At 41.8% G+C, this 941,853-nt stretch overlaps 9 protein-coding genes and 2 pseudogenes across 9 annotated transcripts; 5 read left to right on the forward strand and 6 right to left on the reverse strand.

Moving 5' to 3' along the window:
• Window positions 1-471: 471 nt before the first annotated feature.
• LOC135705471 (uncharacterized protein K02A2.6-like) lies at window positions 472-77,246 on the reverse strand. The gene is made up of 3 exons (XM_065227220.1): window positions 75,894-77,246; window positions 72,792-75,794; window positions 472-657 (listed from the first exon to the last, which is right to left on the reverse strand). The coding sequence occupies exons 1-3, from the start codon at window positions 77,244-77,246 to the stop codon at window positions 472-474; spliced, it is 4,542 nt and encodes a 1,513-aa protein (XP_065083292.1).
• Window positions 77,247-137,724: 60,478 nt separating this feature from the next.
• On the forward strand, window positions 137,725-140,211 carry LOC135705472 (uncharacterized). Its single transcript, XM_065227221.1, has one exon. The coding sequence runs from the start codon at window positions 137,725-137,727 to the stop codon at window positions 140,209-140,211; it is 2,487 nt and encodes an 828-aa protein (XP_065083293.1).
• An 80,446-nt stretch (window positions 140,212-220,657) lies between these two features.
• On the reverse strand, window positions 220,658-224,507 carry LOC135705452 (uncharacterized). The gene is made up of 3 exons (XM_065227204.1): window positions 222,954-224,507; window positions 221,065-221,414; window positions 220,658-220,805 (listed from the first exon to the last, which is right to left on the reverse strand). The coding sequence occupies exons 1-3, from the start codon at window positions 224,085-224,087 to the stop codon at window positions 220,658-220,660; spliced, it is 1,632 nt and encodes a 543-aa protein (XP_065083276.1). The 5' UTR covers window positions 224,088-224,507.
• Window positions 224,508-231,516: 7,009 nt separating this feature from the next.
• Window positions 231,517-830,577, reverse strand: LOC135705449 (hemicentin-1). The gene is made up of 12 exons (XM_065227201.1): window positions 829,141-830,577; window positions 605,534-606,162; window positions 592,440-593,517; window positions 468,319-468,435; window positions 399,879-400,079; window positions 300,762-300,902; window positions 300,538-300,669; window positions 260,126-260,223; window positions 259,006-259,383; window positions 258,173-258,393; window positions 248,971-249,029; window positions 231,517-233,109 (listed from the first exon to the last, which is right to left on the reverse strand). Exons 3-12 carry the CDS (start codon window positions 592,924-592,926, stop codon window positions 232,943-232,945), a joined length of 2,001 nt encoding a protein of 666 aa, XP_065083273.1. The 5' UTR covers window positions 592,927-593,517; window positions 605,534-606,162; window positions 829,141-830,577; the 3' UTR covers window positions 231,517-232,942.
• On the forward strand, window positions 344,253-348,718 carry LOC135705453 (uncharacterized; annotated as a pseudogene).
• Window positions 400,467-401,593, forward strand: LOC135705455 (uncharacterized; annotated as a pseudogene).
• Window positions 637,942-638,518, reverse strand: LOC135705495 (small ribosomal subunit protein eS19A-like). The gene has a single exon (XM_065227244.1). The coding sequence runs from the start codon at window positions 638,480-638,482 to the stop codon at window positions 638,012-638,014; it is 471 nt and encodes a 156-aa protein (XP_065083316.1). The 5' UTR covers window positions 638,483-638,518; the 3' UTR covers window positions 637,942-638,011.
• LOC135705447 (proteoglycan 4-like) lies at window positions 686,542-689,400 on the forward strand. Its single transcript, XM_065227199.1, has 3 exons — window positions 686,542-686,774; window positions 686,867-687,128; window positions 687,186-689,400. Exons 1-3 carry the CDS (start codon window positions 686,730-686,732, stop codon window positions 689,339-689,341), a joined length of 2,463 nt encoding a protein of 820 aa, XP_065083271.1. The 5' UTR covers window positions 686,542-686,729; the 3' UTR covers window positions 689,342-689,400.
• Window positions 689,352-690,256, reverse strand: LOC135705448 (uncharacterized). Its single transcript, XM_065227200.1, has 2 exons — window positions 690,155-690,256; window positions 689,352-690,098 (listed from the first exon to the last, which is right to left on the reverse strand). Exons 1-2 carry the CDS (start codon window positions 690,194-690,196, stop codon window positions 689,463-689,465), a joined length of 678 nt encoding a protein of 225 aa, XP_065083272.1. The 5' UTR covers window positions 690,197-690,256; the 3' UTR covers window positions 689,352-689,462.
• LOC135705473 (probable endochitinase) lies at window positions 695,549-696,325 on the reverse strand. The gene is made up of 2 exons (XM_065227222.1): window positions 696,281-696,325; window positions 695,549-696,223 (listed from the first exon to the last, which is right to left on the reverse strand). Exons 1-2 carry the CDS (start codon window positions 696,323-696,325, stop codon window positions 695,549-695,551), a joined length of 720 nt encoding a protein of 239 aa, XP_065083294.1.
• Window positions 830,578-877,936: 47,359 nt separating the features above from the next.
• Window positions 877,937-880,045, forward strand: LOC135705456 (uncharacterized). The gene is made up of 5 exons (XM_065227205.1): window positions 877,937-878,328; window positions 878,638-878,748; window positions 878,802-878,928; window positions 879,037-879,519; window positions 879,596-880,045. The coding sequence occupies exons 1-5, from the start codon at window positions 877,937-877,939 to the stop codon at window positions 880,043-880,045; spliced, it is 1,563 nt and encodes a 520-aa protein (XP_065083277.1).
• Window positions 880,046-941,853: the final 61,808 nt, after the last annotated feature.

A 941,853-nucleotide genomic window follows, 5' to 3' on the forward strand; every position in this document is an offset into this window, starting at 1 on the left:
ATGATGCACAATAGCGTACGGGAGAGAAAATTGAGAGTGAGTGATCGCGTATTAGGGTGGCTCTCACAACATAAATGCAAGTTATAATTATACGTTTGGCGCGATCAGTCGGAGAGCTTGAGATTAAACCCATGATATTCTGCTCACTTAGTAAAAACGATCCCTTCAGGGTAAAAAACCACAACACTCCACGAAAAATTATGATTAAGTATTCGCTTGGTATATAATGAACAACAGATACACAGAGATTCCTGTCGATTAGAACGTAATAGATTTGGTTTTCTGTGTGTTTGTCAGGTGATCTCCAGGTGGCTTTGTGAATATCCTTGCGGGGGAAAAAAGAACTTCGGACTACCATACCACGGGAGGCTGAAAAGTTCACACATCGTTGGCCGTTGTCGTTCGATATGGCATGCAGGCTGTTTGGCCAGATTGCCGGTCAATACATTGCCTCCCGTCCTACCTGAGCGTTCATGTGTCGCCGATGACGATTTTGACGTCCCGTTGCGAACAGCCGGCGTACACCCGCTCCAGCTGCGCATAGAACGCTTCTTTCTCGTCGTGGGGTCTCACTTCGTGTGGGCAGTGCACGTTGATGATGCTGTAGTTGAAGAAACGGCCCTTAATCCTCAACTTGCACATCCTCATGTTGATCGGCTGTCAACCAATCACACGTTGGCGCATCTTACCCAGCACTACAAACCCGGTTCCCATCTGGAGCCACAGCTCTGGTAGAAAGCAGCTGCTCGATTCCCGCTTTTCCATACCTTTTGTCCGGTCCAGCAAAGTTCCTGCAGTGCTACGACTTCGAAGTTGCGTGGTTGAAGTTCGTCATAAATTAATATATCACAGCCCGGGAAGCCGAGCGATTTTCAGTTCCATGTCCCGAGTTTCCAATCGTTGTCCTAATTTCGTCGCGTAGGTCTGTGCCGATTGCTCCTATCCGTATTCCTTTCTTCAGTATTTGCAATTTTATGTTTTTTTTTTCCAGTGCGGTTTGTTGGGCCTGCCCCAACCCCCTGTCTCGCTGGGGGGCCATCGTGCACAGCTCGATGCTGGCACTAGGATGGTGATCAGCCGCTCCTAACAACGATAATAGACGCCGTTTTGAGCCGCACCTCCTGGTGAACAGACGCTCGGGTTTGGAAAAGCATTTCCTCTATCACCGTACTATAGTTACAGCGCCAGTGTTCGCGTCGCACCTCTTCACTTTGCTATCTTATGACTCGGGGAGGCGTGAAGTGGGAAGTTGTGAGGACCAGAGTTAGGTATTCCGCTCCTTCCAGGTTGTCAACTCACCATTTTGTAGCCCCAACGTGGAGGATACCACACGATAAAAATGAAGAAGAAAAACAACATCGTTGAATCCATGAGTGATTCAAGGCGGGGAGTATGTTCACGCCGAACGTGAACTGCTTAAGGTGATTCTTATTTTGACCACCATGGGCCCCCACCATAGCCCATAGTGCACTTGAGATTCCACTGTTATAGTAACATCTATACCTAAAAAGCTGATAGCAGTCGATGCTGCAAATCAATAGTTTTTTGATTATTTTGAGCTTCTCCACTATTCTTCACTAAACACCAGATCTCATATGATCATACGGGGCAGACTGGAGACTGTTGTCCTATCTATACCTACAGGATCGATGGAAATATGTACAGCTGGTCAATCGTATACAAGGACAGTATAGGAGATAGTGTACACCTCCAACCGCTCTCTCTCTCTCACCCCCCTCTTGTAACGGGGTTACAAAAATGTATTTACAATGATATAAATATAATTTAAATTTAAATTTAAATGTACAGAATTACAATGGGACAAGTCCCCTCGAGCACGTTGGTAGCGAGTAGCGACACGCTAAAAAAAATTCATGACGTTCATATGGGGTTACATTCAACCAATAAAAAACGAACACGTCCTCGCGGTAGAATGTACAATAGAACCCAAAAGGGGTTTGGGAAAAAAGTTCGTAGCATCGTTCTCAGTCCGGTTTGATCATTTCGATAGAAAGGGTGTAAGTGGATACAGAAAAAATACGTGGTGAGAAAAAAACAATCAATTGTATTGAACAAAATTGAAACGATTAAGTGAGTTGAAATAACCTGATATCAATTTTACAAAACCTAAAAATTGTAATAATTTTTCTAGTCAGAAATTAAAGGCAAGAAATTATTGTGAACAATTAAATGCCAAAGATACCTCTGCGAGTAGTGCAAAACGTTTATCAGGTAATTCTTTTGGTACAATTTCCACCAAGTGTTAGATTTTAAAGTACATTCGTCGTTTGAAGAAACGAAGGTCGCCGGTTAGGGCATAACCTGGTTTGCCGCCGGAAGTCACCACGTGCGAGATCCCACCCTAGAAAGCCGGAGAGTACCGTCAGGGAACGGTCACGTCGTATACCCGTCATTTCCATACGACCGCCGTGAGAGAAGATCGTTACATCCCCGGAAGCACGCCATCGGTACGGAAAATTGCGGTTCCCCTGTACTCCACCATTCGGTCCGTCATACTACCGTAGGATACTGAAGGTATCCAGTGACGTCACGCTTTCAATCCGTGCTTCCCTTCTCGAAAACGGCATACGAGGACCTAGTAAACGTCCTTATACACCGCCGAGAATATTAGCGGTCGAGAAAACGGTCACCTGCTGTACTTCGACCGTCAAGCACCGCCCGCTGCCAGCATAAAGCACACGGGGAGGCGAGTTCATCGCATCTATCGCATCGATACTTCTCAACATAGTGTTCATCGTCTCGTCGCATCGTACCGGTACGCAACGCTACACCTCCGGAGTCATCGAGTGTCACCAGCCACATACGGTTCATCAGCCGCCGGAAAAACCCGTTCATTCAGGTGATGTACTAGATTATAAGACAATAAACGAAGAGGAAATTAATCCAATTGGACTAGACGTGTTAGGCTGAGAAGTATAAACGCAGGCGAACGTATTATGCGTCTTGACTAGACTGATCGAGAATATATGCTATAAAATTTTAAACTTTATGGGGCTGTCGTATTACTCGTATTTAATGATTTCAGTTAGAATTTTGGACTAGTTTGTTGGATATTTGGTTGCACGTGTTCTAGGTGTTCGGAAGTGATCCTACCAGCAGTCTCATCGGGCATTCGTCACATCGCGGCTTTGCGACAGCTTTGCTGTCTGGCGCGGAAGCAAGGTTCGTTTTTGTTGAGCTTCCACGCTTGTTACATTGGCGCCCAACCAACGGGTTTACGACCTTCTTTCTATAGCCTTTTTCTCTATGGAACGCACACATATGCAGTATTGGTTTGTTTACAATCTTTTGCTGCCAGCTGCTCTAACAATTTCAGTCGAAAGAATTGTCAAAAACTGTTTTGAAACGCTTTTACTAAGCTCCAATCTTCTCTAGTGAGAGCGAGTATTGTCGGTAACCAGTTTTTCTTCGGCAACCGTTCCATTTGAACTGCATGTAAATCTGCTGTTCTATTATCGGCAACTCGAAATCAGCTACAATTTGTAGTGCGTGTGTTTCATTTCAAGAAAACCCTGCTAGATTGCTTTTTCTCAGTGGTAAAAATATAGTCAAATTGAAGCTGAAAGCATAAAGAATCGTTTGCATGCATTCAGCGAAGTGTTTTCGTAAGAAAATCCAGTGAAAATAGTGTTTCAATTTGGGTTGCCGAAAATAGTCTGTCATGCCGAAGCCGTCATTTCCCCTATTAGATGAAATCGAAACAGTAGTTGAGGTATTTGGGTCAGAACGGGACCAAATTCCACGAGAAGTATCTAGAACAGAAAGTAGGAATAGCGCGGGTCAAAGTAGATTTGAAAATGTAGCGGGAAGAAAGAAAAGCTTGGTACAAAGAATAACGCAGTATGAATTTCCCCCGGACAAAAGAGTTCCGAGGTCCACAGAAGTTTACAATCAAAGTTCGAGACACTCATTGAATCCAGATGCCAGAGTATTCAACCCAGAGCTAGCAGGAAACTCAAGGGAGCGATTACACTAGTTTACAGCATTTTTGAACTCGGTAAGGTGATGATCATTTCCAATGCAAAATCCTACGCTGAATTCAATGCCAGAAAAAATTAAAGTAGAGCTATTTTTGAGATATACAAAAATTTTGATTTTTTGTATTTTGGGCAAAAGTACGATTACTAAAATTTCAATATCTTTAGTACTAGTGCACCAATTTTAAATCTTTTTTTTTATGAAAATGAAGCTAAATAAATTTGCTATCGTTCACTAAAATATTATGTCTTAATTAAAAATTTAAGTTTGAGGTCATTTAAAAATTTACAGCATTTTTTTTTTTATTTTTCCTGCGAATTTTCCATAAAAAATCTTGTTTTAATCAACATTTTTAATGGGATAAAAAGATTAAAAAATCATTCCATAATTTATTCTTAAAGTCCATTCAAAACCGGAGAAAATAAGCCTTTAATGGATGAAATCGGTTGGAAATTGTCGAAGTTATGAGCATTTTTGTAAAACACTTAAAAATGTTGCTGAAATACAACAGCTTTAGAGTTCCTTTTCTAGGTGTCGTTGTAAGCATCCAAATCGCATGTAAAGTTTTCATGGGACATTCTTTTCTCTACATATCAATTTGATTAAGGCATATCAGGATTTAAAACCGAGTTGATACAAAAGAAATTTATTTAGGTTTTATTAAAAATGATTGAGAATCGAATGACTTTGTCTTCGATGTTTTGAACTTGTTTCTCGAATCAGAAACCAACAATAGTCACCCATCATTGCTTCATCCCAAAACCCTTGGTAACGACGTTCCATCATCTTCATTTGTTGGTGAAAACGTTCGCCGTGCTCATCACTCTCGTAATTATATGTAACATACACAATATTTTTGATTTATACCTATTTTCTCATAATTTTTGAGCAATTCATCGACGGCTTCCTCATAATCTGGGCTTCTGAAATTTCCTAAAAAGGTTGTGACAACACGCTGGAACGATTTCCACGCTTCTTCCTCATCTGGTGTCAAAACTGTATTGAATGCGGAATCATTGAGCAGTTTTTTGATCTGTGGGCCAACAAATACACCTTCCTTTATCTTTGCGTCAGATAAATTTGGAAATACTGATTTCAAGTACTGGAATGCTGGCCCTTCTTTTTGCAACGCATTGACGAAATTTATGAATAGCCCAAGTTTTATATGTAGTGGTGGAAGTATTATGCGTTCTTTTACCACAAGAGGATCATTTTTAACGTTGTCTTTACCAATTGTGAAATTATCACGTTTTGGCCAATCTTTTCGGACGTAGTGTTTTTTACGAGCTCGACTGTCCCATTTACACAAAAAACACATATATTTTGTGTATCCCTGTTGCAATCCAGTCAACATGGCAATCACTTTAAGATCGGAACAAATTTTCCAATTGTGTTGATTGTAATTTATCAAATTGAGCAATAGAGCCATTGATTCATACGTTTCCTTCATATTAACGGCATGAGCTAATGGAATAGAAGGTTTCTCATTCCCCTGATGCAGTAAAACGGCTTTCAAGCTCAACTTGCTGCTATCGATGAATAAACGCCATTCAGCTGGATCATATGGCTCACCAAACTCTTCAAACAAGCCGTTTACGTCATGGCAAAAACATGCCTTGTCCTTTGTAGAATAATATTTGTCAAATTTCTTGTGACGATTCCTGTGACAAGAAATTTTGACCTCCTTGCTCAGCATGTTGTGTTCTTTCAAGCGTGATGCCAGCAATTCGGATTTCTCCTTCGATAAGTCGAGATCTCGCACCAAATCATTAAATTCGGATTGTGTAAACAGTTTTGGGTTTCTTTCCAATTCCACCTCGAAGTCTTCCTCGCATTCCTCCTTGAATTCCTCCTCACTTTTTGTAACGGTCGATTCAACAGAGGGCGCTCGTTTCCGCTTTGGATAAACAGGATACGGGACCGAACTTGTATGTGGAACAGGTTTTGTCATAGAAGTCACTTGTGGATACTCAACTTGTTGCTTAACTTTTGTCAAGCAGAAATAACAATCCGTTGCATGACAAAACGGTCGACGCCATATGGTGGGCATGTCAAAGGACAAAACGCAACTGACAGATAACAAATAAGTGAGTTAGTAAGTAAGACATTAACACTTATCAAAAATAGATGAAGTAAGATAATGTCGATCAGGAAAGAACAAAGCACTACCATGCTGTACATAAATTGTTTATATGAAATGAAGTTATTCAAAAAATCAATTTACCTTGCGCCTGACATCCACCTAGCCACGCACGTTTTGCACGAACTACATAATACTTTTGGAATCCACGGTTCGTCAAAGTCTCCAGGATCAATTTTAAAATAAAGCCTGTATGCAGTTTGCAACGAAGCAGTGAAATTGACCGATTTTGTAAATATATAGTTGCCACACGCGTAACAAAACTTTTGAGGATCATTTTTACACTTGAATTCACGTTTTGTCGTATACATCGTTAAGCAATGTAAAAGAAAGAAAGCTGTCAAATTGAGTTGGTTGCGTTAGGTTCTCGCCGAGCGGTCTCACAAACACTAGCGTAAATTATATTGTTGAAAATATCCCATTTAATTTTGCGTGACAGCTGGTAGTGTTAGTGAAATGCACCGTATGCGTACACGTCCGCAGAAAGGCTTACTGGAAGTGGTGCATGAACCTAGGAGCGGGACAACGGCCAATCTTGGAACATTCAATTTCCATGATTTTACAAAAAATTTCATAACTTCGACAATTTCCAACCGATTTCATCCATTAAAGGCTCATTTTTTCCAGTTTTTAATGGATTTTAAGAATAAATTATGGAATGATTTTTTGAATCTTTTTATCCCATCAAAAATGTTGATTAAAACAAGATTTTCATGGAAAATTCGCAGGAAAAATTAAAAAAATGCTGTAAATTTTTAAATGACATCAAAATTAAATTTTTAATTAAAACATTATATTTAAGTGAACGATAGCAAATTTATTTAGCTTCACTTTCATAAAAAAAAATTTAAAATTGGTGCACTAGTTCCAAAGATATTGACATTTTAGTAATCGTACCTTTGTCCAAAATTCAAAATTTTTGTATATCTCAAAAATGGCTCTACTTTAATTTTTTCTGACCACGGCATTGAATTCAGCGTAGGATTTTGCATTAGAAACATTGGTCAACCACTAAAGTTCACACTTTTTATGTTGTTTTGTAAACTAGTGTTATCGATCCCGCTACGACCTAGTGTTGCAGAAACGGAAAGGCAACAAGATCACCGAGAATCACTTCGCAGGGAGGAAGTTTCAGTATCAGACTCTCCAGAATCATTGCTGATTGATTTTGACAACGAGGTAGAAGAGGATCACTCATCTACTAGACGAAGGCAATCGAATCAAGGCTCAACATCAGATGACATCAAACGAATCGTAGAAGATGTCCTAACTGACAAGCTGGGCTCCATGATGGATCAGTTCTTCAACAGATTTCAGGAGAATCAGATTGGAAATCTGGATGCCGATGACCGAGTTGACAACAGAGATCGAAATTCAATCGCATCACATCCCTCGTATGACAATAGTCGTAGACGAGAATTACATCAGATGTCGGGATTGAGGAGAGCTCCTGAAATTCCTCAACAGAGAACTGGAAATGAGATTCCTGTAAATGAGAATATTCCGAATCGTAGGGAAAACGTAGATGGAAGGAATCCTAATCAAGCTCCAAGATTTTTTGAACAATTCAAACAAATTCAACAATGGCTCTGTGGCTTCTTCACTACTTCTATGGCTGGAGCACTCTTGCAGGCAGCCTTGGTAGCATGCTGCTTGCGGGGAGCCCCGCATATATCATAGGTGCTTCGTGATGAACGATATGAACAAATCCGAAGTTCGAAAGGAAATGCGACTTCGGGTTGTTTCGTTTGGTACCAACTATGTGATGTCTCTGTTAGGAACGACACCTTGTGGTCTAAGCAAATGTTTTGGTAGTTTTGAAGCTCCAATTTGAGTTAAATTTCATAGTTGTTTAACTGTTTCTATTTGCACCATAAGTCACACATTTGTTGAATTAATTCTCTGTCGAATGGCATATTTCATGAAATATTTCACATTAACGCTTTTGAAAAATATGCGTTTGAAAATACCGCAAATTTTCGTTACATGTCTCATTTTCGATTTCTTCCAGTATAGTAAAGAAAGCCGTAGTCCTTCCTCAAAATTGAGCACTACGGTATATGTTTCTACAATTTTGTGGGTGGGGTGACAACCCTAGGCTTAGGAGTAGCCATTTATTATCCCTTCCTCCGTATTTAAGTGAAAGAAAATTTCACTTATAGTTTTCTCACAATTCTCCCGAAAACTCTCCTCAGAACCCCTTTAAAACTACTCCACTAACTATCGTTAGAAATTGTCTTTGAACTTATTTGTTGAAATCCATGAGACAATTTTTGTTTCCTATCTGTGATCTTGGAAAATGTTTAATGTTTGACAGCTTCAATATTTATCTTCGTTCCGTATTCCTTAAAATTTCTACAGGCATGCTTTTTTTTAATTTCTTAATTCATAATCAGAAAAAGATATTCGTGTTTCATTAACTGAATCAAGGCTTTAGATTTTTTTAAATTTGTTTTGTTACTAAAGAAACATCCGGATGGTACAATATTCGGAAATGCCTGGAAAAATTATTGACGTTTGGAAAACTTGTCTGTTGATTTTCGGTTCTCCAGTTAGGTAGTTTAAAAAAAGATGATGAATATATATATATTTTCTTTAAATTATAAACTCACCCCCTCTTCCCTCCATCCCCAATCGATGAAAACATTTGAAGACAGTTTTTGGATCTCGTTGAAGACTTTTGGCAAAAACACCTGGCATCCCTGTCAAAAGTTGCCACAGGGAACATGGTACCCATCATGTTACAAATTAAGCAATGTTTATTTTAACTCAGGTCTTAATTCATCATAGACAGGTTACCCGCACCGACCCATCCAACTCCCTTTGAATGATTTTAGTTTCGTTCGGAACTATTCCCAACTGCCACCATAATATTGCTTCCTAGTCACTGTGGATATATCCAATGCCTCTTTTCGGACAGTGCATCCGGTAAACGTCGGTCTCGCATCCGATGAATTAGTGAAAAGCTTGTTCAACAACAATGTCACACTGCTCGAGCTCACACGCGCAACTCGCTTCCACAACAATCCCAGCAAGTTGAAATACACACATCAAAAGCATTTATCCTGCTTCCCATTCCGTGTCAACTCGGTAGCGCTGATGTTGTCCATTTGGAAATTGTGTGCAACTGGGAAATGTCCACTCTACCCGGCCAGGAGTCGATTCACCAACAGCTGCATTAACAGCCGTGACAGCAACAGCCAGCAGTTGTGTTCTACGACTGATAAGGATGATTAAATAACTAAAATGATAATGCTGATATTGCATGCCGCGTGGTCATTTGTAGCGGGAGTTGGTCATCATTTAGTACCCACCCCATGGCACCAACCAGAGGGAGAGGAGGCTAGTGCTTGATGTGGTCCGTTTGTGTTGTGACCAAAATGAGCTGGAACTTTCATCTTCACTGCTTGTTTGCGGTTGATGAGCGGAGCGTGAACGAAATGATGTGAGGACATTATTACAACGCATCAGTTTGTCCAGTTGGAGTTCTGGTTAATAGTGTGGCATGTCATTTAGCGAAAGACCGATAAAAAGGCTTCCAAATGATGATGGCACTGTCGGTATGTTGGGGAATAATCACTGCACATCAAAGTGACTGATGTGAACGCGCCAAATTGAGGTAGATTTTCGGTTCTTCTCGCATTTATCATCATTTGGGTTGGCGCTTTTAGTACCGCAATTATGTGCCCGGTCAAAGGGCTGAGCTCTTGCAGTGGAATGTTTAGAAACCGATTTCTACCTTCGAGGCATCCAAAATCGATTCATCAGTGGCACAACCGGGAATTGTTTGTGCATTTTCCAATCTTAATTTATCGTTCAAATCCCTTTCGTAATAAATCCCTGCCAAAAAGCAGCAGCATTTTCCAAAAACCAATGTCTCTTTTCTCAAACCGTCCACCCTCCCCCAGAATAAGATACTCGACGCTTGTGGTGGGGAGAATGTTTGAAAATTTCATCCCAAACCCAGACCTTCAGACCGCCGCGCCGCCGCCGTCGTCGTCGTCGTCAAACAAACCTGAGGCAAACGAAGGAAAAAAGCTAATTCCAAGCACTTTGAACCAATCCTTCTCGGAAACGCGGGAAGAACAGCACCAACAGCGGAGAAGATTGGAGAAAAGCACTTTGTGATGTTCAACAGATTGAGAAGCAGCAACGTAGCCGCCCACCGTAGATCTTGTACATGCGAGAAATTGCAAACAACCAGCCGGTAGCACGGACGGTAGCGAGGGCCTCCTTTCGGTGGAGGAGATATCTCCTGATTTTCTCCTGGGATAAATTGAAATTGCACAGACCGTGCCGCATCACGATGATACCGATGCATCGGCATGGTTGGTGGATTCTCCGGGCACTGGGCATCAGCAGTGTGCTTAGATACTAAGGGTGAATCCATTGACCCCCACCGAATGAAAATCGGGGAATATTAGGTACAGTAATCCCTCTCTGAAACCGGAGAATGCTTATTCAATACCATATCAGCAGAGCCGAGGTAAGTAGACCTTGAGATCAACTAGTACAGTTTAAAAAGATTTGTTATCAGATGAAACAGGCCTTTAGTCAAATTGCGTGTTGCCGGGAAATCCCAGCTTGCTGAGATTAACGAATACTCAATGGATCCTGATTATTAAATAATTCACGAAACGGAGAGGACCATTCTGATTCAGAAAGAGGATTCCTAGAATAAGATGCGAATTGAGGATTATCACAACGTGATCTAGCTTCAAGAGACGAATTCGATCCACGAGAAGAAGTCCCGGACGATTATGCTGTCCAAGCATGGAGAATACTATTTGAAGCACACAATTCGATGACGGAGGAGATTCCGGTTGCCATCATTTCTAATCGGTGGGAATTGATTCAGATCAGGAATTGAAAGAAGGCAGTGCTGTCTGGAGCCAAAACTATGAGACCTATGTCAATAATTTACTTCTTTTCAGCTTAAAATCCAACAAATGTCGCCCTTACAATATCAGTGTTGATAAACATACCGGTTTTACAGTAAAGATAATTTAGAAAGTTTTGAAAAAATTTCAAGTTTTAAAATGCCCGAATTTTAGCAAACGTGTGAATTATTGCCAAATCCGGAAGAGAATTCTGATGAATCTGGAGGAGGATTCTGAAGAATCTGGGAGAGGATTATAACGAATCCGGACGAGGATTCTGTCGAATCCGGAAAAGGATTCTTACGAATCTGGAAGAGGATTCTGATGAATCCAGAAGAGGATTCTGACAAATCCAGAAAGGATTTTGAAAAATCCTAAAGAAGATTTTTCAGAATCTGGAGAGGATTCTGACGAATTCGGAAAAGGATTCTGACGAATCTGGAAGAGGATTCAGACAAATCTGTAAGAGGATTCTGACGAATTCGGAAGTGGATTCTGACGAATTCGGAAGAGGATTCTAACGAATCCTGACAAGAATTTCGACGAATCCGGACGAGAATTCTGATGAATCTGGAAGAGGATTCTGGTGAATCCGGACGAGGATTCTGTCGAATCCGGAAGAGGATTCTGATGAATCCGGAAGAGGATTTGGATGAATCCAGAAGAGGATTCTAACAAATCCGGAAGAGGATTCTGCTGAATCCGGACGAGGATTTTGACGAAACTGGAAGAGGATTCTGACGAATCTGGAAGCGGATTCTGACGAATCCAGAAGAGGAAACTGAAGAATCCAGAAAAGGATTATTACGAATCCCGAAGAGAATTCTGTCGAACCCAGAAGAGACTTTTGACGAAACCAGAAGAGGATTCTGACGAATCTGGAAGAGGATTCTGATGAATCCGGAAGAGGATTCTGACGAACCCGGAAGAGGATTCTGACGAATCTGGAAGAGGATTCTGATGAATCAGGAAGAGGATTCTGATGAATCTGGAAGAGGATTCTGATGAATACGGAAGAGGATTCTGATGAATCCGGAAGAGGATGTTTACGAATCCGGTAGAGGATTCTTACGAATTCGGAAGAGGATTCTGACGAATCTATAAGAGAATTCCGACGAATCTGTAATAGGATTCCGACGAATCTGCAAGAGGATTCTGACGAATCCAACATAGGATTCTGAAGAATCTAAAATAGGATTATGACGAATCTGGAAGAGGATTCTGACGAATCCGGACGAGAATTCTGACGAATTCAGAAGAGGATTAGGATGAATCCGGAAGAGAATTCTGCCGAACCTGGAAAAGGGTTCTGACCGCAAGAGGATACTGACGAATTAGGAAGAGGATTCTGACGAATCAGGAAGAGGATTCTGATGAATCCAGACGAGAATTCTGATGAATCCTGACGAGGATTCTGACGAATCCGGAAGAGGATTCTGACGAATCCAGAAGAAGATTCTGTCGAATCCAGATGATTATTTCGACCTATCTGGACGAACATTCTGATGAATCCGGATGAGGATTCTGACGAATCTCGATGAGGATTCTGAATAATCCGGAAGATGATTCTAACGAATCTGGACGAAGATTCTGACGAATTTGGACAAGGATTCTGCCGAATCTGGACAAGGATTCTGATGAATCTGGACGAGGATTTTGATGAATCCAGACGGGAACTCTGACGAGTCTGGACGAGAATTCTGACGAATCCAGACGAGGATTGTGGTGAGTCCCGAAGAGGATTCTAGTGAATCCGAAGCGGATTCTGGTGAATCCCAAAGGGGATTATGGTGAATCCAGAAGAGGAGTTTGGTGAATCCCATAGAGAATTCTGGTAAATCCTGGAGACGTTTAAAGACTATTATACCAAACAACCATTACACTAAGTTATTTTATATCAAACTATGTAATGTCAAACAGTGATCCTCCCATTTTTGGTTTCCTGAGAATGAAGAAACAGTTGATGGTGTTTCCCGAAAGTACCTTCCGTCTTCCCCCAGAAGTCCTACTGGCTAAGAATTTGTTTTCCTATTTCACGTGGATTTTACTTCTGATATTCCTCGGAATACTTTTCATACTTGCCCTGGAACTTGTCCGACTTCCCTTCTTTTGGTGTGTCTCACAACATTCATACGAAGTTCTTTATTTTCTTTTTGTGTCTTCTTTGTTCTCATCGCCAGAGTGTTAAGTGACTGCATTAAACTTAAAACTATGGCGATGAGATTTGAACTCGTGACTTTGGCATGAGGATGTAAACAGTTATACCGGGCCTGTCCTAGCATCATGGGATGGTTTTTTGAGTTCCCCCTGAAATTAGACTTTAACTGTAAGTCTCTTCTAACATGATCCATGTTTTTTTTTCTAAAAGTTCCTTCCTGCATCTTCAGCATGCTTCATCTGACTTCTCCTAGAAGTTTTTTTTTCCGGCTACAACCGGATACTTCTCCTGACTACGCACGAAAGTTTCTTGCAACTTTGGGAAATTCCTTCGATCTTTTCTTGAAAGTTCTTCTAGTAGTCCCTCTGAAAGTGTCTTCCGAATTTCCTGGATTTATATTACCTTTTTCTCAGAAGTTTTAACTTATTTCTTCCAGAAGATTGTTTCGACTTCCTCAGAAGTTTCACTAGCTTTTTTTGGATGTGTCTTTAAATATCCACGGAATGTATTTACAAAGTTTTCCCCATAATTTCAATCAACTTTTTCCGAAAGATGATATTCATAGAGCTTCTGGCACCCCGCAATATTCCTAAAAATTCCTGAAAACATTCTGAACTATCCATAATTCCTCTGAACTTCTTGAAAGTACCAGAAATTAATTAAAGGAACTGCTCTGAAGTTCTCTAATCATACTTCAATAACTCGGAACATCCATGTAAGAAATGAAAAATCTCTAAAGATCTCTGAAATTCCCATGAAGATCTGAGGACTTTGCTGAAGTTTTCAAAAATTCCCTGAGATTTTAGTTAGGTTAATTGAAGTGCACTGAGGTTCCCTAAAAATCTATTGTGTTCTTTAAGGTTTCCGAAAAAAAAGTTTGCTCAATTCTCATAAAGTTCTTCACCTAAAGATTCTCCGTGAAAATTTTTGGATGTCCCAAAATTTTCGTGAACTTTTAAAGTCTCGTGAACTTTTAAAGTTTTCGATTTTTTTTTCAAGAATTCATGGAGCTCTCTTGAGTTAATCGAAACTAAGCTTTACAGATCATTAAACTCCCCCTAATGTCTGATTTTTCCTGCCTGTCCTGTCCTGTTATTGAGACTGCCCTTAAGATCTTTGAGCTTGTTTGAAGATTTCAAGGCCTAGCTTGCCTGCGGTGCTTAGATTTTTTAATAAAATAAACATAGTTTTCCTCAAGTCATTTGAACTTCTCTGCAAGGTTGCAAAGACTCATTTCAGCTAAAACAATGTTTTTCTAAATTATGAAATAATTAGATGCCATGATCAAATTTTGAATTGGTAGGATACAAGAAGAGGTTGCTAAGAATGTGTTTGACATATTAAACCTCAGAGTTGGTTGGAAATGCTAACATGAAGCTTTAGTGTGATGATTTATTAGCTAGAGAATGATCTTTAGAAGAGGGTAGGTGGATAGTTCCGTTAGAGTACGGCAGTATGAAAATTGAATAGAAGTTGAAAATGAGCGAAGGGCCATTAAAGCGACAGTTTACAAGATAGACGCACATTTTTGCCTAGCCCGTACGATGTACGCGGGGACTTGAAGTATGTCTCCAAGTCCACAGGCAAAAATGTGCGTCCCTCTTGTTGCTCATAAACTGACTGCGGCTGTGGAATAGTTCTAGCGACGTTTTCATCACTACCTAAAGCCCCACGCTGCGAGAGCATTTCCAGTCGATGGTGTGTTATAATGCAGTTCTTCTTTACCCAACTATTGTGTTGCTCCTCTCGTCATGACCAACGTGATCATCTCAGAGAGAAAGCAGTAGGGTGGTTGTTGCGTGCTGTACCATCATCAGCATTGTTGACGGCTACTCCCGCCTTGAGTTGTTACATTCAAAGTGTTTTTTATGTTACTTCATACGCGAAGTTAACGATTTTCAGAGTTGGTTGGAAATGCTAACATGAAGCTTTAGTGTGATGATTTATTAGCTAGAGAATGATCTTTAGAAGAGGGTAGGCTTCCCTGAAGTGCCCGAAATTTTATCCCACAATCTGTTAATGAATAATGAAATTCTTTTAGTTGGAATCAAATGTCAGACTTAACGTGTTCATTTGATACGATAGATGAGGAGATGAAAGTATAGACACAGACAAACAGACATAACGCTCACAATCACATTCATCGCAAATAATGTTTTAGTTTGGAATGTGCTTGTATTTGTCATGGTGGCGCCACTGAAGCATTGAGCAAGCCACCACATTTCGAACTTATCAGTGATGCCAGTTCTTTTTCACGTCTAGTTAGTAGATGTCAGCTCTTAAAATAAGTGGTAAGTGGTCAAGGCATCCCACTGGAGACACATACCACATCTGACGAATACAGAAAAAAAAGTTGTTGGATATTACATCAAAACTGCTGCACATTAGTCATTCTGTTCCTAAAATTACGTTGTACGATGTACACAGAATTCGAGAACAAATCATGTTGATGACTGTAATATTCTATCAACTTTTACTAGTTCAATACTTCACCATGAATATCATTGATTGATAATTATATTTTTTTTTCTTCTGTGTACACTTTGAAGTGATGAGCGGTGGTAGAAAGGGCACTCATACCTTGTTTAAAAACTTGTTTCCAGCAAAACAAAAAGCGCACTAAGCAAACAAAACAAATCACTAAAAAGAAGTACGCATTTCTGCAGAATTCAATCAATTCGATAGATCTTCGAAAAATTTCGTAGTACCGACATCACTGACTTCCATCTGTTTTGTTTTTATTCAACACAGCTGACGCGTTGACAGAACGAGGGAAAAGCAACTAGTGAAAAAAATGCATGCACGAGGGATGCTCCGGTTGCAAAACATGCAAAATACGCTTGACGATATTTTTTGAAGAATTTTCTTTTAAAAGTTATGTCTGTTTGTCTGTGGTATAGAGTTGATAGTTCCGTTAGAGCACGGCAGTGTGAAAATTGTATATAGAGAGTTGAAAGCGAGCAAAGGTCTATTTTGAGGAAGGTACGAATTGGGTTAATCATCTCCTTTACCAAACTCCCCTGTTGAGGAGGGATGGTGTGGGGTATCTCCCCCTGCCACCACTGCCAAAAAAGATAATCGCCGTTTTACTAAAATACCTTCGATGTGCGGAAACAGTTCTATCGATTGTTTCACACTCAAGTTATCATGTGACGTAAGTATCTAGTCGATATGTTAGGAAATTGCAGCTGTTGCTATCTCTACCGCTGTTTGTTTTTCGGAAATTATCGGAATTTTCTTGCAATCCTGTGAATTTCTTTAAAATTATAATCTTATAATCATAACCTTAATCGTAATAAAGGAGCACCCTGATGATCTCTATTCTTTCCTGAATTTGTTGGAATTTCCTTCTGAAATTGTTTCTCGAATTTCTCTGAAGTTAATGACACTGCCTGAGGTCCTCTTAACTTTCCCGACGTTATTTTCACTTCCTTGAATTTAGTGAAGCTTCTTTGGAGTTTACCAAATCTTTATTTAGTTCTCCAAATTTCTCTGATGTTCTCTGAATTATCTCTAATTTTGTTGAACTTCTTGAAGTTTTTCGCTATTTTTCTGAATTGATTGGAATTGCTGCTCGAAATTTTCAGAAGCTCTCTGATCCTCCCTGAAGTTCTCGCATTTGATCTGATATTCATGGAAATACTTTGAAATGTTCAGAGCAATACAAAATTTGACGTAACTTCCCTTAACATCTTTAAACTCACAAGTTCGTGCAATTTTCCTGAAATCAATGGAAGTGCCTTGATATAATCGGAACCTTATATTAAGGATCGTTAAACTTCCCGTGGTTCTGGACATTCCTTAAGTTCTCCCTTGATTTTTTTTTTGTTTGAATTTTCATGGAATTCTCGGAACATCTTGAAGTTTCTCCAATTTTTGACTAAAGGGTGTTACGATCGAAATTTGGTCGACTTATAATTAAAGCATTTCTTTTAATCGAACATTTAAAAAACCTTAACACCGCTCAATTTGTAGGTGTGTGCGTGCAGAATAATGCCTCTATTATGATTTTGACATTTGCTCTTCAGTTATCTAAATGGCGTGGGAGCAAGAGGAGCAACGTATCAAAATTTTGCACGCGCATCGCACAAATTCAAACTATTTGCACGTCGTTAAAAGTGGCCAAATCAACTGTCATCAAAATAATAAAAATGTTCGGGAAACGTTTGTCGACAGTCAGGAAGCCTGAATCGGGGGAAAATTGAGAGGCGGAAGCCACAGCGACGACAAAAAGATGTCGTTCAAGATGCCGCAAACAAGCAGGGAGTGTCGTCTACAACCGTGCATCGAGCTAAAAACGAGTTGGACTGTTGATTTATAAGAAGGTAGTGACTCCAAATCTCGACGATAAACAAAACACGATCCCGGAAGCTGTACAAGACGATACCGACGAAACCTACATCAAGGCAGACTTCAAACAGCTTCCTGGGCAGGCGTTTTGTACGGCAACCGAAAGGGAAAGGTGGCAGACAATGTACCTGTGGCTTGAAAAGCGACATTTTCATTGCAACCGGGACAGTCAACCAGGAAATTTTCGAGAACGAAAAACGTCTGCTGCCTTTTTTCAAGACAATGGTATGGCGCTAATAACGTGCAGGTGGTGCCGAAGGACAAGCACCATCCCAACACGCTGTAACTCCACCCAATCGAAAAATAATGGGCCATTGTCTAGCGGAACCTGAAGAAGACCCAAAAAAAAAAACTGTTGGAAGTGAGAAGCAGTAAAAAGCAAACTGGCGTTTTGTGGAGAACAAAGTGGACGAGGTGGCTGTACAGAATCTGTTGAATCGAGTTAAGCGAAAGGCCTGCAATTCGCATTCGGTCAACCGGTAGTTTAGCTGAATATTTGTTTTCTTCTGATAAAAAGAAAAAAATATTTGATTTATTTCATTAAAAAATATAATCAATCTACACGCATTCTTGTTTGACTAAATTTTGATCGTAACACCCTTTACTAAATAAGGAAAGGTTTCCTAAATTATCTGTAATTCTTGGAACTTCATTAAAGATCCCGCAATTTTCGTGATGTTCGTGGCACTCCCAACTTTTTTGAAATGTTCTGAACATCTGCACAGTTCCTGCAAATTGCTCAGTTAGTCAAACGACCCTTAGCCTGTCAAAATGTTTCTGAAGTTTTAGGGATTTTCTTAAAGTTTCCACAATTTTTCAGAACTTTTCTGAAGATCTGTAACCTGCTTTAAAGATCATTTAACATACCAGAAGTTTTCTCGAAGCTAATATAAAGATCCTGAAAAGTTTGCGAAGTTAATGAAACTCTGATCTTCATTATTTTCACGAAATTTGAAGTTATCAGAATTTACCCTTGAAGATCTTTGAAGAAGTTTTCATAGTTCTGAACTTTCCTGTAGTACTCGGACTCTACCTGGAGTTTTTGAATCTTTTCTGTGTGTTTGGAATATTCCTTTACGTTCTTGTACATCCTAGATCGATATTTCTGTGCCTTGTTAGTGTTTTTTTTAATTATTTATTTGCACAGGCTCAATCGAATAAACTTTACAGAGCCAAATTATCATTTCCGTTATACATTATTAATGTCTTAAATCTAAAGTTAAAGGAATTCAATCGAATACTTGCAGTCTTCTTGAGGTTAGTAGATGACAATTTTATGGATGTGGAGAGGGAGAAGGAGATTTGAAGTATCATACAAAAATTTCACTATTTATTAAACATGTACTTAATCCTATTCAACGTTATATCAGCTCTCTAATTATACAATTATTACAGAGACAAATAGGCTAAAAAACCACACGTACAAAATACAAACTAAACACAAGGTTAATCAAACTTACAATCTAAGGTTAATATTCTTAAAGAAATCATATATGAGTTTCATAAACTCCAGACCGCGTCCAGCCAAAACATCCCAAATTGGAACATTAGGTTGTCTACCTTAAGCCCGAAGGCAATCGTACAAATCGGATCGGACTCCACAGTGCTCAGCACATGACCAAATAATGTGATCTGCGTCCTAATAACCTTGTCCACATTCACAGAGATTGCTGTCCCCCAGCCCAACACGGAACAAGTCAGCGTTTAACGAATAGTGATCGGACATGAGGTGACACATTGCCCAGTTAGTGTTGATAAAACAAACTCGGGTTTCGGAGTAACCAAGAGTAACCATCAAGACATACCCGTACAAGAAAATTCCTCCGTTTTTGCGTCCCTGTGAACCAGAGCCTTGCACGCCTCTGATTTGAAAAGTTTCTTATGCTCTCTGGGAAAGATCCAACCAGCTTGTAGATCCGAGCACCGACGATGGAATGCAACTTGGAAATCGCTTCCACTGCGGTTGTCTAATTTGATATTCGCACATGGAAGAATACATAATAGTAAGAAAAAGAGATGAGATTCTTGACGATGCAAAAACGTTGTTGTTTAGATCGCTTCTGCTCTCGTTGCACTCTGTTTGATAGAAGAAATGCGGGTGGCCGGGATGGGATAACATGGTGAATCACTACATATTTCACGAGAAGCATAATGCTCCGTAGTACAGAAGAAGTGTCTCAAGCAAAAGTGAGCTCAATTGAATAACGTTGTTTTGTTTAAACAATTTCTTACCGGAAAAAGTTACCCCATTTCGTCCAATTTTGCCAAACACAGCCGGGGTATTAATTTTGAATCTTTTCTTCAGTCCTCGGCATCAACTCGAGCCCTGTTTTCACAAAGTCCCAAACAAATATGATAAAATCGAACCCAAAGCGACACGGTCACTGTCACAAATTTTCCTTATTTCTTCATCGAACCGCCGACTTTGCCATCAAAAGGCAAAAATCATCCAGCAGAGCAACTTTATTATTGCCACCGCTCGATCGACCATTCCACTTCGCCGTTTGACATTTTCATTCAAATGGAGCATGAAGCCCCCCTCCCTTCTCTCAACTGCTCTTTTATGATATTTTCTAACGAAAGAAAAAAAAAAACTTTTTCCACGGAACACATTCTCGGAAAAGCGATTGATAAGGGCTGTCATAGCGTATCGAGAGCGAAAGGCATTTCTTGTTTTTTTGTGTTGTTCCTTTCTGGAGGCTCGCTTCTCGGATGTTCCGCTGTCGCTCTGATTTGATCCGGAACGGCACCATTGGAGGGCGCTTCAATTCTGTCATAATCGTAATAATTTAATGAATGTTTTCATTAACTTAATGGAATTTGTGCACTGGGAATTTGTGCGATTCTGACGATGGTGGGGGCAGCGGCGGACACACTTGCTGATTGCGAACGTGATGATGATGATAATGATGGAGTGGGATTTTGGACTTTGTCTATGATTGTGAAGTGAAGTTAATTAGATTGTTTCGAATAAAAAATCGCCAGGGGAGAACTGCTCCCATGCTAGTGAGGAATGGAAGATGATCGGTGAGCCGTGCAGAAGAAGAAGGTACACTTTGTTTGACATAGGTTCCGGAATAACTTGACAGTACGGATAACTGATGCTGCAACATAATTACCATTTCAACGTAGAATACTGAACAGAGCTGAAGGGCCTTCATAATGCTAATCATTGAAGAGCACCGTGGCCATTTTTATCCCAGCTTTGTCTTTTGCCATCGGGTAAAGATTGAGGTTATCCTGCGTAAACTTCTAGATATCAGACTTCTTCAGCAGAACTATTTCCGAAATCTTCCCGTAATTTCCCATACTTCCCGGACTGTTTGACAGCGCTCCTTTCTCCAGAAATAAATCAATTTTTGCGCCAACTAGAGGTTCCGAATTAAATAAGGGAGCCTTAATTGCACGCGTCCACAGACAGACACACAGACATTTCCAGATTTCGCCTTGCTAAGCCGATTTCTTACATTCAATTTGGTTTCACGAGAACCATCGTTTGAGAATGTTTAACAGAGGTGCAAATGTTTGTGCGGGTTGCTATTCGAAGTTTTCACTTAAATTGCCTATAAATGCTTAAATTTCGTGAAGCGTCTGATATCCTCAGTCCTGTAAAAGTTACAATCAAACTGTTTAAATAGTCCAAAAATGCTTGGAAACAAGAGAATCCTACTTCAAATTTTCACGGGAACTATCCATTCCCTTTCAAAAACACTTGACGAGAGATTCGCTCAAGAGATATGTGTTCCATGTTTGACTAGCGTGCATTACTCGATGTTGATAAGCATGATTGCAATTTGAATATTTGAAATTGAATAACCAAACTCGTTCAAGCGTAACTTTGTTGCAGCAAACAAATTTCCACCTGAGCGTTTCAAAGTACATACTGTTTGGGAAAGTTTCCCACACCGTCCACAGCAGTATGGTGCAGTGATCATTACGAAAACATTCGAAAAGCTATCCTTCGTCGGTTTTGGAGAACCTGATCCTGATCCGTGGCTGAACCGACAGCGGAAGGATGCTACCTACCTATGTACCTTGCAAGCAAGTTTCTCCGGGTAAATATGTATGCACAATGGCTAATGCCCCCTAAACAACGGACGGACTCAGCTCTGTGAATGAAATTTAATTTTCTGCCTTTATTGCCCTTGCTTAAGCAGATTATCCGGCTCCGATTGAAAGCTGGTGCATGCTTGAAACTTTCTCTTTGCTCCTTGCGGAAACACCGCGTTGGTCGGAAGCAATAAGTGGACAAAGAATGTCGAAACTTTGGAGAAATAAAAAAAAATATGAAAAATCATTTCATTTGGAAAGAAGTGAACGTCCCTTTTGGACGTCAATTCCAATACAGGAGCACACAGCAGCGGGAAGGCAACTTGATCCTGGGCCAAAGTTCCCCCGCTGCAGGTTCAACTTAAACTAATATTAACTCTCTGGGATATAATAAATAAAACTTAATAATAATGAAGTGTATAAGGTTCCTCTGCTAGCTAGTGAGAAAGAGTGAGGGGTCCGCTTCATCCTTCATCATACTAAAACCGACGACTGCTTCAGTAGGTAGTTGCCAGGCACATGCTCAGATCCTGCTGCTGTAAGAATAACTGAATGCTAAACTCCGAGAGCAGCGTAGCACGTGTCGGGTGAAGTTTACCAAAATAAATGCATTCATGATGCCCGGGAAGAAGTAGGGCACTAGCAGCGATAAACTTCGATGTACAAGCTCCACCGGGTGTAGGGTTGATCCGAGAAGGTATGGTTTTTGTAATTTAATTCGATTTTGTTACAAGGGTGTTTGTCGACGCTGTACAATCCAAAATCAAGTTGATTGAGTGATAGTCTACCGAGAATTAATGTGTTGAGTAAACCCTTCACAATTTGTTCACCATGCCGTCACGGACAGTGACCAGCTGCTTAGTTTATCCAATAGTTCTGCAGCGGAATGATCATACACTTAGAAGTAACTATTTTTACACGACAGTTAAAGTAAAAGTTATGTTAAAGATAAGTTATATTTATTTTAAAGTTAGATAGATGTCGCTTTTGTAATTTGGAGAGCGAAAGCTCTGAACATTTATTGTGTGACTGCGTTGCACTATTTAAAAAAACGATGCAGATTTCTTGATAAAGGACTCACCGTACCTGGAGAAATTTGGACCAGTATACCCAATAAAGTTGTAAACTTCATTCGAAGTGCAACTCCATAGTGGGATAATGCCGATGATCAATGATGAAGATCACTCTACATAGTGGTTGATCATCAAAACACACGGCAAATAGTAAAAAGAGGATACACCACAATAGATCAAAACACTGCAGTGCACTGGTTGCAGTGGTAAATGTCCACGACACGGGAAAAAAAGGAGAGTTAAAAATATGCAAACTTCAGTTAAAGCTATGTTAAAGTTATCGTAAAGCCATAGTTTAGTGAGGCTTAGTGAAGATTTAGTTAAAGTTAAGTTAAATTTAAGATAAAGTTAGTTTAAAGAGAAGTTAAAGTTAAGCTACAGTTAAGTTAAAGTTAATATAAGTTAACCACAGACAAACAGACATAACACATTGAATATTTCTCACTGTAAAACATCGTCACTAAAACATTACCGCCATCTGTTGAGTACACTGTGGTAGGTAGTACGCTGAACAGATGGCGGTAGTGTGTAAACGTCAAACGCAAGGGAATTGACTATGCGCGCCACAGGTGGTGGTACCACCAACTACGATACTTTCAAATTGACCGTTAAATGCTTGTTCGATGAACAACTTGCGAGTGTTATGTCTGTTTGTCTGTGAGTTAACGTTATTAAGTTAAATTTAAGTTAAAGTTAAGTAAGAGTTAAGTTAAAATTAAGTTAAAGTTAAGATTAAGTTAAATGAAAATTAAGTTAAAGTTAATTTAAAGTTAAGCTAAAATTATGTTAATGTTAAGATAAAGTTAGATTAAAGTTATGTTAAAGATAAAGTTAAGCTCAGTCTAGTTAAGTTAAGATAAATTTAAAATAAAGTTAAGATAAGGTTAAGATAAAGTTAAGATAAAGTTAAGATAAAGTTAAGATAAAGTTTAGATAAAGTTAAGATAAAGTTAAGATAAAGTTAAGATAAAGTTAAGATAAAGTAAAGGTAAAGTTAAGCTAAAGTTAAGCTAAAGTTATATTTAAGTTTTAGTTAAGTCAAGTTAAAAGTTACTTAAATGTATGTTAAAGTAAAGTTAAAGTAATGTTAAAGCTAAAAATAAATAAAAGTTTACTTAAATTTAGGTTAAAATTAAGTTGAAGTTATGATAAAGATAAGTTTAAAAAAATCAAAGTTAAAGTTAAGTTAAAGGTAACTTAAATTTATGTTAAATTTAAGTTGAAGTTATGCTAAAGCTAAGTTAAGTAAAAGTTATGCTAAGGCAAAGTTAAGTAAGTGATATGTTAAAGTTTTGTTGAATTTATGTTAAAGTTCAATTAAAGGTAAGTTAAAGTTATGCTAAATTTCAGTTAAAGTTATATTTAAGCCGAAGTTCAGTGAGACTAAGTGAAGGTTAAGTTAAAGTGAAGTTAAAGTTATGCTAAAGTTACGGTAAAAATAAGTGAAAGTGAAGCTAATGTTATGTTGAAGTTAAGTTTAAGTTAGATTAAAGTTAAAATTAAATTTAAGTTAAAGTTATGTTTATTATAAGTTAAAGTTATGTTAAAATTGAGTAAACGATAAAGTTAAGCTAAATTTAGTTAAGTTAAGTTAAGGTAAGTTAAAGCTAAGTTAAGTTATTTAATGTTAATGTTTAGTTAAGTCAAAGGTAGCTTATATTTATGTTAAAGTTAAGTTAAAGTTACGTTAAAGATAAGTTAAAATTAGATTACAGTAAAATTAAGTTACAAATATGATAAATTTACATTAAAGTTAAAGTTGAGTTGAAGTAAAGTTTAAGTTTGCTTAAAGTTAAGCTAAAACTATGTTAAAGTTAAGTTTAAGTCAAGATAAAGTTATGTTATAGTTATAGTTAAGTAAAGTTAAAGGTTTCTTGAATTTATGTTAAAGTTAAGTCAAAGTTATGTTAAAGTAAAGTTAATGTTATGTTAAAGTTAAGTTAAAGTTAAATTAAAGATAATGTTGTGTTAATGATAAATTAAAGTTATGTAAAAGTTAAGTTAAAGATAAAGTTAAGCTTCATTGAGTTGAGTAGAGTTAAAATAATGGTAAGTTAAGGTAAAGTTTAAGTTATTTTAGAGTTAATGCTAAGTTCAGTTATAAGTAACTTACATTTATGATAAAGTTTAGTTAATGTTATGGTAAAGTTAAGTTAAAGTTAGATTGAAGTGAAGTTAAAGTTAAGATAAAGTTATGTTATAATTATTTTAAAGTTAAAGTTGAGTTAAAATTGAGTAAAAGTTGAGTTAAAGTTAAGTTTAAGTAATGTTAAAGTAAAGTTAAAGTTAAGATAAAATTATGTTATAGTTATAGTTAATTCAAGTTAAAGACTGTAATCGCGCATGGGCGGGATCCCAACGTTGTGTTTATGATCGTTTTGATAGGCACGGAGATGGAAATAAATAAAACACACAGTTTGCTTGACCGCCCTGCCATGGCGGAGGTATTCGAGATACTATATTGTTTTCTATATTTCTTTGTATAGTAGCTACCCGCTGCTGTGGTACATGTAGATGACGTTGCACAATCAGACTGCTTAAATTTATGTTAAAGTTAAGCAAAAGTTATGTTAAATCTAAGTTAAAACTGTATTAAAGTAAAGTTAAAGTTATTTTAAAGTTAAGTTAAAGTTATGTTAAAGTTTAAATTTAGTAAAAGTTAAGTTAAATTTATGTTAAAGTAAATTCAAGGTAAGTCAAAGTTTTGTTACAGTTAAGTTAATCTATGTTAAAGCTACGTTAAAGTTTAGTAAAATTTATTTTAGAGTTAAAGTTAAGTTAAGTTTAAGGTAACTTAAATGTATGTTAAAATTAAGTTAAAATTATGTTAAAATTAAGTTAAGGAAAAGTTATGTGAAAGTTTCGTAAAATTTATGTTAAAGTTAAATTACAGGCAAGTTAAAGTTATGCTAATGTTCCGTTAAAAATATGTTAAAGTCAAAGTTTGATGAGGCTTAGTGAAGGTTTAGTTTAAGTGAAGATAAATTTATGCTAAAGTTACGTTAAAATTAAGTTAAAGTTTAGCTATAGTTATGTTAAAGTTTAGTTTAAGATTAATTACAGCTAAAATTAACTTAAAATTATGTTAAAGTTATGTAAAAGTTAAAGATAAAGTTAAATTAAAGTTAATGTTATGTTAATAATAAATTAAAGTTATGTAAAAAATGAGTGAACGATAAAGTTCAGCTTAATTGAGTTAAGTTATGTTAAAGGTAAGAAAAGTAAAGTTTAAGTTATTTTACAATTTATGTTAAATTGAGTTAGAAGTAACTTAATTGCTTAATAGCTTAATAGCTTAATTGAGACGAGTTTTGTTAAGTTAAAGATAAGTTGAAGTAAAGTTTAAGTTATTTTAAATTTTATGTTAAATTGAGTTCGAAGTAACTTACATTAATGAAAAAGTAAAGTTAATGTTATGTTAAAGTTAAGTTAAAGTTAGATTGAAGTAAAGTTAAAGTTAAGATAAAGTTATGTTTTCGTTATTTTAAAGTTAAAGTTGAGTTAAAATTAAGTAAATGTTTAGTTAAATTTAAGTCTAAGTTATGTTAAAGTGAAGTTAAAGTTAAAATAAAATCATGTTATAGTTAAAGTTAATTCAAGTTAGAGACTGTAATCGCGCACGGGTGGGATCCCAACGTTGCGTTTAGGATCGTTTTGATACGTACGGAGATGGAATAAATAAAACACACAGTTTGCTTGACCGTCCGGCCATGGCGAAGGTATTCGAGATACTATATTGTTTTCTATATTTATTTGTATAGTAGCTACCCGTTGCTGTTGTACATGTAGATGACTTTGCACAAACAGACTGCTAAAATTTATGTTAAAATTAAGCTGAAGTAACGTTAAATCTAAGTTAATATTATATTAAAGTAAAGTAAAAGTTATTTTAAAGTTAAGTCAAAGTTATGTTAAAGTTTAAGTTTGGTAAAAGTTAAGTTGAATTTATGTTAAAGTTAATGCAAGGTAAGTCAAAGCTCTGTTACAGTTTAGTTAATTTATGTTTAAGTTACGTTAAAGTTTAGTAAAATTTATTTAAGAAATAAATTTAAGTTAAGTTTAAGGTAACTTAAATGTATGTTAAAATTAAGTTAAAGTTATGTTAATATTAAGTTAAGGAAAAGTTATGTGACAGTTTCATTAAATTTATGTTAAAGTTAAATTAAAGGTAAGTTGAAGTTATGCTAATGTTCTGTTAAAGTTATGTTAAAGTCAAAGTTTAATGAGGCTTAGTAAAGGTTTAGTTAAAGTGAAGATAAAATTATGTTAAAGTTACGTTAAAATTAAGTTAAAGTTAAGCTACAGTTATGTTAAAGTTAAGATTAAGTTTATTTTAAGTTAAAATTAATTTAAAGTTATGATAAAGTTATATAAAAGTTAAAGTTAAAATTAAATTAAAGTAAATGTTATGTTAATAATAAATTAAAATTATGTAAAAATTAAGTTAAAGATAAAGTAAAGCTTAATTGAGTTGAGTTAAGTTATGTAAAGGTAAGAAAAGTAAAGTTTAAGTTATTCGTTGTGTTAAGTTAAGTTAAAGGTAACTTAAATGTATGTTAAAGTTAAGTTAAAGTTATGTTAAAATTAAATTAAGGAAAAGTTACGTTAAAGTTTCGTTAAATTCTTGTTAAAGTTATATTAAAGGTAAGTTAAAGTTATGCTGATGTTCCGTTAAAGTTATGTTAAAGTCAAAGTTTAATGAGACTTAGTGAAGGTTTAGTTAAAGTGAAGTTAAAGTTACGTTAAATTTATGTTAAAATTAGGTTAAAGTTATGTTAAAGTTAGATTAAAGTTAAAATAAATTTAAGGTTATGTTAAAACTATGTTAAAGTTAAAGTTTAAGTAAAAGTCAAGTTTAAATGAAAGTTTAAGTCTAGTTAAAGTTATATTAATGATAATATAAAGTTATTTGAAGATAAAGTTAAGCAGAATGTAGTCAAGTCAAGTTAAAGGTAAGTTAAAATTAAGTTAAAATTATTTGAAAGCTAATGTTAAGTTAAGTTAAAGTTAAAGTTTTGTTAAAGTTAAGTTAAAGTTATTGTAAATTTTAAGTTTAGTAAAAGTTATTTTAAAGTTAAGTTAAATTTATGTGAACGTTAAATAAAAGGTAAGTTGAAGTTATGCTCAAGTTCAGTGAAAGTTATGGTAAAGCCAAAGTTGAGTGAGGCTTTTCGAAGGTTTAGTTAAAGTGAAGTTATTGATAAGTTAAAGTTATGTTAAAGCTAAGTTAAACTTCAATTAAATTTAAGTTAAATAGAAGTTAAAGTTAAGCTAGAGTTATGTTACAGTTAAGCTAAAGTTAAATTGAAGTAAATTTAAGTTAAAGTTAATTTAAGTTTAAGTTAATTTAAGTTCTAATTAAGTTAAAGAAAAGTTTAATTTGAACTAAAACTAAGCTAAAGTTTAGTTAAAGTTAATCTTAAGCTATGTAATGAAAAGTTAAAGTTATATTAAAGTCATGTTAGAGTTATGTTAAAGTTAAAGTTTAGCAAAATTTTGTTGAGTAATGTTAAAAGTAGGTTAAAGTTAATATAAAGTTATTTTAAAGATTATGTTAAGTTAAGTGTTATGTTATAGTTTAGTTAAATTAATGTAATAGTTAAATCAAATGTAATTTAAGGCTAAAAATACGTTAAATTTATTTTAAAGTTAATGTTAAGTTAAGTTTTTTGTAATTATTTAGTTAAATTAATGTGAAAGTTAAATTAAATGTAATTTAAGGCTTAAGTTCAGTGACAGTTATGTTAAAGCCAAATAAGAGTGAGGTTTTGTGAAGGTTTGTTAAAAGTGAAGTTAAAGTTAAGTTAAAGTCAAGATAAATGTATGTTTAAGTTATGTTTAAGTTAAGTTAAAGTTAAGTAAAAGTTACGTTGAAGTAAAGTTAAATATAAATTGAAGTTAAACTAGAGTTATGTTTAAGTTAAGCTAAAGTTAATTAAAGGTAATTTAAGTTAAAGCTAATTAAGATTAAATTTAAATTCAGTTATGTTAAATTTAAGATCAAGTTAAGCTAAATCTAAGTTAATGTTAAGCTAAAGTTAAGTTAACTTTAAGATGAAGTTAAGTTGAATTTAAGTTAAAGTTAAGTGAAAGTTAAGTTAGAGCTAAGTTAAAGTTAATTTAAAGTTAAGTTAAATTTTATTAATAGCTTAAGCTTAATAGCTAAAGCTACATCAAAGTTAAGTTAAAGTGAGGTTAAAGTTAAAGTGAGGTTTAAGTTAAATTAAAGTTAAAGTTTGGTTTAAGTTAAGTAAACTTATGTTAAAGTTATGTTAGAGATAAAGTTAAGCTGAATTTAGTTCAGTTAAGTTAAAGGTTAGTTATTGTTTTGTTTAATTTAAGGTAAAGTTAAGATAAAGTTGTGTTATATTTATAGTTAATTTGAGTCAAAAGTTGCTTTAATTTATGGTAAAATTAAGCTAAAGTCAAATTTAAGTAAAATTTATGTTAAAGTTAAGTAAAAGTTAAGTTAAAGTTTAGTTAAAGTTAAGTTAAAATTTTGCTAACGTTATGTAAAAATTAAGTTAAAGTTAAGATAAAGTTGTGTTATCGTTAAAGTTATAGTTAAGTCTTGTTAAAGGTTACTTAAATTCACGTTAAAGTTATGTTAAAGTAAAAGTTAAGGAGAAGTTAATTTAAAGTTTAATTAAAGTTATGTCATAGTTAAGTTAAAGTTAAGCTCAGTTAATTGCTGCAAAAAACTTGTAGAATTGGTTACCAAAGCTACACTGGCGACCGGGCTCAATGCACCCTCCAGCATGGCACAATAACAAAAAACTAATGGTTGTTGTATGCTAAGATAACGTTCCTTTGAGTTAATAATAAAAAAAAATAAATGGAAGATTACTTAAATTTGCCCCAATTAGTGACGGAGGTGGTCTAAGTTCGAGGTGATGAGTATTAATTAGAGATGAAAAATAAAAACGCTTGAGAGATTTGGAGAGCGTGATTCCCGGGAAGGTGATGGTTCATACCCTTAAAGAAGAAGAAGAAGAAGAAGAAGAAGAAGAAGAAGAAGAAGAAGAACATGCCTGCACATGTCTTTTCCGTAGGTCAGCAAATGGTAAAATGAAGAAGGTTATATAAATGATTGTATTATATTCTTGTATTCTAAATATTTTCATATAAAAAAAATCACTGGGTAGGAATGGGAAGATTGAAGCGGTTTGGATGGGAAGAGTGGAATTGCCAAAACTCTGTTGTTAAAATTTCGTGAATTGAAGGTGGGCTCTTCTCCCCACTAATTGGCACATCCCCTTGTATGATGGCTTGTTCTGTTTCGGGTTGGAACATTAAATTGGATATGATTGGATGGAGATTCTTCTAGCTTCTGTCGATCACGCGTAACGATTTCTGCTTACGGGTCCACCCTACGTTCTTGGCCCTTTATACAATGGTAGTTTGAAAACAATCAGGTATCGTACTTGATCAACACATATTCATAGTCATAAAGTGTGGAATCGCTTTAAAGGTGCGCTGTTACGTTGTATCGGCTTAGGGTCTTCTGTGCACTTATTCTTTTTGAACCAAGCAAAAAGTGCGCCCAAGGAAACCCAAACGATTTACGGCTATATAAATTTAAATATTTACGACTAAATTTGATTTGAACTTAGAAATGTAGAAACAGAGAAACACAGTACCGGACAAGTGGAGACAAGAGTTAATACCTCGTGATTTTGTAACTCTTGAAAAAAGTTCAGTAAGTTGTATTTTCTCACGATGGGCATTAAAATTTCTGAAATGTTGGCTGCTGGTACATCAACTATTCATGATTTTTCGGAATGGTTTGATGATCGTAGTTTGATTGGCTGACTTTGTATAAAGTTATGGCAGTTTTAGTAAAACGCTTCGCAATGGTACGCAACGGCCAATCGTTTACCAGCCAAAAACCATATTTATGATGTATTATTTTAAATTATATGTATTTCTTAGGTAAAGCACAAACGTGCTCGAAGCAATTTGATGTATGCACACTTACAATCTTCCATCAAATCCCATCAATGATTGCTATGTACAACTATCTCCATTCGAGAATTTCTACTCCCAACAACCACCCCATAAATCCTTAACCCCGAGGCTACTGGAGCGAATCCAACGAAAGGTCCATTCATAATTCATACTTTCATTACGCCATAAGTAATGCATACTCGTTTTACCGACGAGCATCTTCCATTCTGTCTGACTAACTCGCGAAGCGTTGAAACTATCTCTAACAGCATTTTCTCCATATTTTAACACGTAATAAGTTCAGTAGTACATTCTGTTCGGGTAGGCACATTTCCACACCTTTTTCGCCGGCAGCCAGCAGCACTTACGTACCTACAGTTGAATTGTAGCTAGCTATCATTGCTGGTTTTATCGAGCCCACGTGGGAATCCCGTTCTCCCATGCAGAAATGGCTTCGATTTTCCGTGTGAACGTGTGAAATCATGGTGGATGGCGGTGAACAGGAAAAACTTTGTCCTACGCCGCTGCTGTTGCACATATTGGAAAGGGCAATATTTTTCACACTTTTATCCCACCGACGAGCAAGTATACCGTCGAAGTGTTGAGCCCAATGAAAACATTGAACTTCTCACTTACCCATTTACTTGAAACGCCGGATGCGCGACAGTCGTACATTAAAGCATGTGCAGCCAGCGGTGTGACTTTTGAACAAGCGGCAAGAGGCTTTCAGAACTTGCTCCTTGGTTAAAGTTCCCTCGATGCGTGGGAAAGTTTGCCAAGTCGTACATACTACTTCCCTGCAGCACAGATATGGTATCACATGTCGAACCGTGCACGGAAACATTGGAAGTGCATGTAGGTACCAAATGGAAGGAGCGCAACGACGTCGATGAGCTCACTGCAAGCTGAACGTGACTCAAAGTTCTGCCCTCGTCTTGGGGGAGTGAATCGGTTGCAGTTGATTGCTGCAGGGTGTGGGAAAACTTGGACTCAGTTGAGACTGGTTATCAATCACAAGAAGGTGTAGTTTGAAGGTAACAAATCGAGTGCACTGTTTGGCGGATAACTTGAGCTGATCACTTTCCAACAGATGTTAGTAACTTGCAGCAGTTGAACTTTGTTGGCTTGTTCCAGCTTTTAGCAGTCTCGCAGCGACTCACATTGACCAATTTACTTCAAAGCTTAATTAGACGCGGTCAAATTAATTTAGCCAATTATGTTTAGAAATACACGAGTGGAACAGATGGCCGTCGCCTTCTTGTGCAGTGCCTAGACCTACTATTGACTCAAATTGACAGTAAACAGCTACCACGCAAAATAATCAGCCAAGCATGGAAAATCACCACAACGAACGCCTACGGACTCGCTTTCTTGACAAGAGGTTGTTGAATATAATTTTGGCTTCATTTTCCGGAAATTTATATCGATTAAATATTTGACGATGCCGGCTTCATCATCATCTCGATTCTTGTAATAGCCAGAAGGGTTGCTTCCACTCATTTGCTATAAAAATAGTTTTTCATAATTATGAAATTATTAAAAGTTCAAAAGATAATTCGTACTTGCTAGTTAGATGAAGAGGTTGTAAAGTATGTGTTTGACTCATAAAACCTGTCAATTTTGCATTCAGAGCGTCACAATCAGCGATTCTACGATTCGTGAGCGCTCACCCTGAGTGAACGCTCACAAATCATAAATCACTGATTGTGACGCTCTGAAAGCAAAATTGACAGGTTTTATGAGTCAAACACATACTTTACAACCTCTTCATCTAACTAGCAAGTACTAATTATCTTTTGAACTTTTAATGATTTCATAATTATGAAAAACAAATTTTTATAGCAAGTGAGTGGAAGTAACCCTGATTGCAAGTGGTATTTATAGATTTTAACTTAGTAGTAACTCCGATCAGCTTCCTTGGTTTGTTCTAATCAGTTGAGTTGCAAAGTTTAAAACACGACTTTGAAAGATTCGTTCGCATTTTTCCAGTGGCAAAAGTAAACAATTGATTTTTTGGGGAACGAGGAAAGCTGAACATAAGGACAGGGATGTTTTTTGAAAGTTCAAAGATTTCTTAAAATCATAAATTTCCCAAATTCGCAGCATATAACCAAACCATAGGTAAGCATCACTTGAACCGTTGCGAGCGAAATGGTACATATTCGCTAGAGTGAATCTAACAGTAGACGCTCTTATTCAAAATACTCTAATAAATAATTAAATCAGTTCATCAAATTGTCTCAACTAAACTAAACTTAATTGATAGATAGCTTCTACATGGCCAGGATCACGAGATATTTCACATTGGAACCATGAAGTCAAATTATATATGGACATGTACCACTTTTCCTCGCAACGCAATGGCCATTTTGATAGGCATGTGTTTAATTATCAAAATTCTTTATTTTTTGGGTTTTTTTTTCTAGAAGCACCTCACATTCTGATGCCGTTTATGCAAAACAATCAAAATAGATAAAAATGGCATATGTAATGCTTTTGCCCGCAACGGTTCACTTCCAGAGCAACGATCAATGTTGTTTATTTATTTATTTTTTTTGTTCGGAACATAATCACAACGATCAACACATTGACCTTTTCTGATAATATGTCCTTACCCTTTGTTCGCATGTAGCCTGCTCCTAGAACCAGTTTGTTTAAAATTTCAGCTGAGCAACTTTGTCTCAGACGTCATTACAGTCATACATGCCGCTATCGTGCTACAATTTTTTGAAAAAAAAAAATCAAGATCGCCTTTTTACAAGACCGAATTTTAGCAAAAATGTGGAATTTCACATAACAAGCAATTACAAAAAGTTTCATGTACATCGAAGTACTTGTTTTCACTATTTGGCCTGGAACTTCTCAAAATCGTAAAACACGGTGCATGTCATTAATAAACATAATAAATAAAAGGGGCCCGAATACAGTTCCCTGGGGCACTCCAAGGTTATTTCCCACGGGACTGGAAACAGTATCATCAACACTGGAGCAATTGCACTGTTTCAATTTGTACAACACGTTTATATTTTCCGTTACCATTTTGTGACAGAGTCAGTCAACAAACATTCAACGCTGAAATGAGCTTACAATGACAATAATATGATTCAGCTAAATAAAAGCTTATTCAGTTTCCAATAACCTCAAACTGTTTGCTGGTTGTGCTGTAATCTCTCCCCACTGTATTTTTATACAATTTAAAGTTTAAACAATTCCTACTTAAAAATGAACTATACTTTAAAACATAATACAAGGTGTTTCAAAAACTAAACAGGACTTAAAAAAAAAGTGCAAAGACTTATTCTTGAAGCGGACATACAAAGTCACGCATGTGGATCAAAACGTCACGCATTTAAAAAAACCGCATTGGTAAGATCGCGCATTAATGAAATATTGACACGTTTCTATCAGCGGATCTTACGATCGCGCATTAATAGAGCGGATGGGAAAAAATCGCGCAGCGGATCTTATGATCGCGTGGACCCGAGAGCTATCTATCTAGAGCAACAAATCAAGGATCTATCAACTCTATACTTTCATCTCCTCATCTATCGTATAAAAATTAGCATCCACTGTGGCCACATGAAACCGTTCCAAGGTGGCATTGCCACCAATAAATGTGGGATGAATGGAATCGTTACATTGAAAACTTAGAGATAGGGGCGCCAAGGTGATTACATATAGGTGTTCATGATTCAGCCATGTTGGATTTTTGTATGGGACAGCGACCGAGTATGTTTACTATTTACTCTAAAACCTTACTGTTCTGCCCATGATCTCCTCACCCATATAGTGACAATCTTAATAAACATACACCATAAACGAACTGTATCCCGGATGGGTAAACTATCCTAAAAATGGTTTGGATGATATCCCGAACACGTCGCTAAGCTATCTTTTATGGATATTTTTCTTAGGTAAATCTGTATCACCATGTATATAAGACTGATGCAAAATTTGAAATTTTCGCTCCACAGTGTTCAAACGGTTTCAAGTCGGGTCCTGATTAGCCTCCGAAAGCTTAAACTCATTTGATAAGAAACTGACTTGGCCATTTGATAAGAAACCATTTGAAGTTTATATGGAAACTACTAGGGGAAAACAAATTTTTTTGTGCATGGTCTTCTAGCCTTTTTACATATTGTACTGTTAACAAATTCTTTTACTATTCTCATGGAATTTTATTACTATTCTCATGGGAATTTTTATCAGCTACCATTTTGCAGACCATCGTTTTTCAGCCAAACGTCAAATTAAATAGTTATTTATTGTTTAAGAGATTGATAATCTTATGACAAGATTAAGCAACTGTATTGTGGGCAACACTGTATTCTGCAGTGTGACATAGTAGCCATGATTTTTGTCCTCTATTCTACGCATGAGCATGAGCATGTGCATGATTGACCGCCCACGGTTGCTACGCTGTTATTGCCAGACCAGCTGTTATTACACAGAGAACCAATAGACGATGCTTGGGACTAGCAATCATCCTCAATGTGTAAAAACTGGTGATCTCGAATTAGGCAATACCAGCGCCAGCCGCGCCTGAACGCAGGTCAAGAAAGGAATGGGTAGGAATGTGTTGACGTGACACTCGCTTTGATGGAAGCCGAGGAGTTCTCTGCACTTCCACGAGGAATCACAGGGATGTTGGGTAGGAGGGTTGGGTTAGCAGCAGGGTTCGTTTTGGTAAACGATAAGCTGAATTGATGTCCTAACGATCGTATAACGCGAGGGAGCTTGGGATTGAACCCACGGTCCTCTGCTCAGTAAGCAAAAACGTTTGCCACTAGGCAGACTTGCTCCTTTTTAGTCATTGACGAATCTTGAATTTGGATGGGCCTGAGACTAGACCCATGAGGTTCTGCTCAGTAAGCAAAAACGGTTGCTCTAAGGCCACCGAGCCTCTCATATCACATTATAGCGTTACTCAAGTTTTTATAACTATTCAAACTCGGCACCGACGACAACGAAAAGGTTTACAAAATACACGATAAACAAGCGATATTTTAATATTTTTAATATGAAAGGATCTGGGACTACGTCTTTCTCCTCAGTAAGCAAGCCACTGCAACCGACGATCTTTGAAATCCTAAAACTAAAAGCTACGAAAGAGTACTTAGGCCTTCATTAAGATCCACTTTCACGCGACGTTCAATGTTTCGATTTTCTCTTTACGCATGGTTCAGACAATCATAACAAGCTATGACCGACGTGACGATTGTTTAAGACCTGGTTAAACAAGCTATTCAAATGAAATTACGTTCTCGAATTTCAGTTGGAATGTAATGAACAACAGAAATACGCGATAATTCATATTTTCAGCGGCTACGACTACGACGGCGATTACGACAGCGACTACGACGGCGCCTACGACAATGGCAACTGAGAATGTGTAACTTACCATTTGTCTAGGATAAACACAATTGCCCGGCACCTCCACTGGTTCTTCATGTCCGCTATCTGTCACTGTTTGCAAAATATCTAATAGCAATTACCTTTGTTGTGATACTTCCTGTATTGCCATGGTGATCTGGGAGGAGGTTCGCATCTAGTGCTTTCCCCAGGAACCGTTCACGGCCACCAGTATCCAGCGAGACATCCTTCAGCTTACTCACAATGTCCGCCACTCGATGCAAATCGCAGGCACACTTACGCTAGTTACAAAAAAAAAAAACACTCGCGTGCAAAGAAACGGATCCAATAAACGTTACTCTTGCGAAAGCACACCCGTCGTCGTCGAACGGCAAAAAAGGAATCCAGTAGCCATGATTTTTGTCCTCTATTCTACGTGCCATAAACACCAATGTTGCCTGCTGAACAGTTGATTGAGCATAATTATAAGACATCAGTGACTTGAATCATTAATAATCATTTTCTAAAGTAGAGTGAACTGGTGAATTTTGAGATAGATATGAACCGAAATTATGGTTTCTCCATAGTAATTCCCATATAGACTTCAAATGGTTTGTGCCAAGTCAGTTTCTCAATTTGGAACCGTTCGAGCACCGTGGAGCAAAAATTTCAAATTTTGCAACAGTCTAATGTATAAAGGGTGATACGGTCAAAATTTGGTCAAGGGAAAACGCGTGTAAATCGGTGAAATCGTTTATTTAAAAAATCAAATTAAATTTCTTTTTCAAGTTCAATTAGTATAAAATTCAGGAAAAATATTCAGTTAGGCTTCCGCTTTTCCAAATCCGAATTTCCGGGCCTTACGCTTGACCCCTGCCATCAGATTTTGTACAGCCACCTTGTCCACCTTCTTCGCCGCAGAAAGCCAGTTTGCCTTGAACTGCTGCTCGCCCTTAGCAGTTTTTTTGGTCTTCTTTAGGTTCCGCTTGACAATAGCCCAGTATTTCTCAATTGGGCGGAGCTCTGGCGTGTTGGGAGGGTTCTTGTCCTTGGGAACCACCTGCACGTTGTTGGCGGCGTACCACTCCATGGCCTTTTTACCGTAATGGCAAGATGCCAAATCCGGCCAAAACAGTACGGAACAACCGTGTTTCTTCAGGAAAGGCAGCAGACGTTTATTCAAACACTCTTTCACGTAAATTTCTTGGTTGACAGTCCCGGAAGCTATGAAAATGCTGCTTTTCAAGCCACAGGTACAGATGGCTTGCCAAACCAGAAAACATCTGCTACCTTTCCCCTTCCTTTTGCCGTATAAAACTCCTGTCCCGGAAGCTGCTTGTAGTCGGCTTTGACGTAGGTTTCGTCGTCCATTACCACGCAGTCAAACTTCGTCAGCATCGTCGTGTACAGCCTCCGGGATCACGCTTTGGCCGTCGTATTTTGTTTATCATCGCGATTTGGAGTCACTACCTTCATGTAAGTCGATAGTCCGGCTTGTTTTTTGGCTCGATGCACGGTTGTAGACGATACACCCAGCTTATTTGCGGCATCTCGGAGAGAGAGGTTAGGGTTTCGCTTGAAACTACCGGCAACTCTCTTTGTCGTCTCAGCGGCTTCCGGTTTTCGATTTCCCCCCGATCCAGACTTCCAGGCTGTCGACAAACGTTCCCCAAACACTTTAATTACATTTGTAACGGTTGATTTGACAACTTTTAGCGATTTTGCCAACTTTGCGTGCGAGTAGCTCGGATTTTCGCGATGCGCGAGCAAAATTTTGATACGCTGCTCTTCTTGCTTGGACGGCATTTTGACAACTGAAGAGTGAATTCCAAAATCAAAATAGGAGCAACATTCTACAAACACACACCTTCAAAATGAGGGGTGTTCAGGTTTTTTAAATGCAAAATTGAAAGAAATACGTCAAGTTGATATTGACCAAATTTTGACCGTATCACCCTTTATACCCACCATAGATGCGCCGGGAGGTAAGTGCCATGCAATGAGATACACAGAGTGGTGAAGCAGATTGTAAAATATTGTTGTATTAGTAAACAAAAAAAAAAAACGAAAACGCTATTAGTGACGTTGCTAATTGCTTGTATCGTACAGTGGTTTTACTCACACAACTTAACAAATTGCTTCACCTTGGTAAACCAGCTACCTGAACGCCATGAGCGCAGCCCAATCGAATACAAGCCTTTTGCATGCCGTGAATATACCCAGGCATCGAAAACAAGCCTTTATAACACGCTAATCTTTGATCCACTAAAATTAGGTATTTTCTTTTACATAAACCAATCGGTATTTTTACCGACTATTAGGTATTTTTCTGAACATCTGCATCTGATCATCTGAACGTAACCTTGAGCAAGGTTAATTAGCCATATACATATGAGACAATTGTGATTCCAAAATAGAATCTGGAAGGCAGTCCTACACTCTAAACTAATTTTAAGTGACGACGTTCCCCATGATTCTCAAGTGACTGTGACAAAATTCGGAAACGCTCCTGAAATAGTGTTGTACTAATATAGTTCCATGTACATGTGATTAACTTAATTAATGTATAGTTCATAATAAGGAAAGTTAACCCTTGGTTAATGGAACAAATATTAGCTGATTCTTTTTTTTTTATAAGTGAAGGAGAGATATGTGTGGGTGCAAAGAGCGCCCAATGCTTCTCAGTGCAGTGTGCTGACCATTCAGCACTATCACAGGGACTCATAGTCAGTCATGATGAGCGTTGTGTAGACAGAGAACTGGACACTGCATTCTCGTCACTCTCAATCACTAACCACCGTGCAGGTTAGGCGTGCGGCGATATCGGGCAGATTCCATTCCGGCTGATGGTCAGTTATTCTCAGCTACTTCTGATCATAATAAAAGAAGACAGAATTGAGCATCAAATAATAAACTACAGATATAATTCCCAATATTATCCCACAGACAGTACAGTTGTAAAATTTGAACTGAGTAGTCGCAATCATCAGTCGATTATTTATTTTCGTAAATTTGTAACTCTACTATCTGTTCCCGGTAAGTTCTCAATAGCAGGAGACCTCTTGAGTTGGGTCTCAAGGTCGGCTTACTACGCGACCAAACGTACAGAATACTATCCAGGTGATCAGAGTTATGGAAACAATGTAAGTGTGGTTCAAGATGGAAAGATTTTATTGAGAAAAACTATTTTTGAAGCTCTACTATTATGGGTGTTAGTGTAAAGTGGGTGGTTTATTCTTGATGATGATGGCTGATGATGAAGATGGACGGCTTCGACAATGTTGGGCGAGCGCTCGCTGCTGTACGGTGGACTCTCTGCGCTACGAGTTCTGCCAGATTCAGTGTGGCGATCGTGGTCAAAGTTGGCTGAGTGATTGTGTGAGGAAGCTGATTCGTTGGCGCGTGAAACCACTATAATTTGTTCCAGCCGTCTTCCCTCATAGACTTACATCGGCAGAGCCCAGGCAAGGCCGAAGTGCTTCTACCGAGAGGTGAACGTCTCCTTGTGGTAAGGGAGGGTTCCCGAGATAAAATCCTTCCACCTGATTATTTTTTGGTCTGGCTTGAGGAAGGCTACCTAAGTAACAATTCAGCAACCATTTGGCATCAACTCTAATTTATGATGGTTTTATAATGGCAATGAACAATCCCACCGCGGGGTGTTGACTACTGGGGACCAATTCTTCTTCGACCAGCCAACCGACGGTCAGCAGCAAGGAAGGCGTACGTTGCGGTGTTTGTATGTTTTTGCACCAAAGCCATACATATCGAATTAGTTGTGGACCTAACAACGATTTACTTCACGCAGAGGATTCTGCTCGGAAATATACAGCGACAATGGACGCAACTTTGTTGGTGCTTCCAACGAACTTCGAAGATTGTTGGCATTTCAATCCACCGAAGGTCTCCCATTTCGGAGGGTTATGGGAATCTGCCATTGCTTCAGCTCAAAAACATCTGTTCCGGGTATTGGGGCCGCACAAACTAGACTACGACGACATGGAAACACTTCTCATTCAGATAGAATGCTGTCTCAACTCCAGACCCATTATTCCGATCAGCGATGACCCGTCTGATTTCCAGCCGCTTACACCAGGGCACTTCTTGATTGGATCATCTTTGAAGGCAGTTCCGGACGTAGATTTATCAGTAATTCCGTTCAACATACTCCACCATTGGCAGCAGACGCAAAAAATCTTCCAAGACATATGGAAACGATGGAGCACCGAGAATTTATCATCACTACAGCTGCGCACTAAATGGTGCAAGCCTCCTGTTGTCATCGAAAAGGATAGGCTTGTAATTCTTCGTGACGAAAATTCTCCACCAACGCACTGGCCTACAGCACGTACCACAGAACTTCACCCTGGAGCGGATGGAATCACACGGGTAGTGACAGTACGAACCACACCAATCCCATTTTTGATAAAATTCACCTTTTATAAATCTTGTAAAATTTCCCAAAATGATGTCTCTACCTTTTTTCAAAAAATATGTTGCGCAGAAACGGCTCATCTGATCGTAGTGACGTCAGAGATGAATATAAAAAAATGTTATTTCATAAAAAAAAAATGAAAACAAAAATAAAAGAACCTAAATTTCTCAAAATGCTCTTGAACCTTTTTTCTATGTTCATTCACGATTAAAAAAAAAAGCATACTTTATTGCCGCATTAGCCCATTGAAGTTACGTAGGTGACGACTATATACAAGAATTGATCAAGAATCGCTCAAGTTGTTTATTCCACTCATATTTTATATTCTACATTCTAGTACTTCCCCATCATATACTTGTAGATTGCAGAGGATTTGTCGAATTTAGGCAAGACTGTGGAATCTACGGGGCAATAACAAATGTTCTTGCAAACACCTCCAGCAAAGAAAAATCAGTCATTAAATTTTTGAAAGATGCTAATCTATTCAAAGAAGTTTAGTTCATAAGATAACAATTCAGTCACAGAAGTGATAAAGTGTCACTAATAAATAATATTAATAATAATTCTAGTACTTCAGCAACACTTCAAGCGCATGCTTACGCCTAGCTTCTCGTACTATTTTCTTTTTCTCTCTACACATGACCGTTGTAGCTAACGTTCTTATGACCTAGTTATGGACTTCTGGTGTGGTGGCATGAGGAAATAAGTAACTTTACTTGTACGCACATTGTGTGCTTGGAAGTAGGTTTTGGAAACGATGACCAAATTACTATCTTTAAAGTTAATCAGAATGGAATGTAGGAAATGGAAGTTTAAAGCTACACCACAGTACGTAGCCCCCCCCCCCTCTTATCTATCCCATATGACCATCTTCTTATACCTCCACATGCCAAATTTGATTCCATTTGCTTGATTATGTTAGGGAAACTAGGATACATATTTGTGTGCATCACTGTAGATTAGGGAATCTAGGAGAAATGGGTGTCCAGGATCGTCTGCTTGTATGCAGATCACAGTCTACCTACCTACCCACATGAGAGATAGGTACGATAGGCTATCAGTTATGTGCTCTCGCAGCATCACTTGTACATATAGATAGGAGAATATCTATATGTATAAATAATGCTCGTGGTTAACCGAGTGTTATAAAAAAAATTATTTATTCACCAATTTACCGATTACAAAGAACGCGCACTTAAGACTACCCGAATTTTCCTATCGCTAAACCTTTTATTAACTAAAACTACCTGATCAGCACAATCCAATATCGTTCGATCGGTCGTAACGCGTTGTTCGTGTCCACGTTGCTCCTCTGGGTTGTTGCTACGCTGATTCTTCCTAACTCATCAATTCTACGGTACATCGGTCGTTGTGGTCGATCGATGTGGCGTTGGTCGTCTCGGCGTGGCTACTCTGGCTGTTGCTACGCTGTCCGGGTTGTTGTTGCTGATGATGTTGGTTGATGCAGTACAGTTGGTCAGCCGGGGTGTAACGCCTCCCCTCTCAGATTGTCGTCCGTCCTCGGGCGATCTACCAAAAAGGATGAGACTTGGTAGAGATCCGATTGCTCCTTTTTGCGACTCCTTGTTTGTAGTCTCTGTTGGGTGTTGGATCTCCAGGGTGGTTCGTTGCTTCGCTCTAGTTTTCCTGTTAATGATATAGGTAACGAAAGAGCATACTATGGTTATTATGAGGAAAGTTCCTCCCCAGATGGCTGTTGTCCTCTTCGTGTGATGAAGGTCCAGTTTTATCTCTTGAAGTTTGTCCAAGTTATCAAGTTTGATGTGAGTGAAATCGTTGTTTTCAGCTGTGAGATTTAGTTGTGTTAACCTCTTGCCATAAATTGGTATGAGGTATTCCTCTTGGGTGGTCGGATGATTTTGGTTATTGAACGTATAGTTCATCACCTTGATCGTGCAGTTGTTGGTTTCTATAATTGTTGGTGTATTAATCAATCTTGAACCGTTGCATGAGTCCGAGATTAATACGTTTTTGTTCGTGTCTATTAATACGATTCCTCTCTTGATTTCTACTATTCTGATAGGTTGCCTGGCGGGTTTTAAAACACATCTTGGTGTTAGATGATTCAAGAGACCATGGATGCATTCATCATCAATGAGGGTTGTTTCGTCGCATATGTCACAAAGTTGTGTTTGTTTGTAAATGATGTCTCCATGTTTGGCTACCAGTTTGATGCCTGTACTGATTCGTGTGTTATTGATGTTCAGCGTCTGGATGTTGATTAGGTCGAACTCGTTGTCTTCTAGGATGGGTATCTTTGCTAGGATTAGGATATCAGTGCCTTTAATAATTACACTCCCTGTACTATACTGAAATATTTGGTCTGGATAGTCTACCTTCAATTTTTGTGCTTTGAGTCTATTGAAAATATAAATTTTATCTTCGTATGAAAGCAAGTTTCTGTTTAAAATATTAAGTTTGGCAAATTCAATCTGTTCTTCTATATTGTTGAGAATTTGTACTAGTAAGTCGATATTCATTATTAAATTTATATATTCTAAGTCTGTCTTTACAATCAATGAGTTATTGCTTTGTGAAATGATTTGTTTATTAATTTTCTTGAGGGTATCTGTAATGTTATTGATTTTTATCTGAATTTGTTCATTTATAATGGTCTGTTTTGCTAGGGATTTTGAGATTTAATTTTCCTGCCTTTCTAACATGCCTAAGTTTTGATTTATAATTTCCAAGTCATCACTATCTGGGTTACCTGCAATGTATTTTATTGCGGATCCTAACGCATTGATTAACGCTCTTTTGCTTCTATGGGGGTACAAACTCAACAATTTATCTCTGGCATATTGATTTTTAAACTCTAGTGTTTTTCTAAGATGATCAACTATTTTGAGACTTTCTGTACATTTTTGTATATAATCAATGTTGTTTTCAATAGAATTTAAATTAATTTTGTGAACTATCCTCTCAAATCCTATTCTCATTCTAATAGATTTTAGTTTGATAGCAATTATGCCGTTATTGTGTGAAATATCTTTAAAATTGGTAGCATTTATTATAACGATGCAAGTCAATCTGCAATGAAAAGGTTGGAAACATTTTTTTTTTAAATGGTTATCTTTTTATTCGGTTTTTGTGTATTTTGATGTCATTGCCATCTTTAAAAGTCAGTTCATTATTTTGTTTGACGGTTGTTATTTTATACGGGTTAATATCTTTAGTAATTCTTTGTGAAATTTTAATATATTTAGTGTCGCCGGGTTGGAGATCTTTGGGCTTTTCATTGTCTTTGTTTTTATCTTCGTATTTTTGTTTTTGTTTATCCAGTTCAATTTTAGCTGCTGATTGTAAATTCTTAGATTTTTCTGAAATCTCCTCCATGTTTGTGGAATTTGAGCAATTAAATATTAAATTCCGTGGAAGATTTTTAATTACAGAGTGGCAGCTATTGTTGTAAATATCTACTGCGATATTCATTTGCTCTTTTGTTGTTAAATTACTGAATTTTGGTTTATTTGTGCGGAAAATTTCTATGAGCGTCGAGTGGAAACGTTCTACAATCCCGTTTGACTTAGAATTGCTTGCGAAATGGATTTCGATGCCGAGATCGTTTAAGAAACCGATAAAATCTATGGACCTGAACGATGGTTCTTGGTCTCCTACAATGGTTTTCGGTCTTCCAAATTGCCGAATATGTTCTGTAATAGCGTTTTTTATATCAATAATTGTTCTAGATTGTATAGGGATCGCGTTGGCAAATTTAGAGAAAGAGTCCACTACAGTGAGCCACATTTGACTTTTTAGGAAGAAAATGTCGATGTGAACGCGATCGAAAGGGTTCTCACCAAATGTACTTTTTCTTATCAATTTTGGTGGCTTCCTGTCATATTTGGCCTTTTTGCAAATATCACAGGAGCTAATAAAGATTTTAATCTTACGATCAAGCTGTGGGAAGAAATATGTTTGTAATATTTGGTTTCGGTTTTCCTTCGTTCCTCGGTGACCAAAGTTGTGGGTGTCTTTCACGATGTCGTCCTGTTGAGTTTCCAATCTTACATCTTCCAGTAGGGTTTCTGAAATATATACTTTGTAGATTTTGTTGGATGAAAAGTGTTTCCTAAATGTTTCTTGTATCTGTTGTGCCAATGATATAGGGACCTTAAGACAGCTGGTTCCTCTAGGGTTCAGGGTTCGTTTAAGAGTGTTAACTATTTCTTCTTCTGTGTATTGGCTTTTCACGATTGTGTGTCTGTGGTATTTTGGGAATATTTGTTCATATGCGGTTATGTTAATGTTGCCTGTTTTGAAAATAATTTGTGTTTTAAATGTATTTATTGGTTTTTCTGTGTATGGAATGTAGTAGTCATCGCTTGTGTCCGCAGAGTGTATGGTCATTCCATCGCTTTCCGAATCAGATTCATTTTCTCCTTCTGAAGGTTCCCCTTCTACTGACGATTGTGAATTAGCATTAATCTCTTCGACTTTGAGTCGAGACAAAGCGTCAGCGACGACATTTTGTTTCCCTGGTTTGTATATTAATTCGTAATCAAATTCTTCTAATGCGAGTTTACCTCTAATAATGCGATGATTCGCGTTTGTCATGGAGAAGGTCAAGGGTTGGTGGTCTGTGAACATTTTAAATTTTCTGCCGTACAGGTACGGTCTGAAATGTTTCACCGCCCAGACGATTGCCAAGAATTCTTTTTCTGTTGTCGAATACCTTTCCTCCGTTTGACTCAAGGTTCGTGAAGCGTATGCGATAGGTCTGTCTTTGCCTACTGGCCCTTGTGACAGCACTGCACCTATGGCATAGTCGCTTGCGTCAGTGGTTAAGATAAATTCTTTGCTGAAATCTGGGTAAGTCAGCACTGGGTCGAGTGTTAGAAGTTGTTTGCATTTATTAAAACTCTCTTCGATTTCTGCAGTTATTTTGAATTCCGTGTCTTTCCTTAGGAGTCCTGTGAGGGGCTTCACTATTTTTGCGAAATCTTTAATGAATCGCCTGTAGTAACCCAGTGTTCCTAAGAACTGTCGGACTTCTTTTTCAGAATTGGGGATCGGCCAGTTTTTTATGACCTCAATTTTGTCGCTGTTTGGTCGTACTCCGTCTTCAGAGACGGTGTGACCTAAAAACTGAGTTTCCTTCCGGTAAAACTCACATTTATCCAGTTGAATTTTCAATCTGGCATCTTTCAATTTTTGAAGGACTAGCGCTAGGTGTTTCGCATGCTCTTGGAGGGAACTGGAGAATATGATGATATCGTCCATATAGACGAAACAGCATACTCCTATCAAGTCTCTAAGAATACAGTCCATCACCCTTTGGAATGTAGCCGGTGCATTTTTCAATCCGAATGGCATACGCGTGAATTCGTATTTGCCGCCATTGACTGAAAAAGCCGTTTTTTCCGTGTCTGCTTCCGCCAGCTGAATTTGATGGAAGCCAGAGACTAGGTCGATGGTTGTGAAGTACTTGGCCCTACCCAGTTTATCCAGAATGTCTGTAATTTCTGGGATTGGGTACTTGTCGTTGATGGTCTTTTCGTTTAGTTTTCGGTAATCGATTACCAAACGAAATTTTTTTCGGCCAGACGCGTCAGATTTTTTTGGAACCACCCATACTGGTGAAGTGTATGGGGAAATTGATTCCTTAATGATTCCATCATTTAGCATTTTCCTTACTTGCTCCTGTACCTCTTTCTCGTACACGTAGGGATACTTGTATGATTTTGAGTGTACTGGGATGTTGTCAACTGTACGAATGTTATGTTTAATTCTGTGGGTGAACGAAAGTTTATCCGTTTCCACGTATAACACGTCTTTAAAATTTGTGATCACGTTTTTCAGAGAACGTTTCTCCTCTTCATTCATGTGATCATCCCTAAGCTTGAGGTTGGTGAGGTCGACTGATTCCGGTAATTCTTTCAAGTCGAACGGGTCATTTTCCGTGGCATTTACAGGCTTGTTATATGTTTCTATATTGTTGAACGCGTCTTTGTTAATTTCAATTTCGTTGGCGTTGATTTCTAAAGGTGCTTTTACATGATTTTGGATGGCAACCACTGCTTTGTTATTTGAGCTCTGGTATAGACCAGGTAATATAGAAAAGTTTCCGAAATGCTTTTCTTCCGATATTAAAAAATCGCCATCTTTGGATGTTTCACTGGGAATATACTGAAACTCCTGTTCTGTCGTGTTTATTTTGTGAGTTTCCGAAAATTTCTTTTTCATTTTGAATTCTCTTCTACCAATTTTAAGAGAATTCTTACCAATATTTAATTGAGCGTTTAGGTCTCTCAAGGATTCATATCCAATCAGACCGTCAAAAAATTCGTGAAATTTGAACACGTAGAATTTCAATTTCTTTTTGACTTGAAAGATGTCAAAAGAAACCGAGTGTTTTATTTCGTGTGTTCCGTTAATATTGCTCACCTTTACGCCGTTTTCCGTCTCGCAATTTTCTAGCATGACTCTGTCAGTTGAAATATAATTCTTGTTGGCTCCTGTGTCAATCAAGAATTTCATTTCGCCCTTACTAGTCAAAAAGCTAATGTACGGTATAAAATTGTTGTTAACTACGTTTTGGGCTCTTTTGTGAGACCCTGGAGAAAATTTAGTTCTTCCCCAATAAAGTAGTCGTCCTCGTCTGACTCCAGAACAGAGTTATCCATTTGCGGTGGGGTGTCAAATTCTGGTTCGTCATGTTCAGGTTCATTCGCTTTGGTGTTGCCACCGACATGTGTGTTTATTTGAGTTCTGGATCGGGCAGTTCTCATCGAAACATCGTCGTTCAATTCGGGTTTGTTGGTCTTAAACTTTCCTGACCCGTTAAATTTATTCGCGAATGCCTGTGGGTTAGGTTTGTTTTGGGTGTTTGGGAAGGGTAGCGAGGTAGGCTGTGTTTGTGGCGTTCGCCTGTTATCGCTCCGTTCGTATTTTGGTTTTGAATCTAATTTTTGCCTGAATTGCGCATTCGAGTACTCCCGTGTAATTGAATACGCTTCCTCTAATGTTTCAGGTCGGTAGCTTCTAACGTGCATCGAAAGTTGCTCCCCGAGGCCGTCCATATAACGTGTGAGAGTCATCAGACTGATCAGCGTGTTTATGGCTTTCGTCGACCCTTTATATTCTTCATGCATTGCCGCCGTTGCTTTTATCGCGGTGTCTATGGATTTAATTTTATTATAATATTCAACAAGGGATTTATTACCTTGTTTTATGTAAAATAGGGATTGGATATGAGACGTAAGGTCTCGTCTGTCCCCATAAGTATTGAGTAATACTTCTTTGATTTCTTCCCATTTGTTTGGGTTCCCTGCGGCTATTACAATTTCTTTAGCCTCGCCCACAATTTTATTTTTCACCGCGCGAACTATCTGCGCGTATGTGGGTGTACCTTTGTACACTTTAAACAAGTCAAGCGTGTTTTGAGTATCCTCAATCCATGCTTGGGTCTCCTTTTTGTTCCCACTGAACGTTGGAAGGTTTTTGATGGGGTCCGGAGTTTTGAATTGCAGGAATGGATCATCTGCCTTGTTTTTCATTTGAGTAATTGTACTAATCAAAGACTGCTGCGTCTCAGTTAGGTTTCTTATGTGATCAAGTAGCTGTTCTACTGATATTTGCTGTTGTTGCACTTGTGGTGCATTTTGCTGTTCTTCCGCTTCCTCAAATTCTGGAAGCGGAATCAGATCGGGAGAGATCATATCTCTTTCCATTTCAAATTTATTATTCCCCTCGAACACTAATTTAAGCAAGGAAGAGTCAAGTTTAGTACACTCACTTCACTAGCTTTTCGCTTAATTCTTACACTACACTTTTTGTTGTGATATTTGGTATGAACGAGAAGTAAATGGTTTATACTTACAGAAGAGCTGCTCGCATCTTCCGGAGTCCTGTGGTACGCTGGTGGGTTGTAGGTTGAGTGTGTGGGTCCTTCCTTCGCTCCGAATCACACAAACTGCGTGATATTCGCTCAGCAGTGGCTTACGCCGATGATCCGGTTATTCGCGATGAATGTTGCTCAGGTTGGTCTTTCGTGGGCCACTCCGTCTCCAAGCGCTTTCGGTTGTTGAATCTGCGCTTATGTTCACTAAGGATCAGCTTCGGTTTGTGATACGTCACTTTGGTTTGTGATAGTCACTTTTGGTTTTTTTTTCACTAAGTCCGTTTTTAAGTAAGCACTTGTAAAAATTCGCGGTTCACTACTTCCACACTTTTCTGAAGACTGCGCCAATAATGCTCGTGGTTAACCGAGTGTTATAAAAAAAATTATTTATTCACCAATTTACCGATTACAAAGAACGCGCACTTAAGACTACTCGAATTTTCCTATCGCTAAACCTTTTATTAACTAAAACTACCTGATCAGCACAATCCAATATCGTTCGATCGGTCGTAACGCGTTGTTCGTGTCCACGTTGCTCCTCTGGGTTGTTGCTACGCTGATTCTTCCTAACTCATCAATTCTACGGTACATCGGTCGTTGTGGTCGATCGATGTGGCGTTGGTCGTCTCGGCGTGGCTACTCTGGCTGTTGCTACGCTGTCCGGGTTGTTGTTGCTGATGATGTTGGTTGATGCAGTACAGTTGGTCAGCCGGGGTGTAACGTATACAAATTTTCACGCCGATCGGTTTAGTAGTTTCCGAGTCTATAAGGATCAGACAGACAGACAGAAATTTATTTTTATATATATAGATAGATACAAGCTTATGAAAAATACAAACTGTTGCAATGTTTAAAAGTATCGACACTAGAGTGATGCAAATTTGAAATTTTCGCTCTACAATACTTAAACGATTCCAAATCGGATCCTGACTAACCTCTTAAAATTTGAACCCATTTGGTGAGAAACTGAGATGGCACAATCGATTTGAAGTTTGTATGGGAATTACTATGGTAAAACCAAGATTTTTGTTCATGTCTATCTAATAATTCACCATATCGGTCTGCTTCAAAAGCTTTCAACTGCACTTGTAGAAAATTTTCCCAGCTACAACTTTGCTGAAGACCACTTTTTGATTAAATGCAAGGATAGAAAGTTATCAATGGTTCAATGCGCTGATGTCTTATGATCATGCTCAATCAACTGTTTCTGGGGCGTTGAATAGAACACAAAAATCATGGCTACTATGTCACACTGCAAAATACAGTGTTGCCTACAGAGTAGCTGCTTGATCATGTCATAAGTTTATCAATCTCTTAAATAATTAATATCTTTTTCCTGTCTCGTTTTACATAGAAACGATCTCCAGCAAAGTTGTAGCTGAAAAATGTTTCTATAAGAATGACTATCAAACTGTTTCGCAGCTCAATATGGAAAAAGACTAGAAGGCAATGAACAAAAAGTTGAGATTTCCCATAGTAATTTACATGTAAACTTCAAATGGCTTGTGCGAAGTCTGTTTCTAACCAAATAAGTTGTAACTTTGGGAGGCTAATCAGAACCCGATGTGAAACCATTTAAGCACTGTGGAGCGAAAAAGTCAAATTTTGCATCAGTCTAATCGACACTGATTTTTTTTTTCGAATGTCGAAGAACAAGAGCTTTTGGTAAAAATTTTAAACTTTTTGTTAAAACATTTTTTGATGGAATTTGTACACGGAACTTAATTTTAAGACACTTCAAAGCAACTCTGTCAACTGTGAGCACAAAACAGCATACGAACAAAAAGTTCTAAATGTTTACCGAAAGTTCTTGTACTATGCTTTTTGTCAATTTTCAATTATCAATGAATTTGAGCATTCCAAAAGTTAGCAATTCATAGGTGTTTTTTAGCAATCGGAAAGGACATTTTGAAATATTCGGGTTAAGTTTTGTTTTTTTTAAATTATTTCTTAAATGACAAATGAAACATTTTTTTGATTAAGGTTCCTCAAAAAGGCATTATTCCGCTCTACAACTTTGACTCTGATGTAATTTCGATCAGAAGTGCCGTTTACGTGCAGCAATTTTTAAAGACCAAGCCATTTGAATTGTTGATAGTTTAGTTTATAATTCTCATATTAGGTGGCACTAGTTATCTTATAAATTTCGAACAAATACTGGGTTGCCATCTTCAGATATCTGCTAGGTACAAAGTTGCTGTTTTCTGCAATGTTGTTGAGGAGGCTAAGGCATTTTCAATTGCGGACAGTTAAATTCGGAATGCTCTTGCCAGGTGGCACTAGTGCTCATGTTATTTTCGTGTAAATGTTGGCTTGACATCTCGAGATCTTTGCTAGATACAAAGATACTGTTTTCTCTATTGTTGTTCAGGAGGCTAAAATCTTTTTAATGTTTGACAATTAAGTTCGGAATTCTCTCACTAGTGTTCTTATGAATTTCGTGTAAATGCTGGGTCGATATCTCGAAATATTTACAAGATAAAAATTTGTTGTCTTCTTCAACGATGTTCTGGAGGCCAAGACTTTTTTAATTGTTGACACTGATTTTATAAATTGTTGTGACTAGCGTTTTTATAAATTTTAAGATGTTTAACAATATTGTTTTAAAAATATCTCAACAATTTGTGACTCTTTGTCAAATCCAACGTTACGCATAGAAAACAAATATAATTTAAAGACACCATTAGCAGGACTATTCCATTTATGAATTCAAATAATTGTTACACTCAGTGATACGTTTATGGATCAGCTTGGTCTTGGTTATTGCCAAAAAAACTAGACCTCAAATGAATTGAATATTCGACTAAATTTTCCAGTGAGCTAACAACTTGCATAGAATATTGCTCAGTAAAATTATAAAATATATGATAGTACCGTAACCAAATTTTGGAGAAAAAAATGTGAATCATTGCCCATAACAAACAATTATGCAGTTTCATGCAAATCGGAGAACGACGACTCGAAATTATTTTTTTCGCTATTGACCTATCATCAGAATGTTTATTTTTTAACTTCTGTATAGCGATTTACAATATAAAAAATAGTTTAACCATATATTAACTTCCATCGGAGATTTTCCCCGAGTATCGAACGATTTTAATGCATGATACCTTTTGACATTCTCGAATGCCTATTTTTCCACAAGATAACTCAAGTAGGGATCCCCCTTTTGTCCCATAACGTTCAAATTGACCAGCTAGATATTTCTGCCATTCCCAGCAAACTTCTTCAAACTCCATTATCAAGCGGTCACATTTCCCGATAACACACCACAGACAGGCAGCACTGTCGCCTCAGTCGAAACCCAATTCCAGAACTGCACTTAGCCCAACGGTCCGTGAAAAACTATTTTCCCACGGTGGCAGCGGTGTGCTGCAGCGGTTTCCAGCTGAACAGGACCACCACCAGCAGATTCGGGACATCAGCAAGAAATTAATTTAAATTCCATGAATATATTACCGGAGCTTAACCGATCTGCCGCAGTTCAAGCCCTCTCCCTCCTCCCACAGACCGAAAATGCAGGCACTGGCACTGCCAGCGCAAAAGCGATATCCGATATCCATCCTGGTCGGTAGGTAGGTACAATGTTCCACCTGGGAGAGGACGGGGCACGCCACACGTGCACTGCATGTATTAACTATATGGTCGTGTCTTTGGCCAAAGTACTTAGCGTTTCATTCATTCTGTGTGGGTTGGGGTGCTTCTTTTTTTTATGATGCTGGGATGCTATTTCGAGCCAGAAAGGAAAGGATCGCTTCCCGAGTTTCCGTCGATTTAACCTGGATCAGATTCAACCAGAAGCTTGACGACGACGACGACGACGACGACGACGACAACGACGATGATGTCGCGAACGGTAAACACACAAGAGGGAAATTAATTTCAAATTGCATTATTTATAACCGCATACACACTGTCAATTTTCCAGTGCGGGAGGAGAAATTTAAGCACTGTGGTGGGCAAAAAAAAAAAAGTTTCCCATAATGATACTTGAAACGCGGTTTTAGTTGCTGAGCACACGCCCTATCTGCTGCAAGTACTTAATTTGCAAAATTTCCAACTTTCACTCAAAATTGAATCCCTTATCTAAAGCGATGCGGTGGTGGGTGCTGTGCGTCAAAACGTGGGAAGCTTGAGTGTGTATCAAGCCATGCAGCACCATGTTGGGTGGTTCGGTCGTTCGGAGCCGGAGCGATGGCTTCAAAGACGTTTGTTTTTAAGCAAGTTTGAAGTGAATTTACGGGATTTAATTTAGCATCCCATGCCAAAGGATGGGGAAGTGTGGAAGGACGCAGGACTACAGGAATATACGCCTTCAACTGGCTGGTTGCTCTCTGTAATCAACTTTCCAGCAAATGGTAATTAACTTCCCTTCTGTTGGGGAAACTTTTGTAGCTCAGCAATGATGGTGTATGTACCTCTACATACGACAAAAGAGAAGGATTTGGTTTGAGTTCATGGTCTAGTTTTGTTCCTCGTGGACGCATTGGGTTGCAGCTTTTCATTAAATCTACCGAAATGTATTGTTAGATATCAATCATGTTATCAATTAAATAAGGGATATTCGATTTCGTTTGTCCAGGTGAGCTTAAAATATGTTAATTTGGAGCTATTGTATCGAACAGATTCTATGTGTGCACACTACAAAAAAAAAAAAAAAAAAAAAAAAAAAAAAAAAAAAAAAAACATGTAAATTTCAGTGCCCTGAGACCGACACATGCAAGCGCCCTTTTGACATAAGAATCAGTTGAAAAGGACGAGAAAATCAATTCAATCATACGCACTTTTCGTCGAGTTGCATATGTTTCAGTTTCAGGACACTTAATTTTACATGCCATGATTTACGTCAAAGCTGAATTAAGCCTCGTGTAAAAATAATAATTTCTAAGTGTGTGGTCATCGGATGTATTTTTGGATAATTTTTTAATTCATATGATATCAGTTACATTTTTGATTACTGTCGAGAAACATGAGCTCAAAACTTATTCATGTCTTCGCCAATATTGTTCTATGAACCAATATCTTGAAAATGGTGAACAACTTAGTTCGGAATAAACACACTAGGTGGTTTTATAGAATAAAGTTCTCGTGATATGTGTTAATAGAAGGAGACGATGTTGTTTAGATTACGAAGGCCAACACTACAGTGTTGGAAACTTCACAGCTTCTCGATTTAGTTACATGGGTCTCCCCCAGGGCTCATGTTTAAGCTCCCTTTTGTACAATTTCTATGTCAAAGAAACTGACAATTGTCTAAGTGACAACTGCACGTTGAGACAACCTGCAGATGATGGCGTAGTGTCTATGACAGGGCCCAAAGGGGTCAACCTGCAAGGACCCTTACAGGATACCTTAGACAATTTGTCTACTTGGGCTATCCAGCTAGGTATCGAATTCTACACGGAGAAAACTGAGTTGGTCGTTTTTTCTAGGAAGCATAGCCCAGCACAACCGAAGCTTCAACTTTTGGGTAAGCCGATCACTCATTCCATGTCTTTCAAATATCTTGGGGTCTGGTTCGATTCCAAATGCACCTGGAGATCCCACATTGAGTATCTGAAGCGGAAATGCCAACAAATGATCAATTTTCTTCGAACAATTACCGGAACGTGGTGGGAAGCTCATCCGCAAGATCTTCTAACGTTGTACCGGACAACGATTTTATCGGTTTTAGAGTACGGTAGTTTTTACTTCCAATCGGCGGCTAAAACTCACATCATCAAACTGGAACGTATCCAGTATCGTTGTCTTCGTATCGCGTTAGGATGCATGCACTCGACTCATACGATGATTCTCGAAGTGTTGGCGGGCATGTTGCCACTATCGGATCGGTTTTCGGAATTGTCCCTCAGGCTCCTCACCCGTTGTGAAGTTATGAACCCACTGGTAATCGAAAACTTTGAGAAGCTTCTTGAGCTAAACCCTCAAACTCGTTTTATGACATTGTACTAAGTGTACATAACACAGGATGTCATCCCTTCACAGCATAATCCCCATCGTGTATGCTTCTCCGACTTCGGCTATTCAGTTAGTTTTGATTTATCTATGACGCGGGAGATTCGTGGGATCCCAGAACATCATCGTTCCATGATTGTGCCGTCAATTTACGCTGCAAAGTTTGGCCAAGTTGATTCCGCAAGATCGTTCTTCACAGATGGATCACTAATAGAGGCGTCCGCTGGTTTTGGTATTTATAACGAATTTCAAAGCGTCTCCCGAATGCTTCATGCTCCTTGTTCCGTATATGTTGCTGAACTGGTGGCAATACACTATACGCTAGAAACGATCGCCTCACTTGCACCAGATCACTATTTTATTTTTACGGATAGTCTCAGTTCTGTCGAGGCTATTCGCTCTATGAGGCCGGTAAAGCACTCCTCGTATTTTCTCATGAAAATGCGAGAGCTTCTGAGTGCTTTATCTTTAAGATCTTTTGTCATCACCTTTGCATGGGTCCCATCTCATTGCTCGATTCCGGGCAATGAGAAGGCGGACTCACTTGCTAAGGTGGGCGCTATTCAAGGCGATATTTACGATCGACAAATCGCCTACAATGAATTTTTCTTCATTTATCGTCAACAGTCGCTCGCCAGCTGGCAAAATAAATGGAGTGAAAGGAGTTTGGGACGATGGCTATTCTCGATCATCCCTAAGGTGTCGAAGAGTCCTTGGTTCAAGGGGTTGGATGTGGGTCGAGACTTCATTCGTCTGATGTCTCGCCTCATGTCCAATCACTATTCGTTAAACGCTCACTTGTTTCGTGTTGGGCTGGGAGACAGCAATCTCTGTGAATGTGGACAAGGTTACCAAGACGCAGATCACATCCTTTGGTCTTGTGCTGAGCATCGTGGAGTCAGATCTGAGCTGTGCGATTCCCTTCGGGCTCGAGGTAGACAACCTAATGTTCCAGTTCGGGATATTTTGGCTAGACGTGATCTGGAGTTTATGAAACTCATATATGTTTACTTTAAGAATACTAACCTTAGATTGTAAGTTTGATTAACCTTGTGTTTAGTTTGTATATTGTGCGTGTAGTTTTTTTTTTATGTTTGTTTTCAAGATGAATAGAAATAAGTTCATGTTTTACGATTAATTAAATATTTGTATAATAAATCATATTTCAAACCTCCTTCTCCCTTTCCCTATCCAAAAAATTGTTAATCTCCACTAACCTCGAGACGACCTTTAACTCTAGATTTAAGACATTAATCATGTATAATGCAAATGATAACTCGGCTCTGTAAAGTTTATTCGATTGAGCCCGTACAAATGAATAAAAAAAAACGCTGCGGTGTATTGTTTAGTTCATGATTAACTCGCAAAGGGGCTCTAGTGGTCATGTGAAATTTTTTTCTGTTGCTAAAGTTGCTGTTTACGGTAATGTTGTTCAGGAAGCAAGAACCTTTTAAATTGAGGACAGTTAAGTTTGGAATATGGTTCAGGAGGCCAAGACCTTTTGAATTGTGGACAGCTTAGGTTGGAATTCTCACGCTATGTGGCACTAGAATTCTTCAGCAGTTCCATTTCAAATGATGATTTTTGTTTTTAAATTTTGTGATCGATCTTCAACATATAAAACTCGGAAACTGTTGTTGGAAAGGTTTTGCTTGAAGTACGCAGCCCGTCAACGATACCATCAACAATATTATTTAAACCGATCGTTTTAAAACTGGATGTTGAGAACAATTTTGTCGAAGAGGAGTCTGAATGCTTTGATTTTCATCGCTTTGACTTCACTGTGTTGAATGGGAAAATTCAGCAAGTTGACTGGGAACAATTATTAAGAACAGATTCAGTGGACGAAGCAGCTGTTCGTTTTTACGGTGAGCTTTTTGGATTCATCCGAACTAGTGTACCGATGAGAAAACGCAGACGGAAACTTCACAAAAACCAGCCATGGTGGAACGCGGACCTTCGGCACCTTCGGAATCGTCTTCGTAAATCTAGGAAACGATACTTTAAACGCAGAAGTGAGTCACGAAAAACTGAAATGCGTGATACAGAGGCTCAATACAACTCTTTAAACGCAAGATGTTTTCGCGACTACATTCATCGCATCGAGGACAACGTGAAAGCGGACCCGAAATCATTCTGGAATTACGTTAACGACCGAAAATCGACGAAAGGGATTCCTCAGAACATGCGCTACCAAGGAATGACTACCACTACGCAGCAGGAATCAGCGAATATGTTCTCGTCTTACTTTCAAAGTGTGTCAAGTAATAACTCACCACCTTTGTCTGTAACGTACCTGGACAGTATTCCGCAGTATGATGTAAACGTGCCACGGATGAATTTTTCACCAAACGATGTACTGCTCAAGTTGCAATCAATCGACGGTTCAAAAGGCGCTGGGCCTGACCAATTGCCTCCATTTGTCGTTAAACATTGTGCGAATTCTCTAGCGTTACCTGCAAGCATTTTGTTCAACCGTTCACTTAACGAGAAGTGCTTTCCTACGATTTGGAAATCTGCTTCAATCACACCAATTCATAAATCTGGTTCGCTCAACGATGTAGAGAATTATCGTGGGATCTCCATTCTCAGCTGTCTGCCGAAGATCTTCGAGAGCTTGGTGCATGATGTGCTGTACCAGTCTACCAAATGTATAATCTCTACTGAACAACACGGTTTCATGAAAAAGCGCTCGACCACAACGAACCTGCTAAGCTATGTATCGACTCTTGTGAATAGGATGGAAAAACGACAGCAAGTCGACGCTGTATACGTGGACTTTGCCAAAGCTTTTGATAAGGTGCCACACATCCTTGCAGTTGAAAAGTTCAAAAGGATAGGACTTCCTGAGTGGCTGACACAATGGATTCTGTCTTATCTCACAGGGCGCAGTTCTTCGGTGAAAGTCGGTGAGTCCTACTCTGTTCCATTCCAGGTTCATTCCGGAGTGCCTCAAGGCAGTATCTTGGGACCTTTGCTGTTTGTTTTGTTCATGCCAATATCAAGAAATGTTGCGTGATTACATTCAGTCGTTCACGTACACCGATTGCTTTCGAGTACAGAATGGAAACTTGTTGCTTGAAACGTACGAGCACCGTTAAGGATTTGGGGATTCTCGTTGACAGCAAACTAAGGTTTGTCGAACACATCGCTTCAGTAACAGCCAAAGCGTATTCTCTGCTGGGATTTTTGAAGCGTAACACGAAATTCTTTGAAGATGTGTACAGTCTAAAGACGCTGTATTGCTCACTTGTACGCAGTGTTTTAGAATATGGGGTGCAAGTCTGGGCCCCGTACCATGCAGTTCACATCAATCGGATTGAACGAATTCAAAAGAACTTTGTTCGATATGCTCTTCGAGGCCTTCACTGGAGAGATAGAACGAACCTGCCATCATATGAAAGCCGTTGCATGTTGATTGATCTACCAACACTATCAAGCAGACGAGTATTCCTTCAACGCATGCTCATCTTTGATGTCCTGACAGACCATATCGACTGTGCAGACATACTTGAGAAACTCCGCTTTAACACACCGTTTCGGGTGACGCGGCAACCGGAGTTCTTCCGCCGATCGAATCACCGTACTGACTATGGAATGAACAACCCTCTGGATGTCCGCTGTAATCGTTTCAACGAGGTTTCCAATATGTTTGATTTTGGTATGACTAAAACTGTGTTTAAGCTTAGAATTAGTAGATAAGTTATTTTTGTCTGTACGATGTTTTTATATATCGAAGATTAAATACATAAATAAATATTAGTGGCCACAACTGCATCAACTGATGATGAATTTTCGCGACCTATTAACATCGAAATATTCAACTGAGGAATTGCTGGGATTCAAGTTTCACCGATTGATGCACAAAAGTCAAACAACGTTTACTATTCTGAACATAAAATTAAGGCAATCAACCAAGGAGTGAGGAAGCATCTTTTCCAACTAGGACCACAGGACGACCAAACAAGTGCATTTCAGGAATTTGAAGAAATAATTCTTCAATTGAATGAAAATTTTGGCAGACAAGAGACCACAAGGAGTGAAAAACTACAGATTTTAACTGTGTTGCCCAAGTCATGGACAATACAAAAAAATAATGGATGAATTTAACACCACAAAGTACTTCGCAACAGCAGCTAAAGAATTATTTGAAACTGATAGAGCAATTTTTTTTCTTTTTCTCTATTACCTACAATCAGTGTTTTACAATTTCTTTTTTCTTCTTGTTTATTCTTTTCTTTTCTTTGTTTTCTAGCTTCCCTTAACCTAACTTAAAAAACTAGCGTTAAATTTGGGAAACCGGTTACCCGCGGCGTACTCGGGGTTATTATCGCACTCATTTTTATACACGCAAACCCACACACTCCTTTTATCATTCATTCAGTTGTACACGAACACACTTTTAGACAGGGTAGGGAAACTTAACCTATTTAAATCTAATATTAGTAACTTTTATTTTTTAACAAATTTTCAGGAAAGTCCCAAAGTTTTTCCTAACCAATTCTTTATGATTCCATCTAAATTCCCGAATTCCTCTTTGAAAAACAAATAAACTAGCGTTCAGATGTTTCTGTATACAGAAAGAAATACAGTGGATAACCAACCAAGATGCTGCTTTCTGGAGGGGGTTATCAAAGTCTACTTCCCAAGTGATGAAATTTTCTAATTTTTCAAATGGTATACTGTAGTTATTTTTTACTATTTTGGTAACCCATTCTCTGACTTCATTTGAAGATTCACACCGGTGTATCCTATGATCATTGCTATCAAGTGTTTGGTTGCCACATCGTTCACAAATATTGCTCTGTGCACCTTTTATATTATACAGCTCCATTTTTTGCCTATTTGCAACCAGGTCATTGAATAAAAGAAACAGTACAGATCTATCTTCCGCCAACAAATAAGAATAATTCAAAATTTTCCAATGAGAAATCCAACTTATTTCAGAAAAATTGGTTTGCATTTGTGGGACAAATCCTTGCTGATGGATAAATAAGCGGTAAAGTTGCCTAGCAGAATCTATTCCACTATCCAATTGAACCGCTTTTTGAATCCACTCCTTTCCATTCCGTGTTAGTTTAGGCAAGTTCAGCAAATACTTTTCTCCAATACATTCGTCATCTATGTCGTTTTTATGCACAATATTCCATATAAAAAGCGCTTTGCACTTTTCCGTAGGGTCAATTAAACCAACTCCACCACTGTCGGGATCGAGATCTTCTGTCCACTCGAAAAATGTAATTTTTCCATAAAAAATTCCCAATGATCGTTTTCATTTTTGCAAAATGCTGAGTTTTTGCAGGATAAAGCTGAGCCAGATACCATAGCTTGGACAGGATAAATGTATTCACATACCACACATTCTCAAAAACACATATTACGGAAGGAAACTAACCATATTATGTGCTTCATTTCATTAATTAATTTTTCGTAGTTGATATCAACTGTATCTTTCCAAATACTTTTGAAGGTAACTCCAAGCAATCTCAAACTTTCAGTTTCTGCTACTTGGAAAGGTTCACCATTGCAGTTATTTAGCCGCATGAATCGTGATTTTTGTAAATTTATACTAATTCCCGAAAACATTGAGAAGGATGCAATGATATGTAGAACTTTATCAAGCTCTTCTGAGTTTTGAAGAAATACATTCAAATCGTCCGCAAACGCAATTACTCTCAGGAATTTGTGATACACAAGGACCCCGAGCACGCTTTGATCAATAATCCTAATAAGTGGTTCCATATACAAAATAAATAGTAACATGATCAGCGGGCATCCTTGTCTGACAGATGAGTTTATTTGTATTTCCCTCGTTAAAAATCCATTGTACAAAACTTTAGAAGCTGCTTTCCTGTATAAATACTGGATGCATTGAATCAGCTGACCTGGAAACCCGAATTTTTCCAGCACTTTCCAAAGGAATTTGTGATCTACTTTATCAAAAGCCTTCTCCAAATCAAGGCTCAACAGAAGCCCTTTAAGTTTAGAGATAAACCAGCCTAAGGCTGAAAGTCTCGTTAATAAAGGGGGAAAAAGCCTTTTAAAACGTTTACTTTCTGTAGCTTTTGTCATAATCCTACGTACATCTTTCAAATTGTCTATGCATGATCGACCAGAAACACATGCACTTTGTCCAGATCCTATTAATTTGGGAATATGTTTTTGAGTTCTGTTACAAACAATCTTGGTGAAAAGTTTATAATCAGTTTTCAATAAACTGATTGGCCGTTGATTGTCCAAATTTGTCAGGTCACCTTTTTTCGGAACCAAAGTAATTATTCCATCTCTGAATTCTTTGGGTGGAATACACTGTCCACTCAGATATAAGTTGAACAACTTTACTAAGTCAGATGTTAACAAATCAAAATGACCAATGTAAAATTCATAGGTCAAACCATCTGGGCCTGGTGATTTCTTCTTGTTACACATCTTCAAAGTTTCCCAGAGTTCTTCTTCGGAAATGTCCTGGAAAGATCTATGCTGTCTTCTGCTGATAATGTTTTGGTAATTGAGTTCAATGGGTTGTCATATCTGTCTAGGTTAGGATTTTCTGATGTGCCTCTGTAAAGGTTCGAAAAATGTTCATGCACCAATAATCCCAAACGTGTACTATCTGTTGCCAAAACTCCTTCATGTTTTAATTTCAGACCAAAAGCATGTCCACGATGAACTGCATTTGAAAGTTGATAAATTGTCATTTTTTCACCTTCTGCAATCGAATTCGATGAAATTTTATCTCCCAAATTCTTAAGACGGTTCTGTTCAAGATCCAATAATTTTGACTTAGTTACAGCAATTTCATTATCAACATCCTCCCCGCTAGATTTTTTTTTTTAAATACTCGAAAAGTTTATTCGACAGAGATGCTTTCGAAGCTCTGTTAGACTGGTTCAAGGGCCAACTCTCTGATTTGTAGAAGCTCTTCACCTTTGATTTGAAGCAGTAGTTCCACCACGCACTAAGATCAGTCTGGTACATTGTTCTGTTTAGTAGCTTGTTGTATTCAATTTTGAATCTATCCTTGATTTCAGGGAACCCAAGTAAGCTCGGGTTAATCTTCCAGTAGCCCCTACAACGTGACATGATTTGCTCTTTCTTTATCCTAAAAGTTAGTAACACACAATGGTGATCCGAAAAAGTGAGTGGCAAAATTTTGCAGTTGGACACATCACATAAAATATCCTTCGATACATAAAACCGGTACAATCGTGAAGCTGATTGATTTCTGTGAAAAGTGAATCTGTTCGTTTTCGTTGACTTTTCAACGACTTTCAACGAAAAAAGTTCAACCAAGTGGCTCTAGTGTTCATATTAATTTCATGTAAATGCTGGGTTGACATCTCGAGATCTTTGCTACATACAAAGATGCTGGATTCTGCATTTTTGTTCAGGAGGCTAAAACATTTTTAATTGTTGATAGATTAGTTACAAATTCTCTCAATAGGTGGCACAAGTGATCATATAAATTTCGTGTAAATGCTGGGTTGATATCTCGAGATCCTTGCTAGATACAAAGATGCTGTATTCTACAATATTGTTCAGTAGGTCAACACCTTTTGAATTGTTGACAGTTTAGTTTAACATTTTCTCACTAGGTGGCACTAGTTATCTTATAAATTTTGAGTAAATACTGGGTCGACATCTTCAGACAGTGCTGAGTTGCATCACGGTACTGACAGCCTTTAGATTGACAAAAAAGATTCCTACGGTTAATAATCAGAACAACTGAGATCCCTCTCCCCGTAAAACTTCTCACCGGTATGATACAACAACCGTGAGATTGTAACTGTAACTCACCATCCCCAATGTAAGACTTTGTAAAACCATACCAATTGCTCATCCACTCTTATTACATAATATCCTACAGCATCCTGCATTTGATTTCTTCATCCTTAAATAAGATAGGGGAAATGCAGGTAATGTCGGCCTAAGTGTCCCTAATTTGGGCCCATACATAAATTCAGCAATCGACAAAATTTTCAATAGCAACAAAAAACATCCATAAGTTACGTCCCAATAACGTGTTCATCTAGATTAAATTGATAAATAGCAGATTTTTAGCGATGGGCCCAATGTTAGAGCCATAGGCCAACATTAGAGACATTTCCCCTACGTCCCTCTCTAGTAAAGATATCGTTAGAAAATTGCAGCACCCCATCCCTCTTTAATGCTAACACAATTCAAGACCAACAATTGAAAAAGCGTAAACTCCATTTTGTAAACAAACCTTGTAAGGCCATTTACTCGCGAAACGAAACCTACATTCACAAACCTAAATCACAATCGGGAAGAGGAGAATTTTCCCTACCTGTTAATTTTGTTCGTTTGCGTTGGCGGACTTCGGTTCACGACAAAATGGCTTTGCAAGGTTTGTTTACAAAATGGAGTTGAGAGGCTTATTAGAGGCATGTCAGTTTGTTCGTTTGCTTTTAAAACCCAGCTTAGGTTGAGGTTCGCACTGACAAAAAGTTCGGTTTTGCACTGATTTTGTCGAAGGTCCAGCTGTTGGTTCCATGATGGTCCTTTCAATTTTTCGGAGCAATTAAAAAATCTAAGATTTTTCGCTTCACTTTTCGCACGAAACGTAACCATGTTGAAAAGTTATTTGTTTTGACAATATTTAATTCTCGTGAGCTTGTCAATTGTGAGTTGTGCAATGACGCGTACGTAAGAGATAATTGATATTGCCGGTGGAACATAAAAAAGTGATAGTGGCAAGTTAAGAAATGGCATTTTTGAAGATAAACGGATATTTATCTACATTGTAACGTAACAGCACCCACATATTTATTTGTTACAGGGAAAATGAAAATCCAACGTTTTCTTCAAAATGTTTCGTATGTTCTGAACTTAACAACTTTTAGCAAGAACAGCAAAATGATGGAGCATTATTCTCACTTCCCACTTATAAATGTTCAACAGAGATGATCAGTGAGTGAATGATTTTGCTACTCTCTCCTTGTCATTTGATCTAACTGTCATCGATGGCTTTGATGAAGACGGTCTAGTGAGGTAAATGTGTTTCCAAGTGATATGCTAGTTGACCGTCATTTTTGATATGTGACGGTTATATGAGGATGACCGTCAAGGTACAATAACCGTTATGATAATGCACAGCACTGTCTTCAGATATTTGCTAGATACAAAATTGCTGTTTCCTTTAATATTTTTCAAGATGCCAAGACATTTGGAATTGCAGACAGTTAAATTCGGAATTCTCTCGCCAGGTGGCACTAGTGTTTATGTTATTTCCGTGTAAATATTGGGTTGAAATCTCGAGATCTTTTCTAGATACAAAGATGCTGTTTTCTGAATTGTTGTTCAGGAGGCTAAAATCTTTTTAATTTTTGACAATTAAGATCGGAATTCTCACACTTGTGTTCTTATGAATTTTGTGTAAATTCTGGGTCGATATCTCGAGATATTTACAAGCTACTTTGATTTACGGTTTAGCGACTTTGCAGTCAATTTAATTTTTTATCAGAAAATTTGAACATACTGAGAGGTCATCGTTAAGAGACGTGTGTGTGAGAAAATTTGCGACAAAATCTAAGGGCACCGGTGGGATTCGAAACCACAATTCCCATTCAGTACACGGGTGCATTGCCATTGCCATTGCCGTTGTATGCGAGAGGAAATGAGTCGCCTTCATAGTCATGCCTCAAACATCTGGTCACCAAGAATGGTGCTGCAGCTGTCCCGTAAGTGGACACGGAGGTGTTCTTCTGGGCTTGACCGCCAGAAAATTTGTTGGAAACGTGTTGGTATACAGGGTGTCGAAAATATCCAAAGCATCATCTTCCAGTTCAATCTCATTGGAGGGTGTGAAAGCAACTATTGCTTGATGAATTGAAATGAACTCGTTGTAATGTAGTTCGAGCTTCCTCGAAAACACTTTCAAGAGCGATGCACAAATTTTGCTTGGAGTATCTTCGGCTTCTTTAAGTGTGTGACTTATCGTTGTCACCTTTGCCTGAATTTGGCGACGCTGGTGAACTGTAGGCATCATCTTCTGCCTCCTGCTTGTTGGACTTCCTCGTTTTCGGGATTCAACGTCGACACGACACTGGTTGGTTATCCGGTTCGGTAGGATCATATGTTGGCGCGCTCCTTGGCACCAAGGCGGTGAATTTTCCTCGTTAAGGCGGAAACAACAAGAAAACCATTATATTTTATTAATCTTTTATTCTCCGATATTTACCGTAGACGATACAAAAATTAACTGCTTTTTTATACTGATTCACCGATCGGACAACGTATAATGGGTGGAGCGTCGCGCGCTATTCTACGTTTTCTTCTTCTAGGTAGCTTTTGTTGGTGTGCGTCGTTCGGTTTCATTTGGCAGTCTCTCCGGAGCGGACGGTTCGGTCGCGAACACCATCGGTGCTGCTATAGAAAGCTTCTAGATTCACTTTTCTGCTTTAGTTCTTTCTTCTTCAGCATACCATCCATAGTTTATTTATATCGCCCTCTGCACCAACTAATCTATTACTTCCATGTATTTTGGACGATCCATTCCTATTCAACTCAATCTCTCTCATTCTCTCGCCACTGGATTGCTAGAGGTCACCATAGTTATTTCTCTTCCTTCTTTTCCTCTATCTTTCCGCTATTCAACTGTTAGTGCTCTGCCACCTGGAAAAAGCCACGAAACTCACACGAGAAAGCCAATTATTCTCGCTAAACCCCAATATCACGTAAAATATAACTGTTAAAATGTTCAGTTGATCCATTCCAAATCACCACCAACAACTCTAAACCTTCACTCAAATCACACACTCCTCTAAAATCTCGTATCGCTAGCCACGTATACAGACGCACTAATCGGTTTTTGAATTTTCCGTCGTGCCTAATTAATATCCAAATAATAAGCATATAACTGAACTATGTTTTGTAGCTCAATTGTTAAATAAGATATGACATTCATTGTAAAAGGCTTCATATCACATCGAGGTTAGGGACATGTACCCTTTCAAGGTTTCGGACATTTTTAGTTGTTTAAAAACAGTAGTTCCATACCAAATGACGAAACTCGAAAACTTCTCTTCCAATCAAAATGGCGTCTGACACGAAGTTGTAGGTAATAGTAGTTTGTATTCAGGAACAATATACACGGTAAAAAATCAAGTAAAAAATCCTAAAATTTTACTAAAACATTGAAAACAAATAATGACCCTCTTCAATATTTTTTAATGATTTTCATTGCTTATGCAAAATGCAATCTTCTGTGAAATTTTTTATTTGGAATCTTAAAAATCATCAATCAACTTTTTGGCAAATTTTTGAAATTTTTGTTTAAACAATTTTTTGTGAAGTTTTGCACAGAAGTTCAATATCTAGACTTTCGAAATTGTGTGCTAAATTTTTCTGACAAATATGAACGAATATTTGATAAATTTGGCTAAAATTTGTTGTTCTATGATTTTTGTTAATTTTTAAGTGTTCTGCATAAAATTTTCAAGAAAATGCAGTTTTTTAAATGCCTTTCCATGGAAAATATTCAATTGAAGGGGGCATTTTTTGATATTTAAGTTTGAATAAAAATTTTGATGTGATGAAGAAATTTATTACCGTGTATATTTTTTCAAAAAAAGAAATTCATTTTTTCCACAACTTTTTCTCAATCGACATGTCTTTTTTTAGGTTCAAAATTACCGAAGTTTACCGCAAATGTGAATTACTGACCATAACAAACAATTATTCAATGCACAGTCGGTTGACTCTGATATATTTTATTTTACTATTAGGCCTGTAAATCACAACTTATAAGTGATTTAGCCGGGAAATGTCAAAAAGTATTTAAGGTGACCAAGGACTTCCGGATGATGGACAAATCGATGCATTAAACAATGTGACATTAGTTCGATACCCTGGTAACTAATATATGAAACCTTGAAAATCGTGTTCTGATACGGTCGTTTAAAAAATAATTTGAATTTTGGTTGTTGCTATTGATACGTACCAAAATAAGCAATTACCCTTCCCCATTCGCTGCGCAATTGCCGTTTGATTTTTTAGAACATTTGAGCGATTTCCTCGGAACACAAAAACTCAAATTAAAATCCACCAACCGGCTTTCTGTTATGAATATTTATCCATTTCCGGACCAATAGCTTGCCGGTAATGAAAACAAACAACCGATCCCGGCTGCAATCAATGAAGCAATAAAATCCCCCAAACAAACACCAGATGATCCCCACCTTCCCCCAACCCAGCGCACCACCCTCAAGCAGTGAAATCCTTATAAAGGGTCGATCCGTTCGTTGGGCTGCTGGGAGGACTTGAGCGTGAAAAAGTGCGTTCAATTTCGATGCGTGCGTAATTTGATTATCCACCTTCAGGGCCATAAGGCAACGGTCACCGCTGCCTACCTAATGGATAAATTATTGGCACAAGCCTACCGTTTGATCACCGCAAGAAACCCGGAACCGGCCCACCAAAGGAAGCAGCCGAAGATCGAAGGCAGCGAAAAGGTTCACCACATCGGGCCCTATTTGGGTCATAAAGTAAATTCCCAACCGACCGTTGAGTTCTGGTTTTTGCCTTACCGGAAAAGGGAATACAAATCCTAAAGGTGGTGGGTATTAATTTTTCATTGATTTTAGATTACCGAAAATTGCAGATGTTTGATTTCTACCTGATGCCGTGAGAGTGGCGGATTCGAGTGAAAGGTTGCGGTTGTAGGAAGATGGTGCGTTAAATTGCTCCAGCACCACCGAAAGGTTGGATTCAGTCCGTGCAAGGATTTGGCTCAGTTTTTATTTTTGGCTTTGATAGATGCTGCTAGGTTTTTGTTGTTAAGTAAATCTTTGAACATGGAACGAGTTTTTTTTTATGAGATTGGTTATTGAATTATTTTAATAGATTCCGAGAAAGGCGGCTTCCGTGTGGAATAATTGATTTGAATAATTGGATTTATTTGAATGAATAATTGCTAAGCCTCCGGACATTAACGAAAGCGAATAAAAATAACACCAGAATCTCAAAAGACAAATCATGGTTCTTGCATCATATAAATGTAAATGGACCCTCGATTTTGAAGATTGTTTAATTTCATAATAGCTGGTCACTAGCTGTTGGAGGGGTGCATAGGGCAACGTACTTGCACGTTAGACACTAAATACAGGATTTCCACGGGAATAAAGGGTGATACGGTCAAAATTTGGTCAAGGGAAAACGCGTGTAAATCGGTGAAATCGTTTATTTAAAAAATCAAATTAAATTTCTTTTTCAAGTTCAATTAGTATAAAATTCAGGAAAAATATTCAGTTAGGCTTCCGCTTTTCCAAATCCGAATTGCCGGGCCTTACGCTTGACCCCTGCCATCAGATTTTGTACAGCCACCTTGTCCACCTTCTTCGCCGCAGAAAGCCAGTTTGCCTTGAACTGCTGCTCGCCCTTAGCAGTTTTGTTTTGGTCTTCTTTAGGTTCCGCTTGACAATAGCCCAGTATTTCTCAATTGGGCGGAGCTCTGGCGTGTTGGGAGGGTTCTTGTCCTTGGGAACCACCTGCACGTTGTTGGCGGCGTACCACTCCATGGCTTTTTTACCGTAATGGCAAGATGCCAAATCCGGCCAAAACAGTACGGAACAACCGTGTTTCTTCAGGAAAGGCAGCAGACGTTTATTCAAACACTCTTTCACGTAAATTTCTTGGTTGACAGTCCCGGAAGCTATGAAAATGCTGCTTTTCAAGCCACAAGTACAGGTGGCTTGCCAAACCAGATATTTCTTTGCGAACTTTGACAGTTTCATGTGCTTGAAAACATCTGCTACCTTTCCCCTTCCTTTTGCCGTATAAAACTCCTGTCCCGGAAGCTGCTTGTAGTCGGCTTTGACGTAGGTTTCGTCGTCCATTACCACGCAGTCAAACTTCGTCAGCATCGTCGTGTACAGCCTCCGGGATCGCGCTGTGGCCGTCGTATTTTGTTTATCATCGCGATTTGGAGTCACTACCTTCTTGTAAGTCGATAGTCCGGCTCGTTTTTTGGCTCGATGCACGACACACCCAGCTTATTTGCGGCATCTCGGAGAGAGAGGTTAGGGTTTCGCTTGAAACTACCGGCAACTCTCTTTGTCGTCTCAGCGGCTTCCGGTTTTCGATTTCCCCCCGATCCAGACTTCCTGGCTGTCGACAAACGTTCCCCAAACACTTTAATTACATTTGTAACGGTTGATTTGGCAACTTTTAGCGATTTTGCCAACTTTGCGTGCGAGTAGCTCGGATTTTCGCGATGCGCGAGCAAAATTTTGATACGCTGCTCTTCTTGCTTGGACGGCATTTTGACAACTGAAGAGTGAATTCCAAAATCAAAATAGGAGCAACATTCTACACACACACACCTTAAAAATGAGGGGTGTTCAGGTTTTTAAAATGCAAAATTGAAAGAAATACGTCAAGTTGATATTGACCAAATTTTGACCGTATCACCCTTTACAAAGTGCATCCAGGTGTACAATAGAACAATTAGTTAGTAGCCTGGAGGCAAATTAGTGACACCTTTCTTTTAAAAATTAGTGTATGTGTAAGTAAATAGTACTCAGAACTAAGTAAATGTTACTCAGCATCTAGAGCTTGAAAAGATCTGCCAAAACTGAACGATCTCATTTCATGGTTACAATAAATTGATTCGATACATTGGGCTTATTCAATTTAAACTCACGAGAATGAATAGAAAGATATTATCTTTGGAAAATTGTTCACTTGAAAACCCTAGCACTTTCCAGTACAGTAGCTCACCTCAAATGCCCCCTCAATACCCACACTTCAAATTGGCCAGAACCCAATAAAGCGGTCGCCTGTGTATGAACAAGTCAAATTAGTGGAATTGATATCATTTTCACAGTTCCACAGAACTCATCCATTTCCGGTTCTAACGAACCCCTGGGTGAGAGCTCCGAAATCCACAAACCAACATCAAACAACCACTGCCCAGGACCCGAATGAATAGACTGGCAGAAAACAACCAAACCGTCGACCGGGCTGCAGCAGGTTGCGAGCTTGAAAGAGCGTCTAATTAAATTACACATATCGGTGGCCAACCGGGCAGCAGTGGCGAACTCGATTGATACCCACCCACAGACTACATGAGCATTGCTTACAAGTCAGTTGCCCGAGAACCAGCTCGGTTCGGCATCGAAATTCAATTAATTTAAGTGTTGCGCTGCCAAACGTGGACACAGATCCAGCTTCATGGGGCCGTAATTGATGGGTCCATTTATTGCACTTTCTCTTTCAGAGCTTCGGAATGGCTGGGGTTCTTGGAAAACTTTGGAGGAGTAAAACCACCGCCGATGGCAATATTTATTGACTCGGTCTCTCACCTGAGGACCGCAAAGTTCTCAAGCCAGTGGGCATTGCCTGGTAAAATCATTAAAACTTTTATTGCCATCATAATGTTCGGTAAATGAGGGGCTACGACCCTTTGTGGGGATCCGCTTATTGACTTGGAGGGTTTTCTGTGCAAGGTGAAAGTTTTTCGCTGAATAGTAAAGAATTAAGGTGAACTTGATGGATAGTTCGAAGGCAGCTGGCGAGCTCCGGTAAATATCCGCCTTCCCAAGCAGCACACTTCCATCGAAATAAGTTGCTGCTACTTGATTGTGACTGGAATAAGTTGCGCACAAGTAACCACAATTGTATATGGACAAGTGTGCTGGTAGTGGAAAAAGGAGGACAACTGTTTTGAAGCTATTTGTGGTTTACATGTACTTTTAGCGGATGCAGTTCCAAATTACCGATCTGTCCGTATGCGCGTGGTCAAAACGGTGATGTATTCAAGAATCTTGGACCATGCCAGGAAAAAAATTGACGATGTAGCTGCAATCAAACCCATACAAACACTATCAGTTTGGTCGCAAATTAATCCCGGTGAGCACAAAGGTAAATTACTCCGAAATGAATCCCACCGTCATTGTTTCCCATCAGCTGCCAAAATTAGACAGCCGGGACAATGGCGCAGCCAAATATAATGGGAAAAATCGCGAACCATCGTTGAGCGTCCTCCCATTCAATCTCTATTAACTGACGTGATGACAGAGAGCCCTCCTGTATTATTCGTCTAGTGCCACAACGACGGTGACGGTCTTTCATTGTTAGTCCTTCATTTGTTAAAGCTTATTTTGGCTTCCTTCATCTCGCTGTCGGTCGCCGTCGGTGACGGTGGTGACGCCGAGGCCACCGCCGCCGTCAGTGGCCGATGTGGTAATATTTTGTCGAAAGTGATCCCTGTTTTCGCACGCATATAATTGGGTAGGTGACGGCCGCATTGTGCTTCGCGGTGGTGGCTTTCATTATTATGGTGAATAGGAAGACGGGTGTTACAGCGGGTGAAATTATGATGAGAGTGATATTACTTTGTAGGTGTAATAATGGAAACAAAGCTAATAAAGAGCCTGATTTGGTTTAGCTAGACAGGGCGTCGACTGAATGAAATTCTGTGGAATGTCAAGCCATTTTGTGGTGTGCAATTCCCAGCTCAGCTATTCAATTTGATAATCGTTAAGTTCACTTAGCTCTGTAAAAGCAGTGTTGGTTATATTTAGGATCTTCTATGAATGATACAAATCTGAATCATTAAATTATTCCCAACCTATAGGTCCTGATTAAAAATAAATTCGAAAATTTGCAGGATTTCATCTCGCTCCTAGGCTAGTTTTCATCTACTTACTTTCATTGTCGCCATCGTTTGCTTATCTATGGCCTCTGGGGGAGCCTCCTTTCTTGCACCACATTCCGCAAATCAGCGAAGCTTCAGCGCGCCGTGTAGTGCACTCCAGTGGAAAAGCATACTCTAGATGGATGAAGTGAAACACTAATTACGGAATAAATGAATTTTTAATGAGCTTCGGAGCTTTCTCCACAGTCTCAAATACGGCTAAGAAAAAAGGGAAATCGGTAGCAAGAAACGTCTCGAGCAGAAGCTCAAGTTCAAAACATCTGGGCCTCGCCGGGTGAGGGTGGCGGCAGTAGCACTCTGACGCAAACAACCCAAGAAGTAGCTCGAAAAAAAAATCTGCAGAATAAACAATCGTGAGCTGACAGCCTTTATTCGCTACGGCGGCAGAGCACAAAAAAAATAAAGTGGCCAACAGTGGTTTGTGTGTCAGAAGCAATAGTGTATCCTGTTTTGCCAAATTGGCCTCTTCACACAGCCGCTGAGCGCGAGGACTGAGCCAAGCGTATTAAAATTCATGTAAATGCAAATCAAATCCGGCCGGGACTGGAAATGAGATCTCGGAGTCAGCGTAAATGAGCTGTAAAATCGAAACCGAACCGCACTCGCCCGGGAAAATCAGCGTGGCTTGTTTTCGATTTCACATTTGCATGATTTTCGCTGCGCTGGACAGGCCATTCATTGGGGCTAATATGGGTTGTTTGTTCTGTTTATAAGATCGAATGTTTCTAGGAAATGGAGACTTCACTTGGAAGAATGGAACCTTGCAAGGCAGCCATATTTGTGTTATTTTAGGATGAAATGTTCTAAGAAGTATAAGGTTGAGCAAATGCAACACTAATTATTTAGATTGAAAGGCTTCTGATGGGAATGGAGAATAAATCATGGACGGGCTTTTTTTATTTAGGGTCCTCAGATATACCAGTCCAAATTGCAGTAAAAATATTCTCTAATTCAAACGATACACCCAAATTATTCAATGTATTCAAATAATATGAGTTGTAAAATAAAATAATAAATATATACTGTTTCTTATCTCAACAAATCTTTCATTTGACCACATCAACGTGCTTCTCTTCCGCTGCCTCTAGATAGAAACTGTGAGCACCATACTCTGAACGGGAATCACCCAGCACTTCGGAGCTCCATACTTACGCATTGCGCACGTCCACACGTCTTACCTCGAGGTCAGTCAGCAATCGAAAGAGGACCATTCAACGATGTGCCTGACGACCTCGCCACGATAACGTGTTGCCAGTATTGATAATAGCTCACCTTCGAACTGGGCTACTCTTCGAACGAGGGGTACATTGAGCCCACTCACATCTTCCTTCTCCTCCATAGAAAAACGCATGATAAATTATAGAGAAGAAACAATACTTTGAGAAAGCTAAAATTACGACCCAGGAAATTAAGAAAAAAAAAAAAATAGGTCAAGGATTTGTTTTGAAATAAAGACAACATTTCCGTTGTGTCCGGTTTGTTAATATCTACAGGGTATATCGGTTGGGTTACTGATCTAAGTGTCAAGATGAGTTTAAATGACTCAATTCTGAGTTGTTTTGATTTTCCGTGCATTACAAAAATCACGCTAAGAACATATTCCCCAAATATAGACTCACTTTACTCAAAATTGACTAAACCGGTTGATTTGGGTAATCTCTTTGAACCGTCTGGGTAAACTGATCTCTCCGTGACTTTTATTCAGCAACTCAGCATATCTGTCAATATTTTGAAAAGAGAAAAAACAACTGCTGCGGTGAGGTGAATCTTTTATTCTCGGAAAACAGTACAGAACAAAACCAAGTGATTAAAACTGTTTACAATTTCAGCTCTCTGGTTTCAACTTGGTTCACGTAATCCTTCAGATATGCAGGCGTCTTTCTTTCCCGAGTTGTGCGTTGTGATCCTACTTGGTCCGGCTGATCACATTTTAGGTTTTCTGCTGCTTTCTCGTCGTCGTCGCGCCACGGGTGAACCTTTCTGGTTTGCGATACGTGGCGTTTAAGAATTTGACCTTCGTCGTTGGTTAGTGTTAGGCTGCCGTTCTGTTCTTTGACCACCGTAAAACGCGTTGGAGAAAATCGAGTCTCCCCTTTTGCCCGAGACGAACGTTCAACGATGACATCATCGCCAGGCTTAACTCGACATGGCCGGGCATCCCGCCGAGCATCTTCACGCTGTTTGGCCAGTAGTTTAGCTGATCGATCCCGTTGCTCCAACAGTTCATCATCAACATTGCTGCTCTCGTGACGCAAAAGTGGAAGGCCACGTTTGATTTTACGGCCTGTCATGACCTCTTCAGGTGCTATTCTCGTTACTCGGTGAGTGGCCGCGTTATGAGCATCCACAGCTGCGCGAAGGTCTTCGACGAAGTTAGTTTTATTAGAAGACGCAGTGGACATCGCCTTGTTGATGACCTTCATATAGCCCTCTACGAGACCATTCTGCTGAGGGAATAGCGGAGTGGAGAAAATGGTGTTAATTCCTCGTTCAATACAATAATTTTTGTATTCGTGTCCGTTGAAGGGCGGTCCGTTATCGGTTTTAACGTTCGCCGGAAAACCTTCCCTTTCGAAGATCATTTCCAGTATCGGCTTCGTGTGAATGAAGCTCGTCGACTTCACTGGCTTGGCGATCAAATACCGCGATCGGTAGTCAACGACAGCGAGGATAGATATCCCACCGAACTGAACATATGGGCCATTAAAATCTAATGCGATGGTTTCCCAAACGGCCTTGTGAGCGAAGGTACGTCTCATTGGAGTGGTTTTCTCCGGTCGACCGTTTACAGCACAGGTAACGCAAGCATTTACCCACTTTTCAGCGTCTGTGGCCATACCAGGCCACCACACGCGTTGACGTAAAATGGATTTCATTTTTGCCGCCGATGGGTGACCTGCGTGTGCGATTTCCAGAGCTCTCTTGTGGAGATGTTCGGGAACTACCACGCAACCGGTTTTCACAACGATACCATCTCGAGTAGTCAGATCGCTTTCAAGTGTTTTAAACTTACGAAGATGTTCAGGCCATTCTCCGGTCTGTAAAGATTGCATTACCGATTGTAGTGTCTCGTCTCTGGCAGTAGCTTCTGTTATCTCTTCATTTGTCAGAAAATCAACCGCGTTTGCCTCGAGCGAAGCTATTTCCCAGGGGCTGGTTTCTTCTTCAAATGGGTGATCATTTCCGCTGTAGAGCCTTGACGATGAGTCCGCGATGTTGTCCCTACCGCGGACATATTCTACGTCGTAATCATACGGACTGAGCCGAAGAGCCCAGCCATCTGCCCGCGTGAGGGCTCTCTTTGATTCTTCCCGAGCACGGTTTAAGATAAATGTTACTCCCTGAGCATCCGTGCGGAGCGTGAAACGTCTGCCCAGTAGAAAATAGGAAAAATGTTCCACAGCCCAGACGGCCGCCAACGCTTCCCGTTGGTTCTGTGGATATTTCCTTTCGGTCACCGTAAGGGCTTTGGAGGCGAATGAGATTATTCTGAGAGTCTGATCCTTGTCCTCTTGTACTAGAACAGCACCTAGTGCTATCGGTGAGGCGTCCGTGAATAAAATTGTCCTGTCATCTTCGGAAAAGAAACCTTGTGCTATGGTGCATTGTATAATCCGTTCCTTGACTAACTTGAAGGCTTCTTTTTGCTGAGGTCCCCAGCTCCACTGGGTTGTTGCGGACCATAGTGGGCTAGTTATGTCGGCAAAATTTTGGACATGGGGACTGACAAACGAAGCGAGACCCAAGAAACTCCGGAGTTCTGAGATGGTTGCCGGTTCTCTGAAACACTGAATGCTCTTCACCTTAGCTTCTTCGATGTGAAAGCCGCTTTTGTCTAGTTCGTGGCCAAGGAATTTGATGCGAATCTTATCGAATTCACATTTCTTCGTGTTGATTGTTAGATTGTTTGCTCTCAATATCCGCAACACTTGTGCTACTGTTGCACGGAGTTCTTCCAAGGTTGCTGCGTGTACCAATATATCATCGATATATACTATCACGTTTTCCACGCCTTCCAAGATACGGGCCATCTCGCGTTGGAATATCTCTGGCGCACAGTTAACGCCAAACATCAACCTTGTGAAACGGAACATCCCCGTTTCGGTTAGAAAGGTTGTGAGATCGCGAGACTCACTACACAGTTCCAGATGGTAGTATGCATTGCTCAGGTCGAGCTTGGAGAAGTATCGAGCCCCATGAAGTTTTACTTTCATTTCGTCGATCAGTGGTAGGCGGTAGTACTCCCGGTTGATCGCCTTGTTAGGTCCCCTCATGTTGACGACCAACCGGAAGTCGTCTTTGCCTTTGGCGACCGCAGACATGCCGCTTATCCACTCCGGAGCCTTCGTGACTCGCTCTATTATACCTTGGGTTTCCATCTCCTGCAGTCTGTTTCGCGCACCCTCTCTGAAGGCTGCGGGAACGTTGTAATATGCGTTTTTTACTGGAACAACGCTCCTGTCTACGCTAAACTTGATTTTGATTCCCGGCATTTTGGGGAACTCTTGAGTGTTATCCGAGTTCTCGCAACTATTGATCGCCACTTCTATATGCAGCAAGCTCATGTCGCTAGCCGTTGACCGGCCGAGTAACGATCGTCGCCCTTGGCTCGCAACGTAAAATAATGCTTCAACTGGGGGTTTCGAAGTTCCAGGTACAATAATGTTAGCTCTGAACGCAGCATTGATGGTCATTGGTTGTTTTGACCCGTAAGCGTGTAACCCATTGTCTATTGACGGCTGAACCGGCTGGAGTTCAGCCCGTCCTTGATGAAATTCTCTTTTTAGGAGCTTCCAGTCGTTACCTCCGATGACGTTCACATCGGCCCCGGAGTCAATCAAGAACGTTATTGAACTTGATGACCCCACGCTACAATCAACCAACACGTCGCTAAGGGACAGTGCATTTACTTGCTGGAATGGTAAAATGCAAATGAAACAATTTACTCTTCATATAAAAAAACAAACTTGTCATTTATTCGTTAAAATTTACAAGCTTCACTTGATTAGTACCTTTTTTTCTTCCTCATCATCATCAGTCCAACCAGGAGGGTTGATTCGATCCGTATCACGTTGCACGTTGTTCACGCGTCGCTTGCGGCACGTCGCAATGAAGTGTCCCCGCTCGCCGCATCCGTTGCAGTTCTTGTCAAGCGCTGGGCAAGTAGTGCCACTCCTGTGTGAGGGACGGTTGCAACGGGAACAACGATAGCGACGTCCATCAGACCGCTTGTCGGAGCTGCGGTATCGCTTTGGCTGACGTATATCATCTCGACCATCCTCTCTCCCGCGCTTTCGATGCATTTCGGTGGGCTGTTTCCAATTTCCCCGACGAACTGCGGAAATGTCGGAACCACTAGGCTGCGCCGTTTCCGCTTCATAAGCCTCTTCTCTCGTCGCTGATTGGACGATGAAATTCACGTCGTAGTTGTAAATCCTCGCTGCTTTGGTGAGATCCCTGTTTCGAAGTCCTTTCAGCAATTGGGCTCTGACGAAACGCTCTTGGTCAGTGGGACTGTAGCCGCATAATCTAACCTTCTCTTGAAGTCTGGCGTGGAATGCTATCGCGGATTCTCCAGGACCTTGCATCATTCCGGCGAACGCCTCGTGCTCCGCTGCTGTATCCGTCATGGACTGTAGGTACCGTTGGATATTGTTCACGAACGCTGAATAGCAGTCGGGCTCTGCCAGGCTCGGTCGCAGCTTGGCAGCTCTTGCAATGCCCTGAAGCTCTGGACCCAAGCAAAGGAAGAGAAGTTTCGATCGTTGTGCGGCATTGACAGCGTTTCCCAGGGAGGCTGCTATTTCAAAATTCTCTATAAAGCGGTTCCATTCCTCCCACATTTTGTTCGCGGGAATACCGCTCGGGAAAGGTCTGATATGGTCCCATCTCACAGTGGCTTGAATGCCGTCTGGGCGGTCACTCGAATCGTGGGGGACGCTCCAATTTTCGTCAACAACGGGACGCGTCCTGTTACCCGGTCGTTCGTACGTGCTCAACGTTTTCGTCAACTCCGCTATGACCTTCTCCAAGCGTTCGATCTTCTCAACAGTCTCGGATTCCTTCCTTGTTCCTTTCGGTTCCTCCGGTGGTGTCCCGTTGTTTACCGAGCTTACCTGATCAACGCATTCATCATTTTCGCTCGGCGTACTTGGAGAATCTGGAGTGTCCGACGTGATCGAACCAGCGCTTTCGTCATGCTCCTGATCGCTTTCGCAGCCTGCTTCACTTCCGCAGCCTGCTTCACTTCCGCTCGGTTCCTGACTCCGGTCATCCGAATACACTGAACTATCGATGTTGTGCGGCTCATCATGCTCACTATCCGAACTATCTCCGGCTCGGACGAACTTTCCTTCGTTTTCCATCTCGAGAATAGGGTTATCTCCGTTTCTTTCCGATTTTTTCGCAATCGTAACCTGTAATTTACAAACAACGCAATGTTAAAACTTTCAAGGGATGTAAAATCGGTCAGGACCCCGAATGACTTTTCCATCCAGGAACAAATGGCCAGACACAAGCCTCGGCACAAGCATGGCTGCTACGGTTAGCATATGAGAGAAAGGCGTTTATTTTCATCCTGTCGACTCCAAGCGCAAAATGATAATCACTCTGGTCCTCTTGACCATTGCAGAAATTTCATTAGCTACGTCGGCGTAGCTGTAAAAAAAACGAAACTTCCACTGTCTATAGTACGATTGTCCCAAATCGTAGTACTCAGAGGTCCTTCTGACCTATTCAGGAGTTTTCATAGCATCCTCCGCGGTCTATGACGAGTGTAAAATGAAGCCTATGAAATCGTCCCGATTCATAAGTTTGTCTTCCTAACAAATTTTGATATTTTATTAGCAACCTCCGCAGTCTAAATACAAGGGTGAAAACAAACCTCTTCATTTACCGTACGATCGTCCCAAATCGTAATACTCTGGAGTCCTCCCGACCAATCCAGCAACTTTCTAAGCGACCTCCGCGGTCCACAGAAAGAACCATCTCCTATGGCAAACGATTAAACTTAATCGTAAAATAGACGCTACTCTCATGCGTTAGCCGCCTCATACATGGAATCTGTGGTCTCATGATTCTTTTTTTTTTTTTTTTTTTTTGTCTACGATCGTCCCGACTCGTATACCACGTGCTTTTCAGTAAGCCATATTTTCTCTTATTTTCTTATTTTATCGTGCCGAGTGATTCCCGTCAGTTGCTCGTGTGCCAAAAGTTCCTGACAGTCCAATTATCCAGAATTGGACTCCTGGCAGGATCGCCAAAATGTGAGCACCATACTCTGAACGGGAATCACCCAGCACTTCGGAGCTCCATACTTACGCATTGCGCACGTCCACACGTCTTACCTCGAGGTCAGTCAGCAATCGAAAGAGGACCATTCAACGATGTGCCTGACGACCTCGCCACGATAACGTGTTGCCAGTATTGATAATAGCTCACCTTCGAACTGGGCTACTCTTCGAACGAGGGGTACATTGAGCCCACTCACAGAAACGGGTAAGTCTGACAGCTACCATATCTGAGAATGAATTGTTTGTTTTTTAATATACAATCATGAAAAAAAATCTCGTTGCTGGACATCTCGACGAACATTTGAAAATGGCCTAAAATGTTGAAAATTGTTATAATTATATTTTTTTAATTCGCATTAACTTGAGAACGGCTGGACTAAGGAAAAAAGTTTCTATATGCAAAGTTATCGAAAATTATGCGTAGAATCCAAATAAATTATTATTTTACTAAAAATATGCATTTTCATCAACTTGTAAAAATCAACAAAAATTTAAAAAATTATAGATTTTTTTTAAGAAAGTTACCAGTCACTTTTCACGAAATTTAAGGGTATTCCATCAATTTTCTTGAAAAAAAAATATAAAGACTGAAGGGGGGGTGTTTTGAGATAATCATCGTTTTACGTTTTTTAAATACGCTACGCTCAAAAGACTTTGTGTGTGCGCAGTGTTCCCCTAAGGTACCCCCACCACCTGCTAGTTCTACTGCTGGACGGTCCAGCGTCTCTAGTGCACGGAGAGCTCAGATAGCCCGTGATCTAGATCGATTGGAGGAAGAAAGGCAAGTACAGGAGAAAGTGGAGGAGGAACGACTACGGATGAAAAAACTGCTGATCGATAAGGCGATGAAGGACAAACTAGAACGCGAAAAGGAGTACATTGCTCGTAAGCATGAGCTGCTCCGTCAGCAGGACGATGAAGTATCCAGCACACGTAGTCGGCATAGTAGCAGGAGTAGCATAAAAAAGGTGGAAGCATGGGTTGAGAAGCATGTGAAGCCTACTGATATCAACCGAGTCAACGTGGCAGGAAACGTGACTGATGCAAAGAACATCGACCAACACCCGTCGGTACGTCAACTCCGTTGATGAATAGCAGAATATCTGATATTGAAGGGGATGTAATTTCTATTCCGCGTACCACCGATAGTGTAACCATCGGCGAAAGTCCGGAGAACGAGTCAGATTCGGCAAACGATCAACATCGGAATCCAAAAAACCATTTGATTTCTCCAAAGCTGCAGTTAGTGAACATTCAACCATATGCTCGCCTACTGGAAGAGGCTAGGGTTGCACAGTGGAAGATTGGAATTAATCCGATGCAATCCAGAACTGGCACGATTCCGAAGATCGTTCCGAAGATCGACTCCTCTTCATACGATGTTTGGCACCGTGAAACCAGTAAGCTGAGAAAGCAGCAATGTCTTGAGCTGCAACTTCAGCACGATGTTGAACTGGAGCGTCATGAGCAACGTGAGCGTGAGCTGGTAGATCGCCTTAAACGCGCGGAGGAGCAGCGCGATCTGGAACGACAACGGTTGCTTCAAATCGAAGATGGCTTGCAAAGGCAGCGTGATATAGCAACGAAACATCAGGAGGAGAACGATTTGAGCCGCAAACGAGAGATGGACCTGGTAAACAAGTTGAAGCAGTTGGAACAACAACGGAAGAACGGAACCAATTACTCAAGGCTGAAAACGCTTTGCATATGCAGCTTGAAATGAGTAATCAACAGTACCAGACCCTGGCGGCGGCAAGGCAGCAGGAGCAAGCGGAAAGAGACGAAGACCGACGAAGATTTCGTTCGTTAGAGCAGCAACTTGCAGACCATCAAGAACTACTTCGCCTACGAGAGCAGAGCCGTCCATTCCGAGCAACGGAGCCACAACAAGTGGCACCAGTGGCATCCACTCAGCCAATGCTGCACGTGAGTACAAATCGTACTCCCCAATTGGAGCGTAGGGAAATAAATAACTTCTCCCATACTTCGACACCCGATCCCAGTATCGTTAGTTCGTTAGACAGAATAGGAACGCCTCATACGTTTACTGTACCCCCTGAATTAGGGCCTTCTTATGTAGGACCACAGGCTCAACCACAGCTCAATCCGTTAGGGCCTTCTTACGTAGGACCACAGGGTCAGTCACAGTTCAATCCGTACCGCCCTCCGGAGTTTCACCCTTTCCATCATAATCAGTTCCCACCAGTGCAATACGGTCCAACACAACATCAGCTAGCTGCCAGGCATGTTATTCCAAAAAAGCTTCCGGTTTTCTCTGGGGATCCAATTGACTGGCCACTCTTCATAAATAGCTACAAGCACTCCAACGAAGTTTGTGGCTACTCAGACTCGGAAAATCTACTACGCTTGCAACGTTCCCTCAAAGGGGCGGCAAAGGAGTCAGTTAGTAGTTTCCTTCTTCATCCATCGACCGTGCCACAAATTCTTTCCACGCTACATACCTTGTATGGGAGGCCTGAACATATCGTACATAACATGGTTGCCAAAGTGCGAGCGACTCCAGCGCCAAAGGCGGAAAGACTGGAAACACTAGTCCAGTTTGGGTTAGTTGTCCAAAATTTATGCGGACATCTAAAGGCTGTCGGCATGGATAACCACCTTTCCAACCCTATCCTTCTTCAGGAGCTCGTTGATAAGCTGCCAGCTACAATAAAATTTAGCTGGGCACTCTATCAAGAGAATTTACCCGTTGTCGATTTGAACGCTTTTGGTGAGTACATGGGAAAAGTTACATCTGCTACTAGTGGTGTTACAATCCAAAGGAGGAGAAACCGAGACCGAAGGATAAGGCATAAATATGTGAATACACACGCTACCTATGACCGTAGAAATTCGGCGTCGTCCAGTAATCAACCCAAGAGTGAACGGCGGGAGCTACCAACGAACAGCAAAGGCAAAGAAAACGAAGGAGGTAAATGCTGCCCGACTTGTAAATCAAAGGACCACATTGTAGCGAACTGTACATCTTTCAAAAAGCTTTCGTTGGACGAACGTTGGAAGGTGGTGAAAGAGAACAAGCTGTGCCGCAGATGCCTCGTTTCGCACACTCGCTGGCCTTGTGAAGGTGAAGTCTGCGGCGTCAACGGTTGCGAAAAGCGCCATCATCAACTTCTACATTATGAGCCTACCTCAGGACAATCTGCGATTACCACCAACGCTACTGTCACCATCCATCGTCAGCCTGTTTCGTCGACGTTGTTCAAGATACTTCCGGTGACGTTATACGGGAAGAATGGTTCCGTTGATACCTATGCATTTCTGGACGATGGATCATCGGTCACCCTAGTAGAAAAGGCAATAGCAGATGAACTTGGAGCCGACGGTAAAATGCAATCCTTGTGTATCCAGTGGACTAGCGGAATCAACAAAAAGATTGCCACTACACAACTGGTAAAGCTGGGAATATCAGAACCCGGTGGTAAAAATAAATTTGATGTGTCGGAAGTCTACACCGTCGAGAACTTGGGGCTACACGATGTTGTTCAATGGTCCTGATTTGCTGACTCCGCAGCTGTATGTTATGTTTAAGTTCCGTGAACGGGAAGTGGCATTCTCTGGCGATATCCAAGAAATGTTCCTGCAGGTCAGAATCAGAAGAAAGGACCGAAGTGCACTATTGTTCGTGTTCCGCAACTCGCCATCTCAACCTATAACTACTATGGTATCTGACGTGGCGATCTTCGGAGCGACTTGTTCTCCAGCTCAATCGTCAAAAATCTGAAAGCAGCGGAAAACGAGCAAGACCATCCAAGAGCGGCGGCAGCAATCAAGAATAGACACTACGTCGACGATTACTTGGACAGCGTCAACACGGAGGAAGAAGCGATTGAGTTGGCTCTGGATGTGGCGGAGGTCCATCGGAAGGCAGGTTTCCACATTCGTAACTGGGTGTCAAATAGACCCAAAGTACTAGAGGCTATAGGAGAAGTTAACCCAGCTACTGTCAAGAACCTCGCGATGAACAACCAGAGTGGATTTGAGCGACTACTTGGGATATCTTGGCTGCCGAGGGAAGATGTGTTCTGCTTTTCGCTTAGCCTGCAAGGAGATCTTGAAGAATTAGTGGAAGGCGTGATTGCACCAACCAAACGAATGATGCTGAGCTTTGTCATGAAAATCTACGATCCGTTGGGGCTGGTAGGTTCGCTGATTATTCAAGGGAAGATCCTCATACAAGAAGTCTGGAGAGCTAACGTGGATTGGGATGAGCAAATACCGGAGAACATTTTCAAGGCATGGAAACTATGGCTTCAGGTCCTGCAAGAATTGAACAATGTGAGAATTCCTCGTTGCTATTTCTCGGGGTACGATGTTAACTGTTATGATTCCCTGAAATTGCACATATTCGTCGATGGCAGTGCACAAGCATACTCGGCCGTGGCTTACTTCCGTGTTCAGGATCGTGGACAGATACGATGTGCTCTAGTTGCTTCAAAAACTAAAGTTGCTCCACTACAGTTACCATCAATCCTGCGCTTGGAATTGCAGGCGGCGGTTCTCGGGGCGCGTCTTCGAAAAACGATTGAAGAAGGTCATTCAATCCAAGTCAAGCGCACACATTTTTGGAGTGACTCTAGTACGATTATCTCGTGGATCAGATCGGACACTCGTCGGTATCGGCCATATGTTGCCTTCCGAGTCAACGAAATTTTGAACCATTCAAGGATTGAGGAATGGCGATGGCTGGGAACGAAAATCAATGTTGCAGATGAAGCTACAAAATGGGGAAAAGGCCCGAACTGTACGCCAGATAGTAGGTGGATGCGAGGTCCTGCGTTTCTCTACGAAAAGAAGAGTGAGTGGCCGAGCAGCGGATTCGAGGTACCGGAAGAAACAACGGAAGAAGTTCCGATCATTGAGATGGAAAGATTTTCCAAATACGAGCGTCTGTTGCGAGGCGTAGCATACGTTTACCGCTTCCAAGAGAAAAGTTTGAGACGAGCTGGAAATACACAGTGCGAAGGTGCAGAAGAGTTAAGCAGTGAAGAATTGCAGAAAGCAGAACGGAGTCTGTGGCGACTTGCACAATCGGAGTGCTATCTGGACGAGGTAGCTACTCTAAAACATAACAGTCAATTGAAGCGAGAACAGCAGAAGGCGTTGGATAGAAGCAGTTCTATAGCGAAGCTACCTCCTCTACTCGACGAGCACGGTGTTCTACGCGTGGATAGCCGTATCGCAGCAGCAGACTACGTCCCGTACGATACCAGATACCCTATCATTCTACCGCAGGGTCATCGGATTACCAACCTATTACTGGATTGGTATCACCGTAAATTTCGTCATGCTAACAATGAAACGATTGTCAATGAAGTGCGTCAGAGACATTATATTGCAAAACTCAGAACTCAAGTACGCTCTGCAGCAATTCGGTGCCAGTGGTGCCGCGTGTATAAAGCGAAACCCGTAGCACCAATAGTGGGTCAATTACCTCGGATCCGAATAACGCCGTTCCTACGACCGTTCACGTTTGTAGGAATCGATTATTTCGGCCCCTACTTCGTTAAGGTCGGACGAAGTTCCGTCAAGCGCTGGGTAGCGGTCTTTACGTGCCTTACCGTGCGTGCATTACATCTGGAGATAGTCTTCAGTTTGACAGCTGATTCATGCAAGAAAGCCATTCGACAGTTTATTGCCAGAAGAGGAGCACCACAAGAAGTGTATACGGACAACGGCACCAATTTCGTTGGTGCTAGCAGGGAGCTGGAAATTGAGTTGCGAGAAATCAACATCGCGACGAGCAGCACTTTTACGGACACCAACACCAAATGGCGTTTCAACCCTCCCTCTACCCCTCACATGGGTGGTTGTTGGGAACGGATGGTACGATCTGTAAAGACTTCGCTGGGATCATTGCCAACGTTACGCAAGCTAGACGATGAATCCTTCATGACGCTGTTAGACGAAGCAGAACACATGATCAATTCACGACCGTTAACGTTCGTGCCGCTAAGCAATGAAGAACAGGAGTCGTTGACTCCGAATCACTTTTTAATGCTAAGTTCGAGCGGAGTTCGACAGCCGGTCAAAGCTCCCGTGGATGAAAGAAAAGCTGTATTGGACAGTTGGAAGTTACTGCAACATATGCTGGATGCGTTTTGGCGGCGTTGGATTATTGAGTACTTACCAATCATCTCCCGCAGAACCAAGTGGTTTCAAGACGTGGCACCAGTCAGGGAAGGAGCGATAGTAGTAATAGCAGACGAAGCAGTTCGTAACCAGTGGACAAGAGACCGTGTGATCCGTACATATCCGGGCAAAGATGGAGTAGCACGTCGAGCCGACGTAAAGACATCTAGCGGCGTATTGAGGAGACCGGTTTGCAAACTTGCGGTTTTGGATGTAGTTCCTGATGGTGACGCCGAAACGGATTCCGGGCGTCACGAGGGGGAGAATGTTGCCACTGGACAGTCCCTCGAATTGACATGAGAGTTTGTGTGTGGAAGAGTTAACTGTCAACTCAACGGTGGTAGGACATGGATTGTCAATTAGAAGTAAGTATGTATGTATGTATGTATGTAAGGTAGCCACCATCCCTTCAAAGATCTTGTCTTGTATGCAGCTCCACTTAATAGCAAGATCAATTTGAGGTACCGATCTGAATTCACAATATCGCTGTATAAAGGGCCAAAAACGGAGGTGCGGACCCGTAAGCAGAAACACTTACACGAAATCCACGGGAATTTAAGAATCTCCTTCCAACGATACGATCCAACAAATCGAATAACACAATTCGCAATACTTATTAAGCTTCCTACAGGATGGTTTGTAAAGAAGGGCGTGTCAATCTCACTGAAACTGTTGAAGTAGAATTCACACCACCACAATCGAATCGGTAGGATAAAGAAAATGATAGTGTTTATTCCCTCCAAGACTCCGGTTGTCATACCACTCCATCGTCCAGTCCCAGGTCAAATGATACCCTGATGCTCCCTCCCAACCCAGTATTTATTTATATAATGAAAGTATATGTAGTGGAGAAATGAAATATATCAGAACATTAAAATATGACAGTGAAAATACATTTATATGGATAATATAGCTGCTACTGCAATGAAGAAGTATATTACATGTAAGGAAAAGAGAAACGGACGACGAGTGATCGCAACGAAGTGGTATGAGATAGAAGCTACCATCAGTGTACGGCGAGATCTCACAGCAACAGATTGAACTTTAGTGTTGCTCCGTGTGAAGTGTATTAAATAAAGGAAATCCCATTTAATATTTAATTTTGTAATTTAAAATTGCCGAAATACAACATTACTTTCTTACATGGGGGCTCAACCGGGATTTCCCTCATGTTTTGAGTCAATTTGAGCGAGAATTTGGTGCTGAACGCAGGATTTGCAATTTTTTTGCAAATGGCGTCATTTGAAACCCGTGCAAAGATCGAGAGCGGTCTTTAGTGCCAGAGTCTGTGTGAGCGTGAGGTGCTGGCGATAGAGAAAAGTCTCCGCACCAAAGAGAACTTTCTAAGTGGGATTGGAGAAAAGTCTCCACAGTGTTGCGTATTGCCGCCGGGGATACGTCAAACGAGAGAGTGTTTTCCTGTGTTGGTGAACCAGGGAACTATTTCGATACATCAACAGAGTGAGAGAGCATGTTCGTGCGAGAGGTACTTACTAGGCTGACAAACCCGCAGCTCCGCGAGTTTTGTTCCGCAAAGAATTTGCCTACGAACGGCAAAAAAGAGAAATTGATCCGACGATTATTGAGTGTCTGTGAGAATAGCCAGGAGGAAACGGTGCTCCATTCGGCTAGGGAGAATATTGTCACGTCCACTCCGAAGAAAAACGGAGAGGAAACGGAATCGGAGCCGGAGATATCGTCGAGTGAAGATGAAAATGTGGGATCGCGAGATGGTGTGCGTGTGTCACAGTTCACGTTCAATGATATTGGTGACTCCCTTGAAAAATTTTCTGGAGAGCGCACTGACAGAGAAATCCGTGATTGGCTAGAAGAGTTTGAGAAAACAAGCAAAAATTTTGGTTGGAGTGAGGTACATAAGTTTGTTTACGGTCGTCGACTGTTGAAGGGTACGGCAAAGTTGTTCGTGAACAGTTCGAGTGGTTTGAACAGTTGGGCGACGTTGAGTGCCGCCCTAGATGCAGAATTCAGTGATAAAGTTTCGAGTGCTGAGATACACGAGTTGCTGCGAAACAGAAAGAAGAAGAACGATGAATCGTTTTTGCAATACATTTATCACATGCAAAATATTGCAAAACGAGGTCGTATTGAAGAAGAAGCCGTCTGTGAATATGTGGTGAACGGAGTGAATGATATTCCGGTGAACAAGGTTTGCCTATATGGGGCGAAAACCATTGCCGAATTGAAAGAACGCGTAAAACATTACGAAAAGTGTAAGAGTCAAATGCGTGAACCGAGTAGCCGAGCAACGAAGAACACAACCTCAATTGATCGTGATCGTGATAAAGAGAAGAAGGAATCGAAGTCGGGTGCTAAAGATTCCACTAACACAGCCAGTGCCAGCGACAGTGTGCGTTGTTATAATTGTGGTAATCGGGGCCACTATGCGAATGACTGTGACACAAAGTCGTGTGGTCCAAAATGTTTTGGTTGTGGTGAGCACGGGCATCGTGCCAAAGACTGTGAGCGAGATAAAAAGAAAGCCGAAGTGAATGCGCTCTCGGAAGGCATGCCGGTGTGTGAGATTCAAGTTGATGGTTCCGTTCTGCGCACACTGTTTGATACGGGGAGCCGATATAATTTGCTGTGTGAGAGTGTGTACATGAAAGTTGGAAAGCCATTGTTGCATTGTACGACGATGAGCTTTAGTAGATTCGGTGCAGCAAAAACACTAGCGCGTGGTACGGTGGAGATTGATGTGTGTGTTGGAGCGGATGTATTTCCGACGATGACATTTTATGTCGTCCCACCGGGGTGTATGAAATACGACGCCATACTCGGCATGAGCGCGCTAAGCTACATGGATGTGGAAGTGAATCAGAAGGGAGTAAACATTAAAAAGAAAGTGAATGAAGATGACGCTACGGAAGAGAGTGAGATTATGCAGATTTTGAATGCGTGCGAGCCGGAAACGGTCGATGTGGATACCCCGTACGCTGAAGTGATCAAGAATATAATCGCAAATTACAACCCAAAAAGTGAGGTGGACAGCCGTATTGAAACGAAGATCATCTTAACCGATGATGAGCCTATTCACTTGGCTCCACGGCGATTTGCGCCTAAGGAGAAAAAAGTTTTGGAGGAAACTATCGACGAGTGGCTGAGAACGGGAATCGTCCGAGAAAGTGTTAGTGAATACGCAAGCCCTGTAACATTGGCTCCGAAGAAAAATGGTTCGCTGCGTGTGTGTGTCGATTACCGACAGCTTAACCGAAAAATAGTGAAAGACTGTTTCCCAATGCGCAACATTGAGGACCAAATCGATAAGTTGAAAAATTCTAAAGTGTTTACTACTCTTGACTTGAAGAATTCTTTCTTCCACGTACCAGTGGAGGCTTCCAGTCAAAAATATACCAGTTTTGTGACGCATATGGGACAATACGAGTTCCTCAAAACCCCGTTCGGGTTATGTAACAGCCCCGCGAGTTTTAGTCGGTTCGTGGCGGATGTTTTTCGAGAGTTGATTAGAAGTGGAGTGTTGATTATTTACGTCGACGATGCAATTATTGCATCCGACACACCGGAAGAAAACATCGCAATATTGCGACAAGTGTTGAAGGTGGCCAGTGAAAACGGACTTCAGTTTAACTGGGGAAAGTCACAGTTCTTGAAGAGTGAGGTCGAGTATCTAGGATACTTAATTAGTGAAGGAAACTATCGACTGTCTCCCAAGAAGATTCGTGCTGTGAAGAATTTTCGCGTCCCGTGTAACGAGAAAGAACTGCAACGGTATTTGGGATTAACCAGTTACTTTCGCAAGTTTGTGCCGGGTTATGCGCTTATTGCAAGACCGCTAACCGATCTGCTGAAAAAAGACGTACCGTTTGTGTTCGGTGAGAAGCAAAGCAGAAGTTTCGAGCAGCTGAAGGATTGCTTGGTGTCAGATCCGGTGCTGAAAATTTATGATGCTGCTGCTGAAACTGAAGTGCACACCGATGCGAGTAAGGAGGGGTATGGTGCAGTGTTACTCCAACGGGATCATGACAAAAAATTTCATCCCGTTTACTACATGAGTCAAAAAACGAAGAGTGCGGAGAAAAACTATAGTGCTTATCATCTGGAAGTGCTCGCGGTCGTGAATGCGGTTGAACGTTTTCGAGTGTACTTGCTCGGCATACCGTTTAAAATTGTGACAGACTGTACAGCTTTCCAGCATACGTTGAAAGGGAAACATCTTAGTCCAAGAGTGGCCAGATGGGCATTGGTACTTGAAGAGTACACATACACAGTAGAACATCGACCAGGCTCCCGTATGCAACACGTCGATGCTTTGAGCCGGGCACCGGTTATGGTTACGACTGGTGACCCACTAGTGGAGCTGATTAAAACTGCCCAAGGACGTGATGAGAGACTCCGAGTGATTTGTGAGCTGCTCAAAACTCGACCGTTCGAGGATTACATAGTGACAAGTGACCTGCTGATGAAAATTGTGGATGGACGAGAAGTTGTTGTCGTGCCAGCAGAGCTACAGAGTGTAATCATACGACGTGCGCATGAAAGTGGACATTTTGGTGTGAAAAAACTGGAAGACATTATCAAGCGTGACTACTTCATTCCGCAGCTCGGTGCTAAAATCAAAAGGCAAATCGAGTGCTGTGTTAAATGCATCCTTGCAGAGCGGAAACGAGGAAAAACGGAAGGACTTCTGTCACCTATCCCAAAAGGCGATGTTCCTTTCGATACTTATCATATTGATCATGTGGGACCCATGGATGCAACGGAGAAACTCTACAAGTATTTGTTTGTGGTAGTGGATGGTTTCACGAAGTACGTGTGGATTTATCCTACTAAGACAACGAATGCGGCCGAGGTGATCCAACGGCTACGGCAACAGAGTGAATTGTTTGGAAACCCTAGGCGTATCGTTAGCGATAAAGGATCGGCCTTTACGTCCCATGATTTCAAGGAGTATTGCGCCGAGCAGAATGTGGAGCACATCGATATTACCACAGGTGTTCCGAGAGGAAATGGTCAAGTCGAACGCGTAAATCAGGTGATCCTGGCCATGTTGACGAAACTGAGCGTAGACGATAAAACCAAATGGTATAAACATGTCGGCAACATCCAACGTTGGATTAACGCAAGTGTTCATCAAAGTACGAGTGTAACACCGTTCGAAGCTCTTTTCGGTGTTCAAATCCGGCATGAAGGTGATATTCGACTGGGTGAAATACTAGAGGAGATAAAGATGGCCCAATTCGATGACCAGAGATGTGAAATCCGGGAGAAGGCAAGGGCTGCTATTGAAAAGGCGCAGGAAGAACAGCGGAATACGTACAATCTTCGTGCGAAGCCAGCGACGAACTACAGAACAGGAGATGTTGTGGCCATTAAGCGTACACAATTCGGATCTGGGAAGAAGTACGCCTCGGAATATCTGGGACCATACAAGGTCGTGACTGTGAAGGCAAATGACCGTTATGACGTTGAGAAGGTAAGCGGCGAGGGACCAATGCGAACGACAACTGCGGCGTGCCATATGAAGAGGTATCGGGTCTGGAGTCCAGATCCCTCTCAGGATGACCGAAATGTAAGGAAAAGAGAAACGGACGACGAGTGATCGCAACGAAGTGGTATGAGATAGAAGCTACCATCAGTGTACGGCGAGATCTCACAGCAACAGGTTGAACTTTAGTGTTGCTCCGTGTGAAGTGTATTAAGTAAAGGAAATCCCATTTAATATTTAATTTTGTAATTTAAAATTGCCGAAATACAACATTACTTTCTTACATACATATAATAAGATGCAGCTCTAAACCTCGTCAGCTCACAATGGCAGGTGGATGTATAGGATATATTAAGCAATCAATTATATTTTGCTCGAATGATACTAACAATAATGCTAAAAATTGTGATGAATAACTAACATGACGAGAGATAACCTGCTTAATAATTATATACATATAATATTATTTAATGTTTTTACTTCCTCTGCTTCATCAGCTTCATAGGGTTGTCAATTAGAAGTAAGTCATCAGAAAACGATTTGTTCTACATTCTGTCGTTTTACCAACAATCAATACGAAACTAACGATTTTAAATTGGCGCACTACTTGACTAGCCTATTGGTCCCAAGCAAATCGATTAACGGATCCCATTCTAGTATAAATCCCAGCACTACACTATGCTTGTTTTGATTCGCTATGAAAGTTTGACAGATAAAATGAGGGGTTCGTGGATTTTCCTATGTTTCGAGGGGTGCACCGATTAGCTTGGGACCGAAGATAGTACCAGAGCTGAGGCAAAAAGTTGAGTTCGTTTCTTCGGGACCTACAAGTCTTAGAGGTACCTCTATGGTTGTACCGCTTGAACCAATAAACGGATCAGAAGTACAACTGCTAGAAATAAGATCGAAATTACCAAAAATAGCCGGTTAGAAGACCACTTGTCTGACCCCACACACACAGGGCCAGTTATTCTGCTGATCGATGACGGGAAAACTCGACTCCGGCGGTAGGATTAGGGGCTTCCATGTAGGAACCAAGGAACTAATCTGGAGTTGATCTGAAAAGGATCGTACACTTGCCTGCAGAATCAGTTTGGAAGACCACGTTTCCAAACTCACACAAAGGTCAGAATAACTGATTAAATTGCCTGAGGCTTCGTTCCTCAAGAAAAATCACTAAATTTAAGAGTAACACTAGAGCAATTTCCCTTATAAATATTCAAAGATCTTCCCGGAAGACCCTGCAATTTGTATTGATTTTTTTTAAACATTCTACAATTTCTCGAAATTTACCATCAATGCTCAAAGCTTCTTAAAAGTCCCTGCAAATGAACTGCTCTGATATTCTTGAAGTATTCGGAAGATTATAATCTAAAAACATCTCTGTAGTTCTCTGAACTTTCTTAAAGTAATTTAAGCTTTGCTGGAAAAACAATTCTGTTAAATTCCTGCAATTTCCTACAAGCTAAATGAACTTCCCTGAGGTTGAAGTAATGAACCTGTCATTTCTTGAAATTTACCATCACTGTTTATTTAAATACTTGGTAGTGGGCGGCTCTGAGTTCTGAGAACTTCCGAGAATTTTCGAGATGTTCTTAAAACTTTAGAGAATTTCCAAGAACTTTTTTTCGGATATGTTCCGAAAAAAATCCAAAAACTTCCGTGATGCTCCAAGAATTTACAAGAACTTCCGAGAGCTCAAGAGGATTTCCTGAGATGTGAAAAGTGGCAATCCACACAGGAACAGTTCATTCCATAGCGGCATACCTTTCCACTGCGTCGTTCACTCACCCTCCCGGATAACTCTCTACTTGGGTGACTCATCTGCTTCTTCAAATACTTCTGCTCCATCTCCAGGCCACAGCTGATGGAATGAATATCCAGCAAATCACTGGCTCTGATTAGTGGGTTAAAATTATTGTACTTCTCGCATCAAGCCGCGCCACGGTCAACAAGTTCTTCCACCAGTTCCTAGCCAATTGAATCGTCCTTCTCCGATTGGTATGAAACTTTGCATAATTGTTTGTTTTGGGTAATCATTCACATTTTTGCAAAAAATTTGCCATTTCGTATCTTGGATTTTTTTCAAAATGGCATCCTTGACTTTTATCAAAATCAGTATTAACTCGGCTGTCGACAGAAACAGATCACTCTCAATGTGTGTCACGCGATCGTCTGTTTACTCGGCAGCAACCATAGTGTGGTCCTCCTCATTGTTCTTCATCAGCAGTTCTTTCAGTCGATGCGTCGTCGACTTTGGAAAGCAACCGTTTCGTGATGAGTGTGTGAGTGATGATCACGTTTTGCGTCCATGGCTGCAATGTAAGCACTCTGCCCCCCGTTGGCGATGCTGCCATACAATGAAACCACTGGAAGCGGCTCCCGTTCTGGTGGAGAAGGCTTATTGGATAGCGGAAGATAAAATGTTTATTGTGTTGTACCTTTTGACTATAGTTTTAAGATGTATTGTATAGTGAACAAGAATCCTCGGCTCTGTAAAGTTAATTCGGTTGAGCCTTATTAAATAAATTATTATACAAACTTTTATCAAAAAATTGGAGCACGAGAATGTCTTTTTCGATCGAAATGGCGTCTAAGACAAATATAAACACATAAATTTTAGGGATCAGGGCACCTTATTGAAGCGATATGGATGGGGAGAGTGAAATTGCTAACTCCCTGTTGTTAACATTTCGTGAATTGAAGGTGGGCTGTTCTCCTCACTCATTGGAACATCCCTTGCTCTGTATCTGGTTTGAACATTTTTATCAGTTACATTTGTTTTGGCAGGAGATTCTTCTTACTCCCGTGGATCACGCGTAAGTGTCTCTGCAATGGTAGATTGTATACAACCAGGTATCTTGACCATGTCATACGAGATGGACAGTCCACTGTCTAATGTGCAGTAATGATACCTAAGTCAAAATCATCAAAATTTCCGTTAAAATAATCTTGACCAGAATTTCGATTTCGAATTTTACCAGTTGCAATAGCAGCATAGTTAGCTTCAGACATTCTTCTTCTTCTTCGCATTTCAAGCCTAATGCATCGCTCTCAACTTAGTGTTCTAGATGCACTTCCACAGTTATTAATTGAGAGCTTTCGATGCCTGTACCATTTTTGCATTAGTATAATTGTGTGGCAAGTCCAATCATACTTCTATGCCCAGGGAAGTCGAGAAATTTTCCAACCCGAAAAATTCCTAGACCGGACCGGGAATCGAACCCAGCCACCTCCAGCATGGTCTTGCGTTGTAGCTGCACCTTTACCGACTGAGCTAAGGGAGGCCCCAGACATAGATGAAGGTTTTAAAGCTTGTGAGCTGTAGAAATTGATCCTCGCTGACCGACAGCAGAGGCATTATTATCTGGCCGGGAACGTGGTGCGTTTCCTACCTGTCGCTTAGAACGGGATTGTAAGACTGCTTTGCGAGTCTTACATTCCCTGACATTGGATGAGATAATAAATTTATAATCCCAACAGCTCTATTAACCATTACCACAGAACAGATAGGTAAATCAGAGTAAACGGTTTCATCTGAAACTGAGTTCATGCTTTTCTTGTGATTTTTGCTATTCCTATTCCTATTTCGCAGTGCACATGATGATTTTAAATCTTGTATAAATTGGTATAATAACCGTTAAAACATTTTGCTTACAGTACGCTCCTAATTGTTTGAACATGCAAAAATGAAATTTTCTTTTTTTCAATGCTTGGCCAATCATTATTGATGTAATTCCAGCGGTTTTGTTTGAATACGTGAATGGGGTATTACATTGCTTTGCATAAAATCACTATTAGTATTACAATTTGTTTGAACCAATTATAAACATATTTGATGGGATGTTGGTGAAATGTCTCGTTTTTAAATATGGTGATTGCAAATGTGTTCGGGTAACAACTATGTATGTATGCATGTACAAATATGCTACTTGCTGTTCTGAGTCTGTATGATAATAAAAAGGTTCGATGCCTCCGCCATTTAACCATTCATGGTCAAGCAATTGGTGTATTTTTTTTGTTCATTTCAACTACACAACAACGAAAACGCAACGTTAAAGTTTAAAGTCCGTGCGCGGAAAAATGATATGGTTCAAAAGATCTGTCTGCAGGTTTGTGCCAAAGAGGAGTCTCAGAATTTTTTAGAAACTTTGCCCACAATTTTACTGATTTTTACATTCATCACTTGCTTTGCAATTTTGCCACCCTCAAGCATTATAAACATAATGATTTATATTCAAATTTTCAATTTGTTAGATTTTTGATCTTAACACAAAAAAGGTAAGGGAATCCATTCTGAAGTTTTCACCAGTGAACGATAAGAAATCTTCAAGTAGGGTAAGTGTGCCAGTTTTAAAACTAATGCTCCAGTTTTGTGCTCTAATATTGTAACGAAATAAATAATATAATGAATGAAAAAATCTGAAATTCAGGATAGCGCCTATTAGATGCCAACTAGGGTTAAAACCTGGCACACTTATCCTTTGAAAAAATATTGAAAAAATGTGATGGTTCTTTCGGTTTTTCTTTGCAATTTTTCTCCATCGTGAAAATTTTCATGGATAACATTTTTCAAATTATATTTTTATGAGTTTATGAGATAATTTCACTTAATTATAAGACACTTTTTTTCCTTTAATTTGTTTTCCGTTGATTCCGACCCATCAACTCATGGACCGGGGACCAACGGCTTTACTTCCTTTCTGAAGGAAGGCGTGATCAGGGATTTTATGCCTCAGAAAATCCGGCGGCGTCGACCTTGATTGAACCCAGGCTTTTTGAGGTGAGAGGCAATCACGGTGCCACTATAAAACAATCCAAAAACTTCATTTGGTTCCAGTGATATAAAAGAAACTTGATATGTGACAAAACCGGATGCATTACTAACTTTAATCAAACCAAAAGTAACCGAGAACATTGGGATTGAACCAACAATCAATACGAAACTAACGATTTTAAATTGGCTCACCACTTTAGTAGCCTATTGGTCCCAAGCAAACGATTAACGTACCCTATTCTAGTTGAAATTCTATTACTACACTATGTTTGTTTTGATTCGCTATGAAAGTTTGACAGATAACATCAGGGGTGTGTGGATTCATGCAGAACATGCAGGGGTGAGTGAAATAGCTTGGGACTGCTTGGGACCGTTGTTCTGGTACTGAGTGAGCCAAAAATAATAATGATTTTCTTCGGGACCCAGTGGTCTTAGAGTTACCTCTATGATTGAACCCCGAACAACCGAGATGAGAGGCTTAGTAACCCAAAACCACAGATGCTTTGGGAAAATGGATGACTTAATCATGTTGCTTGCACTCCTGGGATAAAGTTTTGTTTCAATAGTGTTCAAAAGTTAAGTGCCATAACTACCTTAAAAAAGCGTTGTTTATAATTGTCCATTGGTAATCACATATTTTAACACACTTTTATGTGGATAGACATGGATTAAAAGTGATCCTTATTCATGTATACGATTGACATTATGATCATTTCAAAATGAGCTCCTAATAGTTACATTGCATTTACTTATTTTGAGATTTATGGTCAAATGTATTTTTTGGCCCAAAGTCAATGGTCCAGTTTTTATAGATTTTTAGTAAAATGAGATTTAGATTTAAATCAACCATCTCTTCAACAGTTGTATATATATTATTGATGAATACATGCTTTAAACTAATTTCCGCGCTAAAATGTGAATTTGATATGGAACGGAACTTAAAATTGTGTGTTTTTGGCCCAATTTACCCTCCAACTTACGGTACTATCTTCTTTTTTGCGCGTTCATCAAGTGCACCAGCACGTCTGTTGGAAGTTTAATAATTTGCGGGTCACGACTGCGTGTATTATTTGTAATTTACATCATGTTAAATAGCCCAAAATATTAACTATTAAAACAAAACTAAAATCTGACTGCATTGACACCCTCTTGTGTGAAAAAAAAAAGTTTCAAATATTTTTTTGATGAATTTCTACTGATGTTTATTCATTAAATTCAAAAATTCACTAATAAGCTAAAACTAAACAAATATGCTAGTAAAGATCATGTGTCAAATAAGTTGTGCATGCATAACATCATTATAATCTGTTGCGTTTGGCTTTTCAATACTAGCAATCTTTAGTAAAATAAATTTAACGTACTTTAATAAAACGGTAAAGTTTTCACTTGATTCACATGATCAAAATATTAGGATAGTACTGTACGATTCTTGTTGTCAATTATACCAGTACCAGCAATGCCAGATTGAAATAAAAATATTAAATCCTAGTACACAACTAACCTTGGATTAAAAACTGCTAAAGCCACTATGTACTGATGAGCATACAAATGTTACATGTCAAAGTAACATGACAACATTTATTTAATTGTTTCATTGAATTATTCGATCAAAACATCAAAGGCATTAAGCAAAGGAATGCAAAAATTATTATCACACACGCAACATATCGCAAAGTCTGGGAAAACTGGCAACAAGGCGCCACTAATTTGCTTTTCATGATAGGAGTAAAGAGTTACAGAGCTCTCGTCCATGGTGGGTATATAAATGGTGATACAGCATTGTCACTATATAGGCGAGGAGGTCGCGGGGGGGAAAAGTGCGGTTTTAGAGCAAATTGTAACAAACTCGGTCGCTGTCCCATACAAAAATCCAACATGGCTGAATCATGAATTTAACACATTAGAACACCTATTTGTAGACACCTTGCTCTCGTCAACGCCAATTCCTATGTCGAGTGTGGTCTCCCACTAACTGCTACCAGGAGGACTGAAAGAACAAAAGAGACGGCAAGTATATGCTACATGACAGATAAGCTCGTATTCGCTTTCCCTCTCATAAATCGTAAACAATGGGGTCATCCGTCGTGAATGGAACGATTTTTTTCTACGACGAAATGCATTATCATTTCGCTTTTTCTGGAGGACGGTTTTTACGCATGAAAAGTGAAAGAAGGAAGATGTTTTGCTTTTTAACACAAACGCACTCGGCCATGAGAAATGCCATTGGAGTAAAGAGAGTTTCCCTGCCATTCCTTCGACATATCCTCTGATAACCCAAGATATGTTCAAATCCTACAGGTGAAGCGATCTGCATGTGGATTGAATATAGTTTTGAGAATTCAGGATGAATGAAACATTGGATTCAATTAGGGGGTATGTCGGCCTCGGCACTCCTTTTTATCGCCAGGGGAGTAAATGAAGTCTTAGAGCACAGACTTAGAGTGTTAAATTATTTTTCAGAACAATGCATTGGAACTTGATGCAAATAAATACCCGCTAATGATAATAGGTAAAGAAGTGCTGAATCCGACATTTCCCCTATTTTCTATCGTTAATCTTTGAATATGTTTTATTCCAAATGTGTTTTTGAATATCCAAAAGTATGGAACTATGATAATCGTACTAGAATTAGCAGAAAAATCATAAATACATTTTTTGTTTGATGTCATCGTCTCACTCCACAATTAGCATTTTAGTCACCTTTGCTTTTGCAGGAAGCATTGATGAAATCTGTGAATAAGATGTTGCCTACAGACACTCTATACATAAGCACTAACAGAAGTGCACACACCTTTCAATACATAAATCTTGGGTATGTTTGAATTGTACATACCAGTAAAGTTGGTATAAATGGTAAAAGGTGGTATAAGTGTAAATAAATTTTGAGTGTAAAAAGCGTTCTCTCCACCGCTAGGTGTCACTACCAATTGAAATTTAAATGGCTCCATTTCTGATTCCCACACACTACTAAAAAGTCATGTAAATTTCGGTTCCCTGAGACCGACACATGTAAGCGGCCCTTTTGACATAAGAATCAGTTGAAAGAAACGTAAAAATCAATTCAATCAAACGTTCTCTTTGTCGACTAGCTGATGTTTCGGTTTGAGAACACTTAATTTTACATGAAATATTTGTTTACGTTCTATGATTTACGTCCAATATGGATTACGTCTCGTGTAAAAGTAGTTATTTCTAAGTGTGCATGTTACCTATCTGTTCTGTGCCATTACCGTAGAGCTGATTGGGAGCAACTCGGGAGTCATGAACCTGACTCCCTCTCCGGGGAGGAAGAGAGGACAAGACTCCGAACTTAATAAATAATTCTGCTGAGTTCTTGTTATTTTCCCATCTGCTTCCCGGGAGGTCTTCATTTTATTGCTTTTGTCATCCTTTGCAGTTTATAAAAATCGGACGCTCAAGCAAACAGCAACAACCTTCCGTTCGAATAATAAAATGTCGCTCCAAAAACGATCATTGTATAGATATCACATTATCAGATATGCGTTTCGCGGGTGTTATTTTTTTCCGCTTGGTAGACCCAGGCCTATACATACGTTTCCCGGGGAAAACAGCCTAAAATGCACCCCGGGGCAAAACGCCCCATGCGAGTTTTCATAAAATTCCCGTTTTATACGCATACGCATTGACAATCCAATGTACTAGTTTAGTACTGAAACTAGCAGTTAGGCACAAACAATCCCAGAATTAAGATATGAAAAACCAAATCGGGCGTTTTTCCCGGCGTGCATTTGTCCCCTGTTCTACCCTGCTGCCGAACCCGATTGGCGAAAATTTGACGCTCGTAATGATGGGTGCAACCATAACAATAAAAATCACTCCTGGCTCATAAAACTGGTCCGTATAAGAGGCTCGCTCACGTTGCTTCGCTTCGGTGGATGGTTTCCACTTGGGGGACAATCGGTGGTGTTGGATACTGGATGTCATTATCATAACAGTATCAAGTATGGTTACGAGGCCCGGAAGGATACAGCGTAGTTGTTGGATGATGATGCAAGGTTTGTCTACACTCAAAAAATATTCAATCATATGGCAATCATAGGAAATTCAAATGCATGTAGTTAAAGGGCTCGAGCAATTTAATAATCATTCAAAGTATTGACGCTGTTTTCATTCAGTTGAGAGACTTCCGACGCCGATGATTCCATTAGCCACATACAAAGACCAGTGATGTCAGCGAGAAGGTACTAATTTTAAGTCACGTCCACAAATCTGCTCTCTGGGCTGAAAGGAGATGCACGGTATTGTGGTTTTCGTCTTATATATCTGTAGAAGGTACATGCGCCCCCTTTCACAAAAGCTAGGCCGTCCCTTATTTTCAGAGATTCAACGAATTTGTAAATTGAAAACAAACATATCCACATTTGAAGTTCGTACGTTAGCGTTTAGAGGTCACTCATCGGCCCTAAAGCAATGATAGTGTAAGCAACCCCCCCCCCCCCCCCACTGCCATAGTGAATACGCTACCTTTCTGTCCGCTCCTTAGGTAAAGGGTGTCCACGATGAAATTGCCACACTATGAAATTGCTCTAACTTTTAAACCGTTGGGTAGAATTTGATGAAAATTTGGGTGGATTTAGTTCATAGTGCATTATTTACATCCTGCAAGTTTTTAAGTCCTGTGATCAAAACTCGCGGAAATGGAGTCGAAAGAACAGCTCGTGCGTGATAAAATCTTGCGCATTCATCACGAGAACAAGGATCTCTCGCATCGTTCCATCGCTAAAACGTTGGGAATCGCAAATTCCACGGTGTCGCGAGTGATTAAGCGGTTCGAGGAACGGTTGACCACCGATCGGAAGCCCAGAAGTGAAGGAAAAAGTATTCCGTACAACACCAAAAATCACAACCGCGTAGTTGGGGCCTTCAACCGAAATCCGAACGCCTCCGTTAGGGATGTGGCTAAGAAGCTGCACCTAAGCCGAAGTTTTGTCCAGAAGGCCAAAACTAAGGCTGGGCTTCGAACGTTCAAGGTACAAAAGGCCCCTAATCGCGACGAGAAGCAGAACAAGTCCGCCAAAACCCGTGCCAGGAAGTTGTACCTCAACATGCTGACGAAAGTTGAATGCTGCATCATGGACGACGAAACATATGTGAAGGCCGACTTCAAACAGATCCCCGGCAACCTGTTTTTCATGGCCAAGGATAAGTTCAGCGTTCCGGAGCATGTCCGCACTCAGAAGATGTCCAAATTTGCGAAGAAATTCCTGGTTTGGCAAGCCACCTGCACGTGCGGGAAGCGGAGTGCACCTTTCGTGACCCAGGACACGATGAACGGACAGGTGTACATAAAAGAGTGCCTCCAGAAGCGGCTGCTTCCTCTCCTGAAGGCCCACAACGTCCCAACAATTTTCTGGCCGGATTTGGCCTCATGCCACTACTCCAAGGACGTGCTGAAGTGGTATGCGGACAATAAGGTCAATTTCGTGCCGAAAATGTTCAACCCTCCCAACACTCCGGAGCTCCGCCCCATCGAGAAGTACTGGGCGATTATGAAGCAGCACCTTCTTAAACGACCTAAGGTAGTGAAGACAGTCAAGGAACTGGAGAAAGTATGGGTTTACATGCAAAAAACGGTTGATTCACAGGTTGTGCAGAATCTTATGGCCGGGGTTAAGGCCAAGGTGCGGGCATTTGCGTATGGACTGTAAATAAAATACGAGTAAAATGGTAAAATGGAGTTTAATAGTTATTTCTCAATCCCTGAAAATTTGATGGCAATCGGATGAAAACTCGAATTTTGCGAATCAATTTTGTGTGTGGCAATTTCATCGTGGACACCCTTATAACCAGTGCTGTAAATTCTCAAAATCATTTGAACATTTTTGATGAAAATGAGAAAAGTAGCTATTCGCTATCAAAGGGGACCTCCTCCGAATGGGTGATATCAGTTGCTTAGTCATTTGACGAAGGCATGGATCATTCTCATTTGAGAAACGCTATATATCATTCGATTGAGTGTAACCTACACACAAACGGAGCTCTGGTCGACATTCCGGCGAAAAAGCTAAGCCAACCCGACACCAACCTGACTTCTATCAAACCCCAACCCGATGTTGACCCGACATTGACCCGACATAAACCCAAAATTGACCCGACATTAACACGACATTGGGTCGACATCGACTTTAAATTAGCCTTACATTGATCCGACATCGGGTCGACTTGTCTGTTCGGGACCATTTTCCTGGATTTCTTCCATACTCCACTGTCGTATATCAAATGATACTGAGTGACTCAATTGACAGTGACAATGAGCTTCGAATGAGAAAGGGGCTCTTCAAATTATGGTCATGTGAGAATTCGTTTACACAGAATTGATTGAATGGCTGTAGTGGTTCATCTTCAATCGAATGATATGAAAATTTACAGCACTGGGTATAACCATGAATCATGCGTTGAATTTAGCGAAGAACGTGAAAAAAATTGAAAGTAAACGTTGTACAAGTTGGCATCTGATCCGAAATCTTCTTGGTTTGATAGGGTAAATTCCATGGCAACTAACAGTGCTTTGGAAACAAGGCGAAATTTAGCTGCATATAAATATAGCTTACCAATGCCTAATGTAGTCGGAGAAATATTGGCTGTCGATTGCTACCGAGCTTCCAGCCGAAGATGATCGGAGCGGTGGGTGTGCAAGTCTCCACTCCTGTTACCATCATTGCGGCCTACTGTCCCAAACAAGTTACCATCAGGGACGGGTCGGCAGCAGACCTGCGGAGAGACATCATCAGACTAACTCGACGGCGTGAGAAGTATCGCTGGTGACCTGAACGCCAAACACCAGGCTTGAGGTAACAGCCGACGCAACCAAAACGACACAATCCTGAACGTCGACCTGCAAGAAGCTCACTACTCCATAATAGCGCCCGACTCTCCCACCCGCTTGAGCCGGTCTGGTGTACACTCCACCATCGACATCTTCAACCTGTGACCCACCAGGAGCTGAGTTTAGACCACTCTCCGGTGGTGGCCGATGTGGGCTCATCAAACTACCATCGCGTCAGCTGGGATCAGTTCCAACACTGTTTCGACTTCACTACTACGGTGTCTTTCCGGAGACACCCAAAGACGTTGACTGGTGTCTGCGTTCCCTCGAGGAGACGATATCCCGGGCCAGAGAACAACACGTGCCAGTATCCAGACAGGTGAACAATACTCTGAATCTTTTATTACCAAAAAATCTCATTAGACTCCGTAACTCCATTCAAACTTACTTACTTAAGGGTCCTGTGCACCACCAGTGGTGCAAAGGGCAAACGTCAAAGACTTCCATCCTGGGTGGCTGCTCGCTTTTGCCTTGACCTGGGCCCAGGTCAGATTCCTATCGACTTGCTTAATTTCCTTATTGAGGCTCCGCCGCCATGAGCCTCTGGGTCTGTCTCTGCTGTGATGTCCTGCCGGAATCCAATCCAGTGCTTGCTTGCAGATTTCGTTTCCGCCCCGTCGAAGTGTGTGGCCGACCCACCTTCACTTTCGCTCTCGAATTTCTGTTGCTATCGGTTTCTGATGACATCGACGATGGAGCTCGGCATTCGAGATCCAGTTGTGAGGCCACCAGGCACGAATTATATATCGTAGGCATCGGTTGATGAAGACCTGCAGCTTTTGAGTGTTCTCCGCTGATACACACCACGTCTCGCTGGCGTATAACAACACAGATTTCACGTTAGAGTTGAAAATTCGGATTTTGGTGCGTTGACTTATCTGGTTGGATGTCCATACGTTTCGTAAACTCGCAAAGGCAGCCCTAGCCTTCTTGATTCGTGCACCTATGTCGCTCTTGGCCCCGCCGTCCGACGCTATATGGCTGCCAAGATATTGGAAACTTTCGACCTTCTCCACTGCTTGCCCCGCTACCGTAAAGTTGGAAGGGTTGCCCGTGTTGATATCCAACGATTTGGTCTTGTTAACGTTGATGGTGAGATCCGTCGCAGAGGAGCGTTCGGCTAGGTCATTGAGCTTACTCTGCATATCAGAGCGCCGTTGTGCTAGTAGAGCAACATCATCAGCCAAATCGAAGTCGTTGAGATGCTCCATGGTGATAGGGTGCCAAAGCAGCCCACGGTTCGGTACACGGTCAATTGCACCTACCATGATCTCGTCGATTACGATGAGAAACAGTAGCGGTGATAGTATACATCCTTGTCTTACACCAGCGACTACCCGGATAGGGTCGGACAAGGCTCCGTTATGCAGAACTCTGCACGTGAAAGCCTCATACTGCGCTTCGATGAGGTTTACGATTTTATCCGGAACTCCCTTGCGTCTCAGGGCGCCCCACAGATTCTCGTGATTGAGACGGTCGAAAGCTTTTTCAAATTCAATGAATACCAAATAAAGGGACTCTTGGAATTCATTGACTTGCTCCAGGATGATGCGGAGCGTGACAATATGGTCCACACAAGATCTTCCGGCGCGGAATCCTGCCTGCTGCCGTCGGAGGGTCGCGTCGATCTTCTCCTGTATCCTATTCAGGATAACTTTGCACAGAACTTTGAGAACAATACACAGTAACATGATGCCTCGCCAATTGTCGCACACAGTCAGATCCCCCTTCTTTGGGACCTTCACTAAGATGCCCTGCATCCAGTCGGCCGGAAAAGTCGCGGTGTCCCAGATATTACAGAATAGTTGATGCAACATTTGTGCGGATAGCATGGGGTCAGCTTTGAGCATCTCTGCTGATATGCGATCGACCCCTGGAGCCTTGTTGGTTTTCATGCTTCGGATAGCTGCTTCAATCTCCTGCAGTGATGGGGCCTCGGAATCGACGCGAGTGATGCGCCGCACCCTAGGCGGATCAAGACGAGATGTTGATGGCTGGTTGGCCGTCGAAACTTGAAGAAGTTGTTCGAAGTGCTCAAACCAGCGTTTCAGCTGGTCAGTGGGGTCGGTAAGCAATTGTCTAGTCGTGTCCTTCACTGGCATCCTCGGGTTCATCCTTGCTCCACTCAGGCGTCGTGAGATATCGTAGAGGAGGCGTATATCGCCAGTGTTTGCGGCTTTCTCCCCTTCGTCGGCCAGGGAGTTCACCCACGCTCGCTTGTCCCGTGTGCAAGAGCGCTTGACTTCCTTCTCTAGAGCCGAGTACCGTTGACGGGCTTCGTTCTTGGCTCCTCTGGTTCTCGCCCGCTCTATCGCGGCTTTTGCTTCTCTACGCTCCTCAACGCTCCTCATACGCGATGCTGCCATACAATGAAATCACTGGGAAGCGGCTCCCGTTCTGATGGAGGAGGCTTATTGGATAGCGGAAGATTATGTTGTACCTTTTGAATATAGTTTTAAGATGAGCTTTATAGTGAACAAGAATCCTCGGCTCTGTACTGTTAACTCGATGGAGCCAGAATTTTTTTCAAAAGTTTTTTTTTTTTTTTGAGTATGCAATGAAGGTATGATGACTTTAAAAGGTACAAAATGAATCTGGATTAATTCAGAACATTTCTCTGATGCATGTTTGCACCGAAATTTTCTTCATATGAGCGCCTATTAATCTGGATATGCGGCCAATAATTTCCCTATACATTTTGGTGCGTAGCTTTTATAAGAGGAGTGCATGTAGATCCCTCTCTTAGCTCAGTCGGCAAAGGCACAGCTACAAAGCAAGCCCATGCTGGAGGTTGCTGGGTTCGATTCCTGGTCCAGTCTAGGAATTCTTTGGGTTGGAAAATTTTTCGACTTCCCCTACTTGCCAGACAATTATACTAATGCAAAAATGGCACAGGTATCGAATGCTCTCAATTAATAACTGTAGAAGTGCATCTAGAAAACTAAGTTGAGAGCACGCAATAAGCTAATATGCGATACGTAATGAGCTTGAAATACGAGGAAGAAGAAGAAGCTTGTAGATCGAAATGTTTTCACCGAGTCATTCATCGTTTGCATCTGCTTAACGCATGTGTCACTGAAACTTCATTTCTTGACAAATACAAACAGTTCTATCTCAATACCCCTAACATATATTTGCTAAAAAAATACACTCGAGAAGGCAGTCAGTGTCATGATTGATGGTCATTCTGGAAACATCCCGTATCCACAATCCCTCAACAATGATCTCTGACTGACATCGAAGATTAACTGCAACACCCGGAAATATTATCCTAGAATTGGAATCTCCAACTTCTTCCGAATCAACATCATCAATCAAGTCCATCGCAAGGCTCTCCCACCATATATAATATTTACGATTTACCCTTTTCACTAAAAACTCCATCCCAGCCCGGAACCTTCCCGCAGAGCAAGCATCACTTCTGTCACTTCAAATTGTGACCATCTACCTCCGGGGCACTTTCTCTTTTAATCCAACTGTTATAGCCACTTCGCTACTACCATCGGCAAGCCGCAGCTAAACCTCGGATTATAACCAAATCTCAGCTCGGAATCGTTTTCCCGGTCTACTCTCACCATCGCCGCCATTCACCTTTCTGAATAAAAAAAAAACATATTTCCCCATCTTCCCAGCCCTGCTTTTAAAGAAATCGAATGATTAATGCCTTCTTTCTACACTTTGAGCCGTCTGGATTATGTCCTACTCGGGATCCAATATGTTCCGGTGAGCCTCGAGAAGAGGTTCCTCCTCCGTTCTCTCTTTATGCCATATGATCCACTCATTCGGTGCGCTATCATCGAAAGGGCCAGCACGAGGATACAGTCGGAAGGAAAATATTTTCAACTATGAGAGGCACAAGATGTGGTGCGGCTACGTGGGTTGGTTGTACGGATCTTTACATGGTCTTCTTGTCTTTGGGATTGGAAGGATTTGGTTCGAGTGGTCGAATGGCAGGTGATAGATTTTCTTTCCTAAATTGTTGAAGGACCAAAGAAATTGAACTTCACTTAGCTACAAATTCTGACTAGACACATTTCGACTTGCCAGCTCTAGACCAGCGTTCTTCAACATGACGGTCTTAATCGCTACCGGGCCAAGACAGCGATGACGACAACGACGAAGACGACGATGATGATGATAATCACGAACATGATGATATTCCCCCTTACCACTTTAGTGGTGCTTGCTCGGAAACAACTCGAATCCCCTGCAGTAATTTAAAGGTATTTACTCTGAGGATTCCGTTCTCCGGTGGCTCCGCCACTGCCACTGCCGCCGGGTATTTGAACAATTTCCTAAGTCTGCTCTTTGTCTCTCTCCTTACTAGGTATTATCGAACGAGCTATTATTACTGAATTGTACTTGGTGGAAGGATGTTGGTTCGAGGAAAGTGCTCACAAAAATAACTAAATACCATCCCGGCGCGGCAAACCATTGTCTTGAACTTCACCCGGCGAAACGTGTCGTTGCTGTGGATAGCATCGTTGATTGGGAAAAGGATTTTCCAGCATTACCTGTGGCTCAATTCTTGCTTATGCGAAAGAAAATACCCCCCTTAATAATGCATGACGGAGGCCATTCTTTTCAGGCTACCATTCTACCATGTTGCCAACGGGCCAAGCTGTCATCCGATCGGAACAGCAAAAACAATCCGCTTGGATCCGGCTCAACGATGGAATTGACACTCACTGACCGAGCGATGAGGAATAAACCGGAAAGCCATTTCGTCCAGATGAATCATTTATTTCGAAGGACGCTGATGTCAATGAAGTAAATCATGGCAGACCAATTGTGTCAATCGTGACGGATTGTTCCATATCAGAGGTCAAAATAAGGCTGTCATGCTTATAATTGGCGACTCAAACATTTTAAACATGTCAACTGATTTAATTTATTTTGATCACGAAACCATCAGATTCACTTAATACATACTGACAAAATGGACGATGAACAGTACTATTCTCAATGTTTCCTAAAGCTTGCTATACCTTGTGAACAGGATAGGCCTGTAATCACATTCATTTTCTATCTTAAACAATGTTATCTGTCAGCATCTCTTCTCACTCAACGGAACCCAGCATAAACAACCTATCCCGGTGAAGACCCCAAAAATCGTTAGTAGTCAAACTGAAAACCAACGCCTGCAGGGCTCGTTCGGATGCTCCCCGGTCCGGAATCTAATTGTTTGCTCACAATGGAACCTTTTACGCGCTCGAAACATTTGGCCGGCCTGTGAACGACGCAACCGTCAACCCCTGAGGCCAACAAATACCGATCCGTTCGATGCATCGTGTTCGATCGAAACCGTGTGGTCAACCTGTCGAAACGTTGCACTGACCAAACTATCAGCAACGAGTTCTCTCCTGACCGGGGCTCCCCGATTTCCCCCGAGGTCTAATCGCAGTGCAAACGACAACCAATTAGTCCGTTAAAAGCCTCAACTTCTCTCTGTCCAGCGAATTTTCCCAAGCACCCGAGATGGGTGTTGAACCGCATAAATCGCGCTCCAGTCGTCGTCATCGTCGTCGTGGTCGACGTCGCCAGCTCTCCACCGCAACCGGTTCGAAACGAGATTGAAAATTATCGTTCACCTGGTGAAAGTTTTCAACCCACCGCTGAACGCCAAAGCCAGGACGCAGATGGTTCATGATTTGTGCGTTCAAAGCCATTTTTATCCATTTAATTTCATGCTTCATTAGGGACGATTTAGATTCAATTACTTCTCGGAGCGTGATGCAAGCACAAAGAACAGAGAGTGGATCCCCGCACAGTTATGAGCTTTATGGAGTGCTGAAGGAGTTCGGAAGCCGGCGTAATAAGATCTGCTTAGAGGGGATCGTAGCATTTTCGGGATGACATCGCAGAGTTTGCGTTTTGGAGAATATGGGGAACGTTTTCACTTTTCTTTCACATTTCCCGCGGGGCGTAGGTCAATAAATTTGACCTACGAATTTAATCAACTAAATACACCGCCTTTTATGCAAATAATTCTGGTTTATTGCTGTTGGAAGCGGGAAGTTTCCCCATTCATCGTGGCTGCCGAGGTGAGTTGAGCAAGAAAGTTGGTTTTATGGCAGAAACAGATTTTCAATTCGTGAACATTTAGGTACTTTTCCTCGACAAAGTATATGCGTGCTGAATTTTGCATTAAATTTTGGAGTCGGCGATTTTAACGTGTGTAAATTGTTAGTATAACCGTTTATTTTCAACTAGATGAACGCGTTGCTGTAGTAGTAGTAGTAGTAGTAGTAGTAGTAGTAGTAGTAGTAGTAGTAGTAGTATTAGTAGTAGTAGTAGTAGTAGTAGTAGTAACACAGTTGTGATTTTTCAATTTAAAATATGAAAAAACCATATTGATCCACCGCCTGGAGATCCCACATTGAGTATCTGAGACGAAAATGCCAACTAAGGATCAATTTCCTTCGATCAATTACCGGAACGTGGTGGGGAGCCCATCCACAAGATCTTCTGACGTTGTACCGGACAACGATTTTATCGGTTTTAGAGTACGGTAGTTTTTGCTTCCAGTCGGCGGCTAAAACGCACATCATCAAACTGGAACGGATCCAGTATCGCTGTCTTCGTATCGCGTTAGGATGCATGCACTCGACTCATACGATGAGTCTCGAAGTGTTAGCGGGCATGTTGCCACTATCTGATCGGTTTTCGGAATTATCCCTCAGGCTCCTCACCCGTTGTGAAATTATGAACCCACTGGTGATTGCAAACTTTGAGAAGCTTCTTGAGCTAAACCCCCAAACTCGTTTTATGACATTGTACTAAGTGTACATAACACAGGATGTCATCCCTTCACAGCATAATCCCCATCGTGTATGCTTCTCCGACTTCGGCTATTCAGTTAGTTTTGATTTATCTATGACGCGGGAGATTCGTGGGATCCCAGAACATCATCGTTCCATGATTGTTCCGTCAATTTACGCTGCAAAGTTTGGCCAAGTTGATTCCGCAAGATCGTTCTTCACAGATGGATCACTAATAGAGTCGTCCGCTGGTTTTGGTATTTTTAACGAATTTCATAGCGCCTCTCGAATGCTTCAAGCTCCTTGTTCCGTATATGTTGCTGAACTGGCGGCAATACACTATACGCTAGAAACGATTGCCTCACTTGCACCAGATCACTATTTTATTTTTACGGATAGTCTCAGTTCTGTCGAGGCTATTCGATCCATGAGGCCGGTAAAGCACTCCTCGTATTTTCTCATGAAAATACGAGAGCTTTTAAGTGCTTTATATGTAAGATCTTTTGTCATCACCTTTGCATGGGTCCCATCTCATTGCTCGATTCCGGGCAATGAGATGGCGGACTCACTTGCTAAGGTGGGCGCTATAGAAGGCGATATTTACGATCGACAAATCGCCTACAACGAATTTTTCTTCATTTATCGTCAACAGTCACTCGTCAGCTGGCAGAATAAGTGGAGTGAAGGGAGTTTGGGACGATGGCTATATTCGATCATCCCTAAGGTGTCGAAGAGTCCTTGGTTCAAGGGGTTGGATGTGGGTCGAGACTTCATTCGTATGATGTCTCGCCTCATGTCCAATCACTACTCGTCAAACGCTCACTTGTTCCGTGTTGGGCTGGGAGACAGCAATCTCTGTGAATGTGGACAAGGTTACCAAGACGCCGATCACATCCTTTGGTCTTGTGCTGAGCATCGTGGAGTCAGATCTGAGCTGTGCGATTCCCTTCGGGCTCGAGGTAGACAACCTAATGTTCCAGTTCGGGATATTTTGGCTAGACGTGATCTGGAGTTTATGAAACTCATATATGTTTACTTTAAGAATACTAACCTTAGATTGTAAGTTTTATTAACCTTGTGTTTAGTTTGTGTATTGTGCGTGTAGTTTTTTTTAATGTTTGTTTTCAAGATGAATAGAAATTAGTTCATGTTTTAGGATTAATTAAATATTTGTATCGAAAACCACATTTCAAACCTCCCTCTCCCTTTTCCCATCCAAAAAAATTGTAAATCTCCACTAACCTCGAGACAACCGCGAGTATCCGGTCCAGCTCCTTTAACTTATATATAATATAAGACATCAATAATGTATAACGAAAATGATAATTCGGCTCTGTAAAGTTTATTCGATTGAGCCTGTACAAATAAAGTAATTAATAAAAAAAAAAAAAAATATTGATCCACCGGGCAGCTGTTATCCAGGATAATGATGATTAGATGATTAAATTGGGCCCTTTATGTTGTTTTTCTTTGCCTCACGATTTTGATATTAAATTGAGAAAAATTAAGCCGTAGGTTTTTTTTATTTGTCGCGGTTTGAGATCCTTCCGGGGTTGCTAAAACATGACCAGTGTGGTAATTGACACTTTGAATTACGCCCCTCGTGCGTGGCTTGCACGCCTCTAGTGATGGGAATAAACATTCTTGACAGTGGTTTGTTTACACTTCTATATAGAACAACTCGTTGCAAGTTTGATCAAAGTAGTCGATCGCGTTCAGAAACAACGTCAAATGGAACTCGAAAGAAGAAAAATATTATGCACAAACACCTGGAAAATCCAGAGTTGTCCAGTTCCAAGCTGGCTAAAGTGCTGAAGATGCCGAAAACAACAGTTTGTCGAGTGCTCAAAATCTACAAGGAAACCCTGAGTGTGGAAAGGAATCAGCGGACCTACGAAAAAAAAACTGGAACCAGGGATCATCAGCTGCGCAGCAAGGTGTTGAAGTGCGTTAAAGTCAACCCCGGTCTTTCGATCCGAGATGTGACCAGAAGGTAAAACACCAACTTTCAAACGGTGTGGAACATCCTTGTCAGGGAACGATACAAGTCGTACAGAGCCAGTAAACATCCGAACTGGCACATGAAGCAGAATTCCGTGGCCAAAAAGTGTGCAAGGCTCTTGTACGAGCGTGTTTTGTCAAAACACAAGGGCTACACTCGATTTGAAGCAGCTTCCTGGTCAAAAGATTTACATCGCGACTGGACGTGGTTCGAAGTTCACGACTGGACGAAGATTCAACTTCGTGTTTGCTGACAAGTTCACAAAGAAAGCCATGATTTGGCAAGCGATTTGCTGTTGTGGCCTGAAAATGGAACCATTCGTCACATCCTCGACGATGACATCCCAAGTCTACATAGAAGAATGCCTGAAAAAGCGTGTTCATCCGTAAGCATAGGGGCAAAGTCATCTTTAGGTCCAATTTGGTCAGCAGCCACTACTCCAAGGTGGTTCTGAAGTGGTATGCTGCCAAAAAGATCGATTTTGTCCTCAAGCTAATGAATCCTCCAAATCTCCCGGAATTTCGACCCATCGAAAAATACTGGACAAATTCAAAGCGGCAACTTCGACGAAGCGATGGGCCAGTCAAGGACATCCAGCAAATGCGGGCAAAATGGAAGAAACGCGCTGATTCCGTGTCCGTTTCCACTGTGCGGGCGGATGGGCTCCACCAAGAGGAAGGTTCGAGATTTCGTTCGAACTGGAGAAATGTATCCATTCAATGCTGTAACTTTGAAGTTTTAATAAGTACTGTAAAGCAACCAATAATGGACTTTTTAAACTTATTGAATCACGAATTACAGCTCTTTTTGTGCGTACCAATTTACTTTTAGTCAGCATTTAATATCAATATCCACTGCTTTGACGGCGTTATGTACAATCTTGGGCTCATTCGGACTCGTGGATCTCTTCCTGTTGAAAAATCCGGGAGGCCGTAAGCACAGTCACCACAAGCTATGGCTTATCGGAGAGAAATATTGTTGCAGCTACAACCGAGGGAGCTACCGTAATGTTGAAGTTTGGGAGAGAGTCAGAATGCTTTCATCAACTCTGCTATAATCACGGACTTCACTTGGCGGTGATGGATGCCTTTTACATAAACAACTCGGCTGCGTTGAATTCCATAGACGATACCGATGATGACAGTGAAGATGATGAATATCCAGAGAAAGAAACCGAAACACCTTCAGGTATGGCTTTTGACTAAATATTGTTACTTGAATATTAGTAGTATTTTATTTATCAGCGCTGTATCCTACACGTTTTAGCGGAGTTCTTAGGCAAGCCAGTCAATCACCGGTGAACAACGGAGTCTTGCAAGATAAGATTATTGCAATTCACCAAAAACCACTGCAATTGCTTATCGACGTCTCAACAAGGTGGAAAAGCACTGAAAGGATGCTCGGGAAGGATGGGTCTATGAATGTTTTTTTTTTTTCTTTGTTAAAGAGATTTTTAGCCATAGGCTAGTTCATCTCTTAGGGTCTATGAATGTGTCAAGGCAAGACTAATCGGCAGCTTTATCCACTCTCTAACGATGACTTGCGTAGTTTAAGACGGTGGCACATGACACGATAGACGAAGCATCTAATTCAAGCAATTCATAGATCCACCAGGATAACCTTACTCTCCAGCTGGAACTAGAATGTGCTATTGAAGAACAGTCTGGACTAAACAACCCATCAACTACTTCTGCAGAACGTGTAAAAATTATCCAAAACGAGGTGACGTTGTATGAGCTAAGCGGAAAATTGACAAACAACTTGCTAAAACTTCTCGACAAATTGACAGCTACCTCTATGTCGTTAACCGACGAAATTCAGACAGCGTTACCTACAACATCTTTTACAAGACTAACCCAACGGTGCCAGATATGTATTTATACAGATTTTTGAAGTTTCGTACAGACCTAATACAGACTACAGACATTATTCAGATATTTGAAACTTAATACAGATTTTTACCAATTTGTTCCGGTGAGATCGCACCCGAAGTTCCGGAAATTTAACATAAAATAAACAAAAGTATTTTTGAGTGTGTGCATCTTGTTATGATTATGGTACGTGTTATGGTTATGAACAGCTTTTCGGCTTTTTTTTAGGAACATGTATGATAAGACTAAATAATAACATCTATTCGATAAGTTCTGATCGTTTCTCATTTATTTTTATTTGATCCCTTTTTCTAGCCTTACCCACATGCCTACACAACAAATTTAAATCGCTGAAAATCAGTAAATTTTTTACTGATTTGACTGATTTAGAGCTATTTTCTTGAATTGAGTTAGGGTGTCTCTAAAAAAACAGTTGTTTTGCTCTAGTTTTCTTAATTCAAATTGCTCAGCAAAGGTGTCTTCAACTAACTTTAAGATCTTTAGAAGGCGCACAGTTTTGCTGCACAAGACTTGTCAATATATTTCGCCGATCAAGAGCTATTGACGTTTTTCTACTAAAAATTTGCTCTTTTCAAATGCTGATATCTCTGGTTGGGGCGAACAAAAACATAGTTATTTACGGCATTTGAAAGGGTGCATATTCTCAATAATATGAAAGAATTTGAGGTATGTTATTTATTAAACTCGTATAAAATCAATTTGAATGTATTCCTATTTTTAACTATAATTGGGTATATATTTTTTATTAGAAGAGATACAGACCAGAACTTTTGTTATCCTATTATCGTGCATCTTAAAGAGCTTTAAAAGTCTCTAGAAGATGACTTTCATAAGAAATATCAAATAAAAAAGTATTGGCAAAAGATGGTTTTCATAGCACCACTCTAATGACAAATTTAATTTAAATGCGCTAGTACATTTGCTTTAATATTTGGGCATTTAGTGTCTTCGAAGAAGTTTTTGTGCTTAAAAATTCCATTCTTTTGGTGTTTGCAAACTTCAAAGTGGTCCTCATATTAGGGGATTTTTAAAACTATTTTTTTTTTTGTGTTACAACATAAAAATATGTGTTGTTTAAAAAAGTTGTAGCTCAGTTGATTTTTATCAACTTTGCCGAAGATAATTTTTTTCCATATCTTAACGTTCTCATTTTAGAGTAATTTTTCGGAGTTGACCTAGGGTATTTCTGAAAAAAATAGTTTTTTTTAGCACTTACGTTTTTATTTCAAATTTTTCTTAAAAGCCATCTTCTAGAGGCTTTAAAAACTTTTTAAGACAAATGTTTTATAGCTATCTCTTCTTAAAAAAAAGATATACCTAAATATAGTAAAAAATATGAATAACTTCAAATTGATTTTACACGAGTTTAAAAAATAACATACCTCCATTTTTTTCATATTGTTGAGAATAACACACGCCCTTTAAAATGCCGTAAAAAAACTTTTTTTTGTTTGCCTCAACCAGAGATAATAACATTTGAAGAGGGCATATTTTTGGTAGAAAAACGTCAATAACTATTGATTGGCGAAAGATATTGAAAAGCTTTGTACAGCAAAACTGTGTGCCTTCCAAAGATCTGAAATTTAGTTCCAGACACCTTTGCTGCGAAATTTGAAATAAGAAAACAACTTTTTTTAGAGACACCCTAACTCAATTCAAGAAAATATGTCTAAATCAAGCAATTTAAGAGATATAAAAAACGTTTTTCAAACAAAGTTCAGTGATCACTCGGCTGTCGACAAAAGCAGGCCACTCTCGATGTGTGCTACGCGATCGTCTGTTTTCTCGACAGCAACCATTGTGTGGTCCTCCTCATTGTTCTTCATCAGCAGTTCTTTCGGTCGATGCGTCGTCGACTTTGGAAACCAACCGTTTCGTGATGAGTGTGTGAGTGCTGACCACGTTTTGTGTCCATTGCTGCAATGGACGCGCTCTGACCCTCGTTGGCATACAACAATTTGCCATACAATGAAACTACTGGAAGCGGCTCCAGTTCTGATGGAGGAGGCTTTTTGGGTAGCGGAAGATAAAGTGTTTATTGTGTTGTACCTTTTGACTATAGTTTTAAGTTGTATTGTATAGTGACCAAGAATCCTCGGCTCTGTAAAGTTAATTCGGTTGAGCCTTATCAAATATATTAATAAACAAAAAAAAAAAAAACAAACAAAGTTGCTTGAAATTTGCTCAGCTATAACTTTGTCAAAGAATGTATACCTTAATTTATTCAAACAAAAAAGTTAGATTTCGGATTTGAATGACAATAAGAACCATCCTAGAATTCATTGTCATAAAAATGAGGGCCCAACTATAAAGAATAACTTTGTTTGTTTCAATTACAGGCTCAAAACATATCATTCAACCTAAATCTGCATTCTGGACCACTGTGCAATGTAAATAAACACGAGTGCTTCACGAAGAAAAGCATGGGAAGTATTCAGATTGGGGTTAAATTTAATTTTTTGAGGTTTGTTGTCTTTATTAAGCAGATTTTAAGCCAAACGCTTGTCAACTGTTGAGATTTAAATAATTATAACTAAGTTTGCGTATGAAAAGAGAAATTGGACAGGGAATATTATTGTTATTCACCAGCTGTATTCTCGTTATGTTCTCACGAAATATTTGCTCCAGCAAAATGAATTATATCTACACAGGCGCTTTCACAAAGGTCAAGGCGTTTCCGGTGTAATTTTTCTAGATAGTTTTTCTAGATATTTGAAACACTTCAAAAGTGAGATTTCACTCATACATGATAGGAAGCTACAAATGCTGGCTGAATAATTTTGTGCAACGCTCTGTAGAATATACCCTCTAATGTGGATTTGGTTTCACCCAGAGTTGTCAAAAAATGAGTCTTCAAATACTTCCATTGAATAGCGATACCACCGATACGGTTAAAAAAGCATTCATTTTACCGTGATGATGAAGCAGACGACAGTCGCTCAAATGAAAAGTCATTTGAAGTAAACACACAATTGCGGGTTGCCAAATCCTTGCAGAAAAAGAAATTAGTTGGCCGTGCAACCAGATTTACTTTTATTCTCTCCGTGCGTCTCTTATATAACAAAGTCTCTGATTTTTACCTTTTCTGATTAATTTTCCATCGCAGGTGCTTGAAACCATCAGCCACATTATATTATTATTTTTTTTGTATCGATTTTGCAGTGATTCGGCTGTTACTTACACCTATTTTAGCTCGTATTTTAGTTAAGAAAAGTGAAGATTTATAAACTGCCCCTGCGGTTATGATCTTCCGTATTTTTAAAGTGGTGTTATTTGAGCTGTAAAACTGTTCAAATATGTGAAAAATAATAAAATAAGACCCCTCCCGCTGGAAATATGCAAGGTGTGCATAAAAATATGCGTTAATTTGAGATGAAAACAATGTAAATTTGATGTAAACAAAGGGTTTGGTCGACTTTTCCACTCATAAACACTTAGCGCACTCTACATTGATGGTGCATAGAAACAGCCTATTGAAATTTTTAATTTATTTTTTCATCCCAGGACTCCGGGAATGCCCGAGAAAGATTTTTTTTTTTCATTTTCCGAATCCCGGGATCGTCGAGAAATTGAAGCTCTAGTGGGAATCACCTGTCTTTAACCTCTTCTGGTGCAATCCGTTTGTTTACATCATAATGACGATTTTCAAAGCTTTAAATAATGAATATTTTATTGCATATTTGGAAAGTTTCCATCGGGAGTGGCCTTATTTTTCGATTATCTACAGATTGTAACTATTTTACAGCTCAAATAAGGACGCATTAAAATTCCGGAAGATCATAACCACTTGGAAAATTTTATAAGTCAAGAGCAAATTTTCATTACGTCGAATGTAACAAAGGTAAACAAAGTCGAGCTATCAATTTCAATCGATTCTCCTGCTATTACACTATATACTGTCCGAATATAGGATCAAATCCCATTTTTAAATTTATTTACCAGTCAAATTGCTTTTTGACGTAATCACCTTCCGATCAAAATAGTTTTCGATGTTACTTAAGTCACCCAATTTCTATGGAGATGCCGTTTGACTTAAGTAACAGCGCTGAGAAAACCGTGAAAAGTGTACGTTCGTCGTTTTGCTTTCTCATTATTAAAGTGAATTAATCGATCTGTTTGTTGCTAAGATGATTTCGGTGGTCCTAAAATGATGAATGGGCTGCACGTAAGGAGACGTAATTGATAATTCTCTCGAATATCCTGGTAAATACACTTTGACTTAAGTAACAATAGGGTCTACCAAACGACGTATAATAACTTTTGACTCAAAAACCAGTATATTTTAGCATGAAAGCTAGCGATTTGCATTTGTATGATTAAAACCCTGCTAAATATGTTAAACATTGCTATCACTATGAGATTATATGTGTTAACTTGAAAATAGGAATAACTTTTCGGTCATCAAAACAAAACTTTATTTTTCTCGGATTGGTGCGGATGTTACTTACGACATAATGAAAATTTGCTCTTGAAGTGTTCATTTTTCTCTTCAAAAATATATGCAAAATCGATACAGAAAACAAAATGTTCCACTTGGATGCCGATTTCAAGCACCTGCGATGGATAAATTATTTTCCTCTTCCTATGCTTCACGATGAAAATATCCACCCTCATCATTATTTTGAAGGTTCTTCTATTCACCGCCAGAGGCTGAAACGATCGGTTAGTCTGGGTTTTCACGCTTAATTCATGATTGTACCAGTTCCAGTTTCACCTTTCATGGATAAAATAGGGAAAATATTGTCAGTAATATTGATCTCATAAAGTTATATTGTCATTATTATTATCAATCTCCACATATTGAAGAAATTGAAGGTAACATTGACACTACGATTATTGTGAATATATTGACATATGTGTAACGTTCGCTTGAGATGTATAGACCAAGGTTATGCCAAGGTGGGCGACACACCTGAATCTAAATTCTATTCAATCTTCGAAAATCTTCTTCCATTTCTCGCATCTACTTGCGTCGCACATCATCTTTTTGCTGGAAAACTTCAGGAATATCCAGATAACTTCAGCGAAGTTAAGAGATCTTAAGAGCAGTTTTAATAAATTCATCAAGCTTGAGGGAACCTCAGAGAAGCTCCATGAGCAACATAAACATTTTATGAACATAAAAATGTTAATTTCTGAAAAATTCTGAGACATTCTGCAAAGTCCAGGGTATGTCAGGAAAGTTCAGAGATTTAAAATGATGTTTGGACATTTTCAACTACTTTTTTTTCCGAAAATTTCAGGATAACATCAGATTTTCAGACCTTCGGTAAAGTCCACATAATTAGACCATCTACCCGGAGGTACCCGGAACATGTCTGGAACTGACTACCCTCGAGGCCCAAGGAAGACAACCCTATATTATTATCAGAGACGTGTTGGGAACTCGTGATCTCTGCTATATGCAGTCTCTTTTTAAGGCTTTATTAGCTAGATGTTTAGCTCTTTGGCTAGTTCATCTCTTAACAAATATGCAACCGATTAATGTGTTTCTGCAAATATCTAGTATAAGAATTTTATTCTATTGTCTTTGTCTAAAGGGTACCCACAGTTAAATTGCACCACTTTCAAAAATATTTAACATTTTACCCCTTGGGTTAATTTTGGGTGAGATGGCCTTACCCAAGTAACAATTTAGGTTTTATGAGGGTTCTCTAGACCATGATTTTGACTTGTAGAGTGCTATAAAACCGCGATAAAACCTGCAATGTTGCTTGGGTAGCGTGTATTGCTTACACTGTGTAAGTTTCATTGTGAAATTGTTTTGTCGAAGGAACAGCGCGTGCGTCAGAAAAGAATTTTAGTTTATTTACGCGGTGATGATGTTGGTTCACTCGCAACTGTTTTTGAAAAAATTAAGTGTTTTCGAATGAAAGTGTATCATAAGTGCTTCTGAACGTGTTTCGCAGTTGGGTGTGGTGAAATTCGTGCATTCCCGTTTGATTTTGGAAATCCGTATCACAAAATTGCCCCCGATTCCTTTTTTTGCCGCTCGACGACGACGGGTGTGCTTTCGCAAGAGTAACGTTTATTGAATGCGTTTCTTTGCACGGGAGTGTGCCTGCGATTTGCATCGAGTGACGAACATTGTGAGTAAGCTGAAGGATGTCTCGCTGGATACGCCCAAGACTGGACGGGCGGTAGCTGGTGGCCGTGAACGGTTCCTGGGGAAAGCACTAGATGCGAACCTCCTCCCAGATCACCATGGCGATACAGGAAGTATCACAACAAAGGTAATTGCTATTAGATATTTTGAAATCATTGACAGATAGCGGACATGAAGAACCAGTGGAGGTGCCGGGCAAAGGTGTTTATCCTAGACAAATGGTAAGTTACAAATTCTCTGTTGTCGTTGTCGTAGGCGCCGTCGTAGTCGCTGTCGTAATCGCCGTCGTAGTCGTAGGCAATACCGTTGGTATATTTTAAATTAAACATCAACCGCTGAAAATATGAATTATTGCGTATTTCTGTTGTCAAGATTCATCAATGATTAAAAAGGAGCTCGTCTGCCTAGTGGCAGACGTTTTTGCTTACTGAGCAGAGGACCGTGGGTTCAATCCCAAGCTCCTTCGCGTTATACGATCGTTAGGACATCAATTCAGCTTATCGTTTACCAAAACAAACCCTCTTACCCAACATCCCTGTGATTCCTCGTGGAAGTGCAGAGGACTCCTCGGCTTCCATCAAAGCGAGTGTCACGTCAACACATTCCTACCCATTCCTTTCTTGACCTGCGTTCAGGCGCGGCTGGCGCTGGTATTGCCTAATTCGAGATCACCAGTTTTTACACATTGAGGATGATTGCTAGTCCCAAGCATCGTCTATTGGTTCTCTGTGTAATTACAGCTGGTCTGGCAATAACATAGTAGCAACCGTGGGCGGTCAATAATGCTCATGCTCATGCTCATGCTCAACAGCGCGTGCGTGAGAAAAATTATGCACCCTCACCTCAACAACCCACATTTTTTGTACCGAGCCATCGGAAAGATGTTGAGAATCCAGTAATAAACTTTTCCTCGTGTCATAAAGCGTTTCGGAGAACGTTTAACTGTCGATCGGAAGCAAGTGAGTCCAAGAAAAAGTGTTCCGTACAGCGTTGACGATCACAAGTAAGTGACTGCGCCTTCAAACGCAAACCCAACTATTCCTTTCGGGATGTCGCGAAAAAATTGCACCTGACAAAAGTTTCGCGCAGAATGTCAAGAAACAAGCAAGACTATGTTTATTCAAGGTTCAAAAGGCACCAAACCGCAATGGACGACAGAATAGGACAGATAGAACGCGGGCACGTAAGCTGTGCACACAAATGTTGACAAAACCACACTGCTGTATCGTGGACGATTAAACATACGTAAAAGCGGGCTTCGAAGAAATTCCAGGAAACCAGTATGAGACTGCGGAAGGCAAGTTCGATGCTTCAGCGTCCGTCGGGAAAAAAAAACAAGAGTCAAAAATCCCCAAGAAATTCATGATTTGGCAGGCAATTTGTTCGTGCGGAAAACGAAGCAAGCCTTTCATAACAACTACAACCGTAAATGACCAAATCTACATGAGCAATTGCCTGAAGAAAAAACTGCTTCCGTGTTTTTAAAGCACACAACATTCTTACAATCTTTTGGCCGGATCTAGGCTCTTGTCACTGCTCCAAGGATGTTCTAGAGTGGTACAAGACAAATAAGGTCATGCCGAAGGATCTCAATCCCTCAAACACACACTGGGCTTTAATGAAACACGAACTCCGTAAGCATCCTAAAGTTGTCATTACGGAGCAGGATATGTTGAAATCATGATTGAAAGCAGAAAAAAAAATGTCGGTTCAACCGTTGTAACAAAACCACCTGTGGTCGAGGTCACATATTTGAGCCAAACTTGGCCAAAACGCTTATTTTGGCATTCTGAACAAACGCCTTTTTTATTTTGCTCTGAAGTGCCCGGTTACATCCCTGGATTTGCGAGATAATTAAAATTTTAACTTTCAGAAGAGATTACTCCACAACCAAATAAGCTATTCGTGATCTTAGAACGTCAATTTGAAGATTTTTTTATGTAGATTCTTATAGGTCTACTCATATTTTTTTTAATAACTACAATAAACAGGCTGATTAACAGCAGGTATCCAAATGGCCTATTTTCACCATGGGTGGGATTTTTAATTTTTTAATATTTTGAGCTCAAATTTTCACCACACTTTGGAAAACTTTTCTATTTGATGTGTTTTCAAGGGCAAATGATTTGGACAAATAGTTTTTGAGGTATGACCAGATAAGTGAGTGATAATTTCTAGCTTTTCTGGTAGAAAATCAATGCTATTTAATATGTGTTAATTTTTTCTTGAATTCCTTCGCGCCGATGTAACAATAATATTTTTATGTTATTTATCACATGATCTGGGCAGGAATCTCATTACAAAAAATCATAACTAGCTCATTGATTTATTTCTGTCCATAATTTAATTGTGGTTTCCACCTGAAAAGCTCAAAACTACCACTCATACTACTTTGAAGCTCTTTATTTGTTGGACCCCGGGAGATTATGCGCCGTCCCAGAAGGGGACGTACCTAGACCCCTAGCTGCTGGTCTAAGCCTGTCGACAGCCACTGGGGTGGGCACCAAAGGCCTCTTTTGTTCCCGGGTCCCAGGATTTGTCGGCGAGGGGGAATTTTCGGTGTAAGCTATCCTAACTATCGCAATGAATTAATTTACCTTGGTGATGTTTATTGAGTGGATCTATCGGTTCTAGTGTGCGAGTCGGCGTGGGCTGTCCCGATGGAGGAGTGGAACAGCCAGAGAGCAGTGGCTGGATGGTGGTGGCTGGATGGTGGTGGCCGGATGGCGGTGGCCAGATGGCGGTGGCCAGATGGCGGTGGCCGGATGGCGGTGGCCGGATAGTGTTGGCCGGATTGCGGTTTCCAGATTGTGGTGACTGGATTCCAGCGGCCAGATTGCAGCGGCCGGATTGCGACGGCCGGATTGCGGTTGCCGGATGGCGATGGCTGGATTGTAGTTACAGGATTTCGGTGGCCGGATTTCGGCGGCCGGATTGCGACGGCCGGATTGCAGTTGCCAGATTGCGGTTGTGACAGGAGTTCGGGAGCCGGATTTCGGCTACCAGATTGCAGCGGCGAGATGGCGACGGCGAGATTTCAACACGAGGCCAACAATGGAGCACCGCTATGGCCGAAGGGTGATAGTCGAAGGGTGATAGCCGAAGGGTGATAGCCGAAGGGTGATAGCCGAAGGGTGATAGCCGAAGGGTGATAGCCGAAGGGTGATAGCCGAAGGGTGATAGCCGAAGGGTGATAGCCGAAGGGTGATAGCCGAAGCGCGATGGCCAAACCCCGATGGCCGGATAGGGTTGGCTAGGTGGCGTCGGCCAGATGATAATGGCCGGATCCTGATCGGTTAAGTCCTCTAACACCGTGATCGACGCACTTTCTTCTCTTTTCCAGGTACGTTTTTTTTTTGTCTCTCAACACTCCTCGTGTAATTCCAACTCTCTCGTACCACAGTCAGCAACACACACCCTATCCTCCCTCTCTCTCGGCCGAACCATCCCTCACCTCCTCATCGAATCTCAGCTTCACCGTAGCTAGTTTCCGTCTCTCACTACGCTATGACAGGTCGGTGGTGGTTCAGTCAGCTGGCTGGCATCCCTATCTTGTTTGCCTTGCCTTGAAAAGAGCTAACATCGCTGCGGACCCGTGAATTGCGGGCCCCACTGACAGCTCATAATTTGTAAACAAATAGAAGATTCAAGCCAGAATTTCAAAAAAGGCGTGACTGATATTATGGATATTCTTAATATTTTTGCTTACATTTTGTGAAAAATAAACTTAGGACTCATAAAATATTATTTTCTGATTTTCTTCCACGAAGTCAACCATTTATATGGCATAAAAGGGAAAATAATTTCATTTGATAAAAATAAGACAATTCAGTCACGCCATTTTTGCAGTTCACACTGGAATTGTGACGTTTCAGATGTTGGTTTCAATAACATGGCGGCATGCCAGCCAGCTGGGTTCAGTGGACAGTGGTCGCTTCGCCCATGCAGCAAAACACCTCCATCATCGCCCTACCTTATCGGTCACTTTAGAAGTGACGTTATGGAGCTATCTCTCTTCACAACACTGAACCTACTCTTACACCAATTGAATCCAATGGTACCAACCGGTAACATATCCCCTTCTGGTCGGGTCAAAAAAAAGGAACTTTTTTTTTTCACTCACTATTATTTAAACTAATGCAATAAACAAACAAAAAACACTAAGCACTATATGTGGGATAATAACGATAAGGAAAATCATGCAAAACAAAATATACTAAATTATCTCGAAGCAAGGCATACACTTCGCTCCAGAACCTCTCACGAGTGCGAAGGACTTGAAGGGTCAAAACTTCAGCTAACGGAACCGCTCTTTACCTCTCACAAACCCCCTGGACGTTCTGGAGTGGTGCTTCAAAACGACTCTAAGTTTTCTCTCTTCTTCAACATATATTTCGTCCCGGTGACCAGCCATGGTCGAAATAAACCGACGGGTTACCGACTGTCTCGCGGGACAGGACTTCTTCCGATAACGGACGAATATATACTAATTGGTCTGGCAAGTGTGTACCCACGATGAAAGCGATTAGACAAAGTGTATCCACCAATACTAACAGGACACGAATACAGGACACATACAGTGTAGGACTATTCACGCTCATTACACTGGACAAGGTTCACGAAGGGGCTATTCGCGTTCGTAGGTGTACCTCACACCATTACTAAAATTAACGATCGTATAACAGTTACCGATGTGGTGAACTGTTCCCAATCGACCTGCTTTGAGATCGATCGGTGTCTGTCCGGACAGCAGTTATCGATTGGCTTTCGTCATGTGTAGGACGGAGCCCGCGCGCCTATTGTTTTAATTTCCCGTGACTCGAGGACGTCTCCCCCGCTTGACGGGCCTTAGCTCTTCGCGTATTGCAACTTACAGGACACCTATAGAACCGAAACGGTCGTCATGATGGGCGATTATCTGAGACCCAGAGGTAAAGGACAGAGGGTAAGTATTACAATTAACGAGGAACTAAGAAGGTAGTGAATGTATTTTACTTATTTATGGCTATTTTTCCAGCGCTCCCAGTACTGAGAACGGTGACACTCTGAGAACCTTGCAAACCCTAGGTTCGACGGCTATAGTTAAGCCGGTTTTAAAAGGTTGGCTGGCCATACACCGACGTTTCGGCCATTGCTATCGAGCAGTTCATAAGACGATGACCCGTGCTTTGCGATCACCGTACATGGTAGGTACTGAGCACCAAGTTTGGCATTGAAAAACTCGTTTGCGTTCGACAGCTTAGTGTTTTTCTTATACACTGTCTCGCCCATTTTGAACGGCTTAGCGGGACTTCGGGTTCGTAGGTTGTAGGTTTTTTTTGACAACCTGGTGTGCTTTCAGCAAATGTTTTTGAACAAGAGCGTATAAAACGGGGTTTTGAGTCTTGATTCGGGCGGTTCGTTCTTCTAGAGACGACTCTTCTTCGTTTCCAAAACGCAAATGATCTGTTCCTCTAAGAATAATTTCCTCCCCCTTGGCAATCCTGAAAGGACTATATCCAGTAGACGAGTGTATGGTCGAATTTATGACTACTTCTATTTCGGATAACCGAGAATCCCAAGTCCTCTGATTCTCCCGCGCGTATGAGCGAATTGCCGTATTGATTCCACGGTTCACCCGCTCCACAGGGTTTGCCTGAGAATGGTAACGTGATGTTAACCACTGTTGAATCCCGAACCGATCCAACAGGGCGCGAAATTCACGTGAAGTAAATGTTGTTGCATTATCGGTCAGTAATATCGCTGGCACCGAGTTGCGGAAAAACCAATGATCTAGCAGTTCAGTACACAGGGTCTTAGCCGAAATTTTGGGGAAGGCATGTAACTGAACCCATTTACTGAACAGATCCATTGTTACTAAGATGTACTGTTTTCCAGTGGTGGAGCGGGGAAGGGGGCCTATATAATCTAGCGCAATTATTTGCCAGGGTCGAGAGGCGGTGCGCATGTCTCCCATGGGTGGAGTAGTAGCATAGTTTGGTGGTTTTATTTGTTAACACTCGGTGCATTTTCGCTCGTACTCTCGTACATCCCGAAACATATTCGGCCAAAAGAATTGTTGTCGGATTTTTCCGACAGTCTTATCCACCCCCACATGCATTAAATCATCATGATTGGCTTTAATTATCGCTTCCCTGGACTCTGGACTGGGAATTATCTTCCAATCAAAGCGATGGTCTGCGAGATCATCAGTGAAAACGTATTTTACGAGTTGGCCATCATATAGGCGGAAATCTGGGTACTCATCTGGCAATTGTTCGACTTGCTGTCTCAGAGTATTATACCAAGAGCAATCAGATTTCACCTGAACGGCCATTACACTTCTCGATAGGGCATCAGGCACTACATTGTCCCTGCCGCGACGATGCACAATGGTCATGTCGTACATCTGAAACGTCAAGCTCCACCGACTGAGGCAGGACGACGTTCTCCACTTTGACTGCATAATAAACGTCAAAGCTGACGAGTCGGTCACGAGAACAAAGTGACTGCCTTCGAGATAGCCTCTGAAATGTTCTATGGAAAGAAGGGCGGCAAGGCCTTCTTTCTCGGTTGCATGGTAGGAGCGTTCGGGAGTGGTTAATTTTTTTGAATAGTATTCCACAACCCTTTCCTGACCATCTACTTTTTGCGTCAGGACACCCGCTATGGCATAATCGCTGGCATCCGTGTGAACCAAAAACTCATGATCAAAATCGGGACTGGTCAAAATGAGAGCTGTAATCAGCTTCTCTTTTATTGCTTGGAATGCCTCCTCGGCGTCAGGGGTCCATTTCAAAATTTTAGACATCGTTTTAAGAAGTTCTGAAAAGGCTGAGGTCATCTGACTATAATCGGCCATAAACCGCCGATAATAATTAGACATTCCCAAAAACCGTCGAAGTTTAGTGATAGTGGTAGGCCGTTCGTATTCGACTATAGGTTGAATTTTCTCGGGATTCGCTCGTAATCCTTGAGAAGAAAGAATATAGCCGAGGAACTCCATTGTTGGCCTCTCGTCGTCGCCATCTCGCCGCTGCAATCTGGTAGCCGAAATCCGGCCCCCGAACTCCTGTCACAACCGCAATCCGGCAACTGCAATCCGGCCGTCGCAATCCGGTCGCCGAAATCCGGCCACCGAAATCCTGTAACTACAATCCAGCCATCGCCATCCGGCAACCGCAATCCGGTCGTCGCAATCCGGCCGCTGCAATCTGGCCGCTGGAATCCAGTCACCACAATCTGGCAACCGCAATCCGGCCAACACTATCTGGCCACCGCCATCCGGCCACCGCCTTCCGGCCACCGCCATCCGGCCACCGCCATCCGGCCACCACCATCCGGCCACCACCATCCAGCCACTGCTCTCTGGCTGTTCCACTCCTCCATCGGGACAGCCCACGCCGACTCGCACACTAGAACCGATAGATCCACCCAATAAACATCACCAAGGTAAATTAATTCATTGCGATAGTTAGGACAGCTTACACCGAAAATTCCCCCTCGCCGACAAATCCTGGGACCCGGGAACAAAAGAGGCCTTTGGTGCCCACACCAGTGGCTGCCGACAGGCTTAGACCAGCAGCTAGGGGTCTAGGCACGTCCCCTTCTGGGACGGCGCATAATCTCCCGGGGTCCAACAAATAAAGAGTTTCATTGGCCAATGGTACCAACCGGTAACAACTCATCTGGTCATATCTCAAAAAACCATTTGTTCAAATCATTTGCCCTTAGAAACGCATCTAGTAGAAGAGTTTTCCAAAGTAAGGTGAAAATCTGAGCCCAAAATATGAAGAAATTAAAAATCCTACCCAAGGTGAAAAAAGGCCATTTTTTGACAATTTTTATACCTACCGGTAATCTGTCCCAAAAGGATTGATGGAGAAAGCCCAAAAGGATCTAGGCACTTTAGAGTAAAATCAAAAAAGGCGTTTGTTCAGAATGCCAAAATAAGCGTTTTGACCAGGTTTGGCTCAAATCGAAGACATCAACCACAACTTTTTTAAATTCTGTACCCACTTGAGCTGGAATGACCCATATAGTATTACATTGCCTGAAAATTTCATTAAAATCGTTTGAGAGACTTATTTTTTGCGAGTACTTCTAAGTGATGTAATTTAACTGTGGACACCCTTTATCTTTAATAGTTTCATTTGCCTTGTCTTTTTGTCTCGATGAATCTCATCGTTGCCCACTGGTCACCATAGTCTGTCGAACTCCAGACGAATCTAGAACCACTCTACTGGTAATACTGGCGACAACAAAACCTCACCCCCAAGTTCCTACCCTAAAACCTATCCTACGACAATGTACCCCTCTTACCTCGACTAAGCCGCGAATATTCGGCCCAACTCATACTAGAAGTTTAATTATTTAATTTTATTTACGAACAATGAACAACTAAGTATCAACTCCGAAAAGCTAACGCGATTGAGCCTTGCAGGGTGTAACTTCGAGAAGAATCAGTTCACTTTCCCGGGAGTACCCAGAACATGTTCAGATCTGCCCAACGTGGTCCTGGGTAATTAATTTGTCCACCAATGATCATATTTTTGAATTCTGAGGGTGCAGGTACTCCTATACGAGCTTTTTTCAGCTCTTAACTCAGTGTTCTTTGAAGCACTTTCACAGCACTTTCCAATTGAGAGCTTTCCATGTCAACCAATGTATGAATTTATATATTGTGTGGCAAGCACAATGATATGCTGTGCCCAGGGAAGTCGAGTACATTTCCAACGCAAATCGAACCCGCCACCTCTGGCTTGATAATAACCATGCCTTTACTGACTAGGCTATCTGAAGCCGCCGGGTGCTACAACAAGCTTATTCAATTTCATAATGCTATCCAACCAATTAACCCGTCTGACTGAACTAATTAATTCCCAGATCATCATCCGGCTCATCCTTTTGCACAATGACTAATCAGCTCTTTTCTGATTTATTCCACGCGGGAAACAATTTCAAAAATCCTTCAATAATTGATCAAGAAGCATAATCAACCGGGTTTCGCTTCGCTGAGAGATCAAAATCAGCTTAAGCTTAATATCGCCAGTCGCCAGCCGCTAGCATCTCAGCCTGTCGCAACTAAAAACAAAGTCAGAAAATCCATCATCTCCATGAGATTCAATTCGCCTGAACACTACTCTGCCGAACTCTGTCACTGCATTAGCCGGGCATTGGCAGGGAAAACAAATCTCTCCCTCGTTGTTCCATTTGTATGTTAATGTTACGGAAAAGGAAAAAAACAAGTTGGATTGTACCTGAAGTTTTTCCCCGTCTTCAACTTTCCTGTTTGTTTGTCTGATCAATTCGGCATGGATTCGTTTCCAAGGTAAATCCCAATAAATTGAGAGCTTCGCTGGTGGAGGCCACCACGAGAGGGACAATTCCTCGAAGAAGCGGACGACGAAAATTAACTTAATCCGTACCGATATTGTACACAGGTTTTTTTTCTTACTTTTGCTGTTTGTCGAGATTAATTCAATTTGAATAATTTGTTGCGCCAGCAAAAGTTTTATTTTAAATTGGAATTATGCTAATTTGAGCGATTTTCTATACAGTGGCTGTTTTGGTTTGCGGAAAAGTTTTCCCGAGCAAGGAAGCCATTGCTCATCTCAACCGGATTGTCTGTGCTAGTGCTGAATCTCAATGCGGGGTGGGGCTTTTGCTGCTGCTGGTGGTGGTGTCGAAGTGGAAAATCCGTAAATGGATGTACAAATGAAAGGCGAATGAATTGACTGGATCAACAGAAACTAATTCCGATTGCGAAAAGGAGGAGGAGGAGCCAAAGTCGATGCAAACTAATGCATGATTCATAGCAGCAGGCAGTGCATCTCACGAACGAGGTTAACCGACAACAATGACAGGGCGAGTGTATTTGTTCGGAGCAAACATGCCTTCTGGGTGGATGGATTCCAAATCAGCTGGGAAATCGACAGAAAAAAAAAATCGTAAATAGAATAAACGGTTATCGGACCCGGGTTGGGAACAAAGTTAAATACAATTCCAATCCAGGAGCACCATTCGATGACATGTTCACAGCATGAACTCGGTTGCTCCTTTTTTTTCCTGCTCTGATGGAAATGAAAGACCGGAGAAGGTGGGAAAGACCGGAACCGCCATCAGCAAATGTATTTATACGAAGAAAATAAGAGTTACAGGGCGGTGAGAGGGTAGGACGTGAGGGATCTGGTTTGTCTCCGATGGGAATCCACTCGAGTGGAAAATAAAACTCGCTTCAGGGGGAAAACAAATTATCCGCACTTTCCTTGTTCTGGGTCCCCTTGGTTGGGCTGACGGGATTCACGCTCCACATCAGCGGCGTTCCCTTCTGCGGAGACAGCTCAGCGGATCAGGACACACGGGGAAGATTCACGGTTGGAGTTTTCGGTCGTTGCCAGTGACAGCAATTTGATTAGCAGCGATTGTTATGCAAGAGGATCTCTTCCTAACGAAAATGGGAAAGACAACTTGCCACGCACGCACATTGGGGCCGCGCTGGGGTGCTGAGGTTGGTAGCTTGAGGATACGAGCAACGGAGGGCGTTCAATCGACAGTGGGTCAAGGTGCCGTTTTGGTTGTTGGTGTGCAGGTCAATATTTTAAATCATATTTAATATATTTACCTTCATTTATTTGATACTCAATCTATTGACTGATGGGCATGTCGCGGTATTACCATAGAGGTAATTCTAAGACGAAAAGGTCCCGAAGAAACGTGCTCAACTTTTTAGCTCAGCTCGGGTACTCTCTTCGGTCCCAAGCTAATCGAAGCACCCCTCGAAACATAGGAAAATCCACGACCTTCCACGACCACTCATTTTATCTGTCAAACTTTCATAACGAATAAAAACAAACATAGTTTAGTACTAGAATTTTGATTATAATGGGGTACGCTTATAGATATACTTGGGACCAATAGGCTAGTCAAGTAGTGAGCCAAATTAAAATCGTTAGTTTCAACCGGTTGGTATTACGATTGTTGTTGAAATAATAATGACGTTTTCTATACACTTAGAAATACCTTTTCTTACACGTGACGGAATCTATCTTTGACATAAAGGATGATACCTAAACAAACATGTAATGTAACATTAAGTGTTCCTAGACTGAAAAGCTTGAAAGTACGTTTGATTGAGCTGAATTTCACGTCTATTTGAACTCAATTTTATGTCAAAATTGACGCTCGTATATGTCAGTCTCAGAGTACCTATATTTACATAATTTTTTCAAAGTGTGTAGAGAAACAGTTCGTCAGCGGGTTCATAAGTTTGTTTTATTGATCCCATCAACAGGTTTTGATAAGCCCCAAACAATCATAATTATGTCATTGCTTAAAAGATAAACATTGATTTATTCACGGTTAACTGTGTCAGAAAAGATCGACGCACGTAACATGTTAAATATACGAAGCGTACTAGGCCACATCGATAGATTGAGCATAGAAATTCATATAGAAATTAACGAGATCCACAATTTAATTGGGTTGAAACATATACCGGTTTTCAAACGTCATCTGATAAAGCTTCGATTTCTGAGCACAACGATATTTTTATCGATCCCGTAGACATTCATCTCGATTTTCAAATCAATATTTAAATTTTTGATCGCTGACACTCAATCTATTCGTTGACATCTCGCTCCCATACAAAGTCGCACCAAGGGGCGCTAAAATGGTTATTTTTGCTAATGTAATCGTACTTATTTAAAATAGTTCCTGTGTACCAAAATTTATGAAATTTTGGATTTCGGTTCCATTTTTAATGCATGCAACGAATATGTCCGGAGTGATTTGAGATTTGGGCGTAGTTGTATTTGTAAACAAACAGGGCAATCGCCGATTTCTCGTGAATAAAAGCTCAATCTTATAATCAAACTATACCTAATGATAGAAGAATCATACCTCTACCTCATAGTGTTATTAGTTTTCAAAATTGAGCTTTTATTCGCGAGAAATCGGCGATTGACGTGTTTGTTTACAAATACAATTACGCCCAAATGTCAAATCACTCCGGATGTATTTACCGCAATATCCCTAAACAACCCAATTTTCGGATAAGGTTTTTTTTTAAGATTATATGAGATCGTCTAGGATTAACTACTCCATTCCCGGCCTATTAAGTACAACCTGCTCTTAGTCTTTCTTAATTTAGCGGAACTTAGCACCAATCGAAATGTTATTATAACAGATGACTTCCAAATTGATTTACCTTTCCATATGTTCTGATAAGGGGTCGCGAACTATTTGAATATTGTTGAAAATGCAAAACTACTTCAGGCGGCTCAACTTGGCCTACGGATTTTCTTGGGCCTATTAGCCATTGAAACGCCACTGGGATTCTCTTTGGCCTATCGAACGGAAAGAAAAGTGAATTCGCGTGCGCCTTTTTTACACTTCAAGTGCGCCTTTTGTTTTCGAGATCTTATTTTGCGTTCTTCAACACTTCGTCTTGAAGCTATTGAATAGAAGCATCGTACAAAACGTGTGTTTGACACGTTCACGCCGCAATCATGGATATTTTTGATATTTTCTGCTCGATAGTCCCAAAATGGGCGATTTGGCTGAAGTAGTGCTCTATCCTACTCGTATTTATTTCTATTAAGGTGGGGACGTAATTTGTGATCAGCACCGGAACCTGTCAAAGTGTCTCATTATTTATGATCAGACCCTTATTTGACTGTGATTGTCAAAATGATGCTTCATATTCACCTCATGTTTACGTTTCAGATCATTCAGAACGGTTCTTTTTGAAGATCAGATCTTGAACTGTTGAAACTATCAGATGTGGCAGTAGATACAGGAATTTGGCCGCATCGTAGTTCCAGTGAACGGGAAAGGCATGGAGCAGTGCCAGTATTTCTTGGCTGATTAGAGTGCGTGAGAAATAATCCTCCAGCCAGTGTTGCCACATGTACAGATTTATCTGGAAAAGTACAGATTTTTTGCTAATCTTTAGTACAGATTCTGTACCGTACAGATTACAGATTATTGTGACAAAGTACAGATTGACAGAGATTTTTTTAGATGGCTGAAGTTATAATATTGAACCTCGGATTTTTTCAAGCTATGCTTAATATTATTAATAATATTCCTTGAGATGCACCCTGTGTATGAATGAACAACATGGCCAATCACACCAACTCGACGAATGAATTTAATTGACTCTGCGAATCTGTTGCTTTTTTTGGAGTATATTTCACCCCAGATTAATAAACTGAATCGCTTGTTCCAGTCTGAAAAGCCCGAATTTACGATGCTGCATGCTGAAAGACTTTTATCTGACGATTCTTACTAATGTTTGCGATGAAACTTACGTACAATTAAAATTCAGGGCACATGCTGCCAATTTTGAAAAAAAAAAAACATTCGAAAAGTGTAAAGGATGTCTATATTAGGTTAGCAGCTGAAGAAGCAATAAGATCAATGAACGGTAAAAATCAAAACATTTTCAGGGACATCTGTCGCAGTTTCTTCGTGGAGTTGGTTAAGCAGATGCGAAAGCGGTTCGATTTCTATGATCCGATCCTGCTGCAATGTTGAATCCTAGAATCTTTTCCAATTGGACAGGAATCAGTATGGTACTGGACGCGTTTTCAGATTTCTGCGATGGAGATTTGCAAGAGTTGGAAAACGAATTCCGTGCCCTAAAATTAAAAAAAAAAACTATAAAACAAAACTTCGAAATCGGCTTAGCAACGACACAATCAACGGAATCCTGAAATCTAAAAATTTTATTAATCGGCTTGATGGCAGTTCAAAACTGGTACTTACTGAGAGTATGCAGTCGAAGTTTTCAAAGACAGTGTATAAACAACACCGAAATGAGAACTAACGCGTCATTTGTTATTTACCCTCCGTTACTCGCACTGTTGTACTTTGTACAACACACATGAGTTTTCCATTGCCATTTTGTTGCTGAGTTACCAATCGATCTGAATCCAACGAGTATTCCTCAAAAAACTTGTTTTCATCTAAACAAGCTAAACTTTTATTACAGTAAATACCTAAAAAATGCGGATAATAGGGAAAATGTAAATGGAAACCGCGTAAACTGTGACCATACACACTTAGAAAAATTTCTGTAAGTTTAGGTGCTCTGAGACTGACATATACGAGCGTCAATTTTGACATAAAATTGAGTCATAATAGACGCGAAATTCAGCTCAATCAAACGTACTTTCAATCTTTTCAGTCTCGGAGCATTTAATTTTACATGACATGTTTGTTTACGTCTCATCATTTAAGTAACATATGGATTCGGTCATGTGTAAGATTAGGTATTTCAAAGTGTGTAATTACGTGGGAATTGACTTAATTTATTACGACATGAAATATATCGAGATCCTGACCAGATAGAAAGTTACTGTCGCCAACAAAGTTGTTCAGGAGACCATAGCCTTGTCGCTGGTGGACAGTAGTTCAGAATTTTCTCACTACGTAGCGCTAGTATACATGTGAGATTCTCGCATGTGATTTATCTCTGAGCAGATAGAAAGTTACTGTCTTCGGCAAACTTGTTCAGGGGGTCAAGTATTTTTGGCTGGTGGACAGTAGTTCAGACTTTGCTCACTACGCGACACTAGTACCTTACCTTACCAATCAGGCTAAGGCCTTGTTGTCCTCTGCTGTCCGAAGAAGTCGCCTCCACTCTTCTCGATCCATGGCCACAGTTCGCCAGCCTCGTAGTCTGCGAAGGGTCCGCAGGTCACCTTCTACTTGGTAGATCCACCTTGCCCGCTGCGCGCCTCTTCTTCTTGTTCCTGTTGGGTCGCTTTCTAGAACCATTTTCACTGGGTCGTCGTGCGGCATTCTTACGACGTGCCCAGCCCACCGTAGTCGCCCAATTTTTGCAATGTGGACGATAGATGGTTCTCCCAGCAGCTGGTGCAATTCGTGGTTCATTCGCCTCCTCCACGTTCCGTCATCCATCTGCACTCCACCGTAGATGGTACGTATCACCTTCCGTTTGAAAACACCACGTACTCCACGAGCATAGTCCTGGTCTCGTGGCCGTAGAGGACCACCGGTCTAATCAGCGTCTTGTAGACAGTCAACTTCGTGCGGCGGCGAATTTTATTCGATCGGAGCGTACTCCGGAGTTCAGAGTAGGCACGATTCCCTGCCATAATGCGTCTTTGAATTTCTCTGCTGGTATCGTTTTCAGCGGTCACCAGTGAGCCCAAATACACGAACTCATCGACCACCGTCAATCTGAACTCGGGGTGGGAAGCTAACATTGTCTTCCCTAGAACCTCTTCCTTTCATGTATTTTGTCTTTGATGCGTTGATGGCAAGTCCAATCCGCTTAGATTCAGCCTTCAGTCTGATGTACGTTTCCGCCATCGTCTCAAAGTTCCGTGCCATAATGTTAATGGCATCGGCGAAGCCAAGGAGCTGGATGGACTTCCTGAAGAACGTGCCACTCGTGTCTATCCCAGCTCTTCTGATCACACCTTCTAACGCGATGTTGAACAGCAGACACGAAAGTCCATCACCCTGCCGTAACCCCCTTCGAGATTCAAAGGGACTCGAGAGTGTCCCCGATACTCGAACAACGCACATCACTCGATCCATCGTCGCCTTGACCACTAGTATAGTATACGCGACACTAGTATACACGTGAAATTATCATATGAATTATCTCGAGTTCTCAACCAGATAGAAAGGTACTGTCTTCGGCATAGTTGTTCAGGAGGTCAAGGTTTTTTTGCTGGTGGACAGTAGTTCAGAGTTTTTGAGGCGCTACTATACATGTGAAACTCTTGCATATAAAATATCTCTAGATCCTGACCAGATAGAAAGTAAATGTATACGGAAAAGTTTTTCAGAAAGTCAAGATTTTTTTTTTTGGGTGACAATAGTTCAGAACACTATGCGGCGCTTGTATATACGTGAAAAATAGAAGATTTTTGTGATATGAATTTTGACTGAAAGAAACGATGAACAGATGAAAAAGATGTTTGCAACTCCCAGTACAGATGAAAATGTGGCAACACTGCCTCCAGCTGTCTGCTCTGGGGAAAGTGGATCGCATTGCGGGAAAGTTTCATCACCATAGCCGCCCGGCAGACAACGATCTGTTGAATGCAGTACTGCAGCTGGCATGGATTGGTGGCCAACACGATTCTCGCTAAACGTTTCTTGAAATCTCCGATCAGGCATTCCGGAAGCGGTGCACGCGAGAGGATGTTCGCTGCCATAGGATCCTCACTCGCAATGGCAATGTTTCGATCTTTCTCAGGGTCAACCGTTTAGCATCGTAAATGGGTGAAATTTTGTTGAAATTGAACTGATAGATAATTGAACTTCTCGTGAGTGTTTCTGCAACAACATCTGGTACCAGTCGCGGGTGTACTGGGTGTACTCCTACTTGACAGTTGGGCCTTGGCGGTAGGTTTGGGTTCCCAGTGTCTGGCAGGAACTTTTTGTTCACTTCGTTGTAACGGAACTGGAGTATACGGCGAAGGCATATATTACACTGAAGATGGTGTCAATGTCATCAAAACCGGTGCTGTATGCCTTCTTGGTGGTCAGATCGATGTGTATCTTTTTCAATACCAGTACTTCCAGGTTATGGCCCTGCAGGCAGGTGGTGATATTGTGGAACCATCGTTTGCGGTTGGCTTCCTCTAGGGTGTTCTAATGGGAACCGGAACAGCTCCAAAGATCGTGGCTCATTGCTTTGTTTGGATGTGAGTTTGTTTTGAAAACAAAAGAAATGTGTAAACGACAAAGATTCTACCGAGGGGGCAGTGTAACCTCAGAGGAAGAGGAGACAACTGGGTTCTTACTCTATTATCTCTATCTCTATCTTGTAACAAGTACGCTTTTCCATTTATTTATTTAGTTATTTATTTGGATATTTATTTGCACTGAATTCCTAATTATACAATTTTCCACATTTAAGTATATTGCATGAACTGTTGTTTTTTTTTACAATTAAATTCATAAAGGTATTCACCGCCAAGGAACGTACGTCCACTTACACTTGACATACAAAAAACAACGAGTTCCCCATACGTTCAACTAATTCATTCCATTTGAACCGAATACGCTACCTGTTCGTTAAAGTCCGGGGTTCGAATCCGAACCGTTCTCTCGTATAAAAGAGTAACCGAAAATAGATTTGAGCAAGATAGTATATTCAGTGTTCACTTGGCTGTCGACAAAAGCAGACCACTCTCCATTGTGTGGTCCTCCTCCATTGTGCAACCATTGTGTGGTCCTCCTCATTGTTCTTCATCAGCAGTTCTTTCGGTCGATGCGTCGTCGACTTTGGAAAGCAACCGTTTCGTGATGAGTGTGTGAGTGCTGACCACGTTTTGCGTCCATTGCTGCAATGGACGCGCTCTTACCCTCGTTGGCGTACAACAATTTGCCATACAATGAAACTACTGGAAGCGGCTCCAGTTCTGATGGAGGAAGCTTTTTGGATAGCGGAAGATAAAGTGTTTATTGTATTGTACCTTTTGACTAGAGTTTTAAAATGTATTGTATAGTGACCAAGAATCCTCGGCTCTGTCAAGTTAATTCGGTTGAGCCTTATCAAATAAATTAATAAACCAAAAAAAAAGATAGTATACTGAAGAGATATAGCATTGAATGGTTACAGAGAAAGATGATGAAAATTGTCGTTTGATGACCGTTGAATTCACACCTATCTGAGGGTTCTGGAACTTCTACTCGTTCACTTTGACTTGAACCGTGGAAGAGGCGGGAGTGCGAGTAGTTAGTACTTAAGTGTACTTAGTGTCGCGGTGTGTTTTTCGTGATATGTGAAGTTAAAAATGTGAGGAGTCTATAAGACTGAATTCAATGTATAATTTCTCGTTCCTTTCCGTTAGCCTGTGGAGTGCAAACTGTAGGTAAAAAGTTACGTGCGGTCCACTTATTGTATGTGCAAATTTCTTATAAAGGTAAGGTGAATAATGTTTTTTGTGTGGACATGTATCTGAAATGTGTCGAACAGCCGTTCGACGGCTTTTTGTGCAGGATCGGTTTGTGCAGATTAGAGTTTGCACCGCATCGCTTCTAGCGATAGATGGCTTTGCTTGGCACACCGCAACCAAAGATTTAAGTCGCGCTCTCTAGACCCCACGCTTCAACGTCAAGGTTCACGGTTCGGGGTTCAGGTTAGGAACATGAATAAATCATAAAATGATTTCCGTTATTAAGCCCTGAAATAAATGTTGTTTTCGTAAAGTAAAAGCTTTCCCAGTAATGTTAATTTTTGTTTGTTAGATTCTTTACATTTTGGTGTCGTTCCATTTTGCATTTTTTTTTTGTAATATTTTGTGTAGTATTTTTTGTTGTAGTTGAATTTACTCCAGGTTGGACTGCCTGGTAAAACAGTCTCCGCAATCACGTGTCAGGATCGGTGGAGGAAATCTGAAAGAGAAAGTACATCCAGTGATGATAAATGTGAGTGGGGTTGTTGTGTTTCGGTAGAACGACTGTTAGCATTAACTTTCGCTTAGGACCATTTGAAGCGGTCTCTGTTTGTAAGGATCTCAATTCCTCATGGGATTTCAATCTGCTGAATCGCTCTCAAACTAAATTTCGGTCACTTCAATTAATAAACCCGCCTGAGGTTGGGTTTCTTGCCGGGCAAATCAAACCTTGACGAGTGGTCCTCTCCGGGTGCTTAAGCCACTCGTTTTAAGAGACAGGAAGCGTATTCGGTGGTCGAGATCTCACAGGATCTATCTATACAGCAATTCCACAGAAAAAAGTTATAATGAGTCTCAGAATTTCAACCCCGATAATAAACGAATTCGCTATTAGACTCGTAGGTATATCACGCACTCGTAGGTACGATATAATGCTTCACATAAAACAAGGAATGTTATGAAAGAAATGATCAGTTAGAAAACAAAGTTTCCTACTAGAACAGTTGAATCGAAGAATATCTAAAAATGAAAAGTAAGTGTTCAATGTGTGGTGTTTGGATGTTTAGTTCATGTGCAGAAAAATCACCAATAAATTGTACGATTATGCAGTGGAAAAAAAGATTAAAATAGATGAGTGTAGCTCCTTCATTTGTCAATGTTGCTACCACAAACTGTATGAACCCAATGATGCCGTGACCGAAGAAGCCGTGGCAGGACCATCCAGAATCGCTTTATTTGAAAATTCATGTGATTCTTCTTTAAATTTCAATTCTTTTCTTCCAACTATTAACTTAAACTCTTCTTTTTTTGCAATCATTTTTCAAAGTGGAAACAACCAGTTCTGAATCGATCGTTACCACCTATAACGCACCTTTGTCGGACGAAAATGAATTCCTTATACAACTTAAGGATAAATATAAAGAAAGAAGAGACAATAATGAGCGATACAGGATTTTAACCACACTTCCCAAAAGTTGGTCCACATTTAGAATTATGAAGGAGTTCAATGTTTCCCAACATATGGCCAACCAAGCAAAAGCAGCGGAGATACCGTGGAGGAGGTCATTCGTTTGGCCGAGGAAGTCAGATACGTCCATAGCCAAGGGGGATTTGAAATTCGAAACTTCATGTCAAATTACCGAGAAGTACTGGAAGGACTTGGAGAAAGAAATGCTGCGAAGAAGATGTGGAATTCAGAGGAGTCTAACGTTGCAGAATCTGTCCTGGGTATCCGCTGGTTACCACAATCAGATGAACTGACCTTCTCCGCTTACATGCCTGGTACAGAGAAGGGTTTGTTAGACGGTTCAGTTAGTCCTACGAAGCGCCAGATCTTGAAGACGGTTATGAGCCTGTACGACCCACTTGGATTTCTCGCCACGTACGTGATTCAAGGGAAAATCATCATTCAAGACTTGTGGCGAGCCAACTGTGACTGGGATGACTTGATAGATGACGGGATTTTCGGAGATTGGAAGCGTTGGATAAACTTGTTGCCAAAGCTGAACGATGTCCGTATTCCAAGGTCGTATTTTGGAGACGCTGTTCCAGAAGACTGCCAGCCACTGCAACTTCACACGTTCGTCGACGGAAGCAGCACTGCATACGCCTGCGTAGTGTATATTTGCTTTATCTATGCTGGTCAGCCGCATTGTGCGCTGATAGGAGCGAAAGCCAAGGTCGCTCCAATCAAAACACTATCAATCCCAAGGCTCGAATTGCAAGCTGCCATCCTGGGAACCCGGCTAGCACAGTCGATTTTGGAGAATCATCAGCTTCCTATTCATCAACAGTTCTACTGGACCGATTCATCGACGGTCCTTCATTGGATCAACTCCGATTTCCGCAGGTATCGACCGTACGTTGCTTGCAGAATTGGAGAGATTTTGACATCGACCAACCCAAGCGAATGGAAGAAAGTACCAACGATGCAGAATGTAGCGGATAAGGCAACGAAGTGGGGCAACGGGCCGTGCTTTGATCCTGAAGATCCATGGTATCGAGGACCACAGTTCCTATGGGGTCCAGAGGAGTTTTGGCCAGAACAAAATTGGAAAGGAACAGATGCAGCAGAAGAACTTCGCCCGGTACTCGTTAACCGACGGGTGAAAATAGAGCCTGTGATCGATGTGAAACGTTTTTCGAGATGGAAAAAACTGCAGCGAACCGTTGCGTACGTTCTCAAATTCGGAGGAGTGATGAGCGAAGATACGTCGTTGGAAACACCGATAAATTCAGAACTTCTGTGCAAAGCGGAAGTGAACCTGTGGAAGATGGTTCAGCTGGAGACGTTTCCTGAGGAGTTAGCTGTGTTGCAAAGTCGACATTCTACGAAGCCTTCAAGGGCGGTGCCGGTATCGAGCCCGTTGTATAAATTGTCAGCTTTCATCGATGAAGAGGGATTGGTGCGAATGGATGGTCGTATCGGCGCCGACCCCAACCTGCCGATCGAAGCTAAGTATCCCGTTATACTAGCTCCGAACCATCCAGTAACCTTTCTCTTCGTAGATTTCTACCACCGTCGATGTCACCACCGTAGCCTGGAGACGGTAGTCAATGAGCTTCGTCAACTGGTCTACATTCCAGGTCTACGAAACCTGGTCCGCAAAGTCACCGCTAGATGTCAGATGTGCAAGGTTTACAACGCATCGCTGGGTTTGCCACTACCGCGGGCCAGGCTGGAAGCATTTCTTCGTCCGTTCACTTACACCGGGCTGGACTACTTCGGGCCAGTGACAGTCAAAGTTGGTCGCAAACACGCTAAGAGATGGGTTACCTTGTTCACGTGCCTGACAACTCGAGCGATACATTTGGAGGTGGCACATTGCTTGTCTTCGATGTCCTGCAAGATGTGCATCAGTAGATTCATTGCTAGAAGAGGTGCCCTATCCGAGATATGCTCTGATAACGGCACCAACTTCCGCGGTGCCACGAATGAGCTACAAGACCAAACCCAGCAGTGCGCCGAAACCTTCGCCAATACCACGACCAAATGGTATTTTAATCCTCCAGCCGCACCCCACATGGGTGGGGTGTGGGAACGACTTGTGCGATCGGTCAAGGTCGCTATAGAAACAATGACCTCCGCACCAAGAGTACCCGACGATGAAACCTTCGAGACAATCATCCTAGAGGCCGAGAGTATGATCAACTCAAGACCTTTGACATACATCTCGCTGGACAACGCCGGCCAAGAAGCGCTGACACCCAATCATTTTCTTTTGGGTAGCTCAAATGCAGTTAAGCAACTGCCTAAGGAACCTACGAAGGCCACCGATTGTCTACGCAGCAGCTGGAACCTGGCACAACACATTCTGGATGGATTTTGGAAAAGATGGTTGCGCAAATACCTTCCAACGATGCCCAGGCGAACCAAATGGTTCCGAGACACTAAACCAATTGAAGTGGGTGACTTGGTTTTCGTTGCCAATGAGAACAAGAGAAATACCTGGATTCGAGGTCAGATCGTCAAGGTTATTCGTGGAAAAGATGGTGTTACCAGACAGGCTCTGGTTCGTACGGAAGCGGGAGTCATCCGACGTCCGGCAGTGAAGCTCGCCGTCATCGAGGTAGCTGAAGATGGTAAGGTCGAGGCTAGTGGACAGGACCAAACTCAACCTTACGGACCGGGGAATGTTGGTACTGCTACGAGCTATCCGCAGTCCCCTTGAACTCGTAACGGACGGACGAGCGAGGAATCTGGTTGCCCTACCGCTGCTTGTCATCGCTACAGCCGCCAGCGCAACTGTCATTCGTCGAAGATTACATGAAATCAAAAGGTGAAGATATTTTGTGAAACGTGGATCTCAATTGCATTGTATTCGATAAAACTATTATATTTTCTTGCTTAAAACAATTAAAATTTGCTTAAACACTAAACGTAAGTTAAATATAGATATTCCTACTTAAAATCTACTTAAAATAATAAATATTTGCAGCTTAAAGCGAGAGAAATCTACGCTAAAAAGAAGTGTTTTTTATTCTAACCTTAGTTGCATCGGCAATAAAGGGAGAAAGAAAACTGTGTGAAATTGTAATTAAAGAAAATAAATGCTTCATATTTTACTTATTTTTCTTCGACCTCGTCATTATTTGTAGCATTTAAGTACTTCTCCCAGAATTTTGATACCAAAATTAATAATGTCAAACTGGGGCCTGTTTTGAAGCCACGAAGACTTCAATGAGAGAGGGGAGTCCAGCCAAAGTATACGCTCGGTAAAAATATTTTAAAATTTTAGTAAAGTATACGAGGGGAAGGTAGGATCTGCAGTGTTCAAAACTTGGTCTACGTGGTTTATGGACAGCCCGCAGGTTGAACTGAATGTTGCAGGTTGAACAGTTTGTAAGTTACTCATAGATTTCGTCGATGGAGACGCATTGTGAACTACCCTGCGTCTTCATCGTTTCCATGCACGTGTGGTGTATATATTGCGGAACAATGATTTTTTATTTAAAAAAAAAAAATTATTTTCAAAACTACTTCTTCGACATCGCAATTGATGTGTTATGTAAATTAAATGATCTTTCAATTAAAAATACTAAAATCGGAAGGTGTTGAAGACCCTCGCAGTGAAAATCAAGAAAAGCATTTGTAACGTATTTTTTTCCTTCAAAATCAAATATCTCTGAGTGTTTCATAATTTTTTTAATTTTTCTAAAACAACATTAAAACATATTCCATTTGAAGGGTCAACCGTAAAAATCGATTAAGAGGTTCAGTAGTTATAATTTTTTGAAGAAATGGCATTTTTGAAAAAAAAAAATAGATTTTTCGGACTACCCTTACATGATAAGGAAGAACTATACTAATTTTCATGAAATTCTGAGACTCACTATAACTTTTTTCTATGGAATTGCTGTATATTTATCTCTATCTCTATCTTACGCACTACAAATCAGCCGATCACGAGCTGGTTCGTGTTTGACAGAAAAGTGTTTCGTTTTCGCCTCCGTATTGTCTCCTCTTCTCTTAGGTTTAACGCAAAAAGCAGATGTATGAAGGGTGGTCCGTACATGAAAGGTACCGTGTTTATTTGTTGTCGTCGTCGAATGTTCTCTATAAGAACACCTGCACAGTGGCTTATGCGCCACTCTCGATAACGAGAGATCACTGGTCGTGTTGAATACCCAAGTAGCATTGAAAGTTTTATAGTGGTTTTAAAGCATGCTACAAGTCTAAATAATGGTGTACAGAACCTTATTAAAACCAAAATTGTTACTTGGGTAAGGTTGCCCAACTGAACTGCTAGAAGCATGAGCAAAATTCTCCGAGGATTCTCAATGGTTTTTCTATGAAGCTAACACATCTAGATGGTAACAAACTGCCTAATAAAGGTAACCGAGGTGGATGTAAAATAAAGAAAAGTAACCGCAAAGTGAATGTGCTCGAAGTGAAAATGTTGCAAACCGAACGGTAAGCAAGAATTACAATATGGACTGATTCACGCAAGGGTTCTTGGTTCAGGAATGAATTACAAAAGGTTAGTTATGTTAAATTCATTTTCATGAATATTAATTCTTTTTTTTTCTTTTCAGCATAGCGGTGTATGTGTAAGTGTGAGTGTTGATTTGTGTGCCATGGCCATCAGATAACACTTTTGACTTTGACTATAAATGATCTTTATTTCTTGTATTGTGTGGTTTACATGTATAACTTATCAAGTGACACCGATGCGTCTTTTCCACTTTAGTTGATTTGAAATTTCAACTATTATTAATTACAGTTCCTAGTCCTATCAGGCCTGTTTTAAAAATGACCACCTTGGTGGGATTGGTTTGTTTTAAATTTGAAAAAAGAGACTACTTATAACTACTATTTACAACTACAACTAACCTACAACTACTATATACACCTGCGGGCATCATAGCCTAGTCAGTAAAGGCACGGTATTACCAAGCCGGTCCGGTCGAGGGAATCTTTCGAGTTGGAAATTTTCTCGACTTCCCTGGGCATAGAGTATCATTGTGCTTGCCACACAATATACAAATTCATGCATTGGTATTGGCATCGAAAGCTCTCAATTAATAACTGTGGAAGTGCATTTAGAACACTAAGTTGAGAGCACGCAATAAGCTAATATGCGCTAAACAATAAGCTTGAAAATGCGAATAAGAAGAAGAAGACTATATACACCTAATCTACTATATACAAATTGCTTATCAAAGCATGTTCTGATAAATTACATTTTTGTGCAAATTAAGTCTTAATTTCGTTTATTCTGGAATCTATTTTGGCAATACCTGCCTCTTCATGTAAATTTGTTATTCTAGTGTCGAAAGGACGATCAAGAACCATCCTCAGCACTCTATTCTGAGCGACTTGGATTTTGTTCCTGTGAGTCTGTGCACATGATTCCCACACCGGAGCTGCGTAGAGGATCGCAGGTGCTATGATTTGTTTGTAGACAGCCAGTTTGTTCACCTTGAGAGGCGGGATCTGCGGCAAATCAGCGGATACAGACACCTAACCAAGACAGAACACTTGACTACTGTTTTCTCTACATGCGAATGGAAGAGGAGCTTTTCATCGAACAACATCCCGAGATAGGAAACTTCGGTAGACCACTCAACCCTTGTGCCATCCATGATTACAGTACAAGATGGAGTCGGTTTCAGTTTGGGCGATTGCCGATGGAGGAACATGATCGCTTGTGTTTTGGAGGCATTGATTTTAATTTTCCACGTGGTGGCATAATCAGCAAAGGCGTTAAGGCATCGTTCAAGTTTGTTCGTTATTTCGCGAGGCATCCTTCCTTTGACGGCTATTGCGAACAGGAAAAACACGCAACCGTCACCGAGGGGAGGAATGTCGGAAGTGTAGATGCTGTAAAACAAGGGGCCCAGCAGACTGCCTTGCGGGACACCTGCTGGGATGGAAAACGTGTCTGAAAGACAACCATTCAACGATACCTTAAACGAGGTGTTACGGGTGATTTTAACAAGATGTAAAGGAAAGTTGAAGTTACAAAGCTTGCATACAGGCCCATCATGTCAGACATTGTGAAACGCTTTCTCAACGTCTAACAATGCCATGGCTGTGGACTTGGATACAGCTTTGTTACTTCGAATGTTATTCATCACCCGTACTAGCTAGTGATTGGTGGAGTGCCCCTTCCTGAACCCGAACTGTTTCGGTAGAAGACAGGTAGGTTTCCTCGACAAACATGAGCAAACGATTGAGAATGAGTTTCTCGAACAATTTGCTCAGCGCTCAAAGGAGGCTGATTGGTCTGTAGTTTGAAGGCAATGTTTGATCCTTACCGGGTTTGCAGATTGGTTTGATTTTTGCTACTTTCCAGATGTTTGGAAAGTAGTGCAGTTCCAAGCATCTGTTTAAGATAGCGATTAGAAGAGACTGCACTTTCATGCTGAGTCTCTTCAAGATCAAGTTGAATATACCGTCAAACCCGGGAGCCTTCATGTTCTTGGTGCATTTCAGCGCTGAGCAAATGTGTTGTACTGTAATCATATCCACCGGAGGCACAAGACAAGGGGAGACATAGTCGAGCCAAGCAAATGCGATGAAGCCACATGCTTGCAGATCGCATTTGCTTTCTGCTGTGGGGTGATTACAAGTCGATCGTCATCATTTTCGACTTTAAGAGGTGGAACGGGTTTGGGTTGATTTTTCAGGACCTTGGCTACCTTCCAGAATGGTCTGGAGTGGTCATCCAGATTCTGGACAACACGCCCGAAACTTTCATTTCGGAGTGAGTCCATGCTGGAAGCAATCTGCCTATTCAGATCGGCCATTTCACGTTTTTTGCCCAGATCTCCAGTCCTCTGAAACTGGCGTCTACGAACATTTATCAACCGAATCAGTAATTGGGTGTGGGAATCAATAGCAACAAACTTACCCCTCACAGGAACTTGTCGAACGTATGCCTCGTCAGCCATGGATATGGCCTGTTGGAGTCCTTCCAATGCCCGGTCGATGTCATCTACGGTGTCGAGCAGTGGATTTTCATCGATGTTGCTGTCCACCATTCGTCCGTACTGCACCCAGTTGACATCGTGGTAGTCTTTACACAAGCAGCTTTTAGCAGGAACCACGTTGACACCGACTTCAGTCACCACCGGTTGGTGGTCGGAGCTGAGATCGTTGTGCGCCTCCTGTTTGGATAGTACGATGTTTGACAGGAAAAAGTCCAGCGTGGAGGGATTTCCCGCCGGAGAGATGAATGTTGGTTCGTCCAGAAATTGCACAGTGTACAGTCCATGTTGTGCGTGGTCGAACAATAGACATCCGTTCTGGTTCCTCTGGTAGTTCCGCCAAGCTTCATGGCGGGCGTTCAGGTCGTCCCCAACGATGTATGGGGAGCTAGTACGGGTGATGGCGGTCAGGTTCTTCTTGAATTGGATTCCTAGTTCATTGTTTGCGGTACACTGGCGTGGGCAGTAAACAGCGATAAACCGGACGTCTCCAGTTGGCGATTCCACCTCCACACTAACGGCCTCGATGATAGAAGTGCGGATGTGGGGCAGAGTGCAAAACTTGATTCCCTTTCTGACGATAACCGCTACACCACCACCCCTGGAGCTGGTGCGATCAAGCCGGATAATGTTGTGGTCAGGCAACCAGAAGCTGTCGCCGTACTTTAGATGGGTCTCGGTTAGTAGGCCCACATCGATGCTGTGCTTGCGGAGGAAGTCGGCAAGCTCAATCTCTTTTGCTCTTACAGAGCAAGCATTTCAGGTAGCGATTGTTAGCAGTATAGACACCATACTGTTGAACTTACCGAGCACTTGGATCTGTTCGGGCTTATTGAGGCACTTACGCAGAGCACCGGTCTTGTTAAAGAAAATTTCCATAAATTGATCTGCTGAGAACAGATCGGGATTATCTGTTTGAGCTGTTAATTGTCTCCAAAATCCAGGGGGAATGGAGAACTTTGTCCAACAGAAGATCCAGACATTTCTTGAGGGGCGGATCGCACCCTTGGATTTGCTTGTCCATGAAGAGGCGGAAAGACCTCCGACAAATTCTCGCGTTTAGGGCACTGCTTGTCAGATCCTAGGTGAGTACCACCACAGTTGGCGCATTTTAACACCACGGCTCCATCCGCAGGGCAGTCAGAAGTGGCGTGGTCTTGAGCGCAATTGCCACAGCGTGGCTTAATGTTGCCATGTCTGAAGTTCAGAAACCGTTGGCAGTAAGTCACATCGCGATTGCCGCCACGGTATGGCTCCAGTGGACGATGATGGAATTGATGGAGCGGATGGCTTTCGGCGCGTTGAGCGTCACCGTTCCCTTCTGGAAGTGTACCAGGAAAAGGCTATCCGAATACGCCTTCATATTCTCGTCTCTTCTTGTCATCCGATAGACGGCACTTGGGGCCAGCTTGTACCGGTCCTTGATTTCAGCTTCGATAAACTTCGGGTCGAAGTTAGGTAGGCCCTTGATTACGATCTTGAACGGTTTCTCACCGGGAATGTCGTGGGTGAAAAATTCCACCTTGGAATTCCTCAGGTGGGCGACGATCACGTCATACTTCGCTTTGGTACGGAGCACCATCTTGGTGCTGACTCTGCCCAACTTGTATTTTGCTTTAAAGCCCAGTTTCGCTAGATCCGCGATGAGCTCATTGAGATGCGCATTTTTCACTACCAATGGAGGTAGATTCACTTTTGCCGCACTCGGGCCGGCAGAATTTTCGTTGTCGATGGCAGATGTCGCTGGCGTTCGTCGCTGTGACTTCGTCACGTCCACTCACACCATCGGACTGGCCTTGGCTTTTCTTCCTCTTCTTGGATCGCTTCACCGTGACGAAGGTGGTATTACCAACATCGGTGGGAAGAGTAGCGTACCTATTTGAAATAGGTACACTCGTGCTACTCTCACCACTGTTCTTCTCCGCTTTCTCACGGAGCCTGCTCCAGGAGCGCTGTCTTACCATCAGTCGATGCGACCGACACTCCTTACGACGCGAATAAACGTTTTTATTAAAATATTGAACAACTCAACAGAGTGAGCAAAAATTAGACTGAACTGCTTGACGGACAAGCATAAAATGACGTAGGACTACGTCTGTAATTTCTATATGGGGGTACACTTTGTGAAAAGCGAAAATGGAACATGTAAAAAATTTACGAAAGATTTTGAACGTTAATGACTCAGCTGCCCCTGGACCAATCGATCGATTACGCATCTGTTTAATTCAAAACTTTATCATTTTTTTTTAAATGTTATTATTGAAAATTGCACGAATGTGCAACTGTTGCTATGATAGTTAAATCACCGATTGCCTGCTAAAAGCGATTTCCCTAACACAGATTTCAAAGTTGAATTCCATCCGGTCTCATGAAACGGTGTTCATTTAATCACCGTGTGGTGAGTGCTGGTGTTCTCCAGTACCTAACGAAAATCTCTTCACAAGCAGATAGCTATCAAAGCTGTCCGCTACCGCTAATCGGATTCAGTCAAGTCACCATGTGTGGTGGTGTGCTTTCGGCGCTCTGCAGTACGCAACAAAAGGCTGCCTGCAAGCAGCGAGCTGCAACCCACATGAGCATCCATAGAACGAGGAGAAGCCGCACCGCTATTGATCGAAATCAGTAGCTCTTTATGAGTCACTGTGGACCATCTATGCCGGGCGCGTCACCCTCATTCCAAACAACATACAGCTCGCCAGCCTCATATGTGTTTTACTCCCTAATAGTTCTTGAAGGCAACATTGGGGGTGCAATTTCAGAATCCAAAGTCGGTTGCGGTATGAAAGTGGTCTGATTTTGATCCAGAGATGATAGATATTAATTCCTTAATACGCCAATTGATAGAAATATTTTCTACGAATCTGTTAAAATTAAGTATTTTTTTTTTCAAAATGTGCAACTGTTGCTGTGATAATTAAAATCATCACCGATTGCGAGCTTTTTTTCTCCATGATTGGATTTCCGTCGCTCTTGCTTAGGGGAGGTTCTTTGAAGCGATAATGCAGTGGCCTTCTTCAACAGAATACTAAATTAATAGGGCCAGACAAAAACAAAATAATAACCATCCTCAACCCACAGTGCCAATTTAACAACCTGTTCAAAAACAGCATTAATGAAGATGATAACCAGACAACAGGCAACTACCCCAGTCGGATAATTGTTTGGCACCCTTGAGTGTTCCGAAAATTGAGGTTTCCTACCGAGCCAACCGGTGAGCATTAAGTATTTTCCAGCGTAAAGTTTCTGTGAACAGGCGGCAAAATATATGCCCAGGGGCAATAGAGAAGCGCTGATACCAATGCCAATCTAGAATAAGGTGGAAAATTTCCACTGGGTATAAAGGAAAAAAAAAAACATGGCACAGCAAATAGCGACAAATTTTCAAGCGCGTTGGATGCCCTAATTGTAGAACGTGCCTGCTGCCTGCCTGGTAGGAACTGTCTGAGAATCGTATTTCATCAACCCAACCGGTCGCTCGGTGGAGAGCTCGGCTCCATAAATGGTAATCGCATTAACGTCAGCTCTAATGACCGTCCAAATCAGACCAGGCCTAAAATCAGGAGCTTGCGATGAGCTGAAGAATGGAACGAAAGAGCGTTTTGTGGGGCGATCGGGGTTTATTAATAAATCTGTGCCTTTTCCTAGGCCAGCCGCTTCGCTGATAACTACGAAAAGCCGCTTCGGAGCTCGTGGGCTTGCGGATGTTTGAGTGAACCAGGGACAGCCGGGAAGAATGGATTCCCACAATTTATAATCATCTATCTCGTGGCTTGCTGGTAGGGCTTGCGCAATACAAGGCCGTTGTTTGGATTGTGATGTATTGTTTCAGGTTTCCAATTTGTGGTAGATTAAATATTTGCTACACTAGCTATGGTACACGCCGTGTCCGAAGTGGCGGATTAACCAACTTTCATGTAGATGCGATTTGATTTTAAAATGTTCTGCCGGAGGAAATTTTTAGAGCATTTTTGTATGGGGAAATTGTGGCTCTTCAGAGCCGAATCCTATTATTTATAAACTAACAATTTACTTGAAAGTAGATTAATCCTCCATTCCGGACACAGCGTGTGGTAACGAGATTTCCTATCTATTTTTAGAATCGCCTCTCGGAATGGCTGCAGCAATCATCCCACTCAGGTGGTACTCCACCGAATTAATCATATCCTTCATTTCATAACAGCCACAACCCATCTCGATTATCTTCATCTCCACGACAATGACGGCAGCGCGAATCTCAACCCACTCGACGGAGACCCATTCCTTCTTGTCCCACTTTGGGAAAAGCCACCGTCACTCAGTGACAGGAAAATGCGGTTAGTAGAAATATTATCATAAAATATATTAAATTTCGTTTCACTCGGACGTGTCGAGCTGCTTGTCTCGTTAATAATTCTTTTCATTCCGCTCAACAAACAACTCCCGGTAACCTACTACGGGAAAAATAAAAAGTCTTCGAAAGGAATCCGTCGTCGCTCGTCGCGCACGGTGGGAGATGAAAAGAGAACGAGGACGAGGATGGTCGACATAATGAAAAAGGATAATAACGACCAAGATATGACAGGATGGCAAAACAAAGACCCCCATTAGAAGGCAGAATGCTCCGGGAGTCACCTGCCAGGTCCGTCGTCGTCGATCCTCCTTCTCTTTGTTGTTCTTGTTGTCGTTGTTGTTTTGTATTGTTATTGTTGAGGGAGGCTTGATTAAGGTGTACGGCACAGGAGATTCGGCCAGGGAGTTTGGATCGTTGAAGCAATAATGTCGCTTTGGTGACTCGCAAGTGACGACCATTCTACTGTGTACAATTCCTGGGAAGAAAGCCAGATGACGATGATGATGCTGATTATTGCGGATGGTGAAAGAGTGGGGGAGGGGCAGGGATGATTGTTGATGTCGGATAGCTTAAATTTGAATTTGATGAAAGTCATTCGGGTGTAAAAAACACACCAATGTGAATCGATCTTTTGAGAGGTATAACTTGATTCAAAATGGGTCATTTATTTGGAAGTTAGCTCAAATATTGCTGCACTGTGCAAATTGTTTGTTGCTGAGTAAATACTGTACTCGAAAAAAATGCAACACTTTCTATAACTTTTCATTGTATGGGGAAATTGATGAAATTTTGAGTAAAACTTGTTTAGAGTGTAATGTTTACATGTGCAAAATCTCGTCACAATGTGTCAAGTGTTTATCGAGATGGCTTCCAAGCAAGAAGTGCTTCGACAAAAAAAATTATGGGAACGGTCGTGGAAAATCCAGGCCAGTCCCACAGGTGGATCGCGAAACAGTTTGGAATCGACAATTCGACCGTGTCCCGTGTGGTAAAATCGTTCAAGGAGACCTAGACGAGCCAGTGGCGAGCTGGCAGCGGAAAAAAGCGAAAACGACCGACCCCTTGAACGCAATGAAGGTGAGGGATTACTTCAAGCGCAATCTGAACCTTTCGATTCGGGACGTGGGCAAGATGGTCAATTCTTCCGTCAGGTTCGTCCAGCAGACAATTAAGCGGGTCGGACTTCATGTCTTCAAGGTAAGGAAGGCACCTAACCGGACCGATAAACAGAATACGGTGACTAAAACCCGTGCCAGGAAGCTGTATCGCGAGTGGTTGGTGCCTCGGTTGGTGCAGCCAAAATACATCGTAATGGACGACGAGACGTACATTAAAGTGGACACCAAGCAAATCCCCGGCCTGGAGTTTTTCGTCGGTAAGTCCCGTGAAGTCCCACCTGGATGTTCCGAAAGAAGAAGGTCGACTAATTTCCCAGGAAGTACTTAGTGTGGCAGGCGATCTGAGGGTGCGGTAAATTCAGCAAGCCAACGACCGGCACCATACCATACATACACGGGAAAAAATAAGTTCCCATATTCGTGAACCACAGCCGTGAACCATAGTTCACGGTGTATATTTGAGAAAATTTTGTTCTGGATAGCTGGCCGTGATTTTTAGTTCACGGTCCGTTCCCGTTTTCGGGAACGGATTTTTTTCCGAGTAACGACCGGCACCAACAACGGCCAAATATGTAAAGAAGAATGCCTCCAGAAGCGCCTGCTGTCCTTCCTCCGACCCCACGTAGGTGACACTCTGTTTTGGCCGGATCTGACATCGTGTCATTACGCGAAACCGGTGATGGAGTGGTACGAAGCAAACGATGTTGTTTTTGTGCCGAAGGAGGCAAATTCGCTAAACTCGCCAGAACTTCGCTCAATAGAAAAATTCTGGGCGATTATGAAGGGCAAGCTCCGGAAAACAGGAAAGGTATTCAATAACGACAAGGATTTGAAGAAAGTGTGGATGAAAGTAAGTAAGGAAGATGGCGCAAGTTTTGCACAGGATTTGATGGGTGGCGTTAAGTCCAAGGTGCAGGCATTTAGCCTAGGAGAGGAGGTTGCATAAATCGACTTTGCAAAAACATAGATTATATTTGTTTATTTATTTTTGGTGAACAGTGTTTATGTGTACAGTCTTTATGTGTCCTTTAAGGTGCAAATCAGATTGGATTCACCCTTGATATGTATTGGTATGGTGCAAGGATTCCAATACATATACTAAATTCGTATTTATCTTTTAAAAGGTGAGAAGTATTGTAATCTCGCTGATTTGCATTTAACTATAAGATTATTTGAGAACGTAATAACAAGTGTTACGTTCAGATTCAAAACAAACTTACGCATGTAAGAGATCATTCACTTATTACGTAAGGGTCAAGTAGTAAAATTACGATTATTTTCCATTGATTATGATTTTACATTGTTCGGACATCCCAATTGATAAGCCTGAAGGGCTCTTCATCTTTGTTTAATTTGATATTCTAATTTACGTGGTTACGTTTTTAAACTTGTTTACAGGATACCTCTTTGGGGTGTGTTTTGCTTGAAGTCAAAAAAGAACTTGATATCCTACCTAAATACTAATAACTTAACATAATTAGCAAGATCGCATATGACCTGGTGATTTGATCTCAGACAGGCGTCTCTGAACCTTTCGATGCTGAGTGTACTCCGCTCCTCTAGTGTATGTAGACCAGCCAGGGGGTGGATCTCAGAATTTTGAGTCCGTGGAGGACTGTTAAGGATCATCCTAAGGATCTTATTCTGGATCTTTTGGAGTTTGAGGCTATGGCACTTTGCACAGTTCTTCCATATTGACGTTCCGTACTCAATGGCGGATGATTTTCTTGTGGACGGCAAGCTTGTTTTTAATGGGAAGGGTGGACTTTCTGTTGCTAAGTGGATTGAGCGACCTAATCAAGATACTTGGTGGATGTTTTGTCCATATGGGAACGGAGCAGCAACTTGCTATCAAGGGTGAGACCAAGGTAGGCTACTTCACTCGACCATTCAATGGGAGTATTAGCAAGGTGAACTTTCAAGTTACCAGGCGGGACAAACCGAGGTAAATTGGAGTGCGGAAAAAGTATGGTCTGTGTTTTAGCTGAATTGATACAAATCTTCCAGCTTTTGAAATAGTCGGATAGAACATCCAGGCCTGATTGGAGTTTTCTCGTCAGAGCACGGATCACTTATAGATGATGGCAGTGTCATCCGCATACATTGACAGAATAACACCACCTGGAAGGGGAGGAACATCTGATGTTGAAGAGGATAGGACTAAAGAGGCTACCCTGGGGAACCTCAGCATCAACGTTGAACGTATCAGAAGGTGAATTATTTAAGGAGTCCTGGAATGATCTGCCCGACAATTAGTTTTTGATGATCTTGTCAAGGAAGATCGGGAAGTTGTATCGATGCAGCTTGTATACGAAGCCATCATGCTACACATTTTCCAACGCCATCTCAACGCCCAACAATGCCATGGCAGATGTCTTGGAAACGGATTTTTTCCGCTTGCCGATGTTAGTAACCCGTGCGAGTTGGTGGATGGTAGAGTGGCCTTTCCTGAACCCGAATTGCTCTTTGAGAAAGATGTTATTATCATTTGAAAACACAAGCAAACGGCTGAGTATCAACTTTTCAAATAGCTTCGAGATGAAGGACAAGGGGTTTGGAATGACTTTGGCTAACTTCCAGCATGCAGGGAACTAGCCAAGCACTAAACCACCGAGGTTGACCGAGCGGCCTTCATGTTCTTGGTTGATTTAATGGCTGCTATCACCTCATCAGCCGATATTTTACTTTCTTCAGGGACAATTACTGGGGTGGCAGCGACTCTAGACATTGCCTCCGATACTGTAGGCTCATGGAGACTCACCATGGCTTGGCCAAGGTTATGTGAATTCACAAAGTGTTGACCAAGAGCATTGGCTTTTCAACTGGGGTTATGAGTAAGGATGGATTCGAACTCTAATTAGTATAGGAAAGGGGAGGGATGGGCCTCGGCTTATATTTTAAAATCTTTTCCGTTTTCCAGAATGGCTTAGCGCAATCTGGGAGAGAGCTAATCTTGCTTGCAAACTCGTTATTTCTTAGAGCCACTTGGATGATTTTGTTTAAACGGTTGAAATGGTCTTCAGGTTAGGTAGCTCAGTACGCTGGTACTGGCTACGAATGGTTGTAACGATGGTACATGTAAATAAACAGTAAAAAAATCAACAAGAGAAAAAAATAATTTAATGCCTGCAAGAATTTCTCCGTGTATCAAAATTACGTTCCACGTCTCTGTTTCTTCCTTGTTGCGATTCCACAGTAGAGACTTAATTAAACCCATCAACCGATGCTATCTCGGGTACTGTCGGATAATTTGAGGTACAGGCCCATGAGTTTTGCCATAGGTGATCTCTCAAGCCCAGACCGCGGAAAATTCTAGATCGAAAAGTTCGGCAGGTGAAGAAACTTTAGTACATGCAATACAAATTTAAATAGCAGTGAGATTGTGCTACAGAGTGAGTTAAAAAAAATACAAACGATTACCAATTATGCTATTGTAAAATTAGAATTGGTAAAGAAATGACGTTCGATAGAATTATTTACATCTTCGTTTTGAATGATAGCTGTTAAGAGGCTAAACCAATACCAAATGCATTTCAATTTAAGATGACTATCACTCTGCAGACAAACGGCACCGGTGGTGTAGTGGTAAGCGTGATTACCTCTCACCCCAGCAGGCCTGGGTTCAATCCCAGTCGGCGCCGCCGGGATGTTCTGAGGCATAACATCTCTGATAACGCCTTCCTTCGGATGGGAAGTAAAGCCGTTGGTCCCCGGTTCATGAGTTGATGGGTCGATAGGTAGGGTCCAGGTGTGGGAGCTGCCTTCCTGGCACGTCGGTAGCATTGGTGCTCAGCACGGAAAACAAGATCGACGGAAAAAACAAACCAAAGGAAAAAAAAAATCATTCTGCAGACCCAACAAACTGTGAATGTTTAATAATAGCTTACTCAGGCTAAAATAAACTTCTTCAGCTGATAAATGGCTTATTCAGCTGTGAACTAACTCAAATTGTTTGTTGGGGAGCATTAAGCGTTCCCTGTGTAGTATACACTATCGCTAGCGTTGGAAAGACTTAACATTATGCCTAATCTCGGTTGAAACCCTTCAACTGGGGGCACTGCTGTTGAACCCACACGAGCGGTGATGCCACATATACAGATTTATCTGTAATCATACAGGTTTTTTTTTTCAATATTTTGATAGAGATATCTGTATATACAGATCACAGATTTTTTAAATTATCCAGATTTTTTTAAAAAAAAAGGAAGGTATATTACATTATTTTTCAGCCGGAAATAGATTTGTCTCTCATAACTGGTACTTAATGTTTTGTATTTTTAGACTGTAGAAGAGATACAAAACACATGAAGATTGTAGGATTTCAAGATTTTTTAAATAAACAAATTCTTTAGTATTCAAACTTTAGTCATTTTTCATGGTTCTGAACATACAACAAACTCCTTCTGAACTATGAATTTACTCAATGGAGATTTACGTAAATCTGCACTGAGACCATAATACGGAAAAGATTCAGATTTTTTTTACAGATTTTTGTCAGTCAGGAACAGATTAAAAAGATTTTTTGTGATGAAAATACAGATCTAGATTCGTAACAATGTGGCATCACTGCACACGAGTGTTGACGACGGGGAGCCGAAGGCCTCGTTAACGGCTTTCACCTCATCTCATCCTCTTTTCGCTCCCAATCGCCTCATAGGTAAGAGGTGCCAAAGCTTGCTGCATCAAGCGCGATACCGTGCTGGGGGATTCTTGACTTTTGCATATTCACAGGTCCTATCCCTTTTCATAGCAATTTTCATCCTGTATTCGAGAGGAAAATCATCTGAAAACAATGAATGAAAACAACCGTCATCCGGGTACAGCTATCATTAGAAAAGGCGATTTGGATGTTTCGATTTGAATGGTCTGAGGTTTCATTCGAACAGAGGACGGTGGTTTGGTACAGTGTAGCTCTGATCTCGCTTTGGCGGGAATCATCTATACGCAATCTTGTTATCCCCACCGCCATTGGCCTCGCTTATTCCTTGCGTAACATTTGCAAAGGGCCTCGATTCTCTTAATCGACTTTCTCTTTGGTTTACCACGTACCATTCGAAAAATTCTTGTAAATTTCTGCGAAATATAGCGCACATAAAATGAGCGCTAGATTTGGAACGATGTTTCGTGTAAATTTAAGCGCAATACCGCATAAATTATCAATATTGTATGCAAGCTTGCAAACGATTTCGATGTTTATGCCAAGTATAGCTCAAAATTCAACGAAGGGAGATTTTACGCGATAGCTAAAATTCAGATTTTTTTTCTGTGCGGCAACATAAACGAATTTCTCGCTAAGCTCGCAGCACAGTTCGATAGAAAATGATGTTAGCTTGCGTCTGAAATAGCAAACTCAATGGTAAATTCATTTGCAGTCGGGTTATTCACGAATGAGAAAATCGCTGAAGAGAATCGATCAACAATAATAGGCCCTTTTCTCGTGTTGCACGAGATTTCACCAAAAGCGGTGTCGCCCTCGAGTAAAGGCCGGCGCACAATAGATCCGTTTTCAGGTTTTTTGACAGTTAGCCCATGCATTATCTGTCAAAAAACCCGAAAACGTATCTATTGTGCGCCGACCTTAACGCTCTGTTGCGACTAGTTGCCGGCAGGTAGCCAAAAAGGAAATCACACGTGTGAATTCGGTGGCCAGAACCTTTACAGGAGGACACGTGTACAACGTAGGACGACGAGGGAGAGGAAACGGAACAAGAAGCTCATGAACAGGAATAAAGGGATCAGGAAAGAGGAAGAAGAGAGACCGAACCAAATGTATAATTATACTACCCCTACTATAAGAACACTGGACGTGTTATACGATTCGAGTCGGTAGATTATACATATACCCGAATGTTTCTGTCTTGAAAATGTTGTTCTTAATAAAAACAGGATCTGTAAGTAGTATGTTCGCACGAGCCTTGCGTTAAGGGGAGAGATATCGTTCGTTACAAGTTTCGGTTTCGGGACGCGTAGGATAGGCTATGGGTAGACAAATCTTAAAAGGAAAACTACCTACTCTGTAAGTTGAACTATTCTATAGGTTCATTATTCGTTAGAGTTCGGGTGTGGACATTTCGGCCGTGGGTTTAAGGCATTGGTTAAGGACTCGCCCTGAGGTCTCACAGCTGTGTACGGGATTCTTTGTCTTAAAACGTGCTCTTTCGCGGCAAGATAAAGCTTACCTGGCGCTTATGCGGAGGTAGTATTCTATCCAAGATTGATTCCCCCATGTCCCGTTACATGGGTGTTTTGGAGTCTAATGAGGTCTTTAGTGGGCTTGTCAAAGTTCAGAGTATTACTCACCTTTCTGGATACTGGCACATGTTGCTCTCTGGCCTGGGAAATCGCTTCATCGATGGATTGCAGACACCGGTCGATGTCGTCGGTCGTTTCTGGCTGGACTTCATAGTCGATACTGCTGTCAACACAGCCGGCGCGGTGATAGTTGCGTCGGGAAACTTCGAATTAGTTCACGGAGGAACCCACTTCGGCCACCACCGGATAGTGGTCCGAGCTGAATTTTTTGTAGGCCACCGGTTGTGAGATGTTGCTGATGAATATGCCGATGGTCGCATTAACTCCGAGGCCAAGATGGTGTAATGCCCCTCTTGCAGGTCCTCGTTCAGGATGGTGTCATTTCGATTGCGCCGACCGTTGCCCCAAGTTGCATTTCGGTCGCCAACGATGATGAAGTTCCCGCACCTTAAGGTGAGTTTGATGATGTCTTGCCGGAGAGCCGCTGGCGACCCGTCCTTGATGTTGACTTGTTTGGGGCAGTAAGCCGCAACGATGGTGATGTAACCGACAGGAGTAGAAATTTCCCCCCTATGGCTTCGATGGTCTTCAGCTTAGGGCGATGGCCACTCCTCCTCCCCCAGAATTGGTTCTATCTAGCTTTACGAGCCGGAAATCGGGAAGGTAAACATTAATTTCGGGCTTCAGGTGGGTTTCGGTTATGACGCCAATGTCGATGTTTCGTTCATTGAGAAACTCAACGAACTCGATGTTTTTGCTCTTGAGCGAGAAAGCGTTCCTATTTGCAATGTTGATGGAGTCACGGTCCATACTTGTTGATGAGGGACACCGCAGCATGAAGCTGTTCTGCAGGTGCACAGGATGTTGATGACCTCTGACACGAGCGCTACAAGTTCCGTTGATGTAAGCAGGGTTTCTATGTTCTCGTTAGTTTGAGGAGGTGGTGCATCATCACGACGCCAGAAAATCCCCGAGGAGGGAGGAGCTTCGTTATGCAGCGGTTGCCGCATATGTCTAACGACTTGTCGGAGGGATAGCCAACCCAGCAGTAAACGAGACCGATGTAGCAACAGCAGCCATTCGGTTGTTCAGAGGGAGCGGTGGAAGCACCGAAATTTGGGGCCGTTGCACAGTGGTGCCAAGGGTATTAAAACACGCGCTTTTTTATTTACGCTGAAATGGTGTCGTCCGAGAAGTTTCTCGGGTAACAACACTCCTTCTTATGGTAAAAGAAAATTAAAGATTAATCCACCTAAAAGTGAGATGCAATTTTTTTTTAATATGATAAGATACAAAATAATTGTGTTGAGCAAAGCTGTAGAAAACATTCCTGTGAACAACTTTGCTGAAGACTATAACTTTCTTGTTCTTATAACTGCTGAGATATAAAGATTTTTTTGTGGAGACATCGTTAAAATCAATATTGTAACTGTAACTTTTTCTAAAATATTTCTACATGTTTGGCATGTTCAACAAAGATGTTAAAAATATCAAATTACATATCTTTTAAGCAGACTACAAATTGCTATCATTAATATTTGAAAAGTTATTTACATTTTGTGGTAGAAACTTCTAAACGGGCAAAAACGAGCAGGCCATTATTTGAGCAATTGAAAGTGCAAGAAAATGCAATGAAATGGTGAAGAAACCTGTTGGGATAGATTCGATGGAGTTTCTTCCAGCAAAAAACAACTCTTTTTTGTGAGTGTTTGTCAGCTTCAAGCTATAAATATATTTAATTTTAGGATAGGTTCCAGTACCAAACTTAGGATTTAACTTACAAATTTAGTCTTCAATTTCAATGTTATTTTTATCCACAACAGAGTTCACAATTCTAATATATGTATATATATAAGCCTGTAAGTTAGTTTTAAGTGTAATTTTTCATTATTATTATTAGTTCAATAAATTTACCGATTCAATGATAATAGATTACATCCAATTCACTATATAATCCGACTTGTTTTCCTTTCTGTTATCAGTTTATCATTCTCTTACTCTCTCACAATTTCTCCCGTCATTCCGTTTGACGGATCATGCTTCCCGGAACCACCGCTGGGTGTAGTGGGTCGCGCGTTAGGTACCGTTTGTGTTACTCAGTACGAGGGGGCTGTTGCGGCGAACATCCTCCCCCCCGTGTCGCCATAACTTCCGGTTGGGCGTCACCTGAACTTGCCACGTCCAGCACAGCCAACTTCGTAACAGGTCTCTTCAACATCCCTCCTGATGTCTGCACTTCCGCTCGACGAGTCACTCCATCCTTCCCCGGAATCGTTCGAATTACTCGTCCTCGTAACCACCGATTCCTAACGTTCTCGTCAACCACGAGCACAAGATCTCCTTCCTTGATCGGTTGTACGTCTCGAAACCACTTTGTCCGTCGAATGATGGTTGGTAGGTATTCAACCACCCATCGACGCCAGAAGTTGTCAAGAGTGTGTTTCACCAAGTTCCAACTATTCCTCAACGCCATTCCTGCATCCGTCGGGAACTTCTCCGGTTCTCGCACACTGTTTGAGCTCAGGAGCAAAAAATGATTGGGGGCCAAGGTTTCCTGATCAGCTGTTTCTAGAGGAACGAATGTAAGTGGTCTGGAATTGACCATACTTTCGGCTTCTGTTAGTACCGTAGCGAAAGACTCGTCATCTAACTTCCGCACTACTGGAACCGATCCTAGTGCTGATTTCACGGCGCGAACCATTCTTTCCCAACAGCCCCCCATGTGAGGAGCGGCCGGAGGGTTGAATCTCCACTGTGTGTGAGCGTTAGTGAAAGTACTGCCCAATTCGTTGTTTATCTTGTCGATTTCATCCATCAGCTCTCGGCTTGCTCCCACAAAATTCGTACCGTTGTCGGAGTAAATTACCAGAGGCGCACCCCGTCGTGCTATGAACCTCCTTACAGCCTTCTTGCACGCATCGGTTGATAGACTGGCAACCACCTCGAGGTGAATTGCCCTAATAGTTAGACAGGTGAAAAGGCAGACCCATCGTTTCGCCACGGTTCTTCCAACTTTCACCAAATATGGGCCGAAGAGGTCTACGCCCACATAGGTGAAGGGTCGTACAAAGGGTTCCAATCGCACCGCTGGTAATGGCCCCATTTTTGGAGTAACCGGTATCGCTTTGTGTATGCGGCACCACATACAGCGTTTCCTGGATAACCGTATCTCTACTCGCAGCCGAGGCACATAAAACTTCTGTCGCATCTCGTTGACTATGGTTTCGTCATTTGCGTGATCATATTTCCGGTGATAGTAATCCAACAGCAACTCCGTAATGCGATGGTTTCTTGGTAGGATGATGGGAAACTTCGTATCGTAGGATAGAACCTGCGCTTCTGCAGCCCGACTGCCTACTCGTAACACCCCGTACTCGACAGCTTCACAAGATGGCTTGATGTTCCTAACTGCTTCCCACGTGTATAATTTTCTTCTTGATTCTTCTTCAAGATCGCTACTTCATCCGGAAATGCCTCAGATTGCGCACTCGACCATAACGTTCTTTCTGCCTTCTGCAAATCTACACTGGTGATCCCTACAGTATCCGTAGATCTACTTCTCGAGGGATGCAGACTAGAGACGAAATGGTGAACATATGCTGTAGAACGCAACAGTCGTTCGAATTTTGAAAATCTGTCAGCGTCTATCACCAGTTGTTTGACCAGATGGCTGCATACGAACGCCTCCCGTAATTCCTTGTCACTTTCATCTGTGTCTTCTTCTGGAGCCACCGTCCATTCTGTTTCGACGTTGTACAGGATGTCAGGCCCCTGAAACCAGCGACTGTCAACATTGCAAGCGGGACCTTTACCCCACTTGGTGGCCTCGTCAGCCACATTGACCTTAGTCGAAATCCACTGCCATTCGTCAACGCTCGACAGGTTCAGTATTTCGTTAACCCTGAAGGCAACGAACTGGCGATATCGTCGAACATCCGATTTGATCCACGAACAGACGGTCGATGAGTCACTCCAAAAGCAGGTTTTCCGTATCTTCAACGAATGATTTTGCTCAATAGTTCTCCGCAAACGAGCTCCCAGCAACGCTGCCATCAATTCTAGCCGTGGTATCGACAGTCCTTGAAGTGGTGCCACTTTCGTCTTCGACGAGACTAAAGCGACTCTGATACGACCGTTGTCTATTATGCGGAAGTATCCAACCGCTGCAAAGGCTTGTTCACTAGCGTCCACAAACACGTGAAGCTCCAGAGATTTGAAACTATCCGGATCGTAGTTCGGAAAGTAGCAACGAGGAATATGCAGTCCTTCAAGCTTCTTGAGTACCGCTATCCAATCCATCCAGCGCGTAGCGATCTCCATTGGAATCCTGTCGTCCCAATCCGTGTCCGTCCGCCATTCTTCTTGAATTAGGATTTTCCCGTGGATTACAAATGATGCCACCAATCCCAAAGGGTCAAATATACTCATGACGAGTCGTAGCATCTCCCGTTTTGTGGGAATCGTAGTACCGTCTACCAGCTTTCGCACTTTCTCACAAAATTGCAGCGAAAATACGAAGACGTCCTCTTCTTGCAACCACGCCATTCCCAGCACTCGCTCGAATCTAACCTCCTTATCCGGTAACATGACTTTCGATTTCTTCAGGTTCTCCTCTCCTAACTTGCTCAGTACGGTCCTGTTGCTTGACATCCAATTTCGGATATGGAATCCACTTCCTTGGCAACCTCGAACGCTTCTTCCGCTGTATCGAAACTGTCCACGTAGTCATCCACATAGTGTCTCTTCTTCACTGCCGCTGCTCCTCTTGGTAGCTCCAGTTCGTGCTCTGATGCGTTCATATTATTAATGTACTGCGAGTGCGTTGGGGAGCAGGCCGCTCCAAATATTGCTACATCGGAGACCATGATGCTCATCGGTACCTCGGGGGAGTCCCTGTAGGGGAACAGCAAAGCGCTGCGGTCCTATTTTCTAATCAACATTTGCAGGAACATCTCCTTGACGTCTGCTGATACTGCGACTTGGCGTTCCCGGTACGGAAACATTACGGACAATAACGGCGTCAAAAGATCCGGACCTTTGAGCAGCATTGAGTTCAACGATACGCCTTCCACCTTCGCTGCTGCATCCCAGATTACTCTTATTTTACCAGGTTTCTTCTTGTTGACCACCACTCCAATCGGCAAGAACCATGTGCGCCGTAGGTCGAATTCTTCGAGTTCTTCCTTCGTTGCTTCGCGTATGTAGCCCTTGGCTTTGAAGTCGGATATTTGTCGACGGACGCTGTCGTACAGGTCTGGATTCCGTGCCAAATGTTTTTCAAGACACTTGAAGCGTCGTTCAGCCATAGACCTGCTGTCTGGAAACTCTACATAGTCATGCTTCCAGAGCAGGCCTGTTTCGTACTTCCCACAGTCTAACCGTCTCGTAGTTTCTTCTAGAATCTTGTAAGCGCGTTGTTCTTCTACTCCTTTCACGGCTGGCACAACCGCTACACCAAGACTCTCGATGTCGAAGAAATGCCGAACGTACTCGTGAAGATCAGCGTTTATCGATTCAGCATTCATATGAAGTTGTCTATGCAACGTATTAGCTTGTGGCTTCCGCAGACTGCCGAATACTGCCCAGCCAATCCTGGTCTTCGTTGCAATCGGCTCGTTCGACTTGCCCTGCCGCAGTTTCAGTGTAGCTAGCAGATGAGCATTACTCAGTCCAATGAGTATTCCTGGCGCAGCGGATTCGAAACTCTTCACCGGAAGGTTGCTAAGATGAACGAACCGTGTTGCGAGTTCTTCAAAATCCACGGTTTGTCGTGGTAGTCCGAGATTCTCGACAGTGTATGCCTCGGATAGTTTGAACCGTTTGCTTTCACCCGTTTCTGAAATCTCCATTGTGACGACTTCTGTTCCAGTTATCTTCTTGTTGACGCCTCCAGTCCATTGAAGGTGCAAAGTCTCCACATCTCCGTAGGCTCCAAGAGCGTCTGCGATTGACCGCTCTACAAGTGTCACTGACGATCCGTCGTCGAGGAATGCGTAGGTGTCAAGTTGGCCTTTTTGTCCGAACAATGTAACTGGTAGGATTCGAAAGAGTGTTGATGAAGACAGCTGACGATGCACAGTTACTACCGCACTGGTGGATTTCGACTCCACTAGCGGTTCGAAATGTAGCAAACGGTGATGTCGCTTCGGGCAATCGTTGATCCCACAAACCTCTCCTTTGCAAGGCCAACGTGCATGTGAAGTGAGGCATCGTGCACACAGCTTGTTTGCTTTTACTGCCTTCCATCTGCCATCTAAGTCTAGACTTTTGAATGCCGTGCAAATTTCAATCTCGTGACTGTCTATGTTGCAAACTGAACATGATTTGCCGTAACGCGTACCAGCATCTCTTGATTTCTGCATTTTTTCACTGGATCCACTATTCTTTGCATCCTCACGACGCTTCCCCTTCCGTTGATCCGTCGACATGTGCGTGTTCACGAACGATCTCTCTTTCGGCTTACTCCGTTCTTCTTTCGCAACCTTCTGAGAACAGCTCACAAGCTGTGTTACACCGCTCGCTGCTAAAGATATCTTTGCCATGTAGTCGCTGAAGACACTCAAATCTACCACTGGAGCCTGCTCTTGGTAAAGTGCCCAACTAAACTTCGCCGTTGCTGGCAACTTGTCAACCAGTTCTTGCAGAAGAATTGGATTCGACAGATGTCTTTCCAACCCGATAGCTTTTAAATGCCCGCAGAGATTTTGCACCACAAGTCCAAAACTCACAAGCGTTTCCAACCGATCCGCCTTTGGTGATGGAGTTCCTCGAACCTTCGCAATCATGTAATTGACGATTTGTTCCGGTCGTCCGTACAACCCTGCTGTAAGGTCGACATAATCTGGTGTACTGTTGACGGATGGAGTAAGAAACTGCTGACTGCTTCCTTGGCAGAACCCCTGAGGCTACGTTGCAACCGCAGAAGGTTTTCCGCGTTGGAGTAACCGCAAATCTCCGTCGGTAGCTCCTTAGTAACTACTTGTCTAGCTGCTAACTGCTGATTAGATGGTCCGAAATTCCCGAATGCGTTATTTGATGCAAAACCCCGATTTGGAACCAACTGCGGGTGAATTTGTGGAACCCCTGATTCCCCGAAGTTCTCCCGTTGTCTACTAGGTGGAACTTCATTGTCCAAAAGTGAGGGAGGAGGTGGATAAGGATGACTAGGATGCTGATTGTTTCCTGACAAGCTATTTACATGAGAGTTTTCGGTTCTATTGTTTGAGAGACCTACTGGCGAAGGATTACAATCACTTACCAACGGTTGCCATTCGTTGCCTACCAAGTTAACGTCTTGTTTTACTTCCTGAACTTCGTCGCGCAGCGCCCAATAGTCCTTCTCCGCTTGCTTCCGCAATCGTACTGCTTCAAATTCTCGTTGTTTTGCGGCATCTAGTTCAGACTGCCACCTTTGTTCCATTCCTCGTAGACAGCTAATCTCGTTCTCCAGTTCTGCGACCTGGTGGTGCAGTGCTTCACAATCGTTATTACGCTGCTCGAGCTGCTTGCGCAAATCTACCTCCGAAGTACGCAGCCGCTCTATGTCTCCACCATTCCTTTTGTCCAGGAATTTGATCATATCCTGGAGTGCTGCTTGTTGAAGATTGTGACGACTTTCTTGCTGGATACGTAAACCTGCCTCCGATTTCCGTATCCGCTCTATTTCCTCGCCGTGTTGCGTTTCCAAGAGCTTGATCTGGGACTGCAAACCTTCTTCCGATTCACGAATCCGTTTCAATTCGCTGAAGTACTGCAACTCCAATGCCTTGATCTTGTTCACCAGCTCTACCTCTCGTTTACGCCTCGTGTCGATGTCCAATTCGTGTTTCGACATCAGATCCTTGAATATTCGGTTTTCAGCTTCTGGTCGTTCCAGCTCTAGTGCGTTCTGCTTGCGTAGCTCACCAGTTTCAACGCTCCATCGTTTGTAACAGTGGACATTTGACTTCCGAACCGCTCCAGTGCTCGAAGCTACTTCTTCAACCTTCAGAAACTTTGCATACGGCTGGAGATCCACGAGGGGCAAATCGGGCGGGTTCTTGATCTGATCCGGCTTGATTACGGAAGAGCCAACTACATCCTCAAGAGAATCCTCAGGTTCATCGATTGAAATGCTTCCCAAGGTCCGCGGGATTGATTCGACCTCTAATCCCGTACCTATCCTGTCATCACCGAAGGCTTGAGAAACAACGGGTGCAGTTGTCTTCAACGGCGTTGAAGAGGGATGTACTGCCTGCGTTTTGCCCGGACATGCATCTGCCAGTTGATCAGCATTCGCAGACGTTGACTCAGGTGTCTGTACAACGACAACCTTGCCGGAACTCTCGACTACGTCGGTCTGCTTTACCCAATCTTCTGTTCGCTTCGCACTCCTCTGACTGCTCCGCATACTGCGTACACTTCTTGCCTCGTCGTCATCTTGCCGGTTCAGCAACTCATGCTTCCGAGCGATATACTGTTTCCCTTGCTCCAGCTTTGCCCGAAGTTCTCGTTCGACCAAAGCTCGTTCCTTTTCGATCCGCTCTCGGTTCAAATCCTCCAGCAATTTCTGCTCTTCGTCCAGGCGCTGCATTTCACGATCCAGTCTAGCCTTACGAACACTGGAGGTGTCCGAAATCCCACTAATTAGACTCAGTGTTGGTCCGCGAACATTCGACACACAAGTCTCACATGAGAAACTGGCTGTACGTACCACTTCCGTGTTGACGTTGGCGCATGTAAAGTGGTACCAGCTATTACAAGTCTGACACTGTACCATGTACCGCTCTGCGTTGTTCGGCCGATCACATCCGATACATTCATGCAAATCTCCACCGTCGTTATCGACCATCGATGCAACGAACGAATCCTCCGATGAACAATTCGACACTTGATCGCCATCACCTTTGGTGAGGTTATTTTTTGTCTATTGGATGGCCCTCGTCCGCGAGCGGGTTTGCCGAACGATCGACTGTAGACTCATCACTTTGCTGATAAAATTCTTGAAGAATCTGTTGGGATAGATTCGATGGAGTTTCTTCCAGCAAAAAACAACTATTTTTTGTGAGTGTTTGTCAGCTTCAAGCTATAAATATATTTAATTTTAGGATAGGTTCCAGTACCAAACTTAGGATTTAACTTACAAATTTAGTCTTCAATTTCAATGTTATTTTTATCCACAACAGAGTTCACAATTCTAATATATGTATATATATATAAGCCTGTAAGTTAGTTTTAAGTGTAATTTTTCATTATTATTATTAGTTCAATAAATTTACCGATTCAATGATAATAGATTACATCCAATTCACTATATAATCCGACTTGTTTTCCTTTCTGTTATCAGTTTATCATTCTCTTACTCTCTCACAATTTCTCCCGTCATTCCGTTTGACGGATCATGCTTCCCGGAACCACCGCTGAATGTAGTGGGTCGCGCGTTAGGTACCGTTTGTGTTACTCAGTACGAGGGGGCTGTTGCGGCGAACAAAACCAGACCACTCCTACGTGACCCTTAACCGAAATACTTGCATTGAAACTTGTCACTTTTCAAAATTTGAAATGGCGATTTTGTGAAACCACGTGACTTTTATCGAGTAGGTGTGAAAAGAGGCTAACCAATGGGTAATCAAGCAAACTGGGTTATTTCTAGTGTCTAACTAAATGACTCGGGATCAAAATCAGACCACCCCTAAACGACCCTTGACTGAATCGCTTATGTATTTTAAATATCCCCAATCATTAAATCGATCCAATCCTATCTTTTATAGCTGTACCTTAAAGCAGCACTGGTGGGTCGCGGGCTGCCCTCAGGTGGGTTGCAAACTCAGCAAGTTGTCATAGGTTTTTTAAATTGCAATTTTATCTGATTTTAAAATTATGCTGGGATAATCAATTTCAACGCCATTTTGAAATTGTACAGCCAGTTGGAAAAATGTAAGCCATTTTGATTTATTTGGACCATTTTTGGCGTTTTAAAGGCCATTTCATGACTATCATGAGAGTTGTCATTTGCAGGCTGTCAATAAGATTTTTGGACAATTTGGATGTTTTACAGCAGTTTCCGAGATTATTTTGAGGGATTGAGGATTTTAGAGTCTTTTTAGCAATTTAAGGCCATTTGTTTTTATGGTCATTCTGGCGTTGAAGGTAGGTCTCAAGTCGATTTATTTACAATGTTATGAGTTGATTTTCGAATAAGTTTTTATATTACATTATTTTTTTTGATACTTTTTATGCTTTTAGATAACTTCAGTTTTTTTCAGATAATTATGCATTTTGGGGTTGTTTCGGCGTTTCAAGCCGTTAAAATGCCATGCCTTTTTTGGCGTTTTAATGTCATTTTGGAGTTTATAAGATCATTTAAGCCTTAGAATATCTGCATTTAATATTGGAGGGTCGAAAGCTTATAAAATTCTTAAAAGTAGGTCGCAGTCGTAAAAAGTTTGAGAGCCGCTAGCTTAAAGTCAACTAAATTTTTCTTGGTAAGATAGTTGAAATTTAAAAAAACATCCATTGTATCATCGCTGAGATAGCTTTTCCATATTCGAAATCCAGACGAAATGCAAGAAATATCAATTATCAATTTATCAAAATCATGAGTTCGGAATTAATTGATAGGCTGACTATATTTTATTTTTAATACAGGGCAGCACGTAATTTACACGCTGCTGTGCAGTAAAGCGGGTATTTGTTTCTATGAAGGGCCTAGCAATCAAACCAAAGATTGATAAAACTTGTTTCTACCTTTCATTGCCAACGAGACAATCTTATGCTTTCTCATCTTCGTGGAAACACTCTAACCTATAGCTTCTACCTTGCTCCTTCAGCTCTTTGCATCCTAAACGAATGCTACTCGTAAATTATTTAGAACCCCTAAACGATAATCATCTCGTATCATCGTCTTCAGCCCAGTCTCAGTCTCTTCTTCGGTGCCATGGACTGTAGGACTGTAGAACGCAAAAGCCGGTAAACAGAAAGCCGCCGGCGAATCTACGACACACCGGAGACTTGGTTCTGGTAGGCAGTTTTTGACTACGGTTCTGTTTGCCTCGTTCCACGTGTTGTACACGTATAATGCGCAAAGGTGTCTCCGTAGAACCATTTCTTACCGTTTAGCTAATGTAGTTACCCGAGCTACGCTCCGTACCACGGGAGAACGCTGACAGGCAGCCACCACAATTAACCCCAGTTGGTATAATTTCTGCCACACCGAGCGCCGCACTCCGATTTTGCTCGTAGCATGCGTCGTCCATCACCATTTCGAAAAATTGGGGATGGTCTATTGTTATTTCAAAATGGAGAATCATGTTAGATTAAATCCAGTAGGGAAAATTAGAGCATCTCCACCTTTGGTATCCGTCTGGGAAGTCATGTACAATGGTCGTCAACACAGGCCTTGTCAGGTGTGCATGGGTAACATTGTGAAAAAGCAACTATGATCCAGGACTATGTAGTGCTCGGGCTGCAGGACCGAGGTCAGAGCAAAGGGTGCCCATATCATAATGAACATCAGTCATCCGTACTGCGGCTGCTATTGGTTGGCGTACCTTTCCAGTAATGATGTGAGGCAGACCGAACTAATAAGCTTATTTTCTCCTACACGTGCATTGCATGTGCGTAGGTTGCAACAGTAAAATGGCAACCTTTTCTCCGAACGGTAAATGGGATTATATTTGCTCGGTGATACCTCAATAAAAAAAAATCCTTAGCATTCTCATTTCTAAAACGCATATAACATATCAGAACAAAAGAGGATGCTATTCAACACCGTTCCCACCCCAGGACCCATCGAATGACAGACAAAGGATTTCCCGCAAATTGTCGGTTCATCACATAATTTAGCGCTATTTTACTCCGCTTTTGTATTGTAGATTCACACCTACAACGATTGTTGCCATTTGACTTCCACTGCACCTCCGAAGAACCACGCCCCCCATCCCAAGCAAATTGTTGGTTACCATTCACACATTCGCAACCGAAGCGCGGCCGAGCGAATCCTTCTGAATCGTTGCGAAAAAAAAACAAATTCTGTACATGAAGCTGCAAGAAAGAAAACAAAAAATAATAACAAGAAACATGATACTTGCCAAGCGTTTTTCCGCCACCCAGACCATATACAGGAATCCCCCGAATAGCGCGATGGGTGGTGCCATCCACCCACCGCAAATTATTGGCTGTCCTCCAACCGATTGAGCTGTTTGAGTATATGATTGACACGAATCACATACAGAAGCACCGCGCTATCCGGAACATACCTGTACCTACTTTGAATCTTCTTACATTTGCTACATTTAATCCTGCAGTGTAGTTCCTGCTCGGTACACGGTAGGTTGGGCGGGTTGTTTTTTTTTTGGCTTTCTTGCATCTTGAAATTCAACAACCCAATGAAAGCGGAGTATGTGAGAATAATGGCCGTAAATGGGGTGCTACAGAAATAGGTACCTACTTGTGCACCTGAAAATGTCAAACGGCTACGGCTCCCGCTGAAAGTCTGTGACCGAAACAATGAAGGTGGCAGATCGTGAAGAAAAACTTGAGCTTTAATGTGAGAATGGTTACGAGGTTACATCCATATTTATGAAACGATGCTAGAAGCACAGACAAACAGACATAACACATTGAATATTTTTTAATATAAAACATCGTCACTAAAACACTACCACCATCTGTTGAATGCGTGTTTGATGAACAACTTGTCTGTTTTTTTTTGCGCAAAATTTGAGACAACTTTTTTTTTCAAATCGGTTAAAAATGGATGGAATGATTCAATTTATACTATCAGAGTTGTTGGATTTTTAGAAGATTTTTAGAGTTAATTACTGTGCCTTTGTAAATAATCTATGAATTTTGAACAATTATATGTTTATTATAAATAATTTATTTAAAATTTTCTTAACCCGTAAAGTAACAGGACGAAATTTATTTCTTCAGGATGCTCGTTTTCAGCAATGCCACAACCGACTTTCAAAAACTTGGATTTAGTGGATCTAACTTTTGACGTTGATAACGCTCCACTTGACCTCTTCCCTGCGTTTGAGAGACGCAAATATGTCTGTGTTTTTTTCGTTTTTTATGTACGACCAAATCCATGGCTTCCAAGCTTTCAGAACCTAATTGGTACATATCACTAAAGAAATCCATCGTAGGTTTAAGGAAAGACATAGCGTTTCTTAAGAAATGTCGAAAATTAAATCTAACACCTATCAGTCATAAGATTAGGGTTAAGACACCAACTCCCTTAAAAGTAGTTCGTAAGATGGAGTCAGAATTTATAAAAGCGAGTTGAAAAAGTTGAAAACAAAGTCGTTTGAATGTTATTCCCTGCATTTGAAATTGGCCTAAGAATTCACAATTAATCATTTTGTTCGACCATTTTCCACAGAGATGGAGCTGTTCAGCTGGTAGGAAGTGATAAAAATCCCCATATAGAAATTGAGAGAAGTGGGAATAATTCGCTTTCAGTGCATATTCAGGTCAAAAAAAGTGAACGACAACCTAAAGGTATTAGTCAGGGGCTTTGTCGTTCAGTTTTTTCCCGGAAATTAATGCTAAACCATCTATAATTAAATAAAAATTATTTTTCCCCATACAATTTTACCTGCTTTACTACCAGTCCCCAGAGAGCCAAAAATTTTCAAATTTGAGAGAGAAATTCTCTCTCACGAGCTCAATCTCTCAACATGCCATGTATTTTGTTGACATTCGATTTGTGATTTTAAGAGATGAACTAGCCTATGGCTAAAAATCTCTACAATAAAGGAAAAAAAAAAAAAAAAAAGATTACAAAATAGAGTACCTGACACTACAAAACATGTCTGGTACCTCTATATATGCATTTGCTTTAACATTTGAAGTCCCTTCTTTTTAACATATTCTGCGCAAAAATACATACATACATGCGATCTCCTCAAAACCTGACGTGGAAGAGACCATCGTTGACATGGAGATTGCAATCACTCACACACTTCCTATTCAATTACACGAAGCTGCCAGGAATATTATTTCAGAGACAATACAAAACGGAAAGCGACATTCAATAAGTAAAACCGAAAAAGAGGAAATTCGAATTCTCAAAGAACTAAAAACAAAGCCGGTATTCTATACAAAAGGGGACAAAGGTAATGCAGTAGTGATTTTGGACAAAGAGGACTATGACAATCGGATGACGGAAAAAATACTAATGACCCATACAGACAGTTGAGGATTGACCCCTTCCCATCTACGGTTAACCATGTGGATAAAACCGAAGACAATAAATCAAGAAGACTGGCAACTCTTCCATTTTCTCATACGAATGCTATGAGACAGGTACAATCGCGTCATCTGCCGCTCAAAGGTAAATGCTTCGAACGAATTTGATAGCAAAGATTACACCTCAAAAAAAAAAGGTTGGTGTATTTGCTCATTTTTCTATGTGTTGCTTTCCCCTTCACTCAAGTGCAGAGCTATTGTATGTGTCGCTTAGATTCGTGCAAAGTTGTCAGTCTTCTTGATATGATGTCTTCGATAAATCGGTGAAAGAGTGCAAGGCGTTTATTGGTAACACTACGAATCAATTGAAAGTTTCAAGCCCTATTCTACCTAGGATCAAAGATTTACCAAAAATTCACAAACCAGGAAACGAAATGAGGGAGATTATCTCGGCTGAAGGATCTCATACTCATAAGCTTGCAAAATGGCTAGTGAAGGAATTTCAAAATATGCCTAAACCCTTTACCACTCGCTCAGTTAACAGCTCACAGGATTCGCAAATCAAATCGAAGATGAAGTCATGGTTTCATTTGATGTCACAGCACTTTTTCCGAGTGTACCAGTAAAGGAAGCCATCAGCCTTTTAGAGGAATGGCTTCTGAAGCAACGTGAGGATTCTACTTGGAAAAGCAAAATTCGGTCATATCTCAAGCTTACTCGTCTTTGTATGGAGGAAAATTATTTCAATTTCAGAGGAAATTTTTATAAACAAACTAAAGGGTGTCCACGATGAAATTGCCACACTATGAAATTGCTCTAACTTTTTAACCGTTGGGTAGAATTTAATGAAAATTTGGGTGGATTTAGTTCATAGTGCATTATTTACATCCTGCAAGTTTTAAAGTCCTGTGATGCCCAAGGCTGAAAGCCTCCTTAATAAAGCTAAATAATAATAATAGTCCTGTGATCAAAACTCGCGGAAATGGAGTCGAAAGAACAGCTCGTGCGTCATAAAATCTTGCGCATTCATCACGAGAACAAGGATCTCTCGCATCGTTCTATCGCTAAAACGTTGGGAATCGCGAATTCCACGGTGTCGCGAGTGATTAAGCGGTTCGAGGAACGGTTGACCACCGATCGGAAACCCAGAAGTGAAGGAAAAAGTATTCCGTACAACACCAAAAATCACAACCGCGTAGTTGGGGCCTTCAACCGAAATCCGAACGCCTCCGTTAGGGATGTGGCTAAGAAGCTGCACCTAAGCCGAAATTTTGTCCAGAAGGTCGAAACTAAGGCTGGGCTTCGAACGTTCAAGGTACAAAAGGCCCCTAATCGCGACGAGAAGCAGAACAAGTCCGCCAAAACCCGTGCCAGGAAGTTGTACCTCAACATGCTGACGAAAGTTGAATGCTGCATCATGGACGACGAAACATATGTGAAGGCCGACTTCAAACAGATCCCCGGCAACCTGTTTTTCACGGCCAAGGATAAGTTCAGCGTTCCGGAGCATGTCCGCACTCAGAAGATGTCCAAATTTGCGAAGAAATTCCTGGTTTGGCAAGCCATCTGCACGTGCGGGAAGCGGAGTGCACCTTTCGTGACCCAGGACACGATGAACGGACAGGTGTACATAAAAGAGTGCCTCCAGAAGCGGCTGCTTCCTCTCCTGAAGGCCCACAACGTCCCAACAATCTTCTGGCCGGATTTGGCCTCATGCCACTACTCCAAGAACGTGCTGAAGTGGTATGCGGACAATAAGGTCAATTTCGTGCCGAAAATGTTCAACTCTCCCAACACTCCGGAGCTCCGCCCCATCGAGAAGTACTGGGCGATTAAGAAGCAGCACCTTCTTAAACGACCTAAGGTAGTGAAGACAGTCGAGGAACTGAAGAAAGTATGGGTTTACATGCAAAAAACGGTTGATTCACAGGTTGTGCAGAATCTTATGGCCGGGGTTAAGGCCAAGGTGCGGGCAGTTGCGTATGGACTGTAAATAAAATACGAGTAAAATGGTAAAATGAAGTTTAATAGTTATTTCTCAATCCCTGAAAATTTGATGGCAATCGGATGAAAACTCGAATTTTGCGAATCAATTTTGTGTGTGGCAATTTCATCGTGGACACCCGTGGACAGATTTTTATAAAGGCGCTCCTATGGGCAATCCGCTTTCTCCATTTGTATGTTAATTATTCATGGCTAACCTAGGAAATACTCTGGAGGATAGGAACTCGTTGCCCAAGTGTTGGTATAGGTACGTGGATGACATTTTTAGCATTGTCAAAAGGGAAGATTTGTCAAAAACTTTGGAGGCCATAAGCAACGTTCACAAGGACAACGAATTTACTCACGAAAAAGAGAGAGACGGCAAACTCGCCTTCTTAGATCCTCTAATCATCAGGGAAACGTCTTCGTTCAATTTCGAAATCTATAGGAAACCAACAAACACAAAGAGAGTAATACCAAGCACTCAAAACCATTTCCATCAATACAAAATGACCGCTTTTCACCACATGGTTCACAGGATGCAATCTCTTCCACTTAGAACACCCGTACCAATGCGTTGCTAAAACTATTTTAGCAACCTCCACCATAACGCAGTAACCGCACTGGGGGTTGCTATTCAAGTGCGGGAAATAACAATCTGCCTCTCGGTGAACAGCGGGTTGACAAATATAGCAGCACGATAGCAACCGGCCCAAACGGTGCTATCCATGAAATGTTTGTTTTGTTTTTCAGTTGAACATTGAACATGAATTTGTATCTGGGACAAAAATGTGGACCCAAGGGACAGCAAAGCATTCCTCTGGAAGACCCGGAACATCCATAAATGTGGAAAATTAGTGAAAAAGGATCTAGATTTTTTATTCAACTTGTTGTTATGCTGCATGAATGAATTTGGATTTGAAACCAGTATGCGCACTCTGGTGGCCATGGAACGGTCATTCGAAAGATCTGGAACATCCTTAAAGGGGATTAATTCATAGAAAAAAGATTCAAGAGCTTCACGATTCACTTATTTTGAAGCTACATGTATGAATTATAGTCTACACACATAAAAATAACTAATTTTACACGAGATGTAATCCATCTTTGACGTAAATTATGGAACGTAAACAAACATGTTATGTAAAATTAAGTGTTCCGCAATTCGACGAAAAGTACGATTGATTGAATTTATTTTTCCGTTTCTTTCAACTGATTCCTATGTCATTTGGGCCGCTTGCATGTGACAGTCTCAGGGCACGGAAATTTACATGACTTTTTGGTAGTGTGTAGGGCTAGCATATGCAATAAGGTAGCGGTGTGGTTCTCTGGAAGATTTTAAACATCCACAAAAGTAGGCAATTCGCGTAAAAATCCTACTTTTATTTGGACTTCCGTGAGGTTTTGAATCTTTCCTGAAGTTCATTAATTTTCAATTGTAAAAAAATTATATACTTCTCTGAACGTCTCTAAACATTTAAAAAGATCTTGCGATTTTCTTGAACATAATCTGATCGATGCTGAAGTTCCTGTTCTTTAAACTGCATTGAAAACCGTGGAACTCCCTTAAAATGATTTCACATTTTTCTGATGCTCATGTAACATCTCTTATGTTTCTGAAATTTAATTAAAGGTCTTGGTACTTTGATTAAGTTTCGGAATTTCTGAACATTCTGCAATTTCCATGAAATTAGTTGAACTGTAATAAGTTTCTCTGATCAGTCCTTCTGCTCTCGAAGCATTCCTGAAGTACTCTCAATTCTATTGAAGTTCATTACCCTGAACTAAATAGAACTGTCAAAAAAAAAAAATCTCAAAGTTTTCGGAAGTTTATGGAATTGACCGGAATTTATCGGACCTTACCCATACAAATCTTCGAACTTACCTGAAAGTATGAAATAACTTGAATTTCACGAAGTTATGAAGTAATTGGAAGTGCCGTTAATATCTCTGAAATTCTCTAAAGCTCTTTAGTCTAACTTCTTTGAGGTATCTGGAAGTTCTCTAAAATGTAAATTTCCCTCAAGTTATCTCCACATCTCTGAAATTATTTTGACATCTCTTAAGTTCTCTGGATATCCCTGACTTTCTCAAATTGTCTTAAAAGTTCCTGCAGTTTCCTGAAGTTTTGGAGCCACTTTGAAAATTTGCCTGAAGTTCACCAAAATTTACAGAAGTTTTCGGAACTTACCTTTTGTTTCCGCAGTTTACCTATACAACTTCCTGAAATTCTCAGTACTTCATTCCTCAGACTCTTCTGACGATCTCTTTTGTTTCCTGAAGTTTACGGAACTTTCCTTATGTTCTCCTGATGATATTCCTGGAATTGTTCTGGAATTAATCGATCTGCCCAGAAGATTTTTAAACGTTCCTTTAAACATGGTTCTTCTGTGTAGCTTTCTTAATGTTTTTAAGTTCATTCCCTAAAGTTTTTTTACTATCCATAAATTTTCGGAACTTCTTGATGGCGGTCACTGAAATAAATGCAACTGTCTTAAAGTTCTCGAAACGAACCTAAAGTTTTAGGAACGTCTCTCAAGCTCTCACAGTTTTCCTGATATCCATGGAACTGCCCTAACATTTTTGGAATTTACCCGAAGCTCACGTAGCTTACTCAGAGGTTTTTAAGCTTAAATTTTCCTGAATTCATTGGAACTGCCCTGAAGCTCTTGATCTTCGCTGAAGTAAATTTTCCTTTCCAATCTATCAGATTGCCTTCCTTAAAGATCTTTCAACTCACCCACATTTCTATCAACCCGAATTTCTTAAAGGTTTCAATATTTTTTGATAAATTCACAAGCTAAAATATGTAATTTAGTATTTATTTAGTATTTATTTATCTGGATGAGCATACGAAGATCGATATTTTGATAATTTTTACGAATTGACCACTTTTATGGATGTTCCGGATCTCCCAGAGGGCAGTTTCGTGACCACCAGTGTGCGCATGTTGGTCCCAGATTCAATTTCATTCATGTAGCAGTGTTTAAAAAAAATCTCTGGACTATTCGGATCTTCCAGAGGACCGTTTCTTGAGTACCTGGGTCTGTAGTTAGATCTTAACCTTCAATCTTTAGTCTTCGTAGTTAGGTATATCAATATTGCCGAAAAAAAAATCACGAAACTCTGTGATCAATTTCAGTTTGATGTTCGACGATAAGTTTAGCAGCTATCGGTGCGAAAGCCGAAAACGTAAATTCACAATCGTGATAGCAACGACCGGTGCGTAAACAAGTTGCTAACTAAAATAGCAATGGCTAAAGTTGTCAAACTAGCAGCCCGAATAGCAACGCATTGGTGCGGTTGCTCTTAGGTATAAATAAAAAAACAATTCAATCAGTAATCGGTTAAAGAACAAGGGATCATTTTAGGCGTACTTCGATAACTCTTACACCAGTAACTGAGGGTTTAAAACGGGTAGCGGTGAATTTCTACCAAAACATTACCAAACCATTGATTTCGAAGTTTAGTAGTTTTGGCCTAGATTTAGTATTCAGCAGCATGATAAATCAGCTGAAGTCACTGTTAGGATCAACAAAAGATTCAATAATTGTCTTAAGGAAAACCGGAGTCTACAAAATCTCTTGTCCAGATTGCAATAAAATCTACATTAATCAGACGAAAAGGACTTTGGAAACAAGGCTTAAGGAACGCATCGCAGAGGTAAAAAAGGCTAACAAAGAGATGGATAAAGGACTTCATTAGGAATTTAAATCCAAGAAGTAACGCAACGTCATTTAGTGCAGAACTTTTTCGACACGATAAATGAAAATGTATGCATTTTAGCTAAAAAATCTCATCATTTGTCAGATCTCTCTAGCTTAGTAAAAGAAGATATCAAGCTGAACATTGCATTAGGTCCTAAGTAACATTGACGGATTATCTTCGTCGATTTTCTCTTTGTATCCCCACGGCCATCTTAAGACATTTCCAGGTATTTTTAGCACACATATCGATAAAAGAAGCTACCATCCAGCATCTAATGCGACAAACACAACAAAAAACGGTTATGTTCTCATGTTATTAACGAAAGAGAAAGTCGACGAAGAGAATTGATCCATATTACTTAGGACCTAATGAAATGTTGAACTGCGTTGAAAATTATGCTCAAATAAAAATTGGTTATTTGTCGATGAACATTTCAAATGGTCCTATCTGCCTTGATCGATTCTCTTCATCGACTTTCTCTTTTCATAACCACTGCTATGCAATCAAATTTCGCGCTAATTCTATCACATAGTTTGATAAAGGAGGTTCTTATCTAGCGTCCAAACGTCAAACACAACAGGAAAAAGTTTTGCAGCTGAGTAATTGACGAAAGAGAAAGTCGATGAAGAGAATCGATCGATGAAGATAGGACCTTTTGAAATGTTTATCTGGATTTCTTTTCCAGTTTTTATTCAACGACATGATATTGGCATAGATGAAGAATATTATGCACACGTTAAAAGTTAAAATTATCCCGTAAAAGTTACTGTGCCATCATTAAAGTAGCATTTCCAAGCTGTCTTGTGTAAGGCACATTAGCCACTTTCTCATTTATGGGCAGATCAGGTATGAACACACGAAGGTTCAATTTTTTTTTTAAATCTCAGCTTAATTTTCAAAGGATGGGAATCTCACAAGAACGAGGAAGGGGTCTAGGGGAACAGAATCTACGTTAAAAGTTAATTAAATCACTTCAGAGAAAGAACTCAGAACCTTACATATAATGCAATCACTCAACAGAAAAGTTTGGACTCCCTAAGGAAGGTACTGAAAAGGTTGAACTCCGTTTGGAAAATTTAAGCTGAAAAAAGTGGGTCACTTCGGAAAACTTTCTACACTTTTAGGAAAGCTAGATGACCTAAACAAGGTTGTGTCCTTTTTAAATGCCAAAGCAGTTAACAAAAATCTGGGGCTTACTTAGAAAGATGTCAAACCCGTTCTGACAAGTTTGGATTCAGTTCGGAAAAAGTTGAATCAATGCAGGAAACCTTGGATTAATTTAGGAAAGGAATTAAATCAGTTAATGTGGCCTCACTCCAGCAAATGCGAAACCAATGTTTTAAAGCATGGTTTTGGGATATGTTGGATCACTTCAGAAAAGCTTTGACAATTTAAAAGGATTGAATAGAATAACAGAAAAGTATAGACTCAGTTAGAAAAATGTTTATTACTTCTTCTTCTTCTTCACATTTCAAGCTTATTGCATATCGCATATTAGCATATTGCGTGCTCTCAACTTAGTGTTCTAGATGCACTTCCACAGTTATTAATTGAGAGCTTTCGATGCCTGTACCATTTTAGCGTTGGTATAATTGTGTGGCAAGTCCAATCATACTTCTATGCCCAGGGAAGTCGAGAAATTTTCCAATCCGAAAAATACCTAGACCAGACATGGTCTTGCTTTGTAGCTGTGCCTTTACCGACTGCTCTAAGGGAGGCCCCTGAAAAATGTTGCTTAGGTATTCCCGAATCGTTTGTGATTTGGTCTCACTTCTAAATTTTAAACCAATTTTTAAATTGAATTTAGCTCGGAAATTACTTAAGTAGCATTGCAGCAGGTTTGTAAGTTAAGAAATTTAGATCAATTCAAGACCAACAATTGAAAAGGCCTCAACTCAATTTTGTAAACAAACCTTGTAAGGCTATTTTGTTGTCAACCGAAGTCCGGCATCGCAAACCAACAAAATGAACAGGTAGGGGAAGTTCTCCTCTACCCGTTTGTGTTCCAGGTTTACGAAAATAGGTTTCGGTTCGCGAAAAAATGGCTTTACAAGGTTTGTGTACAAAATGGAGTTGAGGCCTTTTCAATTATTGGTCTTGAAATGCGAAAATCGGGTGACTACGGTGAGCTTGGCATATCGTAACAATGTCGGATAACGACCCAATGAAAATGGTTCTTGGTAGCGACCCGACTGGAACAAGACGAAGATGTGCGCAGCGAACAAGGGGGATCGATCAGATTTAAGGCGGTTTACCTAGTGAGTTGCCAAACCAGATTAGGAATGATGTTCGATGAAATCCTGCTGATCATATTTCAAGGACCTGGCATGCCGTACCGTTCTAAAATCAATTTATTTAAAAAAAAATATGTGAAAGAGCAAGGTAATAAACATAATAAAATCTAACAAAGCGAGTATCCATACCCAAATTAATTAGCGATACTCGAGAACAAAAGAACGATCCTGTTATTTTTATCGTCTGATCCGTTTCCTAGACGAGCATGTCGATGAGAAGCCAAAGCGGAGCAGCTCCAAGAGTCCGTGATATTGCGTGATATTGTCATACGACGCTTTCCGAGCGTGAATATTGTTCTACCCGACTTGGTTGCATGAGCATGAGCATGATTGACCGCCCACGGTTGCTACTCTGTTATTGCCAGACCAGCTGTAATTACACAGAGAACCAATAGACGATGCTTGGGACTAGCAATCATCCTCAATGTGTAAAAACTGGTGATCTCAAACTAGGCAATACCAGCGCCAGCCGCGCCCGAACACAGGTCAAGAAAGGAAGGGGTAGGAATGTGTTGACGTGACACTCGCTTTGATGGAAACCGAGAACACCTCTGCACTTCCACGAGGAATCACTGGGATATTGGGTAATAGGGTTGGGTTTGCAGCAGGGTTCGTTTTGGTAAACGATAAGCTGAATTGATGTCCTAACAACCATATAACGCGAAGAAGCTTGGGATTGAACCCACGATCTTCTGCTCAGTAAGCAAAAACGTTTGCCACTAGGCAGATGAGCTCCTTTTTATCATCGAGTTGCTGTTATTACCATGTAGTCGTGTTAACAAATAAAACGATTGACGAATCTTGAATGTGGATGGGCTTGACAGTAGACTCATGATATTCTGCTCAGTAAGCAAAACCGGTTGTGCTAAGGCCACCGAGCCCCTCATATCACATTATAGCGTTACTCAAGTTTTTATAACTATTCAAACCCGGCACCGACGACAACGAAAAGTTTTACAAAATACACGATAAACAAGCGATCTAACCATACATTTTTAATATGAAAGGATCTGGGACCGCGTTTTTCTGCTCAGTAAGCAAGCCACTGCAACCGACGATCTTTGAAATCCTTAAACTAAAAGCTACGAAAGAGGCTTTTATTAAGATCCATTTTCACGCGATGTTAAATGTTTCGATTTTCTCTTTACGCATGGTTCAGGTAATCATAAAAAGCTATGACCGACGTGACGATTATTTAAGACCTAGAGGCTGTTCATTAACTACGTAGACAGTTTTTTTTGGGATTCTTGACCCCCCCCCTCGCCCTGCGTAGACAATTTTCCATACAAAACTTTTAAAATTTGTATGGATCGTGCACAATTTCCAAACCCTCCCCCCCCCCCCTAAACTGTCTACGTAGTTTATGAACAGACCCCTAGTTGAACAAGCTATTCAAATTAAATAACGTTCTCGAAACAGAAATACGCGATAATTCATATTTTCAGCGGTTGGTGGTTAATTTTAAATATACTAACGGTACTGCCTACGACTACGACGGCAATTACGACTGCGACTATGACGGCGCCTACGACAACGACAACAGCGAATTTGTAACTTACTATTTGTCTAGGATAAACACCTTTGCCCGGCACCTCCACTGGTTCTTCATGTCTGCTATCTGTCACTGTTTGCAAAATATCTAATAGCAATTACCTTCCAATACCAATACTTCATGTATTGCCATGGTCATCTGGGAAAAGGGTCGCATCTAGTGTTTTCCCCAGGAACCGTTCACGGCCACCAGCTACTGCCCGTCTAGTCTTGGGCGTATCCAGCGAGGCATCCTTCAGATTACTTACAATCTCCGACACTCCATGCAAATCGCAGGCACACTTACGCTAGTTACAAAAAAAAACACCCGTGCAAAGAAACGGATCAAATAAACGTCACTCTCGCGAAAGCACACCCGTCGTCGTCGAACGGCAAAAAAAAGGAATCGGTGGGCAATTTTGTGATACGGCTTTCCAAAATCAACCGGGAATGCACGAATTTCACCACACCCAACTACGAAACACGTTCAAAAGCACTTTTGGTACACTTTCGTTCGAAAATACTTAATTTTTTTCAAAATAGTTGCGAGTGAACCAACATCATCACCGCGTAAATAAACTAAAATTAAAATTCACTGTTCTACCCGACTTGGTTACAAAACAAAAAATTGTAAACAACGTAACAACAATTAATCACTAATCCTTTAAATTTGTCGAACCTCTTAACGGAATCCTTTTATGAAGAGCTTTGAGTGGGTTGGTTTATTTCCTTTAAATTCCGTTATAATTGCTTATCTTTTGACAGATACGCGTATTTCGTCTACTACTTGCAGACTTCATCAGTGCCATCAATCGTTTAGTGGTGTTGAGTACTTGGCACTGATGAAGTCTGCAAGCAGTAGACGAAATACGCGTATCTGTCAAAAGATAAGCAATTATAACGGAATTTAAAGGAAATAAACCAACCCACTCAAAGCTCTTCATAATTAATTAATTTTTATTCAACACTTCGACACAAGTTGCAAGAGTTACAGCACGAGATCACACCGCTATGAAATCTTTTGACACTTTCAGGGTGTCGACTCAACGAAGAAAACAAAATTCCCTGATATTCCCTGATTTTCTAGTAATTTTCCAAAAAATTCCAGGTGCAGTGCCTACCCGTTTTCGGCAATACAACCCCATCAGCTATATCATTCCTCAGGGCTTTATGGGTATTTTTTTATGAAATACCTCACGGACCTCTAACCCATGAGGAGTGGTCCAGTACAAATTCAAATTAAATAAAGCGTTCGATACATTTTAACGAATGCAAAAAAGACAGAAATCTCGTGTTGCCAAAACCAGAAAGGATCTGCATCATACCCTAGGGGCATACATTCATCGAGATCCCCTTCATGTTCATGGTGACCAGCAATTCTGGATTAGAATTTTAATCATTTTTCTATTTTAAACTCATAAAACTGAATGCGATCAGTCCGGAAATTAAATGGGTAATTTTCAAGACAGCAGCACCTTTGATTGATCTTGTATTTGGTTCTGCAACAGGTTTGAAGTCTTCAAAATTTGGGTATGAAAATTTCTCTCAAAACTTTACAGGGTTATATTTATTTTTCTCAAGCTTTTCCTTTAGATTAATTTCTTGTCACAGAGATCTTTCCAGAATTCTTCTAAAATTAACTTGAAATTCTCTCTGGAAATCCCTTGATATTTTTTTTTTTTTCAAATAGTTCAGAAATTCTCTGTAGAACACTAAGAATTCACTGGTGCTTCATTTTTTTTTAATTTGCATGATTCTCTGAGCAATTTAAATGGCCTTGTAATCCTCCTTCTCTGCTAACACCAGGGGAAATTCTCCCTCCGAAAATTGTCTTCAAATGTTGCTCAGAATTATTTTAAAGTTCTCCTATAAATTCTTCTAGAAATTGCATGAAATTATCATTAAATTCCATTCGAAATGCGCTTGGAATTATACTCAGACTTTTCTTATAGATCTTCGCTAAATTCTTTTGAATTGTATCCTCAAAATTCTTGTCCCTAAGTATTTTTAAGAATCCTGGAATCCTCTTCACTCTTGAGAGTTTAAGTAAAAACTCTCTTAGAGGTTTTCCTAAAGCTTCCTACAAAAAATTCTCTAAAATACCTTGGTGTTATTTCTAGAATAAATTCTAAAATCTGCTTACATTTGTTTTCAGAAAAAAAAAAATCTAAAATTCTCTTGATAGCTCTTCAAAGTGACTGTAGTTATCTTGAAAATTTAGTTCAGTCCAAGGGTCTTGAAATCTTATTGTTTTCGAAGAGGGGACGCAGTATTTTTTTTTTCAGATTTGTCATGTAAATTCACGGGATTTTCCCAGTGACTTCAAATTCCCTGATTTTCCCCGGTTTTCCCGATTCACTGGTCACTCTGCATTTCACATATGAAACACTTGTTTTTAATCCCATTATATTTGTTTTGTCTTGAGCACATTTTGAGACCCAGCTCCGCAAGAAAAAAATTCTGGATAATACGCTTAACCAAAAAGCTAATTCGTGGGTGGATTCCTCTGGTGGCAAATCTGTAGATTTATTCCATTTAAATTGCAATAGCAGCAACATTACAATACAACAACTTTACTCATTAAGCTAATAAGGTTCACAATGAAGACCAAAAATACTTAATACAGCCACATTAAGCTGTCAAAGCAATGCTTGTCTACGTATATTTGAATCATTATTCAATGATAAATGTGTTGCACCAAGCAATAAAAAAAAAAGTCCTCCCAAGCAAGACCATTATCCGGAATTCTCACTTAGTTAGTTCTCTGAGCTAATGAAGCAGAACATATCGTTACAAAGGGACACAATTTGACAAAGGAAAACATTAATATCCTGCGGACTGTATCTTCGCCTTAGAAACAAGACGTTGCTGAAAGTTTAGAAATATTTAAAAATAATCCATCAACATTGCTTAGTAGAGATCAAGGAAACGGATACTCGAGACTCTTAAGCATGCAACCTAAAACAACACATCGTAGCATGCATCTACCTGTTGGATACTGAATTTAGGTTTAGGTAAATTTTGACATGGCTGTGCATACCTGCTGATTTTTAGTACCTATTGATTAGTATAAGACTCTTAGATAAAAGATGGATTCTTCAGTGATGTTGAGTACTTGGCACTGATGAAGTGTGCAAGTAGTAGACGAAATACGCGTATCTGTCAAAAGATAAGCAATTATAACGAAATTTAAAGGAAATAAACCAACACACTCAAAGCTCTTCATATCACCAAATGCTATTTGTTGTCTGACGACAACAACGGATTAATGTAACTTATAATTATGAATAATGATAATATCAATAACAACGATTAATTAGTAAAATTTAAGTGCTGAACGAAATATTCGAAGCAAATTGTTTCGAATCTTGTGGAGAAGAGCGTGGATTTCCCATTCTGGGCCGGTAAATTAGATGAATCATGCAGCTGTTCTTAATAACGCTTTAAAAACGTGTACAAATCAACTAGTTGAGCAAAAGTTTGCTTCTTCGAAAAACTCGAGCAGCTGGTACAATTTGGATCTTTTTCGTCTTAAACAGTGCGAAAAGTTTTGTAGATCAAATAATCACAATCATTGGAATAGGTACACAATCGCGCTTAATAAGTATTCACAATCGATAAAGAAAACTCGTTGTGAATATGTACAAAGCAGGATTGATCAGCATCAAAACAACAGCAAAGAGTTGTGGAAAATTTTGAAATCTAAAGATTATACTAAATTAAAACCTTGTAATTGTAAACCGCGGTCCATAACAGTCAGAACAAGTAATTGAAGCTAAGTTTAATGATTATTTTTTGGACAGTGTTTCATTGATTAATCAATCCATTGAATTGGTCAATGAACCTGACGAAATAAAACAGCCACCAGTAGATTTGAAGTTTTTTACCCAATTACATTAGATGAACTAAGAGTTATTTGTTTTTCATTAGGGAAATCGGCTGGAGTAGATAATGTTAATGCTAGAGTTATTCAAGATTGCTTTCATGTCATTGGCCACATCTTGCTGGACCTTATTAATGAATCATTGCAAAATGGACATGTGCCACAAATGTGGAAGGAATCCTTAGTGGTCCCTATTCAAAAAGTTGCTGGAACGATTAAAGCTGAAGAGTTTCGTCCCATCCACATGTTGCACATATTAGAGAAAATTTTAGAACTTGTTGTTAAAGGTCAGCTGTTGGAGTATTTAAATATTAATAGTTTGTTGATACCACAACAATCGTGATATAGAAAAGGCCATTCTTGTGAAACCGCGTTGAATTTGGTATTAGCGAAGTGGAGTGTAAAAATACGATTGCTGCTGTTTTTTTGGATCTTAAACGCGCTTTTGAAAAAAATTCTAGGCCCTTATTGTTAAGATCAATCGAGTGCTTTGGAATTACGAGCACTGCATATAAATGGTTCGGAAGATATTTGTCTGACAGAACTTAACGAACTGTTTTTAATGATTCTGTTTCCAGTCCCGTGGGGAATAACCTTGGAGTAACGCAGGGAAGTGTATTAAGGCCCCTGTTATTTATTATGTATATTAATGACTTGCGACGTGTTTTACGGTATTGCGATATTCATCTTCATTGCAGCTAAGGATTTAGATGATGCCGTTTTACACTTGAATGAAGATTTTCATTCTCTAAGTAGATGGTTGAAGTATAAGCAATTGAGATTGAATATAAGTATAACTAAATTTATGGTAACTTCGCGGAATCGATTAAATGAGAACGTCTCTGTTGTAATAGATGATGAGACTATTGATCGCGTTCGGGAGATTAAATTTCGTGTCGTGATTATTGATGACAACCTTAAATTCAACTTTCACATTGACAATGTCAAATTGTCAAGAACTATGGAATTCTATGTCAACTGAAAAACGATTTAACTATTGCCAGTAAAATACAGCTATACAAATCAATCATCTCTCCTCATCTAGACTTTTGCCCTTCCATTTTATTTTTGGACAATGCACAGTGGTCCAGAAAGCAAATTTAGCTGGAAAGATGGATTTTGAGCTTGAAATTGAAACTTTTGCAAAAAGTTGTCTTCAGCAAAGTTGATGCTATTAGTAAGGCGCTTATTAAAGTGTCCAGAGGTACTAGGGTGGTGCTTATTATCAATGAAATCAAAAAGCTAACTTTCTTATTTCAAGAGATAGAGGCATGTGTTTTTAGAAAAAGTTGTAGCTTATCAAATTTCAACTAACTTTGAAGAAAAAACAAGTTTTTAAAAGGTTGGAAAACTAAATCAGTTGTTTTTTATGTTGACCTAGCGTGTCCCTTAAAAAATCCGTTATTGTTGATTCACGGTATAAACATACTTTAGCCAGCGTAGTAGGGTAGACGTAGCATGAAAGCTGTAGTGTAACTTGCGCTGAACAACTGCAGTATTGTACGAAACCCAACTAACATTTTCAGCTTCATGAGCCAACTTTTCCAGCGTTGTGCTGTAAAGTAGCTGAAACAAAGCTGCAGATACAGTTACAAGCAGAAGCTAGCCAAATAGTTTTGGAGAGCGTTTACTCAACTTTTTCACAACCATTATTCAATTTGTCAGTCGCACTAAATAACATCAGCCAATAAACATTAGCCACTTCTATGCAAATATTAATCAACTTTAAACTTTTAGCTGCAAAGCTAATTAAACGAATATATTAGCCATCAATCTACACAACCAACCACTCTTGTTGAATAACATAATCATCAGAAGTGCTTTTTAAACAACTAAACAACCTGTACTCAACTAATAAACTCTTTTAGCGCTACTATGGAAGCTATTGTACAGTCAACTAGGTTTATTTTTAGACGTGTGCAGTTTTACAGCTTTTACACTGCTTCTTTACAAAGCTGAATTAACTATTCGAGAAAAATGATTCGTGTGCACTATTATAAAGCCTCTACTCAGCAATCTTGTTGTATAAGGGAATGTAAATTTGTTTACCTCAGTTCAAAGTGTTGGCGTAGCGAAGTTGTTAGTATCAAGGTTCACCAATGCGGTCGTCTTGAGTTCGATTCCAGGTTCCATTTGGTGGTGTGATAATAACTAATTTTGATTAATTTAATTCGCATTAAAAACAGTAAAGCAGTGATAACTTCTTCCACAAAAAAAAAAAAAAAAAAACGTAAACAATATTTAACCTGGCATCAAGAGAAAACTGTGTAGCGATTATTGGATAATCGAATAAAGGTTGAGTAAGCGCCTTTCAAGTTCACACACGACTAAACAGCAGAAAAACAGCTGTACAGAAGTGTAAATTGATATACAATAAGAGCTTGTCACAACCGTCCAAACAACCATAAGTAGCTGACTAAGTTCGCCAGATTTGCTTGTATGTAGGTTGAGTAAAGGTTTCCTCATATCGTATAACATTTGAACACAGCTTGCGGCTGTATAAATGAAATGAGTAAAGCGTTTACATTGTGAAAATTGTTAGTTGGGAAGTTCGCGAAAGCTACCGATTGTACCGAACTTTTACTAAGTGACGGCCACTTAGTAAAAGTTCGGTACAATCGGAAGCTTTCGTGAACTTCCCAACTAACAATTTTCGCAATGTAAACGAAAGAAACGTCTTCTTCTCGATATTGTCGATTGTAATAATATAAGACATTCCACCCATGATTAAGGATTAGTTATCAAATAGTACTTTGGCACGGCTGGTCACCGAGTAAATAATTAGAAGTAGTTAGTGTAATAAATGTAGGATTTACAATAAAGTATTTGCTTACATGTAATTAAACGAATAAAGTGACTGCAAAGTTGTACGACAGACTATGTGTGATTGTGGGCGATAAAAAGAAATTTCCTTTCAAAGAGCTTTTATATCGAAGAACACAACCTGCTCATCTGCTAAAGGGAGAGGTCAATTCTATGACCTGAAAGGAGTACTGTGCGTCGGATTTTGTGTAAGAACGTAAATTCCGGAGGCCACAACATTGGTGCCGTGACCAGGATAGCGTTTCTTTGAAGCTTACCGACGCCAAGAATCCATTGGAACATCGGACAATTGGATTGGCGCCATTCTTGATCGCTACAAAGGTACTAGGCGCCACCACGATCATTGAGCACGTGATTTCACTGGGCGCTGCCATCACGAATTTCGTACACATGGATTCCTGGGCACAACCATAACGTTTTTTTTTTAATTGCAATCAAGGAGAGATTGAATAATTATACAAGGCTTATTAGATAGACCTACAAGGTGAGGACCTGTCCAACTACTTACCTTCGGCTTTCATCTCTACCTGGTCGATTCTTGGTTCTCGCATTTTAACTACTTTGACGGAGGATTCGGTGACCGGATAGTTTTTCTAAATTTCCTTCGTCCAATCGGACCACGGGTGGACTCGGTAGAATGCCTTGAGGACCAACTTGGTGGACGCTAAGCGCTATCGACCATACGTGGAAGGTACTGGACTAACTTGGGGGCGCAAAACTCAAATCTAAGCACCAGACAAGGGAGGAAAGCAGATACCATGATAATTAAATACAAGGCTTTATTGACAGGTTCACCAGGCGTGTCACTTTACAAAAAATTTATTATCTGTTGGAAGGTGATTCTCTTGTGGTCGTTTCACAGATTAGTGTATTCACTACCGGGTCCGTTCTGCATGACGTCATCACAAGCTGGATCATATCGTACCTATACGACACGGTGGACGATTCTAGGGTTGAGTAAAGCCTCTACATACTATTCCCAACTAACGGTAACTATCGCTGCTCTAGAGATATAATTTTGCATACAAGGCCTATTTGACAGGCTCACCAGAGTGGCATTTCATTACGATAGTGTAGCCTGCTCTTCGTGAATTTCGTCTTGTTTGAGGACCATGTCGACGTCGAAGAAATACAAGAATCTGGTACGCAGCAGGGACTGCATCTTCGAGTTCGTGGAACGGATTGATTGATTCCTGAAAAATACCAAGGAGTTCGATGAGCAACCAGTCAAAATTCGATTGGAGCAACTCGAGCAAAAATGGAACGAATTCTAGGATCTACAGAGTGACATCGAAGGCATGGAGGAGAACGAAGAGAGCATGCCAGAACATCAACAATTAAGGGCTGATTTCGACGATAAATATTTCGAGGTAAGGGCAGAGTTGGCGAAAAGATTATCCCAAACGCATGCGACACCAAACACTTCTACTTCACAAACAAATCACGCTCCAAATATACAAGGTTCCGTAGGACTTCCTCAAATTAACCTGCCAGAGTTTGACGCTAACTTCCAAAACTGGTTGCCGTTTCACGACCCTTACGTGGCCTTAATCGATTCTTCAATAGAAATAACCGACATACAGAAGTTCTACTATTTGCGTGCTTCCCTGAAAGGCGATGCTCTAAAGTTGATCGATTCATTCCTCGCCGATAGCTTGAAGTAGCCGGACGTAGTTTTTTCGTGTCTCTGTTGCGGGTATTGGTTTCGTAGCCGGTGGATTTTTTTTTCCCACCATAGTGGTTTTTTATATCGCGCGTTATTCCTACCGTGGACGAAGTTCAGTGCCCAAGGCAACCGCAGTCAGCAGAGGAAGTAGCCACCTTTAGCGACGCTATAGGTGGACTATCATCTCACCGTCATCGTCTCATCACCACTCCAAAGCAGCAAGCAACAACAACAAAGCAGCAAACGGAGTGGCTGCACCAGCTCACACAGCCGGCACCGGCTGGTGTTAAGTATACTATACAATAGTCTTCTCTAGCCCATTGCCGCGATTTTGTTATAAAATTTTGCGCGTGGCTTTGCCCTCTCCCCTGATAGGGTTGTGAGGGCTATAGTGGTGCAACTTCTTGCAACTAGTGAAAAGTTTTTTTTTTTTTTTTGATAATTTTGTTTTTGTTTTGCTTGGTTGTTTATACACTGGGCAACAAAATATTAACATCTAGTAGTTAAGTAGTTTAATTGGTGAAGGGTTTTTTTTTTTTTAGTTTTTTTTCCTTTCCTTTTTAAGCGGTTGTGCACCGCTTTTGCGCAACACTCATGGCGTCTTCGGATACCTACGTTGCGCGAACTAGATACTACCAACCGCCTTCGAAAGGACCATGGGTTGTCTTTTTTCGGCCTAAAAATAAACCTTTGAAAACTCTCGACATTTCGAGAGACTTGCTGCGGAAGTATCCGGGAATCTTGGTACATAAGGAGAGATTCAATAAACTGCGTGTAGAAGCACCGACTTATGATGTGGCAAATAAAATTGCTGAACATGAGCTGTTTAGTGTTGAGTACAACATCTACATCCCTTCTCGAGATGTGGAGATAGAAGGTGTGGTCTCCGACGCGAGTCTGAGTGTCGAGGATTTAAAACGAGCATCGGGTTGCTTCAAAAACTCGAAAATCGGTCAGCAGGTACAGATACTGGATGTTAGGCAACTGCATTCAGTATCTTTGCAAGATGGCAAGAAAGTTTATCAGCATTCAGACTCGTTTCGGGTGACTTTCGCTGGTTCAGTTCTCCCAAACTTTGTCAAAGTTGACGGTGCTTTTTTCCGGTGCGGTTGTTTGTACAGAGGGTATATAATTGTACCAACTGCAAAAGGCTGGGACACTCAGCCAGCCATTGCGGCAACAAAACGCGTTGTGGCAAATGTGGTGAAAACCACAAAGAGGATTCTTGCCACAAAGAATCAGTAAAATGCACTTATTGTGCCGAGAATCCTCACCCCTTGCAGGAGTGCCCGATGTACAAGCAGCACTCCGATAAAGTGCAGCGTTCAATCTCTGGACGCTCCAAGCAGTCATATGCACAAATGGTGAAGGCTGCATCAGCCGTCCAAGATGAAAATCAATTTTCGATTTTGTCAGCTGAGGAATCGGACTCTGACTCATCCGATGAGGGTGACTCTACGGTGGTACACGCACCTTTGAAAACAAACGGATCCTCAAAACGAAAATGCTCCTCCCCGAAAGTGCGCCGTAAGAAAACTAAAGTCACTCCCAGAGGATTGCAAAATTCCCAGGGTAATGGGGATGAAAAAATTAAATCGAAGGCTCCCACTGCTCCACTTCCTGGCTGCAGTAAGGATTTTCTGCCATTACCCAACAAAGATAAGAAAAACAAAAAAGCTGCTCCTCAAACTTCTCAAAAGAAATCCAAGTCCGAACGAGGTTTGCTAGCTTTTTCGGACATTGTGGAATTCATATTAAATATGTTCAACATACAAGACCCTCTTAGAAGCTTAGTTTCTGCCTTGCTTCCAACACTAGAATCATATCTTAAGCAATTGACTGTTTCATGGCCCCTCCTTGCATCAATCATATCTTTCGATGGATAATTCGTCGAACGAGGTTGAAGATATGATCACTGTGCTACAGTGGAACTGCCGTAGTCTAGTGCCTAAACTAGACTCGTTCAAATTTTTACTTCACAATTCTGATTGTGATATATTTGCTCTCTGTGAAACATGGCTTTCTTCCGATAAAGAACTCAACTTCCACGATTTTAACATTATACGCCTGGATAGAGACGATTCTTATGGAGGAGTACTTTTAGGGATCAAAAAGTGCTACCCTTTCTACAAAATTTCCCTTCCTGCTCTATCAGGCGTCGAAATCGTCGCTTGCCAAATAAATGTGAAGAACAAAGATCTTTGCATAGCTTCAGTATACGTTCCACCAAGAACCTCCATTAGCCGTAGTCAACTCTGGAATCTAGTTTCGATTCTTCCATCCCCAGTATTAATTCTGGGTGATATGAACTCCCATGGTACTGGGTGGGGCGATCTATATGACGACAATAGAGCGGCTATTTTTTACGATTTATGTGACGATTTCAATTTGACTATTTTGAACACTGGTGAAGCGACACGTATAGCAAAACCTCCGGCTCGAGAAAGCCGACTCGACCTATCTTTGTGTTCAAGATCGCTATCATTGGATTGTCTGTGGAAGATTATCAATGATCCCCATGGTAGCGATCATTTGCCAATCATCATTTCAATTAAGTGTGCCCCTCACTCTGTAGAACCATCTCGAGTTCCATTTGATCTTACAAGGAACATAGATTGGCATAAATATGCAACGGCGGTGACAATCGGTGCCGAATCAATAGATACGCTTCCACCATTGGAAGAATATCGATTCCTCGCCGATTTGATATACAAAAGCTCACTGGAAGCACAAAAAAGAAAAGTTCCAAGTGCGCCCTTCAAAAGGAGACCAGCCACACCTGGATGGGACGAAGAATGCACAAAATTGTATGTAGAAAAATCTTATGCTTTCAAAGCTTTTCGTAGACACAAAACCTCCACATACTTCGAGGAATATTCAAAGCTTGAGACAAAGCTGAAACAATTAGTCAAAGAAAAGAAACGCGGTTATTGGCGCAATTTCGTCGAGGGACTCTCACGAGAAACCTCAATGAACACCTTGTGGAGGGTGGCTCGGAACATGCGTAACCGCACATCTTCTAATGAGAGTGAAGAATACTCCAACCGATGGATATTCGATTTCGCTAAAAAGGTCTGTCCGGACTCAGTTCCAGCACAACACATTCTTCGAGAAGCGTCTCCGAGCGGCAGCTCTCTGGATAGACCATTCACAATGCTGGAATTCTCTATGGCTCTTCTTTCATCGAACAACTCCTCACCGGGAAGCGATATGATTAAATTCAATCTTCTGAAAAATCTCCCAGATATCGCTAAAAGACGCTTGCTAGACTTATTCAATTCCTTACTAGAAAACAACATTATACCGCCTGAATGGAGACAGGTCAAAGTAATAGCCATTAAAAAACCTGGCAAATCAGCGTCTGACCATAACTCATACCGTCCGATTGCTATGCTTTCGTGCATTAGGAAATTGTTGGAGAAAATGATCCTTCGGAGACTCGATCAGTGGGTCGAATCAAATAACTTGCTATCAAATACACAGTTTGGGTTCCGCAAGAGCAAAGAAACAAACGATTGTCTAGCGCTGCTTTCCACAGATATTCAACTGGCCTTTGCGCACAAGGAGCAATTGGCTTCAGTATTCTTGGACATTAAGGGGCTTTTGATTCAGTTTCCATTGAAATTCTGTCAGACAATCTGCACAGATGTGGACTTTCCGGAATTTTAAATAATTTCTTGTACAATTTGTTGTCAGAAAAGCAAATGAACTTTTCCCTTGGACAACTGACAACTTCCAGAATTAGCTACATGGGCCTGCCCCAAGGCTCATGTCTCAGCCCTCTTCTTTATAACTTTTATGTCAAAGATATCGACAACTGTTTGGCAGAACAATGCACGCTAAGACAACTTGCAGATGACGGTGTGGTTTCCGTAAGAGGTCCACATGCCGTGGACTTGCAAGGACCATTGCAATGTTCCTTAGATAACTTGTCTTCTTGGGCTAGGAATCTAGGGATCGAATTCTCGCCGCAGAAAACTGAACTGGTAGTGTTTACTCGAAAGCGGTACCCAGCCCAAATGCATCTTAATCTTTTGGGCAGAAACATTACTCAATCATTGTCTTTCAAGTACCTTGGGGTCTGGTTTGATTCAAAGTGCACTTGGAATACCCATATTACGTATTTGAAGCAAAAATGTCAACAGAGGATCAACTTTCTCCGTTCAATTTGTGGCACATGGTGGGGTGCTCATCCGGGAGACCTCATAACGCTTTATAAAACAACTATTCTCTCTGTTCCAGAGTACAGCTCTTTCTGCTTTCTCTCGGCAAGAAAATGTCACCTAATAAAATTGGAACGAATTCAATATCGTTGTCTGCGTATTGCTCTAGGCTGTATGCACTCAACGCATAACATGAGTCTCGAGGTTCTGGCAGGAGTAACACCCCTCCAGAACCGTTTCTGGGAGCTCTCTCTCAGAATACTAATCAAATGCGGAGTGACGAACACACTTATAATTGCTAATTTTGAAGAAATTCTTGGGCTGAACACACAATCTACCACCACTACATATCGTCAGATATGTGTCTTCCTTGTTACACTCCAGACCGTACTCACTTCACCAATCGCAGTTCCTCAATTGAATATGATCTGACCATGAAACAAGCAACTCATGGGATTCCAGATCAACTCCGAACTATTATTATCCCACGTATTTTTACTGAAAAGTACCAACACGTCAATTGCGTGAAAAGATATTTTACAGACGGGTCACGTCTCAATGGGTCCACTGGCTTCGGTGTCTTCAATGAAAACTCTAGCGCCTTCCGGAAACTTCAGGAACCTTGTTCTGTTTATGTTGCTGAGCTGGCAGCAATCAACTTCGCATTGGGGATGATTTCCAACATGCCCGCAGACCATTACTTCATCTTCTCGGATAGTCTCAGTTCCATTGAAGCTATTCGGTCGATGAAACCAAGTAGGCACTCATCTTATTTCCTTTCAAAGGTAAGGGAGCAGATGTGTGTGCTGGTCGAAAGATCATATATGATTACCTTTGTATGGGTCCCCTCACATTGCTCAATCCCAGGCAATGAGAAGGCGGACTCTCTCGCAAAGGTGGGCGCGCAGGAAGGCGAATTTTATGACAGGCAAATTTCACACGATGAATTTTACCATTTCGAGTTGGCAAACCGATTGGGACAAGGGAAAACTTGGACGGTGGTTACATTCAATTATTCCTAATGTTTCTTCGAGAGCGTGGTTTAAAGGCTTGGGCTTAAGTCGTGACTTTATTCGCGTGATGAGTAGACTTATGTCCAACCACTACTCGCTAGATGCGCATCTCAATAGAATAAACCTCGTGGACAGCAACATATGTCGGTGTGGAAACGGTTACGACGACATCGATCACGCAGTTTGGCAATGTACGGATAATTACGCCGCAAGAGAGTGACTTTTGAATACCCTTGAGGCCCAATGAAGACAACCCTATGTTCCTATCAGAGACGTGTTGGGATATAGCAGATATCTGCTATATGCAGTCGGTTTATGTGTTTCTTCAAATGTCTAGTATAAGAATTTAATTCCTTTGTCTTTTGTCTCTCTTTAATAATTTTTGTTTGTCTTGTCCCCCCGTCTCGATGAGTTTCATCGTCGCCCACTGGTCACCATAGCCGGTCGAACTCCAGACGAATCTAGAACCACACTACCGTTCACACTGGCGACAACACTCTGATGAGGCAACGATACCCTACTCCCAAGCTCCTCCCCTTTTCCTATCCTTCGACAATGTACCCCTCTAACCTCGAGTAAGCCGCGAGTATCCGGCCCAACTCCTACTAGACATAGAATTAAGTGAATTTTGTTACAAACAAAGAACAATGAATTATCGGCTCCGTAAAGCTAACGCGATTGAGCCTTACAAATAAACGAACTAGATAAAAAAAAAATAAAAAAAAAAAAGTTGATCGATTCTTATTCAATGAGTGAGGCTAATTATAGGGTTTCTTGCGATGCTTTGGCAGATCGATTCTCCAACAGCTATCTTCTCAAGAAATGTCATTCGAATGTCTTGTTCGAGTACCCCAGGGTAAAGAGGGAGTCAGCGACTGCAATTCACAAGAACTTAGTAAAAAGGAAGTGTCCGATGCGGAGGAATTGAATTTAGAAGTGGTACGGCCCGTATATGAAACCGGAATTCAAGGTCAATTTCGTCGGTACAGCTATTTTAGGTAGCACTCGCAATTAGATCGTAATACAACACCTTTAATATGAGAAAAAACAACAATGTTCCTCCTAGCCACAGCGAACCATTAGTATTCAGCAATGAATCATTGTCCGGGGACCCGTTTTTTTTTGTGTACCGCACAACATCCTCCCTCTCATTTCTAGCCCTCCTATCTCGCAAACAAATCGACACCAGTTGGCTCGCTACCGGTAATTTGGGATAGATTCACAGCTTCCCGACCACCTTCCGAGTGGTTCGCATGCAGTACACTGGGTAGCGAGTCCCTTTTTTTTGGGCTCGTTAATCTTGTTAATTGCTCAGATTGGACGGTCCTCGTTGCGTGGGATGCTGCAGCAAATGAAATTTTTACTGCCACCCGAGAAAATAACCAACAGAAGAGAAAAAATGACAGAGGTTGTAAATTTGGCAATTATTCTCATTTTACTTGGAAGCCCGACTAGGGGCATTGCCGGAAAAGAGTTGAGCCATGGAGCCAGTAGTAATTCATTACGGTCAAATTACGCCTCCCACCGAGAAAACGCAAATGAGGCTGCCAACGACTTAATGTGGCCCCGAAATGGATTTCGGACTATTAACTACCGCAGCGCAGCACGTTTGATACTTACTCTGGTTTACCGTGCACAATGGGATTTCTTTCCTGTAGCAATAAAATCCGATACGGTTTCACTTTTATACTCCTTTATTTCAGCAAATTTTCTCTTAGTTTGATACCTTTTTTTTTTGTTCATTCCTTGTAACAGATGAACCGCACTGGCTGCGGTTCGCTCACAATTTGCTTGTTTTTTGATTTCCTCTATTAGCGACTCGAAAGAATTCAGGCTAACACTCATCGTCCTGGTAGTAAATCATTGGTTTTTTTTTGCGGATGTGTGTGTGTGTTTTTCTTTTGCGTCACTTATCATGTTTGTAAAAAATATACATACATCGACTTGATTCTGCTGATGCCTGTAGCAGATCAGATCCCATGCTAGATTTTACCACAGATTGACAATTTACGAAATATATCATTATAGTTAAGATCGGGTTGTTCTCGTGCGCAATCCATGAGTTCAGTTATTTGCTAGTTCAACGGAAGTGTCGGAGATGATGAGTCAAAAAAGAACTGATTTTCAGCTTGGAGTAGCAAAGAACTTGGCTAGATTTGAATGATGGCATTCGGAATGCTGCTGTGGTTTAAATTACTATGACGGTGGAAGGTGGCAGTTTCAGATGCGACGGGCTAACTCAAATTTAAGCTCGGAATCAGATTTTGTTATTGCTACATGCGTGACGTTGATGATTACAAAGTTGAAGCAGACACTGTATTAACAACAATACATATTAGACTTGGGGTGCGGATTTATTAACTAGAGAAAGTGACTAATGAACAGAACTGCTAGTTCAATTAAAGTACGGCAGTGTGAAAACTTGTATAGCGCAGTTGTTAAATGGTCGAGAGCACTACAGTGATGACCCGATTTCGTCAGCCCCCTTTTTGAAAATCTTATCCTTAAACATCCATCTTGAATGAAGGTGAACGAGAATGATTTGGAATTAGTGTCATGTGAAATAATTGAAAGATAAAAGATAGCTTTCCCGGAAGGGCTGCTAAAATCGGATCATCACTGCATTGCAGACAATACGAATCAAACGAGAATTTATTTTGACAACCTCCGTAGTTTATAGGCCCGAAATTAAGCGTGGTTACAATGGTGACATAAATACCGGGACTGGCAACGGAATTCTCGCTTGACTTGCTCATGCACTGGGTGAGACAGTTCTAGCGATATTTACGCTACATAAACCTTTCATCGATAAATATCGCTAGAACTGTCTCAGCACACAGTTGTTAATACAGTGTCTTCTTCAACTTTCCAACAAGAGAAGTGTTTTTATGAAATTTGGAACAAGCAGAAATGAGTGATTTTTTTTTTCTCAAAAATGCTTTGCAATTATCAGGATAGGAACAGTCTTTAACAATTCACCACTCTAAAAAATTGAACTTATTTTGGGAAAGTACTGAACATGTTCCGAAGGTGTTTATTTAAAAAATTCAACTGTCAATTATTGTCTAAATGAATAAAACTTAAACTTTATAGTTACGGTCAACGGTACGGAAAAGGTCAAGTAACCGATGACGAAACACGGCAGCTGAAACATTGAAGTCGAACATAACATTTTAAAAGAAGTTGTTGAATTGCCGGCTGATTGCTCGAATTTGCTCGTGTTGTGTATAATTTCGGCGTCGTGGTTCCAAAAACAGAAAGTCGCGTTGACGAAGAGGCCTCTCAGGGGCATACATATTTAGCTGAGGTTGAGAGAGACTCGGAACGTCCTGTCCGATAGATAGTAGTTTGTTATCTTCACTAGAAAGATTGGAAGACCGTACTGCTGCAATTTGAACAGTAGACCATCATGCCAGACATTGTCGAACGCTCTTTCAACGTCCAACAACGCCATGGCAGATGTTTTTGAAACAGACTTGTGGACGGTCGAACGACCTTTCCGAAAACCATACTGTTCCTCGAGTAACAAGTTGTTTTCTTCGGCAGATGTTAGGAGTCGGTGGTAGACTGCTCTTTCGAACAGTTTTCATAACCCTGAGAGAAGGCTGATTGGTCGATAACTTGAAGGAGAGGACGGATCCTTCCTAGGTTTCCGGATGGGTATGACTTTAGCTGACTTCTAACTGATGTTTTGTCCGAGATTGTGGGAGCTGACGAAGTGTTGACCTATCGCGGCAGCCTTCTCTTCAGGAGTTATCAGATGAACCACTGGGTCGCCGGGACGATCCAGTGGGGTCAGTGGTGGAATGGATCTTGGCTTATTTTTAAGGCTTTACGTTAGTTTCCAGAAGGGCTTTGCACAATCTGTGAGAGAGCGGATCTTGTTAGCAAAATCTTGATTTCCGAGGTCCACCATCCTGGCTTGGATGGTTTTTGTAAGACGATTGCAATGGGTCTTCAAGACACGTAAACCAGAACGCTGGTATTGTCTTCGGATGGAGTTACGGAGTCTGATGAGATCTTTGGTAATTCTATCAGGGTTCAGAGTATTGCTCACCTGTCTGGATACTGGCGCGTGTTGTTCCCTGACCCGGGATACCACCACCTCAATGGATCTCAAACACCGCTCAACGTCTTCGGGCGTCTCTGGAAGGACACCGTAGTCGACACAGTGTTGGAACTGCTCCCAGCTGACACGATGGTAGTTGCGTCGGAAAGCTTGGATTCGGTTGACGGATAAGTCTACTTGGGCCACCACCGTATAGTGGTCCGAACTCAGCTCCTGATGGGTCACAGGTACCGAGATGTTGTCTCCCATGTTGCTGATTTAGATGTCTACCGTGGAGTGAACGCCATACCGGCTCAACCGGGTGGGACAGTCCGGCGCTAATATGGTGTAGCGAGCCTCTTGCAGGTTGGTGCCGTTTTGGTTGCGTCGACTGTTGCCCCAAGGCTGGTGTTTGGCGTTCAGGTCGCCAGCGATGATAGACTTTTCGCACCGTCTAGTTAGTTTGATGATGTCCCTCCACAGGTTTGCGATGATGGTGATAGGACCGACAGGAGTGGAGACTACTACCCCTAAAGCTTCGATGGTTTTCAGTTGGAAGCGTGGCAGAAACCGACAGCAGATGTGTCTCCTTACAGCAATGACCACTCCTCCTCCCCCGGATCTGGTTCGATCAAGTCTTAGAAGCCGGAAGTCAGGAAGGTAGCCGTTTACCTCCGGTTTCAGGTGGGTTTCGGTGATAACGGCAATGTCGATGTTTTGTTTGTTGAGGAAGTCAATGAACTCTATGATCTTGCTCTTAAGCGAGCAAGCGTTCCAGTTGGCGATCTTGATGGTTTCACGGTCCATAGTTGTCGATGAAACGTGATGCAGCAAGAATCTGTTCGGTTCTGGGTCTGCAGGAGCGCTTGATGATGATTGCTTCTGCCATGATGGTAATGAGTTCCTCTGTTGTGAGTAGCTCTTCGTTTTTATGCGATGGTGGGGCATCATCTCGACGCCACGATAGTCTCTGGGGAGGGGACGAAACCGTTTCCTCATAGGACTGACGCCTCGGATTAGTCGAATGGTTTGGCACCTCAGCAGTTGGCGGGATCGATGCAGCAGCAGCAGCAGCCAAACGGTTATTGAGCGGTAGTGGCGGAAGAATCGGAATCGGACGCTGTTGGCTAATGGCGGGGAAATTTTGCTCACTGCGTGCCGGTAGCTTACTAACCCGGCTGGTTCTGCGTGGAGGCCCTTTTGCGGATTTCCATGAATTCTGCACGCTTCGGACAAGACTTACTGGTAGCTCGATGTGCTGCAACACAGTTGGCGCATTGCGGATTGGCGTTCTCCATCCTCTCGCATTCTTCAGGTGCGTATTGCTTGCCACATTCGTTGCAGCGATGAGCCATGTGGCAATTTTTGGTCCCATGCCCAAACATGAGGCAGTTTGAACATTGGGTGACGTTACGGGGGCGAGGTTGGTAGCGTTCCCACTTAACCGCGATGTGGAAAAGCGCCCGAATACACTGCAGGTCCTTCACATACGTTGTGTTTCGCTGGAGGTGGACCAAATACAGCTGGTCACGATACTTACGGGAGACGTCATGCCGATTCATCTTGAAGACTTGCAACGGCTTTCCATGTCGGGTAGACCACGCAGAACCACTTTGAACGGCTTGTCTTCCTCGACATCGTGAGAGAAATATTCCCAATTTTACCGCTTCAGCAGCTCTTCGATGGCGTTGTAGTACTTCCTTGCTGGTACCATCAGCATGATGTCTTCAGTGCCCATGCACATGGTGCACTTTAAACCTTGCTCGATCTAGAATGTGATGTTCTCCTGAAGCCCGGGCGGAAATCCTTTGACAAAGAAGGGTGGTAGTTTCTCCTTTTTCTTTATTTCCGGTTCATCACCATTTTCGAGAATGGCGTACCGGTTGTTTGACAGCAGCTTTTTCGATGCCGACTGAGCATTGGCGGTTTCCTGTCGGGGACGCTTCCCGGACGAGCTTGCAACCGTATGACCACGCGGCGGTTTTCTCATGCTGGGATCAATCGATGTTTCGCTTAACACTGCGAAAGAGAGACACGCGAACACTATCGAACAAAAACGAATACTCTACAGAGAGTGAAAGTGCGGCCGAGACCGGACTGGGCTGCTTGACGATCAAGCAGAGAATCCAAACCAGCTTGTTTGTAGTCGCCAAATACGAAAGCGGGAGAGCAGGGACTTAATTGAGAAGAAATCGAGCCTAACGATTCCACATGCTCACAGATGATCGTGCAGTCGTTTTTGCGGTTGGGAGGCAGGTACCGATTGCGCCTACACTAAGCTTGCTTTGTGGAAGTTCTACGACAATCTGTCCTGAAAATAGACCATTTGGACTGGTAGGCCAGGGACCCACAGTGGTTTAGCCGCAACAAGTTCATGGAAAAGGCAAGCAGCCGGTCAGGATGTAAATCTTTCACAGTGGCCCTCTGAACACCCGAAATGCCTCAGTGCCTGCATATTAGCCTTTGAAATAGACTCACCAGGTGGTGCAAATGCATGAAGATAAATTTAGATAAGGTTAGATGGAAATTTCCTGTCATCAAAAACGTTTGGTCATTTTGTCATACTCCATCAGAGTTTAAAATTGTCTCACATAGTGGTGCTAGTGAGCAAGCGAATACTGTTTTTCAGCCTGAGCAATGTTGCCTGTCCGGCAATAGCAAAGTGATGAGGTGCGACGCAAACACTGGTGCGGTAGCCATAGTAAGGTAATAGAGGAAATGCTTCACCAAACCCGAGCGTCTGTTCACCATGGCGGCTCAAAACTGCGTATGTTCTCCATGTTAGGAGCGGCTGATCACCGTCCTAGTGCCAGCGTGGGACTTTAAACAGAGCTGTGCACAATGGTCCACCGGCGAGACTGGGGGTTGGGCAGGCACAACAAGCCGCCTTGGGAAAAATATAAAGTTGCAAATACCGAAGAAAGAAATACGGATCGGAACAATCGGAACATAGACCGAACCAACGGAAACGGACTAACGATTGCAAACTCGGAACATGGAACTGCAAGTCTCTCAATTTCTTGGGAAGTACCCGCATTCTTTCCGATTTATTGAGGGTCCGCAAGTTCGATATCGTAGCACTGCAGGAGGTTTGCTGGAAGGGATCGTCGGTACATACGTATAGGGATGGGTATACCATCTACAAGAGCTGCAGCAATACACATGAGCTGGGTACAGCTTTCATCGTGATGGGCGAAATGCAGAAGCGCGTGATTGGGTGGTGGCCAATCGATACCAGAATGTGCAAGTTGAGGATCAAAGGCCGTTTCTTCAATGTCAGCATAATCAACATGCACAGCCCTCACTTAGCAAGCGACGATGACGATAAAGACGCTTTTTAAGCGCAGCTGGAACGGGAATACGACAGCTGCCCAAGCCATGGCGTCAACATCGTCATCGGAGATCTTAACGCTCAGGTCGGCCAGGAGGAGGAATTCAGACCGGTTATAGGAAAGCTCAGCTCTCACCAGCTAACGAACGCCAACGGCCTTAGACTCAGCGATTTAGTCGCCTCTAAGAACATGGCCATACGTAGTACCTACTTCGAGCATAGCCTCCCATATCGGTACATCTGGAGATCACCGCAGCAGACAGAATCGCAAATAGACCACGTTTTGATCGACGGAAGGCACTTCTCGGACATTATCCTTCTGCAGGCAAGTATGCGCCCCTGTGTAACACTTCACCGCCTCATAATTCTTCGTGTTCTAGCACTGCATTTTATGCTCCTGACTTCCGTTATGAATGCCAACACCTTCACCAACTGCTGTCGTCAGAGGATGGTGCACATCGTTCTCCTGGATCTCCAACATCGCATATGGGCACCATCGCCAGATTCATCAAACCAGAACGCATTGCCTGTCGTATCATGGGAGCCCTTAAGCCACTCAACACAGTCGCGTTTGCTGATTCCTGCCATCGTAGTCGTTCTGGCCCTGTTGTTGAGATCGGTGACGGGGTCTCCCAACCTTCTTGTGCAGGCACGTGTTCATGAAAATTCCCTTCCTGATCAGTTTCCGTGTTCCAGCGCTTCGATTCATAGCCAAGACCCTTCATGCAGCAATGAGGAAAATGTCTATTCGAGTACTACGACGACCATTCATCCGGAACGCACGCAACAAGGTATCTTGGGAGCCCTCGTTCACTCTGACCCAGTCGAGCCAATTGCCGTTTCCTGCCAGTCATCTGTGGTATCCTACCGTCAAAGTCGTTCCGGCCCTGTGGTCGGAGATAGGGCGAGGGTCTCCCATCCTGGCTTTTCAGGCAAGTATGCGTGCTTTCTCGGTGATTCCCCATTCAAATTCATTGCATTATGCCGAGGAACGGACGAGAAGTTTGTGACAATCCTTCCTTAACAACTTAGATAGATTCTTTCTTCTTAGCTACAACTGACTCGGAATATGATGTTATCGTGCTAACTGAGACTTGGCTGAACGATTGCATCTTCTCTACTCAATTATTCAACGACTCTTACACTGTGTTCAGGACAAATCTTAGCTCTTTGAACAGTCGAAAAACTCGTGGTGGAGGTGTATTGATAGCCGTCTCTTCTAAATTGTGTTGCTGTATTGATCCAGCTCCGATAAGTAATGCTCTCGAGCAGCTTTGGCTCAAAATCAAACTGCAGAACTATGATGTCAGCATTGGATTGCTTTATCTACCACCTGATTGTAGAGACGACCTGTCGCTCATACAGCAGCATACTGACTCCATTGATTCAATCCTTTCCGGCTTGAGGCCTCATGACCTTGCTTTCCAGTTTGGAGACTATAATCATCCTGAAATGCACTGGGTACCATCAGAGGATAGTGGCCTCACAATAGATTCCCATACATCGAGATTAACGAATGCTAGTTGTGAATTGTACGATGCCTTCTGCTTTCAGGGTCTGACTCAAATCAATACTGTGAAGAACTCCAGTTCACGGATTCTCGATTTAGTATACGTGAATGACTCAGCGTTATAAAGCTGTTGCGTATCTGAAGCGGCTGAATCGCTCGTAGAAATCGATACTCCACATCCTGCTATTGACGTCACCGTTTCTATTTCGGTACCAGTGTAATTTGAACCATCTTTAGACGACTGCCGGTTCGATTTTCGTCGGGCTGATTATAGTTCGATGAATGATGCGCTATTATCAATCGATTGGCAATTTTCGGATTCTGATCAGAATTTGGACGATATTGTATGTATTTTCAACAGGGAGATACGTCAAGTCATCGAAGCTCACGTGCCTCTTCAGCGCCCTCCACTGAAGCCTCCTTGGACGAACAGGAGCCTTCGCCAGTTGAAGCGCCGTAGGCGATCTGCATTTCGAACGTATAGTCGGAGTCGTTTGCAGCACTCCAAACATCGCTTTGTAATGGCCAGTAACAAGTACACACGGTATAACCGTCTATTGTATGCTCGATACGTTGATCGTACGCAGACAAATTTACGTCTACATCCCAAACAGTTCTGGTCTTTTGTTCGTACTAAACGCAAGGAAGGTGGATTGCCTACGTCCATGTATTTCGGCGACCGATTTGCTAGCACAGACTCTAGTAAATGTGAGATCTTTGCCAAACACTTCAAGAATGTCTTCTCAAATACGCCTGCTACGCCACCGAAGATAGAGGTTGCTGTTCGTGATACGCCGCTAGACAGCATCGACTTTGGAATTTTCCAGATCAGCGAGGAGCATGTCGAAAATGCATTACGTAAGCTCAAACATTCCGTGTCACCCGGTCCTGATGGGATTCCTTCATCTGTGTTGAAAAACTGCTCGAGTTCTCTGATGACACCGTTAGTAAAACTGTTCAATCTCTCGTTCCAACAGCAAAAATTTCCTGCTGGATGGAAAACTTCGTTTCTGTCACCGATTCACAAAAAGGGTGACAAATGTAACGTCGTCAACTACCGTGGAATAACGTCCTTGAGCGCTTGCTCTAAGGTTTTTGAAATAATTGTAAACAACGCTCTCTTTGAAGCCAACAAAAACTACAGTTCATGTGCCCAGCATGGATTTTACCCGAAACGATCTGTTGCTACTAACCTCACTCAGTTCACCTCACTCTGCATATGCTCTATGGACGCTGGTTCACAAGTGGACGGCGTATACACGGACTTCAAGGCTGCATTCGATCGTGTGAATCATGATATCCTGTTGCAAAAACTCGAGAAGCTGGGGGTATCTTCCGCGCTTGTTAGCTGTTTTAGATCATATCTGTCTGAAAGATCCGTGAGAGTAAGGATTGGTTCATCACATTCGGAGCCGTTTATGATTCCTTCTGGCGTACCGCAAGGGAGTAATCTTGGACCGCTGCTTTTCTCATTATTCAGTGAATATTCTATGCCGACGATGTTAAGAACTTTATGATCATCACGTGCACTGAGGATTGCCTGGAGTTTTAGAGGCTATTAGATTTGTTCGAGGACTGGAGCAAGCGAAACCTACTCGATTTATGCATAGCCAAATGCAACACAATATCATTCAGCAGAAAGCGACATGTGTGGACAAACTCTCGAGCGCTTGTATCAGGTTAGGGATCTCGGTGTGATATTGGACCGTAAACTCACTTTCCGACCGCATTACGAAGACGTGCTTGCAAAAGCCAATAAACAGCTCGGCTTCATGTTTAAGCTTGCTGATGGATTTCGTGATCCTCTCTGCCTGAAGTCACTTTTCTGTGCACTGGTTCGATCTATTTTGGAATCTTCCGTGCTGGTATGGTGCCCGTGCAACAGAAACTAGATTGACCGTATCGAGGCGGTGCAGAAAAAGTTTGTGCGCCTCGCTCTTCGGCACTTACCCTGGCGTGATTCGTCAAATCTTCGTTAGGCATCGATACTCTGAACAAGCGAAGATCCAATTTGCAAGCCATCTTCGTCGCTAAGGTAATGACCAATGAAATCGATGCCCCAGATATTCTTGCTGAATTGAACGTATATGCGCCGCAAAGACCTTAGAGGCAACGTAATTTCCTGCATCTTGCTACCCGGAACAGCCGTTATGGTCAACACGATCCTATCAGGATAATGTCTTCTCGATTTAACGATGTTAGTGGACAATTTGACCCGCTACGGTACAATCTGGAGTGACTGAAGCTGCCCGAAGTCGCAACTGAGAACGTGCACCGAAGCCCCTCTTGAGGACTGCTGAAGCAACGTGAAAGCAGCCATTAACAGCACTGTTGAAGTAGCGGCACCGGTGGTGTAGTGGTAAGCATGATTGCCTCTCACCCTAGCAGGCCTGGGTTCAATCCCAGTCGGCGCCACCGGGATGTTCTGAGGCATAACATCTCTGATCACGTCTTCCTTCGGAAGGGAAGTAAAGCCGTTGGTCCCCGGTTCATGAGTTGATGGGTCGATAGGTAGGGTCCAGGTATGGGAGCTGCCTTCCTGGCGTCGGTAGCATTGGTGCTCAGCACGGAAAACAAGATCGACGGAAAACAAATCCAAGGAAAAAAAAAGCACTGCTTAAGGCGCCGTTGGGTTGGTGGAGCGGAATCGACGGAACGATTGGTTCGACGAAGAGTGTCAGACGGTTTGGGACGAGAAGAACGCAGGGCGGGCGGCGATGCTGCAGCAAGGAACCCGTCATAATGTGGAGCGGTATAAACAGAAGCGAAGACAGCAAACCCATCTTTTCCGGGATAAGAAGCGCCGCCTGGAAGAGCTGGAGTGCTGAGAATTGGTGCAGCTGTATCTTTTTCAAGAAAAAACGCAAGTTCTACAAGAAATTCAACGCATCCCGCCAAGGCTTTGTGCCGCGAACCGAAATGTGTCGGGATAAGGAGCGGAACTTATCAAAATGGGCCCGAATAAGTTGGCCATTTGTATGCACCGACTGATTGGGGGAGGTAGCTCATCGATTCTTCCGGTTCGCCTCCTAGCATCGTGCTATAAGGTACCAGGCGATAACCAGAGTAGTTGATTTATAGCTCGATGACGTCATTTCGTAATGGGAAATTCTCATAGCAGGCGTTGACGATGGGACGTTGTCGAGTTGTTGAATAGCAACTATCGTGGTAACTCACCGATTACCTGTCGATCTGCCAAATTTGGAAAGACGTCTGCATTGAATTGTCTCATATAATAATATTCTGCCCACTATATCACAAGATAACTGCGAGTAGCTGAGTGGAATGGAGATAAGTTAAGCATTGGGTACAGGGCCAAGGCTCCCCTGGGTGGTGCCAGAAGATGAGTGCAATAGAATCATCAAGTTGCCATATGGCACGGAATGGCTGGGTAGTCAAAGTCTTCCATTCGTTAGTCATTTCAAGTGGATTAGAACAGGTTTAGGTTTAGGGTGGGCGTTGGCCAGATTTGGATTTTTCAGATATAATCCTAAATAGGACTAAGATTATTTAATACACTAGTAACCTCAACCTCTGTCACAATGTTTCATTGTGATTAATCAACACTCAATGGGTAAAATATCAAATTTGCGGTTAATTTGAAAAAAGGGAACTTGGAGTGTAGAGCGCACTGCCCACTGGACGATTCTGAAGCCTGGCCAAGTGAGTGGATTACGGGTTTATTTGATTGCATGTCATCACCAAGTTATATATAGATACATTCATACCATTGGTATTTTGTATTTAAGATAAGACAGAGATAGGATGTGGAGGGCCCGCTTAGGGGGAGCGTAACCCATGTTATGGCTTCCATTTATTAAATAGTTCAGATAGGCTGGAAATGATAGGTTCATGGTGAGAAAATGTACCATATGGTGTCCGTTCACTGAACGGATTTAAAAGATCGTCGGTTACAGTGGCTTGCTTACTGAGCAGAAAAACGCGGTCCCAGGTCCTTTCATATTAAAAATGTATGGTAAGATTGCTTGTTTATCGTGTATTTTGCTAAACCTTTCGTTGTCGTCGGTGCCGGGTTTGAATAGTTATAACAACTTGAGCAACGGTATGATGTGATATGAGGGGCTCGGTGGCCTTAGAGCAACCGTTTTTGCTTACTTAGCAGAACATCCTGAGTCTAAACTCAAGCCCATCCACATCAAGATTCGTCAATCGTTTTATTTGTTAATATGACTACATGGTAATAATAGCAAATCGATGATTAAAAAGGAGCTCGTTTGTCTAGTAGCAAACGTTTTTGCTTACTGAGCAGAAGACCGTGGGTTCGATCCCAAGCTCCTTCGCATTATACGATTGTTAGGACATCAATTCAGCTTATCGTTTACCAAAACGAACCCTGCTGCAAACCCAACCCTATTACCCAATATCCCAGTGATTCCTCGTGGAAGTGCAGAGGTGTTCTCGGCTTCTATCAAAGCGAGTGTCACGTCAACACATTCCTACCCCTTCCCTTCTTGACCTGTGTTCGGGCGCGGCCGGCGCTGGTATTGCCTAGTTTGAGATCACCAGTTTTTACACATTGAGGATGATTGCTAGTCCCAAGCATCGTCTATTGGTTCTCTGTGTAATTACAGCTGGTCTGGCAATAACAGAGTAGCAACCGTGGGCGGTCAATCATGCTCATGCTCATGCTCATGTATGCACCGACTGATAGTCAGGATCTGAGATATAGAACAGCTACCGGAGGAGTTGAAAGAGGGAGTAATATGCCAAACTAGAATGTGAGAACTATCGAGCGATCATTATTCTTAACGCGGCCTACAAAGTGCTTTCCCAAATCAAGCATCTTTCGCCGTTTATCGCCGCTAGCAAGCAGATTTGTGGGAAGTTATCAAGCCGGTTTTGTGGACGGGCGATCGACAACGGATCAAATCTTTACGTTGCGGCAGATCCTCCAAAATTGTCGTGAATATCAAGTCCCTACGCACCACCTATTCATCGATTTCAAGGCCGCTTATGATACTATTTATTGACCGTGAAGAACTATGGAAGATTATGGACGAGAACGGTTTTCCCGGGAAGCTGACCTAACTGATCAGGGTTACGATGGATGGTGTACAGTGCTGCGTGAAGATATCGGGTGCGTTATCGGACTCGTTTGAAACTCGCAAAGGACTTCGACAAGGCGATGGTCTTTCCTGCCTCCTGTTCAACATTGCGCTAGAAGGTGTTATGAATCGTGCGGGCTTTAACATGCGGGGCACGATCTTCAATAAGTCCAGCCAGTTCAACTGCTTCGCTGACGACGTGGACATTGTCGGAAGAACGTTTCGGGCCGTGGCGGAGCAGTACACCAGGCTGAAACGTGAAGCAGAGAAGGTTGGATTAAAGGTGAATACGTCGAAGACAAGGTATCTGCTAGCTGGAGGAACCGAGCGGGAGAGGGCTCGCATAGGCAGAAGCGTGACAATCGACGGAGATGAGTTCGAGGTGGTGGATGAGTTTGTGTACCTCGGATCATTGGTGCTTACTACGGACTCCACAAGACCCTGAGGTCGGGTAAACTTCACCTCCGTACTAAATGTACTATGTACAAGACGCTGATAAGACCGATAGTTCTCTACGGGCAAGAGACGTGGACGATGCTCGAGCACTGGGTGTTTTCCAACGACAAGTGCTTAGGACCATCTTTGGTGGGGTATGTGAGAACGGTGTATGGGGGCGAAGGATGAACCACGAGCTGGCGCAACTCTATGACGAACCCTGTATCCAGAAATTTGCGAAAGCTGGACGGGTACGATGGGCGGGACACGTTTTAAGAATGTCGGACAACAATCCCGCAAAAATGGTGTTTGCCTCGAATCCGGCCGGTACAAGACGAAGAGGAGCACAGCGAGCAAGGTGGTTAGACCAAGTGGAGCAGGATCTTTGAAGTGCGGGACAGTCAAAAAATTGGAGACAAGCAGCCACGGACTGAGTGAATTGGCGTAAAATTGTGATGCAGGTGCAATCCTGAGGGATGTCGGACCAGGATATGTAAAAAGTAAGAATCTCGAATTCGTTTCAAAATCAAGCATCTTAAATGATTAGCTTTAGTTCCAGATTCTTGAAATTCATGGGATGTAAGTTTTGTTTACAATCATATGGGATTCATCATTGCAGGATGTTAGTGGACACCGCATGAACGGAAGATGAGATATAACGAGCTACGGTCCAATGCAAGAAAATTGGAGACCGAGAAATGTGGAGTGTATAAGTGAGAGAAATTAATTATGACGGCTGGACTTGAACCACGAACGATGCGATTATCAGACCGCTGTGTTTCTTCCACTGCTCTCTCCCTGCTTCGAAATTTTATATGTTATACATTTTTGATTTGCGTGTAGAGAAATTAACGATGTTTATTCCAGTGATTCTTAAAAAAAAATCATTGTTTTCGTACAGCAGGTTATGAGCATTGAAACAAACGATTCCACTAAATTGAATTCAACCAATTGGAATTCGATCAACCAGCATTGAACCCTGAGATCCCGTTTCAAGTTGTTCCAAATTTCAGTGTGTTACATATATGAGAGCAATGCCGCTCATTTCCGGTTATTCCCTATAAAGCGTGATAAAAATGTTATAGATCAAAGTAACTGTCACACACACGATTGACCGTAAACATTTGGTTAGCATTCGCATTGAAAAGCCCTGCCCCCCTCCAACCACGGTGGATGCTTTAAATTACAACAAAATCCGATCTGAACTGTTGAAGGTGCACCAAAGTCGATTGATTTCCTGTTTGTGAGTGCGCAGAAGAAGTTGTTAGTCTTTAAGAATTTCACTTTACTTTAAGGTTTGCGATTGTAATATTTTGTTTTATGAAGTAGATTTTTGCTTTCTTTTTTTTTTTTCATTGTGTGGGTGTGGTTGCTTGTATGTACAAAAGTGCGTCTAAGATTTTTGTTTTCTCATTAGTTTAGTCTTTGCTTTCATCATTTCTCAATATTCATAATATCATAAAAAGTATATCATTTTTTGTTATATAAAGGATTCTGTTTTTGTCTCGGTTTTCTTCTTTCATGTAAATTTACCTCTCCGCATCTTTCGCTTCATTTTCTACTTGTTTTGCTGATTTCGCATTAATCTTACACATTTTGTCTTACTTTAGGGTTTAGCTTCGGTATCTTACACTGACTTAATAATACACTTAGGACTCTTAAAAGTACGGCTTGTGTTTACCCATTTTACAGTTTCGCCATCTAAGGTGTGTGTGTGTGTTGGTTCAAATGATTACGGTGTGAGAAGTGATTTGAACTTACCGTTCTGGTTTATGAAACTTATCGTCTGAAATTGAGTTGTGATGGTAGAAAATGTTTAATTCGATCCGAGTGAGACTTGCTCGATGATTGCGGCATTCGGAAATAATTGGTAACATTGTTTTATTTCGCTAAATTTTATCTAATAGAGTTTTCTGTATTCATCCTTTAGCTAGCTTTGTGTGTTTTTCTGTTTTAATATATATATCTATATGATCTGCTTACACTGACTAAGGTTACACAATCAGTTGCATTCCAGTATCCACTTCGCTCCCTCTAGCTGCTCGATTCGAAATCAATAATTACCTACCCCACGCAGCATCTAATATTCAATAATGCAATTGAACCCGGTGAGCTAACAACTTTACACACAGTTGTGAAAACACAGCGATTATCCTAATTTGTTTTTATGAGCGGCGAATTTCATAAAATTATAAGAAAACCAATTACCGAAACAATGCTTTCGAGAACACACAAACTTACCGGCCACCAACCACCAAGGCACACTTGAGGAGAGAAGATGCTGGTTGAAATTTTCTAACCTGCAAAACTTGTGCTGCCTTCTTCGAAACACCGGCCGACGGGTCAGTTGGGGCAGCATAAGGATTCGGGCTTACAATCGAGATATGCAACCAGCTCGTCCAACGACGTCGGTGCATCGGTTGGCCTCTCACACATACACTTACACTTACAAGCTGTTGTTGTTGTTGTTGTCGGAACAACTTGCGGAAAACTCATCTCGAAACTTCTTCACAGCACGCGTCCGGTTTCGTTATGGGTATCTTTGGTTTGCTAGGGAACAGTGGGGCAACTAGTGTGGGGTGAACATTGTACGGGTCGATTTATACGTTATCAAGAATTCATGGCGTGTTGTTCGAACTAAACCACGTTTCGTTAAATGATTTGAGACTGCAAACAGCATCGAACATTTTATGCGCACCATCCATCGAGTGACATTACAAATTACAAGCGATCTCGAGAACCAGTCCAGTTATCCAGTCACTACCTTGGTGGTGTCCCTATATAAAATCCGCAGTCAAAGCCTGGCGAAATGCCTTACACATTTCTCCAAATCACTCCAAAAAAAAGGAAGTCCTATCAAAAAAAAAAAAAAAAAAAAAAAAAAAATCGCAGCAAATGCCGTAAAACTGCGAAGCTGATGAACCACAAGAAACACAGCCTTGTTATGTCGGTCCAATATCTGGATGTCTCATGCCTTCATGACTTTCTATGTATGCAAGCAAATTTAAAGGGCTGCTGCTATTTTGACGTAGGACAACGTTTGTGATCTCTATATGGGGGGTACACTTTATGAAAAACCGAAAATGGAACATGTTACAAAATTATGAAAGATTTTGAACGTCAATAACTTAGCTGCCGCTCGACCAATTTCAATAGTTTTATCATCAAACGATCTGAAATGTTTCTAGGCATTCGGTAAATTTAAGAATTTATCATTTTTTAAAATGTCACTATTGAAAATTGCCCGTATGTGCAACTGTTGCTTTGATAGTTAAAATTATCACCCATTGCCTGCGAAAAGCAACTTCCCTAACACAGATTTCAAAGCTGAATTCCATCTGGTCTCACCAAACGGTGTTTATCCACTCACCGCGTGGTGTTCTTCAGTACACAACGAAAGGCTGCCTGCAAGCAGCGAGCTGCAGCCCACATGAGCATCCATAGAAGGAGGAAGAAGCTGCACCGCTATTGATCGGAATCAGTAGGTCTTCGTGAGTCGCTGTGGGCCATCTATGTCAAGCGCGTCATACTAAAGAGTATAAACAGCTGCTGCAGTTAACAAATGAGATTTATTATATAAGACCACGTACTCCTACGTCACAATTGCGTACAACCCCATAGGGCTGTCCCTTGTAGTTTTTTAAGAAGAGCTGATACTTTGACTATCTGCAATCGCTTACTTTGCTACCCTGAACCAAGTACTCGAAGCTGCAAAGCCCGTAACATTTTTTACTAGTAGGCTGATGTTTTAAATTTATACACAGGAAACAATATTTGAGACATTCGACATATATATTTCAAAAGTTTACATTTTTCAGGTTAAGGAAAAAACTCTAAAAATCGAAGATATACTTTTTAAAATAAATGAATTTTATCACATTTTTTGATTTTTACTCAGTATAACAAAAAAGATCTTTATCGTGCATGTTTTTCCAATAAGTTCATTAAATTTACTCAACAACTTTGTCTCAGACGTCATTCCGATCAAAAGTTACGTTTTAGTGCTGCAATTTATCGGAAAATTACTAGACGCCATTTTGAAAAAAAAAATACAGGTTTCAAAATGGCCGAATTTTTACAAAAAATTTTCCATAACACATAATTACGTAAAGCTTCATGTAAATCGGAGATGGTCGAGTCATTTTGTTTTTGTTATTTGGCGTGGAACTGGTCTCGGCAAAGTTGTAGTTCTGCTACTTTGTTGAAGAAAACTTTATTGCATTTTTTGAACTGACTAATTTAGCGCAGCTTTCGTCAATTGAATTAGAATTGGGAATTTTACAGAAGTTCTGAGAACTTCTGAGAAGATTATAGATATTTCATAGGAGTTCGGAGAATTTCATGAAAATACGAAGAGCTTCACAAAAAATCGGAGAATTTCATATACAACAGTAAACTTTACGCAACTTACATTTTAAAAATGTTTCAGGGTATATCAGAACTTCAGGTAATTTCAAAGAAGTGAAAGCTATTTCATAAAAGATTGAGGAACATCACGGAAGTTCTGAAAATTTCATAGTATAGTATAGAACTTCATGGAAATACTTGGATCTTCACAGATTTTCTTGAAAGTGCTTGCGTCTTTTACATCATACAGATATTCTCTCATATGATCCCAGGCTGCTCAGAACTTAATCCAATGGCTTTCAGAGTTTTTAAGATCTCCATGAAGTCCTCTTGATATTGTTTGAAAACTTCAGGTAGATCAGATATTATTCTAAAGATCTTCAACTACCCAACAAGTCAAATCACGTTTATTAAATGTTATCTCATAAAACCAGGTTGCTCAAAAATTATTCCGAAAACCATCAGGTGATCAGAGTTCCCCATGATAACCTTAGGTTACATTTTCAAGACTTCAGGTTTATATGGTATCTTTCTGAAAATATCCAACTATCCAACAATTCAAATCACGTCTCTAGGATATTCTCTCATGATTCCAGGAGACTCAGAAAAAATTCCAAAAACCATGTGTTTCATATGTTTTAAGATTCTCATGAAGTCCTCTGGATACTTTTTCAAGACTTCAGGTTGACCAGGTACTATTCTGCAACCAACCAAAAATTTAAATGACATCCCCCAGATATGTTCTCATGATAGCATGTGACTCAGAAAATATTTCAAAGACCTTCAGGTGATCAGAGATCCCCAAAAACTTCTCATCTCTCATTGCTAGTCTTCATGTTGATCAAGTATTATTCTGAAGATCTTCAACTGTCCATGCTAAATCACGTCACTCAGATATTCACCCACGATACCAGGTTGTTCGGAGATCCTTTCAAAGCTCATCAGGTGATCAGCGATCTCCATCAAATAATCTCCATAAAAAATCAACAATCCAAATCACATCCATAAGATATTTTCTCATACGATAGCAAGCGACTCAGAAATTATTTCATAACACTTCAATCAGAGATTTCCATAAAGTACTCAAGATATTTCTTCAAGTCTTCAGTTTGTTAAGGTACTATTCTGAAGACATCTGGTTGATAAGATACTATTCTGGAGATCCCAAACTGTCCAACAATTCAAAAAATATCTCTCAAATATTCTCTCAGGAAACCATATTTACGTTACCAGTCAGGCTAAGGCCTTGTTGCTCTCTGCTGTCCGAAGAAGTCGTCTCCACTCAACTCGATCCATGGCCACACTTCGCCAGCCTCGCAGTCTGCGAAGGGTCCACAGGTCGATCCACCTGGCCCGCTTCGCTCCTCTTCTTCTTGTTCCTGTTGGGTCGCTTTCGAGCACCATTTTCACTGGATCATCGTGCGGCATTCTTACTACGTGCCCAGCCCACCGTAGTCGCCCAGTTTTTGCAATGTGGACGATGGATGGTTCTCCCAGCAGTTGGTGCAGTTCGTTGTTCATTCGCCTCCTCCACGTTCCGTCATCCATCTGCACTCCACCGTAGATGGTACGCAACACCTTCCGTTCGAAAACACCTCCACAAGGATAGTCCAGGTCTCGTGGCCGTAGAGGACCACCGGTCTAATCAGCGCCTTGTAGACAGTCAACTTCGTGCGGCGGCGAATTTTATTTGACCGGAGCGTCCTCTGGAGTCCAAAGAAGGCATCATTCCCTGTCATAATGTGTCTTTGAATTTCTCTGCTGGTATCATTTTCGGCGGTCACCAGTGAGCCCAAATACACGAACTCATCGACCACCTCGATTTCGTCACCGTCATTCTGAACTCGGGGTGGAGGGCTAATATTGTCTTCCCTAGAACCTCTTCTTTTCATGTATTTTGTCTTTGATGCGTTCATGACTAGTCCAATTCGCCTAGTTTCAGCCTTCAGTCTGATGTACGTTTCCGCCATCGTCTCGAAGTTCCGTGCCATAATGTCAAAGTCATCGTCGAAGCCAAGAAGCTGGATGGGCTTCCTGAAGATCGTACTACTCGTGTCTATCCCAGCTCTTCTGATCACATCTTCTAACGCGATGTTGAATAGCAGACACGAAGGTCCATCACCTTGCCGTAACCCCCTTCGAGTGTCAAAGGAACTCCCCACAAACTCTTTTGCAAATGGTGACAAGTGGAGGCATCGAATTTGGGAGAGTACCTTGTAGGCGGAGCTCAGCAGTGTGATCGCGCGGTTGTTGCAGCAATCCAACTTGTCACCCTTTTTGTAGATTGGGCATACGACATCTTCCATGCACTCATCCGGTAATATCGCCTCCTCCCAAATCTCGGCAATTACCCAGTGCAGCGCTCTAGCCAGTGCTTCACCGCCGTATTTTAATATCTCACTTGATAGTTGATCTACACCAGCTGCTTGTTGTTCTTCAGCCGACCGATCTCCTCCTCAACTTCTTGCAGATCAGGGGCCGGTAGCCTGTTGTCTTCTGCGCGTGCTCCAAGGTCTATTGCCGTACCACCTTCGTTTTCTGCTGTAACACCGTTGAGGTGCTCAGCATATTACTGCTTCCACCACTCAACCACCAACCAACTCGTTCGTGAGAAGGTTACCGTCCAAGTTCTTGCACATATCGGCTTGCGGCACGTAGCCTTTGCGCAAACTATTTCGCTTCTCGTAGAACTTCTCTGGAAACCAGAAAATATCCATGAATACCGTCCCAATGACGCGTTCATCTAGATAAAATTAATAAATAGCAGATTTTTAGCGATGGGCCTAATCTTAGATCCATAGGCCACCATTAGAGCCATTCCACCTTTTTGACCACGCTTTCATTGCTAAAAATTTGTTTCGCCAGCTAAGCGAATTATATTGTTTTTCTAATACATTTGATTATTCAAAACATCTTCAACGGTCCAAAATTTTAAATCACGTCCCTCAAATACTCAACCTTGTCACCAGGATGATTAAAAATTATTTAAAAAGCATCAGGGGATGAATGGTCTCCATGAAATTCTTAGGATGTTTTTTCAACACCATTTAAAACTGTGCGTTGCGCTGATCGTGTTGCAGTTTCAGTTTTGACAGTTTCAAATTTTAGATCTGCCGCTGAAACTGAGCGTTGCGAACGGCCAAACAGTTTTTTTTGCTCCATGTTTTTATTTAAAATTTATCAGCAAACGTAAAAAATACGACTGCAAAAGTTCTAAAAGTTATCTTCAGACAACTTTGCTGCGAAATTTAAAATAATGTATACCTTTATTTCCGCAATTTTTTATTGATTCAGTGATAACAAGAACCACTCTAGTATTAATTGGCACCAAAATGAAGACGTTACTGTAAGGAACAACTTCGAGAATTGTTTTCTAATGTTTCCACATCAGGCAATAAATGCATTCTGCCTAAATTCCAATTATGGACCACAGTGCAGTGCTGCCAGCTTAACAGTTTTCATTATCAGAGTTACTCTTTTTAGCCTGCATAAGTAGATACTTTGTGCAGACGGTAAACATAGACTGGCAAAGATAAATGTATCAGAGCCAAATGCACTTTAAAAATGTGGAGCCAAGCAGACAATAGTTTTAGTAGTGGAGAGAATTGAAATAATTTAAAAACCAGGTGAGCAAAAAGGATTAATTTCAAATGGTAATCAACTTTGCACACTGTGCCAAAAAACACATCGTGGCACACTGATCGGCACATCATGGCACACGATGACAAATATGTCACAAAATATAATACAAAACGACATCACTGTCTTGTGATCACGTTTTGCCAATCGTTGCTAAGGTTTACTACTTTGTAAGGGAGAAAAGGGTTTTTTTTTTCGTCAATGCCTTTTTAATTTTTTGGTCGATTTTTCAGCGAAATTGTGCCCAATCATAATAAAAGATTGTATAATTGACGAGACTCTCCGTGTCTTTATGCCTTTTGGGGGATGAACCTCTACAGAAAGTCCTTGCGGTTTTTGGGAGATGTACATAGTTTCAGGGAAGTCCAAACGAAATAGTCACCACGCCACGCAAAAAAGCCCATAATTCGTTTTAACCCTAGACAGCCATATGACCCGAACCGAGACCCAATTGTTAGGGTAAGGAAAATTTTAGTTCTTATTGCAGCGCTAATGTACGGTGTCATCAACGACCGGATGCTGAACGATCCATCCAGAACCACTCGGAACGATTGATGGTTCATCAATCAGTCAGCCGTACAGCTCATTCTATGGGCAGAACAGGACTGAACTATTTCGAAAATTCCATTGATTGTTGAGCGAGTTTTGGAGGCTGATGAAGTCAGTGGACTCCGGATTACCGGTTCACAGTTTCTCTAAGCTCTTTCGCAACTGGGTGTTCATTTTACCAACGGCAACAGCAACATTAAGAAAGATGCTGCTAACATAATTGTGAAGGTAAACACACCGGAGGTAATGAAGTCAATTAGAATCACGGTATTATTAAATGCAATCGGAATCGGATGCAGTTTCAGGGAGATTAACACGTGATTCCAGCATGACCAAGCAAGGATAAATATGAAGGAAGAACCAGTATCGACGAATTTAGTACCCAACCACGGCTGCTGATACTATGAACCTACTGCAGGTCTATTGCTGCTTCTACTAACGCTGGTGGGCATTTTAGGTTGAATCCTTCCTGTTTTTTTCTATAGTTTGATAATGCAGAGAAGGTGCATCTTCTTGGTTTCGGCTAACCAATTGCTACCAATCTATCAGAATGACGCACGGAACAGAACTTTCTTCTCCTGGATGGACAGCTTCTGCCATTAGTCACTTGTCCTTCTCGCGGAGGGGCTAAACTTCGAGTGCCACTTCCTTCCTTTGAATATGGAAATTTATCTGGGAATTTATGTTCAAAACTTTTTTTCCGATTTTGACTTGAAAATGTTAACAAATAATCTCAAAAGTCATCACTGCAGGGTTGCCAAACTCATGGAATACTGAGAGATTGTTACACTTCGGCACGTTCGGCACAACGCTTGACCCAGCTTTCGGCACAGATTAAGAACTCGGCACAGATTGTGGATCAATTCTATGTTTCAACACTTGCAAGTTTCATTTCTATTCGCCAGTCTGTGTTTACCACGCACTAGGGTTTCTACCAAGCTTGGGAGATCAAAGATAACCTAATTTTTTTTTCGAAATAATCTGAACTTTGAATTGCTGGGTAGTCAAAAAGTAATAAAAATAATCGTTAATAATTTATAAGTAACTTCAGTAACTTATGCTGTTTCGCATACAATGCGATAATGATGAAAATAATTGAACAGCAACAGGTTTGTTTAGGGGTATTGAGCCTAAGTAAATATGGATTCTTAATCTGCATTATAAATGGAACGGGGATCCAAAATTTCATCAAGTTTGGCACACTGAAACTATTTTAAATAAGTGCGATTACATTAATAAAAAGCAGCATCTTAGCGCCCCTCGGTAGAACTATGTATGGGAGTTTTAGTGCCAAAATTTCAAAATATAAATCATGATTTAAAAATCGAGATGAAAGTCTATGAGATCCATTCGTTGTGCTCAGAAAATGAAGCATTGATGTATAAAACCGGCATGTTGTTCGAAACTAAACAACCCAATTCCGTGAATATTTTAGCTCAAAAATCAAACATTCTGTTTGCAATGATGGTTATTTTGAACATTTGGACTGCCTTACATGAATGGTGCTCATTTTCAAAAGGCAGGGTATGGAAATCCAATGTAAGGTTATAACTTATAAGTAAGTGTACAAATCATTTAGCCGGTGTTAGATACTCTAATCTGATGTCTGTGAAAGGGAATCTAGTATCATGTAGAACAAAACGTCCAATTCAACACTAATTGATTATGTCATTGAGAAAAATCTTCCAATGTATAATTTCAAATGTACAACTTAACTGGTCAAAACGCCCTATTAAATTTATTCAATATTGTATCATGACAGTTAAAGTAAAATTGTGATTTTGCCGTTGCAATAATAAAAAAAACCATTCCCGAACGATAACTCAAATTATTGTACTAATCCACAAATGGTTTGGATGATACCCTGAACACCTCGTTAAACAAAATAACCATACTCATTTTATTAGGGTGACTACGGTAAACATAGTATTGAAAAATGTATTGTTTCTAAACAGTTAAAAAAATAATCTAACTTCAACTTTGATTTTATCAAAATGGCGGATATGTTACATTGGTCCCTTTGCAAAGTTACGCGGGATATCGTCCTCTTCCCTCGGCTGATAATCAAAGTCCACGCTGGCATCTTTCATGCTGACGCCTGTCAGTTTCGAGCTCTGGTGGTGAATTTGGTGAGGAACTCCCAACAGTTTCAATGCGCACTCACCAGACGGCACTGCAATCACATAAGGGTGGTGCATGCATTGCTTTGTTCCAGGAATTGATCAGTGGGATATCTTGTTAATTAGATATCTTTGCTTTAGGCCTAGTGCTTCGCATATACCTACCTACCTTATATATACGTCTGTAGGAAGGCGCGGAGCACTTGGTCTTAATAAAAAGTGTAGTAACTTTTTGCGAAGAAGTTGAATCAATTTGCGATCTTTGACAACAGTTTTGTTCCATTTCCTATTAATTTTCCCATACAAACTTTAGAGCTCTCCTGCAAATTCAGATCTTAGCCGAATGCTTTCAAATTTGGCACAGTTTTTCGGGACTTCAATGCTCATAAAAAGAGCCTTTGGGGAGCAGGGGCTGTACATTTGACCCACCCTACTGCCAAATAAATATGATCAACATCAAAGAACAACAGCGCTTATGAATGCTGTACAAAGTTCTGCATTTGGGGCAAATCGACTCATCTGACCGTTTGCTCCTTTTTTTTCCCTCCGCACACCACTGAACCCAAACATCGAGATTCCCTCGAATGATCCGGAGAAAACTTTTACCGGTATCTAAAGTTCTTTAACCACTTCAAGCTGCCCCCGTCCACTCGGAAACACCGCACCTAAATCGATGAACCGAACAGAACAGCTTCCACGACCCGTGGGCGAGGGTTGGAGGCTGTATGTGGTTTCACCCTGCCTTCCACATTGCATTGCTGGACAAGATAGCTGCCGAAACTTTTCCTCTTGTTTATACCGAGCCAGATATGTTCGGTTAAAAAGTTGGATCTGTTGCTGAAGCCCCGACGACCGTAAGAATTTCCACTTGAATCCACGCGGTTTGCCTCGGAGAAATAATTAAGATGTGATGTTTCGGGAACTTCACGGCACATTGGCTGAGCCGTTGGTTTTTTGTTTATCATTTCGGAAGAGCTCACCTGGGAAGTGGCAAACGTAGACACACACACACACACATATGCATACACACATGCACTGATGATCACGTGAGGTGAGAGAATGATTGACCCGGTCAGACTGGGTGCGGTTGGTTGGACAAAGTTTTCAACCGGTACCGGAATCATGGGGTTTTAGGAAAGTTCTGCCAAAGACATCCGGATAATGAGTTGGATTCCGAAGTTTTGTGGAAAAGTGTAATTAGGTGTCTTTTTGTGTTTATGGCACGGTGGAGAACCGGATGGAAACTACTGTGGTTCTTTCAACTAGGTGGCGGTAATGGTTATGGTGTAAGTTGTGTGATTGGAATTGTTGTTGGAAATAAATGGAAGTAACGGGGTGTACCTGTTTATTGAAATGATGCTTTTGGGTTCAAAGTGATTCAAGCTATGGTAATTTGAGAAGAGAGTAGGCTGAGATTGAAAGCTGACATGTTTAATTTTCGCTACGTAATCGACTCTGCACACTGTTCCGAAACACGGCATGGCACACTATTCGGCTCTTTAGGACAAACGTTGACAAGTAGGATACAATCGACATTATATAAAACGGCATCACTGTCGAGAGTTGACGTTTTGCCAATCGTTGCTAAGGTAGATTTCTTTGTTTACTGCATTGGGCTTCACATTGGGTTCGGATTCCAAGGAAAAATGCTGTGAATATTGCCTGCACCTGTCTGCACCATGAAACTAAGTTTAGCTCATCAGAGTCGTAGCGAAAATTCCAGCGGATCGTTGTTTCGTCCAGAATAGCTTCACACCAACAGAGTTCTTCCACACCATGGTTGGTTGAGAGGGTCAATACGACAGTCAAGATGACCAAAATGAGTTCCCTCCAGCAACGGTTCGTCAATTGCCTGTAAAATCATCCAATACGACGGTACGTTGCGGAATGCGATCGGCGAACTCAATGGACAAAAATCCTCTGAACGACGACAATATTGTTCCAGCTGCTGAGGATTTTTGTTTTGTTTTACAAGATTTTTATGCAAAACGAACGATAAAGAAAAAAAAATCATATCATAGGGGGAGTGTGTGATAGTTTTTGTATTTCGGCCAAGGGGTAAGTCACTCAGCACAGTGTGCCGAAAGTAGATTCGGCACAGCTTGGACACATCCTTCGGCACAATCACGTAGGCATTGAATTGTTTATTAAACTCCAACCCGATGGCAAAACCAAACGTCTTAGCTTGGGATCCTCTTTCTTGGCCTAATCCATTCCGACATCGAAAACCTTCGAGAGCTTCTTGCCCGGAATCATCACTTTCAGCAGTTCCTCTTCCAGATTGAGCAGAAAGGTGTAGTGCTTCTGAATCGTTTCCGTCGGATTGACCAGCAACGTTCGGATGACATTGGAGCTGAGGACTTGTAACGCGCACCCAGAGTACAGATGATCGATCCGAAGTGCAGATAGTTCTTGTCGCTGAATGCACTGAACTTAAAGCTGTAATTGCCACCCAACTGGATAATAGTTGTCCAACTAGTTGGTATCCACACTGGAGACGTACCTTTTGCCGTCAGAGCCGGCTCGACACCCTCCGACAGTTTGACATGTTTTACTTTCTTATAAGCATCGATAATCTCCATGATGTGATCCTTGAGGTACTTGTTGAATACGACATGCTGGTGATAGCCTCGGAGTCCTCTTTGGAGCACATGATGCACCCGATTGGGACGCTGATGTCCACCGTGTCGAAGCTCTTGTCCTTGATGAAGGCTCGCCACGATTCACAGAATTCACCCGGAAAGCTGCCCTTGGAGAAGACGCCCAACGTTTTGCCTTTGTCGTTATTATCCCAAACCAACAGTTTCACCGACGGAATGCCCTCCTCACCGTCCTGAGGAGGGCATTTTCCGATATGCTTCAAGAAGTCGATCTTCTTCTTGCTAGTCAGGGAAAAGATGAACTTTTCGTACAGCACCGTAATCGTATCGTATCGTATTGATTGCAAACCAAAACATTCAAGCTGTCAAAAATGCCGGGTTGCCAAATATACCATAAAATTCGCATCTTACAAAAAAAAAATCTCAGCTTGCTCTATGACCGGCAATGCCGGCACAATCGGCACACCTGCAGCACACTGAGAAAAATGTTGACCCAAGATTGGTGTGCGGAATGACCTACCCCTTGATTTCGGCCTGGTTTGAATCCCGGTCTTGCCAAGGGTCTTCCGGGATGAAAAATTTATCGTTTTCTCCAACGGTTTTCCTTAGGTATCCTTGCCAGTCATTGGTTTCAATTGGTATGAACTTCGATGGGAAATCTACAGGACATTATATGAATGTACATACAAGTCCCAGTACTTATTGGGGGATATCGATACACAATTAACCCCAAATATTCCATCAGATCTGGAAGATTGCCTTAGCGAAACAGTATAGGATTCATAGGAACAGATCAGTGCAATCAAAAATGCAATTACATTCTATTTCGTGAGTGCACCCCATCACCAACGTTTGTATCACCTTGGTCTAATGTTGTGTTGTAATTAGGTTTCAAGTGTACAAAAAGCAATCTTTCAGTGATTTGATGTATTTTGACGCTGCTATTGGAACAATTGGAGCTATCTGGCTCAATATTTGATGTGATCCATCAATTTAGTAATAATTAAATTTATTCCAGGACATAAGGGGCAGGGTCATAATGAACACCTTAAGGGAAAATACATTTTATGAGTGTAAAATACCCGTAATTGTCGGAGATAAATAGTCAAACCTCAAATAATATCCATATACTATACACTCCAATCGTTTTCAGCAATAAAATAGTGAATTTAAGTCTGTAAAAACCATTTGAAAACTTCTTTGTAAACCGGGTTGGTGGATGGGGTACGGGGCGAAATGAACACCCTTATGGGGCATAATGGACACCTTGCTAAAAACTGGATTAGACTCAGAAATTGACTCTATAACATAAGTACATACCTACGCGAACATGTCCCCATCCCTCCCACATACATACAACCCTCACACACACACATACACACACATACATACATACAAAAACGAGAACATAGGGGAGACATTTCTTAAGCTTTACTTCGTATAGGTCAATAAGCAACTTCAAAAGAGTATGTAGAATAAGTTCAATTGGTATAGGGGGTCTAATAGAAAATGCTCATGATTAACTACCTTAACAAGAGGTGCTTACATACCGAAAAGTGCCCTGGAAAGTAAGTAGTAATTGAATCACGGCAATTGATTGACATGATGAGAGCCCGATTCTAAAACTATTATTGAAACTATGATTGACAGTGGGGTCAGTTTAGTAAGTTTTTAAATAAAACTAATCATATTTCAACCAAAACAGTAACAGATTTTTATTTAATTCAATTCAATTTCATTGGCGAACACATCTCTGGTGATTTTACCGAAATAAAGAAAATAAAACCAATTCATGAACAATCACATAATAAAGATTAGCTACAAATTGATGACTTATTGAAAGGCACACGAAGGGCAGCGAGAGTCCTGGCATTCATGGAACCACAAGCAGCACTTGGAACATTTGATCCAATCCTGTCCTTTGTCAGAAGAACTGAAACAACAGCCACATACTTCGTTTTAGTTTGATTGCTCTTTCCTTTCGGACGTCCTCGTTTGCGTTTGGGTGTTTGGGCATCACTGTTAGAAATGTGTCTTGTTTCAGCTTTGATCGCCTTCTTTAGCTGATCAATATCCTTCAATGCCTGCGATGACTTCAACTCATTTCGACTGGGGCTTGAGGTTATGTTTCGAGCTTTCTCCCTCTTTCGTCCACCGCCAACTTTCCTGGTAACTGTTTTCGGTTGCGGTAGGATTTCCGCAGGAGACACTTTGAAGATACTTCGGACAGACAAACCGGCTGGAACATTCGAATCCAACGGCGCCAAAGTAGCTTTCGGAGTCAGCATGTTGTTAGCATCCACTTTTACAATCCCTTTTGGAGCGATATTTTCCTTTTCGTTTGACAGTGAATCGTTGATATCTCCTACCTCATTGTGCATTCGCGAAGGTCCTGCTTCAGTATCGGCTGCGTTGGATTCAAGAGCTTCGTCACCAAGTTCATTGTTTGAACGATCGGTTTCTGGGTCTGCTGGAAGAACGTCCGTTACGTCAGCCGGCGCAAAATCATTATCGTTGAAGATAAACCGGTTCAGCGGAAAAATTCCTGCCTTACGGAATCCGTTTACACCAATAGCCGCGTTAGAAGTCTTTATGAAAGCCGAACCGAAAAGCCGGCTGATTTCGTTCAGGGTGACAACCATACCAGGATTGCATTTGAGGAAACTCTCCACTTCCTTCGAGAAAGCCGTCTTGAGAGGCCCCATGTAGCTTATGTCGAGAGGCTGTAGTTTGTGGTTGCAATGGGGGGGCAAGCACACGACTGTCACACGGCACTCACGCGCTCTTTCAATAAAGCCAAGGTTCTTCGTATGCGAAGAATGACCGTCCAAAATCAAAAGAACCGGGTTATCAGCTGTTGGACGCGTGTGCTTTAGAAAATGCTCGAACCAGGTGTTGAATTCTTTCACAGTCATCCAACCGGAAGAGTTGCAGACAAATACCGTGTCTGGTGGAGCACCATCCATAAGACTGTTAGTCAAACGGGCCCTAGAGAATTTCATCATAGGTGGCAGTATTTGTTCCGTTGCTGACATGCAAATGCTTGCAGTGGAAAGTAGCCCTCATTCCGCCGATGTCACAGCTCCTGCCTGTCGTCGGCCTTTCAAGGCAAACACTTTCGAACGTTTCGTTTGCACCTAAGAATACAAAATGAGTACATCGTCCATTTCACGATGCAGTACATCGAAGAAGTTGTCGACCGCTATCTTGTTGAATGCTTGCAACATTGCAGCTGAGGTAGCCTCAGGAGTACGGAGTGAGAGTTTGGGATGACGCTTCCGAAAACCGTGAAGCCAATCCCAACCAGCCAGCTGTGTCTTCGTATTGAAAACATGTGCTTTCCCGTTGCGTTCGGCCAGCTGGAAGGCAAGGCTCCGGATGTCGCGGGTGGTAATTCCGTAGCATCGAACCTCAAAGTCCAAAATGTGGGCCATTGAAACAGCTTCCTCGGCAGGTATGAAAACTGTTTTGAATGAGCCGATTTGCTTCACCTCCTAGCCCAGTACTTCTGCAGTTTTCAGATAGCGGATCAGCGTAGGTCTTGGAATTCCATGGTCCTTGGCTGCTCGTTTGATGGACGTTCCACTCCGGCGGACAGAATCTATGGCCGCTTCCATGGCCGTTTTGGACCACTGCTGCCTTCCCGATTGTCTTTTGTAGTCTTCTGATTTCCAATTTTTCATATATTTTGGTGGTTAAAAGGGGATATCAACTGTTCTATTGAAAAATTATGTTTGATAGTGGTAAAAATGATTAACAACTTACATTTCCGTTTAAATTTAAAAGATTTTGTTATTTTGAGGGTGTCCATTTCGCCCCGTGTGTTCATTATGCCCCTAATCCCCCTAAATGCAACAATATTCAACAACTAAATACGAAAGGGCATCATTTACTGGCTGCTGCCCATGGGTATTGTGGATTGCCCTGGTACCCGGTTCAAGCTTCAGTTGGCTGCGGTGGTTCTACTTTTTCTTCTACTCCTGAATACATAGTGCGAATAAAGGCGTCTATGTGATGTTTTGCTGTACCTGTTGTGGACATTAGTACATCCTTTTCCTTAAACTTGTTGAGGATGGCTCAAAAGTTATCCTTTTTAAATTACTGATCTTCACAAAATTAAGGGCTCCATGACGCAGCATTGAATTTGATCAAATTGTTCGAAGTACTATTTGTCCAACGCCCTCCGCTGGGTTAGGGGTAGAAGATGACACACACACACACATGCATACACAAAGTGATTCAAGCTATGGTAATTTCTACATCATACGGCCTTATAAACGAAAAATACTTCTGTAGCTTTGTCCTCGACTGCATTTGAGAACAATTAATGCCATTGCCTCATCACATAGGTCATCTTTCTCTGTATTTCCATTAGAGAAAACACATAACATCACTTAAATTATGAACAATGCAACCCCGTCCCCTTTTTGCTCGTCGAATTGCTGGTGACTCCAAAAACTCTCAATAATTTGGCAGGGTGTTCGTCGGGAGGGGGTGGTTGTTGCGCGGTAGTGCAAAAACATTTCGGCAATAAAGAACAACAATCGGAATAATGATGATTGCACACAGTGGCGAAAAAAATCCATTGTATGTGACCTTACTCGTTCCTGTGTCTGTACTCTCGGATGCACGGTTCCCGATTGCGAATAATGGTTAAAATCGCATCGAGAGTTCAATTTCTTTCGAAGCATTCATTCTCGGAACTCATTATACTTCATTGCACAGTTACACAATTTCCTCCGAATTGTGTGGAAATGGTGTTCTTTTCGGATTAATTTTCCAAATTTAAAATTGATGAAAAGAGCATCAGTCTATCGATCATCCGCGGAGGCGTACATAATCCCATCCAACCATGATATCGTTCCTCATCGGAAAAGCCACACAATCCTCGTTTGAAATGCGTAATCTCTTATCGGACCATGCCTTGGCGGTGCGGTGCGATCGATTCGAGTGAGGAACGGTACGATTATCATTTTTGCTATCCTTTATCAGAAAAATTGCTTCACACCTCAGGCCGCTGCGGCCAGCTGAATGGTGCGGCGAATGCGACAGTAAAGTCGAATTGAATTAAAATAAATTATCGAGCATTTCGAGTGTCATCTTTTCCCTCGGGATGTGGCGACGGCGGTGGCGGTTACCGAAGGGGTGTTTTTTTGTATTATTCAAATTGCATTTAATTTCATCAAGGATTCACCATCACTCCATGGCCGGTGTTTTCCAGCATCCGGATCCTTTGAAGCGTGGGATGTCTGTGGTTGGGAACATTTCGCGCGCTTTTCATGTGGTATTTTCCATTAACTCCCAACGGGATTTCAAGTGTTTATCGGCGTGAAGCGACACCGTCTCGCCACGTCCCTGGGAGCACAGTGGATCAGAATGCAAAAAAAGGGCAAACATATTTTAACAATGTGTCCAACGAACTCAAAATAATGGATGATAGTTTTCTGTAAACTTGTTTTTGCATGAAACGGGAGGCACAAAACCAAGATCAAAATGGCACTAACGTGATTAAAACCGTTACGTCTAATGCTGGCAAGTACTTCTTGGGAATTTTGACATTAATTTCAATAGATTTGAGATAAGAATTCGAAAGGAACGTGTCCAAAGGAATCTTAAGGACAATTTAATATTTTCGACAGCGTTAAGGAGAGGTTATTAAGCAGGTGTTTTGAATTAAATTCCATGGAAGTTCAAACTCACAATATCTGAGGATAGTGTATACAAGTTTTGAGGAGAATTGAACAGAATAAAAAAAAACATTGGTAACGGAATTTCTGGGAAAATTTTAAAGAAATTGGGATACAAATTATAACGGGAATTAATGGTGACGTAGGACTACGTGGTCAAATATTATAAATTTTATTTGTTAACTGCAGCAGGAGCTTGTATTTTGTGCAGGAATAGACATTTGAGCGGGGTTTTCTCTGTTTATACTCTTTAGTATGACGCGCTTGCCATAGATGGTCCACAGCGACTCACGAAGAGCTTCTGATTCCGATCAATAGCGGTGCGGCTTTTTTCTTCTTCAATGGATGCTCATGTGGGCTGCAGCTCGCTACTTGCAGACAGCCTTTTGGTTGTGTACTGGAGAACATCACCACTCACCACGCGGTGATTGGATAAACACCGTTTGGTGAGACCGTATGTAATTCTGTGTTAGAGAAAATCGCTTTTCACAGGCAATCGGTGATAATTTTAATTTTCATAGCAACAGTTACACATTCGTGCAATTTTCAATTTTGAAATTTTGAGTCTTAGTTCTAACAGAATCGCAAAAAAAATCCTATCGATTGGTGTATTAAGAATTAAAATCCATTATCTCTGGATCAAAATAAGACCACTATCATGCCTCGACCAACTTAGGTTTTTGAAATTGCACCCTCAGTGTTGCCTTCAAGAACATGGTATGTTAGATTCAAACATATCTAGATATAGCTGAAATTAGGCGTAACAGCTTTTGTAAACAATCACTTCTCTCGATGATTTTTAGGAATTCAAGGCACGCCCACACAAACCAACATTACCGTCGGGTAGGGAAAGTCTTACCCTACCTGATGGTGATGTTGATTTGCAGGGGCGAGCTTTGACTTTAAAGACATCATCGAAAGAAGGCATTGTTTATAAAAGCTGCAACGCAGCTCTTTCTTGATATGGAAACTGACATCCAATTGATAACCTTGATCAGCGGTTGAGGGCAGCCTTGATAGCTAACTGCTTGCGGGAGCCTTTCGTTGTGTACTGGAGAACACCACCACTCACCACGCGGTGATTGAATAAACACCGTTTGGTGAGACCGGATGGAGTTCAACTTTGAAATCTGTGTTAGGGGCAACATATTGCACATTCGTGAATTTTTCAATTGTGAAATTTTTAAAATGATAAAGCCTTTAATTTAACATATGCACCGAAATTTTGAAATATTTTTGATCAATTGGTGATAAAATTATTGAAATTGGTCCAGGGGCAACTGAGTTATTATCATTCAAAATCTTTCATAATTTTGTTACATGTTCCACAATCGGTTTTCACAAAGTGTACGCCCATATAAAAATCACAGACGTAGTCCTACGTCAAAAATAGAAGGAATTCTGAAAATAATGCTCAAGATTAAAAAGAAGAAGTTCCCAAAAGAGTTCCAAGATAAAAAAAAGTATCATACATTCCACAGACGCATGTGGCCCGCAGGCCGTTGGATGAGCACCACTGCTATTGAGATACGGACTGGACATGTTCTAGTTAGTATGTATCCAAAGACTATAATATATCACAAGGGAATTCAAACACTAGATTAATTGCAAATAACAGGCTAAAGTGGTCATTTTATACGATAGATGAGAAGATGAGACTGTAGAGTTGATAGTTCCGTTCGAGTACGGCAGTGTGAAAATTGTATATAGAGAGTAGAGAGCGAGCAAGGACAACTTTGAGGAAGGTACGATCGATGATTTCTGAAAAGACTATTGGATATGTAGAACTTTTTGAAGCTCGTAGAAATGTTTCAAAAATCTTAGAACTTCCCTGAAGTACTCCAAAGTACGAAGGATTAGAAAGAAAGATATAGCACTTTTCTGAAGTTAACAAAACTGTTCTGAAGTTCGTTGAACTTCCCCGAAGTACGCAGAAGTTCTCATCTTCCAATTATAATTTTTGTCATAACAAATCCCTGTTCGGCAATGCAAATCATCACAACAACAGAACGGACGCCGCACTTCTTCGGCGGCAAAAACAATACAGACAGCGAATCCAAAGCGAACGCAAGAAAAACGCTGCAAAAACTAACGAACAACATCGTTTCTTCACGTTGGTTTGAGCACTCCCATAAACCACCATGATCGTAATTGTTTTGTAATATACGGAGCTCGGTGGCCTAGTGGTGACCGATTTTGCTAACTGAGCAGAAGACCGTGGGTTCAAGCCTAAGCTCCTTCGCGCTATGGAATCGACATCAATTTAGCATATTGCTTACCAAAACGAATCCTGCTGCAATCTCAACCCTTTAATCCAACATAACAGTGATTTCTCGTGGAAGTGCAGAGGTGTTCATGGCTTTCATTAAAGCGAGTACTATGTCAACATATTCCTGCCCATTCCTTTCTTGACCTGCATTCAGACGCGGCTGGCACTGGTATTGCCTAATTTTATATCACCAGTCACATTGAGGATCTCAAGCAACGTCTTTTGGTTCTCTGTGTAGTTACAGCTGATCTGGCAATAACGGAGTTGCATCCTCGGGCGGTCAATCATGCTCATGCAAAAACGCTACAGACAAAGAATCCAAAGCGAACGCAACAAAAAAAAAACGTTGCAAAAACTAACGAACAAAGTCGTTTCACCACGTTGCGTTAGTTTAAGCACTTCCATAAGCCACCATGCAGCTAAAATGCGGTGAATTTCCCACCACGAATAAATCGCGCCAGAGGCTTAATACGTCGCCTCTGCCTCTGGTTTCCACTCCACCGCCACCAATGAATGGACTGGCGCACAGGTCTACTCGGGACTCCGCTGAACTTCATGAAACTTTCTTAAGGAGATTCCTTGTAGAGTCCACAAATGGCCGCCATGTAGGCTGTAAATGCACTTTCACCTCGAATTTTCAATTACAAAAATCTCAGAAATTAGAGTAGCAATTTCACCTGAAATTGCTACTGGATGTATGTTGCACCGTAGCAAACGTATATGTTCATTGTAGTATGTGTCATGGAAGCTGATATTTGTGCACTTAAAGTTTCGCAGTGGTAGCAAGAATACGGATCTCACAGCGAATCAACTTAAAGCTTCTATATTTCTTTAAAGATCTCTTCAAATTTTCGGAAGATATCGCTTTTTTTAAACTAATGGAACTGCCTTGAAATTCTTGAATCAACTTAGTAAAATTTTCGCCAATTTTTTAGGCTCTTGAAATTCCCATGATACTCATATACAATTTTTTAAATACTCTCACATTTTCCCAATGGTAATATAACTTCCCTTACGTTTTAGAAATTTTCATGGAGCTTTAATAAAAATTGCGGAATTGCCCTGAACTTTTCAAAACTTCTGTATGACTTATGCGATTTCCTTGAAATTATTTGAGCTGCCATTGGGTAATCTGATCTGTACAGATCAGAGAATCATCTCACAATTCCACCATATTTTGATCTGCTCTGAAATAAATGGAACTCTTTTAAGTACTTTTAAACATTCCTGAATTTTCGGGACCGCTGTGAAATTGCCGAAATATTTTTGAAGTTTTCATAAGTACTTTGAAGGTTTTTTAGAAATACATCCCTGAAATTATCGGCACGTTCCTAAAGAACGTGGAGCTGTCCTCAATTTATCTTATCTCACACTTATAGATTTTTAAACTCCTCCAAAAGTCTGGACGTTCCGGGAACTGCCGATAAGATCTCTGAAATTCACCAAATATCTCTAGAAATAGTTTTTTTTTGTATCTTGGAACTTTTTAAAATCTTCCACGGTTTTTTTTTCTCAAATACGCTCCAGATCTCTGAATTTCATTTGACTTACATTGAGTTCTCTTAATATTTCTGGAATTCCAAGAACTTCTTAAAAGATCGTGTAGCTTTTTTGAAGCAGTAGCTTTTTTAAGTCTTCCATGATGTTGTCCATATTTTCAAGATTTTTTATGAGCTTCCCTTATGTTCCCGCAGCTTGTTCATTAATCTGCAACGTAATACTTAGCATTTCCTTTTATTCTTCAGACCTTCCGCACATTTCCTACAATTGATGTGAAAATTATGGAACTTCACTTAACATCTCGTATCTTTCATAAAGTTAAATGCAAACTTGAAATCTATCATTTTTTTCCATAATTATGGCAGCAGTGTTAGGAAAATATCAAAAAATTAAATCTCACCAATGCTCAAGATCACGCTTGATTTTCATAGACAAAAATCAACAAGCAAACAAGTGCGGTTGATTTTGCAAGCTGTGATATCGCAGCTCGGATTATCAAGCTAACAAAACTCACCAACTGCAAATCTCACCAAACTGTGGTGAGATTGAGTTTCCTGATTTTTGCTGTACACCCGAACCCAACCGAAACTTCTATAACGGCTGCCATCGGTGAAGAGTAAAAAGAGATAGCAAACTAGACTTTCTCTTTCTAAGAAAACGATGTGCAATGGAATCGTTTTAGTGTCGAGCAAACTCTTAGCTTGATTTTTACACGTTATGAATAGTCTCGCAATAGTCCTTGTAACATCAATATCAAGCATGATATTTTGTTCCAATATCTCGCGTGATATTTAGAGCGTATGAGAGCGGAAAAATATCATTTGAGTGATGATTTTGCCAGCACTGATGGCAGTTTTAAAATTTTCAATATCACCAACTTGTGCTTGTTATTTGAAACTTCAAGGCATTGAATATTTTGAGATCTGTGGCTTACTAAAGTGCAGTAAATGTTAAACTTCAATATTTTTGGGATATGATTGTAAAGCTGTTGCTTTAAAACTGATTGTCGTGTTTTAAAAACGTAAACTTTAATGGCCGTTGTTGTTGTTGTTGTTTTATCAAATAAATTTTATTTTTAACACGTTTTAAAAAGAGATTTCGTGATGTTTATCTCCGTTAAAGTTATGGAAAACTAAGGAAATTTTATTAAGCCAAATGAGACGACAACCTGTATGAAATTATAGGCATAGAATGTGTTTCAAAAACAAGTTTTAAAAAATGTATCCCCAAAACTTTATTGCATTCTTTCACCGCACATTAGTTGTGCAGTAAAACATCCCGATGTAAGCCATCATGCATCAGTGCATTAGATAATTTATTGGATTGTTATTGGTTTGAGTGCTCAGAAGTCACGACCACCCGTGACCACCCACAACCCACTGATGTAATTGAATTATTGCCGTTCATTTCAAAATGTGCTCCCCAAAATGATTCACAAATGTGACCAATTTTTACTCTTTTTAACCCACTGTGCCCCATTATTGAATACCAGAACAATGCCGAGTTCCACTACCAGACAATAGACACTGCGTCGTTGAAGTGTACTCGCGGGTATGCGCGCGCGTGTGTGTGTGTGTGTGTGTGCACAAGTGTTTGTGTGTACATCATTCTCGAAAGCATGCAACAAACCAAGTACCCCTCGTTTGCGCCCATTTTGGCAATTTAAATTTAATTAAAAATAAATTAACTTTATCGCCCTCTCTTATCGCTCACTTTTCCATTATTTATTCAACCTCGCTCATTTTGTTTGTCGTTTTTAAATTAATTTCTTTTTATCTCATATCAAAAATAGTCTTCTTGGTTGCATCATTTTTGTGAGTTGCTCGGTTGCTGGACCGGTTCGTGGGAAAATGTGTAATTATTAAATCCCCAGGAAATTTCCCGCCGATTCTTCGAACCAGTCCAACTTTCATACTAATTTACATGAATAAAAAAAAAACCCAACTCTTTAACAAAACTCGACCAAATTAATCGCGCACTCTTTTGTGACGGTGTAAATATGTTTGTGTACTTAACTACCATTATTTGGTTTGCTCTTTGTTCCACGGAAAATCCAACTCCCGCAGGTAAATCAAATTAAAACTTAATCATCCAACCGGCACGCAATGATTGAACCGAAAACAGATGCTCCGGTGCACCCTTTGCTGTGGTAATTGATTTAACCGTGTATAATCGAACCTGGTAACGCAATTATTACAAACAAAACCGTTGCGATTGCACCTATTCCTGCTCACTTCCTCCCTCTTCCGAACAACACCGATTGATATCCTTTTCCGTTCGTGTTTTTTTTTTGTTCTTTAGCTTGTGACGTTCTGTGTTGTACATGTTGCTTGTGTAAATTTTTGTGGGAATGTTGGATGTGATCTGATCGTTGCTAATCTAAAAGTACTTTTTTTTTGCTTCTTAGTTCTGCTTACATGACTAACAATCACCTTCAAAAGCTGTTACTGCTGCTGATGTTACTACGGATGCTGGCCAAAACTAGCAGAAGGGCTGAGACTGCGACCGAGATGGACCATCTGCTGATTGAGGGTTGATGAAGCTGTGGACTGCCGTTTGATCCTCCTCGATGCGTTACGCTTAGATCGCGGATTTCAGTGTCTGTTTGGGGTTGAGAAAAAATATGAGAAGAATGCCGGTTAGATTTCGATATCAGGACTGTGTTTTATAAACAACGGCGGAGGTCTGCGTACTTGAACTTGACTGTTGGATTATTTAAATAGTAAATGTTTTTTTTTTTAATAATAACTTTATTTGAATAGGCTCAGTCGAATAAACTTTACAGAGCCGAGTTATCATTTCCGTTATACATTATTACTGTCTTATATTTAAGTTAAAGGAACTGGACCGAGTACTCGCGGTTGTCTCGAGGTTAGTGGAGATTTACAATTTTTTGGATGGGAAAAGGGAAGAAGGAGGTTTGAAATGTGGTTTACGATACAAATATTTAATTAATCCTAAAACATGATTTTTTTCTATTCATCTTGAAAACAAACATTAAAAAACCCCCACGATGGAAAAGTTCGCAAAAATTCACTATGACTCGCGAACTTTTCCCTTGGTGAACTTCGTGAAATATCCCGAACTTTTCCAACACTGCCCACACGTACAAAATACAAACTAAACACAAGGTTAATAAAACTTACAATCTTAGGTTAATATTTTTAAAGTAAACATATATGAGTTTCATAAACTCCAGATCACGTCTAGCCAAAATATCCCGAACTGCAACATTAGGTTGTCTACCTCGAGCCCGAAGAGAATCATAAAAATGTGATCTGACTCCACGATACTCCGCACAAGACCAAATGATGTGATTAGCGTCCTGGTAACCTTGTCCACATTCACAGATATTGCTGTCTCCCAACCCCACACGGAACAAGTGAGCGTTTAAACAATAGTGATTGGACATGAGACGAGACATCACGCGTATGAAGTCTCGATCCAAGTCCAACCCTTTGAACCATGCAAACTTCGACACCTTAGCGATTGAATGTAGCCATCGTCCCAAGCTCCCTTCCCTCCATTGATGTTGCCAGCTAACGAGCGACTGCTGACGACAAATAGAGAAAAATTCACTATAGGCGATTTGTAGATCATAAATGTCGTTTTCCATAGCGCCCACCTTCGCAAGTAAATCCGCCTTCTTATTGCCCAAAATTGAGTCAATGCAAAGGGACCCACGTGAAGGCGATGATTAAAGAACGCACGGATAAAGCACTAAGCAGCTCTCGTATTTTCAAGAGAAAATACGAGAAATGCTTTACCGGCCTAATGGAACGGATAGCCTCGACAGATCTGAGACTATCCGTAAACATAAAGTAGTGGTTTGGAAGAAGTGAAGCAATCGTTTCCAAAGTGTAGTAAATTGCTGCCAGTTCAGCCACATACACAGAACAAGGAGCTTCAAGTTTTCGAGAGGCGCTATGAAATTCATTAAATACACCAAAACCAGCGGACTCCTCTATTAGAGATCCATCTGTGAAAAACGTTCTTGCAGAATCAACATGGCCAAACTTTGCAGAGTATAATGACGGAGCAATCATAGGACGATGATGCTCTGGAATTCCGCGGATTTCCTGCGTCATAGATAAATCAAAATTCACTGAATTGCCGAAATCGGAGAAGACTGCACGATATTTCTTGAAGGGCTGACATCCTGTGTTAAATATAGGTAGAACAAAGTCATAAAACATGTTTCAGGATTTTGCTCCAGAAGCTTCTCAAAGTTTTGGAGCACCAGTGGGTTCATTACTTAATGGTAAATGTTTATTGATACCGAAACAACCGAAAATCGAAATGGAGGCAACCTATATAAATAAAACATGGAGAATAAAGATATTATATGAAATGCATTTTTGAAATAATGTATTATTTATTAATATTAATATTTAGCCAAATTCCCATGGCTAAGGCACAATTCTAATGAACAACTTTACCGAAAGCATGAACCATTTAGGTTGTATCAATGAACCGAAGGAAATGGTTTCTGCGCTTATTGGCCATTAGATGTCATTACTGTTATTTGTTGACTGTCATGTACCTTGGCGATATTACCTCGTCGACCGTTGCTATCCTTCCCCCCGTAAGATATTTGACAGTAACGGCGACAAAGCGAGCAGAAAGAAGAGTAGGTAGAAGAGTACAAATTTTTTCATTCCACATGTAACCTTACACTAATAAAGACGCTATTAGTCAAGCCGCGTGCTGTTCACCTTTTTTAATCAGTGCGCGTATTCCGAAGTTTCCCTAGCCGGTCGTCCACAGTTCGCCCGTCGGAATTCCCTGCATAACCTGTCCACTCGAACCGGGTTCTGCCCCAACAGGTTATGGGCCCAGAGGATGGTTGGAAGGAAGTGAACTTTTATTGTTGGAAATTGCGTTACAGTTCGGATTGGTGGCGTCCATTTTGCTTCTTGGCTGTTGGCTGCTCATGGACAAGGCATCTTGTGTGTGCTAGTGCGAATTGTTATTCGGCGCGAGTGTTGGTAGCAGCGACATTGTCGTGTGGGTTGTTTGGCTGTGTTCGTTTCATCTCGGCGCGTGTGACTGACTGGTTCGTTTTCGTTGCGAGAGCTTTTGTTTGCTGCTCGATCGATTGGTGCGAACACCTTAGTCGGTGGAAAATACTTTCAGTGTGGGTGTAAGTTGTCGTGCGCGAGTGAATAGGAGCAAAAATGTCTGAGAACAAGTTTCTGTTCGCACGTCTGTGTAATCAAAATTACCAGACATGGAAACAACGAATGGAGATGCTCCTGATACGGGAAGATCTCTGGTCTGTAGTGGACCACGATGGAAAATGAACAGGTGGGCAGGAACTCACAGTCTCCCAGTGTTGGTGAGTTCTTTGCCGTTAATGTTCACGAAAAGTTCACTATTTTGCTATACAGAAATTCAAAACAAAAATTTTATCTGCGCATTTGAACAGTTTTTGACCTGTTTCATACTACCGGAAGGTGTATGCTGGTCACAAATGCCGTGCCAAACTGATTTCCTACTCAATTAATCAATCTTTGATGTGAAATTCGCTAATAAACACGAGGCGCATTTCGTATAGCAAACATGCCATAACAAAATGGGCATGGTTCATTTAAGTAAACAAACTAACACTTCTTCCGACTGTTACACCTATGTATTAGCCGTCTCGGTAGTGGACGACCCAAAGCCAGAGCCAGTGACCCCAGCATGGAAAAGATCAGACCAAAAGTGCCACGCGACGATTGTGCTCTATCTAGAGGACAGCCAGTTAAGGTTAGGGTTACCATATGGTATCCTAAAGGAGGACATGTCCTCCTTTTTCAATATTTTTTCTACATCCTCCTTTAGCCTAAAAATGTCCTCCTTTTTAATCCTTGCATTTTTTTCCAGTAACACATTCATAAAATTGTTTTCAAAGAACGTTGTTTGTAGAGCTGTTTAATAATGTCGCAACTTCATCTTATCTAGCAAATGCCATTCGATGGTGGGACTAGGAGAATACTACAGCTATCAATCCCTATTGTTTTATTGTTGTTTTACATCAACAGGCTGGATGAAGCCCCAATGATGTTAACCTTATCAACTTTAGTAAAAAAGGTTAGATTTAGGCTGTGATCCATTTGGTGAATTTTAACTTTTATTTGACAGATGGATAATTTTAAAATAACCTGCTATTCTACCAGACTTATTTTAGACAAACCAGGAATCAATTTTGATAAACAATTTCTCGAAAATCGGACGATCAAAAACAGATGGATTTTCGATGGTTTTCAAAACGTCAGTGAAATTTCATCAAATGGAACACAGTCTAAATTATAATGTTGGAAACCCCCTTTGTTGTCGATCGTCCGATTTTCGAAGCGTTTGTCAAAATTAATCATTTTGTTCGACCATTTTCCACAGAGATAGCGCTGTTCCGTTGGTATGAAGTGATAAAAATCCCCATATAGAAATTAAGAGAAGTGGGAATAATTCGCTTTCGGTGCATATTCAGGTGAAAAAGTGAATGACAACCTAAAGAAAATAATCAGGAACTTTTTCGTTCAGTTTTATCCCGAAAATTATTGTTAAATAAGCTACAATTAAATAAAAATGATTTTTCCCCATACAATTTTAGCTGCTTTACTACCGGTTCCCAGAGAGCCAAAAATTCAAATTTGAGAGAGAAAATTTGCTCTCACGACCTGAATCTCTCAACATGCCATTTTTTTTGTTGACACTCGATTAATTTCCCTTTCACTGTATACAAAATAGAGTACCTACAAAACATGTCTGGTACCTCTATATATACATTTGCTTTAACATTTGAAGTCCCTCTTTTTTTACATATTCTTCGCAAAAGATACTTTATGCCCCGCCTCATGCATAAAATTCGGCGGGAAATTATGAAAGGGGTAAGCTATTTTTTGTGCAGAATGTGTAAAAAAAGAGGGACTTCGAATAATAATCTAAATGCATATATAGAGGTACCAGACATGGTTTGCACTGCAGTGCCCTCTGTGAACAATTATAGGAACACAGATTGTGTGTAGTTTCCGATAGATGTCACCGTAAACAACAGTTGTGACATCTGATGGAACATAAATGCAGAAGCTTAATAAAATGATCAATTGATTCCTGGTCTTCCAGAAATAAGTCTGGTACAATAGCAAGTTAATTTGAAAGTTTTCTATCTGTCAAATTCACCGTTTGAAAAATTCATGTAAATTTCTGCTAGATATAGCGCACATAAAATTAACACTAGATTTGGCGTAAATTTACACGATATTTCGTGCACATTTAAGCGCAATATCGCTTAAATTAGTAATATTATATGCAAGCTTGTACACGATTTCGTTGTTTATGCCAACTGTAGCTCAAAATTAAACGAGAGGAGATTTTACGCGATAGTTAAAATTCAGATTTTTTCCTGTGTTGGAGGTGTTTGTCAAAATTGATTCCAAAAATAAGTCTTGTACAATAGCAGGTTTTCCATGCTGAGCACCAATGCTATCGACGCCAGGGAGACAGCTCACACACCTGGACCCTACCTATCGACCTATCAACTCATAGACCGGGGACCAACGGCTTTACTTCCTTTCCGAAGGAAGGCGTGATCAGTGATGTTTAATTCGCTCAGGAACATCCCGGCGGTGCCGAATGGGATAGAATCCAGGCCTGCTGGGGTGAGAGGTAATCACGCTTACCAGTACACCACCGGCGCCGCTTATTTGAATATTTTCTATATTATATTTACAGCCACACAGATTGAATCCAACATGTGTTCGATTTTGACGTTCTGGTTCTATGGGATTTTAGGTATTTATTTTGTTTAGGCTGCTACCATACTGAGAGCGAAGAGGCACGCGAATCGTGAAATCGAATGTAAGGAATAATATCAATGATAGAAATTCTTTTGTATAGAACGCTAAACGCGCCTCTTCGCTCCCACTATTGCAGCGGCCTTAGAGTCCTTTGCTGAATCAATGGTAAACTAATAGGTTGCTTAGATGTTCCATGTTGGTTTCACTCAGCGATGACAAGTCCGGAGTGATTTGAGATTTGTGCGTTATTACTTTTGTAAACAAACACGTCAATCGCCGATTTCTCGTGAATAAAACCACAGAGACGTAAACAAGCTATGCCAAATGAAAGAAGAATAATTCCTTCACCTCATAGTGCTATTAGTTTTTGAAATTGAGCTTTCATTCGCGAGAAATCGGTGATTGACGTGTTTGTTTACAAATGTAATTACGCCCAAATCTCAAATCACTCCGGAAGTATCCTGATTTATGAACATGATAAAAGTTGGGATGGTTTTGAGGCTGTAAAGCTGTAGTTTTCATGCAAATCAGCTAGACTAGATCATTTCCATGTATCAAACATTGATTAAGAAGGCTTATTTGATGTATTTTTCAGAAGTATTCCGAGCAGATGAATTGAGTTGGTAACGACTACAAGTTATGAACAATATCAATTGAATCTTTGCAAATCATGAATTTTGTGATAGCGCACATATTATTAAAACGTTTGATAAAAACTCATTGTCCTCCTTTAATGTTCAGAAAAGGAATCATTGTCCTCCTTAACCTCCAAACCTCTAATGAAATGTCCTCCTCTTCAAGTTTTAGATATGGTAACCCTAGTTAAGGTTGGTTAAGGATGCGAAATCGGCGAAAGACGTGTGGGGGAAATTAAAAACCTACCACGAAAAGGCTACGATGACGTCACGAGTTTCATTTCTGAAGAAAATCTGTAGCCTGAACTTGTGCGAAAGTGGCGATGTTGAAAAGCATCTAAGTGAATTGGTAGAACTGTTCGACCGACTCGCGTGTGCCGGACAAGCTCTAGAAGACCCGTTGAAAATCGCGATGATGCTCAGAAGTCTCCCGGACTCGTACAGTAGCCTGGTGACGGCTTTCGAAAGCCGACCGGAGGCTGACTTAACAATGCCGTTTGTTAAGCAAAAGTTATTGGATGAGTACCAACGAAGATCGGAAAGAAGTGCAGATTCGGGAGAAAAAGTGATGAAAACGCAATTCAAGGGACAAAAGAAGAAAGTGTGTTACCACTGCCAGAAACCTGGACATTTCCGGAAGGATTGCCGATTGTTGCAATAGCAGCAGTCGAAGAAGAGCGAAGAAGTTCTGAAAAGTGGCAAGCAGCAAAAGAAGAAAAGTGATGCAAAGCAGGTCGCAGAGAGTGATACTCAGTTGTGTTTCACGGCAGCAAGCGTCCGGCATCGGAGTTGCTGGTATATCGACAGGGGCTGCTCAAGCCACATGTCGAATGACCGTTCGTTCTTTGTGAAACTGGATACAGACGTGAGAGTGGATGTGGTTCTGGCCGACAGTTCCACGACAAAATCCGATGGAATCGGTGAAGGATTTGTTAACTGTGTAAGTGGTGATGGACAAGTGAAGAAGATCCTCTTCAAGGACGTAATGTACATTCCAAAGCTAGACAGTGCTTTATTGTCGGTACGGAAGCTGACTCAAAAGGGTTTCCAAGTGAACTTTTCTGGACCCTGCTGTGACATAGTGAGTGCGAGTGGTGAAAAAGTGGCTCTAGGTGAGTTGTACGGGGATCTGTTCGTTTTGAAGACGGTGGAATACGTGAAGCTTAGTAAGGAGATTCGACACCTGCCGAACTGCCAACATACATGGCATCGGCGGTTTGGTCACCGTGATCCGGCGGCCGTTGAGCGGATTAAAAAGGAGGAACTCGGCATTGGATTGCAGTTGCAGGACTGCGGTTTGAGAAAAGTATGTGAACACTGTCTCGCAGGTAAATCCTCTCGTATTCAATTTCCCCAAGCCTCGCAGAACAGAGCCACCAGCATTCTCGAGCTGATCCATACGGACGTTTGTGGACCCATGTCCACAGTGACGCCCGGCGGTGTCCGATATTTAATGACTTTGATCGACGACTACAGTCGATACACGGTCGTATGCTTGCTTCGACACAAGTCTGACGCTGCTGGATACATCAAGCGGTTTGTAGCCCAAGCGAAGATAAAATTTGGTAAGACACCTTGCGTTATCCGTTCTGATGGGGAGGGGAGTATGTCAACTCGGAGCTCAAGACATTCTACGATCAAGAAGGTATCAAATCTCAATTAACAGCGGCATACTCCCCACAACAGAATGGCGTCGCCGAACGGAAGAACCGTTCGCTCCAGGAGATGGCGACGTGCATGCTCGCTGATGCAGGATTTGCTAAACGATTTTGGGGTGAGGCAGTAGTAACTGCTGCTTACCTTCAGAATAGGCTTCCCTCTCGTTCGATCGACAAAACGCCTTTTGAAAAGTGGTTTTGGAGCACTGCCTATGTGCATATCCCAGATTTAAAGAGGGTAAAAATGGATACCAAGGCTGAGAAACTCGTATTCGTGGGCTACTGTGAAGATCGCAAAGCATACCGTTTCCTCAATCCAGCGAAGAATACAGTAGTAATCAGTCGTGACGCTCGGTTCATTGAGTTAGGCAATGGCTCGCTCATGGAGGCATCTGACGATGATCCAGTCGTTGAAAGTATTGGTGATGATTCCTGGTTCAAATCACAATACGAAGAAGCTGCAGCTCAGGAGGAGAACAGCAGAGAAGTACCATTGGATGACGTGATTGATTCCGGTGATGAGTACTACTGATTTGAGGAAGCAGAAGCGGTAGCTGAGGAAGCGGATGTCGAGCAAGACGAGGCATCGGAGCAAGGCAGTTCACGGGAGCAAAGGAGTACCAGAGGTATCCTACCTGCAAGATTGCGAGATTACGTTGTGAACATTGCGAAAGTGATCGAAGAGGAGCCGATTAGCTACGAGGAAGCCGTTCGTGGACCAGAGCAAGATTTGTGGAAAGCAGCTATGAGAGAGGAGTATGATTCGCTTATGGACAACAGTACCTGGAATCTCGTGGAGTTACCCAACGGCCGTAAGCCCATCGGTTGTAAATGGGTGTATAGGCGAAAGGAGGACGTTTCGGGAAAGGTTTCGAAGTTCAAAGCGCGGCTGGTTGCACAGGGCTTCTCCCAGCAGCCAGGGGTAGATTATGACGCTGTGTTCGCACCAGTTGCTACCCAGACAACTCTCAGGGTTTTGCTAACAGTTGCTGGCTATAAACGTATGACTGTACGGCACCTGGACGTAAAGAGCGCCTACCTGCACGGACAACTACGAGATGAGCTGTACATGCAGCAGCCGAAGGGGTTCACAGTTCGTGGAAAGGAGCACCTCGTCTGCAGGCTTCAACGTAGTCTGTACGGCTTGAAGCAGGGGGCAAAAGTATGGAACGACACCATTTGTGCAATACTCGGTGAATTGGGTTTCAAGCAAGGCAGAGCGGACCCGTGTTTGATTAGCAAGAAGTTGGAGAATGGTGAGCTGGTCTACATCCTGATCTATATGGACGACATGATCGTCGCGAGTGTCTCCGAAGCGGAAGTCGACAACGTTGAGGAACAGCTGAAGAACAGGATTAGCTTGTCGTCTCTCGGGGAAGTTTCTCATTTCCTTGGGATTCGCGTTACGAAAGGCGAAGATGGTTTCTACGCTTTGGATCAGCATAATTATGTTGCGAAGTTGGCAAGCCGGTACAAGTTGGATAAGGCGAAGGGATCGAAAGTGCCGTTAGACGTAGGATACTACCGAAGTCGTGAAGGTAGCAAGTTGCTTCCAGATAACAGTGAATACCGGAGTCTAGTGGGAGCCTTACTCTACGTGGCGGTCAATACGCGACCGGACGTGGGAGCGTCCGTATCGATCTTAAGCAGAAAGATAAGCCAGCCAACGGAGACTGATTGGACGGAGCTAAAACGAGTCGTCCGTTACCTACTGTGGACCAGTGAATACAAGTTAAAGCTTTCAGCGAATAGACAACAGCAGATGGATTTGATTGGTTATAGCGACGCGGATTGGAGCGGTGATCCAACTGATCGAAAGTCGAACACCGGATACGTATTTCTGTTGAACCGTGCAACAGTCTGCTGGGCGAGTCGTAAGCAGGCAGCAGTATCCCTATCAAGCATGGAAGCCGAATATATAGCTCTGTCCGAGGCATGTAAGGAACTTGTCTGGTTGCGGAGCTTGTTGTTTATAAAATAAATAATATTTTTTTATACTGGGTTTGGAATTGAAAAACATAGATTGAATTTGTTTTTTATGGTTTAAATGGTTTTTAGGAAAAGTCGCAATATGTTTTTATATTTTTCCTTGAAAATTTAGGGCTTGTAACACAAAATTAAAAAAAAAATCACGCCAATAAAGCTTTTAAAAAAAGCGGTATTACAACAAATCAACGATGTGTTTTTGCTCGTTTTAGAGTTATATATGTTGAAGTTATCAAGTTTTGGATTTTTGCGCAACAATCCTATGCGAATAAACTACCATGCGTCTCTTTTGATTCATAGCGACATATGTAGCTACATAGGAGTATTAAGCGAAAACCCAAAACTTGATTACTTTAAAAAAAATAAAACTCATAAACGAAAAAAACATTGCAGGTTTTTTTTATATGTTGTGTAAAAAAGCCTATTTTTTAAGGAAAAATAAGAAAACATATTTCACCCTCTTGTCTACAAACCATGAAATCCATAAAAAAAAAACAAATACATACAATCAATGTTTTGCAAAAACCAAATTCTAATTTTTTAAAAGGTTTATATTTTTTTCAAAAAAGCAATTTTTAATTACCTTACATTTGACGGTTTGATCTATAAAATCGGCCTATGGTTCAAAAGTTATAAATTTTTTGAAAAGTCTATTTTGAAAAAAAAAATCGTTTTTTTACCACCCTATCATAGATATGGTCACCCTAATGACAACATAAACGCATCAACTCATGAACCGGGTACCAACGGCTTTACTTCCCATCCGAAGGAATGCGTGATCATAACATCTCTCTGATCACGCCATCCGAAGGAAGGCGTGATCAGAGAGATGTTATGCCTCAGAACATCCCGTCGGCGCCGACTGGAATTGAACCCATGCCTGCAGGGGTGAGAGGTAATCACGCTTACCACTACACCACCGGCGCCGTTGATTTACCAAGTCTATAGCATTAAAAAAAATTATCCTCCTATGGCATAGAGTTGTCCGTGAATTAGGTAGAAGTCCTCGTCCTTTTCAGGAGTCTGCGTTGTATACGGTGACGAAAGGTTTCCGCTGCACAGTTAAAGTCGAAAAACTCGTAAAACTCGTTGAAACGCCCAGACATGAACCGTATTGGGTCATGCAAGCTGTAGCTCGCAGCACGAGGTCCAAGATGCAGGAAACTCCTCGACCGAAGAACTCGTTCGGGTGCGTAGATTTCGAATTCAGCCAAGATTCCTGGCGAGTCAATATCACCAATAAGTACTTTCGCTGCGAACACGGCCTGACTAATCGTCCGCCTATGTTCTAGTGTTTCAAGACCCAGGAGTTGACAACAATCTTCGTACGGCGGATGGTTCACAGGGTCATTCCAAGGAAGGTGACGAAAAGCACACCGAACAAATTTCCTTTGAACAGATTCAATCCTCGCTATCAAAACTGCTTGATACGGGCACCATACTGCCGAGCTGAATTCCAATATCGATCGCACTAGAGAGCAGTATAGAGCTTTTAGACAGGCAGGATCGCGAAACTCGTCAGCGATCTTGAAAATGAACCCGAGTTGCCTGTTAGCTTTCGCAACGATGCCCGAGTAATTAAGCTTGAATGTTAAGGTGCAGTCCAGCGTGATTCCTAGGTCACGAACATTGTCCACACGTTGCAGAAGTTGGTGATTTATCGTATAGTTGAATGCCAGCTTGCGATGAAATGAGATAATATTACATTTTTGTACATTGAACGTGAGATAGTTTCTTGAGCACCACTCTTCGAAAGTATCGATTAAGTGCTGAAGCCGCAAGTAATCGGCGAAGCTACGAACAATCACATAGATCTTCACATCATCCGCGTAGAACGATCGGCAACCAGTTGGAAGGATCAGTCCGGCCTCATTAACAAAAATCGAGAATAGCAATGGTCCCAAGTTGCTACCTACTACCTACCTGGAACACCGGAGCTGTTTGTAAAATAGTCCGATTGCTCTGATCCGGTTTCTAACACAAAGTTCCCGATTGGTCAGATAGGACTTGAACCAACGAGTTAAACCCGAGGATACACCGAGTTTTCAAGTTTAGCTAGCAGTATGGAGTGGTCAACCCGGTCGAATGCAGCCTTAAGATCTGTATATACAACGTCCACCTGCGGACCAGCTTCCAAACTCCGAAGACATAAAGAAATGAACGGAGCTAGATTTGTTGGAACTGATCTCTTGGGATAAAAACCGTGTTGGTCAGTAGAAATGTAATTTCTGCAGCTAGAGAATAATGCGTCGTTGATGATGATTTCGAAAACTTTAGAGCAGGCACTGAATGATGTGATCCCTCGGTAATTTTCGACGTTTCTCTTGTCTCCTTTCTTGTAGATCGGGAACATGAATGACGATTTCCAACGCGTAGGGAACTCCCCCTGCTGTAATGAAATATTGAACAGCTTCGAAAGCGGTGTTGTAAGCTCTGAACAGCATCGCTTCAGGATGCTTGAGGGGATCCCGTCAGGGTCAGCAGCATTAGAAAATTTCAGCTTCTTGATGGCGGATTCGACGAGGTCTACTGTAACCGAGGTAATCGAAAAATTGAAAGCATCACTGGGAAAGTCCCTCACCGCTTCAACAACTTGGGACAACGAAGCCGTAGTGTCATTGAAAATGATTTTGAAATGTTCTGCCAGAAGATTACATTTCTCAAGGGAATTGCTGGCGATTCTATCACCCAGGTGAATTTCGACTGGTAGCCCCTCCTCGTTTCGTTTGGTATTCACAAATGACCAGAACTGCTTTATATTAAGCCGTAAATAAGCCGGCACACGCCTTGTGTAGCTCTTGTAAAGAATGCGGTTATGTGTGCGATATTCGTTGCTCGCTGTTGAAAATAATCGTATGGTGAATGGGTTACGAGTACGACAGTATTTACGGAGGGCCTTCAATCTCAGACGCTTCAAATTCCGTAGTCGAGCATTGGACCATGCGGGTTTGGGAGAGGGTCTCCTCAATGGGACCGAATCAGTTATTGCCCGGCCAACGACCTCAGCGAAGTAGTTGACGGCTTCATCAATAGATGAACACGTGTCAAGGAACTGCCAATCTGTCTGGACAAGCGAGTGACTCAGCGCGACGAAATCTGCTCTACGAAAGTCGAGCTCATGTACATCAACAGGGGGGTTATCGTAGCGAACAGGAACAGATAGGTTGATGGAAACTTCCAACGCAGGATGATTGGTGTCGATGCCAATCAAAGGCTCTGGGGTTTCTAGGATAAAACATTCCAGTCCAGCAGCTTCGTTCGCCAGAACGAGATCAAGCAGCCGAGAGTTGCTATTCAGTATGTATCGAGTTGATTTGCGTTAAGCCATGCAGGTTGAAACCATCAAGGAGAGCACAGCAGGATGCGGGCATGTTCGAGCGAAGAACATCCCCGAGTAGCACACTTCCACTACAATAAGTTGCAGCAACTTGTTTATGACTGAAATAAGTCGTATAGAAGTTTCCACAACCGATTAGAGACAAGCGTGCTACTAGAGTCAATGCTAGGAAGATCGTTTGCAGGAACGTTCCATGAGAGCCCAGACTGATTGTAGTCACCAAACACCAGAGCTAGGTCGTATTGTTCTAGTTGACAGAACACGGTACCAATCGAACTGATGTGGTTTGCAATGCTGCTCGAATCAGATTTCCAGTCTGGAGGTAGATACATAGCGCCAATACTTAGTGATATACCATTCTCAACCACAGGGCCAGAACGACTACAATGACAGGAATCAGCAAGCGCGACTGGGTTGAGTGGCTCAGGGGCTTCCTTGAGGCAGCAGGCAGAGCGTTCTGGTCTGGGATATTCCAAAACGTGGTGAGCAAGATCCGGTGCAGTGCTGTATGTCCCATCGGTGATGTGGGATTTGAAGCCATTGGAGTATGACGTTTCAGTCGAACCAGCCGGTTGTTGCTCTTGAGGCGGTGAAGCGCTGGAAGCAACGGACGAATCAGGAGCAGAACTGGTGATGACACGAACATACTTGCCTTGAGTTGCGGGCTAGAAGACCCCTTCTCCAAGCCCACACACAGGTCCAGGACGACTGCAGGACGATGACTGGATTAACTCGACTGTGGCGGGAGAAGAAGGGGCTTCCGCAGTGATAACTTCAATGCGTCCCAGAGTGTTCAGGTGACAGGCGGGCGATGCATAGTTGAGGGTTGGTAAAGCGCTAGAACCAATGGACGAATCAGGAGCGGGACTGATCATGACACGATCATACTTGCCTTGAATTGTAAGTATAAAGGTAATATGAACTGCTTTTATAAAACCCAATAATAAATCCTTATTTTGCTTTATAAGTAAGCGCAATAAAACAAGTTGGCCATGAAACAGTTATTTTAAAACAATTATAAGCATTCAGTTGCAACTTGTCGGAAGTGTAAATGGGCAGTTTATTTTTACAACATAGTAAAGAATCAAAACTTTTCGGTACTTCCAACGCAAACCATGGACACATTACTACACCAAAAATGACTCCTGAAGAGGAAATATATAATTATCTGGAGTCGGAGGATGATAACCGTAAAGTGATCGAAATAAAATCATGCATTATGCTTTTCTGTTCTGCTTTCATCCAATGTAAGCATTAGACATTTTAAGAAATTGCGCTTGTTGTTTTTCTTGCCTGCTGTCAAATCCTCTGTCGCCATATTGTCATTAAGAAAATGCCATTAGCCTTGGAATAAAATCCAAGAAATTTCTTGAAAAATGGCTAAATTATAGATCCAAAATGCGAAATGCGAAAAACCGTTTCCAATGCAAATGAAATGTCAAGAACTAAAATCAGCCTATGATCAACCGAGATATGGCCATTTCCCTCGAACCCGTTCTGATAGAGGGTTCTGAATGCGGTCAGATCTATTAATAGCTCATAACATGCCGTGCGACAGCTCTGTCTTCATGGGTTTTCATCAATAGGCTTTCTATAGATTTTAAAGATCATTGACCACATTGGCCGCTCTAGGTATAGTCCAGACATAAATCCACTGCGACCAGTTATTTGATTTAGCGTGGTTTACCCCGTTCCTTCGTTTAGTGCATGTCGTATTATTCCATCACTATTGAGAAATTATGAAGTATGCGATTTTGATACAGTTGTCATTCTTGCCTTGGATCCGACTCTAATTGGAAGGTCCTGCTCTTTATACCCTTCAATGTGTTGAAACCAGTGCTGAGATTTGTCATTGTCATTGATAGACTTTCGCGTGATATTGATCAAATTTTTCACAAAGTCACTGATTTTCATTTTTTTTCTTTGGTTTGTTTTCCGTCGATCTTGTTTTCCGCTACCGACTCCAGGGAGGCAGCTCCCATACCCGGACCCTACCTATCGCCCCATCAACTCATGAACCGGGGACCAACGGCTTTACTTCCCTTCCCTTCGCAAGGCGTGATCAGAGATGTTATGCCTCAGAACATCCCGACGGCGTCGACTGGGATTGAACCCAGACCTGCTGGGGTGAGAGGTAATCACGCTTATCACTACACCACCGGCACCGCTACTTAGTACTATCAATTTCCAGTAATATACGTTAAGTAAAGTGTAAAATTATGTCGATAGATAGCAGCATTTCCTACTTTACCGGGAACTCGGGTTGATCCCGGCCCTCTATCTCGGTACGCAAAAGTCTCTGGCCAATGAAACCACTACCGACCGAGACCGACACCGAGACCGTTTCAGCAGAATTTTTCCTCTTAGAATATGTGTAACACGTTGATTGAAACCGTTTGGCAGCCGAAATATTCAATTTAGTCGCGGTTTTGTCAATTTTTGCCCAGTGTGCAGTGCTACAAAATCTCGAAAATACCCGGCGATATTCAACATTCTGCTTTGGTCACTCATTTGAGCTAACAGTCATCGTCAAGGCAAACCATGTCAATTGTCAGTGACGAACATGTGCAGATTTTTTTTTTATTTGCTAAATTTGTAGCGAAATTAAATTACTTGAGCAAAGCAACTACATGCAGCCGCCAAAGTGAACAAACGTCTACGTCCTGAACTGCTTGGATAACTATAATGTGACTGAAAATGCACGAAATTACACTTTTAGCTAAAAGGTTAATCTTTGTCATTGACGAAAAAAATGAATGAGATTTTTACAAAGGTTTTTTTTTTTGGGGAAAGTGAAAAACAATTTAGTCAATATCACGCGAAAGTCTGTCAATGGCAATGATAAATTGCAGCACTGCTCCTGCACGATTATTTGCCCGAAACCAAATTCTACAGCAATTGTTCACTTTGCTCCGCAAACATTGCTTCCAATTGTTCAACCTCATTTCAATGAATGTAAACCCCTAAGCACTGAAGCGAGTGCTGCTTCTACATTACATCTCGTTTTGAACAACCGAAAAAAGAAATAAAATACATCCTCCCCAACGGGCATCCCTCTCACTTACCTGTATTTGACGTTGTGAACAGAAAACTCTCGGAGAAATCACTCCATCCGTAGCGGTTCCTGGTGATGACAATTTTTTTTTGTGCAGGGATGTTTGCATTTAATTCATGCATTTAAATGACAAAGAACAAGATGCCATTTGCAGGATTCCAGTGTCGTTCCCCAAGGTGAAGTCCGGGCGTTTAATTACGTTCAAGTGGGGTTGGCATCCGATTACGGCGACGGTGAAGCATGATTCCGTTGGTTGGTGATCCATCCAGCGGAGCACGGACGATGCATTTGGAAGAAGCAAAAAAGGAGAAAAGGTAAATTGATTGCATTTTAAAGAGTCCTAGTAGGGGTGGCTCCTTGAAGAGGATATCTGGTATGGAGTCAACTTTCCCACTCCATCGATTAGTTCTAGCTTAGGAAAATCGTATTAATGGATGACCCACATAGTGACCGTTTCCCAGCCATGGAATTTCTCACAGGGCCCAGCAGAGGAAGACGAGTCGAGTCGAGTCGAGCAATGATTTACGGTTATTAATATTCCATTTTCCCATTTTCTCGTGTATGGCCAGCCCCAAACGCCATATGTTGAATATAGATCAGCTCACATCGACACAAAGAAAATGGACTATTAAACCATCAAGCTCCATATTCGATCGATTTCCAACCGGGGAGTGTGCTCTTAGTTGGAAGGATGGCACGAAAAAAGCGAATCCCAGAGACGACCATAATAATTTGTCATTCGTAATAGCTGTCACCCGGCATTCTATAACCGTAGTAGTGTGTAGTACACACACACAAAAAAAGTCTCCCATCGACTGAAAATCTCACTTTTATTCAATCAAGCACGTTCCCAGCACTTCTTTCGATAGAAAAGCCGAATGCATCGATAATAATGTTCCGTGTCCGACCGTGACGTTTGAATTCACATTCCATTGTCTCTCAAAGGTACGATACGGCGGGATTTCTGGACCGACGTTGGGGCCTAAGCCACAGAAGAGCCTAAGCTCTGGATGCAAAACCTCACATTCGACCGTTATTGTCACATATGTAGAGAGCACGGCAAATAGGTTCGATAGGGTGGTTCCAATCATCCATCTTACTTCACCCAGTGCAATCGATTCCATTTCAGATTTTGATCGTTCACGCAGAATTTAAACTCATATTGGCTTCTATATAAATCGATCAATTGCAAATTTCCACTACCATTAATTTGAAGAGTGAAGTTCAGAAAAGCAGTAGCTAATAAAGTTGGCTATAAGTACATGAGGTATATATTGATATTGCTAAGCTTTCCCATACCAAATTTGATATAACATTCAAAGGATCAGTTTCTGGCTGCAAGTAAAACAATGAAAAAGTTTCCATTTCATCGACTTTTTCGGTGCTAGTAATTCATTAGACATTGCGTCGAAAATATCCGGAATTTTAATTACAAACTCGTGGTGATTCAAAGAGAACAATGACGAAAAGAATCGACCGGTTTACCTTGAACCTTTCGCATTCTTTGAGTAAAAGTGGGCTCAATTACCGCGATGACGATCAGACATGTAATATTTAAACTGAAAAGGGTCATTTTAACCACCCTAATGTTCAAAACAGAACTGGACGTATGTGTACATGAATCATCTGGCGGCGAACATGAACAGGAGCAGGATAACAGCCAACCACCATCATCGTGCAATCCCGATGGATGATTACGGATTGTGGTCATCATCTCTTGTGTGTGTGTTTTTTTTTTGTTTTCCTGAATGAGAATCGGATCCGGAAATCTTGCAGCACAGCCTTTTTGTGAGCCATGGAAGATTAAAGAGAATGAGTAGACACAAAATGAAACCAAGCTGGACAGGGTTGCCAGATGAAAAATTATAAGGTCTTTCAAAATAAATACCAGTATAGGCCCGCTTTGTTTTGACTATGGTTATCAGTACCGAACCTTTTTTGCGAGTACCGGTATTTCGGTACCTAGAGATTCAGTACCGGTTATATCGGTAAAATACCGGAACCGAGGTATTTTTAGAAAATAAATGAGATTCGAAAGGAAAAATAAGAAAAACTATTTATATAGAGGTGTTGGGCCTGGTGAACTTTTTTCCTTGACGCCAGGGAGGTAGCTCCCACACCTGGACCCTACCTATCGAGTGAGATCAGAGATGTTATGTCTCAGAACATCCCGGTGCCACCGACTAGGATTGAACCCAGGCCTGCTGGGGTGAGAGGTAATCACGCTTACTACTACACCACCGGCGGCGTGAAGTGTTTCAAATACCGTATGCGTGATAATGTTTGCACCATCGTACAAATAAGGTTCATGTTTCATCTGTGCATACAATGTCTTGGTTTTCTTTGCATGCACGTAACCTATAGAGCTTTTTGACGTTTAATCGATGCACACTACTGTACGAGCGAACGAGTGCGAGCAAGTGGGAAACAGATTAGTGGGAAAACAAACCGTGCATTCATCCATGTGTGCTATATAGAGAAAGTTGATTAAACGTCAAAAAGGTATGTAGCTCATACTGTAGTAGGCTATGTATAAAAGAAAACGATTTAGTTAGTTTGACAGTGGCACCATGACGAAGTGGCAGCGTATTCGTGATTTGTCCCACGCGCAAATGTCTCAAAAAGACCCCTGTGGACCGTCAAAAGGGTTTCTGATCGAGAAAAGAAAGGACAACTATCCGCGAAGGTGGCCATAGGTCGTCCGAGGTCAGCTCGGGTTCCGAGGGTTATCGCTGCTATCAAAAGGAAGATTCGGGTGAATCCAGTGCGTTCAATAAGGAAAATGGCAAAGGAACGCGGGATCAGTGACTTTACGGCATGGAAGATCGTAAAGGAAGATTATGGGGCGAAGTCGAGGGCAAGGAAAAAAAACTCACATGATTACCAACCGCATCCGGGAGCTACGAGTCGAACGATGCAAGGAAATCTTGAACTTCCTTAAGCGAAAAAATCCGGTAATCCTGTTCACCGACGAGAGCATGTTTACCGTCGATCCCGTATCAAATTCCAGAACCGACCGGTATATTAGTTCTCTTCCGGTAAAAGACGTGGCCGACGAGCACGAGAACGTGTATCTGACCAAGCATCTTGCTAGCGTTATGGTGTTTGGATTGGTGGCTTCCGATGGCAAAAAAATTGACCCGGTGTTCATTCCAGAAGGCGACAAGGTCAACACGGAGGTCTACATCGGGATTTTAAGTAAGTATGTTGTTCCGTGGATCAATGAACAGTGCGGTCCGAAGCCAAATGTTGTATTTCAACAAGATGGGGCTCCGTGCCACACCTCGAACCGCCACTCAGAAGTGGTTGCAGGAACATCTTCCGTTCTGGGCGAAGGATATGTGGCGGCCATTCAGGCCCAATTCGCTGGATTACTCAATATGGCGAGTCATGAAGGCCAAGGCCTGTTCTAAGCGCCACGCGAGTACAGCAAGCCGCAGACAAACATTGACCCGTACCTGGAGAGAAATGAATCCAGACTACATTATTAGAACCTACCGTGCATGCCAGAAGCGTGTGGAGGCCGTAATTACAGGAAGTGGAAACTTGATCAATGACTAACATAGTTTAAGACTCTGTGAAACATCCCCCCGGTGAATAAATAAAAAAACTCGAAAACGAAATCTTTGAATTTTTTTAAATTTTGATTCTGTCACTATTTCAAATATTTGTTTGTCCCTAATAAACTTAAAGGGTTATCCTGATAGGCTAGGCTTCTCCTCGCACGTGTACCTAGAAAGTGTATGTGTTGACCCACATGCTGAGAAGAAAACACGATGCACGCGGAGAAAACTTTCGTTGTTCGCTGTGCACGAACACTCAAACGGAGAGCAGGAGCATTCCCTATCGTGTGCACGTAAAGCGAAGAGAGAGAGAGAGAGAGAGAGAGAGAGAGAGAGAGACGGAGAAGAACCGAGATGGGAGATGACAGGTGGGCAGGAACTCACGGTCTCCCAGTGTTGGTGAGTTCTTTGCCGTTAATGTTCACGAAAAGTTCACTATTTTGCTATGCAGAAATTCAAAACCAAAAATTTTTATCTACGGATTTGGACAGTTTTTGACCTGTTTCATACGACCGGAAGGTGTATGCTGGTCACAAATACCGTGCCAAACTGATTTCCTACACAATTAATCAATCTTTGATGTGAATTTCGCTAATAAACACGAGGAGCATTTCTTATACACGTACACGATTCGTCATATTACAATCAATATTTTCATGTCAATATTATCAATCATATGTTCGGGGGGTCATCAATACAGAGCCGCTCCTCACTAACATTTTTGTGGCTGCTGGCATATTCAGAGTCAAATCACAACACCTTGACAAAAGATGCCAATGAACAGGCCACACGATTGCTCTGTATTGATGACCACCCGAACATATTGTTGATAATATTGACATGAATTATAATGGAAATATAGACGAAGCTTCTGTCGTGTTGGGTGCACTTACGATTCGAGGTCTTGGATTTTCGAAATCATTTCCAGCTGAACATTGCATTAGGTTCTAAGTAACATTGACAGATTATTTCCGTCGACTTTCTCTTTGTATGCCCACGGCCGAATAAAGACTTTCCCAGGTATTTTCAGCACACAGATCGATAAAAGAAGTGTTTATGACAAACGAAGTGACAGACGACTAACTGGCTAAGAAATCTATTGAAATAATGTGGTTCGCTGTAAAAGAATTTTCTTAGAAGCTTGTGCCACCAGATGGGCTAGTATTTTTTTTGATTTGAACAAAGTTGATTTTGTGTGCAATGATCTTTGATAGTGTGCAAAGAGTGTATCATTTTGTCTTTTTTTTTATGATATTCAGTTATGAGTAGAGTGAAAGAGATAGAACCAAACCATAATAGTACATTTAGTTGTTGTTGTTGTTGTTCTTTATTATTGACATTTTACATCCTGCGGATGCATTCATGTCAGTTGAATTGGTTTTTGTGTAAACAGTGTGTGGGTGTGTTCAGAGTGAGTGGGGTTCTACGGCATCGAATGCGCTTGGCCGCTACATCGCTGAAAAGACATTGACGGAGCAGCTGATAATCCTGAATGACGGATCACACACGCGAGTGGATCCAGCAAATGGTGCATCTTCTGCCATAGATCTCTCGATCTCACCGTATCTTCACCTGAATGCTCACAGATCGCCACGAAACGGAGAAGATGGCTCTACGACCAAGTAGATTGAACATCGTTCGAACAACTGACCTCCAGCAGCATCAAACCGGATGACGAGATTTGGGGTTGATGAGTTCGTCAATCGGATTTTATCAGCAGCAACCGCTAGCATTCCTCGAACATCAGGACGAATTGGTACCAAATCGGTACCGTGATGGTGCCCGGAAGTAAAAACAGCGATTAAGCGACGTCGAAAACTTCTGAGAGCACTGAAGCGCAGCAGAACAGCAGGATCGGACACAGCGGATGTTTTGAAGCAGTTCCAGGAAGCGAAGGCAGCGGCTAAGAAGGTAGTGAAGGAAGCTAAGGAACATTCGTGGGAGGGCTTTGTCCGAAAAATATCACCTGGCAGCACAACGGCAGACATGTGGCGGACGATAAACACCCTTAGAGGCAAACGACAAATCAGCAAGGTGGTTATCAAGCGACCCGATGGCTACACGGAGAAGGCAGAAGAAGTAGCAGAAGAACTGGCCGAGCACTACTGTGAGAGATCGGCGACCTCAAGCTATCCTCAACTGTTTCAAACAGCGAAGGAAAGAGCGGAACGGGATCGCGTGGATTTTCTTCCGGACAACGACGACATATATAACGCGGACTTCACCCTGGATGAGCTTCTGTGGGCACTCGACAAAGGACGTAGTGTCTCTACAGGTCCTGACTCGGTAGGGTATCCGATGATCCGACGTCTGCCTGTATCCGTCAAAATCGTGCTGTTGAAGCTTCTAAACAGAATCTGGCGTAGTGGCGTTTACCCTATCAGCTGGCGAACCGGAATAATAGTGCCGATTCCGAAGCCAAACTGGTCTGAATCTGGACCTGCTGCTTTGCGACCTATCACTTTGACCAACTGCATCGCAAAGGTGTTCGAACGTATCGTGGAGCGCAGATTGACGACTGAGTTGGAGTCGAATGGACGACTGGATAAGAGGCAGCACGCCTTTAGAGCTGGGAGAGGCGTCGATACATACTTGGCAGAGTTGGATAGGTCATTGCCAAATCGGGACGAACACTGCTTGATTGCATCGCTTGATCTGTCGAAAGCGTACGATACCACTTGGCGGTACGGTATCTTGCGCACTTTGGGTGGGCGCATGTTCAACGTACTGCACAGTTTCCTCACCGACAGATCTTTCCGGGTGAACGTGGAAGAACATATATCTGGTGAAATGCCATTGGAGAACGGAGTCCCCCAAGGGTCAGTGTTGTATGTCACGTTATTCTTTATAGCGATGCAGCCGATTTTCAGAGTGGTGCCGCATACTGTTGCCGTGCTTCTCTATGCGGACGATATTTTGCTGGTGGTACGAAGGAGTAAGGAGCGTCGTCTGAATAGAGATCTACAGGCTGCAGTGAAAGCTGTCGACAAATGGGCGAAAAGCGTCGGCTTCACAATTTCCGCGACAAAATCAAAAAATTTCTACGGCAGTCCCAACGCCCGTCGAGAACCCAGCAACGATATATTAATGGACCGTACAGCTGTACCGAGGACGAATCAACTGAAAGTTGTTGGCGTCAACCTTGACCGGTCGCTGTCCTTCAAACACCATTGCAAGGTAGTCAAAAATACGTGCCACTTTAGACTGCGGATCTTGAAGATGATCTGGGCTAAACTTCCGCGAGGGCAACGCGATTCTCTGTTGTGTATCGGATCAGCAATCGTCACGTCGCGACTTATCTACGGTATCGGGCTCGTCAGTAGAGCGAAGGATTCGGTGGTGCAGACTCTTGCACCCATCTACAACCGGATGGTTCGGTTCGTCTCAGGGGCGAACGTCACCAGTCCGATTCCAGCAATTATGGCTGAAGCAGGCACTTTGCCGTTCGATTTAATGGTTATGCAAGCCATAATTCGTGCTGCAATTCGTTTGATGGAGAAGGATTCCAGAAATATCGATCTTCTAGTTGTGGAATGACCGTTCGATCGCCTGGCGACGATTGATGTAGAGCTTCCAAACATCGTTGTACGGACACGTCTCTCCAACCGAGAATGGTATGAACCCAAGCCACATATTGTTTGGGATGTGAAACGGCAGGTGAAAGCTGGGGATTCCCCGAATACAGTGCGTCCCATCGTGCAGGAGTTGCTGGCTAACCGGTCTAATCGTGCTTTGGCTATTTATATGGATGGTTCTAAATGCAAGAACATAGTTGGAGCAGGTGTATTTAGTAGCAGTATTCAGCAAGTAATAGGTCTTCCGTCACAATGTAGCGTGTTTTCGGCGGAGGCCTTTGCAATCAAGTCGGCCGTAATCACTGCAAGAGCATCAACCGAATGTGTTATAATTCTGTCTGATTCGGCCAGCTGTCTTTCGGCCATAGAGAGTGGTAGATCGCAGCACCCGTCCATCCAGGAAATCGAGCGCTTACTACATGGACGGCCGATCCACCTTTGTTGGATCCCTGGTCATGCCGGAATTCGTGGTAACGAAGAAGCAGACCGTCTAGCCAGTGAAGCACGAAACAGTCCACCAATCAACGTCGCCGTACCAAGGATTGATTCCATCAAGAACATGAACCAAGTCTTTCGTCAGCTATGGGAAGCACGTTGGGCACAATTGACAGATGTGAAGCTGACGGAGGAATGGAAGAAGATGTCAGACAAGAAATGGAAGAAGATGCAGCGGAAGAATGTTATCGATGAATGTTGGAAGCAAATGAGTTCATGAAGAAGATGCTGAATGGAAATCGAAGAAGATGGAGTGAAAAAGGATGAAGATGAAGCAGAAAACGAAAGTACTACAGAAGACATGAATAAGTATCAAGATGAAGATGAATGAAGATAAAAATGAAGCGCAAGGAAGGAACGGAGAAATCGAAAAATAATGTGGAAAAGATATATGGAAGATCATGAAGAATGAAGATGGTGAATATATATATAGAAGAAGTAAAGAAGAAATTTATCGAGAAGAAGTGTAAACCATGAGATGAGCATGTAGACGATGAACCAGGAAACGAGCAAACGATAAGAAAGCTAAGTGAATTTTGAATTGTATCGTAAACACTAACACTCACCCTCACATCACTCAGTACATTTGGTGAAAATGCTAGTACAATCCAGAAGTAGTGTTGTCATGTGGTACACTGAAAAATTGCAATAGCAGTTTCGTCACTAAAGTTTTCGAGCCGCTCCGTCTGTCACTTCGTTTGTGCTTTTATCTAGTATCTACTACGAGAAACACAACAAGAAACGGTTATGTGCTCAAGTTATTAACTAAAGAGAGAGTCGACGAATAGAATCGATCAATGTTACTTAGGGCCTAATGCAATGTTCAGCTTGATTTGTCGTAGTCAGTAAGCGTTTGTCTAGCGCGTGTTGCATAGGTATTATTCCGTTTATTAACTTTGCATGATGACAGAAAAACGGAAGCTTAGTGGTGATGATTTAGGATTTTTTTTAAATGTCTTCAGCAAAGTTGCTTCAAATTGAATGTTCAATAACTTTTTAGAAAATTACATTGGTCGATCTCAAATAACAACAAAGTTTGTATTTTCAATTCCCCACTTCTATGAACCACCCTTATTTCACAAACATAAAAAGAGCAGCCTTAAATATAAAGAAACTTTCCCGAAGATACCATATTCCTAAAAGTGTTGGTTTGGGAGTAAATATTTGTGTCTTCCTAAATACGGCTTTGGGACCATTGTGCAATGTTTCTTAGCCCTAGAGTTAGTACAAGAGGGGTCAGAATACTCGTAGCTTACTCGAGGTTACGGGCTGCAATTCATTAACAGGTAGGAAAGGGATCAAGGGAAAGGAGCACAAAGATGCTATTGATATATTTATCTCCTAAACCCTAATTAATCTCACCGTCCATATCCAAATAATTTGCTGCAGATCTTTCTGTACACCAAAAACTCATCCATCTGGTCACCCTTTCAAACCGGTAGACCCATCCAACAGTTGAAAATACAATAAAAAATCAATCCCATATCTTCTTCCAACTTAACTCCCCACGTATAACAAGTTGATCCATCCTACCCCATTTCCCATTCGCTTCCCTCCCGCCTGCCCCATCGATAATTACCTCGATTGCACTCGGGCCTCGTACTGCTGATCCGGATCAAGACCACGCAGCAGGTAGCTCATACCTTGGGTGTAGTGGTGCGAGTAGGGAAAGGCCGGTAGCACCACGTCCCGCCAGTCCGTCTTGGACCATCTCGTGCCCCGGTGCATGCCGTGGCCGTTGTACGCGTTGTTGTACGAGTAAGGCTCGAACGCGGCTATCTTCCGGTCGTAGTCCAGCATCTGCTCCCCGTCCCCGGGTCCGGGTCCAACGTCATCATCGTCATCGTTGGCACGATGAGCGACACAGGGATCGACCATGGGAACGTGTAATGTTCGTTGTGCGGTCATAACGAGCCCGAGTATTGCGTGGGTGGTTGAGGCAGGTGGTCGTAGAATAGTGCCGGTTTCGTTCGGCATGCACATTGTGAGAGAGTTAGCATGGGAGCAAAAAACAGAGGTAGTAGAGAAGAGATTGAATTAATTTTGCGTTATTATGACAGGCCAGGTTTTTCTGGATTAAGGAAATTACGTTTCACATGTCGGTGCATTGGACGGTGGGTGACACAGACAAGAACTAGAAGCTTTGCCGTGCACCGTTTGGTCGGACAAGAGACCTCGGAGCTTGGCACGAGAACGACTTGCTCGGTACGATGTCATCCTTCATTCCAACGGTTTTTAATGTCGAATCCAGAAGGGTAATTTGTGGAATCGAGTGATGCTCGGAATAGCTGCTCACCAACGTATGACAATAGGGGCTTTTTCTCCGGCAAATCCTTGTTCGTTAATTAGGATTTGACAAATTGGTTGGATTTATTCGACATGTGAAACGATAAAAAACGAAACGATACTCACATTTCCGCCCAAGTACGGATGATGAGACTTCCGTTCGTCCATGAAGATGCCGTCGTGCGCCTGGAGAACGTCTCCGTCCACCAACCGGTAGTACAGTTTGTACTCCTCTATCGGCGAATGGGAATCCACGATCCAGGAGATGTTGTACCGATCCTTCCACTGGCTGTTGGGCATCGAGCGGAAGACGGCCGCCTTGGGTTTACCGGTCAGGGTGACCGTTTTCCGCGTCTTGCCCAGCTGATTGTCCGCTATGCAGCTGTAGTTGCCAAAGTCCTGCGAGTGCACCTTCCGGATGATGAGCGTGTGCCGGGCACCGCGGCTTTCTATCACGTGCCGTTCGGTTTGGTCGATCTGCATGGTGTCCTTGTGCCACACCACCTGATGAGGGAAAGATGGAAGGAGAATGATGTATAAATTTGAATTTTATCGCATGAGAGGTGATAATTTGTAAACAGTCGACTTAATCGTAGCCCGGTTGGAATGGGCTCAGTCGCTTCAACGACGTGAATTTATGATATTAGATGAGAGAGATATCGCGTAAAAATCTCTAGTAAACATCCCGAACAACCATTATTGTAAAACAACATTACTTTAAACGTTGATTTGTAACGATCCACAACAAAGCCACGTAATCATATCAGATACTACTGTTTTTTTTCTACCAGAATGGTTCATATTCCACAAGAAATCGACGTTTGTAGTCATCGTTTACATTTGGCACAGGTTGCTCTTGAATTAAAGCATGGAGCTCATCTTTTGCAGCATTATACTATTGTTAAATTTGTATAATCTTCTGTTAGTAGTGTTCTAAACACACTTCCACAGTTATTAATTGAGAGCTTTCGATGCCTGTATCATTTTTGCATCAATATAATTGTATCAATATAATTGTCGAGAAATTTTTCAACCCGAAAATTCCTAGACCTGACTGACAATTGAACCCAGCCACCTCCAGCATAGTCTTGCTTTGTAGCTGCGCCTTTACCGAAGGCCCTGCGTGTGTTAAGTGGTTCAAAATATGCCCTAGGTTTTGGTGTTTAAATTATTCGCATAAATGTACCACTGCCCATAAGGATTGCATGGGACATGGTTCGATGCTAGTCTGTGACAGAATACTTACTTCCGGTTGCGATTCCCCGTGTACGATGCATACTAGCATGGCTTCCTGACTTTCGCCAGAGTACACAATCGGATTTTCGACGGATATCTCGGGAGGATCTGAAATTGAAATAAAAGAAAACACACAAAGGTATTTAGTGAAAACGAAATCTCAAAACTTCCATCGGTTAACAACAGATTTCACGCTTCCAGAAGATAATTTAGATTTGACCTAGACCTCATCTAGATTTTTGTCCTTCCATTTTATTTCTGGCAATGAAACAATTAATTAATTAATTTATCGCCTCAAATGCCAATGAAACACAAATATCGAGGTTACAGCGCTTGTAGAATAAAATAATGCGTTTGATATTGAGATTGTAATAGATTCACTTCCTCAACTTTGATGCTGTGTGTGTGTGTGTGTGTTCAATCTAACCCCCACTGGCCGGCAGTGTTATTATGGAAGAACTCTCTTTACAATGTCGCATTTATGGTCATTGTAGACAGCTTTAGTCCGGGAGTTAGAAGGTGATAGCTCTATTGCAGATCCAGCAACCCATTTCAGAATGTCTCGAGAGTCACGCCCATTCCGAGGTTACTTTCACTTACAATAAGCCTCGCATGTATGCATCACCGATATCAAATGGATATTGGTCTTACACAGCAAAAAAATAATTTTGATATCACGTCAAAGTGGATGCACTACAATCATGTCGAAAATATGATGTAATATTACTTGCTAAAAAGGACAAAATTATCATTAATACAATGCATGAACTGACTTTACGCTGCTTTTACTGCATTTGTTTATTTATGTGGTCATAAAAATTACATGAAATTTTCGACATGACTGTAGTGCATCCACTTTGATGTGATATCAAAATTATTTTTTTGCTGTGTACATACATGCTTACAGGTTCGAAAATATATTTTTTTTCAAACCTGGCATGTATTTAGTTTAATTTTGATATATATTTTTTTTTAATAATTGGAAAGCTCTCACCATATTCTGCTTTTCCGCCGTCGTTGATTACTTCTTTTGGAATCCCTTGGACTTTTTCTCTAACGGTTCGTATTTCATTCCGTGCTTCACCGGCAATTTCCTTCCGTAGATCGTCCTTGATTGGTTCTAATATGATTCCGCCTTTTTTGGTCAGTTTCATTGAATTGAAATAAATTGCCATGGTAATCTGGGACGAGGCTCACGTCCAAAGTCGCTGTTCCACCGAGCGCTCTCGAAAAAAGTTCATACACAAACTGGAGATGGGGCCAGCTAGCTTCTAGCGTAGGTTCATCCTCTTCCGGGTCGAATTCAGCACCGTTCGGATTGGACGAAAGCGGCAAGGTCCGGAAAAGGTTTACCGCAACCATTTGAACAACTTCCGGATAGATTGGTTCCGTAATCACCTGCTGTTGGGTGCTCAGGTACTCGACCATTTCCTGCAGAGCGCAACGTTTAATTTCCTTGTTCTTCAGGTCGTTCAGTGATTCGGAAAAATCAAACAATACACTACACTGGCGGAGATTTTGAACGAACAGCTCTTCTCTTTCATTCGGCGGGGCGTCCTTCAGTTGGGGGAGCGTTTCGATCTCGTTCGATTTCGGAATGTTCCATTGCTACCGTTGTTGTTCGCCGGCCTTCTATCCAGATTGTTCAGTATACTGCCATTGTTGTTAACGCCAGCTCCAATGACTGCTGCTGCTGCTGTTCATCCTTCTCCTCCTCCGTTAGTTCAATTTGTTGTTGCATTTGTCGAAAGTGAATTGTTGTTGGCCGAGACATTCCCGTCGTCATTCATCGTCATTTTGTTGTTGCCTTCACTGTCCCGGTCCAGCTGTGGCATTTGTCCCCGTTGATGAAATCGTCGTAAAAACGGATCCTCTTGCGGATTTTTTGTAGGGTTCCTCTAGCTCCCCCACTTCGCACACTCACCCTCTTTCGATAAAATCGCTAGCTAAACACACATCCGTAAAAACTGCACACGGAGCGGTCGATCGTTGCGAGAATTGGTCAAAACACAATCAAGGGAACATCCGGGTTAACACAAATCTAGAAAACGGCAGGAAATGAGCGGTTTTCCTCCCAAAAAAACTGAACTTCACGGGAACGCAAGTAAAAACACTCCCAAATTTGACAGATGTGGACTCGATTTTCCATTAATTTTTGTATGAGTAAATGTATGGAAAATGACACGAAACTATTCATTTCTGAAGGAACTACGTGGTAAGGACGGGGCAATAATGAACAGGCCGAGACTTAACGAACAAAAGAATGTTTTATTAAAGCAAACTTGAATTGCTCACATCGAGCTCTTGAATTGGAATGACAGCGAAAAATAACAGGAGTGACCAGGTCAGGTATTCCAACGACTCACTTCCTCAACTTTGATGCTGGACGCTTTACAATGGTTGTCAGTGAAGCAAAGGATTGTATATTTGACTATGGTGTTCATTTTTAAAGTAGTTAACGGACTGCTGCCTCGATATTTGTGTGACCGAATATGAAAGAGGAAGTGACTTTCATAGATATAATTCTAGAAACACGATTGACATAAAAACACCACATTTCTTGACCACCCACATAAATGGAGCGTCACATATCACATAAGCTTACATTATATATCATGTAAAGTTCTGAGACATTTCATGCAATGTAGCAAATATTGTACACAAAATCCCATTGTTGTAAACAACATTGTTTACAAGTTGCTCGGTTGCGTGAAATAAACTACAAGTTTACGTGAATGAATGTTTACATCACTATTAAAATTCGGAACTTTTATCTTTGAATTCCTGACGTAGCTAGATATATATCGGACCGGTTGTCACCAATTGCAACCATCAGTTGTCGATCAGTGAGATATGAACGAAACCATCGCAAGAGGATGCCGCTTACTCCAAGTCTATTAGGCCTATTCTGCGTGGCGTGTGAGGTGAGGTAATAGAGAAGTGATAGTGAAGTGACAACTGTCACCTCGGATGAGGTGACTCTCCATGCAAATCAAATGGAGAGTCACCTCACCCGAGGTGACAATTTTAACTTCACCTCACCTCACACGCCGCACAGAATAGGCCTATATGCAACTTGGCAATCGAGATGGCATGGTTTAGCTCTGGAAGGGAGACCCAGACTCGAAAAATATTAACGTCGAAAGGAGCCAGACACAAGCTGTCAGGAACTGTCATGGGGCTGGGACGGGACTTGACAATCGGGTAGCGATTTCGAGCCAATTTGCTGTCAAATCCGAGCCAGTTTCTGATTGATCGATTTGACAATAGCAATCGTGGAATAAAAAGGACAGAGGGATCGCATCAATCTGGCTGGCAGTGATGCCGAAAACAATGTTGACGTCAATGGCGTTGTTAATTGTTTATATTTGCGAAAGGAAACTTGAAAAATTGAGTGCACTGCGTGTTTTAAGCGATAGATATTGTTGTTTGTTTATGGTTGTTTTTATTGTGTTAAGCAAAAATGATGTACAAGTTGTTAAGCGGCGGTAGAAACTCCGAATAAAATCCAAATTAAAATAGAAAAAAAAATTAACATTCCTGGCATCATTGGTTTACTCCGTCAAACACCACGCACAATTTCCCGAAGAGAATTCATTCTTTTTCTTCTTCTTCGCATTTCAAGCTTATTGCATATCGCATATCAGCTTATTGCGTGATCTCAACTTAGTGTTCTAGATGCACTTCCACAGTTATTAATTGAGAGCTTTTCGATGCCTGTACCATTTTTGCATTGGTATAATTGTGTGGCAAGTCCAATCATACTTCTATGCCCAGGGAAGTCGAGAAATTTTCCAACCCGAAAAATTCCTAGACTGGACCGGGAATCGAACCCAGCCACTTCCAGCATGGTCTTGCTTTGTAGCTGCGCCTTTACCGACTGAGCTAAGGGAGGCCCCAAGAAGGGAATTCATCCAAAAAATTAAGAATAGTGAGAAGCTCGATTGTCAAGTCCCGTCCCGGTCATTGAGAGCCAAGCAGTTTGACGATTCTTTTCTTACAATTGTACAATAATACAGAAGGCGGTATTGAAATCTTGCGTAAAGTAAGTTCTGGCAAACTGTCGTTTCTAGCTATGTTATTCAATGGGAATTCCGATTCAATAGCAAGCTATGCTTTCTCTTTCTAAGAAAACGATGTGCAATTGAATCATTTTTGTGTCGAGTCATCTCAGCTTGATTTTTGAACGTTGTGAATAGTCTCGCAATATCAAAGGAGCTTGTAAAATCAATATCAGGCATGATATTTTGTTCCAATATCACGCGTGATATTGCGAGCGCATGAGAGCGGAAAAATATCAATTGATTTCTGATTTTGTCAACACTGGTCTGGAGAGTCACGCCCATTCCGAGGTTACTTTCACTTACAATAAGCCCCACATGTATGCATCACCGTTATCAAATGGATATTGGTATTACATACACGCTTCCAGGTTCGAAAATATTATTTTCAAACCAGGCACATATTTAGTTTATTTTTTTAAATTGTAAAATGTATTTGGGCTGGTCTCACCATGTTCACTTGATCCTCCAATCCATGCGTTCCGTAGTTTTGATTTTCTCTAAGCTTTGCAACTGATTTCGTGATGCACCTTTGTCATAATACTTCCTTCAACGAACGCCAATTTTCTTGCATTGCCATGGTCATCTGGGAGGTGGTCTGCGTTTAGTGCTTTCCCCAGGAACCGTTCGCGGCCACCAGCTACCACCCGTCCAGTCTTGGGCGTATCCAGCGAGGCATCTTTCATATTGCTCGCAATCTCCGGAACCGGTGATAGACCAGCAGCCGAGCACTATTGCATGTGGAATACTTGCTGATTCACGGAATCACCACCAAAACTCGCGACGGACACATTAACAACACGTTCCCGGGCTAATTCACCAACCGGACCGGGTTCAAAATCGCCCACGGTGACGAATCTCTCAATAGAACTACACGCCGAAAGTGTGCCATCCGAACTCGAAGAATCGGGCTCCAGGGAGGCAATGAGAACCTACACCGAATGATATATCACTAAATCTCGATAACTTTTTCAAAGGGACGTATCAGTTTTTGTAAACAATGCATTTGATCGTTGATTTGGCGTATCTGGTAGCTCACACACACTTACTAACACCACTGCAGGTAGGGGAAAATTTCCCCTATCTGATGGTAGTGCTAGCATGCGTGGGCGAGCTACCAGTTACAGCAAATCGACGATCAAAGGCATTGTTTACAAAAGCTGATAAGTCCCTTCGAAAAATCTATCGAGAAATGATAACATTATGAACACTTGAAACTAAATTTCAGCACACAAATTTTCAAATTTAAAACAAAAAATGTTTAATTCGCTGTCGAAAAATACGCAGCAAAAGACAAACACGTCAGCTTTCAAGCGCAGTCTACTGTGATTCCTCCAGTCATTGAATATGCCATATGTATCCATATTGGAAGATCCCATTAACCAAGGCTTTTGCCAAAATCTTTGGTGGCATGATAAAATACAAAGCAGAAATGGACATTTTCTCACTGCACACTGAACAACGTCAAACAAGCACTACACGCTCAAAGTAAAACAGGAAATATTGTCACGCTTATTTTGATTTGATTTCAATAGCTCAAATTTCCAAAGAAAAGCTATAAAATGAATGCCGTGTGTACTATCTATGTCTCCCTCCCATGTTTAGCTTATCGAAGGCTAAGAGAAGATGTGACAATACTGGGGCGAAAATGAACCACTTTTCTGTCAAACGTGAACCAGCTCCTGATTTGCCGATTTCATGTGCGTAAGATAGAGATAGAGATAGATAAAGATAGGGATAGATAACGATAGAGATCGATAAAGATAGAGATAGTGATAGAAATAAAAGAGGAAGAAGCCAATTGTCACCTCTTCCTCTTAGATCGAAGGCAGCTCACAAGTCTGTATATATGACGTCTGATTGAGTCCTCTCTGCCATGCTTTTCGTTGAGCGAACCCCACACGCATCAATATATTGACGCGAAGGGGAATTTTTGACAGTAAATAATTACTTTAATTATATGTTTTGTATTAATTCTGCGTGAAGTCAACGATTTTCATAGTTGAAGATGCTAATTTCAAATAACAGACTTGTAATTTTTATACGATAGATGAGGATATGAAAGTACAGAGTTGATAGTTCCGTTAGAGCACGGCAGCGTGAAAATTGTATATAGAGAGTAGAAAGCGATCAAGGACAACATTCTTAGGAAGGTACAAATCGGTTTGATCATCTCTCTTTACCAAACTCCCCCGTTGGAGAGGGATGGTGAGGGGTATTCCCCCCTCCTCCCCCCCACCACTGGCAAAAATAGATGATCGCCGACTCGCTCATGTACCGACGATGTGTTTGATACAGTTCTATCGATTTACAGCAGAGGCTCCATAATAACTAACTCGAATAACTTCGAGATTGCACTCAACGACGTAATTCCACGATAATTTTCCACATCCCGTTTGCTACCCTTTTTGTGTACAAGAAACATATGCGCGAATTTCCAACAAGATGGGAATGTACCACTCGAGATGGACAATCTGTTTCATCATTTACCGTCACACGCAAGGAGTAGCGCTGCAACACAGTGTAGATTAATTGCGTTTGTTTTGAATATCTTCGCTGTGAAGTACGAGCGAAACGAACTTATGAGTTCATTATACATCAAAGAATACGCGTTTGTTGGTATTCACCATTGCTTGATTATCCAACCCAAAATTTTTAAACTCAGTAGCGATCCTCAAAAGCAAAATAAGCGAATGAATTTTGGGCAAAATGATTATTTTGAATATTGTCGACTCCAGAGCCTAAAACCTCAATATTATCATCAATTCAGCATGAGGAAATAATTTTCCATGAATCTGCTTATAAATCCAACACAACACGTTCTACAGCGCTATATTTGTGTAATATGAAAATACTCATTTTGCATTTTATCCTCATCAAGATTAAAATGAATATTGATACTAACAACAACACAGGCGATAATAAACAACCAGCCACGAATGAACAAAACGAAATGTTGACTTCGATACTCACACGGCAAATGAGAACGACTCAAATTTGAGTTTAGTTCATTCATAATCGCCAAAAGTGCAGGAACTCAGCTATGAGTAAAATTTGTCTCATGGTTTCCTGTGGAAAACCTAAAAAATCTGCCGGAAAATGAGGAAATTGACGAAAACTTTATTCAGTCTCGGAGTAGTACCAATAGGCTTAGTGAATCCAATCTTTACTTTTCTCAAATTCAGGAATTTTTCCCTGGAAAATCCTGGAAAAGCCTGGGAAAACATGAGGCAAATTAACTCATCGCTGAGTTCCTGCACTTTTGGCGATTATGAGTGAACTAAACTCAAATTTGAGTCGTTCTCATTCGTCGTGCAGAGGTTGCCTTGATCAAAATTAAAGAACCCAATTGAGGGAAAACTACTTAATTTTGGGTAGTTTTTCATCTCCGTGCAGGTAGTTGGTCTATCTGTTAAGGTTGTCTTCATTTTCAGCTAAGTTGAGTGTAGAAGGAATTAGGTTTTGCACCGTCGGGGTTAACCTCAATCCGATGACAGTTCAGTGGTACTGTTTACGTGGACTTAGTCGATTTTTTCTTGGGTGGATTTTCTCGATAATTTTTCAGACTGCAGTGAGATGCAAACCACACTTCTACAATGTCCATGAGCAACATCCTTTCATCGCGCTGTTCCTCGACAATTTTCAAGTTAAAATTCTGAAATTTTAGAATTTGTTTTTTCGAAAAAACGACTAAGTGCTTGTAAACAGTACCACTGAACTGTCAAAAAGGTTCAGCCTATTAGGTTTTGCACCGTCGGGGTTAACCTCAATCTGATGACAGTTCAGTGGTACTGTTTACGTGGACTTAGTCGTTTTTTTCTTGGGTAGATTTTCTCGATAATTTTTCAGACTGCAGTGAGATGTAAACCACACTTCTGCATTGTCCACGAGCAACATCCTTTCACCGCGCTGTTCCTCGACAATTTTCAAGTTAAAATTCGGAAATTTTAGAATTTTTTTTCGAAAAAACGACTAAGTGCTTGTAAACAGTACCACTGAACTGTCAAAAAGGTTCAGCCGATTAACACTGAGTTCATTCGTGACGTCACGCTGCAGAACCTAATTAACACTGAGTTCATTTGTGACGTCACGCTGCAGAACCTAATGTTTTTTATCAGCACTGGTTGTGATGCGGCAGTGGAAATCATCTCAACGTTGACATCCATTGCACTCAGTGTTTGACCGTATACTATAGAGTGGAACATCACTAACTGCTAGGGTAACGTGTTCGTCGGTTAATCTCTTATTCCAGGATGACTTCGGGTGCGACTCGAGTTTCCTCTGAATCCCTCGTTGATATCACGAATAGCATCGACGGCTAACTTGTTTGAACTCATAATTAAGCCTAACCTAGTGACGTTTCAGCGAAAGCGTACGATACTTAGTGAATGTTCTTGAGGTGGATCGGTTTAGAATGACTCACTTAATCGATTTTTTACAAAATAACGCAGCGCTCAATCGAAAAAACTCTTCCGTGCAAAATTAAAGAACTAGCATTGCTATCGCTAGCAGTTTTTACAAGATTGATTTATTGTATAAATTTTCTGTAAACCATTGTCTAAGTTCAATTTTAGGACCACAATCATAGTGGTCGCTAACTTTGCTCGTCAATTACGCAAGTATTTCGTATGAAAGGTCATACTTCACTCCCGTAGATCATTTCAAAATATTGTTAGGAACATTTCCTCCGGAGACAACATACCTGTAAAATGCATTATTTCAATGCAAACCTTTTTTTTTTGTAACGCAATTCCAAGCATTAGATTTCGTTTTCCTAAGCATTCAACTGGCTTTTGCATGGATCTGTGCGTAAGCATGCTCCAGGTTGAAGAACAATGTGATTCGCAACGCTCGCACAAAGCCGGCGCCGGTGGAGTAGAGGTAAGCGTGAATGCTTTCTAACACCCCAATGGGTCTGGGTTCAATCCCAGTCGAGGTTGGTGGGATTTTGCTGAGGCATAAAAATCTCCGGTCACGTCTTCCTTCGGAAGGGAAGTAAAGCCGTTGGTCCCGGCCCATGTGTGTTGAATTGAATGGGTGCGATATCCTACGCAGGTGTGGAAGCTGCCTTCCTGCATTGCATATTCGATTGCCGTCAATGGATGGCAATCGATGTCCATCGGTGATTGGCACTAGATTGCGGAACAGAGACCGACGTTAAATAAAGGAAAAAAAAAAAAAAACGCTCGCCCAAAACAGAGAAGCGAAAAAAAAGCCACACGACGGGGCGACCCATGAATGAATTAGCAAGAAAACCAGCAGGATCAAGCTCGCGCGTGACGTTTTCCATTCGCAAAAGTTGATGCATATTGTAGGATATCTATTGATATTTTTCAATTCGAAATATTTTGCGAAAATTATCGATAATTGAAAATGGATCCTATTCGGCAATGTCATCTATGCGTTATCACAAGAACTCCATTATGAAAGTGCTTGAAAATAATTAGTAAAAATATTTCTAAATTGAGAGTATTTCTAAGTCGTGTTGGAAACGCGTGTATTTGTGAAATAATAAAAACAATTCAAGTCAGTGTTCACTCGGCTGTCGACAAAAGCAGACCACTCTCGATGTGTGCTACGCGATCGTCTGTTTTCTCGGCAGCAACCATTGTGTGTGGTCCTCCTCATTGTTCTTCACCAGCAGTTCTTTCGGTCAATGCGTCGTCGACTTTGGAAAGCAACCGTTTCTTGATGAGTGTGTGAGTGCTGACCACGTTTTGCGTCCATTGCTGCAATGGACGCGCTTTGACCCTCGTTGGCGTACAACAATTTGCCATACAATGAAACTACTGGAAGCGGCTCCAGTTCTGATGGAGGAGGCTTTTTGGATAGCGGAAGATAAAGTGTTTATTGTGTTGTATCTTTTGACTATATTTTTAAGATGTATTGTATAGTGACCAAGAATCCTCGGCTCCGTTAAGTTAATTCGGTTGAGCCTTACCAAATAAATTAATAAACAAAAAAAAAAAAACAATTCAAGTGTGTGTATGTGTAAGCTAATTGAAGGATACTCTGTGAATGTTTCAGCCTATTTGATGGAGGTTTCCTGATATATCTGGATATTTTTAAAGATAAATGGAACTATTTTAGAAATCACCCACCTTTGCCATTGCTAAATGAAATATTTTTTAAATCAAAAGGTTCCTCAATTTTCACATGTTGTTTCACAAGTATTTGAAGATATTCTGCGAAAATTTCAGCCTTTTGATGCAGATATTCTGTTATATCTATGTATTTTTAAAGATAATTAGATAAATTGAACTATATCTTCAAATATTGTAGAAATCATCCACCTTTGCCATTGATCAATAACATTTTTTTAAGCCAATTTGATCTTCAAATTTATCAAGGCGTTTCACAAGTATTTGAGTATATTTTGTAAAAATTTCAGCCTTTTCGATGAAGGTATTCTGATATATCTTGGTATTTTTAAAGATAATAAGATAATTCCACGAACTTCGGCATAACTTGTCTGAACTGCCGCAGGACTTCGCTGAACTTCGACAGAACTTCGCTGAACTTTGGCAGGACTTCGCTGAACTTCAGCAGGAGTTTCCTGAACTTTGACAGGCCTTCCCTGAGCTACGGCAGGACTTCCCTGAGGTTCGACAGGCCTTCCCTGAACTTCATCAGGACTTCCCTGATTTCCGAGAATTGAAATGAAAGGACTTCCCTGAACTTCGGCAGAACTACTCTGAACTTCAGCAGGACTTCGCTGAACTTCAGCAGGAGTTCCCTGAACTTCGGTAGAACTTCTTTGAACTTCAGCAGGAGTTCTCTGAACATTGGTAGGACTTCCCTATAGTTCGGAAAAACTTCCCTGAACATCGACAGAACTTCCCTGAACTTCAACAGAACTTCTCTGAATTTCCGTAGAACTTCCCTGAGCTTCGGCAAGACTTCCCTGAACTTCGGAAGGGCTTCCTTGAACTTCATCAGGACTTTTGGCAGGGCTTCCTTGAACTTCATCAGGACTTCGCTGAAGTTTGGCAGGCCTTCCTTCTACGGTAAGACTTCCCTGAGCATTAGTAGGACTACTCTGAACTTGGAATCTTGGAATTGAAGATGTCATTATTATAATCATTCAATAATATTGTGTTTACGAATATGTTCAAAATTTCAATACTTCCTATTTTTCTAATTTGCAATGCTTGTTGGTATTGGTGCATTTCGAATTTGGGTGTGGTTTGAACAGGTGTGGATTCATTATCAACGGAAAAGCATCAACTTTCACCTTAATGCGGCTCTCTTGGTCGACTTCAACCTACGCAGTTCACTCGTCTGCCGGGGAGAATGAGAAATTTTACGGGAACTCTTTTCGGAACGTGTCTGGCAATGACATAAGCCAAGACATGTGAAAATGTTTGCGCAGCGGATCGGATAGCACGTTGACGATACTACGGTGATCGGCTTTCCGGAAATCGTATGATACGGTCATGGAAATATCGTAAAAGACCCGATCGTGATTGTCATCAACAGTGACACCCAAGGGAAGTAATGATTCACTTGCTTTACTAATGGATAAGGTGCCGTGGAAATGAATGAAGCGGTGTCCTGAACGCTCACAAAACAGAGGTCCAAGCTACGGTTGTTCTCGTTAACTACGTGGTTTATTTGTTAGCGTTGCAGTAGTCGAGAAGGCTATCTGATCCTGTATGAAATACAGAGCTTACAGGGTCTGGGTAGAGAAAGCCGTTGTGAGATGGTTTCCAGGAAACGCCAGCTAGATTTAAGTCACCCAGAACGATAATCTCATCAATTGGAGTCGCACTTTCCATTATGGTGAAAACGGACCGGCAATGGGTATCATGCAATATATACCGTACATAGGTACAGTGTGCGATCGCTCAGTTCTACGGTCACCCAACTTGTTCCACGCAGTTCCACAAGAAGTTTGTATAGCTCTCGGCTTTCATCCGGAAGGAACTGCCACGAGAACCTCTACCACATTAAAGCTTCGGAATAAGATAAATAGCAACATGAAGTCTATCCTAGCATAGTGATAGAGCGCCCGTCTAGTGAAGTTGGGAAATTTCGTTTTTCAGTTGGTCAGATATATATCAAAATTTCGGCTCATTCTGTCAAAACACTGAACCGTAAACACTAGATCCGCTATCTGTCAAACACTTAGAAATGTTATGCATAGCAACGCTTGATGAATCGATCCATAAGCACGAGTCATTGACAGCTCAAATAAATGCAGACCTGAACCTGATGTTCACATCCTGACTAATTCCAGAACAACATGTGAAAAGGGCATACAAGCTTTTTGTAAACAAACCTTTGTAGGCCCTTTTTTCACCAACCGAGGGTCGCCCACGCAAACCAGCAATATCATCGGGAAGGGGAAAGTGTCCCCTACCCGGTGATGTTAAAGGTTTGCGTTGGTGTCATATGGGTGGCGAGAAAAGGGCATAAGAAGGTTTGTTTACAAAAAGCTTGTATGCCCTTTTCACATGTTGTTCTGGAATTGTGTTGTTAGTTGAAAGAATATAAGAAACTCATACTTGTACTTGCTGTATTTTCCATTGAATTTTTTTCCGTTTCCTAGCTTTCAATCATGTACCTTTAGCTGAATCCAACCCTGTCATGAAACCCCACCAACTGAACGCAATCAAAAGTAAAACCATCGTTTCCTGAACAGCACCGGCAACAACCACGATGCTGGCAACGACTTCAACGGAAGTTCATGCAATTAAAGGTTACGACCAACAGTGGAGAAATGCAAATTGTCACGTTTGCAGCTGGCAACTCGCACTAAACCAGAGTCGTTTATTTTACCAGTCCTACCTAAAGATACACCTTCCTGCGAACCTAGTTTCAATAAATGCTCATGCTGGGGCAGTTGCAATAGAAAGCAGCCGGCTGTGTGATTAAATTAATTTTAAACTTTGCCCACTGTAGTCCGAATGGCACTTCGGTTTGTTTCCAGAACGAGGAGAACGACCCGCAGTGCCGTTCCTCGCTCGGTTCAATTCAATTGGAACTTTCCCGGAGCATAATAATATAGTGCTGCAGAGGCAGTGGCGAACGAATTGCGGTGTATGCATTTCACATTGTGACCGCAACTGCTTATTAACTGAAGTCGGGAAGTTTCTGGAACTAAAACTAGGTGGGTACCAAGCACGCCCAGACTAGCTATGAATTTTGAACAGCATCGTAAAACTAATTCGTTTCAGTTTCAAAAGTCAAACGTCATTTCACCGTCGACCGCGCATCGACCGTCACGATTCCGACCGGTGACAATATTTCATTTTTCTGACCGCTTTCCAGCGGTGATGTCCAGACAGATGGGTCTTCACCCTCAGAGTAGCGATGGCGACGGTGACGATGAATTTCATAAATCAACCCCCCGCCGATCCGACGCGCTCCAGGTGCAACACCCCTCGTGCACACCACGTTTGAATACATTTCACACAACTTTAATTCAATTTCACCTCAGAAGCGAAAAAGCCAAAAGCCAACTAAACATGCCCCCCCTTGGTGTGAATCGTGCTTGCTCGTTTCTTTTGCAGGTTTGTTTCCTTTTTTATGGTGCCATATAAATCATGATAACTGGGGAGGTGTCAGTGAGATTTCCACACTTATTTTCGCTACTGCTCAAATCCTTCAATTCTCACCCAACAACTCAACGAGTTTGGCTTGGTTTGACTCCTTTGAAAGGGGGCGGGGGAGTGGGAGGTGAACCAACTACTGGGGGTTGTCGAAGGATGCGGGGAAAACAGTTGGAGAATAAACGGCGACTTATCACGAACAGGTCATAAAAATTACAATTATTTGTTGTTTCATTCACGACGTAGCGTGGCAGGGGGAGGAAAACTTGGGAATGAAGAATTACTTCTGTGCTGGATTATTGCTAAGGTGAGCACAGCGGAGTTGATTTTTCGGAAGAAGTAGTAGTAGTTGTTGTTGTTATTGATGATGCAGTTCATTAAATCTGTTAGTCTATTTACTAAATAGAGGTTTTGAGTGATTTTTTTTTATGAATTGATTTATTTGTACAGGCTCAATTGAATTACAGAGCCAAGTTATCATTTTCGTTATATATATTTAATCCTAATCGTAAATCTAGAGTTCTAGGGATTGAACCGAATACTCGCGGTCGTCTCGAGGTTAGTTGAAAATTTACAATTTTATGGATGGGGAGAGGGAGGAGAAGATTTCACTTTTTCTAAATCATGAACTAATTTCTATTCAATTTGTTATCAGCAGTATAATTTTATAATTATTACAAAAAAAAAACCTAGCACACAAAATACAAACTAAACACAAAGTTAATCAAACTTACAATCCAAGGTTAATATTCTTCAGGAAAACATATATAAGTTTCATAAACTCCAGATCGCGTCTAGCCAAAACATCCCGAACTGGAACATTCGGTCATCTACCTCGAGCCCGAAGGGAATTGTACAGTTCAGATCGGACTCCACGATGCTCATAACAAGACCAAATGATGTGATCTGCGTCTTGGTTACCTTGTCCACATTCACAGAGAATGCTGCCCCCCAGCCCAAAACGAATAGTGATTGGACATGAAGCGAGACATCAGACCTATGAAGTCTCTACCCACCTCCAACCCTTTGAACCAAGGACTCTTCGACACCTTAGGGATGATCGAATATAACCATCGTCCCAAACTCCCTTCACCCCATTTATTTTGCCAGCTGGCGAGTGACTGTTGACGATAAATGAAGAAAAATTCATCGTAGGCGATTTGTCGATCGTAAATATCGCCTTCCATAGCGCCCACTTTAGCAAGTGAGTCCGCCTTCTCATTGCCCGGAATCGAGCAATGAGGTGGGACCCATGCCAAGGTGATGACAAAAGATCTTAAAGATAAAGCACTTAGAAGCTCTCGAAAATACGAGGAGTACTTTACCGATCTCATGAGGCGAATATCCGCGACGGAATCGAGAATATCCGTAAAAAAAAGTAGTGATCTGGTGAAAGTAAGGCGATGGTTTCTAGCGTATAATCCCAAGTAACAATTTAACAGCCTTATGGCTTTCACACTGATTAATTGTGGTTTTATGACGGCAAATGCAATCTTTTTAGTTTAATTACAGCATTCAATAGAGCAACATATTCTTGTTTAGCAGTTCAGAACTTTGCTGTTTTGAAAACCTTTTAAAGTCTGACGACAAAGGTCTGGTTTTAAAAATAAATTTAATGCAGCACTCTATCCCTTTTTTAAATTATGAAGTTAGTCAATCATAAACCTGCTCGGTATTTTTGACGTAGGACTACGTCTTTGATTTCTATATGGGGGTACACTTTGTGAAAACCGAAAATGGAACATGTAACAAATTAAGAAAGATTTTGAACGTTAATAACTCAGCTTTTCCTGGTCCAATTTCAATAATTGTATCACCAATCGATCAGAAATATGGCTACAATGCTTCCGAATGTTGAGTTTCAACAAGAAACTGTTGAAAAACTGGTAAATGTCCAGCATCGCCCAAAAGCATCGAATTAACTAACAAATCCACCAATTACCTACATGCATATGCTGCTTCCCCAGCACAGTCGTCAGAGAGTAGTAAGTAGACGAAACAAGTCGAAGTGGCATTCGCCTCCGATCCTCGGGCGCGTGCGAATAGGGAGGATGGAATTGCGTAATATTTTGCACACTCATCGGCATATTCAGAACCAAACGCAAATTCATCCGTCGTCTGGCTCGCCGTGGCGGTGTCTGACGTATCTCCGGTCTGATTTACGAAGTGTGCTGAAGGTGTTCCTGAAAAATGAGATCCGTGATGCTGTCACCTACACTAAACACGCCAAGCGTAAGTGGCCATGGATGTCATCTACGTTTTGAAGTGATAGAGACGCACTCTGTTTGGTTTCGGAGGTTAAATCATCAACAACTTTGGCAACAAAACTGCTCTTTTCAGGGCCACCAAGCTTATAATAGTAAAGAGTAGGAACAGAATTCATCTGCCTGTTTGCCCTTATTCAGAACGAACGATCACACAAAATGCTCATGTAATCAAACTGGAAGCAGGGGTACACATTATTTTGATCAACTTTGATCAGCTTTGAATCGTCACGGCCGGATATTTTCGATGGAAGAAGCAACAATATAGCATCTAATTCGACGAAGACGACTGGAAACATTTGTGAAGCCGAGTTATTTACGAAAGAGAGTGTCCATGAAGAGAATCGATCAATGTAGATATGACCTATTCAAAAGTGACGCGAGCTTTGTTTCCGTACTGAGCTATAATGCTACCGCCGCCAGGGAGGCAGCTCAGGAATAAGAAATAAAGTGCAGGAACTCAGCGATGAGTAAATTTGCCTCATGTTTTCCCAGGTTTTTCCAGAAAAAAATTCCCGAATTTGAGAAAAGTAAAGATTGGTACTACTCCGAGACTGAATAAAATTTTCCATCAATTTCCTCATTTTCTGGCAGATTTTTTAGGTTTTCCACAGGAAACCATGAGGCAGATTTACTCCTCGCTGAATTCCTGCCTTTTTGGTGATTGTGAGTGAACTAAACTCAAATTTGGGTCGTTCTCATTCGCCGTGTACGCAAAAGGAAAAGAGCCAGTGTCGCTTCTTTATAGCAAACTACTCATAATGGGAGGAGTCTTTGTAGCTTTTATACGACTTGGTTGCACATCATTCTGCTTTAACCTGAAAAGATATAAAAGAGCGCTGCTGTATGGCATTAGCTCAGTCAGGATTCTCTGCTTGATCGTCAAGCAGTATAGTTCGGCTCTTGCTCGCTCTGACGAGTTGTTCGGAAAGTTCGTGGTGAAGTGTTCGCGCTCTCTCTCTTTCGCGGTGTTTTTTGTGTGTGTGCGTGCCCCGATATGGGGAAGCATCGCTCGCGAAACCCAGTGAAGGACAAGAACCCCGGTGAAGGAAGTTCGGGTGGTACCTACATCCAACAGGTTTGCTGTTCTCCCCATGGATGGGAATATCCAACCAGCTGTGACGGAAAAACGCAGCAAGAAGAGGAAGAACAATCGGGGCCAGTCCGATGGCACAATTGGTCGCGAGGATGCCTCTGCGACAACCGAAGATTTCGGCCACGCTGCCGAAATAGAAAATGCTGCTGAAAGGTGCGCGGCAAGAGTGAAGCTAACTCCGCTGGTAGTGAAAAATGCCCATCTTAACGAGCTCATCGCGGATCTGGCGTCGCTGGGCGTCACAGCCGAATTCAAGTTGGGCGAAGTTGGCACCAAGGTGGTGCTCCGTACGAAAGCGGAGTATGACTTGGTCATCGCCCACCTGAGGACTTCCAAGGTGGAATTCTTCACCCATGACTTTCCCGGTGAGAAACCATTCAAGGTCGTCATCAGGGGTCTACCGAACTTTGACCCGAAGTTGATCGAAGTGGAAATCAAGAACCACTACAAGCTGGCCCCAACTGCCGTCTTCCGGATGACAAGAAGGGACGAGAACGTCAATAAATATCCGGATTGCCTTTTCCTGGTGCATTTCCAGAAGGGAACGGTGACGCTCAATGCGTTGAAGGCTATCCGCTCCATCAATTCCATCATTGTCCGATGGGAGCCATACCGTGGCGGCCGTCACGACGTCACCCAGTGTCAGTGTTGCCTTAATTTCGGGCACGGCACCCGAAACTGCTACATCAAGCTACGCTGTGGCAAATGCGCCCAAAATCATGTCTCCTCCGAGTGCGTTGTCGACGAGTCGGAAGCGTGCAAATGCGCCAACTGTGGTGGAGCTCATCAAGGGTCCGACAAACAGTGCCCCAAACGCGAGGATTTCAAGCGGATCCGAAAGCAGGCGTCCACAAGAAGTCAACCAGGACGGAAGAAGGAAAACATTCCGGCATTCAGGGTGGAGGACTTCCCGCCTCTTCTTGATACGCAACACGGTCACGCAAATCCACGGGTGCAATCCGGCCCCCGTCAAGAAACGTCTGGTGCCTCAGCTGGACAAAGCTCTCCATCCCCCCTGGATTCTGGAGACAACCACCAGCACAAAACGCCAATCCCTATCTCTTCTCTGCGGATGAGCTGATGAAGATTTTCGTCGACATGACCGGAACAGATCCAAGTGCTCGGTAAGTTTATTATTAAGTATGGTGTCTAAACCGATAACTGTCGTCACATGGAACGCATGCTCTGTAAGAGCAAAAAGACTCGAGCTTGCTGACTCCCTCCGCAAGCAAAGTATCGACGTGGGCCTCCTAACAGAGACCCACCTTAAATCCGGTGACAGTTTTTTGGGTACCTGATCACCACATTATCCGGCTTGATCGTATCGACTCCAGGGGGGGTGGTGTTGCGATCGTCATCAAGAAAGGAATAAAGTTCTACACGCTGCCGCATATCCGCACTTCTATCATCGAGGCCCTTAGTGTGGAGGTGCAATCACCAACCGGAAACGTCCGGTTCATCGCCGTATACTGCCCTCGTCAGTGTGCTGCCAGCAACGGACTAAGGATGAAATTCAAGAACGACCTCACCACTATCACTCGCACGAGCTCACGATTCGTCATTGGGGGCGATCTAAATGCCCGCCACGAAGCATGGCGGAACTATCAGCGCATTCAGAATGGACGTCTGCTCTTCGACCACTCGCAGCATGGGCTGTATACATTGCAATTTCCGGATGAACCGACATTCATCTCTCCGACGGGAAACCCTTCCACGCTGGACTTCTTCCTGACGAACTTCGGACTATCCAAGCCGGTGGCAATCAACGACTTAAGCTCCGATCACCAACCGGTGGTGGCTGAGGTCGGCATCAACATAGCTCCTGCTCCAATCCTACGAAAAGACTACCACCACGTAAACTGGCTACAAAATGGTGAGTTGACAACCTGGAAGGAGCGGAATACCTAGCCCTGGTCCTCACAAGTTCCTACTTCACGCCTCCTCGAGTCATATGATAACAAAAGACTACCAGCTGAAACATGGACACAGCTGGTTGGCGTAGCCTGGGCAATGTTGCCAGTCTGGCAATAGCAAAGTGAAGAGGTGCGACGCGAACACTGGCGCGGTAACCATAGTACGGTGATAGAGGAAATGCTTTACCAAACCTGAGCGTCTGCTCACCATGGAGGTGCGGCTCAAAACGGCGTCTGTTCTCCATGTTAGGAGCGGCTGATCACCGTCCTAGTGCCAGCGTGGGACTCTAAACAGAGCTGTGCACGATGGTCCCCCGGCGAGACAGGGGGTTGGGGCAGGCCCAACAAGCCGCCCTGGAAAAAAAAACAAAGTTGCAAATACCGAAGAAAGAAATACGGATCGGAACAATCGGCACAGACCTACGCGACGAAATAAGGACTACGATTGGAAACTCGGAACATGGAACTGCAAATCGCTCGGCTTCCCGGGTTGCGATAGGTTAATCTATGACGAACTTCAACCACGCAACTTCGAAGTCGTAGCACTGCAGGAACTTTGCTGGACGGGACAAAAGGTATGGAAAAGCGGGCATCGAGCGGCTACTTTCTACCAGAGCTGTGGCACCACCAACGAGCTGGGAACCGGCTTTGTAGTGCTGGGTAAGATGCGCCAACGCGTGATTGGTTGGCAGCCGATCAACGCGAGGATGTGCAAGTTGAGGATTAAGGGCCGTTTCCTCAACTACAGCATCATCAACGTGCACTGCCCACACGAAGGGAGACCCGACGACGAGAAAGAAGCGTTCTATGCGCAGCTGGAGCAGGTGTACGACGGCTGTTCGCAACGGGACGTCAAAATCGTCATCGGCGACATGAACGCTCAGGTAGGAAGGGAGGCAATGTATAGACCGGCAATCGGGCCAAACAGCCTGCATGCCGTATCGAACGACAACGGCCAACGATGCGTGAACTTTGCAGCCTCCCGGGGTATGGTAGTTCGAAGTACCTTTTTCCCCCGCAAGGATATCCACAAAGCCACCTGGAGATCACCTGACCAACACACAGAAAACCAAATCGATCACGTTCTAATCGACGGGAAATTCTTCTCCGACATTATCAACGTCCGCACGTACCGCAGTGCGAACATAGATTCGGACCACTACCTAGTTGCAGTATGCATGCGCTCAAAACTCTCGACGGTGCATAACACACGTCGAAGTCGAACGCCATGACCCAACATTGAGCAATTACGGGACACCGGAGTTGCCCAGGACTACGCGCAGCAGCTGGAAGTTGCACTACCCACGGAAGAGCAGCTTGGCGCAGCTTCTCTTGAAGATGGCTGGAGGGACATCCGTTCAGCCATAGGTAGTACTGCTGTAGCGGCACTAGGTACTGCAATCCCGGACCGAAGAAATGACTGGTTTGACGGCGAATGCAAACTGTTAGTAGAGGAGAAGAATGCAGCACGGGCGAGAATGCTGCAACACCGCACGAGATTGAATGTGGAGCGATACAGACAAGCGCGGAACAGACAAAACTCGGTTTTCCGAAGGAAGAAGCGTCAGCAGGAAGATCGAGATCGCGAGGCGATGGAAAATCTGTACCGCGTAAACGATACATGGAAGTTCTACGAGAAGCTAAATAGTTCGCGCAAAGGCTACGTGCCGCAAGCCGATATGTGCAAGGACTTGGACGGTAACCTTCTCACGAACGAGTGTGAGGTGATTGAGAGGTGGAAGCAGTACTATGACGAGCACCTCAACGGTGAAGCAGCAGAAAACGAAGGTGGCACGGCAACAGACCTTGGAGCACGCGCAGAAGACGACAGGCTACCGGCCCCTGATCTTCAAGAAGTTGAGGAGGAGATCGGTCGGCTGAAGAACAACAAAGCAACTGGTGTAGATCAACTACCAAGTGAGCTATTGAAATACGGTGGTGAAGCACTGGCTAGAGCGCTGCACTGGGTAATTGCCAAGATTTGGGAGGAGGAGATATTACCGGAGGAGTGGATGGAAGGTGTCGTATGCCCAATCTACAAAAAGGGCGACAAGTTGGATTGCTGCAACTACCGCGCGATCACACTGCTGAGCGCCGCCTACAAGGTACTCTCCCAAATTCTATGCCGCCGTCTGTCACCATATGCAAGAGAGTTCGTGGGGCAATACCAGGCGGGATTCATGGGTGCCCGCGCTACCACGGACCAAATTTTCGCGATTCGGCAGGTTCTGCAGAAATGCCGCGAATACAACGTGCCCACACATCATTTGTTCATCGATTTCAAATCCGCATACGACACAATCGATCGAGATCAGCTATGGCAGATTATGCACGAGTACGGATTTCCGGATAAACTGACGCGATTGGTCAAGGCGACGATGGATCGAGTGACGTGCGTTGTTCGAGTATCGGGGACACTCTCGAGTCCCTTTGAATGTCGAAGGGGGTTACGGCAGGGTGATGGACTTTCGTGTCTGCTGTTCAACATCGCGTTAGAAGGTGTGATCAGAAGAGCTGGGATAGACACGAGTGGCACGATATTCAGGAAGTCCATCCAGCTCCTTGGTTTCGCCGATGGCATTGACATTATGGCACGGAACTTTGAGATGATGGCGGAAACGTACATCAGACTGAAGGCTGAAGCTAGACGGATTGGACTTGCCATCAACGCATCAAAGACAAAATATATGAAAGCAAGAGGTTCTAGGGAAGGCAATGTTAGCCTCCCACCCCGAGTTCAGATTGACGGTGACGAAATCGAGGTGGTCGATGAGTTCGTGTATTTGGGCTCACTGGTGACCGCCGAAAATGATACCAGCAGAGAAATTCAAAGACGCATTATGGCAGGGAATCGTGCCTACTTTGGACTCCGGAGGACGCTCCGGTCGAATAAAATTCGCCGCCGCACGAAGTTGACTGTCTACAAGACGCTGATTAGACCGGTGGTCCTTTACGGCCACGAGACCTGGACTATGCTCGTGGAGGACCAACGCGCCCTTGGTGTTTTCGAACGGAAGGTGTTGCGTACCATCTACGGTGGAGTGCAGATGGATGACGGAACGTGGAGGAGGCGAATGAACCACGAATTGCACCAGCTGCTGGGAGAACCATCCATCGTCCACATTGCAAAAATTGGGCGACTACGGTGGGCTGGGCACGTCGTAAGAATGCCGCACGACGACCCAGTGAAAATGGTTCTAGAAAGCGACCCAACAGGAACAAGAAGAAGAGGCGCGCAGCGGGCAAGGTGGATCGACCAAGTAGAAGGTGACCTGCGGACCCTTCGCAGACTACGAGGCTGGTGAACTGTGGCCATGGATCGAGTAGAGTGGAGACGACTTCTTCGGACAGCAGAGGACAACAAGGCCTTAGCCTGATTGGTAAGGTAAGTACGTAAACTGGGTCCAGTTTGGACGTGTGGTAGACCGGAAAATCAACGAAAATCCACCGCTTGACACCGTAGAGGACATCGACCGGGCTCTGGAAGGACTCCACCAGGCCATATCCGTGGCTGACGAGACATGCGTTCGACAAGTTCCTGTGAGTAGTAAGTTTGTTGCTATTGATTCCCACACCCAGTTACTGATTCGCTTGAGAAGTGTGCGTAGACACCAGTTTCAGAGGACTGGAGATCTGAGCAAAAAACATGAAATGGCCGATCTGAACAGGCAGATTGCTTCCAGAATGGACTCTCTCCGAAATGAAAGTTTCGGGCGTGTTGTCCAGAATCTGGATGACCGCTCCCGTCCATTCTGGAAGGTAGCCAAGGTGCTGAAAACTCATCCCAAACCCATTCCTCCTCTCAGAATCGGAAATGATGACAATCGGCTCATAACCCCACAAGAGAAAGCAAATGCGATTGGTAAAACCTAATTATTCATTTCAGCTAATAAAAAAATTCAGGTTCAATATGGGTATTTTTGGAATCAGGATGACGTAAATATACCGGAAATCAATATCTGACGCCATTTTGAAATCCAATATGGCGGCTTCCTGTTAAAGAAAAAACTTGGAAATACTATCAAGTACCCTTCAATATGGGTATTTCCGGAATCGGGGTGATATCTAGAGAGCAGAAATCAATGTCTGACGCCATTGCGAAATCCATGATGGTGGCTTCCGTTTATGGAAAATCTGAGAAATAATTCCAACTATCCTTCAATATAGGTATTTTTGGAATCAGGATGTCGTATATATACCGGAAATCATATCAGACGCGAAGGAAGGCGTGATCAGAGATGTTATGCCTCAGAAAATCCTGGCGGTGCCGACTGGTATTGAACCCAGGCCTGTTGGGGTGAGAGGTAATCACGCTTACCACTACACCACCGGTACCGCTTATTTGGTTGGTGATGAAAGGCGTAGTTTTTAGTTCGCAGCTGAAAATTCCTTGCCAGATCATCAGTTTCTGGACAAATTTATCAGTGAAAAAAACTGAATTTTCTGAGGACATCACTCCGTGCTGTGGTCAGATAAAACTTTTGTCCATGAACCTGCCTGAAATCCATCTTGACATAGAAGGCCATGAGAAGGCATCCTCTGTACTTCGTAAGAACCCGGTCGTACAACATCCGGGCGCGTGGTCTGGCCACAATATTCTGCTTCATCGTCCTCTTGGGTTTCTTGGAGGCACGGAATGAACAGTGACCTGCTCGCAGACGGATCCTCTGGACGTTACTATGGCTGGCACCGTATGTTTTGGCGACATGCCGATCTGAGAGTCCTGAGTTCCTCTTGATCGACCTCAACACCTTCCAGTTCAGCTGGCCATCCAAAGTTTCAGCACGACGTTTACTTTGAACCTTCCGGGCGATCGCGGAACCTCTTGAGAACATCTTTCACGCTATAAACGGGCATTTTAAACAATTTCACGATGTTTCGAATTTGCCACGTTGGGTTTTCGACGTCGGTGTGCAGGATCAATTTTCTTTACTCGGCTTCCATCTAGTACAACTTTTTTAATACTGCACATATCGAGACGAAACTTTCATCACTAAATCACTTGTACTTTCAAAACAAACCGCTGTCAAAACATTTCAAATCCGACCAGTAGAAACGCTGCTATAGAATAAATAAGTTGCCCGGTTTCTAAGTGGACCAGATTTTACATACGATTTCATCGAAGCTACCAAGTATAAAAATAGTTTTTTGGGCACATGTGGCTTACAATTTCGTAAAAATTACAAGCTGCTAAAAAAAATGTTTTTTTTTTATGTTGCATATCAGTATAGCTCAAGACTTTCCGAGAAAAGCATAAAACTAAGTAGTCCAATAAAAGAGTTGGGACCGAAAGTGTGTATCTTATTTATAACTTGAACGGTCCCTAGGAGTATACTTGGTTATGATCACAATGTACTTCGCATGTATGGGTAGATATTGCGGGTCACCCTAGCCTATGCACATAAGAGTGTGTTCAATTTTTTGTTTGCCTGTGGACATTTTTAAAAACGTACTACAGGTATACCTCGATATAACGTCACTGTCACTTTAGACTTTCATCATCGTTTTCTCACAAACGGCCATTCAATCTCGCAAAGTAAAAACACCATCAGATAGATGAGACAATCTCCCATCTATTGGTAATCTTAGTTTGAATGATTGAGTTGTTAATTGAGAGAAATCGACGATGATAGTCAAAATGAATAGTTACGTTATATAGATCTTTATCTTTCTTTATTAACCTGTAAACCTTTCTTAAGGTATACTTGTATTATTTATGACACTAAACTTTACAGTACTATTTAAATAAAACAACCGGTTAATGTTATCTACACTTTACTCCAGGTTTAGAGATGAACTAGCCTAAGGTTAAAAATCTCTTAAATAAAGAATTAAAAAAAAACTTTACTCCAGGAGCTCAAGCCAATACAAATCATCATTTTCTCTTTAGCAACTTTCTTCGGAAGGGAAGCAAAGCCGTTGGTCACCAGTCCCTGATTAAACCCATGATGCTCTGCTCAGTAAGAAAAAACAGTCACTCTAAGACCACCGAGCCCTTCATATCACATCACAACTTAAAAACGTTGTTGTTGTGACCATTGAACCGACAACGATACCCCTTTCCAACCCGAAAAACTATTTGGCCGTACCGGAAATCGATCCCACCTCCTCTGACATGTTATGGCACACCACAACAGACTAGGCTACCGGGAGGCCTCAATGTGCTTTAAATACTACAAAGTAATCTTATGATTGCGCTTTCCTCTATTAGCAACCCTAGCCGATAGTACAAAAAGGGCAATCACGAAACTCAAACGTCAGAAAGCTCCGAATGAGCAACCACTTCGCCGTGCTTCCACCGTGTAGTTACCAGCCAGTCACTGATTAAGTGATAAGTGCAGGTTTTATCAAGAATGCACGTGGCCGTCGTCGTTGACCGCACAAGGACTTTTGCCCTCGATGGTCAACCCAGCAAACAAAGAGTGGTGGTAGACCGGGAGCAGAATTTATTAACGAGCTGGAAGCTTTAGTTGGTTCTAAACTAATGCATATGCTTATGTAATTTATGCGGTCCACCGAGCGGCGCCTTGCATGAGTACATCGCTTTTCGCTTTCTAACTTTCCAAAGGCGCCCTTTAGCGCGTGCTCGCATACTGCCATCAGCAGGCGAAGATTGATGTACGATAAACAGCGTAGACCCGGCATGAAGTGAGGTTTGGGTTTGAGCAGGGCGGACAAAGGCTTTGCGTGCTTCGGATTCCAAAAGCAAGCGGTTTGGCGAAAAACGAGCAGTCGAAAAAAGCAGGCCACTACAAACCAGGCAACAATTCATCGTATACTTAGCGGATGACTTTAATGGGGTCCTTTTTTCCCTCTTTAATATAGCATTCTCGCCATCGGTTTTGCTTCCTCTGTAAACAGAGCACTACACGCAATTTAATTGAAATAAAGCACCGCTCACTCGACAGCAATTTATAAATGCTTCGCAAACAGTTGTTTATTTTGAGTAATTATGGGATTTCCGAACCGGCCGTGTGCAAGGGGTTGCTGGTTTAGTAGCTTGTTATTATTCATAGAACGGTAAATTTGTTTATATTCTCATCGTACCTAATTTTGAACTGTGTCGTTTCTTTTTATCATGAAATCCAATTTATTTTAATTTTTTTTTAATCCTTTACAACAATTGAACTAAACTAGTAATTAATAATCATTGGTTATCTGATTTTTCTTCTAGAGAAGCAATCTTTTTTATGTTATAACTGATGGAAGATGCCAGAAATCATAGATTTTGTCATGAACAGCTTCCATGTCGTTAATAAATTCTGCTCCCGGTCTACCACCGCTCGTTGTTTTCTGGGTTGACCATCGAGGGCAAAAGTCCTTGTGCTATCGGCTAGGGTTGCTAATAGAGGAAAGCGCAAGCATAAGATTACTTTGTAGTATTTAAAGCACATTGAGGCCTCCCGGTAGCCTAGTGTGTGGTGGTGTGCCATAACATGTCAGAGGAGGTGGGATCGATTTCCGGTACGGCCATGCAGTTTTTTGGGTTGAAAAGGGGCACCGTTGTCGGTGCAATGGTCAGAACAACACCGTTTTTGAGTTGTGATGTGATATGAAGGGCTCGGTGGCCTTAGAGTGACTGCTTTTTTTTTTCTTACTGGGCAGAGCATCATGGGTTTAATCGGGCACTGGGGACCAACGGCTTTGCTTCCCTTCCGAAGGAAGTTGCTAAAGAGGAAATGATGATTTGTATTGGCTTGAACTCCTGGAGTAAAGTGTAGATAACATTAACCGGTTGTTTTATTTAAATAGTACTGTAAAGTTTACTGTCATAAATAATAGTAAGTTTTTAAAAATTTCCACAGGCAAACAAAAGTTTGAACACACAGCCATACATACGAAGTACACTGAAGTCTTTTTTTACACGGTTTTTTTTTACGCGGTTTTTTTTACACGGTTTTCCACGATTTACACGGTACGTTTTTAACGATTTCTCGACAACGATACAATCTATCGACTTGATTCCAATCACATTATCCGTTTCAAGCTATTTGTAATCGAATGGCATACTTAAAAAAAATCGCAATTTTTGGTGTAAATACAGAAATTTTTAAAATATGTCTATATGGACCATATCATGCTTTAATTACAAATGGCATCAAAATCCGATTTTTTAAAAACATTTAAGCATGCGAAAAATCAAAATCTCGTAGGTTTTTTTTTACAAGGTTTTTTTTTACACGGACCGTATCCCCCGTGTAAAAAAAGACCTGAGTGTACCTTGTGATCATAATCAAGTGTACACCTAACAACTGTTCAAGTTTTAAAAAAGACACACACTTTCAGTGCCAACTCTTTTATTGGACTACTACTATTTTTATACTTGGTAGCTTCGATGAAATCGTTGGTAAAATCTGGGTCACTTAGAATCCGGCAACTTATTTATTCTATAGCAGTGTTTCTACTTGTCGGATTTTAAATGTTTTGACAGCGGATTGTTTTGAAAGTACAAGTGATTTAGTGGTGAAATTTTTTTCGGATGCACACGCAAGTTCCTTTGCGTTCGATCAATGTACTTGTTACTAGCAAGCACTAAGCGATGCTTCAACTGTTGAGACCTATTGCGACTATACTTCCGAAGCGCAGATCGTCTACGGCGCTGCAATTGGCGAAGGCTGGAGTTTGACCAAGGCGACTTCAATGAAGGGCGTTGAAGAGGCACGTTAGCTTCGATGACGTAACGTATTTCCGTGTTGAAAACACCAACGATTTCATCCAGATCCTGCTCAGAATCCAGGAATTCCCAATCGATCGAGGACAGTACATCGTTTAGCAGGTCGTAGTCTACCCGACGAAAATCAAACTGGTTAGAATGATGAAGTGGGTCGTGAATCACCGGTAACGATATAGATACGGTGACATCAATAGCAGGGTGTGTGGTGTCAGTATCAACGAGTGATTCGGCTGCGTCGGAAACACAACAGTTTTGTAACCCAGTATCATTAACGAGCACCAAATCGAGAATCAATGAATTGGAATTCACAACGCCATTTACCTGTGTCAGGCTATGGAGGCAGAATGCATCGTACAACATACTACTAGCTGTCGTCAGTCGAGCTGCTCAAGAGCATTACTAATCGGAGCCGGATCAATACAACAGCACAAACTAGATGATACGGCTATCAGCACTCTGCCGCCCCGAGTTTTTTGACTATTCAAAAGGCTTCGAACTGTTCTGAATACCGTGTTTGAACCGTTAAATAATTGAGTAGATATGATGCAATCGTCGAGCCAAGTTTCAGTTAATACGTTAACATCATACTTTGAATCATCCGCAGTTAGAAAGAAGGAGTCGATCTTCGTCCGCAGTCCTCGTACATTTAGGTAATAAATGCGCAAGTTCGAAGCGGTTCCAGTAGCATTTAGTCCGTCGCATGGTAAAGATGCATTTTGAATGATTGTGGGTGTTGAGCTGAAAGCCAGACAATCGTCAGGAGAAGAATTACCGAAACAGCACGCATACTCGCCTGAAGAGTCAATTCGAGAGACCCTCGCCCTATCTCTGACCACAGGGCCGGAACGACTTTGATGCCAGGATGCGATAGATGCTTGGTGAGAGTAGGAAGTTGACTCGACTGGATCAGAGAGAGCGAGGGCTCCTATGATGCCTTGTTGCGAGCGTTCCGGGGTGATGCCATCTGTCAGTTGTTGTCTTATCGAAGAGCTGTACGCTGAACTTGGCTCACTAATGAGTGGCGACAACTCATTTGTAGCCGCGATCTCCCGTAACGGGAAACTATGGAGGTTGAACAAATCAGGAAGAAAATTGCCCATAATGGATGAATACTTACCTGAAGTAGAAGGTTGGAAGACCCTGTCACCATTCTCCACCGCAGGGCCAGAACGACTTCGATGGTAGGAACCAGCAAGCACGACTGGGTTGAGAGGTTCAGGGGCTTACTTGAGACGGCAGGCAGTGCGTTCTGGTTTCGAAGGTTCATAATCGTTATACGACACCACAGATGAAGAAGATGGAAATGAAACATCTATTGGGTATCTGCTGATGGATCCACAGGTTTCTGCATGTCTTGATCCTGCTGCTGATGGGGCTCCACTGGAGGATCCGTAGAAGGTTTGTCGTCTTTTATCGGAATTACTCTCGTGACATTGGGCATTGTTTTTTAATCGTAATTCACAAATTCTCGGAATAAAACATTTTCAGGCCATGAATCAGAGGACAGAATGGCAGTTCTATATCGTAAGACAACTCCTACTTTGAATGAGATTGGGCTTGAGCTTGATTGACCGCCCACGGTTGCTACTCTGTTATTGCCAGATCAGCTGTAATTACACAGAGAACCAATAGACGATGCTTGGGAGTAGCAATCATCCTCAATGTGTAAAAACTGGTGATCTCAAATTAGGCAATACCAGCGCCGGCCGCGCCCGAACACAGGTCAAGAAAGGAATGGGTAGGAATGTGTTGACGTGACACTCGCTTTGATGGAAGCCGAGAACACCTCTGCACATCCACGAGGGTTGGGTTTGCAGCAGGGTTCGTTTTGGTAAACGATAAGCTGAATTGATGTCCTAACGATCATATAACGCGAAGGAGCTTAGGATTAAACCCACGGTATTCGTTTGCCACTAGGCAGACGAGCACCTTTTTAATCATCGAGTTGCTGTTATTATCATGTAGTCATATTATCAAATAAAACGATTGACGAATCTTGAATGTGGATGGGCCTGAGATTAGACTCATGATGTTCTGTTCAGTAAACAAAAACGGTTGCGCTAAGGCCACCGAGTCTCTCATATCACATCACTTCGTTGCTCAAGATTTTGTAACCATTCAAACCCGGCGCCGACGACAACAACAAGTTTCGCAAAATACACGATACACAATCGATTTTTACCATAAATCTCTTTAATACGAAAGGACCTGGAACCGCGTAAGGACACACCTAACACAACAAAAACTGATCGGTCAAGTGCCAAGATTGCATGTTCGATCGTAACATTTATTATCTGAACGAATCTTGCTTTAACATGAGAAAATAAACCATAATGGATTATTTGTAGACACCTAACCGTAAAAACCCAAGGAACATGCTTCATTAGACCGAAGCAAAATTTGACCCTTCCGCTTTACAGTGATTGAACGGTTCCAAACCGGGTCCCGACCATCCTCCCAAAGTTACAACTCATTTGGCCAGAAACAGACTTCGCACAAGTCATTTGAAGTCTACATGTAAATCACCATGGGAAATCTCAACTTCTTGCTAATTGCCTTCTATTCCTTTTCCACATTGAGCTGCTAAACAGTTCGATAGCCATTCCTATAGGAAATCCTCCCAGCTAAAACTCTGCTGAAGATCGTTTCTATGCAAAACGAGACAGGAAAAAGTTATCAATTATTCAAGAGATTGGTAAACTTATGACATGATCAAGCAGATTGGAGGCGAACCAGCCCAAGGCTGAAAGCCTCCCTAATAAAGATAAATAATAATAATAATAATGATCAAGCAGCTGCTCCGCAGTCAATACTGTATTTTGGAGTGTGACATAGTAGATAAACTAACGAACGACGTTCTTTTCAAGACCGAACTTTACTTGCGACCGCACTCCGAACCCGCCTTGTCCGAGTCCCGTAAGTCAACTCCTACTTTGAATGTCACGAAACTTAATTGGCTCAAGTCAGCATTTTTTTCCGTCCAAGCTTAACCACTTTTATGACATCACTATCCTGAAGGCCGACATATTCACGTGTAAACCTAGAAATATCGTCATCAGTGGTGCTAGGGTAAAATGCAAAAAAAAAAAATGTTACCGCGTCTGCGATTCGCTAATCGACCAAAGGTAATTTATTTCGATTCATCGGGTTTAGATGAGCGAGAAGTGGGGTAATCGGTTGAGCATCAACTTTGGTAGTGAGTGAGCTAATCGCGGTGTTCAGCTTGGCAATGTCCTCTTGCATAGTAGTAATCGCGGCAGGCAGAACAGTGCAGATAATATCTTAAAAGTTCCCTGCGGAACTTCTTAGTAGCTTGAAAGTTTCTGAAAAGGTCCGTCAAAGCCCACATGAAGCAATCTGCACAAGTCTTTATTAGTAACAAAATTTAATGTACGTAAATATGAAATGATCAGTGGCTCAAATTAATCATAATTCTTAAATTTATGCAGAGGATCAATATTCTATACAAACATAAAAAATAAAGAGCCATTTCCTGTATTTGGCATGCGATCTACGAACGCTAACCACTGCGCCACAAGTGAGCTGGCCTACCAGGCGGGTTAACCCCACATAAAAATTCATCAAGGTGTTGTGTTTCGTATTTAAGTCAGTCAGCTGGAACTGAGAACTCCAACAGTAGGCCGGACAACATCGCACTTCAATATATCTCAGATGACGTAGCGGTTCGTGCTGGAGCTCTTACGCAGAAGGACTGGCTTTAATTCTACTAACAGCTCAAATATTTACAGCTGCACTAATGCTGATAAATCAATACACGTTCATACCTGCCTTAGTAAATAACTTTCATAAAAGTGCGAACTATATAAAAATGGTGTAGAGGACTTTTTTTAACTTATTTTCTAAAAGTTCCGTTCAAGTTCCGCCAGAAGCTGCTTAAAATGCTCTTCAATTATGGTACCGGTACTTTCAAGTTATTATAACGAGTTAAAAAAGGCTGCTTAGAATTCTATAGACCACCTTCAACCAAAGTGCTTAGGCCATAATGATGATGATTGAGACTACCACTCATGTAGCAAGGCGCCTGCACATAACAATGGGCAATCCAATCTGGACGACTTGATCAAGTCCCCCTGACAAATCATATTCAGCTTGGTGCTGTATGAAGGGCCAATAACGGAGGGGTGGACACGTAAGCAGAAACACCTACACGAAACCCACCGGGAACAGAATAAGAATCTCCTTCCAGCAACCAAGATCATATAATTCTTGTAAGTAATTACAAGACTAGATAGTAATTATCTACTATTAATGCTTTTGCACAATAAGTGGCAAATTTATGTGTATTTAGTTTTAAAAACTGAAATATAATATTATTAAATTTATTTTTACCTTCAACTCCCACACTCTTACCTCCCAACTTCCAATTAATCTGCTCAATAATTATTTGTACTAGATCAACCTCGTATTTATATGTTTGTACTTTCAGAACCGTATTTGAAGAACCCCCCAAAATATACCTAACAAACCAGTCCCGGTTCTGTATTTTTTCCATGTTGTTTACTTGAATAGAAGCCAAGATATGCTGCTTAAGCCACAAATAGCCTTTTATCAGAACTTTCGGTAACTTGGGGAATAACAAGAAATTGTGTAAAATTGTTCAAAGGCTCTCCACATGTTCCTTCAATGACCCCGTAATAAATGATAGCCGTTCGAAATGTTTTCGAATTCCAAGTCTTTGACCGCCCGTCGTTGTTGTCACGTATTGCAACGATCAACTTGGACTCCTTTCATAAGAAATTTCATAAAAACATTACCCAGAATGCACTCTGCGAGCATCTCTCTTTCTGTGGTTTCACATTCATACGTGAACCAAAAAGGGGCAAAACTTTTCCAACCGCTCCTGAATGGGGAACATCTCACCATAGTGTTGCTACCAATAGAATTTTCACAAAAACCACAGGCTATGAACCTGAATCGAAAAAAAAACCCTGAAACAAACTGCATCCAGCTTCTCTTCTTAACAAGTTTTTAAATTCCATTCAAAACTGAGCAAAATACTATGATAGACAAAAAAAGACTATAGACTCTACGACCACACCTTTTCCCGGCAGTTCTACACATGAAAACGACCAAAAATTTTCCCCCTATCTGTGGAAAACTTTTTGCCATTATGATACACAATTTGTTGTGACCTTGTTGGGAGACTCCTCTCGTCCTCTCTGATAACCGCGAGTCCAAAGTTGCATCCCTTTATTTATTTATTTTTTTTTGTCTGTGTGCCGTTCGGAGGAAACGAACTCTTTGGGGCTGGAAAAGGGAGCTTTGCCAACCAAATGATGTGGTAAGGTGATGATGATGACGATGATATTAAAACTTTCACCTCGAAGAAGTTGGGACAGCTATGGGTCTTGTCTTGTGCCGGGACATTATTGGAGCAACAACACGCGAGGGTTGATTTTTCTTTTGTTCATGGGGAATTTGTAATAAATTTTTCCCCAAAGCAGTGCGAAAAAAAAATGGCAAAAGTAATATTCCACTGTTGGGCGGGCAATGCTAGCTAACAAGGTGGGAACGTGGGGGGGGAGGGGTAAGAAAAAACAGTTATGAAAAATGACGAAAATTATAATGACGTGGTTCGCTCGGCGGCGGTGCGAAATGAAGCCATTTATTTAGGTGCCGCTATGAATGCGGATGGCAATAACAATTTTCACCCCTGTTGTTGTTGTTGTTGTTGTGGGGTGGATTTTTAGAGCCAAGGTAGTAATTGCATGGTGTAACTGAAGCTGTTTTGTAATTTAAATTGATTTTTTTTTATCGTTATTGCATCGTGACCCAAATTAAAGCCAGATGATTGTTTTGAGATAGGGAGTTAGAGTCGTCGGCAAAGATTTGGTAGATTGAAGGTGGGCTCGTTTCCCGATTAATTTGATTTTCAATTAGCGATTTCTTGCCAAAAAAAGGCTTATGTAATTGTCTGAAAGGAAGTTCCCTTCCTTGAACCGGAGATAGCCCGAGCAAAGTCCTACAGCATAAAGACAACTGAAAATGTTGTAGCAATTTTGCTTTTCATTGCCTTGACAGGAACATCAAATTGAATACTGAATATTGAATTTCACAGGAAGAATTTCAGGTGTATCATTTGAAAATGGCTTAAAAACCAAAACAACATAAATGAGTTTATGCTTACATTGTATTGATAATTTATTGAACTATTTACCGTATTAATCTGCTTCCTTAAAAAAAATGATAATAAATCAGATTAAAAAAAATTAAATGGCATTAAAGCGATTGCCCCCAATTGCACAATACGCCCTTTGCTTCAGCAAAAGTCGCAAAAGCATTCTGTGTCATGTTTGACACATGATGGTTTTTACGCCCTCAGCTGTTTGAGATGATTGTTATTTGTAAAAAGAGTGCGAAGTAGTCTACACAGTCGTCGTAGTGACACAGTAACAAAAAAAAATCATTTGAAGAATTTCTTAATCCCGTACCACGCCAAAAATGGATCTTTCTGGCGTTGAATTGTTGTTAAGTGAGTTAACATTTATGTGCGCTGTCTAGATATTGGTGGTCATTCTGACGTTCTTTTATAGTGTCTCCTTCTTGTCCGTTTCCTCGTGAATCCCTAATAAATTATCATGGATTCATTCAACACAATTTGGCTTAGTATTTTTTTTCATTTTTGATAGTCGTGAAAGTGCCATCCCGAGCGACGAGCAGCATGTTCTATAGGAATACAAAGAATCATTACAAAGAGTTCGATTATAGTTTTTATAAAATTATTGCATTGCTATGGAACATGCTCCTCGGTGGAGGCTTGGCATTTGAACAACAAAATGCACAGAAAATCACATCGTAGTTTTGGCATAGACGGCAATGATGTTCAGTTTTGAAATAATATTTATCTACTTACAGGAGCGTCAAAACTGACGGCATCCAGCTCTGTATCCAGAGTACCATCTGTAGCTGTATATGTTATTGTAAAAAACAGACAAAACGCAGATGCTAGATTATAATAAAGTATCATTCCGCTGCCTTACTTCAACCCCCGACACAAGCCAGAAAAGAAGTTTCGAAAATGAACCCGTGGATTCAACCAACTCTGGTCCGTTGGATCTCCCATCCACGGTAAGCATACATTACCGGAACCGTCCCCCATGATTGAGCTGATCATCGACCAACCTGTCGATGTAACAGTGCCTCGACGGGTGGAGAAGAACGTGCCGATTGATTTGACAATGAAGCGACAAAATTCAACCTTCAATTCTGTCGGTTCATGGAGCTGCACGCAGGTAGCTCAGAAACCTGGTTTCATTGACACCGCTCCGGATGCCAAAGAATCACTCGTCGAATGTTCGTCAGCGGACGAAACCAACGTTGGATGCGGAATCCAATACCGGAAGAATCCAAGACGAGATGCTCCTATAAGAAAATTTACCGCTTCGTTAAACGAGAATCTAGCACAGGGTATTCTAAATCCTGTAGACCCAATGATTGCCTTTATTAATGAGGAGACCGAGGACGCTTCGGAAGTTCAAGAATCGCCCACCGGATGTTTGACAGCTGACGAATCCAACGTTGGATGCATAATAAAATGTCGGAAGAATCCATCACCAGGTGCTCCTATGATCATGAGAAAATTGACCGTTTCGCTAAACAAGAATCTCGCGCAGGATATCCAAATCTTGTAGACCCAATGTTTGAATTATTTGATAAAGAGGCTGAGGACGAAGAATTTGAGGAGAATGCTGACGTGGAAGGCCTCACGGAGCATTCCCTTATGGAATATTTTCAGCCTTTCCACTTGCAATCTATTATAAGCGATAGTGAATCGAACAAAGAGATCTTAGACGAGAACAATAATACTAACGAAAACAACATCAAACATGACCAAGAATCTGATGACGAGAATGAGACGCTTGGTAAGTTTTATATTGACTTATAAATGTAGTTTGGTTTGTGGTAATAATATATTTTGGAGAGTCATTTATACTTTTTTCTTCCATAATATATCATTAAACCTACCTTGGTAAGATTTGTCCTATGCCCTATCCTTGAGAAAATCACTTATGATAAATAACTTTAAGGTTTGCCACAAAGGGAAACTTCTGGAAATACCACGCCGTCCACTTTCAGCCATTGCAACATTTTCTGAAAATCATGTTGAAGCGTCCGATGAAGCCGGCGAACTAAAGCCCGATTCAAAGTAAATTTGGACGCATTCAATTGATCATAACTCAAGAATAAAACAACATACACGGTTGATCAAACGGTTGATTTCAAACGATACATAACACGTGATTACATTTCACCGTTCCGAACGAACTGTCGCACTTTACTTGTGATCGATGCCATCATGATCTGCACAGTCGCTGGTGACACTGTACCGGTGAACTTATTCCACTTTAAACGCATTTGTTGTGCATTTGTCACTTCTTTACTGCATCCTCGAAGTTTTCGCTTGACAATTGCCCAATATTTTTCGATCGGTCTGAACTCAGGGCAATTCGAATGATTAATCTCTTTGGCGACGAAATTAACATTGTTTGCAGCATACCATTCGAGTACCTCCTTAGAGTAGTGGCAGCTGGCTAGATCCGGCCAAAACATATCGTTGGTCTTGTGTTGCCGAATGAAGGGTAAAATCCGCTTTTACAGACACTCTTAAATGTAAAGCTTCGACGTCATTGTGTGAGATGTGATGAAAACCTTGGATTTAAGGCCACAACTGCAGATTCCTTGCCAAATCATTAGTTTCCGAGCAAACTTTTCAACAAAAACAAATTTATACCTGGAAAGGACATCCCCACGACTAGTTGCCAGGTAAAATTTTCGTCCGCGGATTTGTTTATAATCCATTTTGACATATGTTTCGTCATACATTAAACTACAGCCACCAAATTTCGTCAAAACTCGTTCGTACAGTAATCGTGCTCGCTTTTTGGCCACTAAATTTTGTTTCAGGGAGCGATTTGGATGTTTACTGGCACAAAAAGACTTATATCCTTCTCTTGAAAGGATGTTACGCACGGTGGAACAGTTGAAATCGTATTTCTTTGCCAAATCACGTATGGAGACACCTTTCTCCTCAGCTCTTTGTCCCTAGTGCCACTTTTATGATAGATGCGATGTGCTCTTTCCACACTCAGAGTATCCTTGTAAAGTTTAATTACAAGACTCACCGTTGACTTTGGGAATTTTAACACTTTTGCTATTTTTGAGGCTGACCACGAAGGGTTCTCTAGATGTTTGTGCACAATTAATTTTCTTTTCTCAAGTTCCATGATTCGTCAATCAATCGAGAAAAACTATTCACCAATTTCTTCATGAAGGAAACATCAACAAATGCCTGTCAAACGTTTTTTGTTCCAACCACCAGGGGCGCTGTGGTGTATTAAACCGTGCGTCCAGATTAACTTTGAATCGAGCTTTAATCAAGTTTAATGCTAAACGCAAACAAACAAGAATCGCTGCATGGCAAATTCACCGGCACATAAAGGTAAGAGGCTTGAAATACACTCGGATGGATGGTACAATAGCTCCAGCACGAAGAGTAAAACCAGCGTGTGGATGCGTTCGATTGAAATGCTTGTTAACATACAACGACAAACTACGTAAACAGATTTTGTCTAATTTTCTAAAACTGAAATCAAGAGATGAACTAGCCTCAGGCTAAAAATCTCTAAAATAAAGACAAAAAAAAAAAAAAAAAAAATAAAACTGAAATCCTCGGGACAACATCAGTTTCTCATCAGTCACGTTGCGATTAGACCGGTGTGCAAGAGCACAGTAAGTTATTATTTTAACTGGTTATATCAATAAATTTTGTCGTTCGTGTTAAATCTTATATCTACCAAACGTTAGATACAATTATGAAAATGTACGATCTGTACAAGCAAGTGTGCATTGAGTCCAACATCCCACAAGTGCAAAACATTCAATTCTTCTTTCAGAAAACCGAAGATAGACACGTGTGGCGAATGTGACAAGCTTAGAATGAAGTTGCAGATAGCCTGTGACGATTTTGATTGAGATATCATGAAAAAATTACAAGAAGCTCACCATGAAGTAGCCATGTCAAGACTTCTGTCCAACCACTACTCGCTAGACGCACATCTCTATAGAATAAACCTCGTTGACAGCAATATATGTAGGTGCAAAACCGGTTATGATGACATCGATCACGCAGTTTGGTATTGCCCGGGTGCTTCCAGAGCACGACTATTGGATACCCTAGTGGCCCGAGGTAGACAACCCTTCCGTGAAGTAAGAGATGTATTGGGAAAACGTGATCTTCCCTACATGCAAGCGATCTACGAACTCCTTTGTTTGTCTTATGTTAGAGTTTGATGTGACTATCCCCTCCTTTCCAAACAATTTCCCGCCATTGTGTCCCAGTCTTAATATCATCCTGTTCCTGTGCTACTTGCCCCTGTCCAGCCAGGATTTGGTCAACCGTCCGAGAGTAGTATCTGAAGGAGGCTTCAGAAACCAGTTTCCTACCTAGATCCTTCCAATCGAAATTGTTACCCATTAACCCAGGGTTACTTCCACTCACTTCGCTATAAAAAATGTTTTTCGGAATTATGGAATCATTGGATACTATTTTGAAAGTTTGTACTTGTCAGAAACAAGAAAAGGTTGGAAGGTTTGTATTTGACACATAAAACCTGTCAATTTAACTTTCAGTGCGTCACAATCAGCGAATTTATGACTCGTGAGCGTTCACTCAGAGTGAGCGCTCACGAATCGTAAAATCGCTGATTGTGACGCACTGAAAGCAATAATGACAGGCTTTATGTGTCAAACACCTAGTTTAAAACCTTATCTTGTGACATACAACTATTAAGGATCATTATAATATCTAATGATTTCATAATTCCAAAAACAATTTTTTATAGCAAGTGAGTGGAAGCAAGCCTGCATTAATCTCGAGCCCGCCACGAGTAATTGGTACCCAATACTAACCTAGAAATACTGCTATTTAAAATGTAAATTCAAACATTACTGATTTTGGCTCCGCAAAGTGTCACACACGACTTAACTTAACCACATTCGAAACAAGTGATGGTTTGAATCAGGCAACTTGTTACATCTGGGATGAAAGCAAGGCCCGTATGGGGCTCTCAGGAGATAGCATCATGCCTTCTTAAAGATCTGCTAAGTACTAAGAAAGAGGTAACACGGTTGCAATATTACTCAGACAGATGTGGCGGTCAAAACCTTAACATAACGGTGTGCATGATGTTCACATTCTTCATTGACGAATGTGTCAATGCAAATCGAGAGCTCACAATAACGCATAATTTCATGTGCACTGGACATAGCCACATGGAAGTCGGCTGTGTCCATGCAAGTATCGAAAAGGCGAAAAAAGTAGGTGCTATTGATATAAAAACGCCTCACGATTGGGCGCTATTTATCGCTGGCATACGCCAACAAGTGCCGTTCAGTGTTATCGAAATGGAGCTGTCGGATTTCTTGGAGCTCAAGGATATCGAAATGCATTACACTAAACCTACTGCAAACAGAAACGGTGAAGCATTCAAATTCAAACAGATAATGAGCTTCCAATACCGCACATCGCCGAGAACTGTTTTCTATAAATATGACGTCAATGAATCTTCGTATTCATCCTTCGTGTTCCAATCAAAAACGGCAGGGGTACCACCACTTCCGGGACCGATTACACTGTCTCCGTTGCCTTTACCGCAAGCCAAACTAGAAGATCTCCGGAAGCTGCTGAAGTATGTGAAAAATAAAGCTTACTACGAGCTTTTCTTGAAGCAGCTGGTCCCGTTTCTTATCTCAAAACTTGAACGTATTCTTGATTAACTTCCCAGTGATTTTCTCTGCTGAGTCAAATTTATCGTTAGCTTGTTGGTGGTTTGAAACGGTATGCTGGAATCCTCGAACCAATGCAATCTGCTCACTAGTAAACTGCACTTCGTTGTGCAAAGATAAAATTTGAGGCTGGACTAACCTGATCACGACTGTTGTTGTCGGAGACATGAGTTCGTTCGCTTTGAACGGTAAACGGACTACCCAGATCGATCTCACGCAGATCCAGCTTGAGGTTGTAAAAAGATTACCTGGATATTTGATGGTTGTGACTGTTAATTTGGCACAACGTTGCTCTGCTATATCTCATGTCAGATCCATTGACAAATTTGATCGATAGGTAATCCTAGGTCAAAATAATGCATCACCCGACAGTTTCATGGTGGCCTCGAGTCCGGATCCGTATTGAAATCAATTCAAACTACAGTCTACAGCTAATCAAGCAAAAATATCAAAGGACTTCTAAACTATTTACACTTAGCAAAGGGCATCAAATCCCGGGCCAATAAACAAACTACCAACACAAAACAAAAAGTAATTGACGTAAATTCAAGGGCGTATGTCAAAACATTTATAGGTAGGGGCAAAGAAACCAAAACTCAACATTCGAACTAGAAAAAGAAAGCATTGATGATATCTCATATACAATTGTTAAAAATCTGTTTGTTTTGAAGTTTATAAAGTAATTTTTATTTTTGTTGAGGTGTTTAAATTTAAATAGATATTTAAATAAAAATTTCCAAATTTCAATCGCAATTTTCTGGAGTACACGGTATTGATTTTTGTGCCGTTTTCAAATGTTATGCCTGATTTATTGCTCTATATTTTGATATTTTAACCGTTACAACGACCATAACGACAGCAACCTGAGTAATCAGTGACATCAAAACATAAAATTTAGTTATCAATTTCATCTCAGACATTGCTTGGGAAACCAGCCTATGGTTGAAATCTCCTAAATAAAGGAAACCAATCAATCTATTCCTTGAAGACGAAATGAGGCCTGATTTTCTCTGGAAGTAGCCTAAGTAACCTTAAGTAATAGATTCAATACTTACACAGCACATGCAGTATGATCTGACTGGTGGCCACCGGACCGACGCCGTTGTTGGCTGTGCAGATGTACGTGCCACCCTTGTGTCGATCCATGTTCTCGATGACGTACACCGACGAGGTGAATTCGGCTTCCCCTGTGGATGTAGAAAAAATAATTCGAAACCGCCAATCAAATCACCGCACAAATGGTCTTCCCCAGCAGCGACAGCTGGCGTTTCAAACTTACCATTCTCCAGCACGTTGTTCTTCCTGGTCCACGTAATGTTCGGCATTGGATTGCCGGTAGCCGAGCACTCCAACCGCACCGGAGATCCCTTCCGCACCTGCAGGTGACCACCGGACGTCACGTGGGTAATCTTCGGTGGCACTGGAAGTGGAGAAAATCGAAAGCAAAAAATCAATCCCGACGCTCAAGATAAATCTCTTCTCATTACGAGGAAAACTTTCCCTGTTCCCGAACGTTGGAACAGGATCGACCCGGGCCCGAGGGAAAACTTTTCCTCGAAAACCATCAATTAAAGGAAATAATTAAATTAAGTATTGTGCAATTTATATTCCCGCTCTCCGGCTGTGGGATTTCATCTTCCCTGAGACGCTGACTCGACACAAAGCTCGGGAGCTTCCTTCCCACTCCATGTTTTGCCACACACAGAAAAGTCCCGTTGACTTTCGAGAAGTAATTAATTTCGAATTAAAGCCGAAAATTTTTCAGTCAACTCATTTGCGTTTCTCCCGAATGGATGACTGCGGAATACAGAAAGGATCCGGGCATGGCAGCTGCGGGCAAAAGTTCAAAGTTCGTGTCGGTTTCTTGGGGAGATGCTGGTAGGACCAAAAGATCTTACTTCGTGTTGCCCTAGGCAGGGGAGGGAAAGGGCAAGGGCAGATGTTTCGTTTGACGATTGTCGAAATCCTAAGGCAAAGACTTCGGACATAGAAGCGTGCGATGGAGCAGGGGAAATGCGAGGAAATATTTAAGGATTTGAAGGGACACCACAGGGAGGTTTTCCGCAGGGTAATTTCGGAGAATTCATTAGAAATGCTAGGCAAATGGGTTTGCTGGTTTGAGATGAAGTTGGGATGTACTGTATTAATGGTCTGACGAATTTTGATGTTATTGAAGCGCGATTTTTTTTCGGTGCCGGACATAAGTATGAACATCGCGATTTTTTAGTTCTCGCCAAAACAGTTCAAAGAGCTGTATCTGTATCCATTTGTGCACGATCTGTTTGCGCTTTTCCGGAGACATTCTTCGCAATGTCACGGAAATGTAAAGAACCGACACTTGCAATAAACGAAACTGTTGGTAGAAATGTAAACAATGATTCAGCATGATAATCAGCTGTTTAAACGTCATCTGAAACAAGCAGGGGTGTTCCAAAGTCGTGCTTAGACATTCTGAGACACCCTATACAAATAATTTTAGAATCGACCTACTCCGAATTGCATGAAGCTTTGCATAATTGTTTACTATGGGCAATGATTCACAATTTTTGCTGAATTTCGGCCATGTTTTGAAAATCTTGGTAAATCTTAAAACCATTGTAACGAAAATACGTCGGAGAAACCTTAGAAATGCTTCTTTTTAAGACACTGCGACATTTTGCAGCAGTTTTCCTCAAAGCTCATCCTCGTTTTTTTTAATGAAGATCCGTCTCCAACACCGAATCAGCTTCAAAAACCATTCTTCTGGGCTGGACGAGCACCTTTTGTCCCGCCAACTCATTTCTCTTCTATTTATATTCGCTATTTTAGTTTACGCTCCGCTGAAATCACAGCTGCTATGCACCGAGTATGAACTGTGAAGCATAGCAAATAAAGTGCCCGACTGAATGTAGGGTACCTACCTAGGTAAAGTGAAAGCAGATGAAAGAAATGGAGAAAAATCCGCTGCAAAATGTCACCGGAAGTCCAACGTTCAAGCCGAGAGATGCAAACAGGCCCGGGGACCGGGAGGGTGAAATTGTTTCAGCATGAGCGCGGAAAAAATGTCATTCTATAGAATCTCTGGTGGTCAGCTCACCGTGGTTTACACCCCCTCGCCACAAGAACAATACCGAGTGAGTGGGGGTGGATGAATCTGCGTTAAAAGAATAAAATCACAAAACGTTAACATCCTAGTTCAATTGTCACTTCAAAACACAAAACAACAACAAAACTAGGAAACGGAACGAACCGTCCATAAAGCTTTCTGCTGTTGGCCATGACAACAAGGAAAACCCCCCACCAAACGACGACGAAATACAAATAAAAAGCGACATTGTCCAGCGGAAAAAAAATGAAACGAAAAATGATACGACAACAGCTGCTGGACTCTGGACTGGAGTTCAAAGCAGCAAAAGCAAAATAAATGTGTACAATAGCTGTCCAATAAAAAACGACAACAACAAACGTTGCTCCCTGGCTGTGCGCGCGCCCACCCCGGAATTGTATGGCTGGACAGCAGTTTGTTCAAAGAGAACGAAATTTACATTTTTATAAACTAATTGGGGAGATAACTGTCGTTTGGAGAAATGGGCCAGGGTATGTTGCTATTGTTCCGCGTTTCGTTTCCTTCTTCTTTTTTTTGTTGCTGTTTTGGAAAAGTTCAACATTGGACAGCGGAAGCTACAGTTTAGCTCAAGAGTCAACAGATTATGCTCGAATTATCTAGAGAGGGGAGGAAGTGTGTTTTGGTAATGATTTCATTTTCTTTTTGTGTGTATTAGTTTGAAGTCAAGAAACCAATTGATATTTAAGGGTGGAAATATGTTAATCGACCTAGAGTTTTAATAAAGAAAAAAGTGTTCCCAGATGACTGGTGTTACGTATAGATAAGTATAAACGAGTATAGAACTCACTGTACGATCAGACCATATCAAACTGAAGAGTAAAAGATTGATCTCTCTTCTGCTTGTCGCATGTTGTGGCACATGTGTACCTATTAGACTGATGCAAAATTTGAGATTTTCGCTCCACAGTGTTCAAACGGTTTCAAATCGGGTCCGGATTAGCCTCCGAAAGTTTAAACTCATTTGATAAGAATCTGACTTGGCGCAAACCATTTGAAGTGTATATGAAAATTACTATGGGAAAACAAAACTTTTTGTTCATTGTCTTCTAGCCTTTTTACATATTGTACAGTTAACAAATTCCATTACTATTCTTATGGGAATTTTTATCAGCTACAACTTTGCAGAAAATTGTTTTTCAGCCAAACGTCAAATTAAATAGTTATTAATTGTTTAAAAGATTGATAATCTTATGGCAAGATTAAGCAACTGTATGGTGGGCAACACTGTATTCTGCAGTGTGACATAGCAGCCATGATTTTTGTCCTCTATTCTACACGCCATAAACACCAATGTTGCCTGCTGAACAGTTGATTGAGCATAATCATAAGACATCAGTGACTTGAATCATTAATTTTGTTCCTTATATTTGATCGAAAAGTGGTTTTGAACAAAGTTGTAGCTGAGAAAATTTTCAAAAGTAGGGTGAACTGGCTTATTTTGAGATAGATATGAACCGAAATTATGGTTTCTCCATAGTAATTCCCATGTAAACTTCAAATGGTTTGTGCCAAGTCATTTTCTCACCAAATGAGTTCGAATTTTGGGAGGCTAATCAGGGCCTAATTTGGAACCGTTTGAGCACAATTTTGCATCGGTCTAGTACCTATATACTGCTCTCGAATATGTATACAGTATTGATAGCAGTAGTTGATAGGGATAATAGATAGGCAGCTCTTCGTCCGGCACGTCTATAATTCCCAAAATCGTTCAAGCTGCACATGGACCTCTTCAGTGGTTCCCGACGTTGCAACTGTAACACTGAAGATGGAAACGGGGTTCTCGGGTATTTCTCCAGCCACTATCCAACCAAGTATAGCATTGCATAAGATCGGACCAGTTTCCCAAAGCCCCATCTGCTCTCCCAGCAGTAGTTCGTAGAAGATTGTATCAACGGAGCTAGATTCGGAGAAGCTTGGATCGGTGAGTCGGATATCAGCAATGAAAATTCCAGGAGCTGAAGTTAATTTTGAGCTGCGGCAGGTTCAAGGTGATTCGAGGCAGGACATAAAGCTTTACCTCTGTGGACTCGAATGATGAATAGCGGGACAGGATCTTCGCCAACACCGATTGTTTGTGCACCGTCGACGAATCACTAACACCGTTCACTGGCAAATTTTCACGGAACCGGTCGAATTTAACCTTTGAGAGATATTTTCCGTAAACATGCAGATTTGTAAACCATTGTCCAACAATGCACAACCGAGGATCGTATTTCCGGAGCGGTCAGCGAGTTTCACTATCGCGATTGACAACAGTGCTGTGTTTCGCTGACTTAGAATTTTCTGTGAAGTAGCAGTGTGATGACTAGTGGATGGCGCTTGAAACTGGGTGCTAAAGCAATTATGGCTTCTTACGAAACTTTGCTAACAACTGCTTACATAGATGGACTGCATGAACTAATATCCTCACTCACTATAACCAGCTGACCAAACAGCTTACTATCTGCTTATTAGCACGCATTAGACCAATCTAATGCAGCTGACAGGAAAAAAACAGAGGTAAACCGAGACAGAACCCTGACTCTTTTAAATCTTTGCTAAAACCTCAGCCTGGCCCGCCTAACAACGATACCTTAACCAAAACCGACGACCAGATTATTTTCCTACCGTAAACCCCAGACTACCAGTCCGATTCAATAATCCCAGCCGAAGTTCAAATACACGACCACCATTCCAATACCAAAACTTCAATCAAAATGCAAATCAACTAAACCAACCGCAGTTCTCACAACAACAAACTGACGTGACCACCATATGCCATCAAACAAGAAGCTACATCGAGCTCTTATATTAGAAAATTCAAAAACAATGTAAATACCAATGAAGGAGTTCAAGAAATCGAGGAAAGTTATCCCGAAGCAGATGATGTGAATTTTCAGAAGAAGTTCGACGAATCGGACCAATTTTGTTTTTTTTTATTAATTTATTTGATAAGGTTCAATCTAATGAACTTAACAGAGCCGAGGATTATTGTTCAATATATTGTTTATATCTTAAAACTATAGTCATAAGGTAAAACACAATAAACACTTTATCTTCCGCTATCCAAAAAGCCTGTTCCATCAGAATGGAAGCCACTTCCAGTGGTTTCATTGTATGGCAGATCGCCAACGGGGGGCAGAGCGCTTCCATTGCAGCAACGGACGCAAAACGTGGTCATCACTCACACACTCATCACGAAACGGTTGCTTTCCAAAGTCGACGACGCATCGACCGAAAGAACAATGAGGAGGACCACACAATGGTTGCTGCTGAGAAAACAGACCATCACGTGGCTAACATCGAGAGTGGCCTGATTTTGTCAACAGCCGAGTGAACACTGACCGGACCAAATATAAGAAGCAATAATTTTCTACCTTTTATCAAAATCACCACAGTGTGTTCAAAACCAAACTCCACTGAAATTCATTTTTTTTTTTAATGTCCTCCCTACTTTGACGGCCTAACCGGTTGCAAGTCTCTAAGAGACCTAAAAGCTGAAATTATTACAGCAATAAATACGCTGAAATTTCTTGATGATTCTATCCTAATGCATAGCAAATACCCAGAATCAATCTCCATTAGTCTCAATTTTTACGAAGAAACACCAATAGTTTTAAAAACCAATATAGCTGAAGGAGATTTTCTAATTGAATACCCTACCTCCTTCACAGAAGATGTCATGATTTTATGTTTATGTGGAATAATAACAATAAAATAAATAAAACTTTGAGTGGTGAGTCAAGTAATGAAACACTCAATTTGAGCTGAACTTCTTGAGATGAGGTTCCAGTGAAATGCAAGGCCAAGAGTTTTATGTAAAACAGTAAATTAATTTTATTCTCTTTAACGATGCGCTTACAACGAGTAAACTTTCTTAATTGAATAAAATGGCGCATCTCGCTCAGTGGCTGGTAGACAGCTATAGACTGGTACACATATTACACTGGTACGTTATTAGGACGATCGTTGCACCTTTAACACTCCTCCTCAACGAACATGTTCTGCTCACGATGATAGACCTAGCATTCCAGCCAGCTTGTGATGCTTGATGGTTCCCAATGGCTTAGTTAAAATATCAGCCACCATATATTGTCTTCGAACAGCTGCTTTACCTAGTATTGCCTTGTTTCGATATGCTTGGATCGACGAGTAGACCTTTCTGCACTGACAAACTTGATACAACTTTGGTTGTCCTCACGAATAGTTACTGGACCACCTTGTTGCACACCAAGATCTTACCATACTAGTAACCATACTAGCTCCTGGCTTGCTTCACTTAGTGACACATATTCCGACTCCATTGATGAAAGCGTGACACAATTCTGTCTTCGGCTAACCCAAGAAACTGCTCCGCCGGCATAATGGAACGCGAAACCAGTTGTAGACTTGCGTGTTTCAATATCACCAGCCCAATCGGCATCGGAATGGCCAATTAGAACCTCATAGGTATTAAAATTCAACCTCCAGTCCTTCGAAGTTTTCAGGTAACGGACCACTCTATTGGCCGCCACCCAGTCCGCTTCTGTAGGCGCACTCACCTTTCGGCCAAAGGCATTTCGAAGGCCAAAACTCTCCACAACTCGCTCGATATAACCCTTGAGCGAAAGACTATACTTGCCATTCTCATGTCCAATCTCCAGACCCAGGAAATAATTCACTTCACCAAGGTTGGTAATCTCGAACTGTCTCTTCAGTGCTTTGTACACTAACTCAATCTGGAATTCATCTTCGCAGCCAACAATTATGTCATCTACATACACTAGCAGATGCACCCATTTGCCGTTCACTACTTTTGTGTATAAACAGGGATCAGCTGCACTTGGACGAAAGCCCATTTCCTGTAGAACATCATCCAGTCGTTGATTCCAGCATCTGGCCGACTGCTTGAGGCTATAAATGCTTTTCTTCAACAGGCACACCTTGTGCTTCTTCATGAACAACTCCTGATCTGGTTTGCCATATAAGTAAGCGGTTTTAACGTCAAAATGTTTCAATGTCATTTTCCTGCTACTCGCCAAAGCTAGAAGAGCACGCAGAGTCGTGTACCTGGTTACTGGAGCAAATACTTCATCAAAATCTTCGCCGTATTTCTGGGAGTATCCCTGAGCCACAAGACGAGCCTTGTATTTTGTCACCTCACCAGCTGCATTTTTCTTCGCTTTGAAGACCCTACGGGATCCTACCGCTTTCCGACCGGGTGGCAAATCAACAAGTTCCCACGTATCGTTGTCCGAACGTGACTTCAATTCGTCCAACATAGCTGCTCTCCATTTCTTCTTCTTTCCACAGGTAAGGGCTACGTGCAAGTTCCTGGGTTCGGACTCCTCCTCAAGAATGCTTTCAGCAACGAAAATTTCCTCTATCAATCTACATGGTAGTTTTCCCTTCGTAGACCGCATCGAACGCCGCGCTACTTCATCCAATGGAAAACCGTGGAATGAACGATCACCTTCAGAAGCACTATCGTACCGAGAATCATTGACGTCATCAGGCTCCGCATCAGACTCAAATTCCTGACCCGGTGCTTCAACCAGCTGCTCGCCAACGGAACTTCAACCATTCCTGTCACTGTAACTACAGGTTCCCGATGGACAGCCTCCTTCACGGTACACAGCTCAAGAAACTTTGCGCCTCTGTTGATTGTGACATAGTCCGTCTCGAGATTTAAGAATCGGTACGCCTTCCATCCTTCTTCATACCCAACAAACACCAGCTTTTCGGCCTTCATGTCAAGCTTACGCCGCTTTTCCTTCGGAACGTGGACATACGCTTCTGAACCAAAAATCCTGAGATGCGCATACGATGGTTTCTTCCCGCACCACAATTCAAACGGGGTTCGATCGATCGAAGACGACGGTAAACGATTCTGCAAATAATTTGCAGTGCAAATCGCTTCACCCCAGAACCGCTTATCAAGTTCCGCTTCCGATAACATACATCGCATCATCTCTACAAGGTATCTGTTCTTGCGCTCAACCACACCGTTCTGTTGTGGTGAATACGGTGCCGTTCGCTGTACCGCGATCCCTTTCTCGGCGAGAAACTTCATCAACGAAGCCCCAGAAAATTTGCCATGTGCCATCTTTCGAGTGCCCCTCCTTCTTGCAATAATGGCATACTTTCTCTTTCTTCACTAATTGCTTCTCCGCAGGTTTCTTCTTCCAGGAAACGGTCGCTAGCGCTTTCTCACTAAGTGAAGCGTTCTCCACACGACGTCTACCTTCGTCCAGCAACTTTCCCTTCACAAAATCGACCGTTAGATTCGCATCTGGTCGACTTTCCAAAGCCACGAACCAGTGGTCCTTTACTTCCTCTCCCAGCACAGACAAACGAATGCGCAACGCGGTCATCTGCTTGAGGTGTTCCGCCATTTCACCGTTATCTGGCATCCGCATCGCACAACATGAATTATGCTCGAAAGAGAGGAATGCTCGTGGTATTCCTTAAGCACATCCCACATCCCTTTCGCGGTCGTCTTCTGCATCACGTGAATCAGCTGACTGTCTTCCAGTGCTAAACCGATCAACGCCTGCGCCTTACCATCTTTAATGACCCAGGCCGCAACAGCGTTTTCTGGCTTCGGTTTTGTCACAACATCCAACACACTTTCACGCGTCAACAGAAGCCGCATCTTGAACTTCCATATTGCGTAGTTCTGGTCGTTCAACTTGTCCATCGGTACTTTCGTGTCCGCCATCTTGTCTTTCCAATACGATTTCACACGATTATCGAACCAAAAAAAAATCCACTTAATTCACTCGCGACGACAAGACTCACGCAATTTCTGCGACAACTGGGCCCATTAACCTCTTGGGATGAGGTTCCAGTGAAATGAAAGGCCAAGAGTTTTATGTAAAACAGTAAATTAACGATGCGCTTACAAAGAGTACACTTTCTTGATTGAATAAAATGGCGCATCTCGCTCAGTGGCTGGTACACATATTACAGTGGTACGTTATTAGGACGATCGTTGCACCTTTAACAAACTTAATTAGCGTGAAGCGTGACAGAAGTGATAATAGAGAGATGCGAACTTGTCCCTTGTCGTCACGGTGAAGTGATCCCCATTTGATTTGTACGGTAATCACGGCTATTATTCTGAGTATCACTTGCTTATCACCGTGTAGTGACACCCGTAATAAGGCCCAAGTTGTCACTTCACCGTGAAGTGACATCGGTAATAAGGGCCTTCATTTTCACCGTGAAGTGGCACCCGTAATAAGGGCCAACAAGTCTCTCTTCTCAACTGCCTGATTAGGGATGGAATGATGTTGATCAGGAACCAGCAGTTCTCCAACAGCATCGAACAACTGAGCAACTACGCGAGGCCGTTCTGGAAGGTGGCCAAAATCATGAAGAAAAGACCAACAGTAGTTCCTCCACTGAAAGACGACGCATATCGGTGTCCCCATCGGAGAAGGCCAACGCTATCGCCAACAAACTCATCGAAGCACACAACATCGGTGCAGGCATGGTGAGTCCCCACGAAGATACAGTGCAAAAAATAATCAACCACCTTGACCAGCAAGTCGGCGATGCTCCATTCGTCGGTCAAGTGACCGAAAATGAGGTACTTGCAGCAGTGATGCCCCCGGCAACGAAGCTATCTTCAATCTGGTTCTGAAGAAGCTCTCCAGCAAAGCATTCCGATTCCTGGCTGCAATCTTTTAGAGATGCTTCCAGCTACGCTACTTCCCGACCAGATGGAAGACAGGGAATCCCTATTCCTAACACGTCATCATACCGGAGCAATTCTGCTTTCGTAAGGGGAATTCTACCGTCCATCAACTAGTCCTAGTGGAGAACACCATTCAATGGAACAAATCACTCTCTTACAACACAGCCATGGTACTTCTGGATGTGGAAAAGGCCTTCGACAACGTGTGGCACGATGGACTTGTCCATAAGATGGTGCAGGCGAACTTCCCAAAATACCTCACGGTGCCACCTCAGAACTCCCCGAGGTTCCAGCGGGTGTGCTTCAAGGCAGCCTCATCGGCCCCATTCTGAATAACATTTACACCTCCGACGTTCCACAACTCCCTGCTGGCTGCAGCCTGGCGCTGTACGCAGATGACAGTACCATCATGGCCAACGGTCGGACTCCCATGCACTACCGGTCTCGGCTTCAACAAGGTGTAACGACGTAAGTCTCGTACCTGACCAGCTGGAAAATCAAAGTCAAGCCATCCTCTTCTGACAACGACCATCACTTTTTACTTTTGCCATAGCCTAAACAGTTATTGATTAATGCAAATTGTCACATATTTCCTCATTTCATAAATAATGACCTAAAAAATAATCAGATACACAACAAAAGGGTTCAAATTTATTTAGCAGAATGGCAAGAGCGATACTTAGTGAAAAAGCTTTTTATTGCAACATCAATCGTTTTAGTTTGAATTTTTCCTAAAACTCAATATGATTCGCTCATCAAAATCCATACACGCGTGGCATTAAATCTTACTATTCATACTCTCGGTCGTAAATTTCAAGCAATGAATCCATTTATCTCAATTACTGGCTGGAAAACGGAAAAAGTTTTCCGTTCCGCTCTAACGAAGCATAATGGCATCAATAATGAATAAAAATTATTGCCGATAAAAAGCAAAACTCTTAATTTCCAGCGTACAAACTGCCCGTTCGATTTTGCACGTGTCCGGCAACGTGAGCGGCCTACGAATCGGTTCGATATTTCGAAAGTCCCACCTACTTGCGATCAAACTGCCCTGTCCGTTGCCCCGAAAGAGCGACCGGGAAAAACTTTTCCCCCCGGAATAGATCTGCACCCTCTCTCCGTCTCCCTGCCTAACCTAAACGACGTCCCCATTCGCCATCTGACAAGTGCTTCCGGAATGCTCTTGCGGCAGGAAACCGCCCACATTTGTACCTTTTTCTCGCCGGCTATGAACGGCAAAAGCATCGAAAGATTTATGCCACCCGACAACTAATCCCAAACTGCTCGCCAATAAATCACAGTATAGAGAGCTAATAAATAAAACATTTTGCACCGTTTTCCCCTGCCCGAATCGTTGCAGAGATGCGCGCCCTTCGAAGCCAGCAATTTACCACTATTTTTCGGCAGACGCTCACCTTAGCTATGGTTCCGAAAATTACCCACCAAACAACACCGGCGAAAATAAGATTGTGTGTTTCACTTTCGTCCGTCGTTTTTATTGCAGCCCTTTTTATTTTCCCCGGGAAGGGCGATTGCACAATGCCCGGCTCTCATCCCGACCGGACCGGCAATCCGTTCCGGAAAACTTCACAGTAAAGAATAGCTGCTGCTTCCCACTGACTGCTGCCCAATTCAAACATGTGAGTGTTTGTGTTTGTCGGTTAGTCTGACGACGGGCATGTTTTCATCCATTTTTATGGTTTAGTTCCGGCTGTCCGCCCACCCAACTTTTATCGAATGTCGATTTGGGACCGATATTGAACCTTGATTATCTTGTTATTTCCGCACACCCCCCCCCCCCCTGGGTGGGTGCCTCGGGATGAGGTGGTAAGGAAGTGGCATAGTTCTCTACGCTAGAGTAAGTTTTCACCATTCGCGTGCTGTTGCTGTAGGGCCGTAAAAATACTCCATGCAATGAGCAGTCGGCGAAGGTTTGGCTTACGTGGGTTTTTGTCGAACGAATTGGGTTTGGATTTTTATGATGTTCTTTCGAGTTGGGAGTCACCCGGTAAGTCGTGACTACCATTTCGATTAAATCCAAATTGCATTAAACAAGGAATTATTCCTGTGTTTCATAGACTAGTTCTACACTATATAAGGCCGGAATAAATGAATATTTGTACTTATGTCACACCACATAGGAATGGGGCAAGGGAGAAAAAAGGTTGTCTTTGTATTGCCATAATAGTTTACGTTCTTAATTTATAACTAGCTGAGCTTTCCCGGCCTTGCTCGGGATTCAATATTAGCTTGAGTTTATGCATCAATTAAAAAAGTGTACTATATTGTAAGTAGCCCCCCCCCCTCTTCTTATCTAAGGGGCTACCCCTATGACCTCCACATACCAAATTTGGTTCCATTTGCTTCATTAGTTCTCGAGTTATGCAGAAATTTCTGTTTCATTTGCATTGTAGCCCCCCTTACAGAGGTGGGAGGGGTCTCTAACCATCATAAGAACCTTTCCCTGCCCCAAAAAATCCTGTAGTTTTCGAGTCTATAAGGGTCGGACAGACAGACAAACAGACAGACAGACAGACAGAAATTCATTTATATATATATGTATAGATATAGCTAGCTTTAACAAATTCATCACCTTTTACAAATTTTGCTGGTTAAGAGGAAATTCCGAGGATAATTTCAAGCTCATTCTGGGAAGAATTTCTTGAAAATGCAGAGGAAATCATTTTGAAGCATTAGGGGAGTTTCAGTTCCAAAGCGTTCTGAGAAAAAAAAAAAGTTCTAAAATATTCCGAAAAGAGCCTCAGGATATAGAATTCTTGTGAATGTAACAAAATATTTCTGGAGAGAATTCAAAGAAAGTTCTGCGAATTATTTCTAGTGCATCTTGCAAATAGTTCCAAGATAATTTCGAAAAGAATACAGAGAAAATAAAATTTCAAGCGAATTCCGAGGACAAATTCTAGCTTATTCAGTTCCAAGTTATTCTGAGAAAAAATGACGAAGAGTTCTAAACATAATTTCAGTGGACTTCTGAGAAGAATTTTAAAAGAGCTCTTAGGAGAGTGCTAAAAAAATCCGTGAAGAACCTCAAGGATTTTGAATTCTGAGGACAGTTCCAAACAGTAGTGAAACACGCTAGGGTAAAAAATCCTATAAGATCCTGTTTTTCTTTGAATGAAGATACGGAAGCAACGCTGGAGTGAAGAGATAAGACAAAATCCGACAGACGTTGTTCAATTGTTAACCTGTCACTCCCAACATAGTTTTCTTATTTTTGATGGGTTCAGTTTTGACAGATCAGGGTAAATTTCACTTAAATTTGGGTAGTTTTCAAATAGCGTCTACTGTACAACAATTATGTTTCACGGGGGTCATTTGGAAACAAGCGTGATTTTTCACAAGGGTGTATTTGCTTTGGCGCACAATTTTTTCAAACCTTATCAACTCCTTATGTGCTGCTGCTCAGACTTCAATATTTCATCGGCTTCATTTTTCGGTGGTACTCCACAACTTGCAGTAGGTATTCATGTTGTTTGGGATTCTTGGTTACCGAGTTGTTGAGGTCGGAAACAAGCTTTACGGCCCTTTCCGCGACATCATTCACCACCCCAAGAGCCTGAACTCTCTGCGCTGTTAAGTAGAAAAGAACCGCCGTCACTTTCAATAATTTTGAAGCACTTTTTTTGTTCAAAATCGAAACAATGTTTATGAAAATATGTCACTCTTTTTCGGTTGGTAACAGTGAATACATATTCATGAACAAGATAAATTAACAAAAAATAACTTTGATCTTGATGATTTGTTATATTTACTTACCTCGCAGATAATCTTGTCCAGGGTTTTCACCGAGAAAATCGGTGGAGATGTTCATTACAGTAAAAAACTCACTTCAAGCCTCAGTAATAAAGTCCGAAATGGTCGAATGGTCCCTGATGTTAGTTGCTCTGATGAGAACTTTATCCTCGTTAAGTTTGCGTCGTTTTCCGGATTTTTCGATCGATTTTTTTGGCTCATTTGAAGCTCGTAGTTTCTTTACTTTTTCGTCTTTAATAAGAAATCAATCAATCAGAGTCTACTTCTACTTTTGAATCGAAAAAAGAAAGGGCCACGTTCCATTCTGATAAGTACCATAGATGATTTTGAAAGGCTTTCATGGCAATAAAAGCGTAATGTTGATCGTGAAAGTTGTGGAGATCTGCCCAAAATTCCAGATCCACTCGAGGGGCCGAAACAGAACTACTTAGATAATACCAATATCGAATAAAGCATTGTGATAGAAATAGAGCCAAAGTTGTGTAATGCTTCCAAAGAGACTGATCATCGAAGTTTTCGCTGCACATCTACGATTTCAAAATAATGATTTTTCGCCACCGATCCACCTCGCACGGCTGAGGCTACCTGCCTTATGGAATCTTAATCCTTTTGGAGGAACTCCACCCAAAAACATTACGACCAATTCGAGGAGCTCTTCGTAATCTGATCGTTGTTGTTTAATCAACAGCTGGTCGTTACAAAACGCGATGGTTCCGTCTCTCCATGGTTCAGTTAAGGTCCTCAGCTCCGGAATTTTCGGTTGCTCCGATTTTGGTTGAACTCTTTTTTGAATTCATTTACAGAATCGAGATTGTTCGACTTCGACTTATCGCCATATATTTCGTGTTATAAAACGTGTTTGAATACAATTTCGGCGATGTGATGGCGGCATGCCAATGGTATCAAGTTTCTTTTCAGTAGAACTGGAAGACGGGTTGTAATACCATGTTTTACGCCAGAGTTAACACTAGTTGTATCAAAGCTCATTCCAACTATTCTTTCCTGCAGGCCCCACTCTTTGATTGTCTCCATTATCGCAGCTGATTCAGCATCCGCCGTTCCACTTGATAGGGAAGGTACCGAAAGAAGTTTAGACACCCCTGCTCCAGTAACAAGATTGGGAAGCCGAGCAACGCGCTTTCCGTTGATGTCAGGCAGAATCTTTCCATCCCAGTGTACTACCAAAGGTACATCAGGATCAAAGCTTTGATTCAGCTGGAAAATTTTCAATCAGAGAGTGACATATTTTCATTAACATTGTTTCGATTTTGAACAAAAAAAGTGCTTTAAAATTATTGAAAGTGACGGCGGTTCTTTTCTACTTAACAGAACAGCAGCGAGTTAAAGCTTTTGGGGTTGTGAATGATGTCGCGAAAAGGGCCGTAAAGCTTGTTTCCGACCTCAACAACTCGGTAACCAAAAATTCCGAACAACATGAATACCTACTGCAAGTTGTGGAGTACCACCGAAAACTGAAGCCGATGAAATATTGAAGTCTGAGCAGCAGCACATCGACTGATAAGGTTTGAATAAATTGTGCGCCAAAGCAAATACACCCTTGTGAAAAATCACGCTTGTTTCCAAATGACCCCCGTGAAACATAATTGTTGTAAAGTTTCATCAAAATCGAAGAATCTTTGCGCATGATATCGGCTTTCCTCCATGCTGAGTGAACCGCCACACAACGTGGCTGCCTCGCGCATACAGCAGCATGCGGCAGCTGGCAGTGCTGCTAGAAAAAAAAAGAATAATGAGCAGTTCGTTTGGTTAACAATCAGAAATGGCTAAATAAATATTTTCACAAGCGTCGGATCGTTTTGCGGTCTTGTAAGAAAAGTTTCCTTGTAAAATTTCCTAGGGAAAAGTTAGGTTGGTTTATTTTTCGAGGATAATGGATGACCTCACCAGATTTTTATTTGAAAAAGTTAGTTTTCCCATAGAAAATCCTATGTAAAATTAAAACCGCTGGCGCTAAAATATACTTCGACCGACCGACCAGAAATTTTACACAGTTATTCTAGGACCCAGAAGGACCCCGGAAATCACACTGGAAGGAGAATTTCTTTTCATATATCCGTGTCCCAGCCTACTGTACATGCACCCAAATATCTGCTTTTGTCACAAACGTAAACACTGACTTATCCACGAATTTCGTTAAAATGAAAACTTGCTCAAGTAAGCCACCCAGATGTTTGTGTACAGGGAAAGTTCCCATAGCTGATAGAATTGCTGGGATACATGGATTGACTTTGAATTACAAGATATTTACAAAAGAAGCCATTGCTTACGTTTCCGATATTGGCCCATATGAACGCTCAGTGTCGAATCACGAAAATTTAATTTTGACAGATCGATGTCCAACTATACCAGTTATACCACTGAGGCAACACAAAAAAGGGGTCAACTGTAAGTCAACAGTTTTGCATGAAGTTCCACATACACTCTCCCCCCGAAGAACGTGAACTCGTTCTACACGAATACCATTTTCGTTGGTCTCGAATGATTCCGTTTACGCGAGGGAATCGCGTAAATGGAGTACTCGTACCAGTGCTGAGATTTGTCATTGTCATTGACAGACATTTGCGCGATATTGACAAAATTGTTTTTCACATAGTCAATGATAGACTTGATCCTCAAAAAAATCTTTGTCAAAATCTCATTCATTTTTTCGTCAATGACAAAGATTCACCTGGTAGCAGAAAGGGTTTGCATTCTGAGTCACCTTATTGTTATCCAAGCTGTTCAGGCCGTAGATGCTTGTTCACTTTAATGGCTCCATGTAATTGTTTTCCTCAAGCCATTTAATTTCATTTTAAATTTAGCTAACAAACAAATCATCACATGTTCGTCACTGACAAAAATGCCACTGACAATTGACATGGTTTGCCTTGACGATGAATGTTAGCTCAAACGAGTGACCAAAGCAGAATTTTGAGTATCACCGTGTATTGTCGAAATTGTGCAGCACTGACTCGTACCATATGGGATTTGACCTAATAGGGACCAACATGGAATATCTCGTGATCCTGGACATATAGAAGCATACTGTCTTGGACAAAGTTGTTCAATAGATCAAGACCTAATGGTTGGTGGACAGAAGTTCGGAATTTTCTCACTACGCAGTGCTAGTGTGCATGTTTTAGTGATTTCCTTGTTAATGTGATAGCTTGAAATCCTTGCCATCTAGAAAGTTACTGTCTTGGGTGAAGTTGTTCGGTGGACCAAGACCTTCATTTTTAAATATCACACAAACAATGATATAACAAATTCATGCACAATAGTGCCGCGTTGTGAGAAAATTCCGTACTTCTGTCTACCAACGATAAGGTCTTGATCCGCTGAACAACTTCACCCAAGAAAGCAACTTCATAGATGACAAGGATTTCAAGATATCACAAAAACAAGGGCATCATTAATTCATGCACACTAGTGCCGCGTAGTGAGAAAATACCAAACTTCTGTCCACCAACTTTTAAGTCTTGATCTATTGAACAACTTTACCGAAGACAGTAACCTTATATATGTCCAAGATCGCGAGATATGCCATGTTGGTCCCTATTAGGTCAAATCCCATATGCTACGTGTACTCCATTTACGCAAATTTGATTAAAGCAGTACATATTACTCGCGCTCTTCGGGGGGAGAGTGTATGTTATGTAATGCAACCGCAGTATTTGAATGTATGAATTAAGTAGTAAATCAAATTTCCCGAATTCTTCTATTTCGGATAATGGGTACAACTTCAAGCATTCAAATGTTCTTCAAATCTCAGAGTTTTGAAAATATTCTGAGGTGCTGACCGAAAATCCTTCCTGTGATCTCTTTGAACCTTGAAAACCAGCATCTCCCCCTCTTTAATCTTCAAACATATTTATGGACACTTTCAGAGTAACAGAATCTTAATTTTTGGAATACCACCACCCGAAAGCTATCGAACTAACTAAAACCTTAACCCTTACCCCTTTTCGTGGTACGTTACGGGATGTAAGATCTACTCCAGAATCCTAGTCCGGACTACTCCAAAAAACTAGGGGAACAGGATTTTTCAGTTATCAAAGAAATACATCTTAGCCCTTGTTACTTTTTATGCCTTGTTGTTAGTGACAAAACTTAGCTTTGTCCATCGAAGATGGTCTTGAATCAAGGAAAATATGAGACAGTTAGTCTTCATCTATATGATTCATAATCTTCTATTTGTTGTTCTCTAGTTTGAAGTGGTTATGGCTAGGGTTCTGATGCATGGTCATTTTCGGTGTCATTGCTTAATTTTGTTAGTAAGGAATCCAAAGTTTGACTGACGAAGGGGTGCACCTCTGGAGGGTGCTTTCACTCTTCGAAGGGTATAAATAGAAGGACCTTTCAATTATAATCTATTCCTTGCACTGCAGGCAAGGATGACAACTGTATCAAAACCGAATACTTCATCATTTCTCAATAGTGATGGAGTAATACGACATGCACTAAACTAAGGAAACGGGATATAAGGGAAACGGATGTAATGTCAGCCTAAATGCCCGTAATTTGGGCCCATACATAAATTCAGCAATCGACTAAATTTTCAATAGCGACCAAAAATATCCATTAGCACTACCCCAATGACGATTTCATCTAGATAAAATAGATAAATAGCAGATTGTTAGCGATGGGCCCAATCTTAGATCCATATAGCTATTTCCCCTACTACAATAGTTCAAATTACTGGTCTCAGTGATGTTATGTACCGAACAGAGGAAAACAAAAAAAAAAACCCTGAGATTGCATTATGGAAGGTGAGAGATTGGACTTTAAAATTTAAATACGGAATACTAAGTTCTTATAGATTTTAGGATAGTAGATCTTATTTCAAGACACCGTTATCTGGGAACAAATTGATCATTTTGAGTTGCGTTTTGAATTGTTATTTACAATGTTTTTAGTGAAATATTGCTTTTCCAGAGATTTATTTCCGTTTTACCAGGGGGCTTTTACTGAACCACATTTTGAAACCTTTGCATTTCTCGCGGTAGTTTATAATGATATACAAGATACCTATAAATATTTTCAAATACTTAAGAAATATCTAGCGTTAGTTTGTTTGCTTGGTTGCTACACAAACTTCATTTGTTTTTTTAGCTGATGTCAGAAATTTTGTGTGGATATTGGCAGTAATTTCAGATGTTAAAAGCAAAAACAATCTTCAACATTCGGCTGCCTGCCAGTGGTTATCGCTATCTGAGCCAAAATCCGAGCAACCGGTGAAACGTAAAATACGTACCATCAGGAAAATTTCGAGATCTTTAATGAACTTCTGAGAATTTCAATAATTTTTTGAAAACTTTATGTTAATTCCATTAACATGACAATTTTTTTAAATTGCGGAAGTTCTGAGAATATCATTTAAATTCTAAGAATTTCAAGGAAGTTTGGTGGTTCTGATAATTAAAAAGACGTCCTGAACTACGGGAAAGTTTTAAAATCTAATTTCAAGAAGCAATCCAATAAATTTAGAAAAATTGCTGGAACTTGACAGAGGCTCGTTTTTGCGTTAAACAATCAATATTTATTTTAGGGGGCAACCCCGGCGTAGTGGTTAACATCCATGCCTCTCACGCCAAAGTCACGAGTTCAAATCTCACCCCCGGACAAGTCACGAATAACCCAAGAGTGTTAAAGTGACTATAATAAAAAAAAAAAAAAAAAAAAAAGAAAAAAAAAAAAAAAAAAAAAAAATATTTATTTTTCTTGTAATTACCTTTGAAAGTTTTTTTCAAGTTTTTTTTTTCTTTTTTTTTTGTGATCTGAAAATTTTCCCAGTTTGGTTAGAAGTTTCGAAGCTAACGCATGTCCACAGGCCTAATAGAAAGATAGGCAGAAAAAGTGTATCATGAAGAATGGTTGCATCCAGGGTTGCTTCCACTCACTTGCTATAAATGAGTGATTTTCCGAGTTTTGAATTCGTGAGATGTTGTAATGGAGGTTTGTGTTGTTGGATGCGGGAGGAGATTGGGTGGCGGGTGTTTGACGCATAGATCCTGTCAATTTTGCTTTCAGAGTGTCGCAGTCAGCAGTTTTATGATTCGTGAGCGCTCACGATTCGTAGAATCATTGATTGTGACTGCAAGTGGATCTGGTGGGTTTTGTGTGTCGGACGCTTGCTTTTTGGCCTCTTCAGTATTATTATAGCGTCTAATGGTTTTGAGATTCCTGGTTGTGCGAAATATACTTGTGAGAATATCTTTTTGAGATTCTAGTAGTCACGTTTTGTTTGTAGTTTACATTTTATTTCTTTCATGTACATATCGTAAATAATCTTTATTCAATAATAGATAGTTCATCCATATATTCGTAGTTTGACGCGAAGCGCTGTGCATTATGAGATGCTCGATGACCCTGGAGGGATCGATTTTGCTTACTGAGCAGAAAATCATGGATTTACTCCAAGCTCTTCCACAGCACAATAAATCGACACCATCATTTGTATATTTGATATTGAACATTAACCTCGGAAAATATTTGCATATCAAGCGAAAACGTAGTCCTGTATTGTCGCGAAGCGTTATGGTTCTGAGATGCTCGATGACCCTGGAGGGATCGTTTTTGCTTACTAAGCAGAAAATCATGGGTTTAATCCCAACCTCTCCGTCATGACTATTAAAATTCATGATCACCAAACAAAATGAATATGTTATTTTGATAGCCAACTATCGAGAGGTTAAATAAACAACAAATAAACAATACATACTCTTGGTTGCATCGCCAACTTGAGGTGAATCTTAACCGAATACCCTACCCAACCCTCCAACTCCGTAGCACTTATGAGGGTGTCGCTAAGTCGGTGGCCTCTCGTCAAGTAAGTACTACATCAACATTTCCTAGTTATGGTAAAGATGGGCATGGCCAGGGGTAGCGACAGTCATGCTTCTGATACTTTTGTTTAGATTGGAACCAATGTTTACTCCCCAGCATTATTCCTGAAAGTAGTCTAACTGAGACTTTCAGAAGAGACGTGAGTGTCGCTAGTATACAATCTACAAAGTATATCACAACAACGCTAATGCTAACGCTAGTAACGTGTAGTTTGGAGCAGTTCTGGAATCCTCAAAGTAGTTCCAAGAATATTAGGAAAATTGCGGGAATTTCAGGAAAGTTCTGAAAACTGCAGATATTTTTCAAGAGTTATCAAGCAAGAAAATAGCGAAAAAAATCAAGAAAAAAAAATCAAAAATCAAAGATTTTCAAGAAAAAAAAAGAGAAGTTAAAAAAAAAACTTCACAGAAGCTCCGATAAATCCAGGTAAATTAAGAGATCCTCAGGTCATTCTAATTTTTTCAGAGCTATTCCAAAAACATCCCCAGAAGAATAACGAGAACTCCAGGGAAGTTCCAAGAACTTCAGGAAAGATTAGAACATCAAAGTGATTCACACATTTTTTTAAAAACTTCAAAGCATATCCGATGACTGAAAGCAAATACTGAGGATTTTGAGGAAGATTGTTCATGAATCTTCCCCAAAATCCTCGGTATTTGCTTTCATTCATCGGACTGCAGAATAATAAGGTAAGATAAGGTAAATCAATCAGCTTCATGGGAACTGTTGGAACTTTTGAGAATTTCTAATAAATTCAGGGAAGTCATGAAAACTTCAGCGAAGTCCACAGAGCTTGAGAAAAACAAACGAATACTATATAGACTAGACTGATGAAAAATTTGAAAATTTCGCTCCACAGTGCTCAAACGGTTCCGAATTGGGCCCTGGTTAGCCTCCCAAAATTTAAACTCATTTAGTGAGAAACTGACTTGGAAACAGATATTAGTTTTCGCGTGTGGATAAGTGTAAATTAAGATCTATCACGTCTTAAGAAGTTTTTTAAGTGATATTGTAGTTAACGTGAAAAATCTGGGACAAGAATGTGTTTCGAGTAGCTGTGTTGCTGTGGTGTTGCGTTGGTCGGTTTTTCATTTCGCTTTTTTTGGTGCTTTGCCTCCCTCCCAAGAAGAGTTTTACCGGGTATTTTTTTTTCCTTTTCTTGGTGCTGGCGTTCTGCCTTCCGGAGGATGCACGCGAATGAGGTGTCAAGCAAAAATTCGGTGCAAATGAAAAACTTCGAATTTAATTCAAAATGTCGTGTTGGGTTGTAACAACAACGCGGAAGATTTTTTCGATTACCACGAGTGAACAAACCGGTCCTTTTTCGGAGGCAGAATTTGGTGAGATCCATCTGATTTATAATCAATCATAAATGCATATTTCCATATATTACTAAATACGCGCCAGACTTCGAAACATCACATTTCGAAATCTGGAAGTGTGTTTGCAGTACCATTATTCATATGATAACGGTAGTGTTTACATGCGGGGCTTATTGTATGTGAAAGTAACCTCGGAATGGACGTGAATTACCAGGCATTCTGAAATGGGTTGCTGAATCTGCAGTAGAGCTATCGCTTTCTAACTCCCGGACTAAACTTGCTTTAAATTATTACATCATGTTGAAGCAAATTTCTTCCATAATACCACTGCCGGCCAGTGGGGGTTAGATTGAATACACACATACACACACACATGTAAGGGTTAGTTTCGATGAATTCTGGACAGCTCCATGAATTCCAGCAACATTTTTAGAAACTTTGAGAGTTCTGGGAATTTCAGTAAAGTCCAGACAACTCCTAGGAAATTTAAACAACTTTAATCATATTTAGCGAAGTTTACAGAAGTCCAGAAATTTGAAGGATTAACATCGTAAGAATTTCTTGAACTTACAGGTAAATTCGAGATCATTAGAGATGGTCAATGAATATCAGTTCAATTGAATTAATTGAATTGGAAACTCATGGAAATTCCGAAAACTGCATTTCTGAAAGTCCACAGAATTTCAGATAAGTTTCCATTTATTCAAAGTGTTTTTTGTGTTACTTCATACGCGAAGTTAACGATTTTCAGAGTTGGTTGGAAATGCTAACATGAAGCTTTAGTGTGATGATTTATTAGCTAGAGAATGATCTAGTAGCCGGGAGTAGCCGTCAACAATGCTGATGATGGTACAGCACGCAACAACCACCCTACTGCTTTCTCTCTGAGATGATCACGTTGGTCATGACGAGAGGAGCAACACAATAGTTGGGTAAAGAAGAACTGCATTATAACACAACATCGACTGGAAATGCTCTCGCAACGTGGGGCTTTAGGTAGTGATGAAAACGTCGCTAGAACTATTCCACAGCCGCAGTCAGTTTATGAGCAACAAGAGGGACGCACATTTTTGCCTGTGGACTTGGAGACATACTTCAAGTCCCCGCGTACATCGTACGGGCTAGGCAAAAATGTGCGTCTATCTTGAAAAACTGTCACAATAAAGGCCCTTCGCTCATTTTCAACTTCTATTCAATTTTCATACTGCCGTACTCTAACGGAACTATCCACCTACCCTCTTCTAAAGATCATTCTCTAGCTAATAAATCATCACACTAAAGCTTCATGTTAGCATTTCCAACCAACTCTTTCCATTTATGTTTTGCAGGATCTTTCAAGAATTTCTGATGAATTTTGAATTGTTGTTTCCATGGTACACACTAAGATTATTTCACCGAAATCTGTGAAATTTTACCGAAATCTGTGAAATTTTACCGAAATCTGTGAAATTTTACCGAAATCTCAACAGTTGAACGTTCGGTGCACAGTTCGGTGATTTTTCACAGATTTCCTGTAATTTTTCACCGAATAACTTTGTTGAAAAAAATACTAGATGCAAAACGACCGAATTTTAGCAACAATGTGAATCATTGCCCATAACAAACAATTATGTAAAGTTTCATGTAAATCTTCTCCGACCAGTTAAAAAAAATAATGATTTTTGGCTATTTTACCTGAAACTGCTCTGTAACCAGATACTTTACGCAAGTTTCTGACTGAAATGTTACGTCTGTACTCTGTGATTTAAGTGCCACGAACATGGCAATTTTTTTCATCAGTGCCAAAAATCGATCGAAAATTATCGATCCAGTCGATTTTTGGAATGTTTGAGGCATCGAGTACAGAAGATATACGAAATTTATACCTGCAATAGCTGCAATTTCCAAACCTACGACTGGATGCCTTCCTTCAGATAACAACTGGAGTGCAGTAGAAATCGGTAGAACTGTTTCAAACACATCGTCGGTACTTGAGCGTGTCGGTGATCATCTCTTTTTGCCAGTGGGGAAATACCTCTCACCATCCCTCTCCAACGGGGGAGTTTGGTAAAGAGAGATGATCAAACCGATTTGTACCTTCCTAAAGTTGTCCTTGCTCGCTTTCTACTCTCTATATGCAATTTTCACACTGCCGTACTCTAACGGAACTATCAATCTTATACTTTCATCTCCTCATGTATCGTATAAAAATTACCACTTTAGTCTGGTATTTGAAATTAGTATCTTCAAATACGAAATTCATACTTAAATTTGCAGTACTTTCCATTTGGGTGTATGGATGGATGAATATAAAATATACCGCTCCATAAATTCCGAACGAAGAATAAGAATCCAGAGTTGTCACGTCCTGCCTAGACTTTAATCGCACTCGAACAAAGAAAACAAAAACGTCTCATCAAATCCGCTTTACACTCCCGTAAACATTGCTCAACTTTTTCTATATGTCTCCCTCTCTCATATGCATCCTACGGATTCCCTGCCAACTGCCAACACGAGGGAACAACTTTTTGGCCAAAAAGGCAAGTGGATTACGTCAACCACTTCCACAGCCGTCGTGCAGCAGTCCTGTTCTTGTTGACACCTACCACCGCCCCTTCCCGTCGTCGTCGTCGTCGTTGCTCGGGACCTGGTGACATGTCACGTTTTTGCATTACTTTTGTGAGCAAATAAATTTCACACCCCCCGAGCCGGAGCCCTTTCATTGAGCTTGAACTTTTTCTTCCTTTGTAAAAGGACGTGAGCTTTTGTCACCGACCGACAACCGCCCCGAGTCTGGATTCGGTAAGCTCTGTTGAGCATAAGTACTAAAACGGATCCGATTCCGGCTTTTGACGTCACTTGGAGGATATTTAACCACGACCGTCCATCTATCTTTTTTGGTCTAGAATTGAAATTTTCCGATGATGAACAATTCATAATCCTCATCAATTGTAAAGCTAAGAATTCTAACGTAATCCAACTACCACCTATTTCCCCATGTCGCTTTCCACCGACTGAAACTGACCGTCTACGCGAAAAACCACCAACATATATCATCTGCACCTGCGGCTCTGTTACGGGTCCCCTTTTGTTTGATCTGAATCGTTCAACCTGATTCTGACTGGTTGGCTGACAGCCATACATTCCCACAAGCATCAATCGTCATCAATGCATGCAAAAGCACTGCCGCTGCTGGTTTTGAATTTACTCCGCCGCGAGGAGCCGTTTACCTATCAATACGTAGTAGGTACATACATATCTACAAAGCATTTTTGCACAAACTGATTCACGGAAACCGTCCGAACGTTCGTCAATCGGATTCGGCTTTGTTGGCGCTACCTTGACGGAACCGAAGCCCGGATATCCAATACCCACTGCTGCTATGGTACAACTTAATAGAGTAGCCATAATCGGCTTACCCAGGTGCGGTTGGTCGTGGGCGGGGGGATTTGTGATGAATTTCCACACGAATGCAAAAGGCTCGGTTTTGCAGGGAGCAAGCGGAAAATCACTTGATTGTTTCCGCCCTGCGGGACAGGTGTTCGGTAGAGCACACTCTAGTCTACTGCTAGTGTCCGGAATAATGACGCTTACGGATTTATTGCTCCGTCGGACCACCGTCGTTCGTCATGGGGAAAATGTTGTTCCGTTTCAGTAACGATTCCTAGTTTTAGGGTTACCATAAGCTGCTATGGAGTGGGTAAGCCGCTTGGGCTTCAATGACCCGACGGCATCAGTATCGATGTAGGGCATCCGGCGCAATCGTTTGAACAAACTATCGATGATGTGGATTTAGTACAAAACCCATGGTTGTTATTTATCTCATCTTGGTGTACATCGAATCCAACGCCATTTTGCTTAATTTTTTAAAGGTTTATAATTTGAGACCATAAGCACTGAGTCGTCGATTTGATGATCCCGAGGAGACACGGGTAGGGTAGGTGCTGGTACAGTACCGTTCGACCAATGGTAAGCTCCCATCTAGAGTTACGTACTTTTTCAAGTATACAATACTGTAGACAATTATTAATACAATCAAAACACACCTTTTTGCTGAAGACCACGAATCGATACAATTATTCCTTGTAAAGTTATAGCAAATTTTGTCTTTATTTTTCCATTACTTCATAAACTTTAAGGGGAGAATGGGGCAAGTGAGAACACTAAACCAACTTTTTTTTTCTTGAAGCTTAGGTCAAGTACTATAAAGTTGAGAAGGTATCATTTGTACCTCTCTTCCCAAGTTTTATTTTCATACATTTTAAACTTTTTTTAAGGTTTTTGTTTTTTTTTTACTCTTTATTTGTTCCAAATTCAAAATTAATTACATTTCATTTTTAACCTAGGTGCTCCAGTTACTACAGTAACTTACCAGCCTTAATTGTTATGATATATATCTAAGTGTTTTCACATTGTTCCTGTCTTGGCAATTCAGTATTTTAAACAGTTTTTTTTTAAACCTGCTTGTCAGTATAACAATTGAAATCTTAAAACTAAAAACTAAAACTAAATCTTATCTAAGTATAAAGGGAATTAATCGTTACAATTGAGGATTGCAACGATTTTTGCCAGAAATTATTAATCATTTTGTTGGACATTTGTGCTAAAGTCTCAACATTCGAAATTCTATGTACTTCGGTAGTGCTGTGCCAGGGAGGCAACTTCAAAATCATCTTCAGAACTTTGATCTGAATCCTTTGAAGTGATTTTTTCCTGGTAGTGCAACAACTAGACTTGTTTAAATATTAGAAGTTTATTCGTCAGGCAAAGTTTGGATTTTCTGTTTATGAGAGGATACAAACATTTTATATATTTGTTACATTTGGCTTGAATGCCCTCAATGTGGTCTTTAAAAATTAATTTTTGGTCAAGTATTAATCCAAGATATTTCACTTGGTTTGACCAGAAAATTGGAACTCCGTTCATAATGCCTATGTGACTACTACTAGGTTTCAAAAAGGAAGCTCTAGGCTTATGTGGAAATATTATAAGTTGAGTTTTGAAAGCGTTGAGAGAAATCTTCCATTTTTGGAAATAAGAGAATATATCTAAACTTTTCTGCAGTCTGCTGCAAATAACACGAAGACTTCTTCCTTTAGCGGAAATGCCTGTGTCATCAGCGAACAAAGATTTGTGGCAACCCTGAGGCAAATCAGGGAGGTCCGAAGTGAAAATGTTATACAATATAGACCCAAGAATGCTACCCTGAGGAACTCCTGCTCTAACAGGTAGTAGATTAGATTTGGAATTTTGATAATTTACCTGCAGAGTTCTGTCAGTTAAATAATTATGAACTAATTTCATAATAAATTAAATTTAGCAATCAAAACTTCATGCCAAACACTGTCGAATGCTTTTACTATGTCTAGAAGAGCAACTCCAGTTGAGTGGCCTTCAGATTTGTTTGAACGAATTAAATTGGTAACTCTTAAGAGTTGATGAGTAGTTGAATGCCCATGGCGAAATCCAAACTGCTCATCTGCAAAAATTGAGTTCGTATTGATGTGAAGCATCATTCTATTCAAAATTATCTTTTCAAAAAGTTTACTTATTGCAGAAAACAAACTTATTGGACGGTAGCTAGAACCTTCTGCTGGATTTTTATCCGGCTTCAAAATTGGAACAACTTTTGCATTTTTCCATTTATCAGGAAAGTATGCCAAATGGAAACATCTGTTAAATAATTCCGAGCAACTTGATTCTCAATAGGACTAGTAAGACCCAAACTGAAATTATGGGAACTCTCGAATTGCTTAGCAAGTTTCTGAGCTTTTTCCAAATTTGTGATCAAAATTTTACCACCTTCTTTAAGCGCTGGAATTGGCTTTTCAGGCTTTTTCAAAATTTTTGTGAGTTTCCAAAAGGGTTTGGAACTGGGGTCTAATTTAGAAACATTATTTTCAAAAGTTTTATTCCTCAGGGCAGAGAATCGCTTTTTAATTTGTTTTTGCAAATCCCGCCAGATAACTTTCATGGCAGGATCGCGTGTTCTTTGATATTGTCTCCTACGGACATTTTTAGGACGGATCAAGAGCTGAAGGTCATCGTCTATTATAATTGAATCGAATTTAACCTCGCATTTTGGTACTGAGGCAGCTCTTGCTTCAACTATAGAAGTAGTCAGAGATTCAAGAGCATAATTAATTTCATCTTTGGTTTGCAAAGGAATGTTTCGATCGAAGGTATATTCCATAAATGTTCGATATTGCTCCCAATCAGCCCTATGGTAATTGAAAGAAGAGCTGTTGGGATTTGTAACCTTCGACGAATGTTTCAACCTTATATACTATATTTTGGTGTCAGATTTGCCTTATGAAATACCAAACCATTGTATTTAAATATAAATTTCATGCAAGAATTTATTAAATTATTTAAGTTAAAACCTAATAAATTTATTTCTATTTGATGAACTCCAATGCCTTAAAGTATAATTTTTTTTTTAATAAGATAGACCGAGGAAGTTGTGAACCGTTGTCATGCTTAATATTGGAAAAAAAATCATTCCAAAAGACGAGCAGCACGATAAAAATACTGAATGTATCGTCAAATGAGACGACTCACAACCCTACGAGTCAGATAGGAGTTGTGCAGACAGGGTTTTTGAAATTCTAGCTAGTGCAGGGAATCAGGTGGCTCCACTGCTCGAACATTGCTACAGCAAAGATTACCACCTACTGCTCGACTCGCACGAAGTGAGAAAAACCCGAAGGCGCGTAAATCACGTGATACGATCGTCATCGATGGGCAGATGATCGTATGATGATAATTGGCTACCTACATAAATTCAAACCCGGCACTTCTATATAAGGGTCCCCGATCCTTAATAGAGTTCTCTTGTATCCTGGGAAGCGAAGAAGATTGGTACATTTTTGAAAGTTAGTTCAGCAAGTGAGATTCAAACCCGTTATTCTACCGGTGTTAGAGAAGTTAAAGGACAGTCAGTAATAAGTACTCTTGCCGGTTGAGTCTCAATAAAAAAAAACGTTAAAGGAGCTTAGCTCCAAGTGAAACCTAACTCGCGAAGAACAATACACGGTAGTGCGCGCTTTAGTGGCCACGTGGTGGTAAACTGGACCTCCTTATCACTGACGTTGCGGCCAGTTAATATTCTGAGAGGTCATCTTCCGGTTTGTGTAATTTAAGTCGACACCCTGAAGAACTGTCCGTGAAGTTTAAAACCGGTTAGACAAGGGGTCGCGGTGTGAGTTAGGTTGAATTCCTCTCGAAGTGTGTGAAGATTGTGCACAGTGAACCGCTTCCCAGATGCGCTGAACCGGTCGTACGTCAACACACGACCTAGCACCACGTTTTGTATCGGAACGGTATCAGCATCGGCCCTGGTAAGGGTGAAGCGATCCAGCGACGAGGAAACACGTGGCATCCAACGGCAGTGGCGGCGGCGGTATCAGCGAGGCAAGCATCAGCAGACATCAGACAATGAGTCAAACCCTTAGAACATTTTCCTTTTCCTAAAATTAAAAAAAAGTGCTCCAAAGTTTGATTGAATGTCCTATGAATATATTTTTTGGCTTGGTGTTCTTAACGTAACGCTTGTGTTCTAAATTCTGCATGCACCGAAAGAAAAGTTTCAGGTTGGGATTTTGTCGTTGGTTGGATTCAGGTGAGTTTCTTCTAGTGCGGTTTGCCGACCCTGAAAATTAGAGTTAAGCTAGCTCGGCTGGCTAGTGAAGACGTCCGCGCCAAATACGGTGGGAAGTCTTCATTAGTTACAGATTACAAATTATTTCTTGGGATATTTCAAAAGTTACTGGAAGGTGATCAGAACTGAAGTCAGCATGAGTTACCAATTGTTTACAAAGTTGACATGAATCAGTTAAGACCAAATAAATACTTGAGGGATTTCTTGCAGAAGAAAAGCATGTTGGGCTGTTTGGATATTGAATAGTGTAATAACCTGCAGAACAATCATCAAACAGAATATTACCATTGAAATTGCTTTGAGCATTATTCCATGAGCAGTGGTTTGCATTAAAATCACCAATAATGAAGAATTTAGACCTATGACGGGTAAGTTTCTGAAGGTCACCCTTGAGAAAATTCTTTTGCTGACCTACGCATTGGAATGGCAAATAGGCAGCTATAAGCGTAAGTTGTCCAAATTTTGTTTCAACAGAAACTCCCAAAGTTTCAAAAACTTTGGTTTCAAATGAAGAAAGAATTTTATGTTTGATTCGTCTATGAACAATGATGGCAACGCCACCACAGGGTCCATCAAGACGATCATTTCTATAAATTAAATAATTTTAATCCTTCTTAACCTTATGGTCAGGTTTAAGAAACGTTTCAGTTTTAAAGGCAATATGCACGTTATGAACTCTCAAAAAGTAAGGTTTTTGTTTATTTTCTGCATAGTAAGACTTGACTAATTTTTGACAGTTTTATATTATGGAAGATACTCAGACAAAATGAAAAGGCGAGGCTCTAGGGAAAAAAAATCCACTTTTTGCCATTTTGAACCACAGTGCGTCGGTACATGAGCAAGTCGGTGATCTTTTTTTTTCCAGTAGTGGCGGGGGGATACCCCTCACCATCCCTCTCCAACGGGGGAGTTTGGTAAAGAGAGATGATCAAACCGGTTTGTACCTTCCTAAAAGTCGTCCTTGCTCGATTTATATACAATTTTCACAATGCCGTACTCTAACGGAACTATCGACCCTATACTTTCATCTCCTCATCTATCGTCCAAAAATTACCTCTTTAGTTTAGACTTCAGGACGTTTGTGGAAATTTTTGCTTTTTTAGACATTTTTTTGTTCTTGTTATTTTGCCATTTTTAAGCTATTTCCAGGTTTTTTTTTTTGTGTGTTTCGCTTTCAGAGATTCATGTAGTTCGAAGACCAATCTTAGAGATTTAGGGTCATAATGGCTATTCGGGAGCAGCGTGAATATACCACCCAGCAAGGATACAACCCTGGGTAGACAAAGTCTCTACCAGGGCGTCACAATATCAGCTTCAATCGACCAAATCGATGCGACGAAGAGACTGCTGGCTTTCTTTTTCTGTTTAAGTCGAACAGCTTCGCAGCATTCTAGAATGTCAGAACAAACAAATGTTCAATCGCTTGTCTCTCTTTCTCCCGTCGCTCCATTGGTCTTCCTTTCAAGCTTCGCCGAAACGGATGAGCGAAAGAGCGCTCGACTTTGATAGTTTTCTCTTTCATGAAACATATCAACAGAGGTTTCATGACGTATATGACGGAAAATGAAATAACACATTTAAAGCATTTCTCACGTCAAAACACTTGAAGATTACACGTAATATTTTTAATTTATCTTCCATCCATACATTTATCTAAAAAAATGATCAAAAACGGGACATAACGCGTTTTAAACAAATTGAAAGAGCGATGATAGAGTCACAGACAAACAGACATAACACTCACAAGTTGTTCATCGAACAAGCATGTAACGGTCAATTTAAAAGTATCTCAGTTGGTAGTACTGCCACCTGTGGCGCGCATAGTCAATTCCCTTGCGTTTGACGTATACACACTACCACCATCTGTTCTGCGTACTACCCACCACAGTGTACTCAACATATGGCGGTAATGTTTTAGCGACGATGTTTTACAATGAGAAATATTCAATGTGTTATGTCTGTTTGTCTGTGATAGAGTGTTCGTGAAAGGGGATTGAAAGCCATAATGAGGTTTCGTTTAACTAGAAAATCGATGTTAGTTACATTGAAAGCGATGAGCAAAGCAACGACGAGAAGTTCCACAGCCAGCCTTTCCTTCTAAGCGTCCTGCTTTTTTATTTTCGTTTCTTGCTGATAGTCTAGCTAGGCGTTATTGGCGTTGACGGCACCGTCGAAAAATTTGCTCTTCCAGCAAATTTAGATAGTTTCTTATGGGAATTTTCGGTGGACTGAAAGGATAGTACAAAGTCCGCCATGTTTCACGCACAGTCTGACGTTTGCTTATGGATTTTCTCATAGGAGTAAAGAGCTACAGAGTCGCCGTCAACGCCAATAGAAATGAAGCGTCGAACACGGATGTATGTGAGAAACAAAACACGAGTTCATTTTAGAGCTTCGAAATTGTAGAGCCCTCTCTACTCTCTGCGACCGACACCAAGAGAAGATACACATCATCGATCGGTTTGTAGAGATCGGTGGCGTCATGGATTCATGATTACGGGTGATCGGGTAGATGTAGGAAATTAGATAAATAGTTGCAATCGGCCTGGTATGGTAAACGGATCCTAAGGCCCTACTTGGGTGCCAATATCAAATGTTTTATGTATAAATGTAAATACGTTGTGCGTTAAATAGTTTAATTGTGAAGTGTCAGTGTAATGTAAAACCCGTGTTTTGTGAAACCAACGATGGCCGAAACATTTCCGTAAGACACCATGATGGACAGGATATTGGATGGACCCCATTTTCCCCGGGCAAAATATATGTTCAACCAGAGGCTTTTACCCCCTTTCGATGTTGTGGGTTGGATGGAAATGGCCCCAACATTATGGATCTTTTCAGAGGCGATCCGGCTCGAAGGACCATAATGTTGGATAGCCGGCTTACCTCCTTCGATTTTATAGTCAGTGGATCATCCGAACCGACTCCAACACTGCTCGGGGGCCGATTGTTTGATTACCGGCTACTGATGTTGTGTTTGGGGGTAGTGAGGTTAGGGGGAAATCAGACGATCCTCCTTCCGATAGTTCTTCTCCCAAATGGGACACTTAATAACACCCTCGGATGGGGTTAAAGCCCAGTTTACAAAACTACATTTATTACACCATTACTACACAATTTACTTTCTCAAAATCAACTTATACTAACAATTAAGATTCTTCATCCCCGATGGGAGTACCTCCGTGGCAATGTAGATCAAATCTCCCTCTCGCACTGTCCGTCCGTTCGGTCCAGCTTCGCACTCGTCGATCATCGAACGAGTTTATGAAATTTTTTAAAGTGGGTCTCAATTGACAAAACTTTGAGAACCACATCCAATTTCAGACCAATATGCTTAAACTAGAATAAATTCCCCGTCGAATGCTTACAAGTACATCAAAATCGGTTATTCATTAAGGCCAACAAATATTTGTCCGTAATAAGAGTGCCACAGTTCTGTGAAAAATTTTACTAAGCTACAAAAATAAGTAAAAAAATGAACTTCAATGTTTGATTTTTATGCAAAATTGGGCGCTGAATCCAAAAATGTAGTCTGAAAAAATTCCCAGTAGGAAAGTTTTCCAGATACAGTTAAAAAATTTAAACGCAAATATCGCTGGCTGTAATGAAGCTGTATCAATTATTTGAACGACAAATTAAAGGTGAGAAAATTTATTTTGATCAGCCGAACATCATTTGTCAGTGAGATTATTGGTATTGTTGTTCATTAACAGTTTTTACAAATACTTGTAGTGGTTGTGCCAACAGTACCACTAATCTCTCTAAAAAAAAGCATGCAGTTTATCGAAAGAAAATTTTCTCGCTTTTAATTTGGCATTAAAATAATTGATATAGCTTCTTTAAAGCCGGAGATGTTTGTATTTTAGGAAACGAGATTTCATTTTTTAGCTGTATCTAGAAAACTTTCCAACTGAAATTTTTCCTGCCGCACAATTTTACAAGGGAAATGGCCATCAGTATACAGAGTTCAAATATGCTTTAAACTAGTGTTATCATTCACGAAACTGTGGAACTTTTCACTAAGACAATATTTTGCCTATCTTATCCATTACGATTACCCCCTTGATAGCATATACAGGAATTTCACATACACACTAGCGCCGCATTTTGGGGGCAAGAAGTAGTTCGCCTCCTCGTGGTGTGCCCTGGAAACGTTAATTATCGAACCCAAGGGAGAGATATTGCGGCCAAACGAACTACAGCAGAGTAAGGACGCTGGAGCCCCATCCAGCTCGTCCCAGGAGGTCGATAAGCCCTGCACAAACCCTCGTTGTGCAAAGGCAGGAGTGACACCGGGTTCTTAGAGTGCTTAGCACACGCAGCTGGTAAGCGGTCACATCTGTCCTGTTTGGGGTAAGGTTTAGTGGGTCAGGAGCGCTACTTCTCCCATCCCCACACCCTGAGTTATCTTCTCAGGTGTCTGGGAGCAGATTCTCCCTGTATACAAAAAAAACGACGCTTGTGAAATTCTTAACTAACCGCTATCTGGAAGGCATTATTCACCTGAACAACTTTGCCAAAGACAGCGGCTTTACAAACGGCCATGATCGCGAGCTAATTTATGTTGAAACAAATTAACCTGCCCAACTAACATTTTTTGCTAAGTAAACGCTTTACTGATTTCATGTATACAGCCTCAAGCTGTATTCAAATGTTATACGGAACAAGCTCTTATTGCATATCTATTTACGCTTCTATTCAGCTGTTTTCCTGCTGTTTAGTTGTGTGTGAACTTGAAAGGCGCTTACTCAACCTTTACCCGATTGTCCAATAATCACTACACAGTTTTCTCTTAACACCAGGTTAAATATTGATGTCGCTTTTTTTTTTTCTTGGAATAATTTATCAAGTTTATTTTACTGCGAATCAAATTCATCGCAATTAGTTATAAGCACACCACCAAATGAATTGCATTGTACCGGTACCTGGAATCGAATTCGAGACGACCGCATTAGCGAACCTTGATACTACCAACTTCGCTGTGCCAACACTTTGAACTGACGTAAACAAATTTACATGCCCTTCTACAACAAGATTGAACGGCGCCGGTGGTGTAGTGGTAAGCGTGATTACCTCTCACCCCAACAGGCCTGGGTTCAATCCCAGTCGGCGCCGCCGGGATGTTCTGAGGCATAACATCTCTGATCACGCCTTCCTTCGGATGGGAAGTAAAGCCGTTGGTCCCCGGTTCATGAATTGATGGGTCGATAGGTAGGGTCCAGGTGTGGGAGCTGCCTTCCTGGCACGTCGGTAGCATTGGTGCTCAGCACGGAAAACAGGATCGACGGAAAAAACAAACCAAAGGAAAAAAAAAAAAAAATACAACAAGATTGCTGAATAGAGGCTTTATTATAAGTGTACATGAATCACTTTTCTCGACTAGTTAATTCAGCTTTGTAAAGAAGCAGAGTAAAAGCTGTAAAACTGCATACGTCTAAAAATAAACCTAGTTGACTGTAAAATCGCTTCCAAAGTAGCGCTAACACAGTTAATTAGTTGAGTACAGGTTGTTTAGTTGTTGAAAAAGCACTTTTGATGTTTATTTTTATGTTTTTCAGCAAGAGTGGTTGGTTGTGTAGAAGCCAACAGATGAGTAATGTATTCACTTTCTTAGCTTTGTTTTGCAGCTAAAAGTTAAGAGTTGAATAATATTTGCAAAACAGTGACATTAGTGTTTATTGGCTGATGCTATTCAGTGCGACTGACAAATTGAATAATGGTTGTGAAAAAGTTGAGTAAACGCTCTCCAAAACTATTTAGCTTGTAGCTGTATCTGCAGCTTTGTTTCAGCTACTTTACAGCACAGCGATGGAAAAGTTGGCTTATAAAGCTGAAAATGTTACTTGGGTGTCCTTTATAAGTAATATGAAAAAGTGCCTCTAGCAGTGTAGTCTTCAAACCTGATCTAATCGAGTAAGGTATGGTTTTGAATTTATACAGCTAATTTTAGCCCGAATAAGTCAGCATCTAAAATTGTTTGTTGGGTATAGCTTTATATACATGAAGGAATTTTCCACAGCCCCAAATAGTGAACATCTCATAAGCTGTGAATATCTTTACTGTCCATACCCCAGCATTTAGGATTCTTGACTGTAGTCAGTGTTGGGAAAATATTAAAAAAAAAAAAATCTCACCAATGCCCCATATCACGCTTGACTTTCGTAGACAAAAATCAACAAGCAAACAACTGCGGTTGATTTTGATGAAAATCAAGCTGACAAAACTCACCAGCTGCAAATCTCAACAAACTGTGGTGAGATTGAGTTTCATGATTTCTGCTTTGCAGCCGAACGCAACCGAAACTTCCATAACGGCTGGCAGCAGTCCCTTCGTGTCTGCCATCGGTGAAGAGTAAACAGAGATAGCAAACTATCCCTTCTCTTTCTAAGAAAACGATGTGCAATGGAATCATTTTTGTGTCGAGTCAACTATCAGCATGATATTTGCATGTTGTGAATAGTCACGCCATATCAAAGGAGCTTGTAAAATCCATATTAAGCATGATATTTTATTCCAATATCACGCGTAATATTGAGAGCGTATGAGAGCGGAAAAATATGATTTGATTGATGATTTAACCAACATTTCTTCTTCTTATTATTATTATTATTCTTCTTCTTCTTATTTTCTTTATTTAACGTCGGTCTCTATTCCGCAATCTAGTGCCAATGACCGACGGACATCGATTGCCATCCATTGACGCCAATCGAATGTGCAGGATGGCAGCTTCCTCTCCTGCGTAGGATATCGCACCTATTCAAACACACATGGGCCTGGGACCAACGGCTTTACTTCCCTTCCGAAGGAAGACGTGACCAGAGATTTTTATGCCTCAGAAAAATCCCACCGACCTTAGGTTCCCAAATTTGAGTTCAGTTTACTTATAACTCAAAAAGTGCAGGATCTCAGCGATGAGTAAATTTGCCTTCTGTGGAAAAACTGACAAATCTGCCGGAAAATGAGAAAAATTGATGAAAATTTTACTCAGTCATGGAGTGGTACCAATAGGCTTAGTGAATCCAGTCTTTACTTTTCTCAAATAAGTGATTTTTTTCCTTGGATAGCCCTGGAAAAAACCTGGAAAAATATGAGGCAAATTTGCTCATCTCTCAGTTCCTGCATTTCTTACGATTTATGAGTAAATTAAACTCAAATTTGTGTTGTTCTCTTTGGCCGTGAAGATATAAACGCGATGGTTAGACGATATCCTGACGACTGCATAAGTCAAGCTGAACATTGCATTAGGTCCTAAGTAACATTGATCGATTCTCTTCGTCAACTTTCTTTTTCGTTAATAGCTTGCGCACCTAACCGTTTCTTGTTGTAGTTGTCGTATAAGATGCTGTATAAAAGCCTATTTTATCGATCTCTGTGCTGAAAATACCTGGGTATGTCTTTACATGGCCATATGGCTACAAAGAGAAAGTCGACGAAGAGAATCTGTCAATCAGCGTTGCCAGATATACCGATTTATCGGTATTTATACCGATTTCCGAACTAGATACCGTTATGTAGATAAGGTTCCTCAGAATATCGATTTTTAAGATTTTATACCGATTTATACCGATTTTGTTTACATAATCAAAATTATTATTGCCTGCCCGCACTCGAATTTTGGAGAAAATTGTGGTGAGCGTAAAAAATCATCTCTAAAGATGCCTTATGCTTGATACTCTTTCGACTAATGTTTGCATTTCCTCCTTTTGATTGGCTACCCATCAATCGAGAATAAGTCGATGGCTCTTTCCGGTAATTTCTAGGGAATCGAGAAATATTTTTTAAACAATATTTAACTTCCGGACGTTTTTTTTATCATGTTTTAACTTCCTGAAACTTCATCCAACTTTCCCTGGAATTTTCTTCCAACACCAATGATTCTTTCATCTTCTCCCGCCAGTTTTTTCAACTTTCCTGGAACTTCATGGATGCTATCAGATTTTTATTGCGGATCCACACTAGCTGCAGGAACATTTGAGAAGTTTTGAAGCTTCAGGAAAGTCCAGACTTTTGTGTAAGTTTCGATTAATTAAAGATAGTTTCATAAACTTCTGTTAAAATTCGAAAACCCGGAAATTTCAGAAAAGTCCAGCAAACTCCAGTGAACTTAAGGAAACATCAAAAATATTTTGGAAACTTCACAAGTTCAAAGAACTTTAGGGAAATTTAATTGTTTTCAGGAACTTAATTGAAGCTCAGAGAACATCAGGATAGATCAATGAATTTCATTGAAATTGCTGAAATTACAATGGAGTTCCTTGAAACTCAGGCAATTTCCGAAAACTTTAGCAATGTCCTGAGGTGCTAATGTCGATAACTTTTAAAAATTAAAAAAATAATCGGGAAGATCAGAGCACTTCAATGCTGATGTTACAATAAATTTAAAAAAAAATGTGAGAGCACTTAAGAGATTTTGTAATCTTCAATAAAGTCCAGAGACCTTCAAGGATGATTAGAGATATTCCGGTAGTCTTATTATAATCAGGGAAGTTCCGAGCGCTTCGAGGATGACCAGAGAACTCCAAAACAGCCCTTAATTTCAGGAAAATGACAAGAACTTTTAAGGAATTTCGAGGAATTATGGAATATTCTTAAGTGCATTTCAGGAATGTTCCGAAAAATTCAGGGAAATTGCAAAGTCTTCAGGGATGTTTTATGAATATCAGGAAAATTTTCTGGATCCTTAGAACATGCCCCAGGAATCTCTTTCTTCCGGAATTATGTCATTGTTTCTTTCGACTGTTCCGTAAGCGCTGTGGCTTCCGACTTTCTTCAGATGTTTCTTCCAATCTACCTTAGGAAGTTTCTGCCAGCGTCTCCAGGAAGTTTATTCCGATTCTCCAGGAAGTTCAATTAATTCTCCCAGAAATTTCTTTCGCCTTCTTCTGGAAGTTTGACCATATGCCAGTGATTTTTTTGTTCGACTTCTATTGGAAAGTTTTTCCGACCTTCTTCTGGCTTTTCCTGGAAATGGCTACTTCTGGAAATCTACTTCGGGTTTCCGAAACATTTCTGGTTTCCTTTGGATGTGACGTCCGATTTTTTCCGATAGTTTATTTAAAATTTTCACCACAAGTTTCTCAATTCAGAAGCTAATTAAAACATTATCCGCAGTTTTCTTCCCGAATTTTCCGATCATAGTATAAAAGCAAAAATTTTGCTTTGATTAACGGCATTCTCAGTCTTAAACACTGCAACGACTACGATGTAATCTGCCCGACATTTCGGCAATGGATTGTAGCTTTTTTCAAGGCAAAATATTGTTTGTCGTTATGGTCAATAGTTTAATCGTTGTTGTGGCTGATTTTCCATATTTTGGATTCATTTAATGATATCTAATTGAAAAAAAAACTACTTGGCCACAATTTAGATCACCATTTGAGGACAACGATAAATTAAAAAAAAATAAAGAGTGTATTAAGACTGAGAAATCACTTGAACAAAGCAATTCCCCTCAAGTCCCAGTCGTCATTATTGTTAAAAATTTTGCTTTCAAAAACGGCAAACATATAAGATTAATTAAATAGTAAATACCGATAAATACCGATTTTTTAATACCTTAGATACCCATAAGCTTTAAAACAATCTGCTGCTGTCAATGTTACTTAGGACCTAATGCAATGTTCAGCTTGATTTGTTTTTCGTCGATCTTGTCATAACGGCTTACCTTCCCTTCCGAAGAAAGGCGTGATCAGAGATGTTATGCCTCAAAACATCCCGGCGGCGCCGACTGGGATTGAACCCAGGCCTGCTGCTGGGGTGAGAGGTAATCACACTTACCACTACACCACCGGCACCGCTTGTGTAATAAAGTTGGACTGATGTTGTAAAACCTACTTTAAAGACGATCAACGATGTGGTCTACATCAGGTCCCCTTCGTTTGCAAATAAATAAACAAAAATATTCCTCTAGTCACCCTATCCCACCCAAACGCGATTTGGCACAAATGTCTCTACTAACCTCATTTGGGGGAGAAAAGTTTTGCAACAGTGTGTCAGCCAAGGCAACAACACGAACGGCCAAACGTCGTCCTCGGCAGGAAATGAGCAAGAATTGGTTGCGTGTTTCATTCGGAACGGCGGTGCCGCCGACGACAACGACGGTTTCGGGTTGTACATTTCCTACAAATTTTTGTTTACATTGCTTCCGATGCTATTTTGCCAGTTCGCTCTCCACCCTTCCGGCGGCGCATCCCCGCCACTGCAAAATTTCCTTCTCGCAGGAAGGTGGTTCTCGTACCCGTTTGGTTAATTTAGTGAACATTTCCCGGAGATCCACCCCGATTCGGTTGGTTGGCTGGCTGGTGCAAGAAACACGAAACGGATTTTAACCGGTTGACTGTGATGGCCGTAAACGCAAATTGTTGCCGAAGTGCATTCGCTGAAAACGGTCGGTGGCGAGCGAAGGCGGAGCGGAAGCGAAGGAAGGAAAATATATCATTTGACATGACGTACGTGTGCAACATTGAAGCCGGAACGGTACCTCCGGGCTACAAGAGTTGATTTCCTCTTCGTTGTTCGCCGGTTGGTCGATCGGTGTGGGTGGAATGGAGCGATGCCTTTGTATGCACAGGATTTGCTGGTGGTTTTTCGTCGCTGCTGGTGCTGGTGGCCTGGCCACGCCGACTGAGGAGCCGCTCACGTTCTGCCAGCTCGAGGCACGTTTCTTTCCATTCGAATGCCGGAATGTCGGTGGCAGAGACAGCCGTCTGGACTTCAGCAAGGACGCTGGTAGCGTCGGTAGTAGGTACTGACATATGTGCCAACCTTCAAGAGGTGGCTTTTCTTGTCAGGGAATGGCCGGATGGTTTCGGATGGTCAAAGAAACAGAACGAAATGTGCTTCGGAATTGGAAGTAAGCAATGTGGTTCGAATTTGAATGTTACGAGGAAAGAGAAGCAATATTGGATCACGTGAGGGGAATGCACAATTGCTACTTGTTCAGTCGTAAATGCATTGCTTGAGAATAGTGCTGAAGAAACATGGTAGATTTAAAAAAAAAGTTAATGAAACCAGAAGTTTTTTTTTTTGTAATCGTTTATCAAATTAGGCTGACAGAGCGAATAAATCTACAGGAATTCAAATGATTGTGTTAAATGACATGAGCTAGGGAGAAGAAGGGTTTAGGTATCCCCTTCCCCCTCCCCTTTCCCCATACCACACAATGTGGGTCGATTTTTGATATGGACCACTTTTCGTCTACCTATTGTATACAAAATATCGATGACATGTTTTTGTGTTCAAGATCCCCGATGAACATTTTATATAGAGGTATCAAAATTCAAGGAGCAGTGTTTTCTTTTAAATTTGGATTTTAGAATTCAAATTTTTAGCATTCTATTCATTATAACAACCACTCCATGGGATGATTTTAGTCAAAGGAACATCAATTTTTAACTTCTGTACATTTTATTTTTACTTTCTTATCGTGATTGTCAACCGTAGGCTAGTTCATCACGTTCTGTACAGCTTGCTTTCCTTAAGTATTAAATAATATTAATAAATTAATTTTAATATTTAGATTTAAACTTTTCTTCTTCGCATTTCAAGCTTATTGCTTATCGCATATAAGCTTAATGCGTGCTCTAAATTTGCTATTTCAGGCGCACTTCCATAGTTATCAATTGATCAATTTAGATGGTCAAGTTTTAAACCCACCACAGCATACTTTTGACGCTACTGTATATGGACGATGTATATGGGAAATAAGTGAACGACAAAGCTCATGAATGATTTCTTTAGGCTGTCGTTAACTTTTTTGACCTGAATTATTCCCACTTCCTCAATTTCTATATGGAGATTTTTATTACTTCCTACCAACGGAACAGCGCCATCTATGTGTAAGACCGGCAGCTCAACTGTTGCATTTCATACTGTACTGAAAATACTTCAGCCTGTAAAGGGCCACCCACATTAGATCCGTTTACGTTGCGTTGACGTAAATTTGACAGTTAGACAATAGATTTAGCTGTCACTTTGCCGCAACGCGTCCGATCCGGATATAATGTGCGTGAGCCTTAAGGATGCAGTACAAAAATGAGCTGTGTTTGTTCACATCGACTGATACTGAGTGGTTGCGGTACAAAAGCACGATATTATCGTCGATAATAGACGATTGTTGTGTACTAGAGAACGCTTGAGCAAAAAGACTAGGGTGAAAAACGGATTCGAAACTCAAATTTCATTAGCCAAATACATCAATAGACCATATAGGTCCAACGATTCATAATTGGCACTCCACCCGTGTACTGAATGGGAATTGTGGGTTCGAATCCCACCGGTGCCCTTAGATTTTTGTGCAAATTTTCTCACACACCCGTCTCTTACCGATGATATGTGATAACCAGTATGTTCAAACTTTCTTACAAACAATTAAATTGACTGCAAGTCGCAAAATGTCCGGACGAAATAATTGATTGATAGTTTTTCACAGAGCAAGGGTAAAGCCCTACAATAAAAGTATGTACGTCTGTCAAAAGTTGTTCGAATCGAACTGTCAAAATTCACCGCTTTGCTCGACTGGAACAGCTTTTTTCAGTTTTGTGGTGACAGACGTCCATACTTAAACTAGGTGGCTTTAAGCAAGGGTGGTCACTCTACACACTTATTTTGCGCCAACATTATTACAGTGTGCCTCAAGTGTGCCCCGTAGTTCCGAGAGTGCCAGTCATCGAACTGACTTTGTTTGTGAATAATTGTATGTTTGGCAACCCGGTATTTTGACAGTTCAAATGTTTTGGTTTTGCCAACCCGGGGGCATTTCAACAACTCCAGTATATTTCCTGTGTATCGTCAAAATTAAGATAAGTGACATAGCAAGGCCAGTGATGCCAGCGAGAAATGTCGTTTTGATTTTTAGTCGTATGCACATAATCATAATTCATAATCGTTTATGAAACTTTTTGTTTGTGTAGCCTTGTATGCCTTTGAGCAGTACAGAATCAAATTCTTAAACATATGGTTTGTAAAACGAAAATATGTGGTTGTCATCGAATTAATCGAAACAAATGAGAATTGAGCAAGGATACTTTCAGTGTTTTCTACGCTATTGCTATTATCATCGATGATGAATAAAGTAAGAATGGCGAAAACGAGTAAGAATGTACTAATTATACGCAGCTATAGAGATTAGCTACGTTTAACGCACGAACACTAGCGGGTGCATCGCCGAGTAAAGTTGTTTATTATTTTCCTCGGTATGAAAATTAGATCTGTCAAAATAAGTTTGACAGCGATTTGTTATGTATTTTCCTCGGATTTTCACTAACACGCTCTCACATACAGCACCAATACAACCGGACGTGAAAATCTTAATACTGCAAAATGTACAATTTAAGGTACTAGCATAAATGAGTACAATGTTAGTACAACGTTGTTCTTTGTACGTCCGTCGTGTGAAAATTCTTAGATGCAAACCACAAACGAAGTGACAGCTCCGTTCCGGCTCGTAAACTTTGTTGACGAACTTGCTATTGCATTTTTTTCAGTGCCGGCGCTGGTGGTGTAGTGGTAAGCGTGACTGCTTTCTAACACCCCAATGGGTCTGGGTTCAATCCCAGTCGAGGTCGGTGGGATTTTTCTGAGGCATAAAAATCTCTGGTCTCCGGTCTTTGGAAGGGAAGTAAAGCCGTTGGTCCCGGCCCATGTGTGTTGTTGAATGGGTGCGATAACCTACGCAGGTGTGGAAGCTGCCTTCTTGCACATTCGATTGCCGTCAATGGATGGCAATCGATGTCCGTCGGTGATTGGCACTAGATTGCGGAACAGAGACCGACGTTAAATAAAGGAAAAAAAAAATTCAGTGTACCACATGGCAACACTACTACTGGATTGTACTAGCATTTTCACCAAATGTACTAGAATGTTTTGGTTCTATCTCTTTCGCTCTACTCAAAAATGAAATGCATAAAAAAATGACAAAATGATACACTCTTTGCACACTGTCAAAGATCATTGCACACTAAATCAACTTTGTTCAAATCAAAACAAAAATAATAGCCCATCTGGTGGCTGATGGCACAAGCTTCTTAGAAATTCTTTTAAAGTGAACCACATAAATTTAGTAGATTTCTTCGCCAGTTAGTCGTCTGTCACTTCGTTTGTAATGCAAATGCAAAGCATTCGTATTGCCATTTTATTATATATGAAAATGAACCACCATCAATCGGTTTAAATTCGTTTGGTTTTATTTCATTTCACCACAAAAATCGTACCTTCGCTCTTTTCATATAGCATTCTTGCATGTTGTTTGACATCCACACATGGTGAAACAAAAATTTGCTTTCCCATAGAGAAATACCGTTGCGGCGAAGAAGGATGATCCCTTTGTTTACGTTGTGTGGCGACATCAACTATTTGCAAGTGGGTACGTGAAACAGTACAGTACAGTACAGTACAGTTCCGTGCCAGAAAATCTGCTCTAGCTGATGGGAACAACCGAAATTACGCCCGCATTTGAATATTGCCAGAACATTGTCGATTGTGACCTTCTTACACCCGTTAACGAATACTTGAATCTGCTCAGTGGTAAAAGCAATATAAGTGGTTTCAACAAAATCACGGATATCTAGGATCGGTTTCATGAATTGAACACTTTTACGTATGTTCCGGTTCTTTTAATGAACCATCACTTAGTGCCCAGCATCCATTTTCTGGTCACAACTCCGAATTCATATTGATAAGAGGTCCATGAGTGGTTTCGAAAAAATCGCAGAGATCTAGGATCAGTTTCATGAACTGACCACTTTTATGGATGTTCCGGATTTTTTAGTGAACCATCCCGTAGTTTCCAGCGTCCATTTTTTGGTCACAACTCTGAATTAAATGTGATAAGACGTCTATGAGTGGTTTCGAAAACAAAAAACGCAGGGCTATAGAAACTGTTTCGTGAATTGACCACTTTTACGGATGTTCCGGACCTTCCGGAGGTCCATCGCATAGCCCCCAGGTCCATTTTCTGGTGACAAATATTAATTCATTGTGATAAGACGCCTATGAGTGGCTTTGAAAAAACCACGAAGTTCTAGGATCGGTTTCATGAATTGAACACTTTTACGGATGTTCCGGATCTTTTAATGAAACATCCCTTAGTACCCAGCATCAATTTTCTGGTCACAACTCCGAATTCATATTTATAAGACGTCCATGAGTGGTTTCGAAAAAACCACAGAGCTCTAGGATCAGTTTTATAAATTGACCACTGTTACGGATGTTCCGGATCTTTTAGTGAACCATCCAGTAGTCTCCAGCGTCCATTTTTTGGTCACATCTCTGAATTAAATTTAATAAGACGTCTATGAGTGTTTTCGAAAAAAAAAAACCTCGGAGCTCTAGAATCTGTTTCGTGAATTGACCACTTTTACGGATGTTCCGGATCTTCCGGAAGACCATCGCATAGCCCCCAGAGTCCATATTCCATAAAAAAAAACTGAATTCATTCTGATAAGACGGCTATGAGTGGTTTCAAAAAAACCACGAGATTCTAGGATTGGTTTCATGAATTGACCACTTTTACGGATGTTCCAGATATTTTAATGAAACATCCCTTAGTACCCATTTTCTGGTCACAACTCCGAATTCATATTTATAAGACGTCCATGAGTGGTTTCGAAAAAACCGCAGAGCTCTAGGATCAGTTTCATGAATTGACCACTTTTACGGATGTTCCGGATCTTTTAGTGAGCCATTCCGTAGTCTCCAGCGTCCATTTTCTGGTCACATCTCTGAATTAATGTGATAAGACGTCTATGAATGGTTTCGAAAAAAAAACCTTGGAGCTGTTGAATCTGTTTCGTGAATTGACCACTTTTACGGATGTTCCGGATCTTCCGGAAGACCATCGCATAGTCCCCAGAGTCCATATTCCATTAAAAAAACTGAATTCATTCTGATAAGACGGCTATGAGTGGTTTCAAAAAAACCACGAGATTCTAGGATTGGTTTCATGAATTGACCACTTTTACGGATGTTCCAGATATTTTAATGAAACATCCCTTAGTACCCATTTTCTGGTCACAACTCCGAATTCATATTTATAAGACGTCCATGAGTGGTTTCGAAAAAACCACAAATCTCTAGGATCAGTTTCATGAATTGACCACTTTTACGGATGCTCCGGATCTTTTAGTGAGCCATTCCGTAGTCTCCAGCGTCCATTTTCTGGTCACATCTCTGAATTAATGTGATAAGACGTCTATGAGTGGTTTCGAAAAAAAAAACCTCGGAGCTGTAGAATCTGTTTCGTGAATTGACCACTTTTACGGATGTTCCGGATCTTCCGGAAGACCATCGCATAGCCCCCAGGATCCATTTTCTGGTCACAAACCTTAATTCATTGTGATAAGACGTCTATGAGTGGTTTCGAAAAAAAACCGCGGAGCTCTAGAATCTGTTTTGTGAATTGACCACTTTTACGGATGTTCCGGATCTCCGGAAGACCATCGCATAGTCTCCAGAGTCCATATTCCATTAAAAGCTCTGAATTAATGTGATAAGACGTCTATGAGTGGTTTCGACAAAACCATGGAGTTCTAGGATCGGTTTCATGAATTGACCGCTTTTACGGATGTTCCGGATCTTTTAATGAACCATGCTGTAGTCTCCAGCATCAATTTTCTGGTCACAACTCTGAATTCATATTGATAAGACGTCCATGAGTGGTTTCGAAAAAAAACCGTGGAGCTATAGGATCAGTTTCATGAATTGACCGCTTTTACGGATGTTCCGGATCTTTTAATGAACCATGCTGTAGTCTCCAGCATCAATTTTCTGGTCACAACTCTGAATTCATATTGATAAGACGTCCATGAGTGGTTTCGAAAAAAAAACCGCGGAGCTTTTGGATCAGTTTTATAAAATGACCACTTTCACGGATGTTCCGGATCTTCCACAGGACCAGTCTTGTGACTTACCGGGAACTGACAGTTCCCAAAAGCTGACCAACTATCTGCTTAACAACTTCTCCACAGACATCAGGAAGTTATCTTTTCAAATTTCCGTACAATCAATGTTTGGTCCCAATTAGCTCAAATCCCATATGCTACGTGTATTCGTTAATGCCGGATCGACCGTACTATAGGAATCCAGTGGCAACCGTACAGTAGGAATCCGACAAGAACGAATCCGTTCTATAGGAATCTTGACTGTAGCTGAAAGTCCTTCGAAGGAAAAACTCTACTAATCGAAGGACATCATTTCAGCCTTGATGAAGAACTCCTCCAGTGAAGACTATTCGGATCCACTGTGTGCTCCTCCGACGGTCCCAACTCTCCGCTATGTCAAACCATACGAGCTGTCGAAGACAATGGTCAAGTCAACGCTAGATCAACACAAACGACATTTAGCCGTTGGAATGATTCCGATTTCGGGTAGAACACGCAGTATGATCTATTCGGATGGGAAGTACCGCGGGGAAGCGATTCACTACGATGGTAACGTGATCGATACACTGTACACCATTTCGAATCAGACGCTTCCCCGAGTAAGCCGGGATCCGGATTTATCGTACAATAACCTGGAGGATGAGGATAAGCATCAGAATCAGGTAGCTGCTAAAATCGCATCAGCTGTTTTTTGCGACAAGGGTAACTGTGGTTTCTGCCTGAATACCTGCAACAACATCTCTAAAGGGGTCAAATGGATCGAACAGGATCCTTCACCATTCCGAGGCACAAAACTATCGAAAGGAAGAGTGTGCTCATCGATGGAGACATCACCTGGAATAAACTGCCACTAGAAACAACAAACGACTATCTCCACCTTCACGGCTGTCCTCAGAGGGTGTAATGAACCGAATTAAAGTGTCAAAGCACTAGCACTAGTTTCCAAATGTATTTTTCCTTGACCTGATAAAAGGTTCTATCAGCGGTACCCTGCTGATATGTCACAGAGCGATCAAGATTTGATCCCCAGACACTACAGCAAATATTACACGCTGGTGAGGAACATCGGGAAGGGCACGTACGGGTATGTGAAGCTGACCTACCGGAACTCGGATAGGTTGCTGGTGATATCAAAGTTCTTACTGAAGTAGAATTGTTACCGCAGGTAATTATTAAAACCGAGGAGAAGCTGGAGATTCCGATGGAAGTGTACCTGTTGACGCACGAGAAGTATTCGAACATTACCAACATGTTTGATTGGTACGAGAACGACAAGTTCTTCCAGGTTGTGATGGAAATCCACTGCTCCGGGATGGATCTGTTCGAGTTTATCGATCGAAGATCGTGATGACTGAGAAGCTGCGTTGTTTCGACAGATCATCGATCACAATTTGCATATCAAGATGATTGACTTCGAATCGGCGACGTTTGTACAGGAAGGGCAACATTTTCTACCTTCTATGGCACGACTGAGTACTGCAGTCCGGAGGTGTTGGCAGGCAACCCCTACTCCGGCCCGGAACTGGAAATGTGGGCTCTCGGTGTGATACTGTACGTGTTGATGTTCTTCGAGAACTCATTCGTTGACGTTGAGGAAATCCTGCAATCCTACGAATAATTCGAGTACGTGTTGCTTTCGCTGTTGGACAGGTATTCTAAAACTCAGATCAGCATCCAGGAGCTACTGCAGACGGAATGGATGACGCAGGAAATCAATTCGTCACAGTCCAATTTTGCCGAAATCGTCCCCTGCGAACCGTAGGAAACCAACCCGGAGATGAACTACGTAGATGCGAATATCTGCTCCAGCCAAACGTCATCGCACAGCCTTTCGATGGTGGATGATGCCGATGGTGGATGATGTCGGTGAAGATGACAGTGAGCATGCCCACTTGGATGATTCGTTCATGGATCCCGACAAGATCCTGGTGATGCCAATCACGCGTTGGCACATCTTACCTAGCACTACAAAGCCGGTTCCCAGCTCGTTGGTGGTGCCACAGCTCTGGTAGAAAGTAGCCGCTCGATGCCCGCTATTCCATACCTTCCATCCCGTCCAGCAAAGTTCCTGCAGTGCTACGACTTTGAAGTTGCGTGGTTGAAGTTCATCATAGATTAACCTATCGAGATATAGCACTTACTAAATGTAAATACGCACACTAGCGCCGCATAGTGACATTGTTCAGAACTAAATTATCTAGCTTTTGGAAGGCCTTGGTACAACTTTTCTGAAGACAGTAACTTCTTTAACGGTCAGGATTTAGAGATATTGCATATGCACGATGTTTATATTGACACAAGCGCTGCGTAGCGAGAGAATTCTGAACTTATCTGCCCAACATCCGGAAGGCCTTGGTCACCTGAACAACTTTGCCCAAGGCGGTAAACATCTATGTATATGGCCAGGGTCACTAGATATTCTGTGCCGGAAGTAACATGTACCACTTTAGCACTTAGTAATACTTTTATCACGCAGTACAAGTGGTACATGTTCATCAGGTATACTAAATATTGAGTTTCTCAATTAAATTTCATTCCATCACCTCCATTGCCTCACATGAGTACAATGTCGTCGAGGAAATTAGATGAACATAATTAATTATATGAGTATTTCGAATAATAGCGTCTCCCGTCAAATTATCTCCAGTGGATATGTACCACGTTATCGCGCAATGGTCCTTCCTCGCGCCCTAATGATAACCTCAAAATTCCAAAGCAATTCGCTCTGTTCGGTGCTACATTTCTGTGACCTTTTTGCATGCAAACTAGATCAAATGCCCTACGGCCATCCGGGGAGACCCGTGATTCCCCCCAAAAGTCATTGTCAGTCGAAAGCATTGACGGGATAGCAGACTGTCGAGCTTCTTCCTGTGTCGAAAACTAGCGACGATTCTGATGCCCGCTCTGCAGTGCATCGGAACAACCGTGTGCGAATAAATTTGGAATTGGGAAAGACAGGCCCGAGATAACGAATCGTTTTTCACTCTGGTTCTCTTTTTTTTTGTAGTCGTGATGCGCTACCTTCTCCCCCGGGGGAAGACAACAACAGACCAGAGCTGGCAGCAGCACACCAGTTTCACCGTTTGCCATTTTGAGTGCTACACGTTTTCGTCGGAGTTGCATCGGTTGTTCAATTCGAGAGGGGCGTGGAAGGCGAGGTGGTAACAAAGGCAGAAGCAGTTTGACGTTTAGAGACCGAATCACTTTGGTGAATTATAACGACGCTGCTGGACAACAAAACAGCAGCGCAACGATGGCTACAGCTTCTGGCAAAAAAAAATAGGATTCGTCGGGACCGGAAACGTGTTCAGAAATGAGAATGAGGTGCGAATTTTTATTCTGCCGGTTGCTGTTCTAGTCGTCTCAATTTCGTGCCTCTTGCTGTGTGACATTTGAGCCGCAATTTGGTTTGGTAACTTTTTGGTGATTGCATCATTGAAGTGCCGTGTTTTTGGAGTTGAACATTTTTTTACGGAAATGACTGGGAAATTGTAAATCTTTAAGGGTATATTCTAGGGAAAGTAACAACTTCAGGTACATCCAACCACTTTATACGTCGTTTGGAAGTCGTTTGGTCTACAAACCAGGACGATTTGGGGACCCTTAAACATCTTATATGCATACAAATGGATTGTAAAATTTTCGCATAAATTCTATGAATCTGCTGGGACATGTTCCGTTACTGAGAGCATTGAACCAAAAATAAATCTTCACTTGCTAAAACGTGTTCAAAGTAACCTAACGTGTTTTTACTTCGGTCTGTGAGCCCTCGGTTTTCCTTTGTCCGCTTTGCGTTGTTCTCGGTCGTTGCGTAGTTCTGTAGGTTATGGGCCCAGACATGGACGACAAGGCCAGAATCGTCGCGTTTGATGGAACCGGATTCCATAACTGGAAGTTCCGGATGGAGACCGTCCTCGACATGTTCGACCTTTTGGATTGCCTCCTGCGGGAGGTGGAAGAGGTTGCGGAATTTCATGAGGTGGAAGCTGATTCGGCGGCAGTGCGTGCGGAAAAGAAGAAGCAAGTGATCGAAAGAAGAAAACAGGACAAAAAGTGCAAGTCTCTAATTGTGCAAGCCATTGCAGACAATCAGCTCGAACTGATTAAGGATTGTGCGACTCCTAAGGCGATTTGGACGACGCTGAAAAACATATTCGAGCGTCGGGGAATAGCTGGACAGCTCTATATCAGGAAGCAACTACTCACGCTTAAGTTTTCCGATAGAGGCGGCGCTACGTTGTCTGAACATTTGTTGCGATTCGACAGGCTGATTCGGGAGCTGAAGGGGAGCGGTGCGAACGTAGAGGAAGCCGATGCAGTTTGTCATTTATTGTTGACACTGCCGACGTCGTTCGATTCTGTGGTTACGGCGATAGAAACGCTCCCGGGGGGTGTTACCATGGATTTCGTCAAGAAGCGACTTTTGGACGTCGATTTGAAGAAGCGGAATTCGGAGACGGCAGGTCATGGAAGCGGAAGCGAAGGTGTAGCGATGGCAAGTAAGCACGGAAGAAGCCAAATAAAGTGTTTTCAGTGCGGGAAATTGGCCACAAAAAGGCCGATTGTCGTGTGAAAGTGGACTCGTACGAAAGGAACAAGAAGCCGAAGAAGAAAAGTGACACGAAGCAAAATGCAAAACTTGGTGTAAACAAGGACGACAGTGTTGAAGACAGTTCGGAAATTGCATTCGTGGCGTCAAACGAGGAAGACACAGTGAAGATTGGTTGGTACCTCGATTCTGAATGATTCCAGTTACTTCGTGTCGATGAAGCAAGAGATCGAAGTACGAAGAACGAAGAGATCGTTGTGGCCAATGGTCAGAAGTTGCTGGCGGAATACAGCGGTGACATAGTGATGTATGCGGTCGTCGATGGGAAATGGAAGAAATGCGAGGCGAAGGACGTCCTGTATCTGCCGGGACTCAGCTGCAATCTGTTCTCGGTAAAACGGGTGACTAGTTCAGTATTCCAGGTATGCTTCACGAAGGATAAGGCGCAGATTACCAAGAATGGTGCGATTCCAGCAGTCGGCTGGTTCAAGGGTAAGCTCTATGAATTAGATGTTTATTGTAAGAAAAGTGAAATGGGGTCTGCCATGGTGACCGGGAATGTATCGTGGAACGCGTTTCTATGGCATCAACGATATGGTCACGTTGGATGCGACAGTCTTCGGAAGCTGGTGCGGTACGAAATGCTAGACGGATTGAAGCTGACGGAGTTCGATGACAGTACGGTTGTTTGCGAGCCGTGTCTTTCGGGCAAGATTGCTAAGCTGCCATTCACTTCGAGCGAGGATAGGCGTTCCTCGCGGCCACTAGAGCTTATCCACAGTGATGTGTGTGGCCCCATGACGCCGCATACCTGGGATGGAAAAAGATTCTTCGTGTCGTTTATAGATGATTTTTTTCACTTTACGATGATCTTCTTGATGTCGTCGAAGGATCAAATCTTGGACTGTTTTCGCGATTACTAGGCCCTCGTGACAGTGCGTTTTGGAACAAGGATTTCTAGATTCCGAACTAACAACGGCGGCGAGTATGTCGGTGATGAGATGCGGGCTTTCTGCCGCAAGAAAGGTATTGCGATGGAGACAACAGTGCTGTATACGCCTCAGCAAAACGGCGTAACAGAGCGCATGAATCGCACATTGATGGAGCGTGCTCGGGCCGTTTTGTCGGAAAGTGGGTACGGCAAGGAGATGTGGGGTGAGGCCGTAAAAACTGCAACATATTTGACGAATCGATGTCCGACTTCGGCGGTAGGAGAGAACAAAATTCCGTTCGAATTGTGGACGGGACGCAAACCTGACGTGAACAAGCTCAAGGTATTCGGAAGCGTCGCGTATACCCACATTCATTAGGAGTTGCGAACGAAGCTCGATCCCAAGAGCAAGAAGCTGTATATGGTGGGGTACACCGCGAACGGATACCGGCTGTGGGATGAAGCGAAGCAGAAAGTGGTTGTTGCTAGGGATGTTGTGTTCGACGAGAGTTCTTTCTTCGGTTGCAGTTTGGCAAAGCAAGCTATGAATGATATTCCTCAGTAGCAGGTTGAAATTGAGCTCAGGCGGCATGATACAATTTCGGATGATTCGGGAGCGGAAGGTGCCGCAGGACCTGTAGTACCTGTTGTACGAAGGAGCAATCGGATGAGAAGAGAGCCTCAGTGGTTCGATATTTTTGAGATGTCATGTGGACTTGCGCTGTGTTCCGAAAATTTCGTGGACAATGTACCAAATACTGTGAAGGAGCTCAAGGAACGAAACGACTGGCCGCAGTTAGAAGTGGCAATAGCGAGCGAGATTGATTCGTTAGTCAGAAACAAAACATGGATCTTTACAGCGTTACAAGAGGGACAGAAAACGATCGATAGCCGGTGGATCTTCAAACTCAAGCATGGTGCAGAGGGGGAAAACCGCTACAAAGCTAGATTGGTAGCCAGAGGGTTCTTCCAAAGAAAAGGCTTCGACTACGAGGACACCTACGCACCGGTAGCCAGAATGACGACTCTGCGTGTGGTACTGGCCGTTGCAAACTTCGAAGGAATGCGTATTCATCAACTCGATGTGAAAACGGCGTTCCTCAATGGAAACCTGGACCAGGAAATCTTTATGCGTTTGCCATAGGAGTTCACAACCAACGAACTTGTTGCAAAGCTGCAGCGTTCCTTGTATGGGTTGAAACAGGCTTCACGGACCTGGAATTCAAGATTTCACGAGTTCATGTTGGGACTTGGATTTGAACGAAGCGAGGCCGACAGCTGCCTTTACACTGCGGTTCGGAACGGAGAGTTGGTTTTGCTGATCATATACGTCGATGATATACTGATCGCATGCCGTTCGCTGCAGGTGATAGCTACTCTGAAGGATAGTTTGAAGCGGGAGTTTGAGATGAAAGATCTCAACGAGGTGAAGACTTTTCTCGGGTTTTCGATTGAGTATGACCAGGCAGCAGGTTTTCTGTGCATCAATCAAAAGCAGTACTTGGAGGGTCTGCTGAGCCGCTTCAACATGGGAGACTGCAAACCAGTACAAACGCCAATCGCAACAGGACTCAAGCTGGAGAAGTGTACGGACATAACCAGAGAAACAGATAAGCCGTACCGTCAACTGATTGGTTGCCTGATGTATGTTACTACGACGTCACGGCCAGACATATGCGCTGCTGTAAATTATTTCAGTGGCTTCCAAAGCTGTGCTACGGAGGAACACTGGAGCCACCTCAAACGTATCCTGTGCTACATCAGGGGTACAATGGATTTGAGATTGGAGTTTCGTCGAAGCAAAGAATGTAGTCTGCTGGAAGGATACGTCGACGCTGACTGGGCAGGTGATGTGTGTGATCGAAGGTCTACGTCTGGATTCGTATTTCGTGTACTTGGAGGCTTGGTATCCTGGGCAACACGCAAACAGACATCGGTAGCGCTTTCTTCGGCAGAAGCCGAATATGCCGCGCTCAGTGTTGGAGCAACGGAGGCGATTTGGCTGAGGATGTTGTTACGGGATCTTCACAGAAGCGTAACCGAACCGACAGTCATTGGAGAGGATAATCAAGCCTGTATTCGAGTAGCTGAGGAGGATAAACCAACAAAACGATTGAAGCATGTGGATGTGCGCTGGCATTTTGTCAGGAATGAGATCCAGAGAGTAGCCATCAAGTCGGCATACGTGCCGACTGATCTACAGGTTGCAGATATTATGACAAAGGCTCTTCCAGGACCTCAGTTCGGAAAACTTCGGGAAATGCTCGGGTTGTCGGCTTGACGGGGGGTGTTAAGATTGTAATTTATCCAACCGCCACCCCTCGGTCTGGGCCTACCTATCTTTATCTGATGAACTATGATTAAAACGTCAAACGACTCGCGCCAAGAGAAAAATGTAAAATAAAGAAGAATAAATCTTCACTTGCTAAAACATGTTCAAAGTAACCTAACGTGTTTTTACTTCGGTCTGTGAGCCCTCGGTTTTCCTTTGTCCGCTTTGCGTTGTTCTCGGTCGTTGCGTAGTTCTGTAATAGCTTCGTTTAGTTGAGCGATAGAAAATTGACGCCTTCGAAAAAATTTCTTAAAATGACTTCATCTACAAGACATATAAAAGTTACTTTTTTTTCTTAGTGTATACCCCCCTTTATCAAAAATGTTCACTTCTCAATTAAAGCATTCCATAAATGAAGAAACATTCTTAACGACATCAAAATTCTACACTCAATAGTTTCATCGCAAATTGCCATGCCCCCCTATTTTTGATTTCGTTCCACTGTTCAACGTCGATACCAAATCAACCTGATATTTGTGATCGGGATTTAATCCGAGTACAATATTGTCGTTCCACTTGAAAGCTGGAAAATCAGGCTAAGGAAAAACAATTTTAATTTTTAGACTTAGATTAACAATGTATTTATTTATTTTATTTAACTACCATCTTTGACATTTTAGCCATACAGACTGTTTGAAGCGACTTAATCCTATTCTTAAAAACTGGTCGTGCATGTGCATGTTACCGGACTTGAAGATTGGAGTAATTGAGGCGAGCTTCCAGGCATCCGGAAAACGCCATCCTTAAGCGATCGATTGAAAATAGACATAACGGGAGGAGCCAACGATGCTGCACAGTTCTTGGCGGAGGACGGTGGAATACGGTCCGGGCCTGGATCTTTCGATGGATCAACTGAGCAAAGGGCTTTGAGAATAGCGTCTTGACTGAAAATGAGCTGCTGCAGGTGAATGCCGTATCTTGGTAGCTGATCAATGTATTGCTGCGGTGGAGGTGTTTGATCGGGTTCGAAAACACTTCGGAAAAAGTCAGCGAAAAGGTCAGCAGAAGCGGTGTCAGTGGTGGAGCTTCTACTACCGTAGATGACGTCCACGGGAATACCTACTGATCTTGTCAGAGAGTTGATAAAAGACCAGAACGACGATGGATTTTCCTTGAAACCCCTCTGGAGGTTGTCGACGTACTCACGAAAGCGAGCTTCCTGCAAACTATTATACTCTGCTTCTACTAGCTGCACCGTATACTTGTTTGCTGCGGTCCGCGAACGAAAGTAACGTTTTCGAGCTTTACGCAGATAACGCAATTGCGGATTCCACCGAGGTTGTTATCTTGGATTACTTTATAGATGTTGTCGTAGAATACGGAGACGTCGGCATCCATGGTGGGTTGGTCAAGTATTTGTACCCAATCCAAGGCGGCAATCCTCGCGTTTCCAACATTGTGCAAAATTATATTCACTGCGGGCTGCTGGGTACGGGAGAGAATGATCTCTCGAACGGGAGTCAACTTTAAGAAACAACGGCTGGTGGTGACAATCAACTTTCATAATTGCAGAGGGTGGTTCAAACAGCTCGATAAAATCGGAGTCACTGACGAGAACCAGGTCAAGAAGCTTACCATTCGTGTTCACCAGACCGTTGATTTGCTTCAATCCAGCAGACAGTATGGACTCCACTACAGCGAGTTCCTGTTCTGATGAAGCATTGAGAGGCAGAAATCCTCTGACGTCCTCATCGAAGTTCCAAGTTAGATTTGGCAGATTGTAATCGCCCACAAGTATGGGTGTGGGCAAGGTGGCTACATATAGGTGTTCTAATGTGTCAAATTCGTGATTCAGCCATATTGGATTTTTGTATGGGACAGCGACCGAGTTTGTTTACAATTTGCTCTAAAACTGCATTTTTCCCCCCCGCGACCTCCTCGCCTATATAGTGACAAAGCTGTATCACCATTTATATACCCACCATGGGTGTGGGTTCGCCATACCAAGGAGCTGTTGTACGGACTCAGCGTGTTTGGTGTAACTGTCGGGCTGACTGTTTGGTCGAATATAGATGCAGCACAGGAAGATCGATTGATGTTGTAAATCAACTTGAACAGCAATTTGTTCGAGGCTTTCAACGCCCACAAGATGCACAGCCTTACACTTGAGCTCGGATTTCACGGCAATTAAGACGCCACCGCCACGTCGCAATGCGCTGGTGTGAGAATTCTGGTCACAGCGGTTTCAGTGAATACCACCATGTCGAAATCACAATAAAGCCTCGGACGTTTTGATAATGTACGGTCCAATCTGTGCGAATGTTGGCTGTGACCCTGACGCTAGGTTAGGCGAGGTGCTTGGTTCAGCTGACTCTAGGCGTTGCTCATTGTACCAGAATATATGTGCAGTACCGGTTTCCAAAAATTCTGCGTTCTCCTTTCATCTGCAACGAACTCCTGAAATTCGATACCTTGTGGCCAAGACGAAGGATCCATCGCTTTTGTCTTCATTTCGAGATTGACTCCTACCTTGAATTAAACGAAGGACAGTGCTGACAAAGGCCGTCCTCTGGGTTTCAGGGATTTGGCAACAACTTCATCCGTACTCAAACAATCTTTGGCAAGTTTCTCGATGTCTGCCTCCGATACATCCGGTGATATTTTTGTTAGATACAGCCAGAACTTGTCGCCGGATCTACTCATTGGGGAGGATGTCACGTTGAGAGTTGATTGGCCTGTACCACGTTAAACTTTGTTTGGCTGATCGATGACGAGAGAGCGAGAAAGTGACAATGACGGATTGTAATCAAGTCACTAACACAAAGCGAAGGTCTCACACTACTGTTCAGTCCACGAAATCAGCTGGTAGTGGTACTGGTAGATCCGAAGTGGATTGTTCCCTATTATCGTTCTACTCACACGAATTCACGGCATGATGGCAATGCGGCTTGGCTTGTTTACCTTCGCGATCGTGAATGGCGACGGTGATGATGATCGAATAGCGATGCGGAAAATTGGTCTTGGCGAGGCTTTGATGATTTTTTCGGATTTCAGAATGAGAAGACGGGCAGGAATAGATGTTGTTTATTGGCTCGCTTGATACAGGTATGCTCACAGAGTACACTTTAATTGCGGCAGAAAGTTATGCTGGGCGGAGGCTCTGTTTTGATGATCAGCTGCTGGTTTTCGTATATTTCAGCGATCGACACACACCACTGAGTTGCAAAAGCAATACAGGTTGAGATTGGCGAGGTGGGAGATTATTGCGAAATGGCGGTGGGATGCTTACTCAGACCACACGCAAACCGGCTGGGAAAAGTTGGTTTCACTAATCCTACCTGTCTGGATTTTGCCAATAACTTTGGAGCGGATTGGATCTGTGGTTGTGAGCGGTATTATGCAGCGGGAAACAATTATATTCGGCGATTTCAAGAACACAACTTCAAAACACAGCAGGGTTGCCAGAATATAAATATGTAAATCCGATTACTCAGCAACAAGATAAGAGCAGTTCCACATAAATGCATAAGATATGAAGTGGTCGTCCATAATTATGTTTGAAATAGAACTACAAGGCTGAACAAGGGTTGGAAAAGACTGTTATGTAATGCCTTAAAAAGCTTTTAATTTTTATTACTGTTATGCTTTTGGCTGATTGAAATCACCAGATTTAGATGTTTAATAGCTGAACAAAGGTTAAAGTGGTCTATGTACAGCAATTATTGAATCTAAAGCTGGATTAAAATCTATTGAACAACACTTTTTATGCATCAAATTGTTACCTGGGCACCCAATGATGTGCTATGCAGTGCACAATACCCAAGTAACCACCAAGCCCGCTAACTACCCGATAATCGCCCTTTTTGCGATATAAGGTAAATATAGGATTTCCGAACTTTATATCAGTCGTACAGCAGCCTTATATACCAAAAAGGGCGATTAACGGGCTTGTTGGTAACTTGGGTACGTTAGGTTTAACCTATAAAACAAGAAAATCAAAACAGTTTTCGCTAGTCTCATTTTTCAGCTTCCAAGTGGAACGACAATACCGGTTGAGGGTTACAGCCATAAGCACTAGACTGATGAAAAATTTGAAATTTTCGCTCCACAGTATTCAAACGGTTTCAAATCAGGTCCTGATTAGCCTCCGAAAGTTTTAACTCATTTGATAAGAAATTGATTTAGCACAAACCATTTGAAGTTTATATGGAAATTACTATGAGAAAACAAAATTTTTTGTTCATTGTCTTCTAGACTTTTTACATATTGTACTGTAAACAAATTCAATTGCTATTCTTATGAGAATTTTTATCAGCTACAACTTTGCAGAAAATCGTGTTTCAGCCAAACGTCAAATTAAATAGTTATTAATTGATTAAAAGATTGATAATCTTATGGCAAGATTAAGCAACTGTATTGTGGGCAACACTGTATTTTGCAGTATGACATAGTAGCCATGATTTTCGTCCTCTATTCTACGCACCATAAACACCAATGTTGCCTGCTGAACAGTTGATTGAGCATAATCATAAGACATCAGTGACTTGAATCATTAATAATTTTTGTTTCTTATATTTGATCGAAAAGTGGTAATCAACAAAGTTGTAGCTGAGAAAATTTTCATCAAGCGCAGTTATCATTTTCTAATGTAGAGTAAATTGGTGAGTTTTGAGATAGATATGAACCGAAATTATGGTTTCCCCATAGTAATTCCCATATAAACTTCAAATGGTTTATGCCAAGTCAGTTTCTCACTAAATGAATTCAAATTTTGGGAGGCTAATCAGGGCCCAATTTGAAACTTTTTGATCACTGTTTGAGCGAAAATTTCAAATTTTTGCATCAGTCTAATGAGCACGTTTCAAAAAAATTTATTCAAAAACAATGTTGTGCGAATACAGCGGATTTTGTCCGACGTTATGATTTACATACATATCGAGAGTAAAATCAATTGGTTCGTGAATCGAGCTTCCAGTGTTTTTTTTTTAATTCAAAACGCGTGTTCTCAGTGTAGTTACCCAACGTAGTCAAATAACTCACTTCTTAATTACTACTGTGCACTAGTGCGACTGCTGGAAGATTACGGTATCGCCCTTATGACCAAGTTCTATGAATTCCTACAATCCATTTAAGGTCAGCCTGCAGCCCATAGATTGAAAAACACTGCTCCACCTCAAGCCTAAATTCAAGCCGAAAAGATAAACTGTAAATAAGAAATATATCATTTTCATAATCCTTTGCCATTATCTTCTTTTTACAAGACGAACAGCTCTGCCTTCAATCCTTCTTAGAAATCCCATACCGTGCTCTCCGGTGAGTACCATAAGATGATCATACACACACCAAAAGAACGAGAAAAAATCCTCATCGTTCGCGACTTCTAACAAATAGTACTTTCAGAGCCACACACCAAAGAAAAAACGCACTGAAAAGAAAACTTTTCCTCCTCGATTTCCCGCTTGCCGTAGACGTATGAGGAAACTTTCGTTTGTTCTTGCCACCCCCAGTCGTCGTCTGCTGCCACTTTGGCCCTGATGCAGAAGGGTGCGAACGAAGCCAATTTTTCATGCTCAACAACTGGTAAAATATATCTGCGCGTCTTTTTTCCCAGCGAATGTACATTTGGCACACATACAAACGTTGAAACCAGTTCCACGAATAGCTATAAGCAGGGATGACACATTTAAAGATCGCTGGTGAAAAGTTTTGCAAAGATATGTCTCTGTTAGGGATAATCTTTCCCAAACTGTGATTAGTGCAAATCATGTTTGCCCATGCTGGCGGATGCAAAAAAAAAATGAGCTACGAATGTGATGGCTGAAATGGGTGATGATTTTTGGGTGGAAAAACTCCTTCTTTGAAATGAAATAGGGAGTACGTAGCTTGAATTGAATATTTTTGCTTTTTTGCGATGAAATTTATGTGCAGAGACTGAAATATCTCCAGGACTTTTTCCAGTTTAAGATTTACATCAACTACGTTTCTCTCTAATTAGATCAAAAGGTTCAGATTTAGAGCGGCTGTGCAGCCACTCATTCCAAACTCATACAACTGTCAAACGATGGTAGCTGCCCGGGCAACACCGGATCCAGTATCTAAACCAAATCGTGAACCTCACTGTCGGCCTGAGGTCATCCCTTGTGTATTCGCAGCAGCGGAAAAATAGCATCAACTGCAGCTCAACATGCAATTTATCCCAAGTGCACTCACCTTCTGCTCGATGAAAACTACGGATCCAGTTCTGAAAAACAAAGCGAAGCGGCATACCTCATTCTACACGCAAAACAACCCTAGCAGCACACTTGTCACTGAACAATTGTGGTTACTTGTGTGCAACTTATTCCAGTCATAATCAAGTACCAGCAGCTTATTTTGATGGAAGTGTGCTGCTTGGGAAATGGCTCATACGTCCAATTTAAGGTTGCATATGTTCCATTCAACAAATGTAATGACAGTTCTAGCAATGGACTGCAGCGTACAAGCAAGTTTTTTCAGAGTGCACAAGTGAGAAACACACTTTGTTCGAAAAATTAGCTTTCAATAAAATTGAAACACATATATTTTAAAAACCTTCCAGTGACCTAATTGCAGAATCTGTGCATGTCGCGAAACAGAGCAAATCTGTAAGAGATTCTAACATTGCCCTGTTGGGTGTACTGCTGATCCCATCCAACATTGGATGGCGGGTCTGGTTCAACGGAAAAGGCCATTGAAGCCATCCATCCGGACTGGAATAGATCCATTTCATCCGGTGCAGTGAACAGACTATCAGTGATAGCTAAAAAAAAATCAACAGCGAATCACGAAGCTTTTCAGTTCAAAAGCACTGAAACCACCTGCCCATGCGAGGAAGAGTGCATTCACTTGTTCACATCAGTTAAACGATTTCCGCCCGAGGGAAAATCCAAGCATCATCGCTTTGTAGTCGTGCAGCGACCGTTCCTGGCATCAGCACGCGAGCATTTGGCGGATGGAATTCAGCGTAACTCCATCGAAGCAGCTCAAAACTGGCACGGAGGAAGGGTGCATCTCTGTATGGGATTAATTATGTTGCGAACGGCTTTCGGGTGGGAAAATCGCATGTCAAAAATTTCTTGCAGCAGCTTATCAACAAGTTCTCACGATCCAGCCAACCAGCCGGCTTCTTTGGTGGAAGCTGATAAACAACTCAATTCAATTTATTTTATCCCCCAACACACTGCTAAACCGAAGCGGAAAAATGCTTTCTCATCCTTCGGAATGGAATCCCGAGAGGAATCTATCAGCAAACTATGACCGTGTCGTTGTTGTGTCGTGTCAACGGGGACGCATGTTTATTCCCAAGTGTCGCTCTCCATCAGAAGGACTAGCGTTTCGCAAATATTTTCCACGTCTAATATATATGGTAATACGGGATCCTAACATACTTGTCCACCGTAGCGTTGGCGTGCCTTTCTGGTTGTCATCATCTAGTTCATCTCTGAAGCGCTCTAGCAACAAATCCAACAACAACAACAACAGCGACGGTGTGTTAGATCAAGGCTCTGGCTGTGGCGCCATGTCAGTTTCGTTAGCTGGTTCGGAAAGTGGATCATAATCCTTCGCAATCATCTTCACGTCGACGCCGGTGTCCGTGTGGTGTTCTCTGGGGGGGGGAAGCAGCTTAGAATTCCATTAGAAGAAGTGGTTATCAGTGCGAGCGATAGGGCATGCATGTTTGTCTTGCAGCGGTGTCGGTGTGGCATTCGTCGGCACGTGTGTGAGCATGACAAAATGGGCTTTAGAACGTGGGCTCAGGTTGCAACCGATTCATCACTGCAATTCCTTCCATCAACGTAGGGGGACATGGTGTAATTTGCGCCCTTGGGGTAACATGACCATCTTTTATATCTTCGTTAACTGTTAACTTTTTGCAACATTGAAGTATATGTTTGCTTGTATCTATAAATAACTTTAATGCAATGTTGCATAGAAGTTCTAAAATAATAGCTATGACTATAAATGTCGCACTTATTCTAGATTGCTAAAAAGCATCCATCAACAATAAAAAATAAAATTAAAAACTACTCATAAAAAAATAAGCCCTCCTGAGTTGTTACGCTTCAGACTATCTGTCATTTTGGTGCGAAGGAAAAAAAAACCAAAAAAAATATTTCGCAGTGCATTTTGTGAATTCTCACTATAGTGTTGGCAATATGGGACGGATTTACCACCGGAAAAGTGACCGGAGAGCGTGGTCAGATCAGCAAGTGTCCCAAGCAGTTCGTGCTGTTCAGAAAGGTATGGCAAAAGGCGAGGCGTCACGGAAATTTAAAGTGCCCCGAAGAACGTTAGTTCGCTACGTTCAGAAAGCGGCAGACACCGGATCAGTAACAGTGAAGCCGATGGGTGGATTCACTTCCATCTTCAGTCGTTCCCAGGAAGAGCAGCTGGTGAATCATCTAATTCACCTTAGTCATAGTGTATTCGGATTATCCTCACGGGATGTACGCAGTTTAGCTTACCAGCTGGCTGTTAAACACAATATGAAAAATACGTTTAATAACACCACGAAGCTTGCCGGAACCGACTGGTTGCGTCACTTTTTGCACCGAAATCCTGATCTGGCATTGCGAAAAGCCGAAGCTACCTCGTTGGCACGTATCAAAGGGTTCAGTAGAGAAACCGTCAGCAAGTTCCAAGATTTACTTGAGAAAACATTCTCAGAGCATCAGTATCCACCCAGCCGCGTATGGAACATGGACGAGACTGGTTTCAGTACGGTAAATATTATCAAAATCCCGTATATACTAACAGGAATAATCTTGACTGATTATTGATATTTATGTTTTAGGTTCCAACACGGCCCACGAAAGTTGTATCATAAAAAGGTGAGCGGCACGTCGCAGGTGTATCGTCGGCGGAAAGGGGTACTAACACAACGGTTATCTTTGCGATGTCAGCAGCTGGTAATTTTGTACCTCCAGTGTTTATATTTCCACGTCAGCGAATGCAATATTCCTGGAAAAATGGAGCTCCCCCCGAATCGAAGTTTTTTTGTAACTCAAGTGGATGGAGCACTATGGAAACATGTAACAAGTGGCTTGACCATTTTATTGAGCATACGAAACCGACAGCAGAATCACCTGTTCTCCTAATATTGAACGGTCATACCAGCCATACCAAAAACTTCGAAATGCTAGAAAGAGCTACTATCAACCATATTCGTATTCTTTCAATGGCGCCCCATACTTCACTTAATCTTCAACCCCTTGACGTTGCCTTTATGGGACCTTTGAAGATGCGGTATGCAAAAGCGGTGGAATCTTTTCTTCGTAGAAACCCAGGTCAAGGCATAACGCTGAACCACATTTCCGCTTTGGTACATGAAGCTTTCGCATCTTCAGCCATGTTATCGACTGTAATCAACGGATTTAAAGCTACTGGAATCATTCCCCTTAACCCATATATTTTTACGGACAAGGATTTTGCAGCATCGGACTTTTTAAAACAGCCCAAAATGCCATCCATTGATTTTAATATTTTAAACGACGATTCCACTGGTGATACTATCAACATTTCTTCGAACAATCATGCTAAGGAAGGTAGCATATACGTCTTGCAACTCATTAGTGTTTTTTAGTTCAGTGGAAATTAAAAATTATGAAATATATCACCACCTCTATCTACTCTTTCAGTTAACACATCTGATACCTTGGCCATCTCAAACGAACCACCTGAGGAGGATTCGGCAGTGTCTTTCAACACGGCCGATACTTGTTCATCGTACGTTTTCGACGAATCTTACATAATACCGGGAGACGCTGTCCTGTTTGTGTACAACACTAATCCAATGGAAACCACGGAAGTATTGTACTCAGAAAGAGAAAATGAAGATTTTGACTTTGAGAATGGTAAGATTTATCCATGTATATTTTTTTAATTCCTGCGACATTCAATTTCTTATGGACGAGTGCCGGAGTGGATTTGAAACCTCTGTATCCCTGATATTTTGCACTCAACAATCTATCATAGTTTCATTTGATGTTCTATTTGGTAATTTCAAGTAAACGGTTCCGGATTCATATGGATATCCCGTGGGGTCTAACGGCGCCGGTGGTGTAGTGGTAAGCGTGATTACCTCTCACCCCAGCAGGCCTGGGTTCAATCCCAGTCGGCGTCGCCGGGATGTTCTGAGTCATAACATCTCTGATCACGCCTTCCTTCGGATGGGAAGTAAAGCCGTTGGTCCCCGGTTCATGAGTTGATGGGTCGATAGGTAGGGTCCAGGTGTGGGAGCTGCCTTCCTGGCACGTCGGTAGCATTGGTGCTCAGCACGGAAAACAAGATCGACGGAAAAAACAAAACCAAAGGAAAAAAAAAATCCCGTTGGGTCTGTCTGATGACCATATTGTACTTACTTACTTATCCTGGTCCGACGTCCCTGACCTGCTTTACAATGTTACGCCAATTAAATCGGTCCATGGCTGTCTGCTTCCAGTTCCTGGAGCGTCCATGACCATATTGTATATTTCCTTTCCTTAATGTTATTTTATTTTTATTAAAAAAATTCAGCTTTTTCATTAAGTTTATGAACGAACTATAAATATGATTCCACTGAACTCATTTGCCGTTGTGTTTGAACCCCACCGAGCGCTGCCCAGTTCTCTAGCAGATCCGGTACATTCGTAGAAGGAGCCATTTTATGATTTCGATCGTAGATCTCCGGGATTTTTTCTATAACATTTGTTACCATGACCGAACCATGAAAAACAGTCGATACTTGAATATATATTCAAGTGGCCACTAAATGGACCTCCAATAGATCCATAGATCCCGAAAATCCGTGGAAATGGTGAATGGGATCACAGAATTCTGGAATTTGTCTAAAACCTTAGTTACAATCACCGAAGCATGAATGAATAGTCATGATTTGAATATATACTCAAGTGGCCACTAGATGATCCATCGGAAGATACGGACATCCGTAAAGAGGTCAATTCGTAAATTAGATTCTAGAAGTTTGGGATTTTTCTTTAACACATGTTACCATGACAAAAGCGTGTTGAAACAATTGTGGCCTGAATAAAGACTCAAGTGCCATCTTGACGCGCCTTGGAAAAATCCGGTACATCCGAAAGAAAACGTCAACTTGTGTAATCGATCCTAGAAATCAGGGATCTCCAAAAAAAAGTGGCACAAGCTGCGTGCAATGTTTATCAATGCCGTTTTAAAATGAAGCGAGCCCTTACCTGGGTTGCAACCTATGATCTGTCAAACCTATACGTTTCACAGCTCGTAACATGCAATCTCGCTTCAAACTAAAACGGCTTAAGGATGAACATTGCTCAATCGAACCAGGTTTGTCCTGAGGATACATTGTCCACAGCTTGTGACACTTATTTCCCGAGCGAATAAACTTGAATCCACCCGTGTACTTGTCCATTGTTTCTGGGGTAAATCATATATGTTTTCGAGTATTAAGAGAAGCGATTTTACATTTTAAATTACATTTTTTTTTAGAAACAGCGCCAATTGAAGACGATGTTCAAGCATGTCTGGACGACTTTATAGTCGATCCGGACCTATACTACGTTATGGACAACGATGGAAGGGTCATAACAAAATATTCCTATGAACTACAACTGGAATCTACTGCTCCCGTGGATGAAAAAGTGCATACAAAGAACTATGAAGCTGTGACCTCAACTAGGCGAATAAAACCGAATAGAAAACGCCAGAATGATGATCAGCATAAGTCAAGTGAGATTTCTACATTGCCTGCGATCCTCAATAACACGGCCACAGCTCCCAAGAACAGGAAAGGAAAGATGGAAGACCCAATGGATTTGACGTCCTCAGCATACCGGAAGAAATTATTAAAAGCTTCCGCTCGAAAAGATTTTAAGCTGATAAAGCAAACAGCACGCAAGAAAGTTCGCAACGCAAAATCGTCGAAAAAGATTACTAGATTTGTTTTACACGCTATTTCAAAACTACCCAAATTTGGGTAGAATCCACCCAGATCCGTCAAAACTGAACCTACCCAAAAAATGGGAAACTGTGTTGGGAGTGACAAGTTGACAAATGAACAACGTCGATCGGATTGATGTTAATGTTGTTCATTTGTCAACTTGTCACTCCCAACACAGTTTACCCATTTTTGGGTAGGTTCAGTTTTGACGGATCTGGGTGGACTCTACCCAAATTTGGGTAGTTCTGAAATAGCGTGTAGCTCATCCGAAGGACATGGTTGGCAAAAGTGCATTTTGTGAGAATCATGGTTTCATGTAGACTGCAGTGCTTTAGTGGGCGTCGTCTTGAAATGTGAAAATTGCCATTAGCTATATTCACAACTTTTGTTTTTAGTGGTCTGTGTAATGATGAATTTAAAGCACACAAAGTTAATAAACAGCGCTTGTATTGGATCAAAGAGCAAACATAAAATTAGTCAGATAATTACCAAAGACTTTTCATTTTATAAATTTAGCCCGCTATTGGTCTAATCACTCAACTTCATATCCATTAAATATATCATCCAGTTCCATTATAGAGCAAAACCGAAATAATTCTCTATTAAATGGCTAGACCATATCCTTTTTAGTTATCAATATTTTATATACGCTTCCGACGTTCATGGCAACGCTGTGTTTATGTCTGTTACTTGATTTTGGTTACAAAACCGTTCAATGCAGTTTATTTGATTGAAGTGCCATGCAATGCAATTGTTGTGGCAAGCAGCGTTTGCTGAAACAAAATTACACAGCACAAAATTATACAAGAACCGAACCTAAGATCATAAGTCAGATTATTAAGTGAGCTTTGTATTCTTCATTTTAAGGAGATAAAAATTGAGGTTATATCGGCTTTGCCTATCACCTCTTTGTTGAGGTGCATATTGCACCATTGATGGCGCATAATACCCTGCACATTTCCATTTAGTCAAAATGTTAGTCCTTCACAAAAAAATCTATAAAACAAATGCATGTTGTGTTCTTATCCGTTTTATGCAAACATCTTATAATTAGATCTGTAAGATGCCTCCTTGTTTAGGCCTTATTCAAATTCATACATTAGGAAATTCGTAAACGTACGTTTTTGTTAGACGGCGCGTATTACCCCACGTTCCTATAATGCGGGAAGCGTTTATTTAAGTTCTTAGAAAATCATATGGATGACGATGGAACACAAGTTGTGTCATTGTGAATACTTAGAAATGACATCAAAACTGTAAAAGAAGGAGTTTCACGAAAAGCATTTCGATATCGCGAACAAAGGAAAAATTTCACAATCGCAGACAGTGCCGGCTTTAGGATCCAGGGGGCCCGGGGCTGGTATCCTTAAGATAGGGACTCATCCATAGTAACATTTTAAATTTTATGAAATACTACAAAGCTACTATAAAAAAACATTCATAAAACCCTGGTCAAGACTGCTTTGCCATTGATACAACCACCACAACCTCATTGATGCTAGAATCTGTCTAGTTGGCCCACCCTGGAGAAGTTTCTGAAGGGTATATTTTCGAAGCTCTTCAAGATTAATTTAATGTAAAATGGTTGTATGATAAATGCATTGTGATCCATTTCAAAACCGTATTTAAGTTACAATAAAAGCTATTTGGCAACAATTAAAACCATTATCCGAGCCATTTACCATAGTTCACTAGAAAAACAACAATCAAGATAAAAAAGGATTCATAATTACCATCCGATCTTATCAAAATAATTTAAATAAAAACTGAACGTATAAAAATCCTGCCGGATTTCCAAAATTATAAAATAATTCTCATGAAGTGGCTTAGTTTTGGTGCTATATGAAATTTGATGTGAAAGGTACGTGAAAACATCGGAAAATTTGAGTCCGCCCACATCGATTTTATTTTCCATTAAGAAAAAAAAATATATTCTTTAGATCGATCATTAAGCTAAGCCAAGATTTTTTTTTTCTCAGGATTTTTGCATTCTAAATACTTTCTCATTGCTAAATTAACTGAAATAAAGAAATATCCAAAGAAATAAAGATTGAAATTTGAAGATTGTAGAAAAAACCAAAATAATTGTAATATGGCGGAGGCATAAACATTGATTTTCATGGGCCATTTGTGAAAAAGTTATTTTGCTTTCAAGAAATCCTTAACAAATTCAATGGTTTTGAAATTACTTTTAAGAAAACTTTTAGACTGAATTGTGTTTATCTAAAGTCATTTTGCTTGATCCTAACCCGTTCAGATTTATGGCAGCGTTTATGGCGGCAATGTTGCCTACAAAATGTTAAACGTCAAAGTTTGTTTATCTTTCGATACTTGCGCTGTGCGATTCAGAGTTCTTCCAGGCGATTCTCTCCCGATGGCTTGGAAGCAGTTATTCAGAAAGTGTTCACAACATTTCGCATTTTGCACAGCTGTAACCTCGATCATTCCCGAAAAGATCCCCATCTTCCGGATGGTTCTGGAACGATGCAGGAATGTACGGTTGAATGAATTTTTTTTCCAAGTGATGACTTCACTCTTCTCCACCAGATGCTCAGTCGTTGATGGTACCCGTTCCGTCGGACTAAAGAACTAAATTTTACTGAAATCGACTTCCGTTCGGTAGTTAGCATCGCTTGAATTTTTCCACCAACTTCGTTTATCCTTCGAGATATCCTTGTCATAAATTTGGTTTTTATTCACTATGAGGATCCAGCCTTAAAGTTCAATTTGTAAGCAGAGGAGATTTTATGATACACTTTTAAAAGCCTAAAAAGCAACAATATATGCCTTTAACTATCATTAAGGTGGGATTGAGAACCACTTTAAATTTAATTTTAAAACAAGACAGTTTTTGACTTCTCACCAGACTGTAAAAGGTTTTTAAAACAGCGAAAAGGTGAACTACTAAGCAGGAACGTTTTACACTGTAAAATGCTGTATTTAAACTAAATGGATTATTCATTGCCATTATAAAACCAACATAAATCAGAGTGGATGCCAAATGATTGCAGAATTGTTACTTGGGATATTATCTGCTTTCGCAGCTTGAATTTGAAATGCGCGATCGTATTATTCCTCCTATTGGGTGTCCCCGAAAGTATAAGCACACTTTCAACTCACCGCCATTTCTACCCCGATGAAGTTTGTCAACTGTTCATCGATGTGTGTTATTGTTTACTTATTGCTAAACAAGTTTGTGTGCGCAAACAGATCGTGCACAAATGGTGTAGTATTCTCAACCTATCAGTGAAAAGGTTGGCGAAAATGGAGGAGTGCTATCCGGAAGTTTGATGAAGAAGTTACCTTCGGGGACACATCGTAATCTGGCCGTAAACCGGGACCGGTGGACCGAATAGTAGGTCAGAATATCACCAAGCTTTCGTAAATAAGAAAAGTGCCTCTGTTCGAGATTTGGCCAAAAAACTAAGAACATCGAAGAGTAACGTCCAACGTGCCAAGGCAAGAAACGCGCTGCAAACGTTGAAGACGCAGAAGAAGCCGCATCCGTCAAACCGAGGGCTCGGAAGCTATATGGCGTGCGATATCATGGGCGATGTCAGTGCTCACTCGGCTGCCGACAGAAGCAGGCCACTCTCGATGAGTGCCACGCGATCGTCTGTTTACTCAGCAGCAGCCATTGTGTGGTCCTCCTCATTGTTCTTCATCAGTAGTTCATTCGGTCCATGCGTCGTTGACTTTGTAAAGCAACCGTTTCGCGATGGGTGTGTGAGTGCTGACCACATTTTGCGTCCATTGCTGCAATGGAAGCACTCTGCCCCCCGTTGGCAATACTGCCATACAATGAAACCGCTGGAAGCGGCTCCTGTTCTCGTGGAGGAGGCTTATTGGATAGCGGAAGAGTAAATGTTTATTGTGTTGAACTTTTTGACTATAGTTTTAAGATGTATTGTATAGTGAACAAGAATCCTCGGCTCTGTTAAGTTAATTCGGTTGAGCCTTATCAAATAAATTAATAAACAAAAGAATAGTCATGGACGATGAAACGTGCGTCAAATTTGACTACAAGACGTTTCCGTTAGACCAATACCACACAGTCCGGGATGGTCAGCAAGTTGACGATGCCGATAAGTCAATTTTCACCAAAAAAAAAATGGTAAGAGGACCATGGTTTGCCAAGCGATAAGTGAGTGTGGCAAGCTGTCAAAGGCATTTGTGACGATGAACACTGAAATTTTCGTTCGGAAGTGTTTGAATCGGCGTCTGCGGCTCATGATCCTGCAAAAAAAGTGCAATAGGTGCCAAAAGAGAAGAATCCTCCGAGTTGTCCGGAGGCCCGGTCAATCGAAACTTTTTGGGCCCTTTCCAAGGCAACGAATTCAATCGAATCATTTGAAAAGGACTGCAAAAAAGTGGCCAAAATGATCGCCAAGGAATTTTTGCTGAAGCTCATGGGCAGCGTCAGAACAAAAGTTCGCTCCTTAGCATACGGCTTAAGAAACTGCGGATTATTTTCATCCAATTGAAAGAGAATACTTTAGAGAACATATAAAGACTGGATCGCGCAAAAATTGGTCGAAAAAAATCGTTTCTTTCAGTCAAAATTCATATCACAAAAATCTTCTTATTTTTCTTTTGGTAGTTCAATAAATATATTTAAAGGAAAAAATGTTCGTCTATTGATTTGGTTTGCCAAATCCGAACTGCCGTGCCTTCGCTTAACCCCTTCCATTAAATTTTGCACAGTAGTCTCATCGACCATATTCGCCGCCGAACGCCAGTTAGTTTTAAACTGCTGCTCGTTTTCCATGGATTTATTAGTTTTTTTGAGATTCCGTTTGACCAAGGCCCAATATCGTTCGATAGGGCGGAGCTCTGGGCTGTTGGGAGGGTTGTGGTCTTTGGGTATCACAACCACGTTTTCGGCATCGTACCACTCGATTGCCCTTTTCCCATAGTGGCAGCTCGCCAAGTCCGGCTAGAACAGCACAGGTCTATTATGTTGCTTTAGGAATGGTAGCAGCCGCTTTTCCAGACACTCCTGGACGTAGATCTCTTGATTGATGGTTCCCGTAGTAATGAAAATGCCGCTTTTTAGACCACACGTGCATATGGCCTGCCAGACGAGTTATTTTTTAGGGAACTTCGAATGCGGTATAAAACTCATGTCCCGGAAGCTGCTTCAAATCCGCCTTCACATATGTTTTGTCGTCCATGACGACGCAGGTTCGGGACCGCTGCTTTGCCGACGTGTTTTGTTTGTAATCTCGGTTCGCCACCTTCACCTTCTTAAACGTCGACAACCCGGCTCGTTTCTTGGCCCGCTGCACAGTAGTATGGGAGACATTGAGCTTGGGAGACATTGAGTATGGAGAGGTTAGGATTCCGCTTATATTTCACCGCCACCTTCTTCGTCGTCACTGCCACGTCTGGATTACGATTTCCGACGCTTCCAGGCTTCCTGGTGGTCGACAGACGCTCCCGGAACACTTTTAAAACGTTTGTCACGGTCGATTTGGCCACATCCAGCAATTTTGCCAACTTGGCGTGTGAGAACGTCGGATTCTCTTGCTGCGCGAGCAAAATTTTGACACGCTGCTCCTCTTGCTTGTACTTTATTTTGAAAACTGGAGAGCAAACGGTGAAAACTCATCATAGCAACCATTGTTTATACACTCAACTTCCAAATGCAGCATTTCAGGTTTTTTTTTATGCATTTTTAACAGAAACACACTAATTTGAAGTTGACCAATTTTTGCGCGTTCCAGACTTTATATGAAATAAAAATTTGAGTTCATTAACATTACGTTGTTTTATTCCGATAATAAACTGTGCTTATTCTTTCGGGGACACCCTATACCAGCTTGATTTAAAAATAAATAAATTTGTTTTTACAATCAGACGAAAATCAAATAAAAATATAGAATCTATATAAACTTCGCAAAAAAAAAATCTACTGATCCTTGGACAAATTGATCACCGGGGTAAAATAGTCGCATATTGATTACACCTCTGCAAGCTATATTCAACCTCTCTCTTCGAAGCCAGCAGTTTCCAATCGCTTGGAAGATGTCATACATGCTGCCTATCTTCGAGAAAGGCAAGTGTCGAACTATCGTGGAATAACTTCGTTGCCTGCCGGATCCAAATGCTTTGAGATACTTCTCAATGATGTTATGTTCCAGGCCTGTAAAACGTACATTTCAACATCTCAGCATGGATTTTTTCCGCAACATTCAGTCATTACTAATCTGTATGAATACACGTCGTTTTACATCAGCGAAATGGAGCAAGGAGGTCAAATCGACAGCATATACACTAAAAAATAAAGGCTGCGTTCGACTCAGTTAATCACGATATTCTGTTGGCTAAGCTGGAGCGACTAGGAACATCTTCGAGAATTTGTAGTTGGCTGAGTTCATATTTGACTGGCCGTCAATTGTTCGAGAAAATTGGATCAGTCGTGTCTGCACCTTTGATTCCTCGATGTGGGGTGCCGCAAGGGAGCAACTTGGGGCCGCTGTTATTCGCGTTGTTCTTCAATGATGTGTCCCACGTTCTTCTGAATTGCTGCCTAATGTTCTACGCAAACGATTTGAAAATCTACCTGGTTGTTAGGAGCACCAATGATTGCCGTCAATTGCAACAACAGCTAGATTTGTTTGTCAGCTGGTGTGCACTGAATCATCTGGCAGCCAGTGTGTCCAAATGCTGTATCATATCCTTTCGAAGAACGAAAAATCCTATCCTACATGACTATACTATCAATGGCACTGTACTGAATCGGGTTGATCATGTTAAAGACTTGGGTGTGGTACTGGATTATCAACTCACATTCAAAATGCACTATTCGGAAATAGTTGATAAAGCAAATCGTCAATTTGGATTTATTCTCAAGATAGCGAACGAATTTGATGACCCTCTGTGATTGCGATCTCCGTATTGCTCGCTAGTTAGATCAATTCTTGAATTTGCTTCTGCCGTCTGGTCTCCGTACGATGATGTGTGGATTTCACGAATCGAATCAGTGCAGCGGAAATTTGTGAGATGTGCTCTACGAGGCTTGCCATGGACCGACTAATTACGACTACCACCCTACGAGCACCGCTGTGCGCTGCTTGGTATTGAACCGCTAGTGGATAGACGCAAGTTCAGCCAAGCTATCTTAGGAGCCAAAATTTTACGCTCCGAAATAGACTGCCCTGCATTGCTGAGTCAGCTTAATATCTACGCCTCTCAACGAGTGCTGCCATCTAGACAGCTATTGCGCCAGCCAACGAGACGAACACAGTACGGATCCAACAATCTCATCGATTCGATAAGTCGAAGACTCCAAGACAATTACAGCTTGTTTGACTTCAATATCTCTACCAACGTCTTTCGAAACCGCCTACGGAATCGACCAGAATGATTTTGTTTTTTTTCTGTACAACGTGTTAAAGTTTTTTTAAGTTAGGTTTTATTCATTAAGACCACGATGTCAGATGGATTTATACAATAAATACAAATACAAATAGGTTAGTTGGTTATTGATATCATGAGAAATCTTGGCTTTGGCGAGTTTCTCTTTACACAATAGTAGATTGTTCTGCATAATTTTCAATTTTCCCTAGGGTACATTATGACTTCGGCACTCATTGACTGTTCCACAATTTAAACGTTAATTTCACTTTATTTTCTCACCAAAACACATCGCTGAATGTATTTATACGATTCCTTAATATATCAGCTTAAATCTGGTTACATTTTTTTACGACCAAGAAAACCTGTTATGACAGATTTATCATTAAATGAAATATACGCACTACAGAATACGACCGATTTCGATTTTCCGAGCTGGTTAACACGCAGTTCAAATGGAAAGGTTGCCAATGAAAAAGAAGCTTCTGATAATAGTCACACTCATCTGAGAAGATTGGAGCATCGTAAAAACGTTTTCAAATCGTTTTGGACAATTCTGTCGATTGGATAAGCAAGCAGCATACGTCATATGTGTGCATGACACTGAAAAATTCCTAATAGAAGTGCGGTCACTGCTTAGATTGACGAGAATACGAAAATTCCCCTAATTGATGTTCAATAGCATTCAATGTCACTTTTCAAACGTACGAATCATAGGGTTGGAACGATTGCTATCGATAACTTGAAAGTATTTTTTTGTATTGAACGAAGTGTCAATAAATCTATTTGACGAAGACTACGTCCTACGGGAAGATGCAGGGAGAAAATCTAAAATGGTGAGCGTCACGAAAAGGTGTTCGGTTTTGAACGCTTACAAATGTGTCATGTACGTATGAATTTAAAATCCAAAAGAACCAATCGATAGGAAATAACTCTACGCATTTGCTGAAAAAAAATCTTTTATAATGTTATCAATGTTTTCTTGAAATAAACGTTTTTCCTAAGCAAGTTATCATAATCGAGTACCATTTGGTTGCACATCGTATGGCTGAAACCTGTAAAGCTATTAAACAGTGCTGCTGTCGCGCCACCGCTCATCATTCTTTGCTCGACTGTTGAGCTGTTCAGTCCATATTTTCGCTCGAATTCTCGATTCGATTTTGTTTCGTTTTGTGCGGTCGCGTTGCGCCGTGGAAGTGTCGCCACCTTCTCGCGTTCTGGCAAGTTTACTTCAACCTTAAAACACGAAACAAATGGTGCGTAAACGTGCCAATGAGACAGCAGCGGGCCTTTCAAAGAAGGTGATAATCAAGCCAAGCGCGTCGCAGGATGACGCCGGAAAACGAGTACTGCAAGCCAACCAGTATGCAGTACTCCCGGAAGAAAATGGCGATGGTGACGCCGTTCCCATTGCAAGACGAGAGCGGATTCCCCCGCTTTTCACGCCGGTGAAGGATGTTGCCAAGCTGGGTGCCGAACTGGCAAAACACAAGCTGCTGCCTCGCTTCAAGCTTTGCAGCATCGGTACCAAAATCATGTGCTCCAGCCTGGAGGAGTACAAACAAAAAGGAAGTTTCCTGAAGAGCAACGTGGACTTCTTCACGCATGATCTGCCATCGAGCAAGCCACTGAAGGTGGTTTTGCGTGGATTACCGTCGTTCGAGGCGACTGCGGTAAAATCCGAGCTGGAGCGGCTTGGGCTCAAGCCTGAGGCAGTGTACCCGATAAACCGGTGTTCCAACCACAACACCAGCTTCCGCGATTAGTTGTTCGTGGTGCACTTCACGAAGGGATTCACCAGTCTTGCGGCACTGAGATCCAAATTCCGGGACCTGTTTCAGGTCATCATCAGTTGGGAGCATTACAAACCCCAACATCGTGATGTAACGCAGTGTATGAACTGCCTCTCCTATGGCCATGGCACCAAAAACTGCCACATGAAGACAAACTGCGGCAAATGTGCTGGAATTCACTCAACTGCGTCCTGTGAGCAAGATGATGACATCGAGCCAATGTGTGTATCGAGCCAATGTGTGTATCGAGCCAATGTGTGTCAACTGCGGTGGAAACCACCAAGTCTCCAATGGCGGATGTCCCAAGCGAGTGGAGTTTATGAATATCCGTCGGAAGGCTTCAATCAACAATCAGCCCGGTCGTCTCCGTAATCATCGTTCGCCTCCTGTACTCACGGAAGTCCAGTACCCAGCTCTCCAGTCCCGTCGACATGTTCCGAACCTAGCCCCGCTTCCGCTAAACAACCAACAAGCCAATCCTGCGAACATACAAATGGTTCCCAACAGTCGGACAGTTCGGCATCGTCTCGCTGCTGCTGCGGCCCAGCCAATTCCTGGTTCATCCACCGCCCCTGGTTTATCATACGCTGGTACTGTCTCAGGTGAGCCTGTCGACGATTCTCCGTTCACCTCGAAGAAACTTGTGACGCTCTTGGCCGAGGTCATCATCATCATGCGCACCTGCAAGACTCGATCTGAACAGCTACATGCTGCCCTGTCCCTTGTCACTAAGTATGGACCGTGAAGCCATCCTGATCGTAAATTAAAATGTTGCTCCTTGAAAAGCAAAAACATCGAGTTTGTTGACTTTCTCAACGAATGGCACATCGACATAGCCGTCATCACCGAGACTCACTTGAAGCCCGAGCTGAACGTCTTCCTTCCCGACTTTCGACTCGTAAGGCTTGACCGCACCAGCTCCGGGGGAGGGGAGTGGCCATCACTGCAAGATGGAACATCAGCTGCCGGCTACTATCAAGCTTCCAGCTGAAAATTATCGAAGCCATCGGAGTTGAGGTGAGCATATCGCTTGGTCCAATCACTTGGCTCGGCCGCAGACCTCCGAAGAGACATCATCAAGCTAACACGACGGCGATAAAATTTCATCATCGCTGGCGACCTGAACGCCAAGCATCAAGCCTGGGGCAATAATCGGCGAAACCAGAACGGCACAATCTTGTACAACAATCTGCAGGAAGCCCACTACAACATCCTGTGTTCGGACACTCCCACCCGGCTGAGTCGATCCGGAGCTCATGCCACCATCGATATCTTTTTCAGCATTGGCGATAACATCTCTCAACCTATCGCCTATCAGGAACTGAGCTCGGAGCACTACCCGGTGGTGGCCGAAGTAGGTTCCTCGGCCAATAGGTTTCAAGTTTCCCGGCGAAATTACCATCGTGGCTGCAAATTACTGGCAGCAGTATCAGCGCTGTGTGGACACAGCAATCGATTACGACGTTCTACCGGAGTCGTTCGATGAAGTCGATCGGTGTCTGCAAACCATCGAAGAAGTGATATCCCGTGCCAGAGAGCAACACGTACCAGCATCCAGACAGGTGAGTCATACTCTGAACCTTGACAGCCCAACCAAAGATCTCCGTAATACCATTTGTAGGCAGTTCCAGCGTTTTGGGCTGCCCCATTTGAAGACCAATGTCAATAGGGTAACCAAAATTATCCAGAACAGGATGGTGGAACTCAGAAATAAGGATTTTGCCAACAAGATTCGCTCTCTCCCAGATTGTGCCAAACCATTTTGGAAGATGACCAAAATTTTGAAAAATAAGTCGAGACCGATCCCTTCGCTTTCCTCTGTTGACCAGAACTCGGACGCATCCCCACTCATAACCCTAGTTGAAAAGGCCAATGCTCTTGGCAGTTTTGTTAGATTTTACTGGCCTTGATTCACGAAGATAGTCGTCTTTGCGTTGCTCGGAATGTTCGGAATGGTGGGTCCTGTCTGGGGCATGGTTAGAACGGCTGGCGTCCAAAAAACCTTTCTGAGAATGCTCCTTTCTTCAAACTCTCTAAACGATATCTCACTGGGCCAAGTGGAATCCAACATTGCTTTCTGCTTCAACTGTATGGCAAATTATGATAACATTAGAAATAGATTGAAAATTGTCGATTTGCAAGCAATATTAAGAATTGCAGGAAATGTTGTGCGTGCAGTTGACGTAAATACCTTCATAGAAATCACGGGAAATGATTTATTTTCATGAAACTCTATTCGCCAATATAAAGTAAAGATTTTGAAAACGAAAATATAATTAAATAAATGCAAAAAAGGCATGCCATTACTCTCCAGCACGCGATTTCTTTTTACACCGGAGCATCGAAGCCTCTTTTCCACTCAAATCTAGCAATATTTTTCAGCGTAATTTCTACAGCATGTTACCTACTGCGAAGCACTTAATTACAATTACCTTTCAGCGGAACACCTAGCAATTCTTCAACCGAAAAAAACCCCCGAAGAGATAAGAACACTGCTTCTCTAACCTCAGACTGCTTTTTTAAATTGCATGTTTACAAAACATTAGATTCTTCTGTTTATCAGAAGGTGTGTTAGATCTTAATCAGCAGTAAATCTGGGTTTAGGTGGTTCATGTTAGTTTTCATGATAGCCATTCAAATTTAATAAAATTGATCATGATTCGAAAAACGTGCTCATGGACAAACTTTTGTGACGCTCTTGTTTATTTCGGAATCAGTACCGTTTTTTCGACTCCGACTCCGACTCAACAGCCCTGGACTTTACACAAGCAATCTTCAACCTAGTGAATTTTCCGCACGCATAATTAGGCATTTCTAACGTTGACAAAAGATCCACAACGTCCACACCACAATCGAGTTTAACCCATCTTTGAGACATCAAAATTACAAGTTCAACAAAGCTGTAAACTTCCACAGTGCGTGTGTGGGAATTTCTGTATCTACCTCTCTGTTCAATTCAAACAAAATTATTCCAACTGTCAGAGGGAAATTTGAACTTCCCTCTGGCAAGCTACCGACTATTTGATCGGTGTATCGAAGGAAACACCCGAAGCAAACATCAAAATTACCAAAGATTTGTTCATCTGTTTGATTTCTGATTATAGAACAAAGTTTCCACTCAAGGTTGGATCTGTCTTTGCCAATGCTTTTGATTTATGATGGGAAGGTAAGAATCGCATGCAATCGACTTCAGTTTCCTTCATCCCAAAATTTGAATGCCAACTCTTCAACGCTACTTACCATCAACAGGAGTAGCATGAAGCTTTAACGCAAGCATCGAAAAGTGAAACTAATTACCGAAATCACTTTTTATGACGCTGCAAAGATTAATGACAGTCGTTTTCATTTTCCGTTCTTTTTGCCTCACTACTGAAGGAAAAGTTTAATGACCAACCCGATCCCTCCCGTCAAAAGCAGTAGCTGGTCTGTAAATAATATAAAAAAAAACTATTTCTCCTCCAAGCCAAACTGCGTGCTTTCTTCCGCAGCCACGAACCAGTCACTGGAGCGAGTCTGATTTTAAGACATGGCAATAAATCTTATTTGGAATTTAATCCCTCCAATCCGGAGCAAATAAGAAGGCTTCGTCTGCCGCCAGCTTCTCCCAAGGACATTGTCAAAAATGCTACTGACTGACCGCGCCGTGCCTCAAAGCGCCCGTTTACCAACCAGGGTTGCCAGATTATGCTGTGATTTCAGTGATTTGAATGCGGGAGCTCCAGAAAGTTTCAATGAATTTTTCTAGCTAGGTTCTGCATGATTTTGGAGCCGATTCTAGATGTTGCCAATGTAGGTTCTAGGAAATTTCGATTAGCGTTTTCTTCCGTTCTTGGCAAACGAGGTTCAACACGGTTTCAGTGGCGATTTCTGATACTGCCAGCGGAGGTTTCAACAGAGTTTTCTTGAGTTCTCAGGGGAGGAAGCTCTACACGATTCCGGTGGAGATTCCCGATGCTGCCATTGGTTCCAATAGGTTTCACCAGGTTTTGTTGAAGATTTCTGATACTGCCAAACGAGTCGAACAACAAAACAGGATAAATCCTTTCATGCATGCATGCATGTATTGGTAGAAGCTGTCGCTTAGATCTACACGCAACAAAAATGCACTGAGAAAATGCATTAAATTTAATTTTGATGGCTAAAAATCCATTTAATTTTTTTAATTATAATAAATGAATAACAATTGATCTGCCCCTAGGGTTTAAGTGATTTTGATTCATTCTCTTCATCGACTTTGTCTTTCGTTAATAACTCAGCGGCAAACATATTCCTTGATGCGGTTCCTATCCTGCATGACAGATGATAACCTCCTTTATCAAACAATGTAGCAGAAATAGTGTGAAATCGGTTGGTAAGGCCGTGATTATCAAATGAGAAAGTCGTTGAAGAGAATCGATCAAAATCACTTTTACCCCTTTGCCTCTAACCCCCTCAACTTAGTGTTCTTTGAAAACTTCCACTGATGTTAATGGAGCGCTTTCTAAGCCTGCACCATTTTTACATTCGTATGTGTGTTGCAAGCACAATCATACCATAGAGAAGACCAGAAGGTCCCGATAAAACGTGCTCAACTTTTTGGCTCAGCTCTGGTACTATTTCCAAGCTAATCGATGCACCCCTCGAAACATAGGAAAATCCACGAACCTCTCATTTTATCTGTCAAACTTGCATAGTGTAGCAAGCATCAAAACAAGCATAGCGTAGTACTAGAATTTCGACTGGAATGGGGTACGCTTATAGATGTTCTTGGGACCAATAGGCTGGTCACGTAGTGAGCCAATTTTAAATCGTTAGTTTCCAACCGGTGATAATACCCTATTCCCAAGGAAGTCGAGAAGTTTTCCAACCTGAAGAATTCTTTGTCTGGACCGGAATGAAAACGCAGCCACCTCCAGCATGGTCTTAATTTTAGCTGTGCTCTTTTATCCACAAATCTAAGATACCATCAGATTTTTGGAACAAATGTGTTTTCTTCAGACCTAACCAACAGATTCCAAATTGGTATCTATGCTACCAAACTTGGTGAGAGCGGAAGCGAGAGAAGATTCCAAGCGGCAAGATTAACTTTTAATACAGTCCCTGTTTGTAAAATCTGCTAATTGTTTGCTTATGATTGTATTGATTATCACCAACGTCGATACCAAATCAGTCGGACATTTGTTATCGGGATTTAATCCGAGCATAATATTGTTGTTCCACTTGAAAGCTGGAAAATCAGACTACCCTATGCGTGATGATGTTTGCACCATTGAGCAATGTCAAAATTAAAGAAATTCTCAAAAATTTCGTTTTCGAGTTTTTCTATTTATTCAAAGGGGGATGTTTCTCAGAGTCTTAAACTATGGTCACGGTGTCTCTGATAGAAAAAAAATAAAAAAAAATCAGTATCGCTAAAATACTCACCAAACGAAAGCTTATGCTCTCCCCTTTCAAATGAGACTAACCTCGAAATGTTCTATCGGGGGGTCTAGAACATTTTTTTCAAAACATTACATTTAAAAATGTATCCTTTGTGATTTGAATCTTATGGATATCGCATTAGCCATATCTACGGTTATCTAGGTAGCCATGACAAATATTTAGATTTTTTTTTTTAATTTGTGATCTTAAAAAAGGAATGTTTTAGTTAATATTAATTTTTATTCATTGAATTCAATTGTGAACAAGGATTGTTTAAAATATAACTAAAAATAATTAACAGTTTACAAATGTCCACTATTGTACATCATTACAGCACGAAGAAGCTGCCGATCATATACTTCAGAGGTTTCTGGGGCCTTGACACGATTCCAAACAATTTGAAAATCGAAATGTACAGTTTCACTGGCTTGCTCCCCATATTTGCTTAAACCACTTCCAGTGATTTTACAAAATTCTGGGACATGGTATCGCAAAATATGGAAATTGGAGCTATTGGGTAAGCTGGCTGCAATCCACGTCCTAGAAAAGTTCTCAACCTTTTCTACGTAATCTTCACATAGATTTTCTTGAAAACAACCCTTGTAGACAAGATCAAATTGATCGAGTACCTACAATATAATTAGCATTATAAAACGATAATTGAAATAACGATAAGATTACTTGCAGTTCTTAGCAACTTCAAGGTTCCATCAGATTGCAAAACATGTCGATTTTGCAGCAGTTTGTGGCAATTCCGTCCGGTGAATCCGTATTTGCTGTGACGTTGGCAGCTACTGATACTTGCCCAATCCATAGCAGTGTCTGAATCAATGGATTCCACCTTCTTGTAGATTGCATTTATAATTCCAAGCGTAATGTGTAAGGAAGGCGGTGGACAGAGGGTTATGATTTGGTCGTCAGATGATCCGCACAGCAATGGCTCATCAATACAATTGAAAAAGTTTCTCGCCAGTTTATTTGCGGACCCCTGGCTGTGCAGCTGTATTGCAAAGATTATTCTTCGGTGCGGTGCAATAAGGACTAGGAAATGTCGAGCTGTGTCCCATTATTCCACTAAGGAGGTTGACAATCTTCAAATCCCCGGCAACAAAGCACTTGAAATTGTTCAGGTGCAAGAGTGTACTCCATATATTTGCGATATTAGCATATTTCTCGGGGACTCCAGGAGCAACTGCTAACAGTAATAGCATTTTTACACCAGTATCCTTGCAATGGCCTCGTGTTTCATTCAACTTGGAGTTCGTGGTTTGAGATCTTTCGATAATGGACAGAGTCACTTTAAAAGAACCGCCCCCTCCGTCAACACCGATTTTACAGAACGAGCTTGTCAAATCAACGCCTCTTTTGGATATAACATGCTCTACCAATCCTTGCACGTCGTTACAATAGACCACTGGCTTCAAAACCATTTCTTCACTATCGTTCAAATAGAATGGTAATTCAGCTACCTCGAAAAAACGCTGGAGTGATTGGTTTAGGATTGTTATTTTGGAAGAGACGTTGGGGGCGATTTCGATGTCTAAGCCCCTTAGACAGGTGCTCAGTTGTAATGTCCGTCTGGTACTCAAATCGCAAGTCTTTTTTTATCAAAAACAAATTGTCAGCGGACAGATGTGGTTTCCTTTTCACCTGAATACCAGTAGTAGTGGATTTCCAGCAGGATGGTAGTCCGTGTAGATTAGAGAGCTTTACCAGACCATCTCCATCCGTGGGTTTGTCCCTCATATACTTCGCAACGACAGGGTCTCCAGCATCTTGAGCGTTCTGGACAATCCCGAGCAAATTGCGCTTCGCTACAGTCTTCGTACATGTATGTCGTTTACCTTTTGCCATTTCCGAATAGCAATATGGACACAAACTCAATTGGCACTTTTTTTCGCATTACCCGAGGAGCTGGGTCTGCCACGTTTCCAGTTGGATTTAGGTGAAATTGTCACCCTTGCAGCAATGCATATCTCGCATGCGCAAATATCAGCGCTTCCAGTGGCAAGTTTTAAATTGTACTTATACTTGTACAGCGTGGTATTATCAGAATTATTCTGATTACTATTCGAATAAACTGTAAACGAACATGCTCGACAAATTTTTGTAGGATAATACCAACCTATCGGTCTAACATCGTGAAGAAAGTGTTGTTCGATAATATCAACCACCTTTGTTGATAGGGGTTGAAGATGCAGCTTCTTCAAGCACAGTATGCACACCACCAAACGATTTTCTTCGTGACTTTTCGGTTTCATGTTTAAGTTTTGCTGTTAAAATTATATCTGTATATAGATAAACGTTTGAATATTTTTTAATTAGATAGAGCCATACCTTTTTTCAGCAAATCAAAACGATGACACAAAACAACAAAAGTTCACTTTTTCACAAGAAACAAATACCAGTTGGTTCACAATAACACGTGCGCAGAATGCATATGACAGATAGGCTTTTAGAGTCATGACCTGCTACGATCAAATTGTTTCCAAATCGTAAGTTCCACTGATTTTTTTCAAACCATCCTTTGAAAAGGCTGATTTTTGATAATTTTCAACCGTAATCCATAAAAAAAAAAAAAAAAATTCGAGACCTCCCGATAGAACATTTCGAGGTAAGTCTCATTTGAAAGGGGAGAGCATAAGCTTTCGTTTGGTGAGTGTTTTAGCGATACTGATTTTTTTTTTTTATTAATGTTGTTCTACCAGAGACACCGTGTGGTAATCATTGTTCGAGTTTCCACTTGCTACAATTACGGCCTCCACACGCTTCCGGAATGCACGGCAGGTTCTAATAATGTGGTCTGGATCCATTTCTTTCCAGGAACGGGTCAATGTTTGTCTGAGGCTTGCTGAACTCGGGTGGCGTTTAGAACAGGCTGTTCGATACCGAAGTGACCACATCGCCATCTGGATGTCGATCATCAACGGACTCCCCACTGGTCACTCACCGTTGATCACTGTTCAACAGCCGAACCGCAGCATCTCCACCACTACCTACCGGAATATGTGACGATGAAATGGACCTAAACGATCGATCGTGTATCGAATACATTTCAGTGCAACTCGAGCCATATACTAGGCAATAGCATGCCGGAGACGTCCGTCGCGTGTTTAATTTAATTTGTTTATGTTTGTCAATGTAGTAATTAAGATGAATAAAGTTATTAAGTTAAAATGTTAGCAATAATAAACGATTTTGTGTTTATGTTGGTGTGAAAATTAGTGTATGATCCGGAGAACACCCTATGCTGCATCCATCAAGAACATTGGTCCTTCGAGCCGGATTTGGGCGTCGATAGGGATCCGCCCGGCCAATACGAGATACGTGCCATCCTGAGAAGCTTACATGGCGGTCGCGCCATTGGACCTCTTGCATGCTGATATTGTTCAATTGTCCAGATATGGTATGGCGTGTGCGCCATGCATGCAGTAATAAACAACAATACAAGGCATTTTCAATGCCTCACTAAGGTGAGTGCGGTTTCAATGACTTACATTCTGTAAATTGGTCTACGAGATCGTTTTTTTTTTGTACATATTCTGGACGTTTTGCTGTGGTCACCGTGTTGCTTTGAAACGGACCACTGAGAGCCAACTACGGCCGCGAGGGCGCACTCAAGTTTGCCATTGGGTTGGTCGATAGTCCCGGGATCAGTTCACCTCTTCGAGACCGGTCGATGATCAACAGAAGCAGCCATTGCAGATATACATTCATCCCATCGAACGACTGGAATTCCGTCAACTCGATTTGCAACATTCAACCCGAGAGAGGAGGCGATTTGGATTAAAAATACAAGGCAAATTCTGCCTGTAAACAGGTGATTAAGATTCCAATCCTTTTATGCAATTTAGCGCGGTCTACGCGGTGTTTTGTTCGTAGATCCTGTCATCGCTCATCGTTATGTCGGCGGCCGAGCGGAAGCTGCGTGGTCTAAAGAACCGCAAACGCAGTATCTTCACGTCATTTGCTTCGATTAAATCCTTCGTATCCAGCTACCAAGCGGACAAGGACAAGTGCGAGGTGCCTGTTCGTTTGGAAAACGTAATCGCGCTTTGGACGGAATTCAATGCTGTTCAGGCGGAATTGGAGACGCTGGAAGAAGCCGAGGAAGTCTTGGACGCATACTTGAAGGAGCGCACGGAATTCGAACGAGCCTATTATCGAATAAAAGGTACGCTACTTTTGTTAAACCAGAATGAGGCCCAACCTACTACTGCCCGGCCCATTGATAACACGAGCAATGTGTCCCACCTAAAATTGCCAGACATTAAATTGCCAGTTTTTGGAGGCAATTACGAACACTGGATGAACTTTCACGATTTGTTCGTTTCGCTTGTACACTCTTCGGCGAATTTGTCCACTATCCAAAAATTTTACTATTTACGCTCCTCTTTGGCTGGTGAAGCACTTAAACTAATTCAAACAATTCCGATTAGCAACGAACAGTACTCCGTTGCATGGAATTTGCTGCTAAGTCACTACCAAAACCCTCGGCGTTTGAAACGGACGTACGTGCAGTCCTTGTTTGAATTTCCCTGCATGAAACGTGAAACGGCAGTCGAATTACATTCGTTGATTGACAAATTCTAAACTAATGTTAAGATCCTCAAACAACTGGGGGAAAATACCGAGCATTGGGACGTCCTACTGATACATCTGCTCAGTACGCGATTGGATTCAGTAACGAGGCGTGATTGGGAAGAATACGCAGAGACAAACGATGCTGCGAAATTCCAGCAATTAGTCGAGTTTCTTCAACGTCGAGTCAACGTGCTGGAGACGGTTGCCAACAAGCCTTCGGAAACTCCAGCTAACATCAAGAAACCCAACCCTCCACGTTCAGGAAATCACGGTGCTATACAGCAGGGGTCGCGCAAATGTCCAGCGTGTTCAAGTCAACACTCCCTGTACCAGTGCAGCGAATTTGCAAATATGGCTGTTGATGAGAAGGAGCAAGTAGTTCGACGCAATCAACTCTGCCGAAACTGTCTGCGTCGTGGTCACATGGCGAAAGAATGTTCATCGGAGAGCAGCTGCCGCAAGTGCCGAGGACGGCATCATACACAGCTGTGTTTCGCGTCAAGATCTACAGGCAGTAGTCAACCAGCTACGATCAACCAATCGGACCAATTTAGTACTTCCGGCCAGGCGGGCAGTAGTAGCGGACCGATGTCAGCCACGCCAGCAGCGCATACTGGCATTTCGAGCTGTACAACGCAAGACGGAACCAGGAGCAGGGTACTATTAGCCACAGCGATCATCATCATGGTGGACGATAGTGGCAACGAGCATCCAGTGCGAGCTTTGTTGGATTCAGGCAGCGAATGCTGCTTTGCATCAGAACGAGTGGTGCAACACATGAAGGTTCGGCGACATAAGGTGAATCTTCCGATCGCAGGGATTGGTCAAGCGTCTACCGAAGTCCGCTGCATGTTCCGCTCGATAGTGAAGTCTCGGATATCCAAGTTTTCCACCACCATCGACGCCTTCGTTCTTCCCAAGGTCACCGTAGATCTGCCTTCAATCTCCGTCGATGCGTCGAGCTGGTCGCTTCCAACAGGAATCCAGTTAGCTGATCCGTCATTCTATCAGTCCGGAGTCATTGATGTTGTGCTAGGGGCCGAGGTCTTCTTCGATCTCTTCAATGTTAATGGTCGAATCACTTTGGGCGAATCTCTTCCGTGTCTGGTTAATTCGGTTTTCGGTTGGATTATCAGCGGCAAAACTTCTGAACAACATTCAAGATCTTCCGTAGTCTGCAACGTCGCTACCACTGCCGACATCCATCGTGACATGGAGCGATTTTGGGCCATCGAGGACGATTCAACGGTCGTCCACTCTGCATCCGAAGCCTACTGCGAGAAATTCTTCAGCGAAACTACTCGTCGCTGTGAGGATGGACGGTACATGGTACGAGTACCGTTCAAGGAAGATGTTTTGGACAAACTAGGAGACAATAAACGTACTGCACTTCACCGTTTTCGCCTGATCGAGGGTCGTTTCGGTCGCGATCCAGAATTAGCTGCCGAATATCGTAAATTCATGGACGAGTACGAAGAGTTGGGACACATGGAGCGAATCGATGAATCAGATGTAGCGTCAGGGCCTGCATACTTCCTTCCACATCATCCAATCATTCGCGAGGAGAGCAGTACAACCAAGGTGCGTGTCGTCTTCGATGCTTCTTGCAAGAGCTCCACCGGAATTTCCCTGAACGACGCTATGCTAGTGGGTCCAATTGTTCAAGAAGATTTGCGGTCCATAACGATGCGATCTCGCCTGCATCCTATCATGATGATTGCTGACGTCGCCAAAATGTACCGGCAAATGGTTTTGTTTCCCATAGACTGCCGATTTCATTTGATATTCTGGCGTCCTTCACTATCAGAACCGATCCGCATCTACAAATTGAAGACCGTAACCTACGGCACCGCTTCAGCTCCGTATCTAGCCACTCGAGTACTGAAGAAGCTAGCGGAGGATGAGAAGGAGAGGTATCCCCTCGCAGCGAAAGCAACCTGTGAGGATTTTTATGTCGACGATTTCTTTTCGGGCGCACAGACTGTCACCGAAGCAATCGAACTACGGGAGCAAATGGATGCCATGTTCAACTCAGCTGGAATGCAGCTACGAAAGTGGGCGAGCAATTATCCTGCAGTACTAGAAGGAGTTCCGGAATACAACCGTGCCTTGCAGCCTTCGATGGATTTAGACAAGGATCAGGCCATAAAGACACTGGTTCTACACTGGGAACCCTGTTCTGACCAGTTGAAATACGTCGTTCCTGAAGCGACAACCAAGTCCTCAACAGTCGTCACGAAACGAAGCGCACTTTCCTGCATCGCCAAACTGTTTGACCCACTTGGTTTGGTGGGTCCGGTCGTAGTCATCGCGAAGACCTTCATGCAAGCATTGTGGGGATTGAAAGATGACAGCGGAAAGCAGTACGAGTGGGACAAGGAACTACCGGAGCAGATGAAGAAACGTTGGGTCGAATACTACACCGAACTTCCCCGGCTGAACGCTCTGCGAATTGATCGATTCGTCATACTCCCAAATGCTACTTCTGTGGAGCTGCACTTCTTCTCAGACGCCTCTTTAGCTGCATATGGATCGTGTGCCTACATCAGATCGTCGAATGAGTCAGGTGAAGTCAGGGTCGCTCTATTAACGTCTCGCTCGAAGGTGTCTCCACTCAAACAGCAAAGCATTCCGCGCCTAGAGCTTTGTGGCGCACTTCTGTCTGCTGAGCTCTACCAGAAGGTCTCCGAAGCACTGCGAATCACGTCCAAAGCGTACTTCTGGGTAGATTCAACCACCGTTTTGAGCTGGCTCAAGGCTACACCATCCACCTGGTCCACTTTTGTCGGAAACCGGGTATCCAAAATCCAGCAGAAGACGGAGAACTGCGAGTGGATCCACGTAGTAGGACGAGAAAATCCCGCGGACATCATCTCGAGAGGTCTTCCAGCTGCAGACTTCATACAGTGTAGACTGTGGTGGGAAGGTCCTCCATGGCTTCGAGGAGAAAAAGAATCGTGGAAAGTTCCAGTTGACGCATGTGTTGACAACGAGGCAGCCAAAGAAGCAAGGAAATCTTCGTTTGCAGTCGCTTCTTCTTCGCCATCATTCGTCGAGGAATACGTAAGCAGGTTCTCCAACTACCAGCATATGTTACGCATCACTGCCTACTGGCGGCGGTATTTCAAAAACCTTCGACTACCCAAGGCCGAGCGAACCGTTTCATCACCGTTAACAGCAGCTGAAGTCCGTAGCGCTGAATTAGCACTCGTTCGACTTGTTCAAAGGGACAGCTTTCCTATGGAATGGAAGGCACTGCAGGCAAATCAAATGGTCTCCTCGAATTCACGACTTCGCTGGTTCAATCCGATGATTGCTCCTGATAACGTTTTACGCATCGGAGGACGATTGAGTCGTTCTGCACAACCGTATGATTCTCGCCATCAGATACTTCTGCCAGGGTCGCATCCATTCACGACACTTTTCGTCCGTTGTCAGCATGAACGCCTTCTGCACGCAGCTGTACAGCTGCTTACCAACACTATTCGGCAGCGGTTTTGGATCTTGGGCGGCAGAAACATCACTCGTCGCATTGTTCACGGCTGCGTCACCTGTTTTCGAGCCAAACCGAAGGCAATCGAGCAATTCATGGCTGAACTTCCCACTCAGCGTGTTACCGCTTCGAGACCTTTTTCCTTCGTCGGTGTTGACTTCTGGGGACCGATCTACCTCAAGCCTCGTCACCGCAGAGATGCACCTCCGAAAGCTTACGTCGCAGTATTTGTGTGCTTCAGCACAAAGGCTGTACACCTGGAGCTCGTCGTGGACCTAACTACAGTCAAGTTTCTCCAGGCTTTCCGTCGCTTCATATCTCGTCGTGGTTTGTGTTCAGACGTCTACAGCGACAACGGTAAAAACTTCGTTGGGGCAGCAAATGAAATCCGGAAACTACTACGTGACAAAGATTTTCAGCACACTTTCTCCAATGAATGTGCTACCAACGGGATTCGTTGGCACTTCAATCCGCCTCGTGGTTCGCATTTCGGAGGATTATGGGAAGCTGCAATCAACTCTGCACAGAAGCACTACGTCCGTGTGCTCGGAGATCGTAAGCTAGCCTTCGACGACATGGAGACACTCCTCGTGCAGATTGAAGCTTGTCTCAATTCACGGCCGCTCACCAAACTATCCGAGGATCCGTCAGACTTTCAAGCCCTCACACCGGGACACTTTCTGATCGGTTCGTCATTGCAGCCCGTCCCAGACGTCGACTATGAATCGATTCCAGCAAACCGTCTCCACCAATGGCAGCTAATCCAGAAACTGCTCCAGGATATCTGGAAACGCTGGCACGTGGAATACCTCGCTTCGCTACAACCACGTAGTAAGTGGTGCAAACCGCCTGTACCACTGCACAAAAACCAGCTTGTAGTCATCGTAGACGAGAACCAGCCACCGATGCGCTGGGCCACTGCACGAATCCACGATCTACACCCAGGAAAGGACGGCGTAGTACGAGTAGTCACTTTGCAAACTGCAACCGGATTCCTCACTCGTCCTACGGCAAAAATCTGCGTACTTCCAATACCACCATCAGTCGACGATCAGCCATCAACGTTAGCAGCACCGCAACCGCGGTCGGGCTAGAGGTTTCCTTTGTGGATCAACCTGGCCAACAGCATGGTTTCTGCAGAAGCTCTTCAAGTTGCTGGAAACGCAATGAATTCAAGGCCCTTAATGGGAAGGGTCCAACCTTTCCAATAACACATGCCTTCTCGAAATTGGCTACCGAGTCTTATTCACATTCCATGTACCTGCGAGCGTTTCCCACTATACTCCACGAGGATCGGATCAACTGCTAGTGCTGCTGTAAATGGAATCGTACCATCAACTCCACAACGAAAGCGATAAATAGCGAGGACGTCACGTCAGCCGGGGGCAGAACTCATCGTAGATTATCAGCATACAAGGCCCTCGAACAGTAGGGTTCAGGTAATGACCTGTCCAATCTCTTAAGTTCTATTGGGAAGTTCTACCGGGTCTTAATTATTTACATGTTATCGAGATAACCTGGAAGCCGGAGACTTCAGAAATGGTCATTTCTGCCGGGGGCAGGATGTTCGATACCGAAGTGACCACATCGCCATCTGGATGTCGATCATCAACGGACTCCCCACTGGTCACTCACCGTTGATCACTGTTCAACAGCCGAACCGCAGCATCTCCACCACTACCTACCGGAATATGTGACGATGAAATGGACCTAAACGATCGATCGTGTATCGAATACATTTCAGTGCAACTCGAGCCATATACTAGGCAATAGCATGCCGGAGACGTCCGTCGCGTGTTTAATTTAATTTGTTTATGTTTGTCAATGTAGTAATTAAGATGAATAAAGTTATTAAGTTAAAATGTTAGCAATAATAAACGATTTTGTGTTTATGTTGGTGTGAAAATTAGTGTATGATCCGGAGAACACCCTATGCTGCATCCATCAAGAACACAGGCCTTGGCCTTCATGACGCGCCATATTGAGTAATCTAGCGGATTAAGATCGGGGCTGGATGGCGGCCACATATCCTTCGCCCAGAACGGAAGATGTTCTTGCAACCACTTTTGAGTGCGGTTCGAGGTGTGAAACGGAGCCCCATCTTGTTGAAATACAACATTTGGCTTCGGACCGTACTGTTCTTTGATCCACAGAAGAATATACTTACTTAAAATCCCGATATAGACCTCCGTGTTGACCTTGTCGCCTTCTGGAATGAACACCGGGTCCATTTTTTGCCATGGGAAGCCACCAATCCAAACACCATAACGTTAGCAGGATGCTTGGTCAGCCACGCCTTTTACCAGAAGAGAACTAATATACCGGTAGATTCTGGAATTTGATATGGGATCGACGGTAAACATGCTCTCGTCGGTGAACAAGATTACCGGATTTTTTCGCTTAAGGAAGCTCAAGATTTTCTTGTGATTTCTTGTGAGTTTTTTTTTCGTGCCCTCGACTTCGCCCGCAATCTTCCTTTACGATCTTCCGTGCCGTAAAGTCACTGATCCCGTGTTCCTTTGTCATTTTCCTTATTTAACGCACTGGATTCACTCGAATCTTCCTTTTGATAGCAGCGATAACCCTCGGAACCCGAGCTGACCTCGGACGACCTGTGGCCACCTTCGCGGATAGTTTTCCTTTCTTTTCTCGGTCTAAAACCCTTTTGACGGTCCACCGGGACACTCCCACGGCGATTGAAATGACTTTTTGCGACATTTGCGCGTGGGACAAATCACGAATACGCTACCACTTCGTCATGGTGCAACTGTCAAACTAAGTAAATCATTTTCTTTTGTACACAGCCTACTACGGTATGAGCTATAGGTTACGTGCATGCAAAGAAAACCAAGGCATTGTATGCACAGGTGAAACGGAAAACTTATTTGTACGATGATGCAAACATTATCACGCATACGGTAGCAATCACCCAATGATGCTATTTAAGGCCTGTCTCAAAAAAAATGCACCAGACAAAAGTGTTCCCCAAAAATTTATTTTAAGTCGGATTTTCTTAAAACTTTCAGGGAATGAACTAATACATATGGATTATGTTTCTGCATAATTCAATTTCCTTTCCATCGCTGAAAGCCCGCACCTTTCCCTTAAGATCCCTCATTACATTTTGTGCAATGGTGGAGCCGACCTTTTTGGTCACTTTCATTCATTCTTTCTTTAACTCCAGCTCGTTCTTAAACACCTTGGACGATTTTCGAACTTTGGCCTTCATTATGGCCCAAAATCTTTCCACCGGACGAATCTCTGGGGAATTTGGGGGGTTGGGGGTTTTTGGTACAAAAACAACGTTACTGTCTCTGTACCAATCCAACGTAGATCGCGCTTAATGGCATCATGCCAGGTCCGGCCAAAATAATGTCTCGCGTCCGTGGGACCACAGGAAGGGCAACAGACGCTTCTGGAGGCACCCGGTGCGGTAAATTTCGCTGTTGATGGTACCCATTGTGATGTACGGTTTACTCAGTTTACCGCATTGGCATATGGCCTGCCAGAGCAAGTATTTTTTGGCGAATTTGTCCACTTTCTTCTTCCTTATGTCTTCCGGAATATCAAACCGTGATTTGGCAACGTAGAACTCCAGTCCCGGTATCTGCTTTGCGTCTGCCTTGATGTAGGTTTCGTCATCCATAACACATCGGTTTCGTTAACCACTCTCGATACAGCTTCTTTGCGCGGGATTTGGCCGACGTGTTTTGTTGATCATGCCGGTTTTCTGCCTTCCGGACCTTGAATACACGAGGCCCAGCTCGTTTCATGGTTTACTGAACGAACCAGACTTAATACTTTGCCTTTAGAGCCGCGTCGCGAATCGAAAGGTTCAGATTACGTTTGAAATAATCCAACACCTTCCGGGCCTTCACAGGGTCAGCTGTCTTCGATTTTCTTCCACTTCCAGCCCGCCGCTCGGTCGTCTGGGACTCCTTAAACGATTTTACCACCCGAGACACAGTTGTATGGGTGATTTCCAGTTGTCTTCCGATCCATCTCATGGTCGCAGTCGAATTTTCCATGACGGCGCGCAAAATTCTCCGGCGATTTTCTTCTTGTTTCGATGACATCTCAATAACCACTGAACCGATTGTTATGAAATTTTGCACATGTAAACACTTCACTCCAAACTAGTTAAACCCAGATTTTCATCAATTTCTACCCAAGGATAAAAAAGTTACACACGAAAAAAAATGGTGCATTTTTTTCGAGTACAAGCCTTAGAGCACTATACCTTAGGTTTAACGTATAAAACAAGTCATATTTTTTTATTCACTTCACGAGTAATATTTTCCAGCTTCCAAGTGGATCGACAATACCGTTTGTTTTGTCCGAAGTTATGTTTTACATACAGATCAGGCCAGTGACAAGGCCTATACCAACAGCAGCGTTTGACAGTAGGCAGCATGGCTCAAATCATGTATTTTGCTGTGCTGGGCCCGCTGTCACTGTATAACATGTTGCCTACGCGCCTGCCATTGGGGTGATACAGATCGAGAGTAAAATCAATTGGCCCGTGTCGGAATTTTCGGTTTTCCACTCTACCGTATACGTTATTATACGAATGAATTGTATTGGTAGAAAAATATTTAATTTTTATTTTTTTATAAAATCGCTTTAAAATAGCCAAGCTGTACTTGTACCTGTCATTGAAACTGGTATAATGCTACCAATATTTTCCGTGTAAAAAGCGTACTTTCCACCGCTAGGTGGCACTATAAGGTACATCGATTTTTTTTTCACTTTTCGAAGCAGAGATGAGCTTCCTTTCTTTGCAGTTACTCACCAATTCCCCAAATCGAACGATCATTGGATAATGAGATTGTTGAGTGTACTTATTATTCTACCGTCTATCCGAGAGTCGGCGCTTAAATCCAGCGGCAGAAGCGTTGAAGTCGAACAGTAAATACATCTGGTTGAAGCTAGCTGACATGAAACGGATAAGCATTGCGGGACTCGAGCCTCAAAAAATCACGTTGACGGAGGATTCGTTCTGGAGCGTAAATATTCAACTGGGCCAGGATATCAGGTCAATCCGTGTCTTCTAAAATACCGCTTGCGCAGTGGATCGTCTTTTTTCTAGAGCTTCAATACCCAGCAGTCTACAGCGGTCCTCGAACTGTGGCAGATTGAGCGGATCTCGCCATGGAAGATCATGAAGGGCGTACCTTACAAATTTCCTTTGGATCGCTTCGATCCACGTTCCACGTTGATTGATACGGGTACCAAACTACAGCATTTGATTCCAGTATCGACCGTTCCAGAGCACAATATAACGAACGAAGGCAGAGAGGGTCACGAAATTCGTTGGCTATCTTGAAGATGAATCCAAGCTGTTGGTTAGCTCTGGAGATAATATCGTTGTAATGTAAACGGAAGGTTAGCGCAGAATCAAGGAAAGCTCCTAAATCCCGTACTTGATAAACACGCTCAAGAGGCTGCTGGGCGATGTTGTATTCATGTATGATTGGCTTCTGTTTTCTGTGGAACGAGATAACGGTGCAATTTGTGAATACTTAGCGTAAGCCTATTTCTGGAGCACCACTCAGCGAAACTGTCTTTTAATTGCTGTAATGCGACACAGTTCTGAAGACATTTCACCACCATGTAAATTTTGAAGTCATCAGCATAGAATAAGCGGCAGCCAGGGGGCAGTGCTTTACATAACTCATTGATGAAAATTGAGAACAGCAGGTTGCTCCCCTGTGGCACACCTGATATGTTGGTGAACGGCACAGAACATTCACGTAAGATATGATCTAAACCAGCAGGTCAAGTTTAAAGATACACCAAGTCTTTCAAGTCGTTCAAGCAAAATCTCATGATCAACTCGGTCAAAAGCAGATTTTAGGTCGGTGTACACTGCATCAACTTGTGTGCCAAGATCCATTTTACGCAAGCAAAATGAAGTGAACTGGACGAGGTTCGTAGATGCCGATCTCTTGGAATGGAGTCCGTGTTGATCTGAAGAAATATAATTCCTGCAGGAGGTGAACAGTGTAACAAGTACGCTTTCCATGTATATAGTTATTTATTTAGTTAGTTAATATTTGTACAGAATTCATATTTATACAATATACTCTGGTAATCAAATTGCAATTTGAACAATATTTTCATTTGCCACAAGTTCCAAATAAACCTTATACATAATTATTGAACGGCCCCTCAACAGGCGCCTGAATTCCATCACCATGCAATGAATTCGAGAGTGAATTAGTAGCCTACCACTTGGCATAATAAACAATAAATGAGTCTAGTTCAGTAGTGAGTGCCTGGGTGGTATCCATCCCCGTTTTGCTGCAAATAGGCGGTAGGTTGCTCGATCGTCGCGTTAGCGTGTACGTACATCGACCCGGTACAAATCCTTTGAAGATTTGTTGACCTTTTTCCGATTTTCTTTCCTATCCTTAAATGCTTGGGCCGAACAGTCAGTTGCATGATTAAAGCTGTTCGTTAGAATGAGATGCCGATAGCGAGAGATGCAGTTGACGAGAGAGTGAGGATAATTTTCGGAATATCACGAGAATCTAACTTCGTTAGATTTGCTTGATTTCCGGTGCCGAAGATTACGATAATGCGGCTATTCTGAGGATTTGCAAGACTGTCTCGTTCACTTTGGTCAGATCAGTGGAAGAGGCAGGAGTGGTCCACCCGTAGTCTCGCGCCGTGGTGTGTTTTTCCTAGGTACAAGTGACATGAGATTTTCTAATTAGTGCAGCATTTTAAAAATCCTTTCCCGTTAGTTTCGTTAGGCAATAGTGAATCTTTCCCGAGCGGTGTGTAAGCGTGTGAAGGGATTTGGAGAAGCAGGTAAAGACGGTGTTAAATTCTAGTGTGTGCGATAGTAGGGTAACGCGTGCCTGTGCAACGGTTTCTTTCGGTACAGATTCTTGGCAAAGGCTGTACATGCCCGACACACCATCCAAACCAGTAGTGACCATTTCTGACCCCACGGTCAGTTTCCAAGGAGACCCGGGGTACGCCGGACGAGGGCCGCGAGCGTTACAAACGCGCCCTAAGCAGAGCGATACGGCCACGATAGCGATAATCAACAATCAACATTTTGGTGACGACCAAAACGCGATCGACGATCGTACCGCGTCACGCAAGCCACGTGTTGACACTACAATCATCAGCTCGTTCAGCAAGTTCATCGGTAGCATTTTCCGCCTGTTTCCGCCGAGGACAGGCAACCGGATGGATCACCGCCACCCCGTTCTGTTCATCCACCACATCATCGTCATCCGAACAGCAGCATAAAAGGTCGTGAGTAAAAATGAATCACTGTTAGTAATTTGTCCATGCGCATGTTGACTTGAGAGCCCGCTGCCGTAGCACTTTCCCGGTTTTGCGAGGCGTACAGAATCGTTCGAACCGTTTGCACGGAAACCCATTGCAGCACGCACAATGAAGACGAACTACACCAGAACATAACCACACACGCTCGATAGACAGGTAGATAGGAGGGGAAAGGTAAAAGGCAATGAAGAAGTAGGTAGATGAAGCTAGCACGAACATGAACTGTTGCGCCTGTAGGTAGACTAGACAATAAACCAATATGGAATAAAGGCTTTTCTTTTGAATTCCAAAGGCCATGTTTGAATAAAACCGTATAATAGTTTACACAAATGATTGTTTAGATTTGCCTTGATGAGTAGAAAGTGAATCTGGTTGGGGAATTTCATGTCACCCGGTTTTCCGTTTTAGCTTTCTTTTGTGGATGTTTTACTGGGGAGGTTGGCCCCGAAACCAACTGGAAAACTTCCGAATCAGTCACGGGTCGGTTCGAGGTGAATGGAACGTCTTGGCCAGTGATGATAACCGTTCGCGTTGGTTAATCTTGGTACTGGCCGTCAATTAGGTTCATTCTCTCAGCATTTACATCTCTTTCGCTATTTTGTTGCATGCTTTTTGTAATTGGATAGCTCTAGTCAGCCAACTTGATTCCCGCCCAAACATTTGGGAAAAAAATAGGAACCTCAAACCTGGAAGGTCTCATACGGTCGGGCAACCTCAACCCTGGTAAATGGTCTCCCTCGGGAGTGGCGCTTAAGCCATTTTACTTGCAACGGGAAACTCGTGAGGCTGGCGGGTTACAACAGCATGTCGTTGATTATGATCTCAAAAATCTTCGAGCAGGTGCACAGTGAAGTTATTCCACGATAGTTCTCAATGTTACGCTTATCGCCCTTTTTGTGAACTGGAAACGTAATGGAAGTGTTCAAGCTGGAGGGAAATTTACGCTCACGCAAGTAAATGTTGAACAGTTGAGTCAGAGGGTTAATCATAGCATCACAACATCTCTTCAAGATACATGCCGGAATACCATCATGGCTAGGTGATGTGGAGTATTTCAATTTAGCGATGGCAGATTTAACCTGTTGGAGAGAAATCAGAAAATTTCCCAATGAACAGACGCTGCGTGATGTGTCTCTGCAAGCACTTTCGACTTGAGCTGGAGATGACGTAAAACCATTGAAGTGATTAGCGAATTGCTGGCACTTATCAGATGAGGTACTGGTGAAATGATTTCCCAAAAATATTTCAACAGGTAATCCATTATCCTTTCACTTGGAGTTGACGAATTTCCAAAATTTCCTTGGGTTTCTCCTAAGATTGTCTTGCATACGTAGAGTGTAGCGTTTGTACAAGAAGCAATTGTATGCCCGATATCTGTTACTAGCTCGATTGAATACCTGCTTAGCGAATGGACAACGAGATCTGCAGTATTTACGAAGTGCTCTCCATCTCAGCGGCTTCAAATGTCGCAGATGCGCAGTTTCCCAAGCTGGCTTCGGGCTAGGCCTACGCAAAGAAACATGATCAGCAATGAGGTTATGCACAATCCGAGTGAAGCGATCAACAGCATCGTCCACATCTCCGGAAGTGTCCAAATGTGCCCAGTCTGTATGGTAAAGAGCATCCACCATTGCTTCGGAAATCTGCCCTGCAAAAATCATAACCAGGATCTTCGGGAAAGTCCTCAAAATCAAAACCTCTAGAAACGTTGAATTCGACTGTTAACGGAGGGTGATCAGCATCGAGAATAGATAAAGGTTCCGTAGCCGCTGATATCGAGCATCTTTCAAGTGTCGTATCATTCACCAGAGAGAAATGATTTTCGGAGGTCATTAGAAGTTTATTACGTTTTCATTTGCCATGAATTTTATTGGTGTGTAAATAACTTATTTATTTACTGTGTTCACTCAGCTGTCGGCAGGCCACTCTCGATGTGGGTTACGCGATCGTCTGTTTACTCGGCAGCAACCATTGTGTGGTCCTCCTCATTGTTCTTCATCAGCAGCTCTTTCGATCGATGCGTCGTCGACTTTAGAAAGCAACCACATTTTGCGTCCATTGCTGCAATGGAAGCGCTCTGCCTCCCGTTGGCGATACTGCCATACAATAAAAGCGCTGGAAGTGGCTTTCGTTGAAGGAGGCTTTTTGGATAGCGGACGAAAAATTGTGTTGTACGATGGTTTGTATGTTAAACAAGAATCCTCGGCTCTGTATAGTTAATTCGGTTGAGCCTTATCAAAAAAAAAAATAAATAAACAAAAAAAAAAAAATAATTTATGTATTTTTCTCCTGATTGTTCTCGTGGTTTTCAGCTGTATTCAACAATCACTAGTTTAACGTTTTTTAAGTTCATATCGAGCTATTTATCCAAATTTAACAAACTATCAAAATTATTGCACTGAATGTCAGAAAGTACCACAGGCATTATCAATGTGATGTGCATGTAAAATATTTAGAGATTGTCACTCGCTAGATGTAGAGTAACCCACGGTTCATACATTTTTTCAGGATATTTTTTGTAATGAAACATTTAGCCTAATTAAAATTTAAAGTTTAACCGTAATTATCATCCTGCAGTTAGACAAGCGCGGCATAAATCCCATTATGTAATTTGAAATTCCAATGCTGTCATAAGTAAACTATGAAACAGTTTAATTGACGTAAATTAAAATTTATTGAAAAAATAAAAAAAATATTTTAGATTCGGCAGCCCTGTTCACAACGAAGAAGTTAAGCTTCATCAGCTCATTTGCCCCCTTCCTCTCTGACAAGCCAAGTGTACTTTCAGCCTCGCAGCCAGTCGTACAGCAGTGGAAAATTTTCCAATTCCATTTAATCTTCCAATTTAATCTGGACCGAACCCCGAATGCTTTTCCTGCCCAGAAGGAAAACAGTTCAAGTTCCTCGTTGTCCCGCCTTAACCCTTCCGTCAGCTTGTTCCGTTCGAATTTGAACACCAAGCAAACTTTACTTCCCCAGCTGCTGCTGCTGGAACACAAACACCGAAGGCGAAGGGAAACAACACAAAACATTTCTTATTTAGAGAGGGGGAAACTGTTGCTTCCAACTAAGGCTTGTTGGCAGAGGAAGGTGAAGAGGGTGGGAGGGAACTCTAGTGTCTGTTGATGTTGTTTTATCATCCGTCTTAGCGCCTGGCAAGTGGTAAAGAATTAGAAAGGAAAACATTTCGCGTCTGGAATAAGTAAACAACCACCACAACAGAAGCTGTGGGCAGTTTGGAAGGTGCATGGCGCCGGAAGGATATGCAGCTTCTGGTGAACTGAGTTGTAAAATGAGATTGGTGATAGGCTTTGTCTTCCAGTAATAAAATCTAGTTTACAAATGTATCTTGCTATGCAATGGAAGCATGATCAATTAATATAAGCTATAGGTTTATGAATTGAGATTCGGCATATGCGCTCACATTCCTAGAGTACTGGCTCCTGTAAAAAAATGTTCAGCTCCATCAGAAATTCCGATGAAGTTTTCAATCCTAATCTTCCGCCCCCCTTCGTCAAAATAAAGCAGTAGTATTCAAATCAACCTGTACTCACCCAGTATCTCCACGTGGTGGGTAATCTCCCGTGGGATGATGGTTGCCAGCTGGCAGATGTAATCGCCGGCATCCTGCTGCTGGGCGTCCAGTATATGCAGCGTGTACCCATTGACCAGCCGCACCCGGGTATCCGGAGTCACCTTGGTCGAACCGGCCGTCAAAATCGCGATACCTCGTTTCCATGCCAACATGTACGATCCTGGGGAAGTGGAAAATATCCATTTGAGTTTTTAATTTATCATCAAACGAGATCTATCGCCAAATCACACTCATTTCTCGCACATACATACATACAGCAAACGGCGACTGGTCTTGTTGGAGAAATCTAGGTCGTAGAAAGCACACCGCTCGCTATCCGCACTATGGGAATTCAGGGGGCCAATAATAAAGGGAATGACTTTTTGGGAGTCGTGAGTCGTGTTCGTCAATGGGTAGTAGACTATTCGTTGGAGAAAAGGCCAGAAAATCAGTTCTCTAAACCATATACTTACCGAGGTACAGGCGTGCACTTCAACAGCAGTTACTTCAGTAACAATTACAAAAACCGAAAGATCAACCGATCCCTAATGGACAATCTGAACAAGAAATGCAAATACATCAGCAGCAAATTCAACAACAGCAGCATCAATTACAGCAACAACAAGAGATGCTACGCCAGCAGCAGCAACAACTACAACAATAGCAGCAAGTGAGACTTCAACAACAACGGCAAGAACAGCAGCTTCAACAACTAGTGGATCAGATGCAACATCAACAACAGCAATTGGAGCAACAATTACAGATGGAATCACAACTACGAGAGCAACAAAATCATGGTGATTCAGTACCAGAATCTCGAAACAACATATTTCCGGGGCAGTGGGACCCACAGCTCCAGAACCAATCAGGTATACCCCAGCAGGCAACAGGATTCTATCATATTCCTCCTCACTTGCGAGACGACTTCGTGAGGTTCTTGAGATCTCAAGGCAGGCCAAGCACACCTAGGACATCCACTCAACAACCAACTGCAAACAGGTTCACACAACCAGTACACAAATGGCCATTCGAATACGCTGGACAGCCCAACATCATACAGTTAGGAGAATTCTTGAATCAGGTGAATACCTATGCAGACACGCAATGAATAGACGATCAAACCCTGTTACGGTCTATTAAGCACCTGCTCAAAGGTCGGGCACTCCAATGGTACACACGTTCGTACCTCAGCCTAACAACATGGGAAATGTTCAAAACGGAGATTAAGCAAGAGTTTTTGCCTCCGCACTATTCTGAGATACCGATCTTTATTTGTGCTTCCAAGGTCTAAACGAACCTTTCACTAGTTTCTACAGAGACTAATTGGCGGCCTTTGAAATAATGGAACCAGCGATTTCAGAATCCGAGAGACTCTTCATAATTAAATCCCACCTTAATTCAGACTTCGCACCCATTGCTGCAGCTTCACGAGCATGTAAAATTCATTACCTAGTCGAGGTTTGCAAAGACTTTGAGGTATCCAGATCATATTCATCACGAGGCCGTACTACTTCCACAGTTCGGGCTTCTTGGACAAACCCCGAGGTCTCTGTCTTGCAACGTCCGACGAACAACGCCATTAACCGTCCTGCTTTCAACAGGCCATCGTTCAACGCAGCTCAAGTCAATACAATGGAGCTTTACCAAGGCATGGAAGAAGATTTGGACCCGGCGATTCGTTTTCAGTTAATGTAGACTTCTTAAGCAAGCTTTTTGAATCAAATGTTACTAGCGCTGCATGGTGAATGAATTCTGAACTAAGAGGCCAATCATGCGATAGGTATTGTCCATCCGAATATCTTCACTCATTACACACGCTATTTCAAAACTACCCAAATTTGGGTAGATTCCACCTAGATCTGTTAAACTGAACCTACCCAAAAATGGGTAAACTGTGTTGGCAGTTACAAGTTGACAAATGAACAACATCGACATGAATCCGATCGACGTTGGTAATTTGTCAACTTGTCACTCCCAACATAGTTTACCAATTTTTGGGTAGATTCAGTTTTGACAGATCTGGGTGGATTCTACCCAAATTTGTTTAGTTTTGAAATAGCGTGCAGGATCCTGCTTTCTGGCCGTGTTGTCAGTGGAATGGAATTTGATGCAAATTGCGCACTGAGCTTGGCTATCCAATATCAAATTTCTAGCCGAGATGGCAAGCTAAATACATTGAAAACGAATATTATTCAGAGAATGAGTCTCTTTTACTGATTCGTATTTTCATACGATTGATTAAAAGTGACTCACAACTGAGTAAAAGTTATTCACTCTCTGAGTTAGTTTCGTTTATCACTCGACAGCCAAACGATGACTGCAGTCCAACTTTCTACGTTTCGTTTCCTTAAGCATTTGGATTATCATTCTATGCCCCTCCTTTCTTCTGTATTTAGCTGATGTAGGTGAATGAATAGAAAAAAAAATGCTACGATGTCCACGCTGCAGCCAAAAAGTTCGATGTCGACCCGTCCAACGTGCAACGCTGAATGATTGTGCGGCTTCGACTTGTATTGTTAGGAACCAACTTTCTGATGGCTGTGTTAGAGGTGAGCACCAGGTGGTCGAAGAAAATGTATAAGATTTGCGAATATTTCCATATTTCTTAATGTTAAGCTTTTAAATTTTTTAATATTTATAATGTGACAAACACAAATCTTATCAAACTGCCGAACCGATCGACATAAAAATCATCAAAATCCATTGATTATTGGCCAAATTATTAGCATATTAAGTCTGACCAATTTTCGTTGCATTTCCCTGGAATGGCACCCTTTCCGAAAGACGTAGTCCTACGTCAAAAAGTTGTTTAACCTATGTTTAACGATTTAAATTTGGGATAACCGTATAACGATTATATTCAGGATGCCTAGATAGGGTTGAAATCAAATTTTTCTGCAACCGATCTTTTGGTTTCTCGAAAGACATGTATAGAGGTAATTTTTGTTCGTAATACATTAACTAGGCGAGCCCTCCCAAGTAACATTGCAAGTTTTATCACGGTTTTAAAGCATGCAACAAGTCTAAATCATAGTCTGTAGAACCCTCATAAAACTCCAATTTCTACTTGGGCTATGTACACGGCCGAATATTTTTGTCTGAAATCTACCTTCACCGTTATTTAAATATTTGAGCAGCATGTTGGTCATTTGTTAAGTACAAAACGACTCAATACTTACAATATTAGGTGGTCCATAACAGTGCGGTCATGGTAACCATAGAGCTAGCTACTCACTATTTTTTTCTTATGGTAACCCCCCTCCTACTTGAACTACACACTATCAGGAGCGCCCATATTTTAAATAAAAGAATGTATACCTGTATGCACACATCATCCAGTTTAGGGATGAGGAACCGGTACTGGTTTTACTGGTAATACTGGGTGACCGAAATACCGGTACTGGTATGAGAAAATGCCGGGTTTTTCGGTACTGGTAATTTTAAAATTAATAAAGCGAATTTCAATTTTAACCCAATGCAATATTTGACGCTAATTTTTTTTTAAGTATTTCAGTTACAACATTTGATAACGGCACAAAAGCATTTGAAAACAAACTTTCTAAAGCCCTTTACACGCGAACCAAAGTATGCTCACGCAAACCAACAACATCATCGGATAGGGACAACTATCACCTCTCCGAAAGTGGTATTGGTTCGCGTGTAAAGGGCCTTAGAAAGTTTGTTTACAAATGCTTTTGTGCCGTTATCAAAAGTTATGCCTGATTTTTAGTAGCACTGTCAACTAGTAATAATTTTTAAATAATTTATTAAACATAATGAAAAGCCAAGTTCGAAGCATTTTATAAACATCGTGAACCAAGTAGCTTTGAATACGTTGAAACTAAATTAAAAGAAAGTATTTCACAACGCTTTTCAACCCATTAATTACGGTTCACCCAAGGGGCAAGACAACCTAGATACATTCCAAAATATCTTTATATATAATATAATCGGAAAATTAAGAGTAATTTCAAAAATTAAAACATGTTAAAATTAAAAGATAGAACTTTTTGAGTTGCATGTTCTTAATTTAGTGTTCTAAATGCACTTCCACAGTTATTAATTGAGACCTTCCAATGCCTGAAACATTTTTGCATTAGTATAATTGTGTCGCAAGTACAATCATACTCTATGCCCAGTAGACTGATGCAAAATTTGAAATTTTCGCTCCACAGTGCTCAAACTGCTTCAAATCAGGTCCATTTTCAAACTGCTTCAAATCAGGAACATTTGGTAAGAAACTGACTTGGCACAAACTATTCAAAGTTTATATGGAAATTACTATGGGAAAGCCAAACTTTATGTTCATTGTCTTATACCCATTTTCCATATTGCTTTTTCGAAAATTTTCATAGCTATTCTTACGGTAAATTTTCTAAGCTACAACTTTGCGCAATATCGTTTTTCAGCAAAATGTCAAATTAAATTGTTATTAATTGTTTAAGAGATTGATAATCTTATGGCATGATCAAGCAGCTGTTTTGTGGGCAACACTTGTAACAAGTACGCTGTTGCATTTATTTATTTAATTATTTATTTGCACAGAATTCCTATTTATACAATTTTCCACATTTAATTATATTGCATTAACTTTCGTTTTTCAAATAAACCCATAAATTTGTTCACCGCCAAGGAACGAACATCCACTTACGTAGAGTTACACTTGTCATACAAAAAAAAAAGTAATGAGTTCCCTACGTTCAGATTGAAGCGCAAATTCAAATATTATAAAGCCTGTCAAGCTTGCCGACGCTACGAAGTTACAGCGTCGTAAGGTGGACATCGACCCGCCAGATTTCCATTGAAAATGCAATGACCTTTTTCCGTTCGGCTTTGCGCACTCCTACCGAATTTCGGGGAGAGAGATGACTGGACTCTGAATAGTCCGTTGGAAGAGATGCTGCAAGGCACTAATAATCGGGTGCACAATTGCGAGAGTTTGGTGGTCGTGAAATTGGGTGTCGTCCAAGTTCGCGACTTCCCGGGCAAAGGTCACAATCTAGCGGCTATCTGAGGAATTCCTCAGCTTTGATCGTCCACTTCGAATCGATCTGTGGAAGAGGCAAGAGTGGTCGGTGTTTTGTCTCGTGTCGTGGTGTGATTAAAAAGGTAGTTTGCGTCATGAACTTTCTTTATTAGATTGTTAATTTCAATTCTTTCCCAGTAGTGTTAGCTTAGTGTAAAACCCTAGCAAGCTAGTTAGTAGGCGGCAAAGTGTGTGTCTCGAAGAAAGTACAAGGTAAAGTGAGCGTTTATCGACCGTTAGACCAGGTCAACTTATTAGCGTGTGCGTGCGGGTATAATCCAACAGGTTCGTGGCAGTGGAGGCCATTTGCCGTCACACCACCCTATTGTCAGAGACCGCTTTTGACCCCACCTATCGGTTTCGGAGGATTCCCGGGGCACACGTGGCCGGAAGAGGGTCGCTATCGCCAATTTGCGCGCCCTGGACAGGCAGGCCAATACTCGTCCCATCTGTAGTCATCGAACAACAGAACAACATACGTTGCACGTGTTCCAGTGTTCGGACGATCGAACGCATGTGCCGCGTTCAAGCGTAAGCCCGCGTTTCCGGCGAGTGAGACATTTCCCGCATCAGTCGATCGCATCCGCGATAGTTTCTGGGCCGAAGTAGTGCAATACGCAGCTTCGGTACTGCCGCCGCCTCCTCACTCATAGCACCGATGTAATTCCTACTAGGAATTTCCTAGGTTTTTGAGTAAGTACATGCATGTATATTTTTCGTTGTGAACGTCCATGCGCATGAGACAAACGAAAGCTTCGCGAAACATAACCGTCTCATAGAATGGGTGACCCGAAGCCATCCGTCAGCCCATAAATTGTTTCATTGAATGGGTTAAACGTGAAGCCGAGAAACACCAGGAGAGCAGGAATCGTACGGAGGAAACTCGCACCGAACACACGTATGGGAGTAGAATGAATAGTGCACACGCTAGGGAGTAGGATAGATGGTATGATAGAGGGAAAGGAAAGAACAAAGACCTAGGCAAACAGACATGTAGGGAGCAGGTGAAATACAATCCGTACCGAATAAATAGGATGGGAGCTTTTCTCTTAACTTTGTAGTTGAGCTTTGCTAGTACGGTGACAATTGTCATGTTCCGTAATAAATACAGTTAACCCCCTAAAGCCATGGTTTTTTGGGTAGCGTACCATTGATGAACTGCCGAGTTAACTTCTTATGAAGGATTTTCATGACGTTTCGTGTTCGTTTCCTGTAGTTTCGTAGAGTCAATTTACTGGGGAAGTCAGCCCTGAATCTGATATTTATTGTGCCGGCAACTCTCCAATCTTTTCGGATTGGTTCGTTTGGACTTTCAGGCTGGGCCTGTGATGAGAACATCCCCTAACGAGATTTTTGGTACGGACGAATTGTCGGTCTTGTGCACACGTAATTGTTAGTGTTTTGTAGAGTTTCTGGACAACGGTAATTTTAGTCAGCCAGTCAGCTTTCTTCCCGTATTCGGGACATATTGACCCAATCCCTTGGATGGTCTCAGGCCGGGCAAACCTACAATCTGCTGGGTGGTCTCCTTCTAGGAGTGGCGCTTAAGCCACCCATCTAACGAACGGAAAGCTTGACGGGCTGGCGGGTTACACACTGGATTCTGCAGAGTGACATAGTAGCCATGATATTTGTGCTCTATTCTTCGCACCAGAAACACCAATGTTGCCTGCTGAACAGTTGAATGAGCATAATCATAAGACATCAATGACTTGAATCATTTATAACTTTTGTTCCTTACATTTAATTGAAAAGTAGTTTTCAACAAAGTTGTAGCTGAGAAAATTTTCTACAATCCCTGATGTCATATTTAAAAGCTTAGTGATGTGGTGAATTATTAGATAAATATGAACAAAAAAATAGGTTTTCCCATAGTAATTCCCATATAAACTTGAAATGGTTTGTGCCAATTCAGTTTCTTACTAAAGTAGTTCAAATTTTGGGAGGCTAAGCAGGACCCAATTTGGAACCGTTTAAGCACTGTGGAGCGAAAATTTCAAATTTTGCATCAGTCTAATGCCCAGGGAAGTCGAGAAATTTTCCTACCCGAAAAATTCCTAGACCGGACCGGGAATCGAACCCAGCAACCTTCAGCATAGTCTTGGTTCGTAGCTGCTCCTTTACCAACTGAGCTTAGAGAGCTACTTTTCGATAGATTGTAAACCGGTTAAATTTTCATCTCTCTTTTTTCATCGACAATTCATTATCCTCTCTCATATATAATGCAAAAATATCTCTCTCGAAAAACGATGAAATTGTTTTTTCATATCCTATTTGGTACTGAAAATTTGCAATTGGCGTTGTCGGCGTTACTTTTGTTCGCCAATGGAAAATCTCATAAACAACTGTCATTTTGTGCGTGACTGTGCCTTATGGGGTGTTCACACTTATGCTATTTCACTAGCGCTAATGAGCTAGCTGCTAGCAAAAAAGCTCACTAGCATAATGTAAACAGGGCATCAGCGTCTATCAGCATGAGATTTCAGGAGCAACTGAAATTCGTGCTAGTTGGCTAGTACACTAGCGCTAGCAAATCCGCACAGGTGTAAACACCCCATTACTCTTTCGCTCCACTGAAAAATCTCATATCACACTGTGTGTGAACAGCAAATGCCGTCAACGCAAATACGGTTTAATATCAAAAGGGAAAACTAAATACCAAGCCAACTTGAGCGGTTTTAACCGGTGCGTATCCTTTTCACTACCAATGCTTTTCGAAGAAGTGAGAAGAAGACAATTAAGACTGCACACTAAGATTTTGGTTCCGTGTTCGGTAAATTTTACCGAAATCAGAACAGCTGAATGTTCGGTAAATCTTTGACCTTCATTTTGAAGGCTATTGAACTTGAAAATAATTTTAAAACATGTTCAACTTTGTTTAAATGATCAAATCTTGTCATTTTAGTGGAGATTTAGTTTCAAAGTAGCTGAAATGCAATTGAATTGAATTGCATAAATTTTACCGAACAGTTCAGCTGTTCAGATTTCGGTAGAAATTACCGAAGTCGGCGATAATTTCTAAGTGTGTGTGTTCCATTTCTCGATTACTTTTTCAAAGGGACGTGTCAGCTTTTGTAAACAATGCATTTGATCGTCGATTCGGCGTAACTGGTAGCTCGCCCACGCCTTCTAACACTACCCTCAGATAGGACAAATACCACCCCCTCTCCCTGATAGGGATGCTAGTATTAGTATGCTCTCTCACATGTCGTCAGAATAGGGCTAGCATGTAGACCGGCAAATTTTCAGGTGTATGGAAGAAGTGAAAATCGACTACTCAATCACTTCGAAAAATAAAAATCCCTGTTGCTTTTCTCAGGAAAACTGCTGTGAGCGTATAATATTCTGACGTCTTTCCCAGTCTCATCCAGATTTTCTAGAGAGTGAAAAATTACGTTTCTTTCCTCAAATAGGAGAAAATTACGATCTCTGTTGTAGATTTTCAAAATCCTAACTCCAGAATACATTAGAGAGCAATAAATATCTTAATGATACCAATCATTGATGCACATATTGCCCAGAGGCTCTCTTGAGATTCAAAGACTCATAAAGATTTTCAGTACATTGTTCTAGACTTCATTGAGACTGTAGAACTTCAAGATCTTAGCTTCAGAATGGTTTGAAGAGCATCGAATATCTAATCGTTAACATTATATGATACGCATGTTATCATAATGCTTCACAAAGCTCGGATGATGTGTTGAATAAGTCAGGATCGTGCGTATCAAACCACATTGACTCTTTAAAACATCAAGATATTAACTCCAGGATATTTTGGAGTCCTTAGAAGACTTCAGGATCTCAAAATGATGCTTCATTATTGTTAAATGCAAAGATAGTAACTTTTTTGAACCACCCTAACATTCCAATAGTTTTTCGAACCACCCTACCCTGTTTGTATTTGCTTTTGATCCTCATATACCATATACCTTCAGTAAACACTAACACACACACACAAACGGAAGACAATCTATGTAGAACAAACAGAATACGAAATAAAATCAGTACTTTGTAAACGGTCAAAGAGTCCGGGCGTCTTTAGTTTTTATTTTCCCCGTCCGAGTTCACCGCGAGTTGTATCCAGAAATAATTAGAAGAAGTTAATAAAAAGAACACGAAGGCCGGTTCGCGAATCCGTAGTGAAGTGATTCGGGATCGGAACAAAAATTCCTAGATTTTACATGGTCCTTCGAACCGGATCCATGGTTTGTTCGTGCCGGGATTTCGGATTCGTCCGACTCGCGTGTGAAAAGTGTAAGTTGACAAAAATTAGCTTGCACCACTGAAGTGGTGCAGTGATTTTCGCAGCTTTGCTGCCGAATAGTGTGCACAAGTGGTACAGAGCGTGAAAATTGCTGTACAGCAACGAAAGTCGCTCGTTTGAGAAATTGCGCAGTGCAAAAATCTAGACGCGCAACCGAAAGTAGCAGAACGTGCTAGTGACGCCATTTTGTAAACTGGGAAGAAATTTCCATGCGAAGCAGCACACAACTGAAAGCTTTCGATGTGTGAGTGACTGTTGGTGATTTTTGCGCGATGCACTTGAAGTGTTTTTGTTGTGTTGAATGTTTCCACACTATTCGAGACTCGTGAGAAGAACTGAAACACTGACTACGGTGTTGGTGTTATGTGAGAACGAGAAGATATCGAGAAGAAAATCGGCATCTGTGAGTGTGTTGCTGATTTGCTGCCGCCGGTTACTGGTACCGGCTACCCAAGAGAGGAGAGCGAGTTTTCTGTTCGCTTGTCGGCGTTCCATTTCCACGCTGGTCCCGAGGATTGTTTGTTAACCCAGCCACCAGGGATCGCCGTAAGCCCCCCAGCATTGAGTGAGTACCTTGCTTCTTTTTCTCTTGCACACGACTCGCGTCGTGGTCACCAATTCGCATATTGGCTCGTGTTCGTCTCGGCTCGTCGACGTCGGTGAGAAAGCACTTTTGTCGTCTCGTTTCCCCGGTTCGGTCGTTTCAACCGTGTGTTGACACGGGAAGGAGACTCGTTCCGTATTCGCGTACCGTGTAGAGCCACGTTAAAATCAAAATGTTTAAGGTTGAGGGTGATAAGGAGGCAGATTTTCTGCGGAGAAATAAAGAGCACTTGTTGGAGTCAATTGAATTGCTGATAACTCTTGCAAGGGAGGCAAAAACAGGACAGCATGCAGAATTGTTAGGAGCATGGTCAGATAGGCTTGAAGAGATAGCTAAGGAGTATCGTCGTACGGTGTGCATTCTTGAAGCCACGTACGGTGATGACAACAAAGAGGATCGTATGAAGTTCGACACGAAATACTACGCGTTGCGTGCATTTTTATCGAAACATCTCAACCAAAATGCACAACCTGTCAATCCGCCAACGCAATCTGTCAGACCCGCCAGTCACATTCGGTTTCCTGAATTAAATCTACCTCGGTTCAGTGGAAAACTTGCTGATTGGTGTGTGTTTCGTGATGCTTTTGATTCTGCCATTGGAAATCGTGTCGAAATTAGCAGTGTCGACAAATTCCAGTACCTTAAGGGGTTAGTCCAGGGTGAAGCTGCGAGGATTATTGATTCAATTTCGATAAGCAAGGACGGATACCGCGATGCTTGGAGAGCACTGAAGCTGCGCTATGAAAACAAACGACAGCTTATTCGGTGTCATATTAAGTTGTTGTACGAGGTACCCAGTATGAAGAAGGAATCGGCTGATGAGCTACTCAACTTGGTGGATAGATTCGAGCAGCACATTTCTGTACTGAAGCGACTGGGAGAAGACACTGATTCCTGGGATTCGTTGTTAATTTACCAGTTGTCAACCCGTTTGGATCCACATACGCAGAAAGAGTGGGAAAGCTATTGTGCCCGGCTGGATAGTGATAATATTGCCAATGTTCTTGGTGGTGTGGCATGTGATGAAGCAGAAGAAAATGATATGCCGACATATGTATCGATGGTGAACTACCTTCAGAATTATGCCAGAGTTCTGCAATGTGTTAATCCGTCCCCTGGTTCCAGTCGAGATCGTGATCCAAAGGTGAAGCCAACGAAGTCCTCAGTGCATTTCAGCTCCTCGTCCTCCACCCAAGTCACGGAATCTTTCAGGAGGTGTGAAAAATGCAACCAGAGTCACTTCCTGTACCATTGCCCTGATTTCCAGAAGCTATCTGAACAGCACCGGTTCGAGTTCGTGAAGTCGAAGAAGTTATGTTCCAATTGCCTCCGTAGCACAGATCACTTTGCGAAGTCCTGTCAAAGCAAACCGTGCAACCGCTGTCCGAAGAAACACCATACTCTTCTCCATGGGGCACAGTTCATACAACAGCCCTCTCCAGGTCCTCAAGCCAGTGGATCTGTTACACTTGTTGCACAACCATCTGCTCCAAATCCTGTTCAACCGACTCCGTCTCCTGTAGTGAATACTCCTGCACTGCCGTTGCAGAACCTGTCCCAACCTCTAAGGTTGTCCCCGGTTGTCGGTTCCCATCCTCCACAATGTTCTACAGCGCCAACAGTTCCTGCAAACCTGCATTATGCCATGATGGCATGTGACAAGGATAATGTACACACTGCTGTTATTCTCCCTACCGCACTGGTGGAAATTGAGGATGCTCAAGGTCGCAAAGTTCTTGCCCGTTGTCTACTCGACTCGGGGTCCCAGAGCCATTTCATCACGAAGGCTCTTTGCGAGAAACTACAACTCCCACGTACACGTGCTTCTGTTCCTGTTCTAGTGTGTGGCATAGGTCAATCAACCACCAAGGCCACGCACTCCGTTACCGCCAAGGTATCGTCAAGAGTTTCTCCGTACGTTGTGGAACCGCAACTTCTAGTTCTACCCTCTCTCGCCATCAAGCTGCCAGGATCAACAATCAGTACACAGAAATGGCACATTCCTGAAACAGTGCGTCTTGCTGATCCAACTTTCCACGTGTCGAATGAAATTGACCTAATCTTAGGAGCTCAATTCTTCTTCGATACCCTCCGCTACGGTCGTATCCAGCTTGGTGAGCAGTTGCCAGTTTTGCAGAATTCTGTCCTCGGATGGGTCGTGTCAGGTCCCTGCACCATTCGAGACCACGATCATGCTGATCCTCGTTCCTGCCTAATGAGTAGTGCAGTTCGTGTAGAAGAAATGCTTCGAAAGTTTTGGGAGCTGGAAACCGTCCATGATACCAAGGGTTGGTCAGCCACGGATAAGTTTTGTGAGGAGCACTTCCTGGCCAACACCACACGGACGCCGGAAGGTCGATACGTAGTCAGGCTACCAAAACGTGAAGAACTCATCACCCAGTTGGATGATAACATGTACCAGGCCACTAGACGCTTCTATTCGTTGGAACGTTCTCTCATGTCGGATGCACAGAAAAGGAAGCAGTATCATGATTTCGTCACCCAATACATTGAAATGGGGCACATGCGTGAAGTTGCAGAAGAGGAACTGAACGTCAGACCACAGTTTATCCTACCACATCACGGGGTCTTGAAACCTGAGAGTACAACCACCAAACTCCGAACCGTGTTTGATGCATCCTGTAAATCACGTTCGGGATTGGCTCTTAACGACGTTATGATTCCTGGTCCCACAATCCAGGAAATGCTAGTGGAAATAGTGCTACGATTCCGATTGTATCGTTTCGTCGTGACCGCTGACATTGAGAAGATGTTCAGACAGATTCTGGTCCATCTCTTGGATCAATCGTTGCAGCGCATATTGTGGCGTGATGACCCTGAACTCCGTTTGAAAGTGTACCAGTTACTCACCATTACGTACGGTTTGAACAACTCACCTTTCCTGGCAACTCGCGTTTTGCAACAGCTATCCACAGACGAAGAACAGCGATTCCCACACGCAGCAAGAATTACTCGAAAGGATTTTTATGTGGATAACCTCCTTACCGGTTCCAACGACGTGGAACAGCTGAAGCTGATTGTGAACGAGATGATTGGGCTTCTAGCAGCCGGAGGATTTCCTCTTCGACAATGGTCTTCGAATTGTCAAGACGTGCTGGATGTCGTTCCAGAACACCTCCGAGAAACGCGTACGCTGCTAGAATTAGATCGAGATACCTCTGTTACCGCTCTTGGTCTACGCTGGGAACCCACCACCGATCAACTGTCATTCAAACCTCCAAAGTGGAAGGATAGCCAGCCAATCACTAAGAGAACCGTTCTGTCACAGATGAGTAGCCTGTTTGACCCACTCGGGCTGCTAGGCCCAAAAGTTGTTCATGCGAAGATCATAATACAAGCCCTCTGGAAGTGTCAACTAGAATGGGATACACCGCTTCCAGTGAAGTTCGTGGAAGAATGGACGTCATATCAGCGAGATATACGTCACCTAGATGGTCTTCGCATTCCGCGGTTGGTCATGCTCTCACCGCACCAAAGGTTAGAAATCCATGGATTCAGCGACGCCTCCCTGCAGGCATATGGAGCCTGCGTGTATATCAGGTCGGTCGACGCAAAAGGCCAATGCTATGTCCAATTGCTAACGGCCAAGTCCCGTGTAGCTCCACTCAGTAGTAAGTCAATTCCGAGATTGGAGCTCTCCGCCGCGCTACTCCTAGCGCATCTCCTGGCTCAAGTTCTAAAGAGCACCTCACTCGTGGCTCCAGTTTATCTTTGGACAGATTCGACCGTAACACTGGATTGGATCTCTGCTTCACCGTCGACCTGGAAGACTTTCGTCAGCAACAGAGTAGCAGAAATTCAGGAGTTGACCGCTTCAGCCTCCTGGAATCACATACCCTCCGACGAAAACCCCGCTGACCTGTTGTCGAGAGGAACCAGCCTAGAGAATCTAGTAGAAAATACTCTATGGTGGAATGGACCTATCTGGATCAGATCGTTAAGTGAACCGTGGCCGCCGAATTACGTGTCGCGTAAACAGAATCGTGAAGATCCAGAATTACGGAAAGTTGTGGCGCTGCCTGTCTTTACAGAGCCAGAAGACATCATCGATCGCTATTCAAGCCTAACCCCTCTCGTTCGCGTGTGCGCGTGGTGGCACCGTTTTCGTGAGAACACTCGTCGGGTGAAGAATGAACGCGTAACCGGTCCGTTGTCGGCGTCGGAAATCGATCGTTCGTTACTCGGTCTCATAAGTCGTGTGCAAGAAGACGCGTTCGGTTCTGAAATGAAGCAACTCGCTCGAAACGAAGCCGTAAGCAAGAAATCCAAATTACGTTTCCTGAATCCGAAACTCATCGATGGATTGATCCGAGTTGGCGGCCGGCTTCATCATTCTGCTCTCGCCGTTGACATACGGCACCCTGTGGTACTGCCTGCAAACCATCGTCTCACCAGAATGATCGTCTCGCTCGAGCACCTTAAAACGCTTCACGGTGGCCCGAATCTTCTTCTTTCATCTCTGCGTCGTCGCTTCTGGCCACTGAATGGCCGGAATCTCGCCAGTACCACCGTGCATCACTGTGTTATCTGCACTCGTGCCTCCCCGAAGTCGTTGGAGCAACTAATGGGTAATCTTCCGCCGGTTCGAGTAACCAGAGCATTCCCGTTCGAGAATGTTGGGGTTGACTTTGCCGGCCCAATTATGCTTCGAGCACCCAACAAAAGAGCAGGTCCTGTCAAGGCGTACGTAGCGGTCTACGTGTGCTTGGCTGTCAAGGCGATACACCTTGACCTCGTTCCCGATTTGACATCGGAGGCATTCATCGCTAGCTTGCACCGTTTCACCGGAAGACGTGGCAAGCCCAGCAACATATACTGTGACAATGGTCGGAATTTTGTGGGAGCTCAACGTGAATTAGCAGATCTCCGCACACTATTCGTTTCTCAACAGCATAAAGACGTCGTAGCTCGTGAGTGCGCTACGAGTAACATCGAATTTCACTTCATTCCTCCCAGATCGCCATCGCTAGGTGGAATCTGGGAAGCAGCGGTGAAGTCAATGAAGTTCCATCTCCGCCGTATCATGGGAAACGCTATGCTGACAGAAACTGAATTCAGAACCGCCCTCATCCAAGTTGAGGCTGCGTTGAATTCAAGACCAATAACTGCTATGTCAGAGGACCCGCAAGACTTGCAACCCTTAACTCCAGGACACTTCCTGGTGGGAAGGCCGCTCAATGCTATTCCAGAGCCCAGCCTGCAAGATGTTCCAGAGAACCGCCTGTCCCGCTGGCAACGTGTCCAGTGCCTGTCTCAGCAGTTTTGGCAACGCTGGCAGAAGGATTACCTCTGTACCCTCCACAACCGCTACCGCTGGTCAAATACTACGGCCAACCTCGTCCGTGGTGCCATCGTTCTGCTACGAGATGAAAATCTGCCGCCGCAGAAGTGGGCCGTTGGAAGAATTGTCGACGTTCATCCAGGAACCGATGGGCTTGTCCGTGTAGCTTCGGTTAGGACCAGTACCGGAGTTACGAAGAGAGCTGTAAGCAAACTCTGCCTGCTACCGGTGGAGATAGATCCAGAGACAATCCAGGAGCAATCCCCGTCATCATATGACTCCAGCGCCGATGAAGAATAATCCATTCTTGGCGGCCGGAATGTTAAATGCAAAGATAGTAACTTTTTTGAACCACCCTAACATTCCAATAGTTTTTCGAACCACCCTACCCTGTTTGTATTTGCTTTTGATCCTCATATACCATATACCTTCAGTAAACACTAACACACACACACAAACGGAAGACAATCTATGTAGAACAAACAGAATACGAAATAAAATCAGTACTTTGTAAACGGTCAAAGAGTCCGGGCGTCTTTAGTTTTTATTTTCCCCGTCCGAGTTCACCGCGAGTTGTATCCAGAAATAATTAGAAGAAGTTAATAAAAAGAACACGAAGGCCGGTTCGCGAATCCGTAGTGAAGTGATTCGGGATCGGAACAAAAATTCCTAGATTTTACAATTATTAATGTAGGCACATACCAATACGAAACTTGTCAAATAATACAGAACAAGCAAGCAAACATTTATGACCACCTCCTTGCATGCAGATTCCCCATAGTGCTTTAGCGCGGCTGCACTGGGTGGGAGTAAATGCCAAAGTACTTTCCTAGTTTGCATGTTCTCGTCGGAAAAGAAGAGGGAGATACGGCACAGTACACCCAGCAAAAACTTATAACGCTAATGGAAACAAGCAATTCATTTGTAAAATTTATGTCCCCTGCCATCTTCCGTTGTCCCTTTGTCGTCGTTAGCTCGACTGTCGTCCGTCGTGCCGTCCATTGAGCCATTGAGTGGACCATCATCGTTAACATCATCGGAAATATATACAGAAAGTGCATGCATACAGGAGGCGACATTCGTCCAAGTTGAAATGCGTCGGTAATTGACGGTGGAAATTGTCGTCCATCCGCCATTTGATGAGCACTCGCTCAGTTCGCTTTTTTTTATTATTACTCTCTGTCTCCCGTTCACTTTTATTTGTGATGTACAGTGATGCCACATTTTTCGATTTTCAATCTGTATTTTCATCGCAAAAAATCTTTTAATCTGTATCTGACTGACAAAAATCTATAAACAAATCTGTAAAATTTCTTTATTATGGTCTTAGTGCAGCTTTACGTAAATCTCCATTGAGTTAATTCATAGTTCAGAAGGACTTTGTTCAAAGTTTAGAATCTTGAAAAAATACTAAAGGTTGCTTTCTAAAGAATTTGTCTATTTGAAAAATCCCCAAATCATACAAAATTTTTGGCAAGTGATGTGTATCTTTTCTATAGATTGAAAATATAAAACATTATGTTCCAGTTGTGAGAGGTGAATCTGTTTCCGGCTGAAGATTTTATCAATGAAGTAACTATCACAATCTCTAGAATTTTATTTTTTGTATGTCTACAATTGTGACAACCTTTATCTGGACATTTGTTTTTTTTTTCAACTCCGTAATTTTTCAATATGTTTTAACACAAAACTTTTACTGAAAGTTTAGTTGAATTGTATGCAATATTTCAAGGGGTGTTCAACTCTGCACACCTTAATTCGTGCCGAGTTATTAGTATTAGTTATTAGTTATTAGTTATTAGTATTATACATTCACCTCAATTCTCATTAGATCGTTAGCGGGTCGGGAGGTGGAAGAGGAACTGCAAACCATCAAACCAAGCATAATTCAATCCCACGCTTGGAGCAACATCGTCGAACCAGTTTTAAATCATCTGATCGAGTCAGTTTCCTCAAAGATATAACCCAAGTCTATCGTATCGCTGATTATGATGCCTTCCCCTGAATAACTGTCATACGTTGAAAATAGGATTGTCAGCCACCGCAAACTTCAGCGGAAGCGCTTTATCAGGCGCCTTAGATCTGTATAGAACTAGAGAAGATTCCGCCCAATCCAGTCAGCTCCACACTCATGACAAACGTGGGCGATTCGTAGCTTATCGCATGACAGATACACCTTTCAATATTCTATGGACACCGCTTTAAAGTCCTGTGGTTGTCCTATCAAAGACCACACCAATTAAGACTAATGACTGACAAGAATATCCGAGGAAAAACGCAGGAGAAAATGTGAACATTTCCGTCCCGAAGATACTCGGCAAGACCGGGAGCCAAATCTGGCCGCCCCTAGGATAAGCTTGTTTTCTTCTTTATTGTTCATTATGCATAACAACATTGTTGATGTACCACAACTCTCGTAGAAAATATTAATCTGATACTTCGTTGTACGCTTCGAGATTGGATACACACGACAGTATCAAATGTTATGTTCAAAAATAAGAAGTGTATTCTGGAATAAAGCCTCCAGTGGGACAGCATGTAGGCTAGAATATGAGCAGTATGGCCATTCACGATAATTCACGAAGTTCATCATGGAAAAATTTCGTGAGTCCTTGTGAGTTTTGGTGAACTTTTCCAATAGTGAATATCAGTGTTGGAAAAGTTCGCGATATTTCACGAAGTTCACCAAGGGAAAAGTTCACGAGTCATAGTGAGTTTTCGCGAACTTTTCCATCACTGGTGAACATGAAGATTCATCAAACTATAGATGCCCGATGCTCATCGTTCCACAATTAAATCCGATCTTCGCAGGATGCATGGTACTCTTATGTTCATACGAATAACAGCATAGTGTAGGTGTTCTGCCATCCCTGTTGTATAGTTGGGATCCATTTGCTTGATATTGATAAAATGGTTGGTGTGGCCGTTCGAATTTATCATCAAAGGCAACCATCGGGCATTTTTCACAATGATTTCATCCCTAGGGGCAGGTCACTTGAGGTGCATTTATTATAACAAAACAAATTAAATGCATTTTCTCAGTGCATTTTTTGCTGTGTGTAGCTTTAAGTGACACCTCCCACCAATACATGCATGTATACATGAAGGTTTTGTCCTGTTTTGTTGTTCGCTTCGGTTTCGCTCAAATCCACACTCCACGCTTGAGAAAATTAGTCCAGAAGCTCCTCGACCGAGAAGGTGGAAAATAATCCGTCGAATTTTCCGGTGGCAGCATTAGAAATCTCCACCGAAATCGTGGAGATTCTCCTCCACATAAAATGCGAGAAAACTCCGTCGAAGCTCACTGCAACCTCCTTTGGCAGCACCGAAATCTCTCAGAACCCTTTTCGCCGTGAACACATGAAAACTCCTTCGAAACTCCCCTCGAAAATTTAGATGCTGCCAACGGAGGTTCCCAGAGACTTTCGACGAAGTTTCCACGCATTATCGGTGAAAGAGGTTTTGCACGATACCAGTGAAGAGATTGGATGCTGCAGACGAAAGTTCCAGGGAATATCGACAACGTTTTCTTACGTTATCGATGGACGAGGTTCTGCGTGATTTCAGTGATTTTGGAAGCTGCCAGCGGGAATTTCTGGAAGTTCAAACGGATTTTTCTTGCCTTCTAGGTGGAGGAGGTTCTGCATGATTTCGAAGACTGCCAACGAAGGTTCTAGGAACTATGTCTTGTTGATAAAGGGTTCCACCAGGATTACGTTTGACTACATACATTACATTGGGGCTACATTGAGTCTGTTGATGTTGACAAATAAACAAATTACAATTACATAAAGTATGGCCATTAAAAGATGTGAAATTTCGATGGCCTTTTCTTACGATCTTGGTGGATGAGGTCCCATTCGATTTCGGTGGAGTTCTCACGCGTTCTCAGTGGAGGAGGTTCTGCACAATTTTGTGGAGGTTTCTGATTCTGCCAGATTCGTTGGAGTTTTCTAGCATTCACGGTGGTGATTTTCGGTGCTGCCAATGGCAGTTTCAGGAAATCTGTCCGGTATTTTCTCGGGTTTTTTAGATGGAGGAGCTTCCGCATGATTCCGGTGGAGATTTCCGATGCTGTCAATGGAGGGTCTACCATGTTCTACGGAATTTCGACGGAGTTGTCTCGCGTTCTCGGCGGAGCAGGTTTCACGTAATTTTGATGTTAGCAGTGGAAATTCCGAAGGGAGCTTCTGCACGATTTCGTTGGAGATTTTATTTGCTGCCGGAGAAGGTTGCAGGGAGATTTTCGTGAATTCTCTACTCCGAGTTATCTTTTCCTGTTGTGTTTATTTATCTTCGCCTTGATGCATGTATGTATGTATAGGTGTCACCGGAAAAGCGCATACTTTGTTTTGATGTTCACATCCCACTGAATGGTTGATGCAAACGATGGAAATTAAATGCATTTGATTTAAATTAAATGCATATTCAATGGGCATTCTAAAAGTGAGACACCCCTAGTTTCATCCTCAATCGAAAACGAAGTCTTTAGAGGAAACCCGTTTCAACCGTCTTGACTGCCGTATCGGAAAGACGTTCTCGATCGGCCATGGTATACATAGATGAACTCGTCTGAAGTGAGGCCCCGATAGAAGCTGTTCTAGATGAAAACACGATCTGCTGTGATTTTTGCTGTGATTCGGAAGAGACGGACTTAGTTTTGCTAGGTTTGAAGAGATTCACGATTCAGAAAACTCTTACAGATTTTTTCGAAAGATCCCCAACACCAGTGGGTATCCGTTTGTCGTTTACTACTTCTTGATCGAATCCTTGTATCACCAGTTTTATGCATGACATTCTCTCACTAGTTTCGTTTGCGAGTAAACAAAGTATTGACCCGAGTAGTAAACCTTAGTAACGATTGGCAAAATGTCAAGTGCCGTTTTATATTATATTGTTTGTGTCTTCCTTGTAAAAGTGTGCCTTAATGTGCCGAACAATGGATCATGCAGTGTTTCGGCACAGTGTGCAGATTTAATTGCCCCTTGCGATATTCTTTATTTCTGAAATTTTGTTAATCAAATATCAATATATCCAGTTGACTCTTCGACAAATAGAGGGGGAAACTTCTATTTCTTCCAACGAGAAATCAAAGCATCTGAACATCAGAAGTCCATTTAAAATATTCCAAGTCCATTCGAAGCTAAAATAATGATAATTTATTTAGTGAAAAAGACGATTTGTGTTTGATGCTCAGATTGAATTCAAGCTGTTGAAGAAAAGATTATTATTTGGAATTAAAAAATATAAAAAATTGTATAACATATTTTTCCCTTATTTGAAAAATCTGAAAAATCTGAAAAATCTGTATATTTTTGAAAAATTGTTAATCTGTATATACAGATATCTGTATCAAAATATTGAAAAAAATCTGTATGATTACAGATAAATCTGTATATGTGGCATCACTGGTAATGTATCGAGCGCTGATAGCCGCCACAATCGGGCTGAGTTTCTGGTAGGGAACATTCGATTTGATGTTTGGGTTATGTCGTTTGACGTATAAAAGATCAAATTTGACCGTTTACAGGTCAAATGACACAAGCCAAACTTCAAATCATAAGTTCCCTGCCAGAAACTCAACCAGATTGTGATGGCCATCAGCGCTCGTAAAATGCTGGATTGAATTGATGTGATAAAATTCAAACACGGCCGACGAGAGTAGCTCAGTAACTGAGTCGAATGCAACTCAATACCACCAAAAATTGGGTATCTTGGTGAGTGAGTAAAATTGTTTTGACTTTTCCGAAAAAAAAACTGCCTAAATATGAAGTAAATCGACCAAAATTTTACTCAGTCTAGGAGTATACTAATAAACTGATTGAAACATCATTCGGTTTTCCTCATTTTAAAGAAGATTTTCCTGGAAAATCAAGAAAAAAAAAACTAATCATTCACTGAGTAATCCCACTTCTTGCAATTCTGAGTGAAATTCACCTCAACATTGAGCTACTCTCAGTGGCCGTGCATGCGATGTGATGAGGTCATCCACAGTGACGGGAAATACAATAGAGGCCATCAGTCGAACTGCATAACTAATTCATTGATCGTTGGATTGGATTGTGGCTCCTGAGTTAGTAGTGCATGAATTAAGCTGCATATTTTAACCTTTGTCCAGTCTTGGCAAATAGGAGACATTTTAGACGAATCGTTTCGTTGATACTCATAAAAGGGGGTGTCCTTTGCTATTCTGGAAAATATGCTTCAATTGGTGCAAACCATGATAATGCAGCTTTCTCACTAAATGGGCGAAGAGATTGTGGAGGAGGGGTGAAAGTGAAAAAGCAAATTGTAAGCAAACTCGGTCGCCCCTCCATACAAAAATCCAACATGACTGAATCATGAATTTACACATTAGAACACCTATATGTTCCCACCTTGGTACAAACAACAATATGCAAAGAAAAAAACAACTTAATTTATGTATCTATGGTGAGTTCTAACCTTTCTTTCCAAATGACGTACGACTTTTTTTTATGAATATGTGGTGTGGTTTTAGGTAGCATGCTAAAGAGTCTCGAGTATCCGTTTCCTTGGTCTCTATTAAGCAATGTTGATGGATTATGTTTAAATATTTCTAAACTTTCAGCTACGTCTAGTTTCCAAGGCGAAGATACACTCCGAAATAATTTTCCTCCATACAAAGACGAGTAAGCTTGAGATATGACCGAATTTTGCTTTTCCAAGTAGAATCCTCACGTTGCTTCAGAAGCCATTCCTCTAAAAGGCTGATGGCTTCCTTTACTGGTACACTCGGAAAAAGTGCTGTGACGTCAACTGAAACCATGACTTCATCTTCCAGAATCTCTCCTGATGCTTGAAGTTGATTTGCGAATTCCTGTGTGCTGTTAACTGAGCGAGTGGAAAAGGGTTTAGGCATATTTTGAAATTACTTTACTATCATTTTGGCAAGCTTATGAGTGGGGGATTCTTCAGCCGAGATAATCTCCCTCATTTCGTTTCCTGCTTTGTGAATCTTTGATAAGCCTTTGATCCTAGGTAGAATAGGGTTTGAAGCTTTCAATTGATTCGTAGTGTTGCCAATAAACGCCTTGCACTCTTTCAACGTTTTATCCACACGTTTAACCATAGATGGGAGGGGGTCAATCCTCAACTGTCCAAAATTAATACTGCATTACCTTTGTCCGCTTTTGGATAGAATACCGGCTTTGTTTTTAGTTCTTTGAGAATTCGTATTTCCTCTTTTTCGGTTTTACTAAGTGAATGTCCCTTTCCGTTTTGAATTGTCTCTGAAATTATATTTCTGGCAGTCTCGTGTAATTGAATAGGAATTGAATTTAGGTACCTAGTTAGGTAAATTGTGACACGGCAGTGGATACCTGCTGATTTTTGGTACCTATTGATTAGTATATTATTCGTAGAAAAAAGATGGATTCTTCAGTGGTGTTGAGTACTTGGCACTGATGAGGTCTGCAATTAGGAGACGAAATACGCGTATCTGTCAAAAGATAAGCAATTATAACGGAATTTAAAGGAAATAAACCAACCCACTCAAAGCTCTTCATAAAGGGATTCCGTTAAGAGGTTCTATAAATTTAAAGTCTTATAATGGATTTGGCTCTTTCCATAATCCGTATTTGCTAGAAAATGATCCCACCATATCTCCTGAACTAATTGACACTAGTTGCATTCGATTTGATGTAGTGGTTTTCAAAAATCTGATCTAACTTTTTTTTGTCCAATTGGCCTCTTTTCGGGTGTACCCGGAACAATTCTGGATGTGGTCAATAAAGTTTGGGACTCAGTTTGACTTCGGTTGATTTTATTTTTGATTATTCGGATACGTCTCATGATGGGTTTGGCACGTTCCAGGTCGGGTTTAGTCTCATAACCTGTATTCAACATGTTCCCTCCATATCTCCGGAACCAGCTGACCGATTCTTAAAATAACAATTAGCATTCCCCCAGAAAATTTGCGTTTTGAAATCTTCAGTTCAGAAAATCTCAAAAATTTCCCGGTTTGCAATATTTAGCAAGAAACGAAAACCTTCAATGATCATTTTTTTAACGTGAATAAAAATTGTGCAATTCGACGCCAAATATTGAATAGAAAAAACTCAACCGTTTTGATTTGAGTGGAACTTTGCGTAATTGTTTGTCATTTGGCAATGATTCACATTTTTCGCAAAACTCATAACTATTTTAGATTTATTATGTTTTCAAAAATAGGTCACTTTTAAATTGTTTACTTATCAACATGGCTCACTTTAGAGCGTCTACAAGAGGAATCAACGGCGCCGGTGGTGTAGTGGTAAGCGTGATTACCTCTCGCCCCAGCAGGCCTGGGTTCAATCCCAGTCGGCGCCACCGGGATGATCTGAGGCATAACATCTCTGATCACGGGAAGTAAAGCCGTTGGTCCCCGGTTCATGAGTTGATGGGTCGATAGGTAGGGTCTAGGTGTGGGAGCTGCCTTCCTGGCACGTCGGTAGCATTGGTGCTCAGCACGGAAAACAAGATCGGTGGAAAAAACAAACCAAAGAAAAAAAAAATACAAGAGGAATGTTTACTTACATTTTCAACGTTTTTGTGCAGTACAATATAACTTAAAGGTGTAAACTTCATGCTATCAGACTTCTATTGCATTAATTTTATTGAAAAGTTTGAATATTTGGCAAAATTCCTAATTTATATTTGTATCATGGTTGGACCTAGTTGTTTCCTACATTGGCTTTCAGGTGTGCTTTGATTTGTTTACAATTACAATCCTTTGGGCGCAGCAACATAATTTTCTGTTTACTTTCCTAGTCACAATTGTCTGAAACAGAGCATAGAGGAAGTAGATGAATTCTCATGTGATTTGAACCGTCGCATAATCGATTTTGATCCAAGTCTAAAACTGACTACTTTCCTAGGGGTTTCCGCAAATTGACTGGATCCTGGCTATTCCTTATAACTGCCATTGAACTGGTTGTTGAATTTTAATGTGATTCAATGGTGTTTTTGACCATATTCAGAAGCTGGCCACTTTTCCGAGGGGATCGAAACATGGCCAGGTGTGGCCAATGTGACACTGGGCCCGCCAAATGACTACCATTGAACTATTTTTTTATTCTAATGTGATTTGAGGTGTCACCTTTATTCGTTTGAGGTCGCAATCAGCCTCATGCCTCAGCTTTTGCTCTGACTTTGAAATTCAATAAGTGAATAATGAATAAAGTGTAGTAGAGAGTAAGTGTGGAATATACATGAGTAGAATCGAGTGAGCGTGAAGCGTGATAGACCGTATGTGAACGGAATCTGATTGGTTCGGGAATTTTGATACAGTTAACTGTTGTTGACGGTAAGATTCTCTGCTCGACTGTTGAGTTGTTCAGTCCGTATTTTCGCTCGAGTTCTCGTTTCGATTTTGTTTCGTTTTGTGCTGTCGCGTTGCGCCATGGAAGTTTACTTGAACTTGCAAACACGAAACAAATGGTGCGTAAACGTGCCAATGAGACAGCAGCGGGTCCTTCAAAGAAGGTGCTAATCAAGCCCAGTCCGTCGTAGGACGACGCCGAAAAACGGGTTCTGCAAGCCAACCAGTATGCAGTACTCCCGGAAGAAAATGACGATGGTGGCGCCTTTCCCATTGCAAGAAGAGAGCGCATTCCTCCGCTTTTCACGCCGGTGAAGGATGTTGCCAAGCTGAGTGCCGAACTGGCAAAACATAAGCTGCTGCCTCGTTTCAAGCTTTGCAGCATCGGTACCAACATCATGTGCTCCAGCCTGGAGGAGTACAAACAAATAGTATGTTTTCGGAAGGATAAAAACGTGAATCTCTTCAAGCATGGCCTGCCATCGAGCCAGCCACTGAAGGCGGTTTTGCGTGGATTACCGTCGTTGCGGTGAAATCAAGCTTAAGCCTGAGGCAGTGTACCCGATAAACTGGCGTTCCAACCACAACACCAGCTTCCGTGATCAGTTGTTCCTGGGGCACTTCACAAAGGGATCCACCAGTCTTGCGGTTCTGAGATCCAAAATCCGGGACCTGTTTCAGGTCATCATCAGTTGGGAGTATGAACTGCCTCTCATATGGCCATGGCAACAGAAACTGCCACATGAAGACAAACTGCGGTAAGTGTGCTGGAACTCACTCAACTGCGTCCTGTGAGCAAGTCGATGACATTGAGTCAATGTGTGTCAACTGCGGTGGAAACCACCAAGCCTCCAATCGCGGATGTCCCAAACGAGTGGAGTTTATAAATATCCGTCGGAAGGCTACAATCAACCCGGTCGCCTCCGTAATCATCGTTCGCCTCCTGTACTCACGGAAGTCCAGTACCCAGCTCTCCAGCCCCATCGACATGTTCCGAACCTAGCCCCACTTCCGCTCAACAATCAACAAGCCAATTCTGCGAGTATCCAAATGGTTCCCAACAGTCGGACAGTTCAGCATCGTCTCGCTGCTGTTGCGGCCCAGCCAATTCCAGATTCATCCACCGCCCCTGGTTTAACATACGCTGGTGCTGTCTCAGGTGAGCCTGTCGACGATCCTCCGTTCACCTCGGAGGAACTTGTGACGCTGTGGCCGAGGTCATCATCATCATCCACACCTGCAAGACTCGATCTGAACAGCTACATGCTGCCCTGTCCCTTGTCACTAAGTATGAACCGTGAAGCCATCAAGATCGTAAATCGAAATGCTTGCTCCTTGAAGAGCAAAAACATAGAGTTTGTTGACTTTCTCAAACCCGAGCTGAACGTCTTCCTTCCCGACTTTCGGCTCGTAAGGCTTAACCGCACCAGCTCCGGGGGAGGGGGAGTGGCCATCGCTGCGAGACGGAACATCAGCTGCCGGCTACTATCAAGCTTCCAGCTGAAAATTATCGAATCCATCGGAGTTGAGGTGAGCACATCGCTTGGTCCAATCACCTTCATCGCGGTCTACTGCCCCAAGCAAATCAACATTAGGGACGGCTCGGCCGCAGACCTCCGAAGAAACATCATCAAGCTAACACGACGGCGACAAAATTTCAACATCGCGGGCAACCTGAACGCCAAGCATCAAGTCTGGGGCAATAGTCGGCGAAACCAGAATGGCACAATCTTGTACAACGATCTGCAGGAAGCCCACTACAACATCCTGTGTCCGGCACTCCCACCCGGCTGGGTCGATCCGGAGCTCATGCCACCATCGACATCTTCATCAGCAACATTGGCGATAACATCTTTCAACCTATCGCCTATCAGGAACTGAGCTTGGACCACTATCCGGTGGTGGCCGAAGAAGGTTCCTCGGCCAATAGGTTTCAAGTTTCCGGGCGAAATTACCATCGTGTCAACTGGCAGCAGTACCAGCGCTGTGTGGGCACAGCAATCGACTACGACGTCCTACCGGAGGCTATCCATCGAAGAGGCGATATCCCGTGCCAGGGAGCAACACGTACCAGCATCCAGACAGGTGAGTCATACTCTGAACCTTGTCAGCCCAACCAAAGATCTTATCAGGCTCCGTAATACCTTTCGTAGGCAGTTCCAGCGTTCTGGGCTGCCACACTTTAAGACCAATGTCAATAGGATAACCAAAATTATCCAGGCCGCGATGGTGGAACTCAGAAATAACGATTTTGCCAACAAGATTCGCTCTCTCCCAGATTGTGCAAAACCATTTTGGAAGATGACCAAAATTTTGAAAAATAAGTCGAGACCGTTCCCTCCTCTTTCCTCTGTTGACCAGAACTCGGACCCATCCCTACTCATGACCCCAGTTGAAAAGGGCAATGCTCTTGACCAGAATTTTGTGATTTCACATAATCTTGGCCAAACCTTGGTGAGCTCCCATGGGCCTCCCGTACTGGAGGCAATGTCTAGAGTCGCTGACACCCCCGTAGTAGTGCATGATGTTAGTAGAATATCAGCTGATGAGGTGATAGCAGCTGTTAGAAGCACTAAAACATGAAGGCTGCGGTATGGATAGTGTAGTCAACCTCGAGTTGAAAAACTTGAGTATTGACTTCTTCAACCACACACTTAGAAATACCTAATATTACACGTGACGGAATCCATCTTTGACATAAAGGATGAGACGTAAACAAACATGTCATGTAAAATTAAGTGCTCCGAGACTGAAAAGTTCGGTACTCGACGAAAAGTACGTTTGATTGAGCTGAGTTTTGCGTCTATTACGACTCAATTTTATGTCAAAAATGACGCTCGTATATGTCAGTCTCAGAGCACCTAAATTTACATGATTTTTTTTAAGTGTGCATCTTACCGTTATCTTCAACAAATGTTTGGAGCTTGGCTACTTCCCTGCATGTTGGAAGTTAGCCAAAGTGATTCCAATAAGTAAGCTTGGCAAAGATCCGACCAGTGCCAAAAGCTATCGTCCCATTAGCCTCTTGTCCTCCATCTCGAAGCTATTCGAAAAGTTGATACTCAGCTGTCTGCGGGTGTTTTCAAATGATAATAACATCTTTCTCAAAGAGCAATTCGGGTTTAGGAAAGGCCACTCTACCGTCCACCAACTCGCACGGGTTACTAAAATCATCAAGCGGAACAAGTCCGTTTCCAATACATCTGCCATGGCATTGTTGGACGTTGAGAAGGCGTTCGACAATGGCATGATGGCCTAGTGTACAAGCTGCATCGATTCAACTTTCCGATCTACCTACTTGTCGGGCAGATCATTCCAGGTCTACTTGAACAATGTCCCCTCTGATACGTTCAACGTTGATGCAGGGGTCCCTCAGGGTAGCCTGCTTGGGCCTATCCTATTCAACATTTTCACGTCAGACGTTCCTCCCCTGCCGGGTGGTGGTATCCTGTCTATGTTCGTCGAGTGATCCGTACTCTGGCGAGTAAACTACAATCAGGCCGACTGTTTCAAGAGCTGGAAGATTTGTATCAATGCAGCTAAAACACAAACCATTCTGTTTCCACACTCGAATTCACCTCGGCTTGTTCCGCCTGCTAACGTCAAGATCCATCTTGATAGCACTCCCATTGAATGGTCGAGTGAAGTAGTCTACCTTGGTCTCACCCTCGATAGCAAATTGCTATTCCGATCCCATGTGGACAAGACATCCACCACGTGTAACATCTTGATCAGGTCGTTCTACCCTCTGATAAACAGGAAGTCCACCCTGTCCCTAAAAAACAAGCTTGCTGTCGACAAGCAGATCATTCTGCCGACTATTGAGTACGGTATGCCAATATGGGAGAGTTGTGCTAAGTGTAGTAGATAGAGTTAGTGTTGAATAAATAATGAGTAGAATCAAGTGAGCGTGAAGCGTGATAGTTCGTATGTAAACAGAATCTCATTGGTTAGAGAATTTTGATAGGTTAGCAGGTATAAATATGAAGTACCTAAGCTCGTTGAAGTCTTTCTTGTAACGAATTTTAGAGGTGACGGACCACCAGCAGCAGCAGAAACAGCAGCAGCAGCAGCAATAGAAGCAGCCGCACCCGTGGGTGCTGCATCGCTTATTCGTGTTGCCGTGGCCGAGGCTGGAAACCTCGGTCCGGTCACGACAATGGCGCAGTTGGTACGATAGTGTAAGTATAGTGGAATGACTAAAGAACTGAAGAATTATTTTGAAAAAATTGCCATGACCTGATGGATGGAAGATAGAATGATCATGACCTGATGGATGGTAGATAGAATTACCATGACCTGATGGATGGTAGATAGAATTACCATGTCCTGATGGATGGTAGATAGAATTACACCTGATGGATGGTAGAAAGAATTACCATGACCTGATGGATGGTAGAAAGAATTACCATGACCTGATGGATGGTAGATAGAATTAACATGACCTGATGGATGGTAGATAGAATTACCATGACCTGATGGATGGTAGATAGAATTACCATGACCTCATGGATGGTAGAAAGAATTACCATGAACTGATGGATGGTAGATAAAATTACCATGACCTGATGGATGGTAGATAGAATTACCATGACCTGGTAATTCTGGGACGGATGGTAGATAAGAATTTCCATTACCTGATGGATGGACTGAAGAAATTTAGAAATAGTTATAATTGCCATGACTTGATGGATGGACTGAGGAGAATTTTAAATAGTTAGGAGATTTTTAAATAGAAGATTTTTTTGAAAAAATTGACATGCCCTGATGGATGGTAGATAGAATGACCATGACCTGATGGATGGTAGATAGAATTACCATGACCTGATGGATGGTAGATAGAATTACCATGTCTTGATGGATGGTAGATAGAATTACCATGACCTGATGGATGGTAGAAAGAATTACCATGACCTGATAGATGGTAGATAGAATTACCATGACCTGATGGATGGTAGAAAGAATTACCATGACCTGATGGATGGTAGATAGAATTACCATGACCTGATGGATGATAGATAGAATAACCATGACCTGATGGATGGTAGAAAGAATTACCATGACCTGATGGATGGTAGATAGAATTACCATGACCTCATGGATGGTAGAAAGAATTACCATGAACTGATGGATGGTAGATAAAATTACCTTGACCTGATGGATGGTAGATAGAATTACCATGACCTGATGGATGGTAGATAGAATTACCATGACCTGGTAATTCTGGGACGGATGGTAGATAAGAATTTCCATTACCTGATGGATGGACTGAAGAAATTTAGAAATAGTTATAATCGCCATGACTTGATGGATGGACTGAGGAGAATTTTAAATAGTTAGGAGATTTTTAAATAGAAGATTTTTTTGAAAAAATTGACATGCCCTGATGGATGGTAGATAGAATGACCATGACCTGATGGATGGTAGATAGAATTACCATGACCTGATGGATGGTAGATAGAATTACCATGACCTGATGGATGGTAGAAAGAATTACCATGACCTGATAGATGGTAGATAGAATTACCATGACCTGATGGATGGTAGAAAGAATTACCATGACCTGATGGATGGTAGATAGAATTACCATGACCTGATGGATGATAGATAGAATAACCATGACCTGATGGATGGTAGAAAGAATTACCATGACCTGATGGATGGTAGATAGAATTACCATGACCTCATGGATGGTAGAAAGAATTACCATGAACTGATGGATGGTAGATAAAATTACCTTGACCTGATGGATGGTAGATAGAATTACCATGACCTGATGGATGGTAGATAGAATTACCATGACCTGATGGATGGTAGATAGAATTACCATGTCTTGATGGATGGTAGATAGAATTACCATGACCTGATGGATGGTAGAAAGAATTACCATGACCTGATAGATGGTAGATAGAATTACCATGACCTGATGGATGGTAGAAAGAATTACCATGACCTGATGGATGGTAGATAGAATTACCATGACCTGATGGATGATAGATAGAATAACCATGACCTGATGGATGGTAGAAAGAATTACCATGACCTGATGGATGGTAGATAGAATTACCATGACCTCATGGATGGTAGAAAGAATTACCATGAACTGATGGATGGTAGATAAAATTACCTTGACCTGATGGATGGTAGATAGAATTACCATGACCTGATGGATGGTAGATAGAATTACCATGACCTGGTAATTCTGGGACGGATGGTAGATAAGAATTTCCATTACCTGATGGATGGACTGAAGAAATTTAGAAATAGTTATAATTGCCATGACTTGATGGATGGACTGAGGAGATTTTTAAATAGTTAGAATTGACATGACCTGATGGATGAAATATCTCTGAGATGGTAAATGAAAGTCCCCCGAGAGGGTAGATAAAATTCCCCCAAATGGGTGGATATAATGCCCCCCTTCCTCAATTAAGGAGAGTAGAAGAGGGGAAGAATGTAGTAGATAGAGTTAGTGTTGAATAAATAATGAGTAGAATCAAGTGAGCGTGAAGCGTGATAGTTCGTATGTAAACAGAATCTCATTGGTTAGAGAATTTTGATAGGTTAGCAGGTATAAATATGAAGTACCTAAGCTCGTTGAAGTCTTTCTTGTAACGAATTTTAGAGGTGACGGACCACCAGCAGCAGCAGAAACAGCAGCAACAGAAACAGCAGCAGCAGCAGCAGCAATAGAAGCAGCCGCACCCGTGGGAGCTGCATCGCTTATTCGTGTTGCCGTGGCCGAGGCTGGAAACCTCGGTCCGGTCACGACACTAAGTTCCACCACCTAAAGCTTCAGAGGATTCAAAACAAGATTCTTAGAATGATCGGTAACAGTCCACGGCGAACTCGTAATTCTGAGATTCACCACCTGGCCGGTCTTCAAACACTCGAGTTTCAGAGTCGCCTGTCTGCGATCAAACCACCAGATCATTCGTGATTTGGCAACCTAGTTAAAGTAGGTAGGTTATCAAATTCAAACGAAAATAATCCCATAAAAAGGTATCCTGTAAATAAGCGCTAAACGCAATCATCACATTAGAATAACGAATTAACTAGAACAAAGATGAAGAGCCAAAGGCCAACCAATTGAAATATTTAAACCCAAATGTTGACACATAAAAAAACTAGCAAATAGTGTAAATTTTACTACTAGGCTCAGATTCTGTAATTGATGTGTTTTCCCTAATACATATTTCATTTCCACACCGCAAGTACATCGAGGACAAATTTCCACAGCATTGTTCTAAACTGGCTTCCAAGCTTCCAACCCATCGGTCCTTTTCAGGACCACAAATGACTGATAAAAGAGTTAACTGAAGAGTAAGAGTTTGTATCCAAGACATATAGTCCAGGATTGGCTTGTACCTCGTACTACATGTAGATCGACAGGGCACCTTACAAACAGAAGACTTGTTTAAGGTTCCGTTCAATATTCTGGTGATCTAAAACAAAGATAAAATATATTTGATCTCATCAGGGTTAAAACGTACGGATAGGGAAAATTGTATTTACTCAAATTGCCATTTGCACCATACCATTGAACCATACTCATCATATGTAACAGAAATCAGACCATGTTCTCAGTAGCTGTTTCCATTGTTTCCAGTAAACTCCGTATCCGAACGAGACGAACTAAATGCACACAAGGTTACACAAAGTTGCACTAAACTGTTATCAAACGACCACAAGGAATGGTACCTACGTACCGGCAGTGGTGCCACATATACAGATTTATTAGCAACCATACAGATTGTTGGTAAAAACATACAGATTTCTACAGATTTTTGAGCATTTACAGATGTAAAAGATTTTAGAAACTCAAAATACAAGTTGAAGACGTAGAAAAAGGTGGCACCACTGCCAACCGGTTCTCGACATCAATTGATCGTTTCCGACCGTCAACCTGACAATGCCATTGCATTGATGAGCTCAGCTCAAAATCAATGCTCTGCTTGTCCCTCCCCCCGCGATGGCACCAATCGATTTCGACACGCAACCAAGTAAAGCTGTGCCCGATGGGAGGAGGACGACAACACGTTCGACGGATATGTGCGATTGCTTCCGTCCATTTACCATATGCGTTCCATTCGACGACGACGACGACGGCGACTGTCGAGATTGAACTTTAGTAATCCACCTAATGGAACGAACAACTTTTATCCACATTTCGGAGATCCATTGAGGACATCCATTGAAGGGAAAATAATTGCCATGTCGCGCCGTCGTTTGTTCGATGCAATAAGGAAGAACGAACCTAGCAGCGCAAAAACAAGATCATCAACTAAGGACAATGCGATGCGATGATGATGATGATGATGATGATGATGATGATGATGAGGACGACAGCGACGACGACTATGGTAGAGAGGAATGCTCTACTGGAGTTTTCGAAGCGCTGGGAAAGGTTGAAGGTCTATTTTTTGCTTTGTTATTCATGCAGGCTCTGTTGATGACACACGCAATTCGGAATTGACGAGATTCGACCTGGGCCGTTACGGACAATCGAGACGCTTTTTTATCGTAGAACAATATACCTAGGAAAAGATTTCCCTTTGAAATCAGCTAATTTTCGATTTTTAACGTTCGCTGTTTGATTGATTGCGGTCATTGTTTTTGTCAGGGTTATTTTGGACGTTTCGATGGGAGATGGGAATTTCGGCAACGATACTGCGTTTGAAAATGTTTGGTTTGTATTTTGTACGGGAACATTTTGAAGTCAAGAACTTTTGAAAGTTATAGTAGCACCCTAGCAGCGGATTCAATTTCTTATACTTACCCCTTCTTTTTCTTCTTATTCGCATTTCAAGCTTATTGCATATAGCATATAAGCTTATTGCGTGCTCTAAACTTAGTGTTCTAGATGCACTTCCACAATTATTAATTGAGAGCTTTCGATGCCTGTACCATTTTTGCATTGGTAGTCCAATCATATTATATCATATATATGCCCAGGAAAGGCAAGAAATTTTCTAACCCGAAACATTCCTAGAGTGGACCGGGAATCGAACCCAGCCACCTCCAGCATGGTCTTGTTTTGTAGCTGCGCCTTTACCGACTGAGCTCAGGGAGGCCCCATGGTTGCCACAATTTTTCGCCAACTCATTCGAAATACTTTTTGCGAGAGATTGAATAGAGTTAGATAGAAAAAAACTCAAAAAAGTAGCTGAAACAATTTATAAAGATAGTTCAAGCGAAATATCAGACGGGGAATCTACGGATGAAAACGAGAGTGAAAGAGATAAATACAAACATTAAATAAAACCAAGAGTAAATGAAGCCAAGATATGCAAGAGGATCAATAAACACGAAATTCAAGTAAAAATATGTAGAGATCGAGGTAAAATTAACAAATAGATTTGAAATTCATACCAGTTAAAATAAAAAAAATAAACAAAGACTTGAGTTGCACACTACTTATGAGATATGTTGTTCGTCATCAATGGTTTCAATAAAAAAAATATACATGGTAAGATTGTTCTAAAGTGTTGCTATCAAGGTAAGTGACTGTTATTGATGAATCATTATATACATATAAATTTAAATACATATACAAAAAGCAAGGGAAGATCCAACAAGGCAACCGATTGAAGCGATTTGGATAGGGAGAGTGGGATTGCCAACTTCCTGTTGCTAAAATTTCGTGGATAGAGGGCGGGCTCTTCTCCACACTCATGGGGCATCCTTCAGGACGAGGGCTTGTTCCTTTGCAAATTATATGATCTTAGTTGCTGGAAGGAGATTCTTATTCTGTTCCCGGTGGGTTTCGTGTGGGTGTTTCTGCTAACGTATCCACCCCTCCGTTATTGGCCCTTCATACAGCACCAAGCTGAATATGATTTGTCAGGGGGACTTGATCAAGCCGTCCAGATTGGATTGCCCATTGCTATGTACAGGTGCCTTGCTACATGAGTGGCAGTCTCAATCATCATCATCATCATCAACTCATTCGAAATCCGGTTCCCGCGAATACTTTGAGCGGTATACGGAGCTAGAGGATAAGTTTAAGAGCTTGGTCAGGGCCAAAAAACGTCGAAGGGCTATCGCGAGAGACTTCCATGCAAACGCTCTGGAATGTCGGCAGGAGAATGCGTAACGCGGCATCGTCGGTCAACGAGGACAAGGAGTACTCTAACAAGTGGATTTTCGACTTCGCGCGTAAAGTTTGTCCCGATTCGCGATCCGCCGCTGGAAAAGGGTGACATGGACTCCCCGTTTTCGATGGTAGAATTCTCAATTGCTCTTCTTTCATGCAATAACTCGGCTCCGGGAATGGATCGAATCAAGTTCAATTTTCTCAAGAACCTTCCAGACGTCACAAAGAGGCGATTGTTGAACTTGTTCAATCGATTCCTGGAGCTCAACGTTGTTCCGGATGATTGAAGACAAGTGAGAGTTATCGCCATCCAGAAGCCCGGTAAACCCGCGTCGGATCATAATTCGTACCGTCCCATCGCGATGCTGTCGTGTATTCGGAAGCTGTTAGAAAACATGATTTTTATTTGTCTGGGCAAGTGGGTCGAGGCGAATGGCTTACTCTCAGATACGCAATTTGGATTCCGTAGGGGCAAAGGGATGAACGACTGCCTTTCGTTGCTTTTTTTTTTCCTCTGTTCGGGACATAAAACCACTGCGACCAGTAATTTGATCTATTGTAGTATATCCCGTGTCCTTAGTTTAGTGCATGTCGTATTACTCCATCACTATTGAGAAATGATGAAGTATTCGGTTTTGATACAGTTGTCATTCTTGCCTTTATCGCAAGGAATCGATTCTAATTGAAAGGTCCCGCTATTTATACCCTTCGGAGTGTTGAAACACCCTCCAAAGGCGCGCCCCTTTGTCAGTCAAAATTGGATTCCTTAGCAAAAAAAAACAAGACATGACACCGATAATGACCATGCATCAGAACCCTAGTCTTAACCACTTCAAACTAGGAAATAACGAATAGAAGATTAGGAATCACATAGGTGAAGACTAACTAACTCATTTTTTCCTTGTTTCAAGATCATCCTCGGTCCACGCAACCCGAGGACTTATCACTATCAACAAGGCATAAAAAGTAACAAGGACTAAGATGTGTTCCTTTGATTACTGTAAAATCCTGTTCCCCTAGTTTGAAGTAGTCAAGACTAGGAATCGGTGGTAGATCTTACATCCCGTAACGTACCACGAAAAGGTGATCTACCCACGTTACGTTGCTTTCAACTGAAATCCAATTAGCCTATGCTGAATAACAGCAGATGGGTTCAGTTTTCTTGGACATTAAAGGGGCGTTTGATTCTGTTTGCATCGACATCCTTTCGGACAAACTCCATGCGAGTGGGCTTCCTCCGATTATCAACAATTACCTGTTTAATTTGTTGTCTGAGAAACAAATGAGCTTCTCTCATGGCAACACGGAAATTGCACGAATCAGCTACATGGGTCTTCCACAAGACTCATGTTTAAGTCCCCTCCTGTACAATATCTATGTCAAAGACATTGATGGTTGTCTGACCGAAAATTGCACGCTAAGGCAGCTTGCAGATGACGGCGTGGTTTCCGTGGTTGGACCAACAGCACCGGACCTGCAAGGACCATTGCAAGATACCTTGGATAATTTGTCTACTTGGGCAATGTATCTGGGTATCGAATTCTCTCCGGAGAAAACAGAGATGGTTGTTTTTTTTTCTAGAAAGCTTTATCCAGCACAGTTTCAGCTTCAACTTATGGGTAGAACAATCACTCACAGCATGTCGTTTAAGTATTTAGGTGTCTGGTTCGATTCCAAGTGCACTTGGGGAAAACACATAGCGTATCTGAGGCAGAGATGCCAACAGCGAATCAATTTCCTTCGTTCCGTTACCGGCACTTCATGGGGAGCCCATCCGGAAGATCTGATAAGACTCTACAAGACCACCATTCTCTCGATTTTGGAGTACGGTTGCTTTTGCTTTCAATCGGCGGCGGAGACGCACATATTGAAGCTCCAAAGGATTCAATATCGTTGCATTCGAATCGCGCTAGGTTGTATGCAATCGACGCATACCATGAGTCTTGAAGTTCTTGCGGGCGTCCTCCCCTTAACAAATCGTTTTGCGGATTTATCGTTCCGGTTCCTCATCCGCTGTGAAGTCATGCAACTTTGAGAAGCTGCTAGAGCGGAATCCTCAAACACGATTCATGAGCTTGTACTACGAGTACATGACATTGAACATCGGCCCCTCCTCGTTCAACCCCAATCGCGAGATTCGATCACACAATGAGGCAGGAGATTCAAGGAATGCCAGAGCCTCACCGTTCTCTGATTGTCCCAACTATATTTGCGAACAAATACCGCCACGTCCCCACCGAGAAGAGATTTTTCACAGATGGGGTGATAAATGCGTCCACCGGTTTTGGTGTATTCCACGATCTTCATAGCGCCTCATACAAGCTTCAAAAGCCGTGTTCGGTATACGTTGCTAAACTAGCAGCTATATCGTACATGTTAGAGCGTATTGCCTCACTTCCACCTGACCATTTTTTACGGATAGCCTAAGTTCCCTGGAGGCTATGCGTTCAATGAGGCCGATGAAGCACTCGGCGTTTTTTCTCCAGGAAATACGATCGTCATTGAGTGCTTTATCAAACAGCTCACATATCATCACCTTGGTATGGGTCCCTTCTCATTGCTCTATCCCGGGCAATGAGAAAGCGGACTTGCTGGCCAAGGTGGGCGCTATGGAAGGCGATATTTACGAGCGACAAATCGCCTACCACGAATGTTTCACGATTTCGGATTCCTCCGATGGGAAATAGTAAAAACAACGCTTTCATCCCCAAAATTATGTGAGTTAATTCTATCTAAATTGCAATAGCAGCAACATTCCCATACCAAAACTTTACTGTGAAGCTAATTTTAAGAGCTTACCAGGTTTACAATGAAGACCTAGAATACTTAATACAGCCACTCTGTAGAGCAATATCAAAGCAATGGTTGTCTACGTATCTTTGAAACATTATTCAATCATAAAAGTGCTACTCCAAGCAATAAAAAAAAACCCTCCCAAGCCAAACCATTATTCTAAATTATCATTTAGTAAGTTCTCTGAGCTAATAAAGCTGTCAAAAACACAATAAGGAACAAGAATTAGAAGAATTCAGAAAAAAATCGTAATTTTCTGTTTAAGCTGGGTTTAGACAAAGCAAGTTAATTGATCAACTCAGTTGAATTCAACTGACTTGAATGTGTAAACTATTCCATTTAACTGACTTGAATTGAAAAAAAGTAGAACCAGGCTCAACTTTTCAAGCCAATTGAATTCAACTGAGTTGATCTATGACTAGCCTTATCTAAGCCCAGCTTAACTTTTAATCATTCTTGCATTTACTCAAAAGCGCTCCAATGCGCTCAAGGAATTGATTTTTATTGAACACAGCTGGATCGAGCAGACGTAGAATCTAGTTGAAGGTTAAATTTTGTCAGACACAATTAGGTGTAACATCTATTAGGAGACGCACATTCCCATAAGCAGCTTAATTTTGTAACAACTAACAACGCCTAGCGTTTCTACGGAGCTGATCTCGGTTCAACTCAGGAATGCGACAAGTTGTCGCCGACAACACCCAGTGGGAGCTGAATTTATAATAGGCTCAAAATCATCGAAATACCCTTTTGAGTAACTTTTACTCCACTTGCAAAAATGCAACATGAAACATTGACCAACCACAACTTCGCAAATCTATTTAAAAAATGAAATTGAAAGCCATCCTCAAACTACAACGAGTAATCAAGTTGTTTGAACCTCAGTCATGTTTATTAATATGTTTCTGCTATAAAGAAATATTTCCCTGACTTTGAATGAAATTCCCTGACAATCTCTGGTTTTCCAGGTCCACAAAGGAGTTCCCCGATATTTCCTGATTTTTCAGGTTTTTCCAGTAAGACGACACCCTGTCAATAGAGATTTACGTAAATCCGCAGTGAGACCATAATACGGAAATTTTACAAATTTTGTCAGCCGGATACAGCTTAAAAAGATTTTTGGCGATAAAAATACTCACGCAACACGATCAAAGGGCCTATCATTTTCTCTTTCGCGAATAACCCGACTGCAAATGAATTTCCCATTCAGTGTTTTGATTCAGGCGCAAGCTAGCTATAGGCGCTATATTTATAGTCTGGCGGATAGAATTTCGATCTATCGGAACCAGTTCAATATTTTGTAGACCAACAATTGAAAAGGTAATATCAAATTTTATAAACAAAACGTTGATTATTCTTTCCTCGCCAATCGAACGCAAATTACCGGCATCATCGGATATGGGAAACTTTCCCCAGCCCAAAGATGATGTTAGTTTGCGTAGGCATGTCTTAAGTCACGAGAAAACGAGTTCCGGAAGTTTTGTTCACAATAGCTGATGTGCTCTTTTCTGTTGTTGGTCGTGATTTGCTCGATTGGTTCCGCTATTTGAAAGCTCAATTGGTTCCCGAGATTCTTTCCGCCAGACTATGAATATAACGACTATAAAGCTAACAATACCTTCTGTCAAACTGTCCCGCGAGCTTAGCGAGAAATTCGTTTATGTTGCCATGGTAAGTCAAAGAGAAAGTCGATGGAGAGAATCGATCAACGAGGATAGGCCCTTTTCAAATGTTACGCGAAAATACAGATTAAAATTCGGACCAAGATTTAAAGCGCCAGTTACACTATCCTCCTTGTGAATATATTGACATGTGTAACGTCCGCTTTAGAGGTGGGCAAAACAGCGCAGGGTGCTAGCTATTTCTAAGCAACCAAAATTTGAGTAGGATTTACTCACATCCACCAATATTGAGTATACAAAGTTGGGACTGACAAGATGACGAATGAACAACATCCACCTGAATCCGAATGTTTCTTGTTTTTTTCCTTTGGTTTGTTTTTTCCGTCGATCTTGTTTTTCGTGCTGAGCATCAATGCTACCGACGTGCCAGGAAGGCAGCTCCCACACCTGGAAGGCAGCTCCCACACCGGGGCATGGAGTAGTTCGCCTCCTCGTGGTGTGCCCTGGAAACGTTAATTATCGAACCCAAGGGAGAGATATTGCGGCTAAACGAACTACCGCAGAGAAGCCCTGCACAAACCCTCGTTGTGCAAAGGCAGGAGTGACGCCGGGTTCTTAGTGCTTAGCACAAGCAGCTGGTAAGCGGTCACATCTGTCCTAAGCTACCCTGTTGGACAGTTGGCTGGCTATCACGTCTGCTTGGAACCGAGGCGAACAACGAACAGCGAACAACAAGAGGAGGTTGAGAAGCCCTGCACAAACCCTCGTTGTGCAAAGGCAGGAGTGACACCGGGTTCTTAGAGTGCTTAGCACACGCAGCTGGTAAGCGGTCACATCTGTCCTGTACGGGCCCTGGACAGTTGGCTGGCTATCACGTCTGCTCTAGAACTCAGGCGAACAACGAACAGCGAGCAACAAGAGGAAGGCCCTGCACAGCTGCTCACTGTGCAGTAGCGAGTGTCATATCTGACACAACACGTAGTGATGCGCCATAGCGCAATCGGCCCCCTCCCATGACGTAATGCCTTCGGGCGGTTCCGGGGAGGACAAGGGTCTAGAGCACAGGGTAAGGTTTAGTGGGTCGGGAGAGCTACTTCTCCCATCCCCACACCCTGAGTTATCTTCTCAGGTGTCTGGGAGCAGATTCCCCCCTGTATAAAAAAAAAAAAAAAAAAAAAAAAAAAAAAAAAAAAACACCTGGACCCTACCTATCGACCCATCAACTCATGAAACGGGGACCAACGGCTTTACTTCTCATCCGAAGGAAGGCGTGATCAGAGATGTTATGCCTCAGAACACCCCGGCGGCGCCGAGTGGGATTGAACCCAGGCCTGCTGGGGTGAGAGGCAATCACGCTTACCACTACACCACCGGCGCCGTTTAGTTGTAAATAGTAGTTATAAGTAGTTTCCTTTTTCAATTTAGAACAAACCAATCCCACCAAGGTGGTCATTCTCTAAAACAGGTCTGATAGGACTAGGAACTATAACTTATAATAATTGGAATTTCAAAATAACTAAAGTTGAAAAGACACATCTGTGTCACTTGATAAGTTATACATGTAAACCACACAAATTCAAGAAATATAGATCATTTCAAGTAAAAAAAATAGTGATGTTAACATTGTACTTGTATTTCATTTCACGCAACCGAGCAACTTAAAAATAATGTTGCCTATAACAATGGGCTTTTGTATACAATATTTGCTACATTGCATGAAATGTCTCAGAACTTTACATGATATGTAAAGTTCCATTTATGTGCATCATACTGAACAGAAATGTACGCTACTTTTTCGAACTGTGCAGGCACACAACATGCTGGGTCTCTAAAACAGCTAGTCCTTCCCTTATAGGTCACACGGAGTCGCAACATAATCCACTATATCCAGCAGACGTGGGCGTCAATTTCGGGATGGGAATCTGTAGTCATACAAAACAAAACCTAAATAATATCGGTGCATCAAAAACACATTTTCATTAACGTTCAATCACAGTGCAATGAAAATTCATATAACATTGCATTATTCAACAAATTTCCTACATGTTTCTTTTTTTTTTTTTTTTTTTTTTTTTTTTTTTTTTTTTTTTTGTAAAAGTGAAGTTTTATTTGTCAGTTTAGCATACAAAGTTTTTGTGTTTTACCATCAATTTGCTACATCAAGATTAAAGTTCAAATCAGCTAAATCAATTCTTCCGTTACAATCGTTAACGAAGCAGATATATGTAATAAACATATTCAGAATTGCCACTCTATGTCTGTCGTTTATTCCTAATAGGGCAGGTCTTAGCAAGTCTTCGAACTCGAGTCGCCTCCATCCACCCAAGATGACTGCTATTCTCTGCTGAAGAACCGTCCAAGCCGGGCCGACGCGAGCACAAGCACAAAATTTGTGCGAGAGAGTTTCTGCTGTACGGTTGCCACAATGCGTACAGTTTTCGTCATCTACTCGCCGCATCACGAATAGCAGTTTGCGGTGCTCTATCTTCTCGTTCACCAACAAGTAAAGCTTTGTCCTCTGCGCTGAAGTAAGTTGCCTCGCTGCAATGTTTCGCCATATGCGTGACCAGCCACTTGCTGGACTGTTACGTTCCACCCTTGGTAGCTCAGTTTGCTGGACGAAGTACTGGTGAATTTGATCGGTGGAGGGGTTCTGTTGGATTTGGTGGGGAATTTGGGATAAGTTTGATAGGATTTGTCTAAGGTCGGGAAGATCTATTGAGATGGCTGGGCGGGGATTATCGTGGAAAAGAAGGGATCTATAAAAAGGAAGGGATTCGATCTCTTGTAGGTGTCGGTTGATTGCGAGTGACTTACATTTCAGAGCTGGTAATTGCAGCTTCAGGCCTCCATTCTCTCTGCTGCGTGCCAGCTGCATCATTGGGACACGGGCGACAGTCCCTCTCCAGAGGAACGTACCCATTGCTGATGTGATTTTTGCCGTATGCACTCCCAACGGCGGTAGTATGGACGCGAGGTACCATATCCAGGACGTTCCGAACGTGTTGAGCATGATGACCCTTTGGTGCAGCGTCAGCGTGCGCAGAGAATGCAGCCACATTTGTTGTGCGAACTTCCCCACTAGCGCATTCCAGTTCATCGTTGTCATCAGTCGTATTGAATTTGCGAAAACAACACCCAGAATTTTAACTACATTGACTGTTTGTAGCCACTGAGTGTTGATTCTGTTGCCTTCGCAAAGGCCAACATCGACGGCAACAGTTTTCCGCAAATTTAATTTTGCGCCAGCAGCTCTCTCGAAACGAATGAACAGCCTATTTATCTCATCGATTTGCCTGGTCGATGTGACGATCACACTGATGTCGTCCGCATACGCCACTAGCAGATCATTCCCGCACACTCTTTCGAGTCTGCACACTAGTGGATGCAGGTAAAGAACGAAGAGATGCATTGATAGCGGATCCCCTTGCCGTACAGAGCGTTGAATTTCGAACGGACGAGAAAGGTGCCCATTGATCAACAGCCGAGAGGTGGACCGGCTGGCGATTCGCGAGAGTAGAGCGATGAGATCCTGGTTGAAGCCGAGCGAGCGCATGGTTTCGAAGAGAAAAGAGTGCCGGACCCGATCGAAAGCGTGATCGAGATCAAAGCTGATTAACTTCCCGGCACGGCGGTGGTGGCGGAGATGTGCTATCCGGTCCTTGAGAGCAAGAGTGGCTTGAAATATGTTGTGCTCTGAGTTGGAGCATTTCTGCCCGTCGCTCAAGACGTGGTGCTCTCTCATCACTTGCTCGAGTCTGGTTTTGAGAATGCGGGAGAAGAGCTTGTAGTCGCTGTTGAGCAGCGAGATCGGACGATATGAACGGGCTGTGTCGTCGCCGCCTCTCTTCTTAACCAGCACGATGATGCCATCGACAAACGCTGGAGGAAGATTACCGCTGAGTGCTTCATTCAGCAACAGATTCAACTCTCGGTGGATGACGTCGAACATGCGGTGGTAGAACTCTCTCGGAATACCATCGCAGCCGGGAGATTTTCGTGGGGCGCTCGCTTTTATTGCAGACCAGATTTCTGCCGTCGTAATGTCGTCCGTGCAGGCTTCATTCGATGGGTCGTTGGGTGGGATAACACTCTCGCAGACGAAACTGTTCTCATTCTCTTCTGTTTCCTCCTCCGAGTACAGCGTCGAGAAGTAGTCCATCATATGCGTCTCGATCGCTCGTGGCTCTGCTACCGTTCCGTCTTGCTCTGTCTGCAGCTGCGTGATGACGGTTCTCTTCCTTCGCCTCTCCCCCAATTGGAATATTGACATGGGTTCTCCCGCCACATGTGTTTCATTCATTCGCATGAACGTGTAGGAAAATCTCCGTTGAAGTGCTAGCATTTCACCTTTCAACCGGTTTATGGTGGTTATCATTTCAGGGTGCTGGTAGTACCCGTCGTAGGCTAACCGAAGCTCGCTGTAGAGATACTGATGTTCTCTGTGGAATTCATCGAAGACGGCTCGAGATTTCCACTTGAAAAAGCATTTGATCTTGGGCTTAGCGAACAAAATCCACCATTCGATCCAGGAGCCATAATTTCTGCGCTGCCGGGTCCAATATTGCCACTGGTATTGGAACTCGGCAACGTTCTCGTCACTCAGAAGATAGGGCCGAAGGGACCAAAATCCACGGCCATGCTCTTGACCAAGATGGGGGAGACAAAGTCGGAGTACCAGCGCTTTGTGGTCGGTAAATGAGCAGACGTGTGCATGTGCTGCTCGCAGGTGATCGCACAAATCACTGCTGACGTAAATACGATCGAGTCGCGACTGTGCGTTACGGCAGACGTACGTGAAACCTGGATCACGCGGACACAGTTTCTCCCATACGTCGTGGAGCTGCAGTTGCTGGACGGCTGTTTTGAGGGCGGGACTAGTGTTTGGGCTGCTAGAATCACTTGTTCGAAGCACGCAATTGAAATCGCCGGCCAGAATGACATGCGTGGTACGATGGCGGAGATAGTAGGCAAGCGTCCCATTGAAAAAGTTCTCCCGAGCTGCACGTAGCGAAGAGCCGGAGGGAGCGTAAACATTACAGATCGTTGTGTCTTGCACTCTCAGCGCAAGCAGTCGGCCGTCCAAGCTTCTCTCGATGTGAGTGGCCTGGATGTGTTCCTTCAGGGCAATAGCTGTTCCCCTTCTCGTATGGTCCACATTGAAGAAAACGACGTAGCCAGGCAAGGAGAGCTGCTCGTTTTCTACTTCTTGTAGACACACGATATCGAGGCTATGGCTGTTTATGAAGCTTCGGAGCGCGTTCAGTTTCGTGGGGTTCGTGATGGTGCCGATGTTGATGGACGAGATGTTGTACGACGTGAGAGCCATTTATAAGCGATTGTCCTCGTCCCTCTCGTCGTCGTCGTCATCCCGGCGGGGTTTTTTGCCGGCTGGTTTTCCTCGGCTTCGTCTACTGCTCGTGGAAGCGGAGGATTCATCGGTTTCGTTCCCGTTGCCGCTTCTGCTCTGCGATCGCAGCGCATTTTCTGGCTTTTTGAACACGTCATCCAAAGCCACGACAGCTTGTGGTGGTGTTAGGAACGAACTTGACACATTGTGCGTTCGTTGTACTTGCGCAGACCCTGCTGCAGGCTGGCTGCGTGTGTGTGTTTTCGGGCCTGAGAATTCACTCTGGCTCTTCGGTAGTTCGGGGAAAACGTCTGACTCTAACGATGGCGGAGTAGTGGATTTTTGACCGACTAGTTTCGTGTTTGGTGGTTTCGCACCAGCTTTTTTGGGTTGCTGACCGGCTGTTGACCTATTGGCCTGTCCAGTTTGCTTCGTGACATTCGCGTAGCTTTTCTGGTACAGTAGCTTTTTGTTCTGGACACATGATATGCCAGTGTGCGCTTGCTCTTTGCAGTGGCGGCAGGATTGCAGCTGTCCCTTGTAAACAACGAACGCTTGCTCTCCATCGACGGTGACCCACGAGTCAATGTTCCGCTTCACTAGCATACGAGCAGACCATATGCCGAGCGGTATGCCTTCACATTCGTTACTCTCACCCCACGATACCTCGTGAACTGAGATCACTTCCCCGAACGCACTTAGGAAACTAAAGACTTTCTCTTCAGACACATATTCGGGAAGGTCGTAAACCCGCACTTCAACACTACCATCTTCCAACGTGATCCGAAGCTTGTGTTTCTTCCCCTCACACTCCACTTCATGCTTCCCGTCATGTTCGTCAACGACTTTTTGTGCCAGCGTCAAGTCACTGACTTTGACGAAGGCACATGCTCCACCTCTGTGGCACTGAAGTCTTTTAATGTCTTCCCTATTTAGACCGAGAACCGAACGACAAAAACCATAGAGTTTTTCGACCGACGGCTTGACGGAGAACTGCGAATAGTCAATCTTAAAAGTGTTTTCTCGCCTCATCGCGAAACACTTTTGCACGCGACGCGGCGCAGCGGATAGAAGGGTATCCAAAACGTAAATGCTTCACTAGTGATAAGCGCAATCGAGAAAAACGTCTGCACGTCTCAGAAGCTGAGCGATAACTGGTAAAAATGATCGGAGGAGAGGAGAATTGCGATTTAGCGTAACTTTTAATCTATTAAGATTTGAATATCTTTTGAGTAAAGGGCGAACACGAAATTATTGCGACACCGAAAATGTCATGCCAATTTTCTTATAATGTTTAGAATCAAACCAAAATTGTAGGGTATACATATATTTACTTCAAAAATCAAAAGAAAAGTTAATCGATGGAGCCTTGAGTGTAAAATTGAACGCATTTTCGCTTGATGCCCTCCATCAAAGTCTTTACAGTGTCATCCGGTACCAGTTTCTCAGTTTTTTTTTTCCATTTTCACATGTCCTTCTCGTCTTTGACTGTCTTTTTGCTCTTCCGAAGTTCCCGCTTCATTATTACCCAGTACTGCTCCACCGGGCGCAGCTCCGGACAGTTTGGTGGATTCATGTCCTTTGGAACAAAATGGACAGAATTGGCCTCATACCACTCCATGACACTTTTAGAATAGTGGCATGATGCCAAATCTGGCCAAAATAGCGGAGCTTCGTCGTGCTGCTGCAAGAACGGCAAAAGGCGCTTCTCGAGGCACTCAGATTTGTAGATCTCGCCATTTACTGTGCCCTTTGTCACGAAAGGCTCAGTCCTCAGTCCGCAAGAGCAGATGGCCTGCCAAATGAGATATTTGGAGGCGAACTTCGACATTTTCTTCTTCTTAAATTTGTCGTTCACATCGAACTTGCTCTTGCCGGTGAAAAACTCCAACCCCGGAATTTGCTTAAAATCGGCTTTTATGTACGTTTCGTCGTCCATCACACAGCAGCCATATTTTGTCAGCATCTTCTCGTAGAGCTTCCGTGCCAGAGTTTTAGCCGTCGATTGTTGCCGCTCATCGCGGTTTGGGAAGTTCTGTACCTTGTATGTATGTATTCCAGCTCTCTTCTTTGCATTCTGGACGTAGCTCTGCGACATGCCGATCTTTTTAGCCAAATCACGGCTTGAAACGTTGGGATTTGCTTTAATCATCTGCTTCACCTTTCCCTCTGTCTTTTCGTTCTCCGGTCCCGGTTTTCTTCCAGCTCCTTTGCCGTGGTCCAATGTCAACCGCTCCTGGAACCGCTTCAACACTCTGGTGACGGTTGAATGGTGAATGTTCAACATTTTTCCCAACTGCCGGTGCGACAGGTCAGGAAATTCCAGGTGTTTGGAAAGAATTTGTTCTCTCAACTCGCGTTGGTTCACCTCCATTTTCGTTGAATCGAAAAACACGACTTCGAGTTTGACAGCATGTACACAATACACATCAATGAGAAAGTGTGCAAAATTTGGTTGATTTTTACCCAATGGTAAAAAAGTTATGCCCTGTTGAATGTGTCGCAATAATTTCGTGTTCGCCCTTTACTGTCTGTTTCGTAATGGAAGATACATATTTCCACGCTTCACTGTAGAATTCGTCACCCCAACCTCCATTCTTCCAAGCAATTAGACCTGAGTGATCGATTTTTAATTGAATGAATTATTTCGCATTGGGAATGGAAGCTTTTAGTAGCAGCTGCGTATGATGATCAGCAGAACCATCATCACCATTATCGTCGCTATGAAAGGGTTAAATTGAAAAGGTTCTAATGGGAGCTGTGTTGATGCTTGTCATTTGCAGCGCCACAACGTCTACAGAGGGAACCGGTCGCGAAGGTGGTTATTTGAATAATAGAGCAATATTTACCCATTATCGATTGTGACCGACGGAATCGATGGCCGCCCAATTCCGAGCTTGGTCTATTTTAAGAACTTGTACTGAGCACACTTAACGAACACAAGGAGGTAATCGCTCCCAACGGAGACAGACATCGGCGAAGACAAGCAAATGCTAACAACTTCCCAACTAACTACCATCAAAACAGTAAAACAACAATCAAATCCAATTGCCGCATCGCTGCCAAGGAGATGATACTTTCTCCCTCCGCCCTCCCATCGACAGCGAAACTGCGCTCTCAAACGGAGCACTTGGGCAACTCAATCCGGTACCAATTAAACTAAACATCGCTTTTATTAAATCAAACTTATTAGCTTTCGCGTTGTTGATGTTGATGTTGCTGTTGCTATTGCAGTGCATTACCAGTGCCTCCATCCTGCCCCGCGCGCTGAATCATAAAACTTTTATCAATCCAATTTTACAACTTTTCTGCTCCGAGCTCGGCAGCAGACATTGCAGATTGTGTTTGTTTTTGGTGTACACATCGAGGACTTCAAAGTTGGTCGTCGGTTCGGATCGAGGCTGGGTGGGTAGGTGCGTGTCAAGTAGACATGAAATTAGCCTTCGGAACGCTTGATACCCACACTGAATGGGCGAGGACGCGAAAGACGATTCGGTTCGGTTTAGGGGGGCATTTAAATTTGTCCCTCAACGGAATAAAGAATTCGATAATATTAGGGGGCATAAGCTAAGAAAAGCACTTTTCGTTTGTTCATATAACTTTTTGGGAATTTGGAGCGTACAAACTTGCCAACATTCCCCGCTCTCTAGTGTCTACGTAGTTCACGAACAGCCCCCTATTGGCATGCAGTCCGTGCATGGCCATAGCAAGCCTATCTTCGGTTATGGTCGGTGGGGGTGAGAAGTCTAAGTGAGTGTAATAGAGTGGAAAAATATATCGATAGCGCTTTCCGGAACCAACTCTGTTTTATTAACTATTGCCATGTGAACCCGGTGTTTAGCTTATGATTATACAGTATTGGTTTTAAAATGGGGAAATGTTCTTATGCCCATTTTTTAATCATTAATTCCAAAAGGTTCTTTTTAGGCACCACCAACGTAGAGTGCGCTCCGCGAGTTCGAGAGGAAACGTCAACCAAGCCGGTTGTTTACATCAGAATAACGAGACAACTTACCATCGCAGGCAAGTATACACACATTTGGAATACTTCTCCTCCAGTAATGTCCATCGCTTCTAGCTGCCACACTCCAACCGAAGCTATTGAAATTGTTGAAACATCTCTGACCGAAGCTGTTGCAACAAGCGTCGTTTCACCCAGCATGCCAACATACCATCTAACGAAATTGCTCAGCTGCGTTTGCTGTTGTCCAGTTGTGATTATGACGTACTTGTCTTTACGGAAACATGGCTCCGTGCAGATATTGATAGCTGTGAAATCTCGTCTGATTACGTTTTTTTCCGTTGTGATCGCAATGAATTGACCAGTTGCCATTTGCGGGGTGGTGGAGTGCTGATTGCGGTTAAGAACACACTGGAGTGTGAATCAGTTTCGATGGCTAACTGTAATGAACTAGAACAAATCGCAGTTTGCATAAAATCACAACTTCGTTCGCTTTACGTAGTTGCTATCTATCTCCCACCTAATTCGAGTACCGAGTTATATACTGCTCATGCTAATGCAGTGCAACTTGTTGCAGATCGTCTATCGGAGTCTGACATAATCTTGTCGGTTGGCGATTTCAACCTTCCTAATTTGCGATGGCATCTTGACGAGGACATTAATGGATTCATTCCTTCGAATGTATCTACTGATACTGAGTTGAACTTTACAGAAGCAATGTTTGCCAACGGGTTGCGACAGATTAATAGTTTCGTCAACACAAATGGCAGACTGCTGGACCTTGTTTTTACCAATCTACCGGAATATCTTGACCTGATTGCACCATCTTCTCCGGTGTTGCCTATAGATAACCACCACACACCAGTTATTTTACTACTTGACGAGAGTGACGCACCAACACTACTTGCCCAAGTAACACATATAAAACATCTTTTGAAAAATAATTAGAACGGATTGTTGTATAAATGTATTATAAGAGATGCAGAAAACATCCTACGTTATAAATGAGGTTTAAAGATGTTTTCTTCATACTTCTTCGATTCAACATTTTCCAAAATAGTTTTCTTTTGCTTTTATCTTAAAATGTTATTTGAACGTGCATCTTACTGTTTTAATACCACTATAAAACTTGTCGTATACAAAATCAATCCAGATTGACGTAAACATTGACGGTGCCATTGAGCCGGACTGTCTCTTCATGCAGTGATTGACAGTTTCTTATGAGGTATTCGGAGGTTTGTTATAAAGAAAGTTGAAAATACTTTTTTATGACATCTCATAAATTAATACAACTGAAAATGTGCAGGTTGTCTTATAAGGAGTTGAAAATACGTTTAAATAACATTCTGGCAATTAGATGTACGCTTTGCTACTAACAAAACGTCTTCATGACGGATCGAAGGCGTGTTGAACGAGAAAATAATTTTCATGCCATTGGCAAGAACATGATAGATACTTATAACAAACCTTTCATCAAGCGGTGTTGGTCTAGTTAGGTAGAAACAAGTCTACCACGCCAAGGACCAGTGATCGAATCCCATGCTCAAGATTTATTTATTGTTTTTTTTTGTCGCTGTTTTTTATGATGTTTCCAAAATATATGTTATAAGACCAGTATTTAGTTGTATAAGCTCCGCGTCTTGCGCTTTTTAGGTTGTATAAATGTATTAAATGATGTATATTAAAGTATTAGTGATTCTTTGCGTTAGTCATTACAAAGTATTTTCAACTTCTTTATGACATGCCGTGTTGCTTGGGTGATGATCATGATCATTGTTTCAAATTTGACTATTCGGTATGCGACTTTGACTTGTTGAACTCTACTTTTATGGATATTGAGTGGGAACGATTATCGAATAATGGTACGGTAGATCAGATGCTATCAGCTTTTTACGAATCTCTCTCAGAAGTTATCAACCGTCATGTACCTCGAAAAAGACAAAAATCGAAATCTGTTTTCAACCAACCGTGGTGGACTCCTGAGCTACGTAACCTTCGTAACAATGTACGTAAGATGCGCAACCGATATTTCCTTACAAAAACTGGGTCTGACAAAGCTAGACTCCGTGAGCTTGAGTTGGAGTACAAAGTCATTCTTTCTGCAACACATGAAAACTATTTGCTCAGTATTCAGTCAACCGTCAAGCAAAATCCTTCACGCTTCTGGGACTTCATCAAGAAACGGAAAGCTGGAAATGGAATCCCTGGCTCAGTCAACTTCGATGGAACTACTTCTCGGTCAAGCTCAGAAGCAGCCAATCTTTTTGCTACTTTCTTCGAGAGCGTGTTTAGTAAAGCATCACCCGTGCAACGTCAAAACTGTTTTGAACAGATACCGTCCCATAAAATTAATCTACCGTGTATACAGTTTTCTCCAGACGAAGTACAGAAAGTTCTCGATGAGCTTGATTCAAAGAAAGGACCCGGAACAGACAGCTTGCCTCCTGTGTTTTTGAAGAACTGCGCCGCTACGCTGGCGACGCCCATCGCTGCTGTTTTCAACCGTTCGCTCCAAGACAGAACGTTCCCAAATGCATGGAAAATGGCGTCCATAGTACCGATCCATAAATCCGGAAGCTACAAGTGTGTCACCAACTATCGAGGTGTATCCATACTTTGTAGTCTCAGTAAGGTATTTGAGAAACTGATCCACACCGTTTTGTACAGAGCTGCTGCACCGATCATCTCCAACAGTCAGCACGGCTTTATGAAGCATCGTTCAACAACAACGAACTTAATGTGTTATGTATCAGCGATATCCCGTAGCTTAGAATCGAAGCAACAAGTGGATTCGGTTTATGTTGATTTTGCGAAAGCGTTTGATACAGTACCGCACAATCTCATCGCTGCCAAAATGAACCACATTGGATTTCCGACATGGATCACTGAATGGCTCTATTCATACCTGTCTAATCGCAATGCTTTCATGATGGTGAATTCCGCACGCTCCAGGACTTTCAACATACCATCTGGCGTGCCACAAGGCAGTGTTCTCGGCCCTCTTATTTTTATCATTTATGTTAATGACCTGTGCGACATGCTCTCATCATCCATTCTTTTGCCGATGATCTAAAATTTTTCCGTGTGATTGTTTCTCCCACTGACTGTGTCGCGTTGCAAGAAGATATACATCGTGTGATAGTCTGGTGCGGTGACAACGGCATGCGCGTAAACAGCAAAAAGTGCAAAATAATATCCTTCACTCGCTGCAACAACGTTATTCACCATCAATATTACATGGGGCCGGATTCTCTAGAACGTGCAATTTCAATCTGTGATCTAGGTATTACGATCGATTCGAAGCTAAGGTTTAACGAACACATAAACATCGTAACCGCTAAAGCATATACTGTGCTTGGTTTTATTCGTCGTCATGCTTCTGGTTTCACCGATGTTTATTGTCTCAAGACGCTATTCTGCTCGCTGGTTCGCAGCATTTTAGAATATGCTTCCCCGGTTTGGTCTCCATTTTACGTTACGCATATCCTTGCGGTTGAAAGGATTCAGGAAAGTTTTATAAGGTTTGCATTGCGTCAGCTCCCCTGGAATGATCCAGTCAATCTTCCAAGTTATCCCGACCGATGCAAGCTGATTGATTTGGAATCCCTCTCTGCCAGGCGTCTCAAATTGCAACGACTGTTTATCTTTGACCTCATAACAGGAAACGTGGACTGTCTTGAACTTCTGGAACTGATTCCATGGAATACTCCTCCTCGACGATTCCGTAATTCCCCGTTACTTGCAATTCCATTTCACAGAACGAACTTTGGATTCAATAATTGTTTTAATTCTTGTTTGCGTTCCTTTAATGATGTTTGTAACGAGTTTGATTTTATTTTGACCAAACATGTGTTTAGTGCTAGAATAAGGCATTTAGATTAAATTAGGTTTTAAGTAATGAGTCTGTACGACGTAGTCGAAGATGGTGATCAAATAAATAAATAAAACGAGACTGCTCTGAGGAAGTTGCTTTCATTAATCCGAACATGGCTATATTTTTAAGTGCGCAAACTTGATTTCCTATGGATTCCTTAGTTTAAAGTTCATTGCTGAATGTTTTATGGATCAATTGCAATATGTTTATGGGTAATTTCAATGCTCATTGTTTAGAAATTTAGCGGCACATTTTTACAATTGTGTTGCTAAATTTCACATAAAATATTGATAATATTGATCTTTTTTATGGATCATCCACACTTTTTTAGGGATTTTCTCCGATGTTTTATTGATCTTTTGGATGTTTTGTATGGAACGTTTTCCAATATTGTATGGATCATTGATAGGTTTGTATATTCAAAAGTATGTTTGCCGATGTGGAACGGGTTTGGGATGAGTTTTCAGTAGCTTTGCTACCTTCCAGAATGGTCTGGAATGGTCGTCCTGATTCTGGACAACACGCCCGAAACTTCATTTCGGAGTGAGTCCATTCTGGAAGCAATCTGCCTGTTCAGATCGGCCATATCACGTTTTTTGCCCAGATCTCCAGTCCTCTGAAACTGGCCTCTACGAACATTTTTTCAACCGAATCAGTAATTGGGTGTGGGAATCAATAGCAACAAACTTACCCCTCACAGGAACTTGTCGAACGTATGCCTCGTCAGCCATGGATATGGCCTGTTCGAGTCCTTCCAACGCCCAGTCGATGTCATCTACGGTGTCAAGTGGTGGATTTTCATTGATGTTACTGTCCACCATTCGTCCGTACTGCACCCAGTTGACATGGTGGTAGTCTTTACGCAGGTAGCTTCTAGCAGGAACCACGTTGACACCAAATTCAGTCACCACCGGTTGGTGTTCGAAGCTGAGATCGTTGTGCGCCTCTGGCTTGGATAGTCCGATGTTTGACAGGAAAAAGTCCAGGGTGGAGGGATTTCCCGCCGGAGAGATGAAAGTTGGTTCGTCCGGAAATTGCACAGTGTACAGTCCATGTTGTGCGGGGTCGAACAATAGACATCCGTTCCGGTTCCTTTGGTAGTTCCGCCAAGCTTCGTGGCGGGCGTTCAGGTCGCCCCCAACGATGAATCGGGAGCTAGTACGGGTGATGGCGGTCAGGTCCTTCTTGAATTGGATTCCTAGTCCATTGCTTGCGGTACACTGGCGTGGGCAGTAATAAGCGATAAACCGGAGGTTTCCAGTTGGTGATTCCACATCCACACTAACGGCCTCGATGATAGAAGTACGGATGTGGGGCAGAGTGCAAAACTTAATTCCCTTTCTGACGATGACCGCTACACCACCCCCTGGAGCTGGTGCGATCAAGCCGGATAATGTTGTTGTTGGCGAACCTGGATGAAGCGGCGGTGGACACGGCGAACAGGGCAGCAGCAAAGCAGGAACTACACCAGTGGTCAGCGAAGCAGGAACAAACGGGGCAACTAGTGGCACAATTCGTGGAGTACTTCTCTTCCATGCAGTGAGGAACACGAGAAAGGTGGTTTTGTGTGTTTTTGATAAAGACCAATTTTATACTCATTTAACGAGAGCCAACCGATCATTATTTTCCCTAGCTGGTTGAGTTCGGGGTTTATAAGGTACGATCGTGAAGCGATCGGATCTAAAGGAGATAATGATATGGAGTGATAAGCTAGTCTACATACTCTCGTATCTTATCGTTTGGCTCATTATGGATTGGAGGTATAACATTTCAATTTTTAATGGGGTTCTAATTTCGGGATACAAATTTCAACAGTGTTCCCCTACTTATTAAGTTCTTCAACATGCCGGGCCACGTTGAAAGGCCACTTTCAACTAATCACAAAGGATGTCCAGGCTCAGTGGGTGGTGGGTGGTGACGGTGAGGCTGATGAATGTGCATCACGGTCATCTTGCTCGATGGGAAGTGGGCAAACCTCGGTTATTGCCCGTCGATAGGTACCATGTGCGGTTCGAACCTGAACCACACGGACGTGTCCATCCTTACCGGGGAATACCTGCGCGATCCGGCCAAGATTCCAGCGCATCGGTGGAGCGTTGTCTTCTTTGAGAACCACCAGCGTCCCAACCTCGATGTCCGGATGTACAACCGGCCATTTCTTGCGATCCTGTAGTTGGGCGACATAATCACGTGACCAGGCTCTCCAGAAATGCTGAAGACGTTGTTGCATCTTCTGGAAGGAATCAAGACGGTTAATGGGAATGTCGCAAATATTCGGCTCGGGAAGAGAGTGAACGGGTTCTCCCATGATCAAATGGCCAGGAGTTAAGGCGATAACATCCGCTGGGTCCGATGAAAGAGGAGTGAGCGGACGGGAGTTCATTACCCCCTCGATCTGAATGATCAGCGTGTTGAAGTCGTCTATGTTGAGCAGTGTATCTTTCATCACACGGTATAGATGGTACTTGAAGGTCTTCACGGAGGCCTCCCAAAGGCCACCGAAGTGAGGCGAGCGAGCAGGGTTGAAATGGAATGTGATTCCATTGTCTGCACAGAACACGAGCAGTCCACTTGAATTGTGCATGTCGTTGAATTTTTGGCGATTCTCCTCCAGAAGACGATTTGCTCCGACAAACGTCCGTGCGTTATCGCAGTAGATGTCGGTTACGCGTCCGCGACGCCCGACGAGGCGCTTGAGTACGTTCACGAACGCGTCAGACGTGAGACTGTACACCATGTCGATGTGTACTGCTTTAGACGCCATGCACACGAAAATTGCGACGAATACCTTTACCGACGGACCGCGACGATTCGGAATTTTCACGAAGAACGGGCCACAATAATCAACACCGCAGTTGATAAACGCGCGCGACGCCGTTACTCGGGACAGTGGCAATGGTCCCATGATCTGGCAAATGCTCCGTGGTTTGCAGCGGAAGCAGATGATGCACTCCCTGACTATCTTTTTTGCAAAGTCTCGTCCCCGGATTGGCCAATAACGCTGACGCAAAGTCGCAAGAAGTAGTTGTGGCCCTGCATGAAGCATTCGTAGATGAGTCTGCCTGAAGATGAGGTAGGTCTGGTGAGCCTTTTGAGGTAGAACCAGAGGATGCTTGGTGTCATACGGGATGTCGAGATTCTGCAGTCGTCCGGTGATTCGAAGCAAGCCTTCAGCGTCAACGAATGGATTGAGGGTTTTCAGCTGAGACTTGAAGGTGAACTCTTTACGAGTCGGTCCATTGTGTTTTTTGAGGAACTCAATTTCCGCCGAAAAGTATATGAGCTGAGTTTGCTTGATTAAATGCTTTAATGCGTTCCCTAGCTCTGATTGCAAGAGTGGACCGAATTGACAATTTCCAGGGTCCTTTTGACGACAATTTCGAGCAAATCTTAGCAGCCAGGCAACTTTGCGTTCAAGGGGACAGAGAGTGGAGTATGGTTCGATGAATTCGGTAAAAGCGTGAGTGGTAGTGACGACAACTGAAACAACTTGCCGGCCTTCATCTCTGCGAGCCTGTTTGTGAAGTAGCGACAGTTGGATGCAATTTTCTGGCCAAGTATCCGAGTCTTGCCGAAGATAATTTGGTCCATGCCACCAGAGGTTGTCAGTTTTCAATTCGGAAGGCAGGATTCCACGTGAGATTTTGTCAGCGGGATTTAACTCAGAGGGAACGTGACGCCACATGCTACCTCCAGTCAATCGATGAATTTCGGCAATCCGATTTGACACGAACACTTTCCAGGTTGACGAAGACGAAGCAATCCAATGCAGCACTATCGATGAATCAGTCCAATACGTAACAGGACAGGTCCATTTGGTTGACTCAAGTACGAAGCCTGCCAGTTGTGCTCCGAGCACTGCAGCGCACAGCTCGAGTCGAGGCGTTGATAGTTTGCGAAGTGGACTCACACGAGACTTCGAGATCACCAACTTGCATGCTTGTTCACCAGTAGAAGAAATAGTCTTCACGTAGATGCAGCATCCGTAGGCACTGTCTGATGCGTCCGAGAAGACGTGAAGTTCGAGCGTGCGATAGTTGTCCACGAGAATTCGCCTTGGGATTCGAAGCATCGAAAGAGTTTCGATTTCGAACCGATACAATTTCCACCATTTCTGATACTCCTCCGGTAACGTATCGTTCCAATTAAACTTTTCCGACCATAAAGCTTGCAGAAATATTTTTGCGCTGACGATTGCTGCTCCGACTAGACCCATTGGATCAAATAGGCGTGACATCTCCGAAAGGACCAGACGTTTTGTGATCGGTTCCGACGATACAAACTCGGGAACATTGAAACTGAATTCATCCGACAGTGGATGCCAAAGAAGGCCGAGAGCTTTCACCGAACCCGATTGGCTGATTTGGAGTTCAGTTCGAGAGTCCCGAAGAGTTTCGGGAATGTGAGAAAGAACGGTGGGACTGTTGCTACACCATTTTCGCATATTGAATCCACCTGAGCGAAGAAGATCAATTAACTGGCGGTTTGTTTCCACCAAAAGCTGTTCGTCGTCGTTTCCAGAGAGATAGTCGTCGACGTAGAAACAGTTTTCGACCATTGGAGCGGCTAGCGGGTAGTTTGCTGCTTCATCTACAGCAAGCTGGTTCAGGACGCGTGTGGCAAGGTATGGAGCGGGTGCCGTCCCGTACGTCACCGTTTTCAACCGATAGGTTTGCAGCTTCTCGTTGGGAGTTTTTCGAAACTGGATCAGTTGAAGCAAGCAATCTACTGGGTGAACCCATACTTGCCGATACATTTTCTCGGCATCGGCATTCACAGCAAATTTCGGTAAACGAAAGTTCACGAGTGTGCTCACGAGTGGTGGTTGTACCGTAGGTCCGACGTAGCAAAGGTCGTTCAGCGAAATGTTATTGCTGCCTCTACACGAGGCATCGAAAACCACGCGTGTCTTTGTGGTTGTGCTGTCGGGTCGCTGGATCGCATGATGAGGAAGATAGAAGTGAGGTTTCAATAGATCGGGTTCAAATTCATCCATATGTCCCAAGGTTAGGTACTCGTCCATGAACTTTGAGTACTCAGCGTGTAGCACGGGATCGGATGACAACTTCCTCTCAATTGCCAGGAATCTGCGCTCAGCGATTTTGAACGACTCTCCCAATGAGTCAAGCATCTCCTCACGAATCGGCAATCGCACCACGTACCGACCGTCAGGGGCTCGTTGGTGTGTCTCTCGAAAGTGATTTTCGCAATATAGCTCCTCTAGCGAAAGCGCCTTGCCTTTTTCGAAGCTCTCCACCTCCCAGAACTTGCGGACAATCGACTCCAGGTTATCGATCGAGGAAACACTGCAGACTACGGTTGAGGCAGATTTTTCCATGGCTTCACCGGCGACGACGTAACCGAAAACTGTCTTGCGCAGCACTGGTAGGCCACTGCCAAGAGTCAATTGTTCATTCTCCAGAATCGAAAAGAAGTTTTTGATGCCGATGATCAAATCAATGTCGTGGGCTATGTTGAACTTGGGATCTGCAAGGGGGAGGTGGCGAGGTATGACCCACATCGAAATATCCACGTTGGCAGTGGGTAGAATTCTTGTCAACATGGGTAGAATCAAGAAATCCATGCTTGTTGTGTACGATCCTAATCGTGAGGACACAGTGATGTTGGTTTTGTGCTTCACTTTCTTGACCGATTGACTGATACCGTACACATCGATATTTGCTGGTGTTCGAATGGAACACAGCCGTTGTGCGAGAGATTCCGTAACAAAATTGGCTTCGGATGCACAGTCTAACAAAGCTCGGGCGAGAATGTAGCTGCCGTTAGAGTGCATGACTTTCACGTAGGCAGTAAGCATGAATACAGACGACATGCATGCTTTCGATACAAGAGACTGGCCAGGAGGGACGGTTTGACAGTTCGTCACTTGTGAGGAGCTATGAGTGGAGCTTGACGGTATAGACTGCGGAACCGGCGACGGACTGAACGAAATTGAACGATTTACAAGCCCATCCGACGACGACGGGGCTGGTCCCGTAACCCGAGGGACCACGTGACATTGATCGGCAATGCACGAATCCGACGACGGCGATTCGACGACCGTAGCCGATTGTGAGGAGTGCTGACATTGGCCGACCTGAGCTGCTACAGTCTTGTTGTAACTGTCTGTACTGGGGGCAGCTTGGGCATTCAAGTGCAACAGTGTGTGGTGGCGTTTGTTGCAAGTACGACACGAACCAGCTGTGCAATTTTTCATCAAGTGTGATGATTTCAAACAATTTAGGCAAAGGCCTTGCCTTTTAGCCAATTCAAAGCGTTTTTGTGGCGTAAGCTTCTTAAATTCGTCGCACTGGGACAATGTGTGTGGCTGTTTGCACACACTGCAATTAGGCCAGTTATCACTGTTGGCAGAGTGATACGAGGAGGTTTTTGATCGAGGAGACTTGGACTCGTACCTTGGTTCGGTCTTCAAAACAGGTGGTGAAGATTGGGAGAGCGTAATAGATTGGAGTATGCGAGAGCGCTTTTGAATGAAAACAACCAATTCATCATATGTTGGCCGCATATCATCGTCGAGTTGGTTTTCCCACTCCTTCTGCATAACTGGATCGAGCTTGCTGCTTAATAACTCGACAAGAAAGGAATTCCAGTGATCTCCTCCAGTGATTCCTCCAATTTATTCAGCACGCAAATGTGCTTATCGAATTCGTCTGCCAGGTTTGACAGCGCCAACGACGATTCTTTACGCACCGAAGAAGTGGACAGCAAAGCCGAAAAGTGTTGCTTTATTAGCAGATTCCTGTTGTCAAAACGTTTCTTCAGCAAATCCCACGCGATTACGTAGTTGGCCGCTGAGACTGCTAAAGACTGAACAAGTCGCAAGGCATCTCCTTTTAGTACAGTTTTCAAATACTGGAATTTCTGTACTGTCGAAAGTTGCGAATTAGTGTGGATGGTAGTGGTGAAAAGATCATGAAAATTCATCCACTCATCATAGTTTCCACTGAACTCAGGAATCTTAAGTTCTGGGAGGCGAACAGAAGGAACGTGTGCAGGTGGAGCACCAGGACTAGGTGGTGGTCTTTCAACCCTTTCATTGGCGATCGCGAGTTTCCCAGCTAGAGAGCCTTTTAATTCAAAATACTGGTTTTCAAAACCAACTCTTTCGTCCGCGAGATCCTCGGACAATTCCTCTTCAAATTCAATCTCAGCCTGTACTTCATTAAATTGCTCCCACAGACTGTCTAGCTTATCAAGGCGAAATCTAAGTTGAGGGAAATCGCGATCGAACACAAAATTCTCATCGAATTGTTTGATTAGCTTAGCGGAACCAATAATGTTATTTCGACGCACGAAAAGCTTTTTGGTTTTCTTTGTGTTCCTCATGGCTTGCACAACGTATCAAAATGGGCGGTGAGGTCAATGAAACGCTAAAAAGCCGATGTATTTGTGTGGCTAAATGGTCTGGTTGACTCACCTGATTGTTACTAGTCTGCTTTACCTGGGTTCGCTTGGCAGGACCTGCCTTCCTTGTGCAATTGCAACTACGACCACAGCTGATTCCGTGATTCCGTCCAGATGTCCAGGTCAAGAAGGTTGCCGATGCAGCAGAAAGTCCGGTTGAAGATTTCGTGGGGTACACAATAGCAGTGAAAGCGTCCAAAATGGTGACGAATGTTGCTCAAGGAGGTGACCCACGCTAACCTTGCAAGCCGGTCGATGATGGTTTTGACCTAGCAGTCCCGGGTTTCGGCACCAAAAATGTTGGCGAACCTGGATGAAGCGGCGGTGGACACGGTGAACAAGGCAGCAGCAAAGCAGGAACTACACCAGTGGTCAGCGAAGCAGGAACAAACGGGGCAACTAGTGGCACAATTCGTGGAGTACTTTTCTTCCATGCAGTGAGGAACACGAGAAAGGTGGTTTTGTGTGTTTTTGATAAAGACCAATTTTATACTCATTTAACGAGAGCCAACCGATCATTATTTTCCCTAGCTGGTTGAGTTCGGGGTTTATAAGGCACGATCGTGAAGCGATCGGATCTAAAGGAGATAATGATATGGAGTGATAAGCTAGTCTACATACTCTCGTATCTTATCGTTTGGCTCATTATGGATTGGAGGTATAACATTTCAATTTTTAATGGGGTTCTAATTTCGGGATACAAATTTCAACAGTGTTCCCCTACTTATTAAGTTCTTCAACAGTTGTGGTCAGGCAACCAGAAGCTGTCACCGGACTTTAGGTGGGTCTCGGTTAGAAGACCCACGTCGATGCTATGCATGCGGAGGAAGTCGGCAAGCTCAATCAGTTTTACTCTTAAAGAGCAAGCGTTCCAGGTAGCGATGGTTAGCGGCTTAGACACCATACTGGATGATGAACTTACCGAGCACTTGGACCTGTTCGGGCTTATTGCGGCACTTACGTAGAGCACCGGTCATGTTGATGAAAATCTCCATCAGTTCATCTGCTGAGAACTGATCGGGATTATTTGTTTGAGCTGTTGGTTGTCTCCAGAATCCAGGGGGATGGAGAGCTTTGTCCAGCAGAAGATCCAGACGTTTCTTGAGGGGGCGCGGATCGCACCCTTGGATTCACTTGTCCATGAAGAGGCGGAAAGTCCTCCGCCCTTAAAGTCGGGGCCTTATCCTTCCTTCGTGCTGGTTGATTGTTGGTGGACGCTTGATTTCGGATGCGCTTGAAATCCTCGCGTTTAGGGCACTGCTTGTTGGATCCTTGGTGAGCACCAAGCAGGACTTGGACGATTTTCGAACTTTGGCCTTCATTATGGCCCAAAATCTTTCCACCGGACGAATCTCTGGTGAATTTGGGGGGTTGGCGGTTCTTGGTACAAAAACAACGTTATTGTCTCTGTACCAATCCAACGTCGATCGCGCGTAATGGCATGATGCCAGGTACGGCCAAAATAATGTCTTACCTCTGTGGGACCGCAGGAAGGGCAACAGACGCTTCTGGAGGCACCCGGTGCGGTAAATTTCGCTGTTGATGGTACCCATTGTGATGTACGGTTTACTCAGTTTACCGCATTGGCATATGGCCTGCCAGAGCAAGTATTTTTTGGCGAATTTGTCCACTTTCTTCTTCCTTATGTCTTCCGGAACATCAAACCGTGATGTGGCAAACGTAGAACTCCAGCCCCGGTATCTGCTTTGCGTCTGCCTTGATGTAGGTTTCGTCATCCATAACTACACACATCGGTTTCGTTAACCACTGTCGATACAGCTTCCTTACGCGGGATTTGGCCGCCGTGTTTTGTTGATCACGCCGGTTTGGAGCCTTCTGGACCTTGAATACACGAAGCCCAGCTCGTTTCATGGTTTGCTGAACGAACCAGGCGGAACACTTTGCCTTCACAGTCGCGTCGCGAACCGAAAGGTTCGGATTACGCTTGAAATAATCCAACACCTTCCGGGCCTTCACAGGGTCAGCTGTCTTCGATTTTCTTCCACTTCCAGCCCGCCGCTCGGTCGTCTGGGACTCCTTAAACAATTTTACCACCCGAGACACAGTTTTATGGGTGATTCTCAGTTGTCTTCCGATCCATCTCATGGTCGCAGCCGGATTTTTGTTTCGATGACATCTCAATAACCACTGAACCTCATTCCGTCTCGCACGCTGAGCCGATCAAGTCGCATCGGTCTCGTTGTACGACACTAGTTTTTGAGTTTTTGAGTTTTTCCCCACGCGAGGGTTTTTTCTCGCCAAAGTTAGTTGGCATAGTGCTTATACAACTAGTGCGCGAGTGAGGAAGCCGTTAACCGTACGCCGAGCGCTTTGCTTACGGTCCAGCTTTAATCACCATCATCGCATCATCGCATCATCCCATTGATAGCAACAACGAAAGCACGTTAAATTGCCTACCGAAGCGACCGAGGCATACCAGCTATCAGGTTATCGACCCAACAGCCGTTGGGGCAAACAATAGCCTCGCACCAGTCATCTGCCGCCTCAGTGTAATAGGTATACCGTGTCGCTTTGTTTTCACCAGTATCGCATCTCCCCGCATGGTCCAATATTAGATTAGGTTGGGTCATAATTAGGGTGATTCAAAATTTTGTAAATAGTATATATCTATAATTTTTTTTCTTGTTTTTTTTTTCTCGTACTATTTATAAGTAGAGCATAGTTAGGGTGATCCAAAAACATTTTTTTTTTAGTATATATATTTTTTTTTTCTTTTTTTGTTTTTTTTCCTTCTTTCGTATTACTCTTTATTAGAGTAAAACTATATAATTTTTTTTGTTTTTTTTTTATTTTTTTATTTTATTTTTTTTTTGCATTTTTTTGATACTATTTGAAATTACTGTAATTATTTGTAAAATATTTATTAAAAACACCATTGAGGCGATATTTAACCGCAATGGATGAAAATGATAAAGGCGGGGGATGGTCGCTTTCCATCTCAGACGACGAAACTCTTAATTCCTCACACGAAAGTCTCGAGGAAGTTGTGGAAATGGAAACCCTTGACGTCCCAGTTGACTCGCTCTCCAGCAAAAATACTGGAGCATATCCCAAGAAAAGGTATCCCCCACAACCCTCTCCCCCACCATCACCTCCTCGTCCTGCACCCCCCACACCATTGCCCCCAAAAATCTCTGCGCTCCCCCGCCTAAAGGCTTACCCAGAAGCCTCGAAAGGCCCATGGGTTGTTTTTTTCCCGCCCAAACAAAAACCTTTGAACATTCCGAGGATCTCTAAGGATCTAACAACACATTTTTCGGCCGTTACCGATATTTTCAAGGTAACACCAATAAAACTGCGTGTTACCATTGATGACCGGAAGCAGGCTAACCAAATTGTTGCGTGCGAGCTTTTTTCATTGGAATACCGAGTCTACATACCCAGTAGTGAGGTAGAAATTGAAGGAGTGGTCACCGAAGCGAGTTTGACTAGTGATGATTTCTTGGGTCCCGATTCCTTCGGAATCTTTAAAAACCGTGCTCTGCCGAAGGTGAAGATATTGGACTGCCTTCAAATGCAGTCAGTATCCGTAGTAGGCTCCAAAAAAACTTATTCCTTGTCAAACTCGTTTCGTGTGACCTTTTCGGGTTCAGCGTTACCTCACTACGTCGCTATTGGCAAGGTTCGGCTGCCTGTACGCCTGTTTGTACCTCGGGTAATGAACTGCTCGAAATGTAAACAACTTGGTCATACATCGGACTACTGCTCGAACAAACCACGCTGCGATCAGTGTGGCGAGCAACATCAAGAGGGCCCTTGCGGTGCTCCACCAAAATGTGTGTACTGCAAGGAGAGCCTGCATACCCTGACTAACTGCCCGAGGTATAAACAGCAGGGAGAAAAACTTAAGCGGTCTCTGCAAGCTCGCTCCAAGAGAACACTAGCAGAACTCTTGAAGAATACCGCTTCATCTTCTCAGACCACACCAAAAAGCAGTAACACGTTCTCCATTTTGCCAGTTGATGATCTAGACTCTGACTCAGAGGTCGGTGAGGGTAGTCCGTTTGTCTTTAAAGGCAATACGAGAAAACGAGCAAAACAACACAACACCGAAAAGCCTCGTAAGGCCACTCGTCCGGACCACCCTTCCACCTTGGAAAAATCAAGAGGTAACGGAAATGCACCGAAGCCCATTCCACCGGGTTTTCAACCTTGTAATTATGACAAGAACTTTCCGTCACTTCCAGGATCATCTAAAACCCCAGATGTCCCAGTTTTTCGGCCAGAAAAGCAGCTGAATAATCAGCAAGAACATGCCCCCATGTTCACGTTTTCTGGTATTGTGGATAGCTTCTTCAGTATATTCAATGTCTCTGACTCAACGAGGAGCATTATTAATTTAGTGCTCCCAATGGTGAAAACTCTTTTGAAGCAACTAGCTTCTAGGTGGTCCTTCCTTGCATCGATCATATCCTTTGATGGATAATTCTCCGAATGAGGTCGGGGATATGATCTCTGTTCTTCAGTGGAACTGTAGAAGTCTTATGCCAAAACTTGACACATTTAAATTTTTAGTTAACAATTTACTTTCTGATGCATTTGCCCTTTGTGAAACATGGCTCTCTTCAGACAACGATCTTGCTTTCCACGATTTCAACATTATTCGCCTTGATCGGGCAGATTCGTATGGAGGGGTGCTTCTGGGGATCAACAAGCTCCATTCCTTCTACAGAATCGATCTGCCTTCGGTGACAGGCATTGAAGTTGTTGCATGTCAGGTTAATATTCGAGGTAAATGCCTCAGTATTGCCTCAGTATATCTTCCACCGCGAACTGCGATTTCTCGTCAAAGTTTCTCGGATATCTGCACGGCTATGCCAGAGCCTCGGTTGATCTTGGGAGATTTTAACTCTCACGGTACAGGCTGGGGGGAACTGTACGACGACAACCGCTCAACCTTGATATACGACATGTGCGACTTCTTCAAAATGACAATTCTAAACACCGGGGAAGCAACACGAGTAGCCAAACCTCCAGCAAAAATAAGCAGATTAGACCTCTCACTTTGCTCGAGTTCACTATCGTTGGATTGCTCGTGGAAAGTAATTCAAGATCCCTACGGTAGTGACCATTTGCCAATCAAAATTTCTATTACCAATGGTTCATCTTCTACTCGCTCGGTCGACATCGCGTACGATCTTACGAAAAACATTGACTGGCGAAAATTCGCGACCGCGGTTCTTGATGCCAGTCAATCGGTTGATGTACTTCCTCCGCTGGACGAGTACTCCTTTCTCGCGCGTGTCATCATCGATTCTGCGCTGCAAGCACAGACGAAACGTGTTCCGGGTGTTTCCGTCCGCAAGCGACCTCCCACCCCGTGGTGGGATAAGGATTGCACCGACGCGAACAGCGAGAAGTCCGCCGCGTTTAAACGCTTCCGCAAACACGGCAAGGTCGGGGATTTCGAGCGGTACACCGACCTCGAGAAAACTTTTAAGGACTTAATTAAAGCAAAAAAACGCGGATACTGGCGTCGGTTCGTCGATGGTTTGTCGCGAGAGACTTCCATGAGAACACTCTGGAATGTCGGCAGGAGAATGCGAAACGCGTCTACACCGATTAACGAAGACAAGGAGTACTCGGACAGATGGATTTTCAGCTTCGCGCGGAAAGTTTGCCCGGATTCGGTGTCGGTTCAAACCAACGTTCGTGATCGTCCGTCGGGTAATAACGAAATAGATTCCCCGTTTTCGATGGTGGAATTCTCACTTGCTCTCCTTTCATGTAACAATTCAACTCCAGGAATGGATAGAATCAAGTTCAACTTGCTTAAAAATCTCCCAGATGTCGCGAAGAGACGCTTGTTGAACTTATTCAATCAATTTCTGGAGCACAACATTGTTCCGGATGACTGGAGACAAGTAAGAGTTATCGCCATTCGAAAACCCGGTAAACCCGCGTCGGATTATAACTCGTACCGTCCCATCGCGATGCTGTCCTGTATACGGAAATTGTTGGAGAAAATGATTCTTTTTCGTCTAGACAAATGGGTCGAGTCGAATGGTTTACTTTCAGATACGCAATTTGGATTTCGGAGAGGCAAAGGAACGAGCGACTGTCTTGCGTTGCTTTCAACTGAAATTCAACTGGCCTATGCGCAAAAACAGCAAATGGGTTCAGTTTTCTTGGACATTAAGGGGGCTTTTGATTCTGTTTGTATCGATGTCCTTTCGGATAAACTCCACGATAGTGGGCTTTCACCAATTATGAACAACTATTTGAGCAACTTGTTGTCTGAGAAATATATGAGCTTTTCTCATGGAAACTCGACAACTTCACGAATTAGTTACATGGGTCTCCCCCAGGGTTCATGTTTAAGCCCCCTTCTTTATAATTTTTATGTAAAAGACATTGATGGTTGTCTTGATGAAAATTGCTCGCTAAGGCAGCTTGCAGATGACGGCGTTGTATCCGTTATAGGGCCAAGTGCACCGGACCTGCAAGGACCATTGCAAGATACCTTAGACAATTTGTCTACTTGGGCTATGAAGCTGGGTATCGAATTCTCTCCGGAGAAAACTGAGTTGGTTGTTTTTTCTAGGAAGCATCATCCTGCACAGTTACAGCTTCAACTAAAGGGTAGAACAATCACTCAAAGTATATCTTTCAAGTATTTAGGTGTCTGGTTCGATTCCAAAAGCACGTGGGGAAAACATATTGCGTATGTGAAACAAAAATGCCAACAAAGAATCAATTTTCTTCGTACAATTACTGGAACTTGGTGGGGAGCACACCCGGAAGATCTGATCAGGTTGTATCGAACAACCATCTTGTCGGTTCTAGAGTACGGTAGCTTCTGTTTTCAATCCGCGGCGAAAACACATATCCTGAAGCTGCAACGGGTTCAATACCGTTGCCTCCGAATCGCACTTGGCTGTATGCACTCGACGCATACGATGAGCCTCGAAGTACTTGCGGGTGTTCTCCCACTGACAGATCGTTTCGCGGAACTGTCCTTCCGGTTTCTTATCCGTTGTGAAGTAATGAACCCATTGGTAATAGAAAATTTTGAGAAGCTGCTCGACAGAAATCCTCAAACAAGATTCATGAGTCTCTATTACGAGTACATGACGCTGGAGATTGGCCCTTCTTCAATCAATTCCTCTCGTGATTGCCTCCAAGACTTTTATAGTTCCTCTGTAAATTTTGATCTGACCATGTTGCAAGAAATCCGTGGAATAGCAGATCACCATCGGTCCATGGTTGTTCCCTTAATTTTTGCAAACAAGTACCACCATGTTAGTAACAATAAGAGTTTTTTCACAGATGGGTCAACTATAAACGCTTCCACTGGATTTGGAGTATTCAACGAATTTCATAGCGCCTCATATCAACTGCAAAAACCCTGTTCCGTATACGTTGCGGAACTAGCAGCCATATTTTACGCAGTAGAGCAAATTGCCTCACTACCATCTGATCACTATTTTATTTTTACTGATAGCCTTAGCTCGTTGGAGGCTATTCGATCAATGAGGCCGATGAAGCACTCCTCGTATTTCCTGACCGAAATCCGAGCTAAATTGAGTACTTTATCTAACTGCTCCTATACTATCACCTTAGTTTGGGTCCCATCTCATTGCTCAATTCCGGGCAATGAGAAAGCGGACTCGCTAGCTAAGGTGGGCGCTATGGAAGGCGATATTTTTGATCGACAAATCGCCTTTGCGGAATTTTTCCCAATTACCCGTCAGCACGTCCTCACCAACTGGCAACAAAAATGGAATGAGAGTGATCTGGGAAGATGGTTACATTCTATTCTCCCACAGGTATCGAACAAGCCATGGTTCAAAGGATTGGACATGAGCCGTGACTTTATGCGTGTCATATCAAGGCTCATGTCCAATCACTACTCGTTAGACTCGCATTTCTTCCGAATCGGGCTCGCAGGCAGCAATTTGTGCGCTTGTGGTAGTGGCTATCACGATATCGACCACGTACTTTGGTCATGCACCCTCCATTGTGTTGCTAGATCCGAGTTATCCGCATCCCTCAGGGCCCGAGGAAAACAACCCATGCGGCCCGTTAGAGACATCTTGGCGAGCCGAGATCTCGACTATTGCAATTTAATATATGTGTTTTTAAAACGGATAGATCTGAGGATTTAGTAGTTAGTGTCATCTTGTGTTCCCCCAAGTTGTTAGCTGCCCATCGGTGTACCCCCATGTTTGTCTTTTTCATCAGTTGGTCACTTAGTTCGAGATCAAGAGCACATTGCTCTCCAAACCTTGTGTTCTCAATCCCTACCCTGCCATCCATTTGTTACAATTTGTTACCCCTAACCTCGAGATAGCCGCGAGTAATCGGCCCCGCTTTACTAACGTTAGTCTTAAGAAATTTTGTAACCTAAACAATGAATATCGGCTCCGCAAAGCTACGGCAAATGAGCCTGGAAAAATAAACACATTAAAAAAAAAAAAAAAAACCACTGAACCGATTATTATGAAATTTTTCACATGTAAACAACTCACTCCAAACTAGTTATACCCAGATTTTCATCAATTTTTACCCACGGATAAAAAAGTTACACACGGATAAAAATGGTGCATTTTTTTTTTCGAGTACAAGCTTTATTAAGATTCTTTTAAAATGTCATCCCGTCAGCTAATGCAGAGTTTGGAACCCGTCATGAGAAGGTCACAAATCCGAAAATATCCGTGACATTTCGATCCTGACTCAGTCCACCACACACAAACATCAAAACACTTCGCCGGCAATCATTCTCAACCTTTGGCCCGGAACGGCATCGTTCGTCATACTCACCAGGCGAGGAAACTTCACAGGGCAGGGCAATGGTGTCGCCAACGGCAAACTTGAACGCTTCCGATCGGGTGATGAAGAGGGGCTCCGCTTTGTTCAGTATCTGGCTGGCTGCTTCACCTGTGGAACAACGACAAAAAAAAAACGGAAAAACAATCAATACCTTCCAAATTGAACACGAGAGCGGTGGGGTGATTCGAAAAGGTGGACGAGAGGGGCTGATTGTGTTCAAAGATTTTCAATTCGACGAGCAAGCTAGGTAGGTATTCAGCGGGTTGAAAGTAGGTTAATCGGAAGCAGAAAACAAATCAAAGCGAACGCAAATGAAGTGGATACTCTCTCTGGGAGCATCCACTTGAGCTCGCTTATTTCCCCTTTTTCCTGAAGCACCGAGGAGGAGCCCGGAATTGTGTGACCAACATCCATAATGAACGGAATGGCTATGAGGAGTTTCGCCGGACGAAAACGGATGTAATCTGTGGCGATGGTGGCGGAAAGCAATTCACAAGGGAAATTGTGCGAGACAAGTTGCATACAGGATGAATGGAGCAGGTTTTCCGCGCAATTTCGTTTTTCACAACTATTCATGCTGATTTTTAATTGGCGTTCTGCTCGCTTTCACCATCATTCCGTTGGGGGGGGGGGGGGGGGGGGGTGAACTTAAATGAGCGTTACACGGCCGTTGAAACTCGTTCAAATTTGTGTTCCGTTTACTCAAATTCGCAAAAACCTCAGTCACATAGATTCACAGATTTCAATCGTTCATATTTGAGATAAATTTTACTCAGTCGAGCTATGAGTGACTGTAGTTTTTTGTTGTTGATAATATGGGCTTAGAGAAAAACATTGCGGCAGAGATTTCTGTTTGATGTACATGATGCCGTTATGGGAAAACAAACAGCCAAAACTTGAGCGGTTTTTTCGGAACTCATTGTCAATGCAAGTCTAGAATCCTTTTCAGTGCAATTTTCCTTCCAATTGACCAGAAAGTCTCAGCCAGCTTACCAACACTTGGGTTCCGCAAGGCCATGGCGGCTACGAGTGATACCGAAAACAACATCTAAGAGATTAATTATGCGATATGGAGTAAGTTTCGTTTCGTGTTAATTATAAATCAGTGATGGTCGTCGCATCATGGTTCATGCAGAAGAACGTGGATGCGCGAAGCAAGCAAGAATGATGATGGGAAAAGTTCAATCATTGGGTGCTGTCTTTTCCTCGCGAGCCGCAAGCTCGACCGAGGCAAAATGAAAAATAATCTTTTTAGTAATGAACGGGAGCAGTTCTCTCCTAGCGGCAGTAGCAGAAGCTCAGTGCCAAGTCCTGAAGGAATAATTTATCAATGTCTAGCTCACTAATGGGGTAGCCCCGCTCGTTCGCGCTCCGTTTGTCGGTGCAGAAAGCAAAACAACAACAGCGTCGTGGAGAAAAAATCGTAGAAAAATGATGATTGTTGTGAGAATTTGCATAAAAAGAAACAACCCATTCGGCCGAGGGGAAGATAGCTTCAGCGCCAAGCTGCCAAACTAGATTATCTATCACCGGGAGTACTTAGCCTAATGGGACAAAGTTTGGGTAATTAGTGCCCAGATCCAAGTTTGGTTGAAGAAGGCTATCGTAGCCGATTTCTCAACCATTGTAGATGGATTGCAGTTGATTTTCATGGAGATCTTCCCACAAACGAACACAGTGAACTCAAACTAAACGGCTGAAGGGGGTTAAGCTCCCGAAACGCAAAACAATCCGGAATCCGATTGCTATTACCCATTAATATTCATGGATCATAATTAATTTATGAAAAATGTGCGTCTCGCACGAATGTGATAATTATTATAATTAATGGGTGTTTTATTTACGCACAAGCTTCACGTACATATGAACACTTCAATTACCGACCGCGGCAGGCTTCAAGTTTTTCACCAACCGGGAAAGCCAATGTCAAAGTTTTCATCTTTTGTTTCCCTCACACGCAGTTGCTAACGCTTATTGACTTACGGGAAACTTTTTGCTGTTGTTCTCTTGCAGTTGGCTGGGGGGGGACGAAACAACTGACCTTTATGCACTTCCCGTTTATGATTTCGTGTAAACTCCGAGAACATTGAAGTGCGAAACATTGCCGACGGAAAATTATACCTTCGGAAGCATCATTAACGAAAATATTGTTCGTTTCAATTCGACAATCAGTCAAATTATGTTTGACAGCGTCATAATTCAGTCAGCTCACTCTTTCGATGTTCGTTATCTATATATTTCTCCCCATCATAACGATCTATCTTTATGAAAAGTTGCATATTTATACTCGTTTTAGCTAAAACAATTATTTCCGGTAGAAACTTCTGCTACATTCGGGATAAGTTGGAAGATTTTCACGAAATGACAATTCTGAGGAATATTCCTAGGGAATTCTATGAATAATTTCTTGGCAAATTTAAAGGCGACTTTCAAGGCCATTCTGAGAGGCGTTTCAAGATAACTTGGAAGAGTTTTGATGTAGGACTACGTCTGTGATTTATAAATAAGGGCTCACTTTTTGAAAACCAAAAATGGATTGTGTAACGAAATTATGCAAGATTTTGAACGTTAATAGCTCAGCTGCCCCTGGACCAATGGCAATAAATTTATCATCAATCGAACAGAAATATTTCTACGCATCGCAATGTTTACAACTGTTGATTTTCAACAAGAAACTATTTAAAAAGTGGTAAATGTTAAGCATTGTCCAAAAGCGTCGAAATATAAAACAAATCCATCAATTACGTACATGAATATGCTGCTTCCCCAACACAGTCATCAGAGAATCGTTAGTAGACGAAACAAGTCAAAGGGGCATTTGCCTCCGATCTTCGGGCGTGTGCAAATATGGAGGATGCAATTGCGTAGCATTTTGCACGCTCATCGCCATGTTCAGAACAAATGCACAAAATGCTCTCCAGAGTTGTAATCTTGTAACCAAACTTGGAAGCAGGGGTGCAAGTGATTTTGATCGATTCTCTTCATAGACTTTCAGTTTCGTTAATAACTCGACGGAAAACACATTCATTGATACGTTTGTGGTTCTGGATGATTGAAGAGCATATCAGATATAGTGCGAAATAGGTAAGTGAAGCCATGTTCATCAAAAGAGGAAATCGATGAAGAGAATTGACTTTCACCACTCTGCTTCTAAGCCCCTTAATGCAATCGTTGTCATAGCAATGAAAACAAGCATCGCACCGCTTTTGGTTCTTGGGTTACACTTGCTGGTAGCAATTCTGCTGTTCAACATTATCGAAAGACCACCAAAAAAATGATATTATACTATTTTCTAGAGATGCCTGAAAGTTCAATTATTATCTATTTTCTAGGGATGCCTAAAATTCCAAGATTTTTCCAAGATATTGATCGAATTTTCAATTATTCTAGCACGTAACCGATATCCCTTTTTGTTTCTTCTCGTTTGATTTAGCGCAGTAAAATAAATAAAAGTACTAATTCATCTGAACAGGCATAGAGAAGAACCATGACGTAGAACAGGATCATACATTCGCAGAAAAAGTGTTAAGCGTCTTTCTGCTAAAGGCTAAGATTTACCAACTTGTTGAGAGAAGGAGTTTGACGAGAAAAACTAAAAAGGGGAGGAGCATTAGCTGGGTGGACACTAGGGTGATGCAAAATTTGAAATTTTCACTCCACAATACTTAAACGATTCCAAAATTTAAACCCATTTTGTGAGAAACTGAGATGGCACAAACCATTTGAAGTTTGTATGGGAATTACTATGGTAAAACTAAGATTTTAGTTCATGTCTATCTGATAATTCACCATATCGGTCTGCTTCAAAAACTTTCAACTTTACTTGTAGGAAATTTTCCCAGCTACAATTTTGCTAAAGACCATTTTTTGATTGAATGCAAGGATCGAAAGTTATCAATGGTTCAATGCACTGATGTCTTATGATCATGCTCAATCAACTGCTCAGCAGGCAACATTGGTGTTTCTGGGGTGTTGAATAGGGCACAAAAATCATGGCTACTATGTCACACTGCAAAATACAGTGTTGCCTATAGAGCAGCTGCTTGATCATGTCATAAGTTTACCAATCTCTTAAATAATTAATAACTTTTTCCTGTCTCGTTTTACATAGAAAGGATCTTCAGCACTGTTGTAGCTGAGAAAATTTTCTATAAGAATGGCTATCGAACTGTTTCGCAGCTCAATATGGAAAAAGACTAGAAGGAAATTAACCAGAAGTTGAGATTTCCTATAGTAATTTAGATGTAAACTTCAAATGGCTTGTGCGAAGTCTGCTTCTAACCAAATGAGTTGTAACTTTAGGAGGCTAATCAGGACCCGATTTGAAACCATTTAAGCACTGTGGAGCGAAAAAGTCAAATTTTGCATCAGTCTAGTGGACACTGATATTCTGCAGCCTTCCATCCTGTCGCAGACACCAGTTCAACCCCCGTCCAGCAGCAGACGGGCCGATACTCTTGGGAGTGCCCAATCATTGAACCGAAGAATATGGGAGTGTCCGGTCAGATTTGCTGATCCAGCTGCCTACACGTCATCATCATCTTGCCAAAGCTTTAAGCCTGTACTACCATCGGCCTTTTTCAGAGCCGCAAAGGCTGAAAATCTCTCTAATAAAGAAAACAAAACTTGGAAGGGTTGTATACTAGATACGACCGCAGGGTTGGCGTTGGATAACGTTTGTTATGTGTTGTACTTAATTGTGTATATTATATTTTAGGAATATTCCTTAATAACTCTTTTGCGAAAGTTTGGTGGCCCTGAAAATTAATCGGGTCGGGTCTAACCCTTTAATTTTTATTTTATTTAAGAGGGGCTATTGACAAGCGCCGTATTGAAAATGGAATCTATGGCTCTGCGAAGATTCAACTTTCGATATTCAAGTGCCGGAAAGGCATTAGAAAATTAATCGTTAAACTCTTTCTTGATAATGTTGTTACCCTGAAAAGGGCTTTTTTTCCAACGCGCTCGGCGTAGTTGCCCTTGCGGAGCAGACGGTGAATACGACCGACTGAGAACTGCAGCAGCTGGGCATTCCATGACGGCGGCCCAGTATACCGGAGCACTGGCACCAACGCACTCGGCGTAGTTGCCCTTTTGCCCCCAGGCTCTGCTGCCGCTGCTCTGGTACTGCTGCTCTGCTGCTGGGTCGACGATCGGATAGACAATGATGGAACGGGCGACCTTGTTGGACGCTTATAAAGTAGAACAGAAAATATCAGAGGTGTCAGATACTTGCATCTGATGTCTCGGTTGGAGAAAGTATAAGAATATAAAAAAATCAATCGATTTTCACCATCTTTAGACAATGGTTTACTTTTAACCATTTTTCAATAGTTTACAGAATGAAATCAATAGTTTTGAAACATTCAGCAAATCTCTAGAAACATTTCCAATCGATTGATGCCATTATCTCGTAAATCTATCGAGAGACGGTTGAGTTATTATCGTTCAAAATCTTTCAATTTTTCGTAACGCATCCAAAATGACTGTTTTCAATTTTGTACCCCGTATGTTGCCGAAAGACGTTTTAAATTTCTTTTCAGGGCAATCATAGTCATACTAAAGAGTGTAAACAGAGAGAACACCGCTCAAATTCCTATTCCTACACAAAACACAAGCTCCTGCTGCAGTTAACAAATAACATTTATTATATAAGACCACGTTGTCCTACGTAACCATTGCGTACAACCTCATGCTGTCCCTTGTAGTTTTTTTTTTTACCATGCGTTTATTTTTCCAGGCTCATTTTCCATAGCTTTGCGGACCCGATATTCATTGTTTAGAATACAAAATCAAAAAAAATAACGTTAGTAAAGCAGGGGCCGATTACTCGCGGCTATCTCGAGGTTAGGGGTACCAGATTGTAACAAATGGATGGCAGGGTAGGGATTGAGAACAAAAGGTTTCGTGAGCAATGTGCTATGGATCTCGAACTAAGCGACATACTGATGAAAACTTGGTGGGGTTGTATACAAGATACGACCGCATTGACGTAGACTACGTTGAGATGTTCAGTGAACTTTTCGTGCATTTTCATTAACTGATTTAAAATACAGTGTAATGTATACACATTACAGATGCGTAACTGTAAGAACTGTCAAAATCCTATGAATTTAAAAGCTAGTGTTTGCGACATTCTGCTTAGCGAACTGAATTTTGATGATTTTGGGCCGTCCGTGTGTTGAAGTGGGATTCACAGGGACGGAAAAAATTCATTTACATCTTTAAGTAGAGCATTACATTGTTGTTTGTTACAAACTTCATGCACCAAGTGGATTAAAGCGTTTCTGGGTGGTGCTGTGCATAGTTCGGTATAGTGATGGAAAAAATCAAGAAAATCCAAAATCAGGAACGGTTGAAAATCACTGCTGATCTTGAGATCAGCAAAATCACAAACAGAAAAACACGGCGGATTTTAACCTTAGCTGATTTTGCGGTAGCAAAAAACAAACGGTAAATCAATAGATTGGTATTACAGTCAAAGTAAAAATCCGACATCTACCGCCATTTTGGAATTCAAGATGGCGGACCAAAATCCAATATGGCGGCCCCCGGACTAGGAATATGCATTGAAACCCATGCAATATGGGTATCTACGGAATGGGCTCAATGAGGGAAGCAAAACATTGACATCCGCCGTCATTTTGGAATCCAATATGGTGGACCAAAATCCAATATGGCGGCCCCCGGACTAGGAATATGCATTGAAACCCATGCAATATGGGTATCTACGGAATGAGCTCGATGAGGGGAAGTGGAAAATTGACATCCGCCGCCATTTTGTAATCCAATATGGCGGACCAAAATCCAATATGGCGGTCCCCGGACAAGGAATATGCATTTAAACCCATGCAATGGCTCGATGAGTGGAAGTGAAAAATTGACTTCCGCCGCCATTTTTGAATCCAATATGGCGAACCAAAATCCAATATGGCAGCCCCTGGACTAGGAACATGCATTTAAGCCCATGCAATATGGGTAACTACAAAATAAGCTCGATGAGGGGAAGTGGAAAATTGACATCCACCGCCATTTTAGAATAAAATATGGCGGACCAATATCCAATACGGCGGCCCCGGACAGTTAATATGCATTAAAACATATGCAATGTGGGTATCAGCGGAATGGGCTCTTGATTTCCAAAATGGTAGCGGATTTCAATTTTCCACTTCCACTCATCTAGCCCATTCCGGAGATGTCCATATTGCATGGGGTTAGATGCATATTTCTTATCCGGGGGCCACCATATTGAATTTTGGTCCGCCATCTTGGATTCCAAAATGGCGGCGGATGTCAATATTCTACTTCCACTTATCGGGCCCATTCCGTTGATACCCATATTGCATGTGTTTAGATGCATATTCCTTGTCCGGGGTCGCCATATTGGATTTTGGTACACCATCTTGAATTCCAAAATGGCTTCGGATGTCAATGTTCTACTTCCACTTAACGATCCCATTCCGCAGATACCCATATTACATGGGTTTAGATGAATATTCTCTGTCCGGTGGTCGCCATATTGGATTTTGATCCACCATCTTGGATTTCAAAATGGCAGTGGATATCAATTTTTCACTTCCCATCATCGAGCCCATTCCGCAGATACCCATATTGCATGTGTTTAGAAGCATATTCCCTGTCCAGAGGCCGCCATATTGGATTTTGGCCCACCATCTATGATTTGGGAGCCATCTTGGGTTGAAATCCACCATTTTAATTTCATCCGGAATGTTGACTTGAATTTCGGAATGCCCCAAACTCTAGAATTTCACATATTTTCTAATCCTATGATTTTCGATGATTTTGATCTTGGTTGATATTGATGCTGGTTGATTTTGAGAATCGAAAATAACGGCTGATATTGGTCGAAAATCACGTGTGATTTTCGTGGTGATGATAGCTTGTGATATTGGTGCCTGTGATTTTAGGTGATCTTGATCTTGAAAGATTGCTGATGTTGATTTTCTGATCTTGATTTTAGCCAACACTGGTTTGGTCCAACAAAAATTTAACCTTAATGTACTCTATGTGAACCACTGATATCATGAAAAAATTAACAATAAATAATTTTCAGGTCTGCCTAATGTGGAAAAAACTGTGAAAAAACAACTTTTTTTTTATATTTTTTTCTAAATTTTTAAAATGTTTTTTTTTGGGTTTTGGGTTCACATAGAACAAAAATCTTTTCTGAATAAGGTCCAATTGATAAAAGTAAGTTTTGTCTATTTCTCAGGTCTCTAGAACGCCCGCCAATTACCAATCCCCACCGGAGGCGTCACACATCAATGAAAAAAAATCTCAAATGTAGAGGAAGATTTAAGCTATTTAATGCAAAAAAACCCCAAACGTTTGCGTTGTTCAAAAAAAATCCGAACATCGTCGAGTTTTTGACGTGTTACTTGTATTTCCCCCCTTAATACGAAAACTGGCAAATGAGTGGAGTGTGTGTGTCCTTGTTTTAACGGGACTTTAACCGTAAACGGTCATTCGTCCCTCAAATGAGCGGAGTAATGATACAGGTTATTTAATTGCAAACCAACGAGTCGCTTTCTTGATGGTTGTCAACGATGTGGCTGAATGAGAGGAGAAGCTAATTTCCGACTTCAACAGGTCAACAGCAATATTTGTGTAAGGTGATCGAACAGCGTTGAAAGGTTTTTGAACATCATCATTCACTGCTTGATCGTCAAGCAGTCCAGTCCGGTTTCGTCCGATCTCTCTCTTGAGTATTAGCTTTGTGACAGTCCGTTCGCGTCTCCCTTTCGCGGTGAAGAGTGAAAAATCGCTCGATCCCAGTATGGGAAAACCGCCGCGTGATGATGCGGTTGCAAGCGCGTCCGGGAAGCGTTCCCGTCAGGAAATCTCCAACGCTCAGTCGGCCTCGAAAAAGCTGCTGTCCAACAACCGGTACGCCATTCTGGAAAATGGTGATGAACCGGAAATAAAGAAGAAGGAGAAACTACCACCCTTTTTGTCAAGGGATTCCCGCCTGGACTTCGGGAAAACATCGAGAAAGGCTTCTTGAAGTGCACCATACGCCTGTGCTCTGAAGGCATCATGCTGATGGTACCAGCAAGGAAGGACTACAAGGCCGTTGAAGTGCTGCTGAAGCAGAAAAAATGGGAGTATTTCTCTCACGACATCGAGGAGGACAAGCCGCTCAAGGTGGTCGTGCGTGGTCTGCCCGATATGGAAATCGCCGCGCTGTCGGATGATCTGAAGAAGAACGGCCTAAGGCCATCACAAGTCTTTGGGATGAATCGGCACGATGCCTCCCGCAAGTACAGTGACCAGCTGTATTTGGTCCACCTCGAGCGAAACACAACGTGTTTGAAGGACCTGCAGTGTATTCGGGCGCTTTTCCACATCGTGGTTAAGTGGGAACGCTACAAACCTCGCCCCCGTAACGTCACCCAATGCTCAAACTGCCTCATGTTTGGGCATGGGACCAAAAATTGCCACATGGCTCATCGCTGCAACGAATGTGGCAAACAACACGAACCCGAAGAATGCGAGAGCATGGAGAACGCCGATCCACAATGCGCCAACTGTGGTGCAGCACATCGAGCTACCAGCAAGTCTTGTCCGAAGCGTGCGGAATTCATGGAAATCCGCAAAAGGTCCTCCACTCAGAACCAGCCGGGTCGGAAAAAGGTACCGGCACGCAATGAGCAGAATTTCCCCGTCATTAGCCAACGGCGTTCGATTCTGATTCTTCCGCCACTACCGCTCAACAACCGTTTGGCTGCTGCTGCTGCATCGGTCCCGCCAACTGCTGAGGTGCCAAACCATACGGCTAATCCGAGCCGTCAGTCCTTTGCGGCAACGGTTTCGTCCCCTCCCCCGGGTCTATCGTGGCGTCGAGATGATGCCCTACCATCGCATGAAAACGAAGAGCTACTCACAACAGCAATCATCATCAAGCGCTCCTGCAGAACCAGAACCGAGCAGATTCTTGCTGCATCACGTTTCATCGACAATTATGGACCGTGAAACCATCAAGATCGCCAACTGGAACGCTTGCTCGCTCAAGAGCAAGATCATCGAGTTCATTGACTTCCTCAACAAACAAAACATCGACATTGCCGTTATCACCGAAACCCACCTGAAACCGGAGGTAAACGTCTACCTTCCTGACTTCCGGCTTCTAAGACTAGATCGAACCAGCTCCGGGGGAGGAGGAGTTGCTGTCGGCTTCTGCCGAGCTTCCAACTGAAAACCTTCGAAGCTTTAGGGGTAGAAGTCTCCAGTCATGTCGGCCCTATCACCATCATTGCGACGTACTGCCCCAAGCAAATCACCATCAGGGACGGGTCGGCAGCAGACCTGCGGAAGGACATCATCAAACTAACTCGACGACGCGAAAAGTACATCATTGCTGGCGACCTGAACGCCAAACACCAGGCTTGGGGCAATAGTCGACGCAACCAAAACGGCACCATCCTCAACGACGACCTGCAAGAGGCTCGCTACACCATATTAGCACCGGACTCTCCCACCCGGTTGAGCCGGTCTGGCGTTCACTCCACGATAGACATCTTCATCAGCAACATGGGAGACAACATTTCGCTACTTGTGACCGATCAGAAGCTGAGTTCGGACCACTATCCGGTGGTGGCCGAAGTAGGCTCATTCGTCAACCGATTCCAAGCTTCCCGACGCAACTACCATCGTGTCATCTGGAAGCAGTTCCAACACTGTGTCGACTCCACTGTCGACTACGGTGTCCTTCCGGAGACGCCCGAAGACGTTGACCGGTGTCTGCGTTCCATCGAGGAGAGGGACCAACACGTGCCAGTATCCAGACAGGTGAGCAATACTCTGAACCTTGATAGAATTACCAAAGAGCTCATCAGACTCCGTAACTCCATCCGAAGGCAATACCAGCGTTCTGGTTTGCGTGTCTTGAAGACCCATTGCAATCGTCTTACAAAAACCATCCAAGCCAGGATGGTGGACCTCAGAAATCAAGATTTTGCTAACAAAATCCGCTCTCACCCAGATTGTGCAAAGCCCTTCTGGAAACTAACGAAAATTCTTAAAAACAAGCCCAGGCCCATTCCACCACTGACCCCTCTGGATCGTCCCGGCGACCCAGTGGTTCATCTGATAACTCCTGAAGAGAAGGCTGCTGCGATAGGTCAACACTTCGTCAGCTCCCATAATCTCGGACAAAACATCGTCAGCCCTCATGAATCTGAGGTTGCTGAAAATGCAACCAATCTTCATCAGATTCCTAACATTTTTCCAAAGGAATCCGAGATTACGGCTGACGAACTGTTGGCATATATCAAATCATCTAAAAACATGAAGGCCCCAAGTTTCGACTACATCCTGAATCTGGAACTCAAACACTTGAGTTCCAGACTCTACAACCATCTGGCACTGATTTTTAATCAGTGCCTCAGACTTGGCTACTTCCCCTCGTGTTGGAAGTCAGCTAAAGTCATACCCATCCGGAAACCTGGGAAGGATCCGTCCTCACCTTCAAGTTATCCACCAATCAGCCTTCTCTCAGGGTTATCAAAACTGTTCGAAAGAGCAGTCTACCACCGGCTCCTAACATCTGCCGAAGAAAACAACTTGTTACTCGAGGAACAGTTTGGTTTTCGGAAAGGTCGTTCGACCGTCCACCAGCTGACTCGAGTGACAAACATTCTCAGACGGAACAAGTCTATTTTGAAAACGTCTGCCATGGCGTTGTTGAACGTTGAAAAAGCGTTCGACAATGTCTGGCATGATGGCCTGGTGTTCAAATTGCAGCAGTACGGTCTTCCAATCTTCCTAGTGAAGATAATAAACAACTATCTATCGAACAGGACGTTCCGAGTCTCTCTGAATAGTATCACATCGGATGCTTTCAACATCGGTGCCGGTGTTCCACAAGGAAGCATTCTTGGCCCTATTCTATTCAACCTGTTCACCTCCGATATGCCGGCTCTCCCTGATGGTGGATCGTTGTCTCTGTTCGCAGATGACACATCCATCGTCTACAAGGGTAAAGTCATCGGAGCTCTGACTGCCAAACTTCAGAGAGGCCTGGACGTCTTGTCTGAATATTTCAACAGCTGGAAGATCCGTATCAACGCGGCAAAGACCCAGGTCATTATCTTTCCACACTCAAAATCTCCCAGACTTGTTCCGTCTGAAAATAATAAGATCTGCTTAAACGGCTCAGTGGTGGAATGGTCCAAAGAGGTCGTGTACCTCGGGCTAACATTAGACAGCAAGCTTCTTTTCAGGGAGCACGTTGACAAAACCAAAACCAAGTGAAACATCTTGATAAGATCGTTGTATCCACTCATCAACAGGAGGTCTACCCTGTCCCTGAAAAATAAGCTTGCTGTCTACAAACAAATCATCCTTCCCGTAATAGAATACGGGATGCCAATCTGGGAGAGTTGCGCAAAAAGCCACCATCTTAAACTTCAAAGGATCCAGAACAAGATCCTGAGAATGATCCTCAACAGTCCACCGCGGACTAGAAACTCGAAGGTTCACCGCCTGGCTGGTCTTCAGACACTGGAGTTACGGAGAGCTGCCTCCATCGCAAGGTTCAGAGATTGCTGTAGGCGATCCGACCAACAGATCGTCAGAGATCTGGCACGGTAGGTTAAATTAGGTTAAGTAGGTAGAATAACATGGGGCCTCCCTTAGCTCAGTCGGTAAAGGCGCAGCTACAAAGCAAGACCATGCTGGAGGTGGCTGGGTTCAATTCCTGGTCCGGTCTAGGAATTTTTCGAGTTGGAAAATTTCTCGACTTCCCTGGGCATAGAAGTATGATTGGACTTGCCAAACAATTATACCAATGCAAAAATGGTACAGGCATTGAAAGCTCTCAATTAATAACTGTGGAAGTGCATCTAGAACACTAAGTTGAGAGCACGCAATAAGCTAATATGCGATATGCAATAAGCTTGAAATGCAAAGAAGAAGAAGAAGAAGGTACAATAACAAATTAAAAAATTCAAACAATACAGGGGAATTTACGTATTCTCGTCAATCTAAGCAGCGTCCGAACTTCTATTAGCGATTTCTCAGCGTCACACACATACATGACAGGTTTGTTTGTTGACATTTATCTGCTGCTTGCTGTTCTACCAATTCCAATCGACAGAATTGATCAAAACGGGTTGAACATGTTTTTACAACGCTCCAAACTTCTCAGGTGAGAGTGACTATTGTCGGCAGTCTCTTTTTCTTCGGCACCCTTTCCATTTGAACTGCGTGTTAACCAGCTGTTCTATTATCGGCAACTCGAAATCAGCTGTATTTTGTAGTATGTATATTTCATTTAAAGAAAAATATGGTATAACAGGAATTAACAGTCGTAAAAATGTAATCAGATTGAAGCTGAAAAGATAAGGAATCGGCTTAATACATTCAGCGAAGAGTTTTGATGGGAAAATACAGTGAAATAAGCGTTTCAATTTCGGTTGCCGAAAACAGTCAATGGGTGCCGAAGCCATAATTTACCCTACTTCACAAGAAGAAAATTGAAAAACATTACACAGTAAAAGAATTTTACTACTAACAGCGTTGAAAACAGTACCTTAAAAAACCGTAGACGAAATTTAACTGAAGTAGGATGATTGGTTGGATGATTTTTAAATAGCAGGTGGGGGCGACCCCAGCGTAGTGGTGAAAATTTTTACCTCTCAAGCCAAAGTTACGAGTTTTTGAACTCACTCCCGGACAAGTCAAGAATGAACTAAGAAAATGAAAGTGACTATAGTCATTTTTTGAAAATTTGGACAGATTTAATTGCAATAGCAGGAAGTCTGGGATGTCTACATAATTGTTTGGATAGCTAAAAAGTATCAACAGAGCGCATGGGGTGCGATCCGAAAATAATTTGGGGAGGGGCACCCCGTCCTTTAACACGCCACTGAGAATGAGACACTTACTGAGCTGAGGTGTGGATCTTATCAGTGACTTCAAAGAATCTCGAAACGTGGGCCATTTCGTAATGCAGTTGTTCTCAACCTAGGGTATGAGCACTCCAAGGAGTGCTCTTGACAGATCGGGGGTTCTCCAAAACATATTCCATAATGACGGCAAAGTTCTGTTTTAGTGACCATGTTTTATTTCTCTATTTCCATTATTTTTTTTATTTTTCATTTTCCATCTACACATACCACCACTGAAGGACTGTAGTTTTTTGTTTTTAAAAGTCAACACTACCTCACTGGCTCATACACAAGCATGGCGCAACAGCGAAAGTTGCCTTTCACAAGGATTTGTCCTCTTGTTCGTTAGTGTTTCCGACACATTTTTATATCCAGCTTCGGAACACTTATATCTTTAAGCCCGTTGGAAAAAAAGCTATAATTATTTTCGATAATGACTAAACTTTTCCCTGCAGCAGAATCAACAACTTCTCCGCGGGAAGCATCCGGGGACAACGAACGAATCTGTACAAGGATCCTTCAGCAACCCCTACGAACAAACCACCTATTCTACTACATAGTTGTATCCTCACCGACGCGACACCAGGCTCTCCCACAGACAGTAACAAAGCTTATAAGCGTCCTCTTTCAGTTGTTGCTGCTGCTGCTGCCGTTGAAGCCAAGTGCAATTGCGATTGCAACCCGGCGGGTGTGCTTCTGCCAACTCCTCGCCGAACGACACTTGAGAAAATTCACTTTGTCGTAACGACTCTTCTTGTCTGTGTGTGAGAGTTTTCCGCTGACTGACCCAGGCTAGGGAGGGGAAAAAAGTAGATAGCTGCACTGATTCAAGTGGTAGGTGCCATTTTTCGTTCGCTGAACAAAGTGTAACTCTGTCCGATGGATGAATAGATTCAATATTGAATCACCCGCATCTGTGAGCGATTGTGAGTGAGCCCGATTACCAACAGAGTCGATTGCCGGATGTCCCGGACCATCAGCGAACCATATTTTGCCGCCTGCGTTCTGATGAAATCGAAATGAAGTTAAATTTATTACTTGCATGTTTGCAGACGTTCGATTGGAGTGGTTCCAGTGGATTCGTCGGTCCGATCTCTCTTGTTTACTGAACATGCAGTCGGAATAAATCTGTTTGTAGTTTTACCTGCCATTTTATTTACCGTTAAAAGGAACGTAATTCAGCAGGGGCAAATAGTGCACCATCGCGAACTGCGATGATGGTTGGAAACGAGACCGGAGTTTATACAACGTTGGCGGTGGTTGTTTGGAGAAGCCGGCGGCACTCATCATCTGCGCAAATTGCAGTTGATGAGAAATGTATAAGCACCTCGGCCTGAAATTGAACTGGGATACTTTAAACAATGTGTAGAAGATAACGAAGATATTCATGCCTTTGTGGGATGTCAAAATGAAGCGTTAACGGTTGACGCTTGGAGGAAAAATGGTTAGGAAATCACAATCGATGAACTATGACGGCCACGAAGAACGAATCTCGACAGTACCTAGCAACGGCAGTGTAACGAAATTAGTTTTTGATAAAACGTTATATACGAAAATAATTGAACTTCTGCTCTCAAAATGAACCCTCCAGGGCCAAAAATATATCGATCCTTGCTCCTACGAAGTGAGAACAAGTCTGCTTCTAGCGATGGTGTGCGGTTCACCACTCGAGAGTGTTCGTGATACTAGTAATCAGTTTTGATGTATTCATAATTTGGAACACCTCCTCTTGCTGTACCACATTCTAGCAGCAGGATCGTTTCGAAGCGCTATTGCCGCCGCCCGTTCAAAGCAATAATGCCTTGCGCTTTCTAAAGGTATTTGCTTGTCTTCTATTTCGATCCAAAATTTCCTCTGATGTGGCAGGCAGGAGTTGTTGCAAATTTACCTAACGTGTTCACAGACAGAACACAAAGGAAACCCAGCCGTGAAAACACTTGTCATGTTCCATTAGTGTGAGCAACAACGTGTTTGGTTTGGGTGATTCGATGTAGATGATGATTCCCGGAAATACCAACTTACCAAACCGCAAACCGGTTCGATTCCAGTGTCAATTCAATACATTCGGTCGTAATTCAATGTTTCCAATTGGCAACCACCTTGATTAAGCCACGAAAACTTTTCCTCCTCATGGGCATTGTGTTGGCTGTTGAACAAAAGCACACTTTCACGTAACAAGAAACGAACGGAAATGAGTGAATTTCGGGAGGTGGAGGGGTTTTCCATTCACGAACAGTCGACAACAACAGCCTTTGCCGGTAGGTGGGAGAAAAGAAAACTGCGCAACAAATGAGAACGTTCCCGCCCCAGTCGTCGTCGTCATCGCTGTCGTCGTGTGAAACCGAGTTGGAGTGGGTAATTAACAAACGCTCTAGCGAGAGAGTCCAGCCAACATCCGGGTTGCGGGTTGAACACGGTAGCTTATCATCATCCGGGCATAGTTCCCGTGCAGGTCGGTAAAGGAAGGGATTTATGTTTATACTGTTAAATATAACAACAAAGGGAACAACAACAAAAAGAAGAAGACGTTGCATGAATTGTGGGGCTTTAAGGAATACACGCAAAATAAATGACATGGACATCATATGTAAGGGTCGATTTCCTACACTATCTGCGTCAGTGCTGATAAAAATCATTCCTTCTATCCTCAACTTAGATGAAAATGAAGACAACCTTAACAGAATGAATTTGAATTTTGACATAAACACATTCTCTTGATCAAGGCAACCTCTGAGTATCGAAGGCAACATTTCAGTGCCAACATTTCAAAGGGGCGTAATTGCATTTGTAAACAATGGCTTTAGCCGTCAATTTCTCGCAACTAAAAGATCGCTCATAAAAATTAATTACATCAACAGGTAGAGGAATGCTTCCTTTACCAGCTAGCATTGTTAATTTGGAGACGTGAGCCTTTATTTGCGAGAAATCGACGGCTAAAGCCATTGTTTACAAAAGTAATTACGCCCCTTTGAAATGTTGGCACTGATTTGTTTTTGTTCATGCGTGACTGGATATTTATTATCGCCTGTGTTGTTGTCAATATCAATATTCATCTTCATCTTGGTGGGAATCTAAGAAGAAGAGGAGACAATAGAGGGACTTTTATGAACCAACTTTCTGTCAAACACGAACTGATTGGTCAGGCGAACGTATAGAAACGCGAGAAATATTTCAACAGGGAATCTATTTTCTAGTGTTTTGACAGTGCACGGTCGTTTCCGCGAGAGAAGAAGAACACGTCACAGACAAAAAGAAGCAAGTTGTCTCCTCTTCCTCTTAGGTGGAGATCACGGCTTACATACACCAGGCTAAAGGTCCGTTTAGACTATCTGATTTCTTGGTCTGATTTTGACCGCCGCCATAATGGAAAATCTGCTCGAATTTACTTTCGACACACTTTGTCGAACACCCCCCCCCCTGTTTGCTGGTGTTCACACTGCTTGCACATGTCGAAAGAATTGTCAATTAAGATTTAAAAACAAAATTGTATCCGGAAGCAAAAGTAAATGCTTCCACAAAGATTTACCGGAAAATTGCTCTAGCTTTGGCAGGCGTATTTGCTTTTATTAATTTAAATAAAATGAAGGTGAACTTTGTGTTGTAGGAAATGGTTGCTCAGGAGGAACACCGGCAGGGATCTTGCTCATCTTGTTGAAGGACAAAATGATTTCAAAACTTTGCCAGGATGTCGATACCAACTTTCGACAAGCTAGTGGGAAAAGTTCTCTATAGATCTACATGATTCCTTGAAATTTGAAATCGTGCATAGTTCTCTGAAGAAGTTCGGACGTCCCTGAAGTTTTATTTCTGTTCTGTGGTAAAATATCTTTGAAGATCAACAAGCTTTCCTGAAGATCTGCAAATTTCTCGGTAGTTCTGCAGATTTCTTAGAATCCTGTGTGTTCTTTAGAAGATCTGCAAATTTCTCTAAAAATTTACAAAGTTCCTGAATCCATGCAGATTAAAGATCCTTAAATATCGACTATTATCTATGATTTTCACTAAATGTCTAATAATCTACGAACTTCTCCAAAGTTTTATAATCTTATCTGTAGATTATCATGATTCAATTAATATCTGCTAACATCTCTGAGCATCTACGCAACTCCCATAAGTATAAAAAAAAAAATATCTAGAAATTTTTGAGCTTACCGGGAATTTAAGGAACTTCTCTGTAGATCTACTAATTTTTCTGATGTTGTGAAAATATCTATAAAGATCAGCAAACTTCCCAGAAGTTCTGTCAACATCACTTGAAACCCAAAAACCTCAATAAAATTCTGCAGATTTTTTAGTAGATCTTCTCTTAAGTTCTGTACATTTCTTTGTGGATTCTTGGACTTCCATAAAGTTCTGCAGATTTATCTGAATTTTTTTTTTAATTCCTTAAAGCTCTACAAATTATCCGAAAACGTTTGAATTTCTCTGAAGTTATGTAAATACTTCTAAAGAATGGCGAACTTTCCAGAAGTTCTGTGAGTTTTGCTGAAGTTTCGCATTTTTTTTTTCTTAAAATGTACGAACTTCTGAAGTTCAGCGGACTTCTCTTAAGGTCTACGGACTTTTCTGAAGTTCTTCAGATCTATCTATTTCCAACTTCCATGGAATTCTGCAAAATCTTGGACTTTCGTACTTCGCTGAGGTTTGTTTTTGGAATTGAAGTAGTTTTCTGAAATACTGAATCACTGAATGTCTCTAAAGATTTGTAAAATTCTTTGCAGTTCTACAGATTTCTCGAAATATCTACTCTCCTGAAGATCTTTTTTTTTTTAATTAATTTATTTGTACAGGCTCAATCGAATAAACTTTACAGAGCCGAGTTATCATTTGCATTATACATGAATAATGTCTTATATCTAGAGTTAAAGGAATTGAATCGATTACTCGCGGTCGTCTCGAGGTTAGTGGAGATTTACAATTTTTTGGATGGGGAAGGGGAGAAGGAGGTTTGAAATATGATTCATTATACAAATATTTAATTAATCCTAAAACATGAAATTATTTCTATATTTCTACCCCGTAACGTGGGTAGATCACCTTTTCGTGGTACGTTACGGGATGTAAGATCTACCACCGATTCCTAGTCCTGACTACTTCAAACTAGGGGAACATGATTTTTCAGTAATCCAAGGAACACATCATAGTCCTTGTTACTTTTTATGCCTTGTTGATAGTGACAAGACTCGGCTTTGTCTACCGAGGATGATCTTGAAACAAGGCAAAAAATGAGTAAGTTGTCTTCATCTATGTGATTCCTAATCTTCTCTTCGTTGTTCCCTAGTTTGAAGTGGTTAAGACTAGGGTTCTGATGCATGATCATTATCGGTGCCATACCTTAATTTTGTTGCTAAGGAATTCAATTTTGACTGACAAAGGGGCGCGCCTTTCGAGGGTGTTTCAACACTCCGAAGGGTATAAATAGCGGGACCTTTCAATTAGAGTCGGATCCTTGCGATAAATGCAAGAGTGGCAACTTTAAAAAAATCGAATACTTCATCATTTCTCAATAGTGATGGAGTAATACGACATGCACTAAACTAAGGACACGGGATATACTACAATAGATCAATTTACTGGTCGCAGTAGTGTTAGGTCCCGAACAGAGGAAAAAAAAAATCATCTTGAAAACAAACATAAAAAAAAACTACACGCACAATACACAAACTAAACACAAGGTTAATCAAACTTACAATCTAAGGTTAGTATTCTTAAAGCAAACATATATGAGTTTCATAAACTCCAGATCACGTCTAGCCAGAATATCCCGAACTGGAACATTAGGTTGTCTACCTCGAGCCCGAAGGGAATCGCACAGCTCAGATCTGACTCCACGGTGCTCAGCACAAGACCAAAGGATATGATCGGCGTCTTGGTAACCTTGTCCACATTCACAGAGATTGCTGTCTCCCAGCCCCACACGAAACAAGTGAGCGTTTAACGAATAGTGATTGGACATGAGGCGAGACATCATACGAATGAAGTCTCGACCCACATCCAACCCCTTGAACCAAGGACTCTTCGACACCTTTGCGATGATCTACTCCTGAAGATCCGCAAATACCTTTAACGTTCTGGAAAGTTGTCTGATGCTAGTTTTATTCTCAAGATCTACGAATTACCTTGAGGCTCAATACATTTTTCAGTAAATCTGCAAACTTGTCTTAAGTTTTGTAAATTCCTCTGTAGGCTCTCAGGCTACCCTTAACATCTGAAAATTTCCCTGAAGATCTTCCATTACCTAAAATTCTCAAAATTTATCTGAAAATAGTTGAGCTTCCTTGAAGTCTTAAATGATTCCTTGGAATCGTATAAATATTGTTTTAAGCCGCCGAACTTGCTTGAAGTTCTGCAAATTTCACTGAAGATACATAAAAATTGCTGACATTCTAAAAATGCATCAGAAAAGCTGCACTCTCTCTTGAAGGTCTAAAAATTTATCTGAGGATCTATGGCATTGTTGTGATTTTTCCAAAGTTTTGTAGCTTTGATCTGAAAATCTAGGAACTTTTCGGATGTGCAATAATTCTCCATTAGATCTCAAAACTTCTGTGAAATTCTTTACATTTCACTGTAGATTCTTGAACATTACTTTAGATCTGCGAAGTTCCCTGAATATTCACCAAAATTTCCCATATAGTTTTACAAAGTGATCTGAAAATATTTAAGCTTGCTTGAAGTTTTAAAAATTTATTTGAACATTTTTTCTGAAGATCTACGATCTCTCTTCTGAATTTCTGCAAATTTCTTTTAATTTCTGTAAAACTTTATGAAGTTTTGTAGTTCTTTTCTCAAGATCTATGAACAACCCTGAAGCTCAACAAATTTCTCAGTAGATCTCCAAATCTCTCTTATGCTCTAAACAATTCTTAGTAGGCTCTCAGACCTGCTGTCTGGCATGTTTATTCTTATATAACATATACTTTGTATTATTTAAACACTGTTTTGTTGACGGCCAAACACACTGGAAAATAAAAATCAGTCAAATTATACACATTGAATAGTGAAATCGGTTTATCTTGCTGCTGGATGTCATCGAAACACAAATCAAAGCCATACAATTTCAGAAGAAAAAACTACAAGGGACAGCCCTATGGGGTTGTACTCAATGGCGTCGTAGGACTACGTGGTCTTATATAATAAATCTTATTTGTTAACTGCAGCAGGAGCTTGTGTTTTGTGTAGGAATAGGAATTTGATCGGGGTTCTCTCTGTTTATAGTCTTTAGTATGACGCGCTTGACATAGATGGCCCACAAAAACTCACGAAGAGCTACTGATTCCGATCAATAGCGGTGCGGCTTCTGTCGACGACCGGACATCACCACACACGATAATTGGAACTGAATCCGATCAGCAGTTGAGGTCAGCCTTGATCGCTAGCTACTTGCGGGGAGCCTTTCATTGTGTACCGGAGAACACCACCACTCACCACACGGTAATTGAATAAACACCGTTTGGTGAGACCGGATGCAATTCAACTTTGAAATCTGTGTTAGGGAAATCGCTTTTCGCAGGCATCGGTGATAATTTTAATTATCAAATCAACAGTTGCATATTCGTCCATTTTTCAGTAGTTTAATTTTTTTTAATGATAAAGTTTTTTTTAACAGATGCGTAGGAATATTTCAGATCGATTGGTGATAAAATTATTGAAATTGGTCAAGGGGCAGTTGAGTTATTAAAGTTCAAAATCTTTCATAATTTTGTTACATGTTCTATTTTCGGTTTTCACAAAGTGTACCCCCATATAGAAATCAAAGACGTAGTCCTACGTCAAAAATCTATTATATTTTTTTTAATTTCACTTGCGGCTATTTTGCTGAATGAGTCGAATGAAAATTAATCACAAACCTATTACGTTCGACAAATCAAACGTCAAATCTAATCATCATGTCGAAAAAGTGTGAACGCATTCGAACATTGCATCCGACAAAATTATCGAGCAGTCCGCTCAAATCAGACCAACAAATCAGATAGTCTAAACGTACCTTAACTAATTAGAGAGAAAACATCAACCGAAGTAGGCCGAAATAACGTCATCAGAATCGTTGAAGTAAATAGTGCAGAAGGGAATATTATTTTCACAGCTCTCGGGTTTTCGACGTGCTTGACGGGATTTTAATTCCTGAACTCAAGCAGCGTTAAAAAAATTACATTTGATATTGTAGAGGATCCTGAAAACTCCGGATTGATTTGAGATTTGGGTGTGATTGCTTTGTAAACAAACACATCAATCGCCGATTTCTCGCGAACAAAAACTGAGTTTGCAAAAATAACATCATGTAGAGGAATGATTCCTTTATCATTTGGTTTAGTTTTTTTGCGAGATTGAGCATTTATTCGCGAGAAATTAGCGATTGACGTGAAGCAATTATGCCAAAATCTCGAAACATCAGAGTCGGTCGCTTCGGGATGTTTTCTTATGATACCTAATGAGAACCGGGGTGGAAAGCCGTTTCTTCGACAGGAATTTGCTGAGGCTCAGAAAATCAACCACGGATGCCATATTTGTGGGCAAGAGGCATCAATCTTTTAGCTTTTCAAATTGCATATATTGTGGTTATCACTAGGGGTGGTCACTCTACATACTTATTTTGTGTCTCCTTTTTTCTCAGTGTGCCGCAGCTGTGTCGAGAGTGCCAGTCATCAGGCCAAATTTGTTTGCTTGTGAATAACGGCATGCTTGGCTACCCGGTTCATTTGACAGTTCAAATCTTTTGTTTTGAAGTTGAAGGAACAACACAACAAAGCAGTAAAATCCGAACCAAGGTGGTTGTCTAAAACCACCCCAGCTGGACAAACTTCGGAAGGTGGTCGAGTTCCTTCGACCACGTCAGCAGATGGTTGGCAAAGACAACATCTAAACGCATCTAATGGCATTTGTAATCTGCAATCGCCGGGACAAGCTGCTGCTGTAGAAATCGCTAGAACTCTTCCGGGATCACATCGGCTGCCGTGATATCTGGCTCTAAACCAGGACAACGCGGATACACGGTCTGAGGTGCTCAGTGTTATGAACGATCTTGACGAGAAGCGGTTAAGTTGCTTATATTGATGGATTTGAAAATTGTGGCACTGGAGATTGCGACACAAATGTTCCGCTGCTAAAAGCTAGCGTTCAGCGATGTCATTCTGCTTCGGACAGGCCTTAGAATGTGCGCTGATGGGGCATCCATGGTGGGAATTGGGTACAAATACACGGTTGTGGTTGTCCGAATATGAAGATTGAATTATGTCAACAATGCTTTCATGTTCAGAAGCAAACAGACGGTGTATACAACACACGAAAGGCAAAAAAACTTGAAATCATATTGAATTATCTGTTTAATGATAAACTTACTGCTGTTGTTCTTGACTGCTATTGAAACAAAGAGAAAACGGTACACTTTGCTGTCGGCCCCACTGTACTGATGTGCGTTCAAGCATTTGTTGTAATTGTTCACCTTCCCTTCGTCCACTTTTGCTCCCTCAGCTCCTTCTTATTGATTAAATCATCTTCCGATTTCCAAAGCGCCCCATACTTCACCTGCAATATCGGTTCCCGTCCAGGTCACAATCCTTCAGTTTCTCTACCAAATTTCTACAGGCATCGCAAACCCTAACGTGGTCAACAGATACGAATCCGGAAAGTAATCTTCTCAATCCAGACATTCATCGAACTCTATCGGCACCGGGAAGGAGTCCTTTTCCACTTCCTTCTCGTCAGCCAGCTTCTCTTCCTCATTCAGGTCAACGTAGATTGGCTAACACATCACTGTCGATATACTTGGTTCCGGATAGGTCAAAAGATTTGCGGTTAGGTGCGTTTGGTGAAGTTTCAGGGCTTACAATCGATTGGCTCGCAACGACGGTGATTCGCCTCGGACAGCTCTCTGCTATCTATGTCCGATAGATCACTCATGTTTTATTAGCAAACTGATAACGATGAACTTATACGAAAAATTGATGGGAAAATCCACAAACATTTATTGTTTTTATTTTTATTAAATTTAACACACGCACTGCGCAGGCGCATAGATAGACCAGTGATGCCAGTAACTTCAAAGATTATGAATTTTTCTAACCATGGGTGCAAAACTGTGATAAATGAGTGTGCCCAGGTGTGCCCAACTGTGTTTTGGTACACTGTGTGGAGTAACCAACCCCTTGGGTTATTATGAACTTATCACGGATGTATAATTTTCGTTAGAAAATGTTGATAAGTGATGTACACGCTCCTTCACTTTAACTCTTAAGTGAGTAAAAATCTACTCACTTTCGTTAAAATTAGAACCACCCTAAAGTGAGTAATCTCATAGTTACTCACTTTTGAGTAATGAATGCATTTGTCTCATTTAGAGTATCTTCTACTCAGTTCTGGTTCTTGGGAAATAAAAAATCTATGTAAATGTTACTCAGTTCTTGTAAAACAATGGTTTTTCGAAATGAGTAGGGTAGAGAACTACTTCGGCCTAATATCCCATTTTGGGCCTATCGAGCAGAAAACTTCAAATAAATCCTTGATTTCAGAGTTAACAAGTCAATTGTGCGTTTGGAACGATACTTTAATTTATAAACAACGGAACGAAGTCAATGAGAACGCGTAATATGAAGGTTTGCACCCATTATTTCCAAAAATAAAAGAAGCGCTCCGACAGAATCACTTTTTATCTTCATCCGATTGGCCGAAGTGTATTCATTGGCGTTTCAATGCGTTAGGCCGAGTTTAGAATCCGTAGGCCGAGTTTGGCGTCAAGAAGCAGTTAGACTTTTGACAATATCTCAACGATTGGTTTCTTTTTATCAAATCTTACTGTACATACGGAAAGGTAAATACATTTGGAAGCCATCAATAATAATAACATTCTTTTTTTTTGTGTATTAATTTATTTGATAAGGCTCAACCGAATTAACTTTACAGAGCCGAGGATTCTTGGTCACTGTACAATACATTTTAAAACTATAGTCAAAAGGTACAACACAATAAACACTTTATCTTCCGCTATCCAAAAAGCCTCCTCCATCAGAACTGGAGCCACTTCCAGTGGTTTCATTGTATGGCAAATTGTTGTACACCAACGAGGGTCAGAGCGCGTCCATTGCAGCAATGGACGCAAAACGTGGTCAGCACTCACACACTCATCACGAAACGGTTGCTTTCCAAAGTCGACGACGCATCGACCGAAAGAACTGCTGATGAAGAACAATGAGGAGGACCACACAATGGTTGCTGCCGAGAAAACAGACGATCGCGTAGCACACATCGAGAGTGGCCTGCTTTTGTCGACAGCCGAGTGAACACTCTAATAATAACATTCTGTTTGGTGCTAAACTGCGCTAAATTAAGAAAGACAAAGTGCGTGTTGTGCTTAATAGGCCGGAAATGGGGTAATTATCCCTAATTGGATTTTACATAAAGAACATATCAAACGTTTTTTATTCAAATATACTAACATCAGTATAATGACAATGCGAAGTTGTTTCATTAGTTTGTTCACTTCCTTTATTGAAGAACGTCTTGGTACAGCCAACGGGTGGAAACTAACGATTTTAAATTGGCTCACACTTGACTAGCCTATGTTCCCAAGCAAATCGATTAACGTACCCTATTCCAATCGAAACTCTAGTACAACACTATGTTTGTTTTGATTCGCTATGAAAAATTGACAGATAAATTGAGGGGTTCGTGGATTTTCCCAGGGGTGCATCGATTAACTTGGGACCGAAGAGAGTACCAGAGCTGAGCCCAAAAGTTGAGCACTTTCCTTCGGGACCTTCTGGTCTTAGAATTACCTCTATGGTACAGCCCTCTCGCTAGCCTGGAATTGGTATTCTTGAAATGGAAGGGAATTTTACCAACCGGTCCACGGAAATCAGTTGAGAGACATATCATTATGCTTGTTGATTAACGACAGGATAGAATTGCTCGGAGCACTTATAGAGCACACGGTTTAGGGGAAAACCATTTACCAAATTGGACCCTGATTTTCAACTCCAATAATTTCTCCGAAAGAGGCAAATCCCGAACCACCTTGGGCTTGGGATCGGGTTTGGCACCATTGAACTGCAGCTGTTGTAGCGGTTTCTGGAGATGTTGTAGGCGAGCAGTAGCTTATTTATCGAGTAAATGTAAGTGCACTTAACTTAAAATTTCCGAGATATTTTTTTAATCCAGTGAGTGTAAACAGGATGCAAGGGACGAAAGAGAAAAGTTTGCAAGTCTTTGCGGTGAGTAAAATTTGTGTGGGATTACTCAAAAGTGAGTAAGCATTAATTTAAGAGAAAAAGAAGTTACTCACTTTTCTTATTGTTAAGCAGTTTTTTGACATTTAGCATGAAAATACGAAACTAAGTAGAAGTTAGTCTATTTTGAGTAAAGCAAAACGTGCCTGTATGCGAGAGGCAAATCTCTATGTGGTGTGATGAATCAAAAATACTTAAAAATCTGTTAATGTTTGAAAAGTTCCCTATACATCGTGGAATACACATACATTACATTACTACACATTTTTATTTAGTTCGTTAGTTTTTAAGGCTCAATCGTTGTAGCTTTACGGAGCCGATAATTCACTGTTCTTTGTTTGTAACAAAATTCACTAAAGTCTATGTCTTGTAGGAGTTGGGCCGAATACTCGCGGCTTACCCGAGGTTAGATGGGTACATTGTCGAAGGATAGGAAAAGGGGAGGAGCCTCGGGGTAGGGTTTCATTGTCTCATCAGAGCGATGTCGCCAGTATGAACGGTAGTGTGGTTCTAGATTCGTTTGGAGTTCGACCGGCTATGGTGACCAGTGGGCGACGATGAGACTCATCGATACGGGAGAATTTATTCTTATACTAGACATTTACAGAAACACATAAATCTACTGCATATGGCAAAGATCGCGAGTACCCAATACTGTACATTGCCAAACTGCGTGATCGATGTCGTCGTAGCCGTTTCCACACCGACAGATGTTGCTGTCCTCAAGGTTTATTCTATTGAGATGCACATCTAGCGAGTAGTGGTTGGACATAAGTCTACTCATCACGCGAATGAAGTACATTAATACACATAAAATGCGTTAAAATGCAGCATACAATTTCAATTCTATTTAAATGCACAAATAAGTATGGGAAAATTCATTCACTCGCGCGAGTGCCAAAGAATCTAAATAGTCATCCTCACCTACAACCACATTGCCGAACGAGTGTAAATTCTTCCAACCAAGTGACTCTGCAGGTCGACTCAGAACTGACAGCAGTAGAAGAGAAGAAGGATAAACTGAAAGGCAGCCGAAAAATTTTCTCTACCGGGGGAGAACCAGATTGAATGAGTAAGATCCGAATGCTAACGATTTCAATAGCCGAGTCAGATAGTTTTTGGCTCACTGATTTAAATCAGTTGGCCACAGCAGTTTTACGGTATTTGCTTGACGCTTATGTTTATGTGTTATAGTATAACCGTTTTCTCCATATTAACAACAATTTAAATGTGTCAATGTCTGTTTAAAGCTAGAAAATAAAAAGTGATTCTTTCTGCAAAATTCTCATTCAGCTCACTCAGCAGAATGCAATCGTAAAAGGCTCAGCATGGCAAAAATAAGAAAAGAGAAATCATCCACACTACTACACTCAGAATCATTCATGTTACGCTCAGCTGTCTGTTTTGCTCAATCCTGCGTTCATCGAAGAAAATAGAAAAAATGCGAATACGAACGAAATCAGTGCGGTTCGCACAACCCAAGTAACCAAAAGTTCTGATAAAAGGCCATTTGTGGCTTAAGCAGCTTAGTTGGTGATGGTCTTTAGAATTCTAAGCAGCCTCATTTTTAAGTAGTTATAAGAACTTGAAAGTTCCGGTATAATAATTGAAGAGCATTCTGAGCAGCTTCAGGCGGAACTTGAACGGAACTTTTAGAAAATAAAATAAAAAAGGTTTTTGTCCTCTACACCAATTCTATGTTTAAGTTCGCACTTTTATGAAAGTTATTTCTAAAGACAGGTATTAATGTGTATTGATTTATCAGCGTTAGTAATAGAATTTGAGCTGTTTGAAGAATTAAAGCCAGTCCTTCTGCGCGAGAGCCCCAGCACGAACCGCTGCGTCATCTGAAATATATTAAAGTGAGCTGTTGTCCCGCCTACTGTTGGAGTTTTCAGTGCCAGCTGACTGACTTGCATACGAAACACAACACCTTGATGAATTTTAAATTGCTATTTGCCCGCATGGTATTTCAACACATTTGTGGCGCAGTGGTTAGCGTTAGTAGATCGCATGCCAAATACACGGGTTCGAATCCAGGAAATTACTTTTTAAATTTTTTTTAATGTTTGGATACAATGTTGATGCACTGCATAAATATAAGAATTATGATTTATTCGGGCCACTGATCATTTAATATTTACGTACATTAAATTTTGTTACTAATAAAGACTTGTGAGGATTGCTTCATGTGGCTTGAAAGTTCTATCGGAACTTTATTTGAACTTTATGAAACTTGATAGTTCTGTCGGAACTTTATTTGAACTTTTTGAAACTTGAAAGTTCTGTCGGAACTTTATTTGAACTTTATGGAACTTGAAAGCTCTGTCGGAACTTTATTTGAACTTTATGGAACTTGAAGGTTCGGTTGGAACTTTATTTGAACTTTATGGAACTTGAAAGTTCTGTCGGAACTTTATTTGAACTTTATGAAACTTGAAAGTTCTATCGGAACTTTATTTGAACTTTATGAAACTTGATAGTTCTGTCGGAACTTTATTTGAACTTTTTGAAACTTGAAAGTTCTGTCGGAACTTTATTTGAACTTTATGGAACTTGAAAGTTCTGTCGGAACTTTATTTGAACTTTATGGAACTTGAAGGTTCATTCGGAACTTTATTTGAACTTTACGGAACTTGAAAGTGATTTTAATCGTTGAATGCGGAACTTTTGGTTACTTGGGAAGCTGCTATTCGTTTCTGATGTTGTATACGTGTGAGTGAGTAGTGAATGCAAAATGAATCGATTTTTCCCATGCTTGTGCACAAAAATACCTTATATCAGGCAAATAAGTCACTAATGTGTCAATGCTTCAATAAATCAGTAATGCCTTCGTAATACGTAAATCGAGACTTCAATGCACGCCAATACGCTTTGAATTGTCATAGGATTTTCCTGCGAATTTTTGAAGAGAATGGATCACCCGCATAGTTGATATTTTAGTTGGGAAGACTAAACAGCCAGATAGGAGGACTGAGAAGCTATTCATAAACTACGTATACTCTAAACTTTAAGGCTCCGAAGTCGACAATATTCAAAATAATCATTTTACCCAAAATTAATTTGATTATTTTGCTTTTGAGGATCGCTTCTGATTTTTACAATTTTCGGTTTGGATAATCAAGCAGTGGTGAATATCATCCCCTGACGGTTTTCATGGTTTCGGCAGCAACACTATTTTCTGTATCTTCCACCGGTCAGGGAAGTGACCCTGGTCCGGACATTTCTGCAGCACCATCCTGAAAATATCCGGGGACGCCTGTATTGCCGCTTTCAACGCCATCAACGCCACGTTGGGGATTCAATCCGGACCGGGGGCTTCTTGACCTTCAATCCTTTCGTCACTGCTACGAGTTCCTCGTTCGTGACTTCGATGTTATCTCCTTCTCCCTCAACGTACGGTCTAGCTGGCCAGGTCATTGGGTTGTGCTACGGGAAAAGTCCTTCCCCGATGACTTTCGGCATCTCTGGGCCCATTTTAGTGGGCATCGTTGGACCTCTGATCTTCGCCATCACGACTCGGTTTGCGTCGCCCCAGGAGGGGTTTGCATCAGCGTCTCGACCCAGCTTCTTAAAGCAGTTTGACTTGCTCTGCTTTATCTCTCGTTTAAGTGCGGCCCTGGCCGCTCGAAACACTCCTCTTCGTTCCTGTCTATCTGTTTCTGTTCTTGCTCTCTGAACTCGTCTTCTGGCTCTGAGTGGAATCGATGAAATGCAAAATGGTCCAACGTGCTCGTGATGTGTAGGCTGTTGTCAACGCGTGTACTATTAGGTCAGGGCAATTTTTGATAGGCTCCAGGGAGCTGTTAAATGTAAACAATTTATTACAACAGACAAAAGTTGGCTGCTCTATTTGTGGTTAAAGTTGTTGACTACTCCTGAAACCACCAGTGGCTGTTGGGAATAAAACACCAACATTAAGTAGATTCATTCCCTTTAACCTCAAAAGAAACCAGGGTGAACATAGATGCTTATGTTCAGACTGAGTAGATATTTGGGCGTAACTGTTTTTGTAAACAATGATTTCAATCACCGATCGTGAAAAAATCGCTCAATATCTAAAACTAACAACACAATCAGGTAGGGGGGTGATTCCTCTAGCAGTTGGTATAGTTTGTTTGTGTTAGTATTAGTTGTATTGCAAAAGACACATAGATACAATTATCAACCAACAATTGAAAAGGGCCTATCAGCTTTTGTAAGCAAAATTGTTACAGTCCTTTGATCGCAAACCGAAGGCAGCCCACATAAACAAACAGTACTGTCCAGTTTTCCAGCAAACAGAAATTCAAAACGAATAACTCATAGTAGCGAGTAAAATAAAAATTTGACCTGTTAAACGGAATCATTTAAATAATAGCATTGTAAATTATGTTATTTATTTATTACAAAAAGCACTTATCATAATTTTTTATTTATTTTAATTTAAAAAGCACTGTATATGTTTTATATTTAGTGTAACCTGAGATATCAACATATAACAAGGGCGTATTTTTTATAGGAAAAACGACAATAACCGGACAAACTTTCTGAGAATTTTTAAATTAAAAAATAGAGGAAAGAACTGTTCATTTTTTAGGGACACCCTATGTCAATTGAGGAAAATTGCTCTAAGCCGATCAATTCAAGAGCTACGAAATAGTGGCTTACACAAATTTGCTTGAAATTAACTAAGTAACAGCGTTGCGCAGATATAGACACCTTCATTTTTGCATATAAAAAGGAAACCATTTTATTTTAATGATAATGAGCACCACCCTAATATTAATTGACACCAAAATGAGAGCTCTACTGTTAGAAACAATTTTGTACAAGGCACTTTTCAGGCTCTAAACTCCCAGTCTTGATCACTATGCATTGGGCACCGTTGTCAGTCTACCTAATCTGTAAGTGGAATTTTGACATCTTCGGAAGAGTTGCCAATATAGTCAAAACAAACCACTTTGCCTGAGATATTATTTTAATTAGGATGCTTCTGTCAAAGGGTACCTCTTATCCGCCAGTTCAACTTTGCTGAAGACACCAAGTGATCGCCAGACAGTTTAGTGGCAGGCAACGGTTTCAATCAAATGAGATAATCATATCCAATTTCATCTTCAAGCAAAACCCATTTATCTACCGGTCAGGGCCCGAATCCATAACTATTTCGCCAGTTGAACCGTAACGTAAATTAATTACAGATTTCCGCCGACTATCTCTGTCAACACAGCACACGGTGGCGTGTGCGGACAATCACATTATCTCTAAATCAGCTCGGATTTCCCGCTCTGGGTCTTGATTACGTGCCATGCGATACCTTATTTGTCAACATGTTCCGGACGCATGATCAGCTAGCTTGCAAAAAGCATTCCGGATGTGGGCCTTCCGGGCTTAATATGCCATGCCATCAAGGATGTGCACCATCCACGTGTAATGTAATGAACAAAACGTGCTTCCCATGCACAAGTGCTTCATTAGGAGCCCATTAAAGGGTTATTAACTTGTTGGAGCTTAATGGGACTCGGTACCGGCGACTAGTCTTTTCCAAGCTGTTGCAGAAAGTTTAATTAGCGCTCATTTCATGGTAGCCGATGGCAACCAGCTTGGTACGGAAGCTACAAATGGCTAGCTACTGCTTTCGATTGGTGGAATCAATCCTGGCTAAAAAAAAGTATCGAATGAAACCCAGAGCATGTTTACGATTGCAAAATTGAAAACGATTTCTAGGAACTGCTGCAAAAACAGCATAATGAATGAGTCGAAGTAGTCTTCAGTCACTCCATCACTGCAAAAAAAAAATACGAGTTAATAAAAACAAGAACTGTTATTGATTTTCAAACTTCCATTTTCGATAAAAGTGGAATGTGAAAGTAAAAATATGAACTGGCGGTAAGAGTTGCTGCAGCACAGACAGTCACTCTGATGGTGTGCTCCGAAATGGGAAATAGAAATTGCACATTTCCAAACGGCAAATAGAAGAAGCATTTCTAGTTTCCGGTGCGGGAATCCCCCCACAGGAAAGGATTATGGAAATGGGGTTTTCCCGATGGTTTATCCTCGAATTTTGTTGGGAAAAGTTCGATTTGCAATGCAATGGATCTGCGGGACGAGTTGAAATGCGGTGAGTGTCGGAAGGTATTTGATGCAAATTGAAGAACCAGTGTACCGAAAAATTCATGGAACTGCAGTGTGGTAAAACTGTTCAACATTTACCCATTTGACAACTATGAGACACATGGGGAATATGTGATTTTGTTGGACTGAATGTGTGAGAGTGTCAGCACTGGGCGGTGATTTTTAAAACGAGTCAACTTTTACTTATTCAACTATCCCAGACCAGCACTGATTTTCTTAATAAATCGCTACCGACGACTTCCAAAACTTTGCTGTCGCAAATTCTGCATTTTCCCATCGATTCAAGTTCAAACGAAAACATTGAACTAGACGACAGCTTGATTTTTAAAGTCAACTTCTCGCTCAGTAGCAAACTTAAATATTTACCCAAGTGGAAGGAACGCCATAATCTTACCTAGACCCCAATCCAATCAGAAGCAGACGACGCCCTTACCTCTACCATCCAATAGTTGGAAATCGACATCGATTTTCCCACAAAAGCACACAATCTGTGAACGAGCACGCTTGTGACATTGAGCTTAGAGAAAATAGGATTTTCCACCTGCTTCAAACTGTCCCGGCTGGTGCTGCTGCCGCTGTTCGCAGAATCGGTAAAGCCACACATCCAGTCAAACTCGATCACAAAGTTTCAATTTTCGTTTGCTTTTTCCCCAACGACGACTACGACGTCGTAAAGAAATCTTTTCCCAATCACTCCATCTCTTTTGCCACAGATTCTATTACCTTAGTTTTTTCTTCACTCAGGACTTGGAGCAGCTTCAGCAGACGTCATCGTCAATGGCTACAATTCAATTTTCCTCCCGAAAAAATAAAAAAAAACGACGTCCCTCACACACGCTCGTTGCACTCTAGTTGGGGACCTCTCTCAAGTCAGTTCAATCTGTTCAGCCGTGTCCGCATTGGGAGTCGTCGTCGCCGTCGACGTCGAATGGCAAGAGGTTAAGACACCGCAAAGTTCAGTTCAACATTTCTTCCTCAGTTCTCTAGCGAAATGGGATTGTCTCGAAGGTAAGAAAAAGCCGAAATCCATGTTGGAGGTTTCACTGATTGAAAAGTTTTTTGCCTACGCTTACACACAAGCACACAAGCATACACACACACACGCTTCCCTTGGGTAGAGCAAGGAAGAAGTCAAATCCAATCGATGAGTTTCAGAATCAAGTTTTGAATTCGACTTGGCGGCAAATGGAGGTCAGAACGGAAATTGAATGTATTAGGCTTGATTTTTGGACATTTTTAAGTCCAAGTCTTCAATTATAGAAATCAATTATTTTCAATATCAACAAGATGTTCTCCCCAAACAGGAAATGTAAGATAAATGAGAAAAATCTAATGCAATTGAGCCTTGACAAATGGATTGAAAGAAATTGATTTTTCTTAAAAAAAAAATCCAATATGTCAGCCAATTTAAAAACGTTCGCCAAAAATTTTAAACATGCCCAAATGAAAGGCCCTGACGTTTGCTGTTCGAATGATATGCAATCAATAGTATTTCTAGATATTTTGGAGATAAATTAATTTAAATCATCCAATATTTAAGAACCTCAAAAAACTAGTAGGCCGGTTTCAGTGAGAATTGCTCAGTTCCAATGTTACTCTTCCGATGATCATCCTGACGGGGTGTCACGTACACAGCTATTCCTCCAAGAGTGCACTTAATACGGACCGCATATGTAGAAACCGCATATATGGAGTTTATATGGACAAAAAGTGTGCGCCCGACTTTGCTAAAATACTGTCTGCGGCTGTGGAAAGTCGGACGCACACTTTTTGCCTGCATATTTGAAGACATACTTCAAATCTCCGCGTACATACCCAAGTAGCAATTTTGGTTTTATGAGGGTTCTGTAGACCACGAATTTGACTTGTAGAATGTTTTAAAACCTCAATAAAACTTGAAATGTTACTTGCGTAGTACGGGTTAGGCAAAGAGTGTGCGTTTGACTTGCACTGTCGAATTAATGGCCCTTCGCTCATTTTCAACTTTTATTCAATTTTCATACTTACCGTTAGAGTACGGATCTATAAACCTACCCTCTTCTAAGACCATTCTCTAGCTGATAAATTATCACACTAAAGCTTCATATTAGATAGCATTTCAAACCAACTCTGGAAAATCGCAAACTTCGCGTATGAAGTAACATTAAAACACGTTGAATATAACTCTCTGTTATTGTTAACGTGCTGACGTCTTGAGTTAAGTTTCTTGGATTTATTAGAACTACAATTTGGTGGATAAAAATAGTTCGAGGTCACTGAAATACGATAGGGTTAGTTGGGTAGTCAGATGCAACTATTACTTTAAAAAAAAAATAATCCTGGTTGTATCTCTTTTTCGTTTGCATGTAACAGTATTTTATATTACTAACCATATCAAATCTACACACTTATAAATAACTTAGAAATATTTGACGTAAGTCATGGAACGTAAACAAACATTTCTCAAACCGAATCATAAGCAAATCGACGAGGAGAACGTTTCATTGAATTCATTTTCTCGTTTCTTTCAACTGATTTTTATGTCAAAAGAGCCGCTTACATGTGTCGGTCTCAGGGAACCGAAATTTACAAGACTTTTTCGTAGTGTGTATGATGCACCGAGCGTTCATTCTGGGTGGTGAGCGAACCTGAAGAAGAAGAAAATGACTATACAGAATGAGTGGTACCATAGAGCCCATTCTCGGAACGAGTGCAATGGAGTGTGATGATTGATATCACATAAAAGATAACATAACATAATGTCATCTTCATCGAAATGTAAGTATTGTTGACAATAATCTCAACTTCCACACCTGGACACTACCTATCAATCCATCAACTCATGAACCGATGACCAACGGCTTTACTTCCCTTCCGAAGGAAGACGTGACCAGAGGTTTTTATGCCTCAAAAAATCCCACCGACCTCGGCTGAGATTGAACCCAGACCCATTGGGGTGAGCAGGCAGTCACGCTTACCACTACACCACTTGCGCCGCTACTAGATGATATGTACATTTTTATGATAGGTAACTGGATCAACGATAAACATGCGCATTCAATCTCGAAGACTTCTAATTCTGCATGTCAACAGCTTTGACTCTTCTTTCTCTTATCCTTCACCTATGCATTTTCGCTTCTATGTTAAAATCAACTTAGCCCTCATTTATTTTCGGTAGATTTCAATAGACTCTCATTTGTTTGTAGACGCTATGCTTATGATCATCTGATTAATATATTACATATTACTATATATCGAAAATTCAGGATGAGGAATGTTTTCGAACATTTCGTCGATAAAGGGTGGGCTCTTCTCCCCATTCATTAGGGCATCTTTCTGTAAGATGGCTCGTTTTCTTGCCAATTGGCTGTTCGAGTTGTTGCAAGGAGATTCTAAACTGTCCCAGTGAAATGCGTAGGCGAATTGCCTATCAATCAATCCATTCGTTTTTGGCTCTTCATACAGCGATTTTCTGATGCCAATCAGAGGTTATTACCTCTCCGTTACTCGCGCTGTTGTACTTTGTACAACACACATGCGTTTTCCATTGCCATTTTGTTGCTGAGTTATCAATCGATCTGAAACCAACGAGTATTCTTCAAAAAACTTGTTTCGATCTAAACAAGCTAAACTTTGATTACAGTAAACACCTAAAAAATGCGGATAATACGAAAAATGTAAATGGAAACCGCGAAAACTGTGACCATACTACGTGGGATTTGACTTAATTGATTACAACATGGAATATATCGAGATCCTGAGCAGATAGAAAGTTACTGTCTCCGACAAAGTTGTTCAGGAGATCATAGCCTTGTCGCTGGCGAACAGTAGTTCAGAATTTTCTCACTTTGCGGCGCTACTATACATGTGAAACTCTTTCATATAAAATATCTCTAGATCCTGACGAGATAGAAAGTAAATGTCTGTGGCAAAGTTTTTCAAGAAGTCAAGATCTTTTTGTTTGGTTACAATAGTTCAGAATTTTCTCACTATGCGGTGCTAGAATATACGTGCCTTTCTCGTATATTCAATAGTTCAAGATCTTGATCAGCTAGAAAGTATCTGTCTTCGGTAAAGATGTTTAGGGGGTCAAAGCCTTTTTGGCTTGTTAACAGTAGTTAAGAATTTTCTCACCACGTGTAGTTAGTATACATGTACACTTCTCGCATATGCTATATCTCGAGATCCTGACCAGATAGAAAGTTACTGTATTGAACAAAGTTGTTCAGTAGGTTAAAGCCTAAAGTTTGTGGGAAAATTCTGAACAACTGTTCACCAGCCAAAAGACCTTGACCTCCTGAACAATTTTGTTGCAGACAGTAACTTTCTGTCTGATCAGGATATCGAGATATAGCATATGCGAGAAGTGTACATGTATACTAACTCCACGTGGTGAGAAAATTCTTAACTACTGTTTACAAGCCAAAAAGGCTTTGACCTCCTGAACAACTTTGTCGAAGACAGTAACTTTCTATCTGGTCAGGATCTCGAAACAAGCCACATGGAAGAATTTCACGTGTATTCTAGCGCTACGTAGTGAGAAAATTTTGAATTACTGTCCACTAGCGAATTCTATCTGATCAGATACTCGAGATATTTTACATGCGATAATTTCGCGTGTATACTAATGCCACGTAATGTGAAAATTCTGAACTATTGTGCACCAAGCAATAAGCATTGACCTCATGAACAACTTTTTGAAGACAGTAATTTTCTACCTTTTCAGAATCTCAAGCTTAGCATACGCGGGAATTGTACACGTTTACTAGCGCCTTGTTGTGAGAAAATTCTGGGCTACTGTCCACCAGCCCAAAAATCTTGACCCCCCGAACAAGTTTGCCGAAGACAGTAACTTTCTATCTTCTCAGGATCTCGAGCTATTGTATATGCGAAATTGCACGTGTACACTACCACCGAGTAGTGAGAAGATTCTGAACTACTCCACAACGAAAAGATCTTGACTTCCTGAAAAACTTTGCCAAAGACATTTACTCTCTATCTTGTCAGGATCTAGTGATGTATCACATGCGAGAACTTAACATGTATACGACCACTATCTAGTGAGAATATTCTGAACTACTGTTAACCAGCAAAAAGGCTTTGATCTCCTGAACAGCTTTGCCTAAGACAGTAACTTTCTATCTGGTCAGGATCTCGAGATATTTTATATGAGAGTTTCACGTGTATACTAGCACCGCATAGTGAGAAAATTCTGAACTACTGTTCACCAGTCAAAAAGTCTTGACCCCCTGAACAAGTTTGCCGAAGACAGTAACTTTCTATCTTCTCAGGATCTCGAGCTATTGTATATGCGAAATTGCAAGTATATACGCCACGTAGTGAGAATTTTCTGAACTACTCCACCAACGAAAAGATCTTGACTTCCTGAAAAACTTTGCCAAAGACAGTAACTTTTTATATGATAAGGATCTAGTGATATTTTATATAGGCGAGAATTTTACATGTATACTAGCGCCGCGAAGTGAGAAAGCTCTGAACTACTGTCCACCAACGAAAAGGCCTTGTCCATTTGAACAACTTGGCCGCAGACAGTAACTTTCTATCTGGTCATACTAGCGCCGCGTATTTGAAAATTTTGAACTATTGTACTTTGATCTCATCTACAACTTTGCGACAACAGTAACTTTCTATCTGGTCATGATCTCGAGATATATCACATGCGATAATTTCACATGTATATTAGCGCTTCGTAGTCAGAAAATTCAGAACTACTCTCCTCCAGCGAAAAGGTTATGATCTCTAAAACAACTTTGCCGAAGACAGTAACTTTTTATCTGGTCAGGATCTCGAGATTTTCTATGTTGTAACCAATTAAGTCAAATCCCACGTAGTACGGACACCGTTTACTCGGTTTCCATTCACATTTTCTCTATTATCCACATTGTTTGGGAGTCAACTGTGATAAATGTTTAGATTTTTAGTTAAAAACAAGTTTTTTAAAGGAATACCCGTTGGTTTCATATCGATTGGTAGCTCGGCTGCAAAATGGCAATGGAAAACTCACACTGATGTACAAAGTACAACGCGCGAGTACTCGTGTTACAAAAGTTGGCGCGAGTAACGGAGGGTTAAGCTTGATCAAGTTCAACGGTGAGAAGAGCCCACAGTGACCGATGTTATCATCATCATCATCATCATCATCATCATCATCATCATCATCATCATCATCATCATCATCATCATCATCATCATCATCATCATCATCATCATCATCATCATCATCATCATCATCATCATCATCATCATCATCATCATCATCATCATCATCATCATCATCATCATCATCATCATCATCATCATCATCATCATCATCATCATCATCATCATCATCATCATCATCATCATCATCATCATCATCATCATCATCATCATCATCATCATCATCATCATCATCATCATCATCATCATCATCATCATCATCATCATCATCATCATCATCATCATCATCATCATCATCATCATCATCATCATCATCATCATCATCATCATCATCATCATCATCATCATCATCATCATCATCATCATCATCATCATCATCATCATCATCATCATCATCATCATCATCATCATCATCATCATCATCATCATCATCATCATCATCATCATCATCATCATCATCATCATCATCATCATCATCATCATCATCATCATCATCATCATCATCATCATCATCATCATCATCATCATCATCATCATCATCATCATCATCATCATCATCATCATCATCATCATCATCATCATCATCATCATCATCATCATCATCATCATCATCATCATCATCATCATCATCATCATCATCATCATCATCATCATCATCATCATCATCATCATCATCATCATCATCAAGCTTACCACTACACCACCGGCGCCGCTATGTACCAACTTTGCCCAAGACAACAAACCTCTGTCTTGTGAATTGAAAAAGTTTGTATCGCTGCGCCATCTTTGAGGAAAAGCATTGAACTGTTATTATCCACCAACTTGTAGTCTTAATTAATCCAAGAAACTTCAATGCAGTCGTCTACTCAATTGGATGCAATTTCAAAGCGTTAGATTTCATTTCTGGTCCATTTTGCAATATTTGTATTTTCGAAACGAAAACGGCAGGCATAGATCGGAAATCGATAATTGACGCCATTTTGGAATCCACTATCGGGTTTTGAAGAAAGAAAGAAAACTGTAAAATAGCGGCAATAACAATTAGAGATGGGAAATTTGATGATTGACTCTATTTTAAAATCCAAAATGGGGGCTTCCGGTTTTTGAAAAAAACTGTGAAATACCCTATGTTATGGATGTTTTTGGAATGAAAATGACGTGTAGAGGCCGGTGACCGACGATTGACGCCATTTTATCATGGCGGCTTTTGATTTCTAATAAACTTGCAACACTCTTCATTTTGGGTAATCCCGAAACGGAAACGACGAGTAGAAGGCAGAAATCGATGATTGACATCATTTTGGAATCCAATACTGGATTGTACCGGTGTTTTAAATACTGTCAAATACCGAACAATATGAGTATTTTCGCAACGGTTACATATTTAAGTTTGTTGAACCTTTATAAGACTGAGGAAACTAAGGGGAATCGACGCGAACTACAACAAAAGTTAAACATTAAGTGGTGTAATGAACAAGTTCAATTTAATTATTGAAAACAATAACTCAATGATTTTCTATGATAAATTTTGGTCCGGATTTTATTTTCTCTTAAAGAGTTCTTAGAAATGTAATTTTTCTGTTTTTTTTTTTAATGGCTGGAAATCTTGGCTGCTAATTAATCAAATATTTTAAATTAATCTGGATAGATTCTGGTTGAAATGATTGAGTCGAAGGGAGTTAAATCTACGCTTTTTGAGTTCTTTTTAAAACTGCTTTATCTCAAAACCAATTAATCAAATGAGCTCAGCTTTTGCGAACTTGTTATAACAGCCTAGGTATTTTTTTCGGATTTAATTTTACTAAAATACGTTGAGTACGACATAAGTTACACTTAGCTTAGCGCTGTTGCTAAATAGTTCGAACTCGTTGTTATGGAACCGTTACTCGCTCTCTGTAAGCAATAAATTAGTATCGACCAGCATGGTTTCCTGACTGGTCGCACCACTGCCACTAACTTGCTGTGCCTTTCTTCCTACATCTCTAACAGTATGTCAGATCGTGCTTTGGCGGATGTAATTTATACTGATTTATCTGCTGCCTTCGATAAATTGAATCATCGCATATCAATCGCAAAACTGGACAGGCTTGGTATCCACGGCTGCCTTTTGCAATGGTTTCAGTCGTACTTCACCGATCGCTATCTTACTGTTGTCATTGGTGATCACCAGTCCCGTACGTTCGCTGCCACATCCGGCATACCTCAGGGTAGTCACCTGGGACCGCTGATTTTCTTGATTTATTTCAACGACGTGAATCTGGTAATTGAGGGACCATGATAAACTCTTTCTTCCAATTTACTCAATTGAAGACTGTTGCTTCCTTCAACGTCAGCTGAATGCTTTTGGTGATTGGTGTATTCTAAATCGTATGGAGGCTAACCCGTCCAAATGCTCGGTTATCTCTTTTTCGCGCTAGAACGAGACCATTATGTCCAAGTATATTTTGTTAGGCACTGAAATTGAGCGCGTTAACCAAATTAAGGACCTAGGTGTGATTCTGGATACACAATTCTCTTTCAAGCAGCACATCTAGTATTCCGTCAACAAAGCTTCCAGAATTCTAGGGTTTATCTTCAGGATTGCCAAAGACTTCACGGACATCTACTACCTTAAATCGTTTTACTGCTCCTTGTCTCGCTCCATATTAGAATACTGCTCGGTTGTGTGGACTCCTCACTACAACAACGTTGTCGAAAAGATACAGCAAGGGTATTGCTAATTGTGGAAATTTTGCAAGGACGCACCGATTGCCCTGTTCTCATTGAGCAAGTTGACATCTATGTTCAACCCCGAGCCCTACGGAATAATTCAATGCTGCGCCTGCCCATACAGCGAACTAATTAAAGCATGCTCAGCGCAATCGGTGGTTTACAGAGACTCTCAATAAGGTCTCCGCACTATTTGACTTTGACCTGACTCGCCAGCTGCTTCGCCGGAGGTTTTGTTCGTTTTCTCTAGATCAGTTTAGTTTGTCTAGTATTTCTTTTTTTAAACAGATAGTCGTTGAAGAGAATCGATCAAAATAACATCAAAAATCGTCCATGTTTGGTACAAGATTACAACTCTGGAGAGCATTTTGTGTGGTTGTTGAGGGCGTATGGTTCTGAATATGGCGATGAGTGTGCAAAATGTTACGCAATTGCAGCCTCCCTATTCGCAAACGCCCGAAGATCGGAGGCGAATGCCACTTCGACTTGTTTTTCGAACGTCTATTAACGACTCTCTGATGACATTGTTGGGAAAGCAACAATGCTACATCGACATGTTTCGTCTAGAAATGATTCTCTGATGACTGTGTTGGGGAAGCAGCAGATGCATGTACATAATTGGTGGATTTGTTAGTTATTTCGACGCTCTAAACAATTATTTACATTAACTTCTTTTTCAATAGTTTCTTGTTGAAAACCATCAGTCAGAAGCATTGCTTTCGATGCATAGACATATTTCTGATCGATTGGTGATAACATTATTGAAATTAGTCCAGGGGCAGCTGAGTTATTAACGTTCAAAATCTTTCATAATTTCGTTACATGTTCCACTTATGGTTTTCACAAAGTGTACCCCCATATAGAAATTACAGACGTAGACCTACGTCTAAATAACTTATTTGGCAAGCAATTTGCACGTGTGGCTGAAAGAGTAAATCTTTCGTCACTACAGGCACAATCATCAAGGAGATTTACCAGAAAGAATGCCTGCAGAAGCGATTGCTACCCTTCATCAAAAGCCGCAAAGAAAACGCTTTGTTCTGGCTTGCTTTGGCATCATGCCTGTGATAGAGTGGTACGAAGCAAATAAAGTGAATATTGTCAAAAGTTACGTCCAATCGAGAGACATTGGGCTCTGACAAAGCGGAGGCTTTCTGGAATGAAACAAGGAATCAAAGATATCAAATAATTTCAACAAATTTGGACAAAGACGAAGTCTGTACAAACCCTTATGGATGGAGTAGAGGTCAAAGTTCGAACATTTTATGCAAACACCGTATAACTATGTTTTGACTTCGTAAATTTGACTTCGTTTGAGTCTGAAATAAACAACTACAATTGAAATATAATGCCACATTTGTGTTTTATTTAAGTTTTGATTTGTCCGGATTATTGAGGATACAACTCTTGGTCAAAAAAACACTTAAATTCCACACGACTATTTAATAAATACAATTTAATGTCCGGATTAATAATCCACTCGGTATTCGGTGCCTTACGGTACGTAGGTCCCCCACATCTGTTAACGCGAGACACTGTGGAAATTTGCAAATGAATTCGAAAATATCCGCTGCATGTTCCCAGCTCGCTCCCGAAGGACTCAACAATGCTACCAATTTGCTGAAATCCGAACAAGCGTTTTCACAGACTGACTTCCTTCGAAGCCATCAATGCTGGCTGGCTCGCCCAGACTGTGGGGCTTTATGCAAATGATTTCGGAAGTTCAAAATTGGTTTCGCCTCTTAGGCGCACGCAATCAGCACGGCACTTTGGGAGGACCGGAAGTTGAAACAAAAACGAAAATCAAGTTAATTAAATCCGCAAATCTTCGCACATTGCAGGCGCTATACCGGCAGTCGGGTTCTGTCTTTCGGAAGTGAGAGTGAAAGCTTTACACATTCCTTCGGTAAAACCACGTGCTCAGCGGGAAAATCGCACACACCGCAGTCCCGCATTGGGGTTCAATTTTCAAAATTAAATCCATTTTTATTGTTCGCTTCTGCTCTCGGGGTGTGTGTGCTAAATCATCGATTTTTACGACAGTCGCGAGGAAGAAAGTTAGAGGGCGGTGGGTTCGGCTGGGGCCGGGGGCGTGCCTAATGGAAGCATGGGAAAAACTGATAAAAAATTCAGTGTAATGCGCCCCAGGGTGATCGTTTACCACTGAATAACGATAACGAGCTTTCCTGTGTTGTGGCGGTCGCTCGTTGGCGGTAACTTTCGGGGGGAGTTTTCAAAAGTGTATTTGTACTTCGGTGTGGTTATGGGAGTGTGGGTCTATTTTGTTTACGGCTGCTGCTAGAAGAGGAGCGTTAACAATGAAAAACAGACACAGAGTACCAGCAGCAGGTTCAAATTAGCCTTCTGGGAGAGAATGTAGCGAACCGTCATCGGTGTGGCCCCGGTTGGGAATTAAAGTTGGCATGTTCATGGACGGCCATTCGCAACACAAGGATGTTCGGTATTTTTCACACGGATTAAAGCTTAAAAGCACCTCTCGATTCGCATTACGTAATGCCATTCGATGAATTATGGCGCCGGCGAGTCGTTATTACCATTATTATCATCATGAAAAGCTCCAAGCTCCAGCACCCGGAAACCTATCGACCTCAATTCCAAGCGTGCTTCGATAATGGGGCTTTAAAAGTCGGTCTTTTCAGTTTAGCCTCGCGGTAATGGCCGGATGGCCCAGAAACAGCAGCGGCAACAACAAAAACACATCTTCCAGGTCTGGCACAAGATATACCTATACACATAGAAATTAATGGACGATAAGCTTTCGTTCGGTCGGTTGGCTGTCTGTGCCTGTGTTGGCTATTTTGGACGAAGCGCATCGAAGAAAGCCCAAATTGAATCCCAAGTTGAAATTATGAAAATTGTGTAAACCGATTAGCAGGCAATAAGCGCAATTACGATAAAAGCGGATAATGTCCCAATTTAGGATGTTCGACAGAGCAAGCTAATTAAGGGTCCCTCGAGGGGTTGAAGGAGAGCAGCAAGTGCAACTTGTTTTCACTTTATTTCATGGAGCCTGGATTGGGAATTGAAAGTTTATTTTTTCTGCATTCCAACTTCCAACATCGTTGATCAAACCCACCCATTCAATCAAATAGAAATGAAAAATTACTCGAGCATCCTTCAGATTTGCTTCCATTTCATGATTTCCCCTGGGTGCCCGCCCATTCAATCCTACTATAACGATAGAGCTTCATTTTTAATTTGTCTACCAATTTTCTTGAAATTTGCTGAGCCATCGATTCTGCCAGCTACGACTATCTTACGGTAGCTAGGTTCTGGCTGATCCAGATTCCGATTCCAAATACCAACCCACAGCTCGCAGAATCAACTGACAGTACCAGATAATGCGGCTTATCTCCAGCTGCATTGTTCCCGTGCATGGCATGCAACATTGCACTCTGCGCATCCACAAAGTCTACGACCGTCATCGCAACCCGTTCCAATATCGGCGGCGGAGAGGTATCATCTTCTGCCTGAAGCAACAGCTGCAATCGTCGTGGATATTATCATTGAACCACAGTCTCATACAAACACACACAAACACGCATGCAGCGAAGCGAGTTGATGCATCTTCTGTTGTGGTAGTTCCCGCGGGATGTGCGATGGTAGAGAGCAATACAAAAGCATCATTGTGATCAATTTCTCAGTCCGCAGCTTCCCCACCGCTCGCCAGCAGAATTATGGTGGGAGACGATTTGTTCGCTAAGACTCTCGCATCCTAGGTTACACATCGGGATCTGCAATCCGGGAATGGCAAATTGAAATCAGACCAAGTGGAAAAGCATCCCGGTCGTATTCTTGGTTGATACTCTTTGCAACCGAGTGCGGCAGTGATCTTGGGGAATTATATGCCACAGAGCGGAGTTGGAAAATGGGATCCCAAGCTCGGCCGGGGTAAAAGGATGAGTGAATTGATATTTAATCAAGCAGCATTTAGAGTGCAATTGTATTGCTCTATATTTTCAAAGCTTTAGTGTTCGACAGAAATACAAAACTAACAAAAGATAAATTTCTTGGATTATATTATTGAGAAGCAAATGATTAGCGGCACCGGTGGTGTAGTGGTAAGCGTGATTACCTCTCACCCCAGCAGGCCTAGGTTCAATCCCAGTCGACGCCGCCGGGATGTTCTGAGGCATAACATCTCTGATCACGTCTTCCTTCGGAAGGGAAGTAAAGCCGTTGGTCCCCGGTTCATGAGTTGATGGGTCGATAGGTAGGGTCCAGGTGTGAGAGCTGCCTCCCTGGCGTCGGTAGCATTGGTGCTCAGCATGGAAAACAAGATCGACGGATAACAAATCAAGGAAAAAAAAAAGCAAATGATTGATATCTCTGAGCCGGGAGGCCCTTCTAAATTGGGGGCCCTGGCTTTAACCTATCATCGCTCTTCCGTTAATACGGCACTGCTGGGAGAGTCACCTATCAACTTTCACCGGAAATATGTGACTATCCTAGAAGGTCACATATGAGGTATGATGAGAAATCAAAATCTAATATAAAACTTTTATTTATGTAAAACATGAGCGGTTCTTTCGCGTTGTGATGACCTCTGCAGCACTTATACTGCCACTAACAATTAATATTTTTCACTTTTTGATGGAAACGCATTGTCTTTGTTAACCCGTAAAGTACCAGGAAGAACGAATTTTTTGACGTAGGACTACGTTTGTGATTTTTATATGGGGGTATACTTTGTGAAAACCAAAAATGGAACATGTAACAAAATTATGAAATACTTTGAACGTTGATAACTCAGCTGCCCCTGAACCAATTTAAATAATTTAATCACCAATCGATTAGAAATATTTCAACGCATTGGTTACATTGGACTGATTTCCAACAAGAAATCGTTGAAAAAGTGGTTAATGTCAAGCATTGTCCAATGTGCGAATAAAAAGTGATAATTTTAACACTGTTTTCATGAAATAAACGTTTTTCCCTAACCCAGTCGTCATAATCGACCAGAATGGTTGCACATCATTCTTCATCATCACATTCAAAAAATATTAAAGAGCGCTGCTGTCTAGCTTTAACTAATTTTCGCTTCGGATGTGTGGTGAGCAGGCAGCAGAAGCAGCAATAGCAGCAGTAGGAAGGTGGTGGCAGGCTAAGTAGTCCACTCTTTTACCTAACAAACAACAATGCACTTGGTAAAGAAGGCGCCAAGCGTCATCGCAAGATTCTTCGTGATAACATCCAGAGTATTACCAGGGTAACTCAAAGTCCAGAAGGTCCCGAAGAAACGTGCTCAACTTCTTGGCTCAGCTCCGGTACTCTCTTCGGTCCCAAGCTAGTCGATACACCCCTTGAAACATAGGAAAATCCACGAACCCCTAATTTTGTCTGTCAAACTTTCATAGCGAATCAAAACAAACATAGTGTAGTACTAGAATTTCAACTAGAATGGGATACGTTAATCGATTTGCTTGGGACCAATAGGCTAGTCAAGTAGTGAGCCAATTTTAAATCGTTAGTTTCCACCGGTTGATATTTCCAAGCCCGCCATCCGACGTCTGGCTCGCCGTGGGGGGGTCAAACGTATCTCCGGTCTGATCATCTGATAATCTCATCTAGTCACCTAACCAACAAAGCAACTACACCTATGTGGAAGTAGAACCAACCGGTGGAAACTAACGATTTAAAATTGGCTCACTACTTAACTAGCCTATTGGTCCCAAGCAAATCGATTAACGTATCCCATTCTAGTTGAAATTCTAGTACTACACTATGTTTGTTTTGATTCGCTATGAAAGTTTGACTGATAAAAATGGGGGTTAGTGAATTTTCCTATGTTTTGAGGGGTGAATCGATTAGCTTGGGACTGAAGATAAGGCTCGATTTAAAGTAAATCTGGACGCACGGTTTAATACATCACCGTGCCCCTGGTGGTTGGAATAAAAACATTTGACAGGCATTTGTTGATGTTTCATTGAAGCAAACAACTGTGTAAAATTTGGGGACTATTGATTGTAACTCGGCTTTCCTTATTACGTTTGAAATTTGTATGGGAATTAGTATGGGAAAACCAACTTTTTTGCATTTTTATTCCTAGAGACCACAATTTTGCATAAACAGTGCAACTAAGTACAACTTTGCCAAAGGAAGTCCAGTGCTGGAATGTATTTAAAAAAAGTTATTGCTATTTAAATAGTTATGGTCTGAATTAAACACCAAAAATACTTTTTTCTGCCAACACTGCCAGTGTACCAATAGAAGTCAGATTCCAAACTGAAATAATATCGGAGTTTCTATTCTTACCGATTTGGTATGTTCAGATGAATTATTCAAAAACAATACTATATCTCATATGTGTAGTTGGAAAGGGGGGGGGGGTTGAGCACGTTTCTATGGGACCTACTAGTCTTAGAGTTTCCTCTATGGGCTTACTGTATGCAGTTTTTAAAACGAAAATTGTTGTAGTATAAATATTTAATATCCACTTGTCGGTTCATTTGTTAGTGAGGAGATGTTGTTTGAATTATTAGCATCTGGGAAATTTTAAATTTCTATACAAAGCTTTTATTTGAAATATTACACTGCCATTCGGGCCACCCGCATATAGAAAACAAAGAAGTAGTCGTACGTCAAGAACCAAAAACAAGAGAAAACGAAAACTGTCTTCACCAGTTTCGCCTCAGACACAGATACAGTCGGATTTCGCTTGTTGGGCTAACTTTAAGTGGGCTACGTTTCAGTTGGGCTCCCAAGTCAAACGTCCCAAGTCCAAGCCCGCTTACTACCCGTTAATCGCCCTTTTTGCTAAATTTGTATAGAGTTTCCGAACTATATATTAGTCGTATATAGCAAAAAGGGCGATTAACGGGCTTGCTGGTTACTTGGAGTCATCTCTAACAGTGCTGATTCCTTTTCGAAATTTCGACCAGCTTCATGCTAAAGCCGGCAAACGAGTGGAGTAATGATTTAGATTATTTCAATGCGATACAACGAGTTGCTTCCTTGATGGTTGTCAACGATATGACTGAATGAGGGGTGAAGCTAATTTCTGACTTATCAAAAAATCCACCGGAGACCTAGTTCAACAGCAATATTTGCTTCTAGGGATAGAACAGCATCGAAAAGAGTACCCTGAAAAATCGTAGAATATATCAAAATGTAATATAATCATTACAATCCAATGACATTTGTGTGAATATATCTGACATTGTATATTGCACCCGAGGCTCTACATTTTTGAAGCTCTAAAATTAACTCGTGTTTTGTTTCTCTCATACATACGTGTTCGACGCTTCATTTCTATAACGCCTAGCTAGACTATCAGCAAGAAACGAAAATAAAAACTACCAGGGACAGCCCTATGGGGTTGTACGCAATGGCGACGTAGGACTACGTGGTCTTATATAATAAATCTTATTTGTTAACTGCAGCAGGAGCTTGTGTTTTGTGTAGGAATAGGAATTTGAGCGGGGTTTTCTTTATTTATACTCTTTAGTATGACGCGTTTAACATAGATGGCCCACAGAAACTCACGAAGAGCTACTGATTCCGATCAATAGCGATGCGGCTTCTTCCTCCTTCTATGGATGCTCATGTGGGCTGCAGCCCGCTACTTGTAGGCAGAATTTCGTTGTGTACTGGAGAACAATGTTCAACGCCACGTGCCGAAAGCACTGCTGCTGATGCCGACGACCGAACATCACCACACACGATAATTGGAACTGAATCCGATCAGCGATTGAGGTCAACCTTGATTGCTAGCTGTTTGCGGGGAGCTTTTCGTTGTGTAATGGAGAACACCACCACTCACCACGCGCTGATTGGATAAACACCGTTTGGTGAGATGCGTAGGAATATTTCTGATCGATTGGTGAAAAAATTATTGGAATTGGTCCAGGGGCCGTTGAGTTATTAACGTTCAAAATCTTTCATAATTTTGTTACATGTTCCATTTTTGGTTTTCACAAAGTGTACCCCCATATAGAAATCAAAGACGTAGTTTTACGTCAAAAAGCAGGACGCTTAGAAGGAAAGGCTGGCTGTGGAACTTCTCGTCGTTGCTTTGCTCATCGCTTTCAATGTAACTAACGTCGATTTTCTAGTTAAACGAAACCTCATTATGGCTTTCAATCCCCTTTCACGAACACTCTATCACCGCTCTTTCAATTTGTTTAAAATGCGTTATGTCCCGTTTTCGATCATTTTTTTTTTAGATAAATATATGGATGGAAGATAAATTTAAAACATTACGTGTAATCTTCAAGTGTTTTGACGTGAGAAATGCTTTAAATGTGTTATTTCATTTTCCGTCATATGCGTCATGAAACCTCTGTTGATGTGTTTCATGAAAGGGAAAACTATCAAAGTCAAGCGCTCTTTCGCTCATCCGTTTCACCGAAGCTTGAAAGGAAGGCCAATGGAGCGACGGGAGAAAGAAAGACAAGCGATTGAACATTTGTTTGTTCTGACGTTCTAGAATGCTGCGAAGCTGTTCGACTTTAACAGAAAAAAGAAAGCCAGCAGTCTCTTCGTCGCATCGATTTGGTCGATTGAAGCTGATATTGTGACGCCCTGATTGCACCAAAAGAGTACGGAAGAGAATGGTAGTGCTCGCTTTACAACTGCTCTTATGAAATTAAGCAATTTTTTTTTGAATAACCCAACCCAGCAACTCGAGAGATGGGAAACTTCGAAGTTATTGCAGTCTTTATCTTTACTTTCATTGATATAAGTGAGGGCCGGAAAGCATACAGTAAACCCTCCCATATCTAACGACGCCTATTAAATGGAGCACATGTTTCGAATACATCTGAACATACCAACTTGACAAGATCAGAAACACCGAAGTTATTGCAGTTTGAAGTCTTACCTCCATTTATATGGCTCAGAAGGCGGGGATATAGTTAGCCCCTCATCATCTCTTAATATGCATATGAAATTGAAAAATTGTTTCTGAATAATTCATCTGAACATACCAAATCGATAAGATAAGAAACTCCGAAGTTATTTCAGTTTAAAACTTTACACTTCTATTGATATGAGTGACCCACCCATCCCCCCTCCGACTACGCATATGAGATACAGGGGTTACTCAAAATAACTAGGATAGGCAAATTTTTGGTCAACTTTGGAGTGTTGTAATTTCGTCAAATATGATCCGATTTTTAATCTTCCAAGAGCATTTGACAATTCTAGTCACCGGATACCGGAGATATTCCGGGTTTCCGGAGGGCTTGTCTAACTTGCTAAATTTGTGGTGAAATGTTGTATATGATGCTGGTTAAATATACATATTTTTAGTAAATACAACAAAAGAAGAACCATTTCTTAAGCGAATCATACGCCAAGAACTAAAATCTGCCTATAATCAACCGAGATATGGCCATTTCCCTGGAATCGGTTCTGGTGAAGGGTTATGCATGCGGGCAGATCATTTAATCACTCAAAACATGCCGTGCGACAGCTCTTTCTTCATGATTTCTCGTCAATAGACTTTCGATAAACTTTAAATGCATCATTGACCACATTGGCCACTCTCAGAACATCCAGTATTCCCCCGGGGGCACCTGGAGCAGGGGACAATTGCATTTTTACACCAAAACATGCCGTGCGACAGTTCATTCTTCATGGTTTTCATGAATAGGCTTTCCATAAACTTCAAATGAATCATTGACCACATTGGCCGCTCTTGGAATCACGGGATACCCTCGAGGGATCCTGTAGGAGGGGTCAATTGCGTTTTTACACCAATACATGCCGTGCGACAGCTTTTTCTGCAAGCTTTTTCATGACACACATAACACGCGACGCGAGACAAGACACAACACTTATCGTTCTTACAACATTTAAAACGGATTAAAAATCACCTTTCTGTCGACCGGTTTCGGGCGCGATTCTGCCCATCTACGGGACAATTTCCGACAGTCGGACATTGTCCGTAGATGGGCAGAATCGCGCCCGAAACCGGTCGACAGAAAGGTGATTTTTAATCCGTTTTAAATGTTGTAAGAACGATAAGTGTTGTGTCTTGTCTCGCGTCGCGTGTTATGTGTGTCGTGGAGTTCTTACGTTAGCACAAAAACAACATAAAAAGCTTTTTCATGAATAGGCATTTGATAGACTTTAAATGGATTAGTGACCAAATTGGCCGCTCTTGGGACCTCCGGTATGCCCCCGGGGGAACCTGAAACAGAGGACAATTGCATTTTTACACCAAAACATGCCATGCGACAGCTCATTCTTCATGGTTTTTCATGAATAGGCATTTATTAAACTTCAAATGGATCAGTGACCACATTGGCAGTTCTCGGAACCACTGGGATGCCCCGAGAGAACCTGTAGCAGGGGAAAATTTCGTTTGTCGCACGGCATGTTTTGGTGCAAAAATGCAATTGTCCTCTGCTCCACCCTCCCCATGGACATGGAGGTTGACGGTACTGAAGCAAAGGGTTATGTTTAATTTCTTTATATTTGCAACGATGATGATTTCCTATAGTGACACATATCACCTTCTTAATGCTTCAGTATACCTCAAACGATTAATTCTTGGTTGTTAATAGAACTTCCTTGATGAAATCGGCTGCTTCATGCAGACTGAGCAATTCTGATTCTAGTATCAGATTTGTTCTGTATACAGAGGAACTTGGAGGGCTTATTAAAAACTTCTCACCAATAAAGTAATGATCTTCTTGTAAATTTTGCATATAATTTTATTAATATTTTATTTTATTTAAGCATATTATTTTTGTTACAGTCAATTTGCATTAGCATATGAGCACATTAGCACAAGAGATTTAATATTACTTGCTCGTTTTTGCGTAAAATAATCAATATTTATTTAACTTGTAATTACCTTTGAAAGTTTTTTTTCAAGTTTTTTTTTGTGATCTGAAAATTTACCCAGTTTGGTTAGAAGTTTCGAAGCTAACGCATGTCCACAGGCCTAATAGAAAGATAGGCAGAAAAAGTGTATCATGAAGAATGGTTGCATGCAGGGTTGCTTCCACTCACTTGCTATAGATGAGTGATTTTCGGAGTTTTGAATTCGTTAGATGTTGTAATGGAGATTTGTGCTGTTGGATGCGGGAGGAGATTGGAGGGCGGGTGTTTGACGCATAGAGCCTGTCAATTTCGCTTTCAGAGTGTCTCAGTCAGCGGTTTTATGATTCGTGAGCGCTCGCGATTCGTAGAATCGTTGATTGTGACTGCAAGTAGATTTGACGGGTTTTGTGTGTCGGCCGCTTGCTTCTTCCCAACAAACAATTGAGAGCTCTTATAAAACACCTGAGTTGATCAAACGTTGAATAATAGCTTCCAGAGTTGAACAAGAATGTAGTTGTATTGCTATTTGATTAAAAGTTTTAAAAGCTATTGGAGCACTCTTAAATGATTGTTTACGTTTGGTTTAACTATATGCTTTATAAGACCTACGATAACTTTTATAGCACCTTAGTTAAACTGCTTCACAAAAGCTATACAGAACGTGGAATAAACGCATCACAACAAACCATTGGGAGCTCTTATACAACACCTGAGTTGATCAAACGTTGAATAATAGCTTCCAGAAATGAACAAGAATGTAGTTGTATTGCCTTTTTGTTTAAACGCTTCAAAAGCTGCTTGGAGCACTCTTAAATGATTGTTTACGTTCGGTTTACCTATTTGCTTTATAAGACCTACGATAACTTTTATAGCACCTTAGTTAAACTGATTCACAAGAGCTATACAGAACGTGGAATAAACGTATCAAAACAAACCATTGGGAGCTCTTATACAACAACTGAGTTGATCAAAAGTTGAATAATAGCTTCCAGAGTTGTACAAGAATGTAGTTGTATTGCCATTTGGTTAAAAGCTTCAAAAACTGCTTGGAGCACTCTTAAATGATTGTTTACGTTCGGTTAAACTGTTTGACAGGAGCTTCTATAGGATGTGGAATAAACGCATCAAAACAAACCATTGGGAGCTCTTATACAACACCTGAGTTGATCAAACGTTGAATAATAGCTTCCAGGGTTGTACAAGAATGTAGTTGTATTGCCATTTGGTTAAAAGCTTCAAAAACTGCTTGGAGAACTCTTAAATGATTGTTTACGTTCGGTTAAACTGTTTGACAGGAGCTTCTATAGGATGTGGAATAAACGCATCAAAACAAACCATTGGGAGCTCTTATACAACACCTGAGTTGATCAAACGTTGAATAATAGCTTCCAGGGTTGTACAAGAATGTAGTTGTATTGCCATTTGGTTAAAAGCTTCAAAAACTGCTTGGAGCACTCTTAAATGATTGTTTACGTTCGGTTAAACTGTTTGACAGGAGCTTCTATAGGATGTGGAATAAACGCATCAAAACAAACCATTGGGAGCTCTTATACAACACCTGAGTTGATCAAACGTTGAATAATAGCTTCCAGAATTGTACAAGAATGTAGTTGTATTGCCATTTGGTTAAAAGCTTCAAAAACTGCTTGGAGAACTCTTAAATGATTGTTTACGTTCGGTTAAACTGTTTGACAGGAGCTTCTATAGGATGTGGAATAAACGCATCAAAACAAACCATTGGGAGCTCTTATACAACACCTGAGTTGATCAAACGTTGAATAATAGCTTCCAGGGTTGTACAAGAATGTAGTTGTATTGCCATTTGGTTAAAAGCTTCAAAAACTGCTTGGAGCACTCTTAAATGATTGTTTACGTTCGGTTAAACTGTTTGACAGGAGCTTCTATAGGATGTGGAATAAACGCATCAAAACAAACCATTGGGAGCTCTTATACAACACCTGAGTTGATCAAACGTTGAATAATAGCTTCCAGAGTTGTACAAGAATGTAGTTGTATTGCCATTTGGTTAAAAGCTTCAAAAGCTGCTTGAAGCACTCTTAAATGATTGTTAACGTTCGACCAACCACCAACCACAATTTTGTTGCTAAAAATAGCACAAGTGATAGGCACGTTTATATGACCATAAGGCAATGATTATTCGACTGCAAGAGAAGTCACTCAAGATGAGCTTCATATACTTCTCTCATATGATCAAAATATGTATTCAAGAATAGAGCAGATGGAAACAGAAGCGGCTGGCAATCCGGGATCATGAGTTCGAATCTTGCTTCGAGAAACCCTCGGTGGAGTAGAGGTAAATTATATATATAGGTGTTTATTAATAAATGCAAACATTAATTTAAGACATATATCATATAATCAACGATAACATTTCTAGATAAATTCTCTCAATTAATTATTAGGGAGATTAATCGAAAGAATATCAATCAAAGATTAAACCGATGCTAGTTACTACTTCCTCCATGATCACAGAATGTGTATTATGGCATAATTACATATTTTTTCAATGTGCACAAATAAATTAAATTAATAAAAACTGTACAAGCAATTATTTTGGCGTACCACAACAATTGTTAAATTAATTTTAATCTGTGAATATTGTGAGTACTTACACAACGGTTATTAAGGAGTCATTAAAAAGTGCTATAAACGCTTTTCACTGCTTGCTGTACAATGATTATTTAGGAGTCATAAAAGAGTGCAACAAATGCCTCTCAGGTTCACTCTCTACTAAATTTCAAAGCAGCTGTCAAGAAGTGTCTACAAACGTTGTATAAGAGCTTTCACCAAAATAATAAAGCTTGAGTTTAAATATGTATCTATAAACGTTGTATAAAAGTTGCTTCTATCCGGTTGTTAAGGAGTCATTGAAAAGTGCTGTAAACGCTTTTCACCGCTTGCTGTACAATGATTATTTAGGAGTCATAAAAGAGTGCAACAAACGCCTCTCAGGTTTACTCTCTACTAAATTTCAAAGCAGCTGTCAAGAAGTGTCTACAAACGTTGTATAAGAGCTTTCACCAAAATAATAAAGCTTGAGTTTAAATATGTATCTATAAACGTTGTATAAAAGTTGCTTCTACTCCTATACCGGGTAGACATATAATGCTGTAGTTGAACAGGTTCTCCAAACCAGTGTAAACAAGAGTTTTGCAGAAGTTGTAATAAACAAATTGTACAGTTATTATTCAGCATGCAGTTGAATAAAATCACAATGGAAGCGTTTCTTCAACAAGAAATTGATTTTGGGCAAACGTTTTACTGAATACGTTAGACAACACCTTTGTGTTGCAGTTGTATAGGTTCTCCAAACGAGTGTAAACAAGGGTTTTATAAAAGTTGTGGTGAACACATTGTGCAATTATTATTCAACATGCAGCTGAACAAAATCAAAACGAAAGCGTTTCTTCAACTGGAAATTGTTACTTGGGTTGTGTCTAACATGTGCAGAGTATCATTATAACGTCTAATGGTTTTGAGATTCCTGGTGGCGTGAAATATATTTGTGAGAATATCTTTTTGAGATTTTAGCAGTCACGTTTTGTTTGTAGTTTTTTTTTTATTTATTTCATGTAATTATACACAACCTCATTAAATTACTATTTTCACATGAGCGAATCGCGTTCCACGTCTCTGGATTCAAACCGACAAAGAACGTCAAACGAGGAAGTCATATGACGATTGGTAGGTAGAGTTTATGCCACCGGATAGACTCGTCCGAACGTGTGCGATAATGGGAACCAAACTTCAACAAGGTAGACTTCGGGTTCGTTCACGAGTCGAGATAAGAGAGACTCCCCAATTGGATAGTTATTGATTCAAAACTGCGGGAAGGGCGAGATCGGGTTGTAGCAGAGATTAGTAGGAAACGGTGGTAGAAAAAGTTAACGAGTTTTGTAATTCGTCTGGAAATTTTACGGTGCTTAGTAAGTCTAAAAAAATAATAATGTAAAAGTGCGATTTAAAATTTAAAACTTAAACTTAAAACTATTATTTAGACAAAAACTAAAAAAAAAAGTGCATTCGAAGTTTACGTGGAATACGCGTGGGTGATAAGGTTTTCGCACAGGTAATTGAACATACATCCCTGCAATCAGCCATACCAAACTGTGAGACATTAAAATAAAACACAATTTGTTTGAAGATTTAAACCCTTCAAACAAGGGTGCACCCCTCGGGACGGAAAAATAGAACCGGCCGATTCCGTTCACCAGACCGACTCGACCGACCGTCGGAGTTCACGTGTCGGCCGTATTATCGGACAGAACCCCAACGATTCGACGCCGCCCAACGATACCGGCGCTACCCGACCGCCACCTATCCGTCGATAGCCACCTGTTGAGGTGAAAATCGTGGGGGAAGCTTCGTTCCCACCGATCGGAAACTCACCTTAGTAGCGTGGGGTAATCTGCTCCCTCGTGCCCTCGTTCTCGAAGCTCGACGACGCGATACCCAAGACGCACGCCGCGTGGTATATCGCATCGAAACCACGATTTGTCGTACCACCACGACGCCCGCCGTTGTTGGAAAACTACCCCCACCGGCACCCTTCAGCGTATCACCGAAACCACACGTCCAAAAACAGGTCAGATAACTTTAAGTACACTCCATTGTACACCCTCTACTAACCCCATCACCGATAAGAAAAGAAAAACCAGCCTTACAACACACCTGAAAAAAACCTTTTCTTCTTGGCACGCCATAGACCCTAGTATCTAGTAGAGGAGAATAAAAGAAGCAGTTTTGTTCTTTTAAGGATCTAATTGGATACACCATTTTTCCGCGTATCGATAAGTTTCCCCTGTAGGCAAGTAGAGGAAAACCACCATAGGAAACCTCTTTTGCCGATGTATTAAGGCTTTTCCCTGTTGGTAAGTCCCCCTTTTCGGAGTTCGCAACCGCTTTGCCGCCATTAAGAGTTTGATCGAACTCGCCCTGATGTCTCCAAGCCGGGACGGGTCCATTTGAGCCCATCGCTCCTTCACGGTAGATTCGTCTACCTGGGGCTTAAGTGAAGGTAGTAATTAGTTCCTCCTCCCAAAACACCCGACCCTTTACATAGGAAAGCCCTTGTTTTCACCACAGAAACATTTCGTTTTCTTACGCAAAACAATGGATATGCGTACATAAAACACACGAAATCTTAAAAAAACATATCTAGTATTTTTTTTTCAATCAATAGATAAACGATGTACCGTGAATTAAATGGAGGGATTTCAAGCTAAAATTTTCTGATCGCGATATATTAACGATCAAAAACGATATTTCGCCTAAATTTCCAACTCGTTTTGTGTGGTGTGTGCTGCTGATTTTCACTGTTGCCTAATGATTAGGGAACCTTCATAAATAACGTAGTAGTTGAGGGAGGAGAGGGGTTTCAGAAGTTGGGACCGGCCATGTATTAGGTGTATTGCAAAGCAAGCTCTGCGGGGGAAAGGGGGTGAATTGATCAAAAAAATATACGTAATTTATGGATGGTCCTAATTTAACTTCCAAGGCTGTGTCTCAATGGGCGAGTTAAATTTAACTCGTGATTAAAAGTGACAGATGAGTTGTCGAATAACCCTGCTATACGCGCGTGGTTATTTCGGACCGACTAGAAGTTAAATTTTGGTAACCGTGGCTGAGTTCTGTTTGAAAACTGATCAATTTCCGGCATTTTCGAACATTGAAAATAACTGTCGAAATGTCACGTTTAATCACGAGTTAAATTTAACTCGGCAATTGGTACACAGCCCAAGAAGTATTTCTCGATAACTTTTTCGAAGGGACGTATCAGCTTTTGTAAACAACGCATTTGATCGTCGATTTGGCATAACTGGTAAGCACAATATGGCAGCACATTGACAGGTCTATAACTACACACTTAGAAAAATGCATGCGTATATAGGTGTTCTGAGATTGACATATACGAGCGTCAATTTTGACATAAAATTGAGTCATAACAGAAGCGAAACTCAGCTCAATAAAACGTACTTTTCGTCAAGTAACGAATTTTTCAGGCTCGAAGCACTTAATTTTACATGACACGTTTGTTTACGTCTCATCCTTTATGTCAGAGATGGATTCCGTCCCATGTAAAATTAGTTATTTTTAAGTGTGTATGACCGTATGTAACAGTGACAGCTCGTTCGCGTGGTTGGTTTTGAAAACGCGTGAATTTCTAATGCGTGTTGCAAAATGCATCGCACGTGTATTTTGATTAAAGATGTAAAACAGTGTAACCAAATAAATTTTAAAATTTTCCCTTTCTTACAAAAGTCTGTGAATATCTGTGAAAAAACTAAAAAGTCTGTGAATGTCTTTAACGAAAAAAATTTCTATGAAAAAAAAAAATGAAGTCTGTAAATTAACAGACATGTCTGTAAATCTGGCTGGTGACTGTAGTAAATAAGACACTTGCAGCTGTACTTCGACGAACAATTTCGAGCGAGGTGTGTCGTATTCCGCCATTTCGGATGAAATCAAATTACGAGCAAACTCGCGACTGCTCTAGGCAAATATCGATCACTGAATGACGCCGTTTTTTTTATTCTCAAAGCTTTCAGTCTTGCCGGTGAACCTGAGCTAAGGGCGAAGCTTTGCGTTTTTTGTCCGATGGGCCGGAGAGATTGCTGCGGTAGAAAATAATCAGATTTTTCCCAAATTCAACATTCCGCCCGTAAAAATCTTCTACGACAAGTCAAAACCTCCGTGTATAAATGTGTTTTCAAACATACCACTAGCAGTCAGGCCGTTGGTCGAGAAGACGTTGGAAGGTTTGGTATCAGCGAATATCATCGAACCTATTGTAAATGGCATGGGCACATCATTTTGTTCGTCAATGTTGGTGGTCCCGAAAGGGACGAATGACATACGCCGGTCGTCGATCTCCGGGGTCCTAACCGATGCATCTACCGTACTCCATTTGCAATGCCCACTTTAGAAAAGATTCTGGCAGAGTTGAATGGCGCGAAATGGTTTTCGACAATTGATCTGTCAAATGCCTTCTTTCACATGGAGCTTGATGAAGAATCCAGGCATCTCACCAATTTCTATACGGAATTTGGTATGTTCCGTTGTGTGAGATTGCCCTTCGGCCTGTGTAATGCTCCCGACCTGTTCCAAGAGGCTCTACAACGCAAGATCCTGGCTGGCTGTACAGGCTGTAAAAACTATCTGGATGATGTGCTGGTCTACGGAAACACTAAAGCTGAACATGATAAAAACTTGAAAGAAGTGCTTGCACGCCTAGAAAATCATAATGTTAAGCTAAACGACAGCAAATGTAGGTTTGGCACTCAAACGGCAGAGTTTTTGGGATTCACTTTGACTCCTGAAGGATGGCTGATCAATGAAGAAAAGGTGGCAGCAATTAAAAATTTTCGAAAGCCTACTACGTGCTCCGAAGTAAAGAGCTTCTTAGGGTTGATTACCTTCATCGATAAGTTCGTTCCTCATCGTGCCACGAAAACGGAATACCTTCGGAGTTTGGCCTCTTCTGATTCTTTTTATTGGACTGATGACGAAGAAATGGAATTTAACTACTTCAAAGAAGAAGCACTTACTTCAATCAAACGGCTAGGGTACTTCAACGCTGATGATCGGACTGAACTATTTGTAGACGCATCTCCAATAGGATTAGGTGCGATCTTGACCCAATTCAACGCTGAAGGAATACCAAGAATAATCGCATGCGCATCTAAGGTACTAACCACATCCGAGCAACAGTACCCGCAGACGCAAAAAGAAGCGTTGGCGGTTGTGTGGGCAGTAGAAAAATTTTCATTCTACCTGTTGGCCAAAAGTTTTGTTATTCGTACGGATGCGGAGGCAAATCAGTTCAGTTTTAATTCCAACCACATATTGGGAAAAAGAGCTATATCTAGAGCGGAGAGCTGGGCATTACGGCTTCAACCTATGACTTCACAATTGAACATGTGCCAGGTTGCCAGAACATTGCAGATGCTCTATCTAGGTTAATCCCGGCTTCACAGCAAGACAAACCATTTGACGAAGACGAAGACAGCCACTATCTGTATGCTTTGGATGTTAGCTGCATGCAAATGACCTAGAACGAAATTGAAACTGCATCGGAGAAAGACAAGGAGTTGGAAATGGTTCGAGATGCAGTAGCAACGAAGAAATGGCCAGCGGAGCTCCGTGGGTACGAAGCACAGAGAAAAAATTTGCGCACTTTAGGTTCGCTGGTATTTAAAGATGATAGGACGGTTCTTCCGATGTCACTTCGAAGCAAAGCGTTACAATTGCCTCATGAAGGTCACGTCGGAGAAGTTGCCACAAAACGAATCATGCGTCTGTTCTTTTGGTGGCCACGGATGTCAGCGGAAGTGTCACGATTCATGAAAGGTTGTGAAACATGTGCACGGTTATCAAAGCGGAACCCACCATTGCCTCTAGTCAGCAGAGATCTACCTAATGGGCCCTGGGAAATCCTACAAGTTGATTTTCTTTCGGTTTCAAATGATGGATCTGGAGAGCTTCTTGTTGTTATCGACACTTATTCCCGATACCTCTGTGTTGCAAACTGGGGGCACTGTTGGCGGATTGTGATCGCACTCTTCGACAGGGTCAACGACAGCTGTCAGCAGCAACCACTGCAGCCATCCTTACCGGGAGAACGGAATATTGTTTCATGCCAACGTAAACGTCATAACGTAGTGAGCTGAGATTGGAAAGGTGTGAAATTTATTATTCTATTGAAACTTTTAAATTTTGTTATGTAAAATTATCTATATTCACAGTAAAAAGATTTCTACACAGTACAAATTGAATTAAAACCTAAATATCACAGTGAAGTTATCACAGATAGTAAGTTGTAGCTAAAATTGAATTCTTATACTATTTCTAACCTACAAACTATAAAACATACATTGTGAGACAAACACGAGGTACACAATACAATACGATATTGTTCAACGAACAATAGAACACGTAAAACACGCTCAAAACCGAAAAATTATAAGTAACGCCCTATTCAATGAACTAACTTAAAAATAAATTTCCAGCTTAAAGCTGTTTTCGCACCAATCATCGAGTTGCGATCTGCTAAAGAAATCGACAAAGAGCCCTCTTGTTCTCCGGAACACTCTGTGTTGTTGAAATAAAGGGCTTAGATGCTAGTAGCACCAATAAAGCACTTTGCGAAGTTTTCCAAATATGGGGATGCCCAACTATACTGCAGAGTGACAACGGCCCACCGTTTCAAAGTACCGAGTTCATACAGTTCTGGATAGGTAAGGGTGTTGAAGTACGTAAATCAATACCGTTAAGCCCACAATCGAATGGTTCTGTTGAAAGACAGAACCAAGGTTTAATTAAGGCATTGGCGGCTTCTAGGCTTGACGGTATAAATTGGAGACTTGCGTTGCAAAATTATGTCCACCGGCGCAACACTCTAGTTCCCCACTCAAGACTTGGTGTAACTCCATTCGAGATGATGGTTGGATGGAGGTATCGGGACGTTCCCTTGCTTGTGGTCTCCTACTAGATCCGGTGACCTTGACCGTGCGGGGAGCTATACCTTCGAACATCCAGGTCGGCGACATCGTTTTACTGGCACAATCTAAGAAGAGCAAAGTTGATCCTACATTTTCTGCAGAGCGATATAAGGTGATTGCCAGAGAAGGTGCAAAGGTAGTCGTCATGAGCAAAGCTGGAATACAATATGTGTGGGGAATGAGAAACCTTGATATTGAATAACCCCTCGGTTTATCCCTATTGCTAAACACCATCAGCCACAGGGCTACCAACAGATAACGCCAACTATCTGGCATCACGTCTGCTCGGGCCTCGATCGGTTTCCCGATAGATTCGGGCCTCGATTGTGCAGCGAAGTCAAGCACTCGCTCTTTCACTAGTCGACCGTTGAACGGGTAAGTCCTGCTTGCGAGATCTTGGACGATTCTCTTGTTGCGCCAATAAATAGTTCCAACAATGGCGTCTGTGACAGGCTTGTTTCTGCTGTAGGAAGAAGCAAATAAGTATCGAATACCTGCTTACTTTTGCTGCAAAAGAGAATCGTCCATGTAATCCCACATTCAGGGCCCCCGAGTGAGTAAAGTGTTTGTGTAAAAGTAAAAAAAAAAAAGTTTTCTATTTTCAGCATTTTTTTTTCTCTTATTCGAAACCTACGTTGTGAAAGTGTAATTAATTTTGAGGTATTGTGAAATAACTAATCGGAGTCTCAAGGTAAGCTTAATCTCTCCTGCGTCATTTAAAAAAAAAACAACACGAGTGTGCTATTTAGCAAAATAAAAAATTAAAGCATGGCTTGCGCTGATTACTAATTAATTCTGTGGTAGATTATTTTTTTTCCACCACGCAGAATTGTTTTTTTTTCGGTTCTTTATTATGTGGTACTGGTAAAGAAGAAATTTGTATCACTGTCGCTCACACATACAGTGCCGGTGGAAGCATCCTGCATAGCGACGAGTGAAACAACGTGAAAAAAATATTTTTGTAGATATACCACATTTGATCAGGACTTAAATACTGCAGCTAACGCTAATTTTAGATTTCAACAAAAGTTTTCGTTTGTTTTTTTGAATAATTGTTAGGGTTAATGTCAAACGGTTGCGAATAAAATGGTTCGGTACGACCATGCACGAAATAGCTTGGTACGCCATTGGAATTCGGGAATCGAGCTGTATGCGTTACTATTGCAGTTCGCCTGTTTCTCTACGATTATTAAACGAAATGAAGTGAATATCCAGTGAACGAAATGAAGTGAATAGCCAATGGTTCGGTACGACCATTGGAAGAAGAAGAATGGCTCGGTACGACCATTGCAAGAAGAATGGCTCGGTACGACCATTCAATCAAGAAAAATGGTTCGGTACGACCATTGAAAGAAGAATGGTTCGGTACGACCATTGAAAGAAGAATGGCTCGGTACGACCATTCGATGAAGAAGAATGGTTCGGTACGAACATTGAAGGAAGAATGGTTCGGTACGACCATTAGAATAAGAAGAATGGTTCGGTACGACCATTGAAAGAAGAATGGTTCGGTACGACCATTGGAAGCAGAAGATTGGTTCGGTACGACCATTAAAAAGAAACAAACTAGTAGTTCAGCTTAATAATGGAAAACAGTCCAAGTTTGTGGACAAGTTTACTGGCAAGAAGGGCAAACATTTTAAAAGCTTTACTTTTCTAGATAAATGTATTATCAATATTAACGAAATAGTTGAAAAATGTTGCTCGATTTTTTGCATTTAATGTGATGCACTCTAATCGTTGGTTATAAAATAACATATGAGCACAAAATATTCACAATGATTTTGAACGAATTTAAGCCACATTTGTTGGAAAGTGGTCTCAACGAAAATTTACTACAATCTGTGGGAAGCTGGCGTCAAATTATAAAAACAAAGTTTGAATCAGTAGCAAGTACTTTGCTAACACATTTTTGTTTCTCTTTGGCATTTTGCAGCGTTCAGTATGCCCGGTGGTAAATATGTACGGGCGGTCGTTGATCCCGACGATAATTGTAGTGTTGAAGAAGGAACATCGGAAGAAGAATCTCTCGAGTTAGATGGAGAAGAGCTAAAAGAATCACAACCTGGCAGTTCGAAAACGACGTCGAGGCAAAATGGAGGTTTTGCTGGTCGGAGTAATAAGCAGTCTGAGGCGGAGTATTCCGATCAAAACTTGCTTGACAGGCTGGAGCGCATGGAAAAGACAGTGTACGGAATGCCTGACCAACGACCGGAGCAACAGTCGGTGGCATCAGCAGTTCAGCCATGGCTAGGACCAAGAGACATTCAAGCTCAGTGCTCAAACGATACGGAAGTGCGTGACTTGTCTGGGAGGAAGACAGATAACCTCGGAGGAATACGCTGGGACATCCGTCCTTTTCCCCAAGGAATAGCTACAAGTAAAATGTGGGCCGAATGGTGTCGGTTCAAGTCAAATTTTGAAATCGCTGTGGATTTGAACAACATCAGTGGCAGTAGCCGGGCTAAGCTGCTGTACCTATTAATGGGTGATCAGCTGCAGGGCCTTATCACTGCTGCCAAACTCTGTCCCAGTTTCAATGATCCTCGATGCTACTCAGCGCTCATTCATAACGTTGGTTCCTATCTGAGATCGTTGGTAGATACTACAGCTGAACACGAGGAGTTCACCCGTGTCAAGCAAGAACCTAACGAATCGGTAGTGGCGTTCTACGCGAGAATTGTTGAGAAGGCCAGTATTTGTGGCTATGGCAATGACGAGGGTAGGTTCATTCGCTCTCAAATACTTCAAGGAATGAACAATCGAGATGTTGCAAATGCAGCAAGAACCTACAATCACGACACCCAACTCGTAATTCAGGCAGCAACTCGTGCTGAGGCTTTCGGTATCAACACGTGCCCCTCCAAGCCGGAGGAAGGAATAATGGAAGTCACTGGTGAATCAAGTAACAGGCGGTCAATCCACAAAAGGTCTTCATCGAGCGGATGAAACACACAGGACCGGGGTCGTGGTCCTCAAACTAAGCGTTCAAATCGTTGGAGTTCGCAAGATGGACGACGTAGTCGCTGTTTCAGGTGCAACCGTGCAAAGCATAACGGAAGGCAGTGCCCAGCTCTCTACAAGAATTGCAACACGTGTAACCAGCGCGGTTATTTTCCCGTCACTTGTCGCAAGAAGCAGGTGAACAATGTTGGTTGTTCTGAGGATGCTGACGAGCACGTCAACAGCGAACAGTTGATCAACTCGCTATCACTAACTGATGTTTTAGTTTACTGTTGCGTGGGTTTGTCGGAGCCAATATCATTCCTCATAGACTCAGGTGCGGACGCAAATGTAATCGGGGGTAAAGATTGGGAGAGTTTAGAATCTCAGTTACACGGAGGCTCTGTAAACCTAGAGTTTGTCGATTGTTCTGATTTCCCCGATCTGAGAGCATATGCTGCCGATCAACCAATGATCGTTACAAAGATTTTCTGGGCGAATATTGAAGTAAAAGGACTCCACAAATCCACCGTGAATGCAAAATTTTTGGTGATTCCAAAAGGGCGTAGATCATTGCTAGGTCGCGAAACTGCTAGTGATTTAAAGGTGTTGCAAGTTGGACAAACAATCAACAGTTCGGAGCATGATGACAGAAATCATATTTTCCCGAAAATTCCCGGAATAAAAGTTAAATTCAGTATCGACAGGTCTGTCCCACCAGTACGCAATGCTTACTTCAATGTACCCGCTGCGTATAGGGAAGCAGCTAGGCTAAGACTTGAACATATGGAGGCTCAGGGGATAATAGAAAAAGTCAATACAGCCCCTGAATGGATTAGCGGTATGTCGGCCGTCCCGAAAGGACGGGATGACTTCCGATTAGTTGTTAACATGCGGGCACCAAATAAGGCCATTAAAAGGGAATATTTTCGACTGCCGCTGCTGAATGAAATAAAAAGCAAACTGCATGGAGCCAAGTACTTTTTCAAACTGGACCTCACAAGTGCCTACTATCACTTGGAGCTGAGTCAAGAGTCAAGAGAACTAACCACTTTTCTTGCGGAGAATGGGATGTATCGTTTCACGAGGCTGATGTTTGGAGTCAACTGCGCTCCAGAAATTTTCCAAAGAGAGATGACTCGGATACTGGAGGGAATCGACAACGTCATTGTGTATATCGATGACATCTTGATATTCGCTAACAGTTTGGAAATCCTTAGAAAAACAGTGGTTCGCGTACTTAAGGCGCTTAGAGCGAACAATCTCACATTGAATACAGCCAAGTGTCAGTTCGATCGAGAACGGATAAAGTTCTTGGGCCACGAGTTGGACAAGAATGGCTTCCATGTGGACGAAGCAAAAGTGGTCAACATCCGCAACTTCCGGGAACCATCCACCACATCAGAACTACGTAGTTTCCTGGGATTGGCGTCTTTTGTCAGTCCATTTATAAAGAATTTTTCTGATCTTACGAGTCCATTGTGGAAAGTGGCAACAGCTCACACGTGGCAATGGGGCCCAGATCAAACCGAGGCATTTGAGCTGACTAAAAACAAGATAGCGAGCTGCACTGTTGCATTGGGTTATTTTTCGGAGGATGATACAACCGTTCTTTACACTGACGCTTCTCCAATTGCGTTGGGAGCTGTGTTAACCCAAGAAGGAAGAGACGGATCACGCAGAATAATTAGTTTCGCCTCAAAAGCCCTAACTCCCACAGAGAAAAAGTATGCTCAGAACCAAAGAGAAGCGCTCGGTTCCGTGTGGGCGGTGGAGCACTTTTCTTTCTTTCTTCTTGGGAGACACTTTATACTGCGGACGGACGCTAGAGGCGTGAGCTTTATCCTCAACAGACTCAGAGAAGATTCCAAACGAGCGTTGACCAGGGCAGACGGGTGGGCGCTAAGGCTAAGCCCGTACAACTACAAAGTAGAGTTTATCCGTGGGAGGGAAAATATCGCTGATCCATCATCCCGCCTCTACGGTGGAATTGATGAGCCGTTCAATGAGGATTCAAGCCCATGGGAAATTGCTGGTCTTGAAGCAAACAGCGTGGATTTCGTGACAGAAGAAGAAATTCGTGAGGCTACAAAGCAAGATCCAGCACTAACCGAAGTATCCCATGCCATAGAGTCTGGAGAATGGCCAGCTCAGCTTAACAGATTTTGCTCTGTGAAAGATGAACTGTGCCTTATAAATGGAATCATTTTGAAAGGAGGTCGGGCAGTAATCCCCAAGTCGCTGCGAGAGAAAACACTGAGAGTAGCTCACGAAGGTCATCCATTGTCTGCAAAGCTGAAGACCATCTTACGGGAGCGCGTCTGGTGGCCTGGCATGCCAAGGGACGCTGAAAACTGGGTCAAGGCCTGCCAACATTGCGCAGTCAATGGTAGACCAGGAAAACCCACTCCAATGGAGCGTACGGTAGTTCCGAAGACTGCCTGGGAGACCATCGCTGTGGATTTCAACGGGCCTTATGCTAAGTTCGGAGGAATTCACATCCTCGTTATCGTCGATTATCGTTCTCGATACATCATTGCCCGTCCTATAAAATCAACCAGCTTCGAGCTAACGAAGCGAGTGCTAGACGAAATCTTCGATAGGGAAGGTTTTCCGGAAAGCGTAAAAAGCGATAACGGACCCCCGTTTAATGGGGAAGATTATAAACAATACTGTCACGAAAGAGGAATTAAAACTATTTTCTCAACGCCGTTTTTTCCACAACAAAACGGTTTGGTGGAAAATTACATGAAGATAATTAACAAATCAATGGCCATAGCGGCCTCTACCGGATCGAATTACAATAAAGAACTGCAAGCTGCTATTCGGGCGCACAATGCAGCTTCCCACACTGTAACGAAGGTTCCACCTGAGGAAATTATGCAAGGTAGAAGGATCAAGCGGGGATTGCCACTCTTCGATCGTGGTCTCCCGAATCACGACAACGACGTTCTTAACCAGAGGGATCGAGATATGAAACTTAAGTCCAAAGAACGTGAGGACATCCGACGCGGTGCTAGGAAATGCCAGTTGAAACTCGGAGATACGGTGATAGTTGAACAACAATCACGACCGAAAGGTGTTTCAAGATTCGGCACACAGCGGTATACGGTAATGGAAGAGAGAAACGGTAACCTGGTACTCAGCGACGATGATGGACATACTCTGAAGCGCCACGTTTCCCAGACGAAAAAGGTGTTTGAATGGCGTGCCCAACCAAGATCTGAAGCTACATCACCGCAAGAAGATCAATCGCTTCAACGAACTTCCAGGGATAGGAGAGCCCCAAGGTATTTGCAAGATTTTGTTCACACGGTAGATAACATGCAATACCGAAGTGATTAAAAGCGAAAGTTACATGATCACACCTGAATTATGTCTTGTTTTGTGTTTTATGCTTCAATATAATTTTACCCTTTCAATTTTATTTTATTTTTTAATCCTGTGAGAAGAGGAGAGATGTGGGGAATGAGAAACCTTGATATTGAATAACCCCTCGGTTTATCCCTATTGCTAAACACCATCAGCCACAGGGCTACCAACAGATAACGCCAACTATCTGGCATCACGTCTGCTCGGGCCTCGATCGGTTTCCCGATAGATTCGGGCCTCGATTGTGCAGCGAAGTCAAGCACTCGCTCTTTCACTAGTCGACCGTTGAACGGGTAAGTCCTGCTTGCGAGATCTTGGACGATTCTCTTGTTGCGCCAATAAATAGTTCCAACAATATGCTCGAAATATGCGAGAAGTGAAAAAGGCTCCTGAAACTTATAAATCCAACGGTTGTTCTTATCAGGCATCGGCTGGAGAAGTAGCTGAACGAACAACTGACGAATCTAACGATGAATTAACACATGCTAATGAGGGACATGCAGCTCTTCCAAGGCAGATGGAATCTCAACCCAAGGAACAAGTTTCAGACTCCTCTTTGTCCCAGAACCTACGACAAAGGAACGTTATCAAGCGTCCTAAACGATTTGACGATCAGTTCGTGTACCGGGTTTTCTGGTAAGGATGATTAACTGAAAACAGAAGAAGATTAGTGATAGAAATTTATGAAAAACCAATGCTGTAAGCAACTCAGAAACATCCACTCATAAATGCAAATGAATTAAAATACTTAATGTGAAATAAATGCGATTAATTTTCTTTTCACTGATGTTATTCAACATGATACAATGACAGCTTGCTGTGATTTGACGACTCGAATATGTCAAGCATAACTTTTCAAAAGGACGTAAGTCGCAAAAATAAACAAATCGATATTTTGCATCTAACCGAATATAAAATACATGCTTTTCCAACGAGTTAATGACAAACAAGGTTTGAAATTGTAATGAATTATGGAAAATATATTTAATGAACGCCCTATGTGACCTTCTTTCATTGTTTTTAAAATGGTGTTGATACACCCTTTTATTGTCCACATGACTTAACTGCTAAAATTTGATGATAACACAAAAACTGCAGATACGCTCACAGTGAAGCGTCGTATGTGAAAAAACAAAGCAACCACTATCAATCAGCAAATGCGTCAAGTTTGTATGTTTGTTTTTGTATATCCGGGAGCAACATGTATTATTTAAAAAGTATTCTAATAAAATTACACTTTAATCTTGACTTTAATATTAAACTTCACATAACCAATCTGACCAGCGCTTTCTTAATACGAAAAACACAAAACGTATAACATCTAACAGCAGATAATGCGGTGACCCTCTCATCTCGAATATTTCACAACTCTGGGTAGTTATGTAAATAAATCAACCAACTGACAATTCCTCAATGCTTTTCGAGTTGCCGACGTATCTTCACTGCAAAACAAAAACCGGTGTATCTGATTTGACGTATGTGAAAACCCTTCTGTCAAATAGACGAATCATGCAGGGTGTATGTAACAATCAAGGTGTGATACCGACGAATCAATCAGGGTGTATGTGAGTAGTACACAAGTAAAAGGTGTATGATTTTGTTTTATCAAAAGTCTTGTCCGTGTTTGCAAAACTCGACATTTTTCACAATTCTCTTAAACGCTATCCCTTTATCAAACTAATAGCACAAACAGATTAAAAAAAATAGCATTAACTTTTAAATAGCATTTAATAATCACATATAGACATTGCTATCCAATGTTTCTAATTTCCTATCCAATGTTACATACGTCCTTTTGAAAAGTTATGCTTGATGTAAAGATTTTCTTCGTTTTTTGTTTGTGAGACAAGTGTAGAGGAGAAGGGAGATGTAGTAAATAAGACACTTGCACAGCCGAATGAAAATTTAGGGCAGGTACGCGTAGAATAAAAGTGAAAGTAGGTCACTGTGAAGTAAATAACAGTTGCTATGACGCGACTAAAGTAAATAAGTAATAAAACTTCCACTGAACCATATTCTGCTTTGACAGCTATTCCTGGTGAAATATTTCAAGCGAAAGCTTTCAATAAATTCAAGCAAGATGCACTGGGGTAATTTAGCAGTTGAGAATTTATGAAAAGCTCTGAGATGGAACGGAAGAATCCAAACGCTAAATAAAAAAAAAACGCAAAGCTTCGCCCTTAGCTCAGGTTCACCGGCAAGACTGGAAGCTTTGAGAATAAAAAAACGGCGTCATTCAGTGATCGATATTTGCCTAGAGCAGTCGCGATTTTGCTTGTAATTTGATTTCATCCGAAATGGCGGAATACGACAGTGACCATCTTACAAAAAGTGACAGAGTCACTAAAAAGTGACCCGCCATCACCCCTGCTTCATATATTGGCCATAACTAATAAAATGCAGATACCCTGCTGATTCTTAACTGTCGTTAAAATGGTCCATGAATATTTCCATCTCGAAACAAAAGAGGCTGAAAGCTTGACTATGTAACCGAGATCCCAAACCTTAAGTGTCCAAAAGTGGGATTTACGGACGATCCCGGATCATCCTTTAAAATAGTCCATTTCCACCGCCGCCCCAACAAACGACGACGGACGCAGACGCTCAATGTACAGAACAGCAATTACTTTAACCTTAATTCCATTCCATAATCTTATTCCAGCTGCGTGATGTTCATCGTCCAAGCTGCCCAACAGCCACTGCTAAGCTCACCTGAACAATAAACAGGTTTAAAACTCCGAACCATCCCGAACGCTTATTGCTCATTTCCATATAGCCAAAGGTGTGCTCAGCTTGGGCCCATTCAAGTGCGAAAACCGAAAGCTCTGCTAATCCGATAGTAGCTTCCAGGGGGGGGGGGGGGAGGAGAGCGACACAGAGAGGGCAGTTGAGAAAATCGAAACAAAGACCAATGCTCAGCCCTGCTTCCAAGTATTAAAACTCGTCAGAGCGAGACTGGTCTTTCACTTTTCAATAATATGCAAATAGAATTGTTTTCACTCGAAATCTCAAGCTTCAGGTCCTCTTCGGGTTGATCGACTATGCAGGGAGTTGCTAGCTATCTCGGGTTCACCCCAGTAGCCACAGCAAAATGACGACGTTGGCCAGGGTGTGTGTGTGTGTATGTGTGCATTGTATATCAGAATGCAGCACCACCAGGTCAGAGCGTTTCATTGTTGTGCAGCTTAAAGTTTCCTTTCTAGGACACATAGCTGGCTGGGAAAGTTTTTCTCCTCTGGTAGTCCCTATCTCGATGGTACGTGCATTCTTGCATCGGCAGTTACTTGCAGGGTATGGGGGTAGGCGAAGGTGCAGGACGATCCGAGAATAGTTCAAGCATTTGCATAAAATATCAAATTTAGTATGTAAATATGTTTTTGTTTGCGTTCCAGTCACATGTAATCCAATTTCTTTCAGCTTGAAAAGAGCACTGCTCGAGCATTCGGGATTGCCCTCGTTTTGGAGCCGGTTTTATCCTCAAGAGTTGAGCATTCCGAGGATGGAAGACGATGCCTTCCTTCGGCTTGGTATGTTTATCCGATGGGAGATTTTGGTGGCTTGCATCGGTGAACTGATAAACAAGCCAAGGCATTTGTGGTTCAGTGGCTTTGAATCTGATTAGGAATACATGAGCCTGGTGAGGGGGGGGGGGGGGGAAGGGTACAGTAGATCGTATCGTATCGAAATTTCCGAACCAGCGATTCTCCACTGAAATCGATTAGCCCTCTGCTGAATGCACCAAGAGCCGCATCAAACGTCATGATCATTAATTTTGAATCGCAGAAATGTATCTATCGGTGATAACAATTCCATTCTATTGACGACCTTTTCCTCTAGTCATCGTCGTCCAACTGCTTCCAACGAGTCTCATAACAATAAAGAAATTCCTTTCATTCTGCACATTATCGGCAGGATCTACTGCTGTGGCGATGGCACCCGCTACAAGTCTTTGGACTGGTTTCCGCCACGCGCACCAACCAGATAGACCCCCATCCTACCAAGCATCATAAAGCCATAGCATTTTATTCCCTTGAACCGACGAACACTGCTGAAGCTCAACGCCAGCAACGGCAGTGGACGGAACCATTTCCTTGCTTTAAGCTCTTTATGACCACCACCCGGGCAAGCTCGTTTGCTGGAAACTATCCTCCATTCGTTGGTGGGGTGCTGAAACAGCCATGAGACCGCTTGTTTGGCTTCCGTTCCGCAGTGTGCCGTCATCATCGTATCATCAGTATCATCTCATATCTACAACGGGAGCTACATTATCGTTGTCCTCTCGACATCCACGGAATTGAGGTATTTCTGAGTCCACAGTTGCTCTGACTGACCGGAATACACGTGATGCCACACCATCCTCCCCCCACTCCATCATAGTCACAATTCTTGTCAAATGTCCATTACCAAAGATAACCAACTAGCATGGGCGACTGAGCCGGGAGCGACGATGACGACGACGACGACGATGATGACCCATTGGAACCGTCTCAATGTGAAGTTAATCAAACGATTCCACTTCCATATCAGTCTGTGAGTGTGTGTGGTGGCGGGGTGGAGGGGGGTGGGGGTGTTTTTCTTTCAATTTTCTTAGTACTCCGGACGGAAGGTTGATATTATTTTCTTTCCATTTCAGTGAATTAAAGCCCTGTAAACAGAGACTGACTTGGCTTGATGGGCAATGACCTATGGGAGCAGTATGGAAGGCAGGAAGAAAGGGCGAATGGACGGAAAGGAAAGAAATGCTTTATCGTTTAATGAAGATCATAATTTCATTTTCCTGCGTTTCCCGGTGCCACCCACCGTTGAATCCCAGCGATGCTAGTGCATAAGAGATTGGTCGTAACGGTGGTTTAAATTGGATTTCTTTCGCTAGCCTTCTCAATAGAGTTCGCAATCGTTCCATTCACTGGACGGTTGAATTGAATTGCATTATCTGCTCGGTTTTCATGGTGACAGTATTGATGGGTAATATGGATATGGAATCTGGTTCGATTGTCCTATCGATTGGGTTTAAAGTGGAAATATTCAAGCCAGATGATGACAGCTTTTACGTCAATCGGATGCATTTTATATTACCACGCCGCAGAACGATCGATTTTCCTACATTCGGATGAATTCTCTGATTAGTATACGCCATAAAAAACGAGAAGATGTTCATTCAAATGGAATGAAAATTTACGCAATTTTTATGGAGCTTCCTTTATATTTGTTTTACGAACAATTTAATGGCAATACCATAGGCAGCTCAAGGCATCAACCAAATGGGGGGTCACTAAAGAAAGTAATACTCCAATAGACCAATTCTAAGCAAAATTGGCAAATGAGCATCTCTGATTTGAATGAATCTTTCAACATGTCTTTGGTATAGCAGATTAAGGTCAAGAGATCATTTCGACTCAAGACTAATTTTTCAAAAGGGCGCATTACCAGAAATCGACCGAGCTGCTGACTGCAAGTTGCCTTTCCAGCGTCTGGTCCGTGAAATCGCCCAGGACTTCAAGACCGATCTGCGCTTCCAGAGCTCGGCCGTTAATGGCCCTACAGAAATCCAGTGAGGTCTATCTGGTCGGTCTGTTCGCCATCCACGCCAAACGTGTCACAATTATGCCAAAGGACATTCAGCTGACTCTTCGTATTGGTGGTGAACGCTCTTAATTTCTCCGTCGAAATCTAACAAAAGTGGCTCTGAACACTAAAAGATTCCACAAGAGAGTTGGGAAGGAAATTTCTGCTGCTTACAACTGATCGCATCACAGTGAATCTAGATCTAAACATTGCAACCAGCAAGTGCCCTAGAACAAAAAGCGGTGCGATGCTATGACGATGACTGTAAGGGGCTTAGAAGCAGAAGGGTGAAAGCCAATTCTCTTTATCGATTTCCTGTTTTGTGATGACCATGGCCTCCTATTTCGCACTATTTCTGCTATGCTATTCTATCATCCAAAACAACACACGTGTCAATGAATGTGTTTGCTGCTCCTCCGTGAATGATCAGAACTAATCCACTTACACAGAGAACTACATAGATGGGTGCATGAGATAAGCTTTCCATCTTCAATGTACAAGCACATTAATTCAATCTATAGATCAACTTACGGTCTTTTGGGGAGGGAAAGATTATTAGTTCGAAGTCCGGTTGTTACTAGAGACCGAGAATACCTCTACATCTCCACGGCTGTCTCGGGAAGGATAGTTGTGTTAGAGAGGTAGGTTATTTTTAGATCAGGATTCACTGTGGTAAGTGATGCGATCGGTTAAGGCAGAATTTGCTTTTATTTAAATCTAGTTGGGATAGAATAAGGCAAAGTGAAAAATTGCAAGGAAGGGGACGGACCTAGGATTGAACTCCCTACCTTCTGCTCAGTAAGCAGAAACGGTAACCACTGAACTACCGAACCTCGTAGTAATGCTACATCGACATGTTTCGTCTAGGAATGATTCTTTGATGACTGTGCTGGGGAAGCAGCATATGCATGTACGTAATTGGTGGATTTATTAGTTAATTGGACGCTTTTGGACAATGCTGGACATTTACCACTTTTTCAATAGTTTTTTTTTGTTGAAAATCAACATTCAGAAGCGTAGCCATATTTCTGATCGATTGGTGCTAAAATTATTGAAATTGGACCAGGGGCAGCTGAGTTATTAGCGTTCAAAATCATTCAAAATTTTGTTTCATGTTCCACTTTTGGTTTTCACATCACAAGTGTACCCTCATATATAAATCACAGACGTAGTCCTTATTCAATATCCAGACGACTTTATGGAACTCTTAGGCCTTTGTGATAATTTCTAAGCTGCCGTGATTCATATGAGAGCAAATCTTGGAGATACTTTCGAGTACCATTTTCACCGGGTCGTCGTACGGCATTTTTATGACGTGCCCAGCCCACCGTAGTCACCCAATTTTTCCAATGTGGACGATGGATGGTTCTCCCAGCAGATGGTGCAATTCGTGGTTCATTCGCCTCCTCCACGTTCCGTCATCCATCTGCACTCCACTGTAGATGGTGCGCAACACCTTCCGTTCGAAAACACCAAGGGCGCGTTGGTCCTCCACGAGCATAGTTCAGGTCTCGTGGCCGTAAAGGACCACCGGTCTAATCAGCGTCGTGCAGACAGTCAACTTCGTGCGGCATCGAATTTTTTTCGACCGGAGCGTCTTCCGGACTCCAAAATAGGCACGATTCTCCGCCATAATGCGTCTTTGAATTTCTCTGCTGGTATCATTTTCAGTGGTCACCAGTGAGCCCAAATACACGAACTCATCGACCACCTCGATTTCGTCACCGTCAATCTGAACTCGGGGTCGGAGGCTAACATTGGCTTCCCTAGAACCTCTCATATATTTTGTCTTCGATGCGTTGATGGCAAGTCCGATCCGCCTAGTTTCAATCTTCAGTCTGATCTACGTTTCTGCCATTGTCTCGAAGCTCCGTGCAATGATATCGATGTCATCGGCGAAGCCAAGAAGCTGAATGCACTTCCTGAAGAACGTGCCACTCGTTTCTATCCCAGCTCTTCTGATCACACCTTCTAACGCGATGTTGAATAGCAGACACGAAAGTCCATCAGCTTGCCGTAACCCCCTTCGAGATTCAAAGGAACTCGAGAGTGTCTCCGATACTGGAACAACACACATCACTCGATCCATCGTCGCCTTGACCAATCGCGTCAGTATATCCGCAAATCCGTACTCGTGCATAATCTGTCATAGCTGATCTCGATCGATTGTGTCATATGTGGATTTGAAATCGATGAACAAATGATGTGTGGGCACGTTATATTCGCGGCATTTCTGCAGGACCTGCCGAATCGTGAAAATTTGGTACGTGGTAGCGCGGGTACCGATGAATTCCACCTGGTATTGCCCCACGAATTCTCATGCAAATAGTGACAGGTGGTGGCATAGAATTTGAGAGAGTACCTTGTAGGCGACGCTCAGCAGTGTGATCGTGCGGTAGTTGCAGCAATCCAGCTTGTCGCCCTTTTTGTAAATTGGGCATACGACACCTTCCATCCACTCCTCCGGTAATATCTCCTCCTCCCAAATCTTGGCAATTACCCAGTGCAGCGCTCTAGCCAGTGCTTCACCACCGTATTTCAATAGCTCACTTGGTAGTTGATCTACACCAGTTGCTTTGTTGTTCTTCAGCCGACCGATCTCCTTCTCAAATTCTTGAAGATCAGGGGCCGGTAGCCTGTCGTCTTCTACGCGTGCGCCAAGGTCTGTTGCCGTGCCACCTTCGTTTTCCGCTGCATCACCGTTGAGGTGCTCGACATAGTACTGCTTCCACCTCTCAATCACCTCACACTCGTTCGTGAGAATGTTACCGTCCAAGTCCTTGCACATATCGGCTTGCGGCACGTAGCCTTTGCGCGGACTATTTAGCTTCTCCTAGAACTAACGTATGTCGTTTACGCGGTACAGATTTTCCATCGGCTCGCGATCTCGGTTTTCTTGCTAACGCTTCTTCCTTTGAAAAACCGAGTTTTGTCTGTTCCGCGCTTGTCTGTATCACTCCACATTCAATCTCGTGCGGTGTTGCAGCATTCTCGTCCGTTTGAATTCGCCGTCAAACCAGTATTTTTTTCAGTCCGGGATCACAGTACGTAGTGCTTCTTTTGATATGAATTTTAGTTGAGACACGTTCAGAAACTTAACTCTTTTGAAAAATGTTGCTGTTCCTGAAAAGGACCGATGGTAGTACAGGCTTAAATCCTTTGGAAGATGATGATGACGTGTAGGCAGCTGGATCAGCACATCGGACCGGACAATCGCATTTTCTTCGGTTCAATGATTGGACACTCGCAAGAGTCTCGGCCCGGCTGCTGCTGGACAGGGGTTGTATTGGTGTCTGCGACAGGTTGGAAAACCGCAGCGAGGGAAGCCTCAACCTTGCTACGATTAATGAGCAATCGGAAGAGTCTCGGCACGGCTGCTGCTGGACACGGGTTGACTAGGTGGCTGCAACTGGTTGAAAGTTCACAGTGAAGGATACCTCAACGACGAATGGGCACTTGGAAGAGTCTTGGCTACTGCTGGACACGGGTTGTCCCGGTGGTTGGAAAGGCAGCGAACTTCGCTACGAGAAATGGGCACTCAGATAGTCGGCCCAGTTGCTTCAGGATTAGAAGCTTGATTGCTACCATTTTGTTGGCTCCAGGAATTTCATTCATGCCAAGTTCAGTAGAAACCCTAAGCTATCTCTTTTGAAATTAGTTATTGGCCTTGAAAAGGGCCGTTTCAGATAGGGAAAATGAACGAAGCTTAACCTCCGAAACCATGCAGGGTGCGTCCCTGCGGAAACGGTCTTCCGCTTGGTGTCTTCAGAGCAGGTAACAGCGTCACGAATGACGTTTTCCAGCAACACCTTCAGCACACCTTGGGTTTCCTCGTAGATCAGACCGGAGATACGCATTATCACGACGAGCATGAACACGGTCTTAGAAATACCCTGTAAGTTATCTTGCAACACCTTACAGTGACGCTTGGATCCTCCTTCGCCGAGTCCTTTGTCTTCCTTGCCACGTCTAGGCAATGTTTATGCTGTTTAAGCTGCCTTCGGGTACGGATGACAGGAAATGGATGCGAAAAACTTTCCATTTAACTCTAGAGATCGAGCTCAATACATACTGACCTGCTTGACGGTCTAGCAAAGAATGATGCTTATTTTGACCATGAATACCTCTTTTATCCCTACTCGAAGGCTAAATTATTCTTGTTGTTATTGCATTTTTGTTCTTTCATCGTTTATGATTGGTTGAACATTACAAAAGTATGTTATAAAATAGAGGAGAAAGCGGTTAAAATTTTTATTCAACGTGTTCGATTGATCGTATCTCGTAAGTCCACCGGAGGAAAGGCTTCTCCTGAAATCGCCCAGGACTTCAAGACCGATTTGCGTTTCCAGAGCTCGGTCGTTGCAGGAATCCAGCGAGGCCTATCTGGTCGGTCTGTTCGAAGATACCAACCTGCGCGCCGTACACGTCAAGCGTGTCACAATTACGCCAAAGGACATTCAGCTGGCTCGTCGTATTCGTGGTGAACGCTCTTAATTTCTCCGTCGAGATCCAACAAGACTGGCCCTTTTCAGAGACATTAAAGATTCCACCAGAGAGTTGGGAATTAAATTTCTGCTGCTTTCACTGATCGCATCATAGTGAATCCTGATCTTAAAATTGCAACCAGCAAGTGCCCTAGAACAAAAAGCGGTGCGATGCTATGATGATGACTGGAAGGGGCTTAGAAGCAGAAGGGTGAAAGCCAATTTCTCTATTGATTTCCTCTTTTGTGATCCCCATGGCTTCACTAACATATTTCGCACTATTTCTGCTACGCTCTTCTATCATACACAACAACAATGCCCGTCTCGAATGAACTAAATTCTCCTCTTGTAGGGGAACAGTTTAAAGAGACGTTAATAGACGTATCCACAACAACAATGGTATCAATGAATGTTTGCCGTCGAGTTAACGTTATCCGACCTTCTTAGTTGCTCCTCCAGTAAATGATCAGAACTAATCAACTTGCACAGTGTGGTTGTTACTAGAGACCGAGAATTCCTCAACATCTCCACGGCTGTCTCGGGAAGGATAGTTGTGTTAGTGAGGTAGGTTATTTTTATATCAGAATTCACTGTGGTAAGTGATACGATCGGTTAAAGCAGAATTTGCTTTTATTTAAATCTAGTGGGGATAGAATAAGACAAAGTGAAAAATTGCAAGGATGGTGACGGGCCTGGGATTGAACCTCAACGTTCTGCTCAGTAAGCAGAAACGGTAACCACTGAGCTACCGAACCTCGTCGTAATGCTACATCGACATGTTTCGCCTAGGAATGATTCTTTGATGACTGTGTTGGGGAAGCAGCATATGCATGTACGTAATTGATCGATTTATTAGTTAATTCGACGCTTTTGGACAATGCTGGACATTTACCACTTTTTCAATAGTTTTTTTTTTGTTGGAAATCAACAGTCGGAAGCATTGTTATCGATGCGTAGAAATAGTGCTGATCGAGTGGTGATAACATTTTTGAAATTGAACCAGGGGCAGCTGAGTTATTAACGTTCAAAATCTTTCATATTTTGTTCCATTTTCGGTTTTTGCAAAGTATACCCCCATATATAAATCACAGACGTAGTACTACGTCAAAAACATCAATAGCGAGTATTGCGGTGCGTTATTGGAGCGATTGAAGGCCAAAATCGCTGTAAAACGGCCTCACATAAAGCGAAAAAAAAAAATGTTTTTGCACGGCAATGCACCGGCGCACAAGAGCATCGCGTCCATGGCTAAAATCAATGACTTACGGCTCCAATTGCTTTCGCATCCTCCGTATTCGCCCAATTTGGCTCCCTCAGACTATTATCTCTTCCCAAACCTCAAAATATGGCTAATCAATAAAAAATTAAAAGCGTATTTTGCAGACCTTCCGGAAAATTACTTTTCGGACGGGGTCATGAAGTTGGAAAATCGCTGGAATAAGTGTATCGAGCTAAAAAGGGACTGTATCGAATAAAAAAAAGACATAACAAAAAATTCATTCCCAAGGAGATTACTTTTCACCCCACCTAGTAAATAAAATATTAACGTTTTTCTGAAAAACGTGACCAATTTGCCCCCGGTCTACGGTACTTAATATCATATTTTGAGTGCTTTCATTTGCTTTGCATCGCATTCAAAAGTTGTCTCGTCAAAATCGAATGCAAAACGATTTTTTTCTGAATAGGTGTCCACAGACAATTTTCCACCGTGTTCTGATTGTGTACCGATGGTCATTAGAATATTGCTGCGAAAATCAACATGGCCTATTGCTATGTTCTTTATTCTTCCTTTGGGCCTTTTGTCCAGTTTACTCTGCTAGTACTTTTCTGACCTTTTATCCACTCGATCTTTTGTTTTCCTAAAATTGCATTCGAAAACACGTAACCTTTCCTTTTTCGACTTTGTGCGTATTGACCTTTTGTCATGGTTTACATTTACTTGGGATAAATTTATGTTTATTCTTTAAACAGAAACCATGTTGCAAGCTATTCGCGATGTCCATTTTCATGCAGTTTAAAACATTGACCTTTGTAATACATTGTTCGTACTTCTTCAAAAGACAGACGCTTCGATATCGAGATTTCTAGTGACACAGTGTTTACCAATAATAATGTAATTATATGATATCAAAGAACTGGCTACAATTCCAACGAAATAGAATCAGCAAATGTCATCAGCAATTACTTTATAAGTTAGCTACACCGGATCTTCTTACCGAACTTTGTGGAAAATCCAGCTCATAATGATGTCGTTGCAGCTTACCTGTACGAGAGAACAGAGAAACAGAGAAGAAAACACATCGTTAGTACGCAATCAAAAGAGAATTCTTCGAATCGTCTGTCCCCCAACATCGAACCTGTCATCGGACTTGATCCAGTGCCTCAGGTATCGACTTCCCAGAAAAGTGAGAAAAGCAACTTCCCATCAACCGTTTCGGAAGGTGAATTTCGATTCATTTTACCCGACGTCACAACTGACAACGGCTAAACAGAAGTAAACCCCCCGCACCTAACCAGCCTTAGGATAATCAAATGAAGAAAGACCTTTCAGCAACCTTTCCCTAAGAGCACATCTCGGAGACATGATGGCAGCCATCTTCTCTGGGAGATCGATTACTGTACGCTCGCTCTTCCGCCTGTTGTTGCTATTGTTACATGCAGCCCAGATACTGGAAGGAGTCTGACCCAGAAAATTACCCAAAGTGGCACGGTGCGGTAATTGTGAACCAATTTGTAAACTTACTCCTCGCCGGTAGGTGAGATTTTGTGCAAAATGACAACGATTATCAGACCGTTTGAACAGTATTTTGCACAGCTGATGCTTCAGCCTGAGGCTCTAACTGACGGGTGGATGAAGATTTATGGCATGGTAATTATTCAAGCCTGGCGTTGGACAGCTGTGCCGATGGAAGATACCGTCCAGGTCGCTAGCCCTCTGCTGTTACTAGATAACTATCAACCGGAAGTTCACCAGCAGAACATCGCAAATCCTTAATCATTTCAAAATTCATCCCTTTTTCTAATTACCTGAAAAATCTACCCTGATGAATAATGGAACACGCCATCAGTTTCTCAACATCGTAGTATCGCGGCATGCGATACTACTCCATCCATCCACCGCACCCGGCAAACTTCACTTTAATGAGATTCAACTTCAATCAGATTTTACATGCCTCCTGGGGGTGGGGGCATAGGAAAAGCTAATAATTTACATACTAAGTGAAATAGATACTTGTTCACCTTGTGCACCTCCGACAACGTAGGTATCTAAAGCGATTCCGAAGATTGCTCTCGGTAGCAACCAACGAAGCAAATTAATATTTATAATAATCAGATTACTATTGCCATCAACATGCAATAATGATTATTTCCGCTCATGACGATTGTCAGCGCTTGTAATAGCGAAAGACCCCGTCTGTAGCAATCGGTTGGAACGTGGAACAGAGGGGGTTGTTCATTTTAATCCTACCTACCTTCCACTCCTGGCATCCATCCGGTACACGAGACAGGTTGTTCAATGACGATATCATCGAGCGGACATGTTCCCGGGGGTATCGTTCGGGATGAAATTATTATGACCTTGGGAAGAGAGCGATGGTTCCCGCAATGATGACGATGATGACGGCACTGGCAGCAGATTTGGGTTGATTGCTAGCTATAATCGTAATTAGTTGGATGCTGCGGAGAGCTTTGGAATGAAATTTCGAACGCTGACTATAGAATTTCGGATGAAATTCTTGATTAGAGCTGCAACGGATATGTTGATGGATATTGAATCACGAATATGGACCGAAAATTAGATCTATGGGAAATGCGTGTTTGGTCTACAAGAGCGCCAAATTTCTGATTACAACTATTTCAGGGCTTCAACCAGTAGGTCAAATCAAAACCAGAAAATCTGAATATAAAATGGCACATTCGTTGTCAACCAGATAGAAGAAATCCAGCAATGCACTTCTTTTAGTACATAGGATTAAGATCAAACTGCTGCACAACCAACAGTTAAGATCGCTGTTGTGACTGGCCGAGTAAATTACACCACAACATGAACATTCCGCGTCGAGTAACGTTTGTCGCTTCCAGCCGCCTGTGGTCGTCAACTCACTTCCACTCAGCCACACGTCGATGCATCACAGATGTTCCAGTTTCGGCCGTCACAGCAAACCCAGTCAACCTTAAAACGTTCCATCAATGCCAGGGGGATAACCCCCCGCTGCTCCTGAATTTGAAACGAAAAAAAACATCTTATCAACGCCTCATTTCTGTGTACTATCAGAATGTTAGAGGCATGCGAACCAAAATTATGCAGTAACGTTTGCTTCTTTCCAGCTGTGACTACGATGTGCTCGTCTTCACAGAAACTTGCCTTCGAGCCGATATTGATAGTGCTGAAATTTTATCCGACTATACATTTTACCGATGTGATCGTAGTGCGAACATTCTCACGGAGGAGGAGTATTAATTGCGGTCAAAGCTCATCTCAACTGTGAGGCTATTCCACTGTTGAATTGTGACCACCTTGAGCAAGTCGCCGTCCGTGTACGATTGGATTCTCGGTGCCTTTATTTGTCGCTATAACCACATCCCATCCATTTGTCGCTATAACTAACATCCCATCAAATATGTTTATAATTGGTTCAAAGAAATTGTTATACTAATGGTGATTTTATGCAAAGCAATGTAATACCGTATTCACGTATTCAAAAAAAACCGCTAGAATTACGTCAGTAATAATTGTATTGGCCAATCATTGGAAAAAAAAGTTGAAAGGGTTGTATACTAGATACGACCGCAGGGTTGGCGTTGGATAACGTCTATTATGTGTTGTACTTAATTGTGTATATTATATTTTAGGAATATTCCTTAATAACTCTTTTGCGAAAGTTTGGTGGCCCTGAAAAGGGCCGTTTTGTTGGGCTGATGTTATTGACAATGATGGACGCTTATATAGTAGAACAGAAAATATCAGAGGTGTCAGATACTCGCATACGTACGTTAAACTCTTTCTTGATAATGTTGTGGCCCTGAAAAGGGCCATTTTTCCAACGCACTTGGCGTAGTTACCCTTGCGGAGCAGACGGTGAATACGACCGACTGAGAACTGCAGCAGCTGTGCATTCCATGACGGCGGCCCAGTATACCGGAGCACTGGCACCAACGCACTCGGCGTAGTTGCCCTTTCGCCCCCAGGCTCGGCTGCCGCTGCTCTGCTCTGCTGCCGCTGCTCTGCTGCCGCTGCTCTGCTGCCGCTGCTCTGCTGCCGCTGCTCTGCTGCCGCTGCTCTGCTGCCGCTGCTCTGCTGCCGCTGCTCTGCTGCCGCTGCTCTGCTGCCGCTGCTCTGCTGCCGCTGCTCTGCTGCCGCTGCTCTGCTGCCGCTGCTCTGCTGCCGCTGCTCTGCTGCCGCTGCTCTGCTGCCGCTGCTCTGCTGCCGCTGCTCTGCTGCCGCTGCTCTGCTGCCGTTGCTCTGGTACTGCTGCTCTGCTGCTCTGCTGCTCTGCTGTTGGGTCGACGATCGGATAGACAATGATGGAACGGGCGACCTTGTTGGACGCTTATATAGTAGAACAGAAAATATCAGAGGTGTCAGATACTCGCATCTGATGTCTCGGTTGGAGAAAGTATAAGAATATAAAAAAATCAATCGATTTCCACCATCTTTAGACAATGGTTTACTTTTAACCATTTTTCAATAGTTTACAGAATGAAATCAATAGTTTTGAAACATTCAGCAAATCAGCTAGAAATATTTCCAATCGATTGATGCCATTCCCAAGTAACCACCAAGCTCGCTAACTACCCCATAATCGCCCTTTTGCGATATAAAGTAAATATAAGGTTTCCGAACATTATATCAGTCGTATAGCAGTCTTATATACTAAAAAGGGCGATTAACGGGCTTGTTGGTTACTTGGGTTATCTCGTAAATCTATCGAGAGACGGTTGAGCTATTATCGTTCAAAATCTTTTAATTTTTAGTAACGCATCCAAAATGACTGTTTTCAATTTTGTACCCCCGTATGTTGCCGAAAGACGTTATCCAACGTCAAAAAAAGAAAATTCAATTGTTGCATGTTCAAACAATTAGGAGCGTACTGTAAGCAAAATGTTTTAACGTTAATTATACCAATTTATACAAGATTTCAAATCATCATGTGCACTGCGAAATGAAAATAGAAAGGAATAGCAAAAATTACTTGAAAACCATGAACTCAGTTTCAGATGAAACCGTTTGCTCTGAGTTACCTATCTGTTCTGTGCTATTACCTTCCACCAAACTCATGTGCCGAGCTGTACTCTGCACACGGTAACGCAGTGCAACATATTGCAAACTGTGCTTCTGCCGCTGACATAATTGTATCTCTGGGTAACTTCAACCTCCCCAATTTGCGTTGGAAATTGAACGAGGATGTAAATGGTTTCATTCTCTTGAACGCTTCTTCCGAGCATGAACAGGCACTCACTGAAACTATGTTTGCTACTGGTTTGCAGCAAGTTAACCGATATGTGAATGCGAACGGAAGGCTTCTCGATCTTGTATTCGTCAGTCTTCCAGAGCGACTAGACCTCATTGAACTCACCACGCCTCTGTTGCTTGTAGACAATCACCACGTGCCTTTTGTTTTGCTGTTCGATGAGAGTATCGACGATTTAGTAGTACAGAACGAGTCGGACGATAATCTTTACTACGATTTACGCTCGTGTGATTTTGGCCAATTTAAAACGGCTCTAGCTGCCATTCACTGGGATTCCTTAAAGCTAACCGGGCCATTGGATACCACATTATCAGCATTCTTTGACAAGCTTTATGCAGTGCTTAACGACTATGTTCCTCGGAAAAGACGATCGTTTAATTCAGTTTTCAGCAAGCCATGGTGGACCTCTGAACTACGGCATCTTCGTAACATCCTAAGGATAGCACGTCACCGTTTCTTCCTTTCGAAGTCTGAGAGCGACCGTAATTACCTTCGCAAAGTAGAGCTGCAGTACAAAACAATTCTATTATCCACGTACGATAACTACTTACTCAGTATCCAGAACAGCGTAAAACAAAACCCATCGTGCTTCTGGGATTTCGTGAAAAAGCGGCAAGCATCTTCTCGCATCCCTTGCAACGTTACCTTCAATGATTGTTCTTCGAGAGCGTTTTTAGTAAAGTGTCACCTACCCGTTATTCAGTTTTCCGCAAATGAAGTAGTAGAAGTCATCGATGAGCTTGACATCAAAAAAGGACCTGGGACGGACGGAATACCACCCCTGTTGCTGAAAAACTGTTCAAGAGAACTAGCGAACCCAACTGCTCGCTTATTCAACCGATCACTTCACGAAAGAACCTTTCCGACAGCTTGGAAAGCTGCTTGCATCGTTCCTATTCACAAATCTGGCAACTGTAATCAGGTGACAAATTATCGCGGTGTATCTTTACTTTGCTGTCTCAGCAAAGTGTTTGAAAGACTGGTGCACAACGTTCTATACAACGTAGCGTCTCCCATCATCTTTAATGGTCAGCATGGCTTTATGAAACATCGTTCTACAACAACGAACCTCATGTTTTACGTCACCGCACTGTCCCGCGAAGTAGAAGAGAGGCGGCAAGCTGACGCGGTGTATGTTGACTTTGCGACTGCCTTCGACACTGTACCGCACATTCTAGCCGTGGAAAAACTGAAGCACATAGGTTTTCCAGATTGGATTACAGAGTGGATACATTCGTACTTGTGCGATCGTACTGCATATGTTGCAATCAACTCGACTCGATCCCGCACTTTCAAAATCACGTCTGGTGTACCCCAAGGAAGCGTTCTGGGACCATTAATATTCAACATTTTTATAGATGACCTGTGTCTGCTGCTTTCCTCGTTTAAGGTTTCATTCGCTGATGACCTAAAAATGTATGGTGTCATAGCTTCTCTTCCGGATTGTATTGCCCTACAAGAAGATATTGATTCTATATTGGTATGGTGTGGCGATAACGGCATCCGGGTCAATAACATGAAGTGCAAAGTTTTTACCTTCGGTCGCTGCAATAACCCCATTCTTCATCAATACAGAATGGAAGCTGCATCATTGGAACGTGTGTCGTCCATCTGTGACCTTGGCGTTACCATCGATTCGAGGCTCAGATTCAACGAACACGTGAGCATTACCACTGTCAAAACTTTTTCTGTGCTGGGATTCATCCTTCGCCAGGCTACCGAGTTCACCGACATCCACGCTTTAAAAACTCTCTATTGCTCGTTGGTTCGTATAATTCTGTTATTCTATTCTATTATGTAGCTCATGTTCTCACGATTTAACGAGTGCAGAAAAGGTTCTTACGGTTTGCACTGAGACAACTTCCTTAGAACGATCTGACCAATCTTCCTCCTTACTCTGACCGATGCAAGCTCATAGGATTGGAACCACTATCTGTCAGACGAGTAACGATGCAGCGGCTATTTATTTTCGATGTCATTGGAGGATCTATAGATTGCCCTGAACTTCTCGCACAGATCCCGCTCAACATTCCTCCTCGACGGTTTCGGAGCTCAGCTTTAATAGCAGTCCCATACCACAGAACAAACTACGGCTACAACAACCCTTTTGATTCGTGTCTTCGCTTGTTCAATGTTGTCTGTGACGAATTCGATTTTAACTTGACTAAAACCGTTTTTTAGAAATAGGATTAGTAGTAATTTCTTGTTTATAAGTAAAATAGTTCAGTATGTACGACTAGTCGAAGACGGTGATAAATAGATTATACATTATAACAACAACAGTGAATTGCACATGCTCGCGCACGGGTGAACCGAGAATCAAGTAACTGACAGAAACGCTATCAAGGTATTGGTAGTTTAAGGTACGATGGAAAAGTAATCAAGGTGTCTCTCCCCTTTGAAAAGAACGAGTTACACATTTAGCCTTTGGGGAGGTTTGATCACTCTAAGGTGTTTTTTAGGGACTGACTTAGTTCTCCAGTAGCAGGAATATCTGTCCTCGCAGTTGAAAGACCGGCGATCGGTTCAGGAGCTGTCTCCGTAGACAAGCAGGTTCAGCGGCACAAGCCACCGAAGAAGCAACAGGAAAAGTTGATACTGTTCGTTCAGCATCGATGGTATTCCGAAAGTCGCAAATATCTTGCTCTCCACAGTGATTGATTTGCAAATCTTTATTTGCGGCCACTTGCTAATATTATAATTTGGCATTATTTCCCAGTTTTTCTACAACCGGAAGCCGCCATCTTGGATTTTAAAATAGCATCATACATTGATTTCCGGTATATATGCGTCATCCTGATTTCAAAAATACCCATATTGAAGGATATTTGGCATTATTGCACAGATTTCCTACAACCGGAAGCCGGCATCTTGGATTTCAAAATGGCGTCAGACTTTGATATCCGGTATATATACGTCATCCTGATTTACAAAATACCCATAGTGAAGGATATTTGGCGTTATATCCCAGTTTTTCTACAACCGGAAGCCGCCATCTTGGATTTCAAAATGGCGTCAGACATTGATTTCTGGTATATATAAGTCATTCTGGTTCCAGAAATACCCATATTGAATGATATTTGGCATTATTTCCCTGTTTAAATATAACCGGAAGCCGCCATCTTGGATTTCAAAATGGCGGCAGACATTGATTTCCGGTCTCAAGACGTCACCCTGATTCCGGAAATACCCATTTTGAAAGGTATTTGACAGGTTTTTAAAGGTGTTTAAATTTTTTTCTATAACCGGAAGCCGCTATCTTGGATTTCAAAGTGGATTTGGTTGACGATTTCCGATCTCCACGTCACACCGATTCTGGAAATACCCACATTGCGTAATACATCATTTGAATTCACAGTTTTTCTGTATTCAAAAACCGATATTTCGTCATTTCGCATTCATCAAATACAATGTCTGTTTAGTTATCTGCCATCACTGGCAATTCTGAATAATGCGCACCACGCAGATAAACACACAACAGTACCGGATCGGTTCTTGAATTCAAAACATCATCCTTGTGAACACAGAACACCGGTACTGGAAAATCAGAACCGCACCGTGTGCAGCGAACTGGTGAACACGGTGCGGTGTTACTTGCAACTACCAAACCGAACCGACAGCAGCACCATACACTCGGTACAACAGATCAGCACATTGGTTATGCTTTAGAAAACCGTACCGGTGCTGTACCGGTGTTTTGCCCATCACTGCTTGCTATACGCATCGACTAAAATGAAGAAGAACGTGTCTTGGAAGGGACACGCAAAATCCTCGTGGACCCTCTGGAATGGCTGCGTCGGTGTCTCCCAGCAGTGCAGTCTTGTCTTCGCAGGTTCCGGTCTACCTGATTGGCATTCCACACAGTTCGAAATGGGTACAGTGTAACTCTTCCAGCACTCTGTTCCTAAGCAACAGCGGTACGTAAACTCCTATTCCTCACAGAAAGCAACCCTTCTGGAGTGAAAACTGGGTTTGTTTAGTTCCAAATTGATCCTTGGGATCCACTGGCTGACCATATTTGATCCCCTGAACGAGTATTTGAACCGACTGATCCTCAGCCGTGACCTGAGCCAGCTTCGCTGCAGTCAACAGCAACGTTTCGATTTGGTTTAACTCGATGACGTCAGCATCTTCAATCACGTTTTCCGGGTCTGCCTGAGCCAGGGGAATCCGGAACATTGCATCTCGTAGTCGAACGACTGCAGTTAGGTTGCATAATCCTGCATTCTAATGGCCAACATAACAGGTAATCCCTTGTGTTCCCCAAAGATCTTGGATATTGCTTGGTTATCTGTGATCCCGTACAAGAATTGAAAGAATTTCTTTACGCCGAAAATGATCGCATACGCTTCCTTGTCCACTTGCATGTAGTTTTGTTGAACTCGATTGAGCCTTTGTGAAGCAAACTGTATCGGCCGCTCTGTTCCGTCCGGCATCAGGTGACTCAGCACTTTGCCCACTCCGTAGGGCGACGCTTCTGTTGCTAACAGCAACGGTAGCTTGGAAGTGTAATGAGCAAGACATTTCTCCGACTGCATCTGCCGCTTCACGTTTTTGAAGGACTCTTCACATTGCCTAGTCCACTTGAACGGTGCGTTGTTATTCAGTAGGTTGTTCAAGGAGTACAGCACTGTACTGAGGTCCGCAAAGAACCTTCCATAGTGGTTTCCAGGCCAACGAACGACCGGACTTCATCCTTGTTCTTGGGCTGAGGCATATTCTGGATCGCAGCAACCTTCTTCTGTATCTCGTGGATACCATCCTTATCGATGAGGTACCCACAGTACTCTATCTGATCCGCAAAAAAATTGGTGGGGTTGTGTTCAAGACACGACCGCATGGTTGACGTAGACTACGTTGAGATGTTCAGTGAACTTCTCGTGCATTTTTCTTGATATTGATTTTAAATACAGTAGAAGTAACTTATTTCCTCAATTTACTCCATTTTCTCTCCTTGACATGTCAATTTCCTCACCGTTATTAGTAATTTTTCTGACTGTTTCTGGACTTTCCGTTAGGGGTATTTCCGCATATGAAACACTTTTCTTCAATTCTCCGTTATACAATATATTCCCCGTACACACTTCGATGCCCATCCTATCTCCGTTGAAAATTTGTTATGGATAACACGTTTAACCAAACGCTTGATCGCAGTGGGAAATTGTTCACAAGCATGTATTGGACATCCCAGCTCAAGTAACATTGTCAGTTTTATTGAAGTTTTAAAGCACTCTACAAGTCTAAATCATGGTCTACAGTACCCTCATTAAACCCAAATTGCCACTTGGGGGTAACCAATAAGCCCACTAACTTGGACTGATTTTGTTATATAAAGCTAGCATATGACTAATACTGGGCTTGGGCGCATTATTAATCGGATTATTACTAAGCAGGCCTGTTGGTTACTTGGGATTTCCCCCGCACTTTCTTTCCATCAGCATAATCGAAAATTTGCATTCAAAAATTAGAAAGTTTGGTCCATGTTCAATATTTAATCATAATTTTATATTTCAAGCAATGATAAATTCGTCCATCCAAGCAGGATCGTAATTCTAAATGTTCATTGGATAGCTTAACGTAGGAATTTATCCGCCTCTTAAGCACATACTGAGGAACTAGAACTACAAGTATTCAGAAATATATCTTTTAACTTTTTACGATTCTTGCATTTACACTAAGGCGCTCCAACCCATTTTCAGAGGTTTAATTTTTGTTGGACCGAACTAAACACAGCACCACCCAGAGACTCGCTAATCCACTTGGTGCATGAATGTTGTAACAAACAACAATGTAAAACGCTACTTAAAGATGTATATGAATTTTTATCGTCCCTCTGGATCCCCCTTCAATACAGGGACGAACCAAAATCATCAAAATTCAGTTCGCCAAGCAGAATCTCACGAACACTAGCGTGTAAATTCATAGGATGTTGACAGTTCTTACAGAAATGCATCTGCAATTTGTATACAACATCCGAAGTCTCTCCTTTTTTAAAATATTCTGCACAAAAACTACTTTCTAAGGGGGTGAATGGGGCGGGACAGAAAGTATCTTTTGTGCAGAATATGTATATATAATGGACTTCAGATGTCAATCTAATTGCATATAAAGAGGTACCAGACATGTTTTACACTATGTGACACATTCTCTGCTTGAACGTCAAGCAGTACAGTTCGGTCTTTGCTCGCTCTGTCGAGTTGTTGTAAAGTTTGTAGTTTGTTCCAAACATTCGCAGTTTAATCGCGTCGTCAGTAGTGTCGGTCGCTTCGTGTGATGGGAAGACAGCGCTCCCGGAGCAGGCTCCGAGAGAAAACGGAGAAGAAGAACAGTGGTGAGGGTAGCTTGAGTGTACCTATTTCGAATAGGTACGCTACTCTTCCCACCGATGTAGAGAATACCACCTCAGCCACGGTGAAGCGGTCAAAGAAGAGGAAGAAAAATCAAGGCCAGTCCGATGGTGCGAGTGGACGGGACGATGTCACCGCGACGAAAGTCAGCGTCATTGGTGATTTCGGCGACGCCGTCGACAACGAAACTGCTGCCAGCCCGAGTGCAGCAAAAATGAAGCTTCCTCCACTGGTGGTGAAGCAAGTCCCACTCAACACGCTGATTGGCGATCTTTCATCACTGGGCGTTGCAGCTGAGTTTAAGCTCGGCAGGATCGGCACCAAGGTGATGCTCCGAACGAAAGCGGATTACGAAGTGGCCGTGAAATATCTTAAGGATACCAAGGCAGAATTCTTCACGCATGACATCCCCGGTGAGAAGCCCTTCAAGGTAGTCATCAGGGGTCTACCAAACTTCGACCCCAAGATGGTCGAAGCTGAAATCAACCGGTACAAGCTAGCCCCAATCGCTGTCTTCCGAATGACAAGGAGAGACGAAAACGTGAAGACGTACCCGGATTGCCTCTTCCTGGTGCACTTCCAGAAAGGGACGGTGACGCTCAATGCGCTGCAAGCCATCCGATCGATCTACTCAATCATCGCACGGTGGGAGCCATACCATGGCGGCCATCGCGACGTAACGCAGTGCCAGCGGTGCCTCAATTTTGGACACGGTACTCGCAACTGCAACATCAAGCCACGCTGCGGCAATTGCGCTCACGAACACGCCACTTCTGACTGTCCTGCGGATGGAGCCGTGGCGATAAAATGCGCGAACTGTGGATGTGCACATCAAGGTTCCGACAGACAGTGCTCCAAATACGAGGACTTCAAACGTATCCGAAAGCAGGCGTCAAGCAACAATCAACCAGGACGCAAGAAGGACAAAACTCCAGCATTCAGGACGGAGGATTTTCCGCCTCTTCGTGCTCCCCAGCAAAGGCAAGCGAATTCGCGGGTGCAACCCGCCTCCCCTCAAGAAGCTTCCGGTGATTCTGCTGGCCAAAGGTCTCCATCCCCCCCCCCCCCTGGATTCTGGAGACAACCAACAGTGCAAAACAACAACCCCGATCTGTTCTCAGCGGATGAACTGATGGAAATTTTCGTCAACATGTCCGGTGCTCTTCGTAAGTGCCGCAATAAGCCCGAACAGATCCAAGTGCTCGGTAAGTTCATCATCGTATGGCGTCTAAACCGCTAACTATCGTCACCTGGAATGCTTGCTCTGTAAGAGCAAAAGAGATTGAGCTTGCCGACTTCCTTCGCAAGCACACCATCGACGTGGGCCTTCTAACCGAGACACATCTAAAGTCCGGCGACAGCTTCTGGTTGCCTGACCACAACATTATTCGGCTTGATCGCACCAGCTCCAGGGGAGGGGGGGGGGGTGTTGCGGTCGTCGTCAAGAAAGGAATAAAATACCACACTCTGTCCCATATCCGCACCTCTATCATCGAGGCCCTTGGTGTGGAGGTGGAGTCGTTGACTGGATACGTCCAGTTCATCGCCGTCTTCTGCCCTCGACAGTGTGCCGCCAGCAGTGGACTAGCGGCTAAATTCAAGAAGGACCTGTCCACCATCACCCGTTACGGTTCCCGCTACGTAATAGGAGGAGATATAAACGCTCGCCATGAGGCCTGGCGGAACTACACGCAGAACCAGAACGGTCGTCTGCTGTTCGACCACTGGGCTGTACTCCGTTTGGTTTTCGGATGAGCCAACATTTATCTCACCGGCGGGCAACCCATCGACGCTAGACCTGTTCCTGACAAATATCGGCTTGTCCAAGCCGGTAGCCTTGAATGAACTCAGCTCCGACCACCAACCGGTGGTGGCCGAACTGGGCTGCAACGTGGCTCCTGCTTCAAGCCTGCGCAAGGACTATCATCGCGTAAACTGGGCCCAGTTTGGACGCGTGGTAGCCAGGCGCATCATCGAAAACCCGCCGCTTGACAACGTGGAGGACATCGACGGAGCGTTGGAAGGACTCCACCAAGCCATAACCGTGGCTGACGAGGCGTGCATCCGACGAGTAAGTTTATTGCCATTGATTCCCACACCCAACTTTTGATTCGCCTGAGCAATGTTCGTAGACGCCAGTTTCAGAGGCCTGGAGATCTAGCGAGGAAACGTGAAATGGCCGATCTGAACAAGGAGATTGCTTCCAGAATGGTCTCACTCTGGAACGAAAGTTTCGGACGGCTTATCCAGAATCTGGACGACCGCTCCAGACCATTCTGGAAAGTTGCCAAGGTCTTAAAGACGCACCCTAAACCCATTCCACCACTCAAAGATGAAAATGATGGCGATCGGCTCATAATCACCCCTCAGGAGAAAGCAAATGCGATTGGTGAGCATATTGCCAAATCGCACTTGCTTGGCTCCAACATCCAACAATTTTCAAAATATGTAAAGGTTCAGGATAATCAGAAAAGCTAAATTACAGTGTTAGTGTTTTATTTATAACTCAACAATGGTAGATGGCACCACTCTGAAAATTTCACCAGTAAAAGAAAAAAAGGATGCTGAACAAGACAAAAATAATTTGAAAATTTTTTATGACTCAGAAAATGTTTTTTTTTTCTCAATTTTATTGCTTTTTATAATTTATTGTTTTGAGAAAAACTTTTCCAGGACATATTTTTAATCGATTGCTGAGAAAATTTACTTGATTTTTTACTGAACAATGCTATTCATACGATGTACGGTTTGAAAGTTATGAATTTTCAAAGTATGTCACATCCGGAAAAATCAGAAAACTTATATTAAAATTTTCCGAAAAAATTTACCCCTAGAATTTTTTAGATATTTTTTTCGTTTTAAAAACCATGAATTCTACCAGTAAAATATTTTTTTAATAAAAATCTGAGACCCTTGGCCCATTTCGTCCGATAGTAAAAAAAATCCCCTAATGTTTTGCACCCTCTTACATTCCAACTAGCAAATTTTATTCCTATGCTCATTTCTACTGGTTTGCTTCCAACTGAATATTCGTAACTATTTCGATTTCTTTCATTCTTTTGTTTGAAAATTGCTGGTTTCCTTACTTTATTCATTTCCCTTGCACACCTACTTGAAGGCTTACTTCTATCATTTTGATTTCTCTTATCGATAACTTCTGTATCACAAACCTGAGTGGGAATTATAGTTGGAACATTTTCGATTATTCTATCATTTATACTGTCATAGTGGTTTTGGACTACTCCTCCTGTATAAAATAGTCTAAGCTGTTTCCTTCCACTCTGAGCTTCTCTGAACTCATACATATTTCCACTCTGATCTATCACTTTAATTTCTACCTCAAAAATTTCTGCTAGTACCACTATTACTTCTTGTCATAAACAATACCCATTTTGGTTCGACTTCTCCAACGCCACTTCAAAACTTTCTACCAATTCAATGTATTTTGTTAGGTATACTTCAAAACGTTCCTTGGTTATCCTAATGTAATTAGTTTTAATATAACGAAGCTTTGCTACATTGTAATCTGACATATAGTATTCGTTTTTCACTCTTCCAAGCTGGTCCAACAAAGCTCCTAACAGACAATTCCCATCTCCATCTATCTTTTTAATCTTATGAACTTTTTTAGATGATTGTAAGCTAAAATTGTAATACTCTTATTTTGGTTTAGTCAAGTATCTATCTTCCGCTAATTTCAATGCCTGATTATTAGGTCTTGAAATTACCGTACAAAATTCCATCTGACTATCTTTTTCCACTACTTCCAAAATATAGGGCTCTGACTTCCTCATTCTCTCTGTGACTCCAAACACGATTTCCTAACGGCGCCGGCGGTATAGTGGTAAGCGTGATTACCTCTCACCCCAGCAGGCCTGGGTTCAATCCCAGTCGGCGCCGCCGGGATGTTCTGAGGCATAACATCTCTGATCACGCCTTCCATAATTGCCACTGTCGGTTCCTTTTCACTTTAAAGTGGAATACTTTTCTCTTCTTTACGCTGCAATACTTCCAACACACTTGCCACTTCACCATTTACAGATACCCAAAACTGCAATTTCCCAAACGTTGAGTTTCTGCTATCCCTACCATATAATTTGTTTCCTCCCTCCTAAAAAAACATTTCAACTTCACATTCGAGAATCAAAGCTAAAGCCCATGAAATTGCAGGACCAAATTCTGCCGTGCCTTTCTCTACCCCCTTGAAATATCCGTTTAGATGATCCTTATATTCAGATTCCGGGAAACTATTCAGACCACTGAAAAACAAAAACTCCGATTTATGGCTTTGAAAGAAATCCGCCAAAATTAAATTAAACTCCATTATCTCTTTCTCCGAGTAGCAATCTCTTCCCGCTATATAGCAAATTAGATCTAATACAATCCGTCCTATATTATTTTTACTCTGATCGCGACTGAATATTTTATCCCCTCCCCAGTCAATTATTACCTTTTTGTTTTCCATACCGAAGATTCCAAACATTCCGGTTCCCACTGACTTCCTTGCACTTTTCCACTGTAATATTCTTATTCCACCACAGTTTTTTTTATCACAGCACTTTTGCTTCAGCTTGTGTGTATCAAGTGCTGTGCTAATCGTTTACACTTTTACTCCACAATATAATTTTCACTGCACTTCTCCACCTTTCTCACTGTAATAAGGTACACCGGGGCAAGTGAGAATCCGGGGTAAGTGAGAACGGACGGCAAAACTCGCTTCAAAAACAATTTTTAAGGCCGCATCTTTCAGTCAATGAAAGGTACAATCTCAACGGTCAAATTGAATACCAAAAACAATTATGGTTTTTAAACCCAACACCAGGGTGCAGCTTCGAGTTCAAACGTCATTTTCAACTTGCGTAATAAGTTGAACGCACTGTTTTTTACGCGACGTTTTGTTTACAATCGTTAATGGAAGTGTTTGTTTTATTGAATCCAGGTAATCATCGTTAATATATTAATAAGTTAAACACACAAAATACCTGTATTATACTTGCATTCTCATAAAATACAGAAGTCAAAGTAAATACGGTATTCCACAGCACCCGGGGCAAGTGAGACCTATTGAAACAAAGTGTTTGAGATCAAACTTTTCGCTTCTTGTGTTGTTATTGTGTGTACTTCTCGACGTTTTTTTTGTTCAAAAACATAATTTTCCTGTTTCTTGTTCCAGTTCAACAGTGAAAATGGTGCGGCACTACGTAAAAAAAAGATTGCCGGCAGCTTACACCAAGGAAACCTTGCTGGAAGCTGTGCAAGCCGTCCGGAGTAAGCGTTTCACGCTGTATAGCGCGGCCAAATACTACAAAATTCCGAAGACAACATTATGCAACCGAGTCCACGGGAAGAGAGGAGTAAAAAGCTCGACCGGCGGAAGACCTACTGCTTTACCGCTGGAGGTGGAGGCCAGGTTGGCAACTAATATCAAGACCATGGAGAAGTGGGGTTTCGGTCTTTCGAAACCGGAAATAGTTTCAGCCATAGAACAGCACGTTAAGAAGACTGGCTTGAAAACCCCCTTCAAAGATTCAGTTCCTGGAGATGACTTCTTCGTAAACTTTAAACGTCGAAACCAATTGTCGCAGAAAAAACCTCAGGCAGTTGAGGTAGCTCGTAAACAATGTGTGGATCCCTTCGCAATAGCTGATTACTTCGAGCTGTTGAAAGAAGTTACCCAGCATCTTCCACCGGACAGAATCTATAATATGGACGAGACCAGTTTTTGCCTGGATCCAAGCAGGGTACTAGTCGTCGGAGAAAAAGGAAAAGCTGCACACAGGGTGACAGCTGGTCCAGGACGTGAGAACTACTCTGTGCTGATGGGTGCCAATGCTGCAGGAGATAAATTACCACCGCTTATCATTTTCAAAGCCAAAAACGTGTGGGATTCTTGGCTAGCAGACAAGAAGATAGAATATCCTGGGATGTCGTACGCTGCAACGCCCAATGGTTGGATGGACACAGAAACCTTCACCAACTATTTCCGATCCACTTTCCTGAAAAGTATCCCAAAGACAAGACCGGTCGTGTTGATCTACGACGGACATTCCTCGCATACTTCTCTTGAACTTGTTGAACAAGCACTGCAAGAAAACGTCGTGATTTTAAAGTTACCTCCTCACACCAGTCACCTTCTGCAGCCGATGGATTTGTTGGTCTTCAAACCGCTGAAGCAGAAATATGACGATGCAATCGTGAAATGGCAGAGAAAAAACTATGGCATTAAATTGAACAAATCAACATTTGCTGGCATAATTTCAGATGTTTGGACCCAATGCAACCAAGAAATTATAAAACACGGATTCCGCAAAGCTGGGATTTACCCGTTTTGCGCAGATGTTATTCCACAGGATAAGTATGATCCGTGGGCGTTAAAGCGATTTCAGCTTAGCCGCCTTTCTAACGCCGCGGTTCCGTCCGCTGAAGAAAGCTGGGATTTATTTGAAGCAGGTCCTTCAAATCTGGATTACCAGGCTCCAAAGGAATCAGTCATGAGTGACCAGAAAAATGCACCTTTCGACGAGAATTCATTCGAGCTTATCCTTCTGGAACATGTTAAGCAAAATCGATCAACGCAAAATGTTAAAAAAAGAAAAGTTTGTCCTGGGGCTGAGGTCATCACGTCTGAAGAAGCAATCCAGAGAATGAGAAATAGCGTGAAGCAGGAGAAGATCAGACCGTTGCCAAAAGTTTTGGATACAGGACAGCACGATATCGTCGATAATACAAAACCGACCCGGGCAAAGAAGCCTAAGAAAGCAACGCCAAAATTAATCAAACGGAAACTAGATAATCTGCCACATCCTAGTGATGAAGAAACGAAGCCGACTAAGCCTAAGAAGAAGAGATTGATTTAAATAAGTTGTTCAGCATTGGTATTTTAAACCATACCGGTTAAACGCGACTACGATTTGATAAAGTAGTTAATTTACATTTAAGCAGTGTACATGGAAGAATAAATAAATCTTAAATTTACTTTGTAGTTTAAAAAAAGAACGAACCATAAAGGGAGGGTCCATAGATTACATCACGTAAAAATTGCTAAGTTTCAACCCTCATCCCTCCTATGTCACGTTTTTTGTATAAACATTCATTTTTTATGTATGAAACGTCACGGTTTCCAAAACCCCCCTCCCCTTAGAAGCGTGACGTAATTAATGAACGTTTCCAAATAACGTTCCAAGAGGGTTGAATACACTTACCCTTACCCTCATTCAACGATATCCTGTACTTTGGTTACATGGTATTTTTGTGCTCTATGTAAGTCACATGATACAAAAATAATCAAATTTTGTTACGGTGTTTTTGGATGTTCCATTAGCAAAAAAATCATTATTCCACTATTTATTGACAGCCACATATATTGCTGTAGAACAAACATGAGAAAATTCACATTTCATATATTTATAATCAAATACCAACATAGGACCCACTTGCCCCGGTTCTCGGGGCAAGTGAGACCTATCGTGATGTTTTTGAATTTTCTCTCTATTTTTTTTTCAACTTGATCATTAGACTTCCATTTTAAATAAACTTAAGCAGGGATGCTAAGAGAACGTTTCTATGCTGCAGGAATTTAAAAATAATAATAATTGTAGATTTTACAATCGAATATAGCTGAACTATGAAAATTTTAGGTCTCACTTGCCCCGGTGTACCTTATTCCACCTCAGTTATTTTTTTTTACAGCACTTTTTTCTTCTATCACTGCACTTGACAGCCGATCGCGTAGTTATCGGTCCCGAACTAATAGCTTGTGCAAACCTAACTGCCTTTTGTCAGAAAACAAGCAGACCCAATCCTGATACCCGATCCAGGTTGGAACTGAATAATAAACAAATTCGCTATAAGCAAAGCGTTTGGCATCACTGACTTCAGCGACTCGAACCCAAGAACATGCAGGTTTTAGTCCCCTTTCATCAACGAGGGATTGAATTGAATAATGCAATGTTAACAAATTTAACCACCCAAAAACTCACAACACCACATGCCAATATAGCACCAACCAATCAAACCAAATGAGTCGGTGGTTTCCCTTCCATAAACCCAACCGACCCACGTCTGCCAATTATTTTCCGCTCCAATTGGCCCTGAGCTCGAGTGATAACAAATTCCTCACCACTTGCTGCTGACCCGAAAATGAAAGCTCGATCCAAAACATTATTTGGTCAGCCGACAAAGTTTGGGCATTTATTTTCATAATAAGTCAACACTGTGGACCGGACATCAGCTTCGGTCGTGTTTATCTGGATAATTTATTTATGAATGGAATAAACATAAGCAAACACAAAGGTTTTTCTATTTTCTATTTAATCCAGTCAGTGCTCTTGCGATGACGGCCGGGCGGCTAACGTACGTTCCTCCCCCCAAGGGACATCCACCACAGCGATAAGGCTCCGTAAGTCGAAGGAGAAAACAACACAAGCGGAAAGCAAACACATTCCTGCCCCCTTGAGGCGAAAATTGAACGTGAAACGTGTTTCGGACCATACGTTTGGGGATTTTATGCCTCTTTCTCGGGAGGAACAACGAGTCGAGTGAGAATTGTATGTTCGTTTTCTTAGAATTAGAAGAAGTCAAAAAAGGCAGGGAAACCCGTCAGCATTTTTTCCACATGATGAAACGGTGGCCGATGGTCAACGACGCCTGTGGGCACGCGCACGGGTACGGGCAAACGGGAAGGTGAGCAAAATTAATGAGGTGTGTCTCACTTTCACACGTGAATGACCGAAAACGAAGCGGAACGATAACTCATTTTGGGCTTATTTGTCACATCGAGATGATGCTTGCGGTGTGATTGTGTGATGATGGTTTTCATGCCCTGGTAGGTTTGATGCTTTGATTGATGGCCTAATAAGTGGTTTGTTTCTTGAACGGGAGTTTTTGATGATTTGGCAGAATCTTCAACACAAAAGGTTAGCTCAAGGGTTGTTTAGATTGTACTGCTCGGAGCCACAACAGCCGAAATTTTCGGGGTTTACGTGATAATGTTTGCACCATCGTACAAATAAGGTTCCCGTTTCACCTGTGCATACAATGCCTTGGTTTTCTTTGCAGGCACGTAAGCTATAGCTCATACCGTAGTAGGCTGTGTTTAAAAGAAAATGATTTACTTAGTTTGACAGTTGTACCATGACGAAGTGGCAGCGTATTCGTGATTTGTCCCACGCGCAAATGTCGCAAAAAGACGTTTCAATCGCCGTGGGAGTATCCCGGTGGACCGTCAAAAGAGTTTTAGACCGAGAAAGAAAGGACAACTATCCGCGAAGGTGGCCACAGGTCGTCCGAGGTCAGCTCGGGTTCCGAGGGTTATCGCTGCTATCAAAAGGAAGATTCGGGTGAATCCAGTGCGTTCAATAAGGAAAATGGCAAAGGAACACGGGATCAGTGACTTTACGGCACGGATGATCGTAAAAGAAGATTGCGGGGCGAAGTCGAGGACACGGAAAGAACTCACATGATTACCAACCGCATCAGGGAGCTACGAGTCGAACGATGCAAGACAATCTTGAACGTCCTCAAGCGAAAAAATCCGGTAATTCTGTTCACCGACGAGAGCATGTTTACCGTCGATCCCGTATCAAATTCCAGAACCGATCGGTATATTAGTTCTTTTCCGGTAAAAGACGTGGTCGACGAGCACAAGAACGTGTATCTGACCAAGCATCCTGCTAGCGTTATGGTGTTTGGATTGGTGGCTTCCGATGGCAAAAAATGGACCCGATGTTCATTCCAGAAGGCGACAAGGTCAACACGGAGGTCTACATCGGGATTTTAAGTAAGTATGTTCTTCCGTGGACCAAAGAACAGTACGGTCCGAAGCCAAATGTTGTATTTCAACAAGATGGGGCTCCGTGCCACACCTCTAACCACACTCAGAAGTGGTTGCAGGAACATCTTCCGTTCTAGGCGAAGGATATGTGGCCGCCATCCAGCCCCGATCTTAATCCGCTAGATTACTCAATATGGCGCGTCATGAAGGCCAAGGCCTGTTCTAAACGCCACCGAGTACAGAAGCCTCAGTCAAACATTGACCCGTACCTGGAGAGAAATGGATCCAGACTACATTTTTAGAACATGCCGTGCATTTCGGATGGTGTGGAGGCCGTAATTGCAGCAAATGGAAACTCGATCGATGATTAACATAGTTTAAGACTCCGAGATACATTCCCCCTATGAATAAATAAAAAAAAAAATCGAAAACGAAATTTTTGAGATTTTTTTTTTAATTTGACATTTCTTAACGCACAGTGGTCCAGAATGCAGATTTAGGTGGAATTATATGTTGTGAGCCTGAAATTCAATCTTTAGACTAAAAGTCTCTGCTTCAAAGTTGTTCCTTATAGTTAGGCCCTCATTTTTATGACAATGAATTTTAGGGTGGTTCTCATTATTATTAAAATCATAAATCTAACTTTTTTTTGAAGAAGAAATTAAGATATACATTCTTCGGCAAAGTAATAGCTGAGCTAATTTCAAGCAACTAAGCTAAAAAACTTTTTTGTATCTCATAAATTAACCGATTTGGAGCTATGTTCTTGAATTGAGTTAGGGTGTCCCTAAAAAAACAGTTGTTTTACTCTAGTTTTCTTATTTCAAATTTCTTAGCAAAGGTGTCTTCAAATAACTATTAGATCTTTAGAAGACCCAAATTTTTGCTCCGCAAAGATTATCGATATCTTTTGCAAAATTAAGAGTAATTGACGTTTTTCTACTTACAATATACCCTTTTGTGTGTGTGTGTGTGTGTGTGTGTCATCCTCTATCCCTCACCCAGCCGGGGGCGTTGGACAAGTAGAACTGCGAATAATTTGATCAAATCTCATGCTCCGTAATGGTGCCCTTTATGTTGTGAAGACTAGTACTTCAAAAAGGGTAACTTTTGAGGCAAGACAGGGTGTCCTCAACAAGTTAAGGGAACAGGATGCACTAAATGTCCACAACAGGTACAGCAAAACATCACATAGACGCCCTTATTCACACTAACTACTCAGGGGGTAGAAGGTCAAGAAGAGCCACCGCCGCCAACTAAAGCTTGAACCGGGTACCTGGGACTCCCACGATATACCCGCGGCAATGGTCATCAGACGATGCCCTGTGCGTATTTAGTATGTAATATGTTTTATTTGGATACACAAAATGTTTGAAGCCATGCGTCATCTAAACCATAATTTGCATCACCACAAATACACTTGTCAACAATCTTCAACTGGAACGTTCTCACCAAATCACTTCACCCGGGAGCGCATTCCCGATGCTTCCACGCATATTTTTTTTTCCCTCCACTCCAACCACACAACAACCAAATATCACTTTTCTTCACTTTTCTTTTTCAAATCACTCCGTGCTCAAAAGCAATGCACATCTCAAAACCCTGACAATAGTTCAGCGCACTTCTCATCACCGCGTAAATAAACAGAAATTAAAATTTTCACTCGCGATGCCACAAATTTCTGGTCCGGGAGAAACAATCAAACCACGCCAATTTTGCAAACATGATGAATCATGTTTTCTTTCTCGATTCTAAAACTTCTCGGAAAGCGAGAAACCAACACTCACACACGTATAACCGTCCGGGAGGCAGAGTGCCAGCGCTAATCCGGCAAATGTAGCCGAAAACTATGAAAGCGAATGCACGCACAAAACAGAGAACGAACTTAACACACAACCGTATCCAAAGGCGTTCTACTTACAATATACCCTTTTCAAATGTTAATGTTTCTGGTTGGGGCACACAAAAAAAAACTTTTTTTTTACGGCATTTGAAAGTACATTTGTTATTCTCAATATTATGAAAAAATATGAGGAATTTTATTTTTTAAACTCGTATAAAATCAAATTGAATGTATTCATATTTTTTACTATATTTGGGTATATCTTTTTTAGTAGAAGAGATACATACAACAAATTTTGCTATAAAACATCCGTCTTAAAGAGATTTAAAAGTCTCTAGAAGATGACTTTCATGAGAAATTCAGAACATCGCGGCGGCAGCATTCATCAACATGTTTTTTTTCGTAACTATCAGGACATATTTTGGAGCAAAATGCAGTAAACAATCATCGTAATATATTGATAAAATTATGCATCATTCATTTTAGGCCGGTTGTTTTTGAAACTCTCGGCCTCGGGGAATAAATAAACACACATTAGCAACGTTTTTACAAAGTCGGATTATTCCACCTTCTCTCTTGTGCAACACTGGCGCCATCTTTCTTACACACTTGCGTCCTTTCTTTCTTAAAATCCTTGTAGTTTTTGAAGACCTGCCCTGTTTTCCGGAGCATGCCCTTCATAATCGCCCAGAATTTTTCTATTGAGCGAACTTCTGGCGAGTTAGGCGAATTTGCCTCCTTTGGCACAAAAACAACATTGTTGGCTCGTACCAATCCATCACCGGTTTCACGTAATAGTACGATGCCAGATCCGGCCAAAACAGAGTTTCACCGTTGCGAGACCAGAGGAAGGACAGCAGGCGCATCTGGAGGCATTCTTCTTTATATATTTGGCCGTTATGTACGACTTGCTGAATTTGCCGCATCCACAGATCACTTGGCACACTAAGTACTTCTTGGCAAATTTGTTGAGCTTCTTCTTCCGGAACTTCTCCGGAACATCCAGGCGGGACTTGCCGATGAAAAACTGCTTGGCGTCCGCTTTAATGTACGTCTCGTCGTCCATTACGATGCATTTCGGCTGCACCAACCACTCGTGGTACAGCTTCCTGGCGCGGGATTTGGCCACCGTATTCTGTTTATCGGTTCGGATAGGTGCCTTTCTTACCTTGAAGACATGAAGTCCGGCCCGCTTCATTGTTTGATGAACGAACCAGACGGAAGAATTGACCTTCTTGGCCACGTCCCGAATCGAAAGTTTCGGATTGCGCTTTAAGTAATCCCTCACCTTCCTTGCGTTCCGGGAGTCGGTCGTCTTCGCTTTTCGTCCACTGCCAGCTCGCCGCTGGGTAGTATGGGTCTCCTTGAACGATTTTACCACGCGGGACACGGTCGAATTGTCGATTCCAAACTGTTTCGCAATCCACCTGTGGGAGTAGCCTGGATTTTCCACAAGGGCGCCCACATTTTTTTATTCGAAGCACTTCTTGCTTGGAAGCGATCTCGATAACCTCTTGTCAGTTTGTAACAAGATTTTACACATGTATACATTAGCTTGAGCTTGAGCTTGAGCTTGATTGACCGCCCACGGCTGCTACTCTGTTACTGCCAGATCAGCTGTAATTACACAGAGAACCAATAGACGATGCTTGGGACTAGCAATCATCCTCAATGTGTAAAAACTGGTGATCTTAAATTATGCAATACCAGCGCCGGCCGCGCCCGAACACAGGTCAAGAAAGGAATGGGAAGGATTGTGTTGACATGACACTCGCTTTGATGGAAGCCAAGAACACCTCTGCACTTCCACGAGGAATCACTGGGATGTTGGATAAGAGGGTTGGGTTTGCAGTAGGGTTCGTTTTGGTAAACGATAAGCTGAATTGATGTCCTAACGATCATATAATGCGAAGGAGCTTGGGACTAAACCCACGGTCTTCTGCTCAGTAAGCAAAAACGTTTGCCACTAGGCAGACGAGCACCTTTTTAATCACCGAGTTGCTGTTATTACCATGTAGTCATATTAACAAATAAAACGATTGACGAATCTTGAATGTGGATGGGCCTGAGATTAGACTCACGATGTTCTGCTCAGTAAGCAAAAACAGTTGCTCTAAGGCCACCGAGCCCCTCATATCACATAATACCGTTGCTTAAATTTGTGTATCCATTCAAACCCGGAACCAACGACGAGTTTCGCAAAATACACGATACACAAGCGATTTTATCATAAATCTCTTTGATATGTAAGGACCTGGGACCGCGTTTTTCTGCTCAGTAAGCAGGCCACTGTAACCGACGATCTTTCAAATCCGAAAACTAAAAACTACGAACAAGTACTTAGGCCTTCGTTAAGTTCCACTTTCACGTAACGTTCAATGACAGGGTCCTATTCAGGATTACATCTGAAAAATAAAAATCTGGCCAACGCCCACCTAAACCTGTTCTAATCCACCTGAAATGACTAACGAATGGAAGACTTTGACTACCCAGCCATGCAATAGTCTCATTCCGTGCCTTATGGCAACTTGATGATTCTATTGCGCTCATCTTTTGGCACCACCCAGGGGAGACTTGGTCCTGTACCCAATGCTTAACTTATCTCCATTCCACTCAGCTACTCGCAATTTCTTGTGATATAGTGGGCGGAATATTATTATATGAGACAATGCAATGCAGACGTCTTTCCAAATTTGGCAGATCGACAGGTAATCGGTGAGTTACCACGATAGTTGCTATTCAACAACTCGACAACGTCCCATCGTCAACGCCTGCTATGAGAATTTCCCATTGCAGACGCCAACGAAATGAAGTCATCGAGCTATCGATCAACTACCCTGGTTATCGCCTGGTACCTTATAGCACGATGCTAGGAGGCGAACCGGAAGAATCGATGTGCTATCTCTCCCGCAAGATTTTACACATGTATACATTACACTCTTAACTAGTTTTACTCATAATATCATCATTTTTTACCCATGTAATTAAAAGTTATACGCAAAAGAAAGTGTTGGATTTTTTTCGAGTACAATCTTTATCACCTGTTTAGCTTAAATGCATTTTAGGCCTTCAACAGACGAACAAAGTACACCGTTGTACTCTTTAAGGCTTGTACCTCAAATTATACGTTTTGTAGTAGCTGCGTATAATTAATACGCTCTTACTAGCTGCAAAACCATTCTTCTTTGTTCATCATCGACGATAATAGCAATAGCATCGAAAAAACCGAAAGTATCCTCGATCAATTATTATTTGTTCCAATAAATTTGATGACAATCATATAGTTTCGATTCACAAATCATGTGTTTATGCTTTTAATTCTGTACTGCTCAAATGCATATGCTACACCAAATAAAAAAAAAAAAGTTTCATAAACCGATTTTGTATTTTGCATACTACTGAGAATCAATACAACATTTCTTGCTGGAATCACTCGAGTTCCAGTGTCGCTAATGATAAGTTTTACGTCAGACGTCGCGTGTCCGTTTTGGTTAGCTCGCGACAATAATGTTAATTTTACACATTAATTTTATTAACTGTACATCATTTCCAAATTAACTCTATTCAGATAACACTTCCGAAATTTGTAAGTTTGGCAGAACCACGAGCAAATTGTTGGGGTACACTGGCAATAAACTGGAGCTGTCATGTTGCCCCCAAGTTGCTCTAAAAATATCCTTTTTAATGTACTCATCTTCAAAAAAAATTTTTTTGTATAGGCTCAATCGAATAAACTTTACAGAGTCGAGTTATCATTTTCGTTGTAAATTAAAGGATTTGACCGAATACTCGCGGTTGTCTCGAAGTTGGTGGAGATTTAATTTTTTTTTATGGGAAAAGGAAAAAGGAGGTTCATCTTGAAAACAAACATTTAAAAAACCCACACGTACAAAATAAAAACTAAACACAAGGTTAATCAAACTAACAATATAAGGTTAATATTCTTAAAGTAAACATATATGAGTTTGATAAACTCCAGATCGCGTCTAGCCAAAATATCCCGAACTGGAACATTAGGCTGTCTACCTCGAGCCCGAAGGGAATCGTAGCGCTCAGATCTGACTCCACGATATCTTCACAACATGATGGGCACCATTAGGGAGCATTTGATTTAATCAAATTGTTCGTAGCTCTAATTTGCATACGAATAAATAGAATCTAAATAAGATTATTAGGTTCTACCAAAGACATCATATCAAGAAGACTGGCAACTTTGCCAGAATCCAAGCGACAGGTAGAGGAGCGTTGCGCTTGAGTGAAGGTGGAAGCAACGCATATAAAAATTAGCAAATACATAAACCCTTCGTCTGAGGATGTAATCTTTGCTATCAAATTCGTTCGAAGCATTTACCTTTGAGCGGCAGATGATGTGATTGTACCTGTCGAATAGCGTTCGTATGAGAAAATGGAAGAGTTGCCAGTCTTCTTGATTTGTTGTCTTCGGTTCTACTTACTAAAATATAATGCTGCTCCATTGCCCATGCAGGTTTTCTTGTTGTTAGTTCAGAGTTACTCACTGCAAAACCATATGTTTTAAACAATTTTCACATTATTTTCAATCCTATTTTGAAACTGAATCAGAACAAAGATCATTAATTCTTTGATTAATAATTTCTGTTAAATTTTCCTATCCAAATTCCTATTTCCGGAATTTACCAACTCAAGCAACGTGTAAAGCGATTGGTTGGGAACTTATAATTCTCGCATTTCTATGTTGGGTGTATGCACACGGAAACCTAAAAAAATCCCACTTCGGAATCCACTAAACCAGATCGGGAATCAAATCCAACTCTCATCCAAATTCCTTGCGCACTAGTAATGAAAAACCCTCTTCCAGTTAGGTGGTTACATGAGTTTTAAATTTTGAATGAACTGCCCATAACAATATTAAAAAGAAAAATTCCATACAATTCTCCTTGCATTCCATGCGATAAAAATTTCACAAGGACAAAAATCCCCTTTCTCTTGTTTTGTGTATGTAGGCGATCTGTGCGTGGCTTTGAGTGACGAAAAAAAAAAAGTTTCTTAAAACGAATTTTGGTTTCTTAAAAATTTAATTTCAATTTCCCGGCCGGTGCACAATGAATGCCGCCTTCAACGGCGTCGGCGGTGTCGGATGGATTCGCACTGAATGGGATGGAAGAAAATTCGCATCCACCACGGAGGAGATGGCTTTCGGCTTATTGTTGGATTGCTTCCACCAGGCTCGGAAAAGAGTGATTCTTCTTTCTATTTCTTCAGCAGCTTTCTGAAAGGAAGAATGACGGGAAGCTGAAATTATTTCATTTAACGTTCTACGAACGCAATTTTGCCTGCGGTGGGTTGAGATTTTTTTGTAGCGTTATAAATCCAAGCATGATTCACCTTTGGTGCGATCCAACCGTTCTTAGGCATTCGGGTACTGAGTGCTAATCTACGAGCTTTCCAACAACTTTTCCGTTACGTGAGCTTCATGCTTGATGTGTTAAATATGGCACGAATTCGCTTTAATGGCTTCCTCGCACTTCTATTAAGAGATTATTAGGAATGTTTGACCTTTCTTAGCTGCACATAGGAAAGAATGAATACTAGGAAATGACTAAAGAGGAATAATTTCCTCATCTCACTTTTTGCATGGCTGTGGATGAGTGGTACTCAAATTTTGGAGTAAACTTGAGACATTATACCATTCCTCATCAACGACCAGCTCTGTTCTGAGTTTCTACTATGAACGTTGCAATGACAAAAAGAGCAAAAATCTGGAAACCGCGTTGTAAAAGTTCGACAAAAAATGGATCATCTAAAAAAACGGTAAACGGCCTGGAGCACCACCGTCTAAATGGAATGAAACAAAATTTTCTCACAGGATGTTTCCCGTCACGTCGTCGGCTCCGGGAGCGCGTCTTCGGGAAGAAGTCTTTTCGAAAGGATCGAGCAAATAGCATCATCCTTCCAATAAGCATATTTGACCATTCTAAGGACACGGAAAAAAAATGGGTAAACAATTCCACTTTTTGCTTCCACTAGAACGGAATGCCATTTGCGGCAACCTTAAGGCCCAAGAAATCCAAGAAAGAAAGGAAAAACCGGAGACCAGTTCCTGAAGAAAATATTTCATTTTAATTTCTCCCTTCAATGCACGCTTTTTTTTTCCTTGTGCCTTCCGTTCGGGTGAACGAGAATATGAGAATGCTCTGATCCTTTTTCATCATCCCGAAGATTTCGCGCGGTAGACAAGGCTGACAGACAGGCTACACTGACACAGGCTCGAAAGCTCTGGCTGTGTCTGATGGCGGCTGCTATCTGAAGCCTTTTTTATGCACGCAGCAGCAGCAGCGCCAGAGTGTTGCTAGCAATGTGGGTGTTAAATTCTGAGGATTCTTTATCTCTGAATTCCTTCGAGAAAAAGTGTTTCACTTGGTTTTGTTGCTTGTTTCTCGTAGAGCTGGTTTTTGCAATTTCAAGGATTTTGCTGTCTGAGATTGAATTTGTCTGTGGATTTTGTGATTTCGTGGTATAGAAATGAATAAGATTTTGTTTTTATTGGTTTGTTGTTGAAATCACACTGATTTATTTAATTCGATCAGGCACAAAATTCTGAATATTAATTGTGATGTAAAATGATAGTCTGAGTTCAATTTGATTCATCTGAGAATTTCATCAAACTTCAATTCTGGATTCCTCAAAACTAATCTTGATAATATCCAAACTTTTTCAGTAACATTCTAAGAGTGCTTAGCAATATCTCTTTTAATCGCTCCGTGATTCCACAATTCTCTCAAACTGGTAATAATTTCCAAGAATTGGCATAATTTTGTCTCAATTTTCCTCTATGAAATTCTCTTAGAATATTCTTAATAATTCTATTAAGAATGCCCGTCACATTGTTCTCAGACTTATCCTTTTCAGTATACTCTAAGTGCTCAAGTACTTTGCCAAAATAGCCTTGAAAGTCTCCCAGAAATTTCCAGATTTCTTAAAACTTGATGAAACCTAATCTGCCAAGAACCAAGCTCAGTGTAGGCGCAGTCTACCTACCCCCCGACCGAAAAAACGACTGCACGATCATCCATGAGCACGTTAATTCGTTGGGCTCGATTTCGTCTCAATTGTGCCCCAATTCTCCCGCTCTCCTATTTGGCGACTACAACCAAGCTGGTTTACAGTGGTGTTTCTCTGACAGTGGCACACCATTCATTGATCCTCTGCTATCGCATATGCCGGTTGCTTGCTGTGAACTTCTGGACGGATTTAACATTCATGGGTTCACTCAGGCGAACATTTTTCCCAACCGTAATGGACGTTTGTTAGATCTTGTTCTGGCAAATGACTCAGCATTACCAGACACTTCTGTTTCTCTACCGGTCGAGCCACTGATCGATCTAGATGCCGACCATCCCGTTCTCGTCGTGTCACTAAGTTTATACACTCCAATTGAATATATACCGTTTTCCGAGTGCTGCTTTCTGGACTTTCGCCGGGCCGATTACACTGCATTGAACAATGCACTTGCGGAAATAGATTGGCACTGTATCGAAACGGCCGCTAGTGTCAATGATGCTGTGGATTGGTTCAGCTCTGCGCTGGAAGAAGTTATTTTCCGCACTGTCCCAGCAAGACGTCCCCCGCAGAAGCCTCCATGGTCGAACCCACGCCTACGTAAACTAAAACGTCAGCGCTCCGCCGCACTCCGAAGGTACTGCAGCTCTCGCTTACCGTTCTACAAGCAACAGTTTAATTTCGCAAGTCGTCGCTATCGAAACTACAACCACTTCCTCTATAATCGGCACGTGAGACGCACGGAAGCGAACCTTCGGTCGAACCCGAAAGGTTTTTGGTCGTTTGTAAATTCAAAACGGAAAGAATCCGGGCTGCCTTGTTCCATGTTCCTCGGAGATGATACGGCCTGCAGCGAAAGTGAAAAATGCAGCTTGTTTGCTCGTCAATTCAAACAAGTCAAGCATAACTTTTCAAAAGGACGTATGTAACATTGGATAGGAAATTAGAAACCTTGGATAGCAATGTCTATATGAGATTATTAAATGCTATTTAAAAGTTAATGCTATTTTTTTAAATCTGTTTGTGCTATTAGTTGGATAAAGGGATTGCGTTTAAGAGAATTGTGAAAAAATTCGAGTTTTGCAAACACGGACAATACTTTTGATAAAACAAAATCATACACCTTTTACTTGTGTACTACTCACATACACCCTGATTGATTCGTCGGTATCACACCTTGATTGTTACATACACCCTGCATGATTCGTCTATTTGACAGAAGGGTTTTCACATACGTCAAATCAGATACAACGGTTTTTGTTTTGCAGTGAAGATACGTCGGCAGCTCGAAAAGCATTGAGGAATTGTCGGTTGGTTGATTAATTTACATAACTACTCAGAGTTGCGTAATAATCGATGTTAAAAGCGGAGATGAGAAGGTCACTGCATTATCTGCTGTCAGATGTTAAACGTTTTGTGTTACGACGCTTCACTGTGAGCGTATCTGCAGTTTTTGTGTTATCATCAAATTTTAACTGTTGAGTCATGTTGACAATAAAAGGGTGTATCAACACCATTTTAAAAACAATGAAAGAACGTCACATAGAGCGTTTATTAAATATATTTTCCATAATGTATTACAGTTTCAAACCTTGTTTTTCATTAACTCGCAGGAAAAGCATGTATTTTTTATTCGGTTAGATGCACAATATCGATTTGTTTATTTTTGCGACTTACGTCCTTTTGAAAAGTTATGCTTGAAGTCTTCCACGATTTTTCCGCTTCACCGACACAGGTGTTGGTCGCAACCTCCGGGATGTCACGTGATGTTTTTAGTTTTGACATACCTCACATCACTGAAGACATGGTGATAGCCGCAACACGCAAAATGAAGAACTCATTCGCCGCTGGTCCTGACGGAATTCCTTCGTCAGTTTTAAAACGATGTGCAGTCAACCTCTGCCTTCCACTTGCGCGACTTTTTAATTTCTCGGCACAGCAAAGTGAATTCCCCTCCCGCTGGAAGCTTTCCTATCTGTTTCCAATTCACAAAAAAGGAGACAAACGGAATGTCGCTAATTATCGTGGGATTTCTTCCATGTGCGCCTGCTCTAAACTTTTCGAGATTATTGTAAATGATGCTCTGTTTATGTGCTGTAAAAATTATATCGATACGGACCAACATGGTTTTTACCCCAAGCGATCGGTTTCCACGAACCTGGTGCAGTTTACCTCTGACTGTCTGCGAAGCTTGGATGCTGGATGGCAAGTTGATGCTGCATACATGGACTTAAAAGCCGCTTTTGACAGGGTGGATCATGAAATCCTGCTTGTTAAGTTGGAGATACTAGGTGTCTCGTCTACGGCTGTGAAATGGTTCAGATCGTACTTAGTGAATCGCTCTGTACGAGTCAAGATTGGCGCGACAGATTCAAATGTTTTCTCCAACAACTCGGGAGTCCCGCAAGGCAGCAACCTGGGACCTCTGCTGTTTTCGATCTTTTTAAACGACATCGCTCTGTTGTTACCATCTGGATGTCGTCTTTTCTACGCAGATGACGCCAAAATCTACAAAATTATCAAAAGCCTCTCGGACTGTTGGGATCTCCAGCATATGCTATGTATTTTCGCTGACTGGTGTACGAGAAATTTGATGGGCCTGAGCATCGAAAAATGCAACGTCATCTCCTATCACCGTAAAAACGAACCAATTATGTTTGACTATGTGCTCTTTGGACGTTGCATTGCCCGTGTAGAACAAATAAAGGATCTCGGTGTTACTCTGGACTGCGGACTCACCTTCAAAATCCATTATAACGACATCATTTCCCGAGCCAATCGCCAACTGGGTTTTATTTTCAAAATTGCCGATGAGTTCCGGGACCCGTTATGCCTCAGATCACTTTACTGCTCACTTGTGCGGTCTATATTAGAATCAAGTGCAGTTGTATGGTGCCCTTTCCAAGCCACTTGGATCGTTAGAATCGAATCTGTTCAACGAAAGTTTGTGAGATATGCTCTTCGTTTCTTGAACTGGCGTGACTCATCGAACCTGCCACCGTACGAGGAGCGTTGCCGTCTTCTGGGCATCGAACCGCTAGTGGTGCGACGGACGGTCGCTCAAGCTATGTTTGCTGGAAAGCTTCTCATGGGTGACATCGACTGTCCAACGTTGCTGGTCCAGCTAAATATGTATGCTCCTGAGAGACCTCTTCGTCAACGCGAATTTCTGTTTTTGGAGCCACGAGGCAGAAATTATACGCAGAATGAGCCAATTCGTGCAATCAGCCGACAATTTAACTACTTTTATTGCGAATTTGACTTTAACGTATCAGCAAATGTGTTTCGTCACCGGTTACTTGACCATAACTATTTAGATTAAGTTTTATTCATTAAGACATTAATTGTCAGTTGAATTATTAAATAAACAAATAAACAAATAGAAACATTGGTCAGAATTCCATTAAAATTATTCTCACGATTCATATCAGCATTCTCCTTAAGTTTCATCTTTAGAATTTTCTATGATTTCTCTTCAGAATTCTAACTAGGGGAATTTACGTATTCTCGGCAACCTAAGCAGCGACCTTATTTCTATAGCCTTTTTCTATATGGAACGCACACATATGCTGTATTGGTTTGTTTACAATCTTTTGCTGCCAGCTGCTCTAACAATTTCAGTCGAAAGAATTGTCAAAAACTGTTTTGAAACGCTTTTACAAAGCTCCAATCTTCTCTAGTGAGAGCGCGTATTGTCGGCAACCAGTTTTTCTTCGGCAACCGTTCCATTTGAACTGCATGTAAATCTGCTGTTCTATTATCGGCAACTCGAAATCAGCTACAATTTGTAGTGCGTGTGTTTCATTTCAAGAAAACCCTGCTAGATTGCTTTTTCTCATTGGTAAAAATATAGTCAAATTGAAGCTGAAAGCATAGAGAATCGTTTGCATGCATTCAGCGAAGTGTTTTCGTAAAAAAATCCAGTGAAAATAGTGTTTCGATTTGGATTGCCGAAAATAGTCTGTCATGCCGAAGCCGTCATTTCCCCTATTTCCTTTTTTCACAAAATCTCCATGCAATTGTCATCAGAGTTAGCAAAAGACAATTTTTACCGCCTTCACTTCAATCAAAGGTTGTACAGACTGCATACTTACACTTCACTGTATACTATTTTCAAAATTATCTTAAACTTCTGAAGTCTAGGGCAATTCAGAATTCAAAAGTATTTCAGACTGCTAAGGTATCTCAATATTCACAGGTACTTTAAAATTCTATTTACAAATCTAATTGATTATCCTCACAAATATCACGAACAAAGGGAAAATGACGGCTTCGGCATGACACACTATTTTCGGCAACCCAAATTGAATCGCTAATTTCATTGGATTTTCTCACGTAAACACTTCCCTGAATGCATTCAAACAATTCTTTAGGCTTTCAGCTTAAATTTGATTATATTTTTACAACTGAGAAAAAGCAATCTATCAGGGTTTTCATGAAATGAAACACACGCACTACAAAATGCTGCTGATTTCAAGTTGCCGATGAAAGCACAGCTGCTCAAATAGAAAGGTTGCCGAATAAAAAGGTGTTGCCCACAATAGTCGTTCTCACTAGAGAAGTTTGGAGCTTTGTAAAAGTGTTTCAAAACAGTTTTTCACAATTATTTCGACTGAAATTGATAGAGCAGCTGACAGCAAAAGATTGTAAACAAACCAATACTGCATATGTGTGCGTTCTTGAGAGAAAAAGGCTATAGAAAGATGGTCGCTGCTTAGTTTGCCGAGAATACGTAAATTCCCCTACTTCAAAGTCCTGGTGGTTGTCTAGATTCAAAAGCCTTACTAACTTTCCATAGCTCCATGTATTGTTTTCAATCCTGAACAGTTTTCGATTTCTCTGAATTCATAAATTAAGAAAATTCCTCCATATTGAAATATTGATTTTTTATAAATCCAGGATTAAAAAAAAATTAATTATAGCCAAAATCTAAACAAAACACACAAAAAAAGATCCTGGCTCGATATTTTTAAAAAAATTAAGATTTTTGACAGCCAACAATGTTCAGAAAATGTCTCAATTTTCATGATTCTGCAACCCATTGCAAACATGTTGTAATAATTCCATGTATGATATTGCAACAATGTCCAACGTTGATGGCCTTTACCCTAATAAACAAATATCATAAACGAACGGTAACCCAAATAGTCGAACTTTTCCACAAATGGTTTGGATGATACCCCGAACACGTCGTTAAGCAAAATAACCATAACATTTTTTATTAGGGTAGTTATTAAAGTTGTAAGTTTTGCTTTTCATTTTTTGAGTAGAGGGTCCATTATTTGCAGTGATATTTATAAAATAACACAATTTAAAAAACTGGGAAAATCTAGAACATATTTAAAAAATCTGGATATAAACGAGATCTGTCATTTTTGGCCGGCTATACAACTGAAAATCTGGAAAATCCAAATAGATCTGAAATACTGGTAACACTGCGTGCTTCTCTCTATAAATGCGACTGTGGACACGAACGATTTTCTTCGGTTGATGGAACCACATTCTTGACCACATTTGAAGTAAAATTGAAAGCACTGTACCGACTGTTTTTTGCTGACAATATTTTGTAGTTATAAATAGGGTAGATGTACCAGTTATGGCTAGCCAACAAATATTGGAAGCAGAACAAGAGCTTATTCAGCCATACATTTGGTTCTTCAGCTAAAAAATAGCTTATTCAGCCTTTAAGCAGCTCAAATTGTTTGTTGGGTATACGTTCCTATTATAGTGTGTTCCAATTATGGCCTATGGAAATTCCATAGGCCATAACTGGAGCACACCATAATAGGAACGTATAGCCATAGCTGGTACATCTACCCTGCCATGTTCGTGGCAATCTTCTTTTCATCTGAAAATTTTGATGGAAGCCAACAAAAACAAATCATCGTTTTCACTTGATTCTTTTTTCACAAGTCGTTTTCACGATTTTCCGCGAAATTGGTGGTGAAATAACAACATAAATGTGAAGAGTGGAAAAGTGAGAAATCGTTTGGTCTGTTTGACATTTATGCTGAAGGTCACCCGTAGCAATGGGCGCTCCCGTTACGATCGGTTGGCAGTGCACGCTATGTCTGAAAGCACTTTTTTTGCAACTATTATGTACCTCAGTTTTTTCTTCACAGGAATTTAGTATTGATCATAACAATCAAATCTGTGAAGGTTTTAAAATATTTCATCTTGGGTTTTTTTGAGAAAAAGTGTTTTGAAGTACACTTAGCCGTTTATTAAGGCGTATATGGAATATTGACTATACAAAACTGTTACGGATCGAAACAAATTCAGCTGAAAATGATTCAAAAGCGATTAAAGTAGTCAAAATACTATTTTTCAACGGTATAGTAAGATTCCTTTTTCGGTACCATAAGATATCGTAGATTTTTTATGATCTCATAATGTTTAAATTAATAAAATAATTAAACTCTTGCAAAAATCTATGTTTTCATATTTTATAATATGGCCTACCGGAGGTTTCGATAAACTAAAAACAAAACCCATGCATTCAACCATGAGTTTATCATCGAAACAATGTCTCATAATAGCATCCATATTGTCCAAAACCTTTAGTTGATGATCAAAATTGCATCCTTCCAAAACTACACATTTATCAAGCAATGGCGTTTATCAAGTACCTACAATGGCATCCAGCGAATCCAAATTGCGTGCATGCCGAGTTGCATTTGCAGCAGCCACCCAATTTGAAGCGTTATTGGGATCATTTTTGGTCGCGTTGTCTATCCTCATAACTGATTTGAGGCCTGGCTGGATAGTTATTAAATGATGACCTTATTAACACTCAGATTAAGATCTTTCTTATAGCTGAGTAAACCTTCGTGAGAAATGTAAAACAAAAATCTGACTGTTTCAAATTTAAACCCACTGGTCTTCCTGCGACGTTTGAAAAACTAGCCTCGGCTTGTTTTTTTAGTCATAACTGCAGCGGTTCTCAATTTTTTTTTTCGATTGCGACCCACTTTTTAGAAATTGTATAAGCTCGTGACCCACTCATATTATATGGAGATGTTTAAAATCCATGATACCCCAAAAGATAAAATGACTAGAATCGACAAATTTGTGGTAAATCGGTAAAACCATCCAAACATTATCTGAAGAGTTGGTTGGAAATGCTAACATGAAGCTTTAGTGTGATGATTTATTAGCTAGAGAATGATCTTTAGAAGAGGGTAGGTGGATAGTTCCGGCAGTTAAAATGGTTTGAACTTCTTGTTAACATCTTTCTTCTGGATATTTGTGAACCTCAATTTTCATAAACTTATTGTTTATACAGGTAAACGGCAATGTAACATGCGTGAGCCGTAATCACGATATTTTTTAGGTGGCGAACTCTCATTTTTTACGCCCTCCACCCTGCTCATGCCGTTGATCACATTTCATAAGGGAAGCGTAAAAGAGAAAGATATATATCGCAACAAATTCTCTCTATTATACCTGTTTTCAAAGACATGGAGTGGAAGTTGTACCCGATGAGACAGTTTATAGAAGCTACATTCAAATTCAAATCCCTATTCAGAAGTTTTTCCTTGATTTCGATGAACTTCGATGAAATTCTTCAAACTTTCCTGATGATCTTAGAACGTGTGTGTTGTGTGAGTTTGTCATTTTTTTCCCAGGATTTCTCAGATATTTCTTAAAGTTCACAGTACTTTCCTAATGTTAGTAAATTTTTCCTGTGGTTCAGAGACCATCCTAAAATTTGCAAAAAAAAATCCTGGCGTTTAAAGAACTTTTTGCAGAGCATCATTAAAATTCGTATAATGTTGCTGCAGTTCACAAAACTCTCTTATCTTCGTAGAATTTACCAGGAAGACAATAAACTCGTCTGAAGCTCACAAAACGTCCCTGAATTTGGCAGAATTTTTCTGAAAATCGAAGCACATCTTGAAAGTTTGAATAATTTTCCTGAAGTTTGTAGAACTTCCCTGAAGCTCAATGAGCTTCTCTTAAAGTTGCTCTGATTCTTTGGAGGAGCGTCTTTAAACTTTGCAGAACTTTCCTTAAATTAACTACAGTCCCCTATAGTTCGCGGAGTTTCCTAGAAAGTTGCTGAACCTTCCTGAAAATTTCCTTAGATAAAATAAGAGAACTGCAAGAAGCTCTAAAAATGCTGTAGTAATTCAAGATAAGAGCTACTTAAACATACTGGGCAAGAGTAGCTAACCTCGGGTGGGTTTCATTCCTTTATTATGGGCATTATCGGTAAAAAGATTTTCAAACAAATTTGTCATGGTAACAAGAATTTATCTTCGATCTCACCGTTGAGTCAAACACTTCTATTTATTTTTAAAAATCTAAGCAAATTTTCCACCCGTCAGGATTACAAACGGCGCCTTCGCCACCTACTGAATACGGGTCACAAAAATTTCGGATACTTACTATCTCCTTTATTGAGCTCCGATAAAAATCTTTCGACGATCGTCACTAAGCGGCGTGATTTTTTTTTTACGGGGTCGCTTTTCCGAAGTACAAAAAGCGAATTCTCTATTTTCTTTGTGAGATCATTTTAATTTTTCCATATAAATGATTGATAAATTTTAGATAAATCTACCAAAAAAAAAAAACACTCGACACAGGACGAAAATCAATGCCTAATATGATAACGTGGCTGTCTTGGATTGCCCTGCTCGTTTTCTCTCTCTTTTACTCCTATGAGGGAAGAAAAATTATATAAGAAGTTGTTCTAGCAACAAATATTAATTGATTTTGTGCAAACTCGTCATAACCAATACGGACCTTACTTGCGAGTCAAAGAGAGCTCTTTAACGCCATTTGGATTGATTAAATCAACTTTTGAACCTTGCTTGACTGCATTTGTTCAATTCGTAATAGTTTGGTATCGGCAATAGTCGATATACGCTTTCATAATCGGCGTTGTAAATTTCAAAACACTCTTTCTCAAAAAACCCAAGATGAAATATTTTAAAACCAGCACAGATTTGTTTGTTAGGATCAATACAAACATTCTGTGAAGAAAAAACTGAGGTACATGAATATTGCAAAAAAAGTGCCTTTAGACATAGCGTGCAGTGCAGCCAACGCACAGTGGGGATTTTGGTAGCAAAAAGGCTTGAAATTGTCTGCCGCTCAAACCACACATTGTAAAATATGACTTTCTTCGGGAAAAATGTCAAGAATTTTATTTTGCATATTTTCAATTGGCGCACGCGGTGATAAGTGCATGTGTGGAGTGTATTTTTCCCCAAAATCCCGTATTTTCTGTAGTTCTGTCCCATTATGATACTTCACTGATTCAAATAGTCAGTACCTTTTATCAGAAAAAGCCTATTTGTCTTCTAGTAGTCAGCTTCTGCATTTTAAAAACTATTGATAACATTTATAGGAGAGCATGGGGTCAAATAAGCCAGATTTTGTAATAAAATATAAAAGTTTTCCGAATTTAAACTCAATATTTAAAAATAAAGCAGAGATGCTCAGAAAGTGGATTACAACAGTCTTAACTGATTCAAATGCATGTTTTGAGCGTATTTTGCCCCGGTATCTCATAACAAAAAAAAATTACTTTTTTTGAAAGATTCCTGATGACTGAACAGTTTCCGCCGCTGAAATTCTATAACGAGATTTAGGGTTTCTTGCGGTAAAAAGGAATCGAAGCATCAAATGTGCTTGTTTGCATACTGTGTACGGACAAATAAATACATTTTTAGCACCTGAATTACCCCAAAATCCTCTATAAATTTAAAGCATTTAAACTGGTTTATGGGCTTATATAGACAATAACTTTCTTTGGAAATTTCCAAATATACCATTTAGAAGCCAGTAAGTGAGCTTTGATTAACTATTGGAAACATTTATAGGAGAATGTGGGGTTAAATAAACCATTTGTCAAATATACAAGTTTCCTCATGTTGAATGGCATATTAAAAAAATAAATGTGATCACGGTACAAAATGCTCGGTAAATTGTTTGCAATAATCTATCAAATTGGAAATATGTTTAGACTATGTTGTCACTGAGCAGTGATAACCATCTTTGATTGGCAGACCATATAAATCACTTCATGACTATTCGAGATGAACCAGCCAAAGGCTAGAAATCTCGCTAATAAATCATTAACATGGAGAAGAAGTTTGTAAATTTTCAGCGGCATCGTGAAATTCGCCAAAAAATGGCTGAGCTATGATTTTTAAAACATTTCAAGTTTGCCGTTCCACCTTTTTTAGAGGCTTGGTTGGAGGAGTGTTAAAAAAGCCTTCATGCTTTGCTGTGCAACGCCACAGCTGCTGCGCAAGCATGGGAAAATTCATTCACTCGCGCGAGCACCACAGAATCAAAATAGCAATCCTCACCTACAAACAGATTGCTGAACGATTGTAAATTCTTCCAACCAAGTGGCTCTGCAGCTCGACTCAGAACTGATAGCAGTAGAAGGAAAGAAGGATAAGCTGAAAGGCAGCCGAACAATTTTCTCTAGCGAGGGAGAACCAGATTGAATGCGTAAAATCCGAATGCTAACGATTAAATAGCCGAGTCAGATAGTTTTTGGTGAGTTGATATAATGTCGATAGGATTAAGTATATGTTTTAGAAATAGTGAATTTTTTGAATCATAAATCATAATCCAAATCTCCTTTTCCCTCTCCAGATCCAAACAATTGTCGTCCACTAACCTCGAGAAGACCGCGAGTAATCGGTCAAATCCTTTAATTTTAGATTTAAGACTAAAGAAAATGATAACTTGGCTCTGTAAAGTTTATTCGATTGAGCTTGTACAAATAAAGTAATTAACAAAAAAAAAGATAGTTTTTGGATCACTGATTTAAATCAGTTGAATTGGTCACAGCAGGTTTATGTTATTTGCGTGACGCGTATGTTCATGTGTTACAGTATAACAGTTTTCTCGATATTAATAGCGATTTAAATGTGTCAATGTATGGTTAAAGCTAGAAAATAAAAAGTGATTCTTTCTGCAACATTCTCATTCAGCTCACTCAGCAGAATGCTATCGTAAAAGGCTCAGCATGGAAAAAATAATAAGTGAGGAATCATCCACACTACTACACTCAGAATCATTCATGTTACGCTCAGCTGTCTGTTTTGCTCAATTCTGCGTTCATAGAAGAAAATAGAAGCAATGCGAATACGAACGAAATCAGTGAGGCTCACACAAGCTGCTGTTCTAACGGCGCCAGTGGTGTAGTGGTAAGCGTGATTACCTCTCACCCCAGCAGGCCTGGGTTCAATCCCAGTCGGCGCCGCCGGGATGTTCTGAGGCATAATATCTCTGATCACGCCTTCCTTCGGATGGGAAGTAAAGCCGTTGGTCCCCGGTTCATGAGTTGATGGGTCGATAGGTAGGGTCCAGGTGTGGGAGCTGCCTTCCTGGCACGTCGGTAGCATTGGTGCTCAGCACCAGCGTTGCCAGGTTGCCAGATTTATCTGGCACAGCCAGAGAAATTTTTGCTCTGCCAGACAGATTTTTTGAGAAATCTGGCAGGTTCCTATGTTAATTTGCTGTGCCAGATTTTCGCCAGACATTTTTTTCGGGTTTTGCCAGATTTTTTCTAAATAAGCCTGGCATCTCTGCTCAGCACGGAAAACAAGATCGACGGAAAAAACAAAAACCAAAACAAGCTGCTGTTCGTTTCTGATGTTGTATGCGTGTGAGTGAGTAGCAAATGCAAATGGAACGATTTTTCCCATGCTTGCTGCTGCGTCGACAACCTCCCCCGCACAGCAAAAAAATAATTTTGATATCACGTCAAAGTGTATGCACTACAATCATGTCGAAAATATGGTGTAATATTACTTGCTAAAAAGGACAAAATTATCATTGATACAATGCATGAACTGACATTACGCTGCTTTTACTGCATTTGTTTATTTATGTGGTCATAAAAATTACATGAAATTTTCGACATGATTGTAGTGCATCCACTTTGATGTGATATCAACATTATTTTTTTGCTGTGCGGGTGCATCTTGGGATTTGCCAAGACTGCACTTCTAGAGCCTACATCCAGCAGTGCAAGCTTTGCCGTTGGTCTACGCATAATGTCTCCGGATATTTGCCCCTTAGCTTGTCGAACTCTACCGTCAGTGCCTACGAACGTCTACTACCCGTCCTGTCATCGAGTTGATGTGATTTGATATGTCGCTTGATATGGTAATGAGAGATATCAAATTTGACCAACCATGAACCATGCGAAACCATGATCCGGAATACCTAGAACTGGTTCTACGGTGACCATATGGCTCCGTGGTTTTGAGTGTCATTGGTCATATTTCGTCGAGTAGATGTGATTTGATATGTCGCACAATGGTAGATCATAAATTTGACCATATGGAACCATAATCCGGAACATCAGATTCCACCACGAAAAAAAAATCAATATGTTGTCGCATTGATAAGTAAGATAGGGGAAATGTATGTAATGTCGGCCTAAGTGTCCCTAATTTGGGCGCATACATAAATTCAGCAATCGGCTAAATTTTCAAAAGCAACCCAATATTTTAATTAGTACCGTCCCAATGACGTGTTCATCTAGATAAAATTGATAAATAGCAACTGTTTAGCGAAGGGCCCATTCTTAGATCCATAGGCCAACATTAGAGCCATTTCCCCTATATGATAAAGATTGAAAAAAACGCCCTCATGCCAACACACTGAATATATATATCAAAGAGGGAGGGGCCTGAGAGGGATTACCATCCAACAGATGTAAGAACCACATCGCAAAAAATTACTTTTAATATTACATCAAAGTGGATGCACTTCAATCGTGTCGAAAATATGGTGTAATTTTATTTACCAAAAAGGACAAAATTATAATTAATACTCGGAACTAAAAATCACGGCCAACTATCCAGAACAAAATTTTCTCATATATACACCGTGAACTCTGGTTCACGGCTGTGGTTCACGAATATGGGAACTCTTTTTTTCCCGTGTACAGTGCATGAACTGACATTAAGCTGCTTTTACTGTATTTGTTTATTTGTGTGGCAATAAAATTTACATGACATTTTCGACATGATTGAAGTGCATCCTCTTGGATGTAAAATTAAAATTTATTTTTGGATGTGCACCCACAAGAATGATGTTAAAAAACAATTTTATCGGCAATGGCATTGCTGAGATACAAATTTATGAAAATTAAAAGTTTGTCCCGGGCTTTTACGGGTTGAGATTGATAAGTTACTGTAGCACATAGGTTAAAATGAAATGTAATTTATTTTCAATTTGGAACAAATAAAGAATTAAAAACGCGTCCAAAACCTGATTGACGATAAGTCAAAGACAAAAAAAGTCTTATGTGCGTTTCCGCCAATGATGTCCATTTCATTAGCGAAGCCCCGAGGCTGTACAGACTTCAACGATTTTACCACTTGTGAATATTCCCGCTTTTCGGATTACACCTTCCAATACGGTTTTAAACAGGAGACACGAAAGTCCACCACCTTTCCGTAACTTTCCAAGAAACAATTTTGGTTTTATCATACTTATGAAGAGGTTCATAAAGCTTAGAATCGACTTGAAGACCATACACAAACCGGAAATATTACCCGACTGCCCTGCAATGGCTTTGCCCAAGCCTGAACATCCTGCCGGACGGTCCATCCACACTCATTAATCACCGGACAATGGACACTTATGCGAGGCGGGCAGTTTTGCTGAGTCAACCCTTGTGGTAGCCATTTGATACATACTTATCCATCGAGGATGACACGCCAACACTCTTCATCGAACGCAAAAACGGGTTCCGTGTTTAGCCAGAACTACCGGAGGCGCAGCATGACACAGTGAAATATGATCCCACAAACCACCGTAATCTCACCCATCGTCGACGACGCGCTGACCTTTTCCTCCACCCGGCCCGGCACGAGGAAGGAGTCCATTTCACCGCCTAATTAGGGGTGATAATTATTACGCTCGAGAAAGTCGATCCCTCCAATGTGGTTCGACCGCTGCGCTATTGCCGGACTCGAAGAAGCGTGAAAAGAACCTCTCACAACTCAATTACTGACCAATTAGAGTGTGATACATTCACAGAGTCTTTCCTACACGAGTCGAGTGCTTTATTTGCACGGACAAAGGTCGTTGGTTTTTGTTTTTGCTGTTTTTTTTTTCAGGATGGCTTTCAAGGTACCATTAGAGTAGGGAGGACTATTGTGTGTTGTTCGCCTCCTGCTGAGGTGACCCGAGCATGCTGATAGGCAGACCAGCAAGGAAATACCGATGGGGGTGGAAAACATGGGTAAGCAACCAACCGTACCAGAATGAGTTAATAAATGAAACATTATGACACTTTGTGTCGTGGTGGGCCATTTTCCACGCTATTATTGCCACTTTTGGATGTTTGTCGCGCTCGTTTGACGTGAGTCAGCAACTTCGGTAATGGATTCTTTGGATGGGAATTTTATCGTTTTGTACAAAGAGCGAAGAGGGAAATATCGAATTTGTTCACACTTAAGACAATGATGATATTTATCGTTGGTTATTGGGGAGAACTTTTACGGTTGTTTTGGATTTGTTAGGATAAGGAGTAATTCAACACCAAATATAGGATGGAACTTTCCATGTACTTTTGACTGATGATTCTTCCGTTGACAAATAGACTCACTCATTAATCTGGAGGGAAAAGACTGGGACAGATTAATCACAAAATATTCCATCCCGCTCCATTCCAAGTCTCCCCAATACATCAAATTAGCTAATTGACTATCGAAAAACACACCTGCTCTCCATCATCCCACGGACAATACGACGCCTATCATATATCGTCTAATGCCTCTGCAAATAAGCTTCTTTGAATTCTATTGTTCCGCCCACGTCCACCCCCGTAGAACACATAAATTCCAATCTGTCACTTACCTATACTAATATTTACAGTCAATTGTGTCAGCAGCACCAGGGTGATAAATGTCAGCAAATGCAGATGAGATCGTACTTTTCTGCTGTTGCTGTTGGTACTACTGCTGCTGCTACTGCTTGTAGCATTTCTACTGTTGTGGCTGCTGGCGGCAGTGAAGGTGGTGGCATTGGGTGGTAAAAGCAACGAACAAGGGTCTGTAGGCGATGGGCTTCGGCTGCTTCCATCATCATCATCATCATCATACACGTGCTCATCACCACCCAGCACATTACGCTCGTAGCCACGGTAGTTACTAGTGTGGTTGACCTCATCGGAGATTTGTCGGTTTTCCGATGCGAAACCAACTCGGCAGCTGAGTACACACTGACCTTCGGCTCCGGAAGGAACGCAGGTTTCGGTCGGTGGCTTCTCCTCGTGGTCCAGCGCTGTGCCTTTCGCACTACCGCAGCCGTAAATTTCCATATTTCCTAGTCGCTTTAGCCTCATTCTAACGGTTATGATTTGTTTATCGAAATCGATAATTTATGGTTGACTTCTTTGCGCTGCGCTCGTTCCGGATGTGCGCTTTTTGCCACCCGGTTGCGAGTTTTTGCGGCTAAATTTATGACCTCGTATTTATTTTGATATTTCACGTTCGGTGTTCGGTTTCCCGCTCGAAGCACACACACTTCCTACGACACAACCTATACCGACCTGAGTGTGCCCGTACGAACACGCGGGGATGCTTTTTGCAATTTGCCGCTACGCTAGCTTTTTACAACCTCTCCTGCCCCCGCACCAGTGCACAGACAAATGGTCGTGATTTGTTTTATCTTGGGTTTTTGTTCCAGGGAAAGCTTTCAACACTCGCCACACAGCGCGACGAGAGTACCAAGTCTTTTGCAGCGCTCGTGTTCTCTCTCGATTGGAAATCGATTTGTTCACTTTTTACCCCGATGTTTTTTGCTATTGCTGGTGTTGTTGTTTTTGTTTGTTGCTGTAGAAAATGGAAACAAACAGCAATCTGTTCAAATCTTCATTATTCTGCAGTCCAATATGCGGCATACGGGTGTCGCTCGATTTTCCGGAGGTTCAATTCTGTGGAATAAATGAGAATGAGTGATGTTAATTATAATTATTCATAAATGTCGAGTTGATAGTAAGTTGTGAACTGGTTAATAAAAAAGAGATTTTTTAAAATTCTTTATAGGGGTAATTTAAGCCACTTCTGGGCTAGTTACTGTAAGAACTGTCAAAAACCTATAAATTTACACGCTAGTGTTCGTGAGATTCTGCTTAGCGAACTGAGTTTTGATGATTTTGGGCCGTCCCTGTGTTGAAGTGGGATTCAGAGGGACGGTGAAAATTCATTTGCATCGTTAAGTAGAGCTTTACATTGTTGTTTGTTACAAAATTCATGCACCAAGTTGATTAACGCGTTTCTGGGTGGTGCTGTGCATAGTTCGGTCTAACAAAAATGTAACCTCTAATTGCATATAAAGAGGTACCAGACACTATTTTGTAACTCTGAGAGGTACAGCATACATGACATGGCTCTTTTGGCGGGTGCAAAAATTAACGTCAATTCTTTTTAGGTTGTCGTTATAGGAGGATGTGGGGGTTTGTTATATAAAAAGTAGAAGGGTCTGTGCCTAGGGGCACGAACGGAAGCTTGACGTAGGACCGCTAGTGGACGGAATAAATGTGAAGATCATTTAGTTCTTTTAATTGATCAATTATCTATTACCTCAACTCTTTCCGTTTTTGAATTGTAGGCGTACCAAATTTGTAGTATTTTTTTTTTTCAAAGAAATTAAGAGAATCAATCAAAATCACTTGCACCCCTGCTTCCAAGTTTGGTTACAAGATTACAACTCTGGAGAGCATTTTGTGGGGTCGTTGGGGGCATGTGGTTCTGAATATGGGCCAACAAGCACAGATAAATTATATTCCAACTCTTTACTGATGTAAGCTTGATGGCCCTGAAAAGGGCCGTTTTATTGAAGCGGACATCCATGGCCCCTTATGCTGGGCGTGTTTAGTGTAGGTGACAGCACCACGGACCTCATTTTCCAGGAACACCATCAGCACACCTCGTAGATCAGACCGGAGATACGTTTGACACCACCACGGCGAGCCAGACGACCGATGGCGGTTATCTCAAAGAACTTTGCGATGACGCTTGGTGCCTCCTTTACCAGACCTTTTCCTCCTTTGCCACGACCAGTCAATTGTTGCTTGTTAGGTGTGAAGGAGTGGACTAGCCACCACCTTCCTACTGCTGCTATTGCTGTTCACCACGCCATCCGAAGCGAAAATGAGCTTATGCCATAGTAATAGTAAAATTTACGTTTATTTTCTGGGTTTTTATGTTTCAACATTTGATTTAACATTTCAATTGGTTAGCCTTTGGCTCTCCATCTTTGTTCTAGTTAATTGTTTATTCTAATGTGATGATTGCGCTTAGCGCTAATTTACAGGATACCCTTTGTGGGATTGTTTTGATTTGAATTTAAAAATTTGATAACCTACCTACTTGAACACCTAACTACTTAAGCTAGGTTGCCATATCACGAATGATCTGGTGGTTTGATCGCAAACAGGCGACTCTGAACCTTTCCAGCGTGGAAGTCTTTCACTCCTCGAGTGTTTGAAGACCGGCCAGGTGGTGAATCTAAGAATTACGAGTTCGCGGTGGATTGTTAAGGATCATTATGAGGATCTTGTTTTGGATCCTCTGAAGCTTTAAGTGGTGGCACTTAGCACAACTCTCCCAGATTTGCATACCATACTCAATAGCCGGCAGAATGATTTGCTTGTGGACAGCAAGCTTGTTTTTGAGGGATAGGGTGGACTTCCTGTTTAGCAGAGGGTAGAGCGACCTGATCAAGATGTTACACTTGGTGGATGTCTTGTCCACATGGGATCGGAATAGCAATTTGCTATCGAGGGTGAGACCAAGGTAGACTACTACACTCGACCATTCAATGGGAATGCTATCAAGGTGGACCTTGACGTTAGCAGATGGAACAAGCCGAGGTGAATTCGAGTGTGGAAACAGAATGGTTTGTGTTTTAGCTCTTGAAATTGTGTAAATTACTACGCCGCTTACGCTTGGCGTGTTTAGTGTAGGTGACAGCATCACGGAACTAATTTTTCAAGAACACCTTCAGTACACCTCGTAAATCAGACAAGAGATACGTCAGACACCGCCACGGTGAGCCAGACGACGGATGGTGGTTATCTTGAAGAATTTGCGTTTGGTTCTGAATGTGCAAAATGATGAGTGTGCAAAATATAACGCAATTCCATCCTCCCTATTTGCACGCGCCCGAGGATCGAAGGCGAATGCCACTACGACTTGTTTCGTCTACTTCCTACTCTCTGACGACTGTGCTGGGGAATCAGCATATGGATGTAGGTAATTGGTGGATTTGTTAGTTAATTCGACGCTTTTGGACAATGCTGGACAGTTTTTCAAAATTTTCTGGTTGAAAATTAACATTCAGAAGCATTGGTATCGATGCGTAACCATATTTCCGATCAATTGGTGAAAAAAGTATTGAAATTGGACCAGGGACAGCTGAGTTATTAACGTTCAAAATCTTTCTTAATTTGTTACATGTTCCATTTTCGGTTTTCACAAAGTGTACCCCCATATAGAAATCAAAGACGTAGTCCTAGGTCAAAATAACACTCGTCGCATTTCATTTTATTTGAACTGGACCGAAAACAGTCTCAATAACTCTTTCTGTTGAATATGTGTGGTCCTGAAAAGGACCAATTGTTCGATCTCCACAAATTCCACATCCTCTCCACCCCATCGTTGGTTATCATCAATCAGGTGATCACGCTGAATGTTGCTATTATAGCACACCGTCCGTCCGATGCAAAAATGAGCGGATTCACAACAGCAAAACTCTAGCCCGACTGCGGTAATGTTCGCCGTCCGAAGCTTTAATGAGCGGAAGAACGACAGCAAAGCTCTTATATAGTTTTAAATGTTCAAGCAAAACGATGCGCAACCAATTGGTACTCGATTTTGACGGCTTGGTTTGGGAGAACGTTTATTTCATTGAAACAGTGATAAAATTATCACTTTTTAACTATACATTTTTCAACTATTTCAGTTGAAAACATTTGAAAAGCAGTTTTTTCCTATCGATTCGTGAATTCGGATTTTAATTTCATCTATAAATGACACAGTTATAAGCGTTCAAAGCCTTGCACCTTTTCGTGACAGTCGCAATTCTAGATTTTCGATTTACCCCCAGTACCTTCCCGTAAGACGTAGTCTACGTCAAAAACAAGAGAATTCACGTTCAAACTACTTTTTTCCAATTCTTACGATGCCTGTATGCTACTGTCAACTCTACATGATTCGATTAAAAAACAGTCTACTTCAACTAATGTACGCTAATGAAAAGTATCAATTTGCTACGAGTCGACCGTTATTCATAATACGCAGTGCGTGTTCGTTTATCATTAAGTTTTTATGCAATTTTAAGGGCTTTTGGACAAACTAGTGTCTACTAGAGTTCTACAAATATAAAAGACAAATTTCTGAGATTTTGGTTACTATGCAAAATTGGACATCTTTCACTTAATTATTAACTCCATAAACCGAATGAATGGCCCTTGTTTTTCGCAACATACGAGAACACAACGAACCTTTGCGGATTTTCGGCTGAGGAGAATATGGCTCGTCTACAGAAGTGTCTACGTGGGAAAGCATTGGAAGCGGTCAAATGCCAGCTGTTGCACCCAGCCAACCTGGATCAAGTTCTTTCAACGTTGCGAATGCTGTTTGAGCGTCCAGAAATCATCGTACATTCGCTGCTGCAGAAGATAAACACTCTCCCCGATCCAAAAGCAGAACGCCTAGGTACGCTCGTCGATTTCGCGCTGGCCGTTCGCAACATGGTAGCAACAGTGAAGGCCTGTGAGTTAGAGGAGCATCTGTGTAATTTGACCCTGCTGCACAATCTGGTTGATCGTCTTCCACCGATGATTCGGCTGAATTGGGCGACCCATCGTCAGCCTCTTCGATCGGTAACTTTGTTGGAGTTCAGCGAGTGGCTGTACAAACTGGCAGAAGCAGCGAGCACGGTGACGATGCCTCAGTTCTCGGGCTCCTTCGACAACAAGACACGCCGGGAACGGAAGAACGATGGATTTCTGAACGCACACACCGAGACGGTTCCGAAGGTCAACCAAAGCGACGTTGATAGCGGATGTGTCATCTGCAACGGCAGCTGCGTAGCAGTGGAGAAGTGTAAGCAATTTGTTTCGATGGAGCTTTCCGCGCGATGGGCTGCACTCCGGGAGCATAAATTATGCCGTAGCTGCCTGGGGAATCATCGAGGTCCTTGCAAGTCCGGGAAGTCGTGTGGCAAGAACGGTTGCCAATACAAGCACCATCGGATGATGCATAACGACGCGAAAGACAATTCAATCCCGTCGTCTGCTTCAGGTTCGCTGCGCATCAAGCCAACGGTGGCAGTCCCCGAGAAACCAGGTCCTGCAACACGCATCGAGGAGGAAGCAAACCTGTACTATTCCAGTACGTTCCGGTCACGCTGTACAATGAGGGGCTCAAGGTACGAACCTATGCGTTCCTGGACAGTGGATCTTCCTTGACGTTGATGGAGGAAAGTCTGGCGAAGGAGCTGAATTTGCACGGCGAAAGGCATCCACTCTGTCTCCGCTGGACTGCCGATACTTGCCGTTACGAGGACGATGCCATGCGTGTTTCCCTCAACATTTCCGGCACGTACTACGGATGTCCTCAGAACAACCTGACAGATGTCTACACGGTTAAAGAGTTGAAACTTCCGTCACAATCGCTCTCCATTCGCAAGCTTTCGGAGGAATATCCTCATCTCGACGGGTTGCCAATCGAATCGTACAGCAACGTTCAACCCAAGATATTGATCGGGATGAACAACGTGCGAGTGGTCCACGCCCTGGATAGCCGTGAGGGGAAGCCAAATCAACCAGTAGCTATCAAGACACGCGTTGGATGGACAATCTACGGAACTTGTTCGCCAGAGGATGGTCTGAGATCGAACATCGCCCCATATAGCTACCATATTTGCTTCCACTCTTACGAATCAGATGAACTTCTACACGACGCCGTTAAGAGCTATTTCGCGCTTGACAGTGTGGGGATCGGAGCTTCGCAAAGCCAAATTCTTTCCAAGGAAGATGAACGAGCGCTGACAAAGCTGCGCGATGTTACGGTGTTCCAGAATGGGCGCTACCAAGTAGGTCTTTTGTGGAAATACGAACGCTCTACCACCAGTCCTATATAAATTCCGAGAACGGTTGATTGGCCTAGGGGGTGATGTAGCTGAAATGTTTCATCAGATGTTGATGAACCCGCAAGATGAGAACAGTCAGCGAATCGTGTGGTGTGCCAGCGATGGAACGACGGAGCCGTGTGACTATGTAATGCAGGTTGTCACGTTCGGCGCTACCTGTTCACCTAGTACTGCCTTATTCGTCCTGAACGAAAACGCTGCCCGTTTCGAAAACCAATACCCTGTTGCTGTTGACGCTATCCGCCGGAGGCACTACGTGGACGACATGCTCACGAGCGTAGACACGGAGGAGGAAGCCATCAAGCTGGCCAATGATGTACGCTACATTCACCAACAAGGCGGATTCTTCATGAGAAACTGGGTGTCGAACTCAACCAAAGTGCTGGAAGCTCTCGGAGAAAACCCTCAGCCGGAAAAGTCAATGGAGATGAGCGCTGACCTTGCCATGGAAAAGGTCCTTGGAATGTGGTGGAGCACAACAAAAGACGTCTTTCGCTACAAGCTCTGCACGAAACGCAACAGGGACCTTCTTACCGGAATCAAGCACCCAACCAAGCGGGACATACTACGGACGCTGATGGCCATCTACGACCCTTTAGGTCTCATTGCGCACTACTTGATGTTTCTGAAGATACTGCTGCAGGAGGTCTGGAGAGCGAAAACCGGATGGGATGAAGAAATCGGGAAAAAGGAGTTGGAGAAGTGGCATACATGGCTACGTATCTTGCCGGAGCTTGAGTCGGTAGAAATTCCACGTTGTTACTACCAGGCTAACTCCAGCATCAACGAAGCCAGGATCGAGCTTCACACGTTCGTAGATGCTAGTGAGCTTGGCTACGCAGCAGTTTCCTATTTCCGCTTTGAAAGGAATGGACACGTTCATTGTGCGCTCATCGGTAGCAAGACTCGAGTAGCGCCCCTCAAATTCGTCTCCATACCCCGCCTGGAGCTGCAAGCAGCAGTCATCGGTTCACGCTTGGCCAAGAGTATCGAGACAGGCCACTCTGTCAAGGTCGACCGTCGTTATTTCTGGACTGATGCTCGGGACGTCATGTGCTGGCTACAATCGGACCACCGCCGGTACTCCCAGTTCGTGGCTTTCCGCGTGGGTGAAATATTGGAAGAGACGGACGTTACGGAATGGAGGTGGATAGATACTAAGGAGAACGTGGCTGACGACGGAACAAAGTGGAAGTACAAACCGGATCTCAAGCCAGCAAGTCGTTGGTACAATGGGCCATCGTTCCTGTGGAGACCCAAAATAGAATGGCCGGAGTCGTCACTAAACTTCCAGGAAACCGCCGAAGAAATCCGTTCAAGCGTGATGCACCATTCAGTGGGGAGAGTTCGTACCGTTTTGTTGCCAGAGAACTTCTCATCGTGGTACCGCTTACGGCGTGCAACGGCCCTCGTCCAACGGTTCGTGAACAACATCCGGCTGAAGAAGAAAGGTCTACAACGGAATGTCGGGCCGCTTACGCAGCAGGAGCTTCTCAAGGCGGAGGTGTTCCAAATCAAACGAGCGCAGAAAGAGGTCTACGCAGACGAACTTGCCATCCTTGCAGTGGGTGATCGTCGACTCCAGAAGAAGAACAGCCTGTTCAAGGTCAGTCCGTTCTTGGACCAGCGAGGCGTGATGCGCATCCATAGTCGGTTGGGCGAATGCGACTTCGTAGACGAGAGCAACAGATACCCCATCGTGCTCCCTCGAGAGCATCCCGTTACAGTGCTTCTCATACGCGACGTTCATCTGCGATATCATCATCCATGTCACGAAACCTGTGTGAACGAAGTGCGCAAATGTTTCCACATCCCACGAGTTCGCAGGGTCTACGCCCGAGTGCGTCGAGAATGTCAGCTATGCAAGGTGATACGCGCTGCGCCAGCGCCACCGATGATGGCCCCGCTACCGAAGGCAAGGATGGCAGCCTTCGTTCGCCCGTTCTCTTACATCGGCGTGGACTTTTTCGGGCCGTTCTTCGTCGTTGTAGGGCGCCATCACGAAAAGCGCTGGGGTGTCATCATAACATGTCTTACGGTTCGAGCGATACACCTCGAATTGGCTGCCTCGTTAAACACCAGCTCATGCATCCTAGCTCTGCGGAACTGTTTTGCTCGACGGGGAACTCCAGTAGAAATCAGAAGCGATCGTGGGACGAACTTCGTGGGTGCGGACAAGGAACTTAAAGAGGCGGTAGCGGCATTGGAACAGGACAGGTTCACGGCGGAATTTACCACACCGAGAACAACGTGGCGTTTCAATCCTCCTGCGGCGCCGCATATGGGTGGCTGTTGGGAGCGGCTCATCCAATCTGTGAAAAAGGTACTGTCCCAGGTCAAGTCTCAGCGAGTACCTACGGAGGAGGTACTGAGGAGCTATCTGATTGAGGTAGAGAACATTATCAACAGCCGACCGTTGACCCAGGTACCGGTGGATGATTGTTCATCACCGGCACTTACACCGAACCACTTTCTACTAGGTTCGTCGGACGGATCGAAGCCACTGGTTCCGTATGACGAATGTCCGTTGATGCTGCAACGATCGTGGAAGGCGTCACAGGCGTTGGCAAACTTTTTTTGGAAACGCTGGGTGGCCGAGTACTTGCCAACAATCACACGTCGTACGAAGTGGCATTACCCGGTAAGGCCGATTGCGGTTGGAGAAATTGTCGTCGTGGCCGATCCCAGCTTGCCGAGAAACTGTTGGCCCAAGGGTCGAGTGGTTTCGGTGAAGACATCAGCAGATGGACAGGTTCGGTCAGCGGCAGTTCAGACCACCACTGGACTGTACGAGAGACCTGCGACGAAGCTAGCAGTATTGGACGTAGGTGTAAACAGGAGTGGCTCGGACCAGGGCCCAACCACTGGGGGGGACTGTTGCGTGCACCCTTCGTGCGACGCCACACCTACTAATATATCTCATGGATGCAGCGGCGCCGCGTTGGAGCTGACAGAGGCATAATGGCCATACGGAGCTGTCAATTCGGTGGTGAAAGAAGAAAGTGCAGATCATTGTGGAAGAAAGCTAACAATAGTGTAACACGCGTCTTTAAAAACTACAATTTACTGTTTAATTTACCTAAAATAGCGCATACAATTACCTTAAAACTACTTAAACTAGTGGCTTAGCGTACGGTAGGCAGTTTACTCACACAATAATGAAATAATGAAAATAACTAACATTGAAACGAAACATTGCTATACGTAGGAGGATTTAATTGTTATACGTACAACTGCACATTGAGTCCGCTCTATAATTCGATAATCATCGAGGAAGTTGAGAAAGATTACGTCTCTGAATACCGTTACGAAGATCCGGCTTACAAATCGGAAACCCTCACAAACGGAAATTTTAACCGTTTCACCCAAATATACGAGTTAAAATTACGGAAAAGTGTTTCCCTTTCGTTGCATACGCAACAACCACAATATTTTTAAGGTTGTCTAGGACAATTACCTGCACAAATTGTGTCTTTCACGCACGTTTCAGAAAACCGCACTTTTTGCATCAAATAAAGTTTTCTGTAAAAGTTACTATTAATTAATAAATATTTACTAAACCACCATTTAACTAACCACGATTCTGGCAATAGCCGAACTCTGACTCACTTTTTATTTCTTCCTGGGTATCCAACCGTCTAACGAGTAGATCTGACTTCGACCGTGTTCACTTCAGCGCAGTTGATCTATTAATCCTCCAATTTTACTCTATCCAAACCGAAGTCTAATATAGAGTGGAAAACTAATAATTCTCAATTAAGCATTCAAAACTGCATGCCAAACGCTGTCTATATCTAGAAGAGCAACTCCAGTTGAGCAGCCTTCAGTTTTTTTTTTTTGAACGAATTAAATTGGTAACCCTTAAGAGTTGATGAGCAGTTGAATGCCTATGGCGAAATCAAAACTGCTCATATCCAAAAATGGAGTTCGCATTGATGTGAACGGACCTATTGGACGGTAGCTTAAAGCTTTAGCTGGATTTTTATCCGGCTTCAAAATTGGAACAACTCGTCATTTTGAAAAATTCGGTGAGGGTCAAAACTTGGTTCATTACCATCAACTAGTCAAATTATGCAAATGTCCATGGAATTCCTTAAGGTTAAATCTGAAATTTTGTTTATTTTTTCGCTATATGGCAATTTTGTTCAATAAAAATATTATGTTTAGCACTCCCGGAATTAAGACGTGAATTTCACTGGCAGTTGTTGGATCGTGTTTTCATTATAATTGAAGCTTACGTGATTAAAGTTTATGATTATACCTAAAAACAATACATATTCTTAAGTGGTGCAGATTTACGCCTATAGATCAGTGGATGCCCGTTCGAATCCCGATCATGTGAAAAGATTATTTTTGTCTTACAAATACATTTCAGATTTAAAGTAAACCACAATTATTAGATGTGCATCCTACAAATCTTACTCCGCATCGTTTTGGAAATTCGTCAGAGACAACAAGTGCGATCGTACGACGAGAACCTGCCTGCCGTACGTCTTTCTCAGGAGTACTGACATTATTGAACAACCTGGATGTTTCGAAGGGAGCTGATATAGATGGCTTGCCTCCTTTCATCATCAACATTTGTGCACTACAACTAATGACTTCCGTTACCTTGATATCCAATCAATCTCTATTAAAAGGTAATTTCCCAACCATGTGGAAAACTGATTAAATGGTGCCAATTCACAAAACTGGTAACCTAAATCGCGTAGAAAACTATCGAGGCATTTCGAAACATTGCTGTCTCGGTAAGTTTTTCGAGAAGCTAGTTCACCAATTCTCGATTAATTTTTCGAAGGGACGTATCAGCTTTCGTAAACCATGCATTTGATCGTCGGTTTGGCGTAACTAGTGGCTCACCGACGGATACTAACACCACTATAAGGTAGGGGGAAATTTCCCCTATCTGATGGTAGTGTTAGCATGCGTGGGCGAGGTACCAATTACGTCAAATCGACGATCAAATGCATGGTTTACGATCCCACCGAAAAAGTAATCGAGAATTGTTATACAATGCAGCTAAACCAATAATATGTGAGCTACATCATGGTTTCGTCGAACGGAGATCAACAACGACTAATTTGTTACACCAACACACTGTTCCACGAAGTAGAGGCTCGTCGTCAGGTTGACTCAGTTTATGTAGATTTTTCTAAGGCCTTTGACACAGTTCCACACACTCATAGCAAACTGAGATTCAACGAACACATTTCTACGATAGGCATTCGCTATCCTATCGCTATCCAATTGAATTTATAGTCAACCCATCTTAAAATATATAGTTTAGTGCTATTAATCTCCCTATCAAAATTCAAAATATGCTTTGAAGTCATTGGTACGATGCATACTTAACTACACCACACCTGTGTGGACACCGTATCAATCTAAACAAATCAGCAAGTTACAGTGAGTTCCGAAATATTTCATTCGATTTACTCTCCGTCACCTACCATGGAACGATGGAACACACCTGCCGCCTTATACCTCACGTTGCTTATTACTTGACCTGGAGACGCTGTCTGCCAGACGATTCTTCGACATTCTTAGGGATCGTATCGATTGGCCTGCTCTGCGTCAGCTTATCAACTACAACGCTCCATCTCGTTCACTTCGTACTCATGATGCGCTTTACGTACCTCATCATACAACAAGCTATGCACACACACTACGAAAAAGTCATGTAAATTTCGGTTCCCTGGGACCGACAAAATCATTTTAAATAAAAGATTCTCTTCATCCAAAAGCTTATATTTCGGTTTTAGAACACTTAATTTTACATGAAATGTTTGATTACAATCCATGATTCACATCCAATATTTCTAAGTGTGCACAACAACCCTCTGAGTACATGTATACGTGCTTTTAACACTGTTTATGATCAGTTTGACTTTAACATTAGTAAAAATGTGTTCATATGTGTATATAGAAATTTAGATTAAGTTGTAGTCCGAACGATTACATCGAAGATGAAGAAATAAATAAAGGCTGAACTACAGCTGAAATAGATTGTTATTCAGGCATTAAGCTCATAACTGATATTATTTTGAAGCTTTTGGCTGATTGAATTAACCAAATTCAGATTAAGAGCTTCATACAGAATAACTGAGGTTAAGTAAAACAATTATTAAAACTCAAGCTAAACTGAAATCGTCGAAGGAGCACTTTTGAAGCATAAAATGTTTGCCTGGAAAGACACCTGGAATTCCAACCACGATATTCTGCTTAGCTATACACTTAGAAAAATTAATGTCAATTTAGGTGCTCTGAGAGTGACATATACGAGCGTCTTTTTTGACATAAGTTTGAGTCATAATAGACGCGAAATATAGCACAATCAAACCTTGTTTTCGTCGAGCAACGAACTTTTCAGTCTCGGAACACTTAAAATTACATGACATGATTATTTACATCTCATCGTTTATGTCAAAGATGGATTCCGTCTCGTTATTAGTTATTTCTAAGTGTGTAGCAAAACCGGTTGCTACTAGGCCATTGAGCTCCTTACATCACATCCAATTTCAACGAACGACGATCATCATATTCCGCATGCAACTTTTCGAATGGAATTGATTTAATATATAATGTAATTATGGATACAATATTGATGGGTCCCGAGCTTATACAAATTTTCAAAGTTGGTCACAGTTTTAGAATCGCAGTATTCGAGAATAAATGGTTTGAGGATTTCAATATAAAGAACTGTTCGAATAGCAAATTCACTCTTTCCAGATTGTTTGTAAAGTTATATCAGTTTAAAATAAATATACTACCCACTAAAAATCAACATTTACCTGTACATTCACGGTTACGGTTTTTCCAATCCAAAAAGCAATCACAGAAAAAAAAACAGTACCGATGAAATTATAACTCGTTTTTTCTTCCAACCTCACTCGTGGTATGAACCATTCCCTAGCGCACATACACTCGCACAAAAACGCGCACGCGTTTCAACTTTTCCTTTTTGCTGTTTCTTCTTCCCCCCTTCTCAAACTAATTCCAATCCCCGACTTTGGAGCCGCCACGTCAAAAGTCGAAAAACCACGCGTCGACTACGAACGAACGAATCTCTCCGGCAGGCGAACAACCGAAATTATTCATAAGCACCGCTCGACACTTTCCGTTTGCAACACTTTTTCCATAAATTTTTCATCATTATTTTCACCACTGCTGCTGCTGGTGCTGCTCCTGCTGATGCCACTAGTGCAAGCGATGGTGATGAGCATAGTAGAGGCTTCTAGCCCGGACGGTGTGTGGTTGCGTGGCTCGGTGATGCAACTTTCACATAATGGTACCCGCGCGCCGACACATCGCAGGGCGCATCACTTGACTGACGACGGTGGGGGTGGATATGATGGACCACGAATTTGAATCCTAACACACGGCTCAACGAACGAACGGACGGACTCTTCCGGATGATGACCTAGAAAGGGTGGAAATGAGAGAGAGAGAAAAATTAATGAGTGCACTTTTTTGCGTTCACTCTTGTTCGAACGGGGATTGAACTCACGGTATGAATAATTTATGTGAGCATACGGAATTGCGGTATAATTTTGGGTTCCGGTGAAAGACCAGGCTTCCCGCATAGGAATGGGGCTTTGCTGGCAAATGCATATAGTGAAATATTTTCGACAGAATAGTACGATATTCGATATTGAATAGGTTCCATGATCACCCTTTCTGAAATTACGCTCAAAGCGTTTTGACATGTTATGTCACCAGGACAGGTGTTTCCGATTGATGGTGTAACATTCCACGACATGATTTTGCCTTTCACTTTCGTAATCAGCTTACCTCGTCTTATAACACACGTCATGTGATACTACCATGGACATGGCCTAAGCCTAATCGATTGAACCTGGAAAACGGCTCACATTTCATAGTCCCTCGGTACACATTCCGAGCGCAAACGATACAAGATAAAACAAAAGCATAGCTACTTCCACGAGCACAAAGTTCCTCCCCAGTTAAAGTGCCATAAACATAAATTGACGCAAATTTAAAGCCACACCAAACCAACGCATCTTATCCTTGCTGTCAGCCCGGACAGAATTCGACGAAGAAAACTCTGGAAATAACTCCGCGTTAAAACAGAATATCCATAAATAAAAATAAAACTGCAATATACGCACTTGGTGTTCTCCAGCCACAGAACTCTCTCTCACGCCCAAATAGCCACGGGCAAACTTAGAGTTCCCTTTCCTCACGTTCAACCACGCACTCTTCCTATAACCCCTTGCTCTACCGTCGTCGCATACTGGGGCAGACCAGGCAAACTATTGGACAAAACCTCGTTTTGTTTTTTGACGTCGGACTACGTCTATATGGGGGTACACTTTGTGAAAACCGAAAATGGAACATGTAACAAAATTATGAAAGATTTTGAACGTTAATTACTCAGCTGCTTCTGGACCAATTTCAATAATTTTATACCCAAATGATCAGAAATATTTCTACACATCCGTCAAATCAAAGACTTTATCATTTTTCAAAATGTCACTATTGAAAATTCCACGAATGCGCAACTGTTGCTATGATAATTAAAATGATCACCGATTGACTGCGAAAAGCGATTTCCCTATAAAAGATTTCAAAGTTGAATTCCATCGTGTCTCACCAAACGGTGTTTATTTAATCACCGCGTGGTGAGTGGTGGTGTTCTTCAGTACACAACGAAAGGCTGCTTGCAAGCAGTGACCTGCAGTCCAAATGAGCATCCATAGAAGGAGGAAGAAGCCGCACCTCTATTGATCGAAATCAGTTGCTCTTGGTGAGTCGCTGTGCGCCATCTATGCCAAGCGCGTCACACTCATTCCAAAAACATACAGCTCACCAGCCTCATCTGTGTTTAACATCTTAATAGCTCAGCATTGCTCAAACATCACGACAAAACGGTCCTTTTCAGGACCACCATACATTAGTAAAAGAGTAGTTTTTGGACATTTGTCAAGGTCATCAAGCGGATGTCAGTTCTCATATCAAGATAGAGTAAGGGCGGAAAAGTTTTTGTAAACAATGACTTCTTTCGACGATTTCTTTCAACATCACCATCAGGTAGAGTAAGACTTCCCCTACCCGACGGTAATGTTGGTTTGCGTGGGCATGCCTTGAATTCCTAAAAATCATCAAGAGAAGTCATTGTTTACAAAAGCTGTTTCACCAAATTCCAGCTCTATCTAGATATGTTTAAATCTAACACACCATGTACTTTATGGCAACATTGGGGGTGCTATTTCAAAAACCAAAGTCGGTCGCGGCATGAAAGTGGTCTGATTTGGATGCAGAGATGATGGATTTTAATTCTAAAGGTGAAAGTTAACGCTTTTCCGTTGATACTGAATCTACATCCGTTCAAACCACACCCAAATTCGAAATGCACCAATACCAACAAGCATTGCAAATAAGAAAAATGGGAAGTATTGAAATTTTGAACATATTCGTAAACACAATATTTTTGTATAATTATAATATTATAAACTACTGGTATGACAACTTCAATTCCAAGATTCCAAGTTCAGTGTAGTCCTACAAATGCTCAGAGAAATCTTCCGTAGTTTAGGGAAAGCCTGCCAAACTTCAGCGAAGTCCTGATGAAGTTCAGGAAAGTCCTTCTGAAGTTCAGGGAGGTTCTGCCGATGTTCAGGGAAGTTTTTCCGAACTATAGGAAAGTCCTACCAATGTTCAAAGAACTCCTGCCGAAGTTCAGAGAAATTCTACCGAAGTTCAGGGAAATCCTACTGAAGTTCAGGGAAGGGCTGCCGAAGTTCGGAGAAGTTCTGCCGAAGTGCAGGGAAGGGCTGCTGAAGTTCAGGGAATTCCTTTCATGTCGATTCTCGGAAATCAGGGAAGTCCTGATGAAGTACAGGGAACTCATGCCGAAGATCAGGGAAGGCCTGCCGAACCTCAGGGAAGTCCTGTCGTAGTTCAGGGAAGGCTTGTCAAAGTTCAGAGCTAAAGTTTTTTTTTTACAAACGCAACGCAATGCACGCAAAGAGAAAAAATAAAAGTTTTCGGATTATGACTTTTCAGTGCTTTTTCAGTTTAACGGTGGATCAAAACGCAAGAATGTTTTATGTCCAATGTTTTAGTTTTAAAACTTGGACTTCTTCAGAGTATATAATGTGTTACTGGAGATCCCAAGCCCTGGATCGGAACGTTGACGATTAAAAACTGAAAACTTTTTTTTTTCTGAAAGCCGAAATAAAATGACAAGTCTAGACTTTTCTGAAGTTTACGAAGCGCTTCCCGGAAGATAACTGCCGTGAAGATCTCGGAACTTCAATCATGTTCTCTACGCCTGAATTTCTCAAACTTTTTAAAAAATATGACACAATTTTCCTGAACATAATTGATCTAAGATAAAGTTATTCGATCTATCCTGAGCTCCCACATTTTTTCTGTTGTTTTCAATACTGTAATGCTAATGTAAAGTCGGTAAATGCTGGGTAATGGGCAAAACAGATCCCATTGAGTTTACTAGCCTCTTCCCAGCAACTCCTATCCTTACCTCCCAGTGGTACCGGCCCGGAACTGTGAGCAACCTTAGCGAAGATCGGGTAACCAACCCCGGTGGGAACTTTGGTCATAGGCTGACAGGGAAGGGGGGGGGGGGTGTTTGTTTCGGCAAGTCTGAGCGTCTGTTCTCCAGGAGGAGCGGCTCAAATAGCGTCTGTTCCCCATGTTAGGGGCGGCTGATCTACGTCCAAATGCCAGTGAAGGACTCTAAGCACAACTGTGCACCCTGGTACTCCGAAAAGTTAGGGGGTTGGTGTCAGGCCCTGCGAACCTGCCGTAAAAAAACATTTCAACGGAAAATCAGCAACAGAGGAATACGAACCAAGACCAACGGCAACGACCCCAGCGACGAAATAGGCGACGACCTCAGCGATTGGAAACTCGGCACGTGGAACTGTCGGTCTCTCAATTTCATCGGGAGCACCCGAATACTCGCCAATCTACTGAAGGACCGCGGATTTGGCATCGTAGCGCTGCAGGAGGTGTGTTGGACAGGATCCATGGTGCGAACGTTTAGAGGTAATCATACCATCTACCAGAGTTGCGGCAACACACGCGAGCTGGGCACAGCTTTCATCGTGATGGGCGAAATGCAGAAGCGCGTGATCGGTTGGTGGCCGATCGACGAAAGAATGTGCAGGTTGAGGATCAAGGGCCGATTCTTCAACTTTAGCATATTCAACGTGCACAGCCCTCACTCCGGAAGCACTGATGATAACAAGGAAGCATTTTACGCGCAGCTCGACCGCGAGTACGATCGCTGCCCAAGCCACGACGTTAAGATCATCATAGGAGACCTAAACGCTCAGGTAGGCCAGGAGGAGAAATTCAGACTGACGATTGGAAAGTTCAGCGCCCACCAGCTGACGAACGGGAACGGCCTACGACTCATCGATTTTGCCACCTCCAAGAACATGGCCATACGAAGCACCTTTTTCCAACACAGCCTCCCTTATCGTTACACCTGGAGATCACCAAAGCAGACGGAATAGCAAATCAACCACGTTCTGATTGATGGACGGCACTTCTCCGACATTATCGACGTCAGGACCTATCGTGGCGCTAACATCGACACTGACCACTAGCTGGTGATGGTCAAACTGCGTCATCAACAATGTACGCGTACCGACGCCCGCCACGGTACAACCTAGAACGACTGAAGCAACCGGATGTCACCTTAGCATACGCGCAGAATCTCGAGGCAGCGTTGCCGGATGAGGGCGAACTTGATGTGCCCCCTCTAGAGGACTGCTGGAGTACAGTAAAAGCAGCCATCACCGACGCAGCCGAGAGCACCATCGGCGGAATGAATGGTTCGACGAGGAGTGCAGAGCGATTTTGGAGGAGAAGAAAGCAACGCGGGCGGTAATGCTGCAGCATGGAACCCGACAGAACGTGGAACGGTATAAACAGAAGCGGAAACAGCAGACCCGCATCTTTCGGGAGAAAAAAAAAACGCCACCTGGAAGAAGCGGAGCGCGAGGAAATGGAACTGCTGTGCCGTTCCCAAGAATCACGGAAGTTCTATCAGACGCTCAAAACATCCCGCAACGGCTTCGTGCCGCGAGCCGAAATGTGCAAGGATAAGGACGGGAGCCTCTTGACGGACGGACGTGAGGTGATTGAAAGGTGGAAGCAGCACTTCGATGCCCACCTGAATGGGAAGGAGAACGTAGGCACGGAAGACCAGTGCAATGGAGGAAACGACTACGTCAGTGCAGCACAGGACGGAACTGACCCAACTCCAACGCTGAAGGAAGTTAAGGATGCCATTCAGCAGCTCAAAAACAACAAAGCAGCTGATAAGGATGGTATCGCAGCCGACCTCATCAAGATGGGCCCAGAAAAGTTGGCCACCTGCCTGCACCGGATGATAGTCAGGATCTGGGAAACAGAACAGCTACCGGAGGAGTGGAAGGAGGGGGTAATCTGCCGCATTCACAAGAAAGGTGACCATTTGGAATGTGAGAACTTCAGAGCGATCACCATTTTGAATGCCGCCAACAAAGTGCTATCCCAGATCATCTTCCGTCGTCTATCACCTAAAATGACCGAGTTCGTGGGAAGTTATCAAGCCGGCTTCATCGACGGCCGATCGCCAACGGACCAGATCTTCACCGTACGGCAAATCCTCCAGAAATGCCCTGAATACCAGGTCCCAACGAGAACGGCTTTCCTGGAAAGCTGATCAGACTGATCAAAGCAACGATGGACGGTGTACAAAACTGCGTAAGGGTTTCGGGTGAACTATCCAGTTCATTCGAATCTCGCCGGGGACTGGGACAAGGTGACGGATTCTCATGCCTACTCTTCAACATCGCTCTAGAAGGTGTAATACGACGAGCCGGGCTCAACAGCCGGGGTACGATTTTCACGAAATCCGGCCAATTTGTGTGATTCGCGGACGACATGGACATTATCACAAGAACATTTGGAACGGTGGCAGAACTATACACCCGCCTGAAACACGAAGCAGCAAAAGTCGGACTGGTGGTGAGTGCGTCAAAAACAAAGTACATGCTAGTAGGCGGAACCGAACATGACAGGATTCGTCTAGGAAGTAATGTCACGATAGACGGGGATACCTTCGAGGTAGTGGAGGAATTCGTTTACCTTGGATCCTTAATGACGGCTGACAACAATGTGAGTCGTGAAATACGAAGGCGCATCATCAGTGGAAGTCGTGCCTACTACGGGCTCCAGAAGAAACTACGGTCAAAAAAGATTCACCCCCGCACCAAATGTACCATGTACAGAACGCTAATAAGACCGGTGGTCCTCTATGGACACGAAACCTGCAAGCACTCGGAGTTTTTGAGCGACGATCTTCGGCGGTATGTAGGAGAACGGTGAGTGGCGACGAAGAATGAACCACGAGCTCGCTGCACTCTACGGCGAATCCAGCATCCAGAAGGTGGCCAAAGCCGGAAGGATGCGGTGGGCAGGGCATGTTGCAAGAATGCCGGACAACAACCCTGCAAAGTTGGTGTTCGCTACTGATCCGGTTGGCAGAAGAAGGCGTGGAGCGCAGAGAGCACGATGGGCGGACCAGGTAGAGCGTGATCTAGCGAGCATTAGGCATGACCGAGGATGGAGAGCGGCAGCTGCAAACCGAGTATTGTGGCGTACTATTGTTGATTATGGCTTATCTTAAATGTGATGCTGTACAAATAAATGTATGTATGTATGCTAATGTAAATTCCTTTAAAATCTCTATATTCCCCTGAAGATTCCTTAATTTTCTTTTACGTTTCGTAATTTTTCAGGTAGGTCTTGGAACTTCTCAAGCGTTCCAAGAGTTTTCCGAGGCAAGTTGGAAGAAACTTTCAGAAAAGTTTAGAGAAACCTGCAGAAGTCGGCAGACATTTCCGGGCATGTCAGCAGGACCTCTGGGGAACTGGCTCAAAATAAGGATTTGGCAGAAATTTAATTTGTGAACTGTATAAAGTGATTTTAGTGCATAAATCATAAATTATTGAAATTCCTATAAAGGGATTAAAAATGTTAATCGCTGTGTGATTTCTAGCTGTACCTGAAGGTAAATTTGTGTAATTAATTGACGAATAGATAGCTTAAAAGTTAAATTTGAATAGCACAGTAAACACCAAATGAAATAACAAGCGATTACCTCAATTGTGAATTTTTTTGGTCCGCTTAGAACCCTCTACGGGACCTGATCACTGTTTGGACGGTCCACGAAACGAATTGGATAATTCCGTACCACTGTGTGTTTGTGTGGCATCCTGTTGACATCCGCTGTGGGAAATATCGTAAGTCAATGCCCCTTTTTGGACCCACCGAGTCAAGGTCAGAACCACTTTTTCTGTAAATATGAGTTCGAAAAACTCCCTGTAAATAGTTGTGACGTCACCATAGCTTTAAGAGAAGATTGAAATCCCAACTTAAATATAATGAATTTCAAGTAGTTGAACTTTTCTTCAAAGCTTTGTAGTTCATTTTATCGATTTGGAGAGTCATTCACATTGGGTGACAGGGTTTAAGACACTAGTTTTCTCATTCATTTGCTGAGTAGATTTCAGTTAGTTTTAGTATTATTAAAGTGAATTGAATCGGCTCTCGTAAACGCTAATTGGGATCGTTGTTTAAGCATTATTAACCCACCCTGAAGAGAGCCTCTAGCCAGGACTCCAGAACAGCATCAGCAGTCTCTCGATTATGAGAGTAGCGCTTAAGCTCCTGTTGCAAAGAGCATAAAACATTCATTACACTCAGAAGAAACTCCGGAAGAAAGTCAGAAGAAATCAAAGAAATTTAAAAGAAAAAAATATGGAGAATTCGGATGACACTTCCTGGAGTAGTTGGATTTGACATCTCGAACAAGTTAACTCCCAGAGAATTCGGACGAAACTAGATCAAAACGTTGCCGAAGATATTGAAACCTCTATGACCTGAATTTGAACAGCTATGAGGTTTTGTCCGCAATTTTTTATAATCTTCCCCACCGTGCGTCGGTCGGTTCACTCCCCGCTGTTGCCGAAAAGTGCCACCCACCAAGCGATTTAAAATCATTCTTGCCACAAGTTTAACTGCCTCCCACCCTGCAGTGTTTCCTAAAAGTCTCAATCCAAGAGCTTCGACTACGCTGCGGTGACAGGCTAAGCGTGCAACCACCAACCAACCAGCCACCGTCGTCGTCGGTCGCGCAATGGGAGCTTTATTTTTGCAAGCTTTTAGTCCACCGAAAAAAAAAAAAAAAACTTTTGGAAAGCAGCATGCGGTCTTCGCTTGGGCGAGTGAGTGTGTCTCTAGTATCGCTGTTTGGTGAGGGGGAGGTTAGCAATGGCTTCCTCCTTTCCTGATGCTCCCCGGGGCGACGACGCATAAATTTACCGGCTAACATAAATAAAATAAAAATCGAATGGCATTATCACTGGCGGCGGAGTTTCTGTATGGATGTGTAGTTGCACCCCGAGGGTGAGGAAAGAGCAATGGATAAGGGTGATGTATTTTTTCGCTGTTGTTAAGGTGTGAACATTGGGCCGCAGATAGCTTTGTTAATATAGGCACGGTATTACCTAGCCGGAGGTGGCGGGTTTTATTCCCGGTCTTCTTCAGGCAATATTTCGGGTTGGACATTGTCTCGACTTCCTTGGGCATAGAGTAGCATTGTGCTTGCCAGCTGGCTCGCAATTAATAACTGTGGAAATGCATCTAGAACACTAAGTTGGGAGCCGACAAAGCGCTCGCTACAGAAACGTAACAGCCTAGCAGAAGTATAAGGAAGGCGAAGGTCCCCTGAGGTCGTCGGCATAGACTATCAATTTAAGTTTTTTGAGAATGAAAGAACTATCGACTACTTTTTCGAAGGGACGTATCTGTTTTTGTAAACAATGCAATGCACTTGAAGCATTTCGTGGCTTACAGGAACGTTTAGCTGCCGTTTGTGCAGGAACCAAACGTATAACGCATCGTCAACCGCTGGATATCGAGGCTTCTTGAAAAGCTTTCGATTAGCTGTGAACCGATTGACACATGAAAAATTGTTTAGAGTTTGACAAGAATGCACTTACCAACATTTCCTTGAACTCCTTCGCGCGAATGATGCCCCTAACTGTCCCTCGCGTTTTTTTTTTTTGTATTTAAGCATTATTGATTTTATGGACATCCCTTGGTGTGCATCCTGAATTATTTTTGTTTTGTCGGTTAAAACAACATTGGAACGGTTCCTTGTTTTTTACAAGTTAATTCTTTAAGCCATTTTTGTGAATTTGTTTCGATCTGATTTAAGCCTGGAATGAATGTGTCTAAGCCATTGGTCTTATGTCAATAACAGTGTTTGGCAGAAGCTTAAAATCATTGTCAACTTCAACTGCTAATTTCTCGTGAGTAAAATTTACTTACACCTGTACACCACCGGTGGTGCAATGGTTGAACGTGAAAGACTTCCATCTTAAGCGGCTGCTCGCTTTTGCCTTGACCTGGGCCCAGCTCAGATTCCTATCGACTTGCTTTATTTCCTAGTTGAGGCTCTGCCGCCATGAGCCCCTGGGTCTGCCTCTACTACGATGCCCTGCCGGATTCCAATCCAGCGCTTGCTTGCAGATTTCGTGTGTGGCGACCCACCTCAACTATCACTCTCTAATTTCTGATGCTATCGGCTTCTAATGACATCGACGATGGAGCTGCTCGGCATTCGAGATCCAGTTGTGAGGCCACCAGGCACGAATTATATACCGCAGGCATCGGTTGATGAAGACCTGCAGCTTCTGAGGGTTCTCCGCTGATGCACACCACGCCTCGCTGGGGTATAACAACACAGATTGCACGTTCGAGTTGCAAGTTCAGATTTTGGTGCGTTGTCTCATGTGGGTTGATCTCCATACGTTTCGTAAACTCGCAAAGGCAGTCCTAGCCTTCTTGATTCGTGCACCTATGTCGCTCTTGATCCCACCGTCCGACGCTATTTGGCAGCAAGATATTAGAAACTTTCGACCTTCTCCACTGCTTGCCCCGCTACCGTAAAGTTGGAAGGGTTGCCCGTGTTGACATCCAACGATTTGGTCTTGTTGACGTTGATGGTGAGACCCACCGCAGAGGAGCGTTCGGCTAGGTCATTGAGCTTACTCTGCATATCAGAGCGCCGTTGTGCTAGTAGTGCAACATCATCAGCAACATCATCAGTAGTGGTGATAGTATACATCTTTGTCTCACACCAGCGACTACCCGGATAGGGTCAAAAAAGGCTCTGTTATGCACAACTCTGCTCGTAAAACCCTGATACTGCGATTCGATGAGATTGACGATTTTATCTGAAACTCCCTTGCGTTTCAGGGCGCCCCACAGATCAATCACGAGAAGCTGTTCAAAGTCGGTCGAAAGCTTTTTCGTAGTCAATGAATACCAAATACAGGGACTCTTGGAATGCATAGACCTGCTCCAGGATGATGCGAAGCGTGAAAATATAGTCCACACAAGATCTTCGATTCAGGATAACTTTGCACAGAACTTTGAGAACAATACACAGTAACATGATGCCTCGCCAATTGTCGTACACAGTCAGATCCCCCTTTTTTGGGACCTTCACTAAGATGCCCTGCATCCAGTTGGCCGGAAAAGTCGCGGTGTCCCAGATATTACAGAATAGTTGATGCAACATTTGAGCGGATAGCATGGGGTCAGCTTTGAGCATCTCTGCTGATATGCGATCGACCCCTGGAGCCTTGTTGGATTTCATGCTTCGGATAACTGCTTCAATCTCCTGCAGCGATGGGGCCTCGGAATTGACGCGAGTGATGCGCCGCACCCTAGGCGGATCATGCTGAGATGTTGATGGCTGGTTGGCCGTCGAAACTTGAAGAAGTTGTTCGAACTGCTCAAACCAGCGTTTCAACTGGTCAGTGGGGTCGGCAAGCAACTGTCCAGTCTAGTCCTTCTCTGGCATCCTCGGGTTCATCCTTGCTCCACTCAGGCGTCGTGAGATATCGTAGAGGAGGCGTATATTTCCAGTGTTTGCGGCTTTCTCATCTTCGTCGCTTGTCTCGTCTGCAAAAGCGCTTGACTTTTTTTTTCTAGAGCCGAGTACCGTTGACGGCCTTCGTTCTTGGCTCCTCTGGTTCTCGCGCGCCCTGTTGCGGCTTTTGCTTCTCTACGTTCCTACATTTTCCGCCTGGTTTCATCAGTGATCCACTCTTTCCTCTGATTGCGCAGCTCACCCGATCACCATGTCGTTATTGCCACAAAATTCTGAAAACAGCTCAACGTTTTCACTCATTTTGCCGCGACCATGGCGTTCCATGACACGTTCATAGTCCGTATTGTCGGAGCCGATCTTTGCATTGAAGTCGCCAGTGTAGATCTTGATGTCACCCTTTGAGATCTGATCCAGGGTGGCATTCAGTTGACTGTAAAAAATTTCCTTGTCCTGTAGCTTGGCAGCATCGGTTGGCGCATAACATTAGATTACAGCACTTGATGAGCACAGCACTTGCCTGGACGATAAGTAAGAGACCAACCCCACGATGGCGGGGAGCGTTTTCACCTCGAATACCAGAGTATAGTAGTACCTGTCCAATTCGTGGCCGTTGTTTTGCGCTAGTCGTTGCCGTTCAATCAGTTTGATGTCATTCTCGGTTGGTTTCTTGAAAAATTATAAAGATTTCAGAGACAGTAGGTGATTAGCCTAAGGTCTCCTATCCACCGTGATGGGGCTGCCATCTTAGGTGTAGCTTTCGGGGAAGAGCATTTCTTATTCAGCCGCTGGATGCCAGTCAGACGCTGTTTGAGCCGCACCTCCATGGTGAACAGACGCTCGGGTTGGCGAAGCATTTCCTCTATCACCGTGCTATGGTTACCGCGCCAGTGTTCGCGTCGCACCTCCTCACTCTGCTATCGTCGGATTGACAACATTGCCCAGGCTACGCCAACCAGCTGTGTCCATGTTTCAGCTGGCAGTCTTTTGTGATCATGACTCGTGGAGGCGTGAGGTACGAACTTGTGAGGACCGGAGCTAGGTACATCGCTCTTTCCAGATTGTCACTCACCATTTTGTAGCCCTCGTGAGTAAAAGCTCACACACATTTTATTTAAATGAACAGATAATGTGTTTGATTTAAAAACTCAATTGAGAGACATCAAAACACGAAAACTCCTGCTTTCCTATATGATACCACCTTTCCCATATCACCATGAGAAATGTAGGCAACATGAGAATGACATTATTTCATAGGATGGATGTACCGTAAGCTCGGTAATGGCGGTATTCGTGTATATGAAAGACGTTCTTTACAATGTTTGACAGCTGCCGGTTAAAAAGATTTTTTCCTCTCTTCGCCTCTAACTGGAACAGATTGAAAGGGACCACATTCCACTAGTGTATTATATCCAGCAGCTGTCGAAAACCAATAATGAAGGGCACTTTTCATGTACACGAAGGCCGCCATTACCGAGTGTGGAAAACTAAATACCTCATTCCGTCCCCTATAAACCAGTGTTTGAAAATGTTAAATTTAAAAAAGTACTTAATCTATTGTTCTTGAATCTTGAAACACTCTCCTTCCTGACTCTGGGCTGCGGGGGGTCGGGAGTTGAAACCAGAAGACATCCTCGACACTTTTTCACAAATGTCTCCACCGCAATATCCTTTTTTGGCCACCACACCGTGGCTCGAAGGTAGGACTTCATGATACGCATTCCCAAATGTCCTTCATGAGCAATCCTGACTACCCTGTCACGCACCGAATTAGGTATGACAATTCTATCCGTGCGTAGAAGTATACCCAAGTAATACAAATTCATTGAATTATGTTGAACAAACTGCTATAGGTACAACCAAAAACAGTCATACAAAGGTTTTATAAACTGTTATAGAACATGTGTGTTGCTTGGGTATCCTCAAATCGGCACAACTCATTGGCACTTACACGGAAAGATAGTGGCAATTGGTGAACACTTCCGTTATCGATACTTTCTCATACTTCTTGCAGTTCCAGATCTTTCTTAGCCGCTTCAACAATATCCTACCAACGAAGGGCAGCGGATGTTGCCACCGACAAAACAACTTGTTTAATAAAAAGTTCTTCTCTCGGATCGAATGGCACTGGTGCTAACGTACTCAACCTTGAAAGTACATCTGCCAAATTTTTCTCTCCGGAAATATGAGTCACTAAATAATCAAAAGCTTGGAGTCGAAGAACCCATCGCTCTATTCTGGAACATGGGCGTGATTTTACAGTAAATAGATAGGTTAATGCCTTACAATCTGTCAGAATATCAAATTGCCTGCCGTATAAGTATACTTGAAATTGCTCTACTCTCCAAACGATCGCTAAGGGTTCTTTCTCTGTTTGACAATAGCGTTTTTCAGTGTCAGTAAGAAACTGTGTCCTGCTGAATCAGTTTGTATCAATAATGCCATTATCGTCGTTCTGTGATGTTTATTAAAAAACCCAACCTTAGAATATCAGTCATCGCCGCCTTAATACTGTCAAAGGCATTTTGATGTCGTGCAGACCATTCAAATTTTGAATCTTTCTTGGTTAACGTACGGAGTGGCTCATCCAGAGTAAAGGGCGAACACGAAATTATTGCGACACCGAAAATGTCATGCCAATTTTCTTATAATGTTTAGAATCAAACCAAAATTTTAGGGTAGTTTTATACATATATTTACTTCAAAAATCAAAAGAAAAGTTAATCGATGGAGCCTTGAGTGTCAAATTGAACGCATTTTCGCTTGATGCCCTCCATCAAAGTCTTTACAGTGTCATCCGGTACCAGTTTCTCAGTTTTTTTTTTTCCATTTTCTTAACATGTCCTTCTCGTCTTTGACTGTCTTCTTGCTCTTCCGAAGTTCCCGCTTCATTATTGCCCAGTACTGCTCCACCGGGCGCAGCTCCGGACAGTTTGGTGGATTCATGTCCTTTGGAACAAAATGGACAGAATTGGCCTCATACCACTCCAGGACACTTTTCGAATAGTGGCATGATGCCAAATCTGGCCAAAATAGCGGAGCTTCGTCGTGCTGCTGCAAGAACGGCAAAAGGCGCTTCTCGAGGCACTCAGATTTGTTGATCTCGCTATTTACTGTGCCCTTTGTCACGAAAGGCTCACTCCTCAGTCCGCAAGAGCAGATGGCCTGCCAAATGAGATATTTGGAGGCGAACTTCGACATTTTCTTCTTCTTAAATTTGTCGTCCACATCGAACTTGCTCTTGCCGGTGAAAAACTCCAACCCCGGAATTTGCTTAAAATCGGCTTTTATATACGTTTCGTCGTCCATCACACAGCAGCCATATTTTGTCAGCATCTTCTCGTAGAGCTTCCGTGCCCGAGTTTTAGCCGTCGATTGTTGCCGCTCATCGCGGTTTGGGAAGTTCTGTACCTTGAATGTATGTAGTCCAGCTCTCTTCTTTGCATTCTGGACGTAGCTCTGCGACATGCCGATCTTTTTAGCCAAATCACGGCTTGAGACGTTGGGATTTGCTTTAATCATCCGCTTCACCTTTCCCTCCGTCTTTTTGTTCTCCCGTCCCGGTTTTCTTCCAGCTTCTTTGCCGTGGTCCAACGTCAACCGCTCTTGGAACCGCTTCAACACTCTGGAGACGGTTGAATGGTGAATGTTCAACATTTTTCCCAACTGCCGGTGCGACAGGTCAGGAAATTCCAGGTGTTTGGAAAGAATTTGTTCTCTCAACTCGCGTTGGTTCACCTCAATTTTCGTTGAATCGAAAAACACGACTTCGAGTTTGACAGCATGTACACAATACACATCAATGAGAAAGTGTGCAAAATTTGGTTGATTTTTACCCAATGGTAAAAAAGTTATGCCCTGTTGAATGTGTCGCAATAATTTCGTGTTCGCCCTTTAGCCAAGTATGTTATAAATTTGTTAAGATAATTGGCTAAACCTAAAAAGCTTCGGACTTCTGCTTCGTTTTCCGGCCGTCGAAATGATCGGATGACATTCACTTTGTTATCTGCCGGAGCAATTCCATCGGAGCTAATTTTGTGACCCAAGAACATTATTTCTGTAACCCGAAATACGCATTTATCCCAATTCAGTTCGACTTTGCGCTCATCGAAACGTTTAAGAACCTCTTTCAATCGCTCATGATGTTCCTCGCCTTTTGAAATAACTCGGGTGCGGTGACAAGGCCAAACGGAAGCCAGTTGAAACGGAGTAACCCTTTGTTAGTAATGAACACAGTTACATCCCGTGTCTCCTGTGCTAGCTCGACCTGTAAAAACGCTTCCTTGATGTCCAGCTTACTCCAGTATTTTCCCTTGCCTAGCCTTGCTAAATATTCGTCTACGACCGGCATCGGGTGCTCTTACGAAGAACCGCTTCGTTAACACGGAGCAGATCCAGGCAGATTCTAGGTTCACCATTGGTTTTTCCGACGACTACAAGTGGTGATACCCAAGATGCTGGTCCTTGTTTCACCTCGATAATATCCTTGATCAGAAACTGCTAAAAGTTCCGGTTAACTGCCTCTTCAAGCGGTATGGGAATTCGCCGAATGGGTTGAAATACCGGCTTCATATTCGGGTCCATATGGATCTGTACTTGGATTTTTTTAATCTTAGAGAATGGTTTTGTTTCGTTTGTAACCCGATACACATCCAATCCAACCTTGAGAAGACCCAACTCTTTAGTAGTGCTATCACCGAGTAAGGATCGCTGCCCTCCTTTTACAACATAAAACTCTGCTTCAACTGAACTATTTCCAACAGTAGCGTCTGCTACAAATGTTCCTATGATGGGCAATGGTGAATCACTTGCGTAGCATTTAAGGATTCGAGAGCCCAGATACAGTTGTCTCGTCTTCTTCTTCTTATTCTTCTTCTTCTTCTTCTTCTTCTTCTTCTTCGCATTCCAAGCTTAGTGTTCTAGATGCACTTAGTGTTCTAGATGCACTTCCACTGTTATTAATTGAGAGCTTTCGATGCCTGTACCATTTTTGCATTGGTATAATTGTGTAGCAAGTCCAATCATACTTCTATGCCCAGGGAAGTCGAAAAGTTTTTCAACTCGAAAAATTCCTAGACCGGACCGGGAATCGAACCCAGCCACCTCCAGCATGGTCGTGCTTTGTAGCTGCGTCTTTACCGACTGAGCTAAGGGAGGCCCGCCTGTCTCGTCTTCTACCACATGAATTCGATTCTTCTGCAAGGGAGGTGGTTTCTTTGAACTTCGTAGACGGCAGCACGTCTCAAAATGGCCAGTAATGTTACATCCACGGCACACTATATTCCGTGCTGGACATCTCCTATCAGTAGAGATGTGGACGCGATGTCCACAATTTTGTGGCATATAGTACAAATAGTGCAAATAGTTAAACAACTAAGAAATTAAATTAAATTTTGTATCATCAAAATGTCCCATACATTTGCACACTATAAGGTGTATTTCCTAAGGTCCAAACGAATCAAGCCGTTGCCACATTTCCTTTCGAACTTCAGACGTGTTCGAAAGGCTCCACAAGCAGCTTGCTGCCAAGGCTGCCTGCAAGAGCGCTCTAGACAGAGTAGCAGTGATGAAGCCACACTGTTACTGTTTGGGTACAGTTGCTCATCGTGAGAAAGCATTGTGGGCCACCGTCATCAAGCACGTTATCGTCATGTCGAAGCTCACCCAAGCTCAAACTAGCTCACCGTATCCGTGGAGGTCTCAGAATTTTATTACTTATTACCAATAGAACAGCGCCATCTATGTGAAAAATAGCCTTGACTTAATGGTTCATTTTGTCAACATCCTAGCGAATAGGATTGGGCGATATTCAGAGAAAGATCAATCTTGGCTCTAGAATCGATTCACTGATTAAATCGGTACCAAAGAATCGATCTTTGGTAGATCGATCTTATGATTCTTATTTTAATACGCTTGTTTAGGTTCGCACGCTAAGAAATTCTTTCCTTTATAATATTCAGTTAAATGTTGTCGTGACGGTAAGGTGCTGCATCCGTAAATATCGGAAACGGAAATAGTGACGTCAATAATTGCACAGTAATATTTTCACACAGGCCAGAAAAATTAAAAATCGACTGATTTGAAAGCAGTAACAGCTTTAGAACATTACTAGCAAGCTATACTGTTGAATTAAAGCTCTAGAAAGCATTAAAAAGCTCAATATTTAACTTTTATGACCAGTGCGAAAATATTACTGTGTACTTATTTTTAGCGCAAGAGTCTAATCAGGTGTAAAATTCATAATAAATACGCTTTAAGGATCGAAAATATCGAAAGAAGAGATCAATTTTTTCGATCGCTTTGTGGAAAAATAATCGATCCGAAAAATCGTAAATCGGGATGAAAAAGATCGATCTTCCAAAGATCGATCCAAGATCGCCCAATCCTACTAGCGAAGCACAACTCAAATGAAAAATTCTTGAAGTTACCACCACGAGTTGCAACCTGATTGGATAATGCAACTAACCAATCACGTGTCAGTAGACACTATATAAGATTGGCGTCGTCAAGCCGATCCTCATTCTTGTGCTTTTGTGATTACATAAGCGATGAATAGTCCTTACTTCTTTTGAGGGCCATGCAACATCAAAACGGATCTTTTCAAAGAAAGAGTTAGTTTGGAATATTTTATAACACAAGAATAATTACTCATGAACTGAACAATAATCTTATTAGTATTAAACGGAAAATGGACACTGACCAATTATTACACTTCGGAAGAAATTCACGGATGTCATAATAATATCGGGAATTTTAGGTAACGTTCGTTCAAAATAGTTAACATATGTGAGCGTAGTCCTACGTCAACTGTTCGTACAATCCCATTGGGCTGTACCTTGCAGTTTTTTCGGAGGTGCTCAGCACAACAGCTGCCGATTCGCAAATGTAAAAAAAAACTTTCCCTTTATTTTTCGTTTTATGTTGCCTTAAACACAACGTCGCTGCATATCTTCCTGAACGGCGAATGGAGCATTTCATGCGTCAGGCTCTCACATTTTCACATGTTATCCGTTATATTCACAGCTATTATAAACAATGCCTGCATTGCAGGAATCCCGTCAAGCTCTTCGCCATTTTTATTCGAAACCCTCCTTTGCGTCGCAGTTTCAAATTTTCACAATAAATCAAATTCAACTCCTACTCACCATTGCTGATCCCATCATCGTCGCCAAAATTGTGAGGGACAGTTTGGAAGGAAACACGAGTATTAATTCCAATTTTGATAAAACCACTTTATTACACCAAGTCTTTTCTCAGCCAAAGTTCTACGTTCCGTCCGACTAACTAACTAGGTCTTACTCCCCGTCTCTTTCTTCTACGTCCATCCTTCTCCTTCTCTCTCTTCCCTTTCTTAGTCGAGGAATAGGACACCCATTGTGCAAGGGATAGGACATTAGCTCTATCTACGGGTGTGACACCTATCTAGACCCTACAGGTATTTATGTTATATCGAAGTTAACCTGTAAATATTTAACAATCTGTGGTGATAGTAGGCAGTCTTGGTTTATTCTTTTACTTATTTTTAATTCCTTAGAGTGCTGATTTTGTCATAATACTCTAGTAAATTCAACTTTTACACATAACTCTATGTGTGACTCTAACAATAAATCTAGATAGAACATTTAAATTAATTAACACTTCTCTTAAACTGCTAACTTTTACTGTATCAGGTCGAATGATTCTTAAGAGGGATAAAATGAACAGAAAAGAAGGACAAAATGACGAGAATGACAAATGATAGAGTGGTGCAAGATTTGAAGGCTTGTAGAGGCTAAGTAGAAACCACACTGCCACTGAAAATCCACAAACCATTAGCGATGCCTTTTTCAACGCGTCCCCTCAAGGCAATGAACTCGTGCAAGCGGAAACATTGTTAGACAATACATTTTTACTTTCCACCTGCCGCTGGGTGGAGTTGTTGCAACCACCGACAGCGATTCGTAAATTTTTATTGTTTACCGATAAACTGCCATCAATAAGTTAGCCATTATTTTCACGAGCTTTTTGTTTCCAATTTTTTTAAGTGCAACCTAGACGTGCCAAACGTGTATATATTTTTTTTAGATGAGAAACTTTTCCACACCGCCATCCAGAACCATTACTTGGATGGAAGTTTTTTTTTTCTTCATTTTTGTTGCCCTTGAACGTGCAAATGGTGAGTTGTAAGCCCCGGACTCAGCAGCTGTCGGTTGGTTTTATGGGTTCCCCTGCCGGTGCAAAGGCAAAGTTCACATAAAAACCTGACAGATGGTGCTGCTCATTGTGTAAGTGTGGCGGAAGGTCATAAAGGGATTCATTGAGAAAAATTGCTTTTTTGGCAGTTGCGTTAATGTGTTTGATCAGACGTGACCACAGAGACTAGGGGAATGAGTTTTCCATTGGTATTTGATTGATAATAGGACAAGAAGAAAATTTACTATTCAATTTCGGTTTGCAGACTTCCAGTCTGATAGGGGCCTCAGATAGACCAAGCCGGAGGCGGAAAATCTTTCAGGTTGAAATTTTTCTCGACTTCCCTGGGCATAGCGTACCATTGCCACACAACATACAATAAGAACAAGACAAAATATCCAACCTATCTATCGCCTTGATTGTGTTAGTGCTGTTTTTTTTTTATCTTCGTTTCCACATTGTGAAGCGGCCCTATAATCAGACTACTTAATCTTGACGCATAAATTCATTCAACTATTTCAGTTTTATTTAGACTTAAATCTCCGACTCAGTACCATCTGAACTGTGTAGTGATTTGTCTCCATACGGGCTCCAATCAAATCTAATTTCCTCGAATCACCACACCGCAATCAATACAGAAATCACACCCTCAGCGATTTCAACTACCTTTGATCACGGAAACTCAACTCGTCCAACAACTACCGGATTGTTCACTCCACGCTATCACCACCATCAACCAATCCGCTCCATTGAAACGTCGCACATAATGATTCCCCAGCATCGTATTACACTACTGATCGTCCCGCCACCGGTAATACAACCCCTCTTTTTGAAGCTCCACACTACACCCTACTTGGGGAACATACAGCCACACACAGCATCGGAAGAAGTACCTATGTACCTACATATGTTTGCTCATTTTCCGCACCTTACGCGAGTGTTTGTTTTGCCCCGACTCCCCCCACCTGCTACGGTGATTGCAAAAGGTTCATGTGCTGATCCGCGTTGTGCTTCCGAGCGGGGTCGCTTCAGTTTCAGCTCTTCAGTTACTGCTGCTGAGTTGGCTATTTTTATTTTACGCTTCACCTCGCGCTGTAATGTAATTAGATCTCGGGGGAAATCAGGCTAATATTGGGTACACTTTACTCCCACCGACGTAGTCACCTCCGCCGCCGGAAGGTCGTATGTGCTTTGCGTTTTGTGCATCTAGCGTGTTTTGAAGCTGAGAGACCACCGCAGGATTCAATGCTAGGAATGGATAAAGGAAGGCGACAATCTGAACACGTACGGACTGGAAGGGTGGCCCGTAAAGGATGCGAGCGGATTGGCTGCTTCGTCCTGGAGAACAATAATCAACCGAGGCTAAAAGAGTAAACACTGAAAATGAGCCAAGTATGGTTCAGTGCCAGTTGTTGCCTTTTATTATGATGAGATAAACGGGAAAGCTTCCCGAGCGCTGATGGTGCTTCAGGAAAGTGATTTTCGTTTGGTACCTCGAACAAAGGCAGATCGGAAGGCGGATGAGTGATTGCGATAGGCTCCGGCTCATGCGCTAGGACTTATTCGTCATCGGCCGAGATGGAAGGCACATTGCTACACGAGCATCAACAGCACTAGACGGAAAATTGGTCTGACTCATATTTGAGGATCGTTCACACAAATCTCCGAAAACTTAGGCCACTCAATGAATTGATCATTCGAATAAGAATACAAAAATTTATTCAGTCGAGTAACTGAAACGAGAAATTTATTAAAATTATCGAAGTTTTACCTAAAAATGCTCGGAAATGTTACTCATTCTATGAAAGACCTACGTTTCTGCGAATTTGAGTGAACAGTACTCAAAAATGAACCACAGTAATTTGCGTGTACCATAAAGCTACTGTTTGGAAAACCCTCTAATGAAACCTGCCGAAAATCGCGGCAATTATTAACACATCCTTCTCGTCCTGGGTGATTCGTAATAGCAACAGCAAACAAAACGGATCCAGCTATGCCGTTTATGCTTCGGCTCGTAACCCACCTTTGGACCGGGTCGATGTGTTGTTCACTTACCGCCTATACGTACACAACTTGCCCCACTACAGCTCTGTAGGGATTGCACAGTGGTCCAGAATGGGAATATAGTAGGAAAGATGCATTTAGAGCCTGAAATTGAAACTTTAGAGCAGTTTCAGGCAAAATGACGAAGAAAATTGAATCTTGTAAAATATTCAAAATTAGGTCCTTGAAAAAAAAATTATGTAGCGCGAAAACGGCAATTTCTGATCGAAAGGACGTCTGAGACAAAGTTGTAGAGAAAAATAATGTAAAGAATAATAATCAAAAAAATTTTTTTTTTATTTATTTTAAGTATAAATTTATAATATTATTTTCAAAAATCTTATGAAAAATGCAAACTTTTAAAATGTTCAAAACCACGAACACTTGAAAATTGACAAAAATTGAAGAATAAGACAATGTTATGGGAATTTTGTCTCACAAAAAAGATGATATAAAATGTCTCAAACTTTGTTCTTTGAATATAAATTACATGAGGAAAAGTTTTATCAAAAAATTTAAAATTTTACAAAAAGTTCTAGTTCTAATTTAGGTGTTCATAATTTTAAACAATCTAAGAGCATACATTTTTCATGAGGAGTTTCAATATTTGGTTTTACATTTCAATTGGTTAGCCTTAGGCTCTTCATCTTTGTTCTAGTTAATTGGTTATTCTAATGTGATGATTGCGTTGAGCGCTAATTTATAGAATACCCTTCTAAGGGATTGTTTTCGTTTGAATTTAGAAATATGATAACCTACCTACTTGTGCACAGGAACCTATCTAACTACTTAAACTAGGTTGCCAAATCACGAATGATCTGGTGGTTTGATCGCAGACTAAACCTTTCCAGCGTGGACGTCTTTCACTCCTCGAGTGTTTGAAGACCGGCCAGGTGGTGAATCTCAGAATTACGAGTTCGCGGTGGGCTGTTAAAGATCATTCTGAGGATCTTGTTTTGGATCCTCTGAAGCTTTAGGTAATGGCACTTAGCACAACTCTCCCAGATTGGCATACCATACTCAATAGCCGGCAGAATGATCTGCTTGTGGACAGCAAGCTTGTTTTTGAGGGACAGGGTGGACTTCCTGTTTATCAGAGGGTAGATCGACCTGATCTTGAACCTGAACCTGAACCTGAAGATGTTACATTTGTTGGATGTCTTGTCCACATGGGATCGGAATAGCAATTTGCTATCGAGGGTGAGACTAAGGTCGACTTCTTCACCTGACCATTCAATGGGAGTGCTATCAAGATGGATTTTGACGTTAACAGTGTGGAAACAGAATGGTTTGTGTTTTAGCTGCATTGATACAAATCTTCCAGCTCTTGAAATAGTCGGACAGAACATCCAGGCCTCATTGTAGTTTAATCGCTAGAGCACGGATCACTCGACTCTTATAGATGATGGAGATGTCATCTGCGAACATTGACAGGATACCACCACCAGGCAGGAGAGGAACGTCTGACGTGAAAATGTTGAATAGGATAGGCCCAAGCAGACTACCCTGAGGGACCTCTGCATCAACGTTGTACGTATCAGAGGGGACATTGTACCAGTAGGCCTGGAATGATTTGCCCAACAAGTAGTTTTTGATGATCTTCACGAGGTAGATCGGAAAGTTGTATCGATGCAGTTTGTACACTAGGCCAACGCCTTCTCGACGTCCAACAATGCCATGGCAAATGTAATGGAAACGGACTTGATCCGCTTGATGATGTTAGTAACCCGTGCGAGTTGGTGGACGGTAGAGTGGCCTTTCCTAAACCCGAATCGCTCTTTGAGAAAGATGTTATTATCATTTGAAAACACCTGCAAGGCTGAGTATCAAATTTTCGAATAGCTTCGAGATGGAGGACAAGAGGCTGATGGGGTGATATCGTTTGGCACTGGTAGGATCTTTGTCAGGCTTCAGTATTGGAATCACTGTGGCTAACTTCCAGCATGCAGGGAAGTAGCCAAGATAACGGTAAGATGGTTGAAGAAGTCAATACTCAAGTTTTTTAACTCGAGGTTGACTGCACCATACATATCCGCGGCCTTCATGTTTTTAAAGGGTGATACGGCCAAATTTGGTCAATATCAACATGACGTATTTCTTTCAATTTTGCATTTAAAAAACCTGAACACCCCTCATTTTGAAGGTGTGTGTGTGTAGAATGTTGCTCCTATTTTGATTTTGGAATTCACTCTTCAGTTGTCAAAATGCCGTCCAAGTAAGAAGAGCAGCGTATCAAAATTTTGCTCGCGCATCGCGAAAATCCGAGCTACTCGCACGCAAAGTTGGCAAAATCGCTAAAAGTTGCCAAATCAACCGTTACAAATGTAATTAAAGTGTATGGGGAACGTTTGTCGACAGCCAGGAAGTCTGGATCGGGGGGAAATCGAAAACCGGAAGCCGCTGAGACGACAAAGAGAGTTGCCGGTAGTTTCAAGCGAAACCCTAACCTCTCTCTCCGAGATGCCGCAAATAAGCTGGGTGTATCGTCTACAACCGTGCATCGAGCCAAAAAACGAGCCGGACTATCGACTTACAAGAAGGTAGTGACTCCAAATCGCGATGATAAACAAAATACGACGGCCAAAGCGCGATCCCGGAGGCTGTACACGACGATGCTGACGAAGTTTGACTGCGTGGTAATGGACGACGAAACCTACGTCAAAGCCGACTACAAGCAGCTTCCGGGACAGGAGTTTTATACGGCAAAAGGAAGGGGAAAGGTAGCAGATGTTTTCAAGCACATGAAACTGTCAAAGTTCGCAAAGAAATATCTGGTTTGGCAAGCCATCTGTACCTTTGGCTTGAAAAGCAGCATTTTCATAGCTTCCGGGACTGTCAACCAAGAAATTTACGTGAAAGAGTGTTTGAATAAACGTCTGCTGCCTTTCCTGAAGAAACACGGTTGTTCCGTACTGTTTTGGCCGGATTTGGCATCTTGCCATTACGGTAAAAAGGCCATGGAGTGGTACGCCGCCAACAACGTGCAGGTGGTTCCCAAGGACAAGAACCCTCCCAACACGCCAGAGCTCCGCCCAATTGAGAAATACTGGGCTATTGTCAAGCGGAACCTAAAGAAGACCAAAAAAACTGCTAAGGGCGAGCAGCAGTTCAAGGCAAACTGGCTTTCTGCGGCGAAGAAGGTGGACAAGGTGGCTGTACAAAATCTGATGGCAGGGGTCAAGCGTAAAGCCCGGCAATTCGGATTTGGAAAAGCGGAAGCCTAACTGAATATTTTTCCTGAATTTTATACTAATTGAACTTGAAAAAGAAATTTAATTTGATTTTTTAAATAAACGATTTCACCGATTTACACGCGTTTTCCCTTGACCAAATTTTGAACATATCACCCTTTAGTGCTTCTAACAGCTGCTATCACCTCATCAGCCGATATTCTACTATCATCATGCACTACTACGGAGGTATCAGCGACTCTAGACATTGCCTCCAGTACGGCAGGCTCATGGGGGCTCACCATGGTTTGGCCAAGATTATGTGAAATCACAAAATGTTGGCCAAGAGCATCTTCCAAAATGGTTTTGCACAATCTGGGAGAGAGCAAATCTTGTTGGCCTGGATAATTTTGGTTAGCCTATTGACATTGGTCTTGAAATGGGTTAGCCCATAACGCTGGAACTGCCTACGAATGGTGTTACCGAGCCTTATAAGATCTTTGGTTGGGCTGTCAAGGTTCAGAGTATGACTCACCTGTCTGGATGGTGGTTGTTGCTCCCTGGCCCGGGATATCGCCTCTTCGATGGTTTGCAGACACCGATCGACTTCTTCGAACGACTCAGGTAGGTCGATTGTTGTGTCCACACAGCGCTGGTACTGCTGCCAGTTGACACGATGGTAATTTCGCCGGGAAACTTGAAACCTATTGGCCGAGGAACCTACTTCGGGCACCACCGGATAGTGGTCCGAGCTAAGTTCCTGATAGGCGATAGGTTGAGAGATGTTATCGCCAATGTTGACTCAACCGCGTGAGAGTGTCCGGACACAGGGGGCTTTTTGCATATCGTTGAACAAGATTGTGCCGTTCTTGTTTCGCCGACTATTGCCCCAGGCTTGATGCTTGACGTTGAGGTCGCCAGCGATGATGCAATTTTATCGCCGTCGTGTTAGCTTGATGATGTCTCTTCGGAGGTCTGCGGCCGAGCCATCCCTAATGTTGGTTTGCTTGGGGCAGTAGACCGCAATGATGGTCATTGGACCTAGCGATGTGCTCACCTCAACTCCAATGGCTTCGATAGTTTTCAGCTGGAAGCTTGGCAGTAGCCGGCAGTTTATGTTCCGTCTCGCAGCGGTGGCCGCTCCCCCTCCCCCGGAGCTGGTGCGGTCAAGCCTTACGAGCCGATAGTCGGGAAGGAAGACGTTCAGCTCAGGCTTCAAGTGAGTCTCGGTGATGACGGCTATGTCGATGTGCCGTTCGTTGAGAAAGTCAACAAACTCGATGTTTTTGCTCTTCAAGGAGCAAGCATTTCAATTTACGATCTTGATGGCTTCACGGTTCATACTTAGTGACAAGGGACAGGCCAGCATGTAGCTGTTCAGATCGAGTCTTGCAGGTGCGCATGATGATGATGACCTCGGCCACGAGCGTCACAAGTTCCTCCGAGCTGAACGGAGAATCGTTGACAGGCTCACCTGAGACAGCACCAGCATATGATAAACCAGGGGCGGTGGATGAACCTGAAATTGGCTGGAGCGCAGCAGCAGCGAGACGATGCTGAACTGTCCAATTGTTGGGAACCATTTGGATTCCTCGCAGGATTGGCTTATTGGTTGTTGAGCGGAAGTGGGGCTAGGTTCGGAACATGTCGACGGGGCTGGAGAGCTGGGTACTGGACTTCCGTGAGTACAGGAGGCGAACAATGCTTACGGAGGTGACCGAGCTGGTTGTTGATAGTAGCCTTCCGACGGATATTCATAAACTCCACTCGCTTGGGACATCCGCGATTGGAGGCTTGGTGGTTTCCACCGCAGTTGACACACGTTGGCTCGATGTCATCATCTTGCTCACGCAGTTAAGTGAATTCCAGCACACTTGCCACAGTTTGTCTTCATATAGCAGTTTTTGGTGCCATGGCTTTAGGAGAAGGCAGTTCACACATTGCGTTACATCACGATGTTGAGGTTTGTAATGCTCCAACTGACGATGACCTGAAACAGGTCCCGGATTTTGGATCTCAGAGCTGCAAGACTGGTGGATCCCTTCGTGAAGTGCACCAGGAACAACTGGTCATGGAAGCTGGTGTTGTGGTTGGAACGCCGGTTCGTCGGATACACTGCCTCAGGCTTGAGCCCAAGCCGCTCCAGCTCGGATTTCACCGCAGTCGCCCCGAACGACGGTAATTCACGCAAAACCACCTTCAGTGGCTTGCTCGATGGCGTGAAGAAGTCCACGTTGTTGTGCTTCAGGAAACATCCTATTTGTTTGTACTCCTCCAGGCTGGAGCACATGATTTTGGTACCGATACTGCAAAGCTTGAAGCGAGGCAGAAGTTTGTAGTTTGCCAGTTCGGCACCCAACTTGGCAACATCTTTCACCGGCGTGAAAGGTGGGGTAATCCGCTCTCTTCTTGCAATGGGAACGGCGTCACAATCGCCATTTTCTTCCGCGAGTACTTCATACTGGTTGGCTTGCAGTACTCGTTTTTTGGCGTCATTCAGCGACGCCCGCTGTTGACTCATTGGCCACGCCACGCCACGGCACAATGCGACAGCACAAAACGAAACAAAACAAAATCGAAACGAGATCTCGAGCGAAAAATACGGACTGAACAGCTCAACAGTCGAGCAAAGATTGCGCCTCTGAGCAGAGACACGACAGCAGTGCTGTTAGATATCTTTTCAGGTTCAAGCAGAACGATCCCAAGTAACATTGCAAGCTTTATAGAGGTTTTATAGCATTCCACAAGTCCAAATCATGGTCTACAGAACCCTCATAAAACCAAAATTGTTACTTGGGATGTGCAACCAAGTGGTACTCGATTATGACGACTGGGTTTGGGAAAAACGTTTATTTAATGAAAACAGAGTCAAAATGAATATTTGTATATTTATCAAATGATTTTTTAATGGAAATTTCAGCAGATTCATATTGTTATATACTATCGATTGGCGTATTTGTAATTTATTTTCATCTATAAATGGCAAAGTTACAAGCGTTCAAAACCTAACACTATTTCACCAAACATATTTTTTGATTTTCACCTCAATATAGTTGACAAAGACTTAGTTCTACGTCAATTTTTTTTTTCGGAAACAATGAATAAAAAATGGTAAATTTGACCTGTGCCCCGATCGGGGAAAAATTGAACTACAAGAAAAATCACCCGATTGCGGTTAACCACTAACGGTGCTAATCCGTATTGCTGGACAAAAATTCGCCCGCGTAAGATAGAAACTATGACATGATAATGCTTTCAAAATTCATACACGGTAAGGGAATGGCCCAAGTAACTAAAAGTTCTGATAAAAAGCTATTTGTGGCTTAAGCATCTTAGTTGCAGGTGGTCTATACAATTCTAAGCAGCCTCATTTTTAAGTCGTTATAAGAACTTGAAAGTTCCGGTATCATAATTGAAGAGCATTCTAAGCAGCTTCTGGCGGAACTAAAATAAATTAAAAAAAGTTTTTGTCCTCTACACCAATTCTATATTTCGTTCGCACTTTTATGAAAGTTATTTCTAAAGGCAGGTATTAATGTGTATTGATTTATCAGCGTTAGTAATAGAATTGGAGCTGATTGAAGATTTAAGCCCAGTCCTCCTGCGTGAGAGCCCCACCACGAACCGCTGCGTCATCTGAAATATAATAAAGTGAGCTGTTGTCCCGCCTACTGTTCAAGTTTTCAGCGCCAGCTGACTGACTTGAATACGAAACACAACACCTTGATGAATTTTAAATTGGTGTTTGCCCGCATGGTATTCCAACACATTTGTGGCGCATTGGTTAGCGTTCGTAGATCGCATGTCGAATACACGGATGTTGAATCCAGGAAATTACTTTTTAATTATTTTTTTTATGGTTGGATAGAATGTTGATGCACTGCATAAATATAAGAATTATGATTTATTTGGGCTACTGATCATTTAATATTTACGTACATTAAATTTTGTTACTAATAAAGATTTGTGCGGATTTCTTCATGTGGCTTGGAAGTTCTGTCGGAACCTCGGTCGGAACTTTATTTGAACTTTATCTAACTTGAAAGTTCTGTAGGAACTTTATTTGAACTTTTTGGAACTTTAAAGTTCTGTCGGTTCAATACAGGTGGTAATCACCTAAGAAAATAATTAGATCACTTCAAAAAGTAGTTAATCATTTTAGAAAAGGTCGAAATCACTACAGAAAGTTCTGAATTACTTCAAAAAAGTTTTCAATCACTTCGTAAAATACTGAATCACTTCGGAAAGTATTGTATCATTTTGGAAATGTTCGGAATCACTTCCGAACGTACTGAATCGATTCAGAACAGTTTGGAATCACTTTTGATATGTTAAGAGTCACATCACAAAGTACTGAATAACTTCAGAAAAAAATCGGAAACTCTTCAGAAAAAATCGAAATCACTTCGGCAAGTACTGAATCATTGCGGACAGTTCACTTCGGAAATAATTGAATCACTAAGGAATGCACTGAATCATTTCAGAAATGTTCGGAATCACTTAGGAAAACACTAAATATCTTCAGGAATGTTCGGAATCACTTTGGAAAAGATCATGATCAGTTCGGAAAGTACTGAATCATTTCAAAAAGTACTGAATTACTACAATGTGTACTACATCACTTTAGAAAAGTCTGGAATTACTCCGGAGGCACTGAATCATTCCAGAATGTTTGCATTCACTTTCGCATGCATTAAATCACTGTGGAAAGACTGAATCAATTTAGGAAACTTTGAAATCACTTCAGAAAGTACTGAATAACTTCACAAATTTTTGATAATTTTGAATCACTTCAGAAAATGTCTGATCACATTAAAAAATACTAAATCATCCCGGAAAGTTTGTAATCATTTCTGCAAGAATGGAATCACTTCGAAAATAATTGAATCAGTTAGGCAATTCCTGAATCACTTTAGATATGTACAGAATCTCTTTGGAAGTACTGAATCGCTTCAGAAAGTTCATAATCACTTAAAAAAAAAAAAAAAATCGGAATCCCTCCAGAAAGTACTGAATCATTTCAGGAATGTTTGAAATCACTCCAAAAAGCACTGAGTCATTCCAGATAGTTTGTAATCATTTCCAAAAGTACTGAATCACTTCGGAAATACAATATAGATATACAAAAATAGAACGTCGACCGGACACCGTGGTTAACATGTTGCAACAACCATGATCTGTCTAGTTCGTCCACGGATGATAATCGCTCGCAATTCCTCCTGAATCACCGGTCCTGCGTAGAGGACATCATTCAATGATATTCCGGTCGATGTTTTACAGGACGCATCGAATACGACTCGCACCTTTGTTGTCGTAGACGATTCCTTCACCACAGGATGGTGTGGTAGGTAACACCTTTTGATATCGATGCCTGTAATTTCCTGAACCTCCTTCATGTGTTCTAATTGTTGATACTCCTCCAGGAAAGCCACGTACTGTTGACGTAAGTTGTTATCCTTCGCCAACCTGCGTTCCGTGCTGTAGAAGCACCGCAGAGCTATATCCCTCGATTCACCCATACGCTTTAGCATAACTTCATTCCTAGGGAGAGTGACTATATATCGATCATCATCTGCTCTCTGAACTGTGCGTTAATATTGTTCCTCACAAAATGCTTCATCAGGTGACGAATTGCCTTGTTCTCCAACTTCTTCGCATTCCCAGAAACGAGTAAGAAGATCCTCAAGTCGATTCGAGACTGACAGATTACAGTTAACCTGAGTTATCGCCTTAGGTAATGCCAAGGTACCACATACCACCCAGCCAAACACCGAATCGATCAACGTGGACATGTTATCTCCGAGCGATATTTTGTGTTCGATGACGAACAAACTGAAGAATAGCTCAATACCTAGAACCATATCCACTCCAGTTGATTTAAAAAATCCTGGATCCGTAAGGTTAATACCTTGGGGAATTGACCATCTTGATGCGTCCACCGTTGTAGTAGGAAGGTTTATCGTTACCCTTGGTAAAACCAAGAAATTCACTGACCGAGCAAATTGCGAAATCCTTGATCGAACCTTGATCTGAATTTGATGCTTCACCAATGTTGATGTTTGACCGATTCCTTGTACCTTGATGTCAACCTTAGTCCGAACCACCTTTAAAAGTTGACTGAACCTTTCCGAAATGAAGTTACATTCGGAACCCGAATCTAGGAGGGTACGTACTGGATATTTGTTGCCCTCGCTATCCTCAACTAGAATAACCGCAGTGGCCAGAAACACTTTCGACGTTGTTCTGCTCACTGTGTTGCAAGTAGACACTTCCTTTAGTGTTTTCGAAGTTGCTATGTTCGCAACTGCATCCATTGAAGAAGTAGAAGCATCAGCGTCTTCCGGAGAAGTAGAAGATGTATTGTTCCTTAAAGTCGAAGTATCGTCCAGATTAGATTTGAAACAAACCAGTGTGTGGTGTCGCCCCCTACAATTTCGACAAGAGTACTTCGACCGACAGTCCTTTCCTTGATGTCCTGCTCTAAAACAGTTTCGGCAAAGTAAGTGTTTCCGTAGAACAGCCTCACGATCTCTTACAGGCAACCTTTGGAAAACAGGACAGGTGTATAGATAATGATTTTCTGAACAACAGACTCAACTAGAGGCCAATGATTCTGTAGAATTGTAGCTCGCCTTGACCGTTTGACTCCTTTGTCTTGGTGCGGATAACTGTACAATCCTGGATTCAACCGGCTTGATTGGTAAAGATTCCAACACTTGTATATGTCGTTGTAAGAATTCCAACATTTCCTCTAACGAATCCTTTTCCTTGGTTGACGACTGTTCTTCCCATGATCGACGAGTTGCTGGATCTAGTCAACAAGACAGCATATTTACCAAAAGCAGATCCTTATAGTCCTTGGCCTCAACTATCTGATCTAATATCTGTACAGTCCTCTCAAAGCCCTCGACTAAAGCTTGCAATTCCAAAACTGATTCCTTATACACGGATGGTAGACTAAAGAGATATTGGATTTGCCTCTTCCTGAGTTGTTTGCTATCGTCATAGCGCTTCATGATTATGTTCCAAGCAACGTGATAATTGGCTCCGGTTATTGGAAGTGGATCGATAAGACCCTTTGGTTCACCTTGCAAGCATCCCTTCAAATAATGCATCTTTTCTACATCCGGTAAATCCGCCCGAGAGTGGATGAGCGATTTGAATAAATCGCGAAAACCAAGGTAATGAGGTAATCTAACGTGATCTGACGCAGTTTGCATGGAAACATTATGGATTGAAGTTTCCCTTGCAGATTGTTGCTGTAGAAGTTCTAACTTTTCTAACAAAAAGGCCTTCACATCGTAGTATTGATTACTGAACTGCTGTCTATCCTTAGCGTATTTGTCCTCATCTGCAACATACTCTTCATGGGATTTGATTTCTACCAAAGCTTCACAAAATTTTTCCCAAAGCTCATCTAACTTGATCACCCTAACCTGAATCTGAATTGCTCTAGTATTATCTTTGAAGTTGTTGACAAAATGACGAATATCTCCGAACATCGATTGCGTTTCCTTGAGTTTCAGTTGCACAGCTCGTAGGGTTGGTGTCTTTTTATTTCCAGGACCAAGCATGATGATTGATTCTCGTAGTCCAAGTATTCACCAATAAAGAAAGGTTCAGATGTAGTACCAAAAATAATGTCTAGCTACGGCTAGACATATACTAAGTAAGACTGACTTGACAGAACAGTCGCTCCGACCCAAATCGGAATGATAGATCCAAATTAATCGATATCAACAGAGGTAAGCTGATCAGCTGTTCCAACAGTTTCATTCATTTAAGGTCAGGGTTGCAGTTCCAATCACTCGCATATAGTATTGGTCAAAGAGAATAAAAGCGCAATGTAGTATCCAAATAGACCTAGCTTAACTGGGAATTTGTTGTTATATTAACTTAGTATGATTACATCCTCGAAAAAAAACTGTTTCGCCCCGGAATCCTTACGCCAGCACGAGAGCAGCGGCCTCCTTCTTCAGGGCAGCTCGCTGTTTGCTCACGATCTGGGCCGCAATACGATCCAAATCCCGCTGGCCTTGGCTGGTCAGCTTGCGGCCTCCCTCGGGGTGCTTCTCGATCAGCTTAATCTGTTCCAGAGCCTGCACGGCCTTGCGGGTGGCACTGCCATCAGCGCGGCAGAAATGCGATGGGCGGACACCGTTGCGCTGGCGACCACCGTAGACACGGCAGATGGAACCAACACCCGACGGGCTCTGGTGGTACAGACGACGCAGGATCGAGGCACAGCGTACGTAGAACCAGTCCTGGTCGGAGGGAGCCAGCTCCTTGAACTTGGCGGTCTTGATCAGGTCGATGTAATCGGGGACCTTCAGCTTACCGGACTTCTTCAAGAAGAGGGCAACGCCCTGGACAACTTTGTCCTGATCGACGTCCTTCACGGTAATTCCTGGCATCTTCACTAGTATGTGCAACCGGAAAAAGAGATAGAAAAAAAGACTACAAACTACTTAACAGAGCTACGTAGTAGTGTTGGGCTATTCGCAACGTTATGTGAACCAATGTACGATGTGTATGTAGATTCGTGCCAATACAACCTCAGTATATGCAGAGTATGTGTAGAATAGGAAATATTTATGTAGTATCACAAGTTGTCAGGCCTCGGCTGGCCATATACCGTAGTAACTAACCTGGCAGGAAAGTTGACTACGATGAAATAATAAAATATCTAGCCGTAAGCGATAAACAACTAATGTAGGGGCTCAAACAGCGCTCGGGTTTAGGTAGTGTAACAGTTCAGGCCGAAGAGGATTATACGATTATTTATGTGTAATTTCTGTGTTGTCCAAGCTTGCCTGAACACATACTATTGTTCACTAACCTGGTACACCGTATTTGCTGACTCCCTCTTCGGGCGATTAATTGTGATGACCTCTGTGTGTTTACAACTCTATTGCAAGATTCGGTCTAGACGAAGTGTAGACTGACAAAGGTGATCGTGTGGGGATTCCCTTGTTGATGACTGATGACGTACGACGATTACGTAAGGAGGTTCCAGATAATGTAATTCTGGCATATTGGTGTGTCACTTGCCGATCCGAGGGTGGTACTCACAGAAATGTGTTCAAGTAGAATTGAAGGTGTGGTGTTTTTTTTTTTCCATTGGTTTGTTTTTTCCGTCGATCTTGTTTTCCGTGCTGAGCACCAATGCTACCGACGTGCCAGGAAGGCAGCTCCCACACCTGGACCCTACCTATCGACCCATCAAACTCATGAACCGGGGACCAACGGCTTTACTTCCCATCCGAAGGAAGGCGTGATCAGAGATGTTATGCCTCAGAACATCCCGGCGGCGCCGACTGGGATTGAACCCAGGCCTGCTGGGGTGAGAGGTAATCACGCTTACCAGTACACCACCGGCGCCGTTAAGGTGTGGTGTTAGAAATCGATCAAATTGCTTCGGCTGGACATATACATTTGAGCAGTTACCTTTGAAAATAAATACTGCTTGCCAATCCAGCACTATACAAATTGTCCAAAAGTGTCTTCAGTTCGGTCGAAATGAACATTCACCGAAGAATCCGTCGATCGATAGATGCTTGCACGTTTGCCGTCGGGTGTCGTTATAAAGATTGATTAGTAACAATTCACGGTTTCCAACTTCGGCTGGACATATAATGTAGCTATACTGATCTACACAATAGCTGACGGTACCGGTGCCCAAACCAGAAGAGGTGATCAATATGGTGGTGCCTTTCAAAGTCCTTCCAGTAGCGATGGCGTGTCCTTTGTCCTTGCGCGGACTGTTAAAGTGGTGATATGGCGGTTCCATTGGCGATTTAGTGGATACAATAGTGCCTTGGTGGATCCAATGGCGCTTTCCGAGCGTGAATTGTTGTGGTGAAAAGTCCTACCGGGGTTCCCTGATCCGGTTCGAAGGACCAAATTGTTGGGTTACCGGACCCTTCCCAACACCGTTTAGGGGGTAATCAAAGGCACTGCCATTTCTGGGGTAGGACCTTCTGGGGCGCATTTATAAGAGCGGATGTAGGCGCTTCAATTGGTTTCCTTTTGAGGTTCCTTCTATCCACATTCTTTATAACACAGCACATCACATATATTTCCATGTCAAGTTTATTCTATTAATTTACAACACTTTACATATTTACAAGGTTTATTACACAACACACATAACATATTAAATCCTTGTGGCTCTACTCTATCCATCCTTCCTTGAGAGTCAGAGCCGACTAACTATTTCTAAATATATTATAATTGTTGGTCCCTACACTGCTAGACGATCACCGCAGTGACGTCATTAGTCCCGATCGTTATCGCTACCGTTATCGTTCCGTGGTAATGTCCGTACGAGAGGAGAGATGGTTCGATTCTACATGGTGAGAGTTTGGTAGAGTTTCTGTACAAACGACAGTGGCGTAGCTAGGGTAGGGTGAGGCTACCCCCGAACAGAACTGAATCACTTTTGAAAAAATAAAAATCATTTCTGAAAGTACCTAATCACTTCAGAAAAGCTCTGAAACTCTTCGAATGGAATTGAATTACTTCAGAAAATTTCTGAATCTCTTTGGAAAATATTCAATCTTTGTAGAAAGTTTGAAATCGCTTCTTTAAGAACTGAATAATTTCGGAAAGGACTGAGTCACTTCACAAAGCTTCGTAAAGTATTGTATCAATTCTCTAAAGTTTGCAATCACTTGCTCAAGAGCTAAAGCAATTTGCAATAACTGAATCGCTTCAGAAAAGATTGGAATCCCTTCAGGAAATGTTTAATCTCTTCAGAAAAATCGGAATCACTTTTGAAAGCTCTGAATCATTTCAAAGAAGTACGAAATCTCTTCTAAAAGTACTGAAACACTTAAGAAAATCTCGGAATCAGTTTGAAAAGTACTGAATTACTGCAGAAAGTTTCAGAAAGTACTGAATCACTTCAGAGTACAGACATAATTGAGCATGAGAATGATTAACCACTCGCGGTTGCTACTCCGTTACGATCACCTGTATTACACAGAGAAGCAACAAACGATGAGTGAGACTAGCATCTGCAATGTGTAAAAATTGGTGACTTCATACTTTACTAATAACAGCGCCGGCCGCGTCCAAATGTAGGTCAATCAAGGAATCGATAGGAATGTATTGACGAGATTCTTGCTTCGTTGGGAATCGAGATATCCTCACTTCCACGAATTTTCCAATAATTTTTCAACGGGATTCACTTAAGAGAGTATTGATTCTTATCGCTAAGCCATATTAGTACTCAATTGTTACACATCGAAAAAGGTCTCGATTCTGACAACATAGATGAAGTACAGTCAACTCACCACAGCTCGATGTTCACTAGCTCGATATCGAGTTATAGAACCATAGTAAACATGAATGTCATGGCTACTGCGATAGGGAATTTGTATGGAATTGTTATTGTATAACCCGATGGTCTCTCCGATATCGAGTTTGTAGAGAGTGCACTGTAGTTATGTTTCTAAAAGTGAGATCTATATGTACTGTTATTACATTGTATTAGGAATGTTCGAAATCACGATGGAAAACTTCAGAACCAGTTCAGAAACTACTGAATAACTTGAGAAAAGCTTAGGACCACTTTGGAAAGTACTGGACCATTTCAGAAAAGCTCCCCATCTTCTTTTCGATCTTTAGTGAGGTTCTCAACCGCTGTGCCAAATTTGAACAAATTTGGTAATAATCTCGATGTGCGGGAAAACATTAAAATGTGTGTGGGAAAATGTATGGAAAACGGAACGAAACTCTTCATTTGCATGTCAAAAATTGTTTAGCTGGGACCAAACCTGATACTTAGATTTAGAAAATTGCACAGATAATCTTTGTCGAAGATCACACGTGCTGTATTCTCATGTTTGATAAACATCTGCAAGGGTCATTTCCTGATACAAAATGTGGGATATTGTTTTTTTTTTTTTCATTTGGAACGGGTGCACTCAAACAATCCATGATTCATAGCCAAAAATAACTTTTTGTCTGGAAACCGAGGGGCTCCCCTCCAAATGGGTGTTACATGTTGAAAGTTACGTACTCTGAAAAAATGTATCAAGAAGTGGCAACGATGAGATTTTTGGAAAATGTTACAGCTGAAAAAAAAATATTTCTAATGCATCAAAATTTAATACAACCCAACATTTTTCTATTTTTTATGCATTCCTAGAGTTCATACTATATGGGAAAAAAATTGTCGCAACATTCTACATACTCCAATTTTTTTCATGGATTACGATACAATACAATACAATGGGAAGTGTGCTGTTTAGAAATCACGATTGAACGCTTTCAGCGAGGTCAATCATTTGGAATGGTTTGCTGATGATTAATTTCGCGTGAAATTTTAATTTTCGTCGTCCTCGTTGATTATAACATCGACTCGATTGGAAACTCTCCTTTGAATGTTTTATTTGTATACATAACAAGGGGTTTGGTGGCCTAGAGGTGACCGTTTGTCCCGCTCCTTCGTTCTCTAGAGTCGTTAGGGTTGCCATGCAAACAAACTATCACAGCACATTCAATGTTGAATTCTAATCTGCTACTGTGGATATGCAGAGGTGGTCACGATCTCTAGTAGGAACTTCTATCATGTATAGATAATTCTATTTCAGCTAACTTCCCAACAAACATTGAATGTTGAATAAGAGCTTATTCAGGCAAAAACATGCTTCTTAAGTTAAAAAATAGCTTATTCAACTGTTGATCAACTCAAATTGTTTGTTGGGTTTGCTTACTTAGAACGGATATCAATATCAAATTATTACAACACTTTCATCGTCACGAGCAATCAAACAGTAACCATCACTACGCCAAACATCGCCACCAGAATTGTAGTAGCCAGCCAATTTTTAGTTAATTAAAAACCGTTCACTTGTTTGCTTCGTACGCAAAATTGATGCTGTTGTTGGTTTTTCTCTCCCAAACTCTTGGTCCTACCCAGTAGATATTACTGAACATTCGTTTATCGTTGGTAGCAACTCACAATCGGGCATCGAGATAACACAAAATCAGGATCTAAAGTTAATTTTGACTGGAAAATGGAAAACGCGTCGAGCAGAATGTTAATTTTTTGCCTTCTACAGACATTTCTCTGTCTGCTTTGTGGCTTTCCAATCTGAGAAAATAAAACCTAAAACGATGATGTTTGGACGTGTTCGTTTATGATTTGTTTTTGGCATCGATTTGGAATAGAATAGATATAGCGAATTTGTTTATTCTCAGGTTGGAACTAGTTTTGCACCAGTTTCAACCTAGCTGCTGTCAAAACGTTTTTTTATTCGCTTGGGTTGAAACTAGTTCCACACGAGTTTCAATTCCAAAACCGAGAGGTTCGCACTGAAATATTTTACAGTTTGGCAGTTGGGTTCACCAATACATTGAAACAGATCTGTCAAACCAATCTTGTTTTTCATGTATTGCGACTGGGATAAAAAAAATCAATCAGTGACAACTTTTTGTTTCTCCTGCAATGAAAGGTAAGAAAATTAATATTTTATGTTCAACCTGCGACAAATATGATAATTTCACCAACACATTTGTTGCCAGTTTTTTCGTTTGCGAAAGCACTGTACGAAAAAGGATTAATTTGATTGTTCATTTTTCTCTTGCTGCTGCTAGAAATCATGCTGTCTCGACGAAGTTGGGATACGAGCACAAGTTTTGGTTGGCGATTAGTTCAGGAGATGTAGGAAAAAAACCGATAGTGTGTTTGAATTGTTTCCAAAATAACCATGCTGGAATCTGTTCCAGATGTCTCAAAGTGACCATATCAGTTTTACGGAAACCAATCTACACTGAAGTCTTTTTAACACGGTTTTACGCGGTTTTTTACTGAGTCGCGATTTACACGGTACGTTTTTAATGATTTCTCAACAACGATACAACGTATCGCCTTGATTCCAATCACATTATCCGTGTCAAGCTATAGATAATCGAATGGCATACTTTAAATAAAAAAAAATCACAATTTTTGGTGTATACAGAATTTTTTTAATATGTCTATATGGGCCATGTTTCGAAGTGGCTGCTTCAGGTGTTCTGGAGTGGCCATATCAGTTTGTACCGAAAGCTACCTAAATGCTGTATATTAATAATTCAAAACAAATACATGGGAAATCAACATCGCGCAACCAACAACAGTTGTCTGACGTTAACTTTTTTTTTTTTGCTATCCGAATACAGGAATCAAGCAAAGTAACAAAACTATCGGACAGAGAAGACAATCCTTCACCTTTTTGTAATGCTAATTTGTACAAGTAAATGGTTGTTTGCGAGCGATCAACGATCGAAGTGAGCAGAGAGAGATACTGATCACAAACGAAGTGACAGACGACTAACTGGCGAAGAAATCCATTAAAATAAAGTGGTTCACTGTAATAGAATTTTCTTGGAAGCTTGTGCCATCATCCACCAGATGGGTAAGTTTGATGGTAAGTTTTGATTTGAACAAAGTTAATTTTGTGTACAATAATTCTTTGACAGTGTGCAAAGAGTGTATCATTTTGTCATTTTTTTTATGCATTTCAGTTTTAAGTAGAGTGAAAGAGATTGAACCAAAACATTCTAATACATTTGGTGAAAATGCTAGTACAATCCAGTAATAGTGTTGCCATGTGGTACAATCCAGTACTAGTGTGTTGCCATGTGGTACACTGAAAAATTGAAATAGCAGGTTAGTCACCAAAGTTTTCAATCCGCTCCGTCTGTCACTTCGTTTGTGATACAGATACTCGAGTCCAACCTGTATTCCAACGAGTGCACTTGTGAATTTTAGTTCACGTCCTGAAGAAAATTTGAGAGCTTTGAGGGTTCTTCTATTCACCGCCAGAGGCTGAAACAATCGCTTAGGTTCTATTGGATTCACCTATAGCAGAAACCCTTAAATATTTGATCAACCTGTAGCCTGGGGGTGGGACAACTTGGCTACATAAAACAAAATATTTTTAAATATTTATCTTTTCTTGAGATAGACTTGAAAACAAACATATTCTTAGAAGAAACATTGTTCAGTACAAAAAGCTCTTTCTCTTATATTAATTTTTGAACATACTTCAATTTTTTCGTTTATATTTTGAAACACTTGACGATATTTACGAATATATCTGAGTTGTCTTACCCCTTGCCTGCAGCCAAAAACTCCGAAGTTTTATGCACGTCCTGAAAAGTTATAGCTCCTACAACTTTTTTGGAGAGATATAAAAAATCACGTTAAAAAATACTTTATTATTTCTATTACTGTAGTTTAGAAATAGGCGAAATTTAAAAAAAAAAATAATAATTCAGAAGTGATTGCTTACTTTCATATTTATTTAAATGTTATTTTAAAGAGATAAACTACTTTCCTTAGTGATTCAGTAGTTTCTAAAGTTGCTTCAGAAGTAGCCAAAGTGATCCAAAATCCAAATTCCTTTGTCAAGTGAATTCAAATGTTTCCGAGTGATTAAGTGCATACCAATGTAATTCTAAAGTTTTCCGAACGAAATCAAAACTTTATCATTCCAAAGTTTTCTGAAGTACTACTTTCAGTACTTTGAAAAATGCATCCAAATTTTTCTCAAGTGATTCGCTATTTTCAAAGCGATTCCGAACATTTTATAAGAAATTCAATACTTTGCGAAGTGATTCCACACTTTTCCAAGTGATTCAGTATATGACGAATATATTCTTAACTTTTCCGAGCTAAATCAAAAATTTTGTACCTAAGTACAAACATTTTCTTAAGCAATTCAGTAACAGTGTTTCCAAAAATGTTCGATGTGAATTAGTACTTTTTTTTTTCATTCCGCATCGAACGTTCGACTGTTTCGGTCTAGTGTTGCTTGCACTCCGTTATCAGTAATAGTTTTTTTTTCCCTATTGAGGTTTTTTTTCAATCCGCTTTCACACTGAGTGGTGTTATAGTATACAAAAGTGTAGTGAACTTCGCGGAATCGCATTTGCCGCACAACCGTTCGAGAAAGGAAGCAGTCATTTCCGGCCGAGTCCGGCAGATGAGCTGTTCATCTTTAGCCAACAAATTTCATCGCATCACGCCACTGCAACATCAAGGTCATCGAGTTCACCAGCCGGCGAGCCAGCCGGTGCTTTGTTGAAAACACTCGAGGGCAACAATAGAACGATCATCACCATCCTCACATCAGTAGATCATCGTCATCAGCCACACTCCGTGCGCTTGTGTGGAGAGTTAAGTAACAAACGGTTATCTTCCGTTCTCCGCAACCTGATTAATCTCCATACAGCGTTGATTAACTTTTCTGACACCTTTTTGTTTTTTCCTGAAAAATTTTTCCTTTTTTTTTCTTTTTCACTTTGGTTTTTTTTTGCTATTAATTTTTGCTGATTAATCTCCTTATAGTGTTGATTAACTTTTCTGACACCTTTTTGTTTTTCCTGAAAAAGTTTTCATTTTTTTTCTTTTTTTCACTTACTGTTTTTTTTTTTTTGCAGTCTGATTAATCTCCCTATAGTGTTGATTAACTTTCCTGGCACATTTTTTTTTGCTTTGTTGGATTTAGTATTATTTTTACCGTATATTTCTGGATAAGTTTTTTTTTTCTTATATATATATTTTTTTTATTATTATTATTTTATTTTATTTTATTTTTTTTTGTTTTCGTTACGCATATTTTTTTCTTCTTGTTTATGTCGAAATCTGTTGCGGAGGTGCTTTAGACCCCGCAATGGATGAAACAAATGATGGCGGGGGTATTTCGCTAGCAGATATCTCCGATGATGAGTCTGTTGAATCTCCATCATTCGAAAATCTGCTTCTCACTGAAGAGAAAATGGATACCTCAGGGGACTCTACTTCGGACCCCAAAACGAGCACTGGAGCTTACCCAAAAGTGATGTCTAAACAACAGCCTCCTGCACCCCCTGCCCCCCCTTCTTCACCATCGCCCCCTCGTCCACCTGTTCCCCCTACTCCAACCGTTCCCTTAAAAATTTCTGCGACCCCCCGCCATAAAACTTACCCAAGTGGCTCAAAAGGTCCGTGGGTTGTTTTTTTCCGGCCCAAACAAAAACCTTTGAATATTTCTCGGATTTCGAAGGATCTGACAAAACATTTTTCGGCCGTAACCGATATATTTAAGGTGACGCCAAACAAACTGCGCGTTACCGTTGATGACCTGAAACAGGCAAACCGGATTGTTGCCTATGAGCTTTTTACGATGGAATATCGAGTCTACATCCCCAGTTGCGACGTAGAAATCGAAGGAGTGGTCACCGAAGCGAGTCTAACTTGCGAAGATTTCCTTCATGCCGAATCCTTCGGTATTTTTAAAAACCGTGCCCTTCCGAAAGTGAAGATTCTGGATTGCATCCAAATGCAATCAGTGTCTCTCATTGGCACGAAAAAAACGTACTCTCTGTCAGACTCGTTCCGTGTGACCTTTTCAGGATCGGCGCTACCTGACTACGTCGTAATTGGGAAGGTTCGACTGCCTGTACGCTTGTTTGTACCGCGGGTAATGAACTGCTCAAAATGCAAGCAACTTGGTCACACCGCTGACTTCTGCTCCAACAAACCGAGCTGCGATCAATGCGGCGAGCTGCATGCAGATGGTCCTTGCCGGGCTACCCCAAAATGTGTTTACTGCAAGGATACTCTGCATGCTTTGGTTGATTGCCCGAAGTACAAACAGCAGGGAGAAAAACTTAAGCGGTCTTTGCAAGCTCGCTCCAAGAGGTCACTTGCAGAACTCTTAAAAAACACCGCTTCATCTTCCCAAACCACCCCAAAAACCAAAAACACATACTCCATTTTGCCAGATGATGATCAGGGCTCTGACTCAGAGGTTGGTGAAGGTAGTCCCTTTGTCTTTAAAGGCAACACGAGAAAGCGATTAAAAAAAAACGTCACTCAAAATCCGCGTAAGACCTCTCGTATGGACTACCAACCTACCTTGACAAATTTAAGAGGTAGCGGAAATGTACCGAAACCCCCACCACCGGGATTTAAATCTTGTAATTTTAACAAGGACTTTCCGCCACTTCCGGGATCATCCAAAACCCCAGATATCCCAGTTTTTCAGCCAGAAAAACAGCTGAATAATCAGCAAGAACATAATGCCATGCTCACGTTTTCTGGAATTGTGGAGAGCATCTTCAATATATTCAACGTCTCTGACTCAACTCGGAACATTATTAATTTAGTGCTTCCATTCGTGAAAACTCTTTTGAAGCAACTAGCTTCTAGGTGGTCCTTCCTTGCATCGATCATATCCTTTGATGGATAATTTTCCGAATGAGGTCGGGGATATGATCTCTGTTCTTCAGTGGAACTCTAGAAGTCTTATACCGAAACTTGACACATTCAAATTTTTAGTTCACAACTCACTTTGTGATGCATTTGCTCTTTGTGAAACATGGCTTTCTTCAGACACCGATCTCCCTTTCCACGATTTTAACATTATTCGCCTTGATCGAGCAGATTCGTATGGAGGGGTGCTTCTCGGGATTAATAAGCTCCATTCCTTTCATAGAATCGATCTGCCTTCCGTGACAGGCATTGAAGTTGTCGCATGTCAAGTAAATATTCGAGGTAAAAGCCTCAGTATTGCCTCAGTATATCTTCCTCCAAGAACTGCGATTTCTCGCCAAGGTCTCTCAGATATCTGCTCAGCTTTATCTGAGCCTCGGTTGATATTAGGAGATTTTAACTCCCACGGTACAGGCTGGGGGGAACTGTACGATGACAACCGCTCAACCCTGATATACGACCTTTGCGATAACTTCAATATGACAATTCTAAACACTGGGGAAGTAACACGAGTGGCCAAACCTCCAGCAAAAGAAAGTAGATTAGACCTCTCCCTCAGTTCGAGTTCACTATCGTTGGATTGCTCGTGGAAAGTAATTCAAGATCCCTACGGTAGTGACCACTTGCCAATCAAAATTTCTATTACCAATGGTTCATCTTCGACTCGCTCGGTTGACATCGCGTACGACCTCACGAAAAACATCGACTGGCAAAAATTTGCGTCCACGGTTCTCGGTGATACTGATTCGGTTGAGATACTCCCTCCGCTGGATGAGTACTCCTTTTTATCGCGACTTATCGTTGACTGCGCTCTTCAAGCACAGACGAAACGCGTTCCGGGTGTTTTCGTTCGCAAACGACCTCTCACTCCGTGGTGGGATAAGGATTGCACCGACGCGAACAGCGAGAAGTCCGCCGCGTTTAAACGCTTCCGCAAACACGGTAAGGTCGAGGATTTCGAGCGGTACACCGACCTCGAGAAAACGTTTAAGAGCTTGATTAAAGCCAAAAAACGCGGTTACTGGCGTCGGTTCGTCGATGGTTTGTCGAGAGAGACTTCCATGAGAACACTCTGGAATGTCGGCAGGAGAATGCGCAACGCGTCATCACCGGTCAACGAAGACAAGGAGTACTCAGACAGTTGGATATTCAGCTTCGCGCGGAAAGTTTGCCCGGATTCGGTGTCGGTTCAAACCAACGTTCGTGATCGTCCGTCGGGTAGTAACAAAATAGATTCCCCGTTTTCGATGGTGGAATTCTCACTTGCTCTCCTCTCATGTAACAACTCAGCTCCAGGAATGGATAGAATCAAGTTCAACTTGCTCAAAAATCTCCCAGACGTCGCGAAGAGACGCTTGTTGAACTTATTCAATCAATTTCTGGAGCACAACATTGTTCCGGATGATTGGAGGCAAGTAAGAGTTATCGCCATTCGAAAACCCGGTAAACCCGCGTCGGATTATAACTCGTACCGTCCCATCGCGATGCTGTCCTGTATACGGAAATTGTTGGAGAAAATGATTCTTTTTCGTCTAGACAAATGGGTCGAGTCGAATGGTTTACTTTCAGATACGCAATTTGGATTTCGGAGGGGCAAACGAGCGACTGTCTTGCGTTGCTTTCAACTGAAATTCAACTGGCCTATGCGCAAAAACAGCAAATGGGTTCAGTTTTCTTGGACATTAAGGGGGCTTTTGATTCTGTTTGTATCGATGTCCTTTCGGATAAACTCCACGATAGTGGGCTTTCACCAATTATGAACAACTATTTGAGCAACTTGTTGTCTGAGAAATATATGAGCTTTTCTCATGGAAACTCGACAACTTCACGAATTAGTTACATGGGTCTCCCCCAGGGCTCATGTTTAAGCCCCCTTCTTTATAATTTTTACGTTAAAGACATTGATGGTTGTCTTGATGAAAATTGCTCGCTAAGGCAGCTTGCAGATGACGGCGTTGTGTCCGTTATAGGGCCAAGTGCACCGGACCTGCAAGGACCATTGCAAGATACCTTAGACAATTTGTCTACTTGGGCTGGGTATCGAATTCTCTCCGGAGAAAACTGAGTTGGTTGTTTTTTCTAGGAAGCATCATCCTGCACAGTTACAGCTTCAACTAAAGGGTAGAACAATCACTCAAAGTATATCTTTCAAGTATTAAGGTGTCTGGTTCGATTCCAAATGCACATGGGGAAAACATATTGCGTATCTAAAACAAAAATGCCAACAAAGAATCAATTTTCTTCGTACAATTACCGGAACTTGGTGGGGAGCACACCCGGAAGATCTTATCAGGTTGTATCGAACAACCATCTTGTCGGTTCTAGAGTACGGTAGCTTCTGCTTTCAATCCGCTGGATGACGCTGGAGGTTGGTCCTTCTTCATTAATCTCCAATCGTGATTGCTTCCAAGCCTTCTATAGTTCCTCTGTAAATTTTGATCTGACCATGATGCAAGAAATCCATGGAATACCAGATCACCATCGGTCGATGGTTGTTCCCTCAATTTTTGCAATCAAGTACCACCATGTAAGTAACGATAAAAGATTTTTCACAGATGGGTCAACCATAAATGCTTCCACTGGATTTGGTGTATTTAATCAATTTCATAGCGCCTCCTATAAACTGCAGAAACCATGCTCCGTATACGTTGCGGAACTCGCAGCTATATTTTACGCAGTAGAGCGAATTGCCTCACTACCTTCTGACCATTATTTCATTTTTACGGATAGTCTTAGCTCATTGGAGGCTATTCGTTCAATGAGGCCGATGAAGCACTCCTCGTATTTCCTGCCTGAAATACGATCTAAACTGAGTGCTTTATCTAACTGCTCCTATACTATCACCTTAGCTTGGGTCCCATCTCATTGCTCAATTCCGGGTAATGAGAAAAGGGACTCATTGGCTAAGGTGGGCGCTATGGAAGGCGATATTTTTGAGCGACAAATCGCCTTCAACGAATTTTTCTCCATTGCTCGCCAGCAAGTCCTCATCAGTTGGCAACAAAAATGGAATGATGGTGAATTGGGAAGATGGTTACATTCTATTCTCCCACAGGTGTCGAACAAACCATGGTTCAAAGGGTTGGACATGAGCCGCGACTTTATACGCGTTATATCAAGGCTTATGTCCAATCACTGCTCGTTAGACTCGCACTTCTATCGAATTGGGCTCTCAGGCAGCAATTTATGTGCGTGTGGCAGTGGTTATCACGATATCGAGCATGTTGTTTGGTCGTGTACCTTACACCGTGTTGCCAGATCTGAGTTATCCACATCCCTCAGGGCCCGAGGAAAACAACCCGCGATACCCGTTAGAGATGTCTTGGCGAGCCGAGACCTTGACTATTTGAATTTAATTTATGTGTTTTTAAAACGGATAGATTTGAGGATTTAGAAGTTAGTGTCATCTTGTGTTCTCCCAAGTTGTTAGCTACCCATCGGTGTACCCCCATGTTTGTCTTTTTCATCAGAGTGTCGCCTAGTTCGAGATCAAGAGCACATTGCTCTCCAAACCTTGTGATCACAATCCCTACCCTGCCATCCATTTGTTACAATTTGTTACCCCTAACCTCGAGATAGCCGCGAGTAATCGGCCCCCGCTCTACTAACGTTAGTTTTAAGTAATTCTGTTATCTAAACAATGAATATCGGCTCCGCAAAGCTACAGCAAATGAGCCTGGAAAAATAAACGAATTATTAAAAAAAAAAAAAAAAAAAAAGTACTTTCTGATGCGATTCAGTTACTCTGGTTCAGACTGGTTGAAAGTTCGCCAAGAAAAACGGTGGGTATTGTATCTGTTTACTATTACATCAATATTTCGTACATCTTCTTGAATTACGTTGATCGATATCTCGCTTAACATTTGAAAAGGGCCTTTTTTGTGAACAAACTTTTGTAAGCCAAAGTACGCCTACGCAAACCAACAATACCATCAGGTAGGGGAAACTCTACCCTTCCCGGAATGTTGGTTTGCGTGGGTGTACTTCGGTTGGCGAGTAAAAGGCGTAAAAAGTATGTTAACAAAAGTTGAAAGGCCCTTTTCAATTATTACGCGAGATTTTTTAGTGCTATGTACTTGATGCTTTCTAATGTGTAACCATTCTGAAATAATTAATGAAAATTCAAATTTAAACCCTTGATGATAAGCGAATGGATAATCTTTATTGATCTTTTTCATTGACGTTGACTTATACTCTTTTCAGTTGTATTAAAACCCAGATTTAGTTTAAAAAAAACAGAAACAGTAACAAAAACCATTTAAATTTTCTTTACAAGTTCTTCGAGAATATTATACTTATACTTTTTCCTTGCTTCTTAGGTCTTTTCTCTCGCATTCGCTTCTATATGCTTCAAGCAACTGACTAGCAGCATCGCTATGAATCCTTTTTCCGACTGGAGTTAGTGAAGTGGATTCGTCTGATGTTGAAGCATCGCTGTCTGCTGTGCGTTTAATTCCCATGGCTTGATTGATATGATCGATATTCTTGTTTTTTCTCCTTATAAAATAAGGAGTCATGATAATTTCCGGTTCAACCGAATCATCCACCGCTGCAATTTGGGACATCTCTTTGTCGTATGGGGTTGTGATGATTGTATTGCTGGAAGTCCGGTTATTTTTAACGGCATCTTTGTTCTTTTTAGACACGTGAGGGTTTTCCAGCTGAAGGCCGGAATATTTCAGCCACTTCACAAAATCGTGCTTGAACCACTGCATAGCTTAAGAAGAAAATAATGATTGTTAACATATGATTAAAAACATGACTAAAATAAATGAACCTAGATTTTTGTATAGATTAGGAAATAAGGAACATTTTCAAGATATGAGCTGTTCACAATTTATGCCGTAGCGTACTGACTCGTAACCTCCCTCCCCCATTGAGGGGGAGGGATGGTTGCAAAATAATTCCACGCGTAATATTATTGCGCACCCCTCTCTCTCCCCTCATTCATGTGTAACATAAAAGTGTTAGGGAGGAGGGACTTACGGGTCGTTACGTTACGGAAACTGACTATCGAAGAGAAAGCCGCATATAGGGGTTGCAGTCGGTATTTTCGCTACTGTTTGTGTTTTTGTTTTAAAATCAAATTTAAAATACCCTAAACATCCAAATGTAATTTAAAGTAAGTGAAATTGATAGATACACTATGCCTTGTCCATTATACCTGTATACCCGAATGCTACCCCTAGCCACATACGAAGAAACCAACAATAAAATTAACCTACTTGTTTTATGCCGAAACAGCACACATTCCTTTCCCTGAAGTACGGCGTTTCCCGATTCATCCAGCACGAATTCATACTCGGTGAGGTCTACGGATGTTTCCTCCATTTACGGTTACCGGAACACAGGAACCACAAACAAAAAAAAAACACAGAAAAACACTCGTAAAACGCGAAAAACTGCTTAAAAATGCGCAAGTTGGTCTTTCTACGCGCGAACATGAAGAAAATACGATGAAACACAAATTTTTTGACATCTCGATGCTTGCTCGGCGTGATCTCACGCACACCATCATATCGTCTGTCTCGAAACCCGAAATCGTTTGTTTTTTTTTTAAGTGCGCAGGTTGGAACTGAACCAGGTTAAAAAACAAATTCGCTAATAGTCTCACCGAAAATGAAGCTTTAATGTTACATTAGTTAATTTGAAACAAATGCCTTGTTTTGCGTGTTACGTTTTAGATGGACAATCTTCTTCTAATGTATTTATTATTTGAACCTATTTCATCATCATTAAGTTAAAATAATTGATTTAAACGAAATTTCAGGCAGTTGGATACTACTCAACAACGTTGTACTAACTTTATTTATGAAGGTTTTATTTTTCGGACATACTGTGTTTTGAAGTTTTACTGACAATCTAGTTACAATAAATTCTCTCAAATTACTATTTTATGATGGAAGGTTAAATACTAATTAACATTACGACTACCAGTTATGTCTGGCATATCAAACATATATGCTATGACTTATAAACACGTTTGCAAGAAATACCAAAAGTTACCTCTATGGATGGTTCCAAAAATTTTAGAATGCTATGAATGATTCATCATCCATCCCTTTTTGTGGATAAAGGGTTTAACTGGAGAATTTTTACATTTCAAGTGATTTATCGGCAAATATCCAAATAAGCAACAACCCCCTAATAAGATACCGGTTGTTTCGATAGGGGAAAACATTTCAACAATAGGATCTACCCTGAATCGGATGTACCGAAAGGCAATTTATGCTCATTTGATTAACATATGTAAACACCCAGCAAAAGATTTGTTGTGCAGCAAATCAAATGCGATGGCAAATAATTTGGTGCGTAAACTGATTCTTGCCTTCTCTTCTGGTGAATAGCACTACGTAGGTATGAGACCGTTTCGAGGCAAAGAGTCGTCGTCACAGCTACATGGCTCTTTCGTGAGATGTTCTTCTCGACAGAAATGCACTTATGAAATGTATAGGTACCTACAACACCGCATCGTGATGATGAAAGCTAGAAAGATCCAGACTGCATGCGGAAGCTCATTCGAGAAAAAATAAAAATAATCATTCGGTTCAGATTGGTTGTAGAGGTAGCCAATGCCATGGATAGGAGGAAAGAAACGTGATATCATGCGGAAAATACATCCTCTGCTATAGACTGTGTTAATATTGGCGGTTACTGTATTGCCCTCGTGCTTCGCGGTATTCGGAGCCAATCTCACCATTCGAGTGAAATTGTATCCAGGAATCAGTATAAACAGCACTCGGTAGTCATTCCGATCGCTCTGCTAACCTGGTGTAGAAGTTACTCGATCCATCAATTAGAGTCAATGTTCCGTGGTACGCTCAGTGGAGTTTGTTGGGTAAAGATGGAAGCATCCCATTGTGCAGCTTGGTGTATTTGATGTATAATGGTCAAATCACCGACAAACCGACATGAATGACCATAGAAATTACCACGAAATTTCTGCTCAAAGCACACTACCGACATCTGTCTCCGTGTTTGCATGTACAGAATCACTTCGAACAGTACTGAACGTAAAAACCTGGCGTAACAGCCCAAGTAACATATTAAGTTTTATGAAATACTACAAAGCAACTATAAAACAACATTCATAAAACCTTGGTCAAGGCTATTTTGTGATTAATGCATCCTCCAAAACCTCATTAAGATTAGTTGGCCCACCATGGAATAGGTTCTGAAGGGTGTATTCTAGAAGTTCTTCAAGATTGATTTACTGTAAAAGGTTGTATGACGAACGCATTGAGAACCATTTGAAAACTACAATAAAAGCTATTTAGCAACAATAAAAAACCCTTTCCGAGCCGTTTCCCCTAGCCGCATGCTGAATCCACTAGGAAAGCATCAATCAAGATAGAAAAGGATTTATGAATCCGATCATATCAAAATAATTAAAATAGAAACTGATGGTAAAAAAATATTGTTGAATATCCTAATTTGGCACTAGTTTTATGTGCCATATTAAATTTTATGTGAAATGTACGTGAAAACACAGAAAAAATTAAGTCCACCCTCGTTAAACGTCGATTTGACCAATTATTTAACATTGTAAAAAAATATATTCTTCAGATCGGGCTTGGCCGAGATGTTTTTTTTATTACTTTCGCATTTAAATGTTTTCTTATTGCTAAATTTACCAAAATATAGTTATATCTAAGAAAATATTGATTGAAAATCGAAGATTGTAAAAAAAAAGCAAACTAATTGTAACATGGCGGTGGCACAAGTTGATTTTCGGGGGTCATTTGTGAAAAAGTTGTTTTGCTTTCAAGAATTCCTTAACAAATTAATAAGATTTTAAAATGGCTTTTATGAAGAAAACTTGCAGGCTGAATTGTATTTATCTTAAGCCATTTTGCTTGATCCTAACCCGTTCAGATTTATGGCAGCATTTATGGAGGCAAAGTCGCCTGCAAAAGTTAAACGTCAAAGTTTGTTTATCTTTCGATAGTTGCGCTGTGAGATCCAGGATTCTTCCAGGCGGTTTTCTCCCGATGGATTGGGAGCAGTTACTCAGATAATTTGCGATACTAGTTTTACAACATTTCGCTTTTCGAACAGCTGGAAGCGCAATCGTTACCGAAAAAGATCCCCTTCTTCCGGATGGTTACAGAAGTGCACCATCCAATGATGCAGAGATGTACGGTTGAAGGAAATTTGCGAAGAGTCTTTCGCCGAATAAAATCGCTGTGTTGGATCGGAAACCAGCTGATCTCCGCTAACTAACAGTTTCAGTGGTTTGCTGTCGGTTGTTATTTCGATTGTCATCGCAAGATCTGGAGAAGGCTGATATGTTTTTCAACTTTAGAAAATGTTTTATGAGTTCGGGGGCCCCGCTCACTTTACTCTTCTCCGACAGATGGTCAGCCGTTAGTGGTGTGCTGGTTCTTCTAAAGAAGTAAATTTATCTGAAATTGACTTGATTTTTTCATCCTACTTCGTCTATCCTTCGAGATTACCTTGTCATAAATTTGGCATTTTTTAACTATGAGGAACCATCTTCTAAGCTCAATTTGTAAACAAAGTAATTGGGGAGTTAATGATGCTTTTAAAAAGGCTAAAAAGCAACAATAAATGCTTTTTTCTCTAATGCAAAACCTAATTGTTTTATGGTTGCTTTTATAATGCTAGAACACGTTTATAAATTATTTTATCATGACATTAATAAACAATTTCTAATGAAGTTTATGCTTGAATTACAGAACAGTTTAAGGAGGGATTGATAACTGTTTTAAATTTATTTTTAAAACAAGGCAGTTTTTGACTTTCTTGCCAGACTATAAAAGGTTTTTTTAAACAGCAAAAAGCTGAATTTCTAAGCAGGAATGTTTTACACTTTAAAATGCTTTATTTAAACTAAATGGATTGTTCATTGCCGTTATAAAACCATCATAAATCGGAGTGGATGCTAAATGGTTACTCAATTGTTACTTGGGAGTAAGGATTCCAATTGTAACAGCGCAAACCTATCTGGTTGTTTTTTTTTTCAAAGATTTACATAGCGACGATTGCATTTTTAACACGTACACATGGTCGAGGAGTTTGGCATTCTACTTGTGCTAAAAGTAGCAAAGGTTGGGTTCACGAAATAAAAGTTTCTTTAACTTTCGTAAGGTTCTAGTACGAGTGCCACATGGGATGTGCCATTTTGCATTGATCTACATATATTTATCGTTGCTGTTCTTTTTGGCGATTGATTTATGCTATCTTCCACAAATCTACTACCTCCAGCAAGTACCTTCGAAATCTCAACGCATCATGTTGAAGCAGCCATAGACAAATTGAAACCTTCATACTCTGTTGGTCCCGATGGAATTCCCGCTTGTATATTGAAAAGATTTGCAAATGCTCTTGTCAACCCATTGACTGTTTATTGAATGCTTCTTTAGAGCATCGTAAATTCCCCACTTGTTGAAAATTGTCTGTCCTGTTCCCTGTCCACAAGAAAGGTAATAAGGCTGATATTGAAAACTATCGTGGAATCACATCGCTGTGCGCTAGTTCGAAGGTGTTCGAGATCATTGTAAATGATGCTTTGTTTGCCAGCTGCCAGCGCTACATTTCCACTGAACAACACGAATTCTTCCCAAAACGGTCTGTCCAAACGAATCTAGTTCAATTCCTCTCCACATGCCTGCGTAGCATGGATTCTGGTGCCCAAGTCGACGCTGTTTATACGGATCTTAAAGCCGCGTTCGATCGTGTTGACCATGGGATATTACTAGCTAGATTGGCATGAAAAAAAATGGCTTTTGTCACTTGGTTCAGATCGTACCTAACTAGTTGCACGCTGTGTATAAAAATTTGATCCGAACAATCTGAGACACTTTCCAACACACTTCCGGAGTACCCCAAGGAAGCAATCTGTGGCCATTGTTATTCGTATTATTCATCAATGAAATCGAACCTATGCTGCCACCTGGATGCCGAATGTTTTACGCGGACGATGTCAAGATCTACATGATATAGTACTGTCATTATCATTGCAACTATTCTTTTCTTTTTGCATCAATTGCAGCCTCTAAATGCAAATTTCCCGCTAAATTATCATCCTGGACCACTGTGGATTGATGCTACAGCAAGTTCTGACGACGTACGCCACGCATTCGCTCAATGACCGGAAGCCAATTGAAAAGGACTTCTGCTAATTAGCCTCCGGAGCAGCATTGTGCTAACTGGACTAACTACAGCATCAGCCCACTTTAGTGGAGATGAGTGCTCGCTTCAACGGGAAGAAGCTGGAGGCTAATTATTGCGATTCCGCCACTGCTAGCGGAAACATCGATAATTGCAATTACGGAACTTTGCTTGGCAGGCGGGGATTACTGCGTGGGAAAAAACAATCGACTGAGCGACTTAAAATTGATTCAGCCTGATGAGTTTTACATTATTGAAAGTATCTACACCATGGCAAAGTCAGTCAGTTCCTCGCCAACCACAGTATGACAAATCCCTGGCTCAAATTTCACAAACCAGTTGCTAAACGTCACCATTTGATCTCCGTCCCCTCGCGGGAAACGGTGAAAGCATTTCCGAGCTGCAATTCAAAACGCAGCAACAGCAGCAGCAGCAGCAAAAACAGGATTAAGGGAAACGTTATACCGGTCTCGGTCTCTTCATATTTATGAACCTAATTGGATGAGTCGGAGTCGGTTTCGCAGTGTGCATTTGCTTGGCCCACACATTCAGTTCGGTTGTCAGAGTCTATCGCCCGTCTAACGAACACTAGACTAAGTGATGCCGATGCCATTTACTGCCTTCCCACTCTCCCGGACGCAGTTGAAGTGGAAGCAACTCTGTGATCATATGCGGCGAAATTGTAGCAATTTGAGTGGCTAATGGGGAAAAATTTCAGATTTGAAAACGATTCAGGGACAGACATGAAAAACAAGCAAGCCGTCGGTTCCTTTCGCATCGAGAAGATATCTACTTAGTAGCATCGCTACACACACTCACACAAAATAAACGACGAAGGAAATGATGCTGCTTGCTTTGATCTGCAACTGTCCGGAATCGTTTCTGCACAGATGCGTTTTTTGCTAGGAACAGAAATGGAAAATGCTGTAATTGAAGCAAATTTGTCCGTCCAGATCATGGCAGTTAGGGCAAATAATTTTCCCGGTCATCGGTTTGCGTAATTAGATTTTACAATATTTATTTTAATAGAATGTCTATTTCCATGGTGCACCTAACAAAGTCTACCCGATTTAAACATCTTTTTTTTTTATCCAGTTCATTTATTTGGAACGCTCAATCGCGTTAGCTTTACGGAGCCGAAAGTTAATTGGTCTTTGTTTGTAACAAAATTCACTTCATTCTATGTCTAGTAGAAGTTGGGCCGAATACTCGCGGCTTACTCGAGGTTAGAAGGGTACATTGTTGAAGGATAGGTTCAGGGGAGGAGCTTAGGGGTGGGTTTTCCTTGTCTCATCAGAGCGTTGTCGCTAGTATAAATGGTAGTTCGGTTCTAGATTCGTCTGGAGTTCGACCAGCTATGGTGGGTGACATGTGGGCGACGATGAGACTCATTGAGACGGTGGGACAAGACAAAAAACAATAAAGAGAGGCAAAAGACAAAGTAATTAAATTCTTATACTAGACATTTGAAGAAACACATAAACCGACTGCATATAGCAGATATCGCAAGTTCACACGTCTCTGATAGGAACATAGGGTTGTCTTCCTTGGGCCTCGAGGGTACTCAAAAGTCGCTCTCTGGCGGCGTCCGTACATTGCCAAACTGCGCGATCGATGTCATCGTAACCGTTTCCACACCGACAGATGTTGCTGTCCACGAGGTTTATTCTATTGAGATGAGCATCTAGCGAGTAGTTGTTGGACATAAGTCTATTCATCACGCGAATGAAGTCACGACTTAAGCCCAAGCCTTTAAGCCACGTTCTCGAAGAAACATTAGGAATAATTGAATGTAACCACCGTCCAAGATTTCCAGTGTCTCAATCGGTTTGCCAACTCGAAAAGGTGCTCTCCACCTTCTCATTGCCTGGAATTGAGCAATGTGACCGATACAAAGGTAATCCTATATGATCTTTCGACCAGCACACTCATCTGCTTCCTTAACTTTGAAAAGGAAATAAGATGAGTGCCTACCTTGTTTCGTCGACCGAATAGCCTCGATCGAACTGAGACTATCCGAGAAGATGAAGTAATAGTCTGTGGGCATATTGGAAATCATCCCCTAGTTCTATTCCCATAGTTTTTTTTTTTTTTTCTTAAGGGCCACCTACATTAGATCCGGATCGTATGAGTGGCGGCAAAATGAAAGCTACATTTATTGTATAACTGTGAAATTTACATCAACGCAACGCAAACGCATCTAATGTGGGTTGCCCTTTAAAGTTCCATTTAATGCTCTAGATTGGAGTACTGTGTAAAGAGCCGATCTATACGATCACGTTTTGTGTTAGTTCCGGGCCGCGAGATAATTGGATTAAATTGGTTTTTCGCATTCGTGCTGGTCTCGAATGGGTTAGGCTTGGGGCAAGACAGCTCTTCCTCACGACAGATTTTTGAGTTGATTTTGAGTAACTCTGAGTAACTCATGTTGCTCAATGTTCAAAACTCGCAGAAACCTGATTTTTGTTGTTAATTTCTCAACTGTCATCTGGTAATTTCCAATACCAAATGAAAAAGAAATTTCAATTCGAGAATTAATGCAGAATCGATCGCTGCCTCGTACAGAATCATCGACAGGTTAAATGAGGTGAGATCTTGTGAGATTGTTGTGTTGCCTTAGATAATAATTCTTATCGTTTTCCTTGATTTGTTTTCCGTCGATCTTGTTTTCCGTGCTGAGCACCAATTCTACCGACGCCAGGAAGGCAGCTCCCACACCTGGACCCTACCTTTCGACCCATCAACTCATGAACCGGGGACCAACGGCTTTACTTCCCTTCCGAAGAAAGGCGTGATCAGAGATGTTATGCCTCAGAACATCCCAGCGGCGCCGACTGGGATTGAACATCCCAGCGGTGCCGACTGGGATTGAACCCAGGCCTTCTGGGGTGAGAGGCAATCACGCTTACCACTACACCACCGGCGCCGCTGTATTCTTATCGTTGATCTTAACAGCTTCATCTAGCTATTGAGAAAAATGATAAATTGGAGAAAGTATATTCCAGCACAAACATGAGGACAGTGAATGATGTGGGAATTAGGCAGTTTGATTCAGCATTGAAATCTTACGAAAGTATCGTTTAACTTTTATGTCGGCAAATTGTTGTATGTTGGTTTCTGCATGTAATATTAAATTCAAGTTACCCAAAAGCTACGCCTGATGTGGATGGCTTTTCTAGATGTTTACCGCCCAGAGCAGAATTAACAATGAAATAAATTAGTACTCACAAACATCAGTTTCCTCTGGCATAGATTTACAATGAAATCATTGGAAGAATCATTAGAGGAAGTCTATGCAAAATATATACTAAAACAACAGGAAATACTATGAGTGGATTGAAGTGAGGTTTGAAGCTCTTATTCTCGCTGAGACTCTTGCTCTTGCTCATGAACGTTTATTCTCTTGATTGACGCTTGCTGGTTTGAAATTATATAGCACAGCTCAATATATTAGGGACTGTGCGCATACATTATCGTGGATAGATTTCAGACTGCTGCGTGAACAATCATCAGAGCATATTTTTCAATTCAATCGCCTCCTCGAACAGCTCCTTAACATGATCCATCCTACAAATAAACTGTTTTGTTATCATTGAAATAAAATTTTATAAAAAAAATATGTTTTTATCACTGGTAAACCGACATGAACGACCAGATTCTCAGTGACTTTATTATGAGATTATAATCTCGGATAGGTGACACAACTCTCAACTTTTCAGTTTTTACTGAATGTTTGTATTTCTTGATAAAGGTGAGACTACTTTCATCAATTTTGAGTAAATCTGAGTTACTCTAATTTACTCGCTGCAATACTATTAACTCTGAGTAAAGCTGACTTGCCCCTTGGGGTTAGGAGATTTTCGGATGTGTTTTTGGTTGCAAGTCCCGTGGCGATAGAATTTGATATGTTTAAACCTTTTGTTCTTGGATTGATGATGCAATTGTGCTTTGTGTGCTGCTCTCATATTCCCTTTTGTTTTCCGATACTACCTCGACCACTTGTGACGAACTGATTAGGTAGTTTTGCCAAAATTGCAATCGCATGAAAAGCTCACCCAAAATGAAAAATTCACCTTTCAATGTAATTCTTGGAACTGAAACTAGCTGGGACAAAAACGTAAGAAGCAAAGAATTTTTTTGGAAACAATTTTATTGTATTCCGGCACGATCAAAGTCTACATCTTTGTAAGAAAAAGTCTGGAGGTGGTGTTCTCATTGCCATCAATGCAGACTTTATTTCCGAAGAAATACAAACTAATAAGAACACAAAGTTTGAACATGTATGGGGCCAAAGCGCTTATTGCTGGTGAAACACACATTTTTACTTCTGTGTATTTCCCACCTGAACATGCGAACAAACATTCTTTTGAATTATTTTTCCAAATTGTCGAAACGGTTATGGCAAATATGGAACCAGAAGTAAAACTGCATATTTATGGCGAATTCAACCAACGCAATCCAGACTTTATCACAGACATTGAAAACGAAACATTACAATTTCTCTTTGACAAACTTTCATATATAGGTCTACATCAAATGAACCACGTGAAAAATCAGCAAAATGCATATTTAGACCTTTTATTTACCAACTGTACTGAAGACTTCTGTGTGTATTAGACTGATGCAAAATTTTAAATTTTCGCTCCACAGTGTTCGAACGATTTCAAATCGGGTCCTTATTAGTCTCCGAAAGTTTATACTAATTTGATAAGAAACTGATTTGGCACAAACCATTTGAAGTTTATATGGAAATTCCCATGGGAAATCAAAACTTTTTGTTCATTGTCATCTAGCCTTTTTATAAATTGTACTGTTAACAAATTATTACTATTACTATTCTTATGGTAATTTTTATCAGCTACAACTTTGCAGAAATTTGTTTTTTCAGCCAAACGTCAAATTAAATAGTTTTTAATTGTTTAAGAGATGCGAAAATTTTCAAGCTCAGCTATCATTTTCTAAAGTAGAGTAAACTGGTGAATTTTGAGATAGATATGAACCGAAATGATGATTACTCCATAGTAATTCCCATATACACTTCAGATGGTTTGTGCCAAGTCTGTCAATTTTGGGAGGCTAATCAGGGCCCAATTTGGAACCGTTTGAGCACTGTGGAGCGAAAATTTCAAATTTTGCATTAGTCTAGTGCACTAAAAAAAGTTTTCACTTAGTTTCTATTAGGAACGCACATAGTATTTTTCCAAAAACAAAAACAATGATTTTTACCTGAATATCACATAGCATTAGAAATTCTTAGGAGAAATCATATAGATTTCATTGGACACATAACGTTCATGTGATTTAGTGGTGCAATTTCCAATTATGGGATCACATGAAAGTTATGTGAAATTCACATGGATATTTTCCACTGGTTATGTGATTTATTTTATGAGTGTGTGCATGCACCATTATCACCAGGGTTGCTTCCACTCACTTGCTATAAAAAAATGTTTTTCGGAATAATGAAATCATTAGATGATATAATGATATATTGTACTTACAAGAAGAGGGTGAAAAGTGTGTGTTTGACTCATAAAACCTGTCAATTTCGCTTTCAGAGCGTCACAATCAGCGATCTTATGATTCGTGAGCGTTCACTCAGCGTTGACAACATTTTATGGGAAGTTCCGTGCTTATTAATGGCAGTGTCAATAACTTTTAAAAATAAGAAAAATCGGAGAGAACTTCAATGCTGATGTTACCAAAAACAATCAAGGAAATTGTGAGAGCGCTAAAGAAATTTCCTTATGTTCTAGAAAGTCTAGAGACCTTCAAAGTTGATTAGAGATATTCCGGTAGTCTCATTATAATCAGGAAAGTTCCAAGTATTTCAAAGATGATCAGAGTACTCCAAAACAGCCCTGTTTACTAGAGGAAAATTTCAAGAACTTTTAAGGAATTCCGAGGAAATATGGAATATTCCTAAGTACATTTCAGGAATGTTCCAAAAACTTCAGGGGCATAGCGGGGTCTTCAGGGATGTTTTATGACCTTTCTTACGGATATATGTCCTTGTTTCTTTCGACTGTTCCGTTAGCGCTCTGGCTTCCGACTTCTTCTAGATTTTTTTTCCAATCTACCTTGGAAAGTTTCTGCCAGCGTCTCCAGGAAGTTTCTTCCGTCTTCTCCAGGAAGTTCAATTAAACTTCTCCCAGAAATTTATCTCGTCTGGTTCTGGAATTTGGTCCAGTTAGTTTTTTTTACTTCTTCTTCCGAGCTTCTGCCTCCCCTGGAAATGGCTACTTCTGGAATTTACTTGCAATTTCCGAAACTTTTCTGCTCTTCTTTGAATGTGAAATCCGATGCTTTTTCTGAAAGCTTCTTCAAATTGCCGCCAGTTCTCAATTAATGTCTTGGAAGTTCCGCGGATGTTTTTCCGACTTCTATCAGAACTCTCCTCAAATTTCCTCCAGAATAGCTTCTTTCTTTTTTCTCTGGATGTTATTTTCAGCTTTCTCCAGAAACTAATTCAAACATGTCCCGGAATTTTCTTCCGGAATTTTCCAGTCATAGTCCAAAAATTAAAATTTTAGCTTTCAAAAACGGCAAAAATATAAAATTATTTAAAATAGTAAATACCGATGAATACCTATTTTTCAAAACTTTTCATACCGATAAGCTTTAAAGTATTCTGGCAATGCTGCAACCGTGTTCGGAGTGTTAGTTACAGATTTCGTACATTTTCCATAATAATCTGTACGTAAGTGAATCTTTCATTTATCTCAGCTAATTTTGCAAATTCAAAAGGGTTAGAGGTAGCTCATCTTCCGGTTCGCCTCCTAGCATCGTGCTATAAGGTACCAGGCGATAACCAGGGTAGTTGATCGATAGCTCGATGACGTCATTTCGTTGGCGTCTGCAATGGGAAATTCTCATAGCAGGCGTTGACGATGGGACGTTGTCGAGTTGTTGAATAGCAACTATCGTGGTAACTCACTGATTACCTGTCGATCTGCCAAATTTGGAAAGACGTCTGCATTGAATTGTCTCATATAATAATATTCCGCCCACTATATCACAAGAAATTGCGAGTAGCTGAGTGGAATGGAGATAAGTTAAGTATTGGGTACAGGACCAAGTCTCCCCTGGGTGGTGCCAGAAGATGAGCGCAATACAATCATCAAGTTGCCATAAGGCACGGAATGAGACTATTGCATGGCTGGGTAGTCAAAGTCTTCCATTCGTTAGTCATTTCAGGTGGATTAGAACAGGTTTAGGTTTAGGGTGAGCGTTGGTCAGATTTGGATTTTTCAGATGTAATCCTGGATTACCATTGAACGTCGCGTGAAAGTGGAACTTAATGAAGGCCTAAGTACTTTTTCGTAGTTTTTAGTTTTCGGATTTGAAAGATCGTAGGTTACAGTGGCCTGCTTACTGAGCAGAAAAACGCGGTCCCAGGTCCTTACATATCAAAGAGATTTATGTTAAAATCGCTTGTGTATCGTGTATTTTGCGAAACTCATTGTTGTCGTTGGTTCCGGGTTTGAATGGATAAAAAAATTTGAGCAACGGTATTATGTGATATGAGGGGCTCGGTGGCCTTAGAGCAACCGTTTTGGCTTACTGAGCAGAACATCATGAGTCTAATCTCAGGCCCATCCACATTCAAGATTCGTCAATCGTTTTATTTGTTAATATGACTACATGGTAATAACAGCAACTCGGTGATTAAAAAGGTGCTCGTCTGCCTAGTGGCAAACGTTTTTGCTTACTGAGCAGAAGACCGTGGGTTTAGTCCCAAGCTCCTTCGCGTTATATGATCGTTAGGACATCAATTCAGCTTAACGTTTACCAAAACGAACCCTGCTGCAAACCCAACCCTCTTATCCAACATCCCAGTGATTCCTCGTGGAAGTGCAGAGGTGTTCTCGGCTTCCATCAAAGCGAGTGTCATGTCAACACAATCCTTCCCATTCCTTTCTTGACCTGTGTTCGGGTGCGGCCGGCGCTGGTATTGCCTAATTTAAGATCACCAGTTTTTACACATTGAGGATGATTGCTAGTCCCAAGAATCGTCTATTGGTTCTCTGTGTAATTACAGCTGATCTGGCAATAACAGAGTAGCAACCGTGGGCGGTCAATCAAGCTCAAGCTCAAGCTCAAGCTAATTTTGCAAATTCAATAAACCTTTTGAACTTGTTAAATATTCGCCATCTTCGTTTTGTTTTCAACGTTGGCTCTCTTTTTTTTTCATCAAAATTCCCTCTTCGATTTTTTTTTCGGGAGGTTCAGATATCCTTCCAATATGATGCGAAGGCAAATTTTTGATATCATCCTATGGCATCACTTAACCCTAGCCCGAACCGGAACGCTCGGACGTTGAACGAAGGATGATATGTGACCTAAAATTCCCACCTCCACTCACTCCGCTACCTCAACACCAGTCACACAGACACACACACACACACACACTGACCCGGAATTTCAAAGTGGTCGTCGTAGATTGGCAAACTGATAAAACTGTTTGTCCTCTGGTGGTGCTCGACGATTCATTTTTTCTCGGAAGTATCTCTGTTTTTGATGACACACACACACATAAATACACACAGCAGCCGGATGGATGGTCCAAACGATTCAGACGAAATTCGGACGACGACGACGATGATGATGGGGATTTTCGTTTCGGTAGGCAAGATAATTTTCTTCGTTTTATCTTCGAGCCGGGGTGGACGGAGCTGGAGGATTGAAGAGCCGAAAAAAAAAATTGTCGTCGCAACATGATAAGGTAAACTCCAGTTTAATTGCGATGGGGAAAAGGCGCTTTCAAATTGGAATGCCTTTGATCGCATCCGGGAGCTGTTTCATACTTTCATTCGAATGGGGCAGGGGAGGGGACGGGAGGTGAGGATGTTGATGATTCTTTCTGCTTGGGATGTTTTGTTTGTTTCGGCGAATGCTGTCAGAGGGAACCAGTTTCATTTGGCTTCTTGATTTCAAGTGCTTTTGATTTGCCAAGAGAATAACTAGCAAAATTAGCGACGGTTGGAGCAGTTTTCTTCTTTTATCAATTATTCGGTTGGAATTTTATAGATAAATAGAACGATGTGACATGCTGTGAGCCAATTTCCAATGATCAAAGGGTACGGTATCCTACTTAATCGACGAAACGGACAAACAGACGCTCTCTCTCTCTCTATCTCTCACGGTAACATGACTCACGAATGGGATGAATAATCTTATGGCAGCCATAAAACGATGAGGTAGACGCACAAACAATCTTGTCTCTGAGAGGCACGTCGTCGTCGTCGTCTTCATCGTCACGGCTCTCGTGGGCCATAAAAGATAATGCGTTCGCACGGAGTGAATTTTGCCCGATGAGGAAGACCCGCAGTGATAACGTTTTCGGTACACGCGGTTACAGCCTCAGTTGAGCGATCAATGATTCCATGAGGATGGTTTTTCTGTTTCTGGCAGGTGAAAGCAGAGCAGATGCTAGTGCTTTTGGGTGGAATATTAATTGAATATTATAAAAGCCCGCAGTACAGGTTTAACATGTTTTCCATTGAGCAGGTTAATTGCTAGCGAAGTCGGTGAACAGCTTTTCTGAAGTCAACATCCTTTAATGTGGGTACGAATATCAAGATAGAATGCTTAGCAACTGCTAGTGGCAGAATTCAAAACTTAGTGGTGACTTGCTTCATTAGCAGAGTATTTTCAGCTACATGTCGTTAGACAACCTTAAACGATGTAGGCTTCTTTTCGACTCCATGAAATTTATCCACACACTTAGAAATACCTAATTTTACACGTGACGGAATCCATCTTTGACATAAAGGATGAGACGTAAACAAACATGTCATGTAAAATTAAGTGCTCCGAGACTGAAAAGTTCGGTACTCGACGAAAAGTACGTTTGATTGAGCTGAGTTTTGCGTCTATTACGACTCAATTTTATGTCAAAAATGACGCTCGTATATGTCAGTCTCAGAGCACCTAAATTTACATGAATTTTTTTAAGTGTGTACATTAGTCGGAGATTTCCGAATTGAATCAAATTGAATATTTAACAACTCGGTTGGAGATTTCCAAAGTAGTTAATTATTTTAACAGGTTATGGGCCCAGGCTATCTGTGCCACCAGCTGCAAGTACATACATTTATTTGTACAACATCACATTTAAGATAAGACATAATCAACAATAGTACGCCACAATACTCGGTTTGCGGCTGCCGCTCTCCATCCTCGGTCATGCCCAATGCTCGCTAGATCGCGCTCTACCTGGTCCGCCTCACGCCTTCTTGTGCCAACCGGATCAGTAACGAACACCAACTTTGCAGGGTTGTTGTCCGGCATTCTTGCAACATGCCCTGCCCACCGCATCCTTCCGGCTTTGGCCACCTTCTGGATGCTGGGTTCGCCGTAGAGTTCAGCGAGCTCGTGGTTCATTCTTCGCCGCCACTCACCGTTCTCCTGCACACCGTCGAAGATCGTCCTTAGCACACGTCGCTCGAAAACTCTGAGTGCTTGCAGGTCCTCCTCGAGCATAGTCCATGTCTCCTGTCCATAGAGGACCACCGGTCTTATTAGCGTTCTGTACATGGTACATTTGGTGCGGGGGTGAATCTTTTTTTACCGTTGTTTCTTCTGGAGCCCGTAGTAAATAGGCACGACTTCCACTAATGATGCGCCTTCGTATTTCACGACTCACATTGTTGTCAGCCATCAGTTAGGATCCAAGGTAAACGAATTCCTCCACTACCTCAAAAGTATCCCCGTCTATCGTGACATTACTTCCTAGACGAATCCTGTCATGCTCGGTTCCGCCTACTAGCATGTACTTTGTTTTTGACGCACTCACCACCAGTCCGACCTTTGCTGCTTCGTATTTCAGGCGGGTGTATAGTAGACTGTTTTAAAATAGGTCAAATCTGGGATTTCAAACGCTACCTACTGGAATGGTAGTTTTGGGGGTCAGAAACACCCTGCCAAAATTTGAAGTAATTTGGTTCACGGGAACCCCTCGCTCAAACGGCTTGAAGTTTGTATGGGGAAAATCGACAAAATGTATGGGGAAGCGAGCCACTTTCACATTCGCGGCTCAAGGTGGTGCTGTAGTGGGTAGATTTTCTTCGTGTACAAAATGTAGCACCTAGCAGTATTGGGAACATCTTGGCTGAAGACCGGATGTGAATCCGAGTTACCTCCGAAAAGTTATTAGCGTTTCAAACGAACACCACCTGCTTCACTTCTGGGGAGGGCCTAACGCGCTTGTGCAGTTTTTATTTTTACGAACAGGTATACGAATAGCAATGTTTGCATTGGTATAACTTTTTTGTTTAACCATGAAATTGGTTGAAATTTTCACAGTGAGTAGAAAAATGTTCGAAATTTTGGTCTACTAAAAATTGGAACAGATTGGCCAAGTGGTTCCGGTTTTATTCCGGGTTTCCGAGAGGCCATCGGGGGGAGAAAAGGTACCAGTCGTCTAGAACAAGGTGGTGCTGAAAATCCACAGCAACAGGCATCTATGGGTAGTGCTGATTAATATTTTAACAAAATCAACCCATAACCTGGTTCTAAATACTGAGCGTCCACCGGAAGGCCTTCCAATGACCTGGATCAACCTTAATCTGGATTATTATGTATTTTTAATCAAAGTAGGCCTTGATTATTCTCTGCAACTATATGAAATGTAGTAAATTAATGATTTTAGATATATAAGCGTTTCAATGGCTCCAAGTGGTCACCAGATGATCCGCCGGAAGATCCGAAACATCCGTAAAATTTAGTGCTACATAAATTCGATCAAAGTAGGCCTTGATTTTTCTCTGCAACAATGAGAAATGTTGTAAAATGGTGATTTTTCATATGTTAGCTGTTCAATGGCTCCGAATTATCACCAGATGGTCCGCTGGTAGATACGGAACATCCGTAAAATTGATTGCTGTGTAAATTTGATCAAAGTAGGCCTTGATTTTCCTCCGCAATTATATGGAATACAGTAAAATGGTGATTTCTGAAATATTAGCTGGTCATTGGCTCCAAATGGTCACCAGATGACCCACCGAAAGATCTGGAACATCCGTAAAATTGGTTGCTAAGTAAATTTCATCAAAGTATGCCTTGATTTTTCATTGCAACTGTATCTAATGTAGTAAAATTATGATTTTTTTATATATTAGCTGTTTACTGGCTCCAAGTGGCTCGCCGAAAGATCCGGAACATCCGTAAAATGTATTGCTGCGTAAATTTGATTAAAGTAGGCCTTGATTTTGCTCCGCAACTACGTGAAATGTAGTAAATTGGTGATTTTTGTTATATTAGCGGTTCAATTGTTCCGAGTGGTCACGACCATAACCCGCTGGAAGATCCGGAAAATCTGATAAATTTATTGCTGTGTAAATTTGATCAAAGTAGGCCTTGATTTTACTGTGCAACTATGTGGAGTGTAGTAAAATGGTGATTTTAGATACATTAGTTGTTCAATGGCTCTGAGTAGTCACCAGATGGTCCGTGAGAAGATCCGGAACATCCGTAAAATTGATTTATGTGTAAATTTTATCGAAGCAGGCCTTGCTTGTTCCCTGCAACTAAATGGAATGTAGTAAAATAGTGATATTTTATATATTCGCTGGTCGTTGGCTTCGAGTTATCACCAGGTGGTCCAGAAAATACGGAAAATCCGTAAAATTTATCACTGCGTAAATTTGATCAAAGCAGGCCTTGATTTTGCTCGCAACTATGTGAAATGAAGTAAAATTATAATTATAGATACACTAGCTGTTCAATGGCTCTGAGTAGTCACCAGATGGTCCGTCATAAGATCTGGAACATTCGTAAAATTGATTTCTGTGTAAATTTGAACGAAGTAGGCCTTGACTTTTCTCGACAACTATATGGAATGTGGTAAAATGGTGATTTTTTATATATTAGCTGTTCATTGTAACATCAGTAAAATTAATTGCTTCGTACGAGGACAGCTCCGGCGTAGTCGTTAGCAAGTGTGTAGGTGTGTAAGTCACACAAACATCGCATCCTCGGTTCATGCGGTCTCCACTAACATCCTCTGATGATGAATCCCACATAATTGTAAGCGAATCTTACATTCCCCGGTTGCGTTTAGCAGCAATCAACTTCGCATTGGAGATGATTTCCGACATGCCCATAGACCATTACTTCATCTTCTCGGATAGTCTCAGTTCGATTGAGGCTATTCGGTCGATAAAACAAGGTAGGCACTCATCTTATTTCCTTTCAAATGTAAGGGACCAGATGAGCTTGCTGGTCGAAAGATCATATATGATTACCTTTGAATGGGTCCCCTCACATTGCTCAATCCCAGGCAATGAGAAGGCAGACTCGCAAAGGTGGGCACTAGACTGATGCAAAATTTGAAATTTTCGCTCCACCGTGTTCAAACGGTTTCAAATCGGGTCCTGATTAGCCTCCGAAAGTATAAACTCATTTGATAAGAAACTGACTTAGCACAAACCATTTGAATTTTTAATGGAGATTACTATGGGAAAACAAAACTTTTTGTTCATTGTCTTTTAGCCTTTTTACATATTGTACTGTTAACAAATTCTATTGCTATTCTTATGAGAATTTTTATCAGCTACAATTTTGTAGAAAATCGTTTTTCAGCCAAATGTCAAATTAAATAGTTATTAATTGCTTAAGAGATTGATAATCTTATGGCAAGATTAAGCAACTGTATTGTGGGCAACACTGTATTCTGCAGTGTGACATAGTAGCCATTGTATTTGTCCTCTATTCTACGCGCCATAAACACCAATGTTGCCTGCTGAACAGATGATTGAGCATAATCATAAGACATCAGTGACTTGAATCATTAATAACTTTTGTTCCTTACATTTGATCGAAAACTGGTCTTAAACAAAGTTGTAGCTGTGAAAATTTTCAAGAAGCTCAGCTATCATTTTTTAAAGTAGAGTAAACTGGTGTATTTTGAGATACATATGAATCGAAATTATGGTTTCTCCATAGTAATTCCCATATAAACTTCAAATGGTTTGTGCCAAGTCACTTTCTTACTAAATGGGTTCAAATTTTGGGAGGCTAATCAGGGCCCAATTTGGAACCGTTCAAGCACTGTGGAGCGAAAATTTCAAATTTTGCATCAGTCTAGTGGGCACACAACAAGGCGAGATTTATGATAGAAGAATTTAACGGTTGTACGAGTTTTCCCCGAAAACCAGTTCCCCGAAAATGCTTTCCCCGAAATACGATTCCCCGAATGAACCAGTTCCCCGAAAGGAACGTTTTCCCGAAAACTATTTCCCCGAAAGAACTAGTTCCCCGAAAGATACAATTTACACTGTACGATCTATTTAAATATGATCCTAGGGTTTGTTACAACTTATCTATATGAAATTCAGAAAAATATCTCTGCTTAATAGTGATAAACAGTACAAAGTCGTTCAACACCCTAGATAAAGTTTGTGGTTATGACTTGTTAGGACATTTGGCGACGGCCTTCGTTTAAACCTTGCATTCGTATTTGTTTGACCAGTGTGTAAAGTGTACGAACAAAGTGGTTGCTATCGAATAATTTCATAATGAAGACTTCGCTAGAAAAACTTTGTAAATATGTATAATATACCGCGATATACGATAAAGAAGGGAATATGCTCTTCTTTTAATATATGAAAGAGAACATAATTAATTCGTTAAATATATGATAAAGAAGGGAATATTCCCTTCTTTGAAAATATAACAAAAGGAAATAATTAATTCTTTGGATGTATGATAAAGAAGGGAATATTCCCTTCTTTTAATATATAAGGAAAATATATAATCAAAAGCTTTTCGCAAGGGATTCGGGGTAATGACCATTTGGGATAATAACGGGTGGAATAATGTTATAAATTTGTAATCGGTAGTTCAACGTTCCATGCACCGATTTTTTAATCCATCACGAAAAATTCTTCAACTCAGGTCGAACAATTCTTCGATAAGGTTTAACAGTTTCCGACTGGTTGAATTGGATTGCATAAAAGACCCTTTGAATTATTAAATGATAAACGAAGTGCTCGAAAACTTGAAGGTTGTCATTTTATAAAGAGCTAAAAAATGGTTTGGAATTGATAAATATATAGTTCCATAAAAGTAAACATAGTTTATTATCAATAGTAAAAAAAAAGAAAAGTGAAAATTACTAATTTAATCATCTTTTCTGGGGAATGGTACATTCTGGGGAATGGTACATTCTGGGGAATGCTTTTCTGGGGAATGGTTTTCTGGGGAATGGTTTTCTGGGGAATGTTATAGAACCGGATTACACCGATCACACCGATTTCTGGAGCTTGATCTTTACATTTTGTTTTTACGACAGTCAAACTATTGGGCCATATGAATAAAAAGAAAAAGTAAAGTAAATGCTTTTATTCATACGACCTATTGTCTTTATTCGACACACATTAATATGTTTATTGTGGTATTGTTCGGAACAAGTAGTTAACCAGCGAAGATTTGCAGATTCGGGGAAATTATTTTCGGGGAACTGTTCCATTCGGGGAATTGTATTTCGGGGAAATGTTTTTCGGGGAAAGTGTTTTCGGGGGACTGGTTTTCGGGGAAAAGTTGTACAATCGAATTTAACATGATAACTTTTTCCTATTAGGAAGTCAGACTTCTCTTTTAAGTTGGCAAAACGATTGGACAAGTAATTCTCTTGGGCGGTGGGTACATTCCATTACTCCAAATGTTTCTTCGAGAGCGTGGTTCAAAGGTCTGTATGTAAGTCGTGGCTTCATTTGCGTGATGTCAAGACTTATGTCCAACCACTACTCGATAGACGCACATCTCTTTAGAATAAACCTCGTTGACAGCAATATATGTAGGTGCAGAACCGGTTATGATGACATCGCTCACGGAGTTTGGTATTGCCCGGGAAATGATGCCTCCAGAGCACGACTGTTGGATACCCTAGTGGCCCTTTCGTGAAGTAAGAGATGTATTGGGAACCCGTGATCTTCCCTAGATGCAGGCGATCTACGAATTTCTTTGTTTGTCTGATGTTAGAGTTTGATGTGACCATCCTCTCCTTTCCAAAAAATTTCCAGCCATTGTGCCCCAGTCTTATTATGATCCTGTTTCTGTGCTACTTGCCCCTGCCCAGCCAGGATTTAGTCAACCGTCCGAGAGTAGTATCTGAAGGAGACTTCAGAAACCAGTTTCCTACCTAGCTCCTATCAATCGAAATTGTTACCCATTAACCTCGAGCCCGCCACGAGTAATTGGTACCCAATACTAATCTAGATTACTGCTGTTTGAAATGTTAATTAAAACTTACGGATTTTTGGCTCCACAAAGTGTCACACATGACTGAGCTTAGCAAATAAACGAACTAGTTAAAAAAAATAGGAGTAACCATGAGAAACCACCACAACAGGCCTGCTACGAACTCTAAGCAATCAAGTTATTAGTGTCCAAAGCAATCTTTCACCTTTAGAACAATACAAACCCCACGGAGCAAACATTATCGGTAATTTCGGTGGAACGAAGTTCATAATTAATTTACCCACCATGAGGCGGTATAACGACAAAAAAAAGGGAACAAAGGAATGTTTTCGAAACCAGTTTCCAAAATGATCCTCTTTTGTTCCGTCATTGATTGGCATAATTCCCCCACTTCCACCTCCCGACGACGACAAAAAAGTACAGAACCACGTGGCAACAAAACCATAATAAATACACAAACCAGCAGCACCCCTTCTGCACCACCCAGTCCTTCCACGGACCGGTCAGTTCGCGGTGCGGAAGAAAGGGGCAGTAGCAACAGGGGGCGTGTTGTTTTTCATCGGCACGCAATTATTGAACAGAAAGGTTCATAAAATTTAATGCCACATTATTCATTATTCATCGAATGCAAACTCGAAAATACACGTAATTAATATTCAAAGGGGGAAAAGCCATTAGGAGTGGGCCGGTTGGCGCTCTTTCTGCCGCGGAGAGTGACAAGGCTAAACAAATTTATAAATGTGTCAGCACGTACAGCAGCGGCAGTGGAAAACAACCAACTCCGAGGGGGGTTGATAAAGTGCGTTTGGCATACTTGCGGGCACGGAAAGGGGAGGGGTAACGAATGTTTATGACCATTGTATACGCTGATGATGGCCCAGATGACGATGGCGAACACACACACACATACACACACGACTGCCAAGATAAATAGAGTTGTTGTGCGTCCCGTGCCGTTCAAATGCCAGTGGGTCACTATTATGAATGACCCATTGATCGGTTGGCGATGCATTTCCGGGTGCTAGAGTTCTGAGCCAACATGCAAGATTGGTGATTTAGGAAATCGGCCCACGGGATTTCTGTTAGAGTTGGAAAATCTCTAAATTCAGAAAAGATTTGATAGTCGAAATTTGACCACCATGAGTTCGCACAGTTTTTGAACGATTCACGTTGCATCATTGTTGGTTCAGCAGAAGCCCTACTGTGAGAGCGAGTGCATACTGTGCACAACTTGCCGTTGGATGACTGCCAGAGCCAAGCGACTGTCGTAGTAAATTTCAATTTCCGCTTGAACGACCAACGGTGGCAACAACCGGTCGGTCGTTCGTCGTCTCTTGGCGACGACGTCCCGGGCCGCCAGGACGCAGGCTGGAAAATGGGAATGGCAAGGAAACACCACACCGAGTGTGAATTTGATCGCCAATATTCACAGCTAGTTCGATGAGTGAAATTTGTTTTTGTGCCGGTGCCGATGGGAGGGTGAGTGAACTGAAAGCGTGAGCTATTGTTTATTTTTTATCAAACACTTCAATCCCGCTTCTTCGCCCCTTGCTCCGTTCACGAATGATGCATCAGGGTCACATCCACTCCCACGTGCACGTCATGATGTTTCTCTGCAGCCCGGAAGTTAGTTTGAAGGACTAGGCTGACCGACCGGGAAACAATATCGAATGCTCGAAATATGATAGTGTGGTTAGTCGCTTGTTTTACCGCACTCGACAACACGGCGAAATGTGTTGGCAACGGGAAGACCGCTTCCGAATTGGTTGTCATTTAATTGATGCTGACCAGTTTGATTTCAATTACGCACTGCGGGAAGGTGATTCCGAGCTAGGTGAGGTGAACGTTTGGGTTGAAATGTCGGTGTATTTTTGGACGCACAGGAAATGAGAAGCTATCGAAGTTTGCATTATGTCAACCAGGTGCAGTTGTTTTTCGCATCGGTTCAATGATGACGGGTAACATGTTATTCACTCAAGTTTTGCTTTCAGATGTCGAAACAGCAGCAGTTGTTTTCCAAGGCGTCGATTAGGCTATTGACAGTTGTTTACTTCTGTTCGCTTTGATCATTGACTGCAGAAGGCGTCGGTAGTGTAGTGGTAAACATGACTATACTTTCTCACCCCCAGTGTCTTTTTCTTCTTCGTAATTCATTTTGAGGAAGGTATGAATCGGGTTGATCATCTCCTTTACCAAATTCCCCCGTTGGGAAGGGTATTCCCACTGCCATCACTGGCCAACGGGTGAGTTTGGTAAATGAGATGATCAACCCGATTCGTACCTTCCTCAAAATTGATCTTTACTCTCTTTCTACTCTCTATATACAATTTTCACACTGCCGTACTCTAACGGAACTATCAATTCTATATCAACCGGTGGAAACTAACGATTTTAAATTGGCTCACTGCTTGACTAGCCTATTGATCCCAAGTACATATGTAAGCGTACCCCATTCTAGTTGAAACTCTAGTACCACACTATGTTTGTTTCTATGATTCGCTTTGATAGTTTGACAGATAAAATGAGGGGTTAGTGGATTTTCCTATGTTTCGAGGAGTGCATCTATTAGCTTGGGACCGAAGATAGAACAAGAGCTGAGCCAAAAAAATGAGCACGTTTCTTCGGGACCTTCTCTTCTCAGAGTTAGCTCTATGTCTATACTTTCATCTCCTCGTCGATCGTATCAAATGACCACTTTAAATCTTATATTTGCCGTTAATCATAACCAACTATTTAATTCGTTAACTTCACGCATGAAGTAATACAAACATGATTAGTTAAAGAACGTAAAAAGTTAATACTTGAGATGATGTTGTTGATTTATGTTGATACTTGTAGATTATTAGAGTCGATCTGAATTAAAGAAATCCTTATGATCATTCAAATTGAGCTAAGAAACACTAATCATTGGTTAAAAAAAATAACTGAAATTATTGGTTTTCAGAAGGTAAAAAACCAGTTTTTCGATATTGCCGTTTGGTACGGTATTACTGGTAAAACCGGTTTCGGTAAGACGAGAAGGTCCCCAAGAAACGTGCTCAACTTTTTAGCTCAGTTCTGGTACTCTTTCCGGTCCCAAGATAATCGATGCACCCCTCGAAACAAAGGAAAATCCACAAACCCCTCATTTTATCTGTAAAACTCCCATAGCGAATCAAAACAAACATAGCGTAATACTAGAATGTCGACTAAAATGGGGTACGTTAATCGATTTGCTTGGGACCAATAGGCTAGTCAAGTAGTAAACCAATTTAAAATCGTTAGTTTTCACCGGTTGGTAAAACTGCTTAAGCAACCCACCTCTGTTTATGAAAATAAGTGATATACAGCTTAATTTTGAGATGGTTTCAACGGTCGTATATAAATTAGTAGATGATCTACAGAGAAAGATCGATCTTGACGGATCAATCTTATGTTTGGCTCTAGAATCGATCCACTGCTTAAATCGGTGCCAAAGAATCGATCATTGGTAGATCGATCTTTTGATTTTTTTTAATACGCTTGTGTTTACGAAGCTAACAAAGAGGAAATGAACGTCACACTTGCTCACTGTCATTATGTGTATCAAATCAGTTCAGTTGCCAACTTGAATCAGTATTGTATCATTCTGTTTCTCCATGTAGACAAAATGTGACGGCAAGAAGCAATGAGCATAGGAGGGAGGTAGACAACTATTCAAATGTTGCTGTATTTGTAAACATCGCAAACGCAAATAGTGACGTCATTGTAATCCAGCTAATAACATAGGGAGTGATGCTGATGTTGACGTTATATTCAGTAAATTTACCACGCAGTCTGGGGCATGCAGAATCTCTTTGCATCCATACGGCCATGTAAAAGCCATTCTCAGGTATTTTCGGACCATAGATCGGTAAAAGAAGCTTTTATCTAGCATTTAAAAGGACAAACGCAAGAAAAAAAACGGTTATTATGTGCTCAAGTTACTAAATAAAGAGAAAGTCAACGAAGATAATCGATCAATGTTACCTAGGTTACTTAGGACCTAATGCAATGTTCAGCTTGAATTGTTTAAAAAATTGTCATGAAGGCTGCCACCCGATAATTTTTCATCAATTCTGGCACCACTTTCAAGAATTTCAACATCATGTGTTGTTTATAATAGACCAATCCATGATCTGATTTTATCATTCACATTTAAAAGTATGATCTGTTTTTTATTATTCTGATCTGTTAATGAGTAAACAAATAAATCTAATCCTTCAAATTTTAAAATATTTAGAAAGATTGGTTTATTTATATGAGCCAGGATATCAGCTAGTGTTCGCTTTTAAATAATGCAAGTGATCTGGATTAACGTAGCTGGCAGGATTGATTTGTAGACTGTATCTGTTTTTGTTGGCATACTCCAACAGATAGTACATTGGTTTGAGCACCTCATCCGAACCATTCTCGAGAAACGACTGCTGTTCTACCTTTCAGTGCACCAGTGGGTCTTCTAATGTAGTTTTTTGATTGTTATGATCTACCATGAACCGCTCCCCAGTTGCCGTCGAATTCGTTTTTCCCAAAAATTTGTTCCGTATAATTGGTGATGATGGCACCGTCAAAACATCGTCTCTTCTTGGAAAGATTAACAGTTTCTTATGGGAATTTTCATAGCAGTGAAAGGATAGTACAAAGTCCACCATGTATCTCGCACAGTCTTGGATTTTACCATTTTGTTTAAAATGAAACATAATGTGTATGATTGCACATGTTTTTCAGCGTTGGTGAGAGAAAATCGTTTTTTTTTCGAATACCCTTGGAAAAAATACCACATATTTTTTTTTTTAATATCGAAGAGATCGAAAGTAAAGATCGATTTTTTCGATCTTTCGTAGTCAAAGAATCGTTCCGAAAAATTGGAAATCGGGATGAAAAAGATCGATTGCCCTAAGATCGATCCAAGATCGCCCAATCCTAGAACTGTTTTACGAGCAATATTTTGCCATAGTAATAATGCACCTCCACGTCACACAGATGTACGTCAAACTATTCAAACAGCAAAAAGCTTGTAAGCTTATAGCTTGTTTTGCTCATCAGTTGAAGATTGTGCTATTTATCAGTAGAAGGCGCTTTAGATGTGTGCGGATCGTCTTTTGCAAACTACACATTTGGATGGTTCAAAATATCGAGTTCCCTTCACCATGCTCAATCGATTTCAAATCAGGTTCTGAAAATTCCGTGTCCTTAGTATGGTACATGTCGTATTACCAACCGATGGAAACTAACGATTTCAAATTAGCTCACTACTTGACTAGCCTATTGGTCCCAAGCAAATCGATTAACGTATTCCATTCTAGGCTAGATTCTAGTACTACACTATGCTTGTTTTGATTCGCTATGAAAATTTGACAGATAAAATGAAGGGTTCGTGGATTTTTCTATGTTTCGAGGGGTGCATCAATTAGCTTGGGACCGAAAATAGTACCAGAGCTGAGCCAAAAAGTTGAGCAAGTTTCTTCGGGACCTTGTGGTCTTATAATTACCTCTATGGTATAACTCCTTACTATTGAGAAATGATGAAGTATTCGATTTTTTTACAGTTGTCATTCTTGCATTTATTGCAAGGATCCAACTATAATTGAAAGGTCCCGCTATTTATACCCTCCGGAGTGTTTAAAAAACCCTTCAAAGGCGTGCCCCTTTGTCAGTCAAAATTGGATTCCTTAGCAACAAAATTAAGGAATGACACCGAAAATAACCATGCATCAGAACCCTAGTCTTAACCACTTTAAACTAGGGAACAACGAATAGAAGATTAGGAATCACATAGATGAAGACTAACTAGCTCATTTTTTCCTTGTTTGAAGATCATTCTCGGTGGACAAAGCCGAGTCTTGTCACTATCAACAAGCCATAAACTGTAACAACGACTAAGATGTGTTCCTTTGATTACTGAAAAAAACCTGTTCCCCTAGTTTGAAGTAGTCAGGAATCGGTGGCAGATCTTGCATCCCGTAACGTACCACGAAAAGGTGGTCTACCCACGTTGATCAGAGATTTTATGCCTCAGAAAATCCCGGTGGCGCCGACTGGGACTGAACTCACGCTTTTTGGGGTGAGAGGCAATCACGCTTACTGCTACACCACCGTGGGCTACAAAATGGTGAGTTAACAACCTGGAAGGAACGGAATATCTAGCTCTGGTCCTCACAAGTTCCTACTTCACGCCTCTCCGAGTCATATGAAAACAAAATACTACCAGCTGAAACATGGACACAGCTGGATGGCGTAGCCTGTCCGGCAAAAGCAAAGTGAAGAGGTGCGGCGTGAACACTGTCGCGGTAACCATAGCACGGCGATAGAGGAAATGCTTCGCCAACCCGAGCGTCTGTTCACCATGGAGGTGCGGCTCAAAACGGCGTCTGTTCTCCATGTTAGGAGCGGCTGATCACCATCCTAGTGCCAGCGTGGGACTCTAAACAGAGCTGTGCACGATGGTCCCCCGGCAGACAGGGGGTTGGGGCAGGCCCAACAAGCCGCCCTGGAAAAAACATAAAGTTGCAAATACTGAAGAAAGAAATACGAATCGGAACAATCGGCACAGACCTACGAAATAAGGACTACGATTGGAAACTCGATTTTCCGGATAAACTGACGCGATTGGTCAAGGCGACGATGGATCGAGTGACGTGCGTTGTTCGAGTATCGGGGACACTCTCGAGTCCCTTTGAATCTCGAAGGGGGTTACGGCAGGGTGATGGACTTTCGTGTCTGCTGTTCAACATCGCGTTAGAAGGTGTGATCAGAAGAGCTGGGATAGACACGAGTGGCACGATATTCAGGAAGCCCATCCAGCTCCTTGGTTTCGCCGATGACATTGACATTATGGCACGGAACTTTGAGATGATGGCGGAAACGTACATCAGACTGAAGGCTGAAGCTAGACGGATTGGACTTGCCATCAACGCATCAAAGACAAAATATATGAAAGCAAGAGGTTCTAGGGAAGACAATGTTAGCCTCCCACCCCGAGTTCAGATTGACGGTGACGAAATCGAGGTGGTCGATGAGTTCGTGTATTTGGGCTCACTGGTGACCGCCGAAAATGATACCAGCAGAGAAATTCAAAGACGCATTATGGCAGGGAATCGTGCCTACTTTGGACTCCGGAGGACGCTCCGGTCGAATAAAATTCGCCGCCGCACGAAGTTGACTGTCTACAAGACGCTGATTAGACCGGTGGTCCTTTACGGCCACGAGACCTGGACTATGCTCGTGGAGGACCAACGCGCCCTTGGTGTTTTCGAACGGAAGGTGTTGCGTACCATCTACGGTGGAGTGCAGATGGATGACGGAACGTGGAGGAGGCGAATGAACCACGAATTGCACCAGCTGCTGGGAGAACCATCCATCGTCCACATTGCGAAAATTGGGCGACTACGGTGGGCTGGGCACGTCGTAAGAATGCCGCACGACGACCCAGTGAAAATGGTTCTAGAAAGCGACCCAACAGGAACAAGAAGAAGAGGCGCGCAGCGGGCAAGGTGGATCGACCAAGTAGAAGGTGACCTGCGGACCCTTCGCAGACTACGAGGCTGGCGAACTGTGGCCATGGATCGAGTAGAGTGGAGACGACTTCTTCGGACAGCAGAGGACAACAAGGCCTTAGCCTGATTGGTAAGGTAAGGTATGGAAACTCGAAACATGGAACTGCAAATCGCTCGGCTTTCCGGGCTGCGATATGTTAATCTATGACGAACTTCAACCTCGCAACTTCGAAGTCGTAGCACTGCAGGAACTTTGCTGGACGGGACAAAAGATATGGAAAAGCTGGCATCGAGCGGCTACTTTCTACCAGAGCTGTGGCACTACCAACGAGCTGGGAACCGGCTTTGTAGTGCTGGGTAAGATGCGCCAACGCGTGATTGGTTGGCAGCCGATCAACGCGAGGATGTGCAAGTTGAGGATTAAGGGCCGTTTCTTCAACTACAGCATCATCAACTTGCACTGCCCACACGAAAGGAGGCCCGACGACGAGAAAGAAGCATTCAATGCGCAGCTGAAGCAGGTGTACGACGGCTTTCGCAACGGGACGTCAAAATCGTCATCGGTGACATGAACGCTCAGGTAGGACGGGACCCAAGTAACATTGCAAGCTTTATAGAGGTTTTATAGCGTTCTACATATCTAAATTATGGTCTACAGAACCCTCATAAAACCAACATTGTTACTTGGGGAGGCAATGCATAGACCGGCAATCGGGCCAAACAGCCTGCATGCCGTATCGAACGACAACGGCCAACGATGCGTGAACTTTGCAGCCTCTCGGGGTATGGTCCGAAGTACCTTTTTCCCCCGCAAGGATATCAACAAAGCCACCTGGAGATCACCTGACCAACACACAGAAAACCAAATCGACCACGTTCTTATTTTCAACGTCCGCACGTACCGCAGTGCGAACATAGATTCGGACCACTACCTAGTTGCAGTATGCATGCGCTCAAACCTCTCGACGGTTCATAAAACCCGTCAAAGTCGAACGCCGCCACCCAACATTGAGCAATTACGGGACGCCGAAGTTGCCCAGGACTACTCACAGCAGCTGGAAGTTGCACTACCCACGGAAGAGCAGCTTGGCGCAGCTTCTCTTGAAGATGGCTGGAGGGACATCCGTTCCGCCATAGATAGTACTGCTGCAGCAGCACTAGGTACTGTGATCCCGGACCGAAGAAATGACTGGTTTGACGGCGAATGCAAACTAGAAGTAGAGGAGAAGAATGCAGCACGGGCGCGAATGCTGCAACACCGCACGAGATTGAATGTGGCGCGATACAGACAAGCGCGGAACAGACAAGCGCGGAACAGACAAGCGCGGAACAGACAAAACTCGGTTTTTCAAAGGAAGAAGCGTCAGCAAGAAGACCGAGTTCACGTAAAGGCTACGTGCAGCAAGCCGATACCTGCAAGGACTTGGACGGTAACCTTCTCACGAACGAGTGTGAGGTGGTTGAGAGGAGGAAGCACTACTATGACGAGCACCTCAACGGTGATGCAGCAGAAAACGAACGTGGCACGGCAACAGACCTTGGCGCACTCGTAGAAGACGACAGGCTACAGGCCCCTGATCTTCAAGAAGTTGAGGAGGAGATCGGTCGGCTGAAGAACAACAAAGCAACTGGTGTAGATCAACTACCAAGTGAGCTATTAAAATACGGTGGTGAAGCACTGGCTAGAGCGCTGCACTGGGTAATTGCCAAGATTTGGGAGGAGGAGATATTACCGGAGGAGTGGATGGAAGGTGTCGTATGTCCAATCTACAAAAAGGCCGACAAATTGGATTGCTGCAACTACCGCGCGATCACACTGTTGAGCGCCACCTACAAGGTACTCTCCCAAATTCTATGCCGGCGCCTGTCACCATTTGCAAAAGAGTTCGTAGGTAGTACGAGGCGGGATTTATGGGTGCCCGCGCTACAACGGACCAAATTTTCGCGATTCGGCAGCTTCTGCAGAAAAGCCACAAAAACAACGTGCCCACACATCATTTCAAATTCGCATACAACAGAATCGATCGAGATCAGCTATGGCAAACTACGCACGAATACGGATTTCCGGATAAACTGACGCGATTGGTCAAGGCGACGATGGATCGACTGTTGTGCGTTGTTCGAGTATCGGGGACACTCTCGAGTTCCTTTGAATCTCGAAAGGGATGGACTTTCGTGTCTGCTGTTCAACATCGCGTTAGAAGGTGTGATCAGAAGAGCTGGGATAGACACGAGTGGCACGATCTTCAGGAAGTCTATCCAGCTTCTTGGCTTCACCGATGACATTGACATCATGGCACGGAACTTTAAGACGATGGCGGAAACGTACATCAGACTGAAGGCTGAAGCCAGGCGGATTGGACTTGCCATCAACGCATCGAAGACAAAATACATGAAAGTAAGAGGTTCTAGGGAAGACAATGATAGCCTCCCACCCCGAGTTCAGATCGACGGTGACGAAATCGAGGTGGTTGACGAGTTCGTGTATTTGGGCTCACTGTTCAAAGACATTATGGCACGGGATCGTGCCTGCTTTGTACTCCGGAGGACGCTCCGGTTGAATAAAATTCGCCGCCGCACGAAGTTGACTGTCTACAAGACGCTGATTAGACCGGTGGTCCTCTACGACCACGAGACCTGAACTATGCTCGTGGAGGACCAACCCTTGGTGTTTTCGAACAGAAAACTACGGTAGGCTGGGCACGGCGACTACGGTGGGCAGGGCACGTCGTAAGAATGCCGCACGACGACCCAGTGAAAATGGTTCTAAAAAGCGACCGAACAGGAACAAGAAGAAGAGGCGCACAGCGGGCAAGGTGGAATATTGCGCTCAATGAAATATCGTGTAAATTTACGCCAAATTTAGCGTTAAAATATTTGCTTTGCGTGCGAAGTCTTCAAAACGTTTATATGCTTTAGCTACCTTGAAAATTCACCCAAGATGTTTTACAGGACTTTGATGGATCGTTCTCAAGCATTTCCTTAGGAACCATTTTCCTTCACAGAGTTCTTTTCAGAACTCAGAATACTTCAGTCACAATCGAATTGCATCAACTTATTTCGATGGAAGTGTGCTGCCTGGGTAGGGTGGGTCAAGTTGGTATGGTGGATCACAACCACCTATTCCCTACTACTTTTCCAATGCGTATTGAGGTCCCTAAGAACAGTGTCAAATTTGAACGAATTAAGTTATGATCTGGATTTGCGGGAGAATTTTTTAAGAGACTAACCAGCTAAAGGCCAAAACGAAAAATAAATTGCATAGAAAATATATGGGAAACGAAACAAACCTATTAATTTGCTTGCTAAAAAATCAAATATTACTCAAATTTAACCAAACCTCGGACATATATCAAACACTATGCAGAACAACTTTGTGCAAGACTGCAAATCGATTAGACTTCTGAGGCCCTCTATGAGCTTGTAGATACGTGTGGAACACTTAATCTTAAGTGAAATATGAATAGCTTTTAGTACAAAAATCAAATCGATTTATGATTTCCGACAAATATGTTTTGAATAGTATTCTCAATCTTAGTTCGAGACTTGATGAAATTTTGAGCAATATTTGGATTTTCGGGAAGGAAATTTATAGGATCGTCCCATTTCTCACACAAAAGTTAAAAAACTCCCGCACATCGAGATTATAACCAAATTCGTTCAAATTTTACACAGCTGCTGGGGACCTCAATACGAATTGAAAGAGCAAAATAGAACTAGATAACCACCATCTTCTTAATATCAAACAGTGCAATCAGAATGCTCTAAAATTTGGTGAAAGGTTAACATCTACATCAGGGTTCTGGGACATCTCTGTGTCACAGATCGTCTAAGTAAATCTTAGACTTATCAAACTTTGCTCAAGATGATGCAATCTTATTTGAATGTTACAAAATTGGCGTCAGTGAAAATTGATCCCAAGTATCCATCGAAAAATGATCCATTTATCAAGAAATGGAAGTCTATGGAAATCCACTAAATCCACCCTTCGTCACCATTTCGAACCGGACACACAAATCAAGTTGAGCTCCATCGCTTGAAAACATTTCATATAACACAATTACTTGGTATTTTGTTCATCCTGTCTGTGATTGTGAATCAGCTGGCTGCTGCAGGTCGTAAACACTATGACGATTCTTGAGAAATGATGTGATACCACAGCCTGTCCACCGTGCAGATCTCCTGTACCGTGTATTTACCTGTAACGAAATAGCAGAAAACAACAGAGAACTGAGGTGAGATTAATTATCTTCTGTTTATCTTGGCAACTGAAACTCGGAAAGATCAGCTATTGCATGACAACACAGCAGAAGAGAAAGATGACTGTCATATCTTATCTGTGATTAAGGCACTACTGTGTCAATGCTTATAATGGGATTACAGGGTATGTGGCTGTTATTGTTAAGCTTAGAAACTGAGGAAACAGATCTGTGAAGATATTATACTTATAAATTGGTCAAGTTCAACAGCCAAACAAGTCATTCAATAATCAACTTCGAACGAATTCACATCTAAACGAATTGGAGAAAGTGTACCAGCAATCATCTCACAGTCTAAGTTCCAGTCAAAGATCTCTCTACTATGGAAAACCTAATGAAGTTACTCGTTGTGCAGTTTATCGTGCTGGTGAGTCCCGAAACCTTCACCACCGTCAGTGTTGTAAGAATGGTGTCAATAATTAAAAGTGCATTTGCTCTCTCGCATTTCTTGTCCCGCAGATTGTTACGCTACGTACGGTGCGATCTCAAGCCATCGGCACGGATTGCATTGGGAGAGACTACCTCTGCTTAGACGACCGACGGTTTCAAATCTGCATCGACTTCGGTGAGGGGAAGACGCAAACCGTAGATGAAGAGGCCCAGTCCTGCCCATGGGGGACATTCTGCAGCAATGCGGGTCGATTCGAGTGTGACTCATCCGTTGCGCCAGCTACAACGGCAGCTCCACAGGTGGTTACCACCCCAGAACCAACCGAAATAAGTAGGTTTGCAATAAATGGGGTGGAATTTTAATTTATTAATCAATGATATTGTTTAGCTCCTGAGGATAATACAACGGAAGTCCCAAGCGAGCAACCTCAACCGGAAAGCTCAGTCGCGACGGAGGAAACTGCTACAGAATCGACCAGTGACAACCCAGAAATAACGACTGTTACCGTAGAGTCTCATCCAGATACTACGGTCAACTCAGAATCTACGGTTGTTCCAGAACTGACTACGTCGGAAGAACCGCAACCCAACTCTACGACTGCTCCCGAAGAGCCACAACCAGAATCTACAGTTGCATCAGAAGAGCCACAGGAAGTTGCTACCACCACCGAAGAATCTCATCCGGATACTACGGTCACCTCAGAAGAACCACAATCAACGATTGTTCCAGAGGCGAGCACCTCGGAAGAACCGCAACCCAACTCTACGGCTGCTCCCGAAGAGCCACAAGCAGAATCTACACTTGCACCGGAAGAGCCACAGGAAGTCACCACCACCACTGACGACTCTCATCCGGATACTACGATCAGCTCCAATGAACCACAATCTACAGCTGTTCCAGAGGTGACCACCTCAGAAGAACCGCAACCTGACTCTACGACTGCTTCCGAAGAGCCTCTGCCAGACTCTACAGTTGCATCAGAAGATCCACAGGAAGTTGCTACCACCACCGGAAAATCTCATCCGGATACTACGATCAGCTCCAATGAGCCACAATCTACAGCTGTTCCAGAGGTGACCACCTCAGAAGAACCGCAACCTGACTCTACGACTGCTTCCGAAGAGCCACTGCCAGACTCTACACTTACCCCGGAAGAGCCACAGGAAGTTTCTACCACCACTGAAGATAACGCTCAAGCCGAAACAACAGTGAGCAACGGTGAAGGAGAATCTCAACCGGAAACTACAGCTGCAAGCGAATCACAACCGGAAACGACAACTGATGCAGCAGGTGAAGCGACTACTGAAGAGCATGGTTCTGAAACTACTACTGATGCCGGTGAGGATGAATCATCCCCAGTCACAACAGCAGCTCCCGAAACAACAGTTGCTCCACAAACTACCAATAAACCGGAAGGCACAGCTGCGCCAGAAACGACAAGTGTTTCGGAAACTACAACTGAAGACATTGGCATAGAGGAAACAGCTGCTCCAGAAATTACTGATGCTTCGGAAGGTCCAGAAACTACCACCGATGCGGATGAACAATCCCCAACCTCTCCAGCTGCCCCAGAGACTACAAGTGCCTCGGAAACTACTGCTAACCCATCAGAAAACGGTTCGGAAACTGCAGCAACATCTGAAGCAGCTCCAGAAACCGTTGATCCTCAGGTAACCAACAATCCAACCGAAGGAACATCCAGTTCTACTTCGACTCCGGAAACCACGGAGGGTAACGTCAATTCTGAAGCTACCGAATCCGGTGGATCAAATACCGATCCAGAAGCCGGACAAACCCCAACAGAGTCTACAGCTGGCCCCAGCTCAACAGAGCCATCAACGACAACCTCCGCGCCCACAACCACCACCGAGCTGCCCTTCGTCTGCCAGCAATCAGGTCGTTTCCCGGATCCCCACGACTGCAGCAAGTACCATGTGTGCCTGTGGCTCCCCTTCGGTCTCTACCAACTGGAACAGAACTGCCTGCTTGGCATGGCCTACAATCCAATCCTGCAGCGATGCACTGCCGACCAAAGTCCATGCTTCCCCGGTCAGTTCACCTGTACGTCCCCGGGACGCTTTCCCGATGTCGCTGATAACACCAAGTACTTCTGGTGCGTGTGGAACGTTTTCGGAGGCTACCTGCAGTACCATCAGGAATGTCCACTGGGACAGACTTTCGATCCGTACCGTAGACGATGCGTTTCTCCACCAACACCTCAGCTAGTATCGAATGAAGACGATTCTGATTCCGGTCATGATGGATCAGATTCAGATTCAAGTTCAAATTCGGACTCGGTGAGTGAATCTGCGGACTCGGATCACTCGAAGGATACGGAGGAAGAGGAACCGGTCAAGGAGGTCAAATTCGACTGCACCGAAGAGGGAACATTCCCGGATCCGAACAACTGCTCCCGGTACTTTATCTGTACGCTCAAGAAGAAAGACAAGTTCAAGAAGAGCAAACTGAAGTGCCCGAAGGGACAGCAGTTCGATGTGGCCCTGCAGCTTTGTACGGATGATGTGGATGTGCTGTGCGGTTGAAGCATTTTGGATTAAGTTTTAAAATATCTACGCAATGTGATCACCGTTTCCAAATATAGCCGAATATAGCAATTTTATTTATTATCGTCAGCAAATTGGGTGTAGTTTCTTTTTCAAGACTTTAAAACCCGATAAATCCATTACATTTAGACTGGTCTGCATTGAACGTAAAACCTAGCCAACAGGTCTTCTTCAACAGTTCGTATCGCGTTCCATTCCAGCGACACAGGAAGTATCTGGTCGAATCCGAGGGATCCGGAAATTTTCCGGCCGATGTGCAGGTAAATGACGGCTGCTGCAGTTGACATTTGGTCTGATCCTGGGCACATCTTTGCGTCGTCGGATCGAAGACCATTCCGAACAGGCAGGTGCTTTCAATTTTAACGATACCAAACGGATACCACAGGCAGAGGTAGAACTCGTGACACTCGGATTCGTGTGGAAATCGACCAGATTTTTCACATGTAAATGGGCTTTCCGTAGTGGTGGTCATTGGCTGGGATGTTGTGGAAGGTTGTGCAGTCGTTGACGTCGTAGTACCGGCTTGGGTAGTTGTCGATGAGCTGCAGGCACTTGAGTCTGCATTGCTACAGAGTTGATTGACTGGACATGCGTTAACTGTTGTGTCAAAGGTTTGAGTTTGACCACTGGAGGATTGCGAGCAGGTTTGGAAACTTTGGGTGTCCAAACAGAGGAAGGTCTTTCCATTACAATCCGTGCCCACCGCCTGGGGTTGAACCACATGAAGTGCAGTCGTCTAGGGTGATACGAAAAATTAATGACGAATCCGCACATCAGCTGATGTTTACTTACCACAATGAGGAGTATCGCTACTAGATGGGCCATTTTAGACATACTTTGACTGTTCACAGTAGCTCGTGCGGTCGGAAACAGTTGATTCAGGGCCAGGGTTATTTAATTTATACCGAAATAGAGCGGTGGTATCTTTTGTTTCACTATGGAGCAGTTCCACGCGAAATGACGAATCGATTAGACTCGACCTTCTTTGAATTGTTTGGAACTTTTGCATCATTTGTTTGCTATGGGCAATCATTCACAGTTCTGCTAAAATTCGGCCATTTTGCATCTTGCCCTGCAAAAACAATTATGCAAAGTTTCATGCAAATCAGAGAATTTCAAAAATTCAACGTTTTTTGCTTTTTGACCTGGAGCAGCTCTTTGTCAGCTTATCAGAACGATCATAAAGTGGCATTGTTGTGGTATATGATTCTGCGCACTTATCATATTTCACAAGCGAGATTTTTACTGGTGGATTCGTCGGTTTCACGATAGTGACCACGGTGAGTAATCCGTAGTCAGCAGTTCAGACAATGCCTCGACACTTTAGATCTGGACGAATTTAAGTGAAACTAAACTGGGAAACTAAAATCTTGAGGTCCTGGACTTTTCAAACGAACGGGAAATCCATAAATTTTTAGGAAATTTCCTGAGCAAAAATTTAGTAGAATTTCTTGGGGAATTCCAACGGATCTTCATGAGGAACAACATAAGAGTGGATAAGAAAAAAAAAAAGATGAGGAGAATTCTATAACAATTTATAAAAATTCTACCAAGGCTTCTTAAAAGAGTTCAAAGTGTAATTTCGGTGGAATTTCACGAGGAACTTTTAGAATGATTTTTTGGGAAAATTCAGGGAGATTCCTGCGTAAACTCCGGTTGAGCCCCTGTTCCGATGGTTTTCTTGAAGGCGTTTTTGAAGCATTATACGGCAGCTTCCCATAAACCTCCGAAGTTTGGTGATCTTGCCGGGATGAACATGAAGTCGATTCTTTCCGATGCGGCGTTACTGGCTACTGCATTCTGGATGTTAGGTTAGGTTATCTTTATTAGCGAGACTTTCAGCCAGAGGCTGGTTCATCTCTTGCGTTCTGGAACTGCTTCAGCAATTTCCGTAGTTCTCGATTAGCTCCTACACAGTTCTTGGTGTTGTCGCACAGTCGTCTCGACGAGCAGTGAAGTGTTTCAGTGCTGCTAGAAATGCTTCTGTGGCGAGATCGGCGACAAGTTCAATTTGTACTGCCTTGGTGACGAGGCACACGAATATAGAAATATAGCACTTCACGGGAGGACTACGACATGAATGGTGGTGCTGGAGTTACTCTTCCCGGTGGAAGCTCGACCATCAACTGTTGTTGACATCGGGGATTGTTTCGGGAGCAGGTGATGCATTCGTGCAAGATTGCGGATGTTCGTGATCCAAAACCTTTCTCTTGGCTTGCGATCAGAACTTGTTGCCCGGAGTGAAGCATCTTCAAGTGGTAATGGTATCATCGGATGCTTCCGACTTTCCGAAATCGGGGCGGACGATGCCTTCATGGATCTGTGGATTCAACGATGATATCCTGGACGAATCTTGAAACTGCACCTCCCGGAACAAACTTGCTAAGAAGCACTCCTTTTGTGACAGTGGAACCAAGTGCTTGAGTGCATCTTCAAACTCCTGCGTTCCGATGTAACCGAATTTCCTGGAAGTTCGGTTAGCTATCTGGGCATTGTGGCGAAATCGACGAATCCAGACCCCTAGGCGAACTAGGCTTCGCTCGGTGATGAAGCTTATAGCGGCATGGAAACGGTGCTAGGTTCGTCAAGAACTGCTGGATCCAGCTGATCAATAGCTTCTTCAGCATTTTCGGGCCAGTTGCTTCTAGCTTGGTGTAGACATATGGGACCTCTGGTATTGAAGCTTTGTGGCGGATACACCTCTTGAGATAACGACGGCTCGGTTTTCTATTCCTGCTACACTCCTCCTTCTGAAAGATGCTGGATCTCGGACACTCTATTTGCAACAATAATCTGCCATCACGATAGAGTGGAAGCAATCCAAAATTTCACGATGTTGAACTTCGTCCAGAAATACGAGGGAACTGCCAGTTGAGTGCTACGATGCACCTTTTTGTATAGATGGCTGAGTAACAGAGGGGACGAGAGTTCTAGACGGGCATTGGCGTAGCTAAGGGGGGTGCCAGGGGGGCCAGGACCCTTCCAGAATTATCTAGGCCCCCTCCAGAATTATCTAGGCCCTCTCCAGAATTATCTAGACCCCCTCCAGAATTATCTAGGCCCCCTCCAGAATAATCAAGGCCCCCTCCAAATAAATTGTCTAGCTACGCTAATGTAGACGGGCGTAGACTGCTAGCGTTTCTTCTTCTTCAAATCCTCCAGCGGCGCTACTCTTGACTTCGAAATCAATAACTAGACTCAAATCCATCCATCAGCGTACGTACATTGAAGATACAAGTTATCAGAGGCGTCACAGAACCCATGCCATTCGATAGATGTGCATTGCTTGCTGTACTCAACCGATCGGAGAATGATAATGGATTCTAGGGCACTGAGATTCCTACGATACTTCAGCGAAAAGGTTTGCAAGTTTTTAGCGAGCGGCTCGTCCCAACTCATTTGCAGTTTCCATAACGTTTTGATGAAGATTTGTGGCTTCAAAGACGACAGGACCTATCAGTCCCAAAGGATCGAATAACTTGGACGCATCGGAGACGATGGTTCTCTCCGTAACGACTGGGGTGTGATTCCATGAGGAAACGGTGAATCAGAAGTTATAACTTGTCGGGCTCCAGAAAAGCCCCAAAATTTTGACGGAAGTGGACGTTGCAGGCGAATTCATGTCAAATACAACCCGTTCATCTCGTATGTAGATGTGATGGAAGCTCACACAGCAAAAAAATAATTTTGATATCACATCAAAGTGGATGCACTACAATCATGTCGAAAATTTCATGTAATTTTTATGACCACATAAATAAACAAATGCAGTAAAAGCAGCGTAATGTCAGTTCATGCATTGTATTAATGATAATTTTGTCCTTTTTAGCAAGTAATATTACACCATATTTTCGACATGATTGTAGTGCATCCACTTTGACGTGATATCAAAATTATTTTTTTGCTGTGCACTCAGAACTTCTTCGCTATTCCAATCCCAATTGCGCAAAGTGAATCCAGCTGAATTGGTCAGGTTGACTATTTCTTTGGCTAGCCTTCTACCTTCCTCAAGATCATCAACTCCAGTGATCATATCGTCAACGTAGAAATCTTTCCGCAGGATGTTCTCAGCGATTGGGTGAGTTGATTATCCATCTTCTGCTAACTATACCAAGCAACGAGTACTGTACCGTACCGTCCGTAACGGTCGTCAGTTGGAAAATCTCGATCGGTTCATCCGGGGATTTTTGCCACAGAATCAGGTGAAACTTCTGATGCGATGTAAATGCAACCGTGTGTGATTGGAGATGAGATCATCCTGGACTACAGGGCCAACCATCAACCCGTCGTTGAGCGAGAATCCCGATGTAGTTTTGCACAAAGCATCGAATACAACGCGCAGTTTCGTTGTTGTGCTACCCTGTGTCAACACAGTATGGTGCGACAGGAAATAGCACGCTAACTCGGACAGTGGTCATCCAATACTCCTCCGTGAACTCGCAAAACACCTCCTTCAACTGAGGATTGGTAACGAATCACCTCTCCAAGCTTGCAAATCGTTTCTCAGCGCTACGCTTTGAATCTCCCAAGCGTTCGTTCACAAGCATGTATTGCACATCCCAGAGGTAACCGAAAAGCCCGCTAATTTGGATTGATTTTGTTATATAAAGCTAACATACGACAAATACATGGCTTTTGCGCATTATTAGTCGGATTATTACTAAGCAAGCTTGTTGGTTAGTTGGGATTGCCCCCTCACTCTCTTTCCATCAGCATAATCGAAAATTTGATATTCAGAGTTGTGCTTTCACAAAATTAGTTTGTTCCATGTTCAATATATAATTATAATTTGCTACTTCAAGCAATCAAAAATTCCTCCATCCAAGCAGGATCATAATTCTAAATGTTCATTGGATAGCTTAACGTAGGAATTTATCCACCTCTTAAGCACATAATAGGGAACTAGAACTACAAGTATTCAGAATATATTTATATCTCTTAACTTTTTGCCCTTCTTTCTTTCTAAGAAGCTTATTTTTTTAACCGAACTAAACACAGCACCACTCAGAAACTCGCTAATCCACCTGGTGCATGAATTTTGTAACAAACTACTTAGAGATGTAAACGATTTTTTACCGTCCCTATGGATCCCACTTCAACACAGGGACGCCCCCAAAATCATCAAAATTCATTGATTTGCTGCTGCTTCTGCTTGCCACGCCGTCCGAAGCTTTAATGAGCGGAGGAACGACAGAAGAGCTATTATATAGTTTTACATGTTCAAGCAAAACGATGCGCAACCAAATGGTACTCGATTATGACGACTTGGTTTGGGAAGAACGTTTATTTCGTTGAAACAGTTATAAAATTATCACCTATTTTTTGTACATTTTCCAACGATTTTTTTTTTTTGAGAAAATTGGAAATACATTTATTGTAGCAGATTGTGAGAGTTATTTCCTATCGATTGGTGTATTTGGATTTTAATTTCATCTATAAATTACAAAGTTATAAGCGTTCAAAACCTTACACCTTTTCGTAACGGTCGCAATTTTAGATTTTCGATTTACCCCAAGTACCTTTCCGTAAGACGTAGTCTACGTCAAAACGATTAACTAGAAACTTCCAATGACATTTTTAAAAAACGTGCTCATAAAGTTTGATGAACCTCTCAGCGGAAGTAAAAAGAAGCTACTATAGAAGCCAGAAGAACTTCTGGAGGAAGCTTCCAATGAAATCAGATGAATATTTCAAAAAATCTAAGTCGTCAACAAATTTCTAAAAGATGTCGGAAGGAAAATCATTGGCAGCTCGGTAAAATTTTCCGATGAAAGTAAAAATATTAAAATTAAGTGGTTAAACTATTTACAAATACCCTCATCCATAAAAATATGAGTTTGGTAAAGGAATGCGAATTTGATTAGTATTTTTGCAATTACGGCTCATTGCTCAATTTCAACTTCTGTTTCATTTTCACACTGCCGTATTCTATGGGAACTATCAATCTATCCAGCTCCGAACTTTCTTCAGCTAATGAATTAATTAATTAGTATAACATTCCTCTCATTTTTGAAAATCGTTAACTTTACGTATGAAGTAGCAAAACACTTTGATTGAATGAAGAATAATATTTATTTCCGAAATAAATCGACACGAAATTTCAGGAATATTTTTCAACTCAATACTCAGCTCTAGACAACGCTGAAGATTTCCCACAAATCCAGCCCCATTGAACAGCAATGGCGTTCACTTGTTATAGCCACCTCGTCCTGGAGAAGCCATTCGCATTACTTGTACTCCAGCGCCACCCTGTCTAATGCCAAGCCATCCAGCACATCGTCCCTTTATCGGATCAAATGGCTGGCCGAAGGCGCAACTCATATGGTACATCGTAAAGCCAGAGCCGATCCTCAGACACCAGAAGTAGCTGCTGCTGTCCGAAGGATCCGGAAAACGTCCCGAAGATTGGCAGGAAAACTTCGATTGACAAGGGCTCTGATCGCTGGTGCAACGCTGCCCAACGGGATCGAACGCCATACCGAAGATACAGCTGGAATCCGTTTGACGCAACCCAGCCGTACAGGTATAGTATCGGTGACAATCGTTTCTATTGGGGAAACGGCCCGGCTTGGTGCAGGAGAAAGGGGCTTCCGTAGATGAAGGTAAATTTGTGGTGGTGGTACTGACTGGTGCTACAGTTGTCATCGTCGTTGGTCTTGTTTGAGAATCGCATTCCGATTGACCGGCATTGTCGCAGAACGAATCGGAAGGACACGGGTAGGCTAAATCGTCCACTGTTTGCGAATTGCCACCGGGAAGGTCTATGCAAACTTGGAACTGTTGATCGTTTAAGCAGTAATAGGTTTTACCGCTGCAGTCCGTTCCGGTTAACTGGGAATGAACGCTGTGAAACGTTGCGATCTGTGAAGGATGTACAGTTTAGGAAACGGCTGGAATTGTCTGGAACTTTGAGCTTACCAGGACCAAGGTCAGCTTCAAACAGGGGTTCCTTTGGAACTCCATTTTGTTGGAATGAATAACACTTTGTGAGACGTAAATGCAACTGGTGTGTCTATAAAGTGCAGCATACGAATGACTGAAGCAACCGGGGTTGATGGGCAATTTATATAGTAGTGGGAAACATTCGGGAGAGTAAACAGCATTATCTGACCGTGAGACTTATTCTAAACATTGCATGTTGACAGTCTAGCGCTTTGAATTACACAGTGGTGACATATTTTGGGGTTGGTGGAATTAGCCAAGGTTGGCTTGTTCAGCCTAAATAGTCTATTTACTGGCTTTGTGAGAGGAGTTTATTGGGCATTCGAGTAAACTCCCGGGGGTGGGGGGACGTGCTGTCAAATCATCCTACTGATCATTATTGTATGAAATTGGTTCCAAACGCAAACAAACCATGTAGGTTTATTAGGACTTGTTTGCGCTTGGAACCAGTTATACGCATTGGAGTAGCTAACGGGGCACAGTGGGACGAAATCAAAAAAAAGTGGGACATGGCCATTTGCGACGAAACAATTGAGTGTAGCATTTTGGTGTTTTATAGAATTTTTCTTAAATTTTTGAGTACTTTATTTGAGGGGTATTTTTTTTGCTTAAGGCGGGTATACACTAAGATAAAAATTATAACTTTTTTATGCCTTGTTAAAGTTGATGAACATATATGGAAACATTGTAGATGACATTATTTTAAGAAACTTTGTCGAAGTCAACAATTTTCTATCTCTCAACTGGACGATGTTTTAGGGTGAAAATAGAGTATAAACGGTAGTACCCCCTTAAAAACCGTTTTTTACCATAACTTTTTGGTTTGAATTTTTCATTTTTTTTTTCAATAAAGGGTTTCCCACATCAAATTGCATCACGGGAAAAAAACGCTGTAGAAAATGTCCCATTGGGTATTTTCTCTTGAAAATTTGGAAAGAAGTAGTTTATAGTGTATTGTTTACACTGTATTTTTATCGCTGTCAGTTTTTCGAAAGTTGGGAAAAATGGCGAAAAAATTATCTTTCGCAAGCAACTGGAGAATCCTCAATTCTCTCATCGGGATATCGGAAAATAACTCGGAATCGTACAGTCAACGGTGAGTCGTGTGAATCGAGCGAAAGGAGAAATGCGGTCAGAATGGATGTTCTATTTGTGATCAGGATCACAAACGTGTCGTGAAAGCGTTAAAGCGGAATCGCAATGCTTCGGTCAGGAATGTGGTCAAAAAGTTGAATCTGTCCAAGTCTTTTGTTCAGAGAGCCAAGGACCGGGAGGGACTGCATACGTGCAAAGTGCAGAAGGCTCCAAATCGTGACGAACGGCAAAATCCGGTGGGAAAGTCGCGGGTCTGGAAACTGAACACCGAAGCCTCCTCATTATCTCATCATGGATGATGAGACTTACGTCAAGGCGGAGTTCCGGCAGATTCCTGGGCTACTGTTCTTCACCGCCCAGCACAAGTTTGATGTTCCGGGGGAAGTGAGGAAGCAGAAACTTTCAAAGTTTGCCAAGAAATACATGATTTGGCAAGCGATCTGCTCATGTAGCAAATGGAGTGCGCTGTTCGTGACTACCGGGACTGTAAACGGGGAGATCTACCTCAAGGAGTATCTACAGAAGCGTCTGCTTCCTCTGTTGAAGCAACACGAGAGCTCTAAGATGTTCTGGCCGGATCTAGCTTCGTGCCACTATTCAAGGGATCACTTTCGTACCCAAGCGCACCGGAACTAAGGCCCATCGAAAAATACTGGGCTATTATAAAGCAGGCACTACGGAAGCATGCCAAGGAGGTCAAATCTGAGGAAGACATGAAGAAAAAGTTGGTTTCCGTACAGAAGAAGCTGCAGCCAGATGTTGTACAGAACCTAATGAGTGGAGTTGGATAAATATTCCAAAAGCATACACACTTAGATTAGTTTACCGAAATCTGTGAAATTTTACCGAAATCTCAACACTTGAACTTTTGGTAAACAGTTCGATGATTTTTGACGTAGGACTACGTCTGTGATTTCTATATGGGGGTGCACTTTGTGAAAACCGAAAATGGAACATGAAACAAAATTTTGAAAGATTTTGAACGTTAATAACTCAGCTGCCCCTGGTCCAATTTCAATAATTTTATCACCAATTGATCAGAAATATATCGATAACAATGAATCCGAATGTTGATTTCCAACAAGAAACTATTGAAAAATTGGTAAATGTCCAGCATTGTCCAAAAGCATCGAATTAAATAACAAATCCACCAATTACGTACATGCATATGCTGCTTCCCCAACACAGTTATCAGAGAATCATTCCTAGACGAAACATGTCGATGTAGCATTACGACGAGGTTCGGTAGCTCGGTGGTTACCGTTTCTGCTTACTGAGCAGAAGGTAGGGAGTTCGATCCCAGGTCTGTCCCCTTCCTTGCCATTTTTCACTTTGCCTTATTCTATCCCCACTAGATTTAAATAAAAACAAATTTTTCTGTAAACCGATCCCATCACTTATCACAGTGAATCCTGATTTAAAAATAACCTACATCACTAAAACAACTATCCTTCCCGAAACAGCTGTGGAGATGTAGAGGTATTCTCGGTCTCTAGGAACAACCGAACGTCGAACTAATCATCCTTCCCTCCCCAAAAGACCGTGAGGACGTGGCCGGCGCTGTGAATTGATCTATAGATTGAATTAATGTGCATGTACATTGAAGATGGAAAGCTTATCCCATGCACCATCTATGTAGTTCTCTGTGCAAGTGGATTAGTTCTGATCATTCATGGAGGAGCAACTACGAAGTGTACGGTCAGATAACGTTAACTTGTGGATGATAGAAGAGCATAGCAGAAGTAGTGCGAAATAGGAAACCATGGTGGTTTAAAGATTTATGGGAATTACTGCAAACGTAAGGCTGGGTGCATAATCTTAAAATACTCATTTAATATACGTTTCAGTGACTGTATGGTGTTCAAAAGCATGATAAATTCTAAATTGTATGCTTTTAATAACGCAGTCGTATCTAGCCTAGGCTATTTATCTGAGGCCCCACTAGCGCAGTTTGCTTCACGATGTGTCCGAAGTGGCAGAAAAATTAAAATAAGGTGCTAACAGTCCTTTCTCGATTGGCTTTAAAATATTATATATATTATTTATATTATTTGCATTAGCGCAAGTATTTCAACAACAATTGTAATTAATCCCGTTGGCAATTAAATGTTTGCGACAAGATTAGTGAAAAAGTTTTGCTTTTATGTTTTTTGCACATAGAACGGAAACGGGCGCCATACGATGAAGTAGGGTGGAGTCTTATTTGAATTAATTCATTTTATCATAATTTCCTACATAAATATAAGGGAACGACTCTAAAGAACTAAAACCTCCCTTTGTAGAATTGCTAAAAAATCAATAGAATATTTTTTTATAACCAATCGATTTGCGAATTTAAGCATCTCAACTTACTTTAAGTGATTATAAACTTAGTTACAAACTCTAGGTCCCTGAATATTTGATAATCCACCACGCCACACTTAGTGAAGTAAACTATCGATATTCATAAGATTGCCTTTTGCTTTTTAGCTAGCAAAAAAGGGTATGAATTTAATTAATTTGTTTTATGAAAAATAATATTTAATGCTAAAAAATTAAAAAAAAAACGCAACTCCCGGACTGGAATCGAAACAACGACGCTAAGTTTAAGGGCCCGTGTCATAACCACTCGTCTGTTAACGAATGGAAAATGAACAATGCTAAAGGCGTATAAAATCTTCCTCGTATGCTAGCTAACCTACAGCGCTACAGCTATAAAAAATTCACACTCTTGGAGAAGCAAAAGAGAGAAAGAATGAGGTGAAACACCGTTGGAGCGGCAGCTCTCCAACATAAGAAAAATGAAATGTGCTGCACGATCTAAAATTCTCTTTCACGTCTCTTTGAAAATGATAGTGCTGTCTCGCAACAGCGTGTGTTTTACTCACAGAAAATTGAGCAGCACCCGATTCCTGAAGACGAGTCCATTAGATTTGATAATCAAAGTAAACCGGACTTGTGAGAAGAATCCACCGGACTCGAAACGAGTCCACCGGAGTTTTTTCTTTCCTTTATTTGTTTTCCGTCGATATTGTATTCCGTACTGAGTACCAATGCTACCGACGCCAGAAAGGCAGCTCCCAAACCTGGTCCCTACTTATCGACCTATCAACCCATCAAACTCATGGACCGGGGACCAATGGCTTAACTCTCCTTCCGAAGGAAGGCGTGATCAGAGAATTTATGCCTCAGAAAATCCCGACGGCACCGATTGGGATTGAACCAAGGGCCTTTGTCTACCGGACGTGTAGCATAAGTATCACTTAACTGTTCATCAGTATTGAGAGTCTTTCAAGTGATGCCCGGAACTTAATACATTTCAATTCGTAACGGCTTTATTGTCATAAATAAACTCCCATCATCATACAATTACCCATCACCATAACCGTAGCACCACGTACAGTGGAAACCTACTGTTCCGACGATTCTGATGACGAAGATGAAGATGAATCATCCGACGAATCGGAGTCAGTCGACCCATCTCCAGCTTTCGAATATCTGCACTGTTCAACGTCGGCATAGAATTGCTGACCGCTGGGGCAGTTCATCGCGTACAGCTGGTAGTCCGGTCCGTTTCTCAGGCACCAGAAGTACCTGCGGGCGTCCGACGGATCGGTGAACTTTCCAACAGTGGTACAAGCGAACGGCTGCTCCCATTGGCAAGTGCTTTGATCGGGGACGCAACGCTGCGTAACCGGATCGTAGGCCATGTTATAAAAACAGGTCATCTCCGCCGTGTACAGACCATCCGGCAGTAGTAAACAGTTGTAGTACTTGTGACAGTCGGTTTCATGTCGGTAACGTCCCGGGGCATCGCAGACGAAGGGCTTTATCGTAGTTGAGATTTGCTCGGTGGTGGTCTCCGAATCTGTATCAGAAGTGGTGGTTGAAACTTGGGTGGTCGAAGCTTCCAAGAAACTAGTTGACTCGGTAGTTGTTGCCGAGGCTGATGAATCAGAATCGCTGGATGATTCAATAATTTCCGGAGTGCTTCTAACTGTTGATGTTACTGATGGATCGTCTGTAGTGCTTGACTGCACGGCAGGTTCATCAAATGTTGCATCCGAAGTATCAACAGACTGGGTGGAGCTTGAATATGATGTTGTACCAGAAGTCGATGTATCTTCCAAGTCAGTTGAAGACTGTGTTGTGTCGGAATCGGAAGTGGTGCCAACTGATGATGATTCCGACCCCAAGCTCGAAGTATCCAAAGAATCCTGGGAAGTTGAAGAGTCAGGTTCTGTTGAAGTACTTGATCCAGGATTTTGCGAAACCGTGCTGAGTGGAGTTGCAGTAGGAGCTTCTCGGGGCGTGCTGGTCGATTCTGATTCAAATGTTGGTCCTCCCGAGGTGGTTGGCAGTGTAGATGAGTCGGAACCAGACGTGGTGGGCTTTACCAGAGAATCACATTCGTACAATCCATCACTGACGCAGTATGACCCCGGAGCGCAGGGATAGGCAATGTCATCTACGGTTTCGGATTTACCCGTGGGTAGATCCATACAGACCTGGTACCGATCGACACCAATGCAGAGGAAACCTTTCTCATTGCAGTCCGTTCCAATGGTTTGCGATTTGGCCCGAGGAAGGGTGATTACCTGAAGCGATGGATTGACGTGATTAGTTGGGATTTCTTTTCCAGAAAACTTACACTTACCCAGATGAGGAATTGTAACAGGAGCAATTTCGTTAGGCGATCCATGTTTAAATTTCTGCTCTTATTAGTCAAGCAGTTGCTCCGCTTAAGCACATCGAAGGAATGGATAGTTTGACTGACGAAAAAATACTAATGCTGTGACACTGATATGCGCCGTGATAAACAAGTTGATATAACCTTCGTTCTGAAGTAGTTGTCGTCGACAGCGTTTACTTATTTTGCAACCGTTTACATCTAAATATATGTCAACTACTCTGGATGTGGACTGTTTTACGACATGAAGATAACCGAAATACTTAAATTAGTGCCATGGTAGAACGGTATGCGACGTGAGATTTTTTAAGGTCGACTCTAAACGAAACGAACTTTTTTTTTCATCTAACATATTCAGTGAAATGTACGAAACTAAATTTCCGAAAAAAAGGCAACGTTGGTGGCGGAATTCAGCAAATTCAAACGAAATTTTAAAAAATACATTTTTTTTTATTGTTAAAACACAAACAAAAAAAAAACACGTACAAATTGATACAAACCGACGAACTCAAACATAAGTAAGAGAAAGTATAGCAAGGTGGCCACTGAACTGGAAAAACTGAGAGAACTGGGAATCGGAAACAATCTGGAAAAATTGGGAAACAACCAGGAAATTGATTGGAGCTTTAAAAAATATTTTTTTATAAATAAATGCTTCAAGTTTAGTACCTTGAACATTCCTTTTATAATTTTGAATCAAGCCCCACAATTTTGAACAGTTTCGCAAGACTGGGATCAACTGAAGTCTCAGAATCTTTATAGTTTGTTTTTGTAAGAATTCCCTAATTAAAATTCTACAAATCTACTCTACGTTCATTTGTTTTTTTTTTATAATATCCATTATATTCGGTACAGTTTGCTTGGAAGGTTACTGAAAATCTCTTGTCATGGCATTTAAAATATATAAATATTTTACAGGTGAGCAGTTTCAGGCCAAATGGATCAATAATTTTTTTTTAATCGGTCCTTCTCCGATTTGAAAGAATCTTCACATAATTAACATTTTAGATCCATGTGGGTTATAGGGTGGCCCAAAATAGCATTTTGTCAGGAAACCTGAGGGCTCACCCTCCAAATGATAGCGTTGGGTCTCAGAAACAAACTTTTGTATGACGGCAACTCTGGGAAATGTTGCTTCGAGTTGCTAGTTTGAGTTTTATGAAGAAAGTCCCTTTTTCTTAGCTTATATCAAAATACTATTTGTAATTCTTTCAAATCTAGTAGAACCTAACCCATTCAATATTTGTTTACAAATTTTTTAGGGTCAAAACTATAAGAATAAAAACTGTCACGGGTTGTTTTGTGTCCAATTTGGGTGTTACAATTTTCTTTATTCTCTAAAACAATAATTTTCTTGGTAATTAATTACATTTAATCATTGAAAGTTGGGTTCAAACATAATGCTTGTATCCAGTGCTGTTTACTTAAAATTTGAGCCAAGTAGTCGCATCCAACCCACCCTGCGCCCTTGAAATATAAATCTGCCTAAAATAACGTTGCGTTCGGCCCTGACGTTGATTATGTTGTTTCAAATAGTGCATTATCTAGTTGATATGGAAAACAACAAAGTGCAAAAACATTTGCACTTTATCGCAGCTGCACGATGACCAGCACCATTATCTACAGGTGTCAAAGGTGGCATTTGGTTCCTTGATTATCTACAAAGCCTTTTTATCCTTCTTGAAATAATTCTTAATTTCTAAAAGTTCCGTCCAATTTTCCAAGCACCATCATTTTTGTTTTCTTATTTATCTCATATCATACTCGATTTTCTCCTAATTTCAGGAAAAAACGAGATTCATTTCTTGAAATTTTCCGTGGTCAAAACAAGGTTCTGAAAAAAAACTACGCAAATCTTTGAAATAACATCCAGCGATACCGTTTACTGATTCAGTGCCAGGTTTTTCCGTTTATATCAAGTTCTTGTTTCAGTATATCCTTGGGGGATTCAATATTATGCATACTGAGCTCAAGTTTTTTTGATCTTATTAAGTATTTTATGAACTGAATTCAAGGATACAGTGCTTCCAATTGTTTAAGAAGTGTTTCGAAACATTTGCAAAGTTCAGTACTGTTCAAAGTGATTCTGTTGTACGTGCTGTAAGCTTTTCCGAAATGGTTCAGTACTTTTCTAAGTGATCCTAAGCTTTTCTCAAGCTATTCAGTTCTTTCTTAAGCGATTTTAAACTTTCCTAATGTAATGTAATGTCAGTACAGATAGATCTCGTTTTTGGAAACATAACTGCATCAATCGATTAGAAATGCAACTCGATATTGAAGGAGCCATCGAATTATAGAATTATTGCATTATAGAATAACAATCCCAATACAAATTCTCTATCGCAGTACTACTTAGCCATGACCTTAATGTTTACTACGGTTCTATAGCTCTATATCAAGTTAGTGGACATCAAGTTGTGGAGAGTTGACTATACTTCATCTGTGTTGCCAAAATCGAGACCTATTTCGATGGGTCACAGTTGAGTGCTTATATGGCTTAACAATAAGAATCAATACTCCCTTAAGTGAATCCTGTTGGAAAACAATTTAAAAAAATCGTGGATGTGAGGAGAATTTCTCGGTTTCCCACAAAGCCAGAATCACATTAACACATTTCTTTCCATTTCCTGATTGACCTACATTTGGACGCGGCCGGTGGTGTAATTGCCTTTTGTAAAGTATGAGATCACCAGTTTTTACACATTGCAGATGCATGCTAGTCAGTGTTCACTCGGTTGTCGACAAAAGCAGGCCACTCTCGATGTGTGCCACGCGATCGTCTGTTTTTTCGGCAGCAACCATTGTGTGGTCCTCCTCATTGTTCTTCATCAGCAGTTCTTTCGGTCGATGCGTCGTCGACTTTGGAAAGCAACCGTTTAGTGATGAGTGTGTGAGTGCTGACCACGTTTTGCGTCCATTGCTGCAATGGAAGCGCTCTGACCCTCGTTGGCGTAACTGTCATACAATCAAACCACTTGAAGCGGCTCCAGTTCGGATGGAGGAGGAGGCTTTTTGGATAGCGGAAGATAAAGTGTTTGATTGTGTTGTACCTTTTGACTATAGTTTTAAGATGTATTGTATAGTGAACAAGAATACTCGGCTCTGTAAAGTTAATTCGTTTGAGCCTAATCAAATAAATTAATAAATTAATAAGATGCATGCTAGTCCCACGCATTGTTTGTTGCTTCTCTGTGTAATTCAGACGACCTGGCAATAACGGAGTATCAACCGCGAGCGGTTAATCATTTTCATGCTTACTTATGTATGTAAGTACCGAAGTGATTCAGCACTTTCTGAAGTGAGTTCAAGCTTTATGCATTAATTCAGTACTAAAGTATAGATTCCGTGATTTTATAAAATGTTACCGTACTTCCAACTTTTTTATGAATGATTCTGTGCTCCATAAAGTGACCATTCCAAAGTGGTTCAATTATTGCAAAGCGATTCAATTCTTGAGGCAGTGATTGGAAACTTGAGAGAATTGATACAGTAATTGGCGAGGTTTTGAGAAGTGATTCTGTTCTTCCCAAAATGATTCAGTTCTTACGGAAGTTTTCACAAGCTTTTTGGAAAGATTCAGTATCTTCCAAAGTGATTCAGAAATTTTCTTAAGTCACTCAATACTATCTGAAGATTTTCCAAAATTTTTTTTTTTTAAGTGGTTCAGTAGTCTCAGACGTGATTTCAAACTTTTCAAAAGTGGTAAGGTGCTTCCCTAAGTAATTCAGTACTTGCGGAAGTGATTACAAACTATCTGGAACAAATCAGTACTTTTCAGAGTGATTCCAAACATTCCTGAAGGGATTCAGTACTTTCTGGAGTTATTCTGAATTTTCTGAAATGATTCAGTGCATTTCTAACTGATTCAGATATTTTCAAAATTATGCCGTTCATGCGGAAATGGTTTCAAACTTTTTGGGATGATTCAGTACTTTTCAAAGTGAATCCAAAATTGTCTGAAGTGAGTCAAGTGTGATTCCGAAGAGATTTTGAACTTTTATGAAGTGATTCAGGTTAAGATTTAGTATTTTCTGAAGTTATTGAGAGAATCCGAATTTTTCTGAAACTTCAGTACCTTCTAAAATTATTCAGTACTTTCCGAAGTGACCATGAACTTTTTCTGAAGCGATTCAGTATTTTCTAAAGTGATTCAATTATTTCCGAAGTGATTTCGAATGTTTCTGAAGTGGTTTTGATCTTTCCTGAAGTTATTCAGTACTTTGTGAAGTGACTCCTTACATTTTCAAAGTGATTTAGTACTTTATTAAGTGATTAATCGATTTAGTGTGTTTAGAAGTGATTCCGAACATGTCTAATACATTCCGAAGTTGCCGAAGTGATTGAAAACATTTCTGAAGTGATTCAGCATTTTCCGAAGTGAGTCCAAACTTCTCTGAAGTGATTTAGTACCTTCTGAAGTGATTTCGAAGTTTTCAGTTATTCAGTGCTCTCTGAAAGGATTCAGTACGTTTAGAAGTAATTCCGAATATTCCTGAAGTGATTCAGATTTTTCCGAAGTGATACCAAACTTTTTTGAAGTGATTAACTACTTTCCGAAGTGATACAATTATGTTCTTAAGCAATTCAGTACATTCCGAAGTGACTCCAAACTGCGATTAAGCGATTCAGTACTTTTCGAAGTGAATCCGAACTATTCTCAAGTGATTTTGTATCCGAAGTTATTTTAAACTTTTTTATATGATTCCAAGCTTCTCTTCTATACATCACCAGTGCTGTGGTTGTGGGTAGTCGAAGGTAATCAAAGACTTCTTAGCTCCAAACCTAAAAAAAAAAATACGAAATAGGTATAATACAGCAATCCAATCCACCATACATGTTCAGGAGGAAATTGAAAAATTGGTAAATTTGAAATGGCCCCTGGTAGACAAGTTTAGGGAAAAATTATCAAAATCGTAAAATTTGAAATGGCTTGCGCCCCTGACATACACATTCAGTTATATTTGAAATTGTTTGCGCCCCTAGTCCCCAACAACTGGGCAAAATTTGAACGAATTTGGTTATAACCTCGATTTGCGGGACTCAACTATGCGCATCGAAATTGTAATATGAGTCGACTGGAACTTGCGAGACAAGTTTATCGAAATCAAGAGGCAAATACATACGTACATGCAGACGACTCTATCTACGATACAGGGAATTTTCAGTTTTGCTGTTGTGAGATTCACGCATGCTGAGTAGATAGAAAGAAGATTGATGAAGATTTTGTAGATTTCTTGCAAAAAGATGGAGAATGACACACTTAGAAAAATTCATGTAAATTTAGGTGCTCTGAGACTGACATATACGAGCGTCAATTTTGATATAAAATTTAGTCATTTTTGTTTATTAATTCCTTTGATAAGGCTCAACCGAATTAACTTTACAGAGCCGAGCATTCTTGTTCACTATACAATACATGTTAAAGCTATAGTCAAAAGGTACAACTCAATAAACATTTTATCTTCCGCTATCCAATAAGCCTCCTTCACCAGAACGGGAGCCGCTTCCAGTGATTTTATTGTATGGCAGATTCGCCAACGGGGGTCAGAGCGCTTCCATCGCAGCAATGGACGCAAAATGTGGTCAGCACTCACACATTCATCACGAAACGATTGCTTTCCAAAGTCGACGACGCATCGACTGAAAGAACTGTTGATGAAGAACAATGAGAAGGACCACACAATGGTTGCTGCCGAGTAAACAGACGATCGCGTAACACACATTGAGAGTGGTCTGCTTCTGTCGACAGCCGTGTGAACACTGAAAATTAAGTCATAATACAGCAATCCAATCCACTATACATGTTCAGGAGGAAATTGAAAAATCGGTAAATTTGAAATGGCAAGCGCCCCTGGTAGACAAGTTCAGGGAAAAATCATCAAAATCGTAAAATTTGAAATGGCCCCTGACATACACATTCAGGGAAAAAATTAAAAAGGTTATATATTTGAAATTGTTTGCGCCCCTAGTAAGCATGTTTAAAATTATTAAAATTGTTCAATTTGAAGTGGCCCTGATATACATGTTCAGAATTTTGTTTAAAAATTATGAAAAACATGGGAAAATCTGAAAAAAAAATATAAAATTTGAAATGGTAAGCGACCCTGGAGAAAAATTCAAAAAAATATAAAGTTTAAATATGTAGTCTGGTAGACATGTTCAGGAAAAAAAATACCTAATTTAAAGTGGTTTACGTCCCTGGTGAACAAATTCGAGCAAAATTGAAAAAAATAAGTTAATTTTGAAAAGGCTAGTGCACCTGGCAAACATGTTCAGGTTAAAATGGACAAAAATCATTAATCAGAAAAAAATTAAAAATTTTGAAATAGTTTGCGCCCCTGACACACCTACATGATCATTGAATTTTGAAATTATTTACGCCCTTGGAAGACAACTTCTGAAAAAAAAATATGTAAAATTTTAAATGGCTTGCGTCCCCGGTAAACATTTCAAAAATTTATAAATTAGAAATGGCTATAGTATACAAGTTTACGGAATAAATAAAAAAAATCAAATGTCTTGGCACACATGATGTAGGTAAAATTTAAAATAATGCCCCTGGTAAACCTTTTCAGGTTAAAATTGATAAAAAAAATTTAAATTTTAAGTGTCTGGTGTCTCTGGTGTACACGGTCAGGGAAAAACTTAAAACAGATATTGTTTGTTTAAATCGCTACCACTCCTGGTAGAAAAGCCCAGGGAAAAATTAAAAAAATGCGTTTCATTTGAAATGGCTAGCACGCCTGATAAACATTTTCAGGGAATAAATTATCATAATCGTAAAATTTGAAGTGGCTAGCGTCTCTTATATACACGTTCAGGAAGAAAGGAGGATGGCACGAATCGGGTTCATGATCTCCAGAGATACCCCTCACCATCCCTCCCCAACAGGGGAGTTTGGTAAAGTAGATGATCAACCTGATTCGTGCCTTCCTCAAAATTGCCCGTTTGCTCGCTTTCTACCCTCTATATACAATTTCCACACTGCCGTACTCTAACGGAACTATCAACTATATACATTCATCTCCTCATATATCGTATAAAACGACAACTTTAAGTCTGATATATGACGTTCAGCATCTCCAACTATAGAAAAAAAAAGTTTAAATAGTACCACTGAGCTGTTAAGAAGTTCGTCCGGTTGAGGTTAACCACTAACGGGGCGAATCCTTATATGCTCATGCTCTATGAATAATCATGAATGAGGTCTTTTAAGGTAATCAGCATTGAAGTATGAAAAAGTAAGAGGTTGTATTCAAGACACGACCGTAGATTTGACGTAGGATTACGAGCTCGGTATCAATATTCGGCAACTGTGTTAGGGAAACCAGTTTTCGCAGGCAATCAGTTATAATTTTAATCTCCATTGCAACAGTTGCCATTTGTGTAATTATCAATAGTGAGCTATTGAAAATTCAATTTTTTTTTTTTTTCATTTGAACAGATTTGTAGAAAAATTTCCAATTGATTGGCTTGATTAGAAATATAATCCATCCGCTATTGATAGAGATATAAGTGGTCAAAACTTGACCACTTTTCGTAACGCGGTCGATTTTGGTTTTTTTGAAATTGCACCCCCAATATGTTGCATAAAGGCGTAATCATGCGTCAAAAATTACTTCCCCGGCGTCTATGAGTGGTCAAAATGCAATCAAATACCGTAACCAAACAAAGACATGTAGGTTCTGTGGGAAGAAGGTCCATCCACATCAGAGGTGTGCTACTTCCACCACGCACTACAAATATCGTCGAACGATCGGATACTGAAGATGACGCATACACCGCTAACAGTGGTGATGGTGATGAGCTACAAGCAGGGGGACCCTATCCCTGTCAACCACATATAGATGCACCATAGCTCACATGATCTTGACATTTTTGGAAAATCTGACACTTATGGAAATACTGACAGCGGTAAAACTAACGGAGGCACGACAGAACAAGACAGCTTACACGGAGATGAAAAACTACCCAAAATTAAGTACTCTTCCCTCTTTTTTTTTTTTTAACTCTTTATTTGTTCCAAATTCAAAATAAATTACATTTCATTTTAACCTAGGTGCTCCAGTTACTGCAGTAACGTACCAGCCTTAATTGTTATGATACATATATATCTAAGTGTTTTTACATTGTTCATGTCTTGGCAATTCAGTATTTTAAACAGGTTTTTTAACCTGCATGTCAGTATAACAATTGATATCTTAAAACTAAAAACTAAAACTAAATCTTATCTAAGTATAAAGGGAATTAATCGTTGCAATTGAGGATTGCAACGATTTTTGCCTGAAATTATTAATTATTTTGTTGGACATTTGTGCTAAAGTCTCAACATTCGAAATTCTATGTACTTCGGTTGTACTGTACCAGGGAGGCAACTTCAAAATCATTTTCAGAATTTTGTTCTGAATCCTTTGAAGTGCTTTTTTCCTGGTAGTGCAGCAACTAGACCATATTGGCACAGCGTAAAGCATGGCCGGTCTAAAAACTTGTTTAAATATTAGAAGTTTATTCGTCAGGCAAAGTTTGGATTTCCTGTTTATAAGAGGATACAAACATTTAATATATTTGTTACATTTGGCTTGAATGCCCTCAATGTGATCTTTAAAAGTTAATTTTTGGTCAAGTATTAATCCAAGATATTTCACTTGGTTTGACCAGGAAATTGGAACTCCGTTCATAGTGACTATGTGACTACTACTAGGTTTCAAAAACGAAGCTCTAGGCTTATGTGGAAATATTATAAGTTGAGTTTTGGAAGCGTTGGGAGAAATCTTCCATTTTTGTAAATAAGAAGAGAAAATATCTAAACTTTTCTGCAGTCTGCTGCAAATAACACGAAGACTTCTTCCTTTAGCGGAAATGCCTGTGTCATCAGCGAACAAAGATTTGTGGCAACCCTGAGGCAAATCAGGGAGGTCCGAAGTGAAAATGTTATACAATATAGGCCCAAGAATGCTACCCTGAGGAACTCCTGCCCTAACAGGTAGTCGATTAGATTTGGAATTTTGATAATTTACTTGAAGAGTTCTGTCAGTTAAATAATTTTGAACTAATTTCATAATATAAAGTGGAAAATTAAACTTTTTCAATTTAGCAATCAAACCTTCATGCCAAATACTGTCGAATGCTTTTTCTATGTCTAGAAGAGCAACTCCAGTTGAGTGGCCTTCAGATTTGTTTGAACGAATTAAATTGTTAACTCTTAAGAGTTGATGAGTAGTTGAATGTCCATGGCGAAATCCAAACTGCTCATCTGCAAAAATTGAGTTCGTATTGATGTGAAGCATCATTCTATTCAAAATTATCTTTTCAAAAAGTTTACTTATTGAAGAAAGCAAACTTATTGGACGGTAGCTAGAAGCTTCAGCTGGATTTTTATCCGGCTTCAAAATTGGAACAACTTTTGCATTTTTCCATTTATCAGGAAAGTATGCCAAATGGAAACATCTGTTAAATAATTTTACCAAGAAAGACAAGGTACTCTCTGGGAGTTTTTTGATGAGGATATAGAAAATTCCATCATCACCTGGAGCTTTCATATTTTGAAAATTTTTAGTTATAGACCTTACTTCGTCCAAATCAGTCCCCCAGGAATCATCAAAAATATTTTCCCGAGAGAAAATATTCAGAAAATCCCGAGCAACCTGATTCTCAATAGGACTAGTAAGACCCAAACTGAAATTATGGGAACTCTCGAATTGCTTAGCAAGTTTCTGAGCTTTTTCCAAATTTGTGATCAAAATTTTACCACCTTCTTTAAGCGCTGGAATTGGCTTTTGAGGTTTTTTCAAAATTTTTGTGAGTTTCCAAAAGGGTTTGGAACTCGGGTCTAATTTAGAAACATTATTTTCAAAAGTTTTGTTCCTCAGGGCAGAGAATCGCTTTTTAATTTGTTTTTGCAAATCCCGCCAGATAACTTTCATGGCAGGATCGCGTGTTCTTTGAAATTGTCTCCTACGGACATTTTTAAGACGGATCAAGAGCTGAAGATCATCGTCTATTATAATTGAATCGAATTTAACCTCGCATTTTGGTACTGAGGCAGCTCTTGCTTCAACTATAGAAGTAGTCAGAGATTCAAGAGCATAATTAATTTCATCTTTGGTTTGCAAAGGAATGTTTGGATCGAAGTTATATTCCATAAATGTTCGATACTGCTCCCAATCAGCTCTATGGTAATTGAAAGTAGAGCTGTTGGGATTACAAATTATTTCTTGGGATATTTCAAAAGTTACTGGAAGGTGATCAGAACCGAAGTCAGCATGGGTAACCAATTGGCTACAAAGTTGACATGAATCAGTTAAGACCAAATCAATAGTGGAGGGATTTCTTGCAGAAGAAAAGCATGTTGGGCTGTTTGGATATTGAATAGTGTAATAACCTGCAGAACAATCATCAAACAGAATATTACCATTGGAATTGCTTTGAGCATTATTCCATGAGCGGTGTTTTGCATTAAAATCACCAATAATGAAGAATTTAGACCTATGACGGGTAAGTTTCTGGAGGTCACCCTTGAGAAAATTCTTTTGCTGGCCTACGCATTGGAATGGCAAATAGGCAGCTATAAACGTAAGTTGTCCAAATTTTGTTTCAACAGAAACTCCCAAAGTTTCAAAAACTTTGGTTTCAAATGAAGAAAGAATTTTATGTTTGATTCGTCTATGAATAATGATGGCAACGCCACCACAGGGTCCATCAAGACGATCATTTCTATAAATCAAGTAATTTGCGTCCTTCTTAACCTTATGGGCAGGTTTAAGGAACGTTTCAGTTATAACGGCAATATGCACGTTATGAACTCTCAAAAAGTTAAATAGCTCGTCTTCATTATCTTTAAGAGATCGAGCATTCCAATTTACAATATTTAATGCTTTAAAATCCATTACTGAATTTTAAAGTCATGACAATATTATTTGCAAATTTTACTCCAGTTTGAATAGCATCAAACATGGAGTTAGATTTAAGCATATCAGAAATCATGTCAATTAATGAATTCTGTAAAAATTCCATTTTGGGGGCAGTAATGCTTCCTAAGTCAAAATTGTCAAAATTTCCGTTAGAACGGTGGTTAGTATTTTGATTTCTACCCGCTGCAATAGCAGCATAGGTAGCTCCATTAACTCGCTGAACATTGTTAGCAGCGAGGGGAGTAGGTACAGATGAAACATTTGAAGCAGGGGAGATATTTGTACCTACGGGTGCGAATGTAGAATTTGTTCCTCGCTGACCGTTGTTAACAGCAGAGGAATTTGTACCTGGTCGGAAACGTGGAGCGTTTCCTACCTGACGGTTAGAACGAAATTGTAGGATCGCTTTGCGAGTCTTACATTCCCAAAAATTGGATTTGTGGTTTTCACCACAATTTGAACATTTAAATTTCTTAGGATCTTCCTTCACAGGACAGTCGTCCTTTGCGTGAGAGGAATCACCACAATTCATGCATTTAGCTGGCATGTAGCAATTTTTAGTTCCGTGACCCCATCCCTGGCACTTACGGCACTGGGTGAGGTTTTGGAAATTTCCTCCAGTCTTCCTGAAGTGTTCCCACTTCACTCGGACATGGAGCATAAGGCTAGCTTTTTCTAAGGCCTTAAGGTTGTTTAGTTCACTGGACTTGAAGTGAACTAAATAAAAATCATTAGAAATCCCGTTGCGCGAATCACCAGGACGGGATTTCATTTTCATTTTGATTACTTGGAGTGGCACAACTCCAAGTAATTTTGCCAGTTCATCTTTGATCTGATCCAGGGATTCACCACTGGGCAGTCCTTTCATGACAACCTTGAACACACGTTCAGTTTTGGTGTCGTAAGTAAAAAATTTGTGCTTCTTCTCAGTAAGATACTTGAGAAGACATTTAAATCCGTCCAAGGTTACAGCCAATACACGGCATTCACCCCGACGTCCAATTTGTAGTGAAAACTTAACTTTCACGAAATTCAAAAGTTCCATGCGAAGAGCATGGAAATCGGTAGTGGTTATCACAATAGGGGGAATCTTTTCCTTCTTGGCATTAAGCCGGGAAAGTTTACTAGAATTTTTCTTGGATGATGGATCATTCTCATCATCCGTGAGCAAATCAAATTGATTACTCAAATTAATTTCATCAGAAGGGGGGTCAAGAGTTTGCCCCTTTCTTTTGCGTTTAGGCGCCATGGCGGCAGTAAATTTTTATCCAAATCGACTTCCAAGCAGATTACTATAAGAATCTCAAGGATCGAAGAGGAATTTTCCAAATCGATATCCAAGAAGGATTACCTCGGGTAGGGTCCAAACAAGGATCGAAGAGGAATAAGAGTTGAACAAGGTAGAAAATTTTTACAGGTTGAGCACTGAAAAGTGCTGTTTAAATTTGTTGTAGCTTTAGGTAGTAGTAACACTTCCTTCAGCAAAAAGCAAATAGATCCGCACGGCAAGAGAGCACGATGCGGACTGAAGTACTCTTCCCTCAATTCCGGGGTTCAGCCCAATAACCCAAATTTGAGTAAATCGCATATAGTAGTTTCCATTTAACACCAGCAAAAAAAAAATTACCTACTCTTAAGTATATTCTACCCAAAATTAAGTTTAAGTCACGTAAATTTAAGAATATGCCATTTACTCAAAAGTAACTTATTATATTGGGTTGAATCTCTCGTTCCTTTTTTGACAACAATAACGAGTGCAAGTGAGAGACTGAAGTCAATATTAAGTAAAAAAAACTCAAATTTTGGGTAGTATTTTTTCTCCGTGTACTCTTTCACACTTGCATTGCAGTGCTGAATTCTAGAAAGAGTAGTCTGTTGCAGTCATCCTCCTTACCCACTATATTTATCACATTGATGTGAGCTCCGCCGAAATTCGTGATTGTTGCCCCCGTGGCTACAAGTAAACGAACAAAACACCGAGCAGGACAACAGGTGTACAACAACAGGATATTTTATAAAAAAAATAAGCTCATGAAAAAATAATTTGCCCTAGACTTAGTGTTGACGTTCATCGAATGTCTTTTTCATTAAGTCTTTCAGAATTCCTGTTATTCATATTCATCAAGTCTAGATAGAGCTGGAATTAGGGCGTAACAGCTTTTGTAAACAATGACTTCCATAGTCGATTTCTAGGAACTCAAGGCTCGCTCACGCAAACCTACATAACCGCCGGGTAGGAGAAGTCTTCCTCTTTCCGATGGTGTTGTTGATTTGCGTTGTTGGGCCTTAACTTTTTAGAAATCATCGAAAGAAGTCATTGTTTACAAAATCTGTTACGCCCTAATTCCAGCTCTATCTAGAAGTGTTCTAAGCCCACTCTTTCATGAATGTCCAGTGCATATTTCCTCTGAACAGCTCAATGCTCATACTTGTTCCCACATTATCAGACTGAAAGAGAGGGAGAGAGGGAAAAAACCTCCCTCCCTGCCAATTGCCGATCGCTTATCCGTATCTGAATCCATCAGACATGGAAAACGATCCACACTTGTCGGAGTTAATTGCGGTCATTAATCTCATCCGATCCGAACACGCACAGAAAAACTACAGCCCCCGCAAATCTGCCTCATTCATTCAAGTGGTGGTCCGTTTGCCGGCCACGCATTCGAACGAGCGGACGATACGTGAATAGCAACTGTGAGCAGCAGCCCGAAAAGACACTTCCGATTGAAATGAACGGACGGACGGACGGTTATCAGCACTAGCCACCGGCTGCCTTTCGGTCTGTCTATCTGTATAACTGTCGGTCTTTCGTCTTCTTCCTATGATGGTCCATTCCTACCGTACGTGAGACACGAATAAAAATCGTCTCTTAATTGACTTCCATTAGTCACCCAAAGTAGCGTGGCAGTTGTTTCGGGGGGTGATAAGGGAAAAAACGAATCGATCCAAAAATTGACATTTGTATCACCCGCTTTTGTCAAGTTCCCGAAAAGGAGAAAGTTCCGTCCATGTTTCCCATTCGTGGAACGTATTATGGGGACTTGTGCAGATTTCATTAGACGAAAACTTTGACAGGAGCACAGATTTGAGCAAGCTTCCGAAATTTGGATGTCCATGCAATAAAAACAAAATCGTTAACTCAGTAATTGAACGTTCCATGTAGGTCAACCAACAATTCCGACTAACAAGCACCAGAGGTTGTGCTCGATTTGCATAAACCAACCATCCGCATGCGATTGAATGAGAGACAGTTTTCCGGAAGATGCGAAAAAAGCACGGGAATAGTCTCCGGTAACAGTAACCACCAGTAATCCAATCAATTCAAACAACTTTCGGAAGAATCGAAAGCGACCAGCTAGATCCAATTTGGACAAAGAGTATCCTTTCAGGCATTTTTTTTATGCGATCTACTCGCACACACGTGCCCGACCGGTAGCCATGGATTGGATTCTTCATCTCACTTCGCTCCAATTTTCTCCGATGTTCCATTTTTTTGTCCTTTCTTCGGTAAAATTCCCGTTCCGATTTACAGGTGATGGCTTACATGGAATTGTAACAAGTGCTGCTGCTGCAAGTCGAAAATAACCCAATCGATTTCGCTGGAGCTCAGGATTACAGTTGACACACTGCAAAAAAAAACCGAATGGTGATTCGTTTCTCACATACGCGGACAGGATCAGAGTCCTGCAGCAGTGCACGGGAGTGCAGCATGGTGTTCCAATGCTTTGCAAGATGATCCTTCAACTTGCGGACTACGAGCGAATCAAAGGATGAAAGGTGTGCCTAGGTCTAGCTCGAAACTCGTAGTCGGGGAAGACTAATATTGAAGAAGGCATCATGCACTTGCCATGATGGTACCGCAATCTCCCTCGGGTTATAGGAAAGTGGAAACGGAGGTGGTGGTGGTGGTGTTGAAGGATAAAGGGAGCAATTCACATACTTGTAAGTCAATCGAGATGGAGTGGAAACAGGGTTCACCTCCCAGGAAAAAGCGATGAACGAAAAAAAAACTGAATTTACCTTTTCGTGATGAGCTTGTATCGAATAGAAAGCACCAACTAGGTGCATCAGATTAGTTAAAAAAATGTTATTATTAATATCTATAATAATTATATGACTTATTAATATCAAATTCATTACATTCTCAGGAACTACGTACTTTTTTGCAAAAATGGTACTACTAGTAAATGCTATCAAATCATCCACTTTTGCTTGTAAATTGCCGTAGATTTTTGAGTAATCAAGAAAAAATCATACATTTACATACAATCCCAGATTCAAAACTACCAAGCCCATACATTTTTAAGTAGGCGGGCTTCTAAAAGTGGCATTAAGTAGCATCCATTGGTTATTTTGATTCACACACGGGCTAAGAATATTTTTCACATTCCTTCAGTTTCTCGTCTGTTTCGTTTTTTCGGATGTGATGCTCCGAGCCTCCATGTATAGCAGTGGTGCTCAGCTGAAGAAATAAAGTACGGGCCGTAGTAAGGGGATGGCGAAAAAGGACAAGGGTGACAAGCTTAAGGGGTGAATTCAAAAAAATTCTAATTAGCAGCTTTCCAAAAAATCATTGTATAAATAACAACATATATGTTTGATCTTGAAAAAACTGTTACAGATTTTCAGTTTTACAATTAAGTTAATATTTTGAAGCTGGACATCTTGGAAGATTTTCGGGGTCTGATTAAGCCATAAGAAGTATTCGAAGGCTGCTTTGCTGAACGCCGTGGGTAGCACGGTCGAATTATGGAATGTGAAAGATTGTAGTAAGAAATAACATTATGAACCTTGAGCTGCTTTGAACTTGGAAGAATACGCAGGAAAAAAAATACCATGGAATGTTGATGAGAATAGAAATAGTCCAATGGTTATTCCGAAGATAACTCCTAGGGAATTCTGGAAAGTGTTCTTAAGGAATTCCAAGGAGACTTCAAAGTACCGCATGCGTTGAGCAATATCAAAATAAAAAAAAAAATCTCAAAAATTTCGTTTTTGGGTTTTTTTTTATTTATTCTCAGAGTCTTAAACTAGGTTAATCATCGATCGAGTTTCCACTTGCTGCAATTACGCACGCTTCCGGAAAGCACGGAAGGTTCTAATAATGTAGTCTAGATTCACTTCTCTCCAGGTACGGGTCAATATTTGTCTGAGACTTGCTGTACTCGGGTGGCGTTTAGAACAGGCCTTGGCCTTCATGACGCGCCATATTGAATAATCCAGCGGATTAAGATCGGGGCTGGATACAGCCCACCAGCCTCATCTGTGTTTAACACCCTAATGGCTCAGCATTGCTCAACCATAACGACAAAAAGGACACACATTGATGGGTATTTGACAGTATTTCGCACTTTTCCTGAACTGAAGCCGCCATATTAGATTTTGAAATGTCGTCGGGCATCGGTTTCTGGCCTGAGACATTACTGGGATTTTTAAAATAATCATATGGAAGTTGTCATATTTTTTCCTTTGATTTCTTTTCCGTCGACCTTGTTTTCCATACTGAGTACCAATGTTACCGACGCCAGGAAGGCAGCTCCCACACCTAGACCCTACCTATCGACCCATCAATTCATGAACCAGGGACCAACGGCTTTACTTCCTGATCAGAGATGTTATGCCTCAGAACATTCCGGCTGAGATTGAACCCCAGTCCGCTGGGGTGAGAGGTAATCACGCTAACCACTACACCACCGGCGCCGCTGACGTTGCCATCTTGGATTTCAAGATTTCGTTGGACATCGATTTTCGACGTCTACGTGTCATTCCTTTCCCAATAATAATCATATTGTAGGGTATTTGACACTTTTTTTTTCTGAAATCGGATGCCACCATCTTGGATACAAAAATTGCGTCGGATATCGATTTTCATTCTGTAGACGTCAGCCCGATTCCAGAAATACCTATATCAACCATTTCATAGCAAAACGATATAGTGGTTCTAAGAATTTCTTCAAAGTTGGTAGTTTTGTTCGTTATCGCAAAATATTAGACCCGTATTTTTATTATTTTGTCATAAGGGTGACCACTGCTAGGGAGGTCCAAAAAATCTATTTTTGACGTAGGAATACGTCTGTGATTTCTATATGGGGGTTGTGAAAACCGAAAATGTAACATGTTACAAAATTATGAAAGATTTTGAACGTTAATAGCTCAACTGCCCCTAGACCAATTTCAAAGATATTATCACCAATCGATCAGATATATTTCTACGTATCTGTTTAAATTAAGAATATATCATTTTTCAAAATGTCACTATTGAAAATTGAACAAATGTGCAACTGCTGCTTTGATAATTAAAATTATCACTGATAGCCTGTGAAAAACGATTTCCCCAACACAGATTTCAAAGTTGAATTACAACCGGTCAGTTTATTCAATCTCCGCGTGGTGAGTTTTGGTGTTCTCCAGTACACAATGAAAGGCTGCCGGCAAGCAGCTAGCTGCAGCCCACATGAGCATCCATAGAAAGAGAAAGAAGCCGCACCGCTATTAATCGAAATCAGTAGCTCTTCGTAAGTCGCTGTGGGCCATCTATGCCAAGCGCGTCACCCTCATTCTAAACAACATACAGCTCACCAGCCTCATCTGCGTTTAACACCCTAATAGCTCAGCATTCCTCAACCATCAGAACAAAACGGAGTTTTTTTTAACATTTGTCAAGGTCATCAATCGGATGTCAGTTTCCATATCAAGATGACTTTAGAGTGATCGGGTTACGGTTGTATATAAACACGCGCGAGTTGCTCAAACTTGGAATTGATCTTTTTGCTTAGTAGCACTGACTAATAATACCACGGTCAGTGGTCACGTGATTGTATTCGGTCGTGCTTTCTCAGCTAAAGTGAATTTTTCGTGAGATTCCAAACGAAAGTGTTGTAAAGTGATAAACATTTAGTGCAAATATCACGCGAAGGCTGCAAAAATAACGTCACCAATACACACATCGTTGTGATAGTGTCCATTGAGGAACGAACTGAACAGTGTGTCCCGAGCGGTAGTGTGAACTGAAAAGTGCCGAAAATCGGTTCCCGTTTGTTGGTCGCGAAAAATCATCAAAGTGAAGTGAATTTGGAAAAGTGTCTCTGAGCTCCGGTCAAATGTCTAGCAGTTCCTCCACCCCACCCGGGGTCTCTCCAGACCTAGGCGATGGAAGAATTCCTGAATGGATGCGGGGTGAAGATGAGATGGGCCAAACTATGGTTCTAGTGTTGCAGCGGAAAATTAACGATCCTGAGCAGAATCAGGAATCTCATCTCCCTGATCCCTTGATCGTAGAAGCATCAGTTGAAGTGGCAATCGGTGTAAAGGAAGCCAAAACTGTGAAAGCTACCTGTGAAGGACGTGGATCACGATATCTTCTCCGCACTAATTCGAGAATGATCGTCGAAAAGCTGACCAAAATGACGGAACTCACCGATGGGTCAAAAATCGAAATTCTCCTTCATTCTACGCTCAACACAATACAGTGAACCGTGTATGATCTGGCCTGCACCAATACCGATGAGAAAAAAAATTGAGGAAAATTTGAGGTCGCAAGGTGTACACGCAGTTCGACGTATTAAGAAGCGAGTTAACGGCAAACTGCAGGATACTCCTCTACTGGTTATTTCATTCCATGGGTCGATCTTACCAAAATATGTGTACTTCAGTATGGTGCGAATCGCAGTACGCCCATATTATCCATCACCTATGATCTGCTTTAACTGCGGCGCTTACGGTCATCCTCGCAAATTTTGCAAACAAACCAGCGTCTGCATGCGACGCTCTCAACCTCTTCACTTGGCCGACGGTGAGCAGTGTGATAATCCACCGCACTGTTTCCATTGCAGAAACGGGCATTCAGTTACGTCGCGTGACTGCCCAAAATACAAGGAGGAGGACAAAATTGCCCACATTTCGTTTGCTGAAGCACGACGCATATATGCTGAAGAAAACAAAAAGGAATTATTTTCTCATATTATCCAAGACCAACTGAAGCAAGAACTAGCTGCCAAGGACCAACTGATAGCCAACCTACAGAAGCAAGTGAACGATTTAGCAAAGCAGGTTGCTTCATTAACTTCTGCGTTAAGATCTCGCATCCATAGCCATTCCCTAGCCCCACAACCATCCAACCCAAATCATCAACACCGAAGCCATCTTCCACACCAATTCAGTTAGCTACGTCATCACAAAAAACCGATTCACGTCTGTCTTGGAAAGACAAAGCCTTCATCCCGTCCCCAGCTAACTGGAAAGACAACCGGAGTAATGACCGTGACCAAGGAATACGAACTCGGAGCAGAAGCGGAAAACGCCCTATTGAGATATCTCCAACCGACACAAGCAACAATCGGGTTAAGCGTCCATCAACCCAGCCTGACACACTGAGCAGTACGATTAGTATGGACGAATGATGGACCAAGTACGTACCAAAAAATTAACATTGACCCTCCTTATGATTGACCCCGCGACAAAAATTGACATGAGAACGGACGAACAACACCCATCAATCAGCACACGTATAGACCCCGGCAATATCGTCATGGAATATAACTCAGGACAACGTTTGAATACAACGCTCGATTCCAACAATCAACGAGAAATGCGGTTCGAAAGCGTGGAAAGTGTAGTACCCCCTTCACTTCCAAAAAAGGAAGCGAAGCTGGACGACTTCCTCCAACCCGTTGATACCCAAACTTCCAGCTCGGCCGCCGTCGATTTGAAGCTGCAGCCTCTGCCATCCTCAACAGTCTCCAACTCCGTCGCCTACGATAATTACCGCAAAATCAACAGTGAACCATCATCCAGCAGGACAACAGCAACTAGAACTCTCGATTCGCCTAGCGCGAGGCCTTCCATGTCGACCCTGACCAGGGATGTTCCGGATTCTTCCAATGAGCCTCTGGCGGCAGTCGATGTGGATTGCTCAAATCTACGGGCAAGTATCCTTACGTATGGCTCATCCAAAAAACAGTCAAATCCCAAATCCTTCTCCAACAGCTCAGGTCACAACGGAAATTCCAAGCCACCTAAGCTTTTCCGCAAATACAATAGTACATCGCCATCCAGCAGGACATTAACTAGAACTCTCGATTTGCCAAGCACGAGGCCTTCCATGTCGACCCCGACCACGGATGTTCCAGATTCTTCCGATGAGCCTCTGGCGGCAGTCGATGTGGACTGCTCGCATCTCCGGGCAAGTACCATTACATATGGCTCACCTAAAAAGCAGTCAAATCCCAATTCCTTCTCCACTAATCCAGGTCCCAGTGAAAATGCCGTGCAAGACAGAGACATCTTTATCTAAAACGACGAAGCCTGTTCAAGCACATTCAGCCCGTCCTACGGACACCCTCGAAGAGAAGAGGGTTATCGTGTAGTAACGTCCCCCCTCCCAACACTGGAAGTGGATGTTCGGGGAGACAGGAATGGAATAAGCTACGAGTGCCTTGCATCTCTTTAATCCTCCCGGAAACCAGTCGAGTTGAACTACAACCGCAGCAACGGCCGGAAAGCAAAACAACGCAAGCCATCAAGCAGTCCAGTTCGACCTAAGTCACCGGCTGCACCACTCCCATCACAGCAATTTTTACCTCAAAAAAACGAAAGCACGGTCGTCTTCCCAGTCCTCTGACGACACTGTGGTTTCCAACAACAAAGGACACAATATTCCACCCTACTTTGCAATGCAGTGGAACATATGTGGCCTTCGTTCCCACCAAAGTGAGCTGCAGATCCTGACCACGAAACATGAACGTTATCTGCCTGCAAGAAACGAACGCTGATCATCACAGACTATCCACTGGATTCTTGGGAAATAGGTACCAGCTTCTATTGAGTCAATGCTCAGTCCATGGCAGACAAGGTGCTGATTTGGCTATCAAGAGTGGAACTCTTTTTCATCAGATTCCAATACAAACCAACATCCAGACAATTGCCGTTCAACTATACGCTCCGACTAAGATAACAGTCGTATCGGTCTATCTGCCAGCTAAAGACAAAAACTCTGCAAGATTATTTCGTGAATTGCTGCACGAACTCCCGAAACCTGTGCTGCTATTGGGTGATCTAAACGCACACCACACAGCTTGGGGTAGTAGGTTATGCCCATCAGCTTCAGAGCTCCGTTTGTTCCACATCGATAGCTGCCAAATTCAACTGGAGGATCCTACCGGATTGCTCCGGTAGTGACCATCTCTCAATTTTAATTGACATCTACGGTGTCTCCGATGAACCGAAGCATCGAGCAAGGTGGATCTACGATAAAGCTGACTGGGACCTGTATGAAAATCTCACTAGCAGAACTCTGCGTCCGGGACAACCTCTGACGGTGGAGGAATTCTCAAGCATGATCATTTCGGCTGCAGAAGCTAGCATCCCAAAAACTACTGGGAAGAACGGACTGTAGTATGCTGGAATACAGAGGTCAAAGCAGCAATAAAGGAAAGGCGTAAACGACTTCGTGCTCTTCGTCTGCTGAGCCCTGAAAAATTACTGCATTGAAGCAATTTAAGGAAGCTCGATCAACATGCCGTAAAACCATCAGCGACGCGAAACAAAAAAGTTGGGAGAACTTTGTTGAAAGCATAAATCCAAACTGTTCAGCTAGCCAAGTTTGGAGCAACATTAATAGACGTAATGGTAAAAGAAAAACAACACAATCACACTGAATCTTCCAACGGGCATGACCAACGACGGCCAAAAAGTAGCGGACGCACTGGTCGATGAATACCAAAGGAAATAATCTGATGCCAACTACCCTGAAAAAATCCAGAAGAAGCATAAAGCAGATTTTTCGATGGAAGAACTGATGTGGGCTCTTGATCGTAGAGAAGGCTCCTCAACTGGTGCTGACAACATAAGCTACCTTCTGCTGCAACGGATACCATTCTCTGCCAAAACTGCCCTGTTAGAGCTCCTAAATAGGGTTTGGGACAATGGCACGTTTCCGAAGCAGTGGAAGCTAGGTACAGTAATACCCATACCAAAGCCTGATGCGGACCGTAGCAAAACAGATGGCTACAGACCGATAACTCTTCTAAGTTGTTTCGGTAAACTGTTTGAAAGAATGGTGAACCGCCGTCTGATCACTGAACTGGAAGCTACGAAAAAAATGGATCCACGCATCTAGCCAAGCTAGAATCTCTCATCAGTCTCGGTAACGATGAACGCGTGGAAATAGTTTCCCTAGACATATCGAAAGCCTAGACACGGTATTCTTCACACCCTAGCAGATTGGAAAATACCTGGACGAATGATGAACATTATATCTCGCTTCCTCTCTGATAGGTACTTTCAAGTGGCTGCTAACGGTACCACTTCAAGCCTCAGAAAAGTGGAAAATGGGGTTCCGTAAGGATCCATACTGTCCGTGACCTTGTTTCTGGTGGCCATGCAACCAATTTTCAATAAAATGCCACCTGATGTCGATATTCTGCTGTATGCCGACGATGTCATTCGTATAGTGATGGGAAAAAAATCACGGAATAATTCGTAAATCTTTGAGGAAAGGTGTCTACGCCGCTACCGATTGGGATTTCAGCGTTGGTTTTTCTATCGCCCCAACCAAATCCAAGCTATTACACACCTGTCACCTACAGCATCGAAAACGAGGTCGGGCTATCAATATAAATAAAATAAGAGAAAAATGAAAATGCTTGGAGTCCTGGTGGACGCAAAGTTCAACTTCTTACTACATCTGAACTCTGTCAAAAGAAGTTGCAGCAGAAGGATTCATATCCTCATATCCTGCGAATCCTAGGGCACCGGTTGAAGAGAAGCATTCGAACCACCCTGCTAAAGGTTGGCTCAGCGTTGGTTGTGTCCAAACTGTTCTTTGGCTTAGGACTCACTAGCATTAACTTTGAAGATACGGTACGAATCCTTGGACTCACATATAACGATGTAGTGCGCTAAGCATCTGGTGCGTTTACAACCAGCCCAATCATCTCCATCATGGCTGAGGCCGGATGTCTTCCCTTCCGACTACCACTCATACAACGTCTTTCGCAATTGGCAGTATGATTCGTTGAAAAAAAAACCCATCCGGTTGTAAAACGAGCTGAAGAACTTCTACAAGAATCTGCAGGATTCTCCCTTCCCAAGGTAAGCAGCATTCTAAGGGTCACTGATAGACATTGGCACACACCAACTCCACAAATCGACAATCATCTGAGAAGCACTATCAGAGCGGGAACAAACAAGAAAATCGTAATACCAAAGTTCTTAGAGTTCATCGTTGATCGCTACCACTCACACACATAAGTTTTCACTGATGGCTCTAAAGATGGAAACTCCACTGGTGCTGGAGTGGTTATAAGTAGCGATCAATTCAGTTACTGTTTACCAGTTATTTGCAGCGTCTTCTCTGCAGAAGCATTTGCCCTTAATGCTACTGCATCAAAGTTACATAAACAGCAAAACACAATCGTCTGCTAATTGTCTCGAAGCCCTACGGAGTGGTCGATCTAAACATCTATGGATCCCATCTGTCGAAAAATCCGTAGAAGGCCGAAACGTCACATTCAGTTGGATTCCAAGGCACTCCGTATTACCGGAAACGAAGAAACAGACAACCTTGCTAAACAAGCACGAAATGAAGCTGAACCATCTCAAGACGTCATACATGCTATCAAAAGGAACATTTGGGCTGCCTGGGAATCTGGATGGCACCACAGCCAAGCTCAACTGAGGCAAATCAAACACACATCAGGGGAGTATCTGGATTGCAAATGTGCTTCCGAACATCGCATATTAACACGGATTCGAATAGGATACACTCGATTCACCCACTCGAATTTGCTGAACAACAACCCTTCACCAATATGCAGATGTTGCGGAGTGCAACTATCAAACACGAATCGCTTGCGGGATCAATGGATCATTAGCTGAAATATTGGCGTACAACTCACGGAAAGAGGCAGCAGTTCTACAATTTTTCAAAGATAGCAACCTATATAATGAAATCTAATCTTAATAATTGCCATGAGGAATTTGTTATGTAACATCTTTTTACCCGACACGAATGCCACGATGATGGTAAAGTGACGTTAATAAATAATAATAATAGTAACACATCAAGATAGAGCTGGAATTAGGGTGTAACAGCTTTTGTAAACAATGACTTCTTTCGATGATGTCTTGAAAGTCAAGGTTCGCCCACGCAAATCAACATCACCATCAGGTAGGGTAAGACTTCCTCTACCCGACGGTAATGTTGGTTTGCTTGAATTCCTAAAAATCATGGAAAGAAGTATTTAATTGTTTACAAAAGCTGTTACGCCAAATTCTAGCTCTATATCAAGATATTTTTTAATCTAACATACCACGTACTTTATGCCAACAGCCGTGGGGTGCGATTTCAAAAGCCGAAGTCGGTCGCGGCATGAAAGTGGTTTGATTTTGATGCAGAGATGATGGATTTTAATTCTTCATAAGCCAATCGATAGGATTTTTTTCTACGAATCTGTTAAAATTAAGACTTATAAATTTTCAGAATGTCACTGATATAGGACCACGTAGTCCTACGTCACCATTGCGTACAACCCCATAAGGCTGTCCCTTGTAGTTTTTTTTTCAAACCAGCAAATGTTCTTCGCAAGTGTTACTACATAATGTTCAGGAATTCGGTCTAATGATCATTCAGCCTAATGACCCAGCATCCTAACTGAAATTCTCGTATGCCTACTTGGAGTTGACTCCATCTTTAGAACACGAGCAGTTCTTTGACAAATCATGGCAAGCTTGGATAATGTCCTGTATGTGGATGCACATTGAAAGAAAATTAGTAAAACTTATGTAGAAATCAGCCACGTGTGTCAATCCTCCTATTAGTGCTCTAAAAATCATCCTGATTAACCCTTGGTGTTTAATCGTCATAAGGCTTAAGTTTCCTCAATAAACCTTTGAATATAAACCTCAATATCTGCCACCAACGCCCTGGAGTAATCTCTCAAATTCATCACAACATTCAGTGAAGTTCGCCGGTTTTGTAGTTGAAAGCTTTCTCGAGGACCATCTTGAAGATCCTACAACGTTCCACTTCAACCCTGTCGATTTTTTTTTTCTATTTTCTCTGCTCGACTCTCCAGTACACCTGAATCCACTGCTTTCTTGCAAGATAAATCGAAGAAATAAATTCCATATTAGGAAGCATGACATTCCATTTTCTCCGTCCGCCTGACAAGGTAAGTTGTCAGGCAAGTAAGTAGATGATACCGAACGTTCGATTGAACGAACGTAATGCGGTCTTCCGAAGGGGCGGTGATTCGTTCAGGACGGATGATGATACTACCCCTTGGAAAGTGATTGGAGAGACGACGAGAAGGTACGCCACACCTCCGATGCGGTAACTGTCCCTGTCCAAACCCGATTGCACTTCATCTATTAGCAATGTCCTATGCCAACGGAATATTAATTTCACTCAATTTATCAAAATACCATAAAACTATTCCAACCGGGTAGGATTCGTTCTTTTCCTTCTTTTCGCTTACTGCAAAGAAAGCCGTTTCGGCGAAAGCTTTTATCCCATTTGTGCTGGTGAATTGACTCCCGCCGCCGAGCCGTCCTGCTCCGTCCGTCGGGGGCGAAAGACCAAACGGATTAGGGATAATGGCATTTTCACCTGAGGATTGCAGAATCGAAATCGAAAACTGGGAGAAGCCGGTGCGAACTTGAGCTGAACCGGCTTGAGGCCTTTTCGGGATCTTGAGAATGAGCTGAATCATTCGAAGCGTGCGGAGAGCGATTTCCGAGCAATGCTTCTATCTTCGAATGTTGGAAACCACAACTGGAGCCATTTACGGATTATCCTGGGGTGGAATTGATGTTGATTGGATTCGGTTTGAATAACGGTGATGAAAGGTGTTCGGCTTTTCTAGTTTTTTTTTTTCTTCCAAGAAACAAACAATCATACCGAGCGTATCGAAATGTGAACATCTGCAACAAGAGACTCGTTTTTTTTTTTCAGAAGACCCGTTAGTGCACTGAAATCGAAAAAAAACGTTTCTCATCGAGCGGCAGTAGTCGCATGAAAGCCTTCAGTGCAAAGTTCAATGGAATACTCCATTGAAAATCGATTTCCTTTCAACGATGTCTGTCGCATGGTCGCAACCCAATTGGAAAAATATAATCATTCAACCGGTTGTCTCCGGGGATGTCATCGTGCAATAATGTTGCCATATTTCCTCCTTGCTCGGTTCTTGTCGTTGTATAGATGATGGCTGTAGCACACCAAAAAAAAAATAGCTGTATATATGTCTAGAGATTGCAGTTTCTTCGGAGTTCAAGTTGCTTTCGGTGCTCACTGCTTCCGACCGACCACAACGGGATGGACAGTGAAAGGTTCTCGCTTCGGTCTATCCCGCAGGGGAAGCGAATCAGTCTGCTCCAGCAGGGACGAAGAAAAATGACAACATTAATAAACTGCTCTACCCCTCCATTTGTGTCATAATTTTATTCGATGATAAATGTGACGTACCACAATCGACTTTCTGCCTTCAATCGGCGTCTTCGACCGTCTTCTCGGTTCTTGGATTTATTGCAAAGGCATCGGATGCGCGCATTGGACCGACCGAAAGACAGCCGGGAGAAATGTTATTTGCAAGGTGGGATTGTTCGAGGATGGCGATGGCAGGTTTGGTTCGTGAAGATACGAAGTGACAATGATGATGATGATCATTTGATTGGACTGAATTAGTATCTCGGCATAAGTGCTTTCGATGGTGGGTTATGTGGGAGTATTAAATGGATTGATGGAAAATATTTTCCATCGCCGCACAAAAAAGGATTGCCAAACGTTGATTGATTCTTGATATGAAGTATCCCAGAATGGGGCATTGAGCGTATCGATTAGATTTAAAAATAAATCACAGCTCAATACGTAAATGGTTTCATATTTCCTTAGCAAGCTAAATTTCAGATTGATCCCAAAGAGCCCCGACTGTCTAAATTGTGATTTGGTTTATTTTAACACCGACTTCTTTGTCAACACCTAATTCATGAATACCAAAACATGCTATTTTAAACGCTCTTTCCACCCAAACAAAATCCAAACCGCTATATCGTTAGCAAAATCCATTCTCGAACCCCACCGTATTGAAATCTGATAGCCTCCGATCCAAAGCTTCTCAGCATTGTGGGGCCTGCCTGCCACTTTACTGCCAATTATCGCACTCGTAATTGCCGAGTGCTCACCCGTTATTTATTAGGGTGCTGCCCGTATCCGGAATCTCTTGCCGTCCACGAAAATGACACCTTAGTGTCAACCTTAACCTTCCTCAGAGTCGACTACTCTGCAGCTCAGTAGTAATAAAAGCCTCCATTAACGTTCCCGAAAGTGTCTTACGAAGGTGAGTGCACCCTCTAAGGCTCCCGAGACCCAATATGCTGGCTTCACTGGATATTGAACCGAGTTTCGAAACTGTCCAAAAGTCGCTTTATTATTCGCAAACGGAGAGGTATCAAAAGTTTCGCTTTATTTTATGGTTCCCACACACGGCAACATGACGTTATATTGGCTCCGGGGATAAGGCAATACAAAAAAAAGGGATCGACGATTTGCTTCGCTAAGGCTCCGACAAAGTGGACGGGATCCCAGATTCATAAAGTGAAAATGTGAGTAAAATGAAAAGGAACCCCACGAAAGCACGGCCTGAATGTTGAAATTGCCTTCCGCACAATCTTGGGAAAGAAACTGCTTCTGAACGCACACAGTCCATTCGTCTTCGGATTTGCAGTGGTGTGCGTAGGAGAGCAGGTTGTGATTAGATGCGAATACCATTTGGGATTCGATGAATTTCTGAACGAGAATCGATGAGAATCTCAATCGGGATCGGGAGAGAATGCCAAGCAGAATTCGATAGATTCCATGAGAATTTCAAGCGGGGTTCCAAGAGAATCCCAAACAAGATTTGACGAACATCCCAGATGGAATTCAATAGATATACCGAACAAGGATCGATGAGAAACCTTTGGAGAAATCTTATCCAAATCCAGTAAAAACGCAAGCGGAATTCGGTGACAATCAAATTCGATATTCGATGAGAATCTTAAACTAAATTCGATCACAATCCAAACCAGTATTCGATGAAACCCCCAAACTAATTAAAAACAAAAAAATGGGTTTAAATCCGAAACTGTGTTCGATGAAAATCCATACCAGGATTCTATGAGAATTATAAACGGGATTCCAAAAGATTCCCAAAAGGAATGTGATGAGAATTTCAATTGATATTTGATTAAATCCCAAATTAGATTCGATCGTATTCCCAAACGGAAAGAATCTCGCACAGGATATGAGAATCCCAAACAGGATTTGATGAACATCTCAAATGGATGACAATCAAAATAGTACACATGATGAGCAACGGGATTTCAACATAATCCCTAAAGGAATGTGATGAGAATTCCAATCGAGATTCGATGAACACCCCAAATTAGATTCAATAAGATTCCCAAACGGGATTGAATGAGAATCTCAAACAGGAATCTTAAATGAGTGGGGTTCCATGAGATTTCCAAACCAGGATTTGATAATTAATGGGAATGAATGTCGGCCTAAATTCCCCTAATTTGGGCCCATACATAAATTCAAAAATCGATTAAATTTTCAATAGCTACCAAAAAATATCCATTAGCAAATATCCATTAACGGGATTAGATAAAACCAAAATCAAGATTCGATGATTCAATTTTACTCCATGGATTCGATGATAGTTATAAACGGGATTCCATGAGTATCACAAATAAAATTTGATGAAAATTCCAACTGTACAGTTCCACGCCAGCTAACGAATCGATTTTGTTTTTCCTTTTCGGATTCCATGAAACCTACGAGGCTGAAAATTCAAATCATGATTCGATGAGCATCTCCATCGAAATTCGATGGGCTTTTCAATAAAGGATTCGATGAATTTATAAACGAGAATCGATGAAAATCTCAAACGGGATTGGAAGAGAATCCCTAATAGGGTTCGATGAGAGTTATAAACGGGATTTGATGAGAATCTCAAAAAGGGTTCGATCACAATCTCAAATTGGATTCGATATGAATCCCAAATGGGATTCTATGAAAATCCCTAGAGGGATTCTATGAGAATCGCAAGTGGGATTCTATGAGAATCCCAAACAGAATTTTACGAACATTTCAAATGGATGTCAATCAAGTTACTGGGCAAGGATCGATGAGAAACCTTTTGAGAAACCCATACAAAATCCATTAAAAAGCGCAAACGGAATCCAATTACAATCCAACTCAGGATTCTATGATATTTCTAAACTAAATTCGATGAATATTCCAAAAAGGAATTGGATGAGAATCTCAAACTGTGTTCTACGAAAATCCATACCAGGGTTTGATGAGAAATTTTAAACGGGATTTCAAAACAATCCCTTACGGAATGTGATGAGAATTTCAATCGAGATTGGTAGAAAATCCCAAATAAGATTCGATAAGATTCTCAAACGGGATTGAATGAGCATCTCACACAGGTTGTCAATCATAATATTTAACAAGGTTCGATGAGAAACCTTTGGATAATCCTAAACAAAATCAAGTAAAAGTCGCAAACGAAATTCAATGATAATTCAGGACTGGATGAGAATCCTAAACTAAATTCGATTAATATTCCAAAATAGAATTGTTTTTTTTTTTCCTTTATTTGTTTTCCGTCGATCTTGTTTTCCGTGCTGAGCACCAATGCTACCGACGCCAGGAAGGCAGCTCCCACGCCTGGACCCTACCTATCGACCCATCAACTCATGAACCGGGGACCAACGGCTTTACTTCCCTTCCGAAGGAAGGCGTGATCAGAGATGTTATGCCCCAGAACATCCCGGCGGTGCCGACTGGGATTGAACCCAGGCCTGCTGGGGTGAGAAGCAATCACGCTTACCACTACACCACCGGCGCCGCTAAATATAATTGGTTGACAATCCCAAACTGTGTTCAACGGGAACTATAAACGAGATTTCATAAGAATCCCTAACGGAATGTGAAGAAAGTCCAGTCGAGATTCGATGAAAATCCCTAACTAGATTCGATTAGATTCCCAAACGAGATTCAATGAGAATCTCACACAGGATTCTCAAATGAGTGGGGATCCATGTAAACCTCTGAAATAGAATTCAATCAAATCACCACATATTGATGAGAATCGCTTGGAGAAACCTACGAAAAGCCGGTGAGAATCCTAAACGGGATTCGATGAAAATCGAAAATAAATGTTCGACGATAATCCTCATTGAAATTCGATGCACATTTAAAAAAATAGGATCCGATGAGTATCCAAAATGATGTTCAGTGAGAAATCCAAACCAAATTTGATGAGAATCCCAAACGGGGTTCGATTATAATCCAAGGATGTGATGGTAATTATAAACAAGATTCGACGAGTATCACAAAGGAAATTTGATGGAACTCCCAACTGAACAGTTCCACGCCAGCTGACGAATCGATTTTGTTTTTCCATCTCTGAATCCCATGAAACCTACAAGGAATCTGCTGAGAATACTAAATGAGATTCGATGAAAATTGAAATCCTGATTCGATGAGATTCCCCGTCGAAATTCGATGAGCATTTCAAAAAAGGATTCGATGAGAATTCCAATCTAGATACGATGAATTCTCAAACGAGGATCGATGAAAATCTCAAACGTGATTGGAACCGAATCCCAAACAGAATTCGATGGAAGTTACAAACGGAAATCTCAAAAAGGGTTCGATCAGAATCTCAAATTAGATTCGGAATCCCAAAAACAGGGCTTTGTGAACATCCCAAATGGATGTCAATCAAAATACTCAACAAGGTTCGATGGAAAACGCTTGGAGAAAACTATACAATGCAAATCAGGTTTTATCGACAATCCTAAACTAAATTCGATGAGTATTCCAAAAAATAATTGGATGAGAGCCCCAAACTGTGTTCAACGAAAATTCACACCAGGATTCGATGAGAATTATAAACGGGATTCCATAAGAATCCCAAACGAAATGCGATGAGAATTCCAATCGAGATTCGATGAAAATTCCAAGTTAGATGCGATAAGATTCCCAAATGCGATTGAATGATAATCTCACAAAGGATTCTCAGTATGAGGAGAAACCTTTGTAGAATCTACAAGGAAGCCGGTGAGAATACTCAACAGGATTCGATGAAAATCGAAATCAAGATTCGATGAGAATCCCCATTGATGAGCATTTAAAAAAAACAATCCAATGAGTATCCAAACGGAATTGTGAGCGACATCCAAACGAGATTTGATGAGAATCTTAACCGGAGATTAACGAGAATTATAAACGGGATTCAGTGAATATCATAAAAGAAATTGGTTGAAAATCCCAACTGACCAGTTACACGCCAACTGACGAGTCGATTCCAAATTCCATTTTCAATTCTAACGGGATTCGATGAAAATCCCCATAGAAATTGGATGAGCATTTCAAAAAAAAAAAACAATTCGATCAGAATTCCAATCAGGATTCGATGAATTCATAAACGAGAATTGATGAAATCCCCAAAAAAATTGGAAGAGAATCCCAAAAAGGGTTCCATCAGTAATTAAATGGTTGTCAATCAAAATACTAAACAAGGTTCGATGGGAAAATTTTAAGGAAACCTATACAACACCCAGTAAAAGCGAAAACGGGTTTTGATGAGTAACCAAATCAGCGGCGCCGGTGGTGTAGCGGTAAGCGTGAATACCTCTAACCCCCGCAGGCCTGGATTCAATCCCAGTCGGCGCCGCCGGGATGTTCTGAGGCATAACATCTCTGATCTCACACAGGATTCTAAAATAGTCGGGGTTCCATGAGAATTCCAAACAGGATTTGATGAAAATACGAAATGAAATTCAATAAAATTACCACTGGAAGTATGACGAGAAACCCTTGAAGAATCCTACAAGGAATCCGGTGAGAATACTCAGCAGGATTCGATGAAAATTGAAATCAAGGTTCGATGAGAATCCCCATTGCTTTTTTTTAAATGGATCCAATGAGTATCCAAAGAGAATCTCAAACGGGGATTAACGAGAATTATAAACGGGATTCGATGAATATCACAAAAAAAAAAAATTGGTTGAAAATCCCAACTGACGAGTCGATTCCAAATTCCATAAATCTTACAAGTAATCCGCTGAACGGGATTCGAGGAGAATTTCAATACGGATTTAATGAATTCATAAACGAGAATCGATGAAAATGTTAAACGGGATTGGAAGGGAATCCCAAAAAGGGTTCCATCAGTATTTAAATGGCTGTCAATCAAAATACTACACAAGGTTCGATGGGAAAATATTGAGGAAACCCAGTAAAAGCGAAAACGGGTTTCGATGACTAATCAAATCAAAAACCTAATTCGATTAGTATTCCAAAAAAGAATAAGAAGAGAATACCAAACTGTACTCAATGACTATTCCAAAAAATGATTGGATGAGAATCCCAATCTGTGTTTGAAGAAAATCTAAACCAGGATTCGATGAGTATTATAAACGAGACTTCATAAGAATTCCGAACGGAATGTGATGAGAATTCCAACCGAGATTCTATGGAAATGTCAAATTAGATTCACAAACGGGATTGGATGAGAATCCCACACAGGATTTTTAAAGGAGTGCGGTTCCATGAGAATCCCAACCAGGATTTGATGAATATCCGATATGGAATTTAATAAAATTACCACATTAGGTATGATAAGAGACCCGTGGAGAACCTTCAAGCAATCTAAACGGAATTCGATGAAAATCTAAATCAAGATTCGATGAGGATCCTCATCGAACTTCGGGAGCATTTCAAAAAAGGATTCGATGAATATCCCAAAATTAGACGAGAGATCCAAACGAGATTTGATGGAAATTATAAAGGGGTTTGGTGAGAATCACAAAAGAAAATTCATGAAAATCCCAACCAGGGATGCCAGGTTTGAAGATATGTCTTCATTTTTAAGACATTTGAAATTCTGTGGACACATTTTTTTTTCTCGTAGACATTTTGAAGGCATTTCATGTTCTGTGAAGATTTTTAAAGACGTGTTGAAATTGAAGAAGATTTGCGAAAACTTTTTGAATTTCATGTCTCTAAGTGAAGATTGTGATTGAATATGAATAATGTAAATAATGTGAAAAAATAAATATCTTTTGAACTTCACTGACATATTCAAAAAGCTGGAGAAGTTTTGAATACATCCTTGCATCCTATCAATCGCCATTAGAATTTATGGCTTGACCTTTTCAGAACATTGATCCAAAATATTTTAATCCATAGGAATTTATTTAATATTGCGTTCAGTTGGAGATCTTTTGAATACAGTAAATCCTCGATTTTGCTAGTCACCTTTTTGAAAATATTTTCTATTGTTCTACGAACATCATTCACTTTTTCATCGCACTAATTGCAGCAAAGTAAACCTTAAACATCCATCTTGATCATCAATGCTAATTATTTGGATTTACGGTTATGTTGAATTAATGAAAGATAAAAGTCTGATGCACGGAAGGGCTGGCAAAATGGAGCTATAACTGTACTTCTTAATCAAACTGCTATCTGGAGGAATATCTTAAAGATGTAATTTGTAACTATGAACCATTGGATATCTTCAGAATACAATTTAATTAATCTCTTGAAAATATATCCAGTGGACTTTACTGGAATATTCGTCTTCCTAGGGATCTTTTGAATACTTCCAACAACCAGCCGTATAGGGAAAATAGCTGAGAGAATATCCTACATCTTCTAACACGTTTCTTGAACAAGTTCAAGATAAAAAGTTCCTCATCTTGTACGAAGTTCCCATAACTTCTTCGATGTTTCATATTTTTCTTTCAAGCTAACCTAATTATACCTGCAGGTATACTAGCCCCAGGTTGAATGCCTCCTTAATAAAGAAACCTTACCTTACCTAATTCTACCAAGTTTAGCTTGTCTACGAATATTTCTGAACATCTGGGAAATTCCTTGATATTTAATGAGGTTCAAAATACTTCCAGAAAGTTCATTGAGTTTTTTTTGTAGTAAGATCACTGACAAATTTCTACGAAGTTCCCTAAATTGGAATGAAGACCCTTGAAGTTAGAAGATTGCTGAATTTTTCGAAATTTGTCTGCTCTTCTACGAAAGTCCCTACACTCGTAGTTCCCAGAATTTCGCTCCAAATGCTACGAAATTCGCTAAATTGCTGCAAAATTTTCGACACTCCTTTATTCCTCGTTGATTTGCCACGAAATGTCCTGAACTTGTACGTAATTCCCTGAACTATTCAAAGACCATTAAACATCAACGAAGTTCCCAGAAATAAAAAGAAGGTCCCGAACGTTAATGAGTATTCAGGAGATTAAAAAATGTTCCCTTAACTTCCACGAAGCTCCACAAGCTTGTTCAAAGTTTCCACGTCTACGAAGTTCCCTGAAAGTTTAAGATGATCCTTGAAATCAGACGTCAAGTCTCACGAATATTTCTAAGGTTAACGAGCAATCCCTGAACTAAGATTCTTTAAAAATCTCAAATTGGAGTCATCCAAGGTTCTAGACATTATTCCTTCTGAACATCAAATGGAACTCTGATGGAATATAAAACAGAATTCTATCGGAATATCAAACTGGATTCAAATGGAATAAGAGATCCAACCAAATGCAGTAGGGTTAATCGGTTCAGCTAATACATAATGATTTTGAGAAAGTCTAATTTTTTTTCCAGTATTAATAATCGAATGTTGGTAAAATGATAATCGAGATTAACAAAATATCGAAAAGAACTACGATGGAATACCAAACGGAGCTCTGTTGGGATAATACATTAAAATCTGTTCGAACAGATAACAGATGATTCTTTCGGAAATTCAAGGGGAGTTTTTAATGAAATTGGTGGTGGATCATTGAAAGGAATTTTGACGTAACATTGATTTTATTCCTTTGGTGTCAAAGTCAAGATTTCAACTCAAAAAGGATATTTCAAAAACAATACTTCCAATAGACTCTTGAAGCCGGCGCTGGTGGTGTAGTGGTAAGTGTGACTGCTTTCTCACCACAATGGGTCTGAGTTCAATCCCAGCCGAGGAACATGGCTGGATGTGGAAAAAGTGGTCCTAGGCACTTCAAATGACTACCATTGAACACTTGATCAGGGCTCGAAAATTAGAAGTTTGTATTGATGAAACAAACTTGGTGGCCTAATGGTGACAATTTTTGACAGCACAGACACGTATAAGAAGTATAATTCACGGTTAAATGGTAGGAAATCTGGGGTTAATCATTCGGAATGGTTTCTTTGCTGTCGTTTTCCAGCTGATGTTTTACTTCTCGTGGCTGTCATTGTCGTCTTTGTTGAGGCCATCTCCAAGATTTAACAATAATACAAATATCTCGATCGGACTCGGCTGTAATTACGCTCAATTATTCAAAAGGATCATCGATCCTCTTCATCGACTCTCTCTTTGGATCGCCATGGCCGTGTAAAGGCATTTGTGAATGAATAGTTGAGCGATAAAAACAGGTATTTATAGTATTTATCACTATTTAGTGGTGCACCGAATAGTGTTATTCGGTCAGGTATTTGGCCTTAACACGAAAATCTTACCTGAAATTCGAACTTTTCCCACCTATCAAGTGGCCAACAAGCTGATGCAAAAAAAAAATTAAGACTACAAGGCTTGATATTCACCTTCATTTATAATAAGCGGCTCGGTGGCCTAGTAGCGATCGTTTTTGCTTACTGAGCAGAAGATCAGGGAATCAATCCCCAACTCTTTCGTTCTATATAGTGGCTAGGGTCCCATTGATCATTGTACAATCCCAAAAGTTATTATTGAAAAAAAATGGTGGTTACTATTGAACCCCAAAAGAAATTCTGCAAGATGCAGTACCATTTTTTGCAAAAATTGTAAAACGGATTCTACAAGAAAAACAGGTAACAACAAAATATAATCCCGAAAGGAACTCTAGAAGAGTCCCAAACGAAAATCATTTAATAAATTCAACAAGATTCTAAATCTGGACAAAGAATCTTCAAGAAATCCAAACGCTATTCTACAATAATCCCACTCAGGATTAAATGAGCCTAAATTTTACAATCTCAAACAAAATGCCACGAGAATCCAAAACGGAACTTTACAAAAATTTCGAACGGGTTTCCGCAAATCTAAATTCAAGAATCCCAATTCAAATTCCACACGGGATTGTACAAATATCTAAATGAGGATCTACAGGACGCTTAAATTGAATGTTTCAAGAATTGTGAATAGATGCATCAAGAAACTAGATGGGGTTCTCGGCGATTCAAAAAGTCTTCCAAAAGCAGGGATGGATTGCTCTTTAGGGACTTTTTCATTACTTATGGATTACAATTGAATTTTCAGTTAACCCATATGCAATGATGTATGTAGCTGGATTAAATTCACAGAACTATTCGAAAACCATTAAACAACAACGAAGTGCCCACAAATAAAAAGAAGTTTCCGAACATTCATGAGGTTTCACTAAATTAAACTCTGATCTCTTAACTTCCACGAAGCTCCCCAAGCGTGCACAAAGTTCCCACGTCTACGAAGTTTCCTGAATTTTTACGATGTTCCTTGCAATCATACGTCATGTCTTACAACGTTAAAAAATTTCACTTAATTTCTCTAAAGGTCGCTTAGTTTCTACAAAGTTCAATGAAGTTCAACAAAGTACACTAAACTTCGACAGATTTCCCTAAACTGCTCCAAAACTCTTTCCATCTCTTCGAAGTTCACTGAAATGCTTCAAAGTTCACCGAGTCTCTCCATAGTTAGCTGAAGTTCTACAAAATTTTGCTAGACTTTTAGAAACTTTGCTCAACTTCTACGTAGTTTCCTGAAGATCTACAAAGTTCCGTAAAGTTCTACAACGAGCCCTGAACTATCGAAGTTTCCTGAAATCAAATGATGTCCCTGTTTTTTTTTTATTTGTTTTCCGTCGATCTTGTTTTCCGTACTGAGCACCAATACTACCGACGCCAGGGAGGTAGCTCCCACACCTGGACCATACCTATCGACCTATCAACTCATAGACCGGGGACCAACGGCTTTACTTCCCTTCCAAAGGGAGAGATCAGAGATTTTATGCCTCAGAAAATCCCAACGGCACCGACTGGGATTGAACCCAGGCTTGCTGGGATGAGAGGCAATCACGCTTACCACTACACCACCGGGGCCACTCTCTGAACACCTGTAAAGGCTCAATTTTATAAATATGAAAACAGATCCCCACCCCAGTCATAAATTTGAAAACTATCGATGAAGACATGTGAACATATTTCTTCCATCTGCATGAATATGTTTTCAAAATATACCTGGCATCCCTGTCCCACCTGAAACTATACTCTAGGGGGATGCTTTTGTGACAAGCAAAGCAATGGAATGGAGCTTTGGAAAAACTTAACGAATGGGGGTGGGAGAAGGAGGATTTTTAGCAATTTCACGTGGCATTGTAAATGCAAGGGCCCTAAGAATCAACAATGGGATTCAATGTGAATCTCAAATAAAGTCCGGTGTAAATTCCAAGCGGGGTCCAATGAGCATCCCAAATATGATTCGATGAACATTTAATTTAATAAAGATACTGAATAAGGTTAAGTAAGAAGCGCTTGAGCAGTTTCACGCCAACTGACGAATGGATTTGAAGTCGGCCATTGATTTCAGAAACAAAAACTGTCAAATACCCCATAATATATGTATTTTTGGAACGACGACGACGTGTAGATGCCGAAAATCGGAATGTCAAAATGCCGGATTCCAAAAATGGCAGCAGACATTGATTTTCCGTCTACTGTAGGATATTTGACAGTTTATAAAACAGAGGGCTCCCATCTTAGATTCCCAAATTTTGTCGGACATCGTTTTTTGGCCTCTACATATCATCCCTATTCCAAAATTACCCATATTGTGGTAACCGGAACTGGAAAATTCTGGAATTCAATATAGCGTCGGACAGCAATTTCCGGTTCCTAGCTGTCACCCCGATTCCGAAAATACCCGTATTGATGGGCATTTGGCAGTATTTTCACAGACAAACAGACGTGAATTTTAAATGAATTTTCATGAAATATATCGTCACAAAACTCACTAACGACGTCTCGCGAGCTATTCACCGAAAAAATCTCGCTTGCCGAGTCTCAAACAATGTTGAATACAAGTTCAATAGAATGTATAGAAAGGTCGAAATGTTCCGATGCCAGCGCTGAGGTGGGGGATTCGCCGTATCCACAATAATCCGGACGCATCAAAACTTAAGTAAAACACAAATTTCGCATTATATTTCAATTATAGTTGTTTATATTAGATGCATGGAATATGATTTAAAAATTCACGAAGTCAAAACATAGCTATTCGGTATTTGTCCAAATTTGTTGGAAGTGTTTCCAGAAAGCATCTCGATTGGACGTAACAGTTTTTTGTACAATATTCACTTGATTTGCTTCGTACCACTTTATCACAGTTTAAGCATAATGGCATGATGCCAAATCGGGCCTGAACAAGGAGTTTTATTTATGGCTTTTAATGAGGGGTACACACTTAGAAATTATTATTTTTACACGAGACGTAATTAAGCTTAGGCGTAAATCATGGAACGTAAACAAACACGGCATCTAAAATTAAGTGTCCTGAAACTGAAACACATGCAACTCGACGAAAAGTGCGTTTGATTGAATTGATTAAAATTTTTCTCGTCCTTTTCAGCTGATTCTTATGTCAAAAGGGCCGTTTGCATGTGTCGGTCTCAGGGCACTGAATTGTACATGTCTTTTTCGTAGTGTGTAGCAATCGCTTCTACAGGCACCCTTTTTGGTAAATCACCTTCTGGATTTTGCCTGTAGTGACGACAGATTTACTCTTTCAACCACTCGTGCAAATTGCTTGCCAGATAGGATATTTTTTAGGAAATTTCGATGCCTTCTTCATTCTGAAATACTCAGTTGTAGCATTTTTTGCCATAGCAGAATATAATGCCAGCCCTGGAAGCTGCTTGAAATCCTTCAGGACATAAGTTTCATCGTCCACAAACAAAGCATGAAAACTTCGTCAAATATTCGCAGTACAAACTTCGAGCCCGTGATTTTGCTGTCAAATTCTGTTGTCGTTGCGATTTTGAAATGTTTTTACTTTATACGACTTCAGCCACAAACGCTGTTTTTATTTTTGGACAAAACCAGGTGACATTCCTATTAAACGAGCCACCGTTTGAACAAAGAGTCCAAGGCAGGACTAGCACGTCCAATGTTTTTATCGCTTCTCGGTTTCCTCTCGACCGTCAACATGATTTGAGCACATCCTGTTCAGTGGATTTAGGTAAATCCAATTTTTTTGCAAGTTCCCGTATTGACAAGTCAGGATTTACATTACGTCCGTACAAAATCCGCTCGCGCACGTGTTTTTCATTCGCGGCCATCTTGAACACTGAACATGGAAAGTAAACACCAATCATAGTCTTTTTCATCAATGACTTCCAGCTATACCTCAGCGAATTTTTTCACTCATATGTGCAACATTTCAAAAGTTACAATGATTTGAAGGTGGCCGGATTAATGTGGATACAGACCTTATTTTAATTGATTAAATGCGTGTACGACGACTGAGGAGAACGAGTTACGTCTGATTTTCTGTGGTATTTCCAAATTATCTTGTAACTATAGTCGCTTTATTCATAGTCTCACGGATAGAATCTCGGGAACCAATTGAGCTGTCAAATAGCGGAACCAATCGAGCAAATCACGACCAACGACAGAAAAGAGCACATCAGCTATTGCGGACAAAATTTCGGAAACCGTTTTCTCGTGAATAAAGGCTTACCTACACAAACTAACACCATCTTTAGGTTGTGGAAAGTTTCCCCTATCCAATGATGCTGGTAATTTACCTTCGATTGGCGAGGAAAGAATAATCAACGTTTTGTCAATAAAAGGTGATGGAAGTGTTGTATAGATTTGATTCCTTGTTTCTTTCCAGAAAGCATCCACTTCATCAGAGCCCAATACCTCTCGATTGGACGTAACAGTTTTTTGTACAATATTCACTTGATTTGCTTCGTACCACTTTATCACAGTTTAAGCATAATGGCATGATGCCAAATCGGGCCTGAACAAAGAGTTTTATTTATGGCTTTTAATGTTTTTTTTCAATTGTTGGTCTACAGTATATTGAAATAGTTCCGCTTTTTGATAGATCGAAATTATATCCGCCAGGCTATGCATATAGCGACTATATTTGTAACTGGATGCCTCCATCTTGGATTTCAAGACATAAATTTTCGATCTCTAAACGTCATCCCGATTCCGAAAATTCCCATATTGAAGGATGTTTCACCGTGTTTCCCACTTTTATCAAACTGGAATCCCACCATCTTGGATTTAAAAATGGCGTCGGACATCGATTTCTTGTCTCTAGACGTCATCGCAATTCCAAAAATACCCATGTTGAAAGGTATTTGACAGTATTTCTCACTTTTATGAAACTGGAAGCCACCGTCTTGGATTTCAAAACGCCGTCGAACATCAATTTTCAGTTTCTGACTGCACTCTGATTCTGAAAATAACTATGTCTCAAGAGTATTTGACAGTATTCTACACTTTTTCTGCAAACGGAACATCTTAGGTTTCAAAATGATATCGATTTTCGTTCATAAGACGTCACCTCGACTCTGAAAATACCCCTATTAAAGGGTATTTGACAGTATTTCTCACTTGTTTTGAAACTGGAAGGCCGTCATCTTGGATTTAAAAATGGCGTCGGACATCGATTTCTAGTCTTTAGACGTCATTGCAATTCCGAAAATACCCATGTTGAAAGGTATTTGAAAATATTTCTCACTTGTTTTGAAGCTAGAAGGCACCGTATTGGGTTTCAAAATAGCGTCGGACATCGATTTCTGATATTTAGGCGTCATAGCAATTCCGAAAATACCAATATTGTAGGGTATTTGAAAGTATTTCTTATTTGTTTTGAAACTAGAAGGCACCATATTGGGTTTCAAAATAGCGTCGGACATCAATTTCTAATATTTAGGCGTCACCCTGTTTAAGAAACTAAAAATATTGAAGGGTATTTCACAGTATTTCCCACTTTTTCTGAAACTGAAGGCTGTCATATTGGATTTAAAAATGGCGTCGGGAATCGATTTCTAGTCTCTAGACGTCATTGCAATTCCAAAAATACCCATATTGAAGGGTATTTGACAGTATTTCTCACTTGTTTTGAAACTAGAAGGCACTATATTGGATTTCAAAATGGCGTCGGACATCGATTTCTGGTAATTAGGCGTCATCGCAATTCTGGTAATACCAATATTGTAGGGTATTTGACAGTATTTCTCACTTGTTTTGAAACTGGAAGGCACCAACTTGAATTTGAAAATGACGTCGGACATTAGCTTTCAGGCTATAGACAGCACTCTGATTCTGAAAATACCTATATCTGAAGGGTATTTGACAGTATTCTCTATTTTTTCTGAAAACGGAACATGTTGGATTTCAAAATGGCGTCGGACATCGATTTACGGTATTTAGACGTCATCCCGAAGGTAATTTATCACTATGTTTTTCCCACTTTTGCTAAAATCTAGAGTCCATATTAGAATGGATAAATTCTTGTCGTGATGCTGCTTTTTAAATGACATTTGCAGTTTGGTTCGTTGACAAAAAAAAGGTACAGAACCAGTGCCTCAAATAGTCGAAAACCTAAATCGAATGCCGAAGGCAAAGCACATTCATTCGTGTACACACACAATCGTTTCCTGCATACGAATGAGTATAAACAGAGGTTAAGGAATAAAGAAAAGCTTTCGTTTCGTACGAACGCATTCATTGTCGTTCGTCCGTTCGCTTTCACTGCGTCCGCGTTCATTTATGCATTTTAAGGCTTGCCAACTACATTTGGCTCCAAAATTCATTCGCATTCCACTCGTTGAAGAAGTTCAGTGAAAATTTTCGTTGAATGCTTTCAGTGCCATCAGTGGTTCTCTGCGTAAAATCTAAAACCCGTCGACATCTGTATCGACAGCTGTTAAAGGTGAGGAAATAAAGGTAAACAGCGTAGTGAAAATAAAGTGACTCTCGCCGATATTGCGAAAGGCTTCATTCGAGGAGATGGAGCAAAGACTTCATGTGCCACTGATCCAGGAACTACGTGCAAATATATTCAAGCTAAACTGGACATTGGAAACTTCATTCGACATGGCGAACGGGTCAACCAAGGTAGAGGAAACATCGGTAAAGAAACAGCGAGCTGTGGCAAAACGTCCTGTATCAATTGACAAATTATTGTTTATGGATTCATTGGTGAAACTGATTTCGTACCCAACATGCCCCTGGCATGTTTGCAATGGGAAGGATTTAAGCAACTCCTTGATCCTTTGGCATAAGCTGTTGGCGTAACAATGAATCCAACAAATATGAAGGCTAGGTCAAGCAAATTGCTGGCAGGAATCGTGAGGCAATAGCAGCAGAAATAAATGATCGGCTCATCAGCCTCAAAATTGAGTTAGCCTCTAGACACAACCGTCAAAAAATAAACTGAGCTCGGTATAAATAAGTTAGTATGCTTCATATACCCTACTGGCTCAGTCCTCAAAAATTTCTTCTACCACCCTCCTACAGAATGAAATGCAAAGCTTCGCAATCGAAGAGAGATGCGACTGCTTTTGGTATTGACTAGAAGCTCGCAGAAAACGAATGAAAGCTCCATGCACGAAAATTGAATATTGATCAGCAACCCACTGAAAGAATATTTGGGAAGCGAAAGTGAAAGTGAAGACACCAAATATTCAGTCAACGAAAATGAATATTTCAGGTACTGTACAGAACCCTTACATTCGAACATCAACGAAGAGATTTGCTTAGAGGTATAAAGTATAAACAAGGTGTCAGCATCTACCAGCATGAGTATTCAGGAACAACTGCTAGTTGGTTGTGGAAAGGGAAACGAATTGAATGGTGCGGCGCTGTCAAGAATTTAAGCACTCCTGCCAGGGCATATTGCAAACCTTAAGTCGCCTCTGTCCAGGGTCACCGGCCCCTTCGGATCGTAACAATATTCTTCACATCAAGCTCAGTCGACGGGGTCCATCTTTGAGAGCGAATACAAAAAAAATAAAAGCACAAGATCCTAATAAAGTAGCCCCGGTCTCGGACACCAAACAACCGTCCGACGACCGCTCGCCTATACCTACGTGTGCACTAGCAGCCAGTGGGCACCAACGTGGAACGCATATTTATGTTAATGCCTTTTTGGCCGCTCCTCGGGCCAGAAAAGTGTTATCTTTATTCACATATTTGCTGTGTCGGATGGCATGTAAGGGATTCGCAGTTTCTATTTTTTTTTGCTGAGGGTTTTGGTGGTCATGCTACGCTACAGAACGGGAGCTTATGAGGGATTGGGTGGAGGAAGTCAGTCGGTGGGATCCTTCACCAGCCAGAGGCTTCCATAAGCTACTGTTCCGACCACCAACACCAACGCAACGCAACAACCGAATGCCACTGGCAATTTGAGTCAGGAAAAATCACATGGGAAAATATTTACGACCGTGTATATTGGTAGCGTAAACATATTTGCTCGCTTCGTTTAGCACTAGATTGGTACGAGCGGGATAACTGTTGATTGCACGGGTGTGGATTTGGGTAGTTTTTTTTTTGCGGACATCAAGCATAATTTCAGCCGATTTACGAGGACACAGTAATCAACGGAATTTAGCATTTCTGAACGAATTGAACTCGAAAAAAAAACTGAACATTATTAATGACAGTCCTGTGAAAGAGTTTGTCTTGCATCCCGACCCGAACCCATGTTTTTTTTTCTGACCAACTCCCAGCTTGTAAATGTTTAATGAAGCAAAACGTTCTGCATCTTTGAGGAAACTTCCAGAAGCTAGATATGGGGATAACATGAAAATCGGAAGCGCTTCGCAAAAAAGCCATGATTAATGAGCCCAGCGAGCTGTGAGTAGAAGTACGTAAATTTGTTTGTGAAATTTTGATTGATGATTGTTTTGATTCCTGAGCCGGGTACCCGTAAGCTACCCGTGGGGAGTAGTTCCGCATGAAGCTAAAGGTTCGTTCTCCATTTTTAAGAAATGCGAAGTCGTTGCCAGGCTTTTATCGATCCACTTGCGGTTTTCATCTGAGCGAATCAAAACTTCAATTTGTCAAGACAAAAATTAACTGGATCGGTGATTTATGTTTAAACCACACCTGGATCATATTTCCAGGAGGAATTTTCTAGACAAGCAAATTAACTATGACAATTTTTTGCAAAAACGCTGCCAGGATTCCATGAAAATGCAGATCAAAAGTACATTCTGCACTTGCTTGTCTATTTAATATGCATTTCCTCCAGCATTCGAAGGCGGTCGGAGCTACTAACATCTGGGATTCTGGGAATTGTTATTCCCAGCATTCAGACTTTTCCATTACTCTCGCTCGGATGCATACGTGCAACTTTTCTGAACTACACAAAATACCGATCCGTACCAGCTGCCACCAGGTAAACATCTGCTGTTTGTGCAGTCACATTTCTAGGGGTAGGGCAAGAATCTGACGGTCTTATCTGACTGCAGTAATAAAGAAACGTGATTAGCTTGGGCTGCAATTCCTACCTCTTGTGAGTACACCCCGATGCATCATCATCTTTTATTGCCCCTACCCTCCGACCGACCGACCGACGACGACGGGACTTAAATTTAAGCCGTGGTGCATCAACACAGACGCTTCATATTCACCCGGGGATGCAAACCATGGACGTAAAAAATGCATCCCCAACAAATAGCACTCCTTTCCTTTCAGCCAGCAGGTGGGGAAAGTCCACGTGTAAACATGTTTTTCCAAGTTCTGAGCTGAGTATTGGCATCACCATTGGGACCGTGTTACTTATTTGACGTGGGACTGGGAGTTGTAGGTACCTATCTACATATATGCACGGTGGAATTGAAATATCTGCCAATGACGTGTGGTTTTCGTTGTCGGCTGGATTCTACCGGAGCAAAAGTAAATTGAATTTCTCTCATATTCAAATGCCAACGTCTGAAGACGACCTGTCAACCGATGATGTGTTAGCTGGAAAGGTTGATGTTGACAAATTATGGAATTATGAAGTGAATTTCGCGCTCAGGTGCGGCTAAAATCAAGGGGGAATATTATGCGTTCGCTACGGTTGTCAACTTGAATTATTACAATTACAGGCGCCATAGAAGCCAGAATCGATGCTTTAGAAATTGAACATTATCATATATTTTTCAAACGAAATCGTCATAACTGCGGGCCTACATCCTAGGGAAATTTCCATTCTAATTTAAGAACATGCTGTCCCACGTGCCAGCAGAGAAACAATTCACGTAGGATGCTTTCCAATAAAATTCAACTGCCTTCCAAATATTTCTAAATCAAGCACGTGCGAACCGAAAAATCTCAATTCTCCGAACGACGAGTAGCACATAAAATCTTTCCCGTGGCTGCCTTGACAACCTATCCACAACAAACAACCTCTCATGCTTTCCAAGGTAATTGACGAGTCTTAGCTCTACACGAAACCAGTCAACCAGAGGAGGAGGGTTTCTAAAGTCAAACAGCTCGATTGGAAATGTTCCAAATGCGTAACTTTTTTTTTATTTTGGTATCGAGCAGTTCCAGGCCAAACAGCGAAAAAGAAATGAATTTTTAACTCGACCTTTGGTTCAAAATCACCCATTCGAATCGAAAATAAAAAAAAATGATTCTTTTGGTTCGATCTCAAGCATATCAAAAATCAACTTGATCGGTAATTTTCTTTCGATTTGAAAAGTAGAAGGGTCTGTGCCTAGGGGCACAAGCGGAATCTTGACGTAGGACCGCTAGTGGACGGAACGAATGTGAAGAGTATTTCCGGAGGACTTCGAGATTAGGGCGTAATTGCTTTTGTAAAACAAAACCAGTAAATCACCGATTTCTCGTGAATTGTAGCTCAATCTCGAATACTAGCAACACAAACAGGTAGATAAATTACTCCTCTATCATTTGTTATAGTTTGTTTGCGAGATTGAACTTTTATTCTCGAGTAATCGGCGATTGACTGTTTGTCTACAAAAGCAATTACACCCAAATCTCAAAGTTCAAAGTTTCCGATTTTTAAATGTAGGCGTACCAAATTTGTTGTGTTTTTTTTTAAGCGAAATTTGATGAAGAGAATCAATCAAAATCACTTGCACCCCTGCTTCCAAGTTGGTTACAAGATTACAACTCTGGGGAGCATTTTGTGTGGTCGTTGAGGGCGTGTGGTTCCGACTATGGACAAACAGTTACTTACCTTACCAATCGGGCTAAGGCCTTGTTGTCCTCTGTTGTCCAAAGAAGTCGTCTCCACTCTACTCGATCCATAGCCACAGTTCGCCAGCCTCGTAGTCTGCGAAGGGTCCGCAGGTCGCCTTCTACTTGGTCGATCCACCTTTCCCGCTGCGCGCCTCTTCTTCTTGTTCCTGTTGGGTCGCTTTCTAGAACCATTTTCACTGGGTCGTCGTGCGGCATTCTTACGACATGCCCAGCCCACCGTATTTGCCAAATTTTCGCAATGTGGACGATGGATGGTTCTCCCAGCAGTTGGTGCAATTCGTGGTTCATTCGCCTCCTCCACGTTCCGACATCCATCTGCACTCCAGCGTAGATGGTTCGCAACACCTTCCGTTCGAAAGCACCAAGGGCACGTTGGTCCTCCACGAGCATAGTCCAGGTCTCGTGGTCGTAGAGGACCACCGGTCTAATCAGCGTCTTGTAGACAGTCAACTTCGTACGGCGGCGAATTTTATTCAACCGGATCGTCCTCCGGAGTCCAACGTAGGCACGATTACCTGCCATAATGCGTCTTCGAATGTCTCTGCTGGTATCATTTTCGGCGGTCATCAGTGAGCCTAAATACACGAACTCATTGACCACCTCGATTTCGTCACCGTCAATCTGAACTCGGGGTGGGAGGCTAACATTGTCTTCCCTAGAACCTCTTCCTTTCATGTATTTTGTCTTTGATGCATTGATGGCAAGTTCAATCCGCTTAGCTTCAGCCTTCAGTCTGATGTACGTTTCCGTCATTGTCTCAAAGTTCCGTGCCATGATGTCGATGTCATCGGCGAAGCCAAGGAGTTGGATGGACTTCCTGAAGATCGTGCCACTCGTGTCTATCACAGCTCTTCTGATCACACCGTCTAACGCGATGTTGAATAGCAGACACGAAAGTCCATCACCTTGCCGTAACCCCCTTCGAGATTCAAAGCGACTCGAGAGTGTCCCCGATACTTGTAACCCGCCAGCCTGTCGAGCTTCCCCATTTTGATAATTGGATGGCTTATGCGCCACTCCAAAAGGAGACCATCCAACAAGTTAATGCGTTGCCCGGCTATGAGACCTTTCTTAGAGGAGGATCAATTTTCCCGAAAAGGGGAAGGAAGCTGACTGGCCGACTTAAATACGTCCACTGTACTTCACGTGACACGTGTGGATGCCACAAATCTTCAAAACACGTACACGAGGTTTTTAATAGAAACGACCGAGTACCAGAAGCTCTTTAGCGGGGTTTTTTCATCACCGGCCCAGACCTCCCAGTAACATCAAATTCCAAAAGAAACTAATATCGAACACGGAGCAACATGAAAACCTTAACAGAAATCAACCAAATAACATTCAAAATATACAACGGATTACATTCAGTGTATAGATACGAAAAACGGTTTATTGGGATACATTTGTATAGTTCTACATAATATAAAGCTCCACTCTCATTTCAACGCAATTAAAGCACAAAGCGTTTTATTGTTGCTCTACTTCCCTACATTCGTAGTGTATTTCTAGGCCTAGATTTTTGTTGTTCCTTTCCCTTTACTTTTTCCCATTCTATCTCCTAGCGCCAGGCGAGTAAGAGAGGTGCCACAGTCGGAAGAAGTGTTAGTTTGTTTACTTAAATGAACCATGCCCATTTTGTTATGGCATGTTTGCTATAAGAAATGTGCCTCGTGTTTATTAGCGAATTTCACATCAAAGATTGATTAATTGAGTAGGAAATCAGTTTGGCACGGCATTTGTGACCAGCATACACCTTCCGGTCGTATGAAACAGGTCAAAAACTGTCCAAATCCGCAGATAAAAAATTTTGTTTTGAATTTCTGTATATCAAAATAGTGAACTTTTCGTGAACATTAACGGCAAAGAACTCACCAACACTGGGAGACCGTGAGTTCCTGCCCACCTGTCATCTCCCATCTCGCCGGCGGGGGTACCGAAGCTGCGTTGCGCACTACTTCGGTCCGGAAACTATCATCGATGCGATGAACTGATGGGTGTCTCCTACACCCGAGATGGGAGATGACTCTTACTCGCCTGGTCCTACACCGATTCGCGGGCTTACACGTGGAGCGTGGTACATACGCTCGATTGTCCGGATGCTGTTGCTTGCGCGCCGAAACAGTAGTTTGCACGTGTTCGGTTGCTGTTAACCGATACAGCGATGGTGAGCCTGCCTGCCAAAGGCGCGAAATTGATGAAAGCGTCCTTCTTCCGGCCACGTGTACCCCGGGATCCTTTGTAGCTGATAGGTGGGGTCAAAAGCGGTCGTAACTGAAACGGTGGTGTGTCGGCAATTGGCTTGCGCAGCCACGAACCTGACTATGTTCACTTCTGCACACACTACCGCCAAACTTCTTGCACTAATAACTAATTTGTGCCTAACTTTTTAAACCCACCAAGGCACGGATCAAACACTGACCACTCTTGCCTCTTCCACGAACCAGAACAAAGTGCAAGATTAATGACTGAGGAAATCCTCAGATACCGCGCAAGGAGATCTTCGTCCTCAGATGACGCGAATTTGGACGACGTCCAAATCACGATTTCCAATTCTCTAAATTACTCACACGTGATTCCTCCCAAAATTAGTGGCATCTCATTCCAACTGCCTATTCAAATCAACCAGTCAAATTCTCTCCCAAGTTCGGGAAAAGTGCGCAAAACCGAATACGAAAGGTCAACGCATTTTGAATCGATTAGCTTGTGGGTCGATGCCCGCAAGCCAATGCGGTAAAATTGTGGCATCAAAGTGATACACCAGGCAAACTATCAGGCTATCGGGACATTTCCTTTGCGCTTGTAGCTTAGCGCAGGGAACTCATTCGAATTGTTTTATGGCTACTGGAACTCTTCTAACTGTGGCTCTCCCTTGACGGTGAATACATTTAGGCTGAAATTTTAAAGACGAGCTTTCAAGCTATAAATAATTTAACGTGACTACACACAAAACTAATGATAACGAATTGGAAAACTAACTATATTTACAGTTGATATATCTTCAATGATATCCAGAAATTAATACAGCGTACTTGCTACATACTCGAACAACGCACATCACTAGATCCATCGTCGCCTTGACCAATCGCGTCAGTTTATCCGGAAATCCGTACTCGTGCATAATCTGCCATAGAATTCCATGCATAATCTGCCATGCCATTATCTGCATAATCTGCCATCTGCCCTGAAAAGGGTCGTTTTGTTGCCAAAGTTGGTGATGATTTAACCGCCGAAACCGTACAGAGTGCGTCTGTCGCTTCAAAGCGTAGATGACATCCATGGCCGCTTACGCTGAGTGTGTTCAGAGTAATTAATTAATTTATCTTTATTAGGGAGGCTTTCAGCATGGGGCTGGTTCGCCTCCAGGTTCAGAGTAGGTGATAGCATCAAGGATTAAATTTTCCAGAAACACCTTCAGCACACCTCGTAGATCAGACCAGAGATACATTTGACACCGCCACGGTGAGCCAGACGACAGATGGCGGTTATCACGAAGAACCATGCGATGACGATTGGCGCCTTCTTTGCCAAGACCTTTTCCTCCTTTGCCACAACCAGTTGTTGTTGCTTTTTAGGTAGACAAGTGGACTACCTAACCTGCCACCACCTTCCTACTGCTGCTATTGCTGCTTCTGCTGCCTGTTCACTACGCCGTCCGAAGCGAAAATGTGTTGAGGCTACTACCTACTACTAAAATGTTTGTTTATTTACTTATTGTCTTGTGGTTTACAATTCTTCTTCTTCTTCTTGTTCACATTTCAAGCTTATTGCGTGCTCTCAACTTAGTGTTTTAAATGCACTTCCACAGTTATTAATTGACAGCTTTCGATGCCAATACCAATGCATGAATTTGTATATTGTGTGGCAAGCACAATGATAATCTATGCCCAGGGAAGACGAGAAAATTTCCACCCCGAAAAATTCCCTCGACTGGACCGGGAATCGAACCCGCCGCCTCCGGCTTGGTAATACCGTGCCTTTACTAACTAGACTATGAGGCCCCAATGGGTTTACAATTATTGTACATTTCAATTGATGGTAGCAGTTCACCGTAACGCCAAGGTCTGAAGACCAGCCAGGCGGTGGAACTCAGAATTTCTAGTACGCGGTAGACTGTTGAGGATCATCATCAGGATCTTGTTCTCGATCCTTTGTAGTTTAAGGCAGTGATGCAAAATATCATGACACTCACGTGACACTCGTCTTCGCATCAACCGACTATCGCTGACAGATCGTTTTGTCACGCAGTGAGAGTTAGAGCCATGACAAACAACAATCACCAGTAATGGTCGCTGCTCAAAAGCAAAACGTTACACTCGCTGCTGATGATGAAAAGCACAACGAAAACAGTGAAGACTTCTGCAGTACGATCATGAGAAAAAGCGAAACGACAGAAGAAAATGAAAACAATGCCTACGCATTCCACGTTCGTCTCGACAGGCACGACTGTGTGAGTAACAAACAAAGCAGGCAACATGAAACGGAAGCTGTTGGGTTCACTCACCAACACAGTCACATAAGCAAGCAAAGCAGCAACTGCTTCAAAACGAGCAGAGATGAGTGTCGTGATTGTCGGGAATGACCAGATCGGTGATGGATCACAACAGAAGACGACATTCATCAGTTGCTTTTTACTTCTTTCGTCAACTTGATGGATGGTCATGGAGAGAGTTTCGACGAGCACATTGATAGGAATGTACAAAGCGTTACTACCATCAGCTGTTTGGCGATCGTGATTGTGATAGGTCGCAACTCTGGTTTGAGGTGATGAGAATGTGCGCAACTCTCCCAGATTGGCAACCCGTACTCTATGACGGGAAGGATTATTTGCTTGTAGACAGCAAGCTTGTTTTCAGAGATAGGGTGGATCTCCTATTGATAGCGGGTACAACGACCTTATCAAGATGTTGCATTTTGTTTTTGTTTTGTCAACATGCTCCCTGAAAATCAGTTTGCTGTCGAGTGTTAGTCCGAGGTAGACTACCTCTTTGGACCACTTCACCACTGTGCCGTTTAGGCAGATTTTGTTATTCTCAGACGGAACAAGTCTGGGAGATTTTGAGTGTGGAAAAATTATGACCTGGGTCTTCGCCACGTTGATACGGATCTTCCAGCTGTTGAAATACTCAGACAGGACATCCAAGCCTCTCTGGAGTTTGGTAGTCAGAGCTCCGCTGACCCTACCCTTGTAGACGATGGATGTGTCGTCTACGAACAAAGACAACGATCCACTATCACGGAGAGCTCGAATATTGGAGGTGAAACAGGATGGGCCCAAGGATACTTCCTTGGGGCACACCTGCACTGATATTAAAGGCATCCGATGTGATGCCATTCAGAGAGACCTTGAAAGTCCTGTCCGATATATAATTTTGTATGATCTTCATGAGGAAGATCGAAAGACCGTATCGATGCAGCTTGTACACCAGGCCATCATGCCAGACATTGTCAAACACCTTTTCAACATCTAACAATGCCATAGCAGATGTTTTTGAAACAGTTGACGTTTGATCGACTTTTTCGAAAACCAAACAGCTCCTCGAGTAAAATGATGTTTTCTTCGGCAGAAGTCAGAAGCCGGCAGTAAACTGCCCTTTCGAAAAGCTTGGATAACCCTGATAGAAGGCTGATGGGTCGGTAACTTGAAGGAGAGGAAGGATTCTTCCCAGGTTTTCGAATGGGGATGACTTTAGCTAACTTCCAGCACGAGGAGAAGTAGCCAAGTCGGAGGCACTGATTGAAGAACAGTGCCAGATGGTTGTAGAATCTGGATTCGTGAGGGCTGGTGATGTTTTGGCCGAGATTGTGGGAGCTGACTAAATGTTGACCTATCGCGGCAGTCTTCTCTTCAGGTGTTATTAATTCAGTGGAACCAGCGGTGGAATAGGCCTCGGTTTAGTTTTGAGGACTTTTGTTAGATTCCAAAAGGGTTTTGCACAATCTGGGAGGGAACGGATGTTATTGGCAAAATTCTCATTTCTGAGTTCCACCATTTTAGCTTTGATAAGTTTGTTTAGACGGTTGGAATGGGTCTTTAAGGTAGCAGTTCTCTGGTACTGCCTACGCATGCCGTTACGGAGTCTGATTAGGCTTTTAGTACTCTGATCAAGGTTCAGAGAATTACTCACCGTCTGGATGCTGGCACGTGTTGTTCGCGGGCTCGGGATACCACCTCCTAGAAGGCGCACAGATATCTATCGATATCATCAGTCGTTGCCAGTAGAGCGCCGAAATCGATGGCTTCGTCGACGACTTGTTGGTACCGATCCCAGCTTACCCGATGGTAATGCCGACGGGAAGCATGAAATCGATTAATGGAGGAGCCTACCTCGGCCACCACCGGAAAGTGGTCCGAGTATAACTCTTGGTGGGCTATCGGTTGGGAGATGTTCTCCATGTTGCTGACGAAGATATCAATGATGGAGTGCACGCCGAACAGGCTCAGCCGGGTGAGAGCGTCCGGCGTCTGGATGGTGTACTGGGCCTCTTGCAGGTCGTCGTTTAGAATGGTGCCGTTCTGATTCCGCCTATGGTTGCCCCAAGCTTGATGTTTGGCATTCAGTTCGCCAGAGATGATGAACTTTCCACGATATCGTGTTATCTTGTTAATATCCCTCCGCAGGTCTGCCGCGGATCCATCCCTGGCGTTGGCTTGTCTCGGGCAATAGGCTGCAATGATGGTGACGGGGCCGACAATGCTTCAATAATTTTCAGCTGAAAACTGGGTAGCAGCCGGCAGCAGATGTTGTTCCTGGTAGCGATGGTCACTCCACCACCCTCAGAGCTTGTCCGATCCAACCTCTCGAGCCGGAATCCAGGAAGAAACACGTTCATCTCCGGTTTCAGGTGAGTTTCGGTGATGATGGCGATGTCGATGGTATGTTCGTTGAGGAAGTCACCGAACTCGATAATTTTGCTCTTGAGCGAGCAAGCGTTCCAGTTTGCGATTTTGATGAGTTAACGGTCCATAACTGAGCATGAAGGTAGCCACAGCTTCGAGCTGGTCGGATTTGTTCTTGATGGAGTGGGTAATGTCGTGCATCTTGAGGAAGATGATCATTAGTTCCGCTGCGGTGAACCACGAACCATCGTTGATTTGGGGCTGCGGTAGGGACGGTCCATCCTGACGCCAGTTTAGCCCAGGGGCTGTGGAGCAGCAGTCGTCTCTTGACCTAAGTTTGCAGGAACTCTGGCAGTTTGAACTTGAGCGGTGGCAACCGCCCCAGCAGTAGCAGCTGCACGAGAAGCAGCCAATCGTTGATTGAGTGGCAGAGGTGGCAGTACTGTAATAATTAATTACCGGCACTTTCTTGTGGCCGGGCTGGTTTCTCGTCGATGCTTTCTTCCGTATCTCGATGTACTCGGTGCGCTTTGGGCAGGCCTTGCTTGTAGCTTTGTGAGCAGCACCGCAGTTGGCACAAATGGGATCGGCTTCATCGAGTCTGTCGCAGGCGTCGGTTTTGTGTTGTTTGCTACACTTGATGCAGCGGCGGACCATGTGACAATTCTTTGTTCCATGTCCGAACAGCAGGCAGTCCGAGTATTGGGTGACTCCACGGCTGATCGGCTTGTACCGCTCCCACTTCACCACTATGTTGAACAGGACGCGGATGCCCTGGAGGTCCATCAAAGTTGTTGAGTTCTTCTCAAGGTGAACCAGGTATAGCTGGTCGCGGTACTTGACAGCTTTGTTGAGGTGGGCCGCCTGTGTCCATGTCGTATAGTCCTCGCAGGACCACCTTGAACGGCTTAACAGCCTCGATGTCGTGAGAGAAGTACACCACCTTTGATTGGTCCAGTATGGTCTTGTTTTTGTATCCTTCCGTGCACAGCTGGATGGTGCACCGGACGCCCTGCGTGATGAAGAAGTTTATTTTTTCCCGCAGTCCGGGAGGGAAGCCCTTCACGTAGAAGGGCGGCATTCTGTCCTTCTTCGGCGGTCCTATTGTTGTCGAACAGCTTCTTCGTTGCCTGTCGCACTGTCACTGTTGTCTTCAGGCCTAGACCGTTTTCCGGGATTGCCGGCACTCGCGCCACAGCGCGATTTTTTACCCATGGCTGGGTCAGCGAGAGCGTCACTATTCAACGCGAGAAAAAACGGAACAACGCAATGGAACGAACGAAGAGAGCGAGATAAAAAAAACGTCGACTGTATTGCTCAACAGTCTGGCAGCGAATGATCAGTTGAGGCTAGTAGTAAAATTTACATTTATTTTTCTGTTTTTTTTTTAAGTTTCAATATTTGGTTTAACATTTCAATTGGTTAGCCTTTGGCTCTTCATCTTTGTTCTAGTTAATTGGTTATTCTAATGTGATGATTGCGTTTAGCGCTAATTTACAGGATACCCTTTTATGATGAGTTGAGGCTTGACACCAGTGCTCTTTTATATCTTTTCAGGTTAAAGCAGAATGATATGCAACCAAGTAGTACTCGATTATGACGACTGGGTTTGGGAAGAACGTTTATTTCATGAAAACGGTGATAAAATTATTACTTTTTATTTATACATTGGACAATGCTTGACATTACCACCTTTTCAATAGTTTCTTATTCTTTTTCATCAGTTGGAAGCATTTCTATTGATGCGTAGAAATATTTCTGATGAATTGTTGATAAAATTATTGAAATTGGTCCAGGGGCAGCTGAGTTATTAATGATAAAAATCTTTCATTATTTTGTTACAGGTTCCATTTTCGTTTTTCACATAGTGTACCTCCATATAGAAATCACGAACGTAGTCTTACGTAAAAAAAAGTGCATTCGCATTTGAATTGCCGCAGCATACAAACCATTGGATTTCAAAATAGCATAGAACATCGATTGTTGGGCCCTTGGAAATCTTGGATTCCTGAAACGCTAGATCAACAGAAACGCTTCCGATTCCGTGTGGACCACTCAAGTAAATTTATTCGGATGGAAAGTACCAAGAAGAAGCGAAGGCATAAACGACATACTGTATACCATTTCGAATCAGACGCTTCCCTACGGGAGGAAGGTCTACTGCATCTGGGTAAGCCGGGATCCGGATGCATCGTACAACAACATGGAGGATAAGGATAGGCATCAGAATCTGACGTTGACGTTCAACCACGTGACTAGTACGGTGGACAATTCACTTGGGCAGGCCATCATACTATTGCTGCGCAGCATTCAGATCGGCCCAGTTCCGTCTTGCGTATGTCGCAGTGCGATGAAGATTTTAACCACGGAGAGTACAGCAAATATTACACACTGGTGAAGCACATCGGGAAGGGCGCGTACGGGTATGCAAAGCTGAGCTACCGGAACTCGGATAGGTTGCTGGTGATATCGAAGTTCATACTGAAGGAGAAGCTCGTGCCGCAGTTTATGAAGCATCCGAACATTGTCAACATTTTCGATTGGTTCGAGAATGACAAGTTCTTCCAGGTTGTGATGGAAATCCACGGCTCCGGGATGAATCTGTGCAAGTTTATCGATCGAAGACCCTTGATGGCGGAAAAGCTGGGTTGTTGGATCCACAGATTGCTAATGCTTTCCTGAACATTTTTCACCAGAACATCAGAGACGAGATTGTTATCATCGATCACATTTTCCATATCAAGCTAATTGACTTCGGATCGGCGACTTTCTTACAGGAAGGGTATTTTTTTTACCTTCTACGGCACGATCGAGTACTGCAGTCCGAAATGTAGGCAGACAACCACTACTCTGGCCCAGAACTGGAAATGTGGGCTCTCGATGTGACACTGTACGTGTTGATGTTCTTCGAGAACCCATTCGTGGACGTTGAGAATATCCTGCAATCCGAACTGATCATTCCACACGAAATCAGGGAAGAATTGGAGTACGTGTTGCTTTCGCTATTAGACAAGAATCCCAAAACTTGGATCACCATCCAGGAACTACTAGAGACGGAATGGATGACGGAGGAAATCAATTCGTCACAGTTTTGCCAAAATTGGCCTCTGTGAACCGTACGCAACCAATCCGTAGAAGTGCTACGTAGGTGGGAATATCTGCTTTAGTCAGACGGATGAGCATGTCCACATGGATGATTCGTTAATGCATCCCGACGAGATGCTGGACGACGATATTTGTCCTCTGTTGCTGTTGCTCCGGTTGCGGACCATGGCAGTAAGGGTGAGTTGAAGGCTCCAGTGAAATTATATGTTGCAGATACCAAAAAATGTTTGTGTACGTACTGCGCAGGCGCAGAAATAGTGCAGTGATGCCAGTAACTTTAGAGATAATAAAAATTATGTACTATGGGTGCCAATAAGTGTGCCATGGTGTGCTCTTCTGTGTTTTTGGCACATTTTGCTGAGTTATCAACCCCTTGCAAAAACCGGCAGTATCCATCTGAGAGTTTACTATTGGTGTTTCTAATGGGGGAGCCATGGTGGCCAGGCCCGCTCCAGAATTATTTAGCCCCTTTCAGAATTATGAGTGATTTTTTTTTTAAGCGCCAATATTTTGTAAAGCAGGTTCGAGGTTTCTTTTTATCAGATATTATTAAAATTGGACCATAATGAACGTTTTTTAAGAATGTCCTTTATGTTGATTACATTTCTTATAGCGGTAAGCTCCATCGAGAATAATACGCCAATCTCGAATTACCATCGATTATCCCAAGAACCATGTCATGTTATCCTCAATTTTAATCTTGGACATTACGATTTCGGCGAGATCCGAAAGTTTCGGATTTTCAAAAAGAACGCATCCCAAAACAAAATCTACTCTCACTGCTCTCACACACACATATGCACGAGCATCAAATGTAATTTTTCTGTGTATGTTTGCGGAACCGGATTCCATAGGCCAATATTAAAGGCATTTTCCCTATTTCCCCTATTTAATGCTCCACGTTTGCCAAGAAACTTATTTGACAAAACCCAGGTAATCATGACGTTTGATTATTGAAAAAAAAAATGAATGAAAAAATAGACCTACTGCTGTCATGATTACTTGAGAATTGTCAAATAATGTAAATATTTACACCAATTGCATTGAAGAATTTGGGATGGATTATGCTTTTGATTAAACCATGGTCCTGATCCTATCCTTCGACAATGTACCCCGTCTAACCTGCGGTAAGCCGCGAGTATTCGGCTCAACTCCAAATAGACAATGAAATAAGTTAATTTTGTTACAAACAATGAACAATGAATTATAGGCTCCGTAAATCTAACGCGATTGAGCCTTACTTGTAAATGAACTTGATAAAAAAAAACACACACACACACACTCAATGGCTCATTTGCTGCAAACCTGGTCGGGCTTCAACAACACACTCTCGAATATGTTCGGTGTCCAATGGGAGATGATATAGTGTTCTCACCGATTTCGGCAGAGAGATATTTTCATGGTTTGGATGGGAGAGGAAAATGAATACCTAATCTTTGAAAAATGAGAGATGAACATAACGTCGACTCTCAGCACAGCGGAGAGCAAAGTGATGAAGCTTGAGTGAAGCATCGCTTATCTTGCAGCTGAGCGAGATTTTCGATCTCTGAGTAAAATTTATCAACAATTCTAGACAGAGCTGGAATTGGGGTGTAACAGCTTTTGAAAACAATGACTTCTCTGGAAGATTTCCAGGAAATCAAGGCACGCCTATGCAAACCAACATAACCATCGGATAGGGGAAGTCTTGCCCTATCCGATGATGATGTTGATTTGATTGGGCGAGCCTTAACTTTTTAGAAATCATCTAGAGAAGTCATTGCTTACAAAAGCTGTTACGCCCTAATTTCAGCTTTATCTGGAATTGTTTCCTGCGTAAAATTCACATAAAACAGCGTACTAGCAAAAAGTTAAAAACATTCAATAGAAACATGTCAATATTTCAAAAGTTTGCATATTTCATAAACTTTTTTTTTTAATATTAAATTTGAGTAGTTAGCACTTTTTTGAATTTTTACACAACATAACAAACATCAATTAAAATGAGTATTTTTCCCAGAAGGGTTTAATTGATGTTTACAACTTTGTCGCAGACGTCATTTCGATCAGAAGTGACTTATTCGTGCTACAATGTATTGAAGAACAAGATCCGGAATGGCTGACTTTTAGCAAAAACGTTAATGATTGACCATAACAAACAATTTTGCAAAGTGTCATGCCAATCGGAGAAGGTCGAGTTTTATTGATTCGTCATTGGGCGTGGAACTGCTCTAAATAGCATGAACCAAAAATCTCTCAGAGGTGCCAGTGTGCAAGTCGTGAACAGCTTTAATTTCGATGTATGGATGGAACGATGTTCTTGGAACGATGCCAAAAAATAGCGCTTCATTCTTGTGGAAATTTCGGATCCACGAAATGTTTGATGAATTTTTCCGCTTCTTTTACACGTGTAGGATTCAAGCTGCCATTGTAAATAATTCATCCTTATTTGTTTTCAAGTGGAAACTCATTCGGCCTTCTCGACGGGATCGGAACATTCAGCCTCGGAAAAAATAAAACTTCCAATGGAAACTCGTGTGCATAATTCACCAAAGTTTCTCCTCGTAAAGTAAACCTCCCACACACACACATAAGCGCATTGGCACAAAAACAAAGGAAGAAATAAAAATTAAATTATCATCTGGCTTTCCCTCAGATGTATTTTGCTCCTCGCGCCAATAAGCGAAAACAAAGGCTGAAAAATAACTTTCCAGTAATCCAATCATACACAACTTTCTTTTTTTTTGCGAGAAATAAAATAAAGAAACTCATGAAAAACCGAACAACAAACAAGTTGCGAAAATTCTACACTCACTTGGGCTGCGGCAGACCAAAGCCACTCACCGCTCCAGCTCCTGGTTGTATGAGTATCCTTTCTTTTTTTTTTTTTGCTTTGTTCTGCACCACTTCCTGTTTCCTGCCACCATCATTGCTTCCGGACCCCATCGACTGACGTTGGATTCGAATTGTGTGGCCAACAAACCAACCACCCCACCGCCCACCTATCATGCCCCAATCCGGAAGGTGTAGCGAATAAGCGAAATGTGTGATTTCCTCGAATCGTTGTAGGTAAACAGAGGCTCGTTGTTCGCAGGTTCTCAGAGAATTTTTTTCTATCCACTAGGTGGTTGAATCTGGCGGTTGCCGGAAGTCTTGTCTCGATCATTCCACAGAGATTAGTGCTTCTTTCCACGATGATGATGATGATGATGATGAGGGTGATGAAGATGGAAGCCGATGTAATGCAATCCATGTGTACGCGGTCGTGGGCCACCGGCTTCCGAAGATGAGTTATTCCGATACGATTTGGTGTGGATTCACAAGAAATGCTTTGTTTTGTACCTCAAGGTCATATAATTCAGCAGCGGGAAGAACTTGGCGAACGGTATTTCGTGGAAAAGTGTGAGCAACATACGCTATGGCTTATTCATTTCATATTGGCGATTTTTCATTGGATTGCCGTTAGAAGATTAAAGTTCATTACTCAAGCAACACATATCTTTGGCATTACGTTGAGTAAACTTCTTTAAAATAAAAACTAGTCATACAAAGGCTAAATAACCTGTTAAAGAACTTGTGCGTTGCAATGGTAATATATGTGTTAATCCATAAATGGTAGGTACTTTCTGCTAGTCGAGTATTAGTACAAGACACTTAAGAAGTCTGTACATTGTAGACGGAATATGCATTACAGACTTTTGTAATCAAGGGAAAATTTCAAAATTTATTTGGTTACACTACTATTTTACATCTTTAATCAAATTTAGACGTGCGATGCATTCAAATCGTTTTCATATGATTTGAAGGTTTGTTTGGATACGTCAACACACGTTGACCGGTCTATAACTTGACTGTCTATAGTCATTCACCGAAAAAGTGAATGAAACCGAGGGGGACGAAACTCCCAGATTTATTCAAATGTGGCGAACGAAGCTGCAGGACTGGAATGTTCTATCTTAGAAGCCCCAGAGCCTTTGATTGGCATCGACACCAATCATCCTGCGTTGGAAGTTTCCATCAACCTATCTGTTCCTGTTCGCTACGATAACCCCCCTGTTCATGTACATGAGCTCGACTTTCGTAGAGCAGATTTCGTCGCGCTGAGTCACTCGCTTGCCCAGGCAGATTGGCAGTTCCTTGACACGTGTTCATCTATTGATGAAGCCGTCAACTACTTCGCTGAGGTCGTCGGCCGGGCAATAACTGATTCTGTCCCATTGAGGAGACCCTCTCCCAAACCCGTATGGTCCAATGCTCGACTACGGAATTTAAAGCGTCTGAGATCGAAGGCCCTCCGTAAATACTGTCGTACTCGTAACCCATTCACCAAACGATTATTTTCAACAGCGAGCAACGAATATCGCACACATAACCGCATTCTTTACAAGAGCTACACAAGGCGTGTGCAGGCTAATTTACGGCTAAATCCAAAGCAGTTCTGGTCATTCGTGAATACCAAACGAAACGAGGAGGGGCTACCAGTCGAAATTCACCTTGGTAATAGAATCGCCAGCAATTCCCTTGAGAAATGTAATCTTCTGGCAAAACATTTCAAAAGCATTTTCAATGACACTACGGCTTCGTTGTCCCAAGTTGCTGAAGCGGTGAGGGACACTCCCAGTGATTCTTTCAATTTTTCGATTACCTCGGTTACAGTAGATCTCGTCGAATCCACCATCAAGAAGCTGAAATTTTCTAATGCTGCTGGCCGTGACGGGATCCCCTCAAGCATCCTGAAGCGATGCTGTTCAGAGCTTACAACACCGCTTTCGAAGCTGTTCAATATTTCATTACAGCAGGGGGAGTTCCCTACGTGTTGGAAATCGTCATTCATTTTCCCGATCTACAAGAAAGGAGACAAGAGAAACGTCGAAAATTACCGAGGGATCACATCACTCAGTGCCTGCTCTAAAGTTTTCGAAATCATCATCAACGACGCATTATTCTCTAGCTGCAGAAATTACATTTCTCCTGACCAACACGGTTTTTATCCCATGAGATCAGTTTCAACAAATCTAGCTCCGTTCATTTCATTCATTTCCGAAGACATACTTCGGAGTATGGAAGCTGGAGCGCAGGTGGAATCTATGTACGTAGTTGCTACGCACTCCCGAGATGGACAATTGGGCAGTTCCACCAGATGCTAGATGGGCTCACCGGAGAGCTCATTGAACGGAAGCCAGTCGTCATCGCAGGAGATTTCAGTGCTTGGGCAGTGGACTGGGAGAGCAGGTGTACCAGCGCAAGAGGGTATAGCCTGCTGGAAGCTCTGGCAAAGTTGAACGTCAGTCTGGCCAACTTAGGAACCATTAGCACCTTCCGCAAAGATGGTAGGGAATCCATTATCGACGTCACTTTCTGCAATACGTCGTTAATGGCAAATATGAACTGGAGAGTGTGCAAAGAGTACACCCATAGTGACCATCAGGTGATCCGGTACAGTATCGGCGAACGGACACCGGTGGAAATGCGGAGGACGAAAGTAAGCGAGCGGAAGTGAAAGACGAAGGCATTCAATAAGGATCTCTTCATCGAAGCTCTAAGGGTAGTCAGCAGCATCCCGGGTCTAAGCGCGAAAGAGTTGACCGTATTCATTAGCAATGTCATGTGACACAACTATGCCGAGAAAACTGGAGCCAACGAACAGGCGGCGTCCAGCTTACTGGTGGAACGAGGAAATTAACACCCTCCGTGCTAGTTTTCTTCTAGCCAGAAGGCGCGTTCAGAGAGCAAGAGCAGAAACAGACAGAGAGGAGCGCAGGGTTGTGTTCCGAGAGGCCAGGGCTGCACTAAAACGAAAGATAAAGCTGAGCAAGTCAAATAGTTTCAAGGAGCTGTGCCGTGATGCCGATGCCAACCCCTGGCGCAACGCATACCGAGTCGCGATGGCGAAGATCAGAGGTCCAACGATGCCGGTTGAAATGTGTCCCAACAAGCTGAAAATCATCGTGGAGGGAATTTTCCCACAGCATGACCCAACGACCTGGCTACCTACACCATGTGGCGAGGAAGATGGAGACAACGTTGAACAAGTCTCCAACGAGGAATTCATAGCAGCAGCGAAAGGGTTGAAAGCGAATAAAGCTCACGGCCCGGATGGAATTCCCAACGTGGCGTTGAAGGCGGCGATCCAGACGTTCCCGGACATGTTCAGGATGGTGCTGCAGAAATGTCTGGACGAGGGTCAGTTCCCTGATAGGTGGAAGGTACAAAAGCTTGTGCTGTTGGCGAAGCCCGGAAAACCGCCGGGGGATCCTGCATCGTATAGGCCAATATGCTTGCTGGATACTGTCAGAAAGCTCTTGGAGAGGATCATCCTGAACAGACTGACGAAATGCACGGAGAGTGAACACGGATTGTCGGAGATGCAGTTTGGATTCCGGAAAGGGGGATCGACGGTGGATGCAATTCGGACAGTGACTGACAGAGCCGAGAAAGCTTCCAAACAGAAGCGGTGAGGAAATCGCTACTGCGCCGTGGTTACGATTGATGTGAAGAATGCATTCAATAGTGCCAGCTGGGAGGCCATCGCCAAGGCGCTCCATAGAATGATGGTTCCAGACTACCTCTGCAGGATTCTAGGTAGTTACTTTCAGAACCGGGTCCTGGTCTACGCGACAGACACGGGGCAGAAATCGCTTAGAATCACGGCAGGAGTTCCACAAGGCTCCATTCTAGGTCCCACGATGTGGAACGGAATGTACAATGGCGTGCTGACGATCAAGCTGCCCAAAGGAGTTGAGATCGTTGGATTTGCGGACGATGTCGTCTTGAGGGTAACCGGTGAGACGCTGGAAGAAGTGGAAATGCTGGCGGCCGAGGCGACCGATACGATTGGTAACTGGATGCAAGGAGCGAAGCTGCAGATAGCCCACCACAAAACAGAAGTGATGGTGGTCAGTAGCTGCAAAGCAGTGCAACGGGCAGAAATCACCGTTGGAGAGCACACCATTGTTTCGAAGCGCGTGCTAAAGTATCTGGGAGTGATGATCGACGACCGGCTAAACTTTAATAGCCACATCGAATATGCTTGCGAGAAGGCGGCGAAGATCATCAACCTCAATAGCCAGAATCATGCCAAACAATTCTGGTCCAAGCAGCAGCAAGAGGCGTCTTCTGACTAGTATGTCCTCATGGCTACTAAGGTACGGAGGTCCAGCCTGGATTGAAGCGCTGAAAACGAAGCAACTATTTCGATAGAGGCAGTATGCGTTATCGCCGGTATGATTCCAATCGGCATCACCTACGAGCAGGCTTCCAAATAGTACAGCCTCCTCGCGACAGTTGGTTTATACCTGAATTGACTGTTGCTTTGTGTGCTTTACTGCCGCTTGCTACCGTACGTTCAGCTCTGAATTCGAAGTGTATTGGCAACAGCACACGCACGAACGAATGAAAGCTATTAGAACAGTCGCATCTATACCCGCTTTGCTACAATCATCGTGCTTGGAACGTAGTGAACCGAATGGGCTGTATTTATACATTTCTAGATAGAGCTGGAATTAGGGCGTAACAGCTTTTGTAAACAATGACTTCTATCGATGATTTCTAGGAATTCAAGGCACGTCCACGCAGACCAACCTAGCCATCGGATAGGGGAAGCCTTTCCCTACCCGATGAGGATGTTGGTTTGAGAAGTCATTGTTTACAATAGCTGTTAGGCCCTAATTCCAGCTCTATCTAGATTTCTTTATGACCAGGTTCTCAATGTTTCTGTCGTCATAACAGCCTTCACAAACCGACGACATCCCTCAGCTTACCCAAGTGGCTGTCACGAAAAGGCTGTCACGAGACATTATATACAATTGATATACGGCAGTGGAGTATGGAAGAAACCCAGAATAATGATGCCGAACAGATATGTCGGCCCGATGTCGGATCAATGTAAGGTCAATTTATGGTCGACGTCGGGCAAATGTCGGGTCGATGTCGGGTCAATTTTGTGTTTATGTCGGGTCAATGTCGGGCCAACATCGGGTTGGGGTTTGGTAGAAGTCAGGTTGGTGTCGGGTAGGTTTATATTTTTCGCCGGAGACCGCGCGTTTTAAAAACATATCGGATGAAAATTTTGCAATGGGCAGCACGAACGTGATAGCAACCGAACGAGCTCCGGCGCCACACTGGTAGTGTAGTAGCAGTCTTACGACATACAAACAAAATTTTAAAGACAGCAGCAACGAATCGGCAGTTCGACGGACTGCTTGTTGTATGTACGAGGAACGTACATGATACGATACGATACGATACGTCACGTTTTTTTTGCTTTTTTTCTCTCCTTTCTATGTGTCAGTGAATTGATTATCATTGATGCTGCAGTGGTGTGAGTGTACATCATGCACTACCGCAACTACCGTAAACCTAGCTGCTAGAGTTCGTTATTATTAGGTCGAATGTGTAACAGAGACTATTATTACATTTCCATTCAATTTGCCAATATTATCGACCTACCACCTCCCAGGACACCCCTTCCTATACAGAAAATAATTATGCGCCTAGCCACCAAGACCAACATGTCAAGTCATCATAGCAGTTGATTGATTCAACATCACACTTTGGTACATACGACCTCTCCAAAAGTGATTCCAGAGCTCAAACCTCCAGGCACACGGTAAGAAAAAAGATCCCAAAGTGACTCAATTTCACAAATCTCGGCACTATATTGCAGGAAGCCATAAGTAGATAATGTGGGTCGAAGAGTTTTCATTTGATTGTTTTCAATTAGTATGGAACTGACAATTCGTTCCTACCCATAAATAGTTAGTTGTACCCAAAAGTAGGTGAATACGATTATACTCAAAGTCAAAAGTACACACTTAGTTTTTTCTACCGAGCTCGGCTGTGCAAATCTCGGCAAAAAAAGTTTTACTGGGATCTCAGCAAACATTTAATTTGTTTGCTGAGATTCAGCTAAGCATTATCCGAGACTCAGCAATCAAATGTAAGTTTTGCTGAGATCTCAGTGAAAATTATTTTGCCGAGTTTTGCACAGCCGAGCTCGGTAGAAAAAACTAAGTGTGTAGGCAAAAATGAACTGGCCGCTGGATATTTTTTCTTATAGTGTATGTTTTTGTTTTTGAATCATCCTTTGCCGCCTTTTGCATATCAGCTGATGGCTTCGAGCAGTGCAACCAGAACGACACATATGTTTTCTATGGAAGATTTCTAGGATCATTTACTATCATTTTTTTGTCTTGAAAAACAAAATAAGAAACTGTTTTAAACATTTATTAGTGATGGTTTCAAAATTGCACACAGTTTAACCACCTTAAAAAGCAATAAAAGCATTGTTTTTACACACTTTGTTTCAATTTAATCGACAACACTGAATACGATGTAAGATGATTCGTACACACACCTCCATAATGCGGTGTGTAGAAAAAAGGTAATCAAAACAGTTTCAACTTGCAAAATTATTCGCGGCTCGCGTTTTTAACGATGCAAATGATATTATTTAAGTAAATATCGTATTTAAAAGTGAATTAACTTGAAAGTTCTTGTAGAAGCACGTGTCATAATTGTTTTTAGTGTGGTTCTGAGAAGTGAAAGCTAGTGAAAACAGTTATTGAAATTTCATGCCCTGAGCAGAGCAAAATCGGCTGATCGTACTTTTTAATGTAAATATTACCAATGAGTGAATGAAATGGAAATATTTTGGTGGCAAAGTATAGAAATATGTATCCAGATCTTATTCATACAATTCAGGCCCATTTTTCAAGGTATATAATTAGTAACTTACTGTTTTGTAGGAAGATGTCTTTCGTACGCATACCATAATACATTTATTTAATGATTGTAGGGACAGCCATTGCTGCATGACGTGCCGTATCACCTTAAGAATGACCATCCGAGGCTGTCATAGCCGAACGAACAAAATACGTGACTAAGAACGAGCTGTCGTGTACTGCACAAGACGGCAACGTTGCATGTCGTATAACAGCCTCACTGTGGGCTGTCGCTTATAGCTCAATCTCAAGGCTGTCGTAGGGAAAAGAAAGCGACAGCCGTTGGAATACTGTCATGAGGCGGTACTTTTGGTATGCCTGCCTACGAGTGCTATATGACGAGAGAAACCAGAGGAGTACGAAAAATTATGAGAACGGTGTCGATGGCTAAGTGGCAGCAGGAGTGGGATGCAGCAGAGACACACAGGCTAATACCGATTCTTTCAACCTGGGTGAACAGGAAGCATGGAGAAGTCAACTTCCACTTGACGCAGTTCCTGTCAGGTCATGGCTGCTTCAGGAAGTACCTGCATCGGTTCGGACACACAACGTCACCCTTCTGTCCGGAGTGTGGGAATGTGGAAGAATCACCAGAGCACGTGGTCCTTGAATGTCCTAGATTTGATGCTGTGTGCCACCGGGGTTAACCGAGTAGAACGCGATGCTGGGAGCTAGGTGGCTTACAAATTGGAGAGATGATAAGCGAACTGGTAGCGCCAGTTAGCTGAGGTAAAGTGAGGTGCGTAATGCACGCCCCCCTCCGAAGTCATACGACAAGTGGTTCCGAGGGAAAAGGACAAGGCGTCCAAGGAGGTTTTAGTGCGATAAGAATCCCACACACCGTGTCGCCGCGGCTGTGCGCCCAGTCGTCAAGCTGTGGCACGATGGCCTTTTGAAGGTTTTCTCCTTGCCTAAAAATAACATACATATATACACACATACAGCAACATTTCCCGATCCCGTTGAAATGAGTCTATTGCCATTCGTCTCTCCGAGACTTAGAACGAAACTGTGTTTTTCAAAAGATATCATAGCATTTCGGTACACCTTGGTGTACGAGAAAGGCAAAAAGGTTGTGTTATGCACAGGGCGTCACAATATCAGCTTCAATCGACCAAATCGATGCGACGTAGAGACTGCTGGCTTTCTTTTTCTGTTAAAGTCGAACAGCTTCACAGCATTCTAGAACCTCAGTCCTAGGCGAGTAAGAGAGGTACCACAGTCGGAAGAAGTGTTAGTTTGTTTACTTAAATGAACCATGCCCATTTTGCTATGGCAAGTTTGCTATAAGAAATGCTCCTCGTGTTTATTAGCGAAATTCACATCAAAGATTGATTAATTGCGTAGGAAATCAGTTTGGGACGGCATTTGTGACCAGCATACACCTTCCGGTCGTATGTAACAGGTCAGAAACTGTCCAAATCCGCAGATAAAAAAATTTTGTTTTGAATTTCTGTATGGCAAAATAGTGAACTTTTTGTGAACATTAACGGAAAAGAACTCACCAACACTGGGAGACCGTGAGTTCCTGCCCACCTGTCATTTCCCATCTCGAGTCTAGCTAGGCGTTTTAGAAATGAAGCGTTGAACACGTTTGTATGAGAGAAACAAAACTCGAGTTCATTTTAGAGCTTCGAAAATGTAGAGCCCTGGTTATACATATTTATCCATGTTTTTCTCCCTCAGGTGTGTTATTATTTTGCAAAATGTAATGAATTTGTTGCTTGATATTCTTATTTTTAAACTGGATTTGTAAAATCGTTACAACAGTGTTAGTGTTTAGCGCCTATTCATCGTACTTGGCTTCGTTGTACAGTACTCTCCATTTCTCGATGATCTTTATTTAGATATTCCTCCCTATCTGAATCGTTTCAGCAACCCTGATCCTGATTCATCAACACTTTTTGAGCACGAAGTGTTTATAATCGTATGAATAAGCTTATAAATTGCTCTTTTGATTTGTCGATTTCTCCATATTTAGGTGATGGAAAATTGAATCTCTCACTAAGATGTGCTCGTTCCTCCGCTGCTGGCGTACAAAAGGACCAGTACTAAGTAATAAACGGATTTCCACACTACATGACTTATAAGATCGACTCAAATTTAAGTTTAAATTACTCAAACTTTAGAAAACGTAGTTTACTTGAAGACTAAGTAAAATTTTCCGAGCCTAATAAATCTTTTTGAATATGACACAAATCGAAGAAAAATTTACTCATTCTACTGTGTTACCTGACTTATAACGAATATACGTTGAATATGAGTACCCCAAAACAACGCATGACGCCGAATACAGGGTTCGAAAAATTCATGTAAATTTCTGCGAGATATAGCGCACATGAAGTTAACGCTAGATTTGGCATAAATTCCTTCGTAGATCTAGAAAACGAATGTCCTATTTGTATTAATACCTACGACCCACTCACAGGATTCCAACCCATTGATGGAGAAAACTGCTCGAAACAGTAAATTAGTCTCAATACCACATTTTCCAAATCCAGATTTCCATAAAAACAAAACCCATGTCCTAAGCGGACAGCTTATACAACATATGCACCGGCAGAATGAAGCACTGCAGAGCCGGACCAAAAAAATCTGGCACCGATGAAATTTACATCGTGAAGCCTTTCAGCAGAACTCCTCCCGGTAATAAAGTACGCAAAAATTGCCTCGTTTAAGTATTCATTTTTTCTCCTACCATTGACTCAAACTCGTACATGTACATACATCCACGTGACCACCATATGGCCAGTAGCAGTTCGGGACTGCCCGTCGTAAACTGACCGAATCGCAGAAGCTTTAAAATCCATAATTTTATGGCTTTTTGTGTGCCCACAGCATCCGCCCAACCATCCCATCACCGACTGACCGGAGGAGGGTCGATCCGCCTAACCCAGTTCGGCCTGTTTGCGCCTCATGGCATTTTTTTTTTGTTCGCCTTTTCACGCTGCGTACGTGCACTTTTCGGAGGAAAATATGGGAAAACCACTGGCATCGTGTAGCCAACCAACAACGAGTTGAAAATTAATATCAAACCACGACCGCAACGAACGATGAAAGCTGTGCGCTCGTTTTGCAGCATGTAGCGCGTATAAAATTATAATTACGATCGTTTTACCCCCTTTCCGGGGCATTCCGCTCCCGGCTCGAGCAAATGGTGCGACAAGGTTGACGTCTTGCTGGGAAAATATTTGAAGTCAGAAAATCAAATAAAATTCAACGCTATTCAATTCACCGATGAAAATTCAATCAATACTCTGAAACGGTTCTGGCGGAACAACATCAAAACAGTCTCGCAAACAAAGCCTCCTTCCCCTCCTCCCGGGACTGTCTGCAAACACTTGGGTAAAAGTGCCGTTGAAAAGGTAATAAAATTATGGTCTCCCCTCCCCTTGGAGCACCCCCTCGATTCGCATGCCTCGAGCCTTCGGCAAGCAATGCGGGTCGGCGCGAGTGGCATTTCCGCCATTTTCGAGTGGGCCCTCGAGAGATCAATAATATTTTCTGTTTCGAGCTACCATCCTCTGGAGTGAGTGAGGAATAGGTACTGAGCGTGCAATGGAGTTTCCAAGGAAAGAACGTCCGATGGTTCCGAAGGAGAGAGGAGAAAAAAAATGGTTCTTGGCGAAAGCGAAGCAACACTTGAAGCAGTGCTCATCAAGTTCGCAGACGCGATTCCAAGCGAATCGAACCGAAGCAGTTGGTTGTGTGCTGCACGGCCAATGAGATCAATCCAAATTTGAGTTAAGTTGACTCGTAATCGGAAAAAGTGTAGGAACTCAGCGATGAGTAAATTTGCCTGAGAATCCAATATTTACTTTTCCCATTTTCGGGAGTTCCACCACTTTTTGCGGTTGATGAGTAAACTGAACTCAAATTTGGGTCGATCTCATTGGTCGTGTGGCTGGCTGATGGGAGAATTGGTTTTCCATAGAATGGGCATGACTCTTGAGGATTGATTAATCAATTTAATGCCTCTCTAAGGGTTAATGTCGGTTAGATGATAATGAATTCTGAAAAATTGCGACAGAAAAGTTCATCCAATCAGGATATTTCGAAATATGCCACTTTCAATCTAAAGTAAACTTCAGAAAAGCATTCAATTTATGAGCCACTGCTAGCTCAAGACAGCACCAGGTCAGTTTGATTGATGATAATGCTAACGATGTGAAAAACCCTACATCACTCGCATAACTCGCACCATCTGGTGTTAAATCAGCGCCATACGAACATTTATCATCCCTCAAATCCGAAAAAAAAAAAGTCCAAGCATCTCGCAAACAAATTTAATAAGACCGACCCAAGGTGAATCAACACGAACTGGGTCCGTCCGTATCTTATCTTGCTTTTCTCCCCGTCTAGATCGGATCGTGTTACTGGGCTCACTCCACCATGTTCGCCCTTGCTCAAGCTCTGTTTACACAGTTTCGTTCACTACCAACGAAAAAAATAAATTTGCTTTCCAAACGTAGATTCAGCACGGATCTGGACCCAGCCAGACCGTGTCCCGTGCCATGCTTCCGTTAGCTTTACGCAGCACATCCAACCAACCTATGCTTTCTTGGCCTCGCCCAAGGGCGATCCAATTGCGTGCCGGCATGTGTGTGTGTGAGGATGTTTGTGAATGTGCCAATACCTATTCCCGAATCGAATCAACAAAAACTGCTGTGTCCTTGTGGTCCCGGTGGGACTGCTTGAAACGGGAATCGGAAACCGGTCGGTCGTTCAATAACTTGATTGGCTACCACCGACAGGCGAAAGAGCCCGAACATACAAAGCGACTAGCGACGACGCATCAATCGATCCCAGATGGAGGAATGAAAATGGTTTGTAATTTTATTCCTTTCGGTTTAATTTATGAAGGTTTCTGGATAAGGCAGTGGCTAGGGTCAAGTAATTTGATTGATCGGAGCAATTTCACCCAATAAAATGAAACTGCTAGTGCCGTACGATGGGTAAGTGGTTTAAATTTAATATCGTCAGTTGCCCGTGAAGGGAAACATCATTGCTCACACAGCAAAAAAATAATTTTGATATCACGTCAAAGTGGATGCACTACAATCATGTCGAAAATATGGTGTAATATTACTTGCTAAAAAGGACAAAATTATCATTAATACAATGCATGAACTGACATTACGCTGCTTTTACTGCATTTGTTTATTTATGTGGTCATAAAAATTACATGAAATTTTCGACATGATTGTAGTGCATCCACTTTGATGTGATATCAAAATTATTTTTTTGCTGTGCAGCCATTGAAGGTTTCATCGTGAATTTCTTGGAAAAAAGCTAACTTGGAGTAATTGCTGGTTTTTCGATTTCTATTTTGTTTTTAGCGAGTTACGTTTGCTTTTATGTTTACAACATTAATCATTTCCTTCGAAAACATTGCATGCTGCTTCACAAACTTACCTTTTTCAGCAATGTAGTTGAAAGACAAAAGAATAACCGCTTACCTGAAATAGAAAATAAATTTCGATTTGTCAATAAAATCCGGAAGGCGTTTGGAGTTTTTTTCTAGTTCATTTATTATAAGGCTTAATCGCGTTAGCTTTACGGAGCCGATATTTGAATGTAAGGCGTTTTGAGTTAAAAATGTTTGAAGTTAATTTTAGTTTTTTTTTTTGTTAAAGAGGTTTTTAGTTTGTATATTTTTTAAAGCAACCATACAAGAATTAGCAATTAATTTCCAGTAGCTTCATTGTTTATCTCCAGGGAACAAAAAATCTTGTTCTGCTTATGTTTTGTGAATATAAAACACTAGTTACTAGTGTGAAATCATAATCAGTGTTCGACTGAGATCATGGATTATCAATTCTGTGGCACATGCTGTAAATTATTTCTTTAATTTTAATCATTTTTAATGATAACAAACCCACTCTACAGCAATCATCAGCTTCACTGATGATTGCGAGAGGGAACTCACGCTCACTCTCGCAGCATCCAGCAGATCGAAGTAATAATCTAAAGAGCAACCGATAGGCATGATACTGGCAATCAATAACGATAAAATCAGTTTCAAATATAATGTGCTTCTGATCAGTTGTGTTCCCCTCAAACCAGTACTATTTCCCCAAGGACTAGATCGAAGAAGATACATAATTTGGTCCTTCGAACCGGATGTTAGGTTAAACCGACGAAAAATCAAGGCAGTGTAACAGTGGTGTTATCCGCTATTTTTGGCCATTGGTGTCCAACGCAATCACCATCGCCATTGCCTCAACCCATTGTACGGTATTCTGCATGTACTATTGTGCGACGGTGCTAGATCCAGTATTCACCGGCATTATTGTTCCCATTCTTCGAGTGCGACATTGTTCCAGTTGCAGAATTTCATCCACCGATTGGAATCGACGGAGGGCTGATTTGCATGATATCAGCTTATTGCATGAACTCCTAAAGAAGACCCAGCTAGCAGAAGAATTCAGATGTGTATTCCCGAAAGGTTTGTCTGTGGAGGCGTCTGAATGCATGATCAGTCGTCGACCGTTCTGAAATTGAATATAATTGCAAGTGACAAAACCGATGAAACAATAAACGATAGATTGCATGCTTTGCGTTTTATCTATTGGAATACGTGGTTGATTCATCTGCCGAGTTGAGTCCGCTCTGAGGTTGATTGGCCAATCCGTTCGATCAAAATTATTTCATTTGTCTGTCTATCTGTGGGTCTCTGTCAAACGCTATTCCGATCATTACGCGCTTCGGTCTAAGCTGTGGATCTGTTAAATAAGTGCAGTGCAGAAATAATACTGAATGGCTAGCAGCGATCTACGTAAGTGGGCGAAGAAGGAACGTATGTTATGATATGTAGTGGATTCGATTATAGAATTTGTGCAGAATTATGACGAAGCTCGTGACAAAGGTTCAGTGGAGGCACGGATGAAGAAACTTGACGAAGTGTACGATAGTTTTAGTGAAGTGCGAATAAACATTAAACTGTTGATGGAAGAAGACGATGAAGAAGACCACACTGAAACAGATGAAAGTGAAGATGCACGTAGCAAACGGATCGCCTTGCAGAAGAAGAATGATGAGAAGAACAGGAAGATTTCGTGAACCAGTATTTCAACCTGAAGCAATCACTGCAAGCCTTTATGTCGCCACCGGGTTCTAGTGCGAGTGTAGGTACAGCTCCAACGATGCAGCAAGCCCAGTTGGTACTATTCGTGTGAAGTTACCAGAATTGAAGCTTCCTGTTTTCCGTGGTTCATTTCACATTTCGAGATTCTTTTCAAAATCTGATCATGAAAAACCCACACCTTTCGGATATTACGATCGTGAGCAGGTGAAGCCTTGCAACATATTGTAGCAATCGATCTTACTGCGGACAATTTCTCGATAGCGTGGAGCTCGCTGGAATCACGCTATGTGAACAAGAAGCTCTTGGTAAAGTCGCATTTGGATGCATTGTTCGCAGTACAGCCCAAGAATCGAGACGTTTGAGTCACTTAACCTTGTGATCAACGAATGTGATAAAACCTTGCAAATGTTGAATAAATTAGGAGAACACACAGCTGATTGGAGCACAATGTTGGTCCATATGCTTTCAAGCAAGTTGGATGCCACAACGCTTCGTTCAAAGGAAGTTCCAAGGTTTGAGAACTTGATGGAATTCCTGAGAAATCATCGTACGGTTCTGCGGTCAATCGCCGGAGAAAATCCTCACCCACCAGAACAGAGGAAAGCATCTCGGGTAAGCAGCAGTTATGCCGGAATGCAGTGATCGTGTCTATTGTGTGGTGAAAGACAACACATGGTGTTCCAGTGTAAACGGTTCAAGTCAATGAAGGTTGACGAAAGGAGAAATGCTGTAAGATCGAATCAATTTTGGTACAATTGCTTGTCTCGAGGACATGCTGCCAAGGTATGCACACGGGGAACTTGTCGTGTTTGTGGACAGCGACATCACTCTATGTTGCACTTCAAGACGAATGAATGGGCTAATACTCAGTCAGTTCCACAGTCAAACAAGCGTTGCCAACAGGGCCCACAGATCCCACAATTTATTCAGACACCGACAACCTCACAAGCTAATAATCATGCTCCTAACACTCCTCAGCAACCCAACCTCTCATCCACAATCTCCACACCAGCTATTCCAAATTCGCAAAGTCAAACACCACGTACCACAGACATTCCTACTAGCCACAATGTGGCACTCTCTGCTGATGAACCCAAGGCACCACGATACGTCATACTCGCAACCGCAATCGTGATCCTTGAAGATCAATTCGGGAATACTATGCAAGCTAGAGCATTACTAGACCGTGGCTCTCAGCTTTGCTTCATTTCGGAACACACGTCACAACGTTTGAAGTTCAAACGATCACGCGAAGCACTTTCTATTAGTGGTATTGGTCAAGCTGCAAAAAAGTGCAAGCAATACATTTTCGCTCGGGTTCGCTCTCGTATCACTTCCTGCGCTGGGGAGGAAGTATTCTACGTTCTTCCACAAGTTACGTTGAATTTGCCCATTCGGAAGATTGATTCATCAAGGTTGGATCTACCGGAGGATCTGCTGCGCAACGAGAAAATCAAGCTCGGGGATAATGGACCTATTGTACAAAACACTTCCCTTGGCTGGACAGTTTGTGGAAATCTTCCTGACGAGTCGAACGTGCTCAGACCACACGTTGCCAACACGTGTACGGAGAACTTGGACGAGTTACTCACTCGTTTCTGGGAATTGGAGTCGTGTAAAACGGAGAGCGTACTATCGTTAGAGGAATATGCCTGCGAGAAGCTGTTCGACCGTACTACAGTCCGAGAAGCATCTGGAAGGTTCATTGTAACGGTTCCAAAGAAGGATTACCTCATTCAACAACTCGGAGATTCAAAGTCCACGGCATTGAAACGCTTTCTTTCCCTCGAGCGTCATCTGGATGGTAATATCGAATAAAAGCAGATGTACAGTGACTTCATTCACGAATATCTGCGTATGGGACATATGGAGGAGGTGCTGGAAAATGAAGAGGACGCTGCTATGCCACAGTACTTCATTCCACATCACTGTGTTATCAAGCCCAACAGCACAACTACCAAGTTGCGGGTAGTGTTCGATGCGTCATGCCCTACATCGTCCGGAATCTCTCTCAACAATGCACAGTGGTCCAGAATGCAGATTTAGGTGGAATTATATGTTTTGAACCTGAAACTGAAACTTTAGACTAAAAGTCTCTTCCACAAAGTTATTCCTTATAGTTAGGCCCTCATTTTTATGACAATGAATTCCAGGGTGGTTCCTATTATCATTAAAATCAAAAATCTAACTTTTTTGTTTGAATAAATTAAAGTATACATTTTTCGGCAAAGTTATAGCTGAGTAAATTTTAAGCAACTTTGTTGAAGATAACTTTTTTGTATCTCTTAAATTGGCCGATTTAGAGCTATTTTCTTGAGTTGAGTTAGGGTGGCTCTTGAAAAAACAGTTTTTTGTTCTAGTTTTCTTATTTTAAATTTCTCAGCAAAGGTGTCTTCCCATAACTTTTAGATCTTAAGAAGGCGCAAGTTTTTGCTGCACAAAGCTTGTCAATATCTTTCGCCGATCAAGAATTATTGACGTTTTTATACTAAAAATATGCACTTTTCAAATGTTAATATCTCTGGTTGGAGCAAACAAAAAAAAAGTTTTTTTACGGCATTTGAAAGGGCGTATATTATTCTCAAAAATATGACAAAATTGGAGGTATGTTATTTTTTAAACTCGCATAAAATCAATTTGAATTTAGTCATATTTTTTACTATATTTGGGAATATCTTTTTTATTAGAAGAGATACAGGCAACAAATTCAGGTATAAAACATTCGTCTAAAAGAGTTTTAAAATTCTCTAGAAGATAACTTTCATGAGAAATTTCAAATAAAAAAGTTATTGGCAACAAATGGATTTCATAGGACCACTGTAATGACAAATTTATATAAAATGTGCTAGTACATTTGTTTCAATATTTGGACATTTAGTGTCTTCGAAGAAGTTTTTGTTCTTAAAAATTCCCTTCTTTTGGTGTTTGCAAACGTCAGGGTGGTCCTCAAATTAGGGAATTTTTAAAACTAACTTTTTTGTTTTACAAAATAAAAACATGTGTTGTTTAAAAAAGTTGTAGCTAAGTTAATTGCAAGCAACTTTGTCGGAAAAAAAATTTTCTATCTCTTATCGTTCTCATCGTTCTCAATGTTTCATATCAGAATTTCATGCCTGTATCTCTTCTAATAAAAAAGATATACCCAAATATAGTAAAAAATATGAATAAATTCAAATTGATTTTATACGAGTTTAAAAAATAACATACCTCCAATTTTGTCACAATATTGAGAATTACATACGCCCTTTCAAATGCCGTAAAAAAACTTTTTTTTTGTTTGCCCCAACCAGAGATATTAACATTTGAAAAGTGTATATTTTTAGTATAAAAACGCCAATAACTCTTGATCGACGAAAGATATTGACAAGCTTTTTGCAGCAAAAACTTAACTTCTTAAGATCTAAAAGTTATCTGAAGACACCTTTGCTGAGAAATTTGAAATAAGAAAACTAAAGTAAAAAAAACTGTTTTTTCAAGAGCCACCCAAACTCAATTCAAGAAAATAGCTCTAAATCGGCCAATTTAAGAGATACAAAAAAGTTATCTTCTACAAAGTTGCTTGAAATTTGCTCAGCTATAACTTTGCCCAGAAATGTATACCTTAATTTATTCAAACAAAAAAGTTAGATTTTTGATTCTAATGATAATAGGAACCACCCTAGAATTCATTGTCATAAAAATGAGGGCCTAACTATAAAGAACAACTTTGTGGAAGAGACTTTTAGTCTAAAGTTTCAATTTCAGGCTCAAAACATATCATTCCACCTAAATCTGCATTCTGGACCACTGTGCAATGCGTTGATGGTTGGTCCGACTGTCCAAGATGATATCATCGCGATCGTCTTTCGATTTTGGTTCCATTGGATCGCCATCGTTACAGATGCTGAAAAAATGTACCGTATGGTGCTGCAACAGTGGGCAGACCGGAAGCTGCACAAAATCTTCTGGCGGGACAACCAGAATGAAATGATCCGTGTCTTCCAGCTAAATACCGTTACATACGGAACGGCATCAGCGCCATATTTGGCCACCAAATGCCTTAAGCGGCTCGCAGAGCTTGATGGACACAAATATCCCAAAGCAGCTATAATCCTCAGCAAGGATTTCTACGTTGACGACATGATGTCCGGCGTTGACGACGTATAAGAAGGAATCAAGCTGTGCAGTGACATTCAACATCTGTTGAAAGGTGGAGGATTCAACCTACGGAAATGGAGCAGTAACTGTCCAGTTGTCTTGGAAAAAATACCCGAGGAACTCAGGGATGACCGCACTTCTTTCGAGCTGGACGATTCAAGCGCAACCATAAAAACACTAGGGCTGATCTGGGAACCTAGGCTAGACGTTTTTCGATTCAAGGTGCCGCAATGGAGTTCGTCGGAAATATGCAAGCGTTCCGTTATTTCCGATCTTGCGCGGATTTTCGACCCTCTTGGGCTTATTGGAGTTGTAATCATCACTGCCAAAATATTCGTCCAAACTCTCTGGAAACAGAAATTCTCGTGGGACGAACCACTACAAGATGAACTCGGAGCTCAATGGACAGAGTTTCGAGACAGCTTATCAAACCTAGAAACCCTCCAGATTCCTAGATGGATCGCTTTTCGCAAGGATTGTCTTGCCGTTGAGCTCCACGGCTTTTGTGACGGATCAATGAAGGCCTATGGAGCATGTTTGTATATCCGATGCACACACTTCGACGGAACAATCACTTCGAATTTGCTGGTTGCTAAATCCAGAGTAGCTCCGCTGGCAGAATCTGAAAACAAGAGGAAAAAACTTACGACGCCCCGCTTGGAGTTATCATCTGCTGTATTGCTGGCTCACCTGTACGAAAAGACATCTGCAAGCATCCAAGTATCGACCCAGCCGTACTTTCACACCGATTCCACGATCGTAAGGTACTGGCTGTCATCAACCCCATCACGTTACCAGATGTCCGTGGCAAACAGAATATCGGAGATACAACACCTCTCACCAGGAGTGGAACATGGAGGCATGTGGCAGAGAATCCCGCAGATCCACTATCTCGCGGCATTTCACCTGTTGATTTACAGGCTAACGCGTTATGGTGGCATGGACCGGATTGGTTGAGGAAAGCTAAACAGATGTGGCCTGAAACGCAAGAAGTTGTACTAGATAAACTGGATCGAACGGCTCTCGAGGAAGGATCCATTGTGGCAGCAGTTTCTACAATTACTCTATCGAGCGATCTTTGGGATACACTCTACATTGCATCGTGTGGAAAAGCTGGTTGCATGGTTGCTCAGATTCAAGTACAACGCGCTGCAGGCTCGTAGATCAATATCCAAGAAGATAGGTCCACTGACGTTTACGGAACGAGAAGGCGCTCTGTTGCATCTAGTGAAGCTATCACAACAGGAATGCTTTACTCAGGAAATCGCAGATCTCGAAAGGAATGGGGAGGTTAAGTCAATTTCTCGCATCAATGCATTAAATCCGATGCTGGTCGAAGGAGTACTCCTAGTTGGCAGCGGGTTGGAGAATGCACAAATCTCGCAGAGCCGGAAGCATCCTATGTTATTGAATAAAGATCATCCGCTAACATCCATGATCATTCGTCGATACCACTACGAAAATCTTCACGCTGGTCCTCAACTGTTGATATCAAGTGTTCGCGAACGGTTTTGGCCACTCAGTGCTCGAAGTCTTGCTCGGAAGATTGTGCATAGATGTATAACCTGCTTCAGGAACAAACACAACTGTGCAGACTGATGGCTGACCTCCCGGCTCAACGGGTAGCACCTGCTCCGCCATTTCCACGGGTTGGTGTAGACTATTGCGGTCCTTTTTTGATAAACTATCTCTTCCGGAAAAGGATAACCGTCAAGTACTAGGCTAACCAAGGTGGTACACATGGAAATGGTAGCCGATCTCACCACGCAAGGATTTTTGGCTGCATTGAAAAGGTTCGTGGCTAGGCGAGGAAAGCCCACCTTGATCATGTGCGATAACGGTTCCAATTTCGTGGGTGCAAAACGGGAGTTAAATGAGCTCGCCGTACTATTTGAAAACCAAAAATCCCAGCAATCCATAGCTGCACGCGAATTGAATTTAAGTTCATTCCAGCCAAATCCCCAAACTTTGGTGGCTTGTGGGAGGCTGCAGTTAAATCAATGGAGCAGCACCTGAGGAAGACCATTGGATTGAAGATTGTTACGCCTGATGAACTACACACTGTCCTAGCACACATCGAAGCGTGTCTGAACTCCAGGCCACTCACACACATCAGCAGTGACCCAAACGATCTCAGCGTGTTGACTCCAGGTCACTTTCTTATCCAGCGACCACTAACGGCTGTCGCAGAACCGTGGCTGCAGGATATTCCTCAAGATTGTCTCTGTGGTGGCAGCAGGCTCAAGACTTCGTTCAACGCATTTGGTCCAGATGGTCGATGCAATATTTGTCTGACCTGCACAACAGGACTAAGTGGACCAGGCACAGGAACAACCTGTTTGTAGGGACAATGCTTCTTATCAAGGAGGATAATCTCCCACCCCTGAAGTGGCTTTTGGGAAGAGTAACGCATATCACCCGGGAGCAGACGGAAACATCAGGGTCGTAGCCATTAAGACGAAGGATGGAAGTTTCTTTCGGGCAATCTCCAAAATCTGCATATTGCCCATCAGCGATAACGACCCACCACCAACACCAGTTAAGTGTTTATGTTTTAAAAAATTTCAAAAATCTTATTGAATGTTTTGTCTTTATAGCCGCTGATCGCCGAACGCCACTGGCCTTCCTGCGAAATCATCCACGAAATCTGCGTCTTGCTAGGCAACATCAACCGCTTACCCCAATTATTCAGATACACTTGCTGAATTTCAATACCCGGTTCGATTCCTTGATTGTGGCCAAATCATGGAATCCGGCACGATTCCGTGCCTGTGTAGGTTCATCTGGTTTGCTCCTATCATCAACGGTACAGCAAGCCAGCTGCAGCAATCCAGGGAAGAGCCACTGCACGAGCATCCAGTAAAGACCAGCCACTACAATCTACCATCCATGAAGTTCACTCAGCATCCGAGTTAAGAATCACTACAACAGTTAGCTCCTAGGAACTGCAACTGTCCAACCGGACACGTTCAACCTGGTGAATACATCATCATCAGCGCAGGAGCGAAGGAGAATCCGCGTTAGAGGCCGGCTACAATCGATCTACGAGACGATGTCGGTATGAAGCCAGCCGGTACGAGTCAGATGCTATCCTATTGACGACTTCAATCAACACCGAGTGGTAGGACACCATCGGTACCGCCTGCAGAAGTGTTCCGTACACACCATATCACCAATTATATCCATTCCGCATATTTCAAGGTGGCCGGTTATGTAAATTATTTCTTTAATTTAAATCATTTTTAATGATATCAAACCCACTCTACAACAATCATCTGCTTCACTGATGATTGCGAGAGGGAACTCACTCTCACTATCGCAGCATTCAGCAGATCGAAGTAATAATCTAAAGAACAACCGATAGGCATGATACTGGCAATCAATAACGATAAAATCAGTTTCAAATATAATGTGCTTCTGATCAGTTGTGTTCCCCTCTAACCAGTGCACACCGGGCAAAAATTGACAAAACCGCGACTAAATTGAATATCTCGGCTGCCAAACGGTTTCAGTCAAAATGTTATACATATTCTCAAAGGAAAAATTCTGCTGAATCAATTGTTGGTAGTCTCATTGGCCGGAGACTATTGCATACCGAGATCAGCAATTTGGCGCTTATTAGAGGCCCGGTCTAGATAAGCCTTTTAATTTTACACGTATCACAATACCTAGATTGAAAATTTTCCTCAACTTGTGCAGTAAACAAATGCTGAACAGTTTCTTGATTCTAAACAACAGCGAAAAAATTGCATGGTTCTAGGACAATTTTTATAATGTGGCCACTTGGTACAAGGCTGGCGAACTGTGGCCATGGATCGAGTAAAGTGGAGACGGCTTCTTAGGACAGCAGAGGACAACATGGCCTTAGCCTGATTGGTAAGGTAAGGTATGATCAAATTTATTATCTACCATAACCATATTGAGACAAGATGATACTCACCCTAGTGGCTCAACCAAGACTCCCGGTCCCGGTAGCATGAGACCCCTGAACTGCGTCACAGGGCCGGCATGCTCCTGGGTAATTCGGAGGTTCTACGCGCAACAAAGTGTGCAGAAACTGTGGGATTTCTATAGTGATGGTGAAATTAATTGAAAGCTAAAGTGTGGGTGGAAAACGTCTAGAAATTTATTAAAATGGTATTATGGTGCGCTCTCTGGTGGTGATTGTGTTGGAGCCGATGTTGTTTGACCGTGATGGCGGTCCATGGCTTGATCACTCCGTCAACAATGGCGGATCGGCTTCAACTGGTCTGAAAGATGGCGCCTGGTGACTGGAGCTGTCGTCACAACAATGGCGGATTGTAGGCTTGGGTTTGAGCGTTGCGATGGCGGTTCACAACCAGGGAATGTAGCGATCTCTGTGCAGCTACCATAAGTAGCCTTTTCTGTTGGCAACGGCGTCTCCCTTCGTTGGTAAATATCAGCTGACCGTGAAAAGGGCCACCTTGGTCGAGCCGAGAAGGGTCTTCCTCCTTAACGATTAGGGCTCCGAGTCCGAGGATGTTCCCTTTCTGGCAATTACAAGCCGGAGAGTGGAAGGGCCTTGAGTTTTAGACCAAGACAGTCGAGATTGACTTGGTCGAAACGTGCCGATCGTGAAGATATCCGTGGAACAAATAAAAAAGGTCCTGAACGGAACAGAAAGAGGTCGTTCACTGGACTTTGAGGCACTTTGTTCGGTTTACTATAGTATTGACTGCACTCACGTCTTGTACGCACGAACGCCGGTATACTTCTGGGCAAAGGTTGACCATCCCAGTTATCAAAAGCCCTCCTTTTTCCATTCAGTTTTCAATTCGATCCTTATTTCCTCCATTTTCCTTCCTTGTAGCTTATCACCACCCATCCATAGGGGCTTATTACGGATGTCACTTCACGGTGAAAACTTGTCATTTGTCGTCACAGTGAAGTGATTCCCATTTGATTTGTACGGCAATCACGGCTCTTATTCTCAATATCACTTCCTTATCACCGTGTAATAAGGCCCATCATCTCCTTCGCCTATTCAGTTTTTCTACCACAGTTGATCACAACACCCTTTCGATCCTGTCTCGCCCAAGTAAGTTTATAAAAATATCTTTTATAATTAGATTTAAACTGCTGCTCGTTTTCCATGGATTTATTAGTTTTTTGAGATTCCGTTTGACCAAGGCCAAATACCGTTCGATAGGGCGGAGATCTGGGCTGTTGAGAAGGTTATGGTCTTTTAGTACCACAACCACGTTGTTGGCATCGTACCACTCGATTGCCTTTTTCCCATAGTGGCAGCTCGCCAAGTCCGGCTAGAACAGCACAGGTCTATTATGTTGCTTTAGAAATGGTAGCAGCTGCTTTTCCAGGTACTCCTGGACGTAGATCTCTTGATCGATGGTTCCGGTAGTAATGAAAATGCCGCTTTTTAGATCACACGTTCATATGGCCTGCCAGACGTAATATTTTTTCGGGAACTTCGATAGTTTGATGGTTTTCAAAACTTCAGCCACACAGTCGAACTTTGTGAGCAGATTCGTATACAACTTTCAGGACCGCTGCTTTGCCGACGTGTTTTGTTTGTAATCTCGGTTTGCTACCTTCATCTTCTTAAACGTCGACAACCCAGCTCGTTTCTTGGCCCGCTGCATAGTAGTATGGAAGACATTGAGCTTGCCAGCGACGTTCCGGATGGAGAGGTTAGGATTCCGCTTATATTTCACCGCCACCTTCTTCGTTGTCGCTGCCACGTCCGCATTAAGATTGCCGCCGCTTCCAGGCTTCCTGGCGGTCGACAGACGCTCCCCGAACATTTTTAAAACGTTTTTCACGGTCGATTTGGCCACATCCAGCAATTTTGCCAACTTGGCGTGTGAGAACGTCGGATTTTCTTACTGCACGAGCAAAATTTTGACTCACTGCTCCTCTTGCTTGGACGTCATTTTGAAAACAGGAGAGCAACCGGTGAAAACTCATCATAGCAACCATTGTATATACACTCAACTTTCAAATGCAGCATTTCAGGTTGTTTAAATGCATTTTTTACATAAATACACCAATTTGAAGTTGACCAATTTTTGCGCGTACCAGACTTTAACACAAATTTATACATTTTTCAATTTACAGCAACTTTACCAACAATCCTACTAATCCTACTAACCCAACACTGACACTAAAAAAACACTACAACTTCCTAATACAACATGCACAAATTAAAACCTAGGACATTGTAACTAAACGGTTACAATATCATCCGACATATCATATCACATCTACTTGACGAATTATGACTGTCCATCTGAGCAACTTTGCCTTCAGGCATCAAATTGCTACGACATCACCAGCTAGATTGCTGATCAGGCCCACTGTGCATTGGGGCAAATGAAAGCAAAACGTATTGCTAACTTCGTCAATCATCACCAAACTATTGATTCAAACGGTGACGACAAGAGCACTGACCAAGTTGCAGATAATGAACCAACAGTAGCTTCTAACCTCTTTTCAATTTGGACTATTTTCTCAAAAGCCTCTTGTCTCCGTGCCTTAATCCCTCGATGTTATTAGCTTGAAGTCGTTCAATGTTCAATTCAAACTCAAACCAAATGGATCTCAACCGTCAAGCACTTTTCATCGCATATCGATCGGTCCATTTTCGACACTGCGTGGGGCCGAGCCATGCTCAAACAAGTACGATGAACGAGAAGCATATTTACCCGGCTTCAATTATACCGAGTCTCAAGAGCTCCGAGCGCACAAACACCCAATTACTGCTTCCTGGAAGTACCATAAACATACACTTCCCCTTGCTTGGCCTCTCGGCCTTTATGTAGATCAACCAAAAATACGGAACATTGCTCTTCATTAGCAGGCTGTAGTCGAGTGCCTCCTCCGGAAACTAACGATTGGAGGGGGGGGGGGGGGTTTGCTACCCAGAAGGTAGCCAGAAGCGCCAAACATTCAAATTGTTTCGAAAAACTGTCATAAATTTTGAGCTTGTTGTTCGGTTTCGAGCCGGAGCATGAAATCGAAGGCAATGAATTAACCTTCCGGAATTTTCCTCGAAGTTTCGCGGCACAAATGAATTAAATGCTGCGGGTTCATTTGCGTGAAGATTCGGGGGTGGGTGCTTGGTGGCCAGCGGATCATTATGGAGTATGCAGCGTGAAGATGGATGCCGGGTATTTTGGCAGCCAGAGATATGAATTTTGAGAATGCTGCACAGTTATCTCGGTGGCTCGTTGTTGGAATGCAACTATCGAAGCGAGGACGATCCGAACGATTCGTGCCAGTTCAGCGGAGGAATGTAATGTGGCTTGTGCTCTTTTGGGAAGTGAAATGGTAGGTACCCATCACCAAATTGGAATCAGACGGTCTCGATTCGATTTGGTTTAATTTCTGAGTCTGACTGCATCCGGGGAGGAGGAAAAGCGAGCGAGAAAGTAGTGCGATGATATAATATAGTAAAGCAGGAATTTGACTTGAACGCTCGAAGAATTTGGAAGATGAACGTGAAGTCAGTGACTGACAAACTTTGGATTCAAGGGTAGATTGTACTGAGTTATTTACGATCCACGTATTTACCAACAAAGGCTACATAATGGATGCTGTTTACTACTTTTAGATTGTCATTTGGCTACTGAATCTAGACTACTACGTTGCTACCATTCAAAGCTAGATAGTTTCGTACTGTGGTTTGCAAAATGAACAACAACTTGGTGAAGTGGCTTTTAGGAACATTGTTCGTTTTGGTAAGATCAGTTCACTAGGAGATTACACATCTTAATATTCAACTTCACTGCAGATCACCGTGCTACACCACGCCAAGCCGCAATTTGCCGGAACGGATTGCAGTGGGAGAAGCTACTTGTGCGTTGACGAACGCAGTTTCCAATTTTGCAATGACCTTCTGGATGGAATGGCCCAAACCATGGATGCCCTAGTTTACCCCTGCCCTCCGAATACCTTCTGCAGTGATGCAGGAACGAATGTGTGCGATTACCCAGTTTCCTCACATGCACCACCGATACCTGGAGTAGCTCACGTTGGTGATTTTACTTGCTTTTCTGCGGGACGATTTCCACATCCTTGGGATTCCAACAAGTTCTATTGGTGCGTGTCAAACGGATACAAAGATTATACAAGATATGAGATGAGTTGCGCTTTGGGCAGGCCGTTTGATGCTGTCCATGGGTGGTGTTCGGGATCGGGTTGGATAAACTGAAGAGTGGTCGATTTATTGGTGCTGTAATAGTTTTAAGATGCTGATTGAAAATAAATTAGATAAGAAAGCACGCCAGTTCGGCTTTTCGGAGTAGACGGTGAGATACTGAAGAGGCAAATCAATGCAAGCTTTCATCAGTCACACTAGCACGTGTGCATCTGTACAAGTCCCTAACGGTTCATCGAAAATGGGTTTAAGCTTTACACAGGTCTCCAGACATCCTGCCATTCAGTCTCGACCCTAAATTCAGGGTGGTTACGACTGCTCAGGTGTCTCAAGTTTTACGATTTTCCAGATATTGAACAAATTTTTTGACGTAGGACTACGTCTGTGATTTTTATATGAGGGTTAACTTTGTGAAAACCAAAAATGGAACATGTAACGAAATTATGAAAGTTTTTTAATGTTAATAACTCAGCTGCCCCTGGTCCAATTTCAATAATTTTAACACCAATCGATCAGAAATATTTCTACGCATCTGTTTTTCATTTTGAATTGTAAATTGCACAAATGTGGTATTCTCCAGTTCACAACGAAAGGCTCTCCGCAAGCAGCTAGCTATCAAAGCTGCCCTCAGGACCACCATAAATTTGTTAAAGAGTATGATTTGGCCCATAGGGCTGTCCCTTGTGAGCGTAGTCTTACGTCAACTGTTTGTTCAACCCCATTGGGCTGTCCCTTGTAGTTTTTTATTCAGATATTGGGTCTGGCGTGAATTTGGCACGAATCAGTTCCACTAAATCTGATGTCAACTTATGATTCAGCTTGAATTTTACCTTTTGGAATACTTCATTCCAATCATTGAATGCATTTTAAAATGCTCATAAGTGCTTTTGTAATCAAATGATTTCAATCGACAACTTATTAGGACAGCTTTTACTCTCACGGAAACATTAAGTTTTTGATCCACACATACCAATTATAGATCTTTTAAGTTTACTGAAATAACATGATTGTGTAAATCAAAGCATTCCTAAGAATAATAGACGCCGTTTGGTGCTCAAGAGGATCTTAAATGACTTCTCAGGAACGATGGAAGAAGATTTTTTTTATGAAACAACAAATAGAAGGCGCTGATTATCAAAGGGAACTCAACTCTGCAAATCTCAATCTATGCCTAGTACTTTATCTGTGCCGACAGCTGTGCCCAGCGTTGCGCTGAACGTGCCGCATTGTGTCAATCAAGCTGTCGGTCTCAGTACCCCATGAGCTAGGCAACCCTGCAGTTATGAGTTTTGAGATTTTTTGCTTACAACTTCAAGCTCTCATGGATGGTTCATTCAAAAACGTCGATCACGTTGTTAATGCTGATGATGGTGTTGTTGTTATTGAAATATATTTCTGAACAAGAAACAATTATATCAGCAGCTGTGTTTAAGATTTAACTTCTATAAATATTTTTTGCAAATAGACTAGTGCGTTGCTAGACAAAAATAAATCTTTTTTCGGTGACTCTATAAGTGCAATGTAAGGAACAGATGTGAGTGGGCTAGATATTTATTGACCTGAAGATTATAATTATTATAGTTTATGGTATTAATATCTCCTTTGCACTTCATTTGGGCCGGGGTCGGTATCGGTCTAGCCGGAAACATCACACCAACCAGCTGCAGCTTACCGCCGCAATGTTCTGTCTTGTCTGCTGAAGCTGCTGTCACCGATCCTGGTCCTCACGGATTCGTACAGCGTCAAACAAGCCCTTACATCCGAGGCCCTGACTCATCCCTGGGTCCAGGCGACGATGAAGTCCCAGCCATCAAACACGGTATTCAGCTGGGTCCCAAAGCACTGCAGAATACCAGGCAACTCTGAAGCTGACTTTCTGGCTGGGGCAGGACCATCGGCCCCTCGCTATACCAACGAAGTACCGTTACACGATGTCAAGCGATGGATAGTGAGCTATGGGAAGCTTAGGACGCGGAGTGGGCCCAAAACCGCTCTTTCTTCATCTGACGGTTCAAAGGGACGACGAGGAAGTGGACAGAACCGTTGATCCAGTGGGATCAAAAGATAGCGTCGCGTTTGAGGACCGGTCACAGCAAGACCTTTCACAATGTCGATGGAACGCCGTTCCACAGGACTTGCGTCGGTTCTAGAGCCCCAGCCTCAATCAGTATCAGAACCTGCGGGAACTCCACGGGCTACAAATAGCAAACGCGGCATGCTGGGTGATGACCCCTCCATACTGGCAGCAGTAATGCGCTTTTTAAAAGAAGCTGCATTGTATTTTAAAGTTAAGTGTTTTTTTAATTTATTTCGGCTGTTAGGACATCTCTGCCTGGTGGGGGACCTCCCGGTTCCTCCGGTGTGGAGCTCTGTCTTATTCAGACTTTAATGTTTGTGTTCTTTATATGCTTGATGTGGAGACTTATTTGGCCATACTCCAGCTCCAACAGTTTCCATAAGTACGGCTAAAAAATGAGTTTATATATTATTTTGAATAGTTTTTCAATCGAGCAGAACTTTTGACATTACTTACCTCATCCGATGCTTCTTCCGGCACCAAACTTGGTACATCTCAATAAACGGCACCAAACTTGGTACATCTCAATATTTTTTTTTATAATTCTAGGATGATGCACTGTTACACCCTAGGTTACACCAGTATTGACCGATATTTTCATTTGGAGTAAACAAACCTTAGCAACGGGTAAATCGATTAGAAAAACTTCAGCGCTCAATAGTGTAGCCGTTTTATATAATATTGTTCGTTTCATACTTATCAACGTACGTGCCGAACAGAGTGTCATACTGTGTTTTGGCACAGTGCGCAGAGTTGATTTCCCCTTGCTGATTATAGTTGTAGTGTTTTGCAAATTTACCGAAGGTTCTGAAGTTTGTAGAACGTTTCGAAAGTTCCCGTTTCGGAAGTCACAACCTTAAGATCTGAAATCTCTAAAACCTCTCAAATCAACTACGACCATATAAATCACCTGAATACCAATAAAATTTTCGCTGCACAGTACTGAAACGATTCCAAATTGTGTCCTGGCATCCTAAAATTTTAACTCATTTAGTAAGAAACTGACTCAACACAAACCGTTTCAAGTTTTGCTGTCTAACAATTCACCACATCACTCTGCTTTAAAAATTGATAGCTATGCTTGTAGCAAATTTTCTCAGCTACAACTTGTTGAATACTACTCTTAGAAGCAAATTTAAGAAACAAAAGTTATTAATTATTAAAGTCACTGATGTCTTATGATTATTCTCAATCAATTGTTCAGCCGACAACATTGGCGTTTCTAGTGCGTAGAATAGAGCACACACATCATGGCTTCTATGTCGCACTACAGAAAACAGAGAAGCCCACAAAACCGCTGATCAAAGCATAAAACTATCAATCCCTTAAACAATAAATAGCTTTTTAACTTGACGTTTGGCTTAAAAACGAAAGTCTGCAAAGTTAAAGCTGAGAAAATTTCACATTAAGGTAGCTAATTTTCCGAAAAATTCTACATATAAAGCAATTTATTGGCGTAGAGAATTGATTGGACTTGAAAAGAAAAAAAAATACACTGACAAAATATTTTTTATTATTTATTATCATTTTTTTTAAATAATAATAATAAAAATATGAAATATGAATTAAATGCTGTCCAGACTGGAGAGTTAAAACATGTTATAACGATTGTCAAATTATTGCAACACAGAAACCACCATCAAGATAGCACTATAACATGTTATAACTTTGTAGTCTGAACGTACTATTACTTTTCATTTAAACACACGATTTTTTTTTTTATTTTTCTGCTATGACCTTATGTCATAAGACAATTTATAAAGGTTAATCCAAGCTGGAGAGTTTTCAAATAAAAAAATTGTTCTCATTTTCATTATCTTATTTTTCAAAATTTGATGAATTAGAACAAATAAGAATATTTAAATAATTGAATATGAGGTCATAACAAATCAACGTGATCCTGGTTATCAACAAACTTAACATAGTCGTTTTTGTAATGTCTTAGAAGTAATGTTGAGAAAATTTGTATTTTCTCGAAAATAGGTTTCTTGTAATTAATCAAATTTGAAAAATTCATGAAATGTATTTCTTCCTTTATCTTTTTTTTAACTTTAATTTTTTTTCTTTCAGTGTTTGTTTTTTTCCTTTGAAGTCCAACCAACTTTTTATTAGATACAATTTCGATATAATGAATGGTTTAAGAGTGAGAAATTTTCGAAAAATTCATAAGGAAAAACACATACACCCTTTTCAAAAATTAGCTGTGAGTCGAAATGGTCTCGTGTTCTGTGAAAAATTATAATCCCCAATGCTGAAGACGTGTTGAAAGTTTTATCAAAATCGGAGGGGCACGTGCCAAGTCGTTTGCTCATTTGACAGATAATTGATGGTAATTTCCAAATAAACTTCAAATGGTTTGTGCCAATTTCTAACCAAATGAGTCCAAACTTAGGGAGGCTAATCAGGACCTGACTTGAAACCGTTTGAGCACTGTGGAAAGAAAATTTCTAATTTTCCATCAGTTTAATATGCTTGCTCTGAGCTCCAAAGTTCACAGATTAGCTCTTAAGCACTTTAAGATGTTTGAAGTTCACTAAGCCCTCGACTGAACCCATCTGTAATTCGTCAAACCTTTCGGAAGTTGTTCAAGCTTCACAATTTGCTCATTTAATTAGCTCCCTGATTTCAGAATTTATCTGAGAAGTTCAGCGAGCTTTATACAAAATTAGTGAACTTCAGGAAATTCTAGCAAATTTTAGATAAATTTCACTGAATTTCAAAAAAGATCAGTGGGCCTCAGAGAAGTCAGCGAAATTTTTCATTGTTGTTTGGAAAATCTTAGAATGACTGGGTGAATTTCAAAGGCGTTAAGTGAACTCCAGTGACGTTTGGCAAATTTAAGAGAGATTAACTGGGGGCAGGTCAAATTATCATCATCCTTCTTTTTCTTCTTCTTCTTCTTCTTCTTATTCTTCTTCGCATTTCAAGCTTATTTCTTATCGTATATTAGCACATTGCGTGCTCTCAACTTAGTGTTCTAGATGCGATTCCAATCTTTTATGTAGTGATTCAGTTCTTGCGGAAGTGATAACTAACTATTCTGGAATGATTCGGTACTTTCTCAAGTGATTCCGATCTTTTTCAGAAGTGATTCAGCACTTGCTGAAGTAATTACAAACTTTCTGGAATAATTCAGCACTCACCAAAGTGATTCAAGAGTTCCTAGAGTAAATAACTTGTTGTCCTCTGCTGTCCGAAGAAGTCGTCTCCACTCTAGTCGATCCATGGCTACACTTCGCCAGCCTCGTAGTCTGCGAAGGGTCCGCAGGTCGCCTTCTACTTGGTCGATCCACCTTGCCCGCTGCGCGCCTCTTCTGCTTGTTCCTGTTGGGTCGCTTGCTAGAACCATTTTCACTGGGTCGTCGTGCGGCATTCTTACGACGTGCCCAGCCCACCGTAGTTGCCCAATTTTTGCAATTTTGACGATGGATGGTTCTCCCAGCAGCTGGTGCAATTCGTGGATCATTCGCCTCCTCCACGTTCCGTCATCGATCTGCACTCCACCGTAGATGGTACGCAACACCTTCCGTTCGAAAACACCAAGGGCGCGTTGGTCCTCCACGAGCATAGTCCAGGTCTCATGGCCGTAGAGGACCACCGGTCTAATCAGCGTCTTATTCGACCGGAGCGTGCTCCGGAGTCCAAAGTAGGCACGATTCCCTGCCATAATGCGTCTTTGAATGTCTCTGCTGGTATCATTTTCGGCGGTCACCAGTGAGCCCAAATACACGAACTTATCGACCACCTCGATTTCGTCACCGTCAATCTGAACTCGGGGTGGGAGGTTATCATTGTCTTCCCTTGAACCTCTTCCTTTCATGTATTTTGTCTTCGATGCGTTGATGGCAAGTCCAATCCGCCTAGCTTCAGCCTTCAGTCTGATGAACGTCTCCGCCATCTAGAGTAAATAAGTACTGTGCGAATAAAATCCGAAATATTCAGAAAGTAGTTCAACATTTTTAACGTGATTCAGTTCTTTCTGGAATGAAGTAGTGCTGACGGAAGTGATAAACCTTTTTGGATTGATGAACCAAAGTGATTCCGAAGTTTTTCAGTACTTGTGGAAGTGATAACTAACTATTCTGAAATGATTTAGTTCTTTCCAAAGTGATTCCGAAGTACTTAGTTAAGTGATTCAGTACCAGCTGGAGTAATTACAAATTTTCTGAAACGATTCAGTACTTTCCAAAGTGTGTCCAGAATTTCTAGAGTAAATAAGTGCTATGCGAAAAATTAAAAAAAATCAGAAGTGATTCAGTACTATCTGAAGAAAAACTGATTTAAAGTGATTCAGAACTTTCCAGAATGATTCGATGCTTTCGGAAAAGAAGACAAACATTTCTGGATTGATGTACCAAAGTGAATCCGAATTTGTCTAAACTTATTCAGTGATTTCGAACTTTTCTGAAGTGATTTCCAACCATTTTGTAGTGATTCAATTCTTGCGGAAGTGATAAGTAACTATTCTGGAATGATTTAGTTCTTTAGTATTTTAGTAGTTTGTTAAGTGATTCAGTGCTAGCTAAAGTAATTACAAACTTTCAGGAATGATTCAGTACTTTCCAAAAAGATTCCAGAGTTTCTAGAGTAAATAAGTACTATAGAAAAAAAATATAAATAATTCAGTACTTTCTGAAGTAAAACTGTTTTAAAGTGATTCAGTTCTTTCTGGAATGGTTAAGTGCTTACGGAAATGATAACAAACTTTTCTGGATCGATTTACCAAAGTGATTACGATTGTTTATAAACTGATTGAATGATTCCGAACTTTTCTGAAGTGATTCCTAGCTTTTATGTAATGATTTAGTATTTTCAAAAGTGAATTGGAAATTTTATTATGTTTTTCAGCACTTCCGGAAGTGATTTAGAACTTGCAGAAGTGATAACAAATAGAATAGAATGATGCGGTATTTTCCAAAGTGATTCCAAAATGATCTGTAGTGATTCAGTTCTTCCAAAGTATTTCAGCTCTTGCAGCATGGATCTCAAAATTGATTAAACTGATTCAGTACTATCCGAAGTTATTTCAAAATTTTCTGAAGGGATTAACTGTTTTCAAATATTTCTGAAGTGATATAGATATATCTGAAGGGATTCCAAACTTTTATGTAGTGATTCAGAAATGAAGGAAGGGATTACAATTTTTCCAAACTCTGAAGTGATTCAATACTTTCCGAAGTGATTCCAAACTTTGCTTAAATTATTTTAGTAAATTTTGAAGCAAAATCAGTTTTTTTCAAAGTGATTCAGTACTTTCTGAAGCGACTCCAAACATTTTTAAAAAGATCCCAAATTTTTCGAAGTGATTCAAACCAATTGTACAGTGATGCAATGTTTTTTTCGAAGAAATTGAAAACATATTTGAAGTGCTTCAATACTTTCCGAAGGGATTCCAAACTTTTCTGACGTGATTTAGTACTTTCTGAAATTATTCAGTACTTTCCGTATTTTTATGGTACGCTTACGCATTTTTTGAAGTGATTCCGAACTAAAGAGATATTTTACATTTCGAAGTGATTCAAAACACATCTGTAGGTCAGTGGTTTCCCAAGGAATTTAAAAAACTTTGACACATATATTTTAATGTTTGATGTAATAATTTAAATAAGACCGTTACAAATATAAAAAAAATATGTCACCCCCCTTATTCCATTTTCAAATTTTCACGAAATATGAAGGGGCAAATATGTATTGTCAATTTTCTAGCGAAAAAATATGTTCTACAAAAACTGGCTCGCTAAAATCCACAAGAACCTACACCTATTTTTTCCCTTTATTTACAAGGCTTTCAGCCATTGTCTGGTTCGCCTTGAGAACTCCAGAGGGGAGTTCCAAAACGTGTGTAAGAGCTGCTACAGTGTTTGTATAACCATTAATACCATTAACATAAAACACAAATCAGTATAAACATAAAGGACATATTAAAATAAGAACTGGCGTGGTACCTCTGCGTTAATTCAGTTGGATTTCCAATTGGATTGCGGTAAGTTGTCATCAGGGTTCAGGGTTGAAACGTATCCGTGGTTTATGCCGGTAGTTGGAGCTAGTCATTGAGGGTTGCGTGGGTCGAGTAATTTAAATCATATTGAAGAGTCCGGTTTCCTTCAGGAAAATGAACAGCGTAGCAGTCCGAACGGGATCATCGGAGAGGACATCCCGGATGCTGCCGGAAATGTCGTAGCTTCTCCTGGTTCCATCGTATTTCGGGCATATGCAGATGAAGTGCTCGACGGTCTGTGGGATGAGGCAGTGATCGCATATCCTCCGGAAGGGTCCGTCCCCCTTATAGTTGTGGGAGACGTTTGTATGGCCGGACCAGAGTCGCGATAAAACGACCTGCTCACGGTGGAGGGGTGTCCCCTTTTATCTTCCGTATAAACAGTATGCTTCCGGCGAGCCAGTCCCAGCTCCAGGATTGGTCTACGGTCTTGGTGACCCACTTCTTCAGATCCTGCCCGGGGACCTTCCGGGTATATTTGGTCATACGACGGCCTGATCCGGCGAGATGATCAGCTTCCTCATTCCCTTTTACACCGCAATATCCAGGCAACCAAATGAATATCGTGTTGGGTGGCGCGTACTCTTGGATGTCCTGTATCCAGGGGTGCCTGCAGGTTGCGGATTCAAGTGCAGTGACTACACTAGCAGAGTCTATGAAAAGTGCGATTGGCCGTGCATCCGGAGTAGTAACTGCGATAAAAGCTGCGGCTGCCTCGGCGGAAAAAATAGAGCACTCATCCGGGAGCCTGTGACACTCCTTTAGGTGGTCACCGGAGATGCCGATGCCCACCCTTTTCTGGGCTACGGAACCGTCCGAGTAACGGATGGCGTATCCAGCGTACTTCCTTCTCTGCAAATCCAATACCGCCTGATTTACCGCAGAGGGATTGGAACCAGCCTTGAAGTGCCGTTTGATGGTGTGGTCGGTCTTAATTGCCGGTTTGTTCCAGCCTCTAGCTCCAACCCAATGTGTCTTGTCTCGGTTGAAGATTTCCCTGAGGAACTTGTTGGCCTGCTTTAGGAGGGAACCTTCCTCGTCTGTACCTGACGTTATGAATGAGAGCCCAATGGCGCGTTTGCATATAGTCCCGGTAATCAGGCGGTCTAAGAGGAGTACTCCTCCCTCAATGCAAGCGGTGATCCCGGGGGTACCAAGAAGGAGTCCGGAAGAAATCCGAAGTGCTTGATGGTAGACTGGTGTAAGCCTTTCCACCAGGCGTGGTTTGGCAAGGTACGTAGCCTCGATGCCGTAGATCAGCCGTGAGTTTACTATAGCCTTCGCAACATTGAAGCGTGAGGTCCGGTTGGCGTTAGGATGTCGGCCTGCTAGTGTCCTCAGGATGTTTAGGCGCTGTTTGCAGGCACTCTTTACCTCGTTCAGGTGCGTGTTGAATGTAAGAGAGCGGTCACACCAAGTATCAGAAGGGTTTTTCTGAACGGAATTACCTCGTCCTGGATGCTGATCTTTTCGCTTTTTGCTGCGGACATCTGGAATCCCGCGTTTGATGCCCAATTCGAGATGTAGGCCGTGGCTTGAATAATTTTTCTTCGAAGTGCTTTGATAGTCTTCTTAATTGCCATAAGGACGATGTCGTCTGCATACACGAAAATGAAGATTCCGACCGGCAACCTCGTAAATACCGCATTCATCCTAACAAGAAAGAGGGTGACCGCTATCACTGACCCTTACGGTACGCCAGTCTCCTCGTCAAAAATCTTGGATCGGCAGTTTCCCTGGACAACCTGGAAGGTCCGGTGCGAGAGGAAGTTCTGGATGAACTTCAACACGTGTCCTTTTAGACCCCAGGCTATCAACTGGTCCAAAACACCTGGCATCCATGCCCGGTTGTAGGCCTTCGATAGGTCAAGCGCAACCAATTCAGCGTGATGGTTATTTGCGGACATTGACGATAAAGCTTCACTGAGGGAGCCGAGGTATGTGCTGGTCCCGTGACCTGGTCTAAAAGCATGCTGTGTTTCCTTTCCTCCAGGTACAGGATCAATCTCCTGTTTAACATTCTTTCAACCAGCTTAGACGCACAGCAGGTCAACGAAATGGGTCTAAATTTGTCCACCTCGTGCCCTGTGGAGTTCGGTTTGGGGATTGGGACGGTCAAGCTGTGTTTCCACTGGTCGGGGAAAGTGTCACCCATCCATTCCTGGTTCACCAACTCTAGCATCCTAACCTGCTCCCCGATAGGAAACCTACACCTACAAAAAGCTGTGGAAAAGTGCCAGGCCTGTCATGGTGGTCATCATAGCATCCATGCGTAACGAGCTCCAAAAACAAGCAATTGGGAGTCCCATAAAAGTCAGGAAAGTTGTGCAAACGTTATTGAATATCGGAGAGCTTCTGGAAAAAAAATTAAACTTTATGTAAGTTCCATAAGCATAAGAAAAAGGGTAGGACTCTTCAAGAAGTTCAGCAAATTTTTTGATAAATCGAAAAATTTAAACGATTTTCCAAAAACTTCAGGGTGATTCCAATAATTTCAAGAGCGTCCAAAACTTTAAGTACCATAAGCATAAGAAAAAAAGGTAGGACCCTTCAAGAAGTTCAACGATTTCTTGGAAAAAACCGAAAAATTTAATTATTTTCGGAAAAATTCAGGGTGGTCCAAGAACTTCAAGAGCGTCCAGAACTATGGGAATGTTTAAGATCGTATAGGTTGAGTTCCGGTAGCATCAGGCCGGTCCCACATATAACAGGATTTTGTTGACAATCCAATGAAGCTTCAGGGAGAAAAATTTCAGGAAGTTTACAGAAGTTGCCAAAACTTCAGTTGAATTTAAAGATCTTATGGAATGTTACGTAACTTCAGGCTGGCCCCGTAACGTGGGTCAATTACCTTTTCGTGGTACGTTACAGGATGTAAGATCTACCACCGACTCCTAGTCCTTACTACTTCAAACTAGGGTAACAGGATTTTTGACGTAGGACTACGTCTTTGATTTCTATATGGGGGTACACTTTGTGAAAACCAAAAATGTATCATGTATCAAAATTATGAAATATTTTTAACGTTAATAACTCAGCTGCCCCTCAACCAATTTCAATAATTTTATCACCAATCGATCCAAAGTATGTCTCTCTACGCATCTGTTAAATTTAAGACTTTATCATTTTTCAAAATGTTACTATTGAAAATTGCACAAATGTGCAACTGTTGCTATGATAATTAAAATTATCAACGATTACCTGAGAAAAGCGATTTCCCTAACACAGATTTCAAAGTTGAATTCCATCCGGTCTCACCAAACGGTTTCAATCACCGCATGGTGAGTGGTGGTGTTCTCTAGTACACAACGAAAGGCTCCCCGCAAGCAGCTAGCTATCAAGGCTGCCCTCAACCGTGGATTGGATTCAGTTCCAATCACCATGTGTGGTGGTGTCCGGTCGTCGGCGTCAGCAGCGCTTTCGGCGTGCGGCGTTGAACATTGTTCTCCAGAACACGACGAAAGGCTGCCTGCAAGTAACGAGCTGCAGCCCACATGAGCATCCATAGAAGGAGGAAGAAGCTTGAACGCTATTGATCGGAATCAGTAGCTCTTCGTGAGTCCCTATAGGTCATCTATGTCAACGCGTCATACTAAAGAGTATAAACAGTATATATTCCTACACGAAGCACAAGCTCCTGCTACAATTAACAAATAAGATTTATTATATAAGACCACGTAGTCCTACATCATCATTGCGTACAGCCCCATAGGGCTGTCCCTTTTAGTTTTTTGTAATCAAAGGAACACATCTTAGTTCTGTTACTTGTTCTGCCTTGTTGATAGTGACAAGACTCGACGTTGTCCGCAGCTTATTTTTAATACGTTATTAATGCAAAAAGACATTTTGCAGTATTTTGGACGATTATGCAAGTCGCTCAATATTTACGACGACCATAACTACTCCTTCACCGCCCTAGACATAAGTTGGTTAGTTGCTCCCCTAATGAAGATGTCTGCGTACGCCACTGACGATCGATGATGTACTGAAAATGCAAATCAATGCAAGCCTACGCATCCCCAAGGATTCATCGAACATGGATTTAAACTTTGCACAGGCCTCCAAACATCCTGCCACTAAATCTCGACTCTGGCGATACATTTTCCCACGACGCGGTGCATGTCATGTGTCCAACATAATACGACATAATGCTACAACAAGTTGTCCTCCTCCGTGAGGTTTGCCTTAACAACCAAGAGCGAAGCGAACGGGTAGGTGACGCGTTTTGTAAAATCAAAACCATGTTTATCACACGTATGAACAACACACACACACATACCACACGCACCTATCATCCACATACCTACATTCACATGGGAAGGGGTGGTGGTTGAGGTGGAATACATGTCCAAGTTATCATCATCCAGTCAGGAGGGTTCACCGCTCAGGATGTTCTCGGTAGGAGCATCAACCAGGATGGTAGACACTGAATTTACATATACTCCACAACCCCCGACAGCGACGTATCAGAATGTAGCTCAACGAGACGGAAGGTTCATAACAGCAAGGCGGATCCCAGGAAGTGCGTCGTTTCCGCTGGTTATGTGGCGGCTGATGGCGGCGGCAGCGGAATTGATGAGTAAATGATGAACCGGGTTTTTCGTTGTTCAACTTGCCGAGAAGCTACCTGGCATACTTTGCCGGCATGGAAGGTGGAGGGTTTGATATAATCATATTACCATGAATGAGTGAGTTAAAGTCAATGAGTCTCGTTCGACGGGAAACTCTTTCGCAACACTCTACGCATTAATGAATATGTATCCTTACTTAGCAGGAAATTTATACCTATAAATCACTCCTCTTCTTTCAAAAGCCTTTAATTGAGGCTAATGAACTACCCTGAATTTCCTGGTAACCGACAACGATTCACTACGAGACGTTCAAACTGAGGATCAAGTATTATCCGAAATAACTTTATTGAAGTCAAAAATGTTCCCATAGCCCCCTGCCGACATTCAGTCAAAACTTTGCTGGAGCTGTCTAGGTACCACTTTAAAATTCATCTTCAAAACTCATTAAAAGTAAATCTATCAGCACTGGCTGGGTGAAAGAGCACCTTGTCGCCCCTCTCACAGCTGGCAAACAGGTAAACTTGGTCTCCTGGTCGGAGTTCCCATAGCTAAAGGAAACCCAACCATAAAATCAGTGTAAAACTTTTCTCAATGTTTCGAATTCCCCGTCCTCTGTCGGATTCTAACCTACATTTCCCTCGTATGCATACCGAAAAATGGCTTCACCGGTTTCGGTCTCCGTGGGAGTTTTTATTTTTTTCCGGACCTAGTAAAGAACAAGAATCCTGCACCCCACCATGGAGCAGCAGAGTCTAGCCGGCGAGGGAGTCATAAATAATGAAATCCTTTGCTTGTGGATCTGATGAGCAAGCAAGAAGAAGCTTGTTTTTGAACAAAAGTTGCTCTCCATTGAACCGAAAGCATGCAAGGGAAAAATGCATAGCACTCGGGTGGGACTTCCTCTTGGGATTGTCAGTGAAGCATGTTCAGAGGTTTTAAAAGTGTTTCGCAGAGTTGGATTCATAGAAGGTAGACCTAATTAGTTTTCTAAAATTACGGTACAGGATGCACAACACACTGATGCAAAATTTTTAATTTTCACTCCACAGGGCTCCAAACGGTTCCGAATTGGGTCCTGATTAGCATTCCAAAATTCGAACTCGTTTCGTTAGATATTGAAAATGCACAAACCATTATTACTATGGGAAATCCAAACTGTTTTGTTCATGGCCTTCTACCCTTTTCTAAAATGCTCTGAGAGAAGTTCGATAGCTTTTCTTGAAGCAAAACTTCTCAGCTTAAGCATAGCATAGCATAGCATAGCATAGCATATGCGATTGTACAAATCGTGGGTGGCTATATAATGGTCAACTAATACGTTTTGCAGAAAATATCGAGTGTTGACGCAGAAAATATCACTTGGGATTAGTGATTTTCCCCACACGAAAATAAAATCTACAATACAAGCATCGCATTATACACCTGGCCACATCCTTACAATCGCAGGGGAAGGGAGGGAAAGTTAATCCAACATCTACTTAAGAAGGTGCAGGGAACCCATACTACCTTCATAGGTGTCACAGGAAGGAAAGAGTTGTGTTAGTGGGAGGGTGAATGATTTGGCAACTCTATTCGTCAATATAGAGCATTTGATAAATCAGTGACAAAAACTAAAATATAAATAGATAAAATGGAAAGATCTCACCCGATTGGCCTAGAGACTTTGCAGCGTCATGTTTTCAGAAATGCTTTATTTAATTTTTTCTTTTAACCACCGCAATCACTGATAACGCTCTTCTAGCTCGTACGTACAAAAGAACGCACTCCACGCATAATCAAGGTCATGTATTTTCGGACTGTCTTCTTTAACACCACACAAAGAAGTTGCTCATCGCAGCAACAGAAAAATATATCAGCGTGATAGAGGTTGTACGGGGCAACAAAGAAAAACGCAAGATCACACCAAGAACCATTGCATAAGCAACAAGAGATCAAAAAAAAAAAAAAAATCACGCACGGTATTCAAAACTTTTAAATGCGATCACCAGTTCACCTCCAGTCACTCGAGAACAAAACGCATGCGAAAAGGTTTTCAGCAGCAAAAAAAAGCACAGAAGAAACAAAACACATCCGTTTCGGTCGCTGGTTCAATCAGCCTGAAGCAAAACTTCTCAGCTTAAGCTGCTGAAAATCCTTTTTTTTTTTAGCATACACAACCAATGAAATAGTTATTAATTATTAAATAAATTGGTAATCTTATGACACAAACCAGCTGTTGTTTTGTGGGAAACACTGTATTACTCAATGTGACTGTTGAGCGAAGCGTAACATCACTACGCACGCCTCAAGATCGCACAGGGACATAGAGTCACCCCGTACCGATTCGCAGTGAGAGTCGGAGAAATCTTGGAGGATACAAACATTCAAGAATGGCGACACGTTCCGTCTAGATTCAACGTTGCTGATGACGGCACGAAGTGGAAGGGAGTTCCTGATTTGCGTCCATCCAATCGGTGGTTTGCAGGTCCAGACTTCCTATACCTGAAGACCAGTGGCCGCAGCAGAAGGTAAATTTCATCGAAGTTGCTGAAGAACTGCGGGCAGTTCACGTCCATAGGGAAAGCGTTATCACAAGCTTCATCATCGATTGCAGTCGATTCTCGAAATGGGAACGTCTGTTACGTACTACGGCGCACGTCTACCGTTTTTTGGGAAGATGTCGTGGATTCGCAGGTAAAGTGGGAGTATCGGATGCGAATTTGGACCAGGATGACTTCAGGAAAGCAGAGCAAGCGTATGGCGAATGGCGCAAGCTGAAGTATACGCAGATGAGATTACTATTTTGAGGAGAAATCCGGACAGGAGTAGTGATGCTTGGGCAAGCGTTGAGAAAACTAGTCCGATAAGAAAGCTTTCTCCGTTTATCGACGATCACCATATGCTTAGACTCGTTCAAATTATTACTTCACAATTCTGATTGTGATATATTTGCTCTCTGTGGAACATGGCTTTCTTCCGATAAAGAACTCAACTTCCACGATTTTAACAATATACGCCTGGATAGAAACGATTCTTATGGAGGAGTACTTTTAGGGATCAAAAAGTGCTACCCTTTCTACAAAATGTCCCTTCCTGCTCTATCAGGCGTCGAAATCGTCGCTTGCCAAATAAATGTGAAGAACAAAGATCTTTGCATAGCTTCAGTATACGTTCCACCAAGAACCTCCATTAGCCGTAGTCAACTCTGGAATCTAGTTTCGATTCTTCCATCCCAGTATTAATTCTGGGTGGTATGAACTCCCATTGTACTGGGTGAGGCGATCTATATGATGAATATCCGCTCTAATATTTTTTCGATTTATGCGACGATTTCAATTTGACTATTTTGAACACTGGTGAAGCGACACGTATAGCAAAACCTCCGGCTCGAGAAAGCCGACTCGACCTATCTTTGTGTTCAAGATCGCTATCATTGGATTGTCAGTGGAAGGTTATCAATGATCCCCATGGTAGCGATCATTTGCCAATCATCATTTCAATAAAGTGTGGCCCTCACTCTGCAGAACCATCTCGGGTTCCATTTGATCTTACAAGGAACATCGACTGGCAGAAATATGCAACGGCGGTGACAATCGGTGTCGAATCAATAGATGCGCTTCCACCATTGGAAGAATGTCGATTCCTCGCCAATTTAATACACAAAAGCTCACTGGAGGAACAAAAAAGAAAAGTTCCAAGTGCGCCCTTCAAAAGGTGACCAGCCACACCTGGATGGGACGAAGAATGCACAAATTTATATGTAGAAAAATCTGATTCTTTCAAAACTATTCGTAGACACAAAACCTCCACATACTTCGAGGAATATTCAAAGCTTGAGACAAAGCTGAAACAATTAATCAAAGCTAAAAACCGCGGTTATTGGCGCAATTTCGTCGAGGGACTCTCACGAGAAACCTCAATGAACACCTTGTGGAGGGTGGCTCGCAACATGCGCAACCGCTCTTCTTCTAATGAGAGTGAAGAATACTCAAACCCAGTGTTGGCTAATATCAAGATCAGAAAATCAAAATCAGCAACCTTTCAAGATCAAAATCACCTAAAATCACAGGCACCAATATCACAAGCCATCATCACCACGAAAATCACACGTGATTTTCGACCAATATCAACCGTGATTTTCGATTCTCAAAATCAACCAGCATCAATATCAACCAAGATCAAAATCATCGAAAATCATAGGATTAGAAGATATGTGAAATTCTAGAGTTTGGGGCATTCTGAAATTCAAGTCAACATTCCGGATGAAATTAAAATGGTGGATTTCAATCCAAGATGGCTCCCACAAATCCAAGATGGCAGACCAAAATCCAATATGGCGGCCCCTGGACAGGGAATATGCATCTAAACCCATGCAATATGGGTATCTACGGAATGGGCTCGATGAGGGGAAGTGGAAAATTGAAATCCGCTGCCATTTTGGAATCCAATATGGCGGACCAAAATCCAATATGGCGGTCCCGCACAAAGAATATGCATCTTCACCAATGATATAGGGATTCTGCGGGGCTCGCTAAGTGGAAGTGGAAAATTGGCATCCGCCGCCATTTTGAAATCCAAGATGGTGGACCAAAATACAATATGGCGGCCCCTGGACTGGGAATATGCATCTAAACCCATGCAATATGGGTATCTGTGGAATGGGCTCGATGATGGGAAGTGGAAAATTGACATCCACTGCCATTTTGAAATCCAATATGGCAACCCCCGGACAGGGAATATTCATCTAAACCCATGCAAAATGGATATCTCCGGAATGGGATCGATAAGGGGAAGTGGAAAATTGACATCCGCCGCCATTTTAGAATCCAACATGGTGGACCAAAATCCAATATGGCGGCCCCTGGACAAGGAATATGCATCTAAACCCATGCAATATGGGTATCTACGGAATGGGATCGATTAGGGGAAGTAGAAAATTGGCATCCGCCGCCATTTTGAAATCCAAGATGGTGGACCAAAATCCAATATGGCAGCCCCCGGACAAGGAATATGCATCTAAACCTATGCAATATGGGTATCTACGGAATGGGCTCGCTAAGTGGAAGTGGAAAATTGACATCCGCTGCCATTTTGGAATCCAATATGGCGGACCAAAATCCAATATGGCGGCCTCGGACAAGGAATATACATCTAAACCCATTCAATATGGGTATCTACGGAATGAGCTCGATGAGTGGAAGTGAAAAATTGACATCCGCCGCCATTTTGGAATCCAATATGGCGAACCAAAATTCAATATGGCAGCCCCGGACAGGGAATATGCATCTTCACCAATGATATAGGGAATATATATTGCATGGGTTTAAATGCACATTACTAGTCCGGGGCCACCATATTGGATTTTGGTCCGCCATATTGGATTCCAAAATGGCGACGGATGTCATTTTAACGCTTCCTCTCATCGAGCCCATTCCGTTGATACCCATATTGCATGGGTTTAGATGAATATTCCCTGTCCGGGGCCGCCATATTGAATTTTGGTTCGCCATATTGGATTCCAAAATGGCGGTGGATGTCGGATTTTTACTTTGACTGTAATACCAATCTATTGATTTTCCGTTTGGTTTTTTTTACCGCAAAATCAGCTAAGGTTAAAATCAGCCTTGATTTTCTGTTGTGTGATTTTGCTACTCTCAAGATCAGCTAAGATAAAATCCGCCGTGATTGTGTGTTTGTGATTTTGCTGATCTCAAGATCAGCAGTGATTTTCGACCGTTCCTGATTTTGGTTTTTCTTGATTTTTTCCATCACTGCTCCAACCAATGGATATTCGATTTCGCTAAAAAGGTCTGTCCGGACTCAGTTCCAGCACAACACATTCTTCGAGAAGCGTCTCCGAGCGGCAGCTCACTGGATAGACCATTCACAATGCTGCTTTATGGTTCTTCTTTCATCGAACAATTCCTCACCGGGAAGCGATATAATTAAATTCAATCTTTTGAAAAATCTCCCAGATATTGCTAAAAACACTTGCTAAACTTATTCAATTCCTTACTAGAAAACAACATTATACCGCCTGAATGGAAACAGGTCAAAGTAATAACCATTCGAGAACCTGGCAAACCAGCGTCTGACCATAACTCATACCGTCCGATTGCGATGTTTCGTGCATTAGGAAATTGTTGGAGAAAATGATCCTTCGGAGACTCGATCAGTGGGTCGAAACAAATAACAAATACACCGTTTGGGTTCCGCAAGAGCAAAGGAACAAACGATTGTCTAGCGCTGCTTTCCACAGATATTCAACTGGCCTTTGCACACAAGGAGCAATTGGCTTCAGTATTAAGGGGGCTTTTGATTCAGTTTCCATTGAAATTCTGTCAGACAATCTGCACAGATGTGGACTTTCTGGAATTTTAAATAATTTCTTGTACAATTTGTTGTCAGAAAAGCGAATGAACTTTTCCCTTGGACAACTGACAACTTCCAGAATTAGCTACATGGGCCTGCCCCAAGGTTCATGTCTCAGCCCTCTTCTTTATAACTTTTATGTCAAAGATATCGACAACTGTTTTGCAGAACAATGTACGCTCAGACAACTTGCAGATGACGGTGTGGTTTCCGTAAGAGGTCCACATGCCGTGGACTTGCAAGGACCATTGCAAAATTCCTTAGATAACTTGTCTTCTTGGGCTAGGAATCTAGGGATCGAATTCTCGCCGCAGAAAACTGAACTGGTAGTATTTACTCGAAAGCGGTACCCAGCCCAAATGCAGCTTAATCTTTTGGGCAGAAACATTACTCAATCATTGTCTTTCAAGTACCTTGGGATCTGGTTTGATTCAAAGTGCACTTGGAATACCCATATTACGTATTTGAAGGAAAAATGCCAACAGAGGATCAACTTTCTCCGTTCAATTTGCGGCACATGGTGGGGCACTCATCCGGGAGACCTCATAACGCTTTATAAAACAACAATTCTCTCTGTTCTAGAGTACGGCTCTTTCTGCTTTCTCTCGGCAAGAAAATGTTACCTAATAAAATTGGAACGAATTCAATATCGTTGTCTGCGTATCGCTCTCGGCTGTAACATGAGCCTCGAGGTTCTGGCAGGAGTAACACCGTTTCTAGAAGCTCTCTCTCAGAATACTAATCAAATGCGGAGTGACGAACACACTTATAATTGCAAATTTTGAAGAAATTCTTGTACTGAACACACAATCTCGATTTATGAGAATCTACCACCACTACATATCGTCGGATATGTGTCTCCTTGTTATACTCCAGACCGTGCTCACTTCACCAATCGCAGTTCCTCAATTGAATATGATCTGTCCATGAAACAAGCAACTCATGGGATTCCCGATCAACTTCGACCTATTATTATCCCGCGTATTTTTACTGAAAAGTACCAACACGTCAATTGCGTGAAAGGATATTTTACAGACAGTTCTCGTCTCAGTGGATCCACTGGCTAATGAAAACTCTTGCGCCTTCCGCAAACTCCAGGAACCTTGTTCCGTTTTTGTTGCTGAGCTGGCAGCAATCAACTTCACATTTTCATCTTTTCGGATAGTCTCAGTTCGATCGAGGCTATTCGGTCGATGAAACAAGGTAGGCACTCATCTTATTTCCTTTCAAAGGTTAGGGAGCAGATGAGTGTGCTGGTCGAAAGATCATATATGATTACCTTTGTATGGGTCCCCTCACATTGCTCAATCCCAGGCAATGAGAAGGCGGACTCTCTCGCAAAGGTGGGCGTGCAGGAAGGCGAATTTTAAGACATGCAAATTTCACACGATGAATTTTACCATTTAGTGCGTCAGAGTACCCTTTCGAGTAGGCAAACCGATTGGGACAATGGAGATCTTGGATGGTGGTTACATTCAATTATTCCTAATGTTTCTTCGAGAGCGTGGTTTGCAGGCTTGGACTTAAGTCGTGATGAGTAGACTTATGTCCAACCACTACTAGCTAGATGCTCATCTCAATAGAATAAACCTCGTGGACAGCAACATCTGTCAGTGTGGAAACGGTTACGATGACATCGATCACGCAGTTTGGCAATCTACGGATAATTACGCCGCAAGAGAGTGACTTTTGAATACCCTTGAGGCCCAAGGAAGACAACCCTATGTTCCTATCAGAGACATGTTGGGATATAGCAGATATCTGCTGTATGCAGTCGGTTTATGTGTTTCTTCAAATGTCTAGTATAAGAATTTAATTCCTTTGTCTTTTGTCTCTCTTTAATAGTTTTTGTTTGTCTTGTCCCCCCGTCTCGATGAGTCTCATCGTCACCCACTGGTCACCATAGCCGGTCGAACTCCAGACGAAACTAGAACCGCACTACCATTCATACTGGCGACAACACTCTGATGAGACAACGAAACCTTACCCCCAAGCTCCTCCCATGATCCTATCCTTCGACAATGTACCTCTCTAACCTCGAGTAAGCCGCGAGTATTCGGCCCAACTCCTACTAGACATAGAATTAAGTGAATTTTGTTACAAACAAAGAACAAAGAACTATCGGCTCCATAAATCTAACGAACTAGTTAAAAAAAAAATATAAACTAACGTAATCCTAATGCGATGTCATCCATCAAAGCTATTGCGTTTGGGCCTTAATAGTCATTTAGTGTGATGATTGATATTATTTAGAAATAAATTATGTAGTACTTACGCAGTAAAAGTTGTGAGTGTATCATACATAAGTTAAAACGCAGTGTTCCAGAAACCATTCGAATTTCGTACACAAGGATCAATCAAATCAAAATCTTTCATCAACATAAACTAGCGGCAGCAGTCACAATCATCATGTCGAGGAGCAGTCACAATCATCATGTCAGCAAATTCATCGAAATACACTGAGCAGCATAGTAACAAACCAAACAAACTACAACGCGCTTCATCAGCAACATGTGACCGGACGGCGATTCTATTTCACCACATAGCCTCTGTAACTTCTGGCAAATAAAATTAAATTCATTATTGTTTTGAGCTTTGAAGTGGTAACATCTAGTTAGTTCCTTTTTTAAACGTATCACAAAACCATTAGATTTTTGTGATGAGAATATTGTTAATTACTATTTTGATTTCATTTGAATTTCACCAACCGGCGTCTGCGAGTGGTGCTCCCGTGCAAAATGGCCGTATTAAAGATGCGGGAAAGGGCACCCGCTGGAGTTCCGAGTCTCTAAGAGGGAGCCAACGCCGTACCTTTAGGAAATACCCCTTTGAGAACGTCACTCATGCTTAAAGATTCAGATATCCCAAAACTTAATCAAGAGGGATCTCAAGAAAGCTAATTGAGCCATACGTTTTGCATTGAGCCCATATCGATTCTGAGTGGTTTCACCAGTTTTAGAGAATAGCCTTTCTAACGGAACACTTGTTACCATTACCACCATAGTCTCAAGCATGTCAATGTGTGCATATCATCGTATACTCTTTCGGTAGATCTGCTCAGACCCTAATTTAACTGCACAAGCCTGAGCTAAAGACTCAAGGTACAGGTCAATTTTAAATTGCAATGCCTAATGCACCGACATTTTTTTTTTTTTTTTGAGATCGATTCAGAAAATCGATTAATCGAACCAAATGAATCGATTTTTTATGTTTCGATCCAAGATCACCCATTTCTACTTGCGGTCGTCTCGAGGTCAGCGAAGATTCGGAATTGTATCATGTTCATTATTCTTAAAACATGAACGTATTCCTATTCAACTTTGTATCAGCAGTGTAATTATACAATTAATACAAAACCAAACATTTAACTATGAGACGAGACATCACACGTATGAAGTCGCGACCCACCTCCAACCCTTTGAACCAAGGGCTGTTCGACACATTAGGGATGATCGAATATAGCCATCGTGCCAAACTCCCTTGACTCTATTTATTTTTCAAGCTGACCGACGACCGACTGTTGAAGATAAATAAAGAAAATTTCAATGTAGGCAATCCGCCTTTCATACCGCCCACCTTATCAAGTGAGTCAGCCATCTCATTGCCCGGAATCGAGCAATGAAGTCGAACCCATGCAAAGGTGAGGACAAAACATCGAAAGATAAAGCACGTGGTTTGCCTCGGACAAATCAAACAAAAAAGTAAAAACTGAAAAATCGATTTCAAAGGGACTTTCATCAAGAATGCCTCATATCTCATTGAAAATAGTACGCTTGCAAATGTGTGTCTTCTGCAAAATTGATGGAAATGATGAGTCTTACAATGTTGTAGAACGTTTCAATATCAACCATTGTCGTTAAAAAAAAAAGTTGTAATTTTCAAGCTGTGTCCCAAGGAGTATAGTTTATAGACGACCCCTTCATCACATGTGCCTTGATTCAACTAAAAACTTCTCTGAAGGCACCAACTTGATTAAACTTCATCTTCATGTACTTTATTTTTTCGTGCTATTTGCCTTTCTGGAGCAGTGACTTGAGTCATTAATAACCTACGTTCAATACCATTGATCGAAAAGTGGTCGTCAGAAAAGTTGATACTGAGAAAATGTCATCCAACCACAGCTATCGAAATTTGTTGTACATGGTGAACTGTTAGAAAGATATGAACAAAATGTTTGCTTTTCCCATAGTAGGAGAATTGGACCTAATGTTGGCCTATGGATCTAAGATTTGGCCCATCGCTAAAAAGCTATTTATCAATTTTATCTAGATGAACGCATCATTGGGACGGTACTAATGGATAGTTTTGGTCGCTATTGAAAATTTATTCCATTGCTTAATTTATGTATGGGCCCAAATTAGGGGCATTTAGGCCAACATTACATCCATTTCCCCTATATCTCATATTTACTTCAAATGCATTGTGCACAGTCAGTTTTTAACTAAATGAACTCAAATTTTGGAAGGATGATCTAGACTCGATTTGAAATCAATTGAGCACAGTGGACCGAATCGCTTAAGGGTTCTTTACCTTAGGATATGCCTAGTCAATTTGAACAACTTTGCCGAAGACGGAAATCTTCTATCTAATCCGTATGTTAAGTAATACTGTAATACTAGTGCCACCTGGTGAGTGAATTCTGAACTAAATTATTTTCTGTAAGATAAGTCTTGTCCATCTGAACAACTTTGCTGAAGACGCGTACCATCTATATGAGGAGGATCCGTAGATAGCGTTAAATAATGTGTATATAAGATGGCGCTGCTTGATCATTTTCATTTGAGCGTCTTCTAGTGAGTAAATTCTGTCATGCATACACAAATAAAAATTCTGAATTTTATTAGTGATGTAAACATTTATTCACGTATACTTGTATTTCATTCCACGCAACCGAGCAACTTGTAAACAATATTGTTCACAACAATGGGCTTTTGTATACAATATTTGCTACATAGTATGAAATGTCTCAGAACTTCACATGATGTATAATGTAAACTTATATGATATGTGACGCTACATTTATGTGAATCATACTGAATATAAATTTACACTACTTTTTCGAACTGTGGACTTACAGTCCAAGTTTCATTGCCACCCCTATTTGTGGAATAAATTTGCGTCTTAGAAATTGATAACCAAAGTGCTCGAATCAGTAGGTAAGGATGGTACTAAGCATGTCAGTTAATTGATCAAGCCACAGAGAAAATTTTAATATGAATATTTAGAATCAAGTACGTTAGAACTGGAATAAAAACGAAATTTGTAAAAACTAGGCTTCTGATAACTGAAAGAGCGCCGACTTGATCTTTCCCGTTCAGCCCGCCGAAAGTATTAAAGTATTAAATCGAAAATTTTAAAAGTGAATAAAGAAGCTAATCGAAACAAAGTCTAAGTGATTGTGAAAACAATTTAAACGTTATGAAAAAGCCATAAGTGAAGTGTGTTGACCAAGCTAGTGGTACTCAATTATGACGACTGGGCAATGTTATCGATGCCTAAAAATATTTCTGATCGATTAGTGATAAAATTATTGAAATTGGTCCAGGGGCAGCTGAGTTATAAATGTTCAAAATCTTTCATAATTTTGTTACATGTTCCATTTTCGGTTTTCACAAAGTGTACCCCCATATAGAAATTACAGCCGTAGTCTTACGTAAAAAAAATATCCACCACGTTTCAATTGATAAACATTTGGTGAAATATCCTGTTTGTTCATCACCGTCATGCAGAAAAACACATCTTTAGACCATTCTGTTCTGACAAACCTGAGGAAATGAATGTCTGCGTTTCGTGCCTCTCCGATCCCATCTATTTTTAGCACCCACCGATCGAACTCACCGCACAATAACACAGAAAAATGTTCCCCCACACTAACCGGACAACCCCTTGAACCGTGTCAAGCTACCCAGATCGAATGTCCCGGGAAAAAATCCTCCGCTTCGATATGTTTCCACCCATCTCATTTTTGTTTGTTTTGACAGTCTTCCGAAGGGAACGGACCATTCGCGCCCCAAAGTCCCACATCAAATTCACCAAGTGTCACGCAGCATAGGACGCCGTCAGCAAAAACAAATTGAATCAATGTCAAGCGTATTAACCGGCAAACTGTCTAGCAGCAGCGCCATCAACAACAAAAACAATCCAAGCCTGTGGGTCGAATTTAGGGACAAAGGACGAGCAACGGTAAAACCGACCTTGCTTTCCATCATCCTCGGAAAGCAGCCTTGGGGAGCGTCAGCATTTGACCTTGTTAACGTCACCGACCTACGTAGGAGGTTGTAAAATATCAACAGATTAAAGAGCACCACGAACAACCAACCTCCACCCACTTTGGGACGGCCGTATCAGGGACATAATACACGTGGGAAGCAAACCGTATAGCCGGCGACAAAACCTCAGACATAGGGAAATATATTATTCATTAATTATTCAAGCTATTTCCAGGATATCGCCGTCTGACTGTGCGACGAAACGGTATCCAGCGCTTCAAGTACGCGTCTGCTGCGATGGCAACTACTATCGGCTCAACGCTGTAGGTCCCGCGACTACCATATCCACGACATTTCTGACTTCGTTGCCATCGTCTTCGTCGTCACCGGAGAGTTTAATAAGCTTTGGTTTGGGTTGGCGTTGTGCAAATTGACGGTTTACTTTTGCTTTGTTTTATCTTCGGCCACAATGAGCTTCCACCGCAGCACCGAGCTTGCCTAATTCTCGCGTAGCATGGGAAAAGGGCCGATCATGTTTTTGTAACTTGAAATCGTGAAATCAAGCACAGTTACGCAAACCAAGAACACTGTCGGGAAGAGGATAATTTCCCCTACCCGATGGTGTTGTAGGTTTGCATGGGCGAGCTTTGGTTCGGGGGAAAAGGGCGTAACAAGTGTTGTTTACGAAATATGGTAGGCCTGTTTCAACTGTTTCGCGAGAATTATTAATACAGTCTCTTGCTCTTTAATCTTTCCGTTATTTGTGGCAAAGCTGGTGAATGGAGGTGGGAGGGTTGGCTGCGGTAGGAAGGAGAATGGATTAATGAAGTAGCGGGTTGTTGCCGGTGGAAAAAGTAGCCGGTCAATTTTGGGGAAAATTTATGAGCATTTTCTGGAAGCAATAGATATCGAAGGGTCGAAAGGGCTTAGGTTTTTGCTTTATGCGATTAGATGATGGAATGAAGTTCATTTAAATGAGGGGTGATAGGTCTGTGGGAAATCCTTTGTTTTGTAGAATATTTAGTGAAAATTTTCACATGTTGATCTTTGATTTGTGATGCCATAATGATAAATATACGTGTAAATGAAATCTACAAGCAAACAAAGGAATAATATCTAGTAGGAAGCTCTGCTTTAAAAAAATCAAGCAAATCGACAAAAATTTGATCTAGGCCCAGGCATTCGATAGACATCGGAGCGTGCTGGTTTTTGAAGAATCAGTTAATAATAAGGGCTACAAAATGGGGAGTCGGCAAACTGGAAGGCGTAAGTTATCTAACTTCGGTCCTCACAAATTCCTACCTCAAGTCTCTTCAAGTCATATGCTTACAAATGACCAACAGCTGAAACATGGAAACAGCTGGGTGGCGTAGCCTGGGATAAATTGTCAATCCAAAACTGTTGCTTGTTTTGAAAATTTCTACAACATTGCTGAAAACATAATTCCTCCTATATCTTAAAATAAAAGGCATTTTTTCTATTCTTATCTAAGTGAGACATGACTAATTTGTGTAACGCTCAAACTTTGTAGAAAGTTCATACAAACAAATCTTGTGAAGCCACTTTATGCCTAAAATGAAACGGTCGGGCTCTAGGAAAAAAAGTGCCACATTTTGAATATTTGAACCATAGTACACTAGTGTGGTAAGAGGAAATCGGGCTCAGACGGACACCTTGAGGATTCTTATCGTCAATAAATACAGCATTTACAGCGGGTCATGATAAGCCTCCGAAAGTTTCAACTCATTTGATAAGAAACTGGCTTGACACAAACCATTTGAAGTTTACTGTGGACCCCCGCTAATTTGAACGATACATCATTCAAATTATCGGGGTTCATTTTTAATCTGAACAACTGGTAACCCTCATCCCTTTTAAGGGCGCCGGTGGTGTAGTGGTAAGCGTGATTACCTCTCACCCCAGCAGGCCTGGGTTCAATCCCAGTCGGCGCCGCCGGGATGTTCTGAGGCATAACATCTCTGATCACGCCTTCCTTAGGATGGGAAGTAAAGCCTTTGGTCCCCGACTCATGAGTTGATGGGTCGATAGGTAGGGTCCAGGTGTGGGAGCTGCCTTTCTGGCACGTCGGTAGCATTGGTGCTCAGCACGGAAAACAAGATCGACGGAAAAAAACAAACCAAAGGAAAAAAACTGGTAACCCTACACATATCGACAATGGTATGTTCCCAGCTTATCTTTGTTATTGTTTTGGAAGTTTGTTTTTGTTTTGCACCGATGGTCGACGGTGAACTTTCTTTAGTTGAACATTGTCGATAGTTGCTGATTTTAAAGTGGAAAAAATGGATCAACGGGCTAATACTACTAAATCACGCAAAAGGTAAGCTTATCGAATTACTATTCAAGGCATTTTGCGGACGAAAACAAATAAAATAAACAGACTTCTGTGAACACAAAAAGAAAGCATGTCACGCTCACTCTGGAGCAAAAGCTTGAAGTGATCAAATTACTTGATAAAATTGCACGAAAATTCAACATCGGTAAATTGACAGTTCTGTACATTTCCCGTAACAGAGAATCGATTCGCACAGCCGAGAATCGGTTCAGAGAAACCGGAGTGTCAGGCAGGCGTACTACCAAAGTGGCGAGATTTGTCGATTTGGAGGAAGCGCTTTTCGTTTGGATATTGCAAGAGAGGAATAAAAATCATACAATCACACCAAATGTGGCGTATACCAAAGCGGAGTTGCTGTTTGCAATGTTTCAAGAAAAGCAGAAATATTCGAATGAAGTGATGTTCACTGCTACGAATGGTTGGTACGATAGATTCCGAAAACGTTATGGATTGCGGATGCTGACTGTCTCCGGTGAGAAAGCTTCTGGGGATGTTGAAGCATTATGCAGACTATTCTAACTAATGGATATGAAAAACACGAGATCTACAGTGCTGATGAGTTGGGGCTTTTTTTTCAAGCTGCTTCCAACTCGAACGTTGACTTTGCATGATGAGGACATAGCCGAAGGAAGGAAGGTAATAAAATCACGCGTTACTTTTATGCCCTGCTGCAATATAGATGGCTCAAATAAATTGCCATTGATGCTTTTGGGGACTGCACAAAATCCGAGAACCCTTCCAAAAGACAAATCATTATTACCCGTGTACTACAAAAGTTCCAAAAAGGCATGGATGAACAGGGAACTGTTTAGATAGTGGTTCTTTGATCAATTTGTCACATCAGTTAAAGTATTCGCTCAATCGAACAACCGTGAACCGCGTGCACTGCTTTTGCTTGATAATTGCTCAGCGCACCACGATGGTGGTGACATCCTGGAATGTGGCGAGATTAAAGTTGCGTACTTGCCGCCTAATGTTACATCGCATGGACAACCTCAGGGAGTTCTAAATGCTATCAAAAAGCGTTACAAAAAGAAGCTTATGTTGCACTTGCTTTTGAGCGACGAAGATTTCACGATTGAGGAGAAACTGAAACACATTTCACTGCGTGAAGTGATAAACTGGCTGCATCAAGCGTGGGAGGAAATATCATGCAAAACTATTGAAGGTTCCTGGAAAAAACTGATCGACGCATATCCGCATTTCACTCTGGAGAGTGACGAGAACAGCTCCCTAGATGAAGATGTACTAGCCCTAGCGTCTTCAATTGCTGAGGCTTTGGATGAATACCCGTCCACGGATGAAGTGAAGCAGTGGTTAAACGATAGTGTCCACGATATGGACGGCAGCACACTTACTGAAGATTGTGACGTGTACAGTGATCAGGAGATAGTAGACTACGTACTTAACCGCCACACTGATTCTAACGTTGATTTGCAGACTAGTTTGAGTGACCTTGGACAAAATGGCTCGATTCCCCATGATGATTCAATTAAGATTGAAAGATTCAACGAGGATCGGGAAAAGCATGATAAGGCAATGGAAAGTGTGGAGTACCTCATCAACTTCATGGAAGAAAAAGGAGATATACTGGAGGTTACCAGGCTGAACAACGTCAAAAGCAAATTGATCGAGCTTGAGTGGAAACGGCGCGGCGTAGACAATTTTGAGATAAAATCTGTTATTACTATGTTGTGACTTCTAACTGATGAAATCGTTTTTAAGTTTGAAGCAATGTTTGAATAAATGTTTGAATAAACACTTCCCTTTGTTGCCATCAAAAATCTTTTATTGCATTTCTCTAATCAAATCCTATGTAAAATTCGCCAAATCTTGTTACTGGCTTTGATGCTATTACTGATCTAGAGGAATGGAGACTAACTTCTAGTTCTACGGTTCTGTCCGTTACCAAGAATTAGTTAGTTACTTTAGTCAGCTCATCCTGTAGTTGGCGATGATGTGTAGTGTCTGTCTATAGATAGGTTTCAAATTATGTGTATGGATACTTAGATGTCATTAGAATAGGTTCCAGATAAAGCATATGGAAAGTTCTGCGTTCAACAGAGGAAGAATCGCCATCTTTATCTCCTTCACAGTAGCATAGATCACCTCTACAAAACTTTTCGGTCCATATAATTTTAACACTGTGAAAAACATTTTGAGTGGGAAAGGGTAACATTAAACCTTGGGTAAAACTGATTTAAATCCAAAAAAGATTAACTACTGATTGCATTTAAATCTGTATTGGGCTTATCAATCTTGTGAGGGATTTTCGGTGGAATCACCCCTTATGTTCATTATGATGTGACTATTATCTTCGCCTATTTGTTTGACACTGTTACCCTTAAATGCACATTCTACTTCCATGGATACGGGGCTAGCAGTATCGATTTCGCTCTTTGGATTCTATATTATTTAATTTCAGTTGGGATATCAGCAAACCGCTTTGTTTTCATGTACTTTTTCACTGAAAATGTAGATAATCATAAAATAATCGACAAGGTTGTTTTGTTGCTAGTGGTTCAATCGAAACGTAAACATTCAGCAGCTTGTGTTTGATGTTTAAGTGTCATGTATGGTTATGACGTTTGAACCATTTTTAGTTTGCATGTCGTGCAGATTAACGGGGTTCAAATTAAAAAAGTGTTCAGATTAAAAAAGATCGTATTACCGGGGGTCCATATGGAAATTACTATGGGAAAACCAAACTTTTTGTTCATTGTCTTCTAGCCTTTTTTCCATATTGTACTGTTAAAAAGTTCTATTGCTATTCTTATGAGAATTTTTATCAGCTACAACTTTACAGAAAATAGTTTTTCAGCCAAACGTCAAATTAAATAGTTATTAATTGTTTAAGAGATTGATAATCTTATGGCAAGATCAAGCAACTGTATTGTGGACAACACTGTAGTGTGACATAGTAGCCATGATTTTTGTCCTCTAGTCTTCGCGCCATAAACACCAATGTTTGCCTGCTGAACAGTTGATTGAGCATAATCATAAGACATCAGTAACTTGAATCATTAATAATTTGTGTTCCTTACATTTGATGGAAAAGTAGTTTCGAACAAACTTGTAGCTGAGAAAATTTTCAACAAGCGCAGCTATCATTTTCTTAAGTAGAGTGAACTGGTGAATTTTGAGATAGATATGATGGTTTGTGCCAAGTATGGTTCTTACTAAATGAGTACAAATTTTGGGAAGATAATCAGGACCCAATTTGGAACCGTTTGAGCACCTGTGGAGAGAAAATTTCAAACTTTGCATCAGTCTAGGCATACGATTAGCAATGTTTTCATGGCTATAACTTTTTTGTTTCACCATCTAATTGGCTGAAACTTTCACAGTAAACAGAATTTTTTTCGAAATTATAGTCTACTGGAAATTGTCGTCTAGAACAAGGTGATGCTGGAGTTCCACAGCATCAGGCATCTATGGGTAGTGCTGATCCATATTTTAACAAAAAACAACCCACAACCTGGTTCTAAATACTGAGTGTCCACCGGAACGCCATCCGGTGACCCGGATTAACCTTAATCTTGATTTTTTTTTTTTTTTTGAACAAAGTAGGTCTTGATTATTCTCTGCAACTATATGATGTAGCTGGTCATTGACTCCCAGTGGTCACCAGATGGTCCGCCAAAAAATCCCGATCAAACGTAACATTGAATGCTGTACATATTTGATCACAGTAGGCTTTGATTTGTTCTAATACCTTATGGTGTTCACGGCAAATTCCCCTAATTTGAATCATATCGATTATATTTTGTACTTTTGTGAACAAGACATCTCTAGTGAACAACCTCAGAACCAAACTTTTGGAAGCTTTACACAACCACTGTTTATCTAAAAGTGCTTTAAGTCAACTCAAATACATTCAAATGTACCATTATAAATAGGTTACCAAATGTAATAAAGTCGTAGTGGTTAGAATCCATTCATCTCACGCCAAAGTCACGAGTTCAAATCTCACCCCCATACAAGTCAAGAATAGCCCAATAGCGTTAAAGTGACTATAATAATAAAAAAATGTACTAAAGAGTCAGTTATCTACAATCTGTTACCAAAGAACATACGAATCTAAGTGTTTACTTCGCACCAGTGTCCCAGCGTACAATCTCAAAAGAAAGTCCTCCACGTCTTCCATGGTGCCTTCCAGAACTATCCAACGTTAGTTTTTTGTGTTAACATTTGGTCCTTCGAGCCGGATAGCGAAGGCACTAGCCGCGTAATATCGTGATAAACAGTGCGAAGTACGCGATCAGAAAAGGATCAGTTCAGTAAACTTGAGAGTGATAATCAGACACTCATACCCTAGGGGTATCCCACTCTAAACTATAGCTCTAGTATCAATTAAGTATTTCCATGTATCTGATAAGTATTCTTAAGTATTTTTAAGTATTTTAAGTTTTAGATTTTTTTTAATCGTAGGAACCGGTTTCTAATGTTGTTATTTGTTGTTGTATATTCCGTCAATGTATTACGTTAATCCGTTAAAATTAAATGAAGCAGTGTAATCATGTTTATGAGTAAGTACTTTAATTCTACTTATGAAATAGATCATCAAAACACAATTTTATTTCAGCGAACCAGTTGGAGCAGGGACTGCTGTTGGATCGAGAATTTATCCGATCAGAATTATTTGATTTCGACCTGGCTGATATCAAACTTTTGAATTCTATTGCTTAACTGGAGGTTAATGATGCCGTTGTCGCCCAGACTCGCAACCAGATTCCAAACTGACCTTCCTAGCCTACCAGTCTGAACTGCCATAATAAAAGTGTATGTTGGACGGAATTTCGGCTAAGAATTACCGATACTAGACTACGCTCGTTATTTATCAGAGAGCAATAGAAACACAATGAAGCATAACTTCCTTGAAATTGCCACTGGTGGCCTTATCGTGCCGCGTTTTGAGAACTTTACATGGGTTAAGATGAGTTACGACGGACTGGTGAGGGAGTTGAATGAGTATCCTGATAGTAGCCGAAAGATTTATGTGAAATCAACTTGATTTGCTAACTTTTAGGCATTGAAATCAGTAAGAATAAGAAGGAAGATATTAATCTGTTCTGTAATAATAATTAATTTCAAACCATTGATATACCTACCAAATAAAACGATGTACTTCAAAAACGTAACTTATTTTTTCTCATTTCAAAATAATCTTAAAATAAAACATATGAATTTATTGCAAACAATTTCCCAAACAATGTTTAAAGCGATTCCGAGCGGATATGTTGGTTCGTCATGTCCAGCCTTAATAATAAGCCTTAAGGAGAGCATCGAAGGTTCCAATTCCGAGGAAATGTGATACACTTCTACAAGAAACTCCTTCGGCGGAAATCTAGGAGATGTGGCTTTCCGGATGCCATAAGTACGGATGGTGCGGAAAGCTTTCACAACTTCGTATTCAGCTTCAATCAGCGTAAATTCCTGATGTTATCGTCCCACGGTCAAGATCCTAATGGACGAAAAATCCATCTCCAATTGGTTCACCTGTCATTCAAAGGAAGAATAAGGAGCTATTTGGAAAGTTATTGTAAAAAGTGCATTTGAAAGCAAATCTTTGAAACAAATTTGTCTATCCAAAAACCATCTATCGATAAGGTTTTTGGATAGACCAATTTGTTTCGAGGATTTGCTTTCAAATGCACTTTCTTTTACAATAACTTTCCAAATAGCTCCTTTTCCTTCCGGAAAAATCCGGACACAGCAAAATCGACTGTAGAAGTGCGCAAGGTTTTGTGCAATGTAGCAACCGGCACGCCACCATCGTTCACGACGTTATGAAGGCCATTGGACTAGCCGCTGAAGCTTCTCGACATTTCTCGTGTGTTGTCTGTGATAGTGGACAATGTCCTTAGACAACACTAGGGAAAAGTTGGGTTGATTTATTTTTAGAGGACAATGGGTGACCTCACCAGATTTTTATTTGAAAAAGTAAGTTTTCCCATAGAAAATCCTATGTAAAATTAAAACCGCTGGCGCTAAAATATAGTTCCACCGACTGACCTGAAATTTAACAAAGTTATTCTAGGACCCAGAAGGCCCCCGAAAATCATACTGGAAGTGGAATTTAAATATTGTCCCACCCTAGTTGACATATGCTTTACCAATGCGACAAGTTTGGCAAATTAAAACCAGCTGGACGGAAGGATCTAGTGGACAGAAACCAACTTTGTATGAACTGTCTGCACTCAGGACATACGGCTAGGCAGTGTCAGCATCCCGAAAGCTGCCGTCACTGGAGAGAACGGCACCATTCGTTGTTACACCTGGCATTTGGACCTGCAGTCCAGCGTGAGTAATTGATGAATTACCGAATCTTTTCTTTCAATGTTGTTTTTGATTAGGCCACAGTGAAGTAAGGCCATTTTGTTTTCCATTACGCCAAATTAAATTAGGCAATTTTGTTTTTTTTTTTATTTTTGATAATACAAGAGAACTTTGAGCAATCCCAAGACATACCTAGATCTTTTGTTGTACTACCACTAAGTCCCTGCTTATTTGCCACATTGAAATGTTTACCTCGGATGCACATCTAGAGCATGAACTCGTCACCATATTGGGAGTGCTGGTCAAGACAAGTTCTACGTAAGGAACTGCTAGTACTAACATTTTCGATTGGAACAATCATCGCATCGTAAATCCACTTTAAATCTTCGTGTCTCTCATCGATCGCTCCATAAGTTTGGAGTTCCATTCACTTGTACAAGTGAAAAATTCTTTCTGCTAACGCCTGGCATGAAAGATGTGGTTTTCGTGCTTGCATCACCGAAAGCAAGCATAATCCTTTCCTAGCGCTCGCGGAAAGGATGAGGTTGGATTTGTTATTCATCAACAGGCAAATCAATTCCGGTCTAAGTAGCTCCCAGTCCATACATGTCAGTTCGATGGGATGTAGTCTATTCTTCCAGCTACTTAGGATTCACACATGAGCGCACTAAGAGAGGCATGAAACAGTCGGCGCCGCCGGGATGTTCTGAGGCATAACATCTCTGATCACGCCTTACGGAAGTAAAGCCGTTGGTCCCCGGTTCATGAGTTGATGGGTCGATAGGTAGGGTCCAGGTGTAGGAGCTGCCTCCCTGGCGTCGGTAGCATTGGTGCTCAGCACGGAAAACAAAATCGACGGAAAACAAATCAAGGAAAAAAAAAGAGAGGCATGAACGATACCCAGCAGAACCAAGACCCATGTAGCAAAATATTCATGGACAATAGCAGCACTAGCGGTGAACGCAGCGGTCCAGAATAAAGTTTAAAAACAGTCAACAGTCAAGACTCCTCATCTTCAATCAACAAGTCGAACCGGCAACCATAGAGGATTCAGCATACAGTTAAATCTGCACCGGTTCTCAAACCAGTATCAGCGAACCAGTGCACGGAATATATTGTGCTGTTGATGTTACTTCAGGAGTTCCTCAAGGCACCCATTTAGGACCGCTTTTATTTATTCTCTTCGTCAATGACGTATCTTTCATTATTAAGAAATTGAAAGTTTTATTCGATACTGACGACATTAAACTTTTTTTTTTTTTAATAAAAGATGATGCCTTGGCACATTCAAAGAGTAAATACAGATATTCCATACTTGGTGTCAAAAAAGCCTGCTACAACACTGTAACACAATTATTAACAGAGCTAACAACATGCTTGGTTTCATAAAACGTTTCTGCTACAACTTTCACGATCCGTATACGATAAAATCATTGTATATTGCTTATGTAAGGTCGACACTAGAATATCGCAGCATAGTTTGGTCTCCTTTTTCGATCACACACGAAGAAAGAATAGAGTCCGTTCAAAAGCAGTTTCTATTGTATGCACTCCGCAAAATAGGTTGGACTGTATTTCCTCTGCCATCTTACACAGCTCGGTGTATGCTCATAGATATCCAAACATTAAAAGAGCGTCGTGAATTTGCTATGATTTCATTCGTAAACGATATCGTATCACATCGCATTGATTCAATAGAACTATTGTCATCCTTAAATTTATATACAGCATCTAGGCATTTTCGAAATAGAAATATATTTGTAAAACGGTCTACACTGATTGATGAAAAATAAATAAAAAATAAACAAATTAATAAATAAATACATAAGCGGCCCCCAGATGACCCATCGGAAGATTCGGAACATCCGTAAAATTTATTGCTTCGTAAATTTGTTCAAATTAGGCCTTGAACTTTAGCTGCAACTATATCGAATGCATTAAAATTGTGTTTTTGACGTAGGCTACGCCTGTGATTTCTATATGGGGGTCCAGTTTGTGCAAGCCAAAAGAGGAAAGTGTAACGAAATTATGAAAGATTTTGAACGGTAATAACTCAGTTGCCCCTAGACCAATTTCAATAATTGTATCACCAATCGATCAGAAATATTTCTACGCATCGATAGCAATCCTGACTATTAATTTTCAGCAAGAAACTATTGAAAAAGTGGTAAATGTCAAGCATTGTCCAAAAACGTCGAAATAACTCACAAATCTACCAATTATGTACATGCATATACTGCTTCCCCAACACAATCATCAGAGAATCGTTTCTAGACGAAACATGTTGATGTTACATTGCTGCTTCCCCAACACTGTCATCAGAGAGTTGTAAGTAGACGAAACAAGTCGAAGTGGCATTCGCCTCCAATCTTCGGGCGTGTGCGAATAGGGAGAATGTAATAGTGTAACATTTTGCACACTCATTGCCATATTCAAAACCACACAAAATGCTATCCAGAGTTGTAATATTGTAACCAAACTTGGCAGCAGGGGTGCAAGTGATTTTGATCGATTCTCTTCATCGACTTTCTTTTTCGTTAATAACTCGACGGCTAACACACTTATTGATACGTTTGTTGTTCTGGATGATAGAAGAGCATAGCATAAATAGTGCACAATAGGTTAGTGAAGCCATGGTCATCAAAAGAGAAAATCGATGAAGAGAATTGACTTTCAGCCCCTTAATTCAGTCGTCGTCAAAGCAATGAAAACGCACCGCTTTTGGTTCTTGGGTTACACTTGCTGGTTGCAATTCTACTGTTCTAAATTTTCGAAAGACCACAAAAAAACCTGAAATTTTACTATTGTCTTGGGATTTAGCACAGTAGAGAAAATAAATAAAAAATTTTAACTGAACAGGCATAGAGAACAATCATGACGTGAAAAAGGATCATAAATTCACCGAAAGAAGTGTTAAGCGTCTTTCTGCTAATAGCTAAGATTGACCAACTCGTTAAGAAAAGGAGTTTAACGAGAAAAACTAAATATATTATATTGGCTATAGCCAATAAGCTTATAGCGTCGCCAAGACACGACCGTAGATTTGACGTAGGATTACGAAGGTAGTTATGATGTCACAGCAAAAGTATAGTAAATATTAAATTATTACAATTAAATATAATTAAAAATCAACATTATCGCAATGCAATTCCGCAATCCAATTCCGCAATGCAAACAACAGGTTTACTCATGTTGTTTACCAATTTATTCTTTTCTAGAAATAATCGTGAATTATTACTTACCTCAGATGCGTTACAAACAATGTACATCTTTATTTCAAAGGAAAATAGTCAAATGTGCTACCTTGTCTTAAAGACCCTTCTCCAGCATCCCAACCAGTAGATAAAGCAATGATGTCTCTAGCCGTTCTGATCCTGTCTCGGTAACACCGATTTCTTTCAGCATCAATTTTTGGCTGCTTCTTCGGAGGTTTATCCGCTTGCTATTCCTTTGCGCGCTTACGTGATCGGCGCTTGTATTGTGTAGCCAAATGCTGCGACATGGCTTTATCGATAAACTCGCAAACAATTTCTCAATTATCAATTACTTCGTACAATTGTAGAATTTTGAATAGACTGGCCATCAATTTTGCTATTTGGAAATTAAATCTTCATACCGGACGGTACTTACCTTTATGCTTTTAGATGCAAATATTAAGAGAATTCGGCAAGATTTGTTTTTTACATAATTCTCTTAATAGAAGGGGCTTACAATTTGCATCAAAAGGCATAAAGATTGGTACCGTCTAGCATGCTATCACGGTATCATGGAAAAGTCTCGTTTTATGATGACGTAAATACGCATTTCCGTGCACAAAACGCACGAAATTTTTGGCTTTTTCCATAAATGAAAAATATGCGAAAATTGATTGTTGGAATCTAGGATGGATGGCCTTGACTAATGTTCAAATAATACTCTTTAACAAATTTATGGTGGTCCTGAGAAGGACCGTTTTGTCGTGATGGTTGAGTAATGCTGAGCTGGGTGCTTAACACGGATGAGGCTGTCGAGCTGTATGTTGTTTGAAGCGAGGGTGACACGCTTGGCATGACCTAACGCCGAAAGCACTGCTGCTACTGATGCTGCTGCTGCGGACACCGTCGACTGTACACCACCACACCACCACCGGTGATTGAATGAGCACCGTTCAGTGATACAGGATCGAATTCGATTTTCAAATCTGTGTTAGGGAATGCGCTGTTTGCAGGTAATCGGTGATCATTTTGATCACCATTGCTACAGTTGGACATTTGTGTATTTTTCAATAGTGACCTATTGAAAATTAATAAAGTGTTCAATTTAACAGATTGGTAGATAAATTTCCAATCGTTTGGCTTGTTCAGAATTAAAATTCATCTGCTATTGACAGAGGTATATGTGGTCAAAACCTTACCTATTTTCGTCCTGCGGTCGATTTTGGTTTTTTTTTAAATTGCACCCCCAATATGTTGCCGAAAGACGTAATCATACGTCAAAAAAACAATAGATTAACACATAAAGTCATCATATCTAGTTAGAAATCCTCTTAGCAAAAATCAGTTTGCATACCAGGAATGTAACAGCACTCCATACGGTTGGTACAAAACTAGAAAGATCTTTTGAAGCCAAAGAAATTTCACTTGCTGCATTCTTTGACATTGAAGGTGCATTGGATAATTCATCACACGATTCAACGACTACAGTTATGATGAAACGTGGTTTCGATCAAAGCATTGTAAATTGGATCAATGAGATGTTATCAAAAAAAGAAATATCAGCAAACCTTGGAAGCTCACTCATCAGTATAAGAGCAACCAAAGGATGCCCGCAAGGAGGCGTGTTATCACCTCTATTGTGGTCTTTAATAGTTGGTGATATTCTCAAAAATTTAATACCACAGGGCTTCGGAATAGTTGGCTTCGCAGTTTTTTTTTTTTTTTATTTGATTTGTTTTTTGTCGATCTTGTTTTCCGTGCTGAACACCAATGCTACCGACGCCAGGGAGGCAGCTCCCACACCTGGACCCATCGACTCATGAACCGGGGACCAACGACTTTACTTCCCTTCCCGAAGGAAGGCGTGATCAGAGATGTTATGCCTCAGAACATCCCAGCGACACCGACTGGGATTGAACCCAGGCCTGCTGGGGTGAAAGGTAATCACGACTACTACACCACCGGCGCCGCTCGACAGGTAACGTTTGACGACGAGGATTTGCAAATCCTCATCTTTTAAGCAGCGTTTTAAATATCAACGAAGAATTAATTGCGAGGTTTCGAAACATTTTAATTACTACCAAAATGCAGGAGCCACTTGATCCAGGAAAAAATGATATCTATTGCAAAGTTACATACTGACATTATCTTCCTTTATATGATTGGTATAAAATTCCTGCAACCGTACATAAAGTACTTGCTCATGTTGGAGAAACAACAATTCATTCGCCTTTATTCAGGTTTATCCATACCCAGCTGCCTACACAGATGAGGTGAGGAAACAGATCGATAAACTCCAGGAAGATGGTATTATCCAAAAGTTAGCAACTCTCTCAATAACAGGTGCAATGAAAAGTACACCATCGAAAGCATTGAATGCTTTGCTTTATATACTACCATTGCATCAATCTGTGCAAGTAGAAGCTGAAAAGTGGTGAGTGAAACTCTTTGAAGGAGACCTTAGAGGACATCTTAGGATTCTAAAAACTGTTAGTATCAATTCTCTAGCAAGGAACATTGAAGACTGGATGGAGAAAAGATACAATTTCAATCGGCCTTTTTCAAATATTTGACCCTGGGCGCATGGCAATTTGGTGGTGCGATTCTTCGTCCAGGATCGATTGTTTTTTTATACAGATGGTTCAAGATTGAACAATCAAGTGGGAGCAGGAGTAACTGGCCCAGGGATAGACATATCGGTTCCTATGGGCAGATGGCCAACTGTGTTCCAAGCTGAACTCCAAGCAATTTTAGAGTGTTCTATTATATGTTTGCGTAGAAACTATAATAGTTCAATATATGCATAATGTCAGACAGTCAGGCTGCTCTAAATGCTTTAAAATCGACGATATGTACATCAAAACTTGTCTGGGAGTGTGTTCAATCACTTCAAAAATTGTCTTGTCATAATCAAATCAACTTATATTGGGTTCCTAGTCATTAAGGGATTGGCGGAAGTCCTTTTGTGGTTTATCGGCTGCATCTCAGAGAATGGAGTTAAAAGCGTGGGAATCTTCAAAAATTGAAGGAAAACTGAAAGAACACTTCCATTACTAGCCAGTCGAAACGATTCATTAATTCAAATATTTATGTGACCCACAAAATCCTGGAATTTTCTAAGAAAGATCTTAGCATATATACAGGGTGATTCGGAATAACTGTCTCTTTTTAAAATAGTCATAACGATTGAACGCTTGCATGAATTTTTGATATCATTATATTCCAAATATTCTACATATATAATCTTCAACTAAGCATAGTTTATTTCAAATCTCTCTCCCTTTACCTTAATTATCAGCCACATTTGTCATGAAAATTAACCACAGCTGGCACGCACGCTTTAGTTCCAGCACTTTTTGAGTCCTGGTGATGCGTTTAAGCTCTGATATTGAACGGATTTTCCAAGCATGCTTCCTTTGTACCTCTATAATGATGCAAACATAAATGTTACATTCTTGCGAAGAGATTTCAGTTTCTAAAAGATTATACACGATTTTTTTAAAGATTTATGCCATTCTCCATTTTGACGTCAATGGCTGCTTGAAATCACAAACGAATGAAATTTCAAATCCTATTATCAATACAAGCTGATATTTTTACACACTTAAAACAAAAATACTTGAACATATACCCATTTTACCCATTGTGAATTGCATATTTGTGAAATCGGTGACAGTTATTCTGAATCACCCTGTACAGGTCTTATAACAGGTCATTGTCCGAGCCGTTATCACTTGAAGCTGATTGGAAAACTTCAAGATAATGTATGTTGCTTATGTGGCATAGAAAAGGAAGACTCGGAAAATTTGCTATGCCACTGTCCGGCAATTTTCACTAAAAGGCGTAAGTTCTTCGACAAGGCACTGATAGAACCCTTTGAAATTTGGAGAACAACTCCCAGTACGACAGTGTACTTTATTTGAAGTGTAATGCCTTGCTGAGATAATCCTATTAGTCAAACAATGGCGATCACTCCTAATAATAGTCATACGACATCTTGATAAAGCCCAAAAAAATGGGAATATAGGGGAAATGGATGTAATGTCGGTCAAAATGCCCCAAATTTGGGCCCATACCTAAATTCAGCATTCGACTAAATTTTCAAACGCAACCAAAAATATAGACCTTTACCGTCCCAATGACGCGTTCATCTAGATACAATTGATAAATAGCGGATTTTTAGTGATGGGCCCAATCTTAGATCCATAGGCCAACATTAGAGCCATTTCCCCTTTCACAATTGATCAGAAAAATCGTAGTCGCAGTGATGGAAACACCCGACAAGGATAAAACAATTCCCTGAATTGGTGCTAAATTAGGGAAAAAAGCAACTAAAGAAGCCTAGCCGATGGGTGGAGAAACCTTTGCAATTTCCTAAAATGTTACGAAAATTCCCATGTGAGCGTTCTAGTGAATGATGCCACATGCTCTTCCATTTATGGGGAAACTAATGACTGACCGAAAATCGACCAAGTTGAGCTAGCTCAGTTTTATTTTCTATTTTTACTGACCCCTGATGACCAAGAAACTCAATTAGCAGAACCAAAATGCCAATTATTCCACTTCCGAGAAGCTCCTTATAAATTAAGCCCAACACGAACCAAAACACCCAAATCCGAAATCAACGTCACGTCTAGCAAAACAAAAACATAAAATCCATCTCGCTATCCGTTCCTAAGAAACATCACCCAAATCCAAGCATCAGATTTTCTCTGACTGTAATTCCATTCAAAAAATCATTTCTCTTTTTTTTTCGACAACGCATAGGTACACGTGAAAGCGTCGTATCAGATCGCTGAAAATTCCCCGGAAAAAAAGTATCTGTTCTCCAACTCGCTTACCTTTCAACTGGGCCGAATCTGCGAGTCGACGGTTTCCCAGGAATCTGCTACTCCAAGCTGATGTGGGCGCCTGTGCCTACTGTGCCACACTGTGGTCCGTTCTTGGCGTTAGCTTTTTTCCCTCACACAGACACAGACAACCAACAATCCAGAGCACTTCTTTTGTTGCGTTCCAAGAAGATTTCCTTCTTTTCAGCACGTTCTCCTATCTGCGCCCCGAAAGAAGATTAAAGCTGGACTTTTGCCGCTTTCGAATCTTGTTATTTTTTCGATTACCGTTTGCCAGCGTGTCCGTTCGTTAACTTTTCAGAAGTTTATTTTCTGCTTTGTATAAATCTTGCACGACTGGTGAGCACAAAATAGAGCACTTGGCGCCGAAAACTACCAAGTGGGGTTGGTAGGACTGAAACTGTAAACATGTAATAGATTTTCCGGCGCACTCGAAACGGTCAAATGCAAATAACACACTCCTTCAGTGGGAGTTTGCCACATGGAAAACTCGAAATTGAGCCTCTTTCACCCTCCGGCGGGGGTGTTTGTTTTGAATCGCACCGCCGAACGACAAGCCTCTTCACCCGAAGGGAGTGAAAGCACTTTACCTAATCACTTAATCCTAATTGTAATATTATTTTCCGTTTCTCTCCCTTGCCTTTTCTCATGCACGGTCGTTGTTTTCGCTCGATTCGACCAGGGGATTTTCACAATTTCCACCACCCCAGACTTCCCCGCACGGACGAATGTAAATTGCTCTGCTTATGTATTTACGTAACCTAGTTGTGTTTCACCACTTTCGGCAATTTTATAAGCCTTTTTTCCGCCGAATGCTGCCTCAACGCTCTCAACACAAACACATGTCGTTCACTTTCTCTGTGCACACTTCCCATGTACCGACGCCTAAACGCCCCGCGAAAGGCCAAAGCTTTTCCACTTGAACTCACCTTCAATCAAAATAATTTTCTTTCGAGTGAGAGCCCTTCTTTCTTGAGACACCCGCAAGCAAGCAAGCAAAAAATAAGACGAGAAATTCACACACTCCAGTTCGCCCGAGCGAACACAACCTTCTTCGTTTCGCACCTTCAAGGCAGGAGGAGGCTAGGTCCTTTCGGTCGTTCGGTCGGCCTGTCGGCCGAGGCCCTCTTTAATTTTCAATTACTTTTTCACACCTCACCAAGAAAACTCTCGGGACAGGGCAGGCAGGTTCCGTTTCTCCCTTCCGCCCGCAGTTTCGCACTTTGGTTGTACGTGCTACGGTTGAACTTCCCAGCAGGCCCGACAATTCACACCGGAACCAACCGTAGACCAGTGCGTATCATCTTTCACGGAATGCACGGTCCAAACACAACGGGAAAATTACCACACACTTTGCCACCACAGAGATATAAGTCCACAGAGGAACCACACAGTTCAGAACCCGTGACCAGAAAACGGTCCGCTAAAATTCGCGTCCACGCTGACGGAAGTTCAAACACAAACTGACAGCTGTTCGGCCACGGTGCCAGCGGCAGCAGGACGAACCCGAGCCCGATTCGGATTCTGAAGGGAAATTGTGAGTTCGGAGGAATTTTCCGGCTTCGTTTGGGGGATATCCTGGCTCTCCGAGGCGAACGGATTTTCCTGAGTACGAGAGAGAAAGTGGGAGAGGATGAGCGAGTGAGCGGATCGGATGTAGCGTGGAATTGCGCTCTGTTGTTGTCCGAGGAATGGCACGGAGGTGGAGGTTGACTTTAGCATACGGCGAGGAGTTTGTTTTCAAACACAGTGCTGTGATGCCAGATAATCGGAATTGCCCGAATGCATTACTACACCGAAATTCGAAAAAATATTCCAAGATGGAAATGTTTCCTTTTTTGTTTGTGTGAGATTGGATTTGATTAGAAGTTGGAAATGCTTCCTTCTTCATTAACTGACATAATCCCAAGCCATCGAGACTTCCTGAAAGTACCAAGGCTGCAAAATGCATGTCGATTCATGGTTGACATGGCTGGTTATCGACAATCCGATGATCAGCCACCATTCGAATGGTATGGCTGCCTACTTTCATTTGGAATAAGTAGAACCCCGATTGGACCTGTGGTTGGCCATCCGGAGCGGATTAAACCAGGAAAAGTCCCGAGCAAAATGCGTGTCGATTCATGTTGATTACCAAATTTCAATATTGAGCCACTATTTGAAAGGTAAGACTATCTTCTTTCGAATGGAACAGACAGGGAACCGATTGGGCCTGTGGTTGTCCAGTCGGGATGGGAAAACCCGTGAGAGGTGGCTCTGCGGAAATTCAGATTCACCGGGAAAATGGTCAATTCCTGAAAAACAATCACAAGCATAGAGGAATTATGCCATCGCCATATCGTTTCTGCTACCGCGTGGCCAGAACGGTCCTGTGAATATCCGAAATCACCGGAAAAATGGCCAGTTTGTGAAAGTAGACCTAGAGATCCGGTATATTTTATAAATTGCACACAATCATTAGCATAGAAAAAATAATCCATTACCATATCGATTATGCTACCGGGTGGCTATAAAACAGTTCGCTGGATATCCGGAATCACCGGTAAAACGGTCAATTTCTGAAAGTAGACCTAGAGATCAGCGATTACCGGTGATTCTGAATATCAACAGGACCATTTTCTGAACATCCGGCAGCAGAATCGATAAGGTGATTGCACATTTCCTCTATGTTCATGACTGTATGCAATTTAGAGAAGAAATCTGCGGTCTCCTTTTAGGAATTGACCATTTTCCCGGTGAATCTGAATTTCGACAGAGCCACCTCTCACGGGTTTTCCCATCCCGACTGATCAACCACAGGTCCAATCGGTCTTCTGTCTGTTCCGTTTGTAATAAGATAGCTATAGCTTTCAAAAAGTGGCTCTAAAGACTGGAACGCGCAAAAATTGGTCGACAAAAAATCGTTTCTTTCAGTAAAAAAACATATCACAAAAAATATTTTTCTTTTGGTAGTGGTAGTTGATATATTGCCTTTTTTTCCATAGTGACAGCTCGCCAAGTCCGGCCAGAACAGCACAGGTCTATTATGTTGCTTTAGTAATGATAGCAGCCGCTTTCCAGGCACTCCTGGACGTAGATCTCTTGATTGATGGTTCTCGTAGTAACGAAAATGCCGCTTTTTAGACCACACGTGCATATGGCCTGCCAGACGAGATATTTTTTTCGGGAACTTCGATAGTTTGATGGTTTTGAAAATTTCAGTCACTTCCCTTTTTCTGATGCGGTATAAAACTCCTGTCCCGGAAGTTGCTTGAAATCCGCCTTCAAATAAGTTTCGTCGTTCATGACGACACAGTCGAACTTTGTGAGCAGATTCGTATACAGCTTTCGGGACCGCTGCTTTGCCGACGTGTTTTGTTTGTAATCTCGGTTCGCCACCTTCACCTTCTTAAACGGCGACAGCCCGCCTCGTTTCTTGGCCCGCTGCGCAGTAGTATGGGAGACATTGAGCTTGCCAGCGACGTCCCGGATGGAGAGGTTAGGATTCCGCTTATATTTCACCACCACCTTCTTCGTCGTCGCTGCCACGTCCGGATTACGATTGCCGCCGCTTCCAGGCTTCCTGGCGGTCTACAGACGCGTTTGTCACGGTCGATTTCGTCACATACAGCAATTTTGCCAACTTGGTGTGTGAGAACGTCGGATTCTCTTGCTGCGCGAGCAAAATTTTGACACGCTGCTCCTCTTGCTTGGACGTCATTTTGAAAACTGGAGAGCAAACGGTGAAAACTCATCGTAGCAACCATTGTATATACACTCAACTTTCAAATGCAGCATTTCAGGTTTTTTTTCATGCATTTTTAATAGAAATACACCAATTTGAAGTTGACCAATTTTTGCGCGTTCCAGAATTTGTCTTAAAATTTGGTATCCAAATTACCGAGAGCCAGTCATGTCAACATGAATCGTCGAGGTTTTCCGTTCCGGTTGGCCAACTACAGGTCCATGAAAGTAGATAGCCAAATGAAAGTAGATCGCCGCATTGCCGAGAATCAGCCCTGTAAGCATGCATCGACACACGTTTTGCAGCCTTGGTTTTTTGTCAGTTAACCCTTTGTCTGTACCTTGGGATCAATTTGACCCCAGGTCACTTTGAAAGGTTGTAACTTTTCAATTTGTCGTGACTATGTACGTGCACCGGAGCTCTGTAACACTAGATTAAATCTGCACCGAAACTTTTGAAAAAATATGTATTTTTAAAATTTGGTTGATATACTTACGTTGTCTGTACCCTGGGGTCAATCCGAAAATCGCGAAATTTCAATTGATTTCTGAAATTTCAAATGTTTTACAATTGTAAATTTAGTGAACTTTCATTTTTGCAAGGGTGGATCGCGGGGAGGGGTAATTGTAAAAATGTACCCATGAAGTGAAGTGTTTTGATGTTAGAAATGGTTATATCACAAAATCTCCACCATATAGGATGTTGCTTCATTCTGAAAATATATTTTATAATAGATGGTCTACAAAACTGTTGATAGTTTATGACACAATATACTCACTAGGTGGCGCTAAGAAGAAAATTATCAAGTTGTGCATTCTTAAATACATACGTCTTCAGCAAAGATGATCAGATGGAAAATACTTATGCTGAGGTAAAGAATTTAGTTCAAAATTCACTCACCAGGCAACGCTAGTGTGACATTCATTTTTAATTGTGTGCCCTAACTTAACATTTTGGTTAAATAAAAGGTTACCGTCTTTGGAAAAGTTTTTCACATGAACAAGTCCTATTTTATAGTAAAGAATTTAGCTCAAAAATCACTTACAAGGCAGCGCTAGTGTGACAATCATATTTAGTTGTTTGCCCTAACCTAACATATATACTAGATAAAAGGTTACCGTCTTGGCTAAAGTTGTTAAGATGGACTAGACCTATCCTGAGGTAAACTCTTTATCATAAAATAGGTCTTGTTTATCTGGACAACTTTACCGAAGACGGAAGCCTACTATCCAGTCCATATGTTAATTATGATCTAAACTCTTTACCATAAGATAGGTCTTGTCCATCTGAACAACTTTACCCAAGACGGGAACCTTCTATCTAGTACATATGTCAGATTATGGCACACAATTCAAAATTAATGTTACACTAGCGCCACCTAGTGAGTGAATTCTGAACTAATCCCTACCTTAGGATAAGTCTTGTCCATCTGAACCACTTTACCGAAGACGGAAACCTGTTATCTAGTCGATATGTTAGGTTAGGGCAAACAATGAAAAATTTATCTCACACTAGCTCTGCCAGGTGAGTAAGTTCTGAACTTAACTCTTTACCTCAAGGCAGGTCGAATACGGGAACCATCCATATAAGCAGGATCTGTAGAAGGCACAAATTGATCATTTTAGTTTTAGCGCCATACATACATACATTTATTTGTACAACATCACATTTAAGATAAGACATAATCAACAATAGTACGGCACGCTAGATCACGCTCTACCTGGTCCGCCCAACGTGCTCTCTGCGCTCCACGCCTTCTTGTGCCAACCAGATCAGTAGCGAACAACAACTTTGCAGGGTTGTTGTCCGGCATTCTTGCAACATGCCCTGCCCATCCTTCCGGCTTTGGCCACCTTCTGGATGCTGGGTGCAGCGAGCTCGTGGTTCATTCTTCGCCGCCACTTACCGTTCTCCTGCACACCGCCGAAGATCGTCCTTAGAACACGTCGCTCGAAAACTCCGAGTGCTTGCAGGTCCTCCTCGAGCATAGTCCATGTCTCGTGTCCATAGAGGACCACCGGTCTTATTAGCGCCTTCGTATTTCACGACTCACATTGTTGTCAGCCGTCAGTAAGGATCCAAGGTAAACGAATTCCTCCACTACCTCGAAAGTATCCCCGTCTATCGTGACATTACTTCCTAGACGAATCCTGTCATGTTCGGTTCCGCCTACTAGCATGTACTTTGTTTTTGACGCACTCACCACCAGTCCGACCTTTGCTGCTTCGTGTTTCAGGCGGGTGTATAGTTCTGCCACCGTTTCAAATGCTCTTGCGATAATGTCCATGTCGTCCGCAAAGCACACAAATTGACCGGATTTCGTGAAAATCGTACCCCGGCTGTTGAGCCCGGCTCGTCGCATTACACCTTCTAGAGCGATGTTGAAGAGTATGCATGAGAGTCCGTCACCTTGTCGCAGTCCCCGGCGAGATTCGAATGAGCTGGATAGTTCACCCGAAACCCTTACGCAGTTTTGCACACCGTCCATCGTTGCTTTGATCAGTCTGATCAGCTTCCCAGGAAAGCCGTTCTCGTCCATGATTTTCCATAGCTCTGTGCGGTCGATACTGTCGTATGCCGCCTTAAAGTCGATGAACAAATGATGCGTTGGGTCCTGGTATTCACGGCATTTCTGGAGGATTTGCCGTACGGTGAAGATCTGGTCGGTTGTCGATCGGCCGTCGATGAAGCCGGCTTGATAACTTCCCACGAACTCGGTCATTTTAGATGATAGACGACGGAAGATGATCTGAGATAGCACTTTGTAGGCGGCATTCAAAATGGTGATCGCTCTGAAGTTCTCACATTCCAAATGGTCGCCTTTCTTGTGAATGGGGCAGATTAACCCCCTCCTTCCACTCCTCCGGTCCTCCGGTAGCTGTTCTGTTTCCCAGATCCTGACTATCATCCGGTGTCTGGCAGGTGGCCAACTTGGGCCCATCTTGATGAGTTCGGCTGCGATACCATCCTTACCAGCTGCTTTGTTGTTTTGAGCTGCTAAATGGCATCTTTACCTTCCCTCAGCGTGGGAGTTGGGTCAGTTCTGTCCTCTGCTGCACTGACGTAGTCGTTTTCTCCATTGCGCTGGTCTCCCGCGCCTACGTTCTCCTCGTCATTCAGGTGCGCATCGAAGTGCTGCTTCCACCTTTCAATCACCTCACGTCCGTCCGTCAAGAGGCTCCCGTCCTTATCCTTGCACATTTCGGCTCGTGGCACAAAGCCGTTGCGGGATGCGTTGAGCTTCTGGTAGAACTTCCGTGTTTCTTGGGAACGGCACAACAGTTCCATTTCCTCGTACTCCACTTCTTCCAGGCGGCGTTTTTTCTCCCGAAAGATGCGGGTCCGCTTCTGTTTATACCGTTCCACGTTCTTTCGGGTTCCATTCTGCAGCGCTGCGTTCGTCTCCTCCAAAATCGCTCTGCACTCCTCGTCGAACCATTCATTCCGACGACTTCTTTCCACGTACCTGATGGTGCTCTCGGCTGCGTCGGTGATGGCTGCTTTTACTGTACTCCAGCAATCCTCTAGAGGAGGCACATCGAGCTCGCCCTCCTCTGGCAACGCTGCCTCGAGATTCTGCGCGTATGCTAAGGTGACATCCGGTTGCTTCAGTCGCTCTAGGTGGCGGACGTCGGTACCGTACATTGTTGATGACGGAAAGTTTTGGGCGCAGTTTGACCATCACCAGGTAGTGGTTAGAGTCAATGTTAGCGCCACTATAGGTCCTGATGTCGGAGAAATGCCGTCCATCAATCAGAACGTGGTCGATGCGTGATTCCGTCTGCTGTGGTGATCTCCAGGTGTAACGATAAGGGAGGCTGTGTTGGAAAAAGGTGCTACGTATGGCCATGTTCTTGGAGGTGGCAAAATCGATGAGTCGTAGGCCGTTCCCGTTCGTCAGCTGGTGGGCGCTGAACTTTCCAATCGTCGGTCTGAATTCCTCCTCCTGGCCTACCTGAGCGTTTCGGTCTTCTATGATGATCTTGACGTCGTGGCTTCGGCAGCGATCGTACTCCCGGTCGAGCTGCGCGTAAATGCATCAGTGCTTCCGGAGTGAGGGCTGTGCACGTTGATTATGCTAAAGTTGAAGAATCGGCCCTTGATCCTCAACCTGCACATTCTTTCGTCGATCGGCCACCAACCGATCACGCGCTTCTGCATTTCGCCCATCACGATGAAAGCTGTGCCCAGCTCGCGTGTGTTGCTGCAACTCTGGTAGATGGTATGATTGCCTCTAAACGTTCGCACCATGGATCCTGTCCAACACACCTCCTGCAGCGCTACGATGCCGAATCCGCGGTCCTTCACACCGCACGAGATTGAATGTGAAGCGATACAGACAAGCGCGGAACAGACAAACTCGGTTTTCCGAAGGAAGAAGCGTCAACAGGAAGACCGAGATCGTGAGGCGATGGAAAATCTGTACTGCGTAAACGACACACGGAAGTTCTAATAGATGCTAAATAGTTCGCGCAAAGGCTACGTGCCGCAAGCCGATATGTGCAAGGACTTGGACGGTAACCTTCTCACGAACGAGTGTGAGGTGATTGCGTGGTGGAAGCAGTACTATGATGAGCACCTCAACGGTGAAGCAGCAGAAAACGAAGGTGGCACGGCAGCATACCTTTGATATTCAAGAAGTTGAGGAGGAGATCGGTTGGCTGAAGAACAACAATGCAACTGGTGTAGATCAACTACCAAGTGAGCTATTAAAATACGGTGGTGACGCACTGACTAGAGCGCTGCACTGGGTAATTGCCAAGATTTGGAAGGAGGAAATATTTTCGGAGGAGTGGATGGAAGGTGTCGTATGCCCAATCTACAAAAAGGGCGACAAGTTGGATTGCTGCAACTACCGCGCGATCACACTGCTGAGCGCCGCCTACAAGGTACTCTCCCAAATTCTATGCCGGCGCCTGTCACCATTTGCAAAAGAGTTCGTGGGGCAATACCAGGCGGGATTCATGGGTGCCCGCGCTACCACGGAAATGCCGCGAATACAACGTGCCCACACATCATTTGTTCATCGATTTCAAATCCGCATATGACACAATCGATCAAGATCAGCTATGGCAGATTATGCACGAGTACGAACTTCCGGATAAACTGAGGCGGTTGGTCAAGGCGACGATGGATCGAGTGATGTGCGTTGTTCGAATATCGGGGACACTCTCGAGTCCCTTTGAATCTCGAAGGGGGTTACGGCAAGGTGATGGACTTTCGTGTCTGCTATTCAACATCGCGTTAGAAGGTGTGATCAGAAGAGCTGGGATAGACACGAGTGGTACGATTTTCAGGAAGTCCATCCAGCTGCTTGGCTTCACCGATGACATTGACATCATGGCACGGAACTTTGAGACGATGGCGGAAACGTACATCAGACTGAAGGCTGACTAGGCGGATTGGACTTGCCATCAATGCATCAAAACAAAATACATGAAAGGAAGAGGTTCTAGGGAAGACAATGTTAGCCTCCCACCCCGAGTTCAGATTGACGGTGACGACATCGAGGTGGTCGATGAGTTCGTGCATTTGGGCTCACTGGAGACCACAGAAAATGATAACTACAGAGAAATTCAAAGACGCATTATGGCAGGGAATCGTGCCTACTGTGGACTCCGGAGGACGCTCCGGTCGTTTAAAATTCACCGCCGCACGAAGTTGACTATCTACAAGACGTTGATACGACCAGTGGTCCTCTATCGAGTCTGAAATTTACTTTTTTTTGTTTGCTGTTTGGCCTAGAAATGCTCTGTTGGCTCCGTAATGCTAAAGCGATTGAGCCTTTCAAATGAATGAATTAGTTGAAAAAAAAATTTCAAGACAATTTCAGAGAACCTCACGATAGTTCAATTAACTTCATGAAAAGTGCAGAAACTTTACAGAAATGTCCCCATGTTGCTTACGAATATTGATGCGAGTGTTGCTGAGAGTGATGTTCATTGGATGTACCTCAAGCGCTTGGTATTGGCACCCACCATCCCGAATACATTGATGTTGTAAAATTAGTATCACACTGAAAAAGTTGTAAATGAACTACATCTCGTTCAAAGTTGTTTTTGATAATCGTTGGAAATCTAAAGCGTTGAATCCATCGGCATGGCGTGAAGGTGTTATCACCGACAAACAGACGTAACTCTTCATTGTGTATCTTCGTTCATGCATTTAACGGTTGATTTGAATATTATCAGTTCCGCGAACTACTCGCCGCAGCGCTGGCATCTGATCACTTTGACGTTTCTATACATTCTATAGAACTTTTATGCAATATTGTTTACGAGTTATCGAACAAGCTTGTTTTCCGCGAGAAGCCAGATAGATGTCGCTACTGAGGTTATATGTTTTGAGATACTATGTTTTCAAGAACAAGTTTATCAAAGAGTTACGTCTGTTTGTCTGTGGTGTTATGTTTAGGGAGTTCATTAAAAGATGCATTGACACTTGGAAGATTGTATTTTAAAATCATTGTTAGAACAAATGCAGGTGTTCTGATTTGTTAATTTGACTGCGTTGAGTACCTATGAACAAAGTCGCTGTTAATGTTTGTTGTTGAATCTGTTATTTTTGCTTGATTGAATTTCTGTGTTCTTAGGATTATGATATTCAATAAGACTATATAAAAGTGAGTTGAATGAATAAAATAAATAAATTTGATATGCTTCACCGACCGATCGAGCTGCAGGTATTTAACAAAGCACTCGGGAGTCGGGACACTAGCCTGTACCGGATATATGAACGCGTGATTCAACCCGAGAAAACAACTGCTCCTGCCTGTTGTTCCGGCAACAGTTGAAAAGACACATGACATAATAAATAAATTGATTATAGACTAAGGTAAACTGTTGAAAACAACCAAATCAGCCTTTAAACCCATCTTCCATTCCTTGTAGCATTGAACCCAGATGTTATTCAAGCATTCGTCTACCATCCCCGGAAAGGAAATCCATCCGAAGGAATTAACCCACAACCCTCACAATGCAAACATACACACAAAGCCAAGCGAAACCGCTAATCACCAGCCAGTACTTACCTTCATATACCAGCAATTGAATCATTACGGAATGTCCTAGCCATTATCAATGTGCACAGTTTTTGTTAGCGTCCTCAAGCCAACCGACATGTCATTATTGACCTACTGCTGAACAATGCTGATAACTTGTTTGAGCACATAAATTTCCCACAACTCTCACAAGGAGTCTTCGCTTCTCTGAGAAAGCTTCGATTCGGTTATCTGAGATTTTTCGGCAGCTCTCTCGCTCTTTCGACTGAACGACCGACCGACCGATGGCAGGACGACCTGATGCACGTGAGGTGAATGAATGCAACAGGATCAAGTGCGCATGGCTGTTTCGGACATTGCATTGGGATGACACACGTCAGGATAATCAACCAGACAAGTACAGTTTGGTGGAAGAGTGTACTAGGGTGTATGAAACCTTGGTGCTGTTTTGCTTCAGTGTACCTAAGAGGATGAACACAGTTGAGAGTGAGTTCCGCTACTACGGGGAAAGAGAGAATGTAGAGTGTTTCTCTGTTGTGATCTCTTTCACGTGCGATTCGTTTGCTGGTAAGTCCGATGCAGGGTTGGAATCGATGCTTTGGCGAAAGCTTGAAGCATATTCAATTCAAATTGAATCAAAACTGCTAGAGAATAGCGTAAATTTACTAGATAAGGAAGATTCAAAACTATTGAAACTTATTTGTTAGTTTTCTGAAGTTTAAGCATGAAATTAAAATATAACTAAAAATTAAAAAAAAAAATCATTTTTGTACTTTATTCTAAAAAATAAATATATGTATATTTAGTTGGTGCATATCAATTCGTACTGAACATTTACGAAGCTCAGTTATCTTCATTTTAATAAATTATTGCGTAACCAAACCCCAACGTCGACCGTTCAATGGTCCATTGTTACCGCAGGTTCACGAATTGACCCAAAGCCCACGTAGCCTCCGTGCGCAGAGATTAGGCCAGGGGTACCGACGCCATCGTATCCAGCCAGCAGATGAACGAACGCAGCCGATCTGGTGCTTTTCGGTCCGCATGACCAATCACTGATCGCGAATCTGTGACGTCCCACCACGCTCTGTAGCAGCAGCAGCCGGCCGGTCCAACGTACCCACAAACACACATACCATTGCTGCAAGTCAAACAAAAATTAAAAATGTGTCTAGCCGTAGTTTGCGCTGTGTAGTTTTTTATCTGGTGACTGGACTCTTGGCAAGTAGATTTCCTTGATAAAAGCCGACCTTGAGCGCAAAAGGGCCTCAAGCTCGAGCTTGCCAGGAGCAATCAAAAGAGGCCTTCAATGGTCCCCGTGGCTAGACCAGGGATCGAGGGCATTGTAGAAGGGTCCGTCTGACCCCTTAGTGGCACTCTTAATGTTTTCTATGAATTATGAAACAAATGCACAAAACTTCCATGAAGTTCCTAAATCAAAAACCCTTAAGTTTTAAAACGTTTGTTGAGATTCTACTACATTCTCTGAGCTTCTACAAAGTTCACAGAGCTTGTTACAAAGATGACTGAACTTTAACGAAATTCTATGAACTTTTCCGAAGTTCGCTAAAATTTTACAAAATTTCCTTGTGTTGTATGACCTTGGACGATTTTCGAACTTTGGCCTTCATTATGGCCCAAAATCTTTCCACCGGACTAATCTCTGGTGAATTTGGGGGGTTGGCGGTTTTTGGTACAAAAACAACGTTATTGTTTCTGTACCAATCCAACGTAATGCCATGATGCCAGGTCCGGCCAAAATAATGTCTCGCCTCCGTGGGACCTCAGGAAGGGCAACAGACGCTTCTGGAGGCACTCGGTGCAGTAAATTTTGCTGTTGATGGTACCCATTGTGATGTACGGTTTACTCAGTTTACCGTGATTTGGCAACGTAGAACTCCAGCCCCGGTATCTGCTTTGCGTCTGCCCTGATGTAGGTTTCGTCATCCATAACCACACACATCGGTTTCGTTAACAACTCTCGTGTTTTGTTGATCACGCCGGTTCGGTGCCTTCCGGACCTTGAATACACGAAGCCCAGCTCGTTTCATAGTTTGCTGAACGAACCAGGCGGAACACTTTGCCTTCAGAGCCGCGTTGCGAATCGAAGGGTTCGGATTACGCTTGAAATAATCCAACACCTTCCGGGCCTTCACAGGGTCAGCTGTCTTCGATTTTCTTCCACTTCCAGCCCGCCGCTCGGTCGTTTGGGACTCCTTAAACGATTTTACCACCCGAGACACAGTTGTATGGGTGATTCCCAGTTGTCTTCCGATCCATCTCATGGTTGCAGTCGGATTTTCCATGACGGCGCGCAAAATTCTCCGGCGATTTTCTTCTTGTTTCGATGACAACGCAATAACCACTGAACCGATTGTTATGAAATTTTGCACTTGTAAACAATTCACTCCAAGTTATACCCAGATTTTCATCAATTTTTACAAAAAAGTTACACACGGATCAAAATGGTGCATTTTTTTTTTCGAGTACAGGCCTTATTAATATTTCCAGAATGTTTACGAAGCCCATGGCGAAGTCCAATGAAAATTTAAAAAATGTCCTTAGCTTAAAAAAAAGTCTCTGAATGTCTTCAAAATTCGCTGATTTTCTCTAGATTTCCTAGAATGTCTTCACAGTTGGAACAAAATTATCTGCACTTCTACGAAGTTCATTGAAGTTAGTTGAGCATTAGAGTGGGTCATCGTTATATGGAAAAACGCAAACTTTACCGCACCAATCGAGAACAACCCTTTTTTGGTTCCATTTGGAGTCCCAAACAACTGTGCAAAATTTGGGGACGATTTGTTGTAACTCGGCTTTCCGCATTGCGTTTGAAATTTGTATGGAAATTAGTATGGGAAAACCAACTTTTTTGCATTTTTATCCCTAGAGACCACAATTGAACCGTGCAACTAAGTATGTACAAGTATAGTCCAGGAACTGCCTAACAACTTTGCCAAAGGAAGTACGTGCTATTATTAGTTTTAGCTATTCAAATATTTATGGTTTGAATTAAATACCAAAAATCACTTTTTCTGCCAACACTGCCGGTGTACCAATGGAAGTCAGATTCCAAACTGAAATAATATCGGAGTTTCTTATCTTACCGATTTGGTACGTTCAGATGAATTATTCAAAAACAATTGCTCTATCTCATATGTGCACTTGGAGATGGGGGGAGGGGTTAATAATAAACCCCAGCCCCCTCACTCATATCAATAGTTTCAGTTTGAAATAACTTCGGAGTTTCTTATTTTATCAATTTGGTATGTTCAGGATGAATTATTCAAAAACATTTGCTCAATCTCATAAGCGTTGTTAGACAGCGGGGTGGGTGGGGGGAGAGAAAAGGGCTTACTGTATGCAGTTCTTAAAACAAAAATTGTTGTAGTGTAAATATTTAATATCAATTTGTCGGTTCATTTGTTAGTGAGTAGATGTTGTTTGAATTATTAGCAGCTGGGAAATTTTATATTCCTATACAAAGCTTCTATTTAAAATTTTAAACTGCCATTCGGGCCACCCGCATAAATAAAACACAGAAGTAGTCGTACGTCAAGAACCAAAAACAAGAGAAAACGAAAACTGTCTTCACCAGTTTCGTCTCAGACACAGGTACAGTCGAATTTCGCTTGTTGGGCTAACTTTAAGTGGGCTAAGTTTCAGTTGGGCTCCCAAGGGAATGGGAGCTTTCAAACTGCTCTTATGAGATTAAGCAAATGTTTTTGAATAACACATCCGAACAATTTGAGAGATGGGAAACTCCGAAGTTATTTTAGTCTTTATCTTTTCTTTCATTGATATAAGTGAGGGCCGGAGGGCATACAGTAAGCCCCCCCCCATATCTAACTACGCCTATTAAATAGGGCACATGTTTTTGAATACATCTGAACATACCAACTTGACAAGATCAGAAACACCGAAGTTATAGCAGTTTGAAGCCTTACCTTCATTTATATGGGTGAGGGGGTGGGGTATAGTTATCCCCCCCCCCTCATATCTTAATATGCCTATGAAATTGAAAAATTGTTTTTGAATAATTCATCTGATCATACCAAATCGATAAGATAAGAAACTCCAAAGTTATTCCAGTTTGAAACTTTACTTCTATTGATATGAGTGACCCCCTCCCCCCCCCCCCATCCCCCCTTGGACTACGCATATGAGATAGATCTATTGTTTTTGAACATTTCATCTGAACATACCAAACCGATAAAATAATTAACTTCGAAATTATTTCAGTTTGGAGTCTGACTTTCACTGGTACACCGGCAGTGTTGGCAGAAAGAGGGATTTTTGGCATTTAATTCGAAACATTGATCTTTGAACAGCTATATCTTTTTTTTTAGGGGCATTCTAGCACAATACATTTTTAAGCAAAGTTGTTAGGCACTTCCTGGGCTATACTTTAAAGTATTTAGATGCGTGGTTTGTACAAAATTGCGGTCCCTAGTAACAAAGATGCAAACAAGTAGGTTTTCCAATACAAATTTACAAATTTCAAATGCAATGCGGAAAGCCGGGTTACAACCAATCATCCCCAAATTTTGCACAATTGTTTGAGTCCCCAAACGGAACCAAAAAAAACATTGTTCTGAAAAAATGATCATGATGACCCATCCTATTGAGCATTTACAAAGTTAGCTGAAATTTTATAAAATTGCTACACTGCTTGAAAGTTCTCAGAACTTCTACGTCATTCATGAAAAACGGAATGTGGTCATACCATTTTGAATAACCTTTTTCCTTAGAAAAGTTAGAATCTAATCAGCGCTGCAGTAAAATAAATTAATTCTTGGTCTCAAACTCATATTTTTTGTTTAACTTTCACGTACCATCAAAGAAAAAATCTCAATCCCTTTCTAATAACGTGAAATGCATGGGTGGTCTCATTACCATTATGAAATGCACTATTTTGATTCTAATTTCTAACTTAACTTAGCGGTCTTCTGGTGTTTTCAGACAATTTTCATATTATGTAAGAAAAAGATACCGAGCAGGAAATATACATGACCCAAACCACCGAAAACTGTACGGAATCCTGAGAAAGGAACTCGCAGTTAGAGTGATAAACTACGTACCATCCCGAAAGGCATTTTTTTCGTCTGGAAAGAACATTGAGTAAATGAGAAAATAGGATTTGTGATGGCTAAAGTTTGCAGTGCTTATATATTCAACATTTAACATTATTTTTCCTCGACCCATTCCCAACATTAGATTGGACAACAACTTAAAAACAAAAAACCGGCTCTAGGTTACCATTTGCCAGAAATGTGCCAATTTATTTTTTACGATCCCATAAACACATTACACATCGAAACTTTTTCGGCGTAAACATTTTTAACAGAACACCATTCAATTTCAGACAGATCCGGATCATTTGTCGAATGGAATACTCCACTCAAGAAAAAAAAACTCAACAACGCCCCGAAGACCACTACTTAGATGTCAAACCGAGGGGGAGTTCATCTAACTTCTGCATCACTCGAGACGCTATTAGCACCCTCTTTCGCTGCTTCTCTCCCCGAGGCATTACATCCGCACCAACATTGTAGTAGGTGCTATATTTTCTTTTTCGTTCTCATTTTAAAGTACAGCAGTTTCCCCACGATCGATGTTGTCGTAAAATTTTGCGACATGAATTTCACCGAAAGTGAATTTTCTGCCCAGCCCTGAGTTCCATCTGCCTCTGAACCGCCGCACCGTGTCGGTATTCTTTGAAAATGTATGAAATCAAGCGCTCCATTCATGTGTTGATCCATCATGGCTCCAGCAATGTATCATTTTAATATCCATACTCTCCGGTGGCGTCTTCGTCTCGCCGTGCTTCTTCCGAAGCAGGGCACATTTTTATGAACAACCGCAATTACGACATGACCAATATCACTTATTTTGCACCACGCGCAGCTCGGTGCTATTCGTGTTGCCCTAGAACAGCAGCATGATGGAGGACTTTTATCTTTTCTCGAATTTTCCCTTAAATTCGGGCACCCCCCCCCCCCCCCCTCAAATGGATGGCGATGGATGGTGGTGTGGTTTGCTTTTCAACATGTTTACTAAGCGAAGAGCATCAAGATTGGAGGTTTATTTGTTCGGAGAAGGTTTTTCTTTCGTTGACGACCTACAAATGGTCGGTTGTAAAGCGTTGAACATGAATTGTCGATTTTTTTTTTTAATATGGGAGCTGTAAAAACACGCGTTTTGTGCTCCTTTCAGTTTCGTTTAGAGGAGAAGGCAGGGGAAAAGTCGTTGAATGTCAATCGCTATGAGACATATGCTTTTAGATAATATTACTGAGATGTGGACCCTTCGTGCTTGTAGCGCATAGAAGAAAGATGATCTCTCCAGATAAATGTTTACTTGTCATTTTCACTGTCATATTTTTAATATAGAGATGCAACGACAGACAAATTGTTATGGTTCTTTAAAAATATTTTTTAACATACACGTACTGCCCATTTGGGGCGTTTTCGCTTCTTACTTCCACTTCACAGAGGGATGAAAAAAAAAAGTGGGACGAAACTGTTGAGTGTAGGATGTTGATGCCTTCTAGAATGTGTCTTCAGTTTATGAGTACTTTATTTGAGTAGGGGAAATTGTTGCTTTAGGGAGGGTTTACACTCAGATAAAAAAGTATTTTTTATGCCTTGTTTAAATTGACAAACATCTATGGAAAACTGAAGCTGAAGTCATTTAAAGGAACTTTGTCTAAGACGAAAATTTTCTATCTCAATATGCACGAAATTATAAACAGTAGTTGTGGGGAAGGTGTTGCCCGATAAAGGAGATGTGGGCTGTCAATGCATCCGAACACACCCCTGCATCACCAGAGCGACAGCGGAAGCTTTCGTCAGCGCGGTAGCGCAGCGAACGGGCCTCTTCTCTCGCAGACCGTCGCCAAAGACACACGTACTGGCAGAGCGATTCCACTGGACGACTCCGAACCGCTGGAGCGGCCAGCGGAACTCCACATTGGCGATCCTGCCAGGTTTGCCATTATTGTTAATGGCAAATAAATCGAATGCACTGGAGTGCACGGTGGAACCCGTTGGATGTTTCCATAGCGGATCGAGACGACCGCCTTAAAAAAAAAATGGATGAACATTTTAGGTCTTTCTAGCAATTGCTTGTAGAAAGACATGGAAAACACGCGCGTATAAATAAGGCAGTGAAAAGAGACATTCACTCGAGGTTGAATCTCGTTTGCTTATTTAAAAAAAGGCGTGTTAATAATAGTTATGGCGTGTTGGGATAACCGTCTAGGGGGAAACCAAATCGATGAGCGAGAATGGTGAGATGGGATGTCCACCGTTGATTCAAGATTACAGTGCGATGGGATGTCCACTGCGGTAAAATAAAATCAAGCAAAGCTATCAGCGGGATGAGACGTCCGCTGATGATGGCAATTCGTGCGAGTATAGTAGAGCGATGGGGTGGAACGTTCACTAGTAGATGCTCTACGGACGGAAATTAATTGTGTACTTCATATTCCGCAGATTGCATTGATGGAAATGGCAACTCACGGAAAATACGTGCGAGCTCCAGTCAACAACGGAAGTGATTCGCTCAAAAGAATAGATCTATTCCGACGAGTTGCTTTCTTCTGACCTTGGAGCCATTGATGTAATCGAAACGAATCGGGAAGAACCAACTGGTATCGCTGCTGGCATGGAGATGGCATCTGAAGCTATTTCAAACGATACAGCACTGGAAGTCATAGCACCCACAATGGAAACTGATGAAAGCCTCTATGAACGGATGTATCGCCTTGAAAACGTCTTAACGCAGCTCGTAAAATCCATGGAAACTGCCCAAGGAAACGTTCTACACGAGGTCCCAAAAGGATCTGATCGTCCGCATGAAAGGGAAAAAGGCTGGGGCAACTCCGTTGAGGCCAGCGGAACTATTCAAAACACCTCAAGCATCCGTTGGGAACAGATCCCAGCCTTCCCCGAAGACGTGCCCGCCAATTAGCTGTGGGAGGCTTGGCAGCGGTTTCTCGAAAATTTCGAGATAGCAATATCGCTTTCGAATGTGTCGGATCCTATTTGTCGCGCCAAGCTCCTCTTTTTGTCAATGGGCACAGAATTGCAAGGGATAGTCAGAGCCGCTAAGCTTAGGCCGAACCTAGATGAATCGACTTGCTACTCGTCATTCGTAACGGACGGATTCGGCATCGGAGCACGAAGCATTTACCAGCATGCAGCAAGGCAAGGCCGAGTCCGTCATTGCTTTTCATTATAGACTCACAGAGAAAGTGAGATAGTATGGATACAGCTTAGATGACCAAGAGAGATTCGTCCGAACACAGCTGCTTAAGGGTATGCTGAACAAGGACTTGGCGAAAACCGCTAGCACGTTCAATTATGAAACGAATTACATCGTGCAGTCAGCAACCATAGATGAGGCATACGAAGCAGAAAACAAGCGGAATGATGATCACCCTCAGGCAATACTTGCTGCCACCCAGCAGTCCAACAACGAACATCAGAAGAAGCAGCATTCCAGACAGTCGGAACAGACACGTGCGAGACCGACAGAACCGTATCGGTCATCAGGACGCTATGGTCAGGGCCGGCGCTCACGATGCTCAAGGTGTAACCGACAGTCCCATACTGGAAATCGATGTCCAGCCGAGAGGAAGAAATGCAACAATTGCGGCATTGAGGGCCACTTCGCCGCAGCTTGCCGTAAAAGGCGCGTCAGTTACGTCCAAGACAACCAGAAAGTGAAACAAAAGCGGACTGATTCGCTAGACTCAACCGAAGACGAGAAAGCTGAACAGGTACGGTGAATTGTTGTAAAAGATCTAGAGAAATAAAAAAAAACATGGGTTGCGTAAGTGTAGCACAACAGTATCTTATCCGAAACGGTTACACATTCATTACAGGGTATAAACGCTATTTTGATCGAAGATGTACTGGTATACTGCTGTCTCGGATCAACAAGTCCCATCAGCTTCTTGATTGATTCGGGATCCGACGTAAATATCATCGGTGGTTCCGACTGGGAGAATCTGAGTAATCAATTACGCATGGGATTGGTTGGTCTGGAACCATTAAATCTTCAGCCTAATCAAGAAGTTCGGGCGTATGCCGTTAAGAAGCCTATGTCAGTGAGTCACGCTTTTCGAGCTCAGGTAGAGGTCGTAGGGTCCACGAAACCAACGGTATCAGCAGAATTCCTCGTAATTGATGAAGGCCGCCAATCGTTACTCGGAAGATCGACGGCAAGTGAGATGAAGTTATTGAAAGTGGGATTGACGGTTAACAGTTGCGCGAACTCTAACCTGTTGGAAATATTCCCACACCCAACCGGTGGATGTAAGATTCGCTTACAATTATGTGGGATTCATCATCAGAGGATGTATGTGGTCCAATGTAAGAAAATTGGAGACCGAAAAATGAAGAGTGTATTAGCGAGGTAAATTAATTATGTCGAAAAAAATAGGAAAAAGGTTGCCGTCTGGACTCGAACAACGAACGTTGCGATTATCAGACCTGTGCTTTCTCCACTGCTCTCTCCATGCTTCTGAATAAAGATAGCCTAAAAGCGAACAAGAAGCACTCGACTTCGTATGCTTTTTCTGCTGGAGAGATTCGAGGCAAGTGTATGCGTCGTTCTACCATGTTATACATAAAAATCAAGGCAAATGCTTGCTTGTGCAGGTGCAAGCACAGACAGAACACGAAATAAAAAAGGCAAAAAACCATTACATCTTCTGCAAGGTCAACTTCTAACATTCGCTGCGATTATCATGAACAGAGGATGATAGGAAATGGAACTAACATTCATTGTAATAAATTTTTGGTTTGCGTGCAAAGATGCCGGGAGTGAAGGTAAAATTTAGTGTATCGAGAAGGAGCTAGGAAACATCTGGATGAAATGAAGGCTCGTGGTATTATCGAGCGGGTCAGTACGGCACCCGAATGAATTAGCGGAATGTCAGCCGTGCCGAAAGGTAAAAACGATTTCCGTAGGGTGGTGAATATGCGTTCACCCAATAAGGCCATCAAACGGGAATATTACCGCCTTCCTTTGTTGGACAAAATGAAGATAAAGCTACATGGATCTAGATTTTTCTCCAAACTAGATCTAAGTAATGCCTTCTACCACCTCGAACTCGCGAAGGAATCACGTGACTTGACAACGTTCCTAACAGAAACCGGGATGTACCGATTCACCCGTTTGATGTTCGGCGTGAATTGTGCCCCTGAAATCTTTCAGCGAGAAATGTGCCGGCTGCTAGAAGGAGTAAAACATGTGATAGTTTACATAGACGATGTACTAATCATCGTCAATACACTAGAAGCGCTCCGTGCAACAACCGCTAGAATATTGCAGATTCTAAGAGGCAACAATTTGACCTTAAACGTGGAGAAATGCGAGTACGAGAAAAGCAACATCAAATTCCTTGGGCACTAGTTGGATGGAAATGGATTCCACGATTCAATTTCGACGGCCAGCTACCGTCTCGGAGCTAGCATCATTCCTTAGCCCCTGCATTAAGAAATTTGCTGACATGACAAGTCCACTTTGGGCTGTATCCACTGCCCAAACCTGGTGTTGGAGTCCAGACCAAGAAAAAGCATTTGAGGCAGTGAAGGAGAAGATCTCTAATTACACAACCACGTTGGGATACTTCTCAGAACACGACAAAACCATACTATACACCGACGCGTCTCCAAATGCGCTCGGCGCCGTTCTGGTGCAACAAAATGATCATCAACCTCCACGAATCATAAGTTTCGCTTCGAAAGCTCTGACGCCAACGGAAAGAAAATATGCCTAGAACCAGCGCGAGGCCTTAGGTGCAGTTTGGGCTGTCGAACACTTTGCTTTTTTTTTCTTATCGGAAGGCATTTCACGCTACGGACAGATGCGCAAGGTTTCACTTTTATCCTGAATCGAACACGTGAAAGCTCAAAACGGGTCCTTACTAGAGCCGACGGTTGGGCTCTCAGACTGAGTCCCTTCAACTATGATGTCGAATTCGTACGCGGTCGTGAAAATATCGCCGACCCTTCATCTCGACTATACGTTGGTGAAGATGCCCCATTCGACGACTATCGCAGTCCTTGGGAGATAGCTAGTTTAGAAGTGAACACCGCGGGTTTCTTAACCGAACAAGAAATCAGAGAAGCGACAGCGAAAGATCAAGAATTTCAAGCAATAATTGATTCACTTGAAACGAACGACTGGCCATCGAAGTTGAAAAAGTACCAGTCAATCGAAGGAGATCTATCTCTATGCGATGGAATTCTCGTGAACAACGGTTGTGCTGTAATCCCCACAGTACTTCGGGAGAAAACGCTGGAGTTGGCACACGATGGTCACCCAATGCCAGGCAAACTAAAAAGCATACTTAGAGAGCGCGTCTGGTGGCCAGGTATGGCTACCGAAGCAGAAAACTGGGTTAATTCTTGCAGAATGTGTGCCACAAACGGCAGACCCGCAAAGCCAACACCAATAAGAAGAACACTTGCCCCACAAACAGTGTGGGAAACGGTCGCCCTAGATTTCAATGGACCTTATATGAAGTACGGTGACATCTCAGTACTGTTAATCGTTGACTATCGATCCAGGTACGTTCTGGCACGCCCTGTTAAATCGACGAGATTTGAACATACAAAGAAGGTTCTAGAGGAGGTCTTCGAGAGGGAAGATTTTCCTAAATGTATACGATCCGACAACGGCCCTCCCTTCAACGGTGAGGATTACGCAACCTACTGTTCACAAAGAGGTATCCTTACCACCTACTCCACCCCACTTTTCCCCCAACAAAACGGGTTGGTGGAAAATTACATGAAACTCGTCAATCGAGCGATGTCGACAGCTATCAACTGTAACACTAACTTTGTGGACGAGTTGCGGGCTACAGTTAATGCCCATAACGCTGCTGCTCATGCCGTAACCGGAGTCCCACCTGAAGAAGTATTCCTGGGCAGGAAAATTAAACGTCGTTTGCCACTATTGTTACATAAGAACGCTGATTTCGACGATAATATCCTTACCGTAAGAGATAGAGAAGCAAAACTACGTGGCAAACAACGCGAAGATGCGCGGAGAGGTGCTAGAAAATGCGGTATTAAACCTGGTGATATGGTCATCGTTGAACGATCAAGTCGAGCCAAAGGAAACACACAGTTTGCCTCCCAGAAGTATACAGTTATGGAAGAAAACAATGGTAACCTCGTACTCAGCAACAGCGAAGGGCTGATCCTTAAGCGACACGTGACACAGGCTAAAAAAGTATTCGATTGGCGGGACCGTTGCCAAAGACACACGTATAGGTGAGTTGCTTCCCAACTGGCAGAGCGATTCCGCCGGACGACTCCGAACCGCTGGAGCGGCCAGCGGAACTCCACAGTAGTATAAGGGGGTACAAAGCGTTTTTTCGATAACTTTTTTGATTTTTTTTTTAATTTTTTTTTTTTAATTCTACTATGTAAGTGCTCTAAAAAAGCACATTTTTGCTCAACAAAGTAAATCCACAGACAAACAGACATAACACATTGAATATTTCCCACTGTAAAACATCGTCGCTAAAACATTACCGCCATCTGTTGAGTACACTGTGGTGGGTAGTACGCTGAACAGATGGCGGTAGTGTGAAAACGTCAAACTCAAGGGAAATGACTATGCGCGCCACAGGTGGCGGTGCTACCAACTACGATACTTTTAAATTTACCGTTAAATGCTTGTTCGATGAACAACTTGCGAGTGTTATGTCTGTTTGTCTGTGGTAAATCGCTATCTTTTCGTTTTAAGGATTTACGTCCGTTTTTATAATTTGTCAACATTATCTTTAAGGGGGTGTATCTTGCACGTTACCAGGTATTAGCAGTTACTCTCAACGTCATTTCATTCAGCAACTTTATACCCTACTGTCACAAATACAATTTATAGGAGGATCCAAGCGACGGTCGAATAAATTTTCAAATATAGTATCTCAATGTGTCGTTACGTTTTGCTGTTTTCATTACCATTTTTCCAAGTATGTACGTTAGGTTGGGTCAACTTTACAACCCCCTGTTCTCTACTGCTCTTTCAATGCGTATTCAGGTCATCAAAAACTGTGCAAAATTTGAACAAATTTGGTTATAGTATCGATTTGCTAGAAAATTTTAAATTTTGTATGGGGAAATGTATGGGAAACGAAACGATCGTATTCATTTGGCTACAAAAAATCCAAATATTGCAAAAAATTTACCAAATCTCGTACTTGGATTTAAAATACTACATAAAACAACGTTGTTGAAGAGCGATGACAGGTAAATGCATTTCCGTTGAAATTGACTCTACCCCCGTTCAAATCACACCCAAATTTAAAATGCACCAATACTTAAGCAAAACAAATTGAATAACAATGCAGTGTGCTGTAGTAGAGTCATGATAGTTCTACTTTTGAAATTACAATTTTAATTCCAAGAGAAGTTTAAAATTCATAAAGGTGGATTCAAGATGGCGAATATTTTTATTAAATTGTGGATTCAAGATGGTGGGACTTTGATCTCCCTAAATGCAATATTTTGGCATAGTTATGATCATTCCACTTTTGAAAAGACAATTTTAATTCCAAAATGGTGGTTAATTTTCATAATGGGGGATTCAAGACGGCAGGTGATTTACAAAATGGATTCAAGATGGTGAGTCTCTGGTAAAATTGTCGATCTCCCTAAATGCAATACTGTTGTATAATTATGATGTTTCCACTAATGAAATGAAAATTTAAATTCCAAGATGGCACTTAATCTTCAAAATGGTGGATTCAAGATGACGAGTGATTTTCGAAATGGTGGATTCAAGATGATAACATTTTAATCAGGACAAATTTTTTGGAATATATTTCCCAGAAAAACATTTTTTTCCTTGGTTTGTTTTCCGTCGTTCTTGTTTTCCGTCGATCTTGTTTTCCGTTTGGGTTGATCTCGTTGGCCGTGTACAGTGAGTTTTTCCAGCTTTCTGCATACGTTATTTCTAAACATCCAAAATACAGTAAGTTCTACTCATTTCCATTAGCAGTAGGGCTACCCAATATTGAGCAAACAAGATTCTAACTGATAAGATAACAAATTAACATTCGGATTAAGGCGATGTTGTTCATTCGTCATCTTGTCCGTCCCTACATTGTTTACTCAATTTTGGTGGATATGAGAAGATCCTACTCTAATTTGGGTTGTTTAGAAATAGCTTGCACCCTGCGCTGTTTTTGCCCAGACATCTAAACATCCATACATCTAAAGTGGATGTTAGACATGTCAATATATTCATAAGGAGGATAGTTAATCTTGGTATATACATCACCCTCATTTTTACAATCGCTATGAGAACTGGTACATCGTGAAATAAATCTGAAAACTGTCTGACCGATCAGCCCCGTCATTCGTTGCTAGACCGTCTAGCAGTATAGTTCGTTCGTTCTTTCGCTTCGCTATCGAGTTTTTTTTCTAGTTCATTGTATTACTACGTTTGCGCCGTGGAAGTGCCGTCATCGACGACAGGCGCATTGGCAAGTCTAATTGCACTTGCCAATAAACAAAGCATGGTACGCAAGCGTACTACTGCTCCTGCATTGGAGGGCCCTAGCAAGAAGGCCCAAACGGATCCCAGCGCTGCTTCGAATGACGCAGCAAATCGGCTGCTTCAGAGCAACCAATTCTCGGTGCACGGAGTAGAAAATGGCGGTGGTGACGCCGCTGAAATTGTGAAAAAGGAGCGGATTCCCCCGCTGTTCACCCCGATGAAGGACGTCGCCCAGCTTAGGGATGCGCTGGCAAAACGCAAATTGTTCCCGCGATTCAAAATCTGTAGCGTTGGAACAAAGATAATGTGCTCCAGCCTACAGCAGTACAAGTCGGTCGGTGACCTGCTGAAGAACAGCACAGTGGAGTTTTACACTCACGATTTGCCTTCGATGAAACCATTGAAGGTTGTTTTACGAGGTCTGCCGTCGTACGAAGCGGCTACCGTAAAAGATGAGCTGGTGAGGCTCGGATTGAAACTAGAGGCAGTCCACCCAATGAATCGACGGCCTATGCCCAATACCAACTATCGTCACCAACTGTTCCTGGTCCACCTTACGAAGGGCTCCACCGAGCAACATACGTGACCTGTTCCAGGTAATTATCGACTGAGAATACTACAAGCCGCAACACCGTGATGTGACCCAATGCACAAGTTGCCTCTCCTTCGGCCATGGCACGAAGAACTGTCATATGAAACCATGCTGCGACAAGTGTGCTATGGCCCACTCGACGGCGACCTGTGCTCAAGCTGATGAAACCGACCCGAAGTGCGTGAATTGCGGCGAAACTCACCGTGCCACTACTCGGGACTGTCCCAAGCGAACGAAATACATCACCATGAGGAAGAAGGTGGCTACAAGCAACCAGCCAGGCCGGCATCGAAATAAACGTGCACCACCAGCCATCACGGACGAACAATACCCGGCAATCCATCCTCGTCGTCTGGTCCCAAATCTTCCACCGCTACCCCTCAACCACAGTCAACGAGCCGCCCCCTCAGCTCAGCATCGCCTCACTGCTGCTGCAGCTCTGACAAATCAAGCTTCTGCCTCGGCGCCTGGACTATCGTATGCCCGTGTTGCCTCAGGTGACTCAGTTGACGAATCTCCGTTAACATCAGAGGAACTAGTAACGCTGGTTGCAGAGGTGATCGTCATTCTGCGCACCTGCAAGACTCGATCTGAACAGCTTTATGCTGCCTTGTCACTCTTCACCAAGTATGGACCGTGAAGCTATAAAAATTGCAAATTGGAACGCTTGCTCACTGACGAACAAGCATAGAGAGCTACTCGATTTCCTCAACACCAAGGAGGTCGACATTGCTATCATCACCGAGACGCATCTGAAGCCCGAACTGAACGTATTCCTTACCGACTTCCGGCTCGTCAGACTTGATCGCACCTGCTCTGGAGGTGAAGGAGTGGCCATCGCTGCAAGACGGAACATCAGTTGCCGGCTGCTACCAAACTTCCAGCTGAAAACAATTGAAGCCATCGGAGTGGAGGTGAGCACATCACTTGGCCCAATCAGCATCATCGCGGCCTACTGCCCTAAGCAACCCAACATCAGGGACGGGACGTCAGTGGCCCTCCGCAAAGACATCATCAAACTCACCCGGAGGAGCGGGAACTTTATCATCGCTGGCGATCTGAACGCAAAACATCAAGCTGGGGGCAACGGTCGGAGCAATAGAAACGGCATCATCCTCAATGAAGACCTGCAAGAGGGCCACTATACCATCTTGGCCCCGAACTCTCCCACCCGGTTGAGTCGGTCTGGGGTCCATGCGACCATCGACATCTTCGTAAGTAACATGGGACACAACGTCTCGCAACCTGTGGCATTCCAGGAGCTGAGCTCGAACCACTACCCGGTGGTGGCCGAAGTTGGATCCTCGGTAAACCGATTCGAAGCTTCCCGGCGCAACTACCATCGAGTCAACTGGGCGCAATATCAACACTGCGTCGATCGACACAACCATCGACTACGATGTCCAACCAGGGACGTCGGAAGATGTTGGCCGGTGTCTACAAACCATCGAGGAGGCGATTTCCCGGGCCAGGGAGCAACACGTGCCAGTATCCAGACAGGTGAGTAACACTCTGAACCTTGACAGCCCTACTAAAGATCTCATTAGACTCCGTAACACCATTCGTAGGCAGTACCAGCGTACTGGCCTGCCTAACTTGAAGACCAATTTTAATCGATTAACAAAGATCATTCAGGCCAGGATGGTGGATCTCAGAAATAACGATTTTGCTAGTAAGATTCGCTCTCTCCACCACTGACCCCACTGGATCGTCCCGGCGACCCAGTGGTTCATCTGATAACTCCTGAAGAGAAGGCTGCCGCGATAGGTCAACACTTCGTCAGCTCCCATAATCTCGGACAAAACATCGTCAGCCCTCATGAATCTGAGGTTGCTGAAAATGCAACCAATCTTCTTCAGATTCCTAACATTTTTCCAGAGGATTCCGAGATTACGGCTGACGAACTGTTGGCCTATATCAAATCATCTAAAAACATGAAGGCCCCAGGTTTCGATAACATCCTGAATCTGGAACTCAAACACTTGAGTTCCAGATTCTACAACCATCTGGCACTGATTTTTAATCAGTGCCTCAGACTTGGCTACTTCCCCTCGTGTTGGAAGTCAGCTAAAGTCATACCCATCCGGAAACCTGGGAAGGATCCGTCCTCTCCTTCAAGTTATCGACCAATCAGCCTTCTCTCAGGGTTATCAAAACTGTTCGAAAGAGCAGTGTACCACCGGCTCCTAACATCTGCCGATGAAAACAACTTGTTACTCGAGGAACAGTTTGGTTTTCGGAAAGGTCGTTCGACCGTCCATCAGCTGACTCGAGTAACAAACATTCTCAAACGGAACAAGTCTGTTTCGAAAACATCTGCCATGGCGTTGTTGGACGTTGAAAAAGCGTTCGACAATGTCTGGCATGATGGCCTGGTGTTCAAATTGCAGCAGTACGGTCTTCCAATCTTCCTAGTGAAGATAATAAACAATAAAGTTCCGAACAGGTACTCCGCTGCTTACTCCGTACTTACGGAGTACCTGTTCCTATAGAAAATTAAATTTAAGTTTACCTAGTTTCTAAGTGAAAATGTACCTGTGTTAATATATATTCGGTGAATGCGATGTTTTTCTTCAGTCGAGTATTAGTACAAGACACTGAAGAAGTCTGCACATTGTAGACGAAATACGCGTATCTGTCAAGGATAAGCAAGTAAAGTAGTGGAATTAAATGGAAAATACTAATCCTTCTCTCTCTCTCTCATTAAACATTCCCTGTTTTATTTGACGATTTGGACGATAGATAAAAGCCTCCTTTATCATGTTATGGTGCAAAAATAGTACGAAAACTGTTTGCATAGCCGTGGTAATCAAAAGAAAAAATCGATGAAGAGAATCGATCAAAGCAGATAGGCCCTTTTTCCAGCTCTGTATAGATTTGTTCACTTCCAAAATGCACAGTTCGCTCATTTGGTTAAAAATGGCTGGCTAAGTGGTAATTTTCCCGAGAATTAAACAATCTATATATAAATAAATTAATTTCTGATTGTCTGTCTGACCCTTATAGAAACTAATGCACCGATCGGCGTGAAAATTTGTATACAGGGGTTTTTGGGGCCAGGAAAGGTTCTTATGATGGTTCGAGACCCCTCCCTGCGCTTTACTGGGGCTCCCATACAAATAATACAGAAAAATTTAGCATAAACTCAAGCTAATATTGAATCCCGAGCAAGGCCGGGCACACTCAGCTAGTATGGAATAAAAGAAAGAGGGAGGTTCCTTGAAATAATTGGAAACATACATTATGCCTGTTATCTGGCGCAATGCATAGTGTTTAAACTTTGTTTTGGCCTATTAAGAACCGCACTTCCGCACTTTATCCATCTTTTAAAAGGGATTCTTTTTTTCAAAATTGAATTTTTCCACTATGACTAGCAAATAAATGTATTCACCTTTCCACGTAGATTTGATGAACAGTAATTAATTGTTGAGATATGCAGCAGAATGTAGCTACAGTAGACTCGGCTTACGGGTACGAAATTTGACCTCACGCATTGCAATTCAATAGCGCTAAAGAGACGACATCCTATCCATTTGACAGGTCTTCTGCTCGATTGGAATGACTTTTCCTATGGCTTTGACAGACAATCGATTGTTCCAATTTTGACATGTCGCCTTTTTATAAAGTTAGGCTCTTTACTCCTACTGTTCTGAATGAAAGATGCGTCGAATTCACATTGCCTAACCTGTTCGCATTGACATGGGACAGTGAGTCGAAAAACTAAAGAGCCTGAATTAAAATTCAGGCTCTTTAGAAAAAAACGATTCGTCAAAAGTGATATATCAAGGTTTGTATCTAAGGTATGAAAAAAAGAATACGCCATCCTAAGAGCCGCATGCAAAGTAAAAAACGATAAAATTGTGTCGACGGCGGCGTGCCTAAAAAGCGCCGGCGGTATCGGCGTGAACTTATGTGTAATTTCTCAATTTTTGCGAAAGTTTTCTAAACTTATGTGATGTTCTCTGGTAGGAAGGACTGAGAACTACATAATAAAATGTTTTATAATAAATCTTTAAATTTAAATCTTTAAAAACATCCTTAGTAAGAGAATTTGAAAATTCCTAAAATACATCATCAGCTTAATATTCAATAAAAGCTTGTTTGAAACTGAATACGTTAACGCACTCCCGATCGTCCCAAGGTCCAGTGGGAATCATTAATTCATTTATCGTTGTTTTACATGAGATCAAGTCTACCTCTTCATCTCTCCCATTTCCAAGGAAAGGATGCTCGTTTATTTTTAAACTAGATCAATGCATTTGTCGTCGTGAGTGATGTGATTGATGATTACTATTTAGAACACGAATAAAAAAAGGTTGAGCTTGGGATTGAACTCACTTGGAAAGCGGAAACGGTAACCACTACTCTACTGATTTCGTCTTGTTGTTAGACTGAACCAGTGTTGTGGAATAATGGATCTGATACGTCGTTTATAAAGCATTTACAAAGCATGCAATTTAAACATGGACGCCTAGTGGTATAAGAGCTACTTTGCTGACTGTATTCACCTTTATGGATCAATATTGTAAAGCAATGCAATTAAATCTAATAATGGAGTTAGAAAACATTTATAAGACATCTTATAAAGCATTTTATTAAATCAATTGAAGGCAGTTGAACTAAAGCGTCAATGTATGTGCAAATTACACTTATTCAGTTTGTTATTAGATCAAACTGCCGGTTCTGAATCAGGAAGACATTCAACGTGTATTTAGCTTTTAATAAGAAAATTAATCATATCAGAGCAAACAGCGGAATAAAGGCGCATCGATCAATCTCAATAAGCTTTTTTCAGCACATTATTCAGCATCACGTTTTATTCAGCATTGTACACTGTTATACAGTATATATTCAATATGTATGCTTATTTGCGACTTTGAATTGTTTGTTGGGCAGTTATCATGTTTTCAAAGTTCCTTTGATTTTCACATGAACATCACATAATTAAGAAGCTCTACTTTTAACATATCGAGCTCAAGAATCAAAACAACAATACATATCCCATGGGAAACTAAAGGGACTGCTAAGCTAACTGTATTTTAAATACTTCCACTTCAGTGAGACTAAGTCTTGTCAAAAATCTATATGCAAGCTAATGACAGCAGACGTTGCTTTTCTATAATCGTTTGTTGAAATGATGATATTTAAAGCTATTGAACACCACTAAAATAAAATTGTGATTTATGCAGTAAAATACTTCTTTGTTGAGAAAATCTCATCAAAACTTATTATGCGTCACATCAAATCGCATAAGAATTCGAAAACAAGTTTAATTGTAGGCATATCAAGTGCTAATAACCACATTAACTTAATCCGGACACGTTCCGGTTGCATCCTGGGAGGTGACCAGTTTCTGGCTTGGATCAAAACCCATCATCATTTGGCAACACACAAATGTCAATTTTCAGATTGGCGTTTTTGCAATTTTGCAAATTGCAAGATTTCTATTTCATATTTAAAACCTGATAAATTTAAAATGTAAGGCCACTAACGATGCCAGCATTACATCACAAGCCATCGCTTCCTGAATTCATAAAAAAATAATTGCTCCCATAATAAACGTAAAAAGCAAAACAAACCTCCCAAACCACGCAACAAAGTAGGTATCCGAAATTGGAACAGAGCCGTCAACCTGAACTCCCAGCCTGTCGCCGGTGATAAATGTTTATCCACTCAAAACAACCATCGTTTAAAGTCAATCTTGCTTCCCATCCTCTCCTTATCTTGAAAAAAAAAGAAGGAAAGGAAAACGCCAGAATAAGGAACGCAAACAGCGATCCCGGATGACAGCCCAAAAATAAGATTTCCTCGCTTTAATCCAATCGCGAATCCAGTTTCGTCATCGTCGTCGTCACCGTCTTCGTCGGTGACTGTGACGTGACAGTGAAATGTATATCTGCATCCTATTGTAGCCCTATATTTTGGCTTTCCCTTAGTGCGTGAGTGGGTGGAATACTCCGCGCTTCCTTTTTAAGCTTGACATCCATCGTCTCAAGTCTAAATCTTGATGTGTTGCAGCCTCACAGCGATTCGATTTGCAATAGTTGAGTGATTGGGAAGTACGTGTCTGTCCCTCTCTATCACGCTCATCTGTATTGCTACAGGGAATTGTAACGGAGTACCGCGAATCAAAAATTGAAATAAGGAAGCAAAGTTAAACCGTTAGATCGAATCAGTGGGTGACTTACAATGATTCTCGGGTAAAAAAATCACCCCCGGAATCGAAAACAGCCAGCTCATCTCTGCTTAATTTCACTTATTCGATGTTACACGTCCGGGATCGGTGCGAACTTTGGGGGAAAGATAAAAGCACTTTTAAATTATTTTTTCAAACCTAGTCCATGGTGAGAGGCTGTGCTGTGGATGTGGAGTTTGGATGAGCTCAGAAATCGACTTGACAGTGAGTGTCGTTAGCGAGATAAGTGCGTTATCAGGAAGGAGATGGGCGTCAGGGCAAGCAAAAGGGATTCTCGTTATTCACAAATCTCCTCTCCTTTTTGGGACTACGGAGGTACTTCAGAAGGCAATCGTTCTTGCCGCGTTGGGGCCCGGTGGAAATCGACAAGAACGATTGCGTGATTGTTGATTTGAAGTGAGTACCTATTTACAATCAATGGGGCGATGCAAAGGTATGTAGCAAGGGAAGGGTTGATGCTAGGGCTCAAAATGTTCCAGACTTGAATTTAAAGTTAATGCTTATAATTCAAAGTAGCGTCAGAGGTCACGTTATGGGTTTAACGGTTAAAATTGAAACATTTCAAGATAGGATTCAGGAGCTTTCGCAGCTCGTAGACGATGCCTTAAGAAGAAATAAGCTCAATTAGCTCAGTCGGTAAAGGTGCAGTGACAAAACAAGACCATGCTAGCGGTGGCTGGGTCCGAATCCCGGTCTGGTCTATGAATTTTTATAGGATGAAAGTATGATTGTACTTGCCACACAATTATACTAATGAGAGTACGCAATAAACTTATATGCAATATGCAATAAGCTTGAAATGCAAAGAATAAGAAGAATAAGAATAAGGATCTCACACATCTACGGTCGTGTATCGTTCATTACAGGAACAGGTTGGGGACCATACAACCATAGAGGTAACTCTAAGACTAGTAAGTCCCGAAGAAACGAGCTCTACTTTTTGGCTCAGCTCTGGTACTATCTTCGGTCCCAAGCTAATCGATTCACCCCTCGAAACATAGGAAATTCCACTAACCTCTCATTTTATCTGTCAAACTTTCATAGTGAATCAAAACAAACATTGTGTAGTACTAGAATTTTGAGTAGAATGGGGTACGTTAATCGATTTGCTTGGGACCAGTAGGCTAGTCAAGTAATGAGCCAATTTAAAATCGATAGTTTCGTATTGATTGTTGATACAACTCTCCAGTAGTCAGTTCCATTCGAGAGAGCAAAGAGTGCTATATATTTTTATTGCTATAGTGTTTGCGTTGCTTTGCGCGGTTTTCGGCTTACTTTGATCGATACGGGCGGTCGGGGCTACGTCTCCTGGTGCTCGCTTTTGTGTATTGTGTCTCGGTCGACACCTTTTGTTGTCGAAGTCAGATGAAAAATCCAATTAGATTTGACTTTGCAAATGCAAGTGTTAAGCCCTCCATGGACAAAATTGTTAGTTTTGTAAAGGCACTGGATTCTGATTCCGTTGAAATGAAAGCCACGCATCGGATTGCAGAGCAGAATGCGATCTTCATTAAGTTCAAATAGGAAAAATCAATGCAGTATTTATTGCTGCATAACCTGGCTCAAGTAACATTGCAAGTTTTATCAAGGTTTTAAAGCATGCTAAAAGTCTAAATCATGGTCTCCAGAACTATCATAAACCCAAAATTGTTACTTGGAGGAGCAATAGAATTTTCTATATGCTGAGGGAAAGGCAGTTGATATACGTTCGAGTGTACGATCTTTCACCAGAGCTCCGTAATGGTCGGTGTAAAATTCTGCACTTGGACATGGCGAGTTCCTTGTTGTAGTTGACACGTACTCACGATATTTACACTTGGACGCAATGAAGAATATTGACGCATATAGCACTAATGCAGCTCTTAACACCATTTTTAGTGTATGGGATTTGCCTCTAGTTATTCAAAGTTGCAAAACTCGACAAAATAAATTGTAGTACGCATTAGAGAGATATGTTTCGGTCCATAACGAAGTGCGTCCTATGTCGCGTTTGGGAGTAACGCCCTTTGAATTATTAATGGGCTGAAAATTTAGAAGGACATCTACATGTCTATTCGAGTCAAGTTCTGAAAAATTTGATCGACTAGACATCAAAGAAAAAGATGCAGACTCAAAGCTTCAGAGCAAGCAATATCCTGATTTGAAGCGTGGAGCCAAGAAATCAGACATTGCGATTGGTGATTGAGTCATTATATCACAATCTGAACGTTTTAAATCAGACCCAACATTCGGATCCGAACGGTTTACGGTGGTTGCACGGCAAGGGGCAAAACATTTAGTAAGGAGTGAAAGAGGTATTACCTATTCACAAAATGTGCAAGATTTGAAGAAAGCAGAGGATAGGAGGTAGATATTGTGCCTTCTTCTGACACAGCGGAGGAACAGAAAGATCAGCCACCGAGACCGCAAAGACCGAGGAAAATTCCATACAGGTTCAACGATATGCACCTTTATCGAATTTTCCAGTGACGTCAACATGGACCTAACTGTTTCACGATTGTACATTTGTGTAAATTAAAAAAAACAGCAACAATAACGAAACCATAATCTTAAATAAGTTTTAACATTTGAAAGACAATTCATTATCCTAATCCAAAATTTCACTCAAGCTTCAAAAACACTATTAAATAATTATATTTTAAGGAAAGTAGGGGAGAAAGAAATGAACCATTTAGTCAAGACTATTTTTCACGCAGATGGCGCTGCCCCATTGGTAGTAAGTAATGAAAATCCCCATGTCGAAATTTGTAAATGTGGAAATAATACGCTTTTGATGCATCTATATTTCTAAAGAAGTTGACGACAACCTAAAGATATAATTAATAGACTTTGTCGTTTCTCTTTTTCCTGCGACTTATTGTTGCTTTACTACCAGTCTCCAGAGAGCCAAAAATTCAAATTTGAGAGAGAAAATTCTCTCTCACGAGCTTAATCACTTAACATGCCATGTATTTTGATGACACTAGATTTGTGATTTCCCTTTCACAGATTACAAAATAGAGTACCTGACACTACAAAACGCGTCTCATACCACTATATATGCATTTAGATTGACATTCGAAGTTCCTCCTTTTTGTAAATATTCTGCACAAAAGATACAACCTTTTTTATCCACCACTCTTGCTCTTCATGTTCAAACACATTCAACCTTTCTTTTCAGCAAGCGCCAATCGAAAATTTGTTTCTGCCTTTTATCACACATACACTCACATGTAATTAAAAAACGGTTCATCTTCTCATATCCCAACGTCTCAACCCTTCATAATTTTCTTGCGTACAGATCGTGTTTTCTCGCATTGAATCGGAAGAAGGCTCCTTTCAGCGCACATATTAATAGTTATTTATTATTTTAACTTTAATGAAGTAATGAAATTGGGTTGTAAGTGATAACATGCTAAATAAAACAGCAAAAAGGTTATCTTCCATTTTTTTAAATTTAATGTTTAATTTCGTATTTCTTGCCATGCTCATTACTTCTCTATATGTGTCATCCGGGAGAAGTTTCCTGCTGAGCTGGGTCTTGACATGCACACAAGAGTGCGAGGTGTTTATACGGACGTGAAGAAGGAAATTCTATCAACGCTTCATGTCCTTAATCGGAAAGGGAACATTTTCTACGACGGGATCAAGAATCAGTGTTTATTGCGCAGCAAGGAGGAGCATCAAATGACCCAAGCGGAGAGTCCGGAGGATGAAGAGCACACCGTTACGGCACTTGCGCTGGTGTAGTGGCAGGCGTTGCATCGTTCAACAGTAACGACAAGGTAATGGAAGAAGAGGTGGAAGCAACCGGTGGAAACTAACGATTTTAAATTGGCTCACTACTTGACTAGCCTATTGGTCCCAAGTAAATCGATTAACGTACCCCATTCGAGTCTAAATTCTAGTACTACACTATGTTTGTATTGATTCGCTATGAAAGTTTGACAGATATAATGAGGGGTTCGTGGATTTTCCGATGTTTCGGGGGGTGCATCGATTAACTTGAGACCGAAGATAGTACCAGAGCTGAGTCGAAAAGTTGAGCACGTTTCTTCGGGGCATTCTGGTCTTAGAGCTACCTCTATGGTGGAATTGCTTACAGACGAAGCAGTGGAAATTGATTTACCGACTTCGGAGACCAAGGAAAATTGTGAGGAGAAAACTGTGAGGATTCAACTGTTCTTCTACGGCGTGAAAGGTACGAAGCGCACAAATAAACAACTGTTTAATGAATTTAAAATGTTATAGGAACAGCAGGGGTGCATCGATTAGTTGGGACCGAAGAGAGTACCAGAGCTGAGCCAAAAAGTTGAGGACGTTTCTTCAGAACCTTCTGGTCTTAGAGTTACCTCTATGGTAGTGCTGCGCTTGAGTAAAGGTAGAAGCATCGCATTGAAGAATAAACAAACAAACAAACCTTTCTTCAGAGGTGGTAATCTTTGCTATCAAATTCGTTCGAAGCATTTACCTTTGCGCGGCAGATCACGCGATTATGTCGGTCTAATAGCGGTCGTATGAGAAAATGGAAGACTTGCCAGTCTTCTTGATATGTTATCTTTGATTTAACGCAATCGCACGCGTTTTAAATTAGTGAAAACAAAAATTCGGTACTCATCAATGGCTACAAAGCGTGACGACACCAGAAACACGGTATTCTGATGCTCATAAGGTTACTAGAAATTCAAATTTAAAATGAGCTCCTTAATATGAATGAAGTGTCGTTCATTTTAACTGGTGTTACTTTTTACCACTTGCCTTAGTCCTTAGAACTCTTCCAGGGTCGTTTTATGCTTTCCCTGATGTCTGGTTTGAACCTTCTAATTATACCGCCCATACCTTTTCAAACCCCGGCAAGAGTTCAGAAAGCGAGGGGTCGGAAACTTCCACTTTGTATGAAGTTTTCAACGCAGTAGAACGAATTGAAATAAAAGGTGTGAAACCCAAGGAAGACTATCTTCTTCTACAAATAGAAAAAGCGTCCATCCGGTCAACTGGGAGGCCTCAGGTGATGGCCAAAATGGCTGACACAATGGATGGTCCCAGTCCTTGTTCTGGCGACGTGTAGCTTCCAGAGTGGCCGAAACAATGACTGGTTCTAGCTGTCGTTCTGCCACTGAAATGGTGTACTGGGAGAGATGTGGTGGACCTTTCTGCTCGAGAAAATCCCTCATCTGCCGTGGCCTCCAATGGAGCACCCGCAGGGACGATTCCTGGCTCAGGGATGTATTTTCTTGAGGACAACAATGTCCAAGTGGTCTTTCACCGTCGAGTAACGAGCTGTGTGGTCCGAGTTCTAGCTAGACGGACGGAAAAAGGCCTCACTTGGTCTGTTTAAGTTGAGATTAGTCGCACGTCACCGAATTTAGAGTACATTTCAAAGGCCATCCATAATATCGATAAAAGGTTGCCTTTTTCCAATTTGCCCCGGTAATTTCTCGTATTGGCGATGGACAATGGTCCCTTTCTCCGGCACAGTACCCCTAGGAAGGTAAAACTAACTTTTAGGACATATTTTTATTAACAAACTAACACTTTTACCTCTACTAACACGTACTAACACTAACTTTTCAAACACTCGACTTTTTATACCACTAGTTAATAACTAATCTAAAATAGAAAAAAAAATATAAATTTACAAAGAGAACCACACACTTTTTACGCAACGGACAACCTCGAATTTAATAACGCGCCGCGCACTTGTAACTTCCTTGAAGTCTTGAGCCGGAAAGATCGAATCAGTCCGACCGAAGTAACTAGAACGTTCTAGAATTGTAGGGAGCCTACAATTTTCCTGTTCATCTTTTAACAAGCCCCCTACTGTTCAACCCGAGAATTATGTTTCTTCCCTAGTTTAGATTTACAGTGTAAGACATACTGGAGTAGACCTTAGATAATTAAAACATAGATTGCTCAGTCGGGCATCCCTGCTTTTACTTGAAAAGTAACATTGATAGCGCGCTATCTGTCGGCCAACGGGTGAGCTACAAGTTATGCAGCCGAAATGGGTGCGCATTTTGAATCAAAACTGCCCTGCGTACATTAATATTTTGGATGGCGCATTCCACGTCTGACGTTGAAAATTCAAGCTAAATATTGCATAAGGTCCTAAGTAACATGGATCAATTCTCTTCATTGACTTTCTCTGTCGTTAATAACTTGAACCGTTTTTTGTTATGTTTGTCGTATTAGATGCTAGATAAAAGCTTCTTTAATCGATCTGTGTGCTGAAAATAGCTGGGAATGTTTTTACATGGCCGTGGGGATGCAAAGAGGAAGAGAATCTGTCAATGTTACTTAGGACCTAATGCAATGTTCAGCTTGAGTTGTCATTTTTTATGTCACATTCAATGTGGTTTATAATTTTTTTGGTTCTCATTTTTACATTCTGGGTGCATTTCTCTCGAAAGAATCCGAAAGGCAGATTAACTGGAATCAACATAAACAATGTAGTGCAAAATAGATTCAGTTGTGATAATTTCATTGATGAAGAGCAGCTACTAAAGGATGAAGCTGAACACATTACGAACAATTTCATGGTGAACATGCGGATGTTGGATAAATCGAAGGATGCGGGTAACGTGGCTTAATTGTCTTCCAGCTTTCTGGAACACTTCTTCTTAGGCTCTAACTGTATTGTGGGCATATCCACCATCAACTTTCACTTCTTCTGCATTTTTTTCTTTCTTTTGGTCAACACTTGCTCTAAATCCATCGTTTATTTTACTGAGTTTGCAGCAGATGAACATAATCAAATACTTTTCGGTTACTTTTAATGCACATGGGATGCAGAGTATGTCCATGACGATTTGCTCATCTACTTCCTGTATTTCTTCAGCTGTGTCATCAGTGGATACGGTGGGATACTTGAAGAGTATCTGAATAAGGTCCAACATTTCCTCTTTTACCCCTACTGTATCTGCTCCCAACAAAATTTCGAAATGTTATTCAAATACCTTACATACACCTTTACAGTATGTGAATATCTTGTCACCGGGTGTTTGAATTTTAACTCTATCATTGTATTTCTTATAACCAGCCAGAAATGTTTGTTCTTCTGGGATATTTTCACTTCCACAGGTAATTCTACCGATGCATTCAGCTTACTACATGCCTAACCTGTGTATGCTTGAAAGTCGGTTCTCGTCGAATGATTCATCCTCAAGATCTTGTAGAGTTTCCACGTGCTTATCACAATCATTACGTGAATGTTGCTTCTGTACTACGTTAAGCTGTCGTTCTTCGTCATTTGCAATGATATGTTTGCTTATGTCAGCTTTGCACGTTGCTAACCTTTTTAGGTACAAGTACCTAGTTGGTAAATTACGACAGCTTTGTACGCGGATGAAAACTGAGAAGAATCGGGGTGTGTATTATTTCCGTTTTTCCAGCGTATAACCGAAAAAAGTGCTCAAGGCAGTCTTGTAACAAATTACGAGTACGTAGGAATCTGAAATCATGTTGTGTTTCCAGTTCCTCGTACAATAGTTAAAGTGCTGAAATGTAAGAAAGCTATTCACCAACGAAGAACGGGGTATTCGAATTCTTTGTTAACGGCGTGAATTTGTTTTCCTGGAAATAGAAGATTGATTTAATATATAATATTTTTAAATTTAAGTAAACATATTGTACCATTGCAAGATCCAAGCAGGTTTTGTCTTCGTAGTTTTTCGGATACTGTATCCAAAAACGCCCAGTGTGGAGAGCCCGATTTTAGCGGTCGCTTGAGTTCCTGTTTAGTAAAAATTTAAGTAATTGGTTTTATCTATAGCAATTAATCATGTTTTGTTGTTTTTGACATCATCCACATCCAGAGGGCCAGTCACTTTCGAATGTATGGGAATGGTAGGAAACCATTTGGAAATGCATGGAAATTTTCAGTTTTTATTCATTATCGTCTTTATGGGCAGTTTTAGATGCACAAAAATTGCACGAGTACATTACTATGGTGATAAGGTAAACACTCGTTTATTTGTTTCCTTCTATGAAAGCATGTTTAGTCACAAATCGTGGATTTTCTGATATTCTCCATACTGCAAAAATGATTTTCCTACCACTGAAGGGGTGACATCTCTCGGATCTTCAGTATAGCTACTACTCAAATCATATAATTAATTGAACATTTACCTTTTTCTCTTTAAGGCTCGAGCTGTTTGCGATATCAAAAAACATATCGAAGTCTACACAAAATTTAGCTGTGTTCAAAGCTCGCTCTGATAGTTTTCCCGTTCTTACATAATCTTAATAATATCGTATTATTGTAATCATAATATATCGTATGTGTTCATACGATAAACCAAGAACGACTCGTGGCACGTGTTTCACGTCTTCCCAGTAAAGATCGACAATATCATTGAAGCTACAGAGTTGGCCATCCCAAACCGCGTTGTTTTTAATCAGGTTATTTCAGCATGATGTGGAGCGTCAAACATGTAGTAGGTATATACGGTTCGTTCCTTCTCTGACCCGCATTTCAAAATAAGAGGCCTCCATTGTAGCTCCATATTCCTTTGAAAAAATGTTCCGATTGTCACTGTTCTGGTCGCATGTTATGACCTTTGGAATGAATCCGGCATCAACGATCAGATCCAACGCATTGTCTACAATAGATTTCTGCTGGACTGCAGTGAGGCCAGTGCAGAAATAATAGGCAATTGCCTGTTTGAATCCAGATCGGATGGTTTTTATCATAAGTGTCAGAGCAAATTTTGCTCTGACCTTTGTATTTGTCGTGTCCTGTCAGGTAATTTTGTTGGAAATCCACTGAAATAGTCCAGTTTTGCTTGATAAAAGTACGTTACTCTTTCAGATATCGCCATTTCATCCAGGAAAAGAGTAACAAGCTTCTCATCGTCCTTCAGTGAGGATACTTTCAGCTTTAGCAACTGGAATACCGCTGTCGAGCAGGCTTCTCGGATGTTTATACGCCCCAACCATTTGCGCACGGTACTCAAACCGGGCAATGTCATAAACTGTCGCATTTGCCGGTACGCCTTCGTTGAGCAGTACTGAAGTACAAGTGCCATGTTCTTCATAGCATCAGAATATCGACCTCCACGGCACTTTCTATTCCTATTATTTTGCAACTCAACAAGAATAGGATCCTGAAGTGGGTTGGTAAGAAATGCGGTTAATTTATCCTTAACTTTCTTCAATTCCAACCGTAGTTTGTGGATGACGGCGTTATTCTTGTACGCAGATTGTTTGTTCTATCGAAGTTCTCGTTTTAGTTTTAAGTTTTTCGCCTCCAGTTCAACTAATCGATCTGCCATGAACACGTATCTTATTGGATCGAAACAATAACCATGAGCAATATGCTCGGAAACTTTGCTGGGATTTTCACGGAGTCTGTGTGTCGTTAGAGGAATTTGTGGAGTCGAATCAGAGGAATCGTCGATAACTACCTTACCCACCACATCCATCGAATGCTCTAGGACAACAACTGCTTCACTGGTTCCATCCGACTCGCTAAATTGAAAGCTAACATCTATCGAACTAATGCCATCTAAACGTGAAATTTGGCCCGCAACGTTCCGATTTTAAGACGGAACAGCTGTCGGTAGCAGTCGGCAGATAAGAAAAGCTTATAATATATTATTTAGAATTAATAGACATCAATTAGCGCTAACCCCTGAGTTTTGCAAAGCGGATTAATCAAGTTGTCATCCTGGAAGTGATCGCTGTAAATAACTGATTCCTTCGAAAATTTCGTGACACTGCAGACGTTAATCCATTTCTCCAAGTCTCTTGAGCTGGAACCCAAGAAAATATCACTCAATAGTTCATCAAAAAACAACAGCTAGAGAAATACCTGTTTTTCACTAGAATCTTGTGAAATGTTTTTGAACTTGGATCGGAAGCAGCACTCGTACAATTTTGAAACTCGCAAAGTGGCAAATCTATGTTTTAATTATCTAAGCTCTATGTTAGTGCACTTGGTAAAGTCAATGCAAATGGGTATATGAAACCAACGGTTACACGGGGGGCCACGCAATTTTCTTTACCCAATCCAGTGGACCGTTCAAAACGTGGAGAAAAAGGAAATTTACTAGAAGAATGAAGGTTAACCAGGCCACTTTAAGAGACTGTTACTTCTTAATTTGTCGATGAATTCGACTAACTTTTTAGATACTTAGTGGGTCCACTGGAAGAACTTGAAAATGTTTTATTGAAAAAATTACGGGGGGAAAATTTGACCCCCAATTAAAATTGCCGTATCTCAATGAAATTTCAATTGATATATTAAATTTCAAATGTTTTGCAAAGTAAAATTAGTGGACTTTAGGGTAAAACTATTAAACCTTTGCTTAAGGAGACCTCGGTTGTCTCGTGATGAGGGTAAAAACGTACCCATGAAGTGGTATATTTCGATGATAGATGGGTTTATATCACGAGATCCTAGACATAAAATAACATTTAACGTTCTACAACTTTTCCCAAGACGGCAAACCTCAAACGGCTAAATAAAAAAGTTTGTATTGCTGCACCATCTTTGCGACCAAAACTTGAGCTATTGGCTCACTGTGGATTGGTATACAGTCGAAGCATAAATTATTCATAAAGATGCTTTTGAAACAAGTTTAAACTTCGGGTGGACCCTTCGTGCCCCCACCACAGCTGCTTGTTAGTTACAAAAATGAAGCTAAAACGATTGGGTCTTTCAAATAGAGAAACTAGATCAAATGAACTTCAGGAAAGTTGCGAGAGTATCAGTGAAATCTGAGAACTTCATGATAGTTCAATAAAGATCAAGAAAAATGCTGGTACTGAGAAACACAATGTATTTCCGAAAAAAAAATAGTATAGTTCTTAGATCTTAACAATGTAAAAGTTTCGAAACTTTTAGGCAGTTAAAATAATCTCAGGATGTTAAGAATATTTAAAGGACGATCAGCGAACTTCAGAGCAGATCCATTAGTTTCTGAAAATTTAAAGAAGTTCCGAGGAATTGAAGCTCGATTCACTTAAAATCTGGATGCACTGCTTATTTTTTTTTACAGTGATAGTAGTGGTAGATTGGCGAATATGTTGACAGCAGAATGCTTGGATAGCTCTCCTCTTTCAGTGGTAAAAGTTTGGCTACGATTCGTTAAGATTTTAAAAAGTTGTGGCAGATGGAAGTCGAAAGAAAGAAATTAATTTTGGACACCCACGTTCAAAATCCAACGTGGTCAGGTTCAAAAATTGCGAAATCGTTGAAATCTACCGTGTGCAGTGTCCTCAAATATTTCCGTAAGCCTCGTAGTGGAACTTACGATCGACAACTGGGAGGTATTGAGAACAATTAGAGCAATCGTAAGATTCTCTTATGGTGACATTGTCAACAAAAGCACCGGCCGGTAGATCCATCTACGCGAAGGCTTTTGTTCTTATCGTGCCAGCAAGCAGCCAAACCGGACACTGAAACAGATCTGAATGGCCAAAACACGCGCTCGCAACCCAAGATGCATACTGATGAACGACGAAACGTATGTAAAGATGGACTTTGGGCTGCTTCCCGGGCAAAAGTTGTATGTGTCCACGGCTCGGGAGATGTCCCCAACAAATGTAAATTCGTCCGTTACAAATGAGTCTATGAACTCGAAGTGCCTAAAAAAACGCATTCTACCTTTCATCAGAGCACACAAAGGCCCTGTTAAGTTTTGGTCAGATGTGGCTAGCTACCACTACAGTCGAGAGATACTTCAGTGGTACCGTGACAACCATGGCACCGTGATTTCATCGAAAAATACCTCAACTCACCCAATTGCCCTCAATTTCGCCCAATCGAGAAATATTTGGCAATTGTTAAGCGGAAGCTGAAAAAGACTGGAAAAGTGACTCGGGATTCTACAGAGATGAAGAGATGGTGGAATAAAATGGCCGCTCAAGTTGACAAACAGAGTTTCCAAAAGTTGATGCGAGGTATTTCAAGAAAAGTTCGTCATTTCAGCATAACTAAAATGAGAGTAAGACTGTTGATATTTTTCCTGAAAGTGCAATAAAAAAAAAACCTTTATTTTGACTGCTCATCTGTTTTATTTCATCAAAACAATCCCGAGAAGTCCAGAGAAGTTCAGGGAAGTTAAGAGATTGTTTAACACGACATTGGACCTCCCGTGATCACACTGGACAACAAACCGGACTAGGTTAAACAAAATATTCCTAAAAGAAGGCAATCTGGCCTCTTATATATCAAAACTACTTCTACTACTACATAGGGGAAATGGGTCTAATGTTGGCTTATGGATCTAAGATTGGACCCATCGCAAAAATTTGCTATTTATCAATTTTATCTAGATGAACGATGCGTGGGACGGTACTAATGGATATTTTTGGTCGCTGAATTTATGTATAGGTTCAAATTAGGTTCATTTAGGCCGACATTTCATCCATTTCTCCTTTATCAAAAATGAGAAAAGAAAAGAAAATTCTTGTTAGAAACTCCTATAAACTTATGCCTAAAAGGATTTAGATACATGGTCTAAAATTGCGAAAAATATTCTACATCATTTATGCATGTTCTCTAAATACTACTACGATATTATCACAAAACCACAACCCCCTTTGCTGAATCCCTATGCCCGGCCATGCAATAACGATAACCCTAGAGTGACGCCGAATGAAATGGAATCGTGCCGTGATAAAACTGCCCCCATCCAGCTGTTGATTGGTTGTAAATTGTCTTCCACCAAAGACTTCATTAGTGTTCTCGGACAAAGTGAATCCATCACAATTGCCTGTCTGAAGAGAAAAATTTTTCGCTTGCATCTCCAAATCCAATGAAATATAAAATTAATGATCTATCGATCCCGTTGTTCAAATTTCCCCATCCCCATGGCAAAGCCTGCATGACCGGAAAATCCGAGAAGATTTGCCTGCCTTTCACCAACGACGACGACGACGACGAGTGGTCCTTAACCCAGTAGCTGGAACAGGCCAGATAGAAGACACACAATAAAATACGAACCTCGATAGCCCGAAATCCCGCAGAATGACATTTCACTCGCCTCGAGAATTGACCCGTCCATTCCGTTTCTTTCCGGTAGCTTATACCTATACCTATACCTTCCGACAATATTTCTTCCACCAGTAGCAGCACACTTTGAGAATCCCAAAGGCGGATGGGATAGTTTGGATCCGGGGTCATTATTACATACACACATACACACATACATACATACACTACACTGAGAGGTATTGAAAATCGAAACGTGAAATTGAAAAACTGACACTGCTTTTGGGAACTGGTCAGCTATAAAATCCATTATTTTATTTTCCTTGCTCGCTTTTTACTAGATATTTGGGATTTCCTGGGATAGGTACCGATCGGTGTGATTGCGAAATGTGGGTTGAAAGGGGGTTGGGCTGAAGACGAAATGGTGTTATCTCGTTATGTTTGCCAACTGCAGTTCGATCTCGATTCTCCTGTGTGGACACTTGAGGCTATATTTATTTTCCATTGACGACGCTTTTTGGGGAACCAGCTGCAGCCCTTGCTTCTGCTAGTGTTGGTGCGGGGGTGGTGAAGTAAGCAGGAAATAGATTCTCTCGGACCGAATTGCTGCTGCTGTTGCTAAGATGGGATGGGAAACCTTTTGGAACCGTATATGGATGGTCTTCTTTTTAATTAGGGGATGGCAGATTTCGACCTCGTTTCGATTGTTTATTTATAGTAATTGGTGCTTGTTGAAAACCGAATTGGTGCCGATAGTTAATGGAACTTTCAGATACACCCGAGCTTCAATTTTCTACTGTTTCCCATGGTTAAGAATCAAATGAAAATCACCATATAATCCTATCATAAGCTTAATTGGTATATCGACGTATGTGTTCCATAAATTTGGGTAAATTGCAGCTCTTCGAGAGATCTGCAGGAGTTACCGCAGTTTCAAAATGCCATTAACTAAGCTCCGAATCAATTCACCGCGTAAAATGCATTAATCTTCCACAAATTAACACACGGTTAGGAAAACGATGATGATGATGGCAGATGAATGATCACCTAAGCGGCGTCGGTGGTGTAGTGGTAAGCGTGAGTGCCTCTCACCCCAAAAGGCCTGGGTTCAATCCCAGTTGACGCCGCCGTGAATGTTTTCCTTCATTTTCAACCTCTCCAATGATGATGATGGAAAAATGTTAAACGTGCCAGCGGGGGAAATATGGACCTTTCAAAATAAATTCAATGGTTTCTCATCCAAAATTACTAGATTGGCTTGTGATCAATTGCTGCTGGAAAAGTACAAGTAGGAGCGTATTACACCCAGTTCCCCTAGATCTACCTTAAAGTAAAAAATAGCATCGCACTGCAGGGGATTCTCCAAGGATAACCTTTTGTGTGTTCCGACGGTTCCGACAGATTCGATCGCTTTTTTATGCTCACCCGCATCTTTCGATTTACAACAGAGCCAGCCTCCTCCAAGGGTTCCCCAAAAGGATCACGAAATGATTTGCAAATCGAATCATTCCCTCTGTCTCGGGCTGTGTTCGAAAGTGGGGATCTGGTGTTTTTTTTTTCACTTCTTCGGTTCTCTTTGCGCTATCGGCACCGCGGCCATGTCAGACCGGGAAGATTTGTGGTTTCATGCTAGTGATTGGATTTATTGCTCGTAAGCGAAGTTTATTTGCCTAACGGTTAGTAGTTAGGGGAGAGCTAGTCGGAAATTTTCCGAAAGCTGCCAATTGGATTTGCATTTTACAGCGGCCGGGAATCAGCGAGGGAGCCAAGGTTTTGGATGAATTAGGCAATCTCTGGTTTGTTTTACGCTTTTTTTTATGCTGGTGGGGTGAGGGAATTGCCTATTTGTAATACCGTTGTTAGGATGAAGTTTAACGATCCGATGAAGCGTGAAGGATCATCGGCGGAGAAAGTTGTTGCTCGTTTTTTGAGATCAGAAAAGTTCTGTTTCACTTAACAGAATTAAATAATCCTAGAAATGCTTAAATGTACTAAAATTGTGATTCTCCGAACAATTTCCTGGACTTAAGGTGAAGTTAATATATAATCGTGATTTCAATTATTTGACGAATGTATCCATTTCAAAGAATAAATATATATTCCTTTCCCAATTCAATGCATTTCCCTTCATTCGGCTGGATAAAAAAAAAACAGCTAAACCATTATTTCACCCTTCGCCTACACACATAATGCAATTTGGCACACATCGTATAAAATTTATTGCCATTAGAGCACCTTTCTCCGTATTGCGAAGAAATAAAAACTAAACCAACATGACGTGCGCTGTTTTTCCGTCCACCATCATCGACAGAAAAAGCAATTTTCGCACTCAACTTTCTATACCCTGACGCAGGGCCGATGTTTGTGAGCATGTCTGTTGACATGAAGTAATGTGTACCGAGTAATATTTCTCCTCCTGTTGCAGCAGCACCGGCAGAGATTTGTTCGTTCAGGTGAACCTTACTAGCTCGGGTCAGCAAATAAGCTGACAATAATAGTTTTATGTTTCGAGATAAATAAAAAGTGAGGTGACGACAGCCGGAAGGTGCCACTTCGACGGGTGTTTCTTTATGGTGCTATTTTTTCGCCGGGAGGGATATTTTTGTTTTCGATCTTTATGATAGAAAATGTGTTTAGCAGTTTTATAGAGAGACTACTTTTTCGTAGAAATTTGGGTGGGTATTTTATATTTTCATAGATGGATGAACTGAGCAAAATAGAAGTTGAGATCAGGGATCGGGTGCTACTAATATATCTGCGAGTAAAACACGCACTGTTAGGAGACAGCACTTTCATTTCCAAAGAGACGAGAAAGAGCATTTCAAATCGTGCAGCACATTTCATTTTGCTCGTGTTGGAGAGCTGCTGCTCCAAACCAGTGCTGTAAATTCTCAAAATCATTTGAACATTTTTGATGAAAATGAGAAAAGTAGCTATTCGCTATCAAAGGGGACCTCCTCCGAATGGGTGATATCAGTTGTTTAGTCATTTGACGAAGGCATGGATCATTCTCATTTGAGAAACGCTATATATCATTCGATTGAGTGTAACCTACACACAAACGGAGCTCTGGTCGACATTCCGGCGAAAAAGCTAAGCCAACCCGACACCAACCTGACTTCTATCAAACCCCAACCCGATGTTGACCCGACATTGACCAGACATAAACCCAAAATTGACCCGACATTAACACGACATTGGGTCGACATCGACCTTAAATTAGCCTTACATTGATCCGACATCGGGTCGACTTGTCTGTTCGGGACCATTTTCCTGGATTTCTTCCATACTCCACTGTCGTATATCAAATGATACTGAGTGACTCAATTGACAGTGACAATGAGCTTCGAATGAGAAAGGGGCTCTTCAAATTATGGTCATGTGAGAATTCGTTTACAAAGAATTGATTGAATGGTTGTACTGGTTCATCTTCAATCGAATGATATGAAAATTTACAGCACTGGCTCCAACACAGTAAAATCTCTCTCTCGTTCTCTTTTGCTTTATTTGAGAGTGTGCTTTTGCTATAGGTGTTTCCTGTGGGTAGGTAAGGGAGAATGGTACATAACGCACCCCCGGGGTAGAACGCACTTTTCCATTTTGTTTTGAGTTTTTCTTGGCATTTTTAATCCAATTCTTGGATTCATGCAGCATTTCGAGTTCAGATGCTATGCTGGAAGTGCTGCTTGATAAGACATCAAAAAAGTAGCAAAAGAGCCATTAAAAACAGTAATGAAAGTGAGCTGGTGCGTTCTGCCCAGGGGATGCGTTGAGTATCATTGTCCCCTACTGGCATTTTTTTCAAGCTGCAAGACAATCAGTGTAAAGTTGTCATGGCGGAAGGTAGCAGATATAAGAAGCGCAAGCCAGAAATTGATTTGTTCAATGTCGACGAACAAAAAAAAGTGGCAACGTGTAAAATTTGCGGAAAACTGGTGAAATCGTTACGCAATTTTACATACGTGAGGCATTATACGACTCAGCACAAGGAAATTGCCAAAGAAAACGGATTGCTGACCGAATTTGAAAACGGCTTGAATGTGGTGGCAGAAGAGGCAATAGACAGTATTACCGGTAACAAGAAAATTTCGGTGAAACTCAACAACAAGGTGTACACCAAATCACTTGTTGAACTAGTTACGGTCAACGGTGTTCCATTGAAAGTACTCGATTGTCCCGCGCTTCGCAGAATCTTCGATCCGGTAGAGAAAGGTTTGAAGGAAAAGTTTGGCCAAGGTACAGAACGCGTTACTTCTCGGTCAATTAAACCGATTCTGGGAAATGTATCCGAAAAGCTGAAGAATCGAATCATGGCTGAAGTGAAATGGAAAATGATTTGCCTGAAACTTGACATTGCCACACGATTGTGCCGTGACGTTCTTTGTATAAATGTTCAATTTATCGAGAAGAACACAATAAAAATTCGCACTTTGTCTATGGTTGAGCTAAAAGATCGGCATACAGCAGAGCACCTTGAAAAAGCGGTGCTTGAAACTTTGTCGGCATACAAAATAAACGTGTCACAAATATTCAGTTGCACAACGGACAACGGTTCCAATATGCTGGCAACCAACAAGAGATTTGCAGTTAGGCAACAGGAGTCGGAAGTCTTAAACTTGATCAAGGAGGACAGCACTTTGGACGGGTAAGTATGATTTGCATAGATTTATTAGCTAATTTAAAAAATACCCTTTACAGAATCAACTCAATTAATGATGCTTCAGATGACGACAGCGATGATGACACAGGTAATTCGGACGGAAATGAGGATAACGAATCTGATGATTTCGAAGAGTCTGAGCACGAAATAAGTGTTATGAATAAAGTAGCACCAATATTTTGTGGAGTACGTTGTGCTGCTCACACTGCACAACTAGCAGTATCAGACACTATAAAAGAAGGAAAACTAAAAAAGTGTCTGAACTCCATTCAGGCATTCGTCAAGAAATTGAGAAAAATGCCTTACAAGAATCTCTTCAAGTTGAACAACAAGGAAATTCCACAACTCAGTTGCGAGACGCGTTGGAATTCATGGTACGATATGGTTTTATCTTTGAAATCTCAAAAAGAATTCATTTGCTCGATAACTAAAAATGACAAGGAATGTGCCATACCCAACGAAACATGGAACTTCATCGACAATTTTGTCGTGGGTTTTGAACCCATGTCACAACTGACGTTAGCTCTCCAGTCATCACAACTCACGTTCGGTGATTTTTATTTGCTCTGGCTGCGTTGCAAATTGCTCCTGGAGAAGACTGATACTCCACTATCCAGGCAATTGTTGACGAAAATGAAAAACCGAGAATCAGCTCTAACAGACAACAAAGCATTTTTGGCAGCAATTTATCTTGATCAACGTATTAACTATCGGGACACTCCTCTGATTTCTGAAGAACAACGTCAATATGCCCTGGTAACCATGGATATTAAAATTGAACAGATAAAGAAAAAAAATGTGGGCTATATTTTATACACAATACTATTTACAGGAACACTTGAAACAAACTTGGCGGAGCATTCAGCGTGTTGCTCATGGCGGTTTAACAAACGTGTCCATGGAGGACCCCATGGAAGGACCAAGTTCAAACGACGACATTTTGGAAGATTTCTTTCGTTCACATGAGGTTTCACATGATTCCAACATCTCGACATGCTTGTTTGATGAACTGGAGGATTTGAGCCGTTTACCTCGCCTAAAATTGGAAAGGAGTCAGTCAATCTTGGACTTTTGGTACAGTCAAAAGCAAGGAAAACCAGACATGTATTCATTGGCGGCAGTAGTACTCTCTACACCGGCCACACAAGTTTCGACTGAACGGGCTTTCAGCACTTTGGCGTTTATTCTAACCAAACTGAGGACACGTTTGAGTGAAACCACATTGTCAAACATTTTATTGATAAGATTGAATGCCGAATTATTCCAACAGCTAAACATTTAGCATATTATTCATTATTTTCATTGGCATTGCTGTTGCAATGGTTAACATACTCATTTTATATCTGTTGAACTGTTTCATTTTTTTTTTCATTTGCTGAAACTAGAGAAATAAAGATTGAATTAATAAGCTAAACTCAATTGCTTTTGAATGTTTATGGTATTACGAGGCAAGATCGACCTGGAGCAAGATTAGCACCCTTAAATGTTACATAAACAATTCCGCATTTTTTTTAAACTGCGCATACGTACCCTTAAACAGTGATCCTTAGATACAACGTTCCAAAACTAATTTAGAAATATTCAATAATTACCAAAAAATTGATAAAATATGCCGAACGAAAAAAAAATACTCTCTATTTGCTATAACCACTATATTTTTTTTTTGATACTACTTTAAATTTATGGTTCAACTTAGTACTGGTATTTTATTTTGATAAACTTAGGAATATCATAATATTTTTTTTTTTAATTTAAAAACATTATGTGAGAATAAATTTTGCTAAAGGTGCACATGTTCCCTCACACGGATGCTCATCTTGACCCGGGGTATCAAAGAACTGTGTAAATACGTTGGTTTTTAAATTCGTTTTGTAAATAGTCAATATTGAATACATTGAACTATATCAACCCTAGGGAGCTAAATAAGACATAAAATAACTAGTCAGACAATATTTTAATGTATTAATTGCGATTATTAGATGTTAAAAAAAATATCCTTAAGATGGCGATCATGCCCTGTCCTGCCATATTTGTATCATTATTTGTTTGTTTGTTTTAGTTTTCATTAACCGATTCAGGGTCGCCCTAGCTCAGTCGACCATACTGGAGGTGGCTTGGTTCGATTCCCAGCCCGGTCTAGACAGTTTTGTGGAAGTGCTCAAAGAACAATAAGTTGAGAACTGGTGAAAAGTCCCACTGGAGTGTAATAAGAACCAGAAAAGAATAATTCACAGATAGAATAATTCACCGTATTCAGATAATTGCTCATCTGTTACATTATTCAACCATATAATTGAATTGGGTTCCAAATTCAGGCGCAGTTGAAGTAAATTTTTAGCATTAGTTAATTTAGATTGAAATATAGGCATATTTCAATCCAAATATGACAATTGACAACTGACAAAAATTGTTCACCTCACCTCATATACCGTGCAGAATAGACCTGATAGTTTACGAGAAACATTTTGTATTATTCAGGACTTAGCCTCATTTATCACAATATGCATGTTTTTTTCTGTTTAGATGATTTGCATACTACTTTAAAAGTTTAAAAAGAAATTATATTTTATCGCAGCAAATCAATCATCTCATATATATGATGTACCATTATATAAAATACTTTCACTAACCAAATCATCATGTGTGGCTGTACTCTTCGGCAGAAGGAACTATGCCATTAGCACGAAGTACAGTTAGACCACTGAGATAGGCGCATAGTCGTAATAAAAACAAGAACACCTATATTGTGATGAAGAATTGTTGCATTTAGAACATAATCTTTGACATGAACTGATTTTTCAATATCACACTTTACCACGCAATAAAAAAATAAGATCAATCAATTAAAAATCACATTGAAAGTGATTCACTAATGTCGTTTTCGTTTTTGCGGTGTAGCTACACCGGTGCTACACTGCCGAACACCGAAAAAAATTAGGGTGTAGCTATCGGTTGCACCTTTGTTTACAAAGAAGTGATGATGAACTGTCAATGACTCGCACTTATTGCTGCTTACACTACACCGGTGTAGTGTAGTAAAAACGAAAACGACATAACTAATTATGTTGATTAATTTGAAATAAAACTTAAAAATGTATTGCAAATTATTCAAATTAATACTGCTTACTGATACTTTCATGATTTCCTTCAAAAATACCTTGAACCGTTACCTCTTCTAGGCATTTTAAAGATTTATCAATACTTTGCAGTACATTCTGTAACAAAAAAGACAAATTAAAATACATAGAAGCAATGGAAATTTACCATGTTGCAGATTTCAAAGCAGTATGTTGCTCCATCCTATTGATCCAGGAACCAAGTGGAGACATTTTTTTGCTAATAGGTAATGATAGCTGTACTCGTACATAATTGTTAAATTAATGATCTTGAAAACAGCGTACACGTTTGGATGATACTTTTACACTTCACTACATATCTAGACTCTCTCTAGTAATGATTATTCTTCTTATTTACTGGAAGGGAAAACTGTCAATAAATAAACAACTACGTGATTGCTTTGATTGGTTTTAAAATTATGTCTTTATGCTACATTCGCACTACTGAGCTAAATCATGTTACGTGGCTATTTTGATATCGGATTTTTGCTGATAATTATTATACCGTCCGATGGTGGTGGTGTAGTGGCAAGCATGATTGCCTCTCACCCCAAAAAACATGAGTTCAATCCCAGTCGGCGCCGCCGGGATTTTCTGAGGCATAACATCTCTGATCACGCCTAGGGTAGTAAAGCCGTTGGTCCCCGGTCCATGAGTTTATGGGTCGATAGGTAAAGTCCAGGTGTTGGAGCTGCCTCCCTGGCATTAGTACTCAGTACGGAAAACAAGATCGACGGAAAACAAATCAAGGAAAAAAACCTTGTAGCATGTTACAGCTCCGAAGTTCGCACATTACATTATATTAGCGATGGTCCACACCTTCACTACTTTCCTTAATGCAGGAATGAGATACATTTGTATGTCAGCGAAACAATAATTTTATTTTATTTTATTTTATTTAATGCTGCAATTTTATACCCAAGCTTCTGAAAGCGAAGGTAAATATGATTTGACTTGACTTGTTGTGCTGGAAAATGACGCTGGAAATTTGAATTGCAAAATTTAGCTTTCGTAATATGCGCTTGCTTCACACTTGTGAATGCCGAACACATTTTACGTTAGCATCTATATTGTTCACCCGATCAACGTTAAGAGTCATTCCTGTGAACCTCTAAGACATGTCTCCCTCAATTGAAAAGAGCTACTCCCGTCAAAACACAGTGCACTACTCGATTGTGCTATGCGCGAGTAGCACCCGTGCAGCCCAACTACTCTAACTCAGGTATGAAATCACTCTCTCCTTTGTCTCTTTCTCCTACCAAATATAGGAGACGCGCACAAGTATTTGAGAGAAACACAAGTGTTTTTTGCACCGCTCCGTGTTATTTGCCTATCCCTGATCCCAACAAACAATTTTAGCTGCAGCTTAGCTTATACAGGCAAAAATTAGCTGCATAAGGAAAATTTTGGCTGTATAAGCTAATCTACAGCTAAAATTGTTTGTTGGGATGTCAAAGCCTGCCGGAAGTTGCGTCGTTCATCAAGAAATACCATAAGGGCGAAGATGCGGTGTTCTGGCCGGTTCTGGCATCGGCCCACTACTCGAAGCGATCGTTTGAGGAGATGGAGCGGCTGAATATCGATGTGGTACCCAAGTCGGCGAACCCGCCCAACGTCCCCCAGCTGCGTCCCATCGAGAATTTCTGGGCCAACCTGAAGTGTAAGATCTACTCGAACAATTTTGTCGCGAAAACTGAGGAGGAATTGATAAATAAAACGAAGAAAGAGCTCAAAAACATGCCTACACGCCTATTTCCGTCTGCCATGGCGAATGTTCCGGTTAACTGCCGGAAGGCCCATCGCAAGGGCGTACAATTTTTTTGCAAGTAAGCTAATAATTACCTTCCATGGGAAATTTATCAAAAGAAATTATCTGTCTTAGCTTTTTTTTATCACCATCCGAAAAAAGTCCATTTTTTAATGCAAACGTTAGAAGCGTAAATGGAAATGCAATAAGAGCTTGTTCCAAGCTTCAGAACAGCCATAAGCAGCTGACTAAGCCAGATTTGCTTGTATAGAGGTTGAATAAAGGTTGAGTAAAGGCTTGAGCAGTGCTGCAAAATTTCGACAATACACGGTGATACTCAAAATTCTGCTTTGGTCACTCGTTTGAGCTAACAGTCATCGTCAAGGCAAACCATGTCAATTGTCAGTAGCATTTTTGTCAGTGACGAACATGTGCTGATTTGTTTATTAGCTAAATTTGAAATGAAATTAAATGGCAAGAGCAAAACAATTATATGGAGCCATTAAAGTGAATAAGCATCTACGTCCTGAACTGCTTGGATAACAATAATGTGACTCAGAATGCAAGAAATAACACTTTCTGTTACTAGGTGAATCTTTGTCATTGACGAAAAAATGAATGAGATTTTGACAAAGATTTTTTTGAGGATCAAGTCCATCATTGACTATGTGAAAAACAATTTTGTCAATATCGCGCAAAAGTCTGTCAATGACAATGACAAATCTCAGCACTGTGCTTGAGGCTGTATAAATGAAAAGAGCAAAGCGTTTACATTGTGAAAATTGTTAGTTGAGTATTGGCTTACCGACCGAGAGCTTGAAAAAACATGTTAGTCATATTTCATAACCTACTTGATCAGAAAGCTTTGATCATACGAATGGACAGTTACTCTTAAAACTGCGTGCTATACAGGTAGAAATAAATAAATCACAAATTGTATTTTTCAGAACTGCAAAAAAATGTTGTATGCAGCTCGTTGCAAAACTCGTTCTTTTTAGCACTCTTCGTAATTATCTAACCTGGCATGTTTTTCTATTCGGCAAGCCTCGTTGGATAAATGCTTCTTCTTCTTCTTCTTATTCGCATTTCAAGGTTATTGCTTAGCGCATATTAGCTTATTGCGTGCTCTCAACTTAGTGTTCTAAGTGCACTTCCACAGTTATTAATTGAGAGCTTTCGATGCCAATATCAATGCATGAATTTTTATATTGTGTGGCAAGCACAATGATACTCTATGCCCAGGGAAGTCGAGAAAATTTCCAACCCGAAAGATTCCCTCGACCGGACCGGGAATCTAACCCACCGCCTCCGGCTTGGTAATACCGTGCCTTTACAGACAAGGCTATGAGGCCCCAAATGGATAAATGCACTACATATATATATGTATATATAAATTACAGTACCCCCTGAAGAAGGCACACCATGTCGAAACGTCGGGTAAATAAAAACTCGTTCAAATTATCAAAGACTTCGTAGCCGTTTTAAACCAATATATGTTCTGAATAGTTCGTTCAAGTCATTTTTTTTTTCAACTCGGAAATTCAACTCACACTCGCTAGCAGTAGCCCGTTCCAGCAAAAATAAAAATCCAATCCAGTGGGATTTGTTTCGGTTGCACATTTGGAATTCTACACCTTTTGACCCGGGTGAATGCTCCCTCGTCCATTCACCAATCCAGAAGTGGTCCTCCTATGCAGGATGTGCCAGGGCAAAAACTAGTCAGTCAATGGAAACGTGTAGTGCAATAACCAGAATCGATTTGATTGGATTCTGGGAACAACACAAGACCCTTTGCAAAAAAAAAAACTTGTATCGAGTTCATGATGGTTGTAGATTGAAGTATTCTTGAAACTATTTCGAATTTTTTCCACGCTCCTTGCTCGTTCGTCTCGTGTAGTTGATTATCGCTAGGTAGCACAAAACTTCAGCAGCTGCACCGAAGTTGAACAACGACCGCGCGAGCTGTAACTTTAAGTCACATTGAACAACCTGTTTGCCCTGTGGCAATCGAGACCGAGATCAAATCAAATTTCTCCCCATCCAAACAGTCCATCCCACAAGGGCGACCGTTTTTTCTTCATTCAAATGCAGCCATTCACTCTATCGCTTCTGCTTGCTTTTTTTTTTCGATTTTCCCATACCATGTTGGAGTTCCATTTTTTTCACTTCTTGTGCGCTTTTTTTTTTTTGCTTTGCTGGTGCTGATCATACTCGTTGGCACAAATTTAAACAAGTTACAAAACTTTTTCAATTCACTGTTCCATTCAGCTCAGCGTACTCAATTTCTACCGGAGGCAAAAAGAATCCTCTTTTCTAAGGCGGCTTTAGTGCGATGGAAATGAAGGATAACCAGTGGAAAGTGTGACGTGGGTGCTGCAGAGTACAGGGTGAGTGTGCAAACAATATTCATTCGGTCCAACCAAAGTTTTAATCCCGTCACTATTCCTACTTTGCGTACTCTGCCGGGGAGTGCAATCTCTGGAGGCTCACTTCTGCCAACACGGGCGCTGTTGTGCTGAGCAAGCGATTTTCCCATTTTCCACTGTACAGGAGTTGAGAAACTATGCTCAGAGCTGAACTTTTCAAACAGTGCTCATTTGACTTATCTTCTTAAATGGGGGAAGTACGATTTGCAATTTGTTGATGATAAAGTGTTTCCGTGTTACTTTTCTCCGGGCCGAACCTATAGTTTCTAAGACATTGAAAATGGGCAAATGTTTGCGAGGGTAGCTGGTGCTGAACAAGATTGGGCATGGAAGTGGAATAGATTCGTTTGAAGTAGTACAATTCTTATTGGAAAAGTTATGAGGCGGGAATGTTTTTGCGAAAACTTACAACACATGTGTTTAACGCGAGAGTGACTTAAGCCATTTGTTGGTCAAGGATGATCAAGAGGCCGTAGCTAGTCTAGATTTTTTTCCTCTGTTCGGGACCTAATAGCACAGTAATTTGATCTATTGTAGTATATCCCGTGTCCTTAGTTTAGTAGTAGCTTTATTTTCATGTAGATTCTACAGCCAAACAGCAATATTTTAAATTAAACAAAGTGTTCGTGCAGGCGACTACTACTGCCTCTACCCTTAACATAAAGTAACTACTGTACCTACTCATAGATGTCACCACTTGTCCCCGTATCATTGTCATTGCTTTTGTAGTTTCCTTGTTATGTTACAATAAATAAACGTTTATAGTTCTCATACCTCCGCCATGGCAGGACGGTCAAATAATAGTTCTCGTTTAAATTAATTGTCACACAACGTACAAATCGGGTCCTATCCGTGCGCGATCACATAGATTTGTCATATAGTTGTTTTGCGTAACCGAGCAGAGACTGAAAGCAAAAAGAAAACTAAATTTAAAACTTTGATAAAAACATTCTTGATAACTATCAAATAAATGTATGCGTTTTGATATTGGTGTATCCAATAATAATAAACAAAATAAGTAATAAATAGGTTATTATTACTACACACAAAAAAAAATTAATGGTGATGTAAATATCCATGCATGCTAAAATTGAAGCATGTAAACTTCCTTTTTACGTAAACAAGCAACTTGCAAGAAATATTGCTTACAAAGAGGGATGGTTGCATACAATATATATAATATTTCATGAAATGAATCATAAATTTACACGATCTGTAATGTGAATTTGTATGGTATGTGACGCTCCATTTATGTGCATCATAGTGACAGAAATTTACACTACTTTTTCAAACTGTGTACGGCAGAAAAAAAACATCAAAATTTGTTATTTTTTAAATATTTTAATTAAATAACGACATTTATACTCAGCGGTGCCGGTGGTGTAGTGGTAAGCGTGATCACTTCTCACCCCAGCAGGCCTGGGTTCAATCCCAGTCGGCGCCACCGGGATGTTCTGAGGCATAACAAAGTAAAGCCGTTGGTCCCCGGTTCATGAGTTGATGGGTCGATAAGTAGGGTTCAGGTGTGGGAGCTGCCTCCCTGGCGTCGGTAGCATTAGTTCTCAGCAAGAATATAAAAATATGTTATCAATATGATTTCAAAAAAATAATTTTAAATCATTTTGATAATATTTTGATATCCAACTTTGCTCGGAAAGCATCCTGCTTTAAATATCCATAATTATTATTTTATTAAAAATAACTGAATTGTTTCTTAACTACTACAATTTATTAAAAAACAAGTTTATTTTAACTCAAAAGAAAATAAAAGCTTAAAAAGGTGGCTTTCAGCGATGAAGGCATTTGGACTGTTCATTAAAGATTTACCGAAATCTGGGCGCAAAAAAGAGGCATCGGACCAGAAAAAGAAGTTGGCAGCAGTACGCCTTTTGAAACGCATAAACCGTGTTCCGTTCGTGAAATAGCCAAAAAAAACTACAAGGGGCAACCCTATGGGATTGTACGCAATGGTGACATAGGACTACGTGGGCTTATATAATAAATCTCAATTACTTTTTCGAAGGGACGTATCAGCTTTTGTAAACAATGCATTTGATCATCGGTTTGGCGTAACTGATAGCTCGCGTATTGCTTACAAAAGCTGATACGTCCCTTCTAAAAAGTAATCGAGAAACCTTATTTGTTAACTGCTACAGTGTGTTTTGAATAGGAATAGGAACTTGAGCGGGGTTCTCTCTGTTTATACTCAAGTCTTGTAATCGGTCACGGTAGTCGACACATTTTCTGTGATAATTGACTGCCTTTGCCTCCGACACTTGCAAAACAAGCTATCATAGTACAGTACCAAACTAAAATGTAATATGACACGCTCTGTCATACGACACTGTCGCCGAAGACCGTCACGTATGTATGTATTTTAGTTTTTCTCATAATAAGAGCTGTTGATGTTGTGCTTGTGTAAATTATGAAAATAGCAAGCAATGGTGTCCTAGTAATGACATTTCTGATCATAAATGGTTTAATTTACACCAAATTGAGGAATTAGAACGAAATCACACATGTCATTTGATAGTTATTTGATAATTTTCTTTTTGTTCGAATGTTATTCTACCGTTTGTGTTGTGTGAGAGAGATGACGGTAGAGCATGAGTGTACGAATACAAACAGACTGTCGCGCACGACAACGAAGTGAGTGTTGTAAAAAACGTCAACTGTTTCAACCCCTGCCCACAGCAACTCACGAAGAGCTACTGATTTCGATCAATAGCGGTGCGGCTTCTTCCTCCTTCTATGGATGCTAATGTGGACTGCAGCTCGCTCCTTGCAGACAGCCTTTCGTTGTGTACTGGAGAACACCACCACCCACTATCGATTGGCGGATTAAAAATTAAAATCCATCAAATTTGGATCAAAAACAAACCACTTTCATGCCGCGACCGACTTTGATTTTTGAAATCACACCCCCAATGTTGCCTTAAAGTACATGGTATGTTAGATTTAAACATATCTTGATAGAGCTGGAATAAGGCGTAACAGCTTTTGTAAACAATGATTTCTCTCCACGAATTCAAGGCACGCCCACACAAACCAACATTACCTTCGGGTAGAGGAAGTCTTACCCTACCTGATGGTGATGTTGATTTGCGTGGGCGAGCCTTGACTTTCAAGACATCATCGAAAGAAGTCATTGTTTACAAAAGCTATTACGGGAACTGACATCCGATTGATGACCTTGAAAAATGTCCAAAAAATACTCTTTTACAAATTTATGGTGGTCCTGAAAAGGATTTGTCGTGATAGTGACATTTTGACAAATGATAAAGTCTTAAATTTAACAAATGCGTAGAAATATATCTGATCGATTGGTGATAAATTTATAGAAATTGGTCCAGGAGCAGCTGAGTTATTAACGTTCAAAATCTTTCATAATTTTGTAACATGTTCCATTTTCGGTTTTCACAGAGTGTACCCCCATAAAGAAATCACAGAGATAGTCTTACGTAACAATATTAGAACCTACAAGAACCAAAAAGCTCCCACAGAAAGCTTCTTCGAAAATATGGTCATGAAACTTGTACGACGTTCTCCTTCAAAAAGCACCGGTGCATTTTGATGAACGACGAGACGTACGTCAAATTGGATACCAGTACACTTCTCGGGCCGCAATTTTTTAACGCTGAGCAGAGGACAGATGTGCCTGATGATGTGCGATACATCCGAACCGAAAAATTTGGAACAAGGTTTTGGTGTGGCCAGGGATCGACTAAAAACTCAGAGTGGTGTGAAAAACACTGCTGCTACTCTAAAATAATGGAGTGCGTCCCTTATATTTGGAAGGAGAAAGAGACAAAGGAGAGAGAGAGATTTCATCTTTAGGGGAGAGTAGTTGGACAGCTCAGGTGCTACTTGCGTATACCACAATCGAGTAGTGCACGGTGTTATGATGGGAGTAGCACTTTTCAATCGGGAGAGAAGTAGCTTAGAAATTTATAAAGAATAACTGCATATTTTAGGCTGGGTGCATAATATTTTGACACTCATATAATATATGTTGCAGTGATTGTATGGTATTCAAAAACGCCTTACATTTATCCGACGTCGGGTCGACATGTCTGTTTGGGACCATTTTGCTGGGTTTCTTCCATACTCCACTGTCGAATATCAACACGAACACGAAACGAATATTCATTTAATGAAAGTGAGTGACTGAAGTGACAGTGACGATAAGGCTCAAATCAAGAACAACATGTGAAAAGGGCATACAAGCTTTTTGTAAACAAACCTTCTTATGCCCTTTTCTCGCCACCCATATGACATCAACGCAAACCATTAACATTAGCGGGTAGAGGAAGCTTTCTCCTTTCCGATGATGTTGTTGGTTTGCGTGGGTGACCCTCGGTTGGCGAGAAAAGGGCATACAAAGGTTTGTTTACAAAAAGCTTGTATGCCCTTTTCACGTGTGGCTCTTGAAATGAGAAAGGGGCTCTTCAAATGATGGGCACGAGAGAATTTTTTTTCACAGAATCGATTGAATAGTTGTATTGGTTCATCTTCAATCGAATGACATGAAAATTAACAGCACTGATGCTAGCTATCCTACAGTCACAGGAGTGGAACTTCGGATCAGAAAGTGGCTTCACTTGTCATTTGCGAACACTAGCGCACCTAGCGGTAGAAGGCATCTTCTGCCTGCAGTTAAGATAGGCAGCATGCTATGATAGTGTGAGTGCACATAGAAAGCCCGTGTGGAACGTTACCACAACACATCGCTTGTTGAGCAGAAAAACGAATCACTTTTTGATTCACCGATTTGTTTGCACTTCCCCTTCTGTTCTGTGCTACAGTGCTACAGTCATAGAGAAAGTACACTGTCGGAGAAACAAAGAGAGAGAGAAAGAGACTTAACACCGTTGGGGCGGCAGCTCTCCAACACAAGAAGAATGAAATGTGCTGCACGATTTAAAATGCTCTTTCACGTCTCTTTGGAAATGAAAGTGCAGTTTCGCAACAGCGTGTGTTTTACTCGCAAAAAAATGAGTAGCACCCGATCCCTGGGCGTAGCAAGCCATTTGCTCCTGTGGCTTGAAGATTTCTTCGTATTTCACAACGGGCACAATCAATGGTGAAAATTACAGAAAAGAATGCATCAAAAAACGGCTTCTACCCATCTACGGAAAGCATACGGATTCTCCATTGTTTTTGGCCGGATCTGGCATCTGCTCACTATGCTTCTGCTACGTTCAAGATGCTCAAGAAGGAAAAAGTCGATTCCAAATTTCAATATCCCCCAAACTGGCCTGAACTGCGTCCTATAGATACTTTGTTATAATTAATCGACATTACTAGCTAACTCACCTGTCTTCCCTATAGAAAATGTTCTAACATCTAGATTCATCATTCAAGATTTCGTCAGTTTCTATTAGCTGGAGTACTTTTGAATACTATGCAGTCTTGAAAGAATATATGAGAGACTTCATTTGTATTTCAAACAGTTGGAGATCTTCAGAACTTGTCAGAAGTCTTGAGAAAATATCCAAAGAACTTTACTAATATCTTCGTCTATTTATCTGGAGATCTTTTGAGTATTACCTGCTGTTTAAGAAGGCTGTCTGAAAAGATATCCTTTAACCTATGCAACGTTCCCTGAACATCTATACAACTCCCTTAAGTTTTACAAAATTTCCTCAACTGCTACGATGTTTGCTGAATTCATTCCAAATCCCACATTTTTCCATCCCTCATTCTGCGATTACTTCTGGAAAGACCCCCGTCATTTACAAATTTTCCTGAATATCTGGAAATTTCCTTGAAATTTAACGAAGTTCCCAAAATTTCCAAGAAGTTCATTGAGCTTTTTTTAAGCAAGATGTCTGACAAACTGCAACGAAGTTCCCTAAACAGAAGCGAGGATCTTTGAAGATCTCAGAAGTATGCTGAATTATTTTTTATATCTTCTACAACATTCCCTGCGCTTATATGAAGTTTTATGCAGCTTCTCAAAATGTTACGAAATTTCCAAAACTTCTACAAAGTTTGCTACACTTCTACGTTTCTAATTGATTTTCCGTGAAGTTCAACGAATGGAATTTCTTGAACTTGTCTTGAGGCTTCAAAAAAGTATCCTTAAATCATATGAAGATCCCCAAGCAATAGTCAGATTTCATAAAAATTTTCGAGTTTCTCAAGCTTGCTCAAAAGAATGTTGAGGTCTACTCGGTCAAATGCAGCCTTGAGATCAGTGTGAACAGCGTCGATTTGTCCACCAGAGTCCATGGTCCGAAAGCAGAGCGACACGAATTCGGTCAAATTGGTTGTAACTGACCGTTTTGGGTAGAATCCATGCAGAGCCGTGGAGATGTAATTTTCACAAGATCTGAAGAGCGCCTCATTGATGATGATCTCCAATACTTTTGAGCAGCAACATAGTGATGTGATGTCTCTGTAATTCTGGATATTCCTTTTATCGCCTTTCTTGTGGACGGGGAACATCAGGGTTACTTCCACTCACTTGCTATAAAAAAATGTTTTTCAGAATTATGAAATCATGAAATAGTATAATGCTAATTAGTACTTGTAAGTTACAAGAAGAGGTCATGAAGTATATGTTTGACACATAAAATCTGTCAATATTGCTTTCAGTGCGTCACAATCAGCGATTTTACGACTCGTGAGCGCTCACTCTGAGTGAACGCTCACGAATCATAAATCGCTGATTGTGACGCTCTGAAAGCGAAATTGACAGGTTTTATAAATCAAACACATACTTTACACCCTCTTCTTGTTACTTACAAATACAACATATCATTGAAACATCTAATGTTTGTATAATTCCGAAAAATATTTTTTATAGCAAGTGAGTGGGGAACATATACGAAAATTTCCACGCCTCAGCAAATTTACTCTCCTGTAGTGACAGACTAAATAACTTCACCAAGGGAGTGAGCAACGACTCCGAACACAGCTTCAGAACGGACGCAAGAATGCCGTCTGGCCCGACAGAAAACGAGAGTTTCAACCTTTGAAGAGCTAGATTGACGGTATGTTCACTGATGTGAAATGGACGGAGTTCAAATGCATCTGTTGGAGAATCACTTATAGCAATCGTGACTTGATTTGGTGAGGCCGAAGATTCGCCATTTCTCCAGTTCAGATTCAGCGATTTGCCCACCGAGACAAACTGACAATGGCAAACCGGCTTCGTTCTTTTTAGAGTTTACAAACGACCAGAAACGCTTTGGATTTCTGCTAAGAGATGATTGCGTACGGAAGACATACCGTCGACACAGGAATCTTTTGCATTACTTATAGTCGTTACTTATGCGGTTGAATTCCTGCTTCGTAATGTACGAACGATTTTGTCAGTATCTTCGTAGCGATTTAGCCCTATACCGTTTCAGTCGACGCAAGTGACCGTTAGACCACGGTGGCTTTGGTGCGAGGCGGGCAATAGGTACAAATACAACCATGATATCCCAAATCATTTGACTGAAATATTCAACGGCATCGTCAACACATCCAGCTAATTCTAATGGTCGCCAATCGATACCGGAGGTAGCAGCACTAATCGCAACTTAGTCGACTCGATGGAAATCCAGTGTACGATTCTAGATAGAGCTGGAATTAGGGCGTAACAGCTTTTGTAAACAATGGCTTCTCTCGATGATTTCTCAAAAGACATGACTCTCCCTGGTAAATCAACATTACCATCGAATCGTGGAAGACTTCCCCTACCCGATGGATATGTTGGTTTGTGTAGGTGTGCCTTGATTTGCTAGAAATCAACGAGAGAAATCATTGGTTACAAAAGCTGTTACGCCCTAATTCCAGCTCTATCTAGGATTATTTTCGGAATAATCCTCAAAAACGATTGGCGCCGGGAGGTCCATCAGGATGTCTAAAACAGGGTGGTCTGCATCAAGAAAGATCAGAGGTTCTATGGCTTCCGAAACGGTGCATGCCAGAGTTGCAGCTTAGTTAGACAGAAGAAGGTCTAGAAAGCGAGCGTTCCTATTCAATACACCATTGATCTGCGTGAGGCCATGTAAAGCGAAACCGTCGATAAGCGTTGAACTAGCAGCCGATAGAACCGATTAAGGCTCAACCTGGAAAGACCCATCGTACGACTTACTCCACCGGAGCAAAGGCTGGTTATAATCTCCGAGCTGCAGAGCATAGTTATTGAATTCCGATAGCGTTCACATGGTCCTGAATACTTGTGACATCGTTGCTGCGGTCAGGGGGTAAATAAATCACGCCTACACTCGACTTGGTGTAGTGATTCTAACCCACAGCTGTTCTACAGCATTGGAAACAGGTGTCGGATCGATATAACTGTTCCATCGAGATGAAACAGCGATTAAGACACCTCCACCACGGGTTTTTGCACTGTTGGAGGCATTACGGCCTGTGCGATAAACCGAAAAGGCAATCCCGAACAGTTGGGCACTGTATAAACGAATCTACCTTGGTCCGTAGTCCTCGAACATTCTAGTAGTATATGCGCAGGAGATGAGCTACGTTTACAGCGCTAACTGCAACAGATGCGTTGTCTGCCGATGGAGCCGTGGTGGAAGGTGAAGAGCTGCATACAATACCACTGGAATTCGAACAGACATCAGGAAGAGGCAATCCAACATTAACGTGGTACTTGCCTACTAGAGAGACCTTCTATCTACATCCAACAACGGATCTGGGACGACTGTGAAGAGTGCAGGCAGCGAGGGCTTCCAAATAGACCTGTGCGCCGCTGCGCCACGCCGCCGCCGCCGACGATTTTCATACGCCGCCGCCGCCGATGAAATTAGAACTTGTGTGTGATGCAGCGATTGCCATATAGTTTTTTGACGTTTGTTCGCACTTTCTCGATTTAGCACTCAGGAATGAATTATTCGGATCGGATTTAAATAATGGTGAATAAGTGCCTAATATTAACAACACGTTGATATTTGACCTCTTATAGGTTCAAGTTGTGCGGGATTATACGTATATTCAAAATACATCATCTTCAAATACATAAACAAAAAGTTATATGACTACAATGTGTGTACATTCAAACATGTATCAGAATAGTACTAGTAATACAAGTAATCATTTATCGCTATCATATTCACTAGTGTGCACAGGAATCTTGTTAAGGAGGGGCAATTTTTTTTCTATGGTGCATTTAATCTGGGGATGTTTGAGTACTCCAAAGTGCGTGGTGGATGGTGCTGTTCACCCACCACTGTTTCCCTACTGTTTATTTTTTGCTCCGGTAGTGGTTCATCTTCTTCAATGCACACTGCTTTCAGACAGCCAAAGGAATAGGCAATTTAATCCCATCATTATAAATATACAGTGACCAACTGCTCGTGGTGGCCACAATCGCTCGTCTCATCTACAATTATTGCCACTGGTTTTCCTCGTAAGGTTTTCGCAATGTTCTGCAACACTACATTGTGCAACAACGTAATCATGTCATTTTGAATACGGTTACTTGTGTACTACCTGTTTTTTGGTGGTCCAGTTCTTCGTCGATATCCTTCCTGGTTTTGAAATTTTTCCACGCTTCCATACTACCAACATGGGTATCACTGCGATTGTGTTTGCCCAGCAACTCGGTCGCTTTCTTCCAATTTCTGAACCCTGTAGGAATCGTTGTAATAATGTTTTGCGTCATGCTCTTCTTTACAGGTTAAAAATATGAACCAAAGAAAATATATTCTTCAAGGTACTGGTATCATCTTTTATTCAGTTACCTTTCTGAAATTTTGTGCAATACGTTTTTGTATATTTTGAAGACATCGTTACAGTTATTTTGACTGTTTCAAGGTTTTGTAAGCCCTTATATGCTGTTGTAGTTACAGTTTACTATTACCGTTGCGAGTACGTTGAACTTGGTCATTTTCAGCGAAAATTGTAGGTCTATTTTTTCAACTTTTGACCTAAATGCCAAGGCTAAAAGGATCATTAAAAAGGTTTAAAAAATATGTAACGATTGGAAAAAAGTGCAAAAAACTATTTTGACAAGCGAGTACAGGATTGTTAACGGAATTGCGACTTGTGCGAAGGATTGAGCATGTCAACCCTGTTCCAAAGTACCGCCAGTCGGGGTGACACGAAATTATGCCGAACATTCAACATGTTTTAAAGATGATACAAAGGACAATCCCGAATTCATTGCAACGCACATAAACAGCTGTGACTTTTTAACCACGGTAACAAATGACTTGAAATTTTCAGAGAAGATTCTTAGACGAATTCTTAGTAAGACAACAATAGACCAAGGTTCAATGGCAAACTAATAACTGTCTTTAAATTTTATACAGTTGCAAAAAGTCCATCCTCAGAATTCCTTGAGGGTCTTTTCGAAATTTTTAGAACTCAATGAGCTCTATTAAAATTCTGCTCAGAAGTCCTCTGAAATTATTTTTAGAACTGTTCTTGACTTTTACTCAGAAAACCTTGGAACTGAAATTCCCTTAGAGCTTCAGAAGAATTTCTTCAGTATTATCTAGGAATTATTCCCGGAAAATTAGAAGAAATTATCGGTACTCCCTAGAAATTTTCCACAAAATCCCTTTGGAATTTCACTCAAAATTTAATTTTCTCGGTACTCTTTTCGGAACTATCTTGGAACTATCTGCAGGATTCACTGAAAATTATCCACATAATTTTCTTGGAATACTCCCCATATATCCTTTGAAATTGTCCTCAGAATTCAATATCCTTGAGGTTCTTCGTGGATTTTTTTAAAACTCTCCTAAGATCTCTTTTGAAATTCATTTCAGAAGTCCACTGGAATTATACTTAGAACTCTTCATGATTTTTTCTCAGAACACCTTAGAAATGAAATTCTTTTAGAGTTTCAGAAATTTTTCCCGGAATTAGCTAGGAATTTTCCTCGGAATTTGCTTGAAATTTTGCTTGAAATCCCTTTGGAATTTCAATCAAAATTTGATTTTCTCGGAATTCTTTTCAAAATTATCTCTGAAGGATTCACCAGAAATTATTTGCAGAATTTTGGAATACTCCCCAGAAATCTTTTGGAACTATCCTCAGAATTCAATATCCTTGAGGTTCTTTTCAGATTCTTTAGAACTCTCCTGAGTCTTCTTTTGAAATTCATTTCAGAAGTCCACTGGAATTATACTTAGAACTCTGCATGATTTTTTCTCAGAACACCTTGGAAATGAAATTCCTTTAGAGTTTCTTTTCGAAATTACCTTGGAACTATCTGCAGGATTCACTAGAAATTATTCACAGAATAATCATGGAATCATCCTCAGAAATATTTTCTTTTGGAACAGTCCTCAGAATTCAATACCCTTGAGGTTCTTCTCGGAAGTAAAGCTTAAATTGTCCGTCCATTCACCAAAACGTTGTATTTTTTTTCAACCAGAAATGTTCAATAAAGCTTGCCCCTACATTCACCAGAACTGTGCATACATCAGGAATTTTAAATTTAGCAGATTGTTGCAAATTTAACACCAGAAATTTTCAATTAATAAATTTAAATTGTAATTTAAACCAGAAAATTTCAATTGACCAGAATGGTGTAAATTTTCCAGCGTTAATGTTCAATAAAAATTGCTTCTCCAATCTTCTGATTCATGCAGATTTTCCATTTTCTATCAGACATTTTCAATATACACACTAAGAAATTATTATTTTTACACGAGACGTAATTCAGCTTTGACGTAAATCATGGAACGTAAATAAACATGGCATGTAAAATTAAGTGTCCTGAAACCGAAACATATGCTACTCGACGAATTGATTTCTCGTCCTTTTCAGCTGATTCTTTATGTCAAAAGGGCCGCTTGCATGTGTCGGTCTCTGGGCACTGAAATTTACATGTCTTTTTTGTAGTGTGTAGCTGGCTTCTCCTATCATCAGAATGTTGCAGGTTTTCCACCAAATAAAGCTTGCCCCTTTTTTCGGATTTTTCATCATAAATTTTCAGTTAACCAGCTTCCCACCACTCATCAGAATGGTGCAAATTTTACACCAGAAACTATTATTAAAATTTGTTTCTCTATTCAGCAGAAGGATGCAAATTTTAGACCAAAAATATTCCGAAAAGCTTGCCCATTCGTTCACCAGAACGGTGCAGATTTTCCACCAGAAATTTTCAATAAAGCTTAATTTAAATAAAGCTTGTACCTTCATTTACCAGACCAGTAGAAGTTTTCCACCAGAAATTTTCTGTTCATTTCATTTATCAGAGCGATGCAAATTTTTCAATACAGCATGGTCCTCCATTCACCAAATTGTCAGTGAAGTTTATTTCACCATGCACCTTTGTGGTGCAATTTTCTGGTGGCAATTCAATCATGCACCAGAATGGTGAAGATTTTCCACCATAAATTTTCAATGAAGCTTGCATTCATCAGAACGATGCAAATTATCCACCAGAAAAATGAATAAACCTTGCTTCTACATTCACCACAGTGCTGCAAACTTTTCCGCAGAAATTTTAAATTAAATGTGCACCTCCAAATTTTTAGCGTGTTTCAATTTTTCCTCCAGGGTTATTAATTTTGATTATACCTTGACCTTGATGATAATTTCACACCAGAAAAATTCAATAAACAACTTTTTCTTCGATTTACCACCACAAAGGTGAATTTTTTCAACCTTAAATTTACAGTTTTAACCCTCCATGAACACCCTTGAAAAAACATACCGTTGAATTTCATTGAAGTTTGTCTCTTCATGCACCTTTGTGGTGCAATTTTCAGGGACCATCTCAAAGGAATTGACGCAATAAAAGATTTTTAGTGCCCTTATATTATGAAATGAAGTTATTTTACCTTCAAATCAAGTTATCAAGAAATCAAGTTATTTTATATTCTAATTTTGTAAATGTGAAAATAAAAATCTTATTTATAAAAGAGGGGGCAATTGCCCTCACCTTGCCCCACCCTGTGCACGCCAGTGATCATATTACAATCGTGTAATGCTCAATAAGGCCGGAACAAATCTCAATTTTTGTCTGGTGTAGAGTTTTCCGAAGTGAACCGACACTTTTTTAGCTTAAATTTTCCAAACGGCGTCCAACCTTTTCTGAAGTGGTTCAATACCTTTCTTGGGGAGTCCAAACTTTTCTATTAAGTGATTGAATTATATGTAATGTTAGTCTGAGCTTTCCTGAAGTGATCTTATTACTTTTAACGTAGATTCTGCTCCCCTAGATCCCTTCCTCGTTCTTGTGAGAATCACATCCTTTGAAAGTTAGGCTAAGATTTCAATGTATGGACCTTCGTGTGTTCGTGGTATGGTCGATTTTTTTAAGCATGCACAATTGTTGAGAAAAGTGGGTTTATATCCACAAAAGTATTTATTTTTATATCAATTTGGGTTTCTTGATCAGCCAAGCTGGATTTTGACTCCGTCCTTTGAAAAACACGCTTGTATTTAATAGAATAGTCCTGTGTGAGTTCATACGTGATGGTAGATTTTTTATGAAGCCAGGTTGGATCTGTTCTATTGTTGAAATTTGTGCTTGGATGTTATAGAACGGAACTTGCTGAATCCGTACGTGAAAGACCAACCTGGTTAATATTCACAAAAGTAGGTATTTTCATAGAAAATTGATTTTTATGTTTTGCTGAACTGAATTCGGGCTCCAATCTTTGAAAAATAGGTTTGTATTTTATGGAATAGAACTTGCTGAATCCAAATGTGACGATAGAATTTCTCAATTTTTGAGAAAACCGAGTTTAAATTCCCAAAAGTAGTTGAATTTCGGATCCGATATTTGAAAAATAGACTTCGATTTTTTAGAATGGACCTTGCTGGATCCATACGTCAGGGTTGATTTTTTTAATTTTAAGGGTTTAAATTCACAAAAATACGTATTTTCATAGAAATTTGTGTTTCCTGTTCAACCAAGCTGAATTTTGGCTCCGTCCTTTGAAAAATGGGCTTAGATTTTATAGACTGGACCTTGCTGAATTCATACGTGGTATTTCATTTTTTGAAGCATGCAATTTTTTTTAGTAAAAACGGGGTTTAAATGCACAAAAGTACGTATTTTCATAGAAATTTGTGTTTCCTGTTCAGCCAAGTTGAATTTCGGCTCCTTTCTTTAAAAATAGTCGTGGATTTTTATAGAATTGCTGAATCCATACGTATTTTCATAGAAATTGAGTTTTTAGGTTCAGCCAAATTGCATTTTGGTTCATATCTTTGAAAAATAGGCTTGCATTTTATTGAATGGACCTTGCTGAATCCATACGTGAAGGTTGCACCGGGTTTGTAATTCGAAAACTATATTTTTAGAAATATGGGTTTCCTTTTCTGCTCAGTTGGATTTTGATACCGTTTTTTGAAAGTTTGTGTTACACATAATAAAATCAACAGAGTAGAAGTATAAGACTAAAGCGAAGTAAGAAGTAATGTAAACGCTTGAAATATATATTTTAAGTTAAATTAATTTTGAAAGTTTTTTTTTGTTTGTTTTTTTTTTATTCCCTCCCTCTTTCGATTTGTGCGAGCATCACAAAAAAAATAAAAACTGGTGATTTGTTCCGGTCTAAATGAAACAATTCCTAGAGGCCATTAACATGTTACATAATGCAACAGATTGCTTTTAAATAATATCCACTCCTACATAACGTACTTTTCTTATACTTAATAAAAGGGTTGTAGCACTTTGCCATATGACTCCACCCCCTGCAATCTTAACAAGCACTTGACATACTTTTCTATACAAATTCCACATGCACGTCCAATGAGAACGACTCAAAATTGAGTAAAAGTTACTCTTATTTGAGTTCAGGTTACACAAATTCGCGAAAACGTAGATCACTCATAGAATGAGTAAATTTTCCGACGATTTTCGAAGGAAAACATCTCGAATATAACGAAAAATGATTTTGGTTTAAGTCTGTCTACTAGTTCACTTCTAACCAGTGTAATTTTTTTTTTTGCATTTACCTCATATTAGAGAAATTTTCCCAACAAAGTATTGAAAAATTTACTCAAACTATGAGTGACCTACGTTTTAACGTTTTTGATTAATCTGAACTATTTTTTTGTCCATGTGCGATTGGTTTTGAAGTTTTTTTTTTCTAAATCATTAAACATAAACTCACGCCGAGCAACGCCGCCACGCCACTGCCGCCGAAAGCAAACGACGTGACGCCGCCACGCCGTTGCCGCCGGCAGAAAATAATATATCACGCCGCCGCGATCGGCACACAGGTCTACTTCCAAAGTGCTTTCCACGACGCGTCCTGGGAATCTAGTGTTTGAAGCATCCTCAGCGTGTTCAGAATGAAGTTCAATGTGACAGGTACAGTGCGCAGTGTTTGTCATTGGTATTGATATTTTAATGGATAGGATTTGGACCATTGCTTATATGCAAAAGTGCCATAGCTGGCTTACTTAGTCTACGTCAAAGCGAAAGCATATCAACTGGCGATAATTGTAGTAACTCCCCGTACGCTCGATTCGCCCGTCTTATTAGCTAGGGAAGGAAATCTGGAGGGGACTGCATTCATTCATGTGATGCGTGATAAATCTGTTCTGCTTACCTTTCCCCCCGAAATCCCTACAGCAGCACGTGGCCCGTCCCTTGAGGTAAGTGGTTGCATTTGAATTACCCATTTTCCACTTACTTTCAAGTCCAAAAATAGAAACGGAGCGCAGGGGGAAACGAAGATGAATTGCCCCCGTACTCCCTTCTTTTCCGGGATTCGAAATGAAAAGCTGCGAAACGTGTGTATCGACTTATTTTCTCATAATAAAATTTCACACTTCGATTGAGGGGAACGCCAATGGAGGGATTGAGCGGGATGATGCGGGACGAGAAATTAGATTAATCGGGATGCTTTTTAAGATTGTCGCTGTTGCTCTGGATTTGCTGGGAAACGATTCGACAGACGAGAGAGGGGGCTCATCTGATTACTACAGAAGTGGAAAGATTTTTTATTCGTTCTTTGCCTCCGCTCGAACCTGAGACGAAGAAGGCCATTAACTGGGATGACTTTTGCGCCGTTATTCTTATCTTTATTTCTTGTCGTTTTGAAATTTCAAAAAGAAAAAAAAAACCCCTCGGGAGATTTAAAGCCATCATTGAGTGGCGAACACCTTTTGGCGAAAAGTCATTCCCATCGAGAGGGGAAGAGTATTCGAATAGGTATCGTCAGTTTCTCGAATTCCATCCCCTGCTTGCCATTCAAATCCGTTCAAATGTACAGTCGAAAGAGGGAAAACGGAAATATTTTGAATAATTCATGTCTTCCACCCCACCTAGGCGAAGAGGGAAAAAGTTTACCTACCTGTGTCTTATTACACTTTGAAATCAGACATCAGTCTTCCCAGTACGAACGTCTTCACGGTACAATATACGAAACAACCCGATGGCAATACAATACCAAATACCTACTGGTAAAATGTGCAAGGATGCTGTACGGTTCAACCTACCACCTCAATTGAAACAACAGAACAAGAGAAAGTTGGAAGTGGGAATTCCACTAGGATTTGTTTTCACCACCACGTCAAATATTGCTTGGCAGTTTCTGATGAAGTTACGTTAGGTTAATGGCAACGTGGAAAAGAAGAGAGAAATCATTATGAGTACTCCATTTTAAATGCAAAGAGACAGGGGTGATAATAGCAGCTTTGAAAATAATTAATTTCTAGCTATTCTGCTGATGGGTACTTTTTTTTACTTACCGTTTAGTCGGTCCAACCCTTGTCGGTTCACTACTGTCACTACTTAGCATTATTTGAAAAAAAAATCCATCATTAGTGAACAGCAGTTCCTCGGAAAAGATCATTGCATTTTGATGAAGCGTTGAAAAAACAAAACACAATTGTGGATTCCAATTACTGGGAAACGCACCAAGGTCGTTTTCAAACTCATAAACTTTTAGTTTGAAATGAGTCGAACATAAAAGGAAAACTACCAATATTAAAAATCGAATGAATCGTGCCACCTCGGGCAGTGCGGCGGTGATTAGACTTGAAACAACAAATACCAATTTTACAGCTCACTAGTCAACATGCCGGTTTTTGAAATGGTGGCAATAAAATTTCCAAATATTTCCCCCTGTTTACCCTCCTTTAAAGAGAAAAGTAGTGCAAAATGGGATTGTGATGGCATGGGACATAAAAAAAAGGCAAAACAAATATAAATCGCAGACAAGTGTCATAAATTTCCGAAAACCATCCTTTTATCGCCCAATAAAACTAACAGCAAATCACTTCCATCGCAATCGTGGTTTAAGCACTGCCAGCAGCGAACGGCATTGGTGAAAGTGCCCCCACATGTTGTACACATCGTGTTTTTGTTTTTCTCCCCCCTGTTCTGTGTCGGGTTTGGAGCTATCTGCAGGAACTAAATGATTTTCCACAGAACAGCATTCATCAAAAGTTTGCCCAGGGTAGGAGAAGGGTCCGGAGGAAAAGGTAATAAAATCATCGTAAACAAGCGGGAAAACAACAACTACCTACTACAATCGAATCAAGTTGGTGAGGAATGTCGGCTGCTGGTAGTGCGGGATACAATGAGGGGTGTCATAATAAATTGATTTAAATCCTGAAATTTTGCGATTTATTGAGCTGTGATGAATGCGATTCATAGAATTTCTGTAGGTTCTACGATTGGACAAAAATTTACCGGAAACCATCGTTATGCAAGCACATGATGTTCTTTTGTTTGCCAACTGATACTCAATTTTTTGTCAAATGATGTCATCTGTTAAGAGTTTGCAGTTCATCTACGATAATACACATTGTGCATTATTTACGTAGACTACATCTTACGGGAAGGTTGTAGCACGCCGAAAAGCGTTCAGATATGATTGGCGTTCTACTACCAAAAATGTTCAAACTCCACAAGAAACACTCCCAGGGACTTCCGTTTTGCACTCGATTCTACAAAACGAGCGGTTTAAGCGCCACCTCTAATGAGGACCGCCCGCCAATGTGTGTTTACCCGGTATGATACCTAACCTCAGGTGGGTTCAGTTCGTTCTTTGAAAAGGATCGGAAAACGGTCCGGCTGTTCCCAAATTTACTCTCATTAGTCAGACTCACTGCACTCGAACGACCATAGTTCCTAACTTTACCATAACCAAACGACTAGCAAAGCTTTCCTTCAAAGCTTTCTTTGATCATCATCGAAGTTTCCATCATTTACACCAGAAGACGACTCCGTCGCGCACTCACACCAAAATTAACATAGCAATCAATTCAAAATCTAAGCACACGAAACGAAATTTTTCAGGATATGCTAATAATCACGAATCAAAACAGCGGGATAGGGAGTTACTCAGTCGTCGGTCACATGGGCACACGGACAATACAAAATTAAGCTCTTTGTACTTACAGGCCTGTTGTTGAACTTTTTAATTGCTGTCGGTTGCTACCGCTGCTACGCCCGTTGTCGGCTGCTAGGGATTTCCCAAGCTACATAGCAGGGAGAAGATTATCCCCGGGGGAATGCTCACTTTACAAGTTGTTCATTCAGTTTGGACCCTTTGGACGACGTGGCCCCTTCTGACCGAGGTGACTTTTGGTCAAGGTATTTGCGCAATGGAGATCCCAACGGAAGAATGCAACGATAGTTGGTTGAACGTCTATTCGACTTCAATTAAGACACGCACAATTTCCTACACGCACAGATTTTTTTACCTTTCTTCTTTCACACAACTGTAACTGTCCTAGCTATGGAAAAGGTTTCTTACTGATTTTTGTCTATTAATCTCACTGAAAAGAATCACGGTGAATTAGCACTTGAAAGATTATCAAATTTTTAATTGTCCCTACTTCAAATACCGCGGTTACAGGCATGGACACATTTCCGATACTTAATCGAGTTTCCAGCACATGGACGAGAAAGTCTTAGCCCTCAGATAAATTGTTTCAGTAAATCTAATTACAGGAAAAAATTGTCAATAATGGCTCGTTCGAATGAAATGCATCTCAATCCAAGACCACGAAGTGAAAATGACCTTTGAACCAAGCTCCGAATGTATAATTTTGTGACCGTTAAAAAGAGCATTTCTCTACTCTCTACATTACTACTCTACTTTACCTCGCGAACCGCATGCGTAACGTCATGTTCAAGGTGTTACCTATTTCAAATGATGACTTCATGTTTTAAAGTTATATTGCAAATTAACAATTTAAAGCTATCCTTAATTTCAAATTATTCTAATCAATTATATACTATATACAAATAAGAAAAGTAACGTACGCTTGAATTTCCTGTTACGTCTGCGACCGTCATGAAAAGATGTTAAGTTTTGAACACTTATAACTTTGTCATTTATAGATGAAAATAAAATCCAAATACACCAATCGATAGGAAATAACTCTATGCATCTATGCATCTGAAAATGATAACTTTCCCAATTTTTCACAAAAAAACTTGTGAAAAAAATACCAATAATAAGTGATAATTGTATCACTTTTTACATGAAATAACCGTTTCCCCCAAACCCAGTCGTAATAATCGAGTAACACTTGGTTGCACATCGTTTTGCTTGTACCTGAAAACTTATAAAAGACCGTTGCTGTAGTGTTTCCCCTCATATTATCCTTGCGGAACAGTTCGGCTTCAGGAAGGAGCCCTCCATCAGTCACCACGATGCCTTGACGCCTTTGCTGATTATGCCACAGTGCCGAAACACATCGTGGCACACTGATCGGCACGTCATGATATACAATGACAGGTATGACACAAATTAAAATATAAAACGGCATCACTGTTTTGTGATGGCATTTTGCCAATCGTTACTAAGGTTTACTACTGTGTTTACTTCAAAATCAGGAGGAATTGTCCCCAATCATAATAATAGATTGTCCTTATCAGGCTTGCTGAAACTCCTCAAACTCACTGGAGGTTTTAAAACACTCTTGTCCTGCGAGTTTAGCCAGCCGTCATCTCGAGTGAGTGGCGGCAGGAATATGGAAGAAGTAAACAAAAACTCCTCGAGAGAGAGGGAGAGTGAACTTCAGCGAGAGGATGATTTGACGTACACACTTAGAAAAAAAATCACCGACTTTGGTAATTCATTCACCGAATTATCACCAGCTGAACGATCGGTAATGTTTTTGGTAATCGAGAACATTACCAAAAAATCTGTAAACTGGATCAGCAAAATTAGTTGTCAAATTTACCGAACGATCGGTAACGTTTACCGATGTGCACCGACCGATTTGTAGTTGACTTTTCCGGAGAACTGTAATTTTAAGGATGAAATGCAAATCGAAAATTATCGAGAGATCTGTATTTTTTTAAGAAAGTAACCGACTCAACTGTAATTTGCTTTAATAATGTTTCAAGTTTTTGTCGGAAAGATTTGGCGCTACACTGAAAACAGGGAAGCATTGGATGAAGATTCCAAATGTTGTTTTCAGATCGTCGCCAACGGGAATGGAACTTGGACCGACAGAAAAAAAAAACAAGCAACAACATCGGCCATCTGTAATCGGTATTTATTTAGATAACGAAAATTTATTACTAACGGAAAATATCTACGATTCGCTCACCTTGGTGTAACAGCCTTCATAATTCCCCTTTTTTATTTTTCACCGAGGGGGACGACTCTATATACGATGCAAAAAAGATTGTGTTTTGCTGTGGCTAGCTGCACGCACGCTGAGTAGATAGAAAGAAGATTGATGACGATTCTGAAGATTTCCTGCAAAAAGATGATGCACGATGCAAGTAGATGCGACAACTGAAAGAAGATTTTTCGAAGATTGATTAGCTAGTGTGAGATTTGTTGAGCATCTAAACTTGAGATTTAGATGTGTCGCCCCCCTCGTTTTTCACAAACACGAACGTTTTCAAAGTCGATCGAAAATCACAATATGGCGTAATAGAACGCTTTGTTTACCGAAACTTCAGTAAAATATTTCACCGAAGTCAGTGATGAAGCCGATTTACAGACCTGCCGGTAAAAATGTTTACCGTTTTCGTTAAATTAAAATGAAATTACCGAAACTCAGTCATTTTTCAGCAATAAAGCGAGAAAATACCGAAACATCTGTAATTTTTAGCATTACCGATCAAAGACGGTAATTTTGTTTACCGAACTCAGGGTCTCTGTTTAAGTGTGTAAGGTGCGATTTTCGAGACTACGGATGACTTTTTTGTTCAACGCTAGAAGCTCAGAGTTCACCCAGAGTGAGAGTAAGAGCGTGTGATAGAAAATATGAACATGAATGGCAGCAAACCTCACTCTCCATTTTATCCCCCTTCGCTCACAAGCTCTGAAGCTCAGTGGAATGATTTGGCAGTAGGCATTCTACTCCTCAGAAAAATGCTACGATCGGCTCATTTAAAACTCGCGAGCGAGGCGCCATCAAGCCTGGTCCTTATGCCTTTTGGGGGATGAACCTCTATAGAAAGTCCACACGGCTTTTGAGAGATGCCCATAGTTTCGACAGAATTTTTTGTTTTGGGACCCAAACAAATTAGTCAGAGTCACCCACGCCACGCAAAATAGGCCTGAACTCGTGTTAACTCCAGATGGCCATAGGATCCGGACCAAGACTGTGGAAGCTGGTGGAGTCAGTGGATCCCGTTTTACCGGTTCGCAGTAAATCCATAGAGGTAACTCTAAGACTAGAAGGTCGTTTCTTCTCAACTTTTTGGCTCAGCTCTGGTACTATCTTCGGTCCCAAGCTAATCGATGCACCTCTCGAAACATAGGGAAATCCACGAACTCCTCATTTTAACTGTCAAACTTTCATAATGAATTAAAAGAAACATAGTGTAGTACTAGAATTTCGACTAGAATGTGGTGTGTTAATCGATTTGCTTGGTACCAATAGGATAGTCAAGTAGTGAGCCAATTTAAAATCGTTAGTTGCCACCGGTTGGTATTACTCAACGCAATTGGAGCCGCTACCAGTTTAAGGGAGATTAATGTGCGATTCTGACATGACCAAGTAGGGATAAAACATATGAAGGAGATAGAAGGAGAGGTCTTCTCTTGGATGGACAGCTTCTGTCATCTACTCCTGCTCTTGAGGGACTGAACTACGATTTCACTTCCTTGAAGCAGATGACCAGCAACGAGCTCGTTTAATATAGAAAAATTTACGTTCTCAATTTTCATATGAGTCTTTGATCGATTCTCTTCATCGACTTTCTCTTTTCAGCCTAATAATTCTAATAAAACTAATAATTCTAATAATGAAATTTTTTTTTTTCCTTTGGTTTGTTTTTTCCGTCGATCTTGTTTTCCGTGCTGTGCTACCGACGTGCCAGGAAGGCAGCTCCCACACCTGGACCCTACCTATCGACCCATCAACTCATGAACCGGGGACCAACGGCTTTACTTCCCATCCGAAGGAAGGCGTGATCAGAGATGTTATGCCTCAGAACATCCCGGCGGCGCCGACTGGGATTGAACCCAGGCCTGTTGGGGTGACAGGTAATCACGCTTACCACTACACCACCGGCGCCGTTTAATAATGAAATAACTAAGACTAATATAAAATAAATAACTAAGAAGACTAATAATTCAGCTGTGAACACATTCCTTGATTCGTGTGCCATTCTGGATGCTATATGAGAATCTCCTTTATCAAACTACGTGGCAGAAATAGCGCAAGATCTGTTTATAAAGCTGTGGCTATCAAAAGAGAAATCCGACGAAGAGAATCGATCAAAGTCACTTACACCCCTTTCCTTCTAACCCCCTCATATGTGAGAACTTTAAAATGTAAACAAACAATCCGATAACTGCAGGGCTGCTAAACTCATGGAATAGTGAGACATCAGTCCTTGATTGCCACACATCGGCACGTTCGACGCAACGCTGGACCAAGCTTTCGGCACAGATAAAGTACTTGGCACAGATTGAGATGTGCAGAGTTGAACATGTTTGCAACATGCGGAAAATCAAAATCAATGCTTCTTAAACTCAAACAATGATGTTCCTCCATCGGCAATCGTTTAAACTAAAACCGGCTCCATCTTATACTGTAATCATTGATAGCACAAGGGTTGAGTGGTCTGCCGAAGTAAACTATCTTGGGGTGTTGTTCGATGAAAAGTTCCTTTTCCGTTCGCAAGTAGAGAAAACCGTAGTCAAGTGTTCTGCCTTGATTAGGTGTCTGTATCCGCTGATTTGCCGCAGATCCCTCTTATCAAGGGTGAACAATCTGCCTGGCTACAAACAAATCATAATCCCTGCGATCCTCTACGCAGCTCCGATGTGGGAATGATGTCATACTATCATCAATTTTTCTCATGGTCCAACGATTTCTGGTGATCTCCGATACCACAATCGATACATACTACATACACTACACTGTGCATTTTACTGGACACGTGAGATTCACGAGAAGCTATTATATGAACCTGCCAAACTATGTAGGTGGTTAGGCCTATATTCCCTATATTTATAGTCTGGCGGATAGAATTTCAATCTATCAAAAAGCGGAATCGATTCAATTTATTATAGACCTACAATTGAAAGGGTTGAATGTTCTTTCTTCGCCAACCGAACGCAAATTACCAGCATCATCAGATAGGGAAAACTTTCCCCAACCCAAAAATGGTGTTAGTTTGCGTAGGCGTGCCTTGAGTCACGAGAAAAGGGCTTCCGAAGTTTTGTTCGCAATAGCTGATGTACTATTTTCTGTTGTTGATCCTGATTTACTCAATTGGTTTCGCTATTTGACAGCTCAATTGGTTCCCGAGATTGTATCCGTCAGACTATGAATATAGCGACTATAGTTAGGCCTTGTAACAAAACAAACAGAGAACGTACTCACGAGGAAGAAGGTTCTGGGTATACACTTGGAAGGAGCTCCGAGATATACACAGACGGACCAACGGCGGATCTAATGGAGGAAGGAGGATAAATCGGAATAAAAACCTTCATGCTATCTGGCATCACTGTTTTATGCTGTACTTGTGTTTTTGTTTCGAGCTGCATTAAATTTAGTTTCTTATCGCTGCAAACAGCTGTAAACGTATCCGTAATTGCCGAAAGCTGCTCCACAACATCAACTATCGTCATCCGCCCAACTTGCACCTGTTTTCCATCAAATTTAGCCAGGGAGGATTAAAGAACTTTGAGAAATTGTGAGTTGGCTTGAAAGTGGTTCGAGACAATAAATCGCCACCACCGCCTCCACTCACATCTCCTGTGGGCAGCAACCGGGCAGGAACCACAACCACACAAACGGTCAACTGAATAAAAAGATTTAGGCGTAGCAAAAACAAAACACGTGTATTTCGGTTAAAGTACACAGTTCGAATGAAAAAAGGAAGTAGACACTTGCTCAACCGCTGCTCGTTCTAGTTCGGTAATGTTGGCAGCAGTTCGATGGTTGCGTTTTGGTAGATGGTGTGTGCGCGCGAGGTAGTCATTTCTAACTCCCCAAACTCCTCCTAAATGTATACCGAGTCATTATTTGCTCGATAAACCCAAGCTTTCCAAGAAACCCCAGAGCTTCGTAGTGCTCAAGGGCTTCGTGAGCACGTCTGCAGTCATCTTCTCGGAAGGGCAGTAGATCAGCTTCACTTCACCTTGATCGCATTGGTCCTTGATAAAATACTGCTTAGTGTCAATGTGTTTGGACCGCTTGTTAGATTTCTCCAGGTTCACGAAGCTTAGGCAACTTTGATTGTCTTCGTAAACTATCGTTGCTTCCTGTTGAGGTTCACCGAGATCCGCCATCAATCGACGAAGCCAGATCAACTCCTGGCAAGTCTCACTGGTCTGCCGACGACTCACCCAGGCAATAGGACCTCGGCTGAAGAAGAACACAAAACCCGTAGTCGACTTCCTGCTCTCTTGGTCACCTGCCCAGTCCGCATCCGAAAAGGCAACCAATGACCATCCATCACAAGGTCCGAATGATAGCATAAGCTCCTTCGTACCCTTAAGGTACCTGACGATTCGCTTTGTAGTCGTCCAATCCATCTCACTTGGGCCACTGACTCGGCGACCAAGCAACGACACACTCGCGGCTACGTCAGGCCGAGCGTTGACCGCGATGTAGAGAAGAGATCCTACCAGGCTTCTGTATCTGGTAACATCCTTGAACGGCTTGCTGTCGCCGTTTGACTTTGGGTATCCAAGCTCCATTGGCGTCTTAGAAGGATTACAGTCACTAAGGCCAAACTTCTCGACCAGCGACTCGATGAAACAGGTCAATCGTAGACTGTATACTCCTCCATCGTAGATAATCTCATACCCCAAAAAATGCTTGGTCAGTGATATCCAAATCCTTCCACAGCGCTTCGTACACGTTCTTCGCAGTTGCTTTGTTCAAACAAGCGACCAAAATGTCGTCAACATAAACGAGAAGTAGAACTAGACCATCATCGTTACTTCGTACGTAGAGGCAACTATCAGACTGGCACTGCCTGAAGCCCAACTTCGCCAACACGACATTTAGAGCACGGTTCCAGCAGCGTGCAGACTGCTTATGCCCGTAAATGCTCTTTCTGATTCCGCAAACCAGTTCCTCATTTCCCCTGTCGACGTATCCTGGGGGTTGGCGCATATATATTTCCTCCTGAACAGTACCATGCAAATATGTCGTACGGACATCCAGGTGTCGAAGACCAAATCCATGTTTTCCCGCCACTTCTAGCAGCGCTCGAAGGGTTTCATGTCGGGTAACCGGTGCAAAATCGTCCAAGTAATCAACCCCGTATCGCTGGTTGAACCCCTGCGCCACCGGGCGCGCCTTATGCTTTACAACGTCTCCGTGCTCATCCCGTTTCAACTTGAAAACCCATCGTGAACCGATGGTTTTCTTCCCCTCCGGCAGTCGAACCAGTTCCCAAGTGGCATTCCTTTCTTGTGAATCCATCTCGGCGTCCATAGCTTCCTTCCACGCTGGAACCTTCATCGCACTACGGTAGTCCGATGGCTCCTCTGCCATTGTCTTCACCAAGCCAACGACATAATCGTCGAGCTTCTTCGGATGGATTCCTCTCGTACTCCTTTGCTGCCGCTGCAGCTCTGGCTCCTCCTGATCGGCTACCGCCTCTTCATCCCCGGAGGAATTCTCCAACGCATCGTCCCATCTGTCCGAATCAGGGTCTGAATCGACCGAACACAAATCGTCAACACCAGCAGCTTCACCCTGCACCTGCCCCAGGTCTTCATTATCCTTGAAAACAACATCGATCTCGTCGGATGCGCCTTCTACACCGTCAGGCTTCTCCGGTTGTGCAACTTGCTCTGATCCATTGCCAAGCTCGATAAACTTGGCATCTCGGCTGACTGTCACTCGGTTGGTGGAACGATCGAGGAATCGGTAGCCTTTACGATCCTCACAGTAGCCAACAAACGTTAACTTTACTGACTTCTGGTCCAACTTCAAACGCTTGGTTTCCGGAATCTGCACATATGCGTCGCATCCAAACACCTTCAAGTGGGCAAAATCAGGCTTCCAGCCTGTCCATAATTCGTGGGGGGTCTTGCTAATCACTCGCGAAGGCAACCGATTCTGAAGGTATGCAGCTGTCATTACTGCCTCCCCCACAGTACAGCTTGTCCATACCGGTGTCAGCCAGCATGCAAATCGCCATTTCTTGCAGCGAGCGATTGTTTCGCTCAGCTATCCCGTTCTGTTGGGGTGAGTAGGGGATGGTGTACTGCGCTTTGATGCCCTCCAACTTGTAGAAATCACTCAATTCCCGGTTGACGAACTCGCCACCGTCGTCTGAGCGAATCAAGCGTGACTCTCTCCCGAAAATGTTCTCAACCCAACGAACGTACTCCTTTATTTTCCGCGCTGCCTCGTCCTTGCCTTTCAAAAGATATACGACTGTAAACCTGCTATCATTGTCTATAATCGTCATCAGATACCGGTTTCCGCCCCGAAGGTGTTTTCGTCTCAATTGGCCCACAGAGGTCTGTGTGGACCAAATCAACGGGCCGATCCATCTTTCTCTCCGTCACCCGGGGGAAAGGCTTTCGCGCCTATAGATCGAAATTATATCCGCCAGACTATGAATGTAGCGACTATAAGGGAATGTGGAACCACTGCTCAGACTTCACGCTTCAGATTCACACTTCGCAAACTTCAGATCTCTATCCGCTTGGCTTCCAGTTGCATAAGTTTTGATTCCCTCGGGAGTTTCTCACTACACGCTTATTCTGGTCAATTCAAAATTGAGTCGAATGTACTCATCTCAGCGGCAAGTAGGACTACTCAAAATTGAGTAGCCTTTTGTTGACTCACTTTTGAGTAAACGACGTTCTCACGTAGACGGAGTCAAATCCACTCAGTGATATTTTCAGTTGCGCGGAGGGTTTTTTGTTTATATTTTTATTCAAGGAAATGGAAATTGTCTGATCCGGATTCATTCTACCGAAGCAAAAAATGGTTCAACACCGTTTCCCTCAGCAATTCCTACTTACCTGAAGGCATTTCAGCAGGTTTTGAGTTACATTTCTTAGGACGTTTCCTCCGACATGACATGAGGATTTTGCTGACTGAGTGGCTTTTACTCTGTTTGACATTTCTCGTTTACTCAGTTTTTGACAACTCGATTCATCGGATGAAAGTCAGAGTAGGCTGCGCGTGTGAACGAACATGTCGTTCGTTTTTTTTTTCCTCGGAGTTTTTTATGCTTATTTGATTATTAATCCGGTTAACATTTAAGAAGATAGCCAAGAACGTGATTATCTATTTCAAAATGAATCAGACCATTTATGCAGAAGAAGCCATGCGGGAACTTTATTGGAACCAAGATATTCCATTGTTCGTCGTATGCGGTGGACCATTACTGTAAATCATATATACTGGGAGGGGGGAGGGGTGTCAGCCTAAGGCAATCAAAGGATTTGTTGACTGGACGAGGGTTCGTGGATCTGCCAGTCCCTTGTCAAGTGATAACAGATGGCCATTTGGTCGTTTTGTCTTCCAAAGGTCTTCAATGAAGCTGATTCACCCTGCTGCAAAACACCATCAGGCAGAACTTTACAACCGGTAAAGTATGTGCAGGCATTGGTAATCCTTGCACTGATGGTGGGTCCATTCAAATCATATCACTCGATTCATCGGACGAAAGTGAGTACGATCGACTCACCCGGTGAGTAAGCTGAAGCGTAGATCAGCAGCCAAGTAGAGGGAAAAAACTCAAAACTGTTAAAATGAACGTGACGTTCGTTCACAAGCACAGCCTGCTCATATCTATTTTTATTTCATGTGGGGGGCCACACAATACAAATAAGACCAGGGGCCCCAAGAGGGTCTAGTATAAGAGAGGAGTGGACTGGTCTATTTTGAGTAAAACGAATTGTCAAAGCCAGAGTCAATCGAGCAGCGCCTATCTTGATTGCATTGGCAGTGTTGCTAGAAACCGCCTAGGCATAGATTGCCAAGGTAGTTTGTTTTGAATCCGCTCCTCTCGTATACTAGACCCTCTCTAGTTAAAACGGTCTTAAGAGAAAAGGTACACACTATCCCTACAAACTGGGTGGCTGTTGGGACCAGCGTTGCCAGATATACCGATATACAGATAAGGTTCCTCAGAAAAAAGATTTTTAAGATTTATACCGATTTATAGCTTTTTTTTAATAATGAAAATTATTATTGCCTGCCCGCGCTCCAATGTTGGAGAAACTTTTTGTGAGAGACTTGTATCTTTTTGAAAAACTCATATTTTTGAGCCTTCAAAATTCTAAAAAATCATCCCTAAAGATGCCTTATGCTTGATACTCTTTCGACTAATGTTTGCATTTCTTACTTTTGATTGGGATTCAATCGAGAAATAGTCGTCTTCTAATAGTCTTCTATTAGTAGTTAGTCTTCTATTAGTAATAGTCTTCTAATAGTCTTCCTGAAGTTTCATCCAACTTTCCCTGAAATTTTCTTCCACCTTACCTTGGAAGCTTCTTCAGCCTTCGCTCGAATGATTCTTTCATTTTCTCCCGCCCGTTTTTTCAACTTTCCCGGAACTTCAAGGATGCTATCAGATTTTTATTATGGATCCACACTAGCTGTAGGAACATTTAAGAAATTCTGAAACTTCAGAAAAGTCCAGACTTTTGTGTAAGTTTCGATAAATTAAAGACATATTCATTAACTTCTGTTGAAATTCGATAACCCGGCAATTTCAGAAAGTCCAGTATTTTGGAAACTTCGCAAGTCCAAAGAACTTCAGGGAAATTTAGTGGTTTTCCGGAACTTCAGTGAAGCTTAGAGAACATCAGGACCGATCAATTAATTTCAATAAAATTCCTGAAATTATAAAGGAGTTCCGAGAAACTCCAGCAATGTCCTGAGGGGATCATGCAAATTTAGAAAACGTAAGGAAAGTTACATGAACATCAGAACATTGTGAGAACATTTTATGGGAAGTTCAATGCTTTTTAATGGCAATGTCGATAACTTTTAAAAATTAAGCAAACGGGAATATCAGAGAACTTCAATGCTGATGTTACAATAAAATTCAAGAAATTTGTGAGGGCACTTAAGAGATTTCGTAATCTTCAAGAAAGTCCAGAGACCTTCAAAGACGATTAGAGATATTCCGGTAGTGTTATTATAATCAGGGAAGTTCCGAGCACTTCAAGGATGACCAGCGAACTCCAAAACAGCCCCTAATTTCAGGAAAATTACAAGAACTTTGAAGGAATTTCGATTTCAGGGAAATTGCGGAGTCTTCAGGGATGTTTTATGAATATCAAGAAAATTTTCTGGATCATTAGAACATCCCCCAGAAATCTCTTTCTTTCGGAATTATGTCCTTGTTTTTTTCGACTATTCTGTGACCGGCTTCCGACTTTCTTCAGATGTTTCTTCCAGTCTACCTTAGGAAGTTTCTGCCAGCGTCTCTAGGAAGTTTTTTTTTGTCTTCTCCAGGAACTTCAATTAATTCTCCCAGAAATTTATTTCGTCCTCGTCTGGAAGTTTGACCATAAGCCAAAGGTTTTTTTGTTCGACTTCTATTGGAAGGTTTTTCCGAGCTTCCTCTGGCTTTGCCTGGAAATGGCTACTTCTATAAATTTGCTTCCGATTTCCGAAATTTTCTGGCTTCCTTTGGATGTGACATCTGATTTTTTTTTCCGATAGTTTATTTAAATTTTCACCACAAGTTTCTCAATTCATGTCTTGGAAGTTCTCCGGACGTGTTTCCAACTTTTCTTAGAACTTTCCTCGAAGTTCATCGAGGAGAGCTTCTTTCGTCTTTCCCTGGATGTTTTTTTTAGCTTCGTTCAGAAGCTAATTCAAACATTCCCCGAAGTTTTCTTCTGGAATTTTCCGATTATTGTTCAAAAGCTAAAATTTTCCTTTGATTAACGGCTCTCTCAGTCTTAAAACACTGCAACGACTACGATGTAATCTGCCCGACATTTTGGTCATGGATTGTGGCCTTTTTCAAGGGAAAATATTGTTTGTCGTTATTGTCAATAGTTTAATCATTGCTGTGGCTGATTTTCCATATTTTGGTTTCACTTAAAGATATTTAATTGACAAAACTACTTGGTCACAATTTTTATTCATTTGAGGACGATTATTTTAAAAATTAAAGAGTGTTTTAAGACTGTGAAAGCCATTAAAAAAAGCAATTCCCTTCAAGTCCCAGTCGTCACCATCGTTAACATTGTCGCTTTCAAAAACGCAAAAATATAAAATTAAATAAATAGTAAATATCGATAAATACCGATATTTTAATACCTTCCATACCGATAAGCTTTTAAACAATCTGGCATCGCTGGTTGGGACGTACATTTTTTAAAGTTGTCAATAATGTGTGTCAATCAATGTCGAACAGACGAAAAGTTAAATACATTGAACAATCCATGGCTTTGATGGATGATTCAATTTAAAGCAAGAGATTTATTTTTGCCTAATCTTCAGCACTTCAATTTCCATAGAAAATAAATCTCGCCTGGATTCCTTTCAACTGGAAACGTGCCGGTATGCCGCTTTCATCTCCTGCTTAACGATAATTGCATTCGTTACTTTTACGGTATTTCGGCTTAGCAATTCCACAGAACTGTTCCTACCCTAGTATGTGACAGGGCAGCAGCATCTCACCAAGAACGTACTTGCAAATCATCTTCCACTCACTCTGTGACAGGCAGTCAATGATCTTCGCTCCGCAGTACACAGAGGCATCCACCCCCCACCACCTTGGGGAGCTCGCTATGTAAACACGTGCAATATCAATTTGCTGCTTCTTATTCCACCTTTCATCCCGTCTGATGTCAGTAGTCAGGATGGTAGGAACGACCCACCGACCAACCGACGACGTGCGATGCGTTTTCTCCGAGTTTGTTCCGAGGAAATTTGAGGTAAACATGTTTGTGCTTAGCTTACACTTGGTTTGGGATTGAATTCGGGTGGAGGAATTCGGGGAACTTTTACCTTCTCGTCAGAAGTGACTTCACCGGATCGGTTGATAAAACGGAGTGTACCTAACAAATCATCAACTTTGCACTCGGAGTGCACTACTTTCATTCTAGTCGGGTAGCTGACTCGAGAGACTGTGGGCTGTATTTGTGGACAATTCAAATGATCCAATCTCCAAGACATTCAGTAGCATTTGAAATGACTTTACTGGAGCTCTAGTTCCCCGAGATTAAACCATTGAAATTCCCCTAGAACATCAACCCACAGTCCCATTCTAGATTGAACCAAAATGCAAGGTGCTCCCACAGGAACTAACCCCACGATTGCTGCTATGCCACGGCAAGCACTATAATTTTCCGAAGAAGCGTGCTTGCCATCCGTGCCATCAATTTTTGTAGAACCCCTTACTCATTTCCCCGCTTCTTTCGAACTGAAACTAGCAACACAGATGAGGGATGAAGATTAAATTTGAACTACACACCAAAAACCTGTCTTCACTTTTCTTCCAGAATTACGAACATACTGGGTAAACAACCTCAGCTCCTTCGCATCAACCCCTCTTTCTTAGAACCTACCCTTCCTACCTACCTACCAATACCTGAAAGGTTATGATTATGTAGACATAGCCGCTCTTTCTTTCCCAGGAAAAACCATCCTCTACCACGATTCCTCCCTGAGGAAAGCTATTTAGTGTCCCGGATTTACCACCGCTTCATACCCCCCCTTGGCGTCCGTCGGTCGAGCTGAGTCGAGGTGCATCAGCATCATCTTGTGATACGAAGAAATGTGACACATCTCGTCTCGTTTGTTCCGGATTTAAAGGATACCTTTCCTTTTTCCGTAGCCCTCTTAACCCCATCAGACCGCCTCCACTTCCACCTGCAGTGACTCAGCAGTGCAGGAAATGAGGTCTAGAAGCGTTTTTGTCGTGCCATTCCCCGTTTCCACGAAGGCACACCCTCATCATCTGTGCCGTAAGCTTTCACGTCGGGCACAATCCTAGGAAAAACCGGATACGAGGCTGAGAGAAAGGGGGAGACGGAAAATAAAACTCTCGAAAATAAGGTTCATGTCAAGCGAATGTGATGATGTTTCGAAAGTGTGTTGTAGGTGCAATACAGATAGAAAAGCAACAGCGGCGGCGACGACGACGAAGATGATGACAGCAAAACACACTGTTGTTACACACTAAATGGGCTTGAAAATGGAGAGTTGGGGAGTCATTTTTCCCATCCTGGTATTATATTCTTTTAGTCTTCGCCAGGGAAACGGAGTTCCCTCACCTTTTGCGATTACTCGGTGGTGTCGTTTTCTCACTCGTACTTAGGGTTACGGGAAGAAAATGTTTGAACGGAATAGTTTATGGTGATACCCCTGGAGCAATGTCAGGTGCATGAATATTGAGAGCGATATAAGGATTTGAAATGGGAGCTTTAAAGAGGAGACCACGTGACTGGATTGCGTGAAAAAAAAATAGTTGTTGAGAAGTCTTGTGAATCTGCTATATGCAGTCCGTTTATGTTTTTCTTCAAATGTCTAGTATAAGAATTTAATTCCTTTTGTCTTTTGTCTCTCTTTATTAGTTTTTGTTTGTCTTGTCCCCCCGTCTCGATGAGTCTCATCGTCGCCCACTGGTCACCCACCATAGCCGGTCGAACTCCGGACGAAGCTAGAACAGCACTACCGTTCATACTGGCGACAACGCTCTGATGAGACAACGAAACCCTACCCCAAGCTCCTCCTCTGATCCTATCCTTCGAAAATGTACCCTTCTAACCTCGAGTAAGCCGCGAGTAATCGGCCCAACTCCTACTAGACATAGAATTAAGTGAATCTTGTTACACACAGTGAACAATGAATTATCGGCTCCGTAAAGCTAACGCGATTGAGCCTCCCAAATAAACGAACTAGATAAAAAAAAAAAAAAAAGTCTTGTGAATGTCCTGAAGACAGCCCTCTTTATTTCGAACATTTTTATTCGTTTCCAAAAGCCATGGACGGTCAAGCATTTTAAAAGTTGTCGAAAGTCTAGACGTCCTTGAAGTTATTGTGAAAGTCTTAAGATCTCTGAGCTGCCCTGATAATGTCTAAACCTATCGTCCCTGAAGCTCTTGGAAGTTTTCTAACATTTCCACAATTTCCCTCATGTTTTCTGAATTTCTCTGAAGTTTTCATAACTTTCCTGAAGCTCTCTGGATATCTCTGAAGTTCCAATAACTTCATCAACGTTTCTGCAGTTTCCCTGAAGCTTATTGGACCACCTTAAAGTTCTCGAAGCTTGCCTGAAGTGCTCTAAATGTTACTGAAGTTTCCATACTATCCCGTCAAACAAATTCAAAGTGAGCACCGTTTAAATGCAATTTTAGCTATTCAAACTAAATGGGGTTTCACGGTATTCAAGAAGTTTTTTTCCTGGAAAATCAAGGAAAAATTTGATTTAAACCATTTTTAGTCCAATTCGACTAAATTTAAGTTATTCCTCGAGCTATTCTTATTGGCCGCGGTATCCAATTTGACGTACGTCTCGTCGTCCAGCAAAATGCACCGGTTCGGCTTTTGAAATGTGATTGATTTGAGATTGTGAAAAGTGATTGTTCATTGCCGTTATAAAACCATCATAAATCAGAGTGGATGCTAAATGGTTACTGAATTGATACTTGGGCGTGTACTAAAGGGTGTCCACAGTTAAATTGCATCATTTTAAAACAGCTCTAACATTCTGCTTTTTGGGATATTTGTAATGAAATTTTAGGTGAGATGACCTCAGTGTGTATTGTTTACACTGCGTGAGTTTCATTGTGAAATTTCTAGTAGTTTTTAAAATGGAGCCGAAGGAACAGCGCGTGCACGAGAAATTTTTGCACACTCACCTTTACAACTCACATCTTTCGCATCGAGCCATCGGAAAGATGTTGGGAATTCAACAATCTACAGTTTCTTTGTGACTGCGAAAGACAAGTTCGATGTTTCAGAGTCCCACAGGAAACAGCAAATGTCGAAGTTCCCCAAGAAATTCATGATTTGGCAGGCGATTTGTTCGTGCGGAAAACGGAGCAAGGCTTTCGTAATGAGTGCCTGAAGAAACGACTGCTTCCGTTTCTCAAATCACACAACGTTCCTACAATTGGCCGAATCAGGCTCTTGTCACTACTCCAAGGACTTTCTGGAGTGGTTCAAGACAAATGAGGTCAACTTCGTGCCGAAGGATCTCAATCCTCCAAACACACCGGAGTTACGACCAATCGAAAGATACTGGGCTATAATGAAGCACAAACTCCGTAAGCATCATAAAGTTGTCACTACGGAGCAGGAAATGTATAAATCATGGTTCAAAGCAAAGGGCAAGACAGTTCCTAAGCATGAGCAACTTCTGAGTTACTTACGAGGCACCTCGAGCAACTCACATTGCTCAGTGAGCAAGATCACTGTCATTTGCTTTCTCACTTTTCGCATCACAGCAACATTTGAAAGTGCACCTTCATGCGAAGCCGAGAAGCTGCTGTCAAACAAAACAACAATAAAAGAAAACATGTTTACAGAACTCATTAACTCAGCGAAACTGATTTGATTATCCTGCATCATCTCAGCTTAATAACCTTCGTTCAACCCTTACCAACTGTGAACGTGAACGGAACCTATTGCTGCCTAGCTGCCTTACACTTACCAAGGGCGAATGCTTGTCCGGTTTGATATGGTGGGAAAACTCGATCTGCCTGACCAAATATTGCCGTTGCAGGGAAAATAATTCGACGCAACTGACAGCCACAGCACAGACAAACAGACATAACACTCGCAAGTTGTTCATCGAACAAGCATTTAACAGTGAATTAAAAAGTATCGTAGTTGGTAGTAGCCACCTGTGGCGCGCATAGTCAATTCCCTTGCGTTTGACGTTTACACACTACCGCCATCTGTTCAGCGTAGTGCCCATCACAGTGTACTCAACAGATGACAGTAATGTTTTACCGACGATGTTTTACAGTGAGAAATATTCAATGTGTTATGTCTGTTTATCTGTGGCCACAGCATATTATTAAAGCTGATAATCTGACGCCAAATGCAAATTTGTCTTTGGATTCGCAATACTCAAAATTCAGTAAATTACGTACCCCACACGTACTACAATACTCGTCGAAGCAATCCCGTTCCCATGGCTTGGCAAACTGCTTCTGCTATGCCTTCCGGATGATCTTGATACCTCCTTGATATCTCCATTAAAATAGAACATCATTACATACGTGTGTTCTTCGGTTTCTCGTTGGCTAAGTCCATAGCGTCCCAGGTGTAGAATTTTGTGTTCGTCTCCATCTGTTTTATGAACAGCGAAGACTGATTGGTAGCGATCTTGTTAACTTGATCACGTCTCATGACGATCATGTACTTGGTCTTAACATGGGCGGGGAAACGCAAAGAGAAAGTCGACGAAGATAATCGGTCAGCTTGATTTGATTTGAGTAAGTTCTTCGTCTTCCTGACCGGGTTTCACTTCGATTTTGTCCGGTTGATCGTTGGTGGGTTTGAAGTCCGGACGAGGATCGCACTCACCGGAAACATTGGTAGCGGTTACTTCAACGTCCCCCTCCTCTTCGGCTTCGGAATTGACGACATTGACAACATTCCGCGGGGGTAATGGTTGGTAGCGTTGCCGTCGGAGCTGGAATTGGGTGTTACCGGTTGTTGCCCCACCGGGGAGATGTTTTCTATATCAGAAACTGTAGCGGCGGATTTTATTGGAGGGGCCACGGTTGGAATATTGCCCACCACGCTGTTTGATGTGCTGTGATGGAATCTTCACGCTGTAGCTAACTTGCATGGTGCTAACGAGAAGGGGATCGCAGTTAGTTATTTCTATTTTCAATGGGATAACTGGATCAATCGATGCTGATGGGATCACTGCATTAAAGGTGAAATTCCAGATGTTTACAAGAATAGCTGTTTGGAGAGCTTGTTTTGAAGTGACAACAGTGACTGGCTGCGGAGGAGGAAGAACAACTGCTGAAAGTTGGCTGGAACTGTAAGTTCTTTCTGGTAGTAAGCAGGCTCCGGCACAGGTTTTTCCATAATATTCAAGCTATTCGAAAGCATCAGGATAGTCGGCGCCAGTGGTTTAGTGGTAAGCGTGACTGCTTTCTAACACCCCAATGGATCTGGGTTCAATCCCAGCCGAGGTCGGTGGGATTTTTCTGAGGCATAAAAATCTCTGGTCACGTCTTCCTTCGGAAGGGAAGTAAAGCCGTTGGTCGCGGCCCATGTGTGTTGAATGGGTGCGATATTCTACGCAGGTGGCCTTTCTGCACATTTGATTGCCGTCAATGGATGGCAATCGATGTCCGTCGGTGACTGGCACTAGATTGCGGAACAGCGACCGACGTTAAATAAAGGAAAGAAGAAAGCATCAGGATAAACTTGGACTTAACTTGTTTACAAACAAAACTTACTTCTAATATGAGAAGCATATTCTTAGAGAGAATAAACGGAGCAAGCAGAGAAAAAAAATGGATGAACGTCGATTAACTATTGAGGTAAATTGAGTTACTCGCTGCAAAAAAGCAACTCAGAGTAAACCTGTCTCACCCCTAGGTTCAAAGCAAAAATAAAATGTCTATTCAAGCGTTGTACAAAACCTTATAGGTGGAATTAAGAAGAAAGTTTGGGCATTTGGATTTGGTGAAAAAATAGAGTTAAATAAACTGAACATTGCATGACAATCAGTTGAGAGACTTATTTTTGGCGACTACTTCTAGGTGATGCAATTTAACTGTGCACACCCTTTAGAATACTCAAAGACGTCGAAGCCGTCCATCTTCAGCATCAGTCATCATCATCAGCAGTACTGGTACGTTTTTCAAAAATAAACCACCCACTTTACACCCACACCTTGATAGTAGCAGGGTTGCTTCCACTCACTTGCTATAAAAAAATGATTTTCTGAATTTTGAAATCATTCGATGTTAAAATGATATTTTGTACTTGTTAGATAGAAGAAGCGGATGAAAGGCAAGTGTTCGACTCATAAAACCTGTCAATTTCGCTACCAGAGGGTTACAAAAAGCGATTTTATGATTCGTGAGCGTGACTATATGAAAGCGAATTTGACAGCTTTCATGTGTCAAACACTTGCCTTTCAACCTCTTCTTGTGTCTAACAAGTACAAAATATGATTATAACATCTAATGATTTCAAAATTCAGAAAATCATGTTTTTATAGCAAGTGAGTGGAAGCAAGCCTGGATAGTAGTAGTATAAACCAACCCTCACAGTTCCATTTTTTTCAAAACGTTATCCAGGTGACAGTATTCTGCACGTTTGGTCGCGTAGCCCCTCCGATTTCCCAGTAGTAAGCCGACTTTGAGACCCAACTCGAGAGGTCTCTTGCTATTGAGAACTTACCGAGAACAGACAGTAGAGTTACAAAATAAATGGCCATGCTATCAGCGTCTAAAACCTGAAACTATTTCGTCACACTTTTTTTTATAATTGCACCCCAGTATACTGCCCATAATCGCATATGAGTCCCATATGGATAGGAAATCAAGCAAAGATGGGACTGATATGCGATTATGGGTAGTATAGTCTACAAAGACCAAGCCGGAAGAAGTAGTGTTAGTTTGTTTACTAAAATGAACTATGGCGATTGTACATCCTCTTGTTTATTTTATTCGCGAAATTCACATCAATTTGACAAGGCATTTGTGACCAGCATACATCTTCTGGTCGTATGAAAAAAGTCCAAATCTATCCGATTTCGCCCGTAAACTTTTTTGTTTTTGGCACTGTTCATGGCAAAATAGTGACATTAACGGCAAATAACTCACCTACACTAGTGGACAGCGAGTTCCAGCCAACCTGAGATTACCCACCTTGCACAAAGACGTAGTCCTACCTTAAAACAAATCTGTTTTCGGAGCTGGTTACGCATGGAGTAACCATGAGTAACCACCATGACAGGCCTGTCGAATATACCCTTCATTCGGTCTCTGTTCCGCAATCTAGTACCAATCACCGACGGACATCGATTGCCATCCATTGACAACAATTGAATGTGCAGAAAGTCAGCTTCCACACCTACGTAGGTTATCGCACCCATTCTAACACACATGGGCTGGGGCCAACGGCTTTACTTCCCTTCCGAAAGAAGACGTGACCAGAGATTTTTATGCCTCAGAAAATCCCATCGACCTAGGTTGGGATTGAACCCAAACCACGGGGTAAGTCACTCTGCCTCCTTGTGACTGTGCTGATAGTGTTTCTTGTGTGTTTTGGGTGTTCCTTGGTGTTTCTGTGTCGAACGAGCTGTCAAAACGTTAAGCGGCACCATACAATGTTCAACGGGAAACAATGATTTCCACAACGCTGAAAATGACAGATCCCTCTGCGATCGTAGTTGTTTATTGGCGTTGACGGGGACTCTGTAGCTCTTTACTCCTAGGGTAAAATCCAATAAGCAAACGTCAGCCTGTGCGAGATACATGGTGGACTGTGTACTATCAACAATCAATTCGAAACTAACGATTTTAAATTGCCTCACTACTTGACTAGCCTATTGGTCCCAAGCAAATTGATAAACGTATCCCATTCTAGTATAAATTCCAGTACTACACTATGTTTATTTTGATTCGCTATGAAGGTTTGACAGTTAAAAAGAGGAGTTCGTGGATTTTCCTATGTTTCGAGGAGTGCATCGATTAGTTTGGAACCGAAGATAGTACCAGAGCTGAGCCAAAAAGTTGAGCTCGTTTCTTCGGGACCTTCTGGTCTTAGAGTTACCTCTATGGTACTCTACTTTCACTGCAACGAAAATTCCTATAAGAAACCGTCAATCTTTGCAAGAAGAGACGATATTTTGACGGTGCCATCATCACCAATTATACGGAACAAATCTTTGGGGAAAACGGGTTCAACGGCTGAAAATCAGATCATGGATTGGTCTATTATAAACAACACATGATGTAACCATTCTTGGAAGTGGTGCCAGAATGGATGAAAATTTATCGGGTGGCAGCCTGCATGACAAGGTGTTTGGGGTGTGTCACAGTGTGTTTTTTGTGGGTTTTAACACAAGGTGGCAGAGTGACTTACCCCCTTACCCAGACCCATTGGGATGAGAAAACAATCACGCTTACTACTACACCAGTTGTGCCGTACAAAGAATAGTAGGAATATTAAAAAATATATCTGAATTTCCACTTTAGGGGCCATGCATTAATTATGTCACGCTAAATTGAGTAAAATTTACCCCCTCCCCTCTTTTGTCACGTCTTTATTATAGATACTATAGATTCCATTAATAAGCGAAGGCACAAAAGGTTGTTTTGGAAACCATGAAAAATAAATGGTCTTTCTGGCATCCGTGAAAAATGTTCATGACATCATATACATGGTGTTTCGCGAAAACCCATTAATGGGTATAAAAATATCCATTTCCGCTAAAAGTGCCCTCCTCCTTTAATGGGTAAACTATGGTCCACTCATAAATGGGTAAATGGGTGGTCTATCAATAAATGGGTGTTTTTTCACCAATTATCTTAAATTGTGTTTACCGGAAAATGGGTGAAAAAATACATATTTTTTCAAAAGGAGGATGCAAGCGCTTGTTGATGTTAAAACTTTCTAATGCATTGAAAATAAATGCAGGTGTTCCGCTCAAATTTTACACGAAATATTATTATACCATATTGGATAATTTGTATTGACTTATCCGTAAGCCTCTCCAACGTTTCGGATTCTAACATTTCCCGGAGATCGTCTATTTTCGCTAAATATGCTACGGACAGTAACAGTGTTTGCATTCCCAATGAATCAGTGACGGAAATGAGACGATGAAATTTCGAAGTGTTTTTTCACCCATTAGTGGGTAAAAAATATACCCATTATTCAACCGTAAACTGATTCTTTAAATGGGTATTTGTTCACTCATTTTATGATTTTAAAATTCCCCCATTTTTTGACAGCTGCTTACATGCTTTGAAAATGGGTATTTTTCTATCCATTAATGGGTAATGAGTTTTCATGAAACACCGTGTAGCTCTTCGTTGTGCAGTTTTGTTTTGTTCCGTCCGCAAAAGTTCAAAATTAAGTGCATATCAATTTTTGCAACTATGAATCGAGGAGTGATTTGCGTTATATTCCCTTCTTCCGTTTTACGCGAAATCAATCGGAATGCGGAGTGTGGCAAGCGTTTTGTGTTCACAATATTACAATACTTCTCCCGCAAATGATGACGTCATGCTCGTTTGGCTACTGACAGTTCGTTTGACTACATTCTACTTTCTCTCCGCTTATCTATGGAATCTATAGTATCTTTAATACCTAATGCTCTGCTGCTTTGCTTGTCACATAATTTTACACTGCATCGACCTCTCGACACTTTTCCAGACTATTCACGAGCGAATTGACGTAGCACATCAAGTTGGTTGTTGTGGACCGCTTCCTTATGAATCCGTGTTAACTTCTGATATCACATGATGGCCGTTACGGTACAGCGAATCATGGATAAGACTTTCCAAAACTTTGGGAAAGCAATTCAAAAAGGAAATTGCACAGTAATTATCAAAAAAGTTAACACAACCAGTTTTATGAATGGGAGTGATAGCTGCAGTCTTCCACTCCCTAGGAAAAATGCCCTCCGCTAACGATCTATTGAAAAGCATACATGCAGGTAAGGCAACTGACTCCACACATTGTTTAATAAAAATTAGACGTAAACGATCAGGACCTGCTCCCTTCGAAGTGTCTATGGACTCAAGTTTAGTGCGAACATCATGGCGAGAGAAGTTATAAACTGTCACGTTCAAGTCGTAATGCGGCAAACTGGTCAAGTATACGTATACGATTCAGTCGAAGGTGGTCGGTTATTACTTTGCACACTCGGAAAGAACGACGAGAACAGGTTTGCAGAGTCTGATGGTGATTCAGCTGTTTCTCCCTGGTAACGAAATTGTGGAGGAAGACCACTGGTCCGCTTCCGATTTTTCACATAAGCCCAAAACAGTTTCGAGTCCTGTTTCAGACTTGCATGCATAGGGTTATATTCGCTTTCTAAAGCGCGCAGTTCATTTATCGACCGAAAGTAACGTTTCCTTGCCCTGCGTAGGCGATTACGGAGCCTTTCGAGCTCATTGTTCCACCAAGGTTGCCTTTTTCTGTGGACGTCGACCCACTGCTTCAAAGGCACGACTTCACTGATGAATCCATACAGCTTGTTGTAGAAGATCGAAACGGCTTCATCAATAGTGCAATCAACTTGAAGGTTCTCCCAGCAGACATTGCTAATCATTGAATTCAAAACAGCAAAGTCACATCGATTGAAGTCAAAGTCGAATAAATCAGCTACACGGACAATATCTCTTTCACTTGCAGTTTCAATCACCAGCACTAGCGGGCTATGATGTTGATCAACACGCAGTAGAAATGGCGGAGGCTCCATAAGCACGAGACCATCGGTATCACTAGTGAAAACCAAATCCAGGATCGTTCCATTACAATGGCAAAGTGATTCATCTGATACAGACCATTGACAATGGACGATTCAACCACAGTAAACTTCTGTTCAGATGTAGCATTTGTGGGTAGCAAGCATCGCGATTCATCATCGGAATCCCAATGCATATAAGGCAGATTATAGTCACCAACAACAACAACCATATCACGATTACCGGCTTGTTCCAACAGACTTTGAACGCATGCCCAGTGCTGTTCATACAATGCATAGTCGCAATTGGATGGGAGGTTCACTGTACAGACGAAGAGCTCAAAAGTTGCTAGCTTGATTTGGACCTTGATTGTTTGCTCCAAACACCTGCCTGAAATCGAGACAGCGACACTATTCAAAACATTTCTGACCCCGATCAAAACACTTCCACCACGTTGGAATAGGCATAGGCATGACCCCTAAGCAGGATTTATACCTAACTAAGATGAATACAGGGAACTTTTATTTAAAATTTAGAAAACTATCAGGATATGTCCCAAGGACTTTCAGGGTTAGTCTAGAGAACCTCTAGTTAGGTCAACAAGAATGGAGTTTAATTAAAACTGTACAAATGCCTTCAAGAGGACATATTTGGTAAGTCTTGACCTTCCCATTTATTTCCAGAGAGCTTCCACTTCTACGTAACAATCTACAGTTAAACTACCTCGAGAATGCCGGCAACCCTAACAATCCCCGCCGGTGGTAGGAGAGGAACAGAATTCTACTCGCTGTATTATGTGTGTGATCACCTTGAAGCAAACGTAAACAGCTTCAGATTACAGACCTCCATCACCATACACTGCTGACTGGCTGGCATGGGAGTTGTGTAGATGGGTAGATATACTGGTACAACATCAGCCACCGGAGCGCCAGCATTACGACATGTTGCTCCATCTTCCACAAATGCTACGCCAGACACGCGAAAAAAAAAGCAAAGCGTTCTTATATTTGAAAGGTACACACGACCGAGAACGGTGCCAAGCGTTGTTCCTTTCTTTTCAGCAAGATGCCAGAGCATTGTGGAAACTGTAAAAATATAATTGTAATTGAAAATGTGCAATCTAAGGGGGTTCCAAATTGGCGATGAGAGAATCTTCACGTGCTTCTGTTTACGGTGCAGGGTGCGGGCGGCACTGCCAACGTTGTCTTTCGGGTAGTTGTTTCATTGGAACGGCTTCATTAGATCTCTATCGGCTCTGATTCGATGGGTATGGTGGAACGATCTCTAATCGCAGGATTTGCTGTTTTAAGAAATGCTCCATGATTTGGTGTGGCGCCGGCTCTGTTCGGGGGAAAGTGATACCTAGCGATGAGTGTTGTTGTTTATTCGGTCGTCGACTTGATTTTCTGCCTGTTGTATGTCTGTTTGAGTGGAGTTAGGTTGAGATAATGCAGCGAATGATTTTCTTGTACAAGCTTATTACCGTGCCAGAACCATATTTGACGCGGTTCTTAATGGCGACGCACTTGTCTATTTTTAATCGCATTTCGATTTTGGCGAGATATTTTTAAAAGTTTTGTTACACTTACATTCTCAGAGCACCGGGACTAATATTTGCAACGTTATCATTTTAAAAATATTAATGGAAAATAGTCTAAAATGATCGAATGCGTCAAGTTAGGAACCGCGTCAAATATGGTGCCTTCAGGGTACATTATTACATTCGAACAACTGGAGAATGGGGCGCAAGTAGACGTCATCTATACGGACCCAAAAGCAGCATTTGGTACGATCAACCATGGTCAGTGCTGGTAAATGTCATGTCCGTCATGTGAGAATGACCAAACAGGTCCTATCACTATCATGGTCTCATTTGTCATGTTTCAATGACAAAGCTCTCATGAGATTAATTCTCATATTTTATCAAATTACTAGTAAATTTAGATGAATTGCCACAGGTAATAGTATGTAATCGAGAGAGTGAAAATTTAATTTTTAATTTCTGCATCACAAGTAAGATATTTATTAATAAATGAGCTCGTTATTGCATTTTTAACAACACTCTCACGCAGGCATGGAAAATCATTTGCATTCATTTCGTGCATTCATTTACATTAATTTGCCTCTAACTTTTTTTTTCAACAGCATTCCGCAAAATGATGTATAAAGCTTTTGTAGGTTTTGTTATTAGCTACAACTTTTGTCAACAAGTCAAATCCGTATCTCTTATGCATGACGAAGCAGAGCAAACAGAAGCCACTACTGTTTTTCTGTGAATGTATTTTACATTCACTGAAAAACAGTAACAAGTTCTGCCCGCTCTAGTTCGTGATGTATAAGAGATACAGATTTGAGTTTTGAGCAAAACTTGAAGCTAATAACAAAACCTACAAAAGCTCTATACATCATTTTGCAGAATGCTGTTGAAGAAAAAAGTTAGAGGCAAATGAATGTAAATGAATGCACGAAATGAATGCAAATGATTTTCCATGCTGAAGGCCTGCAAAGTGGATAAGGCCCACTGTTTTGTAAGATTTGCATTTCAATAACATTTTGCAATATTGTTAAATAAACATTGTTACAATTTCAGCTTTGAAGCGTAATTAAAGCTCTCAAACATCAATGCCAAAACAGATTCGAACGACTTTCCCGTTGGAGGAAAGCAACTGTGTGGCCTGCGACAGACCGGATGATGCGGACAATTTTGTCCAGTGCGACGCTTGCGATTCCTGGTGGCATTTCTCTTGTGCCAAGGTCACGGATTCCATCAGCGATCGATCGTGGACCTGCATCAAATGTGCAAGTGATGGCAGCATGTCCTTTAAAAGTGAAGTATCCGGGCGGAGCGGCTCCCAATTGGCCGAAAGTATGGCTCGATTGAAGGATCGGCAAGAACTGGAAAAACGGCAATTGGAGTTAGATCTGCAGAAAAGATTCCTGGATGAACAACAACAGTTGTTGGATGCGACGGTGGAAGCACAAACGGAAAGTTTGAAGAGTCGTGTCAGTCGGCAAAATAGCCTCAAAAGAGTGGACGAATGGGTACGGTGCAACCTGGAACAGGAAGAAGGCGCGGTCGGCGGAATGAAGCCACTAGCAGCCTCTCAGATCCAGCAGCTGCAGCCAATACTGGAGATTTCCCGTGATGAAAACGAAGGTTTAAAACGCCAACGTCAACAAAGTCAACGTGATCATTGCCAGCAGAAACAGAAACAAGCCGAGAAGCTGGTTCAGGAGCTGCATAGTCAATTGGAGGAGTGTAAGCAGCAACTAGCTGGATTGCAATTACAGACTCGAAGTGAAAGTGCTGTCGCGGAAAAGGAACAACCGTTGCGATCGCTTGGTGCGTTTCCGAAAACCCAACCAATCTATACTGAACAAGATTGGCGTATCGTTTCTGAACCTAAAGTGCATCCGACCGGTAATGAGGCAGACAAGCAGAAGCGCGAGGAAGGAATGAATTTCGATCTCGTTTTCGATACCAACGAACAGCAGCGATATGAACGCGCGCGCTTCGATTCTTGTGCCAGCAAGCAGCAGCGGGATGATCGCACACACCCCAGTTTCAGTTTTTCCCCTGCAAACCAGCAGCAGCGCAGAGATCGCGCGCGCTTTGATTTCGGTGCCAATGGGCAGCAGCGTCAACCGCACGTAGTCCAGGATGAGCTGAACCCACATGGACCCTTTGTCCAGTCCAATACGCAACACTATCGAACACCCTTGATCCAAGGTCCAACCCATCAGTCGGAGTGGCCGATATTTATTTCAAACTACACCTACACCACTGCGGCATGTGGTTACACGGATGGGGAAAATATGGTTCGGTTGCAACGCTGCTTAAAAGGAAAGGCACTTGAAATGGTGCGTAACTGACTGGTGCTGCCGGCAGCTGTCCCAAACGGCATCGAGACGCTCCGTATGCGGTATGGTCGACCGGAGGTGCTAATAAACGCACTTCTTCAAAAGGTGCGATCGATTCCGATTCCGAAATCTGACAAACTGGAGGGACTCATCGAGTACGGGATGGCAGTACAAGTACTGTGCGAGCATATTGAGGCAGCCAACGAACACGCACATCTCTCTAACCCGACCCTTCTTCAGGAGTTAGTGAACAAATTGCCGGCTGACCAGAAGATGATGTGGGCTAGATATAAGCGTGATATTCCAGCTGTGTCCGTCAATCTGAGAACATTTGGAAATTATATGGCGGGAATCGTTCGGGACGCATCCAGTGTGGTGTTGTTTGAGCCGGAGAGTGCAAAAACGCCCAGCCGGGAGAAAGCGAAACCGAAAGGTTTTGTGAATTCCCATACTCCGGAAACGTTAGAGGAAACTCCTGTACCCAAGCAGTTCAAGTGTCTTTGTTGTAGTGAGATGGATCACTATCTGCGCGAATGTGAAACGTTCAAAAACTTCGACGTGGATGAGCGCTGGCGGAAGATTCGTGAACTGAGACTTTGTCAGAACTGTCTCTTCGGACATGGAAGACGTTCGTGTCGTAGCAGCAGTCGATGCAATATCGATGGATGTCAATTCCGACATCATCCACTTCTTCATTCCGCTAAGAAGTCTGACACTCCATCTCCGATCATTGCTGAGAACCATGCTCACCGGTTTCTTGAGTCTAATCTCCTCTTTCGGGTGATTCCAGTCACACTTTACGGAAAGTCGGGCTCGGTTGATGTTTTCGCTTTCATTGATGAAGGATCCTCCATTACTCTAGTGGAAAATGAGCTGATCTCACAATTGGGACTGAATGGCAATCCACAACCTCTCTGTCTCCACTGGACAGGAAATACATCGCGGAACGAGAAGAATTCACAAAAAGTTTCACTTGAGATTTCTGGTGTGGGCAAAAACAAACGCTTTACGCTTTTAGATGCTCGTACCGTCGATCGACTGAACCTGCCTTCGCAGAATTTTAACTTCGAAGAAGCGGTAAAACGATATGAATATCTGAAGCAAGTTCCAGTGCAAGGATATCAGGATGTTAGTCCCAAGCTCCTGATTGGGATTGATAATCTGCGGCTCACTCTACCATTGAAGGTGAAGGAAGGTGATGGATCCGGTCCGGTAGCTGTAAAGACAAGACTTGGTTGGTGTGTTTACGGACAACAACGCGCTTCTTCCAACGATGCTTACAACTTCCACGTGTGCGATGGCACCACCAACTGCGACATACACGAAGCATTGAAGCAGTATTTCTCCGTGGAAGAAGTGAGCGTGGCGCAGTCAAAAGCAGCCTTGTCAAAGGAAGAACTGCGAGCATGGAATCTATTGGAGAGTACAACAAAGCGCGTTGGAGATCGATTTAAGACCGGATTACTTTGGAAGCAGGACGACATCGAGGTTCCGGATAGTTTTCCTTTGGCGTTGTGTCGATTGAAATGTCTTGAGAGACGTATGGAACGAAACTCAACACTCAAGGAGAATCTACATCGCCAAATCCAAGAATACCTGGATAAGGGATATGCACACAAGGCTTCGGTGGAAGAACTATTGAATACGAATCCACGGAAGGTCTGGTACGTCCCACTAGGAGCGATCATGAACCCGAAGAAACCCGGGAAAGTGCGTATAATTAGCGATGCTCGTGCGAAAGTGGAAGGCGTATCATTGAATTCGTTTCTGTTGAAAGGACCTGATCTATTGACGTCGCTTATTGCAGTTCTATTTGGATATCGGTTGTATCAAATCGCAGTAACCGCAGACGTTCAGGAAATGTTTCACCAACTATTGATGCTGGAAGCTGATAAACACTCTCAGCGGTTCCTTTTTCGTCGTACCCCTACGAGTCAACCAGAAATCTACGTAATGGACGTCGCTATGTTTGGCTCCACATGCTCGCCTGCCTCTGCCCAGTTTGTAAAAAACTTGAACGCGAAGGAGCATTCGGAGCAGTACCCGGAGACGTCAAACAGCGTAATCAACTGTCATTACATTGATGACTATCTTGAAAGTTTCGAGAGCGAAGAAGAAGCTGAAAATATTGCTGCACAGGTTCGTCTGGTACATCGTAACGGAGGATTCAACTTGCGTGGCTGGGTGTCGAATAGTGAACGCGTTCTACAATCCCTGGGAGCGACTGGCGTGGCAGCAGTGAAGAGCTTGATAGATGGGGAACGGCCTGAACGCATCCTAGGTATGTTGTGGACGCCGATAAGCGACGAACTCAGTTTTTCTACACAAATGAGCGACGAAGTTCGCGCACTCATCGACAGTGACAGACGACCAACAAAAAGGCAGGTACTAAGGTGTGTTATGACTCTGTATGACCCCTTGGGACTGCTAGCACCGTTCCTAATCCACGGTAAGATACTTATCCAAAATCTGTGGCGAAGCGGTGCTGATTGGGACGAAGCAGTGGGAGATGCTGCCTACCAGTTTTGGAGAGAATGGGTAAAAATGATCGAGTGCATTTCAGCTATTCGAATTCGGCGTTGTTATTTCAACCAAGCTACCAGAAAAACGTACGCTAACACCCAACTCCATGTCTTCGTTGACGCCAGTTAGAACGCCTACTCATGCGCTGCATATTTTCAGACAATTGATGACGACGGATATGCACAATGCTCTCTTGTGGCTGGCAAGGCAAAAGTAGCACCTTTGAAGCCTTTGTCTGTGCCAAGACTAGAACTCCAGGGCTGTGTGCTGGGAACCCGACTGATGAAGTTTGTTCAAGACAACCACAGTGTCCAAATCTCCAAGAAGTTTCTCTGGACAGATTCTTCAACTGCTCTGTCGTGGATTTTGGCGGATCCGCATAACTACCGTCCTTACGTGCAGCATAGGGTCGGAGAGATCCTCGAGTCTACTAATGCTGATGAGTGGAGATGGGTCCCGAAAAAGCTGAATCCAGCGGACGAAGCGACCAAGTGGGGAAGTGGACCATATTTTAGCGCTGAAAGAAAGTGGTTCCATGGAACGAATTTTCTGCTGCTTTCAGAAGAAGAGTGGCCGCGTTCCGTGAAACAAACAGTGTCTACTACTGAAGAGATGCGGCCGTCAATAATGCACCACGAAGAATACAAGCCTGTAGTCAACTACGAAAGATTCTCTCGCTGGGAAAAGCTGCTCAGAATGATGGTTTATGTGAAGCGTTTTGTTAACAACACCAGATCAAATCATCAAAAATACTCTGGAAACCCTCAACAGGATGAACTACAAGCAGCAACGGTGACAATTCTGAAAATGGTACAACATGAGGCGTACACGGACGTATTGCTAACTCTGACGAAAAATGTAACTATACCAACAGGGGAACAAAAGATGATAGAAAAATCCAGCGTGTTATACCAGTATTGTCCTGTGATTGATGATCAAGGCGTAATACGTCAGAATAGTCGAATTAGGACAGCAGACCATATTCCGTACGACACACGGTATCCAATTTTACTCCCTTAGGATCACCCAGTCACTCTGCTGCTTATTGATTGGTATCATCGTACATATCGGCATGGCAACATAGAGACGGTTGTCAATGAGATTCGTCAGTCGTATGATATCCCGAAACTCCGTTCTGTGGTGAAGAAGGTTTCCCGCAATTGCCAGTATTGTAAAATCCGCAAGTCGCTACCACAAATTCCTCCTATGGCTCCTATACCGGCAGTCAGACTCACCGATCATGCCCGTCCCTTCAGTTATGTTGGAGTGGATTATTTTGGTCCGCTCCTTGTGAAGATAGGGAGATCCAGCTGCAAAAGATGGGTTGCTTTATTCACCTGTTTGACGGTGCGCGCTGTTCATTTGGAAATAGCGCACAGCTTGTCAACTGCATCATTTATCTCATGTGTACGCAGATTTGTCAGCCGTCGTGGAGCACCAGCAGAATTCTTTTCAGACAACGGAACTAATTTCCAAGGTGCCGAGCGAATCCTTCGAGATCAGATCAACCAGGGATCTGCAACCTTCACCAACGCCTCTACGAAGTGGAATTTCATTCCACCAGCGGCCCCACACATGGGCGGTGCGTGGGAGCGTCTCGTTCAGTCGGTCAAAGTAGCAATGGGTGTGGCTTATTCGGACGGAAAGTTGGATGAGAAAGGATTGCAAACTCTGGTCGTGGAAGCGGAAGGCATAGTAAACTCTAGACCATTGACATATCTGCCTCTCGATTCTGAAGATTCGGAAGCACTAACCCCAAACCACTTCCTGCTAGGAAATTCAACTGGGGTTAAGCAGCCTGCGGTTACCATCAAGGATCACGCTGGGTTCCAGCGAGAAACGTGGCGGCAGATTCAACGCCAGATCGATGTTTTCTGGCAACGATGGCTAAAGGAATACTTGCCGGTAATCCGCCGACAAACCAAATGGTTCAGCGAAGTTCGTGCCATGCGTGAGGGTGACCTGGTGATAATAGCCGAAGATGACGTTCGTAATGGATGGGTGAGGGGACGCGTAGATAGAGTGATCCAGGACAAGGAAGGAAGAGTTCGACAAGCCTTTGCAGGCGACCGTTCTGGTTCTGCTGGTAGTTCCGCCAGGCCTTATGGCGAGCGTTTAGATCTCCTCCAACTACGAAGCAGGAACCGGTACGGGTGATGGTGGACAGGTCCTTCTTGAATTTAGCCGCAAGTTCACTGCTGGCGGCACACTGTCGAGGGCAGTAGACGGCGATATGTGTGGTATTTTATTCCTTTCTTGACGACGACCGCAACACCACCCCCTGGAGCTGGTGGTGTTGTGGTCAGGCAACCAGAAGCTGTCACCGGACTTTATATGAGTCTCTGATAGGAGGCCCACGTCGATACAATGCTTGCGAAGGAAGTCAGCAAGCTCGAACTTTTTGGCCCGTCAGAGGAAGCGTTCCAAGTGACTATAGTTAACGGTTTAGACACCATACTGAATAATAAACTTACCGAGCACTTGGATCTGTTCGGGCTTGTTGAGGCACTGACGAAGAGCGCTGGTCATGTCGACGAAAATCTTCATCAGCTCATCCGCAGACAAAAGATAGGGATTAGCGTTTTGTGCTGCTGGTTGTCTCCAGAATCCAGGGGGGATGGAGAGCTTTATCCAGCTAAGGCACCAGACGTTTCTTGACGGAGGCCGGATTGCACCCGTGGATTTGCTTGACCGTGCGGCGTAACACGAAGAGGCGGGAAGTCCTCAGCCCTGAATGCCGGAGTGTTTTCCTTCTTCCGTCCTGGTTGGCTTCTTGTGGATGCATGCTTTCGGATCCGCTTGAATCCTCGCGTTTGGGACACTGTTTGTCGGACCCTTGATGAGCTCCACCACAGTTGGCGCATTTGCACGTTTCCGACTCGTCGACAACGCACTCGGAGGAGACATGATTTTGGGCGCATTTGCCACAGCGCGGATTGATGTAGCAGTTTCTGGTGCCATGCCCGAAATTCAGGCAACGCTGACACTAGGTGACGTCGTGACAGCCGCCACGGTATGGCTCCCATTGAACAATGATGAAGTTGATGGAGCGGATGGCCTTCAACGCATTGAGCGTCACCGTTCCCTTCTGGAAATGTACCAGGAAAAGGCAATCTGGGTACGTTTTTACGTTTTCGTCTCTCCTCGTCATCAGGAAGACTGCGATTGGGACTAGCTTGTAACGGTCCTTAAGTTCATCTTCGATCGACTTGGGGTCGAAGTTCGGTAAGCCCCTGATGACTACCTTGAATGGCTTCTCACCGGGGATGTCATGTGTGAAGTATTCCGCCCTGGAATCCTTCAGGTACTTTACGGTTGCTTCATACTCCGCTTTGGTACGCAGCATCACCTTGGTGCCGATCCTGCTCAGCTTGAATTCAGCTGCAACGCCCAGCGATGTGAGATCGCCAATGAGCGTGCTGAGTGGCACTTTCATCACCACCAGTGGAGGAAGCTTAACTTTTGCCGCACTCGGGACGGCAGAATTTTCATGGTCGACGGTAACGCCGAATTCACCGATGTCGCTGACGTTCGGCCACTCGCACCATCGGACTGGCCCTGATTCTTCTTCCTTTTCTTCGTCCGCTTCACTTCCGCTGGTGGGGCATTCCCAACATTGCGATCGGTGGGAAGAGTAGCGTACCTATTTGTGATAGGTACGCACGAGCTACCTTCACCACTGTTCTCCACTTGTTCCAACTCGGTGGCAGGCTCGTAGGCAACATTGTATACGGTGACAGCGGGCCCAGTACTGCAAAACAAACGATTTGGGTCCCGGACATGCTGCCTACTGTCAAACATAGCTGTTAGTACAGGCCTTGTCACTGGCCGACTTGTTCAGCTTGCTCCGGGAGCGCTGCCTTCCCATCACACGATGCGACCGGTACTACGACACGAACAAACGCGCAACACGAACAACTCGACTGGGCGAGCCAAAACCGGACTTAACTAAACTGTTTGACTACTACACTACGCGAGTCTCAGTTGGAAGCATACATGTACATCAACTGGACTGAATGAGTGAAGTGCAAACGATCGACTGATCTTTGGGTGTCTGAATAATCGATTATTTTCGATTTTGCCATCAACTATGTTATACTGCAAAGAACCGACCAGTTCAGCAATCTAGGCGTTCTACTAGATCATAAATTAACGTTTAACCTCCACCGTATATACTGCTGTGATCACCGTCAGTTAGGATTCGTGTCGAAAATATCGAAAGACATCTCTGACCCACACTGCTTGAAAGCTCTTCATTGCTGCCTTGTTCGACCTATCCTGGAAAACTTGTCTCCTTGGTCTGGTTTCATCATCAGTTGACTTGGAACTTAAGTATCGAAGTTGTTCAGCGAAAGTTTATCAGAATGGCATTGCGTAACCCACCTTGATTATAGTCGCTATATTCATAGTCTGGCGGATAGAATCTCGGGAACCAATTGAGCTGTCAAATAGCGGAACCAATCGAGCAAATCACGACCAACAAAAGAAAAGAGAACATCAGTTAAAGGGTGATACGGTCAAAATTTGGTCAAGGGAAAACGCGTGTAAATCGGTGAAATCGTTTATTTAAAAAATCAAATTAAATTTCTTTTTCAAGTTCAATTAGTATAAAATTCAGGAAAAATATTCAGTTAGGCTTCCGCTTTTCCAAATCCGAATTGCCGGGCCTTACGCTTGACCCCTGCCATCAGATTTTGTACAGCCACCTTGTCCACCTTCTTCGCCGCAGAAAGCCAGTTTGCCTTGAACTGCTGCTCGCCCTTAGCAGTTTTTTTGGTCTTCTTTAGGTTCCGCTTGACAATAGCCCAGTATTTCTCAATTGGGCGGAGCTCTGGCGTGTTGGGAGGGTTCTTGTCCTTGGGAACCACCTGCACGTTGTTGGCGGCGTACCACTCCATGGCCTTTTTACCGTAATGGCAAGATGCCAAATCCGGCCAAAACAGTATACGGAACAACCGTGTTTCTTCAGGAAAGGCAGCAGACGTTTATTCAAACACTCTTTCACGTAAATTTCTTGGTTGACAGTCCCGGAAGCTTTGAAAATGCTGCTTTTCAAGCCACAGGTACAGATGGCTTGCCAAACCAGATATTTCTTTGCGAACTTTGACAGTTTCATGTGCTTGAAAACATCTGCTACCTTTCCCCTTCCTTTTGCCGTATAAAACTCCTGTCCCGGAAGCTGCTTGTAGTCGGCTTTGACGTAGGTTTCGTCGTCCATTACCACGCAGTCAAACTTCGTCAGCATCGTCGTGTACAGCCTCCGGGATCGCGCTTTGGCCGTCGTATTTTGTTTATCATCGCGATTTGGAGTCACTACCTTCTTGTAAGTCGATAGTCCGGCTCGTTTTTTGGCTCGATGCACGGTTGTAGACGATACACCCAGCTTATTTGCGGCATCTCGGAGAGAGAGGTTAGGGTTTCGCTTGAAACTACCGGCAACTCTCTTTGTCGTCTCAGCGGCTTCCGGTTTTCGATTTCCCCCCGATCCAGACTTCCTGGCTGTCGACAAACGTTCCCCAAACACTTTAATTACATTTGTAACAGTTGATTTGGCAACTTTTAGCGATTTTGCCAACTTTGCGTGCGAGTAGCTCGGATTTTCGCGATGCGCGAACAAAATTTTGATACACTGCTCTTCTTGCTTGGACGGCATTTTGACAACTGAAGAGTGAATTCCAAAATCAAAATAGGAGCAACATTCTACACACACACACCTTCAAAATGAGGGGTGTTCAGGTTTTTTAAATGCAAAATTGAAAGAAATACGTCAAGTTGATATTGACCAAATTTTGACCGTATCACCCTTTATTGCGAACAAAGCTTCGGAAACCCTCTTCTCGTGAATCAAGGCTAGCCTACGACAACTACCACCATCTTTGGGTTGGGGAAAGTTTTCCCTATTCGATGATGCCGGTAATTTGCGTTCGATTGGCGAGGAAAGAATAATCAATAATTGTTAATAAAAGTTGATAGTACCTTTTCAATTGTTGTTCTAAAATATATTGAATTGGTTCCGCTTTTTGATAGATCGAAATTCTATCCGCCAGACTATGATTATAGCGACTATAACCTTGGTCTGATCTGCAAAACCTCCCACCGTATTCTGATCGTTTGGAAACCCTGGAACGCCGACGGAAGAATCAACAGGCAGCATTTGTTGCCAAGTTATTGAATGGGGATGTTGACTGCGTGTCACGTTGACTGTGTCAATCAATTGGGATTCTTCTTGTTTTTGAAATAATCTTCAATCATCATCATCAATGTATACACATACATTCACACACAAGCCATCGGAAAATTTAAAGCAAGTATTTCATGATTTTACATCGTATATTTACTGGGTAAAATACCATCCCTGGATTTACTTACTTGTGTTCTTTGTAGCATTCCACAATTTCACGTAATCTAATACACTAAATTTATAAAAAACTGGAAGTCAAATCTCTTGGTGTTTTCACCTACATTTTCCCAAACCTCACTCAAGCTCGTTGGAGGAGGAAGCTTATAAAAGAAATAAATTGAAAACATTTTTGAATTTATTCATTTATGAATGCATGTGTCCTTGACTGCGGTAGGATTCGACAGGGATGGGAAGAATGAGAAGGTGAGGGGGTCATTTAGCTTAGCGTAAAATTCCGCACTCTGCATAAAACATAAGAAGCGTGATTTTCTAAAGACTGCCTTCCTTCCTTCCTCGCACTTTTCCGCCAGCTTTGGTGTACGGGAGCTTTTCATCCGTCGCTATACAAACTACGCGACGTTGTGTGGTTGGGGTGTGGATGAAAAATGAATGAAATGAGTGCATGTGTTCGCACATTCATATATAGTTACTGTTGGAAGGTGTGTAGTTCTTTGCACTTTCAATATTCTGCCAGTAGTCAGTAACTCTTTCTGCAGCAGCAGCAGCAGCAGCGAGCCAACAAATCTTCTACCGCCATTTCACACCCCGGCACACCAACAACCTCATCGTTGAAACCTATCAGAAGGATCCCGCAGACTTCTATCGTGTTCATGCATAAATATGTCCTAGCTGCTATGCACCAGAGTCGATGTTAAAATAAGAGTACCACCAAGAGAAAATGTTGCGAACAAGCAGCACTGTTTGTGATTTATTTTTCTTCAGAGTAAACGGGAACCAGATTTATGGATGACTTTTATTCAGAAGTGAAAAATTTCATGTCGATAACGGAGCTTCTGGGAGACAAAAACAATTATAGAACCTGAAAAATGTACTAAATAAAGCGAAGAAAGGTTTTTCATCTAAAATTACTAAAACATTGTCAGTTATGAATGCAATACTTGTAGTTCACTGGCTGTGCGAACAATAATGTTTATTTACGTTGCTTGTTTGGTATCCCGCTTGACAGTTCGATTGGTTCTTCTGACTTCACTCTTGGCGAGACTCTTATTATAACATTGACTTTGCTATGTACATGTTGAATATCGAATAAATTATGGCACGCTGTTCTTCTTATAACACTTATGTATAGTCGCTCAATCATGAAGCGTGGAAGTTTCATCGCCACTTCAATAACGATGGGAATGAACGTTTTACTGCCACACAGCTTTAGGAAAAAAAATGTTCTGTTTAAAATTAGGTTCTGTATAGCACGGAAAGTAGTTTCATTCATTGGCAGTTTGGCAAGACAAACTGTATCGAACTTTGTCCCTCAGTTCTATTGTTTTGGAATAATGGGTTCTTATACTAATAAATTCACGCTGTTCAGTTTGGAAACCAATCGGGCCATCACATA

Source organism: Ochlerotatus camptorhynchus, unplaced genomic scaffold (genome assembly GCF_037179485.1).
Source record: "Ochlerotatus camptorhynchus isolate MF236.1 unplaced genomic scaffold, CSIRO-AGI_Acam_v1.1 ptg000267l, whole genome shotgun sequence".
Taxonomy (NCBI): Eukaryota; Metazoa; Arthropoda; class Insecta; order Diptera; family Culicidae; genus Ochlerotatus; species Ochlerotatus camptorhynchus.

Bases quoted from the DNA above. Each gene is read 5' to 3' on its own strand.
- LOC135705472 (XM_065227221.1), top strand. From the start codon at position 137,725: ATGTGGAATTCAGAGGAGTCTAACGTTGCAGAATCTGTCCTGGGTATC.
- LOC135705447 (XM_065227199.1), top strand. From the start codon at position 686,730: ATGGAAAACCTAATGAAGTTACTCGTTGTGCAGTTTATCGTGCTG. The intron at 686,775-686,866 runs GTGAGTCCCGAA...CTTGTCCCGCAG, and splicing joins TTGTGCAGTTTATCGTGCTG to ATTGTTACGCTACGTACGGT. The intron at 687,129-687,185 runs GTAGGTTTGCAA...GATATTGTTTAG, and splicing joins CCCAGAACCAACCGAAATAA to CTCCTGAGGATAATACAACG.
- LOC135705448 (XM_065227200.1), bottom strand. From the start codon at position 690,196: ATGTCTAAAATGGCCCATCTAGTAGCGATACTCCTCATTGTG. The intron at 690,099-690,154 runs GTAAGTAAACAT...GTATCACCCTAG, and splicing joins TAGCGATACTCCTCATTGTG to ACGACTGCACTTCATGTGGT.
- LOC135705473 (XM_065227222.1), bottom strand. From the start codon at position 696,325: ATGGAGTTCCAAAGGAACCCCTGTTTGAAGCTGACCTTGGTCCTG. The intron at 696,224-696,280 runs GTAAGCTCAAAG...CATCCTTCACAG, and splicing joins TGAAGCTGACCTTGGTCCTG to ATCGCAACGTTTCACAGCGT.
- LOC135705456 (XM_065227205.1), top strand. From the start codon at position 877,937: ATGGCGGAAGGTAGCAGATATAAGAAGCGCAAGCCAGAAATTGATTTG. The intron at 878,329-878,637 runs GTTTGGCCAAGG...ACAAATATTCAG, and splicing joins GAGAAAGGTTTGAAGGAAAA to TTGCACAACGGACAACGGTT. The intron at 878,929-879,036 runs GTAGCACCAATA...AACTCCATTCAG, and splicing joins AAATAAGTGTTATGAATAAA to GCATTCGTCAAGAAATTGAG.
- LOC135705452 (XM_065227204.1), bottom strand. From the start codon at position 224,087: ATGTCAGCAACGGAACAAATACTGCCACCTATGATGAAATTCTCTAGG. The intron at 221,415-222,953 runs GTTCCAAGTGCT...CATTTTTGACAG, and splicing joins AGGACAGGATTGGATCAAAT to CTTGAATGTTTTGGTTTGCA. The intron at 220,806-221,064 runs GTATTCAACAAG...ACAAGTCCTCAG, and splicing joins GAGGCTATCACCAGCATGTC to CTCCAATGTCATCCGAACGT.
- LOC135705449 (XM_065227201.1), bottom strand. From the start codon at position 592,926: ATGAGGCTAAAGCGACTAGGAAATATGGAAATTTACGGCTGCGGTAGT. The intron at 300,903-399,878 runs GTGAGTACAGGT...CTCCACTTCCAG, and splicing joins CCACCACGTGGAGATACTGG to TGCCACCGAAGATTACCCAC. The intron at 233,110-248,970 runs GTAAGTGAGAGG...AACCCCAAACAG, and splicing joins GTTCACAACGTCAAATACAG to ACACTGAAATCCGCGATCTA.
- LOC135705495 (XM_065227244.1), bottom strand. From the start codon at position 638,482: ATGCCAGGAATTACCGTGAAGGACGTCGATCAGGACAAAGTTGTCCAG.
- LOC135705471 (XM_065227220.1), bottom strand. From the start codon at position 77,246: ATGGAAAACGAAGGAAAGTTCGTCCGAGCCGGAGATAGTTCGGATAGT. The intron at 75,795-75,893 runs GTACTAATCAAG...TTACCATTCCAG, and splicing joins ATGATGAGGAAGAAAAAAAG to CAAGTAAATGCACTGTCCCT. The intron at 658-72,791 runs GTAGGATCACAA...ATTGGTTGACAG, and splicing joins AATGTGATCAGCCGGACCAA to CCGATCAACATGAGGATGTG.